This window comes from Lepidochelys kempii, chromosome 16 (genome assembly GCF_965140265.1).
Source record: "Lepidochelys kempii isolate rLepKem1 chromosome 16, rLepKem1.hap2, whole genome shotgun sequence".
NCBI classification, from domain to species: domain Eukaryota; kingdom Metazoa; phylum Chordata; order Testudines; family Cheloniidae; genus Lepidochelys; species Lepidochelys kempii.
The window spans coordinates 12,565,442-13,718,874 of record NC_133271.1 but is presented as its reverse complement, the minus strand read 5'-3'; the positions used below and the strand labels follow the sequence as shown (position 1 = coordinate 13,718,874).

General features: G+C 47.7%; 4 protein-coding genes, 1 long non-coding RNA gene and 1 pseudogene across 18 annotated transcripts; 2 read left to right on the top strand and 4 right to left on the bottom strand.

Annotated features, from left to right (window-relative positions):
• Positions 1-43,557: 43,557 nt before the first annotated feature.
• Positions 43,558-52,258, bottom strand: TLR4 (toll like receptor 4). Of its 2 annotated transcripts, none has more exons than XM_073313952.1 (3): positions 51,109-52,258; positions 49,689-49,855; positions 43,558-46,060 (listed from the first exon to the last, which is right to left on the bottom strand). In XM_073313952.1, exons 1-3 carry the CDS (start codon positions 51,211-51,213, stop codon positions 43,810-43,812), a joined length of 2,523 nt encoding a protein of 840 aa, XP_073170053.1. In that variant the 5' UTR covers positions 51,214-52,258; the 3' UTR covers positions 43,558-43,809. The 2 variants fall into 2 exon arrangements, with proteins under 2 accessions (XP_073170053.1, XP_073170054.1); XM_073313953.1 differs by having other exon boundaries at positions 50,506-51,194.
• A 995-nt stretch (positions 52,259-53,253) lies between these two features.
• On the bottom strand, positions 53,254-80,919 carry LOC140899381 (CMP-N-acetylneuraminate-beta-galactosamide-alpha-2,3-sialyltransferase 4-like; annotated as a pseudogene).
• Positions 80,920-199,861: 118,942 nt separating this feature from the next.
• Positions 199,862-802,835, top strand: ASTN2 (astrotactin 2). Of its 5 annotated transcripts, none has more exons than XM_073314892.1 (23): positions 199,862-200,231; positions 280,398-280,585; positions 342,631-343,015; positions 376,862-377,011; positions 395,797-395,904; positions 425,589-425,735; positions 441,955-442,122; positions 462,547-462,631; positions 463,620-463,694; positions 464,233-464,370; positions 523,645-523,795; positions 544,669-544,835; positions 548,907-549,095; positions 590,095-590,219; positions 590,820-590,924; positions 593,595-593,774; positions 627,809-628,074; positions 650,065-650,198; positions 651,649-651,797; positions 743,041-743,182; positions 789,127-789,227; positions 790,862-791,045; positions 801,964-802,835. In XM_073314892.1, exons 1-23 carry the CDS (start codon positions 199,862-199,864, stop codon positions 802,199-802,201), a joined length of 3,945 nt encoding a protein of 1,314 aa, XP_073170993.1. In that variant the 3' UTR covers positions 802,202-802,835. The 5 variants fall into 5 exon arrangements, with proteins under 5 accessions (XP_073170993.1, XP_073170994.1, XP_073170995.1 ...); XM_073314893.1 differs by lacking the exon at positions 199,862-200,231 and adding an exon at positions 327,951-328,207 and having other exon boundaries at positions 280,519-280,585; XM_073314894.1 differs by lacking the exons at positions 199,862-200,231; positions 280,398-280,585; positions 342,631-343,015; ... (4 more) ...; positions 463,620-463,694; positions 464,233-464,370 and having other exon boundaries at positions 442,045-442,122.
• On the bottom strand, positions 601,739-611,857 carry TRIM32 (tripartite motif containing 32). Of its 5 annotated transcripts, XM_073314897.1 has the most exons (4): positions 610,415-611,136; positions 608,267-608,394; positions 607,815-607,898; positions 601,739-606,617 (listed from the first exon to the last, which is right to left on the bottom strand). In XM_073314897.1, the coding sequence occupies exon 4, from the start codon at positions 606,549-606,551 to the stop codon at positions 604,608-604,610; it is 1,944 nt and encodes a 647-aa protein (XP_073170998.1). In that variant the 5' UTR covers positions 606,552-606,617; positions 607,815-607,898; positions 608,267-608,394; positions 610,415-611,136; the 3' UTR covers positions 601,739-604,607. The 5 variants fall into 5 exon arrangements, with proteins under 5 accessions (XP_073170998.1, XP_073170999.1, XP_073171001.1 ...); XM_073314898.1 differs by lacking the exon at positions 607,815-607,898; XM_073314900.1 differs by lacking the exons at positions 607,815-607,898; positions 608,267-608,394; positions 610,415-611,136 and adding an exon at positions 611,783-611,857.
• Positions 802,836-824,920: 22,085 nt separating the features above from the next.
• PAPPA (pappalysin 1) lies at positions 824,921-1,053,029 on the bottom strand. Of its 5 annotated transcripts, none has more exons than XM_073313934.1 (23): positions 1,052,939-1,053,029; positions 1,041,481-1,042,066; positions 1,011,467-1,012,535; positions 979,063-979,208; positions 974,823-975,116; positions 969,178-969,370; positions 961,412-961,533; positions 952,935-953,442; positions 936,567-936,695; positions 934,830-934,921; positions 922,154-922,350; positions 898,958-899,071; positions 898,595-898,730; positions 894,890-895,103; positions 884,710-884,878; positions 872,904-873,087; positions 868,301-868,511; positions 866,722-866,893; positions 860,407-860,554; positions 855,880-855,986; positions 847,592-847,663; positions 843,217-843,315; positions 824,921-829,490 (listed from the first exon to the last, which is right to left on the bottom strand). In XM_073313934.1, the coding sequence occupies exons 2-23, from the start codon at positions 1,041,875-1,041,877 to the stop codon at positions 829,383-829,385; spliced, it is 4,881 nt and encodes a 1,626-aa protein (XP_073170035.1). In that variant the 5' UTR covers positions 1,041,878-1,042,066; positions 1,052,939-1,053,029; the 3' UTR covers positions 824,921-829,382. The 5 variants fall into 5 exon arrangements, with proteins under 5 accessions (XP_073170035.1, XP_073170038.1, XP_073170037.1 ...); XM_073313936.1 differs by lacking the exon at positions 1,052,939-1,053,029 and adding an exon at positions 835,617-835,665 and having other exon boundaries at positions 829,415-829,490; positions 1,041,481-1,042,277; XM_073313935.1 differs by lacking the exons at positions 824,921-829,490; positions 1,052,939-1,053,029 and adding exons at positions 830,651-834,337; positions 835,617-835,665 and having other exon boundaries at positions 1,041,481-1,042,277.
• On the top strand, positions 828,263-836,651 carry LOC140899095 (uncharacterized). Its single transcript, XR_012155216.1, has 3 exons — positions 828,263-828,373; positions 831,018-831,147; positions 833,800-836,651. It is a non-coding gene; the product is annotated as an uncharacterized lncRNA (long non-coding RNA).
• Positions 1,053,030-1,153,433: the final 100,404 nt, after the last annotated feature.

The following is a 1,153,433-nucleotide window of genomic DNA, read 5'->3' as shown; positions in this document are numbered from 1 at the left end:
CCTGCTCTTAAAAACCTCTAATGATGGAGATTCCACAGCCCCCCGGGCAATTTATTCCAGTATTATTCACTGTGACTATATCTTCACTGCAGGCTAATTACAATTTGGGCAACAGTGACATTGGGTATGCCTATACCGTAGCTGGGAACATGCTTCCCAGCTCAGACAGACACCCACTAGCTCTACTCGAGCTAGCGTGCTAAAAATAGCAATACAGCCTGTGGTAGCCTGGGTGGCAAACCGGACTAGCTATCTGAGTACAACCTGCCTAGACCCCTTGGGTGTGTAATCAGGCACCTAGCCTGAGCTGCTGTCTGTGCTCCCCCCAACACTGTTATTTTTGGCATGCTAACTCTGAGCGGGGGAAGCAGGGTCCCTGCTATAGTGTAGATGTATCCTTATAGTTACCTCACAATAATTTAACTGGCTACCGCATGAGCGCGCTCTCAGGCTCCACACCACACAGCCACCCCGGCACGGTGTCATAGCAACATAAAATTACAGACCCACAGGGTCAAAGCACAGGCTGCAAGGGACAATACAGATATCTGGGTACGTATCCTCCAGTTCCTAATGACACGATTCACTGTACTGCCCCATGCTCGTTTTCACAGGGTGCTGCAGGACAACTTGCTGGGGCAGAAATGGCCACGGCCCAGGACAGTCATCCCCAAGCAGGACCTAGAGTGGTGGTAAGCCGTTACCTCCCTGGGCTGAAGTTACGGATCCTGCTCATTGCAACATCCAGGAAGAACAACGTCTGGTTTTCATGGAGGCAGTCTCTCTCGGTGTGCCTTTGTAGAAGCTGCCATCAAGAAAGGGTGGGAAGTGTTTCAGAGGTGGCTTTTTGCCTGGAGAAGAGGGAAGCAGCAGCTCCAGTCAGGGGTCAGAGCACAGGTAGATGACAAGACAGTGTTCTAGCAGACCATCTTCTATTGCTTGTTGGGATTGGCTGTGGTTGGGCATCTTCCCTGCAGTCACTTGAGTTAGCAAAACACAAGATAAGCTAACTCAGGGTCTGGCCTTTACCTCAGGACAGTGCTGCCTCACCACACAGCAAGACTGTGGCATGGCTGAGTGGTGCCAATTTGTGCACTTGGAATATGTTCGAGGAGGAAACTCACCATTGAATCCAAGTTACATTCCCAGGGAGGACAAATCCTATTTGACTTTGAGCAAGTCATGGCACTTCCCTGTGCCTCAGTTTCCCCACTTGTAAAAAGGGCAATGCTATTGACCGGGTCTGTAAAGTGCGTAGAGCTCCTCCTCCCACGAAAGATGCTATAGAAGAGCATAGTGTTGCCATTATGACATATCTAGGCCAGTCTATCAGTGTAATACAGTCCTGACCTCCTGGTATGGCTGGCTGTGGATAAAAGCAAAGCCAGACCTCGCTTAGATGCCTTGAACACCCCTCCCCATCATTTCACAAGCAGCAGCATGTGCCAGAATAGCCCCGCCATGTTCCCCCGGCTTTGGCCAGAGCTTCAGGCTGTTTCTAGAGCCACATCCCAGCCCTGAAGGATAGCTAGGCACCGAGCAATCTGTGGCAGAGGCAAGCGAGCCCTGCACAATGCTTTCAAAGAGGGTTTCCACAAAGCACCGCACTCCTGTTAATTTCATTAATTTTATTCTCCCAGCCTCCAGCACTTCAGCTTCATGGAGCACCAGCCCTGATTAATTGGAAGATCTCCCACTGATTCCTGATTAGCTGCTTTTGATTAGGGTTTAATGACTTCACTGGGCCCCTAATTCACAAGGACGAGCTGCAAAATGTCTACAAACTGCTTCAACAGAATTACATTTTCTCACACCCCAGAGCCATCACTTAAGCTCTGTGTACAGAAGCCTCCACCTCTCCTGAGCCCCAGGTAATTGTCCCATTCCCACCCCTCCCATCCTCCTCCTGCATCCTCATACATAGCAGCAGCTCAGAACTCTGAACTAATATGCCCGGCTGCTAGAGGAGACATTAGATGAAAGCCTATCCCAGGAATAGGATATGAGGGTGGAATTTTCAAAGCCACCTAATTGCTAAGGGACACCTGATTCCCATTAAGTTGAATGGAAATTGGATGTTCACAACCCTTAGGCATGTTTGGAAAATTCTGAACTGTGAGGTCCACTTAGGCTATGGAATAGTCACGCAAGGAAAGTAGTGGAAGCCTCATAATTTGGGACCTTTAGAACTGGACTGAACAAACCACTCCAAGTCAGGTCCACAGCTGGTTACATGAATCTAAATCCATTGATTTCAACTTCACTACACCAATTTCTACCACCTGGATATCTAGCCCACACTAGGAAACAATTCTGCACACATGCGGCATGGACAAGATGACCCAACTGTTCTTTTCTATTGATAATTTCTTGGATCCAGGATTTGGGCCTGAACCAAAACCCAGGATCCAAAGACCCCTACACCTTGGAGTGTTTAAGATCAGGGATGTAAACTCTACCCCTCAAGGTCATCTCAAATGTTCTGCTTGCCTCCGAATTGGGGAAGAATTTAGTGGGAGGTAGCTCCCCTAAGTGGGGTTCCCTCACGCCAATACATTTCTTTCTAAATAAATATCATTGTCTAAAGATAGTCAGCTCAACCCGAGAGCTTTCAACTCAGAGGGCTTGATTCTTCATTAGTATAAGTGAGCACAGCTCATGTATTCTGTAGAGCCATGCCAGTTTTGGGGTCCCCCTTGAATCTCTCAATGACTGGATATCGGGTGGGTCAAACACTATTCAGCAAATAAATTATTGCATAAATTTCACCCTATTTGACAAATTTTTTTCTCCATTAATGACCCAGCTCCAATCAGAAATTTTACCGGAAACCAAGACTCTATCAAAATCCAAACAGCTTACCCAGAGAAGAGACCCAAACCAGGATCCCTAGGGAACATTTCTAGAGTAGCCAAAAAGTTCAAATAACTCTTTCATTGTTTGTGGCAGCCCCAACATGTTCAGGTTCAAGTTGGGACCAGAAGCAAGGGCAGGTGAGATGCTGAAAGGAAAGCTCTCCTATTAAAATTTATATGATCGTACCACCTAGATATACAAACCAAAGCCAGTGTCCCATTGTGCAAAAGCACTGAACAATGGCAGTGAGGTTAAGAGTGTACAATTTGTGTGTAGACAAGCCCTACAAGATAACCCCTGCCCTGAAGAGTTTACAGTCTAAAGAAGTGCTTTGCTGGAGGTCAACAGCAGAGCTGCAATAGAACCTAGGTTTTATGAATCCTAGTTCAGAGGTTGGTCCACTGAGCCACAGTCTTCTCAAGACAGCTGTATACCCAAAGAGTTTTTTCTAATGTTAGACCAAGAATCACCTCAAGCAGAGCAGTGGCAAGAGGTCCCTGGTATTGGTCATGAGCCAGGGAGACAGAAGCAATTGAAGCTGAGAGATCTGTGCTGGGTGGGAAGATAGAGAATGTGGCTCAACATGATGCCTTCAGGAAGGAATTGGAGTGGAAAAGGGGTAGACTGTTCATATGAGAGGCAATGGGGAACCCACCTCAGCGGCACATCCAGGCTCCTGGGGCTCTCTAAACTCAGCACACAGTGGCAGGCCTTGGAGAGAAAACCATCATGGATAGGTTTTTCCCCACGCACTTTCCTCTCTTCACCTTATTGCCTCTCAGACTCTCCCTGCTCCCTCTCCTTCAGAGCCTCTCTCTCACTAGTTCCTGTTTTCTCTTTCCCTCTCCTCCATTTCAGAACTCACCCTGGGCCAACTTCTCAGCTGGGGGTAGCTTTATTGCCTTCAGTGAAGTGCTGTAAGCCAAAGATTTGGCCAGCTCTCTCGTTAACACTTTCCCTCTCTCCGTGCCTGAGAAAACAGTCTAGTCAGATTCCCAGGAGTTTTCCCTGCCAGGGAGCACCATTAAACGCATGCCCCAGGCAGTGGACACGTCAAACTGCATTAGTGGGAGCGCCGCTAATAACTCCACCAGCCTTGCGTCTCAGCCACCACCTTGGAGACAGAGCTGACTGAAGGTCATCTTTGGCTCCTGACAAGGCGGGAGCATGAGGGAGGTACTGAGCGCTGGCTTTCAGAGGCTGCCTCTCCTGAAGATGTGAGAGTGCATTTATCTTCCAGAGACACGCACTAATCTATCAAATCCAGGTGAAGATAAAGGGATAAAAAGATAGTCAAGGCAGGGGGAAGAGGAGCCATTTTCATCAATGAGAAGCCTTTCGTCCACTCTCTGCATCCCCCCCAAGGCACAAGGACTCAGCACTACAAGAGTTATTGATACTCGGCAAACAGCTGCCTTATCACAGCTCTCCCCACCAGGCTTGACCTGACAGCACGAGGGGACAGCTTGTGCAGCAGAAAAGTCTCCTCGGCATGCCCCAAGCCCCACTTTTCATCCACTTATCTCCGCATCTCAGTGACAAGGCAGACAAGCAACTAGACTCCCCAGAAAACATTTCCTGTGCAGTTAAAAAGACACGGTGGATTTAGTGAGGCTGTAAGGTGCCTGCCTGTATTTATGGACGAGCAGGTAAAGGCCCAGGTAGCATTAGCAGAAGTGTCTCCTCTGATGTCCCATCAATGTGGCCTACCCACACATGGAGAGCCCATGTTTAAGGGCAAGAGAAGAATGCCTCTCCCAGAAGAAGCTATGTGGGTTAGTGGACTGCAACTTGGCAGACCTGGAGTCACTTCCCAGTTCTGCCACTAGCCTTCTGGGTGCCCTAGATCACGTCACCTTGCCTCAGTTTCCCCTTCTGTAAAATGGGGGTGATGACAGTGACCTCCTTTGTAAGGTGCTTTGAGATCAACAGATGAAAAGAGCTAGGTATTAGGATTCTACTCCACGGTGCACCCTCCACTGGGGACCAGCTCAGTATCTGAGACTGGCCACTCGGTCAAAGACTCTATATGTCCACCAGAACGGGAGGCGGGGCATGGGTTTCCAGTGAAACTAACAAACAGCTTTGAAAGACGAGGATTCGATTCAGGTCCACATTAAAGGGCAGGGAAATGAATGCAGCGATCAAAGCGCCTACACTTTTAAATCTATCAAACAGATAAATAAATACGGTTAAAACTTTCAATTATGTTTGAAAGCGAGGGAGAAAAATCCCAGCAGCCCTCTGGCAGTGCGTTTATCTGTGGTCCCTTTCCGTCTGCATGCCTGGGTAATCAGAAGCAGGACATTGGTAATGAGAGAATTGTGGGTCCTAGTAAGATCAAATGAGTGTGTTTTTAATGCCTCAATTAAGGTTCATTCTGATTGGTTTTTAAAAGCAATTTAGCCCTGCTAAGCCATGCCGGGTCAGAAGCAGGGATAGACAGCGTGTCTCATTTGAAAGCTGAGCACATACATTCCCATCATTAACATTCCCTTCCCATTAATGAGAATAATATTGTTGGCTTATAACATTGCCTTCATTTAGCAAGTGGAGAAGAATGAAATGCTTTCCTCTATGCTTGGCCCAGTGCCAGAGCCTGCCTGTAAAATCCAGATAAGGGTTCTTAGCACAAAAGTTCTGATAAGGAAATTAATGGTTAAACTTTACACTTAGACTTGGAGGGAAAGAGCCATGATCTCTTCTCTGGTGCTGGCCCTGTCAGGGCTAATCCCCCTAGAACCAGCCCGCCCTGCTCACTCAACCTGCTGTCCCCAGGGTCGGTGAAACCAGTCCTTTCCGTACCACCTCAGGGCTGGGGTGTGACCAAGGAGTAGTTTCCTAGAGGACCTTCCCATTCTGCTCCTTAAGGCCTCTGGCCCACTGTTGGGGAGGGTCTGACAAAGGGCTGATGTCCTCTAGATCAATCTCCTTTCTGCTCCCCACACTGATTTTCTCAGTATTTAGTTGTCTGCACCTGAGGACTAACTCCCCATTAAATCTAGCCTGTTCCCCTCTCTCTAGAGGCTCCTCCTTGATGGTTGTCCTTCCACCATGCAACCCAGTTAGGGCTGCCTGACCTGGATCTATAACGTATCCCACTGCACCTAGAGAATAATGTACCCACATTTCCTCACATAGGTATACCTTTCAGGTGCTATCTAAGGGGACATCCTAGCCCCCTGGTGTGGATGAGAGCCCCTGAAGACAATCTGGATGAAATATTCACCATGAAAAGACTCTTTGGCATCAAGTTTGCAGAGTCCTGAGGTTTATGAAAAAAAATCCATCACATTAAAGGAATTCCATCCCAAAAGAGTAGCTGTTTGGAAAGGAGTGAACAAAACATCAGTCAGGAAGTGGAGTGCAGGTTTCTGATGAACAGTGTTGAAAGCTGCCTGCCAGTGCACATATCGCTGCATCAAGAGGACACCTAGCCTAAGATTCTGGCATCATCTAGAGGACATTCTCCTCCCACCTTTGCCACCAACAGGATTGAATGGACAACTTCATGGATATTTCTTTGGTTTTCTGACCATGGGCCAGGCACATGATCTCTTGTAAAACAGGGATAGTGTTCTTGGCTTGCTGCAGAGGGGAGCTGGGAGCCCTAACGAGTTAGTATTTTAATCCTGGTTCTTCTGACCTTGAGTCCCCTCCCCATCACATACCTAATCCTCTTAGTGGCTTCTAGGCAAGTCACTCTCTGCCTCGCTTTCTCCATAAGGAAACTGGGGATAATATTTATTTCCCTATTATCTGCCTCTCCATGTGCAACCCACACACCTCCTGGCTGCGGGGTTCTGTCCCATGTACTGGCACCGAGACCATTTAGAGATTAATAAATCTGCTACAGCTTTAACTAGTAGCCACGTGGCTTTTAGCTCATGCAATAGAGGCTCATGCATTGAGTTTCAGAGGTCCCAAGTTCGATCCCACTCGCTGATAACTAGGCTCTGTTGGTGTTACACAAGGGTACCGTAAAGCTGCACATACTAGGATCTTGCCTGTGGTACAGACATCATTGCCCCATTTCCCATATGGCAAAGGGCATCAAAGTGAAGTGACTTGTCTTGGAGGCACCATGACCTAACAGACTCTTCTTCCTTCTTTTCTCCACGGGTGGGCACCTCTTTGATCTGCTGACAAACCAACTCCTATTAAGCAAAAGCCACTGAACACACAGAACTTCACCAGAAACTCAAACCAACCCCAACCCCCAGAGCCATTCTGAGGGTGGAAAAAGTTTGGTTGACTTCCTTGTTAGCTGCTTACATTATGCTGCTGCTGGACTTCTGTATTTTAAGTGGGAGCACCAAACACCACAGGAAAGGCTGTTCCCAGAAAATTTCTGGCATGACTTGGAGCTGAGAGAAATTTCATCAGAAAGTCTGGTTCGGTGATAACTCCAATGCCAGGGTGCAAACTCAATAGCTCCTAAGCTCTAGGCATTTATTAAAACAAACTCAAGAACTACAGAAGGCCTCAAAGCTACTGCTCTTGGTAGGTTTGCCAGATGTCCGGTTTTCAACCTGATCGAAAAGGAATCCTGGTGGCACCGGTCAACACTGCCATTCGGGCTGTTAAAAGTGTGGTCGGCAACACCATGGGGGTCTGGGGCTAAGGCAGGCTCCCTGCCTGCCCTGGCTACGCACGGCTCCCAGAAGCAGCTGCCAGGTCCTAAGGCCCCTAGGCACTCCTGGGGTGTTGTGGGGGGGCTGGGTCCCAGCAGTGCTTACCGCAGCTCCCAGGAAGTAGCCACCAGGTCCCTGCGGCCCCTAGGTGCATGAGGGCCAGAGAGGCTCCACACATTGCCCCCACCCTGAGTGCCTTCTGGCTGAGAACTGTGACCCATGGGAGCTGTGGGAACGGTGCCTGCGGGCGCAAGGGCAGTGCATGGAGCCTCCCAGGCTGCCCACGCACCTAGAGGCCGCAGGGACCTGGTGGCCACTTCCTAGGAGCTGCAGAAAGCACCCCTGGGATCCAGCACCCCCCCTCCAACACCTGAACACCCTGCCTCATCCCTGAGCCCCCTCCTACATCCCAAACCCCTCATCCCTGAGCCCACCCCAGAGCCTACACCCTCAGCCAGAGCCTTCACTTCCCACCCCAATCCCCTGCCCCAGCCCTCTCCACCTCTCATTTCTGGCCCCACCCAGAGCCCTCACCCCAACCCCTGGCCCCAGCCCAGAGCCCTCTCACACACCCCAAACCCCTCATCCCTGGCCCCACACCCCCAGCCAGACCCCTCCCTCCCCGCCCACTCCAACACACTGCCCCAGCCTGGTGAAAGTGAGTGAGGGTGGGAGAGAGCGAGCAACGGGGGGGGGGGGGGGAGGAGGAAATGGAGCAAGTGGGGGCAGGATGTCAGAGAAGGGGGTGGGACAGGGGTGTTCAGTTTTGTACCATTAGAAAGCTGGCAACCCTAGCTCTTGAGTTTTAACTCCTCAGTTGAGATTTTAACTTTGTCCCTTTCAAAAGGAGATATTAAGATCAGGCCTGATCCAAAGTCCACTGAAATCACCAGAAAGAGTCCCAGTGACTTCAAAGGGCTTTGGAGCAGGTCCATAGTTTTTTAGTTCCACCTATAGCCAAAACTTTTGCTTATGAGTCTCAAACAGGACTGAAGACACCAAACTCCTGTTCCCATCCCAACCCCAACTCCCTCCCAAGACCTGCTCCTCTGAATCTCTTATCACCATGTACTCCCCCCAACCCTTCCTGGCATTTCGGAAGAGCTATGGAAAAGAGCTGGTTGGGGTTTTTTGTTATTGTTGGTTTTGGTTTTTTAAACACTTTTTGGCTGGAAAAAGCCAATTGTCAAAACAAACTGTTTATGGGGAAATGGTTTGAAATTGTCTAAATAGCCCATGTTAACATTTTCTAATTTAAAAACTCCATTTTGAGTTCAAAACAACTCAGTTTCAAAAAGTAAAGAAATTATATTTTTAAAAGAAGAAACATTTCAAAATTATTGAAACAAAAATGTTTCATTTGACTCAAACTGGGGTGGGTTTTTGTTGTTGTTGGTATTGTTTTGGATTGTCAATTGGTGAAAATTTGAGATGGACTTTTTAGCCAAATTCAGGACGAAGAAAATTCAGAATCTCAAAGAGTTTACCTGGATGGAAAAAACATTTCCCATCCATCTCTAATGGAACCCTGATTTTATTGGTCTGTCTCCTCTTCTGCTTCGAACTCAAACAGAGTTAACTAGAGTGATCCAAACTTGTTAAAAAACAAGAGAAACCTTTCATATTTCAAAAAGAACAGGAGTACTTGTGGCACCTTAGAGACTAACAAATTTATTAGAGCATAAGCGGCCGTGGGCTACAGCCCACTTCATCAGATGCATAGAATGGAACATATAGTAAGAAGAAATATATATACATACAGATAAGTTGGAAGTTGCCATACAAACTGTGAGAGGCCAATTAGTTAAGATGAGCTATTATCAGCAGGAGAAAAAAAACTTTTGTAGTGATAATCAAGATGGCCCATTTAGACAGTTGACAAGAAGGTGTGAGGATACTTAACTTTAGGGAAATAGATTCAATATGTGTAATGACCCAGCCACTCCAGTCTCTATTCAAACCCAAGTTAATGGTATCTAGTTTGCATATTAATTCGAGCTCAGCAGTTTCTCCTTGGAGTCTGTTTTTGAAGCTTTTCTGTTGCAAAATTGCCACCCTTAAATCTTTTACTGAGTGGCCAGAGAGGCTGAAGTGTTTTCCTACCTGTTTTTGAATGTTATGATTCCTGATGTCAGATTTGTGTCCATTTATTCTTTTGCGTAGAGACTGTCCGGTTTGGACAATGTACATGGCAAAGGGGCATTGTTGGCACATGATGCCCCATCATGTCAGGCATTGGCACCCTGACAGCAGGATTGTCTGGCTATGTGGACTCTCTCCTCAGGCCCTACGCTACCAGCACTCCCAGTTATCTTTGAGACACCACTGACTTCCTGAGGAAACTACAATCCATCAGTGATCTTCCAGAAAACACCATCCAGGCCACTGTGGATGTAGAAGCCCTCTACACCAACATTCCACACAAAGATGGACTACAAGCCATCAGGAACACTATTCCCGATAATGTCACGGCAAACCTGGTGGCTGACCTTGGTGACTTCGACCTCACCCACAACTATTTTGCATTTGGGGACAATGTATACCTTCAAGTCAGCGGCACTGCTATGGGAACCTTCATGGCCCCACAGTATGCCAACATTTTTATGACTGACTTAAAACAATACTTCCACAGCTCTCGTCCCCGAATGCTCCTACTCTACTTGCGCTACATTGATGACATCTTTATCATCTGGACCCATGGAAAAGAAGCCCTTGAGGAATTCCACCATGATTTCAACAATTTCCATCCCACCATCAGCCTCAGCCTGGTCCAGTCCACACAAGCAGTCCATTTCCTGGACGCTACTGTGCTAATAAGCGATGGTCACATAAACACCACCCTATATTGGAAACCTACTGACTGCTATACTTACCTACATGCCTCCAGCTTCCTTCCAGGACATACCAAATGATCCATTGTCTACAGCCAAGCTCTAAGATACAACTGCATTTGCTCCAATCCCTCAGAGACAAACACCTACAAGATCTCCATCAAGCATTCTTAAAACTACAATACCCACCTGCTGAAGTGAAAAAACAGATTGACAGAGCCAGAAGTCACCTACTACAGGACAGGCACAACAAAGAAAACAGAACGCCACTAGCCATCACCTTCAGCCCCCAACTAAAACCTCTCCAATGCATCATCAAGGATCTACAATCTATCCTGAAGGACGATCCCTTACTCTCAGACCTTGGGAGACAGATCAGTCCTTGCTTACAGACAGCCCCACAACCTGAAGCAAATACTCTCCAGCAACCACACACCACACAACAAAAACACTAACCCAGGAACCTATTTTTGCAACAAAGTCCGATGCCAACTCTGTCCAAATATGTATTCAAGTAACACCATCATAGGACCTAATCACATTAGCCACGCCATCAGGGGCTCGTTCACCTGCACATCTATCAGTGTGATATATGCCATCATGTGCCAGCAATGCCCCTCTGCCATGTACATTGGCCAAACCAGACAGTCTCTACGCAAAAGAATAAATGGACACAAATCTGACATCAGGAATCATAACATTCAAAAACCAGTAGGAGAACACTGCAGCCACTCTGGCCACTCAGTAAAAGATTTTTTAATTTTGCAACAGAAAAGCTTCAAAAATAGACTCCAAGGAGAAACTGCTGAGCTTGAATTAATATGCAAACTAGATACCATTAACTTGGGTTTGAACAGAGACTGGGAGTGGCTGGGTCATTACAGATATTGCTTCTATTTCCCCATGTTAAGTAACCTCACCCCTTCTTGTCAACTGTCTAAATGGGTCATCTTGATTATCACTACAAAAGTTTTTTCTCCTGCTGATAACAGCTCATCTTAACTAATTGGCCTCTCACAGTTTGTATGGCAACTTCCAACTTATCTGTATGTATATATTTCTTCTTACTATATGTTCCACTCTATGCATCCGATGAAGTGGACTGTAGCCCACGACAGCTTATGCTCTAATAAATGTGTTAGTCTCTAAGGTGCCACAAGTACTCCTGTTCTTTTTGCGGATACAGACTAACACGGCTGCTACTCTGAAACCTTTTATATTTCAGACCTCAATCTCTCTCTGCTCCCAGTGGCCACAAAAAATGCCATTAGCCCTGGAGGTTCTTTTAGTAAATAAAGAAAGGGAGGAAAAAAGATGATAGAATAGTCTTTATCCTTTTATTTTCTCTCTTTTTAAATATATTTTATAAACCATTTTCTCAAAGGCACTGAAATCTCTCTTCAGTCCAGAGAGTCAGGGGAGCCCAGGCTTTCAAAGTCCTGTTTTGAAAGGGACTAGTGGCTTGAAAGCGCGTCTCAAATGTAATTTTCTAATACAGGGCAGCTACACAATGGGATGTGTAAATGCTATGCTCCCTACAGAGTTCCCTTCAGCTTTTCTTATTATGATTGTGAGAGATTCTGGGTGAAAACAGCGCAACTCAGCACAGCCTGTAAATCTAAGACACTATTTGCACATCAATGCCCGGAAGGGGGAACTAACTCTTGCTTATCAGATCTGCCAGACTTTGAGCTTTTCACTATGCAGCTATTATTATTGTTGTTATACTATTTTTGGTTTTGCTCTGGGAGATCTGATAGGTCCTGGGGTCTTCTGCTGCCCCTTCACCGAAAGGAGCAGGGAGTTAGGGGACTCAGTGATTGTTTTTACAGACGGCTCTTTGAGGACTGTTATATTTTTAACTTTCTCTTAAGAAAGTTTTGCTTTTAAAGCCTCTGTGAAACATGACTCTGAGCTTGTGTGTACACACGTACACACAATTTCAGGACGGGTCCTACAAACTCTTATTCATGTGAGGAGCCCTTGTTTACATGTATAATTCCACCTGAACAAATGGGATGACTCACATCAGTCATGATACGTGTACTGATGATCACCCGTGTAAGCAAGAGTTTGCAGGGTCAGTGCTTTTGGATGTTTTCAAGTGAATGAAAGATTCACTAGTTCATAAAGTAACAGTAACAGAGATGGTTGATAACTGGAATTTCTATCCTGCATGAAAGGCCAATGTCTCAACACTGACACGGCCTCAGCTGGAGTATTGTGTCCAGTTCTGGGTGTCATATTTCAGGAAAGATGTGGACAAATTGGAGAGAGTCCAGAGAAGAGCAATGAAAATTATTAAAGGTCTAGAAAACATGACCTATGAGGGAAGATTGAAAAAACTGGGTTTGTTTAGTCTGGAGAAGAGGAGACTGAGAGGAGACATGATACCAGTTTTCAAGTACAGAAATGGTGTTACAAGGAGGAGGGAGAAAAATTATCTTTGTTAACCTCTGAGGCTAAGAAAAGAAGCAATGGGCTTAAATTGCAGCAAGGGAGGTTTGGGTTGGACATTAGGAAAAACTTTCTAACTGTCAGAGTAGTTAAGCACTGGAACAAATTGCCTAGGGAAATTGCTGAATCTGTCATTTGAGGTTTTTAAGAGCAGGTTAGACAAACACCGGTCAGGGATGGTCTAGATAATACTTAGGCCTGTCTTGAGGGCAGAGGACTGGACTAACTGACCTACTGAGGTCCTTTCTAGTCCTACAATTCTCTGATTTGTTTTGGTCCCAAAGTGGGATGAAAAGTTGAAATAAGTTTTTTCTCAGAATGGAGAATTCCAGAAAATATTGATTTATGAACGATATTGAAACATTTTGTTTCAGTTCAGTTCAATGTTATTTCCATGTACCCTTGAGCTGCCATAGTGCCTCATGGGAGCATAATTAGGGTGCCTCTTGCCCCCATTCTCCTCAATGGACAGGTCTACCTTTCCCATGGTGCATCTTGGTCCTGTGACTCCCTACTCTATGACAGTCCAACTGGAAAGGTGACTGCAGTGCATTATGGGGGATGTAGTCCAATCAGGAGCACTGGCCATAGAGAAATGCAGTCAGTTGATCCTAAACAAAACAGTTTTACTCAATTCCTCAAACCAAGATGTGTTTCAATTGAGGTCCACCTGACCCATAACAAAAAATATTTTTTTAGATGTTTGTGATAGAAAAATGAAAAATTTCAGCAAAAATCAAATTTCCCCCATGGATAATTTTGATCTTATAGAAACCATTTACCATTTCAACAGAAAATCCCTGATCAGCACCAATAATAATAAATAAGTTTACTAAACACTGACAAACTGCTCATTACTGTGTAGGCCACAACAAAACCAACCCTGGCTGAAGAGCTTCTGCTGTTTTTTTATATTCATTCAAGGTACATTTCTAATGCAGGAGAAAGGTCTTAGATCGACAGCACAAAATAGACGTTCTCTGTTTATCAGAGCAGTAACCACAGAGTGGAAGCTTTGTAACATTACCCATGCCCAAGTGCCTGAGGTCTGGTCTACACCTAAAAGTTGGTCAACCAGGCTACATCACTCAGGGGTCTGAAAAAGGCACACCCCTGCAGCTGGCCTAAGCCCCAGCATAGACCCCACTAGGTCGCTGGAGGAATTTGTCTGTCAACCTAGTTGCTGCCTCTTGAGAGGGTGGATTTACTAAAGAGAAAAAAATCCCTTCTGTTACAGTATTGTCTATACTATGATACCTCAACCCTGAGCTAGAAGAAGCCTCCTCAGAGTCTCTTGGCCCGTGAGACCTTGACCCCTCTAATCAAACACTACTCAACCAGGGGGTGCTGGTGACTTTGGTAACAAGGACTTCTGGCCACTAGGAACGGGATAAAAACCTCCACACTTATTTGAAACAGCTTGCTGAATGGCCACCAGGTAGCCAGGACTTCTGATTGGAAGGTGCACCCCTTACTAAGGGCTTGTCTACATAAGAAGTTAAACTGGTGTAAGAGAAGGTGAGAATTCAAACGGCTATTTTTATACTGGTATAATTCCCTGCGTGGATGCTGAGGTAATATTATTTAGTACTATTACACTCCCTGCACCTCAACTTAACGCTTTGCTAAAGCCCAGACCAGAGTTCTGACTTTTCAGACAATTACTACACAGGTAAATCTCAGAGTAACTTTACGTAAAACCTTGATAAGTATGTGTTAAAATTTCCCAGTCAACGTCAAAGAGAGAATATCATAGAACTCCTTCTTGAGCAAACATTTACAGAAAACAATTGTACATAGTATTCTGAATACTATGAATATCTTTTACACAAAAGCTGTTAGAACCTACTGGCGAGGCATATATAGACTTTTCCACTTTGTTGCTGTTACATATATTCTGAAAGAAGGTTTCAGTGTAACAAATACACTTCTATACAGTAGCACCCACACCTAAACACATTCCCCTCTGATCTCTCAAACATGATTTCTCAGGTTTTGTAACATGACCATAATACCTAGACTATGTCACCTGGACTCTTCAGAGGGTGAGAAGAACTGCAGCATCTCATCTCTTTTCCAAACACTTCAGAACCCTGGTAGTAAACAAACAGTCTGGGGAATCTCTGCAGCTAGCAGCCTTCCAGCTTGGGGTAATAGCTAACCAGGCCTTCGTTGCTGGTGAAGCAGAAATTCTTAGCTGGTCTCCTACGTGGTACAGGTGCTGGGCTCAGCATATCAAATATCCATTGCATGGATCTCTATAAGACTCTTATTCTCCGGGCAACTATCTTCCCCCTATGAACCCAGCTAAGTCAGACAAGCATTTACAAACCCTCACCTCATGCAGCACTAGTCCCATTCTCTTTAGCGGAGATGGAAACCTAGTTTTAAGCATTTCATTGATGGCTACATGTAAGTTGCCCAGACTATATAGCCTCTAGGAGTGACAGCTGCTCCTCTCCTATCTCTCCCTCTAGGTCCATAAAACCACAGCGGATGAAACATTATCCTAACAGATAGCTTCCTTAGTAAGTAAAGCTGGAATAGCACTCACCTGTATCCAAAGTGGGATCCAGCCCTCCCAACACACACACTACTCCTGGTCCTACATCAATCTGTCAGCATCCCAAGGCTGTCTAAGCCCTATATTTATAACTCTTACCCCCACCCACTTACACTCTGATTGGCTCAACTCCCTGAAGGTGATTGGCTGTGACCTGACAGGCAGATTAACTGTCTATACAGCTTCAGAAACAGCCAATGAGCTTGTTTAGTAACTGCCCCACCCTATTTCTAGATGTTTCTGGGCCTCCTGGCTGAGTTGCATTACTCTGCACAGACACAGGATAGTCTAACTAAAAGCCATGTCTCCTTCCCACAGCTTCTCTCCCTTGCTTTGGGCTGAACAAAGTGAAATGCTGCAGTATAAAGCATGTGGGTTATGGGCACTCTGGTCCTGAGCAGAGTGGGCTTTTTTGGTTGGTTTGTTTCTTTATTTTTGTTTAGTTTATGTCACATGGGAAGCAGTGCAACTGCCGGAAAAAGGCACTCTGATTCCAGAATTCGAGTGTCTGCCCTGGAAGTTAGACAGGTATAACTACAGTGGTTTAACTATAGCGGTAGATCTTCCCATCAGAAAACAAGCCCTCAGAAGGCACTGGGGGAGGGATAACATTGTGGTTCTACTGAAGTCAATGGCAAAACTCCCAGCCCAATTTTTGAGAGTCATACACCATTTCTCAGCTCCATCTCCTCGACGACGGTACTAGACCTGAAGCCTTCTTAGGGCTTGCTCCTGCAAGGTGCTGAGCACCTTGACCCTGATCCAGCAAAGCACTTAAGCACATGCTGGTGTTCAATGGGACGGCTCATGTGCTCAAGGGCTTTGCTGGATTAGTGCTAGAATGCTCAGCATTCTTTCTGATCAAGCCCTTGACTGGTCACTACCAGCCTGGATTAGGGTCAGCTTGGTGGCATGGAAGTGCAAGGATTATGCTGCTCAGTTAGCCAGCTCCCAGTATTACATATCAAGTGAGTAGGTCCAGGAGGGCTGGGGGCGCATTATGGAAATAGAGATGGGTGAATCTGGCAGTTATACCTCCAAAAAAAAAAAAAAAAGCTTCACATCAATGCTTTCACCTGCAGAAGTTCTGTCAGTTCCCGTCAGCCTGTTCTGTGCTCTCGAGGTGTACTTTTTGGGTCAAAATTAATGGTTATCTTTCCACAGTGAAAACATACAAAAATTGCACACTCTGAATTAATTTCTGGCCGAGTTTTGCTCAGAAATGAGTTCTTTTTTCCACTGGAAAATGGGCTCACTTAAAAAAATAAAGTACCAAACCTGGCAATTTTGTAAGAGAAATAAATCCATGTTTTAGCCTGGAACAAAATAAGAAGTGAAAACCCTCCCATTTTGAGTAGTTTCCCCTTTCATTGCAAATGTTTACATGCCTTACAGCTACTGGCCTCTTTCCCCAGCCCAGATCTCTTCTTGGTCCTTTCCTTCAGGTCACAGTTTATTGATTTGAACACAAACTTGCAAATTAACACAAAACAAAGCAATTTCCCTGACCAACACAGGCTGCAGGGGCCCCGAGCCACTCACTCTATTCCCCTCTCTAGGCAGGCCATTCATCCGGTTTTAAGCCACACAGTGCGGCTTCTCTAGGGTTTGTCCCCCATCCTGTACTGACACAGAATCACACATGGTTTGGTCTGGTATTGGACGGGGGATGTCATTCTGAAGATCACTCTGGCCTGTCCCCGCCAGCATGACTTCACATGCATGGTGTCCTTAAGGGGGCAGGCCATCTTGCTGCACACCTCAGTTAGAAAGGCACCTAAACCAGTGCTCCTATAAGGCAAAGAGTCTATCCCCAGACCTGTCTGACAGCAATAACAGGGCCCATCCTGTGTAAGACTTAAAACACAGCCCTTTTGGCTGGCAGAGACGTGAAGGATGAGCATTTCTTTTCTCTGGAGGCTAGGGTTGCTACTGGTTCTTACTCTGGAAGAATTCCTCATTGGATTTCCTACCACCTCCATGCTGCAATCCCTCAGCAACACGTTATGGTGTGACTCACATATGGAAAAATGCCCTGCATCCTGTGAGGAAAGATCTCTGTGGAAGAGCATTGCCAGAGAAACACAACAGGATAGTTTGGGTGCTTCCGAAGAAACTGCCGCAGAGAAAGGCATCTGCTTCTGAAATCCCTGCTGCATTTCTAAAGAACACTGGTGACACTATATTATGGGTGAAGCCCATACTGCCCTGGGAGTTTTGCAATTGAGGTCAACAGGGCCAGGATTTCATCCCACATGTGCAAGTGACAACAATGGGGACCACTGCAATTGTTTCATTGTTGACAGGGAAGGTGCAGCCAGCTGTCACTGCATTTAGCAGACAATATGTTGGACTAGTTTTGCGATCATCTCCACTAGGCAGTAATATAGATTTATTGTAAAAATAATCACCTGTTGGCTTTAAAATCTAGGGTTGTATCCAGAGGCCTCTCCAGGTGGGTGCAAAATTCCATTTCAATTTCTTCTCCTTCCAAGGACTGTAGTCAGGGTCCGTAGAAATCCAGTCTAGCGTCTTCTCCTCCCCAGGGCTGCATGCAAAGACAAGTCCAAGACTCAGGGGTAGTGTTATAGTTCTTCTCCTGCCACAAGCTGTTTTCTGAACAGAATTATTATTATTCCGCTCAGAGTCCCGACTGAGATCAGGCCCCCATTTTGCAAGGGACTGCATATGCACATGTAGCCAGAGACAGCCCCTGCCCCAAAAGAAGTTGCAATCTAAACAGAGGAGACAGCCGGTGGTCAGCAGGGGTAACAGGAGCTGTTAATTCTAGTGCCGGCTCTGCCACTGACCTGCTGTGTGCCCTTGGACAAGTCATTTTCTGTGCCTCTGAGTCCCACTCTAGGGTGCTAGCCACTAGACCAGGGGTTCTCAATCTTTTTCTTTGAGGCCCTTCAACATGCTATAAAAGCTCCCCGGTCCTGCACGGTTTGCTGCATATAAAAGCCAGGGCCGGCGTTAGGGGGCAGCAAGCAGGGCAATTGCCTGGGGCCCCATGCCACAGCGCCCACCATGACGTTCAGTTGCTCAGGCTTTGGCTTCAGCTCCTGGTGGCAGGGCTCTGGGTCCCAGGCTTCAGCCCCATATGGTGGGGCTTTGGCTTTCTGCCCTGGGCCCCAGCAACACTGGCCCTGCTTGGAGGACCCCCTGAAATCTGCTCCCAACCCACCAGGGGACCCCGGACCCCTGGCTGAAAACCACTGCACTAGACCACCATAAGTGTTCGTATTTGCTTATTTGTATGGATTTATGAGCCACAGGGTGCACAAGTTACAATATTAAAGCTACTTCAGTGCAGATCCCTGGTCCTGTACCCGCAGGAGACCATAGCACCTCTCATGAGTAAGAAGGTTGCACAGGGGTTAGGAGCTCTGGAGACGGATTGGCAACCCCACACCATGCTGCTCAAGTGGCATTTGTGGCAATATTTCCAGATGCCTGCACTCCCAGAGTATAACAGGCCCATCTGGAAACAGCGAGGGAGCTGGAAGTGGTAGAGGCAATTCTAGGCAGGAGGAAAAATACACCTGGCTCCTAATAAAAGCCTCTTCAAGGGTGCAGCAAACGCCATGCTCATTGCGCCAGTAATGGGAGAGAAGGGATGGGGCATAGCCTGGAACCGGACACCACTTGCACCAATTAATCATGCCACCCCATTCTGTTTGGGGGGCGGGATCTCATATGGATATGATCCTCCTGCTGTTCTGTGCTCCTCAGCTCCTGGGTTGGAGAAGGAGAGACCCAAGTGTCAGAGACAAGTTGAGCACTGGAGAGGCAGCGAACTGTCATCCCATCTTCCGCCCTCTGGTCCCACCGCTCTTACCAAAGACTTGCCTGTCTGCTCATAGGGGGGAGGGATAGCTCAGTGGTTTGAGCATTGGCCTGCTAAACCCAGGGTTGTGAGTTCAATCCTTGAGGGGGCCATTTAGGGATCTGGGCCAAAAATTGGGGATTGGTCCTGCTTTGAGCAGGGGGTTGGACTAGAGAACCTCCTGAGGTCCCTTCCAACCCTGATATTCTATGATTCTAGGGGGGACTGGAGGAGGTGCCTTACCTGGCCAGCCTGATTTCCCTACCCATATCTCCTTGGGTTCTCCATGAGAGAGGGCAACCTCAGCAACCAAATCCAGTCCCCCATGCTGTAACTGGAGATGGGACTGGTTTGGATTTTCCAGGGGAGGTTCTGACTCAGGCTCCATTTTATCCAAGCCACTGAAGTTCAAGGGAGAGGGGTAGATAAAAGTTTCCCAGTTTGGGCTCATCTGTACTTGAAACAATTCTTGTGGCTACAGGGACAGAAGCATCCAGTTGGTAAGGAATAATGGTAGCAAGACAATCACCTTGTGTATTTTTCCATGCTCCTGTCTAATATCAGGTAGCTTCTAGCCAGCTTTTTCTTATGCTCAAGATGTCCTCTGCTTCACTGATCAAGCCTTTCAAGTCCCTCTCAGATTGGAGAGCTTCCTCACCAGCAGTCTCGTAACCTCCAGGGTTAGCTACACATACGAGCAGCCTTCCACGCCACTGATCCCAAATGGAATTGCGTGGGCACTTGTAAACACAAAGGGCGAGCGTCTCAGCAGGTGTGACTCAGCATGGCTCCACTGGGCTCTGGGCCCTGGTTTCTCTCACACGCACGCAGACACAAAACGCTACCCCAGCCCATGCTCACCTACCTGTATAGACACCGAAATAATCCCACAACTCTATGCACTCTCTCAGTCCCTCTGATACTCATACATCATAAGCAGAAATGTGTGCACAATCACACCAGCAGGATGTATACTTACATAGCACAACCAGTGCACACGCCAACACAGAATTGCATATACTCTGGCATACACATACATACACCACAGCCAAATATGAACAAGAGCACACACACGACATGCCATGCAAAGGTCACACACCCCCGACTGCTCAGTGATAATTAAAGACGGCTCTATTTACCAAGGACTTCTTTTATAGCAGTTGGATTAGGATTAAAGATAAAATCTGGAGTTCCCAAAATTTGGAGGGGCCGGGTGGTACAGATCTAGCTAGCTGGCCATTTGCAGCCATGTTGGTCCCAGGAGAGAGACAGGGTGGGTGAGCTAATGTCTTTTATTTGACCAATTTCTGTTGGTGAAAGAGTCAAGCTTTTGAGCTGCCTCTTCTTCATATCTCTCTCTCTCTTTGTCTAGGCATTTACACTGCACTCTCTAATAGCACCTAAATGCCTTTTAGTTTGGTCTATTGTAGAGATGTGGCCATCTGTTAAGCACTATTTCCTTACCCCATCTAGGCACCATTCCCTTCTAGAGGAGTCTTGTTCAGATGCTTACATTTGCCACTAGTATTTTCCTCTCTTTTATTCGCAAACAGCAACCAACTGGTTCATGTTGTGTTTTCCCGTGATGATCTATCTTTGGCTGCGGTTTCTTTTTGGGTTTCCTACAGGCATGTCCTAGTACGGAGCCACCAAATTGTCCTCTGAACTTTCCCAAAGTGCAGGAGCGTTTAGCTCCAGGGTGTTGGTTCAGGCCCAGCTCTAGCCATTTATTGTGTAAGGAAGGAAAGAAGCAAAAGAATTGTCCCAATTTTACATTCCTCTCCCGTTTACTTGAGTTATTTCCACCACAGGATCTCTGGCTGATTTATTCAAATTTCCCAGTGCTGGTCCTCTTTGTAGCATTTCCAGGAGTGGTCAACTGGCTAGTTCACACCATTTACTGGAGTTGCTGGAGAAGGGGGAAAAAAATCATATGACCTGAAAAGAAATGGATCAATGTGTGGATTTCATCATCTCTGCAGGGAATAGAGACTCAAATCCAAGCTGCTGTACTGAGAACAATCAAAGTTGAGACACAGTTGAGATACTCTTGGCAGGAGTCCCTTCTCCTGAGAGCTGGAACAATCCCCTTCACACAGAGCAACCTTGAGAAGAAGGAGTGTCTTGCCAGCAGCAATATTGTTAGTTGCATTCATCTGGGTCTTTGTGTTGTGATGGACTGGGCAAAGGTATTCATTGTTTCTAGGAGTGCCAACCATCCAGGTTCGTGCTGAAAAGTTCCTTCTCCCGGCTCTGGCTCTTTAATTTATTTCGCAATCAAGCCAGTCCACAGACTGAGGTTTGATTGATAGTTAGGAGGGGTTTGTTTGGGGGTTTTTTTGCCTTTGCTGATAGACAAGAAATCAGATAGGAAGAGGCCCGTTTTGTGTGCCTAGCAGAGAAAGTTTAGTGTGCTTCCCAGAGCGGGAATTTCCCAGGACAAGAAGACCCCACTGTAGCACCACCTAAAAGAAGACATCAAAGCCCCCTACAACAGCCTGCTCACAAAACATAAGAGCAATACATCCAGCTGGAAACCCCCCAGCTGCTACCTGGCCTGCTCCTTGGGACCACCTGCCAGGAGTGATCAGTGTTTACCGAGTCAATGGCTGGTTTTCTAAATTCCTTCCTATCCAGCCCTCCCTCCCAACAGTTCACTCCCCAGACCATTTCCTAAAGAGAGAAAGCCCTTTTACGGACCAGATCCCAAAGGTTTTCATCCTACAGAGCCATCAACAATAACAACCTTCTACTTCAACCTCCAGCTGAAAGGCACCTAGGATCGTGTCCCCTGTTGTCTTACTGCCAAGGGAGCAGCCACAGGGACCCTGCTGGCTCCAGAGCAGAGGGCTGGTTCACTCCAGCACTAGCAGGGTATCCTGAATGCTCCCCTCTGCTGTTGCTGTTAAGCTGTTGAGTGAAATACACTGAAGTCCTGCAGTTCTGGTGCCACGGGAGGAAAGCGCTTTATTCAGAACTAGGTGCTGAGACAGCTGCCCTTCATCATGGCTGCCCACACCAGCAAGAATTAAAGTGTCTCCAGCTGGGATCTCCAAAAATGAGACGCCCCTGCCCAGTGGCCACTCTTGAAAATGGTCACCTTATGGTCTCTGTGCCTCAGTTTCCCCATCCATAAAAAGGTGATGCTGATGGTCACCAACTCGTGGATAGCCCTAGCTCAGGTCTGGGGACTCAAGGAAACAAAGCACATTTGCCCACCAGAGAATCCAGAGTAGCGTCTTTCCACACTGACCTGTTTCCCTCTGTCTACGACACAGGCCTTAAAGGTGTCTGTCATGCATAAAACACAGGAGAGAGGCATGAAGAGACACTCATCACCAGCAGCCATTTATAGGTCATACACGACACAAGGGTCAGGGAGGGCATCTATGGAGCATGTCAACACTAGAGCCCTGGATCGGACCTTCCCCAAAGTCTGGCTGGGAGTTAGGATCCCGCTTCAGCTCATTACTGAGCTATATTCAGAGCCAGAATTTTAGATGGGAGGAAGGAAACAGCACCTGCTCGCTGCAGATGAGGAGCACCTCCTACTGGTCAGCCCCTGGAATAGGTTTGCCGTTGGATTCATACGAAGCCACTCCTCCAACAGGTCCCTGCTCTCTTTAATAGTGTGCATGCGCTCGCCAGACACACACAGCTCGTCCAGTATTCTCACCAACCCTGAGACGCCTTCCTTTCGAAAAAGTTCCAGACCCACTCTCACATGAGACATTAGGGAGCATTACGGGGCCTGTGCTCTCCTGGATTCTGATGCAACTTCAGCCAGTGAGGAAGCGTGCCCTCCAGAACACAGGCAGGGGGAGCCAGGACTCGTGGGTTCTAATTCCACTTTTACCACTGAACAGCTGCATGCTCCTAGGCAATTCGGTTGATAACACTGTGCCTCCGTTTTCCCATCTGTAAAAGGGAGGTGGTGATAGTTACCCAGTCTGATAAGGCTATTACGAAGATGAATGCAAGAATGCTTGAAAAAGTTTTTCAAATCCTTGGAGGGGAGCAGTGGAGAAATGCAGCAATATCCAGTGTTATAAGCAACGCAAACACAATAGAAAGCTCCTGCTATTCTGGGCTCTGTATGCAAATGCTTTCAGGTCAGAGAGCTGGGCAGGGTACAGCCAGGATGCAAATGCATTTGGAATGCTGCGTGCAGCTGTGGGGAGTCGTTAGCATTCCCATAGAGTGTAAACAAGTAGGACAGCACCGCAGTAAATCCAAAGCTGGCCGGACACAGACTGAGGGCCAGATTCTCTGCTGATGTCTCAACACACAGCAGTGGAATCTCTGAGCTTCTCTCTGGCTCCAGCACTTCCATACTGAGTAGCAGTGACATTGTGGCCTGCGTTAGCCAAAGCCCCAGCCAAGGTTGGGCAGTCCTGGGATGAACTGTAGACTACACTCTATTCCTGCTTGCGTTAAAAAAAAAAACCTCAGCAAATTGGAGGGGATCCAGCGAAAGGAGATAAAGATGATTAAGGGTTTAGAAGGATTGACCTAAGAGGAAAGATTAAAGGAACTAATTATGTACTGCTCAGATAAAGGATGAGTAAAGAGGTGATTTAATAACAGCCTGCAAATAGTTGGAGGGCGTCAACATTAAGGAAAGGGGCGGAATTGTTCAGGGTGGTTCAACGGGGAATAACAAGAAGTGATGGGACGAAACTGAGCAAAGGGGAAAATTAACCAGAGTGTTAGGAACAAGTGACCTGACAATAAGGGGAGGAATTTTCAAGAGTTCAGGTGATGTAGGTGACGCATTGACATGCCACAAGATTTATGGTCTTAAATCACTTAGGGCCTGATTTACAGAGGTATTTAGGCACTCTACACAGTGCAGACAGGCACCTGAAGGGATTGACAAAGGTGTCCGAGCATAGAGGTTTTCAACCTTTTTTCATTTGCGGATTCCTAAAAAATTCCAAATGTAGGTGTGGACCCCTTTGGAAATCTTAGACATAGACCCACGGACCACAGGTTGAAAACCACCATTCTATGGTAATGATAATCTTTTGTGGATCACTTAGACACAGTCTGCGGACCCCCAGGGGTCCGCGGACCACAGGCTGAAAGCCACTGCCCGAGAAGATTGGGTGCCAGATTTCAAAAGGAGTGTGGTGCCCAACCTGCTTGGGTGCTTTGGAAAAGCCCACCCAGTGCCTATCTGCATCTTTGCACTACATGACTTTGAAAATCTGGCCCTAAGACTCTTGTCAAATCCCCCTCCAGGTCAGAAAAGGCTTCAGAACTGGACTGCAAGGGAGGGAGCCGTGATACTGGAGTTATTTAAAAGGCAGAGTGGTTGATGCACTTGGGAATGTTCTGTAGGAAACAGTCCTGCCTTGTCAGGATATTATTCATTATTATTATGTATTCATTTTCACCATCAATTTGAAAGCCAAAGAGACTTAGACTCTGTGCCTAAATCACTTTTTAAAATGGGGCTTAGGGACTGTGATAAAGTTCCTCCTCTACCTTGGTGGGTCCTGCACTTATTGGTGGATCATTTTGCTCGCCTCAGAGATTCACAGTAGCCCTCAGTTTGGCCACTTTCATGGCTCAAATCTGCCGTTCACTCAGATAACCTCATCACTGGCCAGCATGAGGAAAAAAGAGTAAGAACAATCCCCGCAGTTTCTGCTGATCCACCCTGTGGGTCGGGGAACAGCTCAGAGACCTTCCCCTCTGGTGGAACCTCCTGTGTTGGGTCCAGAGTTGGGAGGTTTGGGGGGAACCCGGGCCCGCCCTCTACCCTGGGTTCCAGCCCAGGGCCCTGTGGACTGCAGCTGTGTAGAGTGCCTCCTAGAACAGCTGGGCGACAGCTACAACTAACTCCCTGGGCTACTTCCCCAGGGCCTCCTCCCAACACCTTCTTTGTCCTCACCACAGGACCTTCCTCCTGGTGTCTGTTAATGCTTGTACTCCTCAGTCCTCCAGCAGCACGTCCTCTCACTCCCAGATCCTTACGCACACCTCACTAACTGGAGTGACAGCCTTTTTAAACCAAGTGTCCTGATGAGCCTTAATTAATTCTAGCAGCTTCCCAATTCGCTACAGGTATCCTAATTAGCCTGCCTGCCTTAATTAGTTCTGGAAAGTTCCTGAGTGTTCTGGAATCGTCCCTGTTATCTTACCCAGGGAAAAGGGACCTGCTTAACCTGGAACTAATGTATCTACCTTTGACCACTCTCTTGTAGCCATCTGGCCTGACCCTGTCACAGCACCCTGTGTATATTTTCATTGCAGTTAAATTGGGTGATCAGCACCTGGCTCTGAACACTGGGGTTAGCCTCACTCACTGCAAAGCCATAGCAGAGTTACTTCCTGGAGCTCCACTCACCTGTACAAGCCAAAAGCCTAAGCCCACATTGTTTCAAATACTCCTCTGAAGCTCATAACACTTCCCAGAGTTTACATTAGCCAGGTCTCCTTCCTAGAGACATTACATACAATTTCATAATAATACACAATAATAATTATTAATAATACATTTGCATTTTTAAAATAGTGAACTACTAAGATACTTAATCATAATTCAATAAGGTTTGTCCAGGATATTTAAAGCATGACTAGACCGGAAGGAGAAAGTTTTGTAAAGGATGGGAGGAGGGGATGGGGAACAGCCGAGTAAGAGCCTGGGTTATCTTTGCAATGAAGACAGATCCTTAGGATCTTTGGAAAATGCCATGCTTGGTCCCTGTAGTGGTCCCTCACTCTCAGGTAGATAGGGAGGCTATTCTGCCTCACTGCGTCAGGCAACAGTAGTTGGGCTTGGGCCCTGAAGGTCGGGGCCCCGAGCAACAAGCTGTCTATAGCTTGCAACCTCCTGGTTGGGGCAAACAACAGGTAACAGTCTGGGGCTCTGGCCCTCTAGGTGGGGCAGAGCAACAAGCAGTCTTTAGCCCTGTGTCTCCTGGCTAAGGCAGACAGTGGTCAACAGTCTAGAGCCCACAGCCTCCTGACTGGGGCAACCAACAATCAAGCCACAGACCTTCAGACCTAGAGTGAGGGTGCTGCCAATCCCCAGGTGTGGGATAATGGCAAAGGGGATAGGGAGACCCAGGCTCACCCTACTCCACCAGGTCCCAGTGGACCTAGTAGTGGCATGTGGTCCCGCCACTGGGTCGTTGGAGAAACTGAAATACACTGCTTTGCTTTCTGGATCAATGTCTGGTTCCCCTGCGCTACTTCCGACACTATGTAGTCAGCATTGCTCCATCGTGCTGGGGCTTTGTCTTCCCACCTCGCAGTCGGGGGGCAGCCACTTCAAGCAACTCCTCGGGGTCCTCTGTCTCTTTGGGCAGTAATGTGCTGGTTTGCATGGCTGCTGGGCCAGGGTCCTGCAGAAGGCTTGGCCCCCTAAAAGAGATATACGCATCCTTCCCTAGTGCAGCCACAACTGAGCTGCAGGGCCCTCCCTTTATACTTCCTGCTCCGCCCCGGCAAGAGGTGCGGGGCGGGTTTGACTCCACCTACCTGGGGGAGAGTAGTGGTCCCTTGCTTTCAAGTCTGGAGGGAGGCCATTCTGCCCTGCTACAGTCCCTGCCAAAGAGAGCTCACAATCTCGTTTCAGACATGTCATACTCTAGGGCTGGATCTGAACTTTCCTGAAGTTTGGGTGGCAGGTTGACACAGTGGATGAGTAACAAAAATTAGGGATGAGGTGGGTATAAGAGTTCCAAGAATCACGAGATCACAAGGTTATTTCACCGGGGCACGAGCAGGGCTGATCAGGAAATTTTTGATAAAACTGCTATTTGTCAGAAAATGCCGAGTCATCAAAAACCAAATCTTTTTTGTGGGAACATATCCGTTTCAATGAAATGTTCGTCAGGACGGCCTCTCGGGTCTGCAAGGGAATTTCTGGTCCAAACCAGAGAGCAAGAGACACTAGCCAGTAGCCCAGTGATTAAGGCACTCACTCAAGAGTGTCTACGGGTTTTGGGTGTCTCTGTTTTTGGGATCCCAGCCGGAGACACCTTCCCACTGTGGGCAGCCGTTATGAAGGACAAACTGGCTCATTGTCTGGGGCACTCAGGTGGAAGACCCTGGTTTCACATGCATTGCCAAACATTCCACATGAGTTTCCTAATCACTGGGGTATTGGCTATTCTGGGTTGGGTCTCTCTCTCTCTCAGAAAAATGATGCAAGCTCTTGGTTGAGTCCCAGGGTGGAATGGGAATTTTTTTTGAAATCTGCAAATTTTTGTGCGACGGGAAAACTATATTTCCCATCCAGCTCTCGTCATAAGTGCATCTCTGTGGTTCCCTGGAATCTCGGAAGGGGTGTACAGGTCTGGAGTAGCACGGTACCGCATAGTTCTTGCAAGATAATTAGGCCAATGGAAACTATAGGGCATTGTGCTGTGATCCAGCTGCGGCACAGGTGTGAAGGGAGGCAGCATGAGAGGAATCTACCTTAATGTACGGACAGATCACAATGGCTGTGGACGGAGACTGCTCAACCTTGCTCCCTGCAGGGAGCGAATCACCCAGAAAGGATCAAGGAGGAAGGGGCAGTTCACAGGGCAGCAAGAAGCAGTGAGGGGAAGCAATCTGCCCCATTCTGATGGATGATGCAACATCCCTCCTCCCGAGGAGAGACCATGGAGCACTTTCTCCTAGTGCTCTCCCTGGTCCCTACGCAGCCTCTCTGCAAACTGCACAGCTGAGCCCAGAGTGCAGGGCTTTCACCATTATGACCACGTGTGTTTAGAAACTCTAAACTAAATGCAAGTGTCACGAAAGCAAAATCTCACCTGCTACCTGCCTATTTGATTGCCATAGCCAGCGCGGCTGCGGGTTTAGATGTTCTATTAGAATGAAGAGCACAGTAATAATAGAAGAGGGGAGTGACTTGCGCTTGTTTTCCCCTGAAGAATCCTTCAGGGCAAACATTCTGCAGACAGTTTTCAATACACCACAATCCATTGTAGCCTTAAAAAAAAAATTCAAAGCGTGGCTTTAAAACTCCAGTTTCTAGCAGCTGGGTTAACCCTTTAATGCCACTCACATTGGTCTGAAACAATACCACAGGGGAAAGTTTAAACACAAAAATAAATGGCCAGAGTTGCCAGGGAAACATAAGTGGAAGGAAATTGAAAGTCAATTTAAGGGCTAACTTCATGCTTCATTTTAAAAATAGTGTTTTTATACCGAAATGGAACATTTTTCAAACCCCTGTCGGCCTGCGTCAAACAAACAAGGCTGGCTGCGGGGTAAATCAGTCGATACTAGGGTTCAGCTTATGGTAATGAAACCTGTGTGGTCCTCAAGTACGTACTGAGTAAAGACCTGCTCTCAAAGGGTTAACCGTTTATTCTGTTCCCAGACCTCCAACAAGTCTCTTATTTATAATTATCACACAGGTTGGCACAAATGCAAACACTCACATACACACACACACACACACACACACTTAAGTCCCTGTTGTGTAATAATACTAGGTTGTTAATGACCCTAGGTCACTTCTGCTTATAGGGACATTTTGGACTGAGGGAAATATAATGCACCTACATGGTTCTATTCAGAGACTGGGAGAAACTATGTTTGAATAGAGTCAAAACCTGTTCATGAACTGCATGCCAATGGAAAACTGGGTTTTCACACAGCCTGTTTGTCTCCCTACACACACACACACACCCCTTTGTTATCTGCTCAAAGTGAACATTTGTTCAACAGTTTTGTTTTGATCATCATTAGCAAACAGCTAGTCGGTGGCCTGCAGCCACGATTCTTTTAACCAAGAAACAAGTTTTGCGCAGCAATGAAATTCATTTAGGTCGGGAGTGGCAGTAGAACGTAGAGGTTGGCTCAACCAATCACGAGACACAAAGAAGGCCATGTGACTCTAATGACCACTCCACTGCCCCTCGACTCAGAGTTTGGCAGACACCTTAATTTGTGTCTGTACAAAGGTGTTAGGGGAGGTGTCTTCCGAATGGGTCTCTTTGCACAGTGCCATAGCGGGGCGCAGAGTGACCGAAGTAAACACGGCAGCACGACTGAGAGCAGCCTTTGCCCACCTGTGTTTGAAAAAAAGCCCTGCACTGTAGCTGTGATGTCAGACTGATGCTGTCTTGACCACGCCATGTGTCAGTTTCATACCAATGCCCATTCACTCCCTCTTCTTTGCTGCTCTTCTCTCCTCCTCTACCTCTTGTGCATTACACACTGGCTCAGTGTGCGTGATCTCGCCACTCACATAGAAGGAGGCTTAATTCTACTAGCAAGCAAGGTCCATTCCTTTAGCTCAAGTGCAGGAGGTCCGTGATTTCTCAGACACGGTTCTTGGGTTCTACCACTCCCAGCACTGCACTTGTGCTGTAACTGGATTGGCTACACATTTCTACACCCCCGCTTGATCCGCCCACCTCTAAACCCCATTCATCTCCTTCTTCCACTCTTACCTTGGCATCTTCTCCATGCCTCTCCTTACACCTGGCACTCCCGTCTGGTCTTCTCAGGTATCAAACAGCCTCCTGCTTCTCATTCCAAATGATACTTTCAGCACGTTTCTCCCACAAGCCCTTTCAACAACTCCCACTGAGTCATGGAATCATAGAATATCAGGGTTGGAAGGGACCTCAGGAGGTCATCTAGTCCAACCCCCTGCTCAAAGCAGGACCAATCCCCAACTAAAGTCCAGAATCTGTATTCCAGTCCACCCTCGGCACCACTTTCATATTGTTCCCTTGACCTGGTATCATGTATGTTTGAACTAGGCATGGATGGACTTCATAGCACTCAAGGTTTTGTGAACCTCACAGGCTATTTGGGGGGATTCAGAAATCTAGCTTGAGCTTGTGACCCTTTTTCTCCAGTAGCTTCAGCCCACATTTATTTTTCAGTTAATACAAACTCAGCAACAACCACATGTATTTTTCCAGTTAAAGGAAAGCCTATGTGTTAGGGAATAGGAGAACCTTTTCTGCTTACACCTAGCCGAAAGCTTAACTGGGTAAGTGAGTGCCCCATACATGGTATATAGACTGTGGATAACATTTTAAAAATCACCTAAGACCCAGATTCTCAAAGGTATTTGGGTGCCCATCTCTCATTCATTTCAAATAGAAGTTGGATTGCAAATCTGGGCCCAAGTGACCTAGGAGCCTAAGATCCATTTACATAAGTGATGTAGGCATTTAGGAGCCTAAATCTCATTGACTTTCAGCTACTAAATGCCTAAAAGGCAGATTTTGTAGGTGCCAAAAGATACAGTGAGGTGCCTAATGTGATTTTCAGCAGGGCCTCGGCACCTAACTCCTATTAATGGGCGTTAGGGCCAGATTTTCAAAGGTGCTTAGGCATCTAAAGATGCAAATAGGCACCTAGTGTGATTTTCAAAAGGGTCTAAGTCACGCTTGAAAAAAATAGAACTTAGGCTTCTAAATCACCTATAAAGAAAAGGAGGACTTGTGGCACCTAGAGACTAACCAATTTATTTGAGCATAAGCTTTTGTGAGCTACAGCTCCCTTCATCCGATGAAGTGAGCTGTAGCTCACAAAAGCTTATGCTCAAATAAATTGGTTAGTCTCTAAGGTGCCACAAGTCCTCCTTTTCTTTTTGCGAATACAGACTAACACAGCTGCTACTCTGAAACTAAATCACCTATGCTCTTTTGAATAATGTTCCCTGTATCTTTTTAGTGCAATCTCTCTCCCCTTCACTCTTCTCCTTTTCCCGTAGATTCTTCAACCCAGAGCATGTTCAAGTCCAGATTTCTAACCCAAAATATCTGAGTGAGTTTGAAATTGGGCAAAATGAATTAACCAGTCCCTTTTTGGAACTCTATTACCTGGGTCTAAACAGCACCTGGATCTAAACTCTATTAGCTGGGTCTAAACAGCACCTTCCTTTATCCTGCATGTGATGAGCACACTCTAAAGGTTCAGAAAGTAATCTGCAATAACAGCAGGATTCCTGGCATCCCTCGCAGATCCTTCATGCAGCCAGAAGGTGCTTTTAAAATTGGTTGTGTGCTGCTCTCTGAGAATTTTCAGGTGCCCTGTAATATACAGTATCTATAAGTCTAATCACGGCTCCCTCGCTGAGAGAGAAGTTCAGAGTTTAGCTGAGGGGCAGTGGCCCCATTTTCACAGCAATAGCGTCAAGGGTCCCCGTATTGCTGTCGTTACCCTACACTGCAATGTAAGTCATTTGGATTTCATATGCAAAGAGCTGTGATAAAGTGCATGTCCGTCACCCATCTGTCCCATGAAGCCAGGGGAAATTAATCCATTTCACATATCCCAAGGGATCTGCTCTCAGCTTGGTCGGGAGATAACTACACACCCACGAGCCAGCTCAAGCTTGCGGCGCAAACACCAGTGACAGCAGCTGCAAAGTGGCATTTGCATGACAGGTGACTATTTGCTGTGCTGCTTACCCCTTCCTCCTACTGAACCGGCCCTGCCCAGCCTTCCCCAGCTCCTGTCACCCTGAGACTTGGGCTCCTGGAAGCGGGCAGCACGAGAAACTTAAAAGCAAATGAGATGTTTCCACCAGGATTGATCTCTCCCCGCTGCACACACTCACGCACACAAAGTCACATGTGGTTCCACGCACTCCCAGAAACACACAGTCACGGTGTCATATACCTGCACACACTCATGGCGTAACGCACACACCTTCCTACGCTCACACATACATAGTCCTACATCTATCCAAACACACACATGCCAGGCCCCTGCTCCCCGTTCCCAACATGGCAAAAGAAAGAAAATAAGCGAACAAAAAGAAAGAGCAGCACCCAGGCCTTCTGCCCTGCAAGGACCCTACCTTTGGTAGGAGACCGAGGACAGCTTGGCTTTCTGCTGTGCTTCTCTCTGGGAGCTGAGAATAAGAAGTCTCTCCACATCCCCAGGCTGAGGCCCTAGGAGCTGGGCTTCTCCCTTTCCTTCTCCAATCTGGCATGCTTCACAGTTGCAGTGGCAGGGACACCTGTGCCCACAGGTGCTCTTTAATCCCTTTCTGTCTAGTGCGGGGTTTGTATACCCCATCACACCTGGCCACTGCTGAATCCCTGTGGCTAGCAAATATCCTTAGTTCATCCGAGGACTTTCGGGGCTGTGCAATGGTCTCTCAAAGAAGGTCCAATGGCATTGCCAACAGGCCTTGTTAGGCAAGAGGGAAAGGCATTATCAAGCCATCACTAGGACAGTTGGCTTCCAGGAAGCTCAGTACCTTCAACATCACATCACTTCTCCCAGCACACAACAGTGACCCCCATGAAAAACCCGCTCACGTACAGACGGTATGCACCCAGCTATGCGTTTCCATGCGTGCCGCCCTCGTCACCTATTTGCCTCCTTAAATGCATGTTTTCAAAAATCGACCCGTGTCCACGTGCTGCGTTACACATGCATCCGCACGCGTGTCCAGACTTGTGTTTCCACAACTAGACAGCTCTGGCCACCCCACTGTCGTTGCATAGTCCTGTTGCCAGCCACATGGCCACACGTACATGTGTCCGTACACACCGTTATTTCATCTGGCACGGGACACACACAACACTGCACACACACACTGTTCACATGTTTCTCTCCTCCTCTCCCTGTGCACTTCATCCTACCAGAAAAGAAACAAAACCAAAACAACCATCTGCCTCTTGTTAAATACTATTAAAACCAGAAGCAGTTTTTTAAAAAAAAAAACAGCACACCAGCCCTTGCTGAAGGTTGAAGCCACCTTGAGCACAATCCTGGAAAAAGCAGATACTTCCCTCCGCTTCTCTGTCAACTCCACTTTGCATCAAAATCTCCTTTGTATGTCACTGAGTTATTAAAGTTGTGGATTGCGGCACAGTGTGTTAGCAACCAGGGAGCTCTCCATGAAAACTCTGCCCTTGACAAATGCTACCAGCCAAGACCCAAAGAGTCCCCGCACCCTTTTTGTGTGTGCATCCCATCATGGTTTGAAGGGAGAAAATAATCCCTCCTCTTGATGGGCTTTTGTACCTTTTATTCAGCAGCTCCAGAAGGAAGTAATTTCTAGCAGGCCAATCTGGGGGATGCTCCATTCTCACGCTCCGAGGCCTGTGGGGCCTTTGCTCTTTTAAAAATATTCCCTTTCACCTGCAGAAGCAGCTCACAGGGAGGGTAATCAGCTCCTCAGCCTCTCCCCCATCAGCTTTCAGGAAGTGAGGGGGAGGGAAGCAGCCAAACTCCAGGCCTCAAGTAGGGCCAGCTGGGTGCTAGTTAGAGGCGTGGAGGGACTAGAGAGGAGGAAACCTCTGCCCACAGCCAGAGCTGCTCCACTGAGTCTATTTCAGTCCAGTGGCTGAAGCTGCCTATGCAGGCCACTTATCCAGGCAGAAGGTGGGATGTTACATCGTTTCATGGTGGAACTGAACTAGTTCCACTGCAGAGGAGTCCTCCACAGCCATGGAGGAAGGGCTGAGTCTGCCTCAATGGGTCTCGAAAAATGGGACATTCCCTCAGGGTCTGGGAGCAGCATGTGAGCTCCAGGCCTCGCTCCATCCCAGCACCTAGCCCTGGGAGGTGCAGGTTTGGAACCCAGTTGGTACCGATAATTTCATTTGAGGGTCTAAACTCTCCAGCTAAGTGGCATTGTCATTCTCGGTTTTCATCTGGGACTAGGGGCCAGATTCTCTGGCCCAGCCAAGCTGGGCTCCTGGCCTCCTCCACAGTGAGACAGACAGACATGCACAGGGAGAATTGGGGCAGGCACAGCAGAGCTCTCGCTGGTGACTTGGTGTGCACATGGCGAGACCCACCAGTTGACACTAACCGCCAGGTTAGTTGAAGCATGCTGGTGGCCTGCCAGGCCAGTTCTGCTGACCCCAGCCAAAGCAGTGGGGCAAAACCCACTGGCCATATTCCTGAGATGAGGGGGAGGACTTGGTGGAGGGAGGAGGGTTTATCAATGGGTTGTTTTTAAATATGTATGACATTAACGAGGCCATTTAGCAACTGGATAATGTGGTGGGGGCTTCTTAGCTGGGCAGCTACTGCCCTCAAAAAGTTCAAGCTTTACCCTCAGATCCTCCTGGGCCACAATCTTAAAAGCACACAGAAACCTCTCACTCAGAGCCAAGTCCTGCTCTGTATCACAGCAGTGTAAATCCAGAGTCACTCCTCTGCAGTCAGTGGACGCAATAGGATTACTCCAGATTTACACCACTTTAAGTGACACAGAATTAGACCATCCACTAACACATTCAGTTAAAGAGCTAGGACCCCAAGGCAAACCCATGCCTGAAAAGGGGACAGTGGGTTGGCTTAGTGCTCAAGAAGGGCTGATGTGAAGGGGTTTAGCCTGTAGTCACAGACAAGCAGTCCCATGCAACCGATCCTGGGACCTCAATCACAGAGGGTCAGACAACAGAGATTCCAAGAGAAGGAAAGGGCTGATTGCACGGGCTTTGCCCCTCCGCCACAGCCACTCCAGCACTGGGAGAGAGCAGGAGGAAGGGAGGGGGAGCTGCTCCAGGACAGACAGCCCAACAGTGGGAAAGTGGAGGCGAGGAGCAAAAGGTGCTGTGTTTGAGGGATCTAGCCCTCAGGCAGAGACATCTGAACAGTCAGTCTGGGCTCATGGAGCAGGAGCAGTAGCTAGACCTCAGAGCCAGTAGCATCTGAGCACCTCACAGTCCATAGCTTTCCTCCTCCCAGCACCCCTGGAAGGTCCAATCCCTGATGGGGAACTGAGGCACATTTGCCCAAGATCACACAGGAACTCGGTGACAGAGCTGCAGATTGAACCCCGCGGAGTTCCCCAGAGTCCCAGTCCGCAGCCTCTCTACTAGGCTGTCCGTCTCCCTCCATGACGGAGCCATTAGTCCAGCCCTGAGCAGCCCTGCACCTTCACAAGTACAGAGACCTGACTTTCCAGGGGATTAACCCCAGAGAGGCTGCCATTCCAGCCCCGCACCAGCAGGCATTATGATGCCGCAGTATGACAAGAAGCCACCACGCTGCTCTGCTTGTGTCCGTTCCAGGGTAATAAGCGCACCCACTGGCCCCTTGTGGTTACATGAAACGGAATAACCAGATAATAGAAAAGTCACCCACACTTATTACAGTCTAATCAGGCCTGCTCCATTGTCCTCCGGCTAATGTATGCAGCAGCGAGTCTAAGGGATCTTTGAAGGAATGAATTGTCAGCTCGCGGAAGCGAACGATGACAGGGGAATTATTGCTAATCCCACGCTGGGGCCGGACCACTCCAGAAGACTTAAAGAATGGTTTGTCTGTTTTTTTAAAAAAAGGAGAGGATCTTCTTTTCCTAAGTGCTGGTGCAGATTTGTTCCCCTCTCCTGGCTGGCATTGCACCAAATAGTGACCAGGAATCTGAAAAGAACGAAGAGAAGAGGAACAGGGGGAAAAACGACAAAGAGAAAAGATAAAGACGGGAGATTAAAATTGCACTGACGCTCCATGTTACCCACTCTGGGAGTGTTGGCTCCAATTAAATCTTCCCCTCCCAACAATACACCATTGTCATTTACCTAGTACTCAAGATATTGCGATAAGCGACCATGGTAGAGAGAGCTTGTGACTAGTACTTGATCATGTAACAGTTGGATCTTATCTGAAGGCCCAGTGGATGTGGTTATGGGGCCAGCCCCTCCATTGGTGTAAATGAGCAGAGTTACATGGAAATTAATGTGACTACTCTCATTTGCACCAGTTGAAGTGCTGGCCCCTGGTCTGAAATTAATAGCTTCAGAGCAACATTAGCAGAAGGGGAAAAAACAAAAGAAAACAAAATTCTCCTTCTGGGTCCACATCCCAGATGTTGCTGATGGAAAGACACAAGCATGCCGCTTTGTGTCCTGGTTTCCAGAGCCCCTTCAACACCCACCTCAGGAGTTTCTGGAGCTTCCCAGGACTTGCCTCCTTTGGCACATCAAGCAAAAAGGGGATAGGAGCAGAAGCTAGCGTGTGGTACTCCTGTAGCAGGAATTCATCCCAGCTGAACTGTACCCTTGGGCAGAGGCCCTGCACAAGCGCTGTGTGCCACTTAATCTCTAATTGGAGGTCAGAAATGGCACCTAGGCCCTTATCCTGAATTTCACCCCTTTTGCACGGTGATAACATAGGGTAAATGGAGTAGGCCTGATGCCCTCCATGTGTGGGCTTGCGTCAGAAAAGCACTTAAGCATCTGCCTATGTTTAAGCACGTCAGCAGTCCCATTGGAGTCACTTGGGGAAAAACATGTGCTTAAACTTAGGCATGAGCTTGATTGCCTTGCTGAATCGGGGCCTACCCACAACCGGTGCAGTACGGCCGCAGTGGAGCAAAGTTTCGCCGAGCTCCCCTGCAAAGGCACCTAAGCCCTGACCTGGGGAGACCAATGCTAAGAGAAGAGGGGGAGTTTGGTCTTCTGCCCTCTGGGCCACGCCCGCCAGCTGGTACTGAGTGGAAGTGTAATGTCACCGGCACCAGGCAGTGCTAAAGGTGGTTATGTCCTATGCGATGTGCAGACTAGGCCTGGCGCTGCCAGCCTCTGGAAAGCTTTCCTAGGGTCTCTTTCTTTTCCCCAAACTCTTTGTGAATTTGGTTTGATGATGGAGCCTGGATCATACCACCGGGAACACACTGGCTTGGGGAGCAGAAGGTCAGCGGAGGGCTAGAAGGATGCAGGGACATATTGTGTTCTTGGAGCTGTTTAGGCTGAGGTGGGGTTTGGCTTGAAGGAGCAGCTGTCCATCCCCAGCGGGTTTTATATCGTTGTACAATTATACAGCTGTCCTTAGAGTTTGGATGAGGTGCACCTTACGGAAAGGGGAATAAATAACTGTACTTCGACTGAGTTCTGTATGTATCACTGAGTTCTGTCTTTCTAAACGTGCCTGTGGATACTGCTGTGAGAAACCAAAACCTGAACATGCCTCAGATGGCATGGGGTGCACACCCCGGGCAATGCACAAGAGGGATTTAACAGCGACAGGCCCCGCTGGGGAGGAATGGCTTTGCCCTTCAGCACCTGGACTCTCTAGAGGACATTGCTTGTCTTTTGATTCCAGCCACCAGCCTGGCAAAGCGAGGCCTGGCAGAGATCCTGAACAATGCCATCCCCAGCATCTTCCCTGTCGGCAGAAATGGTCTTGTAATGGACGGCTCCCACCAAGCCTCAGGGATCGAACGGACACCCAGCTTGGGTTCAGGGCAACATCAGCAAGGTCCTGAAGGCAGAATCTGCTGAGAATGGAGGCACAAACGTGAAGCTGTGCGTGCTGCTTCTGCTTCTCAGATGAGCGAGAGTGATCCGATAGAGAGACAGATGAAATCATTCTGATTGCAGTTTCTGAGATCAGACGTAACAGGAGTCGGGGCAGTTCAGAACACGTGTGAGGATTTTTTGCAATGAACACAGCATGGACTGAGCACGTAAGCGGGCTTCAGGACAAGAGTTTCATTTGCATTTAAATAGATTTAAAGGGTGACTCGGTCTCTCTCTTTCCATTCACCACGTGGATAGGAGCAGGCTGATTAATGCAGGTAATGAAAAATAGCCCTGGCTAATCCATTCTGCTGTAACTGCTGATACTGATGGAGAGAAACATGTAAACCACCATATTATTTTATACTGTTTGGGACTAGAATTTATAGAGGGCATGGCCTGCTGAGACAGATATTCCAATGCCAGCCACTACCTGCAGGACTCAGCGTAGGGAATGGGGTAGGAGCCCTATGTGAACAGCTCTTAGCTCCTGCAAACTCAGCCTCTCTCAGCATGAGTCACAGGGGCGCTCTCCCCTCCTTCCCCAGCCTTTCCCTTCACAGTCACTGTAGGGTTTGATGAGAAGCCACTGCAGTCCCAATCTATGTCTACACTGCAAATTGAGGTGTGACTGCAGTTTGGGCAGATGTAGCCACACTGTCTTTGCCCATGGTAGGATGGCTAAAAACACCCATGTAGACACGGCGGGGCGGGCTTCAGCGTGGGCTATGCAAGCCGGACGGGGACCTTAGGTACATACTTGCTTTGCTAGCCTGCACTGCTGCAGCTACATGGCTCTTTTCAATAAGGCTGGTGGAGGTATGTCCATCCATGCGGCAATCACACCGCGGATTGCAGTGTTGACGTACCCTAGGAGGAGACCTCTCAACAGGGGCCCTTGCCTGGAGGGAGTTCACTACTGCAGGAACCCCCACAAAAACCCAGGGTTCAGATGAAGGCAGCAGCCCTGCTAATGTTTTACACAGCATTTCACCCAAGCCGATTACACGTAACAAAACAGAAATGAAGAACATATGGGCTTAGATGCGGCTTCATCTCTATACTGGGTTCAGTAGCACATCAGCCCTCTGCCTTGGGGTGATTTTATGCCTGGTGCGGAGGGGAGGGGGTGGGTTCTCTTCTCTACCAGTGGCTGTGGTGTCAGCATTCGGGCAGCCACAGAATCGTTACAGTTACACCGGCTCCCACTTAAATCCCACACTGATCTCTAGTGTTTAGATTGGGCTAGCCCTCAGGGACATATACAGCTTGCTCATTATAGAAGCTTCTGTTACTTTTTGAAACTTAAGACTGGAACTCATTTGTGTGTGTATGTTTACCTGCTTGAACCTTGTAAATAACTCTCATTTCCTTTTCCTATTCATACATCTGTATATCATTTATTACAGGATAGGCTACAAGCATTGTTTCTGGGGTGAGATCTAAGCTGCAATTGACCTTGGGTAAGCGACTGGGCCTTTGGGACGGGGAGTAGCCTGATTATTGCTGCAATTTATGGTGTAAGGGACCATCCATCACAAAGATAAGCTTACGCAGGTGGCGAGACAGATCAGAATACCCAAGGGACTGTCTCTGACGCCTTTGTTCAGGCTCTTCTAGTGCCTGAGTTTACACTTGATAATTGGGTGGTAAAATCTAAGTATAGAATTCACAACCAATTTGAAGTTTGTTTCCTGCTTCTTAACAGTCTGCCTAGAGGGTCGTCCTCATGCTCTGGAGCCACAGCAGGACAGCCTGACAGGTGGGCTTTGCTAAGGCACTGGGGATTCAAAGGATAAATCTGCATGAAGGACCATTCGCCCTGTGCCACTCCTGCAGCCAGCCAGAGCCAAGACTGGTCTCAAGGCAATGGAATTCTTATTGTGTAACTTCTTCTCTACAGCCTGGAGATCACAAATATTTCATGATTGCAAGGGCCTGGCTCAAATCAGAGATCTTACTAGAGAAATCACCTTCCCAGTGATGATTAGAACATAAGAATGGCCATACTGGGACAGGCCAAAGGTCCATCTAGCCCAGTATCCTGTCTTCTGACAGTGATCAATGCCAGGTGCCCCAGAGGGAATGAACAGAACAGGGAATCATCAAGTGATCCATCCCCTGTCGCCCATTCCCAGCTACTGGCAAACAGAGGCTAGGGACACCATTCCTGCCCATCTTGGCTAACAGCAATTGATGGACCTATTCTCCATGAATTTATCTAGTTCTTTTTTGAATCCTGTTATAGTCTTGGCCTTCACAACATCCTTGGCAAAGAGTTCCAGGGGTTGACTGTGTATTGTTGATTGGCACAGCCCGAGCTGGCCTCAGCATTTTGGGGGTCAGGCCTGCCAAACTATTTTTGCTACTTCCTTTGGATACATGGGCAATACAATCCTCTGGGAGACAACCCAAATTTCCATGTGTGTGTGAGAGAGAGAGACACAGACAGACAGACAGACACCTACCATGCAAACAATGGCTTTGCCAGTCCACAGTAGGTGTTTGCACTGGTCCAGATACAAATCCCCAATGGAGATGAGACCTAAGAACCTAGGTTCAATGGGGAACGCTATGGGAACTCAGCGCCTGACCCTGCAGCCGCTGAAGTAAATGGCAAAGCTCCTGTTGCCTTCAAGGGTCCATGGTCAGCTCTGTAACCAGCTCATCACCAATTATTTGCACCATCTAGAACAGGGATGGTCAGCCTTTCCTGCCCAAGTGCCACAAGCACAAAATACTTTCCAGGTGTTGGGATGGGCACTGCAGTGTTAGCGGGACTATCTTCTCCTCCATTCTCATGAGATGCACCAAGAGTGTAGGCAAAACTGGAGCTGCTCTGTGAGAAGGAAAGCAAAATTAACTTGCCCTTGTCATGGCTTCAGCAAGGACCCCAGGCCCTTCTGGCTGCTCACCTGGAAAAGGGTACAGGGAGAAAAAAGAGAGACTCTCTAGCATAGCCAATAGCCCAGTGGTTAGGAGACTCACCCAGGATGTAGGAGACTCACGTTCAGTCCCTGCTCTACCTGATTCCTGACCAGCTCTCCTCTGTATGCTATTCTCTGGCCCACATGCTGCAGGTTGCTTAGTGCATTTGCAATGGATAAGCTGGTAAACCTTTGCTTGCTGTCAGAAGTCTATCCAGGGAAGCTCATGTTGCTAGCCACACAGGCTCCCTGACGTAACAGCACTGGTGTTGCCCATAAAAAAACCCTGTGATCCCCCAGAATTGAAATTCACTCCAGCCACTGAGGAAGCAGCTACCATACGCAGGGGTCTACTGTCTCCTCCACTCTCTTCAGCAAGGGAAATGAACTTGCCATGTTCTTAGAAGCGCAGCACTACTGAAGCCGTGTGATACTATGGACAGCAGTCACACTTACTGAGAGGGGATAAACAATTTTCCAACTTGCAGAAATAAAACAAAACAATCAAACAAACCCTCAAACTTGCGTGTGACGCTGTCTCGAATGCTCAGAGAGCCACAGCCTGTCTCCGGCCTGTAGCCTTTTCTGTTGGCTTACCCCTTCCAGAAGCAATGATGGCTTTCCCACGCACTCACAGCCAGCAGGACAATCTAACTGGGGTAGCCTGGGGCCACGTCCATAGCTGAGTCTGTATGGGTGATGCCACGTGTCTGGAGTGGAGGGGCATGGCAGTCACCAGCCTGCCTTTAAAGTGTGGATCTAGGAGCTTCTGACAAGCACAGCCCCAGTAACTATTCTGCCAAACTTGGCTTGCTATCCAACAAACCCTCACCGTCGAAACAACACGTCTGTCCTGCACCCTTATTATCATTCCCTGGACCACTTGCAGGCTTTCAGAAACCCATCATTACAATGATAATCAAGAATCATAGGACACTGCGATTTGTACCTGCAATACATTTACACCGTGAATTGTTTGTAGAAGAGACACACAGAGACAGAGAAAGAGACCTGCAGCTTCAGTGCCATTCAATTCAGGAGCAGTAACTCCCACGCCATTTGATTTGTCCCCTTTCATTTTCTAATTTAAATTGTACCTGCTGAAAACCAGACATATATTTACTTCGTCCTCTGCGCTCTTCTTTAGCCTTGAACCGAGGAACCTTGAGACATGCCCTTGTTTACTGCACCTTGAAATCTCTCCTCTGTGCAGAAGCCCTCCTCTGGTTTCCCAGGCCTCCACCCCATGGCGAGGAGACAGGTTTGTCTGACAAAGCGCTGCGCTCCCGGACTGTCAGTCATGCCTGAAGTAAGAGACAGAGCACTCTGGAAATGACTGCAACAGTACTTAGCAAATGTAAAACGGAGAGAAACTCACTGCAGGATGCAAATGCAGCGTGAGTCCAGTTTTATTAGAGTATTTTGCACACAGTTCCTCTCTTGAAACACAAAGACACTAGAGAGGTGACTGTCACTGGTGAGTAATGATACAGCACAGTGGGAGGTAAAGGGAATTGGGCTTAGGCCAGCGCAAGCCACCCACTGAGACTGGGTCCTCCCTGGGAGCAGGCTTCTGCAAATATAAGGCGTGAGTCTGATCTCACGCACACCTGGCTTCAGTGAAAATATTCCTGATTTGCACCTGAGTGAGATCAGAATCAGGCCATCATTTTGACTAAATGATAAACCTGATTCCTCACGGGACCCTGCCTGGTTTACGCTGGGATAACGTCACAGATTTCAGCAGGGTTACACCACAGTCAAACTGGACTGACTCTCAGATTCACACCCAAAACCTTCCATCCAGCTGTAAAAAGAGCAAGATTCCATTGGGTAACTCGTGCCCCAGGAGCGCCACCATCATTCCTAGTCAATCGGGGGGAAGGGGGGGGGGCTGTAGGCTTTGCTGGCCCCTATTTCTCCCAACAGTAGAACATATACAGTTCTCCATTGCATTCAGCCATGCACCTCTCCCCTTTCTCTCATTTCTTACAGGCCTAAGCTCTGCTACAGCATTATACTAAAGGTCAAAGCCGCTCCCGTTGAACGAAAGGCAAAACTTCCCGAACAAGGATCCACCCCATATAACTAACAACGGAACGCTGGACAGTGATTCCATATGTCGCTGTGTCGACGGGCCACTTCATCCCACCGGCTCCCAAATTCAGACGTGGGCTGAGCCGTGACATCGATGGCAGAGACCTCACTTCCTGTCCCAGTCACACCTCCCCTGCCCCAGCATAATGGGGAGGAGAGGGTGTATCAAGGCCAAGCAGAGCAGAGCGCTGTTATTTCTGATCTTCCACTGGGGTAGGGCCCGTTATGCCAGCGGTGGAAGTAAGAGCAGGCCCCCTGCGGCCCTACCTTCTGCTGGGGCCAGGTGGCTGTGGACCGGAGAGCTACCACCAATGCTCTGCAGCAGCCGCTCTTGGAGGGTCAGGGCCAATTCCTCAAAAGAGCTTACTTGCCCCCTGCCCATAACACTGTGAGTGGACAGTAGTTCAGGACTGAATCCCAGGCAAGAGCGCCCCCTTATGAAAGCACTACCGCCGGGCTGTTGCCTCTCATCCCCAGGCCAGACCAGCTTGGAATGGCTGCGGCCACCGATGGCCGTCAGGCCAGCCTGTCCATGTGGAAGCATCCCAGCTGCACCTGACACCTTAGTTCACAAGCTCTCCCTTAGAGGAGGCTGCTGAACAAAGGGCCTAGAGCAGAGGTGGGCAAACTACGGTCCAGGGGCTGCATCTGGCCTTTAAGATGTTTTAATCTGGCCTTCGAGCTCCTGCCGGGGAGTGGGATCGGGAGCTTGCCCCGCTCCGCGCGGCTCCTGGAAGAAGCGGCACGTCCCCCCTCTGGCTCCTATGCGTAAGGGGCAGCCAGGGGGCTCTGCACGCTGCCCCTGCCCCAAGTACCACTCCCATTGGCCAGCAAATGGGGCCAATGGGTGCTGCAGGGGTGGCGCCTGTGGATTGGGCAGAGGGGGGACATGCCGCTGTTTCCAGGAGCTGCTTGAGGTAAGCGCCACCCAGAGACTGCACCCCTGATCCCCTCCCATGCCCCAACCCCTTCGTCAGCCCTGATCCCCCTCCCACCCTCCAAACCCCTCGGTCTCACCCTCCTGCACCCCAGAGCTCACCCCCGCACCCGCACCCCTGCCCCAGCCCGGAGCCCCCTCCCGCACCCTGAACTCCTCATTTCTGGCCCCACCCCAGAACCCACACCCCCAGCCGGAGCCCTCATCCCCAGCCACACCCCAACCCCAAATTTCATGGGTGTTCATGGCCCACCATACAATTTCCATACCCAGATGTGGCCCTTGGGCCAAAAAGTTTGCCCACCCTGGCCTACAGTTTCACTGGGTCCCCACTCTTGTACTTCAGAAGAATTAAATTCCTCCAGCTCCAAAGGAAACAACTCCTGGAGACCCAGCTCATGAACCCCGGCTTTCAGCCAGGGCCAGGCAGAGAGAGCAAGGAACAGGGAAGCACCATCATAGTTTGTTCCCATTAGTTTCCCCCGCTTCCTGGTTCTGTTTTGCCAGCTAGCAAGGCCGTCCTCAGCTGCCTCCAAAAGAGGTGCCTGCTTATTTCCCTGTCCTTCCACTCCAGGTAGGTGTTCCTCTGCAGGTAGCGGGACAGCCCCAGCTTGCGCCTCAGCAGCGCCTTATTCACTTCCTCCAGCACAATCAGGATGATGCCAGCTCTGCCCTCCACGAACTGCCAGGACTGGGCGATCTCAAGCTCAAAGCTGCACCACTTGCTCTCCATGAAGTGGTCGGAGATGACCGCGATGACTTTCCTGCTGCTCAGGAACCCTTCGTGGATGATGTTGGAGGCAACGGGCACCCCCGGCGTGAAGTCCCGGTAGTGGAGGCAGAGGTGGAAGGGGGGTACTCCCCCCTCCAAGGTCTCGACCAGCTCCTTTCTCACCCACTCAATGTCCTTGCTGGAGTGGATGACAAAGGCGTCGTAGGTGTCATCCCTGTCCGCATACCGCCGGCATCCGCTGAGCAGTACCAGCCCGTAGTACAGGTTGAAGTAGTATTTGTAAATGAGGAACAAGAACAGAGCTCCAGCGAGGGCCGGGCCCACATAGATGGCCATCAGAATGGGACTGAGTTGGCAGGAGGAGAGGTCAAAGTTCAGCACACTCACATTCTTCAGGTGCTCGGGGCTATTGCAGACCATCAGCTTGGTGCTCCAGAGCAGCTCCCCGTGCTCCTTGGCCCACTTCAGGAAACTCAGGTGGCTGCAGGAGCAGTCAAACAGGTTGCAAGAGATGTCCAGGTGGACCAAGCTGCTCGGCAGGCTCTCCAGAGCCTTTTCTGTCAAGACAGTCAGCTGGTTGCTGCTAAAGTCCAGGACAGTGAGGGCCTGGAGAGGCTTGTAGGCCAGGTGGTCAAAGGTCAGCAGCTTGTTGTGGCTGATGTTTAGCTTTTGCAATTTATTAAGGGTAGAAAATGCGCTCAGAGACACCTGTATCAAATTACAGCTGGAAACATCCAGGGTGAGCAGCTGGGTCACTTTCATGAAGCTGTCGCCCAGGTTGTTGCCCTTAAAGGAGTTGCCGGCCATCTTGAGCACTTGCAGGGACTCTAAGCCACAGAACGCACACTGGGACTCAACATGAGTGTTGGTGTAGGAAATATCAAGGTAGATGAGTTTCCCAAGGGAGAGGAAGACAGGAAAGGAGCCAGGACCATTCAACTTCGAGTGCTGAAAGTCCAGAGACACCAGCTCATTGACACTCCAGCTTCCAGACACGCTGATTTTGGAGTTGAAGCTCAGGTTCAAGTGCTTCAACTTTGGGGTCCCAGACAGGTAAAAGGCACAGCATTGAATGAAGCTGAGCCGGTTCTCACTCAGATCCAGGACCTCCAGGTTAGGCAGATCCACAAATGTCTGCAGGAAGCCAGTGAGGTATTTGCTTTTGGTGATCCGAAGCACTCTCAGCTCTTTGAAGGAGGACAGCTTCAGGGCAGGCACCTCACTAAACTTGCAGGTCTTGCATTCCAGCTGGTGTAGTCTGGAGGCAGTAGGGACCGCTGACACCTGGTTGAGGTAGATATCCACCATCCGAATAATGGAGGTGTTGACCAGGCAGTCAAAGAGAGTGTCTGTGCAATTATAAAACCTCTCGAAGCAAATGAACACAAACTCCTGAAGCTGCACCTGACACAGTCCATCCAGGAGCCCATTACTAAAGTCCCCCACTCTCCGAATGTTCCTGAACTCTCCAAGAACTAGTCTGTTGACCTGTAAGCCAGCAAGGCCTTGGATGCCAGCCTTCATAACACTGGTGTTCTCAAAACAAGCCCTCAGAGACAGCTCATGAAGATGAATCCCCTCAAAGGAGCCTAGCTGAATGTATTTTATATCATTGATAGAAAGCACTAATGTTAGGTTGAGGCCCTTCTCTCCTTGCAAAACATCCAGGTCTCCTGTGGAGATAGATGAGATCTTATTCGATTGAAGGCTCAGGAATCGGAGAAAAGTCAAGTTGGAGAAATATTTGGGGAGCTTCAAAGAGTCGACATTGTTCTTGGCCACATTCAGTTCCTGCAGAGTATGTAAGTGTCCAATGGGCAGGTCAGCTAGCGAGGATATGCTGTCTTCCACAGCTACCAGCTTTTGCAGGGATGTCAAACTATAGAAGGCTTTTGGACCCAGATGCCAGAGGGGATTTGCAGTCAGAATCAAGGTGAGCAAGTTATGAAGATCCTCAAAAGCATAGTCTTCAATTGTCTGGATGCGACACCTGTTACGCAAGAAAAGAGAACAATATACATGAAGCATTATCACTTCTGTCACACACACGCACATGCATATGGGTACCGCGTTACTGCACTGGGTGCAGACACAGTGTCATTATGCCAGGTGCACATGGGTATGGAGCATTACCAAGCTAGGCAGCTTTGCAGACACACCATTATCAAACCTGGGGCAATATTATCACACCAGATCTACGTGTGAGCACAGCATTATCGCCCAGAGATGCAGACCTGCCCAACCAGGCAAAAAGAAATCAGCTTAGTGGAAAGGAAATGAATGCTGACACATAGAACACATCTCTCACATCTCTTCTGCCCTGCCTAAATCTGGAATTAAATTTGAAAGCAGGGGATTTACAGAGCCATCTACAGTGAGGCAGGGTGCAGGCTTCCTTTACAACCTGACAGTCCTAATCAAAAGCACCCATTAACATTCCAGGGTTTCTTCACCACCAAAAGGCCTTAAAACAGAGGCTGAGCGTTTACAAGGCACCTAGGAGATCTGGGTACCTCATTCCAGTTAATGTTCATGGGAACTGGACACAATTTCCTCAGGGAGCTTTGACAATCTCAGCCTTCATTTCTGGAATGAAAGGAAACCTTAAACTCAGAAGAGTGCCGCGGAGTTACCAACAATCCATGAGAAGACCCTAAATCTACATCAGGGTGCGGAATGTTGTATGTGACTGAATCTGCTAGGGGCAGTCTTCAGGATTTGAACCCAGAACCTTCAGTGCTAAAAGCATGAGCCTCTATCGCTTGAACTAACAGACTAAAAATGCCACAGCCAGAAATAGTAGCAGAGTCGTAAACCTCTTACGTGATTCAGGCATGAAATGTGGAAAATAACCCACATACTCCTAGTATGGGTTAAAAGCTAACCTCCCCTAGGGAACCTCATCCTGAATGTCTAAGGTCTAGTGGGGTTGAAACCCCATGTTGAATACCCATTCTATAATAATAATACTATCTTGCTCTCCTATAGTGCTTTTCATCCATAGATCTCAAAGCACTTTGCAAAGGAGGACAGTATCATTATCCCCATTTTACAGATGGGGAAACGGAAGCACGAAGTGGTGACGTGACTTGCCTTTGGTCTCCTAGAAGGCCAGTGGCAAATCTGGGAATAGAACCTAGGTCTCCTGAGTCCTAGTCTAATGCTCCATCCACTAGGCAACACTGCCTCCATCACCAAATCTCCTATATGACCCATACACTCTAACCAATCCCACTTGGTTCAACAACCACGTTTAAGCCCAGGAGCTTCAGCACCATACACATGAACCTCTACCACTTGGCCTAAAGGATTTAGGTCTGGATTGAGCCGTCCGTCCCTATTCAGCAAAGATAAGCACAGGCTTACGTGCTTTGCTGGCTAGGGGGTGTACTTAAGCATGTGCTCAAATACTTTGCTCATTCGGAACTTTAGTTCCAGCAGCGGAGGCTTATAAGGAGTCAGGTACACGTATTTTAGTCCCAGATGAAGTCTGAGCTCTGCTTGCTAGTCTAAAGGAAACTGTCCCTAGAACAACATAGAACACAGCTTCAGCTCCTAGCATCCGGAAGGGAAGGAAAGGCCGACTGCTCCTCTAAGCAAGGAGAGTTAGTGAGGGATTAGCGTGTAGGGATACTGGATTCTACCCTGAACCTCCAAACCTTAATGCCGTGGCTCAGTCTACACTTAAAATGCTACTGCGCTTCAGAGTAGACACTCACTGCCGCAACGGGAGGGGTTCTCCTGTCGCTGTGGTTAATGCGCCTTACCGGGTGGCAGTAGCTATGGACTGGTCTACATTATAAACTAGACTGACCCAGCTACAGCACTCAGGGGTGTGAAAAGTCCACCCCCTGAGCGCCATAGTTCAGCTGACCTCAGACAGCGGTAGGTCGATGGAAGAATTCTTCCGTGGACACAGCTACTGCCTCTTGGGGAAGTGGATTAATTACGCTGACAGGAGAACCCCTCCCATTGGCACAGATAGCGTCTACACTTGAAATGCTGCATTGACACGTCTGGGCTGCTGGAGAGTTCAAGAATAGACAAGCCCTAGGCTGATGGAAGAACTTTTCCGTTAACCTAGCGCTGTCTACCCCAGGGGTCAGTTGGCATTTATGTTTCGCAGAAGAGTGGATTTTCCACTCCCCTGAGAGAACTAGCAATGCCCATGCTAGTTATCAGCGTAGATCAGCCCTGAAACAGCTCATTGGGCTGGAGGGAGACAGACAGAGAGGTGCTGGAACAATTTTTGGAGTGGGGGTGCTGAGAGCCATTGAACCAAACTGGTTTCAGAGTAACAGCCGTGTTAGTCTGTATTCGCAAAAAGAAAAGGAGTACTTGTGGCACCTTAGAGACTAACCAATTTATTTGAGCATAAGCTTTCGTGAGCTCACGAAAGCTTATGAACCAAACTGTAAACCCTGTATATAATGGAAACCACTTCAAGCCAGGGGGTGCAGCACCCCTAGTTCCAGCACCTATGGACAGGCACAGTAAACAGCTATCTGAACTTAGAAGGGAATATCCTTGACAAGCCCAGCAGCATTCAGCAATTGCTCAGACCCGGTGTGGGATTTCTCTTATGCTGAGAGCGGAATTCATCCCAAAGCAGATATCCCTGATTCAAGGCCAAAGGCGCCACTTAAAACTTCAGCTCAGATCTCATGTGAGGCTCTAGTGGGTGTAGAGTCTGAAATGGGCCATCGGAGCTGGAGAGAATTCCATCATCAGAGGAGATGTGCCAGTAAGGACCTGGTCTTAATTACCATGCCAGGTCTGCGGGGTAGGGAGCTTTTCTTCTGACATGTCTGTAAAGTGCCGCGGGTACCAATGCCTCTATGTAAACAATAGTAATCATTATTATTAATATAATTCACCATTCCCATTGAATCTTTAAAGTGCAGGTCAGCTCTGTAGGAGTGGTGTCACTGGGTCTCCACATTTACTGTCTCTAGGTGATCTCCAGGTCAAATGTGCCCTATTTACCACTAAAAAGATGCCCATTTCTTCACTTGCAACCCACAAAATGCCACGTGACACTTGCACGGTGTACGATCTATCTTGTGCATTGTCACCCATAATGCAGGTTGTGAAAGAGAAATAAGGGCTTCACTTACTTCTGTGACCCCCTCCTCCCCCCCAATCGTTTCCAGGTTATGTCCTCAGTGACACCCGTGCAACCGCTTCACTGCCCACGTGCTGTCAAAACAAGGGGTCGCTGATTCGGACTTAGGAAACAACTCTGCTGTGGATGCACAAGAAGGAAGGGACTTCAGCCCATCATCCCTTTGTGGAGTTGTCTCTGACAGTCTAACAGAAGTAGTAAAGCCGAATGCCCCACGGAATGAACACGAGTGACATGAAGTGCAGGAACTGCACCTTAGAACAATATCCCTGTGACAGCACTGGGCACGATCTTAAATTATGGTGCAGGATTAGAACCCTTTTTTAGCCAGAATCACCCGTTGAACCACACAGACACAAGAGCAAAGAGGGCAAAAATAACAGTGCCTGTCCCCTTGTCAGTGCACTGGCGATTCTGAAACAGGATTAATCAGTGTGACGCAAAAGCCCTGTCTGCATCCAGTAGGACAACACCAATGTGAAAGGTTCCATACCTAGTGAGGTCCAGAAACCTCAGTGCAGGGACTGCTGAGAAATAATTTGAGGTCAGTGACTCCAGTGGGTTGAAACTCAGATCCAAGTTCTGGGTGGAAGGTGGGATTTCAGCGGGAACTCCAGAGAGGTTCAACTCCATGCATCTGTAAGTTACGTTGGTGATCTCCTGCAAATATTCACAGAGCCAATCCACAAATCAACATCTAGATTCCACAGAGTGCCAGAAAGTTAAACCATTAAAAAACTATCGCGTGCAGGCTAAATATCTCTGTAACAGACAGATCCTCTGGGCCGCACTGAGCAACAGGAAGTCCAAGCATCTGCACCTATTCTAGTAATAGCATCTCTGCTTCCTAAACCAATAACCAATATAATTACAAGTGTAATGAGGCGCAAGCCCACTGGGATGTGCCTACTTATATCAGTGGTGAATCTGGACCAGAGCTTTTAAAGACCAGATTCTTTGTGATGCTGGTAATACACCAGGGAACAGAGATACTCTCAGACAGTAACAATCCAAAATCAGCATTAAACTTAATTCTTCAAGTTAACATTTAACTTTATTTCTTATAGAACTCGTTTATTTATAAAAGTGACGTCTGGAAACAACCAACTCAGCAACAAGTTGCTGACCAGTGGCTGCAAAACCAACTCTGCAACGTATTACAGGAATAACCTAAAATATTAGAGCTTACAGCAGTAATAATACGGGGTCTGAGGTCTGGTCTACACTACAGAGTTAGGTCGACCCAAGACAGCTTCCGTCAGCCTAACTATGGAAGTGTTCACACTTAAAGTTCACTCCCGCCAACACACCTGCACTGCTACGCCGACTTAATAACTCCACCTCCGTGAGCAGCGTAGAATCAAGGTTGATGTAGTTAGGTCGACACAGCATCAGTGTAGACACCGCAGTGCTTATGTCGACGGTTACTGGCTTTCAGCACGCATCCCACAATGCCCCACGCTGACGCCACAATCGATACCAGTGCTCCTGGTGAGGGCTCGCACCGCCGACACAGGGAACAAAGAACAAACGCACTCAAGCAATGTAATTACTGCGGCAGCTATATGCGGACGAAAGTTAGGTGGACTTAATTTTGTAGCGTAGGCATGGCCTGAGTCTATTGCTGTAGGAGAATGGGATCCATTGGTTAATAACTGCACCTCAGCAATACCAAGCCTATGGAAACAAAACTAAAATAGGTCAAAGCTACTTTTTCTGGTTCTGCGAGTTGGTTTAGTCCAGGATTTCCATGGTGGCGTATGCTTTCTGCAAAGCTGCGTAATACTGCTGGCAAAAGACAACGCACCCCACAGGAAGATGAGCACTCAGCACATCAGAGACACCAATAACACAGGCTGGGGAAAGCTGCTCTTGAGAAACAAAAGGATTTTGGTTATTTAGAGATCACGTACCTCCACACAGGGGTTGAGGCTGCTGGCCATTAACTGCGACAGGAAAAGTGTGGCCAAAGACAGCACAAAGCAGGTTGGAAAGGAGAGAGCTTCTCTCCCGAACATCTTCAGGAGGTGACCATCCAGTGGAGAGAACCATAAGTGAAAATAAAAGACTCTAGCAAGACTCTGACCCCACCATCACTGCTCCTCCCAAGGGCAGAGGGAGGAGAGGGAAGTGAAACTGAAAACAAGGCAGCTCTGAGGCATGCTCTGAGAACAACACTCTTCCGTTCAGTTGCTTGTAAAGAAGAGGAAGTTACAGGAAAGCATGACCTCCTGGGCAAAAAGCCCAGAGGTGCCTGGGTCCCATCAGAGCAATCATTTAATGCCTCAGCTTAAGATGGAATAAAAAGGAAAACCACCCCTTTGGAACTCATCTTTCCTGGGAGAGAAAAGACGTCCATCCCACACACTAATACATCTGAATGCACTAGGTGCATCCAGTGTTGGCACTGGGTTTACCCTCACAACCTCTGGCTGCCCGTCGTACCATACAGACTAGGGGAGCCGGGGAGATTATACTGGCATTACACAATGCTCCCATCTCAAGCAGAGCAGAGGTCTGCCGGAAACGAGCAGGATGGTACCAGGCATGTGCAGGGAGCAAAACACGCTGGGTGGGGCTGGGAAGTGACCCAGTCGGAAGGAGACTGCTGGTGTGGATTTGCACAAAGGAGCTTTCACCTGGCTGGGATGGCACTTAGGGCACAAAGCATTGGGCCCATACTTTGTTAAACACTGCTGTTTGTTCAGATGTATCTACAGCTGTTGGACAAGTTGAGAGCTCTTCATCTCATGCTGCCTGCCCCAGGCTGTTAGATGTCTTCCTCCTTCTTCCATTCCCCCAATCCTGGACAGCCCTACAGACGTGATTTGTACCAGGATAGAACAGCTCTGGCCATGCCAGCATTAAGACACTGTGCCTTCTCGGATGCTGGTTCTTGGGGAGAGTCGAAAATCAAGCCTGGCAGTGCTGCATTCAGACCATTTCTTCCTATCCTGATATAAATATACCCTGTCTGAGGACTTCACCAACAGATTTCAAAGCACTTTGCAAATACTAACTAAAGGTTTTTCTACCCGGGGACACCCAGAAACGTTAATCCAAATTAACTAAAGGTGTGAATTTGAAGTGAATTAGTTAAACCGCATTCAACCCCATTAAAAAAATTAAACTAAACCAAATTAAGGCCACGTTAATTCTGAATGAGGTTGTTCACACAGGGGTTTAATGCGGTTTAACTAATCCACTTCAAATTCACAGTTTAGGTTAATTTCCTGGAGGCCCCCATGTAGATGGGCCCAAATGGGCACAAGCCCCCTGTGAAACAGAGAAGTGTTATTATCCCCACTTTTGCAGAGGGCTTGTCTACACTACAAATGCTGTACAACTGCTGTACTGGCTTAGCTAGACTGTCAGAGACCCCAAGACAAGACGCAGCTTATCCCAGCAAAAGGAATTCTTTTGCCAGCATAGTTAAACTACTTCCCCGAACGACATAAACTGTGCCGGCAGGATGTCTCATGACGTTGTCACCAGGACGTTTGCCGGTATAGCTATCACAGTGGGGTGTATGTGATTTTTTTCCCAGACTCTTGGCTGACACAGCTGTGCTGGCAAAACCTTGTAGTTGAGATCAAGGCTCAGAGGTTATATGACTTATTCACCATCACTCAGAACATCAGTGGCAGAGCAAGGAATAGAACCCAGGAGCCCCCGCTGAGAATGGCATGCGCTAACCACTAGCCCACACTCCTCCAGATCCTGCATTGTCTATCAGTGGCTGCACTGGTAAGGCCTTTTCCTCCTTGAGAACATTTATCACCTCACCTGTCCTGAGGGTGTGAGAAGAGAATGAACGATCCTGCCACCTGGAGACCAAACGAGGCAGCGCTCCTTGTGACTGAAGCGGTGCACCAACATGTCCCTTTGAGATTTAGTCGTGTGTTTCAGGGTGCTCCTTCAGACTGAACCATCACACTGCTCTTCAATTGCATTACCCCAGAATGCCAGGGGATGGCTCACATACCGGTCCTTATTATTATTAATCATGTTTATGACAGGAGTGCCTAAGGCCCAACCGAGCATGGGACCCTGTTGCGTTAGGCGCTCTGCCGAGTAGCAGACCGGGCCAGCCCTAAAGAGCTCACAATCGAAACAGCCAGGACACACCCGGGGTGGAGGAAGGGGGCGAAGGCACAAGCAGAGGGAACAAGGACGTGGCTTTAGTGCGTGGGTGGTTTTAATTGGGAGGGGATCAGAAGAGCGAAGGGACGTGGCAGGGAAGGGGAACGAGAGGAGAAGGGAGAAAGAGGGGCAGGCGTGGAATGAAGCTGAGGGGAACAGACGGTGCGGGAGGGAGAGGATTGGAGCAAAGAGCCAGTCAGCACGGGCCAGAGCAAGTCCAGTTCAAACCCGAGAACATGGTCTGAATGGCCACAGGTCTCTGCCTTGGCTGCTTCTGCAGCTGCTCCGACTGGCAGGAATGTCTGGCTGACCCCTCTCCGAAGTTCTTCCCCATGGCGAGGGCGGAGTGGGAGGGAAGGCACCACTTGGGTCACAGTGGCCTCGGGAGGAAGGCGGGTCTCCCCTGTATGGGTCTGGTCTATCATGGTAGTGCTGGGGGGGCTGGGTGTCCTGGCAAGGCCCCAGAGCAGCGGACCGTGCTGTGTCTGTTCCTACAGTGCTCAGCTGCAGAGGTGGGCGGCTCGACAGAGGATGCGGAGATGGAGACAAGAAGTCTGCCCAGGCAGAGTGAATTATAAATACCTCTGTACACAGTGCTAAGTACGACACTCCTTTCTCCAGGGAAATCATCGTGGGCGGGAAAGCAATGGGGGAGAAAACCACTGTGGGCGTCCGGCAGGCAAAGGCGAGCTCGGCTCCAGACTTCTTGGTCTTTGGCAGGGCCACAGCTATGCCCTGCTTGGCAGTCTTTTGCGGGGAAGGGGGGAGGGGAGGAACGAACAGGCTCAGCTACACAGAGGACACCTCCTCCAGAGCTCATGGGTCAGATTCAGCCCCACACCGGCACTCGGGCTAGCGCAGGGACAGAGGGGAGGTTGCTCGTGCCTTCTCTATGCCTCTGCCACTGGTGACCACATTGCAGGGGGGAATTTCTTCCCTAGGGTCTGATCCCGAGCCCACGGAAGTCAGTGGAAATATTCTCATTGACTTCAGCAGGCTTTGAATCTGGCCTCTGGCAAGGAATCCTTACAAGGAATTTGACCGGTGACCTTCTGAAAAGAACGCAGTAACACTGAGTTAAAGGAGAATGATTTAGTTGGGGATTGGCCCTGCTTTGAGCAGGGGGTTGGACTAGATGACCTCCTGAGGTCCCTTCCAACCCTGATATTCTATGATTCTATGAATCTTCCCACGTCGGATGCATTTGCCCTATTCTTGGCCTCCAACAATGACAATCACAAGGTTTCCTGGATTCTACCCTCTCCCTGACTGTGCCCAGCTATGGCAGGAAAGCCTGGATCATCCCTGGTTATGTTTCATAGGGAGGTTACCTCCCTAATGCTGCCTATTCAATAAAGCCCTTCTGTCGTTTACCCAGTTTCCATTGTGCAATAAGCCAGGTACAAGCAGGGAGTTGTAAGTCATGGTGGACAGAGTCACTGCGGGCGCGCTGCTTCATTGGGGGGAGCACAGGAGCACGGTGGGAGGAGTTGTTGCCCAGGGAAGAGGACACACTGAGATCTCCTCTAGAATAAAGGTGCTCTGCACCCTAGCTTTTGTTTCTGTGGGGCCCTCGCAGCGAGCCAATGCTTAAACCGATAAAAATAAAACACATCCCGTCATTTGCTAACAGATCCCCACCTTCCCTCCTCCAGGGCTGGCAGCTTGACTCAGCTCTGCCGGCGTGCATCCATGTTATTGTGAGAGTCCGAATCCTCCGCTTAGCCATTCTTGGCCCTCTCCTTCTGCCTACCAGCGACTTCATCCCCAAACTCAGCTTAGCAGCCAACCTCTCAGGCTCTTCCCCCTCGCCCCCAACACAGGGCACCTTCCCCCATTTTGGTTCCGTTCTGAATCGTACAGACTCACCGCGGTGACACGTTTCAGTTCGATGGATACCGGGTACACGTCTGTATACAGCAGCTTGGCTTGCAGGGGAGAAGTAGGACCGAAAGGAAGAAAGTTAATGCTGTACAAAGTGAGATGCAGAGACACGCTGGGGCAGAAATGGAGCAGAGTCAAAGCCAGGGAAGTCACCAAGGAGAAATGGAGCGTAGACAGCCGCACAGAGAGTGCTGCACACTAGCTGCAGGGAGGGGACGGAGGAGGCTAAGGCCTTGTCTACCGGCTACATAGCTGTACCCAAATCAAAGTGTCCACCCCGGGAGATACTGGGATCACTGTATCAGTTTAAACTCACCCCTTAGGACAGGTTACACCAAGAAACCTTCCCAACCTAGGCAAGGCTTTCTAGTGAGAGCTGGAGAAAGGTGAGCGAGCAGGGTGTGGAAGCTGCACTGGGCATGGGGAAAGATGAGCCCAGCAATGAGTGGGGCTGGGGAAAGGTGAATGTGGCAGTGAGGGAGCACTGGAAGGAGGCAGGGGAAAGTGTGCGGTGGGGATGGAGGCCTGGAGGAGAGGGTGGAAGGAAGCTGTAAGTGGGGGGGATTTTGGTGTCTGAGCCAGTCGTGCACAGGAGTTTTACAGATCAGATTTGATGGAAGGAGGAATTCTGGCATAACAGGCCAGCAACTTCCCAGCTCCGGCAGGGTGAGCAATGGGGCAGGGGGTGGCTATGCAGTCATGGCAGGTTGGGAGGGGCAAGCAAAGCCATCAAGAGTGTGCAGAGAAGGGGGGCAGTAACTGTAGATCCAGGAGCAGCAAAGAGTTTGTAGTGACACTGCGTACCATCGTCCACATTAGTCCCCTCCAGACAACCCCTCCCTATAACCCTGGTGCCAATCAGAGACACTCCCAGGCCCACTTAGAACCAGTTCTGTCTTTATTTCCAAACAGAAACACTCATCAGCATGGTCCCACTGCCAATAACTTTCCCCAACGTTTCAAAGATCACCTGAGATACCGGATCCTCTGAGGGTTCAGCAGAGTCCTTCTCCAAGCTAACGGGACCAGCTCCTTCTCACTTGAAGCTCCAGAGAAAGGGGCTGAGAACTGTAAGGGACCTGGCTTAAGACCACCCCTCAATGCCCTAATGCGGGGCCTTAACCTCTCAAGTCAAGGGTTAATACAAGTGACTAGCAGGCAAAGCAGGGAGGGCTGTTTCCAAAAGGTGTGGGAAGCACCATATGGCACTCTTCCTCCTCCACCAAGGAAGCCATGGATCAGTGATTAGAGGCAAAGGTCGCAGGCCATCAGAGCAAAGGCCATGCAGTCAAACGCCGGAGGACCATGGCTTACTGCCCACCAGGTACAGAACAGGATAACGCCTGCCCTGTCCGATACAGATCAGAACAACAACAAGAGTAAAAGCCAACCGTGGCCCAACACTGGTGCATGGAGCAACGGCTCCTGGAACATCATGCAGCGTCACCCCCACTCAGGGGCCCCAGGACCAGGAGGAAGGGCGCAACAAGTCGGAAATCATCCCCCGCTCCATCATTTTCAGCAGCCACGCCTGCTCCGCGCTGATGTTGTGCGTCACAAACTGCAGAGAGAAGTGCTGTTGTTATGGATCATTTCTTACAGCACCCAGAACTGTGTGCTGAATGTTGCCCAGCACAGACAGAAAGCAGGCTGGACCCACAGCTGGTGTAAATCAGTGTCAATGGAGCGACTCCAATTGAGACCAGCAGGGGATCTGACCAAAGATCCCTACCCCAGGAAATTTACAAGCTAACATCAGTATGGTGCCATGCTTCAAGCACTGAACTGGGGACCAGGTGACCTGGGTTCTATTCCCAGCACTGCCAGTGACTCACTGCATAGCCTTGGGCAAGTCACTTTGTCTCTCTATTTCCACTCTCATCCTTAGTCTTTCCACCCTGTCTGTAAGCGATTTGGGCAGGGACTGTCTCCCGTAGTGTGTGTACAGCGCCCACACAAGACGGGCCCCTTCTCAGTTACAGGCTCCAGGTGCCACTGCTATTAATTATATAACTTTAATAAAAGGGGGTAAAAAGACAGGAGGGAAGGGAAAGGGTCAGGAATGGCAAGGGTTAACAGCGCTACCGTCATGCAATTATGCAGCATGGTGGGATAAGGGTGATTGGGTTTCTGTATTTTAAACAAATGAATGGCTCAGCTGGCTAATTTCTTACAGGTGGCATGGAAAAAGTGAGACTTAAGCGGGGATTTGCATGAGATCAGGAAAGTGGCTTTGCAGGCCCCGGTGCCTGAGCATGACGATGGGCACCAGGGAGGAACTGACAAACAAGACAGTGAAGGCAACAGGAGGGGAGACCAGCTCTCAGAATCAATAGCAAGACTCCCGTTGATTTCAATGGGCACTGGATTGGGCCCATATTGCCATTCCAAATGCTGTACTGGAGTGGACAGAGTCTGTACCTGAAATCCTCTCAAAAAGCTCCCAGCAGCTACTCCAGTCCCAGCCTCTCCCAAGAGGAGTCGCTGTGGGGAATGATGAAGAAGCACCAAGCGTGGGGGGCTGCCAGCTACTCCAGTCCCAGCCTCTCCCAGCGGGTGGCATCACAAGGAACAGGTTAGCAGAACGAGGATAATCTTACCACGCCCTGGCTCAGATGCTCCGTGTCATAGTAGTGTACTGGTGTGGTATTGTCATGCTTGTCAGGGTATCCAAATCCTATGATGTTAACCTCGTGGCAGACATGGAGGGCTAAGTTCAAAGCGATGATTCCGGTGGTGGAATACTTCTGGATAAAAGGATATGACACATTTTCAAATTGCATTATGCATTTTGGTCTCAACTTTTACCACACCAGCCCCAAGCAACCTGGCTACCTCTGGGACCAACTGCCCCCTCCATGCCCCACTTGGCAGAAAAATACCAAGACAGACAGAAGGGCAGAGTTTACAGGTCTTGCCGTTTCTGTGACAAAACCACAAGGTGCAACTTTTTAAAGTGACGCTGGGCATAGCAGAGCGGCCTGTAGTGAGAACGGGGCCTTTGGAAAAGTCAAATGTTAACCACAGTGGAGATCTATGGGCTTCTGGAAGGAATCCAGCAGGCACTGCAGGTCTGCACATACTACTGAGCAAGCATGCAATCTGTCCCTATCGGACTTCTGGGTATGCCTTGTCTGAGTATGTACTCTCTCTGGTTGGCGTGTTAGGGTTGTTCTAAATTCGAGCCCATGCATTAAATTCCAGCCTAAAAGTTACAAAACTCCACCATCAGTCATTTAAAGGCGACACTGGCCTTCACAAACGAACACCTGCATTAAAAAAAAAATAAATGAGACCAAGCAGAACAGCTACAAAGCTCAGCTCCGGAGCCAACGTAACATCTGTAGTAAGAGGCCCTGAAATATAAACCCTTGTATCAGAGGCCTGGTCTGAGGCCTAAAGCCTGAACCAAAGTACTTTCAGACATTGCTAAGCAAAGCTGGGCTGTGAGCCAGAGGCACGCCCTAATTGCAGAACATGGCAAGAAAAGGGCTCCTAGAAAGCATGCACTAATGATATAAGTAGTAATAAGAGGAACGAACGTGTGCCAAGATGGCACCTGGACATCCTGATACAAGGACACTTCCCAGAGATAACAAGGAACAGGCAAGTGCATCCCAAAGACAGGGTCAAAAGGACAGCATGATGGACAGAGCTGTTTGTTTGAACCAACATGATCAAAGGGGGAGACAGCACCCTAATGAGTCAAGGGGCTGTACCTCAGTACGTCAGGAGGGATGAGTAATCTGTCCGGTATAAAAATAGGTCCCGGAGTGCATATCTTTGTCCAGCCTAGAGGGCAGTGGAGTGAGCTGTGTCCATTGCCAGGGGGCACATATTCGTAGTATGTCCTGTAGAGTCTACATGAAACTATTACTGCGCTTCGCTGGACAATAAACCTGGCCAGGTGCCTTACTAGAGTCTGTGGTCTTTGAGGGTTCTCTCGGGGTCTGCTGTGTCAGCTACCTGCGCAGAGCTGGGGCAGCACACAGAGGGAACACGCACGCAGCCGACTGTTATCATCATCGAACCAGAGCAGAGCACCTCACCGGTAGCTACCGACAATACCATCCGGTCTCCGGTCTCTAAGTACACACTTCGCACTTTCCGCATGGACAGTAGCACTTTCAGCGAGGATACGTTGTAGCACATGGGTTTGGAGATCTGGAGACTTGGGTCCCAGTCCCAATCCCAGCCCTGGCTATGAATCACTGCCTGACCTTGGGCAAGTCATTTAGACACCCTGCCTCAGCTTCCCCCTCAGAAAATGCCAATTACAATGCTTCCCTAATTCGTGGTGGTGGCTGAATTAATTAATGGCTGCAAAGCGCTTTGAGGATCAGGACAAAAGACAAAGAATGATTATACTTATTAACTAGATAATCCTCGGTGCCCCCAACGAGTGGGGAAGCTAATGCTACAGAAGGAGTTGACAACAGAGCCAGGATTAGACTTGAGCTTTCCTGCATACCTCACTGCTTTAAGGGATGCAAACCTAAATTCCTCTCTTCCTTAGAAGCCCATTATCAGTATGGGTCCATCTGATGGGGAAAGAGAAGAACCAAATACACACAGCTTGGCTAAGCATTTACCAAGCTGGGGAGACATTGTTCAGACTCGCATGGCAAGGAATGGTGGGATGAAATTAAGAAAGGGAAATTTAGGCTGAATGTCAGTAATATCCAGACACAGACCCGGTGGATGGGGTAGAAACACCCATTGCCCATTTAGAGCAAGGTCAGCCATGGCAACAGAAATCCTGCTAAAGGCATGCACCCGGCTCTGGCAGGCAGATGGATTGGATGATCAAAGAGGACTTTCCTCTCCACCCCTCCATCTCCTTCTGCGATTCTGCTTTGGGCAGTACTGTACTGCGGTGAAGTAGGAAGGCACAGAGTTAAAGGAGGCAAGTAGCATCCTGGAGCTTTCTCCCTGTCAGGCAGTCAGGGCCATACCTTGCCCCTCTTCTCCAGCTGAAGCAATTTGTATGTTGCTTCGTAGGTGACGTAAGGGTGCAGAATCCGCAGGTGAGAGGCATTCCACTTCCATTCACTGGGAGGCTGGCGCCAAAACCCCTGTACAGTCTGTAGGGGGGAGAGAGAGAGAGAGAGAGAGAATTTTGGATCCAGCTGCAATATCCCAGCCTGTTGACTCATTAGGAAGCAGCAGAGCATAGGAGGGCAGGTGATTAGTACAAATAAGAAATGCATACATAACAATGGCTACAGGAATTAGCACAGAGAGATCACATGGAGGTAGCAGACATAAGTAACCTGACAAGACAGGTCAGTACCAACAAGTAACGGGCAAGTGGTTAGTAACTAAGGGGAAGATTTTCAAAGGTGCAAATGAGAGTGAGGCATCCAATTGCCACTGAATTTCAATGAGAATTGGGTGCCTGACTGTCGAAATCCCAGCCTGCATCTACCCTGGTGCTGTCCAGACTCTGCTGCCCATGTTCGCACTGAGTAACAGTTGGCTACAGGATTAGAATCAACCGGACTTTCTGCTGAGTAAGGATGGCGAAGTCTGGTCCCTTCTCCTGCTCCCAATGCCATCAGCCTTCTAGGATTAGTTCCCATGTAGACAGTATTCCCATTTAATGACGGATGAGTTGAGAGCCAGATTGGACCAGAAGCTTGGGGTCACCCCACTGCTCATGGCAAGCTGCTTAGGTGCACCTCGTGATATGGAAGAGCACAAGAGAGCCCCGAAACCTCTTCACTTACCCTTATCGCATGCCACTTGGCCGAGCACCTCCCGATAGCCCTTTGAGAAGCCTCACCTTATTCCTTGTCTTCAGCAGCATTTCCTTCACCCAGATAAAATCCAGGCTCTTGAATGCAACGAGCACCATCAGCGTTTCATTGTCATTGTTATCCAGAGGGTTGGACAGAGCAGACTCGGGGAAGAAGAGCCGGATGCTGGTTTTCTCACCAACGTCTTCCTTGTGCTCTTTCACTGGAGCATTGTTTAACCTGAGGGGTGAAAGACAGAGTGCTGAGAGCATGCCAGATACACAGGTTGTCACGGAACAGGTCATGTGCCACTGCCGGATGGAACCCAGGGTCAGACTTCTTCACATGTGGGGGTTTATTTTACTTTACTACTTTGTTATTTACAACACCTCGCGGCCTCAATTGATATCACAGCTCCAGTGTGCGAGGCAATGCATGCACACATAGTAAGAAATGGTCCATGATCCAAAAAGCTACATAAAGGCACACAAAGGGTGGCAGAAGGCAGTATGATTTTAGCCCCGTTTTGCAGATGGGGAATGGATGCACAGAGAAATTAAGTGACTTTCACTCAGGAAATCGATGGCATTGCCAAAAATTCAACTCAGATCTCCTGAGTCCCAAAGCAAGACCTTGACTACAAGACCATTCTCCTTTCTACTGAATGAGCAAATGGAAGAGGTCAAAGGATTCATCTACACTGCAATAAGAGACCCACAGCATAGGGGTGGCTGGCCCAGGTCAGCTGACTCAGGCTTGCGGGACTCGGGCTGTGGGGCTAAAAATTGCAGTACAGACAGGATTTTTATTGCAGTGTAGCTGTACCCACAGAGCACCCACAGAAAAGGCCTGCAATTTTGGAGGCTGTGAATTCTGATAACCATGGCATCTACTTGTGTGTTTGGCCAAGGTCATGAGGCTCCCTGAACGCAGGGGTCAAGCTGGCTATACAGAAAGAGCTAAGCACGTGTACATCAAGCCATCAGTTCCCCTCTGCGTGTTGGTCCCAGGGAGCATCCGGTACCTGATGACAATGTTGTGTGAGTCAATCACTGCCCCGAAGCCTCGGCCACGAATGGAGTTACTGTTGCCGACCACGACGCACCTTCGGCACCGAAGACTGGACAGAGGAGCCAATGGAATGCATGTGAGGCCCTGTTTGGCCCAGTTCCTCCCCCTCTAGAGCAATATCGCCCAGGGCTTGTCTGGACTACTGATGGGCCTCCCCAGAACAATGCCATGTGACTGCAGCACAGAGGAAACCTGGAACTCAGCCCGGCCCCAGGAGAATTCAGCTGCTCCTGCTGGGCTCAGATACCAGGAGTGGGCTTGGCAAGGTACGGAGCGCTGCCAGTCCAACCCAGAAAGCCCATCTATTACCTGGTTAGCCCTGCAACACAGGGATGCTGCACTCCGCTCGGCTGGATGTGGCCATGCCCCAGTGAGAGGAGCAAGGCATGGAGTCTCCCCAGCATACTAAGAAACTTGCGTGTGGCCTTGGCTAAGCTGGTGGAGGGGGAGGCAGCCATGATAACACAGTCTGTACTGGAAGGGCCAGAAGGCACTGGTGGAAGAGGGAAGCAATCCAGTGGCTAACGGATGCCCAGCAGACGGACCATGCTTCACAGCCAGTAGTGGACGAGCGCCACAGACATATGCACGTACCTCTGTGTGCCCTGAGCGGCCCCGCCCTGGGAGGAGGTAGATGGTGATGGGGGAGGAGGAGAGAGCAGGGTGTAATAGAAATTAGAGGGCAGCGGCTAGTGACCTTTCTGAGGCCCTGGGCACCAAGGCGGACCAGAAGGGCAAGCTAGAGGGGCCTGCAGGGAGAGTAGAAGGGGCCTTTTGGGAGGCGAGGAGAGGCAGCAGGGTGTCAGCAGAGGGGATGGATTGGAGGGGAGGTAAGAATGGGAGAACTTTAATGAGCCTCAGATACAATGGTGCCAAACCAAGCTGCTAAACCCTTTTTTGAGGTTTCCCCACCACTAACACCCACCATTGTCCCACCGACACACAGCCACCAGCCAGCCCCCTACCGCTCAATGGACTTTGGCATCCCCTGCTGCGGGAGGAGCTGTAATGTGTGGAACGCATGGAGAACTGGACAGAAAGGAGAAAGAGGTTAAACAATGACACGAGAACACAATAAACACAAGATCAAAAGAACTAGGGGTCACCAAATGAAATGAACAGGCAGGTTTAAAACAAACAAAAGGAAGTATTTTTTCACACAAAGCACAGTCAACCTGTGGAACTCCTTGCCAGAGGATGTTGTGCAGGCCAAGACTATAACAGGGTTCAAAAAAGAACTAGATGAATTCACGGAGGATAGGTCCATCCATGGCTATTAGCCAGGATGGGCAGGAATGGTGTCTCTAGCCTCGCTTTGGCAGAAGCTGGGAATGGGTGACAGGGGATGGGTCACTTGATGATTCCCTGTTCTGTTCATTCCCTCTGGGGCACCTGGCATCGGCCACTGTCGGAAGACAGGACACTGGGCTAGATGGACCTTTGGTCTGACCCAGTTTGGCTGTTCTTATGTTCTTAATCATTTGCCTGGGCCAAGTGATCCCTTCCCGAAGACACGACTCCTTGGTTTCATCCGCTCCACCTGTTTGCCGAATAGTCTCCACATCCTGTGTATGTCTACCCAGAGACTCAGGGCACGGCAAGCTGGGGTGTAAATCTACAGCGCAGTAGCCTGCCATGCTCTACGTGGCCGCGTGGACCCAGCACTGCCATGCACTCCAATGTCCGCACTGCGCTCTGATCGGCTGCTGTTTCAAACTGCAGTACCCAAAGCGCACCAGAGAACTCGAATGCGTGGCAGGAGGGTCCATACAGCCACTGAGCACCCAGCGGGCTGTAGATTGACACCCCAGCTTGCCGTGCACGGTGTCTCTGTACAGACAAGCCCTGGAGCAGATGAATGTCAGACCTCTCTATTAATTATCCTACATGTGATCACCCCCACATGTGAACAGACCTCTCTATTAATTATTGATCAGGAACAGTCAGCATGGATTCACCAAGAGAAGGTCATGCCTGACTAATCTAATCGCCTTCTATGATGAGATTACTGGTTCTGTGGATGAAGGGAAAGCAGTGGAGGTATTGTTTCTTGTCTTTAGCAAAGCTTTTGACACAGTCTCCCACAGTATTCTTGTCAGCAAGTTAAAGAAGTATGGGCTGGATGAATGCACTATAAGGCGGGTAGAAAGTTGGCTAGATTGTCGGGCTCAACGGGTAGTGATCAATGGCTTCATGTCTAGTTGGCAGCCGGTGTCAAGTGGAGTGCCCCAGGGGTCAGTCCTGGGGCCGGTTTTGTTCAATATCTTCATAAATGATCTGGAGGATGGTGTGGATTGCACTCTCAGCAAATTTGCGGATGATACTAAACTGGGAGGAGTGGTAGATACGCTGGAGGGCAGGGATAGGATACAGAGGGACCTAGACAAATTGGAGGATTGGGCCAAAAGAAATCTGATGAGGTTCAATAAGGATAAGTGCAGGGTCCTGCACTTAGGACGGAAGAACCCAATGCACAGCTACAGACTAGGGACCAAATGGCTAGGCAGCAGTTCTGCGGAAAAGGACCTAGGGGTGACAGTGGACGAGAAGCTGGATATGAGTCAGCAGTGTGCCCTTGTTGCCAAGAAGGCCAATGGCATTTTGGGATGTATAAGTAGGGGCATAGCGAGCAGATCGAGGGATGTGATCGTCCCCCTCTATTCGACATTGGTGAGGCCTCATCTGGAGTACTGTGTCCAGTTTTGGGCCCCACACTACAAGAAGGATGTGGATAAATTGGAGAGAGTCCAGCGAAGGGCAACAAAAATGATTAGGGGTCTGGAACACATGACTTATGAGGAGAGGCTGAGGGAACTGGGATTGTTTAGTCTGCAGAAGAGAAGAATGAGGGGGAATTTGATAGCTGCTTTCAACTACCTGAGAGGTGGTTCCAGAGAGGATGATTCTAGACTATTCTCAGTGGTATAAGAGGACAGGACAAGGAGTAATGGTCTCAAGTTGCAGTGGGGGAGGTTTAGGTTGGATATTAGGAAAAACTTTTTCACTAGGAGGGTGGTGAAACACTGGAATGCATTACCTAGGGAGGTGGTAGAATCTCCTTCCTTAGAAGGTTTTAAGGTCAGGCTTGACAAAGCCCTGGCTGGGATGATTTAATTGGGGATTGGTCCTGCTTTGAGCCGGGGGTTGGACTAGATGACCTCCTGAGGTCCCTTCCAACCCTGATATTCTATGATTCTATGATTATACAGTGGCACAGACATGGACAACACATTGCACTGGGGGAGCCTGGCCAAACACGCAGCCCCTTGCCCCAAGGAAACTATCGCTGTAGCCTTTGCCCTCCCTTCTCCCTATTCCCCCTGCTGCCCAGGGCTTTCACTCCCTGTGTCACTGCACCAGGTAGTTGGCAAACTCTTTAGGGCAGGGATCATATTTTGCCTAGGTTTTCCATCAAGTGTCCCAGCATACAAATAATCAGGGCACACGCTGGGACGGTTCAGAACTGAGAGCCCCGATACCAGCCCATTGCGGGGGTCGATGGGACTATGACCGTGGACTGCAATGGAAGCTTTAACAGTACAGCACTCATCAATTCTATTCATGGGCCTACTGGCCCTGCTGGAGAATGGAATTAAAGAGTTTCCTCCTTCCTTCATCTCCGCCATTCCCCACGTTCATCCTCACACAGTCGTATCCAGGGAGCAAAGCCGACACTCCTCCAGCCTGACCACCTACCCAGGAAATCCTGCGGTCCAGCTCTGATGAGCCCTGGCATATTTCTATCCTATCACCACCCGCACCTTCCATATCTCCGTGTGGCTGCGTAATGGAGAGGCTTTTCTGATGCCCAGTGGGCCCCCACAGTCCCGCGAGTTAACCGCGAGCAAAGGGTGTGCTTGGGGAGGGGGGAGACCGGTACCCGAGCTCTTCAGTCCAAAGGGAAGCATATGGAACTGGAGAAGGTAGTTTAGTTGTCTCCTGGCAGGGGTGTTGTCCTGCCAGAATAACTCCCTGCTGGTCAGGAAAGGCTTCCAGTCAGGCTCAAACCTAGCAAGAGAGAGCCTGGGTGTTAGCAGCAGGGTCCAGAGGAGAAAATGCCAGTCACAGCCTCGGCACATGGGCTGAGCGTCCAGGCTCATTTAGGGCAGTTGTTCTCAACCAGGGGTGGGTGTACCCCCGGGGGTATGTAGAGGTCTGCCAGGGGGTACGTCAGCTCATCTAAATATGCACCTAGTTTTACAACAGGCTACATAAAAAGCACTAGCGAGGTCAGTGCAAACTAAAATGTCATACAGACGCTGACTTGTTTATACTGCACTAGATACTGCACACTGAGATGGAAGTGCAGTTTTTATATTCCAGTTGATTTATTTCATAATTATATGGTAAAAATCAGAAAGTCAGCAATTTTTCAGCAATAGTGAGCTGTGATACTTCTGTATTTTTTATGTCTGATTTTGTCAGCAAGTCATTTTTAAATGAGGTGAAACTTGGGGGTACGCAAGACAAATCAGACTCCTGAAAGGGGTACAGTTGTCTGGAAAGGCTGAGAGCCGCTGACCGAGGGCACTCGGATGCTTCTGTGCTCTCCCCAAGCGCTTCTAGACAAGGAACCACATCCCACCCTGTTAGCCCTGGCTGGTTCCACCCCATGTCTCAGCCCGGCCTGCGATGGCGAAATCCCCTCTGAGCTCCCACACTCAACTTCCCCAACGTGTTCCCCTTGCCTTGGCCTGCCGACGTCTTGGAAATGCTGCGTCATCTTTCAGTTGCTCTGCCCTGGGGCGGAAGTGAGGTCTGCTTTTCCTGTTGCGGTTCCTCAGCGTGTCTCACCTCAGCTTGTTCACTGACTTCACAGCGGTATCAGCACTCACAGTGGACATCTCCCTTCCAGTCTGCTGAATTCCCCACACACTGGGACTGCCCTGCCCCTCCACATACACTGGTCAGAGCGTCAAACCCTCCCTCGCCAACATCCCCAGGGCAAATCAAAAGCAACTAACAAACCTGCCAAGAATGGGATTTCTCCATGCAAAGCGCTTCCTGCAAATGTTGATGTCCTTCCTGTGAAAGACACATGGCTCATTTATTCACAGCCTTCTGACTGCCTCCACCCCCTCTCTAGCCCTCCATGAGTCTGCTCCAGAACTGTCCATTAGCACACCCCTCCGGCTCCCTCTCCACGACCTGCCAGGGATCCCACACTATGGGAAGATTTTAGGTTTAGAATTGAGTCCTTCCGTGACTTTTTCCCCCCTGCTACTTTTCTCTTCCTTTCCTCTCCTTCCACCCCATCCTCCCTGCCACACAATTCAGATCATCTCCTCACCAGGCAGAACACAGCTCTCCCAAACTCCCCATGGTTCCCCATGCCCCACACTGGGAGCGAGCAGTCTCCATTGTCCCAGGACAGAAAGGTCTGAGCTTTACAGGTGAGGTGTGTTTCTGGCTCCTGAGCCCCCGCTACGAGCCTAATGTCATGCAGATCGGGCCTGGGGAAGCAGGGTGACTTACTCAAAGGGAACATCAGGTGACATCCTCCTGCAGTACCGGAAAACTTGCACACTGAGCACTGTTGAAGGAAATGGACACAAGGCGGACACGCTGAAACAGGGAAGCAACGGCCTCATAGAATATCAGGGTTAGAAGGGACCTCAGGAGGTCATCTAGTTCAACTCCCTGCTCAAAGCAGGACCAACCCCAACTAAATCATCCCAATTTTTTCCCCTTATTTTCTTTTTGCTCTAGATCCCTAAATGGCCTCCTCAAGGATTGAACTCACAACCCTGGGTTTAGCAGGCCAATGTTCAAACCCCTGAGCTATCCCTCCCTCCTAGCAGCACCACAGCTGGGCTCACCTGCCGCCTAGCCCCCGAAACGCACATCCGACTGACGTGAGTTTCAACCACATAGGGCTGAAGACCTGCAGATACTGTTCCAGAACAGGGGAGCCCCTGAGTGGCTAGATCAGAACTAGTCCCTCACTGGCCAGGATTGAATGGGACTTTCTGTTAATAATTCCTAGTATTTCTACAGCAATTTCCACCCTGGGCCCTTGCTGCGCATTGCAAACATTACGACCTGCAGCACCCCCGTAGGGTAGGTATTATTCCCTCCTCTGTAAAATGGCAACATAGCAGCACAGAGAGGTTAAGTGACTTGTCAAAGCCCTTCACTAAGTTAGCAGCAGAACTAGAAAGAAGAAGACCCATGAGCCCTGACTCCCAGCCCACTGCTTTAAGCCACAGACTCCCTTTCAGGGCCAGGAATAGAACCCCGGAGCGCTGAGTCTCAGCCCCCTCCCCACTCTAACCACAGGCACTACAGATAGCAGCCCTGAGTTACATCCGCAACCCTGAGCATGCCCTTTGCTGGACACAGTTGGCAAAGGCTTCATTTACGCTGAGCCCAGCTCTCTCTCTTTCTCATTGTCTCTTCAACAGCCTCGTATCTGCACAGATTAGGGGATGCAGGGAGCAGGCTCCTTCAAACCTCTCATGTTTCTATTACAGGGAGCCATTCCCCCCCCCCAGCACATCCACCAGCGGGACCTGGAAAGAACACAAACAGCCAGAACCCCAATCCTGCCCCCCAAAATGTGGGTTAAAAACACAGGACTGCAGAACAGAGAAAAAAAATCATTTTTTTGTTCTTTCTTTGTACAGCACCTAGCACAGTGGGGCTCGGGTCCATGCCTGGGGCCCCTAGTTGCTATGGTAATGCAAATAATAATGTTCCACCTCCTTGGAAACCAGTGTCCCTGCCAGGGAAAACCACGGGCCCAGCCCTACATTCCTTGTGCACCACTGAAAACAGTAGGAGTTTGAGGGGAGAAAGACAGACAGGATTGGCCCCGTCTATAGATGGGTAGGAAAGACCCTTTAACACCAAAAGAACGCTAGACATCTTGTCTCCTTTGCGTTGCCTTTATTCTTGGCTCTCCACTCCACATGGGCAGTAAAACCCAGTCATTGAGTATGTTTATTGCAGTTGTGCCCAGGACTCAGCCAAGATGGGGGACTCCACTGCGCTAGGTGCTGTATGAACACAGAATGATAACTCTGCCTTCCCTGGGCTCCCATACCTCTGGGCTTCCGAGATGCACGAAGCTGCAGATTGAGGGGAAAGCAGCCAGTCCACCCCCTCCAAGGGCAGGACACCAGCCCAGGTGTGAGGGGTGTCTGATACTGCACTGAAGCAGGGCCAGAAATAAGGAGATATGGAGGTTACAACCCTGAAGAGTTGGGGGTAGGGACAGGGATGGCGGGGGGGGGGGGAAATTCCCCTCATCTCATACCATCTCCCCCATTCAAGGTATCAGTGCAAGAACCCGCACTTGTTCACACACCCCCTGGGGAGGGGAAAGCAAATCAAGCCTCCCCGTTATGTCCCATCCATCAGCAGGGAAGGGGGGGCACACCCTCTAAGTAGGAAGGATGGGGGAGCAGAAGAGGTGAAGGAGAGCAGCCACAGGAGGGATCCAATCAAGGGGGACAGACACTGCTGTAATGGCCCCCTCAACTCAGCCGTTCTCAGCCCCATCGGAAGGCAAGGGGCACAGGCACAACTTCACATCACCCTCTTTCCAGCCCTGGGCGGAGCAGGGGAAATGGCCTGCAACATTTTTATGGACAATACGTGTGACTCAGTTTACCTACTGAGTATAAAGGGGGCGTGAGGCATAGCTGGATATCACAAAGGCAAGAGGCCTGTCTGGGTTGGAACCAGATACATCCGGCTGGAATCCACCCATATGCCACGGAAGGTCCTGCAGAGCCAGTGGCAGCTTCAGCCACCGAAAATTCCCTTTGAAGGCCTGGCAGCCAGAGAGAGTTCACACAGCGTGGCTACGGCGGGACACAGAGGAACGAGGTGTTTTAAAGGCTGCTGCTGGAAAGACAGAGACGCTGAGCCAGCGAGAGAGCAAGCGAGCCGAGATGGATGCCGGGAGAGCGTGGAACATTGGGACATCGCACACGCTGTCATAGGCTTGGCTTGCCCATGCTTGTTGACCTGAGCATGCGCCGATGCTGTATTCCAGCTGGCTAATAAATGGCACCTTGTGAGAAGGCTGCCCTGCCTCACTGAGAATACCCTCTAGGTGCATTGCTCCCTGAAGGGGTAGCAGTCTCTGCAGGGGTCTGAAGCACTTTGTAGGAGCACTCAATGAGAAACAGGCGGTGCAGGAGCCCAAAGGCCCAGGCTCAGGCCTAACTGCTCCCAAAGGGACCTGAGGAAGGTGGGATTGTGGGACACTGACTGGCCGCATCTCCCAGGGGCCTGCCAGCCCCCAAATACTCCACCTCTGCCTCCAGAGTAAGCTCCAGAACGGGGGAGATCTAATGGGGAAAGCCGCACCGAGCCAGCCGGCCTTTGTGTTTGTAACAGACCCTGCCAGCTCCCCTGCTGTTTGCTGCATACCCAGAATAGGAAATCAACCTGCAGTGGACCTGGCCGCTTCTCGCCTTCTGTTGGAGCCCGCGGTTCTCTTGTTAGCTCAGCACTGCCATAGAGTCTGAAGTTACCAAGCAACGTGTCCTCCCCAGCAGAACACCCCTGCCCACATCAAGCCAGGCCTAGGAGAACTGAGCAGCACAGGGATAGATGCCAAGGAAAAGGCCGAGCAAACACATTTCATGGCCACAGGCCATGCTGTTCAATCGTGGTGGCCAAGCGTTAGTTGCATTTGTGAGCGTGGGTAGCAAAGTCGCTAAGGCCATCTCTGGAGGGTGTCGCCGGGGGCTGCTGTTACATCAACTCAGCAGGAGCAAATGGCCCAGTGCAGGTGTTCCCAGGCTGACGAGGCTAATTTGGAGTGTTCGGTGCCCAGCTTTAGACACCCAGGGCCTGATTTCCGGAAGAACAGCTGATTTCTGAAAGAGTGGAGGGATAGCTCAGTGGTTTGAGCACTGGCCTGCTAAACCAAGGGTTGTGAGTTCAATCCTTGAGGGGGCCATTTAGGGACCTGGGGCAAAAATTGGGGATTGGTCCTGCTTTGAGCAGGGGGTGGGACTAGATGACCTCCTGAGGTCCCTTCCAACCCTGATATTCTACGTTCATTGAGAAGATAGCAGGACATCACGGAGGCCCTCAGCTACCACAGTAATGAGCACAGTAGGGAAATGGGCTCAGTGCTCCTGACAGTCAGGCTCTGGTGTGTGTAAATAAAGATGGGCACAAAAACCTGCAGGCCATTTTGGGAAAACTGGTCGATAAAGCTGCATGTGTGTCACAGCCATGACATCCACATGAAATCCTTTTCAGAGTGGTAGTCATGTCAATTTGTATCAGCAAACAAACAAAAAAAAAAGGAGTACTTGTGGCACCTTAGAGACTAACAAATTTATTTGGGCATAAGTCAATGGGAGTTTTGCCATTGATTTCAGCGAGGCCAGGATTTCACCCATGACCTTCACGGATCTTATGTGTAAAAACATCTAGATCTTTGACAACCCAGCCAGCCTTCTGCTAAGCAAAATTCCTCCAGGAATCTTTACAAAGCTGGCTGTAAATCATCTCCAAATGAGTCAAGTGGAATATGGATTTTCAGATTTTTAAAAAAACACCTATTAGTTAAGCCCAATTTTGATTGGAAAACAAAAGATTTTAATTTGACTTTTCTCATAATGTCCCATGTCAAATAACACAATGGTCATTAAATTACCCGGAGGATTTCTTTCAAACTGAAGGTCTGACGGATGCATTTTTAGCCCGAAAGCTGCAATGATTTTCCCCAAGACAAAAAAACAGCCTTTCTAGTGAAAATAGGACACCCTTACTTTGTGGAAGGGGTTCACAAGCACTGGTCTTCCTGGTGGATTTCATTGGACCACCCACCCATCCACTGGGGTGACCAGATGTCCCGATTTTATATGGACAGTCACAATATTTGGGGCTTTGTCTTCCATAGGCGCCTACCAGCCCCACCCCGTGCTGATTTTTCACCCTTGCCGTCTGGTCACCCTACTATCCACCCCCCCACACACACACGTTCTAACTCTAAACCTGTAGGAAGCTCCTCATGAGTACCGGGGTCTACTGAACCGAGACCATGGCTACTTCACGGCCTAAGCTGCTGTTTTCAGGTACTTACAATTTTTGAAAAAGTTACAACTTGGACTGAAATTATCCACATTCTTTCACAGCACAAAGGTAACATTTTGGGAGGAGACTACAATGACATTCCCCTGGATTATTTTGTGCTAAGTGTGGGAAATAATACAGGAGATTTTCACATTTTAAAAAAAAAAAATCTTTTCTTCCCCACCACACAGGCAAATACAGCTCAAGTGACGCAATTTTCTACAAATAACCTAGATCCAAGTATAAACATAGTCCTGCCCATGACCTGCAGTGTTACTAGGCACCCGATGATTGTAATGCAAAGGGTTATTACAGGTTCAGTGCTTACTGCTGGGAGTAGTTCCACTGAGGAAAGCATCATTGCTCGCAGTAGTAAATGCTAGGAAGTCTTCGCAAGATCGGGTGCTTGGTTTGGAAAAGAACGGCTGGCTGTGGCAGAGCCGCACAAACACAACCTTGACTAGCAGCTCTTTAGGGCCACGTGGCGGAGACCTGACTCACCCCGGGAGCACTAACCCACGCAAGTGTCCCCCTGAAGTCAAAGGATTCATGGGAGTAAAGGTTCCCCAGTGTGGGTACGGACTGCAGACTCCAGCCCTTGGCCCGGACAGTGGCGAAGGGCTGGTGCACACTGCACCATTCTCCATCCTGTCCGATATCTTTGGGCCTGATTCTCCACATATTCATTCCCATCACGCTGCCGGGAGCCAGAGAAACCTCAGGCCTGTTCTGCTTCGCCAGGAGTAGAGGTGGTTCCACAAATCTCACGGACATCAAACTTTCTGAAGCTATTTAGCTCTGCACGTAGCTGATCTATGTAACCACATTTCCTGTTACCATTACCATGCTCCAACCTAGGGTGACCAGATGTCCCTATTTTATAGGGACAGTCCTGATTTTGGGGTCTTTTTCTTATATAGTCTCCTATTACCCCCCCCCCCCGATTTTTCACATTTGCTCTCTGGTCACTCAACTCCAACCTCCCTTGTCCCTTCTACCCCTTTGCCACACTCACTTATTGGGTCCTGTCTACCTGAAGTGCAAGCTCTTCAGGTCATGGGCTGTCTCTCACTATATAGTGCCTGGCACAGTGGGGCTTTGATCCTGGTGACCATATGCAAATACAAGTGGGGCAGGGGACAGGATGGCAGGAGACAGCGTGAGATCAAGCTCTCTTACCCACACTCAGGAGAAGCCTCAGCACCTTCCACAGCTTCTTGAGAAAGACAAAGGTGAATCTGCCCTGCGATTTGGAGCACATGAGCCCCTCAATATTCATATCGGCAGCTTCTGCGTTCCCAGCCTGCAAAGGAAACTAACAGAGGTGACCCATCAATTCATCAATCAAAAGGACTGGTGAACCACGACATTAGACTTCGCACAGAACGGTAGGCAGGGATCCTTCTCAAGCGCTCGTGCGACAGCTGCCTGCGTTTGCCCTGGCTACATTGACCCGGCATTCCGGGTAATGTCTAGCATTTGAGTCTCTGGGACACGCCTCACGCTGCTTCATCCCCTGCTGAGACTCCCCATGCAAATGGAAGAAAGGCCGCGCCGAAAGACTCACCCACCTCCCTTTTGCTTTGGGCTGCCGGGCAAGGGGCGGGTGGGTTGGTAGGAGATGTTGTTTTTACCAGTTACCCTAAAACGACACAGTGAAAGGGGACGTCACCAACAGGAGTTACCTAAACGCTGCCCAAAGGTGAATTTTTCTCCCCATGGCCCCAAAGCTTGCTCGACCGATAAGAATGATACTTCCCTCCAAAGAGCAGAGAGCATGGCACCTTTGCCAGCGGAGCAAGGCAGCTCTGTGAGCAAGCCGCAGAGTTTGCAGCGTTTAGGCCTCTGAGCTTGACTGACAGCCTTAATTATACAGGGACAGAGATGCAGCTGGAGCAGACACGTGGGAGCTCAGGCCGGTAAAGCCACAGTAATGCACTCCCGCTCTTTAAGGGACGGCGCAGGAAGGAAGAGCTCCGCTTCCTCCGTCTGAGAGCGATCACCTCATTAGCCCCATTGAGCAGGGGAGACAAACTCAAGCACAGCAGGAGAAACCGGCAGCCTGTAACTGACGGTGCCTTATAGTCCTCCCCCCCTCAGCGGCTGGAAGGGGGCCTCGTGAGGCTGATTATCTGGGGCAAAACCAGCTCTTCCAAAGCTGCCCATTGGCCAACGAAGAGACCCTTCAGCTGTGCTGGCATCTCCTGCTCTCCCAGACCCCACGATATGCATCTGAGGAAGTGAGCTGTAGCTCACGAAAGCTTATGCTCTAATAAATTGGTTAGTCTCTAAGGTGCCACAAGTACTCCTCCACTTTTTTTGGTGGTTACCTTAAAAGCAAGGGCATTGGTGCTCCCCCTCCCCAGGGAGCCTGGGGTTCGCACTGCAGGAGTAGGTGAGAACTGACTGTCTCAAGCTATTGCATTGCTCCTGCCAGACAGGCTTCCGTCTGATGCAGGTGCAGGGGGGCGTTTGCTTTGCAAGGCGTCAGTGGGAGGTAATCGTTTCAAAGAAGGAAGGTTAAGTGCCTCTTTGCCAGGAGTCTGAGATGCATCACGTGCGGGCGATGGGCAAACAGTGCCCCTGCAGCTCGGCTCTGGTTAAGGGCCACTCAGAATTGACTGAGCATCTGTGTTTCTTTATTGGTCAGCCACAGATCAAAGTTGCTCATTTGAAAAGAAATAATGGGGTGGGGGGAGAAATCAACCAACCAAACTGGGATCTTCCCTTCTCCTGGATCATCAGCAGGGGCTGGAGACCAGACTGTGCGTCACTGCCCTCAAATTAAGGCCTTGATGACACCTGTGCAGTGCCATCACCTCCACGGGGTTTGCAGGGGTATAACTGAGAAGGCCTTAGTACCCAAGCCTGTCGACGCAGCACGGGGTGGACTCATCTCTGCCTCACTCGCCTGCGGCTGCGTGCGTTCTGCAGGGCGAAGCGGAGTGAAGAGCCGACGAAACGTATCTGTCTGTCACTACAGTCAGGAGGCATAACGCTGAGTAAGGGGATTCCTCTTGCCCTTCGCCCTCTCACGCCCCCGTAGCTACCTCTCCGAGCAGCCTCTACCTCCAGAGTCTGGATACGCAGACCCTGCCTGGCAACAGTGCCCTGACTCTCCCCAGCCCAGAACTGTCTTGGGGGGCTCTGACCCTGCAGAAGCCTCCCTGCTGGGTGCCAGGTGCCACTACGGTCCACAGCTTATGTGCCAGGAGCCTGTCCAGTACTAAGACAAACCGGATGTGACTTTGCCCTGTATCAGACCGGGGACACCATACTGAATAGTGCTCCCCTCTGCCGGCGTGATCTTGCACATACCGTGCGTGCGAGGTCATGCTGGTGGGGGGACAGGGCAGGGAGCTCTTCAAAATGGCATCCTGCATGGCACGCACTGTGCGTGCGAGGTCACACCAAGGGGAGGGGGGGGGTCACGCCGTTCCTGAGGTACCAGAACGGCCGGTAGGCCAGGTACGCGGGAGTGGCCACCCTTCCTCCACCAGTGCCACGGCGTTCATACTGCTCCTTTAGCACGCTAGCTTGAGCTCTGCTCGTGCGAGTCTGTCTCCCTAGGCTTGCTCCCGGCTGCCGTGTGGACACACCCTTCGTGAGCCCGTCTGAGCTCCGCCCTACCGCCCTTGGGCCCCACTGGAGACCGGCCTCTCTCCTTCCTCCCTGCAGGGACAGAAAGAGGGGATGGATTCACTGGGGGGAGGCATCTAGTTTCCCCACCTATGCTGGCCTAAAGGGGGCCCCCTCCCCAGCCCCGTGCACAGGGCTGTGGTTTTGGGGTCCAGGTCACTCTCTGGGGAAGAGAGCTGCTGGGGTTTTCAACCCCTTCCCCTGGGTCAGCTCCTCTCCTCTGCTCTGCTGGATGGGTTCTTCTTACAGCAACTGGCCTGGGAACTGGGGAGAGGGATGGGGGGTGCCCACTGGGTGCTCATGGCAACATGGCCATGGCTGGTTGAAGATGGTCTGCCATGTGGGGGGGGGGCAGGGGCAGTTACATTAAAACTGCTTGTTGCCTTGTCCGCCCTTCCTTATGCACCCTACATATTCCCCCTTTACAAGTAATAATAATAATAATTACGGTAAACCTAGGAGCCTGAGTCATGGACCAGGGCCCCATGGTGCTAGGTGCTGTACAAACCCAGAACAAAGATGGTGCCTGCCCCAAGGGACTTACAATCTAAGCACGGCTAACTGTGGCGCCTTGCAGCACCCTAAATGATTCCTCTCCCTCCTGCTTGTTCAAACCCATCCAATCTCTGCAGGCCATTATGGTCCCATCACCGCCTTGACCCTGCAAGGAGCTGCTTTCAGGATGCTCCCCCCGCCTCGCACCTGCATGGAGCATCACTACCCTATAAGGAGTGCTGCACAGACACAGGGGGCTGTGCCGCAGGGAACTCCTTGCAGGATCGGGGGCTAGCTGCTTTCATCTTCCCTCAAGCCAATGCCTTCACCCCCTCCCATCCGCCCCACTCTGACCGGTTTTGTTGCCATTCCGGTTCGGGGATACCTTCCCAGCAATGACGTGCTCAGATCAGAATACGCCATTCCCCGGTCTCTGTAGAAAGGGGACAGCGAATCGGTGTCTCTGCGGCTCAAAGCCTTACTGAGCTCCCTAGCAATACAGTACGACTGCAAACTCAGACCTCAGTCCCTCACGTGGTGACTTCAACACATGAATGGCTCCACAGAACGTGGAGGTCAGACAGGTCAAGAGGTCATCTTTCCTTGCTTCAGAGAAATGCAATCGAGCTGCATAGCTCTCAAGATGCAACGTGTCCGGCACAGGCTGCTTCCTAGCATGGAGCAAGACAGTTTTAAAAAGAAAAAAAAAAAAAAATCAAGCAAACTACCGCCTGTCTGGGGAAAAGTCTGTCTCTTTCTCCAACGCTCCACCAGCAGGTGCTGGGCCCGGGTTTATTTTCATAGAGGGTTTTTTCATTTTTGTTTGTTTGTTTGTTTCTTCCCTTTTAATTAAAGTATTTGTTGCCGCAGCAGGAAATGTAAACTGTACAGCAGCCTATATATATATATATATATATATATAAAGAGAGGGAGACATAATTTAGCAAAAGCAATGATCTTCAAGCATACACAGAAGGCACCTCCCGCCCTCACCCCAGAAACCACCACAACTAAAACCAAAAAGACTGTCCCTTTTAAAAAAAAAAATATTAAATTCCCTGTATATGGATTGAGGACCTTTGGCCCACTGAAATCGGTGGGAGTCTCTGCGCTGACTTCAGTGGCGTTTGGATTGGGCCTTCTCTCTACCCGTTAGGCTCAAGCTGTCTAGGTTTCCCTTGGAACGCACATTTGCTCGTCATGGGTCTGAACGGAAATAAGGGTCTCTGACACGCTGTTAGAAGAACAGGAGGACGTGTGGCACCTTAGAGACTAACCCATTTATTAGAGCGTGAGCTTTCGTGAGCGACAGCTCGCCGCATCAGGTGCGTGACACGCTGTTTGCACCGCAGCTACCCAAAGATGCTTTCAACTGCCACTGGGGAGCTTCCTAATTATTCCCGGTTTGCCTTGCAATACAGCCCAGCGGTCCCACTCAGACGGGGGGCTCTGTTGTGTAGGTGCTGTGCGCACACACGCAGGAAGGCATGGTCCCTGCCTCTATGAGCTTGCGGTCCTGATGGGAGTTGGATACGTCTCCACAGCTGAATCTCAGAGGTCTGCTGCCCCGGACAGGAAGGAGACGAACCAGCCAGAGTCTGGCACTTAGAACATGTCACTCAATTTCAGCCAAGGGTGAGGACGCAAGGACCATCAGCCCCAGGGGCAGGCACAATGCAGGGCAAGCAAGGGCACGGCCCCCAAATAATCGGAGGGGGCACAGAGCTCCTCCGGCCCTGGGGCGGTGGCCAGAACTGACAACTCCTCCAGCCCCAGGGCCACAGCAGGGAGAGAGAGAGAGCTCCCCTGGCCCCAGGGCCACAGAGGGGGCACAGAACTTCCCCGGGACCAGCTCTCTCTCTCTCTCTCTCCCCACCAAGGCCGGAGGCGCTCTGTGACCCCACCACAGCCAAGTACTTGCGGATACATGTATTCAGATGGCTCCACGGCACGTGGATTTTCGTTGATGCGGTGAGTGTCCTGCTGTTTATTTCTATGCATATGATGTAGGTGCATATGTCGATAGGGTTTAATGTGTTTCACAAGCCCCTCCAAAAGCAGTCAAATGTGAATTCCTGTGCACACCCCTGATCAGCCGTGTATCCGACTGGAACGGGGAGGATGGAGCCAGAGAGAACAGCCTTCTCTCTAAAGCATGGGCCCCCACCAGTCCCCCAAGCGTTTAGCTTTTCGCCACTGGGTCGCCGCAATGCAGTGGAGCTATCTCTGCAGAGCACTCAGGCATCCTGGCGAGTGCGGAACATGACTGCCAGCCTAGCTCATGGCACAGTCCCTACAGAGCCCGTTACCCGTCCTCTCCGTGCAGCACCATGGCTCCCAGTTCAGATTCAGGTGCAAGGCAAAGTGTCTACAAGGGCCGATAGGATCGAGCCTTCATGGCGTGGGGTCCTGTCTGGACGCCAGCCGCTCTTCATGGGCCAGCCCAGCAGCTCGGATCAGCGGAGACCCTCAGATTGGTGGTTCTAGACGAGTCTGTCTCAGGACCACAGAGCTCTTTGTGGAAGGCTCCCTGGGCTGGAATGCAGCCGTCGCCCCGCACAGGGCCCGTCGCAGCTCGTGGCAAATCTCTGGGCTGTCCCACAGCACACAACCGCCTCATCGGCAGCCCTTCTTTTTGGAGTATTCTCTTTCTTCCCTGGATGCAGCTGCCACTCGGTGGCAACGCTGCCTCGGGGTTAAAGTTGGGCAACTGATTTAAAGTATGTACCTACATCATCCCCATTTCCTGAGTATGTCATAAGATTGCCTGCACCTATCCTCAGAGCACCACTACCAGAGAAGGCCGGGCTGTTATTCCCATCTCACCGAGGGGGCACTGAGGCACAAAGTGACTTGCCCAAGGTCACACACGAAGTCCGTGACAAAGCAGAGAACTGGACCTGGATCTCTCAAGTCCCAGGCTCATGCCCTAACCCCTGGACCAGCCTTCCTCTCCTGGAATGGAAATCAGAGCTCCTGGTTTCTATTCCTCCCTCTGCTACTCACCTGATCTAACCCTGGGCGAATCACCGTCCCACTCTGTGCCTCGGTTTCCCATCAGCGAAATGGCCATAACAATGATATTCTGCCTAGCTCAACTAATGGCTGGAAATTTACTTTGAGATCCCCGGGGGTGAGGTGCTATTTTGATTCATGGCCAGCCTATCAAAAATCCCCAGTGCCTGAGGTTGTGTGCTGTTCTCCATTGTCATGCTGGAGAAATAGCTAAATAAATCTTTATGGTCTTCTAGCAGTAACTGAGCAGGTGAGGTACACTGGGATTTTTTTTTAAACCACCTATTGCACCCTTGCAAGAACAGGCTAGTAAATGACAACAGATCCAGTCTGACTCCACTCCTCTAGCCTCCACCTCCCCCACCCCAGCCATCTCTCGCTCCAACCAGATAGAAAAACCAACTTCTCGAAAGATTGTCCCTCCCATTTCAGCACAGCAGGACAAGTGGAAAACAAATTAAAACCATTACAATAACCATCAGAACCATCCACCGCTGGGGCTGGGGGGAGGAGGAGACATACCAGCATCACTTTGGTTTAAAAAAAAATCTATTTATATTAAAATAAACAAGCACAAAAGAAGAAAGAGAAAAATCAATCAACTGCATTTAATAACCAACACACAGTGCTGCATGCCGCAAGGCGGAACGCAGCTGGGGAGAAGGACACCTAAAAAAGGCAACAATTCTCTCCCTCCACCTCTCTACGGGCCCGGTTACGCTGCAATCAGAGGTGGGACTGACATACCCGAGCTGGTTTATACCTGAGCTTAGACATAATTCAGTGAACTTTCTCTTTGCAATTCCAAAGCTGTTTCCTCTCCCGGAGGAGAGAGACTGGACCTGTCCCCAACTACCAACCCCTGGGAGAACCTGCCAGGGACCCCTGGCATTGCTGCATCCGCCCCCGCACACACCTTCCGTGAAAATCATCTCCCCACACCTGACGCTACTACACACACCAGCTCAGCCCGCGAAAAGATGCCTGGCACAACTAGGCACATGTGGCATGGACACAAGCGTGCGCACGCACACACACACCCCCCCCCCCCGTCAGTGAAAATATCCCTCCACCGCTAGCTTTGATGCACGCACCCCTTCCACCCGTGAAAAGAAGCCGGGCACATCCGGGCACGGCCGCGCCAATGCACCCACACACGTCTCTGGGAAAATATGCCCTGCACAGCAGGCACTGATGCAGAGCAGGGCAGGCAGCGTGAACGGACCCCTGGCTCTGTCCTCACTGCAAGGCCACCTTCACCTCTGTGCCCCCCACCCACCCCCCACGCTTTCCCCCTGGAACTCAGCTGGCCCAGGGGGGTTGAAGCAACTTTGCCCCCTGCCAAGGGTTAAGAAGTTTGATCCTGCCAGACAAATGGGCTACGGAGACACCCCGGGCCCTTCGGTGGCCCTGCAATGCCATCGTGTGGCCATAGCGTGCACACCACAGCAAGCTTCAGGCTCAGAGGAGTGAAGAAGCGAAGAAGGAATCAGCCACCGTAAAGAACCTTCCAGGTCTCTGCTGCCCCTAGTCCCTAGTCTCCTGGAGTTTGACCGTAGCACGGCACTTCCCTGCTCCCACCCGGCAGTCATCCCTCTCTCCCCGAAGCAGCCAAATGCAGCCCAGAGAGTCCTACCCTCTGGGTCCCAGAGACGTCAGGTCCCAGCCGACGATGCTCCATCTGGACCAGAGAGGTCTGGCTGCCTCGTGTGCTGGGGGCTTGTCATCTCTATGGCTGGATGAGGGGGACTGAAACCTTGGGTGCACGTCCCATGTTCTGGGTGACTGGCCAGCACGGCCTTGTTTCTTTCGGCAAAGCCTAGGTGACCCTGCCTTAAAAGGAGGCAGCTGCTAACTACACAGATGCTGAGTGTCCCCGAGACAGCCCAGGAGTGCAGCTCTGGGGAACTTCTAGCAGCCGTCAGCAAAACCGCAGAGGGTTCAGTTTAGGGATTGCAGCAAAGGGTTAGCGAAGCCTCTTTATTGTGTGAAGTCGGCCAGACACCGTCCAACTTTAACATCCTGCCCAGCTGTCCTGACCCCTAGCCCCGGGGGCTGGATCTAGAGAAGGGCATTTCCACTGTGTGATTTGGCCTCTGCTCCCTGCCCCTGCTGGAGCCAGGACCGGACAAGTTGTGGGGAAACATAGCTCAGATGCCCGTCCTGCCAAATTTTGCTGAATCCCAAAGGCTCCGGTTTGAAGAAAGGTCAGGAGCCAGATCAGGCTATCTGCCCTGGTGGGAAATTCCACTCCACTCCACTCGAGTCTGCCAACTGGTCTCGCTTGCTTTTAGTCCAAGGCCCAGTAGCCCTGGGAACCAGCAGACCATTCATGCTATTCCCAAACCAGCTGAAAATCTCACCTGGAGTTTGCACTAGAGCCTGGTCTGTGACCCACAAACCCACCCGTACAGACACTTGCTGACAATTCGCTCATGCTGTCACTCCGTCATTGCCTCACATCATGAATTCATCACTGCAACGCATTCCCACCTCTGCTCTACCTTGACTCGGAGTTTATCCTTTTACAGTTGGCATTGCACGTCTTTAAGCTGCTGCGTGGGTGACAATATAAAAATCTGAGCAGAGCTGCACAAGGCAGAGGGGGTGGAAGAGACAGGACATGCTCACCATTAGCAGAGATCGCTCTCACACCCAACTGAACTGGAGCTGGGGGAGAGTGACACCAGCAGGGAATTCCAGAAATGGCCCTGAAACAAACATGGGATTTAAAGAGTCTTTTCCCTACAATGAACTGAATCAACCCCACGACCTGAAGTGGACGTTGGAGACACCAGATGGCTCACGGCAGATCCTGCAGATGTGAGATGAGATGTGAAATGGAAGCCTCCAGATGAGATGAGCTTAGCACTGTCCTGCTTTGGCCTGGTTAGCTCGCTTGGTCAAGGGGCTGCCTACAGACCACAAGGACGTGAGTTTCTAAAGATACATTTGGTAGACCCGGCAGAGTGAGCTCTTCATAGGCAACACAAGTGGGGTCTCTCTTACTGAAGGTGACTGGTCCTTTAAAAACATTCAGGGACCTTGAGGCTTTGCATGGAGTGGGATTTCAGGGCTAATCCAGGCTGCACCAGGATTTCTTTTTTACATTAAGGTTCCTTTTCTTAGCCACCTGCTCACAGCAGCCAAACTCCACCCAGGCTCAACATCTGGATCTATGAACAGATGTGCAGAGAGCACAGTCCTCCTGCAAAGCCACCCATACCTTTCCTCCTGCCCAGCAAAAAGGTGACCCCAAAAACAGAATTCCCCAGGAAAGAAATCGATGGGCAGAAAACGGTCAGGGAGGGGCTCAAAAATGTCCTCCAAGTTTTGCCCTCGTTTTGGGTTGGAAAGTTTGTTGCGATGGAAATTTCCCATCCAGCCCTTCTCTCATCTTAATAAGCCCTGATGCAGCCCTGGCAGCTCCACCACGCATGTCAGCGAGAGTCGAGCCATGGAGTTAAGCAAGTTTCCTGTGTTAATAACAGTCCCGGGGAGCAAGTGGTCATAAACAAGGCGAACAAGTGCCATCGCGGGGACCTTGACAGCACCCAGGGTGACCGCTGCAAAGGTGCCCAGATGAGTGATGGCAGCAGCCACTTGCGCTCCCAGCACTGACCCAGCAGGATTAGAGAGAGGGGCTGCCCAGGGCAGTGCTGGGAGCAGGGAGGAGAGGAATGAATGTCCTCTCACAGGATGGCTCATGGCAGACAATGCTCAGACAGTCCTGGGTGCCATTATCCAGCTCTCTGCATTCCCCTTTCCTCTCCTCTCCTTTCCTCTATTAATCCTCCCCCTGGCCTGCTGAGGCTCTGCAGGGCGTCTGGGGGGGGGGGGGCAGCAAAGGAGCGAATGTCTCAACGCGCCAGGCACAGCAGACTTGCCCCTGGAGCCACCACACCTTAGCGCCTCCATTAACCCACCCACTGCGCTAACAGGGGCCTAACCCTAACTTAGGGTGCTAACGCTGGAGCCTTCTTGGGGGGGGCATCACAGGGCACTGACACGACCCCTGCCCAAGCCCTGACCCCACCATTCTTGAGCTGACTCCGAGGAGCTGCGATGGTGCAGTTATTCTGCAAAATCAGGAGCAAACCTTCTCCCCGTCTCACAGCCCCTGCACAGCATCCCCTGAGACACGGCCCTGACTACCAATCCCCACTGGCCCTCCCGGTCTCGCTCACTGTTCCCATTATACCTTCCAGGGCCCGAGGATTCAACAGTTCCTCCAAGTACAAAACTCTGGGCATACAGCGACCGCAGGATTGGGCCCCACGTGAGCCCGGGGGAACAGGAGCGGGATTGCAGTGGGGAGGGCATATGATCCTGGAGCCTACTAACCCACCCTTGCTGCAGACAGGGAGTGAGCTATTGTTACAGGAACCCAGTGTCCAACAATGGCACTCACCCCACAGGGCAGGAGGAATATGAAGGATCCCCAGGTGCAAGGGGCACTAGCTACCAGCCCTGTTGGACATGCAGACCCTCTGCCAGCCCAGCTACAACTCCATGCAGCCATCTCCCCGGCCCGGCGTGTAGCAGACGGGAACATGCACAAGTGAACTTATCAATTGGCTCTTGCTTATCAATTGTCTCTCCCAGCACCCTGCCCTACAAATTCCACTCTCCTGCTGCAGCCCAAAGCTCTCCTGGAGCTGGCCACGAGGCACTGAGGCTGAGCGGCAGAACCGTCCCTGGGAGGGAGGCAGTGGGACTGGATCTCTGCATTTCCCCTGCAAGCAGTGACAAAACTCACGCTCCTGCCCTGCAAGCCAGCAAGATCCAACCAGCCCTATCCAGAGGAGCATGGGCAGGCTGCCAAGTGAGTTCTCTACTCAGCATCTGCGCAGGAACTATCTGGCAGCCTGGCCTCTTGCCCGCAAAGCTCTACTTGGGGACACAGGAGTGTCTCCTCCTAATACTTCGCACTCCCCCAGTCCCCGCAATCACTCGCCAAACTCGATCGCCCGCTGTTCACCCGGCCTAAAGCTCTGCTCTGGGTGTTTTACTTAGGCTTGGAAGGGTCAGATTTCTCGAAGTAAATATTGGTAAACGTCGATTTCACTATATACACCCAAACCCAGGAAAAACATATTTCCATCAATAGCAATCAAAATGTATAGTGAGGCAAAGTCAGAGATATGCTGCTTGGGATCTTATTAGAGCTTTACTTTGTATATTTTGACATGGGATGTTGACAATTTGGGTTTCGATGGTTACAATGCTTTACATTTTTGAATCTCAGCTGTCATTAACTTCTTACCATCTGATCCCTGCATTGTCTGACCCTCTCCGCTAATTTCCCACAACTTTGAATATTTCAATGGATAAAAACAGAAAAATATAACACTTAAACCCCACCGGTTTGTGCAATTGTGAAAATTTAAAAATCGATCTTAAATGCTTAAAAATGAGTATTGATATCCATTGGAATGATCAAAAAAGAAAACTCGTGTTCTGACAAGCCCACTTTTCCTCCATCGGGCAGTGCCTGTGTCCCGAGGCACCTCCAACCCCCCCTCCAGGATTTGAGGGAAGGACAGGGACCAAGCCAAAGGACAGGGCCAACATCCATCGAAAGGGATTTTGTTCTGCCACAGTTTACCTGGCCTGTTTAACCAGGACTTTAGCCTGAGGCAGGAACAGGTGGTGGCTTCTGGGTAGAGGAAAAACTAATCCTTAAGGGACATGGGAGTAACCTTAGCTCATGGGTGGGCTCTGTCTCTAAGGAAGGCCACTCCACAAAAGGCCTGCTCTGTTGTCTTTGGCCTCTGGGCAGGGCTGGTTACATGGTTTCCTATCCTAAGGACTCCTCCTCCGCTTCCCAGGCCATCAGACCACATCTCTGAGTTAACGGTGCCACGGGCCTGGCCGTGTGACTCTGCCATCCTGCAGCAATGAGAGGAAGCTTTGCCTAGGGGTTAGAGCACAGGGCAGGGAGCCAGGAGGCCCAGGCTGTGCTCCCAGCTCTGCCACTGAGCTACCATGTGAGCTTGGGCAAGTTATTGTAACTACTCTGTGCCTCAGTTTCCCCACCTGTAAAGTGAGGCTACCAGTACAGTCCCTTTGCATTCTCCAGATGGCTAGGGAAGGGTTTGAACTGGGTGAGTTTCTCCGGCCTGTGCAGTGCAGGCGGTCAGAATAGATAATCATAAGGATTCCCTCCCCCCACCCCTGACTAAACGAATCTACGAATCGCTGATGTTAATGCCGCAGATCTCAGCCCCAAAGCCCCCAAGCCCCATTGTGCCTCCCCCACTCCTGTTCCGTCCTCATGGCTCAGGTTCTCAGACCACGCTAGTCACGGGAGCCTCTAGGCGCAAACACTTAAAGGCGTCTCGCTGTTAGAAAGAACCGAGCAATCTCAGAGACACGCCCTTGTAGACAAGCAAACACGGGTGCTGGAACAAGTTTCACAGTGGGGGGTGCTGAGAGCCATTGACCCCAACTGTAAACCTTGTACATAAGGGAAACCGCTCCAAGCCAGTGGGTGCTGTGACACCCCCCACACCCCTAGTTCCAGCACCTTTGCAAGTAAATCACACCCCTGCAGTATCTACAGCCACGACACTGAGCGTACTGCAGGCCCCAGCCCCCACTGCCCCTTGGGGGTCCCCTCACCGTAGCCTTGCACCCCGGATGCTCGTCAGCAGCCAGGCACCGTGGCCAGCTTCTGACTCGGGTGCCTCTTAGACCCACGGGGCAACCAAGTATAAAAGGTTATCGCCTGGCCGGGCAGCATGGTCCTCCAACCTGGCGTGACGTCACTGGCTCCGGGAGAGGAGAAGGGCCTTACTCGGGCAGCGTTCGGGCCTGTGCAGGATTAACGGCTGGCAGAACGCACCGCGGCAGAACGAGGCCGGAGGACCCGACGGCAGCACATCTGCAGCTGCCTTTGCACAGGGACCCCACCTTGTCGTGCTGGGCCCTGCGCACGCCACACAGGGCCTGTCCCGAGGTCCGTACTGTCGAAACGCCGACCAGGCTATGCCCATTCCAAAAGACAGGGCACGCCGGCCTGTCTCACCCGCGCCACCCACGCCCTGCGGAGCATACCCGTGCTGTGCAGGGGAGACAACGGCACCAGCCCCTGCTCCAAGCCACTGACGAATTAGCCCAGCCACCAGCAACTGCCCTGCAACCTGCTTCCTCCTGGGCGGCTTCCTAGTGGACCAAGCTCAGCGGGGCCAAGTATGCTGCTCAATTTGGGATGGACAGTGCCATCTACTGGCTAGCTAGCATCATTGCCTCGTTAGGACAGACCTTCCAAAACCCATGATCTGACATGGGACACATGAATTTGCTATGTGAAGAGCTAGTTGCAGGGTTCTCTAAGGATAGTCTTTTGGTTTTGGCACTAGACAAGGATGCAGGGTTCAATTCCTTCCTCTACCACAGATTTCCTGAGCTGGCAACTTCATTTCACTAAAAGAACGGGAGGACTTGTGGCACCTTAGAGACGAACAAATTTATTGGAGCATAAGCTTTTGTGAGCTACAGCCCACTTCATCGGATGCATTCAGTGGAAAATACAGTGGGGAGATTTATATACACACAGAACATGAAACAATGGGTGTTACCATACACACTGTAACAAGAGAGTGATCGCTTAAGGTGAGCTATTACCAGCAGGAGAGCGGGGGGTGGGGGTGGGGTGGGGGGGTGGAACCTTTTGTAGTGATAATCAAGGTAGGCCATTTCCAGCGGTTGACAAGAACATCTGAGGAACAGTGGGGAGGGGGGAGGGGAAATAAACATGGGGAAATAGTTTTACTTTGTGTAATGACCCATCCACTCCCAGTCTCTATTTAAGCCTAAATTTATTGTATCCAGTTTGCAAATTAATTCCAATTCAGCAGTCTATCGTTGGAGTCTGTTTTTGAAGTTTTTTTGTTGAAGAAGTAAAACTATTTCCCCATGTTTATTTCCCCCCTCCTCCCCCCATTGTTCCTCAGACGTTCTTGTCAACCGCTGGAAATGGCTCACCTTGATTATCGCTACAAAAGATCGTCCCCCCGCCCCCGCTCTCCTTCTGGTAATAGCTCACATTAAATGATCACTCTCTTGTTACAGTGTGTACGGTAACACCCATTGTTTCACGTTCTCTATGAATATAAATCTCCCCACTGTATTTTCCACTGAATGCATCCCACGAAGTGAGCTGTAGCTCACGAAAGTTTATGCTGAAATAAATTGGTTACTCTCTAAGGTGCCACAAGTACTCCTTTTCTTTTTGCGAATACAGTCTAACACGGCTGCTACTCTGAAACCGTTCATTTCACTGTTACTCAGTTCCCCTGATGTGAGGCTTTATTTGTGTCTGGAAATCTTTAAGTGGGTCATGTCTTCCCTTTCCCCTGCCTGGGAAGCCTTTCTTGACAGCACTGTTTAAATTGTCCTCCCAGACAATCTGCAGTGTTAAAACCCCCTCATCGGGATTGCCAACCCCAAAGTGTTCAACAATCAAGAAACCGACTTAAAAACATGACAACTAAATGCAGGTTCTTTTCGTTTGCCTTCTGAGTACAATGGGGTCACATTTCCAGGCTTTTCTCCACAACCATGGGGGCTAGCTTCACTTTTCCTTTCAAATGAAAGCTGAGATTCAACTCCTCTGTTCACATGACTCCAGGAGCTAAAACTTTAAGGATAACAGCAAATTACAATGACTCATGATAAAATCACAAGGCTCGGCAACACTGCACCATAGAGATGAATGCAGGGAATAAACGAGCTGTTTGTTTCAGGCTGCATGCCTGCAGCATGCTGCTTTGGACTCGCCTGGCAAGGCACTCTTTGCAACCAGAAATTTTGGGGCTGAGTTTCCATTACATTATAACCGCCATGCAGTCATTTACACTAGAACGGGCCAGAAAAATGGCCCCCTCCCATGGAAAATGTCAATAAAAAAATCATTTTTGCCTGCCTTTTCCACAGAAATTTTGACTTTTTGGCGACATGAGTACCTATATACTTTGACTGAAAACCATAGCGTTTCAAGTCAGAAACGCTGCCATGGTGCTTCATGGGAGTTGCCGTTCAGGAGCCTTGTGCTCCCCATTCTCCTCTATAGGCCAGCTACCCTGGGTGGACTAGATCTCCCAGAGTGCATCACAGTTTGTTTTTCAGGTATTTAGTTTCATTGATGAAAAAATAAAATGCCCTGCAGAAAGCAGGCACTCCCCTGCCCCACTCCCCCAACTCAGTCTGGTTCGTCAAAAACCCAATTTTCTGTCCACAAGCAGTTTTGATGGAAATTTTTCAACCAGCCCTAATTTATAGCAGCGCAAAGTGGGCATACCATGCTAGTAGATCAGCATTATACGGTTTTACACTCCCTGTGCACTGGTCTCGGTGACAACACAGTGACCAGGGTAATGCAGAGTCAGACCCTTAATAATTTTTTCTCTTTATTTACCTCTCATATATTTTTTTCATAGGGCACTTTGAGCCGGAGGAAGCTCCCGGTTTCCCAGACCACCCTTCCAGGCACTGGTGCACCTCAGCCCCGCCTCTTCTCAGTCTTTGGCACCCAATTATTTTCATAATTGAGTCTCCCGAGGGCTGAAATCATTTGGTCTAATTCTGGTTGTCAGCCTGTTGTGGAGGTGGCTAGCTGGTGTTGAGAGGCGTGTGATACACAGGATGATCGGGAGGTCCCTTCTGGTCTTAAACTCCATGACTCCCACAATCAGTCTGGCCTGGGGTGGAGAGTGAGAAGGGAAGGCATGATCCATTTAACCCTCGTCCTCTCTGCTGAGGCAGCAACTCATGTGCATGTAGCAAGAATACAAGGGGGGTCCTGGTCTCCACTGTGGTAGCATTGTTTGCTCTGAGGACACCTATCATAACCCAGGCCATCTGCCAGACCTTCCTACATACCAGCCACATAGGATCAGGAACTTATTTTTTCAAGCCTTATTTGGGAAAGTACCTAAGGATGTGCTTAACTTTAAATCCCAATGGAATTTAAGCATTTACTTAGGTATTCTCCTGAACTGGGGGCCTCAATCCATCCTCCCCCCAGCCCTACTCCACCTCCTTCCCCTGTCCCACTCTCTATCCACTCACTTGCCTTCGGCTGCGTATCATCTCATTTCAATAAGAGGTGGGGGAGCAATCTTCCCTGAAGCTTAAGATAGCACAATCCAATATCCATATATAAGCTGCTGGCTTTCTAATTACCTGCTTATGTATCTGGAAAAAGTGCTGATCAATCACACAGAGAGAGCAGACCGCTTTGTGAGCTCGCTTATGGTGGGGCAAAGGCAGCGGGACTGCCCAGGCCACTGAACATCTGGTGGTCTCCGAGGGGGAAGGTACGTTCCGCTGGCTCGACTCACAGACAGAGAGAAACCGTGCTTTCATTAGCAGTAAACAGGCTGATTCTCATTCAAGCCCTTTGACGAGAGATTAGATCCAGGATCAATGTGGTGTTTTTTTCCTGGAAAAATCTTATGTATGAAACAGGAACCCAGAGCTAATAGGAACATGGGCTGGGTGGCTCCGGAACTAAGAAACCCGCCTTGGGTTTTGTCTCATCCTTGTACCAAAACAGTCAGGTGCAGAGCAGTAGAACCTGCTTCGATGGCTTATAGAAATGTGTCTTCTTGTTTGGTTTGGAGAGTTTTCTTATAAGCCAGGCTGTGGGAATTCATTTTGCCTAATTGCAAAGCCATGATGATGACCGACATACAACTTAATTCCACCATGCAAATGATTTCAGGCACACTCAAATCTACTCCTCTTACCATGGTTACTGATTCTCTGCAATATTGCTCCACCCAGTGTTTGCAGAGAGGAAAGCGTAGCAAAGCTCGTGACGAAATTGCGTGATATGCCACATCTACCGTTAATTAAAGACTCGTTTAATCCACCACATCGTCGTCTGCCCTCATGGCGCCTGCTGGGGAGAAGTTTACCGGGTGAGGGATTTACGGTAGAGGATGTGTGGCGAGCTTCATGGTCTGCAGAGAAAGTGACAAATAATTCTCTTGTCTTGGACCCCATTCAACATCCACCTGGGCTTGATTTACCACAAAGGCAATGGAGCCTTCTCAACTGGTTTCGTACTGGCATGGAATTTGTGCTGTCGCAGAATTTCGGTGGGATTTTAAAGACAATCCACTACGTCAACATGGGCAGCCACAACGCATGATGCACATTGTTGAGGACTGCAAAATGATTCAACTTCCTGGAGGTCTTCATGCCTTGAACGTTGTTGATAAGAATGCTGCAGCTTGGCGTGACCGGTTTGCAGACACCAAGTAATAAACAGTAATTGAAACCTCATTCTAGCGCTGTGGGGCTGAAAGACTTTTTCAAGTTGATTGCTCTCTATAAATATATCAGAGGGATAAATACCAGAGAGGGAGAGGAATTATTTCAGCTCAGTACCAATGTGGACACAAGAACAAATGGCTATAAACTGGTCATTGGGAAGTTTAGACTTGAAATTAGATGAAGGGGTTTCTAACCATCAGACGAGTGAAGTTCTGGAATAGCCTTCCAAGGGAAGCAGTGGGGGCAAAAGATCTATCTGGCTTTAAGATTAAACTCGATAAGTTTATGGAGGAGATGGTATGATGGGATAACATGATTTTGGTAATTAATTGATCTTTAAATATTCATGGTAAATAGGCCTAATGGCCTGTGATGGCATGTTAGATGGGGTGGGATCTGAGTTACGCAGGAAAGAATTTTCTGTAGTATCTGGCTGGTGAATCTTGCCCATATGCTCAGGGTTTAGCTGATCGCCATATTTGGGGTCGGGAAGGAATTTTCCTCCAGGGCAGATTGGAAGAGGCCCTGGAGGTTTTTCGCCTTCCTCTGTAGCATGGGGCATGGGTCACTTGCTGGAGGATTCTCTGCTCCTTGAAGTCTTTAAACCACGATTTGAGGACTTCAGTAGCTCAGACACAGGTGAGAGGTTCTTCACAGGAGTGGGTGGGTAAGATTCTGTGGCCTGCGCTGTGCAGGAGGTCGGACTAGATGATCATAATGGTCCCTTCTGACCTTACTATCTATGAATCTGTGAATCTAAGTTTAGGCCTCATCTAGACTGGCAATTTGCCCCTATTTCAGCCATGACAGTAGCTGCCTCAATGCAGACCTCTCATGCAGATGGGCAAATCTGCAATTTACACTGACCAGTCCTTGAAACAAGATTAAGCCGCAGCAGTGTCAATTGCAACCTATAACTGTTTAGCCCATCTACACTCGGAGTTTGCACTGGTGACAGCTACAGAAATGTAGACAAAGCCTTAGACAGGGGGCTTGTTCCCCACCTAGCTTGTTCCTAGCACCAGAATGAAGACATGGGGACAGTCTATACAGTCTGCTAGTCACCCATTTGTGCCAGCCAAGCTTTCAGCCAGGTTCTTCTAGGCCAACTACATAAAACAGGCTCACCAAGTCTTTAAAAATCAAAAGTCAGTCCCCGCCCCCGTCTCAAAAAGAATGAGTTTTAAAAAATCATAAATGTTGGGTTCTTTTTACTTTGCCTTCTGAGCCTTTCGTGTTCATGTTTTCAAGCTTTTCTCCACAACTAGGGAAGGCTAAAAATGTAGGGCTGGATTCACAAAGAGACTTAGCTGCTGCAACATGGAGCGTCGCCATGCCTGCTTCTTAGGAGCCGCCTGGCCAGAGAGTGGAATTCCCAGCCCTGAGTCAGGCGTCCTGTGCAATGCATGAGGATACCGAGGGGCCTTAGAGTGGGATTCACAGAAGCCCACATGCTGAGCGGGAAGCTGCCTAAGGGAGCCAGTAGGGAATGCCGAGGAGAGGGAAGTGGTCTAAGCCCCATCCTCGAAAAGAGGGTAGGTCCCTCGCTCGACTTGGGAGTCACAGCCATGAACCTGCTCCTGGAGCTGTCAACAGTAGCAGCAGGCCCCCTTGTAATCCTTAGCCCAGGAGTTAGGCCACTCATGCTGGAGACCCAGGCTCAATTTCCCCTTTTGTCTGAGGTGGAGACATAATTGAATTTGGGTTTCCCACCTCCGGTGTCAAAGTCTCTTGTGAACATAGACGTTGTTTTTAATGAAACCTCAGCTTCCCCCGTGATCACAGGACTCTAGGAGCCAGGGCTTTATGAAACACCAGGTATCTTGTGAGAAGAACGTTCCAAAACCCACCATGTAGCCCCGTGAGGGAGGTAAATATCCTCACCAGATAAGGGATGGTGCTGTTAAGCAGCTCACCCAAGGACACCCAGGAAACGTGAGGTAGAGCTGGCAATAGAATCCATGTCTCCTGACTGTCGTTCCTGTGATTTAACCCAGAGACTCAGCTTCTTCCTTTGCTACAGCTAGCTGCTCCCTGCACAGATGTGTGTGCTCCAACCCACAGTGAAGTTGGGAATACTCCAAACTGCAGTCTCAGACTTTAGAGTTACCCAAGTTCCACAGCAGGTTACAAGTACATGTCCAGGTGTTATGTCCGAAGGGAGGTGGGCAGCAGAGACCTGCTAGGACATAACACAGAATCTCATTGCAGCCCATTGGTGAGCCTGCATTGTGGGTCCCGCTCTATGCCTGACCTGCAGAGGATGTGAGTCTATTACAGCCCCATCTAGGTAGCTTCAGCTCAAGCTGTAGCAGCTCAGGGTCTTAGCCCTGGAGATCCTCCCATCAATCCCTTATGTGTTGTACAAAATGGCAGCCATCAACTCATCACTGAGGTAGACTACCTAGCTTGGGGCATCAGCACCAGTGGCTGGGAAGACCTACGTGACTCAGGAACTGGGAGTTTAAGACACTCTACAGAAGATAAGACCTTTTCCACTTCGGACAGCAAAGGAGAAAGACTCTTTTCAAGGTACAACCCAATTAAAATCTATTGTGAGGAAACTGGAATTAAAAGTAGAGGAAGATGACAGTGGGGTAGATAAGGCTGAATTCAAACTTCCTGAGGGGAAGGGCAGGTTCTTATTAAAGGGCAACCCTGTCAGGTACCATAGGTGGCAAAACAAATTCCCTTTCGTTGGCTTCAGATGCTCAGTCTGGCAGAGAGCAGCACTGCAGATTGCAAGTGTCTGTTTCCTTTTCTTTGTTTCCTTGTTGTCTTTTTCAAACAATCTGCCAATTCATCATGAAGACATTAAATATTTTATAGCTGGTTTCATGGTGATGACAGGTGCCAGATTGATTGGTGCTGGCAGAGGAAACGCGCTGCTCTTTCTTTACCCTCACAGCGATGAGCTACATGTGCTGGAGAGAGGGTGGAAATCTCCAAGCTGTCCAGGCTTGACCCAAAAAAGCGTTTTAAAAATAGGTGCAATCTGGAGGCATTTCGGTGCCAAAAAAGGTCATCTTTTTTCCATGGACGGTGTGAGCGGGAGGGGAGAATCCTTAGCATCACTATCGGCGATGTTAAGTTTGTCATGAATTTACACTAACTTCCATTTATACATCTCTGATGGGGTGTTCAAACCCCACACTGGGCAACAAGGGGTTAAGGGATTATTTTGGGCTCAACCAGCCCCGGCCAACCACACCCGTAGCAAATGCTGCACCTGCTGGAGGAATTAAAAAGCAGGGAATTGGCTAATTTGGGTGGCAGAGCTGGAGGTGAGCAGACCTGCAGCCCACAGTCCCAATAGTGCAGTGGAGAGCCTGAAGGCTCCAACACAGCTCCCCAAAGGGGCCCTCCTTGAGTGAGGGGAGGACCCACCCCAGAGACAACAGAGAAGCAAGTATCCCTTGGACCAAGATGAGGCCCAGGGAGGACAGCCTTAAGCAGCCTTGGTTGCCAGACTACTGGTAACCCAAAGGGCTCTGGGTCGGAATCCTGGTGAATTGGGTGATCCCGGGCTCCCCTCTCCACAACCCCCTTGGCAGTCAGGAGTTGCAGCCGTGACCACTAGGCCACACTCCCCAAACAGACCCCAAGTGAAGACCTTTACAACATCTCACCCAGGAACAATGCCCTTCAGAACCTGCCACTATCTTACCCCTGGAGAAGAGGAATGGTTTGTGGCTAAGGAACTGAACTGGGATTCAGCAGATGTACATTCAGCTCCCAGCTCTCCCACAGGCTCCCTGGAGGACCTTAGGTGAATCACTTCATCTCTCTGGGCCTCAGTTCCTCATCTGTCAAATGGGGATGATGATAAACTCTTTGTCAGCCTCGCCTGTTGAGGTTGTAGGCTTTTCAGGACAGGACTGTTTCATTATGTGTACAGAGCCTAGCACACAGGGTTCTGACCTGAAGTGTGGCCTCTGGGCATTACTGCAATATAAATAATGATCCTTTGAGTGTTGCTGCCCCATGCACCTGGGCCAGGCTTTGGAGCACTGATGTGCCAATGGGATGCTACACATGGAAGTTGCTATGGAGACCGCCAGCGAAAGGGTTAGCAGTGCAAAGGGGTGGCTCTTGCACTTCTCGGCCATCCCGGCAGAATGAAGGAAGTCTCTCTTTTTTTTTTTTTTTTAAGATCTGTGTTTGCCTTCATCCTACTGGAGAGCCTGGGGCCTGTAACCGAGGACATGGAGAATGTCAGAGAAGCAACTCCCCTCCTCCCATCTCCATTTAAACCTTCTTTACCACTTAGGCTGCATAGGAACCCCCAACATATGTTATCGGGGGGAGTGAACTTGGGGCCTTCTACACTAAAGCTGCAGCTTGCAGATTCTCCAGTGGTGTAAAGCGGTATAACCCACTGAACAGCCCCTGCTGACCACCTGACCCACAGGGCTCCTAGAGACACGGAGCTTCAACACATTCTTCTAGAACTCCGTCTTGGCAAGGTGCTGCCTCCCTCTTGGCTTCCGTGGGAAGCTGAGGGTGCTCAAAAGATCTGGCCCCTTGCGTCCAGAAGGGAAGAATCTAAACACTCCAGAAGCCGGGGTGTTTCAAATCCAGATCCACTTTTTTGTGGCTTGAGCCCAATACAAGGGGGTGGGATGAGTAGAACCCACCCAACCCTACCAACCAATCTCTGAGCCACCCGCCACCTTCTCTGACCAACTCCTCCTTCTCGGCTGCCCTTCCCACAAGCCGGGCTCTCCTGGGAGCAATCTGGCTTATGCTGAGCCAGACCTGGAAGACAGACGAGCCACCTTCCCAGAGCTGACACACTAACTAGATTTACTACCATGGCTAAGGCCTGCAATTGGTGGTGATAACAGGAGAATTACCCTGATAAATATTGGATATGATTTGGAGAGTAATAATAGATTTTTCTAGTCCACCATATCCAGCAGCAAGGAGAAGGGGAGAAAAGAGCCGCTGAAGGAGAGTGTAATTGTAACATCATTCTTCCTGGATGAGCTGACCGCTCGCCTGCAATGGATCGTGGTTCCAAGGGGGATAGAGGAGCGACGGATGGGCAACAGGGCATCAGGCCTGTGCTTTGCAGGCAGTATCACAGCACAGGAAGGGCGTAGTGTGCAAGTGATGTTGCGTCTGTGAGCGCGTGTATGTGAGAGAGAGAACTTGGGGAAGAGCAAGAGGGGAGACAGGGAGGGAAAGAGCAAGAGGGGAGAAGGAAAAGGATGAAAGAGAGGGAAGGGGGAAAGAAAGGGAGCAAAGAGAGGAGAATGGGAGAGACAGAGAAAGGTCAGAGTGAAAGAAAGAGGGGAGCGGAGAGGGGGAAATGGGAAGACAAAAGGACAGGGAAGGTGAGTGAAAAAAGAGAGCCAGGCCGGAGGGTGCTGAGGCAGAAGGTGCTTTTCTGTGGTGCTGGTGTGTATGAGAGGGGAGAACATGACATAAGAACGGCCAGACTGGGTCAGACCAAAGGTCCATCTAGCCCAGTGTCCTGTCTTCTGACAGTGGCCAATGCCAGGTGCCCCAGAGGGAATGAACAGAACAGATAATCATCAAGTGATCCAACCCGTGTTGCCCATTCCCAGCTTTTAGCAAACAGAGGCTAGGGACACCATTCCTGCTCATCTTGGCTAATAGCCATTGATGGACCTGTCCTCCATGAACTTATCTAGTTCTTCTTTGAACCTTGTTATAATCTTGCCCTTCACAACATCCTTTGGAAGGGAGCATCTCAGTGAGAAATCCAGCCTGATAATTGGCCGTTCCCCTGCTGTATTCCCTACAAGGGGAGCATTCTAAAAATCAGCAGCATTTTTTAGGTTTTGTGGCTCTCTCCTTCTTCCACCTCCATATCCTGAGGTCAATGGAGCTATGCCAGTTACACCCACTAAGAATCTGGCCCTGGGCCCAAAGGTATCCTCTCAGGGCATGACTCTCCACTGTCTCACGGCAGTGATATGCTTGTGTGACTCTACTGATACAAATGGAGTCACGGCAGCATTAAAACCAGTGTAAGGAAATGTAGTCACCCACTTAAATCCATGTAGCTCTCTGAAGGCCCTGGATAGAGTGCTGGAGTGGGATTCCTAGTCTTGGATCTCCATGGGCCTGCTGTGTTACCATGGGCACATCATTTCACCCCTCTGTGTTTCCATTTCCTCTCCCACGCTTGGTCAGTCTTGTCTATTTAGATGGGACGCTCTTTCGGGGCCAGGACCCCATCTCTTGCTGTGTTTACACAGCACCTGCCGCACTGGGCCCTGGCTCTCTAGCTGCCACTGCAATATCAATCAGAGGTGCTGTATTCACTGGGTGCTCAGAGCCTCTGAGACATCAAGCCACCTTTTTAAAGGTGCCCAATTTGAGGTCTCTGAATGCCAAGTGTTCATCTCATTCCCTAGTCGCACCTTCATTTTTGCGCTCAGATCATTAGTCAGACTCTGTTCAATGACTTTGGGGCAAGCATGGTTTCAGGTTAATACAGAGAAAGCATCTGAGAACTAAGATCACAGCAAGGAAACTAGCATACTGACATGTTCAAATAGCAGCTACTCCTCCAGGTAAAACATAAAGCGATTGTAATGATCTCTTCATAAACCCTAATATACATTCAGTTACTCTTAAGAGTTCCTTCTTTGTTCCTCCCCCTTCATGTCATTCATCTAAACAGGGGTCAGACAGAGAAAGGCAATAACACAAAGTAACTCCAATCCATTCTCTTAATATACCGAAGGATATTAATAGTGGTCGTGCTGGCTAATTGCACATGTCCTATCACAGAGGATTGATCACGGTAGGAAAGTATAGATCAAAAGCAATTCAGCATGGTCTTACGGCAACCCATTCAAATGGGAATATGAGGCACGCTTCTGCCCTTCTTACACTTATTCAACCTTTCTGGAAGCCAGTGGGATTAGTGTTTGAAGGTATAAATGAGGGAAGATCATGGTCTATGGTGTCAGTCCCTCAACATCCCAACATGCAGACTTAGTGTTTAAAAAAAAAAAAATCAACCTTGCTGTAGGGTATGTTAATGAAAACCAATAAGAAGAAAGAACAAAAGTGAAGTCTCTAGACGAGAGCACAGTGTGTGCGTCTCCTCTGGAACAGGCTGCAGAATTTCTGGGAACAAAATGGCCATCCTCTCTGAAGGCTGGCTGGGTTCAGAGAAAAGGAAAGACACATTACACAGGAAACAAAGACACCGCACTATCATACATAAACCAACTCCACTTTTCTTTATACACAACTGGCCAGGCCGCCAGCTCGTGTAGATCAGGCTAGCTCCATTGACTTCAGTGGTACGATGCTGCGTCACATCAGCTGAGGATCTGGCCCACAAGGTTTTGCAATGCTGGTGTCACTGTAATACAGTCTTGCAGTCCTGAGTACTTTATTATTTGTATTGCAATGGCATGGAGGGTCCCCAGGCAGGGATCAGGGCCCCATTGTGCTAGGTACTGTACATACATATCATGAACAGATAGTCCCCTTCACAAAGAATTTATAACCTAAGCAAACCTCTTAAATCCCTTTTTTGATATTGGCAATCACATCACATAATAAAAATCAGACTTCTGAGAACGGATGGGGTGTGACCCCAGACTGTGGGACCCCTCTAGTCTCCAATTACAAGCCCTCTTCCAGTTTTCTCCAGGCCCCAGCAATCTTCACCGGCTCTTGGCATAAAGAACAACAACAACCACCCTTGTCCCATAGTAAAGGTTAATTTCCCCTTCAAGCAGTTGTCTTCACAAGAATGAAGAGTTTAATTTTAAGTGATAGGTCCCAGATAATACAGCTAGAACTTACACTGCCGTGCTAGAGACTGAGATAGACACAAGGTTCTGTCCCCTGTGATGGATTCATTCAAATCTAGAGAGCTGGAGTAGAAAAAAAATTAAATAAAGCCCTCTTGATTTTTTCCCCCTTTTCTTCCCATTGAGTTGTCGCCAGCTGCCTTAATTAGATATTGTTCTTAACAAGAATGGAGTACACAAATTAAATCTGCTCCACACTTCATCTCATTTGGCTAGTCAGACAATTTTACCCAACTGCGTTCTCCTGAGGGGATGGGTTCTTCTTTTAGCCACTTTCCTCACCTCCGAGGCAGCTCAGCATACAAAGTTATTGCTCCGGGTTCTGTATTTGGGCCCCAGTTTGGTTCACTCTGAGCACATGAATGGCCCCATTTTGCTCTCAATGGGATTATGCACATGCTTAAAGCTAGGTACATAATGAAGTACCTTGCTATGTTACGGCTTGGCCCATTAACACCCCAACCCTCCCATCCTCAAGGCATCCGTCCACATTCAGCGCCTCTGATTTCAATGGTTTTGCCTGTGGGTACAGAAGTCCAGCCATGTAGAAGCAGGATTGGCCCCAGATGGCAGGATTTGGGGCTACGTTTTAACCTATTGCCCTTAGGTGCCCAGAGCCCTCAGGGAGAAGCATAGCAAGAGGCACCAGCAACTGGAGCTGGGCTTTTGGTGCTTCCTGGGACACTGGAGATGCAGGAGGAGGATGGAGTCTGGGGCTACCCGAACTGCCTGGCTCCTGGTGAGGATGGTGCTCTTCAGCCTGACTGCCTCTCTGGGTAAGAGCTCTGGGCTGGGTGTGGGTTAGGGTTATCTTAGGGCTGGGTACAGGGAGCAGAGCTCAGAGTGGGACAATGGGGAGGGGCAGGGAGATGACAGGGCAGGGGGCAGAACTCAGAGCTGCATGTGGGGCAGCAGGAGGGAAGTAGGTGCGGAGCTGGGTGCAGGGAGACACTGTGGTAGAGATCTTGACGCTGAGGGCAGGGGAAGGCGAGCTCTAGGTCCCCCTCCAGAAAACTCTGGGTGCGTTCCTGCCTCTTACCAAGATTCTTCCCATCCCTCCACCTGGGGACCCTGGTATGTCCTACTTCTTCAGCCCCCGTCAGCCCTGGCCTCAGTTTATTCCCTTTAACTCACAGCACCAGCCTCCCCCTCAGTCAGACCATGTCCTTTTATACATACGCTGCTGCAGGCCAATTGTTTCCCAGGAGCCAGGTCAAACTCATTCCACTGGCCCAGGGGAGAACAAGGCTGGATGTGTAAGTGCTAATTGCCCTTGTATTGTCTTTTATCAGGTCTCAGTCTTTGCTGAGAAGTGGGCAGCTGGTTTCCTGCTGACCAAAGCTCTATGGAATTAACACATTATTAGACACGTACAGTACAGTACTAGAAATACAGTATTCATAGATAATCAAAGGCAACGCCAAATCCATCACTCCAACTAAGGGTCTAGTTATCTTCCTCGACCCACCTCCCTAGTGGGTGCAGAATTCATAGGTGTCAGAACTAGGGGTGCTGCTTGAAATTGTTTCCATCATGGGTGTACCCTTTGGTTCAATGGCTCTCAGCAGCCCAATTATGCAAACTGTTCCAGCACTCCTGGCAGAATTACTCCCTACACTACAGTTTCCTGTGCTTCTCCAGTCTCAGTGTTAAAGCCTCTGGGATTGTTTGCCATGACACCAGCCCACCACATTGGGACCCTGTAACAGAGCACAGCAGGGCCCCCTCAGCTTCTGCCTCTGCTAGGTTGTGTGGGGGGGTGGAGGGTGAGAAAACCTGGATTTGTGCTGGAAATCACTTTAGATAAGCTATTACCAGCAGGACAGTGGGGTGGGAATAGGTATTGTTTCATATTCTCTGTGTATATATAAAGCCTGCTGCAGTTTCCACGATATGCATCTGAGGAAGTGAGCTGTAGCTCACGAAAGCTTATGCTCTAATAAATTGGTTAGTCTCTAAGGTGCCACAAGTCCTCCTTTTCTTTTTGCGAATACAGACTAACACGGCTGCTACTCTGAAATAGGTCCACAAAGTCACCCTGAAATCCTCAGCTTAGTAACCACCAGTGCAGTTTATTCATACACTTGTTCTCACCACCATTTCACCAGCTACAGGAGGGACATGAGCACTGCTTCCACACCCTCTCTTTTCCCTTTCTTCCTGCTCCCACTTTGGCTTCCTTCCCCTAAGGCTTTTATACAGCCCCAGTCTAATTAGGCAGCAGTTGTCTCTGCTTCCCCAATTAGGGTCAGGTTATCTCCAGCCAGCTCCAATTTAGTCCCCTACATGGGAGCTGACCTGACAGACAGCTGAATCAGCAACCCTTTGCCCCACACCCTGTCACAGATGCACTTCTTAAACTGGAGACCATCTTCTCTCAGCCCAATCTCAGACCTTCTCTATAGGACAACCAGAGGGTTTGGCAAAACAAACAAACAAACAAACAAACAAATTAAGGTGAGGGCAATAAGAAGATAAAACTAACCTCACTGTAGTTCTGTGGGTGACTCCGTCCTCCCATTCTGTTTCTCTGCTATTTATCCCTTCTCTCTGGGTGTAGGGTTTTACACTTTTGCTGGTCCCTAATAGCTCCGCTTTGACTTTGGTCACCAACTTTCCTAATATCTTCAGGTCTCTTTCTGGTTTGCTTCTGCCTTCCGGTGAGTTCACTACTGATCCTGGTGTCATGCACAAATCTGATTGTAGTTACACGCAGGGCAGAGCTTGTGTTTTTGAGGTTGGTCAGTCAGAAAAAGCCTCTGGAATTGCAGCATGGGCACCCCAAAAATGAGGGCATCCGAAATCTCTTTGAAAATGTGGCTGTGAGAATCCTGGGACCAAATAATTTTCTGTTTATGTAACTGAAAGGTCAGGGTGTTACACAACTGCCCCCGTGCCCGATCCACAAAGGATGGCTCTTTCATTCTAGTTTAGCAACTTAAGCACTGAGTTCTGGAGGTCCCTAGTTCAACCCCTGTTGTCAGTCGAAATGGAGACTATCACACTGGCATAACAACCTTCACTTCATTGGGGTGACATCAGCAGAGAATTTGGTTCCTGGATGACATTAGAACTCGGCAGCTGCATCGCTTCTTGCAGACTAAGTGGTGAAGCATTGTCATGCTGGAGATGACGCCATGGGCCAGCTGCAAGTCCCGTATGAACCACCAATGTTCTGCAGATCACGGTTTAATGTCCCTTTGGGAGGGGACTGGAGAGCACATGAAGGGCTAACAACCTCATTTCCCCTCTGCCTTACCCCTGTGTCATCCTTTGCATCTGTGCCGTGTGGGTGGGAAATGTGACAGCCGGGTGGCCTGAGTAGAGAATTCTGATTTGGTAGCATCTATACCCATGTTGCTCGGAGGTAAATTACTGCACCAGGTGCCACAAAGTGGAAAATCAGGCCCTAAGAGAACAAGGAGATGAGAAAAAGGAATCTGCTGTGTGTATTTACAGATGTCTGGGGAGGAATGGGAGAATAATTTGGCCAAGGAAAACAGAGACGGTAGATGAGGGTGAAGGTGAGCTAGAACTTTGCCTGGCGTACACTGATCTATACCAATTTGCAGCAGCTGCGGATCTGACCATAAGCGATTGTGTGTTTGCAGAGGGGGAGGCTTGTATAAGTTCTGCTGCTAAAACTGACTCTCTGAAAAGCTGCCTGCTGCCCTCCTGTCCTGTCCTGTCCTTTCTCAGCACCGCCCTTTCCATCTGTCTGTGCTTTGAAAAGGTCCTGGTGTCACAGCCCAGTCTCGCTAGAGCATTGACCTTTTTCTGAAGGAACAAATGCTGGCATTCCGAGCTTTACCCTCAGCCTGTCAACACGGCGATCCCGGAGGAAGTGGGAAGGCAGAGCAGGCTTCTGAGTCCTACACCCCGCGCACGTCAGAGAGAGGACTTCTGGCCCTTGCCCAGCTGTCTTCTGCAAGAACGTAGTCCCTAGCGAGAGCTCATCAACTGCCGCAGCAGGGGGCGGCATATAACCAGGGAAGGGGATGAATGGTTCCCAAGTGTGCATTTCGTCCCAATCCCAGGAACAAATACTTGCCCTGTACTGAGACACTTCTGACTAAGGATGTGGAGGAAAGCTGTTGCTGCTAAAGCTCAGGAGACTTAGTTCTTTGTCGTGGTTGAATGAGGGTCTGAGTGTTGGGATTCCTTTGCCTTTTTCTCAGCCCTACAACAACGCCTCCGCATGACTTTGAGCAAGTCACCACCTCACTCTGTGCCTCAGTTTCCCTAGCTGCGAAATGAGGACCTTAATTTGTATCAACTTCACTGCACAGGGTATTGTAAGGGTTAATGTGTTACTGTTTGCAAACAATCCTGAGATTCAAGGATCGGGGGCGCTGTAGACATGCAAAGTATGATGCTTGTGATGACGAGGATATACTGGAGAATCCAACGTGGAGATGAATGCATGCACATGGAGGGGGAAATGTGCATGTCTGTGCAAGCATATGGGGGCTGGAAGAGAGAGAGAGAGCACAGGTATACAGGGTCAGGCAGTCCATCCATCCCACTCAGTATGCAGCCAGGCACATGGCTTCCTTTTAAAGAGATGTCAGACCACCACCAATCCCTATTACACAGCCCTCCACCTTCCCAGCTCATTCCATTACCTACTCTTGGATGCCTGGCAGCAGCTAATATAATACTCACAACAGGAGACAAAAACTCTTTCAAATTTTCCTTAAACACCCTTCTCCCCACAGTGCTGAGCATTTACAAGTAATTACAACTTGAGTGCTGCTGATCCAAACCTGAGAAGGGGCCCGGCAGGGTAACTAAAGCCCTCTCCACTCCCCTTCTCCTCCCGGAAGCATCTCACCTTGAACAGCAGTGCTGTTCCCCATTCTGATTTCATCTGTGTCACCTCCCAGATCCCAGCATGGTTGGCAGCAATAATAAAAGCTGTGACACCAAGCCCTCCGCATGGCGGGCCCATGCCAGGTAAGGTGTGAACAGTCCCTTTACATCCAAGTCCGGCTCCTACCAACCCAACGGCTATTTTCCCAGCAGCGCCTCTGAATCTGCAATTCGCTCCCCAACAAGTGCTCATCCCATTTTCATGAAATGCCTGAAAATGAGGCAAACATAAAGCACCAGGAAAATGCAAGGACCAGTTCAATAAGTTACTCATGCACAGAAGAGACTGAGGAACAGACGAAGGGGAAAAGGTGCTTTACAAAAATTCCTTTTTTTACAATGTTAACATTTTTTTTACAAATTTTACAAAAATTGCTAACATGATTCCAAACCCCTGGGTAGAAACAGTTCGAACCTTAAAGGTATGTCTACACTGCGGTTGGGAGGTGCGATTGAAGCAGGTGTTAGCATACCCAAGCTAGTGTTGATTGAACTAGCTGGCTAAAAATAGCAGTGTGTAGCCATGGGGGCATGGGCTAGCGACTCGAGTACATACCCAGGGTCCCGGGCAGGACTGCACTTGACTAGCCACTGGAGTACACAGCCAGGGTCTTGGGTGGGATTGTACTCAAGTGGCTAGTCTGTGCCTCTGTCTGCGCTGCCGTGGCTATGCTGCTATTTTTAGCAAGATAGTTTGATCACAGCTAACTCGGTATTCCTATACATGTTGCATGCACTTCTCCTGATCGCAGTGTAGACATACCCTTAGTGTTTGCTGGTCAGGTTGTAACCGAGGGATCGGGGGGAATGTCAGTTAGAATCATAGAATATCAGGGTTGGAAGGGACCTCAGGAGGTCATCTAGTCCAACCCCCGGCTCAAAGCAGGACAAAGCCCCAACTAAATCATCCCAGCCAGGGCTTTGTCAAGCCTGACCTTGAAAACCTCTAAGGATGGAGATTCCACCACTTCCCTGCCCTAAAGAGTTTGCCAACTACCTGGTGCAGTGACACAGGGAGTGAAAGCCCTGGGCAGCAGGGGGAATAGGGAGAAGAGAGGGCAAAGGCTACAGCGATAGTTTCCTTGGGGCAAGGGGCTGCGTTTTTGGCCAGGCTCCCCCAGTGCAATGTGTTGTTCATGTCTGTGCCACTGTATAATCATAGAATCATAGAATATCAGGGTTGGAAGGGACCTCAGGAGGTCATCTAGTCCAACCCCCTGCTCAAAGCAGGACCAATCCCCAATTAAATCATCCCAGACAGGGCTTTGTCAAGCCTGACCTTAAAAACTTCTAAGGAAGGAGATTCTACCACCTCCCTAGGTAACCCATTCCAGTGCTTCACCAGCCTCCTAGTGAAAAAGTTTTTCCTAACATCCAATCTAAACCTCCCCCACTGTAACTTGAGACCATTACTCCTTGTTCTGTCATCTGCTACCACTGAGAACAGTCTAGATACATCCTCTTTGGAACCTCCTTTCAGGTAGTTGAAAGCAGCTATCAAATCCCCCCTCATTCTTCTCTTTCGCAGACTAAACAATCCCAGTTCCCTCAGCCTCTCCTCAGTTGGACATCTGAGAGATGTAAAGTGGCCAGAACAGCAGGAGACAATCCAGGGCACAGGCCCATTCAAGTGTCATAAAACAGGGATGCCAGTAGGGATGTATATTCCAGCAGAAGAGGTAGGTAGATGGAGAGTGGTTCTGGGGTGTGGTGGGCAGAGAAGAAGGGGGGTTTGTGGGAAGGTAAACAAGTGTTTTGGCAGGCAGACTGTCCTCAGGTCCAGTGTGAAGGGGGATACAGAAAGCGGGACGATTCTACCACTTGTTAAAGTAGGGAAGCGCTCGGGCAGTAACAAGATGCAGTCAAGCTGTTTTGTTTGCGCGTGGCTTTTAAATGTTAGACTTATTAGCGACGGTTGTCAAAGCACCGCTTGCAAAAAGACTTGCCGTCGCAAGCAACTGCCGGAGCCCTTAATGTTAATTGGACAGATTGTCTCTGGTTTTGAAGAGAAAACTGTGATTAATGAAACAATTGGTAATGAAGCTGGAGAGAAGTGGTCCCGTCGCCTTCCTTCTTGTGAGGGGAGAGAAACAACAACAGCCCAAAACAACTTGTTCTAGGCCAGCCAAAAGAAACGGCCAGAGAGTGGCCATCATAAGACAACCACCAAAAGCTACAGGCCATGCAGAAGACAACTCAAGAAGGCTGGGTGTCCCATGTCAGGATATCCCAGTCCTTGTTTTCTGTTTAATCCTGGGACAAATCTCCATAGGTCCAGTGTAGATTAATAATGGACCAGAACCAAAGTCCTGGGCACAAAGAGATCTGAAGGTTGAGGGGGTTATGATCCTGATCCAAATTTCACAGCTCAAGCCGATCGCTGGCTCAGATAAACACCCAAAGGCTTCTCAGAACCTCCTGAGTCTGCAAACCTGGGCTAGGAATCTGGGGAGGACAGCGTTCCTCGAGGGACCTCTGGAGTGGACCCAGGGAGGGTTGGATTCTCCATTGCCTCACACCTTTTACAGTCATTTATGGAAGTGCAAAGTGGGCATAAAAAGCTACCACATCAGAATGTTGGTGTTTCACACTCACTTTGCCCTAGTGGCAAAGTTCAGAGAAACGAAGCAGCAGGCCCGAAGGCTGGAGTTTAAAGGAGGGAAACAAGCATTTGTGAAGCTCAAGAAAGGCTCCATTCTGCTCTTGGGAAAGAGTCCCGTTATCCCTTTACTGACCCTGAAGTGGTTTTCTCAGATCTAACTTGAAGGTGGTACAATGGCTAACTCGGGTGGCGGAACCAGAGGCCATTGGGGGACTCCACCCCCACGTAAACTCACACATACGTGGGGGGTGGGGGGCGACAAAAGCAGGACCTGGAGTGGCCACTGTGGCACCTGGGACCCCCCGTCCAAGCCTAGGTCTGGCTCTCCCCCTGCAAGTCCCAGTAACTCCCCTCACTCCTGCTTCTACCACTTCACACACACACACCCAGCAGCCTTGTACATGTGCCAGCAGTCATCTTAACAAACACCAAGGACCTCCAAAGCTAAAAGCACAAGCTGCTCCAGCTTGAGCTAAAGAGCCAGGGCTTTCTAGTGTGTGGCTGTAACAGGAAATGGTTTTCCCATCTTGTGAATATTTTTGAGAGTTCAGAATTTTTTCCCAACCCAAATTGTGATGAAAAACCAGGGGGAAAAATATTGTTTTGGGTCAACTGAAATTTTTTTTTTCATTATTTGCAAAGTGTTTCATTTGGATTTGACATTTTTTCTCTTTTTTTCAATCTAAATTAGCTTACTGTTTTTAAACACAAAGTTGTTTCAAACAGGAAAAACAGGATTTTTCATTTCAAAAATGTCAAAAAGAAATGTTGCTCCAGTTTCAAAATTTTCTCAGCCTGTTTTCTTGTCAGGAAATTCATGGTCCCTGACCCTGGTTTTGCAAAGTCTTGGTTTGGACCAATCGGCATTTTCCAATGAAAAAGCAATTTATCGAGAACTTCCCCACCAGCTCTACTCACATCCCTCCTGGTGGATTGGAGACAGTGGGGGACATGTAACAATCACCCCCCCACCAATGGGTTACATATACAAACTTGCACAGGTTGCCAGAGAGCCGTATGTGTTTTCTCCTGGAGGATGAAAGCTGAAAAGACTTGTCTCATTCTCCTTTTCCTTATTCCCAATGGCTGGTGAACTCTGACCAGCAATGACTTGTGACCAGAGGCCCCTGGACCAGTGCTACATCCAGTCTCAGAGACCTCCCTCATTGGGAAAAGGGTTTAAAACAGAAGCAGTCTCCACACTCCCGCAGCTGCCTGATGTTTGTGAACTCAGGCCAGTTCCACACCCACATACACACAGCAGACCAATAATTCCCATTGGTTATGGTGTGGACTAGCGATATTGTGCAGTGGAATAACTGGGGCTCAGGGCTCTTGTTTGTGGCCTCGTAGAAAGAAGGGGAAGGCAGGTTCCGAGTGTGGGCACCACCGGTCTCTTTCCCCTCCTAGAACGAATTCACAGGGACCGTTGTACGGAGCCACCCAGCCCTGCTGTCAGTTCCAAGGCTATGATTCAACTCCAATTGTCCTCAATGGCAAAACTCCCCATAGACATCAACTGGAGCAGCATTAGGCCCTGTCTCACTCGGAGGCAGTGAGCTAGGAAGCCCTCCTCCCTCTTGTGTTCACATGCCGAGGTCTCCGGTCATTACTCTCCTCGCTGCCTCATTACCAGAATGTGTCATTAAAGTTTCGCTCACTTGAAAATGATCTCTTATTATCTCTCCATGGAAATTGCCCCAGCAACAAGCTCCTTCCTTCAATGTCTATCAAGTCAAAGAAAGCCATTAGAGAAATTACAGTGAGCAGCACGGACGCCCACAGCCCTCCCCTGGCAGGTAGCCTCGTCCAGCTCAGAGCACCCATCCTCACGCTGCTCTGGCTCCATCATGAGGTGACTGGAGGAGCGGTCTACAATCCCTCTCACTCAGGGACATTGGGAGTAACAGACTGGATTTAAAGAGAAAAGAGAAGGCCTTGGAACCAGCATATGGACCCACCCATAGAGGAGGTTGCTGGGAGCCTTATAAATCCAGGAGCCCAAACTCTGCAGCAGTGAGAGTGACACAGGCCTGAAGGCCAACACTCATTCCGTTAATGAAGGAGCCTCTGTCCAGTAGCTGGAAAAGGGGCGTGGGAATCAGACTCCTGGGTTCCATTCCAGTCTGTAGGAGGCAATATGGTTTCATGACTAAAACAGAAGGTGGCACTAGGAGTCAGGATTTCTGGGTTCATTTTCCAGTCCTGTCACTGACTCACTGTGCAACTATGGGCACGTCACATGCACCCAGATTTCCAGTTTTCCTCTGCGCATGCCCCCATTTGAGATACCCTGGGCCCGATCTCCAGAGGTGCTGAGCACCCACAGCTCCCTCTGACTTCAGCTGAAGTTACAGATGCTCAGCCTTTCTGCAAATCAGGCCGAAGGTGTCTCAGGCTGGGCCACCCGAAAGAGAGGAAGTACCCCAAAATCAACACCTCTGTGCCGCATTACCGCATCTGTAATGGGGGGAATATTCCTATTGCTGTCAGTGGGGGCAGGATGGAGAGGGGGCCCTAGGTTTCATTGGATCCTTTGGGGCAAAATGTGAGTCTTGATCTGTTGTAAAGAGCTGTGAAATCCCAGGGGCGGTGCAATAGAATGCCCAGTTTCCCTTCATTCCACACGCTCACGTACCCTTTTGAACTCACAGCACATGCTCACGGCCATAATATTTGCTTGTATTTTTCTCTCTTGGCAGATGAACAGAAATGGCTGCCTTCAGCAGCAGTGAAATTAAAACACCTGAGGCATTTCCAGAGCTGCTAGGGACAAACAGCAGATACGGGGCTCTGGCCTATCATAAGCATCATTAAGCTCTGTGAGCCGCAACCTTTATATCTATGGGAAAGTTGATTTACTATTTATGGCACCTTCAACGGTGAAGGAACAGGCCATGAGTTTCTTCTTCTTTCCAGTCCTGTTGCTGGAGCGGGAGATCTGTCTCACCGGTTGTTTATACCAAGCTCAACATCCTGAAATCTCAGTGCTCAGGTCTGGCTGGCTTATGTGCAATGCATGTGCATGGAAGAGGCCCATTGCCAGGGCTTAAATCTGGCCCTGAGCAAGAAATAGGACAGGGGCAAGTGGCTGTGGATTATCTGCAGGGCCATATTTGACCATAGCGCTGCCCTCAAATGGTCCTTATACAGTATTAGATCCCTAGAGCCCTCACGCATGTGCAATGACAGAGTCATAAATTGAATGGTTGTTTGATTCTCAGCCCTGTTTTCCTTTGCTGTTGAAATAATAGTACCATCCTGTATTGTATGATAATCCTCTGTAAGTGTGTATGTTTCCTAATGTCTCTCTGCATGTGCATCTCTGCCTCTTTCAGATCCATGCATCCCCTAAAGTGACTAGGGAGTTTCCCTGTCCCAAGTGTCTTTACCCTGTGCAATGTTAGGTCACTGGGATGGCTGAGATCACAGCCTTCCCACGAAGTTCGGGTGGGAGGCAGCATGTTTTTGAGGAAGCACTGGCTATTTTAAGGCCATCTGCTGTTTCTCTGGCATTTCTCCTGACCCTACAGTCATTTGCATTGAATATTCATAACTGGTACCCCAAACCTCCCCCAGAACCCAAGCAGCTGGCCTAGCCATAGTAAATGCTGGGCTTTGAACCAAAGCACCCAGAGGCTGTGATTTTTGGAGTCACCTAAACATAACTAGAATTCCATCACCCCAGAGGTGTTTCTAAACTCCACATGAGTCCATCCATGCAGCAGTCTTCACCAAACAGCCAGAGCAAAAGTTCTGCTTCTCAGGTTGGGAGGGAGGAAGGAGAGAAAGAGAGGAAAGGAAAAAAACAAACAAACAAGTAGAGACAAAGTGAAGCAGTTGCCTGCGCTAAAAGACAGGTGGAAATAGGGCAAGAGAAGAATGACCTATAGCACATGCTCAGGCTCATGCATATGGTGTTCTTGTTCAGACCTGCTTGGGGACAGCAGACCTCTTGACAGAGCTTTTCTCTGGAGCCTGCATGGTCTGAGTGTATCCAGGCTGCCGCCCCTGTGGTATTTTAGCTGGTTCTGTGTATCTGTGAGGGGCTGTACTGGCTGTTTGCACTGGTCCCCACAGAGGGCCCTGCAGCCCTGACTCATCCTATCTCATTGGTGCCTCTAGCCAGAAACATGGATGAGATGGATTGTTTGGGGTGGTTGGGCGGGGGGGTGGGAAGGGTTGTTAAATCCAAGATGGAAACTGTCCTGTTAGGTAGCAAACAGGTACAGCTGAGCCTAGTTGGAGGCAGACCCTTTCAAAGGGCCTGGGCTGGGCTAGGCTCATGGGAAGAAAGGACAGGATTTGCTGAGCACAAGCCAGGACAAAACTGTCTGGAGATGTGAACTATCCTGCTTATGTGACTTGTCTGGCACTTATAAGCTGTTCAGCTGCAGGAAGGGGATGGATAGGGCCAGAGATTTAGTTGGTTTGTTTGGTCAAAAGATAGCCAGTTAAAACTGAAACCCCAGAGAGGATTTCATTAGCTTAACCTGGACCTCCTGTGAGCTCTTGGTGCTTTCTGTGCCTGGGAGCCTTGCAATCAGACTGCGGGATTCCTGTGTAGAGTCTATGATCAATACCTGCAGCAAGCCGCCTCATCTCCTGGATCCAGAGTATTTCAGAGATGAGCGGTATGTTGAAAGGGAGTCGCCAATCAGCAGCCCAGGTTCATTTGCAGCTTCATCTGGCATGGTCTAGTTACTAGACACTAGTAGATGGAGCGTGAGGCTGGGCGGCTTAGGAGTCCCTGGGCTCCAGTCCTGGCTCTATCCCTCCCTTGCGGTGTGACCTCGAACAAGACATTTCCTTTCGTTGCTTCCCTGTTTCTCCATCAGTGAGTGACGGACAATTATGCTCACCCACCTTTCTAAAGCACTTTGAAATCCTCACACCAACTACGCTATAAAATCATCGTTTATTAGTAGGAGTATTAGAAATGTCCTAGTTTTCTCCAGTTCACAGATGGTTTCCCATAGCTCTTCCTGCGCTGAACACAGGCATCTGCTAGGTCAGCACACTGCAGCAGACAAAGGTCGTAAACATCAAGGCATCAGAGGTGGCAGGGAGGCTTGTGTTGAGCCATGATTGTGGCGTCCCAGAAAACTGATGAAGCCTGGTGCATAAGCAGAAACGTCAAACACGGTTGGTAAATGGAGAGAAGTTGCTGACTGTTTCACCTGGGGCCACAGTCATTCTGCTTCTGTGGCCCAAGACACACTGTGAGTTCTCCTTTGGCATGAGTCCGTGGAGTTACGCCAGGGTGATGAATATGCCTCACTCTCTGGAAGCCTACTCTAGCATCATATTCATCCAAATGAAATAACCTTTACTAGTTGCTCCATTTTAGAGCATCCAGGAGTAGGGATGGCAAAGAGGCATCCAAAGTCTTCCTCGCCAGGCTAAGCAACATCCCATGTGCTGTAGAGAACCAACTCTCTAAATGCACATGATCAGTTATTACACAGTAAATTGTAAGCTGTTTGGGACAGGGGCCGTCTTTGTGTTCTGGGTTTGTACGGCGCCTAGCATAATGGGCTAGGGACTTAGAAATGCTACAATAATACAAATGGTCCATGACTGGGACTCAGAAGTGATACAATAACACAAATAATAAATAATAATATCATAATAGGATATAGTAACATGATGATGCAGTCTGGACATCCTTGTTACTATGGTACCATTTCATTAATGTGAAGAAACCCTGAGCTATGCTGATTTACATCAACTGAGGATCCGGTCCCTAAGGTTTTGTGTTTGATCATAGAAACCTAATTTTTTGTATGTCCTGTGAAGCACTGCATCTAGGCCTGGTCACTTAATATTAAGGAAGATGACAAGATGTAATTGGGATTGAAAAGGTCCAGTGAAGGGCAACAGAAATGGTTAGCGGTCTGGACAAGGTTTATATATGACAAGAAGTGGCAAGAGCTGTGGTAGAATTATTTAGCCTGGGAAGAAAAGATGATGGCAGGGGTATTTAGAATTATGAAAGCTGTAGCAAAAAATGATCCATCTCTCTTCGTTCCCTGTCCCATAAGAAGAGAACCAGGGTGTTACTCCATTAGATTAATGGTTAGGTAAATTTAATACAGGTTAAAAGAAATGCCACCTAGTGTGTTGTGTAGTCAGCTTGTGTAATTCACTACGGCAGGAGGTCACAGTGTGCTGTATTGGAGTTGCAGTTAAAAAGGAGCACTATAATTTTAAATCCATTAAGTACATATCTTTATGCCTGTGAATATGGGAGGAGGGGCTAGCAATGAAATCTTAAGCTTCAGAGTGTAAACTGATCACAGCAGCTGTCAAGAAGAGACTATCCCTCACCGCCTACAGGGCACACCACACAACCAGGTAAGGGCACTATAACAATAGACAGTTGGAAATTTTGGGATGAAAAGGTTTTTTTATTGAAAAATGCCAAGATCATCAACACTGGATTTTTTGGCTGGAAGCTGTCGGCTTTGATGAATTTCTCAACACTCAAAATGTATGGGGAAAAAAGTTTAGAAATTGTTCAAACATTTTGTTTTGACATTTCTGACATGGTAGTTTTCTGGTTCCAAACAATTTTTCGTGTTGCAAATTAGAGTAAAAGAACTTTTTTAAAAAAAAATGATTGAAATTAAACTGAAACATTTCAGTTAACCTGTACAAAAAAATATATATATTTTCAGTTCACAAAACTATTGAGATTGTGAATTTCTGCCTGATTTAGGAGGGGCAATTTTTTCAAAATCTTGAAAATTTTAGCAGGATAGGAAAACTATTCCCACCTAAGTCTACCCATAACAAGTTCTTCCCTTCTTCAGAACTATCCAGTAGAAGCCACTGCCATAAAGTGGAGATCTAGTTTGAGAAAGCCATGGAAAGCACTCAGTGAGGCAAATCCTATGATCTCATAATGTTTACTACACAACACTGGAACAGGGTACCTAGAGAGGTTGTGGAATCTCCATCCTCAGAGGTTTCTAAGAACAGGTTAAACAAACACTTCTCAGGGATGATCTAGGTTTACTTAATCCTGTTTCAGTTCAGGGGGATGGACTAGGTGACCTCTTGAGGTCTCTTCCAGCCCAATGGTTCTATGATTTGCCAATGGCCTATTTGCTGTGGGATTTCAGAGCATGCTTGCTAACCCAGGCTTTACTCTCAGCTGTGTTCTGAAACTCCTCAGCCCCTCTGTTTCCATGAGCTGGGCTGATTCCTATTGCTCACATCTGGCCTGGAGGATGCAGAAGAGAGGGATTGCTCACTCAACATCACTTATCACTCCATCACTCCCACTAATGCACCTCCTCATGTGGAAGCCCCACTGTAGTTAGAAAGCAGGAACTGGGCCATGTGGATTGGGAGGAATGGTGATGGCTGCTCGTCATGACATTATCCCCATGGAAACCCATATTCTCAACAGTGCAGACTGGGCCCCATTACAGCGTAGTTGGGATAGCTGCTTGTGGGGATCACTCGCACGGATCTTCTATGAGTACTAGGAAGAGCTGCAGCTGCAGAGGGCCTCCACCCAGATGGCTCTGGCCTCCAAATATTGGGAGGTCCATCAGTTGAGGGACTTAGACTGCAAACCCTGCACCCCCCGCCAACAATGGGATTAAAACTCAAGGAGCTTCCTTTCTCTTACAAGGTCTTTCCTTGTGCAGGGGATGATATGGCCATTTATGTTCTATATTATGCCATCTAGGGGCTGAATAAATGAATAGAGCCTAGTGTTTAGATGAGGTAATCCATGAAGGGTGTCATGGGAGTGGCAGCCATGTTGCATGTGAGTGGGATGAACTGAAGCGATGTTCTGATTTGGGCAACATGTCTCCATCTCCCTCTGTTCGTGGTTCTTCTGCATCGATGTAGTATATAGGAAAGGGGTAGTAGCCCTTTAAGTAGTTAGGCAGACCTCAAGAAGACGCAACCATCTGCACCTTCCACCATCAGCAGCTCACCATAGCTTTCATCTGTATTGTATTATTAGCCTGCCTCTTCAGACTCAACTCCACCCAGCTTCGGCAGCATGCAAGCAGGTTAGCCTTTCACCATTTAGTCTGGCTGTGCACAGCAAATCTAGGGAGATTTCTGTTGATATTCAACAGGGGTTGTGGAATTGGGTGGCTGTGCAGGTTTTTGGATGGACATAGTTTGAGGTGGCACCAGGGGGTCATGAATGCAAGCTAGGCCACAAGCTGCTGGTCATACTCAAGAGCCTGAGCATGCTTGATAAAGATCTTTTTCCTACAGCTCTGCCTGTCTATGCAGCTCTTTTCCCATGGTGAAACAGGAAGCATTTTATATGCTATTGGCCCACAAATCAGGGGTCAGAGCCTCAGCTGGTATAAATTGCCATAGCTCAGTCAGTGTTAATGGATGACTTCCATTTACACCAGATGAGAATCAGGCACAATGATTACACTTTATCCTGGTGTATCTCTGTAATATGGGTGCTGCCCAATCCATCTACAGTTTCAGTGGGAGAGCCTGGCACACTTTGGGGACAGGCCTATTATAAATCAGTATTCTTTATTTCCTTTCCTACATTGCTGGGAACGGTTAACTGGCTGACCACTTCCCCTGGCTGCTTTTCAGTGGAGACACAGTTAAATATGTGCTGGCTCGTGAGAGCACACTGGAACCCAACACCCTGGCCAGGCGAGAAGCAAGAGGGAGCAATGGGAGAAGTCCGTGGAGGATGGACAGCCAGCCAAGTATTGCAGCAAGAGGTCCAGGACCATTGATTTGGGAACCACTGCTCTAGCCTTGTTCCTTGCTTCCCTTTTGTTCCTGGGTCTTCTGAAAGCTAGGCAGGAAAATACACCTGTGTGCCTTTTGCATTCCGGCTGGCCAGCAAGCGGATTCTACTGTCAGCCAGCATTCCAGGATCCAAGTGGCCCACTTCCAGCTTGGCTAATCTGTCACTGCTGAAGCTGTCAGCTGGCAGATAATGTATATGCAGGAGCTCCGATCTTACTCGAGGGCAAGGGTGGAGGGAAAGGAACGGACCCAAATGTATCATGCATGAGCCTAGGGAGGAGGGGAAGCAAAAGCAGCAAGCATGGTGCCTTTATCCACCCTTTTCAGGTAGGTTCCCCCTCCAGTCACAGAGCCAGCAGCCCAGGGAACTCCAGTGATGGGGCAATGGCCTTTACTGGTCCCAGGTTCATCCTGAACAGTAGCTGTTTGTGACTGAGGGGGCTTCAAAGGCTGGAAAGCTGATTGGCTGGCAAGTACAGCAAAGCTGCCCTCTCTTCTGGACAATCAGCACCTCCTGTTCTTGCCCGGATACTGAATGGGGGTGGGGGTGGGGGTGGGGGTACACAGAGGGAAACCAGAGGGTGTGCACAGCTGTTCAAGAGCTCTTCTCTCTCACTCTAGTGTTGATTTGGATTGTGCTTCCTCTGAACTGCCCAGGCCTTCCGCTGTGGATGAGCAAGGCTCTGTGCTGCCCAGCCATGGATTTGCATTTCTCACATGCCCCTCTCACTCTGACCTGGTGTAACTAATCCCGGAGCTGCATGCATACAAACACCGCCATCATCAGCCAAACCACGTCCATGCAGCACCAAGGGAAGAGCATCCTGGACTGTGTACTGCTAGGAGAGACTCTCTCAGTAATGAGCAGCACTAAGGCTTATCTCGCTCTCTGTGGGCCTTTGCCAACACTTGCATAGGCTTCATCCGTTCAAGGACGCTGATGCGTGTACATGCCAGCCAGTGGCCTACAGTGAGCGTTCCCGCTGCATCTGCTAAATAAAGCCGCTTCCCGTAAAACAGCAGAACCACCTCCGCTCCTCTGCACAGCCCAGGCTGATCCTGTCTCTTTCCCCCCAACCACATGGCTTGTCCTCCTGGAAAGGGGCCCATCATATGTGGGAGCCAAACTTCTGTAGTACATAGCCACATGGTCTTCACATGCACCTATCACTTAGTGATCTCTCCCTGCCTCTCAGCAAAGATTTAAGAGCAGAGCCTCTCTACTGAAGATTCGTATTACTAGAAACAACTAGCTCTTCCACAGCCCTTTTCAGCTTCAGCTTTCCAGGCAGGTAAATCTAATTATCCCTCTTTTAAAGATGGGGAAACTAAGTCACGGAGCAGTGACGTGAGTTGTCTAAGATCTGCAAATAAGCCAGGGGCAGAGTTGGGGATAGAACCTAGATCTCCTGAATCCTAATCCAAAGCCTCACCCAACCTCCTACACTGAAATTTATAGCAAACTCCCCTAGAAGCTAATTAAGAATGAACTTGTTTCTATAGGACTTAGGTGCTGTAAAGCCCTTGTGTTGGAGCAATAAAGAGGGATGAGATACAGCCAGTGCACAGAAAGGCAGTGTAGTTTAGAGCAGGGGTTTTCAACCTTTTTTCATCTGCAGACCCTAAAAAAATTCGAATGGAGGAGCAGAACCTTTTGGAAATCTTAGACATAGTCTATGGACCCAGAGTGGGTCCACGGACCTCAGGTTGCAAACCCCTATTCTAGGGTAACGACAACCTTTGGCTGACCTCTTAGACATAGTCTGAGGATCCACAGGTTGAAAAGCACTGGTTTAGAGGACTCAGAACCAGTCCTGAGCTCCAAGCCTAGCACTGCCTGATTTAGGAGATTGGGGTATTTTTTTGTTTGGGGAGTAGTGTTTAGTTGCAGGGGTTAATGACAGCTGGTTGACACATTGTGCTGATGTTTTCATTGGAAATCCAACTGGACATTGATAATGTAGAAAATAATCAATTGTTAGAAGTGAAATGAATCAAGGTTACATCTCCATGGCTTTCTGAATACACAGGATTCCACACGTAATTCAGCCGGTGTTTCTGCTTAATGCTCTTATGGTAACATCGGCTCCACAGAATTTCACTGCATGCTTCCAGAGATGCAAAGGTGTAAATAGCAATTTGCCACCCACTCTGCTTTCAAGTCTCTGCTATGGAAGTTGGCCTTGATTTCTCCTCACTGATGCAGTAATAACTAACAAAGACACCGGCTCTGGTGTAAAGCTAGATTAAGGGAGAGGAGAATCAGTTCTTCCTTTGTTCTGTGGTGGCTCCAAGAAATGAATGCAAGGAGCCAGATCCTCAACAGCATCTCTCTGTTAAAGTCGATGGCGCTAGGCTGATTGACACCAGCTGATTATGGTAATTATATATAATCAGAACTAACCTTTCCTCTGTTCTGATCTTCCCAAAGCATCCAGCCTCTCTCTTTACTTCCAGCTCTGTGGAGCAGAGATGCTCTTCATTCTGCATCTTGCACAGAGCTGAGCACAAAGGGCCAGATCCTCAGCTGGTAAAAATAAGGATGGCTTCATGGAAATCAATGGCCTACACTGATTTTCCCCAGCTGGAAAGCTGGCCCGCAGTGTGCACTTAACAAGTCATGACTGATGGGGGTAAATGGCAATGTGTGCATGCACGGGCCCGTCTGCGAGCCCTCGGGATGCTCCTCCGGCAGAGGAACACCATTACCCAAGCTATTGTAGGGTCACTATCACAGCAGGGGCAGCGAGAGAGGGAGATCTGGCAGCATACTTAATTAAAAGGCCTGATGAAGGATAACACCCTTGACATAAGAAATGTTGCCCTACCGGGAGCTCTAACAATTGTCTGCCATGGCGTCTACCAGCCTGGCTACGACTGTGCAAAATCAGAAGCAGCGTGAAACTTACCTGATTTGGCGACAGGGCCAAATCTGCAGCTGGGGTAAGTCAGCATAACTCCATTGACTTCAGCCGAGCTATTCTGACTGACACCAACCAAGGGTCTTGGCCCAAGCTTGTGTGTGAAGTTCAGGCAGACCTGAGCTGATTAATAACCCTGGGAAAACATGCAATGCTCAGTGGCTTTAGCTGGATTCAGGGGGCTTATTTCAACTCCTGCTGAAATTGGGGCTGCAAACTGAATGACAATATTTTGCACAAACCTTCCTGAAAAGCAAAGCCCCATCTCTCGGGCCTGCTGCTCGCCAGTGCTGAGCACTGCTGCAGTCTCTCTCTTACCAGTCGCGGGAGTATGTGCTGCTCTGATTAGGGATCTCCCCGAGCCAGAACACTGTCGGCCACCCTGGCTGCTGGGATCGACCAATGCCTCCCATGCTTGGTGGGAGTCCAGATCTGGAAATATATGCCCCATCTCTTTAATGAGCCAAACCAGAACACCTGGGGCTGAAAGCCCAAAAACTCCAGGGAAGTTTGATCTGAACTTGGACTTGGGCTAGGGCTAGTTCTGGAAACATTGTCAGCGTGCAGCTTGACCTATAAACGTAGTAATGCTTTAGTGACACAGGGCTAAACCTAGGCAAAAATGTTGACAGTTCCTGCTGACCAAACACTTGGGCAAAGGGGTTCATGCCAATCTGCCCAACCTACCCCCAGCCCTCACAGTTGGTGAAAAGCCCAGCCGGACGTCTGCCAGAAAGCAAACTGGAAAGCTGGCAAGAACAGACTTTTCAAAAGAGATCTGGGTATTCCTACTTCTGATCACACCTGGAAATAAGATGAGAAGAGACCCTCTTGTGATCCTTTAGCATTTCTAGAGGTGGTGAGAGGTAGCTGGTGGGTGGGGCACTGGGAAGCCATGTTTCTGTTCCTGGTTCGACCACTCACCAGCTGTGTGACCTTGGGTAGGTCACTTTGACTCGGTTCCTCAATCAATCCAAGTTAGAAGCCTTAATACTTCTGAGTAGCTGGGCCTACCCCTTTCCCCGCATTGTCTTCTATTTGGATTATAAGCGCTTTAGGGCAGGTACTGCTCCTTCCTATGTGTGTGTAGCTAGCACAATGGGGCCATGATGTCAGCTGGGAGTTCCAGGTGTCACTGTAGTACGAATAAATAACTAAGCGTGGAAACCAGGCACACGGACATTGCTTAGATTGTAAACTCTTCGTACAGAGAATTCATCCTCGGAGTTCATGCCCTCATACGATTATCATGGGACAAGACAACAACCGTAGCCCTGGGCACAATGCAGCCCCGTCCAGGCCTAGGGCTCTCCGGTGCTACCACTGTTAGTTATAAAAATGGAAAGGGGAAGAATAAACTCAGATTCTTTCTGAACCCCAAAAATCTTTGATTTAAAGGATGGGGAAGGGGTCAGGTCAGTTCTTGTTCTGTCTGAACTGGGTCAGGTATCCCTGATAGACAATTAAACCTATTTTGTCCAACTACCTTGGAGACGGGGGAAAGGCAACGTATCTAATAAACGGGAAGGGGCCACAAGGTAGAACAAAATGGCAGTGGGAACTTTGGGACTACTTTAAGGTGGTCCCAGAGGCATTTGGTTATCCCGAGGCTGACGTCCCTGGGCAGCACGCGGGTTGTACAGCATGCACTGTGCCAGCCTCCCACCCTGGCACTCCCCCGGGCTACCAGGAGGCAAGGAGGATGCTGCCAGCGTGAGGTGTTGCCACTCAAGCCAAGTGACTACAACTTTGGATCAGAGAGAGAGAGAGATGTGCAAGAGACTAGAGACCATTGGGAAAGTGAGAAGGGCCAGGACCGGCGTGTTTAAATCGATGGAACAATCAGTTGGAGGCTAAAGCAATTTTGAGATTAGGGCCCCTGTATGGAAAGAAGTGATCTCTCTTTGATGAAAAAAGCCATCCCAGCCTATTGCTGTAATCTCACCTCCGCTCGCGCCAGTTTCTCTGTGTCTCACCGCTGACCTACTTCCTTCATCTCCTTGGCTTGTTTGCTTCAAGTGCAGTTTTAGCTCCAAACCACATAAACACCTTGTTTAAATTGCTTTAATCTCCAAGTCCTCCTTATATTGATTTGAAACAGTTATGCTGTCAATCAGTCCCTTTGCCTCACGCTGGAGATGAGGGCAGGAAGATTAAAACAACAAACAAACAAGACGTGAGCAGGCAGGGAAGTTAGTTTGAATTTCTAAATGGATGGTGGCCCTAAATAGCCCTTCGCTGGGTGGGAGCGAGATGTCTCAGCTGGATGAAGCCTCGGGTTAGACAATTCTTTCCAGAGCTAAGGACAGTGTGTCATGTCCCATTGCTCAGTGCCTTGAGCTAATGCACTGAGACTCACGTTATTAATGGAAAGACCTGGCAGTTTTCTTGGAAATGGCCAGTCTGTCTGGACACCATATGAATTACAAATCCCAAAGTCCTCCCCCAGCATGTATCAGGGAGATGCTTTCGTGGCTGCCCCTGTTATCATTAGAACTGGTTGGGAATTTTTAGAAGAAACTTGTTTTGTGCAAAAATGTTTTCTTGTTGAAAGAAAGCTTTTCACAGGAAAATGGTCGGTTTTGTTGAATGTTTCTACTCAAAAAATTTTTGGAAAGAAGTTTGACAGCCATTGAGGCATTTCATTTGGGCATTTTCAAGGCCAAAAAAGTCAATTTTTCTGTTTCCAAACAAAGTTTTGTTTTGAAATGTGAGCTAATTACAGTAAAAAAAAAACACAAAACAAAACAAAACAAAAAACCACCATGGAAAATAGAAAACGGTTGAAACTAAAACACATTTTCGTTGCCCTGAATATTTTTCAGATATTTTGGTTTACCAACATTTCTGAGATTTCCATTTTTCATCTTGATTGGGGAGTGTTTTGATATCTTGAACATTTTCACAGGACAGGAAGACCATTTTCACCCAGCTCTAGTTATTATTGTTTGTGTGACAGTCGCGTACTGGTGCACTCCCATGTTGGCAGGCGCTGTACAAACACTTGTAGGAGACAGCCCCAGCCCAAAGAGTTTACAATCAAAATGGATGAGAGAGGCAAAGGGTGGGAAGGGAAACAGAGGCACAGAAAGAAGGGAAAGGATTTCATTAAGGTCAGTGGCAGAGCCAGGTACAGAATCTAGATCGTCTGACTCCTCAAACCAATGCCCCATCAAATTGACCACCTGCCTCGCAAACCTTAGTTCTGAGGGGATGGATGGTCCAGTGGTCAGGGCACTGGTTCAGAATGTGGAAGACCCAGGTTCAAGTCCCTGCTCCCACTGTGGAAGTCCTCTGTAACCCTGGGAAAGTCACTTAGCCGCTCTAAGCATGTCTATCTGGCCTGTGGCAGTGAGCCTTCCAGCCTGGGTCAATGCATCTGGGCTAACAATAGCTGTGTAAACCTTGTGGTTTAGTCCCTGAAGCTTAGGGAGAGCGATGGGTGTCAGAGCCTCACCTGCAACTTCAAAGTGCTGCCTCGGCAGCTATGTTTAGCACAATAGCCTGAGCCCTACTTGCGCCGGGCTGGGAGGCTTGCTGTCGTGGACACACCCTGTGCACCTCAGTTCCTCGTCAGTAAAAGAGGGGTGACATCTCTGCCCTGCCTCACAGGAGTGAGGTCAGGAAAAATCCATTAAAAGCTTGCGGAGCACTTTTGAGCTCTACGAAAGAAGCAGCAGATCAGGCCAGGAGTGGGTCCAATAAAAGACCGCACCTCTGCCACCTTGTCCCTCTAATATAAGGATTTGTTGGCTTGTTTCAGAAATCTGGGCAGGAGCATGGAGGGAACATACCTACATGGTTCCAGACACAGGCTTTATCTGAGCAACGTCAATCGGCAGTGCTTCCTTTTCTGAGCTGAACCATAAACGGGACCCAAAAAAACCACCAAAGCAGCCCCACTGAGCCCCCTGCTGCTCTCGAAGTCGGTGGACAATGCCTTTGCTCTTTCCGTTGCTTGGATAAAACTCCATGCCAGCTGTGCGTAAGAGAGCCCTGCTGGCAAACGCTAAGCAGCAAGCTATTATCTCATCATTAGAGCCAGGATAATGACAGGACCAGCGAAGCTCATTGCTGATGGAGAGGTGCGTGCTCAAGGAATCCAGAAGGAGAACGAAGAAGGTGTCCGGCGCTGGAGCATGGCTGGCCCGGCCCAGCTTTGGTTATACTGTTGTCGCATAACAGAAGCTTGGGGTCCGCAGCTAGAGTCCTGGCTCTTTTAAGGGGCGATGGGTCCAGCTCCACCCATGACAAGGCCCCCATAGCAGGAATGCAGGGAAGAACAGCCCAGGGGTAGTCACCCAAGCCGCAAACTCATCAACGAGTCCCCTTATACAGTGTCAACAACAGGGACAGCCACGCTTGATGCAAAGGGAGTCTGTTTTACTGTGTGGCTGCCCCCAATCCTCCCTAGCACATGGGGAGTGGGGAGAAAGCTCTCTGGCCTCTGGTTTAACAAGGGGCTACCAGTTCACCTGGGCTGCACCTTCCCTTGGGGCAACTCATCCGCCCAAATGCCCCGAGACGCTGCCATAGGAGGGTGAGCAGGCCAGGCACCCACATGTGGGGAGGGGAAAACGGAGGGCAGGAGGAATGGAGGTGAGTGACCCCAGAAGCAAGATAATGTTTCCTAGCAACTTCTGAAAGCTGATTAACCCTTTCATGGCTGACACATGTCCTCACACTGCCCCCCTCAGATAATTTATCAAAGGATACAGCCAAATGTAAACAAAGAATGTAGATCTTCCTTCTAGGATGGGAAGCAGTGATCCAGGGATCGTGGTGGATAATCAGCTGAAACACAAGCTTCCAATGCAACACTGTGGCCAGAAGGGCTAATGCTAATGTTCTTGGCAGTATAAACAGGGGACTCTGAAGCAGGAGTAGTGAGGTTATATCATCTCTGTATTTGTCACTGGTGTGACTGCTGCTGGAATACTCTGTTGAGTTCTGGTGTCCACAGTTCAAGAAGGATGTTGATAAATTGGAGAGGGTCCACAGAAGAGCCCCAAGAACACTGAAAGGATTAAAAAAATAACATGCTTTATAGGGGGGAAAACTCCAGGAGCTCACTCTAGTCATCATAACAAAGAGAAGGGTAAGGGGTGAATTGATCACAGTCTATAAGTACTTAGATGGGGAACACAAATTGGATGATGGGCTCTTCAAGCCAGCAGCAAAGACATAATAAGAACCAATTTTTGGAAACTAAAGATAGATTCAGAGTGGAAATAAGGCAGACATTTTAATAGAGAGGGCAATTCACTATTAGAACAATTTATCAAGGGTTGCCAGCATCACTGGCGATTTTAAAATCCAGATTACATGTTTTTCCTTAAAAGCTCTGCTCCAGGAATTACTCTGGGGAAGTTAGGCAGCTGGTCAGACTAGATGATCACAATGGTCCCTTCTGAATTTAGGATCTATGATGGTTCAAGGCTCTTCCTACTCGCTTCCACCTCCACCTCTTAAAGATGGGAGTTGACTCACGTGAGGCCTGATCCAAAGCCGGGTGAAGTCACTGGGATCCTTTCCACTGAATGCAATGGACCACTCAGGCTCTTGGGTTCTTTTGTGCCCCTGTCACATTTGATCATGAAAAGGATCCTAGCTGGGGGGAGGCTAAAACCAACTAACAATATAAGCACGTCTCCTTTAATAAGGTCTTAGGGAAGGGGCAGCTGTAACAATAGCTCATAAAGCCCTGCCCTCAGGACCCTGCTTCAGAGCTCCCAAACTTCACGTCTGCAAAACAGAGTCTCTGGGTCCAGTCAAGCTAGTCCCTTGGAGCCCGCAAGAGCAGTAACCACCCATAACCACCTGCATAACCTACTCCCTTCTCTCCTACTCAGCTTCCTGTTCCTGTTTAAATAGCTCAGTCCCAGGACAGGGGGTTCCCTTGATTATTCCCAGGCTGTCTTGTTTGTAGGCTCTAGCTAGCCTGTCCCTTAAAGGGGCAGCACATGCCTTCACAGATCCTTTGTCCTCTAATCCTTTGTTCTCTAACTTGTGCAGCTTCCCAAGCTGCTCTCTTAAGACTGACACAGTCTGTACAGCTGTTAGTCGGTTTCCTCCACGCTTCCGACTTCCACCGCGCCAAGATGCTCAGTGGTGCTCTCAGAGGGAGAGGGATAAAGGATTTGATAATGAGGGAGCCAGAGATCTTGACAGATGCTGGGGAAAGCCAGCTGATTATAACCCCCTTGGTACCATTAGCCAGTGTCTCCTCTCACTTATTACTCCAATATCATTTCATGCCGCCACCAGCATGAACGAGGTCGAGATCTGGCTCCCCAAATTTGCCACAGTTAAGCAGTGGAGCCACAGAAAGCAGCAAGACGAAGGGAGGCGCTATCAGGAGAGCAGGTTGCAGGGGAAGCACGAAAGCTAAGTGAAGGGTGTTGGGGGAAAGTGTTAGGAATCCACCTGTGCAGAGGACAGCTGGGGGCCCCTAAACCACACTGTAACTGGAAAGCATCAGACTGCCAGGCTCCTGGAAAAGAAGAATGACGTGTACAAGAAGTGGCCAGGATGGCTTTGCAAGAAGTGGATGAGAGATCCTGGCTGAAACTTGGCACGGTTTTTTACTTGTATAGCACCAACACAGTGCCAAAGGGGTGGTGGGGAAGTAACCTAAGGTGAACACACAGCTTACTGGGGGAAAACAATAGGGGGGAACAGCCAGCTGAATGGACGTTAGTCAAAGGAGTTAAGGAGAAGGAGCAAGACGCTGTATATGGGGTAATAGTAACTGGCCCATTCTCTCTCTACTAAGGGCTAGGTTGGGCTTGACTCTCAAGTGCTGTGGAAGGGGCAGCACGTAGCTTTTCAAAACAGCATTAGCACCTGCTGCCCTGTCTGCCACTGTTCCTGCCTTTAATTTGCAAGTGATGCAAAAATGGGAGCTTGTGTAAGCATTAATGAAGGCAGAGAAATAACTCAAAGGAACTCAGAGCCTGATCTGAAGCCAGTTAAGTCTATGGAAGGAGTTCCCTTATCTTCACTAAGCTTTGAATGAGGGCCCTGGAGACCTTAGAAATAGGAGCAGAAAATTGCATATATATATTGGGAAATTGGAAAGTAATGAATCCCGGGGGAAATGGATGACACAGGTATTCTGCATGGGAGGGAGGGAGCTGGGAAACAGTGATACAGAGACCTAGAGTTTAGAACAGACAGCAAATAAACAGGAGTTTGCAGTGTGAAACAGATTCAAAAATGGTTAATGCAATTTTGGGATGCATACCCAGAGGTTTCCCATTAGGCAGCTGGGTGATAGTTTTCCTAAGTCCATCGAAATGACACATAATGTCTTTATTTCTGGCCACCTCATTATCAAGAACATATGGACACATGGACTGCTGCTACGCGATGAGCTGCGCGTGTGAGCCCCAGCTCGCACAGGCATACTGGTGCTAGCTCTGATCAAACTTGCATACTAAAAAATAGCAGTGTAGCCATAATAGCATGGGCAACGGCAAGCAGCAGCACAGGGTAGCCGCCCTGAGGAAGTGCCCACTGGGTCCAAATGGGTCGATACCTGGGGCAGCTACCCCATGCCACCACTCGCTGCTGCTGCCAGTGCCATCTCTGTTGCTATTTTTAGCACGCTACCTCGACAAGCTCTAGTGCGGGTACGTCTCTATGAGTTGGGACCACATCTGCCGCTCCAAGTGTAGACACGGCCAAGTTTCAAAGAGTGCAGAGCCAAGTTTCCAGGTGCTCAGGACCCCAATCGGGGCCAGATTTTCAAAGGGCACCTGAAGAAGTGACCAGATTTTCCCAGCAGCACCCAGGCACCGAGCCGCTCCCATTGTGACCCAAAGGACCAGATTTTCAAAAGAGCTCCACGCACTACAGCTGGGTGAAAGATTTTGGCTGGAACTTTTTTCAGCAAAAAAATGTAGATCCCGTGAAGCACTTTGTGACCATGTGTCGGTTTTGCCAAACTGTGTCAGTCAAAAAACAGCAACAACAACAAAATTCCAAAACATTTTGATCTGTTGGTTCGAGATGACTTTGATTCAAAATTTCCTTTAAGTGGTTTTTTTTTTTTTAAATCAAACACATTTAAAAATGGTTGAAATCTGAATAAGCTGTTTCGGTTTTGTCAGAAAGTAATGCTTCATTTAGGGTGACCAGATAGCAAGTATGAAAAAGCGGAACAGAGTGTGGGCGATAATAGGCACCTATATAAGAAAAAGCCCCGAATATCAGGACTGTCCCTATAAAATCGGGACATCTGGTCACCCTAGCTTCACTACTCCTGAAGCAACATTCTTTTTCTGACTTGCCGACAGTCCTGGTGCCACCCATGAGTGCTGAGCCTATCTGAAAATCTGGCCATCGGACGGCATTCAAAGAAGGGCAACAATGATTGTTATAGAATCCTAGAATATCAGGGTCGGAAGGGACCTCACAAGGTCATCTAGTCCCACCCCCTGCTCAAAGCAGGACCAATCCCCGATTTTTGCCCCTGATCCCTAAATGGCCCCCTCAAGGATTGAACTCACAAGCCTGGGTTGAGCAGGTCAAGGCTCAAACCACTGAGCTATCCCTCCCCACTGGAGGGACTGAGCTATGAGCAGTACCCCATGTTCCCTGCAGCACCCTACGCTTCCTGTGTTTGGCACTGCCCCCGATTGCTGTAACCCAGAGGTGCCCAGTTCTGTGGCTGACTGGAGTGCAGGAGGATGCCTAAGAAAGCTATGCAGAAGTTCTGAACTGAATTCTACGTGGCACTAATGATCGTGTCATTCCTTGGAATGTTTTAATTAATAAAAACCTCACTGACTGCATTTTCTTTCCTCCGCACACACAGCGGTCTGCTGCCAAGTTTCCATTTTGCCTCAGGATACTTTGGTGATATGCTGCAAAAATTCTCGCTTGGTGGAGGGGCTGCTAGAGAGGTCACACCTGCTTCTCTTTGGCTGCTGTGACTGGAGAGGGTTCTACTTCCTCCTTCTGCGGGCCACTTGGAGAGGTGTGCGGCCAACAGCCGTGTGGGGGAGACACTGATCGGAGTAATGAGGGAGAGAGTTCCTCCTGTGCATTGAATGAGGCAGGAGCTCTACAGGGAGCAGCCTCCTTCACCATTCCCTGAGCCTCACCTGGCCGCTGCACTGAATGAGACAGGGGTCCTGTTGGAAAAAATAGCATGTGACCATGTAATTATAGACTGTCATAATGCACAAGCACAAGGGGGCAGAGTTAAGGTTGCACCGGCAACCTTAATTCTGGCATTTGGAATGCTCGACTTTGCAACCTTAATAACTTACTTTAAACATAGGTGGGGTTGAATGTCATTTTAGGTATGGTGGACGAGATTGTGCAGCCGACCTGCACCATCCTGGGGGAGCTCCAGGAAGGCATTATGTCTCAGGGAAGCCCAATGGCTCCTGAAGCATGACAAGAGACAAGAATGGAGTGAGGCAGATGGTGTGCAGGAGCCATTGGCACACTGCAGAAGCCCCCTTGTGGTGATAACACATGCAGCAAAGGGTTGTCCCTGCCCTAAAGTTTCCAAACTAAGAAAACAAGCAACAGACAAAGCGTGGGGAGAAAGGGAGATTGTAAAACAGAGACTTTTTATACATATAGATTTGCAAGATTTGATTTGATTTGATTTTTGTAATTACTCACCATCTTCTTTCCCCATCTGCCCTTCCACCTAGCCATGAACAGATTGCTGGTTCGTGGTAGGTATTGCAACAGAGAGAGGGAGACGGGGGGGTCTCAAGAAGGGATTTGAAGGAGGTAACGATTGTCACCTGAAACTGGGCCTGCCTCTCTGGTGCCCCTTTGCCGCCCAGTGGTGCACTCCTCATGCTGTTACAGGGTCTTCAGTGGTCGGTAGCTGCCCCTCCCAGGGAAAGGTGCCAGGGTGCTTTACCCCACTAGCTAAGGCACCCAGGAATGTTACCCCTTCTGGGGTATTAAAGTCCCAAAATAAAGGAATGTTAACAACTCCAAAACTGGATTGCCCAATGAACCTTAGGCAGGACCCTGTCTCCTCCTCAGGGCTCCTTTTCAAGCAGCCTCCCTGGTCAGGCTCCTTGGGCATGGTCGTCCCATCCCCCAGGATGTTCATCCAAGCAGCAATCTGTCTCAGACTCTTGACTGAAATGAGGCTTCCCTCCCTGAAGGAGACGCAGAGCTCCGCTCTCCTTCCTGGTCAGCCCACAAACTGAGCAAGGCCTTCTCCTTTGAACTCCCCTCCCCAGACCTGACATAATGTTGCGGGTGTAGCGGGATGGGGCTAGTTGGGTCCTCAGGCACTTATTAACCACTTCCTTGTCAGTGTAGGGCCTGTATGCCCCATCCGGTAGCCTTTGGGAACAGTTCAGGGCCAGTATTCCCTGTACAAAGGGCAGGGAGGAAGATGCTACTAAGACACCTGGGGGAGGATCAGAGAAGTAGGCAGTCAAGGCTGGTATCATTGGTGGAGTGGCAGGGATGGGGTTGAGGTGACCAGAGTGGACAAACGGTGAGGGGCAGAGCAAAAGAGAGGGGGCAGGGCAATGCCAAAGCAAGGGAACACATTGGTAGACCTGAAGAATTCCGTAGGGATGATCCCATGGGACCTCCATGCTACAAGCAACAGCTGGTAACATCTACAGAATCTCTCGATCCTCACTCTTCAGCTTCCAAGGCCTTGTCACTACGATGGGCTCTTTCCATGCCTTCTCTCTCTGCATTTCCAGTTTGCTGGAGTGATGCTCTTCAATCAAATCCCGACTTTAGGCTGTGAAGCAGGAGACACGCAGAAGCCAGGAGGAGCTGGCGGAGAGGTGTTCCACCACTTTAAGGTTACGTTCCCAGCCCAGAATTCACTCCCTCTCACACAGAGACACACACACAGAGCAAAGCAAGGAAGGAAATCAATAGTCCTGGGCTGAACTCATTTTCAAATGTGACTGTAGCCTGTGATTAGTGAGGGGCTTGGTGGAAAGCCATTATTTCCAGCCTTGCTCTGCACCTTAAATGTCAGGCTTGTGCAGGAGGGGGTGCAAAAAGCTTGCCACTGGGGAGTTGAGAATGCCAGTTCTCTTCTCTGGACATGTGCAGTGTTTGGACATAAGCAGGTGAGCGGCTGGTAGAATTTAAATGCTTTCTTTATTCCAGCCATCTTGTCTTCCTCCTCTCATCTCTCTGTTTCTCCCGGTGTTCTCAAGTGTGAATTGCCCCATGGCACTCAGGGATTGATCCTGAACAATTCCTGCATGGCACTGGGTGCAAATGGGAGGATAGGCTGTCCTGTACCTCTGTGGGTGGGCCCAGCACCTAGCAGGATTAGGTCCTCGGAGTGTAAGGTGCTGGGCATGGTGTGAGAACTTAGGTGGGTCGACCTGCTCACTGCCGCTCTCTCTCAGGGCTGGGAGAGGAAGAGAGAGGTGGGGAGTCAGGTTCTCCACTGACCTGTGCTTTGCGTCAGCATTTATACCTCTGCACAGGGAGTGAGAAACGCTACCAGCATTCTCAACTCACTCATATCCCCTTTGTTTCTGAGGCCTGGGCTATGTGAAGTGCAAGGCACTGGGGAATCAGGCCCAGAGTGTCTTCTGGGAGGAAACACAGGAGGCAGGGTCCTTCTCCTCTCCTGGGTATTTCGATTAGGGCTATGTAGACCAGTTTGGAAAACAACAAGAGCCAACTTTGCACCAGAACCGAGCATTTCCACAAGGGCCAAACCTTACCAATTACTCCAGTATTCAGTCATATTCGCTTCGGCACCGTCTGGTCTCTGCTGAGGCGGGAAGCGGAAGCGCTGAGATCCCATCCAGGAGGCTGTTCCCCAAGCCTTCTCAGCTGTGCTGGGAGCAGGACAGAGGGGAATTCCCACCCCAGACTGCCCTGTTCACAGGAGATTTCTGCACTCTCTCTGTGAATTCCTCATTAACATCAGAGGAGATTCCGCACTTGCAATGCTAAGGTAGGATACACCACGGAGCCCCTGTGGTATGGTTTGGTGGCCTTTGGCGGGACAGAGGAGATATAAAAGGCTGCAGATTGTAAACTCTTTGGGGCAGGGGCCACCTTTTTGTTCAGAGTTTGTACAGCACAGGAACATGGGCCCGGAAAGGATCAAATTGGGTCATTGAATACAGTCCCCTGCAACCACAGGCAACCCCATCACACAACCCCATTCGTAAACTCATCAAGCGCCGTCTTAAAGCAAGTTAGGTTGTTTGGCCCTCCCCCTCTCTGCTGATGGAAGAAATCTCCAGCCTCAGATTATTCATGGCCCATTTAGCCCCATTGGTTCTTCTATCAACATGGTCCTTCAGCTTAAATAACTCGTCTCCCTCCTTGATGTTTACAGCACCCAGCACAATGGGGCCCTGGTGCATGATGGGGGCTTTTAAGAATACCACACGGCCTATAATAATTATTATTCAATTAACACACTGGGGTGAAGTTCACCTCTGTGCAGAGGGCCAGCACAAGGGTTATGTCCCCTTTGTATCCATCTGCACTGGGTTGCATTTCCACCCAGGAGGGGATGCCGCAATATATCCCTAGATTGTCCTGAGTGGCAACCTTTCTCTGCATTTTTTTCCTCCTCCAGGCTGGTAGGTCCCCAGGCCTCTAGCAAAGCCCAGCTGATTGAATATTGAGTTCCTGCTTCTTGCTAGCTCTGTAAATGGGTTTTAGCAACTCATCTGCTAGGAGCTCTGGAAAGGAGGGGGAGGGGGCCAGGAGTAAACTCACACAAGTCTATTCTGGTCTCTGAAGTTACAGTGATTTTTTGTTAAACTGTATTTTCATTCAATGCCACCTTGATGCTGCAACCTCGATCGAAGAATAAATCGTGACAGTGAAAGGGTGGGGGAGAGGGAGAGGAGATGATTGGAAATAAGGAGGAAAATGAGTCCCGGCCAACCAGACTCATTTTCAAAGGTGAAGGTAGCCGATGATTAGCGAAGTCCTGCTTAACCATTATCATTTCCAGCCCTGCTTGTGATATAAATGTCAGCTTCCACTAGCAGGGAATGGGCCAGCAATGACTCCTGCAATGCTGGGAGGGTGCAGAACTTCCAAATGAGCTTGACATTTTCATAACCTGAAACAAACAGAGAAGTGGAAAAGGCTGGGGAAGGAGCCCATTGGAATGACTGAGAGGGCTATAAAAGGAGAGCAGGACCTCACTTAAACACAGCCATCCGTAATGTGCTATCGGGCCGTGACAGAGCCAGAGTCGTGGGGCTGTCAGAGCACGTGCATCAGGATGGGTCTGCACTGGGCTTTGTGGGCATGTAGAAAGGTGGGTCTAAGTGGGGCAGGGACTGTGTTTGTATAGAACCTTGCACAGAGAGGCCCTGCTCTGCGACTGAGGCTGATAGGTGCTAGAGTAATACAAATTAACAATAACAATAACATCAGCCTGACCTACTGATTCAGATCCATACACGAGGCCTGGGTTAGTGGGATGAGAGCGTTGCAGAGGTTGGACCCTAAGCTAACAGAGGTCTGCACTACTCTTCAGTAGACCTGTGTTTGAAATCCAGCCTTGGCTCAAGAGGACACCAGGAGGTCAAAGAGCTGTGATGGACCATTGGTCTGACCCAGTATGGCCACTCTTATGTTCGTATGATCCTATGTTTCAAGGTATAAGATTCTTCACAAGGGAGGATGATACTCTAGATACTCAGGCGTATGGAGGAATTTGGAGGTCCATGGGAGAGGACAGCCCATATTTTATCACAGGTTGCTTTGGAAGGTTCATTATTGATTTTAATGTGCCGGCACCAAGAACACAGGACAGGAGCAGTTTTGGAAACGGGAGACAGGAAGATTAAAGCTATTCAGTCCTTGTCCTCTGAGCACACATTTGCCTCTCCAGTTCAGTCCAATGAGCAGTCTCCCTTCCAAAGAAGGGATTTAATTTTAATAGGGCTGGCGTACATTTGTCGAGCTGCTGCTGTCCAGGATTGGAATAGTTAGAGGGTATTTCAGGAGAGCACTGAAGTCCACTGGCAGAACAAGTAGGGGCAACCCCGGATTGGAATCACTCGCTATCGGCATCACAAGGTGGCAGGGGGAAGGGGAGGGGGAGGGGAGTGCAGGACCCCACTGACATGCCCAGGACCGAGAGAGCTGCTGATCAGAACGGAGTCACTCTGCAGAGCTGTATGCAGGGCAAACATGCCCAGCGCCTGCCCCAGCCAGGGCCCACTTCCATGCTTACCAAAATCACAGGCATAAAGACCGATAAAATGGAACAGAGGTGTTTGGGCCTGAATCCTGCTTGGGTTCTCACCTGGTCCCAGTGACCCCAACAGGAGCAGGAGCACGTCCGTGGGGCTACTTTTATGTGCAGGATTGGACCCTAAATAAAGTAAGCTTCCTCGCTCCATTACTGATGATCTTTGCTCCATTCAGACCTCTGTATTCAATGTGTTCCTTCCTGACTGGGGAGCTGCAGGGTCAGCCATGCTGACCTCATTGTGAGAATGGTAGTTCTCTCCTCGCGGGTGCAGACGAGGCGGGGAGACGGGCTCTTTCCATTTTGGTGCCGAGGGGGTTGCACTGTCCGCAGTGCCCCCTCGGGTTGCACACTGAAGGGAGAAGGGTGAAGCTCATGCTATATTATCCACTAATGAACAGGCCTCCTGCGCTCTGGAGGCTGGCAGCTGGGAGGCATCTCTTGCACATTCCCAGTGCGGTGGCCCAGTCAAGCCAAAGGTTACCTTTCTCCCTGCACCCCTGCCCTGGCGCAGTTCACTCCATGCTCCAGCAACAAACTCACTTATCTCCTGCCCTTCGGTGGCCTTCACAGCTTCTTACTTCCAGTCATTACCAACCCCAGACTAGATTTAATGAGGCTAGAGGTCGCTGGATGAAATAAATGCAGGTCCCAGAACCCTCTAAACCAAAGCTAATGAAAAATATATGCTCTCTCACTCTCTCTTTCTCGTTTCCTCATCCTGCAAATTATCTCTTCTAATGCACGCAGTTCTCTGCTCCTCCGCGACTTCAGATGCTGAACTTTGAGTCTTTGTCACATCAGCCAGCGCCGACTAATTCCACACCGAAGTCTGACATTTCCAGTCCAAAAAAATAAATTGATTAAAATTCAACAGGCATGTGGTGTTCAGCTTTTAAAGGTCGGCGAATCTAGGGAACTATCAACTGTAAAATAATTCAACATTTAGAGAGGCGGGTGCAAGGGGGGAAGGAAACCTGTTGTGATCATTTACCGCCTCCATTTTACTCTCAGGGACTTAATTTAATTATAGTCTAACAGACTGGGCATCCATCTTCCCAATCATCGCCCCCAGAGTCTTCACTGCCTCCAAAAGCCCTCGGACATACGGAACGGGATGGCTGCTCTGATTGGAGGATGAGCACCCCACTGTGCTGGGGTCACCTTGCTGCAGGGATCTTGAAGAGAATGGCAGGGGTTGCTTTCTTTGTTTCACTGGGTTGTTCCTTGGAAGCGAGGCTGCCTCTGAGCTCCACCTGGTCTGGGTGGCAAGCCTTCTCAGTACTTCCAAAGGACACCCCAGAGTGTCTGTCAACTGGAGATGCTAGGCTTCACTGGAGATAGCCAGTCAAGAGGCAGCCTATGCTGCACCCTGATGCTGCCTGGCAGGGGACTGCTTCCTCATAGGGTGTGAACGGAGCTCTGTCCTTTCAGCGCTGGGTTTTTCTCATTACTGTTCTATCAATGAGCCCTAGCCTTGACTTAGAGGGACCCAAATCGACTTCCTGATAGTGAACCCTAGAGCCAAACTCTGGATCCAGATCCAAAGTTACCAAGCCACAGCCTCAGCTGGTGTTGTACATCAGCATCACTCCACTGACCGACCAGTGGGGTCAGCACAGCAGATGGGCCCAGACCCAGAGCCTAATGTCCTTGGACTTTGGGCATCTGTCCCAGCTCTCCTTGACCTGCAGTGAGAATGGGGCTTGCGTCAGAAACAAGAAGCGAGGGCCCTTTGTGCTTCTTGATGGGCAGCAATAGTGCAGGCGGACATTGGCTATAGATGAATTTCCAGCATGGGCCTTCTCCAGAAGTTGCCATATTAGTGGTTACATCCCTTCCCCATCCCCTTTACTTCTCTGTGCATGTCTGAAACAGGCTCAGTAATGGGAAGAGGGAGATCCATTGTCTAGTTCAGCCTCCTGCTCCTGCCCCGCCTTACCCCACTCTGTGGGGATCGGGGAACATGGCTCTTGAGAAATGCTGCTCTCCTGCCTGGCAGGACAGCATTAATGGGGGGCGGATAGAAAGAGAGAGGCCCAGCCGGGGCTTGCCTTCCCAGCCCATCTGACTGCGGGGACCAGGCTGTAGTCTGTGGGAGGTGGGCACTTAGCCACCTGCTGGCATACTGCAGTATAGTTAAGCAGGAAGTGGGCTGTGTAATGCTCTGATTTCCTTGCAGGAGGATGGACTCTGTTGTGCAATCCAGCTTTGCCCCCTACAGGTCTCTGAGAGGAGAACGCTGGAGGAGACGGTGCTAAGCTCCTCAGAGAGAGACACAGAGAGAGAAACTCCTTTCCTCAGAGCTTATCACAGCCTCACTATCCCGGCATATCGGGGCACGCCTTGTAATCTCAGCATGCCGAATTCTCCTCCCAATCAAACCAGGACAATCCCATTGACTTCAGTGGAGATCATAGCTGGGATTGAAAGGAGAATTTGGACTGGAAACGTCAGACCAGAGAGAATCACAGAGGAACCAGCACCCCCCTGCCCCGGGTGATAAGACCACCACAGAGTGCCTCAGGGAGCAGGGTTATGCCTTTCACAGCAAGCTAGCTGAAGAGCAGCTTATCCAGCATAGCTAAAGCAGCAGCGGCTGAGGGACAGGCCAAACCAATCATAAAGGGATGCGAGACGTGCAGGTGGTGGTGGCTGGGTGGGGATTGAGAGGGAATATTCCCACCCTTCTCTATCTATCCTGGCTGTGTTATCTCTCTTCCATGCCAGTGCTGAGACACAAGTTCCAAACCCAGTCCTAGCCACGAGCTGCCAGGACCTGCCTGTGGAGGTGGGGAAGGGAGGGATGCTCTGGGGCTGGCTGGCCTGTTCTCAATGAGGCAAACAGAAGAATGATCTCCAGAGGAAAATCTCCAGTACGTGGTAATGAAACCACTGGGCAATTCCCCAAGGAGTTCTTCCTGCTCCATGGCCAGATAGCTGTAGCCACAGGGAATATTCACTCCACATGACTGTGGTGTATTGAAATCTGTGTTAAAATTGTAGGTTGTCACTTTAAATGTCAGGGGGTTTTCCCGATCCTGCTTGCTGGCTTGGAGGCTCTGGAGGGTAGTGTGTGAAATGGGCCTAGTTAGCAGCAGTCAGTCTGCAGAATTCAAGTCTAGAGTAAGATGGGTTGAGCTGTGCCTCTCTGTTTTAGGGAGCAGCCTGCTTTGTTGCTCTCTGATTTTGTTCCTGTGTGTTATTGTTCTGAATACTAAGAAACAAAGTACCGTTACACTGCAACCTTCCAGCAGGAGTATTTACGTTTTTATCTACTGTCTCTCTGTGTGTTCGCTGTAAATATAACAATGATGGCAGCCTGCAGTGTAGTCTGTCTGTCTGCCTATACTCCAAGCTCCCATACAGAAGGCCCTGCCACAAAAACAGCCTCTTCAGGTATTAGGAAGGGGAGTACACCAGGAGCCCTTACTCTGTAGTATTCTCTAGTTGCATACCCAAGCACTGCGGTGTTTTGGGTGATTGCTACAGAGAAGAAGGTATGAGGGTGGGAACAACATCTATGTTGCCTTTAAAATGTGTCCAAATTGCACTAATTGTTTTAAAAATTGTTTTGCAAATTCAGCTTCTTCCCTGGGTGTTTCCTGCTCTCTTGCCCCTCCCTTCATCACACCAGCAATCCAATAAAGTGCCTCCCTCCTGACCCCTGCTGGGGATTTGCTGCTGGGCTTCACTGGAACCTAAAAGACTTCCAGCTCCCACCCCAGCCTGCCTGCAGGCTCCCACTTGCGAGAGGTGGGTCTCAAATGCCGACCTTTTCCAATCTGCCCATGGTGCCTGCACTCACTGGGGGAATTGCTGTCGGATTCTCTCTCCTCCTCATCCTAGCCCTGCACTTCCCCTCTTCAAGGAGATAACCAGAGAGCTACAGACTCCAATGCTCTGGTTACCTCCCCTTTACCTGCCCCACTTTGGTCAGTGAGATCTAAAGCCCCAGACAGTGGATCTGGGCAGTACTCATGCCAGACAGCTGTTCCCAGGAGCAGGCTTTGAGCCACACACTGCCCTTGTTACATGCACAGAGCTCTGCACCCTTGTCAATGAGAAATCCCCTTCTGGCTTGCCGAGCTCTCTGGGAGGTGCATGTCTGGTCAGCATTTATAGCAAGGGCAGTGGTGGCTCGGGGAAAAGAAAGGGCTCGGGTGGGAACGATCCCTTGCCCTGCTTACAGCAATGGAGGGGCAAGATGCTGCATCAGTGTGGGATGATGACGATGCTCATTATTATTTACAAGGTGTTGTATGGAAGCACCTAGGAGCTTTAGGCATGGACCAGGACTCCATTGTGCTAGGGGCTGTACAAACACAGAACCAAAGGACAGTCCCTGCCCCAAAGAGCTTCCAGTCCAAGTATAAGCTGAGACAGCAGCTGGAGACAGATGGGGAGTACAAGGAAACAATGCAGTGGTGTCAGTGATGCTGTGACATCATTCAGTATCATGACACGGAGACCTGATGTCACCACATCATGATGCTGCTTCATCTCCACGGGGTAATTTGAGGGTACCTCTAACCCTAACATCACTGAGAGGGGACCCACAATCCTAAGCCGATGCTGTGTAAAGAGGGGACCCTGAAGGTTTAAAGTTATTATTATTTGTATTCCTGTAGTTCGCACCACATTGTGCTAGGCGCTGTACAAACATAACCCAACGGTCTCTGCCCCAGAGAGCTCAGGGTGTAAGGATAAGACAAGAGACAACAGATGGGTACAGACAGATGGAGGAATACAAGCAAATAATGAGACAATTGTCAGCATGACAAGCACTGATTTAAACACAACAGCAACCTAATTGCTGTCATGGTTTTGGCAGGTAGGAGAGCAAAGGCCAGTTTCCTAGTCAGGTATTAGCTGTGGAGCATAAAAGATGAGGGGGAAGGCATGTACCATGGTCACCCACTGCTGTCCATCTCTACCCCTTGACAACGTGCCCATCAGCTCACTTAGTGCATCACATCAGCTGGGCTGCCCGTCATGTTGTCCCCCTAATCACTCCTGGCACCCAGCAGCTGAAAACCCTGTTGATTATTCAAGAGTGGATCCTTAACAGCTCTAATCAGTTGATAATCCAATCATACACTCGCTCCCGACTCTCAGGTCCCTGTCACTGAAAGAACATTGACAGACCCATCAGGTTGATCATAACCACCGAGCAGCCAGGAGCTGAGTCCCAAGAACCCTTCCCCACCTTGCTGCCACCGCCTGCCCTTCTGCTGGGTCTGAACCATGCAGATCCACCCCCGCCCCAATTGCTCTGGCCTCTGCTTCTCCCTGGAGTGAAAGTAGTCTGCTCCGTGGACCCTCAGTTCAGGTGGTGCTCAGCGCTATCTTTGGACTGGGCTGGCTGGCGTGCAACCGTATGGCTGGGGAAATGAGATGCCCATCTCCTGGGGCCGCCCCAGCCAGCAAAGCGTTTTAAATAAAACCAATAAACCTGGAAGCACGACCTGTGCCGGGCAATTTCCCCGCCTCTTTGTGGATGGAGAGGGACATTTTAAATGGAAGACGTCAGAAGCCACCAAGCACAGCACAGCCCACTTCAATAATCGGGCACATACTGTTCTCCATGCACAGCGAGTGCAGCGTGGACATTCAGCTCGGACTGGAGATTAAGGGAAACACCAAGGAAAGACGGTGCAAACCTGTCTGCGTATGTCTCTGTGAGAGAGAGCACAATGTGCGTGACTCACCAGCAAGAGCCGGGGGGAGGGATAGCTCAGTGGTTTGAGCATTGGCCTGCTGAACCCAGGGTTGTGAGTTCAATCCTTGAGGGGGCTGTTTAGGGATCTGGGGCAGGGATTGGGGATTGGTCCTGCTTTGAGCAGGGAGTTGGACTAGATGACCTCCTGAGGTCCCTTCCAACCCTGATATTCTATGATTCTGTGACTCACAGCACTGGCCAGGGCTTCCCACTGAACGGTGCAGTGCAGGACCAGAAAAGTGAATTGTAATATCTCCCTAACACTGACACAGCAGCGCACGCTACAAGTGAGCAGAGCAGGTCTTTGCAAGGGCAACAGGCTGCTCTGGTGTTCAAGGCGTAGGGGTGGGAGTTCCGGGTTCCATCCCCAGTGCTGCCACAGACTGTCTGTGTGACTCTGGGCAAGCCACTCCTCGTCACTGTGTCTCAGCTTTCCCATCTGTAAATGGGGATCATAATATTTGCTCACCTCTCAGTGCTGTTGTGAGGCGGAGTGTGAGATCCGCCGATGGAAGGCGCTATAATTGTGCAATATCTCATGTCAGTAGGGCTGGGCCACCCCAAAAGCAGAACATTTTAATGGGTGCATCTATTATTGTTGTTGTTTGTGTGGCATATAGAGGCCCATCGGTTCTAGGCTTTATACAGACACATAGCCAAAGACAGTCCCTGCTCCAAAGAGCTTACCCTCTAACTAGACAAGGCAGACAAAAGGCGATTAATTTCCCATTTTAAAGGTGGGAAACCGAGGCTCGAGGAGGTGATGGGACTTGCCCAGGGTCAGCCCAGAGGCCTAGGGCAGAGCTGTAAAGTGGCCCTAAGCCTCCCAAGTGCCCAGTGAACACACCCATCCTTCCTCTCTAAGGAATTAGTCCATTCCTGTCTCAAACTGTGCTCTCAAGACCAGAGCCAGCCCACTATGGCACCAGGCTATTCGGGCATCTAGACACAAGGCTGGGGGAAGAGGCTATTCCTCCCTCCCTCGTTACACCTGCTGTGATTGGGGTGTAAACGGCGTTCGCTCTATGTTCCCGCCAGCTCATTCCTCCCAGGGAAGCTGGGTTGATTGGAAGAGGAAACAACAGCAGGAATAAAGTACATTATTGGGCTTGTTATTTATGCCTCTGCTCCCTCCTTCCGACAGCTCTGCTAACAGGTTCCCCGAGGACCTGTGCACAGGAGGAGGAGAGCTGGTGTCTCTCCTCTCAGCACATACACCATCCTCTGGCCGCACCCTCCCCATTGCCTGGCCTCTGCCACCTGCTCTCACACGCTCTCTCGGTATGCAGAAATATCCCCTTGCTCCCCTCCCGGCCCTCAACCCTCCATTTTGCTGCCTGTTCCCCCATGTGATGCATGCAGAAAGAGACCCACCTGCACTCCTTTCGTCCCCCGGGTCTGATTTCTCAAGCAGAGAGATTCTCTGGGCTCTCCCTTGCCCTTCCTTCCCCCTTGCCACCCTCAGGCTCTTCTTTCAGCTGCCTGGTTTCCCGTGTTGTTTGTGGGGGTCATTCTCATCCCATGAGCTGGGCCAAGTCTATTGCACGCTCCCCGCAATCTTGGATCAATTCACCCTCAGTCGCTCTGAAATTAGAGTTTGTTTCCCTCCGGATTGCATTTGCCGCGCAGTAGTAGTGGAGGGTCGATGTATTTCCTTCAGTCCCTAATTCCAGATTTCCTGCATTTTAGTTACCAAAGAAACTTCACTGTTGAATGGAAACAAGGGGTGTGCATGGGTGGTTTGGGGAGGGGGAATTGTACTTTATTTACAGAAACAGTTCCGTAGGCATTTGGTTAGATGGGATTAGTCACCCCCCAAAAATCTAAAACTAAATCGAGCTGAGGTACTTGTCTGGCCCTCAACACTGTAGTATCAGAACAGCTCACAATCTTTATGTATTTATGCTCACAACGTCCCTGTGAGCTAGCCAGCAGTGCTATTATCCCCATTGTACAGATGGGGTACTGAGGCACACACACTATGGCCCAGATCCTCAAAGGTGTCTAAGCACCTAACTCTCATTGACTTCAGGGGCAGTTAGGCGCCTCATACCTTTCAGGATCTGGGTCTAAGTGACCTGCCCCAGGTCACACAGGAAGTCTGGAGCAGAGCTTTCATTTGAAAAAGCTTGAAGTGTCTCTCTAGTTGCACCGATGACTTTACAAACATAAATCAAGTGTAACCGGCACCTGAGTCTCCTGAGAGACTGAATCGATAGGTCCAAGAGGTGTGAACTACTCCTGTTTGTCTCAATCAGTGTTAACTCTGAAGCATAATGATGGTTGTTTAAATGTCAGCACTTATCTATTTCACTGCTGGTCAAGCCACACAGAAGAATAGAGAAAATAATATTACTCAGAGCTGCATGACATACAGAGAGTGTCCTCGCACCTTAGAGTCCTAGGAGGGGGCTGCAGGCAGAGTTTGAGTTGTAGATGGAGTTTGGGAGAGCATAACCAGTCACTTCTTTTCTCCAATCCAAGCCCTGTCCAAGTTGGGAAAGGACCTCCACCCTCAACCAGTAGAAGCAGGTATGAGCAGTAACCCACACCTCCTTCCTGACACTTGCTCAGAGATCTTAGACACATGGGTGAGATGGACAGAAAGACCCTCCCACTCAGCAATGACAACTCCAAATCCATGGGGAGAGGCCAGGAAGCCCTTCCTTTTGCGTCTTCTTTCCCGGGGGAAGGGAATGGCGCCAGCGTGGGTTACAAGACAGGAGCCCAGGGTTCTATCCCCAACTCAGACGCTGACTCGCTGCCAGGCACTGGGTAAGCCACTTTGCCTTATTTTCCTCATCTGTACACAGGGGGTTGTTGCTCCCATGCACACAAACAGCGGTGTTACCAGACTTAATTCCCACCAGGGTGGAAAACATTGCTTATTTTGTAGTGAAAGAGGTGACAGGGCTCAAGAAATGTTTTTTACTTTCATAACTGATGCGGCAAACCCGGAGGTACCAGGGCTCAGCCCTGGCACACATTAAGCACTGGGAGAAAGGCTTTAGAAGAGCCACGAAAGATTTGACTTAGGGTTGAAAATGAAAGAAAGAAGGAAATGCAAAACTATCCTGAGGAAACCACAACAGCAGAAGAGCAATAATGTTTAAATAACACTGGGGCCGACATGCCAGCCAGCCAGGGCAGAAGGAGCTGGGACACTGTCTTAAAGTAGCCCACTGGTGTCCAACAATAGGGCTGGAAAGAGGGAGAAGGAGTGGAGGTACCTATATATCCATACAACATGCAGCACAATGGGGTCCTCCTCTATGCCTGAGGTTCCTAGATGTTACCACCATCAAATTAATAATAAAAATTTGCTATACTGCCAGGTCTCAGGGCAGGTCTCACCTCCGTAGCCTGTGGTTTTTTAAGTCCTGACCTTTGGCGCAACTCCTGCAAAATGCCCTTTGAATGTGTATTGATTGGACTGGCGCACTGCAGCTGACAGTATTATCCCATTACATGAACCACCAGCCGCTGTGCTTCGACCGTGCAATACCCACCAGCCCCTGTTTTGCTTTGGGCAGAGACCCATGATGGCGTCCATGGCAATAAGCCAAGCAGCTTCCCCTTCTCCCAGACCTGCTGCTTCTATCGCAGATGGCCCAGACCTGGCTCAGCAGAAGGTCCCACGTCCGGAGGGCTGACTCACGCTCCTAGCCCATCTATTGTATTAAATGCTGTTATTACTTGTTTGTGCTGTAGCACTCAGGAACCCCAGTCACGGACTAGAAGTCCATCGTGCAAGGTGCTGTACAAACACAGAACAAAAGGAAGGTCCTCCCCCAATGAGTAGAGAGACCATATTTTCCCAAAGGGAAAATGGGACACCGCGTGGGGCTGGCCTGAAGCCCCCTGCTGCCTGCCTGCCCACGTGGGGCTGGCCTGGCCCAAGCGGCTGTCCCCAGTCCTCCCTCCCTTCCGCTCAAGACTGCCGTTCTCCCCCCTCCACCAGAACACTCCTCCATGCCCCGCTAGGGGTTGCACCCCACCTTTTTTTTTTTTTTTGGCAAAACTGGGCATTTGTCCCATTTGCTCTTGCCAACTGATGATCACCTGGGCAAGAGCAAATGGGACAAATCCCCAGTTTTGCCAAAAAAATCAGGACGGCTGGGACAGGGCTTAAAAAAGGGACTGTCCCAGCCAAAACGAGACATATGGTCACCCTACCAATGAGCTTCCAATCTAAAGCTGATTTAGCGCTCAGGGATTGTGCCAGATTGAGGGCCAAGAAGGGCAAAGCTGTCCAAATGATCTAGCAATTGGACCCTATACACATAGTCTAGGGCTCTGTCCATCGTGAGCCAAACCAAAATGCCGGGTGTCCAACAGCTTCAGAGAACCCAGATCCTACAGTTCAGGCCAACCTTTAATATACTCACTCCCACACTAACTACTGCCGCAGTGCCTTGCCCCTGCCCTGGAGGGACTGGGTGCCATCCAAAGATGATGTAAGTTAGATAAACGCACCCCTGAGGTTAATTTAGGCCACGATCCAGCAACGTGAACCCCGGAACTGGAGTCAATGGGACTGCTCCTATATGTGCAGTTCTGCATATGCTTAAGTGCTTTGGTGGATCAGGTTCTTTTCCCTCCCTCTTACCTGGACTCAGTGGGACAACCTGCATTTTGGGGAGAGGGTGTGAGTGTAACAAGGGAGCTGATTTAATGTGCACACTGAAGGGACCAAAGGAAGGTGTATGTGTCACCAGTTAAACAACCCTGAGGCTTTCTTAGCTCCGTGTCGTATTCAATCCTTGGCCTTAACAACCAGAGGCCCAATTAGTGCCAGTGGTTTTAGAACATAACCTACTGGGCTGAGACCCCCAGTTCATTTCACATATCACTGGATATTGACTAGGCCTCAGATGGTAATAGCTTTCTCTCAGTGGCTGGATTTGAGCCGGTAGCCTTGAGGCGATAGATTTTGTATCGCATGACCAGCCTCCTGAGCCATCCAGTCCCCCCGAATGACTGCATCCTCCATGCTGGTGCTCTCTCTGCTTTCCGAAGAGGAACGGGCCATGCATATCGATGCTCGCTGGCTGCCAGGCAGTGACACCCATTGGCAGTTCATAGACATACCGCTCACAAAAGACAGATGAAGAAAGCCCAGCGAGGAGCCGCTGTGCTGATTTTCCGGAGCATTCGGGAATTAAGTGCGCATTTGTTTGCTAAGCCCATTATCAAAACTGCTCTTCCGCCACATTAGATTCAAGCCATGTTAGTCCTGCCTGCCCTGGGTCTTTTTCAGAAATCTGTTCTCAATCAATTGTGCTTCTGCTGTGTGTAGTAAAATGCATGCAGAGATCTTCCGCCACGCTGCTACTCGGCCCCTTCTGCTACTGCCATGCACTGCTAACACCACACTGGGACACATACTGGCTACCCAGCCTGCTCTGCTCCCTCTCATGAGCCTCCGCTAGCTTGTGCCAAGCTCTGGAAGAGGCGGAAATGGTGGCAGGCTCTCACTGAGGAAGGACGACACTGCGGAAGGTGGCATGTGTTCGGCAATGAGAGAAGCAGCAGTGACTCAGGGGAATTTCTTGCGGGCTCCAGATGAGGGTGTAATTAACTAGCAGCAAGTATATGCCCAGTGCAGGATAAGTGACAGGCTATTGAGGGTCTGGTTGCGATGGCAAGTGGAACCCAATGAGGAGTGGAAGTGTAATGCCAACGGACCCCGGTCTCGAACCTGGGGCCTCTGGAGCTTAAAGCATAAGCCTCTACCACATGAGCTGAAAGCCAATTGGCTCTTAGCTACGGCAGTAGAGCAGACTCATTTCACCTCTCTCTCTAAGTGATCTAGGTGCCACTAGATGGGACACAACACCACACCCTGGAGCTGTGGGGGTTACAGAAGCTCTTTGGTACGGGGATGGTCTCATGTGTACGTACAGCACCTAACACAATGGGGCCTGATCCTTAATTGGATCCTCTAAGTGCTATCGCAGTGTTACTACTACCTGCGGAGCAGGCAGAGGTGGCTGGGGAGGAGTCAGCCTGGACTGCGGTTTGGGTAGCTCTGCAGGCAGATAAGGAGAGGCCAACCAGGATGAGGATCACTGTACACTGGATGAGACGATGCTGGTGGCACATACCAGGTGCGTGATAAGCAAGGTGCCTTGGAAAGAAGTTTTGTGCATTCTAGCTGAGTGTGCATGGAAGCCATTGGATGCATGCCAGATACAGACTGAACAGCAGAAACAGTCATTGCCGGGAGGGCAGGTTCATATAAGGTGGCACACAGCAGCCGGTGGGTTCGTGCCACCTGCAGGTGAATCCGAGGCTACAGTAGCAGCACAAATATTGTCTAAAATATCAGACACAGGGCAGGGAAGAGTCCTGACGTATGGCCCCCGCCCATGAGTCGCAGCTCTTAGCATCTCATCTCCCAGGATCAGGCCCAGAATCCATGCTTGCTTTTGCTGGCCACATGGGTGTGGTGATACCCATGGCACTGCCCCTGCCCTCCTGTTCACATCACGCTGACAAACTGAACGCAGCAGCCAATCCCCTCGCTGCTCTGCCCCCTCCCTGCTGTCATTCCGTGACATAATGGAATCAAATTAAAGCCCCATTTACCAGTTTTATTGCCTATTATTTATAATACTCCAGCTCCAAAGTGCTGTTTTATAGAGTGCTTAAGCTGCCATTGCTGGATAGAGTTTGCCATAAATGTCTCCGCAGCCACAGAACATAATGTCCTAGCATCGCGCAGGAAAAAGGAAGAGATTCTTCTCAATTATTTCATATAGTCTGTTTTATTGTCTTATTGTAATAAACTGTCATACCCTACAACACTTTAAAATCAATAGTTTGCATTAAAAGTAATGAAAAGTAGTTATTAATCCCGCTTAGTGCTTCCACTCACCACAAAGCCCTGGAACGAGGAGAGGGTGATAATTATTCATTTTCAATCAATAGGAACATTTTCAAACACTCCTCGGTCCATCACCGTTCTCAGAGCCATTTGCGTTAATGAGAACGGGTGGAGAAGGCTTTCAGGGCTCTGGCCTAGCATGTCATTTTCCTTGGGCATAGCTTTTGAATGTAAAAACAAAACAAAAAGCTTAATTATTAAATAAATAGATAGATAAGTGTTCCTGCTATCTGCTAGCTTTAGAACTCAAGAGTGGGGTTCTCAGAAGTTCTCACCATTGGCCCATCTCAGCTCCCATTGAAGCCCATTGCTCTTCATTGGCCTAACTCTGCTGCCATCTGAGGATATATCTACGCTGGAGCTGGAGGTTACAGTCTCCAGCGTAGACATACTCTAAGTCAACTGGCAGTTTTGCCATTGACTTCAATGGTTACAGAGTTCGGCCAGTGTTGAGCATTTTTGAATTGCCCACCCCTGGAGGACAGAGATGGGCACATAGGCGTTGCCAGACTGGAGCACGTCCATTTAGCCTAGTACGCTGTTTTCGACAGTGACTAGTGCCAGCTGCTTCAGAAGAAGGTGCCAGAAACCTGGCAGTAGGCCTCAAAAACCCTTCATGTTGGTGTATCTAACATCTTTATCCAAGTTTTCCTACAGGAACTTTATACTGGGCCAAACCAAAACGCGGATCAGAACAGACCTGGCCTTTGAGGGTGTTTGAAATCGGGATCCACAGCCAAATATTGCATCTTATGGAATAATAGAAATGAAGGGCTGGAAGGGGCCTCAAAAGGCCAAGTCTAGCACCCTGCGCTGAGGCAGGACCAAGTAAACCTAGATCATCCCAGGCAGGTGTTTGTCCAACCTGTTCTTAAAAACCTCAATGATGGGGATCCCTCAACCACGCTTGGAAGCCTATTCCAGAGCAGAACTACCTTTACAGTTAGAAAGCTTTTCCTACTATGTAACCTAAATCTCCCTTACTGCAGATTAAGCCCATTACTTCTTGTCCAATCTTCAGATTTAACCCCTTGCTACCAGAGAATGAGAACACCTCTTTAGCTACATATCAGATACTGCACTAAAGGCAGCCACACTGATAGTTTTCCCTATCGATAATACCTAGATACTTAGCTGGTGCACATCACTGTGGTATTGGAATACCTCCCTAGTATTTAAAGTTGGAAATAACAATTCATAGATTCATAGATTTTAATGCCCAAAGGGACCATTATCAACATCTAGTCTGACCTCCTGTATGATGTGGGTTGTAGGACTTCCCCGAATTAATTCGTGTTTGAACTAGAACATATCTTTTAGAAAAACTTCCAACCCTGGTTGAAAAACTTCCATTGATGGAGAATCCATTGTGACCCTTGGTAAGTTGTTCCAATGGCTAATTTAATATGCAGCCTGCATTTGTCTAGCTTCACCTTCCAGCCATTGGATCTTGTTATGCCTTTGTCTGCTAGATTGAAAAGGCCTTTATTATCAAATTTCTGTTCCCCATGTAGGTACTTACAGACTGTGATCAAGTCACCCCTTTACCTTCTCTCTGTAAAGCTAAACAGATTGAGCTCCTTGAATTTATCATTATAAAGCCTGGTTTCCAATCCTTTAATCATTCTTTGGACTCTTCTATGTCCCCTATCCAATTTCAACATCCTTCTAGATTTGTGGACACCAGAACTGGACACAGTATTCCAGCTGTGGTCTCAGTTGTGCCAAATTCAGAGATAATATAACCTCCCTATTCCTACTGAAGATTCCCCAGTGACAACCCCACACTCTTTTTCCTTCCTTCCCTACCCATAGGAAAAAAAGTTTGTTTATTTTTGTGTGTGTGAGAGTATGAGTGAGAGAGAATAATTTATTGCTAGGAAGCTAAGACAGAGATGGGATTTACATATAGATCTGATGCAATGAGACCAATGGTCCTCCTTATCTCTTCAAGAAAGGAGTTCCATTATTTAGGTACAGTTGCTAAAAAAGTTCCATCTCCCACATTTCCAGCCCTCCTTATTGGTTGACAGCTTCATTGTTCTGGTAGCATGTAGCTGTCATGAGAGGTCATGGTAGCACAGGGCAAGGCAATCTTCCAGATAATCAAAACCGGTTTACTTCTGGGGGAATGCTGTGCCTCTGCGCGGGCGCAGAATTCATGTCCCCCACAGTTTTCTTTGTTTCCCTGCAGAAAAATGACTTTCTGACAGGGAAGCTGCAGGAGTCGTCATGCACCACTCCCTACCAGCACAGGTACATTGTTTCAGGCCCCTGGAGCAGCTGGCAGAGAGCTAAATCACCACGGGGCTGGGGACGCCCCAACCAGTGGCTCCTACCCTGAGCCAGGATCAGCTGCTAGCCCCGGCTGGGCTAGAGTCAAAAGAGGACGGGACTTCCTCTTCCCCTGCAAGAAGTGGCTGGGGCTGTGTCAGACCCACCCCCAGAAACCTCCCCCAGATGCAGGAAGCTCAGCATCCTCCCCTGCTTCCTCCCTCCATTGCTCCTCAGCTGTGGGGAGAGGGGTCACTGTACAGGGAGCTGCTCCCCCATCCACCCAACCCACATGCATCCGGACCTCCCATACCCAGACGCCTCTGCCAAGCCTCACCCAGTACATCCAGAACTCCCCTATCCCTCCATACCTAAACCCCACACCACTGAACCTCAACCCCTGCACCTGTAGACCCCCTGCACCCTGACCCCTCCACTGAGCTCCCTGCACTCAGACCCCCACCCTCTGCACCACCCTGAGCCCCCACATCCAGTACCCAATGCCACTTATCCCCAACTGCACCCAGAATCCCACCCCACCAAGACCCACTCCCCCAGCACCCAGAGCCCTCTGCTGAGCCCCAACCATCTTCACCTGGAAGCCTCTGCAGAGTCCTATTGCCAATGCCCATAGAACCCCCGCAACGAGCCTCTGTGCATCCAATTCCTCCCACACCTAGACCCCCGCACTGAGCTTCCTGCATGCAGATAGTCCCACACAGAACCATCTCATCCCACACCTGGATCCCCCCATACTGAGCCCCTCCACACTCGGATCCTGCCTGGTCCAGCCCGCCTCCCCCACCAGCCACCCTGGTGCACCTGGTGCAGATGGGCAGGGCACTGGGGTGTTTCTGGGGCAGGACCAGGCCTTGTGCTGTGTCAGGGTCAGTTGCAGCCTCACCACTAAGTCCGTGTCCCAGAGGGGAGGGCTGGAGGGGCTTCAGGGTGATCTCCCACCTTCATGCAGCCAGTGGCCTGTGCTCCCCACTTGCAGAATTTTTAAGTATTGTGCGCAGAATTTTTAATTTTTTGGTGCAGAATGCCCTCAGGAGTACAGGTTGGATGGAGGGCTACAAATATAGGAACCAGACTCTGTGTTCATTTGGGAGCCAGTGCAGAGCAGCTGAGTGATATGTTCTTGGCTTGTGTTGCCAAGATGATGCACTGCTATGTTTTGCGCCATTTAGGGCTTTCTCAGATCATGTGGCTTCATCCCTAGATATCATAATAAATTGCAATAATCTGGAATAATCTCAATAATAGCTCACTCTCCGTCGTCCATTCAGGCTTTGGTGATTTGGGGATGTGAATACCTGTCCACTAGGAACTGAGACCCACTAACTCATTTCACAGTGGCACATTTTCATCACTATCAGCCTGGGCTGGGTTCATATCAGCTCTGTCTCCCCATTGCCAACCCCCTGAGCCATCCAGTCCCACTCTATTGACATTACTAAAGTGCCGTTCTGTTCAGAAAAAAGTGACACCGTTTGAAATGACATCTGGGTGTTTCCAGATTCACTCTTCATCCGTGATCTTTCATAGCAAATGTGCCTGGATTGCAAATCAAAGCATAGATTTCCACCCACCCCTTTTAGCTGCCAGCACTCACAAAAGCTCAACCCCATATGTGAAAATCAAGCCGTGTTCTCTTTGAACCACTTCATACATCACCAACAATAAAGGCAATTCTGAGGGTGATTCATGAGGCCATATAGTGTAGCCCTCGGTCTTCCAAGCTATAGTACAGTTGAATTCTTCTTTGTCCACCCAGGGAACCAATGTGGCTCAGAAGGTACATATATAAAGAATAGTTATGGGACGTAACCAAGATGTAATAGATTTTCTTATTTTTCTAGCCATAATTTGGGCAACATTCACCATTGTCATGTTTTTGGGGCCCACTCCTCCTTTCATTCACACCAGTTTAATTCCATGGTCTTCAAAGGAATTACTCCACATTTACACAGGGGTAAGAGAGGAGAATCAGGCTCAATGAGAGCTATCCAAACTGAGCTCCAACTGCTGCAATTCTGATGTGATAGAGGTTTTCTCTCTCTTTCCACTTGTTTAAATGACTGCACAAGGTGGAGGTGAAAAGTGAAGCAGGCCCTTATATTCAGTTCTTGCTTATAAGCCCATATCCTTAACTGGTGTAAATTGGAGGAGATTTCCTGATGGGGCCACCTGAGAATCTGGTCCATGATCTCTAGAGCCCTGAATGGAACAAGATACCTGAGTGGCTGCATCCCCTGTGCTTTGTCATGACAACTGAGACCAGCTGGGATCACTTGCTCCCTCGGACAGGTCATCAGAAGCAGAGTTGGAGGTGGGGAGGGGGCACGGCTGTAGGGCTCAGTGCCCTACATATTTGTTGTGGCAGATTTTGAGCTGAATCCCTTGGGTTTGCCCCACATAAGCAAGGCAGCTCCCTGGGCACTGTATTTTGCAGTGTGAAAATACATGGAGGTGTGACCACCCCCTCCAGGCAGCTTTGCTATTTTAACCACGTTTTAAATATTGTAAAGATGCCTAGAAACTGCACAAAAACTAGGGATGATTTTGGTTTTACAACAGGTTGTTGGTCGGTTATTGTAAAATCCAAAGCAGGGGTCAATCAGACACAGGGCATATTCCATGCAAACCCCCAATGCCAAAAGCTAGAAAGTGTCAGATAATAACACTGAGCACTTTTCATCCACTGATGTCAAAGCACTTTTCAAAGAAGGGTAAGCATTATTATTCCCATTTTATAGATGGGGAAAAAAGAGGCACAGAGAGAGGTGACTTGTCCAAGGGATCAGAGGTGGGGAGAGAACCCAGCTCTCTCAGTCAACAGCCCAGTCCACATGGCCACTCATCTTGGGCCGCTTAGTTATGGTGGCCCATCTCCGAAGATGTCCATGTGACATGGCAGGTATTATCTGCTTTGAACAGGGTCTCTATGGTGGCCATGTCACTTGCTGAACACTGTTCCTTTATTATTATCATATCATCATCATCATTTTTAATCGCATTTCTGAATTTTTTCCAAAGGAAAGCCCAGCTGGTTGGTTGGATTTACTCTGCCTTTGCTACAATGCAGCTGCAATGAAAATAACCCAGCAGCCCATTAATTCCATAGGATGATAACATCAATTCACCCGCACACACGCACCTCACTGGCAGGCCCATTGTAATCAAACAGGAGGAGCATTTCTCTATAGCTGGCATCTCTAGCAGCTGAGGAATAAAAACAAAATAATAATGCAACAGAATGAGTTATTTTCACCTGGGATTAGAGATGACAAGAGATTTGTTTATTTTTAATAAAGTCCATTTTTCCCTTGTTTGTCAGAAGCCGTTTGGGCTAAATGTTGTATGAGCAGAGGCAGAAACAGATGTGTCTATGTTCACCCAGGAAAGCTAGAAGTAATGAAAGTACTTTGTACCTTCCATGCAAGGATTTCAAAATACTTTTCCAAGTGTTGTGTCTCCCTTCACTCTTGTGAGGCAAGTACAGTTTATTGGTCCCATTTCACAGAAGAAGAAACAGCTTCAGATTAGTTAAGGCCACAGAGTCAGAATGTCAGCTGATGTAAACCAGTGTAGCAAAATGAACGTCAATGGAGCGGCCCCAGTTTACACCAGCTGAGGATTTGGGCCCAACATTTTCAATCTTGGGTGCCTCAAGTTAAGCAACCAAAATGCATATTGAGGCATCTTAAAAAATGTTCTGATTTTTTGAGGGGCTGTGGACCCACAGCTCCCGGTGATGTCAGTGAAATTCAGGCTGTTTTTTGTTAGGTGCCTAGGTGTGGACTCAGGTGTCTAATTTGTGGGCCTTTGTGTCTCACGATGTTGGTCTAAGCGACTTCCCTGGTTTCATACAGTGAGGCTCTAGCAGAGCCAGGACTAGAACCCAGATCCATAGTCCTGCATTTTATACACAAGACTGGCCCAGGGATGTGCAAGGCAAGGCAGAGAGCAAGGATGTGTGAGATGGAAAGGAGAGGTCATGAATGTGCTGGCCCCCTTAGCCATTAGACGCTAGAAAGGAGAAAGAATGACCCACCTGGTGGAATAGCCCATATGATGGCTGTGTGCACACCCTAACCCTGACAGCTACGGAGATGTGCCCTAGTGGTCCTTTGGGAGGCGCTCTAGCCTCTGAGACAGGAGGAATGTGCTAAGGTCCTCACCCCCTGAAAGTCAGCCTTTGTAGATCTTCTAGCAACAAAGGCTAAACAGAGGAGATCATCAAGGAAGAAGGAGACAGAGGAGGGGAGGCTACAACCAGCAACAGGGGGAAGTACAGAATGAAAAGGAAGAGGGGAAGCAGAGATACAGAACAGGGAGAGAAAATCCCACCCTGCCTCACATTTGCACATGCCTAGACACACATGTGCACAGAGGCACACAAAGATTCAGGATTCAAAACCTTCGCACATCTACTATCTTTGGCATTTTTTCCTGCTCCGTCCCCCTCCTCTGCTATTACTCTGCAGATGCAGTGCCAGAGCTGGGTATTATCGTGTGTGTTCTCGTAGCCCTTCAGCACCTGAGGCAGGGACCACGGCCCTGCAGTGCTAGGCACTGTACAAACAAAGAACCAAAAGACGACCTCTGCCCCAAAGAACTAAGATTCACCCCTTCCTTGGAGGTGTAAGCATCGTTTAACCCCCATCCCTCTACACTGGCATCTCATTTAACCGATGCCCATAGGCGGGAGTAGAGTGACTATATTTCCCACATCGCCCATCTCCAGGGCCTTGAGTCCCAAACAAATAAAGTCCCAGCCATGAAGGCAGTAAATGCAGGATGGGAAAGACGTGTGTATGATGAGGGGCTGCTGCTTCAGCTTTGCATACAGCTGTGCTGAAGGGAACTTGAGGGCCATGAGGTCATCCTAGCTCAGGGTCCATGAGGAGAGATGCCAGGCCTGGGAGACCCGCCCCTGTTTAGATCCATGTGTGAGGTCAGAGATGCTGCAGACAGCCAAGCGTGTCTGTGCAGGAAGAGATGTGAGGGGTTGCCGACCCGGTAGTTCAGTGCAGAGTGTCGTGGGGAGGAGGGTGGGGTTTTTTACATAGATGATAGGGCTTTAATCTGGTTTTGACATTATCTGAAATTAAAATCATACCTGACATATGGACAGTGGCAGAAATGGATTACACCTCTCCTGCCGGTAGATAATCCCTGGGTTATTCCAATGCGGGGGCAGGGAGAGACATGGTTTAAAGATGAGGGGGGGGCGGAAAATCTTCCTGCTGCAGATGCCAGCTGCTTTCCGGTCTGTTCCTGCCACAGCCCTTCCAGGGACCCTTTCAAAGGGAGCTGTGATCCCATGTGCAAGATCACAAAGCCAACCTTTGCACTTGGGTGTATGTAGAATCCTAATCCACTGCCTCTCCGCTCATTCAAGCAATCCTGAGAGCAAGCCAGGGGCATTGGCAGGCTCCCTAGGAAGCAGAGACCTGAGCTGTAAAGCAGTTTGCTGCCTAATGGGAACATGCCATTTGATATGCACATTCCCCTATTAACAGATGTGCACTAGCTCCCCTTACACACACTCACCCAACACCCTGTGCCAACACCCTGTCTGCGGTACGCAGCTGACCTCTGCCACTGGAGTACATGAGCACCTCACACTCTTTAATGTATTTCTCCTCACAACGCCCCTGTGGGGCAAGTCAGGGCGGCGCAAGTATCCCCATTTTACTAATGGCCAGCTGGGACACGGGAAGGCTAAAAGCCAGAAATATAAAGTTATTCAGGCAGAGGTAAAGATGCATCGCACATGCATTGATTTTAAGGGGCGTTGGGGGCCGATGTGCTAAGATAGCTTTAAAAGCATGGTCCTAAGTGACTTGCCCAAAGTCACATGGGATGTCGGTTGCAGAGCAGGGAACTGAGACCTTCCCAAGTCCAAGCTCCTGCTGCCCTAACCACTAGATCTGTGATACTCAGACCTCAGTGCTTCAGGAGCCAAATTAGTGATCAAAATTACCCAAAAGTATGATGGGGAGATATTTAGTGTGCGCATATAAAAAAAATTCTCCAAGCAAAATGACTGACCAAATATTATTATTTTATCCACTACAGTTGGTTAATAACATACTAAAAGCCTCCTGATTGGTTATTAATTAAAATCACACACTGGTTTAATATCATGTGCTGCAAAGAGCCGCAGCCGCGGGAGACACATTCAAGAGCCACTTCGAGCTCATTAGCCTCAGTCCGAGTATCACTGCATTCGATCACCCTTGCTCTCTCTGTGTTTCCCCATTTGCATGTGCACCACTCAGATGGCAGACACTATCATAGGGCCTAATCACATCAGCCACACTATCATAGGGCCTAATCACATCAGCCACACAATCAGAGGCTCGTTCACCTGCACATCCACCAATGTGAGATATGCCATCATGTGCCAGCAATGCCCCTCTGCCATGTGCATTGATCAAACTGGACAGTCTCTACGTAAAAGAATAAATGGACACAAATCAGACATCAAGAATTATAACATTCAAAAACCAGTTGGAGAACACTTCAATCTCTTTGGTCACTCGATTACAGACCTAAAAGTTGCAATTCTTCAACAAAAAAACTTCAAAAACAGACTCCAACGAGAGACTGCTGAATTGGAATTAATTTGCAAACTGGATACCATTAATTTAGGCTTGAATAAAGACTGGGAGTGGATGGGTCATTACACAAAGTAAAACTATTTCCCCATGTTTATTCTCCCCCCCCACACACACACTGTTCCTCACATGTTCTTGTCAACTGCTGGAAATGGCTTACCTTGATTATCACTACAAAGGGTCCCCCCCGCCCCCGCTCTCCTGCTGGTAATAGCTCACCTTACCTGATCACTCTCGTTACAGTGTGTATGGTAACACCCATTGTTTCATGTTCTCTGTGTATATAAAATCTCCCCACTGTATTTTCCACTGCATGCATCCAACGAAGTGAGCTGTAGCTTATGAAAGCTTATGCTCAAATACATTTGTTAGTCTCTAAGGTGCCACAAGTACTCCTTTTCTTATTCCTGTTGTGTTGATCCCAGGCCCGTTCCCAGTGGGTGGGTGTCTGCACACAGATGAAACTCCTCTACCACCAGGGACAGTCTCTGCGAAGAGCCTATGGGTTAAGTGAGCCATGGAGGCTGAACTAATTTCTCTGTTTCCCAGGCTAGCCCTTCCCAGATAGGGTTGAGTCCTAGGATCGTAGAACTAGCAAGAGGAGCTTCCAGGGCCACATGCGCCACTGCTCTCCTCTACATAAGCGAAGGGTGTCAAGCCAGCACCTTTCACCCCTCACTTGAGGGGTGAGGTCTGGCCTTCCAACTGAGTCAGAAAAAAACCTTCCTCCAACCACTAAATGCTATGGAAAAGAAAGGAAAACCCTATAACACACATATCAAACCACCACGGCTCTGTGGGGCAAACACTTGGTTTTCATTTGGTTTCTTTGCCCACCTCATGAAATCTTCTCCAAGAGGAAATAACTGCTGGAGATCCCTCCCCCCGGCCCTGATTCCCTCCTCCTCCTTCTCCTCCCCCGCCCATACTTACTGTTCTCTGATTCTAATGCAATCCCTGACCACAAATGAATGCGAGGAAAATGAAATGGGACTGCCAGTCTGCAGCACAATTCAATTTCAGGGCCATTCCAGCCAATAATGGCTCTAAACAAAATACCATGAGTAATTCACAGCGTAATACAGGCCTAATTACATTTGTGGAATGGGCTTTTCTCTCATTCCCCTCTTCCACCCGCCCATAGCCAGCAGGACAAAAAAAAATATGAGAAAGACATCCTTCTCCTGAACGTCACCACGGATTGAGGGGGTGGGGGAGAGGAAGAGAAACTGCAGAAGGGATTGATGAAAATTGCAGGGAATTTTAATGTTTTTATAGGACGTTGTTCTTGGCATAACCACCACCTGCTGTGTAACTGATTTTCAATGGAACTCCTGGACGCTATGTTTTCCCCAATTTCCCGCCTCTCCCCCTTCTAGAATTTTAAGTTAATTTTGTGTCATAGACAGACAGATCACGCAGGAGACTGAAGCTGAGGGTGTGCTGGAAGGAGCAGTGTTTGACAACAGCTGTGTCACAATAGTCCCTTTCTGTAGCACAATCTTTACTGAGCCCACCAGCAAGGAGTTAACTGGGAGGCTATGGTTGGCACTGTAGACAGCTGTGACTTGTCCAGGAAGAACTGGACTGAGAGTGAGCAGCCATTCCAGGATAACAATTTGTAAACCCTAGTGGCCTGGGCTGGATTCAAACTCACAACCCAGTAAGGAAGAGGCCTGTCTCCCATTCTTAGTCCCCTGGGCCACCAAGTTCCCTTTTTGCTGCTGATGCCAGTGACTGCAGCGCCAACAGGAATCTGGAAACAAACTCTGGCAAATCCAGCTGAAATTTTTGCCCTAAATCTGCAGGCTAACTTTAGAACATAGGAGCAAGGAGTCTCATAATCCCCAGTCTTGCATGGATTACTGAAGATCTACCACTGCACCAGACATATTCATCTAAATTCTCACATAACACAATAATGCTAGATCGTGTAGCCATGTGAGTGACTCAAGACCAAAGACAGAGTCCATCTTCTTTTCCCTGCAACTGGTGAGGGCAATAATGTATCCACTAAACATCCAGGGGTAAAGCACAGAACCTGAAACTACACAGATCCCAGTCCATGTCAGGTGATGTGGGCAGAAGTTTGTAGCTGCTGCTAAACTCAAAGGAGCTGCGTGTCCATCCCTCAGCTGGAGATGGGGTGGTACATCACATCAGCTGCAGGGAAAAGTGAGAAATTAAGAAGAAAAATACTTAGGCTGTTATGATCTTTTATTTCTATAGTGCCAGAGGAGGGCATGGGGCTTTACAAAGATGGAGGAGAAGAGGCCACTACTCCACCAAGCTTGCAGTCTAGCTTAGGCAGGTTTGAGATGAGTGACTAAGTGTCAGGTGCAAGAGTTGGAGAGAAGAATGTCGGCGAGAAAGTCAGCACTGGGGATGCTAAGTGAAGGGAGGAGGGGTAACGTTGGTCAGATGCCAGGGTGCTTCGGAAGTTCTTTGCTTCTAGGCGAGCATTCTATGTATTTCCAGGAGAAACTTTACAGTGAACCTCAAGCCCACTCGCACTCGCATTGGGTTCTGGATTCAGCATGTTTGCAAACTACAGCCCTTGCTCACCCAAGTTCTGCAGAACCGAGGCAAAGGAGCTTGCACAACTAGGAACCGGATAGACCCTCTCCCACCATAACCTCCCCCTACCCCAACAATCTTCAGGACCCTCACTTCCTAACCTGGCTGCTTTCAGGAGAGGCTCTGGCACAGGGTGGTCTGTCTCTTTAGGAGTCTGCAGGGGGTGGTTTTGTTGGGAGTTTGCCCCCTTTGAGTGTCTGTGCTTTTTCCGGTCCCGGGTGTCCTTCTCTGGCGCACGAGGAGTGTGGGAGTGGAGTTAAACAGCTAGCATCTTCTCCTTTTGTTTGCTTTCCTCTGTGTCAGCCACTGTAGCATTTTGTCTCTCTATCCTGCCCAGAGAACTGAGGACAAATGCATACACGTGGGTAAAAGCTATTCTTTGTGGTTGCTGGGCTACTAATGACTAGAAGCGTAAGATTAGCTGAGCTCTGCTGGAAGTACAGGGGCAGAAGATCAACCACTGGACACTCCAGGGGCTTGTCTACACTCAACATTGCAGGGATTTAACTAACGGTGTGATTTTAAACTGGTTTAGCTGAGCCAATGAAAAAGGCGGTATGGCAGCTCTCCCCAGTGGATTACGCTAACTGCGATTCGGAACAGGTTTAAGCTACCCTGAAATAAGCTGCTCCTAAACCAAGCTAGTGGCCACGCAGGAGTTTGTGCCAGAGTAACGAAAGCAGGGCCATGATGAGTGTAAGCAAGGCCAAAACACATAAAATGGGCCAAAACCAGAATCACAAGAAGTAGGGCTAGCTGGGGAAGTTCTGGTTCACAGCTGGCTACTGAGTCCTCTGTTATGAGGGGTTAAGAACCTTCTGCTATTACGGACAGTAACTTTTGTTGATTCTTGGGTCCCTTCCCCAAAGTGGGAATGGCTAACTACATCTTTTACCCTGTCTGCTCTAAAGCAGGGGTTCTCATTCGTTTTCTTTCCTAGTCCCCGCCCCACTGCTGTTAAGAACTGACTACATAAAATGCCCGCAGTTTTTCTTGTTGGGCCCAGAGTGGAAGTGTTTCTGTAGAGCTTCTAGATCTCTACCTAGCCTGTCTTTCTTCCAGGGAGGGGAAGGGTCCCTCGGGGTCTCTCACAGGGTGTGGCTACCACGTCACCCCCTCCCCCAGATTACAGGCACTCGCTGCCTCAATTTCCTCCTCTGAGATGGGTCCCCTCGACCCCTCCGCACACGTGGGCTTGTGTGGGGGATGCAGTTTGATCCTCCAGCCAAGACACTAAACAAACAACTGCCTCCCAGGTAACAAAAGTGCAACTAAAAGTCCAAACAAACATAAAGATTCTTCTGCCCCTCTTGGGCTACTCTTCAACCTGCCTTCTGGGCTACCTTTGCGTCTTCTCCGCTCTGCTATAGAGCACGTCTCCCAAGCTGCCTTCCCAGGAGTCCCTCTCTCATTGGACTTCCCTGCTCTTCTCCTCTGCTCTGGGGCCCTGCCGATTTCTTCCTTGCCCTGATAGCTGAGCACTGCCTCACCAGGCTTCCTCCCAGGAAACCCTGTTCCCTAGCAGCTTCCCACTGCCTTTCCTCCAGGGGACTCTAGTAGCTTCTCCCAGGGACCTATCTGCAGATCCTCCCTCAGGAGGCCCTGGAATTGCTCACAGGGCTCTCTCAGCCCTTTCTATGAGGAGCAGGTGTTGGCCATACTAAACCCTGGCCCCATTAGTCCCACTTTCTCAGGCTGGGAGGCAGCTAATTATGGCAGAGCTGAGGCTGTTCCCCTTTAAGAGTCGAGTCACCCTGTGACAGGTGGAAGGAGGTGGCACACCCTCACCATGCTTTGGATTGGCTTAGCAACCCTAAAGCCCTGCTCCTCAAAAGGTATATAGGCTCCTAAATGCCATTGAAATCAGTCTTTGAGCAGCTGGACCTTGCTGCCTCTTTACTGGCAGCCACTGTTTGCCGATGCTGAGTGAAGCGCTGTTTAAATCTCTTCCCGTTGTCTTCCGTATTTCCAGAGGGTTTCAGCTCTGGCGGAGCTTTTCACTGCGTCGTTCTTCCGCTTGGGTTACTTTGTTTAAGTTCTGTTCTCTCCTGGTCTCGTGTGGTGATCGGGAATCACCCTGGACCCCAGGGGCTTGAAACAGATCCTCTTTATCCAGTGACACTGAGCAGGTCGACGCTTAAACCACGGCTTCGGCCCAGCGGCACCAAGGTAGCTGAGCCGCTGTGGCAGTTTAGTGAAGACGCTCTATGCCGACGGGTGTAACGAATCCACCTCTGCAAAAGGTGGCAGCTATGGTGGTGGGGGAAGCTCTCCTACTGACGAAGCGCTGTCTACACCAACACTTAGGTCAGTGTAACTACGTCCAGGGCCGTCCCTAAGGGGGTTTGAGGTCCGGGACATTAGAAACTCGGCCCCTATCTGCCGGAGGGGGTGCTCCGCCTGGCTCCGCCCAAGCTCCACCCCTTCCCCCAAAGCCCCACCCTGCTTCTTCCCACCCCACCTCTTCCCACCCCCATCCTGCCTCTTGCCCGCCCAGTTCCACCCCCTCCCTCGCGCACGCTGCGCCCTCGCTCCTTCCCCCCCCCGCCAAGCACCTCCTGATGCCGTGAAACATCGGATCCGTGGTAAGCGCTGGGGGGGGGGGGCGGTGCTGAGTGGCAGGGCCCGCCGGTGGACAGGAGGCACTGGGGGTCGGAGAGGTTCTGGTAAGGGGGGCTCCTCCTTATCTGCCTGCCTCCCCGTTTGCCTCCTCACCCCGCTTGCCCGCCCGCCACACCTCCCTGCCTGTGGGGCCCCCCAAAGCACAGGACCCGGGGCAGTCGCCCCAATTTGCCATACCCAAGGGACAGCTCTGACTACGTCTCTCAGGGGATGGATTTTTACACCCCTGAGTGATGTAATTATACTGAAGTAATTTTGTAGTGTAGACCTGCTCACAGTTACCACCTGTCTCTGCCTAACAGAGCATGGGCTTCTCCTGCAACGTCTCTTCCCCAGATTTCCTAAGTAGAGAAGCTCCTTCAAGGTATGGTTCCAACAACACACTAAACGCAAGAGCTGTACACACATTAATTTATTAATCTTCCCGATTGCCCCCAGTGGGGAACAAATGCAGGTAAATGAGTACTATCCCTATTGACACACTTAGAAACTAAAGCCCAAGAAGTTAATTGATTCCCCCAACACCACACGTCAAGTCCATGCCAGACGCAGGCTTAGAATCCCAGGCTCCTAGCCCCAATCACAAGCTATAGGGCCGCCCTGCCTCAAGTTTGCCCCCAAACTCCATCCCTTGCCCCAGCTCCGAGGAGTTCTTCGTAAACAGTCCTGAGTAGGCTTTGCCTTGGAGTGGCTGGGCGGGAGGATAAGTGGCATTCATCATATCCTTGCTGTTGCTTGCTTGGCTGCAATTTCCCAAAGCCATCTGACAGCTCGCTGATTTAGACAACAAACGCTAGCTCTGCTCAGCAGAAAGGGCTGGGAGAGGCATTGATTTTAAATCAAAGCTGGGATTCTCTGGAAAGCCCCTAAAAATCAAAGAGTCCACCACTTTACCTGGTGCTTTTAGCTGGCAAAGTGGGGTGTATAGTAATAGGGATACAAGAGCTCCTAGAATACCCCATATCTTTTATACCACATGCTAGGTGCTCTGGGGACATGGAACAGTCCCCCATAGGAATCTCGCATCCCCTATCTTCCTACTTTTGCCAGCTAGCCAGTGCTTCCACCACCATGTTCCCCTTTTCCAACAGATTTCTCCAGCTCTTCCATGAGCTGCTGGTCATGCCTTTCTCCTTTCTGCCATCCCCCCTTTCAGTCTTGTTTGGGGCGACCCCATGTTTGGCTTTCGCCTGCAGCTTGAGTTTGTTAGGCCAGGGAGCAGTTTAATCCATCCCTTTATTTTCCAACTCCTGCATCTCTTTTGGAGATCATCTTCTCCCCTCCCCTCTCTGCCACCCCTTGTAGGCGGGTGGGTCGCACCCTTTTCCACCCTCGGAGTACAACAGGAAGAGCAAGGTGCTGGCATTGCCCATGTTGAGGGTCCATGCCTTAGTCTCCCTCTGACTAGACTGTGGAAGTTAATTCTGCCTGATCCTTCTTCTCAGCAGCTCTTCCCAAACTCCTGACACCCCTTGCTTGCACCTGCTGCCTCTTTACATCCTTAAGCATGTGCTTTGAGAGCTGTACATGGTACCCCTGGTCCACGCTCTCCCACGTGTCACTACTCCCAGGCTATAAAGTGGCCTGGGTTTTTACTGCAGATGTTTCATCCAGCATCAGCACCAGGTCTCTCTCCAGCTCTGCAATTCTACTGCAACGAGCAGCACCAGAGTGAAATCACTTTGCACAGATGGCAAATTATCCCTCCCTGCTGCTGTCATCTGATGTAGACCTTCAAAAAGTTGTTTTTTTTTTAAAAAAATTAAAATCAAAACATTTCATTCCAAAAATGTCAAACCAGGATGTTTCCACGTTGTTGGGATTTCCCCTCCCTCTCACCCCCCTGCCCCCCAGTTTTCTTCATAAACAAAATTCCTGTGAAATGGACTCGATTTCACAAACCGTTTCGATTTCAAAGGAACCCCATATCCCGATCTCAAAGTTACTCTAGCCGGTTCTAGCGCTGCTGCCAATGGAGAGACATGGATTTACACCAGATGTGGCTCTGGCCCTCCCTGGCCTGGCATGTCTTTGACCAAGGGCTAATCCTTTCACTTAGCTTTTCTCACTCCTTGGTTCCACTGGCTCAACACCAGGGTGTCTGTGGCCAGGGGAATTAGCCTTCGAAGTCAACCCTTCTCCTGCTCCACTGTCCTAGCCTTGGACGTACTCCAGAGTCAAGATCTGAGCTGGCTGCCACATGCACCTCCCTCTGAAGCTGTTGCAGATGAGCAGCGTTGACAGCTCCCTGGCGCGTGTTTATATTGAGCATGTGACATGCCCCCCCTTTCCCTGTGTTTCAAGCCTCACTGATGACAACGCTCTTGAGAAATGGATTTAGATAACCTTGCGCTATACAAAGCATGCGCCATTCCTCCGTCGGCCTCCCATCCCATGCTCGCCTCAGTGGGGCAGAGCTCCACTCGGTGTTTACTCTGATAAATGCAAACCTTGGGAAAACAATCAAGATATGCCACTCATTACAGGAACGGATACCGGGAGCACAGGGGGTGGGGTGGTGGTGGAAATTACCAGCAAGGTGTCTTGAAAGCCCTCTCCTTTCTTGTACTTTTCTTCCTGGTTTCATACAGATTTAAAAGGTCTGTGGGAGCTAATGAACCTCAGATAGCAAAGCTGTCTCCTCTTTGTTTGTCATTTTCAGTTTTTCTGGTTGATTAAGATCCTCGCTGGCAGTAAGGTATGAAATAACAAGTGTCTGTGAGTAGGAAGAGGTTACATTTCCTACCCTGAAAAATGCTGAATTTACCAGGGGAAATGGCTAATCCCAAGCCCTGAAGGGAAAGATAACAGCCATGGAAATGAAGATTTTTTCCCCTCTATTTGAATAGGTTTCCCCCCCACCTCCTCTTTTATTATTTTCTGCTTTATTTCACATTTTTCACTATATCAGGTTTTCCGTTAAAAGAAATTGAATTCTCAGTTACAGGCATAAACTGCAAAAGAAACTCACTCGGAATAAGACTCAGGCAGTGAACATTCATCAGGGGAAGAGTCTTCTCCAGGCCCTACCACTCTTGCTTCTCTCCTGTTTCCACCTATCTACTGGTTTTCGACATGACTCAACACTATAGCACTCCCCAAATTAATTATGGCTGCCAGACCTGGTCCCCATCAGACTTTACGGCCGGCGACTTGGCATGCCTGTTTTTGTGGTGCCAACTGGAGACACCTTTGTCCTAATTTCAGTCCTGCCACGTCTCATAATTTCATTGAAAGAATCACAATATTAAGTGTTTTTCTTACAGCCCCAGCTTTGGGAGTCAAGTGATCACATGAGAATCTCAGCTTTTATTAATAAACAAAGTATGTGTCTAGTCCTCCTGGCTGGGCACCCTAAATGCTCAAGAGCCAGAAGGCAAATAAAAGGAATCCAATTGTTGTTGTTTTTTAAACACTCATGATTTTAAAGCCCATCCCATGGGAGATTCTTTGGAATGCTGGGATTGATGTCACAGATCTAGTTGGGCTCCCCTTGCTGGCGACCCACTGGATTATTGGGAGGAGACTTGGAGTCTGAACAATGCCCAGGCATCTACCTTGGGGTCCCTAAGCACAGACTCAAGATGCACCCCGTGTTGAGATCTGCCACCACATGGTCCCCTAGCCAGTCCCTGGAACTAACGCTGAGCCCCCAAATTCCCCGTATAGCATAATCACACCCTTTCCCTGAACTCCACCAAATCGGTGAGCCTTTTGGTTACCTCTTCAAGGGGCCACATGGTAGGCATATCATATAGCTCACACGCAGACACTTTGCACAGAAGTCCAACCCTCACTGCTCTTTACTTAATCATGAGACATACACAGATCTATTCAAAAATAATAAACCCTATACCCGTTTTCCTGCCTCAGTTTCCTCACTGGTCTAGGGCATTCTTTGGGCAGAGGTCACAGCATTTTGGGTTGTCCAGAGTCCTCCTGCTCCTGCACAAATGTTCCTAACTGTGGAGCCTTCTCCTTAGGTGAGCTTGCTTCCTCTCACCTTAGCCAGCCCAACCCCCTCCTTCCTTCTGTTGGAACTTCCTGTGAATCTCACCCCAAGATGGCTCTGAACCTGTTTATATCTCCCCTTGGTGTATTTCACGTCTTGGCTTCTTTGTTCTGTGTTGGGGAACTTTCCACTCCACGCAGTCCAGACCCCTGCAGATAGGTAAGAGAACACTGTTTGTCTCTGGGCAGGAGCCACCCTTTCTCCCAAGCAGCTTTCAATAGGTTGTGGTTGAATTCTGAAGATGCACCATTGTCCCTGGGCTGGCAGAGAGACCTGACACAGCCCTGCAGCTCATGGTGATTACACACACACACGGGCATTCACGATACAACAAGGTTCATAGTAACAGCTTCATAATACCAACCAGCATTCATAAATTGTGTATGTTACACAGTGACAATTTCCTGCACTCGCCTACTTTACTGAATTAAGTTTAATACCTTTGGGGGTCAGTGAAGGGGCTCAGGTGCTCCTCCTTGTGGCTAGGTCTGGGAATAGGCTCTCGTCCCATCGGGTGCCACCATCTATTGATTGCTTCTGCGGTGGCCCCATCTCGCAGGGACTCAGGGGGCTCGCTCTTCATGACTGAGCCCTCTGGCCAGCTCACTATAGAGCCCCCCTTCTGGGGTTACCAAGTCCCACCAGACAAGCTGTCTGTATGCCAATTTCAGGCAGGCTTCTTTTCCAACTCCGGGTCCTGTGCCGGCAGGTAGGGGAACCCAGGCCCATGTACTGCTCCAGGTTCCAGCCCAGGAACCCTAGGACTAGTAACACAGAGCTCAGCCTCAGGCTCTGTTGTGATTTCCCGAGGCTCCTTCCTACCCCACTTCTCTACCTTCTTACCTATCTCTGGGTTTGCCACTGCAGCTTCCTCTACTTCCCATGGCTATTTCATCCCTCTTGGCCTCTTGTCCAATTCCCTAGTCTAGGATAGTACCCCAGGGATAACTGTCCCCCTACATTTCCCTTTGTTCCTAGCCAACTCCCTTTTCTTTTAGGGAATGGCTGCAGGCCTCCTCTCGCATTGGGTTTCATCTGCAATTAGGCCTTATCAATCCCTCTCTTCCCTCAAGGTGCAGCATATAAGGTTAATTGGCCCACATTAACCTGCTCAGGGCTTGTGTGGTGTAAACACACATCACAGGGTCCACTGTATTCAAGATGCCATTGTGTTGTGTTATGGTGGCACTGCCTGTACCTTCTGTAGCGGGGGGGAGGCTCTGTTACCAGCCCTCTGAAGCATCCTCTAGAGAGGGCACATATACTACATCAAACTGGATTCTCCAGGGACCAGTAGGCAAAGAAAGAATTTTTGCATCGGTAGCCCAGTTTTAAATTGATTCGGGGCCTTTTGCTTGATCCAGCAAATGGACAGGACCCCAGTCCACAGAAGCCCCCAATCCTTAGGGGAGAGTTGGAAGGCCTGGGCCTACTGAGGCCCTATAGCAGTGGGGTGCTTGTTCCAAACAGAAGCTGTGATGAACTTGTAATTGCAGGGAGTCTCCTTGGGTGGGGTGCTGAAGGACTGCCCCTGCCAGAATCCATGTTAGGGCTGGGGTGATCTCTGGTAAGCTAATTAATGTGCAGAGGTTCTTTTACTGGTTTGATATGTTTTCTCTCAGGCTTGCATAGAAAGAACTTTGTGGTAACTTATAGCTGTAGCTATTAGACCTGTTCACCATCTCTGAAGAGAAAGCCAGCAGGCGTGCTTGAGCCACCTGTCTCTGCTGGGAATAACACAGTGAAGGCAGGGAACGGTGCAGCCTGGAAATACCCCAGTCAGCGCGGAGTCAGAGGTGACTCTCCACCCGAAAAAGGCAACGGCTGGGGAGCTGAAACCCTGTTCCCCTTCCTGGACCACTGAGGGGAAATACAGGTGCAGCTGCCCTGAATTGTGGCAGGAGATTTCCCAAACCATCCCCGGGAGCTGTACTGTGATTCTCAGATGCTGGGGAGCATGCACCGTTTCTGTCAAAGTCAATGGGGGCTGTGGGTGCTCAGCCCTTGCTGAAAATCAGGCCCCTCTGTGGGCTGGTGCCTAAGTGGGAACTTTCCACTTCAACTTGTACCTCAAGCATGACAGCCTTGGCGTGAGTCTTTCTGATTGTTGTGAGACCCACCCCAGCATACCACAGCGTTCTCGTTATCCTGTCCCTCTCAGGGCACTGGCCTCACCAGTGGAATGAAACAGAAGCCACAAGTTAGCCTCCCAAGGGCAGGATTTCAAGTGACCAGCGATTCTGGGTGCCCAACGGGAGACATCTTCAAGGGGCCTGAATTTCCAAGGTTGGGTGCTCAGCACGATCTGAGAGTGGGGCCCCTTGAAGCTGTTTCAAGCTGGGCACCCCAAATCCAGAATTACTTTTGAAAATCTTGCCCCTAAATCTGAAGTGCTGAGCTCCCAACATGGCATGTCTACCCTGCATTTGGGAGCAAGCCTCCACTGCCTCTTGTTAGAGGGGTTCACACTAACGCCAAAAAACACAGTGTGGCTCAGGCTCTGAAGTCTGGAAGTGTAGGGGGCGGAGGGAGCTTGAGGTCCCAAGTTCCAGCCCAACACTGCTATTTTCCCAGCACTAGTACCAGGCCTGCTAGCACAAATCTGTGGACCCAGACTGGGAGGCTCGCTGCCAGATGCCACGTAGATATGCCCTCAGTGACCTGAATGGAATCAGCTGGATGCTCAGCACCTCTGAAAATTAGCCTCCTCCATCATCCCCTTCACAATCTGTGGCCCCGCTCTTGCAAACAAATGCTCATCTTTGCTACCATGAGTAGAGTACTATTGAGAGAGATCATTTCCACCCCCCCCCCAACACACACACACACACACACACACCGGAATGCACCCACGCTCTGGGCGGCAGGTGACAATTGTTTGACAATGCACAAAAACACTGCACAACAGAGTTTAGGCCAGGGAGCGAAGAAGGCTATTGTGTCCAAATGAAACTGCAGGGGAGATTTCGGTAGACGGCATGCAATTACCCAAATTACAATTTAGCCAAGACATAAATCTTTCTGAAACAATAATAACACTTAGCACTTGGAGAGAGCTTTACATGTTCAAAGCTCAAGTGGTAATGAAGATGTCAAAAACATTTGAACTTCAAATAATTATTAACAAGCCCAGAAACCACCACAGCTGTGGGTTTCTCCAGCTGTAATTTACAGAGGTAGCTTTTTTCCAGGGGCACTTTGCTTAAACTTCCATCTTCCCCCAGCCTTCTGCAACTCCAATTCCAATCTGAACGAGAAAAATCAAAAGCCGCCCCGAAGAAATACAGTTTGAACTTAAGCAAAATAACTAAAATAAAAGATAATGGTGCTAAATTTTTAACCACAGGATTCTTTTGCAAAAACATTTATTTGGCGGCTGACTCTTCAGGTATGGTGAAGTTCCACGCAACGCAGATAAGGGGCGTGGCACAGGTGGGCTACATGTCAGTTTAACACACCCTATTTCCCCAAATTCAGGAGCCAGTCAGGGACTGGTTCAGCTGCAGCACAATTTAAAGGAGCCTTGGGGCTGCTCTATTTGTGCTGGCCAGTAAAACCCCCGCAAGGAGCTGTCTGCCATCTGAGGAGTGCTGGAGCGCACAAGCCGTCTGGCCACATCCCCTTTTGCTAGCCCACACTCCCTATACCAACTGGGTGGTCGTGGTGGCACAGAGCCATGAATAGCTGTCCAGTTAAGCCAGCTGTCAGCTTCTTTACGCTGCTGAAGTAGTGATTTGCTCCTGCGTGGGCGCTCCGTTTTCACACATTAGTCAAGCTGTCAGAAGACAATATACCCCATGGGTCCAAGGTTGGGACTCCATTAGGGTGCCCAGAACTTCTTGATGGGTCAACATACTGAACTCCGGGAATGGTGGTGTTTTCTGGCCTGTTACATACAGGAGCTCAGACCAGATGGGGGGAGGGATAGCTCAGTGGTTTGAGCATTGGTCTGCTAAACCCAGGGTTGTGAGTTCAATCCTTGAGGGGGCCATTTAGGGATCTTGGGCAAAAATTGGGGATTAGTCCTGCTATGAGCAGGAGGTTGGACTAGATGACCTCCTGAGGTCCCTTCTAACCCTGATGTTCTATGATCTGGTGGTCCCTTCTGGCCTTAAACTCTGTGACATGCCCAAATATGGCTTGTACCTAAATCCCAGTGTTTACATATGCAAAACTCAGGCAAGAGAAACCTTCTCCATGTGCAAAATAGTGGGTGACGCTGGGATTTCCGAGACTGGAGTGATGCCCCTTTGATCAGTCAGCCCTCCTTGTGACAGTCAAGGTAGCACTGCGTTGGGTTTCTGGTTTTAAGAGAAGAGTAAACCTCTTTTTACAAAACCAATACAGATTCATTTCTCCCCACCCTGGACAATTTGCGACACATAATTCATCCATAGCACTCTGCTCTCCTAGAGCGGCAGCAGTGGCCAACATTTTGCACACCAATGGCTCATTGGCTGACTTGCCAGCAGCCCCAGGGCCTGTATCTCATTCGCATATATATTTGCATACATTTACATACTTTGGCGGGGGAAGTAAATGGAGGCATGGCTGTAATTCTCCATGCGTCTGCGGCTAGATCAAACAAGTTGCTGAGCGCTCAGGGCCTGATTTAGCAAAGCACCTAAGCCCATGGTTAAAGTTAAGCATGTGCTCAAGTTCTTTGCTGGAGCAGGGGCAGAGGGCTCAGCGCTTTTCGGGATTGAGCCCCTGGGCATGGCTGGAACAGTCCATTCTCCCTCCAAGAGTGCAGGGTTTTCTGTAACAGATGCCTCAGCCATTAGATGCCACAGTGGCTGGTGCCTTAGAAATCCACACAGAGGGTGGATCGGTTAGTAGAATGCTAGGTGGCTCCCTGGGCTGTAAGGGAGAGGGTGAAACCTATTGTCCCCTCTGCATGATGGGCACATCTGGAAGGAAAGGCTGAGTCCTCACCTTGCTCAAGCCCAGAATACACAACCTCCTGCCCACACACCTGCACAGTGTGCTCAGCCACTAGGGGGCGACACATACACACCCACACTCTGGGTTAGTGCCCCGATTCACCCCTCTTCCTGCGGTGAGCTTTATTAACAAGGGAATTCAATGAACCTGTGTTCCAGCCCAAGACTTGTCCACAGGCATGGCTGTTTCCCAGGGTTCCTACCTTTGGGCTCCCACTCCCCAGCCCTTAGGTCTTTGAGGGAGCTACTTCATATCCAGGCTGGAGTTAATGACCCACACCGGCTCCAAGAGTCAACCACCCTGCAGGGTTCCAACACCCCCAAACAAGTGGGTGCAACAAGCAACTCCTGCCTCGGGTACCGATGGCGATGCAGTGCACAGAGCGTGTGCTGATTTTAACCTATCCATGGAAGAAATGAACAGCCCTGACTCTTTCTCCCTCATGCACACACACACGCACACACCCTTTCCCACCTCCCGTCACAGCCTCCTCTCGGCTGTGGGCCCAGTACCTGTAAGAGGTAGAAGGCAGAAGGGTACTGGATTGCACTGGGGAGGAAGGGGGGAGAGATACAACAAACTCCCCTGAAATCTCTGTGGCTCTTTCAAAAACCCCTGAGCAGCTTTGAAGCAGCAACTTTGGTTAAATACCTTTGCTAGGCACAATTAACTGGAGCATGCGGCTTGAACTTTCCCTGCGGCAGGATCCCAGTGGGGTTAAAGCATTGTGAACTTGCGCAGCCTAAGTTTCTCTCTCTCTCCTGCTCAGAGCTAGAGGGGGACTGAGTCATTTGGTTAAAAATGAAAACACGGCGATCAAAACTTTAACGGCTTTGTTTCCCGTGGCTGCAGGCGGTGCTGCATATGCATTCCAAACAGCGCTTTGACTGCAAATGTACCATTTTGGAAGCTATTCCACCTGAAAAACAATATCTTTCATCTCCCTTCCCTGCATTGTCTGAAGGCCAGGAGCTCACCAGTCCTGGCTTTTGCAGACACGGGAGAGATGACTGAGTGGGGGGATGGAGGGTACGTGAAGAATCATGAGCCTCACCCGGTTTGCCACCCTCCTCCGGTGTCAATGGCTTGGCTTTGGAGAAGCTCTTGAGGCATCAGGGTGACGGCTCTAAAGAGGCTGGGGGTCCTGCCCCTGCAATCCCAGCCTGCACCCACACCTTTGCAAATGTAAACACACACACTTGTGCGCACGCACACACATTCCGCTTTCACAAATGACCCCGCACACGCTCCCTCCCACGGCCTTTCTCCACCTATTTTCACACCTAGCCAATCACCCAGTAGCTCATGCAACTCTCACAAACACACCCCAACGTCCGCCCGCAGACCCTTTCACAGCACGCATCCATGCTATCCAACACTCAGCCTCTCTCACACACGCACGCTGCCACACAATCGCCTAGACACTCACACACCCACTCACGAGTGCACAATTGCCTAGTCACCCAGACACTCACACACCTTCTTGCACTCCATGTCACACACAGCTCAGTACCCTCTCACAACAACACGCACACAAACACACATACTTTCACAATGCATGCACACAGTCTCACAAATGCACACTTGCACCCACACTTCTCCAACACACACACTCCTCTCACAAATGGACACTCACCTCCCTACAAATCCTTCACACATTTCCTGCTCCTCTGCCTAAATTTAGCCTAGATTAGAAAAGGGGAGGAGGGGGTCCAAGTTAGGCCAGGGTGACCTAACATATTGCAGGTTAACCCTGGCCTTTCCTCTAGGCTCCCCACTAAGGCTGAGCTTGACTATCTAAATCAGGGATCTCAAACATGTGCCTCACATAGTTATTTCCTGCGACCCGCCATAGGCGCCGACTCTGCGGGTGCTCCGGGGCTGGAGCTCCCACGTGGAAAAATTAGTGGGTGCTCTGCACCCACCGGCAGCCAAGCTCCCTTCCTCCGCCTGCCCCACATCCTCCTCCTCCCCCTGAGCGTGCCACATCCCCACTCCTCCACCTACCTCCCAGCACTTCCTGCCCAGCCGCTGCCAAACAGCTGTTTGCACACTCTGGTATGGGGAGGGGAGCAGGAACGTGGTGTGCTTAGGGGAGGAGGCGGGGAAGAGGTGGGGCCGGGGTGGGGATTTGGGGAAGGGGTTGGGATAGGGGCGAGGAAGGGGTGGGAAGAGGCGGGGCAGGGTGGAGGTTTCAGCGATGCAGCCCTTGGGCCAATGTAGGAGTCCTCATGTGGTTTTGTGGTTATTTGAGTTTGAGGTCCCTGATCTAAATGGAAGTTAAAGGGTAATCTGTGTCTATACTAGGGGAAAGGCCATGCTGAGGTCAGGGTTAAGTAAAACCTGTTAGCTAACCACCACCTCTTTTCTAAATCTAGACAAACCCTCAGGGTCTCAACCACCAACAAGGGCATGAAGACGTGTCTCTCCCTAGTGGTGAAGGTACCACGTGCCTGCACGTCACCGGCTCCAGCAGACATCAAACCCCCCGGCCCTCTTCCCTCCCTCCTTGAGAATGCCCTGGAATCCGATCTCATCCTCCAAACATGGGCGCAATTCAGGAGCCTTTTCTAGGATTCTGGTGCCTTGTGCGTGCTGGTCAGGTGCATTGCTGGTGGGGATTCCCTAGCAGGACGTCCTCTAGTAGTCCTTGGCATCATGCAGCATAGGTGCAAGTGAGGAGAGCTGGAGAGAGAGGAGACATTCCCACGAAGGCCTGAGGCTTACAGCTGCACTCCGTGAGTTACCAATGGGGCAGGGAAGAGTTGCGGGGTAGCATGTCCCATGCATCCCCTCTCAAGGGTGCCCCTCTGGGGTCTGATCCAAAGGCTGTTGAAGTCAAGGGGAGTCTTCCCATTGAGTCCAATGAGCTTCGGATCAGGTCCTTGTGATACAACTAAGTTGACTCGATTTTGCCTCCCCTTTTAAATGACTTTTTCAGCCCTTCCACCCAGGGCTGCAGGCCCCGGCTCCTGCCCCTAGTGAAATCAATGGCCAGACTCCCATTGACTTCCATGTGATAGGATCAGGCCCTGCCAGGGGCAGCAAAGATGGCGGATCCGGGGGGTAAGGTGGAGCAGCTAAATAGCCAATCCTCTGAGGGGTAAGGCATGCGCTGCATCAACCACCAACTTTGTGGTGTTCCCCTGGCAACTCAAGCTGTAAGACGATGCACTCAAATTTGGGAACGATGGGATGACAAATGGCAGGTGAAAGGAAACAAAAGGAAGCAAAGTCGCTGTGGCAGGTGGGAGGCAGTGCCCGGCCCACAGCACATGTATCCTGGTTGCAAAACATTATTCCGAGCAATTACACTCAATATCATATTCTGTTTGCCAGCTAATTACAGAATCGCATTCAGAGCCCGCTGTCCGCCTGTCCCCGGCTCTGCCTGCTTCGTTGCAGCCCTGGGAATGACACTCTCATTAACCTGGCTGTGTTTGATCAGCTCCTACATCTCCACTTGGCATGGGCCCATCCCTGGTTGTCGTTTGCCTCTTCCCCCGTTTGCATATTCTCCTGCCCCCTTCAACCTCCTCTTCACACTCAGCAGTTCCAGATCTGCCTCTTTGCAGGGGCCTTGTTTCCTCCTTTGTCCCCCCTCAGAGGGGCTGCAGGAATTGGGGCCAGCACCACTCGTAGTTCAAATACTGTTAATCCCTGGTACGAAGGTATTTTGCTTTGGGTTGTTTCTCCCCCTCCCAAGAAGCCCCAGCTGCCCTTTCGTCAGCTGTGAACGGCCCAGCAGCCGTGTGTAATTCAGTCCCCATTGTACAAACTGGCCCTGATTCTCCATTGCCCTGGGCCTTTTGGTGTCCCTTGCACCAGTGCAAAGGCGGGGTATAAACAGGTGCTGTTCTGATGTGATTGCCTTTTACAACCACTCTGCACTGGTGTAAATGTCTGGGCTGGTCAAAGGGCTCTGGAGCATCCCTCCCCTCCCCCCCCACCCAGGTATGGATGTGGAACAGTTCCCCAGCTGCTGTTGCAAAGGGCACCGTGACACTCTGACACTCCTCCCATTTCTCCTCCAGCCCCTCTGGCCTTGTCTTCACTAGGGAGCAAAGGGTGTTTTTAATATGTGTTAACACACCCCTGTTCAAATCCTAGTGTAGACAAGGCATGGTGCAGTTTGAACACATAGTAGCTGGTCGTGATAAACCCTTGAGATGACCCCCTACTAGCTAACATGTTAAAACTACAACATGGCTCGTCTACACTAGGATTTTAACACGTGTTAGTTAAGATGTGTTAGCTAACTCGTGTTAGCTGATCACCTATTTTTCTCTAGTGTAACCCCAGCCTCTCTGGGTATGTCTACACTGCAAGCGAAAAGTGTGAATGCGGCAAAGGTAGGCATACCTATGCTAACTTTAAACTGGATAGTACAGGTAACAATGGCAGTGAAGATGTGGTAACATGGGCTTGTGCCTAGAGTAGCCACCTGACTACAAGCCCAATGGGGAGCCTGGGTATGTGCTCAGGTTGGTAGCCAATGCTGAGCTGTGTTGCCACATCTACACTAGTCAATTAAAGCTGGCCCAGGTCTGCCTACCGACATTACAATCACACCTTCACTTGCAGTGTGGACATCCCTCATGTCTCTGCTCCTATCACCCTGAGATGACTCTCTGCACCTCCTCCCCCACCACAGACTGTGTCTGTTGTTTTTCTCACCCCCGTTAACTTCCCCGACAGACACCAATACAATGGATTGGCCTAGGGTCATTCATCAATGACTGGGTCCCAACTGGACACTGCTGGGAGACCGGGGCATGTGTGTGACATCAACAGAAAGACCTAGCTGGCCAATCTGAGGGGGTTTAGGGGTCGGTCATCAGGATCCCCAGCCAGACATTGAGGCTATTGAAATGTGGCGACTTTGGGCAACCCCTCTGCACCTCCCTGTCCCCCTCTGGGAAGTGGTCGCTGGGAAGGGGAAAGAAGGAAGTGGAGAGGGAATCAGTCAGGTAGAACTGTGTCTGCTTAAAACCTAATCCCCGCCAACACAGCCTGGGAAATCCTCTCCTCCGGGTGAGCTCATTTAGATATACCATGCGGCTGAGTGTGGGGAGAGGCAAAGTTGTAGGGGAGAGGCCAAAAGGCTGTTCTGACTTCCACCTCTACGGCATGGCTCCTCAGGAGCCATTCCCCCAGGAGGGATCTCTGCAACCCACTGCACATGTCTCCTTCCACCCCAGCCTGCCCCAATACATCCCTTCGCCTGGCGAGGCATAGGTGTGTAGATCCAGCTACACCAGCTCGACACCCCCCAGGCATTCTCCAACCCGCCAGGAAAACCTAGATGTGCCTGTCGGGCAGCACAAAGAAGCTGGAAGAGGAGCCGAAGATCAGGCCCACGTTAAGCCTTCACCACAAACATCCACCAAACCAAACTGCCTAGACCACATCTGGGCCCAAAGCGTTCAGCTAATTTCTTTCCTAACATTTTTCATACTCACCGGCCTGTGCCTTTCAGATTATGCCGAGCCCCGCCGCTCAGCATGCCGAAATGACACAAGACAGGGCATGCCCTTCTGCAGTGTCCGTAGAACGTCGATGGAGTAGATTGATTTGGTCGCCCACGCAGCTTCCAGGGAACCCTGGCAGATGCAGGGCTTGCTCCGGCACAGAACAAGTAGTTAGGAGCCCAAAGTAAACAACGCCAATCAGGTCGAAGGGTGCCGGGGCCCCTCTCTTGCATTCATGAGAGTGCTATTGGGTGTCCCCCAGATTACTCCAGCCTGGCAGCAGGATGGAGGTACCCGAGGGGAGCACATTGCTAAGGGCTGAGGTCCGTGTTTCAGACACAACCATTCTCCACTCCCATTCCTGTCACCTTCTATGTGATTTCTGTGGAGAACCTTACCCAGGTGATATAAGCACTGGCTCCATCACCTTGCTTACGCTTTCTATGTAGTGGTTTAGCCAGGTAGGTGGAGCACTGACTGGTCCCTCCTGCAACGTCTGTGTAATTCCCACTGCACAGAGCTCTCTAATACACATTTCTCTCCCCCCGTCCCCCAACCTTGCATCCCGGAATGAGTTGCTTAAAATGAATAGGTCTGAACTGGAATTAACCCCAGCAGGTGTCTATGAAATGCCGCGGGCCTGCAGAATTCGGACAGATAGAAATATGATAGGATGCAAGAGGAGGAGAGCTGCTGAGAAGGCAGCAAATGTAAATGGGGGGATCTGCTGTCGCCAGATGGGGCACAGGGAGCTGAGCTTAATTTGAATTGCTCCCAGGCTTTGCAGTCAGGCAGAAGGAAATCATAGAAAATCCATCTAATACAAACGAATGCGAGTCATTAGAAAACTGAATAAACTGGCACCATCTGCATCGGGGAAAGACATTAGGAGGAAGGTTTCAGAGCAGGTGTCATTGCCAGAATATATCAGTGATGAACAATTCACCACCCCATTTATTTTTTTCTTCATTTTTTTCTTTAAATAGAAAATAACCTTCAGAGAGCCTCCTTCATATTGTGGGATCGTGGCCAGATTTTCACAGTGCTGACTGCAATACTGTGCCCACTGCAGCCAATAGAAGCCATGAGGCTCAAGCCCTCTGAAAATCAGACCGCCCTTTCTCCTTCTTTTGCACCAGGCGTAGTATCTGTAAGTGAAAACAATCCCTGTTTGCCAACAGAGTTGACGACAACCCCCAGCCCTGAGAAACAAGATTCCCAAAGCAGTCCTTTAAAGATGGTCAAATGGTATCTAATGGCAGTTTGTAAAAAGTAAACAAATCAATAACTCACTTCCAGCTGCAGCCCATGTGTGAGTTCTTCTAACCCTCCTGGTTTCTAATAGAAATACAGGCAATGTGTGAAAAGGGAAGCATTATCTTGGATGGGGGGTGGGGAGGAAACCCTGCCTTATCAATAACACTTTAGATTGGTCACAAATGAACAGACGTTTCAACATTTTGAAACCATTTCTGTTGGCTGTTAGCTTACCGGTTTCACCCAGCCTATAGAAGGAAACTAAACTTGTCAATTTCTTGTCAGTTTCAGATAGGGATTTGTAGCCAGTGCATGCTGGAATAGAGGCTGATTTGAAGCCCTCCACAAAAGATTTCCAGCAAAGCCATATTCATGGCTGACTTCAGAATCAGTGACCAAAAGCAGGAAATGGAAATCAGGAGGCACAAAGACCCAAAGAGAAAGGACTAAACCCAAAGAGAAAGGACCATACAGCCACTGTGACAGAGGATAGATAGAGACAGAATCACTTTTTACTTCAATGTCCCATATGTGAGGCAGGAAAAGAAGATTTCCTCAAATGATCAGAAATAATAAAAGACATCTCATCAAAAAGCAGGCAATGAGGAAACCCATACTGGGACCTGAGAGAGATAGCAGAGGCGGAATGGCGCTACATAGCAACATAAGCCAGATCAGAATGGACAGGGATGATACATGGAGACAGGAGAGCAGTCCCCAAACACAGTGTGTGACCTCATCCTAGGTGGGTTGCACCTGCCTCCGAGAGAGATCTGAGAGGTCTGTTTCTTCCTTACACTTTGGCGATATGTGTCGAGCTTGTAGTGTTAGTAAAGTCATTACATTGAATTGAAATTGACTTTGGGAAGTGAACCTTGAAGCGGAGAGTCATCCCCGTGGGCTTTGATGAGCTGGGTTTTTAACACTGCCTGTGGGAGAAAGACCTATGGGAGAGAAGGCCAAAGAGATTCAGAACCTTTTTATTTTCCTTTAACTGTCTTGGAAAATGTAACAGAACATTATACACTACCTGTAGAGCTCTACAGGATTTTGAGTGATTTCTATAGACTTCTGCTAATTTTCTATTAAATCCCTTTGGTTTCATCCCTATTCAATCCTATAGAACTTTTATGTTAGGGTTCCAGTAAATAATGGCCTGGACCCTGCACAAACGTAAGCTCAGCTATAAGGCCATGTCTACACTGGAGAAATTACATGGATTGTAAGACAGAAGGGACCATCTGGTCAGATCTCCTGTATAACAGAGGCCATTTAATTTCACCCCGTTACTTACATACTGAGCCCAATAACTTGTGTATTTGCACCAATATAATTTATAAGATGAAGTTGCACCAGGGCAAGTCTTGCTTTACGTTGGGGCAGCAGGTCTGCATTTGGACTAGTGTGGGTGAAAAATTCTCCAATGTAGACTGGGATTAAGATACCCAACAGAGAAGAAAATTAGCTAAGAGCAAAGGAAGGCGGAATCTGTGCAGAGTCAGAGGGCTTAATTTCCTAAGTATGTTTCCATTACCTTTCAGAGAGCAGCAGGGATTCTGAAATCATCATCACAGATTGGTATTTGGCCTCCCTGATTGTGAGCAAACAAGTAACCAGAATAGAATGACCACACACTATAATGGAAGCAATCTCGTACAGTGATTAGAGTGCAGGTGTATCCAGCAGAGGAGGCGGGGAAGAAGGATGCAATTTTAAAGGACAGGGCTAGCATCTCTCTTTATACGCAGAAGAATTTACATCCCCTCTAAGGCTTTGCAGATCGGGAGATTTCATCCTCTGTGCAGTCGTGAAATAGTTTTAATACATTCCTAATGTCTGAATTAATAATACTTTGCACATTGTGCCACTCATCCAAAGATTTCAAAGCGCTTTAAAAAGATGAGTAAGTAAAACTCATGGCATCTTCATTTTAGAGACAGAATGATTGAAGCACTGAGGTGAAGACCATTGATTTCAATGGGCGTTACATGCCTAAATACCTTTGAGGATCTTGGCCTAAGAGATTTACCCAAACTCACAGAGCAGGTCAGACCACTACATTCTCCAAGAAGTGCAGATATTAGCAAGTGGGGTTTTCAGATGATGCCCTCATTCTATTTTTAAACAGAATTATGATTTCTGGCTATTTTTCTTGCTGTCCCTGCCTCTCCAGTATTTGCTACCATCTCTCTCATCAGCTCGAGTTTCTCTTTAAATAGATTGGAAGATCTTTGGGGGCAGGGACATAATCTTTTTTTTAACCTGCAAAGTGCCACAACATACATGCACCCACCTGTGGCCCTAGCACATAAGGCAAACACGCATATGTGAACAGTAACACACACCACTCCGGCACACGCTATTGCACTTTGTGATGGGGTGTAGATGGTCTGTCCAGCTGCTGGCAGGGAAGGAATTAACACATTCTGACTCAGCAGGAGAGATTTAACACAGGTGTCTGCTGTCAGTTGGTAAGCCCGGTGACTAGGCTCAGTGGTAGAGAATTATTTGATCGGGAGAGGCTATAAGAGAAAGGAGCTGAGTAGGCTCTTTCATGGCAGGTTTGGAGCTGCTCGGTTGCTCTGACCTGGGAGTAGCTAAGGTTGATTGCAGGAAGACCTTCTGATCTTGGTTAGGGTCCAGTTCTGCAGGTGGGGTTGGATTTTCAACAGTGCTCAGCATCCAGTAGAAGATCAGTGAGGAGGACAAAAATTGCATTTTGGAAAAGATGGAAAGATTTTGTCATCTGTGTTTATTCTGATTAGGAAAGAAACTGGAAACATTTGAAATTCTCCATGAATTTTTTTTTTAAAGTCATTTGGGATCAGTTAATATATTTTGTTTCTACAAAATTGAAACATTTAGTTTTGATTTTGATTTTTTAAAAATTTCTATCATAATATGTAATACAGTTTTGTTTTAAATAATAAGTTTTGTTTTAAAACTTTCAAAGCAAAAAGTCATTTCAAAACAAAACATTGAAATGTTGCAATTTGAAAATGTTGAAATGGGATATTTCAATATTGTTGGAACTTTTTCCCCAGAATGAAATTTCAGCAAAATCTACATGATTCCACAAAGTGTTTTGACTTTGACAGAATGCCATTCTCTAACAGAAATTGGTCCATCAACGTTTTTCTGACAAACTCTCTCCAGCAGTTCCGATTGTGACAATTTTGGTCCGATTTTTGAGTTCAGCACTCATCATTTTGGTGCCTAAATAGAAGCTGAGCTCTCTTGAAATTCAAACACTTGATGACCTCTGGATGTGGGAATCCCCTCTGATTTTAGTTTGGCGGTGAGCCAGAACCGCAAAGTTCAGATCTGGCTCAATCTTTCCTAAAGCTTGGGGACTGTGGTTTTTTGGGTCTTGGTTCCATCTTGGGTTCATTCATTGGAACCCGAACAGCGGTTCATTGGCTTTCTTGAGCTGGGACATAGCTCTGACACAGGCACACATGTGTGATGAGAACTTTCCAACATGCCCCAAAGCCTGAACTCCACTGGCACCTTTAGAAATTCATAGATGCATTGATTCCAAGGCCAGAAGGGACCATTGTGATCATCACATCCGACCTCTGTCGAGTGGCCAGAGAACTGCCCCAAAATAATTCCTTGAGCAGATATTGTAGAAAAACATCCAATCTTGATTTAAAAATTATTACTGATGGAGAATCTACCGCCACCCTTGTTAAATTGTTGCAATGGCTAATAACTCTCATTGTTAAAAGTTTGTGTCTTATTTCTGGTCTGACTTTGTCTTGCTTCAGCTTCCAGCCATTGGGTCATGTTATGCCTTCCTCTGCCAGATTGAAGATCCCATTATTCAATAGTTGTTCGCCACGTAGATAATTATAGACTGATCAAGTCAACCCTTTAACCTTCTCTTTGTTAAACCAAATAGATTGAGCTCCTTGAGTCTGTCACTAAGTGAATCAGAATCTTTCAAAATAAACACAGAAATGGCCTGCAGCCTGGGGCACTAGCCCACATTGCGCCCCCAAGGAGAACCCCCCCTCCCCCAAATACTCGCCTCTAGAGATAGTCCACAATCTTGGAGACCGTCTCCCAGAGAGAGAAGAGCACAACCCCAGCTCTGTCTGCATCAGGCATCCTGCAACCTCCGACCCCATTTAGAGCCTTGGGTGTGGTCTCCCCGAGTTGTCTTGCAGCCTCCATTAAGTCCACGGATAATGATGCAGACAGACCCTTTGGCACAGGACAGGATGGTCCCAGCCCTTGAAGGCCGACATGAGTCCTTGCTATCCTTCCCCCACAATGATAAGCTAGAATTATATTCACTGGTCAGCCTTGTATTTTTTTTTCCTGCTGCCTTCAGATCTGCCCCCCCTTTCCTTGAAACGAGGCTTAAACACATTTTGCTGTTAAAGTACTTTTTTCATGTCTTCTGGTTCCCACTGGGCTGAAAAGCAATAAAAAGTCAGGAAGAAGTATGGGCTCCCTTCTCGGCGTTGTCATGTGGATGAATAGCACAGTAAAAAGCACTGGATTCTATCGGTTAAAGCGAACCCGCTGCTCCTCCAATATATTTGGAAGTGTTCTGATGGGAAGGAGTGGGGGGCTCGGACGGCAAAATCCTTTCCGGGAGATGGATATTTGGTCAGGGTAAAGATTTCTGCATTAAAAAGAGATTCCAGTTATAATCTCCCCACCGACAGGTCCCCCATTTTCATGTCACAGAAATAAATCTCTGGGTAACGCGACTTGCAGCCAGGATATCCATGAGCATCTTGGAGGATCTGTTAATAGAGGCCTCACAAGTAGAACTGCATGCAAAGAGCCTCCTATTATCTCGCCTTTGCAGTCTTTCCTGGATATTTTTCTCTCTTTCTCCGCTCTCATCTGTTTCTCATTGTTTCCCCGATCAGGCCGAGAGTAGGGATGGGAGAGAGGGAATGGCATAAACAGACAGCGAGACTTTGTAATATTTCACACCCTCACCTACCTGAAAAGCACTCTGCTCTGAAATTTTAATTTCCAATTGCAGATAAAGGCAGCTGGGAAGTTGCTGGAGAATTTCCCATTAAGATACTTAAGATACCCAGAAATCACTTCCATCCAGGATTTTGATCTGCTATTGTCAAACAAGCTCCAACTAGTTTGCATTAGGGGACAGCAGCCTGAATTGTAATAAAATCCTCCTTTCTGTTGCCTTTTGTGGGCTCTTTCATGCCCCTTTTCCTCTGCAAGGGACAGACATTGCTTTTGGGTTCAGTCCCAAAGAAGTGACTCTCTCCCACCTTCTAAACCCGGGACTGTCTCTAGGACAGTGCAAGATATCTCAGACAAATGTGGACCCTGTCTTTCTCATGCATGTCACTGGAGAGGGTGTAGTAGTAAAATGGTATGTTTGTATTTTATATAATTTAAAATAAAAAATAAAGAATAATAATGTAGCATGTATTAAATGTATTGGTGTATGATTTGATCATATCCTGCCAACCTCCCTTTTTAAATAGCAAAAAGGAATGGCATAATGGGCCATTTTTTAAAAATACATCAGCCAAAATCTGTCTCTGTGCTAATTTCAAGGCAGTGACAGACCTCTGAGGGTTACTACTTTGTTGTAGGTTTAGCATTTTTAAATAAGTTTAAAAATGTCATAATTGTTTCCTTGTGCATTGCAACTTAATATTTCTATTTAAAATGTTCTGTGTACATTAACTCTGTTTTGTACATAAATAAAAAATGTATATATATAAAAATTAATGTAAAGGCCATCGGTAAGCCAAATATATATATATATAAAAAAAACCCAAAGACAAATGCAAGGGCACCAGAAAGCTGCAATACGCCCCTACTGAAATGTCAGAGGAGGGCAAATTAACAACTCTAAAAATAAAACAAGCACCTATCAATAAAAACAAAATAGCTGTAATCAAAACCAGCATAAAATAACTCCCTAAAAAATCTACTAAAAAAACAAAATAAAAAATAAAATGAAAAAGTTAAAAAAACAAGCCCTCATCGAACAACAATTGATTACAGCATAACGGTGCAAAATTCATTGGTACCAATAAAAAAAATCACTATAGAAACAGGGGGCCTTGCCATGAAACTTTGGGTTCGTCCCACCAAGACTTCCCCGGAACATTGTGTCGTGACCAACAGAACCCAGCTCCTCCCAACCCGTGATCCACCTAGCTGGCCACTAGATTGATCTGGACTCTCAGCTGGTAACTATAACATCCTCTGGTGGGACAGTGAGCATGTGGTGTGATTGAATGCATATGCTAATTGTTGTGTCTTCAATAAACACGGCATATTGCCTTTTCCCCTAAAAAATCCCGTGTGCTTCTTATAAGCATAACAAGGGGAGAATAGCATGGTTCAAGGGCTTGATAATAGTTAGGTAAGGAGCCTTTGACTTATAGCCATGACCTACAACCATTCATTCATAAAACCAGGTGCTTAGCAGGTCTCAGCAAGGGCTGTCAAAAATGTTCTGTCCAAACTTGTGCCGGGTTTTTTGAACGGAGTTTTTGACTAAATGGAAATGTTCACAAATGCCCTGCTTTGCTCGAGGAAATTAGCTGTTCCACTGGAAAACCCGAACATAAGGGGGGGAAAGGCGGGTGGTTCGACAAAAAGACAATTTTTTCCATTTCTTCTTGTCCTTCTCATGTCCTTGAGATGGACATAGGCGATGGCGCTTTCCATTGCTGCAGTGAGGTCCTCGAGAAACGATCAGGTGCTCCAGGGTCTGCACTTCACTGCACTTGCATGTCTTCGTGTCATTAGAATAGCCCATTTCATTCTGTTAGTCTGCCAGTCTGCACGTGCAGGCAGTAGGCTTTGTCTACACTGCGGACCTTACAGTGTAAGGTCTCCCATGTAGCTGCTCTGTGCTGGCAGGAGAAAGCTTTCCCGCCAGGGTAATTAACCCCCCCCACACACACACACACACAACAAGCAGCAGTAGCTGTGTCGGCAGGAGAGTGTCGCCTGCTGACATAAGCGTGGTCCACACCAGCGCTTTTGTCGGTGATACTTACGGTGGTCAGGGAGGTGTTTTTCCCGCATCCCTGACTGACAAATGTTTGCCGACAAAGCCTCAGACATCGCTACATTCACTGATCTGTATCGGCCCCTCCAGGAAGATCCTCCTGGAGTTCCGGATCTATTTCAGTGCATCCAACTGCATGTAGTCTGTCATTCCATAACCTCAGTCGTGCCTTGCCGCCGGTCATATCCAAAGGCGCAACACTGGTTATAAAATTCCTTTGCGAGTGGGAGGGGAAGGGGCTGGGATGCCATCCAAGGAAAGTTATCTGAGTGTTGTCATCCAGTCTCCAGCTCCCCCACGGGATGTGGCCTTGCTCTTCTTAGGGAAGCAAGATGAAATTATCCTCTCTCCTTATTATGTAGTGCCCTCAATGGGGATAGAGGGGTGGTTAACAGGTCAGCTAGTGGACCCCATTATCCATTGGCATGCAGGGGTCTCCTCGTCAACAGTGGGCAGTGAAAACTGCTCCCTACCCCGCAGAGGGACCCAGCGGAACAGTTTGCAAACTGAAACTACACACCAGCTGCTCCCCCCTTCACTTCCATTTCCATCTTCCATTGATTGGGAGGGCTTCAGCCACCTGCTTATCCAGCCCCATTCAAATAGCTGGGACCAATATCTGGAAACCACACAGTGCTGCTTTGCTCTTGTTATTGATGATGTGTATTGTGGTAGAACAGAGTTCCCAGCCAAGAGAGGGCAGAGCCCCCTCGGACTCAGCTCTGAATACAGAGAGAGACAGTCCCTGCCCCAAAGATCTTTTAGCTGGTAGCTCACAAAAGCTTAGGCTCAAATAAATTGGTTAGTCTCTAAGGTGCCACAAGTCCTCCTTTTCTTTTTGCGAATACAGACTAACACAGCTGCTACTCTGAAAACAGCCTAAGTAGACACGAAACAAAGGGTGGGAGAGGAAAGGTGAGTTTAGGGAGGTGAGGTGAGATGACAAGGCTACCGAGATGAGCAGTAGCAGAGACGGGAAGAAAACCCAGGCGTACTGATTGTCACATAGACGACACTGCCTCTCTCCATAGTACCACAGGTGAGAGCGGTGCTTTCTGACCAAGTAAGAAAACCAGGTCCCTATCCCAGGGAGCTTATCATCTAGCAATGCATGGCCAAGTAGGCCCTGATAACAGACTGAGGCTGGTGCAAGGGAGTGGGGAGGAAGGAGGAGCCTTTCTCCAGTAGGAGATCATAGTCTGTGTGTCTTCCTAGATCTTGTCCCAGAAATTCGGGGATTTTTTGCAACAGATACATATCCAGTTACATTAAAACTAGGGCAGGATTAAATTAACCCGTGGCACTCCCTGCCAACAGATACCATTGGGGCCAAGAGCATATCAGGATTCAAACAAGGATGGATATCATATAGGGATAACAAATATCCACTGATAAGAGGAAAAAGTGTTTAGAGAGGATATAATCCCTCCTGCTCCAGGTGATAAACCAGCCACTAACTGACAGGACTTCTGGTCAGGTTATTCCATAATTGGCTGTTATGGGGTTTCTTGAACTTTTCCCTGCGTGGTACGGGTCACTGCTGGAGACTGGATACTCTCCGGATCATTGGTCTGACCCATTCTGCAGTTCCTATGGTGCTAATGTAATTTATTGTTATGGCAGGTCTCACCAGGTGGAGCTGTTACACACAGTCTTCCATGTTCTTTTTCTTGGCGCGCAAGCAAGTTTTAACTCTTGGGAAGATATGTTTTGTTTCTAGATTTGAGCTGTGCAAGGCTTGTGTGCAGAGCTTCAGGACAGGGACCTGCAGGAGAGAGTGCTCTCTGCCTTGAGCTCTGGTTAGAGCCAATGTTTGCATTCCCTGGGAGCGAGGCACCAGTTTGGGGCTGAGAGTCCTGGAAAAGGGGATGCCTTGCCTGCTGCTTGACTAATTGCAGGACTGGTGTATGTGTGTAAATAAAATACATAGCCAGGTACCACATCACTGATTTCTCCTCCACTGCGAAACTGAATGGCAAGACCCCAGACATCTGCTCCCAATCAGCAGAGGAGCAAAGTGGGTGTCAGAAGAAGGGGCAACATTATGCTTTATTTCTCTCCTTTCCTTTTGTATAATGAGTCCTGCTGTCCAGCTGGACGTGAAAGTAGGAGACGGCAGTGTCAGAGAGAGAGAGAGAGAGAGTGAGCAAGGATGCTGATGCAGCAGTGGCCAGTTAGAGGGCGTAAAAACCTAATCTCTCTTTTCTGCACGGCTGCATGCTTTTGAAGTGCGTCACGCTCCAGCAAAGCTAATGCACTCCTGTGATGCCCCATCCATGCAAGATGGCTCCCAAAATGTTCCACCCTTCCAGTGTAATTGAGGGAGCTCTGCTAGCAAATTCCCTCCCTGCACCACCTCTGCCAGACACCAGCGCCCGATCAGGTGACTAAAGCCGATTGAGATGAGGGGTGGAGCGGTGCCCGCACCAGACAGGTCGGAAGGGGAGCGTTCACTGTGGGGGAGCTTTCACTGAGCCTTCACAAAGCCCTTCAGCAGAGGAGGGGAACCGTGCTCCAAACTTCGTCAGTCAAAACTGTGGTTCAACTAAATAATTTTTCCCCAAAAGGTTTCTGCTTCTGGTGGACAATGTTGAGTTTTCATGGAAAACCTGAATGCCTGAAAACTGAAATATTAAATGCTTTCACGGTGTCTCATCTGAGCTATAGTTTGGTTGGCTCCTGTCCCTTTTCTCCAATATGGGCCAGGCTCCCCAGGGGGACTACATCTCCGATGATGCACTAGGGCCATGGGACTCCCATGATGCATCACTTCTTTCCCCCAACTGGGGAGAGTGTGATGCATCACAGGAGATGTAGTCTGACCAGGAAGCCTGGCCAGCAGAGAAAGATGGGAACATGAGGAACCCAAACTACAATTCCCATGAGGCATTTCTGCATCTAAATATTTCAGCTTTTGGTTTTTTTCAGCAGGAAGTCCCAAATCTCCATCGGGGGAAAAAGGTCCAGCCACCTCTCCCTGCCCTCCATACTATGACACAACTCCACAACCCTGCTTGCACCGACAATTTTAAGTGTTGTCCTGATGGGCTGCTGACCCCAATGACTAGGAGAAAATCCAGTGCAGGAAAAAGCTGCCCAGCCATAAGCCACCCTTGTCCCCTGGGGCCCATTGCCAGAGTGCAGGCTGCAGGAGGATGCTGGCTGGAAGACCCTTGTGCTCTGGGACCTAGCCCCTTGCCGGGCAGGCTGCAGAAAGAGGCTGGCTGATGAGAAAACAAATTCTCCACCTGAGGAAGGGAAGAGGTGAGGAAAAATGCATGGGGCTGTATGTGGTCCTTTTCCCAGTGCACCTGGAGCTGGTCCTACCTGGATGCCCTCTCTGGGGAGGGGAAATCAGGCGGCCTCCTTTCTGTGCTAGCCCCAGGAGTTCACTGTGGAGAGGGGAGGCTGTGTCACCTCGCACTCAGGGATGGGCAGAAGGCCAGCGGGGCAGCACAGCAGAGCCGTCTCTCCCTTTATTCTCCAGCATGCTGGCAGGCCTAGCCCCAGAAATCCCTGCGCTGCTTCCCAGAGCCAGGCAGCAGAAAACGACTCTTGTCAAGTGAGCGCAGGATGGCTCACAGACAGCCAGCCTCCCATTGTCCATGTCCTAGGATGGCTGCCAAGCCTCGGCGCCTTGGCTAGGGGATGTAGAAGGAGCCCTGTTTGGTTCACATCTGTTCCGCTTGGGCTGTGGTGGAAGGGGAGGGGAGGGGAGGGCAAGGGGATGCTTTCTTCTCCCCCCTCATTGCTGTGCAGTAGAGGACAGCAAGCCCAGCCACTGGGAGGAGATGCTAGCCCAGTCTGACAGTGCCTATCGCCTGACATAGGCCACAGGGCTATGCTATGACCAGAGACACCTGCCCTGACAGGAGAAACATACCCTGGTGCGGCAGCTTCAAAGAGCCCCTCTCTAGAGGAGTGAGGGGCACCTGCAGGGGTGGGGGTTTCTCTGTCATCTGCTGGAATGGGCTGACAGCAAGATGTGTAGCCATGTGGAGTTACCACAGAGTCTGGCTGGGACTCAGACTGCACCACTCAGCTCCACTCCCACTGCACAACCAGAGGCAAAGGGTTTGCAAAGCTGGCTATGGAGTCGGGCGGCTTGGTGCAACCAAACAAGCCACAAACCCTGCAGGGGGCGGTACAAGCTGCCTCCGCAGAGGTGTACAGCCAGGAAGGGTCTTCAGAGATGTGGGTGAGCTGCCGGAGCGGGAAATAGGAATGGATCATTATTGAATACAGGAACCAAGCCTTCAAGGGGTGCCCTTGGTTCCCATTGATTTCACGCCCCCCCCCCCCACCGGGCAGGGTAGAGCTGCTAATGTCCAGTGTACTCCCATGGCAAGGGTGTAAGGAGTCCAGGTGCAGCAGGAAATTGCGCCCGGAGCTGGGACTAGCATCCCAGGCCACCAGCTCTCGCTGCACCCTGCAGGAAAACACTCTCGGTTCCCAGCAGTAGTAGGTGCCGCAGAGACTTTGTGCCTCAGCCACTAGAGGGCAGTATCAGTCACCGACTCCTTCACCCTCGCAAAGCCGGGGCTTTCCAGGGCGAGCTTTAACAAGTCCTAACACACCAGTCAGATTTACAGGCACAGCCGCTGGGAAATGCGCCCTCCAGCCTCCGTGGAGCAGCTGCTCTCGCCCTGACCTAGGGGCCCTGTTACAGAAAGAGCAGTTACTATGCACTTGTCACATGTAGGGGAAAGAGGGGCCCTACATCTACAGACGCTGCGTGCGGCTTCCGTCTGCCAGGGCCATGGACGGGGACACAGCCCTCCAAACAAACCGGCTCTTTCATCCAACAACGCATGGAGGCCGGGGAGGAGAGTGCCGAGGGATTCCCCTGTCGGGGACAGACAGTGCTGCTGCAGCCCTTTGAAGTGCAGCTTTCCTCTGTATAAAAGCCATGGCGGGGCTCCCCAGGCATCATCTCTCAGTGGCTTCCAGACACAGTTTACAAAACAAGAGGAGATTAATCCAGCTCTGCAAGATCCCCTTGGGAGCTGCCAATCCAGCTGGGCCCTTCCTGCCTCTTGCATCATCCCCCAGCAGTAAAGAGCTCTGCAACAAGAGCTTGGCTGACAACTTTGGCCACGATACACAAGGCGGCACAGAATTCAATTAGAAGAGGGGCGGCTTTGCAGCCTGTTGCTCCGTGGGGTGGGGACATCCCACTGGAGATGAGGCTAGCAGCAGATCCAATCCGGTTAAAGTGACTACAGTGTTTTCACTCTTTTCTCAGGGCCGTTTGGGGGGTTTGCTCTCCCCTGTGTGGGGGTTTATTCCCCGAGGAAGAGGCAAAGAGTCCCAGGACCCAGATCTACTGGATGCAAAGGCCACCTGTTTAGTGGCCCTTGCTTCTGCATTGCTGCTCTTCAGCTGAACTCCTTCCTGCTAGCAGCTGCAGCTCACAATGTGTTAGATTTCCCCATTCAGTACCAAGCTATCCCCAAAATACCCCCCTTCCCTTGGGGACTGGAGAGGAGGGGGAATAGATACAGAGGTAAACTGAGGCCCAGAGGTCTTACTCCGCCATGGCCACAAAGCAAATCATTGACAGAGCTAGGAAAACAATTCAGGACTCCTGACTTCCAGTCCCCTGCTCTAAATACTAGGCGCCATTGCCTGTATATACTGTTTGCGTTGTTATATTGGTGGCTTATAAACGATGTGATCATTTCCCTTCCAAACGCAAGTGTATCGTTTATTACTTAGATTGTCAGCTCTCTGGAGTAGGGTGCTGTCTTTTTTGTTCTGCGTTTGTACAGTGCCTAGCACAATGGAGTCCTCGTCCATACCTGTGGCTCCTGGGCACTACCATGCTACAAATAATACATAATAATAGTAGTGTCTTGCATTGTTGTAAGAGTTATCAGCTGGCATTGCCAATTGCATTACTAAAAGGTGCCAACAGAGGGCATCAGCATTTAGTTCAGCAGAGCTGCAGGACACACAAACCTATCTGTTTATTGCCTCTGTCAGAGCAAAGGTCCTTTAGATTTTTCACCCTTCCCTGGCAATGTGCGGTGTTCTCTCCATCCGACTCCTCTTTAATTGTTTGTCTGCAGTGTTAAGTGGACAGGCTTTTCCACAGGGGTTTCTGCTTTGGTTGGGAAAAAAATACAACTGCAGCATCTTGGTCAAGGCAAGATTTTGATAAACAGCATCTAAGCGAGATCCCCAAACAGCCTGGCAGAGAGAGAGAGCCGGGTTCAAAGCAAAGGCGTGGATGTTCTGATCTCAGCTCTATGCTGTTGTAAACACCGTGATGGTGTGGAGGAAAGGGCAGCTGCTTTCACTGCGAATGTCCTGGCTTTTGGGGGTTTATATCCTCAGTGTTCTTTGTAGGTGGCTTTTTGGCATTTAATCTCCTTGTTTCACGTCTCTTTAAGAGGGCCGAAAAGAAATTGAACTTCTAAAGCCATGCGCTCCCCTTAGTAAATACACATTGATGTTTGGCCAATACATCAGAATAGCTCTGAGCCAATAGTGTCTAGTATTTTGTTAAGACCTATATGCAGGACATCAGGGACCAGAAAGAATCACCTCCATCAAAGACCATCCAGTCTGTCCGATGCACAGGTTTTTAATGCCCACAGCTTGCCTGAAGGTATTTGCTGCCGCAGTCAAAACTAAATTATAGACAGGGTCCCATGTGGGGGTCAGGGATAGAAGAAGTCTTTGCAGGGGATTTTTTTCCACTTTCAGAAAGAAAAGCACTGGGGGTTTAATCATCTCAGAAGAAAAAACTCCAGTCAGAGGCCCAGCACATGCAAGGAGGCAGAGGGGTAGATACAGTTAATATTAGGGACGGGGGTGCAAGCGTTGGAAGGCAGGTCACTCTTCCTCCCCGTAGTGGGGCCTGCTTTTTTTAGCTATGTGAATGGTAGTGAGTCATGGCTTTTTATTGGAGCCAGGGGAGAACAAAACTCATTTGCACCTTAGAGAGCCTTGTTACCATGCTGCCCCACAGGGCTTGAAAAATAGTAGATTTCCCATCACTGAAGGTGAATCATTATCTCTGCCCCATAAGAATAGGCTCAGGACTTGGTTTTAACCCTATGGTGATTGTAAACACATTGGCTGAAACTTTCACATGTGCCCACTGGTTTGGGGAGGGTAGGCCAGTTTGGTTTGCAAACAGGGGTGAGAGCACCTGTAAGTGCAAGATAATCAGTCTGTCGGAGTTGTGGGTGGTTAACACCTCTGAAATCCAGCCCTAAAATGTCTCAAGCTGGCCACCTGTGTAATCTGAATCTACTTTAGGAAAATGCCGGCTATATTTGCTATAGTTAATATGCTGAATGGGGCCAGAAACACACAGCTGCATTTGATTCATTGACTACAGTGGAAATTTAAGAAATTTACAATTTGATTAATCCATCCCATAGCTCTTTATCTTTGTTACCGGTAATTCATCCCATATATCTTAGTCCCAATGAGCAGTAATTTGGCTGGCAGAATGGAAAATGTCAGTGTTTTTAAGGGTTAAAACATATGTGCCCAACAGATAATAAACTATTATGACCTGATGCTTAAATGTGTATTCCTCCTTGCTGGTGTCTGACTTAAACTAGAACAAATCTATTGGGTATCAAGTGAATATGTATTTAGGACACATGCTCTTTGTAGGAGAACATCCTTGGGAAAATGCTTTGCAAAACATACTCACACTTCCACGTGGTCAAATCTTGTACAGAAGGAGCAGGGATCTGCACTATTCCGTGGAATCTATGCAGATTCTCCATAGCTACCTTTGTCAGAATGCAGTGTTTTCACTGTGTACACAGAACAAGGGGGACTGAATGGCTAAGGTCACTGGTAACAGGATATGGAATCTTTTACCTGTTGGTTTAAATTCCTAAAATCTCATGCTTCAGGGCTTCAGCCAGCCACCAGTAGGGGTCAGGAAGGAAATATTTCCCCCCATTGTATTCTGTTTGTTTTTTCTTCTTCCTCTGACGCGTCAGAGACGGTCATGGCTAGAGATGGGATACTGGACTGGGCGGACCAGTGCTCTGAGGTGGTGCTGAGAATTCTTTCTCAGATACTTGGCTGCTGGGTCTTGCTCACATGCTTGTGGTCTGATTGCCATAGGCAGGGTTGGGAAGGAATTTATCCTCTGGGATTTTTCACCCTTCTCTGTAGCATTAGGCATGGGTCATTTGTTAGGATCATCTGGGCATATCTCACCTAATCAATTCCTTGCCACGGGCATTGGTGTACCTTGGCCCCTCCTGTTCTCTGCCTGTAGCACACACCAGTTTAGTTTCCAGAGGGCTCTAATAATTTGGTCTCATTCTGGTTGTCGGGCTTGTGTGGGTGACTGAGTGTGGTTTATTGGCCTGTGATATACAGGAGGTCAGGACTAAGTAGACTGGTGGTTGCTTCTGGCCTGAAACTCTGTGTCTCTCATCTGAGAGTTGTTTGGCATATGTGAAAGCTCCATCCAGTTCTAGGAAGACATAGGATCCAAATGCCCCCCCCACACACACACACACACCAAACGAATACTATGAACTGAGTGGCACAATGAGCAAAAATGCCAAAGACTGAATGTTGGTGTTAACTGAGCCCAAAACAGCCACTGCAGCTGGCAAACATGGTTTTTAACACCATCATTATTTTTAAATGATCACATTCTTTTAAAGCGCGTTTAATGCTGGCAAAAGGGTCCGGATTTCAGTATTGCCAATTCCAGCTATTCAAAAATCATGACTCAGGCCCCAGATTAGCTTAAAAAACCATGAGTTTTAAAAATAAACACGTATGGGGTTGTTTTTCTTTGCCTTCTGCTTTTTGAGCCTTCCAGGGTCCCATTCTCCAGCTTTTCTCCACCCCCAGGAGGACTAGAAAAGTGTTTAAAAAATAGCTGAGTTCTTCATGTCATCCAGTCATGTAAAACCCATGACTGCAAGAGCTGGGGTTTTATGAAATACACCCAACATTGCAAGACTTGCAATAAAACCCCGACAGTTGGCAACAGGGAGATTGCGAGACCTTCTGGAGGCCATCCAGAAAGCAGGTACAGCATGGACATCAGGTGTGATAGCTTCCCCCGCCCTTCCCTGCCAACATACCTCATCCCTGACCTGCACGTATCACTTCTAGGAGGGAGAGGGAAGTTCAGCCCCATCACCCATTTGGTCCTTGGCATCCCTGCATGGCCAATGAAGAGGCCAATTAGCAGAAAATCTGAATCTGTTTTGCAATGCAGACTCCTGTCCATCAGGAACTGGGTTGAGACATGCATGACTTCCCATGCATGGCCACCAAGCAGCGCTCAGACAGTAACAACAATCCACTTCTATTAACTGGACTTAGAGATGACCCCGTGACGGTGATGTGGAAAGCCCTGTATCTTCATTAAAACCCCCCAGAGCCATCTGGTCCCCCCAAATGGTTTATTTAAATTAGTTTAAAAAACCAGAGTGCTCCTGGTGCAGAGACACTGTGTGTCATATTTAAGCCCAGAGCAGATTTTTATGTCCAAATTGTAAACCCCTGAAAAGAGAGATTTATAATTGAACAGAGATGCTCTAATTAACTTCTGTGGTGGATACAATCAATCCATTTATTGCCCTCCATACAGATTATATGGGAAACACTGTTATCGTTCGTTCGTTAGCAACCTGTTACTTGCACGTTTGGCCTGAGTTGTCTGGTAGATGTTATGTCCTTCATGTTTTTTTGTCGGAAACATGCTATGCAGGAAAGTGCTTTTAGACAAGCAAGGCTCCTCTCAGAGGAATTCACTTCATTCCAAGAGGCATCTTGAATGGTTTGGCATAGAAGGGGAGGAAGTCTGGGCTACTGGCTACGGCACTGGGCTGGGAGTCAGGAGACGTACGTTTTCTTCCAAGCGCTGCCACTGACCTACTGTATGACCTTGGGCCAAGTCACTTCACCTCTCCATGCCACTGTTTCTCTTTGCACCCTTGGACTTGACTGTTTAGATTGCAGGGACTGTGGCCCACATCCTCAAAGATGTTTAGGCACCTACCTTGCTTTGAGGATGTGAGTCCTTCGCTCCCTGGGTTAGTACAGCACCCAGTGCAATGGAGCTCCGACTTCCTGTGGGGGTCCCAGAACACAAATGTTAACAACCACCCATGTGCCCTCACACAGAGACCCTGTCCAATGAACAGATAGGCTGCTTTGTTTTCTCTTCCTCATGTTCTCTCATACACAAGCCTTCCCCATACAGCTGGTTAAATCGCCATAATAAATGAGACAGACAGGCTACGAGCTATCCCAAGGTTGTTGGTTCTCAGCTTTCTAATGTGCTCTCCCCCACTCTTCTTCACAGTTCCATCTGAGTGAAAGCCAGCTTGGCTCTTCCAGAACGGGGCTTTTACTTTTACATTCTTGGATTAGCCATGGAATAAAACAATGAATCAACGGAGATTATTTGTCATGAAAATGTAATCAGGAACTGTCCCCTTGTGTGAGTGAATCCGGATGAGCCTGTGAGATTTGGATGTGAAATAAAAATTGTCTGTCTAACAGAGGTAAGGAGGAGCGTGAGGGTACGTGTGAGCATGTTTCACTTCGGCATCCATCTACACAGACTCTGTTGAAGGATGTACTTTCTGCAGCTTCTCCTGTCAATTGCACTGTCCATCTATCTCAGCTTCTGAGCAGTGATAAAGACAATACTCCCCCATGTCATGCATCAAAGAAGTTTAAGCTTCTAATGCAACTACTGATTAATTAAGAAGTCTTACATGTGTTTAGAGTTTATCTCTGAAAGGAGAGGAGGCATTCAGCAGACACCTGCTGTTATCTCTCGGGAAAGAATTTCTGAGGGCAGGCTTTGATGGCTAGCTAGTTTGTGCATCTCTCTTGTATTGAGGGAAAGGACAATACAGTGTTTAAGCAAGTTTCCCCTCCCAGCAAAATGTACTAACAGTGTGTGGTTATTCACTCCCATCTGGGGCCTACCTTAGGCACAAGCAACACTGATCTCCTGATGTTTGTGTTTTTGGCCCCTCCCTGACATTCTGTCTCTTGATTCTAATGCACCCATCCACGCAGCCTCTAGATTCCAGGCTTAGGCTAACTCAGAAAACCCTTGGTCAGACCAGCCCATTCACCATTCCCCTCTGGCAACAGGGCTGTTAGAAGTGGTGACTCAGAGCAAAACTCCTGCCCAGCTCCAGAAGCTGTGCTCAGGTCAGGTTTTCTGATTCGCAAGGCCCCTTCCAAACTGATTGTGCTACGTAAGAATAGCACAAAGTTCCTAGCCCACTTTTGGTGGCGGGTAAATAATAACACATTGCTGCAGACACAAAGCACTGCAGGGGAGCAGATGGGTAGCACACAGGACTTCTGTAGCACACAGCAAATCAATGCTGAGGTTGAGAATTGGAAGGTGCTCAAATACCATAGTGATAGGGATGAGAAAAGGACCTGCGCAGAACTTCCCCTCCCAGGTGAACAGCAAGGTTGCGGTCTCATTGACCCCAGACTTTGCAATGACAATCTTTTGTTTCACCTTAAGAGATGAACAAATTTATTAGAGCGTAAGCTTTCGTGAGCTACAGCTCACTTCATCGGAAGTGAGCTGTAGCTCACGAAAGCTTATGCTCTAATAAATGTGTTCATCTCTAAGGTGCCACAAGTCCTCCTGTTCTTTTTACGGATACAGACTAACACTGAAACCAATCTTTTGTTTATAGAGCATGTTCACCAACCCCTTTCCCTGCTACTGAAGTGCACCCACCTCTGGGCTGAAATTTAGCAACTGTTAACCGTGTACAGAAAGTCATTTAACACAGGCTGGGAAGGCGATTGCTGTATCCCATTCAAATTATAGAGGGGATTTTAGGAGGCTGGCTATACATGCCTTACCCAAGACTGGCCAGGAAATCGGGGCTAACCTCCCTGAGCTTGAAAAACATCCGCTTTCATCTGCCTTTTCTATGAAAGGCAACTGCTCTAGCAGACCTGCGACATGGGAACGGTGGATCAGTATTAACCCAGAGGCAAGAACGCCACTGACTGAATCGCCAGTGTCATTTCCCGCCTAGCCTAGCTTTTTCTCACGTGGCGTTTCACTGAATTGCTGACCCCGTTTAGCTTGTGAGAGTTGACAAAGAGCGCAGCTTGAGTGGTATGGTTGTATACCACAGTTGGATACCATCTGGCTGCAAACCAGCATTTATACACCCCAGTTCAGAGCAAAATTAATTCTGTAGTATTTCCTTTGGCGTATAAAAATCCTTCGGCTCTCTCCCTTGGCGAAGTTTTTGTTGCGGATGTGAACCTTGCAGTGTGAAACAGACGCCTCTGATGACATCATAGCTGTGTGATATGACTTATCTTTCCCCCACTCACCAACAGCGCAATTTGCCATATCCATTACAGACAATATACCTTGTTCTATATATTGTAAATACATATATAGTACATTTTAATGATGGCTGCTGTATATCTTCGGTAATAGGGCCAATTGAAAACCACTTCAGAAAGCCTCTATTGATATCTTTTCAATAGCCTCCTAATCTTCTGCACCAGCACCAGCTGATAAAAGATGCATTAGGCAAGGCTGTCCAGAACACGAGCTCACGCGATTGTTAGTCAAAGAGAATGCTTCATCTGTGGCCACTTAGACCAAACTGGCTTTCCCCCTCCTCTTCCTTTTTAACTTGGATTGTATCGACATTTTAAGTATTTCCCAGTTAAGACGTCTGTATGCAGTTACCCAGAGAGGCACAAATCACAGGACAGGCTGAATCACATTCAGGATATTGTAATACAGGGGACAATGGCAACACTGCTGACTTACCCTGCCTACGTTTAAAAATAAATCAAAGAAAATATCTCTGGGTTTCCATTTAAAATCCACTCAGGGGAGGGTATAGAATTAACGCAGGCCGATTTCAGCCCATCCAACTTCCCCATGCAGTTCTGTCAACATGCAACCTGCTTGTAAAATGTGTGCTGTCTCCCTCTAGTGGCTAGTCCACACAGTAGATAGCCTACTACTGCTACCAACTAACAGAGTTACTCTGCTAGTTACTCCTCCTTCTCAAGCAGCAAAGGTCTGCATTTTTTGTGCTGAAAGTCCCAGATTCAGACCTTACTATCAGCCTGTGCTTGGGGTAGATATAAATATTCTCTCGGTGGGCCAAAACATCTAATTATTTGTACGACAACAGTGCCTAAAGGGTTCCATTGCAATTTTTCCATGCACACACTGAGAGAAAACTCAAACCCAATGAGTTTATTATTTAATAGTCAAGATAAGGGTGGAAAGTGAGGTGAAGTGACTTGCCCAAAGTCACAGAGCTAGGAACAGAACCCCTGTCTTCTGTTCTAGCACCTTATCTGCTAGAGCTAGACCACACTGGCTTGCTACAGCCTTACTTACTGTAACTTGTACTTTACTTGCAATATTCTCTACTGTTTCACTCCTGGGCTTTTCTTGAACAGAGGTGGCCACCTCTGTTGTGGCTTTATGTGGCAGACCTGATCTTGATGCTGTTAAAGTAAAAACTGCCACTGATTTCAAAGAGAAAAGGGTCGGGGGCCCTGGAGACTACATGGAACCCTTTCAATTAAGGCTGGGACCTAATTTAGGGTTGAAACACATCTGGGTCATGCACTATACTGGAGCGCCAATTAGTTTCTGAAACCTTCAGCTTTCAGTACGTAAATGCACCTGGCTTAAAGCAAACACAGTGTAAAAAAACCACATTGTAAGCAAACTTCCATAAATAACTGTCACTAGGACATTATTATTAAGTGAAAGGTTTTTTTGTTTTTTTTTTTAAATCCCATTTTCTTCATGCTACCCAGGCTCTGTTTCTCTTTTGAGTGGTGCTCATTTTGGTCAACAGGAATCCATGAAGTCACTTACACTTGTTTAAAACAATAATACCTAGCTCTTATGTAGCAGTTTTCATCAGTCAATCTGAAAGCACATTACAATCTTTAACACACTTATCCTCACAATACCCCTGTGAGGCAGGACAGTGCCATCATCTCCTACAGATGGGAAACTGAGGCACAGAGCGGGTAAGTGATTTGCCCAAGCTCAGACAGGAAATCTGTGGCAGAGCAAAGAATTGAGCCATGGAAATGTTTTTAACTGATGTAAATGGTTTCATAGAGATTTTGTGTTTACACTTTTTGGGCTTCGGACTTAAAGAGCCATAGTGTCTCTTTAAAGAAAGCAGTTAGAAGACAGTTGACCACCTGCACATACATACAGTAGCACCTTTCATCCAAAGAAATGCTTATCAAAGGTAGCAGCTGCACTTCACAGGTGGAGAATCTGAAGCATACTACGGTCGCATGCCTTATTCAAGGTCACATATTTAGTAGCAAAGCTGGTAACGGAAGCCAAATTTCCTACTGTCCAGTTTGCTGCTCTCATCCCTACAACATGTAGCTCTCATGGCTCGATTGTGAACAAGAGAACAGAGAGAACTTAAGTACAACTGTAACTTTATTTTTGATTGGTCAGACCTACAGCTAAACTGCACCCAGCCAATTAAGAGCTAACCAAAAACCCCTGTGTTGGGCACTCCACAGACAATCCAGATCATGCTACAGGTCTCTATGTGGTATGGTACTGATATGAGAGAGCTACCACCTTATGGGCCAGGAGAGCCAACAACGGCTTCATTCCTAGCACTAGCGGCCAAAATAATTTCTTGCCCCATAGATGAAGCCTGTTCAGAAGCAGTCTGGCTCCAAGTTTCACCACAGGATGTTTGGGTTTTGTAGTGAAAAGTTACAGAAAGAGGGACATGCTAGAGCTTATGCTCTAATAAATTGGTTAGTCTCTAAGGTGCCACAAGTACTCCTTTTCTTTTTGCGAATACAGACTAACACGGCTGTTACTCTGAAACCTGAAACAATTGTGATTGCCTGAACTGAAATAAGCCCTAGTTGAAGGGACTTTCACCGTTCTTTAAAAAATTTGGACTTAGTCACCTTTTACCAGCATGACCTTGCCATTTCAGCCCCCTTTCACTATCAGAATTCAGTGAGTATTGCACAGTTATCAGTGGTATTAGTTTCCACATCTCATCCTTTTGCAGGAGAAGCTAGGGCATCATTACTGGAAGTGAGGAAAAATTCAGTCTCCATAGTTGCTCTAATCTTTTGTTTTCTACGTTATATACACCTCAACACCACCACCCCCCTTTCTAAATAACACCTTCCCCTAGAACTACAGAGTTTTTACTACATTACCTTATAATGAGGTGACTTTCTTATAAAAACTTTTTTCCCAGCATGCCTTTCTGGGGCTGGCCCTTTAAACTAGGCAGCGCCAAACAGCTGGTGCTCTAAAGGGGCCATTTTGTGGGTAGCTGGTGCTTCTTCCAACTGGTGAGTGGTTGGGTTTTTCCTTCTCTCTTTTCTATATTGATGAAGACAAGGTATGTGATCACATTTCCCTTTTGTAGTGCTAGCTAATTTTTATTATAAAGCTGGTTTATGGTATTGTGAATACTTCTGCACTGTTGAAAAGTTTCTTCCAAGGCCTTCAGTCTCAAGTTTGCCTGAACTAAGCTCATTATAGGCAATCTCGTCTTCTGTCTAGGGACTTGCCCATCTACCCATAAAATAGTAATAACCAGCAAAATCTCACACAAAGCACTCTTCTGTGTTATTGCATAGAGCCAATTGTCTAACAGGAATGACTAGCCTGTGGGTATATCCAGCAAGGAACTAGGTACCATTTCCAGAAAGGAGAGAGATGTGGAAGAGAGGCCTGGACTCCATGAATAAGACAGAGGAAGAAATTAGATGCAAAAGGCAGTATAGACATAAGAAGAACTTAATAACAGAGAGAAAGAGAAGGAGAGAAAAAGCCACTGAGTGGAAGGGTAAGAGAACAAAGAGCTAATCAGAAAGATTAACATGCGAGCAGGTGGAGGGAGAAGTGGAAGGCTGCTAAAGGCAGTGAGAGAACGCGAAAGATAGAAGCAAAACTGAGTTAGTAAGAGACAAGGCTGGGTTAAGGACAGAATGACTGAGAGCAGAAAAAGCAGCTGGTAAGAAAGCGGTCTGATAAATGAACTGGTGGATGGACTGGAGCAACAGACAAGAAGAGTAGGTACCGGTCCGTGGCATTACATCAGCCATGGAACTGTCTCCCCGAGACTTACTGGAAGAGGTGTTGAGGGATTTTTGCTCAATAAAGTGAAAAAGAGTGGGGTTAAAGTAAATGAGCTAAAGAGAAAGTGGTTTAATGGATTGGGGGAAATGAGGATTGAACCAGACTAATTGAAGGAAGGTTTAAATTTAGATTCAGGAAGCAATTAAAGGGAAGATGGGGTGAATTAAGGTGGTAGGTAGGAGGGAAAGAAGCTGTGGGGATGACATCATGGAAGATGAAAGAAGTTAGAGATTGAATGGAATAATAATTGTCAGGCAATGGAGGGAAAGCTGGAGAAAAGACCTAGGGCATGGGTGGCCAATCTGAGCCTGAAAGGAGCCAGAATTTGCCAATGTACATTGCCAAACAGCCACAGTAATATATCATCAGCTCCCCTCCCATCCCCGCTCCCACTGCCTCCCACCCACCGGCAGCCCCACCGATCAGCACCTCCCCGCACCTCCTGATCAGCTGTTTCGTGGCATGCAGGAGGCTCTGGGTGCAGAGGGGAGAAGCAAGGGCATGGCAGGCTGAGGGGAGGAGGTGGAAAGGGGTGGCGTGGGGGCAGGGCCTGTGGCAGAGCCAGGGGTTGAGCAGCGAGCACCCCCCCCCAGCACATTGGAAAGTTGGTGCCTAGACAAGGAGCCGCATATTAACTTCTGAAGGGCCACATGTGGCTCCGGAGCCCCAGGTTGGCCACCCCTGCACTAGGGGGATAGAACTGGAGAAAAGAAGGGGGTGGAAAACTGGGTTGGGTTAGTGGAAGAAAATAAGAAGGCAGTGTGGAATGAAAGGTTTTGGCTGAAGTGAATATTAGAGGGAGTGATGAACTGCAGTGGAGGGATGGGATAGAGACCAGAGGAAGGGAGATGCAGAAATTATATGGTTTAGGAAGACAGGAACACTCAGAAGCGAAAGACTTGGACTTTCCTTAGTCTACTTCCTTTAGAAAGGAGGGAAAGAACCATCCCTGAAGCTAGTTCTGGGAAGGTGAAGTAGTTCTGAGAAAAGAAAAGCAGGCTGAAACGGGGGGGGGGGCACGAAAGGGCGTGCTGGGGAGAAGGTTTGGATGAAGAAGGGCATGGCGTTATGGTGGTAAATGAAGAAAGAGAAGGGGAGCTTGGATGGAGAAGACTGAAAGAGAGTTCCCCCCAGGAAGAAGGCTAAAAAGGTGATGGGAAGGGCAGTGGGGATTCCTGGGATTAGGGGAGGGCTGGAGCGCTGGGAATGAGCAGCCAGGAGGAGGCTGCGGAACAGCCGGGAGGGTCTGTGGGGGCGGGGCTGGGAGAGGGGGAGCTGGGAAGGTGAGGGGCTGGCTCTGGTGCTCCAGGGCTGGGGGGAGCTGGGAGGGTGCGGGCCTGGTCCTGGTGCTCCAGGGCGAGGGAGGGGAGCTGGGGGGGTGCGAGGCTGGCTCTGGTGCTCCAGGCCTGGGGGGGGGGGGGGGGAGCTGGGAGGGTGCGGGGCTGGCCCTGGTGCTCCAGACCTGGGGGGGGGGTGGTGGTGGGGGGGCGGGGGGAGCTGAGGGGGGTGCGGGGCTGGCCCTGGTGCTCCGGGGCTGGGTGGGGGGAGTCGGGGAGAGATGGGGGGGTGCGGGGCTGGCCCTGGTGCTCCGGGGCTGGGTGGGGGGAGTCGGGGAGAGATGGGGGGGGTGCAGGGCTGGCCCTGGTGCTCCAGGGCTGGGGGGGAGAGTCGGGGGGAGCTGTGGGGGTGCGGGCCTGGTCCTGGTGCTCCAGGGCTGGGGGGGGGGAGAGTCGGGGGAAGCTGGGGGGGGTGCGGGGCTGGCCCTGGTGCTCCGGGGCTAGGTGGGGGAGTCGGGGGGAGCTGTGGGGGTGCGGGGCTGGTCCTGGTGCTCCGGGGCTGGGTGGGGGAGTCGGGGGAAGCTGGGGGGGTGCGGGCCTGGTCCTGGTGCTCCGGGGCTGGGTGGGGGAGTCGGGGGAAGCTGGGGGGGGTGCGGGGCTGGCCCTGGTGCTCCAGGGCTGGGGGGGGGAGAGTCGGGGGAAGCTGGGGGGGTGCGGGCCTGGTCCTGGTGCTCCGGGGCTGGGTGGGGGAGTCGGGGGAAGCTGGGGGGGTGCGGGCCTGGTCCTGGTGCTCCGGGGCTGGGTGGGGGAGTCGGGGGAAGCTGGGGGGGGTGCGGGGCTGGCCCTGGTGCTCCAGGGCTGGGGGGGGAGAGTCGGGGGAAGCTGGGGGGGTGCGGGGCTGGCCCTGGTGCTCCGGGGCTAGGTGGGGGAGTCGGGGGGAGCTGTGGGGGTGCGGGGCTGGCCCTGGTGCTCCAGGGCTGGGGGGGGGGAGAGTCGGGGGAAGCTGGGGGGGTGCGGGCCTGGTCCTGGTGCTCCGGGGCTGGGTGGGGGAGTCGGGGGAAGCTGGGGGGGGTGCGGGGCTGGCCCTGGTGCTCCGGGGCGGGGGCAGGCTCTGGGAGCCCCCGGGACCCCTGGGCAGGGCCCGGGGCCGGGCGGAAGGGGGCGGGGGCGAGCGGCGCCCCGGGCCGGGAGGGTCCCGGGCGGCGCGGGGGCGGGCAGGGGGCGGGGCGCGGCGGCGGCCGGGGGAGGGGCCGCTAGCGGCAGGCTCAGTCGGCCGGCTCGCCCCGCTCGGCTCTCCGTGCGCCTCCCGCTCCGGCTCCAGCGCCCCAGCCCGGCCCGGCATGGCAGCTCCCCCGCGCCGCAGCCGGCTCCGCGCCGCCGCCGCCGCCTCCCGGTGCCCGCCGCCGCCGCCGCCTCCGCTGCTGCCGCTGCTGCTGCTCCTGGCCAGCGGGCCCGGCTCGTCCGCCTCGCGGGAGCCCGACAGCCCGTGCCGGGCGAAGACGGTCACCGTGTCCACCCTGCCCGTGCTCCGCGAGAACGACATCAGCTGGCGCGGCTCCCCGCCGGCCGCCAGCGCCGCCGCCCCCGGCCCCTCGGGCCCCGGCCCCGCCGCCGAGTCCCGGCTCCTGCTCTTCGTCCGCAACGAGCTGCCCGGGCGCATCGCGGTGCAGGACGATCTGGACAACACGGAGCTGCCCTTCTTCACCCTGGGTGCGGCGGGGCGGGGCGCCGGGGGTCGCTGCCCGGGGCATGGGAGGCCGGGAGGGGACAAGGGTCCGGGGGGCCCGGGGTTGCCTTCGCCCTGGCACCGGTGGGGTGGGCACCGGGTCCGAAGGGCGAGGCGGGGAGCTGCCGCCTCCCGGGAGGAGGGCGCACGGAGCGGAGTTCGCGGACTTCTCCCTGCTCCGTGGGGGACCGGGAGCTGGGCTAAGCCAGCTGCTTTCGGCCCCCGGGAGGAGGGAGCGCGGGGGGTCGGGGTGGGTACCCGGGCACACGCCCGATCTGCCTCTGGCCCCCGCGGGGAAGGAGCAGAGGTTGGATGGGGCCACCTCTGGCCCCCACACGGGGCTGAGCAAGGCGAGGGGCTCCGCTTTGCGGGCAGGGGGGCATTTCTGGGTGTGGGGAGGGGGCAGCTGAGGCACGGCCCTGCCCCTGGGGGGGGGGGTGTGGCTGGCTGGCGGGCGGGGAACTTGCCCTCCTGTTTGGGATCAGCTCGGAGGACGCGGGGGAGATGATGGATCGAAGGAAGCAGAGGAGGGCTGAGCTGCTGGAGTGACTCTGGGGGGCAGCAGTTGGGGCTAAGAAGCGGCGGTGGGAGCGAGCCGCTGGGGCCGCCTGGGAGGGCTGGCTGGTGGGCAGTGCCCCCAACCCCTAGGGCGGGCTGGTGTTTGGAGGGGGAGTGTGGAACAAAGTACCTGCCACTGCTCCAGGGAATGTGGAGCACTGAGGCGTTAATAAGGCTGGGGCAGAAGCTGTGGTGGTGGGGGCTATGATACACAACCCCTCATAGCTAATTCTCTGGGGGGTCCCTGTCTGTCTTTCTTCCCCCCCCCCCACCGCTACCTTCCCTCCCGTCTCCCTTAAAGTCCTCTCTCCTGGTGGGGTGCAGTTTCAGGGGAAGATTAGCTGGCATTATCTCTTTTCACTGTGGCTGAAATATTTATATTTATATTCATTTTTGCTCAGGAGTGGAGAGCATTTGACTTGATACAGCTCTTGTGCCTTTTTAGGTGTGTTCCTCTGGGCTTTTCGCATACCTGTAGCTGTACCTGCTTTCCTTAGTTTAAAGACTTCCTCCTAGCTTTTTCTCCCCTTCATTCCCTGTCGCAACAATGCACAGTGGTTTATGTTTGCTCTCTCACCAAGGGGCTTTTACCCTTGTCCTCTTGGGCAGGACTCCTCTGCCCTTGCAGATGTAAAATATAGGACATTCTTTATGTGGCACGATCTCGCCTCGTCACCGAGTTGCCAACCAGTTTGATTTCAGAAATGTTCTTTGCAATGATCCTGCAGGAGTCACTTTAGTGCTGTCATGTTGCCGTGGTTTGATTTCCCTCCCTTGTAATTGATAGCTTCATTATCTTTTAGAGCTTTTTAATGTTTGCCTTTTTGCACACTTTTTTTTTTCTGGAAGGGGGGAAAAGAGCTGTAGCAGGGTCTCAAGGCTGCCTGCTGGCTTGTCAAATGACCGGTTTGGAGCATATTGGATCAGCCTGCAAAGCTGGGTGGCACTACTCCTACTTAACTGTCTTCTGCAGTCCTGTGAAATGGCTGGCCCTGGAGAAGCTACCGCTGAGCATAGGGTACAAGAGGAGATTTCCTTTGATTGCTTATAAATATTTTGGCTGAATGCTCTCTGATTACCCCTGCTTTGTGTGATGCTTTAGCTGTCACGGACTATTACAGCATGACTGCATGTTTCTCCATACTTTCTAGGATTTCCCGGTAGCGAAGAACAATTAAAATGGGTTATGAGAACATCTTTCCTGCATGAAGCTAGTTGATCTCCTGCTCTAACATGGGATGTTCCTCCTTCTTGTCACTATTATCCTATTTTATATATTCGTTCTGACTTGTTCTACTCCATAAAAGTGAACTGTTTCGAATTCTGTAGCTAAAGCGTGGTGTCTGCTGTGGCAGAAGACTGAAGGCTTTTGTTGATCTCAAAACATCTCCTCTTTATCCATTGGCTTTCTCCTTCTCTGGGATCTAAGCCGCCTGTAATTTGAATACCTGCTTGGCTTTATGTGTGTGGTGCTGATGAAGGTGCTCCTCTCTGTTGTGACTTTGAGTGGATTGTTTTCTATGCATTTAGCACGTCAAGCTATTCTAGCCTATATGCATGCTAACCTGGTACAGAGCTGTGTGTTTAGCCGCAGACTGTTGTTTACAAGTGACTGTTTTTTCAGGGATTGTGATATGCCACAGAAGTGAAATAACTAACTGCATCTCATGGTCTTTTAACCCCCTGGGAGGCTCTTCCAATAGAAAATGCTTGTAATAAATACTTGGATGCCTCTTAAACTGAGCTTGTCAGAACCTCACTGTGCAGTCTGCTTGCCTTCCTAGGCATCTTAAGTCAATCACAAACAACAACAACAACAAATCCAGAACTTAAAAAAACCCTGTACTCTAGGTAAGAAATCTCAGACTCAGGGAACAGCCCCTGATGTGCTGGGCTGGCTTTACCATACAGGAGAGTGAAAAAAAGGTAACAGGAAACTTTGATTCACTGAGTTGAGGTTTCAGGGCAAAATGCAGTTACAGCAGGGATCAGGAGTGGATTCTCCCTAGCCCCACTATACATCCCTAGCTAAATGCATCAGAGGAAGGCAAAAGCACCTGCACGTAGCCTTAAATATTGGTTCCTGCCATGCGAAGGGTACTAGACCTGACAGAGCAGCAGTCTGACCTAGTACGGCAAACCCCATTGCAATGGGTGACTTGGTTGAGGGACACAGTATGCCTAAGAATTGCCCTACTTTTCAGCGAGCCTGTGCCTTGACTAGGACTCACAATTACTCCAACTCTTTCTCAATGCTGGCTTCTGTTACAATCTCTTTTGTGCGCTAGACACCTCAAGGTATCCCCCAAGCCAGCAGATATTGAACTTGCCGCAGAGTATAAATGAGAACATTCCCCACATGGGATGGCTTTGCCACGATTCTAAACTTCATTAGTGCCTTGCTTCTGCAGAAGGGAACCCCCTCTCCTTTCCCAAGGTCTGTCTCATGAGTTGCTGTGGATACTTTTCAGAGGAGCAGCCATGATAGTTTGTATCTGCAAAAAGAAAAGGAGGACTTGTGGCACCTTAGAGACTAGCCAATTTATTGGAGCATAAGCTTTCGTGAGCTACAGCTCACTTCATCGAATGAAGTGTGCCCCAAGTACTCCTTTTCTTTTTGTGGATACTTTGATACTGCCGTTTTTTTTTTCTGTCTCCAGGAGTGGCAAGAGGTCCTCTCCTATTTAACTCTTTCCTGGACAGTCACTGTAAATGATTTTGCTGGTTAGTGGGATTGCTCTTTGGGCACAGCGAATAGTGGGGCGGTTAGAATAGAAGTCCGGTAGGCCTTTGTGTACTAGCAATATCTATGGACCCCGCTGTCTCTGGCTTGGTGTGACCCCAGAGTTGTCAAGGTTTGTGTGTGGTGGAGGGTGGGGAGACAGGAACGAAGTTACCAGTAAAGCTCTGTGGTAAGCTCTCTCAGGTGTGGTCCCTCGTCCCAAGGTGACTATCCCTGTAGATTTTTCCTCTGCTGCCTGCTCTACAACTCTAAATAGCAGCTGTACTTGCTGTGTGGCTTGCCAGGCTCCTCTGGGATGAAAGGTTCTTGCAAATGTAGGAAAAGGGGGAGGCCAGTAGCTCTGATCTTCTTGGGTGGTGAGGGAAATTGCCTTAAACACTTAGTCCCCTCCTCGCTGCGGTAGTGCTTGCCATTGGACGTCAAGGACTTATTGATTGGGTTTATGGTAGAAATCCGTACATAGACTTGCCTCTGTGGGCAAGTTTTCTTCTGAGCTCCGATTTTACGGGTGCCTGGGTCATTCTCTCCGTGAGAAGCAGAATGTTTTTCATCTTCAGATGGCCCCAGATGTGTCCTTACCTCTTTTCTGAGGCGCTGGTCCCAAACCGTCTCCCTGAGTAGCTTCCTAGAGGATTTGAGCTAGAACCAGCGTAAAACAGAGCTGATGGCAGTGCTGGTACCAAGAACTTTGAAGGAAAGGTCGCTGAGAACAAAACAAAGAAGAGCCTAACTTATGGGAACAGTCTCTTCATCTATTAATGGTAACATCTTTGTGGGGATGAATCGGTAACTTGTGGCGGCTTCTGTCAGGCACCGCTGTAGAATCTTGATACGCGTCCCTTTTTTCTTATCTCCATGATTATTTCCTTTCCTGTGAATGTCCACAGCTGAAGTGCCCCTTCTTGAAGCCTAATTGGGTCACAAGACTGCTTCTTAATGCCCCAAAACTCTCCGAAGGCCACAACCGACTTATTTTGTAGGGAAGCAATTCTGCATGAGTGGAGAAAGGAGCGTGACTTCGCTAGGGCCATTGCCTACAATAGGTGTCTTTTGATTAAAAATTTCTACTGGTGGGAGCCGGAGTGTAGATAAGGCTCCCACGTCTGCTAGCATTCGTCATGCAGTGCCATCTGGATTTGTTCAAAGCAAGGCTGGGAGATACATTGCTAAAGTCTGGTGGCTGTGGGAACCTTCTCCGTAGTAGCTGTAACTGTAACAGTGGGAAACCTGCTAATAAACAAACCAACCAAACTCGAGCAGAGATGTGGGCTAAAAAGGCTGGAGAATCTGAATCCTGGGAGGAGGTACTCTACTAAAAGGACACGGGGTGATCTGCATCAGAAAGAAGCTTCTTCCCCTGTGGTTATGCTCCGTAACCCTGACCTCCGAGGACGTGTTTAAGAGATTGCACCTTTCCCAGTATGTGTAAATGTTTAAAAGTTGTGACTGTGTCTGTACAGATGGCGTGCTGGAGGAGTGTTTTAGCCCACTAGGGGGTGTTGGAGTCTGGAGATACATACTCTATAAGCTCCAAGGCCGTGCAGAGTTCTTCTGCAAGGGATTTATCTGTATGTATTGGTTTGAAACCAGCTGTGGGGTTGGCGGTGTTGCTGTTGGATCCGAGACCCCGAAAAAGGGTTAACTAACTTGAGTCCTCCTCTGATCGCCTCGGGGAATGTCCAGCTAAAACACTGGCCTAGCCTGGCTTTCTTACTCCCATGAGAGTTAGTTCCTTGCATGCCCATACACGTCATTGCATTTCTCTGTGACTCTGGCCCCAATGCTCAGCATGTTTCATAAACCTTTTCCCTGTCTTAACTTGCAGCCCGCCCCAAAAAAACCCATGAAGAGACCCCCAGGCTTGCAGGGCACAAAGCACTCAAAAGGCTGGCAATGACAAGTTCAGCTGTGCCCCTTGTCCATATGCATTATGCATTGATAGATAACACACCATCACTCGTGATTTTCTACAACCTTGGATACACCAGTTACACTTTGCAGTACCTTTTCATTCTTCTATTGTTTTCACTGGCGTAATGGTCCAGCATCTTTGTTGACCTTAGATGCTCTCTGATGAGGCCTCTTCACTCTGGGGCGTGTATCTTGATTTACTCAGCAGCTATGCACTGTACAACGTCTATTCACCAGGCAACACAACCTGCTTTAACTGCAGTTCAGAGAATGAAGCAGTTAGCGACCAAGCTAAACTAGATGGCCTATATATATCCTGGCAAATTTTCACTATTGATCTGTTACTTACATTGTAGTATCTTACGTAAGAACAATTTCCTGTGTACTTCTTGTAAATGACTTCAATGGGTTCTGTGTGACTGGCATATGTAGCACTACAAGATGCTGTGTATCTGTGGGTGTCAGAAAAAAGTGTGTTTCTGCATATGTATTAGGATAATCGTTAATAACACCCCCACATGCAAGGGGCATGAGCTAAAGTGGTGTGTGCAACTTTGCTTTCACATCCCGATTTTTGTTCTTGATCCTTAGCTATGCAATCCTAACATCCTCTTAATGTCATTTTTAATGCATTTTCCTAGGTTCTTTATTCCTGGTTTTGATACACTTTGACTTTCTACTGCAGCCATCTGGGTGCTTGAGCTGTCTTTAAAAAAAACAAATAAAAAACCCCATACAGAATCTTTTTAATAGGGAGAATGTTTTTCTCCTTTCAGAATATTTGAACTGACGTCTCAGATCTCTTTAAAAAGAAACAAAAAACATCTTTTTGTTTTTAAGCTGGAATTTTTCCAAGCTTGCTGCCTGCCCAAAAGTGGGATTTTTGGAAAGTGAAAAGAGGGCAACAATGGAAATGTTTATGCATTTGCTGCTGCTTCTTTAACAATACAATACAATCTGCTTATAGCAGCTGTTTTTAGTCGGTGGGACTTTTTTTCTTTTTTTTTTTTTTTGAAAAACAGGATCAGGTCCGTAGTGAAACCATGATGTTGAACAGAATTGCACTCCTGAGTATTTCCTTGTCACCTGAGTTGCATTTTGCACTCTGGTGCTCTGAACCAACTTTGGACCGCCAATGGCATGGTTCCCAATATTTGGGTTCCACTGCGTAGTGAGAAGTAACTTGACCTCAAATTAGTTGAAAGTATCTTCCTTTTCTATTGCACAGACCCTTTGTGTTGGGCTGGAACAAGTCTGTAGTACTCTGAGCAAGGCACTGGTTGGCATAACACTCTTCCATTGGGTGTATCCTTGCCTCCTGCTGGCTGTATCCAAAATAGCCCAGTCAGGTAAAGGGTAGCCACTTCCAGACTCACTGAACAGCCTTGCCTCCTGCAGAATCGGAACCCAGCCCTGCCACACAAAAGCACTGATGGGAATGCAATGAAAACACGACTGTTTCAGAGGAATCCCTGGAGGGAGAAGCAAGGGGGATGTCACCTGATTCAGAGAACAAGGAGCTTTCCTTCTTGAAGGATGCCTGTCTGTGTGGAACAACCTCTATTAAAACATATCCATTTGGACCAGGTAGAAATCTCTTAGGGGGTATGCTGTTTACTAGGCATGGCTGTGCAAAGATGAAAGGGAAAATGGAACAAACTTTGCGTCTGGCTGCTTCCACCTGGCTTTCATTTCCATGGTGTTACACAAAGTAGAGGATGCAGAACAGATGGAGGGTGAGAGAGGAAAGATATTGAAAGGGGCCATGGGTTGTTGCCTGTTTAAGTTAATGACTCATGGTTAAGGATACGATTTAATCACGGGTATTTTTAGTAAAAGTCATGGACAGGTCACGGGCAAGAAACACAAAATTGTGGCTCATGACCTGTCTGTGACTTTTACTAAAAATACCTGTGATTGAATCTTGCGGGGAGGCCGTGGCACCAGCTGTGTGTGGTGTGGGGGAGCCCCTGGGGGCCTGCTGCCGGGGGGAGGGAAGCCCCAAGGTCAGCAGCACTGGCCGCTGCAGAAGTCATGGAGGTCGCAGGAAGTCACAGAATCCGTGACTTCCGCAACCTCCGTGACAAACACGGAGCCCTACTCATGGTCAATCGCCTTGACACCGAAGCTCTTTGCAACTGATGTGAATGTAATGGCTCAGAGAGAGAGGGAGGGCTCGGGAGGCATGGCCTCTGTTAAGAACAGTCTCGTGGGTCTAAGTGCAGTAGATACAACTCTCTTTAAGGAGATTTTGTACAGCCAATACAGAAGGCCTGCGGGGTCTCTCAATGCCAGGGCTGGGAAGCGGGTGTGACTGGTGCCACTAGTTGTCCATGCAGCTTACTGAGAGAAGCTACCTTTAGGAGGAGGTGGCTCATGGCCTGAACACCTGTCAGTGGATTTGAATGGGCCTTGTGGGAAGAGGCAGCATCTGTTCTGTCTAATTCATTCCTACTATTCTAAACCAAACAGCTGACTAAGATGGGCAGCTTTGCGCAGCTGCGTAATGGGCTAGGTGGTAGGGAAACCTGCGTTTTATTCCTAGCTCTGCTGCTGACTTGCTGTGTGACCTTGGGAATGTCACTTAACTTCTCTGTGCCTCACTCCTGTACTGTGTAAAGAGCCACAGATGCTCTCAGAAAGGTACTAACATCCCAACCACCGAGTCGGGAAATATGCTTGAATCTCTAGCTTTTACTCCCTCTTCAGATCTCCCTATACCCAGCTGATATTTGTTTCCTGCTTCTCTTGAAGAGGTAAAAGGATGGGGAATAATTTAAGCTTAATACTTCTGAGCGGTCCTAGAGAGAACCATAGTCTCATGAATTTTGTTAGACCTTGGCCACACAGTGGTCCCGATCACACATCTCTGCTGCTTGGCTAGTGTGCCCCATCCCCAACTGCCCCAAAGTGATGCTTGCTGCTGTCTAATGCTGAGAAATAACTTTTCTGGGGGAGATCCCTTATGCATCCCTTTCTTAAAGCATTGTCTGCAGTTCATCCTTCCTGAGGGGGCTTAGTCATCCATAAATGCCTTTTTTAATATGGGTTGTTGGAGGGGGGAACTTGGTTCAAACTACCTCTGGCATCTGAACACAAGAGCATCCTTAAAGAATTGCTGCTTTCCAAGAGTACCCATATTGACCAGCTAGTGGCAACAGAAGATTAACTATAGAGAAAGCAACCCATACTTTCCAGCTGAATTCCCAGACAGTGGGTAGGAATTACTAGAGGAGGCCTGCAGTTGTGGGGTGAGCTGGTTTAACCCTCATTTCCCGACTTTCTCTTCCTCTGCCTGCTCCCTTTTGAAAAGGGAGAGGGCAGAAGTGGGGTCAATCACCTGACCTAGATACCTTGGCACCCAAGATCTGCCTTTCCCAGGGCCACGGCACAGTGTAAAATGCACTTCTTTGCAATGTAGGCGTGGGAACTTTAGTTCCCAGTGTGTGTGTGTGTGTTTTTCAGGGTGGGAGGGGAGACAGAAGAGGCCCAGATGGGTGGGCCCCTCAAAATACCCATTCCGTAAAGCAGTTACTGAATGTCTCAGACTGTTTATTTTATATGCATTGCCATAGTGCAGAGGAATTGTAGTCAGAGGCCAGGTCCCCATTGTGTTAGGTACAGACCTTGCTCCCTATATCTGCTTGACCCCATGTGGATGAGACCAAATTGGCACGGACCTTGATTCTGCTTCTGGGTGTGAGGTTAACACGCATCACTGCCTGACTCCTAAACTCCAAACAGACCCATCGGCTTTCTCCGTGTGTTAAATGATCCCTAGGTCACTGGAACGCTGGCTTGGGACCAGTGTTCTCTGAGGCAGGTGGAGAAGTTATTTCCCTGCTGTGGGTGGGTGGGTGGCTGATGGGGAGGGATTGTTCTTGTACCACCTTCCATACAGATCTAGCCCTAGCATTTTCAGATGGTTTGAAAAACCTGCCCATTGTCAAGCCAAAGGCCTGACCAAGGTGCCCAGAGAAGGGAGCGGTGAGGCTGAGAGCTCAGACTAAGTGAAGTCCTATCAAGGCATTGACGTTGGAAGCTTTTGAGATCAGTAACATTAGTTCTCACTGTGTGCAGTATCCCAAGTGCATCTAGGATGATTTGGAAATAATGAGAGAGTGTTTCTCCTCTAACTGCTGCTGCATGCACAGGGAGAGGAAACCAATATCGTCCTTTCCCTCCTCTTTATTCTCTCTCTCCCCGCTTTTGCCTTCAGCCCCTGGTTCTGCATCCCTTGCTCTGTAGGAACAGCAGCAGAGTGAAACAGACAGGAACCTTGTCAGTAGCCCACTTAGGAAGTGATGCCATGTAAACTAATCAAATGTTTTCGGGTTGCTGCTGGGGCTCTGCTAATTTGATTAGGATTCCTAGTGTCCAGACAGCATGGAGACAGCTAATTTATTGAAGATGCCAAGCATGCAGAATGTAAAATCAGTTGTTCTTGGTGTCCGATGTCTGGATACATCTTTCTGAGGGTACCTTTGAACAACAGGTATGTAACTCTTTGCCTCCCCTGGGACCAGAGGACACTGCTTGGCTCTACTCTGTATCTGCCAGGCAAGTGAGGAAGTTGGGTTACTCTGGTGCAATCCCTCAGTTACCTTCAGTATGTTCCTCCTGCTCTGAACAAGGAGGCGGCAGAACACGGCACAGAGGGACAAGTTGACTTGCTGCTAATTGCGACAAAAGGGGCTGAGTCCTGGATGGAGACGATACCCCGTCTGTCCTGAATGAGGCTCATACAGGAAAGAAAGGAACCAGCATGTTTCCAGCTGTCTCTCATCTGCTCCCCACAATGCCTACGTCGTCCTAACCCCATGCTTCCAGCCTCCCTATCTTTCTCTAAAAGGCAAGCCCTGTAGGAGCTAGGGAACCCATGACTTGGCTTTGCAAGCAGCAGAGAAAGGGAAGAAATTTTCCATTAGCAGCATCAGCAGTAAAAGAAATTTCCCAGGCACCTGGTAACTGCTGAATTTAGGAAGATTATTGCGAGTTGGCTGTATTACTCCCAAGGATATGCACAGGGGTTATCCTGTTAAGGGAGAGGAGAGGAGGCAAGGGCCAGAGATTGGCTGCCTGGAGATTTGGCCTTCAGAGGAGAACTGCCCCCAGATTTGTTTCTGATCCTGATAAGTGTAGCTTTGCACATATCTCCTGTAAGGTGAGCAGGAAGTGGTGCACCGTGGTGGGAGGATGGCGGAAACCTACAGGGCCAGCTGCCTCCGGTGCATCATCTCTGCCCTTCTGATGCCCCAGAATAAAACTCAAATTGCACAGCCAGCCGCACTAACGAGCTGCAGTGAGGAGGAGGAGAGCACCCAATGGCACACCAGGCGGAGTGGCGCTGGGGAAAGTGGGGAAGGCACCCTGGAATGGCTGGGAATGCAGGGGCAGGGCGAGTTCTCGTTCATAGGCGTGAGAGTGTGAAGAGGCATGGAGGTCTTAAGCCATGCTCAGTACCAAGGACATGAGCCAATGTCAAAGCCGTGGAGTAAATCCATCTCTCTCGCCTGACTCTGACGCTCCAGGGACCTTGTGGCTTTTGTTTCCATTATTAAGTATTCATAATTTTTACAGTCCCCAAGAAGTCTCTTTCCAGAGCTCATAAAAAGCCATGATCCCTGCCATAAAGCGCTTACAGTTTAACTGCAGAGGTGATGAGGGAGGGGAAGGAATGGGACAGTAGCTCAGAGGTTAGGGCACTGGACTGAGAAGTCCAGAGGGCTGGGTTCTGCTTCCCCTGGCTTGCTGGTGACCTAGTTCACCCCCTCTGTGGCTGTTTTTCTGCCCATTGCTTGTCTGTGTTGCAGGGACTGTCTATCCAGTGCCAGCACAATGGGGTCCTGATTGCGGTTGGGGCTACCGAGTAAAGGATGGGCAAGGCTGATTTACAGCAAAGCAATCCATGTGCTGCCAAGCCGCATCTGAAGAGTTAACTGTGCCTTGCTGATGAGCTTGGTGTCGCTCGTGAGACCTCTGTTCGGTTCTTGTCTTCTCGCCTGTCCCCAGGTCCGCAGCCTGGGCTGGAGCACGGAAGGGCTCGGAGGCTGCTGCAGTAATTGCATATGAGTCAGCTGTGGGGAGGAGGGCTGGGATTCTGCTCAGCACCCACCGTGGGAAGGAAATGGAAGCCTTGTTTTAGCATCTCCTGTGTGCTGACCAGCTCTCCCTTTAGTCGTCTTCCCTCCCACCCCAAATGAACAGAGCATCCCAGGTGCCCAGCAAATTCTTCCCCCTCCCCAGCTTCTGCTGGCTCAGATGTCTCTTTCCCAGGCTGTCGATCTGTTCCCTGCCGCTTTCTAGTTCCCTGGGTTATTGCCTATCACAGGCTGTGTGTGGGACATTAAAATATGGGGTTGAGTGACAGAGTAGTTGCTGGCAATGGCGTGGGCTTTTTGCCTCTAACCAACTGTTCCGTAAGGTCATCTACATGATTCAGTGCTCCCGAGTCAATAGCCTGCTGCAATAGCAAACACCAGGCTTGTGTGGGATGGCAGGAAAGCTGGGAGCTGGGGAAGGCCTGAGCAAGGTGGATCTGCCCTCAGATATTGTGGTGCTCCTAACAGCTGGCTGCTCTCGCTGAGTTTGGGAGCCCATCGCAGTTACTGACCTGCCCCTTGGGGTGAGAGAGGAGCTGGGGGAGAGCTGCTGACATGCCGGTGACCTCGTTATCCATACGGGATTCACCCCTTGTGCTCACTCTGCTCTGCACTCCTGCCTCGTGACAGGTTCATTTACCACTGAACCAGGAATTCCCAGGGGGGCTGACCCCTGTGCAGATGCCAGTCGATTGGCCCCACTTAGTCCTCCGTTATAAAGCTGCCTCTTCTGCTGTAGGTCAGCCCTGTGGCTGAGAGGGCTATAAACCCTGACCTGGTCTTTCCGGGATCACTGCAGTCCCTTGTGTGGAGCTTTCAGTACAGTGGCTGTCAGAGGGAGTGTGGGGAGAACCAGGTCTGTCATTCCTGTTTATCCTCCCCCACCTCCTGCCATCGTGTTGCACTCTCATTCTAAACACATCCTGAGAGCAGCTGCGTGAAAGGAGGGGGGACCTCTAATCTAAATTAAAGAGACTCGTTAAATTCTCCCTCCAGCCCGGTGACCTGCCCAGGAAATTCTTCCAGGGCATCAGCACCCTGCCTCTGGGTGTTGGTTTTGGGCCTCACCCACCCCACGGTCTGTCCCCCTGCCAGGGGAAACTGGGAGCAGAGGGCACCCAGCAAGGGGGTCCCAGGGAGGGCAATTCTTGGCTAAACTGGGGGTGGGTATCGTTGTTCTCCTCCAGCTAATGTGATTGATTGCGTGTGTTCTTTTCCTCAGCCCTCCTCCGCTGTGGACAACAGTGATCTCTCTAGGTTCTGGTACTTCCATGGCGCCTTTCTAGGCATTTAAAAATAGAAACAATGAACAATCTCTTCTTTCTCCCTTCGTAGCCAGCAGGGCAGAGGTCGACTGGTTTGTAGGGTCTGGGCCATGGAGGGTGGAGCCGAAGAGGTGACTTGGGCGTTTGTTTCTGAACACCCGAGGCCCATACTCATTCTAAATCTCTTGTGGCAGGGAGTTCCCCAGTCTGGGCCCAGCTCCTGGGAACAATCACTGCCTTGCATTCCCAAGCCTCTCCTGTTGGTTGATCCATGCCCCCCTCAACCCACCCCGTGGCAGGTTGTGCTCAAGGAGGGAGAGGTGATATTTTGGACCTGTCCCACGGAGGGCTTTGAATGTGAGACCTTGAACTCAACTTTCCCCTGGCTCCCTGTTGAGTAGAGTGGAGTGTACCTGGGTGGTGGTCAGCTGATGGGCTCACTGTGTTTGTACCAGCTGGAGCTTTCTTAGGGCGTGGCTTCATTTGGACCCTGTTCATAGGGTGGCTTCGTTCCTCGATCGTAGGCCTGAAAGTGACCAGGGTCAGTTCTGTGCCTGATGAGACGGGGCACAGTCAGCTGGTTTACGTGGCATTGGGATTCCAAAGGAGCCAGGTCTGCAGACAGACAACCACTGGAGGATAGATGCTGTTGATAAAGGGGGATGTTCCAGAGAAGGTGTGTTCACTCAAGCATGTCCCTCTCCTTACCAGCATGGCCTCCCTGTGGCTAAAGGTGAGCCTAGGCCAGGGCTGGTTTTGGGAGATGGGGCTGGTTACGTTGCGTGTAAAGGAGAGGAACGGGGGAATCTGCATAGTGCTGACACTTAAGCTCTCCCAGCAGCCTGGGGTAGGGATGGAATAATGCAGGGAAGCTGGCTGAGCCTTGTGAGAGGCTGTGGTGATGACTTTGGCACTGGAGGGACAGCTGCCCATAAGGACCCTCTGGCTTAGCCTGGGAGGAAAGACATGAACCAAGTAGAGTTTCCATTCATCCCTGGAGCATTCCAGGTGTGGGGCAGGCATATTTGGTGATCAAGTCTATGGAATGCTACTGAGACGCCCCACGGGAGGCGTGTGAATGGTAGGTCCCTTGTCTAAACTGGCAGGTCCTTGCGAGCCACCCCTAAAAGCCGCCCCTGGAAGGAGGAGTTGTTGCTCAGCCTGACTTGTTCACATCAGGGCTCTTATCTTTTCAATATCCTGTGGAGCCAAGGAAAGGCCTTGGGGGCACATTTGTCACCCAAACAGCCCCAGGCTTCAGATGAACTCTGTTTTCTAGCAATAAAACTGGGCTAGGCACCATGTACTGTAACAAAGCCCCTGGATATCCTAAATTCCGAGAATACTGCACCTTTCATCTCGAAGGATCCAAGGCGCTTTCCAAGCTGCTGAGTGTTACAGCCTGCCTCACTGGAGCATGCTGTTAGTGAGGGCAGCAGATGGTCTCTGCACCGCATACCTCACCCACCCCCCACTCCCTTGTAACTTCCTAAAGAATTCTCCTCTCCAATCAGCCATGCCGTGGGCTGGCTCTGGACCCGAACGTGAGTTTTGGAGGAAAATACATGCTTCCATTTGAGTTCTGAAAGGATGGGCAGGGGGAACTGTTCTTCCAGGACTGTGGCAGTGGGTAGGAATAACTTTCACGCACAGCTCCAGCAGCTTTGGAGCTTGGCAGAAATAGTAGTCGTGGAGGAGGTGTGCATCCTCCACAGCCTGAAGAAATCGACGCTCAAGTTCATGTGCTTGGGGGGAAAAAATCACTCCTGGGCCATAGACTCGGTAGGAGCCCAGCTGACAGGCAGGGGTTGCTGCGGCTGGGGCCGCGCTCATGAGGGAGGCTGTAAATGTCTTGCTGAAACCTAAACGGTGCCGGTCCTTTGCCGCTCACCCTCCCTTTAAAGCGAACTCTCAGAAACAATTGCGGATCTGATTCTCCTGTGGAGTCTCCTTCAATTTTTGCAACATTCAGAAACAGATGTGCTGCTGCCCTTTTTTTAAATCCAGCCTTTCAGAAAACTCTCTCCAACATGAGTGACCGATGGAAGGAAAGGAATGCATTTGCTCCTGGACTTCTCCACTACCTCTTACCTTGTGCTTTTCATCCATAAATCTCAAAGCAATTTATCGGGAGGCAATTATCCCCGTTTTACAGATGGGAAAAGCGAGGCACTGAGACGTATAGGGACTTGCCCAAGGTCCCATCTTTGGAGTGTCAGATATAGAGCCTAGCTGGGATCATTTAAGTGCTAAAACCTATTTTAATAGAACAAGGGCACTGCATGCGAAAAGAAGCATTACGGGTGCACAGGTCGTTGGGAAATGCATTTCGTGTTGAACTTCTGTGTGTGCGCTGTAGTACCCAAGAGGCAGCTTTTGTTTAACCGTTTGTGGGATAGATTTCCTCATCCTGGGTAGCTTGTTCAATGTTTGCCATAAACCGTTAAATCAAAAACGGCCTTAACTGGTTCCCAGGAAATGTGTCCCAGTGCACAAAACATCTCTGCTGTGCAACAGTGCTAAGTGAAGGTTTCTGCAACATGAGCTCTGCATTTCCTGAGCGGTATGTTTTAGCTTGGCACCATTGTGGTAGTGAATAAGGTAATGAGCAAGCCGGGGGGTTATTTTGTATTTGCTACAATTTCTAAATTCCGGAATTGCTGCAGCTGCCCCTGGGGTGGGCAAAAGCCGTGCCTGACAGGAAGTGGAATATCCTCTCCATGGACACTACAGGGTAAGTTTCAGCGAGGCAGAATCTATTTATATATATTGAAATCTGTTAATTGGCCCCAGCACTGGAGCTAATGCCCCTTTCCCGAAGCTCCCCATGCACTGTGAACAACCACAAGCAATCAGGAAGTCTTGTCTTACCTCACCTTTGGCAGCATCTCTGCTGTGGCAGCAGGCTGGGTCATTGGCTCCATCCTGACAAACAATAGAGTGACCCACCTACTGATTTACCAACACTAAAGCTCACAGCTTCCTGTAGTCTTTAATCAGGGCATAAACTTGCTTCGCTTGTGAGATCTGGCAAAGACAGCCTGCATCAATTTGCCTGCAATGGTGTAACGGGACCGTGTTGAAGAGAGTGGTGCTGGAGGAAAGGTCATTTCCCTTTTCAGCCCCACTTTCCCTTCATTCTGAGCCTGCACTGAAGCCCCCAAACCAACTGATGCTCTGTATTTACATGGTAGCGATTGATGTAAAATTTCAGCATCCAGAACTCCCTTAGGGTTAGGGAGGTGAGGGAGCAAAGCTGTCTTAATGTTTCTTTAAACACCTCTCTTGCTGTTTTGAGTTGAGGGATCTATTACCAATCAACCCACTGGGGAAGTAAGCTCAGCAGCCATTGTATATTAGATAAGGAGTAGGGCCTGTGGTGTGGCCAACTCCAGGCATTCAAAAATCATGAGTCAATTTCCTTAAAATGAGATTTTTAAAAAGTAATACATTCTGGGTTTCTTTGTTTGAGTTTCTCTGGGGTCACATTTTTCAGATTTTTTCCCACAACCACAAGGACTAGAAACATATCTTTGTTTTAATCAGATGACTCCAGGAGCTGGGACTTGGAAAAAAACCACCTACTTCATTAGACTACTCCACACTAATGATATTAGATCCAGCACTACTGCTCTTTTCTATTCTTCACTTCCAAAGCACCAGACAGGCCAAGTGACTGTCCTCTCTGCATTGCTGGCTTTCTGCGGCTTCAAGGGGGCAGCGCTGGACCGATCAGGACAGTGCATTATCACATGGAGTGCCAGCCAGAGAGGAGGTCTGGGACTCTGGCTGCATGGGCTGGTGTCGGGTGGCTGGGGATGTTTCTAAAGCAGCTAGGATCCTGCAGTGGACAGACATGCAAGGTTCACTGCTGGGTGTTTGTTCTGCATTGCGGAAAGTGGCTTTCTTCTCTGCTTAACCTCTGAACTATCCTTTATTTTAGCTTGAAAGTGAAACCTGGAGCGGGGGGCATGAGAGCTTTGATCTGGGCAGGATGGATGTGCCTTCAAGCCGAGGGAGTGGGACCACTTCAGGTCTCTCCATCCAGGACCCCACCTACTGCCTTGCTCAAATGCCTTCTGCCCAAGAGCATTCTGCCGAGCTGCATACGTTCAGAACAGTCCGACCAGCTAAGTCTCACATGTGCAGAGAGAGATGCCCTCGCCCCCTGGGTTTGTTTGAAATGCAGTTTTAAAATGTCTCACCCCTTGTGCTGAAGGGTTTTACAGTGTCTTTCAATGAGCCACTTAATCCCCCTTCACTCCCCAAAACCCTTGTGCTCGTAACTTGGCATAATACTCCACCTTCCAATTATCAGAAGCCCAGTAGAATAACAGGCTGCTCCCTAGGATCAGACCTAGACCTCACCACCTTCGGGGCTGCTAAAGAAGGTGAGGGGTGACCTCCCTCTGCAGACAGCTGCTGAGTTTCTTCTCCCGACTGCATTCTCCACCCTCCCAGCTGCTCCCCACCATCCCTGGTGTGGCTGGGAGCGATCCAGGAGGGATGGGTTTGGCTGGCGTTCCTCTCTGGCAGGCTTCCCTGCTGAGTTTATGATGTGCGGAGAGTCATTCAAAAGAAATTTTTAGAACGTCTCAGCCCATAAATCCATTCTCCGGCAGGCATGGGCTCAGGTTTGATTTTGAATAACCTGCCACACATTTTTGAACACCTTCTCTCATATCTCCCCACCCCCTCTGGGGACATTGTATCGAGGGTTCAGGGCGGAGAGATGACTCTGTGTGTGGAGGGGGTTTGGAGCAGGGCTGCTCCCAGCCTGTAATGGGGAAGTTTTATAACAGGGAGGAAGTATTTGGGATAGAAAAAATATACACCCTGGCAGTCGCATAAAAGCCAAGAATGACCAGTTAACGTAGGGTGACTGTTTTATCTCTGTTGGTTCAGATTGCTGCTTCTCTCTCAACTCCTCTAAAGGTATCCAGGGGGAGACGCAAGGAGATGTTAATATCCTGCTGCTTGTCTCTGGAAAAAAGTAAATTAGATTGATCCAGCAAAGGCAGGTTCCTACGTAGTGGGACTCCTTGTCCCTTCCCTGATGCTGGGAGGGCGTGTAAAAACTGGAGACCTCTGCTCTGGTCGTACTAGCAAAGGGAGTGTGCTTTCACAGGGCTCCTCTTGTGGCCAGGGTGCACTAAATAAACTGGCCATCGACAAGTTTAGGCTTGAATTTAGATGAAGGTTTCTAACCACTGGAGGAGTGAAGTTCTGGAGAAGCCTTCCAGGGGATTTGTGTGGGCAAAAAACCTAATTTGTTTCAAGACTGAGCTTGCTAAATTTATGGAGGGGATGGTATGTTGAGGTTGCCTACTATGGTATATGACCCATCCACAACCGCTATTAGCAAATATCTCCAATGGCTGGAGGTGAGACACTAGACTGGGAGGGCTCTGAGTTACTACAGAGAATTTTTTCCCAGGTGCTTGGCTGGTTGGTCTTGCCCACATGCTCAGGGTCTAACTCATCATATTTGGGGTTGGGAAGAAATTTTCCCCCAGGTCAGATTGGCAGAGATGCTAGGGGGTTTTCGCCTTCCTCTGCAGCATGGGACACGGGTCTCTTGCAGGTTTAAACTAGTGTAAATGGTGGAATCTCTGCAACTTGAAGTCTTTAAATCAACATTTGAGGACTTTGGTAACTTAGCCAGAGGTTAGAGGTCTGTTACAGGAGTGGGTGGGTGAGGTTCTTTGGCCTACAATATGCAGGAGGTCAGACTAGATGATCATGATGGTCCCTTCTGGCTTGAAAGTCTAATGTCTGATTCTAGCCTGGGAGCCACAGCTTAAAATATTGGTCACTAATGGTGGAGAAGGTCTTTCCACATATTTACTGGAGAGAGGACTGAAAATTAAATCCAGAGAAACTCAGAGGTTAAAGAACAGACCTGGAAAATCCTACTTCTGATTTGGTTCATGAGCTTGAGCTCATGACTCCATTTTCCCTGTCTGTGAAATGGAGAACACCAGCTGGGAAGACGTGGTGAAGCTTAATTTATGGCTGCAAGGTGCCTTGACAGAAGGTGTAAACTTAAATATAAATTAGTCCAGAGTACTAGCTTAAGCTTTCATATAAAACTTGACTCCTCTCTCTGTGATGGCATAAAATGGGTAACGCTATCCTTTCTGCCATGATATGGCAAATGGGCCACTTGCTCCTACTGGACCTTTTCTTTCCATCCCCACAAGTGGCTGCTAGAAGCAGTTTGGGGTAGGGACAGTCTCTTCCTAGGTATCAGCACAGTACCCACATACTTTGGGAGCTGTTGTAATAGGAATCCTAGAACGGATTGGGACACCAGATTAAAAAAGTGGCTTCCAATTTTGGTTCATGTTGGGAAATGACAAAGCCAAAGCATTCTAAGAAATCATTGGTCCCCCTAACTGGTTTTAAATGGAGGCATTGCAATGGGAAAAGGTTGGATTTAAAACAGGCAACATTGTTATATGGCTGCCAACAAATCCCTGCTCTGCCCTTGTGGAATAATTTCTGTCTTCTGATATTATGTGGGGAAAATGGAGGATGGCGCATGCCCTATATTCAGGGGAGAAGCATCATCTTCCATTTCGATGCAATACCATATACATTGCCCTTTCTTTGACCTCACCTTTGCTAACAAAAATATACAGCAACATGTATGGTTTAAAAAATCCTAGACACTCTGCTCCCCTTGGAGAGCGGATGAGAGAACAAACCTATGAGATGTGTAGTCAAATTACATGACTGGAGGGTGCTCAGATACGACAGGGATGACCGTGGTATAAGAACCTACGCAGAACTGGGGAAGAGAAGGGATTTTTTCTGTCCAAAGGCTTGGTGAACACAATGGGTGCCGGCCATAAGTTCTTCTCTGTGGGCTTGTCTATACTATGGGGAAGGTACAGTTAAACATGACTTCGTCCTAGAGTTAGCTACGACCAGCTAACTGTTGAAGCACCACCAGTCTTGTCCATGCTAAGGGCAATAGCAGGTCTAATTAGACAGTGTGTTAACATGTTCTAACGCCATGCATTTTCCTGGTATGGGCAAGCCCCTGGTGTGGACCATGCTTGAGGGAATAGATTAGTGAGGGCCAGATAACCCTGAGGTAGGGAAGAATTTTCCTTAAGAAGGGAAGAGGGCAGAGTCGTGAACAAAAGCTCTGAAGAGGGGCCTGATACACTTCAGTGCTTGCTTCCTCTTGGGCGTGTCGCACTAGCTCTGTTTAGTAGGTCAAAGGCAGAGGAAGCTTGGTATGAGGGAATAAACCCGGAGGTGACTGGTGAGCCAGGACAGGCTGGCACAGCCCTGGTTGCTTTTGCTCCTCTCCTTTAACCCAAAAACGGTCATCTCCTCCAGCCTCATTACACCTTCTGCCATTTCCAACCTTGCTGCTGTTTGCTTTCAATTAAGGGAGGAGAGTTTGAGAGCTTGCAAATGAAAACAAATTTTTCACAGCTGTTTAGCAGGCACCTGCCTAATGGATTATTCAAGCAGCACAGGCTCAGTGACGAAGGGAGAAGCAAGAGCAGACGGCAACCTGGCTTCCAGAGGAGTGACCCTAAGGATGCCACAGCATCTAGCCGCTCCTGCTTCTCAGCTGTTTGCATCCTTTACAGGCATCACGCTGGCTTTGCTCGCCACTGTTCCACCTGTGTGGCTGGGAAAGCATAAATGCAACCAGACAGGCAGGTGGGGGGTGAGGTCCCAGGATCACTCAGAGGAAGGATGGTCTTGTGGTTGAGGGATTGGACTGGGGCATGGGCGTTTTGGGTTCAATTCCTGTCTCTGCTGGAGCCATTTTGCCCAACCTAGGACAAATCATGTTGTCTCTACTCCTCATCCCAATAAAAGCTGAATGAAACTTTTTCTACTCAATGATTATTTTGTGGAAAAATCCATTTTGGGAGATGGCGGGTGCGGGGGGGGGGACCCAGAAACTATTCGTCAAACTGATTCAAAAGGGTGTTTTGATTTCAAATGCAGCCAGTTTAAATCCCCCTGCACAGGTGAAAACACCTGGAACATGCAAACTGAAACTAAATAAAGCGAAACCAAAATAATGTTGAGTCGACTGGAACATTTTGATAGATTTTGAAACCATTTTTTCAAGTTTTCTGGTTTGACAATTTTTTTTTAAAGAAAATTGTCTTTTTTTTCGATTCAAACCTATTCTAGTTCATTTTTTATTTTGGCTTGGCAACTGAACTGAAAAACCCATTATTTGCCCAGCTCTAATCCCAGACGTGTCCTTTCTCCTGCCTTTCCGCTAGCCATCTGCTTTCCTCTTTAGGTACTGGTACTGCTGGAACACACATTGTGTAGAATGGATCTGTGATGCTCAGATGCGGAGATGGGGTGAATGTTTACCACGTCTTTTTCATTTGCTCCCGAAACCCTGTGCAGCATCTGCTCTGGTGTTGTGGGGAAAGATGAATTCCTTAGCTGGCTGCAGTCCCTCTTCTCTGAATTTCTTTTATTTCACCAATTTTCAAAGGGATTACATAAGAACATAAGAATGGCCATACTAGATCAGACCAAAGGTCCATCTAGCCCAGTGTCCTGTCTTCCAACAGTGGCCAGTTCCAGGTGCCCCAGAAGGAATGAACAGAACAGGTAATCATCAAGTGATCCATCCCATGTTGCCCATTTCCAGCTTCTGGCAAACAGAGGCTAGGAACGCCATCCCTGCCCGTCCTGGCTAATAGCCATGGATGGACCTATCCTCCATGAACTTATCTAGTTCTTTCTTGAACCCTGTTATAGTCTTGGCCTTCACAACATCATCTGGCAAAGAGTTCCACAGGTTGACCGTGTGTTGTGTGAAGAAATACTTCATTTTGTTTGTTTTAAACCCACTGCCTATTAATTTCATTTGGTGACCCCTAGTTTATGAGAAGGAGTAAATAACACTTTCTCCACACCAGTCATGATTTTATAGACCTCTATCATCGGGCTGTGCTGATTGTATCTCTTCCACACACACACACACACACCCCCGTTAAGTTCAGGTTTTCTTTGGACTTTGTTAGATGCCCAGACAGCTTTGCGTTTGTAGCCTAGAATTAAAAAATAAATCTGTTTCTGTCTCTGAGGGGGTTGTGGAGATGTGAGTGACAAGGCCAGGAGCTCCCGACGGCAGCAGACGAGCTGTCGGGCAGTTTCTGCTAAGAGAAAAGATGCCTTCCCCAGCCCTACCTCTGTCTCCCTGCAACGTCTAGATTCCAAGTTTATTTAAGAGTGCTTTCTCTATTGCCGAGCATATGCTTTACCATGCCAGTCTGACAAGTCCCTGAGGGAATGGGAGCATGGTGGGAGTGCGATGGAGACACTGAGATGAGTGCTTGATTTCTGGGGTTCTCTCTCTCTGCGGTTTATGCTGCTGTTTCTCTTGCTGCTCTCTACCTCTTTAAAATACAGCTACTCATTGGCACTGCTGTCACCTCGGAATAGCAACAGAGTAGACTTCTCCGCTCAGAGTCCCGTCCGTTGGCAATGTGAACGTCTTCCTGACCCCTCCTTTCCCAACAGAGAACCCACCCTGGTGGCCCAGTCTCGAGACCTCACGCTGCGCTGCTCTGGGTCCTACCCTATAACGCTGCCAGATATTAAGTCTGGCACTGGTGTAATTGGAGTAGTGGAACGGGACACTGTTTCATGCGGTTACGTTGTCCTGACCTAGTGGACTTCATGGCCTAGCATTGGCATCCGTCCTGCCAACGCTTTTCAAAGATGGGTTCTTTTCCCTTCCCCTACTTCTCAGTCCCACAAGCTGGAGCAGGAGGCCTTTTGTGTGAAAAGCTGCTCCAGGAAAAGGAATGTCTAACCATCATGTGCAGACCAACCCCAACTCGGAGTGGGTGTTTCTCTCTCTGTGCATTCCCTCTTTGTTGTGTAAGGAGGAGGGAGGGATAGCTCAGTGGTTTGAGCATTGGCCTGCTAAACCCAGGGCTGTGAGTTCAATCCTTGAGGGGGCCATTTAGGGATCTGGGGCAAAAAAAAAATAAAATTGGGGATTGTGCCTGCTTTGAGCAGGAGGTTGGACTAGGTGATCTCCTGAGGTCCCTTCCAACTCTGATAGTCTGAGTCTAAGGCAGAAGCCTCAGCTGGTCTTGTTTCTTCAGTGGATCTCTGAATTCTCTACCTTGGTGCCCAGTTTCTTTGTAAGCTAGGAAAGATCGAGGTGTGTGGGTGACACCAAGCTGAGAGGGGCTGCTAGCACTTTGGAGGCTAGGATTAGAATTCAAAATGACCTTGATACACTGGAGAATTGGTCTGAAATCAGCAAGATGAAATTGAGTTAAGACAAGTGCAAAGTACTGCATTTAGCAAAATGGAGGGAGGGAAAAGTCAAATGCATGACTACAAAATGGGGAATAACTGGCTAAGTGGGAGTGGTGCCAAAAAGGATCGGGGGGCTATTATGGATCACAAACTGGATACCAGTCAGCATTTTGATGCAGTTGTGAAAAAGGCTTATGTCACTTTGGTATGTATTAACTGGAGTGTCATAGGAAAGACAGGGGAGGTAATTGTCCCATTCGACTTGGTACTGTTGAGGCCTCAGCTGGGGGACTGTGTCCAGTTTTGGGCAGGTCACTTTAAGAGGAGTTGGGGAAGGGAGCCGTAAAGCTATGCAGTCAGCATCCCAAAGTGGCTCCCCAGATGCCACACTTTAAAAAGATGTGGACAAATTGAAGAGAGTCCGGAGGATAGCCACAGAAATGATGATAGGTTTTAGAGGACCTGACCTGTAAGGAAAGGTTAGAAAAACGGCACATTTAGTTATGAGAAAAGAAGAGTGAGAGGGTGGGGTATAAGGCTACATAAGTCTTCAAATATGTTGAGTTATAAAGAGGACGAAGATGCGTTATTCTTCATGTCCGCTGAAGGTAGGACAAGAAGTAATCTGCTGAGTTTGAAGCAAAGGAGATTTAGGTTAGATATTAGGAAAAACTTTCTAACTATAAGGGTAGTGAGCTCTGGAACAGGCTCTCAACTCAGATTGTAGGAACCCCCACATTGGAGGTTTTTAAGGACCAGTTAGACACACACCTCTCAGGGATGGTTTAGATGTACTGGGTCCTGCCTCAGTGCAGGGGCTTGGGCTAGGTGGTCTCGGAAGGTCCCTTCCAGCCCTATGTTTCTATGCTGAGCAAGTATCCAGTTCTAGAGCCAGCCACTCTCTCTCCTTATCTGCTGCACAGTCTAGGGAATGTTCTGTAGTGGTTAGAGCTGTGATTGAGTCATTCTTGGATTCTATTCCTGGAGCTGCTACTTGACCTTGGGCAGCTCACTCTATCTTTGTGTCTCCGTTATCACTGGTATAAAACAAGGATAAGATCTACCTATCTTCACCGGGGCACGGAGAGGCTTAATGCTTTTAGAGGAGCTTGGATACTGAGGAGCTACAGAAAAGTGCTATCCAAGTGCCTGCCTTGGTCATTTGCGGTGGTAATAGAAGGAGCTGTGACCGTTAAATGAGCTGGGGGCAAGGGAATGGTACTAAACCCAAGGCAAGGCTCTTAAGGGCCCGAAGGGGAGTTTAAATGGCCTGTATAAACCAGGACTCACTGCTTCCTAAGGACTGAGACGGCTGCTGCTCCCCACTCTCCTGTCCAACAACCTCGTCTCCCTTTGTGTGCCATCCTCCAGGCAAGAGGAGACAGGATGTTGCTATAGAGTTATAATTGCTCCAACATGCAGCCCCATTAGGTGACAGTTTCTTGCCTTAGTGCTGTACAAATTGTCTGTATTTTTTTTAAAGTTTTTTTTTTCCCGTCCTCTCTTCCTGATCTTTGCTAGAGTGATGGCTTCTGTAATTAGGCAGCTGAGTAAGTAACCTTAGCAACTCCACATTGGCAGTGGGAACCCATCTCTAACTGTCCTTGGAGTCAGCGTGTCTGGCATTAAATGGCCTCTTGGAAGGGCCAGGAGAGTGCCTGGTGCTTGTGCTGAGGGCCTCTGTCCCTGACACTGAGGTTAATGCGTCTCGCAGTGTTACCTCGCTGAAGGGCAAGAGCCAGCAGATGGAGAGACAACTGCACCGAGTCTCTGCTCGTTTCCTTCTTGCCTGATATGCTGGAGTGACAGGCTCTCTGATGCCTGCATGGCTGCTGTAGCTCTCGGAGAGGCAGGGCCCCAGTGCTGCCAAGCGAGTGGGTGCAGAAGGGAGGAGTGGCACCCAAGCCCGCTTTGTATAACTGCGCCTCTGCTCTGTGTTGAGACCCAGCAGCTCTGCTGAGCCGTTGCAGGGTGACTCCTGGAGAGTGGCCACTCCCAGAGCCTCTAGGAACTGGAGACGCAGAGACCTTCCCTTGCATCGCGTCCCTCCGCGGAGCCCGGGGTAGGATCCTTCCCTGTCCTATATTCTCCATTGCACTGTCTGGTTGAGTTAGGTTTCCATCGGTGGGGCTCCCGCTTCTTTCCTGGAGTTTTGCAGCATAGCAGCTCTCACTGCAACTTGGATTTCTCCCATTTCTGTCTGTACTCTCAGCCCCTCCCCTAGCTTCTGCAAAGGGAGCCAGGAACTTTGTGTCTTCCTCTTGCTCAATAGCCTTTCCTATGGGGCTATCTTCGTGCTCTGTCTATTTCCTCCTTCCCTGACTCCCCTTCCTCATGCAAACCATCATCTCTGGGGCACAAACCTGTGGCTGGAAGCCGGCGTGTGTACGCCTCTCCCAACATGCCACAGGAAATGCTGGAGGGACTGTTGTTAAAATCTTGCCTCCGAGGGGGTCTCTCCCTTGGAATACTGCTGAATCACCCCTGCCAGAGAGCACGTACCCTCTAGCTCTCCGTAAATACAGCTGGAGGGCAACACTTCTTGTCTTTTAGACTGGCCCAGGTTGCATGAAATTGCAGGTATTTAAAATGTGTTCCAGGGAAGGATGTAGAGTATGTCCCAGTCCTCTGCCCTTCTCTCTGTGAGCATGCACAGCCCTGGCATGTGGGAGTGAAGCTTTGTGGGATCCCCTTGAAGTATTGATCACACATCCTGACCCAGTACTGAGATACCACCTGCCAGAGGGACATGGAGCCCACACTCACCATGGTCCTTTCCTCTGCTTAGAGCTAGCCCATGCCATGGGACCTGACTCTAAATGCACCCCATCCCCATGGGCTCACGGCCGTTCTGGGCCTCTGCTACTCCAAAGCGCACTCTGAAGTGGTTCTTGAACAGCAGCTGGGGTTGAGCCAGAGTTAAAATGAGCTGGGGCCGCTGAAGGGAGATAAGCTGAGACTTAAACTGATTTTCTGCCCTGTGAACCCGGTGCATGGATTTCATCTTTAATGGAAGTGCAGTAAATAAAAGCTATTTTCACAATAAGCTGAGCAACAGGGTCATAAGTGTCTGAGCTGCTGAAATTGAGAGAAGTGAGCTAAGCGTAACAAATCTCCCAAAATTGCACCAGGCTCTGCTTGTATCTGCTCCCTTCCTGCATCTCTCCAATTATAGCAAACCGCAATTATTCCTGAGCCAGAGCTTTCGCTGAACAAAACCTCAGACGGGCTGGAAATGCTTTCTGTTTCCTTCTCTTGAAATAGATTTGTACTGGAGGAAAAACCCAGTGCGGAGAAATCCCATTTGAAGGGGCTTCCCTGGCTGTGCCTGAGGAGAAGGAGATGCCAGACTTGCGCAGAAGCAAGCAGCTGTACTGTGTTCGCGCCTACCTGATACGGCGCCACGGAAGGGGAGTCCAAAGCAGTCATGCTAGTGCCTCTCTCCGTGGCAGAGCATGACTGGCTGGGGAGGTGCTAGGATTCTGCCGTGTCCTAGCATGGTCCAGTCTGAGCACCGCTCTACCAGACTACCGTTGGCATGTTCCTGGCAGCGGCATCTTGTGTGTTGCCTTTATCGAGCGCTGCCGTTCTCTTGCCCTTCCATTAAGTCAGGTCTGATGTGTTGTTGGCTCTTTCCATGCCCCACCTGGGCTGTAGGATGCTGTGTACTAACGCACCTCTCCCGTTATAACATAAACCAGGCTCTCAACGTCTTGGATTTATTTTAAATACTTGGGCTTAAAACATAAAATCATCTTCTTCCCCGCTCAAAGTAACCTCGCCTCGCCTTGCATTATGACTATTACAGTGCAGATGGGCCTGTGACCACAAAGACAACTAAAGGCTCAGGGCAGATATTAGCTGTCACTATCCAGCTACCAAATGCCAAAACATGGCACTTCCCACACCCACCAAATTGTCAGTGGTCTAGGTATGAAATGTTCCCTGGCCCCATGGGCTAAATTAGGCCATGGAGACATATGGAAACTCTCCTCTCAGCCTGGAAGATGTTGACTTTGAAGGAATGAGGTGTATTGATTGGTCCAGGCGAGTGTATGTGCATTCGTCGTGTGCTGTTCCTGTTCTTTGTTATGTATTTCTAGAGCTCCCTGCATGGTGATGCATGAGCGCTGGGGTTTTGCAAAGAAACAGAAGGAAGTTAGATGCCCAGCTCTCAATGCATTGCAATTAGAGTTAGGCACTTAACTTCTGGATTTTCCTTTGACAATCCAACCTTCATGTATTGTGATGAAGGGCGCTCTAAAAATACCTATTGCCATTGGGCGGTGAACGCCCTTAGGTTTCTTTTCAAAATCTGAGCCCCTGAAACCTTCTTTGCAGAAATAGGGGGCTTGAGTCTGGAGGGCTGTCAGCCTGGCATCTTCCAACACTAAATTAACTGGAAGATCATCCAAGATCCAAGAGTGTTGATTGTGCTCTCCTTAAGTTGGCAAAAGGAAGTTTTTTGCTCTGAATAGCATTGCATTTGTGTAAGTGGTGAAAGTATACATGGGATGTTTTGCAGCCTTTTCAGTGGCCCCTGGGCACCAAATCTCTCCTCTGCAGGTGAGGCAAGAAATCACTAACTCGGAGTGATCAGTGTTGCTCAATGATGCATCCTCTCATGTCATGGGAGAACCAGATTTGATTGATTCACTCTGTGTTTGTTTCGCATGATGAAAAGTTTTTTTTCCTTAGTCTTGGGAATTACATTTTTTTTTCTTGGAGTATTGTTAATGAAAAGCACTGAACCAACCTCCCTTAAATTGAATTTGCTTGCATGAGCTGTCAGGCCAAGAAAAAAGTGTATGTCAAATATTTGTCCAGAGGCAGCCAGGATTGCATTCTAAATAGGCTGAAAAATGAGGCTGTACACACACATCTGATGCTAATGTGCCCCAAATACCTTGTCCTTCCCCTCCAGCAAAGAGAATACACGCTTTGAATCAGCATGTTCATGTTGTTTTCCTAGGTCCTCCTGGGTGTGAAGCATCTATGGGAACCACTGCTGGAAACAGTGATCCTTCTTTAAAGTCTTAGTACACTGTATGCCTATTATATGGGTGCTGGGATGGAGTGGCAGGTGATCTACAGGTGGCTTCATAGACTTTCTCTTAATGTTCAGACAAGCTCATGTCAGTCTTGGGCACTGAACCTTGATGACTTGGAGGAGCATGCATGTCCCTCGGGGTGTGCGACAGAGCTCCCCCAATCTGACTCAGTACAGGGAGTTTGTGTGTATGATGTGCCTAATATCCAGAGCCCAGGTATGTGTCCCTCGGGCTGAAGCCTGGCCACAGTGTTAAATGCACACATCCTTGGAGGCGGATTGTCTGGGGGAACCGGTGACGCTGGGCGAGAAGGGCAAAGTACAGGGCATTGGAAATGCCAGGAGAGGTTGTACAACAAACCGCCTCGAGGTCCCCAGGAAATGAATGGTTAATGAGCTGACCAAAGAGCTCCCCTCCAGTAGTGCGGGCTGCACTGCATTGCTCTTGTTATGAAACGATGCTATTGAAGGTCTGACCGCGATAACAGCAGAACGCGTGGGCCGATGAGGGCATCCATTCCATCTTCACCTTGTAGGTGCCCTTAGAACAAATGTCTGATTGCTCTGGTTGGCTGTGTGGTTTGTGTGATAGTCTGTCTTAAAAGAAACAGACTAGCTTATGTTGTCCTCAGACTGTGCTCATGCTGGGAGCCCAATGAGGTGTGCAGGACTTGAGAGCTTGGGGCGGGACTAGAGCAAATGATGTTGCCATGCCACAGGATATGGTCTGCCTGCACCTAATCAGACTTTGTGCAGTATTGTGCCTCTGGCAACGGCCAGTATGGGGAACTGCTTCCTATTCTATAACACTCTTAAATAAAGCTTGCAAAGCCACACAGGAGGAAGGTGGGAAGCCCTTCTTGATACACCACCTCTGTTTTGCAGAGTTACTAATATTCTGAGTTACTTAGTTAAAATGAGAGATTAGTATCTCCATATCCAGCTATCCTTTCCCCTATCAGCATCATCAAAGGTGAAACGGCTAAATTTTAGGTCTATGGAAGAGCATTATCACTGTTCATTATCTCCCTTATTTTTGAAAATGTACCAAAAATATCCTACCTGCTTCTAAAGTTATGGGACCCACAGAGCATACATCTTCATGGAACACTGATGGCTCCTAAATAGACCTTGATATGGCCACACGAGTTCCATATCCATCGTGATAAGTTTATTTGCTTTGCCAGGGTGTATTAGCCTTACTTATTTGAAATGAATTCCATCATCCCGTTTCCCCCATTCTGCTGTAAATCCATCTGAAGATTCTCAAACTCTTTATTGTCTTTGCTAAGCAGGATGACCTAGTCTCCTGCAGATCACTGTCCATGTCTTCAAGCAAATCACTAATTTAGGCTGCCCCTATTAACCTCTCTCTCTAATTTAGGGAGCATTCTTTGTTTTCTTTTGCTTAGCAAATATTAATCCTTGACATGACTTTGCCCTTTACCCGTTGAGTATTTATTTTCCTTAATCTCTTATGAGGCACCTTTGTCATAAATTCTCTGAAAATCCACCTAAATTATTCCAATTGGGTCACCTTTATTTTTATTAACTTTTTCAAATAACTCTAACAGGTTAGAGGCATAATTTTTCCCCTTATTGAAACTGTGCAGGCTTGACTTGATCAGATTATACTTACCCAAGTTTTGTACTAGTCTGACCCTTAATTAGACTCTACATCGGTTTTCACTCCACTGCAGCTGGGCTCTTGGGTCGGTAATTCCCAGGATCCCCTCCGCTACATTTCTATGTATGGATTTTTTCCCTCTGTTTTGAAAAAGCATGTTTTTATTGACTTTATGGCTTTTTGGGAAAAGCAGCTGCTGTTTATGACAAATAAACTGCATATCCCTGCCAGTCTCCCTTATGTTTCAAGGCAAATATGGAAGGGGATATAGCCTAGGCCAATAATGAGAGGGGAAGATTTGCAGAGTGATTGAATGACTTTTCAGATATGCATGATGATTGGGAAGTAGAGTGATTGGTAGAACTAATGCCTAAGTGATCTAAGCTCCCCACACTGATGTAATGAAGGTCCCGTTTGCTCCTGTATGGTAGCTTGATATGATAGGACAGCACCTGCCAAACATCAACCAATACAGAAAATTGCTTCAAAGCTGGCTCTGTTGGCCAGTGACTTTGGGTATTTTGAAACTGTACAGAGTGAACTAGATTTTGAGAGCTCTTAAAAGCATGTTAATGAAACTTATGCAGCAAAATCCCCTAAAGTAAATAGGATTTATCCTAAATTGTTTAGATGATTCTGAAAATCTCCCACTACATATCTTGTCTTTCCCTGTAGCTGCCCAGATTCTAAGGCCGGAACAGACCACTGCGATCTACTCTGACCACCTGTATAATATAGGCCATAGAATTTCCCCAAAATAATTCCTGTTCGAGCTAGAGCATATCTTTAATCTCAATTTAAAAATAGTCCTTGATGGAGAATCCATCACAGCTCTTGGTAATTGTTCCCGTGATTAACTACCCTCACTGTTACTTCTAGTCTGGATTTGTCTAGCTTCAGCTTCCAGCAGTGAGATCTTATTATCCTGCTGTCTGCTAGACAGAAGAGCGGTTGTGGCTTTATACAGTTGGATAGGTCCAGGGCTCAAGAAAATTCTTTTTGTCCCATCATTATTGGTGTCTCTAAAGTTATGGGGCTTTTCTAGATCCCTATCACCTATCTGGGACAAATGACTTTTGCTGTCCTTTTTGGCAGCTTGTCCTCCTCTTCCCCTTCCCCATTTCTTTGACAGGAACGGTACTTGGCACAGCTGAGTTTTGTTCAAACCAGGCCCCTGCTTGGAGACTATTTTCTTGGCTGCATTTCAAGCACTCCCATTGGACGTAATGGGAGTGGTGAGAGGTGCATTCTTGGGGCTGGTTCCTATGGCACAGCTCTGTTTGGAAAGTTTGTGGGGAAAATAGCTTTTGAATGAGCAGAACCTCCTTTGTTTGGAACGGAACCCGGAACTGACCAGACACGTTGATAACTCTCTAATCTAGCAGATAAAGGGATGACAAGATCCTACAGCTGGGAGCTGAGGTTAAACAAATTCAGGCTAGAAATAAGGCACAAATCAGTGGGTGGAGTTTTGTTGCCTGAGTAATGTGGGAGGTCAGATTAGATGATCAGAACGGTCTCTTCTGCCCTTAAAATCAATGAGAATGAACCCCTTTTCTGGGAGTCCCAGATATATGGTCTTTATCATTCTTTGATTATTTAATTGCCGGAAGGCTACATCTATTGGTATCCCATGAGCTCACTCTCACTACTACCTCTCCAAGCAGAGTGCGATCATTCTGAAGGCTTCTCTCTTAGTGAGTGTGAGAAACAATGAAAAAGTCTCTTCTTCCCTTCCTCCACCCTTTCCTTTCAGTGTGGTGACATGCTGGGGTCCTCTAGATAGTTGAAAATTGGCATTTGCTCTTTCAAAGGCTTGTGGGGCTGGGAGAAGCCAGCTTTTCAGAGTTCTCATGCCCTCCTTCTCTTGGGATGGTTCGTTGGTCCATGATGCAGAAGTCAAGGGTCTGCATGGCACCAGCCTCCCCATATTCTGGTAATGGAGCAGGCACCTCTGGGAATAAGAAATTTATTCCCTGGCCTGGCAGAGATTTACAGTAACTTGGGATTTAAACTCAGTCGGGTTGAGGAATAAATAATTTGGCTTCCATTCTCTGAAGGGGGATATACAGTAAAAGTGTCTGATTTTATTTAAAAACAAACCTGCACAACTGCTGTTTCATTTGAGACTGCACAGGCCATAGATCAGTGAGACAGCCACAGAGCAGAGCTGTAAAAGCAATGCAAGATCAGATCCCTTCAATCTCAGGGGACAGGGGGTGGGTAGGAAGATTGTCGCCTTCCCTCCACCCCTCAACAGGATCCAGGCTGGAATATCGGGAGGGGGCTCCAGGCTGCCACTGAAGTGTTACTATTTATACTTCAGCCGTGTGTCATAGAGGTAGGGAGGTGTCACTCTATCTTATGGAGGAGGGAAACTGAGGCACGGGGAGAGGAAGAGACTTGTCCAATGCCACAGCATGCATCAGTGGGAGAGCTAGGACAAGAAGCCAGGCTTCATGATTCCCACCCTCCACCACACTACACTCAGCCCACTAGATGGCAGCTACCCCTTTCTTTTTAACGGGAAAGCTTTAACTCTGGCTGAAGCCAATGTCCTCAGGACCTCATTCCCTTAAACTGCCCCTTGCACTGGAAGTTAGATTGGGGAGCAAGTGGCACTTTGACTGTGTCCTTCCCAAAAGCACATTCCTAGCTGCCTTGCCCTGATGGAGGGAGCCCAGCCAACGGGGTTGGCATGACTCAGACTGCACTGATCTGGTGCTTTTAATTAAACCTTCCAATGCCCCTGCAAGGCAGCAGGGAAGTAATATCCCCCTCCTTACTGATGGAAAAAACAGGGCTCTGAATTCTGGCTTGCCTGGTTTTGCCATGAATCAGTGGCAGAGCTGAAAACGGAGCCCAGGGATCTCTATTCCCAGTCCCCCCTTAATTGCTGTGCCAGTGGGGTGCACCGCCTGCAGAGCAATCCTTGGGGCCAGCAGACAGGTGTAAGCTCAGCACTGCTGTGGCCTTGCTGTGATGCTTCCTCTGGGCACCCAGAACAGTCAGTAATTGTTACGCCCTGCCTCAGCCGGAGAGCTTTGCTGGAGCTTAAATTGTGCGTCAGCTCCCTGCCATGCTACTCAGTCCACCTCCCCAGTAAACTCCCGGGGATTCTGCCAGTCTTCACCTTGCCTGGTATGTAACATACGGTGAATCTCAGTTCCTGGAGGAGCATTCCTCTGCGATATCCAGCCCCTACCCCTGGACCCTCTCTCAGCAATTACCGAGTTCGCTGTCTCCAGAGAGACAGAATCCCCGGCAGCCTGTTGGCTCAGCTGAGGATGCACGCCTCGCTGAGGCATAGCAGCACTGAGATAAAGTTATAAGAAAACAAGCCGACGTTTATTAATAAAAGAACAGAGATTTAATTGACACTGAGCGGAGATAACAGAAAACGGTTCCAAATAAAATAACTGTTTCTATTGTCTAAAATTTAACAGATTACAATCCTCGTCTCGGGAAATTTCTCACCTACAGTCTTCAACACACATGGTAACGGGATCCATGTCTCAAGAGGGCTGGCCTCTTTTGTTCCTTAAGTGCTGGATAACCAAGGAGTCCCCTTGCTTCCCTTGGATAGCCCAGCAAACCTTGAATGTATTGTTTGAAAAGCAAGTCCAGACAAACTTCCTCTCTCCTGCTGCTTGCTCCCTGGAGTGCAGGTGCAGAGCCCCTTCTTCAGCCTCTCCTCCGTTCAGTTTTACGACTGACTTGATCGCTGTGTTTACTTTAGATGCAAATGTCCTTTGCTTGCAATCAAGCTGTGCTGTTTTCTCATCCACCGGCTAGCTTGGACCCATGCCGACAGGTAAATACGCTTTCCTTTGGCGAGGGCAGGCTTGTGTATCGGCTGTCTTGAACACCTATATTTGCAGCACACACCTGTAGCTCTTGATACACAACCGGTACGCACATCATGCAGTGATATTCATCACCCGCGTGTTGCCAGTTTTCAAATGACCCCTTACAAGACACTGTTTGGCTAAACATTCTGACAGTAGCACGGTGGGAGTGCCCTTTGGCATAAAGGGGTTTTTAGGGTCACACTTGCTCACATATAGATATGGGGGTAAGAAAAGTTTCAGTGCTGTGATGTGACAAATAGCAGGCCCAAAGCCCATCTGGTGGGGTGCTTAGCTGAACGAAAGTCCAGCTTGATGTGAGTAGCTTGCTATAAAGAGCTAAGACGTGAGTGACAGTCACACGCTTGAGCACAGAGGCAAGTGGGAACAGTAGCACAAAGGTGATATCTTAGGATAAGTTTAGGGGATAATTATAATGGAAACTTGCACGATTCACCACAGAATTACCATGGTAACTAATTGAGGTAAAGGCTGGTAAGAGTGAGGTGAATAGGTGAGTCAGTAACAGAGTATCCCCAAAGATATGTGGGGGGGGGAGTTAAATAAGGGGAAAGGGCTGAAATCATCATAAATATGCATAAGATCCAGGGTGGGGGAGGCGGCGTCAGTGTGACACACACAAGATATTACCCTGGCCTGTGTGCTGTAGGGTATACGAGGATCACAACTGCTGGTGGTGGTGAGAACAATGACAATGAAGCTGATTGACACATCTGGTTTCCCCATAAGGGTTGATGTGAGTAATGCAAGGACGTTCTGTATGCGCTCTCTCCCCTTCGCTATCCTGTTTAGCTTATTAAATACCATTGCTACTTGGCGTAAAGGTGTTGGATAGTTTCTTGCTGGTATTGTGCTCTTCAATTCCTCATTCTGAGCACAACCTCACTGCTGCAGCTGGGGCTGAAGCCCGTCCTTCGATTCAAGTGATGGTCCCAAAGATAGATGAAGCTACAGCTCGTATCTCCTGGCACTGTCCATCCTTCATGGGCGTGCAGCGTAGGGTGGCTGAAGCGTTTAAGGGGTTGTCTGTGAAGTGTTCCTTGTTGAATAAGGCTGGACAGCCAGGTGCAGTCTGGTGAGACTAAATACCTGGGCTTCTCCCAAGAACAGTACCCCTGTTAGCTGTCAGGGAATCGGACCATAGGGTGCATGTCCGTGTAAGCCGATTCAGCTGAATAACTTTGTTACAAAGGCTGGGAGCTGGCCTGTGCGTGTGTGGACTGGCTGTGAAATGGGCATCCTGCAGTGGGGATTGTGCTGCGTGAGTTCTTGTGGATTTCCGCTGGATTCTGTAAGTGAGGCTTTCTTGGAGCAGGGATAGAATTTCCTGCCTCCTCCTGTGCTCCAAATGTCCCCTGTCCTTTTAGTTAACTGCGCTGATGCTGGCTGACAAGGGCAGAGCCGGCCTGCTGCAAGGTCCATGCTGCCGACGTCGGCCAAGCCGTCTGCTGCTGTTCCTGCTCAGGACTCTAAACAATGTCAGCTGCGTTATTCTGTTGGGGATCTTGCTGACTTTCCCTTGCGTTAATGAACATTCTGCCTGATTGAGAGCCAGACCTGCCTGCCTAGTGCAGAGACTGGGCTTTGGATGGGAACCCACTTAGAGCAGGAAACTTAAGTGTTTCTCTGCCTCTCTCTGTCAGAGTAAAAAGAAAAGGAGGACTTGTGGCACCTTAGAGACTAACCAATTTATTTGAGCATAAGCTTTCGTGAGCTACAGCTCACTTCATCTGATGCATAAAAGTGGAAAATGCAGTGAGGATGTTTTTATACACACAGACCATGAAAAAATGGGTGTTTATCACTTCAAAAGGTTTTCTCCCCCCCCCCCCACCCTACTCTCCTGCTGGTAATAGCTTATCTAAAATGATCACTCTCCTTACACTGTGTATGATGATCAAGGTGGGCCATTTCCAGCACAAATCCAGGGTTTAACAAGAAAGTCTGAGGAACCGGGGGGGGGGGGGGGGCACGGCAGAAGGGGTGGATAGGAAAAAACAAGGGGAAATAGGTTACCTTGCATAATGACTTAGCAACTCCCAGTCTCTATTCAAGCCTAACTTAATTGTATCCAATTTGCAAATGAATTCCAATTCAGCAGTCTCTTGCTGGACTCTTTGGAAGATCTGTCACTGCTGCTGCCTCAGTCCTGCCTGTGCGTGTATGAGAAAATAGATACACAATGCGATGTTTTCTATGTATCGGGTGCCTTTTCATGTAGGATTCCCTTGAAGTGCTTTGCAAACAAAAGAACTCCAGCAGACCTGAAATGCAGCCACTTCTGGGTGACAGCATGTGCATAGTGTTGCACAAGAGGGAGGTTATAGAGGGAGGGCATCATCAAGGACCCTTGTATGGAAAGTGCCAGGGGATCTTTCCTGCCCCCTCAGAGCAGACAGCCTGGAGGTGTTGGTTATTTTAAGGTCTCGCTTGTAAAAACCATACTGAGCAATCTACCTGAAACCCTTTCCAGAAAAGGTGGATTTGAATCATCCCTGGTGGTTTCTCGGGAGTCGAAAGTATTTCCTGCCCATTGCTTAGACAGCTAAGCCATCGTCTTCTCCACTCCTCCTCCTACAGAGTGCTGGAAGCCACTGCTGCTGCAGGAGAGCAGATGCTGTAAAAGTCACTTTCATGCAGCGTTTCTCCATAAATTATGAAATAATTTGCACGCTTCGTCTCTCTGCTCTGAACACGCTGGTGGCTCAGTTTTGTGATTAGTGGCTGAATGTAGCTTGTGGCAAAGCAAATCACTCAAAGTTCTGGCACTGTGCTTTTCTCCTTAAAATAAATTAAACTCCTTTACTGACCCAGGAGTCCAAATCTTCCAGGGTTTAGTTTCCAGCTGTGTAAATTGGGTGCAAACAGCCAGGTGCACTCCAAGCCCTGCTAATGCTGCTGAAAATCTGGGGGCCTCTGAGCCAGGCCGGCGCTCAGATGGGTTTAGGTTGCACATGTTTGTGTTTGGTTAGTGGATGGCAGCTCTGCTTAACCTGTTCCATAGCCCTCCCACCTGGGTGTGCTTACTGGTAGGTCTTTGTACTCCCCTGTTAGTGCTGGGGTGTACGTGAACCTGCCCTGGTGGTTCTGTCCTGGGCGTGGCTGTGTTGTTAAAGTGCCCACAGTTATCACTATATTACACAGACCATGGATCTAAGGCGGAACTTGAATAACTGCTGGCTCTTCTTGAAGTCTCTGGTTAAGGGGGGGCCAGTATCCTTCAGCTTAAGTTGCAAAACTGAGACAGAAGGTGAAATCCTGCCCCCACTGAAATCAATGGCAAAGCTCCTGGGAGGCCAGAATTTCACCTGGATCGTCTGCACTGACTGTCTGTCCCAGAAGGCTGGGGAAGAGCTCCTGGGACATGGATCTGATCTGAGTGGCTGGCTGTGATCTCTCCCCTTCTAGTGAAGGTGGGGGCTAGCGTGATGCGGCACAAGCCTCAGAGCGCAGCAGCCTGGCTGCAATTAAAAGAACAGACCCTGGGCTGGGGGAGCAGGGTGCTGAGTGAGGAGCGCTGGGCTGAGTTTCAGTATGCTGCCTACTGCCCAAGTGAACTAGGACATGGGCGGTCAGGCCTCGGGTTGGACCAGAGTCAGGGACCATGGTCCGAGTTTGAGCCAGGAACAAAGCGGGAGAGGGGCTGGGATAGGAGTGGGCAGCACAGGAGTAAGGCTGGGAAGAAGGCAGGATGGAGGAGAGTTCACAGCTGCAGACACGTGCATCGAGCAGCCAGAGATCAGGTGTTTCTGCTGCTGGGCTGAAAAGCAAGCTTGCTGACTTCTTCGGCCAGTCAGTCAGGTGGCCCGGCTGGGGCTCAGCTGTGCTCAGAGGCTGCCGGGAGGCTGGGCTGGTGCAGTTGCAAGTCCTCGTTCCTGACACTGCCGGGGGGAGCCAGTGACAAAATGAACCTCAGAAATCCAGATGCTCACGAATCAAGTGCTTCCTTCTCCCTCCCCATCCCCCCCAACTCAAAGGCATGAACTCCGCTTTCCTGGGTGAGGTCTGTCTTTCTGGCTTTTTGTTCTTGCTACAGCATTCTGGAAAGACACTGCCTTTCTCCCTTCCCTCTCCTCACAAGTGGCTGCTGATCCTAATAGTAAATTACTCTTGAAGAATGAGCTTCTTTGCTGTAACTTGCCATCACCCAGGCTATATTTTGCCTTCTCCCTCGCTCTCTGCCTCGGGTGATTGGAGTGGGGAGCATGCCTTGATTGCTGACAGACTCTGAAGTTGTGGCACAATCGAATCAGTTCCTTTTCAGCATGTAGAATCCCTTCAAATTGTAATCACAGGCCATTCTTTCCCTTGGAATTGTGTTCTGCAGGCAGCTGCAGAAGGATGCTTTCCTCCCTCCCTAGCCTGGGACCACCAGAGCCCTTGCTGGCAGGCATCCCCTTGCTGCCCCAGCCTGCTAGGCTGTCCCTGGTTGGGAGCCTGAACGCACCTTACAAATGCAGTTTATGGTGGGCTTGCAAATAAGTGTGACGTGCTGGCATTGATGAACTAGGCGGGATCTATGGCTTGACCCTGAACAGGCCAGGTGTTCAGGCTTCTGGCACCAGCTGGTTCAGAAGGCTATTGGTGAAGAATTGGATTAGACCAGCCATACTCTCAGACCCACCACCCCAATCCCCATCCCCTTCCAAAAGAAGCGGCTGACATCCCACGGCTTGACGTTGAGACCTACAAAATTACCATGTCCCCAAGCACTGCAGAGAACCCTGCACAAACAAGGAGAGGGCTTAGACAGGCACATCTCAGTGTGGTCTGTAGACTCCTTTCTTAACCACTTGCTGTCAAATCCCTTGAGCCAGGAATACCCTCCCAAACAACTGGTTTGAAAGAAACATTGCTGCCCCTTCTGTCAAATTGTTCAATAAGTTCTTGAATTTAAATAGATTGTCTGTCTGCTTCCTATAACTTCCTGCCCCTTCCGTCTTTGCTGGTGCTGATGGGAGAGCTCAGGGTCTGGTGCTGCTTTTTCATTTTAGCTTTTGGAGCTGTTAAAGAAGCCCTGGAAAGTAACATGGGGTTGTGCCTTCTTTTTGATCAGCTAGCACGAGGAAGGAGCCTTTGCAAGGGGAGGGTGTATCCTCTGTCGGGGGGACTCATAGAATCATAAAAGAATCCTAGAAGATTAGGATGGAAGAGACCTCAGGAGGTCATCTAGTCCAATCCCAACTAAATCATCCCAGCTAAGGCTTTGTCGAGCTGGGCCTTAAAAACCTCTATGGATGGAGATTCCACCACCTTCCTAGGTAACCCACTCCAGTGCTTCACCACCCTCCTAGTGAAATAGGGTTTCCTAATATCCAACCTAGACCTCCCCACTGCAACTTGAGACCATGGCTCCTTGTTCTGTCATCTGCCACCACTGAGAACAGCCGAGCTCCATCCTCTTTGGAACCCCCTTTAGGGTAGTTGGAAGCTGCTATCAAATCTCCCCTCGCTCTTCTTTTCTGCAGACTAAATAAGTCCAGTTCTCTCAGCCTCTCTTCATAAATTATGTGCTCCAATCCCCTAATCATTTTCATTGCCCTTCGCTGGACTCTCTCCAATTTGTCCACATCTTTCTGTAGTGGGGGGCTCAAAACTGGACACAGTACTCCAGATGAGGCCTCACCAATGCCGAACAGAGGGGAATAATCACTTCCCTCGATCTGCTGGCAGTGCTCCTACTAATGCAGCTCAATATGCTGTTAGCCTTCTTGTCAACAAGGGCACACTGTTGACTCATATCCAGCTTCTCTTCCACTGTAATCCCCAGGTCCTTTTCTGCAGAACTGCCGCTTAACCAGTCGGTCCCCGGCCCGTAGCAGTGCGTGGGATTCTTCTCTCCTAAGTGCAGGACTCTGCACTTGTCCTTGTTCAACCTCCTCAGATTTCTTTTGGCCCAATCCTCCGATTTGTCTAGGTCACTCTGGACCCTATCCCTACCCTCCAGTGTATCTACCTCTCCTCCCGGCTTAGCATCCTCCATGAACTTGCTGAGGGTGCAATTCATCCCATCGTTCAGATCATTAATGAATGACTCTGGGGGATCCTCTCTTGGGCATTAAACAGAAAGTTAACACTGTCCTGCTGCTCTTTGGTGTATGCCAAAGGGAGCATGTGTGTGTTTGTTTTAAAGGTGGTTCAGAAGCATCCAAGCTGTAGGGACGATTCGACCCTGGCAATGTTGGTCTAGCAGCATCTGGAGTCAGATGAAATCCACCAGAGCCAAGGAACTTACACACTCAAATGCTGTGCCTGTGTGCTCACGTTATGACAACACTTGGTATTTGAATGCTCCCCAGCTTCGCGTTCTCTGCTGCTCTAGCTCATGTCTTTCGCTTGTTTGAAGCATCTGGCAGTGGCCACTGTCGGCAGACAGGACACTGGGCTCGATGGACTTTTGGTCTGACCCGGTGTGGCTGTTCTTAGGCCTTTTACCTTCTACTCTTTCCTTCTGCTCTGTCGTATCTTGTCATTTCCTTTCCTTCCCTTTGCTCTTCCTTGCTCCTTCGCTCCCATTGTATTCTCTCCCTTCGTGAACTTTCAGTCTCTCCCTCCAGACCTTGATTCTATCACCCATTGGTGCCATTGTATTGCCCCAGCCATCTTCCTTCCTTTTCTTCTTCCCATTTTCCTGCACCTTTGGACACAATTAGAATCATAGAATCATAGAATATCAGGGTTGGAAGGGACCTCAGGAGGTCATCTAGTCCAACCCCCTGCTCAAAGCAGGACCAATCCCCAATTTTTGCCCCAGATCCCAAATGGCCCCCTCAAGGATTGAACTCACAACCCTGGGTTTAGCAGGCCAATGCTCAAACCACTGAGCTATCCCTTCTTCTCTTTCCAGCCCCCCTCTGCTGCCCTCTCATGTAACATGGGGCAGTACACCCTGACTCCACTCAGTGTACCCTGTAAACATGACTCCTAGCACCTGGGGCTAGGAGGAGCTTGATTTCCCCCTACCAGCCCCCATCCCTCCTGCTTTTCCTTGGATAGAGATGGGTAGACTAGAGATCAGGCTGGATCCTAGCATGACCCTTCCTCTTCATCAGAGTTGGCAGCTGCTCTTATACCCCTTAGCACAGGCAGCCAATGACCGTGTCTCCAGGCTCGTTTGGCTGAATGGGGAAGATCAGGCTGCTAGAAGCACAGGGGCTGGGTGGGGCCACAGATCAGGGTGGGGGGAGCATTCCGCCAGATGTTCTCCAGCACCATACCCATCAGTGGAGCTGTGTGACATTTTTCATTCCATTTTTTCCTGACCAAAAAAACCCCTTTTTCATCAATAGGGAAATGATTGATTAATTTCGACGAAAGCTTCTTGGGGCTTTTATTGAAAGCCCAAATCAGGGATCAAACTTAGTGGAAACTTTTTTCCTGGGCACAAAAAAGCATTTCCTGACTGGCCCTCTGCAGGAGGGCTCGCTTCTGAATGCTGGGCCTGTTTCTTCCTGCTTCGGGCCCGGAGAGGCTCACTGAGGCATGAGGAGATGCACTGCCCCTCAAAGCATGTCACTTCTTAGCTGGGATTGGAAGAGCAGAGGTAAGGACCATGTCCACTGTGGTGGCAGGGGAGCATACAGAAATACATGAAGCCAGCCCCAGAAGTAACTTTGTAAAGTCCTCAGAAAGGGAGGGTTTAGGGGGTTTGAACCCCGCCAATTAATTACTTGTTTGTTTAGTCTTTCATTTCTTGCAACAGAATGAACCTCACAGTTGCAGACCATTCAAAGGCTATCTCTTTGGGTTCCCGTCATGTGACTTCACCAGTAAAGAAGAGGCTTACCTGCCTGAGGATAATAGGGAGATGCCCCCCACCTTCCAAACAATGTACACTCCCAAAATGGTTTGGAATACCCAAGATTAACCTCCTGCCTGCTTGAAGCCAGCTAACTTAACCGCCATGCCAACTTGTCAGTGGAAAATTTACTGTGGAGAAAATTAGGGCAGCAAGGCATAATAATAAAACCTATTGCAGCTGAAAGCCAGCCAACAGAAGCTGTGGAAGGAGAGCCTGATGTCAACTCTGGGGGGAAAAGTATGATTCAGAATGCCCCTGAGCTCATTGATCTGGAGGCTAGGACAGGTCTGAGAGGAGCAATCTAATGCACGGACAGTGGGGAGTCGGCGCTGGGGTGTTTTTGTTTGTCTGCCGTGCTAGATGTCATACAAACCCAGACCCCAAGGCGCTCTCCGTTCTGGGACCCATCTCCCAAGTCAGGGCCTGTGTGTTCGGAGCACACGCTGATTCTTTGGGACGGGGGGGAGCTCCTGCCCCCATCGCGCAGGCATGGGAAGGAAGCGACGTTGTGTCCTTGGTGTCACTGGTATGTCTGGGATTCAGCCAGGCCGCCCTTCTGGAGGGTGGGTTGCTGGACAGTTCCCAGCGATGCAGCACTGGAGGGGGCAGACTACTGCTGCTAATTCTCTTTTGTTGCCGTTTATATAGCGGTGAGGGGGGAGCCAGACTTATTGACCCCACCCCCCCGCCCCGAGCCCCGTACGGTAATCTTCAGAAGCTCCAGAACTGGGAGTGCCTGCCGAGGCTCGGGGCTCCCGCCCTATGGCGGGGGTCTCGGGAATCAGGGCTTCAGCAGGAGTGGGGCAGAAGCCCCGAGACCCACCACCCCCGGCTAAGTCTGGTAGGCAGAGAAAGGGGGAGCGTCCGGGGACTCTGCGAGCTGCACATGAACTATAAAGAGCCACATGCGGCTCATGAGCCGTGGTTTGGCCACCCCTGCTATATAGACCTGGCTTTATCTAGAGGCTCTTGGCCCATTTCCTCTTCTTTTTGACTTGCGTCTCTCCCTGCCCACCTCAGTCCACTTTAGCATGACTTTTGCCGTCGTCCTGCAGTGACAATTGAGGGGTTGGGGGGTTTCTCTCTTGATCTGTGAGCTTTGGTCCTGTTTCAGCAACACACTTAAGTGTCTGAGCCGAGTTATAATAGCATATTTGAAGTCCGTCTCTGGTCAGTAACAACTTTAAGCATGTGCTTTGCTGAATAGGAGCCCGGGGGTGTATGACACTGTGTTGTGACACCGTGTGTTGACATGATAAAATATCTCAAGGTGGTGAGTAGTAGAAAACGCGGTTTGCTGGCTAAGAAGACAGCAGAGGGCTACGCTCTTGCCTGAAATGTTACTTGGGGATTCTGACCCCAGCTGCCTAACCTGTCCCCTCTCCCCTTCTTCAAACTTACTTGCAGAATTATGGCAAGGGGCTGGTGCCTTGTTATTGAGAATAGCCTTTGTACTCTACTCAGGCTGATTTGTTCCCAGGCTTCCAAACTTTCTGTTCATACCCAGGGGTGGAGGCAAGTCATTGGCTACTGGGTCACTTAAATTCCCTGAGGGAACATTGTCCATGGCACATAAACAGGGTTTTTGTTCTGCATTAGGGTCTCTTCACACACGACTTGATTCCCTGACTGTAATTTAGTGATTATATGGCGTGTAATGGCATATCTACACTGGGAGACTATGGCGATCTTGGGGAAAGTGGATCAGTGGGCTGGCAAGTGCACAGCCACATCACCTACTGCAGCTTTGCATCTTCCTTGCTCAGCGTCGCGGTGCAAACATTCTGATTTCTTAAGGCTTAGATGCCTAATAGAAGCCTCCAGGCTTGAAATGCAGCAGGAGGACCTACACCCAGTGACAGCATGACCTCCCACTTCATGCATGGCATGCTGCGGAGATGAGCAAGTCACGGCAGCTCTTGCTTCCCAGACCTTTCACTGGGGGCTGGTGCAGAGGCCATGCCTCTTGCTCATTAACAAACTTCCTGAGTCCTTCATGCACATCCTGAATAGAGGACAGCCCCAACCAACCTTCTTCCCACTCCAAACCCCAGCCAGCAAACAAATAGTCCTCGCTACCACTTAAAGCTTGCGTCCGCACGTCACCTTGGGTAGAAAAGCTCATATATTCTTGTTTCCCTAAATGAAGGATGCACTCAAGCAATTGAAAACAACTTCTGGGACAATCTCGTTCCATTATGTCTAATGGAATTGAGTATATGTGGTGCACAGTGTGTGCTGATATCTTAGAGAAACAAAGAGGGATTTTCCCATTATTCAGAGAATGGATGAGACGTGAAATGAACTCCTCAGAGGCATTTTCAGTTTGTCACAATAGAACAAAGTGAGTCACATTCAGAGGATTTGGGAATAAAATGTGTGGGGTTTTTTTTTGTGTGCCTCCCCCCCCCCCCTTGTGTATTTCTTCTCCCCTTTTTCCATGTTACTAATAAACGTGGCAACGAAAGCCCAAAATCAAGGCGCATTTGCTCAGACTTTTAAAGAGTTGTCAGTGCTGTTTTGGAATACAAGAAGCCTCTTTTGAGCATTGCATGGTCTTTCTGCCGATTGCATTGGGGCTGTTTAGAGAGGAGCTGCTTCTGCTGCTGATCAAATGAAGAGCTGCTGTCTTGGGTGCTCCTTCTCTTTCATTCAGAAATGTTTTGGCAGCTGTGCTGCTGAGCTGTGAATAAAACTTCTCCCTTTGAAAGGCTCCTCCGCAGGAAGCTGGTGTCACTCACCTGCGCTTGCAAATCCCTTTGATTTCAGTGGGACTGTGCGTTTGTGTGAAGGTGGTGACTTCACTCCCATATGCCTTCTCTCCTGTTCTCTTCCTTTAAAAAATACAGTATATGGTTGAGGTTTTCAGTATTGCCAACACCAAGCGCTCAGAAATCACAAGTTACAAAGAACACAAATTATCTCTATGTAATTTGGTTTTTGAGCTTCTAGATGGTACTCAGCTCATGTTTTCAAGCTTTTCTCTGCACTCGTGGGCTTGGAACTTTGTTTTAAATGAGAGCTGAAATGCTCTTGATTGAGAGACTCGTAGTAAAATCAAAAGAATTAGCCATACTGAATTTTCCAAGAAGTTTAATGGACTAATGGACGTATCTTAATTCCCATGAGTGCTTGGTAAATCACAGCTAGGCATGGTTGCATTTTTTCTTTTCATTTTGCATAGACATTTTCCCATTTGGAGACACGGTTTCACTGAAATAGGAAATTTTCCATGGGAAAATCTCTCTCTCGCACTCACACACTCTCTCTCACACTCAGCTTTTTGGCTTTCCAGTTGGGAGAATTGAGACAAATGTCCTTTTCATTTCAAAATATCAAATCATGGAGACATTTCTGATTAAAAACCTTCTGGCAATGATCCATTGTGTGTGTGTGGGGGGGAAATGTATATTTTTGACTTTTTATTCCAGTTTGGAGTGTAAAGCAACCTCAAAATTTCTTGCAGAAGGAGAATGCCGTTTGCCAAACAGCTTTTATCTCAATAGTATATTTTTACAGGAATGACACATTTAATGTGTTCAGCACCTTACAGGGGCCTGTGGTTTCAAAAGTGGCTAACGATTTTTGGGCACCTCTATTTTTGGATGCTGAACTGGAGATAATTTAAAGATTTTCTAGAAAGGCTGAACACCCACCTTCTGGAAGTCGGGCCTCTTTGTCAGATCTCAGAGGCAAAGATTTTTTTAATCAAAGACCTAACTTGGCAAAAGCTAGCAGATAAATGCTGTGGCAGAGAGAGATGAAGGCAGAATGTTACAACAGCAAGAACATGCCATTTGCGGGTGTTGCAGAGACTTTTGTTGCTGGTGTGAAATACCGGGGTTGGGGGGAGGGGGTTTATGTCTCATCAAACAATGGCATTTAATTCCCCCCCATAAAAATGCCACCCAAAAGTAAATTCCTCACATGGGAAATGTAACTGGAAAGTGCCCATGTTAAATCTGTTCCAGGATTCACAGTGCCCATTTCTGCCCCTGACTTGACTCTGCCCGTTGGAGTTTTTCCATGTTCCCTGCAAGAAGAGGTGACTGGGAAACTCCTGTCTTCGCCGCTTCCTGTTGGCGAGCTGTTCCTGCCTCACTCACTGAAATCTGCCGCACCTGTGCAGCTGCTGAAGAATTCTCTGCAAAGGCAGCATCTCGGCCTTTATTTTTAAGGACTGTTTCTGGACTTAACAGATCAGTGCATTAAAATCCATAAATATTTAATCAGCCGCTGGCCCTCCAGAGAAGCTCCTGCAATTATGTCGGGCTCCGCGTGCGTTTTCTTCCCCTACCCTGAAATACTCGGATAATCTATTTACTAATGAACTCCATATTAATGTGTCCATTTTTCTCCGTTAGTGTCAGGTTCCATTAGAAAATGGAGGGCTGCTGACGTTTAAAAGGATGAAAAACAGCTCTCCTGGAAGCTGTTGGAGCCCTGGAGGGGGATTTTCTGCAGGAAAAGGAATGAGGGAGCCTGTGGCCCACTGCTTTTTTGTTCTGGTTTTGATTTTATTTATTTTTTTATCCTAAGTAAATAAGGAGTCAGGCTCATTTATTTCATGCTGATCTTTGCAGGTTGGTAGGCCCTGTGGCAGGTTCAGTTGGGGGGTCATGCGGTCATCCCTGATCTTATAGAGTATGTCTCCGCTGCACACTGAGCCCAGGCTGTGAGTCAGGTTTTGAGCCTGAGTCTCCCTTCCATCCACACACCCATCAGTTTGACTCAAACACACTCAAGGCCTGGTCCTAGGACCCTGCTCGAGGGGTGGGTCAGAGCCCATGTCCTGCTGTGTCAGTCCAAGCCCTGTCATTATGCAGGTCAAGCCACAAACCCAAGTTTGAAGTGCAAGACGGATGCGTTAGCAAGGCTGTGAGACCAGGGTCCAGGAATTATAAAACCAGGTTTTCAATGCAGTGTGGACGCTCCAGCGTGTGCTTGGAGACACCAAGTCCACAAGCCCCCCGGACCTGCAGATGGAGCTTAGTGTGCAGTGTAGACGTACCCATAGCGATTCAGCCTCGCTTGTCTTGAAGGTCCTGCAGTGTCGCATGGTAGTAGAGGGGGTTGCATTGTACACAGGGGCTTGTGCATGTCTGTTGTGCCCATGTTCATGCATCCAGTATACTCCTGGGGGCATTCTGCACCAAAAAAAATAAAAATTCTACACAATATTTTAAAAATCCGCAAAATTCTGCAATTTTTTGGTCAAAATAACACTGTAATCGCGCCAGTTTCAATGACTTTGATAGTTGATTTCAAAGTAGCTGTAGGCAAGTATGTCTTTAACAATAGACACATACACAGATTCCCCCAGAAGTAGACAGTTAAAGAAACCCCTATGACACCCTTGTTTCTGTTCATTTGCACTTCCCCCGAGTCCAGCCAGGGGGCCAGACACCCACAACCTCTCTTCTCTCCCTCCGCCCCCATGCCCGCCCGCCCCCCCACCCCGCAGAGCCCAACCATGGGGGCCCCCCCAGCCCAGATAACTGCATGCCCTCCTCCCCAAGAGCCCAGCTGTTGGGGCCCCCCTTGCCCAGACACCCGTCTCCCTCACCCCCATCCCCTCCCTGAGCCCAGGGATCCAGAGGGAGGAACAGCCTGATGCTCGGTCCCAGGCTTGCATGGAGTTTCCTGCTATGCCCTCTCCTTCCCTCAGGGGGTGCTGCAGCTGCTAGGAAACCTCTAGCTCCCCCTTCCGCCCCCCAGCAGTGTCTGTTATGTGAAAGCTGGGCTTCGCCAAGTCTAGTGGCGGCTAGCATCATTGCAGCCCATTTCTGTGGGGGAAAGGAAATTCTGCAAGCACAGCGTTAATTTCTGCAAAATTCTGCATTGCACAGTGAAGCAGAATTCCCCAGGAGTAGACGGTCTAACCAGGACGTGTGTGGCTTATGGTGGGTGGGAACCCTTTTGGCTATCAAGTGACTTGCAAGCTGGGGTTGTGTTGCACTGCTGATGAACTCTCTTGTGCTGCGGTCTCCTGGTGCATCATCTTTGCTGTCGCTGGCCTTTATGAAACACGGTTTTGATCTGCTGCAGCTGTGAGACCATCTGGTGCAGTTGCACAGGCTGCAGCTAGAGCTGGGTGAATAATGGATCTCTTGGTTTGCTGGCAGTTCCTAACAATTGGGAAAAGTCGTGTTGGGTTGAATGTTTTTGTTTTAATTTCAAGCTTTTTGGTTTTGTATGTTTTGTAATAAGCTTTGAAGACCGATGAAAACAGAGTCATTTTGAACCAATAAGATAAAACTTTTGGGGATTTCTTACTTTTGTTTTGTTTTTGACCCAAGCCATTTCTGGTGAAACTGCCTCCAAGTCACGGAACACTTTGGTGTCACCGAGTCAACATTTATTTGCCTCCCCCCACAAAATCATCTAACCGATGTCACCCAGCTCTAGCTGAGCCTGACTGGAGCTGTACGCTCCTCATGTCTTTACGCTCCTAGAAAAATGGGTGTGAGAAAGGCAGGGAGCAGTGTTAAAACCATGCCTGAAACTTCATGTATAGTGCTTTTCATCGGTCAATCTGGTTGTGTTACAGATGGGGAAACTGAGGCACAAGAAAGCTGAAGTGACTTGCCCAGTGTCACTCAGGAGGCCAGTGGCAGAGCCAGGAACAGGTCCCAGATTTCCTCAATCCCAATCTAGTGCTCTTTCCACTAGGCCACACTGCCTCTTGGCATGAGTGAAGAGCGCCTCAGGAGCAGCCGCGACTTTGCTGCAGGTCGTGAAGTTGCTCTATTTACGCCCCTCGTACAATGCCAAACCCATTGTGAGGGCCTGATGTAATGGACAGTAGGTAGCAGAAGAGCTCCTTCCCTGCTGTGTAGGGACAGCCTTTCGGTGCCTAGAGGGGTGCTCAGTCTCGTGCCTCTGCTGAGACTCCTAGCAAGGTGCCGTTGGAGATGGAGGCTTTTTGAGGTCAGTGTTGCCCTCTAGAAGCAGGGCTCACACACCAGCCTCGAAAGGTCAATTGGATAACAATGGCTTCTGGGTTAGTCCCACATTAAGCTGGATTTAAACCAGCTGCCTAGAGGAAGGAACCCCTTCTTAACGAGCCAGCTCATCTGCCCTCAGGTGAGAAGGCAGAGTGGCCTGGTTGATATGGCACTTGGACTCTGGAGAGGTGGGTTCTAGTATTGACTCTGCCACTGACATTCTGGGGGACCTTGGGTAAGTCTCTTATCCCTCCTGTCCTGTGTCTTGTCTGTTTAGCCTGCAAGCTGTTCACAGCGGGGGGCCATTCGTTGCCATGTGCTCTTACAGCACCCAGTACAATGGGACCCCAATCTAGCTTGGGGCCTCTAGATGCTATTGTAGTGCAAATTAATAATAATACTTGGCTGTTTCAATGAGGCCCTAAGAAATGAGCTGCACAAAGTGGCCCCTTTCTCTGGGCTTCCCGGTGTGCTCTGCCCCCTTGCTGTAGAATGTAGCCTTTTGGGAAGGGCCTGTCTTTATTTTGCGCCTTCCACGTTGTTGGGACTTCATACATAATGAGACAGCAGTTGCTTACCCCGTAGCAGCTCTGACTCCCACTGCTGAACTTGTGCCCGACTCTCCCTCAAATGGAATTATCTTCGAAGAAACAAACCAAAATGCAACCAGTATAAGATCAGACTGCTTCAAAAAGACATGTAATTCTTGGCTTGGGATCCTTGCCCCTCCCTGGAGCTGGGCTAGAGTTACAGCCTACGGTGTGTGGTACCCAAGTCTCTCTGCTTCAAACCACACCTACAGAGCTCTCTTACTTGTTAAAGTGACAGACCGCCCCTCAACCAGAACACACCCAAATCCTCCCCCGAATAGAGATGCTTATGATGTGATGCTCTTTATCTTCAGCATCTTGAACTTCTTTTTTTACAAACTGCTTCAGGGTCTTGCATCGCCTGTCAATTCACAGGAATACGCTGTGGAGATAAGAACAGGAGTGCGTGGGGGGGAGGTAAACTTAGCTTTGAACTGCGTGGGGTCTCATTAAGGAGGTACAATTGAGATGTATGACGTGGGGGAGTGTGTGGGGGGTTGGGGGGGGTTTCGATCTATACAGTTTAAAGTTCTAATTTTAACCCGTCTGTGGAGATGGACCAGAGGACCCATGTGAACAGAGTGGCAACCTCATTGATGTCTGGGATTTTTTCCCCAAGGATCGCTGTAGAAAGGGGTTGCATGATTTTGCATATCACTTCTGCTTCTCTTAAGGAACCGTTGCAGCCCACTGTCAGTTCGTAATATGATACTGTTATGACATAATCTAGATTTTCTTTTAGGAATTGTTTGCCTAGTTGCGTGGTTTAAAAAAATCTGTCAAGTGACAAGTTTGGCTTTTTTAATTTTATATTGAGTGGAAAGGCTTTTGCCTAAAGTCCAGGCTAGGTGCTTGCAAATCTGCATTCCTGGACAGTGAGCTATTTTCTAATAGGTTTCTAATAGGGTAGGTTTCTAATTGACCCCTCTTTCCCTTTCCTTCTCAGCCAAATTGTGTTACAGTTGAAGTTCGAGGCCCCAGCAGAGATCAGGGCTTTGTTGTGCTGGGGACTATAGGGTAACCAGCTGTCCTGATTTTATAGGGACAGTCACAATTTTTGGGTCTTTCTCATATAGGCTCCTATTACCTTCCATCCCCATTCCAATTTTTCACATTTGCTGTCTGGTCACCCTAACTGTAATGCATGAGACAGTCCCTGCCCCGCAGAGCTGCCAGTCTTAAATAGCCAAGGCGGACAAAAAGGGAGGGAATGGAAACAGAGGGACGTAGTGACTTGCTCAAGACCAGTAGCAGAGCCAGGAATAGGACCCATAATTCTTGAGTCCAGTCCAGTGACTTTTTGAATGCGGCAGCACGCGCACAACAAGATATATTTTTTTGTGGGGAATTGCGGGGGGGAATGAAGACCTCAGTTTGCTTTTCCCCTTCCAGCTCTCTGCGCCTCAAGGAAGCGGCCACACCAGCTGTCCGAGCTCAGCTGGCTCTGCGGTGCGGTGACTTATTGCTGTGTTGATCGCAGGCTCATGGTGTTTGTTTTTCTGTTGTTTGTTTTTGAAGATTTCTGGTGCTGTTCCCCTGAGTTATGGAAACAGACAGGCCTTGGAACAGCTGTGTTGGTGATAATCACGGGGGCTCGGTTTAGTTGGCAACAGGCTGTTTCTTTCACTTGCTCGCTGAATGGCTGTAATTGCTGGTGAATCTAATTCTCTTTATTTTCTCCTTCGCACTTACCCTACTGCTGGTTTTTTGCTTTGTTTCTTCGCTCTCGTGGTGCTTATGGCCTCTTTTCCAGGGACAGGGTTAAAAGGCAAGGCTGAGGCCTCTGGGATATGCCAGAAGGAGCTAGTGGACCTGAGATGGGTGTTTTTCAGATATCGAGTCAGTCTGCAGAATGCACTGATTTTCAGGGGAGGGCCACAGCCCCTCTCCACCCCCAAACCCAAGGGCAGATTGAACACAGCCAGCTCCAGCTCTGCCCACCTGCTGTAGCTTTACCTGTACCCCGTGGGAGACATTTTCCTACCCCGGTGATGGGGGGTCCCCTGTTACAAGCTAGCCCCTACCACAGACATCTGGGTGCAAGGTAATAGACCTATGCACTCGCTTGATGGTTCCCAAACTTTATTGGTTCATATGCTTAAAAAATGGTTGTGATGTGAATTGGTGGAACATGAAGCTCGTGGGCCATCGGGGCTGTGGTTTGGGAACTCCTGCACTAGCAGTTCTTTAGAAGACAAGTCGCCTTTGCAATTCTAAGACTGACCGTGTTCGGACTTCTCTGGAAACGACACCGCTACTGTAGAATTGTTCCATAATGGCTGAAACTATTCATCTGTCTGACTTCCCTGCTGAAGAGACCAGCCATGGGGGGAGGATCTGGGGGAGTGTTTGATGGCACTAAGTGTCCTCTAATTAAAGCTCTGGGGTGGCTGTGGCAGGTCCATAATTACTGAAACGTGCAATATCTGGCTCGTCAGCATTAGCAGGCTCTGAGTGAGTTTGGGAGAGGAGACGGGATGTGGGTTTGGAGGAGGGAGCTGGGAATGGAGTTCTCGGAACTTGCATTAGCGGTGGCGAAGAGAGTCGGTCTGACCTGCCCCGGCTCCAGAATGCATTAATGATGGTACACGTGGCTTTTTGTCTCACGTTGAAAGCTGTGTAAAAACAGGCAGGCTCAGTCTAAAAACGTGCCGTCACTTTTTTCTTTTCCCCAATCAGTCAATCACCCCCTTCCCATCAGCAGGCCCATCGCTTGAAGCTCCCTGTGGCTCTCCACACACTGAAGTCCATGGTGCTCCTGTCTGTGTGAGGCCGCAGCTGCCATTCCAGAGCTGTGCAGGTTCTCTGCCTTTCCCTGCATGCTTGGATGGATACTGGGCACTACATGCCCTCTGGGAAGGGGTCCGGCCCTGCACGCGTTTCAGTCACAGACCAGCAGACCCTACTGCATATTTGAATGAAACCTCTTTGTTGAGTGTTAGCCTCTGCTGGTTAATTTCATGCTCTGTGCTCGGAGATCAATGGCTCATTCTTTCCAAGACTTTACTAACTGCTCTTGAATGCCTAAAACTAACCACTGTCTGGCCAGTTAACACACACGGAGAAGGAAATCTCTCTTTGCAGCCAAATGCTCTAAGCTGTTTTTGCCCTCCTTCTCCGCCCCCATCTCTTCCCATTTCCTATTAATGGTTTAATGCTGGTCTAGGAAGCACTCTTGACATTGAGATGATTGTAGCTGCAGAGCCATACAGTTTTAGAAATGAGCGGTTATCCATGTCCTGTTTTTGTCAGGAGCTGGAGAGCCACTTGCCTTTGACATTTGCTTTAGTGACTCTGGTTTGGTTTCATGTATTGGGTCAAACCCCGGCTGTTTTGTTTTCCACCTGCTGCAGAATTGATGTCTGTTCTCATGTTGTTCGCCTCTCCTCATGGGCAGATTGTACAGATGGTGCCGGGGCAGGGGGATGGCCAGATGTGACACAATAGATGATAGATCCTGAGTGGGTGTATTAAAGCTCTGTCCCTCTGCTGCTGTCTGGTGGGAAGAAGGGAAGTCACCATCTCGGGATCCTCTGTGCATCTCCCCCTTGTCTGGTTTTCAGAGAGGTTTTCATTGCAGGGCTTGCATGGAAATGGCAGAAGTCTGAATCCCATCCAGTTTGCTGTAAAGAGCCTAGAGAGTTTCCAGACTGGAACAGATCAATGATCCATCTAGTCTGGTATCCTGTGTTTCAATGGTCAGTGCTGAATGCCTCAAAGGCAGGTTAAAAATTGTTAGAGGGCCCATCGCTCTAATGGTGTATGTCAAATGATCTCTAAGCACTTACTGATATAAACCCCACAGCACCGCACTGGGGGAGGTGAGCATTAAACCCACTTCTGTATGGGCAAACTGATGCACAGAGATAACGGCCCCAAGTCTTCAAAAGTTTCCACTAACTTTGGGTGTCTCCATACTTTGAGTTGATGGTTTTTTGTTGGGGGAAGGGGGTTGGCCAAAGGTGCTGAACCCCAATAGCTCCCATTGACTTCAGCTGGGGTTTCTAGGTTTCAGCCTGTCTCTGAATCTCAGCATGTGTCAAATCAAGACACCTAAAATTAGTGGATACCTTTAGAGTTAAAACCAAAACTAATCAACCAACACACACACAAACTGGAGTTTACGTAGTCATTTAACAGAGTAGTGAGAGAGTGGAATAGAACCCAGGAATCCTGATCCAGCATGCCCTGCGCTAACTGCACCTAACACTCCCCTCCTCTATTGGGCCAAACACTATACTAGAATAAGGGGAATTTCTTCCTGTCCCCAGCTGGTGTGATCATCTAATGCCCTGAAGCATGAGAATAAACAACTCTTACTTATAAATCAACTCTGCAATGACGTTAGCTGGGACAAAACATTTAAGTGTCTAATCCCTTTTTTTTGTGGTGTGTGGGAGTAATTCACTTTTCTTTTTCCTTTCCCTCCCTCCCTCCCTTTCCCAATCTGCCAGACTAGTCTCTTGATCTTTCTTGTTTGCATGGAGGATAAAGAATAGTGGGTTGATTTCTGTAGCCTTAGCACGGACCTGGGATGGGGCAGAAGTATTCCACAGCTCTGGCAACCTGAATACTGCTCTGGGCAGGGGGTTAGTTTGAATCGGAAGCAGCATCTCTTCACCTAGAGGGTTATTTTACAGCTTGGCCTTAAAACCAGGGTTTGAGAAACTTACTGGACACCCAATAGCAAAAGGCCAGTTTGAAAAGGGTGTCTGTAACTCACCATCAAGGTCCAGGGATGACATTCTGATGAGAAGACTGTTGTTGTTTTTCCCTTTTTTCAGCTTCTAGGAAAAAAGGAAGGTGCTGGGATTTGTACTGAGGTGGAACCTGCTCAGGGCTCTCTTTTGTACAGTATGGTGTCTGATTAAATCTGAAGCCCTACCGTGCCTGCTTCTCCAGAGCCTCCTGACTCGTGTGTGTGTGTGTACACGTCACTCCATCCTTGCCTACCCTAGCTATGCTAGTAGTATGATTCCTCCCACCCCTGTGCCATAACTGCAGCGTTGCCTTCCTCTGCTCAGCTCTTGGCAGGCGAAAGCAGGGGCAGAGTGGAATGGGTAAGATTCATGTCATTCACTGCTGGCCACAAGATAATAAATAAAGGGTAATGAAAGGGAGTGCTGAGCTGAAGCACCGGAGCTTGTCTGCAGACTCAGGAAAATGGCACAGCTCCAGTTTGCATTTGGAAGGTTTCCTTCATGGCCATGAGGCCTAGCGACTTCCTACTGACCGATCATTTTACTGTAGAACCTGAGTGTTTGTTTTTGCTGCACTTCACCTGGGAAAGTTTCCTGTTTGCCTCCGGCGAGGAAATTTTGCAACTCCTGCCTAAAACTATGGGCTTGGAACAAAACGTGTGCGCGGGAATGAGGATTAGTGCTATTAAAAACAATTAAGACTCTCCCTGCCTGGTACGGCAAGTGCTTGTTGGGGCTTCTGGGGGTGATTTTCCTTTTCATCCATTCTAGATTGTGAGCTCTCCACAGTAGGGGCCATCTCTGGGTGGGTGGGTTGTACAGTGATTTGTAAAAGCTACTGCTGCAAACATCGTCAGTAGCCTGCTCAGATACCTGATGGTAACACTGCCAGAGGTGGCAGCCAGTGAGTCCAGTTCATCTGACTCTCTAGTGCATGTTAAAACTGTGGCCCTCCTGTATCACTTACATTGTAGTCCAGCAGATGGCTCCTCCTCCCCCTTTCGCCCCTGGAATTAGCATACACGGTTTGTGTTTAAGTTTGATCGCTAATCACAGCAGCTAATCTCATGCTTCAGTGTGACGAGGCCTCTGAGTGTCTGTCGAACGTGTGTGTATGCACGCACCTAATTTATCCTGACCTGCCAGGTAATGAGTTTTGTATGAATGTTAAACAATGAAGTCCTTGAATGCATTGACTTGAAAAATAAACTGCTTAATAGGCAGAACGTTAGGGAGCTTTGCCCCCAGACTGGAGTCATTTACAGAGCCTCTGCACTTTGGCTGTTCTCGCCATTAACGGCTCACTTTGCCAGGGTCCCCAACAGAGTCTAATCGATGCCCGTGGACAGAGGAGGTGCAGCGGGCATGGTGCAGGCAGTGCCACAGCATTAGAATGCAGAGTCACGGTTCCTAAGAAGCATGGGAGAGGCTATTCCAGTTGTCATATTGGTAGCAAGTCCTGTTAGTGACTCCACTAAACTGGAAATCACCTGTGAGTGCTGGCATTCTTCCTCAGAGTTCAATAGGGGTGAAAGATGCAAGACTAAGGGTCCTGGAGACTGCCCATGGAATGGGATACAGCAAGGGCAGCTGCCCTGCCCTGCCTTTAGGCCTTACCCTGAACCAGAGAGACTAATTCTAGACATGAGCAGGAAGCCAAACCTGAATGGCCCATGAAGTCATTAGCCTCTGAGACCTACCCATTGGGAGCTGGACTGAGGCTGAAATTCAGCTCTTGTGGTCCATCAAATGACTGTTTGTAGCCGCTACCAACCCTGCTCAGACTGAAAAAGTCAGAGGTGGAATTTCCCCAAGTTTCTCCCACTCCTCATGCCAAAATGAGGACACGTTCACAGTAGATCATACAATCTCCATTGCCCCTGTTTTCTCATGGACTTTGGTCAGCCATAAAATGGTTAACAATACTGATATTGAAATGTCTGTGATTAGGTTAGAGGTAGCATCCTGTGCAGATGAATGGGGCAGTTGACAGCGGTGGGCTGCTGTGTCAGGCTGCCTGTAGATACAGGCAGATATTGCAGATTGGAAAGGTCAGGCTATGCATTCTGGTCACTTCTGACCAGAAAGTTCACCCTGGACAGACCTCAAGAAATTCCTATATAAAGTGATTAAAATTAATAACATCTCTGTGAAACGTTTGGGCTTGGATAAAAAGCACCTTTAGACTAAAATATGTTTGTCTAAAATGTTCGAAAAAGCTTTACTGATGTCCCTCACTCTGCCCTGCTAGAGAGAGAAATGGTTCATGTCCATTTCCCTTTTGTTTCAGCCCTCAATTACCCCAGGTGTTAATGAGACCCTCTCCTCATCAGTTTAATATGCAGCAGATCATTTAAAACCTCCATTCCAAACCCTGCAAAATCCTCAAGACTTAGAACTGAAAAGCAACCAACAAACAACCTTGAGATGACTTCGCTCGTCCACAGAAATTAAAATTAACTGGGCTGATTTGACTGGCCTGAGGGCAAGAAGGAATAAAAAAAAAAAGTGACAATTGAGTCAGTAAAGCTTTTCTGTCCCAGGTGAACAGAGCATTCGCATATGAATCGCTTATAAATGCTTCAGCTCAGGGTTCTGGAAATTGCCATGTTGTCAGAAAATAATCTGGGATGTGTTTTGAGATGCAGTTTAAATATCAATGTCTAAAGCAAAAGAACGGGTGACACTTGGAGGCAGTATTTTTGTGACGAGAGTAGGGTGCTGGGGGTCAGTACTCCTGGGTTCTTCTCTGCCCTGACTCACTGGTGATCTTCGATAAGTTATTAAATCTCACGTGCCTCATCATACCCATATTGTGATTATTTTATTTGTATTCCAGTCGTGCCTAGAGGCCCCAGCTGGATCAGGCTTCATTTTGCTAGGCACTGTACAAAGTGCTTACAAACTGAGCCGAGGAGACAGAGTGGGAGGGGGTGTTTATACCTCTTTGTACAGCTAGGGAGGGGAGGCTGCCCAAAGCCACACAGGGAGTCTGTGGCAGAGGTTAGATGTCCTGAGTCCTGCTCCAGTGCCCCATCCACAAGACACCTGCCAGTGAAGTAAGGGTTGGAAGGCACGTCCGGTCCTATGACGAAAGACTGATTAAGTGCCAAGGATTATCATTCTTGGTAGATCCCAGACGTCCATTTAGCACAACCGGATTCCCAGAGTGAGTCTGTGCTGCCATAATGTCACCATAACCGGGTTGGCACCCCGCTCTCGTGAACACCCCCCTTTGGTCAAATGCGTGTGTCTGCAGTCTCTGGTGGTGGTGTAACTGGGTGGCACCCACCTCTCGCGAGCGCCCCCCCACCCCCCCCTTGGGCGACGGTTTCTTCGGCGGGTCTTTAGTGACTCAGCCCTCCGGCCGAGTCTCACACTTGGTCTATAGGTGGAACAGAATAAACCTTTTTCTGGGGCATACAGTCCTTACCTTCTCCCGGCCCTGGTATGGGGTCATACCCACAGGGCTTCCTCTCTGGAGACAATGTCATCTTGCAGTCCGGCCCAGGCCCTGCCCCCACTGAGCTGTCCATGGTCCTGCTGCTCTTTCAGCCAGTCAGAATCAAGGTCCTCTCTTTTCCAGCTCCAGGCAGCAACTGACTGGCGCTCTCTGCTGCTCCTTTTTATATGGCCCTCTTGGCCCCTGATTGGCTGCTTCCCCTGCAGCCACTCTAGGCCGGTTGGAGGATGTCTGTTCTGCTCCCGTCTGGGACGGGATGGGGGAGGCCCCGGGCCTACTCCTGTCACAGTCACATTTATCCTCTTGCCAGCAGGGGACAGTCCTGTCATTTTCTATCTTGCCCTTGAGTTTGACAGGGACAGTACTTGGCCCTCATTTCTTGGGAAGTGAAACCAGACCAATGAAGAGAAGACAATTGGTCATCAAATACACTGTTCTGTAGTGCACCAAGGTGTTGGTTGTGCTAACCTGGAGTGGGGCACGGAGTCTACCTCCTCCCTGATGTTAGGGGTAGGGATCTGGTGAGTGACACAGTGCAAATGCAGCCTTGGATCACGTGATGTTCATGTGTGCCTATTGAAGGGGTGTTCGTGGTTCGCACAGATGCCTAGCTACATACATGCCTGTCTGGTTACCTGACAGCTTGTCAAACCATTTGCAGTCTTTCTCTCTTCTGCCTAGTCTGTCATGTTGGCCAAATGGGTTAGAGGTTCATGGTATCTTTCGTGCTGATCTGATAGCCCTGGCCATGCTGGCCTCATTCATGCCAGACACAGCACAGGGAGTGTCAGTGCATTTTGTACACTGCTTTTCCCATGTACCTCAGCGTTGACTGCTACGGGTCAGGGGAGTTAGGCTTCTCCCTGGGATTGCTCCCAAGGGTGCCAGTTTGGGGTGGGGGGTGGCTTAGCCACCTGGCTGTGAGCTGAGACCATCAGCCCATTTCATATAGGTCACCAAATGGTCTTTGGATGATGTCTCTTTCATTGTTGCTGTAAGGTCCTGGCTCAGAGCCCAGCCTGGTGATATGACCATCCTTCCCACCCCAAAATCCTCCAGCTTCAGTCTCCAAGGCTGCTTAACATTGACTCTGACTTGTTTGTTGCCTTTAAGGTTGGGCAGCAGCATTACCTTGACAAGGAAAGGAGGACTTGTGGCACCTTAGAGACTAACCAATTTATTTGAGCATAAGCTTTCGTGAGCTACAGCTGTAGCTCACGAAAGCTTATGCTCAAATAAATTGGTTAGTCTCTAAGGTGCCACAAGTCCTCCTTTTCTTTTTGCGAATACAGACTAACAAGGCTGTTACTCTGAAACTTGACAAGGAAGTGTTTTAGAGCTCTGTAATCCCTGCTGGTCCATCCTCATTACTTCCCTTCTCTTTCTTCAGGAGGGCAACTTTACAGTGGTAATTAGGGTGGGATTGGCGAGACTTTTTTAATAATTAAGTGGTGTCATGCAAGGAGCAGGAAGGAAGGAGGATGGGGAGACCATCAGTGTGTAGGGGCCAGTGAGGTCTTCCTGGGAATGGAGAACCCACTAGCTCTCTTGAGCCATCCAATGCAGCCTGGAGAACAGAGCTCTGGCTCCCTGAGTCCACCTAATTAAGAAGTTGCACAACTGGAATCTGTAGGAGGATCACAGAGCGGGTAAGTGATGTGTCACAGCATAACTGAACCAAAATAGTGTAGCCTGGATATTGTATTAAGGGGAGCACTTGACACTCCTTAGCAATACAACATCCAGGCTTGAGCGCCAGAGGTGTCAGCCACCTGCAGCTTCCATGGCCTTCAGCTGGAGTCATGGATACTTCTGAAAATCAAGCCATTTATTTCCGCTAGTCCTTCTGAGATGCAGTAGAAAGGAGGGCAGTGTGAGGAAACCCGTAGGAAATTGTCCACTAGTTGCTGTAATCCAACATGGTGTTTTTCTGCAAAGAAATTATTCTAGGTTTCTCCAGCTTTGGAGGCCAGCTGCTTCCCGTACAGTGAATGGGTAGGGAAGATGTTTGCTGTGGCAGAGATAAGACCTGGGCTGCTGGTTCAAATCCTTCCCAGGTCATAGTTACTCTAGTACTTTGCATCTATGACTGCTGTTTGGCATGTGCTGAAAAAGGCTCGGATTAGTTGTCTCCAAACACACCTCTGGCTTGGTGACTAGTGAGAGCGACAATGACTTAATTTTTTCCGCAAGGGCTTAAATCCAGCCCACCTCAACCAGAATTTAAAAGCATTCCCCTTCTGGCAGGTATTTGCTGTTTCCAATGGACAGGTGGTCCCCACACAAGTCTCACCACAGTTGACATGAACAGTATGTCTCCACTGAAGTCAGAAGTGTGACTGTAAACCAAGAACCTCCTAGTGCCGATGGGCAAGTGGTGGGGAGGGACTACAGGGATCTCTGGAGTCTGACATGTACATTCTGGCTGACCAAAGAATGTCCCATGGGATCTCAAATGAAAGCTGGTGCCACACTGGCCATCAATATCATTGTGATACGTAAGCACAGATCTTGTTTTTGTGTAAGGAGTTGTTATGTGCACCTTCTGAAAATACAGTAGAACCTCAGAGTTACGAACGCCTTGGGACATTGGTCTTTCAAAAGCTCACAACTGAACATTGACTTAATACAGCTCTGAAACTTTTTTACTCTGCAGAAGAAAAATGCTAACCCTAACCCACCACCCTTCCCCCATTCTCCCTGTCCCACCCAGCCCCTCCTTTCTCTGCCCCATCATGGGCATTCACTGCTGTAACAGGAAATAGGATGGTGACCATGTAGGGCTCCCAGCACACACGGAAGGGGAAGACAACTGGCAGTAGGACCCAGGAGGGGGTGTCCAGCTGCAGAGGCAGCGAGCCCCCTCCATCACCTGGCAGGAGATGTGGCTCCATCCCACCCGCTCCCTCCGTTCCCTGCCCAGGCCTGGCTTGTGGGGAGAGGGGGCGAGCAAGCTGGAAACGTGCCGGGGAGGGATGTGCAGTGTGGGAAGGACAGGCCAAGAAGAGCGAGCCCTGGGCAGCTCGGTGCTTGCAGAAATCGGGGGTGGGGGCAGTGGCACGTGACCCTGTGTGTGTCTGCCCCCCCATTCCATGTCTCTGTTTGAGGGGGCAATGCCCCTGTGCCTTCCCCCCAAACTATGCCCATGTGTGCGGTTGACTGGTCAGTCTATAACTCTGGTGTTCGTATCTCCAGGGTTCTACTATATGTTGTTAAAGTCTGAATCAAGGTACCGTCTGGCATCTTTGCTGGTGACAAGTCCCATCAGACAAGAGGTGTTTATCCATCTCTCTATTTACATATAAGTGGAGTATTGTGCCATTCACAGTGGGCTTCCTGTCATCAGTCTGAACTGAAGGCAAAGAAAGGATTGTGAGAACTTCAGAAAGAAATTAACAAACAGGAAGGGAAAAACGGCAGGGGAGGGAACCTTGTCTTGTGGTGCACTTCAAAGGTTTGCTTGACTCTGCTGGGGGGTAAGAAGACACCTGGGCAGCCTGCATTGAGGGAGTTGAAAGGATAGCGATTTTGCTTCATGAAAACAGGGTCTCAGCCAGGTTTGGCTGAGAACACTGGAATGAACTTGGGGTGAGAAGAAAAGCTTCTTAAGACAAAAGAATAATGCCTTAGTTAAAGGTTTCAGAGTAGCAGCCGTGTTAGTCTGTATTTGCAAAAAGAAAAGGAGGACTTGTGGCACCTTAGACTAACAAATTTATCTGAGCATAAGCTTTCGTGAGCTACAGCTCACTTCATCGGATGCATTCAGTGGAAAATACTTCACGTTTGAAGTGAGCTGTAGCTCACGAAAGCTTATGCTCAGATAAATTTGTTAGCCTTTAAGGTGCCTCAAGTCCTCCTTGTCTTAGTTAAAGTTCAGTCTCTAGAAAGCATATGGTGATTTTGTTTGGTATGTAACTGTTTGTTTCCAATATTCTTACTCACCGTCACTTGAATCTCTGTTTGTTGATGATAAACGTATTCTTGTTTTACCTGAGTGCTGGGGTGATGAGTTGAGTCTTACAAGCTGGCGTATACTCCTCCCTTGGGAACAGCAGGCCTGGAAATTCTGAGTGTGCTCAATGGCTGGGCGCTGCCGGGAATACACGGGGAGTGTCACGGTTCCTCCCCCACTCTGAACTCTAGGGTACAGATGTGGGGACCTGCATGAAAAACCTCCTAAGCTTATCTTTACCAGCTTAGGTCAAAACTTCCCCAAGGTACAAAATATTACCCCTGTTATCCTTGGACTGGCCGCTACCACCACCAAACTAATACTGGTTACTGGGGAAGAGCTGTTTGGACGTGTCCTTCCCCCCAAAATACTTCCCAAAACCTTGCACCCCACTTCCTGGACAAGGTTTGGTAAAAAGCCTCACCAATTTGCCTAGGTGACTACAGACCCAGACCCTTGGATCTTAAGAACAATGAACAATCCTCCCAACACTTGCACCCCCCCTTTCCTGGGAAATGTTGGATAAAAAGCCTCACCAATTTGCATAGGTGACCACAGACCCAAACCCTTGGATCTGAGAACAATGAAAAAGCATTCAGTGTTTAACAAGAAGACTTTTAATAAAAAATAGAAGTAAATAGAAATAAAGAAATCCCCCCTGTAAAATCAGGATGGTAGATATCTTACAGGGTAATTAGATTCAAAAACATAGAGAACCCCTCTAGGCAAAACCTTAAGTTACAAAAAAGATACACAGACAGAAATAGTTATTCTATTCAGCACAATTCTTTTCTCAGCCATTTAAAGAAATCATAATCTAACACATACCTAGCTAGATTACTTACTAAAAGTTCTAAGACTCCATTCCTGTTCTGTCCCCGGCCAAGACGACTACAGACAGACCCAGACCCTTTGTTTCTCTCCCTCCTCCCAGCTTTTGAAAGTATCTTGTCTCCTCATTGGTCATTTTGGTCAGGTGCCAGCGAGGTTACCTTTAGCTTCTTAACCCTTTACAGGTGAGAGGAGCTTTCCCCTGGCCAGGAGGGATTTCAAAGGGGTTTACCCTTCCCTTTATATTTATGACAGGGAGTTAGGTTGTGCCTGTCACTATCTGTACAGAGAGAGGAAGGCCTGCCCAGGCAGCTTGTGCTGCCAGGGCCTGGTGGTTTCAGGCAGCTGAGGTATGCAGGTATGCACACGATTGCTTTGCACTAAGGGCAGGTGGTGGTGAGGTGCCCCCAGGGAGCATGTGTAGACATAACCGAGCGAGCTGGATCTCAATAGCCGGGAAGCTGTGGCATTGCAGGCTAGTTGCTTGAATACACAGCTGGGGTCCTGGGCCGGGTTGTTCAGCCCAGCCCGCAGTCTGAGCTGCCCTGGCTTCACTGCTGCTGCTAACGACCAAGCTAGCTCAGGCCTGTCTACGCGTGCTGCAGTCGCCCCTCTGGCTGTCGTATAGATGTACCTGAAGTTGCATGGTGATTGAAAGTCTCTGCAAAGAGTCTAGGGACTGACGGGTCCATGGAGATGCAAGAGGTGTCCCTGCAAAGCCAGGATTCATGCACGTTGCTGGGCAACGTGGGTGGAGATTGCATTGTGGCCATAGCCTGTTGCCATTACCCCAGCTGAGGATCTAGCTGTGTCAAATATGCTAGTTCTCCTACTCCCCCTTGAAATCGGTTGTCCTGCTGGGCATGAACTGACTCCAACACCGCTCGTGGGAGAGCATGTGAGGGGCTTCCAAGAAAGAGGTGTCTAGTGAGCTTTGCGGCTGAGGCGGCTGGGTGCTGGGATGCTTTAGTGGCGCGCTGGCTTCTGTATTTGACATCCTCAAGTGGGGGTGGAGCCGTATTGCAGGCAGAGCTGTACTCTGCTGCATCTGCCCTGTGCACCAACGCCCAGCAGTCTCGAGGGCTGTGAAGCAGACCCCTCTGTGGGTGCTAAAAATCATTAAATCCAAAGGGAGAAAGCAGGACCAACTGGAATCCTTTAGTCTGTTTCTTCAGTGCGTTTCGGACTCTCTAATTCAGTGCTAGGAAAAAACCTCACTGTTTTTATTGCGAGCCCTAAAGGCTCCTGTTTAATTGTCTGATTTAAAGCCTGCAATAACCCCTTCCAAAAGGGAGGTGAGGAGACTGCCAGAATGCTAAACCCTGACACTGCTCCCTTGGCTTGAAGATCTCTCTGAGCCCCCGCTATGGCAGCACCGCTCTCTGCTTTCCCTGCCCCAAGCCGCTCCCTTCTGCAGCTGCCTCGAGAAATACCTACTCGTGCCAGGCCTCCGGTTCTAGGTTGGCCATCTGACTCCAGCGACGGGGGCCTGGAGAGAGCAGATCTGGCATCGGTCATGATATGTAGTTTCTCAAGAGACCACCAGACTCCTTGCCCAAAGAGGAGGCTGTTGGTGAGTGTAAGCCTGTGTGAATAGCTCTAGTCCTCCCGCCTGTCACAGGGACGAGGGAAATGGAGAAGCTTCGAAAGGAGAGTGGGTCAGGCTGAGGAGAACGGAGCGTCCTTGTTATGCCTGTGGGGCGGCCTGCTCCCTGTGGCCTGGGGCTCGAGGAAGAGATCTGTAAAGGAACGCAGGGCAGTGAAAGCCAAGGGGTGGGGGGAGCCCGGCTTCCTTCTGTGTTGGAGCTGGGAGAGGGATGCTTATGCAGCAAATGGCCACCCGGTGCTTCAGTTGAAACAGTGCAGCTGCTATTCTGGCTACAGCTTCTCTCCTGCTGCCCCTGTCTTGGGGACAGAAGTTGGGATACTGAGGGGTGTGGACGGGTCAGATACGTTGCGGCTCCTCCCTCCTGCCCCGTGACAGTGGATGCCCATTTCTCTCCATCCTGAACGCCAGGCGGATTTGCAGTCCCCAAGTGTCTAGGCAGGTGTCACGCACTGATTGACAGGCAGGGACAACTAAATACCTTGGTAACTAGCCTGTCTTGTATTCCACCTCCTGCCTGCCCTCCCTTTCCCCTGATGGGAGCTGGCTGGGGAAGGGCATTCTGGGCGGTGTTATGTATGCACACCGGCTGCCGTGCTGGGGACAGTAACCTTCTGAGGTCTGCATTTCCATTCCATCATCCGATTGCTAAATGCAAGAGACAGCTCCCGTTCAATAATTCATAACCCTGTGGAGCTTCTGTCATATGGGGGGGGGAGGAGGAGGGTGAGAACCCTCTGGTTTGCCCTTCCTCCAGGCAGAGGAGGAAGAAGACAAGTAATGGAGATTGTTCTGTCCCTGGAGCACTGCAATTTGGCTGGGAGGCAAGAAATTATTTGTACAAATCCCTCCTCAAAACCAGAGTGAGATGCCCTGAAAGGGAACAGGGACACGGTGCAGATAGACGTCTTTGAGGGAGTAAGCCTTCAATGCTGGGCCCTTGGTGGAATGGCATTGCATCTGTGCCATGGGAACAGAGTGCTGCCCAGAATGGACTCTATCTTGCTTTCCCTGGAGACCACGGACAGTAAAGTCGCCTGCATCGGCCTTCTGGGAAGTTTGAGGTTAGGGTAGGCTGGAGTTGATCCTACTGCTTATAACCAATCAGACCCTTCTCCCCTCCCCAGCTCCTTGTGTAGCTGGCCTCCTGGTAGAAATGTCTCCCGTGGGAAAGGGAGGAGTGATCTTGTATTTGCATCCTGGTAACAAGCTGTTTGGGAAGCAGCAGTGTCTAGTGGCTTAAAGGCAGAGAGCTGGGGTTCCTGGACTGTCTTCCAGCTGCCACCAACTTGCCGAGGGTTGAGGGTGGGAACAGACAATTACGGGTATTCTGCACTGGTAAATTGCTTTCCATTGGAAGGTCTCAGAGCTCTTGAATCTGAGAACTGTTTTCCCTGTCATACAGATGAGGCAAATGGGCAGGTCCCTTCATCTCTCTGTGCCTCAGTCACAGAGCCAGGAATGGAACACAGGGTAAAATTTTTAAATGGGGCCCAAGTGACTTGGTAGCCAAAGTCCCATTTTCAAAAGTGACATTGAAAATCAATGGGCCTTTGACTACTAAGCCATTTTTAAAAGTGCCCTGAAAATCCTCCCCCAGGTCTCTCTAATTGTAGGCAAGTGCTCTCACCCCGAGAGCATCCCACTGTCTTTGGATGTGGGGAAGATTCTAAACCCGCTCTGTGCATCTGGTTTACTCTTTATAAAACAATGCAAATACTCAACTTTGCAGAGACTTTTTGAAATCCGAGTGCCTTCCAAGTGCAAAGTGTTTGCTGATTGTTTAAAAGTCACTGGAGTAGCTTGTATTCGTAATTTTAAACAATAGGATAGTGGGTTTAATTTGCTCCAGAATCATAAATGCGATCTTCATTGTGCTTTATGAAAACAATAAAGCTAAACACTAATAACCACAGATTTCCCTTGCTCTATGTGTGTGCATCCTTGGGGAGTGGGGCCTCAAGACTTGACTTGTTCTGCATTAAAACTCTCTTAGAAGCGTTCAATTTGGTCGCTGGTGGAGAGCTAGATTATGAATTTGCTTTGGTTCCGAAGGGAATTTTCTCTGCCTTGAGAGTGCTTGAGGTGAGCAAAAAGATGCCTCTGGAAAAGGAATCCATGTTGGTAGCAGAAGAGCTCAGCATTTCAGTACAAAATCAGGTTTCATTTAAATTACAAACTTCTATTTATATACAAGTAGGGGGGGGGTTTTGGTTATTTTTTTGCAATGAGTAATACTTTTATATAGCAGATTCATAGGTTTCAAAGCACTTTACAAAGGAGGATGCTCTTTCTCAGGTGGGCAAACTGAGGCACTTCATCAAAGGATAGTGGACATGATGTGATGATACAGACATTTTTACAGAACAATGAGTTTTTCAGCAGATCGTGAACTTTCATATGACACCATGCAAGGCATGAATTGTATGAAATATCACAACCACATACCAGTGAGGAATATGGGGGGTTAAAGGATGCTGGTTTGAGGTATTGTGAATCACTGCACCTACCTGCATGTTTAGGTTCCTAAATACCTTTGAAAACTGGCCCAAAGTGACCTGCCCAAGGTGACAAAGGATGTCAGTGGCAGAGCCAGATGTCCAGACTCCCAGTCCTGTGCCTGATCCACTAGACCAAACAGCTGTTAATGTATTTTACTATCTAAGCACATGCATTGAGGAGTTTGTGTAAGTGATTTAATATTTTAATACATTAAGGACGTGATCTTGCAAATGCCTGCTCACATGAGTTGTCTTGCTTGCGAGAGTAATTGCATTGAAGCCAGTGAGACTATCTGAATGAGTAGGGGCTGCTCCCGTGAGTCAGAATCGCCCTACCGGTGCTAGCTTTAATTTAGTTAAAATAACAGTGGAGGTGTGGCAGCATAGACCCTGGCGTGGGCTAGGGATGGGAGCTTCTGGGCAGGTTTGTGTAGTCTGCCCCAAGCACCTGCTGCTGCATTGTCACGGCTATTTTAGCCATGCCAGCCAGATTAGAGCTAGCGCAGGTATGCCTCCCTCAGCTGCAATCACACCTCCGATTGCAGCGGAGACCTACCAGCTGTGTTTGTAAGATCCAGGGTCTTACGCTCTTCATGTAGCAGAGGGATCTGCTCGCAGGGGGCCATTATACTTCAATATCATTGAAGGTCCCAGACATCCACTTGGGAGTAAAGGTTTGCACTTCTCAGAGTCAGGCCCTTAATTCCTAAATTAATTGGGCCTCCCTTGGGAGAAAAGGCTGTGGACAAATGCAGGCAGCTGCTGCTGTCCCTATAAAGCAGTGGCTCTCAAACTTTTTTTTACTGGTGACCCCTTTTACATAGCAAGCCTCTGAGTGCGACCCCCCCCTTATAAATTAAAAACACTTTTTAATATATTTAACACCATTATAAATGCTGGAGGCAAAGCGGGGTTTGGGGTGGAGGTTCACAGCTCACCAACCCCCATGTAATAACCTTGCGACCCCCTGAGGGGTCCCGACCCCTAGTTTGAGAACCCCTGCTATAAAGGGAAAGAGCGTAACTTGGTGGTGCACTGACAACTCTCATCTACATGTGGCTGGGATCTGGTATTTGGATTTGTTAGCACAGAGCGTCTTTTCTGGGTTGTTTTTTTTTTTTTTTTCAAAGGTTTCAGGCTGAAGTGGCTCAAGGTCCAGCCTTGAATGTCTGCACAGTCCTGCTAAAAACGCCATGCTCTCTCTAGCCAGAATGCCAGCGATCGTGTGATACATACCTGGAACTGGTAGCAAACCTTTCCCCTTAATTAGTGGGATTGTGCCTTTACCCGCAAGTGTGAGCGGTGTCCACATAAGCCAGTCTCCCACCCACAAATGGAGAGCAGAACAAGGCAAGCCACAAGGGGGGAGATTTCAAAAAGTATGTTGGGAGTGCTCGTGAAATTCTAGCTGGCTGGTTTGGTGCCTGAATGGGAGTGGCGCTCTCCTGAAAAAATCTTAGTGCTTGGGCAGAGAGAGGGAAGTTTCCGTGAGAATGGTTAGTATTGAAGTCCCCTGTTGTTGGCTTACCCTGAAATTGCAATTCTGGCCTCAAAGCACAATCAGCTGGCAGAGAAGTTCCAGGAGTTAATAGAAAGTCAGCAGCAACATGGAAGTGTAGCTCAGGAATTGTCTCTGTTTAAGCCACAGTGGCTCTCCGGCTTCAGAGCGCGCTGGGGATCTTTGGCTGCCTAAAAGGAGCTCCCCTCAGAACAGCAGTGAAAAATGTGTTTAAACTTATCGGAGCTTGTAGCCTCGTTTTATCCCAGGATCCTGAGGTGGTATTACCCGGATGGTACGTCTGGGAAAGATGCAAAGTGAATAGATGGGGAGTGGAACTGCCGGGGAATTGATGCAGGGAGCTATCACACATTTGGGGAGAGTTTTTTTGTCCTTCCTGCTCCCCCCCCCCCCCGGGTCCACCCCCTTAAGCTGTGCAATTCTGTTTGTACCTTAACTCCTGCCGGGCAAGCCCATCTTCTAGGGACCGTGCAGACGTTAGAGTGCAGAAGTCGTCCCCTGTGGCTGTTGATCCTGCCCTGGGCTCCTGCCAATGCAAGGACTCCTCTGAAAGGGGCTGGAGCAGAGGAGCAGGAGCGAGAAGGTTAATGGGAGCCCCTGATGCATGGCGCTGCTAAACCAGCAGCTTGGATTCTTCTGCTGATTGAAAGTTCCAGGTGGCAGGAGGGATCGGTGTCTGTTCTGGGCATGTTGGCACAGGGATACAGTCACCTGACCTTTGAATCCGGGAGAGAGGAGATTTCCAAACATGTCAGTGCAGTCCCATCAGAAGCTGGGCTCTAAATCATTACCTTCCAGCCTGCATGCAGAGTCGTCCAGGGAACCTATTTAATTAGGGGATACATATGGAAATCAAGAATTATTTGCAGAAGCTGTTCTCCTCCTTACTTCCTTTAATGAGGAGATTGTAGGGATTAATTTCTCTGCCCCCATGATCCTGGAGTGTAGATGGAGGCAGGAATGCTGAGCGTATCTCCTCCCTATACATATATTTAGCTCATCATGGGCAGCTTCTCTCCATCTCTGGTCCAGACCCTAAATACCTGGTTAGCAACCGCAGCTACAGAATTATCTTGTTAATACACAACATACTCCCCCTTGGATCTATGGCTCAGGGAATGAAAGGGGGTGGGATGCCTCCACAGTTGATGCGTGCTTTGGCCTTTCACCTGCAAAGATCCTGGGTAGTTGTAAAATGGGTCAGGTTAGAAAGAGCTGTTGGGTCTTGTCTTAGTTCTGCAGGGAAACTGTCCCCCTTGACTTAGTCTTGCTCAGGAAAGGCCAAGGGCTTGATGAGAAGGGTTGGGAGGTTAGGGATTCTGCAAATCCCGATTGGGATGGTATTGGCAGAGTTCTCCTGGGAACTTGGCTCTGTGCTTGCCAGGCGCTATGCCCAGCATGCCAGCCCGGGTTACCAACCACCCTGCTCAGTGCTTCCAGGGCACCAACAGACATTGGAAACCTTGTGCTGCCTTGGGGGAAAAAAAATAAGCCATACTAGCTTCTTTCCCTGTCTCACTTTAGGGGGCCAGTTTTTCTCTGTAATAAAAGCCAGTCCCCTTTCTCCCCCCACACAAAACTAAAGGAAGGCCTGGCGAAACCTTTTTGTCCGGTCAGTCCTCCTTTCCATGGCGTGGCTGCGTTCTTTGCTCCAGTATGCCATGGATGGCCTCATGGATGGCCCCATGGGTGTGGGAGCAGTGCTGTCGGAAGTGGGATTATAAAGGACTAGCTACTCCCATGGCAGCCCAGCTGTATTTCCCGAGGATCCGGGCTTGCATTCTTATTTCACACGGCGGGCTTGTCTGTGGCAAGTCAGAACATTTTGCAAAGAGTGGGTATGTTTCCCCCTCCTTATGCATGTTGCTCTTTCCCCAGCAGTTGCCAGGCAGGTGTTTTTTTTAAAACCTCCTGGTTGAAACTGTTCCCTTGAGCCTCTGGAGCAGCTGGGCTGCTGAACAGAGCCGAGCTTTAATCGCCAGAGATGCAGCAGCCATTGATCTGCTGGTCCAGAGGCTCCATGTACAGAAGGTGGCATGAGAAGCTGGCTGTTGGCACGAAGTGGAGTGTTGGGTACTATGTAACAGTGGCAGGGAAAGTGCCCCCCCCATCTCCAGGTCTAGACTTGGCCAGCCCACAAGAAGAGGGTCCCATCTCCTCCAAGGTCTGGTGAGCAAGGGAGTTGGCCATGTGATTTCCGTGGGCATTGGTTTCTTCTTCATTGCCTGCTCTGTAGAATGGGACATGCTCCAGGTAGTCTAGAGGTCACTGACTTGTTTTGTGGCCTTTAGCAAATTACATGGCCTCAATTTACCCACCTGTAAAATGGGGATAAATATCTACCCCTCAAGGGGTTGTTGAGGTTTAATGTTCACAAATGTCTTTGATATCCTCAGAGAAAAGATACTGTCGAGTTGCCAAGGCCTGTTATCTGGGGCTGATTGACAAGAGCTGTGCAGCCTCCATCCGTAGAAGGGGTGTTCCACTCCAAGGGATGCTGAAGCTGCATGACTTCCTTAGAGCTTTGCTTGGCAGTTTGTCAATCAGGAGGTGGTGCTGGAGGCTTTTAAATAGGTATTTTTGTACTCTGCGGCTCCTTCACTGGGATTGTGGCTCAGGTGAAATAATGATCTCATGCAATCGCTATAATCTTTTCCCAGGTGTCTCTTCAGAGAACTTCAGAGCAAGTATATGGGACAGATCCCTTGATGTTTATATTGATGGAGAAGGGAGGCGTGACTGGTCTCCATCTCTTCTCGAGATGGTCTCTGTGAGTGACATGGATGTCTGTAATGGGGGAATCGGGAATCCGGAGGGAAATGGAAGTTTGAGTCCTTAGGAAAAAGCATTGCCATGTGCAAACGCCTCACCCTGAGCTGACTCTTTCTTCTCACACCATGTAATGCTGCGCACAGGTTTGAAGAGCCACGGGGAGCTGAGCAGAGTGAGGGGCCTGGGCACGTTTGCCAGTGGTCTTGGCTGGCAGAGCTTTCAGAGTAACGGAGTGTAATGGTGAGGATCTTGCTGTTGGAGGAGCTCAGGAAGTCACAGAGCAAGGCCACTGTGACTGTGGGTGTTGTACAAGGATGCTCAGGGTGACTTCCAGGCCGCTATATGCGAGGACTCTGATACGATGCACTAGGTTCCTAATGTCCTGAAACGTCTGATTTCTGTTGTGCCTGTTGGTCACTCGCACGATGCATTGGCTTGTGTCAGTCACTGACCTGCAAGGGCTTACCAGAATTGCAGAGTGGCTTTACGCTGGGCACCATTGCTCTTAAACGCTAACAGAGCGATCCGGGCTGTATGGGGTAAGTCTGGCTGTCGTACTGGGGTTGGGAGGAAGGGGGAGCAGGTGCCAAAGAGCATCTCTTGTGGCAGGGGTGTTCTGGGTCTGTGTTCACATTGCTGCGTCCTCCTAGAATCCTTCTGACATCTAGCCTGAAGTAAGGCCAGGGATGCAGCATGGGATGGAGAAATGGTTTTAGTTGACGAGTTGATACCCTGTATAGGTAACACCAGCCAGCTCCTCCCATTCCCAGCCCTGCCCAAGCTTCCACCCGTGCTTGTATCCAAGCTAGATGTCTCCTGCTATTAAAGCACAGCAACCGGTAACTCCAGGAAATCCGTTTCCTTCTCCTGTTTTGGGAAGAAGGCCCTATGGGGACTCTGCATCACCTGGGCGTACGGGACCTTGTGGGGTCAGGAGAGAGGCATTTAGTGATTGTGGGAAATTAACGAACATCTGCTCTAGTGAATGCTAAACCCAGCTCTGCCACTGCATCCCAGCCCGGGTCTGCAGTGCACCCCCCCAGTCGAATCCAGGGCCCCGAAGCACTGCAGCTCCCCTAGAGAAGCCACGTAAACGAACTTCACGTGCGACCAGCAGAGCCACCTGCCATTCCAGTCTCCAGGTCTCTTCCTGGAGCAGAGACAGAGTGGTTTTCATAAGGGTTGTTCTGAACACTTGGCCGGGCAGCCTCCCTGCTCACGGCTGTGCTCTGTTGTGCGCACGTCCTTGGTCAATCGGAGTCTCTGCTGACAAATAAAAATGGAATTGAATGGAATGGAATTGAAAGTCAAAAGGGCTCTGTAATAATTTTAGGCTGCCTGAGGCACCGTGCTGAAGCCCTGGCATTATAAATAAGGGTAATGTACTAGAGACTGAATTACAATCAAAGCAGCCATAAGAACATGGAATGTGCGCCACGCTTATTTAAAGGATATAGAGTCAGATTATGATCTGTAGACAGCGCACTGCTGGCAAATCAATAACCACTCACTCAAATAGGGGCCAGGAGGACTTTGATTAGAAACGGGGAAGGGATGTGGGGACATTGGGTGGGAGTCCAGCCTACGGGGAGTAAGATCTGCATTGGGACGCCCCATCCCACCCGTTACCTCTGACGACTCAGAGGCAGGGGGGGGAGGGGTTTGCACACTTAAGAATCGGTCTCTTCCTCCTCTTTGTTGCCTCTCTCATCTCCAGAATCTCAGCCCTGATTTCTAACTTACATCCAAGCTTACACTTACTTTAATTAAATTTAGTCTTTTTTTTTTTTTTAAAGCACGATGCCAAATGTGGGTTTATGAACTAGTCCTGGGTAGGGGGGGAATATCCAGATTGTTGGCTCTGGTTCTGAGCCCACTCACCCCAGAGTAAATCAGGAGTCACTCCATGCAAGTCGGCAGGCTTATTCTGGTATAAACTCAGTTGAAGGGACGTCTTGCGGGCTTCCACTGAGAGGATGGTGCTCAGCTGGAGGGGCTGGGATTTAATTAGGAGCTGGTGATAGAGTCTGCAGAGTCACTGTTGTGCTAATGGAAATGTCTGCAGAGCAATCCCTGTTTGTTAGTTAGAAGCTCTTGGAATAGCTGGTTCAGCTGCTGTTCTCCCCTAACTAGACCACTTGACAGCTTGGCAAGGAGGATGGCTCTTCTCGCAGAGATCCTTCTACGCTGCCTTGAAGAGCTTGCTACAGCCACCATCCGTGCAAAGAGGAGCTGTTCCAGCTCCCAGCCAGAATACATAGTCTGCCTTGGAGAAACCAAAGGCTGAATGAACGTAGCAATAGGAATAAACACTGGGCCAAATGCTGCCTTCAGCCACGTGCAGCCCACTCCCACTGAACCCAGTGCCTGAGGGGAGAACCTGAGCAAATGTGTGTAAATCTCCAAGGTCTCACGCTAGGAGGTCTCTAGGGGTGTGGTAGCACAAGGAGGTGCACGCACTGGTCCTGCATCTCTTTGAGAGCTCAGGCTCACGCCTTCTGCAAGCGAAAACAAGCTGGGTGCTTCGTGGTTCCTCCTCCAAATGGCCAAAAGCACCAGCTAGTTCAGCCTCCTTGGTGACTCCTGCTCAGAAGAGACCAAATGCAACACAATCCTTGGCATTTCCAAAATGCTGGGGGTGGCGAGGCAAAGGATTCATGGTAAATTCTTTGCTGTGAGGGTTGGAGAGCTTGTTCTTGCAGCCGCTGAGTTTCCTCTGATACTTTGGCAATCCTATGAACTGCTTTGTGGGCTGGGTGTGTGGGTGGATTAGCCCTGTGGCCCAGCAGAGATCTTATGAGGGTGGTAGGACAGTGCTGGGTGTATCTGAAGGACATAAACATCAAGGAGGGGAAGGAAGTGTTCGAGGTGGTTCAAGGGTATATCTGCGTCGGGTGATGGTTAAAGATCAGTATTCGGTGCTGACGTTAGACCTATATCAGCTACCTTTGATTGTGACTTGGTATTGGCTTGTCTGGCTTGGAGGGTTTCTGTTCCCTTTGCTGGCAGAGCCCAGCGTTAGGTGAATTGCTCTGCTCTGCGGGGGAGAGAGATTCTCAGGGCACTGCAGTGTTAGGTGCTGTTGGCTCTTACTTGCCGTTCCAGAGGCTTAATGAGGACGTGTGGGTGGGAATGCCGGCACTGTGCTGGGGACACCCAGCTTTGTCTCCCATTAAGGAAGCTTGGAGAATGGCTGAGCGCGTCTCCTTGTCAGAATGCGAGCAATGCTCAACCCAGATAAGGTGGAGGTGATTATGGAGAGTTGGGAGAAGCAGCCAGTGGATTTGGCAGGGCTTGTATTGGGTCCACTGATTGAGGGTGTGCAGCCAGCATTTGCTGCCCAGTTTTGCAACTTAGCTACCCCTACTTCCCCTCACAGAATCTGAGATACTTTTAAAAGTAACAGCAGCAGTGCTAGGGTGGCTTTTTCCATCTCTGGGAGGTTTGAGTCCTTTCCCTTTCTAGTCGTCCGCACTTCTAGTCTGGACTTCAGCAACGTGCTGTACTTGGGGCTACAACCTAAATCCACTCAGAAGCTGAAGCTTAATGCACAAGGCAGCTCCCTGTGTAAGCAGGGTGCCTAACCAGCACTCCAAGGGGTGTACCAGCTGAACAGGAAGAGTCCCCTGTGGCCTAGGACATCACCCCATGCAATAGTTGGTGTGAAAGAGAGACCTGCCTTGATTCTGGAACTCCCTCCCTTCCCAAATAGTCAGTCATAGTGCAAAGTCTATCTCAGTGGGCCCTTGGGGAAGGCTGGGGTGAGGGGCTTCTTTAGGGATCTGAAGAGGGAGCAAAGTGTCTTTGTTGCATGGCTGCCTTTGTGTTTGGGATCTGCCAACAGGGATCTGTTGCTTTTGTTGTTAGTGGTTTGAGTGGTAAATGGTTATCAGGATGCCTAGAGGCTCGGGAGATGTCTCTAAAGATGTTAAATGTAGATACATAAATAGGGGAGATAATTAAGAGTAATGGGATAAAATGCTACCTTCACCATCTTCCTCCTTTCCTAACCTTCTGAGTTTCTCTTCCCTCTCTGTTGCCTTTTCACAGTTGTGCACCTGTGCGTACATTTCCCTGTGAAGTGTGTTTGTGGGGACAGGGCAATTTGTAGAAAGACGCCCGAGAAAACAAAGCGGAGTTGAAAGTGGGAAATAAAGGAAGGCGCAAGCTGATGAGCGGGATAAAAAAATTCCTCCAAGTTAGGCCTGTCTGTGGAATACGTCTCCCAGGGGATGTGGGGGAAACCCCGTTGCTTGAGTCATTTTGAAACTAATCTGAACGCAGCACTAAAACTCAATTCCGTAGGGAGCAATCCTGTGCTGCCAAGGGCGGGCGGAGATTTCTGTCTGGGAGATGCTGCATAATTTTGGATTATATCTTAAATGGTAGATAGCACGGAAGCACTTACAGAATAACGTTTAAATGGGGGTTACATTTGTGGGTACCTCAGTGCAGAAGAAACCTAGGGCATATAATGGGAGGCTTATTGCAGGGCAGAACAGAGCTGCGGGTGAGAAGATTCCAAAGCAGTTGACAGCGCTAGGTCTGGCTCTAGCCGGCATGAGATCAGTTCACAAGCATGGTCGTTATAAAAAATATATATACTCCCAGATCCGTACTCAGTTTCTTCTGGTCTCTTTCAATGGTGGTAACAATTCAGTCTCCTTGTGAGCTGAGTGAAATCTTTGTTGGGAGGGTGCCAGGCCAGGTGTTGGAAAAAGGGGCATAGAGGACATGATCTGTGTGCTGGAAATTCCCTGGAGCCTTTTTTCCCCTAGGGATTTGGTCCTTTGCGCAGACAAGCCTGGTGGATTCCAGCAACCTGGAAAAAGTAGAGAGCGGGAAGAAGGAAAGCAAAGCACAAGGAACGCTTGGTTATCATGGGAAGATGCTCCAGAGATGAGCTGCCTTGGACAGATTGGCTTATTTTAATAATGACCTTCAGGAGTTAAATGAAAATACAATAAGCAGGGCAGATGAGAAAGAACAAGCCAATTAAATACAAAACATGCTTTGTAAAACTCCATGACAGATAAGGCAGGGCTGCAACCTCCAGAGTAACTGATGAATGCTAAATCACTCCACAAGGACTGGGGAGGAGGTATGTGTGGTGGGGTGGGGGAATGGGTTTAGGCTATTGACTATTTCAAGACTTGCAGCCCACTTTGGAAACCGGAGAAAGGTGAAACGGCTGTGGTTGCTTTGCTTCCCTTTCAGTAAAACAAAGGGGGCGGGAGCAGGAGGGGGTTGAGCCGGCCTGGAGCTGGAAGGCATGCAGTAACAATTCTCCAACTTTAATATCTGCTGTTTCATTTTATATTCATCATGTCAGCATAATCTGCTTTTATGGGAATCGTCTTGGTTCTCGACCAAATGCATTTAGGCCCTTTTTCTTTTAAGTTTGATAGTAATGTGACTTGAAGACTTCAATGAAATGTTTATATATAAGGATTGTAGAAACAGCAAAAGAAAAAATGGAATTACAAAGTTGGAAGGGATCTTACTTCTCGGTCTCGCCTTGGACCTTTTTCACGAACAGGTGACCTAGTGGCTGGCTCAAGCCCAGTTCCTGGGTTCTGCTATAAGAGACTGTTTACCTGTTCCCAGTAGTGGGGATGTGACAGCTATTGCTTGGTTTCTTTGGGATACTACACAAACCAAAGTTTTTGTGGGGCAGGGAAAGGCTCTGCCACTCTGCAAGGGCATAGAGCTTATGGCCAGATGGGACCTTTAGCTCACCCTAACCAGACCTTCTGCTGGGGCAATGGACACCATCTTGGATGCAGGAGAAGGAGCATCTCATCGTGCCTATGGCAATTAATAAAACAAACCCCTCGTACGTTGCTGTTAATGTACCTGTGCTTGATAGGACGGGGTGAGACTCGCTTCCTGCCCCAAAGAGCTTGCAGCATAAGGTTGAGGCGGCGAACTGAAAACGAGTCACAGGGCGAGAGTTTGGGTAAGGGTGGGTGTGGGGGGGGGGGGCAGGAGGGATGCGTGGAAGAAGGGGATTTTGAAGTGGGTGCTACAAGGAGAAGAGAGAGTGTTGGGTGGGCGAGAACAGCCAGGCATAGGTGGGAGCATTCTGAGATACGGTGCAGAGAATGGGAGGAGGCAAAAGGAACAGCGAAATTAGGCATTCTGGAGATGAGGCAGACATGTTGGTGGGGGAGGATTTGTGAAGGCCCAGGCCTCTAGGTGAAGATGCTGAATGGGCTGAGGTGAGAGATGGGAATGCCTGAAGGAAGTGGAGGTGGGGGAAGATGCCAGTGTAGAAGCAGAGAAGGTACCTTCAGCAGCAGCCTTCCGGCCACACTGGAGGTTGGAGAGGCAGTGGGGTCAGACAGCGCCTTGCTAATCAAGGTGAGAGCTGGTCAAGGAGCGCAGCAGAAGGGATAGTGAGAATGGGGTTGAGGGTGGTGACAGACCTTAAGGAGAGTCTGGCGGAGGGGGGAAGACGGAAGTCAGAAGTGATGAGATTGGGAGAGGCGTATACGAGCGGGGTTGTCGGTGGCGAAAAGGGGCAGGGAGAGGGATTAGCAGCAGACAGGAGTTCATTGAAGTCTGTGCAGCTGTGAGCCCAGGAGTACACACACAGTAGGGGGAGTCACTACCAAAATGCAGATGGGATCCTCCTGTATTGACAATGGGGGCGGGGGGGATACGAGGCTCGCTCCCAGCTGCAGGGTAGACGTACCCATAGGCTAGTGTGTTCTGAGGTTTATTAATCTGTGGTAAGTGGCACCCAAATTTTGTACCCAGCCCTTATCAGAAATTGCCTAGACACAGGATTTCCAGTAAAACTGTGGAATGAAGCGTAAGCTGAAGTTTCCAGACTAGCCGCCTTTGGGAGGAGGCTTTGATTAATATGGCACGTTTTCCTTTCCCAGGAGTCTAGCTTAGTGAGGTCTTGTATTTCAACTAACTTCAAAACTTCCCCAAAACGTTCTGCTCTGACTAAGAGGCACCACATGCAGGCATTCAGGCAGGGAGAAGGAAGTTCCTGGAAAGGAGTAGGGATTGGGGGGGATGTTGACTCTGGAGTGTTTCCAGCCTGGGAGGCAAGGCCTGAGAACCACAAAGAAGCATCAGCACAGATTCTCCATCTCAGGGCTGGTCTACACTGGAAACTTACATTGACATCGCTACGTCTTTCAGGGGTGTGACAAATCCGCACCCTGAGAGACGTAGTTAAGCCAATCTAACCCGTGGTGTAGACAGTGTTGACCGAATAATTCATCTGTTGCCCTAGCTACCGCCTTTCAGGGAGCTGCATAAACTAGAGCAATGGGAGAGCCCCTCCCGTCACCCTAGTGAGTGTCTACACACTCTACGTTGCAGGGGCCCTGTTCTAGCTATAGTGGTTTAAGTGTAGACACGGCCATAGTCCTAGGAATAAAAATGATTGGCTGAACCTCCTTTCCGAAACTTGGCAGGGACTTTTCCCTTTGGCTGCAGTGCCTCCGAGTGGCAGCAGATCGGCTCAGTGCTGATGGAAGTCCCATCTTTCAAATGACATTTAAACTGGTCCCCATCTCCTTGTGTTCATTGAAAGGGCTCGTAGCGCTTTCCCCAAACTGCAGTTGGGCTGTGTCCGGGACAAGCCCTCCTGCTCTTGTGAGATCACGTTCTGCCTCCCCAACCTCTCCCTCCTTTGACACGGCGCTGGCTTCATACCTTAGTGTCCTATAGGAGGCGCAATGCTAGGTTCCTCCCAGAGGGAGCTATGTTTCGCTTATGGGAGAGGTAAACTCTGTGCGAGGTGCTGTACGAATGTGGGATTTTAATTTTATGAGACTCCTTTTAAGTTTTATCTAACCCTAGAGTGTCCTTGAATGTGACCTCTGGGGTTCAGTTTTGTTTTGCAGGGAGCCAAATGCAAGGGCCACCTTTGCTGGTGTGTGCTGCTCCTGGAAACGGCTTTATTTATTTGCTGGGATGGGGACTGGGTTATTTGCAGAAAACCTGCTTTGGCGGCGGCGGAGTGACAGTGAATTCGTGCATCTCTGAGGTGCAAGCCTACTGTTTTGTATTCCAGGCTTGGGCAGGAGTTTATTCTCAACAGAGTGGGCAAACTAGCGGTCGCTGTGCTTGCAAGGTCAAGATATCTAGCTGTCCTCCCATTAGATTCAGGTGGTGATGCCATTGTCTCTGATATGTCGATAGAATAATTAGTGAGGAGGCGAGCAAGGGAGTGTGTAATATTGGCCTAACCTTGTCCCTGCAGACTGCAGCCAGGGATCCATCCTGCTGTGGGACAGTAGAAACCTGATCGACAGGTAAACCCAGCCCTGTGGAAAGGTTTGGATTTCTTGATGAGGCTTTCTCTTTGAGCGCGTGATTGTTCTCTTTGTCTAAAACAATGACCGTAGGAGTCCTGTGTTTTCTGATGCAAAACGTGTGTTGCTTTCAGGGCTGGAAAAATCCATTTGCCCCTGAAGAGCGGGGGGCTTTCTTTGCCGAGTGAAGGGGCCTGAATGGAACCACTGACTTCTGCAGAAACGGGTCGAAGGCTAGACGCTACTAGGTGGCTACTAGGAGAGCCTTACACCTGCGATGTTTTCCTGAGTCTGCAGACTGACAGCTGCTAATCAGCCCCTTGACTGGAGGCTCCAGTGTGAAACTGACCAGGCCGGTGTCTTTCACCACGGCTGCTCCCAACCTTATTGGCAGCTGTGAGGCTGCTCAGGGTCTTGTTTAGTTTCAGGCTGCTGCTGTCCCTGGGTTGTGCCAGAGGCTCCCTCTCTTTGGCATCTGCTTTCGGCTAGAAGGGGTCTGAATTTTCCAAGCCTCTGATTATTTATGGTCCCCGAAGTGCGCAAAGTGCTTTGCAAAACCTGGTATGATACAATCCCAGCCCCAGGCTGTTTACGGTGTAAATTTGAGTATCCGGGGCATGAGAGCAGGAGTTCATGTCAGCAGAGGAAGGCTAACAAAGGAGCCATTCTAGGTGTGTCCCTCTCGTGCAGCAGCTTGCTTTCCCACCGGCACTGCCTCCTGCTGGTGTCTCCTTGTGCTTTTCCACCGTGCTGAGGAAATGGCTGTGACTGGTTTTCTATGCCAAACATAACTGCCGTGCCAGTGAGCTAGTCCTGGAGAAAGGCGTATTTCAGGGGTGGACAAACTGCAGCTTGCGAGCCGCCGCATGTGGCTCTTTTACAGTTAAAGTGCGGCTCGCAGAGTCGTCCCACCTCTCCCATTCTCTGCCTACCAGTCTGGTAGGCAAGCTTGGGGCTTCTTGCCTGTGGCAGGATGGTGGTGCTGAATCCCCTAGCTGCACCACCCAGCTGCAGGGCAGAAACCCTGAGCCCTGGCAGGTGCGCCCAGCTCACAAACTTCTGGAAATTTGCTGAAGGCAGCTCAGAGGGTCAGTAAGTTTGGCCACCCTGGTGTTTTTCTTATAACTGTCTGCTGATCTCTGCTCTCTGGCTTCTTCCTCCAATTTGAACTAATGGCAAAACCCCTGTTGAGATAACACCTCAGATCCCTAGGAGCTACATGTTGTTCTTGAGCATCTGTACAGCTGGAGGATAGTCAAGGGACCTTGTATTTCAGGGATGAGGTCCTCTGCCTTTCATTGCATAAGAAACGTACGTGTGTGTACACCATTCCTCTCTCTCCTAGCTTGCAAAAAAGAATGACCAGGTTTACATAACAGCCCTATCACAAGGGCTGAACAGTGTTTAAAAACAGATTACAATAAATATCTTGCGTTTCTGTTGCACATCTCATCCAAAGATCTCAAAGCACTTTCTAGCCAGTAATTAATTAGGCCTCACAACTACCCCAGCCTCTGAAGCAAGGGCAGTATTCTCATTCTGTATATGGGGGAAATGAGGAACAGGCATGGAGTGATGTGCCCCAGGTCACCCAGCAGATCGGATGCAGTTTTGGGGATCGATCCCAGTTGTCCTGGCTCCTAGTCCCTTGCTCAAAGCACTAGGGTGAGAGGAGCAAGTCTCTCTCTCAGGTGGTCTGTCTGTTGTGCAGTGACGTGGGACGTGTGTTTGAACGCAACTCTCTCGTGAGTGCGGAAACTGAACCCCAGTTGTTTCTGTTACTGCAGAGATGTCTGGGACTGTGGCGGATATTTCCTTGGTGCACTGGAAGCAGCAGTGGCTGGAGAACGGCACCCTGTATTTCCACGTCTCCATGAGCAGTGCTGAGCAGCTGTCCCGGGCCACCCCGCCCACCCTTCAAGAGCCTTCTGAGATTGTGGAGGAGCAGATGCACATTCTTCACATTTCTGTCATGGTGAGTGAATCTTTCTTCCCTTCCCTGCCCAATCTGGTGGGCCAAGAGGAGCAGCTGGGAGGGACTGGTGGCTGGACGGAAGTGAGACGGGGGCGCTAAAAGGGTGATAGGCTGGTTTGCCTCAGTCCAGCTTCCGGTGTGCAAACGTCTATATCCCCAACCAACATAGCGGTCCCTGGTTACTGGGGTTTGGCAGAGCAAGACAAATGACTGAATGGGCCTGGAAAATGAGTTATTCCTGTTTCTAAAGGTAATTCTTTCCAGGGCAGGGGTGTTGCATATGGAAGCCTCCCTTGCCTCTGTGTGCTGCATATGGGAACACTTCTCACCAGTGTTAAGTTCTGACGCGAGACAAGTTGGTGAGGGCAAGTGAATGTCTTAATGCTTTTTTTTTTATAAGCTGACGCCTACCCATTACATGGGTGTCAGCAGTGGACGGATCCTGTGTCATTTTGTCATTCAAAACCAATCTGATACTTGCAGGGTTCTGCAAAAGCAGTTTCCGTCTTCCCAAGCGTTTGGATCAGTCTGTCTTCGGTACTGAGGCCTCTGTTACCATAGGATCTGGGTCCTTATTCGTAGAGCACCCTGTGAGACAGGGGAAGTGCTATTCTCCCCATTTTACCAATGGGGATCTGAGGCACAGAGAGACTCAGTGACTTAGTTGCCCAAGGAAAGTCTGTGGCAGAGCTTAGCATTGAACCTGGGTTTCCCAAATCCCAGGCTAAAGCCCTAACCACTGAGCAATCCTTACTCTCTTAGCTGTTATGGTTATGTTTGTGTTGCTTCTTCATTGCTGAGTGGTCTTGCTGGGGGGTTGAAATCACAGACTTCTGAGAAAGTGCCCTCCAACTGCATTGGATGGCGGAGAATGCACGGAAAGGGCAGTTGTAGGAAGGTATCTCCAGTCCACGCCTGTTTAGTGTATGTGTTCATAGCTTTGAATTCGTGCATTGGTTCAGAACTTGTGCTTGCTAGATTTTTCTGGGCTACTTGGATCCTTGTTTTCCACTTGAGCAGGGACTTGCTCCACTTTTTTAAAAGATCAAACCTACATAAGCAAGTTCACTAAATGCATTACAAAAGTGGGTTGCGGATTTAGCTGGGACATCAAGTATATGTATCTATAAAAAGATACATTGCCTTGACACTTCCATATAAAGAGAGAGTGAATTGGCTGGGACTATAGAGAGGAGAGGAAAGAGGGCATGATAGAAGCATACATAACGAATGGGATGGAGAAGGTAAATTGGATGCTCTTATTCATAAGCAAGGGGACAGTCAATGGAACTGAAAGACGACAAACCTAAAAACATGAAAAGGAAATCCTGTTCTTTCATAATACGTAATTAACCTGTGAACCTCATTGCCACAGTACATCACTGAGGCCAAGAGCTTAGCTGAATGCAGAAAAGGATTAGACATTTATGTGGCTAATGAGAACATTCACAGTTAATGTTAGATGGGATCAATTTTTTAAAAGCAATATAAACTCTCATGTTTCAGGGCATAAGCCAACTACTAAGTGGTCAAGGTTAGGAAGACACTTTTCCGAGGTGTAAATTGATGCCATAATTGCACCTTTCTCTCCTAAGCAGAGTTGGAGGGAGGATGTGGTCCTGGAGGGACCGTTGGTCTGATTTGGTGTGGTGGCTCATATGCGTGTTCCCATGTGGAATAGCCTGTAGGAATCTCGCAGAACTGAGTGAAACCCCAGTGCTGGGTTTCATTACAAACTTGAAACTTTGCCCAGTCTGGTTGAAAGATTCATTAACTTTTCAAGTGAATCCGGGCCAAGTTTTGAGTGAATGGGAGCAGATATATGGCTTTTGCCTCAAAACCATGCAAAATTTACAGCTTACGCAAAACCAGGTGAAACGCTTTGTTTTCAGAAGAGATTTTTCATCTGGGGGTGTGTTTTGCTCAAATAGCTGTAGGGCTGGTCTACACTCAAAAAATTAAATTGAGCCAGCTACATTGCTCATGGGTGTGTAAAATAAATAAATAAAATTAAAAAAAAACCCCGAGAAGTTGGCTTAACAACGCCAAAGTTCCATTTTTACAGCGCTAGGTGGATGGAAGAATTCTGCTGACTTAGCTCTTGCCTCTAAGCAAGGTGGATTCACTACATCAACGGGAGACCCTCTCCCCCCCGCCCCCTCCCCCGCTGCTGTAATAAATATCTGCACCGACGTACTGCCGCAGCAGAGCTGTCGCGTTTTAAGTGTAGACGCAGCCTTCGCTATGCCCTGCCTTATCCCTGACCCCCCCCTAAACCTACGTCCCAGGGCAGCCTGACGTACGTGTTGTACCGCTTCTGCTACTCCCATAGGAGTCCCATAACTATCTCATACTCTCCCTGCAGTGTCATCGACCACCTACTGTGCCAGACCCCAGCGCCTGGGCTCACTCAGTACCTAACCTCTTGCCGTCCCCATAGATATTCCATCTTGCCGTTCTAGTTCAGACCACACCATTTTCTTCTTGCCCTCCTTGGTAGGGCCCTACTAAATTCACAGTCCACTTCGGTCAATTTCACTGTCATAGGATTTTAAAAATGGTTAATTTCATGATTTCAGATATTTAAATCTGAAATTTCACAGTGTTGTAATTGTCGGGATCCTGACCCAAAAAGGAGTTGGGGGGGTGTCACAAGATTATTGTAGGGGGGGGGGTTGCGTTACTGCTCCCCTTACCTCTGCAGTGCTGCTGGAGAGCGGCAGCTGCTGGCCGGGAGCCCAGCTCTGAAGGCAGAGCCACCGCCAGCAGAAGCGCAGAAGTCAGGATGGCAGGGTGTGGTATGGTCTCTGGGCTGCTGCCTGCAGAGCTGGGCCCTCAGTCAGCAGCCGCCGGGCCGCCCAGCTTTGAAGGTAGTGCAGAAGTAAGGGTGGCAATACCTCAACCCCCACCCCCCCCGCCCCAATAACTCTCCAACCCCCCGTAACACCCCGTGAAATCTGTATAGTATAAGGTAAAAGCACACAAAAGACCAGATTTCACGGTGGGAGACCAGATTTCATGATCCATGATGAATTTTTCACGGTCGTGAATTTGGTAGGGCCCTACTCATTAGACTTGCTAAACACTCTCCTCTCTTATTCCACTTTATGCCAAAAAAATTCAATCTCCCCTACTTACCCCCTCGGTAGACGAGACACATCCTGACTGCTATGCAGAAGGGGTTCTGAGGCCACCCCTGCACTCCCCGTAGGAGATGAATAGCTACTGCGACCTCACCCCTTCTACAGACGCTATCTGTGGGTCCCATTCACCAGCAGCCTAGATAGAGCTATGATCTCACCTGCTTCACATAGGGGACAAGAGGGAACTGGCATGGCCTGGGCTTATCTTTGAATCTGATTTAAGGAGCTGTGCTGTTTACCTTTACTTGCGTGCACATTCTGTGTCCGATTTGCAGCATGGCAGGGTACAGGGACAGAGTTAAGGTTGCCTGTGGAGTATCTGTGTCTGGGATTGGGTGACCGCGCTTTAGGAAGCGTTGTGTGTTTGACTGAACACCATCTTAAAGAAACATTTTTCTTTTGGATTTGTGGTGGTGTTGATGCTGCTTATGCACTGCGTGGTTTTCTGGTAGCCTTGTTCTCTGCCTGGAGTGTACAGTGCAAGAGGATGGGGCTGGGGATACAGGTCCTGAAGGCTGAGATGCTTGCAGATGTACGTTCCGTGTTCGCTGCACTTGTGGTAAACAGGCTAAAATCAGTGCTCCAAGTCGGGAGGCGGAACCAAAAAAGCAGGGGGAACCTGTGCAATTCTGCAGTGACGGTGTGAGCTGGGGAGCAGAGTGCAGCTCACGGTGGGGGTGAGGATAACATCGTGCAAATGAGCTGCAGGAGTGACCCTATCACACCTTCCATGTAATGGTACTTGGCATCTTTCACAGTTGCTTTTCCTTTATCTTTCACTTAGTCTTCTGGTGCTCCTGGTTTTGGTTCTTTTGCATTATATTCTTAATGCAGTGAAAGCGTGAGGAACTTTTATCCTTTTAAATTCAGCTAATTGTGTTTACACTGAACTACTTCCCCTAGGGAAGGGGAGGAGAACCAGAGCTCAGCTCCCAGAACTGGCAGTAATGGGGAGTAAGAGATGCTCCCGATAGGAATGGATAAACGTCGGGGATTGCCTGGAAGGTTAAGAATGGGGATACATTCGATGGGTACACGTGGCTGTATTTCTGGTCATTGGGGTATGAGTACAAGCCATGAATACAGTACAGCAATTACCCAAATCCAGCTTCTGCTGCTAATGTTCCCCAGCTCAAGGGCATCTTTAATAGCAAAATAATACTTGTTTTTTCCCCCTCACTGTTTTTCCTAATCTCTCCCCAATGAGACATAACATTAATTACCGCAGTTAGAGGGAATTGTCTCCATTACTGTCTGCCACCCCTTTCGTCTTGGCTTGAGCATCCAAAATTCATCTCCTGAATGAAAATGGTGGGGGCAGGGGAATATGCAAATGCAGGATATTTTTTATTTATTTTTCTTTTGCGCAATGACATGTAGAAAGGAATCAATATTTTTGTCATTACACCTGTTGTGTTTTTTTCCATAATCTTAGCTGTCATTTGGGTTTAATTGTGTTGTTTCCTCTTGTGTGGAAGTAAATCTTATCTGTTTTGGATTAAAATTCAATGAAGGTCAGAGCGGCTCGAAAATTTACCAGGCTGCAGCAATTAATGTTCATTTGGCTTTGATAAATTGGAATGTTCCCCACAATAGGACTGGAGTGGATTTCACAAGCAATAATTCTTCCATTAACTCAATGATTCCATGCATGATGGAGCGTCTTGTCACTGCTCTGTTTGTCATCTGTCACTTCAAGGATCTGGGCATATGCCTGATATGATTTATCATGATTATTGGGGCTGCTTGTGTCAAAACATTTAAAACCACTAATTATTCTTGCCCTGTAAATTGCTGAATTAAACAAAACACGCAGTTCTCAGTTTTCTTTTTTCCCCCTCCAGCTTGTTCCCCTGTTTAATTATCGTTCTGGGCCACTATAAATCCATGCCGAGAGCTGCATTTAACAGCATCTGGCTTGGAGATGGGTCTTATTTAGGGGACTCTAGGGGGAGTGCTGCAGGAGCTGGTGAAAGGAGCATGCTTAATCTCTACAATGTAGCTCTTTTGGTTCTCGGTGCTTCTACTGAGCACATTATCTATTGCACTTTGTGTGGCCTCTCTCAGCACCTCACAATCTTTAATGTATTGATCCTGATGTGATAGGACACATTGTACATGTGGGAAGCTGAGGCACAGAGAGACTGTGACTTGCCGAAGGTTACCCAGGAAGTCTGTGGCAGAGTAAGGACTTGAACCCAGGTCTCCCAAGCTAGCTGGAGTGGAGTATCATGTATCACATGCTAAATGCCATGTAAGCAGAGCCCATCACCAAAGCCAGCATTGGTGGTTATAGCCCACAAGCCAGATGGAGTCAGGTTCCTGATGACGGGAAGTTGAAGACACTGGTACCTCCCAGAAGGAGCTGGCTTCATTGTTGCCTGCTGGCAAGCTCACAAGAAATGTCTGAAGCCAAACCCTGACAGGCAGGATTCCTCTCCCTTTGCTGTATTATGGCCCTTCGTGAGCTGAAAAATGGATTTGAGAGTAATAATGAGTTCCTCTTTGATCAAAAGGAGGCAGGGCAAGAATCTTCCCAATGATGGAGGGGGAGCAAAGAGGTAAATCAGCCCTGCTCAAAGCCACCAGAATTGTGCTGGGTCAGAGTCTGAGCGCAAAGTTCAAAGGATCCCTGGGGAGGCGAGGCATGCACCCAGGTGTGCAGCCTCCAGGTAGGGATATGCTTCAGGTAAACACCACCGGCACTAGTCTTGCGTCAACTCACTGCCCAAAGCCTGGAGGCTAAAACCCATCTACCAACTGGACTGGTGCAATGGCTCATTCCAAGAAACTGGTAAAGCAGCAATTTCTAAACCCTGCCAGCCGCAAAAGGCCCTTGGTCATGCATGCTGTAGGCTGGATTCTGCCCTCCCCGATGCTGCTGTGAGAGGAGTGACTCCGCTGAAATCAGTGGTGCCAGGGACGTGCATGTGTAATCAGATGCTGGAACAATGCACGCAGGTGTGTGTTTGCATAGACAAATTCATCCACTGTCTCTGCTGGGTTTATTGCTGGAATGTACCAGGCTCTTATGTCTTCAGGGAAATGTAATGAGCAAATTCACGGCTTTGTTTCATCTCCTTCCTCTCTCCCGGCTATGGAATATATGAGTGTCTGGAATAAAAAGCAAACCAGCCTCGTCAGATTTCCTACACCCACTTTCTGCCTGGCTGTCATTGGCGTTAGCCAGCTAGCTGCTGGAATCCAGTTCTCCCTGTGGATTCTGTTCTACTTCAGCTCTTATTTATACGTTACCATTTTTATTACTGTTCTTATGTATCCTGATGATTCCCTAATGATCAGTCGCAGGGGCTGTGTTCTGCCAGCTTCGGAGATGGGCAAAAGGTGTGTTCTTAAACATTTCACTCTGATATAGCAACCTCTTCCTGCCTGCTGTGAAGTGTAGCCCGGGGATGGGTGCAGTGGGCCTGAGTCGACTTGCTCTAATACCAGTGTGACTTCTGTTTAACTCCACTGACTTCATTGGAGCTGCTCCTGATTACGCTGGTTAGGGAGATTAAAATCCAGTGAATGCCGATTGTCTCATATCCCTGCCTTGTGGGTCTGGCCCTGGGGTTCCTGCTTTAGTATCTGCATAGGGGTTGGTGGAGGGTTTTTTTTTTTTAAGTGGCTACCACCTCATTTCAGGATCTTCCTTCCTGCAGGCTCCCTGCCAGCATCCAGCTCTATCCCTGTGCATTAATTTGCATTTTCATCTGTGTACCATATGGCAAGAACTTCCATCCCACACAGAGTGTGTTTTCTGGAGGAATGCAGCTCTGACTAAGGTTTTCCCTTTGAGCTCTGGTGGGGCCAGGTACCTTGTGTGGCTTCATGTCTGTCCTGCACAATAGTTCTGATCAGTGTTTTGAGTTTTTGTCCAAGAGCCTGTGTTTTCTGTTCTCAAATGTTGCAGGAGTCCCTTGCATTGTACATGTTCCTCTAAAGTCTGAACTATATGCAGGTTTTGTCCTGATATAACTGTGTGGTGGTGGTTTATGATATTTTACCAGTATAACTATGCTGGTACAACCCCTAGTGTGGATGCATTGATAGTTATTCCTCTCCCTGTATGTGATGATTACTCTATACTGGTATAAGCAATTGTTACCCCTTTTTTGACACAAGTGGATAGTCAAAGTTTGGGGCCTTTCTGCTAGAAAGAGAAATTGATGGTAGAAAACAGTCTTGTTTTCCTGAGCACAGAAGGAATCAAACAGCAGGAGACCATTCCTTTGTTTGCTATTCCAAACCTGCCTTTCCAGCCAGCATGCTGTCCCCCAAAAGCCTCCTTTCTTAGCTTGCTGTCAGGGCCACGTTACCAGCACTTCTGTTCCCATCTGCTTAGCTTTCTGGTTACTTTGGTCTCTGCCCACCCTTCCTCTCTCCCGTACGCAGACAAGCTGCTCCACTGATCCAAGCTGTAGCATTGGGCCACATGGTTCAGCTTCTACTCGAGCTTTTCCATGTACCTGAATGTTGGGTCCTTCCGCTGTTGCTTCAGCCACCTCTTTACATCTACCCTGACACTGTTACCAACGTACGCCTGACCCATAGCAGCAAGGTATGACCCAGCCCACAACATGTTTATACTGGTATAACTGGGTCTGCGCTAGGGGAGCTGGTTGTTGCTTTAACTACTCTGGCTTTTAGTTAAAGTGGTGCAACTTTTGAGTGTAGACACACGCTAAGTGAATGGATCCCGAACATCCTTGATGTTTCTGGGGCGCGTCCAGTGGGTTAGCTTGCATCTGGCAAATGCTCCAGGTCGTTCTCTGCCTGAGGCTTCATTGAAGAAGTTGTACCTTGGCCGGCAGAATCCCCGAGCTTACTGCTCCCGCGTTTTGGGCACTTAACAGGTAGCCTGTTGTCTCCAGAGTCCTCTACGTTTGTTCTCCTCCTCTGAACATGAGCCCTCCCAAAGGAGACCCCCTGCCCAAATAGCTCAAAGCGTGACCTTCTCGATGTGTCCTTGGCGGCTGCGTGGAAGGGCCCAATCGATGCAGGGACACTCAAGCCCCCTCCTCTTGGGGGAGCATGTGCTTCTGTGCTGCCGTCTGGCTTCTCGTCTGTCAGCCGTCTCCGGTGGAAGAAATTGGTGTAACGTGAATAATGAGGCAATGAAGAAGGCACAACATCTGTGTCGTCATTTCTTCACCGGGAGGTCAACTAGATTCATAAAACATGCGCTTCCAGCTTGTGATATCTGTGTTGGAATTAATTAGGAGAGGGAGAGAATTGCTTCCTCAGCACATAGCCTTATCGGAAAGTTATAAAAACCAAACTTATCTCAAATAAATGAGCTTCCTCAGTCCAAAGAACCTGCCCAACACCTACCCCAGTTCAGCGCCGGCCCCATGCGAGAGTGCTGTCCCCGCTCCCAGTTACTGGGGCTGGGGGAAAAGAGCTTAGAGCCCCATTTACAGATGGGCTGAGCATCCTCCACTTCCAGCCACTGGCAGCTGCATCACTCTGCATGGTTAAAACCCAGGCCATCGGTATCTGTCCCAGGTGGAGATGCCATTAGCATCCTCATCTGGGCCCCAGCTGGGTGTGCACTTAAGTCCTTCCCTCCACTGCTTTGGAGAACTGAAGTCCAGGTGAGGATGCAAATAGGACCTCCTTCCAGACTAGATACTAATGGCTCAACTTCCAGTGGTGCTGAGTCCCTGCACTTCTTGTTGATAATAGTGGCATTAACAGGAGCCCATTGCACTGGAAGTTGGGCTATCCCCATCCCTAGTCGGTGGCAAAGCTGCTGTTGAATCAGGGCTCTGGTTGGGAGCTGTACGCAAATGGGCATAGATCTTTTTACCCTGGGGTCTGCAACTAGACCCTGGTGCAGGTGGGCACAGAAATCCCATCCCAATTCACTTCTTCTTACGTGAGCTGCCAGCCCTAAAGTGTCTGCCCCCGGCTGCCACCTGATTTGTCTCAGGAGGCTTTTAATAGAAAATGTGAAGAAATAAATGGATCCTCCTGCAGATCATCCCACGGATGCGGGGAGGGAAAGCAGAAGCACTGCGGGGAAAGCGCAGATGAAATCATGCTTCAGCAGCTTGATTGAGTGAAGCAAGAAGGAAGCTGTCCAGTCTCCTCCCTCTAGTGCTGTCAGCAGCATCTCCAAATCTGTCTGAAAATTTCCATAATGTTCCATTAACCAACTTTTTGAGGGTTGAGGAAGAAGCCTCTATCTGATTTTCTGATCCTTTATGAAGACAGCATAAAACCAGCGTTAAGTGTAATGAACGAGGTGCTTTTGCATTGAGGGAATTAATTTTTTTTTATAGGTCTTTAAAGCGTCATTCTTGTGACAGAGACACCTGTTATGCTAATAACTTTGCACCAGTCTCAGCAGAGGCCTTGATGTTTTCTACTGTAGTTACGCTGAATACATTAAACACTTTGTAGCATTCTAGTCTCGCAGGTTTTTTCCCTCCGTTAAAATATGTAACTGGAGTGCTCAGTTTGCATCCCTGATAGAAATGGGGTGAATACATTTTAGTCCATCCCCCTAGGATGTACCTAGACTGGGCAGCGAACCAACTTTCTCAAGACCTCCCCAGAGCGACCACGACTAGTAGCAGCATGGGAAGCATTCGGGAGATGCTTGTTTATGCAGAGAGGAGCAAGTGGGTGGCACGCGCTCCCCGACGATGTGTGTTTAAAAGAAGCGAGCACTGGCAGAAGAATGTTATCTCAGGGTAGCTAATCAGGCAGATGGGCTTCAGAAGGGCCAGGGGAATGAAGTTGGTATGGGGCAGAGCAGATATCCTAGGAGTAGAATCAGCAGTCGGAGCAGTATTTTGACGGGGTGAGGTAGACGTTGAGATGCCCATGGCTCTAGAGAGCACTGAGAAGCAAGGATTCGCACTGGTCACTTTATAGCCGTACCTTTCTACCTACAATGCGGACTTCCTTATAACAGGCTTTACTGATACATGGTTGTTCATTGGGCTATGAATTAAATGATGCCTCTCGAACTCTAATCTTAAGTGTGGCACTCAAGTTGGGGAAAAAATCACGGGTCCACAGTGTTTGAACTGACACTTGTATTGCAGACTTTTGTCCGCAACTCCCTGACTGAGCCTCTCATCCTACCTCTGCATTTGAGTGCTCTTCATCTTGCCTTATTTATTATTTATTTATGTTATATCGCATCGGTGTATAGAGGGCCTAGCTGAGATCGAGGCCCCATTCTGCGAGGCTCTGTACAAACACACAGTGAGTCCTTGCCCCAAGGAGCTTGCAGTCTAAACAGACAAGACAAGAGATGGGGTGGATGAGGAAACAAAGGTGAAGTGACTTGCCCAAGGTCACACAGCACATCAGTGGCAGAGCAGGGAATAGAATTTGCGTCGCAGTACTCTATCCACTACATCATGCTACCTCCCTTACCTCTGAATCTCTTCTCATTCTACCTTTGTCACCTACATTTTAGTGTATTTTGCCCTTGGCCCTCCTTTCCTTGGTCACAGTTCCTCCTGCCCAAGGAAGCAGCGGGAAAGGGAAAGGAAGGCATCACTCTTGTCACTTTCATTGGCTGCTGGGCTCATGCCTGACCAGAGCTGTGGGGCCACGGATGGAGCATACTGGTCTTGCATGGAAGGGTTACTCTCTGCCCCGATACAGGATCCCAGCCAGTTCTGCTGAGCTGCAGGTGTTTCAGAGAAAGCAATTCTGTACAGGAGCCTGGTGCTAATCGTGTGTGTTATGGCTGAGTGCAAAGAGCCTAGAGTATGTGATAGGCACCTTTGATGTGCTGGAGTAACTGCAGAAATATTCTGTAATCACTGGCCAAGACTTCATAATTTTAAACTGCCAGTCTCAAAACTCCCTGGGACATTGTCTAATAATAATAGAAAATGGAGCCAAACTCTCTGCTTAGTAACTACAGAACCAGCCACTCAAATAAAACCTTCCCTCCTCCTCCTCCCTCTCAAAAAAAAAAAAATCCAGAACGGAAAAGCTGGTGGGGAAAAAAGGGGTGACGGAAGAGCAGTAAGTGTTACATACCTGCATAGATATTCCTGGTGCTGAGCTGCGGAGGGCGGGGGGAGTGCTGGGCAAAGACAGAAGCACAGGTGAGAGGTGACTACAGATGACTCAGTGGGTGGCCCAAGACCTATTCTGATATAGTCTTTGCACTGTAAACTTGGTTGGGCATCCAAATGGATCTTAGAGGCATGCTGGATTTGCAAGTCTGTTGGTTCGCCGCTGTGGAACCTTGTGTTAAGAGACCTTGCAGGGTCGAGTGTGCCCCTAAAACGACCCTTTGTAACATCTCCCTGAAATTTAAATCTGAGCAATTTCCAGTGGAAACCCATTTCTTTCTGGTGTGGTGTTGTGTGAAAATACCACCATGAGCGTCTGTTTCTCCTTGAAAAGAAAAGGAGTACTTGTGGCACCTTAGAGACTAACCAATTTATTTGAGCATGAGCTTTTGTGAGCTACAGCTCACTTCATCGGATGCAAAAACTGCAGAAGACATTATATACACACAGAGACCATGAAACAATACCTCCTCCCACCCCACTGTCCTGCTGGTAATAGCTTATCTAAAGTGATCATCAAGTTGGGCCATTTCCAGCACAAATCCAGGTTTTCTCACCCTCTGCCCCCCCCCCCGCCTCCCCAAACTCACTCTCCTGCTGGTAATAGCCCATCCAAAGTGACCACTCTCTTCACAATGTGTATGATAATCAAGGTGGGCCATTTCCAGCACAAATCCAGGTTCTCTCACTCCCTCACCCCACTCCAAAAACCACACACACAAACTCACTCTCCTGCTGGGAATAGCTTATCCAAAGTGACCACTCTCCCTACAATGTGCATGGTAATCAAGGTGGGCCATTTCCAGCACAAATCCAGGCTTTCTCACCCCCCCCCCCGGCCCAAAACACACACACACAAACTCTCTCTCCTGCTGGCAATAGCTCATCCAAACTGACCACTCTCCACGTTTAAATCCAAGTTTAACCAGAACGTCGGGGGGGGGGGTAGGAAAAAATAAGGGGAAATAGGCTACCTTGCATAATGACTTAGCCACTCCCAGTCTCTATTTAAGCCTAAATTAATAGTATCCAATTTGCAAATGAATTCCAATTCAGCAGTTTCTCGCTGGAGTCTGGATTTGAAGTTTTTTTGTTGTAAGATAGCGACCTTCATGTCTGTGACTGCGTGACCAGAGAGCATTCCACACAAAGATGGACTACAAGCCATCAAGAACACTATCCCCGATAATGTCACGGCTAACCTGGTGGCTGAACTTTGTGACTTTGTCCTTACCCATAACTATTTTACGTTTGGGGACAATGTATACCTTCAGATCAGCGGCACTGCTATGGGTACCCGCATGGCCCCACAGTATGCCAGCATTTTTATGGCGATTTAGAACAACGCTTCCTCAGCTCTCGTCCCCTAAAACCCCTACTCTACTTGCGCTATATTGATGACATCTTCATCATCTGGACCCATGGAAAAGAAGCCCTTGAGGAATTCCACCATGATTTCAACAATTTCCATCCCACCATCAACCTCAGCCTGGTCCAGTTCACACAAGAGATCCACTTCCTGGACACTACAGTGCTAATAAACAATGGTCACATAAACACCACCCTATACTGGAAACCTACTGACCGCTATTCCTACCTACATGCCTCCAGCTTTCACCCTGACCACACCACACGATCCGTCGTCTACAGCCAAGCTCTGCGATACAACCGCATTTGCTCCAACCCCTCAGACAGAGACAAACACCTACAAGATCTCTATCAAGCATTCTTACAACTACAATACCCACCTGCGGAAGTGAAGAAACAGAGTGATAGAGCCAGAAGAGTTCCCAGAAGTCACCTACTACAGGACAGGCCTAACAAAGAAAATAACAGAACGCCACTAGCCATCACCTTCAGCCCCCAACTAAAACCCCTCCAACGCATTATTAAGGATCTACAACCTATCCTGAAGGATGACCCAACACTCTCACAAATCTTGGGAGACAGGCCAGTCCTTGCCTACAGACAGCCCCGCAACCTGAAGCAAATACTCCCCAACAACCACATACCACACAACAGAACCACTAACCCAGGAACCTATCCTTGCAACAAAGCCTGTTGCCAACTGTGCCCACATACCTATTCAGGGGACACCATCACAGGGCCTAATAACATCAGCCACGCTATCAGAGGCTCGTTCACCTGCACATCCACCAATGTGATATATGCCATCATGTGCCAGCAATGCCCCTCTGCCATGTACATTGGTCAAACTGGACAGTCTCTACGTAAAAGAATAAATGGACACAAATCAGATGTCAAGAATTATAACATTCATAAACCAGTCGGAGAACACTTCAATCTCTCTGGTCACGCAATCACCGACATGAAGGTCGCTATCTTACAACAAAAAAACTTCAAATCCAGACTCCAGCGAGAAACTGCTGAATTGGAATTCATTTGCAAATTGGATACTATTAATTTAGGCTTAAATAGAGACTGGGAGTGGCTAAGTCATTATGCAAGGTAGCCTATTTCCCCTTATTTTTTCCTACCCCCCCCCCCGACGTTCTGGTTAAACTTGAATTTAAACGTGGAGAGTGGTCAGTTTGGATGAGCTATTGCCAGGAGGAGAGAGAGTTTGTGTGTGTGTGTTTTTGGGGGGGGGGGGTGAGAGAGCCTGGATTTGTGCTAAAAATGGCCCACCTTGATTATCATGCACATTGTAGGGAGAGTGGTCACTTTGGATAAGCTATTCCCAGCAGGAGAGTGAGTTTGTGTGTGTGGTTTTTGGAGGCAGATGAGGGGGTGAGAGAACCTGGATTTGTACTGGAAATGGCCCAACTTGATGATCACTTTAGATAAGCTATTACCAGCAGGACAGTGGGGTGGGAGGAGGTATTGTTTCATGGTCTCTGTGTGTATATAATGTCTTCTGCAGTTTCCACGGTATGCATCTGATGAAGTGAGCTGTAGCTCACAAAAGCTCATGCTCAGATAAATTGGTTAGTCTCTAAGGTGCCACAAGTACTCCTTTTCTTTTTGCGAAGACAGACTAATACGGCTGTTACTCTGAAACCTGTTTCTCCTTGCTGACCAGATCGACAGTGCTCAGTTTCGTAGTTAAAAAAAAAAAAAAAAAAAAAAAAAAGAATTCTTCCCAACTGCCAGCCCTGGAGGGTCGGCCTGAGGTCCCCCATCATCTCCAGTAGTTTGGGTCCTGTGGGCTAGGTCGTGCCCTCGGTTATGCCTGGGCAGCCATGTTGTTGCCAGCAGCAGGCTTGCCCTGATGTCACTGATTGGAACCTAGCAATTGTGCTGATGAAGCACGTGGAGGAATAGACTGCAGCTCTGTCTCCTGGCTGTGCTCACTCTGCAGAGCTAGTGGGCCTAGAAAGCAGGGGGAAAACCAAACCAAACCTTTCATCAATCACTAAACTCAATAGCTGAATCTAGATATGGACACAGAGCAGAGCAGTTTAGTGAGGATGTGCCTTTTTACATAGGCCTTGCCTGTATTCAGTACGCTAGTATAGTGAAAGATGTGATTTTAAAAACAAAGAAAGATTTAGTTAAGCAAATGAAAACCCCCATGTGGATGTTCTTATTTCAATTTAAACTTGACTAATTAATACCAATTTAGCTCCGGGTAAGATCAATTGCTGCAAGCCAAGTTCAAATTGAATTACAAGTGACAACACCAGGCTTTACAAACGTAACTATGTTGGTTTAAATTCACACTGGTTGAACGTAAGGCTTGTCTACACTTGAAACGCTTCAGCGTCACGGTAGTCACTGCCTACGCTGACGGGCGTGGTTCTCCACCTCCCCAAGAGGTGGTAGCTAGGTAGACAGAAGAAATCTTCTGTCAACATACCACTGTCTAGCTAGGGCCTAGGTCAACTTAATTTCGTCACTCGGGGATGTGGATTTTTCAGACCCCTTGAGCAACGGAGTTGTGTCAACCTAAGCAGCCCTAAGGGTATAACTTGGAATATAGACAAGGCCAGTCTCTTTGGTTCAGAAATGCCCTTTAAACAAACATTCCCACTGAGGGTCTCCAATCCCTAGACATTGCAGAACGTTGCTGGTGCGTGAAGGCTTGCCGAGGAAATGGGCTAGAAACCAAAGTGAAAGTGGCTAGTGTATTTTCACTTTCCAAGCTGAGAAAAGTGTGTGTGTGGGGGAACTCCCAAACTCAAAAGTAAAGGTAAATTTTCTTCAAAATTCTTTATTTTAATGATCTGAACATTTAAACCCCTCAATAAGGGCTTTAAATAAGAGACCATGTTTGACTAGGTCTTGCTCCCATGGGAAGTCAGTGACAAAATTCCCGTTGACTTAATTGGTACCAAGTTCAGGCTAAGGATTCTTATTTTTAACTTGTTCCTGTTCAACTTTCTGTCCCCTTCCCTTTGCCTCCGATTGCAATCAGGAACCCACTCTGTTTTAGCTTTGAAAAGGTCTCTGTGAATTCGGAGGTGCAGCCTTGCGTTCATTGCATGCCACAAAGAGAGTAAACCATTAAATTTGTTTTAAAATCCAATTATCTAAAACTCCCAGAAAATAAGTATATATTTTTATGAGCACAATGGTCCAGATGGGTCGGAATTACCCCCAGCTTAGACGTAGCCCTGACTCCTCTGTCTCCTTCATAGCAAGCATTCAGCGGTTCCAAGGTCAGACGGGATTCATTAACTTACTGGCTAGGAAAAGAAGAAAGCTTTGAGTACCAACTTTCAGTCACTGCTGGGACAGACCTTAGCAGGGTCCACACAACCCCCCAATTCCTGTCAGGCTCTGACACCCTTGTGTTGAATTGTTCTCTTCGTTCAAATACGGGAAATAAAGAAGGAACTCTCTTCCCCCCTCCCTCCACCCCAATCCCCTCCTCTTCTATTCCCTCTTGCTCCTGAGCAGTTGATTAATTAACTGTCAATGGGCAGCACATCCAGGATGAGGAGAGCTGCTCTGTGTTTGGGGTCCCTTCTTACATCCCTGCGTGCAGAGGATCTGGCCCCAGACAATGCAGAGGGCTTCCAGCAGGGACAAGGGGAAATCCTTCACATGGCAAAGGGCCAGAGCCAAAGCAAGCGTGTTAGGGAGCGGCATACACCCACCTCCTGCAGATGCGGAGAGCCCATGGTCTTGTAACAGAGCTGGGACCAAGAGGCATTTGCACCTATTAGCCAGATATCCTTACTTTTCTCCCAGCATGTTTCATTCATTTTGTGTTCTCCATTGGTGGGGAGAGGCCTAGTGGGTAAAGCAGAGTCACATTATTTTGCATTATATTTTGTGCATATTTCCTTCCCAGCCTCCTGCCGCTTTGGGTTTGGGTTCTTGTATGGAACTCCCAGCAAACCTCTCGAGCAAACTTTGGTCTGGATGCATGCTGCTTCCCGGTAGTCTTGTCACACAAAGCTCCATAAAGCTGGCCCGTTTGAGTGAAATCAGGGGGAACTCGATGGCGACTGCAACAGAGTGCTGCATCAAAGGGCATTTTCTGGGGAGCAGCTGGGGTGGGGATTGGGGGGTGAGCAAGCCCCAAAGTGAACTTCAGGGTGCAAACCACTGTGCATTGAAAGGTGCAAGCTTCGCCTAGCTCCGAGAGAGGGAAGTGTGAGTGTTGTGTGGGGATGGCAGGTGGTGAAAAGGCAAAACTAAGCAGCTGGGTAACCTTGTTTGAGGGGGAATGTCGAGTGCCGTGGCGGCGTGGTGACAATTTGCAGCATGAAGTTGAAATGGGGTACGATTGGCTGGCAAGCACTTGGCCTGCGTTAATGCCCCAAAGAGGGAGACTGTAGATTAAGCTGCTGGCTTTGCTTGGCCTCTCCATCGTTGTTCATGTCGGAGCTGGGTCTGTGTCACTCTCCCTGCCACAGAAATTAATGATTTGAACTCTGTGACCTGCTTGCGCGACTGGATGAGGCTCCGTAAACCCGCACAGGGCCGTGCGGTGCGGCAGAGGTCCTGCCGGCGGTGGAGCGGGCGGAGCGCCAGGCGCAGGACAGAGCTGGTGAAGCCGGAGGGAAGAGGAGGCGGAGGGTCTTCAGCATCCGAGAGTGCTAAAGGAGTTGGCGGATGTGATTGCAGAGCCATTGGCCATTATCTTTGAAAACTCATGGCGATCGGGGGAAGTCCCGGACGACTGGAAAAAGGCTAATGTAGTGCCCATCTTTAAAAAAGGGAAGAAGGAGGATCCTGGGAACTACAGGCCAGTCAGCCTCACCTCAGTCCCTGGAAAAATCAAGGAGCAGGTCCTCAAGGAATCAATTCTGAAGCACTTAGAGGAGAGGAAAGTGATCAGGAACAGTCAGCATGGATTCACCAAGGGCAAGTCATGCCTGACTAATCTAATTGCCTTCTATGACGAGATAACTGGCTCTGTGGATGAGGGGAAAGCGGTGGACGTGTTGCTCCTTGACTTCAGCAAAGCTTTTGACATGGTCTCCCACAGTATTCCTGTCAGCAAGTTAAAGAAGTATGGGCTGGATGAATGGACTATACGGTGGATAGAAAGTTGGCTAGATTGTCGGGCTCAATGCGTAATGATCATTGGCTCCATGTCTAGTTGGCAGCCGGTATCAAGTGGAGTGCCCCAAGGGTCGGTCCTGGGGCCGGTTTTGTTCAATATCTTCATTAATGATCTGGAGGATGGTGTGGATTGCACCCTCAGCAAGTTTGCAGATGAGACTAAACTGGGAGAAGAGGTAGATACGCTGGAGGGTAGGGATAGGATACAGAGGGCCCTAGACAAATTAGAGGATTGGGCCAAAAGAAATCTGCTGAGGTTCAACAAGGACAAGTGCAGAGTCCTGCAATTAGGACGGAAGAATCCCATGCACTGCTACAGACTGGCTCAGCATGCAGTTCTGCAGAAAAGGACCTAGGGATTACAGTGGACGAAAAGCTGGATATGAGTCAACAGTGTGCCCTTGTTGCCAAGAAGGCCAATGGCATTTTGTGATGTATACGTAGGGGCATTGCCAGCAGATGGAGGGACGTGATCGTTCCCCTCTATTTGACATTGGTGAGGCCTCATCTGGAGTACTGTGTCCAGTTTTGGGCCCCACACTACAAGAAGGATGTGGAAAAATTGGAGAGAGTCCAGCGGAGGGCAAGAAAAATGATTAGGGGACTGGAACACATGACTTATGAGGAGAGGCTGAGGGAACTGGGATTGTTTAGCCTGCAGAAGAGAAGAATGAGGGGGGATTTGATAGCTGCCTTCAACTACCTGAAAGGGGGTTCCAAAGAGGATGGATCTAGACTGTTCTCAGTGGTGGCAGATGACAGAACAAGGAGTAATGGTCTCAAGTTACAGTGGGGGAGGTTTAGATTGGATATTAGGAAAAACTTTTTCACTAGGAGCTTGGTGAAACACTGGAATGGGTTACCTAGGGAGGTGGTGGAATCTCCTTCCTTAGATATTTTTAAGGTCAGGCTTGACAAAGCCCTGGCTGGGATGATTTAGTTGGGGATTGGTCCTGCTTTGAGCAGGGGTTGGACTAGATGACTTCCTGAGGTCCCTTCCAGCCCTGATATTCTATGATTCTATGGTTGGGGAAAGGTCAGGGCAGGCCCAGATCCTCTGCCACTGACTGTGTGATCAGGGCTGAGGTGGAGGGGCTGCACCTCAATCACTGGGAGCCAAAGCTGGCTTTTCAAGAAAGCCGCCCTGCCTTGCAGCCTTTGACGTGTGGGGGCAAAGCCGCCTGTGATCGCTGCCTCCCTCGCTTTTCCCATCCCCCACTTGCTCCCTGTGGCTCTTCTGGGAGGGCTTGGAAGGCCGTATGCCTGGGGGAGCGCTGTGTGCTGGAAGAGGGGTGTCGGGCTGTTTGAGGAGGAGGTTAGAAGCGTTCCTAGGGTGTCACCTGTAAGGAGAACTTCAGTGCTGAGCCCTAGTCCACCCAGCTAGCGTTCATCCTGGCACCCTTGCAGGCTTATCGCTCTGGCAGCTGCAAGCTAAGAATGGTTTTTAATTCTCCTCTCTCACAGCGAATGTACTTGAACCGCTGCCTTTGCTCCACAGTCTCCAGTTGTGTGGGGGCGGGCGGAGGAGGGGTGCAATCCAAGCTGTTCCAAGGCCTGCCTCCCTCTCTCCTGGGGGCTGGAGTCTCACCTTGCAGACGGCACACTCTCCTCTCCCTCTGCTGTTCGCTTTGTACGGGGGGGGGAAATTAGTTAGAAATGTCTTCCCCTGGCTCGTACTGTCCCTTCGCCGCCTCTCCTGGGCAGACTGTCTCCGACTTCCCTCCAGGATGTCGGGTTCTGTGGGTGCACTTGAGGCTCTCCGTAAGTGGATAGAACTGGGCGCACCTTATGAGTAGGCACTTGGCAAACTCCTCTGCCAGTGTTGGTCTGTCATGGGCTAGCCCCTGCTTTGGACCCACAGGCCACCTGTTCAATGCACCTTGCTAGTGACCTGCCGTCTCTTTGGTATTCCCGGCCTGAGCACCTACACAGCTCGGCATCTGCATCTCAGTCCTGAGCACGGATAGCTCCCTGTTGTTCCAGACCCGGCTCTCTCTCCTGCGTGGTGGTTAGCACTGCAGCTAGCCATTCCCTGAGGGATTAAATGAAGACCGACCACGCTTGTATAGCCTGTAACTGAAGGAAGACTTGAACCCAGGACTCCCGAGGTCAGAGATTAGTCCGTGTTGCGTGCTCCAGCCTCCGGGGTTGGATGGCGATAGCATTCCCGCATGCAGCGGCTGAGCCTGGCGGTGCGATGTGCAGAGGAGGAGGAGAACGGCATCAATAATAGATGAGCAATGTGCCGTGCATACACTCCCCCCACCCCCGTCAGCCATCATTTTAATTTAAAGCGAATACACTGCATCAGCCCGGGTCTTGCCTGTCTTCTGCCTCTCTCTGTTGGTACTTGGTATCTTGTGACTTTCCCCGTATGCACAGGTCTTTCTGTGCAGGGCTCTGGTGCACCAGGGTGCTTTCTGCCACAGAGCTAAAACAAGGCTGTTTAACAGCACGTGCCACTTGGAGCTGAGGCTATCAAAGCTGTGACCCTGGTGGGAGATTTGTGCTGCTGTGCCGAGTTCGAGTTGTCCCTGGGTTTGATTGCCGACCCTCTCACTCGCTCTCATTCCTCTCTCCTCCCCGCCATTGTAAACGACAATGAAACATTACTCTGTGTCCTTCTGTTCGAGATGTGCACTCCCGGCCGCATGCTGCTCCGAGTGCTGGGGACTTTACAAGCTGAATGCTGCCTACGGGGCATTGGCTAGCTCCATGGAGCTCCATGCTCGTCTCTGGAGGAAAGGAGTGCTGCTCTGAATGCCTGTGGTGGCTGGCTGGCCAGTTTGAGTTGCCGTGTTCTTGGTGCAAGCTCTTGCCCAGTATATGGGCTTGGCAGAGAGGCTGCTCCCACAGGAATGCTGCTCTTCCCCATGCCACCGAGGGAGTGAGGGGTGCTTGGCTCAGACAGAAGGGTTTCTCTTAGTGGGAACTCCACCCTCGCCTGCAGGCTCCTAGCTTCCGGGAGAGCTGTGTGGGCTGGAGGATAGGTCTCGCCGTTGAGATGCTGCCTTCCAAACACTTGAGACAGGCCCGTTTTAAATTCTACTTAATGCTGCTTATCCCAGGATCTAGAGGAGGTGAATCGGTCTGTGTCCCAATTTTACAAATAGGGCAGCAGCGTGACCGAGAGGTTAAGCGACTTGTTCAACTGCTCGGCCATGGGCCGAGTTGGGAAGAACCCAGATCTGTAAATTCCCAGGCCCCATTCTAACTCCTGGGAGACTTGCATTGCTCAGAGATGCTTGCAGAGGGTTAAGCACCTGATCTCCATTTATTATTGACGGGCATTGCTGTAATGCCTACAGACACCATTGGGATTGGGGTCCCATTGTGTTAGGTGCTGACCATTCACATAGCGAGGGACAGACCCTGAAGCTCTGAAAAGCTTACGCTGTAGAAAGATCAGACACAGACAGGGTAGAAAGGGAAACTGAGGCACAAAGGGAACGTGATGTGCCCAAGGTCACACAGCAGATCAGTGGCAGAGCTGCGACTAGAACACTGCTCTCTGGAATCCCAGTTCAGTGCCCTGATCCCTAGGTCGGACTGCGCTTGGTGCCTCTCAGAGACCAGGCCGGGTATGTGAACTTGGGACACAATGGCATCAGACCCCATGAGGGGCCTGGTTTTCAGATCAGTTCTCCTGTGCCCCTCCTGCCTTGAAAGCCGGCCAGCCGAGGATGCGGTCTGTCTACACGTGGCCACAGCTCGGGCCCCAGCTTGGCTGCACTAACCTCAGCTATATAAACCAATTTAAAGATGGCGAGTCGCATGTCGGCACGCGGGCCTGAGCGGGGTGGGTGGAGGATCCTGTAGCTGAGCTCTCATTTCGCATATCCCTCGGCTTTCACCACTGCACTTGCAAGTGAAAGGAGGTGGTATGGCTGCTTCGACTGGCTATTGCTGTAACTCTAGTTGCCCTTAGCCTGGGTGGCTGCCCTGGCGTAGGGAGCAAGAGCTCTAAATTAGCTCTTTTCCTTTCTCAGTAAAAACAAGAAGCCTGCAAAACACCTCATCCCTGCGGCTGCTCCTGCTCCTTTCCTTCAGCTCTGATCCCTACCACGAGGGGCTTTGTCTCTGTGTAGCACTGTAGTAGGGAACCCTGTGTGAAAGCTTCTGGCAGGTGGCTGCTCAGCCCGTTGAGCAGGAAGAGGTAGAAGCCGAACATTCAAGACAAGCTACATGCCACTGCACTGTGCCCAAAGTAAGGCCTGGCTGTACCCCACCAGCATGGCTGGTCTCTCTCTCTCTCCCCCCTGCATCCTCTCCACTCACGCATTTTTGCATGCTGCTCTTGGCACAACATCTGAGTTCTTGGCTGTGAAGCTCTGGAAAGGGGGAAGGTAGGAGTAAAGTTGATTGATTGGCCCTCTGAAGCATCCCACGAGACCAAGACAGTGGGCGGCTCTTGCCCCAAGGATGCTGCTGAGAGAGACGGAGGTTACAGCATCTCAGGGTGCCTGTCAGCAAAGACAGACTAGGGCACATGGGCCAGGTGGAGACTGCAGTATGGGGTGAATTCAAAGGGGAGGGCAAAGTCTGCTGGAGCAGAGATCTGTTTGGAGAAGCAAGGTAGAACCTGGGCTGTGACAAGATACTATTCCCTTAACCCATTGTGTGCACTCCCTTCTGTCTCCAGTCCAGGGGGAGTGACCTTCACTTCTGTACCGGAGTGAAGCCATCTTGGAGGGGAGAAGTTCTGCATTCCATGGGTCTGCATTAGAGGAACTGCAGTGTAAATCCATATCACAAATAGGATGCAGGTGCACAGGCAAGCTCCCTTTAAGAGAGAATGCTGGGTAATGGTTAGAACTAGGGACTGCAAAGCTGGAGTCCTGGATTCTGTTCCGTCCTTTGCCGCTCACTTTCTGTGTGAGTTTGGGCTAAGTCATTATACTGCCGTGCCTCAGTTACCCCATCTGTAGAACAGGGATAATTCTCACCTATCTCATGTCATTCAGTTGTCTTTGTCAGGGAACTGATTTGTGAGACCAGCACACAGCCCTTCAGGGCTAACACAAATCTTAACAGAAGTGGATACCAGACTGCCGCTCACCACCATCCCCTGCGATGCTGGTGGCCAGAGCTCAAATTAGATCAGTACATCACGTATTGGAGATCTGTCATCTCTACCAAGCTGCCATCTTGTGTTCCATAATCTTGGCTTTCATATTTTTAAAGGGGGTTCTCTATCCCCATATGACTGCAAAGATAACCTTGAAAGTGTGAACCATGTGTAAGAGGTGTAGCCATGCCTGCCCGAGTCTGCAGAGAACCTGAAACAATACCTCCCAGAGGCATGAAGCCGCCCTTTTCCCTCTGAAGTGTTAACTTAAATGCCCCATGATGCTGATTTCAATGTTAACGTGAATTGGTTCACTGAAGTTCCCAGCTTGGAAGAAAGGAGAGGGGAGGATCATAATATGGAGATCTCTCAAACTCCTGGTGCCATGGGGTGGGCGGTGGTTGGCAAAGAGCCATCACTTTCTCCCTTCCCGCATTTGAGAAAGAGCCAAACCCCAGGAACCCAATGTAGCCCAGCAGAGCCTGTCTCACTATATTTAGAAGATAAGAACAGCCATACTGGGTCAGACCAATGGTCCATCTAGCTCAGTATCTGGTCTTCCAACAGTGGCCAGTGCCAGATGCTTCAGGGGGAATCAACAGAACTTGGCAATTATCGAGTGATCCATCTCCCCTGTCGTCCAGTCCCAGGTTCTGGCAGGCAGAGGTTTAGGGGTACCTGGAGCATGGGGTTGCATCCCTGACCAGCTTGGCTAATAGCCATTGGTGGACCTATCCTACATGAATTTATTTGATTTTGTTTTGAATCCAGTTATACTTTTGGCCTTCACAACATCTCCTGGCAATGAGTTCCACAGGTGCACTGTATGTCGTTTGAAGAAATATTTCCTTATGTTTGTGTTAAACCTTCTGCCTATTAATTTCATTGCCACTCCTGGTTCTTGTGTTACGTGAAGGGGTAAACAACATTTCTCTATTCACTCTGTCTACCTCAGTCATTATTTGTACAGACCTCTATCATATGCCCCTTAGTTGTCTGTTTTCTAAAGTGAACAGTCCTAGTCTTTTTTTAATCTCTCCTAATATGGAAGCTGATCCATGCCCTTAATCATTTTTTTGCCCTTCTCTGTACTACTTCCAATTCCAATATATCTCTTTTTGAGATGGGGTGACCAGAACAGCATGCAGTATTTAAGATGTGGGCGTACCGTAGATTTATGTAGTGAGACTATATTTGCTGTCTTATCTATCCTGTTCCTAATGGTTCCTAACAATCTGTTAGCTTTTTTTGACTGCCGCTGCACATTGAGCAGATGGTTTTCAGAGAACTATCCACGATGACTCCAAGATCTTTCTTGAATGACAGCCATTCATTTACACCCCATTGTTTTGTGTGTATAGTTGGGATTATGTTTTTCGATGTGCATTACTTTGCACTTATCAACATTGCATTTCATCTGTCATTTTGTTGCCAAGTCACCCAGATTTGTGAGATCCCTTTGTGACTCTTCGCACTCAGCTTTGGACTTAACTATCTTGAGTAATTTTGTATCATTTATAAACTTTGCCCACCTCACTATTTACCCCTTTATCCAGATCATTTATGAAACTGGTGGTCAGCATAGATCCCTGTACAGATTTTTGGGCAACTCCACTCTTTGCCTCTCTCCACTGTGAAAACTGACCATTTGTTATTACTCTTTCCTATCTTTTAACCAGTTACTGATCATCAGAGGACCTTCCTTCTTATTCTATGACTGCTTACTTTGCTTAGGAGCCTTTGTTGAGGGATGTTGGCAAAGGCTTTCTGAAAGTCCAAGTATGCTATATGCTCTGGATCGCCCTTGTCCACTTGCTTGTTGACACCCTCAAAGAATTGTAATTGAGTAGTGAGGCATGATTTCCCTTTCAAAAAGCCGTGTTGACTCTTTCCCAAGATTAGCGTGTTCATCTAGGTGTCTGATCATTCTTTATTATAGTTTAAACCAATTTGCCTGGTATGAAGTTAGGCTTACTGGCCTGGACTGCCAGGATTGCCCCTGGAGCCTTTTAAAAAAATAGTCATTCTAGTAGCTATCCTCCAGTCGTCTGGTACAGAGGCTGATTTGATAGATTACATACCACAGTAATTCTGTAATTTCACATTTGAGTTCTTCCTTGGTGAAAGTCTTGGGTGAATACCACGTGGTCCTGGTGATCTAGTACTATTTAATGTATTTAGTTGCTCAAAACATCCTCTATTGACACCTCAATCTGGCCCGGTTGCTCAGAATTGTCACCTAGAAAGAATGGCTCAGATTTGGGAATCTCCCTCTCATCCTCTGCAGTGAAGACTGCTGCAAAGAATTCATTTAGCTTCTTCACAACAGCCTTGTCTTCCTTGAGTGCTGCTTTAGCACCGTGATGGTCCAGTGACCGCACTGACTGTTTGGAAGGCTTCTTGCTTCTGACGTGCTTAAAAGTATTTTTGCTGTTAGTTTTGGTGTCTTTTTCTAATTGTTCTTCAAATTCTTTTTGGCCTGCCTAATTATATTTTTACACTTGACTTTCTGGAATTTATGCTCCATGCTAGTTTCCTCAGTAGGATTTGACTTCCAATTTTTAAAGGTTGTCTTTTTGCCTCTAACCACCTTTTTTACTCTGCTTAGCCACGGTGGCATTTTTTTTGGTCCTCTTATTGTTGTGGGTTTTTTTTGTTTTGTTTTTTTAAAATTCCAGGCATACATTTTGTTTGATCCTCCTACTATGGTGTTTTTAAATAGTCTCCATGCAGCGTGCAGGCATTTCGATCTTGTGACTGCTCCTTTTAAATTCTGTTTAACTAGCTTCCTCATTTTTGTGTAGTTCCCCTTTTTGAAGTGAAATGCCACTGTGGCGGGTTTCTTTGATATTTCCCCCTACAAAGGTGTTAAATTTAATGATGTTTTGGTTGCTATGACCGAGCGATATTCAGCTCTTGGACCAGATCCTGTGCTCCACTTAAGACTAAATCAAGAATTGCCTCCCCCATTGTGGGTTCCAGGATCGGCTGCTCCAAGACGCTGCCATTAATGGTGTCTGTTTTGAGCATATACGCAGTCTACTCCAAGTAGCATGGCATTTGGGTGCCTTAAGTAGGCAGGGCTTTTTCTATGGGCAGCATTTCCAATTTGTTCCCTTCTTGTAGCAGTCACAGAGTAGGGTAATCGGCTAGAGGGGATGCTTGTGCTTGATGAGCATACTCTGTTTTCCCTGCAGCGTTGATTGGAGGTGGGAGAAGCTTCTTCCAAGGTGCTGAGCGGCAATGTACCTCATTGGCATGTTGCTGAAATGATGTTCCAGCTGACCCCCTCCAGGCTGTTCAGCTTTGCCTGTAGGTGCTTTCAGGGAGGTGTGTGTGTGAGAAGTCAGGTTGTGAAACACCACCGGAGGCACTGAGATCTGTCTTGTCTGCTGCTCGGTCCTGGTGGAGGATCGCTGGGGAAACAGCAGAGGGAAAATTCCACTCTTGGAGTCGCCTTGCGACTTTTGAAGAGACCTCTGTCGAACTTTTGGCCTTCCCCTTGGTTTGCAGCTAGATCCAAAGTGGCAGCGGTCTACTCTGCTAAAACAGCAATTGTCCTTTTTTGCTAATAAGGACAAAGAGCAGTGTCAGGGGCCCCAAAATAAATTAGTCCCCACTTTACATTTAATCAGCCAAATGCCCAGAAGGAAACAGGAATAACGGGGTGTGTGGGGGGGAATAAAAAAGCTTGTTAAAAGAAACTTGCTGAAGTTCTTAGTGGCAGCTTAAACCCACGGTGTAGTGGAGCCGTTTCCAGGAGCACAGAGCGGATTCGGGGAGTTGTGTATGTACAGTCCCATGTATCCACTACTGGAGACGAGTTTCCTTGGTGAAATGGTTTGATTCGCAGTCCACCAACCGCTTTGAAATAGCAAGTGGGCTGTGTAATCACCCACTTTCCTTCCACTGTCTGTCCTTTGAGCCACAAGCAAAGAACACTGGGATCCAGTATGGGAACAGCTGCTTTAGTTGGGAACAGCGCTTGCTTCTGTACCTCTCCTCAGCTTCTTCTCAAAGCACTTCACAAAAGCCAGAAGTATTCCCCCATTTTACAGACGGGGGAAGTGACTCGCCCCAGGGGCACAGGAGGTCGGTGACAGAGCTGGCAATAGAACCCAGGAGTCCTGATGGCCAGTTCTGTGCTTGATGGTATTATAGCTGCTGTATGAGCCTTGAGGTACATACTGCAGGGGGAGAGCAGAATGCAGAGGGAGTAAAAGCAGACATTTTGGGGAACAGCCCAGGGAGAGGGGAGTTCCGGAACTTGAGACTGGTATCTCAGACAAAGTTCCAGTTAAAATCAAAAGGGAATTCTGTCAGAGAGGACTGCAGGGTCTGACTAAATTGAGGAGAAAAACAGGCAAGAGCAAGATATCCCAGAAATGCTTAAGGAGAGGGGGCGATGGGAGTGGAAAGAGGAGACGAATACCTGGAGAAGCTGAGATGGGATTGGAGAAGCTGCCAGTCCAAAAACACCTGATTCTCCTCCTGCTCACGGTAGATCCTACCTCAATAACAAAATAGCCTGGGTTTATGTGGCCATGTTCCTTTCTTCCAGGTAGATCAGATTTCTCACAAGGAAATGTTGTTGTATGTATACCATTAAGTCTGATGTGGACAGCAGTTGGTGAGCAGAAATTTCAGGGATAAGGCATTCTTCTTGCAAGAGGGTCAGACTGAGCTCATGCTGGGGTTGGAGGTGGGCAGTAGACAGATCTCCGCTTGTCCCCTTTGCTCCTGTCTTCTAGGCCGTTGGCAAGGGACATCCCCGGAGCTAATTTCAGTGTAGCCGTCTGGTCAAGTTTCAGTCACCATGTTGCTGCTGTTAGAATAGAGATCCCAGCTGAGCTTCTTTGTGCTGGGTGTTAAACATGTACATAGTAATAGACACCCTGTGCCCTGAAGAGTTTGCCATCTAAATACTCAAGACAGACAATGCGTGGGAGCAAGGGAGTATCATCCCCATATATAGGTGAGAATCAAGGCACAGTAAATTTAAATGACTTGCCCACACATACAGTCTGGGATTGAGCCAGGAATTAAACCCAGATCTCTGTAGTCCTCAGTCCAGCGCCTCAACCACGAGACCAGCCTTCCAGCCTGCCACTTTAAAGCAATTGTTCTAAGATGTTTCCCTTTTGGGCTCCCCTCTTGGCATCTTCTCTGAGACGTTTGCCCCCTCTTCCTGGCAGATGCCCCTGCGCCCTCCTCTATCTTCACCTTCATGATAGTCCCTCTGTTAATCACTCCCAGACGCCTCTCCTCTGTGCTCATTCCCACCATCAAGCTGTTCCCCTCATTACAGCACCTCAGGGCTTGTCTACATGGGAGATTGAGCAGAATAGCTCCCTATGTGGACACACTTATTCTGGAACAAGAATCTCTCTCTCCGATTTAGCGTCATCCACTTTGGACCAAGTCCTCAGTCTCCACTGAATAATCCATAAGATCCGTGGAGGAGATCCCAGACCTCTTTCACCCTGAATCCCTCTCTGGAGTCTCTCTGCAGGGTTAAATGGATGTGTCTGTGCTGGGAAATGGTTGGAGGACAGAGAATTTCATGTCTAGACAGAGAATTTCAGCAGCAACTCGTTCCACCGCCGGCCACCCTGGGAGGAGTTGTCCGTTGCTGCACGGCTGCTGGTTCCTCGCTGCGCGAGGTGTTAATGACTTTTTAACACTGTGCAGTGGCAGGCAGATCAAAGCACGGGGCGATGAGATAATGTTTGTTCTGAGCATATAAATAGAATCCCATATTCTGGCACAGGGGGGTGTCTCTCCTGGAGAGCTGGGGCTGCAGCCTCTCCGCTCACGGACTCAGTGATGTCTCTCACCTTTACAAACTTATCTCTGCGGTCTGGAAACGTGGTTCATTTTTCTGGTTGCTCTGTGTGTTTGGGGGAGGGGGGGAGCTTTCCTTCCAAGAGGGATCCCAAATGCTTTATGGACAAAACCCAGCATCAACGAAATGCGGCCAGCTCTGGGGCATCAAGCAATGAGTGAGCAGTGCATAAAACTGGGCAAATGGGGTCAAGGCCAGTAGACGAAGCCCAATGCCAAGGGATGTGCCGTGGGATCATTGATATTCTGACAGAGCAGACGCAGTTTCTGTAGAAGGTCTTCAGCACCGTTACTCCCTGGTCCCAGGGTTCACTCACAGAACAGAGGAGATGAGGGCCCCTCTTTCCAGGCTGAGTGTCTATAGTAAGGCACCGTGAACTACTGGTGCAGTTTGCAAAATCCTGGTGAGATCCTCAGGGGTGGATGCCTCGCCCCCGCCACTCACGTGCCAAGGGGAGGAGGCGCCACGCAGACTGTACAGCGTGTTCTTTGTTGGATTTGGAGACATTCTTATTGTTTCTAGGGCTCCAAGTCCTTATGGGCCAGCTCCTAGATGAATAGGGGAGTTGGGTTTGGAGGGCAGAGCCTGGCTGGGCTGTGTCACTCCTCGTTAGAGCTAGTGGGAAAACTTCCATGAAAACCCATTGGTCCAGGCATCGGGGGTGGGGGAATGTCATGGAAATGGTTTTCTCTCTCTCTCTCTCTCTCTCTCCTGACTGGCTCTGTTCTCCACAGACATCCTCCAAGCAGTTGCCTGGTGCGCTATTGGCTAAAACCAGCCCTGAACGCATTGCATGCTATCTGAGGGCACTGGGTTTTGCCATATCTCACTAGAGCACTGGCCATTCTAGATTCCCAGCTTGACGTTATGGAAGAATGTTGACCAGTTCACTTCTTCATACTGCCCCTCCCTGAAAACTGTACCTGGTGATTTGGGCAGGGCTGTTCAGGGGAGTTCTCCTTCCAGCATCTAGCTCACTTGCCATGTGCTTCCTTCACCTTTGCCTTTGTTAATGGTGGCAATAGACTTGAGCTAGCCCGCGTCTCCAGCCTGTGTGCTCTTTGTTTGGGAGCCAGTTGTATGTGAGTGTATTGACTGACTCCCTCTTTCCCCTTTGATGCTTTGTTCCATCAGCACCATAGAAATAAATGAAATCTCATGTCTCCATCCCACTGCGTTTATGCTGGCTGGATCCCTGCATATGTCTGCACCAGGATGCCAGGAAGAGGTGAATGAGCATTGAGTATGGGCTGAAGTCTATCCAGAAAGGGTTAATGGATAAACGTTTAGCACAGGGTGGATTAAAATCATGATTTAAAAAAGTCAGGATTTTTTTAAAAAATATTTTTTTTATATATGCATTGCTGATTTACTTCACACTTTAGCTTTCGCTTGCTAAAGTGGATGTCTGCTACTTGTTTCATAGGTTTCAGAGTAACAGCCGTGTTAGTCTGTATTCGCAAAAAGAAAAGGAGGACTTGTGGCACCTCAGAGACTAACCAATTTATTTGAGCATGAGCTTTCGTGAGCTACAGCTCACTTCATCGGATGCATACCGTGGAAACTGCAGCAGACTTTATATACACACAGAATATGAAACAATACCTCCTCCCACCCCACTGTCCTGCTGGTAATAGCTTATCTAAAGTGATCATCAGGTTGGGCCATTTCCAGCACAAATCCCGGTTTTCTCACCCTCCACCCCCCCACACAAATTCACTCTCCTGCTGGTGACCACACCACACGATCCATCGTCTACAGCCAAGCTCTGCGATACAACCGCATTTGCTCCAACCCCTCAGACAGAGACAAACACCTACAAGATCTCTGTCAAGCTTTCTTACAACTACAATACCCACCTGCGGAAGTAAAGAAACAGATTGATAGAGCCAGAAGAGTTCCCAGAAGTCACCTACTACAGGACAGGCCTAACAAAGAAAATAACAGAACGCCACTAGCCATCACCTTCAGCCCCCAACTAAAACCCCTCCAACGCATTATTAAGGATCTACAACCTATCCTGAAGGATGACCCAACACTCTCACAAATCTTGGGAGACAGGCCAGTCCTTGCCTACAGACAGCCCCGCAACCTGAAGCAAATACTCCCCAACAACCACATACCACACAACAGAACCACTAACCCAGGAACCTATCCTTGCAACAAAGCCCGTTGCCAACTGTGCCCACATACCTATTCAGGGGACACCATCACAGGGCCTAATAACATCAGCCACACTATCAGAGGCTCGTTCACCTGCACATCCACCAATGTGATATATGCCATCATGTGCCAGCAATGCCCCTCTGCCATGTACATTGGTCAAACTGGACAGTCTCTACGTAAAAGAATAAATGGACACAAATCAGATGTCAAGAATTATAACATTCATAAACCAGTCGGAGAACACTTCAATCTCTCTGGTCACGCAATCACCGACATGAAGGTCGCTATCTTACAACAAAAAACTTCAAATCCAGCGAGAAACTGCTGAATTGGAATTCATTTGCAAATTGGATACTATTAATTTAGGCTTAAATAGAGACTGGGAGTGGCTAAGTCATTATGCAAGGTAGCCTATTTCCCCTTGTTTTTTCCTACCCGCCCCCCCCCCCCCAGATGTTCTGGTTTAACTTGGATTTAAACGTGGAGAGTGGTCAGTTTGGATGAGCTATTACCAGCAGGAGAGTGAGTTTGTGTGTGTGGTTTTTGGGAGGGGGGTGAGGGGGTGAGAGAACCTGGATTTGTGCAGGAAATAGCCCAACTTGATTATCATGCACATTGTGTAAAGAGTTGTCACTTTGGATGGGCTATCACCAGCAGGAGAGTGAATTTGTGCGGGGGGGTGGAGGGTGAGAAAACCTGGATTTGTGCTGGAAATGGCCCAACCTGATGATCACTTTAGATAAGCTATTACCAGCAGGACAGTGGGGTGGGAGGAGGTATTGTTTCATATTCTCTGTGTGTATATAAAGTCTGCTGCAGTTTCCACGGTATGCATCCGATGAAGTGAGCTGTAGCTCACGAAAGCTCATGCTCAAATAAATTGGTTAGTCTCTAAGGTGCCACAAGTACTCCTTTTCTACTTGTTTCATAGTTTCCTAATTGTTCGTAGAATTTCAGATTCCGATCTTTTTCCGCTAACAATGGTATACTTAAAATGCTTATCTACAATGAAAAGGACAAACCCAGGGCCTCATGAACATCCTTACTGTAAACACAAACTCAAACACAGCAGGGATAAGCAAACAGCCCGTTCTATTTTATCAACCAACACCCTCTTCAAAAAGATTGAACTTCCTCAGGTCAAGACAGCTGACCTGCTTTGACCAGGCTGTATGCCTCCATCCGTATTGCAGTCTGAAAGGAATGGAGCTTGTGCTTCTAAGTCACATGGGTGCTGTTGTGAAGGTCTCTCTTTTATATTATTATATATGGCCTTCAGAGCCTAGCACAGGGCTTCTATTTTTTTTTAAATTGTCCTCTGTGAATAAGAAAGGTCATTAACTTCATTGTGTTGAAAGTCTAAAGGTATAATCCACTCCAACTACCTTGGTCTGCATACGACACTTGAAGCTGTGGCATGGGCCAGTCGGAGACAGGATATTGGGCTCGATGGACCATTGCTCTGACCTAGTCTGGTGGTGGTTCTTGTGCTCTTATGAGTCTGAGGCACCTAGATGCTTTTGAAAAACCCACTAGGTGCCTAAATACCTTTAAAAATCTGGCCCTAAATAATGTTAGTTGTTAACACAGGAACAATTTATTTTTTCTTTTGAAAAGACAAAGATTCTTTGCCATGAAGAGAAGCTGTTAATCATGATACAATTTTAGCTCTTGATGTTGCAACCACTTATGCACACACCAAACTTTAAGCACAGGAGAAATGGCACTGATTTGTCTATAGCAGTTTGGTAAAAATCAAATAAGGTTCGGTATTAGGAGGGGTGCGATATATTTGTGTGTGTAATTTAGTTCATTTTGAATTTTAACCCCAAATTGCAGTGTCACACACTTGCTAATTAGTCTTGCCTAACCTCACCCTAACTTACAGCAATGGCTTAAAAAACAAAAACAAACTATTTAAATCATCCCCCCTGTAAATCACTGCCTTGGTTTAGTCCCTTAAAGGGTTAAGAGCAGCTGCAAGCACCTTCCTCTCCTTAGAAGGCAGGAACGCTGGCTCTGCATAGTCTCAGGGCCAGCGTCCTTCTGCCTTTCTCTGTCCCAGCCTGGGGTGGGTAGGTTGTTTCATCTCCTCCCAGGAGACCGGCAGTCAAATATCCAATGGAGATGTGCACCCAGGGGCTGATGCCAAGGTGAAGAGCCACGCAATTCAGATCCTCAGGGAGAAGAGGATGAAGGCAAGTGCGTCATGCTGCAGCCTTCGATGAGACCAAGCGGGCACAGGTGCCGGAAGCAAGGCTGCCTCCAACAAGAATAAAGGGAGAAGCTTCTTGCCTAGGACCGGGGCAGCAGAGGAGGGGAGAGAGCTCTAAAGGAGCCATGCACGGGGCTTGCCTTGCCTTGCCTAGACACTTCCAAGCATGGTTCTGGCTTTTCATCTAATTGGTGTTTTTAAAGGAAAGGATCCCAGTCCCTCCTGGGTTCAGAAGGAAGCGGGGTGCTGTGCAGAAGCCCAAGGTGGCTGAGCAGGTGTTTATGCAAATAGGAAGCTCCTCTGTCTCTTCCTCCACACTTGGTCGGGACGGGAAGGGGGAGGGAAGGTCTTTGCAACAGGGAACCTGCCACTTGTGTAGCCTTTGGGGAGATACTAATCAGGGAAAGGAAGCAACCCGCACCTCGAACCAGAAGTCAGGGTCGGGGGGAGCGTATATCAGTGGCAGAGGAAGGAAGCACTTTTAAGACGAGATTTAAGCATTTCATTAATTTTCTGTCAAGGTGCCCCCCTGATAAATTGCAAACCACTGCTCCGTGTCTCCCCCGCACCCCCAAGCTGCCGGTTCCTCCAGGCTCCAAACAGAACCCAGAAGCCTCCAGGGAGCTGTTGAGGGAGGAGGGGCATGCTCAGCATGTCCCTTCAATGGATACCTTGCTGCACATAGCCACAGATCTCTTCCTCTTGGCTCAAACGGCTCTGTTTCTGCAGGAGGCTGGTTACGTGGTGCCCGAGGCAGGGAGGGGCATGCCCCGTGCTGCAAACACCATTATCACCTTTGTTCTCTGTGCTTTTTATTTTCCTCTAGGGCTCCTTTTTTTCAGTTTGTGCAGCTCAAGTCAAGCAGCTGTTCTCAACAAAATTACTAAACTCGCTGCTCTGGTGCTTCGGCACTTGGGTGTGTACGCAGCCTGGTACTATAGTGTGAGACGGGCTGGATTTCTGTGTCTGTCTGGCTTCTTGTACGACCCTCACCCGCTGTAGTAGCTGGACACATCACAGGTGAGTGGGTTTGTTCTCTCACCAGCCCTGCGAGGTAGGGAAACATTAGCCCCATGTTGCAGAAGGGGAACAGAGAGGCAGATTAAATGACTTGGCCAAGGTCAGCGAGACTGTGGCGGAGTTGGGAGTTGAACCCAGCCTCCTACATACAAGTACAATGCCTTAATCCCCAGGCCCACTTCTGTGTTAAGCCAGAAACTATGTGTTTCAGATTAAGTAATATCACAGGATGGGCTGCTCCTTTTCCCACCAGTCATCTAGGATGTTGATCTAGTGGTTGGGAAACACACACCTGGAAATGGAAGCTTTAGGATTATTTGTGTTACAGTAGCACTTAGGAACCCCAGTACGAGATCAGGTCCTGGTTGTGTTAGGTGCTGCAGAGACACGCACGCAGAAAGCCCCTGCGCCAGGGCGTGTGCCATCAGGACACAACAGGTGAATAAAGCAGATGATGATGCAGGGATGAGAAATAGGTTGTAACACTATAAACCATTTTCCCACTAACCTCTGAAGTCTCTGCTCCCGCCTCGCTGCCACACCGTGCATGATGCCAGCGCGGTGTCGTTCTGCCTTATAATTGGCATAACCTTCTCAGTCTGAGTAGCTTGTGTTGGGGGATGAGCATCCCAACTTTATGGGCTAGTCACTTCTGGAACGGTGGAAAATCTGGAGTTCGGGGTGGATTTCTACCCCTTGTGTTATAATGCCACTTATCTAGCACCTTTCATTGCAGCATGCATTATTACAGCCTGGGTCCACTCCACCAGCTACTGCAGAGCATCCATTCTTGGGGCGGGGAGGTGATTCACAGCCCCACGGCAGTGCTAGGCAACTGGGTAGGATAGGAAATAAAACAGTTTTATTGACATTATGGTCTATTGCAAGAACCATGTGGCATAAATTGTAGGAGTTAGAATAGAGCTGAGTGAATAATCTGCTTTTTCAGTTCAGCTGGTGAACCACCAAAAAAAATGTTTTGAAACTGTTCTTGTGGCTTTTCTTGCTGAAATGAAGGCGGAAAACAAAGTATGGGGTCAAAGGGAATATTTTGAATGTTGATTTTCCAAAGGGAAACGTTCAGTTGAAATGTTTTGACAATTCAAAGAAACAAAGTTTTATTTAGCTGAAGCTGTTCCTGAATTTCCTGAATTTGCAAATAGCTTCAGTGCGTTTTCCAGTGAATTTACTATTCACCCCCCAAATTTTGCCCAGCTCCAGTAAAGCGTGCCACCAGCGACAGAGTGATATGTGCAAAGGGGACATGAAAATGGAATTGGAAAGTACAAGGAAAGCAAAGTTAATGCTGAAGAGCAAATTTCCGTGTGCCCACCTGTCTTCCGCCATACCACATGGCATGACTGTTCCACTGAGACCAACCCTGGATTGGCAGGAGGAACTGCAGATTAGAACGAAGGTGTTCTGGCAGGGCTCTCTGTGCCAGCAGCCTTGCATGGTGCTTGTCCCAGTCAGACCCTCAGCCCTTCATCCTTGCATTTGAATCTGAGACGGGGTCCTTAGCTCCATGATGGCATTACAGGGGCAGTAGGGGAGGCAGTCCTCTGAGTGTGTAATTTTACTCCCCCCTATGCTCTCCAGGCAGGCTTTCCCTTTCTTTATGCTATCTGGACTATTACATTAAATTGCCTTCAGCAATTGCCTGGCTGTCTCATTGATTTTATCGGGAGAGTCCATTGGTGAGGGAGCCCGAAGGTACTGCCGGGAATGTTAAAACAATAAACTTGTTTTGCACCTGGTCGCAACAGCCTGGAGAGACCACAGGGAGTTGGTGACTCAAAGGAGGGAAGGGGTAGGGGATGGGGTGCTGTCTGGGGGGGGGGGGGGTGCACATTATACAGGAGGCCTAAACTGGCAGAGTCTAAACCCTTCAGGGCATGGGCACTGGAAAGACTGCAGTCGCTCGGGGGGGGGGGGGGAAAGTGTCCCGTCTCCTTTCCCCCCTCCTCGATGGGAAGAAACTGAGGCACAGAAAGGCTAGTGGGAAACCTCGGGCGCCTGGCTACCCTGTGAGCCAGCATTGGAGGTCGAATTTAGACATTCCTGTCTCCCTGGGGTTGGTCCACTAGTCCACAGCTGAGTTTTTTGTGCAGCCGAGGCGCTCATCCTTCCTAACTCCCACAGCTGCAGCAACAAACTTCTCTGGGACCATATGGATATATATTCATCTCTCACGCTCTTCCCCCTCAGGCAGAGCCCTTCCTCCATCAGGGAGCCAAGGCTCCTCCGAATGCAGAAGCAGCATGCGGGCCTGGCTTATTATGATTTAGATGTGTGTGTGTGTGTGTGTAGGAATTCAGTCCAGTGGCTTCCAGCCAGCATGCAAAGAACTCATCCTTCTGTGAAGATCTCATCTTTCTATCCCACCTGCGCATCCTCCTCCCCGTGCATTTGGATACATATGTATTGTCCATGCGGGCAAATTCAATTTTCTCCTTTCCTTCCCTCCGCACAATACGAAATTAAGGATTAAGGTGGCTCTGTCCCTGTCGTGACCCTTGGCAAGGATTTGTTTGTCTTGGGCATGGTTCATCAGAAGGACTTTGCTCCCCAGTGCGTAGTGTGTAATTAACATTTCTCCTTGCAGCTCACCTAATTTCCCTCTCTCTATTTGCCTGGCAGGCAGAGGGAATTTGTCTCGGATGCACCACATTGAGACGGGAGCTCTGAGGCTACGACTATGCAGCAAAGAAAAACCCGGGCTGGCCCGTGCCAGCTGACCCAGGCTCTTAGGGGTCTTGCCCGGCTCCTGAGCTCCTGGCCGGGGAGGCTCGCCCCCGGCCCCTCCCTTGCTGTTCCCTCTCCCCCGCAGCCTCAGTGCACTGCGCCAGCAACGCTCTGGCCCGGAGGGCGTTCAGGGAGCAGGGGGCGGTTGGATGGGGCAGAGGTTCGGGGGCGGGGGGGCGGCAGTTAGGGAATGGGGAGCGGGGAGCTGGATAGGCGTGGGAGTCATGGGGGACCTGTTAGGGGGCAGGGGTGTGGATAGGGGTCGGGGCAGTCGGGACAGGGAGCATGGGGGTTGGATAGGGGTTGGGGTCCCGGGGGGTGGTTAGGGGCTGGGGTCCTGGGAGGGGGTGGTCAGGGGACAAGGATCAGTGGGGGTTGGATGGGTTCTGAGGGGGGCAGTCAGGGCGGGAAGTGGGAGGGGGTGGATAGGGAGTGGGGGCCAGGCTGATTGGGGAGGCACAGCCTTCCTTACCCGGCCCTCCATGTAGTTTAGCAACCCCAATATGGCCCTTGGGCCAAAAAGTTTGCCTACCCTTGATCTAGTCCCTTGAGGGGAACAGTATAGAACTAAGTCTCCTTTGTTCCCATCAGGGGACAGCTCACTGGCTGATGTCCAGGACTGCATGAGAATGGGGAGTACATTTCCCTTCCCTCCCTCCCTTCCCAAGCAGGGACCGTTCCCTCCAGCTTCGAGTTGGGGAGTGCACGGGTTGGTTCTGATGGCAGGCAGTCTGCAGGGAGCTAGGCAGCCACGCCGATGCGACTGCTCTTCCACATCCTTAACCTTTCGGAAATGAGGATTCTGCATTGCATGGCACCATCACAGGAAGTTTAATCTGGTCCCGGAGCTTGGTGTCAAACCCTCTCAAGGAGCCAGGCGCATTCTGGATGCTCCTTGTCTGTGACTCCATTTATGGTAATAAGTGGTGGGCAGGGAGAGACGTGCTGGCAGCTCAAAGAACGGCTTTCTGGGCAGGGTCTGAAGAGCCTTCGACATACAGATTAACCCAGAGACTGTGTCCTGGGACAGTCCATTACCACCGTGCGATCACTTCGCACAAGCTTTCTTCTCCTTTGCTGCTTCTGCGGTGCATTAGTAATGCAGAAGCAAGAGTGTTGAGGAGGCAAGAGAGGGAGATGAATCAAACAGCCACAGCGAGAGAGTAGCCACTAATAAACGGAGGACATTAGGGCCTTGAAAAACTGAAGAAGCCTTGTTAGTAAACTTCAGGGAAGAGCACCAAAATACCCCCAGCAAGCATCTTCTCAGAACTACCTAAATTGCCTCTAGTAATGTCTGAGGAAATAGTTAGTTTGTTTGTTTGCATTGATCCCAGCTGAGATCAGGGCCTCATTTTGTGAGATGCTGCATGTACACACATGGAGGCTTTGTATACACTACCACTGTTGTGGGTAAAACTTCTGTTGGTGTGGGGTGTGAAAAAACCCTCTCCTGCCGGCAAAGAACGGATACACGAGAGACCTTCTAGCTGCAGTGGTTCAGCAGTGCCGCTGTAAGGTCTGTCGTAGACATTGCCTGAGAGAGACAGTCCCTGCCCTGCAGTGTTTGCAGTCCAAATAGCCAAGAGGGTCTAAGGTGTGGATCATTATTATCCCCATTTTACAGATGAGGAGCAGAGGCCCAGAGGTGAAGGGACTTGCCCATGGTCCCCCGGGAATCCTGTGCCAGGGATAGAAGCCACAAAGGAATTCAGTTCTCACCTTCCCCCAGCATTCTAGATGTGCCCTCTGAAATATTCAGTGTGGCTACGGTGGAGTTCTGTAATAAACGTACGTGGGTCAGATAACACAGCTTGATAGTTAGATGCATGGAAAATTAAACACCCTGCCGCTGGTTATGATGGGGTTCCGGTTATCATTCATTTCCCTCTCTTTTCTGCTTGCTCTCTCATCATTCTCTTATTACCCTTTCTCCCTCTCTCCTGCTTGCCTATCACTTGCTTTGATCTCTCCCTCTCTGTTATTACACACTTCCCTTCCCCTCTGCTATGGCTTCCAATTCCATTTGTATCCCAGCTGGGTCGGCCTCCTTGTAACAATGGCCCTCCGCACCACTGCTGCTTTAGCAGGGGGAAGAAAGGGGTGGGAATGGGGGTGAATGCGAGGTAGGTAACCAGGCGAAAAGATCTCAGTCTAGCTCAAAAGCTGCCTCACGGTCCAATCACAGCCTGTTGCTGAGCCATGTGGCAGCCTGCACCGAGTGGCTTAATTCACTCCAGGAAGATTATTCACAGATGCTGCAATTACATTGACAATATTGTTTCAAAAATGGCCAGCGGCATCAAAACGGGCATGGGGGGGCTTATGAGCCTGTTGTTATCCATTTACCCAGATATCCCGGCTAATCCGCTTTAAGATGGCGAGAGTTCATTCGCTTTGTTCGGCGCGCCGGGCACGTCTAATTGAAATGAATTCTCTCCCATTTCTGAACGGATGGGTCCTCTGCCACCTGGGTCCTCTGCCACCGTTAACGACAGAGCGGGGGATGGGCCACATCGCCTAGATTTCCTATCACAGATTGTCACAGCATGGTGCAGCTGGGCTGAAGTGAGCCGGTGCCCTTGATTTCTCTCTCCATCAGGGATGGAGCTCTTCTTTCTCCATGCGTGCGCCGGTGGCCTGTTGGGATCCTGTACAAGCCCTCTGCTTTTAGAAAGGTAAAATCCCAAATGATTTCAGCCCCTCCAAACGTACAGAGCAGCCTCAGTCATGGGACTTGCCAGAGCATCTGGGGGAGGGAGTGTTAATAGAGCATCAGCCCTGCAGCCTGCCTCCTCTCCCAGGCAGTCCATTATAATCCCTAATTTACATATGAGGAAAACAGAAGGCAGAGAGGTGACATGAGTACAGAGCTGGGGAGAGGAGAGCACAGGCCATCCTGGCTGGTACTCCCAGGCATTGCCTATATTAAGAATGCCGCCCCCCCCCCCCCCCGATAAGTGTAGGTGAGCCTAGTGCAGACAGGCTAAACCATTAAACGCCCTAATTTGCCCCAGTGCTGCTTGCCCCAGTTTCAAGCAGGGCTAAGCCTCCCAGGTGCAGACGGTAGCCTGGCCTGTCTGCGCTAGGGTACGTGCTGATGCAGCGATGCTGGGGACTGGACGCCGAGGGCTACGAGTGGGGCAAATCGCTAGTGTTAACAGAGAGCACCCCCGCCCCAGTGCAGCGGCACTGTCAGTCAATCCCTGAAGCAGTGCATCGAAAAATAGTCCACGGAAAGCTATTGGGTATCTCTGCCTGAGGCTCTGGGCGGAGCCCGGTGTCGCAGTCTCCCATAGCCCTCTACAGAGGTGAAGGGTTTGTACAGCTTAATTTGCTGGCATTGATAAAGTGCCCAAAGCCCATGGATGGCAGGTGCAAGGGGAAGGTGCCCCTCTGGCCCAGGCACCATCCCTGCCCGAGCAAACTCTGCGCTGTGGAGCACTCTTGTGTGTGCCAGGTGGTCATGCCGGAAGCCACCCCCCCACTCCGTCAGGGCGTGCCGATCTCCCCGAGTGGCTACTGAATTTCTGCCCGCTCCACCTGGTGAGATTTCCACCGCTGCTGCCCGGCTCCCAAGTGAAACATCCCCCGGCACAGCCTACGATCCCTGCGGGGATGGTGCCTGTTGGGAACATCTGCTCCCTCCCTCGGCCCCTGCATGGTGAGAGTGATTTCAGCGGGGGACGTTTGTGGCCATGTAGGTGGCATCGCTTCACCGTAGCTCTGTGCCCATTGCGGGGAGCTGGGGGGAGGCATTGCCCTTCCATTGCCAGGAAAGTGCCAGGGAGCAGCGGTGCAGAGGTGGGTGATAAAAGCCCATCTTGGCATGAGGCAGGGTAGGAGCCAGACTCTGAAGTGGGAGGTCGCGGAGAGGGGAGGAGTACGGACTGAGCAACAAAGGTGGGGCTGGGAGAGTCGCCAGGGAATGCCAGAGTGTTCAGGAGAAGCCTGGCAGAGTGCGTTTGCACCGTGGCTTCCCTTTGAAAGCAGATGATGTGTCGAGAATTTCTAGTGGCTCTTTTAGAAGGATACAGCTTTATTTTTGGTTCTGTAATCACTTGTTTACTTTTGCTGCCCGGTAAGGTTCTTCCGGGACTTAGTGACTCGCCAGCTAATGAAAGTGATGGAGTCTGTGTTAGCGATGGGAAGGAAGAGCCTGCGATTGGAGGAGGTCAGGGCTTAGTGCAGGAGAAGTAGACTAGAAGGTATAAATTGGGTCGCTGTATTGGACGCAGCGCTCCTCCCCCGCAGGCGAATGGAGGAGGATCTGGCTTGCCCGTTCACGGGTTGGATCAGGGAGGGCACAGAGTGTCTGTCCATGGCACGGTCCTGAAACCAGAGCCCATGCACACTGAGATCCCTGATCCCAAGCCAGTGTAACACAGAGGTGGAAGGGAAAGTGTCCTACGTCTGTCTGTGAGCGCGAAGCTCAGAGCTGATGCCCATGGAGGAGAAATGCAGCAGTTTGCAAAACTCTTGCATGTTAACAGGGTTTGGGTTATGGGTTTTTTTAAAGCCTGGCTCTAAGCCCTCAGCATGCGTGGCGGGACATGTGTATCCCCAGCCAGCTCCTTGTAATTAAAGCTGTCTCCTCTTCGTTAGAACGCCTTGTAATTAGAGCTAGGCGTGATGCCTAACTTTAACTTCAGAGGCTCAAAAGTGAAAACTTGAAGCCCTCTCCCCTGGGAAGACGAAATGTTACTCCGGAGGGCGTTTTGCACCCAAAACCTGCACATTCTGTGCACAATATTTTAAAATTCTGCAAAATTCTGCTAGTTCTCTTTGTCAAACAAATGTGGAGCAGCACTGGGGAGCGCAGGCCACTGGCTGCACAGAGGTGGGAGATCACTTTGCAGCTCCCCTGGGACACAGACTCAGCAGTGAGGCTGCACCCAATTCTGACATAATGCAAGGACCAGGCCTGCCCCAGAAACACCCCAGGGCCTTGCCCCTCCGTGTGGGCAGGCAGGCTCAGCATCCAAGTGTGGAGGGGCTTAGTGTGGGGGGATGCAGGTGTGGACTGAGAGGGTTCTGTGTGGGGCAATCTGAGCGAGGCTGAGCACGTGGTCTAGCCCCCGACCCAATGCCCTGGCCGGAGCGGGGCCGAGCCGCTTGGTGCGACTTGCGAGCCGATCCGGCCCGTGGGCCGCAGTTTGCCCGCCCCTGTGCTACCACCATACAAACAAATAGCAAGGTGGAATCCTGCTGGCCCATCGGTGCAGAAGATTGGCCACTAAAGCAATGCAAGGTGTTTGCTTTCCAGGTGTTCTCCTCACCCCCAATATCAGGCAATGGGGTGTAGTGGTTTCCCCTGGCTCCCATTGCTCTGCTAGCTCAGATCTCATTCCTTTGGTAATAAGATCGCTGGGTCAGTCCCTGTTAGAACATTTAGAAACAAGCAAACAAAACTACAGCAGGGTCATTTCAGACTCTTTATAGTTCCAGTTTTCGATCAATACAGCAAGAGGTCTAGGAGCACGGGTTACAATTTTTCAGTGAGATGGTTTAGCCTTGAGTATACAGCTAGCGCACTGACAGGTGTGCTGCAGAACAAAGAGTCTTAAGATGGGTAAACAGTAACCCCAGATCTGGTACATCAGGAGAAAAAAACCCTTTCTTGCAGAAATCCTCATCCACATTGCAACACTGAGCTTCTGTAACATTTTGGAGACCTTTGATGTGGGCTTGGATAATGGGGACTGTTCCATTCACAGGTCTCAAGTCAGCAAAGTCCTTAAACATGCTTAACCTGAAGGTCCATCCTTATTCACTAAGGCCTGGTCTACGCTAGAAAATTACATTGCTCAGGGGTATAAAAAATTCACATCCCTGAGCGGTGTAGCTAAGATGACCTAAGTCCCTGTGTAGACGGTGCTGGATTGATGGAAGAATTCTTCTATCAACCTAGCTACCACCTCTATGAGAGGTGGATTACCTATGTCAGTGGGAGAATCCCTCCTGTTGGCTTAGGTAGTGTCTACACTGAAATGTTATAGCACTTAATAAACATATGCTTAAGTCCCACTGAAGACAATGGAAGTTAACATTAACTGAAGTTCTCTGTAGACCTTCGTCTCCCGCTGGAAATATACTGGATGCTATTTTATTTTTTGGGCAGTGGTGAAGGGATCATGAACCTAGGAAACACTCTCCCACCCCAGAAGGGGCTACAACTTGGCACGCTAAGCACATACTTTGCAAAGTGCTTTCAGATGCTCTGAGGAATGTGGGAGCGTTGGTAATATTTTTGATTCCTATGCATGCCTCACTTTCCCTCTGAGCTTTGCATTGCAGAGCGAATGGAGAAGGAGTTTCTCATGTAGCAGCCTGGTGGGAGATCATGGTCGCTAGCCAACTGAATACAGTCTACACATGTGAATGGAGTGACGGTGTCTTTTGCTCCCTTCTCTGCAGGGAGGCAGAGCAAAGGCCCTGAGTGGAGAACAAAGAAGGGTGACAGGTGGTTGTGCTCACAGACAGCTGAGCTCCCCAGAGGGACAGCACACACAGGCTGGGACTGAAGAGAAGGGGACAGAGACTTTCCGATTCCAGACGCCAGGTGTCTAATAAATTGTCACCATGTGAAAAGGCTGCCTGGTGTCACTGCAGATGCTCACTGAGAGCATTGCACCCGGAAGGGGTAAAGCACAAACCTCCAGCAGGAGTCTGGCGTGGCTGGAGTTGCTGCAGGGAATCTCAGAGACGGAAGGGGACTGCTGGCACTAGTATGCCCCAGTTTTGACATCATGGAGGCCTTGGGCCTGCCCCTGTGGAACCGTGTGGACCCTCAGGGTCTGGCACACTGAAGGGGTGACTCCCAAGAGATTGCTTCCCGGCCAGGGCATAGATCATACCCTGTGGATCTGTGACAGATGCAAAGGGAAATCTCCTCACAGAGCTCTGATTCTTAGTATTCTGCTCCAAGTGCCCCCCGCCCCTTTGGAAAGCAGTGACGGTAGTAAAAGTTAAACGGCAGCTTCTGCTGTTACTTTACAGAACGCTCATTATACTGAAATATTTGCACTTAAAAAACCTGCCTAAACATATTTACACAATCGGCTGGATCGGTCCCAAGGCAGTTGCCAGCTATTGGCTCAGTAATAAACCTTTTAAAAAAACAACAACAACAACAACAAAAAAAAGAAAGCTTTCCCTTCCCTTGATTTCCTAGGAGCACAATTACACCTTCCCATCAGCTCCCGGCTCCATAAATTGTTTTGAATGTCCAGAAATACATTTAAAAAATCCTATTCAACACACTCTCTTTTTCTCTCTCTCATGCCTTTTATTTACATGTATATAAGAGAGCAATATGGTAATCTGCATGCTTCCTGTGCCATCAGATATCGCTTAGGGTACAAAACAAGGCTCTGCCATCCCTGTCTGTCTTGGGCTGCTCTGCATGTCCCCTGTGTTGTGAAGTCCCATAAATTTTCCCTCTGAGTCTTGTTTTCTGGGGGTTGTTTCATTCGGCCCCTTTTGCATGTCCCTCCAGCTGCCCAATGGCACCTCTCCCGTGGCAGCTGCTGCTTCTTCATGCAGGCCTCAAATATTTCCATCTTCTTTGCTGAATTACTTTAGAGAGAAGGGCTGTTGAACTGTCTGATGAACCTTGGCATTTGACTACAAATGTATTCCATTTAATAATGAGTATTTTCCTAAGGCATTTGCTTTTGAAGGCATTTAGTCGTCTGTCTGTCCCTTTGGTAGACTTCCAGTATCACAAATAATAATGACTAGGGCTGTCAATTAATTGTGGTTAACTCGCACGATTAACTCAAAAAATAATAATCAAGATTAAAAAAAATTAATTGCGATTAATCGTGCTGTTAAGCAATAGAATACCAATTGAAATTTATTAAATTTTTTCGATGATTTTCTACATTTTCAAATATATTGATTTTAACTACTATACAGAATTCAAAGTGTACAGAGCTCACTTTATATTGTTTTTATTACAAATATTTGCACGGTAAAAGTGAGAAACAAAAGAAATAGTATTTTTCAATTAACCTCAGACAAGTACTGTAGTGCAATCTCTTTATCCTGAAAGTGTAACTTACAAATGCAGATTTCTTTTGTTACATAACTGCACTCAAAAACAAAACAATGTAAAACTTGAGAGCCTACAAGTCCACTCAGTCCTACTTCAGCCAATCGCTCAGACAGACAAGTTTGTTTACATTTACAGGAGATGCTGCTGCCTGCTTCTTATTTACAATGTCACCTGAAAGTGAGAACAGGTGTTTGCATGGCACTTTTGTAGCTGGCATTGCAAGGTATTTACGTGCCAGATATGCTAAACGTTCGTATGCCCCTTCATGCTTCAGCCACCATTCCAGAGGACATGCTTCCATGCTGATGATGCTTGTTAAAAAATAATGTGTTAATTAAATTGGTGACTGAACTCCTTGGGGGAGAACTTGTATGTCTTCGGCTCTGTTTTACCCGCGTTCTGCCATATATTTCGTGTTATAGGAGTCTCGGATGATGACCCAGCACATGTTCGTTTTAAGAACACTTGCACAGCAGATTTGACAAAACGCAAAGAAGATACCTAGTGAGATTTCTAAAAATAGCTACAGCACTCGATCCAAGGTTTAAGAATCAGAAGTGTCTTTGAAAATTTGAGAGGGACGAGGTGTGGAGAATGCTCTCAGAAGTCTTAAAAGAGCAACACTCAGATGCAGAAACTATAGAACCCGAACCATCAAAAAAGAAAATCAACCTTCTGCTGGTGGCATCTGACTCAGATGATGAAAATGAACATGCATCAGTCCGCTCTTCTATGGATCGTTGTCGAGCAGAATCCATTATCAGCAAGGACGCATGTCCTCTGGAATGGTGGTTGAAGCATGAAGGGACATATGAATCTTTAGCACATCTGGCACATAAATATCTTGCGACCCCGGCTAAAACAGTGTCATTCGAATGCCTGTTCTCACTTTTGGGTGACATTGTAAACAAGAATCGGGTAGCATTATCTCCTGTAAACTGAAACCAAATTTGGTTGTCTGAGCGATTGGCTGAAGTAAGACTGAGTGGACTTGTAGCCTCTAAAGTTTTCCAGTGTTTTATTTTTGAATGCAGTTATTTTTTGTACATAATTCTGCATTTGTAAGTTCAACTTTCATGATAAAGGGATTGCACTACAGTACTTGTATGAGGTGAATTGAAAAATTCTTTTGTTTTTTACAGTGCAAATATTTGTAATCAATAATAAATATAAAGTGAGAACTGTACACTTTGTATTCTGTGTTGTAATTAAAATCAATATATTTGAAACTGTAGAAAACATCCAAAAATATTTAAAGAAATGGTATTCCATGATTGTTTAACAGCACGATTAATCACATAATTAATTTTTTTAATTGCTTGACAGTCCTAATAATTAACTTGTGGTTCTTCACTCTGATTCTTTCTCCTTATGCTTTGCAAAGTTCATTTCCCTTTCTTACCACTTCTTCCGGGCAGCTGTCCGAAAACCAGCAGCTCTGAGAAATGCATTGGCTAATTGAGCAGAAAGCAGGATGTTCTAACATGTCGTCCAAGGGCTGGAGGCACAATCTGAATTGTGTTTATGTTCCTTCATCTGGAGATATGTGGTTTTTATTAGATTTTTTTTGTATTATTTATATGTGGAATATACAGTGGGAACAGCATTAATTTGCACTAATGAGCAGGCGATCCGAGAATCCACTGGGGTTTTTGTAAATTAACAAGGAAGCGAATAAACACAATTATGAAAAAAAAACAAACAGGCAATTGTTTTTCAACAGCAAATGTACTTTGTTCCCTGATCTGACTTGTGTTTAGTTTTAATTATTTATGATACTTCATAGTTTGCTACTTAATGTTGTGTAATATATTTTGTACAAAGTAATGAAGTCAGAGTAACTTGAGACCTTGCTTCAACATCTGTTAAAACTTTATCGGGAAGAAGAGAGAAGCTTCTGGGTTTTGTCAGTGTGAATTATGGGGTACGTGAATTAGCAGGGTTCTGCTGTAATTATTATTATGTTTTCTCATTAGCATTAAGGTCACTCTCCTGTAGGCCCCAGCTGAGATCTTGGGCCCATAGTGCTGAGACAGTCCCCGAAGAACTTAGTCTAATTAGGCAAGACAAACCAAGGATGGGAGACGGGAAGGACTGGGTTCCTCATTTTAGAGATGGGGGATTGCGGTACAAAGATGAAGTGACTCACCCAAGGTGTCCCAGGGAGTGTGTGGTAGAGCTGGGAGTCAAAGCTCTGGCTCCTGCATTCCAGTGCAGTGCCTGTAAGAAGATTGTATTTCTCAAAGAAGCTGTGTGTTTTCATTCCTTGGTCAGTCAGTTTACCCTGTGTGCTTTCCCCCCTCTGGTAGTACCACCCCTGCCACATTCATTGGAACAGTAATACTCGCTTGGAGCCAGTTTACCCAGGGTGGTGGCTGATTGTTCCCAGGTAGAGAGGCTCTAGCTTAACCAGAAGTTATGGGCTTAGTGGAGGAACCACTGGGTGACGTCCTGTGGCCTGTCTTGTGCAGGAGTTGGGACTAGCTGATCGTAATGGTGTCTTCGGGTCATGAAAGCTACCACTTCACGGCAGCGCCCTGTTGGCAATAGTTTGTGCTTCCTCCTAGCAGTGCCTGCCTGGGCTCCAACAATGGAGAGCGTCCTTCAGTGCCTGGACATGAGCTGTTTGGACTTCCAGCAATGCCCCAGCAGCGGTATCTGGGGCGTCAGAGGGCGTGATTCCCTTTGGGAGAGACCGTGGTTGAAGGAGTTCCTTTCGGGGACTAAGGAGAAGCCCTTTCTGTGCACCACGGAGGCCACCACCACCTTCCTCCCGAGCAGCATCGAAGGAACATTCAGGGGGCTCTCTGCCGTGAGCTGGGTGAAGGTGTGTGGAGTCATAATGGAGCTCTGGGATGGTAGTTAGTATCCAGGACAGCTGCTTGGTGGGAGGAAGATGATGGAGGTCCTTTCATCAAAAGGACCATCCGTCTGGCGTAGAGGGAACAATCCTCTGTGGAAAGGCTGGTTTGGGGGATCCTTGCCAAGCTCTTGTTGCCCTGAAGAGCTTCGGTGATGAAAGCCTAAAAATCCCAATCCCTGGAGCTTTTCATTCCCCAGCTCTCTCCCCTGTTTGTTTTCAAGTTGCTTGGGGCCATGCCAAGCCTCTTCAGCCATCCTAGTTATCGCTGAGCAGATACCTGGTTGCCTGTTTATTAGATGAAAGTTACTGATTTGTACCAGTTCTTGTTTGTCTGGGTTGGTGGAAAAGCATGGGAGGTAGGGCAGGGCAGGATGCCATAAATGTCTTAGAAGCAGCTCCAACAGCCTTTCAGCATGTTTATTGTCTGAACTAGGTTTCATTTGCTTGGGTCAGAGGGCAGCTAGGGGAAGTGAATGTGGTTACTGTGCTGTGACCCAGTTTAATGTGTCTCTCAGAACCAAGTACAGGAAATCCGCCACTGAGAGTTCATTCATGCAATCTGCTGCCTGCTTTTCAGAGTAGCAGTAGACTTTGGTAAGTAGTCCCCTGCAAACATTATTATTATTATTATTATTATTTTATTTTAGAGCCAGAGAGGCAGGCAACATTAACGCTCCCTTTTGCAAAGAATAGCTGGGAAGGGACACTGAATTAGCTGCTTTTCTTCCATCTGTAGGACACTGATGTTTTCCTGACTGTTGTCCAAAAGCCTCTTAAGAAGGGGGCCTGGCCATTGTGGGTTAGAACAGCAGGGTTCCTGTGCCTACTTTTTCAAGAGGCATTTTCATTTAAGCCCTTGTTTAAACAGTAATTTAAATATTAGCTGTGTTATTTGCATAGCCGTAGCACTTAGAGGCATCAGCTAGGTCAGGCACCGTTGTGTCAGGGGCTGTACAAGTGCGTAGTAAATGATGCTTTCAGATCTGTGCGGTGTAGAGGAGCTTTACTGTTGGTATCAGACTCTTTTCTATTACATTTCAATCTTTCAGTTCTTGACTTGAGAGGACTTCTTTTTTCTTACTTTGCTAGAAGTTTATTGATCGGTTTGAATGATCAGAGTAAGAAAAATCAGAGTGTGTGCCTAGACTGCACATTTCAGGTGCTTTTGGGGGGGGGGAAGGGCTTGGATAACTCAAGCTGCTTGAAAAAGCTTTGGTCTTATCCTGGACCTTGCACTCTGCTGGGCTGTCCACGTTTGGAAATGTGATCGTTAAACTGTGATAGCTAATGCATTTAAACTCCGAGTACCGATCGGGAAAATTGCAGTTTGTGCTAGCTGGTTCTGGTGAATCCTAGAGGGGAGCCAAGGGTTAACCCTAAACCGGCTGACCTGTTAAAAGCGAAGATGAACCCTGTCTAGGCTCAGATTTTAAAACACATTGGCTAGCAAGTTTTTAATAAAATCACCTTTTGTACCTAGCCCACCAAGGGCAAGTGATTTGAAGAAATGTAGCATAGAAATGGTTTGAACTGTTACCCTCCCAAGATGTGTAGCTCCAGTTAGTGGCGTGTTCTGTTTGTTCAGCAGCTGCTTTTCTTCCGATGCCTGCATATAGACTATCCCGGGGAGACCATTCCAATGAACATCACACTGTACGTTTGAATGGTACGGACTGTCTGATTGGCAGGCTCACCTTGCCATTTGTCCCCAGCAAAACAACATTCAATGTATTTTTTTTTTTAAATAAAACTATAGGGAAATGTGACTTTGTCTGAGATTTTTAATACAAATGGGTCTGGGATTTTAAAGTTTGTAGTTCCCACAGCAACTGTAACTGTTCTTGTACTTACGCTAGGCTTTCTAGGGCTGTGTATGCTATTAAATTTATGCGCTGTGTGCGTATGGGTGGGGTAGCGTATAGGCTAGATATCCATATGGCACACACATGGGGGCTGACTTAGTGTTACTGTGGGAGCCCTAATTCTTAAATTCCTGGGCCAGACTCTGCATGTGGCTGCACCAGTGTAAATCCATCTGCACCAGTAAACTTCAGTGCCAAATTTAGCCCCTTCCACTTATCTTCATGTTCCCAGCAGTAGAGCACTTGAGTATGTCACGGCTAAGGCAGTTTTGCAACCGTTTGTCGCCTCTGGGCAGGGGTAGATGAGAGCAGGATAAAAAAGAGGGTGTCCAGTCATCATGAGAGCTCAGACCCATCTGAGTGTCAGGAGAGCTATGGAGGAATACAGGAAATAATACGCTTCTGTCCAAAGCCCCAGTTCAGTAAACCGTCCCGATTGGGCAAAGCTTTGAAGCATGTGCTTAAGCCCTATTGACTTGAATGGAACTTAAGTACATGTGTAATGTTAAGTACATGCTGCAGTGGGCTTTGCTGACTCCGGGCTCAAAAGGGGATGTGGACATGTAGGTAGAACGTGCCCTATTAGTTGATTGATTTGCCTCTTATCGTGTTTCATTGGGGCGTTTTTTTTTTGGAGAGGGATATGGTCTAGTGATCTGAGCTGCTGTTTGTTTTAAACCAGTTTTCTCTCTTTCACTGACTTACTCTCTGACCTTCTGATGCCTCGGTTTTCCTATCTGCCCAATGGGGATAACAATACTTGCCAGCCATGCAGTTCTAGTGTCTCTTTAGCTCATTGTGGCTCTGTGCTATGCAAGGATTACTATAACTATTTAACATGAGAGGCTAATGCTATCCACTGAAGACCACAAAAGCTGCATGCTATCAGTGAATACACTGCCAGCCAAGATGGGCAACGAATGTATCTTAGTGACACACAAGCAGAGCTAACTCTTGACATGTCCACCCTGAAATCCTTTAGGTACCGAGCTGATCGCTTCCCCTTACACCTAACTCTTCTCACTTCCTTCCCACCCACATCTCCAACATCGCCCATAAAAATCCTGCCCCATTGGCTGGCCTCCTCCCCCACAAACAGCCATGGTGAAAAGAAAGGCTTTATTTTGGATTCTTCTCTGCCACTGACTTCCTGTGTGGCCGTGAACAAGTCATTTAACCCAAGAACATAAGCATGGCTGTACTGGGTCAGACCAATGGTCTATCTAGCCCAGTATCTTGTCATCTGACAGTGGCTGGTACCAGCTGTTTCAGAGAGAATGAACAGAACAGGGCAACCTCTTGGCCTCAGTTTCTGCACTGACTTCATTTTTCTCAGATTCTCTACTATGGGGATGAAGACAATAACTTACCTTGCAGGGCGTGTGAGGTTTAATTAATGTTTGTAAATTCCTGGGAGCGCCTCAGCTGGAAGGTGCTACAGAAGGGGCAGAGTGTTGTTACCATTAGTGGCACAATGTGCTTTTCAAAGCCATTCCATACTGTTCAGAGATAATGTGGGTCAGCTGCAGTGGAGATCTGGGTGTAATTTAAGAAGGTGACTGTAGGAGAAGGAATGCTAGGATGGGCCTTTCGCCTGACCTAATAGTTCCTCTAGGGTTTGAAGGAGCTTGTGTAACAAATGTTGTATAGGGAAAAGTCCTCGGCCCAGGGGTGTGTGGAAACCACAGGATGCAAAGAAGGTCATGATACGTGGGAGCGTGTGTAAGAGAGAGAGCATTCTGCTGAGAGCAGTCTTATTTATCATCATTAGTGAGCTGAAGGAAGGAGCTAACAGCACATTAATTAAGATTTTCAGAAGAAATAGCATTGGGAGATGTCGCACAGAGGGAAGATGGAGCCATAACACAAAGGGATCTTGGGGAGGGGGCTAATGTGGGCAGGAAATAACAGATTGATGTTTGCTCTGGAGAAACGTGAACTCCTACAGTGTATCTGGGCAAAATAGTCTCTGACATGCATGGCAGTTTTCCTCCAAGCTACCACTCGGTGCAGCTCCATCAGACGTACCTGTGTTGGGAGCTTTGCTGCGGTGGCTTACCCCGCTCTGAGCAGGGTTAGATGATAGGGTGCTCGATGCCAGCAGTCCTGTCATCGGTACCTCTGGTGGAGCTGCATTGGTGCTAATGTGCTGATGGAAACTTGAAGAAAAATGCTGGTGTAAGCACGGCCTGAGGGAGGGAGAGATCTGAGAAGCAGGAGGCCTTAGGGATGAGAGCCGACAGTCAATCTCACACGGCCTTGCTGTTGTTCTTACTAATTACAGTGCCACCTAGGAGCCCCAGTCATGGCCAGGACCCCATTGTACTAGGCACTGTACAAACACAAACAAAAACACCCTTCCTGCCTCAAAGTGTTTACAACTGAAGACAAGAGACAGCAGATGGATCCAGACACATGGAGGACTAGAAGGAAACAATGAGACCACATTGGTCACTGTGATAGGAAGTGATCTCAGTACACCAGCATTGCCTAGTCTTTTTCAGCCATCTCGGCAAAGGAGGGGTTTTGAAGGAGGAGAACGAGGAGTTTTTGCAATGTGGTGTAGTGTCCAAACAAGCCGATACGATTTGCAGGTTGTGTATACAGAAGTACCACACCGCAGACCAGGGAGCTGATAGACCTCTTCTGTGGGCTTTGTCTACATAAAGCTTTGGTTGTGCTGTACCTCAAGCTAACTGGTTGCTAGTTAATGAACACTGTTGTAGATGCTCCCAAATGTTGGCATCTGGTTATGGTTTGCTCTAGGATTCAGCCTAGGACGAACTATGACCAGGAACAAATGTTTCCTGGAGCAAACATTTATGGAGTGTGAACACTGGAATTTACAGCCACGCGAGCTAGCTCTGATTAATCTGGCAATCCGTTAGCTCAAGTGACATCGAGTCCAGAAGCTTTAGTGCAGATGTAACGCACATGCACACAATGCAGCGCTTTGTTCTCCCGCCGTGGTGGCTGACACACAGATAGAAGTTGTTGAGTCTGCTGTAGTCCTAACTAAGAGGGCTGGCTGCTTTTAGGTCAGGTAGGAAAGCTCCATGTGTTAAGATCTAGAGGTGTGAGGTTCGATTTCCCTTTTAGTGATGTCCAATTCTGGACTTAGGGTATGCCTTCACTAGGTTTGTAGAATGGGTGGGGAAAGAATGAGTCTACACTACAAAGTTTTGCCAGCCTCGCTATGTTGGCTTGGAGTGTGGGGGAAAAAAATCCCCCTCCCTACCCCCCAGTAGACCTAGCTATGCTGGCCAAAACCCCCATGTAGTCACAACTGTGCCGCTTCTGTCCGCATGCCTGGGTGGGAGGTGTAGTTGTGCCAGCAGAAAACCTGTTAGTGTGCGCTGTATCTGTGCTAAGGGGCTCACGCCGGCATTGGCTCCGTAGTGTAGACAAGCCCCGCCTTTCCCCTGCAGCCCTCCGTCCAAGCACTGTCCACCTGGGAAAAGAATATTCACATGCTCCTGTCCCAAAGGTCCACTTCTCCGATAAAAATGGCAACCAGAATTCACTGTAGGTGAGACAACTTCAGGGGCAACCCTTACTCTTCCTTCTCCCTGAGCCCGGGCAGGGTTGAGAACCGAATGCCTTCAAGCCCAAGAGAAGGCAAGGCCTGGGCCCTGTATGAGAGGCCTGTGTCTATGACAATACCCAAGTTACAGTCTGGACTGATGGATGGTGGTGTCCCCTCAATTCCCCATCCTGGGGTGCCTTTTGCACTGCTTCGCTCTGAAAGCACCCACTCCTGGTCTGCTCACACCCAGCCTCCAGCATGTATATCATTCCCACCTAAACTGTATGAGTTGCTCTACCTCCTGACTTACACTAGGATACCAGCAATCTCCCAGTCCCAGACTTTCCCCCAGATATGTGCGTTTGTACTGCCCCGCACCCTCCTAGACAATACATGTTCTTCTAAAAACTGTCCTTTATTACTAGAGAATGATATATGTACAAACCTTGTTATCCCAAATGGAGTTTCCCTAACCCTTCAATCCAAACACACTGGTTTAGCTAAAACAACAAAAGAGATTTATTAACTACAGAAAGATACATTTTAAGTCATCACAAGTAATGAGGCACATAAGGTGGAATTGGTTATAAGGAAATAAAAGGTAAAACACAACTAACACCTGACTTAACAAGCTAAGTGACTACAAAGCAAAGGTCTCTCTCACCGCATGTTCCAGCAGTGTTACTGGCTAAACCTCTTTCAGGCGGGATCTCTCCCCCAGTCCAAAGCTGCTTCCTTTGTTCTTCAGGTGTTGACGAGGCTGTGAGTAGAGAGCCCGGGAGAGGTGATGGGGTGTCTGCCCTCTCCTCTTAAAGCCCTTTTTCTTGCACAAGACTTGTATCCAGCTGATGTTCAGGAGACCGAAAGTCTGTGTGGCCAGGGGCCTTAAACTGCTTCTTTGTCAAAATGTAGGGTTTTTTTGCCCACACCCTCTCGCCTGGGAAAGAGTGACCACTTAATCAGGTGGTGGTCTGTTTGATCTCATTGACTCTTGCCTGAAGAGTTGGCTGGCCTTTTCTCTCTGGGGAATTGTATGTGACTGCCCTCCAGAACACGTCTTGGTAATATCATATGGCAGAATTTTATATTTTTAACAATGTTGCCACACATTTTACCAGGACAATAACGATCAGCAAATCATGAGTTTTCAAATGATACCTTCCACAGTATGCTTTATACAGAATTAAACTTATTCTCGTAAAAGGGGTGAACATAGGGGTACAGACTGTCACAGTGCTGTATTTATACTACATAGGGTTGATCTAGACATGTTATAGGATATAGCAGAGGTTACCATGGTGTTTCTAACACTGGGTGTTAGCATTGAAGCACCTTGCTATTGGGAATCTGTCAGCTATCCCTGATAGGTGTACACCCAAATTCCATTGAGTGTACCATTGAGTGTTTGTTTCTCACCCACGGGTAACAATATTGTCATCAAGGACTTTGTAGCTCATGTAAACTACACAAAGTCTCACTCCGCTTGCCAGGCAGTGATGCGGGTTTGGAGGGAGCCCTCCTCTTTCTTTAATCCTTTGAATCAAATCTGCTACCCACAGATTTCTTGTCTCCCACATCCTCCACCAACTGCTGAGTCCTGGAGCTGCATTTTGTCCAGGTGACTCATTTTACTCTTTCAAACTCTGGTTCCCCTTCTGCCATACCCGCTCCCCATTTGTGTTCCCCATCTACGTGGCCCAGCGGCCATCCATGTCGCGGGAGTGGAGAAGTATTTAGCTGGTTCTAAATGGACACCTGTGGATGCCATTAAGATGGCTGGGCAGTCCTCCCAGAGCTCCTGCTACATCTGGCTGGCTTCACTTTTCCCCCTTTTCCAGTGCTAAGCAGTAGCTCTCGTGGTCTGAGTTTACCTCTCCTTTCCCTGACATCCATGGTGACGCCCAATTCCCAAGCCACCTCTGTTCCAGGTAGACTTGGCTTATGCCCACAATCCCTAGAGTCCTGGAGCAGGGGGGAGAGCGGTCCCCTGCCCTCTCTGTGTGTTGGCAACTTGCAACTGCATTGCCTTCATCCTGATCCCCTTATCCCTGGAGCCTGACTTGTGAGCACCACGACTGTACGCATGTCCATGCTCACCCCAGGCCTCAGCAGCAGGAGTTAGCATCGGGTGTTGCCTTCATGAGGGCTTCAACCAGTCCCTTGTGTTGATGAGCTGAGGAAGCCTGCTCAGAGCACCCTCACGTCTCGGCGGTTCCATTCCCCTTCGGGACTCGGCTGACTCTGGGGGCACGGAGCAGTGCAGGGAGAAGGACATTACGTGGGAGAATATGCATGTTCACAGCTCGGAGGATTAAAGGCCTGTTCTTATCACTGCAGAACAGAGTATTATAAATCCAGCCTTAGAATACCCAATCCCCTCGCGACTCGGCCATTGTTCGGGAATATTAAAAAGCCCTGAGACAGAAATAATCAGTTTCCAAATGACACATTGTCAAATAAAACATTTCTCATATTATCCATTCCTTCCCCTTTCTCTCTCCCTCAGTTGGATAATTTAACATGAAAAATAGATTAAAATGAGGCCGGCTTCAATGTCTCCTAAGTTTGACTTTTTTTTTCAGGAAGCTCTCCCATCTGTGTGTGTGTGGTGTGTAAACCGGGGGCTGTCCGCACTGAGGTCAGGGACGGAAAAGAGAATGAGCTACAAATGAGGAGCTCTTTTTGTTTCTTTTTTCTTTTTTTTTAAGTGTGCCGCTCAGTAGCAGTGCCCGGTGTGCGATGGATTGCTTCCGCCAAGCACTGGAAGAGCAGGGAAGGCCTGGGGAAGTGCACTGAGTCTTCCTGGGACCAGCAGCACGGCTGTGAGCAGCCCGCAGGGGCTATTGATCTGTGTCGAACTGGGGAGAGCAGGGGGCCTGTGGCCTGTGGCTCTGGCCAAGAGAAGTCTCCCGTGCAGCGATAGGGAGTGCGGTGCTGGCTCCGGGCAGCGGCCCCAGGAATGCTGAGGGTTAGTATTCCTCGTGTGTGCTCCCCCAGCAGTCTGAGTACATGAGCCACGTTTCGCCGCACATCAGTGCGTTGCTGCCCGCGGCCTGGAGCCTGGCTGCGCTCGGGGAGGGATTAAAAGGCCGCCTCCTTGATGTTTTGTGTAGTGGGAGGATTTGCACATTTCTGCCCTTTCCCAGCCAGCTTGAGTTGGTTCAGACCCCGCTGCCCAACTTGCTGCTGCAGGGGCGCTTGAGGTCATGGGGGGGCCCCCATCCCATCAGGGACTGGCTGGAGTCTGTCACAAATGTAACAGGAAACCTCTATACAGTGTTCCCCTACTTCCCTGCACAAAGACACATCCAACCTGGCCCCCCACCTGTTCTCCCCCCCGCCTCCTTGGCAGAGCAGTTTGGTGCGGAGGAGGAGTTGGAAGAGAAAGCTGCCCTTGGCCTTGAAGACATACCATTCAACCAAGTGGTTTGGCAGGGGATTCACTTGCACCAGCCCTGTAATCTTCAATGGCATAGGCTAACTCCAGGCCGGAGGAGGGAACATCAGACTAATCATGTCTGTGGCTCTGTGCAGTTTGTGATATCCCTGAAGCAGAAACATCTCGGTGGGCCCAATACAATAGACTGACAATTTTATTTGTCGTGGTTCAAGCTACTTCCCCAAACCACATCTGACTGCAGCAGCCGTGGGTGGACGCTGTGTTAATCTGGTTTGCCAGCTGCAGGCCCCTGGCAGCCAGAGTGGCTCCACTTTCACCGATGGTTCAGATCAATGTCACATTTGATCCCTTCACACTTTTCCTTCCCTCCTCTGGCTCCAGTTGGCAGGTGCTTTTCCAATGGTAGGAATGTCCATGGCTGTCCAGGGCTTTTCCCCCCAGTGCTCAGACTTTCTTCTGGATCAGTCGCAGACCCCTAGGTAGGTAGAGGAAATGTCTGTGGAGGACTGTGCCTGCAGGGGACTGTTTGAACGGGGCACTGAGCATTAGGGCTGTCCAGAAAACCAGACTTCCGTTCTGAGAGACATCCCACCCCTGAAGAGCCACTAGCCCATTGGCTAGAGCATGCTCTTGGGAGAGCCAGGTCCAGAGCTGTGCTGTGCCTGTTTCAGCCTCCTAGAAAGTCTCCACAGTCTCCCCCGTCCCAGGTGAGGGCCTGTGCCAGGGTATTGGCTATTCCGGGGCGGTTGGGTCTCTGGTTTTGGCCAGTAATTGCATCCTGAACCAGAGAAACCTTCCTGGTGAACAGATACAGGGACGTGTCTGAGAAAAGCTTCATTTTTGAGGAGTTGGCATTTTCTGAGGATGATTTCACAGAAAAGTTCCTGACCTGCTCTAGTGAGCATATAAGGGGGCATGTCCCCTTTCCCTGTCTGAGGGGTAGGGTGTGTTAGGAGCAAGCAGAGGGCACTCTTCTTGGCTCTGAGTGTTAGGGCAGGGGGGAGCCTGTCAGAGCTGTGGGGGGCACTTTGAATGCACTCAGATCGCTGGGGTGTCCATCCCTGCTGTTGAGGAAACAGCCCATGACCGGTGCTGAATGGTGCAGAGCTTTCACTGGCCTAAGGCAGCCTGAACATCTCCATTCCTAGCTTTCCAGCTGCCGCTTTCACTCAGGCAGCTTTATAGGTGGGTTCCAGTCTGGCTCTGCCGCTCCTCCTAAGCTAACAGCCACGAGGCTGTGTCCTGGGGCTGGAGTGGGCAGCAGGGATGATCTCCAGCAGGCCCTGCATTTAGACACCCGAACGCTGATACACAGCGCTTGGGTAATGGAAAGCTCCTGCTGGCAAATTGCTTGTGCTTTGCGGGAGGATCTCCTGTTTGCGGCCAGAGGCTAACACCCCAGAAGAGATTCTCGTTTGCCAGCCTCTGCCTGCTCCCGCTTGGTTCTGAGGCCAGGGCGGGATGGGTGAGGGTGTTGTCTTCTAAAAATTCCTTTGCGTCTTCCCCCTCCGCCCTTCTTATCTGGTGGAGCTCAGAGCTCTGCGGCCTCATTCCTCGTAACTCCAGCCTACCCACTTCCTACCTCCCCTTCCATGAAACTGACTGACTGGACAGCGTGAGCTCGTCCGCCGGCTGCTGCAGGAGTGTTGTGTGATGCCACAGGCAGCTCCGCTGTAAGGCCACTGGATGGTCATAGGACGTGCTGTACCTCGTCGTGCGTGAAGGCCGCCATCTTGGCTGACCTCAGGGTTGGACTGGGATGCTCCAGAGCTAAAATCTTGAGCTGCCACCGCTTGAGCTAACGGTCTGTAGTGGAGCGGTTGTAAGAACTTGTATCGTCTGCACCTCAGCACGGAGGGAGACTTTTAAGACACCCACCGGTGGGTTACACATGCAGGATTGCTGCAGCTGAATGGCCCCAGCGTCCCCAGGGGTTCCAGTCACTGCAGGGTAGGGATTGTGCATCGCCCTTATGTCATGGTGTCGCCATGTTGCCCTCCGGGGAGACCCTTGCTGCAGGGTCTCTGTGGCTGTGTGGTCGAGTGGATGAAGTGGTACAGCTGGGTGTGTCATAAATCAACAGGTGGAAACTCCCCACCCCCATGAATGACTCTCCCAAGAGGCCATGACCTGCCTGGAAGCGGAGCTCCAAGAAACATTATAATTCATATCACTGTCATGCCTTAGAGTCCCAGTCGTGGACTGGGACCCCATTGTGCAAGGCACTGTGTGCACACACACAGGGGAACAGAAGATGGATTCCCTCTTTTTCAAACTCTCTTGGGTACCCTTAGTCTCCCCTGATCCTGAGCGCCAAGGAAGAATCCTCACACAGTCTGTGATCCTCCCCTTGTGTGCCCTTCTCCCAGTCACAGCTGCAGGAGTCTTTTCTGGCCACTAATGCGTTCGGTTTCCCGACAGACACTGTCTGCTAAATTGGGAAAGTCATGCTGAGCAAAGTCATTCCGCCTCCCTGAGCCCTTCTTCCTATTAGTGTCCATTACAGAACCAAATGAGAAAACAGATGAGGCTGGGGAGGGGATCCTAATGAGAGCTGCCATATTGCGTTTTTACGGCAGATTGGGCTGGGCCAGGAAAGCTGTGGGCTCCTCAGAGGCCCCTCTCCTTATGGCAATCTTTCCTCGCCTCCTAATGCTGCTCCCTGGTGCTCCAGGCAACCAGCTGCTGGATTCATGACCAAATATACCACTGGAGAAGCAAAGGTCCAGGTGGTGCCCCCAGGACCTAGCAACCAAGGACGGCTTTGCACACTTCCCAGCCCTCTGCAACCAAACCAACACTTCCTGAGACTTCCCCCACGTCCCAGGGCACCCCATGTTCTGAGCAGACCTCTCTATTCCTGATCTCTTTCCATCTCTGACAGGGACACTGCCTCCGTTACTCTTGGTAACTTAGAGGCCAAGAGGTTTTCCATTGGGTAGGGGTTGGGGGGGATAAAAAAGCAGGTGTAACTTGTGGAAATAGGCTGTGGATGGGTACCTGTGCCTGAAGGCTGGGGGTGTGAGCGGCTTCTTTACCATACACAACACTGCAAGAGGACCCATTCCATCCACTATACACAAGCGTGCCGGCTGTGTAGGTGTCTACCAGAAGCCACGAGGCCGGTTTGTGAGCGTGAGACCGTTCTGTTGTACATGAGTAGGAGTTTGTGGGGGTGGAGGGGTGATGCTCATCCACCCCACATGGCCGTGTGGGTGTTGGGGTGCACGGGGACCCATTCACCACACTCGTGACCTTGTGGGTGCGATTGTGAGATCCACCCACCATGCATGAATGTGCAGGGGGCGTAGGGGCGTGCTAGAAGACTGCCGTGCACGGCCCTGTGGGTGTACGTGGTATCTTGCCATCTGCATCACGTGTGATATTGTGTATTCCTCGGCGGCTTTCTTTTGAAGTTGAGTGTGATTGCATTAGGGTGGAACCGGCTCAGAACACGGGCAAAGATTGCACTATTGTGAAAGCAGTGAGTGAGTCTGCTGGATCCATCCCGCTGTTGTTGGCTGAGGGTCTGTCTCCCAAGCTAACTCATCTTGTGAATCGCATTTTTTAGACACTAGCTTTTTATAGATTATCCTGTTTGTGTCTCAGATCTCTCTGTGCGCTCACAGTGTTTTTACTGAATACAGATGAAATATTTACATGTCAGTTACATGGTTTGTAAAGTTCCTGGATTTGGGCATTCATTTTCCAATATAAATTCCTCCCCTGCCCCAGCAGTTACATGTCACGCTATAAAGCCTTGATTGTTCACGCCACTCCTGATTTACCTGCCCTGGGATATTTGTCTGCCACAATATGAAACTGACTGGAAGCTGCAGCGGGGATCTCAGAGCGGCTTGCAAATGGCAAGCGCATTTCTCTTGCCTGCCTGCGTTAGGTGCCCACTTGAAAGACAGACCTCCAGAACCGGTGCAGTGTGGACTGTGGCAGTGAAGACTTCTCCATTGCTGCCCAGCCTGGGTGCCTTCACTTGGAGAGATCACCTCTGAGGATGGACCTGCATTAGGAAGCACTTTTACCACTGTTCCCATCAGAGCATCTGCCAGGAGGGCGTGTGCGATACTGCTTCAGAGGGGTAGCCTTGGGCTGAGGCACTGGGCTGGGAGGCAGTTGATCCAGGGTCAACTCTTGCCTCTGGCACAGCCTCCCTGTGTGACTTAATCTCTCAGTGCCTCTGATTCCCGTCTGCAGAATGGGGAATAAAGCTTCCCTACCTGACCAGGGAGTGGGGAGGTAAGGATAAATTTAGTGATGGTGAGGTGTTCAATGTAAATAATAGATATAAATATATAAATCCATCGCAGTGATATATTTGATAAGATCGTCTTTGGCTTGGAGAGGGAAAGGCTGGGCCCCGGAATTGTCCGAGTGGTTCCTGAAGAGCGGTGTTGCTCACCAGCTGTAGGAAAGGTGGCCCAGTGGCGATGGTGCTAGTCTGAGATCCGGATTCAATTCACTGCTCTGCCACAAACATTGCGTGACCTTGGGCAAGTCACTCGGTGTCTCTGTCTCCGCTCCCCATCCGTACAATGTGGATAGCAGCACCGCCCTGCCTCCCAGGGGTGTTAAGGATAAATGCATAAATATTTTGAGGCCCTCCGCTATCATGATAATGGGGGCCAGATAGGTACGTCTTCACTGCAGCTGGGGATGTGGTGTGCAGCTCATGCAGATGGACCCACACTAACGGTAATCTTGCTAGATGGCTAAAAACATCCGTGAGAGTGCAGGCTTCATTACGGGCTGGATATGCAAGTACGTTCCTAGGGTATAGTCCAGGCTGCCTCATCTTCAGCTGCTGGTTTTATCCGGCTAACTAGGTTACAGCTAGTGCAGGTACGCTCACCTGAGCTGCGGTGTGGACGTAGCCCTACCCTGCAAGTTCTTGAAGCGTGCGCTCTCCATTCAACACCGCTGTAATGGCACCAGTGCGACCCCTCCAGTGTAGATGTGCTGGTAACCAGGATGATTCCCACTGGTGCAGTGCATCTCGTTTCGGGGGTTTGCAATGGTGGAGCACTTTGCTTTATCTTCATTCTGTTCTTAGATAATCGCCCCCTTGCTACCAGGAGGGAGTGGGAGCTATTGCAATATGTAGCTTGATATCTAATGAGTCAGATTAGCTGGATCAGCCGCTAATAGAATTGACCCTGCCCCATGGAAATTGAGTACCGTGCAGTTAGCTGTGCCGGCGTCTTTTGGCTGAGACCTTCTGACATCCCCTCTGCTCTGCTGAGACTTCAGATCTTTCCCCACACCCCTGTTTTTTGGACTAAGTGTTGGCCCTTTGTCCTTGGCCAGAAGCTTTCCTGCCCATGCAACATGCTGTGTGCTTGTTAGGTTTCCTGGCTGCTGCCTCCACCCCAGAGGTGGCTGCATTTCAGGAGCGAGTGTGGTGGTTTTCCTGACAGCTGGCACTTTGCAAAGTGCTTTGGGACCATCCCGGATGAAAGGGTGCTCCAGAAATGGGGGAGGAGGGGAGATGGTGATGCTGTCCTGGTCCCTTGTGGGGTCTGGAGGGAACAGAGCAATGCAAACTCTGAGCTTCTGTTAATGCTTCTCCTTTGCTCTCCGGCAGGGTGGCCTGATCGCTCTGCTCCTGCTCCTGCTGGTGTTCACGGTGGCGCTGTATGCCCAGCGGCGATGGCCCAAGCGTCGCCGGATCCCCCAGAAGAGTGCCAGCACCGAAGCCACCCACGAGATCCACTACATCCCCTCGGTGCTGCTGGGCCCGCAGGCCCGGGAGAGCTTCCGCAACTCGCGCCTGCAGGCTCACAACTCCGTCATCGGCATGCCGATCCGCGAGACGCCCATCCTGGATGACTACGATGTCGAGGACGAGGACGAGGTCCCGCAGCAGGTGGAGGCTGGCGCGAGGGAGGACGAGTTCGGCAGCCAGGTGACGCGGACGCTGGAGAGCCTGGGCAGGGGCGGGGAGGAGAAGCCTGAGTTCGAGAAGAAAGGTTTGTCGCTTCCCTTCCTATTTACTCCCTCCCTGCTGGCCAAACAGCCAAATGTACCAGAGGGTCATTAGGAGGTGGTAGCTGATCTCGGAGGCGCTGGTTGGCAGCCATCCCATTCATGGCCTCCGCTCTCCTCTTGCTCAGTCGAGTGAATGCTCCGAGACACCCAGCTTCAAATGCTTTAAAAAAAAACAACAGAATCGGGCAGCAGCCTTCACGTAGGGAACCTGGCTGCTCGCTCGCTCATCTGCGACTGTACTGCAGGCATATTCTTGATCAGTGCTTCAAAGGGGGGAAACTCCCGCCAGGGCCTCTGATTCGGTGACGGTTTTTGTTCACCATAGTGCAGCGAGGTCTCCGTGCCATGTGTGCCGCATCGCAGCTTCTCGGGCGGGAGCCAGTCCTCGGTCTCGGGCGTCGTCTCTGTTAGCCCGTGGCCTGCTTTCCTGGCAAACTATCCTCGTCAGGGGTTTTCACGCTGGGGATTCTTTATGGCGTTAGCCGGGTGGGGCGCTGAAAGAGAGATTCTCATGCTTTAAAATAACACAGCCTAGCCTCTATCGAGAGCTTTTCATCTTCAAAAACACTTCACAAATGCTGATCCTCACTCCCTCTCCTAAGATTGGTATTTATGAATATTCCCCATTTCTCAGAAGGAGGGGGAAACTGAGGCACAGTTTGGTAACTTGTCCTAGGCTGAAGAGGGCACTGGTGTGAGTGCCTGTGATGACCAGGCCGTGTGATTGCACACACATTCCTCAGCTAGCCTGGCAATCTCACTTTGCTGGTCAGATGATGTAGCATTAAAGTGAAGTACCAGAGAAACCCATGTGCGTAGGAAGTTGGTGGCATTACAGCTTCCCGTGCGTTTTACTTTATTTTCTCCCCCGTCAAATCCTCCTTGAAAAATGAATGGTCAGAAACCTTCCATTTACAACAAGCGTAAGAATTTTCACCACCGCGTGCCCTGCCGGGCTAGCGAACTTTTAGCTGTAATTCTGTGCCCGTCCAGCACAACTGGTGCCGGCAGTGGTGGAAGCGGCAGTGTGGACAGGGATCGTAGGTCTTTACTGTCATCATGGATTGTACAATATGATGGTAGACAACCCTGAATGCCTGAATCTCACTGACACTACAGCTTCTGGTGTGGCGGCCACTTAGACCGGGAGCTCTGGGGCAGGGACGACCGTTCTGGTCTGCTTTGGTGCAGCGCTTTGTACAGTGGAGTGCTGGTTCGTGCATGGGGCTTGGAGGTACAATTGCAACAAAAATAATAAATAGTAATAACAACTTTAGAGCTGCGTGGATGGTGGATTATGGCTGCAAGTCTGATGGTTGTAGACAGATCTGTTAAGGCTGTAGCTTGACAGACAGACAGTAGCATCCCGGAAAGGGTGAATGTCCCACCTCAATTGGGTGTTAGCAGAGAGGCATTAATTAGGCCAGGCTGTATTCTGTAGTTTCTAACGGGGGGGGGGGGGGGGGGGGGTTAAGAAGTGTGCACATCTCTCTCCACATTGAGGGAGGGGGCGAATTTCAGAATAGATCTTCGGGTCTGCACTCCAAGGGAGGTGGACATCTGAGTGCTGGAGCAAGTCCCCTAAGTGCAGTCTTCCTGGAGCTGATCTGCAGCTGGGTGTGGCCCTGCCTGAGTGTGTGTTCGAGGAGGTTTGAAGAGCCTGGCTCAGCAAGACAGGTTAAAGGGGGCTCATGCTGGCAGAACAGGTAGGCTCAGTGGTATCTCAGCGCATCAGGTGGCTTCCCAAGGGGTCCAGCCCGTCACACAGAGGTCCACAGCTGTTATGGTCTCTTGTGGGGGCAAGTGCCAAGAGAGCTACGTGCAGGCAAGTCTCCGTTGAGGCCGATGATTCTAGTGGCATGTAGCTGTTGTGGGAGGCCAAAAGATGGCCAGCGTGAGGCGGTCTCTCGGGGGTTATAATGCGGAACGATCCCATGGACAGCATTGCAGACGAGAGCCGCCCCCCCCTTGAATTTGACCCAGAATTCAATGGGGAGCCAGCCCAGAGAATGGGGCACTGGGGCAATATATTCTGATCAGCTTGTGTTATAGCTCTTTTAATGTGGTTCGTTTTGTACAGAATGTAGGGACAGAGGTACAATAACCAAGCCTGGTGGTCACCAGTACGTGGATGGCTGTGTCTGAATCGCACAGTGTTTTCGCCCCCCATCTGTTAAAAAAAGGGGCTATCTGGCAGTCGGAGTGAGCTATTGGGGTATCCAGAAGCAGGGAGGGGTCCAGGCGAGCACAGGATTCAACATAGCTGTAGTGATCTCTGGGCAGGCTTTGCCGGTGCAGGTTGAGGATACAGATGTGACAAGTTATCTTCTATTCAGTTCTGTGACTACTCCCTGGGGAGAGGATATGAGAGAGAATGACCCATGCGTGACAGATGTTAGTGATGTCATTTAATGCACCTTGGGAAGGTTCTCAGATGCTACAGTCATCAGGGAGGTGTAAAAATCTATCTAGAATAGAGCAGACTGACTCTAGTTCTGCTCTCAACCTAAGATACAATTCACTCTGCCAGACCACGTGTGTTTGGAGGAACTGAACTTGGGGAGACAATCCAGCTTTGCTCCTGCATGCTCCCTGCTAGGTGTGGGCTTTCTAGGCAGTTATTTGGATGAAGATCTGATAAACTGCACAATTGGTGGATTTGTTTCTCCTGCACAGAAGGGAAAGCGCTTTCCCCAGAGTGCTCCGGCTAATGCACATTTGATTGCCTGCATTTTTAAAGCCTGTCTCTCCAAAACAGTAACACCCACCTCTGCTTATCGCAATGTCATTTTAAAACATATAATATCATTAACCTGCAGCACACTGTAAAATGTATCCAAATAAACAAAAGCAAAGTGCATTTGTTTTACCTGCTAGCAATATTTAGGGCAGGAGTAGATCGCAATGCTGCACAAGTCCCCCTCTCAAATGGAGTGGGAATAACTTTTTCCTTCCCTAGTGCCATCATTCTCGAAGCTAGCAGGCTTTGATTCAGCATGTAAATGCTTGCAAACTCCATTCAAGTGTGAGGTCGCTGTTAATACTATAGGAAGCTCAGTTTGCAACCAAGAGCCTTTAAGGCGGCAATGCCTGGGTGTCAAGACTCCGGAGTTCTAGTTTTGTAGCTGACGTACCCTGTGACCATGGGCAAAATCACCGAGGGCCTGATGTTCAGAGATGCTGAGTCATCAAAGTCAAGTGGAGCTATGGGTGCTCAGCAGCTTTGGAAATCAGGGCCCTAGAGTCCCGGGCGTGGAGCCGGGAGCCGAATCCTGGGGCCGGCAGCTTGGATCCTGGGTATGGGGCCAGCAGCTGGGACTCTATGCAAAAACTGCAGCACCCCCGCACTCCTACTTCCTATGCCTATGCTGTTGTGCTCCAATGAGCATGTAGATACCCCAGTGCCCTTTTACAGCCCCTAGGTGCCGATCGGAGCAGGTCCTTTCAGCACCCTCCGTTGAATGCACATGCCAGATATCGGGCCTACAATGTTAACAAAATGCTTCCCTGGTTCTTCCCTCTGTGGCAGAATCTTCGTGAGCCATGCCTGCATTTGCTTTTTTATTCTTTAACATTCTCTCGTTTGTTTTGCTTTTTTATACATTATTTAGGGTTGTATGGGTTGGGAAAGACAGAAGTAACTGAATTTTCAATAGTTTTGAGAGCAGAACGGTAAACAAGATCTAGGGCAGAATATTAAACTCTGCGAGGGTTTCAGGAATTGGTGATAAAATACGTTTTACATTGACTGGTAAATTTCCCTTCTGTATGGCTTCTAATAGCCGATCTGCGTTGCCAAAGATGCCTGCAGATGTCTGTTAGCCTTGGGTTGTGTAAGCAAATGTTACCGACTGTTCAGTTTAAATTAATAAACTTTTTTTGTTTCAATTACCCTTCTCCATACCTTACTCCATGAAGTGGCCTTAGGCTGTAAGAGTGGAGCTGAGGGGAATCTAAAACTAAAAGGGGTAGGGGGAACCCGCTCAGAAATTAAGTCACTTGCCAAGTACTTTAACCAGAGGTATCTGTGGATTTGGATTGATTCTGTGATCTAGCTACTGTGAAAATGACCTTGCCCAAGACAAGGCAGCTGAGGGAAAACCTGGGAAGATATTCAGAGCAATGCGTGGATACAGCCTTGTCTTTCCCATTTGGCCTTCTGGACCCCCGTGGCTCAATCCTCATCTGTCACTTTGAAATGGAGTGCCCCAGCACTTTGTTGTCAGGATATCGCTGGAGCAGCCCTGTCCTGTGCTCTTGGCTCTCCTTAAACTCCCACTGATGTAATGGGGCTTTCGACCTCTCGGGTGATGTAAGATTTGGCCCATGATTGGTGCAATTTAATTTAGTCCCATTAACTAAAGTGGGAGTGGCAGGCGCTCAGCACCTCTGAAAACCAGGCCAATTAGATGCCCTTAGCAGGAGATTTTTCAAAGTATGTGTGCTACTTTCTTATTACAGCCACCCTAGACTCATGCCAGTAAGAGGTTTAGCTCAACTGCCCCCACTGGTACATTAGTCTGTTTTTTACTAAACAACTGCCTGTATTTGCCAGGCACTCCTGGTCTGAGCCAAACGCCTGGCACTGGGATTGCCAAGGAAAATCTTGGTGCATTAGGCCCAGATCCTCAGAATTATTTAGGCACCTAACTCCACCTGATTTCATGGATCTAGGCCAGGGGTGGGCAAACGTTTTGATCCGAGGGCCACATCTGGGTATGGAAATTGTATGGCAGGCCATGAATGCTCACAAAATTGGGGGTTGGGGTGCGGGTGAGGGCTCTGGCTCGGGTGGGGCTGGGGATGAGGGGTTGGGAGTGCAGGAAGATGCTCTGGGCTGGGACTGAGGGGTTTGAAGGGCGGGTGGGGGGTCAGGGCTAGGGCAGGGGGTTGGGGTGTGGGAGGGGGTCGGGGTGCAGACACTTACCTCAAGCAGCTCCCAGAAGCAGCGGCATGTCCCCCTCCAGCTCCTATGTGGAGGTGCGGCCAAGCAGCTCTGCATGCCGCCCTGTCCGCAGGCGTTACCCCTGCAGTTCCCATTGGCCACAGATCCCAGCCAATGGGAGCTGCGAGGGCTGTGCTCGGGGTGGGGGCAGCGTGCAGAACCCCCCTGTTTGCCCCTACTCATAGGAGCCGGAGGGGAGACATGCCGCTGCTTCCAGGATCCGCGTGGATCGGGGCAAGCCCCCAAACCCACTCCCTGGCAAGAACTCGAGGGGTGGATTAAAACATCTGGAGGGCCGGATGCGGGCCTCGGGCCGTAGTTTGCTCACTCCTGATCTAGCCCTTAGGGTATAAAACTGGCTGCCTTTTCCCCGTTCTGCCTTTCCTGCATCACCTCTCTACCCATCAGCCTGGTCCCCAACCCACCTTGTAGCAGGCAGTCAGGTCTCGAGAGGCACCGCTAGGCTGAGCGATGCTATCCCAGCTTTCCAGTGGGTAGTTTAGCATCCAAGGAAGATGGTTCTCGCAATGCAGCATTTTAACAATGCATCGGCTGGGACTTGTCCCCAGGCTGCAGACAGTGACATGACTAAAGCTGCCCCAAAAGACTCTTTTGCGTGTCAGTCCCCAGCAGTAACTGCCCTGTAGGGTGAATCAGATGAAGCTGAGGCATTTGCTATTCCTCTTACTTTCTCATACGTGGCCTGGCACTTGACAGGTGTTGTGTGCAGTCAGCGCAAAGTGATTAATTGGGGGGTAAGAGGTTTGATGAATGGTGGATGCCCATGAGCTCAGACCCATGGGTGTGCCAGCTTGGCAGGAAAGGGGCCTTGTGGCAGTGCAGGGACGGAAGCTCCCCTGTCGTTAGGAATCCATGCACACCACTCCGGGCAGCCACCAGCTGTTAGGATCAATGGCACTTTCCTGGAGGAGTAGCATTTCCCCCCCTGCTTTGTTTTCATTTGACTGGGGACGGGGGGTCGTGTTTGCCCATCTCGAGGAGGATTCTGGCTGCATGCAACATCCAGCCCGATGGAGAAACCTCTGCGAGGCTTGGGATATTATTTAGAAGAAATGTCTATTTCACAAACCATAGGTGTGCTAAGCAGAGGGTGCCGTAGGGCCAAGTGCTTTCCTGGTGCATGGCAGCTAAGCAAGCAGGAAACCAGCCCCCACGTGTGCTACTTGAACTGCTGAAGTTGGAACCCGGTGCAAACAAACACAGGCGCGATGCATGCAATGGCAGTTGGCAACAAGCACATCTGAGTGATAAAGTTAATGAAATTACAGGATCTGACCTGATATAGGGCTCTGCTATGGATAGATAAACAGCAGGGCAAAGGTGAGATATTTCTTTTTCCCAGGCAGCAGACTTTAATCTGGACACATCATACACTTCTGTCCAGGTTCCTTCCCCACTCTGAACTCTAGGGTTCAGATGTGGGGACCTGCATGAAAGACCCCCTAAGCTTATTCTTACCAGCTTAGGTTAAAACTTCCCCAAGGTCCAAACTTTTACCTTTTGTCCTTGGACCTTATGCTGCCACCACCAAGCGTGTGCAACAAAGAACAGGGAAAGAGCCCACTTGGAGACGTCTTCCTCCCAAAATATCCCCCCAAGTCCTACACCCCCTTTCCTGGGGAAGGCTTGATAAAAATCCTCACCAATTTGCATAGGTGAACACAGACCCAAACCTTTGGATCTTAAGAACAATGAAAAAACAATCAGGTTCTTAAGAGAATTGTAATTAAAGAAAAAGAAAAACCTCTGTAAAATCAGGAAGGGAAATACCTTACAGAGTAGTCAGATTCAAAACATAGAGAATCTCTCTTGGCAAAACCTTAAGTTACAAAAAGACACAAAAACAGGAATATCCATTCCATTCAGCACAACTTATTTACCAGCCATTTAAACAACAGAATCTAACACATATTTAGCTAGATTACTTACTAACTCTTTACAGGAGTTCTGACCTGCATTCCTGCTCTGGTCCTAGCAAAAGCATCACACAGACAGACAGACACTCTTTGTTTGTCTCTTCCCTCCACCCCTCCAGATTTTAAAGTATCTTGTCTCCTCATTGGTCATTTTTGTCAGGTGCCAGCGAGGTTATCTTAGCTTCTTAACCCTTTACAGGTCACAGGGCGTGCCTTTGGCCAGGAGGGATTTTATAGCACTGTATGCAGAAAGGTGGTTACCCTTTCCTTCATATTTATGACAACTTCTATTAACATGATAACTAGTATGCAACATCAGTTTTTATTAAAAAAAAACCATGCCCCAGAGCCCCATTGCAAACCTAAAGTAAACTAAATTAGAACTGCAGTAGGAGTAGACCTGACCTGGTGACACGGCAGAGAACCCGGATGAATTTAGACAGAAGAAAATCCTGCGTATACCGCTCATGGGAGAGAAATGCAAACAGGGTTTATTTTTTTAAAGAAGCGTATCCGTTGGGAGATCGCATTAGCCAAGTAGATGGCTTTTGGGTAATGAAGGGGGGTTGATGGGATGGGATGTGGGACTCAGGGGAAACTGGGTTGGTGGGATGGGGTCTTTTCTGCATTCATCAGGGTAGCAGGTTGGGACAGTTGCCGCTCTGCATGGCATTGTAAGTTTCGGAGGTTTGGCATGACTGCAGTCTCTGGGGTTTGTGCTTTCTTTGGGGGTTGGGTGTGGTTAGGCAGTGGTGCATTTTGAGAAGTAGGCATTTTTATTCCCCTCCACATTGGGATCTGGTTCAAATTGTGCTTGTGGCCTTGGGTTTCTTCCCCACCCACTCCACCTCTTGGTCTTTCAGTTCCTTTCCTTTGCCGTCTCTCTGTGACACGTAACTCGTCTGTCCAAGCAGAGGAGGTGCCAATAATGCTTGTGATTTCTGCCCTCTTGTATCTCCTCTTACATGATGGCCAGAAGCACGCTTCCAATGGGAATTCCTAATTTAGTTGCTGTTAGCTTTTAACACCTTTATCTCTTCTCTCTACCAATAGCATCCACTCCTACAGCAGCATGAGCAGTCTGTTTCTTTGTTGCTGTTACATTGTCCAGCCAAGCGATAACCAACAAAGGTTTCTGCTCTTACTGTGACTGGGAGAGATTTGTAGCAAAGGGTTTTGAGTCCAGTCTATCACTGGGAGCAGGATCGGACCCTATGATGTGGCAGAGAAGCTGCATCAGTTACCAAGGTATGGGGCGGGAGAAGTGAGTTTGATCTAACGCTAAATGTGAACTGCGAAGCAACAGTGAGAATGGAGTGAGCCACAAGTTTCTGGGCCAAACACCCTTTGAAGAAGGCTTGGTCTGGGGGATAATCAGCACAGAAATAAGATTTTCACTAACTTTGAAAACATCCTCTGTGAAATCTTCTTGGTACTTGCTGGTTCACTGAAGAGATCCCAGAATGCAATGTCACCGGTGCACAGATATTATGGTGATGGGCTCTGTATAAAAACATAACCAGGATGGAAGAGAAGAATTAAAATATGTCAGGATTGTCACTGTAACCTGCCATGTGTTTCCTATTCAGCGCTGGCAGAGGTGCTGTTTGCAGTCCTGGATTCTTCCCCTCCCCAACATGAGAAGCCAGTGGTTCAGAAAGGAGTGAAGTCTTTGCCTGAACAGGTTCTTCTGAGGACCGAGGGAGCCAGAGTTGCTGCATGATCAATATTCATGTGAAATTAAAGGGTGTTTAGGAATAGAAGCTGCAATAGCAAAAAACAGTCATCTTCTGTTTTTTCAGTAGCAGCCAAACGTCTTGGCTCGTGTCTCCAGTAATTTTCAGGCGTGCCTTCCTGCCCACTTCACAGGCTCCAGAATGTGTGTATTGCCTGCAAGCCCAAAGATGAGTTATTAGCACAGATCCAGTGGATTGATGCAGTCAGTGTATCAGGACTGTCACCGTGCGCTGACAGCAGAGGTCTGTAACTCACCTCTCCTGGGTTCTGGGTCTGGGTTTGCTTCTGACCCACTGTGTTGCCTTGAAATATCTGTGTTTGCTTAGCTCTCTTGCGGAGGAGAGACAATACTTGTCTCCCTGCAGAGGTGCTGTGTGGCTTAACTGTTTGTAAAGCATGTGGGGGGTGTTTCTACTCAGGGAAGGGAGGTAACACATGGCACAGGGCAGCAGCAGGGTTGGGTCAGTAGGTAGTGCTGGGCTGGAAGGTGGGAAATTTGGGTTCAATTCTCTGCTCTGCTACAGATTTCCTGTGTGACCTTGGGCAAATCACTGAGTCTCTCTGGGCCTCAGTTCCTCATCTGTGCAATGGGGATAACAGGACTGCCCTGCCTCCCAGGGGTGTTGTGAGGAAGAATACACTAATAGCTGTGATGTGCTCAGATATTAGTGTGAGGGGCCATATAAAGTAGATAGATAAGCAAAAGTTTCTTGCATTCACCTGCAAACAAAAATGGGAGAGGATAATACTCAGACTTAACTCTTTCATCAGCAGATCTCCAAGGGCTTTACAAAGGAGGTCAGTATCATTATCCCCATTTTACAGATGAGGAAACTGAGGTACAAAGGGGACATGACTTACCCCAGGTCAGTGGCTAAGCTGAGACTAGAACCCAGGCCTCCAGAATCCCACTCCAGTGAACAAAGTACTAGGCCATATGTTGTGGTGTCAAAGTGCACTCTCAGGGGTGCAATGGGGCATGATCCCAGCAGTATGCAAAGTTCATTGGCAGGACAAAGACTCGGGAGCTCTGCAGGGGGAGTCTGGGGAGCTTTGGGATAGGAACAGGCTTTCTCTGAGTGCAGCCTGTTCCTGGCTCGGACTCTCTGCTGAGTTTGAGAGTGTACAAATGAATCATAATGGACAGGTGGGGGGCAAAATATTAATCAGAGGCATTTTGATCCGAAAAAAAAACAAAACAAAAAAAAATTCTGGTTCCAATTTTTGCTTGGCTGCATGGGTACATAGCCACCTGGCTAAGAGGGATCAGAGCATCAGTTCAGGATCTGCTGTATCTTGGGACTCCACCCTGCTCTAGCAGTTACCAAAAAGGCCCATGACCCTATTTATATTTGACCAGGCCTGCTCTGGATCCAGTCCCTGCAAACTTCTCCCCGTATTTTATAAATACTGTTTAAAGGCACAGTCAAAATGCCTGCATGGATGGCGATTCGACTATTCTAAGCAGCCCTTTGATTCCTGGTTAAAACATCCCATTGCAAATTTCAGCCTAGAAAAAAAACCAAACCTTGGCCTCTATGGGATAAGAACTAGGCCCAGTTCATTAAAGCAAGTGCGTAGTGCTATCTCTATTCAGCCAAGCACTTATGTGCTTCACCTAAATCAGTGGGAGTTAAGCCTGGGCTGGAGTGCTTTTCTGAATAGGGCTGTTCTGTTCAATCAGGGACATTATTTGCAGGAGTTATAATGGTTGTGGCTTCGGGTCCTTTAATTTTGTAGCAACGCTGATTGAATGTAATGTTGGGGGGTTTGTTTGTTTTTGGGGGGAGGTGGGGTTTTGTTTTAACTTGCTGAAGAGAACAACTGCTTTCCAGATCCATCCACTTGGTCCTAATTAATACGTCAGTTGCCTCTCTGGCTTGAACGGACAGCTCCTGTGCTGGGCTTTTGGGTTTCTTCTCATCACCCCCTTCAGTGAACTTGATTGCTTCAGTCTCCAGTTTGGGTCGCCCTGGGGACTTGGGGGGCAGCTTGTGTTTTATTCTGGAGGGAGGGTTGAGTTCATCAAGCAAAACAAATGGAATTGGATGGAACGAGGCTTTTTTCCCCGCTTAATGAGCCAAGCAGGAGGAGAGGCGTCTCAGTAGAAATGAGGCGAGCAGCGAGGAGGCAGGGGGAAGGCTTGGGGATCCTGTGGGCTGTTAGTGCTGCAGGGTGGCATTGGCTCTTTCTCCCAGCAATCCATTCCTCATGAGGGAACAGGCGCCGGCTGCCGGGGGAGTGGTGTGAATGGTGAAACTGGTGTCTTCCCTGGAGCAGGTGTCTCCATTCCACAGCCGGGAGAGTGCCGCTCGGGTGGGGGTGGCAGCAGGGAGGAAAGGTGGGTGTCACCCTGGTGGAACTGCAACACCCTCCCCACCAAGGCTGCCCGACAGTCTGTCTTGCCATGCTGCCTAGGGCCAAGCTCTTTTAGGGACGGAGGGAGAAAGGAGCCGAGGGTGGGCTGGCTGGAAGGTGTGAGTGCCTTGTCTGCTCTAGCGTCCTGCCAGGGTCCCGGGGACACAGGGCAGCAGCCGGGAGCTTTGTGGAGCTGCTGCTGAGCCAGCGTGTCCATCGGGCATATCTGTGTTGTGCCGGTGTGTGTCTAATGGTTCATTATGGCTGGAGCAGCCCAGCGGGGACTTGCTGTGTCCCGCAGCAGATGCTGTTGTGAGACTGCTCAGAGCTTGGATTTCCTGGAGTGTGTTCCCCCCACCCCCTTCTCTACCTGGTACCCTTCGGCAATTGTATTTGACATGGAGAGCGAGGAGGGGAGAAGAAGGTGGAATGCTGACGCTGCTGATCACTTGGAGGTCACAGAAGGGTAAAGGACCATTGTAATGTGTTCCCCTTCCAGGCAGAACCGCTAGCCAGGATAGCCCACCCCCCTCCAGACATTGCTTTCTGAGCAGCAATTCAGGTATCCTTTGCTTGGTTAGTTTAAAGTGAAAGTTCTTTCTCTGCCGGAAACAGAGATCAGCCTTCTGCCCCCTCCTCCCACCTCAGTACCTTAACAGGACGTACAACAACTTTGGGTACACTGGATGTGTTTTTTGAATTTCGTAGGTGAGCTCCTGGGACAGAGGCATTGGCTATTTCCATTAGCAGTGGGCTTAGCTATTCTCCGCTGGCTTTTACCAGCCAGGAGGGACATGGCTCTGTTTCACTAGTTAGCAATATATATTTTTCAGGGTTTCCTGAGTGTCAGCATAACTGCATTCTTACAACAGGTTGCACTAGCATAACTACAGGTTTCAGAGTAGCAGCCGTGTTAGTCTGTATTCGCAAAAAGAAAAGGAGGACTTGTGGCACCTTAGAGAATAAAGTGGTTAGTCTCTAAGGTGCCACAAGTACTCCTTTTCTTAGTGGCATAACGGTATCGATTAAAAATACCAGACCTTCCCCTGATGTAGTAACAAGCATGTCGACCAGGCTTAAGCCTGGTTCAAATGGATATGAGTGTCCACACACAAAGATGCACTGGTTGAGCAAAACTGGTATAAAATTCCACCTTCAGTTCTATTAGGACAGCTTAGGGAGCAGGCTGAAGAGACATCAGACTGGTTTCTAAAGTGCATACAGCTTCCCATGAGGTGTCAGCAGTAGAGTGAGGTGAAAACATCCTTACAAAACCCTCCGGCCCCTGAGTCTCTCTTGACTTCAGGTCTTGTAACAAATTAAAAACTCCAAGCGCCCTGGAAAGGCTGGAAGTTTTTGTGCCAGGGACTTTTATTGACTGTAGCATCTAGCCTGATGGGGCTCTGACCTGGTTGTGCCTGTAAGTGCTAACACAGAGTAAATGATTCCAAGCAACTGCTTTGCGAGTCAGCCAGGCGGACCGAGGCTGGTCTCGTTTCACAGTAGCACGGGGGGTACGTTCGCCTTCGAGTGGGCGAAGTGACTCCCAGCTCAAGGAGACATGCCCGGGCTAGCTCTAATAGAGCTGGCATGCTAAAAGTAGAGTGTAGCCGCGGTGGGACAGGAGCCGGGAGCAGCTGGCCGAGCTGAGTATGTACCCATCTGAGATGCTAGGACTGTCCTCGGCGTGGTTTGCTCCTCCCGCCGCTGCAGCTAGCGTACCAGCCTGCTCAGAGCTAGCGTGGGCACGTCTCCCTGGGCTGGGATTTGCACCCATACCTCGAAGTACAGGCATCCCCTAAACGACAGTCGCAAGGTCTCCTTCATTGAGTCTGAAGAGAAGGTTCTGTGTGTAAACTGAAGCGGCGTAACCTTCTTGCCAATGGAATCAGCAGCTCTTTTGATGTCTGCGGGGCGGGTGGGGAGGTCATGTCAGACCCTAGCTGCTAGTTGGGAGGCCGTGGTGATTTCGTGTATGCATGAGATAACAATTAATTCCCTTGGTGTCTGAAACGCTTTTCATCCAAGCAAAGTCAGAACTACATGGATGATAAGCTGTGAAACGTTGGCTATCTAAAGAAAACAAGCCATCAGGAACTATATAAATATAAATCCCAGGCTGGCATTGTTCATCACTATGTACATAACTATGAATGTTTGATAAAGCATTTACATTATTTATGGCCCCGTCGCTGCTGCTAGCTAGGTTGTAGGCAGAGTGTTGACCAGGACTGGCTTAGAGATGTTCTTTCCCTGATGCAAAGAATGGTATTTTCCGTCCCCCTTTGGATACGTCTACACTGCATCTGGGAGCAAGCCCAGAGACTTATGTTGCAGGGCCTCATGTTAGGGTGCTAAAAATAGCTAGGTAGATGATGTGCCTTGGGTTGCAGTTCAGGCGCTCCAACCTGGGGTGTGAGCAAGGATGGGTCCTTTTTGCTCTCTAAGTGCTTCTCTGAGGGGGTCAAGTTTCCGGGAACTCTTGAACCCCCTCCCTGTGGTCTGGCCCTGGCTTCAGAAACAGTCTTGCGAGCAGACTTTCTTAGGGGGAAGGTTACGGTGAAGGGAATGGCCATGCCAATTCCAGCAGTATCTGCTTTGCTCCCTGTCCTTATCCTCCTTCTGTCAGTCACATTTCACTTGGGTGAAGCACTGGTTCTGGGTCCGTCTTGTCAGTTCACTTGTAAGGATGATGGATCAAGGATCTACCGGCAGCTTTTGATGTCATTTACCCTGAGGCAGTGACCTACGTGAGGGACTGGGAGGGTAGAGCGCATTGCTAAAACTTGACTCCTTTCACTCAGTAGGGAGTGGTACTAGGGCAGCGACTCATCCCTATAGGGTGCCACAGGGTTCTGGTGCCCCTCTTGCTTTATGTATTAGGTGGTAAGGCATTGCGAGACACAATGTGGCTGACGCTGCTTAGATCTGGCTTCTTCTGGTAAACCTGGAAATAGTGGCTTCCTTCCCCTCACAGTCTGAGAAAGGGACCTGGGTGAAAGCTAGATCAGCACAGCTGTGTCCACCCTGAGAGATGCATCTATGGCAACCTAAGCCCCGGTGTAGACTGCATTAGCTACTACCTCTTGTGGAGGTGGATTAACTACAGTGATGGGAGAACCCCTCCTGTCACTCTAGTGAGTGTCTATGCTGAAGTGCTTCGTATGCTGGTGTATGTATAGACATAGCCTGGGTCTGGTTGCTCGAACCAGCTGTTTGTAGGCAGGGGGAAGCCACCCAGGGTATGTGACATCTCTGTGAGTGTATGTAACCACAGCCTGTCGAGGCCGTGTCCGATCTTGGCTTCTTCTGGGTTCCCAGGTTGTAGTGGTAGGCAGAAATGCTTTCATGGGCCAGAAGACGGTGCTTTCTGCTGAGATGGGGACCTCGCCAGGGCTGTCTCGAGCACAGAAGTGACAGAGCTGCCATCCTGTAACAGACCTTTACAGTCGGCTCCCCTCGCAAACCACTCTGTTGCTTTAGCTAGCGCAGAATAGATCTCCCTACTTTTCACATACAACAGACGAGGGATGAGAATGCAATACGCCTGCTCCACATGTTCTTACAACCACTTGCCCGCTGCATCTGATAAAGTTAGAAATACAAAAGACTTCTTGTTCCGTCTTCCTGCCAACACAGGATTGTTCCCTGTTGTATGTTTACTCATGTTTCCCCAGTAGGGTTTTAAACATCCAGAACAATTTGGCTTCTACTACTTCCTATGGGAGAATGCTCTTCCACTTTGGGAATTGAACAGATCAAGGGAAGATTTCTCCTGACATTAAGCGTCACTTTTCCATGCTTTAATATTGAAGAAACGTGCCAACTTGCACTCTACGAGGAACATGATCTCCAGGCATACCCAAAGCAAGAATCCTACCCCTGAATACGCAAGTCATCTCTCCTTAAGTCACCAAGCCACCAATTTCCTGTACCTCAACCTTCCTCCCACACGATGCCCCCTGTACACGGTTGAGATGGCAGCTCTCTGACTGATTGTTAATAGCTTTTACTAAGATGTTTTGCAATGCTCTTTATGGTGCTTTACTCTGTAACTTACGTGAAGAATTTTGCTGTGTGTTTGTACAGCGCCTAATGTAAGGGGTCCATGATGAGGGCTCCCAGGTTGTACTGCAACAAAAACAATAATACTTTGCATTGTATTTCTTTGAGTTACTGTCCGTCCTTTTTGACACACAGGCTTGCTTGAGCTCATCCATTCTCAGCTCCCTCCTCAACATGTGCACAGGCTTCCACAGGGCAGATGCACAGGGGGAATGGTGCTGGCATTTGTTTGCCAGCTGGGCAAGGAATAAGAAAGTTTGAAGAGCAAACTTGTTGGCAAAAAGGACAAACTGCTGGGGAGCCCCTGTGCTTGCTCGTCCTGGCTTGGCTATCGCACCAGGGTCTCTGGAGCAGAAACAGAGTGGTGGCCGTGTTGCAAATGTTTTGCAGTTCTGCTGGGGAGAAAGGTGAAGGAGTCCGAGAGAGGATGAGCATGTGGGAGGTATCCTGGCGGATGGAGAGGGAGGGATGCTAAGGTCAGGCTGCATTACAGAGGGTGGCGGATAGGCGTTCTCTCTACATGAACTGTCTGTTAACCACATCAAAACCGATTAGGTGCAGGTTCACTCTGCGGATTTAGGCCAAGCAGCAGGAACCAAATGGTGATGGCCAAGCTGCTGATTCTCTTAATAGATTGTAAAGCTAGAGGGACCATTATGAGCATTTAGTCTGACCTCCTGTGTAACACGGTTTGGAGACAGTGATGACTGGTCAAGGCCTGGTAACAGCTCCAAAGGTCTCAAGACAAGGATTTGTCTTCTCTCCCCCACACATCCACCTTCCGTAGCAGGGCAGAGACAGGGCATGTGCCCGTCGGTGAGGGAAGTGCACTCCCTGGGCTTTGGCAGAAAGAAGCATCATTTACGGCTATCAAAGCAGACAGGCTGATCCTTCCAGAGTGACAAGCATCTGAGCTCCAACCCAGGTGTTTGCAGCTGCTGTGCCACCTTCCAACTGGCATAGGCCTGCTTTAGGTTTGCATTTTTGTCCCTAACCAGGAGGAACAGTCTGTTTGCTCTCCTAGCATCTCCTGGGGTGAATGGGCACCATGGGCAGCGTCTGCCCGAGGGCTGCAGACAGCTGCCTGGATTGGCACCATGGTGGGATTCCACAGAACAGAGACCCATGCTTTCAAGCTCTGCTATCGTCTGGCTCTGGCAATGTGATGCCTTTCCAGAGCCATCCTGTTGGCTCTCCTTGGGCAGTGCTGAGATGGGGATCTGGTAGGTGGACTTCTCCCCTGTGAGTCAGTCCCGAGCATGGGGTGAAGGACCTCTGGGCTGCTGCTGCTGGAGGTACCCTCCCTGAGATCCCCACCCCGCCTCTCCTTCGGGCCCTTCCTTTCCATTTCACATCCCCTTCCTCGGAGTCATCCTGTCATGACTTCCAACAGCTGTGTGCAGGGAGGCCGCTGACAATGAGACTCCACTCCACGTTAGGGGCCCCCAGGTATATTAATAAAGACCCTGAACTCGAAGATACCGCCAGAGGTCTGGATAAGCTCTAGGAAGGATGGTTGTTTCCCATGGAGAGATTCTGCTCCGGCACAGAGCAGGCTCTGATATGGCCGGCCCAACCCTTTCCAGCATTGGTCAATGGGAAGTGCACGTTCCTTCACCTCCCGAGGATGCTGAAAGTCTCTAGTGCCAGCCACCTCATGCCCTAGAGGATCAAGAGCGCGTTCTGCAGGGGCAGAGGTGGGATTTTTCTCCCTGGCTCCACAAGGCCTAGGGGCCCTCATTCCCCGCTCGCGTTTCATGAAGATGTTCCGTTCTCCGTTTCAAGCGCTGTCATTAATAACCTTTGCTGGCTTTTGCTGGCTACCCAGGAGGGGTGGGGCGGAGGCAGCTCCTCTGTTCTCACTTGGAGATTATTGATCTCTCTCTCCCCTCTCCATGGAACATTAGGCTGGGATTTTGACACGTGCTCATTAGCGGCAAATCGGGAAGCTTCCTCCAGAGTGTTTTTATTTAACTTTTCAATTATTTTATAACTTGAGGAGCGCTGGCAGCTGCAGAGGGAAGGACCCGTTAGCCATCCCGGCTCTCTGCTCCTGCTCGCTGGCTGCGCATGCTAAAAGGTGCTCTAACAAGATTTGTGTGGGCTTCCTCATGGCCGTACCAGCCAAGGGGATGGATGCTGTGAGCGTCCTCATGAGAGTGCCCTCCTAGTGCTAGTGAGGATGCCAGCTAAGGGGTGAGCTTCCTCGCCTCAGTGCCCCATGGGTGCCAGTGGTGGGAGGGAAGGGCAGGGTGACCGAGTGCCCTGTGGATGCTGGTCGGGGAGGGCAAGGGAGCTTCCTCATCACAGTGCCGTGTGGGGGGAGTTTCCTCACTGCAGGACACGGGAGGGGCTGGGCCAAGGAGCATTCCAGACCGGGGATACAGCAGCATCTTCCAGGGAGTCCTGGCTAGGTCCTGACACCATGGCCAAAGAAGCTAATTGACTGCTTGCTTTCAATGGTGTTCACAGTGCATAGGTGTGAGACAAGGGATGCTGGACAAAACTCTCAAGTGTTTGATCTTTCACTACGTGTTTATAATTGTACAGCATTATCTTAATTACCACGATGAGAGAAAGGAAGGGGGAGGAACGCACTGAAAGCGTGCGCGGGGGGGAAATAATGGCAGTTGCCGATCGGTGGGGCTGTGATTGTGGCTGTAATTGCGAATGGTGCTATTAATACAATACTTTATTCATTCCTTACAATGAAAGGGAAAAAAAAAGGAAAAAGGGAAGTGCTTTGCAATTACCCTGTTCCAAATGAAATTAACATTCCGTGGCATTTTCCAGTAAACCGTTAGTTTGCACACATGAGTGGAGGCAATTAGCTGAGCGCCGTGACTGGAGACAGGATGAAGACGGGTCAGGGCGCTTGGCAACCAAGGGACGGGCGGCTCTTCAGACTTTCCTTCGACACTCCCCAGCTGCTGCTATGCTTCCTTCTCCCCCGCACTCTCCCCCCCGCCCTGCAATAGTCTGGAAATTGGTCTCTTGTGGTCACCTGTGCCTACGTCTCCTGGGACATGCTTGGCTGTAAGATTGGCAGCTGGAGTGAGAATGGCTTCTGATTGTTTCTACTGCCTGCCCCAGCTGGGGTTGGGGGCTTCATGGGGGGGAGGAGGATGGAGCTTCACATGCGGGGTGGAAATATGGAAGGGATAAAATAGGTAAAGAGAACTGGGGAGCCAGGCTTTGCCATCCAGAACCAAACCCTCCAGGCGTGGCTCATGGAGCCAGGTTTTGCTGTTCAGGACTGGTCTCTGGGCAACTGGGCTTTGCTATTCAGCACTGGATCCTCTGGACCGGACCTGGGTTAGTTGGGCTATTCCTACTCAGAACTGCTCCCTGAATCAGACTCTAGCCCTCAGAGCTGAGCTGCCCTGGTTTAGAGCTGGAGATAGCAGATGTTGTCCCTTTGCACTCTGCTGAAACTGCTTGGGGAAGAGATGAGATATAAGGGTTTGCACTGATTGAAGTTAAATGTTGATTTATACCTGGTGTACGTTGGTTTAGCTGTAATTTAGGTACAAGCTAAACCCCTATCAGCAAGTTCAAACCCATGTAAAGGTATGTTTGCACTGGAGATAGAAGGTGTAATTTCCAGCCTGAGTAGATGCCTGCACTAGCTTGGACTGAGCTAACGCGTTAAAAATACACAGGTGGCCACAGCGGCCCAAGTACATGCCGAGGGTCTCAGGTGAGATTGTACTCAGGGGGGCCAGAGGATTGTGCTCACAGTGGCTAGTCCATCCTGCTGCTCATGCTGCTGCAGCTGTACATCTATTTTTAGCATGATATCTTGATCAGAGCTAGCACGGGTATGTCTGCTCAGGCTGGAAACTACACCTACCAGCTTCAGTGTAGATTGGCCACTGGGTGTGTCCACATGGAGACTTGCACCGGATCCACTGAACCAGTCTCAGTGGGCATTCCCAGCCAGTCCACAGCACCTAGGAACTGCGCGTGGCTGCTTCCACAATCCCGCTCAAGGAACTTGCCTGCAGCCAAAGCCCAGCCCTGAAAATTCGCTGGGCCTTGCCTGCTGCAGAGCTCCGGACGGTGAGCGTCGAAGGACTACGTGCTCCTGCTCCAGCTTCTGAACGTATTGGCCATAATGTGGGGGGGAAAAAATTCCGCCTCCTACTTGCCTTGCATTCGTCGCCTGCAGCACTTAGATGCAGAGTTCAAAAGTTGCATCCAAATCTGACTAAAAGGCACTTATCCATTCACCCTAGTATCTGAGCATCTCTCAATCTTCTGTGTACTTCTCACAACACCGCTGTGGGGTAGGGCAGTGCTATGACCCCTCATGTACAGAAGGAGAACTGCGGCACAGAGAGCCCAAGTGATTTGGCCAAAGTCACATAGGAAAGTCTGTAGCAGAGCTGGAAACTGATCCTGCGTCTGAGTCCCAGGTTAGTGCCCTAACCAGTGGGCCACCCTCCCCTCTTAAATAAATAAGACCAACTCTGCTCCTCCTATTTCTGAAGCTTTCCCATCATTTCAAGCATGGGTGAGGCCTGATGTATCATCCCAGCAGGCCACAGGTGCTTGGTGCCCTGAGTGACTGTAGAGCAGTGGGGGAGAACTGCTGGAGATGACAGCATCGTCTAGCGCTGAGGTCTGGGAAGTCCCAAACAGCTGATTGCCCAGTTGAGCCCTGGGCCACCCGTATTACTTGGGTACCCAGTACAGAGTGAGCACTGCCCACATTCTGCTTCAAACCCTCCCTCCACCCCTTGGCTAAATGCCTGGCCCTACGCACCCAGATCCTCTGAAGAGTGCCCAGAGCCATGGCATAGCTGGTATAGGAAAAATGGATGGGCAGGCAAAGACAGGAAGGTCGCCTCCCCGCCACACAGGAAGATTACGGTTTTGTGGGACCCTGGGCAAGTGAGAGTCCCATCCCACCCCTTCTGCCTGCAGTCTCCTTTCCCCCCTTATCCCCCTCTGTGCTCCTGCCAGGGAAATGGGATCGGGGTGCGGGGGCTTGTCCTGCTCCTACCGCCGCTCCTGCTGGGGAGCGGGCTCGGGGTGCGATTTGGATGCTATGTGGGTAGGCAGTGGCCCACCCATGGCTGTGCCCCCTGGCCCAGAGGTGGCCATGGGGGAGCTCCCACACACATGACGCTCAAGGTCACCCAGCGAGTCTGTACCTGAACCAGGAATAGGTCCCGTACCCAGTCACCAACACCAGTAGTTGTCAACCATTTTTTGGTCCGTAGTCCACCAAAATGGCAAAGGAAAAAAAATCACTATGTGACCCATATATCCCACAATCCTTTGGGACCGCAAAGGATTATGGGATTTGGGTTATGGTTTCAGTCTTCAGCTATTTTGTGGGTTTCAGATCAAAAACGATGGGTCTGGGATGGCTGTCATCTTTCCGGGGTGAGGGGAGACTCCCTTCCCCCCACACCATGCTCAGCACTGCTCTGAGGGGCTGCAAAGCCAGTTGCACCCCCCTTTTCAATGCTACTCCCCCAGCCTCAGAGCTGGGTGCTGGGAACAGCAGCACTTGGGCTGAGTGGCGGAGAGAGGAGGGTGGAGCTGGGGCTGTGCGGGGCTAGAAGCAAGCTGCTGTCTCCTTTTCATGCCTCGGCTGCTGCTGAGTCCGAGTGACCTAAGCATTTTGCTGCCCTGAGCCAGTTAGTGGAATCTGCTAAGGGCATCTGAAGAGAACCATGTGTGGGCCACACACCCTCTTAGAGAACTGCTGCCCTAGACAGTGCTTCCATTTAAAACAAACAAACAGGGCCAGCGTCCTTCCCAGTCACCGATGGCTTAGCCCGTCTGATCCGTTGGCTTTCTCCCCGACTGCCGCGGAGTTCCTCTCTGCGTTACTCCCTTCCCTGATTCGGGGGTGTGCGTGGAAATGTTCCAGCTCAGGCTGCCGGCCCAGGAGCGGACCGGAGGGGTTGGATATCAGTCTCTCTGAGCATCTCCCTTTTTGCAAAGCCATCGCCCGCTCCAAGCTGTATTAAAAAGCAACTGAGACTTTTTCAGATTTGTTAAACTACTGAAAAAGCGCGATTGTATCAAGATTTTCCTTTCTCCTGCCCGGTACTAGATAAGGGCTATGCTGGCACCTAGCCCAGAACAATGAGGGTGGTGGAGACCGGGCTCGAGAAGCAACTGTCTTATGAATTTATGAAGGAGGAAAATATATTTGTTCAGCTTCCCACAAAGGAGACAGCATCTTGAACGAAGGGTCTCTCCCTCCCGCCCCCCCCAGACAAACAAAGACATTGACCATGAAAATAAGGTAGATAGATATGTTTTAATGAGATGCATCCATTTTCTATTATAATGCCAAACAAAGTGTGTGTGGGGGGAGGGAGAGGGGGGGTAAATATAAAAAGAAGAGTTCCAAATGCAATAAAAGGTTTTTAAAAGAGATATTGGAGCCATGGAGCTGTTGTAATAGAACTGGAGGGCAATGAAAATATAATTTGCATTGAAGAATTTCTCCAAGCTGGATGGATTTGCTCTCTCTCTTTGTTATTTTATGTGAGTCAGGTAGACAGGCTGGGGTGCTGGGTGTAGGAGAAGAGAGAGGAATACAGACCACGATCATGCCTTGTTTATAATCTCAAAGGATTGGCTGATCTAAGAAGTGACTGGAGACCATACCTACTTCTCAAGGCTATCATTCTCACATGTGTTGCTACAATACGTAGTCAGTTTTGCTTGTTTTTTTTTATTATTATTATTTTTTATTTGATGATTGCTTTGCAGCATTGTGCATTCAGCAGCATCATTGCGTGCTTTGGAATCTGCCCATCCATGTGTGCAAGAAAGCAATTGAAAATGGCACTGGCGAATTGTGAGAGACTGTTACCAGAACGTTGCTGAGATTTTGGTACTTTCTTGCTGAAGACAGGAGCCACATAAAGATGTCCAGTGGTTGGAGAAAGGAGACTGGGGGTTGGGGCTCCTGGATTCTGTTGTTTTTTCTGCCACTAGCTTACTGTGTGACGGTACCCATCTGTGCTTCATTTTCCCCTTCTAAAAAATGGGGATAATGTATTTCCTTGAATGCACCGAGTGTTATGCATATTAATTAGTGGATGTTTGTAAGATCTCTAGTTCTTGCTCTTTGCTTGGCAGGGTGCTTGCGCAAATCAGTCCACATTCAGCCTTTCAGGACCAATACCAAACATGGTTGATATTTCAGAAAACAACCTCTAATTAATAACTAATAATTAGTCAAAAATAGAAATTTCTACCCTGTGGGAAATTCCAACATTTAAAATGTTGTTTTTGTCCCAAATCAGAACTGTGAAACTGGCAGACCAGGTGCCAGCTCATGCCAAGGCCTCTACGCCAAGTTTAGGCTTGAAATTAGATGAAGGTTTCTAGCCATTAGAGGAGAGAAGTTCTGGAACAGCCTTCCAAGGGGAGCAATGGGGTAAAAAAACCAAAACAACTGGCTTCAAGACTGAGCTTGATAAGTTTATGGATGGGGATGGTAGGATGAAACTGCCTACAATAGCATGTAGCTGATCGGTGGCTGCTAGCAGCAAATATATACAGTAGCCGGTGGGAAGACACTAGATGGGGAGGGCTCTGAGTTACTACAGAAAATTCTTTGCCAGGTGTCTGGCTGGTGAATCTTGCCCACATGGTCAGGGTCTAACTGATCGGCAGATTTGGGGTTCGGAAGAAATTTTCCCCTGGGTCAGATGAGGGTTTTTCACCTTCCTCTGCAGGGGCCACTTGCAGGTTTAAACTAGTGTAAATGATGGATTCTCTGTAAATTGTAGTCTTTAAATCACAATTTGAAGATTTCAGTAACTCAGCCAGAGGTTAGGGGTCTGCTACAGGAGTGGGTGGGTGAGGTTCTGTGGCCTGCAATGTGCAGGAGGTCAGACTTGATGATCATGCCAGTCCCTTCTGGCCTTAAACTATGAACCTCACTGAACACTGACAAATGCATAGCTGGAAACCAGTCTGGCACCCCTGTTTGTTAGAATTGTTAAAACAGATATTTAGAATTATAAAAATGTGTATATTTATTTAAGTATTTGCTCTGAAACTGTAAACCCACATAGTCAAGGGAGAAGCATTACCAAGTGTGAAATACTAGTTAACATCTCCTGTGGTAATCTCCTGCCCAACAAAGGAAGGCCCATAGACATCAGGCAAACCATTGTGGAACATCGGGGGACAAAAGACTTTGTTGATTGCTCCCCCCACATCCCTGGAGAGGAGATGTGCAGGTGGGCTTGTCCCAACAGCTTGAACTGTTGGGGAAGGGATTAAAAGCCCTGACAAGAACGCTACATGGCCTCAGAGGAGCAAAAATTGCTAAGCATAAGCAAGGGATCCCCAGCTAAAGGGCACAGAGCTTTGTTGCAAGTGTTGATATAGGATCTAAGGTACAATTGACCTGGGATAAATCATAGAATATGAGGGTTGGAAGAGACTTCAGGCAGTCATGTAGTCCCACCCCCTGCTCAAAGCAGGACTAATCTCCAATTTTTGTCCCCAATCCCTAAATGGTCCCCTCAAGGATTAGGGGATAGCTCAGTGGGTTTAGCAGGCCAATGCTCAAACCACTGAGCTATCCCTCTCCCCTGATGACTGGTCCTTTGGGTCTGGGAGTAACCTGAATATTATTGCTATTTTTGGTGTAAGGGACCATCCATCACAAAGACAGCTTACCTGCGTGCCAAGATAGACTGGAGTGCCCAAGGAGACTGTCTGTCACTCCATGTTAAGGCTGTTACAATGCTTGAGGAACTCACACTTGATACTTGGTTGGTGAAATCTAAGCCTAGAACTCACAACTGTTTGGGGTTTGTGCCCTGCTTCTTCACAGTCTGTCCCGAGGTTGGTACTCTCTCTTGTGAGCCACTCCTGACAGTTTGACAGGGACAAAAAGTCCAATTCTTGAAATATGTCATGTAATTGAAATTCTGAAATATTTTGTTTTGGAAATTTCAGAATGACCTTTGCAATTGTTGGGGCTGACCGCAAGTTACCTTGGCCTGTTGTTACAGAATGGTTTGGGGGGAGCTAGTAGCGAACTGGCTTTAACCGGCCGGGCTGGCTTGCAGCCACTCAACTAAATAAACAAGACAAGAAATAAGGAGGGCCTAAAAAGGTTAAGTGTGAAAATAGAAAACAGTCGTGTTTCCTGCCAGAGCCTGCTTGTGGATATACACCTCCCCCCCTTAAAAAAATAATAATAAAAAACGGCTATGCAAATTGCTTTAGACAAACAGTCTTACCTGCGGACCCTGGCCTTGTGGGTGTCCAGAAATTCCTCATGCTGCAGCAGCGTCTGCTACGAGCCCTCAAGGATAGGGCTGGAGGGTCCGGGACTGTCCGTAGCAGGAAGGGGCGTAAGCATTGATGCTTGCTTGGTTGGTTGGTTGCTGAATAGCACGTATTTAGTAACGCGTAAAGGCTGAAAAGCTTATTGTATTTTAGCAATAAAACCAACTATACTTATGCATCTGGTGTGGCTTCATTAAGTGTATCCGAGCCGCTTCTCCCCCCTCCCCAACCCCTCTTGGCTTGACAGCAATATGAAACATTTTAATAATGTCACAATATAATATACCTTAAACACAGTGTGTATATATAGAGAGAGATATTAAATATACTTGTACATATGTGATTGTAAACGTAATGCATGCAAGTGAATTACATTAATGATTAAATAGCATAAATAAATATAAATATGAGTCAGAAACAAACAAGAAAGTGAAAACAAAATACTCCATTTTGATTTCAAATGTTTCCAAACTTTTTTTTTTATCAAAAATGTAGTTGAATTCAGCATATTCCCAGGAAACATTTTGATTATGTCAAAGCACTTTCCGAAAACTGCTTAGTTGACATTTTTTGACCAGCTTTACTAATGATACTGTGCCATGCTATAGCACCTTCTCTCCAAGGCTTTTGGAGTGTTACAAGCAGCACCACTAACTCCAAGCACTCAGAAATCACAGGTTTAGCCTGCAACTCATGAGCTTTGTTTAAAAAAAAACCCAAAACATATTTTGGGTCTTTTCCTTTGTCTTCTAGTTTCTGAGCCTAGGAACTTCACTTGGGTCATTTTAAAGCTATTTTCTGCAACCATGAAGCTAAAATCTTACTTTAAAAACAAAACAGATTCCCACTATGCCAGGACCTGCAGCCTTAAGAAAAACATCAAATATCACAAAATGCATGAGAAAACCACGAGAGTTGGCAGCTCTTGAGCTATTAAGATTCACAGCTCTGTTTTACACACTGAAAATTGAGGCACAGAGAAATCGTCTTGTCCAGCTGACGTAGCAGATCAGTGGAAAAGTGAGGCATAGAACTCAGGAGTCCTGTCCTATTTCCCAGTTTGTTAGTTAAAATTACCTTTCAAGCAAGGCCGGAGGAAGTCAGTGGATGTCCTTAGTGTCTACCCAGTGGCTTCCATTCATTCATTTGTTGAAACTCAGGCTGCTCCCTTTCATGCCAGACCCAGAGTGGTTGGTGCCATGCAGCAGCTGTGCACTGTAAGAATGCAGGAGAGTGCCGGCCTGTCCATGGCCCAGGATTGGCCTGGCTCTGACAGGCTGCCAAATAGCGTCTCCAGAGGCTGGATCTGCCCCCTGGGCCGCTGCTCTGTGTACTGTACAGGCCTTAGTTGTTAGAAACAAGGAGCTCTGCTGTTTGAACGCTGCCAACCCTAAGGTAACTGGGACTTCCTCCCCTTTTGTCTAGGGCACATCACGGATTCCCTCACTCCTGTTCAACAGGAATCTTCCGTCTAAAATGTCTCTGATCTCCCTCTCCAGACATCACCCTTCCCCCCCCCGACATACTTTCTGAATCCCTGCCCCCTCCTCCCCCACCCCATGTGTCTGTGGCTCAACAGCTCAGGGGCAGTCCTGGGGCAGTTTCATATTGACTCAGGGGCATTGCATCCAGGGGGCCCAATGCAATGACTTTACAGAGTGCCTGAGATGCACTTAACTCTGCTTGGGAGTTCAGTGTAGGGGGGGATGTCATGGGATAGGGGAGTTGGAGCCCAGCCTGTATGTTGAGGATCTTCTTTAAGGAGGATGAGCCCATCTCAGCTCACCTGGAAATAATCAACTGCCTACCTGGCTGGGTGGCAGCCAATTGGCTAATGAACACCTGCACCAGAACCCAGTTCGGGGAAGGTGCTCCCAGAGAGAGGAGGCTCCTAAGGAGACATGCTCCCAGGGAACAGCAGAGCAGGAGAGGTACCCGGGAAAGGCACTTTGGGAGACAGTGGCAGGAGCCCTAGCCTGCAGGGAGCCAGAGGGGACCCTGCATCAGCCACAGACTGGGAGGGAGTGGCAGAAGGAGCCAGAATCTCGAGGCAGAAAGCTCTGGAAGGCGTCGCTCCGTGAAAGGGGGGCCTGGAGGCAGATGAAGGTAGGGAGTGGCCCAGGGAAATGGCAGTCACAGACCATGGATGCTTAATACAGAGTCTGTGGGCTGGAACCCAGAATAGAGGGAGGGCCTGGGTTTCCCTAATAACCCCAAGAGAGGGGATGTAAAAACCCCCTGATGCAAGGGGACAAGGACTATCGGGGATAAGGTGGGGCTCACGTCTAGGGAGAAGGTCATTAGACTCTCCCTTTATTGACTCTTACCCTGGCAAGGGTGGGACTATAAGTGACCTGGCCAGAGAGCTGAGTCATAGAAAGGGGGCAAACCACCCCAGGCTCTGAGTAGCTGTCAATGGGGTGCCAGCTGAAGATACTGCTGGGCCATGCTCAGCCATGGGGGGTGGGGGGGCACGTACTAGCCAGTGAAAGAGCCCCCCCACTGGGCACCCTCAGTGGATGACTGAGGACAGTTCCCCACAATGCACTGCGTGAGACATCCCTGTGTCCCCAAAAGACTGTAAGGCATCGCGGCACTGTTGAGGATTCAATAGCAGAATCCAGGCAAAGAGAGTGCAAAGGCGCCTGGAATATTGCTCCTTCCAAATCCTGCCTCACGGCCGCTGTCCTGCCAGCCAGCCAATGGCGGCTGCACGTCCAAGGGATTTTGAAGGTGTTTGAACCTTGTTCTGGGCCTTTGACCATGTCCCTGGATCTGTGTATTGGAGAGGCAGGGGTGTGTGCACGTGCATCATCTCAGTGTGAGCCTGGGGGTGTGTTTGAAAGCACCCTTCTCTTTGTTCTACCCTCAGGATCTGCAGAAGGCCTGGATTTAGCGGAAAGAATTCCCGTTAGTCTGGAAGGATTATTTATGTTTTCATTAATAAGTGACAGGTGTGCGATGTCCCTGCCATCAAGTTAATGGACTCAGCCGTATTCGGAGGTGGCTGCAGCATAGCCAGGAACGGTGCAAACCCGCTATTTTCCTTTGGCTCCGGTAACGTGGGGAAGTGGAATCGCCCCACCCCCACCCCGGAGTGCAACTATCGTGCTCTGCTGGCTGCAAGGTTGTAAATTAATCCTGTGCATGGGTTGTAATTTGTTAAACATGTTGAGTCAAATGAAATCCTGGTGGAACTCTACTGGCTGCTCTGGAGTTTCCACTGGGGATGAATTTGGCCCCTTTCTTGTCTCAGTCACATGGCATTTTTGTCCAAGGCCCAGCTGTTTCATTCTGTCAGGGGCGTTTTTTTCAGCATTTTTCTTTTGTTTTTTGTTTTTCCCCCTCACCAAATAACCTTTCTTCTCGCTGAGCCTTCTGCCAGCGGAGGGAAACGTAGAATGCATTCTCTGGAGAAAAGGGTACGGCGGTGGACTGTTCCCCGTGAGGCCTGTGTGGGAGTGGGGTAACCCGAAGGAGGGTAAATCATTTGCAATATAGCCTTGAGGGAGAATGAAGAGGAGATGGGTATATAGAAGGAACTGCTAACCTCCTTTAGGAAGGTCAGCCCTAAAGACTGGAAGCAGCCAACAAAGGAGATGAGATGATGGTGTAGAAAGGCTGGACTCAACAGTAGGGCCTTGACTTGACCTGTCTGGGAGTTGGGTTTACAGCATAGAGGTATAATACAGCATAATTCTTTAGTGAGGTGGACTAGATTGTCATAAATGTCTGTAATTCCCATTGATGCCTTTGGTTGTGTCTAAATTGCCAGGAGTTATAGATGGATACAAGCTTGACATCTTGGCTAGGCCTGTGAACCATCGGGGTAGCGAGCATGGGGGGGGTACATGCTACATAATGTCTCTAGGATGGTCCCATTCACCTCAGAAACCAGAAATGGAATGGAGCTGATGGAAGAATTCAGGAGGAGGGTGTGGGGGGCTTGAACTGGCAGACTTAGTGAGCAGTGGTTTTAATTCTAAAACTAATGTGGCCAACACTGAGAATTGTCAGGAGAGGCCTGTGACTATAGTGAGTGATGCGTCACTGGGCTGGTCTTGTCGAGATGGGCAGGACAAGAATAACGGAGGTCACGCAGGTCAGAATTGAAATGCCCAGACAGAGCTGCATGGGATCCAAGGACTGAACACAGAGGTGCTGCAGCAGGCCTTTATTCTTAAGTTCAGAGGAGATGACGCGTGCACGGCCCCTGTTATAACTCTAACTCCTTTTTATGTCTGCACCGATGTTGCCTCATTGACAGCCCTGTTCCTAGCTTGTGTGTGTGATGTGCATGGCGTCTGACTGAATAGTTGTCCTCTGGTCAGCATGGCGTGTACCCCTGGGGCCTGGTACATGAGAGTTACAGAGCTCGCTGGAGTCTTTAGCTCAAGCTGTGGAGACTCATGCTTTTTGCTCTGGGGGTCCCCAGTTGAGTCCCAGGTGTGATAGGCAGGATAGTGGCCATCACACATACTAGCCTGTGTGAAGTTTGTGAGGGGGGTTGTGGGTGAGCCCAAACTCCTGTGTGAGTGTCCCTGGAAAAGGGCGGGGGCATGTATCCTGGCACTGGTCCACTCTGCCGTGCCACTTGGCCTCGCTAGCCTCATCTGCCCTCCCTTCATCTCTGCTGGCAGCGAGCGAAGGAGCCTGGTTGATTTATTCAGATTAAGTGCAACAATCCCTCACTTCTCAATTAGAGGGTGGTTTTTGTTGTTGTTTTTTGGTCTGCCACACTACTTAGATCAAACTCCATCTGTTGAGCCCACACAAGCAATTGCTTTGCCTTGCAGTGCCTCGGGGTGTGTTGGGGGGGAGAGCCTGGCTGCCTGCCTGCTACTTGAAATGTGCAAGATACCAGAGTGGAGAGGATCTTTGAGCACTGGGATTCTTCCCCCTCCAACCCCCCAGACCCAGACAAATGAGTGAATGGGGAGGGGGCGGGGGGAGGGTCACTTTGCAAATAGCCGACAGCTGGGATTTTCCTTCTGTGAGGATAACACCTCCCTGCGCTCGGCAGCCGCTCCAATGACAGACATTCAAACAGATGCCTCTGGACTGATGCGCCTGTACAGTGCCTAGATGGGGCACAATCATGGCCTCACTGATCATGCCTGTCAGCTGAACAAAGGACATGGAAGGCCCATGACCTCTACCATACTTAGCTAGTTGAAGATTCCCTCTCATGTCTAATCTAAATCTCCTCTAATCTCTTGCCCGGCCTCCTTCCAGGAACTAAGCTTTCTCCACGCAGTTCCTAAAATCGCTGTGCTACTCGCACATGTTACATATTACACAGCCCCAAGGTTTTAAGAAATTGCCCTCTGTTCACAGGAAGGCCTTGCTGCAACAGTCTCTGTCCCCAGGCAGCTGCAAGAGGAGGTGAGAACTCAGAGCAAGGAACTGAGTCACTTGGGAAAGCAGGATAATATCCTGCCCCTTCACTTTGCTGTGGCCTGTGTATTCCCACCGGGTGTTACCCGCCTGCAATGCCTCTCCCTGGCCCATGCCCCTGGAAATGGGCACAGTCCCTTCTCCCTTCCCCCACACTCTCACAAACACCTCAGCAGAGCAGTGCCTCTTAGGGCTCCCTTGAAAGGGGAGCCCGAAGCCATCTCCACTCTGACCTATTGCATCGTTGCTCCTTGATGCCGTCTCCTTTTAAATTGTATTTGATGCAGCACCGTGGTGCAATGCCTGTTGTGCATCCAGGACTTGAGAGCTTTCCTCCCAGGCTAGTGGGACGCTGCCTTTGAGTGAGTGTGTGTGTGGGTAACCCTTCACAGCTCGTCTGCTGCTGCTTGCAAGAGTCCTGCAGCTTCCAGACAGGAGTTGGAAAAGGCCTCCAGAGCCCTGGAGAGGGATGTGAGGCTGTCCAGTTATGGTGCAGCTAGCCCATGTGCATACAGATCTCTGCTCAGATGGACAGGACTGAGCATGCAGCTGGTGAGGGCACCCCCTGGAACGCAGGGGAGGTGCTTCGAGGGTTTGCTGATGTCGGGCATCTTCCACTGCGGTACCTCACCGGCTGGAGCAAATGGGGGGGTCTTGCAAAGGAGAGAGCCTTTCAGCACAGCTTAAACAGACCTGTGCTGGAAACCTTGGTGGAAGGCCCACATAGATGGAGCGCTGCCTTTGGGGGAGGGAGGGCATGAAAGCAGGTTTCCCTGTGATAGGATAACATTGGTGGGGAGGGAGGGTCACCGTGTCTGTGTTGTCCTGTTACTACAGGCCTGGCTTGGGGCTCCTCATCAGGGTTCTTGGGAGTCAAAGCAAGGGAAGGGCTTGTGTGCTGGTGTGGCCGCTTGCTTGTATTAACAGCCCAGCACTGGCCTGTAACAGACACATCCTTTCTATCCAGACTGATGTCTCAGAGCTCTAATGCTGGGGCTGCTTGCTGATGGGCAATCCCACCTCCCTTGGAGACAGCAGCTCCTGCCTGCCGGGTCTCATCCCATCCCGGAGCCGTGGCTGTCTGCACTGATAAGCCTGCTCCGGAATGGGAGCTCTTTAGAAGTTGGTATTCGGAAGATTCAGGTGCATTATCTCTGGCTCTGGTGAAACCCCTTCAAAGGAACAGGGAATCATCAACATGTCCAGCAGCTAATGGTATTAGGAACAGCATTGTCACCCCACTGAGTGTGAAATTATACTGCCAGCAAAGGAAGGGCAGAGCAGCCCCTGGTTACATCCGAGCCCAGGAGAGAGGGACCTGTCGCCACACTGGACTGGAATGAAAGTGCCCAGATGCTATATCTCCTTCCCAATCACTCACTCCCAGACCCTCCCTTTTTCCTGTCTTCTTTCCCTCTTCCTCCACTTCCTCCTGCCCACATCCTCCGCTCACAAGCTCTTGCTTCCTGGGGAATTGCCCTCTGCTCCTTGAACACATTGTGGTTGCCTGTGCAGACACGCATGGCTCAACGGATCTGTCATGGGATCTGTCACGGGCCCTCCTGTTCCCTGCTAAAATGGACTCTGCCCCATGCTGGCAAGCGAATTGGAGTCCACGGCCCATGGCTGTTACAGAGCCCAAGCTCCCCAGGTGCCAGAGTATTTCCAATTAAAATACATATCTGATGCATCTCCGCGCCGGGAAAGAGCAGCGGGTTAATGCATTAGCCTTTTAATCCTGGCCGGGCAGTATAAACTCGAAAGCACTAGCTCGAATGAGTTTTGCCAGTCCACTTCCCCAGCTGACATTTGTCCTCAGTGGCAAACCACTGCATCCTTCAGCAGAACGCAGCACGACTGGGAGCCTCTGCTTAGGAGAGGAGCATGGACACAATGCTGGCCGTGGATGCAGAAAGGCAAAGATCGGCAGAGCTGGGGGGGGCGGCGTGAAAGAGGGAGTCGGGGTGCTGCGGGTCAGGATATGACGTTTGATTGGCAGAGCTGTTCTAGGAGAAGGGCCTCTGCCTGGCATTAGCCCAGCCATTTGCCACGCGGGAGAGGCAGTGAGCGTCCAAATCCAGACCATGAGAAGGGGCACTACGATAGAGACTGTATTGCGTGTCTTAGCGAATGGAAGAACGCAACGCTAGGAATGACCGAAACAAAGCCTGAAAAGTGAGCCAATCGGGGCTTGGGTGAGGTGAGCCAACCCTATGGATGTGTGCATGGCCCAGTGAGTTGCCCAGCAGATGGCAAGGGTGGTGGTGAAGCCTTTAATGCAAAGGAGCCCCCCAAGTGTCTACAAGAGGGCAAGGAAAATGTCCTGCATGGGAGTGGTCTATGGGCAGTTTATTCCTAGGGCTGGTGACCTGTGCCAACTCCAAAGCAGGCCAGAACCCCAGGGTTTGGATGGCTTGTGGAACTGATAACAAGACGATGATGTGAAATTCAAAATGGATGCAGGAGCAGAGGCCAGTATTATATTTGAGGAAATATCAGGGAACAAACAACTTGCCCAAACCTGGGTGACTGTAGCCTTTGAAGAGGCCTGCATAAGGCTGGCTTGGTACTGGAATTCAGCATGCTTGTGGTTGCATTATTTCCCGTACTTGCCCGCTTCTCTGCAGGCCTGGCTTGCTGGTGCATTAGATGGAGCAATTCTAATTTCTTTTCATTGCAGCTTCTTCGGTGTGGGTTTAAAGGCAAAGGTCCTTTAAATACGGAGAAATGTTCCCTCGGCGTGTGCCATGGCAGAGCCCCATTTTCTACGCTCAGCCGCTGTTGCTCCCCGATGGAATTTGGAAGGAGGGGATTTTCTGCTGGGGTTAGGTGCTGGTAGCTGCAGCTGTTAGGCTTGGGAAGCCATTGTTACTCCTGGTGAGCCAGTAGAAACTGTACAGAACTTAGCTTTGGGTTTGGGTTTGCTGCACAAGCATGCCTAGCTGGGATCTGAATGTGCTGGTACCTCGTAGGCCTCAGTTCAAATGAACCTAGAACCTCAATGTGAAACATGGGCAAAATCCCTGTGTTCCACCTGGCTTGAAGCTGTGAACCTCTCATCGCTTTGCAAACCCATAAATCAGCCCCGGCTTTATGTGTAACTAGGCCCTGGTTCTCTTGGAAAAGCTTGCACATCTTCGGTTTAGCTGGAAATTCCCTAGGCTGAGCCCGGGAAAGTGCAGTCTCACTCAGGGTTTCCTATGGCTGTAGTATCAATGGCCAGTGTTAGAAGAGTTCATGGTATAGAAGTGTGTAAGGACACCTACAAACATAAGGCAGGATTGTGCTCAGCACTAGGTGAGGGCAAATGGGGAGGGTAGCACAAAGACACTTTCCCTGCCCCTTGCTCCTCTGGTCATGGGATAGGTACAATCTGGTCCTTGTGCTCAAGGGAATGCCAGGACTCCACAAGGTTGGTACTAAACTTAAGAATGGCCACACTCGGTCAGACCAAAGGTCCCTTTATCCCAGTATCCTGTCTTCTGACCGTGGTCAATGCCAGGTGCTTAAGAGGGAATGAACAGAACATGTAAGCATCAAGTGATCCATCGCCTGTTGCTGATCCCCTGGCAGAGGTTAGGGACACCATCCCTGCCCATCCTGGCTAATAGCCATTGATGGACCTATCCTCCAGGAACTTAACGGCGCTCCCAAAATAGGTGGGTAGAAGGTGGGGCCATGATGACATCCCTCCTGCAGAATTGGTTGAGCCCCGACGGGCATGAGCTGTTCCTTTGCAGCAGGCACACTCTCTGGAGTCAGGCACATTGGAAGTGTCTTGCAGCCCTGCTGGGGAATATGGCTGCAGGATGCTCCCAATGCAGGTGTGTGCCTGAGAAGTGCAATGAATGGCCTGAAATGACTGAAAGGGTTTCAGTCTCATGCCCCTTGTCTGCATTGGGAAGCCCTGCTCGCCTGTCTGGCGTGAGGTGACTTGACAGATCTGAGCCTTTCTTTCCAAATGGCCAGTGCTGCCCACTGCCTCAGCCCTGCACGGCTCTGGGTGGGCGGGTGCCCCAGTGGCCAGCAAGGTTTAGGAAGCGCCTCAGCTCTCGATGTCCACACGTCTTTTAACCTTCACCCCCTTGCCCACATTGTAGCCGCTGAGGCGACGCAGGAGACGGTGGAGTCCCTGATGCAGAAGTTCAAGGAGAGTTTCCGCACCAACACGCCCATTGAGATCGGCCAGCTCCAGCCGGCCCTGCGCAGCACGTCGATGGGGAAGCGGAAACGCAGGAGCAGACCCCGAGGTAGGAAACCCCCCTTCGGAGTGATGTCACACTTCCTTCTCCTGTACCATTGAACTGGTCATGAGTACGGAGGCTGTTGCTTCCCAGAGGCCAATGCGCGAGCCTGTGGCAAGCCGGGACTTGCTGCACAGGGCTCTGCTGAGGCTTTCTGCTCACTTGACCACGTAAACTTAGAGGTGTCACAAAGTCCCTCCATAGCTTGATGGAGGAGATGCAGTGCCCTGAGAGGATGTGCATCTGATTGTAACAGGCAGTTGGGGTGGTGGTGCTTGTGAATGGGGTTGGCCCATGTCCCAAATCTGATTCATTCTGGGCCTGATCCTGATTGATGCTGAATGTCACTTCCAACTCAAGGAGCACTTTCAACTCTTGAAGTTGGCAGAAGCTGAGGGCACCTAGCCCCTCTCAGGATTAGGCCTATAATGTTAGTCCTTAAAGTTATGATCCCCATGGACCTAGCTGGGTGGAGGAACAGGAGTTGTAGGTAAATGAAATTCAGATTTTGTGCAAATCTTTTTGCTGTTTGGGGGCAAAATGGATTTCTGATCACCCAAAATTCACATCTTCGGATTTCCTCTGTGTTGCACAATTGCCAATCTTTGACCTAGAGAAATAAAGGGGGAAAAATAGGGACATGCCACATAGCTTCACTGGACTAGATTAGCTGGGGAGATGGCTTCAGACAGACTGGGGGAAAGTTTTTGATTGTTTTATTTTAGAATAATGGTGTGAGAATTATCATGTACAATGTAGCATGTTTATATGGATTTCAAAGCATAATACAACATGGCCTGACAGTATGGTTTGGTTTGTGGCACTGTTTGTCATGCCCCCCACACCCCTGCACAAAATGTTCTAGATTTTGACTGGTTGTGATCCTACTCTTAGAACTTGTCAGTAAGGGGTAGGGTTATACTCAACAGCAGGGGGAGATGTTGCTCTTCATTGTGGGTATTGTGTAGCACTGATGTAGGTTCCTGGTTACTCTGCAGTGTGAGACTTGTACATTACCACACATACGTTGGTGCCCAGCTGCTAATAACCCAGTGGCAGAACATTAATGCCCAGAGAAGTCACATGGCCCTTCGTGCATTAACTTCTGGCTGTTTACTAACTTGGAATGAAATGTCAAAATCTCAAATTTTTGCAAACCAAAAATCCGAATAAAACTTTGGCTCTGGTCCACTGAAATGTTTTGTTTCAATAAGTTTGAAACACTTTGTTTCAACTTCAACCATTTAAATGTTTTTGTTTTTAAATATATATAATTTGCTACAATTTCCAAACCAAACATCATTTTGAACCAGAAAACTGTCAGTTTTCATTTAGAAAATATAAAAACAAACATTAGGACAGTTTTGAAAGTTCAGGTTTTTTTCATGTAAGAAATCCTTCAAAATGGACCCTGGCCTGCAGAAAAAATTTGGTTTAGATGGATCAGCATTTTCCTACCAAAAAAACCCCCAACAAGTTGTCCAAAGTTTTCAGCCCACTCTGTTCTTAACCTCATGGCTCCAGATCCCAGAAACCCGCTCCAATTCACATGGTGCTTCAAAGGATTCCTGGCTCCTACCGGTACTGCAATTACCGCATGTGATTGCAGCTTGTGCAGACGTACCTGAGCTAGCTGTAATCTAGCTACTTTGGGTATTGGAGCAATACGCTCTTCAGAGCAGGCTGCCCCCCAAGTAATTACCCAGAGTTCTAGGTTGGCTTGTACAGGCCATGCTGAAACACGTGCTGCCCTGGCTTCCCTACTTCAGTACCCGTGCTAGTTAGAGTTTGGTTGGCTGTGTCAGCCCCATGATTGCAGTATAGACATACCCTTGGAGAAGTAACACGCTCACTCTGTGTCCCAGTGGGTTCTGGGAGCAGAGGAGATCAGAGCTTCTGGGAGCGAGGCACCTCTTTCCTGCTAGAAGGGTGGGGTCAGTCTGTGGGAAAGTTTGCCCTGCAGGGGCCGTCGGTGGGCTAGCAGGGTGTGAGGTACAGCTGGCCCCCTTCCGGGGTCAGACCCTGCTCTGCAGTGAGGAGGGGGTCTGGGTGTGCAGTAGGAACGTGGTGAGTCGATGCCAATCCGTCCTTCAGCTTATCAAGGAGAGGTTCTGTTAGTGCAGCAATAAAAACCATTGTGCTGTCTGTCTAGTGAGAACTTTTCCTGGTGAGAACTCCAGTGGGGGCTGACTCCGTTCGCCTCAGGCCATTCTCTGCACCGGTCCCGGCGGGCCAGACCTGCTGCGACTCTGGAACTGTCAGGGATGTTGTTTGCTGTCTGGCTTCCCCTTCAGGCTCTGCAGGGTGCAATGGGCAGCATGGTCTCATTTGCAGCTGGCATTCTGGCACCATGCAGAGAACACATGGTGTCCTTGCGCTTCATTAACCCACTTGCCTCGCCATGGGGGCCTTCAGCCTTTCTGGAGAAGGTGACTCTGCAGCGAAGAGATCCTGGGCCTGTCTTTCCTACTGGCCATTAAGACCTCAGTGCTCCGAACTTCCTCCTCTAGCCTTCCCTCCCACACCTCTCTAGTGTCTCTGCTTCCTGCCCAGCCATACATCAACCCTGCACAGTACAGCACTCCTGCCACACCGTGCCCGCCGCTCTGTAATTCCGCTACAGAGGAGGAGAGACCGGCTGGGCTGTAATGAATGTAAAGGGGGTTCTTTACTTACGCTGCTGGACATGGAAAAATCCCTGTGGCTCTCCAGCTCCCATACTGCCTAACTCAGCTTGTGCTGCTTAGTGTAACACTCTCAAAGTATTTATGTCCCCCTCCAGTGGCTAGTTTGCACAGAGGATAATAGCCTGCCCGTGCTGCCAGCTAAAGGACTTCGTCTGTTAACTCACATAGTTGAAATGTGTGGCTTGGTTCTGAAGTTCCAGGGTTTGAACCATGCTGGTGGATGGCAGGGAGAGGGGGGGTCATTTTATGACTTTGACGCAGAGAACCTTCCTTCGATTTAAGTGGCTATGGTATGCTTTTCATGTGGGTGCCTAGAGCAGTGTGGGTCGGCTGCATGGCTGTTTCTGCAGCAATGTTGGGAAGCCTGGGGAAAAACGCTTTCCTCTCTGTTTACTGTGGGTTTTGTTTTTCATTTATTTATGAGCCTGAAATGTGATCTTTTATTCTGGGTACATTTTCCTGTGGTAGATGACTGGAGAGGGCTTTTTTATTATTATTATTGTTATTATTATTATAGCTCTGGCCATAAATTATTCACTTAGTGTGAAGAAAATATTCTGACTCTTTAACTGGTTTAGATTATTTGGTTTAGTCTGCTGTGGTTACTCAAATATGCATCTCTGTATTTCAGAGAAAGGTGAAGGTGGATGACTTTGGGGTCAGACAGGCTGCCCTGTGAGATTCCTCCCCTCCACCAAACATTACCTTTTCTCTCCTTTAAAGCCCGTGGTTGGGAGACATTTTCTAGTCACCCCAGCAGCTGAGCAAAGCTAGCAATGCTCTCCACCAGTGCTGGTCTTTGGGTGGCCAGAGGTGTTCCTCAACCAACCTAAAGTGTTGCTCAGAACCCTAGGATGGAGAAACTTTCCCAGCACCCATTAGCCCAGGAGCGAGGTCCCTGAATCCAGATCTCCTGGATAAACTGCCACTTTCTAATGGCTCTCCACTGCCCTATGACCATCTGACCACCTGGGACTCGTGAAGAGATGTCAGCAACCTAACACTGTTTGCCTTTAGGAAAATGTTCCTTGTATTCAGCCGAATGCTTCCTTTTCTTAATCTCCCCACGTTACTCCTAGTGAAAACCCCGGCAGCCCTCCCTAACTAGTAACCTCCCACGCAGATGGTCTGGTAGTTGGCCGTTCTTGCGACTTGACGGCTGTTGGGGCTGCTAGAGCAACATGGGAGAAATGCCCAGCAGGCATTGGCTTGAGATCTCCCAGACTCTTCCATTCGCGCTCCCCTCAAAGGGAACAAATAATCCTCTGCTGGACTGTTCGGTTCCCTCATCCACCCCTCTTTCCCAGACATGTGCCTTCTGAATGCTCGCATTGGCTTGAGATCTCCCAGACTCTTCCATTCGCGCTCCCCTCAAAGGGAACAAATAATCCTCTGCTGGACTGTTCGGTTCCCTCATCCACCCCTCTTTCCCAGACATGTGCCTTCTGAATGCTCGTGCTGGGGCACGATGGACACTGGAGAGTGGGACGTGCTTGTGATCTTGGCCTTGGCAGGGGTTTTCAAACTGAACCCTTCCTCTTTGCTTTTCCAGTTCAGGACCCACTCATGCTACCTCCCGTAGTAACATCTCCTCACACTCCCACCAGGAAACCTTCACAATCCTCTACGGAGAGAGACCTGACCCATGCGGAATCAAAGCCCTACTCCTATAAAAATTGCCATGGCCACGTGTGGTCAGAACCTTGGTTTTGTGTCTCCAGTAATTGATGGCTCCGTCGGTGTCACAGCGCCCTTACCCCCAAACTCAATCTTCTCTAGAGGAGTCTGGTGTAGGGCTTTTCTCTCATTAGTCCTGCTGCCTCTGGCTTAAGCCAGCCTGTGAAAAGCAGGCTGATTTGAAACTGGAGCTCGCAGTTGCTTTGTCGATAAATCATCCCTGATGTGCTTTTCGTAGTATTTTGCTTTCCTGAAAGTGTCTGTCTCCTTCAGGGCGTTTGGGTGCACATCTGAAATATATTGAGTTTCTTATTTCAGCAGCAGGCAGTGCCTGGCCCAGCAGTGCAAAACAGGTCCTCACAAGCCCATATCTTGGAGGGGAGTCTGGTCTCAGGTGGTGTCAGGTGACGGGGGAAAGATGGGGAGGAAAGGTGAACCAGTCCTCTGGATGTCTTCCTGAGCTTGAGTTTAATTTTTCCTGGTGACACTGAGATGGTTGCAGCAGGCTAGAGGCATAAACCTCTCTGCTGTTAAAAAGGGGACCTTTCTAGGCCAGCAGAACCCAGGAATATGCCTGGTACTTGTGCCTCTGAGCATGTCAGCACGGGTTGTTCAGAAAACCATGTTGGTCCTCAGACTCTCCCTTGCTCTCCACTCCTTGAGGGGCTGGCTCAGTTCACTGTGGATAGGTGGGATTTGTTCTCTGTGTGTGCCCTCCACATCTGTCTCCCTGTGTCTCATTCGTTAGGGTGGAAGATTCTTGGGGACCAAGCTGAGCCATTCCATAGGGAGAGCTCTCCTCGGCAGGAAGGATAAAATCCACTCGGAAATGGGGTCCGCAGAACATAACAGCTAAAAGAGGAGAAAGGTGCATGGAAAATATGGTCAGAGATGAGATTAGGGGCTGGGAGTAGGGGCTACTGAGTTCTATTACGATGGTCACTGATGCTCTGTGACCTTGGACAACTCACTCGGTTGTCCCATCCATAAAGGCAGAATGATGCTTCTCTCAGAAGGGTGCTTTGGGGCTTAATTCATGGGTTTTAAGGAGGTGCTTTGCGATCTTTGGGTGGGAAGCAGTGTTCTTCTGAGACTCTCCTTTCATGGGAAGGGCTTTGTATAGAATGTCTCCTAGTGCCTTCTTGTCTGACTCCAATGGGTAACTCTCTTGGATGCTTTCTTTTCTCCTCCAGGGAGGAGCAAATGCAGACCTTATCACCTGTGCTCTCACCTTCTTCTGTGACTTCATTTCCTCCAGGTCATCTCCATGCTGCATAGTCACGCTAAGCCCTCCCTCTCATCACGGCACATACTCTCGGGTTCAATAGTGATGCTAGTAGGTTCAGTAGCATGCTGCCTTAGTTATTCAGAATGTAATCCCCCTCTCCCTGGCCCCCATCCCCCCTGTGATTTTCAAAAGTGATGAGTGATCTTGAGCCCAGCTTGAGACGCCTTTAAGAGGCCTGATTTTCAGTAAAGAGCTTAGCACCCACCCATGGAAAATCAAACCCCTTTATGGCACCTCAAATTGAACTCCCGAAAACTTCATGCACCTAGTTGTTTGTGGAAACCTTGGCCAGGAGCTCTGTGATGCTGCTGCAACCAGGCATGTCTTTTTCTATTCATTTCTCAGCTCCTCTCCCATTTTGGAAGTTTTTTGTTTTTATGGCTTGCGTTTAATTGCTCCTCTGGTGCGTTAGCGATCGGAACACTATTGAACATTAAGGTTAAATGATGATATCACCACTCACTATGTTTGCATTTTGCATGCATTTGCCAACACAAACCCTTCGCCTCATTAATCCTTTGCAATCCAATTTTTTTTTTCTTCCCCTAAATGAAATTGTCCGTTTGGGATGCATTTATTTCCTTTTAACAGCCGCATGACAATTTCGCTGATGGAGTTTGCATCCAACTTTGTTACTGGGTAGTGTCAACTTGGCCTGACGGATGTGTGTGTGTAATTATTTTCTCGCAGTTTGATTTAATTAATGCTTAACCTCATCAGAGTCCTACAGCTGGAGTTCTCTCTCTGCAGGAACTGCTAGTGGCAGAAGGACTGCCTTTTTCCCTGAGAACCTCTGAGCACCTGGCTGTAAAAAATTCAGCAACAAACCACCACCATCCCACTCAAGAAAAAACAAATGGCAAATAAACCTCCCTGGCTTTGCTTCCCCACACTAACTGCGTTTAAATGGTTGCCATTGTATCTGATTTTTCGCTAAGTGTTTCTAACAGCTATGGGGAAGGTCATATGTCTCTGAGAACATTTGACTTAAAAAAAAAAAAAAAAAAGTCTTTTCCTGTATAGTATAATCTAACTTTATTTTGAACAATACCACTTTCCTACAAACTCTCTTCTGAAACACTTCTATCAAGTGTCACACATTTAGAGTTAATAAGTAGGAGAGAGAGGAAGATAGAGGTGTGGGCACAGAAGGAGGCGGGATAGGGGAAGGACCCCTTGGCTGAGGTTTGTGGGTGGGGAGCTGGCTAGACAGACAGGTTACAGGGAGGCTGTTCTAAGTAGTGTATTTGCAGGAGAGAAGGCTCTTGTGCATCGGGCGTGTGGCCTAATGAACAGGGCAATGTGCTAGGAGATAGGAGACCTATATGCTATGACCAGCTCTGTTACTGTCCCGCTGTGTGACCTTGGGCAAATCATTTAACTTTCTGTTGCACAGTTTCCCCATCTATAAAACAGAGGTAATGCTCTTAACCTTCTTTTGTAAAGTGCTTTGAGCGCTGTGGACTGAAGAGGTTGTGTAAAAGCTAAATATTTGTACTGTTGGTTGGGAGAAAGAACAAAGGGGAGTTGAGTAAAGCTTGGGTCTTGAGGGGTCATCTGAGGCAAATCCATGGCAGGTTATAACTAGAGCTGGGCATAGTTCGTGGTGGTGGTTTTTTGTGGTTATTTTTTCCAGAGAACAATGCAGACTTCGGTCAATCAGAACATTTTGTGAATTTTCCAAATTGTGTTAAGGGGGTGCCAAATAAAACTCCAAATTTATGTGGGGGGAGAAATTGAAACATTTCATTTCAGCATTTTTGAAATGTTTCTAATTTTTTTTATTCAAAAGCGCTTTTCATTTTGAAATTTCCTTCAGGTGTGTTTAAAAATGTAAAAAAACCGCAAAACACACAACAGGCTCAAAATCAAATGTTTCATTCAACATACAGATTCCTCCTGCCCAACTTTTTGGTTCATCAGTTATTTTTTAAAAAATTGTTTGGGGTAAAACTGAAACAATTTTTGTCCACTATCTCCCCCCCCCCCCCCCCCCAACTGCAAGCAAACTGAAAAAATCAGTTATTTGCACAACTCTAGTTACAGCCACAGAGATGAGTCTCACTGCTGAGATGAATGAGGAGCTGACAAAGGTGTCTGAGGCTTGGAATGTGGGGGGAGTTAATCAGGTTACATTCCTAGGTCACATTTTTCAATGACAGTGGTTGGTAAGTAGGATGGACCCCTGTGACTATTGTTTAAATATCAATACAAAAATATAATGTTTACATCTAGGTGTAAAGCTCCAATGTGTTTGATTATTAGTCTATAGTGTCTATTTGAAGGGCATCTGTTAATCAATATCCTAATTGGATCAGCCTCTGGCTGGGTTCGCCTAGCTCCACCTTTTTAGGCTGCCTGTGTAGGTGGTCGCGCTATCAATGGTCCAGTGCGATCATTCCCCTTCTCTTGCTTTTCCAGGCAGCTCCATTTTTACTTTACATTTGTATGGCACCTTTCAACACCTTTGCCGACTATGGACTGTGTTCCCAGGAAGTGCTGGGTACCCATGACGCCCTTTTAGATTCACCTTCTACTGAAATGCAGCCTGCTCTGGGGTGGAACACAGAAGCTGCAGTTAACAGAACACACCCATCTCCTCTACAGTGGTTTAAAACAGGAAATGCAGAATGCCATATTCACCTGGAAACACAGCGGGTGATTTGAGGATACAGATTGTACTTGGAGTGCAGCTGAAATGTGGAACTCAATGCCCCCTGCAGGGAAGGAGCGTGACGTAGGGGTTAGAGCACAGGACTGGGAGACAGGAAAATATGCCTTTTGGATTGGGTGACAATATTCAAATAGGGGTGTATGGCGCCCTCTATTGGGACAGATGGTTAAAAACAGCAGAACGGGTCAGAAGGTTTTTTAAGGCATGAGAACTGACAATCTAACAAAAAACAAATCAAAGTGAAAGCTGCTTAAGGCAGCTGAGGGATTCCAGCCTCTGAACATAAAGCTGTTGGTGGATAAAAGCCAGCACTGAAATATGGTGGTTATCTAAACTGCCAAAGGTAAATAAAGAGGTTCAATGAGCATCTTTCCTTTTTAAAATAAATAAGTGATTAATAGATCCTGCTGCCCAGCAGATAATTTACTGTTGATCAGGGTTGTCTTAATGCATCTAGAGGTCTCTACTGCACCATAATTTACCAGAAGTTACTGGTGCACCGGCTAGGAGGGGAAATTGGAAACCCAGAAGGAAATGAAAGGAGCATTGCAGCTTTCTCAAGCCTGCTTCCCTCGAGTACCTGCTTCTCCAGGTAATTAACCCCCCTTGGCTTCCCATCCCCACCAAAGCAGGACTGGACGTACTGCAGGGTGCAATGCGTTGGGGAAGCCTCATCAGTCTGTTTGTGTGGAGTCAGGGGTTGGAATTTCTAAATCAGCCTGGTTTTGGAGGGCAGGTTCCTGAATCCTGCTTCCAAATGTCCCATATGAGCTAGACGGTGGGGAGGGGGGGCCACGCCTGGCCCTGGCTGCTTGTCCCCTGGCACAACCTCTGTCAGACAGGAGACAGTTCCTGCTCTGAGGACTGACCCCTTTGGAAGGCACCCTAAATATATGCCAAAGCAGCCTGCTGTTGGCCAAGGTTAAAAAAGAAGTTAAACTGCAGCGTTCTGTTCAACCATTCCAGCCCTGTAACACGGCACCAGGCTCTTCCTGCCAGGTTGTTTGGTAGAAGGACTTGGAGGTAGTTGGGCTCTTATCACTGCATGGCTTTGCTTCGGTTCACTTGGTTTGGTGCTAAAGCTTAGAAACTACCTGAGCCTAAACAACAAGGAGCCCTGAACCTAGTTCATTCACTGGAGACAGGCAGGGGAGATGGTCTAGCTAAGGTACTTCGATGACACCAGGTGTCATATATACCCTCGTATCTGAGAACTTTACAATCTTTACTGTATTTATCCTCACAATGAGCACTGAGAAAATAATTGTTTTTTCCTTCGTTTGTCCAACAAACTGGAAAAAAAAACAAACAACCGCTTTGTTTTGAACAGAAACTGATTTTTTTCCCCTCATGGAAAAGAACCCCCACCCCACAAAAAAATCCCACAAAATTCTTGTGTGTCAAAACCAGGTGTTCCATGTATTGATTCAAATGGACATTTGTGAATAGTTTGCATTTTTCAGCAAATTCATTGCAGGGGGAAGTGCCCACTCCTCCTCTCAACACCCCATGAGGTGGGGCTATTAACCTTATTTTACAGGCAGGGAACTTAAGTCTACAACAATTAAGTGACTTGCCCAAGGTCACCCAGGAAGTCTGTAGCAGAGCAGGGGATTGAACTCAGGTCTTTCAAGTCCCAGGCTAGCACCCTAACCACTGGGGAGTAACTTCCTGTCACTATGGTGGGGAGGGGCCATGGAAATACCATGAGAGATGTTCCTTGGGTGGGATGGGCAGGAGAGATGAAAATTAAAATGTAGTGCCCTGGGCTTAAGGATGTGTGTGCAGAGGGAGTGGAGCAGTGAAGAGATGGCTTGAAAGGGTCCTTGAGCATGGCCCGTGTGTAGGGCCCTCATCACGTGGCATGCCCAGGATGGCTCTGGTCTCATAGGGAGGGCATGTCATTCGCCCAGCCTGGAAGGGAACTTGCAGGGGGGTTGAGTTGTGTATCTTGGTGCTGAGTGAACAGGCCAGCGAGCTACTGAGTTTCCTTTCCCCTGAACCAGCCCCACTGGCCAGCTTTTCAGGAGCCCCTTGCGGGCTGTGCCTTTGATTCCATTGCTTCCTCCTCAGAGTCTTGTTCTGCTCTCTGTTGCAGGTGCCTTTTGAAGCCACCTTCTTTGAAAGTGGAGTGATGCAGAGGCAGCCAGTGGGTGCCTCTGCTCTGCCAGCCATAATGATTGCTGTCCAAGCTGGGTCAGGAGGAGAATAGCTTTCATCTCCCTCTCCCCTACCCCTCCCTTTCTCCTGGCGATCCTGTATCAAAGACTAGCTGGAGAAACTCTGCCCAGCACTGTTAAGCGCTCTCCAGAAGATGAACGATCCCTGGGAGGCTTACCTTTAAAATCTCAAAGTTTCATGCTTTTTGTGTTTGGGGCAATGCGGGGATAAAACTCACCATTTTGTTCTGGCAGCTAGAAAAGCTGATGAAGGAGGAGCAGCTGGGGGAGGGCGGATTGCCAGAAAGAGATGGACTGAGTGTGGTCTGAAGTCTGGAGTGTGGAGGACAGGACCGTGTAAGGATGCGATGCTAAAATTATTACCAGGCATTGCAGGTGCAACGCCTACAATTAAATTTGCCCAGCACTTCCCCGTTTTCAGCTGTGTAGAACTTTGTTGAGATTTAACCGGTCGAGCTGAAATGTTCCATGCTGGGTGTCTTCCTCAGGCTGAATTTCTCTGGAAACTTTCGGCTGAAATGGCTCTGCCATTTCCAAGAGTGAGGCGAGGGAAAAATGCATTTGTTTTGCCCAGGGTTAAAAAAATTCATACTGCCGTTTGACTGGGACATTCTAGTGCCCCCTTGCTTTGCAGCGGGGACTTGATGTTTGGCAAGGGGATGTCCTGGTGCTGTTTCCATGGGGGAAACAAAAACACCCAAATTTAGCCAAGGTCTAAACCTTTGAAAAATCCCAGTTCGCACTTGCTCAGCAGAGACTTGTTAGAGCTTGGCAGCCAAATTCTCTGAAGACAGCGTCTGCAAAGAGCACGCTCCCTCCTCTCACACAGCTCCTGTGTGCCAGCCAGACTATGCTTGTGCCATGCCCACAGAGTGACTGAGTGTGAGCTATCCTCCTGGGGCTGAGCGGGACTGTCCCAGCAGTTGCTGCTGTGGCACTGGGCACGGGAACAAAGAGCAGGGAGATTCTCTCCTGTGCTTTCAATGTTCCCTCTGCCGGCACCCAGGAAACATGGAGGAAGCAGTCTGCCTCAAATGCAGAGGGGACAAGAGCCAGACTGGAGGGAATAGACTGGGACAAGGAGCCTGGGGGTGAACTGGAACTGGGAGTTGCTGCAGGTGGGCAGGAAGAGATTGGGACTGGCTGGGGTAAGGAGATTAGGAGCCCACGAGGGGGAGGAATGGGTGCAGGGGGAGGGGAGCCTGAGATTGGACAAGGAGCCTGAGTGAGACTAGCTAGGTGAGGAGCCTGGGACGAAAAGCCAGGAGGGAGACAAAGGGCTGGGACAGGCTGGAGGGGATGGGTCAGTTGGGGTCAGGCTTGGCGGCCATTGGATGGAGGATTCTGTGACAACTGGAGCACAGAATGTGGATTGGAACCCACAATCCCTGCGTCTCGCCATTCTTTATCTGTTGGCAAATATCTGAAACCCACTGGCACAGTGTGTCTCATCCCCTTCTAGTGCTGGTCCTCATAGAGGATGACAACCTTCTACTGCTAGCAGTTCATTAGCCCAAATGGTGGGTCTAAACCTACCAACCCATCTGAGGGCCCATGTGGATGTCAGTGTGTTGCCACATGATGCAGTTAGGTTCCTCCTCCAGTTTGCTTTTTTTTAAACCTAGCAAATTACACATGCAAACTATGTTAAAAAGAATGGTAAGGTTGCAAAGTCAAACGCTCAGAAGTGAGGATATGCCAGTACTGTGGTTGCCCATGAAGCTCTAATTCAGCCCCCTTGTGCATCTGCATATTATATTATACAGTCTTTGATTACATGACATGTTGTTTTTTCCTCAAGACCCCTCCCTCATTCACCATCTACATTAATATCTCATTCAAAAACAGCAAGAAACCCTGCCCTGCTTGTCCCTGAGCTGAGATCAGTTTCAGTGAATTGATGAGCTTGTAAAACTGCAAACAGGATTAGAGATAAAAGCACCTTTATTGAGACTTCTGGCTCCTGAGGAGGATTTCAGCAGGGCTGCTTCCAGGTTTCCATGCAACTGGGGGACTTCTGCAACCCTGCAATCCGTGCTGTCTTACTGGTTTAATAATTAACGGGACCCAAGTTGTAAAATTGAGTGTAGCTCCTATGTAAGTGGGGGGATTCCCCTGGAAGTACCCCAGGGTGAGGCATCTGCTTCTGCCGGGGCTGGATTAGGTCCTCACACTTTAAATAAAGATGATCAATGGATTGTGCCTTGAACTCAGTGGGTGTCTGCAAAGTCTGTTAACACCTGGGTTGCAGGGAGATCTAATCCAAGGCAAAGTCAGTTTGTTCGTTCTTTTTCTCTCCCTCTTTCTCCATCCCTGGCCACTGCAGCTGATGTGGCTCACAGTAATTTAATATTGGTCTGGGTAGCACCTGGCCAAGAAAGCTCCTGAGGGGGGAGGACAGCTGGTGCTAGAGTATTGCGAGGAGCCTTTGTTGTGAAGAAGGTGGTGGAGTGTGCGTTGGGGGTGGCTTGCTGCTCTGTGCTCTTCCCCCCAGGAGGCAGGCTTTAAAAAACAAACAGCCCAACCAGAATGCATCTCCCCCCGCCCCCCAGGCATTTTTAAAATTAAAGCACAGTCTGGACTCTTCTTTCCAAACTGGGGGTACATGAGGGCCGCCAAGGGGAGCTTGCAATGTAGTGAAGAGACAGGTGGGACATGCGGCCACACCATTAGCTAAGTCCCAATAGGTGCTTTGTGAGGCACAAGGGAACATGTGGTCCCTGCCCTGAGCAATGTTCCCTCTAATTTTTCCCATGCATGTGCAGAATGAATTTTGTTATGTGCACCAATATAGAGTTGATGTGGGGTGGGGCCAAAGGGTTCAAAGGGTGTGTGCGTGGGGGGCTTAGGGCTGGGGCAGAGGGGTGGGGTGCAAGGAGGTGAGGGCTCGGGCTGGGGGTGTGGACTCTAGGCTGAGGATGAGGGGTGCAGGGCTCAGGGCTGGGGTGCAAGGAGGTGAGGGCTCGGGCTGGGGGTGTGGGCTCCGGGCTGGGGATGAGGGGTTCAGGGTGCAAGAGCGGGCAGAGGGTTGGGCAGGAGGAGGGTGAGGGCTCCAGCTGCGGATGCGGGCTCTGGGCTGGGGCTGGGGATGCGGGGTTTGGCGTGCAGGCTGTCCCGGGCCAGGGTGGGGAGAGCGGATTCCCCCAGCCCTCTCTCGCTGCAGCTGCAGCTGGGCTGGCGGGGAGAGGCGCTTCTCCCTGGCTGCGGGAGCTCCGGAGCTGGGGGAGAGCGTCTTTCCCCGCCTCTCCCTGGCCATAGCAGGTCTGGGGGCCAGAGCTGCAGGAGAAGCTGGTACCTTCATGCCTCCCCACCACATCCCCGAGCGCCTGCATTGCCCTTGATAGGCTGCTGCACGGCCGCGAAGCGTAGAGGGAACTTAGGCCCCGAGGCGCGCGCAGCCTAAATGGAGAAGCAGCACTGACATCCTGCAGGATCCAGGGGACAGCTCTGCCGCAAGGCAGCTTTAGGCTGGGACTTCCAAAGAAGCTGAAGGGAATTAGTGGTCAACTCCTGTCAAAGTTCAACGGGTTTTGGGTGCCTAACTCCCTTAGGCTCTTTTAAAAACCTCAGCCTGAATTCTTGGGGGGGTGTGTGTGTGAATTTTTGAGGCTGTGGGATGACGTGGATTTGTGGCAGTTACGGGCTTCACAGGAGAATCAGGATGGAAGGAAGGGCCTAGAAGAAAAGATGAGGGTGGGGAGACCTTCTGGGGTGCAGAGAGAGGGAGTTCCAGTTGTAGCGGGTGGCATGGAAGTGGGAGTGTGAGGCTTTGATGGGCTGCAAGGTGAGGAAAGAGATGGTGGAGCTCTGTGCCGAGATGAACGGGGGAGGCTGAGCTCTGAGGGAATTCTGGGTACCTGATGTCTGCTAACCATGGCTGCACTCACATCACGAATGGGAATTTTCTTGTGACGCATTGTGTTTGGAGCCATGAGCCAAGATGACCCCATTCCCAGTAACTCCCTGCATCATCACATGTGTGCTGCTGAGCGCCGGCTGAACCTTATCAATGGAGAATTTTGCATATCGGATGCTTTTTTCCAAGTGATTTACTCTGCTTTGTAATTGGTTGCAGTGATTATAATCTCGTTTCTATTACTCTGCAGTCCCTGTCTGTCTGTCCCCTCCCCGTTTAAGAGAAATAAAGGAATCGCTGACGAGGGGCGACTGTCTTGTCTTTAATCAGGTGCTCCCTATTCTCACTCTGTGAGCTGCTTGTGCTCAGATAAATCCAGCTCATATGCAAGGATCTGTCTCATCTGCCTAGGGCAGCCCACTGTTCCTGTCAAAAAGAAATGATGATGCGGCGGGGAGGGGGGAAGAAGAGAGGCTGGCAAGATTGGGGGTATGCAAGAAAAACAAGGACAATATAGTATGCAGTGTTGGTGTAGCCGTGTTAGTCAACCCAGGGAAGAGATCCCAAATCTTGAGCTACTCAGAGCAAGACTTTGGGGCCAATTTAAAAACAAAACAAAACAAAACCCAAACCTCTCCCCAGGTGGCTTGGAGTGTGATGTCAGGTTTATGTGAAGTCTCAGCTGTGCTAAGATTTTGCTTTCCTACAGATAATGTCAACTGACTTCACCCAGACTTGTATCTGGGAGTGTGTTGTGATGGGAAACCTGGAACCGCTGAGTTACCGGGAAGGTAAATTTCCACTCCATCCTTGAAGTTTTAGGCAGATCAGAAAGGAATTGCAGAGACATCTCTCTCTCTTGCCTAGCTGTTGCCAGCTGGCTAACATTTGCCCTTTCTGGGTGGGTTGGGGGAGGCATTTCTTTTCCAGCCCAGGGACCCTGATGTGGGTCTCCCAAGTCCCATATTTATACATCCTGCACAGTTTTAGGTAATCAGCAAATGCTGTCACCGGCTCGCCGAAGACACTCAGCCTGAGTAATTTTACATGTCGGCACCATCCATCACAGAGATGCAACCCACAAACATGTGAAAAGCTGCTGAAGGGGGCGGAGATGGCTTCTGGCTTTGAACCTTGCTGGTCAGTCCATTTCCCAGCGAAGAGCGTGGAGAGCATGTTAACCCCTTTTGGGATGTGGCTGCAAAAGGAACACGACTGGGCTTGTATTCCTTTCCTGAAAGCCCTAAAACCTTGGATTGCTTGGGCTTTGCTATGGCATTTACTCCTGAAAATATCTTGCCAACACAGAGAATGGCTCAAGCAGTAGAGGTGGGAGACCTTGTCTACACTACAGGTTACTTCGGTATAACTTAAGTTGCTCAGGGGCATGAATAATCCACAACCCCTGAGCGCCGTAAGTTATACCGACCTAAACTTTGGTGTAGACAGCGCTACGTTGGTGAGAGAGCTTCTCCCGCCAATGTAGCTGCTGCCTCTGGTGGAGGCAAGAGTTATTAAATTGACGAGAGAGCTCTCTCCCGTCGGCATAGAGCATCCCCCCCACAAGCACTGCAGTGGCTCAGCTGCACGGCCATAAGTGCTGTGGTGGAGGAGATGTACCCATAGAGACTGTTGGTCAGATAACTAGGGTTTACGTGTGCTTCCATTCCCATCTGCATGGGTTCTCGCTGCCCTGAGTTTTGAATCTCGCTCTGAATCGAAGCTGTAGAGTCTCACCTGGTTTTGAGCTCCACAAGGAGCAGGAAAGCTGGCAGAACCCTCGCTCAGACCCACGCGTTGGCCCAGGCACTCCCTGTGAGCCTGGGCAAACACTCTGATGTCCCTGGGCTAAGTTTCAAGCTTGGGATGGGACCTGTAACCTCATGAGCTCCACAGGCGTTCAGGTTTCCTTGCAGACTTTTCGCACATGGCTCTCTCAAGCAGCCTTCATCTCAAAGTGCCCTGCTCTTTCCCCAGGGTAAATGCTGGCCCTTCTCAACTAGCCTGATAGTTTGCAGTGGCATTCCCTGGCGGCATGCCCTGGTAGTCTGGTATTGATCCGCTGTGTGGAAATCAGATGCTAGGTGCTAACAGTGATTAGGATGTGGCAGGAAGGTGATACGGCTCACCCGCTTTGACGATCTACGTTCTTGGTCACAGGGTATTGTTTAAAGTCCTCTGCCTTGTTGCTATGAGCGCAGGTGGCAGGAAGCCTCGGAGCAGTTTATATAGCCATTGCCACATGCTGATAATCCTTAAACGTTGCGTTAATGCGTTCCAATCATTTGCTATCTTTTAGGACCTTAGTGGAAATATTCACCTAGCTCCAGGTAATTAACGGCTGCACTTTAGTGCCCTAAATCACACACTCGGTAAAAAATACCAAGCAGCAGGCACCATTCACCGTGGCGAGAATCATTGCAGCACCCTTAATCGCTCCTGGTGCCTTCTGGGTTGTCTTGGAGCTTTTGAGACCAGTGCCAATATTCAGCTTTCAAGCCACCTGCTTTTGAGAGCTTGCCACCCTCCACTTGCATACCCTCCGCCCTTTCCTGCCTGTGGGCTGCTTTCAGGATTTTGGAGGTGCCCTCAGCAAGCTGAGTCCTGGGAGGATCCCTAATCTGCAATCACGTGGTGACACTGGCGTCTCATGCTATGCACTTTGAGGGTGAGAGGAGCTGGATGGATGGATGGTTGTGTTTGTCTGGACACCTACGTTCAACCCCATTCCCGCTGCACCAGGGAAGGAATGACGAATAGGTCATATTCCCTTATTGATACAGCAAACTCTTAGAGGCGCAGCAAGCCCCAAGCTGCCAGTTCTGCATTGTTCGGGGGTCCGCTTCCAAACGGCCAGCAGTGTGGCCGCAGCTGAGGGCTGGCTTTGTCATCTCCCTTTAAGGAGCAGGGCCCATTCTCGGCGCCGGACTCTGGGCGGACTTGACACAGCACCCTCTCCTGGAGGGACTAGATGGCTTAATGGATTGATTGAATGGGATTCCTGGTCTTTTGCATTGCATCCATGGTCTGAATGCAACCTAGGCTGGTGGAGACCAGACTTGTTCCTACCTGAAGGCTGTTGGGTTGCAATGTGAGATGAGTTGGTTTAGTTCCTAGCTGGGGAGTGTTCCGTTCACAATATATTGCCCTCCACCTCCTCTCCCTTATTGGCAGTCTCAGCAGAGGCTAAGGTCTGAGTGGGCCAAGTGACCAAGGGCAGAGGCATGTTGGTGAGACTATGGGGGTGAAGCTGGCGCTGCTTCTGTCTGTGCCTACGTGCTCTGCTGATCGACAGACACCGGTCTCCGGGGCTGTCCGTTCTGTGCATTTCCCCAGCTCTCTCCCCCCTCCCACTCATCGCGGTGATTAAGAATTTTACAGGGCAGAAAGTGCGCTTTCATTTGCTGGACTCTTGCCAAGAAGTGTGGAAATTGTACTTCTGCATAGCATAAAGGGGGTTTTAAAGCAATAAAATATTTTAATGGCAGTTCAGAGGGCCACCGTCAACCCCTAGAGGTCTCTTTTCTTTTAATTTTCCATGAGGATTGGCAGACTCGTGCCAAGTCTATTCCTAAGTTGATTTTTCTAACTTTTGCTTCTCCTAAATGTTTAAAACCACCGGTGGGTGGGGGGGGAAGGAGGGGGCTCTGCCTGGTCAAATGAGTCTGAGTGCATCTGGGCGCCCCTAGCTGGGGGATGTAGCAGACCAGTGGACGTGTTACTCTTTGGGCCTGGGCAGGCTCATCTTTCCACGGCTTGTTTTTGTTCCTTGGGAACATCAAAGCAAAGGGGGCGGGTGAAGTCACAGCTCCATTTTTCTTCCCTGCTGTTTGTATTGCGGTAGAGCCTAGGGGCTCCAACGGAGACTACAGCTCCCTAGGCCCACAGCAGAGACAGCTTATGGTCTAGACCCACGCAACAAAGGGAGAGGAAGCAACTTGACCAAGGTCACACAGCCGGTCGGTGGCAGATCAGGGAACAGAACCCAGGTTTCCTGACTCTGTTTCATGTCCTGTATTCTGGACCACATTGCCTCTCATCTCCGCCTGCTGGCCTCTGAGGCAGATATGCCAAAGTCCATGTGGTTCACTGTGCTTGGGTCCTTAGGAGAGTGGCTTAAACTCAAGGTCCTCACTACCATGTAGATAGAAAGCTCTTTAGGGCATTTTTTTGTTCTGTGTTTGTACAGGGCCTAGCACACTGGTGGTCCTGATCTATGACTGTGCTCCTAAGTGCTACTGCAATACAAATAATAACACCCGGACTTTAATGAGCCCATGTCTTTATTTGGAGAAGCAGGGGTTTAAAGAGATGGCAGAAGGGGAAGCTGGATAATGATTTCCTGAGTTTTGCTGAGGAGCGCACAGCTAAGTTTTGTGGGTGAGCCCCTAAGATGGCAGTACTGATTTTTCTCCTCACTTCCTTTCAGGTGGAATTGGGTTTGGACGTGCCAAGGGAAACTCTGGCTCAGAGGCAGATGACGAAACGCAGCTGACCTTCTATACCGAGCAGTATAGGAGCCGGAGACGGAGCAAAGGTAAAATAAAAGAACCTGCAGTGACACAGCAGCTGTGAGAGGCAAAAGAAACAAACACTCCAGTTTACCTCCTTTCGCTGCACCCCTAGCTAAGAGGTCTGAAATAATTTGACTCTCGGTCCATAGGTACAAATCTTCATGCCCAATAGCTAACATCAGCCTATTCATAAAGATTTCCCAGCCTGGGACTATCCCCTGCCAGCTACTAGCATGTGGGAGACATTAGCAGTTTCCTAGTGATTATATTAATTGGGTTGGTTGCTTGTTCATGGCTATTCCCTGGTTTCCAATATCAGCCACATTAAAGATTTAGGAAGCACTGATGAGTGACCCCAGCATTTCCTCCCCTTCTTTCCCCTTGATGCACCAGACCCCCAGCATGCTGGAAGTGGAGTTGGATGGATGGATGGAGCTGGTCTTCCCAGTTTTGAACAGTATACAGCTAATTGGAAAAACATCCATCACTGAAACACTAAGCTGTAGATCTGAATTAAGGAAAGGGGAGGGATGGGGAAGCACAGCCCTTCAAAAGTCTCCAGCTAAGTACCATTTCCAGTGTATTATATTGTAACTACCGTGGGTTTTCAGTACAGCCTTGCTAAGAGTATCATGGACATTATGTTTTAAGGCCTTATAGACACTAGGCATTTCAGCCACTGGCAGCCAGCCACTGGTGTCACTGCACCAGTTCATACCTCTGATGTCAACACACACAAGTGTGATAAGCCACAGCTTGTACTGGGGAAGTTTACTATCCATGGCAGTGGTGCTCAAAGTGTCTTCACTAGGGATTTGCGTTGGTAGAGCCGTGCTATTGGTCCAGCCACCCGTGACTGTAATGGTGGCGTTTCCTGAGGATATGTAAAGCTCAATTTCTGTCACTTAAAGTTTCTCAGCAAATTTCCTATTGGACTTGAATTTTCCATGCTTGTTCTCAGCCCAAAAGCAATTAAAAAACAAACACAAAATTGAGGTTGAGGCAGGGACTTAATCTCGTAAGTCACGTTGTGAGTTAAAAGAGAGAGAAAGTCTCTTCCAGGGTTTAAAACTACTTCCTACGTTTTCCCCCATTCAAATAATACCAGGGATCACTTTGTTTCTAAACCTCTGATCTAGTGTGTGTTTAGCCTTCAATAGGGGAAATAGGTGACTTTTGTTGCTGCTGTTGCTAAGTCTGAAAACCACCATTAAGAAATAACCAAGTTGGAAAGTGATTTTAAGATTGCACCGGTGGCTCTGAGTCCTGAATTTGTTTTCTTTGTTGAGCCAAGCAGAGCCAGAGTGCAGCATTCTAGATAGATGCCAGAGCCCACCAAACTAAATACAGCTCCATTTATTTCCGTGATTAGGCATTCAGATAAATGCGCATAACATGTTTATTTCAATGTGAAATTACCTCCACACCTACGGCTGGCCCAGTGATTTCACGTTAGAACAAACACACACATTGCGTTTATTTATGTGGAATAGGATTTGCGTTCAGGTGTGTTCTTGTATCTTCGTTCTTTTAGAAGAAAGGGAAATCCAATGTTACATAAATTTTCACTGGAATTATACTTGCCCTTTTAAGCACGGAAAGTCAACAAAGGCTTCCCGTGGCAGCATTGCCTTAGTCTTGTTAAAGATACAGGCCTCAATTTTGGAAAAGGGGCTAGTGAATTTGGATGCTTCAGTTTTTGCTGTGAAATGAGTTCTCCCACTTCAAACAGTCGTGTAGAGAGCAATCCTGCAATGGCTGGAAGACAAGATACATTTTTCAAAAGCGTTGAAGTGACTTAGACCCCAAGTCCCATTGATTTTCAAGGAGTCACTTTTAAAAATGGGACTTAGGGTACTAAGTCATTTAGGCACTTTTAAAAACCCCACCCATGTGATTCAGTGTTTGTTTCTCAACCAGTGGGTTTGTTACCTCTAGGGGTGTGGGTAGGGAAACACACAAGGCAATCGGGGGGTCATGAGTCACTGGAGATTTTATTACAATCTAAAGCAAATAAATTCTTGCTCCTTCTTTCCCTTCCTCTTCAAATTCAGTGTTCTCTGTCTGGTTATTACTTATACTTAACAGTAAGAGTAAAAAAGGTAAAGGGAGAGGATTGCAAAATTTCATAGAATCATAGAATATCAGAGTTGGAAGGGACCTCAGGAGGTCATCTAGTCCAACCCCCTGCTCAAAGCAGGACCAGTCCCCAATTTTTGCCCCAGATCCCTAAATGGCCACCTCAAGCATTGAACTCCCAACCCTGGGTTTAGCAGGCCAATGCTCAAACCACTGAGCTATCCCTCCCCCCAAATTTGTTGAACTCAAATAAGGGGTCACCATCCTGAAAAGGTTGAGAAACGCTGAGCTAGATGATCTAATAACCCATCTGTCTCTTCAATGGAACCACAAGTCTGGTTTTGCTAGATGCACAAATGACCTTGGCTATTTCTCCATTAACCAGAGGGGTTTTGTTTTTTTTTTGGTTTGGTTTGGTTTTTAAATAAATAAGCTCCCTGAATAAAACTCCATTGCCTTTCCCTGTTGCTTGGCTAAACTTTACCTTTAACGGTGTCTTGGAAGAAATTTTCCATTATTGTCTTCGCTCCCTTGTGTGAAGAAAGCACTAGCTTAGTGGGAAGTTACAGCATAAAAATAATAATTACTGCTACAACAAAGTTCCATAATTGGACAGGCTCATCATTCTAATAGAGAAGGGTGCAGACTCAGATACAGTTTATTGTTACAATGATGTTCTAATATTGATTCCACTATGGCTGTGTGTCATTGTAGGTGCAATGGGATAGTCAATGAGTCCAATGAAAGAGATCTTTCCCACAATTTCTCTCCTTAGACCGGTTTTTGCAGGACAGAGTACAATTTCTGAAGCATTGGTGGTGCTTATCAGAGTTGATGTGGTGGGACCTCTTCAGATGTATGTGATTTGTTAGTTACAGCATGCACGATTACTTCAATTTATGTCTAAACGATCCTGTAAACGCAGGGTAACACATGGATTTTCTTTGTGCTTTGGTCAAGTAAGCTAGTTAGGTGGCTGTACATTATAATTGTTGCAAATGGCTGCAGGTTGCACACATCAAGGGATGCAGGAGGAATTGTTCGAGGGGGTAGGCCAAAGGAACATAAATAAATTGTCCATAGTTGTTTTTTTTTGTGTGGGTGAGAAGGAGGATATTCCTAACAGTGAGGTCTCTTTGACTGTGGAATAGCCTCTCATGAGAAGGGGTCAAAACCTCCCTGCTTGATTGCTTAAAACTGGAATGGACAAAGCATTGAGAATATAAAAGAGAGAATCAGTCTACATTGGCCAGGAATACAGACTAGTCGATGTAGTGGGAGTCTTCTCTCTCTAATCTCTGAATTCTGTGATCCCAGTCAGACCATGTTAGAGATCTTCCCATCTTATAGTTGCTGGATCCCTTCACTGGTAGGCACTAATGTTCCTGTGTCTTTGGAATCACCTTGGAGATGATGGGAAGAAACATGGGGAAACAAAGGAGAATTTTCCCTTGGTCAGTGGTGCAGTGTTCCCTTTCAATGTCTGTCTGTCTGCTCAATCGAGTTCGTGGTGGAAACTGGAGGCTGGATGAAGGCGTGGGGTTTGAATCCAGAAAGAACTAAAGCTCAATGCTAATCAGGAGAGGTCCTTGAGGGGCTGGCTAGTACCATCTCTTTGCCCTTGTTGGAGGGCACATGCACTCTTGTATGAAGCCTGTTGGTCATCCTGGCTTGTTGCTGACCATGAGGAATCAAACAGCAGTCACTAGAAGTGCTGTCTTCCACCTTCTTCGGACAACAAAACTGTCCTTTCCTCTCCAACGAAGACCTGGCCATGGCTGTTCATGTGTTCTTCATCTGCAGGTCAGACTGCTACATGATGCACTGTCCCATCTCCTGACCACACCACTGCACCTCATCCTTTACTGGTGCTCCATGCCTTACCCAGTCCCATTCACTGCTCTGCAAAGCCCTTGGTGGGATCCATGTTATCTCAGACCTGCTCTTTTATAGGAACCCTTGGCAGCAGCTATGATCACCTGGTCTGCCATGCTTATAGGAAGCCATAGGCACCAACTCCATGGGTGCTCCGGGGCTGGAACCCCCTTGGGGAAAAATTAGTGGATGCTCTGCACGCACTGGCAGCCAAGCTCCCCTGATCCCCAGAGCGCGCCGTGTCCCTGCTCCTCCACCTACCTCCCAGCGTTTCCCACCCGGCTGCCGCCAAACAGCTGTTTGGTAGTGTTAGCACACTCTGGGATGGGGGAGGAGTGGGAACGTGGCACGGTCAGGGGAGGAGGTGGAGAAGAGGCGGGCCGGGGTGGGGATTTGGGGAAGGGGTTGGAATATTGGCAGGGAGGGCGTGGAGTTGGGGCGGGGACTTTGGGGAAAGGGTTGGAATGGGGGTGGGAAGAGGTGGAGCCTCATATAAGGGGTGGAGTGGGGGCGGGGCGGGAGCAGAGGGAGGGTCGAGCACCCATGGGAAAGAGGGGAAGTCGGCACCTATATTGGAAGCCACATACGGACTTAGTGCAGCAGTCAGCAGAGCCTGCTGGTTATGCTACCTAAGCCCTGTAACAGCCTCCCCAAGGAGATGAGAGTCTCCCGCTTGCCATCCTACAGTCACGCTGCAAGGCAAGGGTCCTCAGCGAACCGGACAGCGGAAAACCCACTGGCATCCACAAGCAAACAGCCCGTTATTAGCCTGGAGCAAGGCGGAGGGCTAGCATGGTGCTCAAAATCAGAAGTTATGATTAGACTTAGGCTAGGTCAGGGAATTGGCTGTCTTCCTTCCCCCAATTGTGCGTGTTTTAATACTGCACTAGAATACTCCAATGATGGGCATTTTAATAAACCCTTCAAAATGCATTTGCACCATCAAAACCCGCCAGCGCAAGTGCCGGTGCTCCCCTTGGCAGCCTCCGTGGGAGATGCCAAGGAGCAGACGAGCCACAGAAGCGAACTTCGTTGCTCATTCCAGTCAAGTGAGGGCTGGCAGGGCACTGTGGGGGAGCTCCCACGCTCTGTACCTGTTCTGCAGGTACGTAGAAGGTTCCCGTCTCCAGGGCTGTCAAACTATGCACCTTTCACCAGCACTACAGTCGTATAAAGAGAACCGTCATTGTTGTCGAGATGTGTATCCAGATCTGCAGCTGCCTACCATAGGAGATGTCAGACTCCGTGTAGTTATCACGCTCCCGTTTTCCCTCTCGCCGGGTGGGGCACATTCAGTCCAGTCCTCTTCTTTTAAAGAACAACTTTCCTCCATGCTGCTGGAATCCTAATCCTCCTTGCTCTAAAGAAGGGCTGCCTCAGCCTCCCGTCCAGCTGCGTCTGGAGCCGTTCTCTCCACCGGCCACTCACAGAGGGTTAATTTTATAAAGTGCTCGGAAGCCTCGGATGAAATCATCTCTGGCGCTGAATGTCAGTGCAAAGTATTATTATTGCAATAATGGCGGCTTGATGACTGGTCCAGTGGCCCCAGAAACGGGGAAGGAGATTGTCCCTGTGAGCTGAATAACTTGTCTCTCTGATAGGATGCAAATGATTTTTAAGCAGCCGTTTATACTTCCTGGAGACACTCCGAACAGGCCCTGCAGTGAATAAATTGTCTAGGCCAGCTCCCATTGGTCCCCACCCCAGAGGAGCAGAACTCTGGCAGCTTCCCTCAACTCTGAATCTCTTCTCCACCAGCCTGGTAAGAGGGAGAGAAAAATTGCTCCTTGTTTGATTGCGTTGCTCTGGGCCAGACAGCGTCTTCTCCTCCACAGTAATCTGGCTTCCTTGTCAGGATAACACACGCATCCTAGTCATCATTTGGCCTCCCAGGGGACATGTTGTTGTCTCATAAAACAGCGCAGTCTTCCCATTATGGCCTAATTAAAAGCTTGGGGATTTGGGTTCCTGTTGTCCGGTGATAAGTTCCGCATACTGCCTGGCTGAGATAAAGGCTGAGGGTGGATCTGGATCCTTCTTGTGTTGAGGGCCTGTGGACTGGGGAGGTGCAGATAGAGAGAGGCAGGGGAGTGGGCTTAGCCTACATCCTCTTCTTTTTTTGTACGGGAGGGGTCCGTGTGTACTAGATGCCCAATTGTTTCTGTAGCACACAGCGATGTTTCAGATAAATTAGCAGAGCCCAATTATCTTCCTCGGATTTGCAGCAGCCTCTGTATGTGTGTCTCTGGCTGGCAGAGCCTTCTGAGAGCTGTTAGAGGAGCAAGAAGCCGGGCTTTGATCTGCTTCTGTATTTGGTGTTTAAAACAAGGCCCTTTATAAGGGAAAATTAGGTATTCGGAATCTGTTACATACGAGGAAGCTTCCCTTTGATCCTCTCCTGTCTCCGGAGGCAAACCAGACACTTATTATTTCACAGGGAGTGAAAGGAAATGCAGAATGAAATGTAGGTAGCATTTTCCTTCCCTCGCAGCTGAAACACAGGGAAAACATAAGGGCTAAGTAAACAGGGAGCACTGGAAGGGAATCACATCACCATGTCTCAAACATGTCTCTTTGAGGCAGAGAGGCTGCTGGAGAATGCAGTGGTTTGAAATTGTCTCTCTGGGTCTGCACCTATTTCACCAGCCAGCACAGCTTGCCTCCCTGACAGCGGCAGACTTCAAACTCCAGGAGATGCCTGTCAAGAATCAAATGGGAGACAAAAGACGATAAACCAAACATGTCGTTTTTCGTTGCTTACACTAGCAAGAGGGAATAATCAGTCTCTCCAGTGCTAATGCTTTCCAGCTACGCTCAGCTATCCCCCACCCCCAGCACTGTGAATGATTTCTCCTCCCTCCCTCCCTCCCCCTCTGTGCCACTGCGCTGAACTCCTACAGTTTGACCGCCTCATCTCCTGAAGTTACTCACAAGCATCGGCCAACTTCTGACTACGTTCCCTGGGGCCAGGTGATCTTGGAACTGCCTACTGCGGGTTCCTGCTTCTGAAGCAGCTGGCACTGGCCACAGCTGGAAGCAGGCTACTGGGTTAGATGCACCTTGGCTCTAATCCAGTGCGGTGATTCCGAAGTTCCTAGTTCAGGGATGCATCACGGGCATGCACACCACCCTACAGACTTCACAGCAAACAGGATGTCAGAGCTGCATCCCTAATCACTGAAGATGGGGCTCTTCATTCCTTTGATGTAGTTTAATGTCCACAGTTGAAGCATGGGGTGGGAGAGGGTGAGGGGGAAGCTATCAGCACATTCCAGGACATCTGTCATCATCCCGGTTCTTTTCCGTGCCTCTCCAGGCCTGCAAGTGACCAGAAACTAGAGCTCTGCCGTAGGGAGAGTCCTGAGTGAGCAGACCTTTATGGGCAGAGCACCGGGGCAGAGGGTTCTAATCTCTCCTCTGATTCTGAACCAATGCTCAATCTAACAGATAATGTAAAAGGCAGGACTTTGCCATGGGCTGGTCCACCAGCGACTCTCCAGAAGTCCCAGAGCAAGGGGAACACATTGCTGCCTCTGATAGGGAGGGAATGCTCCAACGTACACGTGTGGGATTTCCCCAGAAAGGCACCCCACATTGTTAATTTCCTTACTGCTGAATATTTTTGTTCTGATCCTTTGGATGTTAGGTAAGCAGTAAATAAAGTTTGAGGCAACTGCTCTGGCATCTCTTGGAGCTTCCCTGCTGTCATAAATATAAAGGGAAGGGTAAACCCCTTTAAAATCCCTCCTGGCCAGAGGAAAAATCCTCTCACCTGTAAAGGGTTAAGAAGCTAAAGGTAACCTCGCTGGCACCTGACCAAAATGACCAATGAGGAGACAAGATACTTTCAAAAGCTGGGAGGAGGGAGAAAAACAAAGGGTCTGTGTCTGTTGGTAATGCTGCTTTTACCGGGGACAGAACAGGAATGGAGTCTTAGAACTTTTAGTAAGTAATCCAGCTAGGTAGGTGTTAGATTTTGATTTCTTTAAATGGCTGAGAAAAGAGCTGTGCTGAATAGAATGACTATTCCTGTCTGTGTGTCTTTTTTGTAACTTAAGGTTTTGCCTAGAGGGATTCTCTATGTTTTTAATCTAATTCCCCTGTAAGGTATCTACCATCCTGATTTTACAGAGGTGATTCCTTTACTTCTATTAAAAGTCTTCTTGTAAGAAAACTGAATGCTTTTTCATTGTTCTAAGATCCAAGGGTTTGGGTCTGTGGTCACCTATGATGCATCCGATGAAGTGAGCTGTAGCTCACGAAAGCTTATGCTCAAATAAATTGGTTAGTCTCTAAGGTGCCATAAGTACTCCTTTTCTTTTTGCGAATACAGACTAACATGCTGTTACTCTGAAACTGGTCACCTATACAAATTGGTGAGGATTTTTACCAAACCTTCCCCAAGAAGTGGGGTGCAAGGGTTGGGAGGATTTTTGGGGGAAAGATGTGTCCAAACTACGTTTCCCAGTAAACCCAGATAAAGTTTGGTGGTGGCAGTGGAAATCCAAGGGCAAAGGGTAAAATTAATTTGTTCCTTGGAGAAGTTTTAACCGAAGCTGGTAAAAGTAAGCTTAGGAGGTTTTCATGCAGGTCCCCACATCTATACCCTAGAGTTCAGAGTGGGGAAGGAACCCTGACACCTGCCCTCAGCCCAACCCAGCATGAGGCTGCTGGGTAACCCTTTTCATACTGAAGGAATACAAAGTGCTTTCCAAACTGTGCAGACAGACAGGGACAGTTAGATGGTTTCTTCCATGGAGGCCCCATTGCTAAACAGAACACGCAAATACATTGCAAAAAGCAACCAGGGGATCTCTACCTTCTCTAACCTTCCAGTATCAACAAGGCAAAATGTGTCTTCTCTTAATGGATGGAAAGTCCCAAATCCCACTGATACTATCCCATCTGGGGCCTGGTCTACACTACAACGTTAGGTCAACATAAGTTGCTTTACGTCAACCTAGTTATGCATGCGTCTACACTGAAATTTGTCTCCCACCGATGTAAGTGCCCTATTATGCCGACACAGTAATACCACCTCCCCACTCGTTGTAAAACAATGGTTGATACAGTGCAAGTGTAGACACAGCGTTTCTCATGTCGACCTTCACAGTCCTCCAGCAGTGGTCTCACAAGGCCTGACTCTGACCGCTCTAGTCCCAACTGTGAGCTCCGCTGCCCAGGAGTCACTGAAGGGTGGCGGTTTGCACACTGGGATACCTACCCATGGTGTGCCGCACTGTGAATCGACACAAGCAATCCTGGTGAGCGTGTGCTGCAGCAACGCAAGGGGCCACGTCCGCATGCACAAAGCGATATACTAACCCCAGCAACACAACTTGCGGTGGGAAGACTTTGTAGCGTGGACGTGCCCTGAGATCCCTCTTCCCCTTTTCTCCTCTCTCTCTCTCTACTCTTTCACAAATGAGCGGCGTGTGCGTGTGTGGCTTGGTCACACCTAGAAACTTTTGCCAGTATAGCAATGGCCGGTAGGGGTGTGACCTTTTTTTCATAACATTTCAATAATGGTACAAACCCTAGTGTATACGTAGTTACACAGACAAAAAAAAATCCATTTGCTTGTGTCTATCATTTCGTTCACCAAACAAGTATAAGGTATAGCAGCAAAATCATTTATTTGCTGGTGTAAGCTACAGGTTTACTAGAAAGCTTTGCCAGCTTATCCACGATTACTGTTGCACTGCCCCAGTATAGCTGTCCTCTTGCAGCCCTCGTCCTGGACGTGTTTGTCGATTTGGTTGTAGCATGTCTGAACAAGCAACCGTGGAGCCATTGTGTGAAGACCATCATTAACCGAGTGGCAATGAACTCGGAGGGGAGGCACTGCTCGCCCACCCACCCGCTGCAATTAGGCCCGCCACACCACAGCTGCAGCCCCAGCCTCTTTAACATCCCCTGGCCTGCGATAGAGATAACAGCTTTTACATCTGTTCCTGGAGGCTGCGCTTTGCTTTTTTTTTTTTTTATTGTATCTGATACAGCCTCACTGAGTAATTGAGTGTTTGAGAGTGAAAAATTATCTCCCTGGGTTGGCCCTTATCTTGACAGCAAAGCAGCTCTTTTAATTTAATTTTGTTTGGAGCATGTGGGTAACAAATTTCTCTAATCGCTCTGCTGTCGTCCTCCGCATGGCAACAAACCTCTTGTGTCACAGGCAGTAAAATGTAAACACGTTGTTGGTGCTGGATGCAAAGGGAGGGAGTGGGGGTCTGTACCTTGGCAATAAACAGGCCCATTTGCTCTGTGCATCCATGACATGATGGTGTCAGATCATTGGTCTCCTTGCTAGAATGAAAGGAAAGGTAGGGTGACTTGTGCCCACCTACACTGTAATAGCAGCTAGTTCTTAGAGAACTTTTCATCTGTAGATTTCAAATCACTTTACCAAGGAGGTCAGTATCACTGTATCTCCATTAGAGGAAACATGGCTTGCCCCCATATTCATCCAGAAAGCCAGTGGCATAACTGGGAATAGAACCCAGATCTTCTGATTCCCAGTCCAGTGTGCTATAGCCACTTGGCCACACAGTCGCAGGTACCAAAGTAGCCAGGAGAGGAAGGACGGTTGTATGGTTAAACCACTGACATGAGACTCAGGAGACCTGGGTTCATTTCCCACCTTTGTCCCAGATGCCCTGTGTGGCTTCTTGGGTAAGTTACTCTCAGTCTACATCTGTAATGTGGGAATACATCCTCCCTATTTCACGGGGTGGGTTGAGGATATACTCCCTGACTGTGCAATGCTCACATGCTACAGCCGAGAGACAATGTTGGGGGACCTAGTTATAAGAAAGCATAGCCCCTTGGCATGATGTAGGTTTGGAGTATAGGTGGGGCCAGACAGTTTGTATCATGTTCTAACATGGTCTCTAACTAGGGTGACCAAATGTCCCTATTTTATAGGGACAGTCCTGATATTTGGGTCTTTTTCTTATATAGGCACCTATTACCCCCCACCCCCGTCCCGATTTTTCACACTTTCTATCTGGTCACCCTACTTCTAACACTTTGGTTGGTTCTATATTTTGTTCCCTGAACCTCTCTCTTTCCAGAAAGATTCTTCTCTGGGCAGTGACTGCACATGGGACATTTCATAGAGAATGATAATATTTTCCCTCTGGGACAGGGTTTAAATTATGCTTATCTTGGAAACTGTCTTCCACCTTTAAAGTGAAGGTCTCAACTCAGATTTGACCCAGCAGTTGTAATTTGTAAAAACAGGGTTGGTTTGTTTTTGTTTTCAAACCTTAATCCCAGTGGAAGAATTTCCATTGATTTACGTGAAAGACAATTCCAGTAAAAACAATTGCTGTCTTTAAACATATAACTGCATCTCTAAAGTGATTGCATCTCAACCGATTCAGTGCTGAGAACATGAAAGTGAAACGGACTTCATTGATTTTAATTGTCCGTGGCCAGAGAAATGCAAAAAGTAAACAGCATAAAGAGTGGGAAAGCAAATTGGATTTGTAAAAAAATTCTTTCCACTTCAATACGCTAAGGCGATTTTAGTAACACAGCCAAAGGAATTTGATCCCAATATATGATTGGATTGACTATGTTCCTTTAACTATGGTATTAGTCTGCCTGCATGCCACCCACGCAGGGAATTTTTCACACTTAATAAAATATCTCCTTGTCCTTTCCAGCAGGTTGATGATAGGTCAGGTCTGCTAACCAGGGGTTAATGTTGGGTCAGCTTCCCCTCTCCTTGGGAAGCAAAAGGACTCTGAGAGGCTGTTTCTGGGAGCGGATGCCTTTGGAAGGTCAGTGCTATACCCAAGCGTCCCAGGACGGGGCTGGATGCCAAACGGGGACAACCTTGGTTTTGCTTATGAAAAATGCCAGTGCTGGTTGTGATTGTGTCTCGCTGTGCTGAGTAATTCTGTCTGCACAAAGCCCCCATCTCAGCCCACTCCGGTCAGGAGTGGCAGAAGTTCCCTAAAAGTGTGTGTGGGGGCAACAGTGCCCGAACCATGGCCCTGCTGCCCCTTCTCCCCAAGGCCCTGCTCTCGCACCGTCCCTTCCCCTGAGGCCCTGCTCCCGCGCCGCTTCTTCCCCCCAAGACCTCACCCCCGCTCGCTCCTCTCTGTCCCCTCCCCCTAATTGCTTGTCCTTATGGCCGGAAAAAAGTGGGGGCATGCCCCCATAGCCCCCCTGTTCCGGCGCCCCAGGCTCCCATTCTCAATGTGTTGCAAGATCTGGTCTACACTGCGGAATAGCCCCAATGCAGTCAAAGGTGCAGCTGGCTCGGAAATAGCCAGCTTTTCAAACAGGCTCATTACCCAACAAAGATTCACAGATTCTAAGGCCAGAAGGGACCACTGTGATGTAGTCTGACCTCCTGTAGAACCCAGGCTTGCAAACTTCCCCAAAATAAGTGCATATCTTTTAGGGGGAAAAAATCCAATCTTGATTTTAAAGCTGTCAGTTACGAGGACTGAACCGTGACCCTTGTTAAATTGTTCCAGTGGGTAATTACTCTGGCTGTTAAAATTTTATGCCTCATTTCAAGTTTTAATTCGTCTAGCTTCAATTTTCAGCCTTTGGATCATATTCTACTTTCTCTACTAGATTTAAGAGTTCATTCTTAGATTTGTTCCCCATGTAGGTACTTACAGACTGTAATGGAGTCACCCCTTAACCTTCTCTTTGTTAAGCTAAAGAGATTGAGCTCCTGGAGTCTATTGCCATAAAACAGTGTTTCTAATCCTTTAATCATTCTCGTGGTTCTTCTCTGAACCCTCTCCAATTTATCAACATCCTTTTTTCATTGTGGATGCAGAACTGGATACCAGTGTGCCAGCAATGGTCGCACCAGTGCAAACTACAGAGATAAAATAACCTCTCTACTTCTACTCAAGATTCCCCTGTTTATGCATCCCAGGATTGCATTAGCCCCTTTGGCCACAGCATCTCACTGGGAGCTCATGTCAGCTGATTATCCACCATTGGGATAGAGTCCCCCATCCTGTTAAGTATGGCCTACATTCTTTGTTCCTGGAGGTATACATTTGCATGTAGCCATAATCAAACACATATGGTTTGCTTATGCGCAGTTTCCCAAATGATCCAGATCTTTGTATTAGTGACCTGTCCTCTTCATTATTTACCACTTCCCCAGTTTGTGTGTCATCTGAAAACTTGTCCAGTGGTCATTTCATATTTTCTATCAGGTGACTGATACAAATGTTAAATAATATGGAATGCAGAACAGATCCCCGAGGGTCTAGCTCTTCAGTTCTGTGTAAGCTCGAAAGATTGTTTCTCTCACAAACAGAAGTTGCTCCAATAAAAAAAAATTACCTTATCCTCCTTGTCTCCCTCTAATATCCTGGGACCAACATGGCTACAACAACACTGCTTATGTTATTCTATTTGCACATTATAATTGTGGTCAAACCATGATCACTTGTACCTAAGCTACCATTCATTTTTTTTAAAAAAACAAATTTTCTGCACAGGCAGAAATTGTGGAAAAAACAACATCGCTTGCCTCATAACCTAAGTCGTGCAGAACGCAATGCCATCCACAGCCTCAGAAACAACCTTGACATTATAATCAAAGAGGCTGATAAAGGAGGTGCTGTTGTCATCATGAACAGGTCTGACTACCAAAAGGAGGCTGCCAGACAACTCTCCAATACCAAATTCTGCAGGCCACTTTCCTCAGATCCCACTGAGGAATACACTAGGAAACCGCACCATCTACTCAGGACACTCCCTACACTAACACAGGAACAAATCAACATACCCTTAGAGCCCCAACCGGGGCTATTGTATCTACTACTCAAGATCCACAAACCCAGAAATCCTGGATGCCCCATCATCTCGGGCATTGGCACTCTCACTGAAGGACTGTCCGGATATGTGGACTCTCTACTCAGACCCTACGCCACCAGCACTCCCAGCTATCTCCGTGACACCACTGATTTCCTGGGAAAACTACAATGCATTGGTGATCTTCCAGAAAACACCATCCTAGCCACCATGGATGTAGAGGCTCTCTACACAAACATCCCACACACAGAGGGAATACAAGCTGTCAGGAACAGTATCCCTGATGATGCCACAGCACAACTGGTTGCTGAGCTCTGTGACTTTATCCTCACGCACAATTATTTCAAATTTGGTGACAATATACACCTCCAGACCCGTCGCACCTCTATGGGCACCCTCATGGCCCCACAATATGCCAACATTTTTATGGCTGACCTGGAACAATGCTTCCTCAGCTGTCGTCCACTCACGCCCCTTCTGTACCTATGCTACATTGATGACATCTTCGTCATCTGGACCCATGGGAAGGAAACCCCAGAAGAATTCCACCACGATTTCAACAGCTTCCACCCCATCATCAACCTCAGCCTGAACCAATCTACACGGGAGGTCCACTTCCTAGACACCACGGTACAAATAAGTGACGATCACGTTAACATCACCCTATACCGAAAACCCACCGACTGCTATGTCTATCTTCAGCTTCCGTCCCGGACACACCACACGATCCATTGTCTACAGCCAAGCGCTGAGGTACAGCCGTATTTGCTCTAACCTCTCAGACAGAGACCAACACCTAAAAGATCTTCACAAAGCATTCTCAAACTACGATACCCGTACGAGGAAATAAGGAAACAGATCAACAGAGCCAGACGTGTACCCAGAAGCCTCCTGCTGCGAGACAAGCCCAAGAAAGAAACCAACAGAACTCCACTGGCCATCACATACAGTCCTCGGCTAAAACCTCTCCAACGCATCATCAGTGATCTACAACCATCCTGGACAACGATCCTTCACTTTCACAGCCCTTCGGAGGCAGGCCAGTCCTCGCCCACAGTCATCCCGCCAACCTGAACCATATTCTCACCAGCAATGACACACTGCTCCATAGTAACTGTAAATCAGGAACCAATCCATGCAACAAACCTCGATGCCAACTCTGCCCACATATCTACACCAGCGACACCATCACAGGACCTAACTAGATCAGCCACACAGTCATCGGTTCATTCACCTGCAAGTCCACCAATGTAATATATGCCATCGTGTGCCAGCAATGCCCCTCTATGTACATCGGCCAAACTGGACAGTCCCTACCTAAAAGGATAAATGGACACAAATCCGATATTAGGAATGGCAGTATACAAAAACCTGTAGAACACTTCAGTCTCCCTGGACACACAATAGCAGATGTAAAGGTAGCCATCCTGCAGCAAAAAAAACTTCAGGACCAGACTTCAAAGAGAAACTGATGAGCTTCAGTTCATTTGCAAATTTGACCCCATCAGCTCAGGATTAAACAAAGACGGTGAATGGCTCGCCAACTACAAAAGCAGTTTCTCCTCCCTTGGTGTTCACACCTCAACTGCTGGAAAAGGGCCTCGTCCTCCCTGATTGAACTAACCTCGTTATCCATAGCCTTATTCTTGCTTGCATATTTATACCTGCCTCTGGAAATTTCCACTACATGCGTCTGACGAAAGGGGTATTCACCCACGAAAGCTTATGCTCCAATATGTCTGTTAGTCTATCAGGTGCCACAGGACTCTTTGCTGCTTTTACAGATCCAGACTAACACGGCTCCCCCTCTGATACTTGACATTAATTTTTAGTTCTGTGATCAGTTCCTCTTGATCTGTCAAGGTGAGGTCTAATATAGAATTCCTTCTGGTGGTTGTAACACTTTTTGAGTTAGGAAATTGTCATCTGTAATACTTAGAAATTCCAAGGATGTTTTAGTACTGGAAGCAGGAGACTTGCAGCATATGTCACTCAAATTGAAATCCCCCATCATCACACAGCTTTTTTCCCCTACATATTATAGGTAGGCTTGGCAGAACTCAATGTTTATTTTTTTATCATTCTGGCAGAGAATATTGATGGTTATCGTAAGCATGTTTTAAATTTTTTATAATTTTCACAGTTGCACAAAATTATGGGGTTTTAAGCATTATTTTCAATTTTTATCTATTTATATGTTCACAGTTATGGGAAATGACATGGGTTCAGACAACAGGGAGGTGTCAGATAATTGTTTAATGACAGCTGTTGAGATTCAAAACGCTAAAGCTTCATAATGGTGAAAACACAGATTATCAACATCATATGTCAAAATATACAAAGTAAATAGTCTTAAATCAAACACTAATAAGTTCTCAATAAACATTTTTCTTTCTGTGCCTATCTGTAAATTTGGATTATTGTTGATGGAAATATTTTTTCATCGGTTTGTGTGTGTACAGTGAAATCAATGTTTACCAGTAAAAATCTAATCCTTCCAATTCTAATTATAGCCAGGTATGTAAGGAGCAGGTCATGCCGCTTCCCTAGTGTGATATGGTGGTCTGGCAGGCACCAACTGATACCCTGTCTTGGGTTTTATCTGTCAGGACATTGATCCATAAGCATTTCAAGATTTTATTCTTCTGAGTTAGCAGTGACTCAGAACCAGTAATACCATTTTAGACAGAGAGAGTAATGCGCAGCTCTTTAGAAAAATCTGGACTTGGGTGTGTCCAAGGACAGGCTGGGGGCATTTGCTGATTGAGCTAATTAAGGTTTACCCCTGCTTATAATCAGGATAGACTCCAAGCAGCGGCAGCCCTGGCTTGCTCTTGTCAGTGTTGGTGCAGCTGCTCCATTTGATGGGCACTGAGAGCTGGCTTGGAGCTAGTCCCAAGTGTAGAGCCTCTGACATGCAACTGTTGAATCGCTGCTCTGCATGCTGAGTTGTTTTGGGGGGGTGGCCCCGGATTTCTGAGCTCATCTCCCCAGCCCACACGTAGGGCAGATAGTACCTGCATTAGCCAATGGGGAAGTCCAGCTTGTGCCATCCATTCTAGAGGCAATACCTCCGCTGCATCCTGCTAGCAAATCAGCTGCTCCCTCCCTGAGAGCTTCTAAGGATGCTCCTGTTAACCTCTGTTGGGTGGTGGCACTGCTGGGGGCAATGGGATTGATGCTTGGGGATAGAAAGAGGCATTCCTGTGAGTGCGGTGGAGGTCCTGGAAGCTAAAGCTGGCCCCGGCCCACCTACCTCTGCAAAATATCTCCTCCTCCCCATCTCCTCTTCTCGCCAGCAGGATCACCTCCCAAAGGAGATCAGTGCCGCAGTTGCAGTCAGGCTGTTCTCAGGGTCCTTCCCCTTAGCCTCTGGATAAGGAGAGGGGGATCTGTGCCAAAGTTAACGCCTTGTTAGCAGAGGACCCGCAGCCAGCCTGTTCTGCTGATCAGCGTCTAGCACTTTGTTGCCTTGTGTCCTCTTCGGGTAGTGTGTGAGCCCAGAGCTGTCCAGTTCCCTGTCACTGAGATTCAGCCACCCTGCAAGGGTACTGGGGTCTTCCTTGCTGAACCCTCAGGCTCCACCGACTCAGCAGAAAACACTCAGGATGATGGGAGCTTCTCTGGGGAAACGGTGATTCCTGCTGATTTTACCCAAGAGCTCACCTAGTGGTGGTGACCATGGCAAGGAACCTCTCGCCTCTCATCCAAGAAAGGAGAACAACTACCAGAGCCTCCGCTGGTTCATCAGCTGTCTTTTATTCCCTTCTCCTTACTTCCCTCTCCCTCCTGCACCTTCTGTTTCTATGTGCCCTTCCCGCCGGCTTCCTCTCCCTTCTCCCCGTCCTCCCTCTTATCCTGACTGACTCTCTCCCATGCATCTCTCTCCGCAAACGGCAGATCCCGTATTTCAAACAAGAGAATGAGAGTGAGAGAGAGAGAGAGAGAGAGGTCAATATTTGAAACTTTATAAATACTAAGTCCAGACACATTTCTTTAACGCCTCGGGTATTAAAACTCAAAGTATATAACTGGCCGAGACCCAGGGTATTAAAAACAGATCAACAAAGGCGTCACGGGATCTTCACGCTGAATGGAACATGCAGACTGCACAGGGAAGGAGTTGGCTTCCCTATGCTGCTTAGGCGCAGGGGTGTGGATAGGGGTCGGGGCGGTCAGGGGACAAGGAGCAGGGGGCGTTGGATGGGTCGGGGGTTCTGAGGGGGGCAGTCAGGGGGCAGGAAGTGGGAGGAGGCGGATAGGGGCAGCCGCCAGCCTGTTTGGGGAGGCACAGCCTTCCCTACCCGGCCCTCCATACAGTTTGGCAACCCCAATGTGGCCCTTGGAGCAAAAAGTTTACCCACCCCTGGACTACAGACTGGCCTGGACCAACCCCCCCAGATTCTGACAGCACCAAAATGCATGGGGGGGTGCGGGGGGAGGGGTGCTGAAAGCTAGATCACAATGCTGGACTCTTGTGTGAGGAGGTATAATGCCCTGCAGATTCAGCAGGGATCACACACCCTTACTTTGCCAAACGCTGGATGTGGCCCATGGAGTTAATGGCATGATCTCTCCCCCAACAAACCTCCCCCCCCTCATTCCCCAGTACGTACACAAACGCACAGTGCATTGTCCTGCCCCTGTGGTGAGAGTCTGGGATGTGGAGTGTGGTTGGAAGAAGGTCTCGGCAGGCTTGAGAATGCCTGGCCTGGGATATGGACGTGGAAGGCAGTGTGTGTGGTTGGCAGAAACTTGAGAAGAGAAGGTCTGCTGCTCTGGGCTTACTCTGTGGAGAGGAGGGCAGCGGACATGGGTTCAGAGGCGGCTGGTTACCTTAGGGGGGAAAGAGGACTGTCCAGATAAGGGGTGTTGGCTCAGGTTCTGGGCTGGACACTCTGGGAAGATGGGGAGAATGGTTGGGACATTCACCGAATGGGGGAGGGAAGGTTTGCTTGCTAGAACTTCGTTGAGGGACAGTGCCTTGACTGAATGTGGGTTCTGCAGCTGGGGCATGGGCTGTGTGGAGGGGTAAAGGGGAGTGGCTGGCTTGGGGGTTGGGTAGGAGCCTGCCAGGCAGCAGCTACAGAAAGCAGTGTTTCTTTCCCAGCGGGCGGTGCGATCCAGTGAGAGCAGCCTTCCAACATCACTGTTAATCTTTAATTGGTATTTGAATTGATTTAACATGATCTCCTGCTTGTAAAACACCTTGAGATGTTTCTGTGTGTGAGAGCATCGGGAAACGCTGTTGTACTGTATTAACGAGCCTCCACTGGAACATAAAGGGAGATAATTAGAGGCAGTGAACTTACTTCACATGCACAGGACAGCTGAGTGCTTTGGAGGTAGCCCTCCTAGACCTGCAAGGAAAGCTGTCTGAGGTGTGCTGTGGGTGGGGGCAGGATACCATATCAGGGTCATTCCGCCATGTCGGTTGCGTCAAGTTTATAATCAGGTGGCTGGTGACTCCCTGCCCTCCACCCCAGAGGCGGCTGCATTTTTGTGCTGCCAAAATTCAAGCTGAAACACACCCTCTCCATGTTAAAAATGCTGCTTTCTGATTCGCGGGTGCCTTTGCATGCCTCCCACTGGTGTGTGCGCTGTAGGATTTGGAGTTCAGTTGCTAAGGAGTTCAGGAGGTTGATTTCTACATCCCCGTCTTTCCTGGGAGGTAGAAATATGTTTTAATATCCAAGCAGTCTTGAAACATTATGTATGAAACTATTATATCTTGGGGGGGAAAGGATTGAAGAGTATTTGGTGTTTAACACCCACATATGGCCAATGCTATGGGCTGTGTGCTGAGAAAGATGGAGTCATTAAAGTTTATTTTTTATAGACTAATCTCCCAAGCATGTATTTGAGCCTGATTTAGAAACATCATATTGCCAAGCAAGCAGGATTTTAGTGTTGCTTAAAATCCATACGTGTTCTGTATGTTCCCTTTTAATTTCAGCAGTGCCGCAGTGCCAGATCCGAGTTTTCTGCCCTTTATGTGCCAGATATTGGGGCTGGGGAGGAGGCAGTGGAAGGAGGAGTAATTGGCAGCACAAGTAAATGATATTTTAGATGAAACACAGGGCTGCATGTGGAGTGTTTGTTTGCAGGGGGTGGCTTTGAATTTATCTTCCTCTTGCAGTAGGTGCAAAATATTCAGGCCCTTTGCAGGCTGCTTCCAAACTCTCTGCAGAGGGGACTTGGGTGTTCTCAGGCAGACCAGAGCCAGTCTAATTGGCGCTTGGTGTCAGGATCAGAGACTTCCAAGGAGAGGTTTTCTTTTGGAATTTCTTTTGCATTCCAGTCTAATTAAGCAGTGGTTAATTGGATCAGTAGGAGGAAGAAACTCTGATACAGTTCTGCCCTAGAACTGATTGGTTTGCTTTTAATTTTCACATTCCTCTGTCTTCTCCTTGCTCACAAGTTGGGGAGTGTGGGGTGGGACAGGAGGGCCCCAATTCCTTCTCCAATTCAGGAGAAGTCCTTTTCCTCCTCAACCCGTCTCTTGCGTTCCCTTCCTTATCTCTTCATTTCCTGGTTTCTCCTCATAGAATCATAGAATATTAGGGTTGGACGGGACCTTAGGAGGTCATCTAGTCCAACCCCCGGCTCAAAGCAGGACCAATCCCCAACTAAATCATCCCAGCCAGGGCTTTGTCAAGCCTGACCTTAAAAATATCTAAGGAAGGAGATTCCACCACCTCCCTAGGTAACCCATTCCAGTGTTTCACCAAGCTCCTAGTGAAAAAGTTTTTCCTCATATCCAACCTAAACCTCCCCCACTGCAACTTGAGACCATTACTCCTTGTTCTGTCATCAGCTACCACTGAGAACAGTCTAGATCCATCCTCTTTGGAACCCCCTTTCAGATAGTTGAAAGCAGCTATCAAATCCCCCCTCATTCTTCTCTTCCGCAGACTAAACAATCCCAGTTCCCTCAGCCTCTCCTCATAAGTCATGTGCTCCAGTCCCCTAATAATTTTTGTTGCCCTCCGCTGGACGTTTTCCAATTTTTGCACATCCTTCTTGTAGTGTGGGGCCCAAAACTGGACACAGTACTCCAGATGAGGCCTCACCAATGTTGAATAGAGGGGAACGATCACATCCCTCCATCTGCTGGCAATGCCCCTACATATACATCACAAAATGCCATTGGCCTTCTTGGCAACAAGGGCACACTGTTGACTCATATCCAGCTTCTCGTCCACTGTAACCCCTAGGTCCTTTTCTGCAGAACTGCTGCCGAGCCATTCGGTCCCTAGTCTGTAGCAGTGCATGGGGTTCTTCCGTCCTAATTGCAGGACTCTGCACTTGTCCTTGTTGAACCTCATCAGATTTCTTTTGGCCCAAACCTCTAATTTGTCTAGGGCCCTCTGTATCCTATCCCTACCCTCCAGCGTATCTACCTCTCCTCCCAGTTTAGTCTCATCTGCAAACTTGCTGAGGGTGCAATCCACACCATCCTCCAGATCATTAAAGAAGATATTGAACAAAACCGGCCCCAGGACCGACCCTTGGGGCACTCCAGTTGATACCGGCTGCCAACTAGACATGGAGCCAATGATCATTACGCATTGAGCCCGACAATCTAGCCAACTTTCTATCCACCGTATAGTCCATTCATCCAGCCCATACTTCTTTAACTTGCTGACAAGAATACTATGGGAGACCGTGTCAAAAGCTTTGCTAAAGTCAAGGAACAACACGTCCACCGCTTTCCCCTCATCCACAGAGCCAGTTATCTCATCATAGAAGGCAATTAGATTAGTCAGGCATGACTTGCCCTTGGTGAATCCATGCTGACTGTTCCTGATCACTTTCCTCTCCTCTAAGTGCTTCAGAATTGATTCCGTGAGGACCTGCTCCATGATTTTTCCAGGGACTGAGGTGAGGCTGACTGGCCTGTAGTTCCCAGAATCCTCCTTCTTCCCTTTTTTAAAGATGGGTACTACATTAGCCTTTTTCCAGTCGTCCGGGACTTCCCCTGATCGCCATGAGTTTTCAAAGATAATGGCCAATGGCTCTGCAATCACATCCACCAACTCCTTTAGCACTCTCGGATGCAGCGCATCCGGCCTCATGGACTTGTGCTCGTCCAGCTTTTCTAAGTAGTCCCAAACCACTTCTTTCTCCACAGAGGGCTGGTCACCTCCTCCCCATGCTGTGCTGCCCAGTGCAGTAGTCTGGGAGCTGACCTTGTTCGTGAAGACAGAGGCAAAAAAAGCATTGAGTACATTAGCTTTTTCCACATCCTCTGTCACTAGGTTACCTCCCTCATTCAGCAAGGGGCCCACACTTTCCTTGACTTTCTTCTTGTTGCTAACATACCTGAAGAAACTCTTCTTGTTACTCTTAACATCTCTTGCTAACTGTAACTCCAGGTGTGATTTGGCCTTCCTGATTTCACTCCTGCATCCCCGAGCAATATTTTTATACTCCACCCTGGTCATTTGTCCAATCTTCCACTTCTTGTAAGCTTCTTTTTTGTGTTCAAGATCAGCAAGGATTTCACTGTTAAGCCAAGCTGGTCGCCTGCCATATTTACTATTCTTTCTACACATCGGGATGGTTTGTCCCTGTAACCCCAATAAGGATTCTTTAAAATACAGCCAGCTCTCCTGGACTCCTTTCCCCCTCATGTTATTTCCCCAGAGGATCCTGCCCATCAGTTTCCCGAGGGAGTCAAAGTCTGCTTTTCTGAAGTCCAGGGTCCGTATTCTGCTGCTCTCCTTTCTTCCCTGTGTCAGGATCCTGAACTCAACCGTCTCATGGTCACTGCCTCCCAGGTTCCCATCCACTTTAGCTTCCGCTACTAATTCTTCTCTGTTTGTGAGCAGCAGGTCAAGAAGAGCTCTGCCCCTAGTTGGTTCCTCCAGCACTTGCACCAGGAAATTGTCCCCTATCCTTTCCAAAAACTTCTTGGATTGTCTGTGCACCGCTGTATTGCTCTCCCAGCAGATATCAGGGTGCTTGAAGTCTCCCATGAGAACCAGGGCCTGCGATCTAGTAACTTCCATGAGTTGCTGGAAGAAAGCCTCGTCCATTTCATCCCCCTGGACCGGTGGTCTATAGCAGACTCCCACCACGACATCACCCTTGTTGCTCACACTTCTAAACTTAATCCAGAGACACTCAGGTTTTTCTGCAGTTTCATACTTGAGCTCTGAGCAGTCATACTGCTCCCTTACATACAGTGCAACTCCCCCACCTTTTCTGCCCTGCCTGTCCTTCCTGAACAGTTTATATCCATCCATGACAGTACTCCAGTCATGTGAGTTATCCCACAGAGTCTCTGTTATTCCAATCACATCATAATTCCTTGACTGTTCCTCCTCCTTCATCCTCAGCTGGGGATCACCGATGACTTCTTACTTTCAAGCCAAGCAGACTGCATGCAAACAGACTGTGTTCACGAACCCTTAGAGCGGAGACTTCAAAGGCAACAAGGAAAGCAAATCTGTGGTTTCTGCACTCTAACCCAGCCGCTCAGGCAGATAATACCACTGGAGGACTCCACAGAGCTGGGCCTGTGTCAGACATGAACCCTATGAAGGAGTGTTATCCAACCTCTTATAGACTGGGAAACTAAGTCACAGCGATTTGAAGTCACTTGCCCAAGGCTACCTAAGAGCTTGTCTACATGACCAGTTAGTGCGCGACAAGCTGGAGTGTAGCGTGCCGTGAACTGTGTGTGGATGCTGCTGCCGCACATTAAAATTTCCCTCTTGAGTGTTGACCTACTCCTGTTTCAAAGAGCAATAGCTCAAACCGCTCTAGGGAACTCTTAGTGCGTAGCAGCAGGGTCCGCGTGGACAGTTAGTGAGTGATGTGCTGGTATGCCGTAGATTTATACCCCCAGCCTGCCAGGTGCTAACTTGCCTCTTGACAAGCCCAAAGTCATTGGTGGAAGGAGGATTGAAGTCCAGAAGTTCATGGCTTCCAGTCTCATTCCTCATACTCCTTCCACCACACCATACTGCCTTGGTTTGGGGCCCTACCATCCTCCTATCTGTGACAGATGCTCTCTGTCAGCGGCAGGTTCTCCACTGGGGCTCCTGACTTGGCATGAAAACTGGCTGTGAATACTGAAGCCAACCATTTTGGCCTCTCGTACTGCCCTGCCTTGGGGTGGAGGAAAGGAAGGATTTATTTTTTGGGCAGCTTGCTTATTATTTATAAGGCTGCAAAAGTGCGGGTGGAAGGCCGAGGGTGGAGAACCCTACAGAGTACGACATCCCTTCTGCTACCCCAGCATTGCTCCTCCACCTTCATGTGCCTCAATACTCAGCAGCATCGCCCCACTCCTCCTTCACCTGCTGCAAGGAGTCTACCCCGGGAGTGTCTGTCTTCCCTACTCAGGCCTTTACTTAGCCAGAGAAGGAGTAAGACCCCTCCTTGTCCCCCTGCTCAGATTGTGCCTTTGGCTGCTGTGAAGAGAAGAGAGGCTGTTTGCCCAATTCACCCTGCCCCCAAACCATGCATGCAAGAGAAAGGAAAGGAGACCTGATTCTGCCCCGCACCCCCAGCCAGGTGCATGGGAGTGAGTGGGGGTGGGTAATGCTGCTCTATGGAGAAGGTGATATATTTATATAATCTCGAATAAGGTGAGAGCAGAACGGGGATAATGACTCCAAGTCACAGGTCCTTCTCCGCTCTGCCACTGGGGCACTGGGTCAGCGGACAAAGGTCCGATGGAGCTCTCAGCTGGCAGGAGCTGTGTGCTGCTGCCTGGGAAGGAGGCCGACCCTCGCCTCTCTCCCCTCACCCCCTTGGGCCTCCTGCTGCCCAACTCGCAGCCTCATTCCATCTAGAGCTTCCATTCCCTGCCCCCTCCCCGCCTGTAGAGCATAAACCTGGGGCCAGCCTTTAGATGGAATTGGGATTGGCAAACTGCTGTGCGAACATCTTGGTGGTAGTCCCAGGCTTGTGGGAAGGGGTGTGGGGGGATAAATTGAGAGCAGCAAAGCCTGGGTCTCCAGCCTAAGTCACCTAAGACAATTCAATGATTGCTGACGGTTATTGCAATACCTGGGAGTTTGGACACCCCTGGGGCAAGGGTGGGGTTGGATTTTTGTTTTGTTTTGTGCCTCTCAAACAAACCCAACTGCCTCTGGCTAACCCCTAGAGGTGTGTTTAGTTAGACACAGGTCGTAACACATCCATTTCCCTGGGTTTTTCAGAGATCTGGCACTAAACTGTTTATCTCCAGATGGGTGTTTAAACGCAGCCCAGAAGTGCTTCTGCTGAAGCGTTAGTGGTCTGAAGAGCAGGCGGTGGGATGGAAAACGAGAGAAATGCCCCTCTGTTTAATGAGTGAGGGAATGAGCTGTGTATTCGGTTAGCGTTCCTTAGAACCTGGCAGCAGACTGGCCTCAAGCAATAAAGAGCTGAATCGGAAATCTAATTTCAGCTCAAACATAAGCCCCGTTGTTGCGGATCGGTTGAACAGAGCCCCCTGCTTGCCACCCTTGGGCGATGGTGTTTACTGTTTGGGATGTCAGTAATTAGATACACAAGATGAAAATGAGCAGGGCAATGGAGCAGGGGTGGAGACGTGGGAGGAGGGCCAGTGAAATGAGAACGGCAGCACATTGTTCCTTCCCTCCGACATTCAGCCCCATCTGCCGGGAGCTCGGCTGCTCAGGCCTTTGGCTATTTCAAACGTTTCGCTCTTCCGCAGGAAGAGGAGGTCGTTGGGTCTGGCGCAGCGGTTGCTTTTTTGGTCCATGTGCCGCTTTCTTTAAAAAAAAAGTTCGGGAGTGAATGGTGGAGCATCAAGAGCCATGGCACTAGTGGTACACGTAGGAAGGGTAGGAGATTGGGAGTCAGGGTCCCTGCTTTCTGCTCCCAGCTCTTCCACTGACTCACAGCGTGACCTTTGGCAAGCCGTGGTATCTGCGACTCAGGTGAATTGTAAAAGCAGAGTAGTACTTCCCTATCTCCCTAGGATTTGCGGGTTAATGTTTATAAAGCACTTTGAGATCCTGGGCTGAAAGGGGCTTTATAAGGGCTAAATAATACACATTTGCTATGCGCTCTCTAGTCTATTGTGATTCGTAATGTTTCCATTCTCACCGATATATTTCCGTTATAAAAGCACTGAGTGGCCCCAGCCAGGCTTGGTTGTATGCCCACATAGAGAAGTCTGTGCCTTGGGGAGCTTGCAATCTAAATAAACAAGACAGGGAAGATGGGCCCAGAGAAGTGAAGTGACTTGCCCAAGATCACACAGCAGGTCGGTGGCAGAGCTAGAAGTTTAGGCGGTGGGTATATTTTGGGAATGGGGAAGGTGCTTGTACGGCTCTTTGGGTACACGTGGAATGTGAAATGTGTCATGTAAATATCCCTGTTCTGTACTCTCCTCGCCTCTGTCACAGGGAGCTGTCCAGCAGATCAGCACCTCTAATTCAGTGTTGAATGCCTTCCTGAGACCCAAACTTTTACCCTGTTTGCAAACCCCCAGCACACTGCAAAAAACTCTGCATTTTTGGTGCATATATTCCCATTAGCTTCAAAGCTGGCTCGTGCTCTGAATCCAACTTAAATGAGATTCTCTGTTCTGACACCAATATTTCTAAAAGCAGAATCGATCAAATTATGAGGTAAAGAGCACTGGAGTATCTTAGTGGATGTATTTCCCGTTGTTTTCAAACAAATGCATTTTAGGTCTCACTTTGCTGATGTGATTTGTGCATGTGTGGAGGTGGGGGTCAGAAAGGAGACCGAGTTCCAGAAATAAATAAATAGTTTTCCCCGAATTCTGAACAGAGATAGAGTCAGCTCTGCTGGGAATTCAGTGATCTGTGTCAGACTGTCACAGAGGCTGCAGTTAATTGGAGATCAGTGGTCTCGCTTAAGTGTCTTTATATTCCTGAAAAAAGGTTCCAAAATGCTACAGGGCTGCTTCCCAAACATCCCAGAATTGCTAAACGCAAGGTTGCCTTAAGTCCATTTTAGTGCTTGTGCAATCTGTTAATGGGAGAGCGAAGTCCTCTGACCGAGAGCAGCTGCGGCCCGAACAGCAGCGACTCGAGCTTCTCCAGCCTGCCCCACTAATGTATCTTGGGGCTGCTGTCAGTGAGAGGGTGATTTCTCCGCAGTGGAGCACACAATCTTTGGCCTCTCTGGAGAGGGCCAGCATGGGTGCCAGTTGGGATGGTGCCTCTTTGGGCAGCAGATGGAGACCACAGACTCCATTCAGCATAGACTGCCAAGCAGCTGGCAGATAGTAATGACATTTGGTCACTACCACCCTGGGCCCAAAAGGAGCCATTGGTACATAGTTTTGTGTCCCATGAGGTAATCCACTGTCCCACAGTGGTTCTCCATCTCATTCACTGATTCAATTCCCTTTCATTGTATAGAGCTAGCAAGTTGGCCTCTTCTGCCAGAAAGCTAATGGGCCATTGGCCTGGCTTGGGCTCCTTAGCAGTGTGTTATGCTGTAGGATTTCACAGCCGGTTCTGTCCTCGGCCCTGTCTGTCCAGAGCTGCAGCCAGCTGAGTTCTTTTTTCACTTTATCCCTTTCACTAAAAACACCCAAATCAAACCAACCTTGCTCGCACCGAGCTTTGTGCCATATTCTGAGATGAGACAGAGCGTTAATCCTGGCAGCTGCAGATCTGGGCTCTCTCTTCCGCCTCAAAGGCACCACCGCTCCTGAATTATTACTGAGGTGCCAATGTTCTGTGATCCGTGGTGTTAGACAGATGGCCCACAGAGATGGAGGGAGGGATCAGTGTGACCCACATATCGCTCTGGTGTCAGGGTAGGATTGGGATCCTTCAGCATGGCGTTGGCCTGAACTGGAGTCTGCCTTCCTACTGTCAGAAAATATTTTAGCTAGCACTTGCAGGGAGTCCCTTTGTGAGCTGGGTTTTGAGAGAAACAGTAAACATCTGTGACTGACAAAATAAAACTCCTCTTGTAAAATCCACTGGCTGTGGTTTGCTCTGCACAGATTGTTTTCTTGCTCACTGAATTAACTGTTAGATGTTTGTAAGTATAGGAATATTAATAATTAGCATCTAGGTATCACTTGTTAATTAGTGCAATATATAATATTGTACCAACGTATGACACGAGGTGTAGTTAATGATAACACACTGCACACAGCCTTGAGACTTGGCTTGATATTTTTAAGACTCAGCAAGATCTGCAAAACAAGCCAAGTTTGAAGAAAATCGATTTGGTCGTTGAAGTAATGAAAATTTAGGTCTACATTTTAAAAAATGAGGAGTGATCTCTTTTGGGGGGCCCTCAGTTTGCACATTCCCAACTTAAAGCACTTTAAAGGAGTCAAATTTTCAAAAAGCCCAGAGCACCTACTCTCTGAAATTAAGGCCCCTTTAGGGTGGCTGAGGTTGGGTCACCTAAAAATTGGAGCACCCAGAATTGCTAGCCACTTCTGAAAGATTGGGCCTTAACAGGGATTGATCCGAGGACTGACTAATCTTAACAAAACGCAACCAACACCAGAAATAACAGGATGGAAAAGCTTCAGACTGAAGTCATTGAGGATATGTCTACACGACATTGTAAACCCAGCTCTGTGAGACCTGGGTTTGTGGACTCAGGGTTTCCAACAGAGGTGACATGTGGGGGAGGGCATGTGGGGTCAAGTGGTGCATCAGGGCCCCCTCCCTTCAGAGCAGCTGAGCCGGTGAGCCGTGCTGGGCAGGGAGCGGCAGAGGCAGGGGTAGAGGAAGAGCTGGGAGCTGCTCAGAGGTGCCGCTGCTTTAACTCTGCAGGGAGAGGCAGAGGAGGAGTTGGGAGCTGCACGGAGGGGTAACTGCTTTCCCAGAGGGGTGAGGGGGCTGCTTTCCAGAAGGGGGAGGGCTGCCGGGAGAGGGGAGTGAGTCAAGCTGTTCCAGGGTTGTGCCCCCGCACTGTCAGCAGGCACGGGTCATCTTGTGCTAAAGCATCCACCCAGCATTATAAACCTAAATTTACAATTGCTGGACCCGGGTCTCACAGCCATGCTGCCAGGGCCATACTCCACTACACAGACCTTCTGACTCAGGTCTGCAGCTTAAACGCTGCATCCGCACTGCAACAGGTCAGGGCTTGGATTCGAGCTACAGTGGGACTTGGGCTTTGATCCACCTCCTCAGCAGGGTCCTAGGACGCTCGTCCTGAGTGTTGGCTGACCTGAGTCAGACTGATCTGTGTGTGGGAGTGGCTAAAACCTGAGTCAGAGCCTGGGCTTAATGTGCCAGGCAGACATCCCCTAAATGTTGGATGGTTTAGACACAACAAACCCTGCGTCTCAGCAGGGCGCTAGGCAAGACAATCCTTGCGCCCCATTCTAACCCTGTGATTCTACGTTCTTCAAGCTTTAACATGACAGAACTAATTTGTCTTCAAACATCGCTTGTTCTTATCTGCAATGCCTTTCAGCACGAGACATAATTAACTGAAACATTTTTCTAGTAAAACATACTTTTCCCCTAGCATGGCCTTCTTACAGTTACTGATGAGTTTAGCATCACAACCACCGTGGCAGGCAGGCAGGTAGGTGTTATCCTCAAGTGAGAGATGGGGAAACTGAGGCAGGTGAGTTGTTGAGTGGACAGGGCATTGGAGTGGGACGGGGGAGCCCTGGGTTTAATCTCTGGCTCAGCCATAGATTTCCCATATCGTCTGAGTAAATCACTTAATCTGCCCCGCCCCTTGGTTTCCCCATCTGTAAAATGGGGACAGTGCTTCTCAACCTGACAAGATTGCTGTGAGGATAAAATCCTGAAGTTAGTGTGAGGTGCTCAGACATTATGGTGAGGATGGGTATCCAGAAACGGGGTAGGGCCCTAAAGAGTTAGATCGAATTGCTCTTGTTCTTTTGTGCTGCTCATGATGGGTTAGATGCAAATTGGATCCACGTCTTTCCCCTTTAGCTCGAGACGCTATTACTTCACTTTGGCCTCTGTGTATATATGCGTGTCTGTTTGCATTGCAGGCTCTCTGAAGAGTCCGGTGAACAAGACGGCCCTGATGCTAATTGCAGTCAGCTCCTGCATCCTGGCCATGGTGTGTGGTACCCAGCTGTCCTGCCCTTTGACAGTGAAGGTCACGCTTCATGTGCCCGAGCACTTCATTGCAGACGGTAAGATCCCGAGAGCAACACCTCTGTGTAAGGACTTGGCATCCTGGGGCCCTGGAGCTTCCCAGTTCAATCTAGTCAGTAGAGTCCTTTGCTTTGTGACGTTCCCAAGTGCCTCCTAGAACTCCCCTTTCTCAAACCACCCTTCAGGGGACTTTCCACCCTTCACTTTATTCCTCAGCGCTGGGACGGCCTAGAAAAACACCTGGGGACAATCTGTTATAGGACACTAACTCCCCCCTTTCCCCAGCACCCCACACACTAACCCTAAAACAATGTTTGATATCCCCAGCGGGGAGAGGAAAAGAACTTTTGCCATGGAGAGTTCTTTCCCCTCTCTACGTCCAGGGAGAGAGCTCTCTAGGACGGGGTTGAGGCTCACTGCTGCATCAGGCTCTGTCTGTGCATACTTATTTTTTTGTATAAAGAGAAGGCTTCATTCTCGGGGGTTTGACAATCTGGCAAGTCCTCAGCAGCACCGCATTCACTCTCACTTGAAAAGGGGGCGGGGAGGTTGTGAGGAAGACACGGCGAGTATGGAGTGATTTATGGGTTTGGTTGTGTGGGAGGGAGACTAGTCCTTTTATGTTGCATTTGTATTGTTGGCATCAGAGCGGCTCAGCTTTCCTCTGAGATTCCTCCCCCTCCCCAACAGAAGAGCTGTCAAGTGCATTATATTTGTACCTCAAGGGAAACTTCCCTGGTTCTGCATACAGAGCCAATTCAGACAGAGAGATGCCAGCCCCATGGAACTAAAACCCAAGCATGCAAAGCTGTTGGCACGAGGGGAAGGCAGAAATCTTCCCCCCACCTCTGTTTTATAACTCTGTGTCCGACTGAAATCCCTGCTTGCTCTGAAGTGAAGCACTGGGCTTCACCGGCGAACCCCGGGAAGCTGCATGGATGCTCTCCCTCCTGTCAGAGTGAAGCTGTTTGTCTCTGGCCCTCGCCGCTCCGGAGAACGTGAAATTACCAGTGTTGGAGTGAAGAGCGAGAGGCTCTGAAGAATTAGACAAAGGCAACTGTCACTATTTATTGCTTTCGCCAGCTTGCCTCCTTGTGTTTGTTGTTTCACTGACCTTTTCCATATAATGTGCAGTGAGCGTCAAGTGTAACTTTTCAGTAACATGAGGGCAAAATTCTGAAGACGGGGCCCATTATTCAGTCGGTTCCAATTCTTTAGCTCCTGCGCTCTCCTTACCGCCTGGGACAGGCTGAGGGTGGTCTTTTGTCCAAAAGAATTCGATGCTGCTTAGGGGGCTGCAGTCACTCTTAGCTTGCACCCATACTGCACTACTGGGCGTCCGGTTCTGATCCAGTCCGGGGCTGTTCGCCGGAGACTGGGGAGGTGCTAGCATTGGTGGGGAGGACAAAGGCTTATGAAGCAGCAAAGGAAGTGACCCTTGAAGGGGCCAACTGCGGTGAGATGGAATTTATGGCACGTCCGCCTCACTGGGTGAAACGGTCTGGTCCACGTTGCACAGGGTTCAGACTAGATGCTCATAATGGTCCCCCTCTGGCCTCAAAATGAATTCACAGCCATTTAATCCTGCACAGAACCACAAATGGGCTACGCATCCCAACCCTGGTGTTTATGATGACATTTTCCAAGGTTGGTACCCACAAAATTTGCACTGATCTCTAGTGCACCCCAAAACGGTACTTGTGCACATGAGCATTACATGCACTGGCTGGATTAATGTGCCTGCGGAACTAGACCTGAACCCAGTGGGACCTGATGACATGTGTTAGGTTCAGTTTGGGCCTGAAAATAACCTAACACGCTTGGGCTGGGTTGTCTCTGCTCACCTTCTCCGGCCCGGGGGCTTGGCAGAGCGGCAGCTGCGTGCCCCACTGCTGCCGGCTGCCACTGCCTCGCTGAACTGCATCGCGAATGCGCCGAGGAGCCGTAGCGCCTCTCACAGCACGCATGCAGCAGCCAGGGGGCATTGCCCAGCAGGAGCGGGGCCCACAGCCTGGAGACAGATTGTGGGCATGGAGAACAGGAAGCCTCCCCTGGCCACGTCCCAAGCATGAAACAGTGACGGGGTGCTGACCCAGGTAGAGCAGCAAGTGCAAGATTCGGTTTGGGTCTGAAAATGACTTGGCACTCTCAGGCTTGGGTCAGGCCAGCTGTGGGCTAGTCGGGTTTGGGTCAGGCTTTAAAATTAGACCCAAGCAGGCCTCGGTGCAGTATGGTACGGAGGTGGGCAGCTACCTGTTTTGCAACATCAGATGTAAGTCTTGAGGGTGCTACTTATATGCTAGGCTTTGAAAATCCTGCCTCAGCACATGCTGGATAGCCTATAAAAAGCAAACCTTTGAGCCCTTACCAGCAATGCTGAGTGTGTTTCCATTTTGCAGCTGTAGGCTGAAGTTGGAAAAATTCAGGGTTGAGAACAGGGGAGGGCGTGTGTGTGAAATGGATGTCAAAACGAAACAAGATACTTCTCCTCAGCCTTCAAATAAATAAAAAGAGCGCTTAGACCTTAGACTGGAGTGAGTGGCGTTTCCATAGAACATAGCTGATGAGTAATCGGTGACTAGGAAAGAAAACAAGCAACCGTTGCCCTGATAAGAGAGGCTGCTGCTCCTTCTCTATCCACTTGCATCCAAGGAACGTAGTGTATTTATATATTGTTATTTACTGTTTGTTCTGGTAGTGCTTGGAACCACCAGTCAGGTTCTGGGCCCTGCTGTGTTAGGCTCTGCATGAATGCATAGTAGCCAAATGCTAGTCAAGACACCCAATAGTCATGGAAGGAAACGAGTGCTATTCCTAACTCCCAGTCAGCTACATTGAAGCAGGGAGAGCTAAGGTGACTTGCTGAAGGTCACAGAACAACACGGTGGTGTGGCTAGAACCCAGGAGCCCAGACTCCTGGTCCATAATTCGAACCATCTGATGACACTGCACCCTCGAAAACTGTGATGAAATATAAGGTGGTGACTCCATAGCATTAAAGTGAAAATGGAGCCGGTTATATTCCTGTCTCCAGGAAGAGGGTGGTACTGCAAATTATGCAAATACCCAGAACATTCAAGCAGAGATGACAATGAAATACCAATAAAACAGATTAATCTCTCTGGAACTTGGGGAAAACAGGCTGATCTCCCATCCCGCCTTAATGACTTTTCTAAAGAGAAAGTGGTGAGAGGAGTGGTGAAAAGGTTTGCAGGAGAAGGGAAATGAGATTTGCAACGAAACTGTAAAATATCATTATAAACTGTGAAAACTTTTTTTTTCTTTTGTAATGGGAAATGGGGTCAAGGGCTCCAGATGGAACTGGGAGCAACAGAGACAATTTGCAGCAAAGATCTGTTTTCCTGAAATCTCATCATGAGATGCACCGGCACTCTGAGGCCCTGTCTTGGAACGGAGAATTGCTTAGAGCCATTCTTTCCTTTAAATAACAACAAATCCCCAGGTAGTGCCAGGCTGGCAGCAAAATATTATAAAACATTTAAGGAGATCACCGCATTGAGCTGGGGTGGGAAATTTTAATGACACCCAGGGAAGTGTTCTTGGCTTGGTTTCTCCCCAGCACAGATCGTTGCTAATTTCACTCTTCGGCAAAGGGAATAGCCGAGTTCAAAACCGGAGGCTAATTCTTCTGTTTGGACAGCAGCCCTTAATGTATGTAGAAAAGAGAGGGGGCAGGAAGGAGGAGAGGCAAATTTCCTCTCTCCTGCTCTGCATGGGATGAATTGGGCGGAACAGAAGGGAATTGGCTTGGGGACCAGAAGGAAGATGGAGCTAGTGGCTCATTGTCAGAGTTAGACCTTGTCTATACTGGGTTGTTTGAGCACAAGTGGGTGCAAATCACCATGTAGATGTCCTGCCCTGGTAAAAGATCGGGCTTACATAAGTGATTTGACCCTGGTTTTTTACTGGGATGAGCTGCACCACAGAGCTCTGCCCGGGACTGTTTGCAATCCCGCTCCCGTCCCACTCCGGCTATTACGCCAGTGGGTCTGGCGGGACCCACAGAATCCCAATCTTACTGCCAGGCTCTACGCTAGTTGCACACAGGGCTCTCAAGCCCAGTTTTGCACTGGTGCAGCGTCTTCATCAGGGGTGTGTGCCCCTGGAGCTACATGGATGTAATGACACCCCTTCAAGCTCCCCCAGGTTAGACAAGCCTTTGGAGCTTTGATCAGTGTTAAAGCAGAGTATTGTGTGAGCCATAAGCGTGTGCTCAACGTCTTTCAGACATTGCCATGAACATAAATACTCGAGGCTCTGTCAGCAGCACGCTCTGGTGTTTGCGGAGTGATGAGCCAGCCTCTGAGGAAGGGGAGGGCTGGTGCACTTGTTCAACACAGTCCCAGGTGTGAGGCTAGACTGGCGTCAAAGATCCCCTTTGAGGCACGGTTTCTTAATAGATGCTGTTGGCCGCGGCAAATCTCAGAGTGGAGCCGCTGCTAGCAGCATCCTCAGCTCTACAAGAAACGCTGTCAAAGGGAGAGCCTGGAAAAACAAACAAACCCCGTCCTTTTGTAGCAGATAAATGGGAGCTTGCTCAGATGTGCCGCATTCCAAAGCCAGCTTGGATAAAAGCCAAGCAGTGTGGGCCACTGGGCCTCAGGGAGAAGCCACCCCCAGAGCAAGCTGCATCATCAGGCAGCTGAGCGAATTGGAGCTGCAGAGGTCCAGAGGCGGATGAATACAGGAATGGAAACAGATGTCGAACGCAAGCAAAAGGGGGCAGAGGAGAGTCTATTGCACCAGGTGGCTTTAATAACCAAACCGTCTCTATTGCTCTTTTTCTCTCTCTCTCCGTTCATTTTCTTTCTTTCATTTGTTTGTTTGTTTTCTCCTCCTCTCAGAACAATGAGCCTCAGGTTTTGTATCGCTGCTTTGTCTCAATGTTATGGGACAGCCAAATAAATAGAAGCTGGTTGCAAGCTAACATCCACCCCCCCCCCAGTACCTACTCTTGTTGGAGAGGTTGGAGGGTCCTTGGCGCAGGCGATTTGCTGCTCTCTCGATTCCCTCTGCTTTTTAAAAATATTTGGAATAGACCTTTTACATTTAAATCCCCATGTTTTGTGGGGTTTCGTCAGACGCGCCCCGCATTATAGAGGTGGGAGTTGGCTCCATTACAACTTGCCAGAATGCAGGGGAATGGTAGAGCACAGGTAATTACATTGACATAGTCATCGTGGGAAGGGGCAAGGGGAGATGGCCTGTGTGTGAGTCTGTTTCCTTCTGCACTGCACAGCTGCCTCTGTGGCACATCCCTCCCCCTCCCCGGGTAGCCTGCCAGAGTGGATCTTGGGCTTAGAAGCAGGGCACCCAGACGGAAGGTACTACTCCACCCCAACCCCCAGCCTAAGCCAGGCAGGCAACTTGCAGAAAACAACCCGAAACAAAACAAAACCCCCACCCACCTCTCATGCGCTTAAGCTGCTATGACCGTTGGTGAGATTCTTCCCAGTGCTGTGCAACCCACTTTTAAGGAGGGGGTCTAGGGGCAGCTGCCAGTGGGGGACGTCCTGTCAGTACCTCTCCAATGGAGTCATGTTACCGTGGGGTGGTGTCCCAGATTCATTGTCCTCTTGTGAATCTCCTGGGATCTGCATTATTGTTTTCAGGGGAATCCATGAGTGCTGGTGGGGAATCCCCTCCTTCATTTCACTAGTGGGCAAGCCCCAAATACTTGGGTGCCGTTCCACGAGGGGAACTTCTGGGCGTTTCCCTCCTCCCTCTTACTCTCCCTCCCCAACCCCTCAGCCTGGGACAACTTGCTCCCAAATTTCCAGCTGACACAGTCAGAAACTCCGAGATCCTACCACCATGTCACCCCATGGTGAGTGGAAGACGTCATTCTAATTTCAGAGCGGGATCACAATTATAGACTCATACAGAGTAGCTTTTGTGAGGATTTCAACCTTTAAGTGTTACTTAAAGTACCATTTATCAGCAGCAAGAAAGAAGGGAACAAAAAAAAAATAGAAAGAGCTCCTTGGTTGAATTGTCAAAATCCCCTAAGAATATGTTCGCCACTCCTCAGTTAAGCACTCACAATGGGTCTTTCATGTAAGGAATCATTTAAAATGTAGAGATACAAGTGACAAGAGCTGCCTGTAGAGAAACCACGGCTGGAGAAAGAGACCCGGAGGACTTAGCCTCGGGTGTGTCCTTGCTGCAGAACAGTTTGAAATGGGGTATCCATTAACTCCCCCCTCCCCGTTCTCACAACCTGTGTACGGCAGGGGCATGTGTTTACATCTGGCTGTGGTAGTGGGGGAGCTTGGGGAGACTCTCTGGAGCATGAGGCGGCAGCGATGTTCAGTCTGGAGGGGGTCTTTGGTTTATAAACGATGCCCCATTGTGGAACTCAAAGCACATGTGCCAGAGTGGATTGTAACGTTTTTCAAAGAAGCTCCCCCTGCTCCTTCCCCTCTCCATCCCGTCCACTCTCCAGCAAACCTCGAGAAAAGATAGTCCTTGCTCCAGCCCTTCAAAGTCAGTGGACTTGGACTTGGTTGGGCCAGCCAGGGCAGTGAGCCAACCCCCCACGCCCCCTCCCCCGTCCTGTGAAACTCCCTCCCACTCAAACATTTAGGCCTTGCCCCCCTTGAAGATTTACCCCAATTTCAACCCCCCGGTGTAGCTGGTTCCCGTGCAACCTCTGGAGCAGACGGGCTGAACCCCTATAAGCAGCGATTTGCACTGTGAGGCACTTTTACCCTAGTTTCAAGGGGGTTGGGGGGGACGGGGGGGCAGATTCCTCTCCTGGCAGCTTTTCCCATCTGCACTGGGGCAGCTACGCTGGTGCCTGAAATCAGGTCCAAATCAGCAGCCCTTCAATCCAGTTGCTGTTAGCTGGAGTGGTCAGCTGAATCTCGCTGTCCCAATTGTGCAGAGGGGGAAACAGGCTGAAAACCCCATGAGGTTTTCCAGGTCCAAGCCAACCCCTCGGATTGCCCCCTTACAAGGGCAGCAGGATTTTAAATAAGATGTAACTTTCCCTGCCCCTGATGAATGCCATTCCATGATTGCCATGCAGCTGATCTCTAATTGTTTCATCTGAAAATGATTTATCTCCTTCCCACATGATCATCTCCTCTACGCTTGTGGAATGGCGTGCAGCTATTAGCGGCTTTCGCTGACTTCCCCTGAAGGTTGACTGAGCTCCTCGGGCAGCAACGTTGGGCCTGCAACCACTTCTCATTTTGTTTTTAATTAAATTTGTTGCTTTAAATTGTTTGCTTTCGCTCGCTCTTCAGCCACTCTTCGAGGTGACCAGGCATTCGTTTGTTTCCTCAGACATTTCAGTCTTGTGTGCCCAGCATGCCCCGCACATGCGTTTGCATATGACATTAACATCAAACGTTAGACTCTCAATCTGGGGAACTGGCTGCATTTCCGCTGGCATTGTGGCTACATTCTACTTTTGGGGACACTGGGATAAATCTGGAATTAACCTACTGACTCCCACAGAGGAACTCCAGATTTGCACCAGTGAAACAGAGAGCAAGATTTGACCCTTCATGTAGCTGTCTCACCGCTGCAAACTGCAAGAGGGAATCCTATTCCTGTTTGCTTGTCACCTGGGACCCTGCTTAGAACCGTATTCAAATCCCATTGAAATCAACAGATGGACTCAGTGGACTTTGAACCAGGCTTTCCCTTTGGTAGTACCTGAATATGCAATCATGCTGTTGCATTTAATCATGGAAGCCCTGTACAAACACTTCACAGTAAGCAGTGTTTTCCCCTTCTAGGGACACTGTTCAGTCTGATTGACTGAGGCAATACATCTTTCTCTTCAAGAGACCATATCTGAGGGCTGCTTGTCTTGAATGCCATTGCATTTCTGTGGCTGTGTGGGGTGCGCGCGGGCTCTGAATCATCAAGTCATCGTGGTTTCCCCAATAACGCATAGCCTTGCTTCTATACCCTCGGCTTGTAAGAAACTGTTGGCAAACAGCTGGATGCTCATTCTAAATATTAACAACAGTTCGTGGGCTACATCAGCCCAGATCAAAGGCTGTTTTCCAGCACAAACACTTTTTGTATGACGAGCTAATAGATTCCGCAGACTGAAGTACATCATGTTTTTATCGTTCCTTTGACAGGCTTCTGATCCCGAGATTTTCTCTCTTTGCTTGCCTCCCTCCCCCTCCCTCCCTCCAAAAGGTGGCTTGCCTCCTGCAAGCGAGAGACAGGGCTGCCTGCAACAGGCACAGGCCACCCAGCCAGGAAGCCCAGGTTGCCAGCTTAGTTTGGGAGGGCAGGTGAGCACCTCTCGCTCTCTCCTTTGCTCTATTTTCTGGGCAAGGAGGAGCTTGAAACTGAGGTGGCGCCTGTCCTCAAATCCCCTTCAAGGCACCAGGGTGTGGGGATATATGTGCCAGGACTGCAGGCTGGGAATCCGATCAGCTGGGGCCTCTTTAAGGGGGTATCTTCAACGTCGCTTATGTCAGTTTCCATTTCAGAGTGGGGGGAAACAGAGTAGGCAAGGTGCACAGAAGGGCTTTGCCATCCTGGGGCTAAGGGGAGCTTATTGGGAACCTTAACTGGGAGAGAGGAAGAAAGGTAGCACCGCAGCATGTCCAGTGGGTGATAGATGGGGGAGGCCCTTGTGGAATACATGTGTGCAGCCGGCCTGTGGTTAATTTCTGCAGCTGATTGACATGGGGGGAGAGGGGGTGGTGGTTTACAAAATGTGGAAAAAAACTTTCCCAGTTTTTGCTGGGACGTATGGAAAACGTGGCATTTTTAAAAAATCCTGCAGCAAGAAATATCCTGGATATCTAATTCTGCTCTCCTGATGAGTACAGAGAGTACATTTTCTTTTCCTTCTCCCATAGCATCTCGAGTTGGCATGTTTCACTTGCTCTGCTGTTTCTGGTGCTGTACAGCAAGGAGGATGTTTGCTCGTTGTGCCTAGCAGCAGAATCTCTTCCATTGACATGCAGATGTATCTTGTTTGAGCCTTTATCATTGCCTGGCCTTCATAAACATTGCGGAACAATGAGAGTGAGGCTGGATTTCTCTGAACTATTGTCCAGTTTCCAGAGAATGTGATTGGACAATGGCCCAAGGCTGTGCCGTGAGAGTTTGGAGGCTCTGAGAATTCAGTGGAAGCTTTCCTTTGACAATCTGATTTCATTTTCAGCCTCCACTGTGTTCAGAGGGGCCAAATTATCAACCTAAGATGCTGCTGCTGATGGTAATAATAATAATGATTAATAGCTTTGCTTTCTTATGTCATCGGGTGGCAGGAGAGTTGCGGGGAGGGGTTCGGGGGGGGAGGGAGATACAAGCCAATTTAAAGATCTGGATTGAGGTGGAATGCCGGGAAGAGCAGAAGCCTTACCTGGAAACATGCAGCCTTTTGGAGGATTTGCTGTTGTCCTTCAACCCAAGGGGGACGCTAACGAGAATGCAATGGGCAGCAGCCTGGCCCGCTCTGGATGGGCCTGAGATCGGGACTAGCCAAACCCTCTGGGTCCTGGAGAGAAGGGGTGGGACGGCTGCATCTGCCTCAGTTTCCTCAATTCCAGAGGGGAATGTGCCTCTGAGACAGACTCCTCCGCACTCAGCGGAATTATGCCACCTTGAGCCCAGCTCTGGAATCTTCATCCATGCAGGTTTCCCCAGTGCAGCTGACGTGGCGCGTTCGCCTAAGGACGGACTCTCCAGTTGGGTGTTCTTGGCTGCCTGCTTCCATGCAGAGTTTGAATGGAGGAGCTGGCAGCAGCAGCAGCATTCTGGGATGGAGGATGTTGTACGCTGTTCTTCCCCAAACAGATGGCCCCTCGTTGGGCAAGACTGACACCATACAGTGGAGCACAGCATGGGGGGCGTAGTTATAACCAGGCCACGGGGGTTCATTTGGGAAACTGCCATTGCAAAGCGCTCCATAGAAAATGTCAAGAACAGATGAATCTCCAGCAAAATTCAGAGATGCACTGCTAATGGCACAGATAATTGTCCATAAAGAGAGCTTTAACAATTAAAAATCAAACTAAGTCCCTCCCGCAGGAGAGATGGTTCTGGTGTCAGCTGTAGAAATATACAGGGTTTTAATCACTAATTTAAAACTTGTGGAGACTCTTCAGTGGCTTCGGCTTTGGCTGGCGTGCAAAATGTGATCATTAGTAACAGCCTCGAGCCGCCGAGTCCAGATCTGCCTGAGTCCCAGGATCTGAATTTCCACTGAGTTTGGGCACGTTTAGATCTGAGCCTTGGCCCTTTATGGAAACAGGAGCAAACTACAGTCAGTGATTTGGATCTGGGTTCCAAACCCCTCCCTCCCAAATGCTGGTCCAGTTCTCTCCTGCCCCCCACAGCCGTGTTCCCCGTGGAATCACAGGGAATGCTGCTCACACCATTCAGCTCGGGGATTCCATTTGGGTCCATTTCTACAATTAATGTGTGTGTTCTACACAATCAAACCCCCAGAGCTCGAGTGAATCTGAGGATTTCATTCCTCTTTCTCCCCCAGAGAGCAGGTGGACACTCTCAAGGAGGAAGGGAGACATCCCCCACCCCCATTCCAGAGACATGCAGGGAAGTCATGGAGTGAAGTGTCCCACTCTCCCATAGCGGAGATCAGATTTGCTGGTATGTAGGGAAATCTGTCCACAGTCCTGGACAGATTTGCTGGTATGTAGGGAAATCTGTCCCTCCCACTCCTCAGTTTTCTCTCCTAGATCAGTGTATTTTGGATCACATGGATGGAGTCCGTTGACTGCTTCTCTGTGATGAATTTGAGAAGCAAAATGTATTTTTAAAATGTTATATGTATAGGGATGGGAGGGGGCCAGTCAGTGGAGAGTGGCTCGTGTTATCCTAGTGGGAGAGGCCCATTCCTGTTTAATAGAAATGAAAATAATAGTTTTCTGTAGAAATGTAAAAGGGTTATTCCAAGTACCCATGTGTTTGTACAGCACCTAGCACGCTGGGGTCCTGCTCCATGACTGGGGTTTCTAGGCGCTACAATAATAAATTACTATAGAATTGAACAGAGGATATGATCTCTTCTATAATTTTTGCCTCTGTTTCTTTGTTTTAACCATCCTTTAGAATTCCATAGCAGGGATCTAATTCTATTGGGACTTCCCCGTAAGGGCAGAAGCATTAAGAAAGGGGTTTAGTATGACCAGCCACAGCAGTCAGGAAAGAAATGCTAATTTTAGATCAAAGGGAGTTTGGCTCGCCAAGACGTAGCAATGGGCTAAAAGAGACAAAATGGGGAAAAATAAAATTCTTAAATGGAAGTAAAAAATAATCCGTCTCTTAAAAAAAAAAAAAAAAAAAAAAGAGAGAGAGAGAGAGAGTTAAAAAAGCCAACCCTTTCTAGCTGCCTTTTGGGTGCTTTGTTCTGTTCCCTTGTTAGATATCTGTGTTCTGAGCTGTTTTATCCTATTTTGTTCTGGAAAATAATTTTTGAAATGTCAAAACTTCAAGCCTCTTTTGTCAAGCTTAAACAGTCTTGTTGAACTTTGAAGGAGACCTCGGGACGAGACACATGAACTTTTGAAGCTGCCTTAGCTGGCTTGACTTTGATCAGCATTTGAGAGAGGGGGGTGGAAACCCAAACAAAACAATAGCCTCAAGTCTTTGTGGACCTTGTAGTTCTGGGAAACAGCTACGTTTGAGGCCAAAAGACATACGTAGCTTTGTGCTGAAATGCTCTGTGCCAGCCATGCTCTTTCTTTGCCTCTGCCTCTCTTTCATTCCATTTCTCACAGCCGGTGGAGCCGGGCTGCGTCAGTCACTACTTGATTTATTGGGACTCTGTGCAGACAGCTTCAGAACGGTTGCATTTTCGTTTTGTCCTTCGTTATGCAATCGGATGCCATAGCATTGATGACAGTCTGGTCCTGAGGCCTAGCATTCTACCTGCTGGGTGAATTCTATTGAATAATGTTGAGTTGCTCCGGAATAAAAGACCCTTTCTTCCTGCACGCTAGTGATGTTTGGCGTCTCTTGGACTGCAGCTGGTTAGCACTGGGAAATACCTTGATCATTTTGGTGCCAATGGCTGAGATGCTTGAGGTGAAATCCTGGCACAATTGTCGAGAATGGGAGTTCTGAAATTGACTTCGTGGGCCCAAAGTTTCAGCTCTAGACTATGAATACCTCCGCACATTTCATGCGGCTAACATGAGATGCAGCACCACTTTGGTTTGGCCCATCTGCCCCTTTGTCAACGGAGACAGAGGCGCAGACGGGCCAGATTTGATGGGCGTTGCGACCTAGTGCACAGGGTTGCAGGGCCATTCAAATTTGGCCCAGCCACCCCACTGTAGATGGAGGGGTGGCCAGACCGAACCTGAGTTGTGCTGTGACCCTGTGTGCCGAGTCACAATACCTCTCAGTTTGGGGGATCCAGAGTAAATTGCCCCCTGTCTTCCTGGCTGTGGGTGTCCCTCAATGTGGGGAATGTTCTGCTTTAACTGGGACAGCTAGAGTTGGAGGTCAAGCAGGACACTCCCTTGAAAGCTGGGACTATAGGGATGCCTGACTATGGTATCTCACTGTTCTTTAGAGTTCAGTGTTGTCAGCACTCCGGATTTTTCATAAGTGACGGGATTTCAGCCAGGGCTGGAGCCTAGACTGGTGATGACACAAGAAACTCCAACTTTCTTGCCCATCTCCTGAGGCAAAGCATCCAGCCAGAGCTGCTGCAGGAAGAGCTCTGTCCCCCTGCAGCCGACAACCTTAAGCCAGCCTCACAGAAGGAGAAGGGAGCAGAAAGGGCTCAGCAACTTTCTTTCTTCTTTTCCCTCCCATCCTGTGAGCAATGGGACAAGGTGTCTCCTCTGCTCTCCCTCCCTGCCATACCTGGCCTTGGAATAGGCAGGGAGGTAAAGAGCCCCTGGAGCTGCCCCCCAGTTCCTGCTAGAAGGGAGAGGGGGTCCCTGCTACAGCCACTAGCCGCAGGCCTGGGAGAGGGGGAGTGAAGAGCTGCAGGAGGGAAGGGGGGACTGAACTGTTGGGTTGGGGTCAGAATTAGCTTCTGGGCAGGGAACAGACAGATGTGGGGGTGAGAACTCCTGCAACAGAAACCAAAAGCACCTTGCCCAATACATGTGGGTCAGTGGGCAACACATACATACTTTTTGCAGGAGGGTGACTAAGTGTGAAGGTGATGAGGATACCTGTGAGCCTGTCTGAAAATCTGAGCTGGGGGAATTGGGACACACATAAATGGACAGGACTCCTAGTCACTGCACTATCTTGTGCATGAGCTGGTCCGTGAATGGACAGATAAATAAATATTCATATGAGTGTGTGGGTTTGTGAAAAGTTCTTGTGTTGTTTGAGAGAATCGATCCCCCAGTTTACATGGACATTGGCCTGAATTCTGAAAGTCCAGAGGGCTATCGGTGTCCCCCATTAGTGGCATGTTCGCGTGTTGTTGTGTATAGTGCTTGCATAAACTTCTTTTCTCTTTTTTACTTGCCTCTCAACAGCAAACACACAGTTTCCAGCTGGGTTTTTCAAAGGAGCCTGAAATCCTATGGTTATTGGATACCTAGCTCCACTTTCAACCTGCTCCCCATCCACCATCCCCCAAGACATGTCTCTATGCTTCTATACCTTTGAATAGTCTTGTTGTTTTGCTTCTTGGTTAGTTTGTTGCTCTTAGTTTATTGCCTATTCATTGTGTTTCTATTAATTTGGGGTTGGCTGCATTTTAAATCCGGGTAGAGAGCTTTGGTGAAAGTGTAATGTGCTGGTCCATGTCGTTGCTCAGTCCTTTAGGGCAGGGGGAATTGTCCCTACAGGTGCACTCATGAATTATCCCCATGTGGGTCCCAAAGCTGCCCTTCCCACCAGCTTAAATAAAATGAAAATAAGGAGCAAGATTTTTTTAATATACATATTGCATATATGAATATATAAAGTGTGTATCTGTATATTGTATAAATGTCCAATATGCAAATATAGGCACCTAAATAAGTGGCCAGCTTTTCCTAGCTACTAACCTCTTGGCAGCTCCCATTGAAATCAGCTGGAACTGCTGTGAGCTCAGCACTTGTTTCTCATGGGGTTTTCCCAGGCCACTCATTTAAGCACCTGCATTGAGACTCCTGCTTTATAAATCTTCGGTTGGTGCGGCAGGAGGAAGGTGATTGAGAGGTTTCTTTCTCACTAGGCCTTGACAATCCTCATTTACATGGCAGTTAACTTCTAATTTTCCAACGGATGCATGTGCGCCGATTCTTGTCCTGATGGGGTTTCTTAATCGCTTGGCTTCCATTGGTGCTAATGGGAGACAGGAGACGAAAACCTCACACACTGTTTTCAGAAATTAAAGACTGAATCCTTTATTAATTCTTGTGAGTCTTCCGTGCTGCAAAGGGATAAACCCAGTTTCTGGAGAGGCTCCCACTCTGGGGAGTCACTTTGGAAGGCTCTGAATCCTCAAAAAATCTAGTGCATTCTTTGCCCTCTATTTTAAAGGTTATATTGAGACCTGGAATTCTAAAGGAATGAAACAAATTAGTTCCAGGCCTCTCTTATAGTCCACAAAGTACATTTGTTTCCACCATTCTTCTCTGAAGGTGTCTTCTCCCAGTGGCCTCCATGCCCTGCTTTTAGTGGCTTCTACCTGTTACTTCACAAAATGCTACGTGTAATGGCCAGGGTTCCTTGGCTCACCTCTGATCTATGCAGCACTATTACAGATGCAGTCTTCTAATCAATGTAATTGAAGATCAGAGTTAATGAGGACCTCTGCGTCTGTGAAATCCCCCTAGTGATGCTGGGCTTCAGATGTTAGATAAGGAAATGATTGGGCTGAACTGAAAATCTATTTGGCTAATTAGAAGATGCATATTCCCACAAGCTGGGGGGTGGGGTGTGTGTGTGGGGGGGAAGAATACATTTCACAAATAAAGAAACATCAGATTTCTTAAGAAAAGGGTTTTGGCAGGGATTTACTTCTCAATCACTGACCTCTGGAGGAAGGGAGTTTCAGGAGAGAGAAGACTGCTCATACGGGGAGGTGAGAAAAACAAGGTGGGTGAGGGAACATTTTTGATTGGACCAACTTCTGTTGGTGAAAGAGACGAGTTTTCGAACTCCACAGAGCTCCTCTTCAGAGGAATTAGCATATGGGGCAGGTTCATGCCTCTTGAGCCAAGAGCAACCTGGTGGTGCGTTCTGCTGCTACTGTCTATGAACGTATATGGCCCTCATCTCCCTAGAATCTGTGGGCCTCAGAAACACCACCCTCTGAGATGGGGAAGTGTTCACCCCCTTTTACAGATCAGGAGCTGGGGAACAAATTAATCCATTTGTCCAGGGGCAGGAAGTCTGGCAGAGCCGGGTGGTGAATCCAGGTTTTCTGAGTCCTGGGCTGATGTCATGTAAGCTGGACCCCTCTTCCTCTTCAGGGTGAATTCATAAAGATGTGAGCTGAATGGCAGGTTCAGATTTGGGGGCGGGGGGCTCTCAGTACTCCTCTGTGCTCTGCTGTGGCTCTCAGGCTGTTCATTGAGCTTCTGCTGCTGCTTTGGGGCCATGGACCAGCCTGGTTCTGGTGGTGGAAAGCAGCTCTGGGGGTGCACCAAGCTATGAGAGGGCATAGGATTGGGCTGATGCGATGCAATGAAGCCCCAACACCCTGTTTGTAGATCTGAGCCATAATCCTCCACCCTGAGCTCCCGCATCCCCTGATAAAATGAATGTACTGACATTGGGGCAGATAGTTCCCTCCAGCAAGCGGGGCAGAAGGGAGAAAAACAGGGGTGGAAAGGGCCAAATAACCAATGAAAGAGGGGAGTGACATCTATGGCTCCTTCCATTCCTTAGCCCCCAGAAGACCCTTGGTGTGAATATTCCTGCATCAGGGCTCTGTGTGATTTGGGGAGTGGCTGAGGATCAAGAAGACGGAGCAAGAGATCAATCATCCATTTCTGGCAGGAATAGCTCTGGAAAACCAGGGGACGGTAACTCTAGAGTGTCACAGAGGAGGTTGCTCAGCACAATTGCATCTAATTCACTACGCATAAGATTGGCAAGAGTTTGCTTTCTGCAAATAGCACAACTGGGCCAAGAGGGAAGTGGGAAGAGCAACTTCATGGTCATATGATGATGCTCTACCCACGCTCTGTGCATACCATTTGGGATCTTGTCTGATGTGTCTGTCCTCTTCTCCTCTCACCCTCTCCAGCTATGCCGAAGTGCTTGGAGTCCTGATTACACCCAACTAACAAACTGTCCCTTTCCCTGTTTTCCCCCCGACAGGAAGCAGTTTTGTTGTGAGCGAGGGAAGCTACCTGGACATCTCTGACTGGTTAAACCCAGCCAAGCTCTCCCTTTACTATCAGATTAACGCCACCTCCCCCTGGGTGAGAGATCTCTGTGGGCAGAGGACCACCGATGCCTGTGAGCAGCTGTGTGATCCAGAGACTGGTAAGTGGAAAGCGGCAGGCAAGAGACTTGGGGAAGCGTTGGAGGTGTCTGTCTTGGTATTAAGAGTGTCTGTGCTGGGGGGTTGCAGTCCTTCATAACCTACGACTGGCTGATCTACCAGCCCTTCAGCATTGGACTGCTAGTGACTGTCCCTTCCACAAGGATGCAATTTAGCTATGATCTCTCATGCAGCTCTCCAGCACGCAATTAGAAAGGAGGGTACTGTCTTTTCTACCCTAGAAACACTCTTATCTTTTTATTATGATTTGTATTGTGTTAGTTCCTTGAGCCACTGTCATAGACCAGGACCCCACTGTGCTAGACATTGATCAGCTCTCCAGCGTGACAGTGGGCAGGATGGGGAGTTACTCTGCTGTTGAGAGTTGTTTGTCATCTGAATAGCCTTCCCCTGCACCGTCGAGACATGGCATCAGGATCACAGTCTTGTTGGAGGTGGTGCTGAAACTGCAAGCCCGTGCAATTGTGTTCAGTGCCCTAATGCTTCTCAGCGCAGCTGTGAGAAACTTGTCCCCAGAGCCTGTAATTAGCGAGGAATTGAAAAGAAACCAGCTGTACAACCAGCAAATAAAGGAAAGGAATTAAAAAGAAAATTTGTCAGCAAATAAACTCATGGCTGTGGCCAACTGAAAGCTCCTTATCAGGTCACTTTCCATTGACACCTCCTTCGCTGCCAGCACTGATAATGAGGGAGCAGGGTGCTCTGTATGGGAAGATGGCTCTGTGGCTGTGATTGGTTTTCTGATGAGGGTCCTTGGTACCCTCTGCAGGGTTTGGGGAGAGTTACCATTTCCCGGTGCCTCTCCCTGGAATGCTTTGCTGGCTGGCTGGAGGGAAGTAGCCTCGGTGCTAATAAAACTCCCTGCGTGCAGCTGAATCGAAAAAGCATGCAAATGACCTTGCCTCCCAGAAGAGAAATGGGATAACCCTTGGCTCATCGAAGGAGAAGCATCGAACCTTCCCCTCCTTCCACCTCCCTCTTGTGTAGCCAGTGCCAGGGAGAGCCACAAATCCCCAGCGGCAGGGTGGGATTGTGTTTCTGCTGGCTAGATTTGAAGAGAGGCAGTTTGTGGCTGTGAAAGCCTTTCTGAGATGCCATCAGGCCCTTGAATGCGCTTCCCCCACGGCAGCCTGCGAGGAAGAAAGGGGGTTCATTTTCAACTCTTTCAGCACTTAAGGCTGTGAAAGCTTTCTCTATGTCCTCTGTCCAAGTTCCAGCTGAGACCCTCCCCCCTGAGAAACCAGACTCTCTCCCTGCCTGAGCAGGGTTGTTTCTGGCTGACATCAAGGCTGGTGCAATTTCATAAAATCATAGAATATCAGGGTTGGAAGGGACCTCAGGAGGTCATCTAGTCCAACCCCCTGCTCAAAAGCAGGGCCAATCCCCAATTTTTGCCCCAGATCCCTAAATGGCCCCCTCGAGGATTGAACTCACTACCCTGAGGTTAGCAGGCCAATGCTCAAACCACTGAGCTACCCCTCCCCCATTTCTGTCCTTTCCATCTTTTTGCAGTGACCACAATGGGAGGCGGTGGCACCAGCTACACCAGTTGGAGAGTGACTGTATGAGGATAGTGCTAATCTGTTCCACAGCTTCATGAGGGCTGAATTTTAGGTGGGGGCTCCAGACCTTGTCTCAGCTGCTCATTCATTAGTGAAGGACACTTCTCAGTGCACTATTGTGGCTGTCAGACTGTTCATGGCAGGGCACTGGAGCAGCCCAATTCTGGATGTGGAAGAGGAGCTCTGTCAACTGGCTGAACTGGGAGCAGGGGATAGAGTTGGGATGAAGCTAAATTTATTTTGCTCTGATTTTCTTTGCTCCCATCTCAGGAAGTTGCCACCCCACACAGGTCAGGGGCCGTTGTGGCTGTGGAGATACAAACACCATCTGGGATCCGGGAGGTGCTTTGTCCTGGTTCAGATAATGGGAGAAAGGAGTCCCAAAAGCAAGGGCGGGGGTGGGTGGGGGACTTGAATTCTAAAACATCAGACACTTGAGAGTCATTTAAGGCTGGGTTGTGTTCTAAAGAGTGGGTCAAATATCTGTGTCCAGGAGTAGCTTGGAGGAGATGTGTTTTATTCCCTTCTAAGTGTTTCTCTTTCTCATGGCTTGTCTGCAAAGGGAAATTAACCAGCACACCGATAGCAGGATAATATTTCCATTATAGCTACGCTGGTCAATTTCCCTGTGTAGACAAACCCTCAGTATCACCTAGACTTCCAGGAAAAAGGGAAGAACCAGCCCAGCAAGGAGGGCTGATATGTACATAGAAGCTTTTCCTCCAAATATCTCAAAGCCCTTTGTAAACTATATAGAGAGATCATTCCAGCCGTCAGAGAAGCACTGTCGCCTCCGGGGCGGGAGGCAGCCCACTGTAACTACACCACAATTCAGAGAAGCAAGTAAAGAATTTTTCATCCGTCTGAAACTGCGGGGAGAACGTATGGAGGCAGAATGCAATTACCCAGTCAGAACAAGCCCGGCAGCTCTGCTTGCAAGCCCCATGCTGTCTGGTTTAATTCTCTCGCAGTCTCTGCGGTGTGGGACAGACTGCTGCTGGCCACATCTGTACAACGGCAGCAGCTCAGGCTTCTCTGGCTTGTGAGAGCAGCTGGTTCCTCTGGCTGGCTCCCCCCGCTCCCCGTGCCGTGCTTCACCAGAGGATGACAGAACTCAGCCAGAGGGAATGGAGCAAGGCTTGCTCTGCGCCTTTGACGTGCTGTATTCCACTTTCGCTGGCTGCCTCTGCCCTTTTGCCAAGAACGTTCCTCAGCACATCCCTCAAAAGGAGCATCCGCCCCTTACTGAGTGCAGTAAAAATCCGTGGGAAGATGGGCTGATTGGGCCCCTTTCTGATCCAAGTGTCGGCCCTCCTGGACCCTGCTGTATCACTGATCCGGCTGAGAAATAAATCAGTTAGAAGTCCCTGGCAGAGGCTTGCTGGCCATGAGCGACAGAAAGAGGATGAGCTCAGCCCTCACCTGTAATGTCTAGTCCAACCACAGGGAGCTCATGAAGGCCCAGGAATAGCTAGATCAGGAAGGGTGAGAAAGCAGATCTGGCACACAAGGTGTCTGAGTACGGGGACCTGCCATGAAGAAGTGTTCTATTCTTAAGCCTGTCCTGCTGCTCTTGACTCACCCGACTATGCCTGCGTATTGCAGCACATATGTTCTCTCTCTCTGGGGTCTTGGAAAGTGTTGGTCACAAGCACTGCATCATGTAGGCCCAGGGAGATGAGTCAAAGAGATCTCAACCTGGATATTCTTAACCTTAAGCTTAAAATCAAGGAAGGAGAGATCAAGGGCAGAAATTACAAAGCTGATCCCATCTTCCCTCCAGACCGGTTGATAAACAGGGATAGAGTGTTGCTGTTGGGAAGACGTTGGCTGCAAATTTTAAAACGGGATTAGTGATTTTGGCAGCCTAACTCTGAGACTATGTAAAGTGACCCATTTCTCAGAAAGTTCTGAACGCTCACCCTTTGAAAACCTGGAGAGTTGAGTGAGCCCCCCGAAAGTGAGACAGTCAGAACCTCTAGGCACCAGTGACAATCATGGCCAGTATGTTTGTGATATGGCTACTTGGCAAGAAAGTTCTCTGCTAGGGAAATGTTTCAGGAGGGGTGGGTGGGAGAAGAACCTGTTCATGGGTCAAGTTTATTTTATTTTTTTTAAGTGGCATTTTATCATCTTGAGGGAGAAAATCCTGGGGTCCTGCTGTGTCTGATTTCAGCCCTTTCTGGTGAGGGGTTTTATAAACTTGTTGGATCCCTAGTGATGGTTTGCTAGAGGCCTCTCCCACCTAGGCTGGATAGAGGATTGGTGGGAGGAGAGGCCCTATGGCAAGTGATGGCTGAGGTCTAGAATGGGGAAGGAGAATGACCCACGTAGCATGAGGGAGCCCCCCTTCTAGTGACAGCCCCTTGGCCTTGCGTAGCATTTCTGCTCTGAAGGTCTCAAAGTGCTTCGCAGGCATTAGTTAAGCCTCTTTCCTGCAAGGCAGCTTGGTATTGTTATCCCTGTTTTACAGGTAGGTAAACTGAGGCAGTGAGGGGGGCATGGGTTTGGCTCAAGGAGCTGCAGTGAATCATTGAGAAAGTTGGGACTGGAATCCAGAACTTCTGCTGTAACCATCCAATGAAGCCTGGGTCTGGGATAGAAGGGTAGAGCTCTGTTGTCAATCCATGGTCCCCTGGGGTGTGTCAGCCATAGGCAGGGATAGGACTCAGGCCCTTTTGCTCCAGAAGCGCAGACCTCTTCCATGTGAGCTAAAGGGGATCTCCTTTAGCTGTAGCAGTACAAGGGGCCTGTGACACATGTGAACAGGTGCATGCAGTCCATGCTGCAAAGGGCAGCAGTGCATTTACATATTAGCCTTTGCATTTCAAGTTCCTAATAGCTCTTTGGGCAGGGACTATCTTTTCTGTGTTCAGACAGCACCCGGCATGATGGGGACCTGGGCCACGACTACAGTACAAATAACACAAATTAGTCTCCTACTCACAAGCCTCAGGGTGCCCTAGGTTTTATGGGTGATGTGATTGTTACCATCAAGCTAACTTTTGGAGTGGGTGTGAGGGGGTTGACATCTCATTTTAGGGCTAATGCCATGTGATACAGCTGCCGTGGAGACCCTGGCAGGAATCCCTGTTTTTCAAAGGGATTAAGTTTAGAGTCCTTCCTTCGCCACCCCCAGTTCCCTGGATACTGTGTAGCTGTGAAGTGCTGGCTGGCATTTCATCTACCTGTAACACACCAACCTTGGTTAGGTTGATTCAGGCCCCCTTTTCTGCCAGCCAGTGCCATCCATCCTTCCATGAAATTTACATGAGTGAGAGCTGCTGCTCTGTTGGCATGGCTGGCTATAAAGATTACCAACAAGAAGGGGCAATTCATGCCGTGCTTGGGACTGGATTGCTGCCCTTTGCAAACTGAGGATAAGGAGGGATTGTACTGTGCTGTGAGTTGGAGCTGAGTCTGCCAGCTCTGTGTCTCAAAGCTTTGTGTGCGCATGACAAAGCCGCTGCTTGTACCACACACTATGATGCAGTCTCATAAAATCAGTGAGGGGCTGCCTTTTCACTAGCCTCCCTTATCAGCACCAGTTACATTTATGAGGGCATCTATTTTTTTTCCCTTCTCTGTGGCATGTGCAAATACTGATTTGTGTACGCAATTACCTGCTTTGTATGCATGCAACTAATTCACTCTTACATGTTGTGGGCACATCTTAGGAGGCCTGCTGGAAAACTGGTCCAGTTGGGCCAAATGCTGAAATGTTCAAAGTTCGTGCTGGCACTTAGCAGTGCAATGAGATAAATGAGATGGAAAACGACCTTGATTAATAGGGGCACGTGATTTTTTTGCCCTCACAAATCAGACCTCTAAATTGTATCATCTGTAGAGCTGATTGCCTCAACAAAACGGTGAACAGAATTGATTGAAGATAAAAAAAAAAGTGTAGAGACCCCTTTTAAAAATTGGCAATGGCATTGGTTTCCAGTGTCTTCCAGATGGTTTCTTTTGCCACTGTAGTCACAGATTATATGACCATCTCCAGCAAAAAGGGGACTTGCCAGCAGGAGGTTCAGGAAAGATGTTTTTAAACATATCCCATTTAACAAACAAACACACTCCCCTTTAGAGAATTTGGAGATTGCATGGTTGAGCATGTAAGTTGGGAAGTGCCCCCTCCCTTTGTGTATATTAAAACCGCCCTTTGATCCCAAGTAATGCAATTTAATATCATGCAGCTTTTCTGCAGTATCTAGTACAGTTTGTTTATTCTTGTATCCATTTGCTATTTTCATTTTCATAATGGTCCAGCATCTTTGTTGACTTAGACTTATGTATGCTGAGGTCCCTTCTCTCTAAGGTCTGTATTTTAATAACTTGGTCAGCAGCCATGTAATATCTGATTTCTTTTCATCCATCAGCACAGCTTGCTTTATGTGCAACTCAGAGCATGAGGCAATTAACTCCCATGCTGGTTTAGCTTCAGGCTTAAGCGATATAATCAAAATGCATGCACATAAAGGGGCAGAGTTAAGGTTATCTGTGCTGCCTTTGCTTTCTCATTTTCTACCATTTGCAGGTTTGACCGTGCAACCATTAATGTTGTCATAATGGAATTTTTGAGTTTGTGTAAAGAAAAAAGGATTCCATAATGTGGAGCTATTTTTGCACAGGCCCCTCTAAGCCAAACTACTTGATAAATATGATGAGATCTGCAGGAGGTAACCTTTCAGCTGTGACTCCTTAGGAGCAGTGCAGCTTTTACCCTAGATGATAAAAAGTGCCTGAGACGGGGCTCTGGCAGAACCCTACCTCCTTTGGTGTGTGCCTTCACAGCTGAATATAGGCTGGATGCAATGAGGCTTAAGCGCCTCCTTAAAGTTAAGCACATGCTTAAGTGCTTTGATGAATCAGGACCATGAAAGGTGGAGCTCAATGGGATGTAACTGGCAAATCAATGCCAGATTTCACAACACTCAAATGGGCTTCTGCTCAGGGAGGGTGCTTTCCCTGCCAAATTTCGCCCCTCTACCCCAGCTGTTTAAAGAATTGTAGCACAAAAAAAAAAAAAAAAAAGTCTAAAGAGGAAGGTGTTTTTCATTTTAAATAGCTCAACTGTGTGTGTGTGTTTATTTATTCATTAAATCACTATTGGGAAGAGACCAGGCCTGGAAAACGTCAGCCCAGAAAGTTAGAAACGACTGGTAACCAGTGACTGGAATGGAAACGATGAAGCAACCTTTCCTGCAGCTGTCACCGCCGCTGCGGTTATTCGCGAATGCAGTTCACAGTCTCTAGCTGGTGCTTGCTTGGCCAGGAGCTCTCTGAAGACGGCACTCTTGGCCAGGAGCGGCTTTCCGCTGAAGTCAGCATTTCATAATTTATCAGGATCTCTTTCTTCGTATTTAATGTTCTGTGAATCTCCTCACCTGGCAGGGGGAGCTGTGAGATCTTGCCACGCTGTCCCATGGCGGCCTCGTTAATTATTTGGCAGGGGGTTTGACTCTCTGCTCATCAGCACAGCTAATAAGTTCTCTGGCAGCTGGCAAGCCTGGCAAGAAAGCTTGTGGACATGCATGTTCTGGCCTCATCTCCCAGGGGCTTTGCCTTCAGAGCATCGCACAGCATTCTCCATCAGCGCTGTTCATCTGGAGAGGTTGTTGGTGAATGTGAGGTGCTGGGGTCTGGCAATTCTGTCACTATGTCACCTAGACCTGCTCTGAGCAGGGTTAGGGGACACAGTGATTGAAACTCCTCCAGCAGCTTATCTATGCTGCTGCCATGATGGAGCTGGACCAGTGAGGGTTATGAAAAAAAGGCCAATGTGGAGACAGCCATTAGGTGGCCTAATGTCACAGGGCAGAGTTTCCCATCCTTTCCCATACTGGGGTCCCCCACCCATTGAGCAATACGAAAGGGCAGGTTGTTTCATACCTCCGTCAAGATCTCTTCTGAAGCTCATGACCCCTAGACTGGGAGCCCATACTGTAGAGCAGCGGTTCCCAAACTGGGGTTCGCAGAACGTTGCAGGGGGTTCGCCGGAAAAATTTCACTCATGGCGGCCAGAGGACCCCGGGTGTTGGAGGCAGCAGATGGGACCCGGTTGCAGGGCAGACGGCCCGAGCCCCAGAGAGAGCGGGGCCGGGCATTTGGGGCCGGCAGCCCGAGCCCCAGGGAGAGCGGGGCCGGGCAGTTGGGGCTGGCAGCCCGAGCCCTGCCCCCATCAGCGGGGGAGCCGGCAGCCCAAACCCCAGCGCTCCGTGTGGGGCCGGCAGCCCGAGCCCCAGGGAGAGCGGGGGCCGGGCAGTTGGGGCTGGCAGCCCGAGCCCTGCCCCCATCAGCGGGGGAGCCGGCAGCCCAAACCCCAGCGCTCCGTGTGGGGCCGGCAGCCCGAGCCCCAGGGAGAGCGGGGCCGGGCAGTTGGGGCCGGCAGCCCGAGCCCCGGCAGTCAGCGGGACCTGCAGCCCAAGCTCAGTGGAGCTCAGCTGACCGGGGTGGTCAACGGGGTCCAGCAGCAGGAGCGCCACGGAGTGCGGCGCCTGCAGCCCAGACCCCGGCGCGGGGCCAGCAGCCGGAGCCCTGTGGTGGGCAGGGCGGCAGCTGAAACGCCGGGCGCACAGGTGGCAGCTCGGACACCTGTCCTTGTTGGACAGGGGAAGTTGGCATCGAGGGCAGAGTGAGCAGGTGCCGCGCTGTACCTGGGGGGTGGGCCAAGCTAATTTAAAGGAGGTAGTCCTTAGAAATGTTCATTTTTAGGAGGCGGTTCACGAGACTTGACCTTTTAGTGAAAGGGGTTCGCGGGTTGTTAAAGTTTGGAACCACTGCTGTAGAGAGAAGGAAGAGAGGAAGGTGGGGAATTGTCCCCCTTACCACCTCCAGGGTTGGTTACCAAAGGAACTAGAGTCAGACAGCCTCATGCTATGATCTTGGTAAGTAGGGTTGCCGGTTTGGGTTGAAAATATCCCTGGAGGTTTCATCATACGACATAATCTTTCATTAGAGATTAATCTTCGATTCCTGGAGGCTCCAGGACAATCCTGAATGGTTGGCAACCCTACGCAAGTGACTAGCCTATGCCGCTGCGGCTGTTGTTAACTAACAACTAACTGCTGATGTTAGCAAGTTAGCTCCGTGCTCGCTTGGGTATAGCTACATGGGCTGTCCCGATTGCAGAATAGCCACTCCCTGAGAGTTGCAGCACTCTAGCTAGCCTAGCTCAAGTGACCACGTTGTGGAACAGCGTGGGGCTATGCAGTGTGGCTGGGCTCGCCGTCGATGCATGGGCTGCTGTATCCCCACAGCATAACTAGCTCCAGCATCTGCAGCTCTGGAGCCTCAGACCCCATCAGCCCCATCTGGCTAGCTCAAGCTTAAAGCATCCCTTAACGTGAGCGAGAGAGATTCGTGTGAGGGCAGGAGTCAGGTTAGAGGCAACACTCAGATTCCAGCTCGAGCTCTGCAGCGATGACAAGCCCTTAGCAGGGTCGGCGCGGTGCTGGGATGGGAGACCCAGTAGGAAGTCGCAGGTGCTATAGGAAATGGTGCTGGAGATATTGTAGATGGTGCTTTCCCCAGTGCCCTTAAATCGCATTGGGGGTGCTGTGCTGGTGGAGGGTGTTGTGTTATAGAGGCCAAAATTCTGATTATATGGCAGGTTACAGATTCCATGGCAGTTTTGTCAGACCAGGGCTGCTAACCCCAGGGCCTAGTTTGGATAATCAAAATGGGTCTGGTTAAATCCCCCTTGTGGTTTCCGTTGGATAGGACATTTTTCTTCCTTCCCAGACCTCAACTTTTCTGTAACGTTGCTGTGTGCTGTTAAACAGCTGCCTTATTCTACCCCAGGGGTGGCTGCCTTTCAGTGATGGGTGAAGCATTTACTCTTTGTCTAGTTTCTGTGTTAATTTTAGTGTGTGAAGAAGGCATTTTCATCCAGTCTCTTGGCTTTTAACAGCACTGGCAGCAATCCTGCTCTCCAAGGCCAGTTTGTGGGTAACTCCTGCACCCTAAGTGTAGCTTCCTTGGCAGATGGGGAAGAGACAGACCCATGACCCTGTCTCCCTCAGCACCAGCCAGAAGAATTTGCAAGCCGCTCAGGGGATCCTATGATGAATCATCCAAATGGATGTAGCCCGGGCATGTTCCCCATGCCTGCCTGGGGGCAATGAGGGCAATTGCACCATAGATCCCAAAGTTCCCCCCGGTGTCCGAGTAGGCTATTGCAGCTCCAACACCGCCCGTCATGGAGGGCTGTGGCCAAAAGCCACAGCAGAGCTCTTACATAAATTGTCCTTACAGAGCATCTTTCATGGGCCTCAGAACATTGCATGCCACGACAAGCTGTGTATGTGGAAGGAGGCCTTCTGTGTACAATAATGCATCCACCTCAGCAGTGGGACGTGGCAGCACCGTTGGCTGACAGTACTGTGACAGAAAGTGAAGAATACTGTATCCAACTGAAATCACACGGGGCAGGGGGGCTTGTGCGGGCAGCACCAAGACCTGATGCTAGCCAGTGTGCGACCGGTGTTAATGCTCAGCTTGGACTGCAGGTCCCCCGGTTGGAGAGTGTGGGGCATGGGGGAGATCAGTGCCTGCATACATTGAGTCCCCCAAACCTGTTTCTGTTAGTGAGGCTCCCTATATATGATAAAATGTGGGGGAGGACAGACAGAGGGGCCTGCAGGGCTAAATCCTGGGCTTCCAATGGCAGAGCGGAGCGACGGGCTTTGACCCACCCATTTGGCAGTTGCTCAGGATGTTGAATTAAGAACTTGTTTCTCTGATGTTCTGCCTGCCACTCAGAAAGCTTCAGGGCTGATGGCAAAATTGCCATGGATTTTGATGGCCGGTGAGCACTGGCTGGGGACATGGGTTCTGGTCCTGGCTCTGGCTCTGGCACTGGCCTGATGGATGACCTTAGGCAAGTCACTTTCCCTCTCTGTGCCTCAGTTTCGCCATCTGTAAAATGGGGATAAATGCTACTGACCTACTTTGTAAAGTGCTTTGAGAGCTACTGGTGAAATGTGTCATGTAAGGGCTAGATTATGATGCTGGTCAGGGCACACCCAGACCCATTTCGTGGTGAAGCCTGGTCTGTCGTGTGTCTGGGGCAAGGAGCAGTGTGGGCTGGGGCTGCAAGAGTGTGATGGAGGTATTCCTGGTGCTGTGCCCCCTGTCCAGGCCATGCCTCGCTGGCAGTCGCTCCTGCTGTTGTCACTGATGCTACCCACAGAATGGCCTTAACTTGTATAAAAGTTCCTGTTGGTGAGCATGGAGCTGGCTTCTGGCGTCCAGCTGGGGCCTGTCCCCTCTGCAAGCGGCATTTCTAAATGGAGAGGAGGGCACCCCAGCCTGCTCCCCTGCTCCATTTCCTTTCTCTGGAAGGAGATGGGGATTGCAGTGTGTCATTGCTCTTCAATCCTACCTGTGCTCTGGCCTCACCCAGGGAGTGATTGTGCCAGGGGATGCCTGTCCTGGCAGCTTTTTCTCGCTCTAGCCTTGGAGAAAGGCCCTTTCCATAGGTGTGGGGTGGGTCAGAGATTTCTGTTGTGGAGAAGGACCCGCAGGCTCCCATAGCCAAGTCGGCCCTGTTCCTCTGCATTGTCAGCACCATGCACACAGCCAGCAAAGGGGAGAGGTGAGCCGGCCCCGCGTGTACCTGAGATCCCCTCCACATGCCGTAACAAAGAGCCTTATCCGAGCGTGATTGGAACCGCAGTGATCCGTTCAATGCGAGCCCAGAAAGGGGTGCCGCTCTCCATCCGGATCCTATCGCTGTTGCTAAAGGCAGCTCACCCAGAAAAGAAGGGCATTGTGCCCGCCTTTGTGCAGGCAATGTAGCGAACACTGGGGGCAGTCAGCCATGCTCTGTTTGGGAAATGGGGGCACTGAAAGGGTCCTTCTGTGAGCTGACTAATGCTCGACCTTGGGCCACCAATTACAGCTGGGGCTTTCTCTCTTGGGGCACTCCGCCTCCCCCTCGTTCTGCAGGAGAGGCAGGCAGCCAGGGGGAAGCAAGCGGAACTGTTACGGGGTGGCTGTGCTGAAGATTCCCCCCTGCCGTGGAGTTGCCTGCGGATGACACATAGGAATTGGGTCCTGTCTCCTCTTGGCCCTGCATGCAGCGGGGGAAACGCAGCTGCACCTGCTGGGTTGGAGCTGGCATCAGATGGGAATTGAGAGCTGCGGGGAAATGGCCTATGTTATTTCCAGGAATGCTTTCCCGCTGGCTCATTGGCTGTGGAAAGTGCTTTCCCAGGGCAGATGCTTTCTCCCGTTTTGTCCATCCATGCGTGTTAAAGCCCTTTCTTTTTGGATGTCCTCCCATGCCCAATCTGGAGCTGACCCACAGAGCCAGGGACAGGCTGCAGGAGTAAGGGGTGGAAGCTTTGCTTTAAGCTGCCACAAGGGCATTGGCTGGAATAAACACCCCTGGAGAGAGAGGGAGTGTATGTGAATGCAAATTTATAATATCAAGCCATGCAGGGGGAGGGAGGGACTCCTGTTTCTTGGCATAGAGGGGGAAATTGGGACAAGATCTTGGAAAGGAGCCACGGGTCAGCAAGCGAGGTGGCACACCTCAGCTGCAGTGCTGTGTCCAGGTGTGAGCACCACACTTCGCAAAAGATGTGAATAAACTGGAGAAAGCTCAGAGGAAAGCAACAAAAATAAGACGTTTGGAAAAGCAGACCTGTGAGGAAAGGTGGAAAGAACTGAGTGTGCTTAGTCTGGAGAGCAGACGGTTGAAGGGGGCCTGATAAGTCTTCAGATGTGTAAAAGGTTGTTGTAAGGAGGTCAGTGATCAATTGCTCTCCGTGTCCACTGAAGGTAGGACAAGAAGTACTGGGCTTAAACTGCAGCAAGGGAGATTCATGTTAGAGATGAGAGAAAACTTTCTTGCTGTCAAGGTAGTTAAGTACTGGAGCAGGCTGCGGAATCTCTGTCACTGGAGATTTTTTAACAGGTTAGGCAAATACCTGCCAGGAATGGTTTGATATATTGTGTCCTGCCTCAGCGAAGGCGGAATGGATTGGATGGCCTCGCAAGGGCCCTTCCAGCCTTACATTGCTATCGTTCGGTGATACGTGTGACTCAGAATCTTCCCCAGGACCCCAACTCGCATGGACAAACTTAGGTGCTGTCTTCGTTAGAGAAACTTTCACTAATGTCACCACATCACTGGAGTTCCACCCGTGCAGGACCCCTAGGATGGAGACACACTGCACCTGCTGAAAAAGGGGCTTACCGTAGAGTACGTTGCCCCAGTGCCAGCCCGACCTGACACTGGTGCCGCATGTCTACACTGGGGGGAGGTGTTCCAGTGTGACTCCATCTCTGTGGTTACAATGCGGCCGGTTTCTCCAGTGTGAAAAAGCCTTTAGGGCATGTCTACACAACAGGCGCAGCTGCAGCTCTGATTGTGTGGGTGCTTCCTGCATCGAGGAATGGGTGTTTCCACCCCTGTAGATAATCCACTTCCCCAAGCAGTGGTAGCGAGGATGACAGAAGAATTCTTCCATCGACCGAGCCGTGTCTACACCAGGGGTTAGGTCAGCTTAACTTTGGCGCCCAGAGTGTGAATTTTTCACACCCCATGGCGGCATAGATAAGTCCATCTAAATTTTAAGTGTAGACCAAGGCTAAGAATAGGAGATATCAGCAAAGAGTGGCCCAGCTATGATGCTCAAATACCGGAAGTGAAAAACACCGAGTGACATTGCTTTGTCCCCAGATTTGAAATGATGAGCGGAGAGAGAAGAAAATGACTGGGAAAGAAGATAGATTTGTGGAGCCTTCTGTCTGGGTGTGTTTGGGCATTAAAGGAATCCCTAAAGCATCATCACAGCAGATCAGCTGCTCGCCCTAACCAGGGCTAACAGGATTACTCTGCTGCACTGGCGGGAGGAGGAAGAATTTTCGGAGTGAGGATTCTTGACAGGCTGCTGCTCGGCAGCCTCTCCTGGGAAGGCTACTTTGGGAAGAGAGATGAACTGGAAGACCTTCAACAGGGCACGAAACTGAATAGTAAATTTTGGGGAGAAGAGTCACTGGATTTTAGGCGATGGGGTAAAATAATTTTGCAACTTTAAATGTACAAAAGAGACACCCCCCCACACCCACCCCCCCAAAAAAATCCCAGGTCTTGTTGATTTAGAGGCTGGGGCCTGGGATATTTTTATTTCTGCATGTGTGCAACTTTTGATACAGCATGTGGGGATTACTGTCCTTTGCCCTGAGAGTGTGCTTTGTAATGGATGCATTTCCTTTTTGGGCATCATCACAGGGTGCTCTGCCTCTTTAAGGGGCCAGCACCCTGTTGAGAACCAGTTGGGACCTGGTAGTTTGCAAGTGGTCACATGACTGCCAGGTGAGCACCCGATTCCTATAAAAGCGGAAAGAGCTCAGTTGAGGGCAGAGTTGCAGCAAGCAGGTTGGTTTCTCTTGCAGGTGTGTAGCCAGAGGATGGGCCCCCAGACAGATGGCCTCAGGGAGGACTGGGGAAGAGCTGTCAGCAGAAGGCAGGCTCAGGGGAAGGAACAGGCTTGATGTGGACTTTGTGCTACCAGTTTTATTTGGAAGTAAAGCTTGAAGCCCTGAGAGCAAGGGTCTGAACGGACTCTGTCTGGGGCATGAGCCCACCCTGGGCTGGGGAGATGGGTCAGCAGCCGACATGCTCTTCCTTGTCAATTCTAAAATCTCTCCTGCCAGTAGAGAAAAGAGAGACTATTTGGCACTAAAAGAGAAGGACACCATCTCCTGTTACTGCTTCTCTCCACTCCCAGGGACTCACCTGTTCCTGACAAGGTGTCACTTTTCTCCTTGCTCCCTTGCGCAGAGCCACTGTCCTCTTCCACCTTTCTGGCGCTGCCAGCCTCAGGCAGAGCTGCAATGCCCCCAGCTTCCCTAAATAGCCAATAGAGGTCATTGCCGCAGCTGCACAAAGTGGGCCAGAGCTGTAGGCTGCATCTCTGCAGCACACTCCCTGTCAGAGGTGTCCAGGGGCTCGAGGCTCTGCTTGGATCTCCACCCCCCCCGGGAGAGTGGCTCATTATTACCCTGCTGCGCTGGCTCCTTTTTGCATGGATGCACTTTCACGTGAGCCAACGGAAGCCTCCCGAGCCAACCTTCCATGGAAATTAAAAGCACAGCAGGCAGAGAGGGGTCACGGGTGTCTCTCTCTCGTCTTCCCAGGCGTGCTGGCTGAGGCAAAAGGGCATCTCCTCAAGCTGAAGTCAGCAGAGAGAGTTCAGTGTGACCTGGAATTGGTCACTGACACGCAGCACGGGACTGTTGGGGGTAGAGGTTTCTGAAGTTGGGGAATGGGCACAGGCACTGCATCCTGTGCACAGAAAAACGGGTTTCAAGGATTCTCAGTGCGCCCATCACTGTATCTGGGCCCCATTGATAGCCCAGCCAGTTTGAGAGGCAGTGTGGTCCAGGGGAGAGGACATCAGACTGCGACTCAGGCCTGGGTTCTACTCCTCTCTTTGCCGTTGACCTGGTATGTGACCGTGGATAAGTCACGTCTCTCTGTGCCTCTGTTTCCCCTCCTACCCTTTGTTCCTCTTGACTGTTTAGATTGTAAACTCATCAGGTTGGGACTGTCTTACTGTGTGTGTACCGCGCCTAGCACAAAGGGGCCCTTATCTCCGATGGGGTCTGTAGGTGCTACAACGGGCTGTGTATCCCCCCACTCTAGAGCCAGCGTTAATTCCCTGCAGGGGAGGACAGCCAGGGGAAGGGAGAGCATACCTTCTTCTCAACTGTTTGAAATGGGCCGTCCTGATTATCACTACAGAAGTTTCTTTTTTCTCCTGCTGATAATATCCCAACTTAATTAATTGGTCTGGTTACAGTTGGTATGGCAACACCCACGTTTTCAGGTTATCTGTGTGTATATATATCTTCCTACTGTATTTTCCAGTGCATGGCTCCGATGAAGTGGGTTTTAGCCCATGAAAGTTTATGCCCAAATAAATTTGTTAGTCTCTAAGGTGCCACAAGTCCTCCTCGTTTGTTTGGTTTTTTTGCTGATACAGACTAACACAGCTACCACTCTGAAACCTGTGTTTGTCCTTGTTAATGATGTTTGACCCTGTACTGAAAGGTGAGCTAGCTAAAAACTACAGTGCTCCCCCATTCCTCTCTTCTGGTGTCACTGGGCGTCAGAGATGTGGAGCCCTGATGTGTTGGTTGAGACTAACAGCTCACTTCTGGTTGTGTGTTCTTCCGTTATTCGTGCTCCGTCTCTCCAATCATGGAACTGCATTTCGAGAGAAAGTTCCTCACATGCCTGCTGCTAGTGATTCTGTAACCAGCGCTTGGCAAGCCAGGAAAGTGCTTTGCCACCTTGGCCCCATGCTGGAGTTGCTCCAGTCCGGGGGAAGGGTGAACCAGTCATGGGCTTGCTCAGGTCTCTTAGTCCACCCTCTTTTTCTATATCCCAGTTACTCAGGCCAAGGAATCTCTGACATCAGTTAGTGGCTGAGATTAGGGGCTCTGAGAACTTAGCCCATCGGACCTGGCCTCTTAGCTGCTGATTTTCCTGCACTGTGATTGCATTGTCAACTGGGAACGAGGAGAGCTGGGTCTGAACATCAGCACGGGGTAGCAGGAAGGAGAGAACAAGGGAGCGCGCCCCAGCGGGCTGTTGGAAGTAGCTGAACTGTGAGCACCACCTGGACAGGCGATCAGGAGCTCAGTTTTATATCTCCTGTGAAGAGAGGCACCTGGTACCATGCATGCCTTGAAAGCCTTGCCAATGTCTGTCTGGTTCAGCCGCGCAGTGCTGCAGTGGGGGATGTGCAGGCCGTGTGCACCCCGCAGGGCCAGTAGCTTTCTGTGTGCTCAGAGCAGAGACGGCAGCTGCTGACTTGTCCCCAGAGGGCTCTGGAAGAAATGCAGCGGTCTGGTTTGGCAGCTGCACAGCCTGCCTTAGAGGGGCTTCACTGCTATCCTGGGCCTGTGGCTCCCCCCTTCAAAACCCGCCTTGTGTTCTGTGGGAATCACCATACCCCATTTCTGGGTTTATCAGCCGTTGCTTTGCCAGTAGCTGGTCACTGCCGGGGTGGTTTCCTCATGATATCTTCTGATAAAATAGTGACGTACTGGATATTCCTTACCCTTAGCATATGGGCGATCTGTAACCTGCCAGCCTAAAGGAATGTGCCACATCTTGGGTGACACACCAGGGAGTGAACCGGAGACCTCCAGACCTGAAAGCGTGAGCTGCTACAGCTTAAGCTAAAGTGCCAAGCCTCCTCTGTTGGGAGTGGGGAGGGCCTCAGAGCCTGGTCTCCAGCCCTAGCAGGAATGGCTGGTTTTAGCCCTGCAGCTCAAGCCTCAAAAGCCTGAGTCAGTTGACCCGGGCTCTGAGATTTCCTGCCAGGGGTGTTTTTGAAGTGGAGATGTACTCTTACAGGCTCATATCCTTTGTGAATGAGTCACAGCAGCGGGGACCTGTAACATACTCACCAATGGGTAGAAATGCATTGGAGGCTGTCTATTCACAGTTAGGTATGTGCCATCAGGGTGTGATACCCAAAGAGCCTCAAAGTACTTTCTACACACTAATTAATTTTGTCCCCTCACAATAAGAGCTGCACAGAACGCTTGTAACTAAACCCGAAGCTACCTGCAACTTGTTGCTCTGGAGTTTTGTCCCTGACTCAAAACTCTAGTCAAGTGCATGAGCCTAATCCAGACTTAGTGTGATCTTGAGTTGACTGATGATCTTGACTTCTCATTTATGCAAAATCTGGCACCTCCAGCTGAGTTTTTCTGAACAGCTTGTTTGTACCTGAAGAACAAAGAACACGGATTCTTTCAGAAGGGAGAGTTGAGGTGCAGGTCGCTCCCTGCCCCCATAGGGAATGAATCTAAAGCAAAGTTCTCGCCAGTCAGTCTGCTGTGATCAGCTCTGCTCATAACACACCTGCAAGGGAGGAGCTGAGTCACAAAGGGCCAGTTCTTCAAAGGTATTTTGGTATCTAAAGATGCAGCTAGGGAGTCAATGGAAGTTAGGGGCTAACTGGCTTGGGCCTGCTTGCAAATCCCACTAAGTACCTGTCTGCATCTTCAGGCACCTAACTACCTTTGGAACTCCAGCATGGAGAGGTTAGTGACCTGACTGCCAAGAGTTCAGTGCTGGCAGCTTCTACTGTTGTGACATTGAGGGTTTAACACCCAGCATGCTTGTCTTTTTTGAAAATCTGGACACACATGGCTTCTCAGGCCTGGCAGCAAGCCACATGGATAGACGGCGGAGGCCTGATTCCCAGTCCCTGGGTCTCTCTCATCTCTGCTCTCTGAAATGAGTTTAATATCTGGATGGGAAGGGAAGTTGGTAGTGTTGCTTGCTGTTTTTTACTTGACTGAAATAAACCTTCCGGTAAACCCTCAAGCACAACTTCAGCTGTTGGCATTGTGGGAATGGAGTCAATAAAATCAGTGTTCTTGCTGGTGGTTGCAAATAGTTAACAAACTGGAGGACAAAATAAACCCTTTAATAAACACTTTAGTCAAAGGCACTCCACACCTTCCTTGGTGCCAACCCTTAAAATCCAGGTCTATTACAGCCCTATGGATCCATCGAGGAATTCTCAGTGGGTGCACTCCAGCCTACAGCTCTAGTAATTGCTGGGGCAGGGGCTGAAGATGGAGAATGGGCCAACATCCCTGCATCCCCACAGCTCTGCTTTGCAAGCACTTTGAGATGTCTCTCATTTGCAGAACACATATTTGTTATGTAATAAGCATCAGGAATTAATGATCCACGCAGCAACTGAGAAAACTTGCATGCTAAGCACTCTTGGAAAAATAACTGCTTTTCGACTGATGGTATACGAGAATAAAACTCCATCCACCACATCCCGGGGCAAGCATGCTTGGCCTTGTTGTCTGAACTCCTGCAGGAGACAATACAACCAGCCTTCTTCCCCAAGTCCCTTTCCCTTTGGAGAGGTAATGCTTCCACCGCTCCTTATGAATCATGAGTTTAGCAGCTATGGCAGATCATCAATCAGTACTCTAGAGTCACCAGGACAAATCTTGGGATGTTTAATCTTTAATATTAGACGTGTTTAAAGCAGTGAATATTTCATGAAGGTGCTGTTGCATTTGAGCACATCATTAGCTGTCTGCTTCCTCCCCGCCCCCCCCTTTGCAGAGTGTTCTCTTCACAATCTTCGAACTGAACCCCTGTTTCCTTCCCTCTGCAAAGAAAGCGCTTATTTCAATACCCCTAAGACATTTTGAGGTCTTCCATAGGGCCCAAAGAAAGCATGGGTATTTTGTCAGTCTGTGTTAACTCTGTCTGGGGTATCCACACCCCATTCTGCCACAACATCTTTCCTTCACTCTGGCCATAGCAGGGTGTGGGCAGAGAGAACTAAAGGGAACGGTTTGCTTTGAACAGTCCCTCCACCACCCCCACCCCCCGCACACGCTCTGCCTGTGTTTAAGACTTAGTCCAATGCTCTGTCAAGTGAAGACAGGAGCTGAAGGGGAAAAGAAAGGGATGGGGTTGGAGGGAAAAAAAATCAACAAAAGCTTTTAACAGCGACTATATGTGCAAATCCAATTAATCTTTTATTCCACCATCTCTCGCTCCGGGTTATGTATTTCTACCAAACAAAGAATCAATCTGGGCCAAGTGTAGTTAGGTCTCTGGTGTGGAAAAATCATGACGCCTCCACTAATGCTGTCAGGAGGGGAATGGGGTGGGGGGGAAATCGGAGAATGAGCCCTTGAGGTAAGGAGGCAGAGAGAGCTTGGAAGAAGAAGGGAGAGGCAGAATAGGGCAGTAGATCAAAAAAGACTGTTGGTACCATCATGTATCCTTTGTGGGAGGTGGAAAACGGGCAAGAACCAGGACTGCTGTGATGGGCCTGAAACCTTGCAGTGAGAGGAGGACTTCAAAAGAGTTTACAATTAGAAGCATGCCGTGGTCCAGGAGATTAGGGGGGCAGAGAGATGATTCAGGATTGCTGCTTGCCAGGAGGGGCTGGTGATGAGATAAGAGGCACCTTGTCCTAGTGTGAATCCAGCCCAGATCAGGAGGGGACGAGAGGCTATTTCCACCTGTGGAGTGGGATGCTGTTCTTTATTGTGAACTGAATTGGTCACAGAACAGCCCCTAGCATACAGATTCATGACCCTAATTGGCATCCAGTTGCAACCAGCTGACAGGGTCAAGAATGTCACAGGGGAGGGGACTTCCCTTGGGGAAGAGGTGTTGCCTGCTTAAGGGACTGGGACTTTACCCTTTGGGAGGAGTATTTCATTCCGCTCTGCTCCATGGGCCTGAGCCACAGCTGGAGTGCCTGGCTGCTGCACTGGTGAAAGCCAGCAAACCCCTGCTGTCCCATACATGTCTGTAGCAAGGAGGAGATGCAAGGTTCTGTGCACCCTCAGTTCCCAGTGATTTCAGTGTCCGCTGAGGATGCTCAGGGCATTGCAGGATTGGGCCTCAGGTGCTGCTAGCCGAGTGAGCTGTGTCTTCTACAGAATGATCAGGATCAACTCCCACCAGCGGCTATTCTGTCTCTCCCCCCCACTTTTGTTATGTGCTCAGCTGCATTGCACTGAAGCTCCAGGTAAAGCAGGAGCCGACAGAATGGCACGCTTTGGGGGAGCTAGCCGAGACTAGAGATGCTGCAGGGGTTCTCTCTCTCCCATGCGCGTCACCCTAGCTTCTAGGTAGATTCCAAAGGGCTCTTGGACCCAGGAGGGGCCGTGGATGGAAGGGATGGGGCAAGGAATGCTAGAACGGCCAGCTGTGGATGAACAGGGAGAGGAATGGTGGTGTGGGAGAGCCACATACAGTTACTCCTCATGCGCTCTCTGCAGACAGAGGTTGAATCTCTCTCCTTTCCCTTTCAGGTGAGTGCAGCTGTCATGAAGGCTATGCCCCTGACCCAGTGCATCGGCATCTGTGTGTGCGCAGTGACTGGGGGCACAGTGAAGGGTGAGTGGGGCTGGTAAGGTGGGCACTCACCCCCAGACTGCCCCCTTGGGTCCAGGCTGGCATCATCAGTGGCACACACTGCCCAACGGTTCAGTGCAGATCCAGGGTTACGTTGCTGCCTCAGTTTCCCCAATGGGCTTTTAGTGAGTTCAGTGAGGCTTTCACGTAGTGAACAATGCCCCTTCAGGGATCTAATTCATGTAACTAAACACTGAATGTGGCAGGCAGGCAAGCAAGCTTTCTGCCCAGCGTCCTAGCTGGGGGAGCGGCAAATGTCTGCCCGAACCGAGTCCATTTGCCTTCTCCGTCCAGGCTCCTTACCTGTGAGGCCTTCTCAAATCGAGACCCTCTTCTGGAGTTGGGCTTCTTGCCACCAGCTGGGGAAGGGTTCCTTCTCTGGGCTCAGGGATCCCACAGAGCTTGAATTACCGCAGTGCTTCTCTGGATCTGGATCACCTGCTGCTGTCTGATAAAGTCCTTTCACTGGGACCAGCTCTCTGGATGGACTTGTCACTGATGGCACCTGCCTTTTGAAACACATCCCCTCCAGGAGTACCTTTCGTCAGTCCCCTTTCCTGGGGAGTTCCCCTCAGCAGTCCCTTTCCTCCAGAGCTTCTGGAACCTTCTGACTGAACCCTCAAGCCTTTATTAAGCCCAGGTGTTCCTTAGCTAATTAGCTGCTGCCTGGCCGCCTATGCAATTAAACGACTCACGGGTGGATCTGGCCGGGTTCGTTCTCTTTAGCAGAGCCTGTCACAGCTAGTCTAGCCCGTCAGATGGTCAGGCACCCTGTGACGGGTGCTATGAGCCCTTAATGTTAGGAAAAACAGCTTTACCTTTCTCCCAGATCCCCTTGCTGGTGTACCAATTCCTCATGTGTATAGTTGGCTCTAGACCCACCTGTTGGCATCACTAGGTGAGCTTGTCCCTGGGTGTTTACCTTTCCTTGCCGGTTGACATGCGGTGCTCTCTGTCCTCTGTCTCTCAGGCCTTGGCCCTACACAACGCTTGAAAGGGGCTACGACTTGGTCACAGGAGAGCAAGCACCCGAGAAGATTCTCAGGTAAGCTGAATGGCTAGTCAGTCAGTCTGTTGGGAGTTGGAGCACTTGGCTGCCAGGGCACATTGGGTCTCTTTGGGAACCACTCCAGCAGGCTTTGCAGTCACTAGCTCCTGCTGCCATCTTGTTCTTCTCCCTGTGCTGCACTGGCTCTGTTCGTAGTCAATGAGTTTGGAAGACCTTCGGGGGGTGGGGGGGGGGGAAGGGTTTGACCCTCCGGTCACCATCCCCTTTGGCATGCACCTGGGTCAGGAAGCAACCGAGGAAAGTGTGAGCTTCCTAGCGATCCACTCTGTCCTCCAGATTCAGAGGGGCCAGTTTGCCCACTTGTGCTCAGGCTGCCCTTCTACCCCTCTCCCTGCTCTCACCTGTTCTGGCTCCGTTCCCCAGTGTTGGCTTTCTGGAGCAAGATACCAAACAGGCTCCGTAATCCACCCCACCGTACCATCCAACCAGCCTCCAGACGTTCAGACACTGAAGAGGGACCTAGCGTTTGCCCTGTATTTCATGTGCTTACGCTACGTTCTTGCCTCTCTCTCAGGTCCACTTATAGTTTGGGTCAGGGCCTCTGGCTACCTGTCAGTAAGAGCTTCGTGGTGCCTCCTGTGGAGCTTTCCATCAACCCTCTCGCCAGCTGCAAGACAGACGTCCTGGTGACGGAAGACCCGGCAGACGTCAGGTAGGGGACCAAACTGTCTTGCGGAGATGACTCTCAATGCTCCTTGTAAGAAGCTGAGATGCAGTACCCCTCTGGTGGGATGTCTTCCTATCTCCAGATGGGACTTTCTCTTGGGCTGAGTGCGGCTTTGAGTTCTTCAGTGTTGACCTGGCCATTGGCAATCCTGCACATGAATCAGTTTCTTGAGGGAGAATGTGTTTTCCATGCCCGTGTCTTCTCCAAAAAACCTTTCTACATGCTTGAGTCAGTGGAGAGCCACCTTCATTGTAGATGATATGCATGGTGGGAAGAGGCCTACACGGATGCTGTTAGGTTGTTTAGTTCTTCTGAGCTTAGGGCTGGCCTACACACACAATTGCTCAGATTTTAACTGAAGGTGTGTTTTCAATCCATGCAGCTAAACTAGTGCAGATGTTGGATGGATTCTCTTAAATTAAACCAATTGAAACCTGACTTATACTGATGTATCTTACATCAAAGCATTCACCAGTGCGAGCTAAATAAGAATAAGGGGTCAGGGATGTCAAGAGCTCAAGTGGCTAGCAAGAATCACATGCTCTTATTTGACTGTGACAAGCACAAGTGGGGAATGCTCTTTGCAAGGCAGGGAGTGGAGGGGAGAGATTGCTTGCTTGACTTGGCAAATGGATTATTCATCTTTCAGAAACGCTCATAGAAATGCCAGCAGTTCTCCTGGGTATTAAAACATTAGGCACTGGCTCCAGGCGGAGAGAGAGAGGATTGGCAGACACGTACTCAGACTGTCTTATACCCCTATGCTGCAGCCTCCAGCACTTGGCTGTGGGGTCAAAGCTGGTCCCTAGTGAACAGAGCCCACCTTGCCTTGTCTTGTTTTTATACATTTTTCTCCTATGCTTCTCTGTAAACTCGGTGGATTTTGTTTGGCTTCCCTGGCGTGGCTCACTCTGTTCCCCAGACTTTGGTTGGTTGGTACTGGTCTAGTTCAGAAGCTGGATCTAAGGGAACCTCTGCTGGGTGAAGGAGAAGTGTACTGAGTGTGGGCTGGGAAGCAGAGGTGTTCTGTGGTTATAAGTGTTACCTTGGGCAAGTCACGTGTCCACCGTGTGCCAGAGAGAAAACTAAGTATAGGACAGGGCCTTAGAGACTGCCCCTGCTGGCGCTGTGATGGCTGTCAACTGAACGAGGTTAACCTGGGTGCAGGGCAAGTCTCACCCCACCTTGTACATGAGGGTTTAGCTATGCTGCCCTCCTAACTATGGAAGTGTGAGCTCCCCTTCTTATACCCCTACCCTCAACCATCATGAGTCTCCCAAATCAATCCCTGGGTGAGAATAAGCTAGTTGGGTTCTATTGAGACCTCAGGTTCTTTTTTTCTGGTAAGACTTTCCTCATGAATGTGAGACCTCACTTCTCTACCCCATGGATCCTCATCAGTGTTGCAACTCTATCTTCGAACATTCAGACATCCATCCATCCACTCACTCAAGAAAGGCGATGGTCAGGTGTGCATCCTCTCTTCCTTCACCGACAAGCTAGGCACAAACCCAACCTAAGGAGAGCAGTGTTGTCTAGTGTGCTGAGCAACCAACTGGGAGTCAGTACTCCTCGGTTCCATCATTTTATCACAATGCCCCTGCCCTTTCCTCTCTGCCAACTAGCCCACTTCTCCAATAGTCGTCTTTGCTCCTTCTTTCCCTTTGCTTCCCAGGTGTCTGGCTGGTGGGTCTTGCCCACATGCTGAGGGCCTAACTGATCTCCAGATTTCGGGTCGGGAAGGAATTTTCCCCCAGATCAGGTTGGCAGAGACCCTGTTTTTTTGTTTTGCATTCCTGTGCAGCATGGGGCACTGGTCACTTGCTGGTTTAAACTCGTGTAAATGGTGGATTCTCTGTAACTTTTGACGTCTTTAAACCATGATTTGAGGACTTCAGTAACTCAGCCAGAGGTTAGGGGTCTATTACAGGAGTGGGTGGGTGAGGTTCTGTGGCCTGCAATATGCAGGAAGTCAGACTAGATGATTGTGATGGTCCCTTCTAGCCTTAAAGTCTATGAGTCTGCTTATAGAACACCTCCCTTACCTTGTCTGTAAAGACACCACCCTCCCCTTCAAATCCCTCCTGAAGATCTACTTTGACCATGACACCTACAAGGCATCTACCCCCTGATGTAGCCATTGCTAGCTGTCTGTCAGGAAGAGCTGCTGTTCATTCATGTAAAAATGTAAAGTCAAGTTATCACAGAATATAGAATATTAGGGTTGGAAGAGACCTTCACAGACTGGGCAATGCATGCGCCTGGAGGTTCATGTCATGCCCAAGGTCATGCAAGAAGTCTGTGGCAGAGCCAGGATGCCAGCCCAAGAACTCCTGACTCCCCATTTTATACTTTAGTTTCTGGGCTCACTGTTCCTACAAAATAATATACCCCAGCCTTGAAGGGCTGTTGTGAGTTGCTCACTTTGTACCAAGCACTTTGTGGTGCTGGGGTGAAAGGTGCTGGGGAAGGTTTAACATGTTTGTGCACTTTAAATATCTCCCAGCACATCTAGCCAGGAGAATATTGTCTCTCTCCACCTCCAAATTTAGTCCAAGCTATTTTAATAAAAGCAAAGTCTATTAAGCTTGGTTTTCTCTTGGCGGCAGTAAATCTCTTCAAACACTGATCCCTATGGGAGATTCCTGGGATTACTTGCCACTGCAGAGGGGGTGAAAGAGCAACAGAAGGGGATGGAGGTGAGGGGAAGCTTCAGGTGCCGAGAATGTCACTTGCTCCCTGGTAAATGAAACTTGAATCTAGAATTGTGGATATAAATATTGGAGTGACCCAGGTAAAATAAAGGGAGAACAGTTCACTGAGCTTGACTCTGACATGCAGGAGGTGCTAAATTATTAAAACTTTAATAAACGTAATAATAAATATTTGATGTTGAATTATGGAAGTTTTCACAGATACAGTGGAAACCGAAAAATGATCTATTATCTCTGCATTAGAACTTAAACACTGCTCAAACAGGGATCAGGCTGTCAGCTCCAGGGCCCGGGTGTCCCATGGTGGATGACAGCCAAGGTGATGCACGCGTAGGTTGGTGTTACAGGTTCTCTAATGCAGTGACGGGTGCAGTGGAATCACGTTCCAGTGCTGGAGGTTCACTGCAATGCTGAGAATAGGTGATGGAGTTACATCCGGTATTAAGAAGGCTTGGTGCTGTCCTATCTCAGCACTAGAGGTTCTCAAGTGCTCTCTTGTAATAAGAAAGCTACTTTGAAAGCTTAGCTGTTTGGGAAATAATCAAATATATTTTCCCAGTTCCTTCACTTTGTCCTTGTGGACTGAGACACACTCAGGGCATGTCTACACGTGGAGCTAGGTGTGCATGATTCCCAACTCGTGAAGACATCCTTGGGCTAGCACTCGGAGCTATCACACTCAAAATAGTAGTGTAGCACGGGCAGTGGTGAGCAGTGGTACAGGCTAGCCGCCCTGAGTACAAACCCATGCGGACCCCATGGGTATGTAGTTGGGGTAGCTTGCTTGTGCTACCGTGGCTACACTGTTCTTTTTGGCATGCTAGCTCAGTGAGATCTAGTGTGCGTATGTCTGCGCAAAGTTGGGAATTACCCCCCTATCTCTAAGTCGAGACATAGCCTCAGAGTGATAGTCTGGGAGGGGAGATACTGAACTTGTCTCTCAGGGCTGTAAATCCCCAATACTGACCTGTAAGACACAACCTGCCATTGGAGACTCCTGGGTATTTTACGGTAATATAGTAACCGTACAGCAGCTGGGTCTTTGCCCTTGGAGCTTCCCATTGCAGAGCTGTAATACGGAGGCAGTAGTGCAGTCGTGTCTCTGGATTGCAATATCCCACTGATTGTGTTGGAATGCATAAGCACTAATGCGGTCCCATCTCAGCGCCAGGGCTTCTCCTGTTCAGTGCCGAAATGCATTAACTGTAATGCAGCTGTGTCTTGGTGCTGGGAGAGGTTCCCATTTGCTGTACGGTAATACGGTGGCAGTAAAACAGTCATGTATTTCTTTTATGTCCTTGGTAACAAGTGTGCCACATTCCTTCAGGCCTTTGATTAGTCTGTCCCCTTTGGCTTGGGGGTCACTTGTCTCTAAGAGTTTAATGGAGGGAAATTGCAGGGGGGCTAGTTTTGAAGAAGCATGTGAAGTCTTTACAACTCTGAGGGGAAAGGTCTGAGTGTGGCCTTGTGTTTTTATGAAGACGCCGGAGAGTGTGTAAAGAATAGATGGAGATCTGCCTTTCAATGGCTGTTCAGTGAAGTGCCTACTCCAGCTTCCTGCCGGCATTCAGAGGGAACGTTGTACTCGTTCGCTGCTCTGCTAAATAGCTCAACAAGAGAGTCAGCTGCATGTCCCAGCTGTTAGCTGCAGGTCTGGTGAAAGGCCCTAGATAGCTCAATGAGTTTCAAGTTGTGACTTAGAGAAGTTGTTATCATAGAAGTTAGAGATGGAAAGGACTATCAATTTGTTTAGACCCCATCTCTTTGGCAATGCAGGATTGTTCCCCATGTTACATTTTTTTACCGGAGATGAGCTGTGATATAACTTTGCATGCATCACTTACAATGGTGTATTGTTTTAATTCTGTGCACCATAAATTAGGCACATGCCTTCTTTTATGGTTAATGAAACTTGAATGTATAATTAATATACTTGCATGTATAATTCATCAGGGACTGCATTACGTGTCCCCTCCTCAGCCACACAATATGATCCATTGTATGATGTTGATATCAGTTTCATGTCATTGCATGGCCATACACAGATTGGAATCTGTGTTATTGGGCATTTGGCCCAGTGCATTATGGGGCTGTTCACCTAGGTCTGAAGCATCTGGCATTGGCTGTGCTAGAAGCAGAGTACTAGGCTTGATGGACTCTCCCAGATTCCTCTCCACTGATGAGGCCAGCAATCAGTATTTGTCTCCCTTTCTTAAAACATCTGTTAATTTCCTGCTCTCCCGCATCTCTGTGTTTTTTCCCATGTTGCTCGCTGTGAATGAACTGACCTCCGTGCCCTGGCTTGCAATCCACATCTCTCCTCATGCTAATCCCACATTTCCCACAAGTTGCAAGTTCATAATATCCAAACCCTTATTTCTCCCCTCGGTGTCTCCCAGAGTGCATTGCCTTCTCGATCTGTGCCAGCACGCTCTGTTGGGACAGAGACTTTCTAAAGCTTTATGTATTGCACAGCGCCGTGAATGTTATCAGTTCATTATGTACCTGGCAAGCCTTGCACTCCCAATGTAATTTCTCCACTGAATCCCCCAGCTGTAGTTTAAGCTGGTCTATGGTTGGTAAAAAATGGTGTGCAGTACTGGGGCAGCATGGTGTCTATAGAATTATAGAAATAAGGGGCTGAGAGGGACCTTGAGAGGTCATCTAGCCCAGCCCCTGCACTGAGGCAGGACCACTCCTGACAGATGTTTGTCTAAACTGTTCTGAAAAATCTCTGATAATGTGGAGCCTCCCTAGGAAGCCTATTCTACTATTTAACTATCACTATTAGGGAAAAGAGTCTAACTATATCTAACCTAAATCTCCCTTCCTAAAGATTAAGCCAATTGCTTCTTTTCCTACCTTCAGTGGACTTGGAGAACTGTTGATCTCCATCCTCTTTACAACAGCCCACAACATACAGGAGACCGTTATCAGGTCCCCAACTCAGTCTTTTCTCAAGACTGAACATGCCCAGTTTGGGTTTTTTTAAACCTTTCCTCATAGGCTGTTTATCACTTTTGTTGTTTTCCCCTGGATTCTCCAGTTTGTCCACATCTTTCCTACAGTGTGATGTCCAGAACTGGACACAGTACTCCAGCGGAGGCCTCACCCATGCTGTCTTACAATATAACACAGCTGTTATACACCCCAGAATGGTATTAGCCCGTTTTGCAACTGCATCACATTGTTGACGCATATTCAATTTGTGTCCCACTCCAATCCCTAGAGTCTTTTCAGCAGTACTGCCACCTAGCCAATTATTCCCCATCTTGTGGGTGTGTGTTTGATTTTTCCTTTCTAAGTGTAGTATTTTGCATTTGGCTTTATTGAAATTAACCTTGTTGATTGTTGATCAATTCTCCAATTTGCTGAGGTCGTTTTGAATTCTAATCCTGTCCTCCCAAGTGCTTGGTGTCATCCACACGTTTCCACTCCGTTATCCAAGTTATTAATTAAAAAAATTGAATAGTACTGGACCCAACACAGACCCCTGAAGGACCCCACTAGATACGCCCAGCCAGTTTGACATATGTAAATGATACTGACAGATTGTTTCCAGTAGTGGAAAGGGGAATAATTATGACCTAGAAAATGGTTAGCTCCGGTGAGCATTGTCATAGGTGAGCAGAGACTACATGGCTAAGGAGACTGAGAACGGGAGAACCTTTCACCTCTGGGATCAGTTCAAATCCAGACCAGCTCTATTGACCAAAAATCGATATATCAGATGCCAGTACTGGGGGAGGGATAGCTCAGTGGTTTGAGCATTGGCCTGCTAAACTCAGGGTTGTGAGTTCAATCCTTGAGGAGGCCATTTAGGGATCTGGGGTGAAAATTGGGGATTGGTCCTGCTTTTGAGCAGGGGGTTGGACTAGATGACCTCCTGAGGTCCCTTCCAACCCTGATATTCTATGATTCTAGGGCTGTTTGGCAACTTGTGTGGAATGAGTGGATTGTCTTCATCCAGAATTTACCGAGCAATTGTCCACATCACAAACCAAAGCAATTAGCTTTGTTGCTGACAGTCGGGCCAGAGGGGATCAAGGATTGAATGGGCCATAGAGCCTGAACTCCCCTTTTACCCCTAAATGGTCCCTGTGGGATCTGGGGTTAGAGCGGATCAAGGATTGAATGGGCCATAGAGCCTGAACTCCCCTTTTACCCCTAAATGGTCCCTGTGGGATCTGGGGTTAGACACATTGGTGGGTAAATAGGTAGGGGATTCGTGCACCTTCTGCTGCCCATGCGGTCTGGGTTGAAGCTTTTGATCTCCTTTTCTTTTCACACCTGCCGATTGTCTGTGCTCGGTTATTTATTAATATATTTTTTTATGTTCTCCCCTCTCCAAAGTGCCGGTTTCACGCACTCCGACTTTGTCACTGATTCCAAAGAAAAGTTTCTAATTTAGCCCGAGCAGCTATAAATCACAGGAGCAGAGCCTCTGCTTCCAGCTGACATGACTTACAGCTCTATCGTTATGGCAACCATAGAAACAAATAAAAGCCCTGCTTTTGCTTGACAAGCCTTTGAGGTGCCCTGATGGAGAGGCAAGTGTTCAGCAGAAGAATGAATTTTTTTTAACTCGCTGTCGATTCATCTCCATTTTGCTCCCAAGTGAGCCCCTTTGCTCTCTGAATTCTTTGGCCAATCAACAGGTTGTTGTTTTTTTTCTCTCGCTTCTCTCACTACTGCACATGCTTCTTCCTTTCGACGGCAGGACAGAGAGGGAGCTCCGTCCGCCGTCTCCGAACTTACCCAGCCGAAAAGGGGAACGCTGCAGGAGCACGTGCTGGCTGAAGCCACAGATTCTATCCCTGACTCAAGCTCTGCTGCTGTCCTGGTGGGTGACCTTCCAGCTAGTCGTTTCAGGGAACGTTTTCCAAAGCACCTAAGGGTCAGATTTTTAAACGTTATTTAGGGGATACTGCACTCAGCTTTGCAGTGCCTGAGACCCGTTTTCAAAAGTGACTTGGGCACTTTGGAAACTTGCTCAAATTGAAAGTCAATGGGATTGTAGCTCTTCAGTGACTTAGGGCACTTTTTGGGTGGGGGAAACACACTCTTCACCTCTTTCTGCCTTAGTTTCTCCATCAATAATAGGAGGATTATAATGCCCACCTTGATAAAATGCTTTGAGATCTGTGCAGAAGGGTGAATGCTCTATTGGTGACAATTATTCTATGCAAATGGGCTGGGGTTATTGGATGGTGCACGCCAGTGATGGATGGGAAGGACGTGGCTGATTACAGGGCCTGCAATATCCTGCAATATCCCGCTGCCTGCAGAGACTGGGAAAATGCTGGCTGGTGTCATGTTAGATTCCTTTTGTTCGCATTTTTACTAGTATTCCTTGTATGGTACTGCCCAGGGGCCCTGACAGTGATCCGGACCCTCTTGTGCTAGGTGCTGTGCACAGACAGTCCCTGCTGCAAGGTGCTTACAGCTTAAATAGACAAGACAGGCTGAAGGTGAGAGGGGAAGTGATTTGCCCAAGGTCACCCAGCCGGTCAGTGGCACAGCCAAGAATACAGTGTAGGTCTCCTGAGTCCTAGTCCAGTGCCTTATCCATTGAACCACACAGAACTGATTCCAGGATCTACTCTTGAGCTGGCTTTTCTTGGTGCAGCATAGAATGGTTTTCCAGCTTCTTCCCAGTCGCACACTCTCTCTCTCTCCAAGTTCACTCATGCTATTCTGCATTTCCCCGTTCTGCCTGAGTGAACCATTCATCTTGACACCACCTGCTTGTCTGCAGGATCTTAAGGAAACAAGGCTGGCCAGGCAGCGTGCCAGGGCTGGGGTTATTGGATGGTGCACGCTAGTGATGGATGGGAAGGACGCAGCTGATTACAGGGCCTGCAATATCCTGCGATTTTATGATAGCTCTGTGCCCCTTGGAGTCACAGCGGGTGCTGAGGGGAAATCGAGTCCCCTGCAGCCTCCTATATAGAAGATCTGTCTGATAGGCCCCCTGATAGAGAGGTTTGGCTTCGGGACATTCCAGGCATCAGGGGGGAAGAGGTTGCTGAGGGAGATGCTTTTCCGGTAAGAAACCATTTGCTGCTGCTGGAAGAGAGAATGGGCGAGCGCAAAGCAAGGCCTTTATCAGCTCCTTTCATCAATGGCAGCCTTGAGCCGCGAGGAGCTACCTTCAAAGACTATTGCTCTGTCGATAATGGCAGCAGCCAGCACCAATAAAAGTGGCCCTGAGCCCCTGACAGCAGGTGCTGGTGATGAATGGACGGCTTAACGTGATGAAGCAAATTGATCATTGCATCACCGACCACAACTTATTCATTTCTGAAAAGAGGGTGATTCATTACCTGGCATGTCACGGTGGCTCTGTCATCGCCAGAGATAACAGCCGTGTTGCACGGGCTGATGGCTTTCATCAACCTGGCGGGCTCCTTATTTCCAAAGGGAGCGGGGGAGGGGAGCTCCAAGTCTTTAAAGCCGGGATAGGGACCATCTGTGGACAGCATCTCCCAAAAAAAACCACAGAACAGGAGAGGCCTTTGCTGAAAGACAACTGAGAACGCGTTCCAGTCCTGTGCTTGTAATCTCCCCTGACAGGGTCCCGGCTGCTCCTTGGAATTCTTCCTTGCCTCCCAGTTTGATTTATGAGAGCAGATGAAAAGAGCCAGCTATTTCTAGCTTGGCTAAGGGATGACTAAGTAGGGACCTACCCTTGTGAAAGCACTTTGAAGGATGTAAATGCCAAGGCAGGATAGGAATTATTTAGGGCTGTACAATGTGGTGTAATTCAGTTGATGATCAGATGATGTTAGTTAAAAAGAAAACTTATGCTGAAAGCCACCTATGAATTGCCCAGCTGGGCCAGAACCGAGGTCCATGTATCCTGTCTCTGAGTAGAGCTGCTCTGAAATTGTTTTGTCGGAAAATGCTGATTTGCTGAAGCAAAATGTTTTGCCAGCTCTGTGGCAGATTTGACAAAACGTTTGCCGGAACACAGACAAGTTTTCACTGGAAACCTGATGGTGTTCCGGGATCGAGAGCTCCACAGCAGGGAGCCTGGCAGTCCTGGGAACCCCAGCTGGAGGCAGGTCTCTGGGGGCTGCTCGGGTCCCCCTCTGTGATAGGGAGCCCTGCCAGCCCCTGGACCCCTGCCTGGAATGAAATTGAATTGGAATAAAATCCTGAATCGGGATGAAAGCAAATTGGAAATACAAAACCCCTAGCGAACCATTCCCTCACCCTCAAGTTTTGGCCAGCATCATTTGCTTCCAAGGAAGAGACAAGAAAGTTATGAAATAACCTGCACCTGGAGAAAGTTTCTTCCTGATCCCAAGCATTAGAAGTTGGTTCATGCCCTGAAGCATGGGGGTTTATATCCCTTCCAAAGCTCTTGGGGTTTGTTTCTATTCTTTGTTGTTGTTGTTTTTAATTCTTGCTATTGTAACTCTTAGTCTTCTTGTCATTAGTATAAAAGTCCTTTTTAATTTTTTTTTTTAATCCTACAAAATTCTCAGCCTCTTGCCACTGAGTTGTAAAACTCCACCCCAGGAAAAGTGACAGAAGCATTCTGGGCCATTTAAAACCACTTTGGAGCAAACTTTAGCAAACCCAGTGCCATAGAGACCAACCCTGCAAAGTCTCAAGAGATGGTTTGGGTTTTCCCTGAGTCTGATTGCTGTTTGCATTGGCGCTGATGCCTCAGCGTCAAGAAGGGAAAAAAAACGAACTAAAAAAAACCTCCCCACAGATGTTGTTTAGATATTTATTGAGCCAATCTAATAAATAAAAAAAGCTCTTCAAATGTGAACGTATTTGTAATGCTCTTTTGTTTTCTCTGGATCTTTTCATTACAAGCTTTTAAAACACTGTTATTGGACTCTGCAGCTTCCCCCTGTTTTACCCCAGATCTTCAAAAGAAATGGGGGATGACTTCTTCTGTTTTTGTTACTATTCATAACGATGGACACACACTATGCTAGCATCCACAGGCTTCCCACTCTGCTCAGCTGTCCAAACACCGAGGAAGTCCTGGTTTCATTCTCCTTCAAACAGCCTCTTTGTTGTGGGAAGGGGACTGAACAGACATCATGAGAAATATACGAATACAATGTGTGCAGGGAGGGGCATTGAAGTGATGCAAATACTCAGTGCAGCTGGAGAGCTGCCCGATAGCACAATCCAAAAACTACTTTGTCATGAAAGGGGTTTTCTTCTTCTTCTTCTATTTCTTCTTCTCACCCTACTTCCCCCCCGCCCCCCCACTGCCACCTTTAGTGGTGGTATTTAGGGATAGAAAATTAAGACAGAAAATATCATAATGGCACCATATCGGTGTTCTCAAATTTCATTGCACCACAACCCCTTTCTGATGACAAAACAATCTATATGACCCCAGGAGGGGGAACACCAAAGTTTGAATCCACCCAATCCCTGTCGCCCGGGCGGGTGGCGGGCAAAGCCGAAGCCCCAGGCAGGGGACCTGTAATCTAAGCTCGAGCAAGTCTAACACCAGCCCTAGTGACCTCATTAAAATGCAGTCACAATCCACTCTGGGGTCCTGACCCACAGTTTGAGAACCACTGCATTATATAATCCATGGCGCACCCACACCTTAAATACGATGTCCAGTTCTGGTGACCCCATCTCAAAGAGGATATAGAGGAATTGGAAAATGTTCAGAGAAGGGAAACAAAGATGATTGAGGGCATGCAGTGGTTTCCATATGAAGAGAAATTGAAATGATTAGGGTGTTCAGCTTAAAAAAGAGATGGCTAAGGTGTGTATGATAGATAGCGAGCTATAAAATCTTGAATGGTGTGGAAAAAGTGAATAGAAAAGTGTTACTTACCCTTTCACCCAGTACAAAAACCAAGAGTCACCTGATGAAATTAATAGGCCATAGGTTTCGTACCAACAAGAAGAAGTACTTCTTTACTCAGAGTGCAATGAATCTGTGTAACTCATTGCCAGAGTTGTGACAGGCATGTGATAGGGATGTTGTGCTGGCCAAAGTATAAGAAAAGAACTAGCTAAGTTCATGGAGGATAGGTCCATCAATGGCTATTAGCCAAGATGGTCAGGGATGCAACCTCATGCTTGGAGCAACTCTAAACCTTTGACTGCCTGAAGCTGGTGCAGAGAAGGGCTACAAGGATGATCAGGGGGTGGAGAGCCTGCCTTCTGAGAGGAGACTTAGGGCCTGTCTACACTCGAAACACTATAGTGGCACGGCTGCAGCAGCACATCTGTGTAGACACTACCTAAGCCGACGGGAGGGGTTCTTCCATTGCTGTCATTAATCCACCTCCCTGAGAGGTGGTTGCTAGGCTGATGGAAGAATTCTTCCATTGGTGTAGTGCTGTCTTCATGGGGGGTTAGGTCAGTTTAACTCAGTTGCGCAGGGGTGTGGATTTTTCATACCCCATAGCAACCTAGCTGGGTTGACCTAACTTTTTAGCGTAGACAAAGCCTTCGGGCTGGTCGGCACTACAGCGTTAGGTCAATTTAACTACATTGCGCAGGGCTGTGGGAAGAAAAGCCCCAGCAGAGACAGTGCTAGGTTGACAGAAGAATTCTTCCGTTGGCCCAGCTGCCGCGTCTCGGAGCCACGGATTTATTCCAGCGGCGGAAGAACTCCTTCCATGGTTGTAGTAAGTGTCCACACTACAAGGCAACAGGGGCCTGGCTGCAGCTGTGCTGCTGTAGCATTTCTAGTATAGATGCACCCTAGAAGAGCTTGGCTTGCTTAGCTTAGAAAGACAAGGCTGCAATGGGATCTGATTCCTCTCTACAAATGCCTTGTGGGGTAAACACCAGGGAGGGAGAAGAGCTACTTAAGCTCAGGGACAATGCTGGCACCAGAACAAATAGGGATAAACTGGCTATAAATAAATTTAGGCTGGAGATCAGAAGGTTTCCAACCATCAGACGAGGGAGGCTTGGGAACAGCCTCCCAACAGGAGTAGTGGGGGCAAAGAACCCAACTTGCAGTAAAGTGACGCTTGATACATTTACATTGATTGCGATTATATGACTGCGTTGTCTGTGATAAGAGGGGCCTGGACTCAGTGACCCAGAAGGTCCCTTTCAGTGTTGTGTTCCCACGGCAGCTCTCCCCCGGTTCAATCACATAATGTCCCTTGGGCAATTACAGTTTTGGCTTCTGTGGGGCAGTAATGTTAGAGAAAAGATTTAATTTATTTTTCTAAGCTTCTTTTCCTGACATTTAGTAGGAAGAGCCACCACCGTGTGACCAGCCAGCTCTGTATGGACCTCAGTTTGCACCTGCAAGCTTGTCTGAATAAGGGCCAGTCCACACCAGGAACTTATATCGGCATAGTTATGTCGCTCAGGGGTATGAAAAACCCACACCCCTGAGCGACATAATTAAGGAGACTCAACCTCTGGTGGAGACAGCGCTAGGTCGATAGAATAATTCTTCTGCCCACCTAGCTACCTCTCGGGGAGGTGCATTAACTACAGCGACAGCAAAACTCCTTCCGTCACAGCAGCCAGTGTCTACGCTGATATGCTATAGCACGCGGTCACCACACTAGCTGCGTGCCACTGTAATGTTTCCAGTGTGGACAAGCCCTGAGTCTCTCTCTCTCTCTCTCCTTCCCTCCCTAGTTTTTAACCTCCAAGAATGATCGCTGGATTTCTGCAGCCAGAGGGCAAAACTAATACACTCATGAGAGACAAAACTTTCTGGGAGTTTAATAACGATGTGTGATGAGTACCTTAGCTCATATGAAGGATGGAAACAACCCACAGGGTGAGAAAGAAAGAGAGGAGAGATGGATGTGGGGAGTGGATTCCATCTCCTGATGTGCATGTCTGTCCATCCTTCGTCTGTGAGGTTCTCAGGGCAGGTATCAACTCTTGTATGTCCAGTCGGAACCTAGGGCGTGATGTATCTATTCATTGCCACATCACAGGCTGTGTCTGGTGTCCTGGGGGAAAGGAGTTGGTGGCTCTCAGTCCAGTTCTCAAAGGGTTGCACTTCACATCTCATAAAACTCTCACCATGACTAGCACCCCCATTGGCCAGCCTGAGCAGAAAGGCTTGGGCTAGATTCTCATCAGGGAGTCAATCACGACAGCCTGATCCTGCGTGTCCAGCCTAACCCTTTGAGGAAGCCCGGATGCTGAGGAATAATTTTAGCTTTTGCCACCGGTGTGAGATCCTTCGGTGCCAGTGGAAGATCGGACATAGCAGTGTCATCTCCGCTCCCCATCCCAGTCCTGACATGCCTCTCCCTATCCCCTCCACCAAGGGAGAGCCCATAATGCAGGGGAAATGTTCTGCTGGCCACTGAGTAGCCCAGATTCCACTGGATCATCTGGCTAAGAGACGGGGGTAGGGGAAGAAAGGTGCAGTAGTGCTCTTCCTCTTGCACAGAGCGGCTCGAACTCCAGAGCTGTCTGACACCTCTCACCAGTACTTAATATCTGCTTGTGTAGATTTACATGCCCTGTGCTGGGACCTTAGCCCCGGCTGTGCCTTGCAGCTGTCAAGAGGTGATATTACAGCCAAAGCTCGTTGTTTCAGCCCTAAATCATGTGCTGTTTGGCCTTCATCAGTTCAGGTTTCACTATATTCTCCCTTTTTCTGGTTATAGATGTTTTACCAGTCCCCCCAGTATGGCTCCTGTGAAGTTGCAGGGCAATGCATCTGCTTGGTAGACCTCTTCGATAGTACAGATTCTGAACTGTTGGGGGGGGTGGGTGATAACTTGCTAGGCATTGCATAGAACTGTTTCAAGCAGAATGGCATTTCAAGGAACTAAACGCAATAAGAGATGCTTGGGACATGGTGAGGAGTTGGTGGGGGAAAAAAGATGAAGAAAAACTAAGTAATACCTAGCAAAAATAATCCCATTGTGGGAATTGCCCTGATTTCATTGCCTGATGAATTACTGAGCACTAATCAATTCTACTCCAGACGTTTCCTCTGGTGTTTTTATCAAAATGAGTTACTATTGGCTTAAACCAAATGGCTTTTATTGTAATATGGATCGGTGTAGTTAGGGACCCACTACTGCACAGCAACACAAAATGTACACAAGACATCAGCTCTGGCCCCCAGAACCCATCACAAGCTGCAGGTCAAGTCAGGTAGACACTTTAGCAGCAGTGGAAATAAACAGGATAACAAAAGGCAAGAGGGATTTGATTGTTTGGAGAGGATTTGGTCTCTTATAGTATTAAGCATTGTTCATGTCATAGCTAGAAATAGTGACTTCGAGAAACAGGGTCTCAAGCCAGCTTCAGAAGGCATGTGGAGTGATAGAGCTACTACTGGAAACAGGAATTTGTAGATTCCTAGATTTTCAGGCTAGAAGGGGGCTGTTATGGTCATCTAGTCTGACCTCCTCCAGAACACAGGTGATAGAATTTCACCCAGCAATTCCGGCTTATCTAAAGTTGCGGGTTCTATTCCCTGCTATGACACTGCTTCTCTGTCACCCCTTTTTCCTGAGAGGTGCTGAGCATGTACAATTCCATTTCAAGCGAGTGGAAGCTGTGGGTGCTTGGCACCTCTGAAAACCGGGTCTTTGGATTCCCATTTTCAAATACAAGCGACTAAAATTAAATGCCTAAATAAGCGTTTAGGTGCTTAAAGATGGATTTTGGTGCCTAACTTTAGGCGTCCCTAGGATGAAAATTAGGCTCGTAACCTTTCAGTTCTTTAGTTTTCCCAGCTGTAAAATGGGTCGGATGTTACTTAGCTCTTGGAATGTGGGAGGTTTCCGAGGCTTAAGAAAGGCTGGAGAGCCTCAAACACAGGGTGTGGTAGATGGGCAGAGCACACTTGTTCTGGAATCGGGGCTGAGAACTGTCTCCCTGTAAGCGGTTGCTACTATATTTGTAGCACCATTCTCACGTGAAGGAAACATTTGTGTTTAAGACACTGAACTTCCTGTATAACTTGGGGCAAGTCATTTAGGGACTGATTCTCATTTATGCTAAGGCCTCTTTATGCTGCCCAGGCAGTGTGAAGGGGACTTAGTGGACGTAAATTACATTTACCCTTTACACCGCCAGAGCTGAACGAGAATCAGGCCCTTAAGCTCTCTCCACTCCAGTTCAACAGCTCTAAAATATTTCTTTTCTTTCACTTTTTGTGTGTCTTGTTTCTTGAGTGCAGACTCTATGGGGTAAGGTCTGCCTCTTGGTATGTGTATGTGCAACGCCTGGCACAGGGGGCCCCTGATCATCATTTCTAGCCCGTAGATGCTACTGTGATGCAAATCAGAATAGTTCTCTTGCCCATTGTGGCATTTCTCTCATGTAAAATGGCACTGTTGCTCTGACACATCTCTTTTCTGTCCATCCAGTTCTTTCTTCTGATAAGGTTGCACAGCCCTGCCCCTTCCCTGCTGGGGAGTTGCACTGGTTCTTCAGCATGCATCTGTGGAAGCACCGGCCTCATGTATGAAACCTACCTTCGGGTATGTCTTATACTTAAAACACTGTAGCGGTTCAGCGGCTCCCCGCTAGGGCTTCAGTATAAAAACTCACAGTGATGGGAGGGGTTCTCCTGTCACTATAGTAAATCCACCTCCCCAGGAGGAAGTAGCTAGGTAGAGGGAAATGTTCTTAGACCTGTTTACACTGGGCTGAGCTTGGCATAGCTAGATCTCTCAAGGGTATGGACTTTTCACACCCCTCAGAGACATAGGTATGCTAGCGTAGACCAGCCTTCAGTCTCTTCTCAGATGTGGGATGGAGTAGATCTCCAAGGCCATGTCTACACTAGCATTTATGTCAGCAAAACTTTTCTCGCTCAGGGGTGTGAAAAATCACACTCCTCCTGAGCAACATTAGTTTTGCTGGCATAAGTGCTTGTATGTACAGCGCTCTGTTAGTGGCAGACACTCTCCCGCCGACATGCTTCCGCCGCTCGTTGAGCTGTTTTATGACGTCAAATGGGAATGTTCTCTCCCATCAGCATAACGCAGCTACATGAGAGATCTGACAGCAGTACGGCTCTATCAGGACAGCTGTGCTGCTATAAGCTTGGTAGTGTAGACATGGCTCAAGTGACTTGCTCTTTGGGACCTGCACTGACCCCAGCGACACAGAATTAAGCACAAGCTAATACTTCTCCAAAAAGGTGGAAGGCTTAAAATGGCACAAATGAAGAAGCTGAGTGCTAACGACATGGTGTAAATATGTACTGAGCCTTTGCAATAAAAGATTCTTTATCCAGTTCCTTTGTATTCAATATATATTAAGTAGAAATGGGCCCAATCAAAAACTGAGCTGTAAAATCCCACAGCTCTGGATTCAGATTAGATTCTGGGTCAAACTCCATTCCATCACACTTTATATTGAGTGTTTCTTTATAAATATTTTATAAAGGGTTCATTACTGGTGAATAGATGTTTTAATAAAGGGTTATTCGATTGTTATAGAGACCAACAGGTCAATAGGCTGCCTATAGCCATATATAACACACATTACTCGTGTCTGTAACATGCTTCTAACATCTATTAATCATTGATTAGCCTTTTATAAACGAGAATGTCCCCTTGATTTAAAGTGGGACCTTTAGCAGGGAGACTTAAGAACGGCCATACTGGGTCAGACCAAAGGTCCATCTAGCCCAGTATCCTGCCTTCCAACAGTGGCCAATGCCAGGTGCCCCAGAGGGAATGGACAGGTTCAAGTGATCCACTCCCTGTCGCTCATTCCCAGCTTCTGGCAAAAAGAGGGTTAGCAACAGAGGACTTGCAAAGAGCAGGCTAGACGTGGACTGTGGGGCCTTGTTTGTGTGTCGAGCGACATTTGATGGTGTGAGAAGGATTCAGATTTAGTCAACAGAATTGGGGCTCAGATTTCCAAGGTGACATTGCTCACCTCTGTATTTGCACACGCAGAGTGATATTTTTGCTTGTGGGCTGTACAGATGTGCTCCTGGCAAGTGACTGGCACATGTAAGCTGGGTCCCACTACACACACATCTGTATATGCTGTTACCCCACTTTTATCCTGAAAATTCTGGGGCACAGTGGGTTCTCCCTTGAGAATATGGCCTGCCGTGGTTACCTAGACCAAGCAGGGCTCCTGGTGGCTGTATTGGGGGAACACTTCACAGTACTGCACCATCCAAGTGTGCTTTCTCTAGCTGCAACATCACAGTTATTGCTTGCAAGTAAATCATCCACAAGGCCCTCCTTGAGCTGCATTGCACAGTAGGCGTGAGACCCCATATTAGGTGTATCTTGTGACTGTGGCTTTCTGCTTGCTAGCTCCATCATGAGCATAGTAAATCTGCACTTAGGTATTTTCCCGAAATGAGGGTAGGTTCCTTACTCATGAGGCTGTATCATTTGGGCTAGTGATGCTAGTTACTGCAAGAACAGTCTAGCCTAGAAGTACCTCAGCCATTCATATTGGTCCCCTCCAAAAACCATGACACCGTATTATGAACAGGTTGTTTCCCAAGTTGTTTTCTTCTTGGTTCTTAGGTGATTTTACTGCATCGCCATAACAGGGCACTTACATCAACCTAACTTTATAGTATAGACCAAGCCTCATGAACACTTCTAGGTGTGCAAGCTCATGGCCATTAAGCAAGGGAGGGTACAGATGGCACATGGAATTGTTGTGGTTTCTGTTTTCCTTACCCTCCTGTTAATGAACTCAGCACCAGCTTTGCTGATGACTGATGAACAAAGGTATTTCCTGTGCCAAGATGCATACTGCTGCCCTCAACAGGTGCTTCCTTGCTGTGTATGACCAATGATCACCCTGCCAGCTAGGGCAAGTCCCCTTCTTACCCTTCCTCCAATACCCCAAGCTACACAAAGAGGCGGAGGATTTCCCAGCTTCTCCCAGCAACAAAATCAATACCAAAGGCCTCCATTAATATTCTGGGAATGGCAGAAAAGATTGACTGCCTCATTAGCAGGCATCGTGTGGAACGCTGACAATAATTAACAACTCAACGGTCTTATTGCTGGCCTATCACAGAAGTATTCAATCAAAAATGTAATTTTCTCGACGCTTCCATTTAGCATGAAGAGAATATTCCTTCAAAGTTTTAAATAGACTAATTAAGAGGGAAGAAATACAGGGGGGAAATAATATTAACAGTACAGTTTTAATGGGAAATTACTGGAGCGTATTAATAATGCAATAACCATTTTTAACAGCTGTCTGTCAGTTTGTGGGCTGGGGTAATTAAATTAGACACGAAAGGGTTATTCAGATTAGGTGGCGGTGAATGGCGCTGGGGCAGTAACGTCAGACTTAATGTTCCGGTGCCCGAAGGAGGATGAGGTGCCACCAAAGCCTGCCTGGTGAAGGTTTAATGAGGGACCCTCCTTCCCTTCTGTCATGGTCACATGTTATATGAAGCTCACTTGGCTTTAAAGGTGACCTGAAAGATGTTTAAATCCCTTCCCAGACTGGAGTTCAGGCTTTGTGCTCTTCCAGCAGCTGCTTGGGGCATCTGGAAAGAGGAGGCAGGATGGGCGTATTACTATTTGTGATAGGGTAACAGGTAGAGCTCCCCAAATAGATCACCCCCCCACCCCCTGCTAGATGCTATACAAACACACAGTGAGAGCGTCCCTGCCCTGGGGAGCTTACAGTCAAACCAGACAAGTTTTGGGAGGAAAGCAGAAGCGCAGAGGTGAAGCGACTTGCCCAAAGTCACATAGGAATAGAATCCCAGCCTCTGATTCCCATTCTATTACTCGATCCACTGGATCAGGCTGCCTCTTAGTCAAGCTAAAAACCCAGGCCCGAAAGCCAACCAATGTGAGTTCTGTACACAGCTCTCCCCACAGATGGGTGAATGCATCACTTCCCTTCTCTGTGCCTTGGTTTCCCCCTCCAAAATCACAGACGTTAACGGTTTCGCCGCCTCACAGGGGTGTTCTGAGCCTGGATCCTTGGTTTGCAAATTGCTTTGAGATTCTCAGGTGGGAGGTGCTCTAGATGTGTAGATTATTATAGCAGAGGAGAGGGTGGAGTTGGATTCCTTTTGCAGTTTTAGGTGGTAGCTGTGGTGGCAAAGGCCTTGGCTCAGTAAGTGAAGGATAAACTCATTTAATTTTCTACGTATATTTATTTGTACATTAACATCAAACACATGGGGCAGAACCTGGGCTCTGGTTCCTCAAGAGGGGACAGTTGGCCAGGAGCCTGCTGTTGACTGGTGCACCCTGGCTCAGTGAAAGAGAGGACTGGACACGTCCAGATGGGGTGCTCAGGAACGTGTAGTATGTGAAATTTGTAGGACCAAAACCTTGTGCACTGCAAATGGCGTCCAGTGGATAGCACGTCACATACAGCTCTGGGTGCAGTGTTTCCCACAGCTCACCAACTAGCCATGGCACCCTGGGGAGGACTGAGCCAGCTGTCAGAGTTCCTGTGAAGCCTGGGCGAGAACTTAAAGCTTCCCTCTCGAGGCAGAATCCCTGGAGGAACGTAGCAGTGGGACCAGACCACGCCCTTTCCTCTGGTGGGTTCTCCACCCTGGTGCCAGAATGGTGTGTGTGGTCGCCACCCCCTCTGAACATATGAGTAGATTTGTCCCTCTAATGTTAAAATACTAGGGTCTTCTCATTTTTTCCTGTATTTACTTTATTCAAATATTATGTGTATATATTATATTACAAACACCCCCTTACATTTAGACAGCATTATCAAAGTTGCAAAGTCATGTACTCAATCGTTAGGAAATAGCAGACTTAAAGTTGCCTGTGCAACCTTTAATTTATGATAGTCTTTAATGACATGAGCACGTTCTGTTTTTTGCACAGGATTCCTGCCTCATTCAGTGTTCAGGATGGACCTGTTCCGGGCTTTAACCATAGTTGTATAGTGAAGAAGGCTGTTCTCTCTAGGACCCCTGCTTCATTTGTTGTATAAATTGGAAGGTGTGTAGTGAATGAGGTAGGGGATTGCAGGAAAAAGAAAGGATGGGAAAGTCTTTCTTAGACCCAGGTTGGAGCATGCTCAGTGCAGATGGAATGTATCAGTTACGGTCCCCAAAGTCTCTATTGAGCATGTGCAAACTGATTTTTTTAGGCTTACAACTTGACCAAATCTGGATGGATTTTCATGGAGATAGCAAAAGGCACATCCATCCCTGACACAAGGCTGCTGCTTCTTCAGCGCTTAGCTAGACAGTCAGCTGTCGCAATCGTTTGCAATTTGGTCCATTCCTGCGCAAACGCAAAGGCTTGAGGGCCTGAAAGTCCAACATCGGAACAGACTTGATGAACCCATGTAATAGTGGTTCTGCCTCTGGGCCGCCTCCACCCCTCCGTTGGTGGGATTTTATCCTGGATGTCACAAGCCACCCAGAGAACGGCGTTCACTGGAACGTCTTGTGGCATCCTTGCAACATGTCTGAAAAGTGTAAGGCATCGCCTGTGGACAATGGCCCCAGTAGTCTGTGGACCCGAGTGACCATGAACATCTGCATTACAGATGAAGTCATTCCACTCTCTTCTCAATATATGACATTGACATTTTGTGTGGAAAGTCTCCAGCTTTGTCCAGTCTGAGCGCCGTAGTGTTCATGTTTCACAGCTGTACAACAGTATGGGAAGGATGCAGCTCGAATAAATCCTGAACTTGGTTGCCACACTAAGATTATGTGGATTCCATACCCTTTGTAAACGGCCCATGGCAGATGCTGCAATGCCAGTCTAATGGAGAACTTGTGTGTGAGAATTGGAGGAGCTGGTAAGTATAGATCCCAGACAGCAAAAGCTGGAAACTGATTCAATGATTTTGTTGTTCAGAGAGATTGGAGTCGCGGGTGGACCTGGTCCTGGATTTTGCATGTTTGTCTTTGACCATGAAACATGGAGACCAATCTTAGCTGACTCCTCCTCCATATGCTGGAGTGCCTCACAAAACCTGTCGGGGCTCTGTACTAAAAAAACGTCAAAAGTGTAGTCAAGGTCTGTGAGCGAGAGATCACCGATCTCAATGCCTATAGACCTGGTGGAATGCTGCATTGGGAAATCCATTGCCCGACAAAGGAGCGCAGGGGCCAGAGCGCAACTTTGCCTAACACCAGATACTGATTTAAAAGGCAATGACATCCGGTTCCCTAGATGGACACGGGCAGTGGTTCCATTATGCAGCTCTCTAATCAAGTCCAGCAAAGTGGCAGGGACACCTACGCCCTTTAAGGCCTACCATAACGCTACACGGTCTACTGAATCAAATGCAGCCTTAAGATCAACATACGCTATGTTTAGGGGCTTCCTGAACTCGCGATGTATCTCCGACAACAAGCGAAGGGCCAAAATGGCGTCTAAGGTGGACCTTTTTCTCATAAATCCTGGCTGTTGAGGACGCTGCTTCCAATGTAGCAAAGGCTCCAGGCATGCCAGCAAAACATGCTCAAACACCTTCCTGGGGACGGAGAGCAAGGTGATCGGCCTGCAGCTCTTACATTGACTGCGTGGTCCCTTGCCCTTATAGAGTGAGATCACAATACCGTCCTTCCAAACAGTTGACAGGGTTCCAGTTCTCTACACCAGATGAAAGATGGCCAGAAGTGATTCTGCTACAGGATCAATAGCACATTTTAGCAGCTTTGAGGGGATGCCATCAGCACCGGCTGCACATCCATTTTTCAGTTTGGAGATGGCACACTTCATTTCATTCAATGTTGATGCATCAGTACAAATGTCTGGATCTGGAACTGCAGTGACTGCCAGATCATTCAGCTCTGAACAAGCGGCAGTTGGAGGATGGTTCAGGACACTTTGATAATGTTCCACCCAGCGTGAGAGATTGTCATTATCCGATTTACATGGATGGTCTTGGCTGTCGTTCAGGATGCTGTTTGTAGTGACTATCTCTTGACTGCTGAGGTTGCGAATGGTGTGGAATGCTGGCTTCAAGTTGCCCTTGGCTAAGCGAAATTTAACATCATCTGCCTCTTGGTTATAATATGCCACGTGATCGCGGAGTGTCAGGGTGTTAAATTTTCGCTTCAGCTGATTACGAGAGTGCTTATCACCACGCTGGCATGCTGCGGCCTTCAGTTTAATTATCTGGAAGGCCTCCTCCGATAGCCAGGCTCCTTCATCCGATGCTGGATGCCTATAGCCAATTGCCTGCTCAGCAGATTGGTTGAGGGTAGAAATGAACAGGGACCGGGCAACCCCCACATCATCTGACAGATTAGCTAGAACCGAGAATCAGTTGCTGACGTCAACACAAAACCTGTTGGCTAAACCTGGCACATGGAGCGCGTCAATGTCAAACTTCTTCATCATTGCAGAGGGCTTACCCGCTCTTTGGAGCGTCAACTACTAGATGGTGATCTGTGTTCGCTGCACATTCCACACTACAATGTACTCTACAGGAGGCTAAGAGACACCTAGCGTCTGTAATGATGTGGTCCAGCTCCTTCTGAGTGACACCCTCATGAGAGATCCATGACATCTGGTGTATGCATTGCCACTTGAACCATGACCCAAGAATGGAAAGATTCTGGAGGCACAGAATGTAAGCAAGCGGCGAGAGTTATCATTGGGTGTGCCTGAACCATAATGACCAATGACCTGTTCAAACCCAGTTCGCAGGGCGCCAGTAACTGCATTTAGGTCGCCCAGGGTCATGAGATTATCACAAGGCTAAAAATTTCAAGTCCCTGCTCTAAAGCCTCTATAAGTGCCCAGAATTTTTAACAGGGGTGAAACCACATATTTTTCTCTAGCCTCATTCTTCTAAACAGTTGAACGGTTTTGTTTGAGATTTTCCAAAACAGTATCCGTTTAAGGCAGACACCCAGCATGGGAAATTTCAGCCCAAACTGTTAAGGTCTGGCAAAGTTATAATATAAGCAACCAAAATCATGGTCTTAAAATGGGAAAGGTCAGGCAACCTTAATATGGGTGGGGCTACCAACCTCGCCCATAATATATCAAGAAGAACACAGTGGGCGAAACCCACCCCAGGCGTAACACTGTTGCAATCAAAGCAGGTACTCCAGGGATTAACTTGGTTCAACATTGATCTACTCTGGGCTGCTCCTCTGCTTGAGAACCATGGTAGGAACCTGTGCGGTCAGAGACTTGGTGGGGGGCTGTTACAGAACCATCTGAAACCTAGAGGAACTACTACAGATAGGCTTGGAAGGGTTTTTATCAGTAAACATCGGCAAATACTGATTTCACTGCGTACCCTCCAAACTGACAAAATATTTCCAGCAATGATACTCAATATTTACAAGAGGCAAAGTAAGAAAAACGCTGTTTGAGAACGTATTACAGTTCGATTTAAGGATATTTACTGTGTATATTTTGATGTGATGTTGGCAATTTGGGTTTTAATGGTTGTAAAGCTTTAACTTTTTGAATCTCAGCTTCAATTGTCATTAAATTATTGTCTGACGCCCCCCGCCCCATTAGCTGACACCTCCACAGTTTCCCACAACTGTGAAAATTCAAGTGACTAAAAATCTAAACATTGATATTATGTACTAAAATTATTTAAAAAAAATAGAATTGAATTCTGCCAAATCTAGCTGTAGAGCATTATATTTCCCTTTTAATTTGGAGATGAGCACTGTTTTGTTCACCCCACACCAGCACCCACCCATCCATCTTAGCTCATCTAGCACTGGAGATGGGCCCTTGAAAGCAGCCCTGGCATATGAAAACCCCTTTCCATTCGCCTTGACTTTGTGAACAGACCTACTTCACCTACTGTAAGGGAAGTGTGGGGAGGGTATAGGTGTGAGGGAGGATGGGGATTGGGGCAGGTGGGGAGAGGCTGGAGTTTTGTTGGTTGTGTGTGTGGGGGGGGGGGAATGGAGGGCCTGTGTGGACTGATGGGGTAATTGTGAACAGGCTGCTCTGTGTTTGAGTACTGAGGCGAAGTGTATGTGAATGCTTACAGAGTGGATGGTCCAGTGATTAGGGGGCACTAGCCTACACCTTGGAAAGATGTGGGCTCAAGTCCATACTTTGCTTCAAATTTCTATATAACCTGGGGCAAGTCACTTAGCCTCCCTGTGTCTCAGAGAATGGCCTGTCCCTTCCTCCCATGGGCGTTGTGAAGATAAATATATTTAAGATTGTAAGGCACTCGGACACCATAGCAGTTGGAACCAAGTCCTTAAGATTTGAGCTGTGTGAAATGTATTGGACAAATAGTTTATTTGCCAATAAATGCACTTTGGGGGCAATGGAAACTATTTGTGAATTCAGGTCGAATTCAATGAATAGTTTCAGCTGGAAAAAAATGAATATTTTTTCTGAAAGATCAAAACATGTAATGTCAATGCTTTGAAATGAAATACTTCAGCTTTTCATTTTGAAATTTAGATAGATTTAACAATTAATAATTAAAGGTTTTAATACAATGTGAATATAAAGAGAAAATAACAAAAATGTTTTAGGTCAAACAAAATGTTGTAATTGATGTGAAACTTAGGTTTTTTTTGTTTTTCATTGAGGAAAAAAAAAGAGAAAACTCTCCATTTTGGGTTGATCCAAAACTAATATCGATGATTTTCAGTCCAGCCACCAAACTGAAAAAATCAGTTGTTTGCACAGCTCTGCTTGAGGTACACAGTTTTGGAGCTGATGTTTCAGATTGATCAAAAAAGTACATCAATACATGCCCTGTCCTTTCAATGTCAGCTCCATCAAGATGCCAGCAGACCCTCTGTCCCAGGTAAAGCAGGACCGTCACACCACCTTCCCCCAGCAAACTGACCGTGTTTAATGGGTTTCAGTGTAAATGATCCCCTACTGCTAATTCTACCCTCCTGCTATCCGATGTGCCAGGTGAACCCACCCCAGGAGAGACAGGATAACGTAGCACAGGTCAGGCACCACTCTCTGTGACATTCGCTTTGCCTGAGCTCTCCGTCTCTCATCCAAGAGCCAGAAGGCAGCCGTGTTCTGGCTTTGCAATAGTCATTTTAGTGCTTTATATTCCTTTGGCTCCAGCCTCACTTTTCCCCCCTCCTCCTCCCTCTCTTTTTTAAATTAATCTCAGTTAATTTTGGATTCTGCGGAATCTGGAACACATCTCTCCTGCTTCCATTCTATTAAAAAATATTTACAGCTCCATAAAGCAAAGCCAGCTGTCAAGGTAATGTCCTGCTGGCTCCAGTATGTTCGGGGCAGAGGGGAGGAGGAGGAAAGTGGGTGAGGCTTTGGTGAGGAACTTGCTCATATGATCATGGCAAAGATTTTGAGTTGAACATGGAGGTTTCAGACTGACAAGTTCACTGCTGTCCGGGGGACAGTATTCATGGAAGCAGTGTGGTCTAGTAGGTAGAGCAGGGGACGGGGCATCAGGACTCCTGGGTTCTATTCCCAGTGCTGCCCCTGATTTGCTGGGTTTCTGTTTCCCCATCTGTAAAAAAAAAAAAAAAAAAAGGGGGGGGGGGATGATAATACCTGGCTTGTGGGATGATTGTAAATGTCCCATTATCTGATGAAAGGCTGTTCAGTGCTGTGAACAGAAAGGATTTGGCAACCTTAACACAGGGGTTGTTGCTACTCCCCTTATAGCAAAATAATCCTTGTCTTCTGCTCCAGCTATCCTTCCCCGCAACTTTCTTCTGTTCTGTCCAGCTCTGTGCGAAACAGCCCACTCCCCCCACCCCACCTAGGTGCCTCTGCTCACTATTGCAGCTAGTGCCCCTGTTCCTGAAGATTGCCCAGTAGAGCAAGTTGCTCCTAACATCACAGTCCTCCTCAGCAGTGGATCATAGTGGCCTTCAATCCTCATCCTCTTCCAGGGAACTGGAATAACAGAGTTGCTATTTACCATAGGATTCCTTCTCTCCTATTTGCAGACCCTCATGGATTATTTCCACCATGTGGGAGGCAACAGAGTTCTTGGACAAGGTTCCATGCCAGGATAGTGTCCTGTTGATGATATGTCACGTTCACATATTCCCTTTTGTTATGAATGGGTTTCTAGAGCACTTTACGTATCCAGGCATCACTACACCCAGCACAGTAATGCAGCCACCGCTGGGGGGGAAAGTAGCTACTGTTTAATAGTGCACAGCAACAGTATGTAAGCTCACAGCGAGACGTGAAGAAGAATCTTGCATCCAGTTAACGCTGCAGAAAGAATTTAATAGGGTAGAACAGAACTGTCCAGATAATTGGGGTTTGGCCAGGACATGGGCTGAATATCCTTATTTTTGCAAGGAGCACCATATGGTATTTGGTGGTTGCAAACCTGCCACACCCTTGGTTTTACATCTCATGTGAAATATGGTACCTCCAGCAGCACAGCCCCTCCAAACATCATGCTGCAGTGTTTGGTCCAATAGCAGTGACTCCCGGGGGCGAGAGCCATTCACCAGACGCACTTCGAGTTTTTGGTGGCAGGCTGCCATGCAAACACTGACCCGCTGACCCTGTGTAGCTTGAAATCTGGCTTGATTACACTCCCAAAGCTGTGTATGACAGTAAGCGTATCACAGTGGTGAGTGTGCCTTACAAGTCCCCCTCTGTGCCAATGCACAGAAGATGCGAGTTGTTACAGCCTCCAGCTGCAGAGCCTTGGACCTTTAGCTGGCCCCAGTCAATCCCTGTTTGTCAGCCATGGGAGGGTCACACAAGCATTCACTGGGTCTCTCACCATTCCCAGTGCCACACTGCCCTTAAAGTGGTGTTCTTTTGCATCTGAAGAAGTGGCAAATGCCAATGGACTATGTTCATCTTCAGGGGAGCTACTGGATGATTTCCTTACAATATCCACCTGTGCTGGGCATGTTCTTCCTGGAGTGGAGGGCTTCCCTTGTATCCACGTCAGCATGGAATTTCTACAAGAGGGACAGGTCAAACTTCAAAGGGACACCAGAGCTGGTTGGGAAATTTCAACAAGAAATGGAAAATGGCAGGGATGGGATTTTCAAAAGAGCCAAAGTGGCTTAGGTGCCCCCAGTGATATTTACTTTCAGTGGGACTTGTGCTCCTAAGTCATTTAGGTTCCTCTGAAAATAACACCCAACACCCTTTGTGCAGGAAATGTTTGCAAATTGTTTCCTCTGGTCTTTGCAGCCAATAACCCTTTGCTTCTTGGCAGATTGGCTCCCTTTCTTCTTAAGAGAGGAAGGATGGCCGAGTGGTGAGGCACCAGATGTGAGCTCAATTTCCTGTTCTATTGCAGACATCCTGTGTAACCATGGGCCAGATTTTTAAAGGTATTTAAGCATCTAAAGATGGAGACACCAAGTGGGGTTCCGCAACTTTCTTGGTGTGAGCATGTCATTAGAATGGAAGACCAATGAATTCTGAAGCAAGTTTACCAAGGAATGCCACTACGTGGCCAGTGGTCTCCTGGGCACCCAAAGGTTCGGTGAGCACCAAATTGCCAATGATGGACAGAAAATTAATATCCAGCCCAGTGTTGAGTCCCCAAAAAAGATGCCAGCATGCAGTCCGACAGACAGGACACACAGAATGACTCATGGAGCGGTTTACTCTACAATGATCAGAAGTATCAGAATGCTCCTAAAAAAGTGCTAGAATGGCATTATGGAGCGTTCCAGCATGACTCGAGCACTGATCCAGCCAGACCGCCTTCAGGATCTAGCCAGAGATCGAGCCAGGTGGCACTTGATCTGCAAGGAAGCCTCCTCCCTTGGGGATTTGCCATGATGAAGATGATAGGTGCCTAACTCCATTTGAAAATCCCACTAGGTGCTAATCAGCATCTTTTGGAGCCTTTAAAAATCTGGCTCTGTGTCCCCATACCTCAGTTCCCCATCTGTAATGAAAGATAATAGCACTGCCCTACCTCACGAGGGTATTATGAGGATAAGTGCATTAAAGATTGTGAGTCACATAGATCCTATAGAAGCTGAAGCCATATAAGTACCTAAAATAGCTAGCTAGCCGAAAAGGACAGACCTGCAGGAGAGCAGATCACGTCCTCCCTCAGTCCTTTTCGCTCATGTGCAGCGCAAAGGCCTATTTCAGAAGAGAGCCAGCCAACCCCCTCGTTGCCTCGAGAGCTGCAGAAAACTGCATCCCCTCCCTTCCCCCCATGCTGCAGCATGGCAAATGGTAGGGTCAGGACCAGGAGCTCTCACGAAGGCAGGCTCCGCTCGCCTTCTCCCATGCTGGAGAATTACGAGTGGTATAGATTATTTTAATGGACGCATTACTTCCAACGGTGACACTGCCATCTGTTCTTCCCCAATTATGGATACAAAACCCCAGCATGTTTCTCCATTCTGGCAGTAGAGAATGAAATATAAGGGCTGTGAAAGCGTGGGTATTCTTTGAACAATGCAGTTGGCACCTGTGATATTTCCCTCCGCCTTCAGGCACATGTGAAGCCGGAAACACTGTCTGGGCCTGGTGCAGCTTTTCCTGCCCCCATCAAGTTCTGTTGCACCAGGGGCAGCTGTATTGATAAAAGGCAGAGGCTCGCATGCTGCTTGATTGGCCCAAGGTGTGCAGGCTAGCTGAATTATTAATGCGACCGAGCGTCTAAATGCTACAAAACTCGACAAGAATGTCTTACCTGCAAGGCGGCAATAAACAGGAGTGAAGCTTCTTTAGGGAGAAGGAATCAAGACAAGACATCAAAGTCCTGGATTCTGTCAGGGGAGTCACCCCCCTGCAGCTAGAGGGAGAGCCCTTAAATCTTTTATGAGGGATTTTCAGCCACTACCAAAATTAAGATGGAAGGGATGAATGACTAAAAACCAGATTAACGAAACGATAGCCCCTGAAATAAAGCTGCAGGGTACCAACCAGCGCGCCTGTACGCCGCACCATGTCTTGGCCTGCAGGTGGACGTGTCTGAGGGCAGTAGGAAGGGAGAGCAGAAACACTGTCCCACTGGAGACATGTCTGGTTCAAAATCTGCAGTGGGTATCAACTGTATCCCGGTGGCGCCTAGAGGCCCTGGCCAAGATCGAGATCCCGTTGTGTTAGGTGCTGTACGTACAGATGAGAGCCAGTCGCTGCTTTGGAGAGCTCATAATCTAAAGAGATACGGAGTAGGAGCAAAGGAGGATTGTTATCCCGGCTTTACAGCTAGGGAACCAAGGCATAAGAGAGAGTTGTGCATGGTCAAAGGGAGCAGGGAGTCGGTGGTGCAGCCAGGAATTTAATCTAGGTCTCCTGAGTCCCAGTCTAGTGCCTTAACCTCAGAACCATCCTTCCTCTTGAATGTAGGCTGCTGTCAGTTGTCTGCTAAAGTGTCTTGTCATTGGCCATTTCAGGGCCCGCTGACATCTTCAACACTACCTTGTTGGGGCATTGTGATTATACCATGGGTAGGTCCTGTCTGCAGAGCCAAGAATTATGTCACCGTCCCGATCTTCTCAGAGTAGCAATACAACCTGGTCACCTGGTGGTTATCCCCTGGTCTCCCGACATGCTCTCTTTGGTAGGGTGAGCGGACCCCAGAAGTGCCTGGGTAACCTGATGTTTATACGCTGTGCAGTGTTGTTTTGGGGTTAGAGCGTCAGGACCCCTGGGTTCAATGCCTCATTAGTGTGATTATATATTATTTGCATTGCGGCAGTGCCTAGGAGGCCCAGTCACGGACCAGGACCCCTGTGGTGCTAGGCGTCCCACACAGACCATCCCTGCTCCAAGGAATTGACAAGCCAACTGATCTAAGTGCCTTTTTCTGCCGCTGGCTCCCTCCAGTGCCTCAGGAAAGTCACTTTGCTGCCTTGTGCCCCGGTTTCTCTGTCAAAGGGGGATGATATTTATCAGCTCTGGAAGCAGGAGATTGCTATTCGTTAAGTGGTACCTTGCACTGTGATGGGAGAGAGCGTGATAGCAAACCATTAATCTGAAAGCATCATCTGGGGATAGGGTGACAAGACAGCAAGTGTGAAAAATTGGGACAGGTGTGGGGGAGTAATAGGAGCCTGTTTAAGAAAAAGACCCAAAAATTGGGACTGTCCCTACAAAATCAGGACATCTGGTCACCCTACCTGGGGAGGCCTGGAGATGACTTTGTGTGTTTTTCAATCTCCAGGCTTGTGCACCTTCTGCCCTGTTTCTATAGAGGGTTTGCGCCGGGTGCTCAGCAAAGAATCTCCTGGAGAATGTGGAGTTGTTTGGTTTTTGTGTTCTGTTTTGTTTGTGTGTGTTCTTAACAGTTTCAAGGCTCTTGCATTGTAATGCACAGTCAAAATCCTGTGAATAACAGTACTGATAAAGTCACTGGAAACAATTCACAGTGAGTCTAGAAGAACACTGCTGAGGCTCACCCTTAATGGAACAAGTGGAGGCCTCATTCATAATGTAACTCTTCTGCCAGGCGCAGTTGGCCGCAACAAGGGCCGCATTCAGTATCGAGGGGTTTGTCTTAATTACACAAACAGACCTGGTTCAAGCCCCACCCAGTAATCTGGGAAAAATTAACACCACCCCTGGGTGCCTCTAAGAGGCACCTCCCCAGGGCTTCTCCATTCACAAGCACTGAGTCTGTGTATAACAAAAGAAAACTGTTATTGGAAGGTAAAAGAAACTAGGCATTAATTTGGGAAAACACCACAACCACATTCACAAGCATGAATGGGGAGCTGCTCCCCCCGTCCACCCAACCCCCATGCATCCGGACCTCCATACTCAACCCCCCTCCCCACCGAGCCTCACCCCCCGCACCCAGACACACACCCCTGCCAGCACCCTTCTCCCTCCCCACCCTCCACCCCCAAGGTGCAGAGCTTCCTGCAGCCAGGGGAAGTTTCTGGGGGTTGATCTGACCCAGCCCTGGCTGCTTTGTGCAGGGAAGGGAAGGAGGAGGGGGAAATCTGTCTCCGTGGTTGTCCTCCTCCCTGCCCAGCTGGGACTAAAGTCCCTGGGTGGCTGGGGCATCCCCAGACCTCCCTCCCCCAGTGCTTTACCTTTCCCCGACTGCCCGAACAGGTGTGTCCGAGGTGAGCGAGCACTGGTGCAGCTTCTCTTTGCTTCCCCACAGAATCCATTTTTGGTGGAAAGTAAAGAGAATCTGTGGGGGGTATTTTTCTGCGGTGCCACAGAATTCCCCCAGGCATCTGAGCGGTTGGAAATGCTAGACCAGAGGACTCTCCATAGTACAGGCATCACCATAAAATTGTTCCAGTTTCCTTCACCCTCCAAGTTTGAACCTCTTGAAGCCTGGCTCCTTCTAATGACACTGGCGGGAACGTTGACTTTACATGTCTAGAGGATGTAAAGGCAGAGTTACAGCAGGCTGGTAAAGAGAGCTGATGGACAGTCTCCCCAGGGTGCCATGCTCAGAGACTTGGGATAGGGCAACTTGAGTGGATGGACAATGACTGAGGGCTAGTCTACACTTGGAATGCTCCAGTCACTGTCATTAATCCATCTCCCAGAGAGGCAGTAGCTAGGTTGATGAAAGACTTCTTCTGTCAACCTAGCACCACCTACGTAGAGCGTTGGCTTACCCGCATCATGGATTGTTCATACCCCTGAGCAACGTATCTGGGTCAACCAAACTTTTGAGTTTAGACCCAGCCTCAGATTCCAGCCTGCAGCTCAGGATAACCATGAGGGCCTTCTAGGGCCCAAAGTCAGTCTCATCTCTTCCCCCAGGCCTCCCGTCAGTGATGAGGGCTGCATTTGGTAACTAACGTTCCTCCTGGAGGACAACTACCATTGATGATCCAACCTAGAAAACACCCTTGAATGTGGGTGGAGCAGAGAGGTCTAAGTCCCTCTTCAAAGAGGAACAGTGCTGCTATCGGGATAGCACGCAGCCCTGGGCTCTGCAACGCTGGGGAGCTTAGAAACACAGAGCCAGACAGGGCTGTTCTGTTCCGACCCTCAGTTCCTGGACCAGCTCAGTTCTGGCATCGGGACTGGAGTTGGTGGAAAACTTGTCCCTGGATTTCTCCACAAGCCCCTCAGGAGCTTGAAGGTCATGTCCATTGCTTAGAGTGCACTTATCCCTGGGTAGAGGTGTGTGTTGCTCCCGCAGTGACAGTGGATTTGAGATTGAGGGGGACTCCCCTAACGTGCATGGCTCCAGTACAGTACTGCTGCCCCTTTGGCCAGAATCGTTCTTTGGGGCCTTGCAGGGTTGGTTCCATTAGGATGAGAAATCGGCAATATGAGTCAGGTACAAGTAGTCTTGTTTAGTCATAACAAAGTGTGTGCACAGCCGCCAAATAGAGTAGCAATAAAATGACAGGGAATTCCTTTGCTCAGCAACCTCCTAGTCTGCAACCCCAGCAAGCTCTATGCCCACGTAGCTCTGTCCTTGTACCTCTTCTTTGGTCTAATTTCAGCTGTCGGGTTCCGTGTGCTGGGTGGCATTGCTGGCTTGGGATATACAGGATGTCAGACTAGATGATCAGTTTGTCCTTTCTGGCCTTAAACTCTATGACTCCCTGGGTCCTGAAAACAACTATTCCTCCAGCCCTTTTCTCCCTTTAACACACACAGGCTGTCAAACCAATACCATAGCCCCAGGGCTTCCAGTCAAGGAACCTCCTGTCCTTGCTTTGACCTGCCCTGTGCTTTGGGCAGTCCCTCCATTGCTTGCAGTTGCCTGTTGTACATAAAGGGACTTAATTGCTCTCCCATTGAATCTGAAAGGGTGCTTGACACCACCATTGGCTTTAATTAGGTCTCTGACTGGATCAAAAACTGAGGTGTTTGATGCCCATTTTGCTGCTTCTTCATTGTAAAGGTTAATTGTGATCAGATGCTTGACACATTTTCTATTAACAAGAAGGGGGAAGGAACACAAATTGGACTTGGGAAAGAACAGGTTAAAGAATATTTAGATAAATTAGATGTAATCATGTCAGCAGGGCATAGTGAAATTCACCATAGGGTACTTAAAGAACAAGCTGAAGCAATCTCAGAACCATTAGCAATTATCTTTGAGAAGGTCCCAGAGGACTGGAAAAGGTCAAACATAGTATCCATCTTTAAAAATGGAAACAAGAAGGACCTGGGAAATTATAGAGCAGTCAGCCTAACTTTGATACCCAGAAAAATATTGGAAGAAATTATTAAACAATTTGTAAGTACCTACAGGATATTGTGGTGAGAAGTGAAAGCCAGCATGGATTTGTCAGGAACGAATATTGCCAACCAATCTAATTTCCTTCTTTGACAGGATTACTGACCTAGTGGATAAGGGGGAAACAGTATATGTGTATGTTGATATTAGAAAAGCTTTTGACACAGTCCCACATGACATCATAAACTAGGGAAATATGGTCTAGCCGAACTTACTATAAGGTGGGTGTACAACTGGTTAAAAGATGTACTCAAAAATGTTATTTATCAATGGTTTGCTGTCAAACTAGAAGGACATATTTAGTGAGGTACTGGAGGGGTCACTTCTAGGTCCAGTTCTCGTCAATATTTTTATTCATGACTTGGATGGTTGAGTGGAAAGCACACTTATAAAATTTGCAGATGGCACCAAGCTGGGATGGGTTGCTAGAACTGTGGAGGACAGGATTAGGATGACCTTTATAAATTGGAGATTTGGTCTCAAATCAACAATATGAAATTCAATAAAGACAGTGCAAAATACTGCACTTACAATGAAAAAATCAAACGCACAATTACTAATTGGGGAATAAGTGGGAGGGCAGTAGAACTGCAGAAAGGGAATTAGCAGGGGGTTTGTCAAGGTTCCTCCCCCACTCTGAACGCTAGGGTACAGATGTGGGGACCTGCATGAAAACCTCCTAAGCTTATATTTACCAGCTTAGGTCAAAAAGTTCCCCAAGGTACAAAATATTCCACCCTTTGTCCTTGGATTGGGCCGCTACCACCACCAAACAAATACTGGTTACTGGGGAAGAGCTGTTTGGAAACGTCTTTCCCCCCAAATACTTCCCAAAACCTTGCAGCCCACTTCCTGGACAAGGTTTGGTAAAAAGCCTCACCAATTTGCCTAGGTGACTACAGACCCAGACCCTTGAATCTTAAGAACAATGAACAACCCTCCCAACACTTGCACCCTCGCCCCCTCCCTTTCCTGGGAAATGTTGGCTAAAAAGCCTCACCAATTTGCATAGGTGACCACAGACCCAAACCCTTGGATCTGAGAATAATGAAAAAGCATTCAGTTTTCTTACAAGAAGACTTTTAATAGGAATAGAAGTAAATAGAAGTAAAGAAATCCCCCCTGTAAAATCAGGATAGTAGATACCTTACAGGGTAATTAGATTCAAAACACAGAGAATCCCTCCAGGCAAAAACTTAAGTTACAAAAAAAAAAATATACAGACAGAAATAGTTATTCTATTCAGCACAATTCTTTTCTCAGCCATTTAAAGAAATCATGATCTAACACATACCTAGCTAGATTACTTACTAAAAGTTCTAAGACTCCATTCCTGGTCTATCCCCAGCAAAGGCAGCATAAAGACAGACCTACAGACCCTTTATTTCTCTCCCTCCTCCCAGCTTTTGAAAGTATCTTGTCTCCTCATTGGTCATTTTGGTCAGGTGCCAGCGAGGTTACCTTTAGCTTCTTAACCCTTTACAGGTGAGAGGAGTTTTCCTCTGGCCAGGAGGGATTTTAAAGAGGTTTACCTTTCCCTTTATATTTATGACAGGGTTATAGAGGATCACAAATTGAACCTGAGCCAACAAGATGATGCAGTTGTGAAAAAAGGCTAATGGCATTCTAGAGTGGATTAACAAGTGTCATATGTAAAACACAGGAGGTAATTGTTCTACTCTACTCGCACTAATGAAGCCTTAGCAGGAGCAGTGTGTCCAGTTTGGGGCACCACACTTTAGGAAAGGTGTGGACAAATTGGAGAGATTCCAGAGGAGAGCAAGAAAAATGATAAAAAGGTTTAAAAAACCTGATCTATGAGGAAAGTTTAAAAAACTGGGCATTGCTTAGTCTTGAGAAAAGAAGACTGAAGGAGGGACCAGGTAACAGCCTTCAAATATGTTAAGAACTTTTGTAAAGAGGACAGTGATCAATTGTTCTCCAGCTCCACTGAATACAGGACAAGAAGTGATTGGCTTAATCTGCAGCAAGGGAGATTTAGGCTAGACATTAGGGGAAAACTTTCTAACTGTAAGAATAGTTTGCTCAGGAATAGGCTTCCAGGGGAGATTGTGAAATTCCCTTCTGTGGATTTTTTTTTTTTTTTTTTTTAAAGAACAGATTGGACAAACACCTCTCAGGAATGCTCTAAGTTTGCTAGGTGCTGCCCTAGTGTAGGGAGCTGGACATGATGACACCTCAATGTCCCTTCCAGCCGTATCTTTCTATGATTTTAGGATTCCAGTGTAATAGTATAATGAGTGTCTGGGAAAGGCAGAGAAAGATTCCCTTTATAACGATTTTACCCTCCAAGCTCTGCTGATCCCCCTTGGCTTGCTAAGGGGTTTCTCAGAGTTTGTAGCCCGAGCCTCACATGTCAGTGGTACTCGGTTTCATGAGAGCTGCTGGCTATACGGAGAAGAACTGTCCTTTTGCATAGGCGATACAGCTTTCAGTTGTTCCCCTGTATTCATTGCAGAGTGCTTTTAGTTTAATTCCCCAGGAACGCTTCTTTTCTCCTTTGTATTCACTCCATATCTTAGTCAAATGGTTAAGTGTTTTCCACTGCTGCAAATGCCCTTTTAGCATTGGGCAGGTTCCTGCTGCTGCCTTCTTAACGCTGACAATGGATTTCATATTTATTTCTCTAGTACCTGTCAAAGGAATCCATTGTATTCTGCACAGTCCTCTCCCATCCCCTTGGCTCTGACACACTCAGAGCCTGCATTAGCAATGAGGCCATAGCTCCTTGAATTGGAATAGGTATTAAAAGGGGGAGGGCAGGGGAAAATGATGGTGGGAGAAAGAAAGAGACCCTGAAATGGCAGGGCAAGATTTTCTTTTCTCCTCTGATCAGGTGTCTGCCGCTAAATGTGAAGCTGGAGAGCAGATTCCAAGGCACAGCTCGGTCTGATCTGTTTGACAGATCTAATCAGGCAGGAATTGTGATGCCCAAGTCCCACACACCAGTGTCTCCCCTTGCGGATTGCCGTTCAAACTGAATATCCGTCACAATTACATTGTCAACTGAAACAAACCTGATGACTGCACAGCTGTGGACATAAGGGGTGGGGGGGGCATCCCTCCCAATGCACACCTGTCTTCAGCAGGCATCATTAACCCCTGAGTGTTCAGAACTTCTGAGAAATCTTTTGTAACCATTGCTGGGGTGCAACTCTTCTGGGTGCAATCTGCATGGTACATGGGTCCAAAAACTTATCCTAGAGTGGGGGCTGCCAGAAGGGGAGGCGTCTGTCTTGGCCCTTACCAGATGCATACATTATTTTATACTGATTTTTGTTTTTGTTTCGTTTTCCTAATCAAGAATCATAGAAATGCAGGGCTGGAAAGGACCTCGATAGGTCACAGAATCATAGGATATTAGGGTTGGAATAGACCTCAGGCGGTCATCTAGTCCAATCCCCTGCTCAAAGCAGGACCAACACCAACTAAATCATCTCAGCCAAGGCTTTGTCAAGTGGGGCCTTAAAAACCTCATCTAGGAGATCATTTAGTCCAATCCTCTGCTCTGAGACAGGACTAAGTATTATCTAGACCGTCCCTGACAGGTGTTAGTCTAATTTGTTCTTAAAAACCTCCAATGATGGTGATTCCACAGCCTCCTTAAGCAATTTGTACCGGTGCTTAACTACCCTGACAGTTAGGACATTTTTCCTAAAGTCCAGCCTAAGCCTCCCTTGCTACAATTTAAGACCATTGCTTCTTGTCCTAGCCTCAATGACTAAGGGAAAAAAATGATCAACCTCCTCTTTGCAACAATATTTATGTACTTGAAGACTGGTATCATGTCCTCCCGTGCATTCTTCTCCCTCCACCCCCCCCCCCAAGTTTCTCTTCTCCAGACTAAACAAACTCACTTTTTCCAATCTTTCCACATAGGTCATGTTTTCTGGACTTCTAATAATTTTTGTTGCTCTCCTCTGGATTTTTTTTTTTCAAATTTGTCTACATCTTTCCTGAAATGTGGTGCCCAGAACTTGACACAGTACTCCAGCTGAGGCCTTATCAATGCTGAGTAGACTGGAAGAATTACTTCTTGTGTCTTGCTTACAACACTCCTGCTAATACATCACAGAATGATCTTTGATTTTTTTGCAACTGTATTATGTTGTTGACTCTCATTTAGTTTGTGATCCACTATAACCCCCAGATCCTTTTTGGCAGTATTCCTTCGTAGGCACTCATTTTTCATTTTGTATTTGTGCAATTGATTGTTCCTTCCTAAGTGGAGTACTTTGCATTTGTGCTGATTGAATTGCATCCTATTTAATTTAAGACCATTTCTCCAGTTTGTCAAGATGATTTTGAACTCTAATTCTGTCCTTCAGAGTACTTGCAACCCCTCCTAGCATGGTGTCGTCCACAAATTTTATAAGTGCACTCTCTGTGCCATTATCCAAATCGTTCATGAAGATATTGAATAGAACCAGATCCAGGGTAGATCCTCTATTGTGAATCATTGATAATTACTCGCTGATTACTGTTTTCCAACCAGTTGTGCACCCACTTTATAGTAGGGTTGGCTTGGCTATATTTCTCTCATGTAGCTGTGAATCACATTTTATAAACTATTAAGGAGACAATTGTGTTCTTCTCTATCAGATAAGGACTGGTTACAGAGCTTGCTTGTACACACCAGATGTGTTCCTCATAAGATTGTGTAATGCTCTGCCAGGTATGGCTGTGGTTGGCTTACACAAGGTATTTTAGACACAACACCAACTAGTAGCTGACCAGTATAATACAGTTTACTATTAAGTTCTTCATTCCTACCATTTACACTGTCATACTGCCTTTGAAATTCAGTATGTAACAGTCTGTTTAGTGTCTCTGAATTGTACTGGTTTTCTAATTACGCGACCCAAACGCATAATAACTTGGTCATCTAGCTGTCCATTATTTGCAGTGACTGGCTGTGGTGGGTTTGAAATCCTTCAGTCTTCATCTTCTTGTTTTGCATCTGGCATCTGTAGAGTTTGCTCTGTTGATGGTTGTTTCTGAGGAACAAACTGTAGCTGTCAGTGGTTTGTGTTGAGCTCCCTGCTGTCAGACTCAATCACATATGATCTGGGCACTGAATTCTTTTTCTTTACAACAGATGGAGTTGTACATCCTTTTTCTCCATCCGATTTGACCTGAACATGGTCATCAGGTGCTCGATCCAGCAGTCCTCTATGACATCTGTTGTAAAAGTGTTCATAATCTCTTTTAGCCATTTTATCTGATGTGGCTACTGTCTTCATGTCTGGCCACTTTGGGAGCAGGTTCTTCTCCAAAGTTGGAACAGTAGTTCTGTGTTGTCTTCCCATCAGGAGTTGTGCTGGACTACAGCTCACGAAAGCTTATGCTCAAATAAATTTGTTAGTCTCCAAGGTGCCACAAGTACTCCTTTTCTTTTTGTGAATACAGACTAACACGGCTGCTACTCTGAAACCTGGTGTTGATCTGTAACTCAGAAGACCAAGGAATGGGTCTTTTTGCTGTAGGATTTTCTGTACAGCTCTCTTAGCCTTTCCATTTGCTTTTGCATAATGTGGACTGCTAGTAATATGATCAAAATCATATTTTGTTTGGAATGACTTAAATTCTGCTGCAGCGAATTGTGGTCTATTGTCAGACACTAGTTGTTCTGGAATACCAAAGAGAACAAGAGTGCACTTCAGTTTCTCAGTAACTCTATGACGTGTTATGTTTTTCAAGTACATTATTTCTATATACCTGGAAAAACTGTCCATAACGAGCAAGAAATGATGTCCTCTGAATCTACATAAATCTGCAGCTAGACTCTTCCAAGGTCTTTCTGGTAGAGGAGTTTGTACACTGCATGACCCAGCATTGTCTCTTAAGTTCATTTGTACTGGATCTCTTTTCAAAACTCCAATATCCTCAAATCCTCCATCGAGTTCTTCCATCTTCCTTACCAGGCCAATCATGTCTGCCACACTATGATTGATAAGGTTGCTGATCTTAGAGCCTTTGATCACATGCACTCTGAATGCATAGCTTTCTATGTTGTTTCTTTAATAAACCTGGTGCGTGCAGTTCAGAATACTTCCAGGGCTAGTCAGGGCTATGTCAGGTGACTTCAGCTCTGGGAGGGGTTGAAGGTAGTTGTAAGTCCCTTCCGTGACATCAGCTCCTGAGTCAATTTTAAAGTCAATAGTCTTGCCATTAATATCCAGTTTCACTCTCTCGGTAGGCTCTGTCATCACAAATGATAGATCAAAAAACAATGGCTCTTGATTGTCTGTAATATGAGTCCAACTCCCTGATTGCTTTGGTGTGACAAACTGTTGCAAAATATCCATATTTCATACATGTATTACACCAAGCGCCTCTGGCTGGAAGTGCATCCTCTCTTGAGATATGACTTTTTTTCCATACCTTGTACATGTAGGCTGGAATTTGTCCCTCTTAGCCTGGGAATTCTCTCTCCTTGCCTCAGGGATTTTATGATAATGACTTCTAACACTCAAGTGTCTGTTTATAGCTTCTAAGCTAGTTTCAGGTTTTTTCAAGGTGCTCCTGCCTTTTGTTCTGTTGTTAATTCTGACTGCTTTGCTGTCTGTATGGCTTAAATTGTTGTTCATTTGTAGCTGCTGTGACAGGTTTTTATGTGTTAACCCAATAACCAGTCTCTCTCTAATATTTTCATGTTTCCCATTCCCAAAATCACAGTTTTCAGCCAATGTATGCAGAGCTCTTATAAAACATTCAAAATTTCCCCCTGGTTCTTGAATTCTCTGGTGAAAACGTGCTCTGTCATAAACCACATTTCTCTGAGGTATAAAGTATGTATCAAACATAGCCAGAGCCCTTTCATAGTCATCTTTGTGAATGACCACAGTAAAGTCAAAGGATTTAAAGATCCGCTCTGTTTGCTTCCCCATAGCATAAATTAAAGAAGACACCTGTCTATTTCCAGTGGAGTTTGTTTGCAATTTGCAATCTGCTTCCAATCTGTCCATTGTGAAGGTTTGTCAAAGCTGAAGTTCTCTGGGACATTGAAAAGTGACATGCTGATGAGCTCTTGCAATCTTTGTTGCACTTTTTGTTCTATCTGCAACCTTTGTTGCTGTTTTCCTTCTGATTCTGGTGTTAGTTTAATCATGAGACCATGTCATTTAGGTAAGGCTGAGGTTTGTTTCAATGAAGTATTTTACATGGAGTGCCACCTAGTGGCTGGACAGTGTGATACAGTTTAGCATTCCATTGCAGCAATGGTCCATCCTGGAAAGCTTGGTAATTCCCATGGGAGTTAGGCACCTAGGTAACTTCAGAGATCTGGGTCTCTGAATGTCTAATGTTTTGTAGTTTACACGCCCCGGTGCCTGTGCCCAGTGTAACAAACATGTAATTGGCACCAGAAGGTGGCAGTTATGCTAACACAAATTCTTGTAAATTAATCTCTAAATTTGGTCTCTTAGGCTATACTAGCTTAATATTAGTGTTTGTCCTGGTTTAAAAAAAAAAAAGGCAAAAATCCCACAACCCCCCAAAAAACCAAATCCACACAAAACAGGCTCCACACAAAACAAGTGCCTCATCTGGGCTGGAACTCTCCTGGCCCCCAAAACTGAGCAAAAATGGGGAGCTGAACATTGGGTTATAATACAGTCCAGGCACTTGTCGTCTGCTGCTTTCTGCCTTTAACCATCTTCCTTCCCCACCCCCAAGTAAATCATGACCACTTTATGATGATCAGTTTGCCACTTAATTTATCTTGTTTATTTACCCAAACAGAAAGTCAATGTGTTCTTCATCTGCCATCAGGCATGGTGGCAACCAGCTTGGTTGTAGGAATAAAAATGGATGCAACAGAACTCAGATCCAGATTCTTTTTTTTTCTTCTTTTTCACATGGATTATCTTTCTAGAATACACCTGGCCCCAGGTGTGACTAGGTAGCTTTTCCTGCACAGTATGGCTTCAGGCAAGGCTAAAATGCAGAGCAGTTGCCTCTGGAATTGAAGAGCTGGAAGCCAGCTTGAGGGTCAGCTCATTACAGAGAAGGAATTTCCCAGAGCTGATGCTGTCCCTGAGCTGTCTGTGGCTGTGGTTTGTTGATGGAACACTCCAGTATGAGGCTTAATCTGCACTAGAAGCTACTATTCTGCCAGGAGGGTCTGGAATTGATACTTCAAAGATGTTGTCTAGATCAGTGGCTCTCAACCTTTCCAGACCGCTGCCCCCCTTTCAAGAGTCTGATTTGTCTTGTTTACCCCCAAGTTTCACCTCACTTAAAAACGACTTGCTTTCCAAATCAGATATAAAAATACAGAAGTGTCACAGCCCACTGTTACTGAAAAATTGCTGACTTTCTTATTTTTGCTGTATAATTATAAAATAAATTGAATATAAATATTGTACTTACATTTCAGTGTATAATATATAGAGCAGTATGAAACAAGTCAGTGTCTGCATGCAATTTTAGTTTGTACTGACTTTGTCAGTGCTGTTTGTATAGCCTGTTTTAAAAGTAGGCAAATATCTAGATGAGTTGTTGTACCCCCTGGAAGACCTCTGTGTACCCCCAGGGGTACATGTACCCTGGGTTGAGAACCACTGGTGTAGATTGTACTGAGGGCTTTCCACCCACCGGGGAAGGCACAGCACCTGCCCCAAAGAGCTGATCATTTCAGTCCCTGTCCTGCCCTGAACTCCACGCCCTGCAAGCAGCCCCGCAGCAGTCAGTAGGTCCCAGCATGGGCACAGAGGTCTGCCCATGCAGTCCAAGTGGTCAAAGGGATCGTAGCTCACATCTTTATAATGGCTTGCTCTGAGTTTTTTTTGTTGTGTTTTCTTCTTCTCCACTATCTATCTATCTAGGATCTGTAGGTCCCATTTACCATAGTGTCTGAGCACGTCACAGTCTTTTAAAGAATGGGGATCTGAGGCACAACAAAACTAAGTGACTTGCTTAAGGCCACACAGGAAGTCTGTGATGAAGCTGGAAATTGAACCCACGTTTTCCAAGTCCCAGGCTAGCACCTTAACCATGCACTATCCTTTTCTGAGGTGTCTTTTGCCCTCTACACTTTCCCCAGCTGCCCCTCCCCTAAGTCCCTAAGCCTGCCCTACAAACCCAGAGTGCTTGAATCTTCATTCCACATGTTCATGCCTCTTTCTAGGTTTGCTACTGAGAATCTCCTCTTACCATGACTTCCCCACCATCCTCCCTCAGCACAGAAAACCCCTACCTCTCACCCTTCCTGCCTTCACCCTGCTGAGAATATTTCCTCTCACTGCATGTGTCCCCAACCAGTTGAGAGGTGAGGGCGTGACTGCTGAAGTTCAAGGGCGTTCTGGGTGCTCCTCACTTCTGGAAATCAGACCCCGAGGAATGGAGCTTTCAGAAGGACTCAGCACCCAATTTCAGTGGAAATCAAGAGCCTAAATACCTTTGTGGCTCTGGACCTGAATCCTTTTGAAAATCTGTCCGTAAGGGTATGTCTTCACTGCAGAGGTAACTTGGGCCATTGGCACCTGGGTTAGCCTAGGCTGGGTGTGAATGTTCCCCACTGCAATGCCCAGCGTGCACTACTATATCCTCACGGAGCGTATATCCCAGGGTTCTTTGCTGATGCTGTTAGATTCTTTCCCAGGCAATTGTGGGAGAACTCGTGTGTCCTCCGGGGGAAGGCATTGGGAGACTGTCAATGCTCAAGTGATTTAGCCTGTGTCCTCACTACGAAGTGAGTACATTGCAGCCCATGTTAAAATGGATCCCAGGCTCTCACCCACTATCCCAGCTGGGCTGGGTAGCCCAGAAGTTTTTGTGTGGGGACAGTAGTGGGGTTTGGGCTAAAACCCAAGTAAGAGCCCAAGTTAACACTGCAGTGAAGACATACCTTAAATGTGTAAAGTTGGGTGCACTTTTGAAAATTTAGCCTTCAGTAACGTCTCTGCTTCCGTTTCCCCATCTATGGAATGGTGATATTTATTTACTTGTAAAAAGTGCCTTGGGAGCGTCTGATGGAAGACGTTCTAAAAGAACAAAGGATTTTAATATCTATTTGCATAGAAGCCTCCCTAGTAACCAGCCCTGTTGAACAGCGTTTTGTAAAGCGTGGTGCATGGACGAGGTTTGGAAGTGCCCTCTAGAAAGTAATATTCAGGGCTCCATTCCTGACCCCCTGAACTCCTTTCTGCCTCTTGTCTACAAACAATTCCCCCATCGCCACGTGTCCCCCTTTCCCCTGCCACCCCCATCCCTGTGTAAGAATGAAATTAAACTTTGGCTGTGCCTAGTCTTGAACTGCTACAGCTTTAGTTAATCCTCCTCGAGAGGCGGTAGGTTAGGTTGGCATACGTCTCTCAGCGGTGTGGATTTTTCACACCCCTGTGAGACTTAGCTAGCTGATGTAAGTTTTCAGCGCAGAACAGCCCTAAGGGCATGTCTACATTACAATGACCCAGCAGCAGCTGTAATTCTACAGTGTAGACACTTCCTACAGTGAGAGAAGGGGGTTTCCTCAAGAGTGAAGAATTCTTCCATTCATGTACCACTATCTACACTAGGGTGTAGGTCTGTTTAACTACGTCTCTCAGGGGCATGACTTTTTTACACTTCTGAGTGACTTAGCTAGGGCAAACTAAGTTTTAGGTGTAGACCAGGCCTCAGTTTCCCAGTCTCAAAGGTTTCTCTGCATGTAGAGGGGGAATGGGGATGGTGGGGTGAGATCTCCTGATTAATGGGGCTCTGAGATCATTCAGGGCCATTCATGTGGGTGTTTGTGCTGATATTCAGCAGCCTCCAGAAAGCTCAGGGCTTCTCAGATCAGAGGCCCTTCAGGTAGCTGTCCTGTTGCCTTTCCCTACCGCCAGCCGTGAGGCGAGAGGATGTTGTGTTGATTAACAGTAGGCGTGACCCAGCCGCCCACACTGTGCTCAGGTAGATAACGAGAGCTCACTGCCGCAGGGGGTGGTCGGCGAGTAATGTAGCGTGCCGGACCTTTGGAGCACCGCCAGCCTGGGGCCGGGGCCGCCTCCCCCCTTAGCTTGAAGGGAAGCGTAATCTCCAGGAAGAGTGTAGTGCTGACGGGTTCATTCCTTTAAGGACAGTTCCACCGGCGGAGAGACGAAATGTCCCCACACCTCTTCTGGAACAAGCCTAGTCACAATCTGTACACCCGTTTCCTCCCCTCCCCTGCCCCTGGGAGGAGCAGGCAGATTGTTGGAGGTGCCTCGGCAGCCTCTGTTCCCAGCAAATCGATGGGAGCGCCAGGTGCTCAGCAGCTGTGACAAACCAGGGCGTAGATGTCTGCTCCTGCACAACTGGCCAGTCCCTATTTATCCAGTTCTATCAGCATTTCTAAAGTGCTGATCACTGCTGCAACCAAGAACTTTATTTGGATTTAAAAACCAGCAGCAGCAGCAGAATGAGAGCTGGCCGGGCTTGGGGCTGGGAGCTTTGGTATGTGCGTGGGCGAGAGAGAGAAAGTAGCTAAGTTCCTGGGAAAAGTGGAGGAAACTTTTCCCCTGTTTGTTTTCTACCAAATACAACATCCCATCACTTTCCTTAATTGGCATCAAATGCCAATGTATCTGTCAAGCAGCCCATCAGAACAGAAACATTTCCCACAATGCTTCTTGAGGAAGACCAGGATAATCGAGGAAGAACAAGTGACTGCTTACACCCGTACGTGGCATGAAGATCAGTGGGTCTGTACAGTAATGCCTGGCACTCATAGCACCTTTCAGCTGCAGATTATGAAAAGCTCTTTACAGTTGTGGATGGAGTGTAATTATTCCCATTTTACAGTCAGGGAATGCAAGGCAGAGAGAGGGGAAGCATGTAAAGCAGAACCCAGATCTCCCAAGGATTTAGACTTGTGTCCTCATTACTGGGGCCAACCTCATTTGGGGGTTAACACGGTGCATATGGGTTCTAAAATCGGCCTTTCCCTGGACGCTCACCACACAGCATTCCACTCTTCTTGTGACTTCCTCAGGCCTTCTTCCCATGCAGACCTCAGCTGAGCGTGTCCTTGTGGGTGAGGCGGGGAAGACCGTCTATCATTGTAAGCAGGCTGAAGCCCAGAGCTCTGCATTGGGCTTCTCATGTATTTTAGCCAAATCGCGAGCTGATGTGGTTACCATGGCAGCAGTGTGGACCATACCTCTGTGTGTGCGAACTACACATTAATCCACAGCAGGGCAGTATGCAAAGTGTCAGGAGAATATTTAGTTCTTATTCCTCCCAACCTTCACTGAATAGTAAATCGGGGCTAGAGGGAAGGCAGACAGAAAGTCCAGAGAGCCTCCTGCAGGGGGGAATGCAGAACATTAGCTTGTGACAAATGAATCACCAGCCATTTCTTTGGTCTGATGAATGAGCAGTGACCTTACATGTTGGGCTTGCTGGATGCTAATTATTTTGAGAGGCCGGAAAAAAAAATGGTGATTGGATGATCAACTCCCTTCCAATGTCCCACCTGTTTAATTGTGGCCTCGTTCGGAATAGATACATGTGAGGAGGAGTGTTGCTTGAGGATCTTGTCCGTTACCGGTGACACTGATGTGAGCTTTCGCCATTGAACTATGATAGAAATAAAATTAGTCCCCTGTATAATTGGTTCTCTTCTGTTTGATTGTAGACAGGGCTAGAAGAACAATCTATTATTAAGGTTGCCAGATACCTCCCGTTATAAAATCTTATTTTTACTCACTTATAACTTTACCAAACTTTGACTGTTCTGAAATTCTCCATGCCAGATGTCTGCCTCAAGCTAAACTTTTTAGGAAAAATTCAACCAAAACAGTTCATCCATTTGCTAGAACAGGGCTAGAGGAAAACGTTGCACTGGCCATGCTGAACAATTCTGATGGCCTCTTTTTTGAATAGCTGTAGTGCCCCCATGCTTTGGAACAGGGACTTGACTTTTGGCGCAGGGGTTGCCCTTGTGTCAGGAACGTGCCTTTTGCTGTCCCCTAAATTTGGCTAAGTTACAAGCTTCTGAAAAATTGTAGTTTGCGCCTGCTCAGTGGAGACGTCTGTTCTAGCGACAAAAATTTCCAAAGATTCCATCCTCACTGAGCACGTTCCAGGCCTCATCGAGCCTAGTGCTCACCAGACTGTGTGCACCATCCACACAGAATGACGGAGCATGCTCCAGTACAGGGCGAAGCCGGAGTGTCCCTGTAAAGGCTGCTCCCAACTGCTTTGGGCTTGAGTGGGGCTTGCCATCAGATCCGAGAAACAGGAAGACTATTTCTCCTGTGCTCTCAATGAATCCCCCTGTGGGCACCCAAACAGCATGGAGATGGAAGTTGCCTGATTTGAATGGAGAGGGCACAAGCGCCAGACCTGGAGTGGGAGGTAAAGGCATGGACTGGGGCAAGGAGTTTCATCAGAAAGGAATTGGAGCGGGGAGAGAAGTTATGACTGGGAGTGGTTGGGCAAGAATACTGGGAGTCATGCAGAGCAGTGTGGCATCTAACTCCAATTTATAGGCTCTTAAAATCCCGTTAGGCCCCATCTACATCTGTAGGAGCATTAAATATCTGGTCCAAACTGAGCACCATCCATCGTGTGCACCAGGAGTCCTGTGGGAGAACTAGTAGGTGCTTGGGTAATTAAAGACTGTATCATAATGCAGACACACAAGGGGGTGAATTAAGGTGCCATGGCTCATTTTAATTCTGACATTTCTTAACTTTGGAGTGCTAGACTTTGCAGCCTTAAGACTGTTCTTTCCACCACAGTTTTTGGTGTGTAATTCTGCATAGGTTCTTATATCACCCTCATCCCCCCAGTGTGAGAGCACCTTCCAGTAGTGCCCTTAGTGAGGTGTTACCCTGTGTATCCCCAGGTTTGCAGAGCTACAGTTGTGTTCCTTACATCCTTCCGAGAACCCAGGGTTTGCCCGGCTGGGAGTCTGAGTCTGACTATTAATTGCTTTTGGATGTCCTACATGCACCAGCCACCTAGGATTTGGGCTTCTGACTTGCCTGAGTAGGAGCGAGGAGGGGAGCGGGGGTAGAGTTTTCTTTCCGTTCCGAGAGTCTCTGGTAAATTTGGGTTCTTGGTGAATTTCAATGTGAGTAGATAAAGAACTAGATCAACGTGGACAGACTGGCTGCAGGGGAGATGAACAGCAACCGGGTTGGGGCTGGTACCCCTCTTTCCTCCTCTCCCTGCAGGAAGTTTGTCCCTGTCTAGTCACCTGGCTTTCCTTGTGTGGGGGCTCTGAAGTGATCTGACACCAGGCACAGAGCAGCCTCCAAGTTCAATATGTGACTGTTTCTCTCACCAAAAAGAAAAGGAGGACTTGTGGCACCTTAGAGACTAGCCAATTTATTTGAGCATGAGCTTTCATGAGCGACAGCTCGCTTCATCGGATGCAGCTGTCGCTCATGAAAGCTCATGCTCAAATAAATTGGTTAGTCTCTAAGGTGTCACAAGTACTCCTTTTCTTTTTGCGAATACAGACTAACACGGCTGTTACTCTGAAACCTTTCTCTCACCAGTCACTATATGAGAGTCTTGGGCCAGAGTTTGTGCTTCTTACCAATCATTGCAACACCCTCTTGCTTTCCCTCCCCCTCAATAACCCAACTTTCACTAGGGGTGGAAGCCCATTTTACCCAGAGTTAAGTCCCTTTCCCCCATCATTCAGGATACAAGGAAGTGAATTGCGGTGAGACATCAGCACAGTTCAGTGGGGCAGTTTTGTTTCAATTGATAGGAGTTGGTTTCTTCCTTTGGGGCCTTTTCCAAAGCCCATTGAGGTTTAACTGGGGTTTGTCTACACTGCAACTAGACACCCACCGCTGGCCCGAGCCAGCTGAGTTGCGCTTGCAGGGCTCAGGCTAAGGGACTGTTTAATTGTGGTGCAGACATTTGGGTTCAGGCTCTCTGGGACCCTCCCACCTATCAGGGTCCTAAAGCCCAGTTTCCAGCCCAAGCCTGACCATCTACACTGCAATTAAACAGCCCCTAAGCCAAAGCCCAGTGAGCCCGAGTCAGCTGGCACAGGCCAGCAGTGGGTGTCTAATTGTAGTGTAGACATAGCTTGAGACATACACTTAATACACTGCAGTGCTTCAGTGTAAACACTACGGCTACAGGAGGGGTTCTCCCGAGAGGTGGTAGGTAGATCAACAGAAGAATTCTTCCAGCAACCTAGCACTGTCTGTGCTGCAGGTTAGGTTGTCGTAGCTACTCTCCTTGGGAGTGTGGATTTTTCACACCCCTGAGAGACGTACATAGCTGTACCAATGTAAGGTTTCAGTGTAGACCAGCCCATGGAATCATAGAAATGGAGGGTTGGACAGAACCTTGAGAGATCATCTAGGCTGTCCCCCTCACTGAGGCAGGATTAAGTAAAGCTCCTAGACCGTCACTGATAGGTGTTTCGTCAATGCAGTTCTTAAAAACGTCCAGTGATGGGGATTCCACAGCCTCCCTAGGAACAGTGCTTAACTACCTTGACAGAAAGTTTTTCCTGATTTCTAACCTAAATCTCCCCTGCTGTGAACTGAGCTGATTCCTTCTTGTCCTACCCTCGGCGGACATTGAGAACAATTGATCACTGACCTCTCTATAACAACCTTTGATATATGGGAAGACTGTTGTGGATGGGTTTTGGATTGAAATCTTGCCACTGTCATGAACCACGCCCATTTACCCTAGATTCAACATGTCTTCCTTTGTCACAGAGCAGCAAGACAACTCATTTTGATAGTTTTTTAGTACCCCAGTCATCAGCATGTTATCGGAGTGCTTGTTTCATAGGCTTCAGGGGAGAGAAAATGGCACAGGGCTTTTTAATTACTGAGTCCAAGCAAAACAATTATGCTACTTACTAAGATTTAGTTTGAACTTAAAATTAACATTTTGAGAAGACGGATGGTGGGGGGAATTGCTTGGCAAATTTAATACTAATAAAAATATTAATAAGCAAAGAGAAATCACTTAGTAATTTTCATTTACATTTTTTTTTAATTATTCATTGCTTCAAATTACATATAAACCTCTGCCATTATAGAAAGAGAGGGTTTTTTTTTTTTTTTTGGACTGGGTAAATACATTACTCAGTAAATGAGTTAATTAGTGTTCAATTACCATCAGTTACTAAATATTACTACTGCCAGTTATTTGTTGAATGGACACATCTTTTTTTCTCATCTTAATGATTTAAATTATTAATATTGTGCAGCTACAGATAACCTTTCCTGCAAGTTTTCCTAAGTGATCATTGTGGTTTAGGTGAACAGGTATCTCACTGCTCCAAGCTGTTCCTTTCACTACCCAGCATATGTAGCTGAGCCAGTGTCACCACCCTGAAGTGTTCAAAATTCACAAGCCAGGTCCCTTCAAAATCATAAGATTTAAAACAACAATAATTTTGGAGGTCTTTTTATTTTCTTTATGGTTTTGAGCATTTAGAGGGTCACATTTTCCAGCTTTTCTCTGCAACCACGAGGACTGGAAACATACTGGGAGAAAAAAATGAAAGCACAGATTCTCACATAATCACATGACTCCAGAAGCTGCAGCTTTAAGGAAAACAACAAGTATGCAAGACGTGATCAAATTATGAGCACTGACAATACTTGATTTTGAGCAGCTCTGTCTGGATGGGTAGGGAATAATTCTTATTAACATTAATCAATATTTAGATTGTGATATCCCTCAACATATGGTAGGCACTTTCCAAACACAGAGGAAGACATGTCTCCAGCCCCAAAGAGTAGACTTTCTAAGGCTCTGATTCTGCCAAATAAGTTCCTCAAACATGTATGGGTGAGCAGCAAGGATATGCACCTATTTAATTGTGACAGGATTGAGTTCTAAGAAGCTTCTTATGTCTTCTTCAAACCGTGGCCATCCTTATGCCAGATCTAACTCTGAGGGCCTGGATCTCCTTTATACTGACTCTAGCAATGTAAAGCGGTCAGCATTTGAGTAATTTATGGTTACTTTACATTTCCAGGGTGGTATAAAGGAGCATTAATGTAAATGAGAATCAAGCCCTAAATATGTTCCTTATGATCCACTGGGATCTGGGTTAAATGCAACCCTTTTGTACCAAGAAAACCAAGGTTTGTTCCGCCCTCACCACCCGTTTGCCAGGGCTCTGGAGCAGCCTGGAGAAAGTGATAAAGTGATCTCTGTGGATGTGTGTGTTCTAGGATGTGAGTAGGAATAGAGAGAGGTCTCTGAAATCCCATCTCTGTGTTCTTGACCGTCATCCTCTGATGTGGTTAACCCTAGCTTATCGCCCTGACAAAAGCTGGAATTTCCTGTGCTCTGAATCAAGTATTCTGTGTTTTATCATCTGGCCACTGGTGTCTGGAAATGCACAACCTTTTAAAAAAGATGGTTCCACCCATGAAATCGAACGTACTGAATCTGGGAATAATTATACGCCATGAGAGCCGCAGTGAACTGGGAACTGAGACATGCAAATCACAAGGCTCTTACTGAATGTGGTTTATCATCTATATTAGATCTAATGTGCCTCTTCTTAAATCTCCCCTAGCAAAGGTTGCCTAGGAGACCAGGCATGTGTCAGTGTATAGCTAGGGCATCTTACTTGCACCTCACTTGTTCAGCGTTGAAGAGGGGATCATGATTCTTTGCTAAGGCAAAGGGGGGAAAGAATAGTTGCTTACCTTTATATGGCATCGCTGATTTGGCCCTACTCCTTGCATATGGCATCTCTGAGCTCTCTCCCCTTCTGTGTGGTTGTTACTTTACCATGAAAGAGGCCACTGGCCTGATGGGAATTCTTTATGCAGAGCATCATAGGATCACTCCCAGATAACTAAACACATGTCAGTTTCACCCCTAGATTCTGGGATCCCCAAGGATGAATTTGATGTTTCCTACAGACTCGGGGCGCTTTTTTTTTCTATTTTAATTAAGTTTCTGGTTGCCAGGATAAGCTTCTAAATGCAGCCGATGTAGCGCTGGATTTATTGAATCTCTAGTATATTACTGCAAACTTGTAGGGAACCTGTCACACTTTGAATCATGGTTTATATATATATATAAATTTTGTCATATTGGGGCTTATAAGGTCTACTATCATAAGACATGGCAGTACTAAGGAAAATTCATATGAACTAGCTGCCGACTTGCATTGAAGTTAATCGTCCAAAGTCAATGGGGCTACACTGATTTCCCCCAGCTTAGGATCTGGCCTGTATGGCTGATCTTTTTAAAACCACCTGTGATATTTGGATGCCTACTAAAATCAGTGGGAATTGGGTTGGCAGCACTCCCCTCGGCAGCTTTGACAATATCGGATATATATGGGAGAGGGGGGTGATACGTAAACATTAAGAAATTCCACAGTTAAGGTTGCCTGTGCCACTGTAATTCGGCCCACTGGCATCTGCGTAATCAGGCGTCTGCGGTGTCATAGAATCATAGAAAGTTAGGGTTGGAAGGGAACTCAGGAGATCATCTAGTCCAACCCCCTGCTTGAAACACGACCAATCCCCAATTTTTGCCTAAATGGCCCCCTCAAGGATTGAACTCACAACCCTGGGTTCAGCAGGCCAATGCTCAAACCACTGAGCTATCCCTCCCCCAAGGGTCTTTCATTACATGAGCATATTCTATTTTTGAAAGTGAAAGGTGATGGGCTGGTGCAGTAAGGCCCTGACCCCAGGTGCTCATGTGGAGATACCATGGAGGGGTCTGCTTTTTGGAAGGTAGATGTGCTGTGCATTCTGAAAATCAGGCTCTTTTAAGTCGTCTCAAATGGACACCCAAAAATGGAGGCATATCAAACCACTAGGTGCTTGGCCCTAATCACTGCAGGATTGTCACCTGCCACACCTCATCTTTGTGCATACCTGCCATCGCCACCAGTGAGAGCTCCTCTACGCACTGCACTATGGAGTCCTGGAGCTATACCCCAGATCACAGACCACTGTCACCAGTGGAATTCTGCCTCCTGCCCACAGTGGTTGCCACTTCCCTGCCCCAGTGGCTAAAACAAGTGAGCTGTAGCTCACGAAAGCTTATGCTCAAATAAATTGGTTAGTCTCTAAGGTGCCACAAGTCCTCCTTTTCTTTTTGCGAATACAGACTAACACGGCTGTTACTCTGAAAGTTGTAGGAATGGCATTGCCGGCATTCACGGACTGTGCACAGGACACAGCAGCCCTCCTCCCCAGCTGGGACAGAGCTCCATGTCAGCTGTGTGCATTAAGCTGGTGTGAACACAGTTGCCCCAGGGCATGGTTCATCCCTGCTGCTCATTGATAGCCAATTCAACCACTGCCCTGGGTCAGTCTGGTTAATTTCCACCTCTAACCCATAGCCTGGCTGCTTCCTGTCATTCCGTGGATCTGCCAGTTCCCTGCTGGGGAATCCACGGAGCAGCTCATTAGAAGGCAAACCACAGCAGCGGATAAAGGTCATGTCCCATGGAGCTTTCCCTGTTGGGATGAGGGGACAGCAAAAAGCTGCCTTGTATCCAGAAAGGGAACAGTGGAAGGCAACTCCTCTCAGTGTGTGTGGGAGTAACATAGGGCTGGACAGCACAGGGCACCCTCCCTGGGAATGCCCAGGGCTGGTAAAGGGGGTGGGGGGATGGACAGTGGAGAGCATCCTCTCTGGGTCTGGCCAGGGTGGGGAGCACCCTGTCTGAGTATGGCTGGGGTGGGGAGTGGCAGGGGGTTGGGCAGTGGGGAGCCCTCTCTGTGGGTATAGTCGGTATTGGTGGGCTAAAGAGAAGACAGCTCTGTGTTTGGAGCCAAAGATGTCCCGCTCTCTGCTTGGGCCTTTCCTTTGTTGTCTAGTGTATGGGGATGGGGGTGTGCAGTTCCCTACACAGAAGGGGGGGATGCTGAAGTTCACAGAACATGCAGCGACCCCATTTCCACTCAGCGTTCACTGTCTCTGGGACTCGTGAGCAGCAAGGCTGTAGCTTGATGCCCCTCTCCAGTGCTGTGAGTAGATCACAGGGCAGCCGATGCCAGGGATGTATCAGGGTCTCACTAGTGGTTAGGTCCGTGGGTTGGGGACAGAGCAGGTATAGAGGAGAGGGCAGCTGAGGGGAATCATCCCCAGCAGCCCCTCCCAGGGTCAGCCCAGAAGACAGGGTTGTTGTGAAGCTCAGGAGACTGGCGTGATGCAGTGTGGGATGAGTGCTTTGGGGCCTTTTAGAATTGCTTGACACTGATATTTCATGAATAAGTAACCCTCAGCAGTATTTGTCACTGATGCTGTTTTATTAATGATGGGGCAAGGGAGGAGGATGCGGAGCAGTGGGGAAGGAGAAGAGAAGAGTATTTACAAATGAGTAGTCAAAGCAAGTGCAGGCTGTGGGAGATGACACGCAGCACTCTGACTGACTCAAGAACCATTGTGAAGCCTGGACAAAAACGAGTGTCTCTGGGTATCATGCAAAGAATGTATTGCCATAAAACTAGTCAGAGAGCCTTGTTTTACAGGGGCTCGCAGCAGGGTTAGCAGCGAGGCAGGCATATTTCATTTAAACGTATGCCTTTTGTGGTAGGGAGAGGTCTCAGGAAACAGAAATTTGCTCACAAACTCTGAAATGTTCTTCGCATTGGGATCCAAAATTTGCTCTGTGTATCAGATATTTCTGACCCACACAGCACGCAGAATTCTCAGCATAGGTGTAGCATTCTGGGAGCTGGGATACGGTACGGGCATGGTGTTGCAGTGGATGGTTAGGGCCCAAGCAGAAATTGACATACATGAGAGATTGCATAAACTAGGGTTATTTTGCCTGGGCCAGAGAGGAGTCAGAGGGCACTTCCTTGAAGTTTCTGAGATACAGAACGACAGAGTTCAAACTGAGGAGCCCCTCTTTAGTATCCTTTCCTGTTATGAGAGATCATGGTGTCACTCAGTGAATTTAACAGCAAAGGTATAACAAAGAAGAGAAACATTTTTCAAGGCAACCTATGGAACTCACTGCTGCAGAGAGTCAGAATCAAACATCAAGGATAATCTAGTCCCATGCTGCTGATCTGAGGTAAAGAGGGATTATTTCCCCTAATGTACAGTTATACACAGTTGGCTAGACTCCCCGGCCCCCCCATCTCCCTTCCACTGTCCTCTGAACCAGGGGTGTTGTCGCTCATCAGAAGCAGGAGGTGAGACATGATGGCCTGGTGGTCTGATCTGATGTGGCAACCCCAGATTTTCACATGGCCGGCAGTGGAATGTAGCCACCGCAGCAGTCACGGGAGAGAAGCCAGCAGTGATGTGGTTAACCAGGGGACAAACACAGAGCTATACGGGAACAGATGTGTTTTGTTCCCTTGGGAGCACAGAACCCTAAGTGCTGGAAGCAGACAGGCACAAGGATCAGTGCATATGCTTGGGCAGCCGGACAGCATGGTGGTATGAAGTGCAGCAGTCAGAGATTCAGTTTGCAGTGGCTGCATGAGCTCTCCTGGATGACAAACCCAGCCCCTCTTGGTCAAGGTGACTAGGTGGTCTGGATTTCAGGTGTTCAGGCAGAAATAAATGCACCTCTGGCTTCAGGGGGTGCTACAGTGTCTGTCTTTGGGAAGGAGAAAAGGTTCTTGCTGAAACCTTCCTGATTTAGAAGATGCATTTCCTCTCCAGCTGCTCAGAGAGGGACTGTTCCCTCCCCTCTCTGCCCATGCTGCTAAACATTCCAGATCAGACACAGCTCTTGCTCTCCATCTTGACTTGAGCATTAGCATCTCTCCATGAGTGACACTGACCTTAAAGGGCATGTGTTAACAATGGGACATGTCAGAATCTGTTATCTGTATTTATTTCCAGTGTAAATCCAAGCATCTGGCTCAGACTGACAGGGTGAAATGAGTTCTGGGCGAGATGTCAGTTCTACAGAAACCAGCCGTAGGCCGGGAGGGGGAGAACAGGCTTTTGATCTAAACCTCAGTCAGACAGGAGACGTCTTGCTGAATTGCCCATGAAGCCAACCGGTTGGATTTGTCTTTTAGTTAATACCCTTTGGTGCATTACCACTGACGATTAACGTTCACGATGGTCCTAGACGGAAGAGCATAGTTGGTGGGGATCAGTAAAATGTTGATGAAGAGGTTGAGTGGTACAGCATGTCAAAGCACTAGCCTCTCTGGCATGCTTAGCGTTTAGATAGTGGCTTTTCACCTGCTGCTCTCCACGGTGGGTGAGCACGGCTAGCCACCACCCTCCCTTTATGATTGACTGGGGCTCAGAGAGTTTAATTGACTTCCCAAGGTCACTGAGCGAGTCCAGTTAGAGCCAGGAATACAATTAAAGATTCCGAGTCTTGGGCCCCATCTAATGACTCACAGAAGAAATGGGGTTGGCGATGTCAGTCAAGGTCCTAGTCAAGGGCTTTTCCAGCTCACAATACGCACTCTGCAGTCTCTGTTAGGGAAACGCCTCGGAACAGACTCCCAGGTCAGTGCAGAGATGCACGAGCAGAGATGCGTGGACGTGTGTGATTGCTCGGGGTGGGGAGGGCTGGGCAGTGGGGCTCGACCAGATTAGGCATTTGGTGATAAAGGCTGCAGGTGCATTGACACAACTGTGAAGAAGTCTGGACTTACAATAGCAGGGGGTGCTGTGGGTCAGCAATGAGGTACATTTGCAGAACCATTGGAGCAACCAAGGACTGGGATAAGGGTGGGGCATTAGGGCAGAAAGAAGGTGAATTGGCAAAGGTTTTGCGGAGCCCCGATCTGGAACAGTAGGAGGTGCTGTTGAGAGGGGCTAAGGAAACATTGGAAGATCTGGGTGGGGGTCCTAGGACTGGAATAGCAGGGGGCTGCAGGTCTGGATTGAAGGGCATTGGCAAGGTGGGGTAGGGGTCCTAGGACTGGAATAAAGTGGGGCTGCAGGTCTGGACTGAGGGGCATTGACAAGGTGGGGTGGGGGTCCTAGGATGGGAATAGCAGGCGGCTGCAGGTTTGAATTGAAGGGCATTGGCAGGGTAGGGTGGGGGTCCTAGGACGGGAATAGCAAGGGGCTGCAGGTTTGAATTGAGGGGCATTGACAGGGCAGGGTGGGGGTCCTAGGACGGGAATAGCAGGGGGCTGCAGTTTGAATTGAGGGGCATTGGCAGGGCAGCGTGGGGGTCCTAGGACAGGAATAGCAGGGGGCTGCAGGTTTGAATTGAAGGGCAGTAGCAGGGCAGGGTGGGGGTCCTAGGATGGGAATAGCAGGGGCTGCAGGTTTGAATTGAGGGGCATTGGCAGGGCAGGGTGGGGGTCCTAGGACGGGAATAGCAGGGGGCTGCAGGTTTGAATTGAGGGGCATTGGCAGGGCAGGGTGGAGGTCTTAGGACGGAAATAGCAGGGGGCTGCAGGTCTGGACTGATGGGCAGAGGCAGAGCTCTCTGTGTAGAAAATCACCCGCTGCCTATGACCCCGTCTGCCCCTGTCTTGTTGTGTGAGCTGGTTAATTAAATATTGCGGCACTGAAATCCACCCCAACATTACAAAGAAAAGCTGAGTGTGTCCTTGTCTGTGGAGTGCAGTCTGGCTCCGGAGAGCTGAGCAGCCCCTCTCAGATGCAGCAAAAGCAAAGTTTGCTCCCAGCTCCCTCGGAGCTCGCCGCCCATCCTTTCCTCTGAGTGACATTTCCTCCTGTCAGGCCTTGGTGTTGTAGCAATGTTCCACCAACGTAGCAAACGTTTATGAGGAATCGATGCGTCAGGAGCCAAACAGCTCCTCTGTCTGGAGAAGGTGCTGTCACCCCGCTCGTCTCAGAGGTGACATTTAAATGCTTCCCTCCATCTCTCTCCCTCCCGCCCCTGCTTCCGAGGAGGTTAATATTTTAATACACGTAATGGCTCATTCAGGCTCATCAGCTGCTGCCCCTGTTTTGTCAGCGATGATCCATTACACCAGGCATAATTTCAGAGAGCGCCGTTCCCCTCCCCTCTCTCCTAATCGCTGCCAGCAGAAATCACTGGCCGTACAAGAGGCACAAAAGCCTCTTTCATTCGGTGTTTCTAGATTTAATTAAAAGAGAGAATTGATCCCCCCTCTCCAACTCCTAGCTTGCACTCCGTCCTCATTGCTCTGGTTCGAGTGCAACACAATAGAAGGGCCATCCCAGCTTTGCACACCTGTTCTGCCTCGAGTCATTGGAGCTGCAGTGATTTACACCAGCTGAGGATCTGACCCTGGAATCCCAGCCGCACTATAGCTGTGAGACATCTCCTCCTCTTTCTCTCCCTACACCCAGACACACACTTGAGAGGAGTTGTAAAGCCTAGTGAGGACAGAGCACCAATGGTTAAAACAGTTAAAACACTACAGTGTAGACACTCAGGGCTTGTCTATGCTTAAAATGGTGTAGCAGTAGGGCTTTAGTGAAGATGTTACCTACACTGATGGGAGGGCTTCTCTCATTGGTATAGATAGTCAACCTCCCCATGGGGTGGTAGCTAGACTCTCCCATCGACCACGTGCTGTCCTCACCAAGTATTAGGTTAGTTTAACTGCGTCACTCAGAGATGTAGATTTTTCACACCCCTGAGCGATGTAGTTATACTGACCTGGTTTCCTAGTGTAGACCTGGCTTCACTACAGCAATGGGAGGGGTTCTCCCCCAGAGGCAGTAGCTATGTCAGCAGAAAAATTCTTCGTCGACCCAGCACTGTCTACACCGGGGGAAAGGCCAGCATAGCCTTGTCTCATAGGGGTGTGACTTTTCATAACTCTGAGGGACATAGCTTCGCTGATGCAGTGCCCAGTATAGACCAGCCCTAATACAAAGAGACCCAAGAGGTGTATGAAACATGGGCAGGAAATAACAGAGGGAGTGACTCTGTGACCTAGGGTAAGTTACTTCACCTCCCTGTGCCTCAGTGTCCCGTCAGTAAAACAGCATGATCATATCTATTTCCCCAAGATGTTATGGGGATGAGTTAATATTTGGAGAGCGCTTTGAAGAAGATAAACATTCTATAAGTGCTTAGTGCTCTCAACAAAGATCCCAACCCCTTTTGACAGGAATCGAATGTGAAGAACACATTCACCCCTGAATTCTTTGCTACCTGCAAAATGGACTGTGCATGTGGCTCTAAGAGGTGAGATTTTCAAAAATGCCTTAGTGACCATTGAAAGTCAGTGGAACTTGTGCTCCTAAGTCACTTAGGCCCAGATTTTCAAAAGTGTTTAAGCACCTAAAGATAAAGACAGGTGCCTAGTGAGGATTTCAAAAGCATTTTAGGCATCCAGGTATTTCTGAAAATACAACTAGGTGCTTATCTGAATATTTAGAGGCCTAAATACCTTTGAAAATCTGTCCTTCCTGCACATTTGAAATCCCACCCTTTTGTCTTCCCCCTAAAATGGATTACTGAACACTGCAAGCCACACAACCAGTCACTGTAGCATTGGAAGCAGAATTCCTGTATGATGGGTAGGAATTATGCCCATAGGGTGGAATTCACCCCTGTACAGAGGACCATAACTAGGCCAATGAAATATTTTAGCTTCAATGACAAAGCATATTTCACATAAATATTTCATGTAAAACGTTCCATCCAGTTACCCCCCTTTTACCCTTTGGCGACCCATAGACAAGCTGTCTCGAGTCTGCTCGGTCGCCAGTTCTAACAGTGCCTTTTCTCTCCAAGGGAAGAAGCGATGCTGTCCACCTACTTCGAAACCATCAATGACCTGCTCTCTTCCTTTGGGCCGGTCCGAGACTGCTCACGCAACAACGGTGGCTGCACCCGTAACTTCAAGTGTGTGTCGGACCGCAAAGTGGACTCCACAGGCTGTGTGGTATGTATGCCACCGGGTGACTAGCACTGTAGAGAGATGGCGTGTTGTCACGGCTGCCCTGGGTAGGAGTTACTAGTTCTTTGTCCATGGATTTGGGTAAGGGAATCTCTGTTGCCTTTTTGGGCAGTGGGACTGTGTGTCTGTCTATCTCTCTTTCCTTTTCTCTCCCTCTCCTCCTTGTCCCACCTTTGTCTTCTCTCTCTCTCTCTTGCCTTGCTCTGTGGGAGCAGACTGCTCTGGCCTTAGCTGGAGAGATGCCCCGAGGGTCCTGTGGAATGTTAACAGGGCAAGTAGAATGGTCTGAGCTGTGGGGAGGGGTGGGGGCTCCTGGGGAATGCCGCAGGTGCGAATTCTGCCTCAGTAATGAGCAACCTGTTCTCCAGCCCAACGGAGCCCCCAGAGGTCCAGCGGGAGCTCAAAGGCACACGGAGCAATGCAGAGTCGATTGTCACGTACTTGCCAAAGTGTTGTGGACTAGAAATGGACTTTGCTGTCTCCTCTGTTGCCCACATGCTTCCCAACTTTCTGGGAGCTCCTCCCTCATGCACTGTGCCCCTCCCAAAGCCCTGTGCCACCTCTTTGGCCCCAGTGGGTAGCCGCTTCTTCAGGGTTGTTTCCCTTCGGAGGAGAAACTCCTGATAGAGGGAGGTGTTTCTTTGGTGCAATCCTGTCTGTTTTCCAAGAACGCACAAAAGTCCTGTTTCCCCAAACACAGTAGGAACAAATAACAGGCAGTTTCCTGGCTCAGAAATCCAAGTCTGCCTCTTCAGCAAGTTCTGCGCCGAAAAGTAGCTCCATCTCTCAGCCTCCTCCAAGGGTCACGCTCGCCCCGGCATCTCTCTCTTTCTGCTTCTCACGCACGCACATTCACAGCTTGCCAAACAATACCCTTGTCCCTGTATTTGCAGCCAATCCCCTGGAAATCCCACGGACCACACTGCTTAACTCTGCCCAGGTTTTGCCAGGCTGCCCAGTGCCTTGGGCAGTAGCTTCTTCTTCTTTCCAGCTTTCATTACATGAAGAGGCATAAGCTTGAAAGAAGGGTGCTTAGCGCAACTATTGACTTTATCCAGGTCTGTGATTGATGGCAGCCATTAACACCTTCCAGCATCACAGTCATCTCCAAGGGAATTTTGTTGCTGTAGGTTGATTTTTAATATGAATAAAGGAACACCACTGCAGGGGATGGGGAGGTTTCCTTGTGCAACAGAGTCACTTGGCAACCTTGGAGAATCCGTCCTCTTCTTTCTGTAAAAAGAGCCTGGAAAAAACAAGCTGATTAAAGTGGGATCCTTGTCCTGGTGCTCACTGTTGAGCTCTTGCATCATTACACACTTTACACAAACACACACTCACTGACAGTCTCTGTCACTGGCACACAGGGCCAATCTGGAACTCATCTCACACACACACACACCAGATTGCCAGTGACAATGACACTCCTCTATGTGTATACACACTCTCTGTCACCTCAGCACATGTGTACACACACACACTGTCACCTCCCTACACACACACACACACATGCTGGTTTTCATGCACGCACGTCTTTCTCATAGTCACACTCAGCCTCTCTCTCATGCACACGTGCACAGCCATAGATGCTTCTCCCAGCCCCTCCACCACCCCTTCTCCAAACCCGCCCTATTCCCTGCAGGAGCGTTCTCTGGCCCCCTCCTCAGCTCTGCAGAAGCAGGAATGAAGTGTCTCTTTCTTTATTGAAGATGTTTATACACGGGAGCCAAGTAAGGTCAGCCTGGAGTGGTGCCGTCTCCGGGTGGCTCTTAACATTACCCCCCTGTCAGGGTTCCTTCCCCACTCTGAACTCTAGGGGACAGATGTGGGGACCCGAATGAAAGACCCCCTAAGCTTATTCTTACCAGCTTAGGTTAAAAACTTCCCCAAGGTACAGACTTTGCCTTGTCCTTGAACCCTATGCTGCCACCACCAAGCTTTTTAAACAAAGAACAGGGAAAGAGACCACTTGGAGATGTCTTCCCCCAAAATAACCCCCCAAGCCCTACACACCCCCTTTCCTGGGGAGGCTTGAGAATAATATCCTAACCAGTTGGTTACAAAATCATCAAAGACCCAAACCCCTGGATCTTGGAACAATGGAAAAATCAGACAGGTTCTTAAAAGAAGGATTTTATTTAAAAAAAAAAAAAGGAAAAAATCATCTCTGTAAAATCAGGATGGAAAATACTTTACAGGGTATTCAGATTCAAAACACAGAGGATCCCCCCTCTGGGCAAAACCTTAAAGTTACAGAAAACAGGAATAAACCTCCCTCTTAACACAGGGAAAATTCACATAAAACAAAAGATAAACTAATCCGCCTTGCCTGGCTTACCTATACTGGTTGCAATATTTGAGACTTGGATTAGGATGGGTTGGAGAAGATGGATTTCTGTCTGGCCTCTCTCAGTCCTAAGAGAGAACAACCACATAAACAAAGAGCACAAAACAAAAGCCTTCCCCCACCCCAAAATTTGAAAGTATCTTGTCCCCTTATTGGTCCTTTGGGTCAGGTGCCAGCCAGGTTAGCTGAGCTTAACCCTTTGCAGGTCACAGGATGTTGCCTCTGGCCAGGAGGGATTTTATAGCACTGTGTACAGAAAGGTGGTTACCCTTCCCTTTATATTTATGACACCCCCCATCCCCGAATGCTTGTTAAGCACATTTAGCTTGGCCGCCTAATAGCACTGGTGCGTTACAGGCAACACTTTACAATGTGGGTCCTTACACAGTTGGTTTTCCTTCCTCTTGTCTGTCTGTCTGTCTCTCTCTCTCTTTTGCCATTTCACCCTGAAAAGTAACGTGCCTCCCAGATATTGTCAGAAACAATCCTGGCTCCGATTGCCGTGCGCCACAGAGAAGCACCACCAAGATGCCGCCTTTTAAAAGATAGAAATTGTCAATAAATTACAGGCCTGGCTCTCCCTGCATGTGCCCATGAAGCGGTGGAAATTGAAATCCATGTCACTCAGGGAAAATGGGGCTTCTTTCCTTTCCTTGACCCTGCTCCTATGCCTAAATGTAGGCTATAATTAATGGGAACGAAACACAGGGGGGTCGGGGATGGGATGGAGAATCAGCGTGAGCAGTCACCTTGGAGTGCAATCCTGGTCCCTGATAGCTACGGGGGAGAGACAGAGCAGCCTCCATGTGGGTGTAAGTTGCTGCTAGGTGGGAGTGGGGAGCTGGAAGGGGCGGGGTGCTTGCTGTTTTTAGGCTGCCCAGGGCCGCCCCTCCACACACACTCCGGGTTGCTTCCTTTGTTTTTTGCTACCAGTGTGCGGCCCTGGTGTGGGAAAAACGGGGCTAGCCTTGGACTGGTGAGTCGCCAGGATCCATGCCACTTCCAGGCAGAAAGTGGAGTTCTTTCTGCTCCCCTCGCCAGTCTCATGAGGAAAAGCTGGTGCTGCAATGGGAGGTGCTCGAGGCATAACGCTTTAATCTCCTCACCCTCTCTTTCGTTCCTCTCTCTTTTCATCTCTTCCTCTCTCCCTCCCACTTGCAGAAATAGAACACCAATTTATGCGGTGTTGCAAAGGGAGGGAGGACTCCATGCTATGCCAGGGCGTGGCACTGATCCTCCTTTGTCCAGACAACTTTCCTACTTAGCAAGGGAGGTGGCCGTGGTTCTGGGGCAAGCGCAGACTTTCTAGGTCTGGACTGTCTCATGCTGCTCCACTCGGGGCGCTGGAGCAATGTGTGTAGTGGGGGTGCTGAGAGCCATTGAACCCAACTGTAACCCCTGCATATGATGGAAACCGCACCAAGCCTGCTGCAGCACCCCTGCACCCTTAGTCCCAGAACCTATGGCTTCCCGCATGGAGCCCAGCTGTAGCCCAGTGGAAGCCCTGCTGAGCTAGTTGCATGGGGAATGCAGGGCTGGTCTTGGCCTGATGTGATTTCAGTCAAGTTGTTAGAGTTCCCCCTTTGGGAGACATTTCAGAGCTGATTCTCAAATGGTCACTCCCTCGACCTTTTTGGGAATTGTCTGTCTTCTTCTCTGTTTAAATATCAATGGGAGACTGATGTGGGATTCCGCAGGAGAAGCAAAACTGGGTCAATGAGCAGGCAAATTGGTATCAGCTGACGAATGATCTGGAAAGCTAAGCTCTGTTGTCAGAAATGCTGAGGGACAGAGCATCCGTGACTGTTGGCGGGTGGTTGACACTGTGATCAGCGATATGTGCCTCCCCGGAGAATTCTGGTGAAAGCAGAGCTGTGAGATTTCTCCCTGGCAAAGGGCTTGGGCTGCAGTACTCTTGCCAAGGATGTTACTAGGAGAGATTTCAGGACTGGAGTGCAGAGTTGGAGATCGGCTGACAAAGCCCACAGAATTTCAACTTCATAGTAAGGGGAGGCTGGTGAGAATCCCGCGGCTGAGCAGATAGAGATATGCCTCTAATAATCCCCTCTCTGGTTTCTCTTTCACTGAGCTTTCCCCTCTGTGAGAGGTTATAAAAGGAATGTGATGTATCTTAACCCCAGAAATGATCTCTTTCTGCCATACCAACCCCTGTGCAGCTGAGAGCACAAAGATTTATGGAGACAGTGAAGGCCAGTCACTCAGACATGTAGGGAGGGGGCCAGATGGGTCATCATTCACAACTTGCTGTTGATTGTGGAAGAGGAGAGGATGTTCTTGTGGTTAAGGCACTGAGCTGGGACTCAGGAGAGCTGGGTTTAATCCAGCCCTTGAGCTCCCGCTGGGGAGCGGGGTTTCGGGCTTACCCTGCTCTGGTGCTCCAGACAGGAAGCAGCGGCATGTTCCCGCTTTGGCTCCTATGTGTCAGGGCAGCCAGGGGGCTCTGCTCTGCGCGCTGCCCCCTCAGCTCCCATTGGCCAAGAACTGCAGCCAGTGGGAACTGCAGTGGCGGCACCTGTGGATGGGGCAGCTTGCAGCAGAGCTGCCTGGCCGCACACCTGTGTCGGAGCTGGAGGAGGGACATGCTGCTGCTTCTGGGAGCTGCTTGAGGTAAACGCTGCCCAAAGCTTGCACCCCTGAGCCAAAGCGCCGCCCGGAGCTTGCACCCCTGAGCCACCCCTCCGCACCCCAACCTCCTGTCCCAGCTCTGATCCCCTCTGCTGCTCTCCAACCCCCTCATCCCATGAAGCACCCTACTGCACCCCAAACCCCTCATCCCCAGCCCCAGCACAAAGCCTGCACCCCCAGCTGGAGCCCTCACCCCCTCCCGCATCCCAACCCCAATTCCATGAGCATTCATGGCCCAATGAACAATTTCAATACCCAGATGTTGCCCTTGGGCCAAAAAGTTTGCCCACCCCTGTTTTAGACAGAGAGGGAATTGGTCCTAGTCTCCTGGTAGACATACAGGCCTTTGCTCAGCCTGTCTTGAGCTACCCCTTCTATTTTCATATCAAAATGATGCAATATTCCTGAGGTGCTGGAAGGCAGTGTTGCAAAATAGTTTGATTTAAGAATGTAGTTGTTGCATTAGGGATATAGGCTGTGCAATACAGGATCAGATCAGTGGTCCATCACATCCGGTCTCTTCCTTCCAGCACAAGCTAAAGATGAAGTTCCAGTGGAAGGTGGTGGGGGCCTGTAGATATGAATAGAGCTGGTTGAAACATGGAATTTCCATTTCACTGGGAATACCTGACATTTCATAATTTCCCAAATCAGAACCAGATGTTGAAATTTCAAGTTTTACCATGAAATGGAAATTGTGAAATAATTTTGTTTCCAAAACTGTGAAATAACCTTGTTGAAACATTTTGTTTTGACTCTATCATTTCACATTTTTACGTTGTCATACCATAAAAGTCTAAATGACAAAGTGGAAACAAAACATTTTGATAATTTCCTTTCAAAATTTTGTTGAAATTGATACATTCCTGAGAAAACTTTCAATTTTGCCAAATCACCATCTTCCAGTGGAAACCTGTTCCATCAGAAAATATTCTAGCAGCTCTCCTTCCTCCAGCACGAGCTAAAGATGATGATTCAGAGAAAGGTGGGTTGGGTTTGTAATTATAATGGAAGAAACTTGGATTTTCAGTTCCTTGGAAATTCTGGCATTTCAAACTTGTCTTTCATCTTGAATCAGAGCGAAATATCAACATTTCAAAATTTATCACAAAACAAAAATTCTGAAACATTTTGTTTCAGAAACATCAAAGTAATCTCCTTGAGGTATTTCAGTTTGGTAAGGACAAAACGTTTCATTCTGACGTTATCGTTTTGACTTTTAGTTGGTATCATTATATTGCAACATACGAGTTGAAACCATAAAGTGGAAACAAAATGTTTCTGTCAAAATTTTTGATGAAATGGGACATTTCCACAAAAATGTTTTGATTTCTTTGATTCAGCATTTTTGGACAGAAAACAGTTTAGTCAGCAAATTTTCTACTAGTTCTAGTTATTATGCACCTAGCCAGTTATGCAGAGATGTACATGCGGGCAGTGAAGGATTCCTTCCTGACCCCTATAGTGTTCAGCTAATACCCTGAAACGTGATTATTTAATTGTATTGTGGGAGCACTTAGGAACCCCAGTCATAGACCAGAACCCCATTGTGCTAGGTGCTGTACAAACACAGAACAAAAACACGCTCCCTGCCCCAAACAATTTACAATCTCTGATTCCTCTTATTTTCCTTATTAGCTACCAGTGTTAGAAATATTGAGAAATGTGGCCAAGTAGGAGCTAAAACCAAGCCTAAATTTACAGTAGCTACGGCAAGCATGTGTCAGAGCTCCCAGATGTTGCTGAAAGTATTTCAGAACAGTAATGAAATGGAAAGAAGCAACTGCTAATCTGAGGTGTCTCACGGGTGATGGGTGGCCATTCCCCAGGGGGTTTGAACCAAGGGACTGTCATCACAGGGATGAATAGCAGCTGAAGACCGGGCAGAGGTTGGCACATCACAGTGCAGCAGATGGGCCTGGCTCAGTCCCTGATGCACATAGAAGTGTGACGAAGAAAAGGGATTGTGTGGCATGGACCTCACTGCCAGTTCAGGAAAGGGCTTGTTAAATTAAAGAGTAAATACAAATAAATAGCTGGTAAAAGCTGAAGTATGGGAAGTTTCCAGCCTGCTCTGAACAGAGTGCACACATGCTTTATGAATCCAAGCGTAGCCCCTTTCTGGGCTCTGCCTTGACTGATAACTTTAACAGCAAAGCAGACGTTTTCTGCTCAGCTCTCCCAAGGGTTTTCTTTGCCAGGGTCACTTTGTCCCAGAGCCACCTCTGTCTGCTCCTGAAGGAGGCTGCAATCCTGCACACATTCAGACTGCAGCTCTTTGGATCCACTGGCTCAGTACGATTCAGCAGACTTACGGTGCATCTTGGTGCAAGGTTCGAACACCTGCTCTCAGGGTGACTTAGCAGACGAACACCGTATCCCCAGGCAGGTTCTTAGAGCCAGCCAATCTCTCCCATGCTGGCTGTAAGCAAACACAACCCAGTGCATTACAGCTGTCACTCTAACATCTAGACCGACCATTTTCTGGTCTCCAGAAGGAAATCTGAGCCGGAATTCACAATTACCTAATTTCTTTTGTTGGGGGAACTCAGAGTGTGTTACACACATGTTCATTAAGCCTCAGATAATGTCTGAAACAGGAAAATATTTTTATCTCCAGTTCAAAGATGGGGAAATTGAGACACGTGTAGTGCGGAGTGGGGTAGTGATTTGCCCAAGATCACATTGGACGAGTCTGATCCTTAGAGGTGCTCAGCAACCACAGTTCCCACTGAATTCCATCCTGAGATGTCATGGACTTTCCCAAGCCCCTTTTGGTAGCTTCAACATATACATACATTAGCGACCCAATAGTCTGCCAATATTGGGGGCCCAATCCTGCAGCTTTCACTCATGAGCCGTTCAGTGAAACCAGGGGGGCAGGATCCATTCAATGGATCTGTCAGTGTTCAAACTCTTAGGATCATTCCTGAAGTCAGTGAGAGCCAGCCACAGTACCTACGAGCCCGGGCTCCTAGTCATCCGCTCTAACAGGTCCATAAACGATAGCATGAACATTTTAAAATTATATCTATATCTATATAAATATAGATAGATATATAAAAATAAATGTAAGCTAGGAGGGAATGTGTCATTCTGTTTAATTTCCAAATCCATTACTGATTTCCCTGTGTTTGTTGTCGCTTGGGAGTATTCTGGGAAAGGCAAGATATTGCAACGTGTGATTAGAAGCTCAAGAGACAGATGGATTTGATCATCTGAAACTAAAATAATGACTGATCATCTTGAAAAGGCGGGGGGCGGGGGGAGAAAAGTATGGAAAATAGTGGCTGTTATTTCAGAAAGCAGTTGCAACTTATTTTGCTCTGGCAAGAGGTGTTACCCTCCCGGAGTGTCCTGAGTATTAGTGTAAAAGCTGCAAGTGGGACTGCCACAGCCAGTGAAGGTGATGATAAGCTCTGCGGACATCATTACTCTGGAGAGGGAGAAACAATGATCTTCACTGAATAGAAGGGGAAGAGCAGGGGGATGGCAAAGAGAAAATGAGATTGTTTGCGCCCCTTACAGATGTGGCACACTCCATTTCTAATTTTCTTTGGTGTTGAGTATCTTCCTTTCCTAGCAACAAGAGCGCTGGAGACAGATGAGATCTGAGTGGCTGGGGAATGGAGGGAATAAAGACTGGAGTTCAGTCACAGGAAGCTAGAGAGGAACAGCTTTTGGTCCTAAAACGGGAGAGCTTTTGTGGGGAAAGGTCTTTCACGCTCATGCATGTATGGCTGAGAAGAGACGGGATTAGGGGAGAAGGTTTGGGGTGTCCTCCTCACTTGCAAATAGTGCCAGGGCAGAGCTGGGACACAAGTGGGTCCTTTCCTAGTGAGGGGATTCTACCCAAGCTGACCGGCATCCCAAATTCACCTGCATGAAAGCAGACCCTTTCATCCCACTGACATGGAAGTGAGGAAGGACGGTGTAGTGTTACTAGCCTACTACTTGAAAGGCCTGGGTTCAAGTCCCTGCTATGCTATGGACTTTCGGCAAGTCACTAAGCCTCTCCGTGCCTTGGTTCCTCATCTATATAAGGGGATAATAGCACTGCTCCGCCTCCCAAGCCGGTTTTTGAGGGGTAAATATGTTACACAGGGGGAGGTGCTCAGATACTATTCTAATGGGAGAAGTGCAAGTAGCTATGATAAACAGGCAGGAGCACCTCCAGCTCAGTGTTCTTGCGGGCCGGCTAGGTACTGAGGTTTGCAAGAAAACTGCTTTGCCTGCTCACAAGCCTGGACCAGGATGTCAGGAACTCAGCCAGAGTTTAGCGGTCTGTTACAGGAGTGGGTGGGTGCGGTTCTGTGGCCTGCAATGTGCAGGAGGTCAGACTAGATGATCATGATGCTCCCTTCTGACCTTAATGTCTATGAGGACATTGGTGGGCTGGGGGGAGGAGGGGTGATCTTCCCACCAACGGAGGAGGCTGGAAGAGAGCTTCTCATCATCGGGAAGGGCAGGCTCAGAGTGGCCACAGGTGGGTCCCTGGGCTCACCCTGTGGGGGATCATCATGGTGATGGACATGTTTCTACCATGGCACAAGCCCGTGTGGCGATGCAGCTTTTCTGGCCAAGGGAGTCCTGCCTTTGTGGTGGCTGGAAGATTGAACCTTTACTGCTGGCTAAGGAAACTGAGCTTGTTGTTTGGTGGCTACTTGGCTGAGGAGCTGGGTGTCGAGGTATTTTCCGGGCAGATGGAAGATACGTTTCAGTGTTAGACAGATATTAAAATGAGAGGGATGTTAAAACGATAAAACGAGGTCTGATTAATTCTGATGATTCTTGGACACTGTGCCTTTGCTCTCACGGATACGTGAATTATAGGCCTGCAGTTTTAAAGGGGCCTTAACCTGGCCTCTGATTCTGTGGCTGCAATCGATTGCAGCCACAAATGATGGCATATGGCTCTCCCACTGCATGATCTGCAGGCGCCATCAGCCAGCGAGATGTCTGAGTGCTGTGATTTGCAGCGACTGCGAACTGTGCTCACGTTTCATTGCAGAGGCAAATTTAGAGGCGGTTCAACATTTGGCCCTAAAATATCTTGAAATCGTTGTGGAAGTGCTCCTGAGAACTCTGTCACCCTGTGAAAATCAATAGCAGAGACGCGTACTGCTAGGAGCACTCAGGAAACCGGGCACCACAAGTACAATGGAAGGACTTTGGAAAGCAAAAATTCAGCCTCTCAGCAGCCATTTCCAGCCAAGTGTCTGAGGCCGACATTGCTCCTGCAGCAGGGCCGCACTGTACACAGAAGTGGCTGATGCTGTCTGTATGTTGCGGTGCCCCTCCCAAGGTGTGTTTTTTTCTGTGATCACTTTAGTCATGTAAGTTATAGTTGGGCGAGATTTTCTAAAGAGACTGGTTTCAGAGGAACAGCCGTGTTAGTCTGTATTCGCAAAAAGAAAAGGAGTACTTGTGGCACCTTAGAGACTAACCAATTTATTTGAGCATGAGCTTTCGTGAGCTACAGCTCACAGACTAGTTCTCGTGGGTTAGCTCCAGTTCTGGACTCCCCACTTGAGATTCTTTAAAGGGCCCTGATTTTAAAGCTGGGTGGATTTTTCTCTGCACATTGGTTTTTTTACACACACACACACAATTTTGGGGGGATCTGAAACTTTTTACCACGTTTAGATTGAATTCAGCAAATAGTTTTGCTTGGGAAAAACCATTTTGAAAAAGTCAAAATATGTGTTTTGATTTTAAAACTGGCCAGTTTAAAACATGCTCAAAAAGTTGAAAAATACCCAAAATCCAAATGAAATACTCAGGGGCGGGGTGCGAGGGGTGGAGAAGGGGAATAGTTTGGAATCAATTGAAACTTTTCCATTAACTGAAAATGAATTAGAAAAAAAATAATGTTGTGTCAATTTGGAACATTTTTGGTTGACTTTCAACATTTTTGTGTTTTCCAATTCGATATTTTTTTTTAAAAAATTGTGTCCCTTCAAATCTAATCAGTTTTTTTTAAAATTTGGTTTGGCCCCTGGAATCAAAAACTCCATTATTTGCTTAGCTCCAGTCCTGAGCACCCATTTTTTGAGGTGTCTCATGTTGGACACGCAAAATTTGGAGTCACTTATGAAAACCTTGGCCATTGGGTTGCTTTAATGACTTCACTGCTGCCCAAAGGTGCTTACACTGACAGCCTTGGAGACCGACACTCTCCCCTCCATCCCCCCTCCCCCGGTCTGTCTACGAGCACAGCCCTGGCTATAGCAACGCAGGCTCTTCTGAGCCAATAGGGGCACCATTTTGCACAAAGAGGTTCGTTCCATTTCAATGACTCATTGAGCCCAGGAACTCAACAGCGGTGCTACCTGTGGTGATGGATTTATAGCATGTGGATGTGTAGCCACTGAGAACTGGACTGAGACCAGCAACTCGCCTCCCATAAGGGGTCAGGAAGGATTTTTCTTCCCTGATGCACGATTGGCCAGACGTATTGTGGTGTTTGTTTTTTGTTGTTGTTTTATTTTTTCGCTTCTTCTGAAGCGTCAGGGATTGGCCACAGCTGTATATGGGACACTGGATGGGGCGGACCAGTCTTCTCAGGGGGTCTAAAGAATCCTCTTTCTAGATGCCTGGTTGGTGTGTCTTGCTCACATGCTCTGGGTCATACTGATTGCCGGATTTGGGATCTGAAAGGAATTTTCAGGGTAGATTGGCTGGGACTCTCCCCCACCCTTTCCGTGCAGCATGGGGTCTCGCCTGCTGAGACCATCTGACTCCATCTCACCTAATAAGTTCCCTGCCTTGGACATTGGTGCACCTTGGTCTCTCCCATTCTCTGTCTGTGGCACACAGTTTATTGCCCTGAGGACTGATATGTTTAGTCCCAAGCCTGTGGGGTTAATAGAGGGGTAATTGGGTGGAAATGAACGGCCAGTGATATACAGGAGGTCTGACTAAATGATCTAATGGTCCTTTCTGGCCTTAATATTGAACTCTGAAGACACTGGAAAGTCCTTCGAGGCAACAGCTGGTCACCCTCAACCTGAGCTGCACTGAAACTGGTGATCTAGACACTGGATCTTCCACTGCCAGTCTCCAGAACCATTCGTGCATCCTGGAATGCATGCCTTGTGTGGCTAATAATACAGATATCCTAGACATAAGCGTCTAAATAGACGTAGACACACAGACATACGATTGAGGCATTTGCATTGCATTTCAGAGCAGATCAGATGCATGTCAGTGCGTAGCTGAGATCTCAGTACAATGTTGTCGTGTGACGGAATGACAGGAACACCGAGGGTGGCTGCTTGTCTTGGGGCTGTGGGTGAGGGAATGAATGCCTCCAGGGATTAATTATAGTCTGTGCCGTTTCTCACCACCACTGAAGCTTGTCTCCAGTCCAACTCAGGTGGGCAGAGAAAGTTGTTACCATCTGGTAGCTCTTGGGTGGCTTGTGCGAAATGAAAGTTGGTGGCTTCAGTCCCGTTCCCAGCCCTCAACCCCCGTTGGTAATCTTGGCAAGGCGTGTGAGAGTCTGAGTTCACCCTATAGATGGAACTCCCCATACTCTCCTCTAGAGGTCAGGGTTGAGTCACATGGGCGGGGGGAAGATTGCCCTGCCGCCGTCTGTGTCGTGCCTGTTCTGTGAAATATTTTAGTCTTTCAGGCTGCGAATCTGGCACGTTTCACCAGCCCCAAATCAGGAAGCCAAAGATTAGTAAAGGAGGAATGGTGGGGTTGGATGAGCGAGGTGCATAGAGCAGCCGGTAGAATAATTGAAACTGCATTGTCTCGAACTTTCCTAGCCTTTGCATTTAACCTCCTCCAGGCCCCTTCCAGCAAAGCACTTAAGCACATGCTTAACTTTAGACCCACTAACATCAGTGCTTAGACTTATATGTCTAAAGTTAAACATGCGCTGGATCAGGACAGAGTGCTCAGCACCTTGCAGGATTGAGCCAACCTTTTGCATAGCCTCAGTCCAGCAAAGCACTTAGGCCCCAGTTCAGAAAGCAGTGTAAGCACATGGCTAAGTCCTTTCTTATTCAGGACAGCACTTCAGCGTGGGCTTACCTTTCAACAGATGTTTAAATCTCATTGATGTCAATTATTCAGAAGAGGGGTTACTCACATACTTATAGTCAGACATGTGCTTCGGTGACTTGATGGATCTGGGAGCCAATTCTTTGCTATCCCATGCACCACAAGCTAGGTGCAGGGCTTAAGAGCAATGTCAAATTCCCCAGAACTGTTTTGAAAAGAGTGGAGACCCCAGCTCACCTCCATGCTGCTGTTTGCTTCCACTACTGCCAGGCCATCCCTGGACACCCGCCATCCTCTGCACAGCACTGAAGCTTTGCTGGGAGAATCTGGGCCTTCATCTCATAAACATCTCCAACAAAAAGGCAGCTGATATTTAGAAAATACAGCAGAATAATAAAAACAGGCAATTTACTCTCTGCAGAACCACTTCATTAAATATTCTTTTTTTTAAACTTCATAATAAAAAAGGGAAGCCGAGCTGCAAAAACCCCGTCAGGCAATTTAGCTGGAGAGTCAGTTTCCTCTCATTCGTGTCAGTAATGAGGCATTTCTGATGTTTCCAGTGACCCTGGCACCCATCTCCTTTCTAAGGTGCTTTGCGAGTGTGGACGAAAAGCATGCCTTTGCTTATTGAAATAAATAGGGACCGGTCCATACACTCATTTCCCTGGGGAAACAGTCCTCTGTGGCTTTCAGCTGTCATTTCTTTAATCTCGTCTTCAAAGAGCTGCATCTCTTCTGCTTTGGATTTGATTATGCAGGTGAGTCTAGACAGAGTCTTCCTTCTCAGAGTCCTAGCTGGCCAGTGGATTGAGCTGGGACCCAGAGAAAGGACTTGGCAATTTGCACAGTGGTGAGTCACCTTAATGTTACCGAGGTGAATGGGCCTTGGTTCTGGACCTTGTTCTAGCCTTCAATTGATCAATGGTTGGCTGCTAATCTGCAAAAGGTGTTTATTGTTGTTGGTATCATGCTAGCGACATAGAATGTCAGTGAGGTTGGTTAGTGTGGTCTAGGGGTTAGAGCAGAGGCTGGGGAGGCAGGACTCTTGAATTTGATCCCCATCGTCTCGCTGTGTGCCCTTGGGCAACGTCATTTAAAAACAGCAATTCTACGCCGAAATGTACCGAAGTAAAAATAGCACCTTCTTATTCAGCATCTCTGCTCCCCATGCACACACAGAGTTCTTTCTGCTGACCGGAGTGACAAAAATAGACGAGCTTCTCCTCCTGCTATACCTGCAGAGCTAAGGCATCTGAGAGCGAGTGAGCTGGAATCTATTCCACTGTTCATCTTCCGCGGGTTGTTTACCGAGTTGCAATCAATGCCACCTGTGCAAACCTCTTGATGGCAGTGGGGTTGCATGGGAGTAGTTGGGGGTCTAATTTATCCAGCAGAATATTTATTACTAGTTACGTTGCTCCAGAAGGCAGGAATCTAACTTGACTCTTGGATCCCAAGTGGAGTTTTTAAGGCTGGAGATCAGAGGTGGGAGGGAACAAAACACATTTGTTTGTTCTATAACCTGAGCAGTTTGGAGTGACAATAAGCATGTGACATTTGCTGTCGCTTTTTAACCGTTCCATGCCTCAGTTTCCTGCTCTGTAGAAGGAGTCAGATAGTTGAACTACCTCCTGAGTTGAGGTTTAATTATGTAAATGTTGTTAAAAAGACCTTAGAGCATTGTTCATCCAAGGATCTAGAAATTTCAAGTATTCCTCTTATGGTTAGTGATTTCAAGGGTTCTGTTCCCATCTCTGCCACCGGCCTGCTGGGAGGCCTTGGGCAAGTCACACCCCATGCCTCAGTTTCCCTGTATGTAAAATGGTGGTGATGATACTGACCTCCTTTGTAAAGTACTTTAAGATCTTTGGCTGAAAAACACTATAGGAGCTAAGAAGGCATTAGGTGATTTTGTTGGACAGCTAGTGGATTGCAGAAGCTATTAGTCTACATGGAGAAAAGAGTCAGAGTAACTACTGATTTGTTCCAGGTGTTTAATGGCATTATCTGGCTAGCAGGATACAGAGTGCCATCCCCTGCCTACCTCCACCCTTCACGGCGTGGTCACAGCAGGGGAATTGGTGAGGGCTGTGTCGCCAAGGATTGCCCAGACAGAATTATTGGCCGAGTTAGCTATTGATTTTCTAATCATTTTCAGATGATGTCCTCCCTCATCCTGTGTTACTGCAGAGGAGATTGCAAATTGAACTGCAGCTGGATTGATGCTGGATTGATTAGAACGCACAGTAATTATTGGGTCTCTGCTGCTCAAGCCAGACAGATGAATGTTAGCAATAATGGATATGGTTCTTTATCAAAGCGCAGAAAATGCACACCAAGTACCATGCACATAAGTCCCCCTGGGTGCAGAGACCAGCCCTCCAGAGCAGCTTATCCTGTGCACAGAGGTGTCTAAATACAACCTGTGGACACATAATTTATGGTCCACAGCTGCTCTTCCCATAGAACTGCTGGGTAAGGACAGTTTTGGGGTAAGGGCAAATTCAATCAGCTGCAGTGTTTTTATTGGTGACAGGCAAGCAACAAAGTTCCATTCCTCTATCAAGGAAGATAAAGTACAGTTATGAGGGCATGATCCTGGGAGGTGCTAAGTGCCCTGTTGACTGCAGAGAAACACCCACCTACTTTCCCTGGAAATCCATGATACAATGACTAAATGCATTTGAGGTCATCAGGTTTAAGGCCAGAAGGGACCCCCCACTCACCCAGGTAGACCTCCTGTATACAACAGGCCACAACACACCACACAGCCACCCCCACACCAAGCCAGCCAACTAGAATTAAATCAAAGCATGACAGCCCTCAGGAGACTAAACTATTGCCTACCACAGGCAGAGAACAAGAGGTAAATATAAAAAGCTAATTTTAAAAATAAGACAGCAACAGAGATCCATGCGTATGCTGCCGTCTGGCACGTGGAAGGTTGCTACACTACGAGCCTGCCCTCTCCCTGAATAGAATATACCAACACATTCCCTGTATCGATTGCCAGCCTGACCCTTGTGATCTCGCTGGATGGAGATCAAGAGACCAAGCTTCTTGAGCACTGCCTGCCCGGAGACCATGCAAAGCTGAAATTACAGCACTTAGGCCCTGAGTAGGGGTCTCCATGAGGCATTCTGGAAACCCAGGTGCATTATCCTGGCCAGCTCCATGGTCCCCTCCCTGCTGGTCCCTGCTTGGTAGATTCGGGCCAGAGCCTCAGTTGCTATAAATTGGTGTGTCTCCCTTGAAGTCAGTGTATTTACACCTGCTGAAGATTTGACCCTCATGGTCCTTGAGCAATCTTGAGCCCAGAGACTAATGGTGTCCCGCCCCCTGTGTTAACCCACATTAACCCTTTGTGGCTTTTTGACCCTCTGTAAGTGGAGAGGTTTATGATTCTTCTATCCCCTCCAAGGTGGAGGAGTTGGTCCGTTAGCTCAAGCAACAGCGTCTCATGTGTTTAGATCCAGAGGAACCAGGTCCAGTCCCTGTGGACGAACCATCATAATACAAGGAAGGGGAGCTCCTTGCAGCTGCCTCTCCCTAACTTGCTGCATCCAATCAGGGTTCAGAACTGACGTTGCTCTCAGACCCCTCCTGCTGAGCTCTGAGGCTCCTAGACTTTGCAAGTGACTCCGAAACACTTTCAGGGACAGGTCTGGTGTACACTAAAGAGTTAGGTCAGCCCAGCTGCATTGCTCAGGGCTGTGAAAAATCCACACCCCTCAGCTACGTAGTTAAGCCGACCTAACCCCCAGTGTAGACAGCGCTAGGCTGGTGGAAGAATTCTTCCATCGGCCTAGCTACTGCCTCTTCAGGACGTGGATTACCTGGGCCTCTGGGAGAACCCTTCCCACTGCTGTGGGGAATGTCTGCACAGCAGCTGTGCTGCTGTAGCATTTCAAATGTAGATAAGCCCAAAGACTGAACATGCCCACATGCTAAGCAGTTTGCTACATAGGGAAAGGTTTAAATTGAAGTACAAAGTACAGCCAAGATTCCCATCCCCCCAGCCCTCAGGCTTGAATTTATTGTTGCCTCCATGTCTGTGTGTCTGTCTTTTAAACAGCCTGTTGCTAATTGCAAAGCTGACTGGCTCCCTTTGGCTGTTGCCCATCTCACTGTGTGCTCCGAGGAGGGCTTGTTATGCCTCTGACCCTGCCAGGGAACCCCCCAGTATTTGTGCAGTGTCAAGGAGATCTTCTTCCCCAGGGGTACTCTCTGCTGCAGTGCAACAGCTGGCTTGTGAGTTACTTCCCTGGAGATGGGGGCGTGGAGGTGAGGGAAGGGGACTCTCTTTTGCAAATTTCACGCTGGAGCAATTTGCGTTCAGTATTTAATGCACATTGCAATGCATAATTACAAACAGAAACAAAGCACGCTTCCTGATGATTGAAAATCAAGTTGGGGAAGTATTCCAAGGGGCAAACCTCTACCAGAACGTGGCTACGAACCACGGAGAACGCTCCGGGGTGAGTCTCCATCAGTCCAATCCACTCTGAGCTACCACAGGGTGCCAGCCTCTTCCGCCAGAGACAGAAAAGGGTGCTCCCATCTCTCCATGATACTGTCTTTCTTAAAGCCAACTTGCAGCTCCTGAATCAGGCCATGTCTATACTGCATGGTCTAAGCAGCATAGCTGCAGAGCTGTATCTGTATCAGCATTACCCTATACTCTAGATACAACACACAGTGACTGAAGGGGCTTTTCCATCCCTGTAGGAATGCCAGCTCCTCAAACCATCCTAGTTAGGCCAATGGAAGCATCACTCTTCCATCAACCTAGCTGTGTCTATACTGGGGGTTAGGTTGGTCTGGATTTTCATACCCAAAGCTCCAGAGTTATATTGACCTAAATTGTAAGTTTAGGCCAGGCCAAAGTCAACAGAATCTATGGGTGTGACCCTAAAGCAGGAGCCCCGCCAGTTCCCCTGGAAGTCAATGGAAGGATCCTCATTCACCTCAGCGGAAGCCCTGTTGTTATGGTCCGACCCCTTGGAACGAGAGGCATCTCTGTTTCAGCTACACAGGGTGCTGTCCATGCTCATCAGTGGCTGAAGAGCAAAGTCAGTGCAGAGATTGAAGCCAGGGCAGCAAGGAGAAACTTTGACCATTACTGAAGTCAATGAATCTTTTCCCCTTTTGTTTCTGCCTGTTTGCACAGCTCCTGTTGCTCTTCCATTGATCGGCGCACAGACTAGAAATGTGGCTTGTATCTATACAGCCACAATTATTCTGAGCCTTATTTGTCCAGAGTGTTTAGCAATAAAATGTAACACGCGCGAGAGGCATCTGTCCCCTCTTTATATCCATGCTGGGAGTATGAACTGAAAAAGCTTGCCGCAGGTTGCTGCAACCTCCTCTGATGCCTTATGGGTGAGACTCGGAGGTCACAAAATCTGCGATTTCCGATTTCCAGAGACCTCCTGACATTCTCTGCTTCAGCCCCAGGGGCTGCAGGACTCCAGCTGACAGCCAGTGGGGCCCTGGCAGGGTTCCAGCAATGGGCGACAGCAGCGACAAGTGACAGGGTTCCCCTGCAACGTTCCAGCCACAGGTGGCAGACTCCCGAGGGGGCCCTCCTCAGGGTTCCAGTGACAGGCAACAGCCTCATGTGGGGAGAGAGGGACGTCTCGGGCGAGCGGTTGGGGGGGGGAGTTCCGTTTTCTCTTTGGGAAATATGGTCACCCTGCAGCTCCTGGCTGCTGTGGGGGGAAGGGGGAACCCTGCAGAGCCACCAAGGTGGTGGGGGAAACCAGGGAGCCGCAGCAGCAAAAGTCACAGATAGGTCACAGCTTCCATGAATTTTTGTTTATTGCCCATGACGTGTCCGTGACTTTCATAAAAATAACCATGACAAAATCTTAGTCTTACTTATGGGTATCAGAAGCTTCGGTCTCCAGTGTGGCCAGTCCTGGCCCTTTCCCCATGGCTAGACATGCCCTCACTCTCCCTGTCCTGTGAAAAGAGGTGTCGTCATTCCCTTGCCCGTCTCTTCTGGACAGAGAAGCCTTCTGCCTCTCCTGCTGTTCCTTGTTCCTTTGCACGGCCCGTGCTCCAATGGCTGAACCGAGGATCCCAGGCTCTCATGGTCCATTCCACCTAGTTCGCAGCTCAGCTGGAGAGGAAGAAGTGGCCTTCGGGAGCTCACTGCCTGTTGCATCTGCATTTGCCCTACAGGGAGGCTGCACCGCCTGCGGGAATGACAGCAATCACTCAAATGAATTAAGTTTTATTTTAAGGAGCTAGCGCAGCAGAGGGGAGGGACTGAGGCAGGTGACAGGAGCTTTCCAGCTGAGAAGCTACAGGACTATCCTGGGCCTTTGTGGCTTTGCACCGTGAGCAGCCAGAGTTCAGCTGTCATCGTACAGCTAATGGCCTGATGCCCAGGCATCCATCAGACCTGGCAGCTTGGGTCTGGAGCGGCACCTGGCTGGGTAGCCAGCTCGGGAGGAGGGATCTCCTGGACTTTTATTACATGTATGGCATTTTGCTCGCACAGAAAATTGATTTTCTTTTTTAAGCACAAAATATAGCAGTTTTATAACCTTTCTTCTGCTTGACAGAGGCCATTTATAACCTGCCTTCACTGCTACATGGGCAGGCTCTGAGCTAACTCATCTTCAAGAACTCAGTAATGCATTTTTAATTGTGAGCTGTTCCTAGGTGAGATTTATTTTTTCCGAGGACTGGTCCTTTTGTTGTGTTTTAGGTTGGTTTTTGTGTTTTTTTTTTTTGTCCTGGTTTTGGATAAAAGAAAATAAATAAATAGCAAAGGTGGACACGGAAAGCACTTTAATCAGGGTGGCAGATGATTGATGGCATTAGGTGCCTGCTGTTTTTAATCTTTTGGGACAGGGAAAGCCAGCTGGAGAATTGAAATTAAAACCCGGAGCAGAGCTGGATCCCTTGCTTGTGCAAAGTGGCCCGGCTCTGCTGGCTTCGGTGAGGATCTGTCCTTCTGCAGTTGCCTGCTTCATTGTCAGCCAGGAAGGCTGCCCCCTGCTGAGAACTGCTGCCGAGCCTCACCTGCCTACTTCAAAGAGGCACTGGGCTGCTTTTTGGGAATGATTTTAAATGGGGGGTCCGGGGGGGGGGTTGAGATCCCCAACCATGAATAAAATGCATCGGCAGGCTTAAACAAATGACCGATACCCAGCCAAAATCCCCACTGACTCCAGGAGGGCCAGGATCAAACCCACAGGAGTCCATTTACTTGGGATGCCTTCCATAGTCTGTGCTTCCCATTCAGCGTCACGCGTTGCCATTCCCTAGCGCACAGACGCTGCCCGGGTAAAGGACTCCAGGGAGAGAGGTAGGTGGGGCTCTGCAGCAGGCTCTGAGTGGGGTGTGCCGTGAAGATCCTTGCAATGGCTCTTTTCACCAGAAGATCCCAAAGCCCTTTGCCAAGGGGGTCAGTATCATTAGCACCATTTGCCTGAGGCACAGAGCAGGGAAACAGGCCAGGGGCAGAGCCTGGAGTAGAACTCAGCTCTCCTACGTCCCAATCCGGTGCTCGTCCCAGTCCACACCGGCTCCCCAGGTGAACTTGCACCTGTGGAGACCTGAGGTCGGGTTTTCGTGTGTCCTCTGTTAATGCTGACAACAGACCTGAGTTCACCAGTATAACGCCGTCCACTTCGCTGGAGTGGAGCCTGCTTCCACTAGGAATGAATGTGGCTTCCCAGGGCGGAGAGCTAACTCACAGCAGGGAGCTGCGTCCCTGGCACTGGCTTACCTCCAGTGGTCACACCGTCACCTCCTACAGGGAAAACGCCCCCAGCCCTGGGAACCAGCAGGGTGAAGCATCCCACTCGCCTTAACATGTCCCCTCTCTCTGCAGTGCCCACAGGAGCTGAGGCCCATGAAGGACGGCACTGGCTGCTACGACTATTCCAAGGGGATCGACTGTTCGGATGGCTTCAATGGTGGCTGTGAGCAGCTGTGCCTCCAGCAGACCCTTCCCCTGCCATATGACCCTTCCTCCAGCGCCATCTTCATGTTCTGCGGGTGAGTCTCCTGGAACCATTGTGTCAAAGGGGTTCTGCAGCTTGAATGGAAGACTTGAGCAGCTGGTTCCTCCTCCGCCCTCTTCCCTCCCCCTGGATTCCTCTGAGCCATGTCTGCGTCTGTACTCGCATGTCTCTCTGCCTGCGTGGTTGGACCTGTCTGGCATGGAGGCAGTAGAGAAGTTTATTAGCTGAGAGCAATGGTGGAAGTGGCCTGTGTGTATGCATGTGTGGAAGCATAATTCTGTTGTAGCTGCACATCCATGCAAGAGCTTGATGACCCAGTATGCATCTGTGAAAATAAATGAGCCACTGTATGTGCTGCGTGCCCCCATGGGGGGAAAGATTATTCACATGGGGTCAACAAGTTGCGATCGCATACACATGCAGTTTTTGATGGTGAATGTACGTGCCTGCTGGCCTGCAGTCTAAGCACGTGGGAATGATCTGTGTGCAGACGGACAGTTCTCTCTCCTACTGGAGTCTGTGTGAGAGAGAAAGAGAAAAGGACTGTACAAGTCAGTCCATGTCTTGTTATATAAATCCCAAACTATTTTGTGTCGGGTTGTTGTGGTTTTGCTGTGCCTCTCTTTAAATAGAGTTTCATCCCAGAGCTTGGCCAGGATCCTAGAATCCGATGTGATTGAGCATTTTCTCTAAGGAAAATCTCCCCAACTACAGAATGCTCCAAAGGGAGCTCTGTGATTATCTGGCTTTATGCGGCACGGCTGCAAAAATAGCCATCCATCACACAAGCCGCCCTATGCAGTGCCCTGGTTTAGGGGCGGGGCAGATTGCATCCCTTTGTAAAGAAATCAAGAACATAGAGAGAAAGAAAGAAAGACAAATCATAACATCACACAATAAATAAATAATAAAGTAAGATTATTGGCTGCACCTTTGCTAATGCATATCTGCATTTCCACATAATTGTGAGCACATGCATTAACCTACTTCAGACCTTCTAGCTACAGGGGAAGAGGTGGTAATGGGAAGGTGAGGGAAGGGAGCAAGAAGCCATTTAGTGAATGAAACATCTGGGCCCAGTCGTCCCCTGGAGGGTAGCAAAAAAGTGCAGAGGAAGAAGGATTTACAGCAGAATGCACTGAAATGGAGGGGTGCATCCGTTCATCCTGCACTTAGCGCTATGGCATCTGAGTGCCTACATGCCACCGTTCCCTAATATACATGACTGCAGGCTGACACGCAAGGAGGAATGAGAAGGGCCTCTGGGCTGACAGCAAACTCTTACATGGGAGAGGGGACAGTCACAGCGCGAGAGTAAAAGCCATTACCCATGCCCAGCCTTGGTGACAGTGAGGTTCCAGAGGCAGGGACTCTGAGGCATCTCAGTACCCAGCCTGGCTCAAGGCAAAGGCCAAATGGCTCCCAGGCAAGTGGGAAAGTAGCAGGATACCCCATCAGCAGATGCAGAGGCACAGAGTAGAGGGAGAAATGCGGCATCTGGCTAAAACTGGTGGGTGGTGGAGAGTAAGAGGGCACTGAGGAACAGGAAAGCCATGTCCCTAACTAGAAAAAAAACTGCAGGGAGCATTGATGGACGCCTGCCCTGTTAGGCATTTGCAGACATCACTGCCCTTCCAGCCAGGGGTGGGGGGGGGGAGTGTTGTGCTTGGTAAAGGCAGAGTGGCTGCACCTTCCTGAGTTTATAATAGCCACTGTTCCGGTTTGGGTTTGTTTGGATGGAGGGAGAGAGCCTGGGGTTTGTGTGTGTGTGTGTGTGTTGGAAAGGGGCGGGGGGGGGATTTCTCCCAGCACCTGTGCTTCTGGGGTCCAGCCAGAATCTACAGGCAGGGAGCTGGTGAATCCCCTCTCCCCCAGTGCTGCTTATCTGGAGAATGCTGCTTTCAGGCCATAAGCTGCATTACACACAAAGCCTTCATGCGTCACTGCCCTGAAGTCACGTCAGATGGAGAGGGACTGGCAGGACAGGCCCAGAGTGTATGTGCGCAGCCTGGTCTATCACCACCTTCCTCTGGCCCTGCTCAGACAGCACAAATCTCTTTTCCTCTCAGTGCCCAGGGAAAAGTGGCCTCACAATGTCCACCATTCTTCCTGTAAGCACCTAGGGGACCTATCAGCCAGCAGCAGGAGCCTGGCTGATCACAATCAAACGGGGATGTTTCCAATATCCCCTGTGCATTAGGGTCCCAAAGTGGAGTTCTCCACCAGCTCTGGCAGGCAGAAAAGGGAGCATAGAGGTTATATAACAGGCTCCCCCAAGCTTCCCAGACACATTCCGCCTCTTGCCTGGTTGCTGCCGCCAGTCAGAAAAGCACTTTGACCTTCAAGGAAATGTGAGTCACAGTTCGTGAAGTGAAGAAAAAAATTCCTAAAAGTAACTCCGAGGAACATCTGTCTGCTCCTGACACATCCAGGTGCTCAGACGGCAGAGATCTCGCTGAGCCCCAGCTATTCACAGCTCTCAGGGGACCCAGCTTTCTCAGCCAGTTTCTTTCCTTTTATTTTTTTCCCCTTTCTTTATTGCTTTGCTACTTGGAATGATTGTGTTAGAAAGAGAAAACACCCAGCTTCCGCAGCTGCTATGCAGGAGTTTTGGGAAGCGGGGCAGGTTCGGCAGGGAAGGGGATAAACAGCCAGGCTCTGCATTCCAACAGAATGTGTTACGTACACGGGGAAGGCCAGCAAAACTAGTTCAGCTGGGCCAAGCAAATACCATGGTGATGAGTACAGGGTAAAGTCATATTTGTGTTATAACTACACCTCCAGGGCCCCACAGTGCTAGGTGCTGTACAAAAAGTGACCGGTAGGCCCTAGCCTGTAGTATAAACAAGAAAGGCCAAAAAAGGGTGGAAGAAAGACAGCACTATTATCCCCATTTTACAGCTGGGAAACTGAGGCGCAGAGAGATGACTGACTTGCTCAAGGTGATGTGGAGTTTGTGGCAGAGCTGGGGATTGAATGCAGATCTCCTGGCCCCAGTTCAGTGACTCCTCCACAAAATCATCCTTCATGTCTTGTGGGAGCAGAAATTCAGAGAGTTGTTTTTTATTTCTGGCTGCACAACAGGAATCCCTGTGTAACTTGGGGGCAAGTCACCTCACCCTTTCCGTGCCTTGGTTTCCCCATCTATAAAACAAGGATGATGATACTTTCCTTCTTTGCGAAGAGTTTTGCCAACTAGAGCTGCAAAGTTTTGTAGAAGCCCTGGAAATTAACAGTGGGAGAGAGGAACAAAAAACCTTGGATTCACATCTCTGGGGACAGAACAGCTAAATAAAAACAGGGGCAGTGTCTCTGGCTTACTTGTGCTGTTGGCTGGGGGGACGTTGGCGTGGGTGTTTGTACTAGTATTGGGAGGGAATGTGTAAAATAAAGCAGCTAAATAGACAATATGCATTGGCGCCCAATTCTGCCATCAGGCACAGGGCGTCATTCCCATGGATTTGTGAGCATCTGCCCTGGTAGATGGGGACTGGCTCCCTTGGGAAGGAAAGCATGTTTGAGCTGAATTCTCTTTCCCCTGCCACCTGACCGAGGCAGCAAGAACATTTGCCTTGTGACCCTGGTACTGGCATTTCTACGCTGCCAGGCCTACCCACAGGGAGGCCCAGAATACGCACTGCTGGCACCAGATGCGGCTGGCAGCCAATGTGGATGTCAGCCCTGCTGCAGCTGTCCGTGGTGCTGAAGAAAGCTGTTACTGAAGCTGCAAGAATAACAAGCATTGGTAACTCTCAGGCCTCAGCTGTTAGTCTCCAGGAGCTCTCCCCAGCCTAGGTTTTGAGTGCCAAGCCTGGAGCTAATACTTTGTTGGCTCTCCAGGCCCAGTGCACCCACCCGGTGCAGGTTTTAAGTGATGTGACTCCCTGGAGTAGTTTGCTGCACCCTGGTTCCCCAGATCCTCATGGAGTGCCTTACAGTCAGCTGGCTTGTTCTACTTCGATTGTGTGCATCACCCTGACTCTCCTATCTTGAGAAGAGTCTTTCTACAGCAGGGTTCATGTCACTACAAGCCCTGTTTGCGGGTTGGGTATTGCATGCATGTGGCTCTGTCTTTCTCTCTGACCTAGTTTGTGTTGTTTCCCAGCTGTGTCGAGGAATACAAACTGGCTCCAGATGGCAAATCCTGCCTCATGTTGTCTGACATCTGTGAGGGCCCCAAGTGCTTGAAGCCAGACACCAAATTCAACGACACCCTCTTTGGCGAGATGCTGCACGGGTACAACAACAGGACCCAGCATGTCAACCAAGGCCAGGTGTTCCAGATGACCTTCAGGTACTGCCCCATCCCCTAGCTGGGTCAGGTAACATGGTAGATTTGCAAGATGTACCCTGATGATATTGCAGGTCGGAAGGGGGGGTGTCAAAGGTGAGGGTGGTGGGAAGCTTAGCTGTCAAGAGCTGTGTCTTGTAACATTGACATACAAGAGCTGGGGGCAACACAAAGTAAATAGAGGAGGGGAAAGAGCTGAGAGGTTGTTTCTGTCTGAGGTATGTCAAATAGCGGGGCCAGAATTTCAGCTGGTGTAAACCAGCTTAGCCCCATTGACTTCAAAGGATCTATGCCGATGTGTATCAACTGAGGAGTGACTCCACATTCCGCCCGACCACTGCAGGGTCTGATGCAGGGTTGTTCTACACAAAGTGTTCTCCAGTGGCCTCATTCTTCTAAAGCCCTGAGGCTGCACAGCTGCCATGGACGTCAGTCCGAGTTGCGAGTGGTCTTCATCTCTTACAGTCCAGCCCTGCGGCTTTCTCCAGTCGTTTGTAAAATCTCCCCAGTGATGTATTGGTGCTGAATTCTGACCCTTTGCTATGACGATGGGGTCTGTAGAACCAGTATGACCGACAAGGAGCTGCTCTGCTCCTTTCTGCACCCAGAAAGCATTGGCAAACCAAGCACTCGGGGGTTCTCAGCAGTGCACGCTTTGGCCTCTGTAGATCAGCAGCCTTTGCCGGAAGTGAGAACTGACTGTGTGTGGAGACAGTTTTCCTAGGGCCGCCTTCTTCAGTTCCCCTCCCCTTGTGGCAACCCTTGGTGGGGCCTTTTGAACAGAGACAGGAATGCAGATTGGAAATCTTTGCCATGCGCTTTGTTTCCTGATGGCCAAGCAGGACTGGGAGTTTCATGAAACCTGCCCGCCTAAAGAGCCCCTTGTGCGATGGCTGCAATCTCACATAAGCCCTCCCTGCATCCTAACCAGCTCCCGCCTCTGCTGCTGTCTTCTGGGCTCCAAGCCGCCTCTTGTTGGGGCTTTAATTTCCTCTCCCGCTCCTGTAATAGTGTGGCCTTTCCTTGCACTGCGCTAGGGCTGAGGGATTTGTTTAAAGGCAGCCTTCTCCTTGCCCAGACAGCAGCCTGATTGAGGGGGCTGTTATTGCAGCATCAAAGGAAACGCAGGGCTCAGGGACTCCAAGGCAGACGGGTTTCTTCCTTTGCCGCTACTGCAGCTAGGATGGATTCTGGTTCTCAGAGGAAAGATGCTTTAAAATAAAAAAACAAACATGAATCCTTGGGGGGAGCGCTTCCTCCCTCCCATCCCCCGACCCCATTCAGTGTGTTTGAGCCACTCGGTCTATACTGGCCCTAGACAGCACCGGGGCTTCCTTTATCTGACCCTGCCAGGTGCTTCCAGTTGGTGTGGGGATTAAAAAGCAGGCGAGAAACCATCTTCCAGGCTAAATACCAGCCATAAATCCCGCAAGATTTTATAACTCCATTTTCGTTTGGGAGACGCTTCACTTCATTCCTGGCTTTGGTGGCCAGCTGGCTTTGGGCCCAAGCAGTGCAAGAGACCACGAAGCCTCGGGGCTTTGTGCTAAGAGACTCTTCCTGGTCCAGTGCTGATTCAGCATCATGCCCAACCCAGTTTGTCCCCCCGGCTGGAGGGCTGGACGGGGAGACCCGATTTGGCTCCCTTCTCCCGTGGGCCAGTAGTCACGCCCAAATCCAAATCATAAGGGCATGCCTGGTGTACCGTGAGCTGATCTCTCAACCAAAGAGGGTGCACCTTGCTGTTCTGGGTGTGTCAGGCCCTCTGCGATAGCAAGGTGGAAGCCCCCCTCCCCCGACAGTTTTGCCTATGTAATATTTTCCATTTATGGCTGGAGTTTCCACCACACTCTCCTAAGCACTCCACTTAGCCCCAACACCATTGGGGATTTTCCCCTTCATACTGTTGCATGGTGAGTGATGCCACTGGGTGAAATTCCCCCTTCTCCACTCGGTCTTCATCAGCAGGTGCCTTCTACCTCAATCCAGATCTGTGCCACTTTCATGGCCCTGGACTCCAAGGAGTGTGGTTTATTTGCTTGCACCTGCTGAGACATGCCAGGATTTGTGTGCTGCAGCTGAAGTTCTCCCAGTCATCTGAGGGGACCACCTGTCCCCTCCCCCCAGTGTATGACACCTGCCTCCCAAAACTTCCAGGTGTCAGAGTCCAAAAAGCCACTGACCAGTGGAGAGTCTGAAATACCTCAGCTGGTTCCGGTAGCTCTAGCTACCAGGCCGAGATTCAGCTGGAGGTTCCCAGGCGAAGGAAGGATGCCGGTGGGAGGTGAGACCATAAACACACTTTCCCCATCTGATGTGAAACCTGCACAGAATTCTGTGCACTCCCCTTTGTAATGCTCGCAGCTCTGCATTGAGACAATGACTGCAATCGAATCTCATTGCGTCAGGGCTTCAGAGAGTTGCTTACTGGGGTCAGGAAAGATGTATTCTGGGCGGGAGGGGGTGGCCTTCTTCTGAAGCATCAGGCTTGGCCACAGATGGAGACAGGACCACGGACAGGGAGGGTGAGTGCTCTGAGGTGGCACAGGAAAGCTTCTTCCTTAGGGTATGTCTGCCCTTCCAGCCGGGGGTTGTAATTCCCAGCTCAAGGAGACGTAACTTGTGCTAGGTCTCATGGAGCTCGGGTGCGAAAACCGGAAGGTAGCTGTGGCAGTGCGAGTGGCAGGAAGGGCTAGACACCCTGTGTACGGACCTAGCGTCTCCGACGGGTACGCACTCGGGACAGCTAGCCTCTCCCGCTGCCACGGCTCCCTTCTAGATTTAGCACCCGAGCTCCGTGAGACCTCGCACAAGTTTATGTCTCTTTGAGCTCATTTCCCTGGCGTTGCAGAGGCCCTGGGGACACCTGGCTTGCTCCTGTTCTCTGCCTGTGGCCCACACCGGTTCAGTCTCCTGAGCAGCGGAATGCGTTAGTCTAACCTGAACTATTGGGTTATAGACAGGAGGTCAGACGAGGTGGCCTTAAACTCTGTCTGCCTCTTGGGCATGTGAGTTGTGGGTTTCCAGCCCCACTGGCATCACCGAGAGAGCTCCTACACAATCTACATGGGCTATAACGAGGGGAGATTAGCTGATCCAAATCAGGACAAAAATTGGCCTTGTGCCTTGCATGCAAGGAGCCAGGTCCTCAGCTGGTGAAAATCATCATGGCCTCATTGAAACCAGCAGAGTTATGACAGTTAGACTGGCGGAGGATCTGGCTCTGAGCCCAGCCGCTGTATAGGACAGGGACAGAACAGCTCTGGGGTGAAAGCAGTGCCGGAGGGGCGGGAGAGCTGGCAGCTGTGGTGGCTGAATAGGAGAGGAGGGATTGCAGGATCCTCTGAGAACGGAGAAGAGAGGTAGCACCCGGAAGGGATGAATGCCTGGGGAAAGGCGGGCGGGAGTCCTGCTATCCTCTTTCCTGCGCACATCTATACTACTAGCTAACATCCGTGACTCGGTATAACGTGCAGCGTTTTCAGCGCCCAGGATACCAGGGTCTTGGGCTTTAGAGATTGTTCCCTGGGGTGGGGAGGCCGGCGCTGGCTTTGTTGCCTATTCAAAATGAGACTGTTTGTTCTGAGAATATTGGCTAAAAATGGGAGGCCCCTGCCCGCCCGCACACAAATTTATTCAGCCCCCTCCCCTGGAGTTCCTCTGCCTGTTCTCTGTGGAGGGTTATGGTGTCAAAACACCATTACATCATCCTCTAACAAGGGCCGGAAAGGAGGTTAATGGAGAAGAAATTATTAACTAAAAGATGTAATTTGCCTCTGATTTTCATATATATTCAAGAACCTCTCTGAGCATTAAGGCGCCAGCTGTTCAAGAAGCCCTTAATTTGGTGCATTTGAAACATAGCAGGAAACTGCCTAATACCAGGGATTAAAAACCTGTTTCAGCAAAGTAGGAGCAAGAACCTGCTATCGGAACAAAGGGCTGAGTATTTTAAAGGCATTTATCGTGGCTGGGATCCCTTAGTTATGGAGATGTAACAGTCCTTTCAATGCTCCCCACTTCTCATGTTGTCATCTCTTCAGTGTCCTTAATAAAGAGTATAGTCTCCATCCACTTATCATGGCAGCCCAGTGTTGGGGGAAGGCGTCGTGCAGCTAGAAACTTTGTCCTTCACGTCTTAGTCTGGATGTCCCCATTAGTCCCAGTTTCAAGGTCTGGTGGTAAGTGTTGGAGTGTCCCACTGCCACCCAGTGCTTGGCAGTAGGCCCTGCCCGTTAGTTGCTGGATATGCCTTTCCATCCAACGTGCAGCATGAGATGAGGGGCTGTGCGGGAGTACGGGCAGGCTCCTCATATGGCGCTGAAGGACTGGGATGTAAAGTGGCCCCCTTTAGAACTAGAACAGGTAAAGGATTTGGTAGGATTACCCACCCGGCTGGAGCAGGTGAATTAGATTATTCCTGAGATCTTAGCCCTGTCCCTTAGTATCACCGTGTTACAAGCTCTCTTGCCTGCACATCCGCTTCCCCGTTCACCTAGCCGCTGAGGATATGTCCTGTTCATGTACATCAGCGGTGGGTAAGCTAATGTGTGAGCATCAGCTGAGCAGCTCACATCATCCAACTCTTAGGAGCAGCAGGCATATCTTACCCCACAGGAATTATTATGTCACCCTCACTGTGTGTGCCATTGTGATGAGCATCTGTCCCTGTCCCAACATCCTTGAATGCCACCTTCCAGTTCATGGACAGTGGAGAGAAACAGCTAACAACCCTGCACATAGCTCATTCATTGCATAGCTGGGCTATCATTCATTAATTATTACTGTGTGTCATTGCATAGCCCTGTGGGTGTGCACAGCACTTAACAGACAAGTTAGAAGATGAGGTTCCTGCCCCAAAGAGCTTATGAGTACAGCTGGATGACGTTTGGGGGTTGAAAACTTGATGTCAACAATGACCTCTTTTGTGGAGCAAAATACAGTAAAAGCTTTGTTATCCGGCATGTTGAGGGAATGGGGGGGAGGGGCCGCAGGTAAGCCAAAAATTCCAGTTAACTAAGAGGGAGGAAGTTTGGGTGTGGGAGGGGGCTCAGGGCATGGGGTTGGGGCGCAGGAGGGGTTGCGGGGTGCTGGATCTGGGTGGCTCCCACAAGTGGCGAAATGTCTCTGCTGTTCCTAGGCGGAAGCGCGGCCAGGTGGATTTGCACCTGGCCTCCACATGCGGGCCCTGACCCCGCAGCTCCTATTGGCTGCGGTTCCCGCCAAACGGACCTGCGGAGCCAGCGCTCGGGGCAGGGTGGGGCAAGGGCAGCGTGCAGAACCGCCTAGCCATGCCTCCACCTAGAAGCAGCAGGGACATATGGCCAGGTAGGGAGCCTACCAGACTGTAAACCAGATTTTCAATGAAGATCAGAAATGCCAGTTTATAGAGCTTTCCAGTTGGTCCAGGGCCGGATAACACAGCTTTTACTGTATTTTGGATGCAAATATTCCTTTTTTTTTTTTTTTTGACAAAACCTGGGCATTTTCAATTGAAAGCCCAAAATCCAAAACCCCAAATACCCTTTTTTTTTTTCATATGGGAGGGAAAAAATAATTTCCCAAAGAGCTCTGTCTACAGCTCAGGGGTGGGAAGGGCACAGAGTCCTGTCCAGTGGCTGAGCTGTCACAGAGTTCCTTCACCTGCCGGTTGCCTCTCACTTCGCTCCTGACACCTGCTGGACTCCTGATTTCCAGCTTTGTGCTCTTCATTTAAAGTAACACACATGGATTGCAGGGGGGCATATTGAGCCTCCCTCAGCCTTCCAGGAGCCTTGCTGTGAGCGTTTGAAAGAGCGAGGGCAGTGCCCTAAAGTGACCCACTTACAATGTGTTTCCCTTCCTCCTTTCTTTCCCTTTGGCTGAATGCCAGGACGGCAGATGAATGCTCTTTAACCACACTCCAACAGTCCGCTTTGCTCCCCTCTTGGAAGTTCCCCTAAGGGATTGTGAGCAATGAATTCAAAACCACACTTTCCTCCCACCCAAAATGTTACATTTATGGAATATTCATAAATAAGCCTAATTCAAGAAAAATATGTATCTATTCCACACATGTCTCTCAGTTTGGGTGGGAGGCTTAGCAACAAATCCAGCTCACTAAAGGCTAGATTAACAGTGTTTTTGTGTCGCAATGGGGCCCAACCAAAAGCTATTGTTGTCCTCAAATTGCAGGGGGATTATCTTCCAAATGGCTTGTTTGCCAGTCCCGTCTGTGTTTTGCGCCATCTCTTTGCCCCAAGGGAACAAAGATTTTTGTTTAAGAGTTGTTTGGAGTTTCAAATGGTTGCTTTTATGCAATTGGTTGACAGAAATCCCAAATTACTGCTCATGGAGGGAGCTTTGCTTGCTATATTCTTGGTAGGTGGAGAATGGGATGTCAGCCCAACATGTAACTGTCACATAGGAAAAGCGCTCCCTGGGGAGTGGATTGGAAAGACCCTGCTCAAGTCGGTTGACCCTAAATGTGATATTTCTCTTTCCCTTATCTTCTGCTGTGTCTCTTTTTTCTTCCTCCCTCAGATCCAGGTTGGGGTGGGCCCCTTGCTCGCTTGCTCTCCTGTCTCTGGGGCAGTGAACTCAGGCTGTTGCGGATTCTTTGGGTGGTGGGGATGTAGCCAGTGCAGTTTAGGGGAGGAAGTGACACATTTTGGAGGTGGGGAGAAGGAAACATTTCTGTGGCCATTTGATTGATGTGAGTGCAAAAAAAAAAAATCTGGTTGAAGCAGTTTAGGTTGTTGCGATGAGTCCTTGGCAAGATAAAATCCACTCGTGATTGAGAGATGCTTGGACAGCGAACAGGAAGAGAAATGGGGCTGGGCCCCTAAGAATGGGGAATGGGGGTAAAAACCTTAGTGTGCTTGCTCAGGGAGAAGTGGGAACGGCTCTGCCTCACCTGCCTGTTAACCTTGGGCACCAGGCAGCAACGTTCCCCAGGAGAAGGGCCTCCCGAAGCGCAGGCTGGCTCCCCCTGTGCTGACGTGGTCTCACCGGGACAGCGTTTTTGCCTGAGGGCGCAGCCGCACGGGGGAGCCCTGTGCGGGAAATGCTGATCAAAGAGCACGGCGAGAGTGAGGGGCTTCCATCTTCAGCAAAGAATTGCCCACTGCCATCGTCAAAGCGGAGGGCCCGGCGAAGGGTTTCGTTTCAACAAAGTTATGTTAATATTGTCAGGCAGCGCGCCGGGTCACTGAACTGATGTGGGGAATTGTCATAATATTGACAGGGAGTTTGGCAAGTTAATTTTAAATCTGTCACTCCTTCCCCTCGCATTCTCTCGTTCCGTAATAAAACTCCGCCGTGATTGCGGGGCTCTGCTGACAGCTCCGCTGGAGCTTGCCTGAAATGACTGGTTGCGCTCCCCCATCACCTTTTCCCTCCTCCTCCTCCTCGTCCCCCAGCAGCACACACGCATGCACCAAGCAAACCCCGGATAGAGTGTTTAGGCACCAAATGTCAGGGTGCTCAGACAGCAGTTCTCCCTCCCGTTCCCCCGAAACAATCTCGTCTCGCTGTGACTGCTGCAGTATGGACTGGGGACGGGATTTCAATGAAGGGGAATGCTGGAAGTAGGGAACCTTTATTTCTTGAAGTCCAGGATAGCTTCCGAAGGAGCTGCTGTCAGTAATGAAGCTTGGCTCACCGAAGGTCCAGTCACCATTCCCAGGGTTGCCCTCTCCCTGGGATCTATTCAGATGGGCTGGATGTGGAAACACCTTGAAGTTTTCTGTCTTACTAATTAACACCCTGAGACTCCCTGCAAAGGGAATGAGCCGGCAGGTTCGCTGAATAAGTCTGTCTGAGCTGGAGAGCTGCAGAGAAGTCACTGAAAGTTTTCTCCCAGTTTGCACTGGGTCCGGCGTAAGGCCTTGGGTGGCTTCACTGTCAGTCATTGCAAAGTTCTGCCTGGGGACTCCTGGGAAATACCCCCTGCACCTCCCAGCCTCAGCTGACAGCTGCATGCCAACAATCTCTCCTGCCCAACTTCCAGGCTCCCCCTCCAAGCTGGCTGCAGAGCTCACTCCTGACCCTGGATAGGTAGATGTGAATTGCCACAGGCCTTTGAGGGACTCTGCCAGGGGATGTACACAAGCCCAATGCTGAGTGTGTGTTACAGGTCCCGCTCTGTGCCAATCCAGTTTGTTACAGCCTCCAGCTAGGGAGCTTTAGCAGCTCATGCTCCTAGCTCTGCAGGTCCCCAGCTCCGTCCCTAGTGTGCTGGCAGAGATGGTGGCAATCGCACACGCAGGTGTGATTTTAAAATGAGCTGGTTGCTGTGGGTGAGAGCATGCCATGAGCCCTCCTAACCCACTGAACTGGCATCTCTATTTCCTGGTGCACCGTCAGAACCCATCGCTATCATTACCCCTACTGGCCCAGCCAAGATCATGGCCCCATTGTGCTCAGTGTTCTACGTCCCCATTGTCAGAGACAGTCTCTGCTCCAAAGAGCCCACAGCCTAGCTAGATGGACAGGGGAAGGGGAAATTGGTGGGAGGTGACTTGCCCAAGGTGACACAGCAGATCAGTAGCAGAGTCACGGGTAGAACCCACATCTCCCAAGCCCAGCTCAGGTCCCTTTCCACTGGATCTTGTTGTGTGTGGCTGTCTGACATGCGTAGATCTGTGGGTCAGGTTACCTGTAGCTCCTATGCGAGTGAGTAAGGGGGGTGGAGCATGGGTAAGGTGCCAATAGGTGCCGAGCCCCAGGATCCAACAGGGGGCACTGTTTATGTTTTGCACACCCAAAACAACATGGCTGGCATGGCCATACCACCCCATTCCCGGGCGCCTTGCAGTGACTGAACTGTGATGCTCGGGTCTGGTTCACCTGGCAGCTCCTTGGCGAGCACTTCCCCAGCCCCCGTAGCATAATAAATGTAAAGTCTGTAACTATGTTAAATTAATTTCATTGATCCTTTCCCCCATCTTCTCTTTGAAACACCTGAGTGCGGCGGTTATAATTGGGCTGTTTATTATTCCAGTGCCGGAAAGGTCCGCGCCTCCCCGTACCCCAGTTGGCTTGTTTACCTATTACCCTTCAGGTTTGGATAATGGATAGAGCTCCTTTTCGGTGGCTGGCTTCCATTTCATTCCCTTTATTATTTGTTGCTGTGATTCTATTACCGTTCACGACTCGGAAGCCGCAGATGTATTGGTGACAGCCCAGCCTGATGCCACAGGCACAGCATCTAAGGACTGGACCAAAGTGTGCTGGCTGAGGTGGTAAATGCGTCATTAGCAATTTAGTGCCATTGTGCTGCCTGCAGAGAAGCCAGCGCTGTTGAATCCCACGCTCGAAGCAGCCTTGTGCTGCAAACCCCACAGTCCTTTTTTTGTTTTAAACAGAACCCTCCTGCGATCCCCCCATTTTTAAATGTCCAGTCCTGATGCCTAGAGGAAAGGTGATAATCTGGCCTGCATGCCAATGTCTCCAGCAAATGAGCTCCCAAGTCCCCCTGACACAAATCCAGGCGTAATATGGGGGAACAAAATGTCACAGTAAACTCCGTCTCTGATCAGGCTGGACAATTTGTCAGCAGTCAGATCTTTGGTCCATCTAGCCTGGCATCCCAGCAGTGGCTAGTATCTGATTGTACAGTGGTTGGCCAGCACTGCCCCTCCTCAATAAAGCATGTAGACAATTAGCATCCTGCTTGGTAACCTAGGGCAAGTCATATCACCGCCTGGTGCCTCAGTTTCCCTATCTGTAAAATGGGGATAATGGTACTGAGTGCCTTTGGAAAGTGCTTTGAGATCTATGGATGAAAAGTGCTATGTAAGTGCTGGGTGGTGGTATTATTTATTTATTTATTTATTTATTATGCAATGTTATATACATGGGAAAGAGTAAGAGGGGGAGTTCCTTCCCGACCAGCCCCAGGAGAGTCTAGTGTTCATGCACTTTGATTACTCTTATTAACCTAACTCTCACAGCTAGAGGTTTTCTCTCCCCCCACCCCACTCTCCTGCTGGTAATAGCTTATCTAAAGTGATCACTCTCCTTACAATGTGTATGATAATCAAGGTGGGCCATTTCCAGCACAAATCCAGGGTTTAACAAGAACCTCTGAGGAATGGAGTGGGGGGGGGGAATAAACAAGGGGAAATAGGTTACTTTTTGTAATGAATCAACCATTCCCAGTCTCTATTCAAGCCTAAGTTAATTGTATCCAATTTGCAAATTAATTCCAATTCAGCAGTCTCTCGTTGAAGTCTGTTTTCAAAGTTTTTTTGTTGAAGGATAGTCACTTTGAGATCAGAAATGGAGTGACCAGAGAGATTGAAGTGTTCTCCGACTGGTTTATGAATGTTATAATTCTTGACAGCTGATTTGTGTCCATTTATTCTTTTACGTAGAGACTGTCCAGTTTGACCAATGTACATGGCAGAGGGGCATTGCTGGCACATGATGTCATATATCACATTGGTAGATGTGCAGGTGAACGAGCCTCCGATAGCGTGGCTGATGTTATTAGGCCCTGTGATGGTGTCCCCTGAATAGGTATGTGGGCACAGTTGGCAACGGGCTTTGTTGCAAGGATAGGTTCCTGGGTTAGTGGTTCTGTTGTGTGGTATGTGGTTGCTGGTGAGTATTTGCTTCAGGTTGGGGGGCTGTCTGTAGGCAAGGACTGGCCTGTCTCCCAAGGTTTGTGAGAGTGTTGGGTCATCCTTCAGGATAGGTTGTAGATCCTTAATAATGCGGTGGAGGGGTTTTAGTTGGGGGCTGAAGGTGACGGCTAGTGGCGTTCTGTTATTTTCTTTGTTAGGCCTGTCCTGCAGTAGGTGACTTCTGGGAACTCTTCTGGCTCTATCAATCTGTTTCTTCACTTCCGCAGGTGGGTATTATAGTTGTAAGAATGCTTGATAGAGATCTTGTAGGTGTTTGTCTCTGTCTGAGGGGTTGGAGCAAATGCAGTTGTATCGAACGTGGATTTGTGCTGGAAATGGCCCACCTTGATTATCATACACATTGTAAGGAGAGTGATCACTTTAGATAAGCTATTACCGGCAGGAGAGTGGGGTGGGGGGGAGAGAAAACCTTTTGTAGTGATAAACACCCATTTTTTCATGGTCTGTGTGTATAAAAACATCTTCTGTATTTTCCACAGTATGCATCCGATGAAGTGAGCTGCAGCTCATGAAAGCTTATGCTCAAATAAATTGGTTAGTCTCTAAGATGCCACAAGTCCTCCTTTTCTTTTTGCGAATACAGACTAACACGGCTGTTACTCTGAAACTTGTCACAGTTTGGCATCCACCGTATTTACCTGGGGTGGCCCTCTTTTATGAGGCCTGTTCAGGGTGCTGCAATGGTGGACAATCCTGGGACAAAATGTTGACAGTACCCGGCTAATCCCAGGCATCATTGCGCTTGTTTTCGTTCACTGAAGGGACGGGGCAGCTCATTAAAGCATGGACTTTGTCCACCAAGGGTCACAACTGGCCACCTCCTATTGTGTACCCTAGCTATGTAACTCCGTGGGTCCTAATCTTGCATTTTGCCAGATTGGCTAACAAGCCTGCACTTGCAAGGGATTGAAGTACTGCTGCTACCTGTTTCAGGTGGTCCCTGCAATTCTGGCTCTAGGTGACAATAGTGTCCAGATAGGCAGCATCATATTGTCCATGGAGTTGCAAGATTTCATCCATCAACCTCTGGAAAGTGGCAGCTGCACCATGGAGTCCAAAGGCCATGGTATGGAACTGGTACAATCCATAGGAGGTGGAGAAAGCTGACTTGTCCCTGGAGTCGGGTGTAAGGGGAACCTACCAGTACTCTTTGGAAAGGACAATAGTAGATATATACTCGGTTGATCCTAATCGTTCTACCCTTGGCATGGGACAGACCTCAAATTTGGATATTGCATTGACTTTGCAGAAGTCTATACAGCAGCGTAGTGGCCCATCTGACTTAGGGACCCAGGTGAGGGGGCTTCTCCACTCACTGTAGGACTCCTCTACCACTTCTACATCTAACATTGCTTGAAGCACCTGACGGATTACAATCTCACACTTTCCGGGGCAGGGAGAGGGCTTTCCTTCACTATTTTTGTCCTGGTGCAGTTTCAATACGATGAGTGGTTTGTCTTCCATACAAGATCTCAAAAGGTGAAAAGCTCATGGAGGACTGAGGGACTTCCTGGATGGTCAATAACAGGGGTGGGTGTAGTTGGTCCCAATATTTGGGGTCTGCAATCACAAACTTCCTCAACATTTCTTTTAACATTGTATGAAAACATTTCAGTAGGCCAGCTGTTTTCTGATGGTAGACTGATGGTCACAGTATCTTTACTTTCAATAGGTTGCACAGTTCCTTCATCAACAAGAATGTGAAATTTGAGCCTTGGTCTTTCAGGGTTTCTTTAGGAAACCAGTTTCCTGAGCTCAGTTGCTATGGGGGCTGCATTAGTCAATCGTAGTGGAATGGCCTTGGGGTATCTCGTGGCATGATCCAGGATGATGAAGATGTGCCGGAAGTTGGCAACACTCTAATCCAGGGGTCCCATCAAGTCTATTCCTATCATTTCACATGGTACATCCACAAGAGGAAGTGGAAGGAGAGGTGCCTTGGGGATGCCCCTGTGGCCAGCTGACATTCTGGGCAGGATCTGTAATAGTCACTGACCCACCCTGGAGCCGAATGTCCAAAGTGCTATTTTTAGTGCCCTAGTTCAAGCAGAGCTAGCGCAAGTCTCTCTACCTGGGCTGGGAGGCTCACTCCCAGCAGCAGTGTAGACGTACCTGAGAAGATTACCTAGGCCTCTTAGTTGCTCCAGGTGGGAACTGGTACATTTCATGGAATCTGCATCAATATTCACCCCCTGCTGTCAAGTCTTTTCCCAGAGTCTAAGCTTCCATTTGAAAAATTACGTTGCCAGTCTGCACGGTTGCAAAGAAAGCTTTAAAAACACGACCAGAGGGTAACCCAACATGGGCCGTCCCCACCTCAGAATAAAGGCGGTTTAATTTTTCCTGCCTTTGCCAATAGATTTCAATGAACACTTTTAAAAACACCCAATTCACACCACCATGGGAGAGGGGAGACAGGACAAGCTCGCGGAGCTTAACCAGATCCAGCAAACTGATTTTTTTAAAGGTGTTAAGCCCTGACTACTGGAGGTGGTAAGTGGTATGTAAAATCATGTTAATTAAAAGGTCAGCGAGGATTTTTTTAAGCACCTTTTTTCTTGAGAGCCACTGGTGTTGTCTTCTGGATTACACGACACTGGATTTTTTGAAAAAAAAGTCTAGTGTAGACACACTGTGGTGTCTGGAGACAGCCTGAAATAATAGCTCCGAGAGGTGTGATCTGCTCCCAGTCTTCTCCACGGGGTGTTAATTTTGAAACCCTGAGGGGCAGGACGCGATAAAATGAGTGTAATATTAAACTGAACGATAGAGGGTGCTGTGCTGACTCCATTTTTCATTTTCCTATTTAATGCCACGAAACCTCCAATAGGGAACCTGCTCAAAGCAGATGTGGGATTGCCTTTCCGATGCGTAATTTCAGCTCGCTGCAAGCTCCACATTGCCTTGTCTTGAGCCCGCTGCTGCAACTAACTCTGCAAAAGGCTTGAGGGAGGTGTGGAGAACAACGTCCCCTTGAACCTGCAGTGACGCCCCGGTGCTTGAGGATTTGTATAGAGGATGAAGGCGAAGAGGCTCTGGGGCGCAGTTCCCTGCCCTTCCCACTGAAGGTGGGGGGGAATTTGGCAATGCAGGGGGACATAGAGGGAAGGGACCTTGTTCCACTCTGGCCAGTGGCTAGCATAGATTGAAATATGAAGGGGGGTGGGCGAGAGTAGGGCCTTCTCGGCCACAGCGGTGTAACGAGTCGGCCCTAATTAAACGCCAGCCTAAAAGTGAAGCATCCCAGACAGCACAGCTAAGGCAAGCAGAGTTTGTCAGAGTGAGACCTAAAGAGCGTCCTGCCTCTTTCCTTCTGTCAGAACTAGCCTGCTCCCTGCCCAGCACTGAACAACAACCTCCAGTGCTCATCCGCTTTGCTCACCCCATTAAACGTAGCGGTCCCTGCAAGGGACCCAGGAGCAATGCAGAGAACCTTCTGTTTCTGACTACAGGGCCATGGTCTGCTCTCACAAACCAGAGATGCCACTAAAGCCAGCAGTGGGGAGGGGGGGAAGGTGTGTAAATGAAAGGGGCCTCCTTCTGGTTTAATTCCATTGGCTTCAGTAGCATTACTCCTCCTTTACGCTGGTGCAACACAGCAGAACCAGGGATGACCTTCCCCAGCTGTGTCTACAAATCGCTGGGTAATGTCATGGCCACTAGCAGGATCCGTAGTTGTGAGAGTTAGGTTAAGAGTAATCAAAGTGCATGCACACCAGACTCTCCTGGGGCTTGTCAAGAAAGAACTCCCCCTCTTACTCTTTCCCATGTGTATAACATTGCATAATAAATAAATAATAATAATAATAATTAATCATACCACCACCCAGCACTTACATAGCACTTTTCATCCATTTGTAGTGATAAACACCCATTTTTTCATGGTCTGTGTGTATAAAACCATCTTCTGCAGTTTCCACGGTATGCATCCGATGAAGTGAGCTGTAGCTCACGAAAGCTTATGCTCAAATAAATTGGTTAGTCTCTAAGGTGCCACAAGTCCTCCTTTTCTTTTTGCAAACTGTGACAAGGCCTTTAAGACACTCAAGGAGTGTCTATGTAGAGAACCTGTCCTTTTCAATTTGGACTGGAGGCACCTGTCAGCAGCTTGAGAACTGTGAATACAATAAAATACAAGAGCAGTGAAGAAATCTGAGGATCTGCTTCCACATCCAGCTCAGGGCCCTGCTGACTTCCCAGCCCCGCTCACACTTTGCTCTCTTGAAATGGTCCTCCTCCGTGCCAAGCCCAGGTACCATGGACAAGGAGAATAAGAAACACAGAGCTGCTCTCAGTGCCAAATGGTTTTATCCTGACCCCCTAGGGAACCACCTCCTTAGTCTGTCCCCACTGGACAAACTTGTCTGATGTGATCCTGTCACATTTATGTCACTGCGTTGGGCCGTTGCATCATGATGTGACGGTGCTGCATCAAAACGTCACCCTGCTGCAGCGCCGCTCTGTACTGAGAGAGCACCCAGGGGCCAGAGGCATGGATTACGAAATTCCCTGCTGCTCGCCGAACAGCGTGATCTCCGCAAATATCGCCAGCGTTGCAATGCCATGACTATTATAATGGGCCCGGAATGGGATTCCAAGATCCATGAATGTTCCAGTCTGTGCGTGTTGAGTCCGTGATGATGAAACCAGGGGCTCAGATACTCAGGTGACCGGGGCCATAATAAGCAGCCAGGTAGACAGAAATACCAGGTTAGTTGTGACCCTAGCTCTGGCTCCAGCTGCCACATAGAATCATAGAATCATAGAATCATAGAATATCAGGGTTGGAAGGGACCCCAGAAGGTCATCTAGTCCAACCCCCTGCTCAAAGCAGGACCAATTCCCAGTTAAATCATCCCAGCCAGGGCTTTGTCAAGCCTGACCTTAAAAACCTCTAAGGAAGGAGATTCTACCACCTCCCTAGGTAACACATTCCAGTGTTTCACCACCCTCTTAGTGAAAAAGTTTTTCCTAATATCCAATCTAAACCTCCCCCACTGCAACTTGAGACCATTACTCCTCGTTCTGTCATCTGCTACCATTGAGAACAGTCTAGAGCCATCCTCTTTGGAACCCCCTTTCAGGTAGTTGAAAGCAGCTATCAAATCCCCCCTCATTCTTCTCTTCTGCAGGCTAAACAATCCCAGCTCCCTCAGCCTCTCCTCATAACTCATGTGTTCCAGTCCCCTAATCATTTTTGTTGCCCTTCGCTGGACTCTCTCCAATTTATCCACATCCTTCTTGAAGTGTGGGGCCCAAAACTGGACACAGTACTCCAGATGAGGCCTCACCAATGTCGAATAGAGGGGAATGATCACGTCCCTCGATCTGCTCGCTATGCCCCTACTTATACATCCCAAAATGCCATTGGCCTTCTTGGCAACAAGGGCACACTGCTGACTCATATCCAGCTTCTCGTCCACTGTCACCCCTAGGTCCTTTTCCGCAGAACTGCTGCCTAGCCATTCGGTCCCTAGTCTGTAGCTGTGCATTGGGTTCTTCCGTCCTAAGTGCAGGACCCTGCACTTATCCTTATTGAACCTCATCAGATTTCTTTTGGCCCAATCCTCCAATTTGTCTAGGTCTTTCTGTATTCTATCCCTCCCCTCCAGCGTATCTACCACTCCTCCCAGTTTAGTATCATCCGCAAATTTGCTGAGAGTGCAATCCACACCATCCTCCAGATCATTTATGAAGATATTGAACAAAACTGGCCCCAGGACCGACCCTTGGGGTAGTCCACTTGATACCGGCTGCCAACTAGATATGGAGCCATTGATCACTACCCGTTGAGCCCGACAATCTAGCCAGCTTTCTACCCACCTTGTAGTGCATTCATCCAGCCTTAACTTGCTGACGAGAATACTGTGGGAGACCGTGTCAAAAGCTTTGCTAAAGTCAAGAAATAATACCTCCACTGCTTTCCCTTCGTCCACAGAACCAGTAATCTCATCGTAGAAGGCGATTAGATTAGTCAGGCATGACCTTCCCTTGGTGAATCCATGCTGACTGTTCCTGATCACTTTCCTCTCATGTAAGTGCTTCAGGATTGATTCTTTGAGGACCTGCTCCATGATTTTTCCAGGGACTGAAGTGAGGCTGACTGGCCTGTAGTTCCCAGGATCCTCCTTCTTCCCTTTTTTAAAGATTGGCACTACATTAGCCTTTTTCCAGTCATCCGGGACTTCCCCGGTTCGCCACGAGTTTTCAAAGATAATGGCCAATGGCTCTGCAATCACAGCCGCCAATTCCTTCAGCACTCTCGGATGCAACTCGTCCGGCCCCATGGACTTGTGCACGTCCAGCTTTTCTAAATAGTCCCTAACCACCTCTATCTCCACAGAGGGCTGGCCATCTCTTCCGCATTTTGTGATGCCCAGCGCAGCAGTCTGGGAGCTGACCTTGTTAGTGAAAACAGAGGCAAAAAAAGCACTGAGTACATTAGCTTTTTCCACATCCTCTGTCACTAGGTTGCCTCCCTCATTCAGTAAGGGGCCCACACATTCCTTGGCTTTCTTCTTGTTGCCAACATACCTGAAGAAACCCTTCTTGTTACTCTTGACATCTCTGGCTAGCTGCAGCTCCAGGTGCGATTTGGCCCTCCTGATAACATTCCTACATGCCCGAGCAATATTTTTATACTCTTCCCTGGTCATATGTCCAACCTTCCACTTCTTGTAAGCTTCTTTTTTATGTTTAAGATCCGCTAGGATTTCACCATTAAGCCAAACTGGTCGCCTGCCATATTTACTATTCTTTCGACTCATTGGGATGGTTTGTCCCTGTAACCTCAACAGGGATTCCTTGAAATACAGCCAGCTCTCCTGGACTCCTTTCCCCTTCAAGTTAGTCCCCCAGGGGATCCTGGCCATCCGTTCCCTGAGGGAGTCGAAGTCTGCTTTCCTGAAGTCCAGGGTCCGTATCCTGCTGCTTACCTTTCTTCCCTGCGTCAGGATCCTGAACTCAACCAACTCATGGTCACTGCTTCCCAGATTCCCATCCACTTTTGCTTCCCCCACTAATTCTACCCGGTTTGTGAGCAGCAGGTCAAGAAAAGCGCCCCCCCTAGTTGGCTCCTCTAGCACTTGCGCCAGGAAATTGTCCCCTACGCTTTCCAAAAACTTCCTGGATTGTCTATGCACCACTGTATTGCTCTCCCAGCAGATATCAGGAAAATTAAAGTCACCCATGAGAATCAGGGCATGCGATCTAGTAGCTTCCGTGAGCTGCCGGAAGAAAGCCTCATCTACCTCATCCCCCTGGTCCGGTGGTCTATAGCAGACTCCCACCACTACATCACTCTTGTTGCACACACTTCTAAACTTAATCCAGAGACACTCAGGTTTTTCTGCAGTTTCGTACCGGAGCTCTGAGCAGTCATACTGCTCCCTTACATACAGTGCTACTCCCCCACCTTTTCTGCCCTGCCTGTCCTTCCTGAACAGTTTATAACCATCCATGACAGTACTCCAGTCATGTGAGTTATCCCACCAAGTCTCTGTTATTCCGATCACGTCATAGTTCCTTGTCATCACCAGGACCTCCAGTTCTCCCTGCTTGTTTCCAAGGCTTTGTGCATTTGTATATAAGCACTTGAGATAACCTGTTGATCGCCTCTCATTCCCAGTATGAGGCAGGAGCCCTCCCCTCACATGCACAGGGAGGAAAGTGAACTTTGAGCTTTTCCTGACTGGTGACTCAGTGACACTCACCACCAGACCACAGGTGGGCAGCGAAATCTGGAGCCAGTCCTGGGATTTCCTGTCCTGAGGAGCAGTTCTGCCCACAGTCATGGGATACTCTGCTCAGAGCAACAGTCTGCAGTGCAGCCCAGAGGTGCGATTGGACTGCTGCTCAGGCGTGTTGATTCCCAGACCTTTGCAGCTAATGGAGAGGCATGCATTGACTTCAGTGGACTTTGGATCAGGCTTGTGCTTAGGAGAATTTGCCTTCCACAAAGCAGTGAAGCATCTGTTTTTCCCCCCAAAGCCACTGAGACGCGGCTTCCCCTCCGCCACTCCTCCATCTCCACCCCTGATAGCATGTCTGTGCAGATGTTTGTATTCTCTGCAGCTGATGAAAATATTCATTATCTCGTTAGCGGCTGTGGCGAAGAAAGCTCGGATTTGCATTTCCACAGATAATCACCCAGCACAAACAGAGCCTGTCACCCGGTGGCACTAATTGGGCAGAACACTAATCTGCCAAGGAAGAGGAAACCCCCACAGAAAGGAGGGGAAATGGCATTCTTCCTCACTCCATGCAGTGGGTGGCCAGGAGGGGAGGCAGGGAACGATCCCCACTCAACACAGGCCGAGCATCAAGAGGGAAGGGGAGCTGGGGCTCCGGATGGAATTACTGTGAATGGGCTGAGCACTGGGGAGATGGACTGGGTGGACTCCTCCCTCTTTGCTGGGGAAAGGGGGCAGGAGTCGGAGTGGATACCTAAAATGGATTTACTCCACTTACATGGACTGAGTATTGGGGGGGGGGTGAGGTTCAGAACAGGAGCAGATTGCCCATTCTGAGGGGGGCAGGAGAGAGAGAGTGAGTGTGTGTGTGTGTGTAAAGGGTTGGGGAGGATAGAGCAAGGGCCCAGCATGGAATTGCCCCTCTGTGCAGCCTGAAAACTGATCAGATGGAGGGGCAAGAGGGAGCAGAATTATTCCCTCAGAGTGGCGAGGCACTTGGAAGCCGGGCCCAGAGCAGATGTAGAGGATGAATTACCTCATCTGCGTGTGGGCTGAGAAAAGGGGATGGAGTGTGGTCAGAACAGGAGCGTAGACTGGAATTGCCTCTTCTGTGTAAGCTGAGCAGCTGGGGTGGAGAGGGCACAACTGAGGTTATGGTACATCTTGGGGAGCTGAATTTTCAGTCTTCTCTGGAGTTAGTGCAATGCAAAGGTGGGCGTATGCCTCCACACTCAGCGCCTGAGTTTAGGGAGCACTCGTGAGACAGGGGGCACAGGTTGTATGGGACAGGGGGATTCTTACAACGCTGAGCTGGTCAGGGAATGCCCATCCCTCGAATGACATGATTGCGACTGGACATGGGGCTGCTCCCCCGAGTAGTGTTGTTACTTTCCCAGCAGAACTGTTTCTCTGCACACTTGTTCTTTGATTTTTGCACCTGACTTTGTGGGAAAGGCCAGCACGTCCCCATGAGACAGTCCCTCTCCCAAGCCAGTCAGCGTTCCTAGAGCGGTGTGGGATGATGCGCTGCTTGAAACGAGAGGGCTTCTGTATCCTAACTGGCTGATGAGGACATAATTTACCCCCTGCCCAGAGTCCTGAATAGCCTAGTAGTGTCCATATGCCATCAGGAAGTGAGGTGGAATGAGTGGGAATGAACCAGATAGAGATGGGCAAGTGAAACTAGAGAAGGGCCGTGGACCCAGGCACTGGGCTGATGAGTGTATAATCCCCCCCAACACCACATCGGTCTCTGTCTCCCCCTCTAGTGGTCAGCCCATGTCAGAAGGTATGAGCTGACTACAGTTACCAACTAATGAAGTTACTCCTTTAGCCAAAGCAATGAAAGTAGGTGCAGGATTCACACCCCAAGGCAGTAGGGGACCAGTATAAATGCTGAAGCAGACTCCTAGATGAATAGAGGATTGCAAGGTAGTGGCTTGTGGATTTGCTTTTGTTCACCTTGCTGTGTTCTCAAACACTCGGTGATTTCCCTCGTCCCTTCCCCGCAGCACTGCTGTTCAGTTTTGGCTCCTCTTTTACTAGCTCCCAAGATACATGAAGGGTTCCCCCCCTACCGCCTTTCATTATCCGGGTGGGAACATTCCAGATTCTGGCTAGAGATTGTCTAGCTGACCTGTTAGGTCTTTCTCATCTCTAACGTTTATGCTTCTCTTTATGCCTGGGATTATTGCATTGTTCATATAGCCCTTTTTGTCCCAAGGGACCCAAAGTGCTTTATAGCCTTAAAGTGATACCCAGACTTATCCAGAGGGATTGCTTCACCCACGTGCTGGAATTCAGCTGCCTCGGGTTGGGTGCAGCAGATTGTTCAGCAGGGCACAGTGATGTGGCACAGCACTCGAGGATGAGAAGTGAAGAAGAGTCCCCGAAAATACAGGGGGCGTGGGGGAGGGGGAGGGAGGCAAGATTTGATCACCAAAAATGGAACTGGGTCAGGATACTGGGGTTAACACCCTGTATCCCTGCAAACCATGTTGTGGAACCATCAGTGACAAGAAGCGGTCCGATTCGTATGTCATCTCCTACATGCCCCTGCCAGCACCACGGACATTGGTTCTATAGTAACGCTGAGAGAAGACGCACCCACTAGATCATTAATGCTACTTCTTATGAGCACCAAGCTGGTCCTCAGAGAGCTCCCATGCAAGGGCTAACCTAGTGTGGCATTGCGTGGCTTTGGAGAATCATTGCTCCAGGCAGTGTGCCTGCAGATTTCTGAGCCCAACAGTGTTGTCACTGGACCCTGCCAGGTGTCAAACGATACCTGCTTCCAGACTGTGTGGCTCTTGGTTGAACAGATTGGATGGATGACTAGAAAGCCCTTCCCCATCCCAAGCTATCATTTCAGAGGCCAAAGAATAACTCTTGTGCAGGTTACACTTTAACATGGACAGTGGAGTTGTCAAGCCAAGCTCTGGGGCATTCTTCATGGGTTAATTGGACTGGCCCTCCACCAAAGGCTAACAGTCACAGAGAACATGCTGATTGTCCTTCCTTTCTTATTGTCACATCCCAGCCCCAGGGGGTGTATGAAGAACTGTAGAAATATAGGGCTGGATGGGCCTTCAAGAGGTCATCTAGTCCAGCCCCCTGCTCTGAGGCGAAACCAGGTAAACCTAGATCCTCCCTGACATGTGTTTGTCTAACGGATTCTTAAAATCCTCCAAAGATAGGGATTCCACAAACTCCCTTTGTAGTGTGTTCCAGTGCTTAACTCTCCTTATAGTTAGAAGATTTCCCCCCTAATATCTACCCTAAATCTCCCTGGCTTCAGATTAAGCTGATTATGTCTTATCCTACCTTCAGGGGACATGGAGCACTATTGATAACTGTCCTCTTTATAACAGTCCTTAACATATAGAAGTCTCTTATCAGCCCCCCTGTTTAGTTTTCATTTCTCAAGACTAAACATGCCCAGATTTTTTTAACCTTTCCTCATAGGTCAGGTTTTCTGAACTGTTTGTCACTTCTATTGCTCTCCCCTGGAGTCACTCCAGTTCAAATCCTCCCTGAAACGTGGTGCCCAGAACTGGACACAGGACTCCAGCTCTGGCCTCACCGGTGCTGAGTAGAGTGGACCATGACTTCCTGTGTGTTACGCACGACACTCCTCGTAATACTGCATCACATTGTTGACTCATTGAATTTATGATCCACTGTAACCCCCAGCTCCTTTTCAGCAGGACTGCTGCCTAGCCAGTTATTCCCCATTTTGTAGTTGAACATTTGTGTTTTTTTCTTCCTAACTGTAGTACTTTGCGCTTTGTTGAATTTCATCTAATTGATTTCAGACCAATTCTCTAACCTGTCAAGGTGGTTTTGAATTCTAATCCTGTCCTCCAAAGTGCTAGCAACCCCTCCTAGCTTGACGTCATCCGCAAATTGTATAACCTTGATGTGCATCGGACACCTCCCATCTCTACACTAGGAGGTTAATGCCCAATGTGAGACTGCATGGCCACAGCCCGGTGCTCAGAAATATAGGTCCAGACGCCCAGCACTGATCCAGGATTCCCCTCTCTTCTTGTTGATTTCATACCCACATTCTGTTCTGCCTTCCATATTTTCCCAGCAACAATTCTAGACTGTCTGAGGGCTGGGACAGGTGCTGGAGTCTCCCCACGAGCCTGCAGGCTCTTTAACAGCATCCCTCGAGAAGGAAAGCTCGGTGCACATTTGTCACTTCATTTCCCCTCCTGTCTGCCATGCTGGCGGCTGGGAGCGCAGCTTGTTTGGTGAGGTGGATGGCGCAGAATAGCAGGACACAGCACCTGTCCCCACCTCTGCTTTCAGGGGGCTTGCACCCGGATACCAGATGTCTGATTACCTGAAGGCAACAAGTGAACACCTGGAGGCACGACTGATCTTGCCACTTGTCATTAAGAAGCCGGGCCCATTGATGCAAATGGACAGGTCCCTTGCAGATGGCAAGTAGCGCAGAGAGGAGCTGACCTCAAAGAAAGCCAAGGCAGAAGGGATGTGCATCTACCCACATGATCCTAAAACGGGGGTCTTTAGCTCTCGCTTGGCTGGAGAGCAGAGTTGTTAACTTCACCCAGTGCTGTAAGTGCAGCCACTCTGCACTGGCTCAGCGAGGGCAGCATGTCACGGCTTCCATAATTAACTTCACACACAGCAATGCAGCATCGCAGAAGCCGTCACAAATTTTAGCTAATTAACCATATGGTCTGGCTGCCTGACATGCTGCCTAATCGCTGGTTTTCCAAGCACTCATTCACAGGTGCTGCTTTCTGTGCCGACACAAAGATGCAGGAGGCTCCCAGAGAGATTCTCCGTTCTTGGCTCCTTCTGTCTTCAGATGCATCTAGGGGCTCACCCTTCCAGTGGAAACACCCCACAGCAGCGGGCACGGGGTCCCAAACTAGAGGTAGAAGTGAGCACTGCAGGAGGCAAGTGGTTTGCATTGATTCTGAGTATTAGGAGACAGGCTGGCAGCTAAACAGACAGGACATGGCACTGCTGTGAGGAAGCTTGCTCTGCTGTATGCCCAACTGGCATAAGCTGCCCTAATGGGCACTGCTGCCATGAAGCTCAAGCTGCAGCAGCCCTGGCTGGCATAAGGGGGGGCACTGGTCTGAGGAAAAGTCGGCACATTAGCTGTGTTGAAATGACTTTGCCAGCATATGTTTATGGAGGAGATGGTATGATGGGATAACATGGTTTTGGTAATTAAATATTCATGGTAAATAGGCCCAATGGCCTGTGATGGGTTTTTAGATGGGGTAAGATCCAAGTTACCCGGGAAAGAATTTTCTGTAGTATCTGGCTGATGAATCTTGCCCATATGCTCAGGGTTTAGCTGATCGCCATATTTGGGGTCGGGAAGGAATTTTCCTCCAGGGCAGATTGGAAGGCCCTGGAGGTTTTTCGCCTTCCTCTGTAGCATGGGGCACGGGTCACTTGCTGGAGGATTCTCTGCTCCTTGAGGTCTTCAAACTACAATTTGAGGACTTCAATAGCACAGATATAGGTGTGAGGTCTTTTTTAGGAGTGGTGGGTGAAATTCTGTGGCCTGCATTGTGCAGGAGGTCAGACTAGATGATCATAATGGTCCCTTCTGACCTAAATATCTATGAATCTATATGAAATGTGTGGTGATATTACAGATCTGCCACTGCCCGTGGCTGTTTTTCCTCTCCTAATGACTAAGAGAGATAAGACAAAACCTTTTCTATTAGTTTCTCCCACACTGCAGTGGGTTTCTTATTTTCCAAACCTCATTAGCGTTTGTAATCCCATGGTGGTAGCCAAGAGCAGCCCAAGTTGCCCTAGGGCGGGAGGAGAGCAGAGAAGAGAGCAAGACAGCTGTGATGTATAGCCCAACATTAGCACTGATATTGCCTGGCTTCCAGAGCCCCTTCTCAGTCCCTTCCAAACTCTTATGTCTCCTCTGAGCCTTAAAGGTAAACGACAAAGCTTAGAAGAAAAAATTCTTCAGATCACGAGTTGTTAAGGGAATCTATGTGCGTGCGGCGTGGAGACCTGCCAGCGCATTTATATTGTAAAGACAGATATTTAAAAAGGAGCTCCCCACCTGCCTGGCGTCACGGTCCAGGGGTTCCCATTTTCCTCAAACAGCTGCTGACCCTCAGTCGATGGAGAGAACCGTGCAGGAAGATGTCAGGTGACAGGTGTCCGGCATGATAGCTCTTGGTAGTCCCCCACTGACACAGGGGAAAAAAATACAAAGGCTGACATTTTGAAAGGTGCCCAAACCACATCGGAATTCAATGCAAGATGGGCACCAAACTCCCCTAGGCTCCTCTGAAAATGGCAGCCACAATCTGGGGTGAAGTTCTGGCTCCACTGAAATTGATGGGAGCGGCTCGGTCCTGCTGCAATACACGTAATAAAAATTAGCAACCGATCAGAAAATTGCTGAAGCAAAATCATTTTGAACAGTTGCAAATAGCGCCCATGCATCCATGAGATCAAACCCTTTGACTCGCGTCACCACCAAAGCAAAAGCTTGGAGGAGGAATCGAACTGGTTTAATCCACTTGACTCTCGCATAAAGCGTTGAAATACACATACCCCGGTCCATTTCAGAGCAGCTACAGTCTAGCAGGCATGTGTGCTGTTCTGCAGACTTTGCCTTTGTTCAGTCTCCCATCCAAATATTCACGAGGCTGAACCTTGCTTGGCTTATGAGAGCCGACAGGGTCGCTCCCCTTTGCTGTCATTAACATAATGGAGCAGGAGACGTTGAATACCAGATACCCCCTCAAGTACCAAACAGCTTCAGACCTTTGAAAACAAGCCCCGCTAGCCACATCAGCTGCTTTGAAGCATCCACAGTCTGCCCCTTGGATAAGACAGCCAGAGCATGGTGCTGGGGTCAGGATGCTCAAGTTGAATCCCAGTGCTGACACTAACCTGTTCTGCTAAGGAAAGGCAGAGTACACCGAGTACATCGGTCAAAGTACACCAGGTACATCGGTACAAAGGCAGAGTACATCGGTCTCCCCTCCTGTAGAATGGAGCTGTCACCTGTTTCCCAGGGACACTATGCAGTATAGTAGATCAATTGGGTTTGTCACGCACGACGGGTCAGACCGAGAGGTGTCTCATCGCTGGACCCAGCCACAAAGCAATTGCTGCCCTGCTTGCTCCTGGCGGCAAAGGGAGTAATTGACTGCAGACCTGAAAGCTTTGTGGTTTATTTCCTTCCCTGTTCCTCTGCCTGGGGAATGAGGGACAGGCGCCTTGCCCCCAAGTGCAGTGGGGGGAATAGCAGAAGTGCAGAGGCTCCAGACCTAAAACCAAACTCCCGAGCCAAGACTGTGCCGCACCAGAGCTGGATACAAGATCCAGAGGGGTCTTACTTGGCTGAGCAGGGGAGTGAGTCCCTCATACTGCCCTGCATGACCAAGTAAAACAAGGGCACAGTGCAGCCCTGCGTGTTCGCTTTAACTGTCCCATGGTTAAACCTCCTCTGTTTTACGGCTGCCAGGTAAGCCAGGAGTTGAGCCGGGCTTGCTCCAGGTGACAAAGTCCAGGCTCTGCAGATGGCACATCAGCCTTGCTGGAGGAGACCTCTCTCGTTCTGAAAGATGGGCTGGTCTCACGCTGAGCTAAGGTTGGTAGAGGCTCGGCATGCATGGTGGCAGGGGAGGGAGCCTTTCCACAGTAGTAGTCATAGATACTGATTTGGTGCCTATGCTGGGAGTAGTGAGTGGCCCTCTCACTTCCTAACATTGGGTCAGATCCCAGCACTGTTAGGCTGTCTGCACTGCAAGTGAAGATGAGACTGTAGCATGTAGCCATATCCAGGCTAGCTTTAATCCAACTAATGCTGGTAATGTAGACGTGGTGGCACAGGCTTCAGCGCGGGCTAGCGACCCGAGTACGTACCCAGGGCCCCCAGTGGATTTGTACTTGGGTAGCTGGCCACGTGTACAGTACTATTGTTATCACGTGCTACCTGGATTAAAGCAGTCTGGCTACCCATACTACAAGCACACCTTCCTTTGCAGATAGACGCTTGACCCTGGCGAGCAGAGAGTGACACGAATAGGTCATCAAAACCGATCGGACTCAATCAGTGTAAGTGTGGGACTCGTGGTCTGGCTCACTGAGAGAGAGCTACCTTGGTGCACGTTATTGTACCCTCCACTCTGAGCTCTGGTGCAGCTAGGAAAGGTTAACCAGTCTGACCACTAATAATCATCCTTATTTCTCCACCAAATCTCCCCCGGTGTCACACGCACGTGCCCTAATGGAGGATTGAGAGTCTGACAGGCGTGAACTTTGAAAAGCAAGTTGTGCCTGTGTTACGGGTGAGCAAAATAAAGGTTGCAGCTTTTTTCTTTTTTTTTTTTTTTTGGCTACACAGAAAGCTGTCCATTTTTCATTTCACTCCTATTACTCAAGACCATTTTGCCCGATTTCCTTGAAACCCTCAGTGAGAAATTGACTTGGAGCCAAAGCAAAGCATAGGGAAATTTTAGCCCCAAAGGGTAGGATCTATTTCTTTGCAGAAGTTGTACAGGGGGCTGAAACCACAGAGGTTAGCGTGGAATTCCTCCAGCAATCATGACTCCATAATTAAGGTATAAATCTAGTGCCGTATACATTAACATCACACACTCCATATGCACAAGGCGTTGCTGTGGGAACCATAGCTTTTCGAATCTGCTTTTACACCGCACTGTGTTTCAGTGCGTTCCCAGCAGACGCTCCAGAGGAAGAAAGATCCATAGCCTGCTGCAAGATTTTGCCCATAGGAGAGAGAGTTTAGTAGAATAAATAAATAGCTGCATAATGGGGGGAGCGGGGAGGAGAAGCAGAATGTAATAAAAAGGAAGGGGGGGGGTCGGGCTGCCTTGTTGGAAAGCCAGTCTGCCTGCACAGCTGAGACCAGTCCTCCCTGGCATGCGCTGGGATGGCTGGGCAGCTGAGGGTGTTCTTGATTTGATGGTTTTGGTGCAGTGCAGGTGAGAGATGGAGGAGTGACGATTCTGGAGACTGAACTTGGGTACTGCAGGATAGCGCAGAACCCCATGCAGCAGTGGGCCTCAGCCCTGTTCCAGGGGAGTCGCCGCTGGGAACGACATCAGCAGTGCTTTTAGCGGTATTAGGAATACTGCATATTCTCCACTGGCAAAGCATGACCCAGTGTGGACTCAGCTGTATTGGCAAAGCTGTGCTTTGTATGAGTGTCATAAAGCCACTCTCCCCCCACCCCCGAGCGAAACAAGTCATTCAGGCAAAAGCAGTTTTGCTGGTTTACTGCGTTTACACAAGTGGTGTCTGTCAGCACATCTCTCAGTCAGGGATCCGACCTTTTCACACGGAAGCCTGTAGTATAGACATGGTTTGAGACTGCGTGGCCCATTCAGTCCTTTGGCTTCTCTACAGAGGTTGAGGGTGCCAGGTTGTTTTCTTTGTGGTGTGTTCTCATCTAGTGGGGACTTGGGTGAAGCCCCCAGGGGCTGTCCTAGCCAGGGAAGAAGGGAGTCTGGCCTTGTCTCGAGAGGATTACTTAGTTACTGCCGTGCTCCTGCAGATCTGTCGTCAGCCTGAAGATGTTGGGATGGTCTCATCAGGAACAGGCGTGAACCTGAGTGCACTTTTTCCCCTCGGATCCTTTCATATGCATGTGGTAGGAGCTGTCAGCCGGGTTTCTTTCTGCACCTGTCTTTTATCCAGCTGCACGAAGGGTGTCCAGACCTTGATGCTTTTCATCTGCTTGCCCGGCACTTCTGCTAGGGAGCTGTCTCTGCCCAGTCTTGTTTGCTGACCCAGCTCCCGTTGTCCTTGATGCGCTGCACAGAGGATGGTGACAGCAGATGGAACCCGGGGTCACAAGGTTGTGGGGTTTGGAGAAAGGGATGAGGATTGTAGAGGCTGAACTAAACTGGCTTAGTGCACTAGAAACCTATGGCAGGCCCATGTGCATAGGGCAGGGTCTTCAGCACAAGGAGGGACGGCTGGAGATAGCTGCTAGGAAAATCAAGTCTGAATAATGCAACATTTCTAGAGAGTGATGCTGACCGACTTGACCATGCCATCCAGCCTGCTGGGCAGCGCTGACAATCTCTCCCTTCATCGTCAAAGCACTGGTTGGCCCCAACTGAGCCTCCCAAGCCCACTGCTAAGATGGGCAGGGGTACTGTTGGGAGATGTGTCCCGGCCTCAGCATTTGGATCCACACTAAGATTTCAAACACCACACAGTTGGGGGCAGCTGGACCTTGGGGCTTTGGCTCACACCCATGTCTGGTAACCAACCTGGCTTGACGGATGGGGATGCAGAGATGCAGGGGGGGAAGTGATTTGCCCAAGGAAGTCACCATCAGAGCTGAGATTAGAAACGTGGCCTTTAAATTCCCTCCATGCTGAAGGGATTGTGGGGGGTCTAGGGCTTACAATGGGACCCAACCCCCCAAAGAGAGTTTGGGATTTCCTTCTCTGCACCAAGAGTTTTCTACTGGCTTCAGAGAGCCAGGGCTGAAAGGAGATGGAGTGGAAGTGCTCATGCCACTGCGGATGGAGAGCACTGCGGAGACAGAGATCTCTGGTGAAGAACCAACAGGGGGTTAATGGTGCCTGATACTTAGCAGCTTTCCACAAGTGTGTGTGAGAGTGTGGGTGAGTGTGTACTCCTTCGACTTGTCAGTTTCACTTCCCCACGTCTCCTGGTCCTCCCTCATCCCCACACAGTCTGGAGCCAGCTGGGCCTCCCCTAGCCCCGGTGCCATACCTGGAGCCAGCTGGGCCTCCCCTCGCCCCAGCGCCGTCCTGGAGCTGGCTGGGCCTCCCCTCGCCCCGGCATCATCCTGGAGCCGGCTGGGCCTCCCCTCGCCCCGGCGCCGTCCTGGAGCCGGCTGGGCCTCCCCTCCCCCTGGCGCTGTGCTGGAGCCGGCTGGGCCTCCCCTCGCCCTGGAGCCGGCTGGGCCTCCCCTCGCCCCGGCGCCGTCCTGGAGCCGGCTGGGCCTCCCCTCGCCCTGGAGCCAGCTGGGCCTCCCCTCACCCTGGCGCAGTCCTGGAGCCAGCTGGGCTTCCCCTCGCCCCGGCACTGTCCTGGAGCAGACCGGGCCTGCCCTGGCCCCAGTGCCATCCTGGAGCCGGCCAGGCCTCCCCTGGCACTGATGGAGTTTAGTGGTCCTTGGACTCCACTGAAAGAGAGCTCAGAACAGAGCCCCCATCTCTAGGTGTCAGCGAAGGCCATGCTGTTTCCATGCTCATCCATTGTTGCCATGTGTGCTGCTGTGGCAGTCTGGCCTTGAGAAGACTGGGGAAGACAGTTGATGCTGTTTCTTCTTCACGAGCCGACCTCCTCACTTTCCCAGTCCCGCTCCATGTAGGAGCTCATGCATTTTGCAAGTGTCGTTTCTGTCAGGGCTCTGGAGTTGCTTTCTCTCTGCGGACAGCTGCCTGTTTATTTCCCCATTCCTGTGGGCATGTGTCATCCCTGCCATGCCTTTGTGTTCTCAAATCTCATGCTATTAGGGAAGAGGAGCCCAGGTTAGGCTGTCTGGAGGCTTCCTTGGCTGTGGTGCCGAGCGACATCGGCAGTGGGAGAGTGGCAGCGTGATTAGTATTCCACGGCTCGGATCAAAGAGCTGCCAAGACAGAGCCCAAGGCACTTGGCCAGCTCTGATGGACTGAATCATTTTCAGCACCTCACAGCTATGGTGCAGATAACTTTATATCAACGCACTGTAACCCCTGGGGAGAGGAGGAGGCAAGGAGCGTGTGGGGCAGGACTACGGCACCACACCCCCACCCGGGACCTGGTGTGGGTGACAGGAGCAGGAAGGTCCCGGGCAGCTTTCTGCTTCCTTTGATCCAAATGGTCAGGGTAACGTCTCTCTTGCTGCAAAGCACCCCATGGGCTGGCCCTTCCAAACTGGTGTGTGCTATTGAGTTTGCAGCCTTTGCAACTGCAGAGCCATTGGCCCTTGGCACCTGCCGCCATGCACCATGCACTGATGCAGATCCAGCTGTCCAACCCACGCCCCCCCTTTTAGGGGTCAGTCTCAGGCCATCTCAAGTGTGCAGCCCTGAGCGCCTCCCTGGGACCGGTTCTCCTTTCGTAGCAGGTGATGGACGCACAACCAGGCAATCTGTTTGGAGCCAGAGGATTGTGTGTGTACACATACCCACGCAGCGCCGCATGAGCTGGGAAGCAGCCCTGGCAGGCGAGGATACGCTCCCTTTCTGGCGCGCTCATGATTTACCTTCCTGAAATACCTCAATTTAAATGCTAATTTCCCCAGAACTGAGGGGGGTAAAGCAGCTATTGAATACTGCTGGGCTGTTTCTTAATGGAGCTAAAACACTGGCACATATTCTTAATGTGCCAGGGAGGGGCAGGGAATGGAGTGCAGGCAGAGTTCTTCTCTCGGCTGACAGCATCCGGGGTGAGTGACTGACTGAATCTCCTGTCACTTCTGCCTCCCCTCCCCCCAAGTGTTTAGCGCTGGAGCCCCAGACTAGAACGGGAACAGATGTTCCTGTTTCCTTCATTCAGTGTCAGTATGCTTCACAGCCACTCTGCCCCTGTGCCGGGACACCTGGGCATCAGTCTGTCTGCCTCATAGCATCACGCGGGATGGAGCTTCCCCATGATGCTCTCCTTTGGCCCTGATGTGGGCAGCTCCTGGAAAGGCCCTTTCCTTGCCTTGGCACATCGGCCCAGGAATAAAACCTGCCTCTGCCCCATATGCTGATTGCCCCTGAAATGAGACACATTTCCAAGAAGCTATGTCAGATCTGATCTCTCTCACCACCCCGCACTCCCTCTCTCTGTATTTCCATTGAGCCCCGAGAGTTCTGCTCTCCTCAAGAGAAGGAGGGTTTTCTTCCCTTTCCTGTACAAACCAAATGGTATCATCTTGCCGCCAGAGGCTGTCATGTTGGCCCTCTGATCTAATGCAGTGCACCATCTGCGTGCTCCGCTTCCTACCACAGGAGCCGGGCGGGAGCTGGCTTGCAGTGGAAAACAGCTCATGCCTTGGAGCAAGGGCATCTCCAGCCGGCAGCTGAGGGATTGGAAAGCTCAGGGCTCATAGCTCACTGTCCTTCAAGGCAGCGTGCCAGCCCGGACAATGGGCTGCCACTGTACAGCAACCGGCTGGAGTCCTCACTCTCTCCAGGGAGCGGGCTCTCTGTTCTGCTAACCCGCAGGGTCCTCTCTGTCCCACATGGGGCATTGAGCTGTCTCTGGACTTCTGCTCCCCAGAGTCTTCTAACTCCTTGCCCTTCTTACTCCCACGCCGGTCTGTCTATCCCCTTGTCCCACACTAGCTCTGTCCAGCCCACTCACTCCGGTGGTTTGGCACGTTCAGCTGGGCTCTCTCCAACTAGCCCCAGCCCCAGTGTCAGAAGCCCGGACCTTTCCAAACTGTGTGTAACCGACTGCAGTAAGGGGCCAAATCCATCTCTGGTGTAACTCTAGCAAATCACAGCTCTCCTTGGAATAGGAGAATGTGAAGCTGGCTTCCTTCACCTTTCGCCAGGGTTAATGAGCCTTCTGGGTTACTCCTATCTTCTGTGCCCAGGGCTCTGCTGGACCATGAGACACTGCAGATACTCAGGCTCTTGGGCTTAGCAAGTTAGGGAGCTAGAGGGGACTGAAGATTGTGAAGGACACTGTGAAAACTGATTAGTCTCTTCTTTTTACCCTGTCTCATTATACAGGAACAGGGACTCACTCAAATTTAATGACCAGTAAATTCAGAATAAGTAATGCTACTTCACGCTGCACATAATCAGCCTGTGCAATTCACTGGTGCAGGAGGACAGCGAATCAAATTCTGGGGTTAGATTTACCCTCTCCAAAGTGACTGTAAAAATAGGACTCCCTGTTTACTGTCTCCAAGTGCCTCTAGATCCGTTGTGCCCTGTTTACAAGTAAAAAGAGATTTCCAGCCCTACAGCCTCAAGCAGGGATTGAAAGAAAAGTGGGCTCTTCTGAGCTTGCACAGTGGTAAAGATCCTGCCACTGAAAGTTACTTAAAAATTCAAATGATGCCCAGGCCAGGCTAGAATGTGGCTCACTCTCCCCAAGCTAAGAGGAACCAGAGCATCACCCTACTCTTGTCATTCCACTCAGCGTGTCAGATTGGTACAGCAGCTCTGTGGTGTGAAAAGGTGCCATTTTCACGGCGTTTCCTGGACATGACCACTCTGGCTGATCATTTGATTCTCATTAGTAGCTGTGCCAGCTAAGATAAGGGTAATTAAATCTTATCCTTTGGGGCATCAGCTAATGCACTATGCACAGATGCACTGGAGCGGGGTGGAGGGGAATGATGGCTGCTGTCCTCTGAAGCATCCCCTGCCTACCACTGCTGGAGGCAGGATACCCACATGGTGGCCTGATGGTCTGATCTAGCCCTGGAAATCCTGTGAGAAGCAAATGGGTTCATAATGAGGATGTCAGGAGAAAGTCTCAGTTCCCAAGAATGAGGGAAGAAGTGACAGTGCCCATCAAACCCCAAAAAAGGGTTTCTCAGCAGAATATTTTCCGAGTGGAAAATGATATTAGCGTGAGGCTCTGGCTGTCTTTAAATGTAAATCCACTCTCAGTTATATCCAGCTTGGGCCATGGTACATCAGGCCTGTTGTTCAAACATCTGCACAGGATACCTCATGTTGTAACAGAATTGCACCTTGAGACGATGCATGATGGATGTAGCCCTGCCCATGACTACCTCTCACAAGCTTGCGTCATCATATCTGCTCCAAAAGCGCACACCTGGGGCTTTACTCCATCTCCCTAGTAGGGTAGTGAGGAGGGCAGGGGGCAGAGAGGAGTGAGTGGCGGGGCAGCCCCACTCAACAGCTATGGGGCGGGACAGCCGCTGAAGAGCTGATGGGGGCGCAGGGGCAGCTGCTGAACAGCTGATTGGCAGCCAGCCCAGTGGGTGCTGAGCACCCCCTATTTTTTCTCCATGTGCCCCTGAGTACCCCCAAGGAGATGATGGCTATGCTCCTCCCTCACACCAAAGCCAACCAACAGCTCACCCAAGCCCCTCACCCACTGCCCTTCCTGGCCACTCCCCACCACCCCTGGCTCAGTGCTCCACTCCCGTCCTGGGCCCTGGCTCTGCCCAGTACCTGCTGCCCAGCAGCTCCCCTTAGCCTCCCCTCACTCCCATGGCGTGGGCCAAATTTGAGGGAGCAGTGTTGCGACCTGGTGCGTGGGGTCACAATACCACTCAGGTTTGGCCTGTTGCAACACCACCTACCCAAATCCGGTGGTTTGGGGCCCTGCGCAAGTGCACTGCATGTACGTTGGTTAATCCGGGCCTTGTTGTGAGGATGAATGAGTTAATTCAAAGTCCACCACTTTGAGGAGATGCAGCACTATTATTACTAGAACTGAGTATTAACCATCTGCTCTGAAAAACAGAAGCATTAGGGATCGAAGTAATGGGGGGGGGGATGTTCTGTTGTGGGGTGTTCATAGGCGGCAGATATTCTGGACTCCGCATGGATCTGATTGGAGCCAAGTTTGTTCCACAGTTGGTAGAAACCGTGGAGTTGCTCACTCACAAACCTACGCGGTCACAGACACACACGTGCACTACCCGATGCAGATACACATATTCCCACGCCCGCCCGCATACAGATGCCCATGAAAACACATGCATGTGTATATGCATGTAAACACCCATGTACATCATGACACAGATGCCAGCAGACACACACACTCTGTCCCTCACCTAGACGTATGTGCACACGCTTTTCCGCCTGCACCGCTGGTAATTTGGAGTCTTTGAATCCCTCCTGAATCCTTTCCTCCCCTCTCTGATGTTTCTGTTCCTTGCACAGAGTTCAGCAGGGCTTCATGTGGGGGCTTTGATCAGTGCTTCTTAAGAGCACAAAAGCCGGGCGGAAACTCTTTCTTATGCATTTACTTGAGCAGAAGCAATACGGTTATCGTAACGGACAGATGAAAAGGAGCGACAGCCCTCTGCTGGCTAAAACCTTAATCTACAGCTCTGGCCACTCCAAACCAAATTCCAGGGGATTTGAAGGGGAGGAGAAAAGAGAAGAGATTTTCATGGTCATTCTCCTTCGTCCCCAACTCTCTCTCCTCTTGCCTGTAAGAGCAGATATCAGCTCGGTCCTGGGCCCACTCCCAAGAAAAGATCATCTAATTAATTGTCCGTGGAGAAAATATCTTTGAAAAGAGGAACAAAGAAGACCTGGGGAACTATAGACCAGGCAATTTAACATCAATACCTGGGAAGATAGGGGGAGAAATTATTAACCAATCAGTTTTTGGATGATTATAGGGTGATAAGTAATAGCCAGCATGGATTTGTCAAGAATAAATCATGCCAAACCAACCTCATTTCTTTCTTTGACAGGGTTACTGACCTAGTGGGTAGGGGGGAATCAGTAGATGTGATCTATCTTGATTTTAGTAAGGCTTCTGACACAGTGCCTCACAACATGCTCATACACCTGGGAAATGTGGGCTAGATGAAATGACTAGAAGGTGGGTGTACAACTAGTGGAAGGATCGTTTTCAAAGAGTTGTTATCAATGGTTCACTGTCAAACTGGGAGGATGTATCTAGTGGAGTCCTGCAGGGGTCCGTCCTGGGTGCTGGACTATTCAATATTTTCATTCATGACTTGGATAATGGAGTAGAGAGTACCTTATAAAATTTAAAGATGGGACCAAGCGGGGAGGGGTAGAAAGCACTTTGGAGGACATTACTGGAATTCAAAACAACACTGGCAAATGATAGAACTGATCTGAAATCAACAACATGAAATTTAATAAAGACAAGTACAAAGTACTTCACTTAAGAAAGAAAAATCAAAGGCACAGCTACACAATGGGGAATAATCGGCTAGGTGATAGTATGGCTGAAAAGGATCTGGGGGTTACAGTGGATCACAAATTGAATATGAGTCAACAATGTGCGGCGGTTGCGAAAAGGCTCATATTGTGAGGTGTATAAACAGGTGTGTCGCATGTAAGACATAAGAGGCAATTGTCCCATTCTACTAGCATTGGTAAGGCCTCAGCTGGAGTCCTGTCCGCAGTTCTGGGTGCCACACTTTAAGAAAGATGTGGAGAAATGGGAGAGAGTCCAGAGGATAGCAATAACAATGATAATAGGGTTAGAAAACCTGACCTATGAGGAAAGGTTAAAACAGCTGGGTGTGGTTTTAGTCTTGAGAAAAGAAGACCGAGGGGGGCCTGGTAAGTCTTCACTATGTTAAGAGCTGTTATAAAGAGGACGGTGATCAATGGTTCTGCATGTTCACTGAAGGAAGGATAATAAATCCTTAATCTGCAGGCTTAATCTGCTTGCAAGGGAGACTTAGTTTAGATATTTGGAAAAACCTTCTAACTATAAATTCTGCAGTAGGCTTCCCAGGTACGTTGTGGAATCCCCGTCCTTGGAGGTTTTTAAGAACAGGTTAGACAAATGCCTGTCAGGGATGATCTAGGTTTACTTGGTTCTGCCTCAGCAAGGGGGGCTGGACTTAATGACTTTTTGAGCCTACTGCCAGCCCTACAATTCTGTGATGGAGGCCCAGGCTACTCTTTTGCCTTGCCCTGTTGCTCTTCTTCTAAATTGCTGTGTCTGGTATGCATTTGAGTTTGAGGACCGGGCACGCAATAGTGGCACAGGCAGGGTTTGTGCCGAAGACGGAGCTGAGGGCAGAGAGGAGGGAGGAGTTACAGAAAAGCTAGCAAAGAATGTATCATCAAAACTGCCCACTTAGACACACAGCAGCCAGATGTAGCCATGCATTGCGGCCATTCGCGCCACCGTGCACGGGCACAACAACATCAACGCACAATCCACACACCACAGACACACACACCTTCCCTTGCAACCACAAGCACCAATGCAGCTGGACCTGCTTTTCTTTAGCTCCTTGATTACAGGACAAAACCTGCATTACAGACCAAAGCTTTTCAGTGAAAATCTTTTTATAGATCCCCTGCCTCAGCTAGAAACCATTGCGTTCAGATTACCCTCTCCAAGTTGCCTCTGCTTTCTTCTTCTCTCTCCCCAGGTGCTGCCCTGGCACACAGGTTGCCACCCCGTTCCAACCCAGCGGTTGTTTTGCCAAAATCCTACTCTTACACCAAATAAGTTGGTGCTGTGCCCAGATCCTCTGGCTGCATCTGTGTAACCCTCCACGTGTGCTCTGTATAATTACATGGTGTGTGTAGTGCACAAATAGTTGTCACTGGAAGTGCAATACGCATGCAGAGTGATATCAGTATTTGCCCAGTTGCCATACATGTGTCTGAGTCATGAATAAGGGATGATCATCCTCCGTTATACAGCTTTGCACAGTTAACTAGGTGCATTTTGTAGGGAAGGCTGTGGGGGGAGTCATTTTCCTTTATTTGTGTTTCCTCTGGTGCTGGAGGCGGGACACCAGATTTATGTGGACCAGGGCTCACATCTGGTATGGCAAAGCCTGTGCCACTCTTGGTATTTAATGCACCTAGGCTAGCACATTACCCAGACATGCATGGCCCCCTCGGTACGCTCGCTGCTGCAAGGGGAGAGCTGATTTTCTGAACACATGAGGCAGCTCATGCCACAGACTTTCCTCTGATAGCCAAGAGGGCAGAGAACTCTGTGTCTCCCATGCTGAGCTCGCTGTCAGCGAAAGGAGTGGGAGAGGCAGCCAGCATTAAACCAGAGTCAATGGAGAATGAAACAGGCCGCACATGGGGAGATAAAACGCTCAGCTCCGGAAGGTGTTTGCAAGGCAGCCTTTCCATGAGCAATGACCAAATCCATTTAGATGTTGCTCTTCCACGGCTCAGCTTTCAACAAGTGTTTCTCTTGCCCGTGAGTTTGGTTCCCTTGCAGAGGTGCTCATGGGGGCTGAGCAGCCCCATCATCACCAATAATCCTCAGCCCCAGTGGTGTGATGGCTAGTCATGGGTACAAACAAACCAGAGCCTAAGCCGCTGCAAATGGCCTTCAGTGCAGCTGCACTAGGAAAGGGCCTGGCCCAACACTGTTATTTCATGGTGCTGTGTGGTTTCAGCTGTCTTGGAAATTAGCTTCATTGTGGCATGGTTTCCCTCTATGCTGAGGCTGTACTTGCATGCTGGAAAGAAAGCTGAATAAATTGATCGTCTCTCTCTAGGCCCGCAACCTCTCTCCCTCCCCTGTCTCTACCCATCCACCCAGGCTTGAGGCTGATGCAGTAATTGCTAACCTGTTTGCACTGCTAAGACAGGGAAAGGCTGAGAACGGCAAATCACCCCTTAGCCACCCGAGATCAGGAGCGGAGTGTGGTCAATATTAGATCTGCATGTGAGTGACAGGAAAAGAGAGATCTCTCCCGCCCCGCAACCAGTAAAACGTCGTTGTTGCTTGAAGCGAAACCTCTGAGATGCAATAAGGTGCTGGGTCCTTTGCTGAACAGGACGCAAGGCGGCTGAGAACACAAGCAGCTGTTAAATCCACAGCCAGACCCCAGTTCCTGTCGCCGTCGTGCAATACCCTTTATTATCCTGACTCTTGCCCTGCACTTCACTGGCTCTGTCCCCCAGCCCTCACCGTCGGGTCCAGGTTGGCAGGACAGCTCAGCTCCCATCTTGGCACCCAAGTTTTCAGTTTCCCAGGGCGTGCACTTTGGGAGCTGAGCTGCATTGACAATCTGGTCCCGGTTATGGCTCCCAAAGAACCCAGCCCCTGGGTTTCCCAGAAAGCCCCGTGGTGTTTGTCACCACAGCAGCATGCCTTGTCTGTTTTCAGCGGGCAGCATATGCTTTCCAGTAACATCCATCAGCCAGGAATATAAACGTCACTCGTCACAGCCGTAGCTTTCCAGAGGCCTGAGCAAGCCAGCAAGGGCAGAGTCAGCAGTAGCCAGGCTCGCTATCTGCACCAGCCCTTAAAAACCCCCAACAATGATCGAGAGCTTTCCCAGCCCCCTCCTCCTGCCCTTTGCCATGAAGACTTGTCCTCTCTGTCTGCAGGGAGCATAGACCTCAGGGCTAAGAGATCGATTTGTGTAGCTCAGCTCTGCCATGAGATACTTGAAGCCCTTGGAGGCAAGTGGGGGATAAAGGAGGTAGAGTATGGGTCCTGGGTGCAGAGAGCGGGCTGGGCTTCCTCCCTCGCCTTGCACTAATGGGCTTGTGACTGCCTCCTCCCCGCACTCCATGGAGTTGCGGTTGGCTCTCCTTTCCTGCCCTGCACAGATCAACATGAGTGTATTTGGTGGAGCATCTTTCATATCAGCGGTCTCTCCCGAAGCACTTTGCGGAGTTCAGTAAGGGAAAACAGCAGAAGGGGAGAAGGGGCACAGACGTGGAGACTAGGGAGGGACCCCCCATTCTTTGGCTGAGACTGGGAATGGACTGGGGAGCTGCTGGAGTGGGGAGGCCGGAGGGCTGATTCCTTCAGGAACGAGGTTTTGCCTCGGGTGAAACAGCATGGGGGGAGGGAGAGCAGATTCGGGGAGGTTAGCAGGGAGGGGAGCAGGTAAAGAAGGCCCATGTTGCAGACTGGACCAAATCCAAGAGGAAATTAAAGGTGAATTGGCTGGTTTGGATGGGAACCCCGATTGGACCAGGGTCAAGTGGGGCTTTTTGGAGGGACCTGGGGATGTAAGAGAGTCGGGCCTTGTGGTATGTTGGATCAGCACCAGCAGGGGGAGCTGTGGTGCCTGGGTTGTTCAGGATCTTGATTACAGCCCTCCAGGTTGTCAGTTCGAGTCTCACTACCTCTTCCCCTGGAACATCCCCTCCGATGCGGTCGGTCGTGGTGGTGGCCACACCATGCTCTTGTGCACCACTGGCCAGGAAAACTGATGTGCCTTTGCCACGGCAGCCCACTGAGCCTTTGGCTTTGGTCCTGTGGGAGTGTGGAGAGCTGTGGACACGCCATCGAGAGGGGGAAGGGATGGCCGCTTTGGGGAGTTGGGCGAACTTAGAGCTGGAGGGGGTGCCATGGAAAATAAAGAGAAGGGTGAGGGACAAGAGTCGAAGGTGCTGCTAAGTGAATCTGCCCTGAGGCTCCAAGGGCTGCATCTGTTCCACTTTGTTATCCCCTCTGTTGCTCCAACAAGGGCTCTGTCTCTCACGCATGAGAACCCGCAGGGGACCAGCATCAGAGGCAGTGGTGTTGCACCAGGGATGAATTTGGCTCTTTGTGACCATCGAGGAGAGGTGGATAATGGAAGGTGGCCAACCCTGGGGAGTTGCCCCATTGCCTGTGTCCCAGTCTGACACCTTACACCGCTGCGGCACAGCTAAACTGCCAGAGCGGAAGCAGCGAATGCATCCTCGGGCCTGACAGGCAGACTCTTCTATCATCGCCACTGCCAGGAAGCTAAGAGGGATAACAATGAAGCAGCCCCCAGGGGAACTAATTAGTGACTCACCTTCCTTGGAGGGAAACGTGGGATTGAAACTGAATGGCAGCACATGCGAGAGAGTCGGATCTCAAAGCTGTCTCCATCCGCCGGGATTCATCTGCGGGCGTTCCAGGACATGGCTGACAGCAACTGTCGCTCCAGGCAGAGGCTCTCTGAACTCTCTTCTGCCGCCTGCAAGCACCAAACCTGCTTCTTACCGCTGAGAGGTGCAAAAACAATGCTAAGTCTGTGGGCATCTGGCCTAGAGCGCTGAGATCCCCGGGCCTGCAGAATAATAATGCCTGGCTGTCCTGTAGCATTTTCATCTGTAGATCTCAGAGGGCTTTACCAAGGAAGTCAGTATCATGATCTTCATTTTACAGAGGGGGAAACTGAGGCACAGAGAGGGAAACAACTTGCCTATCGTCACCCAGCAGGCCAGTGACAGAGCTGGGATTAGACCCCAACTCTCTTGAGTCCTGTACAAGTGACCCATCCAGTAGGCCACACTACGTCCACTAAGAGGGAGGGGTGGAACCTGGTTTGTAGCACTCCCTAGTGACCCCTGCAGTGTGGGGCTTCAGAGGGTGGAAATGGGGAGGCATTTAGGGGAGAGGTGGACACTTTTATCTGCTCTTCAGTAAGCCATCAGGAGCTGTGGTGTTCAGCTTGGCACAGAGGGATGGGGCAGGTCCAGGGACCTAAAACCATGGTATTATGACAAAAAGCCTCATGCAAACTTTGTGCTGGTGACAGGTGCTGGCTTGACCCCGTCGCTACGTTAAACTCATGTGCACTCCCACCCAGAAAGCATGGCTAGTGCCTCCTTAGTGCACACTAAGGTGCTTCACGATTCAACCAGGACTCACCCGCAAGCCCCATTGGGTCCCTGTTAATTGCCCCATGGCGATGTGTCTTAGCAGCACTGCCTCTGGGGCAAAAGGGGCAACAGCAGCGCCCTCTGAGGAACGTGCCGTGGCCAGCTGAAGTCTGGGCTGTCGGCCGAGTGTTGCAGTCCCTGGTTGGGGTGGGGCGGCTGTGGGCTCCAGAGGAGAGTGGCTCCCCAGGGGGACAGGACGAGGTGAGGAATGAAAATCCCATCACACGCTGTCAGTTGGATCTCGGGGATTCAGTTCCGTCCGCAGATCCGTGCCCCATGGAACTTCAGTGGGAGCAACAGCCACAACGTGCCCACACCCCATCCATCCCTGGGTGTGTGCCTGTCTCCCACAGAGCCCTGCTGCCAGCCGCTCAGCCTCGCCGCCAGGAGGTCCCCTGCATCGTTGCTTTGGAATTTTCTTTTTTTCTTTCTTCAGGGAGAATAACTTCATCAAGGACTTCCCCCAGCTGGCCGACGCGCTAATGGTGATTCCGCTGCCCGTGGAGGAGCAGTGCCGCGGCGTCCTTTCTGAGCCTCTGCCTGACCTCCAGCTGCTCACGGGTAAGCAGCCCCTGTCCCGGCAGCCTTCCTGGAGGTGGTATGCTCTCAGCCCCCAGGCAGGGCTGGGCTTTCACAGCTGCCTGTCAGAGAACAACACCCTAAAGAGGTGTCTGGGGTGTGCTCAGAAGTAAACCCCCTCTTTTCTGTCTCCCTGTCTCTGACCCCCATGTTTAAATCCCTCCCCCCATCTCCCCACATTCCCCAGTGGTCCTGCTCTCCTCCTCAGTCTCAAGGACCTTCCATGTGTCCAGCTGGCTAATGTCTGTTGGAAATAATACACTGGCCAGCCCACAGTCACGGTTGTTATGCCAACCTGCATCCCATCCCTGTGAGCTTCCTCCCAGCAGTGCCCTGTCTGTGTCAATGCCAGCTTCTCCAGCAGCGTGAGCTCATGGAAGGTCAGCCTCCTCATCTCAGCCCTGGCCGTGCAGCCAGCGCTCCGGCAGTGTGATCCGTCTGGGGTGATGGTCTCTGTTATCCTTGTGTCTGTAGCCACAAACCACACAGCAAAAAATACAGTCAGAGTGAAAGTAACTCTTCCCAGGGTGCATCCTTCGCTGTCTCCTCCCCACTCTCTAAGCCCTGGCTTCCTTTTTACAGGAGACATCAGGTATGATGAGGCAATGGGCTACCCCATGGTGCAACACTGGAGGGTCAGAAGCAACCTGTACAAGGTGAAGCTCAGCACCATCACCCACGCTGCAGGTGAGAGCTGCCTTTGTTATGAAAACAGTTCTAGCTGGGAGGAGAGTGTGTGGGTGGGCAGCAGGCACTGGCTCTCCCATCACTACCCATGCCTTAATACTGAGCACTTATCCAGCACTTTGCTTCTCCAGGCCCTGTACAGACACTAATGCTCACAATCCCCTCCCCCAGGAAGGTCGGCCGAGAGAATTATCTGCTTTCTATATAAGAACATAACATAAGAATGACCACACTGGGTCAGACCAAAGGTCCATCTAGCCCAGTGTCCTGTTTTCTGACAGTGGCCAATGCCAGGTGCCCCAGAGGGAATGAACAGAACAGGTAATCATCAAGTGATCCATCCCATGTCGCCCATTTCCAACTTCTGGCAAACAGAGGCAAGGGACACCATCCCTGCCAATCCTGGCTAATAGCCATTGATAGATCTATTCTCCATTAATTTATATAGTTCTTTTTTGAACTCTGTTGTAGTCTTGACCTTCACAACATACTTTGGCAAGGAGTTTCACAGGCCGACTGTGCATTGTGTGAAGAAATGCTTCTTTTTGCTTGTTTTAAACCTGCTGCCTATTAAAAGACAGAGAGGGGAAACTGAGGCAGAGAGTTCACGTGATTTGGTCACGGTCACAGATGGAGACAGAGCCAGGATGAGGGTAATGAAATAATAACCTCCAGCCCTTACTGTTCACAGAGCTCTGCATCCGAGGAATGCACAGCTCTTTATAGTGGGGGATAAAAACCATTGTTCCCATTAAACATGGGGGGAAACCAACACAGGGAGAGGTTGAGGTCAGAATTGTCCATTTTGGGTGCCTAAAGTTAAGCACCTAAATCCCTACTTAGGCACCTAACTGAGGGACTTGATTTTTCTGAGATTGTGAGCACCTGCAGCTCTTGTTGGCTTTTGGTGGCTGGCTTTAAGCAACCACATTTAAATGTTTTGTGCTAAATGATTTGACCAAGAAGACACAGCAGTGGCAGAGGAATGGTAGAGGTTCAGGTCTCCTGACTCCCAGCTCCCTTGGTCATGTTTCCTTTTCAGAAGTTTCTGACTCCCCACCGCCTACTCATGCCACAAGGCACTGCCTCCCTAAACTAAACCCCGCCTCCTGTAACACATACAGACTTGTTCCACTGAGACACGTCCTCCTTGCTCTGCACTATCAGAATAGTGTGTGTTCAACGGGATTAGAGTTACCTCCCTTTCCCCATTCACCCTGAGCTCATCTGCTGTCCCTCTTGCACCTCTCGGAATGGTGGGAGCTCGGGATTAACCAGGGAGGTTAATGACCTAGACTTGCTAGGCTTCCAGTTGCACGACTGTTCTTGAGCAATCTGGCTAAGCATCACTGTTACACAAATCCTCGAGATCACTGTCTCAAGAGCCTTTTTCAGCAGCCTTTCTGCCGGTGCACAGATACTCCAGGGCCAGGTGCTTTATGAAAACCTGGAGAGACTGGCCCCGTTGCGATCTGGTTTGTATTTGATCATCTGGTATAAAAATTTTCCCCATTGGACAAACTCATTGTATCCGAATGTCATGTCTGCATCAAAATGTCTTTGCCTTGTCATGGTTCTCCAAGTTCCATCATGGGGCAATGTCCCGGCAAACCTGATGCACCAGCTCTGAAGAAACAAAATACAGATGAAGTCTGCAAGGGCTTTTCTTCCCAGGAGAAAGTTTGCAGCCAAAAGACTTCCCCACCCTCAAGTCCAGCCCTGTCCTGTGATCCCAAAGCATTTCCCCCTACTGTCTGCCAAGTGACCAGTGAGCACCCCTGAGCACCTGTGCAAAGGAGTGGGACAACTGAGTTAAGGTTAACCCCTTTTACCTCTGTGCACTCTTTGTGATACACTGGCCCAGATTCACAAAGGAGCAGAAGACATCTAACTCCTATTGAAATCAAGGGGAGTTAGGAACCTAAATTCCTTAGTGAATCTGGGCCGGTGTGCTCAAACCAGGACAGTGGCCTCACATTTTGCTGCCACCAGGAGACACGTCAGGCTACTCCTTGCCTCGTTCCAATGGAACTTTTCCTGTGACAATCCCGAGAGCTGGGACACCTGCCTTAGGGTTACTCACTTTCAACTGGGGCTGCTGGCAGATTGCCAGGAAATTCACATGACCTGCAGTCCGGCTATCTGTGTCCAGTTACTTTCTTCCCCTCCCAACCATCCAGGGCACTCCAGGGGCACTTTCAGCTTTTTTTTTTAAATAAACAAACATGCCCAGAATATTAACTCTGGGGATGCTCCACTGTATGATCTGGAATAAATTAATCCCTACGCTAGGGCAACGTCTCCAGCTGTGATAACTGCAAAACGAAGCTGAGACATACCCTCCGGTGTATCTTGCAAAAAAGGAACGGAGCTTCAGTTGTGTAACACATGCATGTGTCTGCACTGCAGCACTGTCACCAGTGACTTATACGTGAAATCCCTGATGGGGGGAAGCCACAGAAAGGTCCAAAAGCTGCAGACCCAGGTAAACAGCATGTGTTTAGCAAACCATAATGTAAGCCACAGAGGCAGGTAGAGGAGAAGGAAATGCAGCTGGCACACGAGTGTTCAGGGATCAGAGAGTTTGGAGCAGGAACTCTGTGAGTCCCCACTGCCCACACCTGGCTGCCCTGTCTGGTGTGTTTACCAATGAGATGCTCACTCTTTCAGGATTTGCAAATGTGCTGAAGATCCTAAGCAAGGACAGCAGCCGGGAGGAGCTGTTGTCATTCATTCAGCAGTACGGCTCTCACTACATCCAAGAGGCACTGTATGGATCAGAGTTCAGCTGCACCATCCACTTCCCCAGCAAGAAGGTCCAACAGCAGCTTTGGCTCCAGTACCAGAAAGGTAAGGGGACCCCAGGGAGGAGCTGCTGCCTCGGGCACGCCCACTGCTGCAAAACCATCCCAGCCCTTTTGACCCAGTTCCCTCCCAGCCCTCTCACCACCACCCTGCAGGCGCTTTGGGCCATGCCTGTAATTAGAAGCAAACTGAAGGCCTGGGTTGACCCAATGGCCAGCGACACAAGCCTGCCTGTGTTCCGAAGTCAGTCCAAAACTCCAGCTAGGCCTTGGATCGACTATTTACCTGTTCCTGCCATTGCCTTTCCTCAGAGGCACACCCTCCCTCATGTAACCTGGGCAGCTGCCCACCGGGCTGTCGCCTGCAGGCCCTGTTTTGAAAAGAAGTACTTGCCATGATCCTTGTCATTTGCTTTCCTACCCTGTTGTGGTAGCCCCTGGAATGCCCTGGGTGATTTGGGTTGTTTTATATAAATGTGACATAATTGAGCTGTCTCAGAATGGCTTTGTTTTATTGCTTGTGACAATGACAGTCTTTAAGGAAGTGTATTAAATCAATAGCAGACTCATTGTGCTGCACTATAAATAACGAGACACATCATTAAGCAGGGCAATAAACTTCAGGCCTTTGAAGTAATACAATTAGGTTATGTTTATAAAAACTCCCTTATTGCTGTAGCCTTCCGTGTACCAGTTCATTTCCCTCCTCTGGAGAACCCGCAATAGTCCCTTGACTTGATCTTTCCCCACTCAAAGGGACCACAGCGTATGTATGAACACATGGGACATATTATAGGATTCACAATAGCAGAGATTGCAAAGGCACTTTCATTCTATCATCTCTACATACTGAGCCTGGCCTGACATGCTATGATTGAGAGGAGACTAACGCATACCCTGGGGTTCTGTGAACCTTTGGCTATGGCCTTTAGCTATTTTTCACCTGCATCCCAGCCGTAGTTGTTCCTGTGAGTTATTTATAACATGCTGTTCTTGTTTGTTTTATTTTTAAATATTGATAAATGGACGTTTGCCATAGCAATGCCATCGAATGGGGAGGAAAATGTGGAGATACGTTGTATACGTATGTGTGAGGCTATTAATCATTCAGACTGTGCAGCTTCCTGGAATCCCTTTGAAAATGGGATAGTGTGAAATACTCAAGAGGGCCAGATTCTGCTCCCAGTTATGCTGATTTAAATCCAGAGAGACAGTGGAGTTACTCCAGATTTACAAGGGCATAATTTAGAGTAGAATCTGGATTTGATGACTAAAGTAACTAATAGCAACAGTGCTGTCAGTAGTGCTTTTAATCCATAGCTCTCAACACAGTTTAGAAAGGTGGGTGAGTAACATCATCCCCATTTTACAGATGAGGGAGGTGAGGTACAAAGCTATCTGTGGACTTGCTCAAGATCACAGAGCAGGTCAGTGACAGAGCCCAGGTCTCTTGACGTCTAGCCCACTGCTTTAGCTCCTAGAGTGCACTGCCTCCCCCACCAAACAGGTGCATTAAGGGAACAAGGTTGGCCCTCACTGGGTGAATGGCTAGGAGATCTGTACCTTCAGCTCTTTCATTTGGGGCAGCAGGGGAACCTTGGTTCCATAGAGCAGCTGCCTTCTGAAGGACAACATCCCACTGAGTTAATTTCACCTGAATGTGTCCTCACAGACAGGGCACTTTATTTGCTATTCCATGCAGTGCCGTTACCAAGGCTTTTCTGTGTAGGCTCTCCCTCCCCTCCAGCTGTCGTACATAGCACTGGGACTCACTGCCCAAAAGCAGTGGGGAGAAAGTGAACACCTTACCTGCGTGGTTCTAAGACACTCCCTTGCACTGTTCTGATTCCTTTCCTATCCAGCTCCCTTATCGCCTCCATCCCATTCTTAGTAGCCCTGGCCACGGCATTCACCTTCCACGTGGAACAGTAAGTCATCATCCACAAGGCTTCAACTGCTGTTCAGCAGCCTAGGTGCTCAAGTGAAGCCATTATGGTCTCCTCCACCAGGAGGCAGAAAGCATCCTCTCTCCAGGAGTGTCTTCATTCCAACCAGGCCAAGGCTTCTAGCCCTTTGGTGATTACGTCCCCCCACTGGAAGACAAGCCACACAGGTTGCTTGTATTCTGGAGCGTTATGGCACATTATTTATCTGAAAAATGGACATGAAACCTGCCTAAGGGGTTGCTTCAAGGAAAGGCTCTAAAACGCAAATTATTATTGTTTTTAAACAATGAGGATGACATGACTAAAGTGCCCCAACCCAGACAGTTTGACTGGGTACCTGCTCAACTCAGAAACATCTCTGGCTTATCACTGCCTTCCTGCTAGCCAACCCGTTTCCTGCCTGCACCGGGAACACACATGTAGCACGTCTATGAACTATATGAAAGGGGCACTTTCCCTGTAATCTGGTAGCAGGTGAAATTGATAAAGGAGAAAAAAAATCTCATGCTGACTGGAATGGCCCCAAAAATAATAAAATTGAAGTTGTAGCACATTTGCAGCTTCCTGACCAAAGTCTCTTAATATTTTAATCAACTTCACAAATAAATCTGGAGGCCCCAGGAAGAGGTGCCCGCCTACAAAGTACACAATCTGTGTGTTTGTGTTCTAATTGAAAACATTGTCTCGAACATAAAACCGTACTGCTGGCAGTCCGATTTCTTGTAAATTGCTGGGCCAGACGCGGGCTAGTTGCCAACGTTGGAACTGTTTGAATAACCACGCTAGCAGACAGCAGAAAGGAACAGTCATGGGAGCCCTGGAAGGGCGTAGGTGTTTGCATACGGATTTACTCCAGCCAAATGCAAGACACATTGATTTGGTTTTGTGGAGAGCCAGCAGAAAGCTTGCCCCTCTTGCTCTGAGTGCTCAGACACCCTGGGGACGAGCATGATACGAAAGCCGAGAGAGAGATTCCACTCTGCTGCATCTTCTCTCATTTGTGCTAGTGACAGAGATGAGGTGTGCTCTGGGGTTGATGGACAGCTTGGTTTCTATGTCCATTAACAAAAGGGGGGAACTACAGAGTTAATCTTCCCTCATTAAAAACAAACCCTGTACGTTCAAGATGAACATCGTGCTGATGACAGCTACTGGATGGACAGGCCTGGAGACAAAACAGAGGCCAGATGAGGGCCAGTTTTCCCTACTCTGCCCCTATATAGCATGAGCAGCATCACCTTACACCACCTTAACATTGCTCTGGATGCAGCCCCTCAAAAGGCAAGAGGAGCATACAGCCTCCTGAACCCCTCCACTGAAGGGGTGGAGTGGGGGAGGTTTAGATTGGATATTAGGAAAAACTTTTTCACTAGGAGGGTGGTGAAACACTGGAATGCGTTACCTAGGGAGGTGGTAGAATCTCCTTCCTTAGAGGTTTTTAAGGTCAGGCTTGACAAAGCCCTGGCTGGGATGATTTAACTGGGAATTGGTCCTGCTGCGAGCAGGGGGTTGGACTAGATGACCTTCTGGGGTCCCTTCCAACCCTGATATTCTATGATTCTATGAGACTGCAAGCAAGAGAACCAGTTATGATCGTTTTGGAGGTATAGACATGTCATCCCTGGAAACTGAACTGATGCCATCCAGGAGCCTTCCTGGGATAAGGATTTTCAGTCACATAAAATATTTGGAAAGAGAGAGAGGGGAATTTTTGAGTAGACATTACAAATCAGGAGTTGCTTTTCTTTTAGATCTAAGGCAAATATTGGAAGTTTGCTTTCTTCCAATCTCCCCTCTGGAGAACGAGTTAGATTGTGGGCAAACAAAACAACCCCTCCCCCCCTTTTATTTAATTGAAAATCATTAAAGGCCCTATTTCAGGGGCTCTTTGGCTACGGTTCCACGTTACCTAGCAACACTTTAACTCATCAAGGGCAGATGTGGGCACTGATCCGAGGCTTTGAAATTGACCCTGCTGTTGATCCCTTTCACTGAAGCCTGCATCGGTTTTCTCCACCATTAGAGCCTGTGTTTAACGCTGACAGCACGTCATTAGGTTCACACCAATTCTGCGGACATCTTTATTTGGCAGTTTGTGGACACCTGTGGACTCCATGCCACCTCCTGTTGCTTTTAAGGCACTGTCACAACACATGCAGGAGGAAGTAGGGGAATCCTTCCAAGAAGGGCTCTCCCATTACAGCAAATGCACCTGCTACTGTCCGGTCCATTCTCTGCAGAATAATTGTAATAGATCTATTTGCTCTGCGCCTCCCTTCAGTCTGACTGAATGGAGGGAGAAAGGCAGCTGTAAGAGGAAAGGGGAACAGTTATTCAGCAAGCCAACTTTGACATCCCAGGAGGAACTTCAAACAACTAAGCTTTGTATCTCCCTCACTTCCAGCGAGATAAACAGACCACAGACAATGCATGTGCATTTGAAAATGTCATTGGCCCAGATGAAAACGGAGAGGTCATCAGCAATACTGCAGAGAATCTACTAGCATTAAGCCCTTTAGTAGCACTCTTCCTAACAGCACTGTGCAGACGGCAACTAAACCTTCCACCTTTCCCATAAGGCAGGATTACCTCTGCTCTACAGCTGGAGAGACTTGAGGCACAGCAGTTAAGTGACTTGCCCAAGGCCACGCAGCCAGAGTTTGATGAAACCTCAGATGTACCCAGTCCTAATACTCAGATCACTCTTCTCCCTCACAATGGAGATGGGAATAAAAAGATTCTAACAGCCAGAGAAACAGCTGCTGCTGAGGGGTTTGGAGTGGTAAGGATGTGAGGGAAGTGTCTGGAGAAGCAGAGGTTATGTTCTCATTGTCAGACAGCATTTTCCTTCCAACATTGGGTTAATTTTATTTTGCTCTTTTTACACCTCTCCTCCCCAAATGGCACACATGTAGATTTCCCCTGCCTGAGCCAACGTGGCCCAGTTATGTGCCCAGCAAACCAAATGTTGCAAACAGTTTCAGCGTCTGGAAACAATGCACCCCTAGCTAATAAAGGAGAACAACGGCCATACTGGGTCAGACCAGTGGTCCATTAGCCCAGTATCCTGCCAGGTGCTTCAAAGGGAATGAACAGAACAGGCAATCATCGAGTGATCCATCCCATCATCCACTCCCAGCTTCTGGCAATCAAAGGGTATGGACACAACCAAGAACATGGGCTTACGTCCCTGACCATCTTGGCTAATAGCCATCGATGGACCCATTCTCCATGAATTTAGCTAATTCTTTTCTGATCCCCGTTATAATTTTGGCCTCCACAACATCCCCTGGCAACAAGTCCCACAGCTTGACTATGCACTGTGTGAAATACTTCCTTTTGTTTGTTTTAAACCTGCTGCCTATTAATTTCATTGGGTGACCCCTAGTTCTTGTGTTATTTGAAGGAGTAAATAACACTTCCTTATTCACTTTCTCCACACCCATCGTGATTTTATAGATCTCTATCATTTCCCCTCTTACTCATCTCTTTTCCATGCTGAAAAATCCATCTTTTTAATCTCTCCTCATATGGAAGCTGTTCCATACCCTTAATCATTTTTGTTGCCTTTCTCTGAACCTTTTCCAATTCTAATATATCTTTTTTGAGAAGGGGTGATCTGAACTGCATGCAGTATTCAAGGTGTGGGTGTACCATGGATTTATATAGCAGCATTATGATATTTTCTGTCTTATTATCTATCCCTTTCCTAATGGTTCCTAACATTCTGATCGCTTTTTTGACTGCTGCTGCAGATTGGGCAGACATTTTTAGAGAACTATCCACGATGACTCCAAGATCTCTTTCTTGAACGGGATCAGCTAATTTAGACCCCATCATTTTGTACTTATAGTTGGGATATTTTCCAATGTGCATTACTTTGCATTTATCAACGTTGAACTTCATCTGCCATTGTGTTGCCCAGTCATCCCGACTGTGGTGTGTTTCTCTGGCATTTTTCCCTGTACAAGGATGTTAAATGTAATTATATTATGGTCGCAGTTCAGCTATATTCACCTCTTGGCTCCACTGAGGATTAAATCAAGAATTGCCTCTCTCCTTGTGGGTTCCAGGACAAGCTGCTCCAAGAAGCCATCTTTTATGGTGCCTTGAAACTTTATCCCTGCATCCTTTCCTGAGATGACATATAGCCAGTCAATATGAGGATAGTTGAAATCCCCCATTATTATTGTAAAGGAGGACTTGTGGCACCTTAGAGACTAACCAATTTATTTGAGCATAAGCTTTGAGCATCTGATGAAGTGAGCTGTAGCTCATGAAAGCTTATGCTCAAATAAATTGGTTAGTCTCTAAGGTGCCACAAGTCCTCCTTTTCTTTTTGTGAATACAGACTAACATGGCTGCTACTCTGAAACCTGTCATTATTATTGTGTTTTCTACCTTTATAGTCTCTCTAATCTCCCTGCATTTCACAACTGCAGTCACCATCCTGGTCAGGTGGTTGGTAGCATATTCCTACTGCTATACTCCTATTGTTCAAGCATGGAATTTCTGTCCATACAGATTCTATGGTACAATTGGATTCATTTCAGATTTTTACTTTATTTGCCTCTCTTTCTTGCACATAGAGGGCCACTCCCTCACCAGCGCAACCTACTCTGTCATTCCTATGTATTGTGTCCCATCGATTACCCTCATTCTACCAAGTTTCCGGGTTGCCTATTATATCCTAATGTAATGTCATGCCCTCTAATTCACCCATTTTAGTATTTAGGCAATTGGGATATAATACTTTCCCCCTATACCTGGTTTTATTGTCTGGTTACAATATGAGCCTATAGAATTTTATAGCACTTGGAAATCTGTTTCTACCAACAAGCACTATATTAAGTGTATATCTCTTTACAGCATGCAGTTTCTGTCCTGATACATGTTTTAAAACCACAGATTTAACATACTGTTCAGGCTTAAAAAAATCTAGTCAGTTGCTGTGAAATTTTGTTTAGACTAAACTGCACATGCGATGAGTCAGTCTGCTAAATGACCTTATGCCCTGCTCATTGTAATCCAAAATTGCCAGGCGAGTACAGTAATTAGTTGTGCAAAATGAAATAACTTTAAAGCCTCACATTGACTAATGACCCAGAAAAATCACTTAAACTATACAATGCAAAGAACCTAAAAGTGCCTGTATTTTGTTTTTACTTTTATAACCCTGCCCTCTTTGATTAAAAAAATAAAACTTTATTTTTAAAAATAACCTCCCAGCCTCAAACGTCACATGCCAATTTTGAATCCAGAATAAATGCTTACAGTGAAATTATAACTGCCGTGAGAAATCACCTCTTTTCATGAAACAGTTGATCAGTGCTAAGTCTAGCAGGGACATTATGACTATCATTCTTCAAAGTTCTTTTTATTTTATAAACCAGCAACTGCTTAAAGCGCTGTCTCACATCACAGGAAGAGAGTCTGGGTAACAAACTGAGCTGGTAACAAGGAAATCAGAGGCTGTGTCTCCACTGATGAGATGTTGTCCTCTAAACCGAAATGGCAAATTGCTTGGCTCTCTTGTGGCTTCCCCTAAATGAGATTTTCTTAAAAAGAATACTGATAGCACTTATCAGATTATCCCAGTTTAATCCATAACAACTAGTTGAACCTCATGCCACACTGGAGTAATATAAGCAGTCCTGTCCCAATTTTGCAGATGGATAAACTGAAGCAGGCAGTGGCTAAGTGAATTGGTGGCAAATCTAGGATTATAATCCAGGATTCCTGGCTCTAACCACTTGACACACTTTCAACTATTTTTATTTGTTGCACGACGAAAGGGTGAGGGTTGTTAGGTACAACATACATCACGAAGATACAGGCCTTGAGGGCCTATTGATCTGAGCGTATATGACAAATCCTAGTATTTATGTTTGTAAGGTGGGGAAAGAAGTGTGACATACTTATTGTAGACCTGCCAGAGAGTGGATTTATCCTCCAGGTATCTTGCAGTTAATATGTTAGCAAACCTAATTCCGGATGGCCATGGAAACCAGTCTGCCACCAAAGAGAACATAAGGAGAAATGTTTTTAATAATGAGATGAGCCATTTGTAATGCACTTTTAATTGGATCAATTTTCCCGTTATTACACAATCTTTAAAAATCAAACACACTCATAATCAGACATGTTCCATCTCCAGGTGAAAAGCAGAAGCTAAACTATTTCATCACAATCTTTAATTACTCCATTTCATCTCCTTTGGAGCGGATCACAAGGGTGGCAAAAAAGCAAAACACTACGGCAAAAGATGCAGCTCTGAGAAACTAGTTTATAGCCAATTCTGCTTTGCCAGCTGCAGCACGTATTCTAGCTGGGGACAGCCCATTTCTCTTCTCTTCCCCCGTCTGCCTGAAAACCCCCCCACAAGAACAGTATAGCAGCTACAGGCTAAACACACACACGGGCACCAATCCCCCCCACCTTACTCTACAAGTGCTTCACAGAATAGTGTCTCCTTTTCTTGGAATCTGTAATACAGGATGGAAGAGATGATGGAGAACTTAATTTAAACTGTGGCCACCAGGAGAAACCTAGGCAACCAACTGCTCAGTCAGCAGAACAGGCCAGGTTTTAAGTCCACTTAATGTATCCAGTTGGCCTCTAGGAAATATTCTCTCCCAAGTTTGATGCAGATGCTCATTAGGAAAGATAATATTGCTTCATTTATTCAGTTCTACGGAAGCTGCCTGCAGAAAATGGCTCTTAGGAACAGGTAAGATTTTTAAACATGAAAGATCAGTACAATAGGAACTGTCATCAATGTAATGTTTATAGAACAGCTTGGGTTGCAGCAGAGTTAATTATCCAAACGAAGTCCAAATACAAGTAGATCTATCTAAACAGCATGCACACCAGAGTGCAAGTTACTCTCCAGACTGCTACTACACACCCTAGGCAAACTTGCCCAGAAGACAGCTGAGTGTGTAAATCCATGTTTGGGGTTTGTATCTACAGCAAATCAACACACCACAGTTCATATGGTAAGGGCTGAATTTTTAAATTCCCTCAGAAGCCACAGTGTCTTCCCCTCTACAGATCCATTGCTTCCCTCTGTACCTGCTCCCTTCTCTCCAAAGTTCTCCTAGCTCATCACTTCATAATACAGTAACACGCAATTGCCCTGATCAGCATTGTACTCCCTGTGCTAGGCACTGTACAAACAGCAAAGATGGGTCTAGAGTAGTTGGGGCTAATGTGCTGGTCCTGCTCAGTTCTTTGGCAATATCAGGGAATCCACAAATCAAGATGGTTCTGCTTTTACCACTAGGTCTTGAAGCCCTGTTACAGTCACACAGCTGGCTGGAGAGGCACAAACAGCAGCAGCTGCTTTTAGGAAGCTCTTATTTTTACTGCTGCTTAGCTTAGAAGGGACAGACAGCTTGTGGGAATTTAAAAACTCACCTGTTACAGACACATTGTAGCACAGATTTGATACTACAGCAAATACAGTTCGAAAATGCTGGACAGGACAGATAAAGCCAGTTTTTTACGTGGTCTATTGTGCCCCCAAATTTGCAACTACATTGTTGATGGTAACACATAGTAATTACACTGCTGTGTAACCATGATCTTTGGCAGATTAACATTCTACAACTGTGTCCTATTTAAATGTTTCTTTTCTTCAGTAAACTATTTTAGAGAAGCAACACCACACTGAGATATGTGTTTATCAGCCAGGATAGGCACACTGCGGGGGTGTTAACTCACACAGCTGCAGTTTTGTGCTTCATCTGACCCAAAGCTGAGATGAACATGCACCTGGTGCCTGCTGGAGCCATAAAAAAGGCCAAAAAACGTCTCTAGGAATGTAGCTTTTTGCTGTGCATGGAGAAAGATGCAAACCACCAGAGCAAGAGCTTCCAAGTAATAAAATAAGATTCCCTCCCCACCTTTTTTCCCCTTATATCATGAACAAGTAGCTTTCACATACAAAGTGCAGACTAATGGAAACCTATCAGTAAATGCAATGATCTGGATGCAAAATATTGAAGTGTGCAGAAGAACATACCATTTGTCACATTTGATCTTGTTTACTTCAATTTCTCTCTCCCCTGGCAAAGCTTTAAATACCAAACATACCCTTCAAAGACAGGTTCCAAGCCAGATTTAATAGTAAAACAACTGTGAATACTAACAGACTGAAATTTATTCTGTTAAATAGGTTCTCCTGTCAATTCCCCCCTCTCACACTACACTTTTCTCATGCTAATCAAACTGTAATGAAATTCTCTTTGCCATCAGAGGGCAGTTCTCTGGCTCGATCAGTCTTCCATGATTGCACTGTACTCACTTCACATTGAAGAGACTGGTGGACCAAGTGGGATTCACTAATGGCACCATGAGGATAATCTCCTAACTACTGCAAACAGGGAGGGCCACAGCCCTGCCCTTTAGTTGTATGCAAGCTGCATCTTCGTGCAGTTTAGGGAGGCTGTGTTGTCGTATGCAACTACAGCGTTGCAATCAGAAATAGCTTTCCGTGGTTGTCTGTGAAGAATTGTGACTGAGATCTTTGTGAAGACTGTGGTGGTAAGAAGATCACTTCACAAGTCCCCTAAAGAAAGGTCATATAGAACAGTCAGTTAATATTTATGGCACAAAGCTGCTTGCAGTGGTTGAAGCTGGGAGTATGAGCTACGGTACAAGGCAGTAAAATGTAGGGAGAGATCAGTCACTTAACCCACAACCAGTACTCCATAAGTATCCTTTGCTCCATGGAGGTGGGGGTGGTGGGTTTTTTTTTTTTTTTTAAATTACACAAATAAAAAAGGCTATTTTGTTTCTAAACACAAAATAGTGACACAGCTCGGACTAGGACATAATCCACCTGCTAGTGCAGCACTAACTTCTGTCAAATGATGATAAGGCGGGGAGAATCTATAATGAGAAGAGTAGCTTTATCCAGGGAAACACCCTTATGGTGTGGAATACCTCCTCAAATGGTAACTGTAGATCTTAATGCAGTGATCCCAACAATCCAGCACTAGGAGCTGCCCTTTAGGGGTAATGGCTATGCCAATAGGACAGGTGAGGCCTTCCCTGATTAAGATGTTGTAACCACCTCCTTTAGGAAAATGCAGGATTTCTTTACGGCTGCTGTCTGCAACTATCAGGTCTCCCCTAGCATCCACGCACATCCCAGCGATGCACCTGAAATCCTCATTCTCTGAGAAGAAGTGGCTGATCTGGCGGCCTAAGTGCCCATCTGGACCTACAGAGCCAATTGAAAAGCCCCCCTCGAGGTGGTGCTCATGCTGACGGTTCTCCAGATTGAGTCCCAGCCCCTGAGTGAAGTATACAGTCCCTTCAGAATCACAAGTGACAAACTTTGGGCGCACAGCACTACATAAGCAACTGTACTTGACTACCCCAACACCACGGTCCACTGTGAAACACCAGAGCTTTCCCCCTTCCACATCGGTCACTACAAACTGCCCTGAAGGCAGAGCTGTGATACCCCAGGGCTTGCTAAGCTGGCTCCTGTGACATGCAACGCAGTGTCCATCCATGGTATACACCTTTAGTGAGTTATCATAGCTGTCAGTCACTCCTATCAGGCCATGGCAGTTCATGGTGACACATAGGGGAGTCAAATTGGGTAGATCTGCTCCAAGGAAACTCAGCACAAAGCTATCAATGCCACTAGGGCTCCGCCGGATCTCCTTCAGAAAACCCTTGCGGGTAAATACCTGGATTCGGAAATTGCCACGATCTGCCACAAGCACCTCTCCCTGTACGGTGACATGTACGCTGACAGGAAGATTGAACATCCCTGGCATGCTGCCTTTGGAGCCCATCTTCTTGAGGAAGTTACACTGCTGGATGCTAGTGGCTGTTTCAGGCATCCTTGGTTTGGCAGGTGAGGAATTTGGGGTCAAACTAGTCTCTTCTTGCACCACATCAGTTTCCCTAAATGTAGCCAATGAGGATGCAGCAGTCTCCATCAGAGATTCCTCCATGTTGACTGTCCGAGGTTTCTTTGCCACCTGCCCAATCTGCAGAGGTCCCACATGGCCCACCTTGAGGAGCTCCACCTCTTGCAGAGTCAGCTCTCTTGGTAGGTTGTTCGTCAGTTCTGGCTCTTCCTCATCCGCTGCCTCCTCCAAGAGAGCTATATCTCCCTGCTTAATCTTGGCAAGGAAATAGTCACATCGAGATATGATCTGCACCTCTGCTATGTTCAGCAAATAAGCCTGTTCCTCCATTACCTGGTTATTTACTTTCTCAACTTCAGACAAAGAGTTTGTGAAGAACTTCCGTGACCTTGCCAGTTCTTCCTGGATCTTGCGCTCTTCCTTGCTGTAATCCTGAAGAACTGCTTTGTATCTGGATTGTACATCTTTGGAGACCCCTTCCAGCAATGCTTTTCTTTTCTGCAGATCCCCCATGAGCTCCCGAAGTCTGCCAAGCTTTATACCAAATTCCCTCCTCCGTTCATCAGCAGCCTCTTTGATGGCAACAACACCATGTCCTTGTTGCTGATGTTCCATCTCTTTGCATGGGTCACACAAAACCAAATTACAGCTCTTACAGAAGTGCCTGGGTAACCTTCTCCCACAAACTTTGCACATGAAAAGGCCCACAGCCTCACTTAATCCTGTGGTGTCTATGATCTTCAGCACCGTGAGATTGTCGGTCAGTTGAGCCAAGTTTGTGATCCGAGTGACCTTGCTGCAGAAGGGACAGCGTATCCCATTGATGCTGTTTGCTAGGAGTTTCTCCAAGCACTGCTTGCAGATGGTGTGCCCACAGTGTAAGAGTTTGGGCCTCAGCTGGTCCTCAGTAAAGGACTCCATGCAAATAGGACATTCCAGAACTTCCCGAAGTGCATCCGAGTTCAGGTGAGAGGCAGCGGCCATGGCTTTCCAAGGTGGATTCAATTAGTGTAAAACTTGTACTCACATTTATTCCAAGGTGCTTTGATCCTGTTCAGAAAGAGAAAAGTGATTTATTTCCTTACCACCTCCGGCTATACATACACATGCAATTTATTTCTGATTTATCAACCAGCTCTGGCGAATAAGCAATCCACTTGGCTCTTCCACATTCTGAAGGGGCAGATTAATTTCAGCTAATCTCACAGTGGGCAAGTTCTAACACTAACTTGCAGTTTCTGGTACGCTGAATGATTCACTTACATGATTTATAAGTAAAACTGAAAGAAGTCTAATGGCAGCAATAAGGAAACCCAATAGATATTGATGACTAAATCATCTGCTCATGATACCCAACTACCACTGCCATGCCTCTGAGTTTACACAATTTATGGATACACAGGGATAGTAAATCAAGCATTCAAATATTGCAGATCAAAAGGGGGACCAGATGGTGCAGTGCCTTAGGACATTAGTATATTACTTCTGGAGACCAGGATTCAGATGTGACCTCAGACATGAGTGAAATGAATGTGGTTGTTCTGATCTACCTTCCTGGATGTTAATCAACCAAAATGATAAATTTCCAACATCCTGTCTGTTTGTCAGAAAGATAAACTAGAGTGAAAGAGATTTGTCAGTTTCTGCTGTTTTTTTGTGCATTTTTTAAACATGCAATCATTCACAGCTAAGATTCAATCCAGTATATTTTATTAACCTCTTCAGTGTTACATCCCTCCCCCACACATGAAACAAAATACACCTTTGATGTACCAAAATTCCAGTGGGCACTGGCACTGAACAGGTTAATAATTAGACATTTCCATTCACTTGTAAAAACTACTTGAATTCAACTGCTCATTATTCGTTCTGGAGTTTGGTTTTAAAATGTTTCACTTTATAGATTTAATAATCTTGCAGCATCCATCTTGCTCTTACATTTTGGTTCAATCTAATACTACCTTTATTACCAACCTCCCTTATCCAGGGGTTTCTGTATCCTTCAGCATCCTCACATTATTTCTCCATACTGAATTAAAGAATTGCAGTAGTTCTCTCACTAAAGCAGGCATCCACTCAAAAAGAACACAAGAGTTCACATCATTAAACCATTATTCAGTGGACTTGGTTTCCATACCTTTACTATTGCAAGGCCTGGCCATTAAAAGAAAGAAATCCCTATTTTTTTTTTTGTCCCGAAGATGAAGAGAGAGTGAGCTGTGAGACCTGTACAGAAAAGTAACATACCCACTGTGCTCTGAATCACGGCTGCCTGACCATAGCACTCTCCTGCTTCCCTGCTGAGCTTGCCTGCTTCATCCTTGGGAGCATCTGAGACAGAAGGATTTTGTATACTTCAGTAGACCATTTGCTCAAAGGAAGGGAGCAGACAACTGCTGTGGAGGAAAGTGCTTTGTGCTCATACAGAGAGAAAATGTGCATCAGTAGGTTTCAACCAATGCCCTGTTTGTTATTCTTTGGAGCCCTCATTTTCAGGGATTGAGTCAGTGGTGTAGGGGAAAATCACAGTTATCTTCCAAGTGAGGACCTGATCCTTTACTCCCAGGATTTGCAGTGTTGTGGATGTAATACTCAAGAGCTCCTGGGGAATTTTGGCATCATAGTGTTTAAAGCCAGAAGGGACCACTAGGTCATCTAGTCTGACCTGTATATCACAAACCATTACATGTCCTACTTACCCTATAGCCCAATAACTTGGGTTACACTAAAGCATTTCAGTCTCCAGAAATTAAGCTGTGTTATCCAGCAGCTCCTACCGCTAGCACTGAAATAGAAGATTTGTCTTTATCCTTCGCATACATAGGAGCTGTGGGAACAGAAAGCATTGCTCAATAGCCAGGACACTGCCAAGTAGGCCAGAAATGTTCCTCAAAGTAGTGAAAATCAGTATTTAAGAATGATAAATCCACAGTGTAAGACCTATTATCTAGATATATTCTCCTTAAAAATATACGAGAGGGCTGGCTTTGCTTGGAGGGATAACAATAGGGAAAGATGTCAGGTGATTGGAGTGGGGAGGAATCCCAGTTTAGATAAAAGGTTGCCGACCACCTTTAAAAAAACAAAGCAGAGAGAGCTCTGTTCATTAAAAATAAACTGCTATTCATTTTGAAGTGGCTCAAATATTCAGCAAGCTGAACTAAACAAGGTCTTAAATCACAAAAACACCTGTTTATGAGAATGATACTGTGGGTCTCACTGAAGTAAAACAATTCAGTGATCGCTGTAATTGCATCCTTAACTCGCATGAGGGCAACCCTTAGGAGAGGTTTCCAGCTAACAGGTGCTCTTGTGCATCATAGTTCAGGCAGTTCATTAAGCACAAGGGGTTAAAATTAGAGAAAACCTTAGGTGAGGGTCAAGTTAGAAATATATATATGTGATTTTTTTTAATTACTGTATAACTTTGCACTATCAGTTTTTGTTTTGTTTTTTGTTTCTCTTAGCATGCACTGAGAGACTAAACTAGTTAGTTTACTAGGTACTTTTGTATTTTAGTCAACTTTACAATCAGATTCTGGCACTAGGACAAAGCTTCAAAATTTAGGCTACAAACACTGCAGGGAAATTGTTTAAGAAAATATTCCACTGGAATGAATAAATAATAATAATAATGCATCCCTGTAACTCAGAATTTTCCTGCCTTTGCTTTTATTTGCATTAACCCTTATCTGTATGTGTGTTCAGAGTGAATATACAGGCTACTAGAAACATTGCAGGATTTTTTTCAAATCAGCACTGTGGGAATGGAAACATACAATGTGATCACAGGAGAATATTTTTCTATAAAAAGAAAATAATGTTTATGTCCCAAGAAGCAAAGTTCCATGCATGCCTCTAAATGTGTTTTCTTTCCATCGATTAACATTTTTATTAAGCAAATGTAAGTCCTGAGTCAAATGGAGGTGCCCTTGGGATTGTTAAGAATACGCTTTGTGAACACAAGCATGTCAAGCATGGGCTGATGAACGCACAGTGGAAACTATCGCAAGTGATTCAGTTCAGTGATGCCCTGAGACTCTTGCACAGCCATGTACAAGTTACTTAAGTTTGATTTGTAACATGGGTACAACCGTCTCCTTAGCAAAGACATGTCTGCTGCAGCAGGAGATAAATTCATTAAACAAGGGGCTCTGTTAACATGGGAATAACCACAAATGGAATTAACTGCTGATACAATTAAAGCCATATGTAAACATAATAAAGCTGCCTGCTAACAAGCCTTAGAAGAAAGACAGCTGTGGCTGGGAGAACTTTTTGGGGGGTCAGGAGTGGTGGGAAGGGACTTCAAAACAAAGCCATCATCCATACACAGGTCATATCTAAAACCTAGCCTGTAACTGCTCTGCATCCATGTTAACTAAAATTATAAGAATTTCCACATTCTCTTCTAAAAGCTTCCAGCCTCTCCCAGGAGAAGGAATGCTGCTCTCTGTGTAATATGGTAGGCAGGAAATGCTACAGTCCCACACTGGCCCTGGAAATCTTACAGAGATCTAGTTGCCCCAGGCTTTATCTACATGGGGATATGTCTACGCTACTGAGACTGTGCTGGAATAGCTACATCAGGCTACACAGATAGAAAGGTTTGTTTTGACCCCCATTAGCATAGGAACCCCACCTCCTTGAACAATGGACGCTCCCTTGCTGGAAGCATTCTTCCATTGACACAGCTGTGTCTATGCTGGGGGTCAGGTTGGCATAGCTACGTCCGCCAGGGATGTGGATTTTACACCCTGCCCGTACGTTGACCTAACTTTTAAGCGTAGACCAGTCCTAGAATAACAAATCCTGAGTGACAAAAGGAGTTAAGCAGACATACTAACCTCCTTCAACTTGGATTGAAAATGTTTGTCCTGTAGGTGGGGATGTGGTCAATAGAGCTTAATGCCCATTGCTAGCCGAGTACGCTAGGGTATGTCCACACTACATGTATTAGAGCGACAAAGTTGTAGTGCAGATGCTTGTAACCGTGAAGAAGGGATTTTTCCATAGCTGTAGTAAATCCACCTCCTTATGAGGCAGTAGGTAGGTCAATGTGCTTAACTATACCCCTGAGCAAGATAGCTAACGGACCTAAGTTTCAGGTGTAGACTTGGTCCTAGTCATCATAATCCAGGGAGCAATGGTGTGTCTATTCTTTTGCTATCCCTCCATTTTTCCCCTTGGTCCTTCTTGCTCCCCGCTTCTGCTCCCCTACCCATCATCCCAGAGCCCATCCTGCCATTGCGTCCCTCTCCCCTGGGGTTGGCACCTTCCAAAGAGAACATACTGACCTCACACAGCACCAGGCCAGTCTGGTTTAGCGCCTTTGAAAGCGACACTTGGCTTTTATTTATTGTATTCAAATAGGGGGCGTCTTTCAATGGCTTGGAACCTGGTCGTACCAGCCGGAAGGAAAGAGACCGAAGCGAGACACCCCCAGGTGCCCATCCCAAGCCTGGCTCTGCCCTGGGAGCTTTTCCCTCTCCCCCTACATCTCCATCCCAAATTCAGATTTCTCCCCCCACTCTTTCTGCTTCTCCAGCCCATACTGCCCCCCTTTCAGTATGGGGTCCCATTACCCCTCAGCCACCCCGTGCCTGTCCCTGGGGGCCCATTACACCCTCCCCCCCCGGGGGCCCGTTACACCCTCTCCCCCCCCCCCGTGCCTGCCCCCGGGGGCCCGTTACACCCTCTCCCCCCCCCGTGCCTGCCCCCGGGGGCCCGTTACACCCTCTCCCCCCCCCGTGCCTGCCCCCCGGGGCCCGTTACACCCTCCCCCCCCGGGGCCCGTTACACCCTCCCCCCCCCGGGGCCCGTTACACCCTCCCCCCCCCGGGGCCCGTTACACCCTCTCCCCCCGGGGCCCATTACACCCTCCCCCCCCCGGGGGCCCGTTACACCCTCTCCCCCCCCCCCGGTGCCTGCCCCCGGGGGCCCGTTACACCCCCCCCCGGGGCCCGTTACACCCCCCCGGGGCCCGTTACACCCCCCCGGGGGCCCGTTACACCCTCTCCCCCCCCCTTGCCTGCCCCCCGGGGCCCGTTACACCCTCTCCCCCCGGGGCCCGTTACACCCTCTCCCCCCCCGGGGGCCCGACCGCTCCTCTCCCCCACAACAAAGTGCGCGGCCTCCCGCCCCCCGGCGATCCCTGGCTCCCGGCCGCGAGCCCCGGCGAACCGCCCGGCGCGAGAGGCGCGGCCCATCCCTACCTGCCCCGGCCCCGGCCCCGACCTGCTCCTCCGGCCGCCGCCGCCGCCGCCTCTCCCAGCCTGCTCAGCGCGCCCGGCGCCTCCCCCGCCCCGTCCGCGCCGGCCCGGAGCATGCTGGGAGCTGTAGTTCTGCCCGCGTCCAGCTGCGCCGCGGGCCGGGAGCCAGCGCCAGAGCGCGCCCGCGGGGCAACGCGCTCAGGGTACCCCGCTCGCAGGTCTATGTTTGCGGGGCTCCCCCGAGTGTCCCCCCAGGGTTGCCTTGTGGGGGCGTCCCCCCTGCCCCCCCCCCCACCCAAGTTTGCATTTCCAGGGTTGCGTTTTGGGGGGCCTTGCTGACAGGAGACCCCCCCACCCCACCCCCCGTTTTGTACTTTGGTAGCTTCCCCCTGCCCCGTTCCAGGGGTTGGTTGGGGATCCCTGGTGCCCCCTGTTTGCATTTTGGGGGCATGCCCCATTGTTTCCCTCTGCTTGTACTTGGGGGTGATTCTCTGATGTTCCTCCCCCCCCCCAGTTTGTGGGGCCCGTACTCCAGTTGCAGGACACCCACCGCCGAGTGGGAGCTGTTCCCAAGGACAGACAGAGCCTGAGAAAAAATAACTCAGGTAGAATAGCTAGAAAAACATATGCATGACGGATGCATCAGACGTGGGGCTTTCAAGCTTTTCCATAGCCTTTCTTCGAAGAAGTAGTTCACGCGATCTCATGGGCACCTCACTTCTCTTTCTCTTCGTGCAAGTCACCCTCCTAACATCCCCAGGGTGATTATGGCAATTGCTTGTTTTTGGAAAGGGTTCAATGGGAGTTAAGTTTCTTTTTACCACAATTTGGCAGCACATGGGTTCCAAGGGTATGTCTACAATGCAAAAAAAACTTTAAAAGGGGGGGGGGGGCTGTTCTTAACGTGGGTTAAAATAGAGAAGACATAACAACTCTGCTTTGAACTTGAGAGAGCAGCTTGTGTTAAAGCCTGGGACTGTACTCATGCTGCTAACCTGAGTTAAAAGCTGGGTTGTCTTGCCTTCACTGCTATTTTCACCTGAGTTAGCTAACCGGAGTTAAGAATAAGCTTTTGTTTGCAGTGTAGACATATAAGAGAGAAGCCGGAACCACATGACCATTAGCAAATGCTCCACAGACCATCAATGCTTCTCCGGTCACTGTTTGAGAACCACTGTCTTAGGACAGATCTACATTAGAAAATTAGGTTAGTTTAACTGTGTTGGTCAGGGATGTGAAAAATCCATACCCCTGAGCGGCATAGTTAAGCTCATCTAAGTCCCTGTGTAGACAGTGCTAGGTCGACGAACAAATTCTTCTGTTGACCTACTGCCTGTCAGGGAGGTGGATAACCTGTGCCAACAGGAGGGGTTCTCCTGATGTATGTAGTGTCTGTACTGAAGCTTTCATCTGTGCCACTGTAGCGTGTTAGGTATAGACAAGCCCTTAGACAGGACAAAGCCCTGGGGAACACACTGTAGGTCACAATCCTGGCCTGGCCTGCGCAAGGTGGTCTGGATGATTTAATAGGCGTTTTCCATTTCTGATGTCTGTGGCAGCCTACAGATGGGTGGAATTGTGCTGTGTGAGCAGGACAGGCATGTGGCTGCTTTTAGGAGCATTACATAAGGCTCTTTATAAAGTCCAGCTGCCTCCCAGCTTCAGGTTCGATGCAAGACAGTGCTATAAAGACAGGGTAGAGCAGTGGTGGGCAACCTGCGGCCCGCGGGCCACACGCAGCCCGTCAGGGTAATCCACTGGCGGGCCACGAGGTAGTGTTTACATTGACCGTCTGCAGGCATGGCCGCCCGCAGCTCCCAGTGGCCGCAGTTTCACTGGTTGCTCACCACTGGGGTAGAGGCTGCTTATTACAAGGTTCTTTCAAAAGACTTTTAAAAATAGCCCACCTAACTTTCTATATCTTGATGTTGTTAAGGTGTTTGATAGTCCCCATATGACGTTCCCATAAGCAAACTAGGGAAATGTGGCCTAGATGAAATCTACTGTAAGATGGATGCACAACTGGTTGATATTACCTCATCCTCAACCTCATCTTGGTTGATATTACCAAGATATTACCTCATCCCCCACCCCCCTTGTCTCTCTAATATCCTAGGACCAATATGGCTATGACAACACTGCACACAACAATGATTAAATGCTATGGTTAATAGGACCTCGAGGTTGTAGGGACCTCACGCTGTTAGGAACAGGGAGACGGAGAGAACTGGCAGCCCAGAGCCAAGGTCATGTTGACTCGCCTAACCGAGGCTGGGGTGACTCATGGTTGGGAAGCTGCCTTTTCACACTAGCGGTGATTCAGGCAACCAGGCAGGATTTGGTGAGATGGCTCAGTAAACCATAGGAATCCTAGGGGAAATTAGTCATGGGGAGGGAGAGGAGTGGGTGAGACATTGGACTTCTGGTGTGGAAAGGGTGGTCCTTGACTTGCACCCCATAAGATAAACTCCAGCACTGTCAAGGGGTTTGCTGAGCTACAGAGGGGCCTCTGAGGACCTGTAACTGCTTGGGGAGGGGAGGGCAATGAGAGAGGCCCAATCTTGCAGGAGGGCAGGTCTGCAATCCTTCCCTTAATGAGCCAGGCACAATAGCGTGCACAAACTGTAAGGTCACAGTGCGGGCCTCCCGGGTCTCCACAGAACTAACACCTTGTAAAAGTCAGCTCAGCAAAGATGCCTGCACTTTCCTCTTTTATAGGGTTTATTAGTGCAATTTAAAAGCCTTCCCCAGCTTTTTCCCAGCCTGGATATGCTGTTGGGCTGCTGTTATGGTTTTGGGAAATTTTCTTGCTAAATTTAGTCCTCGTGTCTGAGCCTGACATTAACTCAGAACAGGCCTGGACAACCCGAGGGTTGTGGAATGACTCTGCATCCCAGATGCCTTCAGGACCAGCCCAAGGAACGTTGAAATAGGGTGCCTGCATCTGCCACTAAATTGTGAAAACCTCGAGTCGTGCTTCTGCCCAACCCATCTCAGTATCGGGGTCTCCCTGGCCCCAGTCCCAGCAAATGCTTAGCACCCAGCCTGTTTACCACCCAGCCAGGTCAGTGGTCAGAGGAGCAAGCATAACATTTCCCACGAGCCATTGGGGCAGCCTGCCCCCTTGAGAAGTGTGGATTTTCTGTGGGAGCCAGCCCACACAGTCCGACCACGCTCCCCACAATGGGCCTGCTAGAGGGAAGCAGGGTTCCTCTGGTAGATTCCTTTGCTAGGAAGTGTTCAGAAAAGGTTGTGGAGGACTAGGGGGTGGAGAGATTCCACCACTGCCTCTTTCCTCATGCCCGGTTCAAGAAGGGGAAATGTGAAGAATCTGAAGCAAATTCAAAATATGCCTTAATCCTAGACCATGCCAAGGGACTGTATAACCCCCAGGATAGCCCAGATACTCCTCTCTGGTGGAGGGACCATGGCAGGAGGCATTTCTGCCAGACAGAACCGTGGGGAGAGCAACCTACATCCCAAGTTCCTCCACGATCTCCCATACCTTTGCCAGCTTGGAACCCGGCTCGTGCCTGTCAGTTCCTCAAATCAAGCTGCCCCTGAACCTTCCCACACTGCAGGGCTGGAACCCACGTGAAGGCGAGCACTAGAGGGTCTTTTCCACGTGGCCCTGCAGCGTTAGCTTGACCTCCACACCAGTTACGTGGCTGAGCAGGAAGCCACAGCCCCGATTGATCATAGATGGTGCTGAGTGTTCTCTGCAAGGCATTGTCACGTCCCATTGAGGTCAGTCGGAGTTGAGGGGGCTCAGCACCTTGCAGCGTCTGGGCCTGGGTTTGTATCAGAAAAGGGGCCAGGAGGGAATTTCCGTGGCAAAGAGTCTTTTGAGAGATATCATCCAAAACTAGCAGGAGCTGAGCTGTCGCAATCAGGCCCTCAGGGCTCCCTGCTGAGTGCTGGCCGGGAGGGGTTCACCGTGCAGATTTCCAGCCCCACCCCCCCGTAAGATGCATCTGTGATGTTGTTAGGCACATAATGCCTCTGTTGCAGCAGTGGCCTTCCGACTGAGTGCCGCAACTCTGTCTGGAAAAGGAAAGCCCGGTGCAGCAACTAAATGCAGCTCCCCACCTGTGCCTTCAGGGACTCATAACACTGGGCAGCTTCACCCCCACCTCGTTATCCCCGCCTGCCTTGTATCCCACTTTCCTTCTGGATACAGTCAGCTGCAGCCCTCTTCTTCTGAGCAGGAAGGCCACAAGCACCTGCCAGAGCTGTAACAGTCTCTGTGTCTGCACATGGTCCCTTGGCTGCATAGGAATCTCTGAGACAAGGAGAAAAGGCTCCAATCCACTAGTCTCTTCCTCTTGATCATCAGACAGAGAGTCTAGGCTCATTGCAAAGGGCTTGTATTGGGAGGCAGGGAGCCAGTAATACATCTTTCTGACCTTTCTCCCCACCAGTTCGATCTGGGAAAGCAGCCTCTTCTCAGTTGACCTATCAGCATTTAGTATGGGGAGTTTTCTGCAGAAAGTCCCACACTCCGTGATCAGGGGCTCCACCCTAGTTCACTCTTGGGGAAGGGGTTCTGGATTCCCCTAGTTTTGTTTTTCCCCACATGCCCTATCTCTCCAACAGGCTGCACCAAGCCGGGCTGCCTTTCTTTTTTACTGTGACTGTCGTGCCGGAGTGGCACTCTCTAACTCTAGGACAGCTGCAGCACCCCTGTAAATTTCCACCCCCACATGGTCTTCAAAGGAAACCTGCACAACACCTTTAAAAGACGAGCCTGGGACCTTAAATTCATCACTTTGGTAGACATTAAAAATCATGGACTGAATAGAGACCCTGGATTTATGAGTTATTACAACAATCTGTAACCCTACTCCCCCCCGCCTGCAATGACTGGACAGAAGTTAATGGGCAACTTCACCTTGAGTGGTCCCTTGAAATGTGTTAATTACTTATGCTAAACAGTCTGTTCCACCTTGTATTTAGCTGTGATGTTCTGTGTACCTTTGCCAGACCTGAAGAAGAGCTCTGTGTAAGCTTGAAAACACGTCTGTGTCACCAACAGAAGCTGGTCCAACAAAAGTTAGTACCTCACCCACCTTGTCTCTCTAATATCCTGGGAACAGCATGGTTACAACCACACTGCACACAATCTAGCTTGGGGGTTTTTTTCCCCCGAGAGCCATTGCTCTGGAACACCACTAGAGGGCAGCAGTCACTCGCAGAAAGCAGATTCTTTAGCCATGTGCCCCACCTGATACACTTGAGATGAGGCTGGTTGCACACACACACACCGTCCCTCACATGAGCATAGCACACCCCATTCTCTCTCTCACACACACACACACACTCCTGGCTTCATGTGCTTAGGCTGCTGCACCCACGTTTCCACAATACATGCTCACACTGTTACATGCGTACACGCATGGTCACACACACACACAGCTGGGACAGATACTGCCGTGGACCAGTTTAGCTGCTGTATAGCCCAGCGGCCCCATCCCATGGGAGATTCTGCAGTGCCCAGCTCACGCTGGCTGTATGTATTCATGCTCCGTTCAATACAGTGCAGCCTTGCAATGCATTTCAGCCGGTATAAATATTGTGCGTTCTTGTTGTTATTTACTGAGATCCAGCAGTGTGCTGGGCATTGGGCAGTTATTGTACAGGTGGATACATAGCACGGAAGGTGCCCTGCTGAGGTCTTTGTGGATATTGCAATCAGGCTTTCATGGCAGACCTGAGTAATATTTGCCCATAACTAATAGCAGGCAGAGTTAAAGCTGTCAGACTACTTCAGAGCTCTGTTGTTTACTGCTCTAACAACGTCTTGATACAGGAGGAACTCCCAGGCAAATACTATGATTGATTTTCTTTCTAACTGCCTTTGGAGGAACCGGCAAACAAATGGGATATTATTGCACTAAGTAATAAACTGGCAACCCCAAGAAACTACAGCTGGTGCAGTGAATACACATCATCCAGACATCCCCACTCCCCTCTCTCACAGTAGCAGAATATCTAAGCCCTGGTCTACATTTAAAAATTAGATCAGCCTAGCTATGTCGCTCAGGGGTATGAAAAATTCCCAGTAAGCCCTAGTTAAGCTGACTGAAGCCCCAGCGTAGAATTTTTCTGTTGATCTAGCTAGGAGTGCTCTGGGAGGTGGATTATCTACGCTCCTGGAAAAAACCCTTCTGCGGATGTAGGAAGCATCTACACTCCAGCACTACAGCTGCAGCCCTGTAGACACGCCCCTGTGCTGTGCTGCCAGCTGTCCTGCAATCAGTGCGCGGGAGACTTGCCTGAATTTTCGGATGAGATGTAAAACTGAGGTCTGAATCCTCAAAGATCAAGTGGCTTTTCACAAGGGTTAGATGTGTTCCTCCAGTTACCAGGGGAGATTTCGTCCTGCATAACTTCACATCTGCCTCCCTAAATGCCTCCTGCAGTTTCAGTTGGATACCACATTTTTCTTCCCGTTCTGTTCTAAACTCTGCCATGTTACACCCCTGAGGTTGCTGCATTTTTGCAGCAGTGATTCCTAGTTTTAGAAGGATTTTGGATCCTTAAAACAAAAGGCATGATATGAAATCTCAGGGCCATTATCAAGGTCGTTGTCCTCTCGGAGTCTCCAGATGAAGAGCACTGTTCAGGAACTAGGTATTGTTATTATTTTAGTAGTAGCAGTATTAAGCTCCCTCTGGCATCCAAGCACTACGAAGCGCTGTCCATAGAACAGAAATCCTCCTGCAATTTTAACTTATCACATCACAGCCAGTGACTCCAAAATGCTGTTCTCATTTGCCTTTCAGTGAGGGGCTGCAGAAACGGCTTTAGGACCGTGCAGGCAAAAAGTTCTGTCCCAGAATGGCCAATAGGTTACCTCTTCAGATTCCTAGGTGCTGTGCCTTGCTTCCTTCAGAGAAATACCCTAATAACTCCCACAAGTTGCCGCGATGCATCTATTGTGTGGGGCTTCTAAACAGATGTTGCTTGATTTCACTGAGTCACTGCAGCACTAGCAAAAGCCCATACTGACAAAAAGGCAGATAAGGAATCGCTCATCCATCACAATGGATACACTGTACTCCCGCCCCCATTGTCATGTCCTGCATGTGCCCCGCCCATCCCTTAAAGGTTTTTTAACAAGGCTTTGGATCATCCCAAACGTGACCACCCTAAAAGACATTGTCCCACTGGCCCCAGGACACTTTGAGAGAGTATTTGTGTGAGTACCTTGGGAGACGATATACTGTACCTTAGAAGTACCTACGTAGACCTGCACTGTAAAGCTGAGTTATTTTGGATCTGCCCAACTTTCGTTGAAGACAACGGAAGTGTTACTATTGGCTTCACTGGAAGCTGGTGCTGGCATTTCAGTGTTACATTGTAGGATCTGGTTTTGATCCTTTCTAAGCCACTGGGAAAACTCCCATTTATTTCACCAGGTACAGGGTTGGGCCATAAGCGTTTCAATTCAAGAAGCACCCATTTGTTGGGCCCTTGCACTAATGGCATTTGGGAATATCACGCAGAGACTGGTGACAAAAACCAGACTGAGCTCCCAGCAGTAAGTCAGTCTTCTCCAAATCAAAGTCAAGTTCACCCTGCAGAGATAGGGCCAGGCTGTGAGCCCTTTACTCACACAGATAAGGAGTGAGTAGCCCCATTGACCCACGAGAGTAACTTCCGGAGGCAAACCTTCTCAAGTCACCTGTGCTTCATGTACAAGGGATAAGCCTGTTTTCTAGCCCTGTTGCAAAGAGACCATTACAGGTTGGGTGGGTTGAGGAGTCTTGAGATTTCTGCATCAGGGTTGAAAATGGTCCATCCCCTCAACACCAGATTTCAGCACCAGTGGGAGGAGGAACAAGGTGGGCCTGTTGACAAGCAGTGTCAGCAAGGGGTCATTTCCCTCGTATAGAAGGGCTCCAAGGGAAGAAAATATTGGAAGCCAAGACCTGGGTCTTCTTTCTCTCTTTAGCCTCCTCCATCCTCAGAGGCATAGGACATGCATTAGTTTCCACCATTTATTTCAGTCTTGTGCTGGTCTGTTCAGGCTTCTGAATATCATGTGGCAGGATATGGCTTCTCTCTCTGTTGTTCTACATAATGTTTCTCTAGGCCATCCTCTTTTTTTTTCTCTTGTCCATCATATCACTTGCTGTGAAAGTTGTGTTGGTTGTATCCTTCAAGGGTGTCCTAAATATGTCCATCGTTGTTTCCCCACCATAGATGATGTTTTAGATTAGTTTGCTCTACTTAGAATTTCTGATGTTGCAAGCCTCTCTTTCCAATGAACTCTGAAGATCTCATGCAGACATTTATTTGGAATGAGTTCATCTTATAAATTTCTGTTGTAGATTTCCATGACTCTGCTCCATAAAGGAGGACAGACATGATACCAGTATTAAAAATTCATATTTCTGTGTCGGTGCCAATTATGCTATTTTTCCAAATATTTTCAAGCTTATGGAAGTTGTTTGCTACTCTTTATGTTCGTTGCTTAACATCTAGCCTGGTGTCACCACGATTGCACATCTCACTCCCTCGATCTGTAAAATGACATTTCTTCTAGTGTTTCTTTTTCCAGTCTAATGGTTGCTTTTGGAACATTGAAAGCCATATATTTTGTCTTCTCCTTGTTAAGGAACAAACTTGTTTTGCTGTATCTGCCAAAAGCTGGGTCTTTTCTTCCATTAAGTGATGTGTTGAACTAAGTAGGACAATAAGAAAAGCATAAGGTTTCGTGAGCTACAGCTCACTTCATCGGATGCTGTAGCTCACGAAAGCTTATGCTCAAATAAATTGATTAGTCTCTAAGGTGCCACAAGTCCTCCTTTTCTTTTTGCGAATACAGACTAACACGGTTGCTACTCTGAAACCTGTAAGTAGGACAATGTCCTCAGCAAAAATTGTACTTTATCATTTGCCCATAAAATTCTTTCGTCGCCTTTTGCAATTATTTTCCTCACGACATAATCAGTGACTAGTGCAAATAATAGTGGGGACATAATACACCCTTGTCTTATTCCAGTTGTCACTGCAAGCTATTGGCTGATTGTCACCGTCTCTGACTGCACAATCAGCATTATCACATAGATCCTTGATTTTTTTAATTATTTTTTCCTGGTATTCTGTAGTATGCCCTAATGTTCCAAAGTCTGTCTCTGTGTATGGTGTCAAAAGACTTTTGGAAATCTATAAAACTTACCACAGTGGCTGCTTGCCACTCCTCACTTTGTTCTATAACATTTCCGAGAACAACAGTATGGTATGCTCATGAGCTTAATGGTCTAAAACCTGCTTGCTTCTCTCTAAGTTGAAGAAACAGCTTGTTTCTTGATGAGTACCTGGATGATTTTGCTTATGCCTTTTTTCCAGGAAAACAGAGTAACTTTTTTTTCATTGTAATATCTCCCAAATTAATATCAAGTTCTAGTGGTAGGTCTTCATAACATATTTCTAGTAATTTGCTTGACCTGAGTCACCCAGCTTTGAATACATTTCCACTCTAAATAAGGCATAAAGGTGATCGGTCCCCTCTCCGCGTTCCTTCTCATGTGTGAACCCACATCAGAAAGACCGCAGCCTTTAGGCATTGCACCCTGATCTTCTCAGACAACTGAAACTCCTCAGAGAGAGAGGCCCAAGGAGTTCACTTCCCCCTTCTTAGTTCCTCTTCGGACAAAATTAATGGCAAGTTTCAGCTGTGAGGCAGGACTGTTTTAGAGGGACGATATGGAGGGACCAACTCTAGGGAAGTTGATTATTCTCCATGGCTGGTTCAGTATTCTTGTTTGACTGCTAAGAAAGGGGGAAGTTGGTCGGACAATTTTTTTTGTGATGTGGCTTCTAGGAACTTACCTGAGATCCCACCGGCTTGTTTCACAAAGGCTCCCCAAAACTGCCATCCACTGCTGATGTCTTTGGAGCACTGCCGTCCTGGGCTGGATGGGAACTGGAGATTTAGCACCGAACAGTTCTGTAGCCCTTTCTTAATCTGCCGGGCTGTCTAGTCTTCCAAGCCCTGTCGCTTGCAGTTGTGCCCCATGTCTGTGCAGTGCAATGGAACACCAAATATTGATTGAATCACATTGCACTATTGATCTAAGAAACAACCACCCCTGAGACCAAAGGAAGCCCAGTCTGAGAAACGAGCCCACCCTCCAAAGTGTTTAGGGATTCAGTTGTAATAAAGAAATGGCATAAATAGCCCAGTTCCCACCTTGCCCCAAAGAATGCTTTGTTAACAATTCTAGCATGACTCGCCTGAGTCCCTGAAGAATCTGCCATTACTGAGAGCCCAGGGTGAACTAGCCACATAATCAAAGCTCGCTGACCAGTGAGGGACCTCCCTGGTCTGCACAAGTATCACAGTCCCCTTGTCCTTTCAAGGAACAGTTGACCTAGCACCTTGATTTTGTTTTTTTACATTGATAGGTGAGATCCTAGTACTTCCAGCAGGAATGCCTTGCTCTCGTCTCAAAGAGAAGTCATTCTGACCAAGGTCCATGGTACCAAATCATTCAGAAAATTTGGGGAAGACGCGGGTAGTTTCCATTGGTCACAGGTGAAGGGGAATGGACGGCACTCCCGTTTGAACTATTTGGCTGTTAAACAAGAAATAACCCATTTTCCAAAAGGAGCCAAGGTCAACCTCTCGAGGTCCAAGTCAAAGTCCTGAGATCCTTTGTCTATCGTCAAAACTGATGCAACCTCTCTCTATGCTGCCCCGCCAATGTGCTCTAATCCTGAACAAGCTGGGACCCCATTCGAGGGCAAAAGGGGAGTTTATGGCCCATTTGCTCCTTGGCTTCTTCAGGGATTGCCTTGGTCTGCATACAAAACATAGACAGGGCTTTCTTCTACCTATCCACATTCTCTCCTTTGAGGGTAAGAGAGAGAGGGATAATCCCAGAAGGGTCCCACCCTGGGAAGGACCTGTCTACATGCTTCCTCTTGTCCCTGGAATCTCCTTTGTACCACACCTCCTAAGCCTCTCCCCCTGCTTCCAAGTGCCCTCTGTCCCACACTGGCACTTTCCATTGGCTGGGGCGATGAAGGTCAGCATGATGGAATTTGACCTGGAAGGAACACAGGTTAATGTTTGTTCAGTCCAGTCATTATTTTCTGTGTTATGGTAGCACCTAAGAGCCCAACCACCATTGTGCTAGGCCCTGTACAAACACCTAGCAAGAGGCAGTCCCTGCCACAAAGAGCTTACAATTTAAATAGACAAAACAGACAAAAGGCAGGAGAGGAAACAGAGGCACAGAGAGGGGAAATGGCTTACCCAAGTCACTGGCAGAATTAGGAAATGAACACAAGATTTCTGATTCTCAGTCCAGTGCTCTATCCACTGGACCATGTTGCCTCTTAATGCTAGGCTATTTTCAAACATATTTCCTGAAGGGTGCATTGTAGAATGCAGTTGCTCTGTGGGGTCCGGCTCTGGGAGGGTGTTTTGGTGTGGGAGGGGGTGAGGGGTCGGGATCTGGGAGGGAGTCTGGGTGCAGGAGGGGGTGTGGGGTCCAGCTCTGGGAGGGAGTTTGGGTGTAGGAGGGGGTGAGGGGTCGGGCTCTGGGAGGGAGTTTGGGTGCAGGAGGGGGTCTGGTGTCTGGCTCTGGGAGGGAGTCTGGGTGCGGGAGAGGGTGTGGGGTCCGGCTCTGGGAGGGAGTTTGGGTGCAGGCTCTGGGCTGGGGCAGGGGGGTTGGGTGCAGGAGGGAGTGAGGGGGCGGCGCTTACCTCGGGCGGCTCCCGAAACTGACTGGCACATCCCTCTGGCAGTGGCTTCTGGGCAGGGGGTCGCCGCAAATCACTGCCCACAGGCATCGCCCCCACAGCTCCCATTGGCCGCAATTCGTCGGGATGGGGGCAGCGTGTGGAGACATTCCCCCCTCCCCCGAGGCCACAGGGATGGTGCTGGCCACTTCCGGGAGCAGCGCGGAGCCACGGCAGGTAAGGGACCCTGCCTTAGCCCCGCTGCCGCGCTGGACTGTTAGCGCCCCAAATCTCCCAGTTTGGCTGAAGTAGCCACCGGGAGATAGAGCATGACTCCAGGAGACTCCCAGCGAAAGCAGGAGGGTTGGCAACGCTACCTTGACCTCTGCTGAGACTGGCCACAGGAGGCCAAGAAACACACAAGAAGCAATTTGTGTGTTTGGGAGATTTGGACATCGGCCTACTACTAGACAGTGCCCTGAGACCACTGTGGGCCTGATCTCCCAAATGAGCGCCTACAACATCCATTGACTGTGTCTCTTACCAGGCCTTACCTCAGGCCACCCACAACCTTTAGACGTTGAGGCTTTTGGCCAATACCCATCAAACCATAGATGCCAGGAGGGAAGGCTCCATATCCCACTGTAAATGCCCTATGTCAACTGGTTCCCCTTCTCTTCCACTTCCATGCACCTTCCAGCCTCCTCACATGCCCTCCCTCCCCTGCACTGTCTGAAATCTGGAATGTAGCCTCCCCTCGTGATGCCTTTCCTGAGGGTTGCTGCGCTCACTCGACATTTGCTGTTACACGTGCTCTTTGTTTGGCTACGTAACACAGATCTGTTTCAGCTGTATCGGCTTCCTGAAAGCAGACAGACTCTATCCCCTGGATCATCCCACCTGGGAGCCTCTTGCAGCCCTAAAGCTGTGATCTTAAATTGTGTTTCAGACTCTTTAGGTGAGAGACCACTTCTGCTGTCAGAGAAGAGGCCGCTCACTGGGAGAGCAAAAGCCTGAAGCCTGTTCTCAATTTTTCACTCAGATCTTATTCATGCAAAGCTCTCATTGATCTTGGCAAGAGTTTGGCTGAAGCAGGACCTCTGGATTTATCTGCTTGGAATTAGGGCGGCCAGGAAGTTGCACAGTGGTTGCAAACACTTGAATCTTTTTCAGAAAAAAAAAAAAAAAGCATTGTGCTAATGTTGTAATATTAATTAATAACACATCTCCTTTCATCATCGTATCTCAGAACACTTTGTAATGAGGATTGAGCGTCGGACCCCTCCCACCCCCCCGCTTGGGTAGAGAATGTTACGATCCTCATGGCAGGAGCAGGATTTTCTTCTTAGAAGAAACCTTTTCCTCCGACTTACCTTCGAAAGCTCCTTTGCCTTGTGTCGGGTAGGTTCTCCCCTTGTGTCGAGGGGAGGGGTTATCGAGATGTGTCAGCTTGGTTCTGGAGGAGAGACCTTAGGAGGTGGCAACGGTAGAACTCCATGCTGCAGCCGGCTCCATGAGCAGCAAGAAGGTCATTCCAGGTCCCAGTCACCCTCACTGCAGAGAAACATATTTCTAACATTCAATGTATTTCCCACCCCCTTTCTAGTCAGTTTCAGTTCCCTACTCCTTACTATATTCTCCACAACAGATAGGTAGGGGTCACAGTTCAATAGTGGGGAGGGAACAGGATTTGAACCAGAGTTTGACATCGCCTCTTTGGAGATGGAACATTTTTTGGCTCAGGGACTGTCACATACTATCTATTTGTGCAGAACCCAGCCCCAGGGAGCCCTAACGTGATTGGTATCTAGGTACCACCCTAGTTTAAATAATAATAATAATTAATAATTAATTAATTAATACTCAATTATAATGATCACAGGGCTTGTCTCACACCAGACAATGGGGCTATCAGGCCAGACAGCTGGTTCATGTAACCTAGAATCTTGCCCAGTACTTGATGAGTAAGAGTATATCGTGATGCTCGCCAACCCCAAGTGGTGTGTTTCTGTGCATTGGGGAAAAACGGGAGGTTGAGGGGGCATCATTACTTCCTGACCTCAGCTGCCTGAAGCTTTCTGTCTTTGATCCCCACAAAGACCGCACCTCCCATGGTTTGATGCACCCAGAAACCCACAGCAAAACCCCATTGAAAGTGCTTCACGTGGTTTTGCATGTCCGAGACCTGAAATCCCACAACAGCCACAGTCTCCCTGCCAAGTTGTCTGAAAGGGTCATGAGCCTTCCAGCAAACCTGGTTTGGAATTAAGGCGCTATGTCTGGGTGAGCTTCCATTAGTGTTGGTGGTGTATTGGACCACACCATTCCTAAGCAGTAGAGCTGGTCCACTTTGATTTTGTTGACATTTTTTTTCCCAATGAAAAATAGTGTGTGTGTGTTTGTTTTATTTTATGTTTTCCTAAATGAAAATAATTTAGATAATGGCATAGAGAGTACACTTATAAAGTCTGTGGATGATACCAAGCTGGGAGAGGTTGCAAGTGCTTTGGAGGATTAAAATTCAAAATGATCTGGACAAATGGGAGAAATGGTTTGAAGTCAATAGGATGAAATGCAATAAGCATAAATACAAAGTACTCCCCTTAGGACGGAACAATCAGTTGCACACATACAAAATGGGAAATGACTGCCTAGGAAGGAGTACTGCGGAAAGGGATCTGGGGGTCCTAGTAGATTACAAGCTAAATATGAGTCAACAGTGTAACGCTGTTGTAAAATGTGGAAGTGTAGTACTCATTTTGTGCTAGGCAAGAGCCCTGCAGAAGACAGGCTAACCTTATTGTTAATAGTGCGAGATTTGTAGAAGTGGGGCTTGTGCTAGGCGGCTGGGAAAATTGTTTGAGATGCTGTTTTTTGACCTTGCTTTGATAAAATTGGAATGTAGACTGTAGCAGAATTTGTTGAGAAAAATAAGATAGCAGGTAGGAATATGTATAAACAAACTGCAGCTGTGATCATTATTGCCTGTAGCAAAAAGGTATAAAGGCTTTCCTCAATTGCTTATCTATGGAGCCCTACCTGGAGTGAGGCAGATTCCCTGCCCGGGTGTGTAGTTCCCCTCTTGCAATTGCTTGAGAATAAACGGTCTCTGATTTGTTACAACCCACCTAAGAGTGAAGACTCTGTTTTCTTCCACACAAAAAAGCAAACATCATTCTGGGATGTATTACCTGGAGTACTGTGTCCAGTTCGGGGTGCCACATTTCAGGAAAGATGTGTACAAATTGGAGGGGAGGGATAGCTCAGTGGTTTGAGCATTGGCCTGCTAAACCCAGGATTGTGAGTTCAATCCTTGAGGGGGCCATTTGGGATCTGGAGCAAAAATTGGGGATTGGTCCTGCTTTGAGCAGGGGGCTGGACTAGATGACCTCCTGAGGCCCCTTCCAACCCTGGTATTCTATGAAAGTCTGGAGAAGAGTAACAAAAATTACTAAAAGTCTAGAAAACATGACTTGTAAGGGAAGATTGAAAAAATTGCGTTTATTTAGGCTGGCGATGAGACGACTGAGAGGGGACATGATAAAAGTTTTCAAGTACATAAAAGGTTGTTACAAGGAGGAGGGAGAAAAAATATTCTTCTTAATCTCTGAGGATAGGACAAGAAGCAATGGGCTTAAATTGCTGCAAGGGCTGTTTAGGTTGGACTTTAGGAAAAACTTCCTAACTGTCAGGGTGGTTAAGCACTGGAATAAATTGCACAGGAAGGTTGTGGAATCTCCATCAGTTGGGATATTTAAGATCAGGTTAGGTAAACACCTGTCAGGGATAGTTTAGATAATACTTAGTTCTGCCATGAGAGCAGGGGATTGGACTAGATCACCTCTCGAGGTCCCTTCAAGTCCTACGATACTATGAAAAATTTCTTTTCTGATGGGTATGTTCCCTTTTATTTCACTGGAAAAAGGGGCAGGGAGGGAAGAAAATAAGGGAGACAAAGGGGAAAGGGCAACTGAAAACCTTTTATTTTTTTTCCAAAGACCAACATTTTTTGGTTTTCATTTTATTGAAAAATCAAACAAATCTGCAAATTTAAACACAGAAATGTTCATTTCTTTAGAAACATTTCACTCAAAATACATCCCATTTTTCAACCAGCCACACCAAACAGCAATGTGAAAATCTCATGTTTCTCTTTATCTCCTTTCCCTTCTCTTGTGCCTCCATCCTAGCCTGGTCCCACACGACCTGTGCTGTAAGCAGCTGCGTTTATCCTGGCTGCTGTGGTGTTCGGTTTGGCGACAGAAAATGTTTGATTGGGCTGAAATGTATTTTCCACTGGTCTTCTCCCCCCCCTCCCCATTCCCTAAACAGAAACGACTGAACTCGGTACCAAGAAGGAACTCAAGTCCATGCCATTCATCACCTACCTCTCAGGCCTGCTGACAGCTCAGATGCTCTCGGACGATCAGCTGATCTCAGGCGTGGAGATCCACTGCGAAGAAAAGGGCCGCTGCCCCTCCACCTGCCATTTGTGTCGGCGCCCAGGCAAGGAGCAGCTCAGCCCAGCCCCCGTGCTGCTGGAAATTAACCGCGTGATGCCCCTGTACACTCTGATACCGGACAATGACACAAAGGAGGTGAGTGAGGTGGTGATGAAGCCTGCTCTGGAAACTCCTCTCTCTCTCCCTGCTTTCCTCACCTCTTCTCTTCTTCCCGTCGATCTCTCTATCCAGTTTGGAAGCTCTTTGGGGAAATTTTTTGTATTTTTGTTCTGTGTTTGTACAGCCCCTAGCACAATGGGGCTCTGGTCTATGACTGGGGCTTCTAGCCACTACCGCAAAACAAATAATACCTCTCTGTCATAGCCATTGATCCTGCACTAGTCGCCACAGTATCTGAGAGCCTACCCAAATTATCCTCACCACCACAGAAAGGCCAAAACATGGCATTGTGTCCATGTGTCTCAAGCAGCCTGGGAGCATCCCTCCCTCTCCCCCCCACTCCCCACCCCCCTATCACTCCTTTTCTCACTGTTTCTTATGAATCCCTCTCTCTCTCCTTCTCCCCTTTCCGTATCCAAATCATTTTCCCTTTGGATGCAAAGCAGAACAGTACCGGCAGCGTGTGTGTATGTGTGTGTTGGTTCTGTCCCTATCGGTCATCCACGGCTGAAAACAGAGCTCATGGTCTTTCCCATGGACGCCCCTTGAATTCAACAAACCAGGAAAATGGCTGCCTTGTATGTAGGATCAGGACCTGGAGTGGCACCCCTTAAATGTGCCTGGGGAATCTGGTGGAGATTCTCAGTGCCCTAGGACTTTGCAAATAACAACCTACATCTCTACCCATCCCTTGCACAGGGAACAGGGCCTGGGAACAGGCCCCTGGGATTCACCCAACCAGCCACTGGAGGTCACTGTTACTCTAACAGGTGCAGGCAAGGCTAGGATCAGCCTTGCTTCTGGCACTGGTTTCTCTCCTGTCTCTTGCTCTCTGCAAATCCTGCAGGAACGTAAATGTTAATCAGATGTAGATTTATTTGCTGGTTTCCCCGGTCCCTGCTCCCCCCCACCTTCACCCCCGGCCCCCAATCCAAAAATGACAGACCTGTTTAAAGTCACTTATTAGCACCAAGCCTGCACTTGATTAAGGGGCTCAGAGCAAGCCAGCGCGCGGCAGCTGTGGGTGGGACGAGGGGAGCTGCAGGTCTGGAAACAATCCCAGCCCCGAGTAGAGGTGTGGCCACCTAGTGCGATTCCCCCGCGCTCTCCCACACCCTCAGAGGGCAGAGCACCGATCTCTCTCTCTCTCTCTCTCTGCGTCCTCCCCTCCTCCTGGGCCTGTCCATCCTTCTTTCTGCCCCTCACTCTCCTTCCGTCTCCTCCACCCCATCTGCCTGCCCCTCTCCGTGTAGCCATTTCTCAATCCTCTCTCAGTCCCCCTTGTTTCTCTTCCGTCCGTCTTTACCTGCCCCCCCAATCAGTCTGTCCCTCTTTGCCACTACCGCTGCCTCTCACAATCCCTCCATCTCTCTCCAACCTCTGCTTCTTTCCATCCAGAGGAAGAGTCTGCACTCCCTGGCAAAGGCTCTCCATTCCCCTCTGTGCCCTGGATTGGCCCAGCCGGCCCCTGATCATGGCTTTTAAAGCTGCCCGTCCTTTAACCAGGCTCGGGAGCTCCTCCCGCTTGTGGCAGGTGAAGTGCAGGAGGATTGCAGTCTTCCGAAGCTGGCGGAGCCCTAGCTGGCCCACTTGGACCTGGAGACCTCAGACTGGCAGACTTCATGGCCCCGATGCAGCCATGATACTAGCCTGGGCTGCGCCGGCCCAAGCTTCTTCTCCCCCACCCCCCTTTGCAGTGAGGGAGCATAGACGATGGACATTGCTGGCTCTTGGTGTCAAAGCAACCTCCATGCATCCACCACCAGCACCATCCCATCAGCATGCCCTCTCCTTCCATGTGAGAACTTCTGCTGGGACACTGACAACCCCTCTTCCCCCAGCCTGACCCAGGAATGAACAGGGCGGGATTTCCTTTAAGAGCTGGGAGAGACGAACGGGAGGCTGATGCACACACTGGCTTCTTCCCTGGCCGCAAGACAGGACGGAGCTATTTGCAGCTTCTCGCAGGCAGCCAGAATAACCCAACAAGACAATGGCGTCTTGGTCTCCGGAGCGCCCTCCCTTACTCCTAGCAACACATCCACAGTCAGGGTGTTGGGCAGTGACAGACAGTGAAGGCTGCCGAAGGCCAGGGTGGATCCAAGAAGGATTCGGGAATCAGTAGGCCGTGTGTGTGTGTGTGAGGAGGCGAATAGCCTGGAGTGGGCACTGAGCCACACTTATGCCGTTTGGCAGGTTGGGATGTTACTGCGATGGGGAGTGGGGGCAGGGTTGTTCCCTCGGGATGCTCTGCAAGATGTCAGTTTGTTTTGGGGAAGGGGAATGGGTTCACCAGCAGGCAAGGGGTTAATGGAGGAGAAAAAAAAGAGAGAGAGAGACCAAGCCAGTCTAAAGAGCTCCTGCTGCTACTGCTCATCCACCAGGAAGTAGGACAGCTTCTCCGCCCCTCCCTTCCCCATACGCTCGCTTGTGCAAGGGGGCAGTGTGGCCTTCCAGTCTCCTCATCTCACTCTCCTCCTGCAAAGCGCCCCATCACCCCTCCCTCCGCCGCTACCATGATGCAGCCATCCCCTCCCAACCGCCTCCTCCCTCTGGGTGCCCAGAGATCAGATCTCACTCTTCCCAGGCTCCGAGCAGAAGCAAAGTTCCCATGTGCCCTGCCCTGGAAGGGCCTCCGGTTTGGCTTGTGAGTTGGACACGGGCTGCGTTTCTCCAGCAGCAGCGTCACTCCCTCCCTCCGTCCCGCGGAAGAGAGACTGTCCCACCGGCCGCAGCTGGAACCGAGCCCCGAATTGTACTTTCTGCTGAGGCCCTGGAAAAACCAACCACCCTTTTACGAAGACTTTGATTAATGCGCACGTGCTCCTCCCTGCACCTGCTAAATTTGCACGCAGAGAAGCATGCCCCCAAAGGGAGCCTGTCTCTGCAGGCGGGGGTTCCATGCATGTGCATGCAAATTTGAGGGAGAAAGAGCCTTCCCTCCCTTCCCCCAACACTTTCTGCATCAGCAGCTGCTCCTGCCAATGGCGGAGCTTGGATCTGAGCTGCACATTCTCTTGCGCCTGTGCATCCCATGCCAAAGAGAGGGGGGAGGCTGCTCTGAGAACGGCAGGAGAAGGAGTCGCAGAGGCGGAGGGGTGCAGGAGAACGCTGCACGGAAGGTCAGGGAAAGTCGATGCGTATGGTGTTGGCGGATGGAGTTCAGCTGAGTACATGTTATGTGCCAGACGGTGACCATGTGGCACCATTGCACAGCAGCTGTAACCCGGCCTAGGCCTCCTCTGTCCGGCTGGAGTCTCTGATGCTTGCCTTTGTTACAGGCCCCACTTACCCACCCACAGTCCTGCTAGGGGCCCTGTTTTTGTCTGGGGCAGGACACAGGTAATTAACTCCTTTTGTCTTCCATGTCCACCCCCCACCACAGCTTGCCCTCTGTCTTTTGCTGTCAATCTCTCTGTCTGTCAGTTATTTCATATCACTTCCTACTTTCTTCTGTTCCATTCTTTTCCCCTTTCTCTCTTTCCTCCTTTTCATTTTTTCTTAAAACCTTTTTTTCATCTGGTCTGCCCGCCCCTTTCTCCCCATTCCTTCCCTCCGCTCCTCTCTTTCTCTGATCCTCCTCTCCTTGTGCTTCAGCAGGTTATTCCCTCCCCCCCCCGCCCTTTAGCTCTCCATCCTCTGTTGAGTGAGACAGCTCCCGATGTCTTCAGAGCCAATCAGCTGTAATTCACAGCCGCCAGCCAGGAACCCCCAGTAAGAACTTGCCGTCGCTTCTGTGGGAAACTGAGTCAGGTCTCTCCGTCCCAGTGTGGGGAGAGAGCCAAGATGTTCACGGCATCGCTCTTACAGCAGGCTCGGTGCCCTCAGCATGATTTCTACTGGGGAGAGCGCAGCGTCCCCATTGACTGAAAGAATTGGGGTTGGAATGACGCAGGCCCTCTATTGTAAAGAATCCTACAGGGTCAGGATTGCTGGTAGGAGAATAGGCAATGGAAACTTTCATGACACCCCTGGGCTAAGTTCACTACCTATTGAAATTGATCCTACCAAATTGTCACGGCCAGGGTATGGGCAGCCGGGCCAAGTGGGCAGGGCTGGAGTCGGAAATCAAGAACCGACGCCAAGGTCAGAAACCAAGAACCAAAGCAAGGCGAAGGAGCAGGGTCTGTCATAGACCCAGATGGGGATCCACCTGGTTGCACAGACCACTTCTTGGGGTCCCCACCAGGCTTAAATAGTGTGCCTGGAGCAATCAGGGCCCCTGTGAGCACAGCCAGACAGGCCCTCTGTGGGGAGCACATTCTGTGGTACTTTGCTCCTCCAGGCTCACAGCCTGTCGGTCGCTGCTGGCCCACAACTGTTGGGTGGTGACATGGGTACGGCAGCTGCTCAGTGTCCAGCAGACCTAGGTTCTAGCTGCTCCGTACACTGACAATTCCTACTCCTACAGCGTGCTCTCAGTCCTCCCCAGGCAGAGAGGCAGTGAGCTAGTTTCAGGGACTTCACTAGCTGATAAAGGACCAAACTGAGCCCTGGATACCAAGTCCCCATCTCACTAGAGGAGTTCACCATAGTATCTGTTCATGGGGTTTACCCTACACGGCAGAGGTGTAGGGCAGATTTAGTGACTTGCCTGAGGTCACACAGAGATAGTGGCAGAGCCAGGAACGGGACACAGGTTCTTCTGAGTTCTAGTCTACAGGCCCAGCTACCAGGCCATTCTTCGTCTCCACTGGAGTCACTGGGAGCAGTACCCTCCCCAGCCAGAGCTGAGTTATGCGCACATACAGATGTGCACCATTCTTCTGCCTGTCCCTCCCCTGCATTGGGTCTTTGCCCTGTTTTGATTCTTTGAAAGTTTCTTTCCTGTTGAGGGCACAATTGTGAGCTACTTTACACACCAAAGCAAGGATGCAAGAGGTCACCAGCTTCCCCCTGCGCATGCTACCCCATATCATGGGTCAGTGCGTGAAAGGGACGGCAGCTTTCAATGCAGGGTTACTCCGCATCCTGCATGAACTGGCAGACAGGGGCCTGCAATGGGAAGAGCCTTGACTCCTCCCTCCCTCACCATGCACCAGTACTGATGGGGAAGTGATCTGTACCAAGCATAAATCTGGCACAGATAACTTCCCCCACTCCAGAGTATGGGGAGACCAGGAGGAACCAGGTGACTCTCGAAGTCGCACTGCGGTTCCTGGCCTGCTCTCAGGGCAGCGTAGCTATGTGCTGCTCCTTATGTGGCACAGGCTGTAAAATGACACACTTGCCCTAGGTGATGATTTGCTCTAAGGAACAGCAACTCTGTAAGAGAGCAGAAGGGAAAGATAAGAAAACATTGACCGGCAAAGCATCCTCTTCCAGCATCAAGCTTGAGGACTGGGGCTGGTCTCCACCAGTTGCGGAGGTAGAAATATTTATTGACCTTGAGCACAAACAACAAATGCAGGTGTCTAGGACTCCCACTCAAACTCCAAGATGTCCAGCCTGGTGTGAATACTCAGCCCAGAGAGATAGACTTCACTGCAGCAGCCATTCAACACGAATCACCCACAAACTAGTCTCGTGTTTTCCTCCAAGCACAGGATCCACAGTTATTCCTCCAAAAACTCCCGTTTGCTGTCTGCTGTGGGAGTGGGTAATACTCAATTGATGTAGCTATTGCTCTCCTGTGGAGTGTCTGCAAGCAGATAATGAGTTCTTCGCAGTTATTTAGTAAATAACCTGTGGGTTGACTCTTTCATAGTGAATATTTGAATTTTCCTGTGTGTTGCCAGGCTGCAGTGGATCGAAAAGTCACATGCTGGACAGTATTTCTGATTGCAGATTGGATGCACAAGCACTTATGCGAGTGCTTGGGTCTGAGGATTCAAACTTTACTTCCTGCAAATACTTGCACACATGGATCTTCAACGTTCTCTTTCCACAAACGTTTCCCCAGCGACTTAACTGCTCCAATGTCCGCGGGACTCAGCGACAGGTGGGGTGAGCCCGGCCCAAGGAAATTCATTTCAAAATTCAAACACCTATTCCTGGCCGTCTTTGGCTGTCTGTGCTGCGATGCATGGGCTGTTAATGAAGGTTTCTGCAATGAAAGGACGCGCTGTTCTCCACTGAGAACTCCTGCTCTACCAGTCAAATTGATGCGACTCAACTGTCTTGGGTGGAGCAGGTGACTTTGTTGCCTCTCTTCAGTTTATAACAGCTACCCAGCATGGTTTTGAGTGAGCTCCAGTCCTCTGCTTCCTGTCTAAGTCGAGCCTGATGCAAATAGGCAGAGGCTATGACTAAAGCAGGGGCAGGCAAACTTTTTGGCCTGAGGGCCACATGGGGTTCCGAAACTGTATGGAGGGCCGGGTAGGGAAGGCTGTGCCTCCCCAAACAGCCTGGCCCCTGCCCCCTATCCGCCCCCTCCCACTTTCTGCCCCTCGACTGCCCCCCTCAGAACCCCCGACCAATCCAACCCCTCCTGCTCCTTGTCCCCTGACTGCCCCCTCTGGGACCTCACCCCCATCCAACCCCCCTGCTCCCTGTCCCCTAACTGCCCCGACCCCTATCTACACCCCTGCCCCATGACAGGCCCCCCGGGACTCCCACGCCTATCCAACTCCCTGCTCCCTGTCCCCTGACTGCTCCCCGGGACCCTCCACCCCTCCTCCAACCCTCTGGCCCTGGCCCTCTTACCATGCCTCTCAGAGCAGCATGTCTGGCAGCCGTGCCGCCCGGCCGGAGCCAGACCAGTTGCCGCACTCCCCTGAATGAGTGCGCAGCCCCGCCCCCCAGAGCACTGCCCATACGGCAGCATGGCTGCAGGGGAGGGGGGAACAGCAGGGGAGGGGCCGGGGGCAAGCCTCCCGGGCCAGGAGCTCAGGGGCCGGGCAGGAGGGTCCCACTGGCCAGATGTGGCCCGCGGGCCGTACTTTGCCCACCTCTGGACTAAGGCATGCAGTGCGGGGCATCGTCTCACTAAAGGTCTCTGGGGACTGTCGCAGCGTGTAGACTAGTCTGCTGTCTCTGTCCTGCTTCCGTCTGCTTGTGCATCGTAACACCACTGGCACTGAGCAATGGTCCATCCATGCCAGGATCCTGTCTCTGACAGCGACCAGTCAGCGCTTCAGGGGGAGGCGCAACATGCGCTTTCCTGTCAATTTTCGGAGGTTTCTCCCTCTCCTCCATCATTTATTGGTCAGTTCGGCTCATGCAGTGAAGCACAAAGGTTTCTGCCCATGCTACATCTTTGTTCTGTCTTATGGAAAAGCTCCCTCTCCCCGTGACCCTTGGCACAGAATGCAATCAAGTGAACACAGCAGCCATCAAACAGCCCCACAGGAAGAGACATGTAACAACAGCCTTTCTCAGACAGGCTCCAGTGCCAAGGAAAGGAATCACTCCACCCTGCCTTCAGGAGGGTGCGGTTTAGATGTCTGCCATGGTCATTTGGTCTCCTGGGCTTAGCCCATGCTATTCCACCAATGTATTCCTGCCCTGCATTGGCCTCACATCCACCTCTTGGGTCAGGCAAGGTGATTCTCATTGCACCTGGAGTTTCCCTGGCACTGCTCTCCAACTTTGAGCCGGGGGAGCATCCATCTCCTGCAACGACCGGGCAGGGGGAATTCCTCCAGCTCTGAGTGCAGCCAGGAGAAAGAGAAAAGAGGCAAAGCCTGTAATATTATCATTCTCACCTTTCTGCTTCTTTGACTTCTCAGCTCTCTGCAGCTGTGTGATTGACTAGCAGCCCCGCTCGTGATAATCACCCAGAGGCACAGGCTGAGAAAGCGAGAGACATCAGGTTTGCGTACTCTGTAAACCTCCAAGTCCCCTGGAAGAGGCGGTTGGAAAATGAGCCAGCCCGCTAACCCAGAGAGGCAGCAGGAAGAGAATGGAGCTTACGCTTCCCCCCACACACTCTGAACATCACAGTATTGAGACCTAGAAGATTCAGTGCATGCATAGTATGCTGGTTACCTACAGGAATCCACCTTCTGCACCAATAGCAAGCCAAGGGATGCTGGTTTGAGGGGGGGGGGTCACACCTGACTGGCTGGGATCTTCCTCTTGCAAGATAATAATTTCATTTGCATTGCACTTTCGCCCATCAAACACACACGCACACACAAGCTCTCCCAGAGCAGCTTGGCCAGCTGCAGAAACGCTTAGATGGTTGCTGGGGAAGGGGAGCAAAGGGAGATTAATCTCGTCTCCTGCGGGAGATTGATTCAAAGCTCTGTTTGAATGTAAGGAGATGAATTAACTTCTAGTTAGAATTTTAGGAGACCTCTGGGACCTTTATTTAATTTTAAACGTGAGTAATTTCAGCATCAATCGCTCGCCGTGTCGCCCTCACAGCAAAGAGCACAGCACAGAACCTGCAGGAAGGGCTTGCTTCGTGAGTGGAGCTGCCAGTGCATGGTCAAAAACACCTGTGGCAGTCTAGGGACCATCACCTCCCACGTGGCCTCAGGAAGAGGAGAGGCCAGGCTCCCTTCGCACCCTTGTTCTTCCTCAGCTGAAGGAGATGCCCAGGGTCCAGTGAGCAATACTGACCTTTGGTGGACTCTATGGGGGCGTTTCTTTATCTCCCCCGCCCCAAATGGAGACCTCTCACTTCACCGCATGTGCGAGTCCGGTGAGAGATCCTCCCGCATACACAGTACCACTGTGTGTGTGTGTGTGTTGCGGGAGGGGAGGTTTCTTTAGATGGGAGCACAATTCTTCATTACTACCTGATGCCGCTGGCTGCACTTTGCAGTCTCTTGTTGCCAGTGTTCATCCAGCCCCCCTCCCCTGTGTCTGTGCATGGATCTGGCCTCCCCTGAAAAGGTTCAGCCGAGCCAACACTTGACACTTCCCCGTGTGCCAGAGGCCTTAAATGATGGCCTTGTTTGTACTCCCCCTTCCGATCAAAGGCGCTTTCCTGGTAGCGCTAGAGAGGCCTGTATCTATGCTTATTACCTTCTCTCCCCTTACACAGGCTTGTATGGCCAATATATACTTTAAGGAGGGGACAATACCCACCTGCTTCTCTGCACAAACAAGGCTGCGCTGGGAACTTGATCAGTAAATGTGCACTGAGGTTTGTCCCCTCAGAGCCAGTCCGTCCTCTTCATCAGTGCTTCACCCACCCATCCTCGGCAGCTGTAGGAGTCTGCCCATCAGTGCTGCCTGTCTGGGAAATGCTCCGGCTCGCGGAGTCCTTGGAACGCTGTGGCTGGTGGTGATGGGTTGCAAAGGGAACTGCAAGCAGCCCCACCGATGAAGCCAACTCTGCTGGAATCCCCAAATGCCGCTTGCTGCCCACCTCCCTTCCCCCCTCCCCTTCTCTCTCTTACTCTCAGTTGCTGCCCGGAGCAGATGGGATAAACAGAAGGAAACTCAGACACATATTGGCCATCTGTCCTCCTTAAATCTGGCCAAGTAAACGGCCAAGTGGAAAAATCCAACTGGGAAGGCTCTCACTGGCTCTTCCCGGCATTCCGGTTAGCAGGTGCCCCTCCGATGGTACCAAGCCTGAGCACACTAGCCAGCCAGGCTCGGCCATGGGGCCTCCGTGCCGGAACAGAAGGAGCTCTAGTCAGCATGTGAGATCAGGCCCATGGCCCTGAGGGGCCGAGGGAGGCACGGCTTCAGGACTGAGGAAGCGCGCAGTGTTTGCATTGAGCCTGACCCACAGAGGCAGTCTGGAGTTATCCCCAACTAAGAGACCCCCCTCAGAGACCGCAGGGTTGTCTTCGTTTGCTTGGCTGCGCTGCCTGAAAGGTTGTGGCCCGCTGATGAAAATGAGGCCATGAAAGGAGAGACGGAGGGAAACCCCTTCGTCACACGCTCCACTCCCCCATCCTTCCAAAGCTCTTTTGGGTGCTGGGCTGGGTGGGGGGGCTGTAATTGAAAGTTACGCACCCCCCACAAGATGTCTCAACTCTGTGACAGCGTTTGCACGAAGCTTTCTCTCAGAAGTTCCCCGTCCTGCTGCAGACAAAGAGCCGGTGTCGTTACTGCTCTGAGCAGATCTAGACGACACAGTGGCAAAAGCAATGGCAGCCTGTCTAACCTGCCCCTCCCAAGGCCTGTTGTTTTGCAGCGTGGGCGCAGCTCCAGCGGCAGACCGGAGTCAGAGAGTCTGTGTGGCGCAGTAGGGATACGTTAGTACAGGTGTGAGACCTGAGTCCAGCAATGGTAAACGCAGGTTTACAGTGCAGTGTGGATGCTCAAGCACTGGCTTGGAAACACATGAGACCACAAGCCCAGGTCCAGTACATCTGGGTTTGCAATCTAGTGTGGACATACCCTAAGTGCTACTGTAGGACAGCTAATAATAATTAATAGGCATTTGAGAATGGGATTCCAACTGGGCTTTGGCTCTGATACCTGCCTTTAAGCTGATATCACTATCACACATCCATGCCCAACTATTCCCAAGGCAGATGCTCGGGGTGGAGGGGGGAATCCATTCTGTTTGGGTTCTCATACTGCACTCACCTGCATGGTATTTGAGCACCTGGGCAAAGAATTTACTTTCCATCACTGATGGTTGAACCCCCTGTGCCAGGGTGGCCCACCCCTTTAAGGACCAGGAATCCGTGGGGCAGTCAGCCCAGTTCACTTAGCCCCACCCTGCTGTCATCTGCTCTGGATGTGGGGCGTATGTTGAGGAAAGCCCAGCAGTGGGGATAACTGGCTGGGGAGGAAAGAAGAGGAGCTGACTGCAGAGGAAAGCCCAGCAGCTGAGTGTTGGCTGGGAGGAGAGCAGACAGATTGCTCCTGCCTGGGGGTGTGAAGCCTGGGTGAGGGCCACGAGCTGTTTGAGGACTTTGGCTGGCCAGGGCCCTTGGTAGGAGGATGCAGTTTGTTGGGGTGACCAGAGCCCAGGTACCTGTTGGTGGATGTGAAGACTGCCATTGCAGCTGGGACCTACCTGTAAGGAAGGGGGCTGGACATTGAGCCCAGCTAGGCCAAAGATTCCTTTGGAGTTTTTTTTTGGGGGGGCAGGGGGAGGAGGTTGGGAGTTTGTCCAAAAGATACTGTTACCATGGAAAGGTGGATTTGCTGGGGGGTCAGGTCAGCTCTATGCCGGGAATAGGCTTAAGATCATTGTGGGGAAATTGAGGCGGACGTGCTGCAGTGCTGGGTCTCACTGTGAGGGGGTGCGCCAGGACAGCGAGTCTTGGTGTGCTCCCCGCAGCCTCTGTGCTAGAGTTTCTGCCAGGGAAAATGGGAGATTGAAAGGAGCTGCAAGAAACCCCGTAACAGTGTGATCCAAAGGCCCAATTGGATAACATGAGCCGAGGCGCAGGGATGCTTTGTCATCATGGGGAGTTAGCACACGTTTCCAGCAGGGATTTGCTTTGTAACATGATGTTCAGGTGGAGCAATGTGCAAAGCAAGCGTCCCCGAGGAAGGTGCGCTCCGCAGGCTGAATTGGAGTGAAGTGCACATCTATGTTTGCTGGGAAAAACCCTGGGAACACTGATAGTGTAGCATCTCCCCAGATCCACAAACACACATCTTGGGATGCTCTGGGGCAGAGGGGAAGCAGGAAGTGATGACAGGTGGGAGAGGACAGGAGGGTTTGTTGACAGTCAACTATCCAAGCACCTGCAGATCAGCTTGGGAAGGTCTCTGGAAGGCTCACAAGCCAGTGTAGGTATGGCCAGCTTGGCCAGGCCACCCCTTGCCATCTCTGATTTCCATGAGTTAATCACTCTCTCTGATGATGTCACAGTTTGCCCTGGAGGCAGAGCAAACCTGGACCTGGGGAAGTCAGAGCCATGGACTGAGAAAATGAATCGGGATGCCGTAGTGCTGAGAGCCTCCGCGAATGCAGGGAGGAATACAATCAAAGAGGAGCTAGAGCATGTCAAATGTGGATTTACTCAGAGCACTTTCTGACCTACAGCTGGCCAGGAGGCACTGCATACAAGGTTGTGATATTTTGCTCTTATCCCTTGAAGTCTGTTCAAGCAGACAGACATTTGTGCCCCTTCCCATTGGTCACATTTTTCAGGGTTGTTTCTCTGTGGTATCCCAGAGCTGCTTGTTTTAGGGGAGGGGAGGGGAGGAAAAATCTGTACCTGTGACTGGCAGCAATGCCAGGGAAACTGGCATTCATAGGGCCTTGGTTCCAACACTGCAGCTCTCGCCAGCTTCTCCAAGCACTCTTGGGTCCTAGTCCCGCCAGACTGTGCAGAAGTGGAAGGCCAGGCAAGCTTCTGAAAGAAAAGAAAACATTCTGTGCACGCAGATAATTCCCCCAAAGCAGAGTCTGAAGACATGGAAGGTCGGTGCCAGTAATTTATTTTTCCATGGACAAAGTCGCAAGGGAGCCAGAGCAACTGGGGACAACGTTGTTATTGAGTGGGGGGGGGAAGGAAGGCCGTTTATATCTGTTAATTGGCACTCATCATTCTTGCATTAATACGCTGTGCAAAGTTTAGCCACTCGGGCCTCTTCCTGATATGGATCTCGTCCACATCCGACTTGCATTAGTGAATAGGCCCGCTCTGATCTGACCTATTGTGCTGTAATAGGGAGCTTTGTATTCTAGGTGTGAAAGCAAAGCCGACTCGCCTGAACGGGACTGTTGCTACAGTATGAATGTTGTCTGATGCTGCCAGGTTTTCCAGTTTCCTCTGCTGCTCCCTTGGTTCCCATCAATAATAGAAGCCAGTGCATTGCCCATCCTGGATCCTTTCCAGCACCCTGAGCTTTCTGGCAAAATGTTGAAGTCCCTTCACAGGATGAACGGCAGGAGATACTGCTCCCCAGGGAGAAGCAGCCGGAGAAGAGGAGGGTGTGAGCACTAGAAGATGTGGTCGCCTGCCAACAACAGTAGGGAAATTTCACCTTCCTTTGCTCTGAATCTGGAACAGACTTGCAGACGCAAACTCCATAATCCTGGAAAGAGTCCCTGGTCTGGGAAGTCCTTTATTTTTATCTCCTCTATTAGATGTTGTAACTTATATGGAGTAGCATTTATCTCCTGCTGAAGCCCATTGAGCCATGCTGCTGGGTTTGAAATGCACTGAAACCGAGGTCTGACCTGAGATTACGGTTCTGTCTGTCTAGGTGCTTATATGGCCCTAATCCTTGCAGAACCTTCACTCGCCAATAAATGAATGTCGATGAATAATGCCCAGGGCATTATTTGTATTACTGTAGTGCATAGGGGCCCTTGTCATGGATCAGCATCCCCTTGTGTTAGGTGCTGTAAAAACTTGTAGCATTTACCTGCACAGGATTTGCCCTGTTATCATGATAAAGGTATGAACTGGCTGCTGTATCTGAAGGGCACTCCTTGCTCCACTCCCCACAGCCGTAGCTGTATTTGACAAGGAGGATTGTGTGGTTAATGAACCCCAGTGTCAAGTTAGTGGTACAGAAAAGCAGGATGTTAGTCTTGGCTGTGGGACTAACTGCCACCAGAGATCAAGCCGATCCCATGTTTTGGCTAAGTTAGCAGCTTCAGAATGGAAGAATGGGGCCATGGCCTTGGTTCTTCTTTCCAGAGGGATGTGACGTGACTTTGGAACTCATGTAGCGTTGCCTAGAGATACCTTTATTGATGCCTTGGAAATGCATGGAGACCACATAGCCAGGTCACAGGGTGCACCTCGGAGACCAGAGAGTAACAGATGGGGCCTAGAGGCAGTCAGACTACACAGTAGAAACAAGGCATGTATGATGCACAAGAGGGAAAGCAGCTTTGAGTAACAGCCCATTGAATGGAAGGTCACAGTGGAAAGTCTGCTATCCCATAAAGGATGATGGAGGCATAAGAAAGATCAGATCTGTATCTAACTCTTTTGGGATGATCCACAATGTCCTAGTAGATGGGTGCTCCTTTCTCAATGCCCTTTGCAATCAGCTGCAAGAGAATAAGTCTTCTCAGCATCTTGTTCAGGTTCACCATCATGAGAGCATGCACTCAATTTATATATAGGCAAAATGGATAAATGGGCATAAAGAGAGGAACCCCATGACTTCCTTTTAGCGTCACAGGCACTCCGATGTGATAAAGAAGGATTATTATCCCAATTTTACAGGTGGGAAAACTGAGGCATGGGGAGGTGAAGCAGGTTGGCCAAGGTATCCCAATGCACGAGCAGCAGAACTGACAATGGAACCCAGGCATCTAGCACCCTGCTGCCAGATGCAGAAAAGACTCCATGATTGCATACATCGTTTGGTTAGAAGCTCCTCTTGGTTTTGAGAGACATGCTGATTTCGAGCCCTTTACCCATTCCTCCTGGCAAAGGGGCTGTCCCCTGTACTGTTTGAAGGAGGCCATGGAGTAACAAGAAAAAGATGGAACTCTCATTTATTGCTGAGATTGGTCTAACCAAGAAGTTAGTCACTGGGGGAAAACAGAGATTAAGGTTTGAGAGGCTTATCCGGGAAACCAATGCAAGACACACAATGTACCAGAATAGCCAATTTCTATTGGAATAATCCATCCAAACAGTCTATAGCCAGATTCCCTCACAGAAATTCACTTCCGCATTCAACCTGACTTCATTTTTTCCCCCGATCCATATATTCCCCTCTGTAATTCTTCCTGAAAATGAGGCATGTACTAACCACAAAAGTTCTTTGATCCAAAGAATAAGTAAGGCCAGATTTCCAATCCTTAGCAGCTCCAGTTGAGGCCACATTTTCAGACATGCTCAGCGCCCAACATGCACCCAACCCTCTGAGCTCTTTGGAAATCCTGAGCCCCATGGTGGGTGTTGAGTCCTTATGAGAAGGCTGGCCTGAAAGCTCGGGCACTTGAAGTAGATTCTCCCTCCCCACTATCCTGCAGCTGTTCCTCAGTCAGCCCTGGTCGTGGAACTTTCTTTGTGTTCAAGGTCCTGGGAGCTGGACTGGGGCCCGCAGGACATTTCCCAGCAACCACCAAAAAGCTGTAATACAGGAATGACTTTCCATCCTTCCCTTTCTCACCCGGATTTGAGCTGTCAGCAGACTGTTAAAATGTTTCTGTATTCAGTTGCGGAGCCTCTGAGCCATGAAAACTAAGCAAGCCCTGTGTTCACCGTGGCACAAACAAGAGGGGAAGAAAGACCCATCTGCACTCACGTCAATGATAGATGGGGTACGTGGGTCATTCATTTTCCTAATATTTGTTAAGAATAGACTCAACGTATGGCAAGATGGAGTTTTACGGCCCTTTATCTCTTGTTCACGTCGAAACAAACAAAGTAGCCATCTTGGGGGGGGGAACCATCAATCCATTATATGGGTATGTGTGGGTGTGGGGTGTCAGTCTTATTATACCTTTAAGAGCAAATTTGATGCTGTTGCGGTGATTCATAACGCTATATATCTAATGGCATGATTCCTCATCTAGAAAATAAAACTTCTGAGCCAGTTTCTATTCTCATAAATCTTCCTCTGGCACTGAAGGATGTAAACCAAGTGCCCTGACTCACAGGGAAGCCATACAATTTGAATACTTTAAAATGAAGGAGAAATTTGCCTGAGGACTCAGAGCAGGGTCGGGGTGCTGGGGAGTGGTTAGCTCCCACAGGACAAGCAGCCTGTTCAGTGCATTGTGGGAAGGGAGTTACTCTGCCATCCCAGGCGCCTCCAACATGGAGGGCCCAACCCTGTGAGGTGCTGAGCACCCTCACGTCCCTTGACTTGCCATGGCTCAGTACTTAGCCAGGATCGGGCCCTAAATCAGCACATCCAGGGTTAACTTTATGGTGCTGTGGGCCTCCCTTGCCAATGTCCTAAGACGGTGATGTCGAAGAGAGAGAAGGGTTAACTTTGGGTATGGGAGCGGGGAGAAGTACCTTTCAATCACAGACACCAAAGCAATGAGGTAGCTGTGTCAAGGACAAGAAAGGGTAGCCTTCCGGGGGATTAGCCCCCAGTCACAGACGCCCTAATGCCAAAACAGGGAACAGAGAGTCTTCAGTCGCCCAGGGTCAGGGCTGGATTAAAGGTGTTTTGGGCCCGAGCACAGCTGTGTTTGAAGATACACTCGATAATCAAAGATGGATATATGACAGATCTCTCCCCCTTCATATGTGTCCCACCATTGCCATCTGCAAGCAGTCTTTTTCCCCCTGAGGGTCACTGTTTGGATTACAGTGATTGCAGTTTCACCTTTGTCTATGTAAGCGGGCTCTGTGCAGCATCCCTTCCTTCTTTACGATGCTCAGGAGAGGGAGAAAGCAAGCAGGCAGCCGGGTTATGGTGACAGCCCAGCTTGCAGGGTAGCAGATAGCTCTTGAGCATTACCGCTCTCTGAGACTGAGCCCCTCCAAGAACCAGATAGCACCCCCAAAAGACACATTCGTACCCAATGAGCCAGGCAGGTCCCACTCATCAAGTACTACGTCCCTACCGGGCAGCAGAGAATTCCTGAAGGTTACTGGGTGGTCCCACAGGAGGAGATACTGGACTCCTACAGGCTACGGCAGAATCAGCTGGGCACCCCACTTTGCAGCAGGGGCACCCAAGCACAGTGCAGAGCCCTGAATGTTGTGGCAATGTCCCTTGAAGGCATCAGGGAACCCCTGAAGGTTACAGTGGGTACGCTAAGGTAGACATGGAGCTCCGAGGGGCAAGGCGGTGGCCCCAAAGGGAATTTGGAGCCCCAGGATTGTACAGCGGTGTCCTGGAAGGGTAATGCAGCTTCCTGGAGGCTGCAGGATTCTGCTGGAATCCTGCTTCAGGAACTGCTTTGACCTTTGTCGCGACCTGTTTTTCCAAAGCACCTGACTTCTTCCCTTCCTCTGATTCCCCCCCTCCGCCCCAGCTCCCCACGCACACACTCCCCAGCGCACACACTTACTAGAAACCCTGATTAAAAACAAGCAACGCGCAGCTCTGCCGAAGCCTGCCCACTGGCTGTCTGCTGAGCCCGACGCCCAGCCTCTCCTGGCTCGGTTTGACGTCAGCCAGCTGCTCCTCTATAAACAAATGTCAGCGAAATTGAATAGAGGCTGCTGTCAGGGCCGGGGGCCCATTGTTTCTCGTGTAACTCTGTTACTGTGCGTAGGTGCGCTCAGCCTAATGAGTGGAATTGAAGGACGCATCGATGGGCTAACCTCGTTTGTGTAAAGGTTGACACAAGGCAGATCAGGGCTCTGTACCTGCAGGATCGAATTAAAGTGTGTCGGGTTGCGGGGGAATGGGGCGGGGGGAGCATGTAGTTCCTGTAAACAACAAAAAAGAAATTAACTCTTGGATGGGGCTAAAGGGTATGGCCATTGGTGGATGAGATTACATCATTAGGTGGCCAGGGTATCCAGCAAGGAGCGAGCCCAGGCGAGGGGGAAAGAGCTGCAAAAGCACCGATCTCTGACTCTGTGGAAGCCTCGCGCATGCGTGTTCGTGAATACCAGTGACCATGCACCCACTGCTGCACCATCCTCGGGGCAGTGTGAGTGCACGGCGACATGACGCAGATGGAGGATGTACGGGCATGTTGTGATGGTGCCAGGGTGTCTGGCATGGCAGGCGTGCACCACACGGGCAGTGTGTAGGGGGAGAGTGCAAGGGGGCGGCAGCATTTGGGGTTGAGGTTGTGAGGCTTTCGGATGATGGTGTGACAGCAGACTGGGCACGGGTTCAGATGGGTTGGCAGAGACAGCAAGGGCCATAGATGTGAAGAGTAACGTATGAGAACAGTACAGGTAATGTGGTGGCAGCTCAGTGGGGGTGGCAGGCGGCAGTGTGGGGTGCGGGGGTCGCAGGAGGGTGGTGTGCGGTGAAAGGGGTGGTAGGGAGCAGTGTGAGGTTCGGGGGTGGCAGGAGGGTGGTGTGCGGTGAGGGGGTGGTAGGGAGCAGTGTGAGGTTCGGGGGTGGCAGGAGGGTGGTGTGCAGTGAGGGGGTTGTAGGGAGCAGTGTGAGGTGAGGGGGTGGCAGGAGGGTGGTGTGCAGTGAGGGGGTGGTAGGGAGCAGTGTGAAGTGCAGGGGTGGCAGGAGGGTGGTGTGCGGTGAGGGGGTGGTAGGGAGCAGTGTGAGGTTCGGGGGTCGCAGGAGGGTGCTGTGCGGTGAGGGGGTGGCAGGCGGCAGGGTGCGGTGCAGGGATGGTAGGGTGCGGTGCAGGGGTGGCCGGGGGCAGTGTGGGGTGCGGTGATGGCAGGAGGGCGGTGTGCAGTGAGGGGGTGGTTGGGGGCAGTGTGGGGTTTGGGGGTCACAGGAGGGCAGTGTGGGGATGGTAGGGGGCAGTGGGGAGGGTGCGCAGGTGGCAGAAAGGCAGTGTGTAGTGCATAGGGTTGCCAACTTCCTAATCGCGCAAAACCAAACGCCCCTGCCCCGCCCCTTCCCTGAGGCCCTGATCCCACTCACTCCATCCCTCCTCCCTCCATCACTCTCTCCCCGAACTTCACTCACTTTCACGGGGCTGGGACAAGGGGTGTGGGCTCTTGGGGTGGGGCCAGGGCTGAGTGGTGTGGGGTGCAGGAGGGGGCTCAGGGTCGGGACAGGTGGTTGGGGTGCGGGAGGGGGTGCGGGGTGCATGCTCTAGTCAGGTGGCGCTTACCTCAAGTGGCTGCGGGTCAGCGGCGCAGCAGGGCTACGGCAGGCTCCCTGCCTGCCAGCTCCAGCTCTGCATGGCTCCTGGCAGAGGGGCCAGGGGCCTCTGCGCACTGCCCCACGCCCGCAGGCACCCCCGTCACAGCTCCCATTGCTCACGGTTCCCAGCCAAAGGGAGCTGCGGGCGCTGAGCTAAGGGGTGGGGGCATCGTGCGGCGCTTCTCTGATTGCCGGCCACTTAGGGGCCGCAGAGACGTGCCAGCTGCTTCCGGGAGCTGCGCGGAGCCAGGCAGGGAGCCTGTCTTAGCCCCACTTCGCCGCCAACCAGACTTTTAACGGCGCGGTCAACAGTGCCAACAGGAGCTGCCACGACCCTTTTTGACTGGGTATTCCGGTCGAAAACTGGACGCCTGGCAACCCTAGCGGTACGGGGGTGGCAGGAGGGCAGTGTAGTCACTGAGAGGAAATCCATTGCTTAGCAGACCTTGCTTTGGGCCCAGGTGACTTTCCTGGGCAGCCTGACACAGCTGTCTCTGCAGGCTCCCACCCCATAGGCGCTAGCGGACGTTGAGCTCAGAGAGCTGGAAGCTATTTCCTATTGAGTGGTTCAGGTGTTTTCTCTCTCTTCGGCTCCACCTGGTGCTCTGCTCCGACACGCTGCACATGGCCCCGCTCACTCCAGCAAGCTCCCCGAGTCTCCCCTGTTGGCTGGAGATGTGAGGGGAGCCCGCACCCATGTGGGCCAGCAGGGAGCTGTAAACAGTGAGTCTATTGCAGGACACATAACATGGAGCAGGAGGAGCAGTTCAAAGGCCAAGGATGATCTAATGTCTTTCCTTCCCCATTCCTGGCCTGGCTGGAGAGTACTCTCAGCTCCATGCCCTTCAAATCCTCTTGGAAATCCAACCTTCTCTCTCTCTCAGGCTCCCTCATGCTTTTCTAAAATCCATGTGTCAGTTTCTCCTCTTCTTTCAAAACCATCAGGAAATCCCATCCAAGCTGTGGCCCCATTTAGAAAGAATCATCCTGGGCAGCCACCTATGGCATCGTACCTAGGTCAGCAGTACAGCCCCCCACATCCCCCAGTTATGGAATGGGACTGATGTATTTTTGCTTATGTATTTTTCCTTTTCATTAATTCCTGGTCACATTAGTTATAGCAGACCCTCTGGGTAATACAGAGGTTGAGAGATTATTATATGGTTGCAACATGAGACAATTCATTCTCATGTATCTGATCTGTCTGTCTGTCTGTTCTAGACATTCTCTAATTGTCTAAAAATACCCTTTCCGCTTTTAGGCTTTTACTTAGGATCTAAAGAGTAATGATGTATTTTCTCTCTCTTTTGCTCTCTTTCTCATCCCCTTCCCTCCCCCCGCTTTTTATTTTTATTTTTTATTTTTATTTTTTGAGTGGAAAACATTTAATAAATGCCTGGAAGCAGAAATATTGCAGACTTGGGTGACTCAAGGCGCTTTATTATAAAGGTGGTTGCGTGTTTGGGGAAATTGTCAAAATCCCAAACAATAGAGTAAAAAGAAAAGGAGGAGTTGTGGCACCTTAGAGACTAACCAATTTATTTGAGCATAAGATTTCGTGAGCTACAGCTCACTTCATTAGATGCATTCAATGAAGTGAGCTGTAGCTCATGAAAGCTTATGCTCAAATAAATTGGTTAGTCTCTAAGGTGCCACAAGTCCTCCTTTTCTTTTTGCGAATACAGACTAACACGGCTGCTACTCTGAAACAATAGAGTGTGACGTATGTCTCTATTTATACCCTTTTTCTCAATGGTTCGAGGAAGGTGCTTTTACTACAGTGTTGTGTTAAATACCAAATCTGCTGAAGCCATTCCTGTCCCCTCCAAGGGGTGATTTCAGGCTTTAAGGTGTAGCCCTTAAAGTTAGTCTTCTCACGTGGGCCAGGCAGCTGCGGTCGGGCACTTTTGGAGATTTGAAGGGGGTGAAGTAGTGCTGCTTTAAGTACTGGGGATTTGTCAGATCAGAGCTGGCTGGGGCGGGAAAGCCAAGAGAGCTGTTAGGTATATAGGGGACACTGCTCAGAAGTTTGGGGTCCAAAATGTAGGTCTTCTAATACCTTGGGAAAGGAATTGCAAAAGCTAATAGAAGCAGATTTTAAAAAACAATTACAGTGAAGTCAGAGTTTCATTATTGCCATATCTCTTAGAAACCTAAATGGAGGCTGGAACACCTGGGTGCCAGGTGCTGTACGTTCACATAGTGGGAGACAGCCCCTGCCCCAAAGAGCTAATGGTCTAAGTAGAGGAGACCGACAAAGGAGGAGAGGGGCAACAGAGGAGAAGCAACTTAAGGTTATGCAGCCAGTGGGAGGGACTCCTGTCTCTACAACCCGGGTTTCCTGAGACCCAGTTACAGAGCTGAACCACTAGACCGGGTGCTGATTTGTTTTAAGCGTTCCCCTGCGGTATTAGCAACTCAGCTCCAGCAGCCTGGGGCTAGCGCGTGAGAACCAGGCAGTGAAACTGACCTGCTCTGTCTCTCTGTCCTAAGCCAAGTGAACTGCAAAAAGTGAACAATCATCAGGAATAGATTCTAAGCAAGTTAGATTTTTTAAAAAATGATTTCACCTTTACTAATCTAGGGCCAATCATGCTGTCTGATCCATGAGGATCATTATTGCTTCTGAGGCTTATATTGTAGTATCAGTCCTCTCAGGCGGTAGCAACCGCAGTGAGGAGTTCTTGTCATGTTAATGGCAGTGCATAGGTATTAATAATTTCCATTAGATGCACTCCCTAAAGTGCTTTTACAAACTCTTCTGGTTGTACCTACTAGGGTACCTAGTCCTGCAATTCTTACTCTTGTGAGTAATCCTTACTCAAGCAAGTAGCACCACTCACTTCAGCTGGACTGCTCATATGAGTCAGGAGTGTGTGAGTACAGCATGCATGATGGCCCCTGGGTGCTTTTTATTCAAGAGTCATTCTACTCACCTTTGAAATGCAGTCAGTTCTGGGGTGGAGCATAAGAATATTAAAAGTTGGAAGTAAAGAACAGTAGTACATCCTACTGAAACTTCAGGTCAAGTTAAGGGAGCCCAGACTTGTTGGAATTGGGTTTATCCCTGTCCTTCTGCAATAAAGTCCCAGGGGACCACATGGGCCCTTTTACATCTCAAAAGACTCCCTTTGTGGTCAGCGCTGTACAGATACATAAAGAGATACAGACCCTGCTGGAAGAAGTGTACAGTCTAAACAATCAAGACCAAATCATTATCCCCCATTATCCCACAGACGTGGGAACTGAAGCACAGAGTAAATGACTTTCTCAAGGACACATGGGAAGTCAGTGGCAGAGCTGGGAATTAAACCCAGGTCTCCTGAGTCCCATTGCATGCAGAAGCCCCTACTTCATCCTTTCCAGATCTAATGACATTGACATTGATAATTGGGGCAGGGTAAGGACTAGGTGTTAGCTGATTTCCCTGAGCTTTCAGCGTTTACATGTTTGTTTCTTTTTAATAAAACTTTCCAGGCCTTCATGGGAGCCCTGATGAGCTCATACTGGTGCTCAGGGAAAGGAGACGTTATCGAGGATTGGTGCCGATGTGACCTGAATGCCTTCGACGAGAATGGACTCCCAAACTGCAGTCCTCTCCCTCAGCCTGTGTATGTATCTCTTGGTGAATGACTTCCATGTTGTGGTGTGGTCAGCACATACTCAATCCCCTTCTGGTTTGCTGAGTGGGGTTACGGTTTTGCCCACAGGTGCCTCCTGGCTCCTGCATTCAAACTCAGGTCCCTGGCCCAGTGCATCTTGCTGTGTGACTGAGGACTTTCAGATATCCTGATGCTGCCTGCGGCCCTGGGAGGTTTCTTTGTTATTTTTCATCACCTTATTAGTACGGCTTGTAGAATGGGATTTAAAACGGTGAAAGAAATGGAATTACAATGCAGTTCATTGTGGCTTGTCAGAGCGAGAACAAATCAGGAGCAAACTGATAAGGAATTAGCTGAAACAGCAGGAAGAGAGACTGGCTTCAGCTCTCCACTAGGAAGAGAACATCGTTTTAGTAAGCCAATACCCTCAGATGGCATTGATTTCCCATCCTGAGCTCAGCAAATACACTGGTACTCTCAGAGCCTAGTTGTTAATAGCCCTGCACCTTGTGTTGTCATTGACTACAGTCCTAAGGGGGCGCAAAGTCGGCATGATTCTGACCTGGTGGCACTTTATGCTCTTCTTTGCACTGGTGTCAGTGATGGTGATGGTGTCCTGCCATGTGTGCAAGGGGCTGAGGTAGATGACTTCTCAAGAACCCTTCCAGTCCTACAATTCTATGATACAAGGCACATACCATGAAGAATCAGACCTCTCTCTCTCCTCACACATACACTCCCGTTCTCTCTCTCACACACACACGCTCTCTGACTCACACTTCGTACATATTCATCCCTCTCTTTCTTTTGCTTACACACATTTCTGAGACTCGCTCACAAGCCCTCTTGCACACACACACACCCGTACACACTCTTGGACGTGAACACTCTTGCAGTCCTTCACTCCCATTCAGGCACAACCTGAGCTAGATTCTCTCTTCACTTATACCCCGTCTGGGTATAAGCTGGGTAGCATGGAGACACACAGAGGGAAAGTTTGACCTTCTTGCTCTCCTCTTTCACTCTCTCGTGCTGCTCGATATCCATTCTCCATAGGGTCACTGAGCTGATCTGAGATTGCAGGGACGTAGTTATGAGGGTGTTAAATGAAAAGGTGGAGAGCCCTTCAGGTGGGATGAGTTTAGCCACTCTCAGTCGGCAGTAGGTGCATAGCCCAGAGACGCTAATGCAGGAGTCACGAGAACAAGGTTCTTCAGGGAGCAGGTGGAGGAGGGAACAGCATACAGCAGGATCTGACTCCACCTGGCTGAAAGTTTCCTTTTTTGTTTTTTTTCTCCCTCCGCTTCCTATTGTCTCCGTGTTTCTTGTGTTCATGTGTTTGTGTCTGAATGTGCGAGAGAGCCCATAGGCATATGTTCAGAATCTGCTTTAACAGGCTGCCTTTCCTCAGAGTGCAAGCTGATTTCCAGGAGTTCTGCTTTGTTTGTGCCCTGCCCAGGTTGCGCTTATCCCCCAGCGTAGAGCCCTCCAGCACCGTGGTCTCTCTGGAGTGGCTGGACGTCCAGCCTGCGATCGGGACAAAGGTCTCCGATTACATCCTTCAGCACAAGAAGGTTGATGAGTACACGGACACTGACCTCTACACAGGTAGGTGAGGACAAAGGGCAGCAGCTCCGGAAATGCCGCAGCAATGTTAACTGATTCTGTGCCCGAGATTGCTGGCCACAGCAATCCGAGCTCTGTCCTTGGGATTTTGTTGGCTTTGTGCAGAAGGGTACGGAACACAGACACCAGCTGGAGTGTAGTGCCAAAGCTCCTGCAGCGGGAGTGGCTGCTGAAGGCCTCTGTAGAGTCTGTTACTTGGAAAAATGAGAGAAAAGTGTTTGGTAACTACAAAGAAGTTATTTGCATTTCAAAAGTTTTGTAGCAACTGGGCAACCTACAAAACTGAGACCTCAGCTAGAGCTGTGCAAAGCTTCGCTAACAGCACCTGAAACTCACCTGGTTTTGGAGTTTAGCTATAAACACAGAACGTGGACCCAGTCCCCTGAGGCTCGTCAGTGTTTTGGCTGAGACTCAGAGCATGATTCAGGGGCCTGCAGGTCAAGGTGGAAGGATGTGAAACTTGTCGATGGGTCTGGATGAGTAATTAAAAATGATGTATTCTAAAACATAGCACCAAAGGTGTTGAAAGCTGCTGCTCAAGCTCTGCTCAGTGAGAAAACCAGGCAAAACTCGGTTCCTTATCTTGCAATTAATGGAGGATTTGGGGTTCATTTAACTATGAAAGTTCAAAGTTATGGTGCAAGTGGGTTTTTCTCTCTCTCTCTCTCTCTATACATTACAGGTTCTTTCTTTGGAACATTGTGTTGCAAATCTCACAGGCTAGGTGGTTTACATGTGGGCGGGGTTGCTTACATTTGTTTTTCCTGGTGCTATCTGTCTCCCCATCCCATGCTCATTGCCGTGCTGTCTGAGCGCCTCCTAGAGGCTACACATGTCAGCGCTAGCAGGGGCTAGGCTCCACCACTGTATGCATTACTAAACCATGCTCTGCAGAAGCCTGAGGAACGGGCCCGGCTGGTGGGCGTCACTCTGAAGTGCTACCAGACAGATTGAGCCTCTCCATGAGGTCTGCACAGATGTGCCCACAGCATCTGCGCTGGTGAGCGTAGCCCGCCAGAGGCCTGCTGGTTCTGAGACCGTTCCCTCACTACTGCTCTCTCTTTGGCACAGGCTCAGCGCCCTCCGGATACTCTTGTGATCGTGTAACACCTCGCTCCAGTCGCAGTCACTTTGACACACCTCTGTATCCAGATGGGTAGCACGGAGGTGTGTGTGCGCCAAGCCACAGGCTGGTGACTCGTAGAGGCTCCTCTTCAGAAAGGCTTTCCGTTGCTGTTGTTGCAGACTAAGCAGGAGCTGGCCATGCGCCTTTTCAGTGCAGGGCAGGGTGCTGGCACCCGCACCAGGGTGGGGCAGGGGGACATTAAAGTGCCTCTGGCTGGCAATGAGCAGAAGACTCCTGATCGTGACTGACGGAGGATGAGTCCTGGGAACCTGGGACTCTGAGTGTGTGATGATTCCGTCAGAGGCGCTATCTCACTGTGATCATTCATAACCAATTCCTTCTCTCAGCTCGGCAGGGGCAAGCCAGGGAAATGCAGGCGAGAGAAGAATTTGGCTATTAGTGGTGGGTGGATTTTTGTGGGTTTATTCACTCTGTAACTTTCTGAGTACCTATGGGCTAAATTCTCTTCTGGTGTAAACTGGAGCAACCAAGGAAGCTGCACCAAATTATACCAGCAGGGATTTTTGGTCCCATCTGTTCTTCCTGTCAGATTTCTCTCTCAGGTATTTATATGACCCCCATTGTTAAGCATCTGTGCTACAGAGGCTAGATTTTCGTTGTCAGGGGAAAGATCAGCGCATCCTTCTGAGGCCTCTGATCATTTGCAGGGGCCTCCGCTATGGGCAGTCAGAATTGATGCCCCTCATTTGTTTACACCTCAGTCCCGGTCTCAAAGTAAGTTTCCCTCCCTCCCTGTCACTGACTTCCATTTCCAAAGCTATCCAATGCCGTTGCAATGCCTGGGTTACGGTTCCAGTTTCCAAGCATGGCAGGTTTGTTCTTTGCCTTGGAGGGGCACCCTCAGTATGCAAAAGGAAAGCTACACGGTAAAGGAAGCACTGTGTTTTGGATGGAGATTCCAGATTGCTCACACATTTGTCAGGTGAGGCCAGACGAGGGAAACATGGGGTTTCTTCTCTGATGTGGCTGGACCTCCGTGTGACAGCTGCAGCAGGAAATACAGATTATTATTATTATTTTCTTTTCTTTTTGCCATGTGTTTGACATGCAAAGAAAATCACTCCCGAGAGCCGCATGCCCCTCACTCTGAACACAAAAACAGAAACAACGAACAGACATTAAAAATAAATAAATAAAGAGCAAACCCCAAAATTCTCTCTTCCGTCAGTTGTTTGTATCCAAATGTTCCCTCCTTTCTCAAGCCTGTGGAGCTACTAATTTTAGATGCCTTGATTTTTGGACGTCCAACTGGAGACACCAAGGGGCCTAATTTTTCCAAGGCGCTGAGCTCCGCTGGTTCCGTTGACTTCATTTGGATGTGTGGATGCCCAGCTACTCGGAGAACGAGCCCCTGGGTGCCTCCAGTTGAGTATCTCTCTCTTTCTCTTGCTTTCTCATACTGCTGCCCGTCACCAGTCTCTGTGTGACTTTTGCATAAAATCAATAGCAAAAACCTAAAAACAGGAGCCCCCTGGAAAAGCTATGCCTCCGTTTTGGGGCAAGTTGAGGTTTTTCACTCTTCTTCTCTCAGTAGGGCAGCTGGCCATGCCCCCTCCCACAGAGAGACAGCAGGGTCATTCTGGCAGCACAGCCATACCATCCAAAAACCAGCTATGGTCTTGATGCTGCTGGAGTTTATTCCTGAGATCTCCAGGTCTTAAGAGTGGGAAGATAATCTGTATTTTTTAAAGAAAAATTAGAGTTATAACCTCCTAATATTGTGATTCCTGGCAATGCCCTCTGCTAGCACTGTGCCAACCCACCCTCTGGCTGCATGGCAGGATTTGCTCCTGTATGGCATCTGGCCCTCTGCCTGTCCCCCAAAGGCTCCAGCATCTAATCTCGACAAAACCCTTGGCCTCCTATTCTGCTGGCAAGTGGAAGAAGCCCTTTTCCTGAGCCAAAAATAATTTTATCCTCTTCTTCATCCAGGAGCAGGGTCAGGAGCCAGCTCTGCTTTTTCTTTGTCTCGGTGTGCAGGACAGAGGTGCTGGGGAGTGAGGGTGAGAGAAATGAAGGCCTCTCAGGGAATACCTGCCCACCCAACTCCCTGGCTAAATACACTTTTAAAGGCTTATTACTGGTGCTTAGAAAAACACAGCCCTCAAAACCTTGGATGTTACCAGGACTGTTCTCAAGGTGAATTTGTGTGCAAAGCAAACCATACTTTCAACACCGTGCAACGGCGAGAGAGTGGCTCTCCACTCAGCAGCCAGAAAAGAAGAAGGAAGAATCGCATCCCGAACTGTTCCTTAAAGTTTGTGGAAATTACTCACAACTCCATGTGCGTGACAACTTGGCAGATGAGGGATGCTCTTTGTTCGAACATGAGCTGTTCGAAGCGGGAGAGCGCGCGAGTGAGCGCGCACACTGGCGGGGCTGCTAGCAGATTATGTCATAGACAAAGCAGGCTCTGCACTTGAAAAAAAGAGAGAGAAAATGTGTTTTACAGAGTGAGGTACAAACCAAAATGTCTGTGAACATCTGGAACTAATATTAGGTTTGGAAAATGTTTTCTGTGACTTCAAAACTCCTCTGGAGGAAGGAGTGTAAAGTTAAGAACCTCCGAAGTGGGAAGAAGAGCAGAGCAGCAAGTACTTTTCATTTCTTTATTCTGGTTCCACTTCAGTCCAAATCCCCATCTGGTTCAGACTAGGGTTCCAGGTTATTATTATCGTTCATTGTTATTACAGTAGTTCATAGAGGCCACAACTGATATGGGGGTCTCATTGTGCCAGGTGCTGTACATAATGAGGGACAGTCCCTGCCCCAAATGACTTGCAGTCCAACTAGGCAAGGCAGACAAAGGATGGGTGGAAAGGAAGGACTGTTGTCTCCCTTTTAGAGATGGAGAATTGAGGTTCTGAGAGATCACAGCTGGGATTGCCATGCCCAGCTCTAATGGAAAGTCGATGGAACATAGGGACGTAGGAATGGAGGACTGGAGTCTCTTGAGTCCTCAAATCTAGTCCCCTGTTATTGCAGGCAATTCTGTCATGTAATCTTGTTCAGAAATGTATCACGCTCCATTTTAAAAGTAGATAGGCTCTTTGCCCCCTCCTACTCCTGATGGGAGGCTGTTACAGAGCCTCACTTCTCTGTTGGTTAGATGTCCCCTTCTGATCTCCATCCTCAATATATTCAAGTTCAGGTGTACCCCCATCGGTTTCTGTGCCATTAGATGTGGTCTCCCTGAGCTGCTTTAGAAGATCCCATGCATAGTGATGTCCCCCGGGTCCCACAGCAGCCTGTGGCAGAACCAGGCGCTCCAGAGTTTCAGTCCAGGACAAGACCATCCTTCTTCCCAATCCCTGTATACGATGTACCTTGTGGTAGTGCCTGGCCACCTCAGTCTGGATCAGCGCCCTGTTTATACTAGACACTGGGCAAGCCCTTGGGAACAGCATTTCCTCCCACCCCCCCCACCCCCAAGTTTACAGTCTAAGAAGGGGTGAATGGTGCAATTGCCCCCATGCACAGGGGCCAGTGCAGGTCCATGTACCAGTTAAGTCCCACCTAAGCCCTCAATCTAGGGGAGACGTGGGTGCTTAGGCCGTTTGCAGGTCCTCTCCACAGAGGTGAATTTCACCATGAAGAAGGTTCTTCTCACTCCCCCTACCACAGTTCAGAGATGCAGGGACAGGAGACCAGTGGGGTAGCTTGGGTTTGTAAATGGCCCTAGTGCTGGTGGATGGGGTCAGGCTGGCCGCCCTGGAGAGTGACGTGAGCCCTCTGATTCTCTGCACAACAGGTGTGGCACGGGCAGTGGTGAGGTATCCTTGCCACTTATCCCAAACAGGGCAACCCCTTCAATGGACGAGGGACATTCAGTCTCCAGGCCAATTCAGTGCTAACCAAGGGGCCTCCTTTCCCATCTCGTGTAGGCCACAAACAGCCAGAAGATGGTAACAGTCTTCAGTCCCACATCTCTCGTATCTCTCTCCAGGATGGAAACTCTGTAGTTTGTCCAGGTCGGGTACAGAAGCCTGACCTGCAGGTTGCAGCCCTGCAATCTACTGTGTACAAGGAGTACCTGACAGTCACTCTGGCCATGAGCCGAGTGTTCAATCCAGCAAGCTCGGGGAAAGGCTCCAGAGCCCACTGACAATCCTGAGCCATCCAGGGTACGTCCACACAGCCAGAAAAACCAACCCATGGCAGCTAGTCTCAGAGCCCAGGTCAACTGACTTGGGTTTGTGGTGTAGAGCTAAAAACAGAGCAGACATTTGGGGCTCTCCTGCCTGTGAAGGGGGAGGATCTTGCAGCCCGGCCTCCAGCCCGAGCCCGAACATCTACTCTGCTATTTTTAGACCTGCAGCATGAGCCCCATGAACCCAAATCGGTTGATCCGGACTCTGAGGGTTGCTGCCATTGCTCTTTTTTTGCTGTTGTAGATCTACCTCTCGACTCCTTTTCTCAGGCGCTTGTTTTTAATCTGGGTGAATGGACTCACCAGATCCTGTGACCATCTTCCAGGTCAGGCCTGGGCACTGTAGCAGTCTAGGGAGTGAGATGTCGGGCTTTGAATGCCCACGTGATATCCCATCACAATCTGAAGAACCACAAATAAGGCCCCTCTTGTGTCGGGGAACCCTGACGTCTCCCGCACAGTTAGAGCAGTTTCCTGCCTTCATATTGTTAATTGTATTGCAGTCGCACCTAGGAGCTCCGGTTGTGGACCAGGGCCCATTGTGCTAAGTGCTGTACAAAACAGAACAAAAAGATAGCGAGAGTTGGAAACTTTTGGATTCTTTTTCAATTGGTATGTGTGGGTGAGTCCTTGTAAACCTCCCCCACACACGCTTCCTGCTGCTGGAGCTACTGTCCCACTACAGGACTTTGTACATGCTTGATAGTTCATGCACCTCCCCTCAAAATCAGTCCCTCCATGAAACTGCTGCCCCATGTCAGCCTGTCTGTGACTGAGGGCTTCTGTCCCTGTAGCTGCTGTCCCTGTAGCTGCTGTCCTGGCATCAAACTGTTAGACCTTGTGACTCGTCTCCTTTGCAAACAGGCTGTTCAGTGCTGAGGCTTTCAGAGCTCTGTGGCAGAATAGCATCAGTGCATTACACACCTCCATGCCAAGTAACTCCAGCCCCTAGAAGAATGAGAGTTCAGCATTGTGATCCCCTCAAAGGAGGAGAAAGGAACAACCCTTTGGCTGCATGCTCCCTGAGTGACACATGGGTCAGAGAGAAGAAAAGCCTCCTTGTTAACCAGCCCCTGTGTAGGAATAAAGGGGATGATTAAATGTAATGTCACTAATCCCATCTCCTGTTTACCTCATCGGGGGAGGACATTTGGGTGGATTTTTAGGGCTTCAGATAAAAATAGCCACATTAGTAAAGGGTTTAAAAATAAAATAACAAAATGTACTTGTGATGCTGGCAGACCAAGAGCCAGCTCACGCTAAGATCCCCAGGTCTCCACACAACACTGACAAATGTGTAGCTGGAACCAGTCTGGCTCACCTGTGTGTTGGTATTGTTAAGGCAGGCGTTAGAATGATAAGAGTGTGGTTAGTATTTAGACTGTATGGAACACTTGTGATTTCCTGCCTGCATTTATCTCACTCATAACCTCTGTAGCCCATATTTTACGGTAATATTTGAGTGTTTTTGCATTGTAAGCCTCTGTAACCACATATAACACCAGACAGAAGAGAAACATTATCTAAGTGTGAAATGCTGGTCTCCGACACAAGGTGTGGTGTCCAGCCCGACAAGGAAGGCCCGTCAACCTCATGCGGTCTAGAGTGAAACATTAAAAGGGACCAAAGATTTTGTTGTTTACCCCCCTATGCTCCTTGAACTTGAGACTTGCAAGGGAATTCCTGCCATCAGCTGAGTTTGCAACTCACAGCAGAAGGGGAGAAAGGAATAAAAAACCCTAACCAATACAAGATCATCCTTCCTCCTAATCCCTGTATACTATGTACTATAAATTAGGGCTCAACTGGAGTATTGTGTCCAGTTCTGAACGCCACATTTCAGGAAAGTCCAGAGAAGAGCAACAAAACTGCTTAAAGATCTAGAAAACATGACCTATAAGGGAAGATAGAAAAAAACTGGGTTTGATTAGTCTGGAAAAGAGAAGACAGAGAGGGGGCAGGATGACAGATTTCAAGTACATAAAAGGTTGTTACAAGCAGGAGGGAGAAAAATTGTTCTCTTTAACCTCTGAAGACAGGACAAGAAGCAAGGAGCTTAAATTGCAGCAAGGGAGGTTTAGGTTGGATGTAAGGAAAAACTTCCTGTCTGGGTGGTTAAGCACTGGAATAAATTGCCGAGGGAGGTTGTAGAATCTCCATCATTGGAGATTTTTAAGAACAGTTTAGACAAACACCTGTCAAGGATGGTCGAGATAATACTTAGTCCATGAGTGCAGGGGACTGGACTAGATGACCTCTCGAGGTCCCTTCCAGTCCTGTGATTCTATGTACCTCGTGGTAGTGCCTGGACACCTCAGTCTGGATCAAGGCCCTGTTTATACTAGACACTGGGCAAGCCCTTGGGAACAGCATTGCTTCCCCGCCGCCCCAAGTTTACAGTCTAAGAAGGGGTGAATGGTGCAATTGCCCCCATGCACAGGGGGCAGTGCAGGTCCATGTACCAGTTAAGTCCCACCTAAGCCCTCAATCTAGAGCAGTTGTGGGTGCTTAGGCCTTTTGCAGGTCCTCTCCACAGGGGTGAATTTCACCATGAAGAAGGTTCTCCTCACTCCCCCAACCACAGTTCAGCGATGTAGGGACAGGAGACCAGTGGGGTGGCTTGGGTTTGTAAATGGCCCTAGTGCTGGTGGACAGGAGGATGAACTGTATGTTTATGCTACTTGGACACTAGGGTGGGGCTGGGGGGCAAAGATTACTAGGCATAAGCAAAAGATCCCTAGTGTTTAGCCTGGGGTAGCCCTAAAGGACATCTAGAGCTTGCTTACCATAGAAGCTTCTGTTCCTTTTTGAAACCTAAGGCTGTAACTTGTTTGTGTGTGTTATGTTTTCCTGCTTTAACCTTGTGGATGATTCTTGTTCCTTTTCTTTAGTTAAAAAATTGTAGTTAATTTATTATTGTGTTGGCTACAAGCGTTGTTTTTAGTATAGAATCTATGATGCAATGGACGTGAGTAAGTGACTGGTTCTCTGGGACTGGGAGTAACCTGAATATTGCCGTGATACTTGGTGTAAGGGATCATCTGTCACAAAGGTAGGCTCACCTGGGTGGCAAGACAGATCGGAGTACACAATAGGACAGTCTGTAACTCCATATTAAGGCTGTTATAGCACTTGAGGAGTTTATACTTGATACTTGGTTGGTGAAATCTAAATGCAGAACTCACAACCAATTTGGGGTTGGTGCCCTGGTTTTGAGTAGTCTGCCCTGAGGCTGGTACTCATGCCCTTGGGCACTGTAGGGCAGCCTGACACTGTTTATAACACACACACTGCAGGCCAGAGAATGGGGGTTGCTGTTCTGTGGCTGTTGTGTTGGGATGTGGAGGGTCACGGCCGTGTCGCTGTGCGTTGGCGGGCATGGGTGTTGTTGTGTTGCTGTGCTTTGGCAGATGTGGGGGTTGTGTTGCTGTACGTTGGTGGGTGTAGGGGTTGTTGTTGCGCTACCGTGTGCTGTGCGTGTTGTGTTGCTGTGAGCAGGCATGAGGGTTGTTGTGTTACTGTGCTGGCAGGCGTGGGTGTTGTGTTGCTGTGCAGGATGGGGGTGGTTGTTGCATTACTGGGTGCTGGTGGGCATTCTTTCACATCCTACCTTCCTGGGCAGTTTGGTTTTGGCTCCTGCCATCATCTCCGAGCGCCCTCACAGCCCTGGCCTGCCAGTGAACATGAATATACCAACAACAATTGGTGCATCCTCCCAGCAGTGCCCAGCGTTGGCCAGCTGGGACTCGCATCATGTGAACATCCATCAAATAGTGTCCTGCCAAGAATAAGGAACATTTCCCCAGCATGAGCTTCCTCACAGTAGTGTCCCCTATGCTTGCCAGGTAGTATCTAGCTGGGTGAGCTTCCTCACAGCAGTGTTGTGCCAATGACAAACAGGAAAACAGCTCTGGGAGCTTTCCTTGCTGGGAGTAGCTCCCAGCTAACAAAGAGCAGAGATCTCCTGCTGGCCACAGCCTCTCCCTTTCAGCATTTGCCAGGCCTCCCTTGGCCTCCTCACAGCAGGCTTCTGCTATGACTATAGGTATGTCTACACTGCAATAAAACACTTTTGTCTGGCCCATTTCAGCTGACCTGGGTCTGCGGGACTCGGGCTGCAGGTCTGTACAACTGCAGTGAGTTTGGGACCATATACACGGCACATTTAAAGCCCCACGAGCCCGAGCCAGCTGACATGAGCCAGCTGTGGATGTTTTATTACAGTGCAGACATACCCTCAATGTCCTGAACCACAAGCACAGCAGAACATGAGCAGGAAACTCCTACTTCTGGATCATCACCTCTGGGCAATCTAACCCTAGGGACAGTCCCCTTTCTGGAAGCTAGGTGGAGATCCCCCAGTCCTGGAACAGTCTGAATCCACTGTCTCTTCAGCTCCGGACTCTGCGATTGGGTTAAGTTTGACCCCTCTCTCTCTCTCTCACACACACACACACACACACACCCACACACGCCTCAGTCCAGAAATTTGGGTGCTGTGTTCTGTGATCTAATCTACTCATTACAAATCACCCAGGTTCCAGTAAGGCTGAGGGCGCTTACACAGTCTTATTTCTCTCTCACGGTCCCCCCCCCCATCCCCCCAAATGATCAGTGGCTGCACAGGAAAGCGGGTTTGTCAGTGTCAGTATAAGGAACAGGAGCAGCAGCAGGAGCAGACTGAATTGAGCGCAGCATGACCTCCTGTCAGGCTCACATGGATCCAGAGGAAGCTGTGTCAACCTAAGGCAGAATAAATGGGGCCTCTCCAGAAAAGAGCTTCCCTTTTGCATGGTGATCCTCCACCAGTGAAGCTTAATAGCCCTCCTGCAGTTGTCATGGGTGGAGTCCCCGGGCATCCGCAAAGGGGTGATGAGAGGGGTCTGGTGCACATGCACTCATCTAAGAGCGCGCTTCGAAAGCTCCATAGGAGGAGAGGTTAAAAAGATGGAGACAGGTCAGCTTAGAAAAGAGACAGCCAGTGGGGGATATGAAAGAGGTCTATAGAATCATGAATTTCGCGGAGAAAGTGACTAGAGAAGTGTTATTTATCCCTTCGCATAACACAAGAACTCGGGATCACCAGGTGAAATTAATAGGCAGCAGGTTTAAAACAATCATAAGGATGTACTTCTTCATACAGTGCACAGTCAACCTGTGGAACTCATTGCCAGGGGACACTGTGAAAGCCAAAAGTATAACGGGGTTCAAAAAAGAATGCAATAAGTACATGGAGGATAGCTCCATCAATGACTGTTAGCCAAAATGGGCAGGGACACAATCCCATGCTCAGATTGTCCCCAAACCTCCAACTCCCAGAAGCTGGGCCTGGATGACAGGGATGAATCACTCAGAATTGCCCTGTTCTGTTCATTCCCTCTGAAGCACCTGGCATTGGCCATTGTTAGTGACAGGAAACTAGGCTGGACCATTGGTCTGACCCAGTCTGGCCGTCCTTATGCTTTTACGTGCCACAGGAAGAGCTCAAAGCACTTTACAGACATTCATAAATCAATCCTCAGCACCTGGGAGGTAGGGAAGTATTATCCCTATTTTACGGATGGAAACTTGTTAATTGATCTCCTCCCCTCCCCAGTCATGAAGAGCAGACATGCATGTGGACTCGTCCCATCAGCCTGAACTCTGTGGGAAGGGAATAAAAATCCTTGACAAGAAGAAATTGTATTTCTGTGCTGCTTGGACTTTAGGAGGGCCATGTCTCTAAGCATAAGCAAGGGATCCCCAGCTGCTTAGCATGGGTTAGTCCTAGAGGACATATAGTGCTTGCATATTACAGCAGCCTCTGTAACCTTTTGGAACCTAAGACTGTGATTCATTTGTGTGTGTATATTTATCTGCTTTAATCTTGCCCTCCTAAAGTCCAAGCAGTTAACACACACTTTTGTCCTCTGATGTTCCACAATGGTTTGCCTGGTGTCTATGGGCTGCCTTTTTTTTGGGCAGAGGATAACACCTCCTGTGGTAAACTACCATTTCACACTTGGTAATGCTTCTCCCGGACCATGGGGGTTTACAGTTTCAGAGCAATCACTTTTACATTTACAGAGCAAACACTTAAATATTACTTGATGGCATGGGATAGAGATATTATAAGTGAGATTAGTGCAGGCAAGCAGCTCACAAGCATTTCATAAAGTCTAAACACCAAAACCTAATACCTGTTTTAACAGTTTTAATACACAGTTGAGCCAGACCGGTTTCCCGATATGCATTTGTCAGTGTTCAGTTGAGGCGTAGGGGTCTTGGCATGAGAGGGCACCTGGTCTGCCAGCATCACACAGGCCCTCAGCAATATTCATTGTTTTTTTTGAGGGGGGCGGGGGGGCATAAAAAGCTGGTGCCCATTCACACCTGATCTGCAACAACTCAAACCCTGGCCGAGGACCTTAGCTAGCAAAGCCCAAGCAGTGATGATGGGGAGGAGCTAACAGGTGGGAGGAGCATCTGGGGTCCTTCCCCTGGGGACTTGTGATACATCAGGTGCGATCCCCTGCATTCACGAGACACTGAAAGTATTTTGAAACAAAGCCTCTAGATTGTGATTTAAAGCCACATCCAGTGCTGGAGGGCCGCGAGCAGGAGTCCCAAGGGAAGAGCAGGCTGGGTCACACTAAATTCCTCCCGGGGAGGAAGACGGAGAAGCAGCTCCACCACCACATGAGAGCGTGCAGCACGCACTGCTGTCAGTGCCTTCCCATGCTGGCTCATGCCGCCCTCATCCTGTCCCTCCCAGCTTCTCTGGCTCCAGTGGTAGAGCCAGCAGTGTGTTATCTCCAGCTGCATTGAGCTGGTCCCCAGGTGCAGGTAAATGGAGGAGGCTCCTTGGTCACCAGCTTTTTATGCCTCCCCAAAAAAATTAAACGTGGGCTTTACGTAGTGATTTTGTACTAAAACCAGGCTGGCTGCAGGCTCTCAATAGATCGGTCGATCGGATTTGTTCTAAATTTACCTGCTGCTACTGTTCTCCAGTGACCCTTTGGTCTCCTGTCAGAGGACAGGCTTGTAGCTGCCGTAGGATTCTTTTGCCTTAACACGGTTAGGAGAATGTGCTGGCACTTCTGTCATCAAGCCTGCAGGCTGGGATTCTCAGTGGATGGGTGCACTCCCCTGTGCTGACACAGGATTGCTGTGAAGGGGATATTCCTTAGCACGTGCAAGGAAGACTCCAAGTCCCTTTGCACTGGATCTTTTTGTGCGGGTACATGTGTATGACAAGCCTGCCTGGGTAGCTGGGAGGAATTCCAGAGCATCAGGTGAAGTTTACACCTGGTTTTGCCTTACTATGGCAGTCCTGCTGTGCACATTGGAAGGTGCCCCCTTCTGCTCAGAAGATAGGCATTCAACATCATAGCTCCCCATTATTATTTTTATTAAGGTAACACTTAGAGGTCCCAGTTAAGACTGGGGCTCTGTTGTGCTAGGCATTGTACTCAGCACAGTAAGAGACAGCCTCTGCCCTGAAGAGCTTGCAACCCAAGTAGACAAAACAGAGTAAAGGGCGGGGAGGAGCAGAGGGAGGGATGGGACTTGTCTAAGGTCACGCACCAAGTCAGTGACAGAGCTGGGAATAGAACCGTCAGGCCAGGAGTAGGGGGGGCCTGATTTTAACAGTTTGCACAGGGTCAATCCAGCCTTCTTTTGTGCTGACGCAGCCCAGCTGACATCAGCCGGGTTGTGTCCACATGAGTAGGAGAAGACCTTGGCTCATGGATTGAAGGCGGTATGTTGGGCAGTAGACCGGGACCAGTCAGGATTATTTGAGGAGAGTGAGGTCCCAGCTTTGTTGCAAACTTTTGGCAGAAAGTATAGGATTGAAGCCTTAAAATTCCACCTCTCCTCTAGAATGCCATGTCCTACAAGGGGGCGTCCATTGAAAAACACCGGCTCTTGTAAAGAAAGGTGTGTGCCTTCATGCTGGACATGGAAAGCTTCCTTTTTGGTCAGTTCACAAGGTACATTTTCAGTTGCGATTTTGAGAGGATCTTACTTGAATCGTATTTACAGCAGTTTTGGTGTGCTCATTGTGAATCATTTTAAAACATCGTCACTGCTTGGCTATGTAAATATAATTATGGTGACCACCATTTTCCAGCAAAACATCTTCTTCGTGGATGCTGTGCAACTGGTATTATATGAACATCTGTTTACGGACATGAAGGAATAAAGATATAGCCAGAGTGAACGCAGTGAAGGTCACAAAGGGATTAGAAGTTGTCCCTATTGCCAAGATTGCCTGAAGTTAGGTTCCTAGCTGCATACTAGATCAGAGTCCTGATTTCTGAAAGTGCTGAGCAACCAGCATGTTCCTCTGTGCCTCAGTTTCCTCATCTGTGGCATGAGCGTAATGATACTGACCTCCATTGTAAAGTGCTTTGAGCTCTATGGCTTTATTAATATCTATATTTCTCTCTCTCTTTCTCAAAGAGCTAACAATTAATAATTTAAGTACTGTCTTTTTTACAGTCTTGGCCTGTAATCACAGCTGCGTGCAGCTCGGACTCCTGGCTGGTTCTGGTCAATAGGCTGGGGTCTTTTTTTTTCTGGTTAGGAATGGAAGAAAATACTGTTGGCCTTTATTGGTTTTAAGGAAGTTGTTTGTATGGTGCACCAAGGTTCTGCTTGTCTTCCTTATCATGGTGCTGTTGGAGAGCTTGTCTCAGAGGAGACTACCGTAGGTGATAAAATCTGATAAAATCTAGGAGGTTTAGACTTCACAGTCCGGGAGTTATATGTAACTGTTTCATGGAGAGTCTGGCTGTCGTGACCTCTCTTAGGAAGTCTTTGAACATCACTGGAGTAGAGGAAGACTGGTGGCTCTGGGGAATGGGTGTTGGCATATTGAGCCTTCTACCTCGGGTCAGTACCGAGCAAATGTTATGTTACCATTTGCTAGCTTCTTGTGGCTTACATGAAATAGGCCTCCATCCACTTCCTAGTTGGCAGCTATGCACATGACATAAAACACCATCCCAGTGAGCACTGACTGTCACCCTTGTAGATAGTGTCAGTAGAGAGGCCAAGAACTGAATGGAACCTGAACTACCCATCTCCAACACAAAGCGAGTCCATCCAGACTTTGGTTAGTGTGTGTAAATTAGCACAGCTGCTGCCTCTGTTGTATCCATTGCATGGAGAAATAGAAGACTTCAGTTCCCCAGGTGCCTTTCCTGAGCACTAACACACTTAGCTGTTGGCTTGTATAAAAAAAAAATCAAAAACAAAGGGAAGTCTTTGAAAAAAAGGTCAAATTTTTGGAAGACGCTTTCTGGAAGGTGTTATGAAATAATACCTAGCAAGTAGTTAATTCTGGGGGTTGCATTCATCTGGGGAGCACTGATTTTCTCCCGCTGGGATAGCTATAGTTGTTTCTACCTACCAATGTCATTTTTGAATCCTAGAAAGCAAGAAGGAAGAGGAGATTCTTGGCCAATGTTGAACCACGTGCCTCAGCATTTAATTGAATCATGTTTCCGTGGGGCAGTTCCAGTTCATTATCTTGTAGGAAGGCCTTTGGGACAGAACTGGGATTAGGGCATCACCTCCAGTCCTCCCAAATGGTTCTGTAGTTTGAGAAGTAGGAAAATCCATCAATACACTTCTGAACTAGGAAACTGAAAAGTGTGCTGAATGGGACAGAGCCAAGAGAATGTCATCCACGTCAAGGTATATTGTTAATCGAAGGCTTTGTATTGCCTGTTCAGACCACACTGGTTCTTACTGAAGACAAGGATAGTGGGTAAAACGGCAGCTGTAGGATGTTCCCGCCTCACCAAAACGACTCTGAACTTACTACAATGGAGGTTAATGAGGTCACACATAGCGTTTTGTCCAGGTTTATAAAACTATCCCCTAGAATAAAGGTCTGGAGTAGTGAGGTCCCAGAGTTGTCTAGAGTGAAGGCTGCTCCTGGAATTTGGACTGAGTGATTGTAGCGTATGAATGCAGGTCAGTAGTCATCTATATAAAACCCTTTATGGACCAGTCTTTATGGAAAGACACTGTTCTGGACAGTAAAATGATATGGTTGGAAACTACCCGGGGCTCCAGATTTTCAAATTAGTTCACCTCCCATTGAGGTACTCAAAGATGTGCCCACAGTTTTGAAAGTGCTAAGTTCATTGGGTGCATGTCGGGATCTTGGCTCCTGTGAAAATCTGACCCCACTGAGTGCTTGGAAATGCGCCCTGAGCTCTTCAGAAAATCCATCCCTTAGAGCACAGTTAGGTGCATATGGCCCCGATCCAGCAAAGAACTCAAGCATATGAATAACTTTAAACACATGAGTAGTCCCTTTGGAGTCAACCGTGCTACTCATTTGCTTGACAGTACGCACATGCTAGACTGCTTTGCTGGACTGAGGCCATGGTGAGGCTTGTACATGTTCCTTGGAAGCATCTGGTCTTAGCCACTGCTGTGGGAATGGTGCTGAAGTTGGTGGATTTTTGGTACTAAGGTTATCCTTGTATCCTTGCTTTAGAGTCTTTTGCAAGGCTGTTGGGCATGACTATGTCTTGGATTATTTCCACTGATGGGAAAAGAATGCATCAAAAAGGAAAGTACCTGGCCCCTGTCCACCGCTCTGGCTGCGTACAGAGGCTATAAAAGGGCTGCCCCAGCCTGGTGAAGAATTCCTTTGGCACAGAAATTGCATAGAGCTGGCATATGCTGCCTGACCTCTGAGCCTCCAGCATAGGAGGCATGCTGGGGGCAAAGCCAGAGGCAGGAAGGAGAGTAGCCGTAGTGCTGAGTGTTACAGCTCTCCTGGGCTGTGGAGCTGTCCCTTGGTAGCTGCAGCGAGACCATGGTAGTAAAGCAGTGCAGCCCTTGGGGCTGCTCTAATGTACACCAGGGGCTGCTCTGGCCCCTGGGCACAGACAGGATCTGGGTGCTGCAAAGCTGTCTTAAAGTCCCCTTTGCCCCTGCTCCTCCTGAGCTGTACCCTGTGTGTTGCATCTGCCCAAAAGCAGAACTCAAAATCTCTCTTCCCCCTCTTCACCCCATATACCAAGACAGTGTGCTACCCCCTCGTTGAACCATGGCTCCACGCACTGCCCTGCATCTGCCCTTTCCATCGCTTTTTCTTTCGGGGAAGCGGGTACTGAGAGTTAGAGGCACTTGCCAATTAAAATAGGTACTCCTCTGTCACATTTCACATGATACGGGAGTAGGAGAGATCCCCCCGCTCCCCGGTGGCCCCTCCCCAGTTTGTTCAGCTTGCTGTGGAGGAAGATCTGGTTCTTGCAAGGAGGCTACGTCACATTTCATGCTGTTTAGACAGGCTAAACCTTTCCTCCTTGTAATTGGGTGATTGAGTCCGTGTGCTTTCCCAGATATTAATCTGGGGGCCCTGGGGGCGGTCAGATTAGGTTATGGAGACATAATAGGAAATACTGCTGGGGCAAGTTTGGGTTATGGGGGATGAATGGATATTCTGTAGCATTCCCCTGATGCCTTTCCCTGTCAGGGGGCCTGCACTGTGGGGTCAGGGAGGGGTCTTTCCACAAAATCAAACTGGTTTTGACCTTTGCTGGGAGAACCTCTCCTTGGTCTCGTTCAGCTCATGTAACTGTGCCCTTCCAGAGCATCTAACTATGATCTCTTCCTTGGGACTGACTCACTCCCCTCCCCTTGGTGCAGAGGAGAGGAGTTGCCTGGCTTTCTATTTCAAACGGGCATCACATCAGCAGCCCCACTTCGATAGAGAATGCCCAGGGGCCTCCTACACTGGGGCAGCATTGCTCAGAGAGAGAAAGCTATGAAAATCTCCCCTTGCAAGCAAGCCCTTGCCTTGCCCAGTTCCCCCCAGCTTGGGCGGGTTTGTGTGCTCCAGAGGGGTTGGCAAGCACAGGGATAAAAGGAAGGAGTATATTTCTCTTTTTCATCGGGAACAAGCGTCTCTCTGCCTACAAATCTCCAGCTTGCCAGCCCACCGGTGCTTCCAGGCCCCAATTCAGGACAGCATTTAACCTCATATTTAAGTCCATCTGTGGTGGGTTGCTCACCCCATACCAGCCCCTGAAGGGTTGGCTGCACCTGGAGGAGGAGCCAGGGAGCAGTGAGGACTCCTTAAAGGATGAAGCTCAGCTGGATGGGAACAGGCAGGGCTGGTATAAAGCCAGGTAGCTGAGGGCAGAGGGGGGCTGCAGGAAGTTCTCCAGATGCTCTTTTTGAGGCTAGGGGGAGCGGAGGCTTGGCCCAGAGGGCAAGGTGGGCGAAGAAGGAGTCGGAGCCTGAGAAGGGCAACCTAGGATTCAGGCCAGGGAAACAGGAGCAAGGTGTGGGGTAGTGCTTTACATCCAAATAAGGTCAGTGAACCTGAAGCATGTGCCTGAAGCAAAGGAGGTGCTTCCCGGCTATCTTGATTAGGGATGCTTTCCTGAATGGAGGCCCCAGGGACGTGAAGAAAGACAGCAGTACAGCCACGCTGATGCTAAGGAGGACCCCTCTTGTGTGCCCGGGAGCATGGAATCTTGCCCTTTAACTCGCATTGGCTTGTTCAGGCAGGTGATTTTGCTGGGCTCAGCGCCATAAGCTCTACTGGCGTAGAGCTGCCCCAGGTGCCAGCCCACAGCACTCACTCCAGCCCTTCTTTTGTTTTGTTGATTACAGGGTGTTAGTTGTGGGATGGGCATTCACTTAGGAAGTTTCTGATCAGTAAGGTTAAGTGGTGGCAAAGGCCCAATGGCTGGAATGGCTGTTAATGGTAATTGTGCAACTCTCCAGTGAAGTAAGGTTCTGCCTCGTTTGGACTCTGCGTCTGCCAGCAGCTCCTTTCCCATCGCCTTGCAACGAGTGGGGGATGCATGCGGGATATATTCCAGCCTCCTCAGCCAGGATGTTCTTAGCATAACCTGGGAGTGTATTTGGAGTGAGGTTAACGTGAAGAAAGGGCTTTTTCCAACCCTCTTTAGTGATCAGCGTTTTGACCCTCGAATGTGAGTTACCCGTGAACCTGATGCAAAGCTCACTCGAGTCAACGGCTCTCTTTCCATTGACTTTAACCAATGTTGGATCTGGCTCTGCCACCTGCTCGCATCCCCTTCTCAAGAAACTACAATGGACTTGTACACGGTTTCAATAAAGCAGAGGGACCAGTGTTCCTGCCCCCTTCCATATCCCCCTTGCCAACTCTGTCCCCCTTCCTCCAAACTGTGGTGGATTGATGCCAGCAAGGAATGACAAACTAGCTGTGCAGCCCTTATGCTGGAGGAGAGTTTGCATGTCAATCATTAATAGTGCTTTGCATTTACACATGACTGCGAAATACTTTACAAAGTTGGTAACTTTTGTGAACCACATTCTGTAGCTTAGGAAAGTGGGGTGTCGAGAGGTAAAGGCACAAATGTTCATAGATTTCTAGATTTTAATTGTGATCAAGTAGTCAGCCGTCCTGCACAACACAAGCTAAAGAGTCACCCTGCAATTCCTGCATCATGCTCAACAGCTTCAGACTTGGGTTCAAACAGCTTCAAGTCCTGACTCCCAGTCCCTGCCCTAAGGCTAGAAAACACCTCCTGTTGTCTTTGTGCTGTAAGACCGCCACAGCATTAGAAGGAGAGGGGAGGAGTGTAGCCAAATCCAGGAGATAAAGCAAGAGCAGCAGGAGTGCTATCCTTTGACAATCAGGATCCAAACTCCAGCAAGGGAACAGTATGGGAAGGCTGTCACCCTGGCATGAAAGCTCAGGGCTCAGTGGGAGACATGGAGGTCCCATACTCAGCACATTCCTTTCAGATATTCCCTTTCTGTTAGTTGTAAACCGTATTTCCCTCTGAGGTCACCTTCCAGGACCTTCCTGACACTTCCTAGACACCTACACAGGAGCTGGCTGCAATAGCTGCCTTGTCTTGGAAAGTGAAACTCTGGGACAGATGTGGGAAGAGGAGGGAGATTTTCAAAGGTACAACTGACATTTACATGCCTAACTCCTCTTGAAAGTCCATGGGAGTCAGGCGCCTCACTTTTATTTTGTCCTTGAAAATCTGCCCCGGGATGTCATCAATACTGAATTATCCCCTCCCCATCCCAAAATAGTGGATCCTGAGGTCTAAAATTAAATTTCTGGTTGCTAGTTAGGTTTGTCCACAGAGGGCACTTCCTTCCCAGGCCTCTTTGGATTGAAAATTCCATCCCAGTTCTGGATAGTAATATAGGTGTTGGCATACTAGACTAGATGAATGGTTTATCTAGACTGGCATCCTCTCTCCTGCAATAGCTAATGAAGGATGACTCAGGGAAAGGCATTAAAAACTCCTACATGGTATCAGACCAACTGTGCAGTGCCAGAACCTGGGGAAATTCCTTCTTGGCCCCAGCTGGTATTGAGTTTATGACCTGAAGCATGAAGCTTGATAGTCCTTGTCTGTTTTACTTTAGCTCGTGCAACTGCAAATGATGTTAATTAAAAAAGCAAGTTTCTACTGTAATAACCTGCAGCAATGAGTTCCACAGATCAATTAAGCACCATATGTTCTATAATGTTCCTTTTTAAGTCAGTTGCTGTTTAATTGTTCTAGAGTCCTCCTTACTTGTGCCTGGGGACCAAGGGAAAAAGAACTCCCACGGCACAGCAAACTTAGCAGAGAGGATGACATTAGTAGTTTCTTGGGCTAGCTGGTAGAGGATGACGATAATTACCATTATTGTGGTAACACCTAGGAACCCCAGTCATGGATCAGGACCCCACTGTGCTAGGTGTTGTGCAAGCATGGAACAGAAAGACAGTCCGTGGCTCAGAGAGCTTGCAGTCTAAGGGTACGTCTACACTGGAACTGGAGATGTAATCTCCAGCTTGGGACCACTACCCACACTAGTTTTGATCAAGCTAGTGCTCTAAAACCAGACAGACTAGCTTCCCCGAGTACGTACATGGGGTTTCAGACAGGATCAGACTGAGGGGCGCTAGCCTCTTCTGTGGCTGGGGCAGATGCAGCCACACTTCCGTTGTTAGCACATTAACTCGATCAGCGCTAGCATGGGTGTGCCTATCTGAGCTGGAAATTATAATTCCAGCAGTAGCGTAGACATTCCCTGAATAACATCTGCTATCGAAGCCTGACCTAAACTCTAGCATAGACATAGGGAGAGACCCTGAACTTTGAGTTGTAACCTAGGTCTCTTGCCCAGGCCAGAACACTACTTTTCATCCCCTTGTCTGTTGTTTGAATGCATGTTATGATGGGAGATAAAACAGGGATGGAAAATGCATGCGGAACCTTCCCCAGCACACACACAAAATCCCGTCCCCCAAGAGACTCAGCCATGAGATTTTGGGTAACTATTAAAATAAAATAATAATTAATAATAATAAAGAAAAGGAATAAGGGGCGGCCCGATGGGGCACCATACAGGGAGCGAGGAAACACAGCCGGTTGATTTAGGGGCTTTTCGGTGGGAGTTGGCACCCATTAAAAGCTGTTGACTTAAAAGTGCGTGAAGCAGAATCTATGTTCCGACCGCCCAGGAGCAGAGCCCCTGTCCGGGAGGAGAGACACAATGGGGAGCTGGCGCACGCTGTGTAGTGGTGCAGCCTGCTTGCCTCTCCCCCGGCTTGTTCTGATTGCAATCTCAGGCGCCTGGCTGAAGAATGGCCATTCTTGGTATTTCATTGCCGGTGCAGCCAAATAACCTTGCACTTGCTTTCTCCAGATCTCTCCTGAGTGGGGGAGGCAAGGTGATATTAGGACATTGGTGGGGGTTTTGTGCTGATAAAAGTGCACCATAGTCCTGACATGCAGCCTCCTCCTATTCCAGTCCTGAGACCCAGCTCTGCCAATGCACCTCATTTCTGACCCTTATTCCCCTCTGCTATTCTAGCTACAGCACTTCATCCCTGAGAAGCAGCAGCCACTGCAGTACAGATCCAAAGTTTCACCTGGTGAGCCGGTATTAGGAGGAAAGAGGGTCAAAAGGGAGTCAAAATCTTTCACACACACCCCCCCCACACACATATCCCTGCACTCTATAAGAGCCCTTTACATCTCCAGGCATTTGTTAAAGCCCCCCTTTGCATCATCTCGACTCAGCCACATCCCAAAGGCTATTTCTTCTCCTAGCAATTGTCTTTTTTTCTTTTGTTTTTTAACTTTTTGTTACAGCAAAGTTATAATAAAATGTTAACATGCTACATTGTATATTACTTATTACTCATTCAGGTTCAGGGCAAAATTCAAGGAACCTGGCTAGAGATTCTGGCTGGATGGATGAAATTTTAGGAATTAACATCCTGGAAAAGGTCAGAACAGATTGTTGTCAGCTACATACATTTAAATGCATAAAGGAACCTTTAAAATAGTTAGGGATAAATATTGTGGAGAAATGTAATAAAACACTTGGACGAATGGAACAAATATGAAATTTGGGCATTTGCTAGGGCAGTGGTTCCCAAACTTGTTCCGCCGTTTGTGCAGGGAAAGCCCCTGGTGGGCCGGGCTGCTTTGTTTACCTGCCGCGTCTGCAGGTTCGGCCGATCGCGGCTCCCACTGGCTGCGGTTCGCTGCTCCAGTGAGTAACCTCGGGAAAGGCGCATGCCCTCCCGAAGTTATTTTTGTTTCAGAGCCTCCACATTGGTATCCTTGATATGACATTAAAAGCATGGCAGGATGCACTATTCGGGTGCCCATTCATGCATTACTGCAATAGTGGACATTCTGGTACTTCCGGGAATGGGGTGGGCCTGCCCCCACCTCTGTGAGCTCACGCATACAGTGCGTGTGAGGTTATGCCACATGGGGAGTGCCATTTTGAAGAGTATGCCGCCCCGCCCCCGCTGGTGTGAAATGCGTGCAGTGTCACGCTGGCAGGGGCAGAGCCACACACTCTACAAAATGGCATCTCCGGTCTGATACTGGACAAATGCACATCAGGTTTTCTCTCAGTACCGGGCGGGGGATGAACCAGCTAAAAAGAGGACCGTCTGGGTCAAAGCCTAACAAGTGGCACCTCTGTCCATTAAAATTCACATAGACATATCAGAAGCCAAGGGTGAATTCTGAAGTTCTCTCTAGGCCTACAAAGAGGGGTGGGCTGGCTTCCCTTGACTTGACTTATCATTATTATTATCTATCGCAAGTAACAGATGTGATCAGCTGGGTCAACAACAGAACCATCGAAACACTGGGTAAAACACGAACATGTTCTCTTACCCCGGGACACCTTGCTTCCTGGAGGCGAGAGCAGAAAAGAGACAATTGTGTCCTTATTTGGCCCTTATGCCATACATTGAACTCTCACAGACCAGATCAGAGGGAGTTCGGAGGAATAGCAACAGCTTCTTAGTGTTGGATACAGAGACCTCTAGGAGTTAGAAGTATGCCAGGGAAAAAGCCCCCTTGCCAGTGGGAGATGGAGGGAGCTGGGGAGGACTCCTTGGAGTAGTTCACTCTGCCTCCTCTGTCCCCGCAGCTTGCACAGTGCTCTCATTCTTTATTAGCCGGGGGAGTCTGGCGAAAGCAAGTGTCTGCAGGCAGCAGGCATGTCTGGGCTTGTCGGGAACACGCCTGGCCGGGGCGGCTGGCTGGTTTAACAGTGTGTGTTGGAGAGGGTGCCTGTGGAGGGGGAAAGCAGGGAAACAGCAGGGTTAGTTTGGGCAAGAGTAGGAAAGCCCACACCAGCCGTGCACAGCAATGGTGCTGCTATTCATCTGCATCCGAGCTGCACACACACTCAGCTGGTGCATTCAGCAATCAAACCCAGCACTGGATGGAGACTGACCAGGCATCAGCATGTGCAGGGTCGGTCAGCTCCATCTGTCTATCAGCCCATTGGCTGACATTGCACAGTGGGGGAAAAGGGAACTTTGCCTGCCTGGCTACAGGCCCATGTTCCACTGCAGCATCTACTAAGGAATATACTGGGTCAGCCTTCCGGGGGCATATTAGGGTTGCCAATCCTCCAGGATTGCCCTGGAGTCTCCAAGAATTAAAGACAGATCGTTCATTAAAGATTATGTCATGTGATGAAATCTCCAAGAATACATCCAGCCAAAATTGGTAACCCTATGTCATAGAGATAGATTAGGTTAGATAGCAGTGGCCAGTGTTTGATGATGCAGAGGAGACTAATGCATTTAAGTCCAACTGTGCAATATTGTACATGGAGTGGGGAAATTCCTTCTTGCCATTCCCCCCTCCCCCCCCCGACATCCTACAGCATGTGGCCAGATTCTCCTTATCTAATAATATTAGTCATAAAATGATCCAGCCCTTTCTATAATCCTGTTATAGTCTTTGACTCTTGTTCTGTGACTCCTGAGGGCTCTAATTACAGATGCCCGTAGATGTGATGAATGTCTCAATTCATCTTAAACGGCGTCGGTTTTTAGGACAGCCCCCCACGCTCTAACAATTTATGAAAAAGGGAACTAACCCTTGTTAAAAAACCAACAGCTTTGTTATGCAGCATTGGCTTTTTGCCTTCGTCTGGCCAATCTGCATCCAATCCATTCCCTCACTCATCTCCTCTCTGCTTTCCATCCCTTAGTTATCAAGAGAACAACCCTAATTGCTGCTCATTCTAATTTTGCTGCACGGTAACTCATAAATCACTCTGATGTGTGGAGTATTTTCATGCTCCGTAACAAAGGAAGCAAGATTTTCTTCTCTGCTGCATGTTTTTCAAGAGACTAATTCTATCAAGGCACCTTTGAAACAATGACTTCATCAGTCACTCAGACGTCGGCCGCGCCACCAGTTATACAGGCACGATCGGAATCTTACATTTATTAGGATTAATTTATTCTCCAATCATGGTTCTTGTGCTGTAAGGACAGGGAAGTTGAGTGATGTTACTGACTTGGATTGGCTCAGCTACGTAAGCATGATTTCCTGCCTCATTACTGAGCTCGAGATATTTTTGTTGCGCGCTGAAACTTCTCCGAATGAAAATGAATAATGTTATGTGTCAGATGAAAGTGCTTCCAGGACTCTGGAGAAAGTAGAGTTATTCAAAGGTGCATACAAATTGCCTTTAGACCCTCTGCTTTTTTGTTCCTGATTTCCACTCTTGTTTGTCATGGGGCACGTGCCCCTGTGCAGGGTGGGGAGTCCCGATGGCTTTGTACAGTGGGGGTCCGGGATGGATATGGGCCTGTATCACCCAGCTAGGGAACAGCCGAGTGCAGGGGTTCTCAACCCGGTAGTTGGGAGCCCACAGGTGCCACAGAGGGCTGTGACCACCCTGCCCTTGCCATATTGCTATGTAGGAGAGGCACTGTGGCTAGATACTGGATGCATAAGAAGGATTTTCTTTCGGGGGTCCAGGCTGGAAAGTAGTCCCACTGTAGAAAAGTCTGAGAACCACTTGCATAGTGGCAGGAGCTGCCGGTAGCTCACAGCTACTCTGGTCCCAGCCTCTCCCAGCAGGAGTCTCTGTAGGGGATGGTGTAGTGCAGTAAACAGTGGCTAGTACTCAAATGTATTTCAGATTTTGGGGTCAAACAATTGGCTAGAAATAGGAATAATTCTGGATATCTGTTGCCAGAACCCACTTCCCATCCTCAACTCAACCCCTTGACTCCCTGCAAAAACCCTCTCCCCTTTGGGTAGAGTTGAAATTGCCTCCATGTTGGGGGTAATTCTGCCGCTGGTGCATCCTGCGTGACATTTGGCCATTCTTATGCCATGCAATGTATTGCTGGCCCCAGTCGCTGCCCAGAGAAGAGCTTGCGACAGTTCACCAAGTGGGGTCGTCGGCCAGCTTGGCGGGTTCTCAGCACGGGGGAAAGCCTGGCTTTGGCAAGAAGGAACGTGGCGACGGGGGGAGACCCTATTGCCATGTGTACTCGTCCTGGAGCCTGATTCTGGAGAAAAGCCGGCTTGGAGCACTACAGCCATGGCTCTTTAGTTCGCGTGTGGCAGCCTGTGCTGGCTCAGTTCCATGACAACGGACCTCCAGGCGGGGTCGGGAGGAGGCAAGGGGGAATGGAAGAGGCTTGACAAGGAGCAGGGGGAGACTGGTAACTCCAGTGCTTCCCCGACAGAGGGGGCTCCTGCACCGTCCAAGGCCATGCAGGAAAGAAAGCAAATCCGAGCAGGGCTGCTGAGGCTGCCAGCTGACCTTTCTCAAATAGTTCATGGGTTTCCAGAGCAGCCGAGGTGTCGGCGGTGTAGAGCAGTCACAGCTTCCCAGTCACTGGAGGAGGAAGGCAGGGGGCACTCGAAAGGGGAGGAAAAAAGGCTCAATCCTGGCCCGCTGGAAATCTCACAACCTATTAATCGTTTCTCAGCAGAGACAGGAGATGGGAAACAAATAAGGGTGCGCTTTCCTCCCTCCTCCTTGCTTTTTCCCTTGGGGGGGCTGCTGTTTTTTGTTCTCCCTCTTTTCCATCCCTGGCTCTGCCACCAGAGCAGCACATTGAAACCCAGGGAGCAGCCTCCAGGATGTAGGCAGCACCTGTTCTTCCCCTCCAAACTGAGTAAAGCTAAACAGGCTGGTATGCTGGCCAAGCATGCTCCCGAGTAGATCCCTCTTGGAGCTTGGCTGCAGAGAGCACAAATCACTGCCTACAATACCCCTTATGGGAAGCCATTACACATCGATGCCCATAGCCAGCTTTGGTGGAGTTTGCAGCAATCCGATTTAATTAACGGTCGCCAAAATCTTCTGCTTCTCCTCAAAATTATTTTTAAAGTGGGGCCTTTCATTGTTTTGGGGTTTATTTATTTTATCTTATTTTATTTTAATGACATTTCTTTTGAGCCTGGGGCAGCTGGTCAGTCACCAGCTAAAACCAACATACAGTCCCTCACAAGCACCAAAATGGAGAGTAAATTAGCCAGTGGGTATTGTGAAAGGAGCTGTTTCCTTAAATGTTTCCACGAAGCTTATTAGTTTGTTGGTGTTGCTACCCTTGAGTTAGTCCATTGTACTGGGAATCAGGACTTCTGGGTTCTTCCTGGCTCTTCCAATAAATAGCTTTTAGTGTGACCTTGGGCAGGTCGCTTCATGCCTCCATGCCTTAGTTAGCCCATCTGTAAATGAGGACAATAATACTGACCAGAGCAGTGATGAGGCTTAAGTACTGAGTGTTTATAAACTATTTTAAGACCCTGGGATGAAATAATGTATAGAAAGGCAGGTTAATATTCTTGTATTTAGCTCCTTGAAGGGGAGAGACTACAAAATGAAGCTACTTGGTTTTAATCATTATTTTATTTTTAAATTATATTTAACCACCAATTTTCAAATCAAAAACAAAACCCAAACGTCCATGACCCCCAAATCCCACCCCCTCCTGACCTCCCCGTGCATAATAACAGCCCATTTCTGTTTGCTCTGGAAACTAGCAAGGAAAAAAACAATCCATTTGCCTCCTCCCCGTCTCCCTTAAGAATGATCACTGTTTCAATCAGCTGGTCTATAACCATGTCCAGTAATATTCAGGGATGTCATTTGCCAGCCAGCACTGGAGTAAAGAAGCTATGTAATGGCAAATGTGTAATGTTCAAGGGAGCATTTTCCACGAATTTCCCCCCTCGAGTTCCTAGGAGCCATTAATTATTAGCAGTACTTGTGTTGCAGTCAAACATAGAGACGCCAGCCGAGATCAGGGCACCATTGTGCGAGGTGCTGTCTACAGACAGCGATAGGCCCTGTCCCAAAGAGTTTACAGTCTAAAGAGAGAAGACGGAAAAAAGGGTGGGATGGGAAAGGAGCACAGAGGGATGACGTCTAAGGTCGGCTCAAAGCGGTGAGCGAATGTTGGCAGCATCGGAGGATGAGCTGCCCCATTTGAGCTCATGAGTGCTCCGGGGGAACTTCTATGCGAAACACCCTCCCAGAGTAACCCAGTTTGGCACCTCCAGAAGTAGGAACAGCTGTTACAGGACAAGGCAGTTCTCAAAGATACTACTGTTTATACGGATGGGCTCAACCTGGATTCCTCCATCTCCAGGACTGGATGGAGCTGGCAGGGCCCTGACAGGGAATTCAATCTCCCTCTTGTTGTTTCCGGGCTGGTTGGCTGTCCTCTGATTCCTGGTCTGATTCCTTCAGTGCCCACACGCTTCAATCTGCCACCTCAGCTACTACCCTCACAAACCTGCCTTTCCCCTCCCTCCCTCCCTGCATTTGTACCATCTTTATAGTACCCATCACTATAGATCTAGGCGTCATCTCCAGTAATGCTGGTAGTGGCACTGGATAGCCCCCAGAGACCAAAGCCCAGACAGTTCTCACTTTGTTTTCTCATCACTGCCTGCCTATCTGCACAGACTATGTAACTCCTCCCCAGCACTGTCCACATACTGCTTCCCTAACCCCCTTGTGACGACAGCAGCTGTCTTCTTATACCACCCTCCCTGCCTAAGCATCCTCCATATCACTCAGTCCCTGCCCCATTTCCCTTCAGCATCCAGCACATCCATTTTTGCGTGTGCTCTTTGCGTTCCTTCCCTATTCGATTTCCCTCCCTTGTTTGGCTGGGCATATTCCATGCTGCAGCAGCCTTTGCATCTTGTAACAATGTTCACTATGATTCCATGCCATGCTGCCAGACATGGATGGTTCCAGAGAGGAGCAGACAGTGAGCACTCCTTGTAGAAGAGGACAATGCAGGGTGATGGGCTGCCGGGTGCTTTGTTGTAGGTTTCCAAAGGGGTTGCATTTCGTAAACAGGCAGGTTGTCTTCTCTGCTGGTCTTTGTCCCCACTGTGGTGTCTGTGTAACACACTTGTAATAGGCGTGTTGTATCTCCATTCAGTGGTACATCCGGGAAGAGGATAACAGCCTTTTACCATTGCCAACTAATAGAGTTTCTCCTTTAGCTCAAGCAGTGCTTTGGCTCTGAAGATCCTAGGTTCAAACCCTGCTGATGACCTGTGTTAGGGAATATTATTAGAGCTTAATAGGAAATAATTTTCCCAGCCTGTGAAAAATTTCCTGTTCCATATCAAGATAAAATGATACAGACAACCCAACTCCAGAATAGTCCATACCTTGCTGGTTTGGGGACTTGCCTGGGCTGTGAGTGATCCATGTTCAGGTCCATACTCTTCCTGATTCAGACGGGTACTTTCACCTGGTATCCCACAAACCCAGGAATGCCGTGACCACCAGGCTATTGGCTATTCTGCAGTGACCATTGGCTATTCTTTCTGAATAGAAATTCCCCCCTGCATCTGAGAAACCTTTTTTTTTTTCCAAAGCTGGCCCACTCCTGCAAAACGAGTGGTATTTTTGGATGAGAAATTTTCATCACAATTTTCCCAAACCACTCTAGTCATTAGGTTTGTTTCCACTGGCTATCTAGGATCTATTCCAGTGGCCAACAGGTAGAACTTTTCATATATTTAAATCTCAGTATATTTATGCTCCATGCGTAAGACCAGAGTTTGAGCCCCTATCCTCGACATGCCATTCCTGACAAATATTCTCCTCAGGGACATTTAAAACAAGGCTAGACAAAGCATTAGAAAATGTACCATGAGGGACAGCTTTACACTGTCAGGAGGATGGACTAGATAGGCTCTAATAGGCCATTTCCTTCACTGGCTTTTACATTCAATCATGCTGTCTTATCTATCAAGTGGTTTTTATATAGCATCTATCACTGAAGTATCTAAGCACTGATCATCCATAGACTCCAAGCACTTACCCGCAGAGGGCCCGGCTTTCTATGCCTATGGAAATGCAGACGCTTTGTTCATGTACATGCAGACCTGAAATGGAGGGGATGGGGGAAGATGGAATCACCTGGCGTTTCTAAAGTGGCTGGTGACCCATGACGCATTATCCCATCAAGCCCTAAGGGCTGGCCACTGATGCCAGCTGTGACTAGAAGAGTCAGGTGGAAAAAAATGTTATTGTTGTGCAAGCCCCACTGTGGTGTTCAGCTTCCCTGGCGTACACTGTCTGGCTTTCCTGGGCGGGGGGCCCCGTGCCAGAGGAACCCATGCACTGCATTCCCAGTTGGTGCAGATCACCCTATATGCAGAGGGCCAGCACAATGCCTGTGCACCACTTAAGACTTCAGGGCTGGTGCCGACCCTTTGCAAGGGGGGGGTGAATTTCACCCTTGATCCCATTTTATTTTCAACTCTGAAACCCACATGCAGCTCGATCACTTGTCTATTTCAGCCAAAATAGGACGCTCTGTTTACTGCTTGCACTGTCCGGTTCGTTTTCTGGCTGCACCGCTCTCCCCTCAGCACGTGACTTGCACCAGTTTAAACTTCCTACCCACACTGGGCCTCTGAATGGGTCAGGGAGTCTGCAGGGTATTAATGCCCCTCCCCTCTCTTCCCCTTCGCTTGTTATCTCCCCCTCTCTCTCTGGAGGCAAACGGCTGCATGGTTTCCACAGGGTGCACTGAGGCTCCCATCACCCAGCTCTCTCCCTACCTGTGACAGACGCAAGTGGGAGGCGGGTAGCTGGACTGCAGACTAGCTGCCGTGCCGCTGGTCCATCCAGCTGGGGACTATTTCTCCCGCAGTGCCGAATCCTGTGCCAAGGCTGCACTTTGGCCACTTCCACCCTGTGATACAAGGTTGCTGCTGCGGCTCAGCTCCCAGCTCATGCACGTTACAGTGTCATTTTTATAAGTTTGTTAAGCAAACGAAGCAATTCTGTGAGAGGGGGAAGTTGCATCCCAACCACCAGCGCCTCTGCACTCATTGTCACACTCAGCTATATATGTGCCCTGTAACGCCCCCATCCATCTGCAGTCACACACACCCATACTCACACAGCTGCTCATCTTGAAAAGGCCGCACTCCCTCTGAGTGTCAGCCATGTTCATCACACAAGGAGGGTTGTACCCTGGCTACTAACAAGTTCCTTGTCCCAAGCTGTGGCTACAACTCTGTTAGATCCCATCCTGGGCCCCCTCTTTCCTAAATCACTGCAGCTTTCCAAGGTAAATTCTTCCAAGCCTTTCTTTGCATTAGCACCAGGGGGGTGGGGTGGAACAGGGCATCTGTGCAAACCCATACTGCAAACCATCCATCAGTTGCAAGGTCCTTCTGCACAGACTTTGTTAATGCTGCAGTTGGAAGATGCTCTGTTTCTGTCTAGTTGGATCAATTTGGATATTTTAGGTCAGCGATGGGGCATTCTGGAATTGGAGTTATCTGTACTATGCTGCAGTAGAGGGTAAAATGCTTGTTTGCTCAGCCTCTTAATTACCTACAGTATATTCAGTGATGAGTATCTGAAAAGGCTGCTTTTACACCCTGCCTTCCCCTCCCCCCCACCACCACCACTTGACTACCCCTTGTTTTTGTTTGTGCTGGCCCGGCAGTGGGTTGAAGATGGAGCCCTATCTTCTGTGGCACAAGAGAGAACCAAACTGGTGGGGCTTGGATGTAGCTACACCTTAGTGAGGAAGTCCCAGCAGTACCATGGGCCACAAGAGCAAACAGAACTGACGTTGGTACGTGTAGTCATCACCCTCTGGAGGAGCTCAGTGACGTGAGTGTTTCAGGGTTTCCCAGAACAGGGGTGGCGGGGAGCGGGGCGGGGCAGGGAGGAAAGGGACATACCTGCGAGTAAGCAGCAGCCCCAGGCTGTGCTGGGTCAGGGAGATAACAGTGGTTCAACTGGATCAGATGTCTTGGGACAGGGAACCAGGTCTCATCTCTAGTGTGTAAAAACATGGTGTGGATTTACCCAGCTACCATCTGTAAACGTTTTAGGATTAATAATGGAGAGGGAGATGCTGATGGGATAGCAATCATGATACTGTCTGAGGAGCTCCGTGCTGTCTGTACTAATTACACCTACAAGCCTCTGAGATGTGATTATAATAATATCTAGCTCTTAAATAGCACTGTTCACCTACAGAGGAGGTCAGTGCTGTTGTCTGCATCTGTGTGTTCATTTACAGCACTGCATAAACAATAGTAACTGGGCTGCATTGACTGAAGTATATCCGTGTACTTTGACGTGCCTGCAGATTGCCCAGACCCTCCTGGGTACCACAATAGAATAGCAGGCAGGCATTGTCCTGGACCAGAAGCCGCTTGCTGAACATACCATGTGTGCTAGTATCCTTGTGGTGCCCTGCATTGCCTGTGCACAGCTGGGGTCTCTGCATGCAAAACAGCGGCTGCACGCCCCTTTGGAAATCTTGCCCCCCAAGCTCTTGCTCCCTGTGGGCAATTTCTGGTTCGTTGGAAGAGGCCTTGTCTTCCCTTGGTTCTGCAGAATATGTGCCTATTCAGCAACTCTGCAAAAACCAAGAGGCCCACTCTCCAGCCTTGATTGTCTTCTGTCTTCCCCCTTAAACCGGCAAACGACAGTAAATCCTGCAGGTGACTGGTGAAGAGATCCTAAGACTGAGAAAGATGCATTCTCCTCCTCGGGTAGCTCTTATTCTGCCATCATGTCCTGTATTGCTATAGATATCACATGCTGAGATAGCACCTTTCATCCCAAATGGCTTTAAAGTCCTGTAGAATACATACACACAGGAGCTGCTTAACCCATCACAGCAATGCTGACTTGGCCACAGAACAGTTTAGGACAGGAAGTGAAGACAAGTCCCGTATCTGCATGGTCCAGTCAACTGGGAGTCAGGAGACCTGAAGATCTATTCCTGACCTGCGTGTAACTTTGAGTAAGTCACTTCCCCTCTGTTTCCCTCCTTATCTAATTAGTTGGCATGCTCTTTGGGGTGTTTCACCGTATGTTTTTACAGTGTCAAGCACCCTGGGGCTCTGATCTCAGCTGTAGCCTCTAGGAACTACCAGAATATGAAATGATAAAATACAGCTGTACATCAAAATGTCATGTTACATGAGTCTGATCTTTCCAAACAAGAAGGGATTGGTCTGTGTCTGTGTTCGGGAGCCAGATTGTTTCTTGTTGCCAGACAGACTTTGATACAGCAGTTCAGGCTGCATAATTAACGAAGGGAAGGGATGGATAGGTACATTCTGGGAGCTGTCTCAAGGTGTAATTTCCCCACACCCGTCCTTATATAGCTGAGTGCTGGGACTTTCTCTGTGTGAGCTCCTAGCTGGAATAAAGCTCTTCCCCTTTTTGACCTTAAATGATGTTTCAGGATCACTTTACGGTTGGAACTTTTCCTTGGCACCTCACACTGTCTGTCTCTCCAAAAAAGAATTGTGCTCTTCCACTTTCCAATGCCAAATTGGAATGCCTGTATATTACCAATCTGGATCAGTAAATAGCTCATCTGATTTAATAATACTTAGCATTTATATAGCGCTTTCCATCTTCAAAGCCCTTTGCCAACTCCAAGTAATCCCTTCAGCACCCCTTCGAGCTATGGAAGTGAGAATATTAATCCCAGGCAAAGAACTTTAATATGGAGTTAAGGCTGTAATTTAAGGGTAAACAGGTATAACCAACAGCCCTGTAATGAAGTGATATTTATTTAAAACCACCAACCAACCATTAGAAACTAAAGTTTAAAAGAAGTAACTTGAAAACACAAACACTGGTAACTTACATGTCAAGTTGGCAAGACAGTAAACACATGCTAAAACATGTTTATACAAAACCTAGGATGTGCTGTTTTGAGGTATAAAACATACTTCACCGGAACATCTTGTCTATAACATAATTTCACTAAAAATTGCCTTCAAGTTTTGTTAATATACTAAACTTAATTTATACTTTTGTCATCTTAGTTTTCTTTTTTTAAACAAAATGGCAAGCTTCTTAAAGCTTCTTTCAAATGAAACAGAAGCTCTTAAATTTCTGTTTTTATTTATTTGTAATAACTCCAGCATGGCTTTCAGCACTCACTCAGGTAGGTCACTGCTACTGAATTTTCAAATTTAATGCCAGCTTTTGCAAAGTTCCCACCTGATTGCTCCTTAGGTTTTTTTGGTATGTATTTAATTATTTGTTAAACTGGTTCTATGGTAGGCTGGAGGAAAGCCATGCCACTGCAGGCTCTAGGAGTGTCTCAGGAGAAGAACAATGATTTTGCACCTTTGTAAGTGTTTTGAAGTGGAGGAACGCACTCGTTCCTCCCCACTGTGCTGTTCCTTCAATTTTCTGCAAGCCGCTCTGCATCCAGAGAGGAGCCCTGCCTCTGTGAACCTCCTATTGGCTACAAGAAGGGAGAGTGTTGTTCAGTACTTGGGCATTTGCTTTGGTTGCAGTTCTTTCACATTTTAATTTAGTTTCATAATTCCCTACCCTGCATACAGAGCAATAAGAAGAAACACACACAAATACGCGTGCACTCCCCCCGATTGTTGGCACAGTTCAGTGTAAATCACCAGTGCATAATTGTTAAGGCAACAAAATGCATTTCCACTTAAGATACTTGTTTAATCCTGATCAACACTGTCTTAAGAGTTCCTTGGTCCCCAGATGGTCTCCTAAAATTTTTGCAAGAAAAGAATAGCAAAGTTCAGAAGAGTCTGACCTGCAGTCATGTCCCCTGTCTTCTCTGAGGGTATGTTGGGAATGCATTTGAGTCTCTGCCCAGCAAGTTACTTTCTCCCTGTTGTTATTGTTAATATTCCTCTAGAACCTTCCGGTTACAGGTGGGCTTGTACCTGGCCACAGCTCATCCTGCTCCCCATGTTACTAAGACTACACAGCTATTTATGCTTTCCCTAGCTCCAGTTTTCTAAACCTTTTATCATTGTTGCTCTCCTCTGGACTCTCTCCAGCCATGTCCACACCTTTCCTAAAGTGTGGTGCCCAAAACTGAACACAGTACTCCAGCTGAGGCCTCACCAGTGCCAAGTAGAGTGGAACTATTACCTCCTGTGTCTTTCCTACGACACTCCTGTTAATACACCTCAATATTTGCCTTGCAACTGCATCACGTTGTTGGTTCATCTGATCCGCGATAACCCCCAAATTCATTTTGTAGTTGTGTGTTTGATTTGTACTTTTCCCTTGTTGTTGAATTTCATCTTGTTGATTTCAGACCAATTCTCCAATTTATCAAGGTCATTTTGAATTCTAATCCTGCCCTCCAAAGTGGTTGCAACCCCTCCCAGCATGGTCTCACTCACAGATTTTGTACACATACTCTCCAGTCCATTATCCAAGTCATTAATTAAAATATTGACTAGTATCGGACACAGGACAAAACCCTGTGGGACCCCACTAGATACATCCTCCCAGTTTGACAGTGAACCATTGATAATGACTCTTTGAGTATAGTTTTTCAACCAGTTTTGCACCCATCTAATTTTAATATAGACCGCATTTCCTTGGTTTGCTTTTGAGTATGTTGTGTGTCAAAAGCTTTTTCTAAAATGAAGATATATCATGTCTACCGCTTTCCCCTATCCACTAGGCCCCAGTAACCTTATCAAAGAAGGAAATTAGGTTGGCTTGGCATGTTTTTTTCTTGACAAATCCATGTTGACTATTACTTATTATTTTGTCCTCTAGGTGCTTACAAACTGATTGTTTAAAAATCTGTTACAATATCTTTCCAGGTATCAAAGGTATCAGGTCCACTAAGATTCTCTTTTAAAAGATAGGAAATACATTTGCTGTTCTCCAGTCCTCTAGGACCTCGCCTATCCTCCATGGGTTCTCAAAGATAATCACTAATGGTTCCAAGATTGCTTCAGGTAGTTCCTTAAGTTAGGGTGAATTTGTCAGATCCTGCTGACTTGAATGCATCTAATTTATCTAAAAATTCTTTAATCTGTTCTTTCCACATTCTGGCTTGTGTTCCTTCCCCCTTTTTGATCATATTAATTGTGTTCAGCATCTGATCACAATTAACCTTTTTAGAGAAGACTGAAACAAAATAGGCATTGAACCCTTCTGTCTTCTTGGTGTCATTGTTCTTAGCTCTCCTGTCCTGCTAAGTAGTGGACCTACGCTTCCCTTCATCTCTCTCTTGTTCCTGATGTATTTATAGAAACTCTTCTTACTATCTTTTATATCTCTTGGTAGGTGTAACTCATTTTGTGACTTAGCCTTTCTGATTGACCTAATGACTGTAAAGGGGATTCTTTATTGATGCTGCTGGATACAGACAGACCTTGTGGTTCTTTTCGACCCCAAGACTGAGTAAGGCCGCCTATGCTGCCTACTGTCAGCACACAGCACCTCCTTCAGTCCTAGCCTGGACTCAGCTCCTGTGGAAGAGACTGCTTACTACACGGAAGTACCACCCATTCAACAAGGAATAACCTCACCTGCAGCTCCACACATCAATCTCCTTTCAAGCCTTCCTAGCAGCAGTAAGATCAGCAGGGCACTCTAATGCCTACTCAGGCAGCCAAAGCAGGAGGACAGGTGAGTAACCAGCTGCGAATGATGCTCAAACCCTTTCCTTGGAGCATCAATCATCAGTTTCTTTCTCTTTGCAGTCAGGCCTGGAGGCTCCCAACAGATACTTCAGTTTCACTTTCTCTTTAAATGCCTCCTCACAAGGTCCCTCCTGTCAAGTCGCTCCTCTTAAAGGGAGGCAGTGTCATCTAATGGCTAGAGTACTGCACTGGGACTCCGGAGATCTGAATTCTATTCCCGGGCTGCCAATGGCCTGCTGGGAGTCCTTGGGCAAGTCATTGCCCCGCCATGTGCCTCAGTTTCCCCATTTGTAAAACAAAGAGTGATACTGTGACCTAATGTGTAAAGTGCTTTGGGATCTACTTATATAAAATACAATAGAAGAGCTAGATGTTATTATTTTATTATTAAAGTGACAATAACTCAATACCCTGGTAATTAATTTTTGCAAAATATGCCCAAGGGTTACATTCTCCACAACATCTGACACTGCAACAGAGCTCAGTGACTAACTGAGATCTAACTGAGCTCAAAATTATATGCCATTAATGTAGTTGCTTTTGATACCTTTCTACTAAGAATCTACTCAGAGTTTGCATAATTGAAAATATTTGTGGTATGTTCTAAACTTTCCTTGACATGTGAGTTTCTACAGGTAAATTCATTTACTTTACATAGTGAGACAACAAAAAACCCTCTAGAAGACTCTATGCACTCTCATGAATGGCTGTATTTAAATGTCTACTAATGAATGAACCTCTTGTCTAAATTATTTTAAAAATTCCACCTTGGCCACAGACGGCACATAACAATTTTGAGGCCAATATTCCATTTTTTGATAGATTTTGAGAGAGGTGGCAAAATTGGGCTCCTATTGGAAACTGAGTTCCCAACCTTAGCTATGGGATAGTGGCTTCTGCCCTGTATTACCCCCATTGTATAGATGGGGAAACTGAAGCAGAGTCTTAAATGGCTCATCCAGGATTACAGAGAGAGACCTGGGATTAGAATTTGGTAGTCAATCCACTGGATCATGCCTTTACTCTCCAACAGCCTGATCCAGTGCCCATAGGAGCCAATGGGAGCCTTTCCATTAACTTCACTAGCATTGGATCAAGCCTTAATTGCCTAGTAATGCGTGCTGTAACACTTGTATTTGTGCAAGTATTTGAGTGGACCTGGACTGACAGATTCCTACAGGTGGCTCCCTTGTATATGGTATCTTGAGGCTAGTGAACAGCAGTGTGCTGTTCAAGCGTGGCCTACCTTTTTGATGATGCATTGTTCCCTTTCTTTGAGTATCGCTTCGAATGATCATTGCTGTTGATAATGGACTTTATTACAGCCCTATAGACTTTCAAACTTCAGAAGGGTTCTTTCCCCAGTCTTCACTGCTGCCCCAGCATTATCCACTCACCAAACTAGTTATGAGAGATCAAGAGAAGTGGTACAGAATTAAGGGCATCGAGGGAACCGAAGAGGAGAAACTTTAAACTCAAGAAAAAGCTGGAGGAAAAATAAGCCGCTCCCATCTGGAACCCGAGCTTTACATCCTCTGCTGAGATGACAAGTGGAATGATTTATATGTCCATATCTTATTCCTAACTGGCTGGATGTTTCTATCCCAAAATCACCAGACATTCAGATGTGACTGGGGTGAGCGCAAAGGTCTGGAATTTCCCAGGTGCCGTAGGTTGGAATTGAGGTTTTTTGGCAAAACTATTGGGATGGACTGAAATAACAGGGTCTGATGTGCTACATTGGAAGAGGTCTGGCAAGGCTCCAGAATGGAAGAACAAGCAATGCCGGTCAGAACTGAGGTCTGAAGAGAGTGTTGTGTGTCAGCTCAGGACTGGACGGGGACTGCAGGTCTGGACTAAGGTGGATTGGCAGAGCTGCGTGTGGGCCAGAATGCGATCGGAGGGGAGCTGCAGGTCAGGACTAATGTCCATTGTTAGAGCTGTAATGGGGCCCAGGATTGGACTAGCAGGGTGGGTCCTGGGTGCATTGACAGAGCTGCGAAGGAAGCTTGCATAACATCTGTCTGCACTCTATTTGCTGGAAGCCAAAAGATATCATACCCACTTAAAAATGTATAAGAAATAAAATACCCGCCCAAACCTTCTCCTCCTCCCCTGTTTTGCAAGGAGAGCAACTAAGACATGCCTAAAGAGCGCTGAGTGTGACCATTTATCCTCGGGATTTCGCTGTGGGGGAGAGGTTAAGGGAGAAGGCAGAATTGAGAGCAATTGGAATGACTAAAGCAGGCACACTCAATGCACAGAGCTCTCTGGCTCCTGGGAGCCATATAGCTTCTTTCCGCCCTCCACGCCTCTTCCCCCCCTCCCTCGCCCCCCGGCAGCCTTGCCCTTCCATAGCAAACTTCTCAAGTCGTAAGAACAATAAAGGTTTGGCAGGTCTGTCTGCACTGCGCGAAATCGAATTAGCTGTGGTATGTGAGGAACACGGCTCGATTTCCATGGGGATGAGGATTAGCCTGTGCAGCACAAAGCCCCCTCTGGAGCTGGCACATAGGCGTCCTTCTGCGCTCCTCTCTGGGTAAAATCAAGGCAGTGTCCTCTCTGGCCCTGAACTGCCGGTGCTGACTCCAGACTCTACAAAGCCAGGGATTGGGGCAGAGGTGAAAAGGCTAAGGCAGTATTATTCTCCTGCAATGTGTCCAAGCAGCCCTGTTGAGAAAGAGGCACTCTTCCTCTGGGACAGAGGTGCCTCTTTAAGGACTTGATCCTGCAAGGTGCCAGGCACTCATTTTAATGGGAGTGGAGAGTGTGCAGCCAGTCTTCAGTCAGTGCACAAGGTGCTGGGTCAGTAAAGGCAGCTAGCAGTGGCTCAGAAGCCTTAGATTGACGTTGGGCGTCGGATAGATGGCAATGCAAATGTCACAGTATTAATGTCACCGGAAGAAAGGGAAATAAATGTCAACTCTAACTCAGAGATATTGCTTCGGCTGATATGGCCAAAGTGTATTGTTATTTCTGTAGGCTGTACTGGCTTGGACAATGTGTCTGCATAAAAGAATGAGAGAGAGAGGAGAGACTCGCCCACACACAACCCTACATGGGCTACCCAGACTTTGGGACCAGGCACGCAGGAGTAAACAGCCTGTCTTGGGCACAGGGGGAACAGGAAATGGATGGAGTCTTGGCCAAACTTCCCCTACTTGCTGGCCGGTACAGCTGAGCTGGTGCAGATGTTTACATAATTTGCTGCTGGTAGAGGCGGTGGGGAGAGACCATTTGTTATTTGGTGTGGGAAGGGCCATGTAAGAGGGTCCCTGCATGAGCAGATGCAGCAGAGAACAGATTAAGGGTGTGTCTACATTGCAATTCAAACCCCACAGCTGGCCCCTGTCAGCTGACTCAGGCTCAGGGGCTGTTTCATTGCAGTGTCGATGTTCAGGCCCAGGTTGGAGCCCGGGGTCCAGGACCCTGTGAGGTGGGAGGGTCCCAGAGCTCGGGCTGCAGCCCAAACCCGGAATGTCTGCACTGCAGTTAAACAGCCCCTTAGCCTGAGCCCTGCAAGCCCGAATTAGCTGGCCCGGACCAGCGGGTGTCTAATTGCAGTGTAGACCTACCCTTAGAGCCGGACGCTGGCAACTGTAACTGGCCGACTGTCAGAGCAGGTGGGTGTCAGAAGGGACTGGAAGTTGGCAAGGCCTGATGTGCCTTCATTTGGAGGCTGTCCCTCTGCGGGGAGGCAGCATGAGAGATGGCGCAGAACCGAGAAGTAGGAATCAGAAGAAAAGGCTTGCCAGAATGGAAGGGGACGTGGGAGGAAGCGGGGGTCCCCAGACAGGCAGGAGAGGGAAAGTTCGCCGTGCATGTGGAAGAAGGGGGAAGGCCAGTGCAGAGATTCCCAAAAGAGGAGGCAGGGCGGAGCTGGCTAGACTGCGGGGTGGGTGATATGAGAGATGGGAGGGCAGAGCAGCAGACCACCTCTGTTTTTTCTCCCGTCGATCAGGTGGCCCAGTCTGCCATTCTTTGCATCTTTTCCCATCTCAGCCTAATTTGTCTGGGCTGTGCTTTGGGGAATGATCACATTCAAAAGGCTTCTCACGATCCCCTTGCTAGATAGGCCTGCAAGGGCCTGCCCATCTGAGGCTGGGAAAACCTGGCCCAAAACACCACGTGTTGAACAGATGTCCCCTTTGGAGTCACGCCCATTCTGAACATCACAGACCGGGCTATGTCGGGGCAGCTCTGACCCATGTGTGGCAAGACTACCTCACAGGTCTTTGACAAAGCAAGCCCACTCTATCTAAGGTACATATATGGCCCTCAGTACTGTTGTATCTGAGTCATAACACTCTTCTGAGGTAGGCAGTGCTGTTATCTCAATTTTACAGGTGGGGAAGTGAGACACAGAGAAACTAAGGGTCTGTCTGCACTGCAACCCAAGGCACCACTGAAGCTCAGGTAGACCTACCCATGCTAGCAGTAAAAAAGTAAATAAGGAAGTGTTATTTACTCCTTCTCATAACACAAGAATTAGGGGTCACCCAATGAAATTAATAGGCAGCAGGTTTAAAACAAACAAAAGGAAGTGTTTTTTTCACACAACGCAGAGTCAACTTGTGGAATTCCTTGCCAGAAGATGTTGTGAAGGCCAAGACTATAACAGGGTTCAAAAAAGATTCATGGAGAATAGGTCCATCCATGGCTATTAGCCAGGATTGGCAGGGATGGTGTCCCTTGCCTCTGTTTGCCAGAAGTTGGAAATGGCCGACATGGGATGGATCACTTGATGATTACCTGTTCCGTTCATTCCCTCTGGGGCACCTGGCATTGGCCACTGTCTGAAGACAGGATACTGGGAAAGATGGACTTTTGGTCTGACTCAGTATGGCCATCCTTCTGTTCTTATGCTCTCTGCAACTGCCTTGCAGTACAGCCAGTTGGTGACCGTGATCATCAGAGTCTTCGCGAGGCACTGCAGTGGTCTTACTTAGATGTACGCTTAGGACAGCTGAGTATTATGATTGCCCGCAAAGAGGGACTCAGAGTCTGTTACATCCTGCAAAGGGTTCCAAACACCCTTCTTTGCATTGTTTCTGTTGTGTTCATCCCCTCTGAAGCACCTGGCTTGGGCCACTGTCAGAAAACAGGCTACTGGGCTAGATGGACCTTTGGTCTGATCCAGTCTGGCCTTTCTGATGTTATGGTCTAGCAAGGTTACAAATAGCAGTATATATGTGGTGTGAGCCCCACAAGCCCCCCAGGTTCTTGTATAGATCATGCTGCCACACCTACCTGGCTATTTGTACCCATGCTAGCACAGGTGTGCCTACCTGATTGCAATCATATTTCAGACAGCAGTGTAGACATACCCTATGTGACTTGCCCGAGGTCATGCAGTAAGTCGGTGGCAGAGATCAGGTTGCCTGACTCTCAGGTGAGCAGGCTAACCAGTGAACTATCCTTCTTTCCATTTTCAGCAGGTGTGGAGCCCTCCTTCCCTTACCTGTGTCACTGCAGACAAAACTCCTCATTTGTCAGAAACGGGGTTCCCAAAGCAGGGACCATTTTTGAGTGACCCTGCCCAATTCATGGTTTCAGGTACTGGGTGGTGCATGGTTTCTATCAGGTAAAAGAAAGTGGGTTTGTCTGGGCTTCTCTTAGAGATGGTAGGTCCTTGCTGATTTTTCTGGCAACTCCCACTGGCTGCTGGATGTTTGAATCCACCCCCTCTATCTCTCCTCCTCACACATTCACTTGTCACTGGAATAGCAGCCTATTCCTCAAAGCAGGATCCTGCCTGGACAACCTGCTGCAGATAACCCTGCTCTTACCTTCTACAGTGTCTTCTCTTTGAGGATCACCCCGGACTTTACACACATTAGTGACTAACCTCACAACCCTCCTGAATGGTAGGGAAGTATTGGCAGCCAGGGTTAGAGCCGCTGCAAGTGGCCCTGGCCAAGTCACTTACCCTCTCTGTGCCTTTGTTTCTCTCCTGTAAGATGAGGACTGTGATACTCACCTCTGAGATAATCAGATGAAGAGGGCAATAGACGTGTACTTCATTTCCCCTTGGTTTAGCAATGGGGAAACTGAGGCACAGAGAGGGGCAGTCACATAATGAGTCGGCAGCAGAGCCAGGAAGAGAACTCACACCTCCCAGTACCTTGTTTTAACCTCTAGATCATGTTACCAACTGCCATCTCCTCTTAAAAGAACAAGCATCCCCCAATATACCCGCCTACGGCCTCCCAAACCCACCCACCGTTCTAAACCTGGCAGTTTTTCCTTCCTGTGCAGTAACCCACTGGCCCGGCTGGAAGACTGATTACCATTTCAAAGCTAACAAGGGGTTAATTATAACCAAGAGCAAACATGAGGATATATGTGTACACCCGGGAAAAATACAAGTCTCCAGTGGCTGGTGAGGTGGCACTGGTTTGACCTCGGTGTATCTTGGGTACTGCATCTCCCCTGGCTGTTGCTGGTATGGCACAGCCAGATCCGTGCGTAGCTGCAGCTCCTGGGGATTTGTCTGCAACATTAAAGCTTGCTGAAGCCCTTTGTATTTTTGCACGCACACACACACACACTCTCTCTCTCTGTCACTGGGAAGCAGATCTTGGGGCCTTTTTGATTGCCGTCTTTTTGTTCTGTAGCCAGCCTCTGGTTACTGTTCTGAAAAGGTTAAAGTAGTTGGGGGAGGAATCTATCTTCCCCCTTTCTAATGAGAGTTTGGGGACCTTTTCCCTGATGACGTCAGAGTCGTCTCCAATAGCCCTTTCAGTGAGGCCTGATTTGCAAAGGATACCCTAGGGTATAGCAGAAGCCTTGGTGAAACCTTAAAAAAAATCCCTTTGAAATGATTCTCTGTTTCTTTTACGTCCTGATTTCACCCTTTTGGGGGGAGGGGGGAGTTGGGGTTTAAAGCAGGGGAGGGTAAAGTTTGTAACCCCCTCCCCCTCTCTGCTCACTCTCTGCTGGTTCTCTCTTCCAGCTGCCATGCAGGAATAGGCCAAGCCTGAACAGCTGGGTTGCTCCATCCTTTCTTGGCTGAGAAGGCGAGGGGGCCCAGTCTGGGTCTCTCAAAACTCAGGCAGTCCCAGCCCTTCCAGTCTGTGTGTGTGTTTCCTTTCTTAACGGCTGGCTTGCGACTTGGACTCTGTGCCCACACTAGGGAATCAGAGCCCCACTCCACACACACACATATACAAACACAGGCTAACCAGGCCTCAGGGTCTGGAACAGAGGAACAAATGGGGCTCCTCGCCTCCCTGGAGCAGGAAATGGGCAAGGAATGGGTGGAGTCTTGGCGTCACTCCTCCTGCTGGCTGGTCGATGTTTTGGAGCCAGTGTGAGGGGTGCTGTGAGTGGCGGTGGGCATAGGTGAGGTGTCCCCCAACTACCCGGCCACAAGGGGAAAGGAGGGACAGATTTGTGTCTTAGAAGGGGCGCAGTGTCTCCCAGGGGTACTCCCAGAGCGGTGCATCTTCTGAGCTGTCCCCTGCTCAGGGCTGCGCCCAAAGGCACAATCTCGCTCTTCATTTGCAGAGCTTTTGTATTGCTAGGGGATTTGCTCAGTTCTCAAACGCCTGATACAGGTAGGACACTGATTCTGGAGAAATCTGAATGCAAAAGAATGGCAGGTTTTGTGCCATCCTGTTAGCACATGTTGTTCCCGCAGGGAGAGGGTGATGTGGGTTCTGCTTACTCCCTGAGACCTGGGGGCTTGTTACCTAATCTGGATATAGGGGAGGAAAGAAGCACTCTCTGAGAAGTGAGGATCTAGAGTGTGGACTGAGCAGGCCTGAGGGAGGAACCATAGGAGCAGCCATGCTCTGGGAGAAAGCTTGAGCTGAATTTTGTTATCTTATTGTTGAGGATTTTGTAAGCCAAGTCCCAGGAAAAGGGGAGTATTTGACTCTTTGGTGTGTGGACATAGTTGTAGACATATTGAGAAAAAGCCTGCTCTGAAGTTCTTCAGTAATTAGGCAATTACTCATTAATCAAAAGCTACAAATAGCCTTTTTTTCACCTTACCTGGAGCTGCCACTTCTGAGGCTTAGTCTCCACTATAAAGTTTTGATGACGTAGCCATGCCAGCTAGGAGTGTGAAAAAAATCACACCTCCTCGCTGCCCTAACTGTCATGCTCTGTCAGCAAAGCCCTCTATGTAGATGCAGCTATGCAGACAGAAAAGCTTCTGTTGATGATCACGGAGGTGCTGTGAACTATGCCGGCAGAAGAAATTCTTCTGTTTGCTTACACTGTCTCCACTATGGGATTCTGCCAGCATAGCTATACTGCAAAAGCTGTGCCCTTCAGACAAGCCCTGACAGGCTGAAATATGGCAGTTCAGGTGGTCTGCTTATATGCCAAGTGACGTGTGTTTGGTGAGGTCTCATCCTAATCCCTAAAAGTCATTGTTTGTCACGGTAAAACTACAGCGTGGATGAAATTCTACAGCGGGAGGTCAGATTAGCGGACCTTACCTGGCCTTAAAATCTATGAATCTGTGAGCACAGGTCTGTGCAGCTGGCAGTATTCCTATGGGATGCAGTCTTGCTTTTCAGAGTGAGACTGGCAAGAAGGGAGACAAGGAAACACAGATGCTCATGAGTCTGTTGGACATGGTTTTATGCCACCTGTTTGTTCTTTTGTGGGTGTGTAACAGAAGAGCGTCCCTACCCTCCCTTATGCCTGAGTCCTATCAAGCTCAGCAGGCCCCCAGCACAGACATTCTGATAGCTGGGGAATGAAATTGGCACACGTTCCTGCGTTAACAAGCAAAACAATTGGGAGTCTCTATCTCTTCCTGCTCTCTCCAAGCATCAGCATTTTGGATTTTAAACTAAGGTGGCAACACTGTGAATCGGGTCAGATGCCAGTGTCTGCTAGCCAGAGGCTAGGACTGGAACAGCAGGGGATAATGTCAATCTGGATCGAGGTGGACAGGCAAAAGAGGGTGGAATTTACAATAATATCATATGTCCAGCTCTGGCCAGATTCACCCTCCTCAAAGACTACAAGACATGTATTTTATTCAGGGAGAGTGGGCACAACTGCTTTAGATGGGCTTGAACCCAAACCCCGTGACCTGTCCTGAGGAAGTTTAGTTCTGGGTCAAAATTTTACAGCAAACCAACCCTGAATCCAAAAGTATCCAGCATTTGGGCAAAGCTGGATTCACATCTGGATCCTGATCCAAATGTTGCAAATTAGGCCTATCTGTACTCCTTCTCTTCCTTAATTCTATGAATGTTGTGGCTCTTTAGCTGAATCAAAGATCTAGCAATGATTAGGGCCGCACCTTACTGAGATTCTGGGCTGCAGTTCTCCCAGAGATTTCTGCTCTCCTGCAACCTGATACAACTGCCCACATTCTGCTCTCCTGGCCCTAGATATTCCCCATCTGATGCCAAACACTCTAGGCTCTTCAGGGCAGGGACTGTTTTCCTGTGTGCAGTGGAGCCCTCTCCCTGGTTGTTTTAGGGGGTTGTACTGTAATGCAAATCAGTATAAATAGCACCATCGTGTCCTATGGTTGCTGACTGCCCACTGCCTCATTCTTAAATAACCTGTGGCAAGAACAAACCGGAATTTTGTTCACCGGAATTTTGATTGCTCCTGCAAACCTTCTGCACTTTGCTCATCCCCAGGGCTCAGGCAGCTATGTCATGAAAACTAGAATAAAGGAGGGGTTATTTATTTATTTGTCTTTGTAAAGAAACCTCCATATCATGACACTCAGATGCCATATAAATGGGCTCCCTAGGAATGGATTAGATAGAGCTGCAACCTCAGAAATGCTTGTCACATGGCAGTGTCAAGATGGGGAAAAAACAGACTTTACAAGAGTCAAAGAAGAATCAACGGAGAATCAGGTGTACAGTGGCCATGAGGTGCCATATATGTCTATTAGAGCACGATTTTCTCTCACCTTCCTCTGAAATGGCTGGTTCTGGCCACTGTCAAGAGAGAGGAGATTGGCGAGACAAATGGTTTGGTCTAGCAAGGCAGGTGATAGGATTGCATAGCGTTTTCATGGCACTCTTGTCCCCGGCACATAAAATGGTGCTACCCATCCCCATGCTACTTTGTTCTGGTGTTGGTGGGTGTCAGGCTAAGACCAACCTTTTCTTAGCATCTTAGAAAAATAACCGTAACCCTTTAGATGTCTCTATATCTCTGGCTACCTTCTTGCCCATTGTCTGGATGCCTCTTGCTCTCAGAGCTGCTCCTGCCTCTGATTCCCAAGCCTTTCCAGTGCCTCTCTGGGGTTCATGGCTATGAAGGATGTGCATGCCCTGCTCCCATGGCTTGTGCAATGAATAATGTGGTTTATCAGCAACTGCCCCAGGCCACAGCATCTGAGCAAAACCGGTCAGCCCATTGCTCCCTCTTCTGTTTCCTTGTATATGTCCCCGTGGGGCAAAGAGTCAGGATAGCCAGTGGAATGTCCCCAGCTGAAGGTGATGAAGTGAGGAGAAGTTAATGCCTTTACCACTTCTCCTAGGAAAGCTGCCCTGAGTTTGCAGATTCCTTGTGACCTCATGACCTGAGTGGGTCAGAAAGGACCAGAAGGGTCTCTAAACTTAACCTCTGTTTCTCTGCCCGTACGGGACAGAGTCATCCCAAACTGCTCCAGCTCCAGCCCATGATGAATTGCTTCGCCTGGCATCGCTATCGCCAGCCACTGGCCAAGTTGTTGGGCAAGAGACAGCAGAGCTTGCCCCCGAACAACTGGAGTGGAGGCCACCTCCAAGAAAAACATCCAGCCTGCTCCCTCGATTGAGCAAGAGGCTGGAAGAGGAGAATGAGCCAGTGTGATGCAGACAGGGCTGGGAGGGTCCCAGAGAAGCCTGATGCCGCGCTCAGAACCTTGCTGCAGCCCCAGCTGTTCGGTCGGCGCGCCTCTTCGCAGACTTCTCTTGAAATGCTTTGTGCAGCCAAGTTTGTTTCAGACCAGCAGCGAGATGCTGTAAATCATAGTAGTTCCTCTCCCCCCTCCTCCTGTCTCACTCTCCCCTCCATCGCTCCTTCTTTTTCTTTTTTCCTTCTGCTGCCGCTTCTCCTCACTTCTGAATTACCTTAAGCAAACACCACCGCATCCGATCCGAGCCAGGCGAGAAAGCAACACCGACCCCTTTGCCAAATGCAGGCTTAGAGGCACGGCACAGACACAGCTCCATTAAGCCAGGCCAAGCCTTACGGGAATCGTTCCTGGCCCTGGCTTGAAAAACAAATATAGCATGTCGGTTTTCTTTGGCCGCTTCGGAGGGGGAGGGGGCTGGGGGGGTCATCCGAGGACACAGGTTTGCTGTTCTGATCTGAAGTAAAGTCCAAAAGAGGAGCGTCATAGCCTGGAGAGTGGTGGCAATGGTCTGTCGTTATTTGCATGCCAGGGATACATCCAGCGACTGCTGAGGATGCGCTTGTTTTGGTGGTGTTGTACTGTCACATGTGGGAGAGGGGAAGAAAAGGAGAGAGGCTGGGAGCTCTTTCAGTCATGCGTCAAACCAAAGCTGAGCAAACCTGTAACAGGTAAAAACTTCACCTTCCCTCTGCATGGGCAAGGGACCATGCATACATGCCAAAATGCCAGGGCATGGCCACTGACACCCATACAAGCATACAGTCACGCCTTCCAGTTTGCACATGCCTCTGTGTCCACTCACTTGATTATTTCAGAGCACCCGCAATGGGTGCTTGAAGCCCTGCAGAAGACGTAGGCACATATGGCCCCAGCCCAGTCTCATGTACACACCTTTTCACTTTTCTACCTCCTGATCCAAATTCACAGCTGGTGTAAACTTGACTCCAGCGGCACTGCACTCCCTCTACATTGCGTCTGATTTCAGTAGTGTCTCCTGAGAAGCAGGGGCTGTGAGTAAGGGGCAGGGTTGAGTTCAAGACACTTGGCTTCATTCCTCCAGCTCTGCCACATACTTCCTGTGTGACCCTGGGCAAGTCATTCAATTTCTCTGTGCCATCTGTAAAACAGAGATGATGATTGTTTCTTTCTCCCACTCTTCATAGGTCTTATCTGTTTCGAGGGTAAGCTCTATGGGGGAGGAGCTATGCATCTGAACAGCACCTACCACAGTGGGGCTCTGTTCTCGGTAGGCATTTTGATGTGCAGCTGTAATACAGATAAATAATAATAATTTACATTGGATCTAAATTTGACCCTTGGACTCTAGGGAAGCCAACCTGAAAAAAGAAAAAATTGCTGACAACCTCCAATATGTGTACTGACATTCCAGGTTTTTTTTACTGGCAAATTTCCAGACTGTAAGAAAGGTCAATAAACTATCATATATATTTATATATATATAATCTAACTTATAACATATACATATTTATCATATCTGCACACACACAGTCATACAATAGCCTGGAAAATTAGGATTTCCAAACAAGTTTGTATTTATATAACTTCTATTTATGGCCATGTGTGTGCTTTTTTTCTTTTCCTTTTTTTCAGAACCCACCTTTTCATTCGCCAAAAAAAAAAAAAAAGAAAAAAAAGGCAAAAGGCCATAAATCTAGATTATATATTAAAACTTCTTGTATACTCCGAAGTTTACACTGGAGTAAGGGGGGGGAAATGTCTCAAAGTTAATTTACCGTTTTTATAGCTATGTTACAAAAAAAAAATACTGACTTTTACTGAGACTAGACCTTTGATGTCTTTTTTTTTTACTGCCAGTCAGGAAATTCACTGCTAGTTGCTCACCCTGTCTGGGATGGAGATGTATGCATGCTCATACACACACACACAAGTACACACAACTTTCTCTGCGATGCACTCGCATCCAAACCCAGATCTTCACTGGTCCTGGGACGGCTCATTTACCGCCTTCCCAGTGATCTTTCTGGAAAAAAGTACATGGCTCAGTGGATAAGGTACCACACCCGTACTGACTTAAAGTCAGAAGAGCGGGGCTCTATTTCCTGCCCTGCTACTGATCTCCAGGTTGACCTTGGCCAAGTCTCTTCCCCTCTGTTTCCCCTCCTTCCAATTGTCTGTCTTCTCTATTTAGATTGTAAGCTGTTTAGGACAGGGACTGTCTCTTACGATGTTTCTGTACAATGCCTAGCACGAATGGCTCCTAATTTGAACAGGGTGAGGACCGACTTTTCCCTTTCGTGGGAAATTCTGTGATTTCAATTTTTTTTTTTCTGTTCCAAAGTGGAACAACAACAAATAGACATTTCCTGCAAAAGTGGAATTAATTTGGGTTGACTGAAACATTTGATGTTGATAAATCTGAAACGTTTAGTTCACTTGACCTTTTTAAACTATATGTGTAAAAAACACAAGGAATTTTGTTGTGAAAAGTTATTTTGAAATGAAAAAGTGAAACTTGCCATTCTGAACACGCTGAAACAGGACATGTCAGCATCATTGAGGTGCTTCGTTCCCCAAACATGAACTTTTGTGGAAATGTATACAGTTTTGAAAATGTTGTTTTTATTTGAATGAAAACTGCATTTGTCCTCAAAACCCCATTGTGACGCAAAGTGCCTGAATAGCTCTCTCCCTAATCACAGTTGGAGTCCCTCAGCAATATTGTCGTATCGGTAATGAATATGTAAGGGGACTTTGTTGGCAGCTCTCGAGAACTCAGCATTCGGAAGAATCTGTTTCACATTTTCTGTTACATTTCAGTACATTTTAGCCCAGGGTGACCCTTCACTCCCAAAGCAAAGGATTAACTGCCTCCCTCAGCAGTTTGTCCAGTGCCTTCACTCTGGTCTTTACCAACTGGCAAGGTGATACCAGCAGGGTTTCTGAGACCACCAAGCAACTGGTCCTTCTCAGCAGGAAATCCTGCAGAGGCTTAGCATTCCGATGCTGATATCGAGGGATGTGATCATTCCCCTCTATTCAACATTGGTGAGGCCTCATCTGGAGTACTGTGACCAGTTTTGGGCCCCACACTACAAGAAGGATGTGGAAAAATTGGAAAGAGTCCAGCGGAGGGCAACAAAAATGATTAGGGGATTGGAACACCTGACTTATGAGGAGAGGCTGAGGGAACTGGGGATGTTTAGTCTTCAGAAGAGAAGAATGAGGGGGGATTTGATAGCTGCTTTCAACTACCTGAAAGGGGGTTCCAAAGAGGATGGCTCTAGACTGTTCTCAGTGGTAGCAGATGACAGAACAAGGAGTAATGGTCTCAAGTTGCAGTGGGGGAGGTTTAGGTTGGATATTAGGAAAAACTTTTTCACTAGGAGGGTGGTGAAACACTGGAATGCGTTATCTAGGGAGGTGGTGGAATCTCCTTCCCTAGAAGTTTTTAAGGTCAGGCTTGATAAAGCCCTGGCTGGGATGATTTAATTGGGGATCGGTCCTGCTTTGAGCAGGGGGTTGGACTAGATGACCTCCTGAGGTCCCTTCCAACCCTGATATTCTATGATTCTATGATCACAGCAGGGGCAAGAATCTTCTTGATCCAATCAGGCCTCTTCCCAAAGAATGAGGGAATGATTAGGGGTATGGAACGGCTTCCGTATGAGGAGAGATTAAGACTGGGACTTTTCAGCTTGGACAAGAGACGACTAAGGGGGGATATGATAGAGGTCTAAAAAGTCATGACGGGTGTCGAGAAAGTAAATAAGGAAGTGTTACTGCTTCTCATAACACAAAAACTAGGGGTCACCATTTGAAATGAATAGGCAGCAGGTTTAGAACAAACAAAAGGAAGTGTTTCTTCACACAACGCACAGTCAACTTGTGGAACTCTTTGCCAGGGGATGTTGTGATGGCCAAGATTTTAACAGGGTTAAAAAAAGAACTAGATACATTCATGGAGGATAGGTCCATCAATGACTATTAGCCAGGATGCATGGGCGCCGATTGCATGGGTGCTCCGGGGCTGGAGCACCCATGAGGGAAAATCAGTAGGTGCTCTGCACCCACCGCCAGCCAAGCTCCCCTCCCCGCCCCACCTCGCCTTTGCCTCCGCCTCCTCCCCTGAGCGCGCCGCATCCCCAGGCCTCCGCCTACCTCCCAGTGCTTGCCACCGCCAAACAGCTGTTTGGCGGCGTAGCAAGCTCCAGTAGGGAGGGGGGAGGAGTGGGAACATGGTGTGCTCAGGGAAGAGGTGGGGCCGGGGTGGGGTTTGGGGGAAGGAGTCGGAGTTGGGGCGGGGACTTTGGGGAAGGGGTAGGAATGGGGGCGGGACACAGGCAGGAGGGGGCGGGGTGGAGTTGGGGCAGGGCCGGGAGCAGAGCGGGGTCGAGCACCCACCGCCGTGAACAGAAGTCATCACCTATGCCAGGATGGGCAGAGATGGTGTCCCTAGCTTCTGTTTGCCAGAAAAGGGTAATAGGTGACATGGGATGGATCACTTGATGATTACCTTTCTGTCGGAAGACAGGATACTGGGTTAGCTGGACCTTTGGTCTGACTCAGTATGCCTGTTCTTATGTTCATATGCTCTCTGCAACTGCCTTGCAGTATAGCCAGTTGTTGACCGTGATCATTAGAGTCTTTATGAGGCACTGCAGTGGGCTTACTAAGATGTATGCTGAGGACAGCTGAGTATTATGGTTGCCTGCAAAGAGGTACTCAGAGTCCGTTACATCCTACAAAAGGTTCCAAACACCCTTCCTTGCATTGCTTCTGTGCAGAGGGGTTGCAGAAAGCACCAGACTTTTAGCTCTCCTCACGCTTCACCTTGGTTTATGTCTACTTGAGAACTGCCTGGCTTTGTTAAGGCTGTGATGAGAAACCCACTTATGGTTTCAGGACATAGCTACCCATCACAGGAATCTCAGTCCCTTGTGTAATCTCTCCACCCCCATGCAGCCTTCCAAGGTGTGGTCCACATCCAGCAGCTGTCCATGCTGCAGGTGGAAATGCAGCCGGTGATAGAAGCCAGGCAAACTGGAGGGTTCAGCTCATTGTGACAAGCTGTCACACTCTATAGCTTTATCTAGTGGCCGGGGCAGGAGGAGAGCATTAGAGCTAGGAGTTTAGGGCCCATCTCCAGGACATCAGCAAGTGGACACTTGAGAAATGAGACTGGAGGGAAGCGATTGTCTGTGTTCCCATCAGCAGCAGTACATGCGGTGAGCGTGCGGGAGGGAGGGAGGGTGATGGTAAGAGAAGGTTGGTTGGACACAACCCAGAGGAGGGGAAAGAAAACACACAAGGCCCCTAACGAGGTGACGACGGAGAACTCTGGATTCCAGAGCAAAGCGTCAGTGGGGAAGGAGGGAATCCTTTAGCTGCAGCCTTTACGGGCATTATTTCATGTACTTATTTATTTACTTTTTAAAGGGACTTAGCTTCCTTGTGTCAGCCAAGAAAGTGTCTTTCTCCTTCTGTGCCATGGTTTCCCATTGGCTTGGCGCCGGGCAGGGTTTTCCTGTTTGCTCCTGTGGTCTCTCAAGGCAAAGAATTGGAATCTCTCCAGGCCTGAGTTGGTGTTGGTTCTCCCCCCACCCCCATTATCCTTGCAAGGTGAGTCGCTCCAGGTGACAGGATGGTGGCCTTCAGAGTGCCCTGGATCATCCCTGGTAATGACCCTGGGATTCTTCCCCCTGCACCATGTGTCTGAAAGATGCTGTCAGCTAGGGAGCCCCACTCAGCTGCTCTCTGTCCTGTTGCAGGAGCACGCTTGGAAATAAAGCCAGCAGCACCTTTCTTAAATCATGTATATTACATGCAGCCTCAGTGTTCATCGGGAGGCCACTGTGATGACTGGGAGGGATTTACCAGGTCCAAATTCACTTGACAGAAAAACAAAATTCCAGCGTAATTTTAACCAGCTGTGGTAGGAGAGAGAGGGCAAGAAAAGGAGAACTCTGCATGGGGAGGGGGAGGGAGGAGAAGAGAGGTGGCTGTTCTGAATGGACTGGATGTGCGCAGTCTTTGTATTCAAAGAAACACACTGTTGCTGGAGACAAGGTTCTCAGGATGCTCGGTAGTAGACACCACTAACTGGGTGCTTCCAGACATTGCCCGTAACCCTAATGGTGATATGGACTGTGGAGGTTGCTGCATCTGGGCCTTCACCTTCTGTAATGATCCCTTTCCCCTGGCAGCGGTATATAGGTATATATCAGTGAGCCACTCGGTCCTTGAGAGCCTTCTTCATAAAAAGTAAATATTCAGTGGAACCTCACTTCCATTCCAAATGTCACCCGCCTGCCAGCTACTCTGCAATATTTCTAGGCACCCAGACCCTGCCCCTAGGTAGCATGATTTAGAGCAGTCTGCAGCTCTCTCATCCTTTAACACCAAGCTCAGTGCTGGCTCAGATCATGTCCTAGGACCTGTAGTCACCATGAGCCACACCTCCATATTAAAGGCGACAGCTGCCGTGGGTTGCATGTAGAACTCCTTTGGTCTGCAGTCTGCCCTTCGGACACCCCTACCATAAAGCTTTCATCTCGCTAGGGTGAGCCAGGGATCCTATTAAAAGCTGTTCCTCTGATACACTTTTTCTTCCACCCTCCAGCAGGCTGCATTCTCTTTGAAATGCGTTGCTTTGTTTCCATCTTCATGTGGCCTGCCATGTTTTTTGTTTCTGTGGCTGCTTTTCTTCTTCCCTGTCTACTCCTTAAAGGGTGGAAGAACATTGGCTGTATTTGGGAGGCACAGGCAGCTGGTACATATGTCAAATAGGGCAGCAGTTTTTTCACTTAATTGTGGCCACCACCTACGGTTTAGTGGCAGGAGAGAGACAGATGGCAAAGACAGAGAGGGAATTAATGGACACGTATGTGCATTTAATGCTGGTCTTAGCAGTGCCTCTGAACCCATTTCCCACTGGTTCTTCCTGTGTTTGCATTGGGCAGCAATGGCATTGTGATTCCCGGAGCTGATGATTTAAACATGCCTTGGCACAAAGTGGCCACGGCCGGATAATAGCACATTTCTAGAGGGGACCACCTTCTCCCGGGCCATTGACTGTCCCTGATCTTTCAGTGCTGGGCTCCCACACATGGACAGGCCCAGTTCTCCGCCAGCAGGTTGTAAGGCTAAGCGTCTCCTGACGTGACAGGAATCCTGAGTGGCATTGTTCAGCTCATATGGAGGCTGATGTACCTGTGGCTGGAAGGAACCTTTTGGCAGGGTGCAGGGGGTAAGATCGTGTTGCACCAGCAAAAGTCATGAAAAAAGCCCCCAAACCCCCACTCAGTAGCAGCAGTTATATTAGTGCCCATTCTGCCAAGTACCGAGCCACCCGTCACTAGCATCAGCTTGCCCTAGCAGGATGCAGTTGCTACGTCCAAGGAGCAGCAAGGAGCAATGTGCTCGCTGCTCCAAACCATTGCAATCCTTCCTCCTTGTACTCGGGGCCTAGACACCACAGCGCCGGGTGCCCAAGAAACGTTGAGATAAATCACACAGCTATGGACACATTCTCACCAGTATCCTGCATCGATCCCCTTCCCCTCCCCCTGTCCTGTCGAGCTGTGTGTGTAAAACACCTATCACTCCCATGCTTTAATGACTTCCACATGGTGCCGGGCCTTGTGGACAAATTCCCTTGAACAGTAGGAAACATTCCTTGGTCTCTCATCGTGTCTGTCTTTGGGAAGGAGGGGGAAGAATGAAGATGACGGGCTGAGGAGCTCTTAATATTCCACTCAGAGAGCTGATTAATTCCATCCTCCCCAGCCGCATTTGACCATCTCCAACCCGCCCCTCTCCTTCTGGTTCTTGTTGTTCTCTCCTCTCCACCTGGCTCCGTTTGGCAAGGAAACTGATGGGACTTCACGCCGTGTGGTGCTCCCGATGGAAAACCCAGATGGCAAGAAGCTCTGTCCCCCGCACAGTCCAGGGCCTGGGCTCCTGCTGTTAGAGGGAAGGCTACATATTCCACGTGGCAGAGACCAAACAGATTGGGGATTCAGCATTCCTCTGCAGCAATTCAGCCCCAATCAGGGAAAGGAGGAACCTTCCCACTCCCCCATCCCACCACTCCAAGGCAGGTTAGTGTGCAACCTTAAACGGTAGAAGCAGTCCCATATGAAGAAAAGGAGGACTTGTGGCACCTTAGAGACTAACCAATTTATTTGAGCATAAGCTTTCGTGAGCTACAGCTCACTTCATCGGATGCAAGCTGTAGCTCACGAAAGCTTATGCTCAAATAAATTGGCTAGTCTTTAAGGTGCCACAAGTCCTGTTCTTTTTGCGAATACAGACTAACACGGCTGGTACTCTGATTCCCATATGAAACGCTGAAAACAACTGAGCACGGTGAACTCTCTCCTCATACTCACACTCATCCATATGTGCATGCGCACACTCCTACTCACACCCTTGCCCTTACACTTTCACTCACCCACCCTCTCGCACACTCATACACATCCTTGAAAACCCCTATGCTCACCCACTCTTTCCGTACCGTCCCCATCTGTCGTCACGTGGAGCCCTGGCCATTCTGTCTCCAGACGTACTCTCCAGATCTTGCTCAGCTGTGATGCAAGGGAGAGGGGGAAGAGAGAGACGGGCATTTTGATTGCAATTATGGACTTGATTGATGAGAATCATGTTAGAACACACAGCCATCTGTGTGCCTCTCCCCTGTCCAAGACGTATAAAAAACCAAACCAGCCATCTGACCCCCAGCTCTCCCTCCCCCTCCACTCCCTTCTTCCATACTCATCAGTGACCTGCTTGCCAAGACACTTGCCCATACTTAACTCTTCTCCCAAAGAGACCATGCTTTGCATTCTTGTATTAGAAGCCAAAAAAAAATCCTATTCTGCCTGCACTTTGCAGCCTGATCCTTTAAGCTGCTTTCCTGGGATGGAAACAAAGGAAAAGAAGGAGGTGCTAGTGAAAGGTGCTCAAGTGACATCCCTGGTAAAGTTCTCCTTCACTTCACCTCTGGAACAGACCAAGGATGGGCAGGGCACGCTGCCCCACACTGCCCTCCAGAGTGACCCAGGCCTGTTGGGAAGAGATCCCCTTGAGGGACGAAAGGAGAGTGTGGTCTCTGTGTCCCATTCCTTCCTTCCCCTTTCTTCTGAGGCTGCCAGCAAAGGTCCCCATTGTCAAGAACTGGGGGGTGCTGGGAGTTTCTCCTTCCAGGATGTTCTCATGGCTAAAGCCCAGGACAGGAACAGAACTGAGGTGTGAGTCTCCTCCCATGCCAGCGTAAGTCAAGTCAATGGAGTCACATGGGAGGATGTGAGAAGAGAATCAGTCCTCCCCTTGTTTCCATTCTCAGTGCTGCTACAGACTCCCTGGGCCATTAAGGTCAAAGAAGCTATGCGGATTTACACCAGCTGGGCATATGCCCCTTCTTGTGACCTCGGGTAAATCATTTCACAGCTCTGTGCCTCAGTTTCCCCACACCTTAGATGTCTTAGGCATTTGTAAAGGCACATTGACATTACAAAAGGAACGGTGAGCCAGTATGACTAACTAACAGCTGTGGGCTTCCACATTATACCACAATCTTTTTATCATGCGTGCAGATGGGAAAGAACAGATGCAGCACTGGGGATTTCCCATCTGAAAAAACAAACACAAACAAGTTACAACATGGCTTCCCTTTCCTTGGCATAGAACCACGGTAGCCCAGAGTTTGCCTTGAGTAGGAAAAGCAGTCGCGTTTGAGTCGGGATTAGCTAATGCATTCTAGCTAAGCCCAACCTACGCTCAACGCTCAAGAGCAGAGAGGAAGTTTGATTTGTATTTATTTATTTATTTATTTGTGCAGAATTTTGATTTTCTGGATAGTTCTTTTCAACTTCATATTTAACCCTAGCAAGATAAACCTTATTGTGATGGGGCTATAGGAGTAAAATCCCACACAGGACCTGAGAGTGCTGGACCTGTATGGAGTATGGAAGCACTTGCAATCTGCTAATGAGGGTTAATGGGATAAGCAGGGTATATGTGGGGGATGGCAAGAGACTTCACCTCCAACTAAGGGACTGTCCTCACTACAGAGTTAACCAAGGTTCTTACTTGGGTGTTGCCCCAACTTCTTCCCATCCACACGCAAAACCCTCTCAACTGAATGTGGTGCTGCTTTTAACCCAAGCTAGCTGGCTCCTCTGGGATATAGGCTAAAACCAAAGAGATGCTTTCACTTGGGTTGGTAATCTGCCCATTTTGCAGTGTAGACAGGTGAAATTCCACAAGTGCTGATAGTCCTCCATGCCTTCCCGTAATTTCCTTTGTGTGTCAAGAAGAACAGACAAGTTCTCCCACAGTTCATTGGGAAAGAACCACAGAGCGACTTGTCTTCCGGCAGAACAGAGAGCCAAATGATGTGCCCCCAGATATTCTAGTGACACCCAGAGGGGAGCACGGCACCAGTGAGGCTGCCATAACTCAGTATGGCAGCTCACACCCCAGCTAGGGAAACCCAGGCGCTGAGCCCCTAAGTTAACTCTGCAGTGAAGACAGATCCCTAGAAGAAACAGCCCTGCTCAGGAAGGTGCTTGTCAAATGAGACTGAGGACAGCCAATAGGGTGTATCTTAGGTGCCTGTACACCCAGATGATAGTGGAAAGAAAGACACTGGATTTTGGCTGAAGAAGGACTATTCTGACCTCGTGACTTTCCACTGTAAATAATATACCATTCTCCCTCTCTAAAATTTTCCCTTCGCCAGTTTTTCCAGCAGTCCCCATGCTCAGCTGCTGTGTCATGCTCCAAGCAGCTGCCACATCCCACCCTGGAGACAGCAGCATACGAAGTGCCTGGATTCTCCCCTGGGATCATGTCAATCAGGAGTTGTTCCATTGAAGTCAGTGGAATTACACTGGCGGAAAAGCAGGATGAGAGAAGGATCAGGTGCAGATCTTTCTGGATGTATGGTGCTGTGTCCATGCCAGATTGTTGCTCTAACTTCCTTCATGCTTCACATTCAGACTCTGGTGGAGAGAAGCCTCTTGTTTTGCATTGGTGGTTTGGATTAAGGGGCCTTAAGGGGGCCAGACATTTTTTTTGTGCTCTCTCATGCCCTATAAATAAATTGCACCTCTTCGGTGCTCAAAATCCACCCTACACTTGCAGATTCCATTGTCTAGCTGCCACCACTCGACATGGCCTTTCACACTCTTTATTTTATTTATTATGGAAATATTAGTAAACCTCACAGTCTGTGACTGGCCAAAAAAAGTATCCAAAGGAATGCTCTTCTCTCTCCCCCTCTCTGCAGACAATCCCTTTCCATCCACAGTCATCTGGTTTGCTTTGTTTCCCTTTCCCTGCATCTGCAAGTGCCGCTGGATTGTCATGTAACATAGCTTAACGTGACCAAAGAGTTCCCAGAGCCTTGTTGCTGACCACAAAGCAGAGCCAGCATTCCAAAGCAGAGAAGCTGGGGACATCTCATTAATGCCCAGGCATCATCGTCACCTTTGATGGGTTGTGTTTTCCTAATAACTGCTGCCATGCCGAGCGCAAGGAAGAGATGTAACCTCCTCGGCGTATCTGGGAAGTATGCATGGAATCTCTCAGTGGCTGGGTCAGTGTTCTCTAGGTTGCTTTCAACAGCATACTCACCCTGCCAGGTTCCACCTCTCCTCCCCAGGTCTCGGGAGAAGTCACCGGGTGCACCCTTTGTGCAGGAGTGTCACATCAGAGTTGTCTCCTTCTCACGGATGTTATTAATAGAGTAACGCTGAGGCCAGATCCAGGGTGGGTTGGTTTCTATTAGTCTTATTTATTTTTCCATTTTTTTTTAAGCGTGGGTGAAAGATACAAGATGAATAGCCCTGAAGACTGAAGTCATTTATTTAATCTCCGAGCAGTACAGCCAGAACTCCAGCTTTCCCTGCACTGGGCTCCACGAAGTACCTCAGTCCTAGTTGTGGCTACGCTTTCATCCCCACTAAGCCAATGTAGGATTTTTCAATGTTGGCAGAGGAAAGTGGGCAACTGTCGTAGTAGTTGAGGGGTGTGGCTTTGTATGCAAGCTCTGTTCTCTCTGAAGTACTTCTGTGGCCCCCACACTGTAGTATTTGAACACTTCACAAGTCTTTAATGCATCTATCCTCACAGGCCCGCTGTGTGGTAGGGCAGAGCTGTTATACCCATTGTACAGATGGGGAGCTGAGGCACAGAGAGACTCAGGGTGTGTCTATACTGCAGCCAGAAGTGTGAGGGGCAGCTCCTGCAGATGTACAGAAACTGTATCTGGATGCTAGCTAGCTAAAAATAGATATGGCTCCCCTGGGTAGGTACTCACTTGTGCAGCCACCACTGGAGCCTACCCTGCAACATCCTCGTTGCTATCTTTAGCAAGCTAGCTAGAGAGCAGCTGGTGTGGGTACGTCTACACGAGCTGCAAATGCCACCCCTGGCTGCAATGTGGACAAACCCTGAATAACTCGCTCAAGGTCCCATGGGAAGTCTGAGGTGGGGCAGGGAATTGGAGCCAGGTCTCCAAGGTCCCAGTGTAACACTCTGACCCCAGCGCCACTTTCTCCCCTAACGCCATGTAAATTGGAGTGGGCCACCAAACCCTGTAGTGGTGCATGTTTGTGGTTAACATAAAATAGTGTGTTAATCCAAATGGTGATTCATTACTTGGAGGAAACCCTGAGGTCTTGAAACAAATAAGCCACTTGATTTTGCTTGTTGGTTTACTCAAACAAGCCATTTTTTAGCCACTATTACTGAAAGAAAGTAGCGACTCTTTTTTAAAGTGTTCCCCATTTTTCACCTGATGTTTTTCTTAAAATATCCCTCCCCCCCCAGAAAAGAAGAAGAGGAAGAAGAAGAAGAAGAATCTCTTTATATTTCAGGTTCAATCCAGCCCCATTGAAGTCAATGGGAGTTCGGGCATTGACTTCACTGGGAGCTGGATTACGCCCTGTCTGTGCTGATCAGGCCTCCGCTGGGGATGTCTGGGTGGCTCCCTAGAAGAGCTAAAGCAACCAGCTCAACCCCTAGAAGAGCCCAATCTGCAAACCTCAAAACTATCCTGTTCCTGAGGTGGCAGGAAGTTCAAGAGGAGGGACGGGAACCTTAGGCCTCAGTCATGCCCTCAGATTGGTGCGGAGCCCCACTCATACTAGTGAGGCCTTGTGCTGGTGAAAGCGTCTGCCCGCATGCCTCCAGTTGCAGGATTGGGGCCTAAGTCACTCGTCCCCACTACGTAGTTGCTAGCATTTGAAAGTTACTTTCAGAAGACAGACTTCTGAACAAGCCCAGGGGCTAGAGGGGCCCTTGTTCCTGGCTGCCATAGGGACAAGTGTGTGTTGTGCTGAAGCTTGAGATGTATTTTCTATTCCTTTCCATTGTCCAGGCCTCTAAGCTGCTGCTGTTCACAGGCTGTCGTTGTGATCCCCACTAAAGCAGCCATTGGCTCACTTGCCCCCGTCTCTCGCCGTGAGGGAGGACTCAGCATGTTGCTATACCCCCCCATGCCATCTCCATGGCAGACAGGTGGCCTGATCCCCAGCACAGGTATCTTGGGAGCTGCCTGCCACAGACTCCTCCCCTTTCACATTTGTGAGTGTTTCTCATCCCTCTCCCCACCCCTATTAAGCTCCTTTCCTCTTGACATCCACCTCCTCTCTCCCCCTTCCAAGGTTCCCCTTCTCTATGTCCTTCCTCTCAACCTACCTTTTTATTCCCCTGCACAATCCCGCCACCCCCCTTTCTCTTTGCTCCTCCATCCCTCTTTCCTCTCTCCTTCCCAACCTCTGTATGGTCGCACCCAAGGGATCCCTTCTTTCTGCTAGAGCTCCCTCTTTCCTCCTGTCTGTCCTGTGGCTGCAGAGAGGGCAGTGAGAATTAGCAGCAGGAGGAGCCTCTTCAGCTCTCTGAACAGCCCTAAAAATGGAGAGTGAAATCCTGTCCCTACTGAAGTCGGTGGCAAAGCTCAGATAGGGCCAGGGTTTGGCGTTGAGTCCCCAGGCAGAGAGGCAAGTAAATAAGACCTAAGACTCAGTATAGAAATTCAGGATTTATAGACTTTAAGGTCAGAAGGGACCATCATGATCATCTAGTCTGACCTCCTGCACACTGCAGGCCACAGATCCTTGCCTACCCCCTCCTGTAATAGACCCCAACCTCTGGCTGAGTTACTAAAGTCCTCACATTGTGATTTCAAGACTTCAAGTTACAGAGAATCCACCATTTGCACTAGTTTAAATCTGCAAGTGACCCATGCCTCATGCTGCAGAGAAGACAACCCCGCCCCCCCCCCCAGGGTCTCCACCAGTCTGACCCGGGGAAAATTCCTTCCCGACCGCAAATATAGTGATCAGTTAGACCCTGAGCATGTGGGCAAGACCCACCAGCCAGACGCCCTCCCCATCTAGTGTCTCATCACCAGCCTTTGGAGATATTTGCCTCTAGCAGTTGCAGATCAGCTGCATGCCGTAGGCAGTCTCGTCATACCATCCCCTCCATAAACGTATCAAGCTCAGTCTTGAAGCCAGTTAGGTTTTTTGCCCCCAAAACTTCAGGACAGCTTGACTAGAGCGGGGGAAAGAACTCAGATGGAAGCCGCCTCTCCATCACCACCACTCCCTTTCTCTAGTGGTGTCTTATCGCCAAACAGGGATACTGGATTCTCTACTCCCTTGCACCTGCTGAGTGTGCCTAGCGTTTGGGAAATGCTTAGCAACTGTTTCTAGTTTTTGAGCAGCATCCAGGAGGAACAATGGGTGGGAATGTCCTGCTCAGCCTCTGGAACACGCTCAGTTTGTGTTGTGGGATTGGTGTGTATGCAGTTTGCTCACACACAGGGATTGTGAGGGGCTGGGACATGCTCAGTCCAGATGGAATCTTCCGAGAACTTAGCTTCCAAACTCAAAAGTCTCTACTGAGCTGGTGCATACTAAGATTTTGTGGAGGCTTGTAGCTTCACCAGATTTGGGCAGATTGTCACAGGGATGGCATAAGGCACATCACTGGCACCAGGGTGACTCCCATGCCAAATTTCAAATTCCTGCCCCAAGGCATGGGTCTGCTAGGGCTTCTCTACAAAATCACTGTAAGTTTCTTCTTTTAACATGGACGACACAACACAGTATTTCCCAGGCTCATTCCTAGAAGTGACTGAAACATTTTTAGCTGAAACTTTCCAAAATATTCCACCTGAGGCAGATACTTGGCATGGAAAATTTCAGCCCAAATGGTTAAAATCTGGCAAATTTAAAAATCATTGAAAACATGTAATTGGAAGTGTTGGCCAAGCTTAACTTTAGGTGGCATCCCTGTAATGTATATTGTTGCTGGAGTCCCCATCTCAGACAGTGAAGCACGGGGACAGAGGAGCTGGCTGCAGAGAGATGTAGGGAAAGTTTAGCCCTCGTTGACAGATGGAATAAGGAACAGAAATTTCTATACACCGTTCCTAGAGTCCACGTACCCAGCAGCAACACAATTGTCTTTGATGCTAACTGGCTTTCTTTCTGGGAGCTGAAGCAGAGGGATTATAGACTGAACAGTCGTGGAGGCTGGATTACACTTGCTGTGTTACCAGGGGTGCTTAGCACCTTAGCTGGGAACAGTTGGAGGGAAGCTTGTATGATTTGCATTATGAGAATGTGGGACTTTGTCTACCACAGCGGCTGGCTAGCAGGGTTATTCCTTTAACTTTAGTGGTAGAGACTCGTGATTTTAGCACTGAAGGTCCAGTGCTAAACCCCCCTGCTGGTGGTACAAGCGTGATCAGTTACACTTTGGAGGTTGGTGTAGGGGATGGCTAGAAGCTTTCAGGGGGGCAAGGATGTTATGCTCATTGTACCTCACTGCAGTAATAGCAGATTGAACCAGCAAAGTGATGCTACGGCCCCTCCTGACACAGGTGATGTCCACAGAAACAGAGTGTGAGAGGAGACAGAAAGGAGAGTCTCAGCATCCTGGCCCTTTAACTGGCCTTCAGTGTGCACTGTCTTTAGCCTTGTTCCTGAGCTGCAGAGGAGACTTCTCTGGTCTTTGCCAAAAAGACCTGCTCTTCAGAAAACCAATTCAACAAAACTTGTAAAATTCCATCTCTGCGAGCCCCAGGACTCCTGTTACTCCAATGTTATTGTTGGGTTGGGAAGGAAGTTTGCAAGCCTAGAATTTTTTTTTTTAAAGACGCCTGTAATCTTTTGGGAAAGAAGCGAATAATGTAAGAGCCTGTTTGGGTTCATTCTTTGTCTGATCAGGGTGGTACGAGTTGGATAATCATTGCTGTCTTACCAAGTGTGGCAGGATAGGAGAGGTGTCACAATATTGTCTCTGCCATCTGCTTTTCCCACTTCACGCTGCTCTCCAAGAGAAAAACCATAACCAGGCACCGTGTGGCAAACCAATCTCCCCCTGGAGCTCGGAGAGCTTGCCTCTCCCCCCTCCCCATATCCCCTCTCTGTCGTCAGTGCCACGTGCAGTCCTTTTGCCTCTTCCCGCATCAGTCACATGGGGACGATCCTACTTGCCAACCAGAGGTAATGCACCAACCCCGCATCAGCTCAAGCTCTCGCTTTTTTTAAGAATAAATCCAATTCTTTCTATCTATCTATCTATCTATCTATCTATCTTAAAAAAAGAAGCATGTGGAAGAAAACAGCTCACACTGTAAAATCTGCTCCACACACGGTGTGACATCAACATGGTTTGTTTCCTTTGGGATGGTGCTTTACATTCCGGCTGAAATTTTGAGGGCCGGTTTTCATTAAAAGTGGCTTTTGAAAACGGTAAAGTAATAATTTGCTAAATCAGGCCCTGGACTGCTCAGTTTAGCAAATGATTCCTTTTTCTTTTTTTTAAAGACCGTGTGTAAAGGGAAGTCCATTTAATGAAAAACAGCCAGGTTAGATCAGGTTCAGGTTAATAATTGTTTGATCTGGCAAAATAAATAATAATAATTGATAAAATAATCATAATGTTCCTGTCATACACTTCTTTATGTGTTAATAAAACTATGTGGCAGTAAGTGTAATAAGTCATTGCTTGACTTCTTGCTTATCTTTGCTTTTTGTTTTAATTCTCTTTCAAGGCACAAAATAGTAAAGGAAAGTAAAACTGACATACCTTGTACAGTGTAATTAGTCAAATAACCAGGTGTAAAGTAATACATTGATTTCCTCATAACTTTTATTTAAGATGCTTCATTTGACTAGCTTGAGCAAATCTGTGCCCCCCAAAACTTCATGCCTGCACTGTGTTGCACACCATGTAACAGCCACGCTAGAACTCAGATGTTCTCACTACCAAAGCACAGACTGCTACTACTTGAGCTAAAGGAGAATTTGCACTCACTTGTTTGCAGTCTGGGACATGGCATAGCAGTGAGCAATTCTGATTCCATCCAGTAGAGGGCAGTGGTACACATGCACAGTCTACCTAGGCTTGGAAAGATTAGATTTTTATCGGTAAATGTTGCTAATCGTCGATTTCATCATACACACCCAGATGAGTGAAAAAAAAATTCCGTCTATAATAATCAAAATTTACAGATAGGCAAAGTAAAGGAAAATGCTGCTTGAGAACTTCTTAGCATTTGATTTCCTTTGTGTATTTTGACATGAGATGTTGACAGCTTGTGTTTTAACTGTTGTAATGCTGTAACATTTTTCATCTCATCATCATCTGTCATTAAATGATTGTCTAGCACTCACACACCCACAGTGTACCACAACTGTGAACATTTAAATGGATAAACATAGAAAAAATGTGTAAAATCCATAATTTTGCACAACTGTGAAAATTTAATTTATAAAAATAGAAAACGTTGCTTGAAATAAACACTGATGCTAGCCATCGAAATTACAATAAAAATAAAAATCTTCCAAGCCTAACTATCCTGAGAGAGATGTGGTCTGAGTACGGAAGTGGGAGACAAGAAGTCCTGAGGTTCTGATGCCTCTTGAAGCTGTGTGCAAGTCTTTATTCCTCTGTGCCTCAGTTTCTCTATCTGTAAAATGGGATTAATTTAACCCTAATGGGAGGCTTGATGGATTAATTATTCAGGACTCTCTTGTGCCTTTGCAAGGCGTAATGATGCTGGAGATGTGTCTGCTCCAGTGGGGGCGTTCAGCCAGGAGAGTACACAGGAAGGAACTTGCTGAAGAGTGGCGCTTAGAACCCCACAGTGCTGGCTGTTGCCTGTCAGTCAGTGCTGAGGTGCCCTGCATCCTTTCGTTTGCTTGGTTCCGTTCTCCTTGTTTTTTAAACTCACGGAGTACAAGGGCTGGGATGGTGGCTGCTCCCAGGGCAGAGGATTGGCACAGTGTCTTGCGCCTTTGCTTTGTCCTCCCGCACCATGAAGGGCAACGAGTAATGTGGGCTTTTAGACCAGATTCTGAGCTCCCATTTAGGCACCAAGATACAGGGCAGATTTTCAAATGAGCTCAGCCTCTTGGGAGGCAGGTCTTATCTGAAAACCTGTCCAGAAGTGCCACAATGGAAGTTGCTGGGTGCTGAGTGCTGTTGAAAACCTGCCCCCTCTCCCCAACTTCCTCGCAAAGCATGTAGAAAATGTAAAACTTTCGAAGTGCTACTGCAATTAGTATATCAGACAATGAGCTCTAAATTAATTGTGGTTAATATAGTCTAAATAGAGCTTCCACACATCCTCCTTCCTGTCTAAATTATCTTGTGCACTCTCTATTGATCTCCTGTTTGCTGTATGCATTCATCAGGGCCCTTAACCACAGTGTATGGGAAAGCTTGCTTGTTTTCTCTTTCTTTCTTTCTTTCTTTCTTTCTTTCTTTCTTTCTTTCTTTCTTTCTTTCTTTCTTTCTTTCTTTTCTTTCACTAATTTGCAAGAACCATTTATACCAAGAGGCAAAATGATTAGCTGGGTTTGCACAGTGTCTGGGGAAGTGATTTCAGCCGTTGTGTTTGCATGTGTATTTAAGAAGGTGATGCTGCTGTAGTAGCCTTCAAGATCCTGTTTCCCATGGGTCTTGCAGGGCTGCTGTCATCCCTCTAGCTCAGTGGTTCTCAAAGCCGGTCCGCTGCTTGTTCAGGGAAAGCCCCTGGCGGGCCGGACCGGACCATCCCTTGGCCCGCGCCGCTTCCTGCAGCCCCCATTGGCCTGGAACAGCGAACCGCGGCCAGTGGGAGCCACGATCAGCCGAACCTGCGGACGCAGCAGGTAAACAAACCGGTCCAGCGCGCCAGGGGCTTTCCCTGAACAAGCGGCGGACTGGCTTTGAGAACCACTGAGCTAGCTGACAACAGCTACACACAATGCCACTCTGCATTTGGCCTCGCCACTTTGAGTGCCAGCCACAGGGCTGGGACAGAGGCCACATAAGAAGAACCAGAAAAGGTTTCAGCAGCAGCACTCATAGGCATAGTTGGCAAAGGCCCATCAGATCATCCGGTCCACTCTCCTGCCAAGCAGGGCTAGAGACTTTCAATGTAGCAAGGCAACACCAACACTAGACAGTAGGCAAAAGAAAGCAGAAGTGAGTAATAGAGCTTGCAAATGGGTCTTGTCTTTACTGCAGCAGTGAAAGGCACAGTTCGGTCCAGAATCCGGCTTTTATCCAGACTGAAATTCTGTCTGTAAATTATTATCCGGATGACAGTAACTCCTGAAGGCCCCAAATGAGATCAGGGTTCCATTGTATTAGGTATTAGCACAGAGGAAGAAACCAGCTCTGTAAGAGCGAACACTCTAAATAGAAAGCTGGGAGGGCAAGCAGAGACAGAGACTTGCCCAAGGTCATGTCACAGATCAGTAGTGTAGCTCACAACAGAGCCCGGCTCTCCTGAATCCCCGCTTAGTGCTTTATTCACGGGCCCACACTGCCTCCTGCCGAGCTGTCGTGTGCCTTGGCTGCAAGCAGAACACTCCCAATTCTTGAACCTTTTCACCCCACCATATGCTGCCCAGCTGTATGGGTGATCACTCTCTTTCACTGAGTGTTTATGCTTGTGTCGGTCTCTATTTGTTTCTAAGCTCTGATTCTCTCTCTCTTTCTCTCTTTTTTTTCTGCCACGGCTGGCGTGAGGAGTAGAAAAACAGTGGCATCTCCCCCAGTGCTCTGGCCCTACCAGGTTTCCCCTAATACATCTGAATAAATAAGAAAAATCGAATAAGAGCTCACTGACAAATTCTGCCAATGTTGGCCTCTGCGCTCACTTTCAAGCCGCCTGGCTCCCAGAGGAAAGTTTTGCCCTCTCTCACACCGGGGCTTGCAGGAAGTAAACATTCATTTTCGTTTCTTGAAGGAGAAGGAGAATGAAAATAACATGACGGTGCCTGAACCCTTCAGATCTCGGTGTGGGTGGCTGCCTAGCTGCTGAGGCAGCCTCAGGCCATTTGCTTTCAGGCTAGCTCTGGTTCTGAGTGTCTGTGTGATAGGCCGGGGCAGAAGTGCCCAAATGAGGCCCATATGACTGCCATCTTTATATTAATTAGTAGTATAACACCACAGGGGCTCAAGATGCTTGATAGAATCAGTAATGTCGAGTGCTGTACTCAGAGGAGCTCTACAATGCCTCAAGGAGCGAATTTCCTGGGGGTGTTCCGGTTCTGCAGAGGACAGTCGCAGGCTGCCCTCTGCGAGCCCCCTTGGAAGCCTGAGCACAGGCAACCTGTTGCAGGCAGAGCCAGGGGTTGAAGGGGAATCCCTGTAGCTTTGGGGCAGCTTTGGGGATTCTCAGCAGCTGTGGTCTTGCAGACCAGCTCATAGGAAGCCTAGGGGAGTAGGGGACACCATAAAATAGAGCAGCTCCTGGCTCCTCTACTTTATGTTGGGAGTTGTTCCGGTACCGGAACAGGCCTTCCCAGGCTGCACCTCCTGAAAGAATGGCACAGTATCTCAGCCATCATTTGTAACCAGTTTTTGAGGATGGAGTAAAAGGAGGAGAGAGGTGAGATGTGCTGACTGGGGCTAGGAAAGAAGTTCCATGCACCGGGGATGTGTTGAAAGGAGGCATGGAAGTGGGCATGGGACAGAGACATAAAGGCTGGATCCAGACAGCTGAGCAAAGATGGAGAGAGGTAGAGAGGTACAAAGGAATTAAATCGCCAAGGGCCTTGAATTCAAGCTACTTGTTCTTACCTTTGATGCAGGAGAGAATGGGGGACATGTGGAGGTGAGGGGTGGATTGAACAAGGCCACAGTATCAGGCAAGGAAGGTGATTTTTGCCCTAGAGTGTTTGATGGATTGGATCAGGGGCAGTGACTTGCCAGATGCCAAAAGCTGGCACTTAGTTTGTGTGTAATGGAGCAGATTGCACTCATGCATGTTGTTAGAGGATATGTTCCTCGGGGCTGGCAGACACTATCAGACAACGGTCTGTGTTGACACGAGTGGCCAGGTATCCTTATCTGCTTCCTGTATCTACTAGCCCGGATGCCCAAAGCAAATTTCATCTTTGCTCAGAGCTGCTTTCACTGTCTTCTGTGTTATTGATAAAGATGACCACCAGTCCTTTAGTGTCGGTATCTGCCAGGTCGCATTTGCCATCTGTTGCACTCTGGCCTTCCCTCTGTAATCATATAAAACTTCTTCTAACAGACACAAGTTGGCGTATCTCTGAATGTTCACGTATGGGACAAGTGGAGTTGCCAAGTCACTGATGTAAATCCTTCGATCTGTCTGCTTATTTGGAGTCTACCCATTTAGACACTGCTCATCACTGTAGTTTCTGAGCATCTTCCAGAAGTATGTAAGAATGGCCTGGTCCCTCCTCAAAGAGCTGTCAGGAAATGGGATATTTCACACAAATGTTTTGTGTCTTTTAAAAAATTTTCTTGTCCTTTTATTTTAAATGTTCACAAGTTTCAACCAAAACAACAACAAAAAAGCAAACAGCAAACACATAAAAAGGAAAGTAGAGAAAGGGGAGAATAACTAAACAAAAAGATTTGGTTTCGAGAACTGAAACGTTTTCAGTTTTTCAATTTCAGGTTCTTTTGCATCAAAAAAGGGCAAACATGGACACATCTCACCACAAATGTTGCTATTGGGAAAAAAAGTCCATTAAAAAAAGATTGAAACCGTTTCAAACAACAAATTTCCACCAACTGTATTACCATCTAAGGCTTCAATCCTGCAACCACTCACACACATACGTGACTTTAGTACCAGGACTTCTCCCAGTGATTGCAGTGGGACCACAGATGGTAGGAGAGTAAAGCAGGTGTGTTTTCAGGACCAGAGCCTTAACTTGGAAATAATAGACCAGATCCTCAGCTTGTTGTAAATCAGCATAACTCTACTGAAGTCAATGGACCTACACTAATATACAGGATCTGGCCCAATAGCAATAACAAATGAAGGATGCGTCAGAGAGATGACAAAGGAGAAAATATGCCCATGCAATTGTGTTAGATTTCATTGTACGCCACTTGATGGCGTTTGGTGGTGGTGTTGCTGTTACTGATTTATCCTTTGTATGTGAGCAGAAGGGAAGTGATTGGGGGAGAGGATGGGGGAGGAGAAGAGGCACAATGAGACGGTGGCAGGGACTGAGGAGGAGTCAGGAGCCTTCACTGCAGCTGTTGGACTGGTTATATAACATCGACTGCAGGCTCACTGCCACTGGCCTGTCTCTGTGCGGATAAATCTCAACTCCTCCAGGAGGTGAAAACACATCACTGAAATCTGGAGGGCTCCGGGGGATGACTGGCTGGTAGGAAAGTTGACAATCAGGAGCTCTTCCTCACTAGTATCATTCAAACATCTGCCACTGGAGGGGCTTCCTGGAGAGTGACACAATTCAGAAGCTGGGCATGTTCCCCTTTTTCTTACAGAGCTCCATTGGAAAGCTACTCCGGGAACCCAAACCCAGAGCCAGATGCTCTGCTGGCGTGAAAATCACAGGAGTTCCACCGAAGCCATTGGCTCTGTAGTGATTTGCATAAATTGGGACTCTGTCCCTCAGCCTCACATTGTCCCTTCCTCTATCTGCTGCTACCTCTCCTTCCTCTGATCTCAAGTGGGGAGTGTGAATTGAGCTGTTGGCCTCAGAGTGCGCGGTATCTGTGGTGGAAGTGGGCCTGCTGTGTAAGAGTCTGTGTATGTACACGGTTATGGGGATGTTTGCCATATGAATACACTGGTTCAGTTTAATAGCAGGCTGCTGGAAAGACAAGCAGGAAGGGAAACAATAGTTCGAGATAAGCCAGCTCCCAGTAAACCACTTCATGGCCATTAAGAGACAATGCCTGACCCCATTCACTGTGAAGATTGGACCTCCCAGGCTCCAGCCAGCTTACAAAGCTTGTTTGGCCAGTGCTGGGGGCCATCTGCCCAGAAGGACTATAAAGAGCTAAAAAAGACACTCTCTGTCCAGAAGTCAGGGGCACTTGTAGCTGAGGAGCTGTGGCACCTATGGGGATATCTGGAAAGCTTAGGCTTCCTTCAGGAAGTAGTCAGTAGAGCTGGTAGGGAATTTGTCTTCAGAACGTTGTTGGTTGGCAAATGCCAGCTCTTCAGATCTGAACCTTTTCACAGAAACGCCTCAGTTCCAGTGACACTCTCATCAGGGAAGGTTTCTCGGATCCAGGATGGAATTTGTGGTCAAAACAGAGGGAGGCCCCAGAAAAGCTGCTGTTCCTTATTCAGAGCACGTGAACCGTGCACATGCCACGTGAGTGCGCGAGCCACCAGCCTATTGAACTGACGGCACAATTGCTGCTTTTGGAGTAGTTCCGCTTTGTATAAATATTCAAATAGTCACTGGGCCGGAGAGCAAGAGAATGATTCAACAGCCTGGTGGTTGGGCCCTCCCCTGCAGTGCAGGGGACCCAGGGTAAAGTTACCTGCTCTGAATCCAGCTGACTAGTGGCTATTCTGGGACGATGTTCTCTCCTTACTTCTTTTTTTTTCCCAAAAAGTGTGAAAGCTCTCATTTTTATTCCAACGTAGAACAAAAACAAATGTTGAAACTTCAACATCTTTTGTGAAAGAGAATTCTTGTTTTCTGGCCAGCCCTGCCCTAATGGTAAGCAGCTAGATAAGAGAGACATGCATATAGGCTGCTTCTCGTTTTGAAATCCTGTTTTTCTTATGCCTTGTTTTATTTCTACTGTTTAGACATTTAGAAGGTTGTTCTGGTCACTCTAGTCACAGACTTCGGAAGGAATGAACTGCAGGCACTGGACAGCTGGACCTGATGGCTAAACACAGTGGATACCCAGGGTACTGTAGCCCAGGGGCCATCTAAGAGTGGGAGAAATCACTGCTTCTACCCCAGGAGAGGTCATGCCTGAGCCATGCAGTTTATAGCCTGACACCTCCAGGACTGCGCTCAGAGAGACCAGACACCGCTAGCTCTGTAACCGTGACAGTGTCCACATGACAAACTCCACCAGCACAGTTGCCCCCCTTGCTGGTGGACATGGCAGAAAGACCAGAGAAGAAAAGGGCTCAGTGACCCATATAGATGGTGCCTCCAAGCCAGTGCATAGGCTGGGCGTGTGTCAAGAAGCGTGCAATGTCTCTGCCCATGCTGATCCAGTTCTGTGGATATGCAGAGGACATCAGAACCCATGGCTGTCCATTTGGATACCTTTCCCTCACACTAAAATGCCTGCCCTTGGATTCTCTATAATGACCTATAACAGCTATAAATGCCTTGCAGACAGACGGCATGTATGCCTGGATTCCTACCTCTGGTACACAATAGAATCATAGGACTGGAAGGATCCTCGAGAGGTCATCTAGTCCAGTCCCCTGCACTCATGGCAGGACTAAGTATTGTCTAGCCCATCCCTGACAGGTGTCAGCTAAGTGTCGCTAAGGCCATCCCCACTTCCATCGCACCTCTATGGGTCTGCCTCCATCTGTGTCCCAGGGACAGACCCTTGCTCTGGACAGCTTGCTGGGCAGCAGGTGGACAGAGCAACTCCTCTGATACCATACAGTGGCATTCCTCCTCTCTCCAAACAGTAAGCAGTGATTGTTCCAACTCCCTTAATGAGACTGACTATTTATTACAAAGGAGATTGCAGGAATCGGGAAAGGAAACAATTCCTCAGCCTGGCTAGCTCACACCTCACTGTGTCAGGCTGCCTTTGGTACTAAGCACATGTCAGAGCGATCAGAAGTGCTGCTGTGGAGTCATGGCTATTTTCTTTTTTATTTTATTTTATTTTTTACTATGTAAAGCTATCAACGGTATGGGTTAGGTATGAATTAGAACCTTATAAAATGTGTTTACTCATTCTGTAACTCAAAGAGGGGATTAAACAGTAGGAAAAACTGAGTGGGAGAATTTTCCAAACTGAAAAAGCTTTACAGCTTTCATTGTGGACTGGTGAGAGAGGAATTTATTTATTTATTTAAGATAAAAAGAAGAGGGTGGGGATGGGCGAGGGGGAGATAATGGGTGGATGAAGAAATAGACTCAGGGGTAGCGAAATTAGCTCACACGGTCTGAACCCCCAATGGTCCCGTCTCCCCGCCGATGGCTTCCAAAAGGGCCTTCTCCCCACAGTACGCAAAGCTCCTAAGCAGGGCCTGCTTTTCTCATCTCCTTGAAGGCATCTTTTATGGGGAAAACAGAGTCATGTAGATCCGTGGCTGCTCAAGGGGAGAGGTGGGGGAGTGAAGTGACAAGATCGAGGGAAGACGCAGCTGTGCTGAGCGCCCCGTGGAAGGGTTGAGGGTGTGGGGGAGCGAAGGACATGGGTGTAGTTATGGTATTATAGCCTACGTGCTATTAAAGCGAAAGCACTGGGGAATAACTGGAACGGTCAAGGGGGATGGATATAGTGGTCAGTTCCCACGCGGTGTTGAGTGGCTCCCTGATAAGGAGCAAGGCGCATGTAACCTGGACCCTTTCCAGCTCTCATTTTCTCCCCTGCTTGAACACAACTTTCTTTCTTGCTCTCTGGGGCTCTGCCACCTTTCAACTCCCGCTCCCTTGTCCGTGAATCATCCCCGCTCTGTGGAATGGTGATCCTCGCACTATTAGTAAGCCTGACTCACCCTTCCCCTCCACACATTATTTCCACAGACCTCAGAGGGTTTTTTTTCCCCTTTTTTCTTTTTTGCCTTTTAATTTTTTCGCTCTGCTTTACGAACTTTTTCCGGGGGATAGGACGGGGGGAGAAGAGAGAGTGGGCTCGTTTGGGTAATTTTCCCTCTGGCTAAATGTCAGCATCCTATGCTTGGTGTCTGGGGCCGGGGGAGGGTTACAGGACTGCCAGGGGTTTTATTTCAGGCTTTGCTGGGAGCCAAGGGATTTGGGCCGGGAGAGACTCTCCCTATGGTTTTGACAAAGCCCCAGCCATCAAGCTGTGGTTGGATTCCATAGAAGGGAAGGAAGCGATGACATCGCTGTGCCAGCTCGGAGGCTTTCACTGCCAGGCACATGCTCCCTCGTTAGCATGGGTCTTGGAGCAGCTGTGGAGTCCATTCCCCACTTGGCTTAATCCTTCACTGCTCGCTCTGGGAATCTCTCTTCCCTCTCCTCCCTTCTCTAAGTGGTGGGATATTACTTGGCTGCTGGCTACGACCCATCTCCGTATGACAGTGCAGCCGTCTAAGAGTGACTGGTGTTACTGGGGATTATGAGCACGCATGGAGGATTTCAGTGACTCAGCCAGAGGTTAGGGGTCTATTACAGGAGTGGCTGGAAGACGTTCTGTGGCCTGCAATGTGCAGGCGGTCAGACAAGATCAGTGGTTTTCAACCAGTGATTTGCGAACTCCTAGGGTTCCTCAGACTACGTCTAAGGGGTCTTCAAAAGGTTGTCATTACCATAGAACAATGGTTTTCAACCTATGGTCTGTGGACCCCAGGGGGTCTGCAGACTATGTCTAAGCTTTCCAAAGGCACCCGCGCTTCCATTTAAAATTTTTTAGCAGTCCACAAATGAAAAAAGGTTGAAAAACACTGGACTAGGTGATCATTATGGTCCCTTCTGGCCTTGAAGTCTATGATTCTGATTCTGTGAGACATTTAGGAAAACAACTCAGACATTCCACCATGTGAATGCCATCAGCACCTTCCTCTCTCACGTGAAACAGACTCCCAGGAACTATTACATTGAGGGACAGCCATCCCCAGAGCTGCCCCCTCTGAAAATAGACTCTCCTGATGCGGTCACTCAAGATGCCATAAATTTGCCTTGGTGGCTGAGGCTGTGTTGTCTGACATTCAGAGCTGGGGGCATTCCTGCCTCTGCCAATGTCCTGCCATGTGATAATGTTGCTTAACCACCCCAGTGCCTCAATCCCCCCATCTGTAAAATGGGGTTAATGCTACTTATGAGCAGGGCATGATGGCAGATTACATAGAGTGGACTTGGAACCAGGAGATATGGGTTCTAATCCCAGCTGTTTAGCTGTCCTGCTATGTAGTGTTGGACAAGTCATTTTTCTGTTCCCCTCTCACCCTTTGTCTGTCTTCTCTATTTCGATTAAAGGCTCTAAGAATGGGAGCTGCCTGTTACACTCATAGACATAGAGTTTAAGGCCAGAAGAGATCACCAGATCATCTAGTCTGACCTCCTGCATATCACAGGCCACCAACATCACTCAACACCCACACACTGAACCCAACAACCATGTGTATGTAGCACAATGGGACTCAGGTCTAGCCTGGGGCCTCTACACACTATCACAATATAAATAATAACGATCTTTGTGAAGTGCTTTGAAATCTTTGGATGGCAAATGCCATATCAATGCCAAGTATTATCACTAAGTGAGTAAGTGCTCAAGATTCAACATGGCAGAGTCTATTCCAGTGGAAATAGTAATGGAACAGAGAACATCCTGATACAGTCAATGGCAAGGAGAGGACAAGACATGGAAGAACTTCAATCTGAAGAGAGATTGAAAATGTTGAAATTGTTCTCCATAGAAAGGAGTCAAATGAGAGAGGACTTGAAAGATGCAGACAAAACAATGAATGGCACAAGAACTAGGAGACAGTCAATGAAATTGTAAGGCAATAAATTTAGACCTGATGTGGGGAAATCCTTTTCCAAACAGTGCACAATTAGCCTGTGAAACTCATGGCTTGAGTTAAAGTTGAGCATTGTGCTTAAGTGCATTGGTGGATCAGAGCCAGAGTACTCAGCACCTTGCAGAATCAATCCCTATTATAAAAAAAGTTTTCCTAGCCACCTCTCTTAGGAGAACCAAAGGGAAAATGATGCCCTGCTTAACACATTGTTTCGTGCAAAACTCTGAAAGCCTCAGAGAGCCCAGAGTCTTGGCAAATATGGCTGGCTGGAAATCAAGAATTCCTTTTTAGCAAAAAAACACTGAGGTTCTGGCATTTGAGTTCATTCCGCATCGCCCCGAAACTGAGACCTTTCAAAAAATTTCATGAAAAATAGAGTGGAGCCCCATCCCATAATAGCCCATTGGTTATGGCACTCCTCTGCAATGTGGAAGACTCAGGTTCACATTCCTTTTCTGCCCATTTCGGAGCAGATAAAAAAATGTTTTGCTGGGAAAATCTTGACCAGCTCTATTAGTTAATTCGCTTGAGGCTGTTGCCATGAAGACTTTAGGCAACCTTTCTGCTAGTACAGTGGTAGACAAAGCTGTCTCTGAAGAGCCAATCTATAATTCTCTACGTGCAGGTCATTAGAGGTGCTTATTCTGCTGATGTTGTCTTCTGCTCTTTATACAACATATATAATACAAAGGAACCACATGAGCATGATGGGTTCAGATAGCCGTGTTTATGAACTACATACAACATGCAAGGCCTGCCTGCACATACATACAACATTGCAGCTCTGGCAGCCTTCTGGTGGCTTGTGAAACATAGAAGACAGTGAAGGTCACTAGAGGGCTCACAAACTATTTAAAAGGATATAGAATCATAGAATCATAGAATCATAGAATATCAGGGTTGGAAGGGACCCCAGAAGGTCATCTAGTCCAACCCCCTGCTCAAAGCAGGACCAATTCCCAGTTAAATCATCCCAGCCAGGGCTTTGTCAAGCCTGACCTTAAAAACCTCTAAGGAAGGAGATTCTACCACCTCCCTAGGTAACGCATTCCAGTGTTTCACCACCCTCTTAGTGAAAAAGTTTTTCCTAATATCCAATCTAAACCTCCCCCACTGCAACTTGAGACCATTACTCCTCGTTCTGTCATCTGCTACCATTGAGAACAGTCTAGAGCCATCCTCTTTGGAACCCCCTTTCAGGTAGTTGAAAGCAGCTATCAAATCCCCCCTCATTCTTCTCTTCTGCAGGCTAAACAATCCCAGCTCCCTCAGCCTCTCCTCATAACTCATGTGTTCCAGTCCCCTAATCATTTTTGTTGCCCTTCGCTGGACTCTCTCCAATTTATCCACATCCTTCTTGAAGTGTGGGGCCCAAAACTGGACACAGTACTCCAGATGAGGCCTCACCAATGTCGAATAGAGGGGAACGATCACGTCCCTCGATCTGCTCGCTATGCCCCTACTTATACATCCCAAAATGCCATTGGCCTTCTTGGCAACAAGGGCACACTGCTGACTCATATCCAGCTTCTCGTCCACTGTCACCCCTAGGTCCTTTTCTGCAGAACTGCTGCCTAGCCATTCGGTCCCTAGTCTGTAGCTGTGCATTGGGTTCTTCCGTCCTAAGTGCAGGACCCTGCACTTATCCTTATTGAACCTCATCAGATTCCTTTTGGCCCAATCTTCCAATTGGTCTAGGTCCTTCTGTATCCTATCCCTCCCCTCCAGCGTATCTACCACTCCTCCCAGTTTAGTATCATCCGCAAATTTGCTGAGAGTGCAATCCACACCATCCTCCAGATCATTTATGAAGATATTGAATAAAACCGGCCCCAGGACCGACCCTTGGGGCACTCCACTTGATACCGGCTGCCAACTAGACATGGAGCCATTGATCACTACCCGTTGAGCCCGACAATTTAGCCAGCTTTCTACCCACCTTATAGTGCATTCATCCAGCCCATACTTCCTTAACTTGCTGACAAGAATACTATGGGAGACCGTGTCAAAAGCTTTGCTAAAGTCAAGAAACAATACATCCACTGCTTTCCCTTCATCCACAGAACCAGTAATCTCATCATAAAAGGCGATTAGATTAGTCAGGCATGACCTTCCCTTGGTGAATCCATGCTGGCTGTTCCTGATCACTTTCCTCTCATGCAAGTGCTTCAGGATTGATTCTTTGAGGACCTGCTCCATGATTTTTCCAGGGACTGAGGTGAGGCTGACTGGCCTGTAGTTCCCAGGATCTTCCTTCTTCCCTTTTTTAAAGATTGGCACTACATTAGCCTTTTTCCAGTCATCCGGGACTTCCCCGGTTCGCCACGAGTTTTCAAAGATAATGGCCAGTGGCTCTGCAATCACAGCCGCCAATTCCTTCAGCACTCTCGGATGCAACTCGTCCGGCCCCATGGACTTGTGCACGTCCAGCTTTTCTAAATAGTCCCTAACCGCCTCTATCTCCACAGAGGGCTGGCCATCTCTTCCGCATTTTGTGATGCCCAGCGCAGCAGTCTGGGAGCTGACCTTGTTAGTGAAAACAGAGGCAAAAAAAGCATTGAGTACATTAGCTTTTTCCACATCCTCTGTCACTAGGTTGCCTCCCTCATTCAGTAAGGGGCCCACACATTCCTTGGCTTTCTTCTTGTTGCCAACATACCTGAAGAAACCCTTCTTGTTACTCTTGACATCTCTGGCTAGCTGCAGCTCCAGGTGCGATTTGGCCCTCCTGATAACATTCCTACATGCCCGAGCAATATTTTTATACTCTTCCCTGGTCATATGTCCAACCTTCCACTTCTTGTAAGCTTCTTTTTTTATGTTTAAGATCCGCTAGGATTTCACCATTAAGCCAAGTTGGTCGCCTGCCATATTTACTATTCTTTCGACTCATCGGGATGGTTTGTCCCTGTAACCTCAACAGGGATTCCTTGAAATACAGCCAGCTCTCCTGGACTCCTTTCCCCTTCAAGTTAGTCCCCCAGGGGATCCTGGCCATCCGTTCCCTGAGGGAGTCGAAGTCTGCTTTCCTGAAGTCCAGGGTCCGTATCCTGCTGCTTACCTTTGTTCCCTGCGTCAGGATCCTGAACTCAACCAACTCATGGTCACTGCCTCCCAGATTCCCATCCACTTTTGCTTCCCCCACTAATTCTACCCGGTTTGTGAGCAGCAGGTCAAGAAAAGCACCCCCCCTAGTTGGCTCCTCTAGCACTTGCGCCTCATACATTACTCAGTCCTCATACATTACAGATGGGTTTCATGGAGGAGATGCATATGGCATGTGTACTCGGAAAGGTCTAAAGGAACTTGCCAGTTTTGGTATGGGATGCAGGACAGACACTGCTGGAATGGAGAGCTACACTAGTCACACCAGAAATGGAATGGGGGCAGTTGGCCATTATACTAGTGATGAAATAAAGTCATCCTCATTCAGAGAGTTCCAGCTCCAGCCTTCATTCAACCCAGTCATTCATTAAAAATAATCAGAATTATAAAAGAATGAATCACTTTGATCACCATTAGATCTGATTTGAAATCTTGGTTATGAACTGACCCTAATTACAAACATAGCCCTCGTTCAAGAACTGATCTCCATGCTTGCGCTTGCATTCACGAAGGGCTTGAATGGGTGATTTCCAGCCTATGAGTTCTTTGTGATCTGTCTGCTTCTGCTATGCATTATTTGTGTTGTCACGGCATATGTAGTTGGTCTCCCAAGTCACATGGCATGGCTTCTTCTCCCTGATTGGATGACTGAAAGTTTGTAAACAGGAGAATAACAAATTATATACTTCCTGGTATGAATTTTCGGTTGAAAAACATCTGTGATAAAATGTTCAGGATTCACCAATATTTTCTCAAATTCTCCAGTTGTCAGGGTACTCACCAATTATTGCCTTGGTTCTGCAAACACATACACACCTGAGTAAAAAGAAAAGGAGGACTTGTGGCACCTTAGAGACTAACAAATTTATTTGAGCATAAGGTTTCGTGAGCTACAGCTTGAGTAACTATATGCATCTGAGTAGTTCCATTGAGTTTAATGGAATGGCTCACATGAGTAAATTAAACGTGTGTAAAGGTTTGCCTGATCAGGATCAATAATTCCTCAGGAGTCATAGTGAAGCAACTCCACACTGTTATTTATGAGAGTGTTCACTACATTCCTATCTTTTTTTCCAAATCACTCATCGGTCTGTAATAACCAGTATGGCACCGTTATTCCAAATCACTCACAGCCAGGGTGTAGATCATCAGAGGTTGTAAATTGACATAGCTCTATAGTCTTCAGTAGAGCTAGGACAGTTCATACCAGCTGAAGATCTGACCCCCGGATTTTCAGGTGTTCAAGACCCTAGTGGGAGGCCAGATGTTCCAAAGAGCTCTGCTCCCATTGAGGTAACTGAATAAGGACCAGATTTTCAAACGTGCTGATAATCCAGCCTGAGTTGTGAGTGCTGAGTCCTTCTGAAAATCCTGATCTATGACATTATCACTAGCACACTGCAGAAATCAGCGTCTGACAATATCACCTGGCTGTATTCAGAAGAAAATTGGGCTGGACACAGAGTTGCTGCTTTAAATTGGCCACTACTGACAGTAGTGAACTTGGGTGCATTAGTCCAAGCCGCTCTCCGGCACTGAGCCAGGAAGTATCGGAAGGGGCCAGGAGGGGGGGAAGGCAACTATGATGCTGTAGTACTAATTTTTGGATCTTGCAGAGCTACAAAAGGTCCATTTACCCAAAAAGTGCAAAGAGAAGTGAAGCAGAGAGCAGGGGATTGCTTTTTGGCATCAGTTTACAGTGATTTGATTTGACAAATTACCCAGGGCAATTGTGTTTTTAGAGATTAATTATACACTCTGCGTTTCTTTCTAGGAAATGCTTCCCCCCGTCCCCCTTCTACCTTGGGATTTGAGGCCAGGGTGCATGTGTAGAGAGGAGGATTTTTTTTAAAAAAGCTAAGGATTCGGTACTGCACTGAATTGCACCCAATCAGTGAGGTCCCACAGGGTGTTAAGTCAATGGAGAATTTGGCCTTTAAGAGCTGGTCATAAGGGGGCGTGATCAGTAGAGTTGAAAATGAGGGATTGGCAGCACAACGTTTGGCAGGCTCTCTCTTGCTCCCTCGCTGGATCAAAGTCCCTACTTGCATTCTGTGGTAGGCCAGATGGTATGTTAGACCCAGTGGTGGAATTCAACCAGGGCTGGCCTTCCATCCACTAGGCTTCCTCCTAGTTCAGCAAAGATCCCCAGTGCCCCTAGGTGAAAGCTGGTCCGCTCTGCATTTGGGCACCCACCAACCAGCCAGAACCTCCCAATACCCTGGATAGACAGAGCGAAGCTGCACGGGGCTATGCTTGGGTCCATGAGAGCAAGGGTCTGAACCAAGCGTGGGGACAAACCCACCTGAGTGGTTTTGTGACCCTTTGTGAGCAATTTGGTAGTGAACTTCTCACAAGACTTTAAGCTCCTGGAGGTAGGGACTGTCTCTTTGTTATAGGTTTGTACAGAACCTTACTGCATGAGGCAGAGGTCTCTAGGTGTCACTTCACTACAAATAATAATGAGATGGATGCTTCTCTTAGTGGGAGACTGTCAAGGCCAGAACTCTTCCAGTCCGGGAGCAAGAGGACTTCTTGTGCTACCCGCTTAGCAACTGGCTTCATGAGGATCACTAAGGATCATTTCATTAAAGAAGGAGAAGTAGGGAAGTTTGCGGATGACACTAAACTGTAGAGAGAAGTACATATGCTGGAGGGTAGGGATAGGGTCCAGAGTGACCGAGAGAAATTAGAGGTTTGGGCGAAAATAAATCTGATGAGGTTCAACAAGGACAAGTGCGGAGTCCTGCACGTAGAATGGAAGAATCCCATGCACCGCTATAGACTAGGGACCGAATGGCTCGGCAGCAGTTCTGCAGAAAAGGACCTAAGGGTTACAGTGGACGAGAAGCTGGATATGAGTCAACAGTGTGCCCTTGTTGCCAAGAAGGCCAATGGCATTTTGGGATGTATATGTAGGGGCATTGCCAGCAGATCAAGGGACGTGATCCTTCTCCTCTATTCGACATTGGTGAGGCCTCATCTGGAGTGCTGTGTCCAGTTTTGGGCCCCCTACTACAGAAAGGATGTGGACAAATTGGAGAGAGTCCAGCAGAGGGCAACAAAAATGATTAGGGGGCTGGGGCATATGACTTATGAGGAGAGGCTGAGGGAACTGGGCTTATTTAGTCTGCAGAAGAGAAGAGTGAGGGGAGATTTGATAGCAGCCTTTAACTACCTGAAGGGGGGTTCCAAAGAGGATGGAGCTCGGCTGTTCTCAGTGGTGGCAGATGACAGAGCAAGGAGTAATGGTTTCAAGTTGCAGTGGGGGAGGTCTAGGTTTGATATTAGGAAAAACTGTTTCACTGGGAGGGTGATGAAGCACTGGAATGGGTTACCTAGGGAGGTAGTGGAATCTCCATCCATAGAGGTTTTTAAGGCTGAGCTTGACAAAGCCCTGGCTGGGATGATTTAGTTGGGGATTGGTCCTGCTTTGCAGGGGGTTGGACTAGATGACCTCCTGAGGTCTCTTCCGACTCTAATCTTCTATGATTCTATGAGTGAGCCTTAAAGAACAACCTATTTGGAAATCCCAGCCAATCCCTAATGAAAGCTAGGGCCCAGATCCTCAAAAGTATTGAGGTGCCCGACTCCTGTTGAAATCAATGGGAATTAGGTGCCTTAATATCTTTTTGAGGATCTGAGCCAAGTGATCAGAAGAACCAGCTCTGACAGCCTCTGCATGCCATGGGTGAGTCTGGAGAGGCATTAATGACAGGGCTAAATGCATTATCTCCCATCTCACCCCACCCCACCCATTGGATGGTGTGTTTTGCAGTTTGCACAGGCCAAGCGGGCTGGGTGCATGTTTTGTCTGGATGCTGGTTTCTTGGAGGACAGGGATAGTAATGCTGGCTGCAGGGTGGGCTGGGTCACGTCCAATGGAGGGCTGTTTTCCAGAAGGTCTTTGCTGCAGCTATCAGGTTCTGCTGTGAAGAGCAGAGTGTCCAGAAGGCATAAATACTATGGTTCTGGGTGCTGTAGGGAATCCTAAGACAGACAGATACAAGCCTTTGGAAGTGTGCCATTTAAATCAAAGGGATTCATCTGAGAAATTAGCCATGCACACTGTGTTCCTGATGAGGGGCACTATGTGCTGGGCATTGCAGCACCTTCAAAATAAGACCATTTCCTTCAGCTGAGAAAGCTGCTATTGATTGCGGTCAGCAGTGCACCCTGCAATCTGGTGTGGGGTCTGCATCCATTGACTCCTAGACTCGGAAGGCTCTAACAGAGCCATCCTTCCGGTTTTTCGGACTCTAGTCACATTGGGAAATGCTGTTCTTGTCATTTTAGCCATGCACAAATGCCAGCTGCCGTCGCTTGAGGGACTGGAAGACTCAAGGGACTGGATAAAAGATGGAGCCTTTTGTTATTATTCATGTATTGGTGTAACAGAGGCACATAGGCTCTGTATTGTTCTGTGCATGTGCAGCACCTCTTGCACTGGGGTCTTTCTCTCTGTCTGCAGCTCCTGGGTGCTACAGAAATAGAAATAATAACTAATATAATAATACCCACACAGTAAGAGACAGTCCCTCTCCCCCAAAGGGCTTATGGTCTAACTAGACAAGACAAAGAATGGGAGAAAGGAAGTACTGGGGAACTGAGGCATAGAAAGATTAAGAGACTTGTCCAAAGTCATAGTCTCAGTTAGCTTCCATGTTCCACTCTAGAAGTGGCTGCATCACAGGTACAGGCAAGGTGATTCCCGTATATAGTGTGCAGAGCACTTGGAGGTATTCCAGGACATAAGGAGCTTTTCGTAGACTACACGCTCTTCAGGTCAGAGGCCCAGTCTTCCTGTGTTTGGCAATGGGAACTAGCACATTGTGGGCGCTGCTGAAATATAAAGAAGAGCTAATCATTTTTTGTGAATTCCCTTTGTGCCCCATGGCAAGAGAGGTGAGGTGGAAGGAGGGATCCGACCTCCCGTCCCCAGGAGTGAGGACACAGTTTGATTGACATGATCAATGGGTTGGACCCTGTACATCAGAGTAGTTCCACTGACTGAAGTGTCCGCACACTGATTTACCCCAACTGAGGATCTAGCCGAGCCTCTTCGAGAGATACCTCCCCTCACATGGCGGGGGTCTGATCTGAAAGCCCATTGAACTGAAGTGCAGCCTGTCTCCCGAAGAACAACCCTGGGCCTGCGCTCGGCATCTGTCGCTCCAAACAGAGCAGAGCGAATCTCAGGCTCCCAAACTTGCCCTCCCCTCTTTGCCCCAGCGCCTTGAGGACAGACCCTGGCTGGAAGGGAGGGTGCAAGGAGGACCCAGAAAAAAGCGATGCGTTTAGAGGCCTCGCCGCATCAGGTGTTTCTTGCAATCAGAAAACAAGACTAAGAAGGAGCAATGCAGGGGCGGCCTCCCTTCCCCCTGCTCCCATTGGCACCGCTCCAGAGGGCACCGCCGGGGACGGATGTCCCAGCAGGGCCCCACCCGCCGCCTCTGGGCGCCGTCATTGGTGCCTGTTTGGGCTTCTGACATTCTATTCTGTTGTTCTTTCCTTGAAAATGGACAGGGAACTGGGAGCTGCTCTGCAGGCCTGTGCCTGTTCCCCATTACAGCTCCACCGGGGCTGTAACGTGAGAGCCTCTGCGCCATGCCCACATGGCTATTTATTTGTCCATACCGACTTTCCCCTTGTTTTCATTAAGTTAGGCAGAAAAGGTTAATCTTCCTTCTGCTGAAGCTTCAAAATGAACCAAACTAAATTAAAGATGATTTTTAAGGACTTCCCCCCGCCCCTTGTCTTCCCCCCTCTCTCCACCCCCCGAGCACCAGTTTTGAGTTGAGGTCACGATCAGTGATAGCACAAGAATAAATTAAAAACAGGTTGAAAGAAAAAGTAAGAAAGAAAGAGAAAAAGAAAACCACACTCAGAGGAGAGTGACTGGGAAGTTCATAGGAGTGGGTTTAGTCTAGGCCAATAAACAAGCTGTCCGGCCTGAGTGACAAATGGACAGCTGAGAGTTCTCTTCCTCCTTTTCTTTCTAGGAATTGCAGCAGACCGTTCTTATAGAGCCTCCACTCCCTCTTGTTCATCTCCCTCCTTTGCCACTATGCCACATCAGGCCTGCCTGTGCCAGAAAGAAGAACCACAGCGCCCGGGGCTGAACCTTTGTGCATCCGCAAAGGAGCCTGGCTGAGTCATCCTCTCCCCATGCTTTATGTGCTGCCGTTCTCTCCATGACATGGTTTCTGAGCACGGGGGGCAATCTGGTTAAACAGGCAGGCGTTCCCTATGGCAAAAGGGCTTCCACATTCTTCCCCCAAGGAATCTCATGGGTTGATTCGCCTCTCCCCTCGTTTGGCTCTGCACAGCCAAGGAAGTCCCGTTGACGTGAGTGAATCTGCTTGTGATTTACACAGCTGTCGGTGACAGGAGGATTAGGCCATCGGTGCTGATTATAGTTCATACCAGGACGTGTGACTCAGAGCCTGCTCACAGCTAGGCCGAGAGACCAAGTGTTCGAGTCTCCGAACGGGATGCTGAGTCTGGTACAGGGTGGGGTGATGGCCTTCGGATGAGGCATTAAACTGAGTTCCCCTCTAAGGACTGGCCAGGTGGGCGTTAGAGAACCTGGGGCACTTTCAGAAAGATAACTCTGGTGGCCTACCCAGCCTTCCCGCTTGCACTGAACAGAGCCTGTAATCTCAGGGTGGCTGGGTGGGTAAGTTATTGCTGACCTGGTGCTTTGATGCTGCATTCACAAGCCATTCTTGAGAGAGGAGGTTCTAATGAGGAACCTTGTCCTAGCAAGTTCTAGGATCAAAGTCCCTGGGGAACCTTTTGTTACCACCACAGATCTTGGTCCAGAGACTAAGAAAGGCTTGTGGAGGCTCACAAACCTAAGCTGAATCCCCTGCAACCCACTCCTACATACGCCATCTATTTTGCTTTGAGTTTTACAAGTTGGTTCAAACTGACACCTGGGGGTCACGGAGGGCGGACTATGAACAGAACCTAAATAGGTTTGTCAAATCCTAATCCAGTTTGAATGGCCAAGTTTCACATAGCTCTATCAGTGGATACAATAATAAGGGGTCCTGTAAAGGCGCTTTGAAATGTACTGCAAGGCAGAGTGGGCTCGTGCACGAGCCATTGTGCAAAAATCACCCCAGGGAACTGGATGTTTATGGAGAGGCCATTCCCTGGTAGTACGGAGGTAGGAGAGGGATAGGGCATGTAATCTGTGACATCAACTGGTGTTATTAGCCAACTGGATTGTAAAGAATTTGGAGCCGGGACCATCTTTTACTCTGGGTCTCTGCAACATCTAGCACAATGGGGCCCGATCCTGATGAAGTTATCTTGGCCCTAAGTGATAAGCCCAGGTGGGACATCCAGATTGGAGCTGGTCATTACTGACTGTTGCTTTATCAGTATGGGGGGCGGGGATTTTTTATTCCTGCTAATTAAAGACACACCAGGCTGGCCTGTCAATACAAACCTCTCCTGCTCCAGGGAGGTGACCTAATTAGCTGTCATGTACTCAGCTAGGGATCTTCGTTTTTTCTTTGAAGGCCAATAATGCAAAAAACTGCCACAGTTAGGCTGGGGTGTCTGTGCTTCAATACTGTTTTAGGGGGCTGACTTCCTTCTTTAGATTGATGGGGGGTCTGGTTTCTAATGACCTGCCTCATCCGATAAAGGATATGGGCAGCTTTGCTAAGGAAGCAGATGGGGGGCAATTCAGTATTCACATTATTTCAGCCCCAAGCTTCCTGTATTGTTCCACTATTGGAGGCTAACTGTGATATAGAAGGAATGCCATCTGTCAAGTCAACAGAGGAATTTGGACTCCATGTTCATCCAGGCCTCCTGGCTGCTGAGCTCCTCCCAGACTTCAGTGGGGTTTGTGGGTGCTCAGCACCTCATAGGTTGTGGTTCTTGGACAGGAAAGTCCACCTCTTTTTAAAGCATTGATTTTCTGCTTCATCTGTATGCAAAGTCTTGGTGAGGAACATCAATTGTGGCATCAGATTAAGGTCTAATATGTTCTTCGGGGGGTGACTGTATCCTGCTGTTGGAGGGAGATGATATTTTCCATATCTAATGGCTGTGGCCCTTGCGTGAATGAGTATATTAAAGACACTGTGATGGCCAAGATTTTAAAAAATGATGAATGATTTTGCATGCTTCCAACTTGAGACATCTTAAAGGGGCCTCATGTTTCTGAGGATTCAAGTTGGAAGCACCCAAAAATGGAGGCACTCAAAATCACTAGCCATGTTTGAAAATCTGGCCCAAATGTGCTGCTTTCAGAGGCTCATAACTTTCCTAAACTTCTATTTTGGGGGTCTGGTTTTGTGTTCATTTTTTCCCCCACACTTGAACTCTGGTTTGTGAGGATATTACGGAAAGTTTGAGCAAATTCCTTTCAGCTACTCCTGGTTTATGAGAGGGTGAATAAAGAGACTTCCCCCCGCCCCACATGTTAAAGAAAAATCATGGTTTGTTTTTTAATTGTGGGAGAGTTCAAAATGCAGCTGTGCCTTTAAGCTGAAACTTAGTAGATAGTTTGACCTTTAGGTAGCCTATGGGATAGCCAATTTTCCCTTGAGCTGTGTTACACCTGCGGCCATACCTGCCCCCACATCTGCTGCACTTGTGAACCATAGGCATTGGCTTCCTGGCTACTACCTACACATAAATGCTCCTGGCCTCCAAGCTGCCAGGGCCCAATGTGTGTGGGGGAGGGATAGGGGAGGGGGGTGGCGGCGGTTGTTGAGAGCACAGGAGTGCTAGGCTCCCTGCTCTCAGTTCAAGTGGCTGGCCCCAGCCCTGACACATCTGGCCCTAGCCCACAGTGACTGTTGAAGGGAGAGTTCTGCTCAGTTTTAGGCTGGAGTGTACCCAGGGCAGATGGAATCCTCCAGGAATTTACCTGCCCAGCTCTAGTAAGTCTCTGCTGATCAAGTGTGAACTGCAGTATTTCAAAGGCTTATCACTTGGCCAGATGTGGGCAGATTATTACAGGGACGGCAAAAGGCACATTCTGTTTCACACAGCAGTAGGTCAAAGCGCACTGGGGAACTTGCATGTGCAGTGGCAGGCTCCACCTGGACAGTTAGTGTGTAGTGCACTGGAGAACTGTAGAGGTACACCCCAGCTTGCTACACGCTATCTTCTCCTCTAGAGAAGCCCCCTGCCAAGTTGCAAGTCCCTGCTCCAAAGCATGTGAGCATTTCAAAGAAAGGTTTCCAAATATTTTTAACATGTAAAACAACATATTTTCTCCCTAGCCTCATTCTCTGAACTGGCTGAACCACTGCGGGTGAAATATTCCAAAATCATTCAGCCAGAAGCAGACATTCAATGTGTGCATTTTCAGCCCAAATGGTTAAACTCTGGCAAAGTTATAAGCAAACTGAAAACAGGGTCTTAAAATGGGAAGTGTCAGACAACCTTAGTAATAGGTGAGCCTACCAGCCCTGCCTATTATACTACAGTAAACATCTTTCATTCCTACTCCACCCCCATCCTAATGCGAACAGCTGTGGGTCAGTGTGATAAACTTTGTCAATGATTATTTGCAGAATGGTTATTTCTGTGGATGGGGTTTTTGCATTCCAGGTGGCCTTGCTCCACGTGCTGGGTCTCGGTCCCACAACGTTGTCCCTGCAGGTTGGGCCTCTGCGTATGTCCCATGGAAGCAGGGAGCTTGCAGCTAGTCTTAGCCGCTCATGTGCCAGCTCTCTTGAGCTTAGCTTGCCATTCCTCTAGACCAGCTACGCTTCTGTCTCACTCCCCTTCTTGCCCAACCTCCTGCTGCCAGGCTCCATGGAACAGTGCAGGGCGAATTCACTGGGATCTAGATAACTAGCCATGGTGGCAAAAGCTGGAGAGAATGGGATGCAGGGGATGAGTCCCAGCAGACAGAAAACAAAATGTCAGAAGTCTGGTTCCAGCAAAATGGTGACTTCCGCCGCATAAAGGCTAAATTCTGCAGCATCTTGGAAAAAAGCCATAGGCTATAAAATTGTAGAGTCTACAGGGTAGGTCACATCAGACCACACCTCCCAGCGTTATTGTTCTAGGCTTTCTGCAGGCATCACTCCGTCAATTTATATTTGGTCAAGGTTATTTTTGTAAGCATGGGTGTGATGGATGTTATAGCGAGGATTGAACTAGGGTCCTCCAGAGCTGTAACTGTAAGTTGCTATAGCTTGAGCTAAAGCTCTATAGGCAATACTGCTAATTATTCCTCTTTGGTAGATTGCCAGAGATGAGGCCTGCACACGCTCACCAGCAGGTTACACTAGAAAAATGTTTTATTTTATATGAAAGCAGAGATTCCGAAGCACAATTCTGCAGCAAAGGGATATTCCATGGCAAATTCTGTGGCTATGAAATACGCAGGACTTTTATCTAAGGTACCTTTTCACAGAGCATCCTGGCTTCTGGTCAGCACAGTTCTTATGCAACTATTTATCTGCCAACTTGAGGACGTTTTTCATGTTCATGCGCTAGATTGGGTCTCAGGAGACGTGAGTTCAATAGGTGGCTTTGCCACAAACACATCTCTCTGTGCCTCAGTTCCCCCAGTGTATCTGGGGAACATTAGTGCTCTCCTGCCCCAGAGGGGTGTTGTGGTGGTAAATTCATTAATGTTTGCAAGGAACTCAGATATTGCAGTGGTGGGGTCCAGAGAAGTAACTAGACAGATGGGTCCAATTTTCAAAAGTGCTCAGTGCCTGATGTTCTGGTCTCTTTAGAAAAACCCAGATGGCGTCTGTTGGTGTATATGTGGGTGCTGTGCTGGTCTCAGATCCACCCCACAGTGCCTGTTGGAGCAGTGTGAGACTCCTGGCTCTGACTTCGTCTCAGAACCCAGCCCATCCTCTGGCTTGCCCGGGTCACCTCTTAGGGCTGGCAGTGGAAGTGCCAGGGCTTTGGAATCCCCTGCAGAGTGAAAGCAGCAGCCTGATAAGAGATCCCTGCCTATCACATGGCTGGGTTGAGGGAGGACGGGTGTGTTCTCTTTCTCTCTTGGGGCTTGAGGTAGGGAAAAAGCTTTTGGGGGGATTGTAACCAGCATTTTCAGGTTTGTTATGTTCATGCCCATTGTTCAAAGGCCCTTACAAAGGACTCGGGCATGGAGTTTGCTTCCCTTCCCTTGCTGGTTGCACTAAAGCACTTGTATGCTCTGCCCATCACGTGCATTTATTAACTCTCATTGTGAATGCAGGTGCTTCCATAAATCCTCAGCTAGACATAGCTGTGTTTCCCTAAAACTCTGCAACTGCAAAATAACATCGAACCAGATAATGAGTGACTGTTGTTTTAAGTCAGGAGAGCATTGGCTGTGCAGCAAGCAGTGATAATCTCTCTTGTGCCCAAACATTTGCACTAGACTCACTAGAATGTGCTGTGTCACCTCAACCCCAAACATCTTCTGGTTATCCTCAAGTAACCTGTGACCCTGTATTCAGAACAGGAACTTTCAAGACATCAGCAGCAATTTCAGACAACAAAGCTGTAATGGTGGAAGGTCAGTTTGTATCTGAACTATAATGGTAACCATGCCTATATGCTCGGGTGCATTGTGTCTGTTCAGAGGTACAGGGCATCCGGTCTCAAAGAACAAGGTCTAAGTTAAGCAGTAATGAAACCACAATTGAATGAGGTGGGCACCAAGATCATGAGGAATAACATAGGAATTGCCAGACAGGACCAGACCTGTGGTCCTTCTACTCCTGTGTTCTGCCTTTGGCATTACCTCATGCCAGATGCTTCAGAGGAAGTCAAAAGAACCCACAGAAGACAGATGTGGACTAATCTGCCCCCACATTAAGTCTCTTCCTGATCTCTAATAGTTAAAGATTGATTTAAGCCCTGAAGGATGCAGTTTAATATCCCTCCCAAAATTTCATAACGTTAACTATTCTTTCTCTAGATTTTCTTGTTATCCATATAAATGGCTGACCCCTTTTTGAATCTTGGTAAATTCTTGGCCTTAATATCATCCTATTGCAATGAATTCTACAGTCTGGTTATGTATTGTGTGAAAAGGGCAGGAAGTTAAGGTTGGAACCAAGGGCCAATCAGTTCAAAGCTGGGTTTGTTTTTTTGTTTTTAAATCTGCCCAGAAACCCAGAGAGTTTAAGTGACTTGCCCAAGGTCACAGAGGAAGTCCATGGCAGAGCCAGCAATTGAACCCAGATCTTCTGCATCCCAGTCCTGTGCTTTACCCAAAACCTTCTTCTCAATCAGAATTCCTCAAAATTTGGTTCAGGTCCATCTCTAATAACAATGTTAAAATATGGAGAGCAGTAATGGATCTGCCTGAAAAATTGTTTGGAAACAGCAAATCATACCGAGAACCTGGGCCTGAATGGTGCATTAAGATGAATAATTAAGAGTTGGATTCCTTTAGGAAAGGAATAAATTTGTTGCTGCTCTTCTCTCCAGTCAAGGGGGACATTTGTTATTGAACTGTGTAATTTGTGACAAGACACAATTTTTGTGTGTGCTATCTGGGTAATCAGCCTGCGGGAATTATGCATTCCGTGTTGATTACGCCAATGTGTTGCTTTTCACATTTCATACCAAGAGTTTAAAATTTATGTTCCATTTCTGTGGTCCTTAATCAGATTTACTTTCAGTTAAAAATGCAAAGAAAGAAATATGGTCAGAACAGAATTCTCTTCTGATATAAGCCATAAAACCTTGGCACTTCCATACAAGGTGCCCTGGCACAAGCGGGAATGAAGAGTCTGATTCTGAGCTCACTCACACCAGTGTAATTCAACTAATTTCAATGGAATTACTCCCGGTGTACATCAATAGCAAGGATTGGGTCTGATTTTCCACTGCTTTGCCTGTGAAAAATCCAAATAGTAACTCACTTCGCGCTGGTATAAATAACGGTACGTAGGGGAAAGCAGTGAGGAGTCAGGTCCTAGAAGTGTAATTAAAGGGATGCTGTCAACTTAAATTGGGTCATGCTGTAAAAACTGAGTGGTGTAGTAGTAAAAATAAGCTTGTATAAAACCTAAGATGTACAAAAATGTTCCTGCATGATTATTATTTATTATTATTTTAAATTATAATAAAAACGGTGGCTTTAAAAGAAGCAATCATCTCCCTGCAGTGTTTGAACTGCAAGTTCTGCGGCGTTTAGAACCTGACGGGGAGACGGTCTGTGAATGGGAAGTCATTGCTTTTTGTTGTCCAGCCAGCCTGAGAGAAAAAGCAACAAATAAAGAGCGTAACCGTGACAAGGACATGGCATTTCTAAAATGTCCTTCAATGCCGGTCATCTAAGGTGTTAGTAGTAGCCAAGGTGAAGAAACCTGCTTGACTGTGACAGGTGCTTTTTTGAAAAAGTGATAGTGTCACTTTAAAAACAGAATCGGAAATCAGAGATTTTTGAGGTGGAAAAGACCAACCAAAGCACTAAGTCCGTTTTCTTCCAAAGAAGGATACATTGCCCCATTAGAGGACGTAGGTTCAGGGTTCAACATTTGCAGGGTCATCCCTGGAGTGAATCTGTGTGTTGCCTATATGATCTATGAGTGCTCATATTGCCCAGTCCAAGCTGTGAGTCAACTCGGTCTGGATTTGACTTGCAGTGTATGGGCCCTGCAATGGGCTTGTATACTGTTGGTGGCCCTGCACTGTGTATGTGCAATGTACCCTATAGGAGCCCTTGGTGCAGCTTCTTCTTTTCTGATTACCTGCAGGCCTGTGCTGTATATGAGTTACTTTAGGGAAAGGCTCAGGAAACAATGAATGCCAGGGCTGGAGACTGAGCATGGGGTTGCTTAGCTTTATTAATCTTGCCCTTCTGCTCTTTGTTCTTCAGGAGAATCCTTGAGCTTTGCTGATGATTTGCTCTCTGGACTCGGAACTTCCTGCGTGGCAGCTGGCAGGAGCCATGGAGAGGTCCCAGAAACCAGCCTTTATTCGGTCATTTTCAAGTGCCTGGAACCAGACGGCCTGTACAAGTAAGAAAGTGATGGATGTAGGGTGGGATCGGGAGGAGTGTTGAGAGATAGCATATAATGCAGTTATTGGTTAACATTTTGATTGCAGTAGTGCCTAGAGGGCTGTACCAAGACAGGGCTCCGTTGTGGTTGGCACTGTACAAACAGGTTTGTTGGGTGCGTATGTCTTGACTGTGCATTAGGAGCCGAGACAGGCTCAGATCATGAAACTGAGATCCAGTTGTCCAGCATTGGAGAGACTGGGGCTGTTTGGATCTGGGAGTTTGGTTTGGTTCCACGAATGGGTAAGTGGGATAAAAGAGATCCCACTGAGGTAATCGCAACTCTCTGATATCATGTGCATGATGGGATATGGTCTGTCTCACTCTGATGAATTGAGCCAGCATCAGGGAGATTGGAATCTGACCCTAAAGGGAGTTCCTCAGAGGCAGCAGATGGGTTTGAGTCCTTGCCAGATTCTCCCCTCTCCATTTCCCCGCTTAGCAGGCAGGGCAACCAGAGGCAGTATTATGAATGTTACAGAATGGCTTAGAGTCCTCAGTGTGTTAGACACTGTGCAAACATGCTGTGAGGGACAGGCTCTGCCTTGAAGAGTTTCCAAGCCAAATAGACAACGGAAGTGTCATTGTCCTCATTTTTACAGAGGGGGGACTGAGGCGCTGAAGGACACAGTGACCTGTCCAAGGTCACATAGGCCCAATTCCCTTGCCTGTGCTTTACCTGCAAGACCACCCTTCCTCATGTCTGTGCTTTCCGTGCGCTGCATCCCCCACGTGGCTCAGTTGGCGTACAGGGGACGGGGAAAGATAGGAGAGCAAACGTAAAAAAAAGAGAAAGAGACAGAAAAAGAGTTGAGAGAGAGAAACACCCAGGCCTTAACGTCAGAGCGGCTGTAATAATTAAAACACGTTTTGTAGTGAGTAATGAAACTTTTTATGGGACCACAAAGGCAGTTAAATTGAGAGCTGGCAAATGGACTGTCAACGAGAACTTTTTAAGATCTTGATTAATACTTTCCCTTCACCTCCCGCTCCGCCCTCTCTTCCCCACCCCATTAAGTACGTTGACAACCTCCAAAGAGGGAAGAGCTTTTATTGCACAACTCTGGTGCTGTGCTGCATCTGGGAGCAGGCTCCAAATGGTGCTTGCCATTGAATAACCCTAAATGTTTCCTTGTTAAAATATATATAGGTATGTAATATAATTATTAATATCACTGGGAATGAGCAGATGCCAGGAAGAGTCTGGAACGGAGCTGGCTAATGATTTGCCTCCAGTAAAATCTCGTCACTTGCGAGCTATTGGCAGCTTGGTCCTTGGTTGTCAGAAGGGATGAGCAATTCTATTGGCCTTCCAGTCTCTGGGGAGGCTAGTCTTGAGGTTAAAGCATTGGGCTGGGAGTCAGGAGAACTGGGTACTGGGTCCAGACTCCCTGTATGACTTGCCAAGGCACCTTTATGACTCAGTTTCCCCATTTGCAAAATAGGGGCATGATCCTTGCCTGCCTCCCAGAGAGCTGTATGGCTTAATTCACCAGTGTTTGTAAAGGGTTTGGGGATTCTCAGGTCAAAGATGCAGAGCTTTACCATTTGTCCAAGGGCATGTAGACAAAGTGTTGTCCTCTCCTTGGGCCAAAAACTCCTCTCTGCTGCACAGCACTGAACCCCATAGCAATGGAGATGGGGAGAGGTGGTCCTCAATTAGCGAGCAGCCACCAGCATCCCTGCTAGCTACTCTCAGGTAGAACATGTGTGCATTAGGGAGTGTGTGGCTGGGTGGATTTGGGAAGCTGCTGCTCTGTGCAGTCCGCCTTCAGGGGAAGTGGGCCAAACCTCCGTGACCGCTTGATGTATACAATGATGCAGCAGCCTTCTGTACTAAAAGCCTGAGCCACCTCCCGTTGCAGTCACTGGGAGTCTTTCCACTGACAACATGGGCTTTGGGTCTAGCTCTCTATCTCCTCTCTTCATGCCTTTCAAAGACAAGTTGGAACTGGGAGAGCTAGCAGATGTTCTGGGAGTATAGGTGGGATTTGGGAGACACACAGAGAGGCTCCATGCATCTGACTAAGGATCTGTGGGGCTGGGCAGCCATTTCCCTGGGGATCCCAGAATACTACGTGCACACCAGCACATACACACAGATGCTAGCATCTGTGCACACACCCTGGTCCATACACACGTATATAGGGGCTGATATGTGTATACATCTAAACATACCCATTCACACACTGGTACCTGCACACGTCAGTACGCGCACACACCTGTCTGTAAACATACATGTTCACATGCAGTGTGTGTGTGCACACCCCCCCCCCCCCCACACACACACGTAGTGTAATCCTAAGGACTGTTCTCTGCAAACACCCATACAGTTGTGACACAGAACGCAGAAAGTCAGGGCAGTGACCTGTGAGGCTAATGCTCTGTTCTGAACCCACGCAGACACGACTAAAACAAAACCCTGGGCACAAGGTTGGGTTTAAAATTGAATTTCTTCTTGTTGTTTCGCTTTTTTTTATTTTTGTGGAAAAATCTCTTTCTTGGAAGACTCTAAAATGGGCAAAATCCAGTTTGCAGCAATTCGGTCAAGAGCTGAGATTTCTTTCAGGCTGTCCGGTGAATGCACATGCACTGTGCTGCATCGGTGTTTTTAAAAGGCAAACCCTTTTGCCGTCTGGACAGTTGGAGGGCATCATCTAAAGAGAGCGACAGACCTGTGCGATCACACAAGGCTGATCAAATCCGTAAATGTGGATCTGACGTCCTGTCCATTTGGCTTTTCGTTTTGAATCACCTAAAGCAATTAGGCAACACTATTGACGAATCGCTCAGTGCATTTCTGTCCTTAGATCAAAGCCAGGATTCAGTTTTTTAAGAAAAACAAAATCTTTGAACAAACAAGCTAATTGATTTTTCTGGTTTTGAGGTTTCTGTAATTGAAACAAATAAACTAACAAAAGCAGAACTAATTTGTATGTCTTTCTTCATTTTCAGTTTGATGAGAACAAGTTGCCTTCCAGCTTGTGCTGTTCTGCCTGTAAAACATTAGGGTTGTTACACCAATCCTACAGCACGAGCAGATATAATACACACGTGCCTGCTTGTAAACACATACACATGCAAGTGCGCATACACACAGATACCTGCGTACAAATGTGCACACACAAATGCATGCATGTACACACAAATCCATACTGAAAACACGTGAACGCCCACTTAAAAATACACAGCGGTATTGCTTGTGGGTGTTTTTTGAGAATACAGTATTTGGTGTATGTCCCTTAAAAAAAAAAAAGAGAGAGAGATGAACTAAATATCCTGCTGGCAAAATGTGCCATGAGCAAGAATTCCTCTCCCCATAGAACAGCAGAACTCAGGCAACCCACTCACTCCTCCAAGCCTGGTCTGGCAGAGCCACTTCCATGTCTGGTCAATGCTTGGCTGCTCCTGGGACAACCAGCAAGGGGCGTAATTAGTGCCAATTGTACTGATGGTTTTGTGATAGTGCTGAGACCCCGTAGCTCATTGCACAGCAGCCATTAAATGGGAAGGGCTGTCCATTGCATCTGACCAAAGGCAAAGATCAGCCTAGAGGTAAAAGGGTCCATCACCCATAACCCAACCCCAGAGGTCCACCAGCTTCCTTTATTCCCCTCTCCTAAATGGGACTTGTTGGGTTATCTCCTTTTGCACACCGCAACCTCCCTACCCCTGCAACCAACCTCCCCCGTCTCATCTCCTTACCTAGCTGCTCTCCGAGCACTTAGGACACCAGTTTACTGAGCTGTAAAAGCCGTCCGCATCCAAGTGCTGTACCTGATCAGATGCTGGAGAGCGGGATTGCTAGCCAGCATGTTTATTTCAAAGCACTTGGGGAGAAGCCACTAGCTGGGGGCCAAAGGGAGATTTTGGAAAAGGAGATGAAACCTCTTCTGGCTCTTCTATAGATCGGCTCTGCGAAAGCAGGAGCAGCACCAGCCGCTCTTTCCTCCACCAGAGATACTATAATTATAGATTAGATTAAATCCCAATGTTTCACTTTATTTACATTCCTGACCTAGCCTATTCATTTCCGGTGTTTGTGCCAAGAATCAGCACAAAATTTACTGGAAACAATATGGAAGTCATCAGGAACCCCTCCAGAGCCTCTTCCTTGGAGCGTGTCCTTCTGCCGAGAAGGAGCCTCCAGCCTCCCGCTGAGTTTGCTTTTCCCCTCGCCATGCCAGATAGGCTACCTTGGTGTGTTGCTGACCTGACCCGAAGCCTCTCACCATCCCGAGCGTGCAAATGTGTCAGAGGGGTCATGGGGAGAGAGGTCGCTGTGCATCATCACCTCAAGGAGACAGAAACTTGGAAGCCAGAGGAAATGGCTCGTTGTGTCTCGAGCTCTTGATGGGGAGCTGCGGAAGAAAGGTCAGTTCCCTTGGATGGAAGTGAATTATAGCCATGTGACTACAATCAGACCTCAGAACAGCAATAAACTCTACTCCATGGGGCTGCAGCCACAGCCAGCAAATCCTGCTAGCCAGCTTAATCCGCTAGCTGGCACAGCAGCTGTCTCCAGTGCAGCTAGGCTTAGCCTGTGCAAAGTGTATATGCCTTTTTGACGGCATGTCTGGCTATTTATATGCATACAAGAGCCTGCTAATGCTGGCAAATGCCTGCTGCTCTTTAGTTGGTAGGGATTGTTATTGTTCGTATATCAGAAAGACACATGAGTGAGCTCAGTAGCCAGCAGCAGCAGCAGATCCTCAAAGGCCACGTCTACCCTCCGAGCGAGGGGTTTGATTCGTACTGGGTAAGAGCTGGTGTGGGTGTAGAGCGCCGTGTCGCTGGGATAGTGCCGGCGATGGCAAGCTATGCCAAGTCCATACTCATGAGGGTCAGGCACGTTTGTGCTCAGCATAGCTAAGCTGGGCCACCTACTACTTATACTCGTGCTAGTTCTCGCCAAGTACGTCTACACAAGCAGGGACTCACCCCCAGCTCGTAGTGTAGACGTAGCTGAAGACGTAGCAGAACAGGTTGAAACTCAGCCCTGGCTAAGCTTCTGCCTCTGGACAGTCACCAGGCTGCAAAACTGGATCCTTCCATTGGATCCCATGTGCTTTTAAGCCTATTGGGTCTGAGCAGCATCCAGCTACTGTCCCTATATCAGGCCTTTTAAACATAATCCCTGTTCGGCACCCTTCACTGGCCAGTGGGACCCTCTGGTCCACTGCCCTGTGCCCCAGGATCAGTGCTGACTTCCCAAGTCTCCCCGGTAGCTTATGTATGCCATTAGTAGTGTCGCTGTGGTAACCTGGGCAGCGGTGGCACAGGCTAGCTGCCCTGAATACAGACCTGCCTGAGCCCTGTGGGTACATACTCAGGGCAGCTAGCCCATGCTGCTGCCCCTGCTACCATGGCTACAGTACTAATTTTGGAGCAGGTTCTTCACCCTTACTGAGAGCCGATAGGTCATGATTCTTCTGCCCTCTCTCATCTCCCACCCACTCTTGTCTTTTGGCTTTGCTCTGCCCTCCCTTGCTAGAGAGTGTCTCTTTAAACAGCAGTTTCTAACACCTTTGTCTCTTCCTGCCCTTACCCGTTTTCCTTCCCCATTCTCCAATCTCACTGGATTTGTTACAGCAGACCAGAGTCATTCGCAAGTCCATAGTCTTTGGCCAGTTGTCGCCCCTTGGACTTGGGTAAAACAGAAACGGCTCAGTTGTGCCTCCGTTGAACAAGGACACCTTCAGCTGCTCTAGACACCTGTGCTGTTTGTTAAGTGTCCCTGATGGAGCTATCTACAACCATTGTCTGCCTTCCTGCCAGTAACACCCCCACCCACCACTCCCCAGCATGAAGTTAACTCTTTGCACCCATGTAGCAGACATCACAATAGTAATAGAGGTCTAAAGATATTCATAAAGGAATAATAAACGTAGCCCCCATTTTCTTCATGATACTATACATCTGTCTTGCATGCATTACCATGCTTGCTTACTTATCAGGGCATCAAGGACTGGCAGCATGTGCAGCAAAAGGGGGACAGATGTCATGGAGAACTAAGCAGAGACTGAGTGTTTGTGTGTGTGCATGTGATTTCCTCCCCACCCCCCAGCACTGAACATTAAAAATGCCCATTAGTTCTACTTTCACTCTACCATAGACACAAATACAGGATTCTTGGCAATGTCATCTCAGAGCAGAGCAGTTCCAATAGATTGTACAGCCTGGCTAGCTAATACTTGAGTTTTATTTTTATTTTATTATGTTACCAAAGGACCTAGGAGTCACAACCATGGATCCAGAGTCTCCTTTTGCTAGAGGCTGTGCAAACAGCCCCTGCCCCAGAATGCCTACAGTCTAAATACATGAAGGTCAGTCAGAGCTGCGCATATAGGCAATTCCTGTTACATATTTTTAATATTTGTATTACAGTGACACCAGGGCCCCATTGTGCTAGCTGCTGTACAAACACATAGTAAGAGACAGACCCTGCCACAAAGAGCTTGCAGTTTAAATAGACAACGCAAGAAGGAAGTATTGTCATCCCCATTTTACAGATGGGGAACTGAGGCACTGAACGATGAGGGGACTTGCCCAAGTTCATCAGGGCGTCTGTGGCAGAGCCAGGAATTGAGCCCAGGATTCCTATGTCCCAGACCTGAGCTTGAACTGCAAGAACCTCCTTCTTTCAAGATCTTAGAGTTGCAGCAAAATCAGGCTCTCCAAAGGTAGGCCTAGGTGACATGAGTTTGTAGGGGTTAAGTCCAGCTCCCAGTTGACAGGTGTCCACATTACCTACCAAAACATAACTGCAGCAGGCATTAATGGACCCCTGTGAAAGGTGATAATTGCAGATGGGCCCAGGACTGAAAGGACCATGAGGCCTGGCCTCCCCTCACTAGTACAGGTGATACCCCCAGGCTAGGGAGAAGGTTGGGCTGCTACTGCCCGGACTGTCCGTATCATGGTGGTACCCATAGGCAGCTTCCAAGCCTGGCTTCTTCCACCAGCATTAAAATCATGCATGTACTTTTGGGAAAGGATTCGCAAATGGAAACCGTGTGAAAGAAAGCAAGGTGCTTCTCTCCCTACCCAAGCAACCAACAGGATGGACCACTTCCATCTCCTCTCCCCGCTCATCACCCTGCCACTTGTGGATGGAACTGTCCTGTCCATACAGCAACAGCTGGGTCTTGTGACAAGGGGCCTCCTTCTGTCCCTCCCTGTGCAGCCTTCCCTTGCCCACAAGAGATGGGCCCAAAGCAAAACCCCTTTTCCAAAATTACCTGGTCTTGAATGAAGTTCAGATTCCACTCTCAACTTCACAGCAGCTCTATGGTGTGCCAAGCCCAGCATGCTACAGGAGAGGCAGCGTAGTGTAGTGGCTAGAGTGCTGGCTCAGGAGACATGGGTTCTGACCCCAGGTCTGCTGTGTGATATTAAGACAAGCGCTTCCTGTGTCTGTCTTTTCTTTTTAGCTTGTAAGCTGCTCAGGGCAGAGGTTGTCTCTGACTGTCCTCGACTTGGACATGTGGGCCAGGTTCTCATGTGGTGTAAACTGGGGTAATTCCAGTGCTTTCAATGGAGTCCTGATGATTTACACTAGCTGAAAAGCTGGTCTTTTCTCTCCTCTTTTGTTGGGAAAGGCAAAATTTCCCTCCCTCCCGCCCCCATTTCTGACTACACCCCACACTGTAAACAGAAATAGAGCAAGCATTATAGATTCCCCCCACGCCCAGCCTCTTCCCAACCTTTCCTCAGGATGTCAGGAATGAAATAACATTCTTTGCATTTTTGCTATAAAGCTCCTGGCATCTGATCTGTAGACCCCCAGCCGTCTCAGCTTATTTGCATGGGTCCATTGGGGTCGGCTGGAGGAGGAAGGCAAGATAGGAAAGTTGAAGGGGGAGCGAGGAGGAGGTGGAATTCTTAGATCATTGTGTAAGGTATTACAGACAGGAACGTAAAAATTGATGATTCTGCCAGGAAATGTTAACAGGAAAGGGGGGGGAAAGGACCCTATCAGCTTGATCTGTTGATAGGCTGGTGGGGAATTGGCCCTTACTGATCCCACCAGTTTCCCATTGCAGATTTACTAACCCTTTTCATCTGTGTGCTTGAAGGTTATTTTCACTTCTGAGTGTGTAGTAACCTAATACTAGTAAACAGGTTTTTTTCTCTAACCTTATCTCTCTGATTGTAATGGAAGAGACAGTGCAAGAGACCCAGGGAGCTACAGAAATAAACACAAACAGAGATGTTATTGGCTTTGGTCCGTTTCTAAGCCAGCAAAAGCTTCTTTGTGCTCCTAAGTCCTCCACCGTTGCTTTTATATTGATTCTCTGAACTCTACAGCCTCTTTCACCTGGTGATTGTAATGCCCAGGACAAACGCTAATTTAACTCTGAAGCCAGCCCTGAGGTTTGATTTCCCCTGGCCACTGCCGGACACATGTAACTCTCACTAATCTAAGCAGGAGAACACTGCAGGGGAGAGCTGGCCCTAGAAGGAGGGGAAGTGTTATTTTTATTAGCCATGTTTCAGAGTTGCAGCCGTGTTAGTCTGTATCCGCAAAAAGGAAAGGAGTACTTGTGGCACCTTAGAGACTAAATTTGTTAGTCTCTAAGGAGCCACAAGTACTCCTTTTCTTTTATTAGCCATGTCACAGTTGGGGAAACTGAGGCAGAGAGAAAGGCAGTGACTTCCCGAGGTTGCCCAGCAATTTGAGAGCAAGACTCAGAATTGAACCCAGGAGTCCTGCCTTACAGTGCTCTGGTGTAGCAACATGACCACACTCTTCCTTTTCTAGCAATCATTTTTCCTCACTGCCACCCGACTGCAGTAAAGCACTTGCATGATGCGCTTTGCTGGATCGGGTGTCAGACAGCACCCCCTGCAAGAGAGAGAGAGGCCGAGAGCTGCATGGTATATAGAATCCCAGCAACAGTTTGCCAACACCTTTCTTTAGCGCAGCGTTTCCCAAACTGTGTTCCGCACGATGTGACTAGGTGTTCCATGTTCCCATTTTTAAAAAGGGTCTTTAATTTTTTTTTTAATTTTAAATTTGGCATATTTGAAGCGTAGTTTACAACTCTTTTTGAATTACTATAATTTAACATAAAACGCTTTTTCCGGTTATTGATAGATCTCGTATTGAATATTGTGGCGTAAACAGAACGCGGTACGCAAGCCTGTTGGCGTCTACCCCTTTCCAGCACATTTCAGTTATAAGTGTTCCGTAAATATATACCAGGCTAAAAAGTGTTCCGTGGCCAAAAAAGTTTGGGAAACGCTGCTTTAGCGGATAGTCTCCCCATCCTCTTCTTTCCCATTTCCTGAGTGGGGATAACATCTGGGTACTCAAGGGGCTTATGTGGGGGAGATCCAGGTTGTTATGGTGCCCTAAACTCTCCAACCTGAAACACTCTCTTGCTGTTAGCCTTTTTTCTTTCCTCCTGACAAAGACAGTCCCTTGGTGAAGGGAAAGGTAAGAGGGGCCCCACTCCAGTTGTTTCAGCAGCGGCTCTGGTGCCCCACCTATTCCTATAGGGAAAGGAACGTATTGTAAGGCCAGTTCCTTCCAGCTGGAATTATAGATGCTGTAAACTCTTCCTGGGGCCACTTTGGTTGTTGGTGGACCTAAATGGTGCTTGGTAAAGGTTGGCAAGGGATAAATCAAGCATTTAATACAGAGACATAGTACTGCCTCATGGCCTGGGAGTCGCCATCTGAGTCTTGGACTCTATTTCCAGCCCTGCTGTTGACTCACTGCATCCCCTGATCTCCTCATTTCCCTATCTGCAAAATGGGTGGTGATCCAGCTGCGGTGTGGAGTCATTCATTGTTGGTCAAATGCTTGGACTGTTTAGGATGGAAGTTTCTAGAAAAAGTTCAGACTGTTATTTACAGCTAGCTACTGCTTTCCAGGGAATGCTAGGCTGGTCCTCACCCCTGAACCTTCCAGCAGTTCATCAGGATGTGTAAAAAGTGACTCCAGTTTTTAATAGGATTGTTCCACCCATGGGGAACTTCAAACCCAGGGCTCTTAGTCTCTGCAGCAACAGCCTCTGTACATAAATGTGCTGCTGATGAGGATGGATCTGGATGAATTAAGATTTCCAAATGCTCAGCATTTACAATTAGGGCTAGAGGTGCAGAAAGCACAGCTCCAGTCTAGGCCTCTAAAATTCCACCCTGATCCAAAGCCTCTTGAAATAAATGAAAAGCCTCCCATCGACTGAAATAGGCTTTGGACTGGCCCCTAAAGTGGTCCTGGTTCAAGCAGCAAGTTAAGCCACAAATTAATCCTCCTGCAGTTGTCAACTGAGTAAGCCCCCTCCGCACGCTGTGGTGCATAGCTCCGACATTACAGTGACAGGTGCCACGTGAGAACTTCTGGAGACATGCCTGCCTGAGACCTGAAAGCTCATCACAGTAGTAGTGTCTGTCAAACTGGCCTGTACGTCTGTAAAACTTTTTTTTTCTTTCTCCAGCTGACACCTGCAACAACTCCCCCTCATCCCGCTTTCTTGTAACAACCACAAAAAAACCCAAAACAAAGGCACACAAAGTCCTCGCCAGCCTTATCTCCAGGAGGGTGCTTCATATTCTTCTTTTAATTTATTTTTTTAAAATATTTCTCTCCTAATCTCTCATTTACGCAAAGCATTACGTCATAGGCACCCTTTCCAAGCCTTGCTGCTGCCTTTTATCAGGGTTTGATTCCACCAACAACCCATCCCAGCTGTGCAAGCCATTCTTACAACTCAAGGTTTCAAGACAAAAAATGTTTCCAAGTCTGCCAATGTGGTTATCTTGGGGGCTGCAAGGGAGAGGTGGATGGATGCAGGAATCCTCCACAGAGGGGTGAGTTGGGAGGGGGTTGCTGGACTCAGCTGCTTTCCAATATACATTAATTGAACATTCACTCTCTTATTGTTTTTCCATATAGTTTGCCTGGTTTTCTTTTTCTAATCCTTGGCTGGGAAGTTTGAGAGGGGAACTGAGAGCCCATGTGTAATCGCTCCTGGACTTTTCTGAGCTGTTCCATCACTGGATCCTTTGCTTGACTTTCTTGGTCTGATCCAAAGCCCCCTGGAGTCAATGCAAGTCTTTCCACTGACTTCCATGAGGTTTGGGTCAAGGCTTTGGAGGAAGTATGTTCAGGTGGATTGGGTTGAAACTCTCCTGTTCTAGACTCAACCATGCCACAGATTCTCTGGGACTGCTGAGGCACGTCACTGAAGGGCAAAATGATCAAAAGTGTTCACTAATTTGCAGTGCCAACTTTAGGCACCTGTAGTAGGGCTGATTTTCACAGGCTCAGAGCTCCCACAGTTCCTGTTGTAGGTACTCAACATCCTAATGTGGGGCTTAAATGGGCAAAAGTAGCCAATCATTTCTTGGTGCCTAACTTGAGACCTCCCTAGGATTTGATTTTCAGAGGTGCCAGCCACTCGCAGCTCCCAATGACCTCCACTGAAGTTGTGCATACTCAAGGTCTCTGAAAAAAATCAAGCCCAAGGTGCCCAAATTTGGCCAACCAAAATCAGGCGCACCCCACATGAGTGAACACTTTGGAAAATATTGCCTTAAACCTCCCAGTGCCTCAGTTTTCCCATCTGTAAAATGGAGATCACAAAACTTACCTGCCTGACATTAAAGTGTTGTGAGGGTTAATTAGTGAATGACTGGAAGGCAACATGAGGACGTAAGATTTACTGGTGCATCTGTCCTTTCCTTGGACAAGATGGGAACGCCGTCTCGGTATGCATTACCCTCTCAGCTTCCTCCACGTAGCTCCATCAGTGATCGCCCCGAACTATGCCCTGAGTACCCTCAGCAATGATCGCCGTTGATAAGTTCCCAAACGGTTGGTTCCTTAGCAAGAAATCTCACAAGAACAGGCCCTTGTCTAAGATTTATGGTGCTTCCTGCTTTAGTATTTCAGTCCTTTCACAGCGGGGAAGCACAGGAACATGTGCACCAAATGAAAAATAAAGGGAGGTAACATTATCTGGACATTTTCTGAACTTCATTAAAGACTCAGCACAGCTTTTGTTTAGTTCTGATTGTATGCAAGCCATTCCACCATCCACCATTGTTATGCGCCGGGATTGCCCTTGCAAGGCAGTTCGAACTGAGGATCCTTTGCATGACCATCCAAGCTCAACATTTGACCTTGGGGGCCAGTTTTTCAAAGAGTTCAGCACCCAACTCAGCATGTCCAGCGCATGTTGAATGACGAGTTCTCTGCAAAAGCTGCTACAAAGGGAGCTGAGCTCTTTGCATAATCTGGCCACTTCTTTGGTGCTTAAATGGATGCAGAATATTTGAAAATCTGGTTTAGAGAGCACAGTTCATGGTCTTAAAGCTGGGAGTGTGGAGGGGGCAGTTATCATCCATGGTGTCTGAGACAAGATCCTGAATTCCTCACACTCTAGTGGGGTTTACTGGAATCTGATGGTCCTTTAATCCATTCACTTGGAAAAGGTTTGTCCAGCACTGGATGTGTTGGCTTCTCCTTTCTGCTTGGAAGACACATCTTGCTGGAGCAAGATCTAATCCCTGCCATGGGAGTTTAATGTGGACTGGGTGTATTGCACCCCAGTAGGCATGTGTGATGAGCTCCAGCCATGTATATGTTGATGGACATCCCACCTAGCCCAACAGGTGCTGTCTTCAGTGGATAACTGAGGGGCCAGGTTTCAGTTCTCTCTAGTCATGCGTTTACACTGTGCTCCTGACTATAGTCTCTGAGCTTGCCAGACCCCTGAGATCTGATGACACATTACACAGCCAAGGTCAGGAACACTCACCTCAGTTGTTCTCTTTGAGGAAGGAGATGAGGTACCTTTAGGTTTTTCCCCCCTCTGCTTCTGATCTCTTCCCACATACTCCCCTCCATCCTTCAAGAGCAAGATGAATTGATTACACAGCAATATGGTTTCTGTTATGAAAAGGGGGAAATAAAATACCCTGGCATTTGCCGGAAACCCACAGAGCCAAAGCGTATGTCATAATTAAAATGCTTCTTAAAAAAGGAGGGGGGCAGGGGTGGTTCTTGTTCAGAGCTGGAGCTGAGCACACTTGGAAGGATCCGGGGGTGAGCCAGTCTATTAGCTTCCCTCTCCGGGGCAGGGTGGCGGACCAGCTGTGGATACCTGAACCTCCAAACTGGGACGAGCGAGAGTGGGGGGGAAGGAAGCCCAAATTCAAGGGGTTCATTGCTGAATCAGTGATAACCCAGCAAAGAGTCCTGTGGCACCTTATAGACTAACAGACGTATTGGAGCATGAGCTTTCGTGGGTCAATACCCACTTCGTCAGATCCATGATAACCGTGTCCCCAGCTGCCTCAGGCACTGGAACTGCAGCCGGCCAATCCTCAGACCTTCTCCCCTCTGCACACCTGAGAGCATGGCCAGGTGCCCCCCGGCCTGACGCCCCCCTTCTGCTCAAGAGTAGGAGGTGACAAGTTCAGTCTTACAATCCCAGAGAGTTGGACTTGGGCTCAGGGTTCTCCCCCGCTCCCTTCCCAAACTCATTCCCTGAACCAGTACCCATTTCTCTGTGTTCAGCTTTCCTGGCCCTGGCTTTACTGGCCCTCCAGAACCCACCAATGCTCCTTCTAACTCTGCTGGGAACAGCCGCTCCCTTTGTCCTCCCAGCCTGGGCTGGAGGAACTCCCCCGCTTCCTCTGGAGCTGAAGATACCAACAACCCAAGAATGTAGCAGGGAGACTAGGAGCAGCCCAGCAGGGAGTGTGATCACTGCTGGCCACTGGGCAGCTCCCAGTGATCCTGACTGGCTGAGCTCAGGGCCCTCAGGCATTGGGATTCTCGCCAGCTCCCCAAGGCATGAGGCAGCATACCTGGCTCAACCTCAGGGGGCTGGGGGCTCTGCTCTGTTGACCACAGGATGTTCAACCTGTCCGAACCCTCTCTCCCCAGCAGCCAGTTGAGGTCTTGCAGCAAGGCTGCACTTACACTGTGGGACCACACAAAAAAATTCTGCATCTAAATGACCCTGCAGGGGGAGCTCTGGGTTGGGGAATGTAATGCTCTGTCTCTGGTCCTTGCGGCTAAGACTCTGTTCTTGAAAAGAGTGTGGCATGGAGGCTGTGTGGGTTAATGGACAGAGCATTGGCCTGAAATTCAAGAGGGCTGGATGCTACTCCCAGTTCTGCCACGGAATGACCTGGTGCAAGTCACTTCACCTTTCTGTGCCTCAGTTTCCCCCTTTTGTAGATAACTGCAGAGATAGGTGTTGTTATTAGGGGATCTTTCATGAACAAAAGCTCTCACTGCCTCAGCTGAAAATCAGTCCCTCCACTAGCATGATCCTGGAGAATAGGTTTAGTACTGACTCACAGGGAGAAATGCAACCTACAGTATGTACCACCTTGGGTTTCCCTTGGGCAGTGCAGTGTCTCTTGCCAGCACTAGATGTCTGGAGCACTCTGACGATCACATGGCCAGGAATGACCCAGGTTGCTGGCTCCTCGTAGATGAGAGCTGGTGTTACTCTCTTCTCCCCTCTGACCATGTCACTGTCATGGTTTTGAAATCGGTTCAGCTCTCTGTTTTGTGATGCCGCCACAAAGAGATGTGTACACAGCCAGGCTGGGCGCATTCTTGCTGGGATTGCATCTCCTGTGGGTTTCTCTTTTCAATCTGTCTGGGCTGCAGAACTGCACAATAGAATCCTCCAAATATTTCCTTTGTATAACTAGGAGGCATATTGAGGAGGAAGGATCGGGTTGCGGGGAATTACTCAAACAAGATACATGATCATCAATGGGCTGTTGTTTCTGTTGTGTAACTGAGGGCGTTTGAATACTCTGGAGGCAGAGCTGGTCTGAGCTCTTCCGCTCTCCCCATAACCCCTACCCTACCATGCAAAGAGAGACATCCACGCCAAGGGTCACTGCTGGTGATGGGCCAAACTCAGGAGGGCTGGAGATCCCGCTCGGAAGAGCACCCACAATTGAGATGAATAGCTGGGGGCACACTTGCTTCTATGCTTTGCAGCGCAATCGCCAGGGTGAAGAATACAGGGTCAAGCCTATTTTGTTGCTACTGTGAAGTTCCCTGAAGATGCACGGTGGAGAATGATTGGCAGTCCCTGGTGCTGGGTTCCCAGGTCAGAAAAACTTGCCAGCACTGCGAATAAAGGCGTGTCCTGGTGAGTAGCCTTCACTGAGAGAGGGCAAGGATAGAATGGGCTCTGAAGCCTGAGCTCACCTCTCTCCTCTCCCCACCCCACATCCCTGCTGCCGGGGTGGCTAGGGGTTTGTGTGCCTAAGGTGGGACAGAGTCAATTGGGCATAGGCTCCTAAGCCACAAATTTTGCCAATGGCGTGTAACCCTTCTGCCCATCAGAGTTGGCAGCAACAAGGGCCCGGATTCAATATCTAGGGGATCCATTTCAATAACACAATGCAAACCGGCTCGAGCCCCCACCCAGTGACCTGGGACAAATATATACCACCCCCGCTGGGCGCCTCCAAGAGACAATACTTCCCCTCTCGAAAGCACATAGTCTGAGTGTAGCAAAAAGCCTTTTAATAACAAAGTGGCATTATGTTGGGGAAACACCACCAACAGGATTCATAACACAACCCATGAGCAAAAACCCACCCCAAGCAAATTTGGGGCATGCCCTTTCCCTTTGGTTCTTGAGTCCAGCAACCCCAAATCACCCAAAGTCCCAAAAGTCCAATGACCCAAAAGTCTCTGTCCCTGGTCAGGGCAGCCCCAGAGTTCGAAAGTTTATCTGCAGAGCTTTACCTCCCAACCTGGGTGGAGATGGGGGGTGGGGGGGAAGAGAGGTAAGGGGCACCTTACATGATCTGAAGCTGACCGCCCCACAGCTCCATAGGCCTTCGCTCCGCTCCACCAGCCGCCCCATGAACTGCTTTGGTCGGCTCTGCTCTGCGGCCCACAAGCAGCTCCCGCCATCCCACAAACTGCTCCACCAGCCAGTCCACAAACTTCTCCGCTCCGCATCCCACAAGCAGCTCCCGCTGTCCCACGAACTGCTCCACGTCCTACAAGCAGCTCCCACCATCCCACGAACTGCTCCACCAGCCTGTCCACAAGGCACTCCAGCCATCCCACAAACTGCTCCACAGTATATCTTCAGGCTCCCCCACTACTTAACACAACACTCAGTGATTTCAGCTCTTAGTCAGTTCAGCTCTTTGGTGAATTCAGCTTGCAGTGCGGGAGCCTCAGGGCTGGTGCACCATTAGCCCAAAGTGAGCTCAGCAGCCTGTAACTAGACTCCTAATAGAATCAAAACTAGCTCTGATATTCTGATATTATGGAGAGAGGAGGAAGTGCAATTAACATGTAAGGCCCTCACCAAGGGGCCCATACCAGCCAGTATTAATACTTGTCCCCAGCCTCTCTCAATTCACAGAGTTTTGGAACCCACGACCCTTGCCTAGCGAGTGCTACTTAGTTGATGGTGAGTTCCTCCAGCATAACAAAAGGCCAAGTACAGTTCCAAGCACAGTTCCGATAATCAGGGTAATAACAATTTATTCTTCCTGCCCCAATAACAGAGACACTGGGGATCTCACAGCAGCCAAAGTGACCATTTGGGCAGCTATGGCCTCATTCTAGGCGGGGTGGGTGTGCCTATGCAAATGAGATCGGCCCCTGAAGTTCTTTTCCACAACTTGCCACACCTCACCACCAGATATCAGGGTGGAGCTCATCCTGACACTGCTTACAGGCGCTTAACTACATTGCCTTCCTCCCCTGAATATCCCTCCCTCCGTGGCTGGAGAGGGAAGGAACACTATCTAGGGACCTGGTACCACAGTGGAAAATCCAGTCATTTCTCCCAGGGCAAGGTAGCCACTGCCTATGGCCCACGGCTGATCTCAGCTGCCGTGGTGTAAATCTAGAGTAACCCCACCAGAGTCAAATCGGTGAAGATACTCCGCATGCTCCTGGTCTTTATTCTATCACCACCCTCTGCCCAGGCCACACTCCCGCACCTGCCCTGAAAGGTTTGCAGCAAGAGGGGGCAACATTGAACCAGGAGAACAAAAGTAACAATGCAGAGTGAAGCCCTTGCTGTAGTGTCAGCCACGCGTACCCTGTAGCAATGGCAGGTGAAGGGGGGGCTAGAGGCAGACTGGGTTTGCCTTTGGAAAGGTAGCATCAGGTGGTGACGTTCCTGGGATCAGAGGAGGGATTTTTTGTCTCAGGGTCCTCTCCAGTGGGTGGTGTGGCTGGTGAATACATGCGCCCTGCAGTCATTGGGGTGAGTTTTCCCAACCCTCTCTCTCTCTCGCCCTCACCCTGAGATTCTGACTCCTCATCTCCAGCCTCCTAGCTTTCCGCTCCTCACACACTTGCTGGGGGTAGCAGCGATTTGGAAGCATAGTCCAGTCCCAGAAGGGGGGGCGGGTGTGGGGCTTGTGTGTTGTTCTTGCACATCTTTGTTCTCTGTAGTCATTCACAAACCAGAGAACACAGAGTCCGGGTAATCTAATAAAGTCCAACCTTCACTACACCCCTGCTCTCTGTAATGTGTTTATCCGAGCCGCAGCCTGGCTCAGAGGCACATAATCACTATCAGTGTGACCCCAGCCATCCTCTCTTGTCCTTTCTGCTTTCAGCTGGGGTTTGTTTTGGTGTTTGTTTATTTTTCCAAGAGCGTGCAGTTCCCCTGGGGCCCTGCTCCTGTGCTGGCATGGGCACCTGCAGCCCTGTGAGAGGGGGCAGGTGGCTGGGCATGTGTTTGAGGGGGTGTGTGGTGTCTGTGTGGGTAGGGGTTAGCTCATAGATGTATGTGTTGTGTGAGTGTGGATAGGGATAGGTGACTGGACAATGGAGTTTGTGTATGTGGGAGGAGGCTGTATGTAACTGTGAGTGCTGGTGTGTTGCTGGGAGTGTGGATGCCTTGTGTGAGTGTGGATGCAGTTTGCACATAGGTATGTTAATCTATGGCTATGCATACATGGGTATATACACATATATACTGAATATGGGTGTGTGTACATGTTGGGGTGTATAAATAGGGACTGGATATGTGGCTGGTTGTGTGCATTTGTGCATGGTTGTATGGGTGGATAGAGGAGTACATTTGTGTGTAATCAGTTGGCCCTTTGTGCAGAGGTGTGCGTGTCTGAAAGCCCGTTTGTGTATGGGTGGGGAAGTGTAGGAGCTCTCGGAATTAGTGTGTGGGCATGGGGACATACCAGTGTCAAAGAGTATGTCTACACTACACCATGGATGCGGCTAGCCCGGGTCAGCTGACTTGGGCTCGCAGGGCTCAGGCCCCAGAGCTATAAAACTGCAGTACAGAAGTTTGGGCTTGAGCTGGAACCTGGGATCTGAGACCCCACAAGGGGCGAGGGTCTCAGCACCTGGGTTCCAGCCCGCACCCGAGCGTCCACACTGCCGTTTTTAGTCCTTCAGCCCAAGCCCTGCTGTATATATCTGTGCTGGGACGGGTGTGCAAGGTGTGTGGGGGGGTGTATGTGAGAGGGGCTGAGGTGTTCTCAGTGCTGACACCGCAGCTGTTTTTCATTTGTCGATCTGGTCAGCTTCCCCAGCACATTTGGTTGCTATTATTTTGTTGTGTTTGGTCCTCATACCACAGCCCTGCGCTCTGACTGAGAGGCCTGAGGTTTATTATTATTATTGTTGTTTTTAAACAGCCCGTGCAGGGCCTAGGGAAAAGCAGAGGAGCTAAGAGGAGAGACGGTTCCTCGGCTAACATGAGTGCCTCTTTGGACTGGGATCTAAAGCCAAGATTTAAAACCCAGTGCCATGGACGGGGCTGGGGTATCCCTGTTCAGCATTCGCTCTTATGTCAGTTGGTTTAGGATTGTCCTGTGTCTTGTCAGGAACCGTTCCCCTTTGTGCCAGGCACCCCGCCTGCACCCTGCAGCAGCCACTGACAGCAATGATGTAGGAGCGCTGGCTGTGGTGGGAGCTCCCAGGTGCTAGGTCCAGCCTCATCCAGAAGGAGTCACTGTGGGGAATGGTGTGGCAACATGGGCTGGGATGGGGTTCTCCGAGCTCTTGGCTCTCATCCCTTTTCAAGTGCGCTGCTGTAATGCCTGTGTATTATAGACTAGCAATCACACGTACTAGGCCAAGGATAACGCTGCAGAGGACTACGTCACCTGAATGCTATTGAAAGCCGACAAAGCGTAGTACCTTTGGTTCCCCTAGCTCACGCCCCATGGCATCCCATATTTACTGCACTTCATGCCATCCCCAGGGGAGTAGCTGGCGGCGGATGTTTCTCTTTCTCTTGCACGTCGGCTCAGAGCCTGCCCATGCGCGACTCCTGCAGAACGTCCCTCTGCAGCGGACCATCATGCGTGCCCTCAAATCCCTGCCTCCCCAGCTTTGTGTAGCCCTCCAGACAACCCCAGTCGGCCTTGACCAGCCAATCCCACCAGTCCATCGCAGGCATCCTGACCCTACCCCTGGTTTATGCCTGCTGCAGTGCCACCAGATGAGATATTTTCAAAGTGGAAACGTGAGTTGGCGTGTTAACTCCACAAGGGCCTTTCTGTGCAATGCGCCGGGATTAAATATTTACGTTGGCAAAAAGCATGCAATAGACAGCTCCAGATCGGAGATAATGAAATTGAGGTGTGTGCGGGGGCGGGCAGGGCAAGGAGGGGTTTGTGGGACCAGTGGGGAAGGGGAAAGGGAGTTTGGGTTATAGCGGAGTGTTGTATGACTTATCTCACACCTGTGCACGGGGCTTTGCCCCAGCTCCAGGCCTGTAAACGCAGAGCATGGTGAGTGGGTGGGGTAAGGAGAGCATGGAGATGAGGCAAGCGGTACCTGAGTTTCTTTCACCTTAAATCAGGAGTAACTCCAGGCAAATTATTCTGGTGTAAAGGCTGTTTAAGGCAGAACAGCCATGAGCAATCCTAGGAGAGGACTGTGGGGGTGGAGAGAGGGATTGGGCCCCCTAGCTGTCATCTGCAGCTCTTGCACAATCCTAAATCATTAATGGGTTCTGATACAGGATCCCTGGCTTTTCTGACCTCTAGCGTCAAGGTTATTTACTGGGGACTCTTATCTAATCAGGCAGCAGTGTGGCTTGATTTGGCTTATATGGAGAGTTTCCCATAGGCTCAGGAGGGTGAGGATGATGATGATAGAGGTAGATTTGCACTCGCTCTTTAATTCATTGCAGGGCAATCAAAGGGGAGGCCTGGCCATAGGAAAGAAAAAGACTCCTTAACATTGTTAAGACATGTGGGGAAAATGGGTATGGCAAGGGAAGGAAGAAGGGTAAAGAGAGATGCATGCAGAGGTGAAGGGGTGAGGTTTGTGAGAGAAGTGGGGAGAGATAATGGTGGGGATCAGGGAATATTCTTTTGCAGTAGCAGAAAATACAGCAGTCAAGATGCAGAGTACACTGTTATTTCTGAATTCTAGTAGACTCCAGAGAAACCCCTCCTGAAACAAATAGTGGAGAACAACAAATAGCTCTCTGACTTCCTAGCTATGCTGTGGAATTGTGTCCACTCACAGAACCACCAGGAAGGTCGGGAATGAGGGGCTGGAAGAGAATGAAATGTCTCTGCCAGCTCCAAAGCGCTTCTCCGGGGGGGTTCTTCCTGACAGACAGAAATTTCTTCATCCTCATTTCTTTCTCTTTCTTGTATGATGTGCCAGACTGCGCTGGGAGTCGGAGCGGGTCCCGAGGAGATGGGAACGCATCATATAAAGCTTCCCACTATGCCACCAGTGAAGAACTGAGCAAGATTTTTTTTTTAAAATCCCCAAACAAATCGGGATGTCTCTCTTACTAACTGTTGTGTGTTAGTATCACTTAGCACCTCGAGGCCCTTCAAGATTGGGAGTCCCTTGTGCTAGGTGGCTGTACAGTCTCTGCCCCAGAGCGCTTGCCATCTAAACCGACAACACAAAGGGTGGGTGGGAAACCAGAGGTAAAGTGACTTGGCCATGGTCACTCCGCAGGTCACTGGAAGAGCCAGGAATAGACTTCTGACTCCAGGTCTGTCCACTAGGCCACCCTGCCTCTCAATATATTTAAGTTACAATGGTAGAAGAGAGACATTCCCATTGCTTGTACCCACCACTGGCCAGATTCTGCCATCCCTAGGTGTGCTGAGGAATACTCAGGTACTTAGGTGTGCTCCATGAATACTTCTAGATTGTGATTTGGGCTGCTCACCTACACAGGGGAATAAGGGTGCGGTGTGTGTGGGGGAAACCCCCTTGTACAAACACCCCAGTGCAGGTTCCCTCGCAGCGTAATGTGCAGAAGGGGGTAGGCCCTGCATCCCCCACAGAGCGAGTGGGCACAGAGTGATTGAGGAGGGGCAGGGAATAGAGCATTAGCAAATTGCTACTCCCCTGCCTGGAGCAAGGAGGAAGCAAGGCTAGGAACGGTGCCTCACAAGGGTGTCTTTGAGGGAAGGTGTCTCCTTGGAGTGGTGCAGCATATGCATTGCTCCCTGCTCAGGGCAGTGTCTAAAGCCACAGCCTAGCCCCTAGATTTCACTGGTGGTGACTAGTGAGACACTATGCTTTGTGAAGAAGGGTGGCGACGTCTGGTTGAGAGTTGGTAGCCTTGCAGCCCCGTTCGGAGTGGTAGGGCTCTCAGTGATGCTCCTTGGGTACTTGTCATTTCAATAAAGAAAGGATTTAAAAAAAAAAAGAACAAGAAGAATAAAAACATCTGTTTTACTTCAAATCCGAGAAGATTCCTTTGCTTGCAAGGAATGTGTAATTCACGGCAGGCTGGGAGCTGTACATAACCCTTCCTGAAAGCTCCGCCGGACTTCAAACGAATTCTAACATGCTTACTGGGATTTTGTTTTTATTATTTGTTTCTCACTCCCCGCCCTCTCCTGCCCGCCTGTCAGATCCGTGAGAATTTCTCAGCAGTTGTTAACCTTGCCAGTGCATTCCCTCCTCTGATGAAGGGCTTGGGGGGCAGAGGCTGGTGGGTAAAGGAGACTGCAGGCCTGGCTGGATTTCTCTTGCCTGCCTGGTACATACCTGCTTATTTGCACATGGCACTCCTTCAGCCAGCACCCAAAAGAGCTCCCACTGGCCAGCCTTGTTCTTCTCCATCTTCTCTGTGCCATCCAGACATGGGCCTCTTATGTCCCATCTCTGTGCCATGCAGATGTGGTCCTCTTCCCTGCTGCTTCTGTGCCAGCCACGTGTGTCTCTCTTCCACTCCATATCTGGTGCCATCCAGATGTGGGCCTCTCCCCAAATCTCCTTGTGTCATCCAGATGTGTGCCTCTACGCCTCCATCTCGGTGTCATCCAGATGTGAGCCTCTACCCCTGCAACTCTGTGCCATCCAGATGTGAGCCTCTGCCCTTGCCATCTCTATGCCATTCGTTTGTGGGCTCTACAGTACAAATATCCAGAGTACGGTTCAAAGACTGATGTTGGGCTGTACATTGTTTTCCATTCCAGCGTACGCAGCTGTTGCATACTAGTGCCAGGGGATGGGGATGGGGGGACGGGGGTGATGCCCCTTGTCACGGGATGGGCTCGCACTGAGACTTTCCCTGTCCGGGACTTTGAGAATGAGATTAGCAGAGGCTTCCCAGACTTAGGCTTTGGCTACACAGCGAGTTACTGTGCAGCCAGCCAGGGGGTGTGACTCTATAGTGCACCAGCTTTCCGGGCCGTAACAGCCTGTTTGGGCACTCCAACGCAGTGTCCGCACGGGACATGCCTGCGCAGCAAGCTCGTACTGTAGAGTCACATGCCATGCCGCCAGTTGCCATTTAGACAATCCCCGAGCCTCCGCAATGCACGTGTTTCCTTATCGTTGTCTGGGGTGAATTTAGCGCTGGCAAAAGGTGCCGGAGTAACAAACCTGGGGACTGAAGCCCCCGATCAGTGCTTTTCAAGGGCATGAGTAGCAGCAGGGCAAGCTTCCCCCACACCGTTGTGCTCATGTCCTCTGGAGTGTACAAACAGAGCCCACTCCCTGTGCTTCAGACTGCCAGCCAGGAGCCCATAGTGTGGTGTATACATAGGGGGCTAGTTGGAGCCGAGACCCCTGAACTCACTGAATGACAATACCTATGTCTTCTCATCTGCAGCCCTCCGAGTGCTTTACAAAGGAGGTCAGTATCATTATCCCCACTCTACAGATGGGGAAAATGAGGCACAGAGCGATGTAGTAACTTGCCAAAGGTCACCCAGCAGGCCAAGCAGCAGAGCTGGGATTAAAAGCTGGGTCTCCTGAGTTCCAGTCCAGTGCCCTACCCACTGGATCATGCACATAAACCACTCCATAGTCCTCAGGTGGCAACATTTTTAGTCATTCCCAATCTGGGCTACAGCCAAGATTTAAACCGAGCACCCTGTAGGATGAGAACAAGCCCTACCAAGCAGACAGGAAAGCTGATCTCCTGGGGGCAAACTCATGCTGAGTGTCTGTTTCTTGTTTGGCACCACTGTTAGGTTGGAAGGGGCAGAGGTTTCCCAGTTTAGCGAGGGCAGCAAAACCCCTAGAGCCCAATCTCCACAAAGAGTGTGCAGGTTAAATGGATAGTGTTGTTATATGGGATTGTTTCTGCTGTGGAGCCGGCTGCAAGGTTTGAAGGTCTCTCTGGCCTCCCTTGTTTCCCAAGTGCTCCAGGAGAGAGGTTGGGTTTTTCCCTCTCCTTCACTCTGAATAGCCATCTCCGCTCTGTACGCACGCAGCCACCCGCAGCCTTAATTTGCCCCATGAATCGCCCCACATAGAGGAAGGCACTAAAAGTGACCTCTCTGGAGACCTGTCCAGTACAGTGGCTTGCACTTCAATGCCTTTCCACGTGGCTCAAAGTGATGCCGGCATTAGACTTGTGAAAAGCAGATAGGCTGTAACCTTTGACTAATGGCTTGACCGTTAGCATGTAACCTTCAGGGCGCCATGGCTGGAGGCTTGGGGATATCTGTCAGGCTGGGGGCTAGTTATAATTGTTTCTTTTTCTACCAAGGCAGTTGCAAATAGCTTGAAGCCAAGGTGGTGATTGTGTTGGGGCAGCATGCAGAGCCGAGCCCAGATTCTAATGGTGCAGCTGGTCCCCAGAGCATCATGGTGGCATTGACGGTAGAGAGCAGTGCTCTGGCAAAGACCCTATTTGACTCCTGCCAAAGTACTTCATTTGGGGGTTTAATCCGAGTTGCAATGGTGCTTTGATGCTTGAATGAGCTGATTGGTGCCCCATTATCTGTGAGACAGAGAGATCAGGCAGTGGTAACCCAGTGGCAGCCCCATGTTCAGCCAAAAGCACAACAAATGGCCTCTGAGCTGCTGCTAGGACCTCACCGGCCCATACCAGGGCAATGCAGAGAGCAGCTATTCAGCCCAGCTCCATCTGCTCCGTGGGAGGTCAGTATAATGCCAGTAGCTGCCTGTTTGCTGACCACCCTCACTTCCATTGACCCAGCCAGGGGAAGGAATGAGGAGACAGCAGCCAAGAGGTAAGGAGGGAGACAAAGGACTGTCCCGCTGTACCTCCATGGTTACTCTTTAATGCTCCTCCTGTCTTTCCTCTGCAGGGTTTCATGTGTCCTCAGTTCACAGCTGGGGCTGGCAGACCGTCCAAGGGAACGCTCCCTCCTGTTCTGCTCAGCCCCCTTCTGCATTCAGCGCTTTGTCTCCACCATGGCGGTGGCTTAGGGTTGAGTTCTCATCTCGGAAGTAGCCACTCGGCCCCATCCCTGACCATGTAGGTGTGGTATGCTTATACGGTGCCAGCCCTGGCATTACATTCTGTGCTCTGGGGCAGCCTTTCTGAAGGGACAGGGCAAAGGACACTGCAGTGTGTGGGGGTCAAGAAGAAGGCTCCTAGAAGACCCTGCTGTGCTGAGTAGTATGAGTGTGGCACCTAGCATTGCCTCCTCCTTCTGGGGTGGGGAGGGGACATGGCACTCGGCACAACGTCCTCCTTCCGGGGTGGGGAAGGGAAGGGTCCACCTCCTTCCAGGATGGGAAGGGAAAGTGACATGAGATGCGGCCTCCTCCTTCCGGCGTGGAGAGAGGTGCATAGCTGCACACAGGTCCCTAGCCTCTGCGTGAGCACCCATCCAGTCCTGGCTTTTCAGTGTTGTTCAGAGGCCCCAGCAGCACAGGGAGGGCAGCAAAGTTAACACAGAGCCTAGACCACAACGCGATCACCATCTCCCTATGACTGTATCCCTTCCTGCCCCTCCCTACCCTCCGAGAGGGAAGTAAACCCTTTCAGAAGAGCGGGGCTGCCTTCCCCTTTGGGCATCCCCAAACTCTACTGTGACCCTGCTTTCCCAGCCATGCCCATTATCTGCATAGCTCCATTCCCATCCCTTCGGAACATCCTTATGACATGATGGGCTGCTTGTGATTGATAAAGACCAAGACTCTTGCTCCTGGGAGCAAGCTTAATTCCAAAAGCCCTAGACCCTCGGCATAAGCTGCATTAATGTTATCTCATGTCAGGGCTGCTTTTTGGACGAGGTCTCCTGTTGCCATGCCAAGGAGCTGTTCTCTGGGCCACGTTTGCTCTCCGTCAGAGGGCTTTGTATAACACGCCAGCCCCCCTCTGGGGAGGCTCGCTCTGCTCTTTCTTAATCAGTGGTGCAAAGCTTTTCTGAAAGGACATATTCAAAATGTAACGCACACACTCAGGAAATGGAAACCTTATCGAGTGTGAGGGATGAGGGACAAATTATCTGCTTCTTGCCAGTGGCCCTGAGGACCAGGGGTCAGAAAGGAGAAAATCTGCAAGACTGAGAGAAAAAGGAAAGATGACTTAGCCAGGACTTCCCTAGGGTGAAATCCTGGCCCCATTACAATCAGTGGGAGTTTTGCCATGGATTTCAATGAGGCCACCTAGAGCACTCCGGGTGTGTTGCCAAGGCACTGCCAGCAGCGAGATAAACTAACTGGGGGGGGGGGGAGGGTTCTTTGGGGGAGAACAGCTCCCAGACACAGATACCCTACAGGACCCAGGGAGCAGGAAGATCGGGGTTCCTGGGGGTTCCTGCTCGGTCCCGGACATTGCCACACTGGGGAAAGCAGTTCTGGAGGAGATTAGAGAGGTGGTTTCCAGGAGATCAGCCCTGGGTCACTGGGACTTTGGAACTGGGGGGCAGGACGGCTGATTTCTTTCCTCGGAATCAGGGGCAAGAAGAGGGGAATTAGCTCTGTCTCCCAGGGCGCGTCTACACTTGGGTCTGTGGGTGCAATTCCCAGCATGACTGGACGTGCTGGCAGTAGCTCTCATTGGGCTAGCTTGCTAAACGTAGAAGTTTCCCTGTGGCAGCCCAGGCTAGCCAGCTTGAGCACGCATCCGCCTGGACCCGGTGGGGGCATACTCGGGGCGGCTAGCCCCTGCCGCCACTCAATTCCACCTGCGCTGCCAGGGCCACACTACTGCTGGTAGCGTGTTAGCTCAGTCACATCCCTAGCACCACGAGCAGGCATAGCCTCCCCACCGTCACCGGAATGGCAGATTCAGGGAGCAGCAGGAGCCGATTTCTTTCTCTCCCTTCCATCCTTTTTGGATCCCGGCCAGCGGGGATATGGAACCTAAAGAGATCAATGAGGTGTTGCGTAGCAGGGCGCTCACCCCACTCCGGTTTGGAAGTGGTTAAAAACAGCCCTGGGAAAGGGCTGCCCCAGGGAGCCAATCACGAGCAGGCTTGAGGCAGCCAATCAGGGCCCAGTATAAGAAGGGCTCCTGGGGAGAAGGAAGTCAGTCTTGCTTCAGCCATGGAGTGAGAAGGACCTAGCTACATGGTAGAGACAGGGGTACCTTGGGCAGGGCAGGGGAGCTCAGCTCTGGCCTGGTGACCTCCCAGGCTGAGGCCTTGCAGCAAAGGCCTGAGGAGGTACTAGGGCTGCAGGGAGGCAGCCAGGCCAAGAAAAGGCAGCAGGTTGGGGGAGGGATATGGGGGGAGGGATAGCTCAGTGGTTTGAGCATTGGCCTGCTCAACCCAGGGTTGTGAGTTCAATCCTTGAGGGGGCCATTTAGGGATCTGGGGCAAAAATTGGGGATTGGTCCTGCTTTGAGCAGGGGGTTGGACTAGATGACCTCCTGAGGTCCCTGCCAACCCTCATATTCTATGATTCTATAGGTCCAACCCCCTTGCTCCAACCCCCTTGCCAGTGATGAGTGGCCATTACAGCCTGCAATTTGCCCCTGAGAGAAGGGGCTAGATGGTGACTAGCAGTAGCCACTGGGGCACGGTGGGTATAGGGGGTTGGGGTTCCCATGAGGAAGGGAGACCCCAGAGTGTGGGGGGAACTGCTGTGGGGCAGCACCTCAAGGTAAGGGTCACTGGAATCTGGGAAGGATGTGGGGTCAGAGGTCGTGGAGACAACAGGCCAGGTAACCAAGGGCAAGAAACTGGCCAGAGGAGGGAGCTCCTGAGCTGGATGAGCTAATTCCTGGACTGACCAGCAGGAGGTGCCATGCCGGTGAGTTGGTGGCACCGCTACACGTTGTAACAAGCCCAAGCAGAGTGAGTGTGCCCCATAGCTGAGCTAAAACATGTTGCATTCAATGGAAGGGACCAAGAAGGAAGGTTTATAGAGCTCTTGTACCCTGTTCTCTCCACTTGATGGCTTTGCCCCCGGATTCCCATAGAACCCCAGCCTGGTGGAAAGAACCCAAAGCCTTCCCTTCCCTAGAGGTATCCCAGGGGCTGTGCCCCTGTGGGGTCGTTACCTTTTGCATTAAAAAGCTCCCTCATGTTAAGAGTCAGAAAATCCCCTCATGTGACCCCTTGCTTCCCCCCCAGTTGGTTAATTGTTGGGGATCAACAGCCATTGTCTGGAAGGAATCCAGATTCTGCGTGGGAGGGGTTATGAACTACAGGATTTTGAGGTTTCCTTATCTCTGGCGTCTCTTGCATTGTGGGACACATACTGCAGCCTTTGTGGGAACCCCCACCCTTCATAGAAATGGAGGATGTTCCCATTGTATTTTATTTTATTTGGATCACCCTGTAGAACCCAACAGAAAATAACATCCCTGCACTAGGTTTCCATAGGATGGGATCAACGTAGGCCTCCTTTCTTCCCGTCGCACTTCATGGCCAGCTGCCTTTCCTCAGCCTGTTACTGATCAACAGCCAGGTGGCCCTTCTTGGGGGGTTGATTCTGCAGGATCGGTACCCTTCTCTTCCCAACTGCCTCTTACAAGAGCCCAGCACATCGTCTGCCCTCTGAGGGCAAATGCCAGTGACTCTACCTCATAACTGTCTCTGACTCAAATGGCCGAATTTCAGGCCAAGATTTTATTAAGAATAGAGTGGGGGGGGGGGATCAAATTACCCCCACGAGAAGCACTCTGTGAGATGTACTAGCCTCATTCTCAGCAAGAGTTACATGAGAGAGATACAAGTTTTTACCATCTGTTTATCATTACAGTGGTGCTTAAAGGCACTGACCAAGCTGAGGGCCCCGTTATGGTAAGCGCTGCACTTACCCAAAGTCAGAGGCTGTCCCTGACCTAAAGAGTTTACTAGCTAGATAAACAAAATCAAAAGTATTATTATCTCCACTTCGCAGAGGGGGCACAGAAAGAAGAGGATTGCGTCTTCGCTGCCCAGTGAACTTGAGTTAGCCTAGTTCAAGGCAGAGCGGCCACGCTGCAAAATAGCACTGGAGCGGCCCTCGCTGGTGCATGGTGCTAGAGCTTTGGGGGGAACATCCCGTGGTGCTTTGAGCTGCAGTGAGCTGAGCCGCTCCATGTTTCTTCCCCTGTGAATTGTAGAGGACTTGTTTCTCCTTCCTGGGCACATGGCAGGGGACTGTGGGAAGGCACTGGAGGACTAGCTGCACTTGGAGGGGCGTTCACCTGTGTCCTCTCTGCAGAGTGGTGGTGGTGGCAGCTGGGGAGCGGTGCAAACGTGAGCTTTAGCCTGCACCTCTGAGGAGCCAGCCAACTGGATTTACAAACGCCACCACGCTCAAGGGCCTTTTTGGGGGGGTGGGACTCAAGTTAGAGGCACAACTTGAATTATAAATTGAGTTAATTTTGCAGCAAAGACAAGCCCCCAGTGACTCGTCCTAGGTCACACAGGAGAGCAGGGAATTGAATCCACCTTTTTGGAGTCTCTCACCAGTGCTTTAACCTTCTCACTACACTGCCAAACACAGCAGCTTATTTCTCTGCTGCTCCTTTCCCTGCATTTCCTTTTGCAAGAAAGCCTTTCCTATCCAGAAAAGGAGTACTTCATTCAATGAAGTGAGCTGTAGCTCACGAAAGCTTATGCTCGAATAAGTTTTTAGTCTCTAAGGTGCAACAAGTACTCCTTTTCTTTTTGTGAATACAGACTAACACGGCTGCTACTCTGAAACCTTTCCTATCCAGGTAGCTGCTGTCTACCCTCCCCGCTCGTTGTCTATTGTACTTTCCAGCATTCATTCAATGTGCAAAACTTTATGCCAATCCAACCCCCCCAGACACGAGTTGATTCTCAGCTCAGATTTGTTTTTCCCCCACCCTCCAGTCCGTGGTCTGTTCTTGGAACAAGTTTTTGGGGAATGCTGGTTAGCCTGCTTTAAAATGTTTACCGTCCCTGAGGGAAGGCGTAATCTTTCAAAACCACTTGCTGGCTGCCTTGGATCTGAGTTTAGAGATAGGGCTCCAGTATTCAGAGACAGTACTTCCATGTTAATGATCATTCATTTCTGTATCAGATGGGAATGGCTGATAGAATCAAATCCAAGATGGTTGTGTCAGATGATTTTTTAAAAAAAAAACCCTGAACGCAGATAAATCTCTATTCAATTTGATAGTTTTTTGGAGTATTTTATATAGAACTGTCACACATTTCTAGTGGTTTTGCCCTTTATTAAATTCTGTAGAATTTTTCCATAATAGCAATATTTATCCACTTATCCATCCATCCGCCTTAACGTGTTCACTGTGGAAACGCTAAACAACAGACCATGGAAATGCTAAACAAACACCTTCACAGCTGTTCCAGGATGTGTTTTGGGTACATACAGTGCAAGAAGCAGACCTGGCGGGGCTGGTGATAGCAGCTGGGAGTTGCATGTGTCAGTTGTGTCACCGTAGGCCGTACTACTCATAGATATTGCACAGATATTGCCCCTATGCACAGCACATCTCCCCCAGCCCAGCATTGTTGGTGGCCCAACAGGACCATCTTGTCGCTGCAAGGTTTTTGTGGCGCCAGCCATAGGGAAGTCAAGGCCAGCCATGTGGCAGGGTTGGAATGTGCAGTGGATCTCTTGACAAGGCATTCCGCCTGCTTGGGTAATGGCACTATAAACAGGGGCATAGCGTGACCAGTCAGGCAGGAATTCAGGGCCCGACAAAAGCAACCGAAAATTCCTTCCCTTCCAGGGAATGCTCCCTTCCTATTGTCTGCTTGTTATTCTCCACAAAGTGGCTGGGGGGTTAACAGTTTCTTAATTGCAGAGTCACCATCAAGCAATACACTGAAATGCATTCTTGCGGCTTGTGTCGAGGGGCTGATTTTTATTTTTTTATTGTAATGGTTTCTGAATAGGAACACTCACAAAGACACCCTTACAGACTCTACATTTGGCAGATAGCTCCCACTCCACTGAAGCCAGTGGGAGTTTTCCATTGACTTAAACGGTAGATCAGCACCGTCGTGAAGCCATGCTCACCCAAACACACAGGACACGTTTCTCAGGAAATCCCTCCCCTGTGTACTGTCATTGGGCACCTCCGCCAGCGGTAGCGACGGTGGAAGCACTAGTGTAGACAGGACAGCAGCATATTTGCCACCAGGGCATCTAACCTTGCTCAGAGTAGGTCTAGAGGGACAGCAGTAAACATGCTGGCTCTTCCCAGAGCTTTGTCCACACTAGCAGTCTCATGCCCCCACGGGGGATGCCTTGCTAGTGCAATGGTAGGAGGTTTCCTGAAAAGACACAGTGTAGACAGGCTTTAGAGCCAGTTGCACACAACCTCAGTCTCCTTTTCAAACTCATGCATAGCACATTTACACCCAATCTTAAGTAATTAGACACAAACACCCTCCGTGCTTAGATTTGTTCACACAGAGGATGCCTACAAACCAATGCAGAGACACCCTTATCTTGAGATATACCAATAATACTTAGCATGTATAAACACTTTTCATGTGCAAAGCACTGCAAAGACATTAATTGTCACACACAGACATCTTGAGGTACAGGCAAGTACACAGCTCTGCTCACACAAAAATGCACCCATACACGCTCGTCCACACAAAATCCCTTAAAATTTCAACACTTTCCCCTATAAGCACATCAACACTTACTTGGAGTCAACCCCGTGTACGTACACAAACTGTATTGGGAGAAACTGGGTTGTCTGTCTATATCTCTGTCTATCATAGTCATTTATAAAAGTGCCTGTCACCTCAGTAACCTAAGTGCTTAACAAAATCATGAAAAAGCACAAGCCCTGGGAGAGAATGGTGTTTTTTCACTCTGTTTCCCTGAGTACAACACACAGCCTGTGCAACTCGTGGTCAGGGAATGTTGTGAAGGCCAAAAGTATAAATGTATTTAAACAAGAACTAGATAAGTTCATGGAGGATAGGTCTATCAGTGGCTATTAGCCAAGATGGTCAGGGCACAACCACATACTCTGGGTGTCCCTAAACCTCTGACTGCCAGCAACTGGGACTGGATGACAGAGGATGGGTCACGCAATAATTGCCTGTTCTTTTCATTCCCTCTGAAGCATCTGGCACTAGCCCCTGTCAGAAGACAGGATACCGACTAGATGGACCTTTGGTCTGACCTCATAGGGCCCTTCTTATGTTCTTATGAGGTGTGAAGTGATATGTACAATGATTTTATTTACATATGTATTTATTTATGGGCATTGTTCCTGGGGTGTGCCTCACACTTCATTCTGAACACACTCAAGTTTGGGCACAATCTGATCTCTTCTGGCATTGAGTCCCATAGCCTGTGTCCTGCAGCTAAGAACACTCTGGTCCTAGCTCTTGGGGTCAGTCCAGCTGCCTCATCTGAGGGCAGGGGGGATTGTCTTGGAAGGTCATGAAGGGTGAAGCAGATGGAGATAACTGAATCCCTGTCCATTGAGGGCTTGTAGAATAGGACCAGGGCTCTGAATTCTGTTCTAAAGCGAATAAGGCGCCAGAGGAGCTGGCAGAGCGCAGGTGGGATGTGTTCACATCAGCACTCTGCACTGGCCTCAGGCATTTTGTGTTGGTTGTGTTCAGACCCAGAGAGAGTGAAACAAAAGCCTTGCTCACTGTAGCTGAGTCTTCTCCTGAAAGCAAAACACAGTCCTCTAGCTAGCCAAGCAGCTTTCATTGGGAGAGCATTTCCAGAACCTGAGCGTGGATCTGATGATCTATTGCTCTAAAATTGAGGAGTGTAATTATGAGACTGTAATGGGTTAGAACTCAATAGGCAGAAGGTTCAAATGAGAGTGTAATACAGGCATTGATAGACTCCAGGAATACAACAATAGTGTCATATGTGTGACAGGGTAAGGTTGGTAGAAAAGCCAGTCAGTCATTTTTCGACGAAATGTTTTTCATCACAACCTAAATATTTCGCAGAATCAAGTTGGTTTGGATGAAAATTTCTTTGGGAAGGTTTCTCAGGTCCAGGATGGAATTCTGAGAGAGACAGATCTATCCTCCATGGTAGCCAAGAGCCTGGTAGTTAGGACAATCACCTGAGATGCGGTAGACTCACGTTCAAGTCCCTGATCCAAATCCAGTAGTTCCGGGGTGTGAATGCGGGTCTCCCCCATCTCTCGCTGAGTGCTCTAACCTACAGAGTCAGCATCTCGTTCTCTGGGCCAATGAATATTTAATTATTTATACAAAGTGGAACAGTGCCAACAGGAGAGACTGACTCTATAGCCCAGAGTTTTGGGCCTCGTTCAGAGGAGGGACCCCTATATCCCCAACCACTGGGCTGTTGCTATTCTAGATTGGGACTGTCTCTCAATCTCTACTATTTTTTCTTGAAGCATGTTGAAAGGTCTAGTTTTGATGCTGAGGTGAGACAAATCCTGAAACCTTGACATTTTTTGACTAAATGGAATTCTTTTCCCGCCAGTCCTCGTCGGTGATCATCCCATAACTGAATATCCAGTGTGTCCATATACCTACATGGTTACTTAGCATTGCTACATGGCAAATGATGGGATTGTTTATTGGCACTCTTTTCCCATGGCCCAGGCAGTTAGGTCATGATATCCGACAGCATCTAGCAGTTGCGAGAACCCAAAATATACAGTAAATAGCAGAGGCAGGAGAGAGCAAGAGTCAAGCATGTGGAGTGTCAGAGAGATGCAGTGGTAGGTTGGGCCTGCATCCATGTCATCATGTAACAGAAACTGTTCAGCTCCCACACAAAGTGTGGTTACGTTGGGTCAGTTCTTGGCTGAAGCACTGCCCACCCCAGCCACCCAAAAATCATGAAATTGACTTTAAAATCATGGGATCTGAAAACATAATAATATGTTCTGAGCTCTGTTTATTTGCCTTCTGTTTTTTGAGCCTTTCAAGTTTTGCATTTTCAAGCTTTTCTCTGCAACTACTAGGCCTAGAAACTTACTTTTTGTTTTTTTATTGGAAGCTGAGATTCTCCCATAACCATAGGACTCCAGGAGCTGGGGGTTTAAGAAAAGCACCAGACGAGTGATAGAACTGCAAGAGTTGTAAATTTTGGATGGGAAACCTATCAGGAAGATGTCATAGCATCTCTCAGGTGCTACAGCAACTTACCTTATGTTTCAGCAGAAGTGGTCTTCCATCTAAGTCATGAACTAGTTTCCCAGCATGATGGCAGGGGGCACTATGCTGCCGGGGCTGCTATCTTTTGGGAAAACCAGATATTCTAGCCTCACGTTTTTAAAGGCACCCTGGCAATTTTTAAGAGCTGGGTTTTTAACCCTGATTTCCTGGACAAATCTAAATCAGGAAATTGCATTCTGTTATCCTGCATGTCCCCTGCAGCTCCAGCAGAATATACATGATAAGTCTTGAGAGGCATTGCTGTGTTTGCCATTCAACAGCTGCTGCATTTCACCCAAGAGGTGAATAGCAGTGCATGGATGGAGCCAAATATTTATTATTTGTGTAAAAGTATTGTTCATATTATTCAACCAAGAGCATCAAAGAGGAAAAGAGCCAGGTGTGTGATGCAGGCTGGGTTGCCTACAACCCACTGGAGACCTGGGAAAACATGAGAAGACCTGTTAGAGGAAAGCTTAGCATTAAATGCCTCTGTGCTATGTTGCAAGCCCTGCCACATCTTAATGTAAGGCATTTCTGATTGGCGGGCATGTAGGGTAATGCCTTGAGCATGGGGCTGGGAGCTGCTGAGTTCTGACCCTGACTCTACACCTGTTGTCTTGGGCAAGCCACTTAGTCCCTCTTAGTCGGTGGACTTGGGTTGCCAAACCTCCAAGATTGGCCTGGAGTCTCCTGGAATCGTCATTGATCTTCCAGCGATGATTGAAAGCTATCCGGGAGATTTGAATAGGATATTTTAAGAAAATGACGTTACATTATGGGGGGAATCTCCCGGAATAGCTTCAGTCAGAGTTGGCAACCCTACCATAGACTTCAGTGGAGTTGCACCCATTTCCATCGGGTCTGTGTTTGGCCCCAAAAGTTGGTGATGGCCTAAGTAGTCGTATTGTGTCTCTCCACTCAGCCTAGGAACATACAGTGTATATCACGTGTCTGCCTACATTATCCTTCCCCTCCCCCCCATACACTCAGAACATACACTTGGAAAGAGCCTTTCTGGGTTTTCTCCTGTTTCTAATGTCTCCGTTGCACAGGGTGGTGAGATGCAGATGGACAGTTTAAACAAGGCTAGGTTGGGCTTGGCAGCTGCTCCAGGGAGCCTGGATCTGAGAGATTCCCCCTAGCCATGCACTCCAGTGGATGAATTGATGGCTAAGGAAGTGTTGTGGCTGATTTACTCAGAGCTGGACTCCAGGGCGGGGTGTTCTCTGCTTGAGTCCTTCCCTTAGCCTTGCTTCCCTTTTGTTTTCCTCATGTCTACGGTCCAGACAGTCCCCTCCACCAGGCCAGATGCAGTCATCTTGCTGCCTGCCCTGCGGATTGCCCTGGTGTCTGCGTGCCTTAGCAGCTTCATTTCCTCCCAGGGCAATCCTCATTCTCTGGCACCACCAGGGTCTCCTTACATCAGCTCTGCCAGGTCAAAAGCTCTGCAACAACTTGGCATGAAGTTGTGCTCTGGTTGTGTGGCTGACTGGCAAGACAGCAAGTCTCACTGGTTACAGCAGGTTGGCTGGTGTCAGCGGTGGGACCCTTGTGAAGGTGATTAAATACAGGTCCCATCTGAGGTGTCTGATGGAAGGCGTTGACTGGTGTCAAAGGGAGTGCTGGTGCTGGATCCAGGACCAGTGGTGGGAGATCCCTGTGTTCCACCCCAGACCCAGGTGATGAGATACGTTCCCAGTCAGTCTACTCCTCCACGGGCTTTGAGGCGGACACACCGTTGCGTTAACCTATGGCAGCCCAGCCTTGTTTCTGCTCTCTTCCCCTAGGAGCCCAAGTGAAGATGCTCAGTTGCAGTGATAGGCTACTTTCCAAGTCTTTGAGGTGATGTCTGGAGACATCTTCTCCACCCAGGGACTGGTATAGTTCAAAGCCCAGACTGATACCGCCCCTAGCCAACCATCACCACTTTTTGCCCTGTACTGGGGGCGCGCCTGAAAGCTTTTGTGCCATCTGTCCTCCTCAGTCCCCATAGAAAGCGGCTGCTGTTAGATGTCCGTGGTCTGCACCCTAGAGGGCGAGGGGGAGGGTGGGGAAGGAGAGGGAAACAGACACACAGTTAAAATCCCATCCGAGAGCTTATGGAAAAGTTTGAAAATTTCCCCACCCCTGTAAAAAAAAAAAAAAAAAAATGAAAATGTTTGTTTCCAAAAATAACTAAAAACTCTCCCACAATAGTTTGTTGTTCAGTTGTTTTCAGTTTTTCATTCATTAAAAAAAGAAAGGAAAATTTAAAATTTCCATGACAACAATTGGGGGAATCGTTTTGTAAAATTCTTTTGATGTTTTTCATGGAAATCCTGCCCCTTTCATCCCTTTGCTTTTCCTCTCATGCAGGGACCTCAGACTCCCCTCCCCCATGCAAAATATGCCCCTCATTCTATCTGCTCTTGGTTCAAGACTGATATCAGAACAAATAGTAACACCTAGCCCTTCTAAAGTGTCTTTGCATCTTTAGATTTCAAAGAATTTTACATTATCAGTAGCATGATCCCCATTTCATAGATAGGGAGACTGAGGCACAGGGCAGTGAAGAGACTTGACCAAGATCACCCACAAGGCCAGAGCAAGGAATTGTACTCTGGTCTCCTGAATCCCAATGTAGTTCCCTCTCTACTAGGCAACACTTCCTTCTGTCACCTTGCCCATAGAGACAACCAAACAGGGTCAAACTTACTAAAATTTTCCAGAGCTAATTCAGCAGTTCCTGCTGCTCTCTCCCTGTGGGAGATTTATGTTCTCATGGGGATGCCAGGGGTCAGGGGCTCTCATGGCTCCTCTGCCCACATGAGGGGCTGTAGAATGACCTCATGGATGGTCCTACCCCAACTTGTCCCACAGGTCCCATTTATTTTCAGTGTGCATACAGCATCCCTTCACATCATGATCGGGAATTGCATTGGCATTCATTTTTCAGTGCAAGTATCTGGTTTAGTTTAGTCGGAGCTCCCTGTTGCTCCCCTACGCAGTTTTCTGCACTCCTTGGTGTTCACAGCTCCCCAGCGATAGAGCATGATGGTGCAGGGAACTGGAGGAAAGAAAAGGGAATTCAATCCGTTTCACAGCTCACCCCACAAGGCAGCTTTTTATCCCCACCTCTTCAGGTTACTTCCCAGCGAGTTCACTCTCCTTTGTCTCTCCCCCAGAAATGCACAACGCGTCAATTCAGTTGTTGCCACAGCAGGAGGGCTGTTTTACTGATGGCAGCGGTGTCTTTCCTATGAGAAGACACCCACATGCCGAGCCAAGTGCAGAGAGGAGCTTGGCAGGCTACCCAGAGGGGTCTCTTGGGTTTGCAGCACTAAATAGCAGAAATAAATTCAGTCCTGTAGTTGCCCGGTCCTCTCAGTGGTGGCATTTACCAGTGGGTCCCCAGTGCTCTGCTGTGCCACCCAGTCTTGGAGAAAATGAAATTGTAGGTCGGGGGCATTTTCCTGCTTCCAATCATAGTTGTGTCCGTGAGGACAGTAGAGTAGGCTAGACAAGGAGAGAGGGTGAATGGGGATGGCTTGTGTGACACGGGCCTCGGGCCAATCACTGCATCACAAAAGCCACCAGCACAGTTAGTGCCCATAGCCCCAGCTCAGGAAGAGGCCCTTGTTGCAAGCCCGACCACCTAGAAGCTGTCCTAGCAGGTCTGTGACATGGGACAGCTGGCAAAATTTTCCCCGCTGCTGTCTCCTGTTATAGGGATCGTGAGTTTCACTCTCCAGCCCTGTCAGTCCTGCGCCTTTTGAATTTATTTGCCGACTTTTAAAAGAGGGACCAGAAAAAAGAGAGTCACTGCGGAGCAGAAAGGAAAAGAGAGAGAGAACCAAAGGGGAGAAATAAAGTTCAGGGAAATGGAAGCGAAGCACCTTTCACCTCTTGCCTCCCTTTCCTGCTGGGGTCTCCACGGAGAACTAGATGTGGTTATTTTGCTAGCATTGCATGCCTGCAGAGCAATTCTTTCCATCACTGAAGTGGGTACGGAGCCGGGCAGCCCTTCCGAGCACTGCATGTAGGCGCTACTGAGGATTTCGAGGGCTTTAATATAAACCCCTTTGATAAGTGTGAGTGTAAGAGCCAACTGTGAGTAAGGGAAGGAAATGGGCTACTCCCCATGCAGAGCAAAGAGAACTGGAGGTGGAGGCAAAAGGCCGAGTTCCAACATTTCACCTGGGACCTTGCAAATCAGGAGCCAACACAGTGACAGTTCTGGAGAGCTCAAAAGCATGAGAACAGGAGATTAGCTGGCAGCTGCTACTTACTAGGGATCTGGGAAAGCAACCTGCTTCGGCAGTGTGAGGCATGTTCATGCAGAGGTCTTTTTACCCTGTAATCACTGGCGGATGTGTGAGCGTTACTGGCCATGCCAAAAAAACAACGGAAAACCTGGGAAACAGAATTGAGATCTACACTGTATGTGTGCACCTCTCGTGGCCTAGAAGGCTCAGGCGATTTGCACTGGGATGCAGAGCCTTTCACCTCCAGGTCACTAGATCTCATCCAGTCCCATGTTGATCATGATTCAGTCGTTCCCACCTGACAGCCATTCAATAACGTGTATGCAATAGGCTGTTGGATCTCAGTCCAGTTAGCATTCGTCACACCCTTATTGGCAGTCTCTTAGCAGAGACGCCAAAAACTGAATGAGTCTGGCGACCAAACTAATCTCTCAGCCTTCGAACTGCAAGAAGAGGTGGAGCCTGTCAGTGGGTCACGTAGAGAAGCTTATGTTCCTGCTGCCCAGGTTGTATTTGGACTGTGACTAAACAAAGAGCGCTCCCAAGCTCAGCCACTCACCAGCACCAAATTGTTGCACAATTTGGGCCTAATCCAAAGGCGATGTGTAATTTAGAGTTTCCTACACTCCATTAGAATCCCTCAGACCGACTTACATGTCAGTATCTGAGGGAGAGAACGTTGAGCATGTCTACACAGTTTGGGCACCAATTTAATTAAATCAGTTTAGAAACAGCTTGAGATAAGTTGTCACCACCACCACCACCCATGTGTGGACACTCTTAAACCTATTAAAGAATGATTGAATTTGGTTTAGTGTAAATCGTTTACACACCACCACACAAAGTTGCACCAGTTAGACTCGCTTGTTTCCAGATCACCCCTTTGGCTACGCCACTGCCACTGTGTATGTGTGGAGCAAGCCCTAGTGTGATGTGCATGCTGGGAGGGGCGAGGAAGGCAATGGAAGTGACACCAGTTTAGGGCACGGATACACTAGAGAGTTTGCAGCGGCACAGCTGTAAGCTCTCTGATGTAGCTGCTCTAAGCTGACAGGAGAGAGCTCTCTCATTGGTTTAACTCAGGATTGGGCAAACTATGGCCTGGGGGCCGCATCCGGCCCTTCAGACATTTTAATCCGGCCCTCAAGCTCCCGAGAGGGAGCAGGGTCTGGGGCTTGCCCTGCTCTGCATGTGCCATGGCTCTGCACAGCTCCCAGAAGCAGCAGCATGTCCCCCCTCCAGCTCCTACGCGCGGGGCAGCCAGAGGGCTCTGCACACTGCCCCTGCCCCTGCCCCAAGTGCTGCTGCCGCAGCTCCCATTGGCTGGGAACTGTGAGCATTCATGGCCTGCCATACAATTTCCATACCCAGATGTGGCCCTCAGGCCAAAAGTCACCCCTGGCTTAACTATTCCAGCACCCATGAGCAGCAGTAGCTATGTTGGCTGGAGAAGCTCTCCTGCTGACAAAATGCTATCCACACCAGTGCTTATGTCGGTGTAACTTACAGTGATTTATTCTCACACACCAAGCGACATAAGTTATGCTGACGTAAGCTGTAGCGTAGACATAGCCGTAGACTCCCTCTAGAATTACTGAGGTTCATCTCCGAATTTGGCCCTTTAACTCAAGAACATCTGGCTCCCCTCTACAGAGTCTTCCCTTTGAGAATGACCGGAAATACAGGAGATTGCAGTAGCTGGCTGGCTACAGGCTAGAAATGTTAACAGCTGAACTTAACAACCTGGATGGTGGAATAGCCGGCGTGGGGCGACCTTTGCTCCATGCAGCGGACGTGAAGTCACAGAGTGGGAATGCTGCTTTCCATCCTCTCTATAGTAAATGAATCACTCCCTGGTTTAACAGAGGGTCACATGACAGGGGACTTACAGGCTAGAGCCGCTGGCAAATTGTGTCCATGACACAGGAGCTTTTTGCATTTGGGGGCTGCTGGACATTGTGAAGGCCTCTCAACAGCCAACGTTGTTGGAAAATGATGTCTTTCAGACATAACAGTGAGGTCCTGGCCACTCATTAAAGATGCCACACTGATGTGTTCTTAGCACTTAGAGCTCTGCTCAATGTCAGATACTGGCCTTTCTTCTCTTTCCATGTCCCATAGGAGCAAATCATTTCATCGTTGCCCTGTGGTACGGTGTCACCACCTTCGTTATTGTGACATACCCTTATCCCCTCAGGAATGCCTGGATACATTCTGGCCTCCTTAAAATCACTCACCAACTAAACTGAGGGTGGACCTTGAAATCAGCACAGGTGGCTGCTGTGATGCGAGTAACAGATTGCCAGAGGTATTGACAGAAATGCTCCTTTAGACACAGTGAGGCCACTCTGCCCAGCAACTCCAGACAGCCTAGTTCTAAATATCTGAAATTTGGTTGCCCCTACTTCCTTTGGAAGACTATTCCACAATATGAGCTCTCATTGTCAGGCATCTTCCCGCCCCCCCCCCCTTCGACATTCAGCCTCAGGGCTTTTTCCGTAGCTAATTCCTTTGCACCTAATTTGCACCCTCTTGGACCACACCCTGAACAATTCCTCTCCTCTCCCATCTGTGTAGATCTTCTTTTCCTTCTGTTGTTTATTTACCTTATTATAGCCCTGCTGCCATGCCCAGCACTGTACCCAACAGAGGAAAACACCCCTGCCAAGTCAGAGGTTCCTGTTGAGTTTACACTCTAATGCAGGGCTGGCCAACCTGAGCCAGAGAAGGAACCAGAATTTACCAATGTACATTGCCAAAGAGCCACAGTAATACGTCAGCAGCCCCCCATCAGCTCCCCAACCCCTCTCCCAGCGCCTCCCACCCACCAGCAGCCCTGCCGATCAGCGCCTTCCCCTCCTTCCCCGCACCTCCTGGTCAGCTGTTTCGTAGCATGTGGGAGGCTCGAGGGGGGAGGAGCGAGGGCACGGCAGGCTGAGGGGAGGGGGCAGGAAGGGGTGGCGTGGGGGCAGAGCCTGTGGCAGAGCCAGGGGTGGAGCAGTGAGCATCCCCCTGGCACATTGGAAAGTTGGCTCCTTTAGCTCCAGCCGCGGAGTCGGTGCCTAGATAAGGAGCCGCATATTAACGTCTGAAGAGCCACATGGGGCTCCGGAGCCCCAGGCTGGCCACCCCTGCTCTAATGTGTACAAGGGGTAAGAAACAGGCGGTTAATACAAAGCCAGGCAAAAAAAGGGACGGCGGGTTCCAACCTTTCCCCCCCCAGAAGCTATGAGGGATTTCAAGGGGAGCAAGAGTCAAGCCCTTTCTGGGATTGGGCTCATTATGCCCAGGATATTCCCTATGATTCCTGAGGTGGAATTTCAGAACATCCTTGAAGGGCTGGAGAGTTGTGGCTTAGTGGATGTGGATAGTTTGGGGTTTTTTTTAATTCTGACACAGCTAACCAGAGCCAGGTTAGAATGTGTGGGACATAGGGCCCGCTGCCCACTGCAGCATAGTATTGAGGGAACCCTGCTGTAATAAACCATGATCCAGGCGGCTGTGTACCTTTTCTCAATTAACCCAGCCCTGCCAGTGTTCCTGGAACTGGTGACTGAATAACTTTCCCATTGTGTCAGGGTGAGCTCAGTGACGAGTCAGGCGTGGTGCCGGTCTGGGCCTTTGACATCATCCAACGCTGCTGAAATATTTTAAACACTCTTCCAGGCAGAGACGCCACCTTCTGACCCCCCTTGCGGTCGAAGCGATTATGTGGGCACTAATTACAAAGTGCTGCAATTATGTGCTGATAAAACCTCTCGGCTTTAAAGGAAAATGCTGTGGCACAGATTGGAGCTTGACTGACTGAATGACTACAGCTGGGGCAGAGGTTAGGGATTAAACTTGTGTTCACACATTACAAAAATAAAAAATAGCACATGCAGAAACAAATGACGCCGGTATTGCACTGAACATCAGCTGGCGGGAGAACTGTGTCGTTCGTTCTTTTTGCAGCTTGTCACCTTTGTGTTAAGCTGGTTGTGGAGAAGGAGGAGTGCTGTCCAGCAGTGAGAGCCAGGGACTGGGAGTCAGGACTCCTGGGTTCCACTGCCGGTTTTAACCGCTGCCTCACTGCAAGTCGCTCAACCTGCAAGTGTCACAGTTCACCCCTCTATAAAATGGGCCTTATCATTCCTGTGGGCTGCAATGGTTTTCCATATGCTCTGATGCTTCCAGTCTAAACAACTTCAGTTTTAGATGAAGGGACCACAATAACAGGGTAAAAGCAGTGTCTCCGCGAGAGGGCACTGCGTGGGCTTCTTCTCCAAAACATGCTGTATCAACTGAGCTTCACAAAATGACAACTGTCCCTGTGGGCAGGCAGACTCCTTGGCGATGTATAGACAGAACTGTGCCCATGCAGACCCCAAATATAGCTAAGAAAAGACACTGTTTGCACTGATGGAGCGTATCCCTTGCTGTGAGCTGCCTTGGTGCAAATGACAGAGTTCCTTGTCGACTCTGGAGGTGGGCAGGACAAAGCTACATAGCTCGATGGCCCTCGATGGCTGAATTGGGGCTAATCCCAATCCCAGACAAGGCCAGTGTGTGGAAAAGAGCAGAAGCCAGTTAGTACGTTGTGTATGCGTGGGTAGTACACGCTGTAGCTGGAGGGATCCATTCCCAGCCCAGGCAGATGTACACGTGCTCGCCATGATCGACCTTGGACGCTACAAGTAGCAGTGTGCCCAGTGTGTCCTGGCTAGCCAGAGCAACGTGGCCCTGACGGCGAGCCTAGCCAGAGCAGTGTGGCCAGAGCGGCATGGCTAGCCAGAGCGGTGTGGCCCTGACGGCATGGCTTGCCAGAGCAGTGTGGCCCTGATGGCGTGGCTAGTCACAGCAGTGTGGCCCTGATGGCGTGGCTAGTCAGAGCAGTGTGGCCCTGACGGCGTGGCTAGTCACAGCAGTGTGGCCCTGACGGCATGGCCCTGACGGCGTGGCTAGTCACAGCAGTGTGGCCCTGACGGCGTGGCCCTGACAGCGTGGCTAGCCAGAGCAGTGTGGCCCTGACGGCGTGGCCCTGACAGCGTGGCTAGCCAGAGCAGTGTGGCCCTGACAGCGTGGCCCTGTCGGCGTGGCTAGCCAGAGCAGTATGGCCCTGATGGCGTGGCCCTGACGGCGTGGCTAGTCACAGCAGTGTGGCCCTGACGGCGTGGCCCTGGCGGCGTGGCTAGCCAGAGCAGTGTGGCCCTGACGGCGTGGCCCTGACGGCGTGGCTAGTCACAGCAGTGTGGCCCTGACGGCATGGCTAGTCACAGCAGTGTGGCCCTGACGGCGTGGCTAGCCAGAGCAGTGTGGCCCTGATGGTGTGGCCCTGACGGCGTGGCTAGTCACAGCAGTGTGGCCCTGACGGCGTGGCCCTGACGGCGTGGCTAGCCAGAGCAGCGTGGCCCTGACAGCGTGGCTAGTCACAGCAGTGTGGCCCTGACAGCGTGGCTAGTCACAGCAGTGTGGCCCTGACGGCGTGGCCCTGACGGTGTGGCTAGCCAGAGCAGTGTGGCCCTGATGGCATGGCCCTGACGGCATGGCTAGCCAGAGCAGTGTGGCCCCGATGGCGTGGCCCTGACGGCGTGGCTAGCCAGAGCAGTATGGCCCTGACGGCGTGGCTAGCCAGAGCAGTGTGGCCCTGATGGCGTGGCCCTGACGGCGTGGCTAGCCAGAGCAGTGTGGCCCTGACGGCGTGGCCCTGATGGCGTGGCTAGTCACAGCAGTGTGGCCCTGACAGCGTGGCTAGTCACAGCAGTGTGGCCCTGACGGCATGGCCCTGACGGCGTGGCTAGCCAGAGCAGTATGGCCCTGATGGCGTGGCCCTGACGGCGTGGCTAGCCAGAGCAGTGTGGCCCTGACGGCGTGGCTAGCCAGAGCAGTGTGGCCCTGACGGCGTGGCTAGCCAGAGCAGTGTGGCCCTGACGGCGTGGCCCTGACGGCGTGGCTAGCCAGAGCAGTGTGGCCCTGACGGCGTGGCCCTGATGGCGTGGCTAGTCACAGCAGTGTGGCCCTGACGGCATGGCCCTGACGGTGTGGCTAGCCAGAGCAGTGTGGCCCTGATGGCATGGCCCTGACGGCATGGCTAGCCAGAGCAGTGTGGCCCCGATGGCGTGGCCCTGACGGCGTGGCTAGCCAGAGCAGTATGGCCCTGACGGCGTGGCTAGCCAGAGCAGTGTGGCCCTGATGGCGTGGCCCTGACGGCGTGGCTAGCCAGAGCAGTGTGGCCCTGACGGCGTGGCCCTGATGGCGTGGCTAGTCACAGCAGTGTGGCCCTGACAGCGTGGCTAGTCACAGCAGTGTGGCCCTGACGGCATGGCCCTGACGGCGTGGCTAGCCAGAGCAGTATGGCCCTGATGGCGTGGCCCTGACGGCGTGGCTAGCCAGAGCAGTGTGGCCCTGACGGCGTGGCTAGCCAGAGCAGTGTGGCCCTGACGGCGTGGCCCTGACGGCGTGGCTAGCCAGAGCAGTGTGGCCCTGACGGCGTGGCCCTGATGGCGTGGCTAGTCACAGCAGTGTGGCCCTGACAGCGTGGCTAGTCACAGCAGTGTGGCCCTGACGGCATGGCCCTGACGGCGTGGCTAGCCAGAGCAGTATGGCCCTGATGGCGTGGCCCTGACGGCGTGGCTAGCCAGAGCAGTGTGGCCCTGAGGGCGTGGCTAGCCAGAGCAGTGTGGCCCTGACGGCGTGGCTAGCCAGAGCAGTGTGGCCCTGACGGCGTGGCCCTGACGGCGTGGCTAGCCATCTGAGCACAAACCTATCTGAGACTCCTGGTACGTACTCAGATCGCCAGCCTGTTCGCCCACCTGTGGCACCGCCGCTACGCTGCTCTTTGCAGCTCACAAGCTCAGTCACAGCAAGTGCCTGTACGTCTACCCAGGCTGGAAATTGCCCCTTCGGCTCTGTATGGTAGAGAGACCATCTGTGGGGATGGTACTTCTGAAACAGCCAAGGCTGCTGTGGACTCGGACCACAGCGAAAAGAACATACAGCACAGTCCGGATCCCACTTAAGCTTCAACAGCTTTTAAAAGAACAATTTTCACTCTCTCCCAAGAGCTGTCAGGTTTGACATTAAGATAATAAGCTGGGCTGTGCTATTTAGTGGCCCGATCTGGCTTCAGTCAGCGGGTGCCCCGTCCCTGGGTCTCTCAGACCTCCAAGGAGGCCAGGTAAGCTCCTGCACTTTGTCAAAGCCAGCCCTGGAGACGTGTGTTGCACCGCCTGGCTCTGAGTGGATAAATATGGAAAGATGCCCACTGAGAGCCGTGCAGAGGATTATGCTAGGATTTACCCGATCCCCAAGCTGATAAGAAGCTCTCTGTGTTTTACACTGTAAGCCTCTGATTGGGACACTCGTTGCTCAAAACCAAAAAAAGAAAAAGGCCCACGGCCTGTTTGATCAAAGGTTCTTCCTTGCACAAGTGCCGTATTTTACTGTCAGATGCTCTCCATTCATTTCAAGTGTGAAATCAACACTCTCAGCCTTTCCCAACCCCTCTCTGGCTAGAGAATGGAGAAAAGACAACCTCCAGGTCTGTTCAAAGGATGCATACAAGCTGCTGCCACCACCGCTTTGGGCATTTAAGAGAGGAATTAAAACCTCTGTTACTTAAGGATGGAGGTAGAGGCAGTGTACTTGGAGAAACTAGTCTCCTGGCACAGTTGCAGTGCGGCAGGGGAAGCAGCCCCCATAGGTGAGTGACTTTATACAGCTGCAGTGCAGTGGGACAGCTCTCCAGACACCAGTCCCCTTGCATAAACGCAGTGAGCAGGGTAGTGAGGCCCCAGCAGCTTTCCTTCTTCGTCCTCTTCATTATAAATGCTACTGTTCTCCTCTAGCCCACTCAAGCTGCCGGAAGTGGACGCAACGAACTTGGACCGAACAGTTCATTGCTCTTTTGGAGCTTTTGTCCATGTACCGTCGCGGAGCTGGTGTGGCGGCTATCACAGCTGATCTTCTCTCTGCCTTCCAGATTTACCCTCTATGCCGTGGACACCCGAGGGAGGCATTCAGAGCTGAGCACTGTCACCCTGAGAACAGCCTGCCCACTAGTGGATGACAGCAAGGCAGAAGGTAAGAGTTCAATCTCCTGATTCCCCTGCTCCCAGACCCCGGAGAGCTCTCCTGTTAATCACCCCTGACCCTCCTTTTTCCCACTTCCCCTGACCTCTGAGACACAGCTGATTGCCGTGCAGCCAATGTGCAGCCAATGATGCAGCAGGGGTGAGGAGAGAGAAAAGAAAAGGAACAACGGTAAGAGAAGGGGAGAGAGATACTGAAGGAGACGTTAAAGGAGAATGAGGGCTTATCTACACAAGGACACTTCGAAAGTTCATTGAAATTCAGTATTAAAGTGGCCTAAATTCGATTTTGCTTAATTCATTTGAATGACAGCATCAACACAGGGATTTAATTTGGTTTAACTAATCCACTGTAAAAAATAATTTGGATTAGCTTTCTTGGGTGTCCCTGTGTAGACAAGCCCTGAGAGAGAAAGAACGAGGGGTGAAGCTGGAATAGCCAGACTGTTCTGAACAGCAGTAAGAGAATGAAGAGCCAAAGAGGGACATGCAGGGTACATGCATAACCAAAAGCTCACAGTCTGTCTGATGAAAAAAGAAAAGGAGGACTTGTGGCACCTTAGAGACTAACAAATTTATCTGAGCATAAGCTTTTGTGAGCTACAGCTCACTTCATCGGATGCAAGTGATGTCTGATGTGTGTGATCTGTTACCTTTTTCCATTTGCGGACCCCTACAAAATTTTGACTAGAGGTGCAGACCCCTTTGGAGCACACACCCAGAAAAATGAAAGTCGGGGGTAACTGCACCCCCCCATAGGTGTGTCGCTTCTTTTGTACTGCTGTAAGCTGAGCCGCTCTGTGATGCTTTCCCAGCGAATTGTGGGAGGACTTGGGGGATTGGTGGGAAAGCACTGGAGGGCTGGCAGCTTTCGAGGGGGTTAGCCGTGGTTCTTGCCGCAGAGTGGGCAGATTACGAGCCTGAGAGAAAGCAGCAGTTGAGCTCTACCCCAGGCAAGCCAGATTGCCTGCATTGAAAACACCAGCCAACTCACGCGCAAGGGCTCGTATGGGGATGTTAGGGGCAACACCCAAGTAAGAGCCTGGGTTAATTCTGCAGTGAAGATGACTCTCATGGAGAGCTGAGCTCTTGAAAATCTGGCCCCTGGTGCCTAATGTTTGAGCAAGCAGTTCCCTCTACAGCGGTGCTTCCCAGCTCTGGGGTATAGGTGAGCACTACGGGTACTTTAGGCTTTTGTGCCTGGTATTCTGGCATCTCCTTCCCTCTGTGCATCACTATTTGCCAGCTCCCACTCAGCAGCTGCAGCACTTTGGCTGACTGGGACTGGATGCAGGGGTTTAGAGGGTGCATCACTGAATGGGAGATGGCAGAGTTGAGGTGTCAAGCCCTGATCCTGCAAGTGGTTCTGCAGGGGCAGACTCCCTGCACCAACTTGGAGTTGTTGAAGTCACTGGGTCTCTGTGGGGACTCTGGGTTCCAGCCATGTAGGGCCTCAGTCTGGTTCAGCTGCCCAGATAGATGGCTGTGCTCTAAAGCCAACTTCCAAGCTGCTGTGGGTGAGGTGGCCACCCCAGTCCCACAACGTCAGCCCCACTGGCCGGTTTTCCCTTCCCTTCCCGCACTCCCATTCCCTTGTAAACTCCTCCTTCCCCTGCTTCTTTGCAGAGATAGCCGACAAAATCTACAACCTCTACAATGGCTATACCAGTGGGAAGGAGCAGCAGACAGCCTACAACACGCTGATGGAGGTCTCCACGTCCATGCTCTTCCGAGTCCAGCACCACTACAACTCACACTACGAGAAGTTTGGAGACTTTGTCTGGCGCAGTGAGGATGAGCTGGGGCCCAGGTAGCTGTGCTTTCCCATAATCCTTTGTGGTTAGTCCATCCCACCCCATTAGACTGGCCTAGTGTCTTACACTGCTGAGTGCATCCTGTTTAGGTGGCCATTCAGATGACCCTGATGATCCCCTAATACCAGAGAGGTAGCGTTTTGTAAACCTCACCAACCAGTCCCATCATCTGCCCTGGATTGGGACAAGGGGTGCTGTAATTTAGGATTTAAGTGATTTGTAACAGTTGTTTGGGAGACCAGTCCTGGGAATAACAGGCAGTGCTGCAAAGTAGGATCTGGGCCTAAGTGAACTGATAAAGCTGTGTGGACACAGTGCTATACATTAGGACTGAGGTGAACTGCCAAGGCTGTTATAAATTAGCACTGATCCCCAGTCTTTTTTACATTGGAGAGTCTTCATGGCAGAGACTGTGACTCTTCCAGGATTCAAATGTGCCCTGATACTTTCAGCATTATCACAGTATACACTGATTCGATGAATGAATGAATGTGGAAGTACAGAGAGTGATACAAATTAGGACTGAGGTGCATTGTGTCAGGTGTTTGGAGAGCTAAGGACTAGAATAATAAAGGGACAATTTACCCTAAGGATGTATCCAGGACTCTGCCTCAATCAGCACATCCTCTAACAGCTGTAGCATTGGTATGTAGAAAAAGTCCAGGTGATGAAGGAGAGCAGCAGACCACCGTACTGGGGCACTGGCAGAGGGAGACTGTTTGGGATTTTGACAAATCAGCACGTTTTGACTGACAAACACCTTTGTTGGAAAATCCCTCCCCAGCTCTGTGTCATGTGTTCTTGAGAAGTTTACAGTGGATGTTCTACCACTTAGATCCTGCCCTATTGTTCTGAGATCTCCGGAGTGAAAGTGGCTGTCCCACAGCGATCGTCTTTGCTTGTGTTCTGGTTTTGAACAGCAGTAAAATTAACTGAGGCGACAGTGAATGCTGGAGTTGCAGCTTCATCTAAACCATTAACCCAGCTGTGGCCCACCAGCCCACTACAGATGTGAAGGCGTAAACAGGCTCTTTCTCCCCCTTTATTTTGGAGGCACAAGGCATGAGGGCCTCATGTAGCTTTTGTTTAAGGGGCAGGGGAGAAGGTTCACATGCATAAACTGTCTTGACACCATGAGAGAGTGGAGATAAAACTTCCATTTGTTTACATGTCTCACAAACAGCAGATTTTTTTTTTTTTTGAATCTGTAGTTCTACCCTTGTGATATCTCCTTAGGGTTTGGTGCATGAACTGTCAGCATGTGATAGACTGTGACTTTGCAGCACAATATCTCCTAAACCCCTGCTGGTGAATTAATCCTCTCTCTCTCATCTGATTGATGGAGAGACAGACAGATGCGGTGTATAGTCTGTCTGTCCTTCTAATCAGCCTAATGAGACATATTGATACGTTGCCCCTCACCATGGTTACTGGGCACTTTGCAAGGTATAAATACTCTTAAAGATCTTAGATTTCTCTCCCTCCCTCCCACCTAAAACAATAACATGGCATTACAGTGGCCTCCCCAAATTCTAAACACAGTGCGTACTAAAACCATGCTGCAAACTGAAGCATGCCCAGGCTATGGCAGAAAATGTATTTTACAAACCTGTGTTCCCTTTTCCCTAATTTCGTGCTAAGAGTGGGAATTAGCAGCTGGATAACTCTGAGATTGTGAAGAACAACGGTTCCAGCAGTAACAGCCCCCCGCCCCAAATATTGTTTTGGCGTATTTGCAAAAGTATATTACTGGTGAACATGCAGGTTCAGAGAGACTACAACTGTGGAATAGAACATACACGGAGTATGCCATGTCAGAGTACTGGGAGAGTAAGCTGGGTTGTTTCCTGGACAAGGTGTCTTCTTACGACCTTTTTGCCACTGCTCATGAGCTGCTACCATAACTCCTCACAAAGAACATTCCGCAAGTGACATGAAGCTCCCTCAGGTTTCTAGATTCGGCCAGGATGCTTAGAGATGTTTCACAAATGCCATGTTGTCAGCAGTCTGTTTCAGAAATGACCTTTTCTCTGAGTGCTAGAAAGAAACAGAGAGAGAGAACTGGGAGGTACAGATGATGGGGGGAGCAATTAACCACAATAAACACATAATAACAATAGATTATGCTTTTTTTTGCCCACCCTGCATATTGGGCACAAGCAGGGATCCACTCCTGACTCCATGCCACAATTTCTTGCAACAATTTACGACCCTCCTAGACATAAATCCAAGTTAGCCTGTGACTGGCCCTCCTTCAGAGGTGACCTAGATTGTAATTTTTTTGATAGCTCATTAACCTCTGATGTGCAGCCACTCTCTTCCCCTCTCCTTGATGGCACTGCAAGATGTTTGTCATTTTAAGTCGTCCCTCTCTGTACAAATCCATGGGGCCACTGGCTTTCTTTATGTTTCCCCGGTAACTGCATCTGTTACTTGGGCATCTCTGGAAGCTGAGTGACGATGCACCTATTTGAGGGCATTATCCAGCAGGAAAATACAAGCCAGGCAAACTTGTCTCTCCATGTCAAGCAAGGAGATTTGGAAAGTGCTCTCCAGCATGTCCTTGACACATCGTTATACAGAAAGCAATGTCTAGAGACATCCATGGATTCCGCAGTTGTCCTTTCACACAGAGGCAGGGATCTCCGGTTGAACTTTCAGCAGCCCCTCATGCATCTGAGTAACCAGCATCTCCTAGCCATGGGGAAGCTTCTAAAAATACCCCTGCTGCTTGCAAGCAGTTCTAGTCTCTTGACAAGAACGAATGTCTGTCCTCCAGCCTCATTTCTCAGGTTGCTCTGGCAGCGATGGACCTCCTGACAGCGGGAGAGGTGACTGAGGATTTCCCAAGGGAACATCTCGTAATGAGATTTTAATTGACAGGCTGTTCTCGTTCCCAGGAGGGCATTCATTTTCGTACCTTGAAATGTTTATCAGATGAGCCTCAGATCCACCGTAAATGTTCACTCATAAAACTTAGTGACAAGAGGGGAGTCTATTGCCTCTGTGTAATAAATACATCATGCTGGAGTCCTTGAGAGCCCAATTTCCATGAAAGCCACAGGTTACTGCAAACAGCTGCTTGCGAGAAGACACACTGACAACCAGATGTCTCAAACAGAAGGTTTACATTAAGGAGACATTAAAAAACTTAGCTCATAGGTGGCCCTAGACCAGGACTTGCTGTGGTCAGGACTTGGCTCCTGGTTTGCTTCATCCTGCTAGTCTCCTCTAACAAACCCCATATAACCCTAACACACGCAAAAAGAGACGCTTTCTCCAAATTTACAGCAACACTTTGTTCCAACTAAAGAGAAGAATCTGTCTAGACCAATAAAGGCCTGATGCTACTATGCATTTGTTCGATCCTTCCCAGGCTTGTGTGGTGCAGGGACGGTGCTTTGTTATGTCACAGGCTCTTCTTTTAACAGCTGTCTGGATTTCTGGGGAGTTGTTGTGGCCATTGCAACAGTGTCTGACTCTCAGCGAGAGGTGGAGGAAATAGACATGGTTAAATTGTCCCCACCCCCGTGCTCATCAGGTCAGGATGTGACATCAGCATGGGGCTTTAAGCCCCTCCTTTTCTTAAAGCAAATAACAGACCCCTGCTGACCGCAGCAGCAGGAGAAGATCCTTTTAAATGCAGGCGTCTCCACCAGCAGCTGCCTTACGGTAACTGGAGGGAATACGATGTACAGATGAGAGGCTGTGATAGCAGGGTTTGGAGTGCTGGACTCTCTATCCTCCCATCTGAGAGCCTGACAGACCTGGGTCAATTATCACTTGGGCGGAAAATCTGAATTTATAGCAAAGAAACCCCACAAGAGAACAAGACAACCAGGCACTGACCCTCTCCCCCACCTCCCGTCAGAATCCTGGGGCGAGACCCTGCTCCACTCCAACACAGCTGTTGTTCCCTGTCTGCTCTGTAATCCTGCGTTGTACTTTCCTAGTGCCTTTCATCCTAGCATGTCAAAGTGCTTTGCAAGCAGCTAACTAGGCCCACGGCAGCCTTGGGAGCAAGGTGAGTATTGTATTCCCAATGCAGATGGGCAAACTGAGATGGGGAAGGGTGAAGTGACGCACCATATGGGGCACAACTGGCCCGGGGCAGAGCTGGAAGTAGCCAGTGCAAGACACCCAGCTCTCCCAAGCTCCCTGGCAGCACAGGGAATAGAACCCAGGAGTCCAGGTCTGCTACTCTAACTACTGTATCACACTCCCTTACGACAGTGCCTTTATCCATGCATGAGCACTTCGAACGGCCTGAACAGTCACACCTTCCCATCTCTCTTCAGGCCCCAGTAACACGAGAGGGGAAAATGGCAGCAGAGGGCCATTACTTTTAATCCCTTCCATCATTTTTACCGCAGCATCAACCTCCTAAATCCTTCACTTTCACAGCAAACAAGATCAGTCCCAGGCTGGCACCAAGTTTAAACCAGCTGGCCGCAAAGTGCGCTGTGGCAGGCGAGGTGGAGCGGGGATGACATCATGTGGGGATGGGGTGGGGAAGAAGCCACTAAGCTTCAGTGGGTCAGGGGGCTTAGTGCAGCCAGTGTCAGCCCTGGCTGTAGCCAGCCCGGGAGTCTGACTTCTGCAGCCATCCCCTCCTGATCCTGCCCTTTCATAGGGGAATAAATGATTGTTTCTGGCAGCGACGGGGTAGCTCGGCATTAGGAAGATTTCATTTCCAGTCTTTGAAAAGGTGGTCGCTCTGGCCTGACATCCCCCCGCAGAGAGCACTTGGATGGTGGCCAGAATTTGATTGATGGCGTTAAATTGGCAGCCCAAGAACTGCTTCTGTAATTTATTACCCGGCCTTCACCAGCAGGCTTCTCTCTCTTTTTCTCTCCTCTCCCCTGGTCTCTTTCTCTCCTTCTTCCTTTTTTTTTTTTAATAAAGAAAAGATGTCAGCCAAAAGTCTAACATTTAAGCATGACTTCATTAACCCTCTCAAACAAGTGAGCCACACCAGCTCCCCCCAAGAGAGCCAAGCAACCTGGCCGTTGCTGAGGGGGTTTGTCATCAACCCGGGGATAGCAAAATCCAGGTATCCACTTCCCTCCTGATCCTCCACTCCAGCATGTTCCTCCTTGGTTTCTCCTGCATGGAGCTGTTGCCTCCTCTGCTTGTCCGTCGGAGCACTTTGCAGTTGGTGCATCCCCTGGGCCATTCCATCACCTGCTGCTTCCCATGGTTGCACTCCCTAAGGCTCCCCAGCCACTGAGCAGAGCCAGACCCAACAAAGCAGCTGGAGTGAGACGGAAAGATGCTACCACATGTCTGCTGGAGGACAGAACAAACCCACCAGTTGTCCCCAGGAGATGATGGATAGAGGGAGTGGCATGGGTTTGCCCTGTGCTGCCATAACAGCAATGGCCCAGGACAGGCTGGAGGAAGCAAGCTGTGTGAGGGAGTTTTCAGTGGTGTCTAAAGGTAAAGGGATGGAGAGGGGGAAAGAGAGAAGAGGGGACATGGGAAACTATAGAAGGGACAAGAAGGAAATGGAGAGGGAGAGATAAGCAGATGGCACAAAAGAGGGAGAGAAAAGATGAGGGAAGCAAACACAGGGTATAGGAGATGGAATGGAGGAGAGATGGGACAGGAGGCACATTTAGGCATGTCCTGGAGATCTAGGCCTTCATCTGAAGCATCTGGCATAGGCTAGGGGCAGGATATTGGACTTGATGGACCATTGGTCTGAATCCATCCTTGGGGATCTGGGGTTATGAAGCTCAAGGCATGACCCTATTTGCACCCATTTTGATGCAGGGGATGATATTCATGCATTGTGCACTGCCCTAGAGCAAGTGGAGGGGACTCACTTGTGGGTAAATGCAGCTTCCCTTTACTGTAGCACGTAAGGGACAAACTCCCAGCTATTCCTGCCCATCCACACATCCATCTCCTGTTTGCCTTCTCAGCAATAGAGTGAGTGTCACCTCCCGCCAGTCTCTCCTGTTGCATCCACTTCAGTAGGCAGTTCCAAGGCAAGCAGAATAACACAGGTCGTTCCATTTGCAACTTCAGCCCAGAGTTGGACCACCCCCTCTTCCCGAATCACCCAACGGGCAGAGAACACCACACAATATTACTGATACCAAGATAGCTATGACACCTCCCTCACACACTCTGTCCTAACTCACGCCAAACACCAGCTGTCTCCAGAGCAAGCCCAGTGTAGGTATCAAAGTGTTGATTCACCCTGCTTCTTAGGGTCTGTCTACACTGCAGTCAGAGGTGTGACTGCAGCACAGGTAGACGTAAGTGAGCTAGCTAGCTTGAATAATGCTAGTAGTGAATCCACAGCACCAGGAGCTGTACAAAACTCTAGAAGCTGGACAGATTTAGACTGCAAATAAGGCATACATTTTTAAAAGTGTGAGTGCAATTAACCCAGGGTCGTGATGGATTCTCCACCACAACCATTTTTAAATTAAGACTGGATGTTTTTCTACAAGATCTGTTCCAGGAATCTCTATGGCCTGTGCAATACAGGCGGTCAAACTAGATATCAAGTGGCCTTGGAATCTGTGAATCTGTGTAGTCCAGTGGCTAGCCCATGCTGCCATGACTTCACTGCTATAGTTGTTTGAGCTAGCTAGATCAAAGCTAGCTTCAGTCATACCTCTGATTGCAGTGTAGACATACCTTCAATCTTCCAAACAAGAAAGTGTTTCCAGATGTGTGCTCAAAATAGGTTGGTCTTTTCTTTCTTTAACTACCTTCCTGTTTTCTTTCCTTTCATTCAGACAGACTGGGTAGTTCCCACCCATATAAGCCTTTCCATTCTTTGGCAAGATTTGACCTTTGAAGCAAACACCCGACACATGGTCCCCTCTCCGAACACACTGTAAAGGGTTCATGAATGTTAGTAGATCTTGTCTCCCTAAACTCGACAGGGAGAGCTCACAACTCGGGGCCCAGCTCACAATCCAGCTGGCTTGACTTTGAGAGAAGCTCAATGGGAATGTCGTTAGCATGAACTGGAAATGGCCATTGCTGTCTGACTGGAGCTGGTGAAAACACAGAAAGCTGGTTTCACAAATAATGTTGAAATTTCAAAGTTGTTTTCATTCTGTTGAACTAGGCCCACTTTTCTTCATTTCTTTTTAAAAATTGTATTTTTTTACTGTCATAAAAAATTCAAAAAGTATTTTCACTCTTTTTTGACAACTATTTTGGGGGGAAATTAGCCCCCAGAAAGAATGAAAAATGACAAAATTTGGACAGTGTTGAGAAGGGTTCATGAACATTTTTGTTCCTCCCCCCAAGAATAAGGGTTGTTTTCTGACGAAAACTCGTCATTCAAAAATGTGTAACTCATTTTATATCTACCCGTTCCCGTCTACATTTAGTAATAGCAGGCATGTCCCGATGCTGTGCTGCAGACACAATGTTCAGAAGCACTGGACTCTTTTAGACATGAGTCTAAATCCTATGCTTGCTTACACCCAGTGCAATCCACATCGAAGTTAATGAACTCTATGCAGTGAAAGTCAGTGCAGAATATGACTCCTTGGTGTGCATTGTTTTAGCTATGGCATCCTCACTGAAAATATCAACTTCCATAATGGGAAACCTCCAAAGTGTTTCCCATTTTAACAATCTCTGGCAAGGATTGGGGTGGGGCGGGGCGGGCGGTATGTCACTGGTGAAGTTATGCATCTTGGATTGCAGGGAGAGGGAGCACCTCTCTGGTAGGGTGGTGGCTACTTAATGGAATTGTGTTAGCGGGAGTTGGAAGGTGTTGGTCAAAGCTCAAGCCATCACATCGAATGTATGTGCCTCCCGAGAAACAGAGAGTCGTACCTGGTTGTGGAGGCTTGATTGGCTCTAGTCACTGCTGTTTTGGCTTGTCGCTCTGTCATGCACTTCTGTCTGTACCGCACTCTTTTGTGACTCACGGTGAATTCTTACTTGGAATCTCAATTAGTGAGATGCCTCGGAGAGAGCAGCCGCATCAGAAAATAGCCATGCTCCCTCCCAAAGAATCGGGGGCTGAAGCACCAGAAAGCTTTCATAATCAAATAATCCCTATGTTTATACCTAGCTGACTGAGAGCGCTGCCCCTGACATGTCATTATTGGGAATTGACATTCCTTCGGTAACTGTAACAAACCCCAAGCCTAATTCCAGAGCTTTGCTGCGGCACCAGCGGGAGAGGGAATAATCTGTGATCTTGAGACTTTCAAACCACTCAAATAAACCCTCTTTCCCCACTTTTGATTTAGCACTTTGCAGGCTCTCACTAGGGGAGGGTTGGCCTCTAACTACTTAATTTTGTTTTGTCTTTTGGGTTTGTTGCACGTTTCCTTCTCTGCTGTTACAGAGTTGGGTTCTTCCTAGCCCGTTCCCCCTCTGAAGACTTGACAAATTGCAGAGAGGGCGGCTGTGCTTGGGTTCCTCCCTGGCGTAAGGCATGAGTGGGGGGAGGCAGGTATTCTGGAGAACTCCAGATAAGTAAGGGAAGGAGAGGGCAAGGTATTCCCATTTGGCTTGTCACTTCTCCACTGGCTTCCTGTAGCAGTGAGTTTGAGGGTTGTGCCATGGTGATAGATAGATGGCTAAAGGGATGGATAGGTGGATGATGGTGGATGACTTATGATGAGAGGCTGAGGGAACTGGGATTGCTTAGTCTGTGGAAGAGAAGAATGAGGGGGGATTTGATAGCAGCCTTCAACTACCTGAAAGGGGGTTTCAAAGAGGATGGATCTAGACTATTCTCAGTGGTACCAGATGACAGAACGAGGAGTAATGGTCTCAAGTTGCAGTGGGGGAGGTTTAGGTTGGATATTAGGAAAAACTTTTTCACTAGGAGGGTGGTGAAACACTGGAATGCGTTACCTAGGGAGGTGGTGGAATTTTCTTCCTTTGAGGTTTTTAAGGTCAGGCCTGACAAAGCCCTGGCTGGGATGATTTAGTTGGGGATGGGTCCTGCTTTGAGCAGGGGGTTGGACTAGATGACCTCCTGAGGTCCCTTCCAACCCTGATATTCTATGAGTCCATGTTTCATCAGCTTCTTAAGAATCGTGATCAACTTGTTACTTCACTGGAGTTGCACCAGTGTAACTGAGAGGCAAATTTGGCCCCTGGGTTGGGGGAGGAAGCCCAGCTTCCAACAGGATGTTTGCTTCTCTCTCTCTTTCAGCCAACTGAGAAATAAAAAAAGAAGGGAGAATACATTAAACTCCGGAGTCCCCAGGGAGTTATTGGAGGAACAGTTGTGGTTCAGGAATGTATTGCCAAATCAGTCATATATATCTAGTTTACTCTAATTGCCAAAGATTCCGGTAAGGGTTGCTTTACTTGAGCTGCTCATACCACCCAAGCCCTAGCCCCAGCGGGAGTTTGCCAGTTTTGAAGCCATAGGGCAGGGCTCTGGAAACTTTCTGTGATAGGTCAGTACTACTGAAGAGGCTGTTACTGCCTAGAGGGCAGCCTAGGTTAGATGACCCAATGCAGTTGAGAGACGTGATGAATTGTATTCCCAACTTTTTATCTAGAGCAGGTCACTAAACCTCCTTGTGCCTCAGTTTTCACATTTGTACACTGGGAATAATAGTATAGATGCCATAACCCTTAATTCATTGTCATAGAACCATAGGACTGGAAGGGACCTCGAGAGGTCATCTAGTCCAGTCCCCTGCACTCATGGTAGGACTAAGTATTATCTATCCCATCCCTGACAGGTGTTTGTCTAACCTGTTCTTAAAAATCTCCAATGATGGAGATTCCACAACCTCCTTAGGCAATTTATTCCAGTGCTTAACCACCCTGACAGGAAGTTTTTCGTAATATCCAACCTAACTCTTCCCTTGCTGCAATTTAAGCTCATTGCTTCTTGTCCTATCCTCTGTATCATCTGTAAAGCATTTTGAGATCCTTGCATAGCAGGAGCTACGGACATTTAATTACAGTAAAAACTGTGTTATCCAGCCCTGTACCAATCGGAAAGCTCTATAAATCCGGCATTTCTAATCTTCAGAGAAAGTCCGGTGTATAGTCCAGTTGGCGAGGGGCCGCGGTTCCCAGCCAATGGGAGCTGCGGAGTCAGCGCTCGGGGCAGGGAGGGGGCAATGCACAGAGCCGCCTAGCCTCGCCTCCACCTAGGAACAGCAGGGATAGGTCATGGCTTGCGGGGAGCTGCTTCAGGTGAGCGCCCCCCTGGATCTGGCACCCTGAAACTTCTCCCGTGCCCTAACCCGCTCCCGCACCCCGTCCTACATCCGAACTCCCTCCCTCTTAGTTAACCTGAATTTTTCTCTTACCAGCACCCCCCCATTTCCCAACATGCCAGACAAAAAAAACTTTTACTGTAATTAGGAATCAGAAGACAGACTCTATCAATCTATCTGCTGGCAACTGTTAACAGAACTGTTTTGTGTATGTGACAGGACAAACTACCAACAAAACCTAGGAGCCCTGGCTAGAGCTAAGTGAATAATTGTTTTGGGTTTTTTGGTGGTGGCCGAACCAAAATTGATATTTTTTTTCTTGCCGAAATAAAAAACCGAAAAAAATTTCAGTCTGGTCGAACAAAATGTTTTGGATGTTGAATCAAAACAACATCTTGAAACAAGTTGTCTGTTCGAATTGACATTTTCTAAACAGAATGTCAGTTCCAAGGGATTGTAACAGCTCATTTTGTAACAGCTCATGTTGAAAATGTCAAAACAAACCATTTCAACATTTAAAAAAAGATCTTTTTTGTTTGATTGGTTGGTTGGTTGGCTTTTGGTGGGAGGGTTATGCACAACTATTGGCTAAATTCAACCTGAAAAATGAATTTTTTGGCAAATTTACTATTCCCCAAAACAATGTCACCCACCTCTAGTCCTGGCTCCTAGCTCCCTGGTCTAACTGCTTCCACCTTCTTGCTATGTCTCCGTCTGCTATTCTCCATTCCAGGAAAGCTCACCTGATCTTAAGGAGGTTGGAGAAAGTTAGCAGCCACTGTTCGACCCTGCTCCGCAGTGCCTATATCCAGAGCCGCACTGACACCATGCCGTACCTGTTCTGCCGCAGCGAAGAGGTCCGGCCAGCCGGCATGGTCTGGTACAACATCCTAAAGGACACCAAAGTGACGTGCGAGGAGAAGATGGTCTCCATGCTGCGCAACATGTACGGGGAATCCAAGGGGCGGTGAGGGACGATGTTGGCCTGGAGCTGTGGAAGGGAACTCCGAGGAGTCATGGACGTGTGATAACCTGAGTAGCTGGTGGGCTTAGAGGAAGGGTGACATTCAGATGGAGGGGACAGCGAGGCCAAACTGGACTTTTTGACATGGGCGGTGGAGAAACAAGAAATCAGCCAGTTGGACTTTGATTTCCCTTTTTATTTTATTTTTTAAAATGAAAATGCCTAATTTGACTCAGTAGCACCGTCTCTCCTTTTTAATCTTTTCTTACCGAATTTCCTGGACTACGCACTCCAAATCTGAGAGGAGGAGAAATCCAAAAGAGCCAGGTCAGGGCACAGGAGAGCTAGCTGCGCCCTCCCCTGCTAGCTTTGGAAGCGGATGAGGTGGGAAAGGGGGCCCGCTGCCTTAGAGCGTCAAGGAGCCAAGGCGAAGCGTCTCAGTTCTGGGAGGCGATACCGGGAGCTGGAGGCACCATCCTGAAAGCGAAGATCGTGGAGATTAACGCCAGCCGGGCAGGTGCAAAGACATTGCAGGCAAACTGGGGTTTTTTTAACACTCTGAGTTTGCAGAACTGCTGCTTGTGGAGTCTTCGTTTGCAGGGCTCCTGACAGGTTGTTCTGTGCATTAAAGATTCATATGAAGTCCACTTTACCCGCCTGCTGGGTATTTTTTGCCAACACACGTCTCTGCCATGGCCTTTTTGCAGGGTCTTTTTGCAGAACTACCTAGGGAGGAAACGAGTCTCTTCAGAGCTCGGGTAAAAGAAATGCGAGTGTCGGGTAGAGGATTAAGAGAAGAATCCCAGTAAGTGGAACAATAAGACACTTCTCAATGCTGGATTGGGGTGGGGGTGACGGGAGCTAAGCATTTAAAGAGGGCGGGGAGGGCCTCTTTTTGTCTGCAGACTTCTTCTATAAAGCCAGATAGCTCTTTGTTCTCAGCTCCTGTTTTTGTAAGAGTTCTGTGCTCGTGGGAAAACCCTATAAGGCAGCCAAGAGCTAGATAGACATGGAGACTCTATCATCTTTTAGCATCTGAGATGGATAAGGTTGGCACACGCTGATGGAGCAAGGTGGGAGGCTGAGGATAGAGGAGAGCCCAGTGAAGTAAGTGGGAGCCTTTCAGTGGTGCCAGTGAATTCTTCTTTCAGTCCAGAAGAGGAGTTTGATCTGGGCCTGAGTTGGTATCTGCTGAAGAAGCAACTCAAACAGGCCCAAGACTGAATGGAGACAGAGGTTGGAATTTCTCATTTGTGAGGTCCCACAGTGTTCACTGCAGAGCAGATGGGGGCTGACCAGTCCTCTTACCTTAAAGAAAGAGAGGGTAGGGGAAGGATCATTAATAACACAAAGGAAGAACACCCCTTCTTCTCAGCTCTTCTGGGGCTGTGAAAACACTATGTGTTTGTACAGCACCTAACACCAATGTGGCCCAGTCCCTCCTGGGGCCTCCAGATGCTACCACCAGACAAACAATAAATAATAGCAATAACCTTCAGAGAGTCATCTGTGGTAAGCTCCCCCAGCAGCCCTCCCGGCTCCCCTGAGTCCAGACCCAAATTTGCTTAGATACAGACCTGTAGCATCTTGGAGCTGAGGTCCTGCCTGCTGCTGTGCCGCTGAAGGGTTAATCCCATGGCACCTAAAACACCCTACACTGTGATCTTCCTTCTCCCTCCCATTGGGCCGTGCTCCTGCTTTGCATGCCGTTAGGCCTCAGGAGATTGTGAGTTACTGGTCCCCATTAGTCAACCGTTCCCTTTGCCGTCGGTGGGGCCACACTGAGAGAATGCGAGAAGAGATGAAAAGGTCAGAGAGCCTCTTCCCCCTGCCCATGCCCGTGCATAGGGGCCAGCCACAATATGCAGGCCCTGTCCAGTCCGAGTGCATCCATGGACAGAAGTCGACTCTTTTTCAGAAATGCCGAGACCGTGCAAGCTTCCGCTGACTTTGCGAGGCAGCTCAGTACCTCCTGAAATCAGGCTAAAGCTGAGGAGGCAGTGTGCATCCACACTGTGGGGGGGTGGGGAGGCACGGGGGGGGGTGATTTCCAGCACGTATCCCTGCTAGCTTTGACCAAGGTAGCACACTGAAAAGCACAGCATTGCCACCACAGTGCAGGCAGCTGCGCTGGCTACTCACCCAGGTACGTACCTAGGGGCTCGGGCCGGATGGGACTTGGGCGGCTAGCTCATGCTGCCGCAGCTACGTTGCAATTTTTAGTGGGCTAGATTGATTGGAGCTAATGGCAGGTACATCAAAGTATACCGCCAGCTGCAGCAGAGACATGCCGGTAGAGGGCTGCGAGGTTGTCCTGGCCAGCCACACGCCCCAGAGCGGGCACTTGACAAGGAGCACACTGCAGCCTCTCCAGTGATGCTGCAGCGGGCCCACTGGTTTGTACTGGCCAGCGGGAATTCTGGTTGCGTTTCAGCGGCTCCTCGTGCAGGCAAGCCCTTGGGACCCTTTCCAGCTCCTGAGCCTGCCAGGGATGCCAGCCAGGATTGAATTGCTCGTACAGCTCCTTTTAAATATACACCCCTTGTTCCGACCCTATAGGGTAGCGGGCGGCTCAGCTGCCCCGGGCATCACATGTTCATTCTGGACATGGGAGACAAGGTGAAGGAACTATTTGTTGCAATCTGCTATTGTGACACAAACAAACTTCGAAGTGCACATGAGGGCCTGTTTGATGCCCTGGCTGGTGTTTTGGCACCGCACTGCTGTGCTGTGTTCCGATTGCGTGTGCTGCCATGAAAAATACCAGCCGTGGCCGTGAGGGAAATCTGTTGGCAGCCCTAGCACCCAGCTGGCTGGGCCAGAGTCTTCCCATCCTTACACCTGGGTAATCCCATCAGCTTGTCTTGACTGTGCCTGGTTTACAAGGGGGTGAGCGAGAGGTGAATGGGGACCCCGTGATTCACGTGTGATAGCATGTGACAGCTCTTGGGGGGGCGTGCCTGGCATGTGCATGACCAGCAAGTGTATGTGCAGGGGGTGTATAACCTGGGCTGTATCGCTGACACGGCGTGTCTGTGTCTCATCATGCGAGCTGGGTGAGCCGGGAGGCGTTGGAGGTTTTACAAATTTCATTCACTTTTTTTTTTTTTAGGTGCACAGGGGTTTGGACCATTTCCTGTCCCTTCCCCATATTCGACACACACAATTTTGCTTGGTTTTTCAAGGAGGAGTCATTTCTTGCTTTAAAAAAAAAATGGGCTTAAAACCAACCTGCAAGTGCCAAGGGGGAGAGGAAATCTGTGGATTAACGGTGGGAAGGAGGCAGTGTTGGCTGTGGACAAATCAAATGCTTTGTCTGTAATCCTAGAAAAGTTGGTAGATACCAGCAACAGCATAGGGCTACTGCTAGACGGATGGGCTCTCTAGCTAGAGCTGCGTGTCCTATGAATTAGGATCTAAGACTCACTCCAAAAGCTGGGCTGGCTTGAGTGGGTGAGTCAGGGCACATTTGGTCATGACAACTTTTTGCACACGTTTTGCCTCTGATTGTGCCATTTGCACGTGCCTTCGGTGTAGGGTTCAAGTCATGGCAGGAGGTAAAGAGTGCACAGTGCCCATCGAAAGCCAATCTTCAGTTACAACAGCACTGAGGCTGCTCAGACTTACACAGCAAGCAGAATAAACGGTGCAGAAAGATGGCGTAAAGTCACCTTAACTCCCAGCCCTCCGTAGCCCAAGCGTCAGGACAGAGGAACTGAGAATCAGGCCCAGTGTACGAAACACACATATACATCGTCGGATCTGGGTGTATGAGCACAGCAGGTTTGTGAGTACAGTACACTGCAGCGTGTAGATGTGCCGTGTGGGCCAGTTTCTAGCAGTGAAGGACAGGGAACAGACTGTTGGGAATCATTAGGAAAGGGATAGATAATAAGACAGAAAATATCATAATGCCACTATGTCAGGGGTGGGCAAACTTTTTGGCCTGAGGGCCACATCAGGGTGTGAAACTGTATGGAGGGCTGGGTAGGGAAGGCTGTGCCTCCCCAAACATCTTGGCCCCCGCCCCCTATCCGCCCCCTCCCACTTCCCGCCCCCTGACTACCCCCCTCAGAACCCCCGACCCATCTAACCCCCCTGCTCCTTGTCCCCTGACCGCCCCCTCCCAGGACCCCCCCCAACCCCAGCCCCCAGAGAGCCCACCCCCTATCCAACCCCCCTGCTCCCTGGCCCCTGACTGCCTCCGGGCCCCTATCCACCCCCCGCAGCCCCCTGACGGCCCACTGGGACTCCCATGCCCTATCCAACCCCCCCCCCCGTTCCCCATCTCCGACTGCCCCAGAACCTCCGCCCCATCCAACCGCTCCCTGTCCCCTGACTGCCCCCCAGGATCTCCTGCCCAACCCCTGCACCGCCCTGCGCTCCGCCGCCACCCCCTTACCATGCCACTCAGAGCGGCAAGAGCTCGCAGCCCACTGCCCGCATGGCTGCAGGGGAGGGGGTCTAGCCTCCCAGGCCAGGAGCTCAAGGGCCTGGCAGGACGGTCCCATGAGCCAGATGTGGCCCACGGGCCATAGTTTGCCCACCTCTACTCTATGTAAATCCATGGTACACCCACATCTTGAATACTGCATGCAGATGTGGTCGCCCCATCTCAAAAAAGATATCATGGAACTGGAAAAGGTTCAGGAAAGGGCAACAGAAATTATTAGATATATGGAATGGCTTCCGTAGGAGGAGAGATTAAGAAGACTGGGATTTTTCAGGTTGAAAAAGAGACTGGGGGAATATGATAAGGGGGGATATGCTAGAGGTCTATAAAATCATGACTGACGTGGAGAAAGTAAATAAGGAAGTTTTATTTACTCTTCATAACACAAGAACGGGCAGGGGGGGTCACCCAATGAAATGAATAGGCAGCAGGATTAAAATAAACAAAAGGGCGTATTTCTTCACACAACACAGTCAACCTGTGGAACTCTTTGCCTGAGGATGTTGTGAAGTCTAAGATTATAAAAAAAGAACTAGATAAGCTCATGGAGGACACGTCCATCAATGGCTATTAGCCAGGATGGGCAAGGATGATGTCCCTAGCCTCTGTTTGCCAGATGCTGGGAATGGGCGACAGAAGATGGATCATTGTTCATTCCCTCTGAAGCACCTGGCATTGGCCACAGTCAGAAGACAGGATACTGGGCCAGATGGACCACTGGTCTGATCTGATTGGCTGTTCTTATGAACAACTTCGATTTACCCCAGCAGAGAATCTGGCCCCATATGTCTGTGTTTATGTGCCCAGCAGGGCTGTGTGTGTATGTATTGCTGGTGATAGAAACAAGGGAAGGGAGGCTTCCCACTTTGACAGCATATTCAGCTGTGATGCAATGTGCATAGCCCTCAAGATCAAAGCTAGTTAAAAGCAGTGAGCCATGGTGAGTGCTGTGATGGTACCCAAGAGTTAGGTGCCCGAGCCAAACAAAACCCAGGAATGATTTGAGGTGGCAAATAAAACATCTCACAACTGAAAGGAAGCTTCTGGATTTCCTCACTGGAAACTTTGGATGATGTTATGCGCAGGCTTTCAAGCCAATCTGTTACACTTTCCTGTCCCACAAGAGCTGACAGATCGTAGCATATGTACAAAAGTGTTCCCTGCCTACCAGGCTGCCCCCCTGCCTGAGCATTTATAAACACCTTCTCTCTGCAGGTTACAGACTTTCCTTAGAGGAAACCTTATCCTAAGTCCTCCCCCTGTGCACAACACCCCTCTCTTCCCCCTAAAGAACCCCCCACCTCCTGTAGCGCCTTCAGGAAACTCACTGGCCAAGTCTCCTACTTCTCCAAGTCACTGCTTTGTCTTCAGCATGAACTACTCATCTGTTTAGGGGGGTGGAGGGATGTTGGCAAGGATGTAAGGACACTGGAATCGATGCTGGGAATTGGAGGTGAAGACAAGGGGATTGAATCATGGAAGGAGGATGGGAAGAGGGGAATGGATCATTTTTAACTTAAAACAGCAGTATAAGCATGTAGCTACCAAGCCACATAGCTTACATCACACGGAGCTCCTCGTACATTGCATCCATATCTCCCAACCTTGGTGTGGCTTTGTTTGGGATTGGAAGTTCATTTGGGACTGTTTTCCTCTGTGTTGGGAACATGCCTAATAGATGCGGCCACTACTACAATGTAAATAATAAATAGCAGTGCAATTTTTGTCATGCCAACAATGCCCTTTTCCACCTGGGCTGGCTAAGCCTTGCATTTCTTGTGGTGGATGGAGAGGGTAAACAGGAAGGAGTTCTTAGGAGGAAGCATTTCAGAAGGACTCAGCACAATGGGTGCGCATTGAGTGTTGAGCTCACTGGGAAATCTGCACGCATGTCAAACAAGCTGGGGTAACTGTTTTAGGCGTCAAGTCCCACTGGTTTGCAATAGGACCTAGGCTCCTTGGGTGATTTTGAACTTTGTACTCTGTGCCTATTCAGTTTCATCTGTGTGAAAGGGATAATGAAGGTTAAAGCTGACGATAAAGGGCCTGATTCTTATCTCACACATAGGTGTAAATCAGAAGTAATATGACCTGTACCACCCTGCTCTCCTATAGGGTGTTTCATCCACACAGCTCACAGTGCATTACAAAGGAAGTAAGCATTGTTAGCCCCCATTTTCTTAAGCCACTTGCATTTTCTAAAATTAAAATAAAATAGCCCAACCCGCCTTTCCCATCCTAAATCCAGGGCACATAGTGGGGAGGGTTCTTCCGGCTGGGATCGTCCAAGGAGCTGTAAGGGAGCTAAACAGCAAGCGCTCACTGAGATTCAATTCAATGGGGCCATGGCTTCACTAAATTGTGTGATTGGCACCTGGATCAGCCTAGCTGGGTGTGAGCAGTCACCTTGCAAATCCCTACCTGCATCAATGACCATTGGGGGTGGGGGGGCACTAGGACATCTGGCATCAAAATCCCATAGTTCTTTGCGCTGCCATCGGCAGAGTCACACTCTCGTTCTTTCCCCGTGACTTGTGGGAGAACTTGACGGTCCTTCTGGGCACATGCAGGGAATTGTGGGAAGGGGCCGGAGTGGTTTTGCCTGTCTCCTCACTGCAAAGTGGGTGGGTTGATAGGTGCTGGAGCTAGAGGTACTGGGGGGTACTGATACACCCCTGGCTTGACGGGGTTTCTATTATATCCAGGGCTTACAGTTCGGTTCAATGGCTCTCAGCACCCCCACTATAAAAAATGTTCCAGCCCCCCAAGTGAAAGACGAACATGGATTCTAACCTGAGTTTAAAGCACCAGCAACTTCAGGTGAGATGGTTGTGAGAGTGGATTGGGGCAGGGCAGAAAGATTAGGGGCAGCAATGTAAAAGCCCAAATTTACTCTGCACTGTAGATATACGCTGGGAGACTACATTGGTAAGTTTGAAAATCCAGGCTAAGATAACCTTGCGACCTTCCTGAAACTCCCTTTTGGGTCAGGACCCCCCAATTTGAGAAACACTGGTCTCCCCCGTGAAATCTGTACAGTACAAGGTAAAAGCACACAAAAGACGAGATTTCACAGCGGGAGACCAGATTTCACAGTCTGTGACGTGTTTTTCATGGCCATGAATTTGATAGGGCCCTAGCTTTGGGCACCGTCCATGGCTCTCCTGCCACTCTACGTCTTTGCCCGATCATACCCCTGCCACGGCTATGCCCGCTCTGTACCTTTGCTACTGTCTCTGCACCTTGCCCTCTTTCAGATTCCACGCACACCACATTGGATGCCTGGCAACTGTAAAAGATTTGGACTGGTTCTGCTCTTTTTTATGCCAGGGAGGTCACATGAAATAAATGAACCTGCCTTCACACTGCCTGAATAATGTGCTCCCAGTTTGTTCATCAAACAGAGATACCATTTTACACCAGGAGATATTTTCCCAGACGTCACAACTGTAACTCTGGTCTAGCCCTGGGGGCTTTTATTTTTATCTTCCAGGGCTGCCCCCGACCTCTCTACTTCAACCACCACCTGGGAGCATTGGAGACATATCCAAGGCATTGCAGGAAACCTTCAGTGCTATTCAAAAAAACCAAACACCTTTCCAATGATTTGCATTATAATTCCAAAAAGTTTTTATGGTTTTCCAGATTTTTTTTATTGTTTTTAATGATCCGGCTCTGACGTAGCTGCCGCCAATCTGACCCTCTGGCTCTGTTCTTTTTTAATGATATAGCATAGAAGGTGCGGCCTGCATAAAGGCCACTGGGATGAGTAAAAGGGAAGGGCGAGGCTGAAAGATAAAATGCCACATCTTTGCTTCATAGTAAACAGCAACTGTTGTCAAAAAAAAAGTGGGGGGGGGCAAAGGAGTGCTGATCAGGACTTTGTCAAAGGGCATTCCATGCAAGACACAGTGTGAACGTAGCACTGTATCTAAGGCCCGTCTACGTGAAAAAAGTTAGGTCTACCCAGCTACTTTGCTCAGGTTCCCACTTGCAAAAAAACCCCAAGCCCTGGCTCAGACCAATTGCACCTAGATGTTTGCATGTCAAGTGTAGACAAGTCCTAAGGGGAAATTGCTAGGAGCTACTGGTCTGAGCCAGGGCTTGGGGATTTTTTGCAAGTGGGAACCTGGCAATGTATGGCAAACAGGGGCCTGGCTGGTCCAGCGCCCTGTCTCCTTGTCTTATCTGTGGCTGCTTTAGCAGTGGGAATTTTCTCATTAACCTTGAACTGGCTTTCAAGGAATCTCCTGACCTGAGGTTCTTACATCAACAGCCTGGTGGGCTGGGTGGGGTCTGCTCTAGGTCTGCTCCTAATGTATTGCTGGAACACAGGCACAAATGTGGACATACACAGCTACTGAACTCCCTTTGGGTTCCTTGGAAGTCCCAGCCCGTGTTTCTGTCTCAGGCGCTCCCCACCTCTCGCCGCAGAGTGACAATGAGCGGCAGAACCAAAGCTAGAGATGATGACGTCTATGCTCGTGTGGTGGTGCACGGCAGGGTGCCCAGATAGCAAGTGTGAAAAATGGGGACACTTTTTTTGGGGGGCGAGGGGGGGTTAGTTATGTATATAAGACAAAGCCCCTAATATTGGGACAGTCCCAATAACAGCGGGACATCTGGTCAACCTAGCGCAGGGCAAGGCCTGTGCATCATTTAAGCCCTAGCTCAAGAACTTCTGCCTGGGGTAAATGTCACCCATAGAGAAAAAAGTATCATCTAACACAAATTCTTTCACCCATGGATTTCAAAGGCAGCCGGTATCATTATCCCCATTTTACAGATGGGGAAACTGAGGCATGGAGAGGCGAAGCAACATGCCAAAACCTACAATTAAAGACAGGAGTGGAACCCAGGTCTCCTGATTCCCAGGCTAGTTAGTATAGCTACTGCACAAAACAGCCCCCTATTGTTATGCTGGTGGGGGGGGAGTGCTGCATAAGTGGGTCCCATCCTGAAGTCATTTACCTAGGCCAAATGCTTGGATTCCTGCCGAGGGTCAGGCCCCTGAGTACAACTTCCCTGTAGGCTGGACTGCAGCTCACTCGCTGGCTTGCTTTCTCAGGCAAGCACATCACTGCCAGAACTGTCCCTCGGGTAGGGCGCATTAGGGCAACCGCTCCGGGCCCCGCGCTTTGGGGGGAACCCATGGGCCAGTGCGATTGGCAGGCGTGGTCGGTCCCAGAAGAGACGAATCCGTCACTTCCACCCCCCCCCCGCCCCATGCTCCCCCCGCGGGCAGGTGCGATTGGCCAGCCCAGTCAGTCCCAGATGAGACGGAGCTGTCACTTCCTCCAGGGGCCGTGCCCCCCCAGGGACGGCCCTGGTCATTGTTCAGCCTTATGGTGGGGGCCCAAGCACTAAGTGCTGGCCAACCTCTGCTCTCCTCGAAGTCAAAGCTAAAAGCCTCCCGTTGACTTCAATGGGAGCAAAGTTAGGCCAAACGCTGAGCACTTTTCGGAATGCCACGCACCATGACATAAGACCAAATACGCCCAGTGGCGGATTAAAGATTTTGCCGCCCCTTAGGCCCTGAAATAATTGCCCCCACCCCAGAAGCCCCCCGCCCCCGCTCACCTCCACTCCGACTCAGCCTCCTCCCTGGAGCGTGCCACCGAATCCTGCTTCTCCCCGCTCCCTGCCAGCGCTTGTGTGCGAAACAGCTTCGTGCGGCTGGGAGGGAGGAGGAAAGAGGGGGGAACGCGGCACACGCAGGGGAGGGGGCAGGGCCGGGGATTTGGGGAAGGGGCTGGAATGGGCGCGGGGAAGGGGTGGAGTTGGGGTGGGGCCGGGGGGGGGGGCGCAAGTGCCCACCGGTGCCGGGGGAAGTTGACGCCTCTGGTTGCTCTTACAAATTTGCCTCCCCTGCAAATTTGCTGCCTTAGGCCTAGGTCTTACAAATTTGCCTCCCCTGCAAATTTGCTGCCTTAGGCCTAGGTCTTGTTGGCCTAGGAGTTAATACGCCGCTGAATCCACCCCGTTCTCAGTGGGGTGGCAAAGCCGCATGTGGGAGCAGACGGGGGAAAGGCACGACCCACCGCGAGGGTTGCTTGGCACAGTTGTAATTTAGTACATTTCTCACCCGCCTTAGGGTTTAAAATCACACCGCAGAGGTTGACAAGCCCTCCCCCCCCCACGAGGTTTTGCATGACTGGATGGAAAGTTATAGTGTTGAACTACTAATAAACTGTCCAATAAAAAGGATTCCCTTCCCCTTTCTTTCCAGCCTCCCCCTCCTCCTCCATTCCCCTCTTGTAAGGTCATTTAACAGCCTCTGTGATTTGCAGCATTTTTCCACGGTGGAAAGAATGGAGAGTCTCACTTACCACAGTTGGGAAGAAGGTTACTGTTCATGCCAGTGCCCCAGATGAGGGCAGCCCAATTTGGACGGAAGGGGTAGGGAAACGACATCATTTCCTAGGAGGAAAGGGCTCTTCTGCACTTTGATCTACAGTCTGGAAAGAAGGGGTGGCTGGGAATATCTAGGAGAGAAAGGCTGTCTTGTAATGACCATGGTGAACCAGTCAACAGGCTGGGAGAGGAATTTGGTCTGTCATGGAGACACTGTGTCAAATTCATCTTGGGTGTAATGCTATTGAACTCAGTCTGATCTGGTCCCTGACATTATCCATCCTGAGTCTCCCCTACAGATGGAGGATGCGCCAGTGAAGGGAATAGAGACTCTCCAAGAAACAGGCCGCCCTATTCAGCAAAGAGCTTTTGATTTCGTGTCGCAAGTTGGGCACTCAAAAAGCAGAGGTTGGGCTTTGAAACCGTTGGCCCCAGGATCCCCACATATCACTGCTTTCCAAGGCTCCACTCTGAGAGCCAAGAATTTCACTGGACTGGGCCAAATACACTGGAAGAGCCAGAGAGATATTGCACTCAGTTAAATATTAGGCACATTTCCATGTTGTACTCATTAAAGATCTAGAATTATGGGAGACATGGGAAACTGTGCAGAGATGACTTGTCAGGAAGGTAGACAAAAGGATAGAAATTAACAAAACGCAATCAATTTGCGCCAAGCTGTTTATCTCCTAGGAGCAAATCAATCAAACCATTTTTTTCTTAAAATAATTGGGGACTGCTCCAATGTCCGCAGAAATAAATGGAAAGATATCTAGAAGCTTAGGCGCTAAATCAACAATCATGTGGCTGACTTTAAGCCTGTGTTTACGTCCCTTGCTGATTCAAGCCCTTCATCATGACTCTTACATGGCTCTCACCGAGTGAGAGAAGCCCAAACCCTCTGTTCATTGGCCATCTCACTGCACTTCACAACCCAAGTACATCACTTTGAACCTGAAGATCTAAGAGACGTTTGATGAATTTTGCTTTGAGTAGTTAATGCCAGATCATTCGACGTTTCCTGTTTGCATGTGTGTGAATGTATGCATGTGCCAGGGTGCGCGTCTGTGCATTCATTTGTTCAGCATGTGGCCTTGTTTTACACTGCAAAGGCATGTTTTCTTTGTAGTTAGGACTTTCAGCCTCAGTCACCATTCATAGTCCTGAAATGCTCCAACTTGTTGAGCAGAATTAGGCTCCTCCCATCATCCCCTATGACCTCTTTGAGGAGGTGTTTGGTCCCTCTTGGGGGCACTATCTGGCTGGAGTTTTTGCAGTGAATGTGACAAACCCAGGCTTACCTGGCTTGGATATGGCCTCATGCCTCTCAGTGCCACATACTTTGACTCTCCTTGGAGAGCAGTGTCAGAGGACCCTATGGAGAGGTTTGGGATTTTCCAATTCATCTTAAATTGGTTTTTTAGGGCGACTGCTGTAATTGCACAGAGGCAATATGCTCGGGGTTGTTATGGCTACAGATAGTTTGATACTAGTGCACTACTATATCACCATTCGTGATCTGCAATACACCTAGTAGAGGAGATTTAATTTATGCACAAGTCATGAAACAAACATGATTGAAAGGGTTGCAGGTGTTCTGACGTTAGCAGGAGTAAGGCCTCAAAGGTATTTAGGATCCTATTGAAATTCATGGCAATTGGGCTCCTAAATACCTTTGAGACTCTGGGCCTAAGCAATTTAGGAAGGTCTTGCTTGACATAGGAGGTGTAAGCCTGTCTCAACTCAATTGTCTCTGGGGGCTACGAAGATACTGTCATCACCATGATGGCGCAGTGCACTGGGGGTCTGGCCAGGAACATGAAATGAGCCATGTCACTAGTATATTGGACACACAGTTTAATTATCTATCCTTGTGATGCTGGTGAGAAAAACCAAGATAAGCAGGAACCAAAACTCCAGATCCACATGTTGAAGGCATTTAGACCTATATATAATCTATATATATTTATGGGTCACCCGTTATATTAAGGCACATCAAGGGTTAATAGATGACTTTTATAAATGACCAATGATTATAGATCGTTATAGATTCTAACCAGTCATAAGTCGCTTATAGCCATCTGCAAGCCCTTCTACTGATGTGCTTATAACCAACCATCTATAACACATGCTGCTCGTGTTTATAACATGCTTATAATAAACTGTTAATCATTTATTAACCTTTGCAACGGGGTATATAATATATAAATTGTGACCACATTATCTATATACAGAGAGGGAGAGACCCATCCCCATTTAGTTGGTGTTGGTCCTGCTTTGAGCAGGAGGTTGGACTAGATGACCTCCCGAGGTCTCCTCCAACCCCAATCTTCTGTGATTCTGTGCTAGTCTGTGGAGCAAACTTGATCAAAATTGGACAGCTAGCCCTCCAGCTCCAGGTAGCTTCCTGACTTAGCCCACTCTGATTTCTGCAGCAGTTTTAGAGAATTAAAAAGCTGAGCTGTTCTTATTGACTTATGTATGACACCAAATGGTACAATCAATGTTATTCATGGTGACATGCCAGTCTATTTTTTTTTCTGTTGTGCCCAAATGTTTCCGTGTGCTGTGTGCTGCAGAAATTTATAGGCAAAATCCCTCATCGCACAGGTGAAGAAGTTGGCAGGTTATGGACTGGATGATGCCTTTGGCACCTGGGTGAGACTGGGAGGCAGTAAGAGATGCTTGGTAGCTTGATGTCTCTGCTTGTACAGCCATTAGAGAACAAGGTTGCTATTTAATTGGTGATCATTAGGGTTAAGAATCAACCCCATTAGGATCAAGAGTTAACATCCCATTGCCGACTTCAACCGTTAACGCCTCTCCTGTGATTGGCTGCAGTTTTTTTATTAGTGAACAAGATTGCTATTTAATTGGTGAGCATTAGGGTTAAGAATCTACCTCATTAGGATCAAGAGTTAACATCCCATTGCCGACTTCAACCATTAATGCCTCTTCTGTGATTGGCTGCAGTTTCAGGATGATAACGCTGCTGCTGTTTACATTTTGAATGTTTTCTTAACCACGGGGGCTTGAAACACATTTCAGGTAAACAAAAGTGCAAGTTTAGCATATGGCACATGCTTGTGAGACAAGGGTGTACCTGTGTCCAGAGGCTGCAGGCAGAGCCAGGGCCCAGAACCTTGGGAGGCACGAGCAGTTCTTTGACACGCTGAAGCTAAACGTGAGGACTGCCTTCAGGAGAACTGATACTCTCCAGCTCTCCTGGCACCCTGCTGCAGCATGGACTGGCATGGAGGTTGCGGGGAGGGGGTGTGTGTGTGTGTGTGTGTTGGGGGGGCGGGGCGCTCTTCACAGCAGCTCTTGTGTATGAAAACACACGCGCCTGCTTTTGTTTGCTTATGTTGCCAATCTGGGTGGGGTTAAGAAGAAAGCGAGGCAGCGAGGTTGGGGGGGCCCTCTCTGAGTGAAAAGAATGGAGCCTTTTGCCTCAGGAGTGGGAAGCTCTGAGTGGCACAAGCAGGCTTGTGTCTTGTGCCAGGGCAGCGGGTCAGGGTGAGAAAATGCAGGCCACGCGACACAAGGGCTCTATTGTTAATACCCTCACTGCTCCCCGTGGGGTGCTTTTTGGCCTGCAGCCAGCCGGGGGGGCCAAGTGGTTTTTGCACGCTAGGCAGGGTTGCGTGTGCTCAGAACTTGGCTGGGAAGCTTCGGGAAGCTGTATCAATGAATCAAAAGATGCTTTTCCTTGAGAGACACTGCTGACCCATTGCCCCAGCATGGGGCCAAGAAGTGCTGGAGGGTGTTGTCTTTGACATAAGATGGAAAAGGAAGAGCCTCGTTATTTCTCAGCATTAAATAAACTCAGTGTTATTTGCACAGGGAGATGCATTAGCTGTGACCTCCTGGCCAGTTTCCTATTCTACCTCACTAATTGCCCACATCAGGCTTCTGCACTTCCCGTCCTGAACTGGGCCCACTCAAATTCCCACTGCTGTTAACGGGCGTCTTCCCATTGACTTTACAGGGCATGGGATTGGTTCCCTAACAAGATGCATGCCCCTTTGAGGTGCTGAGAGCTCTCAGTGGGTCACGCCTTGACAAGAGCGGATTTGTGTTTGTAGGGCCGCTTAGCACTGTAAACAGCTGCTGTGTTCCAACCCAGTGAACAGACAAAAGCTGAGATTTCCAGAGCCACTGAAGGGGCTTGGCTTGCCATTTTAATGAATGGGGATGCCAAGTCCCCAAGCCAGCTTTGAGAATTTTGGTAGTAGCCTGTAGGCTCGCTTAAGCTAAAGGGCACCCCATGTCCGTCTGCTAATACTACCTGAGTGTGCATTCCTGCCTGTCAGATTCTTCACCGCGTTGTGTTGCAGGAGAATGCTGACAATCACCAGCCCCTTGCTGGCCTGACAGCCCACCTGCAAAGCTCATTGGGTAAACCAACACTCTCTTTCCCCACAGTTGAGAGTGATGATGGCCATTACTACATGCATGCAGAGGGGAAAAGAAAATAATTAGCCCCTTGAAACATTTGAGGACATTTTAATGTTGTTTGAAAAGTCAGGCCATAACTAATGCTGGTCACTTAACTCCCATCTTGATGGATCTGAGCTGTCTAAGCTCCTCCTTGGTGCTATAGTTACCAATGATGAGATGTAATATATAGATATCAGCTGTCCCCCAGGCCTGGCTCTCCCATTTAGTACAACTTACAAAGACTAGCAGGGTCCGTTGCAGGGCAGGTGGGGCTGAAGCACGTTTGGTTAGGGCTAAGGTGCACAGGGCAAGAGGTATGGAAGGCTTGGTCTACAGGTGAGTGCTGTGTGCTCTGGGAAGCCGGCGCAAGACTGGCCTGGCACATGGTGCTGACCGTACGGCAGCAGAGGCTGCGGTGGGTCTGCTGCTCTTCAGCCAGTGCTGTGGGTCTCTCCTGTCCACCAGCAACGACAGTCGGGATTGTCAACGCTGCCTGTCTATGGCCCGTTGCCGTTAATTGCTAAAGGGCTTTGGGTGGCCAACCCCTTTGAAAACCCACCCTGACTCGCGCTGAAAATCCCAGCCTTTCAAACACGATTGGCTTTGTTTGTAAGACGTGAAGCTGACCGGGTTTCTCTGGCCAGCGAAGTATGGAGAAAAACACATCCCCTGAGTCAGACACAGGCCTGGCAGTGGCACCTCCATCCGTGAGACGCTCGGGAAGGTGGCCAGTCTGCCCCATGCTCAGCAAAGTGGAGCCAGTCGGTGTTTGGATGCAAGAGCTCCAAGGAACGTGCTGCAGAAAGTGGTGAGTGGGACATGGCTCCAGCTGAACGGGTGCCCCAGGGTGGTGTGAGTGGGCAGTTGCCTGCTGGCTATGCTGGATTTTTTTAAAGATGAGCTGTATAAACTGGAGGTTCTCGTCCTTGCCAATCAGTAACAAGCCCATGGCAGCCTGGGTGTTTGGGCAGTTTGGTTAATGCTGCCAGTGTTTACTAGCTAAATTCCCCCTCCACTTTCAACGGCTTGAAACTTTGCGTGAAAAATTGGGACAGAGGTGGTGGTGGGGTAATAGGCACCAATATAGAAAAAGCCCTGCATATCAGGACAGTCCCTATAAAATCGGGACATCTGGTCACCCTAGTTTCCTAGCTTGTGGGGGATGTAGCATCCCTGGGCACTGCTATGCAGTGGCCATATGCCACTGCTGACGTGATTCCTGAGCACAGGGGGCTAGGCTTGTACCCTTAGCCAGGACCGTGCGTGTGTGTAATTTATGCCAGCCCAGGTGTGGCTTGGGGAGACAAGCCTCTCAGTCACTAGGAGGGGTATTAAATTGCTGCAGGCCTATCACAGCAGACAGTTACAGCCCCCTCCATCATCCTGCCAGCTACAATTTCTCTGCCCACTGCCTGCCTCCATCTGCCCCAGAAGTGGGGCATCAGCAGCACTGCCTTACTCCTACGGGCCTGGATCCACGAGCTGGTAATCCCACAGGGGGAAAACGGGGGTGGGAGGGGTGGTCTTATGCCTTTGCAGGAGGCATAGCTCAAGTCACAAGCGAGCCTGTAATTTTTATGGTGCTTGCGAATCCTTGAAGCCAAATAGGGGCACCATGTGGCTGCCCATCACTTTACACTCGTTCCCCAGCAAAACAAATGCTCAGTGTTTGTTTTTATTGTGATTTTAAAGTTGTACCTTTTATGAAAGAGCAAGAAACTACAGTTCTGTGGGGGTTTTTTCCTGTCTTTTTGGACCTGAGCAGCCCCTTGGGCATGTAACTGAAATGTGTCCAGTTATGCACAGATGAAAACAATTTTAATGGATTGCAGAATCTCATTCTTTAGGAGGTAAACGAAAGGCATGTTCTCGCCCTGTAAACAATGGAGCAAGATTAAAATGGGAAGCACTATGCTCAGGCAGGACAGCCACTGAGAACAGGACTCTAATGTGTGAGTAGCCTTTATCTGCCCGGGGAGGTTTCAAAGTGCCTTGGTCAGGCGTGAGGTTGCAGGCCTGGCTAGCGCCTGACCCATTGAGAATGACGCTTATCTTTAGCTGAATGTTTTCTTGTATGGCCACAGGCTTGGTGCCTAAAGAATGTCTGGAGTTTCCAGCTTTATAACTGCATTTAGGCAGCTCTCAGCTCCCTCCCCCACCTCAGCCACACCTTTGCATCGAGGGTGGCCCCAGTGTGGAAATGATTTTATGGTGGCCACTGTCTGGCTTTGGCGTGAAAGGGGGGCAAAAATCCCTTTGCATTTTTTAAAAGACTAGAAAATTGGGCCTACTGGGGGGGGGGGGGGACAATCGTCTTATGTAATGGGGAAGAAAAGAATCCTGCCGGGGGGTCACCAAGAGGCAAAAGAGGGAGTGTAACTGCACCTCAGTCATTCAGTGATACTGTGCGGAAACCATGCTTAGCCAGCTATCGGCGGCAACAGTTCCTCCCTGCCAGACCTGCAAGGGGAGTGCTAATGCTGAGTTATGACCATAGAAGCACTGGTGGCTCATGGTAGCAACCAAGGACCAGCCCAGGTGTACCCTGATATGCAAGCCATGCTGGCTTTTGCTCAAATTTAAGTATCACTAAACTAGGGTCATACACAGGAGTAAAAATTTGGCTGCTTTAGAAGGGCCCCCTGCAGCCAGAGAAGCTAGTTCTCGGCCCCCCTCTCTGTTCCCTCCCCCCTCCCCTCCCCCGTGGCAGAAAACCCAGTTCTCCCCACTGCGGCTTCAGGGCTGGTGGAGCTGGCTCCCCCTTCTTCCCCCAGCGATTGGGGGGCATGGTCTTTTGCCACCCTTGTGCATGCCCCTGCTCTAAACACAACCGTGTTCTCATCTTTGCGCACACTGCTCTGCTGACTTCAGCGACCGAAGTTAAATTGTTACTATCCTATGAGTTCCTGCCATCAGCTCTGCTGAGCCCAAGCAGCTATGTGAGAGAGAGCCACCTTCTCTGCTGGCTTGTGTACAGGCGAGACCACAGTTGGCTGGCGTCCCCCTGCGGAATCTTCACTGGTGAGGCATGAACCACAAAGGACCCAGCCTGACCGTCGCGTCCCAGGGTGCTCTTGGGGCACTGGCAGTGAGGTGAGCCATTGTTTCACTTATCCTCTGATGTGGTCTGGGAACACTGAGAGCCAATAGACAACGCGAGACTATAGCTGTAGAAGCGCTTTGTAGGGACCCACACTTTGTTATCTTAAGGGTTATGCCTTAAGTAGTCACACTTACCATGATGTTCATAATTTTTTTTAAGTTACTAGCAGGGATGCTGGATTTCAAGACACCATCTGATGTCACAGAGCCTGCTCTTTTGGGGGCAATTTATGTTTTTGCCTGATGAGCAGTTACTGATGAAACCTCACTTTTCCATGCAACTATGCAATAACCTCGAATCGATAACTGCTCTGCATTTAGTTATGTGAAGGACCCTGGCCCCAAATCAGGCAAACATCACTCTGCAGGAAGAGCGTTTAAGCATGCACTTAACTATAACAATTGCTTAAGTTCCATTGGAGTCAATGGAACTTGATGTAAGCACATACTTAAAGTTAGGCACATCCCTAAGTGTTTTCCTGAATAGGGTGGACTTAAACATGTAAAATGTTTTCCTGAATGGGGGGCACCTACCCCTAACATGCATGACACCCTCAAGGTCTTAACTAATTGGTGCAGCAGGGGCCAGTGTGATTTGGTTGGAGGCTACTGTCCCAGTTCTGCGATTGCAAAGACACCAGGTAGCAAGGGAGTAAGACTCCATACTATTGAAAAGTCACCATATGGGCTGCTTCTGTAAGTCATAGAATCATAGAATCATAGAATATCAGGGTTGGAAGGGACCCCAGAAGGTCATCTAGTCCAACCCCCTGCTCGAAGCAGGACCAATTCCCAGTTAAATCATCCCAGCCAGGGCTTTGTCAAGCCTGACCTTAAAAACCTCTAAGGAAGGAGATTCTACCACCTCCCTAGGTAACGCATTCCAGTGTTTCACCACCCTCTTAGTGAAAAAGTTTTTCCTAATATCCAATCTAAACCTCCCCCACTGCAACTTGAGACCATTAGTCCTCGTTCTGTCATCTGCTACCATTGAGAACAGTCTAGAGCCATCCTCTTTGGAACCCCCTTTCAGGTAGTTGAAAGCAGCTATCAAATCCCCCCTCATTCTTCTCTTCTGCAGGCTAAACAATCCCAGCTCCCTCAGCCTCTCCTCATAACTCATGTGTTCCAGTCCCCTAATCATTTTTGTTGCCCTTCGCTGGACTCTCTCCAATTTATCCACATCCTTCTTGAAGTGTGGGGCCCAAAACTGGACACAGTACTCCAGATGAGGCCTCACCAATGTCGAATAGAGGGGAACGATCACATCCCTCGATCTGCTCGCTATGCCCCTACTTATACATCCCAAAATGCCATTGGCCTTCTTGGCAACAAGGGCACACTGCTGACTCATATCCAGCTTCTCGTCCACTGTCACCCCTAGGTCCTTTTCCGCAGAACTGCTGCCTAGCCATTCGGTCCCTAGTCTGTAGCGGTGCATTGGATTCTTCCATCCTAAGTGCAGGACCCTGCACTTATCCTTATTGAACCTCATCAGATTTCTTTTGGCCCAATCCTCCAATTTGTCTAGGTCCTTCTGTATCCTATCCCTCCCCTCCAGCGTATCTACCACTCCTCCCAGTTTAGTATCATCCGCAAATTTGCTGAGAGTGCAATCCACACCATCCTCCAGATCATTTATGAAGATATTGAACAAAACCGGCCCCAGGACCGACCCTTGGGGCACTCCACTTGATAGTCTTTCCGTTCCCTGTAGTGCAATCATTTTGCACGCACACACACACACACACTCACGCACACAGAGGCAGCTAATACACAAACATGCCTGTGGTAGCCGGCTCTCGGATCCCTGTAACAGATGTAACCAAGTGCTTACTAACAGCCAGTGTTCTTTTCAATGCATATTAGGTAGTAATACGCCCAGTGTCCACTTGCCACAAGAAACCAAACAAGATGGGGCACAAGAAAACACTCTTGTTCAGAACTCTTTAATACAAGCTTATATTGTTTGTGTTTTTGATTCTCTGTTCTCCCGGCATCAGGGGACATAAACCCTCTTAGATGTGTGAGCATGTGTATGAAGATATATACAAAATCACACAGTTAAATATTTAAGCATACAAGGTATTATATATTTATATAATATAGAACTTTAAAGTATAGGAATCAACAATGGCAAAATATTTCTTATGTCTTTGACATAGCTTTTTTTTTTAAGTGACACGTGACCTGTATTTGAAAGACCAGAGGAATTTGGTTTTGTTTTTTTTAAAAAAACCTGTATAAAGAAATTCTGTGAAAATGGTAAAAAAAAAAAAAAACCCTCATGAACCAAAAAAAAAGGACAACTGTTAAAAACTGTATTGAAAAAAAGAAATAAATTAGATGAACAATTGTGTAAATATAAATTAAAAAAAGATGACAATCTTAATAAATAAGCTTTACTATTTACATCTTTATATATTGCTTGGAGACTTAAATTAGATCCGTTAAAAACAAACGAATGCAAAATAAAAACCCAAAATAGGAGCAGCAAACGTACAGGCGTGAGGTACAGAATTAAGGGCTGAACTGTATTTTATCTGTTTCTTTCTTTTTTTTTTTCTCTCATTTTTCTTGTATACAGTAGACCAGTAGAATTCTTGTGAAAATACATCCTCAGCACTTCCTTGGATTATTGGTTGACGTGGCTTCCAGAAAGTGCCAGAAAGATTCCATAATAATAATAATCATAATAATAATAAACATAATAATTATAACAATAATAAAAAGATACAATATGATACATAAATATGGAAGAGCAGTTGGTACTATGAATACATTTTTTCTCTAGATGAGATCACAGTTTTATTTGTAAATATTACACACATATATATAATATTACACATATAATATTATATATATATAGCATATATATCTCTAATATGGCTCAATCCTGCTCCCATTGAAGTCAATAACAAAAAAACCCCAACTTCTTGTTGGCATTGATGGGAACAAGATCCAGCCCAACATCTACAGACAGGTAAATGATTACAGAGGCCATACAATGCAAACTCCACAATGGTTCCAATTCCTCCCTCTTGAATTTCTGGAGAAAAATGTCTCATTACAGCCCTGGTTCTTTGTACTCAGAAGATCACAATGGGTGGCTGAATTGTGACCTCATGGATTGAAAAAAAAAAAAACGGAACCAAAAACATTTTCAGAACTGAGTTCTTTTGGCTCAAACGCAACCCTCATTAGCTCCGCCGCCCCCCCCCCTCCCGCCCCCACAAGGCCAATATTGCACAGGTAGCACCAAGACTCTCTATCTGATGCTAGTCAAGCCAACTCATGCACTTGTGCTTGGCCAGAGAGGAAGCAATTAGATTTTAACTGAATCTCAGAGTTGTAGAATGGGGCCAAAAGGGGGGGGAAACGGTTTGCTACAAAATATTACTACAATGAAAACATCATCCCCATCCTGGTCCCACTATACTCCACTGAGTGTTTGAAAACTGGGCTCACTGGGAACAAGAGCAACCCATTAGCCTTTGCATTAGTCCCTATTTGCCCTAATGAACTGGAGCTCAGAGGGAGTACAGCTTGACAGATTTGGGTCTGCTCTCAGTAAGTCCTGATCAAGCCCCCTTGAGCACAATGGTTAAACTCCATCAATGCTCAATCCAACAAGGTGCAGAACACCCTCAAATTAACTGGAATTAAAGGTGCTCAGTGCCTCTTGGAGGGACTCAGCACTTCACAGGATTGGGCCCCAGGATGGTGTAATGCGGAAGTAACTCAGTTGAAGTCAATGGAGTTACACGACTGAGATCAGAATCAGGCCATGTAACTTGAAGCTATCAAGTCTCTGCACATGGCTTTCTCCCAGCGACAGACTGAACACACCTCTAACTCTCACTGGAGTCTGTGGGAGTTTTGCAGGTGAGAAGACTGCAAGATGAGGCCTTAAGGCAAGGATTCTCAAAGCTGCCCAAGGGAGTTAGACATCAAAGTACTGGCATCTAACGCCCTTAGGAAATCCCAACCTAAGTGTCAGTTTAACCCATTCAGTCACCTCCTTGTTTTCTAGTTTGGACGCAAATGGAAATCAAGGGATGGAATCTAGGAAATGGGGAAAAGTTTAGTGCCCCTAATCCCAACTAATTGGAATTACCTGTCTGATCATTTAGCAGCTTTTCTTTTCTTTTTCTCTCTCTCTCTCTATCTTGTTGTTCTGAATTCAGACTGTGCAGTGATTTTTGAGTGCAGTAATTGGAGCACAGTGAAATACTGGATAAATGTATATGTACAGTTGGATAATGTAAAAAAGCACAAATACACATGTTAAAAAAATCTGGAAAAGATAAATGCAATGAACCCACCCACCCCCACCCTCCAAAAAACAACAATATACCAACCTCCCGCCCCCTCCCCCGCAAGAAACAGAAAACATATCAAACTAGCCTTATTTCCTGGACTTGTCACAAAGCACAAGGGAAAAAAAAAACCAACCCAAACCCCGAAAACCCTCCAGACAATGCAATAAACACTTCACTGTATTTCTAGGGAAATCTACACATAAGTGTCTAACTCTCTACTCAGTTGGCAGAATAACACACAAAACTAGGTTTTGCTCTTCTCAGGTTTGGATCATGCATTTTTTTTCCTTTCTTTTTCCCCCTCCTCTTTCTCTTCTCTCCATAAAGTCTTGTTGTTATTTTTTCCCCCACTTGAATCAGTTGCAGCAAGAAACCGTTGTTTGGTTTTTTTTTTTTTTAATATATTTTTTTTAAACACAGGTAAAACCTAGAACAAACCGACAGTTACAACCAAGTGAAACCAAAACCGGAAGGGAGGTAGCTGGAACCTGACTCTGAACGATCCTCTGGCACAACCCTCCTGTCTCAGCCTTGGGGGGTGAGGGGCAGCAGAATGTGCAAGAAAACATGGACACCAGCGCAGTCCGTTTGGGGGTGGAGAGTAGCAGCTGATCGGGTTTTTCCACCCCGTCACGCACGATTCGCCACTTTCTGATCTAGCTCTCCCTCTTCCTAACCATGGAAGCCATCAGCAGCTGGAGCCAAGCCTGGGCAAAGGCTGCTCCAGGCGAAGATGATCGCCTCACTCAGGGCTACTGTGGGGTGGAGTGTTGGCCCCACATCTCTGGCAATCAGGCAGGTGCCACGGGACCTGCACCAAGTGAGCAGCTGCCTTCAGTGGCTTTATAACTTTTGATTTGTGCATTCGCTTGGTGGCTCGTGTCCCTCCCGCCTGATCCAATGCCCACTGACATCAATGGGAGTCTTTCCACTGATGCCAATGGGGGCTGGATTGGACTCTGAAAGAGTTAACCCCTTATACACCAAAGATTAGATTAACCTTTTCCTCAGGACCGCTGCACAAGGGAGAGGGAGGTTGGGAAAGGGCCCACTGTGGCCCCTCCACTCACCCACCTACGCACAGAGGCAAGGCACAATGGGAGTCTTGTGTTCAGGGAGCGCAAGTGGGCAGAGCTGGGAATCAGCAGCCCCCTCACGCACATGCCAACCCAGGTTTTCTTCTGGTAAACCCCATGGGAGGGAGGGAACGCTGTGCAAAACAGCGCTGACGTCCGCTGCTGGTGCTGTGGGCTCCGTGGGAGGAGATGCACCGCCTAGGCATGCCAGAGGGGAAAATAGCAGCATGGAGGTTCTGCCCTGAAGAGGGGACTGCCACTGCTGGCAGACCGGGGACTGCAGTGCTGTAATTGGCATGTGAGGCTGTGTGGGTGAGAGGCCACACCTCCTTCCACACTAGCCTCTCCCCCGAACGCAAGGAGGACTCAAATCTCTGTGAGCAGCAGCTTGCCCTATCTTCTCCGCATTGATCCCTCTCTATGCAAAAGGGGGCTATTTTGGCCCTGAGTTCTCAGGAGCTCACAACGAGCACGAGGCAAGTATGCGTCTTTGGGACTCTATGCAGGGTGGCATTATAACTGGGAAAATTATATATATTATATATATAAAATTATATATATATATATAAAAACCAAACCCATATTAATACACATCACTGAAAAGTTAGAGCTGCCCCTGGCCTAGCAGCTCTTTGCTCTCTGGGAGGTGCAAGTAGGACATGGGGCACAAAGCAGAGCTCCTGCCAACCTGTTGCGGGCGTAGAGGACACAAGCCGGTCGATAACTGGGGCTTGTGAGCTCTTTTGACGACACGTGAAGCAAACCGCCAGCATGGGGGAGGGGCAATGCCACTGTCTCACATGTATTTTCGTGTGGATGGCGGCCTCAGAAGAGAGGCAAAGGACTCGAGGCTGCAAGCTGCAGGGGATCTCTGTGAGTAACCGCAGCTCCCAGTCTACTCAGCTGGATTTGAGGATGCTCAAGATAAGCCCCCTGAGAGAGCCATGATGCCTGACCAATCCTTTTGTCCTTGGGAGGGCAGCAGTGAGCGCGTGTGTACAGGTGGGTGGGACGCCTGCTTGACAGCCAGGACCGGACCTGTTCTCTGAATCAATAGAGGGCTTTGGAGGTGGGACCCTTCAGCAGATGTACGACACAGTCACTGCCCCTGCCCTCCCAGATTGGAATTGTTTTGGGGCCATCCCTAGTTTAATTGCCATAGCTTTAACGGAGTGAGTCCAGGGATGTGTTTGGCCCTTTATCTTTGAATTCTTAATCTTGACCCCAGTTTCTACAAGCCTGTTGATTTCCCATGTCGAGCCATTTTTACAGCCTCTGGCAGCTCCCCAAGTGCGCCATGGCTAGGGAAGGTAGATGCAGCCTCTGTAGAAGGCTGGGCATTGACTATACTCGACAGAAATAAAGTCTAGGTCTAGTGAGAGGTCCTAAGGCCCCTAAATCAGTGAGTGCCACTGGGATGCCCAATCTGGGCAACGAAGCATTGGGGGATTTTGGTGTCACTGAGTTGAGGAAGAATTCCTCTTCTGGCTTAAAATGTTCCCATGGATTTGAATTTTTTGCTTTCCCCCACCCCCCAAAAAATATTTTTCCTTCCCCAGAGTCTAAAATATCAGGCAAGCAGGACAGTTCATTCTGGCTGCATTGGTTCAAGGGATTGCAGCCGGTTCTAGGATGGCTTCAAGGGGAGCCGTGGCCCTTGTGAATGCACTTAAATGAGCTGCCCAAGCTCTAAAATGCCGCGGCCATTCCCTTGTCAGGCAATGTCAGGCCCGCCTCCCGTCTGAGCCCATTTTAAAGCCCTGCAGAAGGGGGAATTAACCCTTTCAGGGAGGCATTATTGTCAACAGGAGCCCTAAACTACGGGATGCAAATCCAGCCGTTAGTGTGCAGACTTTAGGGATATGTTTGGAATGGGTTGTAGCAGCAATGTCTGCACTGGCTCCACTGGGTATCAGATTGACTCGATGGGATCTGAAGCAACCAGAGGATGCTGAATCCCAATTAAGACATGAATGAGCGGCTGGTGGAAAGTGCACCTTTCCGGACCAGAACTGGAGGTGGGGAGGAAGGGGCAGATGGGAGGTGTGAGGGTAACCTCTCTTCATGCCCTTCCTTTTGGAAGATTCAAAGCAGCTGATCTCCTGCTCTGAAGTCGCTCTGTGGGATGTATTGCCCACAGGCCTGGGAATTTAACACTGACAAACTGGGTTCAAAAGTCTAATCCTGTCCCCAGCCATTCTTTCCACTTGGCTCATGCCTTTGCACTCTCTCCCTCTCCTCCGGCCTCTCCTGTGCCAACAGGAACACGAAAACGTTGTTCAATATAATATACCAAAGGGGAGGGGAGGAGGTTTAAGCAGAACCATTGGCTAGCTGGAGGTGAAGCAGCAAATCTCTTTGGCTGGCTGGTGTCCTGATTTCTTGCCCCAGTGCTGAGGAGAAAACCAGAGGGTCTGAAAGGCAGGTTGTAGGTAAGCTTTAAGGCAGATTGTTTGGTTGCTTGGGGTTGTTGTCACCCTGTCCTGACACAGTAAAGAAACTAGTTGTATGGGACATAGCAGCAGGAGTAGCAGCAGCAGACATGCTCAAACGATAAGTATGGGGGTTTGATTTACCCTCCCTATTCCCTCAGGAGCAATAATCTCCAATCCTCAGTGCCAGCCTAACTCATCAATGCCAGTCCTCAGCCCATCCACCCGCTAGCACCCTCCTTTGCTTCACCACGGGACGGTCTGCCGACCAGCAAACATTTCGGAGTTCTCCCATGTGTAGGCTGCAATTTGCAAGCTGGATGGAGGCCAGTGCAGCCGCGCAGAAAAGCCCCGTACAGTTTGCAAAGCTCCTAGCCTGGGTGTAATATTTTCATGATAAGATAATGCAACCCACTTTTCAGCCGTCTGGCCATTTGGAAAGACATTCGCCAAGATGCACGGTCCCGTGGTGAACCCATCCTAACCTCAGTTCCCTGGGCATGAGATACCTTGGCATTCAGCATCAGTATAAGCTTGGCCTGGTTTCATCCGAGAACTCAGCCTCTTCCATGAATGGTCTGAGTTATGAGCGCTGGAGAGGGGAACGTGTGTTTGCTTTGATCTCAATCTCTCTATTTATCTCTATAAATTTGTATATATATATATATGGCTTGTTTCTCGCCTTAGATCTAGATACAAACAGTTCAAATTAGGTGGGCGCACAACTGCATAAACACATGCTGTTTTGATACTTAAAAGTCTTGACTCGACTCTTTGTTTTTGCTTGTTTGTTGTTTTTGCTATTTAAGATATACTTAATACATAACCCCCCACTTTGAGTTCTCCTTGGACAAAAATTAAAGGCAGACTGGTTGAATTCTAAAGGTCCCTGGTGCAGAAATGCCATCCAGTTGAGCAGCTAAATGTTAAAGACAATACCAAAAAGGGATGTGGTGTCTCTCCGAGCCTGCCTTTAGCGGTGTGATAGTCCATTCCATGTTGCCGGACGTTACCCACGACTGAAGCTGCGTACATCCTTCTGACTGTTCTCTTGAGCGTTGGGGTCTAGGCAAGCACATTCTGCTTGTAGGTCACAGGACATAGGGAAAGGAATAACCTATGGGATAGAGGCAAAAACACAGGGAAGTGCACAAGGAAACACACTTTTCGACAGTCATGTGGATAATTTCATGCCCCTAGTCTTGAAAATCTTGGGCTAAATTCCTCGGGGCAGGCCCTGTACCCCACCCATCACTGAGCACTTAAACAATGATGAAAAGGTGCCTGGGTTTCACCAAGAGCGAGCCTTTAAACTTTTGGTGTTTTCAAAGTACAGAGGCCCAACAACTGAGTGGGTGGGAAACTTGGAAGGAATGGGAGCGGGAGATATTGCTCTGTGCAAATAAAATTTCCTCATTGTCTGTTTAAAGAAGAGCGTGCAGTAGTCGAAGTAACAGCCTGGAGTGCTTGGCTAACAGACATTGATTTCAGCCTATTGCATCATGGCATTTACATAAAGAGAAGGGGGTGGGGGAGAGTCCTGCTTGCCTGAAGTGAATTCCCAAGAGTCTCTCCCATCTGCGCAGACAGAGTTAATGACCTAATTCCCCTCCCCCAACCCTTTCCAGGACAGTGCTGCAACCTGTTCAAATGTTCTCGGCAAGTACAGCAAGCATTTGCTCACTCTCATTCGCTTGGCTCTGCTTCCACATGTTTGCTTCCTTGTTTTATATGCACTTTTCTCCAGGCCATACAGCTCGGATCTGTCTGTTCCCTATCTGAATCCATCCATCACTGGCACATGGAAGAATGTGGACCATGCACTTACACACATAGTTACCATTTCTGTCCATGGAGCTATCCCTTCCGTACGTGTGGCTGCGTGTCTGTGTACAATGTGCCTTTCTCTTTACACACACGCACAGGAAAGATGGGTGGGTGGGGCGGAGGGGTGGGGGGGTGGGAATCTTTATTTCACAGCGAGGCAGCCTGAGATGGGGACACAATGCAGCTCAGAAAAGAGCTCAGATAGCCAACGCCGGGCACGGATTCAGTGCTCTCCAGCACCTCCACCCAGCACATCTGACTTCACCTTCACAAACCTTAACCGTTCAGGTGGAGTCAGGACCCGGTTTGGGGTCAAACTGTGGCACTGCCCAAAGAACTGAATCAAAGACTGAGTGACTGCAACACGTGTGAAGGGAAGAGAAATGTCAAGAGTCTAAAAATAAATAAATTCAAATAATAGAAATCAGAGAATTTGTAGAAACTGGAGAAAACAGGAAAAGCTAAGAGGATACTTTGTAGCCTAAAGGTATAAGTATTTGCTAGGTAAGGCATAGGCACAAGTTAAGGCAGTAAAGCAATGAGCTTTCAGGCGTGTAAGGGTGTATTAATTATATTAATTACTTAAGAATTCCCAGTTAACACACTGAGGTTTGATAGTAAATACCTTTACCCATAGTCTACAACTTGGTCCATCCCTAAACCAGTCAGGGCAGGACTACTGCAAACTACAATGTCCCAAATATTCTGAAATGAGATGGTGGAGTCTATTGGGTAGAGTGAAGACCTGAAGTTCATTCCTGACTGCTGCTGACTCACTGTTTTGCCTTGGCCAAGCTCTTCTGTCTCTGTGTTTCAGTTATTCTCCCTGTAAACTGGGGATAATGCTCCTTTAGAGATACCATCAGTGCAGCATTGTCACTCTTTGGAACTCCAGAGTCAAGAATGAGAACCCTGGAAGATGATGTCTTCAAAGAAGCATGTTACAGGTATGTAATTTCCCTGTATGCACCTCACAGGGCTGTGCCGAAATATTGACTTTTGAACTTCCTGGCTCTCTGGAGTTCGTTACAGTTTGATGTCAGTCTGGTGTTCTTTTGAAATGAAGTCAGTGGGCCTCTCCTTATAGCCTTCCCCCCTCCATCAGCCCCTCCTTCTTTGTTTTCTAACAACAATTACAAGGACGCGTGAAATCAGAACTGGACAATCTCAGGTCTCAATACAGGGTGAAATGCAATGGCCAGCGATATACAGGAGGTCAGACTACATGACCTAATGGTCCCTTCTGGCCTTAAACTCTATCAATCTGCAGAAAGAGAATAATCCCTCTGTACCGTGAGAGCCTCTGGAGAGGGAATGTCTTCCTCTGTGTTGTCCAAAAAGAACCCTACAGTCTGCCCTATAGGATTCTATACTGAAATAGTCCAACTAGGCCAGTAGTCTGTCCCCAACAGATGCTTCAGAGGAAAGTGCAAGTTCTCTGCAGTGGAACAACATGGCTATAAGGGGACTTTCCTCCTAATCCAGTGAACGGTTGTGTTCATCTCTTTATACCCCTTACATATTTTTATCCTATCTAATGTAATGTTCCCATTGTCTAATCTTCACCACAATGATATCTTAACAGCAGCGAGACTCCCGGGATAATTATACATTCTATAACGATGTACTGGACATTTATATGGATAAAGAGAACATCCACAGTCCTATCTGACAGGATACAAATCTTTAAATGCTCATGCTTCAGGGCGTAAGCCAATCGCTCATTGATAGGGAAGAAAAAGGCAATGAGGACAGGTAAACTCAAACACGCATGGCTAATCTCATGACTTCAGCACCAAAAGAGCAGAGGAGCAAGGCTTGCATTCTCACAGAGAAATAACAATTAAAACATATGGTTGTTCCAAGCCCCCAAGATTTTCACAAGTATTTAGGCACCTAAAGGTGCAGAAAGGCACCAAGTAGATTTCAAAAAGTTACTAGCTACCTAATTCCCACAGACATTTAAAAATCCAGCCCTAAGCTCTTTGGGAGCAGAGACTATCTTCTCCTTCTGTGTTTGTACATTTCCTGACACAACAGAGGCCTGGTCCATGACTCAGGCTCCTAGGTGCTACAGCAATACAAACAAACAACATTAAGAAGAAGCTGCCTTCCATTCCTTGTTCACTGAGCCATGCTCCGGTTAGGTGCTTGAGCCCAGAAAAACACACTCTAAAATGAACTGGATTTTTTTTTCCAGATAGCTCTTTAAGGTCCCAAGTCATTAACAGAATATATGACTAGCACTGACATGTCCAAATATATGCATTTAATCTAGACATTATACATTTAAAAACGAATCTGTTTTCCTTCATTTAGCTACCAAGACCTGCGCTCCCTTGTGTCTCCCCTTGCAACAGTTGATGCCTAACACCCAGGAATGCTGCTGTAGCAGGAGAAAGACAGAATGTTAAAAACTCAGGTCTTGGCTCAGTGATTGTTGTGAAACAGACAAAGATACTGTATCCACAAACAAACTGATGTAGGCAGAGAACACCACAGCCCAAGAGGGGACATGGAAAAGGGGTTAGGGGAGAGAAATGAGAGCGCATAACACATATACACACACTAGCATATGAGAGATGAGCCAGAACCAAAACCAAACGACCGAACCACAACGAATTCCAGGGACATATGGATCAAAACCGGAATGCTGGTCTTTGAGCCCATCTTGAATGCACACACACATGCACAAACATCTGAGAGATGGGCCAGAACCAAAAACCACAGGACGGATTAGCACAGAACTCTGGGGAATTTTGGGTCAAAATCTGTATGTTGGTTCTTGGGTCTGTCTTTAATGCACACACACAGTTAACAAAAGGAATCAAAGGCACCTTGTCCTCATCATGCACATAGGCTAAGCCTGACAAAGAGACATGGAGAACACAGAGCAAACATTATTCTGGAATTAGAGCATCCACACACAGCTATTCAAGAATCAATATTGCATTTTAAATTCACATCCCACCTTAATCCAAATTATCTTTCAAATGTAGATAAATCCTTATGTTTCTAATCCTTTTCTGAATTTTACCGAGCATTCGGTCTCAATAAAATCATGTGGCAGTGAGTTCCACATGTTAAATGATATGATGTGTAAAAACTGCTTCCTTTCATCAGTTTTAAATTTCTTGCCTTCCAGCTTCATTGGAGGGGGAGAGGACAGACAGACATAGAAAAAGAGAGAGACCACCTGTATGAGGACATTTCACCCTTTCAAACCTCTCTGTCAGCTCTGTGACACCAAGGCTCAGAGGATCTATTTGTGGTTCACAGCTAGAAGTTATTTTTTGTTTGTCCCCCTTTCTTTGAGCTAAAAACTCCATATAATTTGTAGCCAACTTTACATCCATCACAGGCTATAGAAGGGATATAACCCTCTTAGAATCATAGAATATCAGGGTTGGAAGGGACCTCAGGAGGTCATCTAGTCCCACCCCCTGCTCAGAGCAGGACATAATCCCCAACTAAATCTCTGCAATCTCTGATCTAAGAGCCTTATCCAGAGCCTGCTGAAGTTAATGGGAATCTTTCTGTTGACTTCAGTAGGCTTGCGATCTGGCCCTTAATTTATGCGCCCATATATTACATGACAGGTCCTGTTCCGACGGTGAAGAAGCATGGCCACTCTGAGTCCTAGAGGAGACAGCACAAAGACAGGAGACACTGATGCACGGCTGGGATCCAGTCAACTAAATGGACCAGAGGCAGCTTGTCCTCCTCACGGTGCAGCTACGGATTGACACACAGCTAATGCTATCCAGACTCAGATAACCCACTGAGAATCACTGAGAAAGGACAATCTGGAGGAAACAGATGGGAATGCGTTTGAGGGTATTACTCGCCTCCTTCCCAGGGTGAAATCCCAGGCAGGTACCGAGAGGGACGGGAGAACAGTAACACAAATAGCCTGATTCTTAGCCCTCCACACCCTCTCCCCCACCCCCGCTTCACACTGTGGCTTCAATGCACTTACGGCTGATTTACACTGGCATAAGTGCTGCTGTGGGGGTGGGGAGGAGCGTCGCATGTCGGGAAACAGCGTGTTGCTAGATAGAAGTTGAAATGTTTGCAAAATCTCCCTGATGTGACTAACTCTGGAAGTATGAAGAACCCCCACGTCCATCTCCCCTCCTATGGATAAAAGTGCTGGGTCAAGATAAGCATGGCAGGCTGCGGCAAGCCGTTCTCAGTGGCCGCTCACCTCCCCCCGGTACCCTCAGAGTTCACACACCAAGTGGGGGCTTTGTTCCCTAACAGGGCTCTTAAGCACAAACACGTCTTGTACTTTTCTTCTCCCTGGTTTTTGGCATTTAGGTCACCAGGGCTTTTCTAAGATGACGCAAAAATTGACTTTTAACTCTTTGGGCTGGTATGCTGGGTTCACTCCCAAACCAGGTCAATGCACCCTCAGGGCCTGGGAAAGGAGAGATTAAAGTTCCTCAGAGGCCCAGTACAGGATGGTATGTAAGGTTGAGAAGGCCTGACTTGCCTCTCCCACAGTTGTACATCCAGAGCTATCCCATTGATGTTCATGGGCCTGACTCTCTTCTCACTCATCCTGATGTAAATCAAGAGTTACCCCATTGAACTCAACAGGCCCGATTCGCCTCTCATTCACCCTGGGGTGTCAATCAGGGGTAACTCCACTGAAATGAATGTAATTACATTGACATAGACCCAGCATGAGAGTAGTGTCAGGCCCTAGAGGGTATGTCTACGTGGCAAAAATTGACTTTTAACTCTTTGGGCTGGTATGCTGGGTTCACTCCCAAACCAGGTCAATGCCCCCTCAGGGCCTGGAAAAGGAGAGATTAAAGCTCCTCAGAGGCCCAAAGGACGGTATGTAAGGTTGAGGAGGCCTGACTTGCCTCTCCCACAGTTGTACATCCAGAACTATCCCATTGATGTTCATGGGCCTGACTCTCTTCTCACTCATCCTGATGTAAATCAAGAGTTACCCCATTGAACTCAACAGGCCCGATTCGCTTCTCATTCACCCTGCGGTGTCAATCAGGGGTAACTCCACTGAAATGAATGTAATTACATTGACATAGACCCAGCATGAGAGTAGTGTCAGGCCCTAGAGGGTTTGTCTACGTGGCAAAGAAAAACCCATGGGTGGCCTGTACCAGCTGACTTGGGCTCACAGGGCTCAGGCTATGGAGCTGTTGCATTGCAGTATAGACTTCCGGTCTTGAGGTGGAGCCCAAGATCTGGAATCCTCCCACCCCGCAGGGTCCGAGAGCCCGGGCTCCCGCCCAAGCCTGGAAGTCTAACTGCAATGAAACAGCCCTCAGCCCGATCCCCACGAACCCAAGTCTGCTGAGACGGGCCAGCCGCAGGTGTCTAGTTGCTGTGTAGACATCCCCCTAGAGTAGGGGAGGATGAAATAAGGAGGTCAGTAACTTACTTTAATTCCCTGCTCTTCATCTGCGTTCGTAATGCTGACAGTCGAGGGGCTGAAATGAGCAAGGGAGCCAGTTTGGCAAACCACACGGAGTGTGAAAGCAAGCAGCTCTGCCGCTCCGCAATCAGCTGTGCTTCCAATCCGTGTGCTACTGATTGTGAAAACATGAATGTAATTAGTCTAAATAAGCACCAAAGATTTCAGAGCAGCCTGACCACCCAGAGGCAAATAGCTGGTGTGCAGAAAGGAAAGCCCTGTTCCTTGGTTTCTGTAACACTTGCTAATGAAGCAAGGTTGGGTGGCTGAGCAAACAGTTAGCAGCTCTCCAGGGATTGCTGTGTGTTGTGGGGTACCCACAAACATACAGCATTTCTCATACCAACCAAGAATTTGCTCTCAGGATAGACAACACGGGCTGCAACCATCACTGCGTTTAATGTATTGCTGTCTGGAAAAGGATCCTTTTGGTGTTAGGCAAACCAACTCTGAGCCCTGAAATGGCCACTCAACCACCCATGACCAAAAATGCCCTCACATGTCACACAACCACTTGCTAGCAAGGACCAAACATAACAAGTAAGCAAGTTCACCCGAATGCCTGGATAACACAGTGCACTTGGAGCACATACTAAACACTGAACCATTTCCAAACAAAGGAAGTAATGCTTTTATATTGCATCCTCTGTTCCTTCATGCACCCTATATTGTACCTCTCTAGCTAATTACAGTGAACGGGAACAGCCTGCCAGGGGCACTGGAGGTGGCATGTCAGGGAGATCCACTCTTCTGGATAAGCATCGTTTCCTCAGTGGCAGCTAGACCACTGGCTGTGTGAGCTTTCTCATACCCACGTTCTAAACACTGCCAGTTAGGACTGTTGGCTTCAGGCAGAAGAGCAGGAATAGGAACATTGCAAGAAAGCACCATGTTTCAGAGATGATCAGACTTGGGTATTTACATCTCCAGAGTACTCACAGATTGTCACTTTTACTTTTGGCCACAGAAGATGGGTAGGGATCCACTGGATCCCACTTTGGGGTGGGGGGTGGGATGGACGCACTCCTTGGAAATGAATGCTGATACTACTGCAAATTAAAGCAATATGTCTGCTCAAGGCCCTTTGCTTTATGTCCTGGTTTCTTGAGTGAAGAGGCTCAGATAAGTTTCCATGGGTTTTGGATAAACAAAACGTTGGATGAACCTTGCCAGGTTCTCCATCCAGCACTAGGCCTCATTTGTTTTTTACTGAGCCACTTTGTGGTTTTTTCTCCATGGTGTGCACCTGTTTCAATGGAACATCAATCGGCGGAAGATTTGGCATTCTAAATGGAGATTTGTGCCAAGGTGATGTATCCTTGGCATTAGGGCAAAGTAGTTGATGTCTAACCTGAGCTGTGAAACTGTCTGAGACAGATTCTCCTTTCAACTGCACTGTGGCTACCCTCCTTGTGATGAAGTGGAGTGGCCGGGATGTAAGTGAGAGGAGAATGTGGCACTACAAATACCGTCCAGTTTTGCGGAATTTAAAGAGCTTATTCTTCTGGGTTAGATTCAAGTTGTGTACCTTGAACAAGTTGCAGGGACTGGGATGCAGAATATTTAACACAGAGTGTCCGTAATGATAGTTTAGAATGAAATATGTGACCAGGGCCCATTGAGAAATGATTTTGATCTGCACAAGTTCTTTCTTGCCATGCTTGTCAAGCGAAAACTCATAAAATGGAAAGAAACGAGGAAAGTAGTGGAGGAGAAAGGCAACTGGACAGGAGAAATCCTGGGGGAAGAAAAAAAACACACCCACAACAGGGGAGTAGTTACACTGCAAGGAGTTGTTAAAGTTCCCTAGGGAACTTTTGGAGGATCTCTGAAATTAAGTCATGGAAGACAGGTGAGATTCCAGAGGACTCAAAAAGGGCAAATATAGTGCCAATCTATAAAAAGGAGAATAAGAACAACCCAGGAATTTACAGACCAGTCAGCTTAACTTCAGTACCCAGAAAGATAATGGAGCAAATAATTAAGCAATCAATTTGCAGATACCTAGAAGATATTAAGGTGACAAGTAACAGTCAGCATGGATTTGTCAAGAACAAATCATGTCAAATCAATGTAATAGCATTCCTTGACAGAATAACAAGCCTTGTGGATAGGTGGGAAGCTGTAGAAGTGATATATCTTGGCTTTAGTAAGGCTTTTGATACTGTATTGCGTGGCATTCTCATAAACAAAGTACAGATATACAACCAAGGTGGAGCTACTATCAGGTAGGTGCATAAATGGTTGGAAAACCATTCCCAGAGAGTAGTTATCAGTGGTTCACAGTCAAACTGGAAGGACATATCAAGTGGGGTCCCACAGGGATCAGTTCTGGATCCGGTTCTGTTCAATATCTTCATCAGTGATTTAGATAATGGCATAGAGAGTACACTCATAAAGTCTGTGGATGATACCAAGCTGGGGGAGGTTGCAAGTGCTTTGGAGGATAGGATTAAAAATCAAAATGATCTGGACAAACTGGAGAAATGGTCTGAAGTACATAGGATGAAATTCAATAAGGACAAATACAAAGGACTCCACTTAGGAAAGAACAATCAATTGCACACATACAAAATGGGAAATGACTGCAGAGGAAGGAGTACTGTGGAAAGGGAGCTGGGAATCACAGGGAATCACAATCTAAATAGGAGTCAAGAGTGTAACACTGTTGCAAAAAAAGCAAAGATCATTCTGGTCTACATTAACAGGAGTGTTGTAAGCAAGACACGAGAAGTAATTCTTTCACTCTACTCTGCACTGATGAAGCCTCAACTGGAGTATTGTGTCCTGTTCTGGGCACCACCTTTCAGGAAGGATGTGGGCAAACTGGAGAAACTCCAGAGAAGGGCAACAAAAATGATGAAAGGTCTAGAAAACATGACCTGTGAGGGAATATTGAAAATATTGGATTTGTTTAGTCTGGAGAAGAGAAGATGCAGAAGGGACATGATAACAGTTTTAAAGTACATAAAAGGTTGTTACAAGGAGGAGGGAGAAAAATTGTTCTCTTTAACCTCTGAGGATAGGACAAACGGCAATGGGCTTAAATTGCAGCAAGGGAGGTTTCGGTTGGACATTAGGAAAAACTTCCTAACTGTCAGAGTGGTTAAGCACTGGAATAAATTGCACAGGGAGTTTGTGGAATCTCCACCATTGGAGATTTTTTAAGAGAAGATTAGACAAACACCTGTCAGGGATGGTCTAGATAACACTTAGTCCTGTCTTGAGTTCAGGCGACTGGACTGAGGTCCCTTCCAGTCCTATGATTCAATATGATTCTATAAAATGAGGGGATAGGAAAGGAACAGACACTAACTGTTCAAAGGAGCCCTAATAGTGGGATTTGAGGCAGTCTGCTGTTGGGGCTAAATCATGCATTATCGAAGGTGAGGCTGTTGTGCGCATTTGGCCTTACATTTGGAAGGATGCCAAGAGCTTTAATGTTCGGTATTGAAAGATGCAAATAACCCCAGCAAGATGGGCGTGTGGGAAATTTCTATCACTTCCTTGTGCTGCTCCTTCGTTGGCCTCTGGGGCCTAATTTCTCCCTCAGCTCTACCCTGACCTTTCTACTTACTCCAAAGAAGTTGCACAAATGGAAGCAGGGACAGAATTTGGCCTTAATGTTTGCTGTCTGGGATCCCAGAATGCTATCAGCTTGGACTGTTACACCGACCAGGAAGTCCTTCCAGACAACAACCAGTCTAGAGATGTCCAGTAAATGCCTGGGTAGTTGCTTGTTTACTTTAACAATGTGCCATATTTTTCTAAAACATGTTTTATAAATACCTTACTTCTGTGTGTTGTGGGATGCAAAGCAAAAAGCAGTTTCATAGCGCAGCTGGGCAAAGAGCAAGCTGGCAATCTGTGCCAGGTCAGGAGGTTGCAGACATTAAAAATAAATGAGATTTTATTTTGTTCTTAATGGAGGACCTTGTTCCCGCTGGATCCACAACAGAAGCCCTTTCTCCCTCGAGGACATGCATTGTGGTGACCTTCCTTTGGCCAAGGGGAGTTGGGTGGCCTTCCCTATGGAGTCCTTCAAACCCACTCCCGGGTCATCAATGGGGCAGGCAGCCCAGCAGTGCCCCATACTCTTTCCCTCAGGGGCTTACCATGCTGTCTGTACGTGTACCAGTCCCTACTAGACTAGAAACTGAACCTGAGTTTTAGGTGCACAACCTTTGATTGTTAACTGCCAGGCCTGTCGGCTGGTTCCATAAAGGGTGCTGCAGGAAGTGGTGTTGATGATTCATTAGGCAGTGCTCTTCTCCCAGAATCTTTTCCTGGGCATGGTGCTGTGGGACACTGCAGCTGATCCAGGAATGCACAACAAATCATTTATCTGACGAATGTATCCTTTCCCTGCTTACTAAATACCCATGACAGATCGCAATCGCCTCAAAATGTATTCACCTCAATATTACTGAACGTGTTCACTGAATATCAAAGTATTCCATGCAGTTCTTTCATGATTTATTTTAAACTCTGTGGACTGATGGTGAGCAGTTTTCGGCAAGTATTCACTATTGATTATTTCAGCCGAGTTGCGATTGGTCTGGTAAGTCATATGGCATTGTTTCCATTCCTTGACTGGAGGAGCGCACAAGGCCATGTTGTTCTAATAGATGTGTGGACCAATTTAAAATTTGGTTTCTGCCAATCCTTATGCATGCAAATTTAATTGCCTTTCTGTGAACTTTCATACCAGTGTAACACGATTGCGTGAACATTTGTGGAAAGTGAACAGAAAAGGGGTCAATGTTCCAGGGACTTTTTGGTGGAACCTTTTATTTCCATACTGCCCAGCTCTATGTGGTTGCTTTGCAGCTGGAGATACCACTTTTTTTTGGTTTCAGAGTAATAGCCGTGTTAGTCTGTATTCGCAAAAAGAAAAGGAGTACTTGTGGCACCTTAGAGACTAACCAATTTATTTGAGCATGAGCTTTCGTGAGCTACAGCTCAGAAGTGAGCTGTAGCTCACGAAAGCTCATGCTCAAATAAATTGGTTAGTCTCTAAGGTGCCACAAGTACTCCTTTTCTTTTTGCACTTTTTTTGGAAGAGACATAAAACCAAACTTTTGACCGTTTGTGGTCAATAAAAACCTCAGTTCGCCTTCGGCATGACTGTTAACACCTGCAGCTTCAACCGGATATGCAATGATTCTTTACTTCCTTTTTAAAAACAAAATGTGGTGGCGGTGTGCACCGCTAAACACTCAGAGGTGACTATATTGCAGTGAGGACTGAAAAGAGGGGACTGTATTTCAGTGGGGACTGTAAAATGTCTTGGGATCTTTGGGGATGAAAGGTGCGGTGCAAATACACAATATTTTACTAGTCCTCTTTTAAGAGCCTTGTGAGACTGCAGTGTGTGAATTTGACACAGCAGGCAGCAGAGGTGGGTGTCTCCCTCAAACGCTTGAACACTTTCTAACAACTGCGTAGAAGTACACCATCATCTGGTACTGGAATTAAAAGAGCTGGGTTTGCCCCTCCCTATAACTCCTTCAGGTTTTGGCCTTTACACCCAAAATGTGTTTTAAGGCTGTGGCTTTTAAGTAGGTGACAAATTGTGCTGGAAGGATTTGGTATGTGGAATATTTTTATGCATCTCTCTTTTCTCTCACCTTTCATTGTTTTTCCCTTTGGAATATCTCCTTTAACATTCCACTCATAATGCTCTTCAAAGGAGGAGACTGTATTTGAATAGCTATGCCTAAAATCTGTTCTCCAGCCAAGGGCCCTTAGACCGGAAAACAACTAACTTCCCCATATGGCTGAGTGTCTGCATGGGAATTCAAACAGGTGTCTGTGAGCTGGTGGCCATTCCTTTGAACTGCATGAGACACACTGCTGGCCTCAAACGACCCTTTTCCTCTGAAACTTTTACATCATGCTATGTGCCTGGCTGCTAGATTATTATGCCATAAATTTAATAAACTAGGCACTGGCCATCTCACTTTTGATTTGAAGAGCCTAGGACTTGGTTGGTTTTCTCATTTCTTTTGTGTGTTTTGTTTGGTTTCTGGGTTCTTGTTGTTGTGTTTTAAAAGTCTTTGAAAGCTGAGTGCATGTGTCTGGAGAAAACACTTCATTTGAGGAGTTGGCCCTTGTGAATGATTAGGAAATACTGAGGATGGGATTTTCAAAAGCCCTCAGTGTTGGCCAACTCTGTTTCCATTGAAGATAACGGTAAAACTCCCACAAAAGCCAATGGGAACAGAGCCAGGCCAATGCACAGTAATTTGCAACCTCTCTTCCCTCCCCTCTTAGTATCTTATATGGAATAAGTTTGGAGGTCTTAGTCCAGTTCCTTGTGGAGACGTACCCCCTCTTAAACCTACTGCCACATTTGTTGGGCTATACCAGCGGACAGGCCAATGACTGACTAGGCCATGGAAACTGAACACTCCCTTACATCCCAAGAGGTGGCCCGTTCAGTTAAGGGTTGAGGGATATCAATTGGGAAGCAATTGCCCATGATATCCTCGATCATGCCCATGCCACCGCCCAGGCAATACGTGATTTGTGACTAAAGAGAGAACTTCCCTTGCCAGGGCTGCCCCTTTGCCTGCACAGTTCACACAAATCATTTTAAAAACAAAGATATATTGAATATCTGAAAAGAGGCACTATTAGGAAAATTAAAGCACTACCCCCATCCCTTCTCTGCTGCTACCAAGAGATGACATTAACCTATCACCAGTCATTGCTCACTGCCCCTTTCCAATGATCCCTGATATACCAGACACATGCCACAGCACAGAATTGGTAGACATGGCCAAATGAACCAAAGGAGAAATGAAAAAAGACCCTCATGCTGAGGGTCAACTTAGAAAAGACTGTGTTCCCTGCAGAGACATCCTCTTTGTCCTCCAGGTATGGTATACAGACTGCCTTTCCTTAGACAGGTATGACTGGCCTTGAAACACACTAAGCCTATCATACTTCCATCTAAGATACCTCCCTTGTTAGTATCAAGATTTTTGCCTTTCTGTCCCAACCACAAATCCCAAAGAAGAGGTAAAGAGCTGTGCAAAATTCAGTACGTAAGCATGAACACGTGGCTAAATTCTCTGTCAGTCCCTTAGTGAGTGACCTTGGAATCTACACTGTATGCAGCAGATCCTCCTTTCAGTGTGCCTGTCTGTAATTCCCACAAGAGTCAGGGTCAGAACTAACGTCGGACCGCTTTACTGATGACACGCCAAACCAGTCTCGAGGGGGCGCCAGCAGTTGTCTGTAAAGCAGCCAGGGAACCATTGGTTTAGAACAAGAACGAAGGAGGTAAAGCAATATCCCTGTGTAACAACACCTGCTGTACGGGCCTAAGGCAGACTATGATGGGAAACACAAAGGCAGACCAAAGGAGAATGAGAGCACTTTCAAATGAACCAGCAGAAATTCAGTGCCTTTGGTAGGACAATGTTCATTGCCCCTGGAAATGTTTGTGCAGCTGAAGATCTCTCCACATCCTGGATCTCCAGCTGGACACCAATTACTGTCCAAGCCTAAGCCTGCATTGTTGGGGAGCTCTGGGTAAGAGAGGGGAAGGCAGACCTACCTTTTTGGTCTTGACCGTTGAGGTGCAGCAGTCCCCTCCATCATAGTTGCAGAAGGCTCGGTTATTGATGGCATCACAGTAGTTGTCCCCCATGAAAGGCTAAAAAATAAACAGCATGAAGAGGCTGAGAATATGGATACAGTCCTCAGTGAAGGATCTAGCACTACTGTTGGTAGTGCCAGACACATCCTCTTTAAAAGCCATGGCCATGTTCATAAGTATTCTAAAAAGACACCACAAAGCAGCTTATACCCAGACTTATATTACTGTTGCAAATTTAAATATTCTTTTGAAATGTTGGACACCCAAACATAACAACGCTGTACCCATGTAGGAAAATCTGGAAGTAAAATTGGCTAGTCTAGTTTCACCTTCCAAATGAGCTTTGTGCAAAGAGTAAACAAAAAGCATAACTGGTGGTAAGAAAATTAGAATTGTTGGGCAAGATGTCTACTTGGTGTAAATGGGCTTAACGCATTGACTCTCATTGAGCTATCGTGATTTACACTAGCACTGGCTTTGGTCCATAAAAGCTTTTCTGTTTTATTTATTTAATGTGCTAATAGTTATACAGGCAAGGGCTTTTTTTAAAAAAAAGATATGATTTTATTTCGATAAGGTCACTTTAAAAATATGTAATATTTGGGCAATCTCCCAATAAACCTGCCAATCCATTTACTTATTCGACATACCTTTCCACCCTGGAAAGCTGTCAATAGGGACTTTTTGAGGAGTATGCCTTTTACCTCCATTGTAATACATAAGAATAGGGGGCCTGTCTGGAGGGACAGAATGGGAAAGATAATAAATATTTTGCTTTGGTAAGAACATTCTCGGTTGAATCATCTGGGGGGACTGAACCGAGACCTCTGTATTTAAAACCATGTGCCTTTACTGCTTGAGCTAAAAGACCAGGTCTACTAGTTCAGCTGCAGGGGTAGACTCATAAAACCTCTATACATGCCACTAGAAGGGGACAAAAAGTCACACTGCATTAGCCTGGGTTACACTTTGAAAAGCAAAGTCAAGGAAATCATCTTCTTAGAGCCTTTACACAGGTAAAGCTCCCATTGCTATCAATGCAGAATCATGTTATTACTGGCTTAGAACACTGCCTCCCCATGGCCTGGGATAATGGGAAAGGTTGCTCAACCCCCTCCATGCAGGAAGGAGGGGACTCCATACTGAGTGTTTCCTCCATAGCCCTATGCTGAAGAACATGGCCTGGCCCATTCTTGGCTAACGCCCTACATATTGGAAGGATCATTCTCTGCACAGATGACATGTTTTATGCAGTAGCCCACAACCAATAGCATGGTAAAGATTTCGATGGAGAGGCTATGACACTACTGAAAGAATGATGATGAAGAAGGTTTCTATTGACACAGAGGGATCTTGGCAATTAGCAATGATGGGAAAGAAAAAGCAGAAAAAAGGCACGTCAGTAATAATAGCTTCTGGTAAATCATTACATCATTTCAAAGTCTGCCTGAGTAAGAATGCTTCTTAAATAGCAGAGGAGTTGGTACCCAATGATTCATCAGCACATAACTGGCATTTCTTAATGGTCCCTGGATGTTTAGCTCTCTCTAGAGAATAGAGGATGAGCCAGTAGACACCAGAGCCCTGGAGAACTCCTGAATCATGAAGCGTCCAGGATTGAGAGACAAAGTAGGTCTGATGCTGCCTGGTACGCTATTGGCGTAGGGCCGATGTGGTCAGTACTGGACTCAATGGATGCCCATGACCACAACCAGAGTTGACAGTACTGGGCTTCATTGCCCTCGGTGCTGGGCCAGGGAGTGGCTGGACAGACCTGCTCACTCCCACATGCCTGTGCTGGTCAGCACTCCTCTTAGAAGAGGAGGAGGAGGAGGAGTCTCCCTGAGCCCTGGAATGGTCCTGGTTTGTTTTATGGGACCTTTTCCTCGCTGACCAAAGGAGGATGAACAACCCTTTTCCGCTTGGGGCAAACACCAGAGCCTAAATGCGGAATGGCATCACCTGCCAGGTCCGAAGGCGGCTGCTGAGCAGATGAGGGCCTCAGTGCTGAAGCGGGCCTCGTGGCCTGCTCCAGGAGGTACTGCTTAAACAGCAGATCTCACGCCATCAGGGTCCTCTTTGGGAATGACTTGCAGATGGAGCCACTGTCTTTAACGTGTCTCTCGTTAAAGTGGGAGTTGATGCTGGGGATGCCCCCCCTACACACTGGACAACTGGTGAGGGCATCAAACAAGTCAGCCAAGTAGTCTAGCTAAAATTAAACTAACGCTTAACTAAACCTAAGGTACTCCTACTATTATATACAAGCAACAGTTCGCAGAAAATGAGATGAAATTGTGAGGTGAAGACACCACACAGATCTCCAACTCTTGGCCATGGGCGGCGAGAAAGACCTCAGGGGGTTAGCCACCCTTATATAGCCAGGGCAGGATGTGAACGCTGCCCCTATAGGTAAAGTTCTTTGGCTCTGGCGCACAGAGTGCGCACACCCGCGCAGAATACATGGCTATGTCTACTCGAAGAAGAACCTGTCTTTTACCATGTGAAAGTTGTACTGCACAACATCCACACAGGAGGAGGCACTGTGGTCTAGTATTTAGTGTGGAAGTCAGGAGACCTGGGTTTCGTTCCAAGCTCTGCTACCTTGGGGAAGTCACTTCACTTCAGCGTACCCACCTGTAAAACTGGAGTAATATCTACCGATGGGATGGGGGTGCTGAGAGTATTATCAGTGCTTGGGATTCTCAGTTAGGTGCTAGCGGAAGGCTCAGAGGAGCAAAGACATTCTTAAGGATAATGCACCAGCATGGAACTCAGGAGGCATGGGTTCAAATCCTGGCTCTTCTATAGACTCTCTGTGTAACATTGGGTGAGTCACTTAGGCCCAGATCCTCAGTGGTATTTATATCCCCAACTTCCATTGGAAATTAGGGGCCTAAAGACCTTTGAGGATCTGAACCTTAATCCCTCTATGTTTTAGTTTCTCCCTCTGTAAATGGGGATAACGCTTCCCTGCCTCACAAAGGGGCTGTGAAGTTAAGTTTGTGGAGTGTTCAGACAACACAGCGGTGGGGGGCAAGTCAGCACCAAGACACACAGAGAGGTGCCCAGTGCTGCTTTTGCACAAAATATGTCAAGACTTCTACAACTGTTAAAGGAAGCAGCCAATAGACATTTCATACTTCCTGAAAATCATTAATTATTAATGGCACATGAGACTAAAAAGCCAGAAACAAGCCTTAAACTGCCTCAATTTGCTCAAAAATGGGCTGAGATTCAATGGGGAGGTTTGTTAACCTTTCAGTATCTCAGGGCAGAGGGCTGAGTATGTGACGAAACCAGGAGAGTTTAATATGTTTTTTAGGTTTCATTGGAAACGCTTTCCATGGCTCTAGATCTGACTGGATGCTTGTTCAGATAGAAAGGGTACGAGATGCTAACAATGTCTTGGTTTGAACCGTTTGCTGGGTGGGGAAGGGCCTTGAGGCATAAGTCCTTCATAAACAGGATGAGTTCAGTGCCCAGAAAACCTGTCTGGCAGGGTTCATCAACACTGTTTCCTTTAGGAGGCAAAACTTTGGCTTGGAGGGGCCACTTGGTGGGTTTTTACTATCAGTGGCCATTTTCCCAGTTGTATTGGGTGACGTGTGTCCGGGTTTTTGAACAACTCAGAAACTAATTCAGGCTGGCAATTCCAATGAAGTCCAAAGGTGTTAGGCCCCCAATTCCTATTGTATTTCAATGACAGTTGGGTGCCTAACTCTCTTAAGCCCCTTTGAAACATCCCAATCTCAGTATTTTAAAAGTCCGCATCTCCGGTCCTCCTTCCTCCAGCCATTTCCCAGTCATTCCTGCCCTAGCTCCACATCTGGGTTGTTCTTGCTTCCTTTCTCTTTCCTAACGTTGATCTCTTCTCCAAAGTTCAGGGGAGAGGGGGTGCCCTGGACTTTCAGAGAGTTCAATTTCTAGTCAGACAGAGCACCCTTAAACACCTTCAACATCAAGGCAAACAACTGGAGGCTTTTGCGACTGTCCAATGATGACTCGCCAAACCCTGAGAATGCCCGAGTGAAGGGAATCAGGCTTGTTTAGTAGCAAAGAGTTGTCCACCTTAGTTAGACACTCTAAGGCTCGTCCAATCATCAGCTGTCATTGAGCACTGCTCTGCACTAGAAAAATGACTTTTTCTTGCCAATAGGTGTCAGAACTGGTATAGCTGAAGACCATTTAACTGCAAGTAAAGACAAGACCAAACCGGATTTGGCCATTCCTTAGAAACAGAGATTTAAAACTGATTCATCTGCATCCATTGTTACCACCCACCCTAGGAAACCAAAGTGGATGGGCTTAGTTAATTAACTCTAATGCTCACGTCGCAGGCTTTGATGCAGTGAATCAGCGCTGGGTGCGGATACCACTTGAGTCCTGCTGTGCAGACAACGCTCTGGAGAAGGAGAGAGAAAGAAATGGGCTAAGACAAAGAAATCAGTGTGCACAAAGCGAATGTGCTTGCATACATGCCCCCCACCCCACCAAACTCTCCCAATGTAGTCCCATTCCTAACACCTCTTGAATTTTCAGGATCTGGCAGAACTCCAACTATTTACAAGATGTGTTGGACTTGACACTTGCAATAACAGAATGTTTGGGATTAAAATAATACTTAAGGTTCTTCTGAATAGTCATGTTAAATATTTCACTCATGGCGGGGAGATGTGGCAGGGAAAGGGAAAGGTTCTAGCCAGGCTCTAGCTCTGGGAAGTGTGGGGGAGATATTTCGGAATGGCTTTAGGGGGCTTCTTTGGAGCCACCAGGTACCACTTTTTATGGCTGCCTATCCTTCCCATGCTGCATGAGGAGATTGCTGGGGCGAGTGCTGGGGGTGGAAAAAAGCTCTTATGGAAAAAAGTCTTTTAGAATTGAATAGAAAATGGAAACCTTTCTATAAGTCTTTTGCACCCTCATATAGATTTTAAATAGCACTGTATCCCCACAAGACCACTCAGAATAACCCATAAAAAGGGCTATATCCGCTATTACATTTAGAGTCATTTCAATAGAACCCTATTTATTTCAGCTTCATCAAATAGTACATGACTTTTCCGTAAGGCAAAGCTGGGAAGGACTAGTTATGGGCAAAACACAGATATTTCAAAAAGTTCTTCAAACCCGACAGGTCTGCGGAAGGGAGTGGGAGACTCATGAGAGCAGGTATATTTCTGATAAAAGAAAAGGAGGACTTGTGGCACCTTAGAGACTAACCAATTTATTAGAGCATAAGCTTTCGTGAGCTACAGCTCACTTCCTCAGATGCATATCGTGGAAACTGCAGCAGGCTTCATATATACACAGAGAATATGAAACAATACCTATTCCCACCCCACTGTCCTGCTGGTAATAGCTTATCTAAAGTGATTTCCAGCATAAATCCAGGTTTTCTCACCCTCCACCCCCCCACACAAATTCACTCTCCTGCTGGTGATAGCCCATCCAAAGTGACAACTCTTTACACAATGTGCATGACAATCAAGCTGGGCTATTTCCTGCACAAATCCAGGTTCTCACATCCCCCACACCCCCATACACACACAAACTCACTCTCCTGCTGGTAATAGCTCATCCATATATATATATATATAATATAGTCATATTTCTGATGACACTCTCACTTTGAGTCCCCAGTCGTCACAGGGGCATTGTCTTCATTAGGAAAAAAGGTACATTCTTACCTCATGTTAACTGACACATGGTAACTAACATGGGGTACAATCCCAGTGAAGACAAGGCAGTGTGTAGTTTTATCATGAGGCCTTCCCCATAGTCTTTACCTTGACCTGCTAATTCGTGTAAAACTACAATCTGCCTTGTCTTCACTTGGGTTTTACCTCACATTAGTTACCGTGTCTCAGCTACTACAAGGTAAGAATACACTTTTTTTCCCTAGTGGAGGCACACGCAGCATGGTAATGGTACCCACAAACATGGAAACTATAGGAAAAAGAAGATTAAGCCAAACTCTTTCAAATATCAAGAAATGGTTGAGGGTTTGGATAGTCTTTGGGTGGAGAGAAGAGGAGGGAAAGTCCAAAGGAACCAAAGAGGATTATTATTTTATCTAAACCAGTTCTCCCCTACTTAAGAAAGACCCTACCGGAAGCGAGCTTAGTAAGGAGTACTGCGTGGACTGCATGACAGCTATCTCTATGCTGCCTTCTCATCCCCACCCTCCCTGAACGTCCATCAGTCACAACACTCATTTCACAAGGTTGGTTTCCTTTACAGAGGAGGGAACAATCGTATTAAGATAACAATGGTGACACAACCGCTGGTTTTGTGAGGTGTGCCAAGGGGCATTTTCCAAACGGTCAGGATTGTGCTAGAGGCTTAGGAAAGAAAGGAATTAACATTTAGAAGGGACTGTGGCATGAGCCATCCCTTTCCCTACTTATCTGAGGCCTAATTTAAGCCATCTGCAGGGGAACCTCAGCATGTGTGTACAGTTTCTGTCATTTGAGGCTTACCTGACGTGCACTAGGAAAAAGGACTTTTATACTATCAGCACAGGGCTGTTTATCTTTCCGACACCCTCGGATTTTCCACTATTAGTCAGGCCTGGCCTGCCCCACCTGTCTCACAACAGGGCCCGTCTATGTGAGAGGGGAAGAGGCCGGGGAAGCTGGCGGGGGCGGAGGGAGAAACCAATGTTGTTTATCCCATCAGCGAGGGAGACCGCAAGGCGCAGGGGCCCCACAGCATCAAGTTTGCTCCCAATGAGCTCTTGACAGACATCTGGAACTTTCAAGGCCGCCACAAATGGTAAGACTTTTTTTCCCCCTTTTATTTGCTGCGCTTCAGGGCAAAAAAGAGAAAACCTTTTTAGGTTTCAAAACACAGAAGCCCAGGGATTGGGGAGAGGCAAGGACTGCCTCCAGGAGCTTTTGAACCCAGGGCTAAACTGAAGGAGAACTGAAGAAAAATACAGGCCTTACCCTTCTCCATACCCAGACCCATCCAAATAATATGAGAAAAATAATTGCATTTCCAAAGAACTTCCTCTGCTCCCTGGGACACCAACATTAAAACCAAAAAACCATTTGCTGCCAATATACGTGACTGAGTATGTGGATTTGGAGCTGGAGAAAGAGACTGGCCCGGCCGTCCTGGAAAGGGAAGGACTGTGTTTATCCACAGAAGATGTCAAGCACTCGCAGCAGCAGGGCAAGCACCCAATCACCATGTCTTGTTGATATGCACCAGCCCTGACTGGGAGACTCCTCTCCACGGCCCCTTCAGTTCTCTGTCTCTCTGTTGAGATGGACAATTGCTACAGCCTGAGAACTGCCCTAACAGCACCAAACCTATCCCACATGACCGCACTGAGCAGTCACCTAACTGATCCAACCACCTGGGCTGGATTCACACCAACTGCTTAGAGATGATAGACTCCATATCCCATTACAAACAGTCCTAGCAAGAAGTCAACTGAAAGGAAGAATTAAAACACTGGAAGTGATAGGACAGTGGACAGTTTCTGTGGGAAAATTCATGGGCTGAAGTGGATGTCCAGTCTATAGTTGCTCAAACTTTGCAAAACTGAGGTTCTTATGAACAATCCTGGCTGGGATGATTTAGCTGGTGTTGCTCCTGCTTTGAGCAGGCGAATGGACTAGATGACTTCCTGAGGTCTCTTTCAACCCTAATATTCTATGATTCTATGAATTTGCCACGAGCATCTAATTGCATAAAAACATAGATACTACTTAAATTCCCAAATCAATGCACGTTGCCATAACATTTGTTTACTGTGCTTTAGTGGGTGAACAACCCTAGTAAAGACCTAGCATAGGCCACCACTCAAGTGCACAGACCAGACCGGGGTGCTTCAGGGAGGTGGTGTTTAAATAAACGGGGAGGGAACTTGTTCTCAGTAAGTTTGGAGGCAACTTTGGAGAAGCCTCTTCTTCAGAAAGGCTGTTGCCAAGTAAAGTTGGTTCTCTGTAGAGGATCTATTGGTTATTTTCACTGAGTTCAGCAGTAGAGCCAGGAGAAAAATGGATTTGTCAGTTCACTGGCCATTCTGAAAAACTTTAAAAAAATCGTTTTGGTTCAATCTGAAAATTATTATTTTTTTTTTTTTAAATTTTTGGTGAAATGACAAGCCGGAAAAGAATCATTTCAGATTGAACAAAACATTTCATTCAACCATAATGACATGTTTCAACTATTATAAACCATTTTAAAAATTAAAAAAAATAGAATTAAAGGAAATTTATGAACAAAAAATAATTTTGAACTGAAAAGTCAAAACCTTTTGATTTAGGGGGAATATTTTTCCCCATTGTTTTTCGACCAAAACAATTCAGTGAAAACGACATGAATTTGTGAAACGTGTATGTGTCTCTGAATCTGCACTTTTCACCCCCCAAAAAATTAGTGTGAAAAATGTCTCCCAGCTCTACTTACCTGCATTAAACCACATCAGCTGTTCAGCTTTGTCTTCTCCCTGTAGCTATATACAGAAGGTGGTATCCACCCCCCCAGTCAAAGGGCTAACAAAATGCCTATGCCCCACATAAGCCCCAAATGTTAAATGGTGGATAGGTTTTGTGCTGGCCCTTAGCCTAGGGGACAATTTCACCCAGAGGGAGGGAATGCAGCCACTGGCCACTTTGCCATATTGTAGGGCCCTGTAGGATGCCTTTGGCTGATTAGCCCTGTATTGAATTAATTAGGACCTGACCAGGGGCTTTTGAGCTGTGACTGGAGAGGGACATGGGGGGTCCATATTACAGTGAGCAGCTTGGGGGAGTGGGTGTGGTTCATGTTGCAGCAACTGCTCTGCCAACCTTTCTGCTGGCCAGTCTGGGGAGGTGGGACCCTAAACCCACCCACACCACACTTTTCCCTTCTCCATGTTAGTGATGGAATGCCCAAGAGAGCAGGGTCTGGGGCAAGGCAAGCAGGGGACTGCACCCAGATTAAACAAGGGGTGTTGTGGGTGTGTGCGTGTGTGAAGGCCGTTTTCACCTCCCACAATCCTCCTCAGACATGCACAGTCCAAACACACCCAGAAATCAGCTGGTGCAGTAGAACATACAAAGTTGCTACTTGCACAAAGCACAGTCCACCTGTGATCTGCATTGGTTCCAGGTCATTTCCAGATGCTATTTAAGGTGGTGGGTTTAATAACTGGGAGATTTACATGGGCTCAGTCCTGGTGACTTCAGAGACCAGCTCTCGCCCAGTGTGATACCTTGGCAGATGAGATCATTGCAGCTGCTCCCGCTAACACCTGACACTGCTAATATGCAGGAGGCTGGGAGCAGGACCCTCTCAGAGAAAGGCCATCAGCTATGGACTTGGCTTTTCTTGCTGGTTTGACAAAGCCTGAATTCCCAATGCAAGGGTAGTTTGTTCCGCACAAGGCTTTTCCTCATGGGTGAAGAAGGGGCAGGAGGAATGACTTGATGGCCAAACCTTGGCTTACACTTGAGCCCAAACCTTGGCTTACAATAGTGTGCCCTTGTTGCCAAGAAGGCTAACGGTATTTTGGGCTATATAAGTAGGGGCATTGCCAGCACATCGAGGGATGTGATCATTCCCCTCTATTCGACATCTGGAGTACTGTGTCCAGTTTTGGGCCCCACACTACAAGAAGGATGTGGAAAAATTGGAAAGCGTCCAGCCGAGGGCAACAGAAATGGTTAGGGGGCTGTGGCACATGACTTATGAGGAGAAGCTGAGGGAACTGGGATTGTTTAGTCTCCAGAAGAGAAGAATGAGGGGGGATTTGATAGCTTCTTTCAATTACCTGAAGGGGGGTTTCAAAAAGGATGGATCTAGACTGTTCTCAGTGGTGGCAGATGACAGAACAAGGAGTAATGGTCTCAAGTTGCAGTGGGGGAGGTTTAGGTTGGATGTTAGGAAAAACTTTTCACTAGGAGGGTGGTGAAGCACTGGAATGCGTTACCTAGGGAGGTGGTAGAATCTCCTTCCTTAGAGGTTTTCAAGGTCAGGCTTGACAAAGTCCTGGCTGGGATGATTTAGTTGGGACTTGGTCCTGCTTTGAGCCAGGGGTTGGACTAGATGACCTCCTGAGGTCCCTTCCAACCCTGAGATTTTATGATCTTTCTGCACTGCAAAGACTCCAAAGGATGGTCTGTCCACAACCTCCCTATATAAACCATTCCAGTGTTTCACAGCAGGTGGGGTTTGGAGAGGGAAGTGAATGTGTCATTTTCTTTCCTTTTTTTTTCTCTTCAATTTTTAGAACTGATCAGAAATGACCAAACTCTGACTACAGACTGGCCCCACGGCCAAACACTAACACTGCTCACTTGCAAAAGTTACTGCTTTCTTAACTGCAGGCCTTCCAGAATTATGCAGAGACTGATACCAAGTGACGAGACGGTAAGATGTTTTCTAAGAACAATCCCCTAGTTGATCCAACCAGAACCTGCTCTAGGGAGATGCTCCATCCTCTCCATTTCTAAAGAGGTCTGTTTATTGAGGCTTCAGAGTGGATTAATTTTCACTTGGTACTCAATGTCCTATCCATCTTTTAACATAATTTTAGAAACTCAACCCTTTAACCTGCTATTCACAAACCAATCCTTTTTGGTGTTTGTGAGGGGGTCAAACTCCTAACCAGTCACAATCTAAAGATCTTATAAGATCACTGCTGTAGGGGCAAAATGGACCCAGATTTTTCCACTGTGCTCCTGGAAACCATCAACTCCCCCCCTCTTATACCGCACTCCCCTGTTCTCCCCCTTTACTACCATTTTTCCCCCTGCTGCCTAATGAGCCCTCCAGAGACCCTAAAGCATCCACGCTGCATTGTAAACCTGGGCTTACAATTGCCCATTACAGCTCCCTCCAAGTCCTGGCATCAATAAATGAGGGCAGCACAGCAGAGATTGGGAGGGAAGCTGTGGTTTTATTTCACCATGAATTACAAAACCTCTTTGAACTCCAGAGCTCAGGACAGAGCCAGTGAGAAATAGCCTCTCATACAGAGATAAGGTTTCTACAGATATGTATTTCACACCAGCAGCTTGGCAAAGCTTTGGCCGGGGCCGTAATGTAATCAGAGAGTATGGAGTGAATGAGGAGATCAGAGGGACAGCCTGTGATTGTGATATCCTCCAGTCACCTCCCAGGAGCGTTTCTATCACTCTGCCTGCTTGTTGGTGTGCAGCACACAAGCACGGCACAGCCAGCGTCTTCAGAAGGGCTCAGTACCCACACTCAGGGCCAAATTTTCAAAGATGCTACATGTAGACACCTAAAAAGACGGATTGTCAAATATGCTCAGCATGCTGGTTGTCTGGTGGGTGCTTAGCCCTTTTGAAAACCTTGCCCTGGATATGTAAAATGCAGGGCCAGATTTCCCACAGAACTCAGGGCCAGACTTTCAAGTACTCAGCACCCACTACTGGGGAGACATTTAAAAAAATGGTTTCCAATTTAGGCATGAAAAAGGGGCCTGATTTTCAGAAATGCTCTGCACCCACCCTGCACCCCAGGTGCACAGTGCTGTTGAAAATCTGGCACACAGGGTGCATTTCTGTGTTTATATGCCTACAGTAACTTGTATTAGTGAGTGTGTGTATGTAAGTGCCTATTTATGTGGTTTCTATGCAGGAGCTTATATTTACATATGTATGTGTAGCATGAGTGTGGTTTTGGATGAATGTGTGTGCTTGCTTGTCTAATCTACACACGTGCATATGTGTGTGTGTTTCCAGTAGTGGTTGAATGTGTGTGTGTAAATGTGCACTCTTTGTGTAGGTGTGTTTATGGGTGACAGTAAATATGCATTTGTGTACATCTGTGAGTGTTTACTTGTGTGTGCGCATCTGCAGGTAAGTGTGCCAACCAATGTCCACCTGTTTGTGTTTTCATGGGTAGATATAAGTGCATGTGCATGATCGGAGTGTTTGGCCTGTGTGTGTATCGGAGAGTGTGTGTTTGCAGAGCGCAGAAGGAGAGAGCAGTGACCTCTGAAATGGATGCTGTGCTGAGCAGACAGACGTCTGTCACATGGGGATGTAGGAGAATCAGTTGCCTCAGCCAATTTGGGAAATTATATACTCATCATATCAGGTTCTTCTGCTGCCCGAACACAGACAGTTCCCTACCATGCAATGTGCACAGAAAACTGAAGAGTAGTAAGAATTTAAAACCTGATCTGTGCAGTTTTACTTGTCCCCCTTTGTTTTCTCCTACAGTTAAGTATGTAAGTGCATTGTCTGCACTCCCCATGGTGCTGGTGCAAGGGGTGAAAGTCCCACCAGATCAGAACTGTTAGTAGCTGTGTGGATCAGAGGGCAAGGACGTGGTCCCTTTAGCTCAAGGTGGAAATGCCCAGAGGTTGGTGCACTGGGAAACCGCAGAGTTAAATGGGCAATGGTAGAGCAAAGGAAAAGGGCCGTGGGGTAAGCAAGAATCAGGTTTGGAGTCCCTATTGATGACAACCTTGTCCAAGGAGGGAAGATGTCTCGCTACACAGACAGATATGAAATATTGCTGGTCCTCGCTATCCTCTGCATCCCTAATCTCTGCTTTGTGGGTCAAGCTGCATGTTCTCCTATTCTGGAGGAACATGAAAGTCTGTGGGTCTGGGGAGGGGTACTTAGTAACATGCCCCCCACTGACCTTCACTCGTTGAGGATTCATCCAGTGCTGGATGTCTTGTAAGGTCTCATTCACACGCAGCAGGATGGGCTCGTTGTGGTCCGTACACGAGGTGGTGCATTCGGCTCCTTCATGGCACATGCAGAGGGGAATGAAGGAAGAAAGCAAACACCATGTCACTCTCCTACCATCATTTCAGTTGTCTGAATAGCCTCCATCTTCCTACTCTGCAGAACGATTATTACAGCCAACCCATAATGGAGCTCTTCATCACCATGCACCTCACAACCTCCTGGGATTTACACTGTGATAGGATTCTGATCACACCCCACAGCTTGTGACCCTAGGACCAGAGTGGGGATATACATAAGGGCTTGCTTCTTAACGTGACCAATAGATTACAGTATCGAAATATCACTGTGGCTACTAATCCATGGATTGAATGGGGGATTTATTCATTTCCTGAAGCAGTCACGGAGAGGCAGAGGCATTGAAGGCAGTTCCATTTCAAGAGCTCTTTCTGAAGCCGTGAAGCAACTGAGCAGATGCCACCAAATTCCTCTCACTTCTGACATGGACAACAAGCCAATGGCCTGATTTTCCAAAATTAGAAGACCCTGAAATAATGGTGATAAAGTCTAATGATGTTGCAGGCTGGTTATCACCTAAGCCCCATGCTAAACAAGAAGTAAGAGGAGAGGTAATGATCAATTTGTTCACGTGTAAACCGGTATTTTCTCTGATTAACTGCCATGCCCTGTGGGAACCCTATCCTTTCCTTGTTAAAACACACTGCGGTGCTCTGCAGTAATGTGGTGACACAACCATAAGCCTTAGCGTGTTGGACTATTACCATTTCCCCCCTAGCAAATCACTGCTGAAAGGGGCAGCTGCTGTAAACCCTATCATTAGGAATCCTGCACTCCAATCAGCGTGAGGGGGAGTTAATCTGTGGAGTGGTTTGGATGGCTGTGCCTTTGGCTCAAAAGTCACTTCAGCCTGGAGGAGCAGATTAGGTGTCTGTGGAGAAAAGGAAAGGTGTTAGGGTCACACTGACCCTGGCTGGGTACTTTTCCCCCCAGCCTCTGTCTTTTTTCTTTTTCTCACGTGGCGGAGCCAGTTGGAACAAAGCAGGAGCCAGTTAGTTTAATTAGGAAGGGTTTGTTTCTGTTTTTCTCCTCTAGTTTGAGCAGTAGTGACTCCATTGATTGTACTGGATATCTGCCAGGTTTGGCTCGGCCCATGAGTGAAAGGAAAAGATCCTCTTTTGAGGGACATCCAGATGACTTCCAAAATACGTGACCTGATCCTGAAAAGTGCTGATGTGAGACACTCACAAAGTGTGTGTTAATTTCTCCAGCTAGTGGCTGGTCCTCTAGACCAGGAACCTTTTTCTTTCTGAGCCCCCCCCCCCCCCCCAGCTGTGCCACAACGATTGCTTTTCTGCATAAAAAAGCCAGGGCTGGCGTTAGGGGGTAGCAAGCAGGGTCATTGTCCAGGGCCCCACATCACAAGGGGCACCGTGAAGCTAAGTTTCTCAGGCTTTGGCTTCAGTCCTGGGTGGTGGGGCTCAGGGCCCCGGGCTGCAGTCTGCTGTGGCAGGACTTTGGCTTTGTGCCCTGGGCCTTAGCGAGTCTAACACTGGCCATGCTTGGCGGACCCCCTGAAACCTGTTCGCGGCCCCACATGGGGCCCAGGACCCTGGGTTGAGAACCACTGCACTGGAGGAAACAGCTTTCAGATGCTACTATAAGAGAGTTACCCCTTTAGCTGAAGAGGTTAAGGTCCCAGGTTCAATCTATGCTGTGGGCCAGTGCACTGAGCTCCCTTGATTCCTACTGAAGCTTTTCTGAGGGTGTGGGGGCCACTCAGGATTGGCCCCAGGGATCTGTCTTCTGGACAAGGCTAATGTAAGCTAAACTAACAAGCATCCATTGGAACGGAGGTGAAAAGGGCCAGGAGTGCACAAAGAAGGGCTGAAAAGCCTCCTTGCCTCCAGCACAGAGAGATGTTCCCTGGGAACACGCAATCAATATTTCTTCTCTGAAAAAGTGGCAACCCCTGGTAGGTAAGCAAAGGTCGCCTCATCTCAAGGGTAAAATGCATTGTCAAATTAAGAGTCGCTGCTGCCTGCTCACAGGCCACTCCACGGTGCTATTTACACTCAAGGAAAGGAGCAGGTCTCCATTGTTTTGATATATGATCCGTAATTGGCACCATTAAAGAGCAGTGATCTCATCCAGGTTGTGTTCCTCTCCCCTGGGACGGGACTGGAGCAGGCTCCTGGTACCTTACAATGGTTACAATATAATGAGAGATCTGCACAACAGGGAACACTTTCTCCAAGTTCAAAGGGACAGCAGTGGGGGGAGGAGGTTTAGGGAAAGGGGCCTGGAGGGGGAGGAAGGGGCCCAGGGTTTCTCTCCAAGCTGCATCTAATACAGCTCACATTCGAATGCTCCAGTATGGAGCTCGGGCGGTGACCTTGGGGAAGGGAGGTGCAACCCGGTGCACGGAATGGTAAATATAGCCCGTCCCCCAGCAATCTGAACCTGGCCTACAGGACAAAGCATAGCAGACCACGCTGAGTACTTAGGGACCACGGAAGGCAGAAGTAAGACAGGCCTTTACGAGGGTGCCCAAAGAACTTATTGGTATGCGTGTTTGTCACTCTTACCGGATGCTGAGCCAGGGGTTATAACTGTCATGAGAGGAGGGCTGTATTTCTCACTGAACTGGCCCACTACCAGAGTGCCTCCTCCCCCACACTGGCTTCTCCGTCTGCATCAATGCTCTGCTCTGCCCAGGCCTGCATCTCTGTCCCTCATTCCCCTCCGCCTCTTTTGTGTGCTACACCCAATTCTCTCTCTCTCTTTGGCCCCGTCTACACTAACCATTTTCTTCAAATCTCCCACATCACTGGTGTGTCCCCATGGGTGGTAGAAATGGGGGCAGGCGGTGGGGCACCAGTGTAAACAGAGAACGAATGGCTTTGCCACTGGGTAACGTAGACCTGCTCTGAGCAAGGGTCAGTGACACCGCCAGTCCCTGGTACCCCGTCGCTGCGGGCAGAGCTGCATTAGAGCTACGGCAATGGTGGGAGATGGCCCTAAAGCACTAGAGAAGACACAGCCTTTGTCTCCTTCTCCCACTCTTGACTTTGTGCTGTTTTCACACGGCCCCTGGGCCTGAGGCAGTCTCCTTTATTCTTATTATTGTTATTATTATTTGTATTCTAGTAGCAACGAGGAACCCCAGCTGAGATCAAAGCCCCGTTGCGTGAGGCACTGACCATAATAAGAGATAGACCCAGCCCTGAAGAGGTTCTCTTCTAAACAGACAAGACAGACAGAGGGTGGGTGGGGAAACAGAGGCGCAGCAAGGGGAAGCGACTTACCCAAGGTCACACAGCAAGTCAGTGGCAGAGCTGGGGATGGAACCTAGCCCTCCCGAGTCCCAATCCAGTAACCTATGCACTAGACATCTTCCAGCCAAGTGCACAAATTATTCTTCACTTATTTTGGTTAGCCTGTCACCATTACCCACACTCCCAACCTTTTGCCTCTATACCTTCTGATAAATTCTTTAAATAAAATATGTGGAAGAATATAAATAAATAAAAAAGCTTGGCGCTAACACGGTAGGTTGGAATCACGCACCCACATGTGCACAAACACAGCAATCATATGATTTTTGTTGGTGAAACCCTCCAGCTATTCCATCCCTCCCCACTCCCTGCCATTGTCTGTGGTCAGGGCTCACAACATGACTATGTTCTGTCTAAGACAGATGATAAACTCCCCAGGGTAGGGATCCTGTCTTCCTCCATATCTGTAAAGGGATATAGGTTTCTATGAGTCATAATAACTGATAATATGAGAGAGTGCACACTGGTAAGTGTTTTTGTGTGCCTTCCGATGTCTGAGCATGTGGCTTTGTGCGTATGACAAAGAATGTGGTTGGATGGGTGAATTTATATTTGAAGGGGAGTATTTACGCATGGGGGAGTGCGCTTGTGTCTTTGTGAACATGCATGGGTGGGAGAGCATGTTTGTGTGTGTGCATATATACGCGTGTGCGTATCTCTGTGTTGGTGTGGGTGAGACTATAGGGGTGAGAATATCTGAGCGTATGTGAGTTTTGTATGTGTGCGTGAGCATGCGTAGCTGAGTGGGAATATTTGCCCGTGTGTGTGACCATTCACCGAAGGCTGAGAGGAAATGTGTGTCTATTTCTTCATTTATTTTAAAAAAGATCATATTGGATTTGTCGCTCTTATAGTTTGATCCTGGGAATTGCTCATTAAACTCAGCAGGACAAGGGACGTGGTGGAAGTGGAAATGCTGTGGGGGAGTAGGAAAGCAGCATATGTTACCTGGTGTGTGGCAACTGAAAGCTTGATGTTCTCTGCAAATCCTCTAATTAGCTGCTTCCCACTAGGGCAAACTGGCCCCAAAGACACGATGACCCAAGGACTCCTGTCTCCTTCCTTTCCCTCCTCCCCACTGGCAGGCAGACCAGCTGCAGCCCTGGCTTTAGCTCATATACCTATTCCATAGCCGTGCACACAATGCAGCTTAAGGTTGCTGTTGAGCTGAGTGGGAAGAGAGCACTGGCCCTGCATCTCCCTGCAGAGGTGAAAGGAGCCGCTCCAGGTGCCATCCTTCCGGCAGTGAATCACGTTGTTACCACGTCCCTGAGAATGGGAAAAGCAAAATACAGTCAGAAAAGTGACAGAAAAAGAATCAGAATCGAATCAAGGGCTGATGTTCTCTGGGAGCTGCGAAGGTCTAGGGGTTGGGCTTTTAGCTTAGCGAGAAACAGAATCAGACTTCTTCAAAAGGACAAAGAAAAGACAGACTGTATCCTGCCCAGAGAGACAGATGCACACTACCGTTTTCTATGTAATATTATGGCCTGTAAAGGATGCTCTCAAAATGGACCCAAGCTAACTAGAATAAGGGAACATTCACCCAATGTTCCCTCTTTCTTGATTTTAAGGTGTTTGTGCGGAGGACAGCCAACCTTTCTCTTCTTTCCCTTTTCTAACTAGTTACATCATCCTTGTATGGAAGAGAACAAAGAGTTCCCTATGCCCATGTGAAGCAGAAACAAAGGCAGGACACTTCTCTGTGAGGTTTTGCTGGGGCAATCTTTATAGCTTGCCTGCTGTGACTGACAGCAAAGAAAGAAACTGTGATAGAGAAGCACAGAGACAGAGGTAGAGAAAGAAATCATCTTGTGTGTGTGGATGCGTGTGAGGGTGGGGGAGGGTGCGGGATATCACATTTGTCTTACAAAAAGAGACCCTGTGGAATATTGGAGAATGAATGAAAGTCCACGGGGAAATATCATGCCCTTTTAAAACAACAAAGAAGTGCACAAGGCTTCTTTCATCAGATCTATGCACGCAGCACCCAGGGAATTCTGCATGAGCTGCTCTGCAGGATCCACAAGCCTAGTTGTTACTGGGTAGACAGGGGATATTCTGCACCAGGATATTTTGTGGGGCTAGGTGTCTAGCTCCCAGTGGTGTTCTACATTGGATATGTTATGGGATCTGGCCATCTCACTCCCAATCCCTGGCATGCAAGGGGGGTTTAATGTAATCCCTGTACTTGTCACTCAGCGGAGTGTACTGGGCATTCTCTGTGAGCTATCTTGTGGGGTCTATGTGCTTAATAGGAAGTATTTTCAGACAGAGCCGTCAGCAGGCAAGGGGGATATTCTCTGGGACCCGCATGCCTCACTCTGCAGGTGCCTGAGGCATCTTGTGCAGGTTGCATAACAGGATCTGCACACTATGTCCCCAGCACATCCCTCAGTGTTTTGCTTGTGCTGCTTGTCACCTTTGTTTTGCTCTTGGTTCCAGGAGGAAATTTGTTTTTCTCTTTGACATTCTTATCCTTCCCTGCTGAGCTTGTTGACGAACACGATGTTCGGGGTGATGCAACTGGTGTTCTCTGCAGGCTACTGGGTTGAATTTTCAGCCCACTTGTTTGTGTGATGAATGATGATGATATCATTTGAATTTTACAGTATGGCAGAGACCAGTACCTGTGACTCTCAGTGGCCCAAGGGTAACCATGCAAACAGCATAAAAGTCCAGACTAGCTGAAGAATGTTAGGTGAGGGATCAAAACCTCAACTCCCTGCTTTGGTTTGCTGCTTACTGGACTCTGGGTGTCAGACAGCCCAGAGCACCTACATGCAGGGAACATTTTCCCCTGCAGCAAGAAGTTCTTGTGGTATGGTGGGAAGAGAAGGGATTTGAGTGGAAGAAACTTTATTTCCCCAGATTTCTTTGTGAATGAGTAATCCAAATTAGACATGGAGACGACCTACTAGGTCATAGAATCATAGAATATCAGGGTTGGAAGGGACCCCTGAAGGTCATCTAGTCCAACCCCCTGCTCGAAGCAGGACCAATTCCCAGTTAAATCATCAAAACTTAATCATAGATCATAGAATATCAGAGTTGGAAGAGACCTCAGAAGGTCATCTAGTCCAACCCCCAGCTCAAAGCAGGACCAATCCCCAATTTTTGTCCCAGATCCCTAAATGGCCTCCTCAAGGATTGAACTTACAACCCTGGGTTTAGCAGGCCAATGCTCAAACCACTGAGTTATCCCTCCAGGGATATTTTGTCCTTCCCCCCTAAGATATTCATGTTGTCCATCCCCCCTAAGATTTGTACCTATAGCACATTATGGCATTTCCTATGGCTTTATGGCAGCCCAGCCTCTAAACACTATAAGAAATTTCCATAAACAGCCTTGCTTCTTTCTTTTCTGTGAACTTGCACCTGCAAGCTATGAAGGGTCTGAATCTGATGCTGTGACAGTGAACTAAATATTTCATTCAGGCTACAAGGTTCTGTTTGCCTTCTCTGGGCATTAAGGTATTGTCAGAGATAGCAAGAGAAGCATCTGGTACTGTTAGTCTCTAAGGTGCCACAAGTACTCCTTTTCTTTTTAGTACTGACCACTGACCAAAGACAGGGTACTAGGTTCAATCTAGTACGGCAACTCCTACCTCATGTTTGTGGTGGTAACTTTTCTCAGGTTTGCAGAGACAGCTTAGATCTGATTTTCATTTGGGGCATGCACGGTAGCTAGAGAAGGAAGAGATTTGTTGTCTTTGTGTGAGTATTTGTGTGTACCTGCTTAAACAGTCACCGCACACCTGGTGGTCAGTCCATTACAGACTGAGCTATCATGAGAATAGAAGGTTTGGGCTAGATTCTCAAGTGAGTTACACTCCTGTGCTCAACTCGGGTAGAAAATTCCAGCAGAGAACTCCCCTGGTGTAGAATTCTGATGAATGTTACTTGGCCTCTGCATCTCCCGTAGAGGGCATAGGGGCCATGTTAAGGCAGGAAAGCTGTGCTGTGTGGTCCATTAAGGACCCTAGGTCAGTGGTGCAACTTAGTGTTGACCGAGAGCAGCTCTGAAGGTATATCTACGCAGGGATAAAACACCCGCGACTGGCTCGGGTCAGCTGACTTGGGCTCACTGGACTCAGGCTCCAGCACTGAAAAATTGCTGTATAGATATTCAGGCTCAGGTTGGACCCTGCGAGGGTGAACGGTCCCGAATGTCTATACAGTGATATCTACCCCGCAGCCCGAGCCCTGTGAGCCTGAGTTGTGAGCATGCCTGCCATAGCAATGCTGCGGGTCTTTTATCCCTGTTCAGACATACCCTAAGTGTCACGAGGGTGGGGGTGTCAGAACGGCGTCACCAGCTCCCGGACAGCCTCCCCCTCCTCCTGCAAGAAGCAGATCTGTGGAGCAGGAGAAAATCTGGCCAACTTGGCAGGACCCCCCATTGCCTCTTGAGCAGAGGATAAAAATCCAGGTACCACATGCTGATCAGTGATAACTGAGCATGGTTTGTTATTGTAACACGTGGGTTGTACTTCCGTTGCAATTTTCAAAATACATGTGATAGCAGTGTTCAACAGCGACTTTTAAAGGTGACCCAGAGTTATACCCATAGAGCTGGCTGTGCTTGGGTTACTGTTGTATTATATTTGTAAAGTACTCCCAGATTCCAGTACTCTGGAATGCTGGAATATGGAGGAAAGCCGATGACCAAAAGATTTTGACTGCAGAAACTAACTGCCTGAGTGGAATACTGAGAGTTTCAGGACTACAGAAAATAAAAATAAAGTGATAAGAAAAACAGCTTGCGCTAGAAATAACTCTGTTACAGAAGATTCAATAAAGACAATTGTGATGGTCTGGAAACAAGTCAGGAATGGACCCAGAAAGGATACCATACATGGCGATACATACCAGAGTGCTAGTAACTAGAAACAGAAAGATTGAGGATGCATTGGATAGACACAGTGAAGAATGACATAGAACAAAAAAAGGTTTCTAGATGAAGAAAGCTGTAAAGCTGGTGCAAGACAGAAAGTGTGGGCAGATGTCATTCAGCCCCATGGTCGCTTGCAGAGCTGGTTGATGGGAATCAAAGAAGATGATGCCAAGTTCCCAGGACATCTGCTGCTATAGTAATATCCTGTCCATCATTCCCTACCCTGCATAATCTCTTGTGAAAATCCCTGCTGTTTTTCTTGCTTGGATGAAGCATGCATTATCACCTTGTATATCTGAGAAAATCTTAGTGGGTTTTATTCCTTAGATAATTAACACCTCTCAGGCAGGTCAGATGAGGTCTGGGGTCCTGTCTCTTTCTCTCTCTCTCTCTTTTTTTTTTGTAATCTGTTTTCCGTTATATCTGGAAACATCTTTCCCTGGAGGTCCTTTTCCAAGCTGCTTCTTGCACATTTGTTTGAGATGTTTTCTGAACTGACCACCAGAATCTTACTTTAAAGTGCATAAGCACATCCCTAATGTGTTGCAAAGAGTCTCTGGTGTCACCGTTGCAGCCTCATTAACTCAGCTAACTCTTACTCCATTGCCCATTACACCTCACTGGCCTTGTAAAAATGCACAAACCTTGTAGCACCATTTAGTCTTCAATATTATGCACAGCCCTTGTTATACTGCATAGGCCTCATAAGGCCATACTTCCCCGGTGGCATCACCACCTTTCCCCCGTTCCGCCCCACAGGTCTCATAACACCACACAGACCTTGTAACCTCCCGCATCCTTCATCACATTGCACATTTGTAACACACTACCCAACCCTCCTTTCATAGCACAGACCTCAGAGTGCCACACAAGCCTTGTCATGCCAGCCAGGCCTCTGCACCATTCTGGTTAATGTCACATCAAAGCACAGGATTCAGTCCTTCTCTACTCCTCGCCACGAGAGCAAGTCAACTCTGAGAGAGTTGGGGATGACAAGAAACACACTCTTACTTTCTTGCAGAACTGTCACAGTTTTAAGTATAGAAAACCTGACTGGGCCCTCTTCCAAGGCTATGTGTTTTTATTATTTGGAGCAAACATCAGCAGTGTCCTTCAGGCTACTTGCCTGATGGCAGATGCAGTCCATGTTCAATAGACCCTCAGAAATTTCAATTATAATAAAAAGTATTTTGGCAGGGTATTCTCTGTTCTCCGAACTGAGTGCACTCACCGTAACTTCCAGGGCCTCCACCTTCTCTTACCAAATTTATCAAGCAGTAGCACTTTTAGGATAATTTAGTCATTTCACAAACTGAAATTACGCTCTGGTTCAGGAAACCAAACAGTTCAGACTAGCTGTTGAACTTTATAAAGACTAGAGCCTCCTCTGCTGTAAACCAGCTTAGTTCCAATGAAGCCAATGGAGCTACACTGATCTACATCAGCTGAGGATCTGACCCTAACTGTTTAATGACATCTTATAGCCAGAGAAACACTATAGCTCAGTGAAGCTGAAGTATTGCTTAAAGTGTCGAGATCCATATAAAAGTAAACTACTATATGATAGAAATGCCTGGACTGCACAAGGAAAAGAAAACCCAAGAACCAAACTTATGTCTTTAAAAACAGACAAAGTCACCCAAACAAAAGCCATGTAACAACCAAGACAAGGGCTAAACTTCACTGCTCCGTCAGTTTCTTTTACTGTGTCCCATCTCTCTCCTGTATTAGTATGCTATTATAGAATGTCTCTCTAGATTACAAAACCTTTGAGGCATAGACCCTGCCCTCTTACCTGTCTGTAAGGCCACCAGCACACACCATTAGCCCTCCACACATAAATGATGAATACAGTTATCATCCTAATAAAATATTTCCCAACTAATAACAGTACTGTTTCTCCTTCACCCCTACTCCCACATTTTCTCCTTCTTGGGCACTTGCTCTCCATTCACAAAGACACTTTACAGAAGCATACTCGGTTTTTTCCATTGTGACCGTGAGAAGCTTTTAATGAGCATGATGTTACCAAGGACACTGCACGGATCATCTGTCAGAACCCGGAGGTAGTGATTAAGACAGTGCATTACAGGTAACAGCCTAGCACACTATGCAGCCCGGTGCATTCTCTAACATCCATGGAAGACTGCTCCTGAACCTGGGACGGTGACTGCTCACGTGACCACACAGCACGACCACTACCATACGCCCATGCTGCAGCAACCTTCTCACCTATCTTAGGGAAGCTCAATGCAAGCAATCACTGAGACCTCATACCAGAAAGACAGTGGCCATTCTCTGCAAAGCTGAAGGGACTGGTCTGATCCAATGAAGATGGATTTATACGGCCACATCCTAGAAGGCCCAAAGCATCCTCAAATCCCACTGATGCCCATAGGAATTGCAGGTGCTAAGCACTTCCCAGGAGGTGTGCGGCCTCTCATAGATTTGGTTCCTGAGGCAGCCGGGCGGCACATACAAGACTTGCCAGAATCTAGTTCCTGTTGGCTTAAATTATTCGGACACAAAAGGAACTCACTGATTGATTGTCATCTTCCTCACACTTGATCCTGCATTCGCTGTTGAACTGGAAGCCGTTGGTGCACTGGTACAGCCCATGGAACTTTGAGGGTGGCGGATCGCAGGTGACGGGCATGCACGCTCCAGCTAGCCAGGTGCCATCTTGCATGCACTGGATCTTAAAGGCCCTCCTTCCATGTGGAAACAAACCAGAATATTTAGTGAGTGGCTATGTCAGCTACAGCTCTGAAGAACCCGAGCTCTGTTTAGCAAGCTGCAGGAAAGGGCTGTGTTTGCGCCTTTCACGCTAGGGACCAAGTTGTGAATTTGCATCGTGTGGTCTTAAAGCGAAAATAATGATGAGATGCAAAACCAACATTCAGTCTGCTCATCTAATCCTCTCTTCTGCCTTTGACACATTTCCCAAAACACTGCTTCTCCAGTTTGTGGGCTGCGGGTAGTGTGAAATGGGTTGAACAGGGTCAGAAATATGACAGTAGTAAGCCTTCCCCAGAGAGTTTCAAAGGGGGCTCCCCAGGTTGAATATCAAAGATATATTTCTAAAGTAGGTCCTTAATGTAAACTCATGGGGAACACAGGATGGAATTGTCAAAGGATAGTGATTGAGTTAAGCGCCCAAGTCCCATTGACAGTTGGGTGCCTACTTCCCTTTGGTTCCTTTGAAAATACCAGGTGTGCTATCCCCTGTCCTTGTAAGATCACTAATAGGGAGAACTCCCATGAGTCTGTGTCAAGAAAAGATCTTCTTTCTCATGCCTATGGGATCTCATCTGCGTCCTACCCTATCCTCATTCTGTACTCATAGGATCTCTAGTGGTACAGCTGGTCCAATTATTCATTGCAGATAAATTACCCACTGAAGTTAACTGTCTTTTCTGTTGGTAAACACACTTTGTGATATTTACTGATTTAGCCACTACTTTAACTGTTTGACAAATAGTTTATGTGAATTAATTTCAGCACGTGGATTGTGAGTTAATTATTTTCTTGGACTACTCAGTATTTATTATTCATTATTAGTGGTGTGTTACTAGTCACCTAAGTCATACAGCCTTGTTTTTGCTATCTGATTGGATGACTGAAGCTTTTTAAACTGGTGAAGAATGAATCATGAACACCAAATAATGAATACTCCTTCTGGTGCATAAAAATATTTTTGTTTGGATGTGAATATGGGTATTTGTATGAAGAACGACCATTCCCCAAACATTTGGATGAACAAAAGTACGTTCGGGAATAATGAATAAAAATGGCATCAATATGGTTGAACCAAACAGCTGTTTGGAATCTGAGCAAATGGCTCCAAACACTGTTTTTACTGTATACAACTAACTTTGTCTATGGGCTCTCATCCCTCTCATTCCATACACCTGGGATATCCTCTATAACTCTTCTCTTTTCTGGGATCTTTGATAACGTTGCGTTATCCACAACTGCTGGCATATGTGAGTTGCCCCACAATAGTCCCTGCTACTCACACAATCCACTAGTACCTAGAGATCTTCCTCTCCAGAATTTTTTTTTAACCCACATCTCTCTGGAATATGTTGTCTGGTTGGTGTTACTGTTTTACTTACTTCTTTGCTTTCCTGGAGGAGCCAGGAACATGGTAACCCGGTTTGCATTTGTACTTGCAAAAGGAGCCCACTTTGTGCTTATCTTCACGGCAACGGGCAGTCTGAAGATCTGCATTAGGAACTAGAGATGGAGCTCGACACATCAGCTCACAAAGGGCCTCGGGGAAGGACCACAGCCCGTCTTCCATACATGTCAAGTTGCTGTTGTTTCCTGGAAAGGACAGTGGAAAGGGTTAACAAAATCAGGCATGGCTATTTTGTTAGGGTATCCTAACTCATACAACAGATCAAAAGATTCCTTGGTTTGCATGTCAAAGTGAGCTATGTATATTTTCTTCATTTATCTTCTGCGTCTTCTACCTTTAAATAACTAAGAACTCTGCTGTCCACAAAGACAAGGTAGCCCTTCTGTGCTCTTTTCAGGAAAGGCTGTGACACAAGAGACATACTGACTGTCTGCTCTTGCATGGATACTTTACTTTGTTCTTTCCTGTTTTGAGGTTTCTCTTAATCTAAAAAAACCAAAAAGGTCTTTTCTGTTTGAAAATATCCATGCATGGAAAGTCTGCTTGCTTGTTTGCAAAATCATTCATAAGCTACCCCAAAACATACACACATACCCCATGGAACTAACATGATGTTGCTGCCATCCTTTCACTCTGCTTGGGTGTGATACCCCTTCTCCCTACCTTGTGTCTGTCCTGGCTATTTAGATTGGAGATTTGGGGGACTAGGGACCATCTGTATTGCATTACAGTGTCTAACACAATGGGTTGGTCCTTTGGCACTAGTACCTGAACATGATTAGCATTATTTGTTATTAATTATTGTCATTAATAATAATAATAATAATAATAATAACAACAACAACAACAACAACTAAAGTGTTGTTTTCCTTTGGAAGCTTGCTTGGCCAATATCTGAAAGGTAAAAGATATGGTAGGACACATTCATCCCCGGTGTGGCTTCGCTGATTTCACTGGAGTTACACCAGGAAGAATCAGGCTCAGTATGTTTTGTATTTCTTTGTCATTTCATGTTGTATGTAACAAAGGAACAAGCTTTGTCCAAAAAAAAAAAATCCCACAGCTGTGAGCCAATAACCATTCAAAGACCTAACAGTCAATCAACCCCCCAACCCAGTGCTTCAGAAACAGTGTGGGGAGCTTCACTCACGTTGACAAGTCCCAAACTGAGTCCCATATGGTCTTTCTCATCTGGAAGGATGAGAGCTGTGACATGAGATGTCAAAGCTGGTATTCAAAGAGAGGAAAAATGGAGGAATTCCCAGAGCACAGCAAGGCATGCGGAGGAGCCCTCCTCCTTCATTAAACCATTGGTGGCTTTTTTTTTCTTGCCTTCGTAATTGTGGCTGATTGCTGAGGTATTTTTGTGAAAACCAAAGCTCTTTCCTATAGCACCAGCCTGCTTCTCTTGTCTGACTCATGCAGCAATTCTGCAGTCCTGCACTGGTGAGACCCTGCTTGCTACTGCAAAGTGATGAACCGTGACATTACAAACAGCGGCTTCCATGACATCAGTGATTGAATTACGTCTGAGTCATTCAACGTCCATCCTCCAGAAGCTCAGTGGCAATGCCTATTAGTCACCATCTGAGACTGTGCAACAAATGATTTTTTTATTGCAGTGGTCCCCAAACTGTGGGGCATGCCCCCCCTAAGAGGGCACAGAGGAAGGTTTCAGGGAGTATCGGGGAGGGGGGGGGGAGGCCAGCCCCCACAGAGGGTGGGGAGAGAGCACCACACAAACCCAGTTCCAGCTCCACTCCACTCCTTGTTCCGTCCCCAGCCCAGCTCCTCCCCCATCCCCAGTTCTGCCTTCAGCCCAAGCTCCTCTGGAATGGAGGGGGGGGGTGCGGACAGATTCCATTACTGATAAGGGGGGGCACAACAGGAAAAGTTTGGGTACCACTGTTTTGCCGTATTGTTTTGAAAGCTACACTCCAAAAGTACAATGATACTAGCTGTGCAAAACTAAGGGCCAGATCTTCAATTGGTGTCCATTAGCCTAGCACCACTGTGTTCACCAATTGAGGATCCAGTCACTTGTGACTTATTTTATTCTGCAGTGTTCAGTGTGACCATTTTCACCCTTTGTGGTGGACAAATTTGCGCCCCTTGAATTTGACTGTCACAGTTAAAACTTATTCCACTATTTTTTCCCCAATTATTTCCAATTAGATGCCACCTTCCTCTTGGAGAGGATCCCACGTTAGTGCAAAATAATAATAAAAAAGACATTTTGATAAAAATAGGACAACTTATAACAACAGGGGAAACTCATGCCTTTTGAGCAGTTTTATCTTTTACTATGGAAGCGTTGGCTGTGGATACATAGTTAAGGTTGAGCTGAGTTTTGCACTTAAAGCAGGGATTCAACAATTTTGTCATGAATGGAGAATTCAGTCCGCCCTCCCACAAAATTAAGGGCATTTCATGCACCTCATCTGGAATCCAGAATCAGCACTAGCAGATGAGTTGACATCATACCTACAAAAAGCCTTGCATCTCTAGTGTACCTAAATATACAGTAACGTTAGGGATTAATTCAGTGTTGGTGGGTGACAAGCCAACCCGCCTTCAAAGTTCTTTCAAGTTAGAAGCCTTCTTGGTGTACTGACAAGATCAGATCAGGCAGTGGTGAGAAGGGTAGAGATTGCAGGGATGAGCACTTTAGAAGCCACATGAAATTGGGATAGGCACTCATCAGAGAAAGGAAAGCAGTAGCAGGAGGAAAGAAAGGAGCAGCATGTGTTACTTTGGGGAGTATCATTTAATGGACTCAGGCAGGGAAGGCAGGAGAGAAGGGGACAGGCTGGGATGTGCAGAGGGCTGGGAAAGAGGATGGCAGCAGGAGATAAGTGGATCAGGAAAAGATCCCTCAGGGAACTGAGTGTGCGCCAATGGGAGGTGGGAGGCTAAAGTCTTCTGCTGCCTTCAAAAACAAAGGGAAGGAGCATAAAGGGGAGACTGGAATAGGAAGCAGAGAAGACATGGGAAGGAAGAAGACGGAGCAAGGAAACATGCTCCATTTGGACAACATTTCAGGGGCCAGATCCTCAGCTGTGCTTCAATCAGTACATCCAGTTAACTCTGGGATGTTCAAAAGCCCCAGGGACCATTATGTCCAGTGCATTATGTTAGACTGTGAGATGAGCTGGGCCAAAATCATAAGCTCTGAACTCTCCAAAGTTCAGATGCAGTGTTTTGATTGGGTTTCATCCAATGAAGTTCCTTAAAGTCTGAATTGGGTCCACCCCTAATTATGAACGATCAAGGTCACATGCTGTGCTTGATGGGGGCAGGAAGGAAAAAGTAAAAGATGGAGCTGAGATCACATCTGCGACATCTGCTTTAGTGATCCATCTAGCAGTACCCCCCTCACAGGGGTGCGGATGCAAAGGCAGACCAAATGTACCTCAGTGAACAAGACAGACGAATCCTGAGATTCTCAAATATTCTATTATTGACACAGGGTCAAATCTTGAAAGCTTCTGAACATCAGCAGTTCCTACCAAAGTTGGAAGGGGTTACAAGTGCTCAGCACCTCTTCAGGATTCAGCCCCTGCAGAACATTTTGGGTAACTTAGAGGTCTTTTTGGGGTGTGTTTGTTCCTTTCATTGTTTACTTCCAACAGTCTTGCCATCTGCTCTGAGGAATCCCCTCGCCTTTCTCATTCCAGACAAAGCCCTCCCTACAGCTTCTGTCTGTGTGGCATGTGTGAGCCTGATGAAAACTTTGGAGAATTTCTTTAGATGTCAGTAATAATAATCAATGCCCAGAGGTTTCCTTTTGTCAGGCTGGATTTTGATATTTACTGACACTGAGTACCACTTTGCTAGTCTAGTAGGAGTTGACGGGACCACTTGTGGAATAAGGTGCTATTCAACATGAGTAAAGGTGTCAGAAACTGGCCCTTGGTTTGGACTCTCATCACGTAGCTCAGAATGAACGAACACAGCGCTCCCAGCTACATAAGTCATAGCTGGTGCTGGTGCAAAATTTTCAAAAGCGCCTGAGCGACTTAGGAGCCTATGTCCCATTTTCAAAAGTGACACAGGAATTTAGGAGCTTGAGTCCCATTGAATTTCACTGAGACTTGGACTCCTGAGTTTCCATGTCATTTTTAAAAATGGGATTTAGGCATTTTGAAAATCCCACCCTATGTCTATAAACACCTTCCCCTGCACACCCCAGGAAGAGATACAAGCTTTACATTTCACTGATGGCATTAAACATTCTCTGCTCCCTCCCAGTGAGGGGAGCCAGCCTGGAGGAATCACGGTTCTGATTCTATTTATTCCTATCACTTTTTAAAGTTTTGATTTTATGGTGGTAATTTTTGCGTTCATTGTTGTTCCCAGCCCACAGTCATCAAGGGACAAGGTATTAAATAAACCCTCACAACATACAGAAAGAGAAGGGGAAATTAACTTCCAGAATAAATAAAACCTGGCCGGTAACTTTCTGCCCTCATTCTTTTTCATGCTTCAACCCCATAGAATAATAAATAATAATAATAATGACTTGTCTGTGTCTTTTAGAGACCTAACCTTAACTTGCAGCAAAATGCCCTCCATACCTTTCAGCAGCGCCGGAGGTCGGCATCTGAAGGAGCATGTCTTTCCGAAAGTCGTACCCTCGCTGCAGTTGAACGTGGCTGGGTAGACATGGTACTGGTCTGGGATGCCACAATCCACCGGTTCACAGGCCACCTGTTTGTTCCATTTCCCGTCCGTGCAAGTCATTGTGATGCTGGACTCCAGCTGAAAGAGACGCATGGCCAAAGACATCAAACCTAAGAATAACCAAATAGCTCCCAGTACCCACTAAGAGCCACCCACAGCCTAACTGCTGCTCATGTTTGCTATCCTATCACGTCTCGAGCCTGATCATCAGCAGAGGCTTCCAAAGAACATCCAGATGTTAAGGAAATGGTGTCAGTGAGTCAGTAGGGGATATTTCCCCCTCTGAGTTAGCACCAAACCAGTGCTCCCGAAGTGCTGTGTTGCTGGTGATGAGACTTAGAAGGGAAGTCCTGATAACCTGTGGTTGTTATAGAACCGTTGGTGATTTTTCTGCTACTAAGATGTTAACCATGGCATCCTGGCTGAATGTGAATTGGAGGTATTCCTGTTTGCCAACTTCAACTCACTCTCCGGTTTTCACCGTATGTGAATCTCTTCTTCACTTCCGCTCCTTAGATGCGGCTGTATGTGCTGTGAAACAGCTGCTGTGCCTGACCCCAGACAGGGCTGAACATCAAGCTGTAAGGTGCTCTGGCACCCAAGGGACTGCGCTTTGTGATCCATTTCCTAGAGATGCTCACATTTACTCTGAGAACACCGTCATCCATTAAATGTGGCTATTATTATTTACTTGTACTATGGCAGTGCCCAATGGAATCAGGGCCCCACTGTGGTAGGCACTGGACATGCCCCTAGTAAGAGACAGAAGAGCTTACAATCTCAACAGACAAGGCAATATTATTATCCCCATTTTTCAGATGGGGAAACAGAGGCACAGAAAGGTCACATGTGGCAAAGGTTGTACAGAGATTCTGTGGCAGAGCTGGAAATTCAACTCAGATCTCCTAAGTCACACCTAGTGCCTGGGCCACAAGACCATCCTGGAGTGGTTTGGAGGAATGTCCCTCAGAGATGCAGCAGATATCCAGAATCGCTAGATAGCAGAGGACACAGAAAGTGAGGGAACCACCCTTCCACTGCTAAGACCATGAATTTACTACAAAGCACAGGCAGGTAGGGGTGAAGACCACAGAACAAATAACACAGCCAATATTTTAAATGTTCTTTTAAAGCATTGTGGTTAGAAACCAGGGAAGGCCAGCCCAAGAGTATGACTCCTTGCAGGAGAATACAGAGTGGGATAGAGAGGAGAAATAAGAGAGATGTAAGAGACCGAAAAGCAAGAGGCAGCTAGAGCAGGAAAGAAAAGCTACCTGCACAAATCTGCCTGAACTGTAGCAGTCCTGTCCCTCCAGGGGATATTTTATTCAGGGCTGGCACAGTCACAGGAGATTTGCAATGCCAAGCATTGATCTGGGTTTATAAAAGCCAGGGAAATTTTTCTAACACACATCAAAGGGACCTGGAATTCCCTTTTGCCAAAACACCCTAATGGTTTCAACAGAAGTTCGAACCTGTCTCCCTTTGATATATGGTTGTATTCAGAATGGAAAAAGCAGTCCCACAGACTGGAGACTTCCCAAGTGGGCACAAAACCCCTTTTCCAGGTCACCAAGTTTCTTTAAATAGGAAGCATTGTTGACAAAAACAAAACAAAACAAAACAAATTCCTATTGATCCACAGTGTAACATACCAGGATCCATGGAGAGCCTAAGGCAAACTGACATTATGGACATCACTTTCAGAGGATGTGTTTCCCAGGGACTTTATCTTCATTGCTTTCCAAATTGTCTGCACCATTTTTAAATTGTTTATAGACTGCAGATAGAAAGTTACTTGGAGATGTCTGTACTTCAGGAAAGTTGTTTTACGGTGTGAGACTCCACAGAAGAAAAGTGAAGAGATGAATGTTCAAGTATGTAACATCCCTGCCCAACCCCCTCTTGCCTGCTTCTGGTGCACTCCTTGGAGCAGAAGTAGAAATTGGGCATTTCTCAACCACTGAGATTTCCATTATTTTCAATGGACAACACATGGGTTAATGAAGGAGTTCAGGGCCTGATTCAGAAGCTGAGTGATGCCAGCTCCCATTCCATATTTCAGTCGGAGTGGGTGTTCAGTGCTTCTGAAAATCAGGCCTTTTACCTCTGTAGATCAGGGAGACATGCAGTCTTCCCTGCTACCACAATGCAGCATGTGGTTTTGCACTCCAGGCTGTGTGGCTCCATGGTGAGCAGAAGCCGCTGTTTCCCATAAGAAACATTATTATTATCTGCTAATTTCCACAGAACCTATGGCCATGGATGCTCGGCACGTCAATTTCAGAGATTAAAACACAAAATAAAAGCTGTTAATCAAATGCTAAACCAAATACATGCCTCTTGCACTGTGCCCTGAAGGACACTGGACTCAGGCTCTGATAGAAGGCACAGGGAAGCGAATCCCAAAGGCGTGGGAGTTCAGCTCAAGAAACCCAGCTGCTGGGTATGGAGTGTTCTAATGTAGTAACCAACTTCAAGAACTTCCCAGTTGACCTTTGCTTCTGGGAGAGGATATAGAGGAAGAGACAGCCTCTCCAATAGAATCATAGACATGTAGGGCTGGAAAGGATCTTGAGAGGTCATCAAGTCTTGGCCTCTGTGCTGTGGCAGGACCAAGAAAGCCTAGACTATCCCTGACAGGTGTTTTTCCAACCTGTTCTTAAAAACCTCCAATGATGGGGATTCCACAACCTCCCTGGGAAGCCTGGTCCACAGCTTAACTCCCCTTATAGTTAGAAAGTTTTTCCTAATATCTACTCTAAATCTCCCTTGCTGCAGATTAACCCCATTACTTCTTGTCCTAGTTTCAGTGGATACAGAAAACAACTGATCACTGTCCACTTTACAACAGCCCTTAACATATTGGAAGGCTGTTATCAGGTCCCCGCTCGGTCTTCTTAAGACTAAACATTCCCATTTTTCCCCCCTTTCCTCAAAGAACTCATGTTCTGAGCCTTTCATCATTTTTGTTGCTCCCCTCTGGACTCGCTCCAATTTATCCTCATCTTTCCTAAAGTGCGGCACCCAGACCTGGACACAGGACTCCAACTGAGGCCTCACTAATGCCCAGGTGAGCAGGACAATTACATAGTGTAGCTTGCATATGACGCTCCTGAAAAGGATTATTGTGGCTCACAGGGCGTTAAATAACCCGACAAGTCACATCTGAGCGAGCGTTAGGCTTGATAAGGATGGAGTCCAGCTGAGCAGGGAGCAGGTGGGGCTAGTATAAAGCCAGGAAGTATGCAACAGACAGGGGCTGTAATGTGGAAGCCTGCAGTCACTCTCTGGGCTTAGAGAGGGAAAGGAGGAGACCCAGGGGGAGAGCAGAAGCCCTGGGATCCTGGCCCTGAAGGATGGGTTTACCCAGAAGGTTGGTAGAGCACAAAACTGATGGGGTGGAGTAGGAAGAAGCTCAGGGAAACAGCAGCAAGATTTGGGACAGTACAGACATTGGCTGCTGATTCAAGGATTCCTAAGCTGGAACCTGGAGTAGTGGGTAGGCCCGGGTTCTCCTACCAGCCACTGGGGAAGTTGCATTGCCTTGGATTGGAGGACTGCTGGGTAGAACACCTGATCAGCCGGTCCAGCGAGACTGTGACACTCTGGAAGGTGGTAAACACATAGTGACCTGGCTGGAGGGCCCAGCCATGAAGAGGGAGTATCCTGACTCACAAAGAGGAAGCCCTGCAACTCCTGGAACATGAAAAGAGCTGTAGCATGAGCAAGACACAGAAGGGGGCATCAGATTGGGCAGAGCTAACCCCCAGACACAGGTGCAAGGAGGCACCCCAGTGATGAGTAGTGTAACCCATGACAATCCCCCAGAATATTAGCCTTTCTTTCGCAACTGCATCACATTGTTGAGTCATATTCAATTTGTGATACACTATAACCCCCAGATCCTTTTCAGCCATACAACCACCTTCCCATTTGTCCCCCATTTTGCAGTTGTGCATTTGATTTTCATAAGTGTAGAACTTTGTGATTGTCTTTATTCAATTTCATCTTGTTGATTTCAGACCAATTCTCCAATTTGTTAAGGTTGTTCTGAATTCCAATCCTGTCCTCCAAGTGCTTGCAACCCCTCCCAGGTTGGTGTCATCCACAAATTTTAGAAGCATGCTCTCCACTCCATTATCCAAGTCCTTAGTAAAAATATTGAAGAGTACTGGACCAAGGACTGACTCCTTCGGGACTCCCCTAGATACATCCTCCCAATTTGACTAGGAACCATTTATAACTATTCTTGGAGTAGGGTATTTCAACCAGTCGTGCACCCACCTCAGAGTAATTTCAACTACACCACATTTCCCTAGTTCGCTTATGAAAATGTCATGTGGGACTGTGTCAAAAGCCTTCCTATAATCAAGGTATATCTACTGGTTCCCCACATCTACTAGGCCAGGAAACCTATCAAAGAAGAGAATTAGGCTGGTTTGGCATGATTTGTTCTTCAAATTTATGCTGGCTATTCCTTATAACCCTATTACTCTCTAGGTGCTTACAAACGGATTGTTTAGCAATTTCTTCCAGTATCTTTCCAGGTATTGAAGGTAGGCTGAATGGTCTATAATTCCCCAGGTCCTCTTTCTTCCCATTTGAAATACAGATACTATGTATTGTGACAGAGTCGGGCCAGATGGCTACAGGAGAGTGATAGAAGGCAGATATATTAGCCCCAAGTTAAGTAGTTCCCTTTTTCCTGGGTAAGGTAACATGGAAGATTCCAGAACAATCAGGAACTTTCTGGAAACAATTAAGGCAGACAGGCTGATTAGAACACCTGCAGCCAATCAAGAAGCTGCTAGAATCAATTAAGGCAGGCTAATCAGGGTACCTGGGTTTAAAAAGGCTCTCACTCCAGTTAATGAGGTGTGCGTAAGGATCTGGGAGTGAGAGGACGTGCTGTTGGAGGACTGAGGAGTACAAGCATTAACAGACACCAGGAGGAAGGTCCTGTGGTGAGGACAAAGAAGGTGTTGGGAGGAGGCCATGGGGAAGTAGCCCAGGGAGTTGTAGCTGTCGCACAGCTGTTCTAGGAGGCTCTCTACACAGCTGCAGTCCACAGGGCCCTGGGCTGGAACCCAGGGTAGAGGGCGGGCCCGGGTTCCCCCCAAACCTCCCAAGTCCGGACCCAACACAGGAGGTTCCACCAGAGGGGAAGGTCTCTAGGCTGCTTCCTGACCCACATGGCGGATCAGCAGAAACTGCGGGGATTGTTCTTACTCTTTTTTCCCCATGCTGGCCAGTGATGAGGTTATCTGAGTGAACGGCAGATTTGAGCCACAAAAGTGGTCAAACTGAAGGCTACTGTGAATCACTGGGGTGAGCAAAATCCGCCAATAAGTGCAGGACCCACCAAGGTAGAGGAGGAACTTTATCACAGTATGTTTACCTTTTTCCATCCCTCTGGGACCTCACTCATCCTCCAGAAGTTCTCAAAGATAATCGCTAACAGTTCCAAGATTGCTTCCGCTAGTTCCTTACGTATTATTTAAACATTCTTTAACCTGTTCTTTCCCTATTTTGGCTGGTGTTCCTTCCCCCTTGTTAATATTAATTCTGCTGAGTATTTGGTCACCATTATCTTTTTTAGTGAAGCCAAATGGGCATTCAACACCTCAGCCTTCCTGATGTCATCTGTTATTAGCTCTCTTCCCTGTTAAGCAGAGGAACTACACTTTCCTTTTCGTTTCTCTTGGCTCCTAATGTATTTAAAGAATCTTTTCATTAACCAGGCCCCCAGCCCAATCAGAGTGTTCAAAGCATTTTCTGAACACCTTGAACTGCTCCCACAAACAGGGAAGTAATACAGAACCTTGAGCCCCGGCGTTATACATTTATGCAGGCCCACCCACTCAAGAAATAGTCAAGTGTGCACTGCACTATTCCTGAAGGGCTTCAGCAGTAGCTGTGTTGTATATTAGTTTAATAGTATAGGTGCAATCAGCTGCAGCCTGTTGGAAATGGTAAGTGACTGTGTTATTGCCCTGTAGCTTAGAAGACATCATGTATCAGCAGTGCACTTAATCTGCACTTATTGCTGCCTCTGTCCTGTATCCTGCTATGGCATGATCATTCTCTGCTGTGTAACAGGAAAATTCAGTCTCTTGTTGTATTCGGCCCTAGGCTTCCCTCCAGTCCTCTTCAGGATAAGAAGAATCACTAGGATACTTCAAACCCTTCAGCCAGTGCACATTATCAGTGTTCCATTGCAAAGAAATAACATATCAGAGTGTGAGATCATTGGCTTCTCAAGCAATTGGTTCCCTACATTGTCTGGTGGGGGCTCTTGGTTTTCAAGGTCATTGATACTGTACTCTTTAAGGCATATCGATCATCTACCATCGTCACTTTAATTAATACTGAAACGCCCATACCTTTGTGGCAGAACATCACAGTCATGGCTTTCAGCAAAGAAAGTGAAAGCTAACTTATTTGTTTCAATGTGCAGGGGGAATTTAGATTGCCAGAGTTATAGTAAATGTATCCAGGGAACCAGCATTCATAGCCCTCCTTTTGCAAAATGTGCTAAAGGCTCTAGGAGGGCTGCAGGTGGCCAGGACTTCGTCCAAAAGATGGCAGATCCAGCAACAGAGCATTCCTTAATTCCACAGTGGGACATTAATCAATCCTGCCTCAGAGGGAGCAGCACCACCCCCTGAATCATCAGCTGCATCATATCCGGAAGCACCCATGCTTTTCCTTGCAGCTCTCCCACTAAAATACTGACCAGGCACAAGCCTGCTTAGCTGGGGAGACCTCTCAAGGCCACACAGCCCAAGGCAGCATCTGTGCAGCACTTGGCTTTTGCCTGGGGTTTATTAGCTGTCACTCTGGGCACTTTGTGTTGCTTTGACTGGCATCCCCAGCAACTGCTGCCCTCACTCCTCTGCCTTCCAAAATGAGCCTTATGTAGGGAGAGATTGAAAAAATGAAACACAGTCACCCAGTGTCTGGTGCAGATTAAAGGAACTAAAACTCAGCCAGTCTCATAAAAGTTGTTTCTTGGGACTTCTGACAGCTTGTGAGAATCCACGTCCCCTTCCCGCTACCCGAGATCTGTCTGCTCCTTCTTCAAGAGTCGTTTCACGTGTGAAGTTTCCCCTCCTTAAAAATGAACAGCTGTGTGCTCTCCTCTAAGTACTCTTCCTCTGCTGCCCACTTACTGTGCCGCTAATTGAACCCACATGAACTGTGCTTTCTTTGCCTGGCATGATTGATGATGCCTTTGCACAACATTAAGGAGCTGCTGGGTTTTAAGTAATACCTCGCAACCACAGCCGCAGCGGCAGTGGCATCCAGAAGGAGAGATGACAACAAATAACCAAGCGATGGGGGCTTTTAGGGAAGGCAGGACAAAAAAGGGATGGGGGGAGTGGGAGCAAGAGAAAGGTAATGAAAGAAGAAGAGAGGAGGGAGGAAAAGAAGAACAAGAGAGATTACGATGGGAGAAAAAGAAAGGTGGGACAAAATGAAATATGGCTAGAGTAAGAAACAGATGTAGTGGGTAATTTAAAACGGCCCTATGTGGGGAAAGGTGCATTGAGGATTTAGCCCCCATCCGCACACTGAGCTTCTTTTGTCGTCAATATAGTTAGGTGAGGTTGAGAGACAGTTACAGTAAATAGCCAGGCCACCACTTCACTTCTGTTTACTGCACATGGCTTCGCTGTATTCAGGGTTCTGTCACCTGACGGAGTTTGCCCTTAGAAGTCCCCCGCCCAAAGAGCACTGATTGAATGGAAAAGGTTCAGAAAAGGACAACAAAAATGATTAGGGGTATGGAATGGCTTCCATATGAGGAGAGATTAATAAGACTGGGACTTTTCAGCTTGGAAAAGAGATGGCTAAGGGGAGATATGATTGAGGTCTATAAAATCATGACTGGTGTAGAGAAAGTAGATAAGGAAGTGCTGTTTACTACTTCTCATAACACAAGAACTAGGGGTCACCAAATGAAATTAATAGGCAGCAGGTTTAAAACAAATAAAAGGAAGTACTTCTTCAGACAATGCACAGTCAACCTGTGGAACTCCTTGCCAGAGGATGTTGTGAAGGTCAAGACTATAACAGGGTTCAAAAAAGAACTAGATAAGTTCATGGTCGATAGGTCCAACAATGGTTATTAGCCAGGATGGGCAGGGATGGTGTCCCTAGCCTCTGTTTGCCAGAAGTTGGGAATGAGTGACAGGGGCTGGATCACTTGATGATTACCTGTTCTGTTCATTCCCTCTGGGACACCTGGCACTGGCCGCTGTCGGAAGACAGGATACTGGTCTAGATGGACCTGTGGTCTGACCCAGTAGGGCTGTTCTTATGTTCTTATCTTCATGTCCCAGGAATGGGTAAGGACCGGGACTCAACACAGACCGAAAGGCTGAACAGTCTTTAGCCACTGAGATGGAGATTTTCAGAAGTGCCTAAAGGTTGATAGAGATTGACTTTCAAGGGTACTTGTGCTCCTAAATCTTTTTTTTTTTCTTTTTTTAAATCTGCCCCGGAATTCTCTCTGTTCAGTCCCTAAAAAAGCCTCACCCTGAAATGTCTATGAGAAATTCAGCTCTGGTGCTGAAATCAGGGCATGATCATCAATCATTTTCATCAGCATGGCAGTCCTCACTGTCCCTCCTGCCAAGAAGGCTATAGATCTTCATGACTCTCTTTCAGATGCCTGATTTCCTTCCCTACCCAACACTATGGAATACCAGCTTGTGCAAAACTGCTTTCCTTCTCCCTTTCTCCAGTTTCCTTCAGTTGAATGAGTGGAACATGTTTCCAGTTCTGCACAAAAAACCACTGTGCAAACACAGAGATTCCATCCTAACCCAGGGCAAAAAAGGCCATTGGTTATAGATAGTCAACAATCAATACATCCTATTTTACTTCTGAACTACTGTCATCAGAAGAGAAACTGGAAGTTGGGAAGCAATTGAGGAAGGACAAAAACAAATGAAAGGAATCTAAACTATGATAATTAAATTCCAGGATTTCACAGAGATTTTATTTCTTGTGTGAAAATAACCCAAATTCCAGCCTGAAGCACCTGACTGCAATGAAATAAAGAGCCCCTGTGTGGAGCATGGTGATATCTCCTAAGCACATGCATAACTTTAAGCATGTGCTTAAGTGCTTTGTTGATGAGGGATGGACTTAAGCACATGCTTAACTCTGCTGAACTGGGGCCTCAAAGCCCACATACACACTATAATGAATGCACAGAATATAAGAAAGACAGAGAGCCTTTGGCCTAGGGTGGGTGGGTTTTTTAGTTTTTTTTTTTGGCTCTTTGGGAGAGGATTGTTGAGAGCAAAGTGCGGGATGGATCAGGGTTCGGATAAGAGCATTGTGACAGACAGTGAATCTCGTTGGCTAGTGGAATTAACATCTCAAGTTGTGTCATATGAATCAGATCAAGTCCTGAATGCTTTGGGGGCGGAAAAAAAGCACACTTTGAAACCAGGGTTCTCTGATCAAAACCATACAGTAATAATTGGCTTCAATCTTCCCCATTAGGGACTTTTCCCATTTAAGTGATACGGTGTTGGTGAAACAATTTTAGTTGTTTTATTTGGTTTGTGGATTCCTGTGTTCTCAATGTAAAGATCTAGTCCAACTATTTCCCTGGTCAGTCATTCAGGCTTGTTTGAGACTTTGTTTTCTAGTCTGCAAAAATGCTCAGCTGGAGCTAGGGTTCTGGTGCTGATGCCAATTAAGATGGAAGAGGCCCAGCTCATGGGGTCCTGTATTTGTTTTGTAATGGAGTTGAAAGGGCTGACTCATTCCCCTCCACTCTGTCTCCCCCTCAGTGATCTTATGAAGAGCCCAGTATTTTACAAATCCAGACAAGCTGCTGAGTGTGGCTGTTTTCCTTTACATCCCCCACAACACCATGCTTGCTGCCCCTACCACAGAAAACAGTGCCTATGTGGAACACCTGAACTAAAGCACTCTTGGTCTCACGGACAGGTCCCAACTGGTTTTACGTACACAAGTCTGAGAAGAGGGAACCAGCGTGTGCGTATCGGAAAACTCCAAAGCTTTGCCCCCAAACTTAACACGAATCCAGGGAGGTTCTGCATGTGAGAGGCATGGGACAACTCCCCCTCCCCCACATTAACTCTCTCCCTGCAAACTGCAGGGAAAGCCGGAGTGATTTTCACAGCTCTGATGGAGTTCAGCCCCCTCTCCGGGCACTGAAAAATCATCCCTGCCTGGGGATGACTTATGCCTGGCGCGCACAAGAATCCTTCTGAAGAGCAAATAGTTTGGCTTTGGAATGCACCAGATTGTAGCAAGTGTCAGGTATTTGGGGGTGGGAGTGGGGAAAAAAGGATTCCAAGGAGGGTTCTCCAAGGTTTCCTCTAAAAGGTCTTTGCACACACTCCACACTTCCTGTGACACACATGAACACTCTGCCATGCTATCAACACACACCATAGATTTTCCAGGAACAAAGTATAAATATTTCCAGCACAAAATGAATGTAAAATTTGCTAAGTGGTGTTGCCTTCCCTTCTGGGTTTTGTTTAAACAGGAAAACAAATGAACAGTTCCCCTGTCCCTTGCCCTCTCTGCCAACAAATGCACTTGTGGAATGGGAGGCTTAGCTCATCATTAAGGGGAGGCAGCATATCAAGGTCTGACCCCCCCCCCCCTTTTTTTTTTTAAATCTGAAAAACCCGGGTACACTTTTCCCCTTGTCGTCGTTCATGTTTGTGCATCTCTGCACTGTCAGGTTCTGTCTGGAAGCGGATGGAATGAAATGCTGCAAAAGAGGCGTGGCCTGTGACATTATCAGGCCAAGACAAAAGAGAAAACACCAGAAATCTCACCAAAAAGCTCGTGCTCATAAGATTCACAGTTCAGCTTTGCAGACCTAATAAGATCAGATAAGGTCAGAATAACCATCTAAATGTTTGGGAATTCTAAATTTCAGAAACATCTGAGGTTCACCCATCATTAGAACATGTTTCTATAGAATTGCCCCTTTCTCAAACAAGAAGACATATAGAAGCTACAGATTTATCTAATCTTGCTATAGCTGTTTGGATGTTGGGAAGGAGTGTAGTCTACAAGCTCAAGCATAGATTTGCGGATGAGGATACCTGGATTCTATTTTCAGTCCTGACAATGCCTACCTGTGTGATCTTGTGTGAGCCATTTGGCCTTTCCGTGCCTCAATTTCTCCAACTGCAAAGGAAGGTAGTAATACTCAACCTCTCTCTCTTGCATTTTATGAGGGGCAACAAAATTGTTTGTAAGCTGGTTGGAAATACTTTCATGAAAGGCTTTCTACAATAAGACCCAACGTTTTATCATCCATGTGATGATGAAGGAACCTCCAAAGCTTTGGACTTTCTATTCTGATCAGCTCTCACAATTTAAGAACTTCCTGTGAACCCATTCCAACTTTCTGGGTTGGTAAAAGTGACCTTGAAATCTCGTGAAAACAGGATTTCTTGTGACACTCCTGGTATGTCCTACTCCTGGATCAGACCAGAAATTGTACCATGAGAATGGACTTTCTTATGGTGTTCCAGTATTTCCTCTGCTGCTGAGCCTGGGAGGGACTAGGAAGTGCAGAGGCATGTTTGAAAAAGATTTTGAAATGTAGATGAAAGTGTGGGTTAGTTCCTATTTTATCCAGACTTATATTTACCCATCTCTCCTTCTGGAGAACCCCCAACACACCTGGCTCTTGACAAGGTCATCATCTCGCTGTACTTGCAGAATGTAGCCCATCTTGCAACTCACACTGCACTGGGCACCGTCGTAGAGCTCCCCACTGGTGCAGTTCAGCACAGCATTCTCAATCTCCAGCTCTTGACAGTCAGTGGCTTCGCAGGAGTAGTGGACACAGCTAGTAAGGAAACAAGAAATGGCCCCTTTAGTTCATTTTTGCAGAACAAGGCTACACTGACAAATGCTTCATTGGTAGGGCAGCACGTACAAGTCACACAGCTTGCATACTGAACTAGTTTTGCAAAAATCATCCGGGAACAGTAGGCACCATTGTCACACTTCCTGCTGAATGAGTGCATGCTGGCAATGACACCTGCAGCACATTATAGATCTTGTGCGTGTGAACAAAATGCTGGTGCAAGGGGCCAGGTTGTCAATGCTTGAGAATGACATTTGGTTTTTGTCCAGGATACACAGAACACGAACAGTGTGCAGTGCAGCATCTCAGGCTTCCCTTCAGCGCTCCCCCAAACCTTGCCAGAGAAGAACCATCTTCAAGGTTTAGGGATGTTGTTCGGTCTCCAGGCGCCATCCCATCTTTGGTCTCTGCTGAAATTACAAGGGTCGGACCATACCGATAAAGCCGGTGTTTTTGTGATGCTGACACCTGTTTTTGGGGAACTGGATTGAGACTCAAAGGACACAACTCCAGGTATGTAGCTAGTGATAAGCTCTTATCAGTTTGAACAAGCTCAGTAGCATGCTGTCTTTTCAGATCACTCCAATGCTGCCTTCCTGTCCACAAAGCATTTGAACAGATGGAACCTCTCTGTTTCCTCGCAGGAAGTGATATTAACATTTAAAACAATTTGCAAAATAGTGATTTCTTTTTTAAACGACACATAGAGGATTGTGTGCAGCAAAGTCTTTCAGTCTATGATAACCCAGACACAACAACTACTGAAAACATATCCAGCTCAGGAACTTGAGCATTTACCCAGTGGTTCTCAACCTATTTAATACTGTGGGCTGCATATGCAGCTCTCTGTGTGTTACGTGGGCCGCACCCACACAATAGAGATACTACCTGTATGGCCTTGAGAATGTCACATGGGCTGCAGCTGGGGGATGATTGGGCTGCAAGCTGCCTGCGGGTTGAGAAACAATGATTTACATGACATGCATCTGACGAAGGGGGTATTCACCCATGAAAGCTTATGCTCCAATACGTCTGCTAGTCTATAAGGTGCCACAGGACTCTGCTGCTTTTAATGATTTACATGACATTTTTACATGGTCAAAGTGTCGTATGGACACTAAGTCAGGGTTCTCAACCTGAGGCTCTCCCCCCCCCCCCCAATACTATAAAAACTCCACAGCCCACGTGTGCTACAATAACTGGTTTTCTGCATATAAAAGGCGGTAGCAACCAGGGCAACTGCCTGGGGCCCCATGCCCGTGAAGCTACATTGCTCAGGCTTCGGCTTCAGCCCTGGGCGACGTGGCTCAGGGCCCTGGGTTTCAGCCCCATGTGGTGGGGGTTCAGCTTTCTACCCTGGGCCCCAGTGAGTCTAATGCTGGCCCTGCTTGGCGGCCGCCCCTGAAACCTGCTCACGGCCCCCCAGGTGGCCCTGACACCTGGTTGAGAACTACTGCACTAAGTAACTACCTCATGATATCCCTGTGAGGAAGCTGGGTCAGTGCAATTAATCCCATTTTAGAGCTGGGAAAGGAGATACAGAAAGGGGAAATGACTTGCCCAGAGCCACACAGAGAGTCAAAGGTGGAGCCAGGTTTAGAACTTGGGACTTCCTGAGTTGCAAATCAGACTTGGACACAGTATTCTGTCGCTGTATCAAATCATTTCTCTTCCAACTAGGAAATAACCCCGCCTGGGAAGTAACCTACGCTTGGAATTCAATCATCCCTTGCTTCTTGGAAGCCCTTCGCTGGAATGAGTTGGGCTGCTTATATCCTCTGCATTCGGACGGACTCCATGGGCCCAATTCCCATCCCTTTCCTCTAGGTTGGTGCTTCCCAGCCTAAGTAAGCTCACAGTATTGGAAAGACGCTGCCACAATTCCCACTTAGGACCAAACTGTGAACGAGTAGTATCCTACTCCATAAGCCATCCCACTGAAATCTCTGGTACTGAGTCTTTTAGAAGCACTCCCTCAACTAGTCCTAGAGGCAGCCACCCTTACTTAAAATTGAGCAGCATCTTACTTTGCAAGTAGTCCTGTTGACATGAGTGGAAGTAATTACCGAAAAGGGTCCCACTTAACATTCATAAGGCTGTTGAATCTGGCCACTAAAAGGGAATGGATATTGAACCATGATGGTTTGTCCAATCCTCACTACACATTCCAACTACACCTGTGCACTGAGGCTAATTGTTATTTTGTTTTCCTCCATTTTTGGACAGTGATGTTTTGTATGTGAGTTTCTTCTGCCTTGGTGCTTCACTGAGAAGTAAGTTGTGTTGTTGAGGAACAAAGTGAACATTACTGATATTTCAACATATCGAATAAGGAGAAATCTGATCTCAAAAATACATGTTGTGAACCTTGTAAACCTTGCAGGAAGAATTAAACCCTTCTGCACAAAAGTCAGATAAAAATAAATAAAATAACAGATCCTTTTCAGTAAATATCTGATGTGCACCAATGTATAGCATATTGATGCTACCCTGAATTCAAGCCTTGAAGGATATCATAGGAAGGAATAAACCTGAGAAAAATTAGGGCCAAATTCTGTTGTCCTTACACCAGTACAAATCTGGAGTAACTCCACTGAAGTCAACAGAGCTAGTCTTGATTTACATTGGTTGATGTGAGAACAAGAATCTGGCCCCCAGATGACCATTGATAGTCGTACAGAACTGAAACACCAGAGGCAAAAGCATTAAATAACACTTCTTGTGATGTTCCTCTTTCTGTTTACAAGTCCCCTTGTGGTCTTAGCAAATGGCTGGGGAACATTTTTAGCAATCCCTCGAGGCTCCAGATTATGCTTTGGTTAGCAGGCTCATCCAAGCAGCTCTCTCGGCATGTAACTCTATAAGAATGACTTCATAAAAAACAATACAACCATTCACTTTTTGTAAAACAACAACTACCACTACCAAATGTTTCCAATTTAAATACTTTTGGCTCTCTTGCTACTAGTTCCAGTTTGGTATCAGCTACTGTCAGCTGTAAATCCCAATGACTTTGGGAGTCACCATCCTGAACCGAGTGCTGCAAGTACAGAATTAAATAGGCGAAACAAATATCAACAAGAAAAAACATCCAGACAGAACCCATCATGCCCATAAGCACAAAATGGTGGGCTGCACCATTCCTTTCTCAGGTACTACCACGTAGGAATGGGAAAACACGACATGTTCAAGAAACCATACATTCCTAAGGAACGAAAGAGTAAAAAATCTGAGAATGAAATAATTTTTTTACCTTAATCCACCTTCTTAAGTGTGGACAATAGTTTTTCAACGAATGACTGAATGAAACTTTGCACTGTTCAACGGAGGGTCACTAAGCAGATTTCAAAGAAGGGGATGTTACAGACAGGGAAGCCAAGGTAGAGAGAGGGTATGACTCAATATTTTCAAAAGTGGTCTCTACATTTGGGTGCCCAACCTGAGACCGCTTCAGTGTGATTTTCAGAGGTGTTCCGCACCTGTAGCACCAGCTGGAGTCAAAAGCAGCTGCAGGGGCACTAAACTCCAACAATCCGGCCCTATGCATTTAAAGCTGTGCACCTAAAAATTGGGACACCCACAATGAGAGACCACTTGGTTTTGATCTTCACTATTAACATTTTGCATAGCTTGATTCCTCCTGACTCATCTCTCTGAAGATACCACTGGTTTGGAAACATAAGGACGGTTGTATTACTATCTGTATCTTTTCAAGTACCTTGTCTCCAAAGCTCTCTAACCCCTGACACTCAAATCTGTGATGCTGGCTTTCAACATTTCTGGACAAATCAGGAAAACCTGGAAAAGTATGTGGGGAAGGGGAACTATGCACTCCTCCAAACTCATCCACATCTTTGCAGACTGGAGATCTTGAGAAATACGAGATTGTGAGTTCTATGAGATTTCTAGTGCCTTTTGCTTTCAGCCATGTTGGAAATAATACTGCACCGACAGGCTATCTCACAGTGTGGCACCAATTGAAACTGGGAGGAGAAGAGACACGTGACTTTGTTAAAATATATATTTAACCAAAGTATTTTGAGCTTCACAGAAAATTTGAGTTCAGGTCATATCTATGCTGAAGTTCTGAGTTAGTCTTTATTTTATCTTTTATCTTATTTATTTTATCTGAACCATTTCGCCAATCTCTAATCTAGATATGCTCAAAACTTGAGCTCTAATTCCCCTCTTCTAATATTGGCCCTGATTCAGCAAGGCACTTAAACATGAGCTTATCTTCAAACATGTGCTTAAATCCCACTGGAAGTATATGACATCAATGGGACTTAAGCATGTAGTTAAGTGATCTGAATGGGGACCCCAGTAACAGAATCCTGGAAACATCTGTATTGTTATGTGTTTGTACAAAATTATGACAATTAAGAGGAACTATTCCTTCCTTACATAAAAACAAAACAACACCTCCTGCTTTGTAAAGCTTACAGCAGCCAAATATCTTTTCCTAATCCTGAGGTCAAACACTTTTTTCCAAGAACTCAACCTAACACTGTGCACCCTCATTATTTAAGTAATTTCCTTAATGATCTCTCTGCCAAATATACTTGTATAGGCAAGCACAAAGACACACAAATGCACCCTGACATACAACAGAGGGTCAATTCTGACCTTATTTTACACAGATGTAAAATAAAAGATGTACCTGTGTAGTTGAGGATAGATTTGGGCCTTAGATCTTAAACATTTCTGTCTACACTGATTCTATGACAGTGCACATAACACACACACACACACACATCCTCTACCCATGTTTCTAATGTTCTCATCATCACCAGGTCTCACTGAGGTGGACACAAGAAAGCAGAGATGGACATTTCTTCTGGTCTGTCTGGAGGGCACTTGTCAACCGAGAAAAAGCAGACTCTCTCTCTTTACGCAAAACAAAGTAGGCTTTGATGAATGCTTTAGAAAAGCAGATGCATCAGGCTACTTCCAGTTACACTGCTGGTTGCAGTTATACAGTTCAACCAAAGAAAGATTTGAAAATCTTGTTGTCTGTTTAGTTTCTTTTCTCCAGCTTTCTGCTAACATCTTGTCGATTTCTTTGTTCTGAAGCAGAAGTTCTGAATATGTGTAAGGCAAATATCAGAATTTATTAGACAGAGGGGATTGGATGGGTCAGGGGATTTGGAATGGGGTTCAGAGCCTTTCATTTTAGGTTCTCTGCTTCAAATCCTATCCCTGATAGTGATCAGAAATAGTTACCAGCTGTTGGGTATTCATTCAAGGACTTGGGTGAAACTGACCTCAGCCCAGTTCCCAGAGGGACCTCAGTGGGAATTGTGAATGTATATGTTGATAGGAGTGAAGTGCAGAAAGAAAGAAGGTGCGCGCGCGTGTGTGTGCAGGCATGTATGTGAGAAATAATTACCTGAACACTTCAGTGCTTTCTAAAAAGTTTGGCTCTAAAACTGAGTGAACTGAAAGGAAGGAGAGGCATCGCCTACTGATTAGAGCCATTAGACTGACTGGTTAGCCAGACTCCTAGGTTCCATTCCCTGCTTTGGAAGGGGAGTGGTTCACAGTGGTTAGAGCAGGGTGGGGCAGGTGTCAGGACCCCTGAGTTCCACTACCAGGACTCCATGAAAATTTTTCCACCTGGTTCTCCTGCTCTGTGAAATATCATGTCCAGTGAGACTTCTGCTGAAATGAAGACCTCAAAATGCTCAAGCTTTCAAAACACCTCTAAGATCTCAAGGCAGCTAAGCAGTGTTTGGGAGGTGTGTGTTAACAACTGAATGCCTTGCAGTTTCTCCCTGTGAAAATGTGTTGAAGAGAAAAAAAAAGCGCACCACATTCTAGCTTAATAAAAGCCAAATGATGCTGTTTGCCAATTACCAAAACAGGGTGAAGGTTAAAACCCCATTGAATTATAACCCAAGTCACGGGCCAAGACTTCTATGATTAACAGCTCTCTGAGAAATTCAGTAATTTCACCAGAAGCAGATTGACCGCAATTGCGTAAAATGAAAGAAAGCAGAAGAGTTGGAAACTATAGCAGAATGAGTTAAGAAAAGGAGCATTAAATAACAAGTCTGAGATCAGAGGAGGAGGAGATTCTTTTTTGTTTTCTCTTTAAAAAAGTCACAGGAGGGACTACAAAAGATGATCAGGTTTGTTATGCTTTTGCAGATGATTGTCTCCTTAGTAATTTCTTCTTGGAGACAGAGAGAGCAGGAGAGAATTGAGCGAATGCTTGAAAGGAGAGAGAGGCCACCTTTCTGAGAGGGTTGTGTTGGCCCATCGAAGAGAGAATTCTCAGATGGAAGGAATTTTTTTAGGGCAGGGGTGAGGGGAGGGGATTGCATGTTGTTGAGGAATGGTTTATGCTGGCTCAGGTATGCCAGGTCATGCACTTCTGTGGAAGGAGCTGAGGGTGCATGGTTTCCAAACCATGTCTAAACAAACTGTAGGTCTGTTATTCAGATCCCGATTATTGCACTCAGGGAGCTGAGAAGCAGTTGGGAGATGCTGATTTTATTTTAGTTTATTTTGCCTACAGCCCTGTCCATGACATAAAGAGTTGTTAAGTGTGTATCTGTGTATACAGGCAGAGATTTATATGTATATGTGTATCGTTACATAGACATAAGTCAAAGGAGTAAAAAACACAGCCCACCCTGCATAAGCTGGTTCTTGGCTGCTACAGTGAGGTTGATAGTAATAAAACAAGGTTCAATGGAACTGGGAAAAGCAAATGTACTTTCTTCAAACTATAAAATACACACAGTGGTGACATAGTTATGTAACAAGAAAACATGCAGTACCTGTACCAGAGAACCACATAAAACAGGATACCATTGGCCTTCCCACAAAGGGGAAACTTATCTTCATTATAAACAAGGAGTCAGTGGAGAACTGTAAAGCTGAAATGCTGTTGGGAAACCAGGAATTCTAGCAGTTGGACCAAGGTGTCTGCCTAAGCTGTGAAGCTGCAGTTTCCATTAGAGTAACAAATCCATGACAAAGTGAAGGAGATGCCCAGCTCTTCTTGTGAACAAGGCATACAGAGGTTGCCATGAAAATGTCAGCAAGCAAGAACAGTGGACACGCAAGAGATCACATTGACTCCCTGCACCATGAAAAGGAAATAACCACAGTATCTCAAACCCAGGTCTGGCAACCACTGATTTTCCCTCGCAATCACCGCACACACATCTTCATGGAAATATAGTGTCTCCTGGGTGGAAGCAAATGCTTATATGGGCCTGTCTTCGATCTCTTGTGCACTACTGTAAATAAGGAGTAACGTCACTGAAATCAGTGGAGCTGTACAAGTGTAGAACTAGTCTGAGAGGAGAATCAGGCCCATGGTATCGGCTCTGAGGGTGTCATGTCACAACCGCCCATGTCATTTTGACAGCATGTCAAAAGTCCCACTGTCAGCTGCACTGGAAAAAGAAAATCAGTGGAAAAATAAGGAATGCAATGTTATGAACACTCCATAAATGTCTTATAAATTAAGGTTGGAATTTCCAAAGTGCCTATGGACATTAGGAGCAGAAATCCTAATGAATTTCAATGGAACTTGTGCTCCTAATTTCCTTAGGCTCTTAAAATACCACTCTAAATATATACTTTTAAAAGGGAGAGGGAATGCATGTTTTATTCAGTCATCAGGGTGACCAACTCGTGACAATGGGAAAGATGAATTCACACCCAAAATAAAAGCTGTGTGAACCTCTAAAAGGAGGTATATTCCTCTTCTCTCTCTCCTCCATATTCAGACTCTCACCCAAGCTTATAAGCATCTGTATATCTGAGGGTACAATTCTCCCCAACCAAAATAATTCTCCTTGTGGGGTGGGAAAGAATCTTTTCTTGCAGACTGAAGCCAAAATTAGAGGCAAAAATATCCACTTTTATCTAAGGAAAACGAAGGAGGAAAATCTTATATTTGGAAAGCAAATTTCAAACAAAAGTCACCTCATCAAATGAGACCTGAGCCAATGGGAAAGAGGAGTAGAGAGACAGTTCCTGGAAAGAGAATGCATGTGTGCATGCTTGTATGAGATCAGCTGGAGTCTACCATCGAGGACAGCCCAAATGGGAAATACATCAAGACAGCTTGGCAGGCTCTGCAGAAGGGAACAGGAAACCTACATGCAGGTTCTGATCTGGTTAAGAATTAATTTAAAATTAACCCTCTTTCTAAGTTCATCTCAGATTGGGTAAATAAATGAAGCAAGAAGATAGCAGCTAACTCCCAGAGGTCTGGAAAGTTGCTCATTTCTTGGCCTCTTTGATGCCTGTCTTAACACTCCTTTCCCTATAACATTCACTCGTTCAAACTATTTTATGGAGGGGGGTGGGCGGAACTATATATGGTCACCACAAGCAGTCTCACCATGCAGTGATTTGCATTCCCACCATTAGGGCCTGATTGAAGGGAATGGAAAGGCTCCTGTTGATTTCAATCCTTCTTTCAGAAAGTCTCTAAATCCTTACTTGAAATTGGAAGCTTTATTCATAATCCAGTACTTAGCCATAACCCGGATGTCTCTGAGTTTTACTATTTTGAATAGGTGAGACTCTTACTTTGAAAGTTTGGGATCCAATGGGCTGCGGCTTAAAGGGGGTCAGCCATGTGTCATTAAAAACATGGAGAGAAGACAGAGTGGGCAATTGTTATTATTGTTAAAGAAATGTTTCGAAAGGTTAGTTTGCTCTGTTGCAGCTGAGGTCTTGCCTAAGGGGAAATGTATTTTTTTAAATCAAGGAAATATCTTTTCTAAACACACAGCACTTCTAATTTCACAATAAATGGTTCAATTTTACTGAAAAATAGCGAGAGAGAGAAATGGGGCACTGTTTCCGAACCCTCTCAAACTCCACATTGCTCCTAGCTACTTCCTTCTGACGGGTCGGTTTCTCTCTCTCTCTCTACCTCCTGCACTGGGAGTTGGCCAGACTTCCAAACTAGACCTCTCATCTGAAACTTGATCTTGCTGAGTTTGGGCCTCTGAATTTATACAGCTTATTGCACAAAATGATTGAATCTAGGTCAGAACACACTGACTGAATTGATTTAGCTATAGATATACTCCCCCACCCCTCGGAATAAAAAGTGAGGTCCTAAAATACCAGCCAGGAGTGCTATCAAAAACCTGAGAGTACTACTAGAATCCTAGGAGGCAGAGCAGGGGCTTGTGAGGGAATGCAACTTGCTTGTTTTATTATTGTACTCTACTCAAACTGCTGCTACAATTTGACTATTACTTGCAGCTTTGAGCATAGTGAGAAAAAAACCCATGACTTTTATGTTTTTTGCTAAGTTCTCCCCACATCCTTTCAGTGCCTTTCTGAAAAGATCCATGAGACTGTAGAGACTGGACTGTGAAAGGTCACAATCTCTTCATGATGCTGCAAAGCAGAGATGGGGAGGGATTGGTGATGACCTATTGATATGTATCAATAGCAACAATAAGCTTATTATAGGGCCTATCATCCTACAGGGTCCCAAAAAGCTTTCCAGACCATGGGAAAGAGCCACAGAATGTTCTGGGGGCCCTTGACTCACCTTATAATCAGTAGAAGTGATAGGTACTAAGCACTTACCATGAGGTGCTTTTCAGAATCAGGCCTAACAAAGGCACAGGAATCCCTTAATTCACCATGGAAGTGCATCCATAGTAATGCTAATGCAGTTTAGAGCAAGGACTATACTTGTGAGAGGCTAACTCCACTCCTTATTGGAGAATGCGTATAGAGCCAGCTGGCCACAATTCCATCTCATAACAGAGGAGGGAGGAAAAAGGAGTAGGAAATAATTTACTAACAGTGTCCCGTGTGGGTTAAATGTCCCATCCATCCTGGTCAATGAGAACACTGCTGTTTTTACCAACAACACAAAAGGGTCAGCAGAGTTCATTGGCCTTGCCCCTCCTATCTCCTTTTAACCTCTTGATCAGACCCACTGGAGCTGAAGTTGGTGGGTGGCTAGGGGAGGAGGCGGCGTGCTGACAGGCTCACCTCTGCTCTGCCGGGCTGTAGGTCTGTCCTCTCTGACAGCTGCTGATGGTGATGGGGTCGAAGTTGTGGAAGGAACGGAGGGCCACCCCAGAGATGGCCACATACGGGGAGCTGAAGCTAATGAGGACAGCCTGGGTGTGGTAGAAGGGGTGACTGAGGTCATGGATCACAGGGATAATCAGGGGATTGTTTCTGCAGCTCAGAACGTGGACACCTGTCAGAAGACACAAGACCGGGGAAGATGGGGGGGATCAGTACTTTGCACAATTACACCCACATGCCATCAGCACTTCAGAAGCATTCAGCCATTATGGAAAAGCTCTACAGAATTTAACAGTTAAAATACAGGAGGTTTTGGGAACCATCTCCTAAAATTTTACAGAGAAGTATATCTCTCCTGAAGAATCAGATAGGATGGTCCAAATAACCCAAAGAAAGGCTTCCATTCTCTCCAGTAATTTCTGTAGGTTTTTAGAATAATTTCTATTAAATCTTACTCCACTTCTATTAAACCCTATTAAAGCAGAAGCAACTATATTAAAGGCAATGGAGTTACACTACTATTAAAACAGCATAAGCAAGCAAACGATTAGACTTTTTGTGCTATGCACCGAAACATGTAACTGCACAAACAGAATGGGTAGCTTTGTGCAAAATGGGCAGTTTACCAGTGGTTTCTTTGCAGCTGTGTGCAATTCCCCACTGGATGCAGGACATACACCAGTTTGTTTGTTTGGTCATTTGATTTTTTTTTTTTTTTAAACAAAGTAGCTTCTTGCTTTTTCCAAACAGGACAATACTGTGCTGATGAGCCAGGGGAGAGATACAGGTGTGTGGTGGGAGAAAATGAGGTTTTAAAGGTGACCTTGAGGTGAAAATAAGCCAAAGATGCATGAAGTCTGTCCATTTCAGGGAGGTACTGTGCACCATCCTCAGAGATGCTGAGCACCTCTCTCATCCCATTAACTTCAGTAGGACAGGAGGACACTCAGTAGCTGCTCAGCACCTCCTGGGATCAGGCCACAGTACAGAAAGTCTGAACTTAATGGGCCAAATTCATTCTTGCAGTAACCCTACTGATTTCATTTGAGTTACCCCAGGAGCCAACTGGACTGCAACTCCATTCACTCCAATTTGTTGCACCAGCAATGAATGTTCAGCCCTTACTCCACTGACTTCAGAGCTGCATAAAGGATGAATTTGGCCCCAGGTCCATTCACCTCCCTGTAGTTCTACCAGCGATGGATTTGGCCCAGTGCCTTTGGTGACACCGATACACTGACAAATTTGAGACTAAATTCTCTTTGCGTGTTTAACTGGCTCAGAGATTCCCCCCACCCCCACCCCGTTCAGGTTTCTTGACTCAAGGTTGGGGGTGTGGGGATATTTTTTTTTCTTAGAAAGTGATTTCCAGTTAATTAAGACAGGCTTCTGATCATTCTCTTTAAACCTCTCTCTTTGAAACTGCCCTTTTTTATGTGTTGATCTCCTTGTCCTTCTTCCAGCAATAATAAATAAAATAAATAAATAATAATAATAAATAAAAGGCTTCTCTTCTCCTTTGGTTCCTATCTGACCCTGGCATAACCTCTCTGTCTGCTTGCCTCCCAGAGGTCTTTTGATATGAGCTCCCTGAGGAACGGTGCAGGTTTCGCACTTAGAAACAGGTGCAGTTAATTCGTAAATTGAGCCCCACTGGAATCCCAGGATTCCAAATCCCTTGGACGTTTCTGCTGTCTTTGATGGAAAGCCCCAAAGTCCTCACTGTTGGGCTGGTTATTCATTTTGATTCAACTCCTAGCAGTCAGGTATCTGCAACAAAACAGATCACTACCACGGGCGCTACTAATTGGTGCTTCAATTCCCAACAAAGGAAAATGGATTATGGACACGGAACTCTCTCTTTCTTCCCTAGACGGAGCCCATCCAAGACAGGACTAGGCCATACTGGGCAGACCCACATGGGTGAGAGCTATCTGCATGGCTGTCTAATCTATCTGGTTGCATGACTTATATTTTTCACATGCTGTCTTGGTAGGTAAAAATGCAATCCTCCTCACATTCTCTCCTAGGCAAGGCACCATGGACCCCTGACCTCATTTTTTACTAAGTCCAGAAGACACAATAAAAACATGTTCTAATAAATGTCGTGAAATCTGTTGTCTCTTTCTGCCTGTTATACCTAAGGCTCACTGTCTGTACATAAAAGGCCAGAAGGGGCAACTGTGACCATCTAGTCTGACCTCCTGTTTAACATATGACACAGAACTTCCCCGAAACAATTCCTCTAGGCTCCTTTCAATTTAGGTAGTTAGTCTGTCTTTATTCATGTAATAACACACCTCACAAAGGCACAGAATGGGCCTGATCCTGCAGTCAGTAAAACAGCCACTGACGTAAATGGTAGCTGAGTAAGAACTGCTGAGCTGAGTCTTACATATTTCTCCCTTCCATTCAGCTACAAAAAGCAACCTAACCTGGGGTGGTCCACGGGGCCTTTCCATGATGAAGAGAGTCCCTTGACTGTGAAGATTTGCAGGCATCAGTTTGGAGAGTGCCAAACTCATGTTGCAACTTCTTGCAAGATTTGCAAAACTTCGCCCTTGATCGCTGCTTCTCCTTTCTCTCTCCTGCGCCCTCTCAGTCTGTCTGTCTCTCCATATAGTTGTATGTTATCTGTTAGTTACCATGGTTAGCTCTTTCTCATTTATATTTAAGAAGGTGGCCACCATAGGAAGACTACAAGTCACTCTGCTGTGTAAGGAGAAGGATGCTGCTGACTTAAGGTGTGCTGTATACTCCGGGACTGTTGCTTAAGGAAACCCGCTCAGCTAGAGCAATGCGCTGGGCTTATCTGGATACATTTCATTCAGTGCTAAATGGGAGTCACCCACATAAATTTCTGTTTACTCTGCTGCGAGTGAACCCCTAGAGACTTGCCTTTGTTTCAGGCCCAGTTAATTTTGAGTGGGAAACCTGTCAAATATCCTTTCTCCTGCCCTGGTCTCCTTCCTCCTCCTCTCTACAGACAGAGAAGGGTAAGAAAATCCAGAAAAGGGGGAATGATTTAGGAGAGCGTCTGACAACAATAATAATTCCTCTGTACTCCAGCCATCAGAATACCTGCAAAGGCTACTCCTCCTCCCTGCCACACACACACACCTGGTGTATGGATAACAGCGGTGGCAAACGGGCTTCTTCAGGTTTTGGGGGCTGCAGCCTCAACAAAAGCCATCTGCAAAGGCTGCAGGGATGGCAGCAAGAGGCTTTATGATAAATATTCAGAAGGGCTCAGCTCCCATCATCAGGGCCAGAAGCTCAGAAGAACTCAGCACCCAACCTGCTACGGTCTTTTAAAAACCTCCCCATTGGAGCTCCTGGGTGATGAGCACTTTTGAAAATGTGGCCCTTATTTTGATGCCTACAGGGGAGCTGAGCACTTCAAGAATTCTAGCCCACTGTGATTAGTTACTGTGTAGTCTCAGTGGGCATGACAATACTTGACTAGCAGCACAGACTTGCAATAAACCCCAGCTCTTGGAGCTTGAAGTGGGTTCGTCTTCCTGCTGGCGCTCTACTCCAGCAACACCAGGCTGCTGGTGGGAAAGCTCAACAGCGGTACCGGCCTTCCTCTGAATTGGGGTGGAGCAAACAGAGGAAACCGATGGAAGAAGAAAGGCAAAGCTCATTGCAAAACTGTCTTACCAAGATCATGGTTTTGCTTCTTGGTGTCAAACAGTTGCACAGTGATCGTTTCCTGCTTCTGATCCAGGTAGTGTGTTCCATCAGTGACCAAGTGGACAATGATAGCAGCAGCCACCATGGGCTGAGAAAAATATGCCTGTGAGAAGGAAGCATAGCAAATCAGGCGCAGAATGGGTGTGGGTCATGGGTTTTTACGTTTTTAAGATACAATGTCTGAAGCATCACTTTTCAGTCGCAGTTCCTGTCACAAACCACACAAAAGTCTTCTTTTGTCCGTGCTCACAACGTTGTGGTTTTTAATTTTGCAAAAAAGGTAAGACAAAAAAAGGAAAGTCACTGCCCTGGTATGTGTGTATCTCTTACCTTGAGCCAGAAAATGGTCTGAGCCATATGGGAATATGGTAAGTTGGCTGTGCAGGGATACCAGGCATACTCAGACACCACATCGCTCAGGTCCATCACCTTGGTTCGGCATACCTGACCGACACAGGGGAAATGTAACAATGGATTCAGATTCAAGTATGAAATGGATATGACTGTCAAAAGAGGTGCTGGTGTCCATAAGAACTGAAAATGCTACTTTTAATACCATTAGGTTAATAGACATCATTATTTTTAGGTCATATACACCACTGGATTATTCCACAATGACACCATGAACAGGAACACCAGACTCATAGTGGCCCTGTGTTTGCCAAAAGAAAGTTTCCTTTTGTGATTAATTGTTTAAGGGTGGAGTCTTCAAAAGTGCCCAGTCTAACTTTGCTCCCATTGAAGTCAAAATACTAAAATAATAGATGGATGGAGAGATATTTGCAGTGTTGTTGTAGCCATATTAGTCCCAGGATATGAGAGACATAGTAGGTGAGGTGATATCTTTTATTAGATCATCCTCTGTTCGTGGAGGTCCCAGCTTTCGAGCTTTTGAAGCACTCCTTCCCTGGACCTGGAAAAGACTGGGTAGTTCGAAAGCTTGTAAAGAAGTTGGGCCAATAGAAGATATCATGTCACCTACTTCGCTTCTTAGATACATAGACAGATAGGATATTGTGGATGCAGCCAGCACTCTCTACACACTGTGTCTTTCTATTTAAACCCTGCATGTTACTGACAGTTACTAGCTGTCTCTCTCTTCAGGATGGCTACAGATGACCATGTGAAATTGAAAATACATGCCATCAGCATTGCCTCCACAACCTAACCTGAAATGGGCCCTGATAGGAAAATGGTAATCTTATTAATTAGTTTCTTTAATCAAAATCACCTTCTTCTCACATCTACAATTCATCCCATAGCATACAATTCCCATAGCAACCCATACAATTCCCATAGCATCCCATATAATTCATCCCCTGGTGAGGCAGAGGTGAAAATGAGATGGGATTATCTGCAAACCTCTCCATTCTGCTCAAGAACAAATACGGCATATCTGAAATGGTGGGACAGGTGAAAAGGGCTAGGAAGGGTACAGGGATTTAAGTGCATAAGAAATGCAGAGCACAGTCAGTATGGAAGACGTGAAAAATAATCTTCAGGAAATGACATGGATTTTCTCTTGCAATATCATAGCGAAGTGAAATAGTTTTTTAAATGTATATATGTAGCTGTGAATTATTAGCCCCCATAGTGCTGCCTCTGGAGAAAACTGAATGGAAGAACAGCAAAGCTGCAGTGCTTTGAACATTAAAACCACAACTGCATATGTAGGATGCCTTCCATTCAAGGATCTCAATGCCCTTTACTGATGCCCCTCTGCAAACTCAGCAACATTATTATCTGGAGAACACGAGGCACAGAGAGGTGAAGTGTTTTCCTCATGGTCACACAAGTTGGTAGCAGAGAGAAGAGTCCAAACCTGGAGGCCAAGGCACCTCGATTGTCTAAGGCCCTGACTCTGCAATTGGGACCACAAGTGCAGAGGTCTGCATTGGGCAGCGCTATGTTCCGTTGGGTGCAGTGGGGGGTCTGACTGCAAAAGTGGGGCCTCAACGGAGAGCTCCAAAGTCAATACATTGCAAATAGCCCATTCCCTGAAACTACACCACTGTTGTTGTTGTTTTTAAAACAGGAACTGAGCATATTACAAGAGCTATTTTGATAGTGAAAAATACAGTGTCCATTCAGTAATTGTGCACCGAACTCTGTTCCCGGTCTCGGCAGGCAAATGCTGAGAGTGCTTGGAATGCCTGGGAATGGAGCAATCGGATTGGCCAAAAGTGAGGTAATAGCTTCTATAATTTGAATCCCTAAAGGCCCAGCGCTGAGGAATCTATGCACAAAATATAAATCAGCTTTAATGGGCTGGAAGAAGATTTTTAGTTTTGTTTTTTTTTAAACAACTGGGACCAAGCTTCATTGAGGCTAGCCAGTGGATAGTGTTACATTTTACAACAGTGCAAGACTTTACATAAACTATCTTTGGCATTTGAAATCCAGTCCAACAATTCAACATGTATCATTTCACAATTCTCCTTTCTTGCATTTTCAGCAGCCTGTCTCTTGTTGGGAGCATGGGTTTTATTTTAATACTGTACCTATCCAGTTAGGAAATGTATCTTACCCACATCTGCAATTTAAATGGTCATAGAACTCTTTGACATGAACAAAGATCTCACTGCTTTTATATTGTTTTGTTCTTTTTCTTGTTTCTCTACTAACTATCAGCACAAAAAGCTGGTTGAGAGAAACAGGAGAGCTGGGGTTTGGCTCATTTTAAATGCCACTTAAAAGATGTGTGAGAACCAATATTAAAAACAGGCCCAGACCTTCACCAAAAATTTGAACAAAACCCAAAACAAACCATTGTTGAGGATCAGAAAAACTTTGATAACTTTTAAATAGCTAGTTTTCACTTTTTGTGAACTGTAGCTCTTTCTGGTTCTATCTGGGAACATAAGCAGAATCCTTAACATCTCACAAGAAAGTCTGCTCCTAGGAGATTTCTACTTCAATTTTGCAGACTCAGTAGATTTGGCTAGTTTGAAAAAGGTTCAGATAAGCACCCCAACCTTTTGAGGCTGACCTGTCACTACTTATGCAAACAACTCAGAACATTGCAGGGGGAGGGGGAGGGGTAAAGATCAAGGGGAAAGCTGTGATTGACAGGGGTCTGAGCAAATCTAATCCATGTGGTGTTAAGAATGGCTGCAGGAGTTGTACCATTGTTAAGGCTGGAGTTAGCAATTGATAACAAATTTCCCTAGTATGGTCAAGTTCCTTAAGGGTTGTGCCATAACACCTGATTAGATTAACTGTCCCACTCTCTGACAGATTTCACCATTTCAGTAGTCCTTCTAATGCACATGGTGAATGTATCCTTTCCTCAGTTCTAGCCAATTACTGATTGCCACAAAGCAACTGCAAAGTATCTCCATGAATTACTTGCTAGGAGCTTCCCCATGTTTCCCTTTCAAGCAGCCCTGCCAGAGTATGTGACGGCCAACAGCACCAAAGAGCTCTAGCTTCAGACCCTTATTACTAGAAGCCCAACAAGTTTAATCTACAAATGAGGGAACAATTCCCTATCTGACAGGGTTTCTGTGAGGATAAAATCCATGAAAGACAGAGAGGCACTCAGAGGATACCATGATGAGGCCTATAAACACATGAAGGATCTGCCTCTGCAAGCAAGCATGTGTCGGTCGTGTACCATTCAACCCAGCCAAGCAACCATTCAGCCCAGACAAAGCAACCCCCAAGTGAAGTCAAGCAAAGCTCCTATTTGCACTGATGGGACTCACCCCTACTTGAAACAGACAGAAGGAAAAATCTGCAATTAATAGCAGCTGAGCCTATCTATACCAGGAGTTTGAGTCAGTGCAGCTACCCAGGTAGGTGGCCTCAGATGGCTGTAAGTAGGGCAAATCTCCAGTGCATAGATAAGACCATAGTGTATGATCTGGTCTGTTCTCACTTCCTCCAAATCAAGCCTTGCTGCTGATCATCAGAGCTGCACCAGTGTCTCATCTGGTGACAATGAGCAGGGTGGCTTTCAGGTGAGACAGTTTAAAGTGCATGTAATGTTTACGTATACAATGCTGATATGTGGCATTGTGGTGTGTTGTTAAGGGCCCACTGCTTCCTGCTGTAGCAGGGGGCTGCGTTTCAGCACTGGCCAAAGCAATTCCTATTTGTAGGACTACAGTAATAAAATTGCTTTGGGATCCTTTGTGATGAAACATGCCGAACACAGTACTGTTTGCGAAAGAGCAAGCCCCAAATGAGTACAATGGGTTCCTCGGTTACAATTCACCGTGACAAGTATATTTGTGCTGGGACACAAAGTCCTGCACAGGAACTGTAGAAGGTGTGATGGATCTGCTAAGCAGGAAACTACGATTCCCAACAACCCCCTCCCCACAGCACATTCCCCCTCTCAGTGGGCCAGGTAGGAAGAGAGGCAGACACCCCATGAAAAGACCCTGAACCAGCATGAAGTTCAAGTGACCTGGAAACAGCAATGGCATGGCTAGCCAGGAGCTGCAGGGAAGAAAAACCCAGAGTGCACTGCATACAGAGTACGTTGCAGCAGAAGCTAAGGCCCAGGTGTGGAGCAGGGTGAGACTGTCAGACACTCAGCTGGGACTCATGCTGGAAGGGCAGAAGCTGGGCAGGGAGCTGGTGAAGAGGGGCCCCAATGCGAGAGACCAACACCACTAAGGGAGCCTGGCCTGGAAATCTGCAAACTTTGCATAGAATCTGGACTACAGAAGGCATCCCCAGGGAAGAGTATAAAAATATTGCTCGGGCATGCAGGAGTGAAATCAGGAAGGCCAAATCACACCTGGAGTTGCAGCTAGTAAGAGATGTTAAGAGTAACAAGAAGGATTTCTTCAGGTATGCTAGCAACAAAAAGAAAGTGAAGGAAAGTGTGGGCCCCTTACTGAATGAGGGAGGCAACCTAGTGACAGAGGATGTGGAAAAAGCTAATGTACTCAATGCTTTTTTTGCCTCTGTCTTCACGAACAAGGTCAGCTCCCAGACTGCTGCACTGGGCAGCACAGCATGGGTAGGAGGTAACCAGCCCTCTGTGAGGAAAGAAGTGGTTCAGGACTATTTAGAAAAGCTGGATGAGCACAGGTCCATGGGGCCGGATGCGCTGCATCCGAGAGTGCTAAAGGAGTTGGCGGATGTGATTGCAGAGCCATTGGTCATTATCTTTGAAAACTCATGGCGATCGGGGGAGGTCCTAGACGACTGGAAAAAGGCTAATGTAGTGCCCATCTTTAAAAAAGGGAAGAAGGAGGATCCTGGGAACTACAGGCCAGTCAGCCTCACCTCAGTCCCTGGAAAAATCATGGAGCAGGTCCTCAAGGAATCAATTCTGAAGCACTTAGAGGAGAGGAAAGTGATCAGGAACAGTCAGCATGGATTCACCAAGGGCAAGTCATGCCTGACTAATCTAATTGCCTTCTGTGACGAGATAACTGGCTCTGTGGATGAGGGAAAAGCGGTGGACGTGTTGTTCCTTGACTTTAGCACGGTCTCCCACAGTATTCTTGCCAGCAAGTTAAAGAAGTATGGGCTGGATGAATGGACTATAAGGTGGATAGAAAGCTGGCTAGATTGTCGGGTTCAACGGGTAGTGATCAATGGCTCCATGTCTAATTGGCAGCAAGTATCAAGTGGAGTGCCCCAAGGGTCGGTCCTGGGGCTGGTTTTGTTCAATATCTTCATTAATGATCTGGAGGATGGCGTGGATTGCATCCTCAGCAAGTTTGCAGATGACACTAAACTGGGAGGAGAGGTAGATACGCTGGAGGGTAGGGATAGGATACAGAGGGTCCTAGACAAATTAGAGGATTGGGCCAAAATAAATCTGATGAGGTTCAACAAGGATAAGTGCAGAGTCCTGCACGTAGAATGAAAGAATCCCATGCACCGCTACAGACTAGGGACCGAATGGCTTGGCAGCAGTTCTGCAGAAAAGGACCTAGGGGTGACAGTGGACGAGAAGCTGGATATGAGTAAACAATGTGCCCTTGTTGCCAAGAAGGCCAATGGCATTTTGGGATGTATAAGTAGGGGCATTGCCAGCAGATCGAGGGACGTGATCATTCCCCTCTATTCGACATTGGTGAGGCCTCATCTGGAGTACTGTGTCCAGTTTTGGGCCCCACACTACAAGAAGGATGTGAAAAAATTGGAGAGAGTCCAGGGGAGGGCAACAAAAATGATTAGGAGACTGGAACACATGATTTATGAGGAGAGGCTGAGGGAACTGGGATTGTTTAGTCTGTGGAAGAGAAGAATGAGGGGGGATTTGATAGCTGCTTTCAACTACCTGAAAGGGGGTTCCAAAGAGGATGGATCTAGACTGTTCTCAGCGGTAGCAGATGACAGAACGAGGACTAATGGTCTCAAGTTGCAGTGGGGGAGGTTTAGGTTGGATATTAGGAAAAACTTTTTCACTAAGAGGGTGGTGAAACACTGGAATGCGTTACCTAGGGAGGTGGTGGAATCTCCTTCCTTAGAAGTTTTTAAGGTCAGGCTTGACAAAGCCCTGGCTGGGATGATTTAGTTGGGGATGGGTCCTGCTCTGAGCAGGGGGTTGGACTAGATGACCTTCTGAGGTCCCTTCCAACCCTGATATTCTATGATTCCATGATTCCTACTCGCTTTGCATAGAAACTGGACTGCAGAAGACATCCCCAGTGACTAGCCCTGAAGAGCCTAAACCCTTGACTGGACAGCCCAGGGGCCCAAACAAGAACGGCTATTGCTCATTTTAGACTGTAACTGTTAAAGCCTCTGTACTTACAGTACCTGCCACCTTTCCCCTTCTTGCCAGCCCTAGTCAAACACCCTTTCACTTTAGCCATGGGTCTTAAGCTATGCCTGCACTGCAAAGAAAAGCCCCTTAGCCGAAGCCCTGCAAGTCTGAGTCAGCAAGCAACAAGCCAGCCGCAGGCTTCTAACTGCAGCGTGGACTTATTCTTAGTGGTTACTGGGACCCACCAGGGTTAGTGACTAAAAGGCCTAGTAGCTGAAGCGCCTTTAGCACTTGGCTCCGAGTCGTTGTACACCTGGCACACTATTGGTAACTTAGGGTATGTTTACAGAGCAACTAGACACCCGTGGTTGGCCCATGCCAGCCGACTCAAGGCTTGCAGGGCTTGGGCTGCAGGGTGGATTCGCTGCTGTGTAGACATCTGGGCTTGGACTGGAGCCTGGGCTCTGTGACGTTGCAAGGTGGGAGGGTCCCAGAGTTTGGGCTCGAGCCCGAGCCTGGACGTCTACACAGCAATGAAACAGCCCTGCAGCCCAAGCTCTGCAAGCCTGAGTTGGCTGACCTGGGCCAGCCATGGGTTTTTCTTTGCTGTATAGTACATAGTCCTTAGCGGTTTGGTTTACCCAGCGCTGAGCAGATATAATGATTGCAAAGGGCAGGAAAACCTTTTTGATCAACATATGACCTGCTGAAGGACCAACTGGATGCATTCGGTTCCTTTGGGAGCTAGCGAAAGAATTGCCACAAATAAATAATAATAATAATAATTAATAAAAACCAGCTCCATTCCTAAAGTTTCTAGCTGGCCTCACTGCAGAATGTTCTTTACATTCACCCCAGCAAATTTGTCTGCAGGCCAGCTTTGGAAAAGCGGTGCCAAAGAATCTCAAAGGCAGACTTAAAAAACATCGTTGCATATCCCTCCAAAATGAAATATTTAACCCTTTGATGTCAGAATTGGGGGTTGTCCTCCGCAGTCACCAAGAGGACATATTCTCCAGTATATATGTCTTTTTACTGACCTAGGATTAATTTCATCCAATAAAGCTACACACAGATGCAGCAGACAGTTTTCAGAAAGGCTCCTGCCTGCTTATTACCTAAAGCCAGGATGACTGCCACATATACCTGACATGATTTCCCTACTACTGCACAGTGGGTCCAGTCTGTACTAAAGGCTCCAAACTGCTGCTCTTTGCTCCTCATTTAAGCTAGGAAATGGGACTTGTGGGTTACAGGAAGGTGAAACTGTCTAAACTAGTGATGAGTGAATCATTAAAAGGGTCAGAGTTTGGGTTCAAACAAACACCCAATAATCTGGCAGTTTATCTGAACTATCCAAACCTCAGGAGTCTGCAAAGCTGTGATGGCAATCTCACAGGAACAGGCTTACTCATGAGGTACCCAGCAATTCAGTTTCAATTCCAGTCCAGAAATACCCAAAGAACAGCCTTTCTCCTGGTGAGGAGAACCTTTAGTTCTTGTCCTGTTCTGAACTAAGAAGTACTGAGGCAAAGTTTATCTGAACATCATAGAAAGTCAGCAAAGGCTCAGTTCTAGTTTGCTTGTAAACCTCCAGCTGAAGATTGAGGGTTATTTTATTCAGACTATTCAGTCCATTACAAATCTGTGCTACCCTGGCCTATTTCTCTTGTACGTTCCCCTGCGTTTTCACAGAGCTGGGGCAAAGGGAGAAAAACCCGCAGCATGGCCACTGTCCTTTGCGCCAAAGAACTGTATGCAGCTCATCAACAGTCCGCTTAATTCACTGGAGGCTGTTCCACCCTCTGGGTGAACACACTGATTCTATATTACTCCCAGATTCTGTTGGCTCAGGAGCAAGATGAAATTTCATCTGTCAATTTCACCAATGTAACTAAGAATTGAATTTGGCACTGGGACTGGGAATCAAACCTATGTCTTCTGCACAGCAGTACAAAGTCCTAGCACCAGACTGCTGAGCCAGTTCTCAACAAGAATAGTTTCCATTTGAATCTGGTGCAGCCGATGGCATCTGTGGCTTGAAAGTTACTGTGCAATTGGTCTGTCAATACATACTCTCACTGCTGTCTTGGTTGATTGCCCCTTTGATCCATATTCTAGCAGTTTTCCTAGTGATGAATCCCAGTTTTCCATTGCAGGGTTTTGTTTTGTTTTTTGGTTAATTGAAATGTGATCTTTACACATGTTCAAACACTGTTACGGGTCTCACTTGCATTGCTTTCAGAGTTGTGTTACTGCACTGGCTTCCCTGGAGTGACTTCTGAATTGTACTAGTGTAACTGAGATGTGGATAAGTGCCCTTTATGTTAACAGCAACAACAATGATAGTATTTGTTCTTATGGGAAAATGGCATTATGAAGTGTACTGTATATAAATAGAGATTATGAAAAAGCAGTATCTAATTAGCAGATCCTCCACGGCTGTAAAGTGGTGTAGCTTCACAGAAGTCCACTGGGGTTATATTGATTTACATCTGCTGAGGATCTGGCCCTGGCTGTAAGAGTGTCTGAAATAACTACATGACTCAAGGTGTTATTAATTACGGCCTTATGTAAAATGTGGTTATTTCACTTCCAAAAGGTTTGTGTGAACATTGTGTTTGTTTTTTTAATCCATTTTGGTTTGCACATTCTGAGCTTTGCTTTGTCTTTCTGGTTCTAATGTACCCCCAAACTCAAAGCAAATTCATTAAAAACTTAATGAATTTCAAATCAAAATCACATGAAACCATGAACTTCATCTGGTATCAATACAAAACCATAACTTAGTCCAGATTGGCTCAGAACCGGGCCCAAATTGGCCTGGATCCACACCCAAGTGTTCACAAGAGGTGAGTGATCTTTGCCGAACCTTTCAGCAAAGCTCATTTGAGTTCTGAATTTGTAATAAAACCCCAAACCTGGTGATTTTGCATTAGTCAGAGATTCATTGCAAACATTTCATTCAGCCCTACTCAGTCACTAAAAAAATTAAAATTGCAATAACCTTGTTTAATAAATTCAGTTATGCCACATGCCAGAATTTCTTGGTTAGCTAGAGGCACCCAAGTGTGATGCACTAGTACCCTGCACCTTATGCAATCATTTACATTAGTGCAAAGTGAGTGTAGGTGTAAGTAAATGATGGCACAAAGTGCAAAGCAACAGAGAATCTGAACTCATCTGAAGCATGGGGGTATCCCGTGTAACACAATTTTGCCATGTGTTCCTGTTTATATATATCACAGGGTTACTGTTTATTTAACACAGTACTTTGGAATAAAGCGGTTGCATTGAAATAGTTGCATCACCTATGCTAGCGCTGTTAGGAGCTGTTCTAGTGTGACAGTTCTGGTAACTAGAGGGTAAATAATGGCTGTTTTCCACTAAGAAAGGGCATTGGTTCAAATGTCTAAACAGATTACAAATGCCAGCTATATACATAAAAAGGCCATGAAGCATGTAGGATACAGCTTAAAGTAGGACCTTTGTACCTTTAGCTTCAAAAACCTCAGGTCACTCCCATTAAAATGAAAATAAATTCTCAGCTAACTCTCAGCAGCAGTAGCTCTTGCATCCACCTTTCACACCACCGCTCACAAAAGTGTGAAGTCGTCATAGATTGCTAAGTGCTTTAGCAGATTTTACATCCTGTCCACAAGGAGGCAATGGTAAACAAAAGACACTAGCCAGAACATCACCGTTGGCACAGTTGGGTTCCCAATTTAAATGTCTCTAAATTGGACCAGCTAGCACAGCCTATGGCAAAACAGTTGTGTAATAGCTCTCTGGGGTTGTGGTATTAGTGTCACTGTAAAGACAAACAACCTCATTCAACAGGCTTTTACGAACACTGGGCAGAGCAAAGAGTCTTTTAAGGAGGAACCCATCTGGCATCAAGTGCCAATATGAAGTCAAGTTGCCAACAACAGAGAAAAGTGACATGAATTTAGGCAGACAGAAGGGCAAAAAAATGATCTCAATGGTCCTGGAGTGGAGTGATTCGATGGAGTGACACTGTTGAGGCACTCATGCAAGTCTGAGCAGAATCAGGCCTGTTAAAACCTACCCAACAACTTTCCCTCCCTATCCCCACACAAAAGGATAGCAAAGATGGACTTGGATGGATCAAATACACATCCAGCTGTAGAAAGACAGGCAGCAACAACAATTCATCCAAAAGGAGCTCTAGTATGAATATTAGTTACCCATAGTAAGAACATACTGACTAAGAAGATACTTGGGCAACAAAGACACTTGAACCAACCCAGACAATGAGCAAAATTTCAAACAAAAACAAAATTAAGATACATTTTTAAAGTAGTAAAGTAAAAGTGCAGGGCCCAATTCTGCAATACTTAGTCAAACAGAACTCCCATTGGCTTCGAGGACTGGAGCTCTGGACCCTAAATAGCTATCTGGCCATCAATCTCTTTCCCTTAATAGCTCAAGTGCACAGAACCATCAGTGGCAGCTTGAGGGTTACGATGAGACAGGAAAGGTGCTCCACGTGTTCTCTGAAAGTTTCTGTATAAGCTTAGCCTGTGGGTACAACCAACAGTCGTGCAGCAGTTAATGTCAGCTCTGACCACATGGTCCCATTCAGGAAAGGTCAAAGGAGTGATTTTTCACTTAAAAACATCTGCGTGTTGAAAGAACAAAACCTTTTCATGTGCTGAAAACGATGAGTTTCCAGGCCTTTTGTTTTCAGAGTTAGAATCATGTTTTTTCAGTGGTGTGTAGGGTTATTTACCAAGACAATATATTGTATAAACGACATACAACCCCCAACTCTCTGCAATACTCAAGTAGGAAAGGAGGCAAATGCCCAGTTACTTTCTCTGGGTATGTGAGAACTTAAATATGCCTCAAATTTTAAAGGGTATCAGGAAAGAGGGACACACTTGCTCTGGCCTGTCACCAGGCTTCAATTGGCTACAACATCCAGGGAGAAAATACATAGAGAAGACATACCCTGGCGGGCAGCAGTGGTAGGGGCGGGGGAGAGGAATACATTTGTACTTTAACAATCAAAGTACTTTGGCCTCATCTCACTTATCCAGCAATACGTCAGCAGGCACAAATTGAAATTAAATGGTCTTGTGGCTTGTTTTTCTTAGCACCCGAAAGGATGGCTTGTGGGGTGTAAACCGGAAAGAGCACACGCGCTTCCCAGGGCTTCTCTGGCGATCGGACGAAAACTGCTGACTAACAAAACTGCCGCCACATAAATGAGTTGGACCATCCAAAGAGACCCTTCCTAGAGCAGCAGCCAGTTGCTTCCTTTGGCATGCAACCGTTCACATCTGCATCCAAGTGAAGTTTTACTGCAGGTGTCTGGGAAAGCCCCTCACTTTTATCAGGCTGCAGAACAGCTCCGGTAGCTCTGATGAGCTTCAAACTTTGATTAATGAAACCAGAAGACTGTTTGGAATATTTCCCCCTAGAACTTCCCAGGATAGTGAGGGAGTTCACAACTATTCCAGTCCCTGTCTTTCCCAACAGAAGTCACAGTAGGGAATAAAGCAGGAGTGAACTCTGTGAGAGAGAGCTCACAGCTACCGCAGTCTCAGTCTCTCTCAGGCATAGTCCCTTCAGAAGATAGAGTAGGACTGCTCACAGCTGTGGCAGGCTCAGCCTTTCTCAGAAATCGCTGCCGGGGATGGAACAGAAACTCCATATTCCAATACTGTTCTTTTCCAATAGTTTATGGTTGGGAATAGTGCAGGTCTGTATCAAGGAGGGAGCTACTTGACTCTGAAGGCTGGGTTTTCAAAGGTACTGAAGTGCCTGAAGATGCAGATAGGTGTCTAGTGGGATTTTCAAAGCTCCAAACCAGGTTAGACATCTAACTCCCATTGAAACTCAATGGGAGTTAGGTGTCTAACATGCATTTCTTTAAGCACCTAAATACCTTGGAAAATCTGCTATTCCTTGACTTCTGGGGCCTGCATTAAAACACATGCACAGTTAAACCTTCACACACATTTCATTTATATTGGAAGCAAAGGCCACATCTTTAAACCTGAGATGTGCAAATTGAGTTCACAAATAATGTGCATGTGCAACCAGCTCCCTGTATGCACAAATATATACATACTTTCGTAGGTGATCACCAGTTTTGTATGTGTATTTACCTACTTGCTCACAAGCATGCGTTCTTTATGGCCACAGTTCAAGCATGCCACTGGGAATCAGGATATGTAAGTTTAATGCCTGGCTCAGACTCACTGCATGACTGTGAACATGTCACCTCTACTCTGGGCCTTAATTTTCTCATTATTGCTCTGCCTCAAAGGAGTGATGTAAGGATTAATTAACAAGTGATAGTGAAGTCACCTCTGCTAGAAGTGCAAAGCGTTATAACAACTTAGAGTCATGCTGTGAACCCCTTACTCACATTTGTGAGTAGTTATGCACAGGAGCCATCCGACTGAAATCAGCTGGGAAGGAGACCAAAATGTTCTGCTGAAATGTGTGCCACCATCTCTTACCCACACACACAGACGGTGGGACTGCTCGTGTCAATAACAGCAGCACTGAGTGAGAAGTTCACAACATGCTCAAATAAATTGGTTAGTCTCTAAGGTGCCACAAGTACTCCTTTTCTTTTTGCGAACATGACCTTTAGGCATCCATGATTGAAAACTGGGTCCTGAAGGCCTAGTTGTGGTATCAGATACGTTGCACAGCTTCCACTGATACCAATGGGCTTTGCAGCCATTTATCTGAGTGGAGAATTAAGCCTGCTTTTTGGAGCTGCTGAGCATCCAACACTCCTAAGGAAGTGACTTCAAAGGGAACAGGGAAAATCAGTCCCTAAGGCCAACATTTTCAAACATGGTCACTAATTTTGGATTCCTCAGTATTAGGTCACTGAGTTGAGGAACCAGTGGCCAATGGTAATAGGCCAATTTATACCAGCTGCGGATCTGGCCCCAAGGTCTCACATTTTCAAATCCAGCAAGTGATCTTGGGTGCCTGACACCTCTTCAAGTGGCTTGACTTTCAGACACTGGCAGAGTGAGCACCCATCCCCTGAAAATCATGCCTCATTAAGGTGCCTCAAGTTGGACACCCAAAAATTGAGCGATACCCGGCCCTTTCTGACAACGTAGGCCTAAATGCCTACAATACTCTGGACAAGCAGCCCAGACAAGCCTTCATTTAAAGAAAAACATAAATTCTCCACTGCTGGCATGAGAAAGTTTACTTTCAGGCTTAAAGAAATGAGCGTGTGGTTTTGAGGATGGCATTCCGTTCTGCTGAAGAATAGCACCCTGCCTGTCTGTGTATCTGTGGCTTTGTAGCTACATTACAATCTTGGAGAGCTCTGTTTACATATTTTACATGTTTTCTCGTGCAGAACATGAAACCAAATTACATAGTAAAGGCCACGCTGGCTTCACTCCTGCACCCCTCTTCATCATCTTCTTCTTATTATTATTTTTAAATTCAATCAAAACTAATCTACAAGCATATTTTTAACCTAGCTTGATTGACTGGCAGTGCTTTAAGCAGGTTTTATTTCCTGCTGCAAAGGGAAATTATGCAAACTACGGTGAAGCTGCATGGGGGAGAGAGTCAGACGAGGGTTGGGGAGGGGGCGGGAAGAGAAATGCTGTGATCCCTTCATGCATGAACAATGCGACCGTGGTGATGCATTTATGTCCGATCGTTCTGCTCGGAACAGAGAGAGACCTGAAACAAACAATCCAGATTGGATGTAGGGGAGCTACCCCAGGTTTACTGCTGTACACGTTGCGAATCACAAGGGTACAGCAGCCACAGGCACAGAGACCAGCAGGTGGAGTGGCAAGAGCAAAGGAGGGGAGATGTCTCCATTCACAAGAGTTTATGCTAGTGAGCACTCTGATTGTACCAGGTACCCACTTTCCATCTCTTTCCTGATGAGAGGGGGGTGCCAACCAGGCCTGTTTTCTGTTCTCTGTGTGTATAACAGGCAGGATGATTAAATGATGTACTGTACTGGTTCCCTGAAAATGCAGACGAGGTTTTTCATTAGAGACAACCTACCTACCTACCTTCCCTCAAGTTCTGGCCTTAATTTAGTACCAGTGTTATGGACTCCTGATCGTGTTTTGCTAGTGGTAAATGCCTCCAGGTCTTAGCCAGGCAGCAGCAGTTTCCAGTACCTGAGGACTTTCAGTTTGATCTTCATTTCTGAAAAAGGTCAGATTAAACCTCTCTGCAAGTTCTGATGGTGGCTTTGCTCACTGCATCATCCTTTGTTTCTTTTATCTATTTTCTGAACAGTACACAAAGGGAACACAGTGTACCAGCCCCTGGTCCTCACTGTTCTGTTTCCTTTAGATGACTTGCACATGTGCGCTTGAAAAATTGTTCTGAAAACCAAAGGATGGAAGGGAATCCCTCCAGTGTTTGGTAAAATAGCTTGGAATCTCCTCTGACATCTCACTATGTTTCCTCACTGTCCTCCTCTCAGGAATTGGCCTGAGACTACTACATTCAGCATGCGGGCTGGTGTTTACTACTGCAAAGATGAAATAAATGCTTAAGGAAGTGAGTGGGAGACAGACCATTGTTCTAACAGGTTTCAGAGTAACAGCCGTGTTAGTCTGTATTCGCAAAAAGAAAAGGAGTACTTGTGGCACCTTAGAGACTAACCAATTTATTTGAGCATGAGCCTTCGTAAGCTCATGCTCAAATAAATTGGTTAGTCTCTAAGGTGCCACAAGTACTCCTTTTCTTTTTGTTCTAACAGGGAATGCAGTCAAGTGATTAGCATTCTACCCTTTTTACTATCTAATCCCTGATTGCTCATTAAGATAACTGTCTTTTCCAATCTTCTCTATTCAATACAGCCTTTTCATGCCGGTCAGCACACATGGAAATCCTACTTCTCATTCAATTTTACTTTGAACTGTAGATTTCCTCAAAACACCAATCTGAGTTATGCACAGGAGGGATGGTGTCATTACTGAGGGACATCCTTCCAGCCTCCCAGATGAGCCACCTCCAGCAGGGGACAGAAGATCAACAAGACTAGGTGGCTGGCGATACACTTGTTGGACTGCAGCAGATTGATGAAAAACACTTGATCACCCTTAGCAAAAGAGCTGAAAAATCATGTTTTCCCAGAGAGAGGTGATAAGAACAGACACCCACGAATTTGAACCAACCTTTCTTTAAGATTTGAAAATACCAGGATAACGTCTTTCATTTATGAGGGCCTCTGAATTTCCTAGTTCTGGGAAGCAGGACAGTCTAATCCTAGCCAGTGTGGCCCAGTGGACAGGGTACCAACTAGGACTCAGGAGGCCTGGGTTCTATTACTGTGTACCTGCCGGGTAACCTTAAACAAGTGACTTCACTCTCTATGCCTCAATTTCCCCATCTGTTAAACTGATAAGAAACCCCCCATCTCAGAGTGGGGCTGTGATGAGGCTAAATTAATTCATATTTGTAAAGCAATTGAGATCTTCAAATGATGCACTAAGTGCCACTATTGAGCCATGGAGTGGAAGTGCCAGAGGTCTCCTGGGAAAGATCATTCTTTTGAGATTTCCAGCCCAGTTTGGCACAGTGGCAAGAGGCCAGCTCCTTGGCAGACTCAAACCTGCTATCAATGGCCAACTGAGGATTCCCTTGGAGTGCTGGAAGCTTGGGTGGCATATGGCCACTGTAGTAGGTCCTGCATCAGACCATTCTTGGCTCTGGTGCAGGTGCATGGCTGGTGAAAAAAGGGGTCTGGCCACAATGCTGCTATGTTAAGTTAATCTGAGCTGCTGGACTAACCACTGGCAGATGGCGTAAGACAAAACAGCCTTTAGGCCAGGGACCCAGTTATCTGGTCAGTAGACTCTGGGCCAAGGTCTGGTTTTAAGGACTTACTGAACCGAATTCAGGCACTCAGGAAGATCAGTACTAGAAATCCATCTACATGAGCGGAGCATAGGCTTGAAAGAGAAACAGACAGTTCTTTTGCAACAGAAAGCAACTAGGACCCAGCTCACTGTTTTCCAGAACCAGCCTGTCATAAATATAAAGGGAAGGGTAACCACCTTCCTACATACAGTGCTATAAAATCCCGCCTGGCCAGAGGCAACATCCTGCGACCTGTAAAGGGTTAAGAAGCTCAGCTAACCTGGCTGGCACCTGACCCAAAGGACCAATAAGGAGACAAGATACTTTCAAATCTGGGGGGGGGGGGGAGGGTTTTGTTTGTGCTCTTTGTTTACGTGGTTGATCTCTCTTGGGACTGAAATCCATCTTCTCCAACCCATCCTAATCCAAGTCTCCAATATTGCAACCAGTAAAGGTAAGCCAGGCAAGGCGGATTAGTTTATCTTTTGTTTTATGTGAATTTTTCCTGTGTTAAGAGGGAGGTTTATTTCTGTTTTCTCAAAAAGAAAAGGAGTACTTGTGGCACCTTAGAGACTAACCAATTTATTTGAGCATAAGCTTTCGTGAGCTACAGCTCACTTCATCGGATGCATACTGTGGAAAGTGTAGAAGATCTTTTCATATACACACAAAGCATGAAAAAATACCTCCTCCCACCCCACTCTCCTGCTGGTAATAGCTTATCTAAAGTGATCACTCTCCTTACAATGTGTATGATAATCAAGTTGGGCCATTTCCAGCACAAATCCAGGTTTTCTCACCTTTCTGTTTTCTGTAACTTTAAGGTTTTGCCCAGAGGGGGGATCCTCTGTGTTTTGAATCTGAATACCCTGTAAAGTATTTTCCATCCTGATTTTACAGAGATGATTTTTACCTTTCTTTTTTTTTTTTTAATAGAATCCTTCTTTTAAGAACCTGACTGATTTTTCCATTGTTCCAAGATCCAGGGGTTTGGGTCTTTGGATAATTTTGTAACCAATTGGTTAGGATATTATTCTCAAGCCTCCCCAGGAAATGTGATGTGTAGGGCTTGGGGGGATATTTTGGGGGAAGAGTCTCCAAGTGGCCTCTTTCCCTGTTCTTTGTTTAAAACGCTTGGTGGTGGCAGCATAGGGTTCAAGGACAAGGCAAAGTTTGTGCCTTGGGGAGTTTTTAACCTAAGCTGGTAAGAATAAGCTTAGGGGGTCTTTCATGCGGGTCCCCACATCTGTCCCCTAGAGTTCAGAGTGGGGAAGGAACCCTGACACAGCCTCTGCTCAGTCATGGTTCCACGACTAATGGTTCCTCTTAGGGTATATCGGCACAGCAATTAAACACCTGCGGCTGGCCCAGCTCAGCTGACTCGGGCTTGGGCTATAAAAATTGTTTGGGCTCCCTGGGAGGAGAGTCCCAGAGTCCAGGCTTCAGCCTGAGCCCAAACGTCTACACAGATTTTTAGCCCTGCAGCCCATGCCCCATGAGCCTGAGTCAGCTGACCTGGGCCAGCCACGGCTGTGCCATGGGTCTTTTATTCCAGTGTAGACATACCCTTAGCAGGATTCTGTGTCAACCAAGAGGCCAGCAGTTCAAAGCCTGGATGTGCTATCAATAACCAAGACATTTACAAAGCAAATCATCTTATTAAAACTGGGGATTGTTTCTCAATCCAAGCACAACAGACATGTCACTGCTGACGAGCAGGAGCACGCGGCTTCTAACAGGGAAATTCGGACACGGCCACTTGCAGGGCCAAGAGACAGACACCTTCCCTTTTCTCAAGCAGGTCACCTCAAAGGAAGTGGCGGGTTTCCTCTTTTCCCCACCCCCATCCAGGATTATTATATTTATTGGCATTGCCAGATCTTTGGGGAATTCTCTTCTGAGCTATATTTATTTGTTGAAATAAAACTATGTGGCAGAAACCTGGGAGTGGATTCTTCATCCTTGTCAATGTCATTACCGTAATTGCTCTACTCCCCCCACCCTCCCAGATCCCCATTTTGCAGTGCTGTTATTTCCTTTATGCAGGGGGCTCTCTCTCTCCTAGCACACACAATATCAGCAGGTCAGCGGTTCTGTAATTCTAGAAAGGCTTTTGCAGCAGGGAGAGTGATGTGCTTATTGCTTATACACATGGGTTTGTAGAAGTGTAAGAACTGAGAGAGGGTACAGAAGTAACAACAGAACAACAGTCCCTTTCCATGACTTCTTACTCCAATGGGAGTCCCTGTGTGGTGACCCTAGGCAGCACAGGGTATATGAGTCAGTCTGGGAGCTTAAAAGCCAGAAAGAACCACAGGGTCTCTCTGTGTCCAGCAGACTCAATACAAAATCTCCTTTAGATTAGTTACAACTGAGCCCTGCTTCCTTTCCATCCAGGGGACAACACAGGTACCAGCAGCAAACATAAACTGAATATTTACACGGTGACTTGCTGTAATCAGCTTCTGCACAATTGGGAGGAAATGCAATCAAGGCCTGCTAAGCTATTTAGGGGCTGGCACTGAAGGTCGCCAATGCAAACATCAGCTTCTGGGTCCTGCACGCCATGTTGATATAAGTGGGATAATAACAAGCAGGGCTTGCTGTAAGTGCAATAGTAAGCTATCCAAAGATTCTCTTTTTATTCCTTTATTAAAACCACTTAACGGCTCAATGGGAATTAAACCACAAAAGAGTTAGCCATCCACAAGTGGGAGCGATGCCAACCAGAGGTGAGGCGAAATGGCCTCCCAGGCCCCCTGTGGTCACTCCACACACGCGAGCGCTCCATCTGCTTTTCGCTCATAAAACAGTGGATTTCCCTTCAGAAGATCTCCAAGGTAAACAATCCTTCCTGAAACCAGCCTGTTAGCATTTGTGTGGACTTCCCATAAAGGATATTAGCAAAGGCAAAGCTGTGCCGAAAGCTTGCTCTAAAAAGCAACAACAACAAAAACAAAACAACACCCCCCCAAACACAAGAGTGTGATTTGATGCAACCTGCTCTAAAAACAAACAAACAAACCCCTCTGTTTGGTGCTGTTGGAAAATAAGGGAAACACATGCACAATGAGAACACTGACCGAATATGTAGCCTTCTAGCCAAACCTGCCTCCTCAAATCCCAGTGAAAAGCAATGTGGCCTCCCATTCGCACTCTGTCTAGTCCACAGCAGACTTTCTTCCTTAAAACTCTCCACTGGTGCACCTTTACTCATGGTGGCGGTGGCAGAGGTCCTAGAGTGGACTGGGAGAGCCGGCATGTTAACCACTGTGTCGTCTAATGCAAGGGTTACTAGTGTGCGGGCTGGGGGATGCATTAATCTTGCCATCCCATATTTCTAAACGGGACCCAGCAAGGTGCCAGCTAAATGGGAAGAGGGGGCTCTCAGGGGCTTCCAGTATGGAAAACGTTCTAGCCTTCTCAAGGTAGGTCTCTATGGCACAGTGATTAAAGAACCCCTGGCCACACTAGCACTCCCACTAGAGTATCACCTACAGTGACAGCAATAAGGAATTGTAAAAAACAGGGCTAATGCAGACGTGGGGTCCTATCTTCAGCTGCTGTACATCGACTTAGCTCCACTGCTGTTCGTGGTGTTTCACTGACTTACACTAGCTGAGGATCTAGCCCAGGTCCTGTAAAGAATGACACCAGCCTCAGCAACCTCCAGCACACGAAAAGTTCCAAGGAAACACCACATGCATAAGGCATGTGCCTGGATAATGATTCTCAAAGCATTTATGGAAAAGAGAAGATCCTTAAAAACCTACTGAAAGATTTGTAGGTTGAAGAGTTGCCCGACAGTGTGTAGGTTGCCCAGAAACTCCTTGTCCATCAGTGACGGATAACTAGTTGCCCCTGCATGAAACGTCATCAGAGGATGAGAACTTAGAAATCAAGAAAATACGGTGTAGGTACAAGTAGCTTGGCATTTGTGCAGTATTGCTGACTGGTCCAATTTGGCTTTAAATGTGACATTATTAGTTCTGAGAATATTTCTTAATCAGCTCTGAACAGTGGCTGCCAGGAAAATAGAAGTGGCCGGTCTATCATTTTTGCCTCTGTGGAAAGTGTGACTACTTAAAAGGTGAGGGGAGGTTTGGCCTCTCCATTTTTCAAATTTATACCTGTGTGCCAAGATGGTGTCATTCTTTACAAGCATTTTGGACACTGGATATCCAAAAAACAGACTGGATATTGTAGCTTCTCTTTTTTTCTTAGTATTTCAATATTTATCAATCTAGTACTCATGAGTAACCCTACAATAACAAAACACATGCAATCCAGTCCCACGGGTAATCTTAGAACATCAAACAAACTTGTGCAATACAGTTCTCATGAACAACCAGCCCTACCATAGCAAGCAACTGGGCTCAGTACATTGCTTGTAAACGAACCCAGAATAGCTAACAAATGCGATCAGGCCAATACTCAGAAGCCACTCTACAATATCAAGGAAAGACACCGAGCCCAAGACTTATGAATGACATGACAGTAGCTAACTAATGTGAACAAACTGCTGCTCGGGAGCAGCCTCGGACAGAAATAAAGTTGTGGTGAGAAAACAATTTCAAATATCCAAAGATGGGGGAGAGGGGGAGAAACACCCGAAGTGACTTTAAAAAGAAAGTACTTAAAATGTTTTTAAAGCACCTTGACAGTGCCATTTTAATTACGGAAAGCATGGATAGTTAGCAAACAGTGAGCTTACGTATTTTGTGTATTATCATGTGCCACACTCATTTCAGGGGATTCAGATGGGAAAAGCCAGCACAAATGCCTTTTTATTTTCAAGCAAAAGACTACAACACCATGAAAAACTATAACTGAAAATACACACACACACACACACACACACACACACACACAACTCTGAATACTGTTCTGATGGGGAAAGGCATCCCTTCCACCAGTAATCTCCGTAGGAAAAAGAAGCCACAGGCTTGGGTGCTTTGGGCAGATAATGAAGCTGGAGGAGTCAGCGCTCCACTGATTGTCACATGCAGTGATTAGAGGGGGGTCTTAGGTTAATTTTCACCCTGTCAGGGCTTCTTGTTAAGATGCTGATGGCGTACTGCCTGGTCTAAGTATCAGGGGGTAGCCGTGTCATTGTTTTTGTGGATACAGACTGTGGAGTCCGGTGTACCTTAAAGACCAACAGATTTACTTGGGCATAAGCTTTTGTGGGTAAAAAAAACACTTCTTTAGATGCATCCGAAGAAGTGGGTTTTTTATCCACGAAAGCTTATGCCCAAATAAATTTGTTAGTCTTTAAGGTGCCACCGGACTCCTCGTTGCCTGGTCTACATGTTCCACGGTGATATGTAATGAGCTGTTCTGCAAGTTATGAAGCTGCCTTGGTCATGTGGAAAACAATGGCGCCATACACATATGTCTTTAACTTCAGAAGGTCAATGAACTTAATGCACTAGTGCAATGGGAACATGGCCACATACATACAGACTCCATGGTTGTTAATGGGGACACACCCTGGGCCCTTAAGCACCAAAAGTACAAAGGCCTACCTGTTGAGCTAAAGGAACATCCTTTATCTGGGAGTGTCAGCTCTTAGGGGCACTGTGGCCAGTCACAAGGGGGAGACATGTTTACATGCATTGAGCCTGTGTGATGCAACAGTGTCCCTCCCGTATGTATATTTTCTTCATGAGGCTGTGACAACCTCGTCTCAGCTGGGTACAACAAACATGCTTGACTTGTGGCCACACAGTAGGGTTTTTTTCCACAGCATGATCGTATGTCCCCTACTTCACTGCCTACGTGTATTTGTATTAGTACACTACGAAAACAGATCTGCTATCCTGCAGTGCCTCAGCTGGGATAGAGTGCCTGGGGGACACGCACACTGAGCAGTGCCAGAAGCATATTAGGCCATGCATTTTGGAATGTTCTAATGCACAGAGAATGGAGAGGGAGGAGGAGCAGGGGCACCTGTGCACAGAAAGAATAAAAGATCATATCAAACAGGTAACCACAAGGCAACCACATGCAATCCTAGGCTGGTAGTAAACTTGATGCTGCCATGGTACTAACCCAATACTAATGGCACTTTATGTTTTTGGAGTGGACTTTGTCACTAACTGGTTACAGATTCATGTACAATATAAACTGGACCAAGTGGTTTGGTGAAAGTTATTCTCACTTGCAGGCCTCTTGGAAGTGTTTAGAATGTATAATTCACAGTTCAATCTTTTGCTGTATATGTTGACATTACACGTCCCTCTACACTGCCCTTCCATGACCCATTCTAGATAATCATGGGTAGTTCTACCAGGGGAACAGGTAGTGAGGAGCTGCTTACTTTAGAGAAGTACTCATGACGAAAGTATACAAAGTAATGAATGGTACAAAGCAGATCGATTGATCCCCACTGTTCACCCTTTCTCAGAAAATAAGAATGAGGGGACATTCAATGACACTGAAAAGTGACAGATTCAAAACTGTTAGAAGAAAATATTCCTTCATACAACACACGGTTAGCCTTTGGAACTCATTGCCACAAGATAGCATCAAAGTCAAGAGATTCCAAAAAGGATTCAATATCAATACAGATAACAGGAATATCCAGCCTTACAAGCAATAGATATGAATAAACAAATGCTTTGGAAGGGATATAAATCTTCAAGCTTTGGTACATAAGGTAACTTTAACGAATGGGCTTTAGGAGGAAACCTTCCTTGCGGGCAGATTATTTTACAATGGCCTCTTGCAGAGTTCTTTCTCTGAAGCAGCACATACTGGCCACTATTAGATAGGATTCAGAAGCAGAGAGACCAGTAGTTTGAGCCAGTTCCTACCCGGTCATTAGAGGCAGAATCTGGAGCTCGTTGCTGCTTGGCAGACTCATACTGAAGACAGCTAACCTCAGTAGCTTTCCTGATCCAAGTTGCAAGTTAATTGGATGGATCTACAGATGGAAGTTTTGCATTGTTGGACTTAGCTTTACAGCAGGTGAAGAGGGCTTGGGTCTTTCTTACCTGAGTTGCTGCTGGCTGACCAATGACCACCCAGCCTGGGCACCCCTGGTCACTATGATGAGAGACTGACGCGTTGGAAGCCCACTGGTCTAGGAAGCCTTTGGGGGTATAAACCCCACAGTCTTTGATGCTGGTCATTTGCTCAAACTCCTCACATACCCCATCACCATCATGGAAGTAGCACCTGCTGGGCTCGTCTGCAGTGAGAAATCAAAGAGGAATAATTACTAAGGACTTCCCACACTCACCTGTGTCCCCAGTTGCTTGGGTCACAATAGGCCAGGCAAAGGAAGTGGTAATGCATCCCCCATCCAGGTCCATGTGCCGTAATGGCAGTGGTCATTTAGCAGTGCAAGATGATATGATTTTAAGAAAGCAGAACAAAGAAAGAATGCAGCTCTTCTGCCATATGAAAGTCCCCAGGATACTTCCTAGCCCGTGTCTTCCCTGCATATTTTTACCTGTATCCATTTTTAAAGGGTCTTACTAAAGCTTAGTGCTGAGAAAGAAAATGCACTTACAGGGCCAAATTCTTAGCTGGCAGAACTTCATTGACTTTGATGGAGTTAAGCCAACAGAGAATTGGGTCCACAATGTTTCCCTTTTTTGTTCTTAAATGACACTTGCAAAACGACAAAAACTAAATTCAGTGATGGTCAGCACTGCCAAATGAACAGCCCTAGGGAGAAACTAAAGGCCAAATGTATCTGTTTATTCAGATACAGCGTGGGCAGCGGAAGGGTAAACTTGCCACACACATACCGCCCCAACCGATGTGACTTAGACTTGACCTGGAAGGATCAGAAGCAAGAGGGGACTTAAATCTCTTTATTCATTTATTCTGTGGCTTCTCTAATGAGACCGCCAGCAAAGATGCCCATTAGTGCCAGATTTTTGAGGTTGCGTCTGTGACGCTCACCCAGTAGGAACTGAACGGAGACCAACCCTCTTCTTTTAAACAGACTTCAGACCAGTAATGACTTTCAGTCACTGAAGGCCTCACTGAGAATTAAATCTCTGACCTATCAGTATCCCAGTTTATATCATGTTATCATTGCCAAGCATCCAGTCCCAACATGCTGTTGTATTTTTGTCTGGTAAAGAAGTTACTGCAAAAATGGTAGGAAATTGGCATGAGCGGCTAGTTGGAATGGTGGAAGTGACCCCGGATGAGAATTGAGTCCTTTCTGAAGATAGGTGTCAGAAAATTCAATAGTCACTCAATTTTGAGTCACTTCCAAAATACGAAACCCCCTGTTTATTTTTCCTCATAGTTTACACAATGAAATACCATTGCATGAGCCAGAATAAATCAGTTTATTATAATTCAATTATGTAATGAGTTTCTCTCCCCTCCCCGCACCCACCCCAATGTAAGATTCTAATCCCTTAATATCAGGCCTGGTCAAAAGAGTGGAAGGTAACAAGAAGACAATGAACACTTGCATGCTGCATTCCCTTGCTTCTGACATCTGTGGTCACCTAAAGAAGAACTCCACCATTTCATGCCTCTTCAGCTCTTTTTCTATTTACCTTTCCTTCACATGTGCACTAACGCTTTTAGACATCTCTCTGACATGCCTGGGTAACTCTGGTATCAAGCGGCCAAAGCTGTGCACGGTTTTTGGAAAACGACATCCCAGATTAGGGGAGGATCTGAACAGAAATCTCCAAGAAATATTCAGGTCTGGAAAGATGGTGGTAAATAACCCAAAGAAAAACACCACTTATTCTTTGGAAAAAGGGTTTTATGTTCTCTTATAAAGAGACCGATTTCCTTTAAAAGTACAAGCAACTAAAGACCGCCAAACTTAAAAAACCCCAGACTTTCCCTTATAGACAGACACATGGCAAGTACAGACACTCTGAGGCAGCTTGCTCACGGACACACACTGACTGAGACACACATTTATTGACAAACACATGTACGTGCAAATGCACGCACATACCCGCTCATAGCCCACCAATACTCATCCATGCACACAACCCCCATGCAGGGATAGCCCCACTAACAGAGACATACTCTCCATCCACACATCCATCCTACACATACGCATTTATACACAATCTCCACAAACAGACTGATTTGTCACTATAGGCACTGGAGTAAGCACAGAATTTATATAACCAATGTTCTCCTGTACTGTTTCCAAATGTTCCCTCCTAATGCGATGATAAATGTAATGGGCCTCTGATAACATCATGTGTTTGGGATAAAAGAATACTCAAGACCTGCTCCAATCAGATGACTTAATTCATATTCACATGGAGAGGAAGCTGCCTTCGAATAGCTGTGATCCAGGCCAGTGTGTGATTCTTACAGAGGCTAATTTGTTCCTGATTATGTTTAAGACCCCAATAAATCTGTCTGCTCGGAGTCTGCAAAACCCAAGGGAGGAACAGAATGGAGAGACAGAGATGTCTGAATTAAATGGAGACTGCCCAGATGATTAGCAAACAGCAATGTGGTGTGTGTGTGTGTCCCATCTCCAATTCCAGTCCCAATGAGTCAGTGTGCTCTGCCCTTTATTACCTGTCGGTAACACTGGCTGAATGGCATTACTTATGCGAGCCAATAGAAGATCAGGTGTTCAGTCAATGATGTAAGCTTTGAAAAATGAGGGAGGAAAAGTGGTTTTACAACGGCATTTTGCTTTTTAAGGGAATGTGTTCTTGCCACTAGCAAATCATTCTGAAACATTTAAAGATGTCCTTTTATGGGGGGAATAAATACTGGAAAGTTTCCAACCTCATGGCTCTGAATTTCAATATGCCTCCAAACCTCATCACATAAATACTCTCACATATGAGCGAACCCCAAGAGGCTGAGCTTTCTGACCTCTTTTCAAACTTTGTAGATGCAGAAGGGGTGCACATCAGAATCAAGATGCTAGCCGGTGCCCAAACTAATGTCACATGGGTGACTGAAGGGAAACCAGAGGGACTGATTTTCAGAGGCGCTGAGTAGCTGCAACTCCTGTTGACTTCAGATGGGGCTTTGGGAGCTCAGCACAGCTGAGAATCAGAGCCACAATTTTCATACCGCACTTGGGTAATGTTCTGGTCAGGTCTTCCTGAGACTTCCCTCACTACTTGTGAAAATCTATGGGCTTGACTGTCGTCCCTCCGTGGTGCGCATCCAGCATAACTCCACTCAGTCAATGGAATTATATGGATTCAGAATCAGAAAGAGGAGAAGTGGGCCCTATATTTCACAATAGTCAGGACAATACGAGGTACTCTCAGCAGTAACAAATACATCCAAGCTTTCTTTACCCCATCCTTATCAGCCCCAAACGTCCCCTTCAGCATGGTTCCTGTCCATTCATACATCCACTCTTTCGGGCAATTTTATCACATTCTAAAATAAAGGACTCTTCAACACTGCTCTTGTCCATCATTCTGAGAAATATGGCAAGAGCCTTGGTTGGCCAGAATGTACTGGCATAGCGTGAAAGACTTTACCCAGCTCCAACCACCAAATCTGATTATGTCAGGGACTTCCATTCCTAGTGGAATAGGACAGCAGTTCTTTGTAAGACCCATGGCTGATGTTTCACCGACCTTGGAAGCAATGTTTCCAAAGTCAGAAGGACAGCAAAGACTGGATGTGTGCAAAGTAAGGCAGGGAAGGAAGCAGGACGTGACGCTGAATGCAATCACATTTGGCCAAGCAATAATCTCTTCTCCTGCGAGACAACCGTGATGATAACCTGGTGTTTTTTTAATGGATAGTTCTTTTCCAACAGCCTATTTCACCCTCCAGTCTACCCTGCTAGGCCTCAGTCAAGATCAAGGCCAATTGTGCTACGCCTATATACACATAGGTGAGGGCATGGTCTACAGTTGCATGACCTGACGCTGCAACGAGCTCCATGTGGACACTGTGAAACTCATCACTGGATCAGGACTAAGCTAAAGCACAATTTATGAAGAATCTACAAGCACAGGCCTTTAGGACAGTGGACACTTCCCCTGAATTATTTACAGTGGACTCTTCTTTTTGTTTTATTTATCAGGCACCAAATTAGGTGGAAGGTAGAAGGCACTTGGATAGGAGCTACTGCTCTTACCAGACCCTGTTGTGCACTCCCTCACTGTACAAACCAGGCCAGGATTTAAAGAGACCATGTATGGTGGCAGTAGGCAGCACCCACTATGTTTAACCACTTGAGAGCCAGAGAGAACCTAGACTCTAACTGTGTCTAGAAGCCTCAACAAAAAATCCCCTTTATTTTACTTACATCTGAGTCTGGTCTCCTCCCTAACACAAGGGATACTGCAGGCTCCATCTGCCATTTCCTGACATTCCCTTTCGCTGGATTGGACCCAGATTCCTTTGCACAGTAGGGTTCATCTCACCTCCTGGTACCAGTTGCATTTATAAAAATAGTTTTGCTGTGGTGCTTCTCTCTATTGCTAGTTGCTTGCTCCTTGCACTGTGTCAACTAACGGAGTTGCTTTTCAGTTTGAAATTGTGTCTAATTTTAACTGCTCAACCTGGAAGGGGTCCTGAAGCGGAGCAGCTGCTGACTGTGAGCAAGAGTGACATAAAATAATTAATACAGATGCCAAAATCAAATCAAAATCTGGAACAGCAAAACTGTTGCAGGGGCAGCAGTTGGGAATGGGAGATGGAGTCTCTCTGGACGTTTTGATACAGATGCCCAAAGACCTGAGCTGAACTCTGAAAGAAACCAAAGTAATAATCCAGGCAATCCAAGTTCCCTTCCCCCTAGAAAACCGTCAGTGCAGGCACTGGAATTTTTAAGCCAAACCTTGCCCCTTTTTCTATCTGCTGACAGGTTTGCCCCGGAACAGGACAGTCTCTGAATGGCACATGCAAGCTCTCTGCTAAGCTCTGCGGACCCTGGTGTAGGTGATGTGTCTGAGGAAAGAGGTATGGCAAGACAGCTGTTGCTTTCCAGTGAACCCCAGCTTTAACCAGACTTTGCAACCCACAGCAGCCCTGAGTCTCGTCTCCATCATACAGGGGCTAACATGTTGGGGTGAGGACGGAAAGCCACCTTTAGCATGGGTCCCCAAGCACAGCTCCCCACAGCAGAAAATTCAGCTCTCAGCATCCAGTGTTCCCATTTCTCACTGGGTTCAGAGATAAGGGAAAGTACAAAGCAAGGCAGGTGGTAGAAAACCTTTTTCGGAAGCTGCTAACATTGCTAATATTGTAGTTCACAGAAGGATTGTGGCTACCTGTTCAGGGAGAGGCTAGAGCTTTACTCCAGTGAAACTGATTAAGTTTGGGACACATCAGGAAGCAGACATGCAGGATACAGACTTATCTGTGATGGGCAGCCTTCCACACTGTGGGGAAAAAAATAAGATCTACCCAATTCACGGCACAGAACACATCCTCAGACAAGGCCTTTAATGTCCAAGCAGAATGGTCAAAGTGCTGGGGACAGACACCCAGTGCAGCTTCCTGTTTTCAGCTCAGAATACAGTGATTGGCACCAGAATAGTCTTCTTTTGTACATTAACTACTGTTTTTTTAAAAGTCAGGACAAAAAAGAAGTATTTTTAAGCTCAGCTGTTTATTTAGGGACAGTTCCAACTACAACAACCCTCATGCCTCATAGCTATTCCTCCCCTCTCCCCCCCAAAAAGGGACAAAAATGCACACACATTGTCTCAGAGTAACGGATTCTTGGAACAGAGCGGGCATTAAATCTTAACCCCTAAAGGTCTGTTTGACCCTCCCAGGGAGATGACAATTGGCATACGGGTCTTCCCAATCACCAGAGGAAATATTCAGACCGATTAAGGCCAAATCACGGTCTCTACAAAGTCAGTGGGGAAAAAACAAACAAAACCCATTGACCTACATAAAGCCAGGATTAGACCCACTAGTTAATAATCTGCACTAGATTATTTAATCTGCAGATCTGGCTTCAGAACTCGCATTAACAGATGAGCAGGTATTTGTTCAGAGGCTCCCATATCAAAATAAGAAGTGGTTCCTCTGGCTACCCTTTGAAGGTGGGCACTGGAGGCCAATTTCTGCACCATTCAAATCAATGGGAGTTTTACCATTGACTTCAGTGGGAGCAGGATCAAGCCCTCGGTGAGGAGGCTTGAAATCCAGGATGTCTGTTATCCCTCTCATTCATTTTGACAAAACTGGGGATAGTTACATTTCTTCTGTCAATACAAGGTTTCAGATGAATTTTCCTTTCTGTAAATTTTAACTGAAGAGAGGAAAAATCGTTGACTAGGACACATGGAAACTGCACTGAATAAAGTCACATCTCAGTAACTTGTGGCATTTTTCATCAGTGAAATAAAATGGGTAGATAGACATTCTTGGAAATGAAGTAAATGTGGATGTCACGCTCTACGGGGGAATATTCAGAGGCTTGGAGGAAGGTGACAATCATCTTGGAGCGTCTTCTGAACTGAAAGGTCAAACACAAGGAGTGTGTAGTATTACCCTTTGATCATTCAGCGACTTCCTATAAACTCAGCCTGCCATCCCTGGGCTTCTCCTTTGACCAAGGTGACTAGGATCTTCAGTACAATTTAGTGGCCTTAGCTCAACATAATAACTATGTAATTCATCTGTGTGCCACAGATTGCAGATAAAATGACAACTCACCTGCAGTGAGTGGGACTAAAATCTTGATACTTCACCTCCAAAAACACAAACCTCTGTCATTTGAGCTAAAAGAGATTTTCCATAGTGAGCCAGCAGTAGTAAACTATTTATCTTTTCTGTAAACCAACTACCCACGTACTCATGAGTTCTAATCTTGCTTCCACCTCTCACTCTCTATCTGCTTGGGCAAGTCACTGAAACTCTTTGTGCCTCTATCCGCCCATGAAAAGGGAGTTGATGATACACCATTACTTCAGAGAGGATTAGTGCAGATTCATTAACTGGTTTTTGGAGATCACACTGAAAAGCTAATTGGGTTTCCGGTGGAAGTGGGTGATAGCCACAGGAGAAGGAGATGTTTTGAACATGAACAAAGTTAGCAGTGTGGATCTTTCAGAAGCTTGCCAATTTGCTTTAGAGGCAGGGAAGTAACCTTTGCGAAAAACCAAGTGGCATCATTCACAAAGAAAGTCAAACCACTGGTCTGCATGCTAAAAACTACCCTGTTAATGATGACAGCCCCTGAAAATTGACACTAGTATTATTGCTAACTTGCCAAATGAGTAATTACACACCTTGGAACGTGCAGCCACATGCTCCCAAGGGCTGCAGAAAATGTTGAGCTTCAAAGTATTTACTGGAAGCTGAATATTGGGGTGTGTGTGAATTTTGGCCGAAGAGCTCCAGTTAGCAACATTCATTTCCATTTACTATGAGGTTCTACTACAGACCCACCTTAGTTTGTTAGCAGCAATACTCATTCCCCAAGGTACTTGGGTCCACATTTTGGCCTTAGGACACCACTGCTCTTATGTAGCCTGATCCAGTGAGATACTGAGCGTGTCCTGGAAGGGGCTAAGTGCCCTCCACTCCAGTGGTGCACTCAGCCCCTGGCTGGATTTGTAAAGACCTTTTTACCATTCTCAAAAGAAAAAAAAAAGCACCATTAACTGCTGTACAGGGATGTGGAGTCAGCTGTCAAAACCACATGTTCCTGTGCAGGAGTGGGTGTGTGGGTGATGGTGGGGAGGATGGGAGCTCAGTCTCCTCTGAATACCCACAATGAATATGGATGGTCATCCATCAATTTATTTTAAGCACATTACTTCTCTGTCAAAAAAAAAAAAAGACATATAAAATTAGTTTTATGCCACTCACTTAACATTGCATTTTCCCTAGAGGCTCATGCTCCAAATAGAGATAGCAAGCTCATGAATATTAATTATTTCCCTGAATGCAATACAGTCTCCAGACAATGAGACTGGGGAGAATGCTACACCTAATGTATGGAAAATTGGCGAGGTAAATGATGGATCCTCCACATTTGCAGTTTCCAACTGCAAGGAGAGGCTTTTCCAAACAGGGAAAGACAGACCAGGGCGACAGAGGTAGAATGATAAAGTTGATGCCAAAGCATAAGCTGAAAAGCAGTGATATTAAAACGACATTAGCAACTTAAAAAACACACATCTCTCTGAACGTTTTTCACCTACCGCTGTGCCAAGCAGCCCCGAAAATCACTCTAGCTGAAAGAGATCGGGGATAAAAATTGTCCTCTTTGTTTTCCTGGAGTTTGTTTCCTTTTTGGCATTTGACAGCACGAGGCCCTGATCCAGCAGATGTGTAATGAGGATTTCAGTGGGACCGATCATGTGCTTCAAGTTATGGTCGCACTTCAAAGCTTTGCTGGCCTTGGTGTGCAGTTGGTTTCCTGACTTGTTTACGTGGGCCTTTCTCACCATGATGTGAGGGGGAAGTTAAGTAATAAATGTGATTGTAATAACCCACAAATTGCCAGGCAGACTCAGGGGTAGATGCAGGACCTGACACTCCTTTAAAGACATTTTTTAACTAGTCTTTCAGCCTTTACTATGCTCCTGTCATAATATCTTCTCACAGGTTTCTTTGGTATTCTTTGGTGTCTTTTCCAATATAGCCTTCTCTTTCTTCAGAATGGTAGGAGAATGTGCATCCCACCACTGTACGCCTTTACTCGGGCAAGTAAGGACCAGTTGGATAAGTAAACTTTTATTAAAAGATGCTCATGGAGACTCTCATCTTCAGGCAATTGGTTTGAACCTGGCTCTGGTCCATAGTGACCCCAAATCATTTCCATGCCATGAGGCCTCATTGTCAATGTGAAATGAATCAGGGATCTCCATCCAACTACAGGACAGCTGTATGGGTGTGTGTGTGTTGCAATGGGGCAAAGCTCGGATTTGCTTTTCTCCTGCAGCATGTTGTTAACAGGAGAGGAGAAACTTTCATCCAGGGACCGAATTCCAAACTCCGTGGCGAAAGAACAAGGGCTCCATGAGCAAAAATCCACTAAGCAGAAACTAGTGGATGTGGGCATAGAATAAAATTGGGGCTGGAGAAGGACTAATGACATTGCAGTATCACATTTAAAAGGAAGCACTGCCAGATGCTTTAATTAATTAATTTATTTATTCCACATGTCGCTCTTCAGTTTGGTGTGAGAGCATCTTGCAAGAACTAAATGCTATTAATCTTATCTGTTTTCTTTTCTCGGCTTTCTGTTCTGAGAAGGCCAGGGCAGCCTGACAGTAAAGACCACACAGCTTTCTCCCCCGCCTCTCTCCTTGGTTCACCCCACCCCTCCCATGGCAAAGCAGATTGATCACAGCCTTATCTGATTATAAGGGGGAGGATGAGGGAAAACAAAAACAAAACAAAAAAAGAGAAGCAGCCTAACTGAGTTATAGGCACCAGTGCAAAGCGTCCTGAGAGCTGCTGTGTGCCATGTACACAAAACAAAGTGAACCTGTCAGAGACAAAAATAAAAGGCCCTGATGGCAAGAGATGTAGAGGGAAAGCAGCAGATTTAAGCTTGCTAGTGTTTGCTTGCTTAATTGCATTTCTGCTCTAGCAAAGAAGGTGAGGAGAGTCGTCTCTCCGGAGGTGTGAATGTGCATGCCTGTTAAACCTCCGATCATGGAGACCTCAGAGTATCTTTTGATTCTGAAAAAAGAAAAGGAGTACTTGTGGCACCTTAGAGACTAACAAATCTATTTGAGCATAAGCTTTCGTGAGCTGCAGCTCACTTCATCGAAAGCTTATGCTCAAATAAATTTGTTATCTCTAAGGTGCCACAAGTCTTCCTTTTCTTTTTGCGGATACAGACTAACACGGCTGCTACTCTGAAACTTTTGATTCTGAAATGTTTAGTGATCACTTTGTATAAATTAGGGACCGGATAATGCTTACTGCCAGCCGTATAGCTTACTACTGTGAGTAGACCTGCTGACTTCTACAGAACTGCTCACGGTAAGTAAGCACTATGCCTGGTGGTGTTTGGAAGATCAGACCTTTGCAGTACGGTCTACATTGCTTCTGGGAGTGAACGTTCCAGGCCACGTAGACAAACTCACACTAGCTCCGCTCAAGACAGCATGCTAAAAATAGCAGTGTTGATGCTGTGACCTGGGCCGTGGCTCAGGCTAGCTCTCCTTGTCCAAGTCCTCCCAACCCTCTGTGTCCAAGCTTGGGCGGCTAGCCTTATCTTCTGCCTGTGGCACAATGCCCACACCGCTATTTTAGCATGCTGTAGTATCTTGAGAGGAGCCAGCTTGAGTCTGTCTTGGGAGGCATGCAGTGTAGACATAACCGTAGGCCCCAAAGAATTTAAGCATGTGCCTAAATTCCTCTAAAGGCTTTGGTAAACAGGGGTTGTATGCTTCACTGGTGCTAAAGAGAGCTAAATATTATCACAGTAATGTCAGTATAAAAGTAGTACAATGTGAAATGATTATTTATTATTCTACAGGGCCACAACATGTGCTAGTCTCGTAACATTACAGATCAATTGCACATGTTTCTCTGCCTCTTTTCCATTCCTCAAGCCCTGGGCCCAATCATTCAGTCATTTCTCAAGCAAAAGACCCGACTGAAGTCAAAGAAGAGTTTTGCTTGACTAAATCTGGCAGGATCTGGTTTGATGTTATCAGGCTTTCAAGAAGGGGGCTACCTGCTTTGTTTTTTAGTTATGCATTTTTATTAGTAGTAAAATGTGTTTTAAAAAATAACCCCTTCCCCCACCGCAATGGTTTAGTGGTTTCTAATAAAGTAATGCCTTATTCTGTGTTAAAATATGTCTGTCTGGCTGAAAGACCAGTATTGTGTCTGTCTAGACACTCATCACTGGTAATCCAGAGCCCCTGGAAGCCAACTGGTGTCTTTCCGTAGATCTCAGTGAAGTCGAATCAGGCTCTTATTGAATCCACATATTAATGATTTCACCAACAACTGGGTTCTATTTTGATTTTTTCTAAAACTAGGACCTATGCAAAACACCGGCTTTACCTCTGCTCCTGCCTATGAAAAATGAACAGCTTTACGCTGCTCTGAAAACTAAGTACATTTTCACAACCCCCCTGCTGAAAAAAAAAAAATCCATCCTAAAACACCACCAAACACAGAAGACAGACTGAAAATACTTCAATCTGCAAAAATGGGATTTGCACTGTATTTATTTTGACTTTTTGTCCATCGTGTTAGAGGACACGGATGTTGCGCACTCACACGCAGCTCTGCTCTGATTCCTTGAGATGAGCTATGTGCCTGGGATAAAAAAAACCCAACACCCACCACCAAACCTGTTGGAACTAAACCTTTTCGGAGCTCCTAAAAGGTTTGGATAAGAATTGTTTCACTTCCAGTTTGAACGGGTAGTGTCAAAATACCAAGCTTGAGGCCCTGGTTCAGCAAGGTACTTTAACCTGTGCAGAAATGTAAGTATGTTCAACTTTAAGCCCAGGTGTATTTTCATTGACTTCAATGGGCTATTCGTGTGCTTAAAGGTACGCATACACCCAAGTATTGCTGAATCAGTGCCTTGGATCCTTAGGTGTAGGTTGCTATATCAAAATCTTAAGTAGATTAAATAGACTGTGGTTAGATAGATTGCTCTCTCAGTCCATCCAGACGGGACCAGCTATGGAACTGCATAACATCACCTGAGCACATCCGTTCTCTTGTGATCTGCAGCCTGATTCTGCAGATTCAAGAAGTCTAGATAGGTCAAAAGAGCATCAAAACCAAATGCTCACAGAGGCTCGTCCCCAGCCTAGGCCATAACGTGATTCCTTGTGCCGTATGTCTACACATACTGTGCTGTAGTGGTGCAGCTGCATCACGGCAGCATATCTGGTGAAGACGCTCTATGCTGATGGGAGAAAGCTCTCCCATCAGCATAATAAAACCATCTCTGTGAGTGGCGGCAGCTATGTGGCGGGAGCTCTCACGCAGACATAAGTGCCAGTGTGGACAGTGCTATGTCGGGGTAACTTATGTCACTCAGAGAGGGGGGGAAGATTATTCACACTCCTGAGCAACATAAGTTACACCACCATGAACTGTAGTGTAGACCTAGCCTTACACAGAAGCTGCAGTGTAGATGGGCCCTCAGTTGCCCTTCTCTGCCCCCTCTTCGCCTCAAGGATTTAATAAATATGTTAAGCTCACAACTGCAACCCTGCAGTCCCCAGAGAGCTGCAACATCTTCTGGCCATTGTGTTTACATTTCCTGCTAATCAGGGCAAACCAGGCTTGCAAACAAAATCTGATTAAGTAGTTTTCACCTCTGAAAAAAGGGGATTAGCTGGTCCTTTGATCCTCAGATATTGATTTGCATCTCAAAGCAGGTGTGACCTCAGCTAGGGCTGCTTCTGTTCCAAGTTTCCCTTCCCCTGACACTCTTTCCTCTGTTTACCAGAAGGGATCAGTTCATATCCTCACATCAAGCCTGATCCAAAACCTATTGCAGGGGGTGAAAAGCCACCCACTGACTTCAATAGGCTTGGGATCAGGCCCTAACACAGCTGAAAGTCCAAGCCAGTTACAAAACCACCAGAATCAATTTTCCATCCAAATGACTAGAAACTGGGAAGGGACACACGCCTGTCAATCCCACAAATCCCACCTTTTCCCTTGCATCTAGGGCGACCCATCGGCAGGTCGCTGAGGTTGCTGTTTATTTTTTACTTGCACCACGCACAGAGGCGCTGCCCACTCTGGGTGGAAGGGGCTCTGGACCAGACTTACCAAGGCAATTAAAGGATAGCTCCTGCTGACAAAAGAGGGAGCAGCCATCGCCGTTGATCTTATTCATGTCATCACATTCTTCCCCCAAATCTCTGCAGGCAGGAGACAAAACGAGGGATCAGATGGAAAACAGCTGCATTTCTCAGACCTCTCTCAGTTCCTGTCTCATAACCTGGAGATGCTTAATTCAGTGCTGTGCTGGCCCTCAAAACATCTGTTCTCTCTCCTCCATCTCCCAGCTTTGACAATTCCAGGGTACAAGGTTTCCCCTCCAGTTCCCTCGCAGGTAGGTGGCACTATTGCTTCCGGGCTAAGACATGAGCACTTTCCTTTATGGCTGCTGCTGCTGGCTCAGCAGATGGGGGAAAGACAGCAGCTATGGGATCAGAGGAGAGCCTGGAAGGGCAGGAATTCTGGAAGCTCTTCATGCTCTGTCTGAAAGGGCCAGATTGTGGCTCCAGCAATGCGCCCACACAGGGGGATTAGGAGGTGTAAGTGCCTTCCATGTGCTCAGATTTCAGGTAGCTGCATGGGATGGAGAGCACTTGGCCGATAGTGGATGGAGTCCTGGCTTTGCCCCCACAACCCACCAGCCAGTGCCGTTAAGCCCGCACAGAGGGGGAAGCAACTTGAACCACAAAAAGAATGGGCGTGGGTGACTCTCTCCCCCCACAAACCCCACAGGAGCAAATGTGGCAAGGAAGGACCAGACTTTGCCACAGTCTGGTTCCGGGTCTGCTCTTGGGGCCATGCCACTATGTGCTACCCCTTACTCAAGCCATGTGGCAAAGCCACAACGGATGTCTAAAGCATTTGCAGCATAATGGCATGAGAAGTGGTACACAAAGTACAACCGATACCTCTATCTTTCTCCTCCCAGCTGCCCCAGATGTGTCAATGGCTTGGTTATTTTAATTTGAATGCATTGGCTTTAGGGCCCGATATTGCAAACATGCTTGAGACCATAAGTAGTCCCATTGTTTTGACAGGAAGCTCTGCTTCCCATGAACAGTGTTTGCAGGACTGGACCTGCGTTTGTTGTTAATTTTGTTGTTAATTAATTACATTTTGTTAAAGTGCCTGGAGACTTTTGAGCAGGTCCCATTCACGCTATAAAAACAATACAGTAAAAATAAACTACAATTGTTCATAATTATTTTTATTATTAGTGGTCTGTCGATCAGCAGGCAAGGAGAGGGAGGAGTTGATTGAGAACCTGCAATGACTAACACTCTCCCTTGGAGCCCAAATCTGTCACCTCCAAATGCATCCCAGCTCCAGCGGCCTGCAGAGCAACCTTGCCCTGAGGTTGCCCTGGAAACCTGGCCTCCCATGTGCCAGCTGTCCATCAACCGCCAGCCTGCCTGGGACTTCTCACTTAATGACAGCACCAAAGATGTTGTGAACATTTCTTTTTTTGTCAGCAATTAACACTAAGAAATTTATATATATATATGTGTGTGTGTGTGTGTGTGTGTGTGTGTGTGTGTAAATAAAGGTGTCAGGACAGCAGGACCAAACTAAGTTCCAATTAAATGTTATCATCTTGATAATAATCAGAGACGTCGGTCCTTGTCTCTCTACTTCTGAGAGTCAGCCTAGGCTATGGAGACATCAGGTGATCAAAGACAAAAGCTGTAGTGATTATGTATGAGAGGCAGTAATTTCCTTTCTAGCCCCAATCTCTGGATCAATGGAAGCAGCACAGCTGTATCTATTTGCTTACTCCACACTTACTTTTGGATAATCCCATCTCCACAGTATCCACTTCCATGAGTATATACAGTCATGGGGGAGGGTTCACTCTCCTCTGTCCCAGAAATAACGGCAACCTGGTACGTGTACACGATGCTGTCACTCAACTCCCTACAATGCAAGAAAGGAAACAGTATGTGAGCAGCACAATACAGTCAGTAATACAGGTCAGAGAAGGGGCTGCTGAAAAGCAGCTAGGCTTCTCAGAAAACATCCTTAATTCAATCAGGCTCCTAGAACATTCCTGAGTCACTTGATTGGGATTACATGGGACTAGTTTTCAGAAAGGCACCCTCCTTTTTTGTGGGAGTAATCTGTGCCCAGATTCTTCCACGTTCAATTCGAGAGCAAGTGCAAATCTGAGTAGCGGCAGCTCTTAACTGCAGGTACAAATCCAGGAGTGAAATAGCCTGCTCCCCAGATTTGCCCCAACATCTGATTTTGTGGGTACAAAAATGTGGGTGCATTTTGCGGATGTAAATGATTACGGATAATTCTGCCTGTGCTCTGCTAACCAAGAAAGGCACAAAATCATTTGTGAGCTAACAGTTCAGGCAGCTGTAATAACCACAGAGTCACTGCAGAAAAGTGAATGTGCCACTCTTTGTGAGCTTGAACCTCCCCAAAAACAGTTCACACAGGTTCTGCTCTTGAGCACACATGCAATTCCTACTGATAGCTGAATGCACATACATTTGAGAGCAAAGTGCAGCCAATGTGTGTATGTATCTTCTCTGTGTGCACACATTCGCATGGGTAAGCAAACTGAAAATACATTCAGCAAAGGAAAATTTTGCTATAATAGAAATTCCATAGGAAAACAATGAGTTACAAAGTTCATGTTTGTTTAACTATGGGATGGGAAATTGGTCCTAGAGTGTCATAACAGAGGGACTGGCACTACATTAAGCATGGGGTGAGGATTATGTTTATGAGTTAATGGGCTGCAGAGGACTGGGTTTGTGCGTGAATATGACCTGGAAGACTGGAAAGGAAACTTCATACGGAGGAAGGACTGAGTGTGCATAATTATGTGGTCAACGACTGAATGCACGAGTTAATACAGGGAGAGTGTTCTGTGTATGTCAGGGAAGAATGACTGCTGGGCTGGTTTGTCTTAGTGTGCTTTGGCTTAATCCAGCCACCAGTTACACAATGAGGTGGGAGAGTTTTCCAACTGCAATCTGCTACCCATGTGATCCGACAACAGATGGCTCCCATCACAGCAAGTGATTCTTACAGTTTAGCTATAGGGATGGAGGCAGAAAGGACATTTCTCTACTGAAACACTTCCTGGACCTCTTTGCTAACTGTGGAGGACTAGGAAATATATAACCATGCCTCAGGCACAGAAAGATTAAGTAGTTTGCCTAAGGCCACAGAGGAAAATGGAGGCTAAACCAGGAACTGAACACAGGTCTTCTAGTGCCCAGAACTGTGCCTTAACCACAAAACCAATCTTCTTCCCGATTTCCATCGCTCCGGCCCTTTCAGAAGGTTCTTCTGTGCATACTACTGCTAGCAAATTTAAGAAGCCTCCCTACCTTAATAATCCACCACAGAGAAGAAATTTCAGTCTGTCAGATACCTCTGTGGTCTAAGGTAGATTGAGCACTTCCAATTAAAGGAAGGCTAGATTAGAGTGACCCACAGAGGATGGGAAATGGGAGAGAGGGCAGCTCCAAGTGACCCTTCCAATTGGATGCAACAGGTAGACGCTGGTTACAGATGTTCCTGAGGTGGAGCAACACCTGGGCTACAAACTCTAAGACTATGTCTACACTATGGAGACTGCATAGCCCCTTAGTGTAGATGCAGCATACACCAAGAGGAGGAGTATTTCTGCCAGCGTAAGAACACCACTGCCCTGAACGACATTAGCTATGCTGACAGAAGCCCTCTTCTGTGGCATAGCTGCGTCTACATTGAGGTTTTTTGTTGGCATAACAATGTTAATGGGTGTGTGTTTTCACTCCCCAACTGACATTGCTATGCCGATATATGTTTTAAAGTGTAGCTCTGGCGTTTTAAGCTCACGTGACTTAGGGTTTGCAGCACTAACCATGCCAAATGCTTTGCAATTAATGGCAAATCGCCTACTCAGTTTGGCTTACCAAAAGTGGCCTTTCAGAATCTCCCACTTGGGACTTAAGTTACATTAACTCATCCACTGCTGTTTGTCACAAGCTGTGTGTGGTTACTTAATGCTCTGGCATTCCTTTAGAGTGCCAAACTTGGAGAGAAACATGAGTGTTTTAAAGTGGATAAGCCTAGTATGTCGGGCAGTAATATGCAAAGCCATGGTGATAAGCACAGTGTACACATGGAAAAACAGATAGATTAACAAAAGAATGAGCGAAAAATGCCATTGCATTTTCTTCCATGTGTCAGGTACATTAATGAGCACTCAAGTGGATATTAGAGTTTGTGTATCTGGAGTTGTCAACAAGACAAGCTTTTTGGGGGGCACTGATATAAGCAAGATTTTGACCATTTATTTTTCCATCTGCCTTCCCACTGACCCGATGGGACAGTAATAATGATAATGCACACTTTCCACTCCTCCGTCAATCGGTTCTGATGCATGGCTGTTTCACATGATGGTACTTAAGGAGTTGAAGCTGAAGAGCATCTTTAATATTAAGGATACGAGCAACTGCTCTTTCAAATTTATACATATGGTCTTTTAATGACCTTTTCCAGAACTGAGTAAAGGGTATTGATCACTCTGGCTTCCGCTCGGGGGAGGCACTATTACTGAAAAGCATTGACTCAATTCCTCGGTTTAGAGGAGGAATTAGAATACACCATGTGAAATACCACAAGGGCTGCTTTTCCTCTCTCCAGCAGCAAGGGAGATATTTGGATATTGAGATATTGGGGTCTTCTATTTCTTTTTCTCTTTCTATTGGGGAGGGTGAGCAGCTGAGTTTTTTTTTCCCCCCTGTGTCTCTGAGAAGTGACCTTGTCAGCCACGTTTCCTGTTTTGGTTTCAGCCAGTGTTCCTATAACATTCAAAGGGCTCCACAGTGCCACCCGGATGCTGGGGCGGAGCTCCCTCCCCAAGTAGTGGTGAGATAATAGGGCCCTATCAAATTCACAGTCCATTTTGGTCCATTTCAGGGTCATAGGATTTTTAAAATGGTAAATTTCACGATTTCAGCTATTTAAATCTGAAAATTCATGGTGTTGTAATTGTAGGGGTCCTGACCCCAAAAGGAATTGTGGGCTGGTCGCAAGATTATTGTAGGGGAGGGTTGCGGTACTGCTACCCTTACTTCTGTGCTGCCTACAGAGCTGGGCAGCTGGAGAGTTGCGGCCGCTGGCCGGGAGCCCAGCTCTGAAGGCAGAGCTGCAGCCAGCAGCAGTGCAGAAGTAAGGGTGGCACGGTTTTGTGGGTACAAAAATGTGGGTGCATTTTGCAGATGTAAATGATGAAGGATAATTCTGCCTGTGCTCTGCTAACTATGCCACCCTTACTTCTGCACTGCTGCTGGCTGCAGCTTTGCCTTCAGAGCTGGGCTCCCAGCCAGCAGCCGCAACTCTCCAGCTGCCCAGCTCTGTAGGCAGCACAGAAGTAAGGGTAGCAGTACCGCAACCCTCCCCTACAATAACCTTGCGACCAGCCCACAATTCCTTTCTGGGTCAGGACCCCCAATTTGAGAAATGCAGATCTTCCCCATGAAATCTGTATAGCATAGGGAAAAAGCACACAAAAGTCCAGATTTCGTGGGGGAAGACCGGATGTCACGCCCATGACATGTTTTTAATGGCCATGAATTCGGTAGAGCCCTAGACATAAGGGACTGTGGATTTTAGAGTTGCAGTGCACACCCCCCTGAATGCTTGCAGGTGTGCAGGAGCTGGGTTGCACCCTAGGCATGCCCGGGTATGCCCCTGTTAGGGTACTCGGCACCTTTGGCCAAACGAGCTGCCCCTCCTACTCTGCAAGTGAAATCAGCTCCTTTCTAGATGTCTCCTGTTTGGTACATTGGGGGAAAGCAGCTCCCTGCACCCTTTCTTCCCACTGCAAGGGCCAGTGTGTTTTTAGTAGCATAAGTGATAGATAGATAGATTAGATTTTTAATGATAAAATTCCCCCTTTGTCATGAAATTGAACATCTTCTTAGAGACCATCCCAGCTTCTGCCCCTAGAGAGCATGATTTCCGTAAAATAATGAATGCTGCAAGGAAGGCTAGCCAGGTGCTCCTATCATGTAAGGAGAAGGTTGAGAGCCACTGCCACGCAAATGTCTTGAGTACCTGCAGCCAAATTATGGCTGCCTCCAGCAAGGGTGCGTGGGAGGGGTGAAGGAAATCTCTGTATCCTCAACACCTTCAGTGTTCCCAAGAAGGCCCAGGCCCTATTTGTTCCTAAATGGGGATGTGGTTCACCAAAAGTTTGGGTCCTGCTCCCCCTAAGACTTTGTTCTCTGAACAGACTCTCTCCTTCAGCCCTCCTCTCGCCCCAGAACCAGCCCCTCCTTCCACAGGTCCCAGCTGAATCCTTGCTTTCCTCCAGCACCTTTGCCCTTGTTTTTCTTCCTTAGTGATGAAGCCTAGTCCAGCAAAGCAAGAAACCAGATGGCAGCTACAAGCTGTGGCCTTGACTTTCTCTGGCTGCTATACCTTGGACCAACTGCTTGAGGGTGGGCCAACCATGGTCACAAAGCCTGAATCCTGAGCAGCTGAAGATCTTGCCTTATTCCACCTCAGTTCTCCACAGTCATAGAGCTGCCAAGTATTTTGCCATTTTAATTAGCTCACCGGTGTGGACCCACAGGGGGAGGGAGTCCCTCTCCCAAAGAGCTGACCTTCTAAATAGGCAAGAAAGATAAGGTGATGGGAGGAAAAACAGCGACACAGAGAGAAGTGCTTTGCCCAAGTTCACATGCTATTTCAAACCCATATTTAGGCACCAAAATAAGAGGCCTTAATTAAGTTAATGGGAGCTGAGGGAGCTCTGTAGCTCAGAGATGATGCTCCATGGGATTGGTCCTGAGCTCAGGGCAAGAAATGAGGGTCAATAAAGTAGCTGAGAATCAACTACCTCTTTTTCTGCGGTCAAGCGTGCTCCTGGATTACTGAGAGCTGCCCCATCCTTTCTTCGAATCTGCTTGAAGCTAGGGTCCTTAGACTTTACTTCCGCTGCAAGGGGAAGAGCACCTAGGAAGTGTCACTGTAGCTTTTCATGTTCCCATAGCCTATGGTGCTTACAAAAGCTCTTACTATAACAGATGGCCCCAGGGGAGAGGGTCACTTTAGGACATATTGATCACACTTGTTATTGACTATACAAACAGAGCTGCTTTCCCCTCTTCCGTAATCTCTCTCTCTCTCTCTCTCTCTCTTTTAAATAAAAATGGCATGAGAGTGATGGTAGAAGACAATGAAGAGAATTCCTGTCTGATTTTGAAACTGGGAGGGGATGTGTGGAATTTTGTAAACAAAAGAAGGACGTCAAAAATCTCGAGTTCTTGCACTTGTCTATTATTTCAGCTGCCGTCAGATCTTTTGCTGTTTGCATAAGCCAAGCGACATGGCAGATGCAAGGGCCTCAAAACAACCCTCCCACCTGTCTCTTTGGCACAAAGTTGATTTAGAAGAAACGATCGCCCAGGAGGCTGCCGCTGAGATTCTTCTCTCTCTACGGAAGATAGGCTAGGCTATGATGGGAGGATTGGGCTTATGTGCCATCCTCGGGCTTTTACTGTTCACCAGGGAGAACAAAACAAATTAGTGGCGGGATTAAATAAACCTGACAGGCCCTGGGCTGTGTTCCCTCTGGAGCAAAGGCTGGAGATGCCAGGATGGATTTTACCTTGTCCCTCTGCCTGAAACTCAAATTAAACCTGAACAGATGGAGAGTTTCACAAAATGGCAAGGATGAATACTGGCTAAGTTTGGGCTGAGATTCGCCCAGGAGTAGCCTTATTATTTATTTATTATTAGTAGTAACGTTATTATTACAGTAGCATCAAGAGGCCCCAGCAAAGATCAGGGCTGGGTGCTGCACAGACAGAGCGAAAAACAGTCCCTGCCGGGGAGAGTTTATAATTGAAATAGACAAGAGATACAAAGGTTAAGTTGGGAAACAGAGGCACCGAGATGTGAGGTGACATGCCCAAGGTCACAGAACAGCTCAGTGGCAAAATGAGGCATAGAATCCTGTCTCCTGAGTCCCAGCTAAGTGCCCTATCCACACTGCCTTTCCTGTCCCCAACCTATAATGTGCAGCATGCACTTGCTACGGAACCAGACGGGTCTCCTTAGTAATTACCCTAGAGGTTATGGGGTGCTGTGTTCCACAGAAAGCCAGTTTGGAAGTGAGAATAGGGAGCAGGAAGGAGAGATGGAGGGGTACAGACTGCTTCCCCACCCTAAAGTCTCTAAGTACTGGGGGAAGCCAAAACCATGTAAAGCATCTTTCATCCTCACTCCTGCAATGAACCAGTTTAGGAAGCAGAACAGTCACACACACACATACACACACACCCCTCCGAGGTCTCGGGGAAACTCAGGAGGGATAGACAGGTCACACAGGACCCTCAATACAGCAAACATACGTTGGCTGGAGAGGGTCCCAGAGTCCGTGGGATTCCTCCTGGAAGAGCAGTGGGAGGAGGACTAGGGGTTGTTTGCAACCTGATCATCCTCAACTGATGTTTATAAACCACTCACGAACATGGGCAGACGTTTGCAAATACCAAAGTACCCAACTGCACCAGCCCTGCATCTTTGGGGAAAGTCCTGCCAAGCCCTACCAGCTACCTCATCTCCTACCGGCTTGCACAACGTGTGAGGTTTATGCATCAGAGGCAGTTTGTGCAGAACCATATGCCACTTCTGAAATTTAGGTAGTTGCCATTTCAAAAAAAGAGTCCTCACTTATTCCATTCCCCAGCCTGATTGTTTCTCTGCACCATTCCTTCCAAATGGCTAAGAACTTCAAAGTCTTCCCCAGCAAACTGCCTGATCAACTCGGACCTTTTGGACATGGAAATGTTATATCTTTACCAGTCCTACCTCCTGTCTCCAAAGACTGTGTTCCAATCTCCCCTCCCATGGTCACACTTACACAGGCAGAGTTCAATTTGGCTGACACTCCCCTCAGACCCCACACAAGTGGATATACAAACAAACTTCAAGTGGATTTTTGTCTAACCTGATAGACATTAATTAGTCTAATCCATTTGCCTTTTATTCTATTCCTGGGCACCTTGCTGTGAACTCCATCAATCAAAGTTTGGGTCCAGATCCCCAACTGGCATAAAGTGTCATAATTCCATTGAAGTCTACAGCATTCTGCCCATTTCTGCCAGCTATGGATCTGGCCCTTGGATTCTAACTTGTTTGCCCATTTGACATGGACAGTGGTTTTCCATGCAGTATATAAGAGATGCACATGTCCTGCTCATCAGCTCAGCAGTTGGTATTAACCATAGCCGGAGGAAATAACAAGTATGCCTCAAGTTTTCATCTCAGCTGAGTGCTTTGTGTAGCATATTTTGTATTACCAAGTGGTTCTAGCAACCCAGAGTCTGACCTTTCCATTGAGTTCAACAGAAACTAGACCAGACCCTCAGCCAACTCTTTTCTAACTCTGTCTTGGCAAGCTAGTTCTAGTACCACATCAATATCGACATCTTACCCACTACCACAATGCTAGGGAGCCTACACATCTCATCTATGATGTCCCAGATATTAATGATAAAGCAATGATCAAATAAATTAGAATTTGCACGTAACGTGCTTTTGTATACCACTGGCAACAATGACACCCGTGAATACAAGATTAAAATACACACCTATGGTACAGTTTCTACTGTCAATTACACTGGCATCAATCTGGAGTAACTCCACTTATGTCAGTAACCTTACTCCAGATTTACACTGGTGTAACAAAAAAAGAGTATGAGACGAGTCCAATTTCCAACCTAGGTTAAAATGTCCATTCTATACTTGGTGCTCAGATCAGCACATAGGTTCCCATAATAGGTAACTGGTGCTGTTCTGAGAGGTCAAAATGCAGAAACGCACACGTTAATATAGCAACCTAACTCTGAAAATTGAGCCCCATGTATTTTTCTAGCAGATAACTTGGACATTAAACTACTGAAAAATTTTCCTTTAAATAGATCATTTTCTTCCTTCATGCAAATGCATGACGTTTTAAAGTAGCAAACATATATATGCAACTGATTAACTCCAGCAGACTTTGATATAATCATACAAATATTTGCCCTGGTACCAATTGAAAACAGTAGCAAATTTAATAGAAAACAAAGTTTGCAGCCAAGGTCGCAAAGATATTTCTTGTTTGTGTTTGAAAACAAACTTTTTAACACTGATGGACAATTTTTAAGTTTCTTGGTTAAACAAAATAAGATTTTTTCTTTAGAAGGATGACAAGCTCCTTCTGAAGCTTCTTAATGGGATCAAGTTACAAATTCCACGATAAAGTAACTATTAGAGGTCCACAGTCTTAAATGGGAGTTTGTACCCGAGAGGCAGTTTTATGGACGTATATAGGTTAAGGGGCTCAGCACCTGTTGGTTATTAAAAAAGCAGGGAGGGTGGAAATCTGTTTTGTTCGTTTCCTGAGCACGGTTTCAGGTGATGTTCATTTGAGGTATGAGAGCTTCTCAATTAGAAAAGGCTCCTGTGAAGTTCTGTCTCAGCAATTTCAGAGAGAGGGGTTTGTTAGGAGTTGATCCAGCACCAAGGACTCTGGAAGCTAAAATGTATCAGGATGCATCTTCAGTTGGTATAAACCAGCTGGGGATCTGGCAAATAATCAGCTACCCAACTACAGTGTGTCAGTTTGAGATGGGAGCAAACCAACCGGGAGGCAGGTTGGAGATCGGAAGGGCCGTCATCAGCAACAGTCACTGCTGAACCTTAGCCTTGAGCCATAATTTTGAGATATTAAGGACATGAACAGGATCAAGCCTGAGAGGTTGTCATAGGCCCCTCTCTTTGTTCAGAATATTTGTAAGCCATTATATGCCTAAAAGGGTTTCTATCATGCCCATCAATGTCCTATCCAAATGGGGTATTAAGGGAAGAGCAGCATTGCAATGCCAGTCTAGCTCTGTTTTCAATTCCCATTTGATTTGACTCTGAGTTCCAACTTTATCAGAAGCTTAAGAATATAGGAATGTCCATACTGGGTCAGACCAATGGCCCATTTAGCCCAGTATCCTGTCTTCTAACAATGGCCAATGCCAGATGCTTCAGAGGGAATGAGCAGAACAGGGCAATTTATCAAATAATTCATCTTCTGTTGTTCAGTCCCAGCTTCTGGCAGTCAAAGATTCAGGAATACCCAGAGCTTGGGTTTCCATCCCTGACCATCTTGGCTAACAGCCACTGATGGACCTATCCTCCATGAACTTATCAAATTTTGGTATTTTAATCCCACACAAAAGATATTAAAGATATAAAACTAAGTGCCCAGCAACTGATTAGGCCAATAGTTACAAAGGTAATACCAAAAACTAGACTAGCTGATGCTGCTGATAAAAAATCAGGTAACACATTTCTGCCTCTCTTGTGGTATTCAAGGCTCAGTCCACGTTTTACAAAGGAGTTATTTTTAAATTGTTGCATAACACATGCCTGTGCAATATTTCTTTCCTCAATCAAGCAAAGAACATGCATTTGTTACTCTTGGGAGATTCCTGGGGCTTCTTGCCTTATTTAGAAGCCCAAATAATAGGTACATAAGAAGGGAAACATCAGCTAACAGTAATTATCCATGAGTAACGTACAGCCAAATTCACTGCAGCTCCGAGACTGTTTCACCTGCAATAAATTATTTTGCCTAATGGGAAAGGTCCCATTTAACCTTCATATCACCTTGCAGCTAAAAACCCTGTTGCCAGGTTGCCAGTTCAAATGCAACCATGGCTGGTAGTGACTGAAATCAGTCATCTTCAACTAATGTTTGCTTGGTGGCCAATATGGCTTGAGTTGGTGGTATCAGTTCACGTTCTAATGGCTATCTGTCTACAGCTCAATAGTGGGCCACGTCCTTGCCCCCTCTATAGCCTCTTTGTACGGCTCTGGCAGGGCATAGGGCTGCAAATCCATCTTAACATGCCTCCTGAGGATTTTCTTTGCATAGTGGCAACTCTCCATCACTACTCCCAGCCCCTGGAGAAGCAAGTATCTCTAGGGAGGAAATAGTCATGGTCAGAGTGCTTCTGCATTCTACCTATTCTCTGTGGTTGGAACCACCCCATGAGGCACAGACAGCTGTGAGTAACTTACAGCAACTCTGAAGCTCCTCTAAGGTAAGGTTTCCACCAGAGCTGGAGGTGTAATTCCCAGCTGAGGCAGATGTACTCATGCTAGCTCTGCTTGAGCTAGCATGTGGAAAATAGCCATTCAGGCTAGCCACCTGCGTACGTTCCCATACAAGATCTTAGGTATGTATTCAGGCAGCCGGCCTGACCTGCTGCTGGTGCCATCATAACTACACGGCTATTTTTGGTGTGCTAGCACCCGTATTTCTACCCACGTCGGGAATTACACTACCTAGCTGCAGTGTAGACATACCCTAAGTTGAATCTGGGGCCAAAAACGGTCTCGGCCCTGTCTCAGGATCAGCGCACTGCTAAGGCATAAGCCCACCTTTGCTCTCTCATTCCTAATATTACATCAAATGCAGCTCAGCCAGAACAGAGACTCTGGAGCTGTGTGTTTTGTCCAGTGCCACACGAAGCTATGGTGTTACGTAAGTAACCACAACAACTAATAATCACGACCCATCACCATAGCTAATGCACCTTTGTGCAGATTTAACAGGAAAACTTCCTAGTGAGTGGAGAACGAACATGCCCTCTTGCTTCTCCAGGTCAGGACTAGAACGCTTTGGCAGGGGGTGGTACAGGGGAACTTGCAATGCCTATTCTGTAGGTGGTGGGAAGCAGATTTCATTCTCTTGCAAAAATAACCTGGCATTTTTAAACCAGTACTAAACTAATCAGAAAAGAAAAGAAAAGAAAAGAAAAGAAAAGAATGTGGCTGCCAGCTGCCAGCTCTGATCAGCTAAATGGAGATGTATAATCCCTAGCAACAGCAGCAATATTAGCCTCGAACATTTGATTGTATGCTCTTTGACGCAAGGACCTGGTTTACTTCTTCTGTAAAGTACCTAGCACGCTATTGGAGGTTGTAAATAATCGCAACATACACTTTAGCTTTTAGTAGCATTGCATATGTGAAGGAAACACTCCAAAAGGAATATTAAGGAGAATAGTAGAAAGGAAAAAAAAAAGTGGATTTTCTCTTTTTGGTTTCTCTCTGCCAGGCACTTGGTGTGCTGTGTGTGGGTGAGCAATGGTACATATTCATACCTGGAATGTGTGACTAGAATTAGTCATCCTCCCTGCCCAGTCTAAGATGTATGTCAGAGGTGTGGTGGTGAGAAAATAATTCCCCGCCAGGGCCTGGTGGCAGTGATCTTACCGGTGCTTGAGCATCTCTACTTCAGCCAGAGTCCTTTGTCTTGGACTAGCAGTCTCATTCATGCTGAAGAGGAATCTGGAGCTGCTTACTTTCAAGTGTTCTATGACACCTCTGGAAGCAAACTTAAACCAGCCTCCAAGCCTCAGAAGTTTTACTAACAATTTGTACAGTTCCCCATGACTAGCCTCAGGCTTCTTAACAAGAATACACAAGCAACAGATGGGATTCAAGAGTCCTGGTTTGTCAATGTGCAATTTGGACCAACAATATCTCTCTTGCTCAAGTCATCTGTATGCTGTCTTCTGATTAGTTGCATCATACTTTTTTTCTTCACATTATTTCCAACTGTATCATTGGCTAATGGCCTGCTCCATGCCCATTGACTGTTGCCTTCAATAAGCTTTGGATCGGGCCCTAAATGCTGAAGTCCTTATTCAGTAGTTGGCTTTACTGAAACCTTTGCTTGAGGACTGAATGACAACTGACGAAGGGAGATTCCAAGACTTGGCCAAAAGAGAAAAAGCTTCAAGCACATTTGGTCCGTGTCTAGGTGGTTAACAGTCTCTAGCTTGCCGCAAAATGTAACCCTAGACCCACAATACAAATGATTTCTCCATCCAAAACCGTGGGGATGGGTGTCACAGGCAGGAAAGAAGTAAGGCTGTGATGAAGCTTGGGAGTCTGATTCTCTCCCTTGCATCACTTCAGTTCTACACCAGTAAAGCCCCACTGAAGACAATGGAGTTTCACCAGTGTCAAACGGGTATAGAAGAGTGAAGAATCAAGAGGGTTTTTGCTTTGGTGGTTTTTTTTTTTTTTTGCTACCACATACAAACCACGCCACATCTACAAGGCCTCTTACCATTTAAAGCAAATAACAGGAACCAAAGCCACATGTACCTTCTCCCTATCCTGGGCACTCCTGCAGAGCCAGCTACAAGCCTTACATTTGTATCTAAACCCTAACAGACTGATTGATAAAAAACAGTGAACATGTTTCATGAATGACCTGCCATGTAGCTAAGGATATAGCTAAACTCTCTGTTCTGTAACCTGAATGGTTGGCTCAGACCCAGTTTACATCACTGCCACATACAGACATAAAGGCAGGAGCCCAGGTTTCTAGGGACCCTGTGAAATCCCTATTGTATCCCTGTGGACTCATGTCCCAATTTTACTGTGGGATCTTTAGTGAGGGTCTGAATTTCTTCTCCATGGAGCCAAGTGCCACTGACTTCAATGGGAGTTACGCATGCCCCATGGCGGGAGGACCAAGATCCCAGGATTTTAGTGTGTATAGGAATTCACAGGAACAATACAACCCTGCTGTGGACTCTTCAACGACAGCTCAGTCTCCCCAGAGTTCCAGCACGCACGTACATACAGTTGTACAGCTATAGTACAAATTAGAACTTTGAACAGACCACCTCTGTCTGTACGCTGCCCATTGCCACCAATGCACAGGGAGAGCCGGCTCTGTGATGGCTTCTCTTCGCCAACATTTGTTCCTGATAAAAAGGCTGCACTCATGAAAAGGGGGTGACAAGTGGAGACTGCTGTGGCTATGAAACAGGACAAGTCTTTTGTGAGTGACATCTACCCATGTTCTCGACATGTTGGAGGAAGCTTCCCATCCCAGGCTTTCTCTACTTTATAAACTCTCCCTAAAAATTCAAGGGTTTTTGCTCCAGAACAAATGTTGAGCTACTGATTACATGGCAGCTCTAACTAGGTCAGCATACCAGGCTACAGCTGGGTTCAAAAGGTTTTGTGTTAACTGGTTTGACCATCCCTAATTATTTCTAGTGATCAGCCTGAATGAAAACCCCAGAGCTGAACCCCCAGGAGTATTGGGGAACTTTGGATCTGGATGTGCACTCAGATCTGAACTTTGCAGGCAAGTCCCCTCTCTACTTATTCCTAGAGCTGTGAAGAACTCAGCATTTTCACACTGCAGCTGGTTCGCCTATTTTATTTATTTATTTCCCCCCTATTTTTGGTTTATGTCAGTTCATAGCTGATGAGTTTCCCTTTATTTAATGGATTCAAGAAAACCTGGACATTCAAAGTCTTCTGAAGCTATTGAGATTTGCCTGGTTACTCTATAATCTGCAGGGATGAAGGGGCCATTCAGATCTCAGCCCCATCCTTTTGAAATGTTCCCTGATCTCAGCCTGCTTGAGAGCTGAGATTCTAATTCAACCTGAGAGAAGGCAGGGTTGGGATGGGTCTGTGTTCCTTAATAAAAGGTTTGCCTTACTCTAGCTATTTTCTCTCTCCTGTAAGAGCACCTAATGCTGACTAGGCAAGAGCCATCAATTAAGACTGTCTCCCCTTTCAGCTTAGGGGGATGTTCTCTTCACCAGCAGGAAGAGGGTATGAGAAATTAATTTTCCTTTCATCACTGCCACACCTGGGGAAAAGATCCTCCTCAGAGAAAACAGAACAAGCAAATATTTTCTTTAGGAAGAAAAGAGAAAACAGAGACCAAGGTCAGAGGAGGCAGGGGAAGAGATGTGCAACTTCCTCCACAATATTTTTATATACATGTGTGGATGCCACTCTAGTCAATCTGGAAACATGCAAAAACAATGAGGAGGGGTAACTGGGCTGGGGTTTACGGAGAGACAGATGGGCTGCACTGTCAGCTGGTAGCGGGATGCTGAGTTCCACGTATACAGAATCAAACACACAGGCAGAAGAGAATCTGGGCTCAGAGATATTTCAAAGCGATATTTTATGTACGTGTTTACATAGGGACATATTCTAGCTTCTCTTTCATGGGTGCCTTGGTGAGGGGCCACCAGCAGCCCTCTCCTTTCTGCTTGGTGAGTAAAAAATACTCTGCCCAGACTGATGATGGAAAGCTTATCCTGCCTCAATCTAGCTCCTAACTGAGAATACAAAGGATTCGGCCACATGACAAAAGAAAGAACCAATCAGATTGTGCACTTACACAATCTACCTAGGGATCTATTTGGTCCTCATCACTATAGTACCTGAGCTATTACCCACTGCCCACCCAGGAGATAGGGCAGTGCTATTATCCCCATTTTACAGAGAGGGAGGCACAAAGAGCCCATGGGTAAAATTGTCAAAAGGCTCTAAGTGACACAGGAGCCTAAGCCCCATTTTCAAAAGGGACTGGTGAGACTAAGACACATTGACTTTCTGTGGCACTTAGGAGTCTAAGCTACTTTTAAAAACAGGACTTAGGCTCCTAAGTCAGTTAGATACTTTTGAAAGTTTTATCCCCCATGACTTGTCCAAGGTCACAAAAGAACCTGGAGCAGAGCTGGGAGTTGAACCTTAGGTGTCCTGAATCCCTGGACAGTGCTCTAATCACAAGATCATCCTCCTTCTCTCAAAACCAGTTAAGAGGACTATCAGATAGAGGTCTGAAAAATATTCAGAACAAAGTTTGATAGAACAGTGCTCAGAATTCAAAGGTTTTTTCCTCCACATTTCATTATGAACTCAGAATTCGGCCCATTTCATGGAACTTGTGCTAAGGAATGCATATGTTTCAAGCAAAACCAGTCCTTTTTTCCAACAAGAATGGGCCAGTTTTCTGGCAAAGATGCTTTTGCAGCAAAAACCATGGGAAAATTCACAATTTCCCATATTTCCAAAAGGCCAATGGCCTTATTTACTGTAAGTGCCAGCAATATTGCAAATTAAAGCACCAGTCCAGGAAAATACTTTAGCGCATGCTTAACTTTAAGCATCTGAGGAGCCCCAATGATGTACATTTTTTGGTTTTAATAATTAACCTGGATTCTCATGCGCTCAGAGACTATTTGCATTCTCTCAGTTGTACAGTTGGGCTGCCAAAGTGGCAGTATCTTATAATTACTGGATTGTTAATTATTCTGTTTTATTATATTTTAAAACTCTTTAGAAAGCTGTAACGATGTAGTCTTCCTTGCTATTAGCTATTAGTAGTAAGATTATATTTTTTTAAAATTAGCATGTGCTTTCCTTAGCAGCTTTGTTCCTTTTATCTGATGTTAATTTTCAAAAGGGCTTCATTGTGTTGCTAAAGGTGAGTGAATAATTACTAAAGAATACTTTTATTAAACAGTTTTGCTTTTTTCTGTTTGTGGAATGTCTGTGAACAGAGCATGAATTACTTTGAAGTTATTACACTATTTTACTTTTCCTTTGGTTTAAGTTGTGCATAGCTGATTGGCCTAATAAAAGTCACATGGTAATGTTTATGTTCCCTGATTGGATAAGCATAACCCTTCTAATCAGGCTTTAGGCTAAAACCCAGTGTGAAATTCACCTGTGTACAGAGAACTTGCAAAAGGCACGTTTCATGTAAGTCCCACTCAAATCTGCAAACTTTTGTGCTAACAAAACTCAGCTGCAGAAAGTGATTATAAGAGGGATGCAAATGTAGCTGAAATAAATTAATTAAAAATGTAAACAAATATATGCACTTCTCTCTCTCCCACCCACCTGCCAACCTCAGCTTTGGGTGTTCCCAATAAGAGCGTTCCAAATGGTTTCCCACCACAACACACATATTTCTTACAAAAGATATTCTTCTGAGTGTCGCTATGCAAGTCCCAAAACCCTCTCATGGATTCTCTCACAAAGTTCAGAATTTGGATAAGTATTTGGTAGTCTGGGCAGTAAAAAAAATATCTGAACTTCTTGTGCCTGCAAATCTAGGCTGGAAAGCCCACGAGGTCCGGCTGTCTCATGTGATTTTGGTACCTCCAGTTCCAGACATATACCCTGAGAGTGCCCTCTCTTGCGGAGAGTCAGCCTCTCTAAGTATTTCAGAACCCTGCCATTCCAGTGTAATTTTATGGGGAGAGACGTTTCCAAAACCGTGTGTCCATCCTTCTGACTAGAGATACTTACGTGTCCATGAATCTCCTGCTGAGGTTTGAGATGACAAATGGAGAACCAGTCTGGAAGGGAGGGTCCCGGATCACCTTGTACCGGATGGGTCTGCAGTCTGTACACAGCAGGCTTCGCGGGATAGAGCTCAGCATGGCCGCGTCAATCTCCAGGTGCTCATCCAAGGTATAGATCTGGATGCCGTACACTTCCTCGCCCACCTGTTTGGCATTCAGCTTGATGGTCAGAGGGATGTCGCAGAAGACGTTCTGGGGCCCCAGAGAGATGTTCTTCCCGCCGATGGTCAGCAGCTTGATGTCATTCACTGCTCCGCTGGAGTCCCAATCCGTGGAGACAAATGTCACCCAGACTGTGAGGGACTCTGGGATCAAGGGATAGCGGAACTCCAGCTCCAGATAGCAACCCTGGGGCTCGGGACAGACTGGCGGTACTGTGTGCTGGTGGACCCCTGAGTTGGGACTCCAAGTCCTGACACTGGGTTTACAAGGTTGCTCTACATCAGGGTGACCTGAAGGAAAGGCAGAAGCAAAGAAGAGAGATAAAGGATGTTAGAGACTATGGCTTAGCACTGATTTTACAGTCTTCTGAAATACAAACCTACAAGCTAAGAGTAGAGCAGGCCACCTCCAGGCAGGGAGATAAGCTATATATTTAGATGGAAGGATGAAAGATATCAGGACTGAGAGACTGTGGAAGGAAGTAGGAGGCTACCTAGAACTGTACCCTACATTTCAGAAAGGTTTTGTGTGACACAGCAATTGGGTGAGAAATGAGCTCTTAGGTAATCTGTCCTGTCCAACTGCTAATGCAAGATTGTTCTGTACTGTACAATATGAGCTGGATTTGCCAGCACATCATGGCCATGCAAAAGAACCACAAACACAGTTTCATTGGCTGGCTGAGCACAGTTTAGGGCTGTCTTTCATCACCAGAGAGGCACAAAACATCTGGAGGTATCAGTAAACCTGGCCCCGTATTTTCAATCTCCAGTTTCAAGTGAAGGTTGCTACCACTGTGATGATTCCACAGTCTGAAAGAGCTCAAAGTGGCAAATGATTCTTTCCAACAATCAGCCTCAATTCTCGTTACTTTAATTTCACCTCATTGCTGCTAACTATACCCTCTTGTGGCATTTTATTATATAATTAGGAAGAAAAAGAATCCTTACAATGTTACTGGTCCATAAGTGGATGGAAATGGAAGAATTATCAATAACAACACAGAAAAGGCGAAAATGTTCAATAAATACATTTATTCCATGTTTGGGGGGAAATGAACAGATGATGCTCTCTCATCATATGATGATGATGATAATGTTCTGTCCATTCCACTAGTATCTCAGTAAGTTGTTAAACAACAGCTACTAAAGTTAGTTATTTTTAAATCAGCAGATTCAGATAATTTACATCCAAGAGTTCTAAAAGAGTTGGCTGAGGCGATTACTGGATGGTTAATATTGATTTTCAATAAGTTTTGGAACACTAGGAAAATTCCGGAAGGCTGGAAGGAAGATAATGCTGTACCAATATTTTAAAACAGTAAATGGGATGTTCCGGGTAGTTATGGGCCTGTCAGTATGACATCAAGCTGGGACAAGATAATGGAGTGGCTGATATGGGACTTGATTAAAGAATTAAAATAGGGTAATATAATTCATGCCAATCAATGTGGGTGTATGGAAAGTAGATCTTGTCAAACTAATTTGATTTTTATAAGATTATAAGTTTTGTTGATAAAGGTAATAATGTTGATGTAATATACTTAGATTTTATAAGGCATTTGACTTGGTACAGCATGACATTTTGATTAAAAAATGAGAATGATATAAAATGAACATGGCACACATTAAATGGATTTAAAGCTGGCTAACTGATAGGTCTCAAAATGTAACTGTAAATAGGAAATCATCATCAACAGGGTGTGTTTCTAGTGGGGTCCTGCAAGATTCTGTTCTTGGTTCTACGTTATTTAAAAATTTTTTATTAATGACAAAGTAAACAAAAAATCAATCACTGATAAATTTCGCAGATGACACAAAAATTGGGAGAGTGGCAAATAACAAGGAGGACAGATCACTGATACAGACTGATTTGGATTTCTGGGTAAACTGGATATAATCAAACAATATGTATTTTAATATGGCTAAATGTAAATGTATACATCTTGGAACAAAGAAAGTATTTCATACTTAGAGGATGGGGGAGCTCTATCCTGGGAAGCAGTGACTCTGAAAGGATTTTGGGGTTGTGGTGGATGATCAGCTGAACTTGAGCTCCCAGTGTGACACTGGAGAAAAGGGCTAATGCAATCCTTGGATGCATAAACAGGGGAATCTTGAGTAGAAGAGAGGTTATGTCGCTCTGTGTCTGGCACTGGTATGACCACTGCTGGAACACTGTCTATTTCTGATGTCCACAATTCAAAAAGAATGTTGAAAAAAAGGAGAGGACTCAGAGAAGAGCCAGGAATAGGATTAAAAGATGAGAAAAACTGTCTTCTAGTGACAGACTCAGGAGGATCAATTTATTTAGCTTAACAAAGAGAAGGATAAGGGGTAACTTGATTACAGCCTATAAGCACCTAAATAGGGAATGCATATTTAGTACAGGGCTCTTCAGTGTAGTAGAGAATGCTATAATATGATCCAGTGGCTGGAAGCTGAAGTTAGACAAATTCAGACTGGAAATAAGGCATAATTTTTTAACAGTGAGAGTGACGGGGAAGTTCTCTGGCCTGTGTTAGACAGGAGGTCAGACTAGATGATCACAATGGTGCCTTCTGGCCTAGGAATCTATGAATCACTTTCAAATAATCTATTTCTCTCCAAAGGACACAAAGAACAAATAAAGTGCATTTGATTACTCTGAAGGGCAGCTACATTGTGCTGTTAAGAGGTTGACGTGTTCACAAGGGCTCTTTGGGTGAAATTCACTACTGTGCTGAAGGCCAGTACAAGGCTGATGCCGTGTGATGGAAGCCCAGGCTTTTGGATGGAAGTGGTGCATAGACCTTGTGTTGGCTCTGTGCTGTGTGAATTTCACCCGTTGTGATGAAATAACGAGAAAATGTGCTCTTAAATTTCTCACCACTGGCTTTGCTCTACAACACAGGAGGTATTACTAAAAGCTAATGAAAGCCACAATGCTTGCTGGGCTCCCAAATAGTTGGTAACATTACAATCTGGCATGAAATCATGTACTGAAAGATCCAGAGAGGTCGGATGGGTGGAACAGTCGGTAACAGAATCCAGTGCGAGCTATAAATTCCCTCTTCCTTCCCAAATAACCACACGGAGAGGGAGTCAGCTGGACAGGGAGAATACAAAGCAGAGGAGAGAAGGAAGGGAAAGTAAAGATAAAGAGAGAGAGAGAGAGAGAGAGAGCACACAGCCGAATGTAACAGAGGAAGAAAAGAAGGGAAACAAAGCACTGGTCAAACACAATTAAGAGAGGACATGAGTGTTAATTTAAAAAGAAAATGCCAATATGTGAGTTTTTCTCATGGTCTGCGATCCTCTGAAGTGTTAGAAATATGTTTTATTATTTATTATTTATTTCCCTGAAGGTTGGCTTGTAGCAAAGACTCTCCAGTTCAGTCAAAAGGAGTCCAGATGCAGAATGATTTCCCTACAGCAAATGCAGTCCTGGCAGAGGGCCAAACGGTGACACCCTTTCCCCATTAGCCCCCTCCACACGTACCCTTTCTACCCCTCACACACATCCCTGTGCAGCAGGAATGCCACTTACCTCAGGCATGGAAAGAGACCCAAGCTCAAGTAGCAGTGACATATTTTGAAGGAAGCCAGGGCTCTGTTTCAAGCTCTGTACTATTTCTTTAGTTAGCTCTCCCTTTCTCACGATTCCAGCAGGGCAACTGCTGAGCCCCCCATCTACTCCCGCTGCCCCCCAACCTCATTCCTGCTAGGCTTACAAGTATTGAGTGTTTGATCAATCTGAGTAGCAAATAATCCATCCAGCTCAGATTATCTCAGAACATTTGCTGCAGTGTGTATGCGCGGTCTGGTCCAACGGTTACACTGTATCTGGTACACTGAGCTCCTGAGAGCAGCCCAAAGAAAACGTTTTACCCACAGATCCCCAAGGACTTTCGACGGGGGAGGGTAAGTACCATTTGGCAAATGGGGAAATTGAGGCACAGAGTGGTTTGGGGCCAGGCCCAGGTTTTCAAAGGTGGCCACTGGCTTCGGCTTCCTGTTTTTGGGTGCCCAAACTGACACGTCGGGCAGGATTTTCGGTGGTGTGCTGCACCCATGGCTCACTTTGGCTTCACTGGGAATTGCGGGCACTCGGCGCCTCTGAAAGTCAGGCTTGAGATGGGGCTCTTTTAAAAAGGTCACACAGTGCATGAGTGGCAGAGCCAGGAGTAGAACCCAGGGTTCCAAAAGTTAGCGTCCCATCCACTGGACCACATTGTCTTTCTTCCATTCACCTTCCCTCCTTCTTCCCCCTTTTCTTTTCCCAGGTTTTCAAATCCCAGACAGTGCTGCAATGCAGACTCCTTTGGCACAAATGAGAGACGTCCTCAGAAAGGGTGCAATCCACCCAGCACAACGCTTGTGCAACACTTACACAGCCAGTGGGCTAACTCCCCCACAGGGGGTGAATTTCACTCCAACTGCAGAGAGTTTAATACTACAAGACATTTATCCATACTAAGCAACAGCCGTTCTGAGTAGCTACACTGTATGCTTGACCACGGCCCTGCATAGACTGAAAGTCTGAGCAAACTACAGATGTTACTACTTTAAAAAATTTCAGGTAGCTCGATTTATTTAATTTAACAAAGAGAAGTTTAAGGGATCATTTGATTACAGTTTAAAAATACCTACATGGGGAACAAATATTTGATAATGGGCTCTTCAGTCTAGCAGATAAAGGTATAAAGCAGGTAAAGATCCAATGGCTTGAAGTTGAAACTAGACAAATTCAGGCTGGAATAAGGTGTACATTTTTAACAGTGAGAGTAATTCACCACCAGAATAACCTATCAAGATTCATGGTGGAGTCTCCATTACTGACAATTTTAAAATCAAGACTGGATGCTTTTTATAAAAAAGATTCTTTTGGGGAAGTTCTAGGGCTTGTGTTATGCCGGAGATTAGACAAGATGATCACAGTGGTCTCTTCTGGCCTTGGAATGTATGAATTTATGATTAGTCAGAAACTGTGTTGAGCTTAGATAAAAGTTTATATTTAATTGTGGAGAGTGTGAAAAGTCCTACTCCATGCACCTTTGGGTTTCTATGGCAAAAGGAAGAAGTACCAAACACGTGGCAGCATTTTTAAACAAATTTGCTTTGTGCCCCTTTTACACTCGTCTTCTGCAAATATGCCAGTAAATGAGTCAATTGGCAGGAACAATCGTAGCAATGTCAGATCCTATGCAAGCAGTGCAGAATGGACACGAAGAGAGCATTTTGGATTTGCAAGCATGAGTGACCACACTAAACCCTGATTCACTGAGTTGCACTCATTCATTCAGGGCAAAAAAACCATACCATGTGACCTATGTGTCCAATTAAGACAGCTCAAATTCGAATATGGAATGAACCGCTCTTGAGCAATGTATTTGGCCATTGCCAGAGGCAGAGTACTGGATTTTTCAGTGGTCTGATCCATCGTGGCTATTCCATGTTCCCAGCTTCCCTTAATCAGCATGACACAGGCAACCACAACCTACCCTTGACTGACAAAGAGAACTTAAGGCTTGAAATTGCACAAATTGGGTTCATTGTAGCTTTTGATCCATGTGAGAACTGTGGTTTTCTGGTAAGCTGGAAGAGTACCACAAAGTATTTCCCATGAATATTGGCTCAAACTTTAAGATGAGCTTGTTTTGACCATGCTTTTTCCTCTTTCAAGGCTGCTTCCTATGACCATTCAAGTAGTGGAGTGTTTACACACATGAATCATTGCAGAAAGTGGTTTTTAAGCTTGCTGAATACTCGCAGAGAGACAATTAACGAAGTCAGGCAATGATCTAACTAGGCTGTCTGCAACTAAGACCAAGTGTGCAAACACAAACACACACAGTTACTGTATGCCAGTGACTGGGTGGTGATGACGGAAAATTACAGACCAGCAAATGCCATCCACTTGGTAGATCTTATATATGGGAGAGGACACGGATGATTAACACAGTAGCCAGACACGGTTTCCAAAACCCCTCGCCATAGCTATGGTCCAACTGCAATTGAATGAGATAGATAAGGATCTGACTGCACATTTCATAGCTAAGAATATGCAGGCACACACTGTGACAAGAGGAAATTAAATGTAAACTCTGCAGCCCGCTAATAATATCTTACAGTGGCCCATTTTTTCTAGCAATATTGCCTCTGGTTAGGCCTGTGTGATCCAAAAGGAAAAGGTGGTTTCAAATTAGCGCTAGTTGGAGACATTTAGACAGAACCAGATATTCCGATGCATTGTGCGGGTCTGTCAATATCAACATGCTTTGCGGAATGCGGTTGATTTCACCAGAATTTCATTCTGGAAGAAAACGGGGGGGTGGAGTGGGGGGGGTAGGAATGAGTTTTGACAATGTTGAAACATTTCAATCTTTTGTTTTGAAATGACTTATTGTTTTAACAGTGTTTATCTTTTGTATTATATTTATGATATATTATAAAATGTATATATATAACTTCGACATGTAAACAAAATGAATAGAAACAAAATGGCTTGACTGAGACCCCCAAACTAATTTGGGGGGAGAATTTTCCTTCGTGGAGAATTTAGAAATTTTCTATTTTTGGTCCAATTCGGAATAAAGCCAGAGTTTGAAATCTCAGAATCCTTTGTGAGATGAGACTTCCATCCTCTAGCCAGCTCTAGATCCAGATTTCTCTAATCCTGCTTCTCTGCTCCCTCACCCTGAAAGATACAAAGCCCCACTGGCTTCTTCCTACTGCCTCTAGATTATAGTAGTTACAAGTCAACAAGTCAAGGAACAGAAACAATGGCATGGAATTTATACAACCAATCACAATGCATGTTTAATCTTTTGAGTATCATCCATTCACTATTTGTGATTAAGACACAGACTTAAAAAATGGGAACAATCTGTCAGGTGAACTTGAATGGGGAATGCATCTGAGGGCACTGAGATCTGCTTGTGGACATTCAACAGACAGGGAAAAAAAAAGAGGCTAGATACACTGAATAAGTTATTCAGTGTGAATTATTCACGCAATCTATTTTCTGGTGAACGGTTCATCTGTCTCTCATGCTCTTTAAGGAGACCAAAACCTTTGACAGCTGCCTTGCCCATTTCTGATCCCCTGATCATCTTGATGAGATGAAACCAACAATGGGTCACAGCTTTTTATGGAAAACCAGTTCAATTTCTACGAAGCTCAGAAAGATATTTCATACCATGGTTTGTGTCTCAATTGCAGTGTTTGTAAAATATCCAGCTTAATATCTAAATCTAAAGCTGGAATAATCAGTGCTTGGACAAAAATCTGCTTCATATGGATGAAAAGAGGGAAAAGGAAATATATCGCAAGGATTCCTGATGAAAAAGTTTTTCTTCTAAACTATGGAAAACTATGCAGTCCCCAGAAACCAATGAAGGATCCTATATTAAGATACACTAGGAAGGTAGATTATAAAAATTTGGGGCCCAATTCTCCATTGTCTTAAATCAGTTCTACACTGGTATAACTCCATTGAAATGGACAGAGCTACACCTTATAAACTAGGTGTAACTGAGTGGGGAATCAACTCTCCCAAGCTTTTCCTAACCTTGTTGAGCTAAAACTGCATATCTAGCAGGTAAACATTTAAACTTGTGCTGTGTTGTTGGTTTGTTTGTTTTTTAAATTTCTTGGCATTAACTGCTATGCAGGACTATTCATAGTAACACCCCATAAGTCAGCACTTGCCATTTGGGATACATTGAAATTAATCAATCATTAATCAATCAAGGAACTGATTTTGCCTCCCTTATTCCTGCTGCTGGGTACTTTGCTCTGTAAGTAGTCCCCACTGCTTTCAATGAGGCTACTCCTGGAGTAAGGTACTACTCAATGCAAATAAAGATGGTAGAATCTGGGCCTCAATAAATAAAATTAAATATTGCATTTTTGTGGGTTGGAGTAAACAGGCCTCTCTGTCGGCACCTATTTCACTTCACGTTACAAATCAGATTAGTTGGTTTCTTGGTACAGTTCTGCTCTCAGAAATTCATGCTCAACTCCCACTGACTTAAATGGGAGCTGTACAGGTACGTCTGAGCACACAGATTTCAGCTAATGAGCTATGCCATGGTGGAAACCGGTCCTGTGTGCTTATCTGCCCTTTATTTTCGTTCATGCCACATGAAAAGATAACCAGTGTTAACTTTATCTCTTCCTCATTTTGCCCCTTTCTCCCTTCTTTCCCATTCTAGTGTTTCCACCCATCCCCCACCTTTTCCCTTCCATGGCAGAGCCATCCCTCCCTCCGACTCACCTTCTGCTTCCCGTGGACTCCAGTGCCCAGATGGATCACATGGCATTGGTGAAGAGGCACCGAAGGCATATTGCACCAGGACTCTTCCTTCTGTACACAGATCACATGCTGATCCCACTTCTCTAGGAAGCCAGGAAAACAGAAGGACACATCAACTTAGTAACAGCTGAATGAGCTGCTTCTCCTACAATACTAAAAGCCACAAGATTTAGAATTCAATTCCACTTAACCCCCTTTTCTTAGGGCATTGGCAAACTGCACTTTTCAGCATGACCTTCTGTAGGGTTCAGCTAATAGCCTGTGAAGACTGCATCTGTGTTTTTAAAATGAATACAGAATACAAAATGACAGCAACTTGTAAAACCATGCTGGGTTATTTATTTTTTCTTCTCTACAACTGGATCAAACCCCAATGAAAGAAAACCCTGTCTAGTTGTTAAAGCAGAGAAATAGGCATCAGGAGAGTGCAGTTCCATTCCTGGCTCTGTCATGGACTTCATGCATGACATTAGGTAAGGCACTTCTTCTGCTGCAATTTCCCCCTCTGTAAAATATGGTTAATAACAGCTACCTGAATAAGGTTCTGTGAGCAAAGATGGTAGAGTATGGGGAAAAAAAACAAACAATCTCACTGATTCACAAATATTTTTACTAAGTGCACAGGGCCAGAACCTCAACGGGTGTAAATTGTCTTACCTCCATTGACTTCAATAAAGCTATACTGATTTGCACCAGCTGAAGATCTGGCCTGCCCGGCAGTTTGCAATGACTCTGGGTCTTATTCATTTGGAAGTATTTTTGAAAAGTGTTTGCAGACCATGAAGGTATCACAAATTTTGGCACAAATAGATTATCCATTCAAAGATGTGGCATAGAGAGACTACATTTATAGAGTTTGTGGATGACACCAAGCTCAGAGGGGCTGCAAGGTCAGAGGGTAGGATTAAAATTCAAAATTATCTGGACAAACTGGACAAATGGTTGCATGCAAATTGGATAAAATTCAATATGGACAAATGCAAAGTACTCCACTTAGGAAGCAACAATCAATTGTAAAAATACAAAATGGGAAATGACTGCCTAAGAAGGAGTACTGTGGAAAGGGATCTGGGGGTTATAGTGGATCACAAGCTAAATGTAAGTCAATAGTGTAGCACTGTTGCAAAACAAGCAAACATCATTCTGGGATGTATTAGCAGGAGTGTTGAAAGCAAGACATGAGAAGTACTTCTTCTGCTCTACTCTCAGCTGGAGGGTTGTTTCCAGTTCTCCAGTGGCACCTTAAAGACTAACAGATTTATTTGGGCATAAGCTTTCGTGGGTAAAAAAACCCCCTCTGATACTTGTTTCCAGTTCTGGATGCCACATTTCAGGAAAGATGTGGAAAAACTGGAGAAAGTCCCGATGACAGCAACAAAAATGATGAGAGGTCTAGAACAGTGTTTCTCAACGTTTTTTGTTACCAGTGACCAGCTTACTGCCTTCCTAATCTGGGTCAGGGAGATCTCAGGGACCGGCGTTGATCCATGGACCAGTTGTTGAGAAACACTGGTCTAGAAAACATGGCCTATGAGGGAAGATTGGAAAAAACTGTGTTTGTTTAGTCTTGAAAAGAGGAGACTGAGGGGAGACATCTTTACAGTTTTCAAGTACATATAAGGTTGTTACAAGGAGGAAGGTGAACAATTGTTCTCATTAACCTCTGAGGATAGGACAAGAAGCAATGGGCTTAAATTGCAGCAAGAGAGGTTTAGGTTGGACATTAGAGAAAACTTCCTGACAGGGTAGTTAAGCATTGGAACAAATTGCCTAGGGAGGTTGTGGAATCTCTGTCACTGTTTAAGAATGGGTTAGGCAAACACCTGTCAGGAACCGTCTAGTTATTACATATTCCTGCCTTGAGTGCAGGGTACTGGACTCGATGACCTATTGAGGTCCCTTCTAGTCCTACACTTCTATGATGGGTTACCTGCTATTCAGCATTTGTGGGTCTTCCATTCTAAAAAGTTGACCACCCATTCAGGGAGCAGAAGAATATTATGTGACTTCAAGTGACCAATTGCACAACACGCTGGTTTAACTCCACTACAGTATTTCATAGGACATGTTAACTATTGAGTTAGTCATGGTTTGAGTAAATAATAGGGCTCAACTAATTACCATTTGTAAAATGCTTTAAGATCCTAGGATGAAAGATACTAAGTAAGTGAAACACAGAATTATCACCAGGCATTTGTGTTAGACCCTAATGGTAATTTGTTTACTAGACCTCAATAGCTAATAGTTCTCAGTCTCTCTACAAAGAAACTCCTGCAGCAGCACTTGCTCCTGGAGGAACACAGGGCATGGAAATCCAAGTTTCCACATTTAGGACTGCTTTTTACTTAAATGAGCAGCTATAGTTTCATCATAGGTTATCATGGTGGAAAAAGCAATAGTCTTACAGAAAAAACATTTTCCTTTCTCAGCAATGACTTGGAGGTAAGAGAAATCACAAGGAGCATTATGTGGGATAGGCTGTGAACAGATATTCTCCTCTTACTTTTCCATACTGGGAGCAAAACTCAGCCCCTGTATAACTCCATTGGTTAAAAAAGGAGCGTTACGCTAGGGACGACTCTTGGGTTAAAGCTTTCGGTTTGTCTAATCATGCACACGTGGCCACACAAATCCTGTAAGCAGACATGGGCACCAGAACTGATTAAGAGTTTGCTATTACAGGTTTGTGAATCTCGGAGCCAGATTCTCCACTACCCTGCAAATGAGGACAAAGTGGGTTTAAAATGTTACTAATTCAGAATGGCAATAATTTATACTGAATTTGTACATGTATACTGGGTGTACAGGGTAATGGAAAATCTCGCCCTCCATGTTTTTTGAGAAACGAAGTACTGGGCACATTTCAGTGTATGAAGTTGATGGCATAGAGGTGATGTGCTCCCATAATTACACATTTGAGTGGAATGGATTCAGTAGCCTATACTGAGACAAACCTTATAGCAGCCTATTTAAAATGAATTTGCAACTGAACAGTGGAGAAATGCCATCTTCTCCTGCCATGGCTGGCTCCATCCAGATTAAAAGTTTTTGAGGATAAAAACACATATATAGCTTACTTGGAGTTCAGAATCTCTTCCCTGTCCTTGGAGACATTTAAACTGTCAAGGGTGATTAAAGCAAACAAACAGCAACAAAACCCCCAGTTATCTATATCTAGGAATTGTGCTGCACAAAATATTGTATTGCAAAGAATGAGATATCAGCAGTTCCATGGAAATTAATGCAGTTGTCTTGATGAAGAGTTGGAAGATCAGATGCACTCAGTCCGTTCTTGCCTGAGCAAGCCACACGACACAGCCCCATAACAATAACTGTTTATATTCCAACTGTGCATATCAAGCAGTAGCCACATGAATGGATGCTTGATAACAACAAGATTAAAATAGGTCTGAGACAGTCAGGAAATGAACAGGGTTTCTCCCTCCCCCTTTGTTTCCTCTTTTTTATTTTTATTATTATTTTAAACACATATGTTTGACATCAGATTCTGGTAATGCTTTTATTCCATGAGACAGGTCTTCTCTGCAGAATACATGGATGGCAGGTACAGCAGATCTGAGCTGTGTGAATAACCCATTTTTCAGTTTGGGTTGACCCAAAATCCATTGCCCCAATTTTTTGGTGAAACAAAAAAAAAAAAAAGGAAGTAAAATTCAAAATGAAAAGTAATTTCAAATAAAAAAATCAAAACGTTTCCTTTTGAAAATATCTAAACTAAACATTTCAATTTTTTTGGAGTTTTTCTTCCTTTATTTTCTGGATTTAAAAAATGGGCAAATTCAACACAATTCACAACATGTTTTGGTCAACCTGAATATGTTTCATCCCAAAAAATTCTGCATAGCTCTATTCTAGACCCATGTGACCGAGAGGCACTATTTACCCACAGATTTGAGTGTTAAAAGACTTAGGGGCTCAGTAACCTACTAGAATTTAGGGACATTCATTCAGATTTCACCCTGGCATGGCACACTAGCCATACACTACATAAAATACAAAGCTATGGAGTCATTGGATTGACTTAATGTACCAATAGTGTAGGTATCTGGTATAACTATGTTTGCTGAGGTTATAAATAAATAACACTCTCCTCTCCGCGTATATTATAGAAAAATAAGATCACAGAATCACCAACTCAAAGCTTTCTAAAATCACAGATCAAGGCGCCCAAAATAATTAGATTAATTCGTTTCTGGCTCTTTTTATTTTCTTTCTGGTTTTGAGCCTTTAGGGATCACATTTTCAAGATTTTCTCTGCAACCATGAGGGACAGAAACATGCCTTTTTTAAAAATGAAAGCTTAGATTCTCATGTAATCACCTGACTCCAGAAGCTGGGCCTTTAAGAAAAACAATGAATATTGCAAGACTTGTGACAAAATCACAAGAGATGACAATATGAATTTACACTAAAATGTCTCCTAAAAGACACCTAAGGAACTTGGCCCTTGGTGTCATGCTTTGTGTCTCACCAAACTTATGAAACTTAATGGCCTCTAGTACAGCAGCATTACATGCCTTCTGTTCTTTGATAATATATGGCTAGGTTTTATGGGCCTGATTCTTATTTATACTGAGGCCTCCTTATATTGCTCTGACAGTGTAAGGGGGACTTAAGGTGAGCATAAATTATACTTATGCTCACTTGAAGGCCCCTTTATGCTGCCAGAGCAATGTAAAAGGGCCCTCAGTCTAATAAGAATTAGGCCCAAGGTGCATAGCAGTGGAGAATCAAACTCCTGAAATTTACATGAGTAGTCCCATTGAAGTGAATGCTCTCCTCATTTCAGCAAAGGAAGCAAGATTTGGCCCATGATTTATGCTCTGAGGAAAAAAGCCCTTCACGACAGCCTTTTCCCACACACGAGACTATGACCAGCCTCACTTTCTAGTTCTCTTTCACTATGGCGCAGAACCTGCAAATGCTTACATGTGCTCATCTTTGGTACTTAAAGTTAAGCATATTTGTAAGCAGGTGTAGGATTGAGCCCTATGATGGCACAAGTGTGCTTGGTTCTCCCAACATATAAGAAGTGGTATTTACCTTTAAGGGAAAAAAGATTGTAGCTAAATGTATTTGTTTAAAAGATCACAGGAAAACTTTGCTTTATATTAGGATGGGAAACTTTTAAAAGATCAAAAGTTGGACCTAAGCTCCTTGACAATGTCTCTTTAACTATCTATAGTAATATTGATCACATAAATGTCAAGCCCCAAAGGATATGTTTCAAAGAAATCAGTATTTATTTAATATGTGATAACTTTGTTATGACATTCTAGACTAACAGGCTATCCATTGTGTAACATTTAAGCACCAACTAGCAATGAGTTATTAAAAACCTACTGATAAAGTTTTAGAAATATGTAATAGAGACATATTTTGTTACATAACAATTAATCCCATATCAATATGTTTTTTAACAGTCAGATGGTATTTATTTAACATACAATAACTTCCTTATGAAATCTAAATTAAATGGATATTGGGAAAGCTTAATTTAATCTCTTTATGATGAATATAGACCAAAACTGCCTGAGAATTCTCAATGATTCATATAAGATGCTATACATTTTCAGAAGTACATTGTCAAAGCAGTCTGTCTTGCTGCAAAACTACAGTTAAAGTAATGGAGAGTTTACAAAACTACAAGCAAATACATGTGAGCTAAAACGCTCGAGATCAGATATTGATCTGATCTGGTATGGCATTTCCTACATTACCATGCAGAAAGGGTGAAATTCACTCTCTTTGCACAGAGGGTCAGAACCATCGCTATACACCACTTATAGCCACAAAATAGAGTGTAAGTGAGTCTTAAATGGTGCACAGTTCTTGTACTGATGCTCTACACAAGGCGGGAATTACATCCACTGAATGCCCCATATTTCAAGGTGCTCTCCTTTAAATAAATATGAGTGTTCAGATAGATATTCATGTACTGATATGCTTGTATCTGGAACACTGCACTTCAGTCTCATACACTGCAGATTGCATTGGTTCCAATGGGAGTTCAATAAAGTTTTCTCTTTTATAAAAAAAGCAAAACAAAAACCATGGAAATTCAATGCAAACAAAGTAGGCTATTACAAAAGAATGGCTACACTGGGTCAGACTGATGGTCCACCTAGCCTAGTATCCTGTCTCTGACAGTGGACAGTGCCTGACGCTTCGGAGGGAATGAATAGAACAGGTGATCCGCCTCCTGTCCTCCAGTCCCAGCATTTGGCATTGTATTATTTTGGCATGTTTACTGCAATGCTAAGACTGAGACTGTAAACGTGTGAGGAAGTTCAGTTAGGCTTCCCATGGCTGCCACCACTCAGCCAATCTGCATATAAATATATTTTAATGGCATACACCTTGAGGCTACGTCTCACTACACACCACTTCTGCCAGTGGGTCTTCGTAGCTACCCACCGCAGTGAAAAGCAAGCTACGTCCACACTGCAGCCTGTAACTACATGGGTCAGTGAAAGGCTCTGGTGGGAGGGAGGCAGCGGGGAAAGGATGAGCCTTTTCCCATTGCTGGAGCCTTTCCCTGCAGAGAAGAAGGGTTCCAGCGGCCAGGAGCTGTCAGAACCTTCCCCACACCCCTGTAGCAGGAAGGTGCTAGCCGTGGGGAGCTGCCAAAGCTTTTCCCCATTGCTGGAGTCTTTACCTGCAGCGGGGAAAGGCTCCAGCAGCAGAGAGGCAGCGGGATGCTCCATGGCTAAAAACAGAAGTGTAGACAGGAAAGCATGGCTTGGGCAAGTCGAGAGCTGTGGAGGGCTGAGTTATGGTAGCTGTAACTACGAACTGCTTGACTGCTGCGTGTTGAAATGATCAGCCACGGCATTGCATTCATCTTGGTTCTGTATTAAGGACAGCCAGCCAGCTGCATATGCACACGTCCTCTTCTAGACAAGTTCTACTTGATATATAGCCAGGGGCACACGTCAGGTTTATAGGGCCAAATCATACGTGCCACTTACAAGCCTGAGCAGCTGGTCCGTGCACTGACTAATTGTTCTGTGGGGTGGGGAAAAGAATCCACCCTCCCAGCGGTCGTGTGGCTGCTGAGATGTTCTGCAAAGGCTATTGGCTGAAGTAGCCCTACTGGTCATTTTGGCAAGTTGCAGAGCAGAGAGGAGCTAGGATCTCCGGCTCTGCCCTTGCACCATTTCCACCTGCTCTGCTACTTTACAGCAGATGCGGGGTGCTCTTCCAAACACTGCTGCCCTCTTGCAGAGCTTCCACTGCTAGGGAAGCAGAGGCAGGATCTGGGCTCTGAAGCATGGAAGCCAGGCAGGATTTGCCCTGTTTTGCACATGGGAGTAGGAAGGACTTGCCGTCCGAGGTGAAGATAATAGAGCTGTCTGTGAGTATCTATTTGTGAATGGGCAGCAATAACAGCAGAGATCGCAAAACCAAAATCGCTGCTTTAGATCAAATATGGAGGAGATTTGCTCTTTAAATGCCCAATCAAAGGACCTAGAGAGAATGCTCCAGACCAATAAAGGAACAAAGGGACTGATAGAGATGGTGAAAATAGATCAATAAGCTCTTATTCAGGAATAAGCTCTTATTCAGGAAAGCATCTCTATTCAGGACAGCACTTAAGCATATGCTTAACTGCTTTCCTGAAGTAGGGCATCTGGTTACTTCCATGTTCCCTTTCCCTGACTCTTTCAGGTTAAGGGCTGCAGCACATCAAAGCTCGTGATCACCTTTCAAAGAAATGACCGTCAACGGGAGGAAACCATTCCAGAGTGATGGAGTTCGAAGTTCGGTCCACGATCTGAGGGGCAATGGCAATTGGAGCGGGTTTCTTGACAGGCTGCCAGCTCTGGTACACCAGGTCCAAGTAGCAGTGCATTCTCGCCATCTGATTGGGCGTGAAGGAATTGGTGCAGTCGTCGTCTGAAAACCAACAAAGCGAGAGATAAGGAGAGAGAGAGGAGAGAATTATGATGTGGCAAACGTGAGCTCCCAAGCTACTTGCAGATGTTGGAATGGGCTCTCCCTGCTCTCGGGAGTTAATGGCCTGTGAACAAATTAGTACAGTCATCACTTCTGGAGACAGGTGAAAGGAAACAGAAGTAAAAAAAAAAAAAAAACCAAAACAACATCAGCCCTCCTCTCTTGCTATGGCCTGGGGCACACAGGAAGATCCTGAAGGTCACCCCAAGGAGGGCAGTGATGCATAGAGGTATGAAAGGAGCCAGACAGCCTGAGTGCAGCACCTTCTGGTCAGAGCTGGGTCTACACTTGAATGTGAGAGCAGAAAAAGGTTTTGTCTTTAAGGAAAGGTGGGCAGGGAATGGAACGAAAGCGCAATTCAGAGCACGACTCTCCCCCACGCCTTCCTTATCCTGCCTCTGTTTCTTCTTTAGCTCCCTTTCTGTTTGGACTGACTCCCCACACATCCTCATCCTCCAAGTCCTCCCTTTCCCACCACTGCTGGCTCTGCATTAAGCCTCGGGGAAGGTAATGCCCATAAGGCCTAGGGTGGTAACAAGGGAGTATGGCAGAGAACTACTTGCTCCAGTGGAAATACAGAACCATTTGCACCAAGAGATGGAGGTTCTCTCTCTCCCCTTTGAAGGTGAGGGAGTGGGTGTCAAGCTGCTTCTTGGCCTCTCCAAAGACAACTGGATAAGTGAGTTTAATGGCCCTCTCCCCAAAGGTAGAAAATGTGGGATCAGCCACTTGTTACCCCTCAGAGGCCCAGAAGGCAGTAGGGAATGCAGAAGAAACAGTCTCTACCCACAGGCCAGTTGGCAATAGTAAGTAGGGGGGTCCTGGGTCTGCAGTAGTGATGGATTGAGGCTGGGTAGCTGAAAGTTTGAGGTGAACAGGTGGTTGTGAGCACGGAAATGAATTTCACCAGGAACCTAGCACATTTTAAAACCAGGCTCAGTTAGAGGGGGTTGACGGTTTTGTCACGTGACCATTTATGAAATCTTTTGATATCTTCAGATCAAGACTGTATGCCTTTCTGGAAGATAGGCTTTCGTCAGACACAAGTTACTGGGGTCACGACAGGGGTAAATGGGGAAATGTAATGCCCTGTGATACACAGGAGTTCTGACTAGATGATCTAATGGTCCTTTTTGGCCTTAAACTCTGTGAATCTAAGAAGGATGCTCTTGTGGCTTCAGCACGGAGCTGGGACTCAGGAAATCTGTATTCAAGAGAACTAGTCAAATTTTTTTAACCAAATTGTTTCCCCCACCAGTAAATGTAGTTTTCCCAAAAGTCAAAATTTTCCATGGGAAAAGATCAAATTCAATTTTTTTTAAAGTTATGCAATCAGGGGAATACAAACAAAATTCTGTTGAGTTTTGAAATGTCTATTTAAAATAAAAATTTCATTTCAAAATGTCGATTCAGAATGAAACATGTCGTTTCAGCACGTTAATAATGTCGAAATTCGCCTCTTTGATCCTTGATTTGAAACTTTTCAGAAAGTTTCATTTCATGAGAATTTTCTGACATTTCAACTTTCTGTTCTGAATCAGAATGGAAAGTCATCTTGAAATGCTGACATTTTCGGTGACAGAAACATTCCATTTTTTTAACAGCTCTGCAACTCCCTGGCTCTGTTGCAGATTTCTAGGGTGATCCTGGGCAAATCACTTCATCTGCTTTTCCCCATGCATAAATGGAGATAATTATCTATCTAGCTATCATAGGTACTTACATGCCCCCAGTTATCATAGCATGAGTCCCCTGACCGCAACTTTTAGTGTATTCCTCCTCATAACATTGCTAAGAAGTAGGGATTTATATATCCCTATTTTACAGATACACAGGGAGACTAAATGAGTTGCCCAAGGTCCCAGAGGAAGTCTCTGGTGGAGCAGGGAATTGAAGATCTTACAGCCCCCAGGCTAGTACTTTAATATCTATCCTTGCTCTTGCTTGCGCCTTGTCTATTTAGATTGGAAGCTCTTGGGAACAAGGACTATGTCTTATTATATTATATGTGTATAGACTGTACCTAGCATAACAAGGCTTCATTCTCATACAGTGACTTTAGGCATGACTGTAATACAAAAAACAATGATGATTTTACACAGCTCTTGTGCATTCGGTTTTGTGTGGGTGATGGGTTACTGAGGACAGTTTGGTTGCTTGCTTGGTTATTTGAATATGTTGCCAGTTTGATATTTTGGGGATTAGTTATATTTATTTGTAGGTGCCAAGATGCCTTCAGTTCTGAGCATTGTGGAGCACAAGAGGAATGAGAGAACGTGAAAATGTTCTAAAGAAAAAGGGAACTTGCTTGCTTAGTGGGGTCCTTTCCACCTCATCGTCCAGCAACAGCACAAGGAGGGTGCTTTGGTTGGAATCAATGCTTCAAGTTCCAGCCCCAAACCCTTCCAGGAGATGTGTTGCAGGAATTAATGCTGCCAGGATGGCTAGAGGATCATATCCTCTCCAGTGCATCTCCTTTGCTAATTCCACAGAGTAACTAACTTCCCCGCATCAAAGAAACAAACAAACTGAGCAGGTGCAGTTGGTTTCTAAATATCTATCAAATCCCAGTGGCCAGCTCAAAGCTGCTGTGTCCATGCAAGGAGCCGCTTTAATCCTTGGATTTCCTCGATAATTATTGACAGGCTACCCCTGAACATCCTGTAAAAGCCATAAATATTCCTTAGGGAAGCCCAAAAGTGCACAAAAGGCTTTGAATAGCCACCATAAAGGAACAATAAAATATAGATAGGACTCAATCGTGGAAAGAATGGCAGAGGGGGAAGATGACATGCAGTCTATGCTGCAGCTCAAGTGTCTCTCTAAACACCAGCCTCGGCTGCTCTTTTGGGGGTGGGGGAGGGGAGAGAGAGTCATTAGCGTTCAGGAAAGGCTCACAAATCCACAGATGATATAATGACCAGAGAAATGAAACAGGCTTCATTAGGACTTCTGCTCTCATTGAAGTCAGAGGCAGAACTCCTACTGGCTTCAATGGGAGTGGCCCTAAGGAAGTAATGTTTTGTTTACTTGGAGACAACATGACTCTGTTTGACAGGCGAGACAATGCAAATCACCCTCCTCCGGCTTCTAGCTCCCCTGAATTCTAGAGAGATATGAGGTTGCCTGTACGGGTACATCCTATAGAGACAAAGTAAGAAACAGATAAGATAGATAGACCAATATAGACATGAGAAAGAGAGAAAGCCAGTCGTTCAGAGCTGTATGACCTCAGCCTAGAGGCTTCAAAGGTATTTCTACAGTGATGTGATATCCTGATATGATTTTTATTCCACTGGGAACAACAGAAAAGCAAACAGATTCATGCATGAGCTCAAGAGATGCCTATCGTGTTACTTCACTTAATTTTACAAGAATAAATAGTCGCTTTTGTTCACAACACCAGCACCTCTTTAGCTCTCACTAGCAGATAGGTATCTCGGTGTCCTGCCTGGCTGTGTCAAATCTGTTGAGAGAGCTGGCGAGCGTGGGACAGAAGAGCTCTCTGCATGTTGAAACATTCCGGGCCCACCCCAAATCTTCTGCCCTTGTCCACACACACAAACACATTGCTGGGAGGAGTGTAACAACAGGTGGCCTCTACATGTAGGTGTGAGATTATCATAAGAATTTAGTGGGCAGGAATAGTTTCTGGCTGTAATCTGTATATCTGCGTAACGACAATGTTAGTATACAGGCCAAATCATGAGAAGTGCACAGTATGTACTAAAAAGCTAGGTCACCGTGTGTATACTTGTCCTTGAAACCAAGAGTGGGAAAATATGAGAAACAGCAGCACCCATTAGATCCGGCAGCATCCAGGATATATCTACCGCGGTGTTATAAATCAACTCAGCCTCTGCCCCGGATGATATTAATCATTTGCTTCTCTACAGATATATTAGCACTCATGTGGCACTTTGCATGGACAATCTGTTTCTGCCTTCTCTGCAAAGGTACCTTAAAGTGGCTGTACATGTAATAGGTTTCAGAGTAACAGCCGTGTTAGTCTGTATTCGCAAAAAGAAAAGGAGGACTTGTGGCACCTTAGAGACTAACCAATTTATTTGAGCATAAGCTTTCGTGAGCTACAGCTCACTTCATCAGATGCATCCACAGTACGCATCCGATGAAGTGAGCTGTAGCTCACGAAAGCTTATGCTCAAATAAATTGGTTAGTCTCTAAGGTGCCACAAGAACTCCTTTTCTTTTCATACATGTAATAGTTCAGGCTAAGATTTTGTCACAGTTATTTTTAGAAAAGTCATGGACAGGTCATGGGCAATAACCAAAAATTCACAGAAGCCCGTGACTTGTCCCTGACTTTTATTAAAAATAATTATGAGAAAATGGGGAGGGAAGCACCCACCACTGCTGGGGCTCCAGGGTTCCCCCACCCATGATGGCTGAGAGTGCAGGGTCCCCCTTGCCACCGGCAGCAGCTTGGAGCTGTGGGGTCTGTCCCATGTTGGCTGGGAGCTGCAGGGACCCCCACCACAGCCCACATGACTGGGAGCTGCGGGGTCCCCCTCGCCGCCCATGTAGCTGCAGCTGCAGCTTGGGGCTGTGTGGTCCCCCTGCCGGCAGTGGCTTGGGGCTGCACGAGTATCTGCCGCACATGTCAGCTGGGAGCTGCAGGGTCCCCCTGCTGCCCACGGTGGTGGCTTGGGGTTGTGGGGTCCCCTCATCCCCTGCAGCAGCTGGGAGTTGTAGGGGGGACCTGCCCGCTGAGACAAATTCTGTGACTTCCATGACAAAATCTTAGCTTTAGTAATAGTTTACACTCACTTTAAGACACCTTTATATTGCCAGGGTGATGTAAAAGAGGCTTACTGCAACTGAGAATCAGGCCCTAGTACCCAATCAAAGGGGGAATGCTGTGAAGACATCTGTCTCTATCTCCTACTCTCTTCCCAAAACAACATGGAATCCTTCATTGCCCATTGGACTGCCAAGGGAGAGGGGCAGGGATCCCACCCCTATGTCTTATCTGAAGGATAAGGGCTCTGGTAGCTCAGCTCTCCCTACATTGCAATGTCAGCACAGAACCCAGCTCATGATGTAGGACTTGAACTTCTGACGTGACCCAGAGATGAGAGCGCTAACACCCGAGACAAACCAAACTCGTACGGTTTGCTCACATCTTCCAAAGGAGACAAAAGGGGGTTAGGAACCCAACTCCCATTGAAATTAAAGAGGAACTGGTTGCCTACCTCACTTTGGAAATCCCAGACTAAGTTAAGCCCCAAATCGCCATATCTAGATGTGAAAAGTGTCATTGGAACGTCAGTGACCTTGGGATAATGTCTCATCTGCAACAGAATGTTAAAAATCAAACCTCCCTCTCTGCCTCCCTCTTCTATCACGGACACCTCTGGCAAAGCCTGAGTACCTGCGTAGCTCATGAAGTTGCTGAACGGTGTGTTTAGGAAACTGTGAAAACCGCATGTGTCATTGCCAGGTCCAGGGTCCCCACACAGTTTGTGCTTTGGAGCAGGGTTGGTGTCGCTGCAGAGGTCTCCAGTCTCAAAGGAGGGCTCCGTTTCCATGCACTGGTCACTGCAGGAGAGGATCTCAGAGATTCCCCGGAAGACATGATAGAGCCCCAGGCTGTGCCCGATTTCATGGATCATTGTGTGTGTGTGGCCGGGGATGCCGTAGAAGGAAGGGTTCAGCACGATGCCACCTGCATGGAGAAAATGAGAAGCTGTTGCTTTTGTCTCATTTATCCTGGAGTTGGGGGAAGTGGAGAAGTAGGTTTTTTACCCACAAAGGCTGATGCCCAAATAAGTCTGTTAGTCTTTAAGGTGCCACTGAACTCCTAGTTGTTTTTGTGGATACAGACTAACATGGCTACCCCCTGATATTTAGATCCTCACTGTGCATCTGAGCCTTCCAGGTGCTGAGCAGGGAGCTCAGAGTGATCTGCACCCCACACGCGGTGCTCTGCCTTTTGCAGGAGCAGACACTGTTAAAGTCTAGGAGGCATGTTGCTTATTGTTGGTATTTCTAAATTAATAACTGGACAAAAAGGTGAGAATATTCCACATTACAAAGGGTGAAGCTTTAAAATCAACTGGAATTGGTTGTCCTAATCATCTAGGCAGCTTTGAAAATCTCAGATGAAATATACTCTGCTCATTTATTAGCCACTCTAACTTTAATTATCTGAAAAAGTACTGCATAGTACACTAGTAAAGGCATGGGATCTAATTTGTAAAAAAATATGAAATCTTAGTAATGTGATAACTAATTTGCTTGGATATTAAATCTGTAGAAAAGTGAGTGGTGATCAGGTTTTGCATGTGAATTAGAGCATGTGTAGATAAGCAAATGGTAAGCTAGCGAGGTTCAGCAGCCTACTGAAGGGATGGTTAGAATTTTATTTTTAGCTGAGCTTCAGCTATGTTTGGAGTTAGTGAGAAGTTCCATATTTTCTTTCCATAGTTTGTTAAACTCATCTTTTCACAAGCCCTTTTATTTTAAAGTGTTTACCTACCTTGCTGGTGCCTTACCCAGGTAAAGGAAAACTGTTTTACGAAAGAATACTGGCAAAATAAAAAATGGATGCGATGCACTGTTAAGTTAGAGAAGATGAGGAGCAAAAAGGTTTGGCAGGAGGAATTTTATCAGAGGCTGTAGCACTGTGAGGATGAGATCATTACGTTATGACACACCACAGATACTATTCATGCTCATCTGTTCGTTGACTCTTGTTGCAACAATAAAGGGGTGCGTGTGAATGAGCGAGGAGAGGGAGTGTGTGTGTGGGGGGGGGCAGTGTAGAAGGGAGAAAAGAGGAGAGTGAGCATGTGAGAGAGAAGGCAAAAGAAACACATTTTTATATGCCTATAAAAAAAGGAGAGATACAAAGTGGTGTGTGAATGTGAAATTCTCCCTGAGAGCACAAGGCCCTACACTCCTTCAGTCATGCATGGGGTTGCACCAGGAGTCAGCCCCTAGCAGTCCTATAGGGGTGGCTGCGCATCTCCTGCATGCCAGAGGACTAGTCTCTGTGCCAGCTTTGCATAAGTCAAACTGAGGGGCTGTGGATCGGTGGTTAGGTGGATCCTGCTATCTCAGCACCCTGGCTCTTTGTCTGAGGGAAGCATGTGAACTTCGCCTTCCCATCCTCCCTGCACTACATCTACACAGCTCCCTGAGTGTTTGGGCTCATGTGGGGTAAGTGAATTTCACCCAGGGAGAATCTCTGTTACATAATTCGTGACACCTCCCTCCCCCTTAGGAAGCACACATTTTGGGTTTACCATCACTGGCAATCTTGGCAATGCCCCAAAGTTGGAGTTGCAATCACAATAAAGGCTGGCTCAAGAGCCCTGGAGCTGGGCAGAGTTGTTTTATTTTTGCCTTTGTTGAAGATGTCTCTTTTTCATAGCTGCCAAGAGTCTAAATCAATTGTAGTTTTACAGAAAAGATAGTTACCTCACCCAGACAAGCTATGTTCCAGCACTTAGATCTGGACTACAGAGCATATTTCATATTTTTTTATTAAATACATATTGGACTTATGGAAGAGAGAAAGAGAGAGTGAGAAAAGAAAGATTAAAATAGCATTCTCACAAACCAAGCATGGGGCAGGAAGGCTGTTAAGACAGGAAATTATTATTATTACTTTTACTGTGAGTCAACCTCAAACGGTCAGTTAAAGGCTTTCTTGCTCTCTAGTGAGCTCTCCCTCTGGTCAATGAATTCAGTCAATAAGCTGTAGAAGCTGAATTTAAGCTGTTTTGTTAAGACACACTATTGACAATCAGTCTTAGAGAAGTGAAAGGACAACTACTCAAAATTACAAATGAGTGCCACCATCTCTCTGTGTCCAGCAGGAGGCGCTACAAGGACTTTTTACCAAGCAGAGGAATGCATGGGTTCATGCATTCTCTGCCTCTCTCCACAGTTATAGAGGTGGGAGCTTTAGGAGCTATTCCAGTCCCATCTTACCCCAGCAAGAGTCATTCTAGGAGTAGTGGCACAGGCTCTTAAGGACAATCCAGGCTACTCCAGTCTTAGGCTGTCAGAGTCATGGTAGAGAATGTTGTGGGAGCGTTGGTGGAGGGGAACTTGCAGCTCCACTAGACCCAGCCTGTCCTGGAAGAAGTTACAGAAGGAGCACTGGCTCTTAGGAAGGCTCTGTGCTGTGTCAGTCCTAGCTTCACCCAAGAGGACATGATGAAGGGAATGAGACAGGAATGCTGACTATGGGGCATTCACATCTACTCCAGTCCCAGTCCCTCTCAGCAGGAATCACTGTAAGAAATGGCATAGGAGTGATGGGTCTTGGGGGAACTCTATACTGGTACTTAGCTAGCCGTCTTCTGTAGTATGAGCGACCCTGATGAATGCTGCATGAAATGCTGGTTGCCTGTGGTGAAGCAGCCAGCTTCAACCAAATTGTTTGACTAGGGAGGGTGGTAACCTTCTGTTTTCTGTGGATTGTCCTTTTGAATGTAGAGGAGACTCCCTGACCACGCTGCACAGCCAGCAGTGAGGCTGCCATTGTGTAGTTCAGTTCACATGCAGAATGTTACAGAGGAAGGAACACTCACACTGTGCTCTCTCTAGATCTCTCACAGAGACTTCACATTTGCCACTTCTTTATTGTTTTTCTTAATCTGAAGATGGTCTGGCTCAGATAATATCAGAATTGATCCAAATGGCCACACCCAAACCTCCATCTAATCTAAACTGGACCTTATTCTTGGTCCAGAAAAGTCTGCATGACAGTACTTATTTTCTCCACTGTTGTTCATTTTGACTTACTCTGCATTTGCTGCTTCCAGGTGACACTGGATGCAGGAAGCTCTGGAAAACATGTGATCAACATTGTTCTTGTGAGATCTCCAGTCCAGTTTTGCTGCCCCCAGGAGGTTTGTGTAGTTCAGACAAGCATATCCAGATTTTTTGGGTGCTTAAGTGACCTGTCCCTCTGTCTCTTTTGAGGCTCATCCATCATTTCATAAGGATGTAAGGACGTTCTCTGGCACTGTAAGCATCCAGGGAGTGATTCATCTGCTAGGTTGTGTGGCTTCCTCTGGATACCTGGGGCTATAGCAGCTATATTCAGCAATCTTAGCTAAGAAATACACAGGCCAAGCTGCAGGGTAGCAAATTCTCTCCAGTTCCACTCAATTTAACATTAGAAACATGGGGATTTTGCAGGTTGCTTTTTTGCAAACTGATATAGAACAACAACAAACCTGTACTGCATTTTAAGAGGAAAATTAACGGCACACATTCTAGGTAATGGGCTAAGGTTAATACCGTAACGGGCAAAGGTTAATAATTCAGTGCTGTCCAGCATTCTCCCTTTGCCCTCCCTACAACCTCCTCTGCAAAGTGCTCCCATGGGGCTGATGCCCTGTAAAGTAGCTTCACTTAAAAGGTGAAATATTTTCAGCTTGACATCATCTAGAAATACCATAATATGCTTTGGCTTTATAATCTAATATTTTCCTGGTTGTGAGCCAGGAGCTGGGAATCATGGAATTTTTTTCCCCTTGACTATTTATTAGTGGAATGATAAGAAATCAAAACTGGGCTTAATGCATAATTGTCTTCCCTTCTTGCTCCCCCTGAGAAAACTTTTCAAAAGAGGCAGCGTCTCTAAGACTGACCTAGATGCATCAAGGCTTCCTTGTCCCAAGGCCAGGTTGCCACTCCAGCCAGCTCTTCCTCAGAGGAATTAGCGAAGAAGATGTTGAGGTGAGTGGATCCGTCGAGTTTGAGTATATTCTTCAGTTCGTTGACATCCAAGTATGCTCTGAAATAGATAAATGAACTATTACAAACAGCATTGCCAGCACTGGCAGAGTACTAGGACGCTGAAAGCCAGGTAAAGATCCTCATGAACCCATGAGCAGCAAGCAGTTGAGAACATTTTAACATCCTAATCCTCAAATCCTAAATATGGCATAATAATTTGCATTTATATAGTGCCTTTGATCTGGGGAGCTCAACTCACTGAAGTATTGATCAATGAAGGCTCACAACATTCAAGGTAAATACCCAGAATTGTCTACCTTCCTGACACAGCCGCAGAATCTTTATTATCATCATCATCATCATCATTATGGCTGGTAAATCCAGTTATGTAAATAGTTGCCTTTTATACGTGCTCTAAATTTGTTATTGCTACCTATATTCCTGCTTCCATAACACAACAGCAAGGAGTCTCATATCCTCACTCCAGCAACAGATGGTAACAGATTATTACTGCTACCAGCTTCTGGTGTTATTCCTTTAGCCCAAGTGGTAGAGGTTCATGCTGAGGTGCAGAAAGTCTAAGCCTGACTGAGGGCCCTGGTTATGGTACGTTGTTACATCCAGATGGAAACTAGTACCACAGAGAAGGAAGTAAATACAACAAGGTTAGATTTTGTTTATTAAAACACTGCAAAGAAGCAAAGCAAAGCAATGTTTGACAAATGGAGAATGATAAGATCGGCAGGGAAACAATTCAGCGGCAAGCTCCTGAGAGGTTATTATAGACAGAATTTAGAAAATAGGACAACTGGGAAGAAAAATTGACCTAGTTTATGGTGTTGTCAGAGGAGGCAGCTATGTGATACCCGCTTCTTGCCTGTCTATATTACATGGCAGAATGGAAAATCCACACTTAGCCTGAATGTGGGGGTTCTAAAGCTGAATTAGTATTCATATGTGTTTGGGTGAAGAGGGGAGCTAAGCCGTTACAAGTGCATTCTCCTCTCCCTCTGTCCCCACATAAGCCCTGGGTGGTCAGGTCTATGTGGGTTTAGCAGATAGCAGGGTGAGAACTGTTCTACATGGCATCATCCCCACTGAACCAGCATCTACTCCCACAGGTTGTTGGTCCCTTCTATCTACCTTCTTGGAGAAGGAATAGGCCTAGTAACCACTGACAATGGGGCTTCTGAGGGAGATGTGCTCCATGAGAGAATTAGGACGAGCTCATTGAGTAAATTCCCCAGGCCTGTTTCCCCAAGAACTGTGGGATTTCCTCGTGAATCCTGGGATATCTGCAGGGTTGTAGGAGCACACGACTTTGAGGAGGCAAATCCAGCCCCCTGAACTCAATGCCTTTTCTGAGTATCTTTAGCTCTCCCTTGGGGTATTCCAGGAAAGGTGTGATATGGCCTTGTCTGGGCACAGGCACAGATATGTTGCCAAAGAATATGCCATGCTACCCATTAAGTTCCCGTCATACCATAACGCTCTAACCCAATGGAGTGCAGCTGTAAGGAGGTGAAGGGAGGGTGAGGAAATCAGGCAGTGTTCTAACAGAACAGAAACAAACAAAAAATCAAGGGAAAAGTTGATGTAGAAAGTGGTGTTGTTGGCACAAAGACACAAACTTGCTTTCCTCTCTTGATGCCTCATTAGCAAAGCAGCCAGTACCTCATGGGAAAATACTGAGGGTATCAGATACTGTACATTCAGACTCAATGAATGCACTGCACCAAAATAAATCTATAAGAAATGAACTAGTTTCACTGCACTCAAAGGATGCAGGGAGTCAAAAATACAAGCGATAATCAGGATATAAAGCTTCCAGGTTTACTTGTACTACTTCCAATTCGACTTCTTAATGCACCCTCACCTATCCCCTTCCCAGCTCTCCTGAGAAACAAGCCGACATGTGGGAGTTTAGCCATTCAGCCCTGCTGACAACTCAATAGAAAGAGTTATCATTTTTTCTTGTTCTTCTCTTCCCCCATTTCCCAGTGTACAGAGGAAGGTGAATTAGATTATCAGCTTTGTTATTGGCTCATTGTGTGAACATGGTGATACTATTTTTGTGCCTCGGTTTCTCCATTGGTAACAATGGAAGCTGGGATTTTCAAAGGACCATAAGGGAATTAAGTGCCCAAATCCCACTGAGAGTCAAATGAAGTTAGGTACCTAACTTTCTTAGGCTCCTTTGATAATCCCAACCAGAGATGATACTTCTTACCCAGCTTTGTAGAGTGCTTTGAAATTCTCAGATGACAGCAGCGGTGTACATGCAAAGTAGCATTATGACTAGAACACACTGACGCCTGGATTTTGTTCCCTGAGAGTTCCCCCCAACTCAATCCCTATAGGCACCATTAAGGATACCATCATCGTTTTCACACCAACCACGTTGTTTGTGACAGAGGAAATGAGGCTGTAAGAAGTGAGAGAAAATGAGCTCATAACAACACAAGTTTTCTTTGTAAGCATCCCTAGAAATGTAAAATAGATCAGATTAGAAATACAGAAAATGTGTTTCTGAGACGGTCAAGTCCTCAAGGTGCTTAGCACCCACAACTATTCTTATCTCACTTATACCAGTGCAAATCATGAGTAGCTATCTGCAACCAAGTCAGTGGGGTCACATTGGTGTAAAACTCACCTGAGATCAGAATCAGCCCATTAATGGGGGGCTGCAAGAATACAGCCATGGCACAACTCTTTCCATGCAGAAAGTTTTACAAAGTTTAAAAGTTTTTAGAAGGTTTGGCTCAGTTTGGAGAAGCAATTCAAATTTGCAGATTCATAGATAAGGCCAAAAGGGAACCCTGTGATCATCTAGTCTGACATGTTGAATAACACAGGCCATAGGACTTCCCTGAATCAATTTCCTCTTTGAACAAGAGCATATCTTTTAGAAAAACATCCAATTGATTTAAAAAATTCCAATGATGGAGAATCCACCGGAAAAGAAAAAAACTTGGTAAGTTGTTCCAATGGTTAATTACCCTCGCTGTTAAAAATGTGCCCCATATTTCGAATCTGAATTTGTCTAGCTTCAACTTTCAATCATTGGATCTTTTTATACCTTTGACTGCTAGACTGAAGAGCCCATTATCAAATTGTTTTCATCTCCATGAAGGTACTTATAAAATGTGACCCCTTAACCTTCTCTTTGATAAACTAAATAGATTGAGCTCCTTGAGTCTGTCACTAGAAGGTAGGTTTTCCAATCCTTTAATCATTCAGCATGCTTCTTGAATTATGAATACCTGACTTGAACACAGTTTTCCAGCAGTGGTCGCATCAATGCCAAATACAAAGGTAATATAACCTCTCTACTCTTACTTGATATTACCCTGTTTATATAGCCAAGGACTGTATTAGCCCTTTTGGCCACAGCGTCACACCGGGAGTGCATGTTCAGCTGATTATCCATCATAGCAAATGATATGATTTCCTTAAAGACCTGCCAAGAGTAATATTACTCCCTTTCCCTTGTTTTTGGTTCTCTAGCCCCACTCCACATGACCTCCTGTTATTAACCGCTGTGCCAGGAAATATGAAATGTGAATGAGCATCATTGCTCCCATTTGTCAGATGGGATAAATGAGGCACAGAGATTCCTAAGGTTGTCACCAAGTTAGAGTTTAGAACTCAAGTGGATAACTCCTTGTTCCATGCTCAATCTACTACACCACAATCATCCTTGGTTTTAAGACCAACATGGACAGGGAACACTCTGAGAATAAAGCATAATTTATTAGGGAGTAGGGCTGGCCAGAAAACAAGACTTCCATTTCATGAATAATTTTTAGGTTTTCACATTTGGTTTTATTCTCATGCAGAACAAAACTGAGGCCTTTCAAAAAAATTGTGAAAAATTGTTCAAAGACAAGTGTCACTTTGCAGCAGGAAAACAAGGAGGCTGAAATAATGAAATATCCTCAGGACACCACACAAAACAGAGAGGAGGGCCTTTGTACTCCTCTGTCTTGCAAGTCCAGTCTCCAATTGCCTGCTCTCATTGCTAGGTTTAAAAGGAATGCTGCTCATCTCCAGAAGGAGGCATTCGTTAGTCTATCTTTCCATGTAGGGGGAAGGGGAGTCAGTTCAGTGGGTAGGACATTTATCTGGGCTGTGGGTTCAAGTCCTTGCTCCATATCAGGGAGAGAACCCTTCTCTCTAGTTCAGCTAAAGTTTTGTAGGGAAGGTTTCTCAGGTCCAAGATGGAATAACTGGTCAAAACCAGACAGCCACTAAACCTAGAACAGACAATAGTGTGGTGGTTAAGCCTGGGATGTGAGAGACCCAGGGATGTGAGAGACCCAGGTTAACTTCCCTGATTTTTCTCTCACACCAGAAATTTCATACTGAACCTGAGAAACCTTCCCAAGCAAAGTTTTGTCAAAAACGATATATTTCTGCAAAAACGTTTTTGACAAATTGGCATTTTCTTGTGAAAAAAATGTTTTGTTGAAAAGTTCCTGACCCATTCTAATAGGGAGTTGAATACTTCTGCAAGATGACTGCTCCCTGTCGTCCCTCTTTCCTTATGAGTGTGCGTGTGTGTATGCAGCTCTCACGAACTCAATGCACTCACATTCAGTAAGCAGGGTTCCTTGCATACTTGACAAGGCTTCCATTCCCAGAAGGGCAAAAAAACCCCAAAAAAACCTAGGGGAGCTGGCTCAACACCAAGATCTTTCTGTCCTTCCCTGGAGGACACCCCAATGGAAAACAGACTCACATTTCCGCAATAGTTTCCTTGCCACTCACTGAAGTCACCATCTCCAAAATAGCTCGAGGCCGGGTGTCCCCAAGCCCCCGCTGACTCACCGAGGAAGACATGCTCTTTGGGGACATCAGTAAGAGGGGCTTTGTTTCCATTCCATGTAGCGTTTATCTTCAAATCAATGGTTTGTGATGTGGCTGAAGTTCTGAAGGACAGGCCAACACTGTGACCCTTTGCACATTTCTCATCTCTCCACTGTTCTCAGTTCATCTCTCATAAACACACAGCCCTCTCCCTCCCCCCCCCCCGCCCGTTCTGCAAATATTTGCACAATGGTTTGATTCTATATGTTAATCTAGTGCCAGAGGGTTCTTCATTTCTTTGAAACGTCTTTGCTGTGCACTGTTCATCCTGGTATGACCCATGTGTGAGAGTGTGCAATTGTGCAGGTGCACACACGCAGGTCTAAGTATGAGAGTGGGTCACATCGTGTGAGGGAAAGCGTATGTACAAGAGCACGTGTGAGATGGTATGTCAGTGAATGAGAGATAGCAGGAGAGCAGCATTATTGGAGTATGAGAAAGTGTAAACAGGCGAGTGTGTGTATTACTGTGTGAGACCCTGGAGAGAGAAAGTTTTTGGGTTTAAGGGAGAGGGGGGCTACTGCTGCTCATGCTAGAAGCAGACAGAGTGTAGGGCCTACGTGAAGCCCTCACAACTGTACATTAGAGCAGCAGTTCTCAAACATCATTGCATTGTGACCCCCTTCTAACAACAAAAATTACTACACAACCCCGGGGGGGGGGGGGAGACCAAAGACCTGAGTGGGTGGCATGTAACCTTAGCCCTGGGTGGTGGGGCTTGGGCTTCAGACTTGCTGGGGCCCAGGGCCAACACCATCCTTGGTCACCCTATTAAAATGGGGTCGTGACCCACTTTGGGGTCCTGACCCACAGTTTGAGAACCCTTGCATTAGAGCATTCCAGCAGTTGTATCCTCATTCTCCTGTAGTTCCAAAGAAGCTAAGCTGTCACCTCCTTATTCTTAGCTACCTTTTTGCCTAATATGTTCACAAGCCATTCACCAGCTACATCCCATTCCCATACCCCCAGCACAATCTTCCTCTGTCTTGCATTCACAATATACTCTTTCAGCTTCTGGGATGGTTTGTAAATGGAATATTACCATAGCTAACCCATCTCCCCAAGGCTGAGTGCATCAGCCTCTGACTAGCCAGGGCTGTTTGTACCTCACTGTAGGCCCTGTTCACATCTGGTGTAACTCCACTGAAGTCAGTTGAGTTGCACTGGCTTACCTTTGCTTGGAATTTGACCCATAATGTGGTACAGACTCACCCAGGGGTTTGCAGAGCATCTGCTGTTTTATATAGGGAGCTGGTCAAAGTCAGCCAATAAGGAGATTAGGATATGTAGGTGTGAGGACAGGATGCGAAAAGTGTTTTTGCAAGGGGGCTGAAAGTAGCCAACCGGGACAAGGGCTGTCTAGCCTGGTGGTCGGAGCGGGTGTTAGGCCTAGTGGTCAGAGGGGGTGCCAGGAATCAAGAAGTAGGGTCAGAGCTGGAGTCAGTAGTCAGAAGACAGAGCCAAGGGTCAAACCAGAGGACAGGCACTTGAGCAAGCAGAGTATCAGGCAAGGAGGGGTGCAAGGCAGGGGCAGGACAGAGGAAAGGCTGGGTGCAAGGCAGGGGCAGAAGGAACAAGGAGCAGGTATAGCGGTGGGCATGAGCACTGAGTAGGCATTGAGTAGGCCCTGATTCCTGACCCTGGACAGGACTGGACATAATAGGTGGGTGTAACTGGGGTGTGTTTGGACAGTGTGTGTGTGACTCCCCTGGCACGTATATACTGTGACCTTTTGCATATATTCATGAACACACTCAAGATCATGTTCAGGCCAGTCCCTTGGGTATATGTATGTCTACACACACACACACACACACACGTAAGTTTGGGAGTGTGTATATATGCAAGATGATCAGAGCATATTTGTGGGGCTCCATGCAAAGCTTTAGAGTGTGGGGGACAGAACAAGAGAAAATATGGTTTAGAAATCTATTCCTTCCTTCCTCCCCATGTTTCTAATAATCTCCCGTCTATATCCCTCATCACCACATTAGTACACACATACACAGACACAGATTAACTACCTTTGCAGTTCTTATCCAGGCACTGGACCCTACCATTACGAGGTCAGAACAGTTTTCGGTTATTGTGTTGGACTGATTTGACTCTCCTCTGGCTGCTGCTGCTTCTTTGCTATCAGTCCAGAATATCTGATTCAGTGCAATCTATGAGCCTCACTTACTCTTCTCAAGGTTATGTGGGTCCCACTATAGAGGACGTAATGCCTGTCACGTGGGCCCATGCCAAAGAGAATCAAGGAACCCAGCCTCTGCACCGGTGCCAAGCTCGCATTTCAAAGACATGAGTGCAGTTTTGGAAAGGGATCAAAGCCCTTCCAACTGTCATTAGAAATACTCCTTTATGCATCTCTCTGCGAGTGCCAGCAACGTATTTCATAAATCCATTGGCTCGAGATGGTACCTCCAATATAAACCTGAATGGGGGAACTGTCAGGGCAAGTCTGTGTGGAAAACAAAACACAACGCAACACAAGGCATATGTAACCCCTGTAATGGAAAAAAACCCTGTGACGCCTTGAGTGTGCTAGCTCAAAAACACACGATGAGATCATTAGTACATTACTAAAAGGTCTCCCCTGCTAGAATCTGTTTTAGACATAGAGCTGCTGCAGGCTGCTTTTGACCACTGGGGACACTGAATCGTATTGGATTGCGGGCACATTCCCACCCAAATGTTCGCACAGGCATATTTGTCTAATGCACAGTTTTAGCCCATAGAGTGGAGAGCACTCCAGAGCTGCATTGTACACCAGCTTCATCTGTTTCCAACAGACTCCATAGCCCAACCAACAGTACATTTCCTATACAACAGCTCCATCCCCCATCCAGCATGCACATCATCTCCCATATACGGAGATCGATCCATTTCCCTCTCCTGTCTGTCAGGCCCATCTCCTATCTATCTGGGTCCTGGGTCCTAGAGAGCAGGCCCATTTCCTGTCAGTGAGGCCAGTCTTCTGGACAACTGATCCATCACCTACCGATTGATCCCTATCCCTGATACGGTGGACCCTGTCTCCTGTACGGTGGGTACCACTCTGCTGAACTCCGCTTTGCTGGATATCAGTGCCAAATCATATTAGCAAAATGTGTTGTATTTAGATACAGTCAAGTTGACCGATAGCTTTTACACTTGATTGTGGCTCAGTCATCGGGGCTAGACCCAGACAGAGCTAACCTGCATAGAGGGCCTAAAACAACATGTCTTCACCAGGCAGAGATCTGAAATAGAGCAGTGTTTTAACCTGACGATTCCATGGCTTGATCCTTTTCACATGAGCTGGGTTGCAGTCCAGTCCAGCCTAATAACGGTTGTTAAATGTGGTTGTTTCTGTGACGTGAGAGGAGCCTTCTAGCTCTCACTGTCAGGAAATGTTTCCCGACATTCGTCCTTAGGTTTTTCTTCACTTGACTTTGTTTTGCTTTTAAAGTTCAAAGACAAGTGTCACTTTGCAGCAGGAAAACAAAGAGGCTGAATAACGAAATATCCACGGGACACCACACAAAACAGAGAGGAGGGCCTTTGTACTCCTCTGTCTTCCAAGTCCAATCTCCAATTGCCTGCTCTCATTGCTAGGTTTAAAAGGCATGCTGCTCATCTCCAGAAGGAGGCATTCATTAGTCTATCTTTCCATGCAATGGGGAGGGGAGTCAATTCCTAACCACCAAAAGCGCAGCTCTTCTCTCCTTGTATGTAAGTTCGGCCTTTCACAGAGGGGAGGACATTTGCAAGGGATAAAGATATCCCATCGCTGAATCAGTTGCATAAGCTGGCTTTGATTGGTCATTGGTCCACTCTGTTTTAAATTTTGTGTGAATTTGATGCTCCTCAAAGGAATTGGTAGGTGCTGATTTGAACCAGCTATAGACTCAGGCAGGCTCAGAGCACCCTTCCCCCAATACTGTTGCCAGTGCAACTCAGTTCTGACCTGAGCCTGTTCCAAGCCAGGTACCCAGTGAGGCGATGCTGATGCACCTCATTCATGACCTATACATTATAGACTATAACACACTCTGGTGTTCTAGTCTTGGGGCCTATCTTGGACAGTGACCGCCAGTAATGTCAAAGCATGCTGTAGTCTGGTATGTGAACGAGTGTCTGCTACGTATTAAAGAACAGCCACCAAAGTGGTTTTCACATATTACCCAAATCATAATTTGAATACCCATCTTCTGGGGTAAACAACCATTGGGATAACCACCTACAGACATTACAATGCCAGACATCATCAGCAATGATCACTCCAGGCCAAATCTTGGTCCCATTGCATGGCAAAATTCCCTGATGTCAATTAAACTAGCATCTGGCCTTTATATAGGGCCATTTGGCAGACAGATATACAGCATGGGGACCTGGAATTATTATATTTTAACTTTTCATTCCATGGGGTTTCTCAATCCTAAGTGGCCAGGAATGGAGCTCTCTTTCTCATAGTACCTACATACCCAACTGTTGCAGAGAGACACTTTTCACTTGACTACATTGCACATGTGCGTGTAAGCAAGTGTGACAGTTTGGTTTTATTTTTGTCCTCACCTCTGTTCCCAAGCGCTTTCATTCCTCCTCCACTATCATGCTTTAAACCTAAATGACAGAGACCCTAAGTCTCTGACATACTGATGGCTCTCTTCACTATTCCTGTTTGGCAAGGAGCATTTTCATTTATTAGGATCCTTATTGGGTGTACTGAAATTTCCTAGCTTTTATCTTTAGAACGTATTGCATTTGGAGATGCAGTGGAAAGATGCTATAGTAAAACAAGGCCTTTCTGATCTTCTGTCACAACTAACAGTTACACTATCTAATCTATTCCATTTATCACATCACCTGATACACCCTTCCAAAATACAGGCATTTTCTGGGCTTTTACTTTCTTCTATTTGAAAGGGTGATAGTATGTGCATATTAAAAACCTGCACAAAATGATTACATCCTATGAAGAGGTATAGTCTCACAGGGTTTCCAGTGCAATTTTGTCTGACCTTACAATAAAGACTCACTTCTGGTAGTAAACTCAGTATTCCTAGTCATTTAAGACAGAATCAATAAATCCTCTGAAGCAGGAAACATGTCTCATCTATGTTTAGAGCAGCATAAATCTGTGACACTGGTCATGTGTTTAATAATAAATCATGAGGATGATGATAATTAATAGAGACTAAGGCTTTCAGAGCTACTTTGGATGGTTTGGAAGAGGCAGATGTTTGAGGTATGGTGTAACCAAAATGTTGCAAGAACAGCAAAGTATTTGATTCCAATTTGAATCCAGCCCACTGCCTATACGCAAGTAGAAATCCAAACCTGAAATTGTAGTTCTGGCAGCAACCAAAAGAGGAGACAACTGGCTTCAATCTACAAACATACGTTCCAAGTATTGTCCCACTTACAACTTTGAAGCTGTTTAGGAATTTTGGTTTGTTTACTGCAGCAAAATGTCCTCAAGACTTCCTAGATCTGCTCTTCTGTCTGAAGAACAGAGAGAAACGTTTGGAGAGGATAAAATAAATTAAAGGACTCCAAGGAGATGATGTAAAGTGATGTAAACAACTGGATAAAAACCTGAATGTTTATGAGAGGTGTCTGTGTTTTGTTTCTGCTGATACAAGGGTGTTCTACATAATAAACTTTCCACAAACTGAGTTTATCCTAAGGTCGTATTGGCTTTTCTTATGGTTCTGGTGATTCAAGCTTGTCATGTTTTAGACCATCATCAAAAGTCTCAATAGTAATTGCAGCAGTGTTGTAAAAATTGGGTCGAGATACAAATTACTTATTATTTGGCCCCAATGGAGAGTGTACAGTATATAACACAATGGGTTGCCAAACACATGGTAAAAGACAGTCCCTGGCCCAAGGAGCTTACAATCTAAACAAATATGCAGCTGAACTAGCTAACATTTTGAATACATTTGGATTCTGGATTTTGTTTTGGTTTACTATAGGGACCAGAGCCAGAGTCAGACTGGGGAATTTCTGCAAACTTTGGGCGGATTTAGTGTAAACTCATCCTTACAGAAAAATACTAGAGCATTTGATAGAAAATTATAGCTTTTCTACAGGACTTTTGGACCATTCTACAGAACTGAATAAACTAAGAACTGAATAAACATATTCCTGCTATAAGAAGTTATTCTTTATTAAATTACAATAGTCTGGAGTAATTTCTATAGAATCCTACTGGTTTCATCCCTACACTACTCTACTGGACTTTCCCCTAAGGAATCCCTAATACAAAATACAGCTGTATTTTACACAAATGCCCATAAGCAACTTCTGAATGTTCCAAATGGCTAATATCTCTTTAATGGTCTGAAAAAACAACCATTAATCTGAATAATCCTGGATTCTGGTTTGTTCAAAATCTAGAATTGGATCCAAGTTTTGAGGACTACACTCACTTTTCTTTGTCTTCTGGCTAGTATTGGTTTGTACTCTGGGCTGATTTCTGTTCTCATTTACATTGGTGTAAATCCAGAGTAACCCCACTGGCTGTAATGTAGTTATGCCAGTGTAAATCTAGCATAAGTGGGAATAGAATCAAATTTTACTTTTGAATTCAAGTTCAAAGACTCAAAGCAAACGTCCCCCCAAATTACCAGTTTTTGCCTAATTTCTGGCCAACTAAACCCACTTTTGTAAAGAGGGAGGAGGGCTTGCTCAAATCTCAGCATAGGTTCTCTTGAAAGTTTCATAAATCCTCACCAAATCCTTTCAAAAATTTGGGCTGAGATTCAGAAATACAGTGAGAACAGATATTTTTTACACTTCTGCTGCTGGTCCTGGCTGGGATGGGGAACAGTAGAGGCTCAGGAAGAAATTATACAAAAGGTTACCCAATATATTTCAAATGTCAAAGTTTCAGTCTGAGCTGTAGGCAAAGATTCACAGTGACTTTTAATACATCCAAAATAATTCACCCACCCTAACAGCTACACTGTCCAGTCTCACAGGGAACTACACCTATGGGTTTACATAGTATTGTGCTGCTGAGTAACACAAATGTGTTATCTCGGTAGCTTCCTCCTCTGTATGGTTTACTATTAGCAGTGGTACAAAGCTTTGAGCTCATTATTGCAGTGAGAGTGGTGGCTGCTCAGCAGCTTGAAAAACTGGAGCCATAGTCAACCTGTGGAACTCTTTGCCAGAGGATGTTGTGAAGGCCAAGACTATAACAGGGTCAAAAAAGAACTAGATAAATTCATGGAGGATAGGTTCACCAGTGACTATTAGCCAGGATGGGCAGGGATGGTGTCCCTAACCTCTGTTTGCCAGAAGCTGGGAATGGATCACTTGATGACTACCTGTTCTCTTCATTCCCTCTGAAGCACCTGGAATTGGCCACCGTCGGAAGGCAGGATACTGGGCTAGATGTACCTTTGGTCAGACCCAATATGGCTGCTCTTATCTTCATAATCAATAATTAAGCTGACCGACTGCGAATTAAGCCAACTAACTATAAAGAACTGTGAGAATTTATCCTGGATGGCCAGCTTTTGGGAGGAAAAAGGAGGATGTGGGGTGAAGGCACGATGGTGAAGTTCTGGCAAATTGAATTGTGCTCTTTCTACACAACAACCTTTTTAGACTGGAAGTAGGACTTATTTACAGTGAATTGCAAGGAGGACACATTTTCAAAGAGCAAGTACGTTCTGGGGAATAAATTGCACCATACTCTATCATCAGCAACACTGTCTGGTTTATCTGTTTCAGTTGTTTCTTTTCTTTTCTTTTATTCCTATTTTTTTTCTTTTCAAGACTGAGGCTAAGTGACCCATGAGAAATATACAGTAATTTGCCTGTTATCCATCCGTCATCTCCATCTGATATTCACTCTGCCCTCGTTACCCTGATGTTTTTCCAGACTCTACATGCTGAACCATTGTAACACAGAGATAAATCAAATAATAAAGAAAGAAGTGGTATAAGGATATTTTCCACAAACCAGTTCTGTTAAAATTGACGTCCCTTGCTGCTCCTTCAAAGCCCTTTTGGCTGTAATGAGTCTCGTTCTTATATCCAAGAATTTAAAACAATATATTAATGTATGTATGTTTTAAGCAACTTAGCTAAAGATCCAGTTATACTATTTAGCACTTCTGTAGCACCTTGCATCTGAGTCTCAAAACGCTTCACAAACATTGAGTGAAATTCACTTGGCACAAGGCCTCTGCATTCGATTTAAGTTCTATTTGGAGGGCTTAAGTGGGACTGGAGTGTTGCAGAGGCCTTGAGCTGGATGTCCTCTGCAATAGAGTGAATTTCACCATAATTGCTTAAGCCTCAAGTCCCCCTCCACCCTCTCTGAAGAAGGGAAATAGAATCATTATTCCCATTACACATCTGGGGAAACTGAGGTGCAGAGATAAAATGACTTGGTCAAAGTCACTCAGTAAGTTAGTGTGAGAGCTAAGATTAGAAACTAAATCCCTTGAGTCTAAGAACTGTGAGCTAACTACAAACCCATACTACATCCTTTCTCCAATTAGATACCTTTCGTTAGTCATGCTCACATGTTCTTATGCATGCAGTATTTGAGGAGCAGGTGCCAGCATTCTTATCTCAGTGTCAGAGTACCTGGGAGACCCACCGAAGCTCTCCTACGCTACAGAGAGAAAGTGAGTGGTCACTTGAAGAAGGCAGCCTTCCTTTGAATCCAGCAGCTTAACCATTTCAGAAGGAGCTGCAGGTAAACTTCTGCCATGAACAGACTCTCTTATGGAATCAGAACTCTGCTTCTAATGAATGAGTGGCTCCGATTCTAATAATATTTGACAGTTATATATCACCTTTTAGTCCAAAGAGCGTCCAGGAACAGCCAGGCTGACAGAAACTGTACAGCGCATTACACAACAGTTAGGTGTGAGAGAAGCTTTTATGGCCTAGGATACCAGAACAGACTCTTGATCTTAAGGGAAGCACTGATGAATGTCTAGTGTCCCGACAGTCCTTCCCATGATCCAGGCCAGGACATAGGTAGATCCCCTGTGGTGACAGTAGACAGCAAAGGTGGTGTTAATCAGACTCAGAGCCAGAGAGCAAGAAAGAACCACAGGTTCTGTTTGTTTCCAGAAGTCTCCACAGAATCCACTATTATAGAGAGAGCTGGTAGTGATCCCTATATTTAAGTTGCCTAGTACTTTCCGTTATAAATATTAATTACAGCCAAGTCCTATCTCTGGTTCTTAGTTGAAACTACAAGCCGTATCATACATTTGACATCCTTCAGGTGCACTGGGGTGTGTGAAACACACTGGGGTGTGTGAAACCACTGGGCTGACACCGAACACCCTAAAAGGAACTGTGATCAAAAGACTCAGATTTCCTCTCCTTCTGGTGGTCCTGAGCAACATGCACTGACAAAAAAGCTATCACATCGGCTCCCTCTTTCCATGCCCAAACAGCTCTGTGAACCCAGGAAGCGGGAGGCAGAGACTCTGGCGTGCCCCGTTGCTATTCTTCAACACCCGGTCAGGCAGATAGCAGGGCAGGGTCTGGGCCTCCAAGCTACACTGTGGCTGGTCCCTGCATAATAGTGTTGGGTGTATGTTGATTCAGTCTGTAGTCACCAGCCTCCCCGCTCAGGTTGACAGACTCGGGCTAGAGGGGCTCCTGCTAGTGGTCTAAAAATAGCTGCGTAGACAGTGCTCTGAAGTTGAGGCTTGGACTGGAGCTCAGGCTCCAAAGCCCACCCCATCTCCAGATGTCCAGGCCTGAGCTCCAAGCCCAACTCTGTCGATCCAGGCTGGGAAGCTCACTGCCACGCATTTTGTAGACGTACCCAGAGAGGGAGTAAGAGGCTTCTTGCACCTTGCCATCCATCCCTTGTGGCCTCTCACCCACCCTCTGTGCATCTGGCCATCTCTGCCTAGCAGACAGGACCTAATGTTTTAAGATCTTCCATGACAGACCCACCCAATCAATGGCCTGATACTCTATTTGTCTTTCTCAGTTGAGTTGACCCCACTGGGGTTTGCAGCTGGGGGGTCCAGGGAGCCTGGGTGTTCCCTACCTGATGCAAGACCTTTTAAACCCTCTCTCTGGTCTCTATCCTAATTAGCATTCAGTAGTAAAAACTGAAAAGAAAAGAGAACAAGCTCAAGGTCTCTGCTCCTCTCATCTCATTTTTTGACATTAATCCCTGCTGAATATTTACAGAGACCTCCTGCACATAAACTCCATGCAACAAAATGAAATACACATTTGCTGTTGGAAAAAGAAAGGCTTGGAACCAGGCCCACAACATCAATAAAACCCCACATATATATTCACAAAGGAGCTAGGTTTGTTACAGATACTTCTATACTTGATGGGCCAAAATAACCAGCTCAGCTCGGTCTCTGGCAAAATAACACCTTTGCTTTGCGGATCCTGTTTCTCTTCTGCTTTTGTTGTAACACCACAATGAACTCTGAAATCTTGTCTCTTAACTTTCTAGAAGAATTCTACATTACGTTGATACCTTGTTATCAGGCAGATCATCAGTGGTTTATGTTTAGGATAATCTCACCTTTCCTCAGTTCTGAGGAAGAGCTGAAAACCTGATTCCACTGATATTAAGGCTGAATTCTCCTCTCAGTCCATATTTGGAACCAACTGGTAGAAGAGGGTGGAAGGAGATCAAGATGATAATATGAACATAATTTAAAGAATAAGGCCTCAATTCAAGAGCACCAAGAAGGGTTGCCAACCCTAAATGTTCAACTATCACAAGATTTAAAAAAAATTGGGTATTTTTATTTGCCTTCTGGTTTTTGAGCCTTTAAGAAGTCACATTATTAATCTTTTCTCCTCAACCATGCGGTCTAGGAATTTACTTTAAAAAAAGTAATGCTGAGGTTCTCAGATAATCACAGGACTCCAGGAGCTGGGGTTTTAAGAAAACATTAAAAGATCCTTAAAGAGACTCAGAGTTGTCAACACTGAAAGAGTGTTGGCTGGAAATGTTTCAACAGAATGACTTTCCACCAGCAAAACTGACTTGGGAACATTTCAGTTCCCAGGCTCCCAGGCAGCTTGCCAGGTGAGCTACCATGGATCTGGAGCTCCTCAAGCTCCCAGGGCTTCCATGCGTCTCAGTACCCTGCCAGAAGGGCTGCCACAGAACCAAAGGCCCCAGTGCTTCTGCAGCACATTCCTAAAATAGAGGGGGATGGCAGAGTGGCACACAGGATCTTGAGGGGCAGAATGAAGGGATGCAAAAAGCCTAGGATTGCCAAATTCCTGAAAACTGGACCCCCCTGCTCTGCCTCTTCCCCAAGGCCCCACTTCCTACTCCATCTCTTCCCTTGAGACCCCACCCCCACTTGCTCCTCTCCCTCCTCCTCCCATTGCTCACTCCTCTCACCCTCCTTTTTCCTCGCTGGATCCTCTCCACCTCCCTCTCCCCCCTATATGGGCTCCCTCTGTTCCAGAGCTGGGATGGGAGGTGCAGCCTGACTCAGAGCCTGCTGCCTGCCTACAAGCAGGAGATGTCCCCGGCTGAGCAGGAGCTAGTGTGGGTTAATGACCCAGTGACTCCCCCCACCCGAGTAACCGGACTTCTGGTGTCCAGTCAGTACAGCTGACTGAACAATGCCAGGTCCCCTTTTTGACTGGAATTTCTGGTCAAAACCCAGACACCTGGTAACCCTAAAGGAGCCCCTGGTGTGTGCAATGAGCTTGGCCAAGAGAAGCAATGAAATGTGCAACCTCCTAAAAGTGCAAAACGTATTTCTAAACACAGGTACAAATAACGCCAAACAATGCAGCAAATGGCATGAATTCACTTCAGCAGGTATTCCTGGACCCTTTCCTTCACCTCCTTCAACCATTGGCACAAATCCAATTCACATTTGCTTGTCTATTTGCATTCTTAATTGTATTGTAAGCAGTCACTTGGACAGCCCTGGATGGAAACAGAAATAACAAGAGCATTTAACCAAACAAGCAGCATCAACAGGGAATTAAGAACAAGGCTTAAATGAAGAGTTTGCAAGCACAATCTATAGGCTGGAATAGGTTCATATAAAGAACCAGTTGGACAATTTCACATAATGAACTTGTTTTTGGATAATTCATGAACAGACAAAGGTCTAAAATTGTCAAATAAGCCAGCAAATAAAGAGCCCTGGCCCACTATGAGTTCCTAGGCACTACCAGAATACACATAATAAATAATAATAAATAAATTCACCCAGTTCTAGTCTTCACCTTAAGTAACCCTAAATGCCACTGACAGAAAGAATGTTTTTACCATGGTTGGGAGGGGGAGCATATGGCAGGAAAGGTGTTGGTGGAGGTAATCTTTGTACGATTGGGAAACATTGCTAAAATAATTAATTCCCTAAAGTCAAAATCCTCCCTCCAGATCCGCAAGTCAAGCCTGCGATATGCAGCAGAACGAAAGACTTTTCTGCATTACTGGGTGGAAGTGTGTCGTCTTAGACACTGCCAGTTTTTACACCTGACACGTGCATGAGACCTAATGGATCTTCCAAAAAGATGTATGGCAAGGCAAAAAATAGTTTGCACATGTGTTTGCAGATTAGTTGAACTGAAGGATATGTCATATGGAAAAGATATTCTACTCCTTAAGTAAATGACGGACAGCAGCCACATCAGATGCTGAGGCATTAGACAGATGGAAGGACATATGTGTACCCTGTCATATGGATCTGCTAATGTAAAGATCAGAAAGCAAGCATTAGCAGTCCAGATCAAGCTGATTGTGGATATTCCCTGGGGGATGCATTTCCTGAAACCCCACAAAATGGGACTGGCAGTTTATGAAAGATGGAATAATGCGCCTACATGTCATGGAAAACTATAGAAACTACGCACATCCTCTCTGTCAGCCCTCAGACATGACAGTTGAAAATTGCCCCTTTCAGCACCAAGGAACTTATATGCAAATGACCTGCCTTAATCTACTACAAATGCAGACTTCTAGTAAAGAGTAAGTACAACAATCAAATAATTTTTCCATTGGTGAATAGCACTATGAGAGAGGAGAACCACATCACTCTAATTTTCATCTACAGGATAACAGACCCATGCCACACTTTTGGCAAAAATGGGAATGTGTATGAATGGAAAGGCATATGGTAGACTGGCTCATAGCTATCCCCTGCAGTCTAGGTGTTATCCTTGTCATGGCATGAGCCGATTGTATCATAGTACGACTTGGTTGCCGTATACCAACCACGTATCAAGTGTGTCACGGTGATTCCCTTTGCAGGTCAAGCTGTAAAATGCCACTAAATGACAACCCCCTGTCTTCTACAGAACCTAAGCTTTTGGTGACTGTGAATCTGACTTTTGATGGTCCAAGCAAAAAGTTTTATAAAGTCGTTCTTTGGCCTATCATAGAAGATTAGGGTTGGAAGAGACCTCAGGAGGTCATCTAGTCCAATCCCCTGCTCAAAGCAGGACCAATACCAACTAAATCATCCCAGCCAGGGCTTTGTCAAGCTGGGCCTCAACAATCTCTCAGGATGGAGATTCCACCACCTCCCTAGATAACCCATTCCAGTGCTTCACCACCCTCCTAGTGAAATAGTGAAATATACTACATTAGACCTCCAATTTTATAAAACCGGAACTTACAACACTTATTTTAATCTGAAATGACTTCATATCCCCCTCAGAGACAGAATGGATTCTCTCAATTTCACAGTCCCAGTGTAATAAAATCTTGAGAACTTTGTAAAAATGGGATCCCACTGTATAACTTTTTGGGGGAGAAAATTATCTGAGACATTCCATTTGGAGATTTTTTTTTATCAACTGCTGCAATGGGGTATACTAGCTTAACTATAACATGCTTCAGATAATATGAATCTCAGGCAGGTAGGCTGATACTCTGTGAACATTCAAGTCAAAGAGATCTAAATGATTACGTCTAGGTTTGCTAGAGAAAACATGGGACTTAGAAGCAAAAATCCAGATGGAAATCTAGCCACAGCAACAGCTCTATCAGATGAATGCTGAACATATGAAAGGGGTACTGGAAACCTGGAACTCTCAGCCTCTAGACAGATCCAACTGGCCTACAGGGAAAGATTCAAAATGTCCAGAGAGCCTCAGGCAAAATGGGAGAAATATCAACTGCATCTGCCTGACAGAAGCATTTTGTGTTATGTTTGGTGCAGTGTGTTGCTTTGCACTGGCTGCCCTCTTGGCTACTGTCTTCCCCACCCCAGAAGTGACTTCTATATTAGTGCTACTATATGAATCTAGGGCCTGATCCAAAGCCTGCTGAAGTCAATGGGAGTCTTTTTATTGATGTCAGTGGGCTTTGGATCAGGACCTTGGTGAAAGCCCATGCTTTGGAATCCCCGTCTGGATGGAAAGTAAAACATACATGCACAATGTATGTTTTCAATGAAAACAGTGAAATGAATGTTTAGGAATGTGAAGTAAAGGGGAAGTCTGCTCTAGACAAAGGGGCTAATCCTGCAAGGTGTTGAGTGCCTACTAACAGCTGATGAGCATCTTCAACTCTCACCGAAGTCAATGGGAGTTGAAAGTGCCCTGCACCTCACAGAATGAGGCCCTAACAGTAAGCAAGTCCTACATGCAGATGAAATAAAAACCCTTCACCCAAAATATTGAGCCAAAACCTAACCTGAGCTTCCTTGACATTACAAAAAGGCCATGTAACTTTCTCCTTTACTTTTTCTCAGGTTTTCCTACACCTCTCCACTGCAGGTTCCTGGTGGGATTGAAAGCAGAAACATGGCATATTGCAAGGAAAGATGTTACTGCAATATTCCAAGCCTCAAGGGAAACAGGAAGCCCTGGAGTTTTCAGGAGTTTTCCTGTAAGACCTGTTTGCAGACCGAGACAATTCGGATAAGTTTCCCAACTTTGTGGTGCTTTGTTGAACCAAACTAAACTCTGGCTCTGTTGAGGGTCGCCCTCATGTATTATACAATGTATTTTATTTATTTATTTATTTAATTGTTGATAAATCAATCTGTCTCTGTCTCATTTCCATTTTACACAAAAAATCCAATATAAGGGCAGCTTTTCAAAGGGACAATGGAGAGTTAGACACTCATTTCCCTTTGAAAGTCAGTGGGAGTTGGGCACATTTCTTTTGTGTCTTTGGGAAGCAAAATGTATAAGGAGTTGGAATAATAAGTCTATTTCCTGATGGACTTTGCATCTTTATCAGTAGCCTACCACTGTCTAAAATAGGTATTAAATTGGCACCTTTGTCCCCTTCTGCTCCTTGCTTACTAATCAATCCTTCTTGGTACACCTGTAAACGTGACTGCGTGGCCAAAAAGCTCACACAATCTTATGAGGAAAATCATAGATGGAAAAAAATTTCTAGTCCTCTAGTTCATACCATATTAATGCACAATTCTCCACATATGTCTTCCAGTCTAAATTTAAATGTCTCAAGGGGTGGAGATTCCAATGCTTCCCTTGGGCAATTATTCCACAGTCTAAGTTGTCTCCAAAAAGTAGACATTTTCTACCCATGTTTTTGTTAACTTTTTTCTCACTACAATTTTGTTCAAAAGGAGACAGTTCAGAAATAAATCCGTAAGGTCAGGGCAGGTCATTAACAAAGGAGAAGAAATGCTATCACAGTGCAAGGAACAGATTCAACCCTTTTCTCAGCGCTATTCATTTGACTTTATCTTTTGGTATAATTTCAACACTGAATTTTCCTGGCATGAATCCCATAGCTTCCCTGCTTCACCCTCGCCCCCCCCCCCCACAACATACACACCTCCCCAAGCTTTTCAGTGCTGGGTAGTTCTATGTTTTGGTAAACTTATTCTATTAATAGTCGCCCTCTGTGGCTATAAAAAATCCCTCAGTAGTCAAAAGCCAACCCTTGCTCACTAACAGCTGTGGATGTCTGAATACACACAAGACCCGACATCACCCAGCAGAGCCCCTTCTTGGCTCCACGTCAGAGCAAACTGATTAAATAAGGCCGTTGCCAACTTGAGAAAACGGAAAAGGAGGCCCCCCATAACAGAGGAGGGAGGGAGAGAGACTGACTCCTGCACTAGACTGAGGAAATAGGAGGGTATTTCCATTTGCTCACTGGCTTTTTCACTTAGCAACCCCTTTCTCCCCCCCCCCCAACTCCAATAAACTCTTGAGTCTCAGAAATAGAGACAGAACAAAGAGCTGTTCAGAGATAGAGTCGAAGGTGGTAGGTAGAGTTGCAGTTGCAGGTTTTAAAGTCTAATCTGAGTTTTCATTTGGTTGGTTTAACTGAATTAAACATTTCTGCTACTCCAGTCCTATTACTGGTCCTGGGATAACCCTATGGCAATTTAAACCTGTCACCTGTGGTCAGTGTTAATAGTCAATGGTGAAAACGCACATGATGATGCTGATTAGGCAGAACAAGACTCAGGGAATTAAAAAACAAAAACAATCCATCTGCATCCTGTAAAGGTGATGAAAGAGCTTTTATCCATCAGAAAGGGAAGAATTTGGCTTCTCAGAGGGTAAAGGGAATTTCCCATATTCTCAGTATTTCTAAGGTATTTCCCTAAATGTAGTTTCTGCTAAGCGACGAGATGCCTTAGCTATGTGTTTGACTAACAGAGTTCCTATGTTATGTTCACTGTCCTTTACCCAGAGTTTCACTCTGATGTTTGCATGAACCCCAAATCTCAAAGAAAAACATCAGGAATTGCAGAGATTCCACTAGTTGCATGTCAAATCCATGTGAAACCACAAGTGTCACAAGATGTTGAGGTGAAACAATATGTCTAACGTGTTCATTTGAAACTAGGCCCAGAGTCTCACACCTTGTAATAAACCTGACCCAAATTTTGAGTCAGTTACAAAACCAGTAGCCAGGCAACTCAGGAAAATTTTCAGATTTCTCTATGAATGCTTCATTCTGGTGAATTCTAGCTAAACAGCTGATGGGAGTGAATTTTTAAAAATGTATTCAATACTGGGGAAAAGTGCTGAAATTACAGCTCCAGGAGACTGAAGTCCTCTGTTTATTCACACAACATGGACACACACAGGAAGCATTGGTGCAAGGTTCTCCTATCAATATAGCTCAGTTCTGACCTGCAGGACCCATCTCTCGGGGTCAGAAGGGAGCTCACTCTCCAAAGCCTTTCTAGTCCAAGGTCTCTTTGCTGACATGTAACCAAGTGGGCCAACTTGTGCCAGCCACAAAGGTAGTTTTCATACCTGACTATTGGCAACGAAACTGAGATATTCCAACTCATTTCACTCAGGTGTCAGTCACTAATGATCACCAATCAGCTCTGTCCAGGATTTAAACCAGTCATTTAAAGGTTCTGTGTCCCATTACATACCTCCAGAGCCATCAAAGTCCCTTGTAAAATAACGTCTCTGAACTTTCTTTCTCTCAGGTGTCTACTGGGACTGGAGCGGCTACTGAAGCCCATTAGCCCAATGAGAAAAGAATTTTGCTTAGTCCAGTTTTCCCAAATAGTTTCACTGAGAGCAGATTGGGTCCAAAGAAACTGATCCAATCTCAGTGGAGTCCCCCTAGCTGTCATTAATTAGAAGGAAAAGGAAATTTAAAATGAAAAACTACAATAGGGAAAAGTTAAGCACTCGCTTCCAACTTGCACATACCAGGAAATTCAGAGTTGAAGGTTAAACTCCACCCTCAGACCACCTCTGCTGTTCCCTATATTGCAGGCTTCTCAGCAAACTAACTGAACACACGTGCTAGAATACATAGACCCCGTGCATTAAATATGGAGTTTCAGCTTTCACTCTGAATTTCCTGACTTTTTAAGACTTTTATTAGATGGTTATGCCCCTAAAATGGTACATGTTACATGGAGTTTCTCCAACACAGCTGCCTTTTGGAAGCTCCGAATTGTCAGTTTATCTATTCATTATTAATGAACCTGGAACTACTTTCATGCAAACCTTTCTTAATTTAAGGTGTTGTGTGTTGAAATGGGATCCAAATGAAACCATCGCAATTGAGTTTCACTAAGAACTTGGGGGTTCATACAAACTAAAAACCCAGAAGGTGTAAACTTGCTTAGCTCAAAACTGAAGGAAAGATTCTTATAAACCTCTGCCAAACAAGAATTCTGAATTTTGCGCAGATCTAGATGAGCCCTATGAATCCTCGAAGTGCATCCTCTCATGCATCTCTTGGTATATTGAGCAAACTGAAATGCTAATGACAAGGTTCGTCTCTATTTCAGGTGTGACCATCCCACAGCAGTGGGACTGGATCCTAAACATCACACTTCTCACTAGATCCGGCTCTAAATTTTTAAAAACAGTAACTGTTACAAGCCTCATAAATTATTTTTATAATACATCTTTAATAAGCACGTGTTATAAACACTGCAACAGCCCTGCGCTGCACAGGGATAACGCCATCTCATAACAGCCCTTAAAGACTTGTTACAAGGCTTTGTGTCACAGGCCTTCGTGATAGCATTAAAGGAGCCATTACTGTCAAATGCATCAAAAAGCACTTCCAGATTTTTTTATAGGTGTTTCAGTGGGTGCTATCATGACATATGGCCTATTGGGGAGATATCACATGCACTTTAAAGATGATCTCAACTAATAAATATGTGCTTCCTTCACAAAATGGAATACCTGTGGAAGGACCATGTATGTCTCAATATCTGATGCCATATATTTCTGTTTGTGCATGTTAGACTGCAGCAGGCGCCTAGCCATTGTTTCTGAACAGGAAAAAAAAGCCCCTGCCTTTTCCAGCAGTGGATTTTGTCTTCTGATCTATTTAATATTTTTATTACTAAAGTAAAAAGCTCTTAAAGGGCATTTTCCCCAAAGTGGGGCATCTGATGTACACACAGAGGGACAGATTCTTTAGCTGGGGACAGAGAGCAAGCAGCACAGATTGCACCTGAAGGGGTGGGCGCAATGGTGAACAATAGTTGTGGTAATGGGGTTGCTGCTTCCAGAGAGCCTCCCTCGTGGCATGGGGTTTGCCCTGCAGCATTCCTGCCTGTGCTTCCCTCTCCTCAGAAATTTCACAGAGGTTCTTCTCATAGCCAACAACACCCTGGCTTGGGCTGGCTTAGTATCAGAAACAGTTCCAAAATAAAGTTCTCAAAGCCCCAGGGAAAAGTTCTCATTTTACGGTTTATATAGTCATCTTTCCCCACTCTTCATCAAGCCCCTCCCAGACCTTCCTGCCCAGATACTTCCCTGCCTTGGCAATCCACTTCCAGTCTTACTTCAGTTGGAATCTTTTCTCCCATGGCATCTTGGGGTCTACTGCAGGAGCCTTCTTGCTCTCTGCAGCCCTCCTGTCCCCCATCTTGGGCCTTTCTGCCCGGAATCTCTCCCTAGGCCTCATCCTGAAATTACCCACTGGGACCAGACCTTCATTTTCACAGCCTGGGGAGGAAAGTTCCTTGAAAAGAGCCAGCCAGCCTGTCAGAGCTGTGCCCTCCCCTGGTTCTGGTGCCACTGTGTGCCAGGGAAAAGAAATGCAGCACACAAGTGGTGTGAACAGCGCAATAGTTTGCTAACTCGTTAGTGCCATAGACTTCCAAAGGGGCCTGGCTATAAGGAATGAGGTTTTGTAACCCACTTGTGGTCTCCCAAGGGCTTGAATGGGGACTCCATGAGCTTTGCAAATACTAAGTATCAACCCCGCATGGTAATAGACTCCTCTGCTGAGGGAAAGGTGTCGGCAAAGTCTTTAAAGAATCAGTTAACATTCAAAATAATTCAAATAATACAAACAAAACAAAAAACCCCAAAAACCTTCTAATACACAAAACCAAACCATACAGAAATCATGGCACTAATGTGTTGTGATAGGTTGTATAGAATCAGTTAACTGTAGAGTGAGAGACTTATGTAGGGGCTGGCACTATGCTGAAATTGCAACTAAATAACCTTCAGGGATGCCACAGATAAGTCAGTTTCCTCTAAGTGTCACACAGACTTGCAGAACACAGACTTGCAGAAATGGGAGGAGGAGGCTCTAGAACAAGTCAGCTATTACCTACCCTCAAGGTGAAATGTTTCCACTTTTGTCTATAATATTTTATGACTGTAGGTTTCCTTGACTTACTCTTACAGAACAAGAGAGGTCAGGCCCCTTTGGAAGTCTATCATCTAGGCTGCCAGAAATAGGGACTGTAGATTTGGGTGGAGAATTCTCCCACCTGCCTGGGATACGGGATCCAGGGATAAGGGCGGATGATACAGTGGAGTTTGAAAGAATTGTAATAGGTTGGCATATCAGTGTTGTCTGGGCCAACCTCATGCAACCAGAAGAGCTTTCACCCCGTTTGGGTCTTGTGTATTATTCTGAGTAGTAGTGAAATGGGTGGTGGTATCATGCAGAAAGTCCCGGCTCCAATCTGTTAGAAATTCTAGCTCAGAAGTGATGAGTCTTGGTGCTCTCCTTGGTGGCAAACACATCTATTGAGGGAGTTCACCATTTGCAGAAAGGTGCCGAGTCCCCGAGTCCTTCAGGAACTTTTTATGTTGGTCTTGGTTTAGTCTGCTTGAGAATTCTCCGCTCCTGGCAGCTGCAGAGCGATTTGGTGTGTTCAATGAGGAATGCACTGCAGCCAAAGCTTTACTGCTTCCAGACACCCCATGGGGGAGTGAGCTCCACCTGGTGTGTTTACATCATGCCTTGCGGCAGTGCTGTCACTTAGTATCTGTACTGTGTTCACCACCAGGGAAGGCAGGAACGACTCCAATGCCCAATGTGTCACTCAGTGTTCCAGAATTCCTAGGGATCGCCTGGATCCCTGCTGACTGTACAGACCCGGAGGTGAATGTGGACTCCCCAGCCATGGCTGGAGAGGCCCACAGTGACTACAGCTGTTGGAACTGGAGGACTGAATGCAATTCCTGCTTTTCACTGTCTCCTCCCATCACGAAAGATTCTTTAACAGCTCTGCTGGGATAGTCCATTGTTCTTGAAGCTGTCCACATTTGGAGTGTGTGCATTCAAACTAGCCAGCGTTGCAGAGATCTCCTATGACATTTCCCATGAAGGATGACATGTGGAAGAAGCCATAAGTGCAACTACTGGTGAAGTAGACTGTGCTAGGAAGATTTCCTTAGCAAGGTCAAGCAGACCCTTACGTATGAACGTTGTTTCAGAGCCCGCAGGTCTTGCATGTATGGAAGAATCACTCCTCTAGTAGGGAGGTGCTGCCCACAGTCGCATTCAATAGTGCACCTATAAACATCAGCCATCAGATACAGAAACACATGACATTTTATAAACACCCTAATGGATGATAAGCCAATGGGGAAGAATTCTGCATTTTAGATGCTGATTCTGTAGGTGAAATCACAGATATTTTTGGGTGACTGCCTGATCCCTGTGACAGCGTAATGATCTTTGAGGTCAAGAGTTGCATACCAGTCTCCTTGGGATATGTGGGGAGTTATGCTCCACAAGGAAAGTGTCCCAAACCTGAAGACTTTGAGGTGCCTGTTCAGTCCCCTTAGTTTAGGGCTGGGCAGAGGCTGTGTCCTGTTTTGGGAGTCAGGAAGTAACTTGAGTAGAAGCCCCTTCCCTTCAGGTTTTGAGGGACTTCCTCTATGGAGCCCTTTGCCAAGAATTAGTTGACTTCTCCCTATAAAGTTGTGGTGTGAGCAGCGTCCCTGAGGAGGGGTAAGATGGAGAATAGGGAGGTAGTCCAATGGAAAGGAACTCTATAGAGTAGCTGCAATCTACTGTATTATACAGCAATCTGATGTGATTCACATCAAGTTTTATAGACTGCACAATATGGTCTCGAGAGGGAAAGATGGAGGAGGCAGTAGATGAAGGGTAGGATTGCCGAACACTGGAACCTGACTCTTGACTGTGATATTAAACCTGCAACCTCCAGGCTGATGAAGCAGGCTGGTTTACAGACCTTGGATGGTTCATTCTTGTCTTTCTTTGCTGTTTGGCAGAACGGGAGGTCTGCTGACACTTTCAGTACTATGCATAAGTATGAATGGACGCTGACAAGCCAGGTCTGTGGTATCAGTTGCACATCATGGCTTTCCACCTTGAATGGCAGTGAAGTGTGAGAGTCCAAGAGAGCTTGCAGTTGCTCTGGTGGCTTTGAGTTTCACCTGTCTTTTCACTGAAAAGACTTTTGCCATCAAGGGGAAGATTTTCATCTGTCCATGAGACTCTGCAGTGAGGTCTGATGGGCAAAGCTATGAGTACCTGCAAAACAGTGATTCTGGTGGCCATTGTATTAGCACAAGACTCTGATGCACCATATGCCACATGCAGGGCATGATGTACAGGGATTCTAGAAATCCGTTTGCCATGGGAAAACATGGAAAAAACCACAGAATTTGCATTTGTACAGAGAATCTTTCATTTTGACATCTTGTGAAAAAAATATATATACAGTAAAACCCTGTTTATTTGAGCCTCCATTATCCTGCTCTCAGTATTAACCGAACCACCAGCTGCCTGGCGTGGACAGCAGTGGAGTTCTGTGAGCCCCAAGAAACTGGTGGTTCAGTTAATACAGAAAGCTGGATAATGGAGGCTCAGATAAATGGGGTTCTACTGTATCAAGAAAGCATTGTGTTCAACTGATACCACTATATATTGTGGCTAGGGAAACTAACGTTCAGTGTTTCATTTTAATCGTGGAAAAACATGGATTTTTATTTTTTTTAATTGGAGAACTTTGGTTTTTTTATCACAGAAAACTAGGATCCCTGGGTGATGTACTCTGATTTTTATTCAGCAGCCAGATCCTTTGGTGAAGGATAAGAGTTATGGTTTCCCAGAAGTCAAACTGGTAGTATGCCATCACTGCCTGATAACGGATGCTGTGCATGTCCAAAGATCAGAGAAATATGTCTTCTGATCAAGTACACCTTTCCTGTCTCTATGGGCAGAGTGGGTAGATGACTGGGAACATCCTGTCCCCTTGCCGTGAAACTGCTGGAGAAGACTGTGTCAGGCAGATTTCCTTGGCTGGGTCAATCAAACCCCTGTGTAGGGGTAATGATATCCTATCCTTTGGTTTCCCTTGCAGAACATCAAAGAGAAGGGCAGATGCTTCAGTTGGTATGGCACCAGCGTCCAGTTGTAGCGTATAAGCTATTCTGGTCAGCAGCTCCTGGAATTGATGAAACTTGTTCAGAGGGTACACAACTAAGGGATCAGTATTGTCATCTGGTGATATGCCATCCCTTGGGACATCCCCCATTTGTACGTTGACATCATCCTGAAGAAGTCCTCTGTCACTGTCTCCACTGCTATCTGCAGGTGCTGTGGCGTGTTGGCTCTTTGGTGGAGAAGTCTGTAGATAGATGCCAACTCTGTGGGTGCTCCAGGGCTGGAGCACCTGCAGAAAAAACATAGCGGGTGCTCAGCACCCACTGGCAGCCCAGCGGATCAACTCCTCCCCATCCTTGCCAGCGCCTCCCACCCGCCGCAGATCAGCTGTTTAGCGGTATGCAGGATGTGCTGGGAGAGGAGGAGTGAGGGAAGGCGCAAAGATGGCGTGCGCTCAGGGGAGGGGATGGAATGGGGCAGAGTGGGGATGGGAAGAGGCAAGGCAGTGTGGGGGTATGGGCTTGGGGCGAAGCGGGGGTCGAGTACCCCCGGTAACTCAGAGACGACACCTATGAGTGCCAGAAGGGAAGGAGGGGGAGCCAGTGACAACACTAGTGCTGGAATTGGCACCAGTGACCTGATGGCTGCAGCAGGGCCAGTGACTGAAAGGGCAGTGTTGAAGGACTCGAGGACCCTGCCAATTGTGCCAGAAGGAGATCCCAAGGAACCTGTAGCAGAGTTGGAGGCCAGTGCCACGGCAGCCCTGTTGGTTCAGGCCGAGCAATGTCTATTACTATTATTATTTGTATTACCACCCTCAGCACTTCTTGTAACATGGGACATAACAATTCTAAGGGGCCATGGAATAAATGCATCAAGTCTGAGAGGACCAATCACGGAATATCCCTTAGCTAGAAGAGTGAAAGGAGCCTGCTCAGTCTCCTCCCAGGGGGGACGGAAAGGAGCTGTTCAGTGGCATGCAGGAGGAAGTGCTGGAGGACAGGGGAAGGAATAGGGGCAGGAAGAGGCGGGGGAGGGGCGGAATGAGGTGGGAAGGGGCTGGACAGGAATAGGCAGGATGGGGGGCAGAATGGGGGCAGAAAGAGGCGGGGCAGGGGTGGAGACTTGGGGGAAGGGGTGGAGTGGGGGCAGGGCTTGGGGTGGAATGGAGGCCAAGCACCCCCCGCGATCTAGGGAAGTTGGTGCCTCTGCTGGGGATGCTAGAATGCTATATGGCACCGGACTGTCCAGTATAGGTGATGTTGAGGTTGGGTAGGGAATATAAATCAGTGAAATGTGGAGCCCTATGGTGCTGAGGAAGACTAAGAAGCTGAGAAGCTCCTCTTGACACACTGCCGAGGAATCATCATGTGACTGGCACCATTTCCTTTTCTCCCGGGAGCCCTCGGAGGAGTCAGAGTTCTGTTTCCCTTTCCTCAGCATCTTATGTGACGTTGAGCTTTGACAGGAGTCAGAGCAGAGCGTGTAGCGGACAAAGAGATGTTCTCAGCAACAGGTGCTGAGGCCTCCAGCAGAGGGCCTGAGGACTCAGCAACGCCATACATGCTGCCAGACGTGGTTGGCATGGGTGCAGAATGGGTGGGGTCAGTGCTGACTGAATCTCTGACTTTGGAGCAGTGGTGATGGAACCTTTCTGAAAGGAAGCACCAAGGCCAAGTACCAAGGGGGTGGAGGCTTTACCCATTCCATTGATAAGGGCTTCAGTGCCAGGTGGCTTATTGCCGATTGTATTGTTAGCCTGAACCCCTGATGCCCGAGGCCTGTACTACAAGAGTCTTAGTGATCAAGGATGCCTGTAGCCCCTAATAGTTGGTTTTGATGCAGTCAGAGTGAGAATGCCCAACAGATGGAGCGCTGAGATGAGGTGTGAGCCTTTCCTGGACACATCCAACTTTCACATTAGATTCGGGATAGACATTTACACAGGTGAGGTTTCTCAAAGACCTTCTTAGCCGCACTGCTGGCCTTCAATGAGAGTGTTGCAACCTCAAGGCGGTGCTGAGGTCACATTATGTTTTCTCTCTTTTTGATGATCTAAGCTAAACAATCATGTTTATTAATTGTGGGGGGCTATATGCATCTGCTAAGAAGATCCAACACAAAGAAGTTCCCAGTGCTTATCGCTGTGGAGAAGGACCTTGGGCAGTTGGGGCTGCACTCTCTTAAATACACTGGGACCCCGAAGTCACTAGGGGGCGCTCATACAACTGCAAAGGCCACGGCTTTGGTAGATGTTCCGTGAGCACGATGCCGGGGGCACCAAATCCACAAATAACAGTGCACAGAGGTACCCGAAGAAGAATAAACAGCTGCACATGAAAAAACAGTGTGTAGAAATGCCTGTTTTGTCCATGGAACTGCATATTTTGCAAATGACATTTGACTTACTTGAACTTCTACATGTACATTTTTTGTGCACAACTTTGGGCATGCAGTTTGGAAAATTTGGCCCTGAAAGTTTCTGAATGTTAAGGAACAGTCTTAAATATGGTCATGTGATTTTAAATTAAATAATAAATAATAATAATACCCAGCTTTTATATAGTACTTTGCATTAGTTGATCTCAAAGCAATTTACAAAAGAGTTAAGTATCTTTATCCCTATTTTACAGATGAAGAAACTGAGTTAGGCTTTTCTTATTAGGTTGAATTTAAAAGGTTTGTGCACGTTTGTGATGTTGGATACAGTAAAAATGTTAAAAGGGCACTGTCAGATTAAAAATCACATTTTAAAAAATTATCTTAGCTATATTATTACTAAAACCATGGGTTATGAAAACTGCAGATTTAAAAAAAATCCAATTTACATTTCTCTACTGATGGTGTTTGCTTAGTTGCATTTTTCTCTGACTGGACAATGAAAGTAGATTGGTCAGTTTCCTTTTTTTTGTAATTGGTATTTAATCCATTTCACTGTCTGACTCTCCTGCACTATCACAAGGATGTAGTGTTTGAGCTGAGCTGCAAAGGAATATTGATTTGTTTATTTTTGAAGAGATACATTGGATTTATATAAACAAAATCGAAGAAGCATTTCTCAGATGTTTCGTAAATTTGGAGCCCAAACTGAGCTGAAAGTGTCCTTTAAAACTTCTCTCTGCTCAAAATGTTAAGGAGATGGCTTGAACCAACACAATGTAGGGAATTCTCTCACAGCTGACATTTTCCTTCTTAATCTGCTCTGTGGTGGCTGGTAACACAGGGTGTTCTGAGTGCTGTGTGGTTCTCCCCCTTCCTTCCCCCCTCCCATAACCCTATAAGCTGCAACACTAAGCCACAGTGTGTGAAGGACAGAATTTCACCCTTACCTTCTATTTAATGTAGGTTTAAGATAGACCATAATGACTTTAAACCATAGGGTGAGGGTTTTTTTGAATATACAAGGGTCTGATTCTACTCTCACATATGCTGGTGTAAATCAGGAGCAACTCCACTAAAGTCACTGGAGTTAAACTGGTGTCAAACCAGTGCAAGTGATTTGAGATTGACACCCTGATACAAAATAAAAAATTGCATTTATGTAGACACGTAGACCCTTTCATCCAAAGACCTCAGACTATTTTATAAATGTTATGTAATTAGCCCACACAGCTCCCCTGTCAGGAAGAGAAGGGATACTTTCCCCGTTTTTCAGTTGTGTAAACTGAGACAGTTAAGTTACTTGCTCAAAGACACAGAGCTCATACAGAAGCTAGAAGTCCTGATACTCATAAGAATGGCCAAACTGGGTCAGACCAAAAGTCCATCTAGCCTAGTATCCTGTCTTCCGACAGTGGCCAATGCCAGATGCTTCAGAGCGAATGAAAAGAACAGGTAATCATCCAGTGATCCATCCCCTGCCCCCATACTCAGACCTCTCCTCTCTGTAACTGCAGAATGACATTCCCTCCCTATGCGTGCACAAAAAAAGCTGCGTTGACATAACATTAAAGGGCCCTGAATAAACTGTCTATCCTTTAAAGAAGTCTCAGTAAACTGAAGTCTGCCTAAAAGTATTTAATCGCTCTCAACTCAGAGCCTCACCAAATGCGACCTTCCTATGGTTTTGACTCCCACACTCTGAGAGCTTGTGGCTAAAATCAGCTATTCAGCACTCTAACCTACAGCTGATAACCTACAGCTTGTGGATTTCCCTGAGTTGGCCGTCTGAATCTTTGACAATCTGATCTTCGGTGGTGAGAGGGTAAATTTGGATTCAGTGGCAAGGCAGGTCTGAGGACTTGTGCTGAGACAGGTTAAGTGTGCGCCAATTACACACACACACAAACACACACACAAAGGAAAGAAAAAATACAAGAGAAGCAATAAATATGGAGGAATGGACAGCTGGCAGGACTGCCATTAGTTTGATGTTCACAGGTATTATTATAAATACCTCATTTGTTTAAGAAGTTGCCTACCTGTAAGGAGAATCTGGTTCAAAACATGTCTTGGTTACATCAGTTATCTCCGGGTTACAGCATTCCCCACCATCAAAGTTGTACCTCTCATAGTTACAATCCATGTCACACACGCCGTTCTGCTTCTTCTTGTGGAACAGGGCATGACGTACGTGCCGGCAGTCCCCTCCATCGTACCCAGTCAGCGTGTGGTTGCACTCGGGGTCACAGTTCTCGTCTCCAATCTTGCTGATGTCGCAGTTGGCTAGGATGAGGCGGTGGCGGAGGGATGAGTTCTTCACGTCCAGCACTTCCAGCTCCCAGGTGATGTTGTAGCGGCTGAAGGCCTCATTCAGCTGCTGGTGCTGGAACTCAATCTGCTGCCGGCTGACGGTGGGGTTCTGATATGTGTCGTCATAGAGGTTCATCACCCGGTAGCGCACCACCTTATTGCGGCGGAAGCGGGAAAGCTTGTTGTAGCTGGTGATCACCTCCACATTGTCGCAGACTGTCTGCCCACAAAGAGGAGGGTCCAGACTGGTATCCAACAAGTAGCCATGGTGATAGTTGAATTCGATCTGAGGACTGCTGCCATCCTTCATGGGAGACCAGGTGTTTTTCACATTCAGTAAACTCTCCTGAAGAACTAGCTGAGGTAGAGGGGTGTCTAGTTCATGAACCACCTGGCCCATGTCAAACAAGATCTCCTTCTGGGACCGGGCTGTCCTCCAGAGATTGAAGTGTTCTATGTAACCCCGATAGTTCTGATTCAGGGCATTTCCTCCAATCATGAGCACTTTACACTTCAAGGTCAGAAGGCTGAAGATGCTGCCCACTTGCTCCCCACTCGTGGCCACCTGGGCTCCGTTCACATAGAGTTTCATCAAGTGCCCATCGTATGTGGCAGCCAGATGCACCCACTGGTTGGGAAGATAGCTGCGATGAGTAGCAATGGTGGTGACCTTGCGAGCACGGTCCGTCTTCAGCGAGAAGAAATAGCGGGGGTCTCTATTCCCCTGGTCACTGACGGTGTTAATCCCCAGGACCCATCCTCGGTCACGGGAGGTGTAAGAACATTTGTCATATAATCCTATGGGCCCCCAAAAAAGAAATAGGAATAAATAAGGGTGACAACAGATTATTTAATGTATTTACTTTGTCATTAAAAATATAGAGGTATTAAGAGGGTTGGCGTAGACCAGTGGTGTTAAACCATCTGGTGGCCGCGTGGCCATACAAGAGAACTTAGCATCAAAGGTCAAGGACTGCCAGAGGCATGCAGTGTGAATGGGACCCCCATTCCCTGGCCAAAGACCAGAACTGTTTTGCAATTTCAAAGCAGTGGAGAGCTGTTCTGTGTAGTCTCATTAACTTCATTTGAGCCATAAATTTAACCTCACTGGTTTAAACCAAGTAGAGTCTTATGAAATGTCCTTGATTGCTAATTCTCTCTCCCTCTTTGCCTCCCCCACCCCGGGTCCATTCTCCCCCTGAAAAAGGAGGAACAACCTGTATGCAAAGTTTAGCAGGAGAAATGAATATGAGATCCAATCTTAATACAGCAGGAGAAATGCTAAATGGATGGGATTTCCACAGGAACCTAAGGGCTAAATGATCAAATCCTGCTGAGATTGATTTGGGTGCCTAACTTCCATAGGCTCCTTTTAAAATCCCAGCCAATGAGAACTGGTGAGAGAAACATACACACACTTATATTGAATCTGATGAACAAGTTGTATTCCAGATCCCCCACACATCCAAAGATGTGTATCCATTTACTACACCATAACAGAACAGATACTAATGATCTCTCTCATACACTACATATCCATGCTTCTACTCACCTACATGCAAAGCGCTCTCTGGTTCATTGTGTGTCCAAATAGCTCAATTTAAATATATAAGGGAAATGGAAGGGAGGAAGGAATGAAAAGAGAAAGCATGCTCTAGAAGTTAGAGGAATGAAGCAGTCCCCCACCCAGGGTTACAGGGAGCAATGGGGTGGTGGTGGGGGGAATAGAGGTATGGAGAAAATCACTTCCCAAAATGGGAGAGAGAGCACTCTGGGGGTTAGAGACCATAGTCACAGTGATAAAGTCATAGAGTTTAAGGACAGAAGGGACCACCAGATTATCTAGTTTGACCTCCTGTATGTCACATGCCACCAACACCACCCAGCCAGCCACTCACACACTAAACCCAACAACAGAACTAAGACTCAAGTATACAACCCACAGGAGACACAACTCTGCCACAGGCAGAGAATAGGAGAGACCGAGGTGCACCAGTGCCCAAGGCCGCCACAATGGCAGGGAAATCACTCAGTGAGATAGACTCAGATAATCCTGGCAAGTGGCCCGCACCCACACATTGAAGAGGAAGGTGTAAAAAAACCAACCAAGCTCATTGCCGATCTGACCTGGGAGAAAATTCTTTCCCAACCCCACTCATGGTGATCAGTTAGACCATGAGCATGTGAACAAGAACCGGCCAGTCAAGCACCTGCGAGAGTGTATGCCCAATGCCACCTCAGAACCCTATCCCACCCCGTCTTAGAGAAAGTCCTTTCCCAGTGTCAGATACAGGGATTGAGGAAGATAAAGGAATACAGGTTTCCTCCCCTCAGCTCTTAATAGTAGACACCTTGACTGAAAAAAAAGTAAGGACTTCTGTACTAAATGGCATTCTAGCCCTAACGCATTAAAACAATCTCTTTCCCACCCTCTGCCACCAAAAGACCTGACTTGAAATCATAAATCTTTGACAGCTCTATCTCCGTGAAAAGACTAAATATCCCTCTACCTCACCTCTGCACCCTAACCCTCCCAGCACCATCACCACCAAATGACAACGTCTTTTGCTTCTGAAGCTGGACAAGTTGCTCAACAGCCATCTGTTAACAATCACTCATTAACAGTGTGGTCTTGTCTAATATCAACAGAGCAAAGGTTACGGGAGCAGTCACTGTATTTTTTCCCTTCCCCCACTTCTGTCACCCACCTTTCCCCCCCAGCCCCAAAATCCTCTGATGGGAAGTCTGAAAATTTTTAAACAGGCCTTTTTTCTGCACACTGTTATTTTGCCAGGGGCTCTAAGCTCCCCCTTTTCCTGTTTCCTTTGGAAGAGAGATCCCAGGGTTAGGAAGGTAATGTGTTTATTCATCTGTAGGGCACACTCAGTTCAAAACCTTTACAAGACCAGCTTCAAGCTTATACTGCCACTTCTGATCATGAGAGGGAGGGAGAGAGAAGGGAGAGAGAAGGGAGAAGGAAAACAAGTAGGTTTAAAAATGACATTTTCCAGTCAGGCTAAGGTGAATGTTTACCCAGGAAATGAATACTATCAAATTCAAAGCTGCCAATGATGTTTTGGTGTCAGGGCTCCCAGCTTGCTTTATTTCTTTACTATATATATATGTGTGTGTGTGTGCGCGCATGCATGTGTGTATATATACACACACACACACACACACTCATTTTCAGATGTGCCCTCTCTTCTGCACTTCCTTTTAATGTGCTAAGTGAAATGTTACTTCCAATGGAAGTACCATGTAATGGTGTTGGGTAAGTAATACTGTAATGAATGATGGGAACACTGGAAAGACAAGTTTCATCCACATAAGAGGTTCTCGGGACTAGAAGTCCAGAATGCATCCCCCCCACTCCAGTGTGGGATAGAGGGAGCCCTGAGGTGTGTATTGGTATGGAAAGAGTCCCTCCCAGACCGGAGGGACACCTGGGGGATAGAGAGCTGCAAGACACACCTTTCCTATAGTAAGATACAGACTTTTATGGGCGTTTGCTAGAGGAACAGTTAAGAAGTTGCACATAACAATACCGTCTCCATATCTGCCGAGACTGAAAACCGGGGCACAGGGACACTCAAAAAAACATTCACACAGAAATCTTAAAATGTAAATATCTGTTTCTGTAGCCTTGGTTTTTATTTCTGAAATAGAAAATTTTCACTAACTAAAGTGCAAGGATATCAAATCCTAGCAACTTTGGATCTCAGACGAGTGAGGTCCCTCAAAATGAGGGACATTTGAGAGGAAAGTTAGAATGGTCTCTTCATGACCATGATAAGCCCTCTTCCTCTTGTTCTTATGTGCTGCATGGGGCTAGCAACTGACCTCAAACAGACGGAGCTGCTGCAGGAATACTATAGAAATGTACCAAACCTCCTTCTTCCTTTGTGCAATGAACTCTGATGTGATGCAATGTGGCTTGAGTTTGCCTCAAACAGCTGCTATCAATTCAAGATTTATAGCCAACAGAGGACACATAAGTAGTGACAATGGGGACACTAATGAACCAGCCTGTGTGAATGCTGCTGAGATGGAACAGTTTAATATTCTGATTCCTTATGTTCTCTGGTTTAGGGCAAAGGCCAATCAGTCAACCCAAATGACCATATCTCTCATGCAATATTCCTTTCTCAAGCACTTACCATCGCAGGTATCCAACCACAGCTACAAGGCTAGAGTGGACCTGTTCCATTCCAAGACAGACTAGCTTTATGGATGTATAGAATATTTGTGTGCTGTTTATTTTTAAGGGAGAGGGAAAAGAGGGGAAAGGAGAGGAAAACCCTACAATAGCTGTAACTTACAAAACTGTGCCAATCCTTCACAATATCCATTTGTTTGTATGTTACATCCACATCCCCTACCTTCATCTGCTTTTCCCTTCGGTTTATACATCTTTTCAGGTAGGGGACAATCTCTTTTTCTGTGTTTGTCCAATGCCCAACACAATGAGGCCCCAGTCCCAATTGGGGTCTATGAGCTCCATCAAAATATAAATATTTATCACTCCCACTAATAACAACAAAGGAAAGGGCTCTGGAATAGGGACATGTGAAATAATTTCCATACATGTGGAAAACGTCAAAATCAGAGGTTTTCACAGTTTATTTTGACTTTGTAAAATGAGTCCATCGGCGTGAGTTATCGCTTAGAAATCATTAAAAACATTTTGAGCAAAAAGTGCCCCTTTGCATCCCCAAAATCAAGCCTGTTTTTGAGCAAAATGACTGAAATTTAAATTTTATAAATGTAGTTCTCATGATCAACTTTCACATAATTTATACTCTTATTGTTACTATTATTAATTATTTGTACTGTGGTTGTGCCTATGAGATCCTGTCATGGACCACAACCCCACTGTGCCAGGCACTGTACAAATACAGGACAAAGAGCCACTAAGGCCCCTTCCCACTGCTCTGCTACAGTAGATTTTCACCTACTTTAAAGTCCCTTTATACTTCAAGAGCGGCGTAAAGGGGCCGCAGAGTACAGGAAAATTAGGCCAATGATTCTGCAGATGATTCAGTGCAATACCGGAATTTGACAAACACATCTTGAAAAGCAAAGTTTCTCAGCCATGAAATGGTGTGAGATCAAACCAAAGCCCCTCCTCCCGCCACCGAAAAAAGTGCACAATTTTCACATTGCCGTTCTTCCTCATTTTTGCCTGCCTTGAGTTGCTAGGGATGGATAGCACTTTAGGTGAGATGAGCACTGTCGGTGTTGCCAACTCACAAGTCTCATGATATCTGTTGCTTTCTCAGAGCCACAGCTCTTGGGGTTAGGGGATTAGGTCAGAATCTCAGCTTTCATTTACAAAGAAAAAAATAAGTTTTAGCTCTTGTGCTTGCAGATGAAAGCTTGAAAATGTAAGCCCCAATGACTCAAAACCTAGCAAGCAAATAAAAATAACCAGAAGTCTATTTTTTTTTAAATCTCACAATTTTTTAAGCCAAACTCATGATGTTTGAAGCCTTACCCATGATTGCTACAGTATACCTCTGCTAATCATAACTGATCCTTGCAGGAGGCCATGAACAAGGCCTGTATACCACTTAAGTCCCACTTTGTTTTAGGGGACTGTATGGGACTGAAATGGTGCATTATCTTTGTGTGGGCCCTTTGCACAGGGGAGAATTTTGCACTGTGCATATAATATATGACACCGGTTGCTGAACTTTTGGAAGAAAGGTCATTGGGGGAACATTCTGTCTTGGATGGTTTAGAGACAAATCCTGCATCTTAGCAGGGGGTCCCTTCTAACCCTATGATTCTATGAGGCGCTGCTGTAACCAAACTCAAGATGCTGAGGTTGCAGCAGATGGTGATCAGGAACGGCTACAGAGAGGCTGGGACACACAGCTAGAAGCTCTCCGTGCCAAAGTTATAAGTAGCATTCTCAGTGGGCAGTGTTCACAAGGAAGGGAGCTAAAGTAACCTGTGCAAACTGCTATAATCCATTTTCAAATGATCAATAACAAACTCCAAGCCTCCTTCCATCACTTCAGCACTATTTCTTGTGTCTCTAACAACAGCTTCCTGGTAACCAACCCAGCCGGTGAACTAGCTAAGGTTTGAAATCTTTACTTCAAAGCAGGTTTCTCACTTTACTGTGCAATGGGGGATGGGAGCTTGTGGTGTCATTTTTTGGGGCGGGGTGAGCTGACTTTGAACCCACCAGGTGTGCTGTAGAGTCCACGGGAGCCTTGAAAAGAAGTGGGCGGGGAGGGAATAATACCTTGCACTTCTGGAAGTTGGCCACGCCTGCTGTGCTGGGAGACTACAACCAGAGGTGACAGGACTCCGTTATGAAAGGGGAATTTAGGTCAACAATCAAAGCTGCAGTCAGGGGCCCAAGAAGAGGGAGCTAAAGGTTGGGGCTGTTTTTTTCCCCCTAGCATGTTTTAATCGTTTAGTATCAAAGCCACAGAGGAATGCTTGACAGAGCAAATATTCTACAGGAACCTATAGAAAGCTTTTATCTGTCCAGAGGAAACTAATTAAAACAGACAGATTTGGGTTAAGTATCCCCATGCTCCATGCTATTGGGTAAGTCAGGGAAGATCCACTGGAGCAGCTTCTCGAGTTCTGCATTGGATATTTCACGGTACAATGTTGAACCCAATATACTTTTATGAAGGGAAGAAATAATCTCTCCCTTCTCTCCCAGCCTCCACACACTTTCCTCCAGAACAGTTAAATAATTCAAACTCCAAGGTACTTAAGAAAACAACTCCATCTGTACCATTTCCGATGCTGCCAAGCAGCCTTTGGGGCACTCCCAGGGGCAAGTATTGGCTCAAGCAAAGCACCTCAGAATTGCCCAGGTGGCAGTTTACTGCTCAGGCCAGGAACAAGTACTTGTTTTTCTGCTGCTGCCTGCCTTGCTGAATTCAGATCGGATACTTGCCATTCACCTCACAAGCAATGCTACAGGATTTGATTTAGGCCCCATATGCTTGTAGTATCAGGGTTGGGAGGCATGAACAGCACAGCTAAATATGAGATATATACATTTGCAGTGGCTGGTTAGTTATGAACTTTATAAAAGTCCTGGCTTTGTGATAACTAAATCATTTATGCTGTAACGGGGCAGCTACTGGCCTGGACCTTGGAGCCCCAACAATGGGCGTGAGACATCACTGAGCTTCACTGTGACAATAAACCTGCTGTCTGTATGCAAGATGCCTCCTACAGACTGATCTCGTGGGGTAGGGACAGAGATAATTTACTGTATTATGAGAGATTATGAAGAGTAAGATCTCAAAGCACACAGCAAGATCCGACAGCACAGAAGAGTGTGCTTCAGTACTACACCTGGCTTCATTGTTTAGAGTATCAATATCAAGGAGTACTGCTCCTTACCTAAATCTCCCTAAGCATTTCACAATTGCTGCAGGATCTGAGGAGAGTGGTGCTCAGTTAACGAATTGTAACTGTTCATGATTCAGATTCCTCAAAGAGACAATGGATCATTAAACATCAAACAGCTGCTGTGGTAATGACTTGATTTTTTTTCTATACTTACACAAAACCTAAATGATATAGGCCACATTTGGGCAGATTCTCACAGGACAGTAAAAGCCACATCCATGACACAAAGTTTATCTCTACCTCCCAGCCCCCAACCAAATTTCAGATCCCTGCACAAAATCACGGGGGAGTTAGAACATTTTTTAAAAAGTCTCAAGGATTTTTAACATGGGCAAATCAACTTATTTTACCCTAGTCTCATTCATGGAAATGACTAAAAATGATTAAGGGTTAGAAAACCTGATTTACAAGGAAAGACAAAAACTGAGCATGTTTTTTCTTGAGAAAAGAAGACGGGGTGTGTATGTGCATGATAGGTTATCTAGGGAGGTTGCGGCATCCCCATCATTGGAGGTTTTTAAGAACAGGGGTAGACAAACACCTGTCAGGGATGGTCTAGGTTTACTTGGTCCTGCCTCAGTGCAGGTGACTGGACTAAATGACCTCTTGAGGTCCCTACCAGCCCTACATTTCTATGATTCTATTATTCTAAATAATTTTGGCTAAAATTCTCAAAATTCATTCAGCCCCAGCAGAAAACACCCACCATGGAAAATTTCTGCTTAAAGGGTTAATGTTTGGCAAAGTTATAAGCAACTGAAAAGAGTCTTATAAAGGGAAGTGTTGAGCAAACTTTAAAATGGGAGGTGCTACCTAAATATGAGGGTGGAGCCCTGTGGAGATGAAACAGTATGTGGTCATGTAATTAAAGACTATCATAATGCATATGCACATGGGGACAGAGTTAAGGTTGCACAGGCAACCTTAATTTTGGCATTTCCTAAATTTTCCATGCTTGCCTTTGCAACCTTAATAATGTTTTAACGACTTTATTTTTTGCATGTAATAAATATATAAGGCTAAATCTTGAGGTTTTTCCTCAAGTTTTTCTCAGGCAAGACTCCAATAGGAGCTTAACAGAATAAGGCCTATTATTGATCTAGCCCACCAATCAGAGAGCTGTGTTTGTTATTTATGAAAGGCTGCTGTTCTATAAATATAGAAAACGAGACAAGACATTCATGAGTTTGGCTCAATTCGAGTACAGCACCCACAGGTTTGGATGCTCATCCAAACTAGCTGAACTTCTAACTGGGTCAGCAAAACCTGGCTAGGAATCAAATGTGAAGAAGGTTTCTTATTGGACTTCCAGAACTTCCTGTTTCCAACAAGCCAGTTTTGCTGAAAGAACAGATTTTCTCCTGGGGTTTCATCATTTCTGCTTGCAGCCATTGTCATAATCAGGAAGCAGAGAGTCCCACTGCAAAAATGAAAAGTTCTATTCTATATCCAGCTCTTTCTAGCCTCAAAATATTTCTTTTGAATTTCACATTTGAGTGAATTTTGGGCAAAGGCTCTCAACAGTTCCTATTTTACTTCACATAGTCTCTAGGAGAAATTCAGTAGTAACATTACATTGACTTTAAGGGGGTACATAGCCAGAGTCCCAGACACAAAGATACACACACACATACACAAGTGGGCAAGGAGCACACACAATAAGGAGAGGTATATACACAGGGATGCATCACACGCACACACTAACAAATTTACCTACATGCCCATGGAGAGACATATATAGCCAGGTACACACAAGGATTAAAACAAATAATTTATACACACACACATAAGAATCCACACACATGAACATCTCTGCTCCCACAGCTCTTACCTCCCCTCTGTCTTAGACCGAAACATTGCTTAACCTTCAAAGGTCTATAGGAAAATAACGTAGCTTTGTTTCTGCTAACCCAGTGGCACCTCCTTCTCCATTCTGAGGGCTAACACTAGGCAGCCAGCTCTGTACAGAAGCTGTATCATAATTCTAGTGTAATCTAAATAACAAAGGCCTCGAAATTTCTGGGCTTATATTAGACAACATGGAAACCTGGTGCATAAATTGGGTCAAGAGAGGTCACAGAACTTCAAAGTAGATCAGACAGCCAGAGAGTCCCCAAAGAAAACATCCTTCTGGAGGGATTATGGAGTATATCTGTCACTGGACAAGTGCACACAATGCCCATCAGCTGACCGGCAGTTCCAAATGCTATTTAATTTCATAAACTCGCACCAGCTCCTGTGCCTGATGTGCTAGGGAAGTAAATCAGCGGCAGCACTGGCCAAGCTAGTAGCTGAAGAGGAAAAGGGCCAGACATTCTGCCCTGAAAGAGCATTCTTGCTGGCCAAGACAGCAGAGCAACAAGGTGGGGATGTATACAAGTGAGTTTGGCTGTGATGCAGCCAAAATTCATGGTGGAGAGTGGGGGAGGGGCAACCTAACTTGTTTTGCTCTTCAGAACTCCCTTTCAACTGACCTTTACACGGGCTCCAAGGGCAGCCCTGGAACCAGCTGAGCAGTCACTACTCCCAGCTGCAAAGGGGATGGCTTTTACACCACTGCACAAAAGGAAGCGTGGGGGTGGGGATGAAGAACAAAGAAGGAAACACGAGCAGCCCCTAAACTAAATGGGAGGATCAGGATGGGGGCAAGTGGAGACCCGGGGGGGGGAGGGAGGGGAGGGGACAACCTTGCAACCATTCCTTCCGGCACCCGACAGATGGCTAAAAAGTCTCCATTAAAACAAAAAAAATCTTCCATCAGGGCTAACCAGGACACCCAGCTGGGAGACTGTAAAAAAAAAAAAATCACATCAGTGTTAACTGGGAATTTCGTTGGTAATTTAGGGGCATTTCCATGTGAAATGGGCATGCTGGTTATATAACTGGACTGTGAGGCTATGTGGAGCAGATTATCACCTGATGTAAATCTGCGTAGCTTCACTGGAGTCAATGGATTTACACCACCTGAAGTTCTGGCCCTCTGTGGGAAGCTACAGTCCTAATCAAGAGTTAAATATTATTTTTCCATGTTTTTTTCTATGTATAGATGCTAGAGAGGCAATATGCAGACTTTAAACTAAACTTTTTAGGTCTGATTCACACAGAAGGACACAATAACCATTCTGCAGACAGAATGGGATTGATTGTGTTCGTTTCCTGCTGTCACTCTTGAAAAGCATCCTGCCCTCTTCTAATCACGATTATTTCGTGACTCAAATTCTCCCCTCTTCACACACGAGTGTCAAACCGATACACCAAACCACAGAGACACTCCTGCTTTCTAGGAAACATCCTTCTGAGAAAAGAAATGCCTCTTTCAAGTGATCTAACTGCTATAGTATATGTTCTTCATAGGATGTAGCCTCCATATATTAACTGGAAGAATGTAGTTTACGAGCCAGATTTTCAGTTTGGTGTTAATCCAGTCTGATATTTTTGGGTATAATTTTCCTCCTGCAAATAACCAACCCTGTAATTTTGCACACATTATGAATGTTGAGCACAATTAAGTAATTTGACTACTTGATTTGCAAACATAAATAGTTAAATGTTTAACGTCCAACAGTTATGCCTGCAATTTATTACAGATGCAAAATGTGGGCCCAGATATTTGCAGAGGGAAAAAAATACACCTGCAAAAGTGATGGCTACTGCGAAAATCTGACCTTTTATTCTTAACAGGCAAGATGTGGAAGTGATGGCCAAACCTCCAGAAGATCAGAATTCTAGTTTGGTTTTGCACAAGCCTCTCCAAAGTAGCTGGCCCTCATGAGTTTCCAAGATTGGGACAAAAATGTTATGAGTAGAAGCTTCCTTGGAAGATTTCTGGCAGTTCGTGTGTTTGATTGGGCAGTGGGAAATATAATTTATCCAAGCTTTCTTATGCTATTTTAACCCTTCAATTTCTGGTTGCATCTTTGGGCAAAGATTCTTATTTGACCCAAACCATCCTCAGCTACGGACCTATCTCAGGACTCTAATTAGCATCATTAACTCTTTGCCCCATTCTTTGCGCCTGCAGCTCAGCTGAAGTCACTAGAACAGGTCATTTCAGCCTTCGGCGTACATACCACAGTGACTGTTGTTGTGCCCTGAGACTGAGGCAGACCACCCAGAAAGAAGCTGACCACCAAAAGGGTTACCACCAGGGGTTTTTTTAAAACCCTTTTGCATTTGCTTCTTTATTCTCAGAGGATGTCTGACAGCCTAACAACCCCCAAAGCGTTAATGCTGCAGCTTTTGAGATGAGACCTCTGATTCACTCCTTGAAGGATACACTCCTGGGGGGAAATCCTGGGCTCCCTGAAGTTAACAGGACCAGCATTTTACCGCTGTTCTTTCACCTGTCTGGGGCAAGGGTCCTGGGGTCTATGCTCCTATGGTGAAAGCATTAAGCACAGTCTGATGCTAATCAGCCGATGGAGCTCCACAGATTAAAGTGCCAGAGCCATAATGGGACACTGATCCTGCTCTGCTATTTGGGAGGATTTACAAGACAGTCCCTGCTAAGCACCAGGGTGGGCAGAACTAATTACTATTGCCGTCTAAAGGAGGACTCAGACATTGACGCTTTGGTAGAAGTTGGTACGGGAGGAAAATTCAACGGTCCTAAGCTTGTAAAAGAGTTTTCTTAAAGACCGTTTTATTACCTGAGCCTGAGATCTGGTTCCCATTTGTGCCTGACTGGAGTGGGACTCCATCTGACACTCCATCCCGCAGCTGTGTGGGGTCAGGAAAGCCCTGGTCAGAGGAGTCCCTAACACCACCCGCCCTCCCCCAAGCACAGAGGGCCCTATGTTTTTCCATTCTTAACCTTTTACCCACCAGAGAGCTAAATTCTGTGCCTTACTTGGGGCACAAGTGAAAATGAATTTGTCAGCCCCCGTCTAGGCTAGTCCTTAGCAGTTATTGGTAGGGCCCTACCAAATTCATGTCCGTGAAAAATGTGTCACGGACCATGAAATCTGGTCTCCCCCCTGTGAAATCTGGTTTTTTGTGTGCTTTTACCCTAGACTATAGAGATTTCATGGGGTAGACCAGGGTTTCTCAAATTGGGGGTCCTGACCCAAAAGAGGGTTGCGGGAGGAGATTTGTAAGGTTATTGTAGGAGCGTCGCAGTAGTGACACCGTTACTTCCTCACCGCCTTCAGAGCTGGGTGGCTGGAGAACAACGGCTGCTGGCCAGGCACCCAGCTCTGAAGTCAGCACCCTGCCAGCAGCAGCCCAGAAGTAAGGGGAGCAATGCCATACCATGCCACCCTTCCTTCTGCACTGCTGCCTTCCGAGTTGGGTCAGGACCCCTACAGTTACAACGCCATGAAATTTCAGATTTAAATATCTGAAATCATAAAATTTACAATTTTTAAAATCCTACAACCTGAGAAATTGACCAAAGTGGACCGTGAATTTGGTAGGGCACTAGTAATTGGTCAACACCACTAAAGAAGCTCACATAGTCTGGACATTGTAGGCAGTGCGACTGCAAGAGCAGGGAGTGTTACTACTCACCAGCATGGTGCACTGGCAAGGCTGTGTGAGGATCCCATGAACGGAACATTAAGAATAGAGGATGGAAAGAGTACCAGTTTGGATTGAGGTTTTTTAGCAGAGCTGTCTGTTGCAGATCATGAATGAGGTGAACTGCAGGACATGCTACAGGTCAATATTCAGATATATCATCAGCAGAGAGTTTGAATGGGTGAAAATGGTATAGTGCGCGTTTACATTCAGTTCCACCTTTCCATCCTTCTCTCTTTGAAATCAGGACTTTTGCTCTTACCCTGAATTTACCCCTGCCTCATTCTTCACAATTATGGGATTCTGAAGCCTAACCATCTCCAACCTCTTCCTCTAAGTACAATCAGCTCTCTGTCCGCACCCACATCTTAAACCCAGTGACTCCTAATCTCTAGCCACACACTGATGTATCATCCCTTTCCCCTACCCACTATCCCCTTTCATTCTGCCACTACATCTTCCTTACCCAAGCCAAAGCCAGTTTTGACACCCCAGGAGGCCAACTTCCCTTTACTGGTAATCTGCCACTGGAGTGGGTCTCACTTGATCTGGCAGTTTCAGCTGGACGGGCTGCTGTATCCAAACTCTGTATGGTTCCAACGGGCTTTCCTGTGTCACTGGTGAGACAGAATGATTTGTGTATCTCTGAGATTAGAGAGCAACTCTTGAAGCATGAGATTTATGAATAGCAGCCATCCCAGAAGAGGCTGAAATGCAGCAGGGATTGGCTGAGCTATATTAGCAAAAGTACAAAGGAGTCTTGCTGAGTGTTGAACGTTCCTCGGATTGAATCAAGGATAATACTTGCCCAAATTGATCATGTTATTTGAGTCTGGTGCTTGGTTTGAGGCTAGTTCTCACTTTCTTTCTCACTACTGCTTTGTCCATCTCTGGTAGAGCTGTTTGTGTCAGGAAGACTTAGATGTAGGATCTCCAAATGCTACCCGATACCATCTCACCAAAGATGCTCTCATGGTGTCTTCTCATTTCAAATATTCCTTGGCAGAATTCCCTTTAGCAAGGCACTATTGTCGAATGCTTAACGCCAAGGACTGGGATTTAGGACACCTGGATTCCTGGCTCTGCTGCTACCCTGCTTTGTGACATGGGGAAGTCTATTCACCTCTTTATGCCTGTTTTCCCTCCCACCCATTTGTTTGTCTTGTGTATGTAGATTGGCTGCTCTTTGGGGGCAAGGACTATTTTTTACTAGCAAGTTGAGTCCTTTGGGCCCTACTATAATACAAACAACAAGTTTGCAAATAATCAGCTTTCCCTGAAAGTGCACCATCTCTCCCCTCCAAACACTGCAAAATAAATATAGCAAAAGATTGGTCTTCCCTATTGTGACAAAGTTCCTGCTCTACCTTGGTGGGTCTTGCGCTTATTGGTGGATTTGCTCACCTTGGAGCTTCACGGCAGCCCTCAGCTTGGCCGTTTTTCTGAATTCACAGTCCAGGTCGACTCCTCCTGTGTCTGACCAGGAGTTGGGAGGATTTGGGGGGAACCCGGGCCCGCCCTCTACTCCGGGTTCCAGCCCAGGGCCCTGTGGAATGCAGCTGTCTGGAGTGCCTCCTGGAACAGCTGTGCGACAGCTAAACTCCCTGGGCTACTTCCCCATGGTCTCCTCCCAACACCTTCTTTATCCTCACCATTGGACCTTCTTCCTGGTGTCTGATAATGCTTGTACTCCTCTGTCCTCCAACAGTCCGCGTTCTCACTCTCAGCTCCTAGCGCCTCTTGCTCCCAGCTCCTCACACGCACACCACAAACTGAAGTGAGCTCCTTTTTAAAACCCAGGTGCCCTGATTAGCCTGCCTTAATTGATTCTAGCAGCTTCTTGATTGGCTGCAGGTGTTCTAATCAGCCTGTCTTAATTGTCTCCAGAAGGTTCCTGATTGTTCTGGAACCTTCCCTCTTACCTTACCCAGGGAAAAGGGACCTACTTAGCCTGGGGCTAATATATCTGCCTTCTATTACTCTCCTATAGCCATCTAGCCCAACCCTGTCACACTATATACAATACTTGAATGCTTAGCACATATGGAAACATAGGCATATGCACGTGTATATCACAGACTGTCACATGCTTCTCTTATTAAAAATAAAGTACAAAACTCTACCAAGAGAATCACTAGTACAAAATGTAATGCTTTAGAGCGTTATGGACGGATACATGCATGCATGTGAGTGGAAACATTCACAGACACATGTCCTACACATGCAGACCATGGGCAAGTGTGGGCTGGATGGTCTCTTAAATTCAATGCTATCTGAGCTGTGGATGGTCTGTAAATATTGTGAAGTGCTACTAAAGGCAGCGTTAAGAAAGAAAGAAAGAAAGAAAGAAAGAAAGAAAGAAAGAAAGAAAGAAAGAAAGAAAGAAAGAAAGAAAGAAAGAAAGAAAGAAAGAAAGAACGAACGAACGAAGGTTGAAACTTTTCCTAGCTACAAATGGGAAAACCTGCTGTTATGGAGTGGGGTTGACTATAAAAAGCATCTATTACTGAAAGTTACAAGGCTGGGAATATTTAAGTCAAAGATGTCCACTAACTGGTCTGATGCTGTTCCATTGTGCAGGACACATATAGGACCTGACCTTGCCGGGTAATGAGTACTTTCAACTTCCATTCTGTATAATGTAAGCTAAGGGTGCTCAGTCTCTCACGGGACTGGGCTTACAATAAGGATATTTATTTTATATTCTAGTCTATTAATAAATACCACTTTGCACTTCCACAGTGTTTTTCATGAGAGGATCCCAAAGCCCTTTACAAAGAGGGATTGATATTATCTTCATTTCGCTGGTGAGGAGACTGAGCATAGGACCAAGTTACATGGATATTTATACTGTATGCAACCGCACCATGGCCAAGGAGATCCTGCGGGATATAAATGAGAGCAGAGATTAAGTGGTGAGGCCAAGGTCACAGAGCAAATCAGTGGCAAATCCAGGAATAGCATCCAAAAGTCCTAACTCCCAGTCCCTGTCTCTAGCCACTAAACCACAGTGTTAATTATTAAAGAAAGATGCTATTTCAACTAGACAATTTGTGGCGTATATATTTTTGCAGTGATAGCTGCACGGCAATAGAGTTCTTTCACCTCAGAAACACTCAGATACCGTCATAATGGTGAGGAATACATGGACAGATGGGTAGATTAGATAGAGGCTTTGGCATAACAAATGCAGAGATATTTCAGAACTCTTAGTGCTGCAATATTCCGCCAACCAAGAAAGAGATCGAGATGCAAATTTCATCCCAAGAAGTCTGCATAATGCTGAATGCAAAGGAGGATTGCTTGAGTCACTCCATTCAGACAACAGCCTGCCATTGAACAAGGGGAACAAATGCCTGAGAGACAGGCTGCTGCACACTTACACAAGAAGCAAGAGTCTTTCAAAAAAAGAAGACGGGAAAAATAGATAAGGATGTGATATGCAAGATATACTGCTGTATTTCTGTCTCCTGTACATTCTGTAACCTGAACACTACTGCTACAGCAGAGAGAATAGCGCTGTGAGGATACCTTGCACCTACAGCAACCCTGGCAGAAAGAGCTCTTCTTCCATCCATTTTGAGCACAATAAAATGAACCAACGCTTTACATGTCCAAAGTATCGCGTGTATACTAACACTGCCGTGAGGATAGGTCTGTATTATTATCCCCATTTTACAGATAGGGAAACAGACAGATGAAGTGGATGGCCCAATGTCAGAGGTATAGCCAGGATTAAAACGCAGGACATCCCTCTACCTATCACTGGGCTCATTCCTCCACATCACTTTGTCAGGGGAGAAAAAATTACTTTTCTCCTAAAGAGCAGTTTTTACATTTTCATTCACAAACATCCTTTTCTCTACCCCAAGCCCCTCTAAATTATTAGTAGAGAAAAATCTCTGTTCTTTTCCCAAATTCATCAGCAAGGAGTCTCCATCTCCTTGTGCTCCAACCAGGTTCTTTATCTCTCTTCCTTAAAACACACTTCGCAACCCTGCCCTTTCACGATGACATCTCCAGGAAATCTTGTGCTGCTTGGAGCTTACTCTGTCACGCAGTGTCTGATAAATGCCTGAACCGTGGTGTTTCTGTATGAACTAAGCTGGAAATTCTTTAGGGCAGAGACAGCATGTTCTGAGCACAGTGATGGCACTCAAACAACATTACAGCTGAATGGCAAATTGTGTTGATTGGCTTTTGAAGAATGTTGTGCACACAATTTACCTGTGATCACTCTGTCATGATATACAGAAGAGCCATTAACATACGGGAGTGGGAAGAGAAATAAGCTACTGCCAGAGGGTAGTGAAGTATTGCTAAAAATTACAGAAGAGCACAAACTTCTCTAAAGGTTGGGGATCCAGGATTTCATCGCAGTCCGTTACAGAAACAAGGGTGTATTTGTATAGTTTGTATGTGGAGTTTTGCTTTAGCCCCATCTCTTGTGCTCTTTTCAGTCAAATTTCTTGTTCACTGACCAACGCTCACCCACAAATCAGCATATTTTGCCAGCGGCTTTCAAAAGACTCACCCCACAGAAACAGCACTGAAAATGCTGCTTGCCAAACAAATGAGTGACTGTCCCCCTCTAGACCATTCATTACTTTGCTTTTAATTCTGGGCCAAAAAGGCACACCACAGCAGGTCACCTTTGTGCTGCCTGGATTCTGCCTGCACTGGGAGCTGGTGTGGTTCCTAGGGCAAGTGAAAGTCGTCCCAGGGGCTTTTCTAACTTATGATAGCCTCCCCAAGCTTGCCTGTGCCCTGCTCAACAGTCTCCAGTGATTGTAGAGCTGACTGCTACATCCGCTGCCCACCTCCACACCCCATCCGATGGAGGGTGAATGAGGGGGAAGTGTAGGGCCATGTATGCCAGCCCTTACGCTATTGGAATTCTCTCCAGAGTTGTTGTGACCCCTTTGAAGTCCCTGTACACCAACAGAATAGTTTAGAGCGGCTGGGACAGAGGCCAGAATCTAGCCTTCAGTGTTTCAAAAGGAGTCACTCCAAAATGGAGCTCCAATGGAGTGATGAGCTAGGAGTCCTGCAACCTCCACTCAACTGGACTATGTATGTGACCAAGAATTACTCACATGACTGAGGGTTGCAGGATCAGGCCTTAACTTGACAGCAGGACTATATTTACCCAAAAGATTTTAGTAGAAGATGATCCCGAATCAGAACTCCAGATTGATCCCCTTCAAACTCTGGGGATGTTTAGATATGAACCCAGACACAACCAAAAATGGCCTAGGCCCATCTTGAGACGGGAACCAAGCCAGAACCACAAACAGTCCTAAATTGGAGAAAGTTTACATCTAGCCCCAAAAGTTGAAGCTTAGTTCTGGAGATCTCTGAAACCTTCAGGTAAATGGGATTGCAGATAAGCTCAGTCCCTGTGGTGGTGAGTGTAGTGTAAATATATTGATTGAGAAGGTAGACAGAAATGCATGATGTACATTGATGTTGAGGGACAGAATAAACCTTTGGTTAAGCATGAATTTCAGTGACCCAAAGCTGGTTGAACAGAGTTCTACATAGGCTACTACAATCTCAACAAATATCTTTTTTTTCTTTTTTGGGACCTTGAATGGTTATTGGGTTGACACATCTTTAAAAATGAATTGATGCTAGAAGCAGCTTGCTTCTCTCCTCCTTCCACATCCCGCATAAATACACTGGTAGACATACTGTCAAAGAGACGTCCATAAGCAGATGCACAGTAGGAAACATCCAGTAACCTTGCTGGTTCCAACCCCCAGCCTCGGGACGAGTCTATGGCTGCCTTTCATTAACTACCTTCTGGACTTCCTCCTGGGGTTTGTGTTTGTAAACAGAAGAGGCAATATTATTACTGGATTTGGGACATTAGAGAGGGAAAACAGTTTGTGGCGAGAAGACTTGAGAGCCGAGTTTACATGTGTTTGTTGTCAGCGACACAACGGGCTTATTGTGTGAACTGTATATGGTGTGATTTTACAAGGCTAGGGGGAATACCATAGGTACATGAAGAAAATACTTCAGAAAGAAAAGCAACCCCGTGCTGTACAAATGCTTCCCACTGCATCACCAGAACGAACACACACCCTGATTAAATCATCCTCAGCAAACAGAGTCTCAGGGAGACCCCGGGGTGGGGTGGGGGGAGACAGACTTTGGCACATTGTTTCCCCATTGACAATTACACCTCTAGGCTCAAAACTCTGCTACACAGGTGTAAATCTAGAGCAACTCTATTGATCTCCACTTCAATGGAGTTCTTCCAGATTTACTTTGATGTACTCAACAGCAGAATCTGGCTCACCCTGGTTATCCTTTCCTCTGCCAAACACACATTTCAAAATCCTGTGCATAATATACTCAGTGAACATTCAGCTTTGATTCCCAGTTTTCCATCTCTTCCCTAATGTTGCGTTCAAGAGCTAAGTTGTGTGAAGGCTCCAATTTTTGTTTTGTTTACATTGAAAATGATAATTAAACTATTGCTGGTGAAGGGTGTTGTTTTGACAACCCCAGAGACAGAGTCCTTCTGTTTATCCACAGAACACATGAATTCTACAATAAACAGTAATAATGCAACTGTCCCCTGCGTCTATCTGGGCACCTCAGTTCTAACTGGTCTGGTCTCATGGCTCATTCTATCCTTAGCTTCCCTGTTGACACTGCCTACAAAAATGCAGTTGTTCATGGGGTTGTGGACATTTGATGTAACAGTAAATCACGGAACAACCATCAGAAGGAAACACCTTTCTGTGTCTATTAACCAGACCCCTATTCAAATCGATGACAGGCAGTGAAATGCTCTAACCCACTGACAATCCCCTGAGCCATCTCTGTCTGGATTTCCAAACTGCTCACCACCCAACACGTCCCACTGTGAATAATGGGAGCTGCTGGGTGCTGAAAATCTGGCCCATAATCTGAGCTGATTTGTTTAGAATAAGGCTCATGAAATGGGTAGATGGCAAACACTTATAGCCGTTTTTTTTCTAAAAAGCTTATCAGCAAACAGATGTACTCTCTGATACACAGAATAAACCAATGGTTTCCCCAAAGTATTAAACTATCCTATTTTAACTAGAGATGGGTCTGATCTGAGAAGCTTGGATTGGATCTGCACTTCTCCCAAGTTCAGGGGCTGCTCCATGTTAGAAATAACGGCAATTAATTTGGATCTAAACATCCACGACTTTCATGGTCTTTGGATCTGAGATTTTAATTTAAAACAAACAATCTCTGTTTTTATGTTACCCATTCTCCAAACAGTGAATATGATCTACACTTCCCCCTTCCCTTTTCTCAGTTGTTGCCACCATACTAAACTAAGTGATGTTAGAAAGAACGATTTTGCACCAGTCTCCACTGGAACTGCACTGCTTACCAACAAGTATAGTAAGACCTAGTAAGATCTGAGCAGGTGCAGGGAAAAGTCCTACAGGAATTTAGAGACCTAGCCTTGACTTTAAATGAACAGAACCCAGATTATGGAGTAACATATGCTACCACTAGAGAGAGCTAAAGCTGCAGACCAGGAGACAAGACTGCTGGGTTCTATTCCTGGACCTGTCATTGACACCCGGTGACAGCACCTTTCTACCTCAGTTTCCCTGCCTGTAAAATGAGGACAATACCAACTTCACAATTGTGGAGTATATCATTGTTTGAAGAGTGCTTTGAGATCCCTGAATGATCGGGACAATGTATAGAAGTGCAGTTATTGTTATTATAAAAAAATAACTCTAGAATAATCAGGGTCAGTGAAAAATCCCCTGCATTCAAAAATAAATAAAACTGACAGTAATCAAACACATTCGCACATCTCCCTGAGTAATAATTTCCCTCAACCCTTGCTCCCTTAAATATTAAAAAAAAACCCAAAACCTGAGTTATTTGAGTCCTTTCCTGACTCTGACTGCTTGAGCACCAAGAGAGGAGGGAAAAACAGGAAGAAATGGAGCCAGCAGCTGATGCACTTGTGTCTGGAACAGGCCTCCTCTTCTCCCAGTTGCACAGAAAACCCCTGGGAATCAGATGGAGCTGGAGGGGATGAGCAACGGGGAGGGAAATGTGTATGAGAAAGTGATCTAATGCATATATATATAAAGAGAGAAAGAGAGAATAAATCACTGCAGTAGAACGGAAGGGCAAGAGATAAAAGAGACCTAAATCTCACTCAAGAGAAGCAGGTGAGGAAAGCCTACCAGCCCTCAGGAGTTAATTGGCCCAGGACAGATTGGGTTTCTACTCTAACACAGTAATCTTTTTGCTTTTGTGAGCTGGTACCATATCATTGTGAGCTGGTACCTAATATCGCCTCTGACTCTCCCTCAAACCACATCCCATGCTTCTCAGTTTCACTTCACCCCCATTGTTGGAAGGGTGCAGGCAATTCAAGTGACTGCTTGTTCCATATTCATATAGCAGTAGGGTGGATAGTAAACTGGGTAAGATCAATAATTCCAGGAAGACACACACATGCACTTGCCCGCACCCACCCACCATGTAGATTTCAAACAAGGAGTGGCAAATACTCTTAAGCATCAACCAAAGAGTTGTCCCTCGAGGCATATGGTGCACTACCATCATGTGGTGAAAGATGAACAGAACTTTGAAGAGCTCAAGGTTATTCAACAGATGTTTTTTACTTAGAGAGACCAGGTAGGTGAGATAATATCTTTTATTGGACCACAACTTCTGTTGGTGACAGAGACAAGCTTTCCAGCTTATGCAGAGCTTCAATAAAAGATTTTACCTCCCCCACTTTGTCTCTGTAATATCCAGGGACCAACACAGCTAAAACAACACCACATACATGGTATCTGCTGGTCAGGCAAAAGGCAAAGAGACTGAAACTCTGCCTATCAGGAAGGAAGGAAATAAGGGGGAATCAAGGACCCCAGATAGTCAGGGAAGAACCCAGAATATGATGGTCATATGAGAGGGCAGAGGGATTGATCAGGAAAGTTACACACTTACATCATCCAGCAGACATGAAAATTGGATCGTGTATTTTGAATAAATACTTATTTTAACCATGAAAAAAATAGCTTGGAAGAGACAGAGGCCATAATGGGATTTGGATTACAACAAAAACCACTTCTTCCTCTCGCCAATTATTCTGATGTTGAGGGCTTTGTGATTTTCTCCTTCTAGTCCAGCTCCTATATGCAAGATAGGGCAGGAAACCAATGGATGTTAACTCTCCTGCAGAGATGCAGAAGGGGAACAAGACACAAAAGGTTCTCTTTACAATCCTTGTGCCTGATCGAAAGCCCACTGATATCAATCTTCCTGTCTTTCCTTTGACTTCAGGTCCCTCATGACAGATCCTCAGCTGGTGTAAACAGAAGTCAATGGAGCTATACTAATTTGCACCATTTAAGCATCTGGCCGATCATATTTATACACTTTGACAATCTTGATGATAGAATTTGTGTCTATAGGGTCAGGGTCAGTCAACCTTATTGAGATGGAGCAGTAGTTTACTCGGCGAGAAGTTCTATTACGATCAACCTGAATAAGCGTGGCAGAATCAGTGATTCTGGGAACCGTCTCAAGCTTCTCTCTCGTTTTCTTTTCATCCTTTGGGCTAACCCTCATTTTCCCCCCCCACTGCTTTTACACTCTTCACAGATTTTCCTCCCAATGGGCCATTGTAATAATGCCTTCTTTTATGTATGGCTTTGTGGAGCTTGAAATGTATATCAAACACATGCATTAAATGAAACCCACGGAGTTTACAGGATCCTTCACTTGTGTCAAACAATTTAGAAGAATAAACAAGCTTTCTTTCCTTTATGACTGGAGTTTAAATGCTCTATTGATCCGAGAAAAATCAAAAGGGCTTTGGGAATTGTGTGTGTGTGTGTGTGTGTGTAAGAGAAAGAGAGAAGAATAGAAGGGGGTTAAAGGTGAGCAGGAATTAATAGAATAGCCAGGAATTTTTCCCCACCTACAGAAAGCTGTGATAAAAATAAAGAAATTCACATCTCATTTACACCAATGTAAGGGAATTACTACAGATTTACACTGGCATCAGTTCAGAATCAGGCTGTGACACTTATTTTTAGATGTTACACTTATAAAAAAACAAACACTGGAGCAGTCTTCATTCATTGTCCCAAACAAAGCAGTAACAAACCTGTAGTGTGCAGGGCCATGGCTGTAAAATACTGCAGTATTTTTTTTAATACGTAGAATAGAAGGGTTGTTATTTCCAGGCTAGTATTTAGTAGAAAAGATGGAAATGAAAGACATACAATGCTACATGAAGCATTGCTTCAGGACTATTTGGGATATAATGAGTGATTTCAGGAAGAAAAGACATTATTCATATTATTGATTTGTATTACAGTGGTGTCTAGAGGCCGTACCAAAGAACAGAACTTATTGTGCCAGGCTTTGGACAAATCCATGACAAAGACTGCCACAAAGAGCTTACAATCTCTATAGAGAAGACAGACAAAGGGGCAGGAGAAAGAAAATAATATCCCCATTTCACAGATAGAGACTAAGTGACTCCCTTATACACGAAACTCTCCCAGGGTCCTTCTGCCTATATGGGCCTGCCAGCCCTTGTCCCTGCAGCTCACTTTCTGCAGACCTCCCTCTCTCAGGGTATGCCTACAAAGCAAAAGCTGTGCACTAGCGAGCTTGAATCCAGTTAGAGTGGGTAACAGCAGTGATGACAGCGCGGCTTGGGCTTCAGAGCAGGAGTAACAGCCTAGCATGGCCCCACGAAGTCACGGGACCTCCTTGTCAACCTCCTCCTAGCCCTGGCCAAAATGGCTATCTACAAACCAGGGAGAGGAGGTTGGCCTACGGAGTCTCCTGTGACTGTGGGGCCTATTTCTGCTCCTCTGGCCGCTCACGCATCCGGGCGGAGTTCCTCTGGGCGGCGTCCGCTGGCTCCCTTGACACCTTCGAGGAGCAGTGGGCGCTGTCTGGGGTTCTCTGCTCGGTGTCCCCATCCGGTTCCCTTCATTTAGCCCCATGACCTCACTCCTGTCCCTGTTTTATCTTTAGTTGCCCCGCATACTCACTTGGAATCCCGGACCTGTGGATACTCCCCTTAGGCTGGGGGGAGGTCCTTTAGTAGCGGGCGGGCTTCCGCTTCCTGGATCCCAATAGGATAGACCCTGGGCATGTATTTGGCTCACTAGCCTCCTCGAAATCCGGCATTGTGCTCTCTTCACTGCTCTTGTTACCCATGCTAGCTGGATTCAAGCTAGCTCAGGTAAGCTAGCCTAAGCACAGCATTTGCTGTGTCGATGTACTCTGAGCCACAGGCTTGCCTTACGGAGTGTAGTCCTGTCACAAGCTCTGGGTACAAATCCTATATGGGACTTGAGGGAATCAGCTCACCCTGTGACAAACCTCAGCATTTGGGAGCCTTAATTTACCACCCTTTACATATGCACAGCCCTCCCTCCCCTCCACTCACGCACCACCATGACCACCATTCCTCCTTTATTTACAATTACTCTATTTATTAGCAAAGCCAGAATTGTAAACTCTTTCCTAAACTACTCTCCTGAATATGGTGGTCTGACTGCTTGAGTAGCCAGCAGAACCCAAACGTCAGGACCTTTAAATACTCTCTGGGTTCTAGAACTGAAAGCCTTCTCAAGCTTTGGCAAACTTTCCTCCCTTCCCCGGTTCTACCTTGCCTCCACTAGGGGAGGTGAGAGACAGGTGGAGGGGAAAAAGTATTTTAACCCCCCCATGGCTTTCCCCCCAAACAAGTATGAGGTTTTGCAACTCCCCACCCCAATGTTGCTGTCTTCTCCCATCCCCCATCCCTATTTCTGCTCTCAGAATGAAATAAATCACAAAAGCACCGAAGTGTTGCTAAAATGACAAGCCATCAGTGGCTATTTTGAAATGAGTAAGTAATCCTAATCTCAGTGGCCAGATATCCATGGCACAAAACTGCCACCAAAATTGGCACTACCGATTTGAACCCTTGAGCCGAATGGCCAAAAATACAGTGCACTATGGAGTCAGACCGATTTATCCTCTCACCCCACAGGTGGTTGATTCAGGTCAGGGTTTAGCAGCATTGGCAGAGCATCTTGGTGGAAGACTGTGTTACCACTGCTTGCCAGGCTGCACCTATTATGCAGATAAACAGAAAAAAACACAGTATATTGGTGCCCTACCCAGCCCTTTCTGTTTTATTCCTTATACCATGCCCATCACCTTGGTATCAGAGCCCCTTCCAGCAATGCAGTAAGTGATGGGACTCACACATGTCACACATGGTTCTTTCTTTCTATGGTAATAAAAAAAACAGAGATTTGATTTTTTAAAAAAAACCCAATTACAAATCCATGCAAGTGAAAGACTGCAGGCTGTTGAAGAACAAAAGATGCGGCGTTATCTGTCCGTTTTGGTACTACATTACCTACTTATCTGCTTCGTATGGGCGGCTATCAAGCATAGCATCTGTGCAGAAGCAGTCACTCAGCTGAAAGTGCACCTGCTATAAAATCGGCTGGCTGGAAAAGCACCACCATTTCACCCCACTCATGGAGTCCAGTGAAAGTGGATCAATCTGAGAGCAGATTAATAATTATAGGAGGAAATTCCATGGATATGAAACTGCTTGTCGACCTGCTCTGATGCCGCTGTTTGAACGCTGGAGAGCTACTGTGTATCCCTTGTGTACCTTCAGATTAACCCATTTGTTGAAACCCTGCTGGAGGCATTTCTCAAATGGCTTACGGCACACTGAGGCTGTGACTTTAAAAGAGCTCCACTGTGCGCTGATTTTGGCATTTCTTTCCCCTTGGATTCTGCTGCAGTTGTGTGTTCACCAAAGAGGGAAGCTGGGAAAACACAGGCACTCCCTTACATATGAAGCGCTATTAACTTGGGATCATGCTCTCTGTTGGCAGCCAGAGGGATAGAGACAGACAGAGAGAGAGAGAGAGAGAGAGAGAGTGTATGTGAGTGAAGGGGAAAAAAAGAAAACAAAACACAAATAACTTTTACTCTTCAGAGCAGGCACGCCTTTTTACTCCAGCTCCCACGTCTGATCATTCACACAATCCTCTCAGCTCCTACCTCTTAAAGAGTCAACGTCACACTGCTAGCAAAATACAGGTCATCCAACTCTTGAGCTTTCTACCAACAACACACACGCAGGAACAAGCCAGGAGGAGCCCATTTCTTAGCAATTCTCAGGGTGGAAATGTATTTCCATTGTAGAACTGGACTATCTTTGAGTCCAACAGAAGCAGGGTCAACTGCGCATTGCAGTCTATGTATTGTGTTGATTTTAGGTAATCCAACCGGATTAACGGTCACCCCGGTTTAACCTGGTTAAATTAACTCCTTCGTTTATGCACGAGAAATACATCCCGTCGTCAAAAGGGTTGCATTAGAGATTATTGCAGCCTTTGAAAGCAATCATAAAGCATTGTTTGAGCATGTGTGTGTGAATGCGTTTGTGATGCAGGATGTGGGGGAGGGGGTGTCTCTGCAACCGCTGTGCGACCTGACTGTGTGGTGTTTGTGAGGTCACCTGTGCTGCATGTGTGTATGCTGTATGGGCTGGCGTAGCGAAGGGATATTCCATGCTCTGAGTCTATCTCTGGGCAATTGAGGCTGGGGTTTTGCACTGCACATATTCGTGGGTCAAACTGCAATTTTCTCCACAGCTTTGCTTCGCAAAATGCCAGAACTGATATCCATGAATCCAAGCAGGGCAGAAATAACATCGCTGCAAAGCAGTCTGAAAATCGGCAGACTCTGGTACCAAGGGCCACCTACCATCAGAGACGGGGGTGAGAGGAGGTGGCTCAAAGTGATGACTAACCAGTATAGTAGCTCTATAAAATTAGGCATTCATAAAAATAAATTGAATATAGCAGCAAAGGGTGACACAAGGAAATTTGGCTTCTGAGCAGCACGGAAGCTCCCTTTAGCCTGAAATACAGAAGCTCCTTATCTCTCAGGGCTCACTTGGAGAAACTGATGGCAACCTGGCTTCTACCTGAGATCTAGAATGAATGAATTCAGTGCACATCCAATCTCCCCTATGGGCACGTTATTGACCGTGGCCTGCAAATGGAGCAATGAATATTTTAAGATCCGGGATTGAACTAGTGGGGTGCGGGGGGAACAGGGGGGGTGGGGGGCGAAGAGAGAGAAGAGAAGGTTTGGTGAGGGAGGGCAGAGGAAGTGATAGGAAGGATACTAAAGAAAATGAGAGGTTTCGTTTCACTGAGGTAATATTCTGCCCTTATTTACATCCTGTGCAACCCCACTGACTCCCTCTCCTCCCCACAACATATCAGTAGTAAAGACAAGAATAGACTGAAGGGGCCAAGACTGCCACTTATACCAGCAGTGAATTTGGCCCCATCTCTGCTCACGTTTTAGTGGCTAGACAGACTACTGACTTCCGTGGGGTCACACCAATGTGACTCGTAGGGCAGAATCAGAGTCCTAAATCTGTCACATCCAAAACGAGTGAAAATGAGAAAGCCAAGTTTCTGGGCACCTGGAACCCTTGATTTCCTCATTCAGGGAAGAGTCTAATCTCTCCCTAAGCTTGCTGCAGGTCTGGGAGACCGTTAGTGTGTGGAGGATACTCCAGGCGAGTTCCTCCTTGGATCTATTCCAGGTGTTTACACACACAGCCAAACCTGGCTCCTCTTCGGGGGGGGGGGGGGGGGGTGGAGTTTAAAAAAAAAAGAGTCAGCATTCTCTGGAGTAAAGCTACAAGCTTTATGGTTCTAAACTGGGGCATTTCTTTTCTAGTGGAAGGTCATTTCCGTGCATAAAACAGGTCAGGTGTTTTATACAAGCAAGAACTTAACCTCCCCTATCCAATTAAAATAGTTTACTTTACTACGAACAATCTTTGTGCGTGTGTGTATCTAGCTCCCTCATCATGTGGATTACACATTCTTGTGAAACAGTGCTTCCGGGGTTTGATTAAATAAATGTATGTATTTGCTTTGCATTTTCATTGACAATATCAGTGTAAACCTAGACTCTGTCTTTCTCCACTTGAAAGGGAAGCAATTTCAGACCTACTGTTGTAAATCAAGATTAGGAATAAGGGAGGAGGGGGAATAATAAATAATGGGGAATGGTGATAATCTAATCTTTTCCTTGCCTGAGATCACTCATCTCTCCTTCGTAGTTGGACTCCAGCTTTTTTCCTTACCATAGGCAGAAGGAAATACAATCTATGCTCAGGTTTCAGAGTAACAGCCGTGTTAGTCTGTCTTTGCGAAAAGAAAAGGAGTACTTGTGGCACCTTAGAGACTAACCAATTTATTTGAGCATGAGCTTTCGTGAGCTACAGCGCTCAATGTCTCATACTCTGACAAACGCACCGCATTCACCTCCTTAAAAGTGAACACAACAGCTGGACACAGGGGAAAATTAAAGCAATTTGCTGGCGAGTCTGCTTTGTTTTTGTTTTTTTCCTGAGAAGGAAGAGACTTTCTTGAGTGACAACAATCCCATAGGTCAAGTATAGTGCAGTCAAGAGAAAGGAAATAAAAGAATGGAATGTGGCAGGGGAGCAGGAGGAAAGCAGCCCTAAAGGCTGATCAGTGACTATATCAAGAAGAAGAAAAGCATCCGCTGGTCTCTTGTAGGAAATGACTCTAGTTAAAGGGGAAGGGAAAACCCTCACTGTCTCTTTAAGGCATCCTACGACATGGAAAAATTGTACTTTCAGGGAATCTCCTTGCCAAAAGAACTATAAAATATGTCCTCCTCTCTGCACCCCCCCCATCCCGTGTCTCCTCCCCTGTTTGGTTTTGTTTTGTTTAAAGGGCATTTCCATTTTCTACAGCTTCCTTCAGAGCAAAGATGAATGTTTCAGCGATTATGAGTGTTTATAAACCTTCTACTTTGTCAAAAGTATCCAATTTTATGGCAGCTTCACCGCACTTTAGCACTAAAGCAGAGGGAGGGAGGGGGAAAGAAAAAGAACACAAATCCCTGATGGGCTCATAAGTTTTAAATAAGAAAAGTGCAATACTCCTCATTATTGTCATGATCGGACAGCTTAGCTCAATAACTGGTCTCAGCGCTAAACAATTTCATAGGGCAATTTGACCTTACAATTATGTGTGTTACACTTGTGATTTCGAAGGGGAGAAAAAAAAAATACTAAAAACATCCTCTAGATGCTGTGCCAGTCAAGTACTAGCTGAGTGTTGAGGGGCTGGGAACTTTATGAACTAAATTTGACTACTGAGGCTTCACAATAGCCAAAAGTTCCTTTACAGCTTTTTGGAACCACGTGCTAACCTAGTGTCTAAAAAGGTAACAGCGGAAATAAACGGAAAAGCTAATAAAATCCAAGGAAATCAAATAGGATCCTCACATGCACATCCCCACACAAACAAATTACATATGCATGAATTGTGCACACACACACACACACACTTCCTACAGTTCTATTTTTCCTTATCAAATTAAATTAGAAACGTATAGAAAGTACTCGCCTTCCCATTTGTACATTGATTTAAAAATAAAGAGGCTATTTGGAATAATGCCATCGCTACTGGCAAAAGTTTACTTAACTGTATATATATATGTATACACACACACATACACTTTTAGACAGTTTGTTGAGTTTCTAGTTCATCAAATGTAGAGATATCTCTAATAAACACACAAACGTGTATACATACATCAGTACATGTATATGTATACGGAGGTACACACACACACACGTATATATACACACACACATTTAAACATACGTTCACACATTATACACACGCGCGTGCCTACAGTCGGCTGTTCTGCAGACGTGTGAAATATAAAAGGGATGCTACAAGCACAGGGAACTACCTACCTGCAATGACAGCTGGTGATCTCTGTCCTCCTTCAGCTCTCAGCCACACTTGCAAAGTGAAGGCATCTCTGGGCAGCTCAATATCTGCTTTCAGCCGCAGCTGATCACCTTGTCCACTGAAATAGAGCGCCCTGCTTGGGGTAAGGGAATCCTCTTCGCCCTTTACCTCCCGCTGTTGCCTCCTGCGGGGGACAGGCAGAGGCTCCAGACGAGCAGTGGAACGCCTGCCTCGGGCTAGCCTGGTGGCACAGGTGCCCGGGGCGGTGTAGCGGCTCTGGCGGGTGTGCCTGGTGTCCCTCCTTGCCCTGCGGGAGCGCTCGTCCATCCCACATTCGGGTCCACTGGCTACGGCTGTACAAAGAAGCGCAAGAGGCAGCAGCAAACTCCAGAGCTGCATTTCCAATCTTCCCCCCCCTTCTCCCCTGCAAATCCTCCCGATCTGCCAGCTTTGGGCTCCTCCTTGCCTTGACTTTCTTCTCCTGTTCACCCTTCTTGGGTATTTGCTCTTTTTATAACCCTTCTCAGTTTCTTTTTCTTTTCTTTTTTTCTTCCTTTCTTTCTTTCCTGGTTGTAGATTTTTTTTCCCCTTTTAAAATAAAATAAAACAAAAAAACAAAAACAAAACTCCTCCTGGGTTAAAATGTATTTCTCTGTTCTTCCTACTCTATCTGTCTTCTTCTTCTCTATTCCTCCACAGCTGGAATTCCTCTCTCTCTTCTTTTCTCTGCTGGATTTTGCTCCCTTTATTTTTTTCTTCTTAAAAAAACAAAAAAACAAAAAAACCCAGCTTTCTCCAAGACACAGACCCACTGATTTCCCTCCCCCCCAAAAGATGCTCTAATCTATTTATTTTTGGCTCCTTTATAACATAAGCCACAACCCCCTCCTTCCCCCCCCCAACCTCTCCCCCCTCCCTTCTTCTCTACAAAATGAAAGAAAAGAGAAAAAGCCCCTCAGAAGATGAGTAAACAAGAATATGCTAATCTACTCAAGGGTGCTCCACCTTCCCAATTGAATGATTCCCATTAAAACTGCAGGGATCATGACTAATCAATCAGCTTGAAGGGGCAGATAGCTCCAGAGTCTCAAACACTTTTGCTGATTTCTTCCCCCCCCCCTTCTTCCCTTCTGTTCTTTTCCCTCCCCTCTTTCCTCTTTTATTTATTTTTTTAAAGAGGGCAATTAATGTGAAGGTACCAATGTGATAAAAATCCTGCACCCCTTTCTGCAATCTCCCCAGCTTTCCTCCTCAGTCCAGCCCAAAACACACATTCCTATGTTTTCTCTTGGCAAAAGAGTAAGCTATTTCTCCTCTCAGGCTCCCCTTTGCACTTTGCTGGTAAACCTCATGCTCCTCTGCAGCACATAAAGAGTCTTGAAACTTGATTCTCAGATTTTTTTTAAAAATTGCTTTCTTTCTTTCTCTTTTTCACTCTCTCTCTCTAATTCTTTCTTTCCCTCTTACTATTTTCTTAAAGTTATGCAATCAGCCAGGCTCCCCCTTTTGTGGTCCCCCTCAGTGCAGTTGTGTGCAGCTAATCCAAATGTTGCATCAAAGGTCCCCATCCGATCATCAGGAGCAAAAAGGAGTGAAGCTGTTTGAAGAGCATTTGCTTTCCAGAAGCTGTAGCAGCAGAGCAGGGTTTGCCTTTTGAATGCTCCCAAAGACTCTTGGTTTGGGTTTTTTTTTAAATAATAAAAATTATTAATTTTATTTTTGATTGATTAAAAAAATCCTCTCTCAATTGGCTGATTTTTCAAATCTAAGGAATTCAGCTCCTCTGGTTTCCTTGGCTTAGTTGTAGCCAGGTAAGATTCTGGCTGCTTGCTGGTTTGTGGATCTCTGTTTCTGAGCTGGGACGTTTTTTTCTTTTCTTTTTTTTTTCCCCTCTTTTCTTTTTTTTTTTTAAATATATATATAGTCACTCTTGAAAGATCTCAAAAGCTCCCCCTGATGGCAACAAAAAGGATTTTTCTAAATACTTAAGTGGAAATGAGTTAGCAGTAGTACATTATAAATCCATAGGCTACTATTCCATTCACAAAAAGTATGCTACAGCCTGGTTACCTCCCACTACATTAACTCACAAACCCAACAACTCTCACTAACCTCCCCCAAAATACTAGCCGCCTTGTTCTTCTGCAAACATTTAAAACAGAGTCGCTGCAGTGAAATCTCCAATTATTATGACCTCGTTGCTTCGACATATTATACTACTAGTATAAGAAGAAGTTTCACGATAGATGATTACATCTAGAATACATATGTAAAAAGTAACTAAAATCAATTCTTTCAGTCAGTAACCTAGATGTTTTAAAAATTATTATTAATGTGAATATATGCGAGGATTTTTTGTTTACGTGCTAATTTGCAAATATTCAGGAATATACAATGGGGACCAGAATTTCAGAGGTGCTGGGCATCCAAAGGGTATCATGGAAGTCAGTATGGCACTGCAGATGCTCAGCACTGCTCTAACCAGGTCAAGGGTCTCCCAGGCATTAGCCCGAATTGGGATAATTATCTAAAGGAAAAAAAACAACCAACCAACCAACCAACCACCCTTGTAAGTCTATATCATTTTCCATGCAAGGACCTCAAAATGCAACACAGGTACTTGTGAATTAAGCCTCACAACATCTGTGTATGGCAGATACAGATTAGCAATTACTGATCAAAACACATGCTATGGTATAATCATGCACAAGTACTGCAATACAAGAAATGACAGAAAAAGAAAGGGCACATTCAATTACACGCATACTTTACAGAGAGGATCTGGAGCTGAATCTGAGTACCTTATTAAATTATTATTTATAATCTGGACTGCAGTAGCACCTAGAGGACCTAATAGAGACTAGGGCTCCATTGTGCAAGGTGCTACACAAACCCATACTGAAAGACAGTTCATGTCCCAAAGAGTCTACAACCTAAATAGACAAGATGGATGGTGGGAGGGGAAAACAGAGGTATAAAGAAATGAAATGAACCTGCCCAAGATCACACAGCAGATCAGTGGCTGATCCAGGAATAAAAAACAAGTCCTCCAGATTCCCAACCCAGTGCCCTATCCACTCGGAAAACTCCCACAGACGTCAATGGGAATTTTGCCTGAGTAGGGTCTGCAAGGGCAGTACTTAGTAATAAAAGGCCTAAGTAGAGCTGGTCACACAATTTCCAATGCAATAATTTTCCATCAGAAAATGGTGATTCAATGAAATCAAAACATTTCACATGAACGTATTGATTTCGCTGAAATATTTAGATGAAAAAGTGTCGAAATGTTCCATTTCAAATTCATTGTTTTGATGATTAGATGAAAATATATTATATAAAAGTCCAAATAATAAAGTCAAAACAAACCATTGCAGCATTATCAAAATGAAACCTTTTGTTAAAGTTGTTTCAATATTTCTGAAAAGGAATTTTCATTTGGTGGGAAATTCCAAATTTTAACTTTTTTTTCTAATTTGGAAATTCCAAGTATTTGGAATCTACGACAAAGACTTAAAGAAAATGTAAACAAAAAGTAAGATATAACAAATACGCATGTTCCAGAATTTTTTTTAGAAAAAGCAAATGAGTAAACAACCCATCCAAACCAAACCAAACATCTTAATAGGATTCCCTTAGCCTATGCATCAAATCCTGCTTCCCTTTCTCACAACAAATGAAATTCAACCTTGTGCACATGAACAGCATCAGAGCTGTGCCATACTTGAAAGCTCTGAACTATAATCTGGGCTAGCAATCTCCTAAAAATTGCATTTCTCGTGAGATTTTGGCTGCCAGTTGGGCCAGAATCACCGGAATAGAAAAAGCCTCCTTCCTGAGATTTGGACATTTCCAAATTTGATCCCGGTGGAACCAAGAAATACAGAGGCAGAGCAAAAATGAAAACAATGGCAAAAGAACACTGGGAGTGGGTGAGGCTGATGTGGGCTCATTGCCAATTTTTCAAAAAAGGGATTCTAATTTTTCTTCTTTAACAAGTTGTCCATCTTTACTTAATCTCCATATTATTTGAAAATGAGTGCATGTGACATAAAGTTTACACCCTGCCTTAGTTACCTGCATACAATTCACATCAAAGTTCCATTGTTATGGATCCTTTACTGCCTGTTGCTGTGTATTCAAAATAGTGTATAAATATGCTAACCTAAAACATTAAGCTACTGCTATTATATCCCCGTTTTTACTGGATATTACTAAGTTATGTATGAATACTCCTGTAATGCTTTAAGAATTGGAGAAAAAACAGGCAACTGGTTCAGGTCAAATTTGGTGTAAAACAAGGAAGCATGGAATCCCATCACTTTTTGTTAGGTTCTTAAATTGGACATTAAGAATGGTAGATGAGTTGGAGGGCATGACATTGAGAAACCCTGCTCTAGATCATCCCAACTTCATTGCACCATGACGCACTTCTGACAACAAAAATTACTACATGACCCCAGGAGGAGGGATCAAAACCTGAGCCCACCTGAGCCCCGCCGCCCCAGGCAGGGGGACCAAAGCCAAAGCCCGAGGACTTCAGCCTCGGTTCGGGGTACCTGTAACTTGAACCCCAGCACCCAGGGCTGAAGCCAAAGCCTGAACCCCGCCACCCAGGGCTGAAGCCCTGGGGCTCTGGCCCCAGGCAGTGGGGCTCAGACTTTGGGGCTTCGGCTCCAGCCCGGACCCCAGCAAGTCTAACACCAGCCCTGGTAACCCCATTAAAATGAGGTTGGGCCAACTTTGGGGTCCCAAGCCACAGTTTGAGAACTGCTGATCTAATGGTAAGCTCTTTATCTTATGCACACAACATCATACCACTGGCAGACATGTCTTCATTAATGATGATCTTCTTCATTACTTTGAAAAATAGGTATACTGAATGTGGACTGATAAATGCCAAGACGACAAAGTGGTTGTATCTTGGAGGAGAAACTGTAGATAAATTGTTGAAATGCAGCAGCTGTGACGTCACTGAAGAAGTGAAACCTTGTGCGCGTCTAAGAAGTTTGATCATTATCGATGGTTCCATCACCACGGAGGTTAAAGGAAGACGTGCCTTACCAACAAGTGCTGCGCAGAAGTTGATGGAATTATGGACTGATAAAAATATTAGACTTTGTATCAAAGTGAAAATTTACCAAACCAGTGTGCTAACAGTATTACTCTATGGTCTGGAAGCAGCTTCATTAAATGAAACAGACGTCAGAAGGCTGGAGGCAGTAGAGATGAGAGTTCTTTGGAAGATGGCAGATATAAAGTGGAATTATTTTAAGATGTCAGAAAGAAAGTAGGATGTAAAATCAGGGTACTGAATGGGCTGCAATTTAAAAAAAAAGATTATGATGGTGGAGACACTGTAGAAGACAAATAGATGATAGGATGCCAAAGAAAATGATGCAAACACAAAAAAGGACATTCAGACCTAGAAGCAGATCTCTGAGTAGATGGCAGGACATTGTATACCAGGACATGCCCAGTCTGGGCTTAGTGGCAGAACAAGCCATGGACAGGAATCAATGGCACCACTATACTGCTCCCAGGCTCGGCAGAGATGCTTTGGAATGAGAAGAAGATTCCTGGATAAAAGACTCACCAACTGTAATTTCCTCAGTTACTCCATATACAAATGCACACATGCCGTTTACTTTATATAGCCTCTTGTGAATTTTAAACATGTTGCTTGATCTACAAAACAATTAAGAATTGCAATAAATTACAAAGTTAAAAACTATATTGATCACTTTATAAAGGGGTCAGTCATGGCTGCAAACTTTTACTTTAAACTTCTCTCCTGCAGAAAAGTACATTTCCCTGATATGCTGATCAGCCTGTTTGTTTGGAATTCAGTTACTTTATCCTTCAAATTTCTCTCATGAAATATCACATTTCCAATGATAGTATGTATTCTCTGTTTGTTTTTTCTTCATTACATTCATTAAATAAATTCTACAGTTTTTTGGGAGGTAGAAGGGTGAGTAATAAGTTGAATTCTATTCCATTGTGGTTATAATGAAAAGAAATTTTGATTGCCATAGATTATATAAACGATGGGCCAAATTCTGCCCTTAGTACACCAGTGTAAATCCTGAGCAACTCCAGTAACCTCCAGGAATAGGCCAATCAAAACTGGCAACCCTAGCTGTGGGATTATTCTGCATTTACACTGAAGTAACACAACAGGGGATGATTCTGAAAATCATTTTAAATCAAAGATTCTCCTTTTAGTTTTATGCCACAGCTTTTAGCAATATTCTGTTCAGTATGGACTCAGTAGGTGAAATCCTAGCTCCAATGAAGCCAAAGGTAAAACTACCAAATGACTTCAAGAGGGTCAGGATTTCACTCAATATTTGTCTCCCTTCTGCACGACAAAATACCCGTCAATATCACCTGGACATGTAAAGTCAATTTCTGAAACTCTTCCCTATGAGAGAGCCATCCCTGACAGTTCAGTGAGCTCAATGGGAATATCTGCATACATAACGTGTGATCCCTTTCCCATGGATTTCAGTGCACAGGATGGGGGCCACACTAATCATAACAGGGGTTGCGGAACTGGGCCTTTAAGGAGACTAGGGTATTGGCTTTGAGATGCAGCTTCTGGGATAAAAATGTTGCCCTAAACTTGGGAATTTCCTGCTTCTTTCTGTCCCATAGACAGCTAAAATAAGCTTTAAGAATACTACAGCATTCTACAGTCTTCTTCTTTGTGTTAATCCTACCAAATGGGTCTGCTCTACAAGCCCTCCCCGCTCCAAAGAGCTCTGTTCAATGCCATAAACTACAGCAACGACCTCAAATAACTTTCAAGAGTATGGTGTTTTGGACTTCTATGGTAGGATACAGGTAGTAAGGGCTTTGGCTGGCTGTTTTTAAAGTTGTGTGTACTAGCTGAGGGCAGAAGGCAGACTCAAAAGGGGCTCTTGTTCTGTTGCAAAAGATGTTTGCATTGCTCTGTTCTCTGATAATCTCAAGAGCGACAAAACACCAGCAAATTGTTCCAGAAGGAACCTTGTGTATCCTTTATTTAAAGCCCCAGGCTAACACTGATTCCCATCTAACTAGATCTTATTAGCACTGGGTGGGGACTATCTCAAGCAGGGCTACTGAAACTCATGTTAAAGCTCCAGTTGATAGAATCAAGAAAGGGACACACTGAGGGGAGAGACAAGGTGGGTGAGGTAATATATTTTATTGGATCAATTTCTGTTTGTGAAAGAGACATACTATGCTTTCAAGTTCCATAGAGCTCTTCAGGTCTGTAGAGGAGACATTTTCAAGGCTGTCTAGGGCATACAGACTCCCAGTTGCCGTTCACTTCTACACAGAAGAGAGTATAGAGATCCCCTTAAGGAGCTTTGTATCAGGGGGTAGCCGTGTTAGTCTGTATCTACTCCATCTGATGAAGTGGGTTCTATCCCACAAAAGCTTATGCCCAAATAAATCTTAGTCTTTAAGGTGCCACCGGACTCCTTGTTGTTTTTAAGGAGCTTTAAAAATCCACATTACTCACCCTTACTTTAAAAAAATAATAATGTGGATTTTTAAAGCTCCTTAAGGGGATCGCTATACCCTCTTCTGTGTAGAAGTGAATGGCAACTAAAATAAATAACCTAAAAATCTTTGGGGGCAGATCCTCAGCCAGTTTAAATGATCACAGCTGCATTGACTTCAATGAAGTTATGACACTTTACTCCAGCTGAAGATTTGGCCCCTTTTTAGCGTGTACTGGAGATATAGGACATAACTGGGATTCAGGTGTCAGGGCTCTATTCCCATCTTGCCTATTAAGTCACTGAAGTCACAATCACTTTATACCTCACTTCCTCCTTTCATTTAACAAGGATAATAATATTCACGTACCTAAAAGTGTGTTCAGTGTAGGGTGACCAGCTAGCAAGTGGGAAAAATTGAGGCACTTTTTTCTGGAGGGGGAGAGGGGTATAGTGGTGTATATAAGACAAAGCCCCTAATATTGGGATGGTCTCAATAATACTGGGACATCCGGTCACCCTAGTTAGTGAATTACCTGACTGTTGGCACAGAGATTTGAGATCCTCAGATGGAATTTGCTACCAAAAGTGCTACATATTAATCACGATGATCACCCCCACCCCCCTTTTGTCTAATAAAGAATTTCCAGATTGCATGAAGACATCGTAACATGTATATCACTTTAAGAAGTAGGCTAAAGGCAGCAGACTAAACAAGTGGACTACATTCCGGGGTGAACTAACTGGATATCTGGTATTCCAGAACAAAACTGAGATGAAGTCCCAAATTGTCTCATCAGAAGATTTTAAAATCTACAGGATGTCTGGCTTCAGGTCAAATGCTGAGGAAAGAAATCTGGTAAATGACTACTCTGCCTGCAAAATCTGTTTATCTGATCATTAGGATAACATGGGCTACTACTGCAAGTTTCTGGGGTGGGGGCAGTGGGCAGGGAAGATGTCCAACTGTCCATGAACAAAAATGAAAGATGACAAAAATGTGTTCTTCGTCCCTGGACTATTAGATTATTTGTTTTTTGACTTTCACAAGGAGGACTATCACATGGCAGCTGCTTTACTCATCAATATTCATACTCACTCTGTACGGACTACTTTGTGAGCAGCCTCCTTGCTTTCCTCCAAAGACTGCAAGACTCTTAAGGCCTGGTTTCCAGAGGTGTTGAGCACCTGCAGCCCCTCCTGGAGTCAGTGGGAGCTGTGGAGATGCTATACCTTTGAAAATGTGGCCCAGGATGTGCAAAGTATGCAGCTTCCCAATACGGAGATAAAGGCTGTCTCAGATTGGGGAAAAATACCTTTATGCTAAACCAAAGAGCAACTCCTTATTAGCCAGCACTGGGCAGCCAAACAACTGCAAGACGGAAAAGACAGGGGGCTTTTTTTTATTACACAAGGGTCCCCTGTCTTTGTAAATATATTAGTAGATATGTTTAATCCAAATGGGCTTGTAGCCATAACACAAAACACAGCACTACAGTTGCTGTTAATTAGCAACTCCCCCCACCCCAGGCCCCCCTGCCTTTTGGCAGTCTCAGCAGAGAGGTCAAGGACTGAATGGGCTATGGAGACTGAACTCTTTTCTTAGCCCTAGTAATGTTTTCTCTACAATATAGATAAAGCACAGTGGTGCGGGGGAGTGGGGGAAAATTATACGGCCTCTACTGATTCTGTACCTGTTCTGTGGATACATGGAAGACATCAGTCTCCAGGGCTGTCAATCCAGCAACTTTCTCCAGCCATAATTCATTTAAAAAAGAAAACAGAAAGAATGGTATGTTACTGACAGTCGTTCTGGAGGGGATACTGGGAGCCTAGGGCGGCAGAGAAGTTGGGTTGCCTTCGCGCCGAGATTCTGGTGGCTGGCTCAGGACAGCATGGCATTGACAGCTGTTCTGGAGGGGAGCTGTGTGTCCGGGAGATGGGGAAGCAAGGAGTGGTGCTCCGCGTACCACTCGCTCGGTGCTCCTGAAGGCTGAGTCAGTACGGTATGGCATGACAGTAGAAGAGCTGAGTGAACTGGTCTGAAAGCCGGAAGCAAGGTGCTATGCTGGTTAATGCGTGTGCATGAGGTGATGAGGGTAGGGTCAGAGATGGATAGAAATGTACTCTGGAGTACTTGGCTCCAGAATAACCTGGAAAATTCAAAAGCCACCTGGAGAGGCCTTTAGATCAGGTCAGGCCAGGGCATATTATGCCATCTATCAGGTCCCAGGACTTTCACAAATGAGTCAAACACACCCAAGTATTTTTTTCCCAGAATCAATTTTCTAGTCTGAATGGTGATGCTGATAGGATCAAAGGGGAAAACCTGTCTTGTCTTGCTGCTGATGAAGATAATCAAGTAAGTGATAAACAAACTGATCAGGAGAAAGACACTATTTCAATAGAATGAAAGCCAAGAGAGAGAGCTCAGGAGAAAGGCCTCACTCTGCTCCTCAGAAATTCCCTTACTTCTTTCACTCAAATGGCATTTGAAAAACGCAACTGCAATGTCCCATACACACGAGATATGGGCCCAAACTGAACTCCCTGATCCAGACTGCCCCAACTTTCACAATCAGATCTGAACTTAGCAATTGCCCCTATTTCTACAGTGCAAGGGGCTAAATCAATGCCCTGGATCTAAACACCCCAAACGTTAGTAAAGTTCAGATCCTGATCCAAACTTTGTGGCTTGGGTCCATCTACAACAAACCAATGGGTAGATTAAACTTACATTCTCCCACATGCTCCTAACGCCTGCCCCAGACCGATTTGTCCTCCAATCCCAGCCCCATTCCCCCCAGGACAGATACCTTCATAGCTTTCCTGATTAACTCCTGTCTTCTTCCCACCGATGAGCCCTTAATCTTCCCCCTAAGTGAGGCAGGTAGTGCCGCCCACCGCAGTAGCAGCTGGCTGGCAGCACTCAGCTATCAACCCTTCACTGCACCTGGTTCTCTGATTGTGGGGCTTCAGCTGACCCCCAGGACCCTGCCAGGAATGATAACTAATGGCCACTCCACAACAACTGAAGAAATGGATGAAAATGAAAGGTAGGTCACTCTGCATAGGTAAGTCAATCCCTACTGAATGGGCAAGCAACATAATGGAGCTGATAAAAGGCATACATTTCAGAATCTCTATCTTGTCTGCATGGGGAATTCATGGGAAAGTTAGTGCAAAATAGCGAGGATGTAAATGTAAAGTGCAGTAGCTATTCCACCCTTACTTCCTGTGTGGACATTCTTATTCGGCACTAGCATATGGGGTGCTAGTTCAGAATAGCTCGTCCAGTCTTGCCCCATGTAGATAAGCCCTTGGGTACTCATATTGCCCCCATCACCAGTGGTGCATTAGCCACTGGGCCAACAGGACCTGTGCCCATGGGCCTTGGCACCCTGACCCTCTCTGCCTGCCTGCTGCTCCTGGCAGGGGGCGGGGCTCAGGGGCTTGCCCCACTCTGCTGGCTTGTCCCGCTCCACTTGCCTGTCCTGCATGCCTCCGCGCCCTGATCCTATTTCCCTGGCAGAAGTGCGGGGTGGGTGGACGGGCCCTCACTTTCTCTGGCACAGGGCCCCACAAAACTGTAATCCACCTCTGACCATACCACTGTATGTAAGTGCCTCATAATTTGTAGTGTATTTAACCTCCAAGCCCTCTGTGAAATAGGGCAATGCTATTATCCCCATTGTACTGATGGGGAACTGAGGCACAGAGAGGCTAAATGACTTGCCTAAGGCCTGTGAAGGAGTAGGGAGTTGAATCCAGGTCTCTTCAGTCCTAGGCAGGTGCTACAATCACTAGCCATCTTGCCTCTTGCCACCCCAAAGCACTACTGATATGGCAAAGAGGGCAAATTACAAATGGCCATTGGACCCCTTCAACCATTTCCTGATTGGTTCCTTGGGTTCAAAAGAAGGGTTGGGGAAAGGGGAGTGGAAGGAGCATATAATCCTGTACTAACCTCTGCCAATCAGAGCGTTGCATAAATCCTGGTCTTATCTAGTCACACGGTTCTGGAAATGCTGGGATGGCAAAGGAAGACACTCATCTGCAGTGATCTGTCTGTATGGCACAAGGTGGTTTTTTCATACTCCTGTCTGCCAGATATAACATGGAGGTAGGTCCACCCATCACTGCTCCCTTTCAGTAATATGCTTTGCTTCAGCTCCTGAGAGTGTTTCCCATCCCCTTTACATCAGAACATACAACCATGCTAGAGCCCCTCCTCCTTGCCTCCCCTCGCCCCCCCCCCCCCCCACCACACACGTGAGGCTTTGCTCCTTTTTCTTCCCTAGCATTACACTGTCAGGATGTGCAGAAATTAATTGATTTGTGAAAGGAAGTTGCAGGCAGAATTATATGAAATCAAAACATTCCAGTCATTCCTCCCAAGCTTCTGAGTGCAATAGAGATTCCTCAAATATGGTAAGAAAACAAAACAAAACAAACAAACAAACAAAGGAAAAAATAGAAGATGGGCAGACAAAGGAAAAGAAGACAAAAACCACAACAAACATCAAATAAACCTGAGGCCAGCCCTAGCTAAAAAATGGAGGGGTTGGGGGGGTTCTGTTAGAAACTTGGCATTGATGACTTTCTGTGATATGTCACTGCATGAAATGAATACAATTTCGTAAGCTTATAGGAAACGATTGCCATATGTGAGGCTGATGGCAAACTGCCCTTTTCCCGCCACCCCCTATTGCTTTAATCACTAAAGCTGAGATTAAATAAGTGCAATCCTTCTCCATCTATCTTAATGTGTAAATACATCATGGACCAAGGTGTACCACTGGTCACAAACCAGTGGCAGCTCTAGGTCAAAATTTTAAGGGAGGCATATCCCTCATTCACTGCCCATGAAATTAAGGGCACTTTTGAAAATACCCGTTTATCCTCTGCTGTGCTTACCTGGTTCTTTAGGGAAGTGTAGGAGCCCTCACTGATGTCCTGGTGTGATACAGGACACTGCCAAGTCTGGAGCCCTGGTCACACCCTTGGTTAGAATATGGGGGATGTTACATGGACACCTATGAGTGTCACTCTGACTTGGGTTCTCTAAATGGGCTGCAGAAAACTTGCCGCCTCCAACCCGAAATGAGGCAGGCAACTGCAGTTCCATTAGAAGCACCTATTAAATCTCCCTCCTTCAGAATCTGATCCAAAGCCCATTGAACTCAAGAGAAATCTTTCCTTCAACTTCATGGGCTTTGTATTATCCCCTAAGTCTTTATGTAGTTTGAACTATGATAGAAGTGCCTCATCTAATGTATGATTTCATCCTCCAGGGAACGACCAAGATTATTAGGCTTATCTGATGACTTCTGATTACCTTATGTGAAGTGATGTGCATGTGGCAGTCCCAATCCTCACGTTTGAGCATTCGTGTCACAAGGCCACCAGAACTGCTACCCATTGGCTTCCTTGTTGAGACTGACACAGAGGCTGAGGACTGAATGGGGGTTCAGGGGCAGCCTATCCAATTCTCTCACTCCCTGAAGGTGGTGACTGCAGGTGAGGGTGGGTTCACCTGGATAGGGTGGAACATGTTGAAGGCTTGTATTGATACTGCTCATGCTGAAGCTTGTTACACAGAGTTCCACCACCTTTCTCCATCCACCATCTATCACCAGCACTAAACTCACTATAAGATTTTTTTTTAAGTAGAATTAAAAGAAGAAAGATTATTAGGCTTCAATGTTAATTTACTTTGAATTGTGTCCTATATTTTGGGACTCTGCTTCCTGATTCCATTGTGGTATTTCTTATTAAAACTGATCTTTGCAAGGGCACCAAGTTAAAAAAGAAGAAGAAGAAAAAAAAAAAAAAAGCACATTCTCCTGGTTTGTTTATGTTGGGTCACACAGTAAAACCAGGTTTTGTTTTTCTTTTAATTTCGTGCTTTAAGAAGAAACACATTGTTGGAATCACGAGGCTAGGACCTACAGTATGGTACAACTTTCAAGGTACCCTAGGCCAATTCCCCTCCTGCCCCCCCATTCCAGTCTCCCTTTAATTATCCTTGTGATGAGTTTTCCTGTTCTCAGCTAACAAGTAACAGACCACGTCAGAAACACATTCCACACCCCCATTATTGGGAAGCGTTTTTCTTCTTTCCTCTAAGAACAAAAATAAGAGGTCAGTTTTCAATAAATTCAGAAATGGCAGCTTTGAAAAATCTTAGCCTGCATCTGGGGGATTTTGATACTCAATTCACATTCAATTTAATGGGAACTGGGTGTCCACATCTCAGCTATGATTCTTACAAAAATCCCAGTTGATCTGTGGATGCACATAATGGCGCAGATCTAAACCCCTCCTTCTGCTCCCCCTACCCCCCTCCAAATGAACCCCTAGGACAGGATTTTGAGGCAGCTGACAGATACTATAGGCACAGCATTTATAGCCTTGCAAGAGTTACTGCTATAGGGAGTTATTAAGAGGTATTTGGTGATTAAGAGCCCTGGTTAGATGAGAACTCACAGATACTCTTGTCTTAGTCATTTTCAGCAGCAGAAGCTGTAAGGAATGGCAAAGACACCCTGGTCAAATAGTTTTCAGCGACAGAAGATCCAGACTCTCCCAGAAGGTGTCACTGTAGGGAATAGTCTAGGAGACGACTGGCTATGGGGAACTGTTAGCGCTGGCTTCCAGGGCACTCAGAGTTACGGTAGTCGTAGCCTCTGGAAGCAGGACTCACAGCAGGAAACGATGCAGGATGCTGCCTTTGGTGGAGCTTCCAACCATTCAAAGCCCCAGTCTGCGCAGCAGGAATGGCTCCAGGGAATAGGGTGGGAATCTTAACTATGGACAAAAATCACGCTTTCCCTCCTATCTGGCTTTCCCAAAAGGACTATGGAAGCTAGCCGGCTTTTTGTTCTCGGTAATCACTCCACCAAGATTTCAAAGGCATTATGTAAGTGAACCAATGTAAAGTGATTATGTCCAATGCTGTCAATAAATCATTAACATTTTTTAACACGATCAGCACAACTATTTGTGTCACAGCTGTCTTGTTCACTTTCAAATCAAAGCTTTCAAATTAAATATTCATTTAATAGTAAAATATTAATGCATCCCCACTGTTTCTGTAACAAATATTAATTTCTTATGGCACTTCCAGGCAAGGCATAAGTTATAAAGTTTGGCTCCCACAGGAATCCCCTCATCTCCCCCTTTCCCTTTTTTTTCTTTTCTTTTTTTTTTTTGCATTATCCTGTGTTTAGCCCAGAGAGAGGATCTTTTCAAGGAAGGGGCTTTCAGAAGGAGCAGAAAGGTATATTATTTATTTGAAAGCATACCCACAACCCCACCCCACTAAACCGGGAGAATATCGAAGGCTACCGTTCCGTCTCCTGGCTGCAGAATGAGTCATTCATCCATTCAGCAATTCCTGTTGGAAAAGAACCATGAATGCCTCTGCCACCAGAATCCATTACAGATATTAAACTTAGCAAATCATCAAGAAGGGGCAAGATTTAAAGTCTTCAAGGCGCATGCCTGGTCTCAGCAGAAGTGGAATTGATTTGATAACAAGCTTTTGCAGTCCTAATGCCTGGGATATGTGGTATGCAGTTACCCTGGATGAGAAGCAGGTGACAGGGATAGAGTCTCTCTCTTTTGGATGCTTTTTTTTCCTTTGGATTTTACTGGTTCATCTCAGGGAAAGAGACACTGAATTCTAGTGTAGGCTGCAGGGGTGTTTCTTCAACTTTATAGTATGCTGGCACATTACAGTCACAGACAGTGTACAGCAGTCCCCCACTCTTGTTGCATGAGGCGTGTCCGTGGGGCACAAGGAATTTACAAGAACTGACAGGGTATTCCGAAGGGGCAGCGTGTAATGGGCCATAACAGAGCTGTGCCATAATGGGGAACCTGCACTGCCCTACATAAGGCATTGGGTTGTCAAGGACTTCACGGTCTAGAAAATTCAGGAAGGGAGGATGGGGGAGTGGGTGCAGTGGAAGGGCAGAGGTTAGTTTTTGATAAATGGGAATATATAAATCTCCTCAAAAAGATTACTTTTCTGGGCAATTTACCATAATTGTTTCTATTGCTTGCAATCTGCTGATCCCCTCCTCCTGGGGCCATTAACTCCAAGCTACTCCTCGTTATGTTGTGGACTAAATCATGTCCAGTCTTGAGACCCACTGGTCTCCTTCTCCCACTCCTGTCCCCAAGCCTCTTTTCCAGACAGCAGCACCCCACCTGTCCTGGGGTGTCAAGACACAAACCATTCTGCTCCCATGCCCCCCCTAAAGATCACTCCTCTTCTCACGGACTGTGCTAAAGGAGTGATCCTTCCTCTCGGCTTCCTGATGAGCCCAGTCATTTCTACCTCTGCCTATTAGATTGTAAGCTCTTAGCAGCAGGGATGCCCCTCATTTGGTCTGTCATACTGCACCAGGCACATTGTCAGTACTTAACAAACACGACACAATAGTGAAAGTGGGAAGCAGCAAGACAGTGGTGACCCTGGGAATTGCAGACAATTCCGGAGGGATGCTGGGGTTGACTTTAAATAGGTATTGGGTAATTTCTTCCCTGACTACCTGTTCTTTTTCATTTTCTTGCACCTAGATTCAGATGAGAATGACAGCAGATGGGTAAAATACCACAAGCATGGCTGGTCTCCCAAGACCAGTACATCCTTGGCCCTTCGATGGATGCAGAAGGAGTAGGATGCAAGCTTTCCCCTCCCCATTCAAGGACTTTGAGGAGCAAAGCATCTTCTTTCTCTGGGTGCCCTTATAGGTGTAGTCAACCCCAAAGGGGGCTTGGAGGAGGCAGGGCCATGCTCCCCTGCCTCCACCACACACACACACACACGCACACTCACGCACAATGGCCCATGCAGCCGGTTACCTGTGCAGAAGGTAGCAGGGTATACCATCCCAGAAGATGCTGCAGTGTATGCCTCCCTGGAGATACAATCCCTCCCACAGCTCCCATTAGGGTGGTGCAACTTCATTCCACCCCGCTGCAGGCCGGTGCCTTTATGGCTCAGCTTAGCCCTTGGTATTTATGGCCTGAATGGAAGCAGGAGTTACTAGAGAGCTGCCATCTAGCCTAATTCTGCTGAGGAGCAGTCAGGATAAGCTTGGATAAATATCTGTGCTTGTTTGAATGGAATCTCAGAACCTGATGAGGTTTCTCCATCACTAGGGCAAAGCTCTGAATCCTTATAATCATCCAAAGACTATCTGGCTGCAGTGACCTCAGGCACTCTTATCATTCACTATCGGCAGTTAAGGAACTTGGTTGGTTTGGAGTGGTGGGGGACTCAGAGAGAAATTTCACAGACATTAGTCAGCGGGGTGGACACCAGGCTTCAGGGGAGGGAATAAAAACAACATAGGCACTTTTTAGGACATTCTTTTCAGTCAAAGTTTCATACAGAGATTTAACCCACGGATGGAGAGCACCTGTGCAGCAGCTGAATAATCCGCAGGTTTAAGAGCCTCTGACTATTCATTGACACAATGAGGGCAGTGAGCAGTCAGAATCAGGTTTCCTAAAAGTCTCTAAATCCATAGTCCCAGGATACAGCTTAACAGTTCCAGAGGAATCATTAAAACCTATTGATTCAATCATGCAAGCTTCTTACTCACCTGCCCTTCCTCTATCAACACTTCCACTCCCCCACCGCTACCACGAATGGCTTTCCCCCACTTCCCCATTCCTAGCCCTTTCCACTCCCCTATTACTGCCACACTGGCTTTCCCCCCCAAGACTACCTCCTATCACTGTCACCTTTCCCGTTCTCAGGGGACATCATTTCAGAAAAATTCTGGGGCTGGGGGGGAAGTTGTGCCAGCATACGGAACAATATATCTTATATCTCTGCATCTTATATCCTGCAGAGTTGGCGGGGGGCAAAAAGTGGAAGACATGATGGAGAATATAGTCCTATGAAAAGCCTGGGGGCCCTGCTGAAGCGTTCACTGCCTGTTTTACCCTCTCACTGTAAAACATAAGCCAATATTCTTTTTTTTTAAAGGATGCTACATAAAAAGAACTACATTCGTTTTTATAAGTCCCTCTGCTCGTTAAACCACCACCCTGGACTATAAGGTTTTATGGCCAATTGTAAAGCCTCCCACGGTCCCATTACAGTCAATTGAAGGACTAAAATATGGTTTTGAAAATAATCTGGACACATTTCCATTAGCCATTTCCCCCTTTCCTCCCTAAATTGATCATAGAAATCAACACACTAAGAACACACTCCGCGCCTAAAGTTTTCATAGCATTGCACACAGGTGGGAGGGGAAGGGCATCTGGCGTGCAAGTTCCATTCAATTTAAAAGGCAAGGAAGGAGCTGTCAGGTTGGTTATACCATATCAAACCTCTTCTGCCCATTAAAGGTAATTAAAGCACTACAATATACAGCAGCCACGAAAATGGCTAGGCAAGGCTAAAACCACTCCCCTTCATTCATCTTCTTGTGGCTAATAATGATGAATCACAGATGTCATTTTTGGAAGAGAACTCTTCTCCTCAGCAATGGTCAATGCAGGGTTGCCCCTCTCACAACATGCTCTAGCGCTTTGTAAGCTGTTCTAAGCTCTCCAGACCTTTTTGCTCCTCAGTGTTTTATAGATGCCTTTCTTACAGCTAAAAAATTTTTTGAAGGGAGGCTCGCAAGAGTCTCTTCCAGCCCTCTGTAGATCTCCACACAAGCAGAAATCAGTCCAAGACCTCAGCAGCCTGCAGCTCCATTCTCTCTGTGTTGATATGGTTTGGGAGGAGATTTCCAGATAGTCCACGACTGAAATACGTACTCATTACTATAGAGATGTTAAATTGTTAATTCAAGGGGCCTCGTTCTGGTTGTCCAATGTATATGTTTGCTTGAATATTCTTTCATTCACAGTCTAAGCCCTGGTGGGACATTTTTCTGACGTGTACCTTTGTTTGCCTCTGAAAGGCACAGATGATAACAGAGCACTGATTTGGTAGAAGGGGTGCCTTGAAAACACAAATTAACATTTACCCTATCCCATGCAAAGGAGGACTGTGGCGAATGGCTGCCTCCTAAGGAGTTCAGTACCGATCTAGATATTGAATCATCTTAGTCCTCAACTTAAAAAAAAAAAAAATTCAGAAGACCCGTTTCTTTGCCCTTGGAGTTTACAAGATTGCCCCAAATAGCTGGTATTGTCTAAGGGCCTGTTTCTACCTTCCCAGTTCCAATGGGGCTACTTGCAAAGTAAGGTATTACCAAGCATAATGAAAGGTGGGAAGATCCAGTCCTAAGAGATCTTCATCCTCTGCCCCATTTAGACTGCACACATTGAATTCCTTGTTATGCTATCAATATAAGCAGTGTATTTTTCAGGAACAACCTATAATTTTTTCCAGCAAGTGCACTTATTATAAGTTTGTTTGCCAAGCAGTGTGGCGTTACCTTCCTCCTCGGTTATGGTTAAGCGAACGTGGTTTTGTTTTCAATGGGAAAACAAATGGCATCAATTCTCCAGCCTTCTGCCCCAACCCTCTTTCATGGCATGCACCCCTTCTAGAAGGTTGATCGAAGGCTAAGTGGGGGGCCACATATTTTTGTGGGAGTCCCTTGTTAAAATACAGACAGCAGATTGTTGTACAAGATAATCCACAATGATTATCTCAGTCAATGTTTTACAAAGATGTCAAAGTGGCATTGAATCAGAGAAAGGAAAGCTTTGGGCCAAACGCCCAGCAGATGTAAATCAATTTATACCACCTGGGGACATGTCCCTTTGTCATGAGCTGGCTGAATTATTCGGTATAAATCATTTCTGTGATGAGTTTGGGCATTTTTGTTGTTGAACAAATCATTTATACATATTTTTATCATTATCTGAACAGCTATGCAGATGTGGGCATTATATTGGGCAAATAATTTAGTTCTCATTTTCCCCATCACGGGGTCTGCTACTCACCGTGCATTGGCGCCTCCTCGCGGCTCATCTGGGGAATGAGCTCGCCGCTGTCCATGCCCCATTTGGTGGTCACTCAGCCCATTGCCTCAGTCGCTCGCTCTGTGGCCCCTCTCTCGCTGTTGGGAGCTGCAGCACCTCTCCTTTGTGGCTTAGCCCTCCACAATCGTCCTTCCCTTTGGGGGTTTCTCCAGAGTCTCACTTCACACAGTCTCAGGAGATCTCCATAGCCTCTGTGTTGACTGCACCACTCCAGCAGTGGCTTATAGGGGAACCCGGGCTCGCCTGCTACACTGGGTTCCAGTCCAGGGGCACTCGAACTAGCAGTTCAGGTCTATGTTCTCAGAACTTACTGCTCCTTCCTACCCTGCCGTTTCTCAGGCTCCTGCTCTTCCTCTTGGATCAGGGAGCGTGACTGCAGGCTCACCTCCCTGCAGCCCCATTCCATCCCCAACTCCTAGGCTTTACAATAGCCCCTGCCTGCTCCTGCCCAGGTGAGTTTCAGTCTCAGTCTCATTACCCCTTAGCTCCCCATCAGATGCAGCCTACGACAAATTGGCCTCTTTTGCCACTTTAACCCCATCTGTGCTGGTGTGGGGTGAACGCCCCAACACACCCCCTTATCCCCGCCAATCATCTAATACAATTATCCATTCAAAAATGTGTTCATCCACTTTAGCTTTGCCCGACACACCCTCCTTGACTTTCAGCTCTGCTATGCCACAGCCAGGCTCATCCCAGGTGATGCATCAGAGCGGTAAAGCCTGTAGGAAAGTGAAATGCCCAGTCATTTCACTGCCACTGCATGCAGCTTGTCACAGCATCTCACAACCTGCTCTGGTATTTTGCATAAGCATTGCCATTCTGTAAAGAGCATTAAAAGAAAGTGGTACCTATTTTGCTCGTCTAAGATTATAAATACATACAGAGAGGAGGTTCTTATCTATTGAAAATCAAGAGGGTTGACCCTGAGGAAATGGTATGTTTCCTTTAAATAGCATGCCACATGTTATATCAGGACTATATCTGTCCCAAACTAAACTATGGGGTATACGGAGAATGGAAAAATCCTGCAAAATGTCCTAGTTACATATTGCAGCCTCCCACTGTAAGCTTCTCATCTGAGATCTGCCTGGTGGATCTGACGATAGGATTTTACTTATCAGCCGATATATTTCCCTGGTACTGTCCCACAGGCTGCACAGCACGAGCCAAGGGAAGGTGAGAATCAAGGATCCATGTGGAAGCTGATGCCACGGCGTGAACCCATCCTTGACCTAGTTTTGGACAGCCTCTCCTCCCCCAGCCCATTTCACCCTTGTGCACAGAACTGGGATTTGCAACGCACAGGGAATATGCATCCTCCCTTGTATGGCTTCCCTCCTGTGATGGAGGACCTACACTGGTGGCAGTCTGGAGTCGCCCCTTATTGGCTTCTGTGGTGATGTGAATAACATAGCGAATAACATAGCAGAACCCTGACACTGACTGATTTCTCCACCAGGGGGAGTAAAATTTGCTTAGGTGAGCATGGACGGTGTCTAGCTGGCAAGCAGCCTGCTTTATATACAGCCCAGTCAGTTAAATTCTGTGGCCCAAGAAAATTGTGGGATTTTTTTTTAAAAAAAAAGCCTTGGTAGATCAATAGTTCCTAAGTAAAACTGAGAGAATCACAGGGAAAGGAAAGAGCTGCAGGGAGCTCTGAATCTAGCAGCTATGTGACGTCTGGGGGCTCCAAATGAACAAGGAAATTTATATATTAAGCAGCAAAAAGTTTCCAATAGAGTAAAATCTGTCTCTAATTTAATTGTTTGATTGGCATGTTTTTAAAATACAATTTAAGCAAGATGATATCGCCTTCACTCACTCGAGAAAGAGAGAGAGTTCTATAATGTCGCTGTCAGCAAATGTGTTTTATGTCAACCAGCGGAAGAATAGTTGGATATCTGTCTGCTGAGATAATAACATTAAACTTTCTTGAAACATTTGAGAACTCTGACTAATCTCTCTGCCTCTCTATTTGATTTTTCTAAAGTGAATTTACTGCTGATGAAAGGTTCCCGATTGACAGCTCCAGAGACAGAAGTTTATCCACAGAATAGGTACAACCTAGTCAAATACACATCCTCTTCTCACAGTCGATGTGGCTGTTTTCCCACTTCCCTGCACCTTGCATTGTCATTTATGCCTGTGAACAGTGGGCGTAAAGCTCTGCAGCCACTGTGAGCAAGCGGAGAATTGATGTGGTAATGGTTTACCTATACTTTGCCCAGGTGCAAACAGCAATGGGGAATTAGGCCCAATGTCCCTCAACCCAACCACGAAGTCCACACCTCTAGAGTACATTCAGCTGAGGAAACAGAATCAGCTGGGGGAATTAGCAAAGGCTTGGGACCCAGGAACTCCTGAATAAAGTCCCCACAGGCCATTCACTCTTTGGCATTTTGGCTGATACCACTACAAAGAGCGCCAATTAGTGCCCATCAAATAATCCTGGATTGAGATTTTTTTTTCCTGACATACACATTTGCTCACTGGGAACTGAACTGCAACCACATGGGCCACTAAATAACCAGCAGGTGGTAACAATGTTCAGTCAGCATCAACCTAACATCTGCCTGAATGGACAACCTAGCCATAAAAAGTTCCATGCAATCCCTCCATTACTGTCTTTCTCCATTCTGCACTTTCCGTCTCTCCAGGGCTCAGGTAATTCAGACTGGCCTCTGTTCATCTCAGAGCACCTCAGAATTTCCTAATAATAAAGAACAATATAATCACTTTGCATTTTCAATGTACTGTGCAAACATATTTAAGCCGCACAGCCACCCTATGAGGTAGATAAGTATAACTATCCCCATTACACAGATAACCATACTTATAGGACACCCATCATATGTGTGCTTTACAAACATTAACACATTACCTCTCACAATTCCTCCATAAAGGGGAAGTATTATCCCCACTTCACAGACAGCGAACTGAGACCGAGGGAGATTAAGTGATTTGCCTAAGGTCATACAAGAAGTCTGTGTTGGAGCCCAGAACTGAATCCCAAGCCCCAGGCCAGTGCTTTATCCACAAGACCACCATGCCCTGGACATCCAAAGAAGTTAAGCGATGTATGAGTCGCTGAGAAACCTGGGAATGGATCTCAGGACGGAGACCCCGACTGCCAACTCTTTGCTAATTTAATCAGTCCACACTACTTTCTCAGATTGCATACAGAGTTCCACAGTTCATCCTGCAGCTGCAGCTCTGTAGATCCCATCCATGAGAAACAACAACAAAGCAGAAGAGGACTGATGAGGCAACACAATCCCAATGCTTTCACAGAAGTGCAAGTGACAGGAAAACTTTAATCAAGAAAAAACAAAACAAAAACACTACTTGTGGGAGAAATAAGGGACAAATGAGAGAAGACCCATGAGCAAAGGTTGTCATTTCCTCAATATCACCTTAACAGAAATACTTGACAGATTGTCCTTTGACATGTGGGGAAATACCTGGGGTAAATGCCTCATCTACTGGGGAAATACATAGGGGAATGATAACAATTACCGGGAATTCTTAAAGGGGACATACCTTGTCTCTAGTGAAGTGCTTCTGGGGACATTCCCATCTACAGAAAAAAACAATAGAGAAAATGATACAAATGGAAGTGTTCCCCACGTATGAGGGTAAGTGGAAAAAAATCGTGGAGAGGGTGTTATGCCTCCATCCATGGAGAGTGCTTTCTTGTGTATGGCAGGATGCTTCATTGGACAAGCCCAAACATAAGAATGTTTGGAGAAAAGATACTTTATTATGGGGAACACAGCCACATAGGGGGAAATAATTTGTGTGACTAGAGGGACGGAGGGGAATAAAATCTCACCCACCTACCGAAAATTCTTCAGGATAGAACAATCCATTGGTGTTATTTGCCTGTTGAGCTGTGAGGAGCATTGTCCTTCATCCCCATTGGAAGGCCTGCTTTGGCAGTATTTCATGAGATCCATGGAGCACACAGAGGTTATGACTGAAGGGGCAGCAAATCTGATCAACACAGGTATAATCTGGCTATCAACCTATCAGAAACACACAAGAAGAAATGTTCCATTGTTCCTCATTCCTATTCTTATTTGGTTAAGAGTCAACTCTCTGTTTCAAGCATCACCATGAAGGAGGCAAAGATCAATTTAGGCCACTATTCCTTCTCAGTAGATGATGCATTCCATAAACTCTATTTCTTCCTGCAACCAGGTGTCTTCCCAGCTTGCATATTCATTCCCTCCATTAGCACCATGGCTTGTGAAAGACAATTAAATTCATTCCAAGGAACTAGTGCTAAGGGAAGCGATTTACCCACTGACTCTTTGGTGCCACTCCCGACACAAAGGACTCCTGAGAAATGTTGTACTTGTTGGAGGAGAGGGCTCAGACCACAAGCATCAATAAGGAGAAGAGTTTGACACAGTAGATCATTGGTGTCCAAACTTTACCCAACCATATGCCACACTGGCAACTTCCACAGTGTTCTTTAAATTTTCCCGTGTTGCCCACAGGAAGAGGATACCTAGGCCCTGTTCAAACTTAAGAACATGCTTAACTTTATACACTCCAGTTATTTTTACTACTCTGAGTGAGTAAAGTTAAGTATGTATGTAAGTCTTTGCGGGAATGGGGCCGTGTCCTCCTGATGTACCCATTCAATTGGGAGGGATAGTGGTTATTGGTATCATCTCCCATCATGGGATCTATTCTTTCATATTGAATTGAAAATAATTTCTCTTTTATTCAAATACTGAGTATCCCAGGGCCTGGGGTGAAACTATGGAGATCCTGTTGACATCTCCCAGCAATGCTGGAATCCAAGCTGCAATAAACTCAGTCCATTCCTGTCAAGGTTCCTTCCCCATTCTGAACTCTAGGGTACAGATGTGGGGACCTGCATGAAAGACCCCCTAAGCTTATTCTTACCAGCTTAGGTTAAAAACTTCCCCAAGATACAGACTTTGCCTTGTCCTTAAACAGTATGTTGCCACCACCAAGCATTTTAAACAAAGAACAGGGAAAGGGACCACTTGGAGACGTCTTCCCCCAAAATATCCCCCCCAAGCCCTACACCCCCTTTCCTGGGGAAAGCTTGATAATAATCCTCACCAATTGATACAGGTGAACACAGACCCAAACCCTTGGATCTTAAGAACAATGAAAAAATCAATCACGTTCTTAAAAGAAGAATTTTATTTAAAGAAAAGGTAAAAGAATCACCTCTGTAAAATCAGGATGGTCAATACTTTACAGGGTAATCAGATTCAAAACACAGAGAATCCCTCTAGGCAAAACCTTAAGTTACAAAAAGACACAAAAACAGGAATATACATTCCTTCTAGCACAGCTTATTTTACAAGCAATTAAATAAAAGAAAATCTAACACATTTTCTAGCTAGATTACTTACTAACTTTAAAGGAGTTCTAAGGCTGCATTCCTGATCTGTTCCCGGCAAAAGCATCACACAGGCAGACAGACCCTTTGTTCCCCCCCACCAGATTTGAAAGAATCTTGTCCCCTCATTGGCCATTTTGGGTCAGGTGCCAACGAGGCTACCTTAGCTTCTTAACCCTTTACAGGTGAAAAGGTTTTGCCTCTGGCCAGGAGGGATTTTATAGCAAGGTATACAGAAAGGTGGTTACCCTTCCCTTTACATTTATGACAATTCCAGTTTTAAAACTGATGTGGCTTCCGCATCTCTGAAAATTAGGTTACTTATTTCCAGTCTCCTGTTAAAAATCAAACCTGTAACTTTAACGTTTAATATGTAAGCAAAGCATTTAGTGTTTGCACAGCAAAGTGCTTGTTCTAAAATTAAACCCCTGCTGAAGCAAGATAGAAAACAGTGATGGGTGAACCTCAAACATTTGGGAGGCTGGGTTCAGTTCGGAAGCATATCCAAACCTCTTCTGTCTGAAAAAATTGGCTGGGAAACTTGCAAGAACACGAGTCATCTATATGTAACATTGTCTTATTGTGGCCCATCAACCAGTGAGAGATGATTCCCAAGTTCTCATCCTCGCCACCAACTTTACCATTGATTTCAGGTTCTAATGATTCTGAGTCACGATGATGATAAACTCGCCAGAAAACAATTTTAATCTGCTTGGAGAACTAGCACCAAATCCTCAGCCACACCCAATTTGCCCACATTTCAGGTTACCCACATCAAACCCCAGCCCAACCTGGAATGTCTCTTGAGCCCAGGGCTACTGCAGAGGTGCTTCAGGACTGAAGGAGCTGGCTCTGTGCCTGGTATAGGGACCCCTTGTGCCAGGAATATTCTCCAGGGGCCCTTGCCCATCAGCCCCTTTACTTATCTGGTGGTAAAGGGCCATAGGCCTTAGTGCAAGACCTAAGGAAGAAGTAGCCATTTTCTTCATATCAAGGCCTGTGGCAGTTTAAATATGAAAGCTAAGGCAGTCTATATTTGGTCTTATGCCTGCTGAACAGATATCTGCATCACCCGAAGCCCTGACAGCTTCTCTTGTGCTTTGAATTACACACCTCTAGAGATTCAGAGGATCCAAACCATAAACGGTTTGTGTAGACATAACAGTGCTAGGTGTACTCTAGCTCAGTGGCTCTGAAGCGGGGTACACAGAGGTCTTCCAGGGGGCACGTCGACTCATCTAGAGATTTGCCTACTTTTACAACAGGCTACATAAAAAGCACTAGTGAGGTCAGTACAAACTAAAATTTCATACAGACAAGGACTTCTTTGTACTGCTCTATATACTATACACTGAAAGGTAAGTACAGTATTTATATTCCAATTGATTTATTTTATAATTATATGGTAAAAGTGAGAAAGTCGGCAATTTTTCACTAACAGTGCACTGACCCTTCTGTATTTTTGTGTCTGATTTTGTGAGCAAGTCGTTTTTAAGTGAGATGAAACTTGGGGTACACAAGACAAATCAGACTCCTGGAAAGGGTACAGTAGTCTGGAAAGGTGAAGAGACACTACTCCAGCTTGTGAAAAATAACAGTGAGAATGCTACAGGGCGGGCTTCCGTGTAACGCTTCAGTATGTCTGACCTGCAGCCGGGGATGCGAATGACAGCTCACGTAAATATCCCCATGTTTAATCCCCAAGGGATTGAATTGTTGTATGGAAACTCAGTGTTATTCACCATGAAGCCACTAGGCTAGAGCATCCCATCTCATCTGTCTATTTTAGAATGAGATGATCCACCATAAGACATCTAGGGCATTATACACAATTAAAATAATCCCAGCAAGGTGGCCCAGAAACCATAATGACTCTTAGCAGCAAGTGATAACAGGGGGCAAAAAAAATAAAATTGTAACCAATATGAAAACTTAAAAAGGGGAGTTTAACCAGGCTCTCCAGAGCCTGGGCAAAACAACAGGTCTGGTTTTAAACTAGGAAGTCGTTCTCTTCAGAGTGATTGCTAAACCAAACTGTGTGCAGCCAAAGTCTGGGTCCATCGAATAGAAAGTCCACCCTCCCCCCCTACCATCCAGTAATTACCTTCTTTCCCTCCAAGGAAAGCTCTCTCTGTCTTATGAGGCCTGATCCAAAGCACACAGAAGTTAAAAGGACTCCTTCCATTGACTCCAATGGGCTTTGGATCAGGGGCCTAGCATGTGGAGAGAATTACCTAATTCATGACAGTTGGAATACCTGTACTTTCATGCAACCTTTGAATTTCAAGTGTGCGCCTGTGGTCTCTTCTATGCTTAGAGAGAGACGGTTGATCCCTCCCCTCCCCTCCCCTCCCCTCCCCTGCCAGCCCTTTGATGGACTATTAGGCTGATCTGGTATGGCGAACCCTATGGGCCAAATTCAACCATGGTTTAAGTAGATGCAACTCCATTGAGATCACTGAAGCTGTGCTTGTTTACATGAGGGATGAATTTGCCCTGAGATACTTATATCCACGGTCCCATCATGTCCAACACACACACACAGAAAAATCCAACAGAGAGAAACTGAATTTAACAAACAATCCCTCTACTTTAACAATGGCAAATACCCTTTAGCTTATGCTAGGATTATCCATCATCTGTGGCAGCTTTCCAGGAATTTCTGGACACACTCCTGCCGCCGCTTCAGAAGAGAAACCCACGTCATGGACGTATATTGCTTCTTCTGACGTTACAAGGGTCAAATTAAATTCAGATAGCCGGGATAATTCATTTTTATTCCTGAGATTGCTGGTAAATTTTATTTTTGAGTTTCATTTCTGTGCCTTGAAGGAATTGTTCTTCCCTTTTGATGCCATTTTCAGTATTTGTCCTTCACCTCCCCGTTGTCTCGGTGGAGCCAGCCCAAATGTCACGAAGACTATTAATGGTGTATACTTAACACACATACTCACAGTATGTTCATTCTCAAGGAGACTAAACATTATTGAAAGGTTACAGCATTTATTTTGATGTGCGTCCATTTAACCAGGTCTAGTAAATGTTACACAAACGTAAAATGGCTCTTCCCTCCCCAGGGGTCATATTGAACCATTGATTTATAAGCAAACCTCCCCACTGAAATGAATCCGGAACTAAAAACGGACAACAAAATATGCCAGCTTGACACACATTTGATTTATGCAGAAGACATCACAGAGAACAGAAGTATTCTATCCTCATTCCCCTACTGGAAACAGTTTCCTACTTGAAGCCCTGGAATAATTCAGTTTTTAACTCCTCTAAATGGGTCGTCTCTACAGTGGTAATGAGACACCACAAAAGCTTCAGCATTTGAGTTGTGAATAGGCACAATGGCAGTCTGGATTTTTATTCAAAACAATCTGAACCTCTTTGCGGATTTGCAAACCAGGCATTTTGTGGGATCCCAAAAACGTGCAGCTCTCATTGGGGCTGATAATACAGCTAAAGCAGCAGCCTCTCTCACGGCTGTGTCCAGAACTAGGAGCATAAAAATTAAAAATACTTTTAAAACACCAGCTGGAGTTTTGGGCACTGGATTGTCTCAAGTACTGTTCTAAGGATATCTATTCATCCATCCCTACTAATCATCAATCTTTGGCAGCAGTGAGGTTTATGAAGGATGACCATGGATTCTAGGAAGATCCCATGAGCACCCTTACGTACTCAGTTGTTGTTTGATATATAGATGGAGAAGATTCCTCTATCCCCCCAAAAATAAAGGAAAGATACTTGGCATAGGATTTGTCAGACTTCCTTCCCAGCTCCATAGTCTGAGTCCAACCAACAGCCAAACAAATAACAAAACCTAAAGTACCAAGGGATACCCAAGGTTGTACCTCAGTGGCATAGTCTCCCTGACTTATCTTTGAATGAGATAAGGGTTTTTCCCATGCCCTGGGATTGCAAATGAAATGCTCTCCTGTTTGCCCAGTTAGACTCTGATCCTTCTCCATGTGAGTGAATTTCTGTACCCATAGAGTACTCTATTGAAATCAGTGGGGCTCTACACAGGGGCAAGGTCCTCCTGTGTGGAGCTACTTGCAACACTGACTTCATAATGGACACAAACCGCCCCTATTCATAATGCCCTAGTTGTGTCTTGATTGCTGTCTCTCCAAGAGACGTTCTGAAAGATTACATCCTTATGTTGGGCACCACCAAAGAAGACAAGAGAATTACAGCAGTGACACTATTATACGAGGTCAGAATTATAAAGCAGTGGCAACAGAAAACATAGAGTATTTACAACTAAGGTGCCTTAGACCTAATCCCAGCCTAAAAAACACAAACTGTCATTCCCAGACTCCAGTTAAATGCACACTCTCTTACGGGGAAGTTAGTTTGACTCAGTCTAGTTGTCAAATACTAATGCAAAAACAAAGAAACAGGACAGTACTCTCCCTCCCCCATTGCTCTGAGACCCTCCCACCTACAATGCCCTTATGCTCAGAAACACCCCTCCAGCCAACCACCTCCACCAAATTCCCCACCAACTCAGAAACCTGACCTATCTGTTGTTGGGTCTAGAGAAGCAGGAAAGGTCTGCAGCTGCAGGCAGCTTGTGCTAGAGGCCTCGTATCTTGCCTCTGGGGGTGGGTTGATTGGAAACGGCCACACAGTAGTCCATATTCCAGCACCTGTGCCTTCTCCCTGTGACACAGGGAGCCCAGATGGGATTTCAACACCAGGTGTCACTGGCAGCCAGATGGACCGCACCCACCCACAAAGCTCCAACCCCACCGTGTGGCAGCAGGTGGTATTGCAGCCTGCACCACATAATAATGTGGCCACTACCTACATTATTTGTGGGGCTGAGCAACACCAGCCCTGCCATGACCAGCTGCCTCTGCTGTCTCTTTTCTCTCTCCCTCTTCTCCTCACTGGCCCAGTCTCTCTTTCCTCTTTTCACCCACCTGCTCCTGCAGACTCGCCACCTTCTCTGCCCCCCACCCTCCATCCTAACATCTCCCTTCCCCTTTCGCCTCAGGGTGAGGGAGCCAGTGGGTTTTAGAGGGAGCCAGGGCCACGCACATAGGGGAGGGCAAGCCTGATGCAGCCAGGGTTAGGGATGGCTGGGGGCAGAACCTGCAGCCTTGAGGGGGCTGATGGGGGTTGGGCTCCTCACCCATTCTGCCCCTGCTTCCCTTTTCTCCCCTTGAGCCCGCACATCACATCCTGTTCCCCACTGTGCCCCTGTATGGCTAGTCTGACCCCTCTGCTTAAACCCTTGTCTCTCAAGTCTGCACCCTGCCCAACCGGCTGGGCCCTAAGGCGCCTGGCTACAGCTCCATCCTTGCTGGGCACCAGCATGGGCAGCACAGAGATCAGATGAGGTGAGACCATCTCCCTGCTTTCTGGGCTGGCAGCAGGGCAGCCTCCCAGTAGCCTGCAGGAGGCAGTCACCCCAGGGGATGCCCTGCTCCATACCAGCAGGGCTTTAGAGTGCATGACAGAGACTGCCATTGCAGCTAGGGAGGCCACGGCCACATCCCCAGAATATCCAACGTTCCTGTACTTCTGGGAATGGCCGCACAGGGGCAAAGCGGCATGCTCTTCAAAATGGCACCCCCCATCCGTGATACCTGACATAACCGTATCTGGTTTTGTCTCAGTACCGGTCAAGGGGACAAAACCATAGAAAAAGAGGACTGGCCTGCTTAAAACCAAAGAAATGGCCTGCCTCACTTGGCCACCAGAGAGAGAGTCACAGGCAGCTGTTGGCATTTTTGTATTGATAAAATTGCCATTCTAACATTAAGAGGAGGCTTGAGGCCCTAGGCAGACCCTGTGCATGTCCCACAGTCTGGGGAAGCCTAGTGGAGAGGCAGCTGTAGAAGGCAGCACCAAGCCATCAAGGTTTGGTTAGATTTCTTTGCTGCTTAGTACTGACAACCTGCTCCAGCCAGCCCAGGGAGGCTGTGTGGAGTGACTGGAAGGCAGCTCCCGCTACTGCCTCTCCACAGAGAGGCCTGAGACTAGCCTTGTACTGTCAAAACATTAGGGGGTTGCAACCTTGACCATACCGTGACCCCCTTGTCCATACCAGGCCTCCCCTCCCAGCTAGTCAGCACCTCCTTCCCACTTAGGTGAGGTGGTTATGATCTCTGATGCCTTTCATGACCCAGGGGTATCACAGCACAGAGGTTGAAAACCCCTGTTACACCAGATCCCCTAAACCTTGATGACCCAGGGATCCAGGCCAGAGGTGAGCTAACCAATTTGGATTAAATAAGAACCATCCAAAACTTTATCCAAAATCCAATCCAAAGCCAAACCTTTTATGAAGTTAAAAAAATTGTACCGGTTTTCCTCATTGTTTTTCAATTTCATGACACCTCTGTACTAACTGGCTCTGCTCAGGGCTTTGAATGCCAAAATGTGACAAAGAGGAGCCGTGCAAAAATCTTATTGACGCTTCCCTGAATTAACCTCCAATCCTTTTGAGGTTCCCTTACTCCTGCTCCATTCTCCTTGTATGCAGGGAAAGTGATCTTGTCAAACACCCTCACGGGCATACGAGGTTGTGTGTACAGCTATGTAAGGAGAGTTATCAAACAGCTGCATAGTTTCTGACCATGTCAGCACAACAACTGTATATCAATATGCAAAGAGGAATTCAGAGACCTCTACGGTGCCTCTCGACACTCATCTGTTTTCTAGAATCAATTTTCCTAAACTCTTCTGCAAACTATTAGCATGCTGGATGTCCAGTTGAGGAGCGTGTTTAAGTAATCCCAAAGTAAATGGTTTCGCCTCAAGAAACATGCAAAACAATAAACTAATCTGAGTTGAGTTTATTTTAATCTTTTTGGGCTTCTCGTTGTTTTGATCTGGTCCCAGACGTGGAAGTCTGGTTTAGGTACTGTGTTTTTGTTTTGGTATTTTTGTTCTTTCTGGGATTTGCTCAGTACAAGCCAGATTCTTGAATTTGACAAGTTCTGCTTTATGCTATTTGTGTAGCCACCTGCATAGCCAGAGTGTGATTTAAAAGGCTGACTTCCAGGTTCATAAAAGCAACGTGCACAGAGAGGGGCTGCATTCAGCTTTGATTGATAGGAGATTTGTTTTCTTTGCTAGTTTCAATTTACTGCAGCAACCTGACTTACTACCCCGGGCCCTTCCCCACACTGCCGGCCAATGGACTTCCTCTTTACAACCCATTTATATAATACCCACCTCCACCATAGGCACTCCTGTCTCATTTGTTTTGTTTAATTAAATCGGCTCCTATACCTACCCACTCAGTGAATGACGTAGTGGTGATATGTAGCATTCTTCCCTTTATCAGACGACTGAGTGATGAGGTTGTTACCCAGAGACACAACAGCTCCAGTTTCTGCCTCGTGGGATTGAAAGGGTAACTTTCAAGTGAGAGAGTTTAGCAAAGCTCTTACCGGCTCAGTGAAAGGGAGGGAGGGTCTCCTGCTGGCAGCTTATGAGCCACGAGGGTCCTGTTTGGAGCCATGGCTAGGTAATGTTCTTGAATCACAAACAAAGTGAATTCAGACCCTGCATGGATGGACTCCACTAACTGGCTAAGTGACCTGCTTCATGTCTCATACAAAGTCTGTGGCAGGGCCAAAAATAGAACCCAGGAGTCCTGGCTAAGTCTCCTGCCCCAGTCATTAGACTACAACTGAAAGAGAAAGGGAGGGAAATGGAAGACAATTGTATAAAAACATAGGAGAATAAGATTTACTTTATGCCAAGACCAGCAGCATTAGTGCTTGAAGTTTAGCAGATAACTCAGAGAGATACTTTAGTTAGCAAGCATAAATTTGGGGAACGAAGAGATTGGAAGCTTTGCATGGTTCTTAATAAGACCTGCCAGCATTGTAACAGCACAGTTGTCTGTGGACATCAGGGGCACAGAAGAAAAAATACCTGTTATCCCTTGTGGAAAAATAAGCAAATAATACACTGACTATACAAATGTTTGGAAGAGCGAGGTCTGATTAGACCGCAAATACTCCTGTGTGGTCTAACACCCAGAAACTAGAGACTCACAAAAACTATAGTGTTTTTCTGGACTTTTTATTCCTTGACAATTTTATCACGGTTTAGTGAGCAAATAAAAGGAAGATGGTTACATGTTATTAAAGGTGAGTGGGATCTTTTTTATTGTGTTCCTCCATGTTGACTGATAAGCAAATCAAAGGGAGTAAGTGTCCTGAGATACAATTCACAGAAAGAGAGGACTCAGACCTCTTAGTAATATAGCTGTACTGTAGCTAGACAAACCTTTTTAACATTCAAAAAAAGGCATTTGGTGACTCAGAGCTATGAAGACCTTCCCCAAACACTGGTTACAACAAAAACACCACTTAAGAATATTTTCAGATGGGCTAATTATGTTTAAATAAAGTTGTTTGTTTTCTTTGCCATGAAACAACCATACAACTCAGTTTTCCTTTGGCAAGCGAGACACTGACTAAGAATCACCCAGGATTCCCTGTCTTATGTGGAAATCCATTTGTGTCAGAATCACTGCTGTTCACGCACTGTAGGTATACAGAAAGTCCTGTGTTTCAAGGGATTGTAAAGAAGATTACTTTTAAAACAGTTTGATTTCCTCAATCAATAGTACTGCCTTTTAATTTCAAATGTGCTGAAGATGTTCGGTTTATAAGTAATGAGGAACTTATACGCTACTTAGCAAGCATATGCTTATATGCTCGTATACGCTACGGCCTCCGAGTTGGCTAACACACTGAGGGTGGAACCGGGGATCCTCCAGAGCTAGACACAGGAACTGCTACAACTTCATCTAAAGAACCAAAGCTCCCTACCTAAGGCTGTAACAGACTCACATCCTTTGTGGATCAAGCACAGAACGGGATCATGCACTCACCAGTGGGTTACACAAGAAGCAACAAATGGTATCACATTCCCAGTCTAGTGGAGTCTGATGTAAGTTCACTCCTGGTGTAACTACATTGACTTCACTCTCCCAGATATTTTCAGTTAGACCTGTCTCAGCAAACACATCTTCATGGCACAGTTGAAAGACTAAGCACGCTCATCAACATGAGTCGGGATTGCACAGTTGGGTCCTAAAACGCCTAGAAAGTGGGTAGTTTAACCAAATATTTAGCCACGGGAGAGAACGCTCTATCAGGTTGCTTTTGGAATCCCAAGAATTTGAAGTAGTTTTCTTTAGGACTATATCTGATTAGGTACCTAGAGCAAGAATTAGGTCCTCTTATTGATATTCTAAAATAAAAAACAAACAAAAAAGTTTCCTAGGTAAGGGGAGAGTGAAAACTGAGCAAGGAACACAGGATTTGACTCAGTAATAATAATTTTCTCAGAAAAAAAAATGAAACAAAACACAAAAACACAACGGTTTTTTGTCTGTGAACATTTCCTTCTGTCTTGGAGGAGAACAGCAACAACAAGTCAAAGTAAGACTATGAAATATTCAACTTGTAGCACATGAACAGCATGTGGGATTTTTGTGCAGATTGTACAAAACATAGGGTTAGGTTGCATGTGGTAGACACCCTGTTATGACGGCTTCTCCCTGTCCTTCTGTTCACTCGAGGCTAAATTGTGTGACTTACTCATGGGGGAGGAATTACGAACACAAGTCATCCCACTGGTGTCAATGGAACTACTCATGGGAGGTACTGCTCACAATGGTGAGTAAGGGCTCATAATGTGGCCCTCTACTTTTAATGAGTCAGGCAATGGGGCTTTACCACACTCTTTTGGGAGGCTGTTTTCATACAATCAAAGCTGGGATATAAAAGGCCTACTAGATCATCCAATCCATCTTCCTGCTAATTCAGGGTGGTCTTCTACAGGAGTTTCTTGTATTTCATCCAGCCTGATTTAAAAAACCTAAGTGGTGGTCACTCACCATTATCTGTAGGAGTCTATTCCACAGCCAAATACCTCTTACTGACAGGCATTTGCTAATTATCAGGAATTTTTCCCTGTCTTAGTTTAATCCCTGTATGCCTACTTTACTTGTATCCCAGACAGCCCTCTCCCATGGAAAAAGCTTATGGGATAAAAACCTCAGTAAGGTTCACCTTATAGGGTCTTGTCCTCTGTGTTCTGGGGTGTGGTGAGGCAGGAAGGAAGGGTTTACCCCTCCATAGAACAAGCAGCACAGGGTTTTGCTTCAAGAACCCAGAAAATCCCCTAGCACCATATAGATCTTAGGGAACGTGCTGGAAGGTTGGGTCATCGGTACAGAAGGTCTGGTGAAAGAGCCTACAAACTTTCCTCTGGTTTTCATTCCTTTGTATGCTTACCCTGCAATGTGAGCTCCTCCTTGTGTTTTGCCTTCGAGCAGATGGGATTAAACTAGCTTTGTCATTATGTCTCTTAAGGCCACTGGAATTGAAGACTCAAAAATAATTCAAAATTCTGCCTTATTGTCCTGCTATCTAAGCATATTAAAACCACATTTTTACACAGTGTAAGGAAGGAAATGCCCTGATCTTGAATGGCAAGGGTCAGAAGCGACATGAATTATTAAGTGCCTTGTTTTGTATTCTGATACCCCTTTGCTTAACATTGGGCTCCCTGGAAATTTTTGAAGAATTCTGCAGCAGGCAATGTAAGGCATGAGGTTAGTGACTCACAGGAACTTTACCTGATGGATGGCATTAAGCTTTCCGTGCCCTCATGATCTCTGAAGTTATTTCTTTCTTCTCCCTGAAATCAGATAGAAGGTATTTTGTAATGGACACATTTCATGTTCAGAGACATAGGAAGACCATGCCTCTCATTGGCAAAAAGGGACCGAGGGGTTGATTTATGAGAAGATTAAGAGAACTAAACATGTATATCTGGTTTAAAAATGACATCATGGGGATTCATACCCATCTTCACAGACATAAACACTAGGAAACAAAAGAGGATGTCTAGGGCAAGCCAGTGGAGGTACGCCTAGGGGTAGTGGTAGGATAACAAGTAAAATTTAGGCTGAGTAGAAGGGAAAAAAATTCCTAGCAGTGGGACTTCCCCAAAGGTCTCATGATGTAACAAGGATTTAATGTTCATAACGATTTAACATTGTTCCAAAGTCATAAGTCTCCTAAAGAAAGCTGGGCATTTCCCATTGATTATAGCCCATGAAGGAACAAATGACCCAAGAAAAGCATGATTTGATACAATCATGCAAGGATCTGGAAAGAGATTTTAGGATAGGAGCACTCAGGTGAACCTTCCAGTTCCAAGTGTCAACAAAGAAAGAAGACAACTAATAGGCATGAGCAAATAAAAGATGAATGTGTAACGGCTTCTCTTTGGGCTTTGGGCAAAACCGTTGGGTTTGAACCATGAACTTATGGTATCAAAAATAGGAGCCTCTACTGCATCTGCTAAATAAGTAACTCCATTTGCTAGAGAAGGCTCTTATTTTCTTATGGAGATCAGTCACTAGAAGGAGACAATGACCCACATTTTGCTAGTGTGCGTTAGGTACAGGGGGAGGGTTTGGGATTTACAGAGCACTATGACAAAAGCCACTCTGTCAGGGGACCAGGTCATAGGCACCCATGCCTAGTGGTTGGAGCAGGAGTCAGGCTTAGTGCTCAGAGTCCCAGTAGCAGAACCAAGGGTTGGGACAGGGTCAGAACAAGGGCCAAAAGTCAGAACCAAAGTCAGAGTCCAAATGCCAATAGCATAAATCAAGGCAGAATCAGAGTCAAGGGTTGAAGCCAAATTACCAGGAGTTAGGGAAGGCAGGAGCTGGGGTGGTTCTGAGGTGGGAGCAAGGCTGAAACAAGACTGGGCACAGGGCAGGATCTGGCCAAGAGCCATGGAGGAGCAAAGGAGGAAAAGGGCTCAGAGAGAGACAAACTCAGAGGCAGAATGTCCACAGGCATGTGCATTAAGCAGCCAGCAATGTTACTGCCGCTGGGCTTAAGAACCAGCCTGCTAGCTTCCTCAGCTAATTGGGCAGGACGGTCCACCAGGGAGCCTGGCTGACTTGTAAGGGTGTCAGGAGTACTGAGCAAGTGCAGCTGCAGGGCCTCACTCCTGACAGCTTGCTCAAATTAGGTAGTTCCATTATGCAGAAGATCTGATTTCCCAGGTTTAGAACTAGCATGTCTTGTTAGGCAAGCTGCAAAGTAGGTAGGAACTGAGGTGAAGGGGAGTGTGACAGGGCACACTCACCTCTTGTGAGCACCTCCTGTTGGCTGGGTGCAAACCTGCCCCTCCTCCTCACCCCCCGTTCCTGGGGCCCTCTGTCAGTTGTTGCCCTCATCAGATGGGTGTTCAGTGGTTCAACCCTCTAGCTAAGTCATGTAGTCTAAAACAGATGAACCACTTCCATGGTAAACGGTCCAATAAGGATTATCACTGTGCCCTGGTTGGTATCTGCAGCCCTGCCTGGGCTCAGTTCTCAGCCCCTTGTAGGCCAGCTTTAAGTCTGTCCCTGCCCTGTTATACAGTAGCACCCCCAGGGCTTTCTCCTTGAAGATGCTTTACCTTTAGTGGTCCTGAGATAGCCCAACTCTCCAGCCAGGTCACTCAACTTCAGTCCCCTTCCAGGGTAAGGAAGTCCAACTAACAGCTGGCCCTCTCCCAGGGTCTTCAGCCCCAGCTCTCCAGGCCTCTTTAAATTCCAGCCCTTTGCTTGGGCTCCAAAACAAAACTTGTCCTCTTCTCAGGCCTTTGGACACTTTGCCAGTCGGGGCACCCAGGACTACCCACTACTCTGGGTCCCAACCCAGGGACCCTACAAATAGCAGCCACGTGCTGTTCTCTTTAATAGCTGGTCCTGCACCATTCTCTGGTATGCTTCCCATTCTGTCCCATCACCTTTACCCATTAGCTTAGGGTTCTGGTCCTTAGGTTCCCTGCATCTGTTCCCCATTTGCACAGGGTTTGCCCCTAGACTGCCTGCCTGGACAATCCCTCTGTCTTACCCCCTTCTGATCCCAGCCAGGAACTCACCTGTTCCGTACCTGCCGTTCCTTTTAACTGAGCCTGCTGTGTTCTGATTGGCTGCTTCCCTGCAGCCTTTCTAGGCAGGCCTGGAAGACCCACCTTCACTGCTCCTTTCCTGGGGTATGGTGTGGTAGGACCACCAGGCAGTACACCCCATGGCAGGGAGTTTTCACTTCAATGGTCCAGTGTGTACTTCTCGCAGACAAAGTAAGGTTGGAGACAGAAAGGTTCTGAAACCCAAGATAAAGGATTAGGATAGTAACGTGCATACACAACTGAAGGATCAAGGGGAACAAGCAAGAAGAACTGGAACTCATCTTAAATTAAGGAGGTTATGATTTAGAGGACCCAGTGGAAATTTGGTGAGATGGTTCTTACAACTGGAATGTCAATGCAGATGGGTAAAATCTGTAAATAAGAGAATGGCAGGGAAGAAGATGAGGTACTATCTGTCTGTCAGAAGTATTTCCAAATCTAGCGAGCAAGGTGGTGGTGGAGAAATTACTGGGTTGAGTGCTGTGTGAAGACTCAGTGTTTATTTTACTTGCTAGCTTATCAGTCCCTAGTAATAATAACCATGCTTCCATTATTTACATGTTATAAGGTTATTCATTGGGAGAGGTACAGAGCGGCACAAAGCCAGTGTGCAGGGGGAACATACCCATTGATACACCCCTTCAACGGGGTACAGTATTTTCCCCCAGATACATGGGGCTTGCTCCAGAGGACAGGGCACAGGGGTGGTGGGCTCACGGCCCTTCCTGCCACCTTTGGGGCTATGTGCACCCCCTGGAAGCAGGCAGTAAGACCAGTCCCTGTGCAGGGTCAGGGGAGCACACACACACATACCTCTTCCACCTCCCAACCATGAGCAGAGCTAAACTGATCAAGAGGTCTGACTATCAGATCTGATCAGGCCCATCTCCTGGTGGTCCTGGAACTAGTCAGAATGAAAGAACCTTTATAGCTTCACAGGTGTGGACCACAAATCTAAAGACACAGTGCTACCCCTCGGACAAGTGCTAAAAGTTAATCTACCGTATATTTCACTAAGGACCAAAAAAAAGCTACTGTTTCTTAGACTTCAGTATATAATTGGCCAAATATTGCACTGGAACCCTTGGAAGAGAAGTTTTTTTTTAAATTCTACTTTTTTCATGATCCGTTTGTTTATACCATTCAGTCACTCCCATCAAGCCAAACCTGGCATGACTGACTCTAATCCCATATTCAGCAACATTGCTGCTATGTTTATATATCCAGGGGGACTTTTCAGAAGGGGGGGAAAACACCTCCAGTACATGAATGCCAAAGGACTCAACAATTAACAAACTAATCTTATTCCACGTGCTAAGGGCCAAATCCTGGTAGATGAAACCTGAGCTAATGAATTAAAAACCCAGAAACTACTTTGGCTGCATAAGCCTGCTTTCTATTTCAGCTAACCTTTCAATAATAATTCGGCAGGATTTTTTTTTCCATGATGCTTACGCTTTCTGAGATATGTGACTCCTTTTGGACACAAGCTCCTTTGATATTTTATTTCTTGGAAATATTTAGCTATGTCCCAATAACTTACTTGTTAAAAGTATATTTGCTTTTCCTGTCCTGAAGGTTGTAGTTGAGTTTTCCCCTCTGTGAAAAGGCCCTGGCTTTTTACTGCATTTTTACTGCTGGGAGAAAACAAGGCTAAGGGAAATGTTTGCCATATGTTGACATAATGCTTATGTCATGGGGTGGGGGGGTGGGGGGGTTGCCCCTCTGACATCATGACAGGAGTGTCTGCATGCTACAGCTAGAGATGGGTAAATTGATCACAAGAAAATAAGAATAATTCGGAACTTTCATCAGAAACTCCGAAGGAACCAAAATGCCAGGTTTATTACAGAGGTTCAAAAAAGGTCAATTAATGTTCTAAAAAATATATATTTAGAGGTCATTGGGGGAGGGGGGAACATATAAAAGAAAAGCCCCCTATCACATGGAAAGGAGAAGATTCTACTACAGGGGTTCTCCATAAAAATTGAATTAATCTGGGAAGAGCTTAGATATTATGGTGGTGGGTGCTGTAGAAAACTTGGGTGGGGGGGATCCTCTTTCTCTAATTTATTCTCAAACCTGAACCTTGAGTTGGATTCACTACTTTTAGTGGTCTCTTTCACTGTTTGTATATGTATTTTGGACAGCTGTGATGCTAGCTGTGAAAATATTTGCAAACCCCAAACATTTTGTGAATTTTAGCATAAATGATTAAACTTATGAAAATCTGTTTGATCTACTGGAATTTTGTCGTTTCTTATTTGCTATTCTCGTGTCTGAAAAGTTCCAGTAACTCAGTCCAGGCGCAAGACACAATATCAATGAGATTTAGGTGACCGACCAACAAAACAAAAAGTGAATGACTAGTCAAAGTGAACAGCTCATGAACCACTCATAGTCTCAAAATTATTCACCCTTAGGATTGGTAAAGGGTGTGTTTGACTTCACTACAATAAAAGGTGTGGTTTTACATCAGCAACATAAATCATACTGATCAGTATTGTTTCACTGTTTCCTTGGATTCCCTTGTTGGTCTGTCTGTATCCATCTGTTGTCTCTTCTCTTATACTTAGATTGTAAATTCTTTGGGGTGGGGACTGTCTTTTTATTTTGTGTTTGTACGGCTTCTAGCACCTAGAACATGACTGGGCCCTTACATGTGACAATAATGTAAATAATCAATAATAACAATTAATGAAGTCCTAGTGGAGACAAGGCACTCTAGTTTTTACATTCATGTAGCTAGCTGAGTATAGAGTTAATCTGAACTAGCTACATCAAGGTAAAAACTTACCTTTGCCTTCTCTCTACTAGGATTTTACTTTGAGATGGCTTTTTTTTTTAACATTGAGATAGCTTTTCTATTTTTATTTTTTGCAGTGAAGACAAAGCCGACGAGGAATTCAGAATACATTCACAGCTAATTGAACTGGTTTGCAAAGGATGCACAAATCCTCTCCCCAAAATCTACGTCTTCATTACATTTTTTGGGTCTGATGAATACTTTTGGACCACTTTTAATGGACTTTTCATTTCCAGGCACCTCTAACTTTCTTCGACTCAGCTTTTCAAGCCCCCCCTTCAGTTCTGTATCCCTCTGTTTCAACTGAGGCCAACAATTGTCAAAGGGGAATCAAACCAAACCAAAGGCTAAACGTTGAAGCCGAGACAGTCATGGAAGCAGCTGATGGGGAGAGGGAGGGCAAAATGGGGAGAAATAGAGATGTGGATGATTAAAAAAAGGGGGCAGTTCATTTGCAAAATCCAGGTCCAGAGGCAGCGTGTTTGAGTTGTAGGGCACTGGATTGAGAATCAGGAGATGAGGGCTCTATTCCTGCTCTCCTGACCTGCTGTGTGACTTTGGGCAAGTCACTTCACCTCCCTGTGCCTCTATTTGTTCTCGTATTCTTTGTCTTCCTTGTCTATTTAGATTTTAATATCTTCAGGTCGGCTACTATCCCTTACTTTCTGTTTGTACAGCACCTAGCATGATGGGACCCTGATCTCCATCAGACTCGCTAGGTGCTACTAGAATAGCTATATTAATAATAAGAAGGAATAAATATCTTTCTTTGGATTTCAAACACCAACCGCCCTGACAAGTTTGAGATCAGGGAGAAGGGAGGGGTGTTTATGTAGGGCCTCTTTCTCTCTCTCTCCCTAAAATGAAAGTCTTAAGCGAAGTATTAGAACCACGTTAAAAGTTCTAATACTTCTTGCAAGACTTTTGTTTTAGAGAGAGAGGGAATGAAAGGGGGGCAGGAATGTATATGGTAAGGGATTCCTCTGACATATAACGAGAAACCAAAAGATAAAACCGCAGGCGAGAGAGCACAAACTGACACGCTGCATGCGCTGGCAGGGGGCGGGGCGGGCAGGAAGATGTTAAAAGGGCTGTGTGACCACTGTAAACTGAAGAAACACCTTGCTTCATTTGATATTTTCCCCACAACCTCTTTTTCCAGGCCTGCAGTAAGAAAACCTTGCATCTAATAATATTTCTCAGCCGGCACAGTTTACAAATAATCCTTTCAGGCCATATAGGTGGACAAGCGCTCCTGTTATGAACTGTTCCTATAGGCTTTCCATGGAGAAACAGTAGTTATTGTTGGCAAATCTTCGGTTTGAGCCCCCTGTGTCAGGGAATCTATGGAGGGAGGGCTACGGAGCAATGTAATAGAAAGTATAAGCCTTGGCAGGCTTGGAATAGGCAATCTTTCACTTGAGACACACATACAGAAAGAGAGAGGTTTATTTCACAAACTGCTGTTGGCTATTTAGACTTTTTTTTCCCCAGACTGCCCCACTGTCAGCTCCATAAAATAATCCATAACGATGTTGTACTTCAGAAATTGGATAGCGTGGTCCAGAGCGAAAACCACTGTTTTAAATTCCTTGGAAAAATGGGTTATAGATTCTATATTTAAATAAAGGTTAGAACAATAAAGCGGCCGGATTTTTCCACAGTGACTCTCACCTTCTCAGACAGTAAATGCTGAGTAACTCCTCATCTCTCCTCGCCCTCTGTCCCCCACCCCGCTTCCCACACCTCAACGAAAGGCCTCCGTGTTCCCTCTTGTTTACTGAACGTCTGGAGTGATGTCAAAGAAGCCACAAGGCCGCTCTTTTAGAGAGACCATTTCACTTGTCGTGGAGGGAAAAAACGGGGACAGACACAGCAACAGTCACCCAGAATGGTCAGCGTGGGCCGGATTATGGGGACTGGCAGAAGTTCCGCTGAATTTAGGCCAGCCGGGGGCTATGGAGTTGCCGACAGCCAGAAGCAACACAGTGTGTGTGGTGAATGGTGGTGGGTGGGGGAGGGGGATGCTGACATTTTTAGGCAGCTGGAGTCACCACAAGGGTTCCCAAATCTCTCGTTTCATTAGGGGCGTATGTGCTTTTTTTTAAAAAAACAGGTCAATTGAAAATATGGTCGTGCCACTAGGTCTTTGCTTCTTTTTCCCCTCCAGCATGAGAGGTGTGATATAAATAACAAACCTGTTACAGAACTGTGCAAACCTGTCAAATAACCCAATGATGCACCGTCCGAGAGATTGGAGCCCTGGCAATATGCTGAGCGAAACGAAGGAAACAGTGGCTGTATAACCTACTGAGAGGGTAAAACAGAGAGGTACCAGTAATGATTGGCAGGTGGCATGCCAGCACCCTCTCCTGACAGTGGCTGACTGGCAAAGTGATGGATCTCTGCCCATTTAGTGTTGGTTTTCTGAGGTACACTGACATTGGACCAACTGGACACTGACCAATTAAAACTGTCCATGATCCAAACCTGTCTGTTTTTCCACATGCATACAAATTCCATACACTTTGGAATAAGCAACATATATTACAGTCAATTTCATGCTCCAAATATGGTGACATCCTTGTTGGGGACATCCTTGTTGGGATCTTCCAGCTTTAAGCCTTGCATGGAACTTACAACTGTCCAGTGATTTGGCTGGTCAGAACACTGGCATCCAGTCACTTGCACACATCAACCTCCTGACCTCCAAATGACAATCCACACCCCTCCTGAGGAATGACATTTTTGTTTTTTGTTTTGTTTTTTTGCCTGACAAGGCAAAACTGTCTACTTTCTGTTCTACATACCACTTCAGCAGCTGGAAGCATCTGGCATTGGACATATGGAATTTAATTTCCCAATATTTACATAGATTGAAACAATTCTGATTCCAGACTTCAGAAGGCCTATGCCACCAGACCTCAAGGCAAAAGCTTTCAGTTCATTTCATTTTCCTCCTTTTCTCTTCTTTCGGCAAATGAGCTGGGAATTACAGTTTAAAGTCTGCACAGGTTTTACGATGTTGAAAGACTCTCCAGTCCTTGATCTAAAAGGCTTACTGCATAAATGCTGCATTTCACTTCTGGGAAATCCAAAAGGACTTTTAAGAGCCCTAACCATTTTAAAAATCTCTCTTTTCAATGACCTTGACTAGATTTGAAACAGGCCATCTGAGAGTTCTGTACGTCAGCTGTGGATAAAGTCTCTTTGTAAAAATAGAATAGTTTAAAAAAATCACTCATACAGAGGAGAATGAAGACAGGCATGTCTAATGCTGACTGTGGGCCATCATTGCTAGATTACTTGCTAGTGTAGATTTAAACCATTTAAACATTCTTTTTCCTGAACCTAAGTAAGGTGGGATGTCATAAGACAACACATAAGTCAATGGAGCCGAAGTTATGTGCTCTGCAGCTTGATCGCTCTAAATTTCCCAATCAGTGGCTATCCATGGAAAAGACACTTCTCATTATTATAGAAACACAGGGATCAAGAGATGGTATAGACCTTGAACGCCATTGTTTACAAAGAATTCCCAGTGATGACTGGAGTTCATTCTAATACTGCAAAATCCCTTTTGCAGCAATGATTTCACAAAGAGGGAAAAGACTGTAGGACCATGGGCTGAAAATCAATGAGGTTCAGAAGAGCTTAATATTATAAAGTTTTCTGCAAAAGACTCATTGACTGAAGATGGGGGCATGTGCTTGTCTTTGTTGTGTCTCAGGAGGCTTCTCCTCATGGTTCTTTTATAAAAACATTCCATGAGATCTTCAGCTGGTGTAAATTGACATGGTACTACTGCCCCTAAAGAGACTACTCCAATTTATGCCCGCTGAGGATCTCACCTATCAATGTGCAATTCACCAGTAATGTTTGTTCTAGTGGGGTGGTTGCCTATTAACATGCTAAAAGAAACAAAAACGTAAAGCCCATCATCCTGATAGTACATTAAAAATCTCTCCTGTAACTACAGTTATTACTGTTCATGATTTATAGTATGGTAATCTAAGATCAGGGCCCCTTTGTGCCAGGTGCTGTACCCACATAGGGTGACCAGATGTCCCGATTTTATAGGGACAGTCCCGATTTTTGGGTCTTTTTTTTATAGGCTCCTATTACTCCCCGCCCCCGTCCCGATTTTCACACTTGCTGTCTGGTCACCCTATATGCACACCTAGTAACAGACAGACCCTGTCCTGAAGAATCTGCAATTCAAATCATAGAATCATAGAATATCAGGGTTGGAAGGGACCCCTGAAGGTCATCTAGTCCAACCCCCTGCTCGAAGCAGGACCAATTCCCAGTTAAATCATCCCAGCCAGGGCTTTGTCAAGCCTGACCTTAAAAACCTCTAAGGAAGGAGATTCTACCACCTCCCTAGGTAACGCATTCCAGTGTTTCACCACCCTCTTAGTGAAAAAGTTTTTCCTAATATCCAATCTAAACCTCCCCCACTGCAACTTGAGACCATTACTCCTGGTTCTGTCATCTGCTACTATTGAGAACAGTCTAGAGCCATCCTCTTTGGAACCCCCTTTCAGGTAGTTGAAAGCAGCTATCAAAATCCCCCCTCATTCTTCTCTTCTGCAGGCTAAACAATCCCAGCTCCCTCAGCCTCTCCTCATAAGTCATGTGTTCTAGACCCCTAATCATTTTTGTTGCCCTTCGCTGGACTCTCTCCAATTTATCCACATCCTTCTTGTAGTGTGGGGCCCAAAACTGGACACAGTACTCCAGATGAGGCCTCACCAATGTCGAATAGAGGGGAACGATCACGTCCCTTGATCTGCTCACTATGCCCCTACTTATACATCCCAAAATGCCATTGGCCTTCTTGGCAACAAGGGCACACTGCTGACTCATATCCAGCTTTTCGTCCACTGTCACCCCTAGGTCCTTTTCCGCAGAACTGCTGCCTAGCCATTCGGTCCCTAGTCTGTAGCGGTGCATTGGATTCTTCCATCCTAAGTGCAGGACCCTGCACTTATCCTTATTGAACCTCATCAGATTTCTTTTGGCCCAATCCTCCAATTTGTCTAGGTCCTTCTGTATCCTATCCCTCCCCTCCAGCGTATCTACCACTCCTCCCAGTTTAGTATCATCCGCAAATTTGCTGAGAGTGCAATCCACACCATCCTCCAGATCATTTATGAAGATATTGAACAAAACCGGCCCCAGGACCGACCCTTGGGGCACTCCACTTGATACCGGCTGCCAACTAGACATGGAGCCATTGATCACTACCCGTTGAGCCCGACAATCTAGCCAGCTTTCTACCCACCTTATAGTGCAGATAAATAAACAAATAATAAATATAAGCAAATAAACAAGACAAAGGACAAGATGATAAACAGAGGCACAGATAAGTGAAGTGATTTGCCCAAAGTTGAAGAGCAGGTCAGTGGCTGAGCTGGAAATAAACCCGTTATCCTACATGCCAACCCAGTGCTCTATCCACTAGACAATGCTGCCTCTCACATTTTCTTCATGAGAAGAAGGGTAATATTTTCAAAAATGCCTAAGTGACTTAGGAGTCTAATTCCAATTTTCAATTGGAATGTACTCCTAAGTACATAAGTCACTTTTGAAAATTGGACTTAGGGCTTGTGAACATGGCAAGTTACTGAGCAGGAAGCCCAAGTCTGAATCCGGATTTGGGTCCAAATCAGCTTTTCACACAGTAATGTCCTGCGTGGACACTGCTTAAGCTGCACTCCGGGACTTTCAGTGCAATATAGCAGAATCTGTGTGTGATGTTACTGCACGGCAAACTGTTGTACTGTAGAGTCACACCTTGACTTGCCAAACAGTAACTCACCATGTAGACAAGCATTTAGACTCTGAGTCACTTAGGAGCTTTTGAAAATTTTACCCCAAGTGTAGTATGAGTTTGATACCATTTTCTATTGCAGGGATTGGCAACCTTTGGCATGCAGCCTGCCAGGGAAAGCCTCTGGCAGGCCGGGCCGGTTTGTTTAACTGCAGCCTCAGCAGGTTCAGCTGATCGCAGCTCCCACTGCCCACTGTTCGCCATCCCAGGCCAATGGGGGCAGTGGAAAGGACAGCCAGCACATCCCTTGGCCCATGCCGCTTCCCGCATTGGCCTGGAATGGCGAACCACGGCCAGTGGGAGCTGTGATCAGCCGAACCTGCGGATGCTGCAGGTAAACAAAAACCAGCCCAGCCTGCCAGTGGCTTGCTCTGGCGGGCCGCAGGCCAAACATTGCCAATCCCTGCTCTATTGAGAAGTGATGGGAGCTATATGCTGACTTTGCAAAGGGAAATGAATCCAGTAGTCTATGGTGTCTTTTCCATTTCTAGCAACTACACTCTTCTGATATCACTGTGACACAGAGGCCTGTTGATGGTTTAGTACTCTGTGTCAGCAACTACTATCAGGCCTGACAAACTCATTGCTCCTAACACATTACTGTCATAGTATTTATCTATAACGGGTGTCTTGTAAGGTATCAGATGAAAGCAGGTAACACACTGGTCATTAATATCAATGTGAAACGTGTACTAGCACTGTGTGAGAATTACGGATACTTACTGATACTTACTCTAAAATCTGTAACCAAACAAAGGGAGAAATAGGTTTGCTCCCAGACAAGAGGGAAGGTAATTATTTCCCTGCCACTAATGTAAATTAAGGATTGTGAAATCAACACAAAGGAAGCCCCACTGGCATGTAAGTCAACATGAAAACCCAGGTTGACAGAGTGATATGAAATCAGCATGAGAGGCCAAGGCTACCGGGAATTATTGTGTCTCTGGGGTCAAATCAATGAGTTTGGGGGAAATATAAGGGGAAGCAAAAAGACATTTTGTTATCCATTTCACTGAGGAACATTCCTGGTAGAGGGGAATGATTCATGAAAAATCTGGATCGTGGTTTAACTGAAAACTCCAAAAGGACTCTGTGGGTGAGAAACAGTTTTAGTCAAAGGATTGTAGCTTGTTAAGCTTTAGTCACTAGCACGCATGTTATCCTTTTGTTTTATATATAAGCATTTTCTGTTTCTATTATCTTTCCTTAGTATCACTTAAATCTCCGGTCTTTGTTAATAAACTTATCTTGATGTTACTGTGAATTCTTCTCAGTGCTGTAATATTAAAGTGTGACTTCTCAGCAGAGCTGGTGTGTATGCTGCCTCATTAGGGAAAGCAGACTTGGTAATTTCTCGTTACTGTCCAGTGCCAGGGGCTGGACACTGCAGTGGAAATCCCTATCAGTGGGTTTGGGGGTCTATGGTGCATCAAATGTTAACTGCAAGGCAAAGTAAAGACTGACAGAGCTTTGGATGAGATTGTTTGGATGGCTAACAGACCCAGGCTGACAAGGAGCGGACACCTAGTTAAGCTACAGCAAGTCTCTTGTTTGCTAAGACAGAGGAGGTAACAAGGTCACCCACAGTCCTGTGTGACCCAAGAAAGCATCACGGTCACTTCATAGACAGCTAGAGAAACACTGGATACAAATTTCCAAAGTGTCTAAGGCTCTTAAAAGCCTAAGTCCCATTTTCAAAAGTGCATGAGTCAGTTAAGCCATGATTACACTAGGAAAAAGGAGTGTTTTTAGCCTCAGGACCCCAAGTTCTATTGATTTTCTATGGGACTTTGGCTCCTAATCAGTCAGGTGCTTTTGAAACTTTTACCCGCTCTCAAGGATAAGGTCCTAGCTGAGGATCTGGTCTTAAGTTTTACTCCACAGGATGAATGTCTCTGCGGTAACGTCAGAATTCAGAAGCAGGCAATGTCAAAACTGGGATTTAGGGAGGATTTATAGTACAGAAAGTAGATCTGGACTTGTGCTACATTAGAGCAAGTGTGATTGTTATAGAGTTAGTTAAAGTCTCTGTTCTTAACTCCTTATTTAATTCATCTGTTAAACCTGATGCTACACTAGAGTGCGAAAGGATCTCCTTTTATGGCTTTTTTTCCTTAAACATAGATAGTGTTTTAATATTGGGTTCATTTCATTTTTGTTATTGTATTTAGAGAAGCTTATTGCAATTTTATTGCTATTATATAACCCTATTCTCCTTGTGATTATTTTACAGGGCATTAGAGAGTTGGTCGTAGATGCTACGTTATTATAGGTACCAGGTGGTAGAATTAGGTTGGACAGAAATGGCGCTCTCTTGTCAATTATCCTCTGAAATATCTGTGAATTAGCCTGTATGGTGGGGCTGACCTCAGTGTCTCTGCTGCCCAGGGAGAGATTCCATTATACCACTATGTAAGGAGACAGAGATTAAAAAGCTTTCAGTAGTGCATTTTCACTGGCTAGATGAGCCACATCCCCAAATAAGGCCCCCCATATCACTAGTCACTTTCTTAAAATCTTGGCCTAACTAACTTGCCCAAACTCACCCAGGCAATCTGTGATGGAGCAAGGCATTGAACCCCCTCTCCCAAATGGTAGGCCCCTGCAACTGCATCTTCCCTGTCACGGCTCCCAAGAAGATTCTACAGCAGCCCCGGGGTTTACAGTCAGTGGAATTACACCAGGATAAAAAACAGCAATTCAGAGCAGAATCAGATAAGAACATAAGAACGGCCATCTAGCCCAGTGTCCTGTCTTCTGACAGTGGCCAATGCCAGGTGCCCCAGAGGGAACGAACAGAACAGGGAATCATCAAGTGATCCATCCCATGTTGCCCATTTCCAGCTTCTGGCACACAGAGGCTAGGAACGCCATCCCTGCCCATCCTGGCTAATAGCCATGGATGGACCTATCCTCCATGAACTTATCTAGTTCTTTTTTGAATCCATAGTGTCCCCTGAAAGTTTACTGTTTGCTCAAGTACAGGAACAGATGTGACAGCAGATTTCTGAAAGAGCTCAGCTACTCTTTGGACATCTAAATATGGACTGGATTTTCAGAAGTGTTCAGGACCTAATGTGTTGAGCTCTTTTGAAAATCTTTCCTTTTACAAACATGTTCATCCCAGTCCCTTCTTCGGCACCTAAATAAGTGGCATTGATTTCATTGGGAGTGAAGGGGCTCGGAAAGCAAGCAGTTTATGATTCCAGCCTGCATAGTGATTTGAAGCAAATTGAACTTTTTATTTGAACAAAGGTTCATGGAAAAGTTTTGCCTAATTCTAGTGTGGACTAGTTAAAAGTTAAATCTGAGTATTGGTCTTTTGGCAGGAAAAATCCATATAAACAAAATCCCAGTTGCATTAGTTCACTTCAGAAGTGTGTTAGCTAATTCATTCCTGTGTCAGTGGGAAATTTGGAAGTTACCTTGGATTTCTACCTCCCTTTTAATAAACATATTAAAATACCAATATAATAGCTTTTTATATCATAATAAAAATATATGGAGGATTAAATCCTGCTTAACACTTACTGATTTGGAAGCTGGTTTGCATGGTTTTCTCACATCCAGATTGCCTCACGCTCAGTGTGCCACTTGGCCGGAAATTTTTATTACAAGGAATTGAACTTGGTCCAGAATGTGGCAGGAGGAAAGACCTTTGGCATCAATTGTCACAAACCTTTTTGACCAATCCTGAAATATCTATAGGGTCTCTCTCCACTTTCAGTCAGAATTGGTTTGGAAATTGGCTTTTGGACCAACAAGAACTAGGACATGGTATTAGTTAATGCTGAACTGGAAGTCTTGTACACAAACTTTTGGCCAATAGGTTTTTGCAGTTATACTCCTCAGCCGTGAATTGCTCTGCCTCTTCTTATTATCAGCATTATGAGGTACTTTTCCCATAAATCCCCCAAAATAATTTAAAAAAAACCCTTTTCTTTCCCAAAAGTGTTTGACTGTGTTTGGAACTGTATTGTCTAGGCCAAATTGTTTTCAAGACTTCGAATATTGACTGTTGTAAAGGGCTTTGAAATCACAGCTGTGAAAGTTACTGTATGGATACAGTAATTGATTGATTGACTCACAGAGTCATTTCTTTAGTTGGCTTATAGTTCTATTTTATCCCTTCAACCAATCAAATGTATATTTCCAAAGTGCTTTTACATTCAAGCACCCAAGGCATTCTTAAAACTAATATAACATCCAGTGCAAGAACCAATAATGTTCTTGAAAGGTAAATCCCATGATTATTACACTCATCGTTCCTTCAAGGCATAGGTTCTAAACAACAAAGAGCTAAAATAATTCCCATTGCTTTGGTGGGAGCCAGTGAAACTCAGCAGGGACTGTATTTTCATACATCTTTGCACAATGAGGATTGGAGCCTCTGGGTGGGACCATAATACTAAACAATAATAACGGGACTACAGAGCTGGGAGATGGAGTTAATACAATGCAAGATTCAGACCTGAGTAAATCCTGTAGTTGTTGACCTGCTGAATTCTGTATCAACTGCAGACACTGAAGAGGACAAGCTGCAAAATCTGCAAGTAACTACAGTAGTCAGGTTAGGAATTGAGATTAATATTAGGGACAGACTGAGATTTCTGAAACCAGCTTAGAAAGGAGAGATCTCTGTCTGGCTAGATTCCTGAGGTGTTTGGAAGATACCTTAATTCAATGATAATATGGATGCAAAGAAAGCTTAGAAGCCACAATGATTCTGAGGTCACAAACATTATTTGAAGGATAAAAAGAAATCCCATGCCGGAAAACCTGAGACCTCCGCAACAGGGGAGCCAATCCATAGCAGCTCAGTTTTTGTCTCTGTTAAGTTTAAGAGCATTTGAAGATATCTGAAACTGAGGAATGTAAAGACAATTATGCAAAACACTCAGCTTCTTCCTAGAACCTTCAGAGACCGCTGGGTAAAGCAGAGTATCACATGCAATGAATACATACAGCCCAGGCAAAAGAGGAGACTGAACAGTGTTACGCACTGCAAAATGAGACGCCCGTATTGCAGAACAAGGCTCAGAAATGGCCTTATAATTCTCTCTTCCTTCCCAGGCTTCTTGTACCTAGGAATGTCATCCTTAAAAAGAAACTCTTCAACTCAAGAGACAGAAAACAACCCTGAAGCAAATATTCCAAGAGAGAGACTATGCTCAGATACTATAGTGATGAGCACAGGATAAACTGATGAAAAGAAACATTCCATAATCATTGCATATACCGGTGAGGGGATCATACATCAAAGACAGTAAACAATTGAAGGACATATGGGAAAAGTCCAGATTGCCCTATTAAACAATGTCAAAGTTATTTAAGTAGTTTGAAGGGGTGGAATCAAAGAAGTGGCAGCTCTGCACAGTAAGAGCAAGCATAAGCCTTGCTTTGAGAGAGAATAATAATTCCTAGCTCTTTTCCTCAGTAGATCTTAAAGCACTTTCCAAAGAAGGTCAGCATCATTATCTGTTTTTAACAGATGATGTCATTGAGGCACAGGAAGGTGAACTGACTTCCCCAAGGTTTTCAGCCAAGCTAAGAATAGAACCCAGGTCTCCTGACTCCCACTTGACTGGTTTACCCACTAGGTTACACAGCTAGTCTGGTGTAGCAGATAGTGCGCTAGGCTGGGGATCAGCAGAGCTGGATTTTAATCCCAGCTTTTCCACTTACCTGCTGTGTGACCTGGGGCAAATCACGTCACTTCTCTGGGCCTGGATTTCTCTCCCCAGCCTTTTGCTGTCTTGCTCCCTTGAATAGTAAATTCTTTATGTCAGGGATGGTCTCATGCTGTGTGTCTTTACAGTGACTAGCACAATAAGGCCTCCAATACCGGTTAATGCCACGAGGCACCAGTGTAATACAGGACATGGCAAAAGATAATTTTTGTAACAACTTTACAATGACATCCTGACACAAACTGCAACATAACACTCAAAAAGAGTGTGGGTGGGATTCTGAAAAGAGCAGAACTTTCATTGAAATTCAAGTGGATTTGGGTGCCTAACTCCCTTAGGCTCCCTTGATAATCCCCAGGTGTACAATACAGAACTGAGTAGCTTAGAACGGTTTCAGAGCATTTTCTCTCCCCGATTATTCTTTTTAATCCACAGCTACCCAAAGGGAAATGTAAGGACAAGATATAAACAAGAGAGTCATAAAATGTGTCCATTCCAAGATGCCCCTCTCCCCTGTAACTACAGGGTGAAGACACTGCAGGTTTTTATTTGCTGGTGAACTCCAACAACAAGCAATTTTCTCCCTTCTTATAAGAAAGGTGGAGATGCATACAGCGAGTATGAATGTGTGTCTCGGGCATTTAAAATGATGTATATGCAAACTAGGAACAACCTTTGGGCTCCTGTCAGGTTTCCAGCGCATCCCACAGTGGCATAAAGTTTGGACACAATCACTGTTTTAACTTGAGGCCCTACATGCAGGGCATAGATCCTGCAAGATGCTGACTGCAGTGCTGAGCAACCTGAGTTCCCTTTGACTTCAATAGGCAATGCGGGCTCTCAGCAGCTCACAGAAGGCGTTCAGCGCCTCGCTGGATCAGGCTAGCCATATATCAAAGTTCACCGGGCACGTAGGAGCTTCTGAGGCAAATCGCAGGATATGTGTGTAAAGAGAGAGAGAGAGAGAGAGCAGTGCCCTCCCTCATGGGGTCTGCAATCATTTAGTGGATTATTTAACGTTGTGGAATGCAGCGAGGCTAGAGAGCATGGCTTACACCTTTCTGTGCAATTAAAGCACAGGACAGGAATCTCTGACAGGACACAAAGACATTCACACCAGTGAACACAGCAAATTTTGGGGTTCACTTCAGAAGCTTGAAGAACAGACCTGTTGAGGGAATGAATGTGATGTGCTTAGGTGGAGCTCATCCGAATGCACCGCATAGCGAGCTGTGCTGAACTTAAAGGCGAAAGCCCCCCGCCTCCCCCACCAACTGCTGAAATAGGATTAGCTGGCCTCCTAAAGGAATAAATCTGTTGCTTTCATTCCTCTCCAGCAGTGCACACAATGAAAGTCTTGATAAATGAATGTGTTATAAACTTCCTACAAGAACCGCTGACTATACATCAAAGTTATGCACTTCAACCACCCCAGTCTCCGTGGGGGAAATGTCTTTGGGACGGAACATGATCCTTTGCTGCCTGGAGCCAGCAGGGGCTGGGAGCGCTTCCGAAGCAGAGTTCTCAGCCCTGGGGGGTGACAGTGGTGGGGTGAGAACACCTGACTTGGGCTGACTCTAGAGTAGCACTGAGGCAAGAAGCTGAGTCCAGCCCTCCTTGCTCACATGCCTTCCATCAGAGGTAGGGATAGACCCAATGTGATAGATCCCAAGGAGAGATCCTATAGGTTGGTTCGAGGGTGGGGCAACTGGAAAATCCAATCGCTGCAAAGGCTGTGAGTTTACAGAATCGAGCGCCATACTCAGAAATGAGATTCTGCTGAGGCTCACACATGGCAACGTGCCCATGAAGTCACCAGCAACAGTCCCATGAGTGAGGCTGGCAGGATGGGGCCCTCTCATGATTCCCAGAGATTTGTATGACTGGGTGGGGGAAGGACACACCAGTTTGTTTACTATAGAACAGGAGCTTTTGCCCACCGCTCTCTCCTGGAGAGAGGCTGAAATCCAAACCCCGTACTATGACCAGCAAAAGTCTCCAAAAAATCCTCAATGCACAGAAATAAATGGGGAGGAGCTATTGGTGAGAGCACTCACTAAGTCTCTCCTCCTTGGCAACCCCTGAATGAGGTCTTCTGAACAGCAGGCACCGATGGACCATCCCCAGAATGAAGACTCTGCTAAGGGTCACGAACAAGGTCAGCTCCCAGACTACAGCACTGGGCAACACAGTATGGGGAGGAGGTGACCAGCCCCCTGTGGAGAAAGAAGTGGTTCGGGACTATTTAGAAAAGCTGGATGAGCACAAGTCCATGGGGCCAGATGCGCTGCATCCGAGAGTGCTAAAGGACTTGGCAAATGTGATTGCAGAGCCATTGGCCATTATCTTTGAAAACTCATGGCGGAAGTCCTGGACGACTGGAAAAAGGCTAATGTAGTGCCCATCTTTTAAAAAGGGAAGGAGGAGGATCCTGGGAACTACAGGCCAGTCAGCCTCACCTCAGTCCCTGGAAAAATCATGGAGCAGGTCCTCAAGGAATCAATTCTGAAGCACCTAGAGGAGAGGAAAGTGATCAGGAACAGTCAGCATGGATTCACCAAGGGCAAGTCATGCCTGACTAATCTAATTGCCTTCTATGATGAGATAACTGGCTCTGTGGATGAGGGGAAAGTGGTGGACGTGTTGTTCCTTGACTTTAGCAAAGCTTTTGACACGGTCTCCCACAGTATTCTTGCCAGCAAGTTAAAGAAGTATGGGCTGGATGAATGGACTATACGATGGATAGAAAGCTGGCTAGATTGTCGGGCTCAACGTGTAATGATCAATGGCTCCATGTCTAGTTCGCAGCCGGTATCAAGTGGAGTGCCCCAAGGGTCGATTCTGGGGCCGATTTTGTTCAATATCTTCATAAATGATCTGGAGGATGGTGTGGATTGCACTCTCAGCAAGTTTGCAGATGAGACTAAACTGGGAGGAGAGGTAGATATGCTGGAGGGTAGGGATAGAATACAGAGGGCCCTAGACAAATTAGAGGATTGGGCCAAAAGAAATCTGATGAGGTTCAACAAGGACAAGTGCAGAGTCCTGCACTTAGGACAGAAGAATCCCATGCACTGCTATAGACAAGGGACCCAATGGCTCGGCAGCAGTTCTGCAGAAAAGGACCTAAGTGTTACAGTGGACGAGAAGCTTGATATGAGTCAACAGTGTGCCCTTGTTGCCAAGAAGGCCAATGGCATTTTGGGATGTATACGTAGGGGCATTGCCAGAAGATGGAGGGACGTGATCGTTCCCCTATTCAACACTGGTGAGGCCTCATCTGGAGTACTGTGTCCAGTTTTGGGCCCCACACTACAAGAAGGATGTGAAAAATTGGAAAGAGTCCAGCGGAGGGCAAGAAAAATGATTAGGAGAGGCTAGAGAGAGGCTTATGAGAGGCTTATGAGGAGAGGCTGAGGGAACTGGGATCGTTTAGTCTGTGGCAGAGAAGAATGAGGGGGGATTTGATAACTGCTTTCAACTACCTGAAAGGGGGTTCCAAAGAGGATGGATCTAGACTGTTCTCAGTGGTAGCTGATGACAGAACAAGGAGTAATGGTCTCAAGTTGCAGTAGGGGAGGTTTAGGTTGGATATGAGGAAAAACTTTTTCACTAGAAGGGTGGTGAAACACTGGAATGCGTTACCTAGGGAGGTGGTGGAATCTTCTTCCTTAGATATTTTTAAGGTCAGGCTTGACAAAGCCCTGGCTGGGATGATTTAGTTGGGGATTGGTCCTGCTTTGAGCCAGGGGTTGGACTAGATGAACTCCTGAGGTCCCTTCCAACCCTGATATTCTATGATTCTATGAAGGGGATGCAGGGAGGGGAAATCAAGACTCAAAACAAGGGTAAGGGTTAAAAATAGGCTTTAAAAATTAACTGAGCAAACATTTGGCAGGATATTTTGCCTTTCTTTGGTGACTCTGGGACTGCAAATGTGGGTGGAGGGGGAGTTCAAGGCTTGAGAGTTCTTTTCCCAGCCAAGTGTCTGAGAGGCAGCGTCAGTGAATGCAGTTTTCTTTGGTGCTCGTGACAGCGAGGGATTTACAATGCTGGCTAGGACCAGCAAGTGTTGTGCAAGCATCTTCCGGTCAGCTCTGCCAATGCACCTCAAGCCGGACAAGTGATGGACTGGCTCCCAAATACTCTGGGGTTGGTGGCACATCCAAATATATTTTTTAATAGGATCTGAATCCTTGAGGCCCCTGATTCCACATCATCCTCTTTCCCACAAATACCCTTGGCTGCCCAGTTTTTGTGTTTCCCTCATGGATGGAAAGTCAGCCTGGCTTTCTGCCACCCCTCCCTTCTTATTTCTGAATTCTCTTTGGAAGCCTCCTCTTCCCCTTCTGGCACCAGGAATCTGAACCAAGAGGCTATCTCCTCCTGTCAGCTCACTGATCATATCCTAGTGGGATCAGACATCCCCACTCTCTTGAGCTGGTGCAATAGGGTCAGGTAGCTCCTTTTCTGAATCATACTGATTATTCTCTTTCTGAAACTCTCTGTGGCCAGGGCTGTGAAATTCCCAACACTCCTCTAATCCTCTCTTCTCTTTTCCTTTAGAAGCATCATCATCATCATTTCTATTGTGGTACCATCCAGAGGCCTCCTTCAAGATCAGGACCTTGTTGTGCTAGACACTGTCCAAAACCACAAATTCACTGCCCCAGCCCCACAGAGCTTACTGTCTAAAACCCCTGCGAGGGAGTTGTGCTCCTTTTAGTCAAACCTCAAAATATGTATTCTGTGCATTTGTTGTTATTTTAGGTGCCCATGGATCCAGTTCAACTACCCTTCACGTGGTTCATCCCCCGCAATTTTCCTACTGTGATCTCTGTAGCTAGCGTAGAATTTTCCTATTTAACTAAAAGACAGGACAGGCTGCATCTCAGGCCTCCTGCCTCTGGTCAAGTGGCAGAAAATCAAGAGGGAAGATTATCAAAGGCACACAAAATGGTTAGGCACCCAGCTCCCATGTAAAGTCTCCCAATAGCCCCACGCCTGCCTTTTATGTGGCTGTTTCATTACATTTTTCTTTCTCAGAAAGTTCTTCTTGGGTTCTTTCACTGCTCTCTCTTCTTTTTTCTTCAATTTATGTTCACACCCTTGATACCACTCAGCTCAGACTTGTTACTTGGCCTCCTATTCATACGCTTTCCCTATTTCTCATCTCCCCGCCCCGTGCTTCTCAAATGTCCTTCAGTTCAAGGAACGGCTCTATTTTAGAGCCAAATTCACCTACCTTCCACACAAGTCGGGTGTCAGATCAATTTTACTGCAGAAAATTATGTTCCTCAGAAACTGAAGAATCATGGGTCCCAGGACAGAGAGACATTTACACTAAAGGAAGGTCTGCCACCCAATGGGAAATCTTCTGCATAGATAACCTTTCATATATTCCTCGTTTTGGCCTTAGAAAATTTAGGAGCATGCTGCCTGCAGAAAAGCTCAAAGATGATAAATTCATGTAATCTAGGCAATTTATAATGCACTGGATCAAATGTCTTGCACTGAACTGGCAGAGTGCAGATACTTTACATTGGGGGTAGAGAAAGAGGGAAAGGGAAAAGGGCAAATGAATAAGCCCTCACCTTCCCAAAGGGGTAACATAAAAGGTACGTCTACACTGCAGTCAACCTGCGCTAGCTTTAACCTAGCTAGCACAGCTAAAAATGGCAGTGAAGATGAAGGAACACAGGTTTCAGCAGAGGCTGTACAAGTCCGCCTGGAAGCCCAACTACATGACTTACATTGCTAGCCTGTGTCAGGCTCCAGGCCATCATGGCTTCACTGCTACATTCAGCCATGCTAGCTAGGATAAAGCTAGCACAAGTTTGCCTACCCGAGCAGCAATCACACCTCCAACTGCAGTGCAGTCATACCCAAAAGCTGTAGTGACTCACTGGATTAGTCAAGGTGATGTCACATCCAGCTTAATTTGCAGAAAGAGCTTTAAAGGTACATCATGTGCCTGCCAAGATTTTCCTTACAGCAAGATGTCGTTACCAGAGCTGGAGACATTGTGAATGTGCTGAAGCATGCCAGAAACTGAACCCTGAATCAGTGATGCATGTGAACACACTTCAAAAGTAAGCCCCTTCGATCACTGACGACCAATGTGTGTCATAGCCTGCAATTCAGGAGGAGCTAGCTGTGACTGCTGATATACTGTGTTGAGTCTAAGCTTCAAAAATGCAATAGCACCATTCAAGGCATGAATAGAATTATTCATTGTCAGAAAAATATGGCACGCTCACCATGTACTCAGAAGCCCCATGTCTATCCAACTTCTTATTTAGCCCTTCTCCTGTTGAAAACTGACTTAAGAGCCAGACCAACTTTCCAAGTGCTCAACAAACTACAATCAGAGCCAGATTTTCAAAAGAACTCAGCACTAGAGTGGTTCAGAAAATAGAATTTCTGTCCCGTGGGAAATCCTGATATTTCAACATTCGGTTTTGCCCCATAATGGGATGAAACACAAATACTGAAAATTTAGAAAAGTTCCCCAAAATGTTGATCAGGAAATGCCTATATGAAAAAACAAAGCCAAACAAGACATTTCTGATCAAAACAAATGTTTTATTTATAATTGTCCTATTTAAAAAAATCAGAGCATTTTGTAAAAAATGATCATTTTTTCCCCCTTCCAAAATTTTTGATTTCAATCAAATCCCATATTTTGGCAGGAAACATTTTGTGTTCAATCGGCTCTGCTCATCTCCATCTAAATAATGGCCACATTTTCAAAAGTGTTCAGGTCCTACCAGTTCCTGGGATTGCATTTTCAAAAGAAAATCTGATTCAAGATCCCAATATTTGGTGACAATCTGTTCCTCCGTGTTTTCCAGCTCTTTCACAACTTGATTTCAAGAATGGAAAAGAATGTATCCAGGAGGTTGAGCGACTGCAGGTACCAGTTCCTCCATATGCATGTACAACCCAGTAATCTTCTATTCAGCCCAGACCTCGAAATAAGAAAGCAGAGTCCTGGACAAGCATATTGATCAGGATTCCTCTAACTACCCCTTTGAAACACAAATCAACTTTTTTTTTTTTTAAAGATCTCAGTATGTGCTGTGGTTCCTTTGCAATGTGTACTATCTAAATCCAATCCAACATCTTGGCAGTAGAACAGCTAAGCAGACATCCTCCTGAGCCAGCTATAACGTAAAGGATCACCAAGTATGTTTCCCCTTTGAATTTACAGTAATAATTGTTTTCAGCTTTCCCCACTGTTGGGAGAGCTGTTCTGGATCCATGGGCAGAGATATTCCTACCCACAGGTACTGTGACAACTCCACTTTGGGCGCGAGTGTTTTGTAAAGGGTGTTGTCCAGGACATTCGCAAATATGTCCGATTCCACAGTGAATGATACTGTGACACTCTTGCTGGCATACAGCTAAGGTTAAGGCCTGTCTTCATCCCTGCTGCTGCTATGGTTGGACTCCCAGCCTTTAGACCCCAAGCTTGATTCTGTTCTCACTGACACTGATTTGTGTTACCAACAGATGCTCTGGTCTGTCCATGCTCAGATCAAGATTAGGAGGGGTGGAGACAAAGGTGGCTTTATGCCACCTCTGAAGCACCCGTGGGTCCTGAGGCCTGTCACTGGATTGCTCCCTGGCATAGATTATTAGTGCTCTGATCTTTCCCAGCTTCTAACAGTCCCTGCCCAGGTTTTTTCTAGCAACCAGGAATCAATGGTGGGTCAGAGGGAGCGTATCCTGACCATGCCTCCGTCACTGGGGAACAGGGGAAGGAAGCTACAGTAGCTCTCCACCATCTAAGGGTCCCCCTTCCAAGAGGGGGATACAGTGGGAGCTGCATTCACCAACGTTAAGGCCACTCTGCACTGGAGGTACTTGTGCAAAGTGACCCTAACTGACCTGGGAATCAGGGTTGAGGGGTAACACCAAGGAAGTCAGGGTACGATTGGTAGAGAGCAGAATCAGGCCAGTGACTGTTATTGGATGTTTGTGACCTTTGGTCAACGGAAATTTTTCCTGTGAACAAGTACTTGTAAATTTAACTACACTAATAATAGCCGCTGGAGAGTGTATATCCATTGCCTTGCACCTGGGGCTGGAACCACAGCTCCACCAAGACTGCTGAGCAATGCACCAATGGTGTTAAGTACTTTCAAGGGCCAGAAGAGATTTTCTTGGGCATGGCAGAATCTGCAGATGGCACAGAGCTAGAGTAGTAGGGGCTCCCAGGCCATTCTGTCATTCCCCAGGTGCAGGGTTTCTGGCTGGGGGAAAAGGGAACGGCCAGGGCATCTATGTCCTAGTGCTGCTTCGCTGCCACATGGCAGTTTAGGGAGATGTCACAACATAGATCAGCCTTCTGCTCTGGACCTACTTGGTTCTGTGGCAAAAAGCCACCTTTGCACACATCCCTCACGAGCTGTGAAGGGTGGAAGAAAGGCTGGACTCCAGGATCTGGCCTCTTGTGTCATTTACACCTGTGTGAATGGAGTGCAATGCACTATCACCAGCATGAAGTGAAAAAACTCTGATGTAGCATTTTTACACTTGCTTTGAGCAGGGCTAGGTGACAATTTGAGGCAGTGGAGAACCAGGCCTTGTAGGTTTTCTTTTTCCTTCTTTCTACATGTGCAATATAGTAACTGTCATCCCGGCTAGCAGGCAAGTCCCATGAGGTACCTTGGGGGGGCACACAGGGGAAGAATACAATGCACAAACAATACAGACTGGACCCATTCCATTTTCCTTTTGCTTCCTCGAAAGCCTCAGTTCCTTCTTCTGTCCACACTCATTTCACATCCTCTCGTAACGATGCAGACACTGAATAAAGTCAGAAAGATTCTGCCATAATAGTGTCATGTTGCCAAAAATGATCTCAACTTTGAAACAGTTTGGGGTACATCCACTTTCTAAGTGGTCTTCTCAGTTAAAATGGGACTATCCTCTCCTACATCCGTCCTGTGCTCTGATTGTGGAAGAAAGCATAAGTTTCCTTATTAAGCCTAAATCCATATTTTTGGCATTTTTCCTCCAGGATTCCCAGAGTTTCTTCAGTGTTCCTCCCCATCTCTGTCACTAGATCTGCCAAATAACAAACACCACCATTTAACTCTGTTGCACTTGGAATATTATACCATGCCTATTGTTTATATTACAGTAAGACCTACTGGCCTCAACTGAGATTAGGACCCCATTGCGCTTGGTGCTGTACAACCATCTAGTAAGAGACAGTCCCTGCCCCAAACAGCTTCGGCCCAGATCCTCAAAGATAGTTAGGAACCTAAATATCTTTGAGGATCTGGGTCTTACACCACACGAAAGGTAGGAGAAATGAAATATTATCTTCCAGGCCCTGTGGAATTTGCCACTGAGTTCGAATTGTGCTTCCAGACTCTCAGCTTTCATTGAAAAAAAAAAAAAAGAAAGAAAAAATTTGCTAGCACCTGTGGTTGCAAAGACACCCTTGAAAATGTAGTAAATTGATGCAGTCCCATCCGCCTGAGCCTGCAGACAGCTTAAAACAACAGCCATGAGCTGTCCCATTCATCTCACCCAGGCCTCAGGTCACGTGTGGTTCTGCAGCGGCTGAGCTCTCCATTTTGCTGCAGCCAGGTGGATCCATATTTGGTTTTTTGTCTCCCTGCCCTGCTGAGACCTACATGGGCAGCTGCCTCTTTCTCTCCTGATGTCCCCGCACCATAGAGGAATTAACTGTGCACCATGCACGGTTCCATGAGCCAGGCAGCAGAGGGAGCCAGAAGCACAGGGAGTTTAGGAGATGAACAGCTGAAGCTGTCTACAAACTCCCTCCTTCCCAGATGCACATGGGGAAAAGAGACCCTGACCAACACCAATTGGACAATATTGTGGGAACCCAGACCTGGGGAGTGTGAGGGAGCTGAGTCAGCTGGAGAGCCCGGAGGAAAACTCCTCCATAGATAATGACATTGCTGAAGTGTAGGTCAACGCGCACCTTCATCTACGAGCTAAAGCGACGTGTTTGTGGGGAAGATGGGAATGAAGGACATTTTCTGGAGAGAGACTGAAGTAATCTTGCAGTAGAGTTTAGGGTTTGTGCCACAGAATATATGGAATGCTGATGAATATCTCCAAGCTACAAAAGGGAAACTGAGGCACAGAGCAATCATGTGACTTGCCCAAGGTCACACAGGAAGTCAGTGACAGAGCCAAATACAGAATCCCCCTTTTTCCTGTCCCAGAGGTAGTGCCTTAACCACAAGATCATCCTTCCTCTCCAACATGTACTGTGTTGTGGGTTTAACCTTTCACTCCCCGAATGGTCTTTCATGTATGTTCAAAGCCGAGACAGGCTCATGCTGCATAACTCCGACTTGTGTTCAGTTCTGGATTTGAAACACCCTTAGAGGTCAAGGTTGTTTGGAGCTGGGGTTCCAGTTCAGGCTCAAATCTAGTTGTTAGTGATGAAGGCCCAGATCCTCAAAAGGTATATAGGCACCTAACTACCTTTGAAGTCAGTGGGAGTTAGTCACCAAAATACTTGGAGGCTGTGAGCTGCAGTATTTCAAACTCTGACACTAACACCACCTGCTGGCATGCTTGAGACAGATCTAGTTTGGGGAACTTCACCTCTTCTGGGAGCAACACAATAAAGCTTGTGGCTTTGGAATTGGATAGTGATCCATATTCAGCTGGGAATTTATGGTGACTTTATGGTTCCCAGAAGCGCTTCACTGCCATCGTATTTTGGAAGGCATACAATTACTGCAGCTCATTTGCTGAGTTCAGTTGACTCTATTTTTTGCAGTTCTTCTAAATGCTTTTTTATAGATTTCTGGGTCTCTGCAGAATATAACATGGCTCAGACCTTAGGACATGTTGCTGTTGCATTTTCGGCCACATGCAACTTTTATACATTTCACTTTTCATTTTCCTAATAGATCCATCCCAAAGGGTCAGACCCATCAATGGTGTAACCCCAATGGCATCACACCAAGGGGGAATATGACCTGATATTCACAGTGCTCCAATGCAAACAGTTTCTTTAGCCAATATCTGCCAACTAATGAAGGCCCCTTTCCCTTCAGTGGCAATGAACTGTACGGTACAAAGCAAAAACCTTTGCAATTTACAAGTGACTCACAAGTATATTAATTCTGTTAACTCCCCAACTCTCTCTGTCTTTATTTTTTACATTATATCAGATTCTCTCACTTTACACTGGAAAAAGGTCTACATTTCTGCAGAAATCACAAGCTCTACACTTCCTGTATCATGTCCCTTCCTTTGCATTGGCCTATGGGATATCTTTACATGAGCCCAGAGGTCCTCCAACTTTAGTAACCTGAGGACCCCTATTTTGATTTAAAATTTTGCCACGGACCCTCAAGGCCCCCGCTCAGCCCTGGGCCCCGCCCCCACTCACCCCTTCCTCTGAGGCCCCACCCCCGCCCCAATGTCGAATAGAGGGGAATGATCACGTCCCTCGATCTGCTGGCAATGCCCCTATGTATACATCCCAAAATGCAACAAGGGCACACTGTTGACTCATATCCAGCTCTTGTCCACTGTAACACTTAGGTCCTTTTCTGCATTCGGTCCCTAGTCTGTAGCAGTGCATGGGATTCTTCCGTCCTAAGTGCAGGACTCTGCACTTGTCCTTGTTGAACCTCATTAGACTTCTTTTGGCCCAATCCTCTAAATTTGTCTAGGGCCCTCTGTATCCTATCCCTACACTCCAGCGTATCTACCTCTCTCCCAGTTTAGTCTCATCTGCAAACTTGCTGAGGGTGCAATCCACACCATCCTCCAGATCATTAATGAAGATATTGAACAAAACCGGCCCCAGGACCGACCCTTGGGGCACTCCACTTGATACCGGCTGCCAACTAGACATGGAGCCATTGATCACTACACGTTGAGCCCGACAATCTAGCCAGCTTTCTATCCATCGTATAGTCCATTCATCCAGCCCATACTTCTTTAACTTGCTGGCAAGAATACTGTGGGAGACCGTGTCAAAAGCTTTGCTATAGTCAAGGAACAACACATCCACCGCTTTCCCCTCATCCACAGAGCCAGTTATCTCATCATAGAAGGCAATTAGATTAGTCAGGCATGACTTGCCCTTGGTGAATCCATGCTGACTGTTCCTGATCACTTTCCTCTCCTCTAGGTGCTTCAGAATTGATTCCTTGAGGACCTGCTCCATGATTTTTCCAGGGACTGAGGTGAGGCTGACTGGCCTATAGTTCCCAGGATCCTCCTTCTTCCCTTTTTTAAAGATGGGCACTACATTAGCTTTTTTCCAGTCGTCCGGGACTTCCCCCGATCGCCATGAGTTTTCAAAGAGAAATTGAGGGGTAACACGTTACAAGGACATATGCACAAAACAGACTTTGAATGTTACCAACGGGAGCCAGAAAATCTTTCTGGAGGTGCCTTTCCCCTCAAAGGAAGGAGCTGCAGCTGTGTGGAGGCAGGAGACAGAGCAGATTGTGATGCAGAGGGAGTGGCCAACGATTGAGAGACCCAGGAAACTGGGGATGGGAGAGTGTCAAGGCTGCTCGTGTGTGTGTGTGTGTGAGAGAGACAGGAGGAGGGAGATGTTTGGGGGCCAGTGGAAGCAGTGAAAAGAAATCACAGACATTTAAAGGCAACAGCGGGACATAATGGGGGGAAAGGGATAGACATCATCTTCTGGTTAGAGGCCCTCATTTCAGCAGTCTGATGCCACATCAGTCTGTCTAAGGTAGTGGTTCTCAGCCAGGGGTCCAAGGCCCCCGGGGGGTGGGGCCTGCGAACAGGTTTCAAGGGCTCCTCCAAGCGTGGCTGGCGTTAGACTCGCTAGGGCCCAGGGCAGAAAGCTGAAGCCCCGCCATGCAGGACTGCACCCCGGGGCCCTGAGCCCCAGCACCCAGGGCTGAAGCTGAAGCCTGAGCAACTTAGCTTCACAGCGCCCCTTGTGGCATGGGGCCCTGGGCAATGGCCCTGCTTCCCACCCCTTAACACTGATCTTAGCTTTTATATGGAGAAAAGCAGTTGTGGTAGCACAGGTGGGCCGTGGAGTTTTTATAGCCTGTTGTGGGGTGCGGGGGCCTCAGAAAGAAAAAGGTTGAGAGCCCCTGGGCTCCGGTACTTTATACGTTTCCCATCAATACAGAATCTGAGTGCCTCAGAGAGATGAATGCATTAATTCTAACAGCACCCCTGTGAGACAGGTTATTCCTCTGATCCCCATTGTATTCATGGGAATCTGAGTCACAGAGAGACTAAGGCCCAGATCCTCAGAGGTATTTGACCTCCTATTGATGTCAATGGAAGTTAGGAGCCTAAATATCTTTGAGACTCTCAGCCTAAGTGACTTATCTAGGGTCACACAGGATATCTGTGGCAGAGAAGGGACTTTAATGAAGCTCTCCAGCATCCCAGTCCACAACTTTAAACACAAAACCAATCCTTCCTCTCATTAGGGCACTGACAGGTTGAGAGGTATTGTACTCTACATTAACCCTGGTTCACTGTCAAGTGTATCAGGATCAATCCACTACAGGATACAACCTAGATCTGGACTTCATCATTTGGGAGACAGGTACAGAATTTGGTCCTAGACCCATGGAAATCTCCTATTACAAAACCCAAAACTTCATGAAACACAACTGGGTTTAGAGTTTGGTTAAAACTTGAACTTCAGTCCAGATCCACTGAAAAGGTAGCTGATGGTCACAAAGCTTTCGGGTGGCGATAGGATGGTCTTGTGGGTAAAGCACCGAACTGCTACGCAGGAAACTTAGATTGTTTCCAGCTCTGCCATCAATGTCCTGCTTGACCTTGGGTAAAATCTGTAATTACTCTGTGTCTCTATGCCCTGTCTGCAAGATGAGAGTAATGATAGTCTTGTCTATTCAGTTCATAAACTCTCCGGGAGAAAAGCTTTCTCTTATGTGCATATACAATGCGTAGAACAATGAAGCTCCAATCTCTGGTAAGGTTTCAAGGTACTACACCACTAACAATAACAATGATGCATGTGATCCTAGACGCACTCTGGGGCCATTTTGAAACCAGGTGACACACTGTGGTATCCAGTCAACATCACTTTGGTTTTTCTGTGCTGATTCTAACCTGAAATCCAGAGCAGAACCCAAGGCCTGGGAACCCTCTGGAAAAGGACAGACTACATGGACTACAACCAAAATGGGCAGTTGGGGTGAATCAAAACCAATCAGACAATGTTGCATGCACAAATCCTCATGAACCAAACCTGTTGAGTCTTGCCCAACTCCATCTGGCTTTACCCAATTCACCCTGTTATGTATTTGTAGTAAGGGATAGCATGTTCACGGAGGACAAAAACAAAATAGTAAGCCTGAATCTAAAAGAGGCTGCTCACGACCCACCCTGCATTAAAACAGCCAGTGTGAATATGCTAACGATAATATACAGTCTGCCAAAATCAATTATTTTAAATATATTTCTTGTGCACTGTTATTTATGAGAAGGAAAAATTGCCCCTCGTCTTTAGGCTACAGAGAGTCCATACCTTCCTCTCCAGCCTCCACGGCTTTATTATTAGCAGGCATGGGTTTGGAAAGCCACACTTCCCTATGTATTCTGAGCCCCTCCACCCCCATTTTCCACTCTGGATGGGTGTGTGGCATGGGGAGACGCACAGCAGTCAAATGCTGGCAGCTCCCTGTGGCTTTTGCAGTACACTCCTACACTTGGGATAATCTAATTACACAGAGCAAAAAAACTCACCCAACCATACATTTTTCCTCAGGATTCTGCTGCCACCAGCTACTTTTACTCCTCATTGAAATAGAGTCCCCCTCTTTTTTTTTTTCCACGTCGTTAAAAATTTATTATTTAGACTGATGATGACATCATCTGGAGAGGGACCAGGGCTGTGGTCATTGGGGCCTCTTTCTGCATTACAGAGAGACAGTTTCTTCTCTCTCCCTTTGCAGTTCATTAATTTTTAAACGGGGCTTTCATTTAAATATATACATCTCAATGCTTTCAGCTGATGAGTCAGAGGAGGTGTCTTTCTGCCAGGCCTCATGCCAGCATTCCAGGCTTCCTGACAAAATGGGCATGCACCGTCTGCTCTGCAGCCCTTTCTGAAAACCTCCTTCAGCAATGGAGGGTGATTTGTTAGGATAATCTCGGTACATCTCACTAAATCAACTCCCTGCCATTGCAGGGGCCTCAGTCATTGGTGCACCTTAGTTCCTTCTGTTCTCTGCCTGCAGCATACAATAATGTAGTTTCCTGAAGTCTGGAATACTTTGGTCTAATTCTGGTTATTGGGGCCAGCCTGGGGGTAGCTGGGTGGTGTTTAGTGGCCTTTGGTCCGACTAGAGTATGTGGTGATCGCTTCCGGCCTTAAACTCGATGACTCTGTGTCTCTGTGAACAGCATCAAGTGGAAAAACAAACAAACAAAAAAACCCAACAACTTCCGCAGCATATACAGCTTTGCACACTGAAGGGTCCCAAAACACTTTGGAAACCAATGGCCAAATCCTGCTTAGAGCTGAGAGCTCATTGATTTCAAGGGATGATTTGCCTGAGTAAAGTGACCAGGATTTGGTCCATACCTGAGGAAGGTGAGTCGAATTAGACCCTATAGACGTATGATTAAGGTTGGGAACCTAAGGGAGTTAGGCACTCACTGTCCAATAAATTCCACTGGGATTTGGGGGCTTCCCTCCCTTAGTCCCCTTTGACAGTCCAAGCCTTAAACTTCAGTTGCTAAGAATGAAGGGAGGTCACTGGTAAAATGCAGATCATAGGGCTTGGAAATTAATTGTATTCTCTCTCCCTGACAGCTGCCAGAGAAAAACAGACTATGCCATAGAGGAAATCATAAACCACATTGTGTTTTTAAGGTTATCGCCCCTTGAAATCTGCGTGTACCCTTGTGAGGGCTGCCATTTCCCCACTAAGTATCCACCGGCACCAGGCCTCTGCCTTCTCTGTACAGATCCTAGGTAGTAATAAAACAAATGTTGATTACTATTATTTACTAGTGGTATTACAGAGTACCCAATGTGGACCAGGCTCCCATTGTTCTGGGCACCAAGTCCAAGGGCAGGGGGAATAAAATGCATCTTCCCAGGAGGAGAAAAACAAATAACTTCCTCAGTTGTGTTTATTTCTTCATCCTTTAGCATTGGACAATACACAGCATCTCAGGAACGGTTTCTTTTATTTAAGTCAATATCTGACTGTCTGCTATTGCCCTCTGATGCAATCAATATTTGCTGTTCTTTAGTACACCTACACACGTGTCTGCATGCACACGCATGAACTGGCAGATACAGCACAGAAATGCAGCCACCTCTGGAGTGAAACACAGCAGCTGTTTAACTCTCTACACCAGAGTTAATTAGGCTTTGAAATTAGGCTTTGGCCAGAGCTTGCTCGCATCATCTGGGCTTATCTCACAAAGCAATTCCAGCCACTGCAGCGACCTTGGTCCTTCCTATTCTGTGCCTGTAGCACGGAACAATTTAGTCCCCTGAGGGCTGTGATACAGTCTAATTCAGCTTATTGGGCTCAATACAGGAGTAACTGGGTAGGGTTTAGTAGCCTGTGATGTGCAGGTCAGTCTTGATGATCTGGTGGTCTCTTCTGGCCAGTGGTCCCTTCTGGCTTTAAACTCTATGACTCTACAAGGCATTCTTCACCTACTCTTGTGAGAAGTGCCATGGATTCTTTAACGATCAGAAGCAGCCATTGCCTCAGTTTTAGATTTCATCCCAGCATCACATCTGCCCTCAGAACCTTGCTGGGCCGCTGGTTCAGTCCTGACGGAGCACGAAGAGTGCTGCCTATTACATCGCCTCCGTTGACTTCTTCCTGAAATGCCTGGGTTGTCACTGAATCCTCTACGTCCAAATACCCAGGAGACCCAAATCTTCCTACCTTAGGAGACCTCACAGGATCACAGCTCCCGGGAGTCCATAGCAGGGGTGGCCAAACCACGGCTCGTGAGCCACATGTGGCTCTTTCGCGGTTAAAGTGCAGCTTGTGGAGCACCTCCCATTATCTGCTTACCAGACTCGGTGGGGGGAGCTCAGGACTTCTGCCCTGTGGTGGGGTGGTGGGGCTAAGGGATTCTGCCCAGCAGGGAGGGGGGGGTCTAGCAGTTTCAGCCCAGTGGGACACATATGCTGGTGCTGGGGGCTTCAGCAGTAAGTTTGGCCCCCTTGATATATAGATTCAGACTTAGGAACAGGAATGCGATAGTCTCTTTTGTTTTTCTTTGTCAGAACGCTAGTGGAAAACAAAGGCTGTTGGAATCTATACACACAAACCACAGTCTAGCTTATAGATAACATGAGAGAAGACTCTGAAGGGGTCAGATGTATGAACTGATTAAAACACTGGTTCATGCTGTCTTTCTGTTGTTGTTGTACTCAGTGGTCCAGTAATATATTTCAACAAAATCCCATATCAGATGATGCAATGCCCTGCTCACTATCAAAACCACTATTTTCGTGTCCAGCTTCTTAACCTGTTGCTTACAGGTGGCAACCTCCCATCCCTAACCTTTAAGGCAGAGGTTCCCCAGGGGTGACCTATAGAGAGCTGGACCGTCACATGGTGCTGGTTCTTCCTTTCTAGCTGAAAGAGGCAGAACAGATGGGAGAGGGACATGAAACAAAGAGCAAAAGCAGACAGTGTGATTAACTATTTGATTGCTCTTAAGGAGACTTAAAAATACGTTAAATGCTTTCCTATCATGGTTTCTCCATGTAATTGCCAAGGGAATGTTATGCGATCCTAAGTGGGAAGGGAAATGGCCCACATGATCCCAAGTGGTGGGGAAGGTGTCCATAAGTCAATCTTTCTCTTAAGGTGGGTTCCATGTTATGAAAACTATTGAGAACTCCTGCTCTATTGCAAACTACACATGCTTGCTGTGAGAGCCAAACTCACTCTCCAGTCACCTCCCAACCTACTTCTTCCACTCCCCCTTCCAAACTCCAATGGCTCTCTTGTGGAGTTCCCATAAGACTGGTGCCATCCCTGCCCTTGCAAAGACAGCCTTCCTCTGCACCGAGATATGGGCTTCCTATCTAAAAGCCTGCTCCAAAGCCCATGGAAGTCAATGAGAAACTTTCCAATTCTTCCATGGGCCGTGAGTCAGGCCCTAAATGAATTGCAGGAGGAAAAGCTGAAGCAAAGAGGAGCGTAAATCACCTGAATTAAAATGAATTGGGACACAGGCATATTAACTTGGGGCACTCAGTCAACCCTTGCATTAGCTTGATTCTTCAGCTACTGTAGTAATTTAGATCAATCGTACAAGTTTTGTGCTATGCTTAGTAGAAGGCATATAGTACTAGCAGCCATGCATGTTTTGTAGTATGTATGTACCTACCTTGCAAGACCTTTACGTCCTAGGGTACCCAGGCCTGTTCTAGATGGGCTAGATTTTCACAAGAGTGCAGGGGCAGATATTGGAGTGCTCTGCACCCATCAGCTCCTGTTGTGACACTTAGAGAGAGCCAGATTTCCTAAAGAGCTCAGCCAATGTGCAAAGCCAACATGCAGCCAGTGTGCAAAGCTCTTTGGGAAACTGGACCCACTTGTGGGGTGCTGAGCCCTCTTGAAAATTCCAGGCTATGTAGAGCCAGCACTTGTTATGGTCATGACATGGATGATGATGAGGCCCCAGGCTCTGCATCAAGCACTGATTGCCTCATCCTTACCCGTGCCCCAGGATCCAGACAACCATGTGTGTGGCTAACCAAACATTTATATAAACTCCTGAACTTTTCATTTCTTTTGGACAGGGAATAAGATGGGCTGAGTCATATGGTGCTTTTGTAAGGGGTCTTTGAAGATGAGGCATTACACAGGTCAGCACAGATGATGCTTTACGTGGGTGGGTGGATTCTTTTTCTCTTAGTCCAGAATTCCACACTCAAGTTTAAAATATATATGAATGAGGGCAGCAGCCCTCGTGTGGCTATGAAATCACTTCTCCCAAACCACTGTTGATGAGATTCAGCAGCAGGAGACTGTGGCAGGTCTTGACCTAATACATTTTCCAGTAATAATTTTTTCAGATATCTCCAGGAATGGATCTGAGCTCAATTTACTGGAGCTGTTTGTTTTGCTTTGTTTTGGTATTTGTTTTTTCCAGCATAGCTTTATAGAAGAACAGCTCCTTTATAGGCAGTAGTCTGAATTTATACAGCTGCCTCTCAACCAGTCACTGACCATTAAATTCCATATTTACAGTGTCAGCCAAACGGGTAAACAAGTACATAGTGCAATCTTAACCCAAATCTCCATTAACATTAATGTGCCTTAAGAGACGAGGAAAGAACACACACAGGTACCAATGCATGGCTATGCATTGGCTCAGCAGCTTTGTTAGCTTCTGCCTTGTGCACAGGGAAAGGACAGATGCACATGAATATTGATCACTCTCAGTCCCTCTCTGTCTTTAAACAAAGGGGTATATTTTTAATTTGGTTGCTCTCTCTCGCTCTCCATCTGTGGTAGCTGAATGTGACCATTTGTCCAGACAACTGTAAGTTTTCAAAAACAGTTTTGGAATAGGATACATTTTGTTACCAAAACACACAACAGCATTTTGGAGGGAAAAAAAAAACAGAAGTACTTGCTCACAGTAATAGCTATTTTCCTTTCCTCTTAAAGCCACAGAATGAAGCAATTACTGTACACTATACTTCCATGGGGTATTTCGGCTCAGGAGATTGGTTGGGAGGTTTAGACGGCGTCGGAGGTGTGGCAAAAGGAAAAGCAACAACTCCTACCATATATGATTCACTAACAACAAAAACATCCCACCTGGTACCTCTTACTTTTCATAGGCTTAGGAAAGGTTTTCCACCAGCAGGGTTTTATGATTAGAGGAATCTTTCTATAATGGGATTGAGGACATAGGTGTTGGCATGAAAATAGGAAGGACCTGAAAGGTTAGTGCTAAGCTGAGAATCTCACCGTATCTGAGTCTTTAGAGATTCTGAGAAAACTCCTTGCAGTTTCGGGAGGATGTGCTGTTTGGGAAACCCTCTAATTTAGCTGAGAAAGGAGGACTCGTGCATGGATAATTATTTCTATGGAATTAAACTGAATGAAGAAATACATGAATAAACATAGAACACTCCTCATTTGATGAGCCACTGGGTGTCTCCTACCTCTCTCTCCCTCATGCACAATGCACAATCCATTACTGGAGTTACTGAATGCAGAACAAATGTATTAGACTGAGGAACTGCATATAAATTAGAACTAGATTAAGGAACAGGATATAAATTAGGACTAGGTTAAGGACCATAATGTAAAGGAGTGCTGCACCAGGCATCAAATGCTATGAATGAATCATTGGATCTTATATATAATTTTAAAGACATTTTATTTCTGAAAGACTTTGGCAGGCAGTGTTGGTTTAAATTCATCTGTAAATTTTGATCTGTTTTTAAGGGATTACAGGGAGTCAGCAGCTACCCCTATATTTAGGTTACCTAAAAAAAGAAACATAATATGAGATTATTGCAATTTTTTTTTTTTAGCAGCTTTAAGGCACCTGCTGTGGAATGGCTTTGATGGACAGGCATCAGGAAATTAAAAGGATCGTGTCTGTTATTTTCTTGTGTGACCAATACTTAGTCATCTCAATATAATTCATTGTAAGACATGAGATACTGTAGCAGGCTTATCAAAATGGAAGTCTGATGAGATGTAAATCTGAGGTCATGAGCATTTGTTGTTTTGAATGACCCCGGGGCACTTTTCATAATATGTGAGTTGTTATGCCTCAGTATAGGGCCTGATTCTATGACACCACTGAATTCAGTAAGAACTTTGGTGTGGACTTCAACTGGAACAGGATCAAGTCCATGGTAATTACCTTCCCCACGTAATTCTGACACAGTATCACAGCTTGCGGCAGGTTTGCCTTAGAGGTGCTGCCTTTAGCTCCTATTGCTTTCTGTAATGGTTGCAGATGCTCGGCACCCCTTCTTACTGCTAACTATCGTACAGCATCGCTGTCTGCTGTTAAGCAGATGATGTCTTCCACCCCAGCACTGCACTTCAGGGGCAGACAAAATGATCACTTTATATCCAAAATGCACTTTGTGAGCCCATGAAATGAAAAAAAGACAAATGAACATAAAATGCTACACGTTATTCTTTATCATTGTTGGTTGCTTTTTTTTTGGACGGGGGGGGGGTAAAGAAAGCAACATCAGAAAAGTATACAACAAACGTCTATTATGTGCTCTCCCAAATGTAAATAACTTTATGAATTAGTCTGGCATGAGATATGGTGAATACTAAACTCAGTACTAGGATGAGAATGGTGTGGGGGAGGAAAATATTACATAAAATAGGGAACCTGAAGTAAAGAACAATGTACAGAAGGTGGGCAAGAGCCAGAAATGCGGTGGAAGGTTTTATATACGTATATAAAATAATATAAGTGGGAATTAAGTGATTCATCAACCTTGACTGTCCTAAACTCTTTTTGTTATGTATTGGTCTGACATACTGGGGCTCCTCCGTGCTACCACACTACAAATCAATAATAATTTTATCCTTAGATTTCCCCCTGCCCCCTTACGATACCATGCACTGATACAGTCATTGTGCAATGGCATGTACTGACACAATAGCTGTACAAAAGCATGTATTCTATGAGAGCGTGCACCGACAACAGTTGTGCAGTAGAGGTTAAGTTGCTGTGAGGTTCTTGTTTCCCTGGAATTTTTGACTCCTTGATCCAAATTCAGAAGTCACGCTGATGTCACTGTAAATTACATGTCAGTAAATCTGTGTAAATTAGTGTAAACTGGTGTATTTTAAAGGCCAAGGCACCAAAAAGAGCTGATTTGTAGTGGGAGAAAACCAACTGACAAGGGGATATAAAAGATGTAGATAAAATAGGGAGAGTCATATTTATTTTACCTCCTTGCATACTCTGGAGATTGCTTTGACTGCTAAAACCCCATTCCTTTCTCAGCTTCTTTAGGGCCTTCTTTTTTGGACTTGTGTTCATTACATTCCTCCTTTGCCCTTTTCCTTTTTTTGTGCCTCATTTGTTTTTATGTGCTTTGGATTTGTACAGGGACATTTTTATTATGTTTCTACTGCATATCACTTTGTTGTCATTAATAATAATAATATCCAACTCTATATAATGTTTTTATCCATATCCCTCAAAGCACATTACAAAGGAAGCCAGTATGATTATCCCCCTTTACAAATGGGAAAGCTAAGGCACAAAGAAATATGTGACTTACCCAACAGGGACTAGAATCTACATCTCCCAAAGTCCCAATCCAGTATTTTAGCCACTAAGCCACATAGGAACCTGAATTCTTCTTATGGCATTAAAGATAGCTGATAAAGATTTTTTTTTTAAACTCATCATTCTTTGGTAGTAGAGTTTGTAAAAAAAAAAAAAAAAAGGGGGAAAGTTCACAAAATAAACCCCCATCCCCTTTTCAATTTTGAAATTCCAAAATTCGAAATTTCATTGCAATCTCTAAATTAAATTTTATCAGCTCTCTTATTGTTTGATAAGTGTGGGGATGGGGAGAGGGAGGGTGGAAACATGAAAAAAATAGCAACATGCTTCCTGGGTGTGGTTCTTCTTCATTTTAATTCCAGCTTTTTGAAATTTCAGTCAAACTTTGAACTTGAAAGCATTTCCACCAACTATAATTAATACTAGCACCAGCCAACCTCAGCCGTAAGCCCCATACCTACATTTTGCGGATCTTCCATACCAGCACCAGACCTAGAAAATTTGAAAGATTCCCACTCAGATGTACCTCGTTGTTGCTACAAATAGTGCCACAGGATTGTTAGTGACCACAGTGAGCAAGAACCTCAGCTTGATTCTCATGAACCTAACACCATCTGTAACCGTACTCACTCGAAAGATTTTCTTACTCACCCAATGCCTCTTCCTTAATTTCCATAGCAAATATTTGGGTCTACTTTGTTTTGTCTACTTCTTTTTTCCACCAAAGAGAAAGGCATTTTAGGAAAAGTTGTTATAGGAGGGTCAAGGAGAATCACAATTAATCTGCTTAAAAAAAAGTCAATGATAAATCGTATCATTGTCATGAATGATTTGTAAAGCACTGTAAATCTCCATGACAGTAATAACGATGCTCTGTATATACAATTTTGGCATTCTGCATATACAAGCACTTGGACTTGAACTCTTCCTAGATCATTAGGAAATTAGAGGTCATCACATCAATCACTTGAAAAGTAATTTCCACTAGATTATCAGTAAGGCCTTATCAACCTAGGAACACCCAGGAAAGTTAATCCTGGTTATCTAAAGGTGTTAATTTGAAGTGGGTTAGTTAAACTTGCTTTAAACAACTGGGTGAACACCATAATTCAGAATTAAAATGGCCTTAATTTGATTTAGTTTAATTCACTTCCAAACTGAATTAAATGAAACCAAATTAAAGCCACTTGTGGCACCTTAGAGACTAACAAATTTATTTGAGCATAAGCTTTCATGAGCTACAGCTCACTTCTAAATTTGTTAGTCTCTAAGGTGCCACAAGTACTCCTTTTCTTTTTGCGAATACAGACGAACACGGCTGCTACTCTGAAACCTGTCTTATGAAAGGAGACTCAAGGAGCTTGGCTTGTTTAGCCTAATTAAAAGAAGGTTGAGGGGAGATATGATTGCTCTCTATAAATACATCAGAGGGATAAATACCGGCGAGGGAGAGAAATTCTTTAAGCTCAGTAACAATGTGACACAAGAACAAATGGATATAAACTGGTCATTGGGAAGTTTAGACTCGAAATTAGACGAAGGTTTCTAACCATCAGAGGAGTGAAGTTTTGGAATAGCCTTCCAAGGGAAGCAGTGGGGGCAAAAGACCTATCTGGCTTTAAGATTAAACTCAATAAGTTTATGGAGGAGATGGTATGATGGGATAACATGATTTTGGTAATTAATTGATCTTTAAATATTCATGGTAAATAGGCCCAATGGCCTGTGATGGGGTGTTAGATGGGGTAGGATCTGAGTTACTACAGAAAATTCTTTCTTGGGTATCTAGCTGGTGAATCTTGCCCATATGCTCAGGGTTTAGCTGATCGCCATATTTGGGGTTGGGAAGAAATTTTCCTCCAGGGCAGATTGGAAGAGGCCCTGGAGGTTTTTTGCCTTCCTCTGTAGCATGGGCCATGGGTCACTTGCTGCAGGATTCTCTGCTCCTTGAAGTCTTTAAACCACGATTTGAGGACTTCAATAGCTCCGACATAGGTGAGAGATTTTTTGCAGGAGCGGGTGGGTGAGATTCTGTGGCCTGCGTTGTGCAGGAGGTCGGACTAGACTATCATAATGGTCCCTTCTGACCTTACTATCTATGAATCTCTGCTTAGTTCCCCCATCCCTAATTTTGAAACTCAATGTGTTTGTGCCCAATATGTAATTACAGGTAAAAGATACCCACAGAACATAACTTGCTAATAAAACAAAGACGGGCAGCTGCCTGTCTACCCTTGTATAGAAATGACAGCCTAGTTACTGGCATTAGTTCAGATGTCTCTGGTGATCTGCCTTCCCTGTCAATAGATTCCTTTTCTGGTGACAAGCAAAAAAGACACCAAGCTGCAAGTCACTTGTATTCAAGATTAAGCTCAATTTTCCTCTGTTTCGTCAAATGAGGGGTTCCTGTGTTAAACTGCAGGTTCCTGATGGAAGGCACTAGCCAGAATACATAAAGCAACTGACTTCAGTAGAAACAAGGCTAATCTACCTCTGCTACTGCCTCTGACTTGCCTCTCGGCTGAGTGAATTGCTCCTTGTATGGGTACACAAACTGCTTCTGATTTGAACCGCGCTCATGGTTCTATGCAGGATACAAATATGCAGCAAAATCCAGCTACCATGTGGGAGCCTCTGTTCTTTGTTAAGTTGGCTGTAGTGTCTGTGGTGCCAGATGCAACATCATTATGTCAGGTATCAGGGGGTAGCCCTGTTAATCTGTATCCACAAAAACTACAAGGAGTCTGGTGGCACCTTAAAGACTAACAGATTTATTTGGGTGAAGAAGTGGTATTTTAGCCACGAAAGCTGATGCCCAAATAGATCTGTTAGCCTTTAAGGTGCCACCAGACTCCTTGTAACATCATTATGGGCGTACTGTTGGACTGGTCTATGCTGGTTAAGCAGGGAGGATGCAGGGGGAGCAGGGCTATGCCCTGAAATTATTCTGTTACCAAAAAAAAAAAAGGTTTGATTTCTTTTATTTACTGTATAACAACTGACTCCAATAGTCCTGGAATTCCTTACACTAGAGTGATGGCTTTATGAGAACATCAAAGGCAGTGAGCCTGTCTGAACCCTCATAGTCATTAGCACGCTTCTCCTAAGAGTGGCGAAGCGGCTGCAGCCAGTGTCCACTGGGAGCTTCCAAAAGGAGAACCCTTCCTGAATTATGAGCAGGCCCACACACACACACTCAACTTCACAGTCCATTGCTTTATAGGAGCAGAGTCTTTGCTGTCTGCACCAAGGCAATATATCTCTTTAAGGCCTGCCAGCGACTCCACCGAGAGATAAACAAAGCCTTTAAATCAAAAGGAGATGGAGCAGAGGGAAATATTTGGCACCCCCAGTACACAGAGCTATTTATTTTTTAAACCCATTGTGACAGAGGATGGCACAGAGCTTCTCTGAACATAAAATGTGTCATCCTGCTACCAAGGAAGAAACTGGCAACATGACAAAAGGAATCAAATGGAGTCCTCCGAACTGGACCACACATGGGAAACAACAAGCAATATGTCTGTGGAAGGGATTGCATTAATCTGAGGCAGTTTGGTGTAGTGGCTAGGACACTGGACTGGGTGTTAGGACACCTGGTTTCTAATCGTGGCTTTGCCAGTAACCTTGTGCATGACCTTGGGCAATTCACTTTGCCTCTGTTCCTTCTCCCACCCTTTGTCTTGTTTATATATAGCGTGTAAGGCCTAGATCCTCAAAGGTACTTTGGCTCCTAATGCCCATTAAAATCAGTAGAAGTTAAGAGCCTAAATACCTTTAAGGATCTGTGCCCAAGCTCTTTGGGGAAGGGATTATTTTTTACAATTTGTGTATGACACCTAAGACAATGAGACCCTGATATTTGCTGGGGTTTCAAGGAGTCACTGTGATACAGTGAATAACGAATAAAGAACAATATACCGCCTAGTGCTTCTTTCAGAGCATGGCATCTTTCACACAGGTGAGGGCAAGTAACAACTCAGCTCCATGTACAACTAGACTGAATTGCTTTAAAAGGGAGTTGAGTCAGGAAGGTGGATCCCTCAATGGAATAACATCATCCTGACTGGAGGAATGCCAGCATACTTCAGAGGCATCTTTCTCAAAGTGCCCAAAGCCCTTCATCTATAAAGAGGCCACATCTCTCCCCATTGCACAGTTGAGCCACATTTTATATATTTGGTGCTGGGAAAAGGCCAGATCCATCACATGACATCCATTTCTTCCAACCATTTTGAGAACTCTTGTACCTTTCCAGTGCCCACCGATAAGTGTATCTCTTCTCACTCCTTGAAATCCACTCCCAGTTACAAGGAGAGCACATCTGTCCAGGTCATTCCAGAAGTACCAGGCGAAAGTGCTACTAGAGAGAATTAAAAACGAAATCTAGTTTGGTCTGATAAGTTTCATAGGACAGTCATCAAATTTCTAGCTAAAAAGAGTTTAAGAGGAGTTTGAAGCCTATTGGGGCATCATCACAAACAAAGCTACTCCAATTTGGTTTTATGCAGGGAAATCATTTCAGAAACAGACACCTAAGTTTTGCCTACAAAAGTATTCCTGCACCAATAGCTAACTGTGTGTGCAAAACCACACATTAGCACATGCAAAATGGGAAATGGTGCAAACGTGTGCATATCGGTATTTTGTGTGTGCAGTTTCCTGTTTGTGCCTGAGAGGGCATATTTTGCTCTGTTTTGAAAAGTTGGCTCTTAAAATCCACTGCAATAACCAAAAAAAGACTGTAATAAAAGTAAATAAATTCCACTGAAAATCTGCCACTGTTCTGTCTTTTTTTTTTTTTAAACATCATAGATGGTCTCCAACAAATAGTTTAGACCCAGATCTCCTCAAACAATCCAATGTTTAGGCTAATTTGGATACAGCATTTGAGTCCGGGCCATCGCTCAGACAGATTTGCAGAATTCAGGGTAAGATTTCAAATCCCTCCCAAACTCCCTGGGTGTTCAGAGCTAGGATTCAGAGCCACCTATATTTTATACCATGGGCCTGATCCTTCCCTCACATCACTTTTACCGCAGCTGAACTTTTCACTGACTTCCATGGAATTACTCCTGATTTACAGTGGAGTAAGTGAGAGGGAAGTTTCACCCCTGAATGCCAAGCGGTGTACAGTAACATAAATCCTCCCTCCTGGCTGCAATTTTGATTCTACCCTGAGCAGTTCCAGAATCCCATCACAAAAAGCTGCTTCTCACTCTCTGTTCACCTTCAGAATGCTATTCACCCATGAGTCAGAGTGCACGAGAGAAAGACAGGGAACTGCATACTCTGCCTATTTTTAAATTATTATTTTTAGCTCTTTTTTTTCCCCTGTGATCACAGCTGAACTTTCTACTGGCCTCCAGGGGACAGAGAGCAATAACTTTAAATGGCCTAGTAGATACATCAGTGGCCTCTAGCCAGCAGCAATTTCCAACCTTGCTATGCTATAAGAAAGGGGGGGGGGCGCAATGGAGGGGGGAGAATGGAAACCAGAAAAAGCAGAAATATCCCTTAATGTTAGAGAGAATTGGAAAGTCCTGTTCATGGTTTCAGTGACAGGTTTAAGTTTACTTTTTTTTTTAAAAAAAAAGGAGTTTGGAATATCTGTTTCAAATGAGAGTAAATATTTTCCCTCAGACACTGAATATTCTTGTGATATTCAGGCCTCTGCCATATTGCAGGCAGGGGGTAATTGCACAGACCAAATAAATCAGCGTGCTCTCTCCACTGGAGTACAACAAACATTTGTAAAGACATTCTTTAAAATGGCATAAATTGACCTAATTTGGGACCCCATAAACACACATACGAACGTGTTTTTCTCATGTTTCCCTGGCAAGCAGGGGCCCAAAGTCCATCTCTGAACCTTCTAAGATATTTCAAATGACATCAATCAAATGAGAGCACTTTGAAAAGGAATATTTTTTATGGCACCTGTCTTCCCAAAGCTCTTTAAAGTCCCCAAAGCACCGCACTCACCAAGCAGGGGGTAGAAATTCAGCTGCCTCTGCGGCACAGTGTGGTATGTGATGTAGAGTGCACAACAATGCTACTCTATACAACGGTCCAAGTCCAGAAGTGGCAGAAGAATGCCCAGATGGAAATGAAACTTCGGGAGGAAGAATGTCATTACCCATACTGAGATATGGCCAGGAAACTGGGGATATGCTTGTAAAGAGGGTTATGTGATCTTTAAAGATCACAAACTATCAGGGCCTAAGCCATGTTCCTGCCCGTTTGTGATTAGCTTTAAAATGACTAGTCTCATTGAAGTCAATATGTTTCTGGGGGAGTGGTGTAGTAGGGACCCAGCCCTGTAAAAGCACACCTAACCTCCCTGAGAATGGCAGGTGGTCAGGATTTGGCCCAAGGGACTTACTGTGCAAAAGGGGCTACCATGCCAAAATATTTGGGGAAATGCAAAGCATGAAGAATGAGGACACATTGTATGATGTCAAATGGACATGGAAAGCGGATTTCGGGTCCAAGCACTTTGCATTTGGCTTCATAGAATATCAGGGTTGGAAGGGACTTCAGGAGGTCATCTAGTCCAACTCCCTGCTCAAAGCAGGACCAATCACCAACTGGTGATTCACTTTCTTCTGCCATGGCACTCTGGCTTTTCAAACCCATACAAAGATACATTCCTAAGAATTAGGATTGTTTATTTTCAGGTTACATGACTTCCTTCTATTGCAAAAGGCTTCAGGCTGCACAGAGGCTCTTCTTTCTAATGGTATCAACAATGTATCCTCAATGCGAGTTGGTGTTTTAATTCCTGAGGATTCTAGGAGCTGAATAGAGTTTCCTTAATCTGGGACACAGGATCAAAATGTAGTTTTAAATCAAACAACATAAATGGACCAAAATTTCAAAGCTAGGACCATGATGATATGACCACTGAAGTCAATGGGACAGATGCCATTGATCTCAATGTGGACTCTTTCCATTGACTTCAGGGAGCACAGGATGAGCTCCCTAAGGCCCAAATCCTGCAGAGCACTTAAGTACATGCTTAGCATGAAGCATATGAGTAGTTCCCTTTAAAGTCAACTTCTGGGACTAATAGGACAGCTGATACGACTACTCATGCCTAAAAGCTAAACACATGTTTAACTGCCTTCTGGGTTAGGGCCGAAGTGCCTAAACGTGCTCCCATAAAATTTAGCACAAGCGTGTTTTCACACATGGTTACCCAATTTCCACCAGCGAAATGATCATTTTCATGGAAACAGCAGTATTTATATTTTGTGGAGGCAGTTTAAAGACCAAAGTTTGAAAATCTGACCCTAGCATCCGCAGTTGTGCATATGCACCCACACACTTCAAAAGGCAGGTGCACCTGTTTCTGAGGCTGTTCCAGAGAACTGCCCCCTGGACTAAACTTAGCTTCCATTTGCAATGTTGTCAATAAGGAATAGCTCCAATTATATTCTTATGGACCTGGATGTAACTGTAAGCAGAATCTGGCCTAGGGTGTCTAAATAACCAAACCCTTTGTTTTAAACTAAGTTGTCATTTCCCAGCATTCTTATACCCTATAAAAATGAAGGCAATTTGGTTAATAAACAGGATGTTAAGTGAGGAGGCATAGGACTGAGGTTCTTTGGAAGGAGGTAATGAACTAGTTTACTAGGCTTTGGTAAAAATAGGATCCATCTAATGTGCCTTTTGAAACAGGAAGGGGACAGGGCCAGGGTCATTTTGCCATTCAGTGTTTGTACAATGCCTACCACTATGGGGTCTGGGTTCTTGATGGGGGACCCTAGGCACTAGCCCAGTACAAATAATGAAGAAAGAAGGATGGCTTTGTGGTTAAAGCTCATGCCTGGGTATCTAGCCATCAGGGTCTAATCCCAGTTCTGCCATGGGCCATTGGGCAAATCACTTAGCTTCTTTGTGACTCAGCTTCCCCAATTGTGAAATGGGAGCTAATATTACTGCTCTACCTCACAGAAGGGCTTGCAAGGGTTCCATTGCTAAAGTGTCTTGAGATCTTTGAATGAAAAGATCCTACAAGGGAAGTATCATTATTAACCGATTGCTTTGCTAACGACAAACTTGTTTGTCCCACAGTGTCTTCAACAGAAAGCTATTTCATAAAAATGGCAACTAAGGGTGAGGTTCATTTAGAAAGAAGCAGAATAGAGTGAGGATCTCCTGGATTTTTTTTTTTAAATCTCCAAAATGGATGAGAGATGCTGGCCTTTCATAAGTGCAAAGAAAGGAGCCGACTGACAAGAATAATATTTGCGAGGGGAATGTACCTATTTGTAAGTCTTGTTCAATGGAGCACTTCCTACTCGCTGATTGCTCCTGTTGGGGACTTTTAGGAAAATCAGGTAGGCTGCTCCCCTATGTGGGCTTGTGTTTTGACATGCTGCCTGGAATTTTGGGGGCAAAACAGTAATTGTTTCTTTTACTTTGTCTCTTTCCCTACTATCTCCTTCCTAACAAGTTGAGCTGCAGCCACATTCCATTTTCCCCCCCACTACAATTGTTTCATTAGATTCTGTGTGTGTGTGTGTGTGTTGGTTTTTTCCCCCGCTGAAGCCTGAAATATGCTCTGAATTAAGAGAAAAGCTCCATGTCACTTGGGATTGGACTGCTGCTGAACTGTTCCTTTTGTGTGCTTGTGTAACTTTCTGGCCAAAAATGCCTCCAGGGACGCTTCTTAATTGTGGGGGTCCCAAAAAGGGTCTGTTCTGCCTGACTGACTGCCCTCTGCAGAGATCTGGGGAGAGGAGGGGAGCACTTCCCTCCACCCTCCCTAACACCACCCTCCCTCTAAAGCACATCTGTCCAAGCTTGCTCACTGCTGGCCCTTTCCTTCTCCATATGCTACAGGCATTTTTGGCCTGACTGAATCCTTAGTGCATTAAGCAGGAGGCCCCTGGTTCTAAAGTTCTTCCCCATTTACAATATGTAGCCCAGAAGAAAGGAGGGGGAAGTCCCACAGATGAGCAAAAAATAAAGGCCAGCTTGTTTACTCTTATCTCAAGACGATGAACATTAACAGAGCAAAAACACACAGCTTTGGCTTTTAACTTTTGCTGTTCCGTGGATAATCCATGAAGATGGGATTTTTCAAAGACTCACTGATATAAACAGAGATTCAGCAATGCTGAGACCTCTTCTATCTATAGGGTTCCTGTCCCTACTTAGGGTAGTTTGTTTTGGGCTGAAGGCAGCTGTGTTAATAAAACAACGACGCCAACGAAACCTTCTGCATATTGCTTTGTTTGGTCCCAGGTTTAAGGCTGGAATTTGGGAAAGAGTCAGTGCAGCTGGAAATCGTCCGATCTGGATCATGCTGGTTTAGCTCTAGTGAGGGTTGAGGTGCTGAGGCAGCCAGCCCCAATCTAGGGAGATTTTATACACTCTGAGACCAAAGTTAGGCTACCTGATTCCACATTTGGCTACTCCTGTATGCCTGGGACATGCCAAATGGGAATCTGAGTGTTGAAATGGGGCGATCAGTATCCTTTTTGCAAGTGCCCCCCTTTGAAAACTGGGCCTTTGGTGTTTATCCCATTGCTGATCATTGATCAGAGTACAAAACCACAGAGCAGTTTAGAGAAAGGTAGTGTATGAAGTGGTTAGAGCAGGAGACCCAGGAGTCTTGGGCTCTATTCTGATCTGCCCATTAGCTCAGTGTGTCACCTCCGGCCAGTTAATTAGGGTATGTCCACACTTCAAGATGGAAATATACTTTGCGGCTCAAGGAGACATAGCACACTAAAAATAGAATAGAACCATAGGAACACAAGTGGTGGCAGGGACTAGCCTCCCCACATCTGTACCTACCATCCTGGACCCTCGGATCTTTCAAGTGTCCACTGCTTTCTGGTGTCTCAAGTTGGACACCTAAAAACTACAGTACCAGAACTGAGTGGATATTTTTTGAATATTTAGACCTTAACCTTGCTGTTGCCTCACCTGTAACACAGAGATAATAATATTTACCTTTGCAAAGTGTTTTGAGGTTCTCAGATGAAAGGTATTATTTCAGGGCCTATCCAAGTATAACAACATGGGGCCAGATTGTGAACCTCCTATTCACACTTAAAAGGACCCTTACTCCAAGAATAGTCCCACTGAAGTCTGTGGGGTCCCATAGTGTTAGAACATTACCTAGTCTAAGTAAGGGCTCAGTGTGGCCTGGCAGTTTATGTTCAGCTTAGGTAGGGATCCCAGAATGTCAATCATCCTCCCAAGCTATACAAACCTTTTGGAAAAAGATGGGGGAGGGTGGTGTAGCAAGGCAAGACTCACTGGTGTGGCACCTCCTGCTGGTCATCTTGGGAATTAGGTCTTTCCAGCCTTGGAGCGCCCTCTGCAGACCAGTATCTCGCCTGCTGCTGGCTCCATGTCCCTCCGGGACCCCAGTGCTCCTTACCCTTGGGTTTCTGAACCCTGCAGTACCCCACAATCTGGGTCTCCCCTCCCAGGGGAACCCCCAACCCTCTAAACTCACCTTGCCTCAGTGGCTACTGCCAGTCATCATCTAGTCCCCATTTACTGGGGGGCAGACTGCAGTCTGTAATGGTCACTCATCACTGGCAAGGGGGTAGGACCTGCTGCCTTTGCCTATCCTCAGGCTGTCCCTGTATAGCCCAGTACCTTCTGTAGGCCTTTAACAAGGCCTGCAGTCTGGGGGCCTACCAAGTTGGAGCTCCCTTTGCCCTTCCCCAGCCCTGCTCCACTTCAGGTGCCTTCCCTCAGACAGCAAGCCCTTCTCCCTCCAGGGCTAGAACAAGACTCCTCTCAGCTCCTGGTCCCCAGCCCTTTTATAGGGCCAGCTGTGGTCTGACTGGGGCGTGGCCCCAGCTGCGGCTGCTTCCCCAGTCAGCCTAACCTTTCACAGCTGCAGCCCTCTCCAGGGCTGCTTTTAACCCTTGTTTTCCAGGAGTGGGGCAGCTGCCTCACTACAGGTGATGTTTCAGAACAGCAAACTCCTGAGATTTCAAGAACTTCTCCTTTCAGGGCTTTAGCCACTTCGGGTATGTCTGTGCTGCAATTAGACACGCATGGCAATGCATTAATGGTCTTCATCATGCCAAGTTCATAGCAGCCTGATTTAACTTTGCCAAGATATAGCACAGTTGTGACTTTTCCCTACTATGTGTCAAAGTATCAGAGAAACAGGAGATGGAAACACCTGCTATCAGTGAGGAAGGATGCTTTATTGGCTAAGATACTGCCTGGGACTCAGAATTTCAGGCTTCCTGTGTAACCTTGTCCAAATCACTTTATCTACCCTGTGCCTCAGTACCCCATCTGTAAAAAGGGGATCATACTTCCCTATCTTTCAGGAGCGTAATGAGGATAAAACCTACGAGTGATTATGAGGGACTCAGATACCAATATAGCCCTCATCCCCGCAGTATCTAGACAGATTGATTGCCCACAGCCCACCTACAGGCCAGCTCTTGATTGTTCTCTATTATATATATCATTTCTAATACTTTGTTCTGTCTAGTTTTAAATGCAATGGCCTAAAGTTAGGGCCGTGTATCAGGTACTGCAGAAATACAAACATCCCCAAATATCTCAGCATTTATTGTTTGCATTCATGTTTTTCAGGGTATTGACTCAGGGACTGATTTATGAGCATAAAATAATGCAAAAGCCAGCCTTTTCACAGGATCTCCGCCACCTAGAAACTCAAATACCACGGGAAAATGAGTTGCATAATTGTTGGCTCCAGACACAGCTCAGAGGCCATTAAAAAGCTGAGAAAACCAATTGTCTACTTACAAATGAGCAGAAGCGTAAATACAAATGCAAGAACCCGTATGCACACGTGCGCACACACACACACTTACAAATGATCAACAAGGCAATGCCATTAATGGGTGCACGCATGCAAAAACCCATTGAGACAAGCAACTTCAGACCTTAACATGCTCAGTATATATTTTTCACATGTAGCTATCCAAGCAGTCTCCAAGTATTTTATTCCCTAGAGGTACCAAAGAAGTGCACAATACACTCTGAAAGCAAAATGGCTGCAACTAGTCAAAGTTAAATAGTTTTATGTTGTTGTTGTTGTTTTTTTCAGCATAGCCCTTGGCAAGAAACCACTGGACACCCTGGGAGTTTTATGGGTTTTGATGAGCTTTAAATCTGAAATGACTTGAAACAATGATCTCAAAAAGCTGCATCTCAGCTGACATGGGAGGCAAGTTTCTGCCTGATTTGCAATGTGAAACAGAGATGCCATCCAATTTAGGCAAAACTGATTTAGAATGGGAATGTCAAAGTGGACTGAGAAGAAAATAAAGCATTAACTAAGTAGACTTTCTCCCCAAACTTGGACCTAAATATATTTTGAGCATCGTTAGTGGTACGTGGATAAGAGGCAGGTAGAAGGAGTAAGGGAGTATGAGAAGGATGAGACTGGGCTGAGGAGAGGCAAGGAAAAGAATAAAATCTGACACAGGGAAGGAAGGAGGAAACATAAACATCAGGACTAAGTTCTCTGCTGGTTTAATGAATGCAACTCAACTGATGGCAATGGAGACTCTGCTGATATAAATGGTTATAAATGGATGAGCTGCGTCCATTCGTACCAGCAGAGTTTTCAACCTCTTAGTTGCCTATAAGGAACATCCTCTGCTCTTTATCAACCCTTAGGCCCCAGAAATGCAAAGTAAACCACTTGGGTGGACCTCCAGCACTCCAGTGAAATGCATGGAACTCCGAGTGGGTGCCTAGGATCTGCCAACACTGTTGCCTTTGCAGAATAGGGCAAATGAGAAACACTTTCATCCCTCTTAATTCCTCATTCAAGTTTTAGGTTTTTTGATTGCATATGTTTAGCCCTGTGAAGTATTTTGGGATGCAGTGAGTGTGGAAGAAAATATGCAGAGCTGAACTGACTACAATGTGGTGAATGAACCAGAGACCTAGGGTTGTGTGAATTACATCTGAAAACCAAAACAACTGGTGTATCTTGCCTTTCATTCTGATTTAATTTCACTAAAAAGCAAAGTATGATTTTTTTTAAAAAAGTGAAAAATTAGCCCAAGGGCAATATCGTTAGTTAAAGATGGTCCCCTTTCAGAGCAAAACCCTCACCATTTTTGGTCAAAAACATAACATTTTTGAAAAGTTGAACTTCAAAATGTTTTTGATTAAAGTCATTTTTCCCCTTGCTGAACAAGCAAAATGGAGAAATGTCACATATTTCAAGGTTTAAAAACAAGCATTGGGTGAAAACGTTACAAAAAGCAACATTCTGGATCCCAGAACAAACTTATGAATATTTCTGTTTCAAATATCATGAACATATTTTTGCTAAGTTCACATTACTTAAAATCTTTTGAAGTCACCCAGCCCTAGTATCTTCAAGTTCCCTCTGTGTTTTATGAACTCCTTTATTGTTCCTATGAATCATCTATACCTCCCTGTTGAGTATGGATGACAATATCTTCCCCCTCCACAGAAAGTGAGATGCTAAGGAAAAAGACTTCAGATCTGTATACAAAAGCTTGTGCGCATCAAAAATATTCCAGAAGGAGGGTTTAGTCTGTTCACACATGGACAGCAGGTACACCTTTCTGGAATGCTTTGCTTCTTTATGATACTATCACTGCAGGATGAGTGAACTGCAGGATGAGGTTCTGGAAGATCCCATGATTGTGAACACCCTAATGTGAAGCAAGCTGGGAAGATCGCATGACAAAAGCAGAACCACTCAGAAACATCTTTATTTGTTCATCTCTGTGTCCCGAAGCTTTTGATTGTAACCTCTTAACTTTAGAAATCTGAAGATAAGTATCAGCAGCTGGACACTGAGTAAATCTTAATCACAGAACTCTGTGTAAATACTGAGGTTTCAAAAGAATGAACTTATGTCAAACAGCTTTGTACACAGGATGGGAGTGGGGGGAGTGGTGTATTTGCTTGAGAAATTCAAACCTCTTGAAATGTTCATGGACATGTCTGAACATGCCTGAAGTTAAAGCCAAACAGAAATTTCTGCTGCTTTTTACTCAAGGCAAGAAACGGCCCCTCTGTTTAAATTGAGTGATGATATCAGAGGAAATGAAGGATTAGGGAGTAAAAGAGAGAGAGTCTTAAGAGGCTGAAACCTGCGAACTCCAGAGTCCTATGGCTCAGCCGGCTTTCAAAGATCAAATAACTTGCCTTTAACTTATGCATGAGCTGGATCCTTCTGCAAAGGTGAATGAGGAATTGAGTCCCCATGTTCAATTCATGGAATGAACAGGAGAACGATTTGATTAATGCATGTGGATGTGGATGTGAGGGGAGCGGAGGGGAAACAGATGAGAAAGGGCACTCTGGAGGATCTGTATTAATTAAAGAAAGCTCTCTAATGAAATCACAATCTACAAAACCATATTCCAGTTACAAGGCTCCCCTAACAATTTTAGCATCTACTGCATACACTCCTGGAGTTTTTCACATTAACTCAGCCAAGCTTTTCACTTATTCTGGCATGATTCATTCAGGCTCCTGGCTCTCCCATACTGCCTTTCAAAGATCACTTTGTACCAGGTTCGTATAACATGGGAAGTCTTACATTCATTTAGGGGGAGGTTTTCAAGGACATAAATGGGGGTTAGTCTCTTATTGAAAGTCAGTGGGAGTTGGATGCCTACCATAACTGCCATTTGTAAATCTCTCCCATAGTTCTTAGGGAATTTTTCCAGAAAAGGCTCATGCATTACAGGTAATCTCAGATTTTAGGAACTATAATTTTATTAATCTCTCTTTATTCGGAAAAGCCTCAGGGCCTGATCCTGTACCTTGATGCATATGAGTAAACCTTACATCTGCACAGAGCCCACACTGAAATCACCGTAGGGGACTGCCCAAATGGATCCAATTGCAGAGTGGGAGCTTTAGTATTCCCATCCTAACAGTGAGAAGACTATTACATTGCTCCAGTTTTAAGAAATCCTGGTTTTACTAGAGTTCCTACAGTCCCCTGAGACATTGGTAGCATCGAGCTATACCTAGGTTCTGAAACTTATGCTGAAGACGATGTGCTGAGTATTTTAACAGGATAGAACTAAGCCAGTCCTATTTTGCTTGTCGATCAGAAGAGTACAGATTCAAACCAGAGGAGGGGTCGAAAGGAAAAAAAAACACCGTCATGTATTTTATAAACAAACTGTAGAAAGGGTGGAAATTGCATTAATTTGAGAAAACTCAAGACATCATGAACTTTGATCTAGTTAAAAAGGTTGCCCGTTTTATAACGTGATTCCACACAGGAGCTTTGTACCGATAGCTCCGCCCAGCTGAAATGATTTCTGCCTTTTTCCCCATTCTGCGGGTACTGTGCAAAGTAAAAGGACAACGGCATAAAATGGATTTTGACAAACCCACCAAACCATTGCAACAGAAAACTTGTTGCATGACTGACTAACTTGCTTGTTAAATGTAATTTCTTGATGTTTGTCCATCTGATGTCTGAAACCTAAAACATAGATTTTCAAAAGGAGCCCAAAGGGATTTAGGGTCCCAATTCAATAGGATTTGGGTGTTTAACATCCTTAGGGACCTTTGAAAATAACACTCTAAAAGACAATGCAGCCTACTGAGCTGTGACCACCTCCAGTTTAGGATGCCTAAAAAAGAAAAAAAGAAAAAAAGGATAATACCGTGGCCTCTTCATGAGCCAGACAGGTCTCATTGAAATCAAGTAGAATTTTGGGTGCTAAACATCCCTTAAATTTAGGCCCTAGGTTCTTAGAAGAACTTTTGTATAAGAGAGGATGAGTTGACATATAGTAGCAATTTGGTCTCATTGTAGACTCTCAAAACACTGAAGATGGGAGACAGACTAACAGGAGATTTTAAAGCAAATGATGATCAGTTGAGTTGAGAAGTTTTGAGATTATGTTCTTTTAGCATGGGGAGTGAAAAATAAGACTGCCAGGGGCAGACAGTGAAAAAATTACAAACACAAGAACTCTCAAAATAGAAGTAACTTTGAAGCATTCACAGGGGCAAAGAACAATCTACAGCGTGGCCAATTCTGTTATGGTACCACTCAACATGAGTAAGGTAAGTAGAACTAGGCAAATTTTCGGACACATTTTTTGGGTGAAAAAATGCAGACTCAGTGACGCTAAAACATTTCTTAAATACATGTCAATTTTGCTGAATTTTTTTGTTTAAAAAAACTTCTAAAAATCAGAATGACTAGTTTTGACATTTTCAAAATGAAACACTGACATTTGGTTTCAAATAAAATAAAAAACAAGTTATTTTTTAGTTTAAATTTTTTCTTTAAATTCATGAAATTGAAAAAAGTTTCAATTTAAAAAACCCATTATTTTGTTCTATTCAAAACATTTTTTTTACAAAATTTAAATTGCCAACAAATTGCAAAATCCATTTTTTGTCCAGATCTAACCATAATCCATAAATAGTTTCAGTGAAACCAGTTTGCCTCCTTGTTCAGGAAGATACCATTCAATATGAATAAAATGGAGGGACAGAATCAGCCGCATAAAAATTATTACCAAATGTGCACCCCAGTCCCATCATGTTATGTGAGAAAAGCATGGCATGAGATGGCTGGAAGTTTCCATAATGCTAAGACTTTTTCTCTCAACTATGGGAGTGGAAAATATTTAGTCAAATATACCTGCACAAGCAAATTCATTCCAAATTCCGCAAACTGTAATCCTCAAACTCAGCTCTGCAGTGACCAGAAGTTTTGCACTTGCTCATTAAACCAGATAGCCTCTTATTAATCAACTACCCCCATCTAGTTACTCATTAGCTGCAGTAGGTGATACATTTGCTGGGTTTTTTTGCAGAAGACCTCAGGAAAAGCATTATTATTGGCAATGGACAAACGTCAAGAGGTTGGTTTCTCACAGACTGCCAAAAGTTCAAATAGTTATCCAAAATGTATCCACACCAGGAGCCCTAGCCAAGGCCTGTTGGAGTCCACAGAATCTTTCCATAGACTTCAATGGGTTTTGGATCATCATCTCTATTATTAGTAGCAATACTATAATAGTGCCTTTTAAAAATACAATTTATATGTAAGATGAACTCTGTTTTTGACAAGGACCAAAGAAAACCAACATCCTAGTTGCTCTATTTTTATCACTTTAAATCTGCTGAGAATGTGGTTCCATTGTTCTCGTCATTGTACTAGCACAAAGTAAGGAACAGACCCTGCTGCAAAGAGCTTACAATCAAAATAGAAGAGACAGATGAAGGACAGGAGAAAAGAGGTATTAGTATCTTCATTTTACGAATGGGGAATTGAAGCACAGAGAGATTAAGGCCCTGATTCAAGAAAACATCCTTGTTCAGGAAAGAACTTATGAACTATCCTGAAATCAGATGGATTTAAGCACATGGTGAAGTGTTTACCTGAAGGGGATCTACATGATAGGGGCTCAAGGTAACAAAAAGTCCATGACAGAGCTTGGAATAGAACAGAGATCTTCTGAGTAGCACCCCAATGCCTTCTTAACCACAAGGCCTTCCAACCTTGGTGCAAGAACATCTCTAGTCACGTCATCATTTATTTATGCCAACAGAATGTTTGTCTTCTAGTTCTTCCATCAGAGGAAAATAAGAAGGTACCATTCTCTGTGTTCCTTCAGCATTTCTCCTCTGAATGCAGCCTCTTTTGTTTGTTTGAAGTTCTTTACTCAGAAGAGCACAGTCTTCAGCCTCACAATTTCACAAGAGATAAGGGCTATACCAGAAGTGTCTCCATACTCTCTTGGACAAGTAGAGAGCTCTTGAAACCTGAGCCAATGCATCCAGTGCCACTTCTGTTCTACTCAGAACCTTCAAGAAGTCAAGATGAGAAATGAATTCTATTCTATCTTTTAGCTGGTGTGATGGGGCAAGACCAGATGGCTATAGAAAAGTAGTGGGAGATAGATCTATTAGCTCCAGGCTAAACAAATCCCTGGTACCAGGATAAGTGAAATGGAAGCTGCTCCAGGTCAATTAAGACACCTGGGGCCAATTAAGAACTTTCCAGAAGGCAGGGAGAATGCTAGGTTCATTGGGACACCTGAAGCCAATCAGGGGCTGGCTGAAACTAGTTAAAAGCCTCCCAGCCAGTCAGGTGGGTGTGCATGTCAGGAGCTGTGGGAGGAAGTTGCACTGTTGGAGAGGTTGAGTAGTACACACTGTATCGGGCACAAGGAAGGAGGCCCTGAGGTAAGGGTGAAGTGGAGCTTGAGGAAGTGGGAGCTGCTGTGGGGGAAGTAGCCCAGGGAATTGTACATGTCATGTTTCTAAAAGGCCAGCTACCATAGCTGATACCATTAGGGTCCCTGGGCTGGAGCCCGGAGTAGAGGGTGGGCCCGGGTCCTGCCCCTGCCATCTTTGCCCCCTGATTAATCACTGAGATGGGGAGACAACAGAGACTGTGCAAGGAAGGATAACTTCTCCTCACTTCCCTTGCTGGCTTATGATGAAAATGGCTCAGTAGACTGTGATCCTTGTCTTTAGAGAAAGAAGGGTTACGTGCAGGGTCACAGTGAGCCTCTGAGGCTAGCGAAATCTGCCAGGAAATGCAGGACCCACGGAGGCAAGGACAGAGCTTTGTCACACTGGTTATATCAGACCCTTGTCTGTGTCTAATTATGGAAAACAATATGTCTACACTGAGTTAATGGAAGAGTTCTAAACACATGTTGATTAAAGTGTCTTTCAACAAAATGACCTCTCAAAAGGTACATTATTGAGTTTAGATTGAGATTGATTAGCGGGAGGCATTTGGCATTCAACTGCATCTTTGAAGTGAGTGACTGGATCAAATTTGTGTATGGGGAGCAGGGGGAGGGATAGAGTGGTATTTGGGGAGGAAAGGTAGAGTTCTCAAACGAATCATCCTGCAAACCCATATTCCCATGAGTAAGTAGTTATACTCAAGTGAGTAGTCTCACTTACATCAAAGGCATTCAGGTGAGTAAAGGTTGTGTGACTGAGCCCTAGAACATAATGTTAGCAATAGATCTCGGCAGGAGATGGGGAATGAAACAGCTTCAGGGGGAAATGTTTAAAAGTATGAGCCTTCCTTTGACTTAGATTCATAAAGTTTATGACCAAAAGGTATAATTAGATCATCTCCTGTATATCACAGGCCCTTATACTTCACGTAGTTGCCCCTGTATCAAGCCCAATAACTTATGTTTTAAAGTCTCAAAAACGTAATTTCTCCTTTATTATTTGCGCAATGATTGTACTTGATGCCTTACACCTTAATCATACATTGAATATGCTCCATAAAAATAACCAAACATCCCTTCCCAGAAGATACTATAAAATGTCAACTGGTTTGGTACGGTGACCAAAGAGCAACTTTTTACCTATGCGAAAGTAATCAAAAACTGAAAACAGTGCATGGTCTTCACCCCAAACAATTTCAGATGATGGGTCAGATCCTCAGCTGGTGAAAATGAGTACAGCTTTGCTGAACTGAATGCTGATTTCTACCAGCTGAGGTTTGGCCTCATCTATTTGGAAGCTGTGCATGAAACAGAACAAAGCAAATGGCTCCAGCTCCGTTTTTCTCAAATGATGTGCCTTTTTTGGCACTCTTCTAACAAACTCACTGGATTTATTATGTCTGAAGATATCATGTGCCCCATACCTCCGTCTGGAATACCCACCGTTTACTGGTAGCCAGACACCATTAGGTGGATATGGTCCTTTCCCTTCATCCCGTTCTGACAAATAAAAATCCAATGTACCACGTCTGCAGGAAAGAACAGCTGCCGATAGGAACTCAACTGAGTGTCTGACTGTAAATGAAGCCTTCAGTAGCTTATTGCTTGGAAGTGAGGAAAGAGGTTGGAAAGTAAATGCACTTTGTCCAGGGCAGAGCATTGCTAAAATGATTTCCGAAGGCCTGTGCCAAAGTACTGCAGCAAACGGACTTGGCTTATCCGCCCCCTGATAAACGCAATGGTTCTAATATTTTTTTTTCCCAAAAGCAGTTGGGAGCTGGCCAATTTGAGCAACCACAAGAAAACCGTACTCTGCTCCCCCAGCCCCCCAAAATAGTTACCAAGAAAAATTACCTTTCCAGTGACATTTCTAACTGCCATGGATGACCCCTCCTTGTCCTTCATCATGTCACTTCACTTCTGGCTAGCCTAATTCCTGCTTGAAATGACTGGATGTGGGTACCAGTTGTACGACTGTGGCTTGTCTCCATGATATTCTTTATCCAAACAACCAGCCACCCCCCCCAAAAGCCTTGGCATTAAAACCCCTATTTGGAACCTCTGCTCTCTCGTTTTGGATTTTTCCATTCCTGAATGGGACAGGACAAGAACTATGCTAAACCCACTGCATCAATATGGGGAGTAATTAACAGTCTCTAAGAATTTACTATTGCTGTTTTGCTATTCACTATTCTTTCTCTGCTGGTAGACTACACTGAGCCCTATAATCCGCACACGTTAAAACAATTTAAATTTGTGTTGAAAGCTTACTGCAGTCAGTACAGAGTGAATAGAGCTAGGATAGTAAAAGGACTATTCCATAGTTCAAGAGTAAGGAAGTAATTTGAGAAAGTAAGCATAGGGTTGGCAGTCATGAAATCTGGGTTCTCCTCTTCTCTCTTTTACAGACTTCCTAGGGTATGTCACTTATCCTCGCTGGACTTCGTTTTCCCTATCAGCAAAATGGGGATGATCATACTTTGTACTTCACAGGGGCTACTTGAGGCTTAGTTCAAAAAATGTTTGTCAAGTGTTTTGCAATCATCCGCTAGAAGGCATCACAGACATACAGGGTAATAGCTCCAAACATAGGGCATTTCTCTGCTGGCTATGTGCATTATGCCTTTTTCAAGCACCACCCTTTTCTGAAGCAGTCGGTTCTGGCTCTCATGGCGACATGATACTGGAGTAATTATCTGATCTAGTAAGACAGATTCTAGGTAACTATACCTTAGGTTCCAAGCACGATGAAGCCAATAGCCTGCACAACTGTCACAGTTTTTAAAAAGTGTTCTTCCCTGTATATTGATGGGAATAACAGAATTAACACTCAGTGTGAGCAAATAGTAGTCCTTGCGTCTGTATTGGCTTTAAAGTTGTGCTGCAGTGGTATTTATAAAGAGGAGTGACAATGCGTATGCCGTATCTACATTGAGAATGGCCCATTCCTCTCGATCCAAAACTCATTTTGGAAGGAAGATTCTGTTCCATTTAGTATTTTCATGTATTTGGTGTTGATCGCCTCGCAGAAACCAGGAGGGCATTCCTAGAAACCTCTTAAAGAAGCTATGCAATAACGATGCAAAGAAATAACGGAGTTTTCCATATCGTTCCATCCAATGGCTTCTGGGCTAGGCTCTATCCTGGAGTACGTCTATATGGCATACTCCTTTCAGCAGCAGGTACAGCACATAGACTGCATACCTCCTAGCGTGGGTATAAATAGCAGTGTAGATGGTGAGGCACTGCTTAAGCAAGTAGAGTAAAGACACTCCTGAACCTTGTGGGTATGTGCCCTACATGGTGCTCTCCATGCCCAAGCCGTGCCGCCCCCATCAATTCTGCTATTTTTAGCAGTGTAGTGTCATACTGCCTCCCTGCTGCTGGAGTCTTTCCCCATTGCAGGGAAAAGCTCCTGAAACAGGAAGGCCACAAGGGAAGGACTCTGACAGCAGACAAGCAGCGGGGAAAGACTCCATGTTAGTGTCTTTCCCCAGCACAGGGAGTTGCCGGAGCCTCTCCCCACAGCAGAGAAAGACTCCAGCAGTGGGGAAAGGCTCTGGCAGGAGGAAGGCAGTGAGGAAAGGAATGAATAAATGAGGCAAGTAAGTATTGTCATTCTTGTTTTACAACCGAGCAAACTGCAGCACAAACTCAGGTGCAAACTGCGTGATAAGTCAAGGTCCATAGAGACCTGCAGGTCCTGACTCCCATTCTGCTGCTCTAACCATGACACAAAATTCCTTCCCAATCACCTCTGGACTTTGGCAGACAAAACAACTCTGCCAAGAGGGCTCTTGCTACATCAGCATAACAGGGATAACTCTGGCCATGCTGAAAAATAATTGAAGCAAGGGGGATCGAATATACACTTCAAAGCAATGGTCCCAAAACAGCCCAGCAGGACCAAAAGACAAATCTGCACCGAGGAGTGGAATACATAACAAAGGAATTGGCAGTGTTCTGGAAAAGATATGATTTGAACCAAGATAGAACAATTCCAGACAGATTCTCCATCTGCTTCAAGCACTCCAAAAGGATACTGTGGTCCACTGTGCTGAAAGCAGTAGTGGTGAAGAGATTAAGGAGCACTAATAGAGAACATATCCTTAAATGAGCTTCCCACAAAAGATGAGGAGTTGCACAAACTGTCCAAAGGGCAGTCTCAGGGCTGCTATGTCCCTTGCCTGAAGCCAGCCTAGAATTTATGGATGAGATCATGTGTAGGGAGGTGCTGCTGATGCTGTAATGCAGTGACCTTCTCCAGAACCTTGGGAATAAAATGGAAAACACAATAGGAGACCAGATCAAAATGTGACACATTAGCTGGTGAAAGAACAGGCTGTTGCAGAGCTTGAGAAGGCACACTGTATGGCAGTGAGTAATAGGTGCCATCCATTAAGAACCGTCTCTTTTGGACGCAGACAGGGGATAAGCTTTCAGCATGACGTTGAGTTCCTGAGACACTGTACTCAGTTTAGCTTCTCTACAGGAAATTTGCCCAGATTAATAGAGTCCCATTTCCACTCACAAACAAAGTACAGCATAACACCGACGCTGGTCTTGATTCAGGAAAGCACTTAAGCACGTGCTTAAATTCATCCCTGTTTGGGAAAGCACATAAGCACCATTCTTGAAAAGGGATGCTTTCCTGTTTTGGAGGCTTGGAGAGAAAAAGTTAACTGTGATCTGGTTGATTAAATTGCCTGAATCAGGGCTTAAACAATCCCTAACCAACAGTGTTAGGAGTAAACATTCCTGGTGGGTTGATTATTCCATAATTGCCTGTTGCAGGGTTTCTTCCATTTTCCCCTGAAGCATCTGCTACTGGCCACAGAGAATCATAGAATATCAGGGTTGGGAAGGACCTCAGGAGGTCATCTAGTCCAACTCACTGCTCAAAGCAGGACCAATCCCCAATTTTTGCCCCAGATCCCTAAATGGCCCCCTCAAGGATTGAACTCCCAACCCTGGGTTTAGCAGGCCATTGCTCAAACCACTGAGCTATCCCTCCCACTTAAAACTTTAGAGCCTACAAGTCATAGAATCATAGAATAAGGTTACTGGGCTAGAACGGGAAAGGTAATTGCTGTCTGACAATATTCAACAAGATTGCTGCCACTTTGTACCCTGAACATGGAGTTCATGCTGCTGTTTTTCATCTGTGGCAATTTTGCACAGGGTCCAGAAACTGGCACATGGATCATAGGCTCTGAGTCATCAAGAGAATGTTGCTTACATGGACAAGTACAGGAGAACCTTGCTAATTGCACTAACGGCTGAGAGATCCACTTGGGATTACTGAAGTGTGCCCAGTTCAGACACTGCTCCCTCATCACCTGTCACCAAGGGCTGATCTTCCTCTGACCCACCTCAAAGCCATGTCTTCAGTCCTGCAAGGGCTGCTTTCAGCCCTGATCGAAGCATAAGGGTGGTATTGTGAGACTTGCCTATTCTCTATTTTTAAATGAATAGGGAAAGCTATAGCCACACAGTTCAAGATGATGCACTAGACTGTTAAGAGGGAGACGCATTTACATGAGACAAAAACACTCCTGCTGAGGATTTACCTGCCGACAAGGAGTGTAATCTTATCAATTGTTTCAAAATCATAAACTTTGACTTTATCACAAAAGTCCTCAACAGAGAGACAATCCGCTCTACTTGTGTTGATCTTGGACTTTCCAACTGCACTGAGGCCTAGTCTCCATTTAAAATTTAGGCTGACCTAGCTATGTTGCTTAGGGCTGTGAAAAATATTGCATCCTGAGTGCAGTAGTTAGATTGACCTACTTCCCCTCACCACCAGTGTAGATGCAGCTAGGTTGACAGAAGAATTTTTCTATCAATCTAGGCACCGCTGCTCAGAGAAGTGGATTAACTACATCAATGGAAAACCCCCTTCCGTTGAGGCAGGTAGCATCTACACCAGGGATGGGAAAACTTTTTGGCCTGAGGGCCACATCTGCATATGGAAATTGTATGGTGGGCCATGAATGCTCACAAAATTGGGGGTTGGGATATGGATGGGGTGAGGGCTCTGGCTGGGGATTCTGGGGTGGGGCCAGAAATGAGGAGTTCAGGGTGCGGAAGGGGGCTCCGGGCTGGGGCAGGGGTGCGGGTCGGGGGGAGAGGGCTCCAGCTGGGGGCACGGGCTCTGGGGTGCAGGAGGGTGGGACGAGGGGTTCGGGGGGTGGGAGAAGGATCAGGGCTGGGGAAGGGCTTGGGGTGCGGGAGGGGGTCGGGGTGCAGGCTCTGGGCCGCACTTACCTCAATCAGCTCTCGGAAGTAGCAGCATGTCCCCCCTCTGGCTCCTACACGGAGGTGCGGCCAGGCGGCTCTGCACACTGCCCCGTCTGCAGGCACTGTCTCTGCAGCTCCATTGGCCCTGGTTCCTGGCCAATGCAAGCTGTGGGGGCGGTACTTGGGGCAGGGGTAGGTGCGGAGCCCCCTGGCTGCCCCTACGCGTAGGAGCCAGAGGGGGGACGTGCCACTGCTTCTGGGAGCCACGCGGACCAGGGCAAGCCCCCAACCCTGCTCCCCATCAGGAGCTTGAGGGCTGGATTAAAACATCTGAAGGGACGGATGTGGCCCCTGGGCCGTAGTTTGCCCACCCCTGATCCACACTATTGTACTAAAGCCAGAAAGCTGCAGTGCTGTGGCTGTGCTGCTATACTGTGGAGATGAATGAAAACGTTTGCAGCTACCAACATTGCAAGGCCCAGTTCTGTCAAACCTTTTCTTTCACATGTAGCCTCATACAGTTGAAGGCCAGAAGGGGCCACTAGATCATCTCGTCCGACACTCCGTATATCACAGGCCACCAACATCACCCAGCACCCACACACTAAATCCAACAACCAAAATTAAACCAGAGTTTTCCAACCCTCAGGAGACTAAGCCATTAGTGGCTTGTGCCACAGGCCTCATTAGCCTTATGGACTTCAGTGGAGTATTCCTTCTTGAGATCACTGGACACAGACAAAGCCTTGGTCTACACAACAAGTTTAGGTTGAATTTAGCAGCGTTAGGTCGATTTAACCCTGCACCCGTCCACATGACGAAGCTATTTTTGTTGACTTAAAGGGCTCTTAAAATCGATTTTGGTACTCCTCCCCAACAAGCGCTAAAATCAACATCACTGGGTCGAATTTGGGGTAGTGTGGATGCAGTTCAACGGTATTGGCCTCCGGGAGCTATCCCAGAGTGCTCCATTGTGACCACTCTGGACAGCACTTTCAACTCAGATACACTAGTCAGGTACACAGGAAAAGCCCCGGGAGCTTTTGAATTTCACTTCCTGTTTGGTCAGCATGGCGAGCTCATCAGCACAGGTGACCATGCAGTCCCCCGAAAGCAGGGGGAACTGGATCTGATTGCTGTATGGGGAGATGAATCCGTGCTATCAGAACTCCGTTCCAAAAGACGTAATGCCAATATATATGCCAAAATCTCCAAGGGCAAATGTGAGGTGTTTACAATGCTCACAACTGCAGCAATGAGTGGAGCGGGCTTCCGCTTGCAGTGCTATGGCGTATGCGCAGGCAATCCAGGAAAAAGGGCAAGAAATGATTGTCTGCCGTTGCTTTCACGGAGGGAGGGAGCGAGGGAATGGTCACTGATGACACGTACCCAAAACCACTGGCTGTTTCCTTGTCCGTTATCTCAATTTTTTTTAATTAATAAAGAATGCATGGTTTCAAAACAATAGTTACTTGATTTTGAAGGGGGGAGGGTGATTGGCTTACAGGGAATTAAAATCAACAAAGGGGGTGGGTTTGCATCAAGGAGAAACATGCACAACTGTCACACCGTAGCCTGGCCAGTCATGAAACTAGTTTTCAAAGTCTCTTGTGATACGCAGTGTGCCTTGCTGTGCTCTTCTAATCAGCATCTGGCTGCTCGAAATCAGACGCCAGGCAATTTGCCTCAACCTCCCACCCTGCTATAAACGTCCCCCCCTTACTCTCACAGATATTATGGAGCACACAGCAAGCAGCAATAACAATGGGAATGTTGGTTGCGCTGGGATCTGACCAACAACGCCAGCAAGCTTTTAAACATCCAAAGGCACATTCTACCACCGTTCTGCACTTGCTCAGCCTATAGTTGAACTTCTCCTTACTACTGTCCAGGCTTCATGAGCCATGGGAGCAAGGGGTAGGCTGGGGTAGGTGAAACTGCACGGTGCTGCCGGCTGGGAGAGCAGCCTGAGGCAGAAGCCTCCAGCTTGCAGGAGATCAGGATAGCGGAGTTGCAGCAGAAGCGGTGGAGCAAGCAAAACACCATTGAGGAGGACGGCTCACAGCCCTACTGCACCGTCTGCTGCAGAGTTGCAGCGGAAGCAGTGGAGCCATTCACCATTGATGCGAAGGCACCCAGGAGCTGCTGCTGCTGCATGGCCGAGGCAAAAGGGCAGGAGCCCTGGAGCTGTTTCATGTGGAATGTGCGCCTGCAAGACTTCTTCACCAGTGACAAAGGACAGGAATATGATGCACCTAAAATCTAAAAAGGCCTGCACATTTCCCAGAGTCACTACCCTTGATAACAGAATGTCAGTGATTGCACTGGCTACGTGGATCACAGCAGCCCTCACAGCAGACTTGCCCACAACAGCAGTGGTGACGGCAAGCTGAGTGGGCTCCCGCTTGCAGTGCTATGGCGTCTGTGCGGTTAACGCAGGAAAAAAGCTGCGAAACGTTTGTCTGCCGTTGCTTTCATGGAGGGAGGGAGAGAGGGAGAGGTGACTGACTACATGTACCCAAAACCACCCGCGGCAATGTTTTTGCCCCATCAGGCATTGGGAGCTCAACCCAGAATTCCAATGGGCAATGGAGACTGCGGGAACTGTGGGATAGCTACCCACAGTGCACTGCTCCAAAAGTCTACACTAGCCACAGTACTGTGGACGCACTCCGCCGACTTAATGCACTTAGTGGGGATGCACACAATTGACTGCATAAAACTGCTTCCGAAAAATCGACTTCTATAAAATTGACCTAATTTCATAGTGTAGACATACCCAAACTCTCTGCTTCTTTCTGGCTCTCTAGGTCCCAGGCTAACTGAATACAGTTTGTTCTGCCTAGCGTTAGTATCCAGGGTCTCACTGAATCTTAGCCTGGATTGGGGAGATGAAAGGGTAAAGTTAGAAAAGATACCTTTCTGAAGCTCCTGAGAACAGGGTCATGGTGCCAGGCATGACCTGCCAATGCTTGCATGTGGATGTTTTGTGGGAGAAGGGTATTGCCACTTGATTTTCTGCCAAGAGTTGTCATGCTCGGGTCCAGGTGTTCAGGCCTGGTGTTTGGAGCAGTGGTCGAGAACAGGCACCAGCAGTTGAAGCCAGATGGAGAATTGGGACAAACGATAAAACGAGGGCAGGAGTGAGGTCATAGGGTCAAAATCAGGGAACCAAAGGGGGATGGTGGGCAGAGAACCCCAGACAGCGCCCACTGCTCCTTGACGGTGCTCAGGAAGCCAGTGGACGCAGCTAGAGGAACTCTGCCCGGAGTCATGACTTAAGGGAGGATTGGAAATAGGCCGCACAGTTGCAGAGTCCCCTTGTCCCCCGCCCAACATCTTTCTCCTGGTATAATGGACGGCCACGTTGGCCAGCACAAGGAGGGGGTTGACGAAGAAGTCTCATGACTTTGTGGGGCCATGGACGGGGTGTTTGGGTGTGGGCTCTGGGCTGGGGCAGGGGTGCGGGAGGGGTTGAGGCACTTACCTCAGGCGGATCCTGAAAACGACCCACACACCCCTCTGGCAGTGGCTCCTAGGCGGGGTGTTGGAGGTCTCCGCGCACTGCTGCCCGCAGGCCTCGCCCCACGGAGCTCCCACGGGCTGTAGTTCCAATGGCAGAGTCGGTGCTCGGGGTGGGGGCAGCGTGCAGAGACACCCCCCACCCCAGGGGCCGCAGGGGTGTGGTCTCCGCTTCCGGGAGTGGTGCGCCACGCTGAGTGAGGGCAGGCAGGAAGCCGCTTTAGCCCTGCTCCGCTGCCGGTGGTGGCAGCAGGGGTCCCCGGGCCCTTTTAAATCACCCAGGGGCAGCAGGCGGGGCCGGGAGACACTTCAGGGCCGGTGCACGGGGGTGGCAGGTGGGGCCGGGAGAGAGACCCAGCCCCAAGGATTGGTGGAGCTGGGCTTCCATGCTCTGAATATTCCTGGAGCACGGGCACCACAGGCCCATAAAACTCGTCGCCCCTGCCACTGGGGGTCACGATCTGCGGCTTGGGAAATGCTGGCTTGGAGTCTAAATATCCTAAAAAACAGAGTGGGAGGAGGAATTATCTTCATCCAAATTTTACAGATGAGGGGAGTGAGTCTCAGAAAGATTGAGGGTGACGATTTTCAAAGGAGCTTGGATGCGGTCGAGCACATCCATTCTAATGTGTGAGGCACCTAACCCCCTTAGGCTCCTATGAAGATCTCAGCCTAAGTGACTTGCTCTCAGAGGGACAGGATGCCTGTAGCAGAGCTGAGAATTGAACCTTGGTCTGCTAAGTCCCAGGCCACTGCTTAACCACACAGCTAGACTCTCCCACGGTATTTAATGTTTCAATGGAAAGTTTCACTTTCATCCTTTCAGAAACCGGAGGGAGCCCCTCCAGGCTACATGTGGTAAGGAACAGCAGCACTTCATCTGAGGTGGTCCTGGGTATTTGGCTTTACCTCATATGGTTTGGATGGGTACACCCAAGCCGGGACACTGCCCATAATGCCGTTTATTAGCAAATGCTATTTGCTAATTCTGACACCCTGTTTTTACTTCATTTTCTAGAGCTTTGGAAAATAAAAAGATTTTTTTTTTAATGTGATGTGTCAAAGTCACACATCGAGAAACTGACATCTGCAATTTTCACATATCAGGGCGACTGGAACTGAAACTGACAAAATAAATTTCTCTGGTTCCTGGTCACGTAGCATAGTGGCTCCATACTATCACTTCTCTTTCAGCTCTCAGAGTAGAGGCTGTGGCCAAGTGAAAGGGGGCATGGCCAGAATCTCTCTAAACTATGACCATACACAGCTGCTGAAATGGTTCCTTAAGGCTGTAGAAAATGGGGTGGAAGTCAGAGCAAGAACGAGACACATGGGTCTAAAACCCTTGGTGCTATACCAAGTGCACTTGGCTGGACCCAGGAATTGGGCCCTAAATCTTATTCTTTGTTCTATAAAGTACCTGGTCCATTTGTTTTGCAGGGAGGCAAACCCTACCCCTCTGGTGGAAGGATCTGGGGGGAACTCCACAAAGGGAGCCCCCAGGCCCTTTTCCTATGGAAAAAGAGATGCTTCGCTGTGTTGTTCCTGAAGGAAGGGGTGATTCAATTAATTGACTTTAACATTTTTCAGGTGGTTAAACTCCAGTGCAATTCTCTGAAAACTTCCTCCCTGAGGGTCTATAGCTAGATCAGGTCATTGACATGTGTTAGCAGGATCCAGTTTTGATATGAAGGTAAAACAAAGTCTAAAATAAAACTGCAGCCAGCTGGAAATTGACTCCTCTGTATTCAGGAACAAGTGAGGGAAGGAATATGCTTTCCACAAGCGTGGAATTCAATAGAAATTTATTAAGACTCCAGGTGCACCAGAATGCTTGTCAGTTTGCATCAGTTTGTGTAAGAGACCCAGCCACTAACAGAGGTGTAGGAGTCATATTTAGTCAGCCGGGTCTTGTGCGTCTGTACTGTTCTCCAGGATAAAGAAGCTGCAGGTTTCACTTCAAAGCTTCCTTATTTAAGTTACATAAATACAATGGATGAAACCATATTCAGCATTTTACCCAGAGAACCCCTAGGCTGTATCCAAATCTCTCTCTAGCCTACTTCCTACTGGATACTAGCAGAATCCATCACTACACTATATGTCATCAGTTCTGGATCTTTGTAGTTGCTTCCTACTGGAAGATGCTTTTCTCTCCGATGATGTTTCTGACTCAGTCGTCATCCATCCAAAACTGAACTGACTGGTGAATATGTTTGTGTGAATAAAAGCATCACGTTCAGCTGGTGGTGAGCCGTGGGGGTAGTGTTTTTAACTAGTATGGACACACTCATGGAAGTGTCTGTGAATTCCCAAAGTTTCATCTATTTTAGTGCAAATGTTGATTTGGCCAAATGTTCACTCTGGAATGTGCATTATGCAGGATACTTGATTTGTTACTTTTCTCTTAGAGAGAATGGCACAGTGCTCCCGTTGAGAAGAACATAAGAATGGCCATACTGGGTCAGACCAAAAGTCCATCCAGCCCAGTATCCTGTCTACCAACAGTGGCCAATGCCAGGTGCTCCCGAGGGAGTGAACCTAACAGGTAATGATCTAGTGATCTCTCTCCTGCCATCCATCTTCACCCTCTGACAAACAGAGGCTAGGGACACCATTCCTTACCCATCCTGGCTAATAGCCAATAATGGACTTAACCTCCATGAATTTACCCAGTTCTCTTTTAAACCCTGCTTTGGTCCTAGCCTTCACAACTTCCTCAGGCAAGGAGTTCCACAGGTTGACTGTGCGCTGAATGAAGAAGAACTTCCTTTTATTTGTTTTAAAACTGCTACCCATTAATTTCATTTGGTGGCCCCTAGTTCTTATATTATGGGAACAAGTAAATAACTTTTCCTTATTCACTTTCTCCACACCACTCATGATTTTATCTACCTCTATCATATCACCCCATAGTCTCCTCTTTTCCAAGCTGAAAAGTCTTAGCCTCTTTAATCTCTCCTCATATGGGACCCATTCCAAAACCCTAATAATTTTAGTTGCCCTTTTCTGAACCTTTTCTAATGCCAGTATATCTTTTTTGAGATGAGGTGACCACATGTGTATGCAGTATTCAAGATGTGGGCGTACCATGGATTTATATAAGGGCAATAAGATATTCTCTGTCTTATTCTTTAATGATTCCTAACATCCCGTTTGCTTTTTTGACAGCCACTGCACTCTGTGTGGACGTCTTCAGAGAACTATCCACGATGATGCCAAGATCTTTCTCCTGATTAGTTGTAGTTGGGGTTATTTTTTCCAAAGTGCATTACTTTACATTTATCCACATTAAATTTCATTTGTCATTTTGTTGCCCAATCACTTAGTTTTGTGAGATCTTTTTGAAGTTCTTCACAGTCTGCTTTAGTCTTAACTATCTTGAGCAGTTTAGTATCATCTGCAAACTTTGCCACCTCACTGTTTACCCCTTTCTCCAGATCATTTATGAATAAGTTGAATAGGATTGGTCCTAGGACTGACTCTTGGGGAACGCCACTAGTTACCCCTCTCCATTCTGAAAATTTACCATTTATTCCTACCCTTTGTTCCCTGTCTTTTAACCAGTTCTCAATCCATGAAAGGATCTTCCCTCTTATCCCATGACAACTTAATTTACGTAAGAGCCTTTGGTGAAGGACCTTGTCAAAGGCTTTTTGGAAATCTAAGTACACTATGTCCACTGGATCCCTCTTGTCCACATGTTTGTTGACCTCCTCAAAGAACTCTAATAGATTAGTAAAACATGATCTCCCTTTACAGAAACCATGTTGACTTTTGCTCAACAATTTATGTTCTTCTATGTGTCTGACAACGTTATTCTTTCCTATTGTTTCAACTAATTTGCCCAGTACTGATGTTAGACTTACTGGTCTGCAATTGCCAGGATCACCTCTAGAGCCCTTTTTAAATACTGGCGTTACATTAGCCATCTTCCAGTCATTGGGTACAGTAGTTGATTTAGAGGACAGGTTACATACAAGAGTTAATAGTTCCGCAATTTCACATTTGAGTTCTTTCAGAACTCTTGGGTGAATGCCGTCTGGTCCCGGTGACTTGTTACTGTTAAGTTTCTCAATTAATTCCAAAACCTCCTCTAGTGACACTTCAATCTGTGACAATTCCTCAGACTTGTAACCTACAAAAGACAGCTCAGGTTTGGGAATCTCCCTAACATCCTCAGCTGTGAAGACTGATGAAAAGAATTCATTTAGTTTTTACGCAATGGCCTTATCATCCTTGAGTGCTCCTTTAGCATCTCGATCATCCAGTGGCCCCATTGGTTGTTTAGCAGGCTTCCTGCTTCTGATGTACTTAAAATACATTTTGTTATTACCTTCTGAGTTTTTGGCTAGCTGTTGTTCAAACTCCTTTTTGGCTTTTCTTATTACATTTTTCATTTAATTTGGCAGTGTTTATGCTCCTTTCTATTCACCTCACTAGGATTTGACTTCCACTTTTTAAAAGATGCCTTTTTATCTCTCACTGCTTCTTTTACATGGTTGTTAAGCCATGGTGGCTCTTTTTTTAGTTCTTTTACCGTGTTTTTTAATTTGGGGTATACATTTGAGTTGAGCCTCTATTATGTATGATGGTGTCTTTGAAAAATGTCCATGCAGCTTGTAGGGATTTCACTCTAGTCACTGTACCTTTTAATTTCTGTTTAACTAACCTCCTCATTTTTGCATGGTTTCCCTTTCTGAAATTAAATGCCACAGTATTGGGCTGTTGAGGTGTTCTTCCCACCACAGGAATGTTAAATATTATATTATGGTCACTATTTCCAAGCGGTCCTGTTATAGTTACCTCTTGGACCAGATCCTGCGCTCCACTCGGGACTAGATCGAGAGTTGCCTCTCCCCTTGTGGGTTCCTGTACCAGCTGTTCCAAGAAGCAGACATTTAAAGTATCGAGAAATTTAGTCTCTGCATTTCGTCCTGAGGTGACATGTCCCCAGTCAACATGGGGATAATTGAAATCCCCCACTATTACTGAGTTCTTTATTTTGATAGCCTCTCTAATCTCCCTGAGCATTTCATCATCACTATCACTGTCCTGGTCAGGTGGTCGATAATAGATCCCTACTGTTATATTCTTATTAGAGCCTGGAATTACTATCTATAGAGATTCTATGGAACATGTGGATTCATTTAAGATTTTTATTTCATTTGATTCTACATTTTTTTTCACATATAGTGCCACCTCCCCACCCCTCACCCCCCGCACGACCTGTTCTGTCCTTCCGATATATTTTGTACCCCGGAATGATTGTGTCCCATTGATTGTCCTCACTCCCCCAGGTTTCTGTGATGCCTATTATATCAATATCCTCCTTTAACACGAGGCACACTAGTTCACCCATCTTATTATTTAGACTTCTGGCATTTGTGTACAAGCACTTTAAAAACTTGTCACTGTTTATTTGTCTGCCCTTTTCTGACGTGTCAGATTCTTTATATGAATGTTTCTTGTCTGATCTGGCCCATACTTTATCCTCTTCCATCCCCTCCTCCTGACTAAAACCTAGAGAATCTCTATCAATAGACTCTCCTCTAAGAGAAGTCTCCATCTGATCCACGTGCGCCTCTGCAGCAATCGGCTTCCCCACCCACCACCCACATCTCTTAGTTTAAAAACTGCTCTGCAACCTTTTTAATGTTAAGTGCCAGCAGTCTGGATCCACTTTGATTTAGGTGGAGCCCATCCTTCCTGTATAGGCTCCCCCTATCCCACAAATTTCCCCAGTTCCTAATAAATCTAAACCCCTCCTCTCTACACCATCGTGTCATCCACACACTGAGACTCTGAAGCTCTGCCTGCCTACCTGGCCCTACACGTGGGACTGGAAGCATTTCTGAGAATGCCACCATAGAGGTCCTGGATTTCAGTCTCTTTCCTAGAAGCCTAAATTTGGCCTCCAGGACGTCTCTCCTACCCTTCCCTATGTCATTGATACCTACATGTACCACGACCACCGGCTCCTCCCCAGCACTACACATAAGTCTATCTAGATGCCTCGAGAGATCTGAAACCTTCGCACCAGGCAGGCAAGTCACCATACGGTTCTCCCGGTCATCACAAACCCAGCTATCTATGTTTCTAATGATCGAATCTCCCATTACCAACACCTGCCTTTTCCTAATGACTGGAGTTCCCTCCCCCAGAGAGGTAACCTCAGTGTGAGATGATACCCCAACATCATCTGGAAGGAGAATCCCAACTATGGGAAGGTTTCCCTCTGTTCCCATAGACTGCTCTCCTTCTAGGGCCTTTCATCCTCCTTAACAGTGCAGGGGCTGTCTGACCAGAGGTGGGACAAATCTACAGTGTCCCAGAAAGCCTCATCAACATACCTCTCTGCCTCCCTTAGCTCCTCCAGTTCCGCCACCCTGGCCTCCAAAACCTGTGCATGGTCTCTGAGGGCCAGGAGCTCCTTGTACCGAATGCACACATACGCCACCCGCCCACAGGGCAGGTAATCATACATGCTGCACCAAATGCAATAAAGAGGATAGCCCCCACTCTGCTGCTGGGCTTCTGCCTGCATTTTCTCCTACAGCTACCAGGGTTAATGATAGGATTTTTGTTTAAATCAAGAAGTTTTTATTATAGTTTAGTTTAAAGATTTTTAAGAATGACAAGTGTACCTCGCTCCCTTCCCACTCCCCTTCCAAACTCCCTGGTCGCTTGCTCACTGCTTTATAAAGCCCTGGCCTTCTTGATAGCCCCGCCCCCTGACTAAGGCTCAGCCAATGAACAGTGGCTTCTAGATTTCAAACCTTGTTTAGAAGCTCACAGCTTCCAACTGCTGGCCACAGTACACGGTCCTTCAAACAAACAAACAAACCAAACAAACAAACACAAGCTCAGCACACAGCAAGTAACCCCCAAACGCAAACACACACTACAGACAGCCACTTACCCCAAGGGTCCCATATTTGCTCCTCCTTCACCTGGAGAACTCCCTCTAGAAACTCCCTGTTAGCAGTTCCTGGTTGCTTGCTCACATACCACAAAGCAAAAACATACCACAGCAATCTCGGCATTATGATACCAGCTCAGTCCAGTGGTCCATCTATTTCATTATCCACACTGACAGAAGCACATAGCCAGCCCCAGCTGCTTCAGAGGAAGGTGCAAGAAACCCAGCAGTAGCTAGTTATGGAATAATCTTTCTCGTGGGGAATGGTCTTCCTGACTCCCTAAAAGTTAGTGGTTATCTTATTCCCAGAAGCATGAAGGTTGATATCCTCCCCTTTTAAATTATCTGAATGTAATGGATTTTACATAGCCATATACGTTTATGCCATGGCTAAGGTGACCAATCACATACCTTGAATAGTGAGAGCCAACAGCTCATTTACAACCTATAGGATGAATGTTATTTGTTGCATTTGACAAATACTTGATATTCCAGGCTCAAGGTCCCAGCATGATAGCCCTTTAAATACACATAGTATGAGGCAGTCCCTGCCACTGAGCGCTTACAAGAGGAATGGGCAAGATAGGCATATCATCATCTCTATTTGTTAAATGGGGAACTGAGGCACAGACAGGCTAAGTGACTTGTCCAAGGTCACAGAGGAAGCTTGTAGCAGAATTGATTTAAGTCATGAGGGTCTTAGTCCAATGCCTCACTCAGAGGGTCTCCCACGCTGAGGAACAGCAGACATGTTGGGTAGGATCAGCATCAGTTTGTGAAAAATTCGCTCACCAAATACACGGCTAAATACACAATGAATATCTTCAACGAATCCATCCTGTGCTATTCCAGAGAGGGAATCAAATGCCTTCAGTATAAGACACACATTTCTGCTAAATGCTAGATTTCTGTTAAATGGCCTGTACAAAAATAGGCTCAACAGAAACCATAAGAAGTTATTCACTACTACCTTGCATGTGTGTAAGATTTTTCACTAGTGTTTGTGCATGTGTACCAGTCCTTCTCCCCTAGCACATAGATACGGGGGAAATTGTCAATTCCCCTTCATTTGACTTAGGCAGAAGTTCGATAATTCCATAGAGAAAAATCTCAGCAATCTTTGGAACAGAAACTATCCTTCTGCAGTTTGCCCCAAACTGTAGGTGAACATAAAAAAAATATTTCACTTTCTCACCCCACACCCAAACAAAACAAACATGCAACCCCAAGACACCCTGATTCTCCAGCTTTGCTGATACTTGGGCTTCCTCCCCACATACACACACACAGGGTTCTATATAGCAGTCGTTTTCATCTGTAAGAGACTCATTTTCACACAGCTACTTTTGCATGATGCACGTGCAAACAGGTTATCAGCTTTGTGGTTGTGAGTCACCAACGAATGCCAGTGAAAAAGACAGAACTAGAAGCTGAGAAAGGAGCCATTAGTAACTGCAGAAATTGTATTACAGAGACACTAGGGGTCTGTCAGTGATCCATGCCCTATTGTGCTAGATGCTGTACACACACACACACACAGTGTATCAAGAAACTCCCTGCCCCAAAGAGCTTATAATGCAGGTAACTGTGGAAATAAAATTGTGAAATGAACCATGAGATTCAGCAATCTGTATTTCCTGAATAGGGATTTGCTGTCAGTGTTTAGCCAGATATTCCAAAGTGCACAGCACCCAATATGCACCCATCATGCCAGAATCGTCTGCCCACTTAATTTGGGATTCACACAGGAGCTGAGCACCTTTGACTATTCCGAACAAAGCCTTCACACCCTTTAACGCAAAGGACTGAACAAGACAGTAGCCTAAAAATTGAAAGAACCGGGGGAAAATTTTGTAGTGAACCCAAGGTGCTGCTTGCAAAGTTTAGATGTCTATTTTATTTATTTATTTTTAACTAATCCAAAGCCTGTGCCCCATTTTCCAAAATTCACCAACTTTACAGTAAGCCTGAATTTTGGTCAAGTTTGGGCCAATTCATGGCTTTGGGTGGAAGTCAGGGAAAGTATAGTGGCGGAGGCCGAGTTTTTCTTCGGGTGTGAACACACGTGACCTGAAAGGAGAGAGCCTGTGATCCGAAGCCACCACCTTTCACACAGTTCTAAAAATACATAACACACCAAAGCTGGATGTGTAGCACGTCCGTAGATCTGAATGGCCAAATGTTTCCAGATTGTGAAGCAATCAGAATTCTTCACAGCGATGATATAACAAGGCTTTCCTGCACACTCTTTCAAACCAGGTTCCCATGAGTGAAAACCAGAGGTCTCTTTTATCTCAAGGGACTCAGAAGATTTTCAAGGTGGTTCTGTTGCTTATTTATTTAGTCCCCAGACCTCTGTCAGTCTACAGAATACCAGAGGAGATGTTTTCCCTTTAATCTGCAATGCCACCTTGTGGCAACCAAGAATGAAAACATTCAAAGATCAGACAAGTGTTAGGTCTGCTTGACTGGGGATAAAAATGTCCAATAATGTATGCAAGATATGCTTTGCTCATTCTGGATAAACCATCTTAAGGTGGTTTTCATGCTTTGAGACCGCTGTCTGATTGATATGGATAGGTAGTTCCAGGATGAAGACACTGCTGCATCTTTGTGGGACACTTGTTATAAGCTCCT

Coding starts and splice junctions, on each gene's coding strand:
- TLR4 (XM_073313952.1), bottom strand. CDS start 51,213: ATGTTCGGGAGAGAAGCTCTCTCCTTTCCAACCTGCTTTGTGCTGTCT. Junction 49,856..51,108: donor GCCTCAACCCCTGTGTGGAG/GTACGTGATCTC, acceptor GAATATTTGCAG/GAGATCACCAACGTAACTTA. Junction 46,061..49,688: donor AGGTTTCTGGACCTCACTAG/GTATGGAACCTT, acceptor CTTGCGTAACAG/GTGTCGCATCCAGACAATTG.
- ASTN2 (XM_073314892.1), top strand. CDS start 199,862: ATGGCAGCTCCCCCGCGCCGCAGCCGGCTCCGCGCCGCCGCCGCCGCC. Junction 200,232..280,397: donor GCTGCCCTTCTTCACCCTGG/GTGCGGCGGGGC, acceptor CTGTTACTGCAG/AGATGTCTGGGACTGTGGCG. Junction 628,075..650,064: donor CGGACAATGACACAAAGGAG/GTGAGTGAGGTG, acceptor AAAACTTTCCAG/GCCTTCATGGGAGCCCTGAT.
- TRIM32 (XM_073314900.1), bottom strand. CDS start 606,551: ATGGCCGCTGCCTCTCACCTGAACTCGGATGCACTTCGGGAAGTTCTG.
- PAPPA (XM_073313934.1), bottom strand. CDS start 1,041,877: ATGCAGCTCTGGAGTTTGCTGCTGCCTCTTGCGCTTCTTTGTACAGCC. Junction 868,512..872,903: donor ACCTCCGGCGCTGCTGAAAG/GTATGGAGGGCA, acceptor TGTCCTTTCCAG/GAAACAACAGCAACTTGACA. Junction 860,555..866,721: donor AGGAAGATGACAATCAATCA/GTGAGTTCCTTT, acceptor TCCCATTCTCAG/GGACGTGGTAACAACGTGAT.